This window comes from Ambystoma mexicanum, chromosome 11 (assembly GCF_040938575.1).
Source record: "Ambystoma mexicanum isolate Mex_15411 chromosome 11, UKY_AmexF1_1, whole genome shotgun sequence".
NCBI lineage: Eukaryota > Metazoa > Chordata > Amphibia > Caudata > Ambystomatidae > Ambystoma > Ambystoma mexicanum.
In genome coordinates, this window is record NC_090934.1 from 592,444,910 (window position 1) to 593,552,487 (window position 1,107,578).

General features: G+C 46.3%; 1 protein-coding gene and 1 long non-coding RNA gene across 5 annotated transcripts; both read right to left on the reverse strand.

The window, feature by feature from the left end:
- Positions 1-231,032: 231,032 nt before the first annotated feature.
- On the reverse strand, positions 231,033-906,636 carry TPCN2 (two pore segment channel 2). Of its 4 annotated transcripts, XM_069623450.1 has the most exons (26): positions 906,088-906,366; positions 829,609-829,664; positions 739,828-739,904; positions 705,059-705,236; positions 677,218-677,334; positions 604,451-604,557; positions 596,552-596,624; positions 579,107-579,206; positions 577,503-577,568; positions 568,131-568,195; positions 542,115-542,242; positions 516,526-516,607; positions 505,252-505,338; positions 460,307-460,426; positions 411,680-411,739; positions 411,468-411,596; positions 380,992-381,041; positions 342,271-342,351; positions 320,217-320,316; positions 303,134-303,205; positions 278,789-278,862; positions 276,041-276,134; positions 255,589-255,671; positions 236,800-236,881; positions 233,850-233,941; positions 231,907-232,125 (listed from the first exon to the last, which is right to left on the reverse strand). In XM_069623450.1, exons 1-26 carry the CDS (start codon positions 906,221-906,223, stop codon positions 232,047-232,049), a joined length of 2,388 nt encoding a protein of 795 aa, XP_069479551.1. In that variant the 5' UTR covers positions 906,224-906,366; the 3' UTR covers positions 231,907-232,046. The 4 variants fall into 4 exon arrangements, with proteins under 4 accessions (XP_069479552.1, XP_069479551.1, XP_069479553.1 ...); XM_069623451.1 differs by lacking the exon at positions 342,271-342,351 and having other exon boundaries at positions 231,033-232,125; positions 906,088-906,636; XM_069623452.1 differs by lacking the exons at positions 411,468-411,596; positions 411,680-411,739.
- On the reverse strand, positions 449,610-450,082 carry LOC138503600 (uncharacterized). Its single transcript, XR_011279674.1, has 3 exons — positions 449,959-450,082; positions 449,800-449,855; positions 449,610-449,689 (listed from the first exon to the last, which is right to left on the reverse strand). It is a non-coding gene; the product is annotated as an uncharacterized lncRNA (long non-coding RNA).
- Positions 906,637-1,107,578: the final 200,942 nt, after the last annotated feature.

Genomic DNA, 1,107,578 nt, shown 5'->3' on the forward strand with positions numbered 1-1,107,578 from the left:
ATTTGGCACACTAACCAGCTTTTGCCATTTTTCAGCTATTCAAAAGATGGCAAGGTATATGTTTATTTTATTGCATTCTCTGATAGATGTTACTTCTATCGACAATCTGTCCAGATTCTGTATCAATCAAAGGTTGCATTGTGATGCAGCGGTCAATTTAGTGATTACACATTTAAATGTGAGATTTCCCTCACGTAAATGAATCGGTGGTCGAAGTGAGTCGGAGCGGTCAGGAGCGGTGCTCCTCTACTTTTTTAAATTACGTTTTAACACTCCTATACTTTTTATTTAAAAAAGAAACCGTTCCAGAATCGTTTAGTTCTAAAATAAAAGTGTAGGAAGAAGTTGAAACTTGCAATGTCAGTGCAGTGTACTGGATGTTTCCTTAAACAGCAGGTGCATGTGTTTGGGGGTTTGTATTGTGTGTGGGAGGGGCCGTGGTGATGGGGTTTGCAGGGAGTGAGTGCAGGCCAGCAAGGAACATAGTTCCACTTCTTTTCATACACCTCGACCACTGAAATGAATCCAGTGTTTTCTAGTATGAAGTTGTAGATGTGTTCCTACAAGTGGCAGTGCCTCACCCAATAGTCCCTTTTGTGTGCTATCTATGCATATCCAGAGCAGGGGATTTTGTTTGTGAGACATACATCCCATAAATGTCCCTGAGTTCAGAGCAGATGTCTGTTATGCATAGTTGCCTGGGTTAATGGAGTTCTTTTAGGACATTCCTGGACTTTTGACAAATTATGACAAATGACAACCACTTTGAAGCTGGGGGTTTGAATCCTCAAGTGTGTAATGTCTGGCATGGCCATTATAGATATCATCTTCAGAACTGGTCCTGACAGGTCATCAAGGCCCTTTTTGTGTGCTCTTCATGTACATTCCTGGACTGGGCCAGGCCTTTTATGTGTTAAGCCTGAGATGTGGACCTTGGAAGGTTTCCTTCCCCCATGTTGATCATTTCTAGCACCTGTAAGGAAGACACGGGGCCTCATTCCGAGATTGGAGGTAGCCATGTTGCTATTAGCACTATGGCTGCCTCCAATACCGGTACCGTCTCTGACCTGGTTCAATGGGGACTTACCGGTGTAGTCCGACCTTTGCGGGACCAGTAAATCCCCATTGAAAAAGGCAATCCCCATTCCCATTTGAGCCCCCATAGGGCTCAATGGGATGGGGAGGGAGCTAATAACGGTACTGCAATTTGTGGTACCGTTATTTGCTGCCTGGTCCCTTTGCGGCTCCCGCTAAGGGTGCCTGGTAAAACCAGGTGCCCATAGCGGGACCCGCTAAGGGACCTTGTAGTAGTGCACAAAGGGATTACCGGCACCAATGTCCTTAACGGTGCCTGGTATACCTTTGCGCCCTACTCGGAATGAGGCCCATGGAATCAAGAATAGACAGACACAAGTGATCACAGTTCAAGGCTGTTTATTAAACTGTATAATGGGTGAGATAAACCCCTAATCTAAACCTAAATATAACATGGGAGCAGGCTACGACCATCAAAACATAATAATACAGTCCAAGTGCAGTCTAGTCAAATAAAAAGGGCCTATACTAAAAAACAAACTATTGCCAATCCTTACTGATATGCAACAAAACCGTGTGGGGTAATGTTCACAAGAAAAGAAAGAAGTGTTCTCAAAATGATAAGTCAGGATGGTATAGCGGGGTCTCCCTTTCCCACGTTTTTAGAATAGGACAAGGTGGGACTCTCGAGCACAGCACAGTACTGGGTTTCTCTGGCACGAGGATACAGTTTGTTTCCAAAATATTAGGGCCTTTTGTGGCCAAGTCTCTTTCACACAAAGTTTCTTGCCTCAGAGGACCTGATGTGCCATAAACAACAAACAAAAAGTTCCTATCAATAATCTTCACGTCAGCTGATTTTCTCCTCACCTCTAGATCCCCCTCAACCGGGCTCCGATCCCTCTTGCAATGCTGGCCTCCCTCAGTCGGTTTCACTACAGCCTTTCTTTCACAATATCAGCAACTTGTAACATTCAAGAGTCTCAATGTCTTTTTAACCATCCACTGTGGACATCCCTCGGCCAGGTTCACTCTTGTCGACACAATGTTCACAGATGTATCATTGTTCACCCCAATTCATAGGCATTCCTCAGTCGGGTTCACATTTGCCAATATGAGAGTTCCACAATCTTTTCAGGAAGCGGGACTCTTTTTCCCTAGCTTTCTCTTGGTATCCATGAGTCAGGTTCACATAGAAAAATCATGAACTGTTGTAAAATGGCTAAGACAGTTCATGGTTTGCTCATCTCCTCAGAAAGCGGGGTCCTCTTCCTCAAGCTTTCTCTTGGCAGCCCTCCGTCGGGTTCACACTTGCCACAGTTCACAAGACAGTACTTTTAGAACCCTTAGGTTCTTCCCTTCACCTAAGTCCGGGTCTCAGCCCCAAGTCAGGCTTTCCTCAAAGCCCCCAGCCAGGCTTCAGACAGATCAATCAATACAATGTTCTCGGGTGTGTTACTGGTTACTCTGATTCGTAGGCATCCTTCTGTCAGATTCACATTTGCCCCAGTAACACAGTTCACTTTTGCTTCCCACGTGTCAAAGACGTTTGACTGTATAAGGGGTTTTGCTTGACCCTCGTATGACCACCTTGACACTTCACGCTGGCCCCCCCCTAAGGCCTCTTAGTTCTTTAGTTTCAACGCAACCAAAAAGGCTCCAGTCTTTTGAATGAGTGCCCACATGGTGCCGGATCACTCTGCATCTTTACCTTCAATGGGGTTTCTTTAAAATTCAAATACATAAGTTCTTTGTTCAAATAAATGTTGCTGTTTGTAACCTTGGGCCCAGCACAGTTCTGTTTACTAGCAGTTCTCTCCATTCACCGGTTGTGCTGAACTGTTGGAGTTTCTTGCCGCGGGAATCAAGGACGGCACCGCAGTGGCAAGTGCTTCTCCCCGCTTTGGCTTTTAGGGCGGAAGGGCCCTGTGTACAGTTGACACCTGTGACACCACACGCCAGCTGGACTTCCCGGTCTTATGATTCTCCTTTCAGAGGCTTTGCAGGTCTGTGTAAGAGGATTCAATTCAACACTACAGCTAAGTCAACGCCTAGTCTAGAATACTGAATGAAAACCCTTATTGATATATCTTTATGTCCAGTTCATGCGTTCTGGATGACTACCCCTATATAACACCCCTCTCTTGGAATCCCCCGGACCCCACTGAGCCAAGAAGTAGTTCTGTTTTGCAAGTTAAAAGGTTTATTTGATAATTTAAACAATCGATATATATATCACACTTTATGATAATTAATAATTGAATATCACACTTAATCTGAGCAGTAATCAATAATGGATAGTCTGGAACTAGCACACTTGTGAATAGGAACAGAGGAATAAGGTGGTAGAGAATACTTTATATAAGTTCAGATGGATGTAATGTTGAATGAAAAATGCCATACAGAAAATACTTAATATGATTTCAACAAAACAATGTAATCACTTTTCTCTGGCAATTCACCCCCCCTTTTATGCAATGCAAGGACATGGAAGGAAAGCACACAGTTCTCAGAAATGCAATCAAATGTAATTCAGTTCACCCCAGCAAGCTTAGACTACAGAAGTTTGAAACACAGGCCCAAAATGCTTTTATATGTGCTGGCAATGACGTGAAAAATATGCTAAAATGCCCTCTAGAGGTTCGGGGTGAGTGGTGTCAAGTTAATATTAGTCCAGGCTCTCTCTAGCAATGATTCAGGGATGGTTCTTAAGAGGCAAATGAATTTTTAGCAAGGAAAGCAAGGAAGCTGCTGTTTTCACACGTGGAGAAATTTGCAAATCGCGGTAGAATTCGCGAGTGCGTTCTTCGCGATTGCGGCAATAGAATAGGGAATAGGAATGCGGTTCGTTGAAAAGCCAAGATTCCCAGCTTTCAGAGGAAAGTTACTGCAAGTCTCTAAGACAAACGGTCATGGAGATATGAGCGATATGGTAAAGGTCGTTTTTCAGATTTGAAATTTTAAAAGTTCAAAGTGACAAGTGACAGCTAGCAACTAGAAATGACAGGTGACAGCTTTGCAAATGACAGGTGACAGTTAGGAGACAGTTCTGGTTAGATTAAAATAGATTGAATTATATTATTTTAACTAAGAGATTGGTTCTGCACAGTTCTGCTAGGTACTCACAATATATTTAGAAATAGAATGGGCCTCGCCACGGATCTGGTCAGGTTTTCTTCACTCGTCACGGACGGTCTCTGCGCACAGCGTCTGGGTCAGCTCTCTGGTTCTGCGAACAGCGGTCTGGGTCAGCTCTGCTCTGCCTCTGGGTACAGCACTGCTTCTGGATCTTTCTGCACAGCTTTCTCTGGACCCAGCGCTGATCTGCACGGCTCCTGGATGCTGCTATCGCTGTTAGGTTTGCTGGATGCTGAGGCCAACTGAGAAGAGTTCTCAGTTTGTGGGTTTAGGCCCTTGCTTTGAGTTCTGAATCAAGTTCTTTGGAGTTTTAAAGTCTAAGTGTGGAATCTAGTATCTTCTGGATGTTGTGTGGTCCGGCAGAGCGCGTTGCAGCAAATGGAATTGACTGTCTCTATCTGTCCTGACTGTCTGCTTTTATGTGTTTTGAAAATGGGTGGAGAGGCTAGCTTCCTAGGCCCTACCCCTCTCCACTTGTCATTGGCCACTTCATCCTCTTCCCCTTGATTGGGGGAATGAAATGAAGTGTCATCATGATGAGGTCTGTTTATGGTACAGAGAACCCACCCCTGTCAACTTTACACACAATCTATATTTGCTCAAAAAGACATATTTCATAGATACACAGTGGTTTGAAATTACATGCACCCATCACATATCACATGAGATATACCCTGTTCAAATCTGCGCTTCCTGAGAGCTTGCATTGAGAAATGGCAACATATTTCACTTTTTAACTGGTTTCGCAATATCGGACATTAACCCAAATTTACACACATGTGCGCAAGGAGTATGGACATTAAGTGATGAAGTGTCAGATTTTTAACATGCATACATTTTAAGTAATACCCTCTTATCTGCTAGTTTGCCCCGAGATCATGCCACCGGTTCTAAAAACCTCTTAAAATGTGGGCAGAAAAATCACAAGAATTATGGTATCATTTAAATAATTATGACAAGTCTGTACTATGAGTTATTCATCTTTTTCTAAAACCATATTCTGGCTACAGGGGTGTGGTTTCCCAAGTCACATGGTGTAGAAACCAGTTTGTCCAGTTTCTGCCAGGCTCAGAGGCCCTGTCCCTCCCAGCTTCTGCCAAGAGGAAGCTGTTTTACGGTCCCCCAATAAACCATCTGCCTGGGCCCTGGAAGGCCCATTGTTCAAGAGGAAGCCATTTATGACCACTTCAATAAACCCTCTGCCTGGGTCCTATGTTTAGTCTCTAGCAGTCCCTTGGTAATTCAATCAGAGAAGTGTCATATCCCTTTTGGTGGGAACAGCAAAAGGCAGCTAGGCCTGGGAACACAGCTGTTGTGCAAGTCTCAACTCCTGTCGGGGGTAGCTGGTGGGCAGAATTCAGTTCCTTAAGCCAGGCCCCAGCTAATGTCACTTTTAGTTACCCAGTTTTCTGCATTCAAATAAAACTAACCATTTTTACATATGCAGCTAGAATGCTGATTCTAAGTTTAAAACTATGACATTTAAACAATTGCAACCTATGTGACACTCAAAAGTAGGTCACTCATTTCTTTTAAACATTTAGATTTTTAGTGTCCTTCAGTCCAAATTTACTTAAACTGCTGAAATCCACAGCTCAACCAGTCTTGTTATCAACCTTTAAGTCACTTCAGAATATAACTTTAGATTGTATCCACCTCTCAGTAAGTCTTTCTTTGGCCTGCTTTGGGTTAATTTATTCAGTTTTACACAAAAAAAAAGTCTGGTGTTGTTTTAAAACGCCGGCTTTCTGATAGTGGTGAGTACTGGTAATGCACCCATTTTTGGGATTTAAGAAAATGAATTCCCCACAATTCTAGGTTGCTTTTGGCAATCAGCATTGCCATTCCCACTGGTTTCAGACTACTGTGTGGGTAGTCCAATGGTGGTTTTAGGCAGTGCCCTTCTGTGCCCATAACATCGGCAAAAATGAGTGGCAGCCTATTCTTCATGCATTTCCCTGTGCATTTTCTGGGAAGCTCTGGCCATCATTATGTTTTCCATGTCAGTACTGCACAGTTTTGAGGTAGGGCTAGGATGCATGGATAAAAACATCCCACATCTGAGTTGAAAAGGGCAAGGGCAATTCCCTCCTTGTCATCCTTTCAGGTCTTGCTGCCTTTCTACTCTGTTTCAACTGCCGGTTCAGAATAGCTGCCTCCTCATGCGTTCTGATTTTCTCAAAGCGTCAGACCTGCCTACAAGCTATCAAGCCAGTTCACATTATAGATATGCCAAAATGAATCCTTGAATTAACTGGAGCCTGGTGTTGTTGATGTCCTCTGTGAGACTTCCCTCAGTACAATTACCACAGCGACCACCCCTGGATGCCGTTGAGCAAGCCACATGACAACTGGCTCAGCAAGCAGGAAGAAGACGCCGAAGGCAAGCAGTTCTTGACAAGTTGCAGTGCCTCCCGTCCTGCCTGTAGATCAACCTGCAGGCCTTGCAGGACCTTAGAAATTACCTCGAAACCTTGTGCACTGAAGTGTGTTCTTTGCAAGAAGAGACAGGTAAGCTAATGGACGTCCTGGCCAATGCCACCACAGACACCCTTGCAAAGAGCACAGTAACCCAGAATAGTCTGGTGAAATATGACGGGGTTCCCCGGAAGTCGACTGAATTTTCTAATCCTTGTCAAGTTCCCTTTTGGTTCCACCCCCGCGCCCCCTCCATACTTCCCTTTCAAAACGTTCAGGCCAATATTAGATATCTTTTGAACAACATCACAGGAAATGCCCTGGCTTGGGCCGCTAACCTGCCCGCTCCATACCAAACACAAACATCATCATTGGCTCACAGATAATGGGTACTTTTGACCTGCATCCATCAACACCACAGGCTTCTGCTTCTGCCTTCCTGCTCTCTGACTAAAACACGCATTCTTACGGAGCCATGCACAGGAGCCAACATTATTGCAGAAGGCCACTACACGAGTCCACTTTACATTAAATACAATTTCTCTTCCTTAATACCCTAAACCTGCCTCCAAAAACGACCTCCCCATCTCTGAAAGCTGCCTGAGATTGATCAGGGCTTCAGCCATGTGTCCCTCTTTAAACCATGTCGAGGAAATTCAAACAAACCTTTCAAAAGTGTGTCTGAGGTTAGTCCTTGAAGAATCACTAAACATTTGACTTTTTTGTGGGAAAGCTTATCATTATTGAGCATTTGTAAGGCACTTATAAATCAAGAAACTGTGCTTCAAAGCACTCCATTTTTCTGTTATCGCTTTCTTGAATCAGGCTCTTGCTCTATCCTTCTTATGGATGGTTCTCTCCTTGTTATAGATGGTATCCCATGTGTTTATGTTTCTTGCCACACAGCTTAATTGTTGTGCATTATTGACTGTTGTCATCAATCCCTGCCTCCTCTTGATTGTGTAGATGGTTCGCCGCGTTGACCTCTTCTTGCCGTGATTGTTGGATTCTTCTTAGAGTTGGCTACTGAATATATTTTGCACTTTGGCACTGTAGAAGCCTGCGCTCTGCATAGATTTCAGACCTCCCCACCTTCTTCAACAATGGAATTTCCTTGTTCCTCAGTGGGCGCACTGTATCTGGAGGCCGAATCTTGGTTTGACTGTCACTCATTGAAATTAATTTGTGATTGGCGACAAGATGGGCATTGGACTCTGATGAGTGTTTCTACTTTACATACTGTACCCGTGTGTTTGCTACCTTTAGGTGCAAAGTTGTCCTCACCATCCTAGCATGTGCCCACGCAGGATGAGCTTAGAATTCTCTTGATGACCTCTCATCAACGCAAAGAGCGTAATGTCCAAAGGAGGGTTTGTTGTTACTCTATGGACTGCAATAGCTTTCTGAACCACTTCGTGCCAATCTTTGCAGGCTGCACAGACGAGCTGGAGAGTTTCTTTTATGGGTCCATTCAGACATTCCCCTTGGCCACTTCCACCAAGATGACAGCTCTCAGCTCTGCAGTGTGGTACTGAACAAAGTTAGACATTTTCTTGAAGGTAAATTGTAATGCATTGTCTGATACTAGTTACTGGATACTGCCTTCCCCCTGGAATATTTCTGTCAGTACTTTCATAAGAATTATGTAAGCACCACTGCATAGCACTTGCAAGGCAGCATTTAGTCCATTGGACAAATTAAATGTATTCCAGCTTTCTCCTGCAAATTACAAGACAATAGAATGTTGGTGATTAGAGATGTGTGCCTGGTGAGATGCTTGTCCCCATCCGTTCACGTGGAACAGTTGCCAACGTGGCATCAAACTTCACCATTCATAACCAGCCTCCAGTATTTCTCACACCGTCTTCTCTTCAGGACAGGGAAGCGCACACGCTCATTGTGAGCAGGAGTTAGGAGTACATGGCATTGAATAGATGGTCTTATGAGCGTGTGAACCTCACTAAACGAGGTTGACTCCATTTTTCTCTAGACTACTTTCCAATAGGGTTGGGAACTTACTCGAGGATGTGTTTGCCAAGCCAGTCTTGCATTCATTAATGATGTGTGCATTGCAAGATCTGACCCGCTGCAGTCTGATTCAACGTTTCGGATTCCCTGAAGTATTGCTCAATGTTCACTGTAGAGTCTTGCACACTGCTGACCACAAACTCTTGCCTATTCTGGTCAATGTTGCACATGCATGGTGAGGAATACTGGGTAAGTAGGGAGTCTGCGTATTTGGGCAGCCGGGGATGCATTTGATTTCAAATTAAAACTCTTGTAGTTTCTCCCCTAGCTGGATACAAGTCACCTTCCTCGTGTCATAAGGTTCAAGTATGTGGCTCAGTGGCTTGTGGTCGATAGAAATGTTTCTGACCCAAATTTACACCTGACAGTACTCAGTTGCCTACGCACAGACCAACAGTATGTGTTCTATGACCAAATTGTTATTTTCAGAGCTAGACAAAGCCCTGGATGCAAAAGCCACAATTTTTTCGAATGAGTTGTCTCTTTGGCTCCCTGGGCATAGATGCTGGCATTACACAGGTGACTGTTGTGTAGATATTCCACGTGGTATTGAATGAACTGTAACCTGTCTCTGCAAAGGGGTATGCTCATCTTTGGAATGGCTTGGAGGACCCGAGATAATTTGGGGGCGTCTTCTGAGTCACCATACAAAGGTATGTCATCCTGGACATTCGGAATGTCTTTCAGGAGCTGTGTGCTGAACCTTTGAAAGTCAGTCAAAAGGCATTCCATTGTCCTCAAAGACGCCCTCACGAGTGACTTAGGCAGTCTGGGGTTTGGACTCTGGCTGAAGTTGAATTGGGTGGTAAACACTGCTGAGACTGAGATTGGTAAAGGGCCTGGTGTTATTCAGTAGTGGCACCAATTCTGTACAGCGGTCTCTAATAATGTTATTATTGTGACATGTATGAATTGCTGTTTTTATGTTTCTGTATAGTATGAGGATTATTTTGGGAAAGGTTTTATATGTAACCATATCACAATAATAAAAAATAAAAAGAAGGCCCAGCAGTGATCTGAAGGTACCTCAATGCCCACCATTCCGGTTAGTTCTGGGCATATTTCTGACCAAAACCCCTGTAGTCGCATATACGACCAGAGCATATTCATGTGATCTGCCTCTCCTGATTTTCGTAGTGGGCAGCTCACTGGGTCACAGCCACAGAATTTTCTCAGTAGAGCTTGCATAATTTAGGGAAAATCCTTAACCGACTTACCCAGAATTTGAAGTTATAGGACACCTGTTTGGTCAACATGCGTGAACAATACCACATTTGATCTGTTATTTCTATACCCAAACTGTCCACCCAACCCTGACGTGCCTTCACTGGGGAACTCTTCGTCTCACCCTGAACCAGGTTATGGTAGACAGCAGCAAACTTTCTGCACGCCTGGGAGGCATGCATAAAATACACACATTTATGTGAGATTGCTTCTTCAGGAAATTGTTGCCTCCTCTCAGTTGCTCCATTAACATCCAGAATTCCCGATATGCGCGCCTGGCAACAACAAGGCTGTTCTAGACCTATCCTTTTCAAACTGTGCCACCACACCCGGTTTGTAGTTGCCATTGGGTCATATGGACATGAGTCAGTATACCCCTTACTGACAAGCGCTGGCTCCAACTGCAGCCCTCCTCTCAATCTATAATAGTGGGTGGCCAGCCTTGCCCACTCCCCACTATGCTGCAAAACTGACTTGCACCAGCATTACGTATGGTACCTGTAGCCCACCCATGGAGTGCGGTTTGGCCATATCTGACACTTTAATACGCACCCCACTACGCGCTCCCGCCCATCCTATATGAAGCAAGTCACCCTGGAGTTTGACCTCTTGAAGAATGATTTGTATAGCACTATGGGGACAATGAGGAACGAATAAAGCAATTTTGGCAGCACTGTCCTTTTTGAGTAGAGCCACTCTGTCCATCAGTAATACGAGCATCCTTGCCCAGCGATCCAGTTTAGACTGTAGCACTCCCATATACTCTCCCACATTCCACTCGTATAGCCGCACCTTATCCCTGCACACTTTGATCCCCAAATATTTCATTTTTCTCATGGCGCCCATCTGAGACCTAGCCCCACACCCGAGGGAACAGCGCTGTCCGTAAGCGGAAAAACCTCTGGTTTGGCCCAGTTTATAAACAGACCCGAGTGTTCACCAAACACAAGAACGTCCTCCATAATCGGGCGCAAGTTAGTTGGAGGGTCTCTTACGTAAATTATGGCCTTGCCTGAATACAATGACACTATCAGGAATACCTTCAAGTCTAAGCTCCCTCTTCCAATGTTTGTTCCTCAGCAGGTCCGCCAATGCTTCAATAACAAGCGTAAAGCGAAGGGGGAAAGGGTGGCATTTGTTCCATCACGTCAAACAAGAAGCTCCACGACACCAAGTCGAACACTTTCTCAGCATTTAACATCACAGCCACTGCCTGTGCCTTCGGGCTTACTTGAGACACAATGTTGAATAGCCTACGCAGGTTTAGTGCCATGGATCTTCCCGGGATGAAGGCAGACTGATCAGGATGCACCAGGAAGAGCATATTGGAAGAAACCACGTGGCCAGGACCCTTGCAAATATTGTTTACTCAACATTGATCAGCGAGAGATGAATGTAGGAACCTCTCTCCTTAGCTGACTTTCCTCAGCATTATTGGCAACGCCCCGCTAACCAGCAATTCTTCCCACAGCTGTAACATATGAGGTCCCAGGGAATGTTTATATCTTTTAGACAATTCTTCCCCGATTCCATCCATACCCATCGCTTTGACAGTAGGCAACATATCAATGGCTGCTAGTATTTCTTCCAGTATAATAGGCTCTTCCGCTTCTGCACCATCTCATATGGGATCTGAGATGTTGGAAGCCTGTCAAGAGAGCAAGCTTCTCTTCCCCGGTCTTGCTCCAGTGAGCAGCATACAGCGCCTTATAGAACTAGAAAAACACTTCCAGTATCTTCTCATGCTCTTTCCAGTGTTCCCCATTATCGTCCCTCACTGTTAATGGCACCTCGCTCTGCAGGTCCACTCACACAAGCCTAGCCAGAGGATTTGCAAGTCTATCCACCTCCCCATACATTCTAGTTATTGCCAGAAACAAGAAAAATCTTGTCTCCCTACCTGCGGAGTGGGAAAATTGCCCAACTCTCTTTTTATGCCAGACAGTGTGTTTAGATCATGCAGTTTGGCTAACTGCTGCTCGAGATCCCTCAATTTCCCCTGAGATTCTTCCAGCTCTCTGTGAATAACCCAAAGAACCCCAAATGACATGCTCATTGCTATCCCCCATATATATATATTTGCCTCAAAGGCCTGCCACAGTGTACTAACAGCATCCACCGACCCCTGATTCGTCTCAAAGAACATGTTGATGTGTTCCAGAATATTGAGTTCAAAGGCAAAGTCAAGCAAGGCTGATAGCTTGAATCTCCATGGTACTCTGCCACAGACAGTACTCCCCAATGCAACAGTGAGCTTAATGGGTAAGTGATCAGAGAACAAATGCAGCAGCATGTCACACCCAGTGACCTGTCAGAGCAGGTAGTCCGACACCATCCAATAATCAATGCGCAATGACATATTGTGAGCCGTCGAATAAAAAGGTGTATTTGCACTCTGCACCATGCATATACTGCCAAGCGTCTAGCCATTGCCTGGCGGCCATACCCTCCAAGAGCACACACGCGGTCCCAGTTAGGACACCATTTGTCATGCTGGACTGGTCCAGTCCTATATATCGGATAGTGTTCATGTCTCACCCGATATTACCTGAATATCAGGCGTTGCATCGTACAGTCAAAAAATGTGGCGGTAGAACTCAGCATCATCTACATTCGGGCCATATACATTAATTATCAAAAGTGTGACCTCATGCACTATTACACATTTTCTGGTTGATCACACTTTGAGGAACTGTGCTGACCTGTGGAACAAGGTCAGAACCCCCCTCAATTGCTTCAAGTAATTACTGAAGTACTAGTGCTTCCCCACTTTTTAGCAAAAGCCTCAAGCATAGCCCTATTGGCAAGCGTCTCTTTCAGCATCAACACTTGAACCTCATGCCTCTCATCATATGCCAATCGTTTTTTTGCTTTCATTGGGTTATTAAGACGCCTAATGACTCAACTCAAAAATGTAACTTTCGCCCTATTCAGAACTCTGTCATCACCCATAACCACCTAGATGGCATGAAACGCCTCCTTCCACAGACCCATCTGAGCAGCATAAAATGCCCCTCACAGAACATGTAGGTAACTAAGTGCATTTTCACACATATACCCCCGATACCCAATTACAACCCTCATTCCCCAATTACCAGCCCCCAGTCCCAATACATGTGAGGAATCCCCACAACATAAAAGCCTTATAGTGAAACAATATTCTGGGGTCTCACAACTAGAAGGTGCTGAGAGGAGACCATGACTGCACCGTTACCTGAGTGGATATACACACTGAGCAGTGTATTTCTCACTGCGTGAGGACTTTACCAACAGCAAACTCTAAGGTCAACATAGCCAATAAATAAAACATTTCTTGAATTCAGTCTGCATTCAGCAAAGGAATATTTTTCTCAATGAACTTAACCACCTCCTCTGGCACCATGAAGAATAATGTTTGCGATATTGGAAGTGCAATCTTGCTGGAAACATCATAGAATGCTATAAATGATGCTCATGTTTCTTTACACCTAGGAATGATTTTTGGACAGCAATGGAGAAGTCCAGGTATAAGAAAATCCTGCTCGCCTCATTGCACAGCTCGTCCTTCTCCCTTGCATATCATAGTAGCAGATCCCTGTACCTGTGGTTCATGATACAAGCTACAATAGGCTGAGGCAGAGCCCCCTGCTTAGGCTAAGGTGCCAGCGAGCAATGTGCATGTTCCCCTGACAGTTCTGAGGCATCAAGGATCTTTTTCAAGAGGTCTTCCACAAAGTTCTCCATTCTATCCAGCTTGTCGCTATTTGGTGCCCCAACTATGTGAATATTATTCCACCTAGAGCGAGATTCCAAATCTTCACACTTGGCCTGGACTGCTTTAAAATCTTTCTGCATATCACTGAACGAAGACCGCAGACCAATTATGTGATCTTCTGACCTACTTATTCTATCCCCGCCGTCGTGATCCGGGCACTTTCCTGATTCGATTTCATTTTCAATGAGCTCAGATTGGATGTGATGTCATACAATTTTGAGTTTACTCTTCCTGCATGCGTCAGGGTATGTGCCTCATGTCTGAAGCTGGGTCGACCGCCTGCATTGATGAGGGAGTCTTTGGCACTGACCAGGTAAAGCCATGCAGGATGCCCTGTTTTTATTGCCACTACCAACCTTAGCGGTGGTGTTGCTCTTATCTGGCAGGGCTCACAAGACCCTCCTCCACTGTACTACCTACACCATGCAAGCCCACATCGAAATGGATGGTGCAGCGGTATGTGGCTAAAACCCACACCTGTCCTCTGGTGTTATTATAATGGCACCCACCGCTCTCAGACTCATCCAGGAGTCAAGCCCTGTGAGGCCAGTCTTTTAGGAGCTCTTGGTGAGGGGGGAGGACCAGCACTGCCCCCTGCCTCACAGGAGTCTCCTCCCTTATTACCCTTTTCACGGGCCCTACACAGGTGGGGAGGGAATCCCTAACACACTGCAGGCCTCTGCAGTCCTCAAGCCCAATAGCAGCCCACAATAACTGATCCACCACTCCAGGGTGGCCAGGACCACAGGTAGTCACAGCCTCTGCTCCTCACTACAGCCTGTCCAATGACCTCTGTATCCGGTACAGTTCTTTCCCGATGAGCAGCCGTGGAGGTGCTACACACCGGCAGGCTGCGCGCCCGACATCCACCACCTGCCTTGGCACCACAGCAGGTCCCTCGGTGCTTTGCCCCTCATTCTTCCAAGGTCCTTCAGGGCCACCACCGCACAGATCCCTGGTGCTCCGCCACAGAGCCATACAAGCTTCATTTCACTGGCACAGGTGTATAGCACTCCACCCTCAATCTGCAATCTCACAGCTCAATAGTTTAGGATTTCTTTGGTGTGTCGCAGAGCTCCAGCGTTATGTGACCGCCATTTTGGTCGATCAACAGCACCCCCCCTCCGTATCTTTTCTTTTAGCAAACTTGATTCATTTTTTTCTGCATCCAGCTCAATGCCCAAGAACAACAGTGCTGACACTGGCCCTTCTGTTATTGATAGAGCCAGGGGGACACCCAGGACCCTCACCAGCAGTTCAAACTCTGCAGCAGCCCGGCACATTCCCCCAGCACATTCCCCTCCATTCTTCCCTAGCATTTAGAAGTTGTCTAAATAGTGCACTATCTGCTTTGATCCTGTGCACTGCATGAAAACTCATTCTACAAATGTGCTGAAACACTCAAAGATGGCATCCCCTTGGCATCCCCTTGGCAGCACCTTCTCAACGTTTATTTAACCTTCAAGTTTAATCCCCAGTAGCTGAAAATCATCGGGTGTACTGGCAGCAACCTAAATCCCAATTTGGAGTTACATTTTGCCATCATTGCCCAAATCTCCTGCGCAATCTAATCAGTGCAATTGGATTGTCTACATTTAAATATGCCACGGTAATAAAGTAATTAATGGATCCAACCTCCAGCCATGACAGGTGATGTATCATTCTAAATTCCCCCTTTTCTTTCTTGGGAGAAATGCCCATTGGTGGTAGTCTTGTATCGGTATTCTGTGAAATGGGCCTACCATTCTCCCTTCACTCACTTCCTTCCACCACTTCTCCTCTATCAAGACCTTGTGTTCTTTTAATGACTACATTTTCCGCCCATCTCCCAATCCTTGGGCCCCTATCTGGTATCCTGAAACCTTCTTCAAACCCTTCTGTCAATAAACGAGCTGCTCTCCTTTCTGGATAGAATTCCAGGCATTCATTTAGTTTTCCTACTCTAACCAGAGTGCGTACCTTTTCAAATCTGCCACCTATTTCCACCTATTCCCCCGCCCCCACTTCACCTCCTCATCCCCACTTTGTGCGAGTGGATGCCATCCAGAGCATTTGGTGCATTTGTGTTTATATTTCCATGCTATTCAAGTACATGTTCCTCTGTTACATGCCCTCCATTTCCAAAACGCCATCACAGTTGCCTCCCATCCCTCACGGGATGGGTTGCCCCTGAAAGGACACAAAAGGTACTAGCTGCCCACTAGTCATATACATGCCTGCCACTGGCCTTGTTGGAGCCATCCATTGCAACCATATTCCTTCCTCTTTGCTTCTGCCTACTTTCGTCCTCTCCCCTGCTGATTTCCTCTCTGATACTGCACTGGTCACCTGGCTGCCCTCTGATCACTTTCTCCTATCCTCCCACCTCACCCTCCCTACCCATCAGACCAAGCCACCTCCATCACTGCCACCCACCTTCTCGGTCATCCGACCCATGAAGCGCGTGTCAGTTGAGGCTTTTCACCGCCACCTTCTCACCCCCTCCTCCACCTTTGGCTGACTCTCACCCTGACACAGCCCTCTCCACACTCCATTCTTCTATATCTGATACTCTTGATATCCTTGACCCTCATGAGAATCTGCCTGCGCCCAAAGCCAAGTGTAACTCCTGGTATGACTCATACCTCGTCACCCTAAAACGCAAGTGTAGGGTGGTCAAGAGGAAATGGCGTGCTTCATGCTCATCCTCTGACAAACTGGCATGCTGCCAGTTGCAAAGGCAATATAGGCTCTCCGTCCTCACCAAGAAGAGAGCTCATATCCAAGCCTGCATCTCTGTGGCATCTAACAACTCGGCTGAACTCTTTAAAATCTGCACGGAACTGGCCAATCCTGCTGCAGTCTCTACCTCTCATGTCCCTTCCCAGGCCCTCTGCACGGCACTGGTTTCTCACTTCATTCCAAAAACTCAGGACATCCTGTCCTCACTCTCCTCCTACCACCTCCCTCCCTCCATTACGTGCTCATCCTCTGGCCCATCTTCAGCCACCCCACTCCCTCCTTCTCTGCCTTTCCCCTTTTCTCTTCAGATGAGGATTCTAGACAAGTCCGATCTATGAAAGTCTTGTCGAAACAGGTTCACCCCTGTTCCTCCAAAACTATCAAGGACCACATCGACTCCTTGGCTCCTGCCCTGGCTGATTTCTGCAATCACTCCTTCACCACTGGAGTCTTTCCATCCCCCCTGAAGTGCTCCCTTGTGCACCCTCTTCTTAAGAAACCCTCTGCCGACCCCTCCTGCCCGGCTAACTATCGCCCAATCTCCATCACTCCCTTCCTGGGCAAGCTCCTGGAGAAACTGGCCATCTCCCAGTTAAATCTTCACACCAAATCTGTTGGTTGTCTTCATGACCATCAGTCTGGCTTCAGAGCTGCAAGAAGCACGGAAACTGCTCTCCTGAACATCCGTGAAGACCTGCTCTCCAACATTGACTCCAATACCCCTTGCGTCCTCATCTTGCTTGATCTCTCTTCTGCCTTTGACACTGTCAACCATGCCATCCTGCTCAACCGTCTCCGTGATAACCTGGGTATCACCGATCAGGCTCTGGCACGGATGACTTCTTTCCTCTCTGACGGACTCTCCCAGGTCCATCTTGGGTCCTTCCTCTCCGATATCTTTTTCTCTACCTGTGGTGTCCCCCAGGGATCTAACCTCTCTCCCTGGGTGTTCAACCAGTTCCTGGCACTCCTTGCCCACCGCATTGCCGCTCGCTGCCCCAACTTTCAGTTCTATGCGGATGATACACAGCTCATTTTCAGGCTACCCTCGGCCTCCTCCTCCCCTTCCCTCATCTCTGACTGTCTGTCTGATATCCAGGATTGATGTGCCGCCAATGACCTCTGCCTTAATGCCAGTAAGACTGAGATTCTACTCATTGGCACACCCACTCCCTCCTTCCCTGTAGCTCTCTGGCCAGCCTCTCTTGGCTCACTTCCTGTTCCCACCTGCAAGGCTAAAAACCTTGGGGTCATCTTCGATTCCACACTATCCTTCTCACCTCACATCTCTGACGTCTCTAAGAAGTCACACTTCCAGCTGCACCTCCTCAGAGGTATTCTTCCTTTCCTCTCCTTCCCCCAGAAGCTCACCATCTCCAGAGTCCTGGTTCTCTCTAGGCTGGACTATTGTAACAGCCTCTATTTAAATCTGCCTGCCTCTACTCTCTGCCCTCTGCAACCTATTCAGAATAGGACTGCAAGACTTGTCCTTGGCCTCAAGCCCAGGGAACGTATCTCTCCAGGACTGAAATCTCTGCACTGGCTCCCAGTGGCTGCGAGGATTAAGTTCAAAACCCTCTGCATTGTCCACAAGGCCTTCTGGGGCCTGGGGCTGAAATACCTTCAACTCTCTCTTCCCAAATATCTTCCTTCTCGAGCTCTTCGCTCATCCGCCTCCAACTCCCTCAGGGTCAGTCGCTTTTCTAAGCAACAAGTTGGTGGTAGATCTCTCTCTTTGGCAGGGTCCTCCCTCTGGAACAGCCTTCCTGCCTCCCTGAAACTTGAGGAGAACCATCTCCGGTTCCGTAAGCACCTCAAAACCTTCCTCTTTGCTTCTGCTTTCTCTCCCTCTCTCCCCTGCTGAATTCCTGGCTGAAACTGCACTGGTCACAACTACCTAGCCACCCTGTCTGATCTCGGGCGCAGGCACCGCCAGTTGCACACCTGCACTGCCTCCCTGGCAACCCTTGTACCTAGGGACTGTTTCTGTCTCCCTACAGTCCCCCTACCAGCACTTTTGTCTGCACTTAACTTGCACTTGCCACCATCTGGCTGTTTTATTATCTTATTTATTCTACTACCCCTTGTACTGCACTTTCCCCTCTCCCTTTACCCTTCACACTTTTCCCCTTTCCCCCTTCCCATGCACTTACGCGAACTGAATGACACCTGGCCCAGTAACATCATTGTCTGTCGTTCCTTTTGTTGCCCCTCCCTTGTCTCGTTGCGCCTTGAAACACTTGTGTATAGGTGCGTTATGAATGCCATATCACATCATATCATGTACTGCACTGCCCCCTCCCCTTTGCCCTGGCACTTTTCCCCTCCCCCTCACTTGCACGATCTCAATGTCACTTGGCCTAGTAAGATTGTTCTCTCTGACCTCCCTCTGTACCCCTCCTTTGCCTAGTCACGCCTTGAAACACTTGTGTATAGGCGCGTTACAAATGCCATATCATATCATGGCAGCAGCAAACACTTTGGCAGAGGACAAAGGCCTGCTGAGGTAATATCAGTTAACTCCCCAGTGGTCTTAAAACTGTGGCGCTTGCTCCCCTGGGGAGGGATTTGAACCCCACAGCGTGAAGCACCATCAAACCTATTTAGCTTTATCTGCATTTCAACTGAGCCCAAGGCTCAGTGCAGGAAAGGGGAATATTAATGGAAGTAAGCACAGTCTGAAAGAAAGTTTCAGGCTGTGTTTATTTCTCGGTTACTGTAGTTAGTAGCAGAGTCACCTGAAAGAGGGGCATGCTGCGACAATTGTGGCTGTTGAACAGAGGAAAAAAGCTAAAAGGAGAGGCAACAAATTGGAAAGTGGCCGGGGGAGATAAAAGAGCAGGATAAAAGTAAACGCACAAAGGCATCAGTAACCTTTGCAGAGGTGAAGGGCGAAGCATGGAAGGGGTGAAGAGTGATAGCCACAGACATGAAAGGGGCAAAGGATAGGGGAGAAAGAGGGGGGGGCAATGGCGAGAAACAGGATGAGAGAGAGAGGGAGAGACATAGAGAGCCAGATGAAACTGAACAGGTGGGAAATTAATAATGATAGAGGCGATTTAATGAGTAGGAGCGAAAACAAGGCAAGAGAATTTGAGTGTGAGAGAGGCAAGAGATTGAATGAGTGGAGGGTAGATGAAGGGAAAGAGAAAGAAAGAGGTATATAGAAGACGGTTACATAGGGAGGGTGCAAGAGACCAGCACACCAGAGATACGCAGAGCTATAGAGTTTGTGTGTGTGGTATATAACTGGGTCATCCAATCCAGGCTGTATTCCTTGCATACTGGGACCATTAATCTTGCTGGGAAGGAAACACCAGGACTGGGTGACCTACTCATGGATGGCATGTGGCAACTTCAGAGCTCTGGAGAAGGGGGTATAGAGACAATACAAACCATGAGGTGAAAATAAAGCAGAACAAAAGGAGGAGAAAGCAAACAGAATGGGTGGGAGGAAAGAGAAAGAACAAAAGGAAGTGAAAGAGAAAGAACATGAGAGATGGTAAGAAAGAATGTGAGGGGGGTTGATCAAAGTGACTGAAATAGTGAGTGAAGAGACAGATTGGAAGTCGGGGAGAACCAAGGGACTGCATGAGAAGGACAGCAGAGAGGATGGTAGGGGCAAAGGCAAGAAACTAAACAAAATGTATGGTCAAGATGGGACGAAAGGAGTGATAGAAAAGGAAAAGGAAGGAACGGCAAAGACAAAAGACACTAAATCGTAAGGGAATTATAGCAAACAATAATCAAGAATGCATCGCCAACATTAATAATCGCTTACTAGGTAAAGTGGCAAAGCCAGACCTCAAAATAAAAAGTGGAGTGGGATACAGGGATGCCCTTCAAGCACAAACAATAGGACGCAATATGCTCCTGCACCAAAATCGCTGACTGGAAGGGAGACTTGCTGAAATGCGCCAGAGCGGAGTCATTGGTGTTCATACGACTAGAATTGACATATGCCAATGTACATATGGCCAATAGAATGAAATTGGCAACCTTGCTGGATGACAGGCCCCTTTGAATTCACAAACGGTTGGTTACTCATATGTGTCCCTGCTTGATAGGGGTAACTTAGATGGATAGCTGGAATTACTTGATAGTAGGTTGTGTAGGCCTGACAAGGGTTGTTGTTGACCCGCATATATTAGATGTGTAACTGGGGGGGAGGACGGGGAGTTAAGCAAGTTATTGCATTGACACTCCCATGGCGCTTCCTGTCACAAGATATGAATAAATGTCTTGAGATTGAATGGAAATTCTGTATACTGTTGATAAATGGCAGAGTGAGCAAGAAAACAGACCAGACAGCCGAAGGAGCGAGAGACAGAAAGGTGATAGGACAGCAGAGTGACAGAAAGAACAGAGGAGGGAGTGTGAAGAATTTAGAGATAGTGAAGAGAGTAAGCAGGGGAAGGCGAAAGATAGTGGAGAGAGTAAGCAGGGGAAGGCGATCGAGGAGGGAAAATAGAAGGCAGTGTGCATTTAGAATCCAAACAAAAAGACATATGTTCTTAGCGAGCCTGTTCCATGCTGTGTAAATTTCATCCTCAGTGATCAGGCTTTGGATCTTTTAAATTAGCAACATATGCTCCCTCCCTTCCACCTGCAATGTAACAATCTGAGACAATTGGTTTGATGAGCTGGCTTCAACCCCTCTTCAGTCCTCCTGCTGCAAAAGCATACTATTCAATTCTTGTGGTGTCCGCTTTGGTATGCATTCTCACCCTCCTAGCAAACCAAACGCCATCTGGACCTCAATAGGAGACCCCTCAAAAACATCCAAGCTTGTCCTCCCCTTAAAGGCTAAAAAGATTTACTGGTATGCATTAGAGTGGGTGAAGGTGGCATCTTGGCATGCCATCAACCCCAGCCAACCCCTTAGTAAGGTGCCAGCTAACCCCATGACCAGTGATAGGTGAGGGAGACGCACCTGTACAAATGTTTCTTCAAGGGAGGATTGACAAAATAAAAGTGTGAAAACTTAAGGCTTAACTGCTGGGCTCATCTTTTTCATGGCCCACACCTCCTATGATTATTAGCATCTTTGTTAATAGCCTCTGAGTTGGGGTGAAAGATGCATCTAATGGGCCAAAGGAAGCTGAAATAGCTATTCAGCATCTGCGGGTCAAAGGAAGGGGGGTGGTCAAAATTGCAATGGGTTTAATGGCTCGCACTCACTACCAGCTTTCAAAACTGCCATCCACCTCCCCCCGCAACCCCTGAGAATTTTGAAGCTGGGTCCGCCCCTGCATAGGAGATGGAATTTAAAAAACTATGCTCCTGCATAATTGTACTGCACTGCTTTAGTGAGAGTTTTACAAACAAACCCTTGGTGGAGGGGGGCTGGAGGGGGTCTTTTCAGTGACCACAAATAAGTTGAATAAAAAAAAAGAAGGAAGCAGTCACACTTTCATTCAGATTTCTGGCTAAATTAATGTTTTTAAAAACTGCAACAGGTCTAGGGCTAGTTAATGTGATTTTTATTTCACAGATACAGAAGTGCTACCACTTTCCTTCGCAAGCGTTGAAAACCGCATGTGCGCCTCACCTGTTACTCCACAGCAGTCCGCCTTCCTCTTCGATTTCTGCACTATGCTGAAAGGGTTAAAAAAAAAAAAGCCACTCTGAGCCGCGAAAGATTTAAGACCTGCCAAATGTTAATTTTGAACATTTCTGAGCAAACTGTGGCCCATTCATAATGGAATGTTTAACATCCGCTCCTGGCGAATTCGTGACGTTCGGAACAGTTGTCTTCTATAGAAAATTATTCACATGGTATCAACTGTCCGCCTGTAAAATGCATGACCTAAATGTTACCAACATATCTTAAAACTGTATCTGAGGCCCTCGAGACAAAGGGTTCGCTTCTTACCAGAGGCCTTCTGCAGCAGCAGCACACGCAGGCATGGTGCTGTGAGTTGGCCAACTGCAGCAACATACTTTGCGGCCATCTGTATATTGTATCATTTTCTGTACATAGACCGACGGCATCTAGGCCTGCAACCCTCTTCCAGCCTGATGGCCACAGTTGCAACATGTTCAGAGTGTTTCACTAGGATCCACGAGCAGAGCCTAGAGATGAAGTTGCTGACACTGGAACCTGGAGGCAGTGGACTAGTTGCGGCTTCGGCCCTTGAGCAATGTGATTGTGGGTCAAGTGCTTGTTCTTAATTTACCCACGCAGACACTCTATGTAAACAGCAAAATCGATTCAAGGGGATGCTACTACACTAATAAGTCTCCACAAGGTTCTCTGCTGTTCCATGAAACCAGCCGTGCTATATAGCAATCCGGCAGAAGGTGCACTGGTGCCCTCACTGCTGTAACCTTTTCAGTTATTCCAGCAGTAAAACTCAATGAGAGTGGCAGTGAAATATTTTCAAACAAAACTGTTACTCCAAACGAGGGGCGCAGCCAGCCTCAACATTTTGGCGGGCGAGGGGCTGGATGGCAGTCTTTGAAACTGGTAGTGGGTGCATTGATCAAACCCACTGCACTGTCCAACCCCGCTATGACGCCTTCCTTTGGCCCATAAGAGGCATCTTGTTTTCCAATTCATGGGCTATTTGGTGTCACAAAGATGCTAATCACGTATTATGTATTGTCTCCTCTAACTGAAGTGTCCACGTGTTTATACGTGCCCTGATGGCAGCGGGCTTGGGTGCGGTAATGATAAATAAATAAATTAATCCTTGGAGGTGTGGGCCTTCAATCAGCACAGTCAAGTCTTTGGCTTCATCAAAGGAGGTCGGTCTTCTGATATTGGCTGGCCAGGCTTTTGTCCTCTGCCAATGTCCGTGTGCTGCTGACGTCACGTTGATGATTACACTTAAAACGTTAAGCAAATACACCCCTCTGTGAGGTGACAAGGTTGACAGGCTCTTGGTCACGCCATGGTTGGGCATCACAACTGAAGGATGACTTTTGCCTGAAAGTGGTAGGGCTTAAACCCTCGTTGTAACAGGCAGGCGCCACCCACGCTCCAACCACATTCGCTGCAGCAATGTCCATTGATCCACATTTGGAGTAATAAAATGAGTATGGAAGTATTTGAAGCAGTATTAGGAAATAATCATTTGAATCAGCAGAGCAAGATCTACAGGCACACTCCCGGGCAGCAACATTCGCAGGCAACATGTTTTATGTAGTAGTAATATTTGTGTTAGTGTGGCAGTACTTCTAGCTTTGAAGCAGTCCTGTAAGCACAGCAACAACATGTGTGGAACTGTTTGGTGTGCAAACCCATTTACAGCAGTAATCTCAGTACAGCAGCATCTGTACAAGCAATCTCGTTTGAGAATTTGCTGGAGTACTCAGAGTACAATATTTATGGGAGTACTTTCAACATTTGTAATCAAATATCCTGTTGGCATATCAAAACAGCATTTGCAGTAGTACTTGAAGTGCAGCAACCATGCCAGTAGTTCTCTTAATATAATAGCATCTTCAGTAGCAGTCCCGGTGCAATAATATCTGTTGCATTAAATCTAGTACAGCTCCCAGCAAAACAGCATTGCAGTGGTTCTCTTAGTACAACATCTGTTGCAGTTATTTTGGCAGCAGTAAAACTTGTTATTTATACTGGTACAAAATGGCAATAAGGGTGAGAGCAATTCCTAGACAAATAAACAATGTATCATTACGCTGAGTAGAGCATTATTTGTAGTACTCTTCTAACGGTCTCATTTTAAAATATATGCTAATTGCATACAGGGCCCCACCAACACTTGCACTTACATGTTGAAGATCCAATGCATGCAATTTTCAACTCTCACGAAGCGGAGTTAAACTGTGAAGAGTAAATGAAGGCGAAATCGCCTATACGCGTCACTTTTTGTCTCTAGTTTCTGAGCGAGGAAACGCTGCCTGCAAATTATGCAGGGGGCATTTTATAATGGATTCCATTGGAATCTGCCTGTTCTTTAGCGGGTGAGAAACCAAGGCATATTCAACTGGAATGCGTTTGTTTTACGGCGGCATGAAAATCTCCTGCATGCGTATAAATAAGTACTATCCCACTACCGGGAAGAAAGTAAAGCAGAGATGCAAACTGCTTTGCTGCCTGTAAGGATATTTGGCATGGTACAGCACAGAGTACAGCACTACTGCACAAGTAGCACATTTTTTTTTGCAGCACCACCACCAGGGTGCGGTGCATTGCTATATGGGTTACAAGATTAACAAGGAAAGACAGGCTATTCAGTCAAAAACGATTTTAACATATAAGATGCAAATCTATTTTTACAGTTAAAAGCACACGTGCTCATTTAAAAATGCACACTATTTTTCACCTGAAATGCCTATGGTGCGAGAGACACATTTGAAAATTAACAGCTAACCTATTAACCATTAACCTGACTAATAAAACCTTATTTAACATAACCCACTAATGAAATGTGTTCTCCACTGCAGAATTAGGCATACTCTGAAAACCATTTAAATGTGTGTGCAGATTTTTTTTTCTTCTCTTCTTTGTCTGCTTCTCCGTGTTTTTGTGCACAGTAACTGCAGGAAGAAGGAAGTCAGATTTGCAACAATTGCAAATGTATAAGCGAAGCTATTGTTGAGAGTAGGAGGATGAGAGATGATGGATTTCATTGGGACACGTCATACAGAGGGCTGAGATGAAAGTTTTAGTGGGCAGTATCGGGGAAAAAGACAGGCAGACATTTTTCTGCACTACTGGGGAGAAGACCTGGCTGTGGGACTCCTGACTGAATGCAGATCCCTGCGTCCTGCTACAGTCAAGATTGTGCAGTCGAGATTGGGGAGAGCTGAAAGAAGGACCTTTCCACTGGCTGAGGCATTCCTATCTGCAAAAGCTGAGAATTCCAGGCAATGACCCCGGTTTGAGAAGGCAAGCGTTCCTTTTTGCTGGAGTCAATCCAAGGGAGCCACATTCACAAAGAGAACAGCCAAAGAGAACAACTAAAAAGATAAGGTAATGAGAAGTGTGGGAGCTGAGTGTGTACGGTAATATGCAGTCAGTGTAGGATTCCTGTGCATGCCTTAATCAAATGCTAATGTTGCAATTTGAGTTCTGTTCTCCGCCACGCTCTTCGCAGTGTGTCATAGACAATGCTTTTACTGTACCATTTTATTTATTTCTGTAAAGAATGAGATCGTGTTTAAATGCAACTTTTATAATACAGAAAAATATTTGAAAACAGACGGGTGGTGTATTTAATATTTACCATTACAATGCCGATGATGTGGGGAGATTTTTAAACAGTGCAATGGTCATTTTAAGACAGATGTGTGCATGTCAGAATCAGTATGAACAGTTGTGAGTGACCGTAGCATAGCTTGTTGGAGGTACATGAGCCAACGGGAAGAGAGACTCTCTGAACATAGCTCCCTACCGTATATAAGGTAGTGGAAATTACCACAAGACTACCATATATAGCTCTCTGTCGTAAATAAGTCAGTGAGTTCGCCCATGGTGGCACACCATCACTATTACTGAAAAATGTGGTCTTCCTAAAATGTAGGTCTGAGGTCTCTCTAGTGATCACACGAAAAATCTAAGCAAAGATAAGGGATTTTGGACATTGGGGCCACAAATAAAACAAGGGAATTATGCTCACCAAAATGCCACCAACCGCGCCTACCAACCACGTATACCAAATATGCAGGTCTGGGTGCTGAAATAATGCATGTCCATTGTATTATTGTTGCACATGGCCAAATCTGAATACAAAGAGTGATTATTGCTAAGTTATTTTTCGGCGGTAATAAAATATCGTCAGGCCCCAAATCTCCACAAAATACCCTACATGCCCTCCTACGCCTTGAAAATGTACTAAAATTAGCTGGGGTGGAAAATGAAAGTGGAAAAGCAATGTTATGCTTTCATTCCCCACCCAGCTCGTTTTAAAATGAGCCCCAGAGAATCCATAGGGAAGAACCAGACAGATACCGCTTCTGTGGTGCAGGCTCTTCCCGAGAGCCTCTTATGACTCATCGCATAATTAGGTGCAACGCTTGGGAATCTGGGAATAGCAAAGGTATCCGTGCTTAACAACGCCTCATGTAGTGAATCTTCTGTGGTCTCCACAATACGCTCTCGTATGCAAGTCGGAGATCAGCTACTATAGACACAATGAAAAACAAGGCAACCATCATTGTTATGGATACCTACACATTGTTCATGGTTTAATTGCGTGAATAAAAGTGGACACACAATCTATAGGAATCATGCCAATCTGCCAGAATCAGAAGACCGATCCTGTGAATATGCTTTGAATTCTCCTAACAAAATGGGAAACCCAATGGTATGAATTTCCTGCACTGGCTCTCACACCCCCATGCCGGGAAATCAATCAAGAAATGTGCAGATGGATTTAAAACTTGTGGAAACATTGGGCCTCATTACAAGTTTGGTGGCAAATCAGCAGTAAATCTGACGATTTAACCACACGCTCATTTACCATTAATGACTCTCTGTCCAATGGCACTACCACAGGATTGCAAATGGTTGTAGGGAAGTGTAAATCACAATTTATTGGAGTCCATTTACTGTGAGTGGTAATACCAAGTAGTAAATCCGCAGATTTACTGGAGGTCAAGTGGAGGATTTACCTCCAGCATTTTTCTTCAAATGAATCCTCAACTTTACCTCCAAACTCGTTTAACTCCCTAATTCTCTAGGAATCACGTCCAGCCCAGTTCAGTATGGTCATTAAAAACCACTTAAATTGAGGAGTGAGCAGGGCCTACAATGATTCTTTATGGGAATTCAGGACAAGCATATACACCCTTAGCACTTAAGGTGTTAGGAATCATTTTATTGAATAGGGCCGAAACGGATCGCTTTTCATTCCAAATTCCAATTTGGGATGCCTAAGGCCTCCAGAGGTCCTAAATTCCTGAGAAATTCCTTATTAATTTGAAACTACCCAAGATAACAATTTTAATTATCAATCACAAGGCACATAGGCCCTGTACTTTAATCCCCCTTTCAATGACATAATTTATAAACAGGGTTCTCACAAAATACCTTTACTTACTATCAGGGATTTAGTAAATTCTTAAAACATTTGTTTAAATGTTCTGGGATTATTGTACTCACTTCTGGGTTGTCTTTCAAAGGATGGTACCGGTATGGGCATCTACCAGCCCTCAGAAGCTCCACTAAGCAAGCTCTTGCTTTCTGTCTGTGCACCTGCCCCCGAAATTCCTCTAAGGCAATGTGGTTCTCTCTTGGAAAAGTCAGTTCCATGTGGCAAAGATCGTCATGATGGGATTTTGACTCTGCTTTATCTACGAGGAACCCCAATTCACTTTTCTTTTGTCGAGCTGTCTCTTCCTTATCTGTTTTCCCCAAAACATTATCATTTTTTCAATGTGTCTGACTTTAAATACACAGAAAACTACACCCAGGCAGCATAATTTCACACAGCAATTTTATATTGGACACAGCCAGTGATAGGTTCCCTTCTCTTACTAACCCCCACAAGGATCATTCACTTTGCTTCAATTAGCCCGGTGTATATTCGCATTTCATAAGGGGATGTATTAGTTGCGAGTTAACCCTCCCCTCAGGAATTCTCCTCAAAGTGGACTGAAATATGGCTTTCCCTTACAATTCCCTACATGCACCGGTGCCATCACTAAGAATTATATATTCAAAATCACGGGGCAATTCTGAATTCAAAGACATTGTTTATGTGGCTGTGTGCATAACAGTTAAACTATGCCAATATATTATAATTTATATATTTTGAGATATCTTTTATATGCATGTGACTGAGCCGCTCCGAGGGCAAACAGGCCTAGATATATCCCTGTTATTGCTAGGAGGTTACTTGAAGCTGTTTGAAGATCAACCTTTCTAAGGCCTAGCCCCCAATCCAGGAATCAAGTCCCAAGATAAGAGGCCACACAATGATATTGAATGCACAAGTTTAAACTGGTTTTCACATTATGCTCAAGAATACTGCCAAGTGACTGGCTTCATGGAGACATTTCAAAGAGACCTGTCAAATATACCATACCCCAGTCCTCATAAAATCCATTAGGCTTCAGTCACAGGATTGTTATCTGGTATTCTGTAAATTTTTTCATATAATAGAGAAGATGCTGAGGATGTATCAACAGTGACCTCAGGTGGCCAAAGATAGCAAATGTACACTTGCAAAATGAACAGATAAGTAATGTGTGTACATTTTAATCAAATATTTAAGAAATAAAAAAATATAAAAATCATAGTTCTGAGATGCAAGCTCAGATTGACACAGAATTAGTTGCAAGACTTGGGTAGACGGTATGTCTTTTAAAACATTTAACATCTCCCTGCGGTGTAATAGAAGAATATGGAGATAAATGGAAAAATAGAGAATTTCTGCTTATGTGCATCACACAGAGACAGAATAACATGATATTGGTTTTATTAATCTCATACATTTGATAAGAAGTTAAGGCATACCAAATTTCCTTTTCACAGTAGGGGTGGGCTTCCCCCCTCCCATCTGTGTCATGAGACTGTTGAAGCCACACCTTAAGCACAAACTGAGGGGAGGAGACAATGATATAAAATAAGCATGGACAGATAGGATAAGGAGAGTGGAAATTAATATTGGGAAATGAACATTGAAGATTTGCTGGATACAAGTGGAGATGGCTGGGGAAGAGCTGAAACCTTTGGAGACTGGTTTGTGGACAGGCTGGAGGGAGGTAGAAGACCTTACAGGGACAGGTGAGCAGGTCTGAGTTCCAAGCAGCCAGCAGAGTGGGGAACTTGCTGAGGGCAACAGCTTCAGAGAGAGGGTCCCAGTTGGTTTTCCCCAAATCAGAAGCCACATTTAAAAGGTAAATGAAACCCCAAATGGAAATCTAAATTGCCTACAGTTTTTTCATGGGAAAATTACAGGAACAGGGTGTTGATGGGAAAGGGAATGTGAAAGTGACAAAGACCCGGGTGCAGTGTTAGATTTAATGCCCCGTGTCTCCACTTCACATTAAATATAAAGTGACATGTCATTTCTTTAAGGCCCAATGCATTTTGTTTCCAGGGACGAGATATTCAATGAAATGTAACTTTGGTGCACTTGTGTGCTCATTGCTTCTGTAAATGTGAGCAATACTAAATAGAATTCTTGGCTTGTGCCGAAACAGATTCACACAGGTCATAATGTTGTCGTGAAACACTATTGCCCCCTCTGATATAATGCAATAAACAGCCAATGTGAGTCTAGGCATAAATTATATATTAGTAAAAACCAAAATTAGTACAGAGAATTCATCCTTTTCTTAGAAACCAGTGCAAAGTGTTAAAACCCTGCAGTCCCTTATCTAGAAATCTGCACACGTAGACCCAATGCTTAATGTGAAAGGGCAAGGGGGTTATAACATTGTACATTTCACTGGGGAAGATTACATCTCCAGTCCAAAAACACACGTAGACTGAAAAATAGAGACAGGCACATTAAAAGCTATGCAGGCAGACATAGATTGACAGTTCCACACATACATAGATTGCAAAAATTCTTGAGACTATTAGTTTCCAAATTCAAACCTGTGCAAGTCATATTTAAGCTGGATATTGTCTACCTTTAAATGACCTGAACATAGCCAATATACATTCACAACCTCATACTTATACTGGGGAACTGAGCAAAAGGAATCTATGTTTTAAATATTGTTTGTATTTGTTCTCGAATACCATAATTGTCTTGATACTGGAAAAAAAATGTCCTAGAATATGGTGATCTGGTCCCACTGAAAAACCCATAAAGATGCACTGGCTGAAAAGCAGCAATGTTATCATGAAAATATATTGGGCCTCATTACGACCCTGGCGGAGAACCATGGTGCAATTTGCACCATGGTCCATGGCGCAAAACTGCCAACTCCGCCATGGGGGTTGGCGGACTTACCGCCCCATTCCGACCTTGGCGGGGCGGTAAGTCCCCAATCCCCATTTACCCTTCCCCATTCCCATTTTTGCCCCACAGGGTATAATGGGAGTGGGGAAGGCGTTAATTACGCCACCGTAAATTACGGTGGCGTAATTAACGACAAGTCCCGTAGCGCCATGGATTTTTCCGCCTGCAAAAAGCAGGCGTAAAAATCACCATGGCGCTACGGGAACTCGTAGTCGGGCGGAAAGGTACGCCATGGTTTATGCCGGTGTAAACCCCTTTCCGCCAGGGTCGTAATGAGGGCCATTGTGTTGATTAGATAGTAGCAATAGAAATGTTTAGAATGGCTCGTACCCTTTAAAATGTGTATATATATGAAATTGCTTTAAATGCTTGCGTGAGAGCAAGTAGTAAGATTCTTATAGCAAGGCAAAATTGGTTTAATTGAACAATCAGTCTTTGAGCCTAACAGTGTGGTGAGCTCCATGGAATAAAGCTGGAGGTCAGACTGATTAAAATGTTATTCTATTCTCTAAAATATATTTAACATTTTGAGAAATACACAGTCTGTTTTTCTTGCCCAGAATTCTGGGGTGGTACTGTATATGGGGGCATTAAAGTATTCATATCACACTAACAGGAATCTGGAATTTAAACATGTCAAAATAAATATATCTTTACACTTTATTATTAATATTATCAGGGTATTTTATTGAGTGCAAGCCTAGCTTGAGGAAGAAATGGAACACTTTACAATCATAGGGGGAAAAGAATTGTGAAGGAAGCAGAGAAACGGCAGTGGGGAGCAAACAGGGGTAGTTGAGGGCAGGCAATTTGGCAGCAAAGCATCTACAAGCAACCACGGTAGGGAACAATAGTGTGCAGATCACCCAGTCTCAGGTAGGGTGGGGTGGGGTGGTGTGTGTCTGTGGACCTAGATTTTAGAGAGAAGCCATTCCCAAAAGAGGAGGGTCATGAGCTTCTCCCTGAACTGTAAAAGTGAGGGGGGAGTCTGATGTTGACATCAAGGAGGTTCCAGAGCAGTGGGGCATAGAAGGAGAAGGCTTATCTTCTGGTTCTTTTCTTCCTGCACCAGCGAATTTCAAGTCAGCATATGTCCTTAATTCAGGTTGATTTTAGGTCTCTGGAGGTGCTGAGTTTCTCAGCAAGGTAGCTTCAGGACTTCAGAGGGACAGTCTTGCAAGTGATGCAGCAGGATTTGAAGATGATACTGGCTTGCAGCAGGAGCCAGTGCAGTTCAATGAGGGTTGGGTGAGTTGGAGCCAATAATGTATTTCATATTTGTCACTTTAAAACACATCATATATGTGCAGCACATTCATGTACAATGCAGCTTAAATGACTTTTTGCTAGGATTCTGGTATCATCAGAAACATCTGCTGCCATGAAGAAACAGTCTATTTAATACTCTTGTTTTAATTTGGCAGACACACTATGGATAAGGCATTGCTCCTCTGCCAGGTCGGAGATTAGGGTTTGTTTAAGGCATTTGCTATTTGAAGCTGCCATTACTGACTGACACTGCACTCATCAATCTCTTACAAGGGTGGGCATCCATATGCACGTAAAACAAAAAGGTCCACGAAAACCCTGGATTAGGTATTCATTAAGCTTCTTTTTTTTTTTGCTTTACACAGGCCTTTTTTCTGGGTGCACACAGTCGCCTAGTTGGCATCTTTAAGGGATTAGTTACAATGATGGCCAATGGAGTGTGTTTTTGGAAAGCTGAGTTCTAGTTAAACAACCTTTTCAGAGTGAAACTAAGTTAACAATCTCGAGCTAACATGTAAAAGGAAAATGCTCGTTTTGTTTAATTTACTGGTAATGCCAATCTAATAATGTGAGTGTCTATCAACATTTTTTTACAAAAGCTATCAGCTAACTTATAATATGCATTCTGTCAACCATTTCCTTGCAGCAAATTAAAATATAAGTGCACAGTTTACTAAATTCTTTATGCAACATGGCTCCATAAATATGAAATACCTTTTGAATGAGATAAATTCTTTTTGGAAAAAAACTCTGTGTTTGGCGGTGGGGCCAAAAATGGTGGTAAGCAGTGATAGAGTTACCACTGCATTACTGCTGTATTACCGCACTGCCAAACTATGGGTTTGGAGGTAAGGTGAAGGAATAACCTCCAGCAAAAGGCTGCAGGTAATTCTGCCATCTTGCTGCCAACAAAAAGGCTATTTTGACAGAATTACCACCAGTGGTAATGCTGCAGAAATCCCCATGGAGCCATATGTACTCCATAAATGGGGAACGCTGCCATACCACCACTTGTAAGCTGGCGGTAATTCTGCCAGACCAAGTGGTGGCAAAGGTAAATACATTTGGTGGTATCTCTGCATATACACCACCAAGATACCCTCAAACCCATAATGAGACCCTTGGTCTTGTTCTCTTTAACATTAGTGCACATGATATTTTACTTAAAAGCCATTCGCAATTCACATCGTTTAATGGAATGCATTATATTCAGTCAAATAATGTGTACACTGATAATATGGAACATTTTCCAGCACAATAAGCCCAAAACTTTTTCAGTTATGGTACAATACCTGCAGTTGCACCATCTGTACACAAAATGTGTGTTCCGTCATTAATACAGTACGATTTGCAATATGCAACGGTACTCTTAATGCATTACCATTTTTCAGTACATCAGTATTTCCAGAAATTGTGACAGCACAACAACCTTTGAAGTGGTACTATTAAACAACATTGGGAGTAGTATACACAGTACAGCAACATTAGCACTACACTGCAGGAGTACCTCTGCCCAGGAACATTTGAGGTAGTGCTCTAAGAACAATTTCAGCTAGTGTAACAACATTTGAATAGGTACTCTAGCAGCAACAATAGTTACAGTAGTGTTGTCAGTGGATGGAACATTTAAGTGTTGATCCTAGGACAGCGATATTTCCAGCAACATCCTCAGTACACCACCATTTTCAGAAGTGCTATTAGAGGCCTCTCTTGTAGTTGGTACTATAGCCTCTTCATCAGTTGGTTTCTAGACCACAGGAAGTGGGTCACATAGTTGATGTGCCGCTTTTGGCATTACAAGGTGCTGTTTACAGTTAAACACAATCCTGCAAAACTTGACCAGGAATTCTTCATGAGATTCAGAATGTGGGCAATTTATCCCACTACATCATATCATAACATATCATTCATTCTCATCCTAAAGTCAAAGACCTGATGCTGCCTCTGCGGTTATACTTAAAGGGGTAGTTTGGTCAGAAATGTTATTGGCCCAATCGATTGGGCAAGTATTTTAGAGCATACATCAATCGTTCTTAAAAAAAATCCAATGCAACTTACTAGAGTTTTTCTCACTTTAACACACGTGAAAACAACAGGTCAGGTACGGCCATCTTGTGCTAATCTTATCCGTTGATCCATTACCCCAAGTTCAAGTGCCCTCGTGGCACTAATTCAGATCACCCACCCCTAATGCTGACCCATTTCACAACCTCAATGCACATCTCATGTCAATGTCCTCTGTGAGCAATCTATTAACATGTCTCCATGGAAATGCCAAGACGCCTCATTCTTCGACAAACTCAAACAACCCCTTTCCGATCACACAACGTTGGAGTTTCTTTTTCCTTAGTGTCAGTTTATTTTATTTCGAGCTTCCCTGACTTGTTTCTGGTCTATTCAGCTAACTGCCAAGTACGACACACTGAGAACCGGTAATTATACTACCTAAAATGAATTAACTCATTAGTTGCTTATCATTTCTTATATTATGGATAAATGTCTTTACCTAACCATAATTAAACATGTGTCCTTGTAAACTGTTTGAGTCTATTAATCTTGTCTTTTCATTATGTGTTTTTCTGACATGGCTGTTTCTTTACTTGTCTTTCTTTAACATTCAATGTTAATGGGAAACCTCTTTTCGTTACTGTATACAAACAAACATGCTTTTATTTACCTCACTGTTGATTCTGTGCTTCTTCACTATTCAGGAACTATGGCAACATTTCAGCTCTACCTGTACGAGCTTGAATCTTCAGAAGAGGAAATCCTTGAAACAGAAAAAACTTGTGACGATGTGGAATCATATGAAAGTCATGAGGATCAATCACCGGAGCCTGAACCCAGTCGCATGGAACACGTTTCCACCTGGTGTACCTGCCATCAGTGTAAGCTTATGTCTACTCTGGTGGAGAACTGCTGTTGCAGAGAAAACTCTGGCTGCTTGCCCTACATTGTTGAAGAAGACACTACCGCTATGCATTATTGAGCTGCATGACTTCAGGGCTGCCTGCCTTACAAGATCCGTGTTGCGAATGATGATGGTCCTTATGCACGAACTTCAAGCTACAGTTATTGATATTGATATTTTATTTCTATCGCGCTCATACACAAGTGTTTCAGAGCGCGGCAAGGGAAGTGGAGCAGAGGAGAGACAAAAACAACAATCTTACTAGGCCCAGTGACATTGAGCACGTGCAAGTGCATGGTAGAGAGGCAGAAGTGTATGGAAGGGGGAACAAAAGGAGAATGCGGAGCAAGGAGGACAAAAACATAAATAATAATACATTATTAAATAAAAAGGCAACAAACAGAGGGAGTGCAGCCAGCAAGTGGCAAGTGCTGGGTTTAAGGCAGCAGGCTGGGTAGGTCTGATAAGTGCAGGAAGAACAAAAAAGGGGTGGGGCTGTATGGGTACAGATACAGACCCCAGTGCAAGGGGTGGCCCGGAGGCAGTGCGTGCGGGTGGCAAGAGGAGCAGGTACCTGGGCCCGGAGGAAAGAGGGTGGCCAGGTGCATGGTCCCGAGGGAGAGTAGAATCAGCAGAGCCGAGGGGGGGGCAAAGGCAGAAGCAAAGAGGAAGGTCTTTAGGTGGTTCCGGAACCGGAGATGGTTCTCCTCAAGTTTGAAAGTGGCAGGGAGGCTGTTCCAGAGGGAGGCCCCAGCCGAAGACATAGATCTACCCCCAGCTCATTTCTTTGAGAAACGACTGACCCTGAGGGAGTTAGAGGTAGAGGAGCAGAGTGCTCGAGATGGGAGGTATTTGCAGAGGGATAACTGAAGGTATGTTGGACTCAGGCCCCAGAAAGCCTTGTGGACAATGCAGAGGGTTTTGAATTTAATCCTTGCATCCATTGGGAGCCAATGGAGAGATTTCAGAGCTGGAGAGATGCGATCCCAGGGCTTCACCCTCATAATCCAAGAAACTAGTAAGTTCACTCTATATATGTTGTGTGTTTGACGACCGAGACGGCTAACATAATATATTGTTCCCTACATCAATTCTTCTTCGCTAGATGGCTCCCGGAATTTTTTTTCGTTAAATTTAATAATACATTACTCATTCTAATCTGAAACCAAAGTGGTCATCTTTAGATTTATCGTCCAAACAATTGCGTTTCTTTCACTTGGAAGTATCTCCCAAACTGTCTTTGCTGGAATGTGCGTTCACATTTCTAATTGATCCCTAATTGAAATCACAAGTACTGTCAGTACTTCGCACGAAAAGGTACTTTTTAAAGCATAACAATGACTTACATTTTACAAGGTAGTGCAAACAAAAAAAAATGCAATTATTGGGTTTATTCAAGTAAACTATTTCTGTATCTCTTACACAGGTGGTACAGCCTTGTGGCATATCGTGGCTTTGCATTGTGGATTCATGAAAGACTGGGATTTTTTGCGTTTGACGAGCTATACCCGCCTGTGTGGTTCAAGCCATTTGTGCTGAATTCCCCAGTGACCATGGACAATACTGTCGATTTATACACAGTACCTCGACTGCAGCAGTATCATTTGTAGTGTCATTGCCATCCACTTTATCAAACTAAATTAAAAGATGAGTTAATCTGAACAGTTGTTAGCAGTGCTCCAGATAGGATTTTGAAGTGGGACTATTTTACTCCCTATTTTTAAACTAAGTAAATGTGATTTCAAGAGAGTAAAAATGACTTTCTCCTTTGCAAGAGAGTAAAATGTATGTGACATCCAGCCGACGTGCATAAAAACGGTCTGGAAATCATTACCATGCAGCAGTTTTCTGAATTGTGACAGAATACACCTTTCATTTTTTCTCTAAGGTCTGGCCATTTGATCTCCCCTGTATATATTTAAATGTTGAAAATACAAAAACCTAGTCAATTACATAGTAAAGCAAACACAAATTGTATTATGTGTTTTGAGGTTCAATAGCAGAATTGTCTTTTGATTTGTAATTAAAGTCCTAATTTCCTGGAGCTATTACTACCTAATGGTAAGCCTTTGTTATGATTCAACAGTACAGAGAGGCAAGGACTCCATGCTAAATTATATACCTAATCTCATGGTCAAATGGGTATTTATATAGCGCTTTTAGCAAAGCACTGTACATGGAACATATTCATCACAATTATCACCCAACCGAAGTTGGTACTCTTTTATCAACCTCGAAAGGATGAAAGGCTGAGTTGGTCTTGCCGGGATGCCATCCGGCAAACTACAGATCACGGCAACGAGCGCTCAACCGGCTGAGCTATCTTATTGGCTAACATACTTCAGAGGTCAGTAAACTGACTATCAACTGAGGTATAACAATCACAGTGCATAGATGTTGGACAAATCATGTATGAAGCGCTACATACATTTAAATACCTATCTGGATTAACACAGGGACAGGTTTTGCTGAGTTTCTATTTCAATTACAAATGTAACTTTCATTTGTTTGTTTTTGAACAGCGCTTGCACTTCCTGAAGGGTCCGGTTTTGGATGTTTTAATTGTAGTCTTGAATATTTGAGAGGCTATAACACGTGTGATTGGTGTAATGACAATCACCCTTGAGCAAAGACTCTGCTGCCACTGACCATTTATAGTCATTTACACATTGACCGCAAGGTGGAATGGATGTAAACTAGATCATGCATGCTCATCATTTTACAAACTTTTTATAATTAGAGTGTAAATTAAATTATAAGTGTAAAGATAATCTGCCTCTGCATGATTATGCACACAGCACAGGAACTATGAAAAATACAATTGTACAATACTGGTTCAATTGCAACTTGATTCCATCTTATTAATTATACAATTCTAAAATGCTAGGAAAATAAATATGCACAGTGCTTCTGTTTGCTCCATGAGCATCTACATACAACACAGCAGAAGCTGAACGGAAAGAAATCATTCCTTTTATCACAGTGTGCAGTTTATTTTATTTGAAAGGCTTCAGAGACGAAATTCTGGTTTCTGTCAAGTAACCCGGCCTTTGCATTGCCCTCTGCTCTAAACATGTGCGTTAAAGTACACAGAAAAATAATAAAGGTGTTGTATTTACAAGAATTTCATGTGTAAAAAGGCCTGGTACAAACCTTATGTTGAACCTTATCTTGAGGTCATTAGACAATGTTGTTAGACATTATTTTTTTAAGTACACAACACATCCAAACATTTAAGAGTATCGTAAAAGATTGGCGTCTGGTCTATCATGCTCCCCTCATCCACATCCATCCCCCTCCGCTATCAGTCACAGTTGGCACCTGTGGGCGTGAGCTCGCAAGGGGGCTAGGAAGATGGCATCGCTCAAGGTTCAGAATACCATGTCCACCACAAAGGGTTCTTTCACATGGGCTCCCTTATCCACATGGCCACCCCACACCCGGTGTCTCCAGACTCAGCATGCACATCTCAGAAGATATGCACGAACAACCATAGTACACTAAAAAGCATTGCCCCAGACTCCTTTGCAAATTACTTCCCAAAGCAGTTCCAACTGAATTTCAGCACACGTTGACGCAGGTGAGTAGGGGACGCTGAATATATAAATGTATTTGACCATTTTCTAAATTTGCCTGTATAATATGTCTTATAAATGAACACTCGATATACAGAATTACAGACTGTTACCATGGAGGAAACCATACACACGTCCAACATCCTAATTGTGAGGCCAAGCAACTTGCACAACAAATTGTTGTAATGATTTCGATGTTATCTAAATTAAAATACCAATGTCCATTTTCTATTGAACAATGGTATGAATATATACATCAATTAAAGGACCGTGATGCTACATCAACCACTATTCTGGAGTCAACATCAACCTCACTCACCTTTCAAGTAAACATTTTAAAATATTCCTTCAGATGCGACTTAAAACATATTGATTATTGTTATGTATAGTATTAGCGTTTGACACAAACTGGGTTGTAGGCTTCTTTGTCAATATCCACCATCTTGTACATGTAATTTTATGAGATGTTACATCTTTATCATTACAATTACTTTTATATAGGGGGAGCCTGGAACTTCAACAACATACTATTCTTCCACTGCAACCGGTCTGGAGGATCTATGAGAAGTGATAATTTATTAATTTATACTAATAGTTATTGATTAACAATATCTTTTGTACATTTGAGATAACTTATTTTTATAATTTGCAATACTGTCAGCAAATTGCAAAGCATTTGTTCAACAACCTTGATGTATTTATTGCAGAAACACATGCACCAATGAAAGTAAACCTTCAAAGAAATGTACTTTTTCACTGAATAACGTAGACCCTTTCACTATATGCTTAGCAAAAAAATTGAATCGTTGAAACAAAATAACATTGCATTAGAGGGGTCACAATTTAAACAATATGTTTTTCAGGATGATCTTACACCATCTCCCTGCGACATCTCTCAAGGTTTTCAGGTACAGTTTTCAAATAGGTCTATTGAAAATGTTCCATGTACACAGTGTTCGACGTTATGTCAATACTAATTTTAAATTTTTAATCAGATGATTAACCATATCTTTTTACATAGTTTAACTTATAGTGGAAGGTCAACAATCATGAAATTAACTTTCTCCAAATGTTCTTTATGAGATCAAAGATTTTTAAATTTGTTATGTAAAAGTAAAGTACTACTGAAGCAGTCAAAATTGAAGAGACACATGGACAAGAGTTATATGTACAATATTGTAAAATATCAGTTATCATCCATTCTACTGTGATGTAATATTTTATATGTTCTCCTTTTTTCCATAGTGACATTCTGTTATATATGTATATATGAGTCTTTAAGTGGAAGAGCACATTTCAAGTTTAATACAATTTCAAAATGCTGTTTTACATCATGGTCTGGTGGTCAGAAAATCCAATGTGACTGTTGCAAGGAAAATTCGGAAAAAAGGTTTTTTATAAATAAGTTGTTTATCAGTTATTTGATATTACATTTTCATGTTGTAATTTATATATTCTGTATGTGTGCTATAAATTATGCATTTTCTTCTCATTGATTAGACGCCTAGGAAGAAGAGGAGCATAAAGACTCAGATAACTACACCAAGTAATGATTTTGCTTGCCAGACCATTGTCACTTGGGAGCAGCTACATTTTGAGGCTTACCATGGTCCTCGCAAGATTCAGGGGCTGATTTGTGGAATTATTTGCGCTGAAAAACTGGGATTTGTGCGCCATTCTGCCCGCAAATTCTTGTTTAACAAATGGGGATTTGCAGGCAGAATGACGCACAAATCCCAGTTTTTCGGCGCAAATAATTCCATGAATCAGCCCCTAAGTGTCTTGATACAGATGTCCAGTGGCTGAAATTTGAATTGAATGTCAGCAGTGAACCAAGGAAAGTAACCCTGGATCATTGTTACAGCAAAGTTAACCAGAAGAAATAGACAACGCAGAAGATTTTTCAGAATTGCTTGCAGAAACGCTCACACAAGCCACGCCCTCTAAAAAAATGTTATATAGGAAACAATGTTCCCTGTTTCCCCAATATATGTGGACAAATCAGAAATATCACACACAGGAATAACCGAAGCATCTTTCCTACTGATTGATAATTGTGCTTGTGATGTGGACTTATCCACCACCATGGAATCGCAAACCAGTATACTTCAGGACGATTGGCTGTTAAAGCAAACAAAATACATTGTATTCGACTGCTGCCTGATCAAGACTATGAAAATGACTAAATGTGATCATAAATTGCACAGGAGGATTTGTGGGGAGCCATTGGTGAAGTTTACTTGTGTAATCAAAGGCACCAACCTGAAAATCAAGGGTAGCTGTGTACACCACCATATCTCATTTTTATGATCTGCTCAACCTATACTTGGAAAAGTGCCTGCTGGAAATGTACTTTGTTCATCTGCCTTGTTGTTTAGCGGATCACATACAGTACAATTTCAAGTTTTACTAACTTTGAGGGACTCCGGTTTCTTACAAAAAGCAAACACTACAAATATCAGAAGGATTTCTTGTTCCCCACTATTAGCCAGTCATGGACACTGAGACAGATGTCAATGTACAATGCTCTTGCTGGAAAAAGGCTCTGGCTTGCTGGTGATGGACAGTCTCGCAGGTCATTTTTGCTTATGCTAAATACTGCACTTACCACTTCCAAGACATGGAAACCAAAACAATGGTGAGTTCAGTCATCATGCAAGTATCTGAGTGTACATCTTCTGTTGCAATGGAAAAATATGCTTTCATTAAATCCATTCAACTACTGCAATCCAGAAGAATGCAAATAGACCTGATAGCCAATAACAAGTACATTTCAATGGCCAAGTTCGTGCAAGAGCAGTTCCCAGACATAAATCATCAATATGATGCATGGCACATTGCAAAATCAATTTTGAAAACAGTTACAGCTGCTGGAAAAAAGGCTACAGAAAACATTTAAAATTGCTCACAGTATATCAGCAAACATCTTTGGTGGAGATCAAAAACTTGTGATGGATCTGTAAATGGCGTTCATTGATGCACCATTCTTCTAACATACACTCTTGGAAAGAAAACAAAAACGTCCATGAATGGGCACATGGACCATTGAGCAAGGAGCAGGAGCATAAGAAAAGATGGTTGGTCCAAGGCTGCTCTCCTCACATAGCACTTGGGAAGATTGTGTATGACAAAACTCTTTCAAGAGACATGAGGGGACCTTCTGAGTTGTTCACAGTTCAACAAAATGTTCACCTAGGTCTCCCACTGTCAGGATTGGAGCTCTCAAACAACATGTACCTGATTCAACGCAGATCTCCCTCAGCCGGGCTCAATCCTCACAATCACAGCACTTGCAGGTGTTCCCTTCCTCAAGCTTAATTCACATTTGTTAGGGGTTCCTTTCCCCTAGCTTATCACACTTCTTGTCTCCATCAGTTGGGCTCGGACCTTTTCCTGATGTCAAAGACTTTTGAATGGGAGAGTTTATTTTTTTTTTACTGTAGGCCTTCGCAGGACTACTTCGACTTTTCCTTCAGCTTGGACTCTTGTGTTCTTTGCCCCAGTGTCTCTTGGTCTGGGTAGTTCAGTATTACAAGTACAAAAGTTCAAGATTCACCTTTTCACTTCCCTTTTCCTTTGGGGTTAATCTTGGTCATTACACATTGATTCACTTTGTCATTATATAACAAAACATTTCACCTTTCTCAGAGACTTTTGAGTGGGCTACTTCCTTTCACCGGAGCACTCCACTGTTCTGTATCAGTGGATTCGCAGTTATCAGTAATTTAAAGGTCCCCAGAGGTCTGCCCTCCTTCGTGTCTCATCCACAAGCATGCAGCCTTCAACTGTGAGACATAATGTTGCTCCTTCAATCTTTCCTTAACACACCAGCCTTTCATGTTGCTCGCCAACTCACCGGCTGTGTGCATTCCTTTCTTGTCTTTGCAGTTTTAATTCATGAGTCAAAGTTAATACTATAGGCTTGGCGTCACCTCCCCAACTCTGTCGTTCACCTGGGAGGGTCACTAGCCCCCTTGAAACACAATGCAGTCTTCTTGTTTGGGATTTGGCCTCCTCCACGTATCTTTCGCAGCTCTTCGAAGGCAACATCTCCTGCAGGGATCTCTTGGGCTTCTCTACCCTTTGCTCTCGTCCCTCTTTTGGCCGCTCTGCTCCAGTAGGTTCTCCTTGGCCTCAGAAGTTCCACTCATTCTCGTGTACCACCTTGCTCACAGTGTGTCTCTATGTTCTGCCTTGTTTGGAGAGCTAATGGGTGTCCGATGTTTGTAATTAAAGTCAAGTGCCTGACCCAATTAGCGGGACATGTCCAATTAGATATATAAAGGGTTAGCCTCTTTACTCTCAATTGCCCTCTTCCTTGGCCCAGAGTTTATGTAGGAAAGGGAAGTTGGGACATTGGAAGATCCTAAAACAAATAGGATGGGTCACGGATATGGGAAAGGAGGAATACCGCATCTCACAATCAGTTGTCGCACCACCACTCCCCGAGGACCCCTCACTCAGGTGATCCTCTCACACCGGTCTACACCAGGGCCTGGATCCAAAGGCGATGGCAGTGCCCTGGCCACCGGAGAGAGAGATCCTGAAACACCCTTTGGTTTTTCACGTAGCCCACAATCAGAATGTTGGAAGGAAACAAGCAAAAACTGCAGGAATTCTTGGGATGCCTTGTTACAACAAGGAGTTTACCAAAAGAAGCAAACAGTGGGTGGCAAAGCCAATCTTCCAGCAGATGGATTGGACAATGAATGTGCTGGCCATGCAAACGCATGGAATTGATCTAGATTTTGTTTCCAGGGCCCAGTCTATGCCACGGAACATTGCAAAAGAGGTTTGCCCTCCCAAACTTGAACTTGTTCAAAGGTTGGCTTCAAAATTCAAATGATGTGTGGCTCTCTTCACAATGTTTAACTGTCCACTTTCAAGCTTTTGCATAGTATTTGGAAACTGTTTTCATTGACCAATAAATGGAATACTATGTCACTTGAGATGTAATTGTAAAATAATTAATAGTAAAGTAATATCACTAGATATGCCTCAAAAGGTCTATGTTTCTTTGACTTTTGTATTTGTTGCCATCAATATCATTGATTTATGTTGCAATAAATGTCAGTCTGATTATTTCAAGTATGTCACTCAAATCAAATCAAATTTAAAAGAGACTGGTGAGCTTAAAACCAGCAGTTACCAGGAGCTACTTTAGGCTCCCCAGGCCAACTAATGTAACAATATAGACTAGCTCCTTGTTCCCTAGTGGCGCTCCCGATGACCGATTAGTGCTGGATACACAGGCACTGCTTGTAATTCATGCTTATCCAATCCTAATGTGGAGCCCTGTTTTGGAATGAACTCATACATACAGAACCTAAAGGTCTCCAGAACTCTAGTCCTCTCCAGGCTGGACTACTGCTACAGCCTCTTCCTCAATCTACCTAAATCCTCCCTTTGCCCACTTTCACTAATCCAGAATAGGACTATAAGACTTATCCTTGGCCTCAAGCCCAGGGACTGCATCTTTCAAGCCTAAAAATATCTCCACTGGCTCCCGGTGGCTGCGAGGATCACGTTCAAGACCCTCTGCATCATCCACAAGGCTTTCTGGGGCCAGGGATCCCACTGCATCGGATTCTTTCCCTAAATACCTCCCTCTTGGAGACCTCCACTCATCTAGCTGCAATTCTCTGCAGATTTGATGCTATTCCAAGTAGATAGTGTGGGTTAGATATCTTTCCTCTGCAGAAGCCTCCCTCTGTAATGGCCTCCCTACACCTCTTAGACTCCTGCCTGATCTCCTTAGGTTCTGGAAGATTCTCAAGACCCAACTTTTCACTTCTTCATTCCCCCCTTCTAATGCCCCCCTCTTACGCATTGACTGGCTGCCTGGTCCCTTCTGAGCTCCACAGGGCACCAGGCCCTCCTTGCCCAGTATACCCCAGCACTGGGTTTTGCTGCCCCCCCCTACAGCCTACACTTGACCTTCCAGCCCCCTTTCCCCTGACAAGCCTAGCGGGGTGGGAATTCCTACCGAGACTTGTCCACCCCCGTCCTCGCGCTTTGCATGTTGTCCTCAGTCCCAGCTTCCCCTGGAACTTGCCCACCTGGCCTCCCCTTAGCACTTGCCTAGTTCCATTGGCCCTCTTCTTCCCTTTCGCCCCCCTGGACTTGTATACCCCCTCTTGCCCCACACCTCCCTCTCACCCTAGCCTTTTCCCTTCTGCCCCGACCTACACCTCCCTCCCCCCTGCACTTCTTGTTACTGCTCTTGCATGATCTGAATTACACAAGGCCTAGTAGGACCGTTATCGTTTTTTTCTCCCCCCCCCCCTCCCTGTTTGTCTTGTGGTGCCTTGAAACTATTTTTTGAATAGGCGCTTTAGAAATAACCAAAAAATATAGTAAATGAAGTCTAACCTTGCTGGAAAGTAGGAATCATGATAAATGGCTGCAGATAGGAATAGACCAAAGGTTTTTGTGCCACAGTATTAGCCAACATTGAAATAACGAGCGAAGGAATATGTCTTGCCAATGTGCAATATGAACATGCGCTTGCGGCCTTTGCACCTTTACATCTTACTGTGGACGCCAAAATGTGGAGGACAACCAGGTGTGAATGCAGAAATGCAGAAATCAATATGATTGCTGGAATAGATATGCACAGAAGCCAATAAGCCTTTCAAAACTGCATTAATTTGAGGCATTCTGGAATTTAAGTGATGTAAACTTTTTGTTTTTATTTTTAGTTTTGCTCATTGCATGTGCTGCCTTGGCTGCAACAGACTGCCCAGCCTGGTGCAAAATCGCCCCTTTGCCCCTCTCACTTCCCAGTCCATCCATGTCATTTCTATATATTAATGAACCGTTTTTGTATTCGAATTCTGTTTATTTCAGAAAAGAAGTGGCTTCTTTGGGCAAAATAACTGCCCTACACTATTATTTTGGCTTTTTATCGGGCATTGCCCTATTGAAGTATAGGAAATCCAAGCCTGTCAGCACCTCACCTAGGGTCATCTTTGAAAGAATAAGTAAATGTTGTGGGACCAGGCGTATTGATACCATTCAAATGGAAGTAAAGATTTTCATATGTGGGATATTGGAATATTTTGTTGTTTTTCACTGCACAACTTGCCATTAATATTGTGCATTTTTGTGGAATGTTTTCCCAAAACGAAACTCACTCCGACACGCTGTGATCGCTGGATGAAGGGTCACATTGTTACTTGTCCTTGAATCCACTGCACAAACAATTTGAAGGCCAAAATGTGTCGAATATCCACAAAGAAGTGATAAGATTTACTATGTTGAAAGCTCACGTAGGAAAGTTACGTTTCTGTTACTGAGATGTGTCTTTTGAATCAATTTGCCATCCATCACATAGAGTGAATGGAAACACAATACACAATGTAAGCAAAGTTTTAACTAATATTTATGCAAGTGAGGATGGTAAGTGTGCTGTATGCTACATGAATAACGTTGTGATGGATTAATGTTTAATTTGATGCAAATAACAGACATCATGCATGTTAATTGTAACTTAAATTGATAGCTAACATAAATATGTACTGTATATTTACAATTATAAATTGGGTACTGAAATGTATTTTTGCATTGTCGGTTTTACATAATTATATGATACCGATGTGCGCCTGTCATGGGTACCGTTTACCGGTCGACGGCTTCTTGACCCGTAATTGGATAATAATCATCAACAACGCATTAGTGATAGCCATTATGTGGGACAATCGGCAGACACCAATCTGTCATTTTGCGGTTGCACTAATAAGGAGCAACATGGCAGCCTATAGGTTCTGAAAACTTGCAGATGTGAACATGTTGCATTTGAAATTCAAACTCACTCATTTCTTCTCTGTAATGGAATGCCATTTGTGTTGATTAGAAATCAGTGATGTACGATAATAACTTTCTGTGAGGAATGCAAAGACTAGGATTAATCGATCGATGAATGGAATCAGCATTAGATGATTACAGTTAAACAAAAAATGAGAACCATGTGATGTGTGCAAGCAATAACCTCTACTGAAAAAAGTTACCCATTATTTCATGGCTTAATTACATCTTTTCCACAATATGTCAAATTTAAAAGTACTTATCACACTCCCGACTATTGCCATTTTCTTCAAAATAAATTGTTATCATTTTTGTGAAAAGAAACTAAAGTTTTGCATCTGCTGTGGATGTGTGTGCTCATGGTCCTTGTTCTGTGTTAGATAACGTTAGGACGTTGGTGATGATAAGGTACATTTGGCTGTGCTGCCCGCTAACGCAATTAAAATAGGTGGCGTTCTTCCTGAGTGTCTAGTGATGTCAGCGTTAGGGGTGAGTGATCTGCCACAAGGGCACTTGAAATAAGGGCGATGGATCAACGGATAAGATTAGCACAAGTTGACGGTACGCAACCCATCCTTTTTGCATGTGTTAAAGTGAGAAAAATGTGGGTAAGTTGCATTGAAATTTCTTTTAAGAACAAGCGATGTATGCTCTAAAATGCATTCTCGATCAATTGGGCAAATAACATTTCTGACCAAACTACCCCGTTTATTGAGGTTTACAGATTACTCTGTTATCCAGAGCAGCATGTCGCAGTCCTGGGCTTTCCTTTCTATGGCAATTGTATTCTGGAAACTGTAGTCTCAGGCCATTTTATTTGAATAAAATGAATTTAAGGCAATATAAAGTGAAAGCAAAACCCAACACTTGAATCGTGTGTCCCAAGCAACATGGAGACATCTAGTAAACTTATCAAGAACAGGCTCAGAAGCGGATACATGAGAACAAGTTGGTTCACAAAGGCAGATGATCCGGTGCTGCAAATGATTCCGCCTGTCTCAGCAATTGGAAGATGCTGCCACAGTGGAGAAATGAGGGCGCTGGACGTAGGCTTCCTCTCTGCAACACCAGGTGTGGAGCTATATGATATGATATGGTATTTATAAGGCACCTATACACAAGTGTTTATAGACCGATAGATGGAGGTGTCATCATTTTTGTGGCAATCGCTTCCAAAAGGTGTCCAAACTAATGTGCAATCAGGTCTTTGAAAACGAACACATACATCTATAGTAGTTCAATTGGATGGGAAATGCATTCACTGGATGGAATCAATTCTATTTACGCAACCAACATATCATAATAATGTCCACTGAAAAAAGACCCACAATGCCAGGTTTTCAATGAAAATTTGTATAGATTTTCAGCATGTCTGCAGGAAGCGGTGAAAGTTTCTTCGATACTTTATGGATGTTTTATTTGTGGGATCAAACCACTTTGCTCAGTATAGCTGTCACTTCTACTGCGCTGGGTCCTCTTTCCATGGCTCAGGTCTGAAATGGTTTAAAATGATGGACCGATTTACTGATATTTACACAAATATACTTGAACTTTCTTGTATGCAAACAGTGCACATTAAATTAAGCAAATTGTAATTACATTAATATTGCACGAGGAAGGGGAGTTGGGTAACAATCCTCCAGATGGCATCACTTACCATGAGGCTAGGGAGGTGAGGCTCCTAACTGATAGTTCCTCCTCCCCCAGGGGTGATAACATGCAGGAGGATCTCATGGGGAGGGCTTCTTTTCTGGAGACAAGGATGTGCATCTTGAACACAGCCCCCTTATCTCCCAACCTCACAGAGCAAAGACAACACCCAACCCTTCCTTACCTATAGTGAAATCTGAGACGATGTGTTACTTTGATGTGTCAAACAGTCTCACTATGATAGATACTGGGACGAAGAAGAACCAAAGAATGCTACTGTAAAGCATGAAGAGTGTTCAAGCAGCGGTTGTCAATCATACTGATGTTACGATGGGGCAGTCCAAGCTACTTAACATAAACAGTAAAGAAGGATGAGGAGAGCAACCTCCGGAAATAGAGCTTCATCCGGAAGGAGAAGTCAGCGAGCTAGAAGGCCGCCAAAAAGCCTGTGAGTTGGAAAGAAGGGCGTTTGAGGGCTGTGTCGGAGCAGCGGGGTGAAGTGACGAGAAAGAACCGAGGGACACGAGGAAAGCATCTCGTCAGTTGGCTGGGAGTCGACAACCCTGAAGTTGAGAGTCACTGTGGGGGTAACAAAACCTGTTGTGAGGGGACAGCATGGTCCAAGAACTACGCAGAGACCGCCAACGCTAACCTACTGCAGAGCCGTGTAGGCGATTGCATGGAAAGAACAAGGAACTGTGGTGGTTGTGTAACCTGTAATGGGTTGACCATCTGGTTCAAAACGCACAACCAGACCGCCAACAAGAACAGACCACGAAGTCCAGCAGGCATAAGAAGAAAGAGGAAGAACAAACCCGAGACCCCTGGTGAAACTGGTCAAAGGTTCTCCTAGAAAAGGTAATGGGAACAGTGATAAGTCCGGTATGGGGCCGAGAATATTTGAGAAAGTGAAACAAGAGAGAAGTAGATTTGAGACCACTCCCTGGCCAGTTCCATAAGACTGTGGTATTGAAGAATCAAGAATGACTCAGGAAGCCTCCAAATTGTCCAGGTGGGGCATCTTGAAGAATATTGGTAAAACATTGACGAGTCAAACGGAGCTCAGGGAGCCTCTCCCTCATCCCAGTGGTGGAAAGTTGAAGGACAGTGCTTATTGGATGATAATACAGAATCCATGGTGAGAACTTCAAGAATTGAGGAAGAAACTAAAATCTAAGTAACTGAAGGAAAACCATGTTGAAACCTGGCTGTAAACTAGGACAAGGGAGACATTCTCCTAGTCCCGTGGCATTTTTGAAATGTGAAAACCTGAACTATTAGAGACTTCTACTCAAGAGAAGGGTGTCATTATCCTGGGTTGGGATAATAACTATTCTGTTAGCTTACTGATTTGTGTTTAAGTGACAGGGATTGAATAGGAGTTTTGACTAGGAGAGTACCTGTTTCTTTTGGACTCAACAGACTTCCTGACCGGCCCGAGTTTAGTTTGGTTGAGGTAGGGAGACCACCTCTAATTTAGGGTTATATAGGTTTGCCTTTTCTGTTTAATAAAAGTCTAGAACCACAAACATGCCTTCTCTTGGTCGAACTCCTCATTCCAGCTCACCACAGTTGGTGGAGTTCTGCTGCCAGGAGCACGTATGATATATATGATATGATTGGTTATTTGTAAGACACTTAATAGTATATTATATATAATAGGTCATTTATAATGCGCTTAATACCCAGAGGTTTCTAAGCATGGACCCGGGGGTCAAACCTCTGTTGCTCCATGTCGTCTTGCTTCTAAGGCGAGCACGTTGCCCCTGAGCTATCCTCCCAAGTCAATAACTGTCTTGTACATGTTCAATGTAAGCTTGGTTATAATGCTCTTTCATTTAATAACACCAGATTTCTCCTGCTTTTTCCCTTAGTTGGATTGTTTGTAAGCTATTTAATTGGTACTTGTGATGTTATCCCGAGTTACCTATATTAATGAATGTCTTTTATCATGTTTAGTTTGCATCCATATACAGCTCCCTGGTACACACTGGGGCCAATTTTATGTGTGTTGGTACAATGTGGCTTGTCGATTATTTGTATTTTATTTATTTTATTTGTATACAGGAGGAACAATGCTCATTTGATCACATAAGATGTACAATAGATAGGAAATCAGATTTGACAGGAAGCAGTGAGCTTCTTACAATGGGGTGAATTTGATTAATGAAGTTTTTAAGTGCAGGTAGGCAGAACAGCCAGCTATGCTCAGGGATGTGACCCTGATGGGTGAAGAGATAGAGTGGAGGCAGAGAAAGTGAGGGACAGAGGCACTTTAGAGGTGAGGGGAAAATTGTTAGCTAGCAGGTAGATCAGAGGTAAGTTAAAGGGGTATCTTGGAGGCGAGGAAGTAGGTTTTTGGTTTGGTTTTGAACAAATCCATGTGGACTGTTTCTCAGATGTTCTAAATGAATTTAGAACATTAGTCAGTAAACAGATATTTAGAGCCATTGTCATTGTTGCTATTAGTAGTCAGTTTTGAAAGCCACTCCTTGTTGTTCGGTAGATTTTCTGGCAATTTACTGTGGCATAACATTCAGGCTTCCACTCTTTTTTTATCTGCAAGTATAGGCTTGGCATAAACACAAGAGGACTGATGGTTTCTCTTCAAATTATATTATATTCCTACCTTGGAACAATTTAAGAAAAAGTGCAAAGATGGGATAATGCAAAGCGTAACATGTCTTTACTATTTAATAGGGATACTGGTGCTCCTCTGGATAAAGTCTCATGGATATAGCACCCAGCACACCTCATCACTCACAGTCCCAGAACTATGGTGCCAAGCATGCTTTTTTGCCACAATCCCAGCCGCAGGGATATAGCGCCCCAAACAATGCATTCTCACAATCAAAATCTCAGAGATTTAGCTTTCAGTTCGCTATTTGTAAACTGTCTAGGGTTATATTGTCTAGCTCACCTCTTCCTGCTCCCAGGGCAATGGATCCCAGCTCTCCTTTCAGGTATATGGTGCCCAGCTCTCTCAAGTATACAGTTTGGCGCCCACCCAGGAATATGATGCCTTTCACATGCAGGGATATAGTGCTCAGCTCACTCTTTAGCAATCCCTGGCTCTCTATCTGCTTGTACGTCTCAGCTCTCCCCGGAAAGGAGCATTGTTGCTCCCCTGAGTCTTTTTGGGATATATAGGATATTTCTAGCCAGAGGGCATGGACTGGACTACTTCACTCTTGCTCCTGGCTGTTGTCTGTGACGTTTTGATCGCTTCCGGACTGCCTGATACTCTCTCTGCCATCGATTCACTCAGCCTTGTATGGGCCTCCCCTCTCACTGGCCTGTGTCTGCAGGTCGAGATTGATAGTTCACCACCTCATTGTTTTTTAGGCTCTCTCAGAGGGTTAGATTTTTTGGTGCCTTATTAATTTTGCCTGGTTCTCTGCTTCTGCCCACTGTGTCTTCTAAAACCCTGGCAGCCATCTTGGCTCAGATGGAAGTCCTGCCTTCCTTTCTGGGATCTCCGAAGGTGTATCCTAGCTGTCCCTCCGCATCACTCTTCACCCCTGCAGCCTTATCGTTTCCACAACCTTCCCCCTGCCCGCATGCCTTTTTGTGGGCCCTCTTGACTTACATGAACTTATGGCACATGCCAGCACATTATACCAAATTCCTTACATTCTTGTTCACCATCCATTTCCAGGAACCAAATCTTCAAGGCCAGTTGGTGCATGGCCTCAATTATTCACTCTGGCATTCTAGTACTGCGGGCCAGAAAAGTATGCTGAACACCTTTCCCACACTGTTCCCGTTTTCCAGGTTTGCTTCATATATGAATCACCTCTGGCACAATGAATCACTCAGGGGTGCATGGCTTTTCCTGCTGGCTCTTGCCATCTCTATCTTGGTGAATAAGGATCTTTGAAGGTCCTTACTGGAAAATGGAAGCTGCTGTGAGGGATGATCCCAAGCTGAATTCTCCTGTTTCTCCAAACGGTTCTCCTAATGCATAACCATACTAGGGCTACTTGAGCTAAACTCTGCCACAGACCTGATGGGGTGTAGACTATAGCCAAGTTCTTCCGATGCTAAGCCATCAAATGTGGACATGGGGCACGAACAGGGAGGGGACTACACGGGACTGAGGGGAAACTCTGCAACCCCCACTTTGTATCGGGTCCAGCTAGCACAGGGCTCTGACACCAAAGTCATGGTAGACCATTTCCCTGGGCTGCAGAGTCCCCTCAATGGCTTGGGGTGGAATCAGGCACCTGGGTTGATCGCCATGCAATTCCTGATAACTGCCAGAAACAGCCTTTTTGTCGGTGGACCAGTCAGGTCACCTGTTGTTGTGGGGAATAGTGGGTAATGTAGCGTGTGATTGTTAATGCTTTGTTTTTGGCACATGTGTGCATGGTCATTTGATGGCTATAGGTTAAGAGGGCACAATGCACAGATGTCAGAATTGCAGGGTAACCTTTTCATTATCCCTGCAGGTCTACCCCCCACACCAGTATATCACCAGCCACAGGGATGCACCTTTTTATGCTCTTTATTTCCATATATTAATCCATGAAGATATTTCAGGTATTGCTTTATAAATAAATACAGATTACACAGTAAATAAAAGCATGCATGCTGAAATGACTTGCCGGACTAAACGGGGATGGGAGAGTGAGCAGTTGAGTGGGGGTGCAAAGGCTGCCAAGGATGCCAGCGGCGCATACGCAATAATTATTCTCACATCTGACCTGGATGTGATGCCCATGAAGCATGCATGCACACATGCCTGTATGGTATGGTTGCCCTCAGAATTGTAAGCAGGGACGCCTTGTTGTCTGACCTATCAATGGTGATTATCTTACACCATTCTTGATACTGTTCAAAGAGCATGAGAGGTTGGAACAGTATACCACCTTCTGTGGGGAAAGGCTCCAAATTTTAACAATGATCTGTGCATTCTCGTTCATAACAGCTGGAAGGCAAGGTGGCATCAGTGCTCTACTTCCATGGATGCGGGCAACTGTGGTAGAGGTTGTACGCAGGAATAGGGGTTAGTATATGGTGATCTCCAGAAGACAGGTTGGCAGTGATGAGGGCGCAGCTGGTGTGAACAATGCTGGCAATAGGGTAGGCGTTGTAAGGCTGGCCATGAGAGGTGTCAGGGGGCAACATTGAAGATGGGGATGGCAGGGTGCCTATGAGGGTTGGGATTGCTAGAATGATTGTTAAAGGAGTGGAATTCTCCAGAGAGCTGGCAGTGCCATTCCAACGTGCCATGCTGCTAGTGTGGTGCAAATAATTGGAATGCTAGATTCATGGTCGTGGGCACTTCATGTTGGGGCTGTTCCTGGATAATATATTGCAAGTCTATCATTTCCACATCCTGCTCAGCAGACACACATTGCTCCTTGAAGTGTGCGAATGCCACTTCTAGGGGCACAGTTCAGCATGAATGGCACCAGAAGCACAGGCTGTGCGGTCAGCACTAAGTCCCGGGATCTTTTTTTGTGGCCTCCAGACATTCCTTCTTCTTGTACTTGCAATTCCTGGACTTGATGATGCCAGCCTCATCATCAGAATCCACTCAGTACATTTCCATAAACAAGTGCAATAAAAGATTGTTCAGTAAAAATGCTTCTGAAAAACACATTGATTGCCAACATATACTGTAAAAACAGCTGGGTATAACAAGCAACCACATTACAAGCATCACATGCCTATTTCCTGCAGCCAAAAATATTATAATAGATAAAAACGCAACCAATAAAAATGAGAAGATGATGTAAATCAAGATGGAAATAATAAATACTGCAAGTTCCTCGCGTGCACCATGTATTGTTTTCGGAACACTATGGAAAATAACATTGGTGTTGCAAATCGAAACCTGGGAGCAAGATGATTTAGGGGTCAGCCAGTGGAGGAGGCATTTTCCCCTCTGATGATCCACACAACAAATTTGAACCCTTATGCCCAAACTATTAAAAGCACCCTGCAATGTGCCTCAACCACGCAAATTACAGATGTTACAGATTGCACATGCCTGGACGCTTATGTGTTTGAAACAGAGGCGTTGCTGTGGGGTGGGGTAAGGAGGCTATAGCCCCTGATCTTTTGGTTGTAGGCCCGGATAGAATCTCAGGAGCTACAACCAAAAGGCTAGCTAGCCCCGAGTCCCGACAGTCCCGACATTGGCGTAGCCCGGGTCTATTCCAGACATGTAACAAGGCAATGTATTCGTTCCTCGATTTTCTTTCTGGGGGTTAAAATGTGTGCTTTCCAGCGCTAGCATTACAAGCTGCATTTTCTCTTCCCTCCGAGTAAGCAGAAGTGTTATCACCTCATTGCTTTGTAGCACTGGTTCCTCCCCATTGCTGGCAAAGAAGGGTTTAGAGTTCTTAAGTGGGAAATTGAGGGCCCAATTCATGGAATACAGCACAGAGGTAGCGCAAGCCCTGCACGCCGAGAATGAGCGCACGCCTGCCGCAGTGCAAACCAGCAATTGCACAGCATGCGTATGCATGGAATTCGCAAGTCATCAGTAGCCGTGGCGCAATGAACAACAAGCAGCACCAGTAACGCCCCAACACGCCTCCAAGTGCAGGAAAAAGCCAGTGAACTGCCTAATACGGCACAAGGCCCTGCGCCATCACAGCCCCAATCATAATCGCAGGAAAAATGTGCGCGTACCCCGCTTGCACCAGCCAAATCGAGTGGAAAGGGCCACGCGTACCCTGCCCTCACCCCAGTGAATTTGCGTACCCCGGTCACACCAGCCAAATCACATGGAAAGGCCAGCGCATACCCCTTCCGTGCCCCAGCGTAATCATGTACCCCGGTGGCACCAGCCAAATTGCGTGGAAAGGGCCGCATGTACCCCATCGGCACCCCAGCGTAATCGCTTCCCCAGTCGCACCAGCCATATTGAGTTGAAAGGGCTGTGCGCACCCCGTCCGCACCCCAGCGTAATCGCGTACCCTGCTCGCCCCAGCCAAATCATGTGGAAATGCTGCCGCATGAAGCCATCAGCCGCAAACACACCATGCAGGCAGCCTACACCACATGGGACCCCCCATCACCCGTGACCATACCCGCAGGCAGCCCACGCCACATGGCCCCACCATCACCCATGAACATACCCCACAGGCATCCCACACCACATGGGACGTGGCAATTATCCATGATCATACCCGCAGGCAGCCCACACCACATGGGCCCCCCCCCAATCACCCGTGACCATACCCCAAAGGCAGCCCACACCACATGGGAGGCCCTCCATCACCCGTGACCATACCCCACAGGCAGCCCACACCACATGGGAGGCCCTCCATCACCCGTGACCATACCCCACAGGCAGCCCACACCACATGGGACCCCGCAATTATCCGTGACCATTCCCGCAGGCAGCCCACACCACATGGGCCCCCCCAATCACCCGTGACCATACCCCAAAGGCAGCCCACACCACATGGGACCCTGCAATTATCCGTGACCATACCCGCAGGCAGCCCACACCACATGGGACCCCCCAATCACCCGTGACCATACCCCAAAGGCAGTCCACACCACATGGGAGGCCCTCCATCACCCGAGACCATACCCCACAGGCAGCCCACACCACATGGACCCACCATCACCCGTGACCATACCCCACAGGCATCCCACACCACATGGCCCCACCATCACCCGTTACCATATCCCACAGGCAGCCCACACCAGATGTCCCCACCATCACCCGTGACCATACCCCACAGGCAGCCCACACCACATGGGACCACCCCATCACCTGTGACCATACCCCACAGGCAGCCCACACCACATGGCCCCACCATCACCCGTGACCATACCCCACAGGCAGCCCACACCACATGGCCCCACCATCACCCGTTACCATATCCCACAGGCAGCCCACACCAGATGTCTCCACAATCACCTGTGACCATACCCTGCAGGCAGCCCACACCACATGGGACCACCCCATCACCTGTGACCATACCCCACAGGCAGCCCACACCACATGGCCCCACCCTCATCCGTGACCATAACCCACAGGCAGCCCACACCAGATGGCCCCACTATCACCTGTGACCAGACCCCGCAGGCAGCCCACACAACATGGGGAGCCCCCCCATCACCCGTGACCATACCCCGCAGGAAGCCCACACCATATGGCCTGACCATCACCGGTGACCATACCCGAAGGCAGCCCACACCACATGGGAGGACCCCCAACACCCGTGACCATACCCCGCAGGCTGCCCACACCACATGGCCCCACCATCACCCATGACCATACCCTGCAGGTAGCCCACACCACATGGCCCCATCATCACCCGTGACCATACCCTGCAGGTAGCCCACACCACATGGCCCCACCATCACCTGTGACCATACCCGCAGGCAGCCCACACCTCATGGGAGGCCCCCCATAACCTGTGACCATACTCCACAGGCAGCCCACACCACATGGCCTCACCATTACCCGCGACCATACCCTGCAGGCAGCCCACACCACATGGGAGGCCCCCCCCATCAGCCGTGACCAACCCCGCAGGCAGCCCACACCACATGGCCCCACCATCACCCATGACCATACCCCGCAGGCAGCCCACACCACATGGCCCCACCATCACCCGTGACCATACCCCACAGGCAGCCCACACCACATGGCCCCACCATCACCAGTGACCATTGCCCAATGGCAGCCCACACCACATTGGAGGCCCCCCCATCAGCCGTGACCAACCCCGCAGGCAGCCCACACCACATGGCCCCACCATCACCCGTGACCATACCCTGCAGGCAGCCCACACCACATGGGATTCTACCCCCCCCCATCAGCCGTGACCAACCCCGCAGGCAGCCCACACCACATGGCCCCACCATCACCCATGACCATACCCCGCAGGCAGCCCACACCACATGAGACCCCCACCCATCACACGTGACCATACCCTGCAGGCAGCCCACACCACCTAGGCCCCCCCACCACCCATGACCATACCCCGCAGGCAGCCCACACCACATGCCCTACCATCACCCGTGAGCATACCCCACAGGCAGCCCACACCACATGGCCCCACCATCACCAGTGACCATCGCCCACAGGCAGCCCACACCACATGGCCCCCCATCACCTGTGACCATAACCCACAGGCAGCCCACACCACATGGGACCCCCCCCATCACCCATGACCATACCCCATAGGCAGCCCACATCACATGGCCCCACCATCACCCGTGACCATAGCCCACAGGCAGCCCACACCACATGGCTCCACCATCACCCGTGACCATACCCCACAGGCAGCCCACACCACATGGGAGGCCCCCATCACCCGTGACCATACCCCCCAGGGATGCCCCAACTCATGGAACACCTCCAGACCCTGTCACGGCAACCTACAGGCAGGCCCTGCCTCATGCCCCCCACACCTGTGACAGCAACCTGCAGGCAGGCACCACCTCATGGAACACCCCCCAGCACCCGTCACCGCAACCTGCAGGCAGGCCCCGCCTCATGGAACACCCCTAGCCCCCGTCAAGGCAACCTGCAGGCAGGCCCAGACTCATGTCAACCCCACACCTGTGACGGCAACCTGCAAGCAGACCCCGCCTCATAAAAAAATACAGCCCCTGTCACGGCAACCTGCAGGCAGGCCTTGACTCATGTCCCCCCCAACACCTTTGACAGCAACCTGCAGACAGGCCCCGACTCATGCCCCCCCCACACCTGTGACGGCAACCTGCAGGCAGGCCCCGCCTCATGGAACACCCTCAACTCACGGTGGACCGATAGACATAAATGCAGCAGATGTGAAATGAAATGCCACCAGATGCTGCACACTCCAAGTGCACCTTAACACCCATCCATTGTTCATGTACACCACAACATGCCACATGCCATTGGAAGTCAAACATGACACATGCATGCATGCGTGCACACACATGATCAGCATAGGCCAGCATTGTGGACATAGAACAGAGTAAGCAAGCGTGAAACTTGGGCTAAACCATCCAGACCAGACACCACTTTGAGGTACTGTGAAAAAATATATATTAAAAACAGTATTTAAGTCATACTCATGTAAAAAAATGAATTAAAACACCATGAAATGAGTCAATAAAAAAGAGTGTCAAAAAGCAAAGAAATTGGATGTGAACAAACTAAAAATGAAATCAAAGATGTGCTCCATGACCATGAATGTAGGTCCAAAAGAAAACACAAATGAAAAGAAAACCATTACTTCATGGTGAAAATAAAAATACGGCAAAAAAGATAACTATATACAAACAACCAGGGTCCATTGTCCCAAACCATGTCCAAAAATCCAGAAGTATAAAATCAGAAAGGAACCATGCACACAAAGTGGAGCAAAGTCCAATAACTCCAAATAAAAAATAAATTAAACCTACACCTAAAGAACTATATACAATGTCTCCGCCAGGGCATCATCAAACACTGCGTCCACTTCCCCTATGCAGGCCTCAGCTCTCCCCTCAAAGGCTTGCAGGGGCTCCAACATGCTACTCCGAAACTCCCTGCAAGTCTCCTCGAGGACCTCCGCCCACCTCTCTGCCCGACGCAGTGTAATCTCTGCCCTGGCGATGAAGAGTCTAGCCTCCCGTGCCCCCTGCCACTCTGCTCAAATCTGCTGGCCAAAACGCTCCAACACGGAAGACATCCTTGTTGTAAGGTCCAGGTTTTCCTCCTGCCCGATGGCCGATACCTGCCTCTCTTCCATTGGAAGCCCCGAGTCCTGTTACCTCCTACGCTGAGCCTGCTGCTGCCGATTAGCCCAGTGCCTGCGCCTCAAGGACAGCCGCCGTGATGATGACAACACCCGGGGCCGTCATGCACGTGCCCTGCTGCTTGATACCTGCTCTTCCTCCATTGCCACATGTCCTGTAACTGGATGTATCTCCATGGTGACCACCTCTGCTGATCCTCCTTCGACTCCCAACTCTGGCAGGGATGTGATCTCCACCAGACTGGCAGCCGGGTTTGGACAGGTGCACAGGGGGCCCTGGTGGTATCTGGGCCGGAAGACGGCAGGAGGACGACAAGGGGGGTCCCAGCAGTGCCCAGCACACATACCCAATTCGTGACCAGAAACTGAGCTAGCCAGTTAATGAGGCAACAGACCTCAGTGTGCTGATGTGCAAGACCCCGATTGGAAGCCTGCACATCATCACAAATGGTGCCTGTACGCCTCGTGATACCGGCTAGCAACAGTTCCACCCCGTCACAAATTGCTTCATCTGCAGGTATTGGTGTATCCGTTTGCGTGGATACATCCGCCACCTGCAGATGGGTCTGGCCTGAGGCATGCCCGCAGGTACATGCAGGAGCAGTCCCAGGGACAGGATTAGGCACAGGCACCTCCACGGCGACCTGCGCTGCCTCCGGCCCCTGATCCTGGACTGCACCAGTCACACCTATGTCATCACCCCCGTCAGGCCCCATGGGCTGGGTTCATTGGGCCTCCTCCTCCTCTCCCTCTGCCGCCAACCTGGATGCCTCCCCAGTGTCTTCCTCAGTATCTTGCCCCTGCGCACGCTCACCTGTCCCTCCCACTGCTGAGGAGCTCTCCACCACCTTCACCCTCTTGGACGTACCCTCAGCAGCTGCGGCTGTTGACTTGGACGCGGCACCAGTCTCCTCACTCCCAGAAGATGACAGTACCTGGGAGGATGACAAGTTCTTGCGTCTACGCCTGGTGGAGGCACCCCTGCTGCAGTGCTCCACAGCGCCTTCTCTGCCCTCTTCTTGCATCGTCGCTGTGGATAGGGAAACATAGTACATAAACATCAGGGTACTGAACATGTGTGTTTGTCACAATGCTAATGTACATCAGTGGCACTGTCAGTGGTCACAACCATCATCACCGTCCACTACACACAGGGAAGTACTATTCATACATATGCACAATCATCTCTGTCATTCACAACAGACATTCACATCCTTGGACAAGACACTGGCAGCACCTCTAAATTGTGCTTCCAGTTCATACGCATCATGGGTCATACACATCTGATTCACATACATCACCTGACAGTCATGAAGCAGGCCGTGGCGCCATCACGTCAAAGTGCAGTCGAGGTACAATTGGCAGCGTGAGGCAATCACAAATCAAGAACTGACGTAATATACTGCCCAGAGTGTTGGCCAGTCACACACTCACTACTCAGACACATGCACATGTACACCATGCATGTCCATGATCTTGACATAAGCACCCATGTGTCACACCTCTCACATGCCCCAGTCCAGACCCAGGTATGCAAACATGTGCACGTTGTTACATGCCGGTGGACATCACGCATTGCAACACAGACACCATTGATTGGCACACGCTTGAATGGACTCACATGCAGCACTGTCAGGGACATGCACACAGATATCTGTACAGGAGGCATGCAAGACATAAGGCCAAGGTGCACGCTCGAGCCACATGTCAACATGCATATGCACTATGGTGGACAAGAACACATGAACACTTACCAGTCGACTCCAGAGCACCATCTCCATGCACATCACGCATTGCAACACAGACACCAATGATCTGGCACACGCTTGAATGGACTCACATGCAGCACTGTCAGGGACATGCACACAGAAATCTGTACAGGAGGCATGCAAGACATAAGGCCAAGGTGCACGCTCGAGCCACACGTCAACATGCACATGCACTATGGTGGACAAGAACACATGAACACTTACCAGTCGACTCCAGAGCACCATCTCCAAGACATGGGGGTACAGCGCTGGGTAGAAGCGCTCCAGGACCTGCATCTCATTGTTGGTCAACCGGACCCGGCGCCCCACTCGATCATCACCAGCCTTGAGGCGGTGCCGGGCCTTGTTGAGGGTCCTGGACTTGAAGTCTTCCCAGCGCTTGTGTCCGTCCAGATCTTCCTCCGTCCTTCATTGCTGACTTGCGATGATCCATGGAAGAGGGCATCATGATGCCCAGGACTTGCTCCACCAGGATGCCACCGTTCCTGACTGAGAAGCTGGCAGCCCTCTGCCTCGCTGCCGGGGGGTTGCCACTTGCCTCAGTTGGAGATGGGTCAGACATGGCAGCCCCCAAGGCAGGTGTGGGTGGGTAAGGTGGTCTTGGGGCTGGGCTGTGGAGTGATTGTATGGCACACCGGGAGTCTTCTGGATCAGCAGAGGTGGTCACGACAGGAGCACTGGCAATGGCTTCAGAGCAGGCACCAAAATGCAGGGCACTTGGGCAGCAGGCACTAGAGTGGGCTGGCAGCAGATGACTCGTAGGAGGCAGCTCGGGGCACTCAGAAGCAGGTAAATTGGCTGTTGGGCTGGAGCGTGGGTATCCCGTGTTAATCGCGTGGCCAGCCAGAAACAGAGTGACTCTGCACGTGCGGAAAGAGCGCTTTTGCATGGAATAAGAGGGAAGGCCCTAAGCGCATAAATTATGTGACACGTGCTGTACATTGGGCGTTGCCAGTCAGTATCGGGACAAAGGTGAGCGTAGGACAACAGTGCAGTGTACGTGCATTTCGTGGGGACAGATGCGTGGACTTCGGAGTTTTTTGGGGTCACACGTAATCTGTTCACTACTGTGACAGTGCATGCTTCTTGTTTTGGCGGGGGAGTTGCCTACGTGCACATGCGTGTGTTATTTTATTATTTTCTACGAGGCAGACGGTGGGTCATGCACGCATTTTTCATACTGTCTTTGCCCCGTGTGTCATGTACCCCATTTTCGAGGTCATAGTACCCTACGTGTTCCTCGCATAGGCATTTTTTGTTGTGTTGCTGGGTGCCACAGCGTACTGAGGGGTCGCATACATGTTACATTTTGTTTTTGGGGTGCCTGTGCATTACGCGACCCATTATTTTTTCACTAGGGGTTACACAGAGCCTTGCTGGAGCACAGTGGTGCATATTATATCACGTACCCTGCCCCCTCACTCCAATTGCCCAGGACAATTGTTGCTGCACCTCCCATTGCGCTAATCCATCAGTGCTATGACTGGGAGGGCAACAAGTGGGAAGGGAGTCAAAAGTGGGAGAGGTGGGTGATGTGGGCAAGGTGGGTGACGTGGGCAAGGTGTCCGGGGTATCTAGCCCCATGCAGGGATAGCTATGCCCCCAACCAACAGGGTCCGAGAGATGCCACTGATGCTGATATCCCCAGCACCTGTGGTCCCGGGCCAGCAGTGTCATCTGCTGTCCAGAGCTGCCAGGGTGTGGAAGCTGCAGGGGCAGATGTGCTAGGGTCAGCCAGCCCGGACTGTAGTGGCCCCGGCCCAGGCCCACAGTGTCTCAGGGGCAGATGTCCTTGTCCTTAAGGGCAAGGGATGTGCAGTGCAAGTTACTGGCACCAGCACCCAGAATCACAGACCAACAGTGTCATCTGCTGTCCAGAGCTGCCAGGGTGTGGAAGCTTCAGGGGCAGCTGTTGCTACCACCACCCAGGCTCAGGGTGAGCCAGCCTGGACTGTAGTGGCCCCGGCCCAGGCCCACAGTGACTCAGGGGCAGATGTCCTTGTCTGTAAGGGCAAGAGACGTGCGGTGCAAGCTACTGTCCCGGGCACCCTGATACGGATACCTGCAAGCAAGCCTACTGTTGTCCCATCAGTGGCTGATGCCATGGGCCAGTCCACCAGTACTCCAGCCCCTACTGACCCACATGCTCCAAGCCACTCTGGGTCTGCACGACCTTGCAAGAAGCAAAAGCGTGCAGTAGCGGGACAAGCTCCAACCCAAGGCACGGCACAGGAGCACCACACGTCGAGGAAGAAGAGCTTCTGTAATAAGGGACTCAACATTCTCGTAGACTACGTGTTGGAGCACAAACATGACATGCTTGCGTGGGCAGGGAGCACACATATGCCTTCTCAGTGTATGGCCCACTGGCAGGCCGTCAAGGATCGTATTAATGCCATGGGCCATGAGAGGCGCACAGCTCAGGAGGTGGTGATGCGTTGGAATGACCTATGATGCAGAGCCAAGGATAAGCTGGGTGCCTCCTATGCCTCTACTCTGGTGACTGGAGGTGGGACACAACCAGAGGACAAGGAACTCACTCCACATGAGGAGATTGTCAGTGATCTCATTGATGTGGAGCAGATCCAAAGGTTGGGAGACCTGCCAATTTATGAGGAATCGTCCAGTGAGTGGTGATGCATGTGTGTCCGGGACATGTGTATGTTGCTTGGATGAAGTGTAAGGAATGTTTTGCAGCGATTTCCACATTTTCATGACTGACATGGGTTGACCATGTCATGGCGGACTGGTATTTACTTGTTGACATAGACTGCATACAGACAATGTGCTGCACACTGGGTCAGTCCTCATCATCACTCCTGCTCATTCATTCCATGTCACCCTCTCTCCAGGCTCTCATGGCCCTCTTCCAGCTGCAACCTCTTATGGCATATTGCCTGGGATGATCTTCCTATGCACACTCGCATCCTCTCCTGTGAGAGGTCACCCTGACAGTTGTACCTCCCCAGAGGTATCCTACCTTTCAGCTCATTCCCCCAGCAGCTCACTGTCTCCAGGGGATTGGTCATTCATATGCTGGCCTACTGCGACAGGCTATACAAATCTCTTCCCTCTGCAACTTATCCAGGACTCGGCTGTGTGAATGGTCCTTTTGTTTTGGGGCCAGGTATCTCCCTAGGTCCGTGATGATGGCTCTGGACCCCAGACACAACCCGCACTTGGGGGGTGTTTACTATATCCCTACAACCCACTGATGACACTTGACACCTGATTCATGCACTTGCCCTTACACTGCCATCAGCCCGCAACTTTGCATTTACGGATTATGTCGTTTTATTGTACCTTGGGCATGTTCCCCGTGTACTGCAATGGCCCCTCACAATTCCAAACCCAGGTCTCACTTTCTACATGCTTACCACTGACACCTTCTATTGCTACACCAGAGGGTGGAGACAACAGCGACAGCTCTCCCAATTCCTGATGGCCGTGCGGACCACAAACCCATGGAGGTTTCATGATGCCTACCCCCAGGCATCTGGATCGAGTCCATCAGCCCCAGGAGCAGGCATCCAGATACTTATTAAAACCCCAACAGCCCCGGCTGGGGGCTGTTTCGATTCAGTCCTGGCTCCTTAGGCACCAGGCTCATCATAGAAATCAGTCCTGGCGCCATAGGCGCCAGACTCATAGACTTTACTTACCTTCTGCAGACCATGCTGCAAATGAGTCGAAGCCAACATGAGGCCTGGATGGGACTATTTTATTACAGGGACTATTTTTCACTCGGGTGTGGTTCTGGGGAACTTCTTACCTGGGACTACTTTGCAGGCTATTTAAAACACGCCCGAACAGCAGCCCATGCTTCGTGTTATTCTGCATCCAGCAGCGTAATGCTCACCGTGTCTGCAAGTCAGCATCCAGTCTTCTGCCACGCCCGCCTCGAATCCGGAGCTCCTAGACAAAAGGAAAAGAAAGGAGAAGAGGTTAGATCACGGACATTATTTGATTCCTTACCTGATTCCGGACCCAGCACAACTCCGAGCCTGGAAAGGACATTATTTCAGCACGCGTCGCTTCGCCAGCAGCAACGCCACGTTATACTCACCAGTCCACCGCATCTTTCGACTCGGCGCTGCCTCCATCATTTTCTTCGTCGAAACCCAGCACCTGGGGGGAAAACTAAAGGAATAACAAGGTGAGCCGAGAAAACCGACAAAGACAATCTCTTGCCACCATAGGCTTACCTGCTTTACCACCGGAGGTATTATCCTTTAAATTGCCGCATCTCCCTATGCTGCACCTATAAAGGGAGAGAAAACAGCAAGTTAAACTCATGCAACTTTTACCGGACAGTGTTTGGTAATACAGACTCTTACCTGAACGCCATCAGCTGCCTCCAGGCAATATTCTTTTGGACCCAGCTGCAACCTAACGAGGGAATGGAACAAGAGTGAACATCGGACATATTGAACTCTTTGAACTTTATAGACACTGGAGTCAATATTCCTCCGGAACTCCTCCAGTACCTTCAAACCAGTGAAGTAACTGGTATCTACGCGCCCCTGCATGCCGTGCAGGATGGAGAGCTCATCATTTAAAAACATACGGTGAGGTTACCAAGAGGGGATATCGGAGGTGATTAGTGGGGAGAACGAGAACAGTTGAGGGGCCGTCACTAAAGTCCATGGGTGGCTAAATCCCTTTCTCCACTTGCAGGAGAATACTTCTACGAGTCCAGCAGACAAGATTAGGTGGGCCAGTCGATACTGTCATCTCTGCACTACGCATCACGTTGGTGGAGAGCGCAGCTGTCCGGGTCCGATCGACGCCCCTGTGGGAACCAGGTGAGCGTAACAGAACACGAAGCCTATCTACAAATCCCCACCCGGGCGTAATGGAGACCTCAGAAACCGACCAACTAGCCCAATTGTTAGGGGAACTTAGGGCAGAAGTGCACTCCGTGCGCCAATACACCAACGCCCTCAGGAGAGAATTGATTGTGTCAAAGGAGCGCACTGATGATCTTGCCAGATAACTGCTGCAAAAACAAGCCGGACAAACACCACTACCTGGACTTGGGGGGAATTCAACCCCGGTTTCATCGAGCAGCCCTGTGCAAGTGGTTCTACCAGGGAACCTTTAGCTCCACCCGAATGCTTTGCTGGGGACCCGAAAAGGTTCGCCGTGTTCATGAACCAATGCCGCTCGCACTTTTTATGCAGACCAGAAGCTTTTCCAAACGACCAAGCCAAAGTAGCCTTTGTACTGTCATACCTTAGTGGCAGCGCAGCGGATTGGTTAATTCCATTAGTCAACCAGGATGACCTTCTTCTTCGGGATTTTCAGGGTTTTCAATTGAGCATGGAAAGACTGTTCGCCAGACATTCACAGGAACAGGCCCTGGATAACGAACTTCTATCCCTACGACAAGGAAACCAGGACCTGCTAACTTATATCGCAACCTTCAATAGGTTGGTGGTGGAAACCGGATGGCCAGAGGTAAAGCGAATTACATTATTTCATCATGGCCTTCGGGGTGAACTCAAAGATGTTTTGGCCCAAGTTGTGAACCCACCACAGGATTACGCAGAATATATAGACTTAGTGGTCCAGCTAGACCACTGACTTCAGAATTGAAAAGCCGATCGAGCTAAGTTCGAGAATCGGGTATTGGTTAAACCCAATGTTACTCCCAAAGGAACAGATGCATCAGAACCAATGCAGATCGGGGGGGGGTTAAGGGACCCTTAACTCAAAAAGAAAGAGATAGGAGACGACAGATGCAGTTGTGTCTGTACTGTGGGGCCTCAGGATATTTTCTACGGGATTGCCCTATAAAACCATCCAAGAAAGTAGTCGGAGTTGCTGATATAAATCAAACAGGGCCTGATTCGGGAAATGACCACGCCCGACAAGCATAGAGGTCCGCTTGCCGAGCTTAAAGAAGGTCACTCAGACCTCGCACCTAATCATACCAATGGTCCTTATTGATCCAAGGCAGCCATCACGTATGCACGCAGTTAGGGCATACATTGATAGCGGGGCCGTAGGAAACTATGTGGACCACGAATTGGCTTCTAGGATGAATCTACCTCTCTGCAAAAAGACCACTTTGGTCCACAGTCAATGGAACTGAAATTGCCTCTGGGCCTGTAACTCATTCCACCACAGAGATGACACTGTTGGGTCAAGATGGGCATCGAGAGACTATTGTGTTTGACTTAATCAAAGCCCTGCAGTTCCAAATAATACTGGGGATACGTTGGTTGGAAACACATAATCCTTGTATTGATTGGCAAGAGAAGAGAGTAACCTTCCCGGAGTGTGCACACACCTGTTACCCGGAAAAAACCTTGAACAAAAGCATGGCCACAGTCGCTAATCCAGTCATGCAGTTACATCAGGAATATCAAGAATTCCAGGTTGTTTTCCAAAAAGAACAGGCAAACACCTTACGGAACCCAAAAACCGTCACCTATGACAATACTTGGTCCAATACCTTGCTAATGGCTTCATTCGTCCATCTAAGTCCCCCGCATCTTCAGCTTTATTCTTCGTGCCCAAAAAGGAAGGTGAGCTCAGAACGTGCATAGACTACCACGCATTAAACCAGATCACAGTGAAGAACCGATATCCATTGCCTCTGATCCCCGAACTACTAGACCAAGTAAAGGATGCTTGCATCTACACTAAATTAGATCTCCGAGGGGCGTATAATCTGGTACGTATAAAGAAGGGCGACGAATGGAAGACTGCTTTTCGCACCAAGTACAGATTATTCGAATATCAGGTGATGCCCTTCGGGTTGTGCAATGCACAAGAAGCCTTCCAGTATTTTATGAACAATGTCCTTCGTGAACTCATTGACGTCTGTGTTGTCGTATACATAGACGATATTATAGTGTACTCCTCCTCAGAATCAGACCACGTTAAGCATGTTTGTGCAGTCCTTGAGAAACTACGCCAGCAAAAGTTATATGCAAAATTGGAAAAATGTGTTTTTCATGCTACAGAAGTTGAATTCCTTGGTTTTATCCTGACTCCAAAAGTAGTCCGAATGGACTCTCGAAAGGTGGACGCAATTCTCAAGTGGCCATCACCCAGTTTAGTTAAAGGGGTGCAAAGCATGCTTGGATTTGCTAATTTCTACCGCAGATTTATTCCTGACTTCTCATATGTTGTACACCCCATCACAGCACTTTTGTGAAAAAACAAACGCTTCTTGTGGACCGAAGAGGCTGAAAAAGCCTTCCAAGAACTGAAATTGAAATTCACGTCGGCACCTGTCTTAAAGCATCCACGCCCGAGCTCCCATACATAGTTGAAACTGATGCATCCAGTTTAGCCATGGGGGCTGTCCTGTCCCAGAAGGATCCGGAAACCGGTCAACTTCATCCAGTAGCATTTTGGTCCAGAAAATTCTCGCCCCCAAATTAAACTATGCGGTTACTGATAAAGAGTTGTTAGCCATCAAATCCGCCTTCAAGGCTTGGCAGCATTATCTTCTCGGTGCCAGGCATACCGTTACTGTAATCACCGATCACAGAAACTTGCAGTATTTAAAAACAGCCAAGGCCCAATCATCGCGTCAACTTCGATGGGCCTTATTCCTTGCCGAATTTGATTTCGTGATCACTTATCGACCAGGTTGTAAGAATGGTAAGGCAGACGCTTTATCCCGAATTGGGATGGGAGAAGCATATTCGAACCCGGAACCGGTGCCTATAATTCCTGAACAAAGAATTCTTGGGATGACTACTCCACAGACTTTAGAAGATATTCATTTAAACATCCAATAACTTTTCGATTCAGCAGCCCTGCATGACTGGGTTAAAAAGGGCCAAGATTATTCAGTTGTCAATGACCTACCTTACTATCAAGGGCGTCTATTTCTACCACACAAGGAACTACAAGAACAAGTCATCTCCAATTACTATGAAGCTCTGATGGCAGGGCACCCAGGTATTGCAAAAACTGAAGCTAAAATTAAAAGACAATTCTGGTGGCCCACCTAGCGAAAAGATGTAATGCCATTTGTACTGTCTTGTGGCATCTGCGTCCAGAACAAAAGTCAAAAGAAGAAACCAGCTGGTCTTTTACAACCTTTAGATATCCCACCCACACCATGGCACACTTTGTCTTTAGACTTTATTACAGATCTACCGCCATGTAATGGATTCAACACCATTCTAGTTATTGTGGATCTTTTTTCCAAGATGGCCCACTTTATTCCTTTAAAAGGATTACCTTCTACTTCAATCTTGGCCAAGGAATTTCTCGAAAATATTGTTCGAATACATGGATTTCCTTCCGAATTGATCTCTGGCCGAGATAGTCAGTTCCTTTCGCAATTTTGGCAGAAGTGTTGTCAATTGGCACAAATCGACGTAAGGTTATCAACCAGTCACCATCCCCAAACCGATGGTCAGACGGAGAGAACCAACCAGACTCTTGAACAATACCTACGTTGTATGCTCCACCAAACCGAAAGTAATTGGAAGGACATTTTATGGATTTCGGAATACGCATACAATAACTCTGTACATTCAGGAACCGGACAAAGCCCCTTTTATACCATATATGGACATCATCCTCGAACCTCAGAACTCGATTCGCCCCAGCATTTAGAAATGCCGGCAGTAACTCATCTGCATTCTACTATTACACAAGCTTTTAAAGAGCCAACAAAACATTTGAAACAAGCAAAAGAGAAATACAAGAAAAATGCTGATCAACATAGAAGTGAGACCCCACCATATCGAATTGGAGACCAAGTTTGGCTGGCTACAAGACATATACCTCTGAAAGGAACTCAGACTTGTAATCCTAGATATTTGGGACCTTACACCATTAAGGCCATTATCAACCCGGTGGCCGTCAAATTAGAATTACCCTCTAATATGCGGATTCATCCTGTCTTTCATGTTTCACTTCTAAAACCAGTTCAACCCGGGACAAGATTAACCAAACCACCTGACCTCATCCTAATAGATGGAGAACCTGAATTGGAGGTAAAAAAACATCCTGGACTCTAAAATGGTTAAATCAAGACTTTTTTATTTAATTGACTGGAAGGGTTACAGACCACAAGAAAGGTCATGGGAACCTAGTGACCACGTTCATGCTCCTCGATTGGTGAAGAAATTCCATCGGACTTCCCAGACAAACCAGGGCCAAGGGGAAGAACAACTTTAGGAGGGGCCTGGGGGGGGGAGTGCTGTCATGATGCCTACCCCCGGGCATCCGGATCGAGTCCATCAGCCCCGTGAGCAGGCATCCAGAAACTTATTAAAACCCCAACAGCCCCGGCTGGGGGCTGTTTGGATTCAGTCCTGGAGCCTTAGGCGCCAGGCTCAGCATAGAAATCAGCCCTGGTGCCATAGGCACCAGGCTCATAGACTTTACTTACCTTCTGCAGACCATGCTGCAAATGAGTCCAAGCCAACATGAGGCCTGGATGGGGCTATTTTGTTAAAGGGACTATTTTTCACTCAGGTGTGGTTCTGGGGAACTTCTTACCTGGGACTACTTTGCAGGCTATTTAAACCACGCCCAAACAGCAGCCCATGCTTCGTGTTATTCTGCATCCAGCAGCGTAACGCTCACCGTGTCTGCAAGTCAGCATCCAGTCTTCTGCCACGCCCACCTCGAATCCGGAGCACCTAGACAAAAGGAAAAGAAAGGAGAAGAGGTTAGATCACAGACATTATTTGATTCCTTACCTGATTCCGGACCCAGCACAGCTCCGAGCCTGGAATGGACATTATTTCAGCACGCATCGCTTCGCCAGCAGCAACGCCAAGTTATACTCACCAGTCCACCGCATCTTTGGACTCGGCGCTGCCTCCATCATTTTCTTCGTCGAAACCCAGCACCTGGGGGGAAAACTAAAGGAATAACAAGGTGAGCCGAGAAAACCGACAAAGACAATCTCTTGCCACCATAGGCTTACCTGCTTTACCACCGGAGGTATTATCCTTTAATTCGCCGCATCTTCCTATGCTGCACCTATAAAGGGAGAGAAAACAGCAAGTTCAACTCATGCAACTTTTACCGGACAGTGTTTGGTAATACAGACTCTTACCTGAACGCCATCAGCTGCCTTCAGGCAATATTCTTTTGGACCCAGCTGCAACCTAACGAGGGAATGGAACAAGAGTGAACATCGGACATATTGAACTCTTTGAACTTTATAGACACTGGAGTCAATATTCCTCCGGAACTCCTCCAGTACCTTCAAACCAGTGAAGTAACTGGTATCTACGTGCCCCTGCATGCCTTGCAGGATGGAGAGCTCATTTAAAAACATAAGGTGAGGTTACCAAGAGGGGATATCGGAGGTGATTAGTGGGGAGAACGAGAACAGTTGGGGGGCCATCACTAAAGTCCATGGGTGGCTAAATCCCTTTCTCCATTTGCAGTCAAATACTTCTATGAGTCCAGCAGACAAGATTAGGCGGGCCAGTCCAGAGTGTCATCTCTGCACTACGCATCACGTTGGTGGAGACCGCAGCTGTCCCCGTCCGATCGACGTACCTGTGGGAACCAGGTGAGCGTAACAGGAGGTTTTTTTTCCTCTGCAGCAACACATTTGGGTGTTGAGGTGCACCCTGCCCCTCCACCCTCCTGGGTGGTCCCCCCTCGTCCCGGTCCGCAATGGGCATTTTTGATTTCTCTTTGTATTTTTGTTGTTTATTGTGCATTTATGTCACAGTGTGTTGCTTTGCGTGGCATCCGAGGGCATCCACTGTAGGTTTCCAGCTGGGCCCATAGGCCCATACAGGATTGTCCCATGTTGGTACTCTCCTTGTTTGTGCCTTCGGGTCCAAACACATATGCAACTCCTCCTTCCCCTTTCTATGGGCTTGCAAGGAGTGCAGCGTGTGAAAGTAGCTTATACAGAGGCATTGAGGTTCCGTTTCATCTGTGGGCAGTCTCAAGTCCAAACTGTGTATACACCCCTGGTAGGATTCATGATTGTTTGTCCAGTGCATGGTTGTCATCCCTTTTTGTTTTGACATTGAGATACATCCTTTGTTCATGTTCCATCTTCATGTATTTGATTTCCCGTCTCCATTATTGTTGGCCTTCCTGCTGTATGCGCTTACATGCCACCTTTAGTTGGCTGGCCAAAACTACTAATGGAAGGGTGCCATGTGGTAGTTAGGGCACATTGAGGCACTTGTCGTGTTCTGAGTGGCGACTGTCAGACATATTCACTGTTGTGTCCTGTCTTTCGGGTATGTCATACTGGCCAATTTATGTTCCTGTGTACATGATTGTTTTGATATGTGAGAGTGAGTTATTTCAGTTTATCGTTCGGTGCTTTGTGACAGTACTGTTATGCGTTGGGCATTTATGTGTCACTGTTGACGTTGCTTGCCGTGGCATGGCATGGCATGCCAAACAGGTAACATGTAGTTTGGGAGGCTTTAGGTGACATACCGTCATTTGGATGTGTATTTTTGCATGGGGTTGGTGGCATAATGCATTTTCCATGTGTGCCTTTTGTGCACACAAGATCGGTTTTGTTTTAGTTGTAAGGGATGCACACAATGTAGCACCTCTAAGGACAGATTCTCAGGGTGGTAAGGTTGTGACAGAGGATTGTCCCTTTGTCATCATCGATTGTCACCTGGAATGTGCTAGGCTTGTGTTCACTCTGCTGGGGTTGGATTTTAGGTGAACAATTGCGCCACAAGCTTGGTACGGGCAGCCTTTCCACATGCCCTTTCCCCTCCCATGTGCAGCGGCCGTGCATGTGGTTGGAGATGTGGGGGCACCACCATGCCCACCGGTACGCCACGCCATTTTGCAACTTTGTGCAGGACACATGCTGCCACAATGATCCTGCACACTACTGGTGGTGCATATAGTAGCTCTCCAGCAGAGTGGTGAAGGGAGCGGAAGCGTGACTTAAGCACTCCGAATGTGTGCTCCACTATGCCCCTAGTTGCAATATGGGCTGCGTTGTATCTTACCTGGGGTGGTGTGGTGGGGTTCCGTATTGGCATCATCATGTAGGAGGTGAGATGGCTTGTCAGTGGTGTGGTTTAGTCTGTGTGAGACATGCATGCATTTGCAGGGTCATTTTTCCTCACCAATGATCCATGTGTTGCCATGCCTCCCAGCTTCCAGGGCCCATTGTAGGGGTGACATTCTGTATATGAAGCTATCGTGGGTGGAACCTGGACAGTTTGCATATACAGAGAGAATGATTCCCTTGGCATCACATACAACTTGCACGTTGATGGAATGCCAGTGTTTGCAATTCCGATAGATGTGCTGAGTGGCCCTAGGTGGACATAGGGCCACATGTGTGCAATCAATGGCACCAAGCACTTTAGGGAAGTGCGCTACTCCGTGAAATTCCTGGACCATGGCCTGCCTTTCTGCAGGTATTCTGGGCATGTATATGTGCCTGCGGACTGAGGGGCGTGTAGTCATGATTGCCAATACCTGGTGTAGGCAGAGTGTCTGCGTGGCCTGTGAAATGCCCCCGACAATGGCAGTTGTCCGCTGAAATTACCCAGTGGCCAAAAAATGCAGTAAATTGAGATCCTTTTCCAAGGGGTTGAGTGCTTGGGAGCACAGGGTGGGTGATGGGAGGTCATCTTCCCAATCCCTGACCAGGTCTAGGATATGAGGTGGGAGCCTATACCTGCCATAGACCTGGACATCAGGCATCCCAAAAAGGCTGGTCCTGGGTAAAAGAATGCGGGCTCTAGCTAGCCTCCTCCTCCTGCGGTGTCCCACAATCACAGCTGCGAGAAATGGCACATTCATCGTAGCTGTATACGCGCGTTTGTGTTTTGCATGTCTATTTATGCATTGTATTTGTGCATGGTGACTCTTACGCCAGCTTTCGCTTGGCGGACATGTTTCCGGATTAGCGTGTCTTTTCCCGCGTGCCGGTGATCCCCGTTTCATTCCATTAATACGTGTTGCAAGCGCTTGTGTGGACGTTGCGAGTATTTTACTGTGGTACTTCCCACGTAACGCCCACATTTACGCTTGTTCCCCATTCCACATGTTACACCCCCTTTTTAGGTGACTGTGCAAGACAGTGCGCCCCTTAGCTGAGAGTCTTGTGCAAGGTGTTCGTAGTGTCGCAGTGACGTGTTGGACCCGCGCGGATTCATCGCAAGTCTCCGGTAAGCCACAGTAATTGTGTTCCATGAGTCGACAAATGGGCGGTTGTGCGCGTTTTCACGTGCAAGTTCCCCCTTTTAGGCACAATGAATTCCACGAATCAGGCAGTTCTTTTTTTGTGTTTAAATATTTTATTAACATCAGTAAGCACATAAGGTTCATTAATAGTTACAAGTACCGATAAAGATAAGCATATGATATAACATATAACTTAATCAAGGTAGATTAAATAGCACCATAACCTTAAGTGATATTATAAACATTACATATCCTAATGCATAAGAATGCAATTTACGATAAGCTCACAATTTTATAACATATGCATCATAGACTTAAAACACACAAAGACATACAAGACCGACACGTACAATACGACGCTAGGGGAGGGTAGATCTAGGATATATTAAGCGCTTTGAAACACATTGTGTATAAGTGCTATATACATAAACTCATATCATACATTAGCAAAACACTATCTTTGCTACCTGCTAGGGGTTATGTTATTAAAACATTCTAAAATGGCTGCCATTTTAATTAATGTTTCAGCTGTTAAGAAGGAGACGTAGCATTGCATTTTTCCATTCTATGGATATTACAAAAAGAGTTCCACCAAAACTTCAAATGTAGGAGCTTAAGATCTTTCCACTTTGAGGTGATAGCTTGAATGGCTAGAGCTATTAGGAGATCAAAAAAATAACATGTCATTTTGTAAATTGCTGGCTGAATTACTGTACTACCAAAGTAAAGAAAAGTAGGGCAGAAATGTTGTTGTAAATGAAAAATACGTTTGAGTGTTAGCCAGATCCTCTCCCAAAATACCTTAATATGAGTACATTCAAAAATCATATGCTTGGAGGAGCCTTGAGTATGACGGCAACTCCAAAAGTTCTAATTTTGTAGGATTTCACCTTTTAAGAGAGTCAGTGGGGTAATAAAAGCCCTATGATGGAAGAAAAACAATGTTTGGAGTAAGCCTGCTGAGACAACTGTTTTAGATATATTTCTCCACACAGCTGGCCATGATCTTTGGGAGTCGGTTAGGGAACAGTCTCCATTCCATGCCACCTGACACTTCCATGGATTTTCGTTAGTTAGCAAGATAACCATATCTTATAGAACATAGACGCTCTAAAATTTGAGTTAGACATATGTTGTAATCTGTCATTCTGATAAATGTTAGCTTGACATATTAATAGGTCAAACTTTTCCATAATACCATCAAACTTAAATATTGCTGCATAAAAATCATTGGTATATGATATCTGTTTCTCATTTCATTTAAGGTGAGTTGAATACCTTGAATGAATAGCTGTCCAACATATTTAATACCAAGAGAGAGCCATGGTTTCCAAAATAGGGTTCTTTTGTTAACCTTTATCAGGGGATTCATCCATATATAGTGTGAGACAAACTGGGACATTTTAGTAATAGAAGGGAATAAATAGGATCGAAGATATGACAGAGATAATATTGGCACTGGAAAATAATCTATTGTTTCCTTTAATGCAAGGGCAACCCATAATGATATGGGGTGAGGGGGGGGGGGGGACATCGCTCTCTCTAAAAGGAGCCAGTTGGGCGTATTAGGATTGGTGGGAGTGAACCATAATTGAGCTTGGCGTAACACAAAGACCATATGGAATTTTTTTAAATCTGGAAAACCAACTCCACCATTCGCTCCGAGTTCTTTGTGTTTACATAGTGAAATTCAACATTTCTTTTTCCCGCAGAGGAATTTGAGAATGAATGAATCCAAAGATTTAAAAAATGAAGTAGGAAAGGAAATAGGCAGCATGCATAAAGTTTAAAGTATGATAGAGGAGATCATCATTTTGACAGATTCATGCCTACCCCACCATTTTAGAAAGAGGGGGAACCACAAACTAGTAAGCTGCTTTACTCTGGTTAGGACATTTGGATTATTTTGTTTGATAATATCCTTATTTGAGGATATGTGAATACCAAGATATTAGATACCAGCGGGGCACCACTTCATTCCAAAGCTTGAACAGTGATGTTTGGTACAATGTGTATTCAATGGAAGGATTTGTGATTTGTCAGTATTAAGCTTATATCCTGAAGCTAAAGAAAATTGGGTGATGATGCGGTGTAGATGATGTATACAGGTGTCCATTATATTCAGAAGCAGTAAGACATCATCTGCATACGCCACGGTCTTAATCTGAATATCCCCATAATAGATACTGGTTATATTATCTTCCTGTTTTATGGCTTCTGGGAAAGGTTTCAAGGTTAGAATAAAGCGAATGGGGGTATAGGGGACATCCTTGATGCGTACCTCTGTAAAGGGGAAAAAAGGAGGACATTTGACAATTTATTACAACTGAAATTTTTGGGTTAAAGTACTTTGACCATAGAAATAAAAGAATCAGTAATCCCATGCCATTTTAGGGCCTCAAACATATAGTTCCACTCAACTCTTTCGAAAGTCTTTTCTGCATCATGTGCCATTGCCGCGCACTGATTGGTAGACTTCTGAATAATGTTGAGGACATCTGTAAACAGTCTAATATTGGCTGATGACATTTGTCCTTTAACATAGTCTACCTGATCATTTTTTATTAAGTTTTGAAGAAAGGGGGTGAGTCTATTAGCTAGAATTTTGGCAAACATTTTACAATCAGTATCGATTAAGGAGATGGGTCTATAATTGTGGGTTATTCTAGGATCCTTGTTGGGTTTGGGGAATACAATAAGCATTGCTTCCGAAAAGGTACCCATAGCGCTCTCATCATCAATGAAGGAGGCATATAGTTCATTAAGCTTGGGAACTAAAAGGTCACTAAAGTGGGCAAAAAAAGTCAATCGGAATGCCACCTGGGCCAGGAGCTTTACCTTTTTTGAGGTCTTTAATAGCTGCATATATTTCACTCGAGGAAATTAAAGTATATAATGATTGGAGATTAGTATTTAAATATAATATGCACTATATATGCTTGAAAAAATCCTCAGCATGGGAACTGGTGGATATTGTTTTGGAGGAATACAGTTTTTGGTATAAATTGGAAAAAACGTGTAGGATTCCTTGATCAGTCAAGACTATTTCCATTATGATCTCTAATGACTGCAAACTTGGCTTTATCCCTCTTCAGTTTAAGATAAGATGCTAAAGATTTGCTCGATTTATTTGAGAACTGATAAATCTTTGATTAGTACTTTAGGAGGTTGGCACATGAGTATTGTGTAATCAGGTCATTATACTGTATTCTAAATCTGGTGATTTCCTGCAAAATAGGTGCTGCGTTAGAATGTTTATATTTATATTCCAAGTCATCTGCTTCCTGTTTAAGTTGTTTCCTTTTATTAGCAGTAAAATATATATTTCCTCTAAGAACTGCTTTATAGCAATCCCATTTATTGGCGATTAAGGTATCTGCACTAAGGTTTTCTAGAAAGAAGTTAGTGTGGTGCTGTTGGATAAACTGAGTAAAATGTGTATCTTTCAAAAGGGCTGAATTAAACCTCCATATGCTATTATATGCATTTTGTGGGTAGGATAATCGGATATGAACAGGTGCATGATCTGACAGGGTGATGCATTTGATTTTGGCATCAAGCAAACAATTGGTCAAGGATTTAGAAATAAATACATAATCTATTCTCAAAAAGGAGTTATGTAAAGGGGAGTAAAAGGTTTATTCCAAATCAGAGGGGTGAGTCAGACGACAAGCATCAATAAGACCTAGTTCAGAAACAAAATTGGCAAATTGTAAGTAGGAACTGTTTTTTTTTTAAAAGCGTACATTTTGATTTTTTGTCAAGGTGAGGAGCCATAAAATGTTGATGCCATCCCACACAAGTTGTTTTGTTTGCTTTGCTTTGCTTTATCCATAATAAGTAGGACATCAGTGTATTCAAGTAAGGCACAAATGAGAGTTCTTGGGGCATTGTGAGAAGAGATTTTGGGTCCTACGCAATGGGCTCTTTGAATATTGAGCTGCAAGGATGCAGGAAGATCTAGGAGCAAGGAAAGCATGTAGTAAAGAAACTGAATGGGATTGTCTTTTTCAGTATTTTCTGGAAGGCCCACAACTCAGATTATTGCTCCTATTTCTATTTTCTGAATTCTCTGCTTGCTTCTGCCGTGAGTTCATTGAGTTTTTGAGAATCGTTACTCTTCCAGTTACATCTTCTGCATCGCTAACCCTTCTCTGAACTTCGCTAATTCTCGATTCGAAGGTGGACCATTTATTGTCCAGCATTTGCAAATTAGCAGTTGTAGCTTCCATGAAGGTTTTAAGGGCCTTTATTGCAGTCAGAATGGCTTGCATAACTGGATCTTGTAAGTAATCTTTGGGTATAGGAGAGTCACTTTTCTGTCTTTTAGGGGGGTTATTAGTAGAAGTTAGTGACAAATCTTTAGATTGCCCTTTTTTAGAAGTCATACATTTGCAGAGTATGCAACTATAGTTTCAGATGCACTTTCAGCCCCAGAATCAAATAGCCTTGAGGTTGTCAGATAGTCATCTTAATTGTAGAGCACTTAAATATAGAATAAAGGGCACATCAAATGCCTGCCGTCCCAGCCACTTTAATTTCTGATTTCATTTAAAGTTGCAGTAAACTCTGTGCCAAAAGAATTTTCTTTCTATATGGCTACATTAAAGATTTATTGAAGTACCATTATCATAGAAAGACAGTACTTAGCCGTAGAGGAGGCAGGTTACTTTGTAAGAAAAAAAAAAGGTCTTTTTCAATTGTAGCTGCAATACAATTCCATTCATGCGTGTTAATTGTAGTGATAAACACTTATTAGTTGAGAATGCGGTCAACCGTGTGTCGAAATAGTTGTATTCCAGTAAATTGAGCTAACGTGTTATTAACTTAAAAATAACACTACACGGTTAACGTTGCAAGTGCCTGTGTATTTAAAAGTACCTTTATTCCTTTGGCATTCACACAATTCATCAGCATGCTTTGTTGTGGGAGAAAGCTGCTTCCTTAGATACAGGGATACACCCATTGTACGCCAGCCGTCCCAGCTGACAGGATGCGTCAGGTTGAAACATTATGCAATCTCACTGCTGCAGGCAGTGCCTCTGGATGTATTAAACTTCTTCCTGTTGACTTCGCAGCATGGATTCAGGAGCCTTAAATCACTCCGCTCCTCCACAATCACAACAGAGACAGTTAACAAGTTAGTACCTACTTTAGGTACAAGATGAGGTACAGAAAATTATTATATTAAGCCGCCGGATCGGGAGGCCGGAATTGGGCTGCTGTCCGCATCAGCGCTTCACCATGCTCCCCTGGCATTTCATTGTAAAGCTCCCTGCTTGCTGTCTTTTGATAATCAGCAGCATTTAACCATATCTTTGTCACCATTGTAATGTATGCACCTCTCGGGTGCCTCAGACTGTTTTTACTCTCAGCAGGGCACCCCCCTCCCAAACATCATGTTGAAATGAGCCCTACACATCTTCAGTCTGGCATGGCCATGCTTTCCTCTTCTTTGACGTGCATTTGTGGCCAGGGCCAACGAATTATTGTTTACACGCTTCGATCACCATTGAATGACAAGGACCCCCTAATGGTGAAACAATAAACGGTCTGGAAAAGCTCTGTCCCGTGCATACCAGAGATAAATTAGGATAAAAACCGGACCAAGGAGATGGCCGATTTGGTCGATCAAAATAGAGCGATACAGACAAATGTAGTCAAGTACAGGATGCAATAAACACTGCAGTAGTTACTGTCTATGCTACTTTGCTACATTAGTATATGTGAGCGGTTTCACGTAGCATTTTTCAAGCTGGACAAGCAGGCAAGAACTTTTGAAAAAGGCCATTTGTTTCAGTGTACATTATGACTTACTAAAATATATTCATAATTCTGCCTATTTGTATTAGAAAAATACGTATGACCGTCCAAATGCTGTTTACACTATGGTTCATTAAATTGCAAACGGCGCTAGACTTTCCTTTTTTGGAAATGTATTCAGTGAGCATTTGGACAAGTAAGAAAGGTAAGGTGTTCAGTCCATTATTCTAGAATGCACACTTCCATGTGTTATTAAGATATAAAGCGTGGTGCACATATTCATTAATTCTCTGGATTTTATTAAACTCCACCCACAGGATAACAGCACTCCAGAGGGCTTACGATATTATGATCTGCAAAGTAACCATGTCAAAGGTGTCGGAAAGGTGAGATCAATGCTAAGAATACACATTTCCAAATTAGCCCAATAACGGTATGAGTCATGAAGATATGAACTGAAGAAATTAATAATGAGATAACTGTGTTCACTCCCACGCTGACTGTGATAGCCAGCAATGTTCTTGGATAGTTGCTCTGGATCATCAGCTGCAATGTCAGCACATCCCAATGTTGTTGTGGGTTACCATTTTATTCAGAATACAGGATGTTGCCAATATTTGGAAACATTTTGGCGGTGCTGTAACACATTCCCCTGTTCGTGCCCCTTAAGGCAGAGGTGTTGCTAGGGGGTGAGGGAAGGGGGGATTGTGGGGGGGCTTTTGCCCTGGGTCTTTTGGTTGCAGCCCTGGATAGAAGCTCAGGGGCTACAGCTAAAAGGTTAGCTAATCTCGACGGTCCCGACGTTAGCGTAGCCCGGATCTTTTCCAGACCTAGCAACACTCCTGCCTTAAGGTGATGGCTGCGGTGACTAAGAGTACTAGTGCCACCACTTGCTGCATGATACTGGTCCCGGTTGTGGTATGGAGAGGATACCCTGCTCAGTCCGACCACCCAACGGCTGTGAAGCGGAGGAATGCTTACATGGCCTCTCAATTTAAGAGGGTTTGGCTCCATTCATGTTGTCCATATTACTTTAGCTAGGGCAGCTGAGAAACAGAGCAAAACAGACCAAACGTACGAGCATGACACCCCATGCAGACGCTGACTCAGTTACCCAATACCACCCAAAAACATGTCGATGAAATACAGGTGCCTGATTCGCCCCCTTCCTCGCAATTGTTTCAGGTAGGCAGAATCAGGTTTTAAGATGGTAACCAGTCACTATATCCTTAGTTTGAGATTCCATGCAAGGAGCTCGCCGAAACTAATTGAGCAGCCAGAATGCCACGGCTCAAGGAAAATTCACCAATCCCTGAAGGACTTCACAACTGCCCACAGGAGTTCCCAATCAAGACAGGGATCCCCAAAGGGAGGAGTGAACATTTTTTAAGATGGGACAGCATTTTGAGAGGAGGGATGTGCAGATGAGGAACTGGGGACAGACTGTTGGATTCCGAGCTGAGGCAAAAGGCAGGGTGGGAAAATATGGCTGATGGAGACATGGTGGATGTGCGAGAGGCAAGTGGTGGAACAAACAAAAGCGTCTAGGGGAATTGGACTTGCAATTCGAGAAGGTGATAGAATGTGGAAAAAAGTTGTTCTTTAGAGAAGATTAACGAGAGAAGTGGTAGAGGTGAGGAGAGCTTTGATGGACAGAAATAATTCTAGTCAAGGTGTTGGAAAAAGGGTGAGAGCTGAAGACTGTAAAGCAGGCGTCTGTAACCTGCAGCTCTCCAGATTCTTTAGACTCCTCCTCCCATGATCCCTCACCATTGACTATGCTGGTTATACTCAAAAGGAATTGTAGGCCAAAACCTCTTGAGAACCAGAGGTTGGGAGGCAGAAGGCTTGTGATCGTGACATGGTGGTGACAAGGACGATGACAAGAGTAGAGAAGGAGAGAGGAGGAGACTTTGGGTGGCCGAACTGCAGATCAAGGTCAATGGAGATACTTCTCTAAAGGTCATGATCATTGTGACCAAACGCCATCAAGCCAAACAGTTCAAACCCTGCAATGCATCAAAAAGGCCAGCTCAATGTTATCGAGCAACCAACAACATGTCCTTGGACATTCCATTTATTGAGTATTTATGGTGCTGCGATTGTTTGGCTCCTTCCTGTGCTGAACCATCATGACCCTGGAGAGTGGGGACGGTCCTCAGCCACTGCTCTCTAAGGCAGAAGAGGTAAGCTATCTAATCTAACCTCTATCATTGGAACACCTCTGAGAGAAATTGTACTACTAGTTTAAGAATAATTAATTGACACCTTTGATACTTTTCCTTATATTTTCCTGGACATTGGACCCCTTTTATAATCCATGTGACGGATGTTGTTTGATTGGTAGGGGTATGCACATGACCTGTAAGCAGGCAACTGAAGTGCCCATTTGTAGGAAGGGAGGGCATGCCAATCCAGCCATCTGTAGACCCATTTTCCAGCCGGACTCTACTTCAGAACTGTATGACATTGTTCTGCCATGATTCCAGGCTTGGGAGGAAGAGGACCAAACATTCCGAACCCTCCAACCAGGTTTCCAACAAGGAGAGAGCACTGCTTTGTTGCTCATTCTCGCAAACATTATTTTTTTTGAAAAAAGGCAAAGTGGATATGGCTTTTAGTTGACTGATCAGTGGAGGGCTTGATTCTGTGGACATGTGCACATATTTGGACCTTCTGACTGAATCATAGGTTACAGACCCTCCTGAGTGGCAACCTACCCATAGAACACGTTATTTGGTTTGTTCTCGGTAGAGGGTCTCCAAGACCTTTGCATACATTATAGGTTCTGCCTTATGAGTGCAAGCAACGAGTTGCATAGTGAAAATGGACCACAGTATAGTTTGGTCTTCTAAAGCAGGTAATGGGTGCTTTTCCGGTTGAAAGAATGTTGCAGTAAAGCAGGGGTGCATATCAGCTCTCCGACATTTACCTCTATATTTATGGGCTGATTCACTATTTGAGGGAGATCGCAGCAGACGTGCCATCCTTTTGCCTAGGTGATGCTTGGCTCCTCTTTGCGAATGATGCGGGTTTGCTGGCACACACTCCAACTGCCGTGCAAGAACTGTGAACAAGCCTAAAAGAACTCTGTGCTTTTTTGTATTTTAGCATTTAATTTCAAATACTTAAATTCGAGAGACCACCAGGGGGCGTGGATGGAATGGTCCTCTAATCCACAGTCTCCCTTGTTCGACAACAACCGACCAAAATAATGGCATTAAGGGCAAAGTAATTTTAATATAAATCAGACAGGGGCAATCAGAAGCTGTGGAGATGCGGGATACCGGGTCCAAGCAAGATTGCAGCAGGTAACCTGGAGAAAACAGTGACAGAGCATCGCGAACTGTAAAGACACACAGGCCCTGACTAAGTTATCGGAAGCTGAACGTGAGACCCTCGTAGCCAGAGCATAGCGCACCAGCAGTGGTCCGCCGCACAGCCAAGGTGGCTCAGTCCAGGACTGACGGCCTCAAGTAACAGGCCTGCAGGGGTGCTCCGGTGGTGATTGCACACAACTGGGGTTTCCAGCATGCCAGAGCAGCCCCAGCAGCACCCACAACAGATTTGGTGGCCCTGCCACCTCACCAGCAAGACGGCATGTGAGCGGGGGCCAGCGAACAAGGGCAGTATACGAGCGATCCTCCACTGCAACACCACACAGTTTGCGCTCCATCTGCATCGTTGCACTGGTGGTGGACCGGCGCTCTCTGGCCCATAGTCCTGAAGACCCATAGATGCCCCCCACCTCCCTCCAGCACAGACTAGGGCAGGCCCCTGGAGTGCACTGGAGTCTCCACGGGTTAGCAGCACTCAGCAGAAATAACCTATGGACTAGAGTGGCCAGTAGCAGGTAATTCAGGCAACCCAGTGCTCACAACTAATGGGCCGCAGCACACCTAATCAGCCCAGCAGACAATACAGGGCAGAGTGGGGGTCGGCAAAGGTGGGGGTCTCCATCAGCCCTGGTCTACCCCAACACAGTGGAACCTCATCTACACCACTCGGCAGAGGGCTTAAGACGGCAAGACAAACCACAATGGGACACCTGATCCCCCTGAAGACCGGCTTCAAGTCAAACCCATTGGAACACTAGCTGGGAATGAGCTGCACAGATGAACAGCCGAACGTGCCCAAACACCAGCACAAAGACCCATAGCCTTGCACCCTACATGCTGACGGATCCCACTTGTGACCCAAATCCACATGCTGGAACATACATTTAGACCGAAGGTGGCAAATAGGTGGCCACCAGTGCCCATGGCACACATGGACCTCCCCCCAGGACACGTGGCCCTTTCGGAGACCAAAGGTAGACACATTGACACAACACATGCTTGACTCCGGCATGGCCACACTCCTGCCCAGCTACTGGAGAGTCACAGCTGAGGCCACAATGGCTCCAATACCAGTGCCCCAACCAGTGACTGGGGATGACAAAGAGGGCTCTATGAAGGCAGATATATGAGTGCTGCTGGAGGAAATACGATTGATAAAGACGGGCCTAACAGGGGCAATGTCAGACCTGCAAGGATGAGTTGATAAGGTCGAAGAGAAGCTTGAAACGATTGAGAACTAACAGCAATCGGTGGACCTGATTGAAATGAGAATGGAACGAGGCTTACAAGAGCTAGAACAGAGGGAGAGGGACCTGGCTTTGAAGATCGATGACCTTGAAAACCGTGAACAGAGGTCCAACATCAGAATCATGGGCTTGAGGGAACCACCGGCTGAATCCATTGCTGCCTTCGAGCAATGTGTGAAATCTCTCGTAAATGGACTCTTTGATGACCAACCGGACCCGGAGACCGCGTTCTATAGAATGCACAGAGGAGACGGTCTGCCCAACGACCCCAGGTCAGTCCTAGTAAAATGCCACTATTTTAAACAAAAGATGGACATACGTCAAAGAGCTAGAGCCAAAGGGGATATCACTTTTGAGGGGTCGCAAATTCGAATATAGCAGGACCTTTCCTCATGGACTCTAAACAAAAGACGGGAATGTCGCCTCCTGACCCAGTGGCTGCAAGAAAAAGGCATACGCTATCGCTGGGGGTTCCCGTTCGCACTCTTCAAATGCCAAGGAGACTACTACAGGGTCACCACCCAAGAAGAAGGAGAGGGGATCCTGAATTAACTAAAGATGGAGAGCAGGGACCTAGGACCAAATGATGTGCCCAGAAACGCTGGCGCAGGACACGGGGCAGTCACCCTAAAAGAGGTCAATCAGCGGGCTCGAGGAAATACCAAAGGCTTAACACTCCATGACTTCATGACTTTGTCCTTACTAGTAATCTAGGGTCACCGTCAAGCAATGGCCGGCCCCAGACACAGGGTCCTGCTCCTGACTGGCAATTGATGGCTGGTGCCCCTGTCTGGCCATGCTCAAGTGAATGTTCTTGTCATTTATTTGGTGTTCATAAATAAGGTTGTTTGTTGGGGGGGTGAGGGGCCCTTTTTGGCTGGCCCTCATATTTCTGAGTGTCTCCGCCATGGGAGGGTCGCTCCACTTCCAGTCAACTCGATGGGGCATGACAGGGTTAAGGGTAAGTTGGGAGTTAAACAGGAGCACAAGATTGGGTGAATGTGCAAAGAGTGTGGGTTGGACTGAGGTGCTGCTGCGTCTCAGAGATTGGGGTTTGGATCGAGGCTCTTGTTATGGTAGACTGGCTTGTTGAATGTTTGGAGAAGGGAGACACAATCTAACATGTACAATGCTAGTATAAGTGTCGGGTCCCTGAACGTTAAGGGGTTGAACTCGCTGCAGAAACGCTCCATGGTGATGCAGGAACTTAAAACCTCGGGTCTGGATGTTGACTTCCTGCAAGAAACATGATTCAAAATGGGGGAAGAATAAACATTGCGAGGGAAAAGGCTGGGGGTACACGCTGTGGGCTTCAGGCTCATCAAAAAAGGCAGGAGTGGGGTTGCTGATTAAAAAGTCATTAGTCCTTGAGATACTGCAGATCAAAAGAGTATTGGAGGGGACGCTGTTGGCAGTAAACGGGAATATAAGCCACACGGCAGTCACACTCGGTTCACTGTATGCCCCCCCCAACCAATGACAGATTCAGTTTTGCTCGACAACACTGGAAACCCTGGAGCCATGGAAGACGGCCCACCTCATCCCGAAAGAAGGTAGAGACAAATTGAGCTGTGGGTGTTACAGACCCATATCATTAATAAACGTAGATGCCAAGATTTATGCCAGTGTCTTGGCAGGAAGACTGAGCCTAGTCCTCTGGAAACTTGTTCACACTGATCGACCTACAGAAATGCTGAGAAATTAATGTTCTCTCACCACACAGTAATAAAAATGAATGTCCTACAGAAGTTAGTGCCACCTCATTTTCACGACAAAGTGAAAATAACTATTCTTACTTTCCTGTGGGCGGCAAAGAGGCCCAGGATCGCATACAACACCCTGATTCTACCTAAGGGAGAAGGGGCTTCTCAGACCGCTGACATTCCGCAAACTAAAAGGAGTCCCGACAGACCAGACCTGGGCCCATAAGCTACGTCGCCCACTGACCCGATTTGAACAAGCACTCAACTCGTACATGGACACGAAGGGTCTCATTTAAGTACTCTATGCCTCCCTCCTAACCACTGGCCACATACCTGTCCCAAACACCCAAAAACATAGGTCGACAGACCTGTGCCTTTCGGAAGACACTGAATTATGGCCCACTATTTATAGAGCAGTTTGGTCTTCCACCATTGCAACACAATACAAGATGCACAATGGCAGGCTCCTGTATAGTTAGCACCTAACCACACAAAGGCTTTCCAAAATGTACCCCAACGTTAGCCCCCTGTTCTAGAGAAACTGTGGTGCGATCAGCATGTATTGGCACATGTGGTGGGACTGTCCGTCTACACTCTGATACTGGAAAGAAGTGCTGGGGTGGATCAAAGATATAGACAAAACTAGCAGAGAATGAACACTCACACTGGTCCTATTTGGAATAAAGGGGCAGGGTGGGGAGCACACACTGCTGCTGCGCATGCAGAGGACCTTCGCTTTGGCAGCCAGAGTTTATCTCACTCTCTACTGGAGGCAAAACCACCTCCCAATGCACGGAGAATGGCTTGCCAAGGCATATTAAATATATACGAAATAGAAGGCCTAACGGCCGTCCTGTTGAAATCGCGTAAACACATTGAGGTACAATGTCTGCCCTTCATGGAATATCGCCCAACACTCTGGAATGGAGACACATAGCACGCACAATGAATGCACCACCCTGCATTCCCACAATCATTCTCTCTACCCAACATAGGACAGCCCTGCCTCCGACCATATCGTGCAGGAGCCCCGTGGCTCGACCCACCGACACCATGGAAGGGAGAGAAGGGGGTGTGGGGCAGGGGCGTTAAGGCCGTTTGGAGAAGGTGGCTCAGCGAAGGGGTTTCACTTAAACCACGGGACAGTTCTGGAGCCATTTAAACAGGGGGCCTTTTCCCTCCCACGAGTTCTCCATCAAATGAATTTATGTTGTGTGTGATCAATTGCTATTATGAGTCAAGTTTATTATTTGCTGTACACTTCAATAAAAATATTTTAAAAGGCGTATAGTTATTCTGCGGTGCCCTACAACATAGGTCTGTGAAAACGGAAGATGCACCTCTCGAAGTGGTATCCAGATATGACTATTTAAGGGTCAGAGTTTCTAAATTGGGCTGCTGTGTAGCACAAGAAAAGAATGCAGCAGTGGCACTGGCTTTGGAATACAGGAGAGTACTAATATGCCTCAGTTTCCGTGGTTTATGAGTATGAAACCTGGAAGGGTTTGAGAAACTAACCCACACAGGTAGTACGTGTAAAGTATGTTTAATGGCTATTTGGTGGTTGTTACCAGGTTGCTCCCAACGGATACAGTTTGTGGAGAGCTGGATGCAAGATGGGTGGGGAGCTAGTGATACTTAAACCTATCCAGTTTTGGGACAGGTTATTAGCTAACTGCGCATATCGCACCAGTCATTCCTACTTAGCATTCCTACTTAGCACCTAGGCAGTCCTCCGACTATATAATTAGGGCACCCATATTATTTGCGCAACTATTCACAGAGAGCACACAATTCGACACCTGTAGAAATTGTAAATATGAGGACAGCTTCCAGTCTAGTACAGAATCCAATTCAAAGTCCTCAACAGCAGGTACCCAGAGGCCAACATGAGAAAGTTTGCACACACATGCCAGACAGCAGGGCATGTTTCGCAACAGTCCTACGCTTCACAGGTTACCCCAGAGAGGAGCCTCCGTTGCAGCTATAGCCAACCTATTGAATTCTGTATCAAGGCAACTCTGCATACTGGACGACCAACTGACTTCTGTAAACTCCAAAAAACATATTTTTCCACTAGGCTGCAAGAAGTGAGTTGGCCCTGAAATTCTCTACTTGGCGAGGGGGGGGGGGGTGAATAACCCTGAATAGTAAAAATAAAAAAGCATTTTAAAGGTCTCAAGAGAAAAAGACCTATTTACAATGCCCGACTTTAGATTGATCGGAAAACCAAAGGTCTTTTTCTCCTGAGACCTTTAAAATGCATTTTTATTTTTATTTTTACTATTCAAGGGGATTCACCCCCCCCCTCCAATCCCCATATTGTTCCTCCCCGCCAGCCCCCAATTTCCCCCACCATCTTCCACGGGATTTCCCTTAAATCTGGCATTTCGCTGCCCACAAACACCCCCCCCAACCCCACAGAGCCAGCAGCCTCACACCTCCCGCCACTCCCCAAACCAAAACACATGCATACACACAACACACATGCACACGCACACACTTGCCCCCTGTGCTTCCGGGTCCCGACATGCCTGTCAGCCCCTGCACACACTCGTATGCGGCAGGGGCATGACAGTTCCATTTAAAAAGACTGCTCCGTGCGGTCGCGTAACTGTCTTTCTAAATCAGTATTTTGGTAAAAAGATCTTTCCACCTAGAACGGTTTGATGCGGACACATATGGACATTTCATGCATCTCTCGGGTGTAACCAGGAAGAACAAGGATTGTTTCAATAGTGGGGCCCTGCGGTTCTTTGTGCTGCAAAGATGAGAGCCAAGTCATCAGTTTCACTATTTTAAAATGTGGTACACCTCCATGACCAGGGAGGAAAAATGTACATCCCTAGATGATATGAGGGACTAATGTGTATTTCACATGGGTGAGCGATACATAAATGTCTTGCTTCAAAACCTGGTAAATATTGGAACTCAAGAACCTGTCAACTTTTTTGGTATCCTATTCGGTAACACTAATTGCGTGCCACGTTCTGGTTCTCAATAACAACACCCTGTTGTAAAGCAATCAAACAAAGGACAAAATCGATGAATTGTCACTGTAAACCTCACACGTTATTAGGTGTACAGACAAATGCTCCTATTTTCAAAAAATATCTGAAATGTGTTTTTTGCTATGCTTGCTAATTCTCTTTTAGGATTTACTACACAATGTTTCTGTCTGCTTAGATTTAGGACACCCTAAATGGTGGTTACATGCTTTACAGGGACGGTAATCGAATCGAACACACTGCAATAAGAGGTGCTGTGGCGAGTGCTGTTAAGCTGTTGGGACCTTATTTGCTGGACTTCACCTGTTTTTGTGGATGGTATGCTCCAACTGGAATCAATCTTCAAATTATTCCACAGAGACACTATGAATCCTAATACAATGCTATTTTTCCTTTTTCCATTGTAGATATCCATTGTACTGCACATTTGTAAAGAGAACGCTAAATAACACCCGAACGTCATAAGCTGTGCGCCCTTTCATTGGCTTCCGCTATAAAAACAAGAACCCTTGCGTATTTGCAGCACACGCATTGCGGAGTGCTGAGACTAGTGCTGTTAAGCTGGTGACGTACAGTCATCCTTTTTTTAAAAAAATGTCTTCATTTTTCTGATTAATCGGTTTAATCATCTACTGAGGTTTCAATTGATAGCCCCAATTTTCCACTCCTTCATGGGTGGCACTTACTCCTTGAAAACCGCCATGCCTCCCATCAAGGAGATAAGCAAACTCCTAAATTCATCAAAACGTACCCCTACGAGAGCTACTCACCCTCCAAACTCTTGCCTCTTCTTCCCGATTGTGCTCTCAATCAATGTCCGCCGACATTTGCACATTCTGCAATGTTGATTGTAACGCGAATGTCACGAGCAAATTGACAGCGAGTAAAATTATTCCTGTTTAGCTTGCTCGAGACGCCCAGGAAGACTGATGCAACCAAAATCTTAATTGATTTAACAACGCTACCGGACTCGATACTTGCTGACTGCTTCAATTCCTCTGATGTCTGCCTGAACCAGGCACAGACCTTAACTTCTCTACAAACAATTCAACCATTGTCTACAGCTGATCAAAGTACTCCAAGTGAAGCCCCATGTTCAGACATAGCTACAATAGCTCAAGTACATAACCGTCCTTCACCACACTCCGCCCCCATACATTGCAAACTTGACACGTTAAACCAGGCTCAAACTGGCCAAGAACAGAGTGTTTTTCCTATTCAGCCTCCTGCAGATCCAACCGTTGTGACTCAATCACTGTCAAATTCGCCTCTCAAGGTCGCTGTTTCTTACCCTTCCACCACTCCCTTGTCCAATCTTCCTCCCACTAATGTATCTCAGTCTCCTATCATGTTTCCTAGTTCCACTCACAACTCTTCTGTTCTCTCCATTTCCTATGCCAACTCCACACCACAAAGAACAACTTGTCAACCAACATATAGGCCCATCTCGCCTCAAGCTTGTACTCCACCTCTCATTGAGCTCACACTGAGCGCGATGAACACAGCTCGCAAAACTGTTTGAAAATCTAGATGCAGAAATTAATGCGCTGACTTCTTTAATGTTGAAATTGCTGAAACTTAACTTGCTCGACTCGCTAACCAATTGCCGTAGCAATCAACATGACCCAGGGCCAACACTAGCTTTTAAATGAAACTAAGTCGGAAGCGAGTCAGACCACATTACCAAGAGAAGTCTGTTCTTTCCTACCCCTCCTCCCTGCTACAGCCACTGTAATTTCCGACTCTCAACCTCACATAGACCTTTTGACCCCCAAACTGTGATTAAGCCAGCTTTTACTATATTTGCCAATCCAAAACCAGCAACAAAGTCTGGTCTCCCCTTAAAAAAAACATGCAATCTCCATTCTCTTCTGCTCGACCAGATTCGCTCCAATTCATTTGCTCGCTGACCTTACCGAGCAAACAGAGCCAAATAGCCAAAAATGCTATCACGAAAAAGTATGCATAATTGGCGCGGGCCAAACGAGACTTGTAAAAGATTCTCCAGAACTCCTTGTCCGTTTCTGCTCCTTTGAATCAGCTATCCTATAAACCATTGGACGATTTATTGCATGAAGCAGCAAGTCTTGATAAAGAACTATTTCAGCCCAGCTCCTGAACACCTCTTGTGCAAGCTGAGGCAACATTAGACGGCCCCACTGAATCCCTGCATCCCGAGAACAATGGCTTCCTTACGCTAGAACAAAGGCATAAGAAAATCACCAAGTCGGTGGAAATATTTGCTGGCTTGCCCAACACATTTTCTTCAAACATCAGGCACTTGCACCAACCAGTTCAGAATTCCAACCGGCCAGCCAATTTGAAAACTCCAAAGACATCTCATGAGCCAGCATCAGGAATACAATCTCATTTAAGTTGTAATATTATTACTAAGCAGTCACATGTTGACACGCAGTTCAAACCAGCAAGCCAGCAGTATAAACTTCATTTAACCTCTTTGCCCTAGCATCACGTGATATTGCAGTGTAGAGGTGGCTCGTTTCCAGCATATGATCTAAACAGAACCACTATAGTGAACATCTTAAGCGATGTTCAAATTTTGGAAGACCTTTGCTACTCGGACATAGGACAGGTAGAATTGATACATGGTAGCAATCTTTTGGCTGCAAGACTCTGGATTCAGTCAGGCATGTTGCTCAATACTATATTGCAAGCAAGAGCCCAATTACATCAACTTGGCTTCATATTACTTCAAGAACAATGGTCACCTAAACTCACCATGTCTGAAGCCTCCAGCCAATTTGCATACTCGAATAACGTCTCTATAGACAATCTACCTCTGATAGTGACATGCACTAGAAGGGCGTTTTGATTCTTTTCATCAAGTAGAAACCACACCCAAACCAAAAAGCCTTTTCCAATTGTGTTCCTTGGAATACAAATAACAATCAAAGCACATAGATTAACATGTCTGTAAACTCGTAGTTGGAATACCAGGGAATTTAAACATCTCAACCTCTGGAAAAAATCTGTTGAATTGCTATGACATCATTGCTCTACAAGTAATTTGGCTAACTGAGCCCCAAGTGTGGCATAATTACAACCTAACCCTGCTGCCATCTAAGAGCCTTGCCAGAGGAAGACTGATGGCGGGTCTCTTAGTAGCGGTGAAAACTACCCAGGGCATGCAGTTAGAACCGTGGGCTTCCCCGAACATGTTCATCCAACTAGTCAAAATCAAAACTCTATCTGACACGTTGGCTCTAGTTAACATATATTGGAATCAATCTTGCATTGATACAGACGTGTTTCTACGTGACTTGGAAGATACACTAGACCTAACCATTAATGCCCCATCAATAAGACACGTGATGCTGGCTGGCGATTTGAATTTGCACTGCTTAAACGAAAAAACTCCAGGCACTGCAGCCTTAGAGAAACGCTGGTTATCACTTATGAAGGAAAGACAATTCACTAGATATTCCCCCCCAGAGCACGTCGTAAGTCTGCGATAATTGATTATATCTTTACAAATAAAGATATGCTTGCTATCATTGATCAATTCCAAGTAAAGCCCCAGGAATATAGTGATCATGAGTTGCTTTCATTAACTTGGATGGGGTCCTTTCTTTCAGCCGCATCGCAGTTCTACAAACTGACCCAGACTCTTTCTGGTGGCAGAAACAGATTCAGATGGTCTCCAGAATAAGTAACTCAATTTAACACTCTCATATTGAACCAACAAGAAATGCTGAATGCAGAAATAAACTCTGATGGCTGCTATGTAGCAGCCTTGCAGATATTCAAATCCCAACCATCCCCTTCTCTAAAATGGCCTTCAAACATAAACATGTTTATGATTCCAAGTTGCATGACAGAAATATCAAATTGCGACACTGTAAAAATACCCTTTCAAACTTCCCATTTGAGATTAGAGCCACAAAGATGAAACAACTGAAAACACAATAAAAGAACTGGCTCAAATCTTACAAGGCCCTAATTATCCAACATGATGCGGAACTACTGATACAAGCACTTGCTTCCAAAAATGCTGCCTCAATTCGGAGCTTAGTAAATCGAGCAAACCACATAACCCAAATGCCAATGCAAATTAATGCAGTCCCAGAAGAGGTCTGGGTGCAATATTACTAAGCACTGTATGCCCCACTGAACAAACTATTCTCCAGGCACCTATCAACCTCACTATCATCCAATTTAACTTAGGAGATATCATTTATCAGATCTAGGTTAGGTACATTTAGAGCCCCAGGGCATGATGGGCTCACCAATGCCATGCTAAAGGCCCATCCCGAATCCTGGGTCACAATCCTTTTTAACATCTTCAGGGAGATACTGAAACAACATCAAAATCCACTGTCATGGCGTAAATCTATCATTATCCCAATATTTAAAAAGGGTGACCGTCACCAACCAGAGAATTATTGACCCATTGCTCTATTAGATGTCCCTGGGAAACTATTTGCGTGCTTGGTACTGAGAGCTTTTAATCACTGGATGACTAGTCATCAATTGCACAACAGATTTCAGACAGGCTTTATTCCAGGGCTAGGCACTGTTGTCAACTTACTAATTATAAAATGGCTTTTGACTCTGTGGGTAGAGAACTGCTGAATGAAAAATTGACCAGTGAAGCTTGCCCTCCATACGTCGAGGCTCTGGTTATGCAATGTTACTCAGTTACAACAGTCCAAATTCGTCTTGCATTAGACAGTAGACTTTCAGCTCCAATTCCTATGTCTAGAGGCCTTAAGCAAGGATGCACTTTAGCCTTCAACTTTTAATATCTGACATGGGGCATCATTTCACCAATGTCATTTCTGATTCTCCAAAAATAGATCAGTGTGCTGTGCATTGGCTGCTGTGCGCAGACGATCTGGTTCTTTTCTCCAAAACCCTGAAAGGATTGCAAAATCTGTTAACAGCCCTAGAGCTATATACCATCTCGAACCAGCTTGTAATCAATCTAGCTAAAACCAAAATATAATCTGTGGACCCAAACATCAGATTAAGAAATGCTCATACATTTGGCGACTATATAGTTCACCATTGGAAAAGGTTGATGAATATAGTTATTTACAGTTGAACACCAATAATCACCCCTCTGACCTACCATACTGTGAGTAACTAAGGAGAAACAAGCTTGCATTATTCATATGAAATATGGCAAATTCTCAACTGAACCACTGATCAGATTCTGTTAGCAAAAGGTAGTACCAATAATCACCTATGGTGCAGAAACCAGAGCCTGGAAGAAGGAAGTGTTCTGGTTGCGATTAGAAGGACTATTCTGGAAGCAAGTACGGTCACTGCCCAAGAATCAACCCATATGTAGAGTGAGGAATGAGTTGGGATTGCTTTCACATACTGCTTCACATATATGGAAATTGTGCATCCTGTACAGGAAATGTTCATTAGCAATCAACCCGCCCTCCTTACTGTGCACTATGGCGGTGTATATGAACTCTAACAAAGACCACTTCATGGTCACTTGGAAACAGCAATTAATTGAAGCCATGTAACAGCAGACATGTCAACCGCGCTGCTATTAACCAACCCGGATCGGGCCATGCAGAAACTATGGTGCCAAAATTGGATCTTAACACAACAGACATGAATGACTCATCAATACTTCAGACCTGGACATTTTAAATTCAAAAGCCGCAATGAGGTTGAGGCCTACTTCATGAAGTTTCCATGGCCAATGTACAGGAATCTTTTCTTACGATTTCGTCTGAACCTTTGGCCAACAAAAGAAGTATTGTCCAATCAAGGAAAATAAAATGATAAAACGGACAACATATGTAGATTGTGCCAAAATTTTAACAAGCCAGAGACACTTAAACATTTGCTTGTGTCTTGTCCCGCCTTATCAGTAAAAAGAATTTTCTCTCTGCAACCTTGATGTCAAGATCATTTGAACCTCACATGCAATTCATTATGGTACATAATCTTTAATGGCGAACAAATAGGAGTCAGCATTTCAACTATGAAATTCTTATTGTCAGAGCTAATGTAATTTTATTTCCTTCAATTATCTTTGTTTCGGATCATCTCATTACTTGGAAGACAAGCTAAAGGGTCAAATCAGAGTACTATTCTTAAGGCATCTCTGCTGTTACACAAGCTTCATAGAGATTTTATACACGTTTTATGTTTCACATTGATTAGATATTTAAGAGTTAATGCAAGCCTAAGGGATGGTCAATCGAATAACAATAGTGATCCTTTAACTTCTTTCTTACTTGTTATGTTGGATATACTTCTCTGTTTGACAATGCCAAAATTGTTTAATTTATCATGTATTCAACGTATCTGAATGGTTATTTCATTTTATCCTTTTCTTTATATATCATTTAAGGATTGATCTCTTCAACCATAGCAAACAAAAAAGATCTTCAGGCACATGCTGGACGAAAATTGTTTCCTAAGGTAGAAGTCAACCTTCTTCAGGAAGTATTGAGCTGTGTATAAAAAGTATAAAAATGCATTACAAGTGAAGGATATATGTTTGTAAGGGTGCTATTATGTATACGTCAGGCCTCTGATGAAATGAAAGCAATTGTAATAATCACTTCTTTCTATGGAGTACTACAAAATACATCTGTAATGCGTGAGACATTGGAGGGGGACACAATCAGTGTAGAACATTTGTGAGGATACCAGGAAGTACTTACCACAGGATTACTATTAACCAGCAAAATTATTCAAATATATTAGAGGGCTTAAACTGTGACATGTATTGTGGATTGAGGAAAACAGAAGCTTTTAAGTGGCTGAACGTAATCCCGAACGCTGGATTCCAGAGCTGCTCTTCACAGCTGAACACAGGTGTATTAGAGGATGAAGAGGCGCATTTTCAGAATGAAATTGAGTTCAAGTCTGATAGGGGTGGGATGCTTGTTTAAGTGCAGAAGCCCCAAATGCAAAGGTGTCTGTCACTGCAAGAGTGTGTGATGCACCCAGAATAAGGAACAGCACGAAAGTTTTCCCCTGGAATGAAAAGTGCAGGAGGGAGCGATTTTTATTACACAAGAACTTTGGTGTTGCACTGTGAAAACATTTGTGGATCAAACAGCGTTCTAAAAAGCATGGTACAGAAACACAGGAGCCAGGGGAAGGATGGGCGAGTTGTCAAGATGTATGTTCCTCCTGCAGAGACCAAGCATATGACAGACCACAGTGTTTTGAATTGGCTGAAGTTGTTTTATGACAAAAGCTGGTAGGCCACAGTAAAAGCAGGTGCCATAGTCAAAATCGTAGTTGGCTAGTGTTATATTGTCATTGGGGAGAAAAGGCTTTTTGAACTTGTTGATTTGGGGAAGAAGGAAACTGGCTCAGTCTAGCTAGACACCAATATTTCTGAGAGGGGTGTTGGAGTGAAAAATGGAACACACCAGGTATTGGCATCGGATTTTTGGTGAGTGTAGGAGGGCCCAGAGAAATGATCACAATCTTTTCTACAATAGGTTGCAGATCGCTCAATGCCATCCCCCTTTTTGGCATCTCTGTTGAGATCTGGGATCACGGTCCATGGAAACATGTGTGCAATGTGGGATATATTGACCCACTCAATGGTATTGCCCCACATCACTGAGCTGCATTTGCGCAAGAAACAGCAACCTGGCTATGCTGGCTCCTGTGCGCACCAGGACCTCAAAACTGTGTTTTGTCAGCAACAAAAAGATGGCTGCACCATCCTGCCTAGCACACTTCAGGCAAGATGGAACAAGGGGACACACTGAAAAAGTAGGCCAAGTGAGTTCTGAAACATATAAATGGAATCAAGTGAAAAGGCAGCACTGCTTTATGGAAAACCCCAAATTCCCCATCAAAATTAAAGCAATGCTGCTTTGACGTGAATTCTGTCTGTTCTGTCTGAAACCACTGTGATTACAAAGGCCCTGTTATGCCTAGGATATTTCACTGTACTTCACCAAAACCAGGCAGAATTCCTGAGTGACAGGCCCAGTCAAACCAACTCAGAGAGAAATCAATAAGCAACTTCACTTTCACTTGCACTGGAACACACATGTATTTCTTTCCAAAAGAATCCAGGCTCAGCAGTTCAAAGAGACTAACTCTCTGAGCCAGGTCAGTGTCAATGTATCTATACTTTAGATAAAACTCCTGCATTCAAGGAAATGACTATAGCTGCAAAGACAGTGTGGCCAGCCTAGAGAGCTGCCAAACTGAATAAAAAAAATTAAAAAAAGGCTAGCAGTTTTCAACACGTATAAAAATGGGCTTAGCTACAGAAGAAAGAAAATGGCCTGTTTAAAAATAAATTGTGGAATGAAAGCCTGCTTACTTAGCAATGTGAAGGGGCTTAGTTGCTGGTAAAAATACACACATGGATTAATTTCTTTCGCAGGTTTGTTTAATTCAGGGCCCAAATATTAGGAAATTAAGATTTTGAACCAACTGTGCTGAATTTGCAAGCTAAAAAGAAATAAGTTATTCCAGATGGCAGGCTGAAACTTCCCCCTAGGGGAAGGGGACTATCATAAAAACTCTCAGCAGATACTGACAACCCCCTGATAATTAAGGGGTTGAACAGACTTTTGTCTCTGCTGGGACCCAAACAATGAAGCCAGAGGTGCGAAGAGGGCAATATAACTCCAGTTAACGGAGAATCCCCCACCCTGCTCTAAAGGAAATGACAGTTGGCAGCAGTGGAAGGACAGGGAAAAAATGTTTATTCAGGAAAAAAGAGACTACCATTAGTTCCCAAAGACTATTGCAGGAATAAACTTTAAAGACTTCTATCTTTGCCGCAAGACGTTGAAAAATTGTAAAAATGTTGCAGTGTAAAAGTGATTTTTCATGCTTACTTTTAAGACTTGGTAGAAATCACTGACACATTGGGGACAGAATGGGCAAAGTATTGAGGATAAATCGAAAAGTATCAATGTTGCAAACATACATTTGTGTACATACATGTCTTGTGATAATTCGCACCAGTGTATAAAATTATGGAATTTTAGGCTGAATCTTTCAGTTTTAAAATTACCAAAATGTATCAGACGGGGTGAAACAATGTCCCACAGACTTGATGATTGGACTGGTATGTGCTGCACATAATATGTAACCAGCGTATATAATTTGCCAAGAGATTGCAATGGTGTAAATGTATGATTTTGGGAAAATTGGATTTTAAGTAAAGAAAATGTGGTAGTTTTTGGACATTGTAAACCTCATTTCATAAACCGGACATCATTCCTTGGAAAACAAACCAGTGAGAGCAAGGCGGAGACTAGCACCCCAGCCCAATCCACATAGTTTCAGGGTGTGCTTAGTTAACCCTGCCCAGCCTGTACTTTGATGATGTCTCTAGGCATTATAAATAAGGGTCCCTGACAAGACTCTAGACACACTCTTCCTGATTTCCTGCGCTGTGTTCCTGTACCTGCCACCTTCCTGATCCAGAATCCAACTACAAGGCCGAGCATTGCTGATCCTCCTCCATGGTCCACTGCAAAACGCAAGCATTGCTGATACTGCTCCAGCAAGGCATCAAATTTGAAAACCACTAAAATTACCAAATAACCAAAGGGAAAAGCTGGGGTGTTTTAGGGAAGCATCCTGATCCCACTAATCGCCTGCTTGCTGCAATCCTGCTATCCAACTAACCTGTAGTATCCAGTGATCAGAATTGCCAGTCCAGAAGTGCTACCCGGTAACCAGAACTGCCCAGCTAATCCTGTCCCACTGATTTTGTCCGGCTGTCCTTTGTTAGACCAGATCCGTGTGGTGACCAGAACGCTGACTGTCCAAAATCCAAAAACTAGAAAATGGACTGAGTATCAATTGCCACCCCCCTAAACCCACAGCCTATCTTTTCTTTGTCCTCAACCCACTCTCCAAGTCATCCTATCCTTACCCTGATAACTTGTAAAACTGTCACACTCATTCTTGCAACCCTGCCATTGATTTCTAGTGCTAGCGCCATCTTTTTAGTAATTTTGTCTTGTGAAATCCTAAGCTATTAATCCTATTTTGAGTGATAGGACTGGTTCCACCAGGGCGGGCGCTGGGGAGCTGGGGTTGAATATGCAAATTAACCCCAGAGCTTACTGTGTCCCTCTTTGGTCGCCTTGCCTGAACGCCTTGCCTGAATACTCTAGTGTAGAGTAAAACTGTTCTTGTCAAAACTGATTTCCTTTTCTTTTTCACTGCTCCTCTCACTCTTGTATAACTCATCCAATTTACCAGCTAGAGACTTAATTTCACTTGCATATTGTACCCGTGATCCATAGCTATTCCCCAACATAATAACTGCAATCAGTGTATATCACCCGTTTTTATTAAAAATCGTTCTGGTAATTTCAGGCGGGAATTGCAAAGTTTGCAAAGTTTCCAACATGTCATTTGCTGCAATCTGTTTTAAATCTTCCACTCACTTTTCGAACTGTATGCTCTTGGTTATCCATTCTTAGGGATTGTTAGTATGTTTACATTGTTGCTGTAGTGAAGAACTGTATTTGTTTCAAGGTTTTTGCACACATTCATTATTTTATTCATCCATTTCCGAGTGTGAATTTTAGCATTGCCAGGGTTTAAAATCTGTTTTTCTCTCTTGTTTGGGGAGGGAAGGTCGGATTTCAAGTCTGTTTCATATTTGTCATTCCCGATTACCTGCTGCTTCTGTTTATCCATTTAGAATTGATTATTTGTGGGTTGAGGGAACATTGCAGGGGAAAATTCTAACTCAAGTGGTATCTTACCTAAAATCAAAAAGTGCTCCTATTCCCTGGTGTTTTGCAGATGTGTCAATAGAAGTTTAAACTAAGTGCATTGCTTACATTCCTATTGTTCTTATAACCCCATTGGTGAATGCTGCCCCATATTAAAAATAGTCTGATTTCTTTTGATTTTTAAATAAATAAAATGGTCTTTTACAAACCAGCCTGGTTCATGGTCCATTGTGAGTCGGGTATTCGAAAAGGGGGTGTGATATGAGTGGTGTACTATCTCAATATTGAATCTAACATAAAAGATAAGCATTTCAGTCGTGTGCTGCATACTAGGCCGAGACCAAGGGTGTGTCGCCTGATTGAAATCCTTAACAGTAAACACAGCTAAAGATTGGCAGGGCACCTTGAAATTTTGATTCACTGAGAAGTGGAAGAAGTAGACGTTAAGGGACTCATTGTTGAATTACACCGTGAGCAGAACGTAGGCGCTGTAAAGGTAATTGGAACTCAAAAACTTTCAACTAAAGCACGAGATGCTGAAAACTGCACTATTTCTTTCAAATGTGGTGCATATGATTCCATTGTAGGGAAATCAAATTGTACCGATTAAACTAGCAGAAAGGTGCTGCTTCATGTAATGGGCAGCACCCAATTTAGCCACACATCAGTAGCATTACTGAATTATAAGACAAAAATATGTTTAAACCCCACAAACTTGAATCTGCAGAATTGTAATTTTACAACAGAAAATGCTGAAAGCCCCAGTTCAAAGATGAAACTCTCTGCAATCATGACAAACAGTGCCCTTGTTGCACTAAAATAAAATATTACTGGAATCTACAAACAAGAAATGTCAGTGAACGGCTGATCAGGACTGTATTTCATCAATAATCACCTTGTTTTTTCTATAAATCTATGATCATATTTTATATAAATCATGGAACTGCATCTCTAAATATGTAAAAAGGCCCAGTGTATCAGAAATGTTCCAATGTAAACCGTGTATTTCATTTTTTTAACAGCAAGTGAAACCTGGGCTTATTCCATCAACAATATCTAAAAGAGAACATTGACCTTTTCATAAACGCATGTTAAAGCCTATGGTGATTATACAAGGATTTGCATGTGCGATATTTTCAAATGGGGAATACATTACTGTGTTCATATATAAGCAATGAATGTCTTTTTTTAAACATTGCGTTAGCAAGTTCTTGTTTTGCTGTTGCCTTGCTAAACTAACTTTCAGCTAAACTCTTGCTCAAGTCAGCCTTTCTGTGGGGGTGCATTTAAGTGTCCCAGGAGGCTTGCGTTCACCCTTTGGAGTAGAACGTTTTATTGTCTATAACCATGAAAACGCATTGGCTTCACTGAACTACAATATGCCATTTGGACTAGGCCTCAGTTAATGAGACAGATCCTTCCCATTTCAAGGAAGCATTTCCAATAAATGCATTTTAAAGTTCTAGCATAGGCCGAAATGTGGTGTTTGAGCAGATCAGAATCAGGATTGTTCAAATGATGATCCAGACGGTGAAAACAAGGCAAAGCTTCAGAGGAAAATGAATGCACTGTGACGGGGTCAGGGTCTTAATCCTATCCTGGCATGGGGGGGGGGGCAGTTAAATACACTTCTCAGGCTGGAGCAGGAGGGTTTATGAAACATAACTCAAACCAAGCCCTGCCCCAGGTATGCGAAGTGAGGGTTTGGGGGGAAATGATCTCCAGAAAATCCCCCCTTGTGTCGGTTATGAGAACACTGATGCCACTCATATTCTCAATGACTCTTGATACAGTCGCTCGCCAGTTCTTTTCTTGCCTTTCCAGAACTGCATCTCCCACAATGCAACAGCAAGCAGCCAGGAAAATCCAGACTGGATGCAACCACCCCAAAGTCACAAAATACAGCAATGCCACCAAACAGTATCCAACACATCAGAGAAGAAGACTAATCATCCTTCAGATATAAAACCGAATTTAACCTTCAGCATTGCAGAGATACACCAAGCGGATTGTAAAACCGTGCTGGAAAAGGGTGAGCGCCTTAGATGGGTTTTTAAAGCCTCCCAGCTGTGTAGACATCCTGCTGGGGAAAAGGCAGAAAAGGATTGGTGTAGTGAATCAGCTGAGCATGGTGCACCAATGGGGAGGTAAGACAGTCTCTGCATGCAATGCCCTAGATTATAAAAGCAGGCAGAGACAGGTTGTACGAGTGAGGGTGCAGGTGGATTTAAGGAGAGACCAAGAGACCAGGTGGAGGAAGGACGATGAAATTGACTATTGGAGGCAGATTTTGAAAAGGTGAGTTATTTGAGAGAGAGTGCTATCAGTGGTGTGTATTGCATTGTAGTGCAGGTAGTGGGGAGGGGGAGTTTGGGCACTGGGAGAGAAAGACTGAATATCGTGTGGAAGATAGTAGTAGAGTAGTGACTGTAGTAGTTAGTGTGGGAGGGAGTGAGGCTAGTAGAGCAGGGGTGTATAAGTGGGGTGCAAGGAGCAGGGTGTATTATATAAGTGGGGAGGGGGTGAGAGTAGTAAGAGGGAGTAGAGCAAATGGGCGAGCAGGGCACCATATCCCAGAGTTTCATGTATAGAGTATAGTGAAGGGGTGAGCAGGGCACCATATCCCCAAGTTTCATGAATAGAAGACCAGTGGAAATAGTAATAGAGACCTTGGTTGTGGTAGTTATGATATGATATTTTATTTATGTCGTGCCCATACACAGGTGTTTCAGATGGAGCGATAGTAGGAATAATATAAGAAGTAGTTGTGACAGGAGTACAGCAGCAAGACTCGCAGTAGAGCGGAGAAGGTAGAGAGGAGAGAGGGATAGGGAAAAAGGTACAGATATCTAAGAATTGGGGGGGGAAGAGGAAGTAGGTGGAGTTGGTAGGACAGAGGAGAGTCGGGGGAGGAGCAGAGTTGTAAATAGAAAGGGGGTGAAAAGATCAGGGGGCACACATGCACCACCTTCTAGAACTAATATCTTGGGTAGATTAGGGTTAGGTAGGAAGTCATGGGGGTATTATGCAGCCAGCATTTCAGGGATTCCACCTAGAGCATAAGGCAGCTGCAGACAGTAGGTGTCAACACGTGGTAGTACTAACCCCAGTTACAGACACCTACGTTAGGGAGGGGTGAATACCAGTAAGAACTGAGAGAAGGACAGCACTAGTGCCACTTCCCAAACCCCTTTTCCAGCTCGTACATCATTTGTGTTGCCACCATTAGCTGTCTATTCTGCAATCACATTGAAACCCTATAGAGACTGTGTGCAAAATAAAAACCCTTGAAATAGGAGCAAGTCTGTTTCATTCCGGCCATCTGTCACAGCATTTGGAGTACCACCTTTTAACCTGGAATTCCTATCAAATCCACCAGATGTTCAGCGTCATGGAAACTCGAACGAAGGAGGCTCCAGTCAGCAGATTCAGGCTTGTCATTAATTGAAAGGCCTGCAGGCTGAGAGGTTCACAATTATAGGAAATTAAAAGGCTGAAACTGTGTTGCAAGAATAAAATCGGCTATTTGAATCACCACTAGTAATTCATTTAAAAACATTTGCTCATAAATGCACAACCATAGAACTTAGAAACAGGGAAAGGTGTTACAATCGTGATCATATTGCTGTATAAAATCAGTCAGAATTCAAATGGCCAATACCTTTAATATTTGATAACATTAATAAATGTGAGACATAATGGCACATTCATGGTGCATATCAGGGATTCCTGAAATCCATATTTCATTGATGTGGCATTTTGCTCTGATGAAATAAAAATAAAACTAATTTTGTATTCAAAATGTTAAGAGCAGGCAGCCCCCACCTTTCTACCTTTCTCATAATCAATTGAATACAAAGTTTTGAAAAAAATAATTTCGAATGCATTTTTTTTAATGTTAAAGGGTTTTGTTTAGTTTTGTATAGTAAAATAACTGTTTAAAAAAAACAGGGGTTTGGGGGGACCCCCCCATAAAAAAATGCATTTAAAAGTTTTTTTGTCGATGCTTTGTTGTCGAAAGTTTTGTCATTCGAAACTTTGACTGTCGAAACAGTCACTATGAACCGTGTTCCACTACTTCTATTTTTTTCTGTTTAGCATTCCTTTACTTTTTACGAATATATTCTCAATTCTATGTAGTCGATTTGTCCATTTGTGTCTCTGAGCAAAAATGTAAAGTTGCAATAGCTGTCTTAGTTACTTGTCACTTAGACTATTGCAATGCCCCAGCCGCAACAACTTGTTACATGTTGCACTTTGCTTCCGCTTACCCTCGCCCTTGTGGGGACCATAGTTTCACTACTTTCTTTGGTACACTTCTAGCACTGCTCATAATTGAACATTTGATCCACCTATAAAGATTGGGGGGGGGGGGGAGTATTCTCTGGGAGTGTCTGACTATGAAGTAAAATTATGGAAAGACTTGACCAATCAAAAAGTGAAATATAATGACAAATCGTAGGACTATTATCCATGATAAAAGTAGTCATGCACAGGGTAGAGAGATCTTACTCTGGAATAAAAAGCTGCATAGAAGGGAGAACGCCTGTTTCAAAAAGATGAGAGCTGAGTCTGGATATTTCCTGAGGGATTAGATTAATGAGAAGTCCTGCTTGCCAAAAGAGGGGAGAGGATGATTGGGAGTTAATTAAAAGCTCATGAGGGGCCATCCTGACTCAGCACCTTAAAGAATTATTCAAAAGTGAGTACAAATATTCCCAAAAGGTAATTGGATAAGTACCCTGGGATCCTTGCCCTGCAAAGTACCTGAAGTGGGAGAAAACGGGGAGGTGGTTTACCCTATGGGGTGCTCCTTCCAAATAGATTATCTTGATTTTTTGGGTGAAATGTAACAATACCTTCTCACTATACTTAAGGCCAAGTGAGATTTGACCTTTTGTAGGAAACAGCATTTTTCTGCACACAGAGTGCAAATGCTGATAAATTATTAACCGAATGAGAATAGGAAATTGTATTTTTCTAGTGTGAGGTATATCCTGCTTTCACTGTAACAACACTGTAGTAGATGGCTTTTCCTCCGACTTCACTACTTAAACAGTAGAGGCAGAGGCCTTATGTTTTCATACTTTTAACAGAGTGGAAGAAGTGAGTCCTTGAAAAGCATATGGAACTTTTGGAATGGCATTTGATGGTGGTATACAATAAAAGAGATGATGGTTTGGCCAAGTGACAGGGAGAACCTGGGAGTCTTATTAATGTACGTCTTTGAACAGAACTTGGTCATGGGAATGGCCTTTTGAAATGATTGATAGAAAAGTTATACAGTACTATGATTTTTGTTCATGATAAAATTATAGTAGTAGTTGATATCTATTTATTCACCTCATCCTTCATCCCTTTTAATGTCTCGTTTTCATTTTATTTTCATTTTTCAATTGTATTTTCTGAAAATACAGAAAATTAGTGAAAGCTCTGAGAAATGTTATTAGGTCCAAAGTTAGACTTTAATTAGATCAGGGCTGTCAAGAGTTTTTATAGAGTCCAGTGGCACTATCAAATTAATGACAGTCTAAAACATGGTTATCATGTCCCAAATAAAGCAATACAAAGAAATCAAAAGGACTAATGTACTTGCAAAGTTGCAGGAGTTCTGCAGCATTGACTTGAGCCAAGGGGAGAAGGGTCTTCTTGTTATTTTATGATCCATATACCTTATACAGCCTAAGACTAATTCAAAGTATAGTGGGAGAACAGAAAGAAACCTATGCAGAACGAGGCAGAATAGGAGATGGGAGCAGGAAAGAGGTAACTTGGCTATAGAGGAGAGGGGGGAAAAAGCATTATGTGTTATGATATTGGTTAGGTATATAGCATTTAAGAAACTTTGTAGCAATGGGGTGTCACAGTGATGGAAAAAAGGGCGGAGGGAGGAATAGAATCCAGTGAAGGGGGAATAGAAAGAGAGGGAAAGAGTAAACAGTTAATTTATATATGAATTGCATAAGACAGTCTAAGGTCAATCAACTCCATACTTGAGTTTCAAAGTAAGCATATTGGAATTGGCATCATTCAGTCCATGAAAAACATAAAATGCTTATTTGAATACTACTACAAACACCATGCTAGCTCTACTTGCATGTACAGTGCTCCCAGACCTTTGGCACACCTATCCTGACACATAATATGTTTTTGTATTGGAAAAGATTAGGTGAACAGAAGTGATATTTATCTCCATTTTATCAGGCCTTACCATCATGTAATGTGTTTGCAATAATTACTGGTAGAACCCAATTGGTATATCCTCGTAATGTACTTTTCCTATAGCTTCAGTACTGTCCGCAGTGGTGGCCAACCAGGGATTAAAGGACCGCATGAAAAGTTCATAGAGAAAATGGCAGGCCTCTATGTTCTAAAATGTTATAGTTAATCAATGATAGGAATGACCATTTAATGATTAAAAAAAAAATATATATATATATATACAAAAAAGGAAAGGAAAACAAACCGCACTCCAGGCAAACACGTGAATCTCCACAGATGATAATCAGTGTACTAAAGAAAATACACCTCAGCTCGTATTTTAGTAACATGCTGTTTATTGTTTTGGAAAAAAGGGGCAAGAAAAATGTCACGCAGTAGGTCAGTGCCAAGGGTTCAACAGAGGCAGGACGCCATCCTGCTAAAAAAGGCGCGTTTGGTGCACCACCCTGTGCTTGTTCACTCGTAAGGTAGCAATGCAGACTGCAGTAATAAAGGACAAACTAAGTCCTACTGCTATGTCTGCTACTTACAGCTAGATGAGGGACTTGGTATGAGCAGCTCGGCAGACATCTTAGAACATATAGGCACAGTGGGGTAATAGTCCAGATAAAATAGCAAACGCAGAAAGGCATACACCCAATAATGATGCCATGTAAATAGATGAAAACATTATAAACAAAAAAAATAATTATTTAATAAAAACTGTTTGCTGACTAAAATCCCACATGTTCTATGCTCCAATAGCCTCTCTGCAAAGCCACAAGTAGTCATATAATGCTATGGTGTTAAAACAAAAAAAACACAAATATCCACAGCATTGAAGTAGTTCCAAGATAAAATGGCAGTACGTATGGACACAATGGAGCACATGTTGTTGGTTAACGTCTTGACCAACCGCAGATTGCTGTATAAGTATATAGAACAGCCAATAAAGCGCATAGTGCAAAAAACAGCATATAAAATTAAGAGCAACATAATACATAATGCAGAGTTAACATCAATACACTTAAAAATTCTTAAAACTCCGTAGCTAATAAAATGCATAGTGCAGAGTCAAGATTGAGTCAAACATGACAAGACAATAAAGTGCATAAACAGCATATATAGTAATGTGCAAAGCAATGCATCAGTGCAAAGTCAGCATTATGGAAAACTCGCACTACAAGGCCATAAAGTGCATAGTGCAAATTGATGGACAGCATATACGGTAATGTGCAAAATATGGCATCAGTGCAAGTATTGCGGTTAACAGAACACATGATTTTGTGCTAGGCTAAGCCCATAGTAAAACAATTACAATAAAGTTAATATATGTACCACATTACATAAAAGCTCAGGCATCAAGGAACACATGTATGAAAAATGGAAAAAAAAAATTGTGTATATATCTAAGGAAAAAACCAATGAAAAGAAATAATAAGAAAAGGAGGACAACACCAACCATCTAGGCCTCCCTATCAGAATTAACAATATAGCTGTACACCTCACGAAAAAAGCTGGCGAAAAGGGGGGGGGCAGCCCAAGGGAAAAACCCAAATAAAAAATAGTGATAGCTTACCAAAAAGAAACCACCTAAACTTAGGCCATGCTCAAAATAGGATGCAACATTATGAGAGGAGGAACAAGGAGCCCACCACTATAAAGAACATGCAGAAAAATGAATCATCTAATATACAACAACATTAATGAAAAAACCACACTAGCTATACTCCAATAAAGGTATGTAGCTCCTCATCAATATTATGCCCTCTCAGGGTTTTAGTATCAAAATCTAAAATAAACTTGGTTTCTAGCTGTCTCAGCTTTAAAGTCCGGTCACCACCTCTCTGATGCATGGGTACATATGCCACTCCAAAGAAAGTCATAAGATGAAAGTCATTGTCATGATACTGCTTAAAGTGTTTGGCTATGGGGTAAGTGGGGTCTGAATTTTTTATGGCCCTCAAATGCTGCAAGACGCTCAATTTGAGTTTACAGGTAGTGTTGCCCACATACCATTTCAAGCACGGGCATGAGAGGACATAGACCACAAAAGCTGTGTCAAAGTTAATAAAATGTTTGATTTCATGAGTGACCGCTGTAATCGGATGGTTGAAAGACTTTTGCACCATGGCGTGTGGACACACCTTACATTTAGAACACTTAGTAAAGCCAGACGGGGCACTGGACAACCGACTAGAGACAGAGTTCTTTTGTAGAGGGGCAGGAAACTGGAAACAAATCTGTCTTTGAGTGAAGGAACACGTTTATGGGTGAGTGTCGGGCGTGCTGAAAGTAAAGGACATAAGTCTTCGTCCAAAGTAAGTACACGCCAATGTTTCTGAATGATTCTACGGACTTTGGAAGAGGCATTGTCATAAGTCACAGTCAAGCGAAGATCATCATTGTTTGTTGATTTGTTAGCATTTGTACCATATAGAAGTTTATCTCTGGAGAGGCCACGTGCCCTCGAATAAGCAGATTCAATGATTTTCTTGTTGTAGCCTTGAATTACAAAATCCATCTCTGCCAGAGCACAACACCCGTCATATTGTTTAATATCCGTACAGTTGCAACGGAAACGAATAAATTCGCCATATGGGATGCTCTTTTTACATGATGGTGGATGGCTGCTACTGGCATGAAGTGGAAGCCCAGTGTTTGAAGATTTCTTGTACACAGATGTGTGAATAGCCAAAGTATCAAGATTGACAATTACATTCAGATATACAATGTCATGGTCACTATGGCATTCTGTAAACTTTAAATTAACCAAATTACTGTTTATACATGTGACAAATGATAACCAATCAGCTTCTGTGCCTTTCCAAATAACAAAAACATTGTCAATGTACCTCCACCGCACCTGTGATGAAAACCTCAAAGAAATGAAATCAGATAAAAATGTTTCCTCCCACCACCCCATGGTCATATATATATATATATATATATATACACACGTGCACACACACACACACACACATACATACACACCACACGGGTGATTTAGCAAAGCTAAAAAAAATAGCACAACTAAAAAACATACACCAAAAAACGGCTTAACGTCCACCAATACTACTTTTTTAGCTTAGTAAATCAACCTATTATACACATATATAATATATATTAGTTATAGGGCAGCGGTCGCCACCCTATAGTTGAGTTAAGATGGACTTAGGAAACACAAAAAAATTAATTGCTAATAACATTTGACTTGTGCGACAGATTTGGCTGAAATTCTGAAGACAATTAGGTACGCCCACCCGCTTACCCTGACTGCAAACCTTGGAAAAGTTTTGTTAAAAAATAAAAACGTTAAGAAAAAAAAGAAAATGCAGTTTCAGCCTACTCCCCATTCATTTTCCCATAGGTCAATTTTTGCCGGAACGCACAGTCCAAACCGCTGGACAGATTTGGACCAGGTTCAAAACAACTTGGGCACAAAGTGTTGACTTGCAATCCTTTTTGTGGTTTGGGGTCATTCGGTCCAGGACTTTTACAAATATTTAACTGGGAAGGGGGTGCCCCCGTCTCCAAAATAAATAGCTATATCTTGGGTGAATTGAGAAGAATCCGAGTGTTCATAAATGAAAAAGCTTCCATCTTTTCTTTCTCAATGCAAGAGATAGCCACGGTTTTACCCCAGGTTATAGCGGAGGATATCGGAAAATGAAACAGAGAAAAAGGGCTTTTACAGGTGGAAAAACATGCAAATGCCATCAGGCTAGAGGTGGGTGAGGCAAGAGTACACCAAGTGAAATTTGGGAGTTGTAGGGGGCTAGGGACCACGTTTGCAACACAAGGCTCAAACATTTTTCCCATACCCTCGGCTAAAACCTGAGGTATAGCCGCGAATAGCCAACATCTCAAAGCAAACTGCATCACATAAATACTGGGTGTTGTGGGGAAAATGGGAGAGGGCAGGGGAGGAGGTCTTCAGGGAAGTGGAGGGAGCTGGCACAGATGAGTGGGGCAATTGGTGAGGGCCTGGGGGACAAAAAAGCATTTTCAGCCAGGTTTTCTGATAGTCGCAGCTATAGAAACTGCACATACTTGCAGCTATCTGTAGTCCATACTAACATAGGCATCTGGGACTCCCATCCATGCAGTAGCTGGGACCGACCCTGCCTAGCTTCAAAGTGAGGAAGGGGCCAGCCCCCTCAGGCCATGTGCCTAATAAATGAGCAAAAATGACAAGACGACTTAGAGCAACATGGCCAGAGGGGGCTTTGCCCTTCCTCACTTTATAGCTAAGCAGGGTAAGTCCCGGTTATTGCACGGATGGGAGAAAGTCCACAGTTCCAGATGTTGTTTGTTTTCTTAGTTTTAAATATCTTATAAAACACTAGGAAAACACACGGCACACGCATTTATCGCATGCTACTGTCAGTCCTTGAAAGTATTGCACTCTAAAGGTCAAGTTGCTAGGAGGCCCACATGAAAAGAGCAGCTATCACTTGGTAAGGGGCTGCTAATACATTGAGAATTGCAAATTTAGCTTGCACGTGCGAGGCAAATTATAACAACCTTTTGTATATATATATAAGTAGATTTGAGCCAAGACACACATTCCACAATGACACCTAGTAGCCATCGCTGGAAGTTCACCTCCAGTTCTTTTTCATCTATATAATGCCCATATATGGTTTAAAGATCTTCTATGAGCCCATTTGTTTTCCTTCTGCTGAATTGCATTCCAGTATTTGTAGTCTCCCAGTCAACATGGGGGTAAAATGCCACAATTGTACACTTTTTGCCTAACATAGTTCTATAAGGATTTATATTTAAGTGACACTATGGTATGTGTACTGTTCAAGCTATCTTTATAAAGCAGAGTATTGTTGAAAGCCATACATATGGGTGAGGAGGGGAAATTATGAGAGGGCAAGTAAGTCATGAGTATTTGCCCAAAATGTGGCAAGAGAGATTGCAATCCTGGACACTGCTGCAGTTTTCCCCCCGACTGTGGCTGCCTTTCAGGGCACAAGTAAAGGACACATGTAGTGGGATTCTACTCAGGTTGTCTTGTACTGAGTACCCACAAGACCACAAGCACTTCTTTCATGTTAGGATTTCATTTTCCAGGGAGGGTTTCACAACAGATTGCTGGGTTTAAGAGGTGAGCACCTTTTATACTTTGCCAGCATTGCTATTGGAACATTTCCTCTTTTCGTTATGTTTCTGGTGTACTTTACTTTTTTTTTTTTAAGTCCAATGCTATTTTATTTTGCGTACTTTCTTCTAAGGGGAAGGTCAATTGAACTACATTTGTATAGTTCACTTTAAGATATATGTTCACTTACTGAGCGTATATTCATGGGCGCCAGCTTTGGATTTTCGCTATGTGGCAAAAGTACCTGGGCATATTTTATTCAAGCAGCTGGTCATGTTTTTCCGTTTTCCGTGCTGCTTAAATGCAGTTAGTTGGGGTTGTGCAATGCATCAAAATTCACCAAGAGAGCGGCCATAAACCAAGGCTCATGTAGTATGCTGCTTAACTAAAGTGTGTGATCCTTGGTAAACAATTTAATCGCACAGCGTATTAACTAAAAACATTGTGAGGTCTTAAAGCCTGCAATCTTTTATAAATAATAAAAAAATTAGATATTTGTACAGCTACAGTGACATTGGGTTAAAGAAAAATCACTTGTGACCCAGGTCTCCAATCCATGTAGTAACGAGGACCGACCCTGTTTAGCTTCAAAGCAGGGAAAAAGGCCAGCCCCTCAAGCCATGTTGCCTAATAAGAGAGCCCAAGTTACAGGATGACTTAGAGCAACATGGCCTGAGGCGGCCAGACCCTGCCTCACTTTGAAGCTAAGCAGCGTTGGTCCCGTTTACTGCATGTCTTGGAGAGAGTCCACAGTCCGGTGCTGTGTGTTTTCTTGGTTTTAATATCTCATAACACAGTAAGAAAACACGGCATCCACATTATTTCTTTTTGTTTAACTTGCTGATGTCAGTCCTTGAAAGTAGTGCACTTGGAGACCATTTATTTGCCTTTTGCTGAATTGCATTCTGGTTTTTGAAGTCTCAGTCGTGATGGGGGAAATAATGGCACAATTGTACACTTTTTGCTTAACATAGTTCAATAAGGATATATATATTTGAGGGACACTGAAATATGAACTTTCGAAGTTATCTTTATAAAGCAAAGTATTATTGAAAGGCAGACATTGGGGTGAGGAGGGGAAATGATGAGAGATCAAGTAAGTCATGAGTATTTTCCCACCATGTGTCAATAGAGTTTGTAATGCTGGACACTGTGGGTGAAGAGCTTAACTTTTTTTCAGAGACCGGCCATAAAACAAGGGGCTTGTAGCACGCTGCTTAACCAAAGTGTGTGGTCCATGGCAAATAAGTTGATTGCACTGCGCATTGCCTAAAAACATTGTGCATTCTCAAAGCCTGCAATCTTTTATATATAACAATAACAGTGTCAAAACAGTTCAAAATCAGTTTGTGATAAATTAACATCTTTGTGTTTTAAAACAGAGTGACCGTACCCACCAGCCATGGCCGAAGACCATGGCTAGTGGCTTGGTAGTGTTCGGCAGTGCCCCCTGGACATGGCCAAAGGCCCTGGCTAGTGATCTGGTATGGTTTTAAAAAGGACAGTGGGCAAGGCCAAAGGCTATGGACCGTGGCCATGGCCAAAGACCATGGCTATTGGTCTGGTAGTGTTCTAAAAATCTATGGAATAACAACATCCCTGAAATTCAGCCAAAGCCACCTTAACTTTGTGCCCCCTGTTTCACAGCCTATGACCACAATGATGACTTCACAGATTACATCACTGGTGATATCGCTAAAATCAGCATAAATGGCATCAGACATAAGATGACTATGTATTTGCCCATATTTAGACCACCCCTATGTTTCTACAAATGTGATATTAGCATTTTTGAATAGTTCATAACAATGGGCCTCATTACGAGGTGGGCGGTAAGGAATTACCGGAACCGGTAAGGGCACCGGTGCCGGTAATCCCTTACCGCCCTACTACGAGTCCCCTTTGCGGGTCCTTCCTTAACGCCTGGTTTTACCAGGCGTTCAGGACGGGACCCGCATAGGGATACCGGGGTCAATAACGGTACCGCAATTTGCAGCACTGTTATTGCCGCCTTCCCCCTTCCCATTGAGCCCTACGGGGGCTCAAATGGGAATGGGGAATGGCTCTGGTGAATGGGGAATTACTGGTCCCGCCGACCTCGGAATGGCCCGGTAATTACTCCATCCACCAGACCGGAGTCGGAACGATTTTGGAGGCAGCCATGGCACTAATAGCACCATGGCTACCTCCAACCTCGTAATGAGGCCCAATGAGTACACTGTTTAAACCCGTAAACAAGTACACATGCATTGTATCACCACTTGTGAAGCTTTCCTTTGTAGTAGATTGGTAAAAGATGATAGCTGAATTATAAATGGTACACTGCTTAGAATGTTGCTGTCGGTGCAAAATATATCTAAGACATGGTCAATAAAATATAATCTGTAAATACATTTACAAAAGAAATGAGTAGAAATAAAGAGAAAGCAACACATGTTGAACCCTAATTTACGTTTTAAAATAAAGATATGTAAATATTAAATTGTTTTATTGTAAACACTTTTTCTAAATGACACGAGAAGTGCTTTAAAACAGGGGACAAATAATAAGGATATATTTTAAGAATTTTTATACATGGGTATTTAAAAAACAGGAATATTACTCTAAATGTATATACGTATAGAAAAGTAATGAAGTTTTAAAATTCAAAATTTGCTTTAAAACATGTACATAGATGTATATTTCTTTCTGTGTGTCTTTTGTAAGTGATTAACATGTTAAAATTGAAATAAGACACATTGTACAAAGTAAAAGTAATCTTTAAATAGTATCCAATGTTTTAATACATTGACTTGTGTGTCTATCATAGATGATGTCACAAGTGATGTCACCCGTGGTATCATCATTGGGGTCATAGGCTGGGCAACAGGGGGCGCGAATTTAAGGTGGATTTAACTGAACTTCTCACCTTAACGTGTAACGCTCACCTGGTATCCACGCGGATGTCACTCAGCCTGTCTGGGCTTCCGACCACCTCAAACCCCTCCTGGGAATCTGTTCAGCGAACTCTTGGTCTGAAACACAGGATAGCCAGAGGTCAACTCCCTGTTGGTTTTGCTTGCCGACCCCCTTCTTCCCGCGGGTCCCAACCTTCCCCCCGGGGTTCTCTCCTCACCTTGTTTTCTGATGTGGGGCGCTCTCCGTCCTGCCTTCGGAGCAGGGGCGCACTGGGTTATGGGGGCAGGAAGGTGCCTAGTTGCTTCACTGGCACGGGCCCGGCGAACAGGGCTTGCTGTGACTTCAGCCCGACCAGTAAGTGGAAGAGCCTTGCAAAAGGTTCTGATGGCTCTAGTCTCTTTAATTATGTGTCTTTCCTTCATTAGGTGGTGAAGATCTTGAGGATGGTGACGCGCTGCTGAGGTGAGTAGAAGTGTGGAGCGCGATGCTTGTTGGTTTCTTTCATTCTAACAAATGTTCATCTTTTCTATATCCTTTTAGGTGCCGCAATAACTCCACGTGCAAGCGAGGTAAGAAGGTGAGCTGCGGTAAGTAAGCGCGATGAGCGGCGCCTCTTAAGTGTTTTTGCGCTAACCTGATGTCCCTTTTCCCCTTTTCAGATTGGAAGAATGTTCCGGAACCGAAGTTGTCCGATCGGCGGAATTCAGGTAAGAGTCTAACTCCCCTTGCTGTATTCGAGAGAGAGCTAAGGTATTGCAGAAAGCTTACTAACGCTCTTCTTCTGTTCTTCTGTCCTTTCGTAGGGCGGGACGTGCCAAGATGGAGATGACCACGCCGTAGGAACCTGCAAGGCTGGAGGAGAGCTGGAGGAGAGCTGGAAGTGCCGGGCGTGGTTTAAATAGTCTGTAGGTATCCCAGGTATCCCTGGGCTAAGCCACACCCAAAAGGCTAGACTGCCCATTCAGTTCAAGGAACTGAATTACATGGGGGCATCCATTGGCCCATAATACATTGCAGGACCAATGCTAAGTGGATCTTAGGGCTGTGTGTGAGATTGGTGCCACAGGCGCCAGGTTTGAGTCCAAGTAGGTCTCTGGGGCGATTGAGAGGCCCTTAGGGGCCAAGTAGGTGACCTTGACCTGGCTCCAGCCTGGTATGCCGGATGGCTGAGGGCAGGAATCGTGACAGCACTCCCCCCTTCCCCCCAAGGCCCCTCTCAAGGTGGTTCTCCCATCTGGTCCCGGTTTGTTTGGGTGATTTTGGTGGAACCTCTTAAGCAAGTGTGGTGCAGGGATGTACTCACAAGGTTCCCATGTCTTGTTCTGGGGACCATACCCTTTGCAGTCCACTAGATAGTATAGTTTGGATCTGACATACTTGGAATCCAGGATATCCTTTACTTCAAATTCTGGCTCCCCGGCGACTACTACTGGCTGTGGTGGCGTTGCTACTCGGGTCCCAGGTTGAACAGGTTTAAAGAGAGACACGTGGAACACAGGGTGAATCTGCATGTTTGATGGCAAGGCTAGTCTGACAGCCGCAGAATTTATCACAGAGGTGACGGTGAATGGACCCAGGTATCTTGGACGGAAGGTTCGGGTTCCTTTAATAGGCACGTGTTTAGATGCCAGCCAGACTCTGTCCCCAACTTGATAACTGGGGGCCTTTGCTCGATGATGATCAGCAAACCACTTTTGGCGATCCTTAGCTTGAAGCAGGTATTCAGCTGCCTTTTTAAAAGTTTGAGAGATGGTTGTATGTAAGGTCTTGACCGCTGACATTTCCAATGTTGTGGGTTGTCTAGCTCGGACGTACGCAGATGTCTGCCATACATAGTGTAAAAGGGGGTCTGCCCAGTGCTGGTGTGTATGGAATTATTATAAGCATATTCAGCTATCCATAAAATAGATCTGACCAGTTTTCTTCAGCTTGGTGTAACATGCAGCACAGATACTGCTCGAGCGTTTGGTTGGTCCTCTCAGTTTCACGATCTGTTTGGGGATGGTGACTGGTGAATAGCCGTATGTCGATCTGAGCCATAGAGCAGCATTTCCTCCAGAAGTGAGACACAAATTGAGTACCTCGGTATGAGACCAATATTGAAGGAAACCCATGGAGCCGTACGATGCCTTCAAGAAATACCTTGCCAGAATGGAGGCATTTGGGAGCCCCTTAAAAGGAAAGAAATGAGCCATTTTTGAAAACAGGTCTAGGACTACTAGAATAGTGTTAAACCCTTGACTTGGTGGTAAGTCGGTAATAAAATCGAGGGATAACGTGTGCCAGGGTGCTGGCGGGATTTCCAATGGTTGTAAGAGCCCAGCCGGTTTCTGCTTGGGTGATCTGTTTTGAGCACACACTCCACAAGTAAGGATGAATTGGATAATGTCTTTACGCCACGTGGGCCACCAGTAATTTCTTTTCACCTTGGGTAGGGTTTTTGAGATTCCGGGGTAGCCTTCAATTAAGGAATCATGATAACCAAACTTGACTTGTTCTTGTAGTTCTTGGTTTGGCAAGAATAAACGGTTCCTGAAATAGGCTAAGTGGTCTTTTATCATGTAATGTTCTCCTTGAGTACTCCACTCTTGTAATTGCTCAGGACCCATCAAGTTTTGGATTTCTTCATGTAATTCCTTCTGGGTTATGGTTGCTGTGATTCCTAGGAGTTTGTCACATGGAATAATAGCTATTGGGTCTGGTAGTTTGTTCCCCTGCTCTTCAGTACCCATACGGGAAAGGGCATCAGCCTTCCCGTTTTTGACTCCAGTTCGAAACGTGATCACATAATCATATTCAGCGAAGAATAGGGCCCAGCGAAGATTGCGCTTTAGCTGTTTTTAGGTACTGGAGATTTCGGTGATCTGTTATGACAGTAATGGTGTGTCTCGCACCCAGAAGGTAATGACTCCAGGCCTTAAAGGCTGACCTGATGGCTAGGAGCTCTTTATTCGTGATGGCGTAATTGAGTTTGGGGAGTGTGAACTTACGCGACCAGAAGGCAACTGGATGAATTGACCTGTTTCGATGTCCTTTTGTGAAAGAACAGCTCCCATGGCCATACTTGATGCGTCTCTCTCCACCACGTACGGGAGGTATGGGCGAGGATGACATAGAATTGGGGCTGAAATGAAACAAGACTTAAGTTCCTGGAAAGCCCTTTCTGCTTCCTCTGTCCATTGAAATTTCTTATTGCTCTTTTTCAGTAACAATGTGATGGGATGCACTATTTGTGAGAACCCCGGTATGAACCGGCAGTAGACATTTGTGAAACCCCACATGCTCTGGACTCCTTTGAACGAGTTTGGTGATGGCCAGTTTGAGATTGCATCCACCTTGTGTACATCCATACGGATACCGTTCGGACTCAGAACGAAACCAAGGAATTCTACCTCGGAAACATGGAACAAACACTTTTCAAGTTTGGCATAAATCTGATGGTAGCGGAGTTTAGCCAGTACGGATCGAAAGTGTTTGATATGGTCCGAGTTAGATGCGGAGTATACTAGGATGTCGTCAATATATACCAATGCACAGACATCAATTAATTCCCTTAAAACATCGTTCATGAAATATTGAAATGCAGTGGGCGCGTTGCAAAGGCCAAAGGGCATTACTTGATATTCGTACAGGCCATACTTGGTACGAAAGGCAGTTTTCCATTGATCCCCCATTTTAACTTGAACCAGGGGATATGCTCCTCTTAGTTCTAGTTTTGTGTAAATGTGGGCGTCCTTGACTTGATAAAGCAGTTTGGGAATTAACGGCAAAGGATAATGATTTTTCACGGTAATCTGATTCAGTGCGCGATAGTCAATAAACGTTCTCAAGTCCCCTTCCTTCTTTGGTATGAAGAATAGGGGACTGGCTGCTGGGGACTTCGAGGGACAGATTAACCCGTTTGCCAAGTATTGGTCAAGATAAGACTTCAGGTGCTGGTTTTCTGGTTCTGTGAGTGCTTAGATTCGCCCACAAGGGATCTGTGCGCCAGGTATCAGGTCGGTCTGGCAATCCTACGGTCTGTGCGGTGGTAGGGTATATACTTGTTCCTTCTGAAATACATCTTGAAAATCCTGGTACTCTCTTGGTAGGGTGCCAGCCGCCACTGTTCCCAGCGTAGAAGTTCTGGCATCAATTGGTTGTTTCTCTTGGTGATAACACGTTTGCGCACAGGCCAGCTCATTTGCTCGCCAATCTATTCGAGGGTTATGAGCTACCAACCATGGCATCCCTAAGATCAGCCGGAACTGAGGCGCCTTGATGAGGTCGAAAAGAACAAGTTACTTTCTTACCTGGTAACGTTCTTTCGATGGGATGGTCCGACGACGTATTCCATATCTAAGACATGTAATCACCACAGCTGTGCTGCTTCGGAAACTTTTTTCGGCGTCTGCGTCCTGTGTCGATTACGTCGATGCGCCGTCGTCGAGGACCTCCTCCGACGTCCGACGTCAACCGATGTGATAAGTAGGACGCACAACGGCCATAGCCTCAGTTGTAGTTTTTTTCCCCAGAACGTGTCACATTAGTCTACTGCCAGTCAGACACCAAGTCTTGCGGAACGTAAGCTGCAATCGCATAAGAAATTCTGCAGCGGGGAAGGTAGGGAGGGAGCGATATGGAATACGTCGTCGGACCATCCCATCGAAAGAACGTTACCAGGTAAGAAAGTAACTTGTTCTTCGAGGAGATTGGGTCCTCCGACGTATTCCATATCTATGACAGACTCCCAAAGCAGTACCAGAGCAAGGAGGAGGGAAAGAATTTAGAATTAAAATTTAGAATTGCCAATCAAATAGCAGAGCAAAGGACCGCCTTGCCAAAGGCCAGATCCTGTCCTCGGATGGAATCGAGGGAATAGTGACGTACAAATGTATGTACTGAAGCCCAGGTGGCTGCATCACAGATGTTGCGAATAGGAACACCCCTCTGCAGGGCAGTAGATGCAGCCATACCCCTGGTAGAAAGGGCCCGCAAGCCATCCGGTGGGTCATTACCCGCCAAGCGGTAACACTCCGAGATGGCCAAAATAATCCAGCGAGATTCGTCACAGCTTGTCCCAAACGCTTTCCAGCGTAACCAATAAAGAGTTGATCATCCACTCTGACCCGGGACATGCGTGAAACATAAAATCTTAAAGCTCTCCTAGGATCAAGCCTATGGAGCCTCTCCTCTTCCTTACCAGGATGCGGAGGAGGATAGAATGCCGGAAGAACAACCTTCTGGGCCAAATGAAATTCCGGCACTACCTTCGGAAGAAAAGAAGGACGGACTCTAAGGACAACCCTGTCCTTATGGAAAACAGTGAAGGGAGGCTTAACTGAAAGTGCCTGTAACTCACTCACTCTGTGAGCGGAAGTGACCGCAACTAAAAATACAGTTTTAAGAGTCAACAGTCTCAAAGGACAAGAGTGCAAAGACTCAAAGGGAGTACCCGTTAGAAACCTGAGAACAAGGTTCAAATCCCAACCAGGCACCAGGAAAGGTGACGGAGGGAACACATTAGTGAGCCCTTTCAGAAACTGTGAAATGAAAGGGATTTTAAAGTAGGAACACTCTTCAGACGAGCCCTTAAAGATGGACAGCACCGCCAGGTAACCTTTAATGGTACCCACTTGCAAGCCCCTGTCGGCCAAAGAAAGTAAAAAGGACAGAACCATGGGGATGTCACATGCAAAAGGATCCACATTCTGAACTCTGCACCAGTCGCAGAACTTACGCCAATGGCAACGGTACAGAGACTTTGTTGCTGGCCGTCGGGCCGAGAGCAACACCTCCATCACGTCTTCAGGGAGGTCCCAATCCTTATACCTCAACCTTTCAGAAGCCAAGCGTGAAGGTTGAGGGATCTGACCTCTGGATGGAGAACCTGACCCCCCTCCCGTGAGAGCAGATCATCTCGGTAGGGAAGACAACGTGGAGGGCAGATGGACAAGTCAAGAAGGTCCGGGTACCACGTCCTCCGAGCCCACACCGGAGCAATGAGGATCATCCGGGAACCGAACTTCCGTAACCTCCGCAGCACTTGCGGGATGACGGGGACTGGAGGAAACGCGTACAGCAGTGGGAATGACCACTCCACCACGAACGCGTCTCCTAAGGCTCCTTTTGGAGGAAATTCCCACGAGCAGAACCTCTCGCACTTCCGTTTGACACTGGAGGCGAAGAGATCCACTTGAGGGGTCCCCCAAAGGGCGAAGACCTCCAGGAAAATCTCCTGAGCCAACTCCCACTCGTGAGAGATCGTGCTCTGCCTACTCAGAGGGTCCGCCGTCACGTTTTCGTCTCCGGCCAGATGAACTGCCGAGAACGAAACTTCCTGCTGGATGGCCCAGAACTCGAGCTGCATCGCCTCCCTGCACAGAGGAAGTGACCCTGCCACCCCCTTTTTGTTGAGGTAGTGCATGGCCACTGTGTTGTCCGTCAGGATCAGGACATTCTTTCCTCGCACAGTCGGCAGAAAAGCCTTCAGGGCTAGCCTGACGGCCCTCAGCTCCAACAGACTGATATGGAGTCTGGACTCCAACGGAGACCAACGACTGCTGACTGTCAGCTCGTTGGCATGAGCTCCCCATCCCGTGAGGGATGCATCCGTCACGATCGTCACCTCCGGCCAGGGAAGCCAAAACGGAGCCCCCTTCATCAAGTTGCCTTCGACGGCCCACCACAGAAGGTCCTGGGCGACCGAGGGCGGCACCTGAACCGGGTCCGACATCCTGCCAGAGGACTGCGACCATTACATCTTGAATGCCCACTGCAAAGAGCTCATCCGCAGGCGAGCCTCTGGCACCAGAAGAATGCAGGATGCCATGAGGCCGAGCAACCTCAAGAACTCGAACGCTGGGAGCGTCTGGGCATGCTGAAACTTGTGCACCATCTGCTGAATGTGAAGAGGCCTCACCTGGGGAGGAAAACACTGCCCCAGGGAAGTGTCGATCACTGCTCCGATGTACTGGAGCCGCTGTGTTGGCGTCAAATGGGACTTCTTTAAATTGAGGGAGAAGCCCAGCCTGTGAAGGGAGTGGCAGGTGACTGACAGATGATCCAGGACCTGCTCGGGAGAGTGCACCCTGATCAACCAATCGTCCAGGTAGGGGTAGACGTGAATCCCCCCTTGCCTGAGATGCGCTGCCACCACCACCATGAGCTTGGTGAAAACCCTCGGGCGGAGGTCAATCCGAACGGCAGGACCCGAAACTGAAAGTGCGAGTCGCCAACCGCGAACCTCAGGTACTTCTTGTGCTTGGCATGGATCGGCACATGGAAGTAAGCATCCTTGAGGTCGAGAGACACCAACCAGTCCTGAAGCTGAAGGGCCTGGAGGACTTGAGAGAGAGTAACCATCTTGAACTTGTCCTTCCTGAGGAGTTTGTTCAAACCGCCCAATTCCATGATGGGTCTCAATCCCTAGTCTTTCTTCGAAATCAAAAAATAAGGGGAATACCATCCCTTGTTCCTCTCCGCTACAGGCACCAGTTCTATGGCGCCTTTCTCCAGCAGATCTTGAATTTCCTGCGCAAGGAGCGGATCCGGACTCTTCAAAGAGAGGTTCCCTGGTGGATTGTTATGAGGCCTCTGCCGAAAGGGAAGACAGTAGCCCTGGGTTATGATCTCCAGAACCCACGCATCTGAAGTAATGGCACGCCACTCTACAAGATGCTGCGCCAGACTTCCCCCAACCGGCGAACCATGGGACATGGCCTCATGACTGAGTGGTAGCGGCTGCGGCGTTACCTGAGGGCAAAGAGGCAACTGCCCGAGCGGCCTTGGCACCACGGGTACCATGTCGTCCACCTCTGGTAACCCTGCGTTGGCCTCTTTGACTGCTAGCTCCTCTCGCTTTACTGAAGGACGAGTAATAGCGAAAGGAACCACCCCTCAATTGCTGTCCCCTAGGACGAAAAGGCGGAGGTTGGCGAACTGCAGCGCCCAACGACTTCGCTGCAGCTTTGGAGGCCTGCAACCTCTCAAGGCTCTCGTCAGCCTTGCTGCCAAAAAGGTGTTCACCGTCAAAGGGCATGTTGAGGAGCCGGGACTGCACATCAGGTGCAAACCCCGACTTCTGCAACCACGCAAACCTGCTTATCACACGGTGCTCGCCGCCATGGACCTTCTGACGCATTCAGCCATGTCCAAACCCGACTGAACGGACTCACACATGGCATCCTTACCATCCTGGACCATAGCAAGGAAACCATCCCGTTCGTCCCCTTCGGGAATATGTTCAGCCGCTAACGCAACACAGTTCCACAGAGAGTGTGTGAAACGAGACAAGGCACATATGGAGTTGGCCGCCTGAAGCGCCATACCACCCGAAGAAAACACTTTCTTCGCCCAGCCATCAAAACGTTTGTCGTCCCTATCAGGAGGGATGGTAGGGTACGATGCCTGCTTTGCCGGGGCCGTGGCCGTCTGCACCACCAAACTCTCCGGAGTTGGGTGCCTGGTCAAGTAGCAGGGGTCGCTACTGGCTGGACGGTATTTTCGCAACAAAGACCTGCCCACCGCCGGTAGACTCTCCGGAGCAGTCCAAGCCGCCACCACCCTTCTCTGTAGAGCCATATGAAACGGCAGTACCGGGTCAGTTGGGGGACCAACATCAAGGATGTCCGTGAGATCATCCTGCACAAACTCCCCTGGGGGAGCAGACCATCCCAAGTACTCGGAGACCCTAGCCATAAGCCGCCGGTACGAGGAATCGGCATGAGAGCCAGGCTCAGGCCTACAAAACTCCACCTCCGGAGAGGTGTCCAGTCCACTGGCAACATGCAGTGACTGCCTCAAATCGTCAAATATGCCATGGCCCGAGACCATCTCATCTGGAACCTGACTAGAAACCAAGCCATCAGAATCCTCATCCACCTCGGAAATATATTCCAGGTGGTGAAAAGAAGGCACCCGAGAGTGCTTGCTCTTAACCAGAGCCTTTCTAGGGGGTTCCCCCGTGCCACGGTGTACCTCTGACACCCCGGCCTCGAAAGGCGTCGAGTGAATCTGCGCCGGCGTTGAGAGAACAGGCATCGGCGCCGAGAGGATCGCGTTGAATAAATCGGCGTCGATGTCAGATGCAGCGCCGCCAGCATCGACGGCGTCGACACAGTCCTTGAAGCCGGAGCTCCGAGCATGTCCTTCGACGACCTGAGCGTCGACGGCTTCGACGACTCCCTCGGAGCCGGAGCCTCGAGAAAGCCTGTCGACGCCCTCGATGCCTCAGGCGTCGATGTCTTCCTCGAAGACATCACAGGTGCACACAGTCTCGAACGCATCGAGGACTGGGACCTGGAACGGGTACGTCGAGAACGAGTCCCCTTGTCCGAACGGGACCTCTCCCGTGACTCGTGCCGACCACTCTTGCGAGCAGTGTCTCTCGACCTCTCACGGCCGACCCCATTCGGGGGCGTGGACGGCTTAGTACCCTGCGACTCGAGAATTGCCAGCATTTTCTTCCCAAAGGAAGCCCATTCCACTGGCGTTGCACGGCTGGTGGGGTAAGCGACGTGCCGGGCAGAGTCCTCAGAAGAGGACCTGGAAGACGACCGTTGTCAGCACTTCCGAGAATGCCTCGAAGAGGCCGAGGAGTGGCGAGACCGACTCCTAGAAGGAGACCCATGATACTTCCGAGGACGACGCTGGGACGACGCGGAGAGTCACCGCTCGAATCATCCGTCGAAAGCCCCGCAGACTTCGACTTCCGGGGCTTGGACACCCGACCTACCGACAACTTCTTCTTACGTTCCCGTAAGGCTTTGGACGTGAGCGACTGGCAGTCGATACAGTCATCCGTGTCGTGGGCCTACCTGAGGCACCAAAGGCAGGCGTTGTGTGAGTCCGTCATCCGACATCTTGGACCCACACTCCACGCACTTCTTAAAGCCCGGACACGGGGTCGAAGACATCTTCTTACGAAGGATTTTCTCACAAAAACGAACAGGTCCGAAGAACCGAGAAGAACAGAACTCCAAAGAGTCGAGGCGTAACCGAGATTCACGAAGCAACACGTTCGCAGAAAAAACGGAACTGAGGCTACGGGCGTCCTACTTATCACATCGGATGACGTCGGACGAGGTCCTCGACGACGGCGCATCGTCGTCATCGATGCAGGACGCAGAAAAAAGTTTCCGAAGCAGCAGAGCTGTGTTGATTACATGTCATAGATATGGAATACGTCGGAGGACCCAATCCCCTCGAATGATAGATTCTTGATGCCCATCCGGGCACAAAATGGTTAAGGTTGCTATTTCCGTTCCATCAACAGTGGTTGCAGTGTCTGTGGTTAGCTTCAGACATAAAGGAAGTCCCATCTTTGCTGCGAGATCTTGGTCTATGTAATCCCCAACAGCCCCACTATCTATGTACGCTCTTGCTGCGTGCATCAGAGACGGTTGCTGGTGATTGATCAGGATCACTGATCGTGCAAAATGGGAGGTCTGTAGTTCACTTTCTTCGCTCGACAAGTGGACCCCTACACTTGCCGGGCTGGGTAGTTTTTCAACTCCTTGGTGGGAACTTCCTTGTCAGTAGCTCCTACTGTTCTTCTCGTGGCTTCACTAGGCACTCCTTAAGGAAGTGCCCGAATTTTCCACAGTACAAACATAACTGCTGCTGCCTCCTCTTATCTCTTTCCGCCTTAGTCAAGGGGGATATGGCTCCTCCAATCTGCATTGGTTCCCCTGTGCCTTCTGTTGATCGAGAAACATTGGCCTTTGAACGTACATAAATAGGGCAAGGGTCTGGTCTAGTTCGATCTGCTCTTCGGTCTTGCAATCTTTGACCTAGCTGAACCACAAGGTTAATAAATTCTGCACAATCTCGAGGGGGGTCCACTACTTGAGCGAAAACATCCTTTAGCTCTCCCCGCAGACCCCTATGAAATAACATGGTTCTCTTCTCTGCAGGCCATTCAGCTTCAACCACTAGTCTATTGAATGTGGCGGTGTATGTTAAAAGGTCCTGGTTCCCTTGACGAAGTGATAGAAGTTTGTTGTCTAGAGCCTGTCCGCAAGTTCGACGGGCGAAAGGTTTTTCCATTTCCTGTTGAAAGCCCTTGAAATCGTGTAACAACGGGTCGTCTTGAGTTACAAATGGTACAGACCAGTCTGCGGCACTTCCGCTCAAATAGGATAGCACAAGTAGTTTTTCAACTCCTTGGTGGGAACTTCCTTGTCAGTAGCTCCTACTGTTCTTCTCGTGGCTTCACTAGGCACTCCTTAAGGAAGTGCCCCAATTTTCCACAGTACAAACATAACTGCTGCTGCCTCCTCTTATCTCTTTCCGCCTTAGTCAAGGGGGATCTGACTCCTCCAATCTGCATTGGTTCCCCTGTGCCTTCTGCTGATCGAGAAATATTGTCCTTTGAACGCACATAAATAGGGCGAGGGTCTGGTCTAGTTCGATCTGCTCTTCGGTCTTGCAATCTTTGACCTAGCTGAACCACAAGGTTAATAAATTCTGCACAATCTCGAGGGGGGTCCACTACTTGAGCGAAAACATCCTTTAGCTCTCCCCGCAGACCCCTATGAAATAACATGGTTCTCTTCTCTGCAGGCCATTCAGCTTCAACCACTAGTCTATTGAATGTGGCGGTGTATGTTAAAAGGTCCTGGTTCCCTTGACAAAGTGATAGAAGTTTGTTGTGTAGAGCCTGTCCGCAAGTTCGACGGGGGAAAAGTTTTTCCATTTCCTGTTTAAAGCCCTTGAAATCGTGTAACAACGGGTCGTCTTGAGTTACATATGGTACAGACCAGTCTGCGGCACTTCCGCTCAAATAGGATAGCACAAATGCGACCCGTGATTGGTCATTTGGAAAGGCCCCAGGCCTACAAAGGAAGTGCAGACGGCACTGGTTCATAAAAGTCACATTTCTTGGGGTCCCAGTGAACCGCTCTGGCAGGGCCAAGGGAACTGCCCCAGGAAGGGTTATCTGAACAGGATTGGCTGATGGTACCGGCGTTGTAGGCACATTTCCCAGCAAAGGTTGCATGTCCCGCTTGCGATTGGAGAAGTTGTCGGCTTAGTTCATCAGTTCGTTCTTTAGCAACTATCAACTCTCTCCTCAGGGTGTTGGTCTCCTGCCGGGATGCATGTACTTCGGAGCGCAACTGCCCCAACATTTGGGCTAACTGGTCGGTTTCTGATGTTTCCATGACGCCCAGGTGGATTTTGGTGTGAGGCTTTGCGTTCTGTAACACTCACTTGGTATCGAAGGGGACGTCACTCAGCCTGTCTGGGCTTCCAACCACCTCAAACCCCTCCTGGGAATCTGTTCAGCGAACTCTGGGTCTGAAACACAGGATTGCCGGAAGTCAACTCCCTGTTGGTTTTGCTTGCCGACCCCCCTTCTTCCGCAGGTCCTAAACTTCCCCCCCCCCCCGGGTTCTCTCCTCATCTTGTTTTCTGATGTGGGGTGCTCTACGTCCTGCCTTCGGAGCAGGGGTGCGCTGGGTGTGTTGGGTGTCCTGACCCACGTTTGGACTATTAAGCTGCCACATTTGGTGCTGTGGGCTTAGAAAATCCAAGATGGTGGAAAAGCCCACAGTTGCACCAGAATCCGGGAAAACCGCGCAGTTTGTGTGCACACCAAAATGATTGCCTAACCTGCCACCCACCAGTGCAAGCCTGATGGGCCAGGAGTGCCATGAGTGAAATGTGTGCCAAAGGAAAAACAGCAGTGCCGGTTGGCTAAAAAAAGCGCTTTAAAATCACCTTTGTTTCCCTAATGCAAGCTCAAAATGCCTATTTTAAACATCACAAGATATTCAAAAATCTCAATGAATACCAGCAGACATTTGGCAGAATGTATTCTTGTGTGCATACTAAATCTGGAAAGATGAAGAGCCCAAAACAATGTGTATAACAAAACTGGCTGAGCTGTGGATGTCAACAGCTTAAGTTAAACGGGCAGAAAGCCACCAAAATCGAAATGTTAAAATGAATGAGTGACCTACTTTTGAGTGTAACATAGGTTGCAACTGTTAAATGTCATAGTTTTGAACTTAGAATCAGTTTTCTAGCTGCATGTGTAAAAATTGTCATTGTGATTTGAATGTAGAAAACTGGGAACTAAAGTGACATTTAGCTGAATTCTGCCTGACAACTACCCGACAGGAGTTGAACTGGCTCAACAACTCTTCCCAGGCCTGGCTGCATTCTGCTGCCCCTGCCAAAAGGAGACGACACCTCTCTGATTGGATTAGGGGAGGAGCACCTGGGGACTACAGGAAACTAAACAAAGCACTGTCCCTGGCTCAGGCAAATGTTATATTGGGGGGGTCGTAAAATGGCTTCCTCTTGGGTGAAACTGGGAGGGGCAGTGCCTGTGAGAGCAAGCTGAGCTTGGGGGGAGTGGATAAACCAGAAATTCCACCATGTGCTTTGGAAAACCACACCCCTTTGGGGCCAGAGCATGATTTTAAAAAGATGGATAATTCACAGTGCGGACTTGTCAAAATTATATAAATAACATCATCATTCTTGTGATTTTTCTGTGCACATTTTAAGAGGTGTTAGGCCCCTGTGGTATGTTCTTGGGGATAGTAGCGGAAAAAAAGGTTGTTACTCCAAATGTAAGCATGTTAAAAATCTGACACTTTATCATCTGAAACCCATATCCCTGGTGCACATTTGTGTAAAATCTGGAAAGGTTTAGAGGTTGTTATCTGGATGAAAAGGGGAGAATTCTGTCATAAGTGGACACGACATCGTACAAAGACAGGGATCGGATGGTTTGGTGCTACAGAAAATATGTTAACTGGACCTATAATATTAGAAAAATGGTACATAGATAAATATGTATTTGGGTCAGAAATAGATTGGTGTGCAATTTGACAAGGGGAGGTTCCTCTGACCATAAAACCTACAGCATCACTCTGACACTCCATTTCTTTCCCCCAATCAAGGGAGAGAGGAAAGCTTGGCCAATGATAAGTGAGAGGGGCAGGCTTAGCTAGGCCCAGGCACACACCCATTTTCAAAACAGATAAAAGGCACATTGAAACCCAGGTAGAGGGATTCACTTTCCACTTTCTTGTGGGACGCTTTGCCGGGAGACTTCAGATTTCACATCCGGAGACTCCAGACTTCAAATCCATCAATCTCCAGAGACCAGAAATTAACTCCAGAATTTGTAGCAGAGAGGCCTGAATCCACAAGCTGAATCCCCTTCAGCAGGCCTCACAACCAACCAAACTATTCAACAGCAGGGCGAGCTGTTTGAATTCTTTGCCAAGAACTTTTGCAAGAACCTGTAGCAGTATCCGGAACCAGAGAGAACCAGAGACCAGATCGCTGTGAAGAACTGCTAGCAGAAGTCCAGCCAATCCTGACCCGATCGGTGACGAAGTCCCATTCCTGTTCAAAATCTAGTGTGAGTACCCAGCTAGCACTGTGCCAAAACCAATCTCTTAGTTTAAAATAATCTAATCCAAACTATTTTAGCCTATTAGAACTGCCTCCTAGAATCGTGTCATGTTGTCATCTTTAAAACTGAAAACTGTCATCTGTCATTCTGAGCTTTGAAATTTCAAATCCGAAAAACTACCTTTACTAAATCGTCCGTATCTCCGGAACCGTTTGCGTGTTTTAACTGTCATCTTAAAGCTAAGATTCTAAGCTTTCCAACGAGCCTAGAACCGACTTCCTACTCCTTATAGTGCCTCCGTAATTGCACTCGACGCACGCGACTAAATTTGCCGCGATTTGACATTTTGCTTAATTTCAGCCACGTGTAAAAATATTTGTCCTTGCTTTCCTTGCTGAAATTCGTGTGCAACCTGACAATCATTCATAGAGCATTGCTAAAGTGATCCTGAATTAATTTAAAGTATCTCTCAGTCACCCTGAACCCCCTATAGGCAATTAAAAGCATTTTTAGCATATTTTCACTTAATTGCAACCACATCAAAGTATATTGCCTGTGTTTAAAACTCCTACCTGTTTTCCTCTAAGCTTGCTAGGTGGGAACTGAATTATATTTGATTGCATTCCTGAGAACTGTGTGCTTTCCTCCCATCTCTTTACCTTGCATAGAGGGGGGGGGGTGAATTGTCAAAGAAAAGTGATTACATTGTCTTTTGTTGAAGTCATATCAGGTTTATTTTCTGTACTGCATTTTCTTTCATCATTGCATTGTCCTTGAAGCCATAAAAGCATTCTCAGCTACTTTATCCTCTCTATTTCACTTCTAAGCCATCAAAAAGAGTGTACCACTGTAACATTATCCATTGTTGATCACTATCATCTTCACAAGTGTGCCATCAAATATTAATTTACTGTAAAAGTGTGATAGATATATATTGTTTAATTTTCAAATAAACCTTTTAATTTGCAAAACAAACCTACTTTTTGGCTCAGGGGATCAGGGGGATTCTAAGAGAGGGGTGTGATATAAGGGTTGTCATCCAGAGTAACGAACTGGACATCAAAATATATCAATAAGGGTTTCCCTCAGCATCCCAGACTAGGTGTTGACTTAGCTGTAGTGTTGAATTGAAGTCGCTTACAGGTGATGTGGGCTGGAAGGTGCCTAGTTGCTTCACTGGTGCGGCCCGGCGGACAGGTCTTGCTGTGACTTCAGCCCGATCGTTAAGTGGAAGAGCCTTGCAAAAGGTTCTGATGGCTCTAGTCTCCTTAATTATGTGTCTTTCCTTTCTTAGGTGGTGAAGATCTTGAGGATGGCGACGCGCTGCTGAGGTGAGTAGAAGTGCGGAGCGCGATGCTAGTTGGTTTCTTTCATTCTATCAAATGTTCATCTTTTCTATATCCTTTTAGGTGCCGCAATGACTCTGCATAGAAGCGAGGCAAGGAGGTGAGCTGCGGTAAGTAAGCGCGATGAGCGGCGCCTCTTAAGTGTTTTTGCGCTAACCTGATGTCCCTTTTCCCCTTTTCAGATCGGTGGAATGTTCAGGAACTGAAGTTGTCCGATCGGCGGAATTCAGGTAAGAGTCTAACTCTCCTTGCTGTTTGAGAGAGAGCTAAGGTATTGCAGAAAGCTTACTAATGCTCTTCTTCTGTTCTTCTGTCCTTTCGTAGGGCAGGACGTGCCAAGATGGAGATGACTATGCCGTAGGAACCCGCAAGGCTGGAGGAGAGCTGGACAGAAGCGGGATGCTCTTCAAGGTGAGTATTATTAATTATGTTCTTGTTCTTGCAGGAGCGCTGAGGAAGAAGAAAGAAGCAGGCCTCTTTGAGAGAGATCCGAGCACGGTGAGTGTCACGCTGCAGGTGCAGAGAAACGCAAAGTGTGTTTCTCGTGCCGGGTGTGGTTTAAATAGTGTGTAGATATCCCAGGTATCCCTGGGCTAAACCACACCCAAAAGGCTAGACTGCCCATTCAGTTCAAGGAACTGAATTACATGGGGGCATCCATTGGCCCATAATACATTGCAGGACCAATGCTAAGTGGATCTTAGGGCTGTGTGTGAGATTGGTGCCACAGGCGCAAAGTTTGAGTCCAAGTAGGTCTCTGGGGCGATGGAGAGGCCCTTACGGGCCAAGTAGGTGACCGTGACCTTGCTCCAGCCTGGTATGCCGGATGGCTGGGGGCAGGAATCGTGACAAAAGTCCATGCAACTAGGAAAAAACTTTAGTTGCATGGATGTTAAGGTGATAACTTAATGCAAGGAATGTACTTTAAGAACATACAATAAGGTTAAACGACTAAATATATGGCATCTTTTGAAATTTTGTATTCTGTCAGTGAACAAAACCAACTGGCCTAAGATCTGTCAGTGAACAAAAACCAGTGGCCCCAACATGTGATGTCATCAGTGATGTTATCAATCACATTTGTGATGTCATCTTTGATGTCCTGGGTGTTACTCTTAGCAGTGCACGCTGGTGGTGCAAGTTATGGTTGCTTAGCTTACCATAACTGGCGAATTTTTGAGGTTTTTCGGTTTTGCTTGTAACCATAACATCCCCTAACAAAGTTTCTTCATTGAAATTTAATAGGTTATTAGTGCAACTTAATCATAACGTCCCTTTAAAAAAAAGTTTTTCCGTGAATTTCATAGGTTACCAGTGCATGCTAATTTCCAACAACTTACTAATATCATACTTACCCCAATAAAGCAAAATTTTTGTCCAAATTACAAAGTTTCACCTTAAAACGCTGCCATTTGCCAACTTTTAACATCATTTTTAACATTTCTATACACTTTTTGCAACTTTTTCCACTGTATTTGTGGCCACGAACGTCTGACATCATCGCAGACCTCCCCATCAGTGTCAAGTGACCTTGCAGGGGCACGGCATAATGACGTGTCCGCAAAGGCGTCTGCACTTCGCAATTGGATCCGTGCTACGTTTGGAACTGCACTTTCTACTGATCTAGGAACTTTGAAGCTCAACAGCTCCTACACCTATTCTTACTCATTGTCCTTTAAAAATCTTGTACAGAGCACATACTTGGAAGAATATTAGCAAAACTACTATTTATCTTAAAAATGGCATTGGCTATTGCCATCCCTCCTCCCCAAGAGCCACCACCAGCTGGACGACGTACACAACAAAAAAAAGCATAGTACTTCCAAAGACAATGGGCCTCATTACACGGTAGGTGGTAAACCATGGTGCTATTAGTGCCATGGTTCATGCCGGTAATTTACCGGTACCGCTTTGGAGGAAAGGAGAATTACCGCCCTATTCCAAGGTTGGGAAGGCGGTAATTCCTCCTTCCTCCATTGCCCTTCCCCATTCCCATTTTTGCCCCATAGGGCATAATGGGAATGGGGAAGGTGCTAATTACGGTACCGCAAATTGCGGTACCGTAATTAGCACCCGGTCCCCTTGCGGGTTCGTTTTTTAATGCCTGCTAAAAGCAGGCGTTAATGTACCAACCTGCAAAGGGACCTCATAGTAAGGCGGTAAGGGCGGTACCGTTTACTGGTACTGGTAAAATACCGGTACCGGTAAACCCTTACCGCCTACCGTGTAATGAGGCCCAATGAATAGGACCAAGAAGATGAGGTAGAGGAAGTGCCTACCTCTAGCACCAAGAGACAATCATGGGTATGGCTAGCAGTTCTTTACCAATGTTGGGAATGTACCAAAGGCTAAAGCTAACAAAGTGAAATGCACCGAGTGCAACGCTGTACTGAGTCGCGGTTACCTGGACAGTACTCCTACAGTATCACCTCCACGCGCCACAACACCCAATCCAACCACCGCAATGCTCTCAAAAACGCTGTTCCTTTCTTAGCCAGTAGTAGGCCGTCTGCCTCATCTTCCTCAACCAGTACTGTAACCACACAGCCTACTTCTGTGGGACACAAAATCTCAGCAGCTACCTTGGAAGCAATGCAAGAGGCTGTTGAGCCATATATTTTGAAGACAACTGTCCTCTGTATATATTGCAAAACACCACTCTGCAGGAGGGAACAATTTCGAAGTGCTTTTGAAGCTGTAGTCAAGGAGCATGAGAAACTCTGCCCCCTACCTTAGATGTAACACACGCACAACATCTTCCCCTGTCCACCTGCCCCTCCATATTAGTGCTTGGTGCCTGTTCCCTCATTTCCCTCCTCACCTTACATCCAACCTAGTCTGCAAAAAAAAGGAAAAGAAAAAGAAACAACAAAAAAAGGTTCCTTTAGGATCCACCTTTCACAGTTGAAAAAAAGAACTAAAAAAAATCTTATTGACTCCATCTACTTTACATTTCTCAGCAAAGTACATAGACTCAATAAGATTTTCCAACATTTTCATTAGCATTTTGTGTTCCCTCATTGCAGGAACTGGAACGGGGGATAATGGGCCGCCAGCCCAAACTATCAGCCCAAGCAAAGTGAGCGCGAAAAACGAGGGCTCTGGACCGTTATCCCCTGTTCCAGTAGCTGCAATGAGGGATGAAGACCATTAGAACCCCGGGTTGCGAAAGCATAAACCGGGGTGCTAAAAGGAAAAAACGGATTTTTCTTTCTACACGGGACGCATGCAGCGTCCCACTGTAGGAAAGAATATCCTTTTCCAAGATGGCCACGATGGAATGGGAAGGTAGGTGGGGCTCCTTAAAGCGCCCCTCTTCCCTTTCCATGGTGGCCTGCACATTTAATTTCTCCTTTCCAACCTATCCCAATTTCAAAAAACTTTACCGGATAGCAGGTCCCTGGTGGTCGTCCCTCGTGGTCATGGCCAATAGGCAGATTATACGGGTCAAGAACTTATGCCATGACCCAGACACTGCCCATGACTACAGGCTATGGGCTATACCTCATTCATCAAAGGTATATCACTATTGTTTGTACCTACATTATGACACTTGTCAAAAAATAAAACACGGACACATTTGCAAAACCATGCTTTCAGGTCATTTCCAATGCTCCTTAAACAAGTTTGCTGGAAATCTACCCATGTTTTATTTTTTCAAAAGTGTCCCACATAAAATAGTGATATAGCTTTTCTCCCACTTGAAAAAATCAATTCAGACTTTCCACAAACATTCAAGGTTGGTCTATAATCTTTCTAAAATCTTTTGTGAACATTCGTCAAATGGCAGCAAAGTTATAAACCATGTAAAAATGTAAAGACCCCCCCCTTTAATTTTGCCACCTCTTGGCAAAATCCACCAAACTTTGCAAAAACATTAAACACCTGGTCTAAAATCGTTTTGTAAACTTTTGTGCAGATTCATCAAAAGGCACAACATTTATAAGCCTTACAAATATTTTGGGACCCCCACCCTCTAATTTTGCTCCCTTTTGGCGAAACAGCACCAAACATTGCAGAACCATTCAGGGTCAGGTCCAACATGATATTTCAAAATTTCATGCAGTTTCATTGAGTGGCGTCAAAGTTATAAGCCGTCCAAAAACTGCTTTTCAGCAACCCTGTAATGCAGAAATATGTATGATGTTTGCGAACATCACAAACATCCGGGCTGTTCGCTGACTTCATAGATGAAAAAGCACCTGGTTTTTAGCTTTTTGTGGACGTATCTCATCCCATCCTTATCACCCCTCACCTCCCCAGAAAAAGTTTCATTAGTTTGACAAGTGCAATGTTGTGTTTTTTTAATATATTTTTACCCCGATGTCCGCATACAACGGTGGCTGTATGCAAATCCAACATGGCAACAATTTAAAAAAAATGACACACCTCACATTCTTAATTGACCAATAAGTGGGTGCGGACGATGCCCACGAACATCACGCTGCTCTCTGATTGGTGCAGGGGGGTGTCCACAGACCGAATAGGGAAGTGAGTCTGCGGACCGACGCAGATATCACCAATTTGTTTTAACCTACTTTTTGGCGATAAAAAAAAAAAACAACTGGGCGGATTTACACCAATTTTCAAAAGCATGCTTTCGGGGCCAAGCCACCATTTCTGGCACAAATTTAGTTTGGGCTGTAGGCCTGATCAAAGCATTTTTTCCATTGCGTCTATGAGGAAAGCCACATTTTGGGATTCACCCTATAACTTTGCCCCCTCTGGATGAAACCTCAACAAACTGCAGAATCAATCCAAGGGGGGGCATATACTTTTTTTGCAAAGTTTGGTGAGGCATCGTGCAGGTGTCCGAAGATATAAGCTGCCCAAAAAGTGCTCTTCCTATGGGTTGAGCAACTTAACCATAACTACAGGACTGCTACCATAGGCCCTGTAATATAGATTTACTAAGCTAAATAAATTGTGTAAGTAAAACTGACACCCCAAAATGCCTTATAATTACACCATTTGTCTGAGCTTAGTAAATGTCGTCTTAGTTAAGCATCTTTTTGAGCTTAGTAAATCAGCCACATATATATATATATATATATATACACATACACACACACACACACACACACACACACACACACACACACACACACACGTTTTACCTACCTTGTGGGGACTATGTGTGGAAACCAGCCTTGTGGGGACTAACCTTTCCCAATGTTCTGGAAATGTGTTAATAGCAGAAATATATTCAGAAAAAATTCCTAATACAGGATCCAACTTAAAATATGCAAAAATACTTATTTTTAGTTGCGTGTTTGGTACCATCTTTGCGGGGACTTGAACGTGTGTTACCATCCTTATGGGGACTTATTACATTATTCTTATTTGGGATGGAATGCATAATGAGCAAATTAAAAAATGCTTACTGTATAGTACTTAGTATACAATTATATTTTATATACAACTACCTTCCTGAATTTTAGGCACCACAACAGATGGATTAGGATGGTTTTGCATTTGCAAGATGTTTAATTTGCATGTGAAACTTAAAAGCAGTTTGTTCTGGCAGTAAACACTATTATAAACACCAAAAAACTTCCAGGAAAGAGAACTGTGGGACAGGAGATACCATGATTGACCCAGGATTACACTTTGTGATAAAAAAGGAAGCAGGATTTCAAATTCAAATTTCATTCTTCCACAGGCACCATCTTCCCTATTTACAAATCTCCTCTTTAGGAATGATGAGATGTTGTTATCTACTTTTGGATCATGTTTAATATTAGTGAAGTTACCGTTCCAATAGACATCATGTTTGATTATGGTCAATTTTTAAATTCTCCACAGCAATTCTGAGTGATAATCATGATAAGGTCCCCACAGAGATGGTGTGCAATTATGATAATGGTATGGTCCCCACAGAGATGGTGTGTGATTACAATGATGTTAATGTCCCCACAAAGATGGTGTGTGATAAGAAAAATTGTTTTTAAAGACACAGAGAGGTCACCAAAAGATGGGAACTCAATCATTTCAGTCTAGTATTAAACCCCCCAACGTTTGTCCTCATTTCTCATCTCCTATTCCCCACCTAAAAGACTTACCTCTCATTTACCTACTGCTTTACACTACACAAATATATCCACCTCACACATGACAGCCTTATGCATATTAATATCACATGAACCAGATGGAGGCATGCCAAAGCTCTCACCTCTATCTATTTCACTCATACCCTAATCCAGTGGCTAACTCAGCATACTAGCACTCTCACTTAATAGACCTTGGGCTCTCACCTCCATATAAATGTGAAATCCAAGTGCCACTTTCACAAACCACACAGAACCGTACCAGCATTGGGCACTGAGGTAGCTCCAGCCTCCACTTGTCAACACTGCTGACTTTTCAGACGACTCCCCATCTAACCCACTAAGACCCGAACACCAGCTTCCTCTAGTAGAACCATGTGCAATAAAACCCCCAAAATGTCAAAGCTTCTCTATTAAAGACATTTCATTGTATTGGTTGTGTGTGATAATAATGTTAAAATCCTCACAGAGATGGTGTTTGATTGTAATGATTTCAATGGCCCCACACAGATGGCGTATGTATATTCAGATTTGTAAGTCCCCACAAAGATGGTGTACGATGATAATAACATTAACGTCCTTTACAGAGAAGGCATATGATAAGAGTGTTGATTTTGTCCCCATGGAGATGGCATGTGGGTATAATGATTTTAAGTTTGTTACAGAGATGTGTGATAACGGTGATGATTAAGTCCCCAGTGAGATAGTGTGTGCCATAAAGGAGTGTGAAGCCCCCACAGAGAAGGTATGTGATAATTGTAATGATTAAGTCCTCACAAAGATGGTGTGCAATTAAAAATAGGTTGAAGTCCCCACAGAGATGGTGTTTGAATATACTGATCTTAAAGTCCCAATAGAGACTGTATGCCATAATACTGGTTCCAGGTCCTCACGGAGGTGGTGTGTATGAATAATCATGTTAAAGACCCTATATGTATCATTATAATCATAAAGTACCCATAGATATGGTGTTTGATTTTGGTGATGGTGAAGTACCAAAAGAGATTGTATGTCATGATAAGCATATCCAGATCCTCACAATGATGATGTGTGCTGATTATGTAAGAGTCCCCACAGAGCTGGTGTGTGTTAATAATACCTTTAAAGTCCCCAGAGTGGTGGTATGTGATAATAATGATATTAAAGTCCCCAGAGAGATGGTGTGTGATTATCTTGATGTTAAAGTCCCTAGAGAGCTGGTGTGTGTTAATAATAACTTTAAAGTCCCCAGAGTGATGGTATGTGATAATAATGATGTAAGGTCCCCACAGTGATGCTGTTTGATAATGATGATTTTAAAGTCTCCCTTAAAGCTAGTGTGTTACAAATAGGACATATAATTGGTGTTCATAGAATTGTCTCCACAGAATTGCAGTTGTGTGTGTGTGGACAGGGGTAATGATGATGATGATGTTAAAATCCACACAGATATTTTTTGTTTGATTATGTTGCTGTTGTGCGTTGATAGTCGTGAAGATATAGGAGACCTCCGTCCCCAAGTGCCACACAGGGAGAATCACTTATCACTCCCTGTGCAACCCTTGAGGCCACAGGTGGAGAAGATCCGAAGCCGGTACCGAAGTACTAGGAACCCCAAGGCAGCTGTGAAAGAAGGCAATGATTACAATCCAAGCAGGCAGGGCACTACATGTATTACAAACAGAGAACAATCAGAGTCTTACCGGGGACTTGGTGAAAAAGGACGTTGAACCTGAAAGGGAGGATGGTTCCAGGACTCACGCAGGCAAGGGACCCACCTTCAGGGATAGGACCAATTGTCATTCGCCAGTCTCCACCTGGAGAGGGTTGTAGTGGAGTAAAGGGTCCCAATCGGTCAGATGACAACCACCACTTGGGAGGCGTGACCCACCGTGCAGCGAGGCGATCTGGGAAATCCAAGAGGAATCCGTTGAGCAAAAGAAGGGTCTGAAGCCAGGAAGAGCCGTCCGAAAAATGGAAGAACAAAGAGCAAGATCCAGAGGGAGTCCGTGATTCAGTCCGAGGTCAGAAGCCGTGATGAACAGAGGAGCCGGTGTCGTCGCAGCCAAACGTGATCCACAAGAAGTCCAAAAGCAAGAACGAGGTTTCAAGGAAGCCGGGTAAGTAACACGAGTAAGTCAGCCAGACAGGGTCTCCAAGGAAATCAGCTGTGAAGCGTGGAGTACAGGTACTGAACAGCTTAAATACCGTTTTACTTCCTGGTCACGTGACATTGAATGGAGCCACGTGACCGTGAACCCGGGGCACATGACCGTATAGACAAGTCACGTGACCGGGCCACAACGGTACGAGCGCGTGTGTTACCGCTCGAGCGGCTGCCTAATCTCCATGGCAACTGCCAAGGGAGAAACGGCCGTAAGCGCGACTGAAAGGAGTATGGCGATTGTTTTGCCAGCGCGCGAGCCAGACTGGGTTGCCTGCGCGAGTCCCGGGAGACAGGTGAGGGAGAGAGAGTGGTCCCGTGACTGGGTGACGGGACATGGCCGGAGGTACGACCCGAAGACATGACAGTTGCAGTCCCAACAGAGATGGTGTTTGGTAATAAGGATGTTGAACTCCCCACAATGATTCTTTATGATGACCATGGTGTTACAGTCCCCATAGGGATGGTATGTGATTATGATGATGTCAAGGTCCCCACAGAGATGGTTTGCCTGCCCTCTCAGAGTCAGTGTGTGTGTGAAAATGGCAATGTTGATGTGCCCCAGAGACATTGTATGTGATAATAAGGACGTTAAAATCCCCACTGTAATCATGTGTGATATTGAATCCCCTCATAGATATGTGATGGTAATTGTGATCAGGTCCTCAAATGAATAGTGTGTGATAATGGTAATGTCAAAATCATTGCAAACTTGGTGTTTTAATATAGTAAAATAAATTCAGATTCATCTGCATTGATAGCTTGTGATTATCTTGATATTACACCTCCAAAAGAGATTTTGGGAGAGATGAGGAGTTTTGTGTCACCAGAGGTGATGTGCATAACGACAGGAAAGAGAGAACAATGTAGTAGAAATAAATATTCAATGATCCACGGTCATCAAATTAGCAAGTAGTCCATCTCTACTATAGCATGTAGACCACACCTTTACAGCACTTGTTTAATGTTAGTTACATTTTCAAAATAGATATTATATCATATTAGGGATGTCAAATGTATCTTATGTAGCCAAGTATTACGCTCAAAGAGATAGCACCCACATCTTGAGTCAAACAAAGCTTATTTACATAACCAAAATATAAGGAAAATAACAGCATAAAAGTTAAATCTTTTGAATCGCAGTCTTCGGCTTAAGAGCTTCCCTGCACACTTCTTCACCTACCATGGGTCAATCCCATTGTTTACTCAACCGGCTTTAACGGGGTTCACGCATTCTCCTGGCAGGCAATTCTGTTCTCTGATCTTCTGCCTGTAATTGCTGCCCAAGGAAACGGGTACAGATGGTGTGTCTCAGATGTGGTCAAGGAACGCTGGTTTGGAGCACTTCCGCAATGACCGGATGATTTCTCCTGCCCCTATTTGCTCCTGTGATTGTCCTTTACATCCTGATCATTGTGCCATGCTCTCATTCCTCCTTTCACCATGAGGTTAACCCCTTCAGACTGGGCTTTTCCTGAACGCCCTACCTTGGGCCAAGATCTCCCACTCTGTCCTTCCTAGGCTATGTAGCTAAGGCCTTTCTTAGATCTTCCAATATTTCACTTCTGCCTCCTCCTGATCACTAACTCCTTCCTCCACCTCCTGTTGTTCACCTCCAACCACTTCCTGCCCTTCACGTTCAACCACCTCTTGCTTTTCATCTTCAATCACTTACTTTTGCTCAACTTCAGCCATCTCATGCCTTACACCTTTCCCAACCTCCTGCTGCTCAACTCTAGACACCTTTTGCTGTTCACATTCAACCTCTGCCTTCTTTTCACTTCCAGCCACACATGCAGTTCTTTCTCCTCCCCTAGTGGCTAGACCTTTCCTTCTCTCTCTCCTCCAGTTTTTCCAACTTTACCCACAACTTTCAATATTTGCTAATTTGACCCAACCACCTAACGCAATCCTCTTCTTCAAACACCCACACCCGCTGACTGATCAACTGGCTTTTTGTGTCCCTGTGACAGCTCTCCTTAAACTGGCCATCTTCCAGGGGTGCTCACCTGTCTAGGTAAATGGCTGAAGCCCAGTGATTGGGTGTTGTTAAATGATTGACCTGAGTCAAATCAGGGAACTGAGAGATTGGGCAAAGTTTGTATATTCCAAAACTCCCATTTTGAATTTCAAACCCTCTCTCTTTGTGTGCCACCCTGCAGATGTCCTGGATGTGTCTGTTCTCCAGAGACCAAGTCCATTAACAGTGGACGGGCAATCAATGGCAAAAAATGACAAAATAAATTCATGACACCGGTTTCCAGTGAGCTTGTGGCAACATTGTGTTGCAGGGAGCCAAGTCTGGGGCCACTTGAGTAAACCAGCTTGCTGCACAGATGAGAATTGCAGCATTTTTATGTTTACATTATTGGTCTGTAAACTGAGTTCATAGTGTCAGGACCTTGTGGTCCATCATGTATTATTTCCCGGGTGTCTATGCCAGAGCCTATAGTGTACAGTGGTGCTTGGGGCAAACATCTAGGAGCACCTTCCCATATGGATATCTCCACCATGTGAGACAGGGATGGTCTCATGAGAGAAACACAGACACAATGATTCAAGTTTATGAAAACCTTTATTTGATAAAGAAACTGTTTCGAGACGGCCTAACTTGCCCTATGTCTGTAATGGGAGTAGTCTCGACCATCAACCAAAAATATAAATCCAAAGTCAGTCCAATTAGTCAAAACAAAAGTGTCTGTGTGAAACCTACGCTTGCCCTCACACTGTCTAATACAATAATGTGCATGGAATTGGACTAAATAAAAAGGGTGCTTCAAAGTAAAGGTCAGGATAGTATTGGAGCTGGTCTACAGCTCCCTTCCCCAAGCCTTGAGCCACTTGGGGTTCAGCATGCATTCCTCGGCTTTCAAAGGCACTGTATAAAGTTCTTTTTACAAAGTTCAAACAGTCTGGTTGCACAAGTTAAAAGTTCCATTAGGTAACAATTCCTCTATGTCACCTCTCCTCAGAAAGTCTACTACTTGTCATTAGTTCACAAGACTTTCACAGTTCACAACATTCACAGTTCACAACAGGTTAATGTATTGGTGTACAAGAGCCCTTCGACAACGGGCAGTATGCCTTAACCCCAGGCAGGACCACTCTGATACCTTGGCTCTCCTCACAGTTATTCAGCAGTTCAACATATCAGAGACTTTCGATACACACAGTACTTTCGGCCCTGTGTGGGACCACTCTGATACCTAGGCCCCTGCTTCAGCTTTCTCTTCTCAGCATGCCGTGGCACCTTTTTGCAGTTAATCTTGACTTACTTTCATCAGCGTGCCCCCAGCTCCTTTTTACAGTTCAACTTCAGCTTTTCTCAATATTGTGCCCCTGGCACCTTTTACAATTCACCACAAAGCTTTTAAGGGGTCTCGGCGTGCCTCTTCCCTCAAGCATAGCCCCCCTTCACTTGCTTTCATATTCACTCTCCCTGTGAACTTCACTCCCTTACAAAATGACTATTCACTAGAGCTCCTTTCAACACGTATTAACGTACATGCAAACATTTGCTACTTTGTTTCTCTCCTCTTCAACTTTCACAATGGAGAATCAAAGCTTTCCTTTTCAGCGCACTTCCCATCCTACGCTCGGCCTTGTAATTACCTTACTACTTGTAAAATGTTATCCCTCACACTTTGCTGCTATCATCAACTGGGATCCCCTTTGGCTTTGAATCCACTGGTTGTGATTTCTTTAACAACACTGTTGCAGTCTTATCGACTGAAGACTTAGTGCTCCTCGCCAGCCCCGCCAACTCTCCTGGGCGGCTTCTTTGCCCCATGATAATGAACACACTTCCACAGACTTCACTCTGAAGAGCAGCTTTGCACTTAACCCCCTTCTGGCTCCTTAGAGACACGGCTCCCTCACCACGTTTTTGTTAGCCCTTTTACACCATAGACTATCAGCGTCTCAGCCCTCCATTCTCGCCCAACAGGTCTCAGGTTCTCTTTGCATCCCAGTTCGCTATTCTCTCATACTGTGACTCATGAACCTTCTCAGGCTCACTCCTTTTATACCTCTGTGGTGTGCTGAAAGTTCTCAGGTGTGTTCGCTCTGTATTCAGTGATTGACTTCACCTGTCCTTATTAATGGGACATGGAGAGAAATGAAAAAGTGCCTCTGTTGGATTTTGCTGTGTTTTAGCAGAGCGGGGAGGTTTTGTCAAAGTGAAAGTCTGCGGTCATGTAATAGGTGGGAATGTCGGGTAGGGGGTCATTGGAAAAAAGGGGATACTTTATTTGTGCGGAATCATATATCTTCCACCCCTTGGTCTTATTAGCTGCCTTACTTGGCTGAGGAGAGGATATCAGTACATGGGCCTCTTGGTCTGGATAACAATTAAGGGAAAATAAAAGAGGGGATGAGTGTTTAGAATAGCGCAGCTTCTCTTTCCTAGTAACATATTTTAGTTTTTTTTTTTTAGGATTAAAATTGGGTACACCGCCATAACACATAAGTACCTCTGGATATATATCCCTTGTGTTCTCATATGTTGGAACATGCCATGTCTTGTCCGAGGGTTCCCTACTCTCCTCTCCAAAGGATCCCTCACACAGGTGATCCTCCCTCACTTGTCTGTGCCCAGGATTAGGATTCAAATGTGATGGCCCTTCCCTGGCCACCTGAATAAAGGATGCCCGGGATTTGCATGGGAGAAAACTCTCAGGTTTCCCACAACACACATGAACAAGAAAGAAGGTGTATCTCTCCAGAAAAGGGATGCTGATGTCCATTCTTGCTGGCACAAGGTCCTTTCCTTAAATGTAAGGATGGCGCATAGGCAGACCTACTTTCATCAGAATGAAGAGAATAAAGAAATGCACAATGTCGATATTGGTGTTCTTGCGACAGTGATCTCAAGCCGAAGCCATTCACTGAGAGATGGTCTTCCAGGTGTTCCTAATTACATGTTTTAGGTCATTAGAGTTTATTTCTATTATGTTGAGCTCCTACCCATGAGGTCTGTGGCACAGACCCATCTGATATTGAGATGCTCTTTGCATCAGTAGTATTTCCCCCCAGGCCATGGAAGTAACTGACCTACAGGGCATCTCTTTCTAAATCCAGGACGTGGAGCTGAAGCAACTACACATCCCAGGTGACTATTCTCTCCTAAATTCCAAGCAAAAGGTGTGTCTTTCCCATACCAGTTTTCTCTACTCACCTTGTTGTCCCTTTTCTGCTCTGCAGCTCTGAGGGATCCAAACAGATTCCATTGGAACAGGGTGTGTCATGTAGTGCTCCTGCCTTGCTTTATGGGAACCCCTGCACCAGGAATTTTCTTCCTTGATTTGTCAAATCTTTTGGGGTTCTAAGAGTGCCTCCTCGTGGCTTTTTAGAACCTTGTAATAATCTGATCTGGTTCCTGGCACATAGGGGAGCCGGTTTCTCTCACCTGTCCTATATGGGTGATCGGCACAGAGAGTGAAGAAGGATGTTCTGTTCAGCTGATGTCTATGGAGCTTGCAGCGTGCCTCACTTAGAAATCTTTGTGTCTCTGTGATCTAAGTGGGGCACTGCACGCGTGCCTGGAACCTGTACAGTATGGTTGCTTACAAGGACAAAGTGTCTTAAAGAGACAATGGGTCTATTTTGATCCATGTGTGAATTCCTTACTTTGTGCTGGATACTCAGTGAGGTTCAACAGACGTCCCCAGAGCCAGGCAGGGGACTAGCACCACAAGGAAGGAACTGTTTGTGATGGCAGTGATTGTAAAGAGCCCACATTGTTGATAGGGAAGTTAAGGTCCTCACACAGATAATGTGTGATAATGGTGACATAGAAGGGCCGGATTAATCATGTGTGGTGACGGTGATGTTGATGCTCTTAGAGATAGTGTGTCGATCATTGCGGGGTCATAGTTGGCTGGAGTTAGTCTCGAGAGGTCCCTGGTGAGGAGAACACCGAGGTAACTGATGGAATCTTTCACAACGCCAATCCTATTAAACCTATCCAGAGAGTCCAGCAATGGGTCCTGAGCCCGTATAGAGAGCAACATTGATTTTGATTTATTGATTTTCAGCCCCAAGAATTGTCCAAAGGATCCTATCAAGGACAGGAGGGGAGGGCGAGTGGCGGGGCTCCACCAGATATGCCAAGATATCATCTGCAAACAGTGAATGTTTGAATTCCACTTCGCCCCGTATAATTCCCTTGATGCCCGGGTGGGTCCTCGCCGCTATGGCGAGAGGTTCCATTTTAAGAGCATATATTAGGGGGGAGAGAGGGCATCCCTGTCTAGTGACCAGCGAGAGGGAGAACGAGGCCAAGAGCTCCCCGTTCACCTGAACCCTTGCTGTTGGGGCCCCGTACAATGCGGCTACCCATTTTCTGATACTTTCCCCGAAGCCCATTTGTTTTAGTGCCATGTACCTCCATTCAACCCTGTCAAAATACTTTTTCAGAGTCTATTGAAAGCAAGCTTGCATCAAGGTTCGTTTCTTGGGCGTAATGGATCAGGTCTTTTGTTTTCCGGATATTGTCTGATCCCCGATGTCCCCCTATAAAGCCCACCTGGTCCCCATGAACCACCATTGCCATAATCCCCTCCATCCTCTTAACAACCACCTTTGCCCGGATTTTTACATCTATATTAAGCATTCTGTCGGGTCTTCTCCGTCTGTTGACAGGACTACTATTACGGCGCCCATCATTGTTTCTGGTAGGATTTCCCCCGTAAGGACCGCATTGAACACGTTCGCCAGGTGAAGGGCCAAGGTGGAGTGGAACATCTTGTAGAATTTCACCGAAAACCCATCCTCCCCTGGCAACGTTCCCCCCTTCATCCTCTTAATCACCCGCACTACCTCCTCCTCCGTTATTGGGGACTCCATACCGTATGCCACCTCCCTCGCCAGTGCCGGTATCGGGATGGACTTTAGAAATTCCTCAATTTGGGTGTCACCCCACCCCCCCATATTCGGATTTGTATAGCTTTTCATAGTACTAGCAAAAGGCCCCTGCAATGCTCGCGGTGTCATATCCCAATGTCCCCGGTTCAGTTTTTACTGCTTTCACCATCCTGCTTTTCTGGACCTCCCTCAACTTCCATGCCAATATTTTATCTGCCCTATCCCCCTTTTTTGTTTAAGCAATTGAAGACTTCTCTCTGTTTTATTTAACAGGTGTTCCTTCAGCTGGAGACTATATTCTTCCAGGGTGGCTAACTAGTCCAAGTCAATGGGCCTTTCTGGAGACCCCCCTCCGGTTGAATGTAGCTATTTTTTTCTCGTAGGGTCTTCTCCTGGGCTTCCCTCTCTCTTTTTTTTGGGCTCCTAATTTAATGAGGACTCCCTGTATGGTCGCCTTAAAGGCATCCTATAGTGTGTGTGCGCTAACCTCCCCATTGTCATTCAATTCAAAATACTCTGCTATGCTATCTAGAAACATTTTTGTGACATTAGGTCATCTGCCGCCCAGGTGGCCTGAGGGGCCAGCCTCTTCCTATCGGATGCGGGATTCAGGACCATGATGAATTCCCCCCACCCACTATCGGCGTGCCTTGCACAAAAAATTGGAGCTTATCTCTCACCTCTTCCCAGAAATGCGCCTGGCCTTCATTGGGCCCGTACACCACCACCAATGTCAATGGGGAACCTTGGAGAGTACCCCTCACCAACAAGTATCGACCTTCCGGGTCTTTCAACATTGCCTCCGTGTCAAAGCCCATATCCCTTGCCAGTAGAATAGCCACTCCCCTTTTTTTGGCTCTGTGTGATGAACATAGGATCTCTCCGATCACTCCCCCCAGCAGGTTGGGTTCTCTCACCCTTGCCCAGTGTGTCTCCTGCAAGAAGAGCAGGTCCAGTTTTGCCCTACGAAATTCCCTGCATAGTAGTGATCTTTTAGTGTGGGTGTTCAAGCCCCTAACATTCAGGTTGCCCACCTCCAGCATGTGCAGACAGTCAGCCATTTTCGAGACTTGCTTTTTCATTGTTCAGTATCCTCGGAGCACAACTCCATACGTTGTCCCCTCGCTCTTCTCTGCCCCCCCCTCCCTCACCTCCTCCCCCCTGGGTGGAGCTTGAACATAACCCCAACTGCCCCCCCTTCATACCCCTAACCCTGTCAACCCCAACTCCCTCCATCCCCCCTACACCCTGCCCTGGTGCCCAGCCAGTTAGTTCAGCCATTCCTGGTATTTGGCCGGACCACCAACCTGGCCGCCTTCTCCAGGCTGCCATTCGATTTACTCTTTCCGTTGAGCCCCCTCCCAACCCGTGTAAAGCCGCCCCCTCAGTGCACCCATCATACTTGCTGTTCTTAGGGATTGTAGTCATAAGGTATTTCCTTAATTCCTCATCCCGCAACCAGTAACAGGCCGCGTTGTCCCGCCCCTCATCCTTCAGCGCTGCTCCGCCCTCTGTCCTTTGTTGGGGGCGGTGTGTTTAGTTTCTTGAATTTCCTGGAGCCTGTCATCCTCCTCCTGTCTCTCCGTCTCTCTGGTCCACTTACCCCCTCACTGCCATCCCCATGGGCCTTCTCTGAGCGTTTGGGTCAGGGGGCGACACATTCTTCGTTTGGCCAGCCTGTATGCTGAGAGGTCCTGGAAGATTGATATCTTTGCGTTGTTGTACGTAATCTACCGAGCCTTCCTGGCCTCCTCCAGCACCTTTGTTTTTTCTGTATAATAGTGGTAGCGGACCAGGATGGACCGGGAGCCTCCCGCTCTGCCCCCCGCCCTGTGCGCCCTGTCTATTGTGGGTTCTGTGGTTAATTTGTTCGCAAAGAGGAGGTTGATTATTTCTCTCACCACTCGACATATGTCCCTTTCTGTTTCCCCTTCCGCCTCCGGAACGCCAAAAATTCGGAGGTTATTCCTCCTTTCTCTGTTCTCAAAAACATCCATTTGCCTGGCCCTTTCCTCATCTCTTTTCTCCAGAGCCTCCAGCCTCATGACTGTTTGTGCTTCCTGGGTCGCGGACGACGATTGGTTAGTTTCTAGCTGCAGCAACCTGTCCTCAACCTTGTCCACCCTTTGGTCAATTTTTTCCAGTTTCTGAGCTATATCAGACCTCATGTCTCTTATTTCTTGCAGGACGGAGGCAAAGCCCTTTTCCATTGCTGAGGGATCCATCGGTACGGCTCCTGTTTGGGCTATTCCCCCCTCCTAGTCCAGACTGTCCTGATTGCTTCCTGCCTCGCGAAAACGGTACCCCTGCAGGGCTTCCTTCCAGCTCATATGACCCCCTGTATGCTTTGCGGGAGGGTTGGTCTTGGTCTGGATGGTTCTGCCGTCCCCTTCTAAGGCCAGTGTAGATTTCCTGTGGCAGCTTCTGCTGTGTGACCCCTGGGGGGTTAGAGTTGGGTTAACACCCCTCTGTGACTGTCCTATATGAGTGATTCCCGATGGTGGCCCCCTTGGGGTGGGCACACGCACCAGGGACGGACCCTGGGGGCCCTCACCCCATCCATGTCTGGCCCTCTAGTCATCCTGCTGACGTCCTTGGGTCTTGACGTGCTATATTGTCACGCTGGTCCCCTTCTGCGTGGGTCTATTGTACTCCTCCTGTGTTCCTGCGCTGGGTCCCGTGGGGGGTCTCTACTGGGTGCACCTGGGGCGGGCAAGGCTGGGCTATTCCTCCTCTGTTTCCTTCTGGTACCACTGGGTTTTGTGGGAGGCTCCCTCAAGGCAGGCACACGCCCCAGGGACAGTCGCCGGGGACCCTCTCCTTGTCCGGCTCTGCTGGATTCACTGCTGAAGCCTCTCTGGGCGGGCACACGCCCCTACCTCCATCTCGGAGGCCACCACCCAGTCCAGTCTCGTTGTTGCGTCTTGTCTGCAGGGAGAGGGGGTGGCCAAGTCCTGCCTCCCCCCCAAGTTGTAGGGCCCACCTTTGCACCCCAGCCCTCTCTGTCAATCCGTGGGGGGTTCTCCGCCAGGGTGTTCTTACTGTGGGGGATGCTCCATTCCTTCCTTTCTTATCCTCCTCCTTTGAGGTATTGTGATCGTAGTTTTGGGGGAGGCCCACCCCCTTTCGTAGGACCAGGGCCTGTCACGTGGGGGTTCCCTTTTCTCCCTCTGTGCTTCTGCTTCCACATCTCTAGGGGGCCCCCCAGTGGGAGATCCCAGGTGTGTGTTAGGGTAATTGTCTCCAACACCTGGCAGTGGCTTTGTTGACCGTGTTCCCCAGATTGGCCTTGCCCCCTCCTCTGGCCCGCGTATGCTAGGGCTAGCTCCAACTCATGGGCTGCTCCAAATAGTATTCTCCTTATGTCCGGGGATCCTCTCATCCTGGGCTTGTTGGTGGGTGAGGGGCTTCAAGGATGGCCCTTTGTATGGTGGTTGCCCGTGTGGGAGGGTGCCGTCCCCCCCTCTTATGCTTTGTTTAAAGGACTGCCCTTTTTAGAGTTGGCCCTGGCGTGTGATAATGAGGCAACACAGCCCCTTTCTGGGCCCGCTTATGGGAATTCTGGGAATTTCCCGCTTATTCCCCTTATTACAATGCTGAGACAGCAACTTACTGACTCTAAGGAACTGGACCCCAAGAAGTTAGCACTAGCTGCCGACTTGTGCGTAGCCACCAGGGCTACTCACAAGGATTCTGGGGCTCCTCACAAGAAAGAGGAGGTGAAGAACGATGAGAAGGATAATTCTAAAAATCCCCCACCAAAACAGGGTCACAAACATAACAAGGGTAAGTTCCCCCATAAACAATCTTATAGGGATAGTGAAACCTCTGGCCCCAAACCAGAGGGTGGCTACCAGAAGCCCCCCTTCAAAATAACTTTTGGGAAATGTGTGGTTTGAGGGTATGGTGACCTTCTGACAGGAGATCCCAGATGTAAGGGTAAACCTTCAGGGATCCCATCTTTCTCCTTAGCCTTCACGCATGATGTGGAAGTTCCAATGACAGGTGCTAGCTTTCCCACGTAGGCTGAAGAACCCATTGGTGTTCAAGCCATGGTTTCCTTAGTATCCCTAGAACTGTGGGAACAACAGAACATAGGGGTCTATAATTCCATTCCAGATAATACTAAAGAGTATTATAAAGACACTGTGCTCATCAGTGGTCAGGACACAGCTGCCATTAGAGACACTGGGGCTACCATAACTGTGGTAGATTAAAGATTCTTTCAGCCTGAAGAGGTTGCTAAGGCTCCCAAAAGGCGTACCAAGTTAGCAGGAGGTCCAATCCAAATGTGTCCAATACTGCCAGCTATCATTGAGTGTAATGAGATGACTGTAAGAATCGCTGAAAGTGCTCAGTCTTAAGTGCCTGGAAGGGTACTATTAGGCAATGACTTGAAGGACCTGTGGTTAGTTTCCAGCACACCAAAGCCCCCTTCTAAGAAGAGAAGGGCGCTGACTTGAGAGCTCTTCCCACAGAGACCAAGGAGAAATCTAGAAAAGGAGAGAAGGGCCTCTAGTCCAAACCTTCCTCCAAAACAGGAGTTCCTGTGAAAGAGAAACTCTAGGTCATGCCTGTGACCCCACCACCAGCTGAGGCTGAGTTGGTAACAGAAGAATCCCCTGAGGAACCATCTGCTGATGAGTCAGAGGTGGAGCAGATTCTGCCCTGTCTTGAGTATCTGGATCGTAGAGACGATCCTGAGCTGCAGACTTTGCTTTCAGAAGGTGGACCCTCTAGGACAGAATTCAGTCAGGGACAGAGAGGATCCCTGTCTTGAAGGTCTGCGTAAGCAGGCAGCTTCCCAGAGGGAAGGGCAAGAACCTGGGAAGCATAGGGTCTACTGGGAGGATGGCTTACTCTACAGTGAACCTATGGACTCTATTCCAGGGGCCCTCAAGAGACTGGTGGTACCCCAGGAACAGAGATCCACATTTCTGCAATTAGCTCGTGAGGTCCCTCTGGCTGGCTATTTGTCTGGCAAGAGTGGATCCAAGAATGTGGCACCTTTAGTGCCCCTCCCAGTTATGGGAGTTCCTGTGCAGAGGGTGGGGATTGACACTGTTGGTCCCCTAGACCCTCCAACTTCCTCAAGCAACTGGTCTACACTAATTGTAGTAGATCAAGCCAATAGATGCCCTGAGACCATACCAATGAAAATTGCTCCTGCTCAGGCAGTGGCTAAGGCCTACTTGGTATTTCTACCAGAGTAGGATTTCCCAAGGAGGTAGTATCCGACAGGGGGTACCATTTTAAATCCCACTACATGCTGGCTATGTGGAAAACATGTGGGGTCACCTACACATTCTCAAAATCCTACCACCTTCAAACCAATGGATTGGTAGAGAACTGAAGAGCATGATTGGTGCATTAGATTAACCCCTTAGAAGAAAGTGGGGCCTTCTACTGCCATGCCTTCTTTTTGCCTAAAGAGATGTGCCTTAAACAGGAGTGGGCTTTAGCCCCATTGAGCTCCTCCATGGTCATCCAGTCAAAGGCCCTTTGGACGGGATTAAGAAAAGGTCTGGAGAGTGTTCCAAAGCCAGTACACATTATTGACTGTGTGCTAGGCCTCAGGCAGAGGATGGCACACATGATCACAGAGGCTTCTGAGAACTTGAAGGCTGGCCAGGCTCTGGTGTAGCATTGACATAACCAGAAAGCCAACATGGTGGAGTTTACTCCAGAACAGCAAGTTTTTATAATGGTTCCAGTAAGACAAAGAGTTTTGCAGGACAAGTGGACAGGACCCTTCAAGGTTGTAGGCAAGCTTGGATAGCTTAACTATTTGGTGGACTTGGGCAACCCCACACCAACCGAGTGAAGGCATATGTCTACAGACCAGAGATAGGAGCTATGCTTCTGGCTTTAGATCAAGAAGAAGAGGAGAGTGAGCCTCTCGCATATCTTCTAAAGGGGCACCCTTCAGATGGTTCCATAGAAGGAGTTAAACTCTCTTCCAATTTGACACTGCAGCAACAGGAGGAGTGCAAATCTTTGCTAACTCAGTTTGCCTCTCTGTTTTCACTTACACCAGGCTTATTCCCTTGGGGCTAGCATGACATTGACACTGGTGATAGTGTACCTGTGAAAAGCAAGGCCTACAGGATGTCAGATCATGCAAGGAATCACATTAAAGAAGAGGTTAACAAGATGCTTGACCGTGGAGTAATTGAACACTCCACAATTCCATGGGCTAGCCCAGTTGTGTTAGTGCCAAAAGCAGGTACTGAAGAACTTTGGTTCTGTGTGGACCATAGTGCCTTGAATTCAGTTACAAAAACTGCTACATTCCTCAGTATGTTTGACTTGACAAGTGGTTATTGGCAAATTGCCATGCCTGACCATGCCAAGGAGAAAACGGCATGTTCTACCCCAAAAGGCCTGTACCAGTTTTAGTCATGCCTTTTGGATTGAAAAATGCACCTGCCACTTTTCAGGGAATGGTAAATCATGTTCTGAATGGCTTAGAGAACATCTGCAATGTATTCTTGGATGACATAGCAGTGTTCAGCCCTACCTGGGAAGAACATATTATCCATCTTGAACAGGTGTTGCAGGCTCTTCAGCTTCCCACTCTGACCATCAAGGCAAGCAAGTGCCAAGTTGGGCAGAGTAAGGTGGTCTATCTTGAGCATGAGGTAGGAGGAGGTGAGATCAAGCCTTTACCCATCAAAGTACAAGCTGTACAAGACTGGTCCATCCCTACTACTCAAATACAACTAAGAGCCTTTTTAGGACTTACAGGATATTACAGGAACATCATTGAGAATTATGGAACCACATTTTATCCTCTGAATAGGGTGTCTTCTCCTAAATACCCCGAAAGGGTGAAGTGGAATGAATACTGTTCGAAGGCATTTCAGGGGCTGAAAGTTGCCCTCTATAAAGCTCCAGTGCTGAGAGCTCCAGATTACACTCAGGCCTTCTTAGTCCAGATTGATGCTTCCAATACAAGGATTGGGACAGGCTTGAGTCAATTTGATATCAAAGGCAGGGAACACCCCATCTGCTTTATTAGTAGAAAACTAAAAGATAGGGAAACCAGGTGGGCTACAATTCAACATGAATGTTTTTCCATAATATGGGCCTTAAAGAAGTTTAGGCCATACCTATATTGAACTACTTTCAGGATTCAAACAGACCACCAACCCTTGAAGTGGTTCATGCAGATGAAGGGGGAAAATCAAAGGTTTCATTGAGCATTGGTTTGGTACCCAACATAAGAATGCTCATGGTCTCTCCAGAAAGTATGACTGACTGGAACCAGAGATCCATCCAGAAGTGTATTAGATCCTCCTTTCCCTTAGTCTGGTCGGCCTAGTCCCCTCTCCTAGCGAGACCCCCAGCACATTTTGCTGGACTTCTGGACATGTTTCTTTCTCTCCTTATTTGCTCTGACTTTTGGGAACTCTGTTCTTTTGGTTCACCTTAACTTATGCAGCCTGTTTTCCTCCACATCTCTAAAGGGCATAAGTGTTACACTTTTGCAGCACACAGAACCCTATGTGCAGTGTAGCTGGGAAACCTTTGGGTTCTCCTTTTTGATTTTCTGTGACTATCCCTAAAAACAACTGTTCTTAATGATAGATGGATACTTTGTATCCTTTCTAAAACTTAAACTTATGAGAGATTAGCACACACCACCTTATGTGGAGTTCTAAGGGGATGCCTATTGTCCCCTTCTCTCTGCTCCTGTGATTTTTTTAGTCACCTTGACAACCCTTAAGTTATGGCTGGTGGCAGTGGACATGTTCTACCAACTGTTGTGCTATATTCTACTGCAGACTGTATTCACAGGCTCGGTTATGCACAAAAGGGTCACCTATGTTCTAACATGGTGGCTCCTTTCTTGTATGGCTCTCCTTTGTTAGCCCTTTTATACCATTCTGAGAGAGGTAGGTCTGTGTGTGCCCCATGTCCTTTGTCCTTTGTCTGCCAGAGTGCCTGGATGGAACCAGTTCCCACTAGAGAGGGTGGCTGTCCTGATTGAACAGCCACCTGCCCCTTTCTGTAAACATTTGGGAGAGTTTGCAGATGAGTGAATTGGAAATCTAAATAAAAGGGGAGGTTCCTGAGGCACAAGCCAAGTTGACCACTGGAACAGAAGATCTGAAGCTGAAGAGACCAGAGATGCCTTCAGACAATTCCAGTAACCGTGAAGCGAACACTGCTGTCCTGACCCTGTTTTCGTATTTACAGAGGATCTCCAAAGGGGACAATTCCTTACCTTTGGCTGGTGGGACCAACCAGCCCCATGACGAACTGCAGATCGAGCCATCCCCTAAGGTGCTGTGAACTTCCAAGGCTGCATACCGTGAATACCAGGGGACCTCTGACCAATTTGCAGTGCAATGTCTTTGCGTGGAAGAATCCACTCAGAACTTTGGTGAGCTCTAGTTGGACCTCCAGAGGCATGATCCCACTCATCCAAGTCCCTTCACCAGGGTGCAGGACTGAAGAACTGAGGAGGATCAAGCAGGCCAAAACCGTTCTTTGTTGGAGCTGATAAAAAGGTGCCAAAACCGCAAACCGACATGGGAGACCAAAGAAATACTTGCTGAGGGTCCTTTTGCATGACTGCTGCTGTGACATCCCATTCAGAGTCCTTCCTTTTGTCACCAAACCCAGGAATCGGGAGACTGGATCCGTCGCTACTGCATAGGAAAGCCTCCAGCTGCATTTGCTTCTTCTAACATAAGATACGGTGGGACTCAAGGTAGAACTTACTTCAAGCCGAAGAGTTGCTCCAGTGTGACTGGACATTTGGGTGTCTACCCATACCTCTGACCCAGGATTTCCAGCTTGTGCTCCTTTTAGGGTGTCCTTCGCAGGGTCCCTATACATTGTGTTATCTTGCTGAAGTATTTTATTTAAGTGACTAAAGTATCCTGAGGATATTTGCCTTTTTGACTGCTGCCTACACTGAATTTGATGGACACTTGAGTAGTTAGGGATTTGACTTGCAAAGCATTATAAGTCTTGAAAAGTGTTACTAGGAAGTAAATGGTTGCTATAGCATTGATCAACCCTCCTTTTTCTTCCTACAGACTTTGTCTGATCTGACTTTACTAAACGAATGAACCTATCATTTCTCAGTAACAAATGTGAGTGTGCAGCACTACAAGTAATACTGTAGAACTGTCATTAGTGTCCTTTCCTGTAATTGTAAGCGCAAGCAACTACCATTGAAGCTGTCACCCAGGAAAAGTCCTGTGAATAATTCTGATGTGTATTAGTCTAAAAGAGTATTTACTTACCGGCCTTGTACATATCAAATACATTTATATTTTATTATAATTTTCAGTGTATAAGAGTTTCATTTTACTACTGTATTTACTGGGTTTAGTGTACTTCTCTAGCTCACATCCTCCTCCTCCTAAAATAAGCCTGGCTGCTCTGCCATTCTACAAGATCCTTTGGGTTAACTTATACTAAGAGTTGGGGAGCTGTATAGCAAGGGATAATTTTCTAGAGTCTAACCTCCAAGCGGACTTTAGGAAAACTCCCCTGACACTGGCATTCATTTACGGTCGGGACTCGTAGTAAAATAAATGCAGATCATCTTTCTTTTCAGACTTTCTCCCTCCAGCCATCCCTTGTAGCACCAGCACACCACCAAGTGGTGCAACCCCTGACCTGCCAGTTGTGCCAGTGAACACCCTCTATCTTGGTTGTATTCTGGCTTGCCAGTTGCCAGAGAGCACCCTCTATCATGATTGTATTCACTATTCTCACAGGGCTTGCACAACCTCCCGCCTATAGGACCAAACTCAAGAGGCAGGCCCAGTGAAGCGCCCTCCTCTCCTCTAGCGGGATACATAACCCTCAGTAGAGTGCTCAAATGATCTCTAAAGCTTGTGCTGCCTTTTTGCAGGGACCCTCTCACTGCTCCTAATGCCTAATTTGAGGAGAGATCCTGCATCTCATTGTGACGCTACCCACAGGTGCATGCTTTAATAATGAAAAGCATGCAATGGGACAATGTGATTCCCTCATTTGTATGGGGTATGCCCCCAGGCAAATGAGGGGGCCCTCCCACAGAGAACGCTTACCCTCAAAGTTAGGCAATGTCAGAAATGTATTAAAATATGTTCCTTGCACTCCCATCTGTAATCACCATATGTGCCCGCTGCAGGGCAAATGGCACGAAGGGCTGTTTATGCATGGAACCCATTGTATAATGGGACCCATTATGGTTACTTTGTCCTCAAATAACAAACACTGTTCTTTCACACAACTTCACCTATTAATCGAGCAGGGCACTCCTCGTTGGTGGGTGGTTAAATAAAAAGTTGTGTGCTTTAGCTGAGCTTTGGGAATAAAGAAACCAAGATGCTGATACCTGAACAATGGCATAAACAAAAGTGCTAATGATCGCCAAACCCTGCACATGATTCGGCTAGTAATATCATGGCAATTCCTAGCATGGTAAAAATATCTCACTTCAGATGTATGTACTTGGGAATTTAATGGAAATACCTCATAGATGATGGGGACATTTTTACATATGTTGCAATACATTTCAAACTGTGAGTAACTGGGCACACAATGTCAATTCCTGACAATATGTTTGAATGCCTGGGCACAGGCTAATAATACCTGTCAAATGGTGTGATTGCATTTTCAAATAATGTCAAAACCTATATTGCAGTGAACCTTCATCCTTTCACCCTTAGTACATTCTAAGTGCACCTTTCACTACAATGCGTGGATTAACACAAGTCTGTCACTGAGTATGCACTTTTATAAATGCTGTTAGTGTTCCATCAAAAGTGCCGAACACCAGTTTAATAAGTGCATGCATGGTCACATTTGAAGACTGCAAGTTCTGCCGAGAAATGCAGGCATTAACTTGATATGGTGAGCAGCAATGCCAAAGAAACGATTTGCATTGCTTGGAACATGCACAGTTCTGTTAAACCACCTGGATCATTAAATTGTCTACTTTATCTTTACTAATGCTCAGCTGAACATGTCACTCTACTATTGTATTTATCCGTTACACAAGCATCAAACACAGGTTTACCAATGCACCGCGGCTCTATACTCTATATAGTTTGCCTTGCATTCCCCACAGCTTGTAAAGACGGCAGCTTTCACTAGATTTGCTTTTTACCTTTTTCCACAGACACGAGCAAAAATGATCAGATAACCAGTCACCCCTTTAAATAACGTCTACCTAATGGTTGCCTGCAACTCTTCACTGAATTTTCACTGGTATACACAGCTTAAACGCTTATTCTAAAACACGTGACTTATGAATGACTTTCAGAAAGTTACTTTAACTCAGCAGCATTTAATTATAATGAAAAATGGGTCAGTGTGCCCAAAATCCATGATGCATGGTCATTTTACGGCCTTCACATTTCAACTAAGCTAAAAGTTAACCTCTTCTAAACTCTTCCATGTGTCTCTGCCTGTTTTTGGTGTGCTGGGTGTGCCTTGAATTTAGCATATACATTCCGATTGCCATGGAAACCAGTGAGCTTAGGTGTGAATTCTAGCAGCCAAGTTCTCCATGACAAAAGGTGCGTACTTAAGTCAGTTTTGGCTTCATCCCCCACTCTCATCTACACAGCACAACGCCCTCCATGTGAATGAAAGAAAACTTCCTTTGGGTTTACTTCAGAGGTAACTTTAAAGGTGAAACAGTACAATCGCTATGACTGCATACACCTGTGGTGCAGAAGTCCGTGACCTCTGCGTACTTCCCGTGCATAGATGTCGGAAGAACTTGTTAAGCAGTTAGCTGGTTATAAGGCAATAAAGCTGAAGAAGGATTTGCAGGCGAGGACAGAACTACGTGTGTAGTCTTTTTTTGTGTGCCACTCTCAAGTGAACTACGTAATTAATTTCCCTGCGTTTTTCTTCATGGAGCGAAACAGTAACAATACTTTTCTCAAGTATATATAGTTGCTAACTGCTAATAGGTTAATCATGTGTGTCCCAAGCAGGAGCTGAGGTTGTATATTGATGGATACAGATGTTTGGTCCTACAATGAGCACTAAAGAATATTTTCCACATCTGTCTTTTTGCCTTAAGTGTCTGTGATTTCTTTTTGTCGTTGCTGTTTAAACATGTGCAACATTTTATCTGAGGCTTGCTTTTCATGACACAGCAATGTTGTAGTATTTGCATTTGTCTGTTTACCCAGAAATGACTTTAAAATAAAAACTCAGTTGGTTTTACATTTGAAGGACATAAGCCATTACCGATGCCAATGAAACTTTAAATAGTATGCCTTTGAAAGGTTTCTACCTTTCCACAGCATGTGAAGTTCTTCACAAGAATCGTTGCTTCAATATCATAACATTGACGTTGATATCCATTTCCGGCATTACCGATCGTGTGCAACCATAATTCTCTAAAATACTTTAAAAAATAATACAGTACTATACTGGGAGATCTGCGCCTTAAATGTGAACGTGCATGTTTTTCGGAAGCTGCTGGTTTGTAGAACCTTTAAAAAAAAGTTATATATTTATCACTGAGAAACCAGGCCTACAAGGTTTACAGCCATGCCAGGCGTTGCTTTCCATTTTCATTCTCATCTCCCACACAGGGTCTCTATCATATCATATCCCAAACCTTAGATGAGAAAGATGCGAGTGTTCCGAAAAATTATTTTAAGCAATGCATGTATGTAGGCCGCATTGTATGTTCATTGAGAATTACTTTCCAAATACATGAAGTGCATGAGCTTCTTGGCGATTCTTCATCATTTTTGATGAAATTTGACTTAAGTGCACATTTACATACACCTGTACCTCCAAAAGCATAATGCATCTAATCCTCAACAAATATGAAATTTCCACACTTCCCTGGCCGAAACATGGGTACTAGATGAGAAAATTCCCAAACTGCAGCCTGGTCAGGTGAAGATGGAGAAATGTACCAGAGGCAACATAACTGCTTGCTTTTCAAAACATTAGGTAATCTGCTAATTAAAGTTTTGGCTGCCTAGTGCTTTCATTCCAATATTTATTTCACCCAGTATGATTTATTTTGTAGTGTATGGTACATCCCTGGTATTGCAAATGCCAATACTGAACAAGCATGCCTTTTTAATGCAAATATCCAAATCTTTATAGTCATTTCTCCCTTTGGTGTTCCCTCCACCTAGAGAAACAGCTACATGAGTGGTTTATTCATGATGACTTGGAGGGTACTCCCACCCTGGTTATGCCCTATAAGCACTTGTTTATTATACAAAATCTCAAAAGAAATCCACTCCCACAAGACTACACTTTCCATCTTGGAAGCAGGTGAGTCCAGATGTCCCAGCGACCCCATTTTGGGCCAAATTCCCCCCAAAAATGTTTGCTGAGCACCCGTGTGCCGCGTAGCCCTGCAGGCACTTCCTGGTCTCCCTCCCGCCTCCCAACCCGCCCCCCTCCTCCCATTGGATAACTCTCCCGTTGTTTCCTCGGGTCTAGCGACCCTCTTGCTGCCCCATGCTTCCACTTTCCATCTTGGAAGCAGGTGAGTGCAGATGCCCCAGCGACCCCATTTTGGGCCAAATTCCCCCCAGAAAATGTTTGCCGAGCACCCGTGTGCCGCGTAGCCCTGCGGGCACTTCCTGCTCTCCCTCCCGCCTCCGAACCTCCCATTGGCTAACTCTCCTGGTGTTTCCTCGGGTCTAGCGACCCTCTTGCTGCCCCCTGCTTCCACTTTCCATCTTGGAAGCAGGTGAGTGCAGATGCCCCCAGCAACCCCATTTTGGGCCAAATTCACAAAAAGAAATGTTTGCCGAGCACCCGTGTGCCGCGTAGCCCTGCGGGCACTTCCTGGTCTCCCTCCCGCCTCCCAACCCGCCCCCCCCTCCTCCCATTGGCTAACTCTCCCGTTGTTTCCTCAGGTCTAGCGACCCTCTTGCTGCCCCCTGCTTCCACTTTCCATCTTGGAAGCAGGTGAGTCCAGATGCCCCAGCGACCCCATTTTTGGCCAAATTCCCCAAAAAATATTTGCCGAGCACCCGTGTGCCACGTAGCCCTGCTGGCACTTCCTGGTCTCCCTCCCGCCTCCCAACCCGCCCCCCCTCCTCCCATTGGCTAACTGGCCCGCCCTCCTCCAGCCCCGCCCACCCAATCCGTTTGGTCCTGTCAGGACAACCCACATTCATCGCCAGTCCTCCCTGGGCAGCCCTCTGCCCGGCAGCCCATCGGCTAAGGACCCAAGGCAAAGGAAGTGAAGGCTCCTGGTGTATCTGGAGGTATCAGCAGGAGAAGCAAGAAGCCGACAATGAGGAAGTGTGACAAGGGCGGGAATAGAAGCAATTACTTCACGCCTTACTACCCTACCACTCAACCCTAGAAGCTAAACTATTGTAAAAATCTACATACTATGGTTGTATTCCATTAAAAAAAGAATCATTATGATACTACTGCATTCATAAAGTGTACTCTAATATTCCTCTCTGTGAAAGTTGTATCTAGAAGTGTGCCCAATAGCCTCTCTGTGAAAGTTAAATTTAGAAGTGTGCTCAATAGCCTCTCTGTGAAAGTTAAATTTAGAAGTGTGCTCAATAGCCTCTCTGTGAAAGTTGTATCTAGAAATGTGCCCAATAGCCTCTCTGTAAAAGTTGTATAGAAGTGTGTCCAATAGCCTCCCTGTGAAAGTTAAATTTAGAAGTGTGCCCAATAGCCTCTCTGTGAAAGTTAAATTTAGAAGTGTGCCCAATAGCCTCTCTGTGAAAGTTGTAGGTAGAAGTGTGCCCAATAGCCTCTCTGTGAAAGTTGAATATAGAAGTGTGCCTATTATCCTCTCTGTGCAAAGTTGAATTTTGAAGTGTGCCTAATAGCGTTCCCTGGTTGAATTTTGAATATCCTCTGTGCAAAGTTGCATTTAGAAGTGTGCCTAATATCCCCTCCGTGCAAAGTTGAATTTAGAGGTGTGCCTAATAGCGTGCCCTGGTTGAATTTAGAAGTTGCCTAATACCCTCTGTGCAAACTTGAATTTAGAAGTGTGCCCAATAACCTCTCTGTGCTAAACTGAATTTAGAAGTGTGCCCAATAGCCTCTCTGTGAAAGTTGAATCTAGAAGTGTGCCCAATAGCCTCTCTGTGCTAAACTGAATTCAGAAGTGTACCCAATAGCCTCTCTGTGAAAGTTGAATCTAGAAGTGTGCCCAATAGCCTCTCTGTGCTAAACTGAATTTAGATGTGTGCCCATTAGCCTCTCTGTGAAAGTTGAATCTAGAAGTGTGCCCAACAGCCACTCTGTGAAAGTTGAATCTAGAAGTGTGCACATTAGCCTCTCTGTGAAAGTTGATTTTAGAAGTATGCCCAATAACCTCTCTGTGAAAGTTGAATCTAGAAGTGTGCCCAATAGCCTCTCTGTGCTAAACTGAATTCAGAAGTGTGCCCAATAGCCTCTCTGTGAAAGTTGAATCTAGAAGTGTGCCAATAGCCTCTCTGTGCTAAACTGAATTTAGAAGTTTGTCCATTAGCCTTTCTGTGAAAGTTGAATCTAGAAGTGTGCCCAATAGCCTCTTTGTGCTAAACTGAATTTAGAGGTGTGCCCAATAGCCTCTCTGTGAAAGTCGAATGTAGAAGTGTGCCCAATAGCCTCTCATTGAAAGTTGAATTTAGAAATGTCCCCAATAGCCCCTCTGTACTAAACTGAATTTAGAAGTGTGCCCAATAGCATCTCTGTGAAAGTTGAATCTAGAAGTGTGCCCAATAGCCTCTTTGTGCTAAACTGAATTTAGAAGTGTGCCCATTAGCCTCTCATTGAAAGTTGAATTTAGAAATGTGCCCAATAGCCCCTCTGTACTAAACTGAATTTAGAAGTGTCCCCCACATATGTGAATGAACGGGTGATGTGCTTGGAACCGGCGAAGTGGGCGGAACTAATGAAGTGCATGGAACAAGTGAAATGGGTGGAAATAGTTAATTAGATGACGTATGTGGATGGATGATGCGTGAAGTAAGGATAACGTGGGTAGAACAAATGAAAGGAGTAGTGCATAAAATGGAGTGCATGTTAATGTTAATGGACATTTGTAACGCGCACTATCACCACCGGAGTGGTCCCTTGGCGCTCTGGTGGCTCTGAAAGAGGAGGGGAGGTTGAGTTAGTGGGAGGAAGCAGGAAAAGTGCAAGAGAGCAGTGATGTGCTGTTGGCGGCCTCAGCCTGGTGGGTCCGTTGGCTGGGCCTGGGGTGTTAGCGGCCCTTAGTCGTTGTGTACTGTTGTGCAAGACTATGTGTGTTTTTTGTTTTGTTGTTGTAATGTAGTGAAGTTTGTGCGGTTTGTTGTGCTGTAGGTTTTGGTTGTGTTTGGTTTGGAGTTTGAGAGGTGTATGCAGAAAGGGAAATTGTTAGTAGGGTTGGTTAGTTTGCGTCTCTATCCTGAATTGAAGCATTCGGCTTTTTTAGTCTCCCTTGTTGCGGCTCTGTCCAGATCTGGGTCTGACTGGCAAACAGGTTCCTTACTCCTCTAGCCCCCGCCTCTAACATGCTCTCTCATAGCTCCCCTTATCTTCCATTCATACTCCTGTGGCCATTGCACCTGCCAATGACAACCTCTCAGGTAGTGGGGTGATTGCCAATATCTCGATAATTCCACACCCGTGTGGTACCTGGTGGTGATTAAGTAAGGGCGTGCGAGAGTGTTGGTGGGATTGTCTGGGGTAGTTGACTCAGTCTCCGTGCGTGCCGCCTGTGTTCCAGTCTATCCGGTGTCACCCGTCCAGGTGCCGTGGGCGTTACTCTCTCGGGTCAGGGATGGTCAGGGATGTCCGTGTCTTTTCGGTTTAGTCATCCTTTTTTTCCAGTTTTGGTTTCTTGGTTTAGTCTGTGGTGTTGTAGAGCCAGGTGTTTAGTTATTTCCTGAATTTTAGGTGATCTTCAGTGCTTCTTTTTTCTTTTGGGATGTTGTTCCAGGTTTTTGCGGCTAAGTGGTAGAAGGAGGTGCCTGCAAGTTTTTTCTTATGGTATGGTTTGAGTTCCAGGCGGATTTCGTTGCTTGATCGGAGGGGTCTCGCTGGTTTGTAGACTGTTATTTTCTTTTGTAGGAATTCTGCTCCTGGTCCGCTGATTGCTCTGTGCGTTATGCACATTGTTTTGAAGATGATGCAATGTTTTACTGGGAGCCAGTGTAGTGTTTTTAGGGCTGGAGTGATGTGGTCTCTTCTGGATAGTTTGAGGAGTATTCTTGCTGCTGCATTTTGGATCCGTTGCAGTTTCTTCAGGAGGTATTCTGGTATTCCAAGGTGGAGGCTGTTTGCATAGTCGATTTTAGACATGATTAGGGCGACGATAGTGAGTGATTTGTGCGTGAAGGAGAGGAAAGGTAGAATTCTTCTTGCCGTGTGGAGGAGGAAAAAGCATTTCTTCACTGTTGCATTTATTTGTGGTTCCAGGGTTAGCTTGTTGTCCATTAGGACTCCCAGATTTTTTACTACCTTCGATGGTGTTGGTGCATTTCCCATTTCCGTAGGCCATGGGATGGTGGTTTCGTTCTCTTGGTCTTTGGATACGATCATGATTTCTGTTTTTCCTGGGTTGATTTTCAGGTTGTTGGCATCCATCCAGTTAAAGACTTCTTTTAGACAGTCGGTTAGGGTTGAATGGTCGGCACCAGCGTCTTTGATTTTGTATATGATCTGAGTGTCATTTGTGTAGTTGTAACATGTAATGTTGTATTTTTTGAAGATTCTGATGACCAGAGTCTGATAGATGTTGAAATAAAGTGGAGATAGTGAGGATCCTTGTGGTACTCCGCAGTCGTTAACTCGTGGAGTGGATTTGAAAGGTTTTACCCATACGGTTTCTGTTCTGTCTGCTAGGAATGATTTGGTCCAGCGTAGTGCTGTGTCTGTTATCCCTATGTCTTCTAGTCTTTTGGTCAGGGTGTCGTGGCTAACTGTGTCAAAGGCTGCGGACAGGTCGAGCAGAATAAGGGCTGAGGTAGTGTTAGAGTCTGCGTTAGTTTTTAGGTCGTCCCAGATGGATAGTAGTGCTGTTTCCGTTCCTCTCGCTGGTCTGAAACCGATTTGAGCTTGGTCCAGCAGGTGGTGTTTTTCTATGTGTTCTTGGGTTAGTTTATATATGTAGGTTTCTAGAAGTTTCGCTGGGTAGGGGATTTTAGAAATCGGCCTGTAGTTGGAAAGGTCATCTACGTCACCACTTGTGTTTTTTAAGAGTGGCTTGATGCATGCTGATTTGTATGTAACAGTTCTACTTTATTGACTGTATGTAACAGTGCCTAGATGCCCACAGGCTTTGTGCGCCACTATAAATGCAAAACGTAAATAAAAAAAAATAAACAGTGGTCAACCCTTTTCAGTTCTGGCCTCCAGGATTTGAAACATTTTACTTCACTTACTCTTCAGGAAACGATGGAAAACGTAAATGTTCTTGCAATATGCTGTCCGCCTTCAGCACTATAGCTAAAGCAAATACATTATAAGAATGTATAACATTCTCCCCACTTAACTGTTGAGGTAACCGTACTTGCACTTCATGGCACTCACTGGATATTCATCTCATTGCTAGAAGGGAGATGGATGTTAGTAGACCAGCTACGATTGCTAAATTCCAATGGCCAAGAAGATGCCCCATAGGCAACTTAGCTCAAGATGGTTGGGAAATCAAAGAGGCTGTCATTCCGTCAGATTGTGCAGGTTCTGTCTATGTTCCCGTTACTAGCAGGTATTGCAGAACCCCAATGCCGAACCTGCAGAAGTCTGTTTTTTATGTCCGTCAGACTAGAGTAAAATAGTCTACTGACCCGAGGAGATGGCTCGCCCAGCATTGCTCCAGTTTCAGGAGTTGGCCACACCGGTGGTGTGGGATGGGTTGGCTGGCAGGCAGGTTTAACTGGGCGCCACCATTACTGTACTCCCTTTCCTACCGTGACCACTCAGCTTATAGCGTTATGGCGATGGCAGCAAAACCGCAACATTTCTAAATTCAGAATGTGCTTCAAAGTCCATGAATTGTGGTAAAAGGGCACAACCTGTACAATTGTACCCATCTAGCATGAACTTATATCAATCCGAGGGATAAAGCAATATCCCATCCGGGATATCAGACACCCCATGGTGCCAGTGGTCCAAAGACGCACTCATGATTTAGAGAACATAGCACACCTTCCAGCCCGCCTGCTGATCACATCGATTTGCTTTTGAACTCCATTTTGACTGCGCATGAGCAGAATATTTCCTTTCTATTGCTGTAAAATGCTGAACTCAATCCCACCATCTCTTGTGGGGATGAGGGGCTAGACTAATCAAGACATGGAGGTGGTCACTGTGCCGGCAAAAAAGAATCATAGCTTGCACTGCGGTCTCTAACATGGACATCCAGCGAAACACAGGAATGCCTCAGGTTTGTATGAAAACAAATCCAAGATGGTCAGAAGGTTACTCAAAGTCCAAGAGAAGGGAATATCAGTGCTGCACCGGTGTACAACCCATGGGTGGCATTCCTACTCTCATGAGACCCAAACCAGCCTTTACTTCCATCTGGCCTAGCTGCCAGCCATTTCACTAGGTATATACAACACAAATATATTTGATCACGTACTGTGACACGCGATTGCTACTGCGCATGTGTATTCTCACTTATTACAATGGAGTTTAGCACAATAAATGTTTGTCTCCTTTAGTTCCCGCAAATGGAGGAGATGTCACATAAGGTTAAAAGGCAGCTAATGCAAACATATAGGGATGCAGTGGAGGCATTCATGTACATTCTGGGACAAACCGGTAGAGAGCTAGAGCATATAGTAGACAGACCCACTACACATAAATGGCAACACCCTTCAAGTTAAGGGCAACAGAGGTTTATGCGTCTGCCACCATGCAAGCCGAGGCACCAGCCTCCCGCCGCAGCAATAGGACTGCTGTGCCCCTATGTCCCCCTAAAGATATGTAGTTGGGTGGTTTTCAGACAGTCCGCTTCATGTTCGGCCTAGATCCCCTCCAGAGCTCCCACATCCGCCAGTGCGGAGGAAGAGGGGGTGGGAGCTGCCACATTACTGCTCTTCTGAAAGGCTCCTCATCTTTGCCTCACCAGGCTGAAGAACAATGAGGGTGTTCGGGGTGGCAGGGGAGAGCCGAGGAAGGGGATTAAAAGCGAAACTGTGAAAGCAAATTCATATGGCATACCTGAAAGAACTTAAACTTTATCAATGATGAAAAGGGCGGGGGGAGAACTGAAAGGTAGGAGTAAATCAAAGAGTCCATGTCGAGATTGCAGGGAAAGAGGGGAGGAGGGACCTACATGGGAGAAAAAAAAGATTAAGAATGGATGCATGGAACGGATGGGAGTGCATGGAACGGATGGGAGTGCATGGAACGGATGGGAGTGCATGGAATGGATGGGAGTGCATGGAACGGATGGGAGTGCATGGAACGGATGGGAGTACATGGAACGGATGCGAGTACATAGTGCATGGAACGGATGGGAGTGCAGGGAACGGGTTAGAGTGCATGGAATGGATGCGAGTACATAGAACGGGTTGGACAGCACAGAATGGGGTGACTTACATGGAATGGTTTGGAGGACACGGAACGTCTGAAAGAGCTTTGAAAGGAACAGTCTGAGTGCTTGAAACGGTCGTAATGCACGGAACAGTTGGAGTACATGGAACGGATGAAGTTCATGGAACTATTGGAGTGGGCGTGATCTCAAGCACCTACAGTAAACCACCATATTCATATCTCCACGCTTACTCTCTTCTTTACACCACCACTCAAATAGAACACAGCGATACTATGACACCATTCGGTATAGCTGTTCTCATACCATCATCTGCCTCATACTCCCCATCACCCTAACTAAACATTGCTGGTTACACACCCCCCAGCCAGGCGTTCTCCTCAGGCCTAACACAGCCACAATCGGTCTGGATAAATCCTGCCAGAACGAACATATACTATTGACCTCTCAACCACCACACCTATCGCTAAGAAGCAGCTATTTCAAGAATGCCACACCAGCTGCACACATATCCGGTGCTCACACGCACCTTTAAGTCTCTCTACTCTCTCTACTGAATTTAACTTCGGTTCCCCAAGGGCGTTCAACCTACCAGCGCCTTCAGACCATACCAATTGTACATAAGGCGCTATATAAATGCAACATAACATAATATAACATGGCCTGTAGGCATACAATGATTTTTTCTTTTTAGTTTACCTCTCCTTATCGAAGGGCTTGTTAGGGATGCAAGTACAGATTATGCCCCCTTTGCACCCAGAGACCATGTGTAATGGTACCCAGTTTCACATCTGGGTCTCCTTGCACCACTGGCTGTGTGGCCTCCACTACTTTGCTGAATCCTTTTGCATGATTTGAATGGGGTACAGCTTGAAGTACCTGAATGTGTGACCTGTAGAATTAACACTGTGAAAATCCATCCAAGTACAATTGCACACCTCATTACTAAAAATGAGTGGGATATAGATGTTGCCATACTCCTGGCTACCTCCTGCCTCAGAGTGTGGGCTGTGGTTGCCAGAACTGTTCATGGAGACTGGCATTTAAGCCGGAATCTAGACAAGTGGCAGCCCGGGAAGATGACTGAAAGTTGAACATGGCAGCTTGTAAAGACTGGAGGGGGCGGTCTGTACTTCTGCTCTCTATATGGTAGAGGAGAAGCACAGAGGACCTCCTCCAAGATTCTCTATTTGGTAGCTATGGTCCTCTGTGCCTCTCCACTACCATATAGAGAGCAGAAGTACAGACACCCCCCCTCCAGTCTTTACACTGGTGGCAGCGGTGGGATGCTTCCAGGCAATTACTTTAGTGTTCTAGGCCTGGACCAGCCAGACATCATTATGCAGGCTGCTGGTCACATGACCAGGGCCCACCACCTGTTTTGCACCATCAAGCAGCTACTTAAGGGCTCCAGGGCAGTTCCAGGCAGACAGCAATGGCAAGGCTGATGGTCACGTGACCAGACCCTGCCACTCAGTTTCTCCACCCACCACATATTTCACCAGACCTCTTTAGGTGTCCTCAGCAAAGGATGAATGAAGACAAGGACCTCAACTGTTGGTGCCTGTGCAGGCCTGATAGGGCCAAGGGGCAGATCCGCTATCCTGCGTTTCACTTACAAAGCAGTTGCTACTACTAATACTCAAAAAAAGATATCACCATTTGTCTCCTCCCCCCACAGCCTATCCCACCACCAAGCTGTCCTAGCGAACCTCATTAATATCGCCCTTGTCCCACTTCTAAAAAACACAGACCAAACGCACCTGCCCCCTCATACTGATCAATACTCAGCAGTCTCTCACGGCGCTGGGATTGCTGACTTCATCTTATACAACAGCCTTAGCACCCTGTTCATCACCAAATACGGTTTACCCAATCTTCGCCCATTTTTTCAACATCTTCCTGCACCAGACTACTACATCCAACATGCGGACTGGCCAGGCAGGAATGGCATGAGGCAAAGTGTCAGGAGTGTTTCCTATGTGGAGAGAATCAGCATTTACCCAGTGTGGATTGTGCTTCTTGGAGAAGGCCTACAGTCTGTCCTTGCTTACTACTACAGACTAAACCACCAGGGGGTGCAGAAGTTCGGCAGCCTGAACCGGCGCCTCCTCTCAACAGGCTGAATCATTCTAAATTAAAACAATTTCAACAGCAATTCTGCTCCTTACCTTTCTGCGTTCCTGCTACCCTACACCTGGGGTCCCTCCGACTGCGATCTCAACTAAAATTGGATCCACCTTCAACTGTTTCTGGATCGGCCCCTGGTGAGGCCTCCTCCTGCTCTGCCACCAGCCCGGCTCCTGCGGTGATCCTTCCCGCTCGGCAGACGGCCGGGACAGCGGTGTGTTCTTTCTGCCTCCGGGAGTCACCCGGCGCCTGCAGCAATCCTGGTGCCTCGCTTGCGTTATTCGACCGCCCGGAGTCTCGGCTGGGTCGTGGCTGCTTTGGACACCTCCTTATTCTCTCCGTGCCATACCGCCACCATTCCGGCTCTCAGGGTCCCGGCAGGATTGTGGCTGTTCAGGGTGCCACCATCTTGATCCCATCCCGCCGCCAGCGGCCCTCCTCGTTCAAGAGAGGACTCAGCCACTTACAGTCGCCGACACCAGCCCGGCTCCTCCAGTGCTCCGGGAGTCAGCGGTGAGTCCTTTCCGACTCCTCGTGTCACCCGACACCTGAGTTCAATCCTGATGCCTGCCTTGCCGCAGGGTCGTGCCTTCTCGGGAAGCCACCATCTTGACTCTGTCCCGCCGCCAGCGGCCCTCTTCACTCTAGAGCGGGCTCAGCCACATACCGGTCACCCTGCACCTGAATTCAGTCCTGGTGCCTCGCTTGCGGTCCTCAACCGCCCGGAGACGAGCGTAGCTGCTCAGGGTCTCAGCTGGGTCGTGGCTGCTCGGACTGCCTCCGCTCTGTCTCTGGGCCATCCACCCTCCACACTGGCTCTCAGGGTCCCGGCAGGGTCGTGGCTGCTCGGGGTGCCTCCTTGCTGTCTTTGAACCGCCACCACCGGCCCGCCCCGCCTGAGATCGATCGCGGCTGCGTGGGATTGCCTTCACCAGCCTGGCTCCTCCTGGCTAGCTGCTCAGGATCCCAGCCCCAGTCTTACCGCCTCTGCTGTCTGAAGTCCTCCCAGTGTGGCTGCTCAGGATCCCAGCCCCAGTATGCCGCCAGCAACCCTCCCTGCTCTAGTGGGGGCTCACCCACGGAACATTGCTGCTTCAGCCCACCCACCTTGACTGACTGTGTTCTTCATCTGGTGCCCCCACACTACTCCTGGACCCACCGCCTGCAGCCCTCCCCGCTCAAGTGTGGTTGCAGTTACGGATGATCCCTGCTTTGCACCATCCACTTTGACTGTTTGAATTCCTCCACTGGTGCCTTCCTACCGCGCCTGGTGCTGCCAGCGACCCCCCCCCCCACACAAGAGCGGGAGTAGCCTCAAGTGTGGGTGCAGTTACGGAGAATCCCTGCTTTGCACCATCCTCTGACTATTCGAATTCCTCCACTGGTGCCTTCCTACCGCGCCTGGTGCCGCCTGCGGCCTCCCCCCACACAAGAGCGGGAGTAGTCTCAGAGAATCGCCGCTTCAGCCTGACCACCACGGCTGCCTGAGATCTCCCACCAGTACCTCCTTACTACCCCTATCCATCCACCTGCGGCCCTCCCTGCTCACGTGCGGGCGCAGTTGAATAGGTTCGCGGTATCTACTCATCCACCTCATCAACTGGTGTTCTACTGGTGCCTCCATACCGCTCCTGCCTCCGCCACCTGCGGCCCTCCCCACTCAGGAACGGTGCAGCTTTAAAGGGTTGCCGTACCTGCCCATCCTCCTTGATTGCCCCTGTTTTTTTGTTGGTGCCTCCACACTGCTCCTGGCACCTCTGCCTGGGGCCTTCCCCGCTCTAGACCAGTTGCAGCTGCCTAATATTGCGGAATCAGTCGGCCCGCCCCAACAGCCCGACCCCTCACTGACCCCCACCCTCACTCTAGTCCTGGTGCCTTCGGCCCTCCCCACCCTAGAACAAGGGCAGCACCCCATCATCCTGACATCAGTCTGCCTGCCTCAACCTCCCGGGCCCCTTCCACCAGTGACCCTTTCTAAGAACTGGTACCCCCTGCTCTCCCTATTCTAGACTAGGTGCTGCAGCCCAGCTTCGTGACCACTATCTGCCTACACCAACCGCCTGGGCCCTCCACCAATGCCCCTATTGATGAACCGACACCTGCTTAGGTCTAGGTGCTGTCACACTGGTTCCCCTTGACCAGCCTGTCTTCGACCGCCTGTGGTCACCTCCTGGCCCTTGACTACCTGCAGTATCGGGTGCCTGCTGTCTACGACCCCATTCTTAACCAGCCTGCCTTCAACTACCTGCGGTCACCTTCTAGCCCTGTACTGCCTGCAGCATCGGGTGCCTGCTGTCTACGACCCTACTCTGGCTCTGGTCCTCCATCTGCCACTGCTGGGCCTGGGATTTCCATTGGCATCAGCTGGTGCCTACTGCCTGGTGCTTCCACTCCGACCCGGCGCCTCCCCCGTTGACCCTCATCTGACAGTGGCAGGTGCCGCTCCATTCTGCTCCTGGTCTGCTGCTATCCTCTCCCCATCCCTCTCCTAATTCGGTCCTTTGATTACCGTCCCTACTTGAAACTGCTACACTGGTCTCTGTTCTCGCCATCACAAGACTCTACAGCAACGGTCCTACCTTACTCGTCCTATCTCTGAGCCCTGTGTTATGCAATCTTCCAAATCTCCTTTTCACCACCCTTTCTTCCCCCCCTCTTTCGCTACTCCTACCTTCTCCTCTCCCTCCTACTCTCCTTTTCCCTCCTAATGCCTAGCCCTCTCCTCTACCCCCCACACTCCTCCTGTCACACTCCTACCCTCTCTCACCACCCTAATCTTCTTTACCCCCCTACAGCCCGCCACTCCAGCCACATGAACATGGCACTCTGGAACGCCAGATCCATCTGCAACAAAACCACAGCAGTTCTTGACCTATTCTATCGTCTCAACCTCCATTTCCTATGCCTAACTGAAACCTGGATCCCCCCCATAACACTTCTGTCCCCGCTTCCTTAACCACCTCCTCTTCCTCCTTTTCTCATACCCCTCGCACCACTGGCCGTGGCGGAGGCCTTGGCCTCCTCTACCACCCCAGGTACATCTCCTCTTCCTCCTCACCATCTCTCCCTTCTTTCCCTTCCTTTGAATTCCTTTACAAATCTTTCTCCTCTCCCCACCCTATTTCTTTCCTGATCATCTATCTTCCCCCTGGCCCTCTTTCTTCCTTCTATGATGACCTCGATCACCTCCTCTCGCTTATCTCTCCCTCCCCCTCTTCTCTATCAGTGCTTGGCGATTTTAATCTCCATCTCCCTTCTCCCCCTCAATCCTCTCCCCTCTTCTCTATCCTTGACTCCTACCTCCTTTCCCCTCTTCCTTCCTCCCCCACTCACTCCTCTGGCTCCACCCTTGACCTCATATTCAATTCTTCCTACCCCTCTTCCCCAGTCTCTACTCTTCCTGTCTATCTCTCTGATCATGCCTTACTCCCTTTCTCCTCTCCCACACTCCTCTGCTCCTAACCCCTCCCCTCCAATCTACTCACGGCGTGACTTCTGCAACTTTGACCCCTCCCTCTTTATTGACACTTGCTCTTCTTTTCTTCCAACTCTCCAAGACTTCTTATTATCTGCGAATGATGCTCTATCCTCCCTTTCCTCTTCTATTTCCTCCTCCCTTGATCAACTTTACCCCCTTTCTCTCTTCCGCCCAACCCGGAAACCCTCTCAACCTTGGCTTACTCCTCAACTGCTCTCTATGCGGTGCCTTCTCCGACATCAAAATTCCCTCGATTTCTAACCAAACCTCTTACTTCTCTTACCACGCAATCTACGACTCTTGTCTTGCCTCAGCTAAATCCTCTTACTACTCTAGCCTACTCCAATCTCAAGCCACTCAACCTTGCCGTATCTTCCAAACTCTCTCTCGACTTCTCTCTCCCCCCACTCCTGATCCCTCCTCCAATTCTACACTCTCTCCTTCTGATTCCTCTTACTTCTTCTCCTCTAAGATTCTTACCCTTTGGCAAAAAATCCACACACCCTCAGATTTCCCTTCTTCTCCCCCCCCCCTCATCCTGCATGTCCATCTTCTCTCTCGTCTCCCCTTCCGAAGTCTCCACCCTCCTATCCAAAGCCCACCCACGTCCGCCCCAACTGACCCTCTCCCTTCCCTTGTCATCCCTAAGATTTACCCTCTTCTTATCCCCTACCTCACCTCCTTCTTCAACATCTGTCTCTCCTCAGCTACCTTTCCCACTGTTTTCAAGCATGCTACGATCATCCCTATTCTGAAGAAACCTTCTGCTGATCCACTTCTCACCTCTAACTTCAGACCTATCTCTCTTCTCCCATTCCTCTCCAAGCTTCTTGAGCGCCTTACCTACTCTCAGCTCTCATCCTTTGTCACTAATTTCTCTCTCCTACCACCCTACCAATCAGGCTTCTGTCCCAAACATTCCACTGAAGCTGCTCTCACCTGTATCCTTAACTCCCTTCTCTCTGCTCGCCATGCCAAGCAATCCTCTATCCTTATTCTCCTCGATCTCTCTGCAGCCTTTCACACTGTCGATCATCCCCTCCTACTTCACACTCTTTCCTCCTTTGGCTTCAAAGGCTCTTTTCTCAACTGGTTATCCTCTTACCTCTCTTCCCGCTCCTTTACTGTCTCCTGGGGTGGCCGGTCCTCTCCTACCTATCCTCTCGAATACGGCGTACCCCAAGGTTCGTTACTTGGTCCTTTCCTCTTCTCTCTTTATACCTCCCTCATTGCCCCTGTTATCTCCTCGCTTGGCATCTCCCACCACTTCTATGCCAATGACACTCAACTCTTTCTCTCTTTCTCCTCCTCAACTGACCTTCACCAAAAACTCTTCCTGCCTTACTGCCATTAAGAACTGGATGTCTTCCCGCTTTCTCTCTCTTAACATTGATAAGACCGAAGTCATATTCTTTCCCTCTAACTCTCTTCCCCCTCTCTCTCCTCCCCCATTCATTCACTTTCCTCCCTCTAATCTCCCTATCTCTCTCCAAGCTCGTAATTTAGGCGTTCTCTTTGACTCCTCTCTCTCCTTCTCCCAACATATTTCCCTCACTTCTCGCACCTGTCGCTACCACCTCTTCAATATTCTCAAAATCCGTCCCTCTCTCACTTTCCACACTACCAAACTCTTAATCTCCTCCCTCATCTTCTCCCGCGTCTTCTACTGCTGTTCCCTACTCTTTGGACTTCCTACTTCTCATCTTGCCCCTCTTAGATCCATCTACCACTCTGCTGTTCGTACCCTCTGTCTCCTTACCTCCCATGACTCCATCTCTACCTCTCTCTCCTACCTTGGCTGGCTTCCATTTCACTCCCAATTTAAATTTCAATTTCTCTGCCTTGTCTTCAAATCTAATCCATGGTCTTGCTCCCTCTCATCTCTCCACCCTTCTCTCCTTCTACTCCCCCTCCCGTTCCCTTCGGTCCGCTGACCATTTCCTTCTCACTGTACATCCGTCCCCTTGTGCCTCCTCCCGTTTCCACTCCTAGCACCTCTACACTGGAACTCCCTTCCTCTTGCTATCCCTTCTTCCCTCACCTTCACCTCATTCTGCACTTCCCTTAAATCTGTCCTCCTCCATTCTCCTCCTTGAATCCCCTTCCCCCTTCGGCTCCCCCCTCCTTATTCTTTCCCCCCCGACTATCCTCCCCTCTCCTGCCTCCCCTCTCTCACCCTTTCCCTTCCCTCCTCCTACTCTTCTCCACCACTCCCCCCCATCCAGTCCCACTCCCCTTTTCTCCCTTTTCTCCCTATTCCCTTCAGTTAATTGCTCTTCTCACTGTTTTGTTGATTGATTCATATTGTAATTGCTTCCACCGTTATATTGTTTATAGTTTATGTATTATGTTGTTACATTGCACAGCGCTTTGGTGTACGGCGCTTTATAAATCAATAAATACAAATACAAATACAGACCGAAAGGAGGAGGAGCAAAATACTTTAAAAACTCACTCCACAACGCGGAGCATCGCAGAGTGTCAGGAGTGTTTCCTGTGTTCCCTGGGAACATGGAACCTGACGGGGGGGAAGACACTTCCCTCCATTATGAAACTGAACATAGTGTTTGCTCAATCCGAAATTGAATCGGATCGTATGAAAAGGGCTCTGCTGCTGACGAGACATCAAACACCTCTCGGGATACTGAAACAACTGAGCTCCATGGCTGAGTTAAGTGGAGCCGAGAGCACTGTGCGTGGCAGAAAAAGAGGCAAGTGTGTCTTACACATCTATCCTTGGCTTGCCTAACAGTTTATCAGGAGAGACCACTGATAAACGTATACACAACCACACTTGTGAAGGGAGCACGGGAGGAGGGACCCACGCATGTAGAAACGAGAATGTGCCCGTTCAAGTTTGTTTAATGGGTGCGCTCACAAATTCTAATTGTAATGAACGATCCACCTCCAAACCCGTTCAAGGTTTGTGAGCGAACACAGAATCTGAGGCAAGCACTTTACTTGCATATACTGTTGCTCCAAGCACCAATCCACCATTGACATTTATTACTTCTACTACTACTGTTGCTGCGAGCACAATTTAATTATGCGTGGCGTCGGAACTGAAAAGTTGTTTGACGGGAGGAGCAACTCCATGCAATGAGGCAGAGGAGAAATGCCCACATGATGCGGCGGTGCATGAAATCGTGGTTAGCTCCCAACAGAATGGGTTTAATGAGGAAAACCTCTTTTTAACAACAGCAAATAAAGCTAATAGTGTAAACATGATACCCTGCAGACATCAATGTGGCACCATAGAAGAAGACTCTTTTTCAACCATCAAGCTGATGGAACAAGAAAATTGTAATACGTTCACCAGCATGAAAACACAATGTGCGATTCCAAATGAGGTGCAATCTAGCGGAGAACTTTGATCGCCTAGACGTAACTCTTTAGCAGTCCCGGACAAACTCTCATGCAACATAGCCGAAATATCTGCACAAATGGAGATTAATCGAGCGAGAAAGTTGACTCAATCATTACAACTGGATTCTCTTGCAAACAAAGCAAATGTAACAGTCTGTCAAATAAACGGTACCAGCATTTTTCCCAGTATTATTTCCAGACAGGCTCACTCCTAATCAAAGTCTTAATCTTTACATCATCCCCTGTCATCACCCGCACACACCCTATCTCACTAGACTGGTCTGACAATGCTGACATCCCACAATAGATCACTCATTCGACTATGGCCCACAAAGTTCAGGCTAAACGCTCACTCACCCAGCACCACCCATTCTAAACCTTCCCGGTAAATATGCTAGAAGGAAACTGCAGACTTCCCCACCGCAGGGAATACCTCGGCCGTACTAGAACTATTCAACAACTCTACTATGAAGTTGTTGGACACTCATGCCCCCCTAAAAATCAACCATGCTAAGACAAAACCATCCGTCCCTTGGTACTCCCCTGAGCTCACCTCCAACAAATTCTCAATCAAATCCCTAGAGAAACGGTGACACAAAAACCCTAAACCACACCAGAGATTTGATTACCAGGCCAAAGCTGTTTACTATCGTGGCAGCCTCTAACAGGAGCAAAGACCTCTTTGACCTCAAAGACCTTGCGCTCATGTTGTTCCACATGGAGTGTGAATCACTGGGGAAACAGACATCTGCTTCAATTGCTGTGTCACAACAGGGCCTGTTTGGAAGGTAGAATCCTCTCATGAATAGTAGAGCGAGCAGAGCAATGCCGCTGCGGGGGGCTCAAACATGACCGCAGATCATAAATGTTCATATCCAAAGGGTGAAACCAAGGAGATCAAAGAAAACAGCAGGCAACTTATGGCACATAACATCAACAACTTCCAGTACAACAAGGCTGCTCCCCCTAACTCACGGTTACTTGATCCAGTGCTGAGCCACTAAGCCACAAACTACCAGGAACTACAGCTTACTCCACTGGCTCCACGCTAGGGGTCAGTATTTGTAAAAAAGAAAGCTCCTCTTCCAACGAACACAGAAAGGAGACTGCTCCAGCGGGCACACCATCACAAATTGCAACCCCAAGAACTGAAGCTTACGCTGCAGCTTACTCCCAAAACATTGATTTTGGAAAAGTTAATCTGTTATCTGTGTCTTAATTCATGATGCCTTTACATAACACAGAACTACTTTGCCCCTTAACATGTAATCATATTAACCTGTGGTGTCATTGCCATAGTGGGGGAACGGACAGCTCCTATGTTGTGGGGGAGGGCCCTTGCCACACGTCCTGGGGGCCGGGGGAAGGACATAAGAAAGAAATTGCTTCTTTCTGATGTCCAAGTGCATGCATCTAGGACTTCAGAAAGAAATGATTTATTTTGTGGCGCGAGATGGAGGCACCCTGGCTCCTCCAGCTCGCACTGCAAAGGAAATACATAACTATTAGTTTTTCAGCAGGAGATGGAGGCCCCATGGATGTGGTGACAGTAACAGCATCACTAGTTTGCATTTGCCTGGCCCCAGAGGTCCTCTGCCTCGAGCCACAAAGGAAATAATTATTTATTTTGCAGCAGAGATGGAGGCGCCTTGGAGCACATCTCCACTGCGCATGCCAGGAACCAGGAAGCTCTCCCTGCTGGGGAGGAGACCCCCGTGGCCAGGTGACTGGAAACCACTAATGCTTTTACTATCAACAAGCAACATCCATTTTGAGATATCGTCCCTCTGGGAACTTCAATATAATGAAATATTATCTCTGTTGGGGATCCAAACATCATAACAAAACATCCATTTGGTATAGTTAACAGAAATGAACATCAATCTTGTGCCAACTTTAATATTATTTTAGACCCTGTAAGGATTGCAGTATAATAATTAAGGGTCCGATTCATGGAATATTTGCCTGGTTCAAAGTGAATGTGCACTTTTGAAAAGTGACTTTGCACTGCCGACACAAACCCTGATTTATGCAACTGTGCAAAGTGTATTTTTGCCAGGCAAAGTCCGGGCAAAGTCAGCGCATAGTCATTTTTGCACAGTTCCATGAATCAGGGTTTGTGTCGGAAGTGCAAATTCACTTTTCAGCAGTGTAAATTCACTTTGAACTGGGTAAATATTCCATGAATCGGGCCCATAGCATTCTAGGTCAGTCTGTATCATCATCCTAAATCCTTGTGTAGACTCTAATATCTAACCATCCCTGCTGTGATGTAGAAACATCATGTATCATCATTGTGAGGATATTAAAAACATCACATATCATGTTCTGCATCCATACCATGACAAATCTTCAGTGGGAATTTCACATGACACACCAATGTAAGGGAGCAGAAGTACGAGTCTGACACAGTGTTGGCTTGCTTGTGGGCAACGACTTTTATTATAAAACAAAAAGGAAAAATCTACCTTGCCCTATTTCTATGAGGTGTTGCCATGGCTCAAACAAAACACTAAGGACTCAGGATGTGGTGAAAAGCAAAATGTCCACCATTCTGTGTCCAAACCTATTTACGTCCCTTATGCCAACTAAGGAAAAACTGGGTGTCTTCTTGATCCAGAGGGAGATTCTCACTTCATAATCAGCACACACTATCAGTCTATGGACTAATGGATTAATATCATCATACATTATCTGTATAGGAACGTTGATAACATGGTGCCTCATCATTGCTGGGGCTTCAACATAATGATATCCCATATCTGATGTGAACTTCAATATCATCATTCACCATTCCTGTGGGGACTTTAATGTTATCCCACTCTATCCCAGTGGGGACTTCAATATCATTAGACACCATCCCTGGTGGGCTTTCCGAATCATCACATACTATCAATGATGAGCCACTAATGTCATCATGTCCCATATTAATAATAATAATTTGGCATTTATATAGCGCTACGAACCCTCAGGTATCTGAACGCTGTTTATTATTACCCACAGTGTGTGGTGCTCATTTATCGACCTCGGAAGGATGAAAGGCTGAGTTTGGCCCCGCCGGGATTCAAACCTGCATTGGCAAGCTCTGCACAGATGTCAAAGCGAGCGCTTTACTCGCGGTGCCACTTGACCGGACCATATTATGGGAACTTCCATGTTATAGCCATGTTATAGCACCTCATATTTGTGATGGCATTATTAAGTACTTGCCACCTAAATATTGCCAGAGTATCCTTGTGATATGTTTGGTATATTTTGGCATCAACATTATATACCCTTAGGTATAATCTTTCTTAAGCCCTCATAGGTTTTCAATATAATCATGCTTCATCTTGAAGAGGCTTTCAATAGAATAACAACTAACCCTCTAGGCAAATCCATATATCAGACGAAGTCCATACAGGGACTTTCATGTCTGTATAGACAATCTCTGTGGTGACGTCTAAAACATGCCACACCATGACTATGTAAATATTAATATTAGCACACAGAATTTCTGTTGGAATTTGACATCATCATAATCCACCACCACTGAGGGTACATAAATACCAGCAGACCAAGTCTGTGGAGACTTCAGTATCATCAGACACCCAATCACTGAGGAATTTCATATCATGCTCACGATATACCAACCATGTGGTAATTATCATCATTGCATACCATCTCTGTAAGGACTTTAGAGCCCATATATATCACACTCATCAGATACAACATGGGGGACTTTAAATCAACACCCACCAACCCAGTGATGGATTTGCTGCCCCCCAACATCATCAATTTGGAGACAACATCCCTGTGACAAGATCAATGTTATCACATTCCAATGCTGCGGGGATTCCAATATTGTATAGTTAATATAAATGAACATCAAATGTGTGAGAGGTTTAATATTCTATAATAGTCTGCTTTATCACACACACTCTGTTTTGATTCCCATATAATTAAAACCCATCCCGGCTAGGACAATTATCAAGCATCAACACTGTGAAAACATTAATAGCATCAGATATCTCTGGAGAAAATTCAACATTATCATACACCATCTTTGTGAACACATCCATACCATGACATATTGTCCCTGTGGGAACTTCATATAAGGACACACCAACCAGATAAATATGTCAACATTGCCTATGTATGGAAACTGTATTATCACAAAACCAAAATATGTGGGAAATTCAACATTACATAACCTATTTGTGGGAACTTCAGTTTCATCACACACCATTCCTTCTAGGACTTCGATATCACATGCTATCCATGTAGGGACTACAATATCACTCGACATTATCTCTGTATAGAATTATGATCAAACAATTTTCCAGAGGGTGCTTAAAAATTATAATTTACACTTGCAGACTACATGTCATCTCAGACCATCCGTTTAGGGACTTGGTCTTGAAAATCATCAGACTGCTCCACCCCCACCAGTTGGGCAATATATTCCAACAAAATGTAATTCTTTGTCTTCTTAAATAGGATCCTTCAACAGACAGTATAATTATACATAAAATCGAGGTATGACTTTTCAATATAACCAAAGACCATCCTGTAGGGAATTCACAATCTTTATAAAAATCATGCTTGAGACATCAATATCAGCACAGATCATCCATAGGAGAGTTTATCACCCATCCAAAGTCATAATATAACATTGCATGGGAATGTCAACCTCATCACTCCCATATAACCCTCCATGTTGGATTATCAATGGCAAAATTCATCATTCCTGTGAATAATTCAATATCATTGCACACCATCCCTATGTGGACTTCTATACCATCGAAAACTATCCCTATGTGGGCTTTTATCTCAGACTATCCGTGCTAGGACCTCAACATTTTCACAAACTATTCCTGAGGAGAGATCTGTATCATCTGTAAAAATACAATATAATAACAGAACCTCCCTTTGAATTCTTTGAATTACATATCATCTTGATTGGGGACATCCTAATCATCACACACTATCATTGTATGGACATTAATATCATCAATCACGATCTGTGTATCATAAATCATCATACACCATCTGTGTGGAAATTACCACATAACTCCTCATCATTCTGGGGCTTCAATATACTGATATTCCCAATCTTTGTGAAGCATTCAATATCTTCACACAACAGACTTGCGGAGCCATCCAAACCATAACACACTATCAACGTTGGGACATTGTCATCCTTTGTCATCTTTGGAGGAACCTACATATTATGACACATCAACTTTGTGGTGCCTTCAACATAATGACATCCATAAATGCAGAAACCTCTATATTATTATGCACCAGATCATGACACACTATCCCTGTGGTGACTTCTGTATCATCACACGCCATCCCAGTGGGAATTTCAGTATCGCCACACACCATCCCTGTGGGGACTTCAGTATCATCACACGCCATCCCTGCAGGGATTTCAGAATCACCACACACCACCCCAGTGGGCAATTCAGTATCATCACAACCCATCCCAGTGGGGATGTCAATATTATCACACACCATCCCAGTGGGGTCTTCAACATCAACACACACCACTTTTGTGGGGACTTCAACTTTATCACATACCAGCCATGTGGGAACATAAATATCATAGGGCACCATCTCTGTGGGGACTTCTATGTCAGTCTGGTCCCCTCTGAATAATGTAGCATAATTGCATATGTTTGGTGATTAGTGGGGCGGTTTCTCCACCAAGGGAAGCACATTTGTATTCACAAATGGTACACACTTTTCAATGCAAGGAAAAACCACATCTCCGCCCATAGCCTGTTTGGGACAGGCTCAAAGGACGGTGCGTGCAATGCATACTTATCTGCCCACTCTAAAAAAGGCATTTGCAGTGTGAACTCTTGCTGTCCCACTAGTGTTTCTATCCCTAACACAGTGATGTAAATGTGTTTTTTGTTTTTGGGGAATTCTCTATGGTATGTCATTTAACTTTCATTATAGTGAAATGCACTACCTGCAGCCATGTTGGTGCATAGAACTTCTCAGTAGATTAGTGCTAATACGAATTTACTGAAAGAACTGACCAGTGCACCATTTGCAATGGAGCACAGCCTCTATGAAATGTGCAAGTCACCTTTGTGAATAAAGCCTGTACACATATTGCATCCCCAGAGCTATGTTGTGATATCAGATATTTTGTGAATTGGCCCATTAATGTATTATAGGGAAACATTCTAAATTGCAAGATAGCGGGCAGAAAAGAAAGGTTACACATGCTACAATTCATCATAACCTCCCCAGTATTGAATAGCAGGCAGCTAAACTAACTCTTGACTTCAAAAACTGCCAGGAAAGAAAGTCACTATGACTTGTTTATTGTACCTACAGCCAATCAATAAACTGTACTTTAGAAATATTATGTGCACTAAAATAATGAATAATACATCAAACAGTGTACGGCTATGCTCTAAAATAGCTAAAAATAAACATTCTGAAGATATTCCAGGGGTAACTTCAAAATGATAATACACACTTGCAGGCTACATGTCATCTCAGACCATCCCTTTAGGGACCTGGTCTTGAATATCATCAGACTGCCCCACCCGCACCTGTTGGGCAATGTATAGCAGCCAAATGGAATTCTTTGTCTACTAAAATCAGATCCTTCACTAGACAGTATTATCATATATTCAATTGAGGTATGAATTTTCAGTATAACCAAAGACCACCCTGGAGGGAATTCAGCACCATTATAATGAATCGCTTTGGAGACATCAATAGCAGCACAGAAAATCCATGAGGAGAGTTTAGCACACATCCAAAGTCATACTATAACATTGCATGCGAACCTCAACATCCTCACTCGCATATCACCATCTAAGTGGAATTATCAATGGCAAAATTCATCATTCCTGTAAATACTTAAATGTCATTGCATACCATCCCTATGCAGACATGAACACAACTGAAAAACATTCACATTTGGGCAATAATCTCAGACTATCCATGGCAGGATCTCAACATTATCACAAACTATTCCTGTGGAGACATCTGTATCATCTGTAAAAATACAATATAATAACAGAACCTCCCTTTGCATTCTTTGAATTACATATCATCTTGATGGGAACATCCTAATCATCACACACTATCACTGTATGGACATTAATATCATCAACCACCATCTGTGTATCATACACCGTCTGTGTGGAAATTACCACATAACTCCTCATCCTTCTGGGGATTCAATATAATGATATTCTGAACCTTTGTGAACTTCAATATCATCATGCACCATCCCTGTGGAGCCTTCAATATCTTCACACAACAGACTTGTGGAGTCATCCGAACCATCAGATCAACGTTGGGCCATTGTCATACAACGCCCTCTTTGTGGAATCCTCCATATTATGACACATCATCTTTATTGCAGCTTCAATATAATGACACCCATATCGGTGGACACTTCTATATTACCATGCACCATCTGTGGAAGAGTTTAAGATCATCACACACTATCCCAGTGGGGACTTCAGTACCATCACGCACCATCCCAGTGGGAACTTCAGTATCATTACGCACCATCACAGTGGGGACTTCAGTATCATCGCGCACCACCCCAGTATCATCACGCACCATCCAAGTGGGGACTTCAGTATCATCACGCACCATCACAGTGGGGACTTCAGTATCATCACGCACCATCCCAGTGGGGACTTCATTATCATCACGCACCATCACAGTGGGGACTTCAGTATCATCACGCACCACCCCAGTGGGGACTTCAGTATCATCACGCACCATCACAGTGGGGACTTCAGTATCATCGCGCACCACCCCAGTGGGGACTTCAGTATCATCACGCACCATCACAGTGGGGACTTCAGTATCATCATGCACCATCCCAGTGGGGACTTCACTATTGTTACACACCATCCCTCCTGGGATTTCAAAATCATCACACACCATCCCAGTGGGGACTTCAGTATCATCACACACCATCCCAGTGGGGACTTCAAAATCAACGCACACCACTACTGTGGGGACTTCAACATTATCACACACCGTACATTCAGGAACTTAAATATCATAGGGCACCATCTCTGTGGGGACTTCAATGTCAGTCTCATCCCCTCTGAATGTTGCATAATTGCATATGTTTGGTGATTAGTGAGGCTGTTTCTCCACGAAGGGAAGCACATTTGTATTCACAAACAGTACACATTTTTCAATGCAAGGAAAATCCACATCTCCACCCATAGCTTGTTTGAGACAGGCTCAAAGGGCTGGGCAATGTACACATATCTGACGCTTCTAAACAAGGCACTTGCAGTGTGAACTGTTGCTGTCTCACTGGTGTTTCTATGCCTCATACAGCGATGGAAATTTGTTTTGGGGAATTTTCTACGTTATGCCATTTAACATCCGTCATAATGAGTTGCACTACCAGCAGCCACGTTGGTGCTCAGAACGTCTCAGTATATTAGTGCTAACGCTGTATACTCAAAGAATTGACTAGTTCATCGTTTGCAGTAGAGTACAGTGCCTATGAAATGTCCAAGTCACCTTTGTGAATAAGTCCTGTAAACGATATTGCATCTCCAGAGCTATTTTGTGATATCTGATTCTTTGAGAATCAGTCCATTAATTTATTACAGGGAAACATTCTACATTGTAAGGTAGTAGGCAAAGAAAACAGTTATGTATGCTACAATTCATTTCATGGCCAGGAAAGACTTGTTTATTTTACTCGCAGCCAATCAAACTGTCATGTTGAAGTATTCTGTGCACTAAAATAATGAATAATAGATCAAATAGTGTAGTTATTGCCTAAAATAGCTCAATTAAACATTTTGAACATATACAAAGGACAAAAGTAAGACTACATTTGATTTATACTTAATTTTATTAAAAGGAGAAAATTACATTAAATAGAACTTTGTATTCGTCTGAAACCTATAATGAGTGTCAAAGCACATTTTCCTTTGAAAATGCTCCCCTGTCTACCAATAGTTTAAGTATCATAATGCTGAAGTGTGTTTAAATTCCCAAGTGTGTGTAGAAGACTGCAGGACTGCCTCCGGTCTACGGCGGCAGTGCTGAGAAAATGAATACATACACGAAAATAAATACAGGTCCCCACAAGATCAATTTTTTAAAAGTTTCAAAAATGTGCACACTTGTTTTTTAAGTCGTTTTAAATAATTTGAAGTACATTACCGTGTGGGGACCTGGCTTCAGGTCCCCACAGTGAAATCAAGTCCCCCCTCCATGGCCAACCATGTAAAATGCTAATGACAGATCAATAGACGCCTCAAAACTAAATAGGAAGAACATAATTTGCTCTCTGCATCTAGTAAGGCTGTTTACCTGTAATTAGCAGGAAGTTTTTATGGGGATAGTGTTAGATAATTTCAAAATATTGCATATTCTTTTTTCAATTAGAATATCCTTAAACAATAAGAACAGTGTGTGTGCCCAAGATTGGTTGCATTCTTAAAGACATAATTGCTTAGTCCATTCAATCTGGGGGCCCCAGCACCAGATGATTTGCCAATTAAGTCATTAATATCCTCCATTTCGAAACTTTTTTTACTCTGTCGCAATTCTCGAGATCTGCTTATATAGATCACATGTTATCTTTGAATCTTCAGTACTGTGAACTCATGCGTGTGCCTTGATATGCTTTCTGATAATATTGTGCACTTTGTGACCATGATCCTCCTTCATACGATGCACTTTTTGTGCCATCTCTGCTGGTCAGTGTTACGTCGGTCATCTTACACCAGAGAACTGTGTCGTCTCCTGTCTAGGTATAACTTTCTTATACATTAGGAGACTTGTAGTTCAGACATTGTTAATTTGGCTTTTTGCATTCCTTTCATGCCCAGATGTTATCCTGCAGGGCTTTGTCCAGTGGACTAGAGCGTCTTATGTGCTTGGTCACAGGGCAGGTCCTAGCACAGGGCTGTGATAGGGCATGCATTACATTACAATCACATAAGTTAAACTCCACCCCCTCATCGGTTCGTCCCTTTGCACTTGTGAACCCTGAATGTGCGTTTGATGTTGACTGTATTTACGCAGGATCCAGGTCTGTTGGCCTCGTTGGATCGCCATATATACTGGTAGTGTACTGTTTCACAAGAGCATGGCATCATGGGTGGAACCTGGAGTAGCGGGCATAGCAATGGGTCACATTGAGCTCTGCATCACAGGTGACCTGTGTCTTAAGAGAATGTTGCTGTTTCCCCTTACGGTACACCTCTTCCAATGCTTTGGGTGCCACCAATGTCATCAGTGCTGCACTGATGTTGGAGAAGTGGGATGTCATAATCAACTGTGCCTTTGTTGCCTTTACCTGTGCATGGGTGGTGGGCAGGGAGATGTGCTCGGTTGCATACTGCATGAGCGTGTTGAACTTAAGGTCCTTAATCAGTAACGTGTCATGCATGCAAGGGATGCAGAATAACTCTTACACCAAATAATCAGACCGACTCAGGAAGTTGGCAAAAAGTCTCATGCAACATTTTTAATATCAACTTCCTAAAACAGGGAGTTACAATGGTAATCAACGGACATTTGTTCGAGCTCTCAATGCAAATCACGTATAAATACACTTAAGTACTGAAAATCCATCATAAGTGACGTCATACTAAGTGGCAAATAAGAGAAACCTATGGGGTGTTGTGGTTGGGTCAAGGGGAACATCTACGTATACTTTGTATATAGGAACAGGTTGTGATTGGGTCTCTATAGTCAGGTGGACAACGTATGCCCACCCCTAGTGCAAGTCGTCTTCAATACTTATTAGGTACACAGAATACTATTGGCTCTTAAACTACGAGGCCCTTCGCTATAGGGCCCTCTATTCCTAGTTGGCATGCTTGTACCATGTCTGGAACATTTGGCTCCTTAGCAGCACATAAGCTCATTCCCAGGTGCCGGGAGGTGGGCACGACTTTTGCTTCCCACCCAATTAGCCCCTCATCTCGCATCGCCCATGTCTTCTGCCATACAGACTGCCTTTGAACTTGGCCTTGCAGGAGATTCTCTTCTCTTGGGAATACAAGGGAGTACAGGCACACGCTTATCACAGTTCTGGTCTGCATGCCCAACTCCTATTTCCATTATTGGCTCACGTGACAAGAGACCATATTGCGGCCTGTTTTGCAGCATTTCATTGTCTTTAATAAACTTGGCACTCATGGTGTTCCTTCTTTGCCCCTTAACACGAGATGATTCAACGTCTCACGGTTTCTGTTCTTCATGGATAGATAACTAGTTCTTGGCTGCTTTAGCTTTGACACCAGGCCAAACAGCTTCACCCTTCAAGTCTGCGATCTCCAGCTAATTCTTTGCTGCAAAACACACATATCTCAAGATCCTTCTTTCTCTGTGGATTTGAACTTACTAAAATTGTGACACTGATGTCCAGACACTATATAAAGACGGCTTCATCTGCAGTCTATTCACTACGCATAGATAGCTTCTAAGATTGCTTGTTCTACTTGCGTTGCTGCATCTGTACAGTATTAAACAGCTCGCATTTTCAGCAGTGCTCTTTACGCATACAATCTTCATTTCTGCATATGGATGTTCATGCGATTCCTTATTTCGTCATCAGTTTCTATAAGGTCTATACATCCTCTTCTTCAGCCACTCTTCTCAGTGTGCCACTCTCACTTCTTGTGACGTCACCAGCTTCTCCTTCTTTTATCTTCACATTCCTTCAGGAATCGCCTCCAAGAGATTGTCATCTCTACGGGGGTACATCAGGTATGGCTTTCTTAATGGGTATCTTTTCTCAAATACTCTACGTGGTATGGTCACAACTATTGGTGTCAAACATGGTGCAGTTTCAGCCTTCCAAAATACAGGCAGTAGGAGGGCGGGACTTCCTGCAGAGGCATTCGGCTGCTCCTCTAGTGTCCAGAACCTGGACAAGCACAATTGAAAACATGGGCTGCAACAAGCCATGCTGCATGCTCATAATGTGCTGGAAGGTGCCTGTTGTGAAAACATACAGCAGAGACAAAAGATTCAGCAATGGCGTGATGGCTGTTCTTGTGTTAATCATTCTTTGTAGATTTGCCTTTATCAGGGAGAGTAGCTCAGCTAACGTCTCTCTCTTGAGGTGCTAAATTGTTATCAGCTGTTCATCAGGTATTGCTCAGGGAGATTGCGTAACCCAAGGAATGGGTGCTGTCCTTGCAAGGTGTCTCCTCTAAATGTGTGCTGGTTGTACTCTGTGATGCAGCTGTGCATGCCTCTTCAGCTTAATGTACAGCAGGAAGTCTTAGAGCCTGGGGTTTGCTATGTCTAGTGGCTGCATATAGTGGCTGCAACGTGTTGGAAAATGTCTTTGGAGGAGGTATGGGCCTCACATACCCTTTCATGGCCAATTGGGTGTGCCTGTGGCATCATTTCCATCACCTGAATGCATTTACCTTCACCTTTTGTTTTTGGTTCCATTAGCTACTATTTTTGGTAGTGTTTAGTCCAGTATTTCAACCTGAACATACGATGGAATTAGCATTTTTGTTTCCGGCACTAATTTCTCCAGTGGATTTAGCCCTGGTGGAATTATTTCTGGTTTTCAATGTTTATTCCTCTGGTGCTAGTATCTACAGGGTTAATTCCACCAGAAGAATTAGCATCCATTTTCAATAACCATTATAACAGCAGATAGGTAAAGTGGCGGCAATTCCGTTACTGCCACTTTTCCCCCTTACCACTGAACTTGTAATGAGATCCAATTGGTATCAAATAAACATCAAACCTGTGAACAACATTTCAAGCTAACATTCAACTAATTTAAATATCATACTAAAGGCAAGATGGCACCATTGCACACAACATGTGTAAGATCTTCACAGTGTGGAATTCAATATAATCACGCACCACCTCTGTGGGGACTTCAACATATTTACAGAAACATAAGGAAGTAAAGTCACAATTTGATCGGTTTGTTACAAAATAAGGCGGTGCTTAAATTGAATCTGGAAATGTGTTGTGCAATAAGGAAATACTTCTGTTAAGTATTGATTTTTTATAAAAGTCTGTAAACATACATACAAAATGCAAAACATCCCGCTTTATTTCATTTATTTTCCATTTAAACAGAACGAGGAAAGAGTTTAGGCCCCCCCCCCCACACCCCCTCCCTTGCTACGTGGTCCACCAAATAGTCTACACCGTTACCCTTGCTTATTATTATTCCCAAGTGCATGGCAAGGCCTGTCCATTGTAGTCCTATCCCATTAGTGTCTGCAGATTTAAGCCTTTATTTTTCTTTTAATTGTATATCCTTTTAAAGAAACCATGTTCACTCCTTTCATCGTTTCTTTAAACAGCTCTGCCCTTAAACTTGAGTATACAAATCCCAGATCACGAATGCACAATGCGCATTTGAATAGAGACTGAATGCCATCTTTTGTTTCTGCTCAGGTAGAACTGCTCTGCGAGGAAGCCATGTTTGCTTAGGGCACGCTCAAAGCGTTTGCCTCTGTGTGTGGTGACGGCCCCCAAAGCAGTCTGGGAATGTCACGGCTTACTCGAACAATCAGATGGAGAGGATATTAGCACGTGCACATTTCTTCTATTTCTTTTTTTCCGAAGGAGCCATAATGCAGAGCAAACAGATGGAAGTGGTGAATTAAAATGGTATCTGCCTCGAAAGAGGAATGTTAAGCAGGGGTGTCAGTCACAATCTCCAAAACAGTGTGCACAGCTGCCACCACGTGTGCACCACGAGCTGGCAGCAGGTGAAAAGATAAAACGCCCCACACAAAAGCAAGTAAAAGACAAAATACAGGAGGAACACAAAGAACCTAGCATTCCGATAACCTAGCCCCGAGTTCTCAAGGAGGCCAGGCTGACCTTCCTGCTTGGGCCGCAACTAAAACAAAAGGAATAGTCAATTATTTCTTTTTGGCCTCGAGAAGTGCAAGGCAAACACTGAAACGTGCAGCTTGCCGTGTGTTTGACCTGGCTGTCGGTAAAAAGTTATACTTCTCGTGAGCCAGTCGGGTAAAGGCTCGTCCGCTTTCGCTGTGCTCATGCACATTCTTCTGCATTGCTCAATGGGCAGGTTACACTGCTGGTAGACGCCAGGGTCTGGTGGAATATTGCCACCTGTCCCCTTTCAGCGGTTGTGTCGGATTGTCTATTGTTATACTCTGCAATATAACCGTGTGTTTTTTTCTAGCCCCGAGCACGAACCCGCAAATATCCACTGCAAAGAGATCAGACAATACCATACGTGCAAATGATCTGCAGTACACTCAGCCATACATATGAGGTTTGACTTCCCCCGAATCCTCTAGTCTACAATTTTGGTCTGCATCCCTCACCATCAGTGGCAGAGCTGTGGTGGGGGTGGGGTGGGGTGGGGCGGGGGGGTAATGGGGCCGGCAGTGCACAATCCCCCACCACTTAGCCTCCCGCTGGTCCCCTATTATCTGCCCCTTTTCACTTTTATAATGGATAACGAGAAGGTGGTGTTATTTCTGTAAAAAAAAAAGTGTGCTCTACTGAAGAGGCTCAGTTTCTACATATGCTCTATGGCTACAAATGTATGTCAGTGATTATATGTGAACCAACCTCAGGCACAGAGAGTATGCAACATAAGCAATGACATCTATATACCAGATATATATACACATATGGGATACATTACTAACGTAATCGTATTTCTGATGCTTGTATCTGCTTAGATTCACATGCTGTGCATAGGCCGACATCTAGTGGAAGCTGCGGAGTATTACAGTTTGTTTTTCGAAACTCAAAAATGGGCGTCGACACAGGGCGTGCCAGTAAAACTATCCCTAGTGTGACGTCCACTGTACCCAAGATCCGTCACGCGTCTAGGATCCTCAGATTGTATTTTTTCTGACATGAGGTAGCATGAGGAGGAGCGTGAGTACAGATAATCCAAGCAGATAGACAAAGGTAAGACTACAAGCAATCATGCGCCTTCTCTCAGAGGGGAGGAAGGGTGGGTTGCATGTGAATCTAAGCAGATACAAGCATCAGAAATACGATTACGGTGAGTAATGTATCCCTTCTGAGGCTTGTGGAATCTGTTTAGATCACATGCTGTGCATAGATTAGCGAGCAGTACCTGAAGAAGGAGGTGGGATGTGAGAAGGGTCATGAGCAAATAAGTGTCTTAGAACCGCTTGTCCCACTTGTGTATCTGCCTTGGAATGGGTGTCAATGCAGTAATGCTGAGTAAAAGTGTGAATAGAGCTCCAAGTAGCTGCTTTGCAAATGGTGTCAAGGGGTACATTTGCAATGAAAGCCAGAGTGGCCCCAATGCCTCTAGTAGAGTGGGCTCTTGGCGTGAAAGGCAGAGTTCTTTCAGAGAGTGAGTAACACAGCTGGATACAGTTAATAATCCACTTCGAGATGGCACCTTTAGAGACGCGATCCCCCACTCTGCCTGTAGCTACGGAGACAAACAGTTGATCTGTTTTTCTTAGCGGTCTGGTTTTATTTACATAGTAGAGGACCGCCCTACTCACATCTAGGGTGTGTAGTTTCACCTCAGCCGAGCTTTGCGGGTCCTGGAAGAAAGCCGGAAGCTCGATGGACTGGTTTACATGGAATTTTGATATAAATTTAGGTGAGAACCTAGGGTGTGTGTGTAAAACCAGTTTGTCTTTATGGACAGTAAAGAAGGGATCCTGCAGTGACAAAGCCTGAATTTCACCGACCCTTCTTATAGAAGTAATAGCTACTAAGAAGGCCGTTTTATAAGTCAGGTGTTTGAGACTGCTTTTATGCATGGGTTCGAAAGTGGGGCCCAGGAGCTTGGCTAGCACCACATTAAGGTCCCACCCTGGTGGTGGGTTTGAAATAGGAGGGTGAAGTCTCTTTACTCCTTCCATGAAGGCTTTAACTACTGGTACTTTCCACCACGAAACTTTGCTATGGGAAGTGGTGTAATCCGACAGGGCTGCCAGGTGTACTTTCAGTGAGTTAAAAACCAATCCTGCATCCAGCAGGTGGAGCATGTATGTAACAATAGTGGAAGGAGTGTAATCAACCGGGTTGATTGATCTACTCTGGCACCAGATAACGAACCTCTTCCACTTGTCAAAGTAACAGTGCCTTGTGTTTGGTTTCCTAGATTCCTTTAGGATGTCCATACACCTCTGTGGCAAATTGAGATGTCCAAACTATGACCTCAGGAGCCATGCTGCCAGGTTCATTGAGTTGGGTTGCTGGTGCACTGTTTGACCTTGGTGCTGGGACAGTAGGTTGTACCAGGCTGGAGGTTTGATGGGTTCGCACACCGCCATCCTGCGTAGGTGTGGAAACCACGGTTGTCTTGCCCACATGGGAGCAACTAGGACGAGCGTCATCGACTCTCTGTTCATCTTGTTAACCACTTTCCTGATGAGGAGTTGGCGGAAAAGCGTACGCAAACATCCCTGACCAGTTCATCCACAGGGCGTTCCCCTGGGAGTCTGGTTGGGGGAAACTGGATGCAAATCCTGGGCATTGTCTGTTTTCGCTTGTGGCGAATAAGTCTATAGTGGGGAAACCCCACTGAGAGAAGATCTCTTCTACAACCTCTCTGTGTAGAACCCATTCGTGTTCCTCTGGGAGGGAGTCTCTGCTCAGAGCATCCGCTAGGGAATTGAGCTCCCCTGGAACATGTTGTGATGACAGGAAGATGTTCTGTCTGAGTGCCCATATCCAGATTTTCTGGGCAAGCTTGGACAGATTTGGCGAGCGAGTCCCTCCTTGCTTGTTCAGGTAGAACATGGCTGTTGTGCTGTCCGTCCGGATTTGCACTGACAGGTTTATTAGGTGGGGCTCGAACGCCTGAAGCACTCTGAATACTGCCAGAAGCTCTAGCAGGTTGATGTGGTTCTTGGCCACTGAGTGAGACCAGAGACCCTGAGCTGTGTGGTGGAGATGGTGAGCTCCCCACCCAGTCAGTCATGCATCTGTAGAGACTATTGCCTGTACCTCGGGATCGTAAAAGGGTTTCCCCTGTGCGAGATTCTCTCTTGTCCACCAGTGAAGGTTTTGTACCAGTGTTGGTGAAACGACCACTAGATCGTCCCACTGACCACTTGCCTGAGACCACTGTTTTGCCAACCATTCCTGCATGGGACGCATGCGCAGGCGCGCGTGGGGGACCAGGTAAATACATGACGCCATCATGCCCAGTAGACGCATTGCTTTGCGTACTGTTATTTGTTGACCGGACTGATAATGCAGAATTTGCAGTGGTATATTCTAAATTCTTTCTGAAGGAAAGGTAATCCCCTCTTGGGTATCTAGGATTGCTCCTAGGAATTGTTTTGAGGTGCTTGGCACCAGGCTTGACTTTTTCTCATTGATTGAGAAGCCTAACTCTTGAAGGAGGTCGATAGTCCTTTGAATGTTTGTCCTGCAAATTCCTGGGTTTTCCCCAGTTATGAGCCAGTCGTCCAGATAAGGGTACACTGGGATTGCCTCCCTGCGTAGGCGTGCAGCCACCACCGCCAGTACCTTGGTGAATACCCTTGGTGCGAAGCTATCCCAAAGGGCAGTACCTTGAATTGGTAGTGTCGACTGTCCACCTTGAAGCGCAAATACTTTCTGTGCGCTGGGAACATGGAAATATGAAAATAAGTATCTTTCATATCAAAGGTTGCCATGTAATCCCCCTTTTTTAGGAGGGGGATTACCTCTTGTAGCGTGGTCATACGAAATTTTTGGGGCTTGACATACTTGTTGGCCGGCCGTAAATCCAATACTGGGCGCATTGTCAAATCTTTCTTTGGCACAAGGAAGAAAGTTGAATAAATACCCTTGTTTACCTGGTGCCCTGGGACGAGTTCTATCGCGTCCTTTTCTAGCAGAATGTCGATCTCCTCGAGGAGAATCTTCTGATGTTCTAAAGAATGTACTCTTTGTCGTGGAGGATGGTTCCGGGGACGCTGCAGTAGTTCTATACAATATCCTGTGCATACTGTTGACAGCACCCATCTGTCTGATGTGATCCCTTCCCAAGCCTGGGTGAAGTTGGAAATGCGTCCCCCTACTGGGGTTGCGTGAGAAGGGACCCTGAACTGAGCGTCACTGCTTTGGTGGAGGCGTGCCGCCTCCCTTGTTGGGGCTGCCTCTGCCTTTACCACGACCTCTCCTATTACCCCTGCCGTAACTCTGGGTAGACTGTTGGTTGCTGTTCCACTGTGTACCCTGCCCCTGGGAATAGGTAGATCCTCTCTGGGAATTTTGGCCGCGTGGGCGACGAAAATTACTATTCCCTCTCTGGTTAGGGGGTTTATTGGTTAACTGGCCAAGGGACTTGAGTGTTTCGTATTCGTCCTTGGCATTCTTCAGTGCGTCTTCGACCGCCTTACCAAACAACAGATCGGTTTCCACCGGTTTGTCTAATAATGAAGCCTGGGTTTCTGCCTTAAAACCAGACTGCCGTAACCACGCATGTCTTTTGATAACAGTGCCTTCCGCTATCAATCTGCCTGCGTTGTCCGCGGCGTCGAAGGTTGCTTTCAAAATGCAACCAGACACGGCTCTACCCTCTACGGAAATCCGAGCTAACTGGCCCTTTAAAGGTTCAGGAGCAGAGGCTATGAGTGCCGTGACTTCTTCCCACTGATGTCAGTTGTAGCTGGCCAACAGGGTGGTGGAGTTTGCAATCCTTGCTTGATAGGCGGACGTTGATGCTACTTTCCTGCCGAAACCGTATAGTTTTTTGCTCTCCTTGTCGGGAGGAGCTTCGGACGATGACAAGGGTGTTCCAGCCCTCTTACGAGTGTTGGTGACAACTAGGGAGTCTGGCTTCAGATGTCCTCTTATATAGAGAGGGTCAGACTGGGCCGCCCTGAAAAGTTTTTCAACCCTGGGATTGACTGCTCTGGTGAGGTTCGGGTTCACCAGGGACGGATCTATTCTCCGCTGAATGGACTTAAGGATAGGGATGGTCTGGGCAACAGGCCTCCTTTCTCCCACTAACTCTTCTGCGAAGTCCCTTTCCTCCTGGACACCGTGGGTGTCAATGTGGAAATGTTCTGCTGCGCGTGCGAGAACCTCATTTAAGAGGGGTTGGTTATCGACCGGGGAGTCGGTAACCGGGGCTTCGTTCTCTACCGGGGAATCTACTCTGTATGTTTCCAGGTCCTCCTCTTCTTCTTCCTGGTCCTCATCATCCCCATAGTAGCCAATCCCGTTTTGCTCTTCTACCATACCAAATTCTTGGTCCTCACCAAAGGTAGCCTCTCTTTGATACAGTGAGTATGGTCTTGCGTATGGTTGTACCTCGAAGGGTTCTGACCTCATCGGAGTTTCAAACCGGGGCTTTTTACTCGGGGGGGATAGGATCAGTAGAGCCTGAGGGTGTCGCCCCTTGTGGATCATACGAGAGGAAATGTTCAGGATTTTTATCATAAAAATCTGCCAAAGACGACATTCTTGACATGACCCTATCACTGGCCCATTTTTTGGAACTGGGGATGACCCTCTCGGCAAGTCTATGGGATTTATCTTGAGTAGCTTTGCTGGTTTTAGACATATCATCAGACCTGGTTTTGTCTGTCTGTTTAGGGGGAGTGGTGTGTTTCACAGGTGTGGAAGAGTGCAAAGGTTGTTTCTTCTGCTGTTTTCCCCCCTCCCCGTGAGTGGAAAAATGTTTTCCCTGTCCCTTAGTGGCTCCGGAGGTTTTCGACGCCTCGCGTTGAGGATTGGGGGTGGTGTCCCTGTCCTTCGAGCGTGGGGCCTCGCTGGTTTTAACTGCGGGCTCTGACTCCTGGAGCACGGCCTGGGGGTGGAAGTCGTCTTCGTCTTCCGACGATCGAACTTCTGTTAGCCTAGGGAGCGAGGCACTCTTGGCAAGAGTGGATGATTGCCTGGAGTCATGCAGCGATCTTGATCGAGAGCGCCCAGAGGACACCGAATCGGACCGTTCTGTTTGTGCCTCTTTCCGAGAACTCGACGTCGTCGAGTCTCGGTTGGACTTAGTGTGTTTAGTGTGTGTAGTATGTGAAGTGCTTGTGTCGCCGGGGGTCTTCCCCATAGCCGCCCTGCCGGACGACCTTCCGAGGTCGGGGACCTGCACTCGGCTGTCTTTCGACGCCGTAATGCCCTCGCCGTCCGAAAGTACGCCGTCGCTGCCGTCGCTGAAGGCGCCCTCCGCTGCCATGGCCGCCTGCCTGGCGTGGTGGGCCCAGCTTTTCGTGGAACGGTCCTTAAGTGTCTTAGGTTTAAACCTACTACACGCTCTGCAGTTCGCTTCGGGGTGGTCCCTCGGCAAGCAGAGATTGCACGTGGCGTGCCTGTCAACCCAAGGGTATTTGCGATTGCACTTGGGGCAGAATTGAAAAGGGGTACCCTCCATATGCACCTTGATGCAGCGGGCTGTTAAGTGTAGGAAATGTATAAGGTGTACCTATATACCAAGAGTGTAGAGTATGTACCACCCCGCACTCTCCCTACTTGCAGGGCCGAGGCCAGAGGCCTTCCAAGGCTCGGGCCGAGGCCAGCGGCCTTCCGAGGCCCAAATCTGTCGAGCAGCAGCCGACGGTCGATTTCTTCTCCAGCCGGCGTCGAGTGTCGAAGTTCGACGTTGGGGTGGGGAAGGATGTCAATAGATTATTATTTTTAGCAAAAGTATGGCTAAGGCCAGGGGACGCCGCAAAATGCTTCCGACCAGTATGGCGGAAAAAAACAATCTGAGGATCCTAGACGCGTGAGGGATCTTGGGTACAGTGGATGTCACACTAGGGATAGTATTACTGGCACGCCCTGTGTCGACGCCCATTTTTGAGTTTCGAAAAACAAACTAATACTCCGCAGCTTCCACTAGATGCCGGCCTATGCACAGCATGTGATCCAAGCAGATTCCACAAGCCTCAGTAATATATATATATATATATATATATATATATATATATATATATATATATGCACTCCCAGTGTGCACAGTCTTAAGACGGACCGGATGCTAAAATGCTGAATGGCCATATACAAAAGGCGCACATGAAATACTTAGTAGCCCTTTTTCAAGTTAACTTCCTTCAAGAACCAGGCCCCAGAATATTGAGCAATATCATGCACACCTAGACCGATACTTGTTTACAAAAAAAAAAAAGGTCCAAATAAAGTAGGATATTAATTAAAATATTCTGTAGAGCCTAATTTCTCCCTGCAGCAATGGGGATTTATTTCAATTCTTAAATCCACACGATAAAACATATTGCCATTTTCACTGCAGGCTTACACCCGGTGAGAAAGTTCCTAAGATCTTACAAACTAGCGGACAGTTTAATCAATATATATACATCAATATCCTGCCCAAGGAGAATATTGTGATGTGAAGAGAAATAAATTAGTAGCAAATTCCAATTTTAATGATTTAGAAGTTACCGAACTTGCCACACTCTTATTGTTTTAGCTAGATGAAAGCAACAGTTGCTGAGAAAGCTTTCCTCACTCGGACATTACACCATATGGTTTCTGCCTCACCCAGGAAGCCTTTTGTGATGCCTCAAGCGAGACTTTCACACGCCAATAACTAAGGGAAAGTTGGTTTCTAAAGGGTGGACTGAAGCCCTAACACCTCAATGGAGCCTGCTCTGCAGTGAGTGAATTGGCAAGGAAAAACCCTTGAAGGCAGAGGCCCTTTATCGCCAAGGAGGTAGGACATGGGCATAGCTAAGGCAGTATGGGAGTTCTGGCCAAGGAAACATTTCCGCCATTTTCATTTCTCCCTGAAAGATTTGCTCTGCCCTACAGCGTCTCCTCAGAGGAGAGGCTACTGGGAATTGTCGCAAATAAAGGTGAACTCCTCCAGGAACACCCCCCCTCCTTCTACTCTATCCGGAAGTCCTCAAACCCCTGCTTCATGTCCTTATACGTGTAGTGAGAACCCCTACTCTGTTAATTAACGGGTGAAGTCATTGACAAAGTCCTCTTCCTTGTTGCAGGTGAGAAACAGAAAGAACACTGCTATGAGAACCTTTGTACCTGCCTGCACTGAACCATATACTCAAGTGGTCAGTGTGGAGACAGCAGGGCAACTCGAGGTATGCAATCACACACCCCCCACCAACTCCCCTATGTGAGAAGTGCAAAAGATATCTCCAGCTCTGAAGGGTTTCCATTATATACAGTCGGCACGCTGATTTCCAACATCATATCTGGCACTGCTGTTGCTCAGCATTTCATGTGAAGAATTCCAGCCTGTTTCTATACATCATGCCTCCTCCGAACATCAGGCAGAGCTCACACCTAACTGCCTTCTGCACACTTAGGCCAACACGCTTGTCGAACCTTCCCAGAAAGCCAATCTAGACATCCTGTTCAAAGCAGTCGCTGACAATCAAGCCTCATAGAAGAGTGCCCATTATGCAACATTCTCTCTAGGGGTGGCTGAAAGCAGGACTTCACATGGAGAGACTTGCCTCACGGGGACAAGGACTCCCGTTCCGTGATGGAACTCCCTAACCCTCTTGCCCAGGAGTCCATGAAACCCATAAAGTCTGCTGAGAAACAATCTGAAAGCACTACTGTATGCTATTGTTTATGTTTATGTGTATGTTTATGTTTAGTATTTGTGTTTAGTATTTGTAACGCGCACATGGTACCAGAAGGCAGATGGGCGCGGACTCACACACATAAAATTGACAACAAAAGAACATCTGAGGGGAGGAATCTACCCGGGGCAGTGCAAAGGCATTTGGGTTGATGAGCTTTTGAGAAAATAGCAGAGTCTTAAGCTTCTTCTTGAAAACCTCTGTAGAAGATATAATTCTTAACGTGGGGGTTAGGACATTGCATGCTAAGGCGGCCGCTAGAGCAAAGGCACCAAGACGTGCCTTGTTGGAATTGCATCAAGGGATAGCCATACTCCTTCCTTTCATCCCGTAAATATGGTTACCAACAAGATCAGGAAAACTAAAATGGACATACAGTCTGCTCTCAAGTCATCTTCCAGGAGTACTGTGAAAAAGAAGATTCATGGAGTTATACAAACTTCTCCTTTGCCAAGTATAGACGGTACTAGAACGAAGTGGCCCCAAGGAGGCATGAAGAATACACAATGGGCACAAACCAAGGACTGATGTTTTACTGAGGAGGAACCAGCTGAATGAAAAAAATGGAGAAAGGACCCCATGAGAAACAAAGGAGGCATGAAGCCTGGCAGACCTGGTAAATTCAAACCTGAAGCTAGAAGCTACTTCGGGGAAGCGATCCTCCAGTCGGGAGGACACCAACTGCAGATTGCAGGAGTGTTTTGCAGGCCGACGCAGAGCAGGCCTTACTGGAAGCTGACCAACGTGGTGTGACCTCGAGGAGGTGGACCAAGCAGTCCAGCAGTCCATTAACTGTGCCGCCGACATCAGGCCGGAGACCCCGGGGTCCAAACACAGCCGCATGGAGCGGAAAGATAATCAGAGAACGTTTCATGTGAACGCATCGACCCAACACCCCATAAAGAAACAGCAACGTGGTTCCAACAGAGAATAAGTAATGGGAGTCACAGGAGACCGTGTAGGGGATTGGCGAAGGGTGCTGAAGCTAAAGAAGGCATCAGGAGTAATCTCCCTTATCAAAGTAACTGTATAGAGAGTATCAAATGGGAAAAAAGTCTTGGGAGAAATCTCCCTCGTCTCAGTAACAGTCTCAAAGTACTGACTAAAAAAAGACATCAGAAGTAATCTTCCTTGTCTCAGTATTTGTGCCAGAAGTACCGAATGGTAAGAAGACATTGGGAGTGTTGTCATCTCAGTAATTGTATCAAAAGTATTGAAAGGTAAGAAAGCCTCAGGAGTAATCTCGCTCATCTCCAGAGTTGGGACAGAAGTATCAAGTGTGAAGATTACATCACAGGTGATCTTCCTCATCTCAGTTGTTGTGTCAAAGAGACTAAAAGAGAAGACCATATCGGGAGTACTCTCCCTCAACACTATCATCAAAAGAGACATTCAGGCACAAGACACAAGAACAATCTCCTTTGTCAGTGACACAAGAACAATCTCCTTTGTCAGTGTTAGGAGAAATCAAGGACACTATGGGAAGATTTCCCCTTGTTTTCACTGACAAGAGGAGGGGAAAGAAAAACCAGAAATAACTTATCGAAACAAAAGGAGTGTTTGACTTTTAATCAAGCCCTAGGAGAAGCCTGGAAAGAAGTGCAAAGGTGGATAAAACCGGTTGCAGGAAACTATCCAAACTTAGCCAACGGCTGAACCAACTGAACCAGGAGAAGAGAGTCACTCTCCTGGTTCTTTCACCTAAATTGCTGAATTAGAAACTAAGGCAAAAGGTTACCAAAGAGCAACTTGGAGGCTGACGAAGTCAACCAGGAAGAGATAGCAGTTATTGAACTGTTGGAACAAGAGAAGGGAGTCATTCTGCCATGCTAAGGGTCCCTGATCAGAAGTGTATAAAGCAATATCCTTGTGGGTGGCACTATGCTCTGGGGGACCGCTCTGGCCCCTCTATTCAGTAGACTAAATGCCAGGGTTTAGCTTGAAGAAACAGAGCTGCCTGGATGCTTTTGCTAGATGCAGCCAAATTAACGAAAACCCCAGCGATCACTGGAACTCAGGGTCCACTGAGGATCAGCCCACTGTAGAATTGAGAAGCATCATGTTGGAACTGAGGGGCACACTATATCAAAAGATGGATGGCCTGACTGGCAGGCTTGAAAGCTTGCAACACAAAATAGAGCTCCTGTGTGGGTGCATGAGTGAAGTGGAGACCACAATCAGGCCGAGGATGCTGTGCATATCCTGGAAGGTAAGGTGGCATGTCTGGAAAAGGATATTAAGGCAGCGCAGGATAAGAACAGCCATCTCGATTCCAGGGCACGCCACAGTCACATATGCATTGTTGGCGTACCAGAGGCAGTGGCAAAGGGCTCACTTGAGTTGTTCCTCAAAATGCATCTGCCCCCTATGCTTGGCAATCCAGTCTTTTCTGACCATTTCCTGATTGAAAGAGTGCATCACATGTCTGGGTCTAGGCCTGCTCCGGGGTTTCCTCCTCGCACTGCCATTGCTAAGGTGTCAAGTTACAGGTATAGAGACTTCATTCTCAAGTCAGCAAGAGAAAAGGGGGAGCTGAGGCTTGATAACGCTATAATCTTCATATATCTGGACTTTAGCATGGCAGTTCAGACAGCCAAGCGGACATTACTTGATGTGAAGAGCAGTGTGGTAGGGTAGACAATGCAGGCGGACAAAGAGGTTACATTTTTCGTCTACCTATCAGAATTTAAACAGGGTGTTCGTCGTCACCGAGGTCGTCCAAATCAAAATAGTCCATCCTCCACTCAAAAACGACCCTACTCTGAACCTACGACTAATTATCAACTATCAAAATAAAATGGGGTTCCAGGAGAATGACTCCCTTCTCCTGGACAGGCCTTCTCAGCTTTAATAGCCTATCTTGAGATAGTTCCCTGTAACATATGTAAGAAACTCACGGTGGCAACAGTAAAGATACCTATAGGTGACCTCTGTGCATAAAAAAGATATCACTAAGGGGCATTTTTGATGAAAAGAAATATATGTGCTACAGCTGCTCACTGTCTTTCCCTGGTGGTTAGAGAGTGGGTTATGAGTGTTAAAACACACCGGACCAGAAAGTGTGGATGCAGACGTGTGCTGTGCAACACCAACTAAGGACATCCTTACCTTTTTTCTTTTCTAGTCATTTTTAATTAGGAGCCAACAAGGCCCCATTTCTGTTTTAAGACAAAAGTGTGGTACTGTGGAACGGGAAAATATTAAATTAGGAAGAATTCCACTTGCGAAGCAGACCCTACACATTAACTAAGTGTTCTTAAGAAATTTGAAAGCAAAAAACTTGTGAACGTCTTGACAACTAGCTAATCATAGGGCAAGTTCTTCTTCTCTACTATCCCCTCACCCTAGATAAGCGATCCACCAGCGCTGGCTTGGGTTAGAAAAACAATAGTGTTTAGTTGGAGGGCAAGCTAGAGTGAGGCTACACAAAGGGTAGAAATTGTGAAATAACCGTGAATTGTGTAAACCTGTGTTCTCATTGTGTGATAACGTAACCTGGGGGTGACGACAGGCGATTAACCCCATTAGTCCCCTTTTTTGTGTTATGGCAACAGTAAAGATACACAAGTGCCCACAGTTCAAGGGTGTTTATTGAACTTTCTAACGGGTGAGGTAAATGCCTAATCTAAACCTAAATCTAAGATGGGAGCAAGCTAAGACCATCAAATAATAAGGCAGTCCTAGTGGCATTTTGTCAAATAAAAAAGGCCTATACTAAAAAAAAAAAAAAAAAAACTATTGCCAATTCCTTTCTGCTAAATTACAAAAAGAGTGTGAGATAATGTTCACCAGAAAAGAAACAATTGTTCACAAAACAAAAGGTCAGGATGGTATGGCTGGGTCTCCCTTCACCACCTTTGAAGCACGGGACAAGGCAGGACTGTCGAGCACAGCACACTCCTGGGGCTTGTACGCAAGAGGTGCACAGTTCTGGTTAAATGATATGAAAACCTTCAGAGGCCAAGTCTCTTTCCTGGTAAAATCTCTTTCCTTAGAAGGTCTGCTGATTCACAATGATAAACAAAAAGGTTCCTTCAATACTCTTGTACCTTGGGCAGTTGCTCTTCGCCCTTTGGATCTCCCTACGGCAGGCTCTGATTATTCTTGCAACTTAGGCCTCCCTCTGTCAGGTTCACTACAGCCTTTCAAATTGTAGAAGGGATTTGACATAACCCTTATAGGACCACTCTGACGCCTCACGCCACCCTTGTCTAGGACCTCCTTGTTGTTGTTTTAGTTTATAAACGGGTCCTCCATGGCAGCGGAACCCTCTTCACCTGGATTTCAACTGGGCTTTCTTTAAAGTTCAAACACATACACAAGTTCTTTCTCTTTTGAATTCCTTGCGTTAAAAAATATTGCTACTTGTAACCTTGGGCTCTACACAGTTCGGTTTGCTATCAGCTTCCTTCGGCTCACAGGCTGTGCTTAACCCATTGGGTTCTCTGTTGTCAAGGATGGTACCAGGCTTCCCTCTCTAGCTGCATTATCAAAGCGGGAGGCGCCTGTGTATCATTGACATCTGCTGCCCCACATGCCAGCTGCAGCTCCCGGTCTTGTGCTTTCTCTTTTGGAGGCTTCGGGGGTCTGAGTTGAAAAGGGCAAGGGCAATTCCCCCTTTGTCCTCCTTCCAGGTCTCACTGCCTTTCTTCTCCATTTGAACTGCCTGTTTGTTGTAGCAGTTTCCTCGTGCATTTGCCCTTGCTCGAAGTGTGTTTTTGTGCTCCGCCTTTAATACCTGTGGGAAAGGTAATGGCCCGTCATGTATGCCTTATTACTGTCAATTGCCTGGCTCTGCCCGGCCCTTGGGTTAGGACATGGCAGGTAAACAGTTTTAGTAATAGTCTGTTTGTCATTGTAAGGGCGTGTTCGTGTAGGAAAAGGAGGGGATAGATGGTAGAGTTTCTAGATATCCTACGGGGTAGGTGAATTTGGAAGGGTGGGTTTGGGAAATGAATAGGGGCGGTGGTGTTTTGTCAAAGTAGACTGGGAATTTGGGAAATAATCAGAGGGACATGGAGAAAAATTACTGAGTATTCGGATACACAATGGGAAAACAGGTATTCTGGGAGATGCAGTTTCCTAGTACTGCAGGGTTTGAGTTCCTATTGCATTTACCAGATGCAGAAGAGGGGTTTCCAGATTTGGGTAAGGGAGATTCTTTGGGTCGAAAGGAGGTTGCGTTGGAACAGCCCATAAAGACCTCAAGGATGTCGCCCTCTTTGTCCTCTTCCCTCATAGCATACTGCATCTCACCTGAGGTTCCCCCTCCCCCCGAGCACAACCCTGGGTTCCCCTACACAGGTTATCCTCCCTCACTTGTCCACCGCCCAGGGTTGGGATTGGAGTGCGCCAGTCCTTCCCTGGCCACCTGAATAAAGGATTCTCGAGGTCTTCTTGGGAGAATACCCTCAGGTTTCTCACACATAGTTAATCAGTTCCTTTAATTCCTCAAGGGGACTCTTCCACCTTCTCTCAGATATCCCCTGTCTTGTCTTATTTACAGTTCCTAGTTTCTCTACTCAAGGCTTAACCTGTATTCCTCTGGATTTCCTTTACATCAATATCTCTCTCTCTTGTACTTGTTTCACAGTCTATCACTCTCCAAAGACCAGTGTCTCTGGTTTCTTTTACCACTTCGGTGTCTTGCAAGTACTTCTCCATTCGGAAACCACTATGTAGGTTCTTCTGTTCATCTTTGCCTTGGTCTTCCTAACTACTGAGACAAGTATTACCAGTATGTTCTATCTTGACTGCTGGTAGACAAGTATTACCAGTCTGTTCTATCTTGACTGCTGTTGCGATCACGGGGAAGAATTTAATGAGTCCCTCTGAAGTCAATATATACTCTGCTGCTTTCACACTTACTTGGACGAATATGACGAGTCCCTTGGGATTTGTTATATGTTCTGCGGCTTTCACACGTACTGGTACAAGTATAAGGAGTCCATGTCCCACGGTATTTGTTATACTCTTTGCTTTTTTCACACTTACTGAGACGAGTAGGATGAGTCTCTGTATTAGTCATACCCTTTGTTGCTTTTAATGTTATGTGACGAGAAGGAGTCTCTCGGTATTCGTTATACTCCTTGATGTTTAGTGTCTGCCCGTGGCCCCTCCCGGGCCTCCTACCATTCCAGTTACCTATAGCTTGTTGGGTTGGCATCACTGGTTCTTCCTGTTGGGCTCGATCACGCCGTCTCGAGGAACACTTCCAGGGTTTTCCTTTCGTTCTTTGCAGAGTAGCTTCCTGTATGGTCTCGGCATGTTGCCAGACCACACAGTCCACCTCCTTGAGGTCATGCTACCCCCTAGCAATGTTACACACACCCACCCACATGTGTGCACACACACATACACACACAAGTCTGCTCCCTGATGGCTCCTGCACCACTTTCCCTTTTTGTCCTCTCAACCGAGTAGCTCCCGGAATGCCCTTGCTTCTCTCTCCCAGGTTCGAACTTCCCAAGCTTCACCTTCTTGGTGAATACCTTTCCCTAATGCAAGTCCTTTGGTTTTTTTGCATCTTAGCTGGGTCCTCCCCAGCAGATGATCGCTGTCCTTGAGTATTCTTTCTTACCCCATATTTCCCACTCTTCATAATATTCCCTTTTTGCCATAGAGGAGTGATCAGCATTACTCCTCCACTCTTCCCAGTGGATTTGTGTAGGGTTCTAATATTGGAAGTTATATCACAATAGCATGCAGTGGTCTGTTCAGGTTGTTTCTTCTGAGGCATTGATGGTCCATGGGGTTCTTCATAGAGGGGTTTAGAGAGTTCCTTAACAAAACAGGAGTCCTGCTGAATGCCACCACATAGGGGGGAATGTTGCGTAGCAGGCTCACCTCCCTACCCTCACAGAAAAGGACTCACTCTGGGAAGAAGTGACAGGGTTGTGTGAATTGTCACAGCAGACTGTGTGCCAGGAATGCGCAGTATCAGATGCTGTTCCCAGCAAAGCAGAAAATAATATGGGGACACAAGAGAGCACTGTTTTACGGCTACTGAAGAAGCTTCTAAGTTTGTCGACACTATGTGAAGGGTGCACACAGTGTCACTAAATATCACAGAGTTTAAAGTCCATAGGGACTACTTCAGTGAGCACTGGCTCCTTGGATTCCTATTCGAAATGTTATGCTCTGAATGGTTCCCCAGGCAGGCTCCTTGTAGATGCACCTCTCAGAGCGAGCCCTGTTTGCGACCCAATTGGGTCACCAAAGGTTAGCTTCTCGGTTTGGATATTGGGGGGGTGCACTGGAAGTTGAAGTTAAACCAATGAGGGTGGGGGGGCAGGTGTATTTGGGGGGGGGATTACAAGAGTTTTTTTGGCTGTTAGTGTTACATGTCACATTTTCGATGATCTTGTAATTTGTTTTTACCATGCAGGGGGAGGGATGGCTGTTGGATAAGGAAATCCGTTGTTTCAAAGTGATCGCTGGGGAAGGTTACCATGACAAGCAGTGGAGCACACAATATGGACAGTCTAACAATGCTGTCCTGCATTGTTAGAGGAATAAATAACCCAGTCAAACAGCATAAAATAATCCCATACCTGAGAAGGCATTATAGCTCCATTGTCATGTTGAAGGAAACCCACCTGACACATGCTGGCCACGAAAGGTTCTGGAGAGGTAGATCTCATTCGAAACAGCACCCCACACACTCCTGCAGGGTTATAATCATTATTCAGAATACCACTGGGTTCCAATACCATAAAACCATCTTGGACCCAGAGGGGAGATTTGTCATCCTGGTGAGCTGTATTTTTAGACACTGAATAGTGCTGGTTAATCTATACGCTCCTAATCTCAACAACCCTAATTTCTTTCACAACATCTCCAAGCTGCAGGAATTTACAGACTACACTATGATCATCACTGGGGACATGAACATGGTTACAGACCTTACACTTGATAGATTGTCTGATAGATGTAGGCCTTTGACTGGCTTGGTAAGTCACTGCTGAGTTCATGTAATAAGCATACGCTATTGGATATGTGGAGGAGTGCAGCGTGAATACACATTCTACTCCTCTGTACAGGACTCTCAGTCCTGAACAGATGAGTGGCTGGTGTCTAAGTATCTGGGTGGTGCACTGCGATATATTACCACGTGTGCTGTCAGACCACTCGCCTGTTACATTGGGCTTCTGCGTTTCTAATCCTTGCCAGATGGGCAGGGGCTGGAGATTTAAACTTGACTTCCTACAGGATATGGCGTTCAGGGCAGACCTACAGAATGACATGTGGTGATTCTTAGATACTGACAAGCGGCTCTGTCGCTAAGGTGGCTATACTGTGGGAGACATAAAACCTACGTGAGGGGTATCTGTATCTCCAAGGAGGATAGCCTACTCATGGCCCCGAGAGGTACCTTTGACGGGACTGAGATAGCCCTTAAGAAGCTTGAGGCGCAGTAGATCAGGGAACGTTCCAGGAACATGCTGGCTAAAATTAAGGATAGGTCGGGTGAGTTCAGGGAAGCTTCAAATAGAGAGGTAAGGTTTTGGGGATGCAAGGTGTCAGCCTGGTAGTACGGGAAGGGAGATAGGTTCCTCTAATGGGCCATTCGATCTGAGAACCCACCAACGCTGATAACTGAGATAGAGGTGGACGGTGCGTGCTGTAAGGTCCAAGACTCCATTATGGCAGCATTTGTCAAGTTCTGTTCCTCATTGTACACGGGATCTGCAGCCTACCTGATTGACAGGCTGCAACATTTCCTAGAGCGAGTTAAGCTGGCCCGTGTGAAGGAATCATGAAGTACGACACAGACAAGATATATCAAGTTGAACTAAAGAATATTTATTAACTTTAATGTCAGAATGGTTGAAAGCCTAACTTGCCCTATGCTAAGGTAGGATTTCCCTACCTAAATGAAACTAAGCAAAGTCTAAGAGTTCAACTTAAAAGTCTGCCTGTGTCCAAAACATATTGTTGCCCTCGCAACTACAACAAACTAGTGTGTAGGGATGTAATAGTCAAAGGAAACAGCGTTTAACCAAAGGATCCGAGCTTCTTCCAGCTCGCAGCTTTCTTTCATCTCCCTTCCCCAAGTATAAAAAAGCTCCACAAAAAGTCTCAAAGTTGTTGCAGTTTAAAGCAGAAACAAAAGAATCATGAAGTTTCCGGACTCCTTGTTCCCAGACTTGTATTTCACCCGAGTTTACAACTCATAAGAAAAAGTAATGAAGTCTCAGGGTTCCCTTCCCCAAGACTTGTATTCCACATTAGTTCAAACCACACAACAGAAAAGGGCCTTAGCTATTCTCTTGATCCTTCTTTTGGCCCATGTACGTTCACTTCTTTCTTCACGTAATGAAGTTATTTTCAGGATTTCATATAGTTAGTGGAACCAACATTCAGTTGGTTCCAACCAACTCAGGTTATTGTGTTGATTTATCCTGGAAAGTACAGTTGTGTGCAAAATGCAGCATGCAGCGATTTCTAGTGATTGCACAGTTCCATTCACTGCTATAGGTATCATGCAGCATTTTCTGCTTAGAACGTTTGTGTTCCGTTCAGCATTCTCTGGACATTGGTGTGGCATACGTTCTTGTTCTCATTCAGCCCGCTATGTAATATTGGTGTCTTTCACTTTAAGAGAACATCCCCATACTTGGAGGCTTTCGAAACTGTTCTGCTTTTTAAAAAAAAGACCACTCCAATACAAAGTATTGTTGGCTCTTTGATGTTCACAATACAAAAAAGGACTAAGAGAAGAAACCTTCGCAAAGTGCTTTGGCAACGCACGTGACCCATCTGCTGTGATTTACACTTTATTTCATTACGAATGGAAATGTTCATACACTCACGCTTTGTGCACCAGGTTTCTCATGTTACAGAAATTCACTGGTCTCTTCAGTTGCTGTCCTCACAGCTTGGAACACACGATCTGCAGCGTCTGCTGCTTGGGGTTCAAACACTGCCCCTTTGACACCCTGAGCCTGCATCTCAGCAATGGGGAACAATCACTTCACTCAAAAGGGAAAGGGGTAGCCTTTCCAGCCGTCTCCAGTATTTGCTGCCAGTCCGTTCCACGAAGCTCTTGCTCCCACGCCAGGCTGTTGCAGGTCATCTCTCCTGGCAGTCTTGTTGATTTCGGTGTACTGTACACCTCAGACCTCTCTTCCAGTATGGTTCTCTGCTTCTCAAGCAGGACTCCCTGCTGCTGCTCTTTGTGTTGCTTTTTCCTCCTCCTTTTATACACCTGTAATCCTCCAACAGGTTGCAGGTGTATTCCCACAATCAGTTGTGCCCAACCATAATTAGGAGGACCTGCCTGGCATTCACACCACATTACAGGCATCTTCCTCATCCCAGTACTAAAGTGGGCCTGGCCTTCACACCACCTTACAGGCATCTTCCTCATCCCAGTACTAAAGTGGGCCTGGCCTTCACACCACCTTACAGGCATCTTCCTCATCCCAGTACCGAAGTGGTGAAAGTGTGTGGTGTTCATTACTCTTAATGCCCTCATTACGGAAGCAGATGTCAGAGGGCCATTAAAGATCTGGCGAGAGGAAGGGCTCCGGGACCCAATGGCATTTCTAAAGAGTCTTATAAAAAATTTGGTTCAGTGCTTGCCCCCCTGTTGGTTGAGGTATACCAAGAAGCTCTGAGAGAGCAGACACTGCCACCCATGATGAGAGAGACAGTGTTAACACTAATCCCCAAACAAGGGAAGGACGGTCAGCTATGTGCCTCGTACAGACCACTATCATTGTTGAACATTGACAGTAAAATTCTGTCCAAGTTGCTGGCCAACCGGTTGTACCCTCTGATGAGCAAACTGGGCCTCCTGGACCAATGTGGTTTTATTCAGTGAAGTTAGTTCCACGCATTTCAACCTGCACCAACTGTTTGGTGTGCTCTCTCAAATAGGCCCAGATTCCCAGGCGGTTGCCATGCTCTTAGAAACTAAGAAAGCATTGGACTCCTTGAGTTGGGACTTTCTGGTTAACATACTGCAGCGTATGGGAGTGAGAACATACAAGATTGCCCTGGTTAAGCTGCTGTATGCTAGACCAGTTGCCAGACCGCTGGTTAATCACTGGTTAATGGCATGGTCTTGACATAATTTGAGTTGAATAGAGGGACACAGCAGGGATGCCCCCTGTCATCTGTATTTTTCACATTGGCTATCGAGCCGTTGTCATGTGTGCTACTTGCAGAGCATATACAGACAGGTCTCAGGTTCCACACTCAGTTGGTTCTGGTTTCATTATATGCAGATCTTTTAATTTACGTCTCAGATCCTGTAGTCAATACAGACCCCATAGCTCGAGCAGTGATAGAATTTGGTGAGTTCTCAGGTCTAAGGATCAAAAGGGAAAAATCAGATCTGCTGCCACTAACATCTAACACCCCTCAAGTGTGCAATGACTGGGGGGGTGCAAATGGTGCTCCAATGGGTTAAGTTATTTAGGGATTTGGGTCCCTCCCGACGTACATAGGCTGTACACTGACCACTCTCTTGCAGTGTCCACCACCATGCAGGCTAAGCTGTCTCGGTGGAGGAGCCTCCCAATTTCCCTCATGTCGCACATATTTATTGTTAAAATGGTGGTTCTCTCCAAGTACTTGTATATATTTCTGAATGTCTCCGGCTGGCCTCGTAAAATGTATTTCTACAAGATGCAATCTAATTTAATCCGGTACATATGGGTGGTTAAGCAGGCGAGGGTCGCTTGGGAAGTACCCCTGTTCAAGGAAGGTGCGCTAGCTGTTACCCATCTGGAAACTTATTAGCCGGTGGTTCAAACGATCCACACCAAGTACTGGTATCGAACGATGCCTATGCACAACAGGTGGCGCTACAGAGAGCCATAGAATCCCGGTATAGACTTACAGCTGAATTAACGGGGAAACAACAAACATAACAGCGGGAGATTAACACTGTACATGCAGCACTGCGTGTACTACACACTAGGCATGGGCAGGCTCAGCCCTTACCATCGGAAGTATTCTTTAATAGAATAAGGGGATTTAAATGCACATTCAACCTGGGTCTGCGCAAGGAATTAGCTAACAGTCATTGTGCGGATGGATGATTACGACGACTTTAAAGATAGGGGGGCAAATTGTTTAATTTACAAATGGCATATCACAGAGTTAAGGGGGAGCTGGGTGCCGTACTGGACACATTTCCCTGGCTGCCACATGCATCAGATTTGCTGCAATTCATCATGTGTAATGCCCAACTCGCAAAAAACGGTATCCAAGCTATACCACAAGGTGCTGGGGTGGCGTAAAGGAAGTACTTGTGGGGTAAGATGGAAATGCGAAAACAAGCTAGACCATATCTTTGTGGAAGAGGACTGGCGATACATATGTGAACAATTGAGGAAAGTGTCCATCAATTACAAACACAAGTTACTCAATTTTAAATGCATCCCCCAAGCATACGTTATTCATAAGAAAATCATAGAATGTGACCCGACCTCTAGGCGCCTGCCCTCAATGTAAAACGCAAGATGCAGACTTTTGGCACATGGCATGGGGCTGTGCCCTAATTTTGGGAACATTTTCAGAAATCGAGATACTGGGCAGCAGCATCACTAATTCTGGTAATGTCTGTTAGGAAAGATTTCATAACTGTATGTAATTTCCCCCCATGTGTCAACCCCCAAACTTTTTGCTGCTGTTTAGACACCATTGACTGACTTTGTCAGAGAAGCACAGCCTTCAGCTGCACTCCTCTGGGCTTTCGCTCATTTTGTATGGGGAAACTGACATGCCCATAAGACAATCATTACTGGGAGACTGTTTCCCTTAGTCCTTTCCTCATGTTGCAACTTTTGTGCAACATGTAACAAGTGTGCAATGTATCTTACCATACAGCACCCTTCGGTCTATAGTAATTTCCAAAGGCCCTAGATACTCTCGCTGGACTTTTTATGAACTGTGCAGATGTGTCATGGACAGGACTGGTGGCAGCTATCTTTTCGCATTATTTTTAACCCTTTCCTGCCATGTTATCCGCGTGTGCCACGAGGTTCTTTGTCCTGTCCTTTGGCCATCTTGCCCCTTCACCTTCCCCAAGTCGAGGCGACCCGGGTCCGGCCTTATTTGGTCATGCACTTCCCACAAATCCCAATGCTTTCACGGGCTTCTGCATGCCTGGTGTGTATGCCTTCAGGATGTGGGCTGGAATGTCCGACTTCAATACACATCCTGTGTGCCAGAGAATCTGGAGTGCCATGAATGCATGGGACCACTGTGGTCTGTGATTAGTCCACGTATGGAGTGTGTGTTTATGAGCAGATCTCCCGTTGGGTCCTCTCCATTTTGGCGCGAAGGGAACTTTGGATAAGAGGAGGCTGAAAACACCACTACCATGTCGATCTCCTGAGTTCTCACTGAACAAAGGATAGGATCCAAGAATCCTGCAACACGAAGATGAGTCGAGGAACCGCTGGTGACCCGCTGGAAGGTTTGGCACCCTGAGCCCGCTGTCGTCCCGTGGGACCCCTCTGCATCTGGTCGTCCTAGAAGGTCTGAGAAGACGCTTCGACCCATTGGAATAGGGGCACCAACTATTCTCGGCACCTTCATCAAACCCTGCAAGTAAGCTTTCTCTGAAGTGTCCCTGGGACAACCAGTGGACTGACCAGCTCACCCAGTTACTTTGGTCTGTCACCGCCGCCGTTTCAAGGAGGCCCTCGACACTTGGTATACTGCTAGCTCTGTGTCTGCGGCACCCTCACACCGAATTTCGTACACTTGGCGTTCCCAGGTCTGAAGTGAGGCGAGTGCGCCAGGACCGGAGTAATCGCGGTTATCGTGTTGCCCTGCCATGCAAGTCCACTGCATTTGTGACCCTCTTGCCCCTGAAGCCTGCTGCAGTGAAACTGGATTGATTCATCCACCCGGAGCGGAGAAATCGCCACTGTCCTGTTTGGGAATCATTGCTGTATACCAGGAACTAAACGGTGCCGAGGCGTCCTTTTTTGCCGTATTCAAACTTGCAAGCGAAGTGGACTGACCTGCCGAAGTTTGGGTCAACTTGTGTCGTGGACCGGTGAGTACTCAATACCCCAACCAGCGGCCCCTAGTGCAAGGGCCCATTTTTACGCACAAGTGGCCCCTCTCCTTTCCACTGCTATTGCAAAGTAGCGACTCCATCCCAAACTCTCAAACTGCCTCTGCTTTCAAGTGGAGGTCCTTCTCGAATAGTGGAATCTTTTTCTGCATCGCCTCATCCACCTTCCCGAGCTGCTAGAGACCCTTGAAGAGACCCTATTCTGCCCATTGGCACAACCGCGTGCGCTTGCATTGCATGTCCTTTTGAGCACAAGGCTCCTCTCTTCTTAGGGCTTGGACTGCCTCTTAGTTAGGTGCATTGTTGATGTCGAACTGGGCCTAAATACTTTCTGCACTGCCTGTTTCCTTCCCATCTAGGTTGTTGACAAATTTCGTGCATTTAACCCTTTGGACCCCAATGGTCTTGTATATACATTGTAGTGATAGTGATGTGTTGGTTTACTTAGCGTTCCTGTGATTCTTTTCCTATGGTCTGTGTTACAAAGGCCTTGTAATAAATGTGTCTATATTTTTGATATAACACCTATCTGGAGTAATTTGCGAGTGTCCGTGCTCTGTGTGCTCATTGAGATCCTTCACTCACCGTCACCCCTCCTGAGACTTAGTCTTGACCGCCTGCCATAGCTACCCTGATTTGTCTGGCTTGTCCAGAGGTTACCCTGTTCCAAGAAACTAGGTTGGCCTTTTGAACCTCTACCCCTCCAGGTCAGAGGTCAGAAATCAATCTTAACAATGTCCCTCAAAGGCCTCACTCGAGACAATCAGAAAAGGAATTGCAGACTCCTGAGTATAGTGCTCCTAATGGCCAGCAGATGCATGGCAACGCAATGGCGGTCACTGCGGCCCCTGTGCTGGATGACTGGGTAAGGGAGCTCAGCTGGTGCAGCACACAGGAAGACACATACAGGGCCCTAGTGCTTCCAGCCTCCCGTCCTATAGACTACTGGGGCCTATTTGGGTCTTATTTTAAAAGTATATATGCTCCCAATACTTAAGGAGATGGGCTCATTCTAATTAATTTTTTTAGGAAAAGAAGCATGTGTACAGTGACCTCAAGTTGCTCAGGAGTGGGTGGCGTTTGCAAGGTGATGTGCAGATGGAAGTGTCTACCCCCACTGATACCCAGGGATGTAAGGGGGTCTGATGCATGCTTTGCCTCTGGTACTGGGCCACGCGTTCTGATGTGGTGGTGGTGTGGTTATGTGCATATTGTCAGTTGTTGGGAGTGATGGGAACTGTGGGATGCGATTCATGACTGAGGGGTACAAGCCTTGATGTCTGTACTATTTGGTCTGCCATATTGTGATGGGTGGGCCCCAGCTGAGATCCTAGCAAACCTGTCACATCCCCCGTTGAGGGTCGGAGATGCAACGCTATGGACAATATTAATACACTAGTGTATTGCACTGTAAAGCATTGGATGGGAAGTAACTATGTAAACTTGGAAAAAGTATCAAATAAGGGGATTGGGGTGACGTTGGGGTGTTTGGGAAGAGGGAGATAACTGCTCCTGCAAAATACTATTCTTATTTCTTAAGTGGGATCTGTGGTAGTGTAGTTTTGTTTGCTATATTGATAATTGAAAATGAAATAATGACATGTTAAAAAAAAGAAACTATCCAGGTTTTATTGACAGTCTTGCAGTCCCCACTACTGCAATCTTACATGTTATGCCCCTTAAAGAAGGACATAAAAGGTGAAGGCCCCAAAACACAACCAATCTGACTGCATACTGTTCAAATAACCTTTCTTTTTCAGATCAAGGAAAATACAACACTGGGTAATTCAGTTGTCTCCAGCTCCATGTGCAGTTATTCCTACGAATGGTAACTGTAGATGAGCTATTGTCACTGTTGAGGATGTGGACACAGTAGGTGCACTTGGCTAAAAGATGACCAGGGGCACAACTGCTTTAGGGTCAACCATGTAGTACATAATGATATTACTGTTGAGAATCTCTGCAATGACACTCTCCAAACAGAGTCCTGAGATTCTACTAATATTGTATTCCCAGCACACTGTCCCAACATGCACTGTATCCTATCCTAGCCACTGCACACTTTAAGAACCTCACTACATGAGGGAAACAACAGGTATGGAAAGTGTCGCCAACCAGAGAAATATAATCTGTAGACGGATGGACAATCCTAGATGCCTCTTTAGAAATTATCTCAATTTTCCTTCCCTTGTTAAGCTTTGAAATAATATCCATTCTCGGTTCACAAAGGGGCCGCAATTCATTTAGCACAGCAGAAAGTTATAATATAAAAACTAAGAAGAGACTTAGAAGATTCTACTTATGGGATGGTGCTAATACTACAGTTATCGGCCTGGAATTTTCAACAAGTGACAAAGGTACATTATGAGAGGCTGGGACAACTTGAACGTTTTTGGTCTTATCACTGGGGCACTAGTGACTAATGTAAATTCAAGGTTGGGGGACTATGGATACGTGACTTGGGCTCTATAACTCAGAATTTGCTAACAGATTTTATCTTCAACATCACTTCTGTAGGACTGAAAACAGACATAGTCAAGCAGGACTTCAGTACTGTCAATGATGACATGGCACATCAGTCCTAGCCAAGAGCCCTTACAAACACCTCTTGAGTACTGTATTGCCTTCAGCCCTAGCAAAACCTCTGGAACTCTTCAAAGAGGCAGTGTAAGTGCTCTCAGTGTTTATTCCATCATACATATGGATCAATTCATGTAATGTCAGCTTCCACCCAACGAATCATGTATGGTTCCTGGGCAGGGTGTAACTGCGATTGGATCATCCATCGGGATATCTGGCCGATGCAGACTCCGGGAAAACAAAGTAGGTTACTTATTAGTGCCCAGAGGACACGCCATAGGCTTGGATGAAGTTGAAACTCATTGGAGCTCTGGGCCATGGTACCACCCCAGTTTCAATGTATGGAGAAACTCAGACCGGTCAAGAAATGACTGCTTGAAATAAAGTCTGATGGAGGATTTTCTCTGGAAGGTATTTAATTCTTGATGCCATAAATTGCTGTATCAAGCCAAATTATTAACTTACAAAGGAATGTGAAAAACCTGAGTGTTTTCTCACTCCTATTCCCCGTGGGTCCACTGCGCAGGTGGCCAGGGAAAGGCCATCACTTTTGGATCCTGAGCCTGGGGGTCGACAAGCGAGGGAGGATCACCTGGGTGGAGGGTCTTTGGGCACTGGAATGGGAAGCCTTTGGGAGAGACATGGTTTCTCCCATTCCCTACTTGCAACCAACCCAACCCCTCCCCAGCCTTCATGGGTTTTTGTAAGTCAGCTTCCCTGACGTCCTCATACATGACCATAGACAGTACTTGGACGAAGAAGAGGCAACCAGGAGTAATGAAGACTAGGTGCTTTTAACACTCTGGTAGCTGGACGAGGAAGATGCATGCTAAGGACTATCAGGGTCAGGCATGTCTCTCTGATTATGTTCAGGCAAAGCCAAATGGAAACTCGCACATGCAGCCTGTTAAGGGGCTGCAGGTGTATAAAAGGCATGTTAAACGGGAAATCATTGTGCCTCCTTTCTTATATATATTGGCCTAAACCCAGTCGATCTGCAAAGAAAACCGCGTTTCAAATGTTCCGATTTTAGATTGACTTCGCTGACATTTTGGGATCATCTGCCATTTTGATTTCTGTTAAAAAGTAACTCTGTTCTAAAATGGTGGACTGTGTTTCCAGCTTGTAACCGAGCCTTCCCGACCCTTGCACCTTATTCAATATTTAGACTGTCCGTGGGCCGAATGTTTAGACTAGGTAAAGAGACCTTGTCTCATGCCTGACTTGTGGTCCTAGGATTGTCTGCACCAATAAGCCTCATCCGCAAACATACACTGAAACAATGTAATGCAAATATCGAACGTGGACACTAGCTGAACTGCATTGTGAAGGGACATGTGCCAAGGCTTACTGCTAAACCTGGGAATACACTGCTGCCATTGTAACTTGTTTGTATGTAAAGTGAAGATAATCCGTGTGCATATTGTCGTATAAGTGAACTCGGCACGAACTCTAGACCATGGATTAACAACTTGCAGAGGGGCTGGACGTTATTTCTGAAATGTAGAAATGCACGAATGTCTAGATGTCCAGTACCTCTCACTTCTCACACTGAAGGGCTGGTATTCACTGTGTTGTACAGAGGGCCAGATAGCTATCTGATTTTGTTCTTTGTAAACTGTACAATATTAAAGATCTGTGAATCTTTATAAGCCTGTGTTTGGTGTATTTCCTTTTGTGGTACTCGGCCTCGATATTTCCTATTGCTTTTACAGATGGCGCCCAAATAGGGACCCTCAAGATTGATGCCATCTCGTTGAAGGTTGACGTGGCTATTGGACCGGGATCGGACGGTGAAAAAGGGGGCCCCTTTCTTGGATGAGAAGCGATACCTCAACAGTACTGCACGACCCGATCCCTGGACGGTGAGCCCGCGGTCCGAAACAGCATCTTGACGAGGGTCCATATATCGAGGCGGGCAGTTTTGCGAAAATCACCAACCACGTGGGTCCTTTGTGTCCTTAGAAATCCGATCGGACTTCCTTAGTTCTTTGATCAGGTGAGTCGTGACCCGATTCTTAAGTATCCTGATAATTGTACTCGCAAGTGCAATGCCCCAAAACAAATTATCGACCAGGTAACACCAGTAATCTGACATGCCTGAGAAATTGTCTGCCGGCTTCAGGGCGTTATTCCGCAGTGACAGACAATCTTTGTAATTTGGCCGACTGGCACCACAGGAGGGGTCTCCGGCATGTACTATGTACTGTAAGCACGGCATTGGTAGTATAGTGTTTAATGATATTTGGCACAAACTAGACATGCTTCCGAACTTCAGTGGCCAACCAATGGTAGTTTTAAAATTCCTCGTATAGAATACTTAGTGTATATTATTAAAGAAAAAGGCAAGACCTGCAGCATTTGATGTATTACAGAAGTGGAAGAAGGAAGCTATGCAGCAACTTAAAATTAGGGAACAACATGCGTGCCGTCCTATGTCCAATGCCGAAAAAGCATTGTTATACGTTCAAAATAAACAGTCTGAGTCAGTTAGAAAAATGGATAGGGCTTTTTCACTTGATATTCAGAAAATGTATCCGTCTAAAGACTTTCATGTATCTGATGAACTAATTGATAAACTTCTAAATGAACGAAGGCCTGGTGCCACTGCGCCACCTCTGTATGTACCAATTCCTGTTTTGCCTCTTCCTGCTGTTGTTCCTCCTCCCGTAGTAGTTCCTGCTCCTCCTATCGTCGTTCTTAATGTTCCTCCTCCTCTGGCTGTTGCTCCTCCTCCTATCGTTGCTTCTACATTTGTTCCTCCACCTTCGCCTACTGTTACGGGTTTAGTAGATTTGGCTTCTGCACCAGTGATAGCACCTTTGTTACCGATTGTACAAGATTTGTCTACTCTTCCGAGTGGTTCTGTTCCGCTTGTAGTGGATAAGGGAGCAGAATCAAAGATTGTAACTCGTAACACTGTAACACTGAGAAAGCGCGATTTCACTGCATGGGCTAGACAATGCATGGAGAAGGGTGAACAATCTGATGTTTTTGCCACACTCTAATTTTGCAAGTTTTCCTGAGAAAAACGTTTTCATTGAAGGGTTGGGAATTCATTTATGTGTAATGTGGAACAGACTAGATGATATAGATCTCCCACAAGGGTTGAGGGATCTGAATGTTTTAGCATATTCAAGAGATACTGCAGAGAAAGTACATAAGCACGTTGAGAGGGTTTTTGAGTATAGAAGGGAGTTGGAAAGGTTACGGAATGAAGAAACTGATGGTGATAGTTTAGATGCTATGTTTGTACAGAAACGGTTCCTGCCTTGTTGTAAGTCGATAAGTGAGGAAACACGAATTTGCACAAAGGATGCGATCAGGTGGATTTCAGACATGTCGATATCTCCCGTAGAAGTATATGACACGTATAGTCAGTATATGCCAGAAATGCAGAGGAAAGTGATAAAGGTAATGGTAGAATACATGCAGAATGAATGTATAAAAAGAAATATTTGTTGTCCCGCAGAATTATTGAATATCTACAAGAGAGCTTTTTCGTCTAACACTCCTTCAGCTGCTTTAGTGCTCGATTTAGCTCTGTTGCTCAGTAAGTTGCCTATGAGAGTGGTTCCGCCGACATTTGTCCCAAAAGTCGAGATTCCAGCTAATCCTGCAACAGGTACTGCTGCTCAGGATATTCCTGTATATTATGTGTCGCAGTTAGTTCACGTCCCGTTCTCAAGACAGGAAGTAAACGCCATTAAACAATACATTCCCGATATTCGAAAGAATCCGACAGGGTTCTATAAAGAGATCGAATCTGTCTTGCAGTCATCAGTATTCACTCTGAGCGATATTGATTTGTTATTTCCCATGCTCCTACCTGTTGACTTGCGGAAACAGATAAGGACTGTTGACGATGTACCAGGGTTAGGGGACACATGGGTTAATATAGTTCGACAAGATAGAGAAAGGCCAGCTGGCGAGAGACCACCACAGGTAATACTGACTTTTCCTGATAGAATAGTCACAAAACTAAAAGCCATAATTCCTGAAAGAAGGATTATTTAGGACCCACTTACTGCTTGTGTCCATGGGAAATCTGAGGGTGCTACTGAATTCTTTAATCAGTTTGAACAAGTGTTTTCGGATTACAGTGGACAAGATTTAAGCACGGGGTCTGGGAAACGATTATTTGTAGACAAGTTTGTGCGTGGATTGCTGCATGACATCCAGTCGCAAATTATGTCTTCTGAGAGCGCTTGGCAAGCTAAGTCTCAGTCTGAAGTATTGCATATGGCTCAGTACTATGAGAACCGTGTCAATAACGAAAAGGAGAGAATCTAAAAGAGAAAGGGAGACCTGAAAACTAAAGTACTATTACAGCAAATTGTTAGAGGCCATAGAGGGGGTACTTCACAATTTAGGAGACAGTATGCTCCACAGGGAAATGCGCCATTGGGTCCTGTAAACGTGAACCAGTGTGCTTACTGCAGACAAGAGGGTCATTGGCGTGCACAATGCCCGATCATCCAGCAGAGTTCAAATAACGCATTTGGTAACATGGGTAGACGATCCAGAGGCCGCCCTGGGGCGGGCGGTCCTGGTAGAAGTCAGTTTTCTCAAAATTCGAAACCTTTTTCACAGGATAATCAGGCACAGAGTGTGGATAATAGAAACATTTTTGATCATCCTTCTGCTGCATATCTCTCTGAAGAACTTCCTTTTGATGACATTCTGTTTCGCTAGGATTGCCCGAAGCAGGGTTTGGAACCAACGCCTATTCCCGTTAATCAGAAAGGTCCCTACGTTGAAATGATAGTGGGAAATAGGAAACATCTATTCTTGATAAATACAGGAGCACAGAAGTGCTCCATTGACCATTCACGGGTTCCAAACATTCCACTGTCAGGGCAAACCAATGTTTCTATAGGGTTTTCTGGTACGCCAGTAATCTGTCCGGTTTCTTCACCGGTACTGATTACTTTGGGTCCATTCACGGACCACTGTCCATTTCTTTTGACTACGAACTGTGGAGAGAATTTGTTGGGGTTGAATCTGTTGAAAGAATTAAAGGCGGTAATTCATTGTTCATTTGGATGGAGTGCGTTTGACGATTTCACCACAGCAACATTCTGTCTCTCAGTTCTTGATTAGACCTTTGCCGCCGGAATTTAGTGATGTTCCAGAGTATTTATGGGCAATTGATGACAATGATGTCGGTGTTCTACAAACTGAGCTTGTTAAGATCATTTTGAAACATGGAGTAAAGTTGCCACGTATTCCTCAGTATAAGATTTCAGTTGATGGTGAGCAAGCTTTGAAATGCATAGTCTCCGATTTTGTACATCGTGGAGTGCATAGTCTCCGATTTTGCCTGTGTACAAAAAAGGCAATAATGCAATTCCTTTCCGTTTCCTCATTGACTTACATGCCATCAACAAGATTGTTGCTCCACAATTTCCTATTGTGCCTGATGTGACGACAATATTAACCATGATTCCGGCTTTTGCTACTCACTTTAGTGTTGTCAACCTTGAAAATGCTTTCTTCAGCATTCCTATAGACAAGGATAGCAGATATCTGTTCGCGTTCACCATAGGGGGACGCTCGTTTCCATTTACCCGTGTGCTGCAAGGTTACACAGAAAGTCTGAGTATCTATAGTAGGGCTTTGAAAGAGCTGCTTGACATGCTCGAGTTGCCCACCACTTGTACACTGCTTCAATATGTAGACAATCTACTTTTAGCTGCTGACTCAGAGTGCCTGTAAAGAGGGCACCGTGTTGTTGCTTATTCACCTAGCAAAACATGGACACTCACTCAAAAAGTTTCAGTATTGTCGACAGAAGGTCGCCTATTTAGGCCATCTCCTGTCAAAGGAGGGAAGAAGGTTGACGCCTGAGCGGATAAAAATAATTTCTAGCATGTCTGTCCCAAATACACAGAAGGAAGTCAGAGCCTTAATAGGAATGGCTTCTTACTGTAGACAGTGGATCCCGAACTTCTCGTGAACGATTAAACCAATGTTGACTTTGACAAAGAAGGCCATTTCTTCGCCATTGCCGTGGAACTTGGAACACCAGCAAGTGTTTGATCTGCTCAAGACTGCACTGTGTTCTGCACCAGTTTTGGGCACACCAAATTATGAAAAGGCCTTCGTGTTGTATGTGCATGAACGCGATGGATGTGCTTTGGCTGTATTAGCGCAGGAACAAGGAGGGAGGAATAGGCCGTGCGGCTACTTTTCTTCCGCCCTTGATCCTGTTGCATGCGCTTTGCCAAGATGTTTGAGAGCTGTCGCTGCTGCATCTGTAAAACAGAGCAAGGGTATGGTCTTAGGCCATGCTTTAACCCAGATGGTACCTCACGCTGTAGATGTTCTATTAAAAAGAACAAACACAACACCTCACCTCCGCACGATTAACGAGATACAAATTGATCTTGTTTGCTCGCACATTAAAATTCAGAGGTGTTGCATCCTGAATCCGGCTGAATTTTTACCTTTCCCGCAAGGTATTGCGTGCAGTGACGAAGCATCACATGACTGTCTTTACACCAGAGAGCAAGCGACTAAAGGCAGAATCGAGTTGAAAGACACTCCTTTGAACAATCAACAAGAGGAGCTATTTTGTGATAGCTCCTGTTTCAAACTTCCGGATGGTACATCAACGGATGCTTATGCAATCACCACATTGAGCACGGTTGCGGAGACCAAAGGCTGCAGAGATTATAGCATTGACCCGAGCTTGTGAACTTTCTGAAGGGCTAGAGTAAATATATGTACTGATAGTCAGTATGCTTTTGGAGTGGTTCACAACTTCAGTAGACTTTGGGCAGAACGAGGTTTCTTGACCTCACATGGAACTAAGATCCAGTACGGCTCCTCGATAGTAGGATTACTCTCAGCGTTTGCACTCCCCACTCAGTTAGCAATCATAAAATGCGCAGCGCATCAGAAAATCATAGATGATGTGGGAACGCTTTCGCTGACCAGATAGCCAAACTGACTGCCACTGATCTCTATTCAGAAATGTATACTTCAAGGGAAGGCACTAATGAGGGTATCAAATCTGTAAAGAGTATTCACGCTGATGCCACATTAGAGGAATCTAAGAAATGGGCTGAGGGTTTGGCAAGATTGGATGATGAGGGGTGTTAGGTGGACAAGTTAGAAGGAAAATGGATGCTGCCAGATGCGTACATTACAATGATGGTCGCTATGGCTCATGGCCCCACCCACATCTGTGCACAAAAGGTTTCCATAATGTTACAAAATGTCTGGGTGAATGATAAAATCTCCAAAGTAGCTGAACGTTTTGTTCAGAGTTGCATGATTTGCCTACAGCATAATAAGGGAAAGGGCACATCGACTCCAAGGGGTAGTTTTGGTACACCTTCTGTCCCCTTTGAGGTCATCCACTTTGATTTCATTGAAATGGAGCATTGTAATAACTTTAAGTATGTACTAGTTGTTATCTGCGCCTTTAGTAAATGGGTTGAAGCCTTTCCTGTTAAAGATGCCACAGCAATGACAACAGCGAAGACCATGCTTAAGGAATATTTTCCTAGGTTTGGTTTGCCAAGGGTCATCTGGTCGGACAATGGTCCACATTTTATCGCTGCTGTAATTTTGCAGATATGCGCGGGATTACAGATCGATAAACGGTTCCATTCAGCTAGACATGCTCAGAGTGCTGGTTTGGTAGAGAGACATAACGGCATCATAAAGAACAAGCTCGCTAAGACGTGTGCTGGCACCAAACTGAAATAGCCGGACGCCTTACCGATTGTGTTATCAATGAGAACGACCCCACAGACTAAGACTGGGCTCTCCCCATTTGAGGTGGTAATGGGTAGGCCAGCTAACGTTTGGAATCTGCCTAAGCTGAGATCTTTGCGGGACATTGAACATGTACTTGTGTCAGATTTTTGTGGCCAGTTAACTAAAAATCTGTAATTGATTTATCAACAGGTGCGAGAAGCCCTCCCTGTAAAATACAAGGGGCCAGGTCATAGTATCCGACCTGGGGAGTGGATGCTCGTCAAAGCATTTGAAAGAGCATCCTGCCTCGCACCGCGTTGGTGGGGCCCGCATCAAGTTCTATTGGCCACACAGACCGCAGTACGAGTGTCGGGGCGAAAGCATTGGATCCACGTGTCACACATCAAGAGGATTCTCTTCCCTTTGCCACACGATACAGAAGACACAGACATCCTTACCAGCGCTGCTCCAAACGATCACGTAGCATCGAGCAGTATCGAGAGTGCTTGGGAGACTCTCCCTGAGCCCGTGGGGACTGGGGAAACAGCCGCATTACCTCCACACTCTCCTACAGATCCTTTTTCATCATTGTTAGGGTCTGCCACGGATCTGCCACTTCCATCAGGAAGCAACAACACGTTGTTCGCAGATCATGCAGTACCATGAGTCACAAGGTACGATCTGCGTCCACGGAGCTAGACTTACTGCATGGTTCGGCTGTGCCATCAGGAAAAATCATCGGAGGGCTTGTCTTTTGGCCCCTGTTCCTTTTTGTACGTTTGGAATTCTGTTGGCTGCGGTTAGGGAAGGACTAAGAAAACGCACATCAGGAGATCGCCAGCAAACAAACTCTGGAGTATTTGTTTGAAGAAACAATGGATTTTGTATATCCAAAAGGAGGGTTTGTTAAATGGGAAATAATATTGTGCCTCCTTTCTTAAATATATTGGCCTAAGCCCAGTCGCTCTGCAAAGAAAGCCGCATTTTAAATGTTCCGATTTTAGATTGACTTCACCGCCATTTTGGGATCATCCGCCATTTTGATTTCTGTTCAAAAGAAACTGTGTTCTAAAATGGTGGTCTGTGTTTCCTACTTGTAACCGAGCCTTCCCGACCCTTGCACTTTAGTTAATATTTAGACTGTCCGCGGGCCGAATGTTTAGACTGGATAAAGAGACCTTGTCCCATGCCTGACTTGTGGTCCTAGGATGGTCTGCACCAAGAAGCCTCATCCGCGAACATACACTGAAACAATGTAATGCAAATATCGAACGTGGACACTGGCTGAACTGCATTGTGAAGGGACATGTGCTAAGGCTTACTGCTAAACCTGGGAATACACTGCTGCCATTGTAACTTGTTTGTATGTAAACTGAAGATAATCCGTGTGCATTTTGTCGTATAAGCCATAAGTGAACTCGGCACGAACTCTAGACCATGGATTGTTAACTTGCAGAGGGGCTGGATGTTATTTCTGAAATCTAGAAATGCCTGAATGTCTAGATGTCCAGTACCTCTCACTTCTCACACTGAAGGGTTGGTATTCACTGTGATGTACTGAGGGCCAGATAGCTATCTGATTTTGTTCTTTGTAAACTGTACAGTATTAAAGATCTGTGAATCTTTATAAGCCCGTGTTTGGTGTATTTCCTTTTGTGGTACTGAGCCTTGACATTTCCTCTTGCTTTTACAGGCACTCAAATCAAAAGGCACAGAGAGGCAGTGGTGTTGAAGCGGCAGCAGAGAGGCCAAGAGAAACAGCAGAGAGCTGTGTTTGTGGAGCACGCTGGTGGTTCATGGAAGTGCAGTTTGGGAACTGGGGCTCTGTGGAACCGATCGAACGCAGGGAAGTGAGCCGTGCAGAGAGGCTGTGCCTTTTTCTGGTGTTCACATTGCTCGTTCTCCTGTGGACAGAAGCCGACACAGGAGGGCCTGAGGGGCAGGAGGTGGAGTCCTGAAGCAGAAAACAGGAGGCCGAATGATCTGCGCTTCTGGAAATTCCATGGATGCAACCAGTGAGTTTCTATCCAAGGAGAAACACGGTATGCGAGTGTCTGAAACTTTGTGGAGGATTACATTATATCAGAGTGGTCACTTGTTTGACGCAACACTTCCTGTTGACTCTGGATTTCCTTCATTTTATTTTGGTAGGGCAATCCCACCATAGAATAGGGCAAGATAGGCCTTTTACCATCCTGACTTTTAAGTTAATAAAGTGTTGTATTTCTAATTCAGAATCTGTTGTCTGTATCTTACTACAAGAGGCCTTCACAGGACATACTTTGGATAGCCATTGTGAAATGTAAGAGCTATCCATCTTCACAGTCTTCTGTCCTGCTGAACAAATAAAATCCAAGTAAGCCCATATCTTGAAAATTATTTACGATTATGAGAACATGCCTTCTAAGCAGCCTGCAGAAATAGTCACTATGTGTACCCCTAGCGATGTTCTCCGTTAGGTTATCAAAACAGTCAGCAACTCCACTCCCCATGTGGGCCATCCATATTTCATTAATACGGGTCATAGTTTTATTTTTCTGTTGCTGTCATTGTTGTAGAAGCAGATGCAGAGGGTCAATGCACATCCATGAAGGCCAGTTGCAGCCAGACCAGATTCAGGAATTGGGAGCCCCTTTAGATAAAGGGAATCCCCCTAATGATGAATGAGAGATCTTAGCTCCTTTTAAAATAGAACACTTGTAGATGTACATATTACATACTGTGCTTAGCAAACTCTGTTTAGGCAGGGATAGTTTAATAAAGGGCTCTTTGATGGGCTCAATGAAGGACAGATGTTTTAATAATAAATACAAAATAATAAATGCTGTGAGGAACAAGAAGTAAGGCTCGGACATAAGGGTGGCGTGTTTTTGGGTATAGACTTTTATTGATCACAAAAGGTTAGGAAAAAGGCCTCTCTCTCCAAAAATCTAAGAGGAGTTTCCCTGCCTCAACAGAACTAGTGAAAACAGTCAGGATGCCCAAATGTATAAAGCCTGTCTCAGTCATATCTCCAAACCATATCTCTGTCCGTCACACGACAAACTAAACAAATGGTGCAAGGGAGATCTTGCTCTTAAAAAAATCAAAAAAACAGTGTTCATCAAGGCAACATGAATATTCTTAGCCAGTTGGCCTTCTAAAGACATCACAACAATGTTCAAGAAAATAATGTTCCAATATTAGGGTGTTGCTCCTTTACCCTAAAAGAACAAGTTACTTACCAACTGTAACGTTCTTTCGATTGGACGTTCCTCCCACATATTCCTCATCTTAGATATATCCTTACCTTCAGCTTGCTGCTTCGGAAAAAATGTTTCTCCTTTCCACCAGAGGGCGCTCCCCTGGAGGCCGCAGCGTCGATGTCCCTCGGCGGCACCCGTCGAACACCAACGTAATCGCCTGTATAAGAGCCTTGAGCGCGCCCGCTGGCTTCAGTTCTGTTTTTTCATATATTGTAGTCAATTGATTTTGATTAATGGCATGCCTCTTTTTACCCAAGCCTTAAAAGAACTTATAGTGTAATACACATAAACTGTACTGTGGGGTTGGTTGGGAGGGTCGATGAGGAATACGTGGGAGGAACATCCAATCGAAAGAATGTTACAGTTGGTAAGTAACTTGTTCTTCAAATGGATTGTGTCCTCCCACGTATTCCTCATCTTAGATAGACTCCTAAAGCAGTTTTGTCTCGGAGGTGGGAGTACAGAATTTTTCTAATCGTGTACAGAATGGAGTACAGATTTAGCAAACGGACTTCCTTGAGAAGAAGTCGAGTCATAGCATAATGTTTTATAAAGGTATGCATGGATGACCATGTGGCTGCTGCACAAAAGTCTTGTACAGGGACATCCCTTTTTAGTGCTGTCGAAGTTGCCATGCCCCTGGTTGAATGAGCTCTCAATCCATCAGGTGGTTCTTTCCCAGCCAATCTATAAGATTCTGTTATAGCCAAAATTATCCATCTAGATAATGTTTGTTTGGTTACCGCCAGTCCCAATTTGCATCCAGTGTACCCCACAAAAAGTTGATCACACAAACGTATTTTTGCCAATCTTGAAATGTAGAAACTAAGAGCTCTTCTGGGATCTAGTCTATGTAGCCGCTCCTCTTCTTTGCTTGCATGAGGAGGAGGGTAAAAAGTAGGTAAAGTTATTTGTTGTGACAGATGAAAGTCCGAATCTATTTTTGGCAAAAAAGATGGTTGAACTTTAAGAACTACTTTGTCCTTATAAAAGATAGTGTGAGGAGGACCACTAGAAAGCACCTGCAACTCACTTACCGTGCGGGCTGATGTCAATGCTACAAGGAGTATTGTTCTCAAAGTAAGGAGCCTTAGCGGACAAGAGTGTAAAGGCTCAAATGGAGTACATGTGAGAAATTTTAGCACTAAGTTCAAATCCCACACTGGAAGCTGAAAAGGTATTGGTGGAAATACATTGTTTAACCCTTTCAAACATTGAATTATTAAAGGCATCCTGAAGTAAGATTCTTCTTCTGAAGAGCGCTTAAAAATGGATAGCGCTGCTAAGTATCCTTTTATCTTACCAACGTGGAGCCCCAGATTAGCTAAATGTAACAGAAAAGATAAAATTGTGGGGATATTACATTGAAATGGGTCCACATTCTTTTCTCTGCACCAGTTACTGAATGTATTCCAACGACACCGATACAGAGATTTGGTTGCTGGCTTTCTGGCCGAAAGCAAAATCTCCATCACGTCATCCGGAAGATCCCAATCCTTGTATCTCAACCTCTCAGAAGCCATGCGTGAAGGTAGAGTGTGTTGACCTCCGGATGGAGAACATGACCTTCCTCTCGCGAGAGAAGAGCCTTTCTTCTTGGAAGACGTATTGGAGGGCAGATGGACATGTCCAGAAGGTCCGGGTACCACGTTTCTCCTGGCCTAATCCGGGGCAATTAGGATCATGGTTTTCCTGAACTTTCTCAACCTCCTTATTACCTGAGGGATCACAGGGACTGGAGGAAACGCATACAGAAGAGGAAACACCCATTCCACTACGAATGCCTAGAGCTCCTCTCGGGGGAAATTCCCTTAAGCAGTACAGTTCGCACTTCCTGTTGACACTGGTCACGAACAGATTCACCTGCGGGGTTCCCCAAAGGGCAAAGATTTCTTGAAGGGCTTCCTGAGCTAGTTCCCTCTCGTGGGAGACTGTACTCTGCCTGCTCAGAGCACCCGCTGCTGTGTTTTGCTCTCCGGCTAGATGAATTGCCGAAAGAGAGATCCCTTCTTGTATTGCCCAGAACCAGAGATGCATCGCCACTCTGCACAGCGGCAGTGACCACACTCCTCTCTTGTTGAGGTAGTACATTGCCACTGTGTTGTCAGTCATTATCAGGACATTCTTTCCCCGTACAGAGGGCAGGAAGGCCTTCAGCGCTAGTCTGATTGCCCTCAACTCCAAAAGGTTGATGTGTAGTTTGGACTCCGGTGGAGACGAACGACCGCGGATTGTCAGATCGTTGGTATGGGCTCCCCACCCCGTGAGTGAGGCGTCCGTCACTACTGTTCTCTCCAGCCATGGTTGCCAAAAAGATTCTCCTCTGAGAATATGTCGTCTGCAAGCCCACCATTGTAGATCCTGTGCTACTTTGGCTGGAACCTGCAACAGATCTGACATTTCCCCTGAGAATTGTGACATTGAGTTCTGAGAGCCCATTGAAAGGTTCTCATTCTCAATCTGGCTTCTGGCACCAGAAAAATGCAGGATGCCATCAGACCGAGCAACCTGAGAAAATCGAAGGCCCGGAGATACTGGGCATTCTGGAATCTTGTTACCATCTGCAGAATGTGGTGAGCTCTCTCTTCGGGAGGCAAGGCTTTGCCCGAGCAAGTATCCAGGACTGCTCCAATAAACAGGAGTTTCTGTGATGGTATCATGTTTGACTTTTTTAAATTCAGAGAAAACCCTAGTTTGTGAAGGAAGTGACAAGTCTTGGACAAATGAACCTGGGCCTGCTCTGGGGAACGTGCTCTGATCATCCAATCGTCCAGATAGGGGTAGACATGAATCCCCCCTCTCCTGAGACTCGCTGCCACCACCGCCATCAACTTGGTGAAAACTCTTGGGGCGGAGGTTAACCCGAATAGCAGAACTCGAAACTGATAGTGAGTCTTGCCAATCGCAAACCTTAGGTACTTTCTGTGCTTGAGATGGATTGGCACATTAAAGTAGGCATCCTGAAGGTCCAATGATACCAACCAATCCTGGAGTTGGAGAGCCTGAAGGATCTGAGAGTGTGTGACCATCTTGAACTTGTCCTTCCTTAGGAACTTGTTCAAGTTTGTCAAGTCCAAGATGGGTCTCAGTCCTCCGTCCTTCTTTGGGATGAGGAAATATGGGGAATACCAACCCTTGTTCCTCTCCGCTACAGGTACATGTTCTATTGCACCTTTCTGTAGCAGGGTTAAAACTTCCTGCAACAGCAGCGGATCCGGATGTTTGACAGAGTTGTACCCCGGGGGGGTGATTCTGAGGTTTCTTTAGAAAAGGAAGGCAGTAACCTAGGGATACTGTTTCCAGTGGCCAAGCATCTGAAGTAATGCCCCGCCATTCTTCTAGATGCTGTGAGATTCTGCCTCCCACCGGGGTCTTGTGGGTCAAAACCTCAGAGTGGTTTTGCGGCAGCTGCAGCAGCGGCTGAAGGGACAGATGCTGCTGCCGGGGCAAATCTAGCACCTTTTCCTCGCCCTGGGGAAATTTTCTTTGACCTCTTTGAGTGGCCTGTCCTCTTCCTTTTCCAATTGAGGAATAATAACAAAAAGGACGACCCCTCCAGGAAGATGAGCCTGTGTAGGGGCGTTGCTGAGGTTTTCTTATGGCGGCTGTGTCCAAACCTGATTGAAGGCATTCTCCCGAAGCCTCCTTTCCATCCCTTATTATGGCTAGAAAGCCATCACACTCTTCACCTTCTGGGATGTGTTCAGCTGCCGCTGACATGCAGTCCCACAGGGTATATGTGAACCTTTCCAAGGTACAGGTTACATTAGTAGATTTCAAAGCCATACTCCCCGATGTAAAAATCTTCCTAGACCATGCATCCACCTTTTTATCGTCCCTATCTGGAGGGATTGTAGGGTATGCAGCATTTCTTGAGGAAGTGGCTGCTTGTACTACCAGACTTTCTGGAGTTGGATGTTTACTCAGGTATTCTGGATCAGAATTGCAGGGTCTATATTTAGACACACATTTTTTATTAACTGCCGGGATTTAGGGTGTCCCCATTCAGAACTAACCCTTCTCTGCAAGGCAATATGAAAAGGGAGAATGGGGTCTTGTTGAAGAGTTCCTGATAATATATCAGCCATGTCATCATCTTCACAGACTGGTGAACTCTTACCCCACCCCATACACTAACTCTATTCATGAGTTTTCTGTAACCCGCATCAGTCTGCTCTGATGATTCTGGCTTGTCAAATTCGTACTCTCGAGAAGTGTCCAGACCACTTGCAGTCTGTAAACATTCTTGTAGATCTTCAATTTTTGATTGAGGATTAATTTATTCCTCTGGAACAGATCTTGTGCCAAATTTAACACCAGCCTAGGTTACTTCTTCCTCTTCTGATGATTCTCCCTTATAGATAGATGACATGGTCCTGAAAAAGTCATGTCTATTCTCAGGTTGAAAAACCTTTTCTGGTAAAGTGGGTTTTTCCCTTATAAAAGGCTTGGGCGTCGACGAAAACGTTAATGGCCCCGATGTCGTAAACACATGCTTCGTCGTCGTCGAGGGAACCTTCGATGACCTCGATGTAATCGTCGAGGGGGTTGCGGAAACTGTCGAAGGAGCTTTCAGAGTTTTCGAAAGGGAACTCAACGTAGCTTCCTTTGAAGGAATTTTCGACTCGAGGGCCTTCGAAGTCTCCGATAGCGTTGATGTCGACTTCGATGGCGTATGATGTTTCGATGCCATTTTGTTTCCCTCTACCTTCGATTTATGCACCGAAAGGTCTTTTTCATGAGGTGATAGAGAAGATTCACTCAATGACACCCTCGACGACTTTCTATCAGCTTTTCTTGTTTTGGTCCTCCCTCTGTCATGTTTTTTCGTGAGTAGGGGCATGGTCTTCTTTAGCCTTTTTTAGGGGGTCTGGGCCGCGTTCTCAAAAATTTTAAGCATTTAAGCATGGAAACTCGAAAAGCTTCCCATTTACTCGGGGAGTTATGCTTTGATGGGCATGCTATCACCTCCTCCGAAGACGTCGAGGAGGATGAGGGAGATCGATGCTGTCTTTTCTTTGCCTTTTTGGATGACGAAGAAGACTTTCTCTATCTACTCCTCGACCTAAGCTTTTTATGATACTTTTCAAAGACTCGGCCGAGTCTTTCCCTTTCGATGTAGACTTCGATGAACCCTCTCCCATTGCCAGTTTACCTCTGCGTTCTTTCAAGGCTTTATGGGTCATCGACTGGCACGAACCACAGTTCAATTCAGTGGTCGGAACCGAGGCACCAAAGACAATTTTTGTGTGGATCTGTCAGACATTTTCTTTCCACACTTCAGACATTTTTTAAATCCAGTCTTCGGCGTGGATGGGTTCAAAGAAGACAACAGCTTTTTCTTCACAAAAGATTGAAGCAGCGTTTGAAACAATCCGAAGCAAAGCTAACGGAAAAACAGAACTGAAGCCAGCGGGCGCACTCAAGGCTCTTATACAGGCGATGACGTCGGTGTTCGACAGGTGCCGCCGAGGGACATCGAAGCCGCGGCCCTGTGTGGAGCACCCTCTGGTGGAAAGGAGAAAAAACAATTCTGAAGCAGCAAGCTGAAGGTAAGGATATATCTAAGATGAGGAATACATAGGAGGACACAATCCATTCGAAGGATAAATGTTTTCCAGTCTCTTCAGATACAAAATACAAGAGTTTCTTTAAAAGTAAGATACATTTGTCAGTTCAAGGTTTTTAAACCCCTTTTCTTCCAACCTTCTATTTGAGTGTGAATGCCAGGCTTGCAAGTCCTGAGGGGTCTTGGTATACTCTCCTACCAAGACCCAATTATCTTATATATTGTCTTTGCTTCTTGTATAGGGCTCCCGCCCCTGTTATTTCTGATTAGGGCCCCAAACCCTTTTATCGTTGGTCTGTCCTTTGGGTGCGGGTCCCAGACTCTATGGTTTGTTAATTTTACTCTCCAGCCAAACCTAGTGTTCCTTGTTTCCAATCTTGCTTTCACATGGAGTCTGACTTCCTTATACGTTCTGCTTTATATAGGTGCAGGTCCAAGACCCGCAATTGTTGACTGTAAGAGCCTGGTTCACTCTCCTGCCAAGCTAAGTTTTCACTTGTCATATATTCACTTGTCATGCACTTACTAATGACCGGGGTATCTGCCCCGTTTCTCCTCTGTATTTCTTTTAGTGTATTAGTCCACAATACTTCATGACCATCATTCGGTCCTTTCTGTACTTCACCCGGCTTCCCCCAAACCTCTGTCAATCCCCACTAGCCCACTTACCTTTGTTTTCAGTTCCTGTTTTCTGGGCGTCAGTAGTCCATCTCAAGGCTCCGGTAGCCCTTGGACATGCTCTTGGTTCAGTTGTTCATCTGCATCTTGCCATGGAGTCAGTTTCATGTCTCCGTGCACTGCTTTCCAGCTGTCATTGTTGCTTCCCGGGTCCCTGCTACCCAGACGGATTCTTCTTTGGCTCTCAGCTGTGCTAGGTTTAAACTTCTGCATTGGGAAAGGAAGCTGTTTTGAACCAATCAGATCTGTTAAAAGAACTAAACTGCTCAGTTTGGTTCAGCCGAGTGATCTTCATTCTTGCAGTCCTCTTCTTCATCTTAGTACATAGTTTCAAATGTAAAGTCACTCTTAGTTAAATTTTTAGTTGGAACGAATGAATTAGTTGGAATGGTTTTACAATAACACATATCAGTGCTATCAGGACACATTACAGAGAAATGTAATCCCTGAGAAGGGGTGAAGGACTTTCTACGCGCTAATATAATACTGCATCTGTTGAAGATGGTCGTCCCATAGTCGCATGAGCGGTTTCCCTTCCCATGTGATCCTCCCCCTATGCACCTCCCACAAGGGGATTAATGTACTGTGGATGAACCGTCCAGGCCCCTAAGAAATGGTATCCCCCTAGGGGAGAAGGGATGACATCCTCAGATTCATAACATAAGGTAACACAGAGGTGTGATGGTTGTGTGTAGAAGCACAAAAGTGGGGGGGGGTGTAAAAACAAAATTTAGAAAGTAGCCGCAGCAGGTCTCCAGAGCAAACCTCTACTTTAGGAAGCGTGACAAAGATATAGCACGTGAAATATTGGTATGCGAGTAGGTAGATGTTTCCAGTATGAACCATGTTAATGGCTAAAGCAGGAATGTTGGGAAAGAAGGTGATGGAAAGCAAGTCATTTGACCAGGATAGATGGATACGAGCAAAGGACGGGGCGCTGCAAAGTAACAATATCTTCGAGTGTTATAATGTCTAACACCCATACATTTCTTTTTAGTTGTCCTTCAGATCGAAAATGTCCAAAAGCTTGTTGAATCTTGGTTAGGGCAGCTTCTTGAGCAAAACATGGCTACTATGTGAGATTTGTTTCTTGCATTGTAATCAAATAAAGCATGACCATACTTGTTACCTAAATTCAAGTGCAGAGGGTTTTTTCTTCGACGGCTTGGAGCTGTGGATTGCTTTTGAGATTAAACGTTTAAGCCTTTAACTCAAGCCAAAGAGCAGTTTACAGCATAGCTTATAACTGGTGACTACCTTCGTAAGCATGACGCAACTGGGTCAAAACCTAGGCTGAAGAGTGGTTTTCAAAGGAGGGAACACTGTTCCTGGTTTAATAAAACAGCAGATCAACGGGCAAAGCATAGTTCCCACGAGGAAAGTTCTAGAAAAAACCTTGACATGTGACCCTAGAGGAACAATTCACAAGGTGTAAACTGGTGGGCAAATATGCTCCCTTAATGATATTTATGTTCCAGAGAAATAGGGAAGAGAAGATGAACACCATTACCACCCAAAATAATTATGAGGCTGAAAGATTGTCACAAAGCGTGTAAACAATTATTATTTTATTCATCTCAATAAGAACCTACTTCTTGCAAAATAACCAAACTTCCGCAGTCCCCATTACATCATTAATGGTGAAAGGGGTATTTGATAGTGGTTAATTGGGGCAACCCATTCTGCCCAGGTCAATGAGGGTGTGATTGGCTAACCTGGATCCAATCCCAGTTCCACATTAAAATGAATTCAAGGATATGTCAAACCTAACATGACGGGCAACCTTTGGTGAACCAAGCCCATACGTACAACTGCAGGAAACGTCTACAGGTACGATTTTAAAACATCAAATGAAATAGTTGATGTCGAAGAAGCCTTTCTAAAAATACAATATATAAAAGTTTTAAATGTCCATCAATATTGCTACCATTCCCATATGCTGCCTCGCCCTCAATCCCACGTGTATGCACATCTGGTAGTGCGCCTTGTGGCGAAAAGAACTTAAAATAATTTCTTAAAGTGGTTATAAAACATGTACATAATTAAAGTGCTGTATAATTGTAATACTCTATGACCCCATTAAAGCAGTCAGCCTTGATTTTAAATCCTAGTTGCAAAGAAGATTTCTAAAAAAGTGACTGAGGCACTTGATTTTAACATTTAAGAAAAATAGAACTAAAACTGATTTGTACACCTAAAACACATAGCATCTGTCCAAACACCACTGCATTCACAAACGAAATGCAGCAGCAGCACATGGCAAACAATCGATGCTCCTAAAAGGAGAAATATAGAAGTCGGCACTCTAAAACAGTGTGTTCAAGCGAGGAGGTCACAAATCCACTGCGCAAACTCAAAGTGTGTTCCTTTTCACCAGCAAAGGAGAATAATAGGCTCTTCCGCTTTGCTCAAGAGAAAAGCCCACCCTAGCTCTGCGTCCAGCTTTAAGGGCTGCATATCCCAGAAGGCAGAGCAATGTCCCGTCTTTAAAAGTGGTTTTACTTCAGCTGCCCGTTCCTCGACCCTGCAACACAGACCAAGGCTGGTCATATTTCTTTTATGTCACCGAGAGAGATGCAAGTGGGGGTGATGATGAAGCCGGTCCATAAGCTCTTCCTCAGTTGGCTCTTCCAGATCTTCCCTAGAAGTGAACACAAGCGAAAAAATTAGACATCAGGTGTTCTTCATTAAGGGAGTAATGGAAACATTTTCCATTTGCTCCATTATATTATCAGTGTGAAGGTTTGTGCCATAATTCATAAGGGAACCGGAAACCCTCAATACACATTTTGCCATATACATCTCATACTTGATTTAGATACAGGTATGCAGCCAGAGATATGAACGAGCACCCCCTCCCTCACCTAGCCTTGCACTAGAGCGCTCAATTTTGTGGTAGGTTACTGCTACCACAGTGGTCCCAAGCCAAAGGGAAGGGCCTCCAAAGAGAATGAAGGTCGCCTAGCGCATAATTGCACCTGATGCAAAGGGCTTGCGATTGGAGTTTGTCCATGCCTCCTTGGTCAGTGTGTATAGATCACAAAGGGAAGCTTGGAATGCAGCCTTTTTGCAGCCTTTAACGTTCAGTTAGAACCTCCATTCCAAGCTTGTTTATTGGCTAGTTAACTGGAAACAGAACAAAGGTGAAGCATGGAATGCAGACTTAAGGCATTCTCTCTTACAAGACGGCAGATGAGGCTATAGATCTAAGAGTTGGCTCCTACCCACCAGAAACCAGAGTAAGACTATCAAAAGAATCAAACCACATGAAAGTTTTTTTGCCCCCAACCCAGCGAACTAAACAAGATAGGACTGGTAAGATAGCACCAAAAACGTTCACTCCCCTAGCCCATTTATTTGAGTTGAGTGCTTTTACTCATGCAGTGTGCTTGGGGGTAAAATATATTGCATACATGCACGAAATAAATTAATAAATAAAAACTACATATTCTCTCATGCCTCAATCCCATTGTCTTAAATACTGGCTATCATGCACCTTACGGAACAGCAATAAACTACATTAAAACATGGAAACTATCCCCCAAAAGGAGCACTCAAATTGACTCTTGTGAGAAACATTTTTATGATTAATCTTGGCCTCCCTGCAGAAAATGTTGCGAAGTAACAAGAATAGATTAATTAATGGAAAACTGACATTATTTAGAGGTGGCGACATACTCTCTGAAATTCAACACAGGGTCACATTGTATCAGTGGACTACACAGTGATGCAAACGCATAATATAGATGCCGAAGTGCATGCAGAGGGCCAAGCACAAGTTTCTGTTTGTATGCATGAAGATGCAGAAGTGCATGCCAATGTGTCTGCATACAGGTGCAGGTTTGCACATGCATGAGTGTGCGAGAACCTGCACAGGTATGAGAAGACAGGTTTTTCAGGTTGCACATGGGTGTACGAGCATGCAGAGATGATCAAATACATGGTGCAGATACACAAACATGTACAAGGAGGAGGTGCATGCATGGAGGTCAGTGAAGAGGTCATATGGGAGCATGCTCATGCAGAACTGCACACGTGCATGCAGCGGTACAAGCCCGTGTGTGTGTGTGCAATGCACACACAAGCAGATCAAAGTTGACTCACAACTGATGCATTCATGATCTACAGTCATCCTTCTCCTCAATTCGGACAAGCCAACAGGTAAAATTAACGTTAAGGAAAGCTCTAGTGTAAGAGACTGTATGGGGGAAAGAATACCAGGGGAAAGGAAAGGCAAAGTGACAAGGGAAGATTAAAGGAAAGGTGGAGCAAATGGAAAAGTGTAGGTTAAAGGCATAGTAGGAATAAGTGCGGTGGTGTGTGCCACCAGGAGGGAGAGTAAACAGGAAATATTTGCACACACACCTGAACATGAGTTGAACGGTCATGTGATATTCATAGTGCTGCGACTCAGTGAGGGAGTGACGCTGACTGCGGTCCCATTTGTGAATAAAATTCTAGAACAGAAAAAAGACAAATATTTTGGCACAAATAGTTACGTTTATTTTTACGTTGAATATGTATTTTAGAACTGCAATGTAGCCCAAGGATTATTGGGGAGTTTAAATGTATACAAGCAACACGATAAATGTCACATACATGTGCAATACACTGATGTGGGCAATGTGTAGATGAGGTGAAAAGGAACTTTGTTTGCAGATTTGGTGACCAGAAATAAGTATGTGGGGCTAATCACCACTCCAAACTTGATAGATCAAGCTAAGGTCCATTGCAATCTTCCAATGAGAGCTAGGTAGTGATATCACAATCTGAAAAACATGAAATGTAAGCGTTGCAGCAGATCAGCATAGTGAAACATCCATTTTCCTTGGATTATTTTCAAACTACAGATGATGTTGCTCAAGAAGAGAGTCGAATGTATGGGTTCCTAAATTAGAATGAAAAACTACAAGCGTACACAATGTGTGATAGAAATGAATCTTAAATCTAGGGCCCCCCCCCATAAAGCAGATACAGCATCCCAATCTATGTATTATGAGTGGATCAGGAATGATAGAATAGTCTACATTACTTAATGAGAGGGCACTTGAGCTACTCAATACTTTAAAAGCAGCTAAGCCAATACTTAAAGTATTCTGGAGACAGCACAATGCAGCAAGACTGGAGTATAAGGTTTGGAACACTTCAGGCAATATAAGCATTTTTGTTGGGTTCGTATAGAAAATGGCCACTTGCACAAGGAGTAGATAATATACAGGTTGTTCTAAGAGATGGTCATCAAGAGTACTCGGAATATGTTCTTTATGGTAGGCAAACCTTGTTTAGAAGGCAACGCATTTGTGAAGTTGCAATAAATTTAAGCACCCCACCAAATGTGAGGCTGAAGAGAGATTTAACAGGAACTGCACAAAACGTTGCTTCCAGAGTATAAACATGTCTAATCTGCTTAACCTTGCTGGAAAAAAAGGGCACAGGGGATTCAGAAAACAGTCTACTGTTGGAAGTTAGGAATTCGAAAGCCACCTCAGTGGTAACAGTTTAAGGATACTACTTCAATTCAGGTTTAGGAAAAGCAATATAACATTTTAAATAACTCAATGCCACGGTGTAACCTGGGATCCTAAAGCCAGTAACCACTTTTTTGAAGTTGAACCAGCAAAGCGGCACCCAGGGACCCTGCCCTTGGGTACGTGCTTCCATGCAGATGGCGCGGCAGCAGGTGGCAGATTATAACGATACATTGAAGATGGGGCAATACAGAGCCAATTGATTGCCACTACTGCTGGGAGAGTTTCAAAGTCAGGCAACAATGTGTAGAAAGGAATTAAAAGTTTTTTTTTTTAAAATGCGTGTTTCTATAGCCAAATATTTCGGATTTAGATAGCTACAGGAGAGGGGGACTGACTAACCGAGATGTGATATTACCGACCTGCAATTTCACTGCTATGAAATAATGGTGGACTTGTGTTAACATACCCCCACCGGCTATACAAAATGATAATTAGTAAAGGATCAAAGTTATTTACAACTAAATTGGAATCCAGACGATGCAGCCATTCATTCATTAGGATAAAAAAAACGGGATAAATCAAATACTTAAATGCTGGCCTCCAACAATGAGGCTCCTTCCAATTTTGCTGCATGATATAGCGAGAAAGCTCAATGCCATGCGTTGACGAGTTAGGGCTTATTCATGTACAGAAACCAAGAAATACTGGCTACCTAGAAGGCTCAACTGTACTGCATGAGATGATGTACAGATAAGGTACTGCACAGTACATGAGAAGATGTGGCAACCACGGAGAAGGGAGGCCACCAAAGAATCATCTACTGAAATGTGCAACATGGGATGCACCGAGCAATGTTGGCCAACAAAGAGTACTGTAACATTGGAGCGCAAACAATAATGTGCACACACCAAATCATTCTGGCATGTCACAGGCAAAGCTCCATGGACAACTCAATCAGATTGTACTTGAAGAATAAATAGCAACACCTTCGAATAAGCAAGCCTTACCATAGAGGGGTGGATATGTGAATAAGGAATGCTTGATGAGGTGGTCAATGGGGGTGGTTATATAAGATCAACCACCAGAAAGAAACTCCATTACTATGCTATGGTTGAAGCAGAGAGCACAGCCGCCTCGGATGAGATTCACCATGGTTACAGATTCTACCATTTACCTTTTCACAATTGCTATTACACAGAAAACAATTTAGTTGGACGTCTGCCCCATTGTGCTATAACACACAGAGAAATAAGATCCATGTCTTAAAGTACCCAAAATTGTAGGAATGACAAACACAGAATGCACACTTTTGGTACAGCAAGGACCAGAGTGATGAGCCACCGGCCAGGATGGCAGTAGTGAGACTTTGTCAAACATAGTAGACACATGCCACAATAATAACAAGCTATTAAGAGACAAGTGGAATAAATGAATTCAGTTAAACTCACGAAATAGGGGAATTTGAGAATTCAGTGCACTAAGATGCAACTAAAAAGATGGGGCAAGAAAGTTTCTCCACCAGCATTGTAACTGCGATGATAGCTATGTACCTTGATTCACAAACATGGAATTATTAAAGCTGGACAAGTGTTTGAAATAATGTGTTGTACATTATTAGGATATGTGTGATGTAAAGACAGACTTAGTCAAATGAGAGAGTGCGGCATAGTAGCATTGAGGAAAGAAGCAAATTGCTCGTTAATGTGAGCTACAAAATATTTCACATATTTAATAGGAAAACAGTGGTACACCAGTGCTACAAGGTTAGCCTTTATATTAAGTCAATAATTGCAATCAGTTAATATCCTCCATTTTTAGTTCAGGGTATCAACGTTCATTCTTACCTCAAGTATCAAGGCTACAAAAAGATTGATCCATATAACAGATGATATCAGCCACCAGGCGACAAAATAAAGCTTTGACCATCTGGAATAACAAAAAAGTATATTAAATGTCACTTTGTTAGACACAAAATTACATACAGAATTGGTACAAGTAATTAATTTGCTAGAACTTCTGCATTCCAGGAACATCAATGCTGCCACCCGCCAACCTTCTCCTGGAGTACATGGCATAGGTATCCTGGTACAAGAAAGGGACAGGAAGCAGAATATCCAGCAGTAAAACAATTTCCAAATCGGAGCACCTGCATTGCCCCACACTCATGTAAAGCCCCTCCAATATCCTCATTTGAGGTTCTTTATCAGTTCTATTTGCTCTGTCGAAACTGAAAGTAGTACATGTATTACAAAAGGGCTCTAGGTCCTAAAACTGACGCGCTATTCCTGAAAAAAGGAGCAAAATCTCTAGATATTTTCTTTGATGAATTTGCTAGGCTTGTTTTAACTGAGTGTGAGGGGGTGGCATGGAATGAGGAGTCAAACCAAACGGTGGTAAAGTAATTGTTGAAGACTTATTTTTAGGAAAAACAATCCGGTCTATCCTTCACTAGAGGTGGTTTCCCTATCCCAAACAAACTAAAACTCAAGCCGTCAGGAAGTCTGTGTAGTCCAAATCAAAAATTCACAGTTCTATCCCTTTCACTTAAACGCAAATCCCAATTTAAGAAAAATAGTTATTTCTAAGACCCAGTACAATGGCTCCCTTCTCCTGGGTAGGAGTCCCTCAAGGTGCAGCCTTCTTAAGCTCAGGAAAAGATCCACAAACAAAGGAGATGTTCCCAAGTTCACAACAAAAAGAAACAAAGTTCCACGATTCACAGGTGGGGTTAAGAGAATGGCCCCCTTCTCCTAGCATGCTGCCCAGTTTTTGTGAGCCTCTTCCAGGCTATCTTATCTTCAACTTATTTAACAAATCTTGTAGTTCCCTCCAAGGGTTTCCTCATCCCTCTATTTTCTTTTATTTTATTTTATTGAGTTGGAACAAAGACTTCTCTTCCTTCTCTTTTAGGGTAAAATGGGTGTCCCGTTGGTTTCAAGGGGCACTGACTTTTGGCAGGATCCAGTGCTGATGAAAACGAAAGGAAGACACCCTCTTGCGCATTGTCGTGTGCACAAAAGGTATCCCCTGGCTCACAGGCACGTGCCCCAGAGGCTGGCAGTTTGAAGGCTGTTCACCAGGAGAATACTGTTCTCGACAATGATGCTCGCAAAGACCCCGAGGTCCGGGAGTTAATCTTCTCAATGACAACTTCCAAAGGATCTGCGTCTTCGATTTTTGGAGGAAAATGCCTTAGCGCCAGCACAGGATTCCAAACAAGTCTCTTTTGTATGTGCTTCGACTTTCACTTACATATTCCATGGATTCCTCCCTGACTTTCTCCCATTCCCTGTTCTGGGCAGGCAACGTTTCACTGGTTCTGCCTGGTGCTCCTCTGTGACATTTTCTTTCTTCCTTCTTTCGTTGGGGCCCTCGGCTATGGGCAGTTCGGGTGTAGGTGCAGACACGACCGTGCAGCTCTTGCATGTAGCGAATTGTGTGCATTTCTGGCTGTTCCTTGTGTAAATCGCCTACACGGCTCTTTGGTAGGCCAGTGCTGGTGGTTTCGGTGTCATTACCGGACTGCACGGTCCACCCACCACAGGTCATGGCACCACCACACTTTCTCTTGGATTAAATGCCGGCTCTCGGTCGAATATCAAGATACTCTCTGGACGTCCCATGTTCAGTCTTGTCGACTTCACTCTACCTTTTCTCGATAGGTTCATCTTCGTATCACCCGGTCTCCCTCTCCCAGACTGGTATGGTGCTGGACCAGTTTTGCCTTTCCTCGGTCTCTCGCTCGCCCTCCTGTTTCCACCTTCTACTACTACTACTACTACTACTACTATAGATGTCCTGCCGACTTGCAAGACGCTCTCTCCACTTTCTACTAATACTGCTGACACCCTTCACATCAGTATCCTTTCTCTACACCTTCTCGTCCTCTCGTTCCATTCCAAAAAGACCAAAGTCTTTCTTTTCTGGTTGGTTTAAATAATGGGGACTGCCCAAGCGTAACCTCAGTTCGATTGACAACAGTTGGTCGAGCACTCTTCCTTCTTGATTGTAATGTGTTTGAGATCTGTCTTTGTCCCTATACACATTACAGCGAGATTATCTGACAGTTTACAATAAAACATTAATCAATCATGCAATACACTTTTCTATGAACTTGGTTGGGACACTGAGCGGAGCTGCTGCGGTTTATATGAATCCATCAAATCCGCCTTTAAACAAAGTGCGCATTCATGACTGGGTGGAAAACTTTGATGAATTGCATAATTATCAATACATTAAAAGGTATAGATCATACTTACCTATGACCCCAGTTATAGCTTATATGTTGTACTGACCCCTGAATATGTACATTTCACTTACTTATGAGGACCAATCAACTTCCTGTGCGTGCCACTCATGGTACCCAATGGAAATGAGCTAACTAAAGACCAACAACATTGTCAGATATGTAATAACCATGAAGTTATTGAAACAGTGAGACATGTGTGGACAAGTCGCATGCTAATGAAACCTACTTATGTTTTGTATTATGGCCGCTATATACACAATTGGGTTTTTATTTCTTCTGATCATTTTTGGCAGCAATGTATGAATTCTGTATCTGAAGCTTTTTACAAGTTCTGTGAACTAAATAAATAAATAACACATTGTTTCAGACTGGATCATAAGTAGAGAGGGTCTGGGTGTTATTACCCCGTGAGTTCGGGAGTTAAAGGGGGCGTGTCCCAAAATCACATCCTTATCCCCAGGAGGGCAGTTCCTCCCCATGAGGTCCTCCTGCATTTTACCACCCATAAAGGGACTACTGGTTAGCAACCAAACCTCCCTAGCCTTATGGAAAGGGGCTGCCATCTGGGGAGAAGTGACGCCATCTGGAGGATTGTCACAGGGACTTCTGTAAACCTCTACCTTTCCCAACCAATGCACTTTATACCTCTCCTGCTTTACATTGTTCTGTCTTTTTAACATTTTTTTTTCATCATCTCCACTCCCATTTTCGCCCCGATTTATATTAGAGGTATCTGGGCAGATGGTCACGGAACCATAAATCAAAACTGCCTTCCTTTTCCTTAAAAATTGGTTGGTTAAATTGAACTACCATGGCATAGAGGCCACTGTGGGGAGCGGCATGTACTTCTACACACTCGCAACATATATCCTCTGATCCACTGGAAGGTTCCCAAGGATGGCAGAACAGGGAAGAGAAAACTCAGAATGAGGAGCCAGATGTTTCTCAATGTTGCCTGTAAAAAAAGCCTCTGTCTTAGATCTTGCATTCAATATATAGCACTTACAGGTGGCATGTGGCATAACGTACCATAAGTGGCTGCTTTGCAGCTAACAATTAGAAGACAATATCTTTTGAAAGCCTCTGGTGCTGCTTTGCTATTACCCACTGAAGCAGGGGTCTGCAACCAGTGGCTCTGCACATGCTTGGGACTAAAGCTACCATAGTTCCATACCATTGACAATACTGGCTAAGTAATTGGCGGTGTAGTCCAAAACATCTGGAGAGCCAAGCGTTCTAGGCCCCTGCATTAGAGCATAGACCCAGCGATGGAAAGCCACCTATGCAGAGAAAAACATTATATGCAGAATACTACTAAAAAGGCAATAGAAGCATTGGAAGCATCCTTCCTGGAGGTTAGGGGACCATGCAAGCAGAGGCGTAGCTTGCATTGTGTAACAAGTGGCGCATGGAGTTCATGTAGTAGGGCCCAACCTAAGGGGATCCAAAAGAAGGACGGTGCTTGTTGTAACCCTGGCTGAAGTAGTAGTAGGGGAGCGCAGACCAATCAAGGGAAGATCTCTCCCCACTCGCTGCCCCCCCCAACCCCAAGAAAATGTTTAAATTATGGGTTAAAATGGTGCATTTTTAAGTACACCTTGAGATAAATTAGGTGAATAGCCACACAATTTACAATCGGATTTGTAGGGTAAGGCATAATTAAGCCCATTAGATTCCAAGTCACCAACAATGCATGGGAGAATTGTTCAATGCATTTTCCTAATGCATTTGCCCACTATATACCAGTACTCTGTGAAAACACATTTTCATACTGACTGTGCCCACACATATCCACATTCTGGTGCACGTATATATGCCAATATTCCAACATAAGAACATACTCATGTTTGCTATGACCATAATGCCAGTAATGATACTATAACAAAACAGGTTCATGCTGGCTCTGCCAATATATACCAGTATCCCCACATAAAAACATACTTCTGTTGGCTTTGCCACAGTAAGAAAACATGCCCTTGGGGGCTACAGAAATGACCCCCCTCCATAAGAAACCTCATGTTGTATTCATCCCTCTAATGCCAGTAAAAAATGTCATGCCACAGTAAGAAAACATTGACTTGCGGGCTGTACAAGTGCCCCCACCACCCCCACGTAACACTTCTCAGGTTGCCTTTGACCTTAATATGAGTTAAACAATGCAGTGTCACAGTAAGGAAACATGCCATCCCCTCTCCCATGTAGGAACACTCATGTTGGCTTTGCTCTTAATGAGAGTACACAATTCCATGCAACAGTAGCACCGAGCCAGTCCCATTGCAGTACCCGTCCCCCCTCCCGAAACTCTCTCTCACATAACACTTAAGTTGGCTTTGCTCAAAAACACCAGTAAAACATACCCTGCTCCTTTCAAAAAAACATTTCATGCACCCATGTCCATTCCTGGTACCCAGGCTTACACACACAAACACAGATCTAGAGATATATACACACCGCTGCACACTTAGATACACGCACAAAAAGACGTGCACACACACACATTCACCCACCAGTCACGCTTCTCTTTCATTCATACGTGCACCCAGAACATTCACACTGCGCTGACATGCATGCTCACACCCATGTACAACATTGGCACTGCATTCATTCGTGTGCACACAGACACACTTTTGCATGCATACATGCATGTACATGCACGCATACATTCACACATACAATGCTCGTGCACATACAAAAACAGCTTCCCCCGCACCCCCTTACCTTTCGTTTCCCTCCAGGCTCACCACCATCTCCTCGGCTGCTCCATAAGCCTATGGTTAATGCACCCCACACAATGGAACCAGGAAGTAGGGACAGCCTCTCCTGCTTCGTGACATACGCATCAGACGGAGCCAGACAACAACCCCTACTGCTTGGTCTGTTGGGTGAAATCTGTAAATGCCCACAAAGCACTGCGCGCTGAGTGGTAATTTAAAGATTTTTGGTGAGCCTGGCCTGCTCAGGCCCCACCCAGTATATGCCTCTGCGTGCAAGGCTGTCAGATGAAAAAACAATAGGATGTACTCCAAATAGATCAACAGACCCTCACAACCTCTAGGAGGTAATGGGTCCTCCCATGAAGGATTTGGTATCGGGAGGAAGAATCTCTTGATTGATAGGAAATGCTTAAAAAACCATAGGGAGAGATTACAGAGTCTTCATGCAAAAGAGTGAATAGTTTGTTAGCATATAAACCTTGAAATTATTTCCCCCAGAAAGCACATATAACCACCACCACTAAAAAGGCTGTCTTCCACATAACTCGACTGATGCGACTGGAAGCCATTTGTTCAAAAACAACACTGACTAATCAAATACCAAACTGTATGGTGTTGTAAACTGGGGGATATCAGTGGAGTAGCCCATCACTGTGTCTCTTGACAAGCACACCACAAACGTCAGATGTTTTACAGCATACAACTCTTTTTCACCACCCACTTGGTGCCTTCCTGCATGCCGCTCTGTTTCCCTACTTAAGGAGCCCTACAGCCTCTTTTCCTTTGCAGATGTGGAGCAGGTGCAAGTAGATCTAGGTCACCTGGCCTAATCACCACCCACCTTCTTAGCCCTGCCTCTTCCTTCCTGCTCTTAACTATTAGATCAATGGCGTCTCTCGCCTAGGCATCCTAAGAGAAGGACAGACGAAGAAAAGGGCAATTCCTGTTTGGACCTGTTCGGACCAGGAGGACCCAGGGCCCGACCCCCTGCTCAGACAGCAGGTAAGCATGCACCAACATGTATTACCCCCTCTGTCCCCACAGGCCATCCCCACCCCCTCTAGTCGCCCTGTTATGTTCCCTTGTGCTCCCCCTTCTCGCACACAGGTGTTGCCTGTTTTTCTTGATTCTTCTACCCTTCTCCCCCTCAATCTCCTCCAGCCTATTTCTGCAGGAGTCTGTCCTGATACATTCTGGCTTCACTATCACCGTCTTGTGGCCAATGCTGAATTTGACTTTTATGGACTTCATTCATTCACGGTGCTTCACTCTCTCAACTCATGCTGGACTTCCTTTGCATCTTGTACTCATGGTGGCCCCCGAATCATGCTGTTCCCATCTTCATCTTGAATCCTGGCTTGCAACATTATGTGTTACTACTGACTTCTGCAATTGTATTCGCTCTCCACTCTTGCTTCTCCACTCTTTTTGACTGCTTACTCTCTGTTCTCTCCTCCTTTCCCTTCTCCCTTTTCCTATCTCCTCCCCTTACTTTCTTCTATGCACTTACTCTATCAGAATTGTCCCTGGACCTAATATGTTAGCAACCTTGTCTGTTTCCTCCACCCTCACATTACTGTTTTTTTTCCTCCCTACCCGCCCTCCAGCACTATCTGAAATGTCGGCAGGCCTAGTATGATAGTCGCTTGTTTTGTTCCTCCCCTCCCTTTCTGCACCCTGCTCCCTCACCTTTTGTTTTCTCTGGCTCTACCAGAAATGTCATCAGGCCTAGTACGGTAGTTGCCTGTCTGTTTCCATTTCCTTTCCACTCTCCCACTCCCTTCCTTAACTATGTCTTAGCTCTTGCACTATCTGAAATGGCGTCAGGCCGAGTACGATAGTTAATTTCACATCCTTACTGTTCATGGCCTGTGAGAATGTCATTGAATTTTCTCTGGTTCCCTCCCGTGCCTTGAAGCGCTTTGAAACACATTGTGTATAGGCGCTATATAAATAAACTATCATATCATATCATGCCCCCTTAAAGAGACAACAGAACACTCTATAGAAATATATCATATAAAACATAGAAATATTTGACATCAAGAGGTGTTCTGAAGTCCCTTTAATGGTTCTGGGGCCTGCCAAGGGCTGACTGGGGGCAGAGTGCCACCCAGGGCCATTGGATGTTGGACCCAGGTGCAGTATGGGCAGGATCCTCTGGTCACTCTCCCTTGGACCCTGTCACTGTACAGAGGACTATCACAATCCTGTGTCCTCTACCCTCCCCAATCTACCGGCCAGCTGCGTTAGGTCAGTACCATTATGTTTGGCCCTCCCAAGACCTCTAGAAGGTCTATGCAAGACAGTGGTAGGGACCCCCACCTCCACCCTCCCAAACAGAGCCTGAAGCTTTCTCAAGGCAATTTTGTATTTCTTCCCACACCGGATGCCTCGGTCATCGCTGTTGTGATTTGTGCTGCAGGCTCCCTCCCTGTCTTTGTTTTCCATGACCCCACAGTCCCTGTGCCTCGTACTTTATGGCTCCAGCTTGCTCCTGTACACACCTGAGGGAGCTACGTTAAGGTTTCCTTCAGGTACAGTCTGGCTCCCAGGAGAGGATATAAAAATAGTTATCCTGTTCATCTACGGCAAATACCTCATCACCAGAACTCGATGAGGGCTGTTTTTTGTGACAGAATCGGCAGGTACATTGGGGAGGCTCCCCTTTCCAACAACACCTTTTTTTAAGCATTCCTGAGTGTGGATCGGGCGCAGATCGCTTGATCACTGCCCAGCAATGCCACTAGACCACCTGGGATCTGTTTGTTAAGTGGGGGGGAGGGGGCTGCTTACTATGTAAGTGGCCCTCCTCCCTCCATCCCCCAAAGCATGGGGCCACACTTATTGCCCCCCCTGGGGGTAGATTGGTGGCCATCTGCCCCACGGAAAGGGGCCAGAAAAAAATAAAAAAAAAAAAATAATAAGATTTACGGTGGGGGGCCACTAGACCAGCAGGATTTTATTTTTATGATGAAAAGGGGGGTGGCCCTCTACCCCACACCCTAAGTGGATGGGGGCGCACCTCATGTAGCTCTCCCTAGGGGCAGATTTCTGCCCCTGGGAAGGGGTACATGAGAGGCCCCTCATACATTTGGGGTCGGGGGGAGAGGCCACTGGAAATATTGGCAGAGCCCCTCCCCACAAGCCTGAGGCAGTATGGTTTGCCCCCCCCTGGGGGCAGAAGGGCACACTCATGTGCCCATCTGCCCCTAGAGAAGGAGCAAAACAAACTAAAAAATTAGAAAACAAAGAGGATGAGGGAGTGGCAGGGGGGGGCACTAAACCACCAGTGATCAGATATAATGAAAAGGGGGTTGGCCCTCTCCCCCCCCACCCCAAGTGGAAGGAGGGGCGCATCACGTAGCCCTCCCTGGAGGCAGATATCTGCCCCTAGGAAGGGGTACATGAGATACCCCCATCCATTTGAGGTGGTGGGGCATCAGAAATCTTGCCACAGCCCTCCCCTCCCCCTCCCACCAAGCCTGGGCAGTACGTTTTCCCCACCCTGAGGGCAGAAAAATAAAATAACTTGTTTTGGGTGGGGGTATGGGGGCCACTAAATCACCATCGATGTTTTTAGTGGAAAGGGGGGTGGCCCTCTCCCCCCCACCCCAAATGGATGGGGGGCATCTCATGTAGCCCTCACTGGGGGAAGATTGCTAGTGCAATCTGCCCCTAGGAAGGAGTACATGAGATGCCCCCCATATCCATTTGGGGAGTGGGGGAGAGGGCCACCAGAAAACATTGGAATGGCCCCCCCAATGCATGGGGCAGTATGTTCTGGCCACCTTGGACATAGATGGACACACTAATGTGCCCATATGCCCCAACGGAAGGGGCAAAACAGAAAGAACATTATAAAATTATACATGAGTTAGGGGTGGGGGGGGTGTAACTAAACCACCACAGATGTTTGTAATGGAAAGAGGGGTGGCCCTCTCCCCTCCACCCAAAATGGAGGGGGGGTCTCATGTAGCCCTCCCTGGGGGCACATTGCTAGTGCAATCTGTCCCTAGGAAGGGGCACGTGTTTTTACTGGTGGTAGACCACCAGGGATGGCTTGAAAGGGGGGCCATGATCGGAGAGTAGTAGTTATGATTTGTTTTTGCTGGGCTGGCTATAGTTCACAAATGTTTTTTGTTTCCTTTACAGCTTTTTCTATGCGAGCAGCTGCACCGTTTTTCGAGTACTATTATTCTACGGTTAGGGCCCATTGTCAGTGGGGTGGGTGGGGCTGGGGCTGGATTGTGGGTGGTGTGGTCGAGAGTTGGCCGTATGGTTAGGTATTTTGGTAGACTCAGACAATTGCAGGGTTAGCCCACAAATGGGCCCCCATGCCAGCGTAACATTGGTGTTTCCCTGGGAGCGACTTTCTCCCATGTGGGTTGAGAGTCCGCAAGCCCAGGCTGCACCTCTGGCTGTGCTGCGTTAAAGATGTCACGGCCGGGGAGGAATGGGGATCCTGCCGGGGCATCCCAGAACTACCGCTGGACTTGGGGAAGGTCGACCCACATGGAGACAGCCATCCAAGGCCAGAAACATCACCCCCCACCAGCCTGGAGCTGTGGCTGGCTTGCGTTATAGCTTCTCCCTTTGGGAAAGGACTCAGACCCTGCCGGGCCTCCCTGGGACTGCTACTGGGCTTGAGGACCGTAGAGCTACATGGGAAACGAATGCCCAAGGTCAGGGACATCACTCCTTACTGTCCTGGAGTTCTGGCTGGGCTGCGTTACAGCGTTTCCCCACCAGGTAGGCCCGACAGTGTGCTAATCCCTTCCCCGGGGGGAAAGCTGTAACGTAGCCCAGACAGAACTCCATGACAGTTAGGGGTGATGGACATGTGTGTCTACCATCCCCAAGCCAAACTGCAGTCCCAGGGGGCTTGGGGAGGGTCCCCATCCCTTCCCGGAGGTAAAATCTGTAAAGCAGCCCAGCCAGAGCTCCAGGATGGTCAGGGTGATGTCCCTGGCCTTGGGCACCCCTCTCCCATGTGGGTCGACCATCCCCAAGCCCAGCCTGGAGCTCTGGCTGGGCTGCGTTACTCGGCGCGAGCCCCTGCAGAGTCCCAGGGAGACCCTGCAGGGTCCCCATTCTGTAACGCAGCCGAGCCAGAGCTCCAGGATTTGTGGGGGGTGATGTCCCTGGCCTTGGGTGGGTGTCTCCCATGTGGATCGACCGTCCCCACGTCCATTGGCAGTTCCGGCAGCATCCCCGTTCTTCCCCAGAGGGAAGGGCGGTAAGGCAGACCAGCCAGAGCTCCAGGCTGGGCTAGGGGATGATCGATCCACATGAGAGATGGGTGCCCAAGGCCAGGGACATCACTCACGACCATCCTGGAGCTCTGGCTGGGATGCGTTAAAGAATTTACCTCCGGGAAGGGAGGGGGACCCTGCCAGGGCTTCCTGGGACTGCCGCTGAACTTGGGGATGGTCATCCCACCTCTGAGACGGGTGCCCAAGGCCAGGTACATGATCCCCAACCATCCTGGAATTCTGGCTGGCCTGCATTACAGCGTCTCCCAAAGCCGAAAGACTTTGGGTTACCAGTGGTTTAGCCTTTTCCCTTTGCGCCAAGGTAGGTGCACCCACACATGTGAGGTGCTGTTTTCGCCGGGACACCTGTGGAAATGCGGGAAGGTAGGACATGTGTTGTTGGCGGTGTGTTTTGGTGGGTGGGCAGAGGGATATGTCTTTTTTCTCCAAATTTCAGACTTTGCCAGGGATTGTGTGTAATAAATTCTGAGGCGATTCAAGCAAGTCACACCTCTGTGGATTCCCACGGGTGTCTTCTTTTCGCAAGTGCATGGAATTCCCTGTTTTTCTTGGTGGCTGCAACACCCCAGACCCAAATCTGTAGGTTGTCCACAAGAGCAAATTCCTGCAAAGTCTGCTCTGCTGAAACACTTGCGGTTACCAGTGGTTAAGTCTTTTCCTTTTGTGCCCAGGTAGGTGTACCCACACATGTGAGGTATCTTTTTTTGTCGGGACATACTTGGGAACGTGAGAAGGTAGGACATTTGTTGTGTGTGCGTGATTTTCATACCATTTTCGAACATTTGCTGCTGCACTTTGGCACACAACCCTTTCGTTTTCCAAATGTGACCTACATTTAGTCGCTGCTTTAGGCACTATACACTTTTGTTACCTGCACAAGTCACCAACCCTTCAAAAGGTCTACCTGTTCTGTTTAACAAAGTGTATGCATGCCATTCCTTACCACATTTGTTTTCCTTACTTTACACATGCCAAGTACGTCTGTTCAGGCTGTAAGCATAAAAAAGCCTGTGTAACATGGCTCAGTTTTTGCCTTGTGTTATTGCTCGTTTTGTGAAACATCACAAAAAATGTACTGATTTCCTAACTGAAGAGTCGGGGAATGTAGCCTGGTTGAGGTTTTCTCAAAATTCACAGAAGCCATTGCCTGACAGGGCCACCCATGTCCACCACATACCTTTTGTATCTGTCATTTTCCCAATTTTTCCCCAAACTATCGAACTTTAACCTACATAGTTGTTGCATGACCTGCGCAAATCACCCCTTCCTAAACTTGAAATGTTGTCTACTTTTCAGAAATGTATGCCTTTCTGTCTTCCCATTCAGCTTTCCTAACCTCCTCTTCCATTCCGTCCACACATTTCCTATTGGAAGAAAAGGCGAAAATCGCCTCTCACAAAACTGCTGGTAACCATATCAAAATATGTTTTTTTGGTTTCCACTCAACCTGTTCTTGGAAGCCTGGAAGGTGGCAAATTCAGCACAGCAAACCATTTGTTCCTAGCTCTTACAAGGAAAAAAACCACAGGCTTATTTGTACATCATTTTATTGGCATTTATTGAAAAAACCCAAAATGTTCTCCCTTTTTGGTTATTTTCTCTCAGCCCCCTACAGCAAACTAGGATTTGTTGGTGGCGTTAGGACCACCTACAGGTGGGAAGAAAAGTTGACAAATTTAGCAGAGATATCTCATGTAACACAATAGTTACAAGGGATTGAATGGTGACATACCGAAATCACCAAAAAAGACCTTGGCACGGGGGGGGACGACCCCTTGGCAGTTAAGGGGTTAACGAGTGTGGGCCTTATGCATGAGGGCTGCAAACTGCTGGCCATTGTTGTTTTGCAGGGCCATGATAGTCGTCGTCGTCGTCGTCCTCCTCCTCCTCCTCCAGTGCCTTTGCCGCATCTTCTGCCTCTTCAAGTTGTAGGCCCGAGGGCCTCCACCTCCAGTACTGCTACTGCAAACATGGTAGTAATGGAAGGGGTTTCGGCTGTGGGAGTGGTCCTTTTGGGTTTTGCAGTGCTCATGGTGGCCACATGGGCTGATTTGGGCCACCTGTGGGCTATTTCTGGACACCTGACTCTAGTTAACACTTGGTCCGCAATGCCGGCGTTTGGGGCGCGGGAATCACAGTGCTACCGACATGTCCATGACAGTGTTTCCGTGTACGTGGTGTTCGGAATGTGCACATACCAATGCCATGCCGGTGTCTCAGGCATGGCTGACGCGGTTTTGCCACAGATTCCGGTCACAGTGTTGCCGGTTACGGTATGTCACTTGCGGTGACAGTGTTAGCGACATCGCAACTCAGAGTATGCCGGACCAGAAAAAGGTGGCACTGCTATTTCCGGACCGGCATACTTGTAATGAGGCACAGTGTGTCTTAAAAGGAAAGGTCTATCTCCAGAACTACTGTAGTTCCCTCGTCACTTTTTGTCCATGGTGAAGAACATGGGAGTAGAAAACTCAATTCATCTTTAATTGTAGATGATGTTATATTGTCCCAAGCAGCAGAAGTGTCGGCAACAATTTTATATCACAAAAACTGAGGCCATCTTCTTCAGGGCTTTAAGGCCCTTGCAACCAAGGAAACTTTGCTCCTCCTCCCCACTCTGTCCAATGTAAATTCCTATTTGAAAAAAATATAAAAATGAATGTCCCCTTACAAAGTTAACCTTTCACAAAATTCAGACCCTTTGATTTGGATAATTTCCTCCACCATCTAAGATTTGACCAGCACCTTCTGAAAGTTAGCTCTGCAATCTATTCAATGTATTAAATAATACACTCATTCACCCTTAAGTGGTGGAAGACACTGAAGGATGAGGGAGAAGTCTGCAAAGAGCGTACAATGATGAGGCAGAGGACCTAATTCCTGAAACACCAAATACAAAGTTTAAGGGTTTTAAGAATCTCCCCCACACATGGAGGGGGAGAGTCAACTTTCCCTCCAATCCTCATTTGTGTGTATTGCAGCCATGGTTGCAGATGAGGTTTTGAAGTGGGAGTACGTTACTCTATTTTGGGAGTAAAACGTTTGAATGGTGTAAACCTATATTTTAACTCCAAAACAGATACAATTTTACTACTAATCGTTCCTTTATTTATCATATCGACATTACATCACAGATACAAATAAACAGCAAATGTGAGACAGGCATGGTATCGGGAGAAACAGACTCAAAAGCAACAGTTTGAAAACCTTTATTATCAAAGTTATTGGGGTTGGTGTAATGCCTATCTGGCCATACATCTAAGGGGGTTGTTCCCTCAACTGAAGAATATAAGGGCCATAGATATCCTTAAGTCCAAAACCTAAGTTCATCTGTGTCCAAACATAGGTTTGCCCTCACTGTTAAACTAAATGTGATCGGGGATCTTCTCAAAGGAAAAATGGTGATTCAAAAGAAAAATGAAACCCACAGTTGGTTTCAGGTACTCTTACCAATAGCTGTTGTTCTGCCAGTTCAAAATATCTCAACTCAAAAGTGTTGCCTTTGGATCCTTCCACGTAGGGCTCTTGCACCAAATCAATAAAGTTCACGAGGTCTATGGGTCTCTTGGGGTTCCCTTGCCCAAGCTTCGAGCCTTCCAGTTCCAAATAAAAAGACAGTTCCTGTTAGGCCTCTCGGGGGGTTCCCTTCCCCAAGTCTAGGGGCCTCAAGTTTCACACAAACAAAAAGTTTCTCTTGTCAGGATGTACCTTTCACTGTACAGTTATTTCATGTGGGTAGTATCAGAGATGTTGGAGAACCCAAGGTTCTTTGCTCCTCCCAGGTGCGACCAATCTGACCATTAACCCCTCTCATTCTCTGGCACCTTTTCCTCTTCTGTGCCTCTTTCACCCCGTCCTTTCTTTACTTTATTGTGCGCCCTGCACATCTTTTTCTGTCGTGCACACTTGCACCTTCTTTCCACCTGTCAGTGCCTCTTGCACACTTCTCTTTACTTTTCACTGTGCTCTCTTGCACCCCCTTTTTTTCTTACCGTGCTCTCTTGCACCCACTGTGTTTCCTTTGGGTCGCTTGCACCCTTTTCTGATGTTCAATTTACTTTCACCCTCTCTTCCTTGTCCATTTTCCTTCTTACTGTCTCTGTTTCGGGTCGCTTGTGCCCCTCTCCTTATTTTTTAGTTACTCGCGCCCCCTCTTATCTGCTTTTACTTCTGCTGCTCTAGCACACTTTTTCTGACATTCCGCTTTCTTTCTCTTGCTGCTTTCAAGTTTTCGCCTGCTTCGCTTTGCCTTTATCTTTTTTCGCTTTACTTTGCTTTCTTTTTCAACTTTCGCTCACCGGACTCTTCCTTTCACAGCACTCCTGCTCACGCTCCGGCTCCCTGCACGCTACAGAGTTTCTCTTTAGTTCACAAAACTCATCAACAGTAGTGCAGCACCGGCGAGCAGGTCATGTTTGGGTCGAGGTCAGGGTCTCACTACCTGCCCCTCAGACAGACCTGCAACCCGCAGACGTCCCAGGGGAACGAGCACTGGCCTAAACAAGGCCGATAGACTGCCTTCCGTCCAGCTCCCATCTCCCTGGAGACACGTCTCCCTTGCGACGCTGCAGTCCTTCACACACACCAGGCCAGTGTCTCGGCATCCCGCACTTCTGAGCTCCTCTCCTGGCAGCCTTCTGCTCCTTGGCCTCCTTGTGCCATCCATAAACCCCAGATCGCTAAACGAGGCTGACTAAAATCACCCTTTACATAGTGCAGGTGAGAGTCAATTGGAGTCGGGTGTGCACAGTTGAAGAAAAGTGCCTGACCTTGCCTGACTATTAGTGGGGCAATTCAAAGGTGTTCCATGGTAGGCTTCCCTTTGTATTCCTATGTTGTTTCTATGGGCAATCTTCATTATTCTCAGTCACCTCTTCCTCATCCCAGTACTTGCTGTAAATGAGGAGGGAAAGATGTGGTGTGACTGAAAATACCCCATTAGGGCTGATGGAGAGTGGGTTGGTATATAATTGGATGAGGGGGAAACCCATGTCTCACACTTGGGTATTCTCCTCATAATCCCCCATGATCCTCCCTCGCTTGTCCACCCCCAGGGTTGATATCCAAAAGTGATGGCCCTTCCCTGGCCACCTGATTGGAAGATCCAGGGGGAGCAGGTGGGAGAATATCTTCAGGTTTCTCACATAGAGCATAAAATCATCTTTGTAAATACAGTGTCTTCACTGCTTCTGTAGGGGAAGCCCCTTCCAATTATTTTTAGTAATTAGTATTTTTGTTGAGGTAGGCAGACCCCTCTCAGACCTAGAGCGAGATAGGGTTTTCTTTTCCTTTTCTCATATTAATAAAAGTCTTTAACAACCATGATGACCCCCTCCATGTCAGAGTCTTACTTCTGCACCCTTACAATACATACAATAAATAGACAATCAATACAGCAATTCATTTTAAAAGCAATCCCATCAGAACATTAAGACTGTTCCCATCAATCAGCACCTTTATGCTGCGGTTTTCAAAACTTTCAACCACCTCAACCAAGCTCTAAAGAGATACGTAGATACTAAGGAAGTAACTATCAAGTCATCAGTTCAAACACAAAAGAGCATACCTTCTACAGAACGTATACCTCTAGAAACAAATGGGGCGTTCAGGTATTGCCTCCTTAGGTATGGATACGATTTTAAAGCCACACTCATTTGTACCTCCCTAGCGAACATGCTATTCGACTGATCTGAACATGTCCGCCTATAGCTGTATGGGTGGAAGCATGCTGAAGGGTCCTATATTTTGCTGGGAGTATTCGCCTGTTTCCAGGGAGTAAATGTAATAAGTTGTGGATGTGCTAGTCTATAAACCATAGGTTTTCCACCTACATCACTGGTTAAAGATCACTCCCAAACTCACTGCCTAAAAATACGCTCCCCTTGTCCTCACTACCACTCAGCTCTGCCGAATCCTCTTCCTAGAATGACCACATATTCTCTGCTCACAAACACAGACGTTCTATGACCCTCCAGGCTATACGCTTTAGATTAAAGAGCTACATAAAAAACAAATTATTATACATTATTATTATGCTACCATCCCTCAAAAACAATGCTACCTATCCTCTCTACGCTAACTATTTTGCCTCCAAAAAAAAATTGTACACAGTCTTAGCATTCCCAACATCTCCAAACGTCTACCTCCTGTTACTCCAAGTCTTTCCACAATATTACACACTATCCCCCTCCACCTCTCTGAACTGTTACCAAATGTCTGCTCTGCTAACCCAGTCTGTGCTCCCATTGTGCCTGTCGCACAAAAACAATTGAAGGGCTTAAACCCGCCCCCTCCTTTTACCTCTCCTCCCTCTCAGATGTCGCCCTCTTCACAAGTATTTTGCATACCTGCTACAAAAACAGCCGTAACCATGCCCACAATTAAGAACGCCACTGCCGACACTAACAGTACCTCTTTAGACAGACACGTCTATAATCCCCCACCACTAAAATACTCGCAAGAGGAGTCTTTAACTGAATTGTCAACTGCCTCAAACACCAGTTACTCGTTGATGCATTTCATTCCAATCAAGAAACCACCCTCACCCACCTCTCTGATTTTCTAACTGCTCAACACTCCCCCATCTGCTCCATCCCCATGCTACTTGATCTCTACAATCTTTGACACTGTGGACTCACTTGATTGAGTGGCTTCTTACCGCTCTGACTGCTTCTAATCCTTGTCATGGAACCAACACCACCTCCAACAAACTCCTTCCTACTGGAGTTTCCCTGTGGCTGTTCGCCCAAGGGTCAGACCCCGGCACCCTCCTCTTTTCTATCTACACCTCCTCCCGGGAAAGGCACATCTTTTCTTGGGACTTTAATTGCCAACAACACCCAGATCGTTTGCACATTTCCCTCCCATCTGATGGTCTTGCTCGACGCTGTCTGATGTTAAACTCCTCCAAGACACAAGTCATTGTTCTCCTTCCTAAATGCCAACCCCACTTTTCAATCGCTTTCCCTCTTTATCTCCTCACTCGATCACCCAAAGCATGCAGCACTGAGGTCCTCACTGTCAGCGACCCAAAACTCCAACCATTCACTATAGCAACTTCCACCAATGCCGGGAAGAGTATTCTCTATATAAAGTAAATTGACCCAGACCTTGGCCATTACTTGGTAAAACACTCAAAACAACCTTTGTACTCCACAAATTGGACTAATGTTCGACACTACCTCTTGGTCTCAAACCCCTCTACTCTTTGACATCAGGCTACATGGCTTCCCCTACAAAATCATGCTCTCTTCAATCCCCTACCACTAGTCTACAATTCCATGGTCTTGCCCCTTCTACTTTAACGACTGCATCTCTCTCTACTCTCCTCAACCTTTCCAGTCCCATGCTCTCCCTTATGCTTCTTCTCTTAGCGTGGCCTCCTTCCACTGGAATGCTACCCTTTGGTCATTAAATCCAGCCTATTACTGGAGCCATTTAAGATCAGCCCCAAGCTACCCTTTCTAGCCAAATAAGGGGTGCCCCTCACCCAGGTGGCCCTGCTCATGAACTTTTCCCAGTCGACCCCTCCTGATAATGTTACATACTTAGGTGCAAAATGTAAAGACGTACATTACTCACATGATTTGGCACTAGCCCTATAACGCGCATCTTATTGATGTATGTTTGTCTCTGATCCCGGCCTGTGTCCTATTAGAGCTACATATTCAGCAACTGATATGCTCATCTATTACTCATTTGTATTGTAAAGGCTCCATTACCCAGGCACTGCCTCCGTTGTCCTTATTACTTTCTAGGTGTAGCATTTCTGATAGCAATTAGATCCCCAATGTTCAATAAATACAACTACAAAAAGATTTTGCTGCTTTACATTCTGGTTATTGGAGGAGTAGACAAAGAACCCATTATCTGATATCGCTGGTGGTTACTCGCAGGATTGGCCAGGAAAGTAATACCAGCTGTAGATATTGCAAAAGACTGGTACCTGTCTGGACCGATCAGAGTAAAACTCTATAGATGGCTCTTGGGAGAGCATTGAGTGCAGATGGCCACTATGTTGCGATGAACTTCCACAGCTAGCAGTGAATCAACACATCAACTGTGAAAGGGGTGAAAGGTACCATTGCACTGAAAAGAAGATCTTTACTCCATGCTTACAGTGGAACACCCAAATACTGTGGTTCCTTTCGTGTTAAATGCACTGCCAGATTCTAGTTAACTCATACAATGCAAATGCCATTTTAATTTAAAAAAAAAAAAAGCTTCTGGGAGCTTACTGCAAACATATTCCGTCCCCAACTCTATTTCTTGCACACCCATTCAAACACCAACTCAATTTTGCTCCAGACAAAACTGTTATCGAGTGGAGCAATATTAGAAAGGAGTTATCAGATATATTAAGAACAGAGGAATATGAAGAATGGGAAAACTTACGGAGTTGTGTATCTAGAAAAGGCATCCAAGAAAACTTGCCAATTGTTGACCACCATCACATTCCATAGTGTTACCAGAGCAGCCTAAAATAGATGGAAAAAATCAGAGGGATGGGAGAGGGTAACATTAGTAATGAGCATTTTAACCACTTTCATAACAAACTAGAAAAATATGGAAAAGTCCATTTTTGTTTGCCATAACAGATATTTTTATGTCCCTCAAAATAAATCTTCCAACACAAAGCATCTTCATGGTAAGAGGATTTAAACCTTTCCCTGTTAGAGGTTCTCAAGTACTCAAACGTTGAAACAGTAGTGGCCAAGCAGAAGTAATGTTGGGTGGTAGGTGATCAATTTACTGTCCCCAATTTGCCCCCCTGCAGAGAATGAACCCTCACACTGATTTTTGGCGATGCTTGGATCAGGTCAACTACATTGTTTTGCAGCTATCAAAATCATCTAATGTTTGAACAGTTCAATTACTATTGCACTGGTTACTTTTCTGTATGAATCACATCAGTAAACTAAACCCCTGCAACATTTCCTAAATGAAGGTCCCGCCTCACTGATGTATTGTTTAAACGTTTACTTTTTGTGACACTACAGTTCAAAAAGTCTTTCACGTACATATTTCTGAAATATGTCCAAGTGACTGGAGCACAAAAACACAACAGAAGCACAAGCTACTTACCTTTGGCAATGTCCTTTCTTATGCATTAGTCCTTCCTCACACAGATAACTCATCTTGGAAATGTATACTCTATCATCAGTATGGCCTCTAAAGATCTTGTAACCACCAGAGGATGCACCGTGTTGCACTGTTGGTTGTGCTCTGTGTGGTTTGCGCTCATGCTTCTGGATGTGATAGAAGTGGTATATATGGAGCCAGCTTTGCCCCATAACTAAAGGTAGTTCAAATCGAAGGAAAACTTTGTGAACATCCGCAGAATTTTGTATTCAGATTTTTGCAGTCGGAAAGTCCAAATGTACATGGGTGAAATCTGCAACTGTCAAACATGTCAAAATCTACAGGTGATTTCTAAAATTGGAGGAGATTTTTGAAAGTTTGTTCATAAGTTTGTTCATAAGAAATATGCATTTTCTGCAGAAGAATATGCCCCAAAGATGTGGGCTATCTCTAGCCATAACTTCAGTTGCACCAAATGTTCCTCCAACTCAGCTGCTGAGGGACCACAGAATTGCTGACATTACAACGGCAGGTAGGTTTGGAGAGCTAAGTGGAATCTGTGGGAGAATGGACTAAGAATTTGGAATTCATTCTTCTCACAGATAACTGATCTTAAAAAGGCTTGCAAAGCAGTACAGGACCTAGAGGTGAGAGAAAAGGAGGCGAGCCAGGGATGAATACTTTCACCAGAAAACTCTGAAACACCATGCAAGCAAAGCATGAGTCCTGACCTAACCAGATGGGAAGTAATGCTTGAAAAATGCATGCAGCCATAGGTGGAAGGTCCTGGATGAAATGGGCCCAGAGATCCTCAGGCACCATTTACCAGCCAGAACGTAGCATTTAGAAAGTTAAAGTGGGATCCACTGGACAGTCTTCTTAGTGGCTATTACTGAGCACCAGTAAAACCAACAATCAACTGGTCAGAGTAACAGAGAGGCTGAGAACTTGCTGGGGTCTAGACGATGAAGCCTCTCCTCCGTCGTAGAAGGATTCAATGCTGGGTAGAAGACAAGAAGACTGATCTTGTATGACAAGTGAACGTCTGACGACCTTGGGAAGGATAAGGAACAAGTTACTTGCCTGTAACTGTTGTTCTCCAGCATGGGTCTGGCATGGATTCACATGCTCATGAATATTCCCCGTCGTCAGGCTGGGAATCCTCGGTAAAGAAAAAACCAGTATCAGTTTCGTTTCTGATCTGTCTTTCGTAGTAATAACCAATCACTGGTCTCTGCGTCATACTGACCACAGCCAATGACTGCCCTCTACCTAAGCACCGCCTCTGGCAGCCATCTTCAGATTTGGAAGCACGTGAAGTGGCAGTATGACCAAGTGAAGAGCCGCAGAGGGGTAGGCGGGAGGGTTCGCATGTGAATCCATGCCAGACCCATGCTGGAGAACAACAGTTACAGGTAAGTAACTTGTTCCTTCTCCAGCATGGGGTCTGGCATGGATTCACATGCTCATGAATAAAGAATACATAGCAGTACACACATGCACAACCACGGGAGGTGGCAAAGGCTCAACATTAAGCATTACATCAAACTCAACATTAAGCATCTTACCTCCTCACCAGGCTCACCTCAGGCGAACAGGTTGCGCAGCACTGCTTGGCCGACCCTGGACTCCTCCCTGGAATCCCGATCGACGCAGTAGAATTTCGTGAAGGTGTGCGTCGACCTCCACGTAGCAGCCCTGCATATGTCCAGCAGGGGCACACCAGAAAGGAACGCCGTGGTAGCTGCGATCGCTCTGGTGGAATGGGCTCTCGGACGGCCAGGCAGCGGTCGGTTTGCCAACCGATGACAGTACATGATACAGCCGGAGAGCCATCTGGAAATGGAAGCCTTCGAGAGAGCCTTCCCCTGATTGACAGGTCCAAAGTTCACAAAGAGTTGTGACGTCTTCCGAAAACACTTCGTGCGGTCCACGTAGAACTTCAGCGCTCTAGCCACATCCAGCGAGTGCAAAGTCCTCTCAGCCGGCGACGAAGGCGACGGGAAGAACACATGCAACACCAAGGGTTCGTTGAGATGGAAGTCCGACGGTACCTTGGGCATGAAGGAGGGGTGCGTCCTGAGCACTACCCTTGTGTCGTGAAAAGTCAAGTACGGGGCCTTGCAGGAAAGGGCCTGGATCTCTCCCACCCGTCGTGCGGAGGTGATGGCCACAAGAAACGCTGTTTTCCACGACAGAAACTTCAACGGGGCCGAGTGCAGAGGCTAGAACGGAGGTCCCATGAGCTTGGTCAGCACCACGTTGAGCTCCCACGCCGGGGCCGGACTTCACCGGCGGGAACGATCTGAACAGTCCCTTCATGAACTCTTTCACCAGACGATGAGACCACAAGGACGTCCGCCCCGTGGTTCTGGTGTATCGGGAGATCGCAGCAAGATGAATCTTGATGGACGGGTGTGCCAGTCCAGCTTTGGCCAGCGTCAGCAGGTACGGCAGTACCTGGGGAGCCGTAATCCGTAGAGGGTTAATCTTCTGTGCGTGGCACCAGACAGAGAACCTCTTCCATTTGTGTCCGTAGCATTTAAGAGTCGAGGACGCCCTGGCCTTTGCAAGAACCTCTCTGCAGTCGGCCGGTATGTCGTATCCTCCAAACTCTAGCGCTGCAGGAGCCAGGCCTGCAAGTTCAGCGATTTCGGGTCGTGGTGGAGGATGGCGCCTCCATCCCTGGAGAGTAGATCCGCGTCCACCGGCAGCTTGATTGGCGGGGACGCTGACAAGTCCAGAAGGTCCGGGAACCATATCTGCCTCGGCCACGCAGGTGCGACGAGGATCATCCTGCACCGTGACCTCTTGAGCTGGTTGACGAGCCGGATTAGCAGTGGCAAAGGAGGGAACGCGTAGAGGAACAGGCCCTCCCAGGGGAGCGAGAAAGCATCGCCCATGCTCCTCGCCTGGGGAAACCTGCTGGCGAACCTCCGGCACTTGGAGTTCGTCGCCGTCGCGAACAGGTCGATCTGGGGTGTGCCCCACCATCGGGAGAGGTGATCCGCTAGATCCTGCCGTAGTTCCCACTCGTGGCACGAGCGCAGCCCCTGCTGAGTGAGTCGGCGATGGTGTTTTTTTATCCCTGCCAGATGAAACGGCACCAGAAACATCCTTTGGGCGACAGCCCAATGCCACAGGTCCTGCGCCTCCTTGGACAGTGCTGGGGACCTGGTTCCTCCCCGTTTCCTGATGTAAAACATGGTGGTGGTGTTGTCGGTGAAGATCCTCACCACCTTGCCCTTGAGGGACGGAAGGAAGGACCTGAGGGCCCAGAACACTGCACGGAGCTCCAGGACGTTGATATGGAGGGACTTCTCCGTCGGGAGCCAAAGGCCTCTCGCGTGCAGATTTTCGGTGTGCGCTCCCCACCCTTCCAGGGAGGCATCCGTGGTCACTGTCTCCTGGTGGTCTGGGGTCTGGAAGTCCATGCCCGCCGTCAGATGCGCGCGGGTGCCCCACCACCGGACCGCTCGGCGGAAACTCTCGTCGAGTGTGATCCTCTCCTCGAAGCCGCCCGTCGTTTGGATCCAGCGCGCGTCCAGGAACTCCTGCAACGGGCGCATCCGGAGCCTGCACATGGGAATGAGGTAGATGCAAGAAGACATCATTCCGAGGAGGGACTTGATGGACCTCACCTTGGCCGCGTCGGAAACCAACATCCGCTGTACCTTGCCCAGGATGGACCTGGTCCTTTCCTCCGACGGGGAGGCCAGAAGGGACACTGTGTCGAGCTTCGCTCCCAGAAACAGTGCGTTTTGCGCGGGTACCAGGTGGGACTTGGCGTAGTTCACGGAGAATCCCAGGTCCGTGAGAAGTTGGACGGTCCTTGCCGTGTGCTCCACGGCGAGCTCCCGTGTCTTGGCTCGGATGAGCCAGTCGTCCAGGTAGGGGTAGACGTGGATCCCCTCGCGGCGCAGCTGCGCCGCCACCGGTGCAAGGCACTTGGTGAATACCCTGGGTGCCGACCGTAGTCCGAAGGGGAGGGCTTTGAACTGGTAGTGACGCCCTTGGACCACAAACCTGAGGAATTTTCGGTGCCCCTTTTAGGATGGGAATATGGAAGTAGGCATCCTCCAAATACAACGACGACAGGAAGTCTCCTTCCTCCAGCTGACCCAGGACGTGCTGGAGGGTGACCATCCGGAACTTCTGCGCCTTGATGAACTTGTTCAGACGTCGCAGGTCTAGGATGGGGCGCCATCCTCCCCTCTTCTTCTTCACGAGGAAGTATCTCGAGTAAACTCCAGAGCCCCGAAGCCTCTTTGGGACGATTTCGATGGCGCCCTTCCTGAGCATCGCCTTTACCTCCAGGAGAAGCTGAGGGACGTGAAGCTCTTTCCTGGCCACGGGGGGGACGCGCGGGTACCTTCTTTGAAACTCGAGCGCGTGGCCCCGGGCTAAGGCGTCCAGCACCCAACGGTCGGTGGAGATGGACTCCCACACGCTGACGAAGCTCGCCAGCCGGCCTCCCACCGGGGTGCTTCGGTGGGGGCCCGACCCCACGGCTGGTTCAATCCTGTTTCGACGAGGCTTTGCCGCCTTGACCTCCTTGGCGATGACAGCGGGGTCCGCCAGACTTGCCTCGTCGTCTGTAGGCCTCCTGAGACGACGAGCGGGCCGCTTGACGGTAGGTGGAGAAACCGCCGCCGGAACCTTTGGAGGCGCCCTTGCCTCCGCTGCTCCGAAAGGGCGTCCGTCGTTGCTGCAGAACCCCAAGGGCCCGGGCCGTCTCAGTGTCCGCTTTAATGGCCTGAAGGGAATCGTCCACTGTTTTCCCAAACAGGTTGTTCTCATCGAACGGCATGTCCAGGACTCTGGTCTGTACGTCTTGACGGAAGTCCGTAGCCTTGAGCCATCCACGCCGCCTAAGGCACACGCCGTTGCCCAACTGGCGAAACCCAGTGTCGGCGATGTCCGTCGCAATAGTGATGGCGTGGTCCGACGCCACCTCACCTTCCTGTAGGATCTCCAGGGCATCCGCCCTCTTGTCGTCCGGTAGGAAGTCCAGCAGGCGAGCCAGTTTGTACCATAGCTCCCTGTCGTAGCGAGCCACGATAGCCAAGGCGTTGGCCGCTTTAATCGTCGTCGCTGCAGACAAGATGACCCTGTGTCCCATAGCGTCCAATTTCTTTCCCTCGCCGTCCGGTGGGGAAGTCGATGTGGAGGCCGCACCCCCCCCCCGCTTTCTTCCTGGCCGCCGCGGAGACGACGGAGTCTGGGGTAGGCTGCGCCCGGAGGCACAGGGGGGCCGCGTCCGGGACCCGGTACTTCTTCTCGTACCGGTCTCTTCTAGCTGGCGTCGTGGAAGGGTTCTTGAGGAGGGCGAGGCCCTCATCCCAAATGTCGTCCAATAGAGGCACCGTGAGGACCGTCTTCCTCTTAGCCTCGCGCCGTTGATAAAGGAATCCTTCCTTTTTCTTCTCCTCAGGGCAGAGTTGGAAAAGCTCGGATGCCCTGGCGATAATGGAGTGGAACGATCCAATCTTGTCGGGCGGAGAAGCCCTGGTGGGAGGTGACGACGGTAGATCCTCGTCGTATACCTCGTCGTCCGTACCCGTCGCTGCCGTGTCAGTCCCCGTATCATCCCCTCGGGTGGACGGGGAGGAGGGCTGGACGGGGCGCGACGGCTGAAAAGGAGGCGGAGGGTGAATCCTTCTTTTCTTGCGCGGGGGAACACCAGAAGGTCCCGGTTCAGGATCCCCCGATGGGAGAGATTCCACCGTCGGCAACGGTAGTCTCGTCCTTATCTCTGAGCATAAGGACTGTATAGCCAACAAAATGGCCGCCGAGTTGTCTTGCGGCGCTGGCAGAGGGGAATCCGACGGGCGATCAGGGGCCCCGTCGGCACCCTCGACGATGTCGTCGTCACCTGCGTCTGGATCCATCCCGACGGGCCGGTCTTCTTCCACGCCAAGGCCGTGGCTTAAGACCTCGATCAGCTCTTCCTCCGAGGTTGAAGCCGAATCTACGACGACGCCCTGCCCCCCCTTTTTCTTCCCCGCCGGGGATTTCACGGGGGTCCTATCGATGGGCACAAAAGAGGACTCCCTCCGAGGTGGCAGGGAGACTCTGAGCCCCGAGGTCGCCACCACTGGTGTAGCCTCTACAGGCTGAGCCAGGGCCGCCGCGACAGTATCGATAGAGGGCTTGGCCGGATGGATTAAGGCCTTCACCACCTTAGGTGCGCTCACCGCCTTATCCTTGAGGGGGGGGACACTGCCTCGCTCCCCCTCCGATGGGGCCTTCGAGCTCGACCGGGGCCTCTCCAGGAGCTTCGCCGGGTGCTCGCCCTTCCTCTTACCCGACCCAGAGCGTTGGCTCGTGGCTGAAGGTGCCGGGGAGGGTGCGCCCTGCCTGGCGCCCGTAGAGCCCGACCGTTCGGCGCTCCCGGTGCCAGCGGACTCGCGGTGCTTGGCCTTGTGTTGGACCCCCGTCGCCGGGGCGTCCTCAAAGGTCTTAGAAGACCGCTCGGATTTCTTCCTCTTCTTCTCGCCTGACGGGCTCTTACCTTCCAGCCAGTTGGCGAGACGTTGATGCCGGTCCTTCATGGTCCGCTCCGACATATTGCCGCAAAACGCACAGTCCTTCTCCACGTGCGTCTTGTCCTCATGTAAGCAGTAGAGACAAAAGGAGTGTTCGTCCTCCTTAAAGACGTTCTGCAGCTGGCATCCAGGGCAGACCCTGAACAGCTTTCCGGGCGTCGAGCTTCCCTTCTCCTGGGCCATGTCCGGGCCTGAGAAGCTTCTGTAGTCCTCCAAAAGCGTAGCTCGACGAAATCTTCACCCTTGAGGGGCGCAGACGAATCCGACACGGGTCCCCGTTGATCGGATGGAGAGTCGGTGGAGCTTGAGGCTCTTTTGACCGAAAAAAACGAAGTTTTTGAGAAAAAACGTGAAAAAATAGCACTAACGCTCGAGAGCAATCGCACGAGGATCCCAACACATGAACGTGCGGTAAAAATCTGAAGATGGCTGCCAGAGGCGGTGCTTAGGTAGAGGGCAGTCATTGGCTGTGGTCAGTATGACGCAGAGACCAGTGATTGGTTATTACTACGAAAGACAGATCAGAAACGAAACTGATACTGGTTTTTTCTTTACCGAGGATTCCCAGCCTGACGACGGGGAATATTCATGAGCATGTGAATCCATGCCAGACCCCATGCTGGAGAAACAGCCTTGCACTCAGTCACTTTCTCTATGGAGAAGACCAAATGGGGAGCTTTAACCTAAAGAGCGGCTACTGGATGTGATGGCAACCAGGAAAATCACCTTATGGCAGAGAAACCTCAAAGGGCAAGAATGCATGGGCTCAAACAGACCTGCCACGAGAAACATCAAAACAAGGTTGACATATCACACAGGAACAACAAACTGGAGAGGTGGAAATGGATTGCTCAGTCCCTGCAAGAACTGTGTAGTGAGGGGGTATAAAGAATATGTCTTTCATGCCCCCACAGAGGGGAGTGCAGACATGCCTGATAACATGCCACCAGAACAAGCCATTTATTTATTTATTTTATTTATTTATTTGTATTGCGCCGGTAGCTGTCGAGGCGCAGAGACAAGAACACGAAAGACGGATGACAAACAAAATACAGGAAGCACAAGAGATTAGAGCTGAATATTTAACTGGTCAGGTTGTGTTATGCATGTTACTTAAAGATGTGGGTGTTCAGTTTTTTACGAAAGCGTTGGTAGTTAGCTTCCATCCTTATCTGGCCAGGGAGATTGTTCCAAAGGCCTGCTACGGTTATAGGGAAGGATTTACCCGCCCCGTTTTTTAGTCTGAAAGGAGCTGCCACAATCAGTTCTTGTTCGGCTGATCTTAGCTCTCTGGCGGGCTTGTATGGAATGATTTTAGTTTTCAGATATGCAGGAGCTTTACCAAAAATACATCTATGTGTGAGCGTGAGGGACTTAAATTGGACTCTCTCCAATTTTTAGCCAGTGAAGTTCTTTCCTGGCTTCGCTGATGTGCGGATTCCCAGTTTTTTGCTTAATGATTCTCACTGCATTGTTTTGTAGGACTTGGTAGCTGTGGTAGCAATTTTTGTTAGATCCCACCCGAGTGGGACGGGTATGCCCAGAAGTGGGTCCCGAGTCTGCCGGGGCTAGAGACCCAAGCTACTCCTCATTGATGACGCCCAACAATGCTGAAACATGTCTGGGGATGCTTGTGGTCTCGTGCAGAAGGGATGTGACCTAGCAGTTCGGGATGGACTGCCCCTTTTGGGGTAGGACAAAGCCTGATTTGCATATGGTTTTTCCCCTTCTGTAATGGCCAGCAGGCTGAGAAATGATGGTCTGTAGGGTTGCCCAGAGCAGTGCCCGTGGTTATGATGAATTCAAAACCTTCCAGCCATCTCCTTTCTGTTTTGCTGGGGTTGGTAAGAGGCAAAGATATTGCCCAGAAGTTCTTTACATAGGTCCCACTCAAGGGAGAAATACGAGCACCCACTCAAAGTTACACAACCGTCCTCTCCTTCCCAGCTGGGTAGACTGCCAATAGGTAGATGTCATTTTCCAGAGCACAGAATCACAGACGCATTTCTTCTTGCTGAGGTAATGCATAGTCACACTGTTCAACAGAACCTGAACATGACGCATGCAGCTAAATGGAAAGCAACTAGGGCTAGTCTGACATCCTGTAGTTCCAGGAGGTTCACAAGTTCCCTCATGGTGGACCACATTACACTCACATCAGCACACCAAGGTGAGCAATCAAGCCTTTCCAGTGATGTATCCATACAAACTGCCAAGTGAGGCCAATGCTGCCGAAAATGGCACCCTCCTAAGCAGTTTTCTTCTGCTGGCCCATCCCAAGAATTAATGTGTTACTTGTTGCAAGACCTGTAAAAAAAGTCTGTTATTTCACCCTGAAACTGAGGCCCCTTTATTATTATGATATTCATTTTCTGACAGCCTTTGGAAAAACACAAGTACAGGAGACCCATAAGTAGATGACACAGAAAGGCGGAAGACGAGACCCAATGCTAATATTGGTAGATTTGCACTGAAGGAGGTTTGTCAAACTTTTCCCAGGAGGAAAGGCCCCACTTGAGTGCATGTCCATAACCTCCCCAATAAACTGTGGTGCCGGAGAGGAAATGACCTGGCACTTCTTGTTCACGGACAATTCACAGCTGTGCAGTAAATAGCAGATGTGGATCAAGTGGGCAGACACCAGATCTGGAGTGTGCAGTCAAATGAGCCAGTTGCCAAGATAGGGAAAGGCATGTAAGCCTGTCCCTTCCGAGGCCTGTGGCCACCACAGCCAAACACTTGGTGAACACCTTAGGAGTTGGGGAAAGGCCAGAGGGCAGGACCTGAAACTGGATCTGGACCAAGGTGACCATAGTGAATTTGTCTGCGCACAGGTACAAATTTTGAAGCTGCAGATCCATGATGAGAGTCAGGCCCCCGTCCTCCACCACCCAACAAATAAAGGCACAAACATGCTCGATTGAAGCCTTCAACAGAAGCTGGAGAATCTCCTCCAACAGAAGTTTATCTGGGCTAGGGGAAAACCAGAAGGTGGGTGGTTGGGGGCAATGGAAGAATGGGATTCCAACTGTGGGACAAGACCTGTACCACTCGAGGTGGTGTGCAGCAACTCCTTGACATGCAGAGCTAACCTATCCCCACTGGATAACAGTGGACAAAGTCCTACATAAAGCTGTACTGGACAAATCTCAAATCTTCGCCGATCTTTACACTGATTTACCGTTAAGGATTGCACAGATTTAAAAATTCTGTGCTTAGTTTATAAGTGTGTAAACAACCTATGTTCACTGTACCTATCCACGTACCACACAACCAGTCAGTTGCGATCTAGCGACAAATTGCAGTTGGAAATTCCTTTGTCGAAGATTCGGAGTGTACGGCCCAAAAATATGGAATAGGCTTACTCTGAAGATCAGGGCCCTTAAATCGCTATATCAGTTCCGAAGGGTGCTGCAAACCCACCTTTTCAAGTAACTGGATTAGGCGAGACACACTAAAATGGATCTAGTTCACTCAGTTTGTTTTGACCTGTGGCAGTGTCTTTTTCAACTCTGGGCTTGATGCTAGTTTAATCTGCAGCTACATACGATTTATTTTGTTAAGTGCGTTATACAAATACCTCAAAATCAAACCAGGGGAGGAGAGCATTGTGGGGGCCAAAATATTGTTTCTTTGAGCACCTCGAATCCTACCATCAGATGGCAACTGACCCATGCCCCCATCGCTAAAAGGAGGAAAGGGGCTGATAATACTACCTCTCGAAGAAGTGACAGAAAGCGGTAGATAGCCAAGCCAAGTGATTTCACCATGACCCTGGAGACTTAACATCGCAGAGGCTCATAGGCATTGGATCCAAATTTGTGGTCACCATCAAACTGTACATTCTGACATTTCATCGGGATGTCTGGGAAATATCTGATATTCCAAGTCGAAAAAAAGCCTCTGAAGTACGACAGCCACACTGCTGTGCGCAGGCCTGATTGCAAGATCTTGCATGCCACAGCCTCCCACCGTCTACGAAGAGGTGAACCCCTCCATCTCTGAAGATTCTGCGAGGCATGAGTGTACTTAGGCATGGTGCATGACATGCTCACAACCTGCAGTGGCAGACTGCCTGGTGAAAAATCATTGAAGCTCGTATTATCCAGCATTTTGCTTTCCCTGTACAGGGGGCGGGGGAGTCAAGAATGGGAATTTATTTAACCTGAACAATGCAGTGGCCGTCTGGACCCTTAGATTCACTGGGGTGGGGCGGGGCGCAGGAAGAAGAAGCCTTGATCCATGGGAGCAGGACAGTACTCCTTGGCAAGGTCTCTGTACAAACCCAGAGTCAAGATGGCCTTCATTGCATCTGCCTTCAGATGTTCAGCAACAGCTGGATTAAATAGAAGTGTCTGCCTTAAGGGAAACTGTTCCAAGATAGCAGTTTGGTCATACTGAACCACAGGCTTCAAGGGAGCAGACTGCTCCAGAGGTCCAGAGCGCTGCCTCTGAAGTTAGCATGAAATCAAGCTCATGCAATGTTTGCAGCCTACTGGTATTGTGCAAGTCTGCAGCCAGACAAGTTAAGACATCCTCTTACCTGTAAAATCCCTCTGGAAAATCCTCCACTTTGCCAGAGTCCATAGGCTAACATAAGAAATAGGGTCCCTTCTTCGCTGGCAATTTGGCCTGATTTGGAGTAAAGTTGGCTTAATTGGAAGCCCAGAGGTGTGTCAGCATCAAGTGGTGTTGCAGCTGACACCAAGAAAACGTGTCAGAGTATCAGATACAAGCACCGCTGTAGGGGTGTGGCTCCCACAATAGAAGTCAGAACAGAGACAGTAGGCATTCGCTTCTGGATTGAAGAGGAGCGTCAGCCAGCCTCAGATGGGGCAGTGGGGCTTGGTTCCATTACATGTGCCAGGGTTGCCAGAGTTGGAGCCTTGTAAAGACAGTTACCACCTGAAGCCTGAACTCTTCCCACTGTTATATCGTGGACTAGCTAGCTGGGAACAATACTTGTTTGGAAGGTGGGGCTTTATCATAGTCTAACACCGCCTGTGAAGCAGGAGTGGTAGTATCTCTTCCTGGAGAAAGAGGAAAAAGAGTGCCGATTAGATGAGCCACTGAGGAAGGGGATCCTTCAGGTGATCTTTCGTCTTTTCCTTGTCATGGGAATGGGACACCTGAGCTTCTTCCCCTGTGACTTGGGTATACTTGAAAGAAGGTTCAAAACCAACAAATTTCGAAGGGGGCAATTTTCCAGCCTTGTGGCAGTGAGAAGTTTTGCGGCACACCCCTTAAGTGCCTTGGAAGGCATGCACTGGCAGGAGCTTCAGTCGTCCATGTCCTTGTCAAGTACCAAAGCTACACCTTATGAGGTTCAGACGCCGACATCTGCCTCCTGCAGTCCCTGCTGGGCCAAAAGCCAGCCCTTTCTGGGATTAGGAATGAGCAGCCTTTGGCCACGCCTCCCCTGTTCACCGCTGCCAGAGGTTTCAAGAGGAGCCAGTGCTGAAACGTGTGCCTAAACTGCGCGGTTGGCTGTTAGCAATTTAGGAGCAAAGGTTTGATCAGAGTCCTCTGTTGAATTGTTAGTGGTTCTTGTATGAGGAGGGGGAAAGCGTTTTTGGTCACGGCTCCGAATTTGTGGAATCTTCTTCAGCAGACCCTACGTACCATTGTTGATCATTTGGCCTTTCGGAAAGCACTTAAAACGCATCTTTTTATAGCCCTTCCTCCTCCCCTGCCTATTCATTTTTTCTCTCCAATGTTCTGGCTTAGGTAATCTATAGCACCAAGATACCCCTGGGTCATAACTGTGCTTAAGAAGTCTGGCTAACATAACACAAGAATATTTAGAAGGAGTTTTTTTTCTTGACGTTGGCTTTTGGGCTTTGTTGCAACCATGGTAAAGAGAGGCCTGTTTTAATCAGGGTGTTTAACCGGTTTCCAAAAAGACCAACTGCTGGAGGCCAAATAATGGAAGTTAATTAACTGATAACTGAAATCGAGACATTATTGGTGGATTTTCAATTTCTTGATGCTAGCAACCCAATGAACAGTATGTATCCTCCATTTCATCCTAATAAATCAATGAATCTCCCAGATCCCTCCTCACTCAACCTCGAGAAGAAGTCTGGATGACCGTTAAGTAAAAGCCAGTAAGAGTGTGTGCCTAACTCATTTAAATGCTTTTAAAATTAGCTGAACTAATCAGAGGGAACATGGCAACCAGTTTGGACAGCTGGCTGAAATCCATTCCGACTCATGTCATAATTTGCCTGATTCACTTTCCTATTTTGGTGTCAGTTGAAGAGACTGAGGGGGAGGGAGTTACATTTTGTGTTGTTAAAGGGGTTGATTTTTTTAACAAATTTTATCCCCTTTGCCTATGATCCTGAATATGCAGCCAACAAGAAAGCATCTGACCAAGTAAGTAAGAGTAGAAATACGTCCACCCAAACTATGGAAATCAATGATTTTGGTCAATTTTGCATGTCAGATTCCTATTCTTATATCACATGTAAATTAGCTCACGGGATAGAAGTACAACATAGTAATAACATATTCTTTGAGGATGGTCAATATAAAATGGAGCTCCCAGATTATAATATCTTTAAAAAGCATGTTGCAAGTGTTGGACAGTCCAAAAATCTTTTCCCTGCTCCATGATTAGATCAGCTTTTGTATGTATCCCCTACATCAGATCCTCGCGAAAGGTCACCAAATGAACTTCAGATACAGTAACGTTAACAATGCTCCCTCTGGTAACCCTGGAGAAAATAAGGGACTTCATTCTAAGCAGGGGGACGACAGCAAAACTTTGCACATCACAATGGTCAAAAAGCTGCCCAACAATGCATTATAACATCCGAACACTTACCAACAAGGTTATCCACTGGATTAGATATGTCAAGGTGCGTTGTGGTATTAGGTCTTTTTATAGATATTCAGATCTAAGAAATCCAATGTATGACATTATTAAGGTTACTCTAGTTAATTCTGATCTAGTTGAATGTCTCCTTGCAATGCTCTGCAGGGAGTCCTTAATCAACAAGTAAGGGAAATGCAGCACCTTTGGTAAAATCACCTGCCCCTGATGTTAATATTATTTTGCACAAAGCCCCCAACTCTGTTTTACACCAACAGTTCTAGGCACAATTGGCACCAAAATCCTGCCTACCCAAACAGAGAGAAATACATTAATTGTCTATAGAGCCTTACAATAAAGGGCTCTCTCTGGTCTCCTGGAACATTGCAGGTTTGCTAGCAAAACTTAAGGATCAAGACAGGAGAAATGACATTAAATGATTCAATATTATGAGTTTACAAGAGACATGGGGGGTCATTCTGACCCTGGCGGTAGGGGGTTAACGGCAACGGTAAGGATGCCGGTGCCGTTAACCCCCTACTGCCACATTCCGAGGTCCCTTAGCGGGACCCACCAGGAACGGCTGGTCTGACCAGCCGTCCTTAGCGGGACCCGTTAAGGGACCATGGAGCTAATAACGGGCCCGCAATCTGCGGGCCAGTTATTAGCTCCTTCCCCATTCCCATTGAGCCCTATGGGGGCTCAAATGGGAATGGGGAATGGTTTTCTGAATGGGGCTTTACTGGGTCCTCCAAGGTTGGAATGACCTGGTAAGTCCCCATTCAGAGACACCGGACCCGGACCAGGGTTTGGAGGCAGCCATGGTGCTAATAGAACCATGGCTGCCTCCAAACTCGGAATGGCCCCCAGGCACCATTGAAGCACCTTCATTGTCGGGATACTAGATTTTTAGGATGCCAGCAATTATGGGGTTAAGTGGCCAATCAAGTGGGTGTTTATCCATTTGGTGTCGGACTGATATAAGGTTAGAGATCATTATGATGCCAATTAATAATCCTGATGTGCTTTGAATGTTAGTTTGAAGGGAGTGCTGCAGTTTATTTTGTGTAACCTCTAGTTAAGATCAGTAAGAGGTGGCATTTATCTCAGACCTCTAAAGGACCTTACAAACTGCATTAATCTTATAGCTCCTAGAAATAATTTAAACATAGGTTGTAAGATTATTGTAGGCGCAAAATCAGGCGCCAATGACTGCCGCATACAATCCAGAATTGGAATCCCTCTGCAAGAATGCTCAAGAACTGCATACCATCCTGGAAAAATATAGCATGTGTGAGGTTTACTCTGAAATGCCCCTCTTTGCTGTCAGACAGTCAGCTAATTTCAAAGAAAGTTAGTTACATCCACATTGCACACAAAATGGAACAAAACAATGCTATAACAAAAGGGTGCCTGAACTGTCCACATATTGACAGTCCAGATACAAGATATCCCACACAAGGCAGGAATACAACACCACAGGAAGTTTCACATTGTTGTCCAGCAATGTTGGCATGTAGTCTATATGGGTATGTGTTTGAAATGTCACTTGGGGGGCTACTATGTTGAGGAAACTGGCCAGCAACTACATAAGTGGATGAATCTACACAGACAAAACTTTAAGCGACAAAGTAAGGGCACGGCCATCGGTCTGCACTTTTTGGAACCAAATCACACCCTGGATGACTTTAAAATTGCAGTGCTAAAAGTGAACTTTAGGACAGAAAATGCGCAAAAAACATATACAAATGCATACAGGCTTTCAATAAACTTGAAAATGGTTTAAATAGAAATTGCGGCTTCAAGAGTCACTATCCCGGATAACAAATTCCCTTTCTTTGCACCCATAGAGAAGGAGAGGTCAAAACAGATAAGACCTGTTTTTTCCTATAACATTTTCTATGGCTCTTTACTGACACATCCCCAGCCCCATCTGCATCTCTGATGCACTATGTTACTGGACCCATTCCTGCTCAAGCCCTAACAGCTCTTTAAAAGCCCTGCCCCATAAGCTTCTCAGGTGCTGGTTAGTTCTCCTGTTCCATGCAAAACCATTTTCTTCATTTTTCCCCTCCCCGACCCAGATGTAGAGAAGCACAATCAATACAGCATTATCCTTTTCACACCAGCCTTCACAAACCAACGGGCCAAAACAGAACTAATCGTTCCCCCTCCTTATTGGCCTTCTGGGAGGGCAATACTGAAATTGTGACCACCAGCCTGAATCCTATTCTAAATTCAAGTGTCCAACAAGTGACTTGCTGCATTTCCTATCCGCAGCTTAAACGTAGATGGACATGGTGGGCAACAGGCTTAGTGGAGATGGACACCCAAATGACTAGGTCTAAAGCATACCGGCCTTCACTACGTTTGCACATGCTACTACTGAAACTACCCCATTCAGGGGGGAGGGGGGGGGGCTTCTGAAGTGCAGAGCTCCTTGTGAAGGAAACGCATCTGAAGCAGACACGAACAGATAAGGCATTCCAGAGGTGAATCCTTGAGCTTTCCTGCTATTCCAAGAGCATCATTCTATTCCTATGCATGATCAAGTCATTTGAAAATTACGAAAGGTTCCAAATAAATGTCTTCTAACTAAGGTATCATCTTGCTGTCTTTTTTGGAGCAACACTTTTTCTAAAGTATTGAGTTATGGATAATAGGTTTATATTGGAGCTTTAAGGTGATTTTAGGGAAAACAGAGGCGTGATTGATCGCCATTTCTTCATCTGTGCCCTTATAGTGAAGAATAGTTCTCATAAAAAAATCGGTTTTGGGATTTGTTTTTATCAACTTCAAGGCTGAATTTAATATAGTTAAAAGGAGCAAACTATGGTTGATATTGGAGTCATCAAATAAACCTGCTCCAATATGTACTTGTATAAAAACACCATCACAGAAATAAGGCCACTGTAAGATATGACCAGACTGGTGAATGCACTTAAGCATTTAAAGTCGATATTGAAGTGAGAAAGGGCTGTATCTTATCACCTACATGGTTTTCTCTGTATATTAGCTCTTTCGCAATCAAAATGCAAACGTTTGATTGTGATGCTTCGAAGACGGGTAACAAAGAAATGTATAATTTTGTATACCAGTGACATTGTGCTTAACTCACAATACACTATGGGGACCAGCAGACAAGTGCAATGTTGAGAATCCTTCTAGAATGAATGTACTAATCAACCCCTCGTCGAGGGCATGCATGGTCAATAACGGCCTGCCAGCCCGAGTCTAGGCAGGCCCAATTGTAGCAAGAGCCTCGGCCATGCCATGTAGGCACCACCGACATGGGGGCGATAGCCATTTGCACCCCGGGGTCCAAAAACATTTTTTTTTTTTACAAGCGATGGGCTACGTGCTTATTGCGCAAGCCTTATCGCCTGTTAAAAATATAAAATAAGATGGCCACACCCATAGGAAAGGGGGCGTAGTCCATTTTCTATTTCCATGGCGGCTTGGGTGGGAGGAGCTCTGTGACTGGACCATAACGTTCCAGACCAGCAAGTAAGTGGGGAGCGATGGAGGTGGATGCGGAAAGGGTGTGAGATGTCTTTGGGGATGGGCAGCGCTGGTCATTGTGCCAACGGAGATCCGCCACCAGGTGTGTAGCCGGATCTCGGGATCCGGCCAGTCAGCCCACAAACCCATGCTCTGCGCTGGGTTACTTAAAAAAAAAAAAATGTTTTAAAAAGAGAGCCCGCGACGGCGGGTTGCAGAGCAGCTCCTTGCCGAGCCCACAATCTAATCTGCCATGTACTGTTTGTGCACAGTGCTCTGCTCGCACATGGCAGATTAGAACTCTGAGCCCCCACATTGGTGGGCTTGGAGTCTAATCTGCCCCACAGTGCAAGCGGACTGTGCACACTGCACATAGCATTTTTGTTATTTTGTACTCTTCCCTCGGTGCTTTAACTTTCATTGTGCACCTGTTTCCTGTGTCTCGCTGGTGTTTATTCTTAGTTGCTTACACTTATTTGTATAACCAACTAAGAACAAACACCAGAGAGAGACACGGAAGCCAGCACACATTCAAATCTGACCTCTATAAAATGCAGCACCTCAGATACGTTATATATTTTTAGAGGCCAGATTTTAATGTGTGCTGACTCGGTGACCCTGTGTAATTTGTCTCGTTTAGGTTCGTGCACAGAGTAAAAGTGTGGTTTGTGAGTGATGCTGTAGGCAAATGTTAAGCGTCTGCATACTGGCTGCCAGGGTTGGACTGGGGCATAAAATTGTCTTAGGCTCCAATGCAAAAGTGGCCCATAGTTGCATATGGCCATTCATTCCTTTTGTGCCCGAATGTTTGATATTGTTGATTTAAAGTATTATTTTGGACATTTCCTTTGATCGGAGGTCAACTGACAGCTCTGCCCCCTCTAAACCCTGCCACTTCAGACACCTCCCCCAACCCCAAACTCCACCCCCGCCCCTGTGGGATCCCCCACCAACTTTTTTCCATTTCCACCACTGGTGATGGGGGAGCAACAGGAAGACTGTGTTGCCTCCACTCAATCAAGATGGTGTCTCCCAAGGAAGTGCCTCAGGTGGCTGGAAAAAGCGGGAAGTACAGTGTTTTCGACTGCTTTTCCAACCACCTGATTGGCTGATCACTCATTCGCGACTGCAAATAGGTGATGGGTGTTAATCTAGCAAGAACTTTGACCGTGGTATGCCATAAAAAGCGGTAGAAGAACCTTTTCTTTCTATTTAAGGGTAGAACAATTAGAGACGTAGATCATTTTGATTACCTAAAAGTGAGAATGACTAAGAATGTCTATTTTGCAAGAAGATTTGGGGGTGGTGAATAGCATTGGGAGCATAACAAGTGTACAAGATACAGGCACGGCCAGCTGCCTTTTATGGCGCACAGCTCGGAGGTGTTGCCCCCTACAGGCGATTGAAGTGGGTGAAAAGAGCTTCCTAAAAAGCTTAGTCTATTTACCAAAGTTGGCGCCCTGTTGCTTCGTACTAATGAAGCAGTACGCGCGGTGTAGTGTTCCTAGAACCAGCGCGTACTGCAACGAAACCTTTTCAAACGGCAAAGACATGCTGCTTGAAAAGGTTTTGTAAGCCATTACTGTTGCGCGGCTGCAAACTCGGGGAAAACTAATTTCCCCGAGCCTGCTGACCCCGGAATACTAATGGCAATAAGCCCAGAGATGGCTGCCCAATCCCGCCTGTGGTAATGCCCAGAGGGCCTTCGTTAAGGCCCTCACTGTGCTTGGGCCTGTAACTATGGGCCCCTGGGGCGGTATTGGCCCGCTGTCTCAGGGCTTATTGCCACAGCATTCCTAAAATGAGATCCCAGTGGAAGCGGCCCATTGGAAGTAGTGTGCCTGGCTCAGAGTTCCTTCACGAAACATTAATCTGCATTATGTGCTTCAGCACAGCGGGTCATGTATTCAACTTGTGTTGCGTTTTGCATGTGCCCATTTCTTTTGGGGTCAGCTGAGCATGCTATGCCTGATGCCGTGGCCCACATTTGTGAGGGAGAACTTGTGTTTTACTGCACCTACGTAGTGGCACAGATCATCACTGAACAGATTTCTGAGGGGGACACCCAACGTATGGGCCTCAGGAGTGAGTCCTCCCGCCTTAAGGCACAGATCACATTTGCACACTGCTCACAAACCTAAACTATTAAAAAACAAAGCAGAAGAGAAATCAAGTAAGCAGAGACTTCCACACAGCGGGGGCCAAGACTGAACCAAATGGATGTTTTCCACTAGGCCCTACCGCGGATCGCAAGCGTTTGTGAATCGATTGAATCTTGGATGTTCCCATCCTGATAAACACATTCACTCCCATGTCTCAAAGGCAGGAGATCCCGCGAGCACTGAGGAGCCGGTTCTTCCGAACTCCTGAAACACACCATGCTTTCGCATCGGCCTCTGCATCGATTAGAGCCTCCCTGCGCTCTTACAGGGATATGAAACGGAAAGCCACGAAAGTGGCAGAAGGGAAATATGCAAGACCACTCTACTTTACATGTGTCACATGCTTTAAATTTAAATGCGAATTCAGTCATAGCTAGTCATTCCTTTTTGAATTGCTACTTCCGGGTACAGTGCCTTTTGTTTTCTTAACTGGGCATTTACCCATGACTTGCGGCACAGGAGTTGTGTTGCCCTCACCAAGAACAGGCATGTCCATTGGCACAGTTACTTAAGGAGAGGCTGAATGAAGAGCAAAGTTTAAGGACTTCCCCAGGGTGTGTTAGGTGGGTGCTGTGCTAGGATACTTGGTGACAGGGCACAGGTATCCCCTTTACAAAAACGCTGACTCTGGGCCTCCCGCTTCTGCATGTTTTGAAGCCACAGGGTATTAGGGCAGGCCAGCAAGATACTGAAAGACAAAATAAGAGAACCAGTAACCCAAACGTGACCATACTCACAGCAAAATCATCAAAGTTGTTTGGCCAGTACTGCAGCTGCTCAAAGGTGCCACACTGGCTGGTGAGGTTGTCTGTGGTTGAATTTATATCAGCGCTGCAAGTAAAGGCAATTCATTGTTAGCGAAACTGATTGCGGGTGAGTCTTTGCTTATTTTTAGCTGAGAATACAATTTGCTGGCAAGGCTTTGAAGTTCCAAGACGCAATTCTGGTAGTCAGTCACAAAGATAGAGAAAAGACTTGAGCGCTTGTGCTCTGCACCAACCTACTGAGCGCTGTGTCACAGCAGGGAAACCAGGAAGGTGGTCAAGGTTTTAAGTCGGCCTAGACTAGCCCGGGGCAGTACCCTGGCCGTCTCTGAGAATTGTGTTTGAGACAGGGCCCTGCCGGGGCTCCCTAAAGTCCAGCCCACAATAAGCCAAGGCATTTTTTCTAAAGCCTGAAGATCTTGTGCATAAGCGAAAGAGATTCAGACTTTAGAAAAAAAAGCCTAGCATTTTCTTCCTTTGTGTCGACCCCTCCCCTGTTGCATGGCACCCCTGTGAGGGGCCATGGTACGTTCCATGGAGGTATGTGGTCACATGGTTACCCATGTGACCAACCTAATAAAAGGTCCGAGCCGCTTCCGGCTCGGCAGTCACGAGTGAACCTGACTCCGCGTGGTGTGTTGTGTTGGTGCCTGGGGGGTGCCTCGCCACGTGTGCTGGGCCCAAGGTCGGGGCCCAGCTGGAGGACGGTGCCCCTGCCGGGCAACGCCGTCCGGACGGTGCCCCTGCCGGGCAACGCCGTCCCTGTGAGTCCCCCAACCATGTGAGGCGGGTTGGGGAGGCGACCCCGGCCTGGGTGCCCCCAGAGCCGGGGCCGCGGTAAGCCGGTGGCCAGCCGGCTGGGTGAGGCGCTCCGGTGATCTGGAGCGGGGTGGGCGGAACCCCCACCCCTGAGTATGCGGCGTGATCGCCGCACTGAAGTGTGTCGTGTCGGGTGCAACCCGACACGAATATGGGGCTGCCCGGTGGACCGGGACAGCCCCCAACATCCCCCCACCAAGCACCCCTTTAAAATGGAGAGGCAGGCAACACCACCCTCACACTTCAACGTGAGGGTGATCATGATCGATGCAAAGGAGTTCCTGGCAGGGGGTCGGAGCCGTAATTAAGCAGCACTCACCTGACCTGTAATGCAGCCTGTTAGGCCACGGTCCTTTTGCAAAATCGAGCCAGGGTTCTTATGGGCTGTGGCTGAAAGGATGCGGCCTAACAGGCAGGCGGCACTCAAGTCAGGGAAGTGTTGCCTCTCAATTGCAACGCCGACCCCCTGCCAGGCCACGCTCCCGTAAGAGCCCCGGCTCGATTTTGGATACCACTTAAAGCACACCCAAGGTGGTCCAGACTTCCTGGTCATCTGCTGGAGCTAGTGATGCAGAGATTCGTCTTCTGACCACTGGGGGCATCGCATCGCATTGCAATCCACCATCTACGTAGGACGCTGCATGCGTCCACTCTACACCAACGAACCATTTGCTGGAAAAATGTGGCATTGATTGCTAGGAGTTAGGACCTGACTGAATTCTGTGCAGCCAAACTACTGCCATAACCTTAAATGGAATTTCCGTGGCACAGGCTGTTGATACAATCGCCCTCAACTGTTCACTCCCTCCCAACCCTTAATACTATTTTCCAAGACAGCCCCACTTCACTCTTTGTGACAAGCTTCACTCACTGCAGGTAACAATCTACAAAAACAAGGTGTGTCCAACAGCATATTTAAATCCAATTAATGTCCATTACATTCAGTACAATGCTCCTCCCAAGGGCCCCTCGCCCAGTCGTGCACTTGTATGGAACCCAGCACCCTGAGGGCCCCCCGGGGAAAGGGAAAGCTTATGCACTTGTCACTACCCTTACCAGTGAGCTTCAGGCTGTCTGAGGTTGTGTAATCTTATGCCAATCTAAACTACTTTAAACATTCAATTTGGTTCTATGGAGCAATGCTACCCTCTAGTGGTTGTAATGATACAGCACGAAAACAAAAAAGAATTTCCAAACTGTTCAAACATCACACGGGGCAAACGGAAGACCAAGTTATGACAAACGTGGTCACATTCTGCTGTGCCCGATTACCCTAGATCAAGGGGGCAAACCCTTGAAATGATGCCCAATGGTATACGCAGGGAAGTGTATTAGCCATTGCCAAAACATGGTATTGTTAGATTCTATCACACTACGCAGCATCTACCTTTGGTTGCCGGGGACAATTACCATACTTTGTTAAAATTCACCTCTACGCAAACCAGCAGCGAGGCAGAGATTGAAGTCACAGATGCAGTAATACAACGGTGCTCTAGCTTTCTTAACCAAACATGTACTCCTTGGTTTTGCATAAGCTTGCAGATGCAGCTCAGGGAGGTCAACGAAGGAGAGTCTAACACCTGGTTACAGTTGGAAAAACTCAGTTCAGACCAGAGAAAAATAAGCTTTCCAAGCGGCCTGATACGCTACATTGAAGGTAGATGCTCCTCAACAAAAACATAGTACTCGATTCAAATGGTGGACATCTGGAAGACGGATACTCTTGCAGCTTATTCAATACCCCTAGTGTTACTTTATCATGTGCATTGCTGCTTCATTTCCCCTACCCCCAAATAAGACATGGGTTCATCTAGCATTGTGTACATCCTTCGAACATAAGCGTTTGTGGTGTCGCTGTAATACCGCCATAAAACATGGCTTCCCTTCCGATTAGCGACTTACCTTTTATTTCCTGGTGGCTGCACGGCGCCCTGGAAAAGCTCGATGCCAATGATAGCGAAGGAATAGTACACCACCTTGAATGAAGGAGAGCATACGTCAGAGGGTTCCCTCAATACATTTAGCAGGAGCACAGCTGCCGTAATGGACACATCATTAGAAACCCAGCATTACACAAATGCACAATGCCCCCATTCGTTTGGCTTTACATGCATTATATTAAGCTCAATCGCAACTTTCCTGAATAGTTCACCTAAAGCCAGCCTGTAGACTACACCTCAATTCTCATTTTCCTGGCAGTCGAATGTATCCAGAATGCACATATCGTTCAGGCTTGGATCCGTGTGGCGGCGTCACATGGAACAGCTGCAGGCAGCTTTAATTAATGCTCTATAGCACCAGCTAAACCTGATCAAACGAAAACATTCAAATGAACTACTGTTGAGCCCAGTCAGCGGTGCAAACCTGAACGGTTGCAACACGTTGAATATGTTGTCCGATTTAATGACTGGTCGTTGCTTTTCCACCAAAAAATACCTTTGCTCTAGTGCCGAAAAAACCTCATATTGCCACATCACCCCTTAACCCTCCTTCCCCCGTCCCATCTCCCTCATCCTATGTGATACCAAATGGAGCCTAACACCTATTCGTAGATCCACTCTACCCCCTGCCTCGGTGCCCCGCCATGCTCTCACCAGTGTCCCACAACCACCTCTCCCCACTTCCTGGGCCCATTCTGAGTCCGACTAGAGTCACTAGACCCTTTTCACTGTCTTCTAGAAGCTACCAATTCGCCAATATCCTATTGGGTATCCTTTTGCTAAAACTTTTTAAAACTATAAATCAGATTTTTGTCGCTCTGTCATTTTTTTTGCTACGTTCATGGAGGCACATTTGATAAAAACAGCAGAATCCCCGCCCTTACATGTACCCTTCTTCGCAGCTTGTGTTGTGTGTTAATAACCAGACGAGAACGCTGCAGCTACGTTGTGGATAAAGAGGTAAGGATCCACACTTGGCCTAGACAGATTTCTAAAGATCAAGACTGTGCGGGGTCAGAGTGTTCACCAGAAAGAACTTGACCAAAGTCAAGTAATTAGGTTGTGTATACATTTCAGATACATAAAATAAAGTGATTGGCCCGTACAATGTACAATAGGTGGATAGTGCTGCTTCGTGTAAAGAGAGACATATGTTTGGTTTTAAAAGAAAATTCTATTTGCAATCCTAATTTTTGCAAAGTGTGTCTCTTTTGGGTCAACTTTTAAAATAATGCTGAATTGGGCAGGTTGATGGTCTGTCTTCATTTTAGAGCAGGTTCGATGGCCAGGGACCATTGGCATTGTATATCAGAATGAATTACATGGGACTATTAGTGAAACAAGTGGATACCAATTCTACAAGGATTTCCACACCTCCACACTTGGTGCCATAGGTCAAAAGCAGCCTGAACGTGTTTGGTGTAACAATATATGTAATACAGGACACACATTATTCTGGGCAAATTGATACAAAAGAGGGTTGTGCCGGGTGCTTAGATGCGTCAATGCTAATCCCTTCTCAGAGGTATAAGTTACCTTTAATTTAAAAGACGTCAAATTCTTAAAGTATAGGGAGTCTATTACAGAAATTAGAATAGGGTCTACATCTGATCCATACAGGCTCATATACAGTAGGTCATTTTAAAAAGTATGCTGTTCTGGTCCTCCATATCCTTAGAGACGCCGTCGCCTTACAATAGATCCTCCTTCAGAAAATACTTCAACATCTACCAGACTCCAGTAATCAGGATCTTCAAAAAATACATTACATGCTACAACTACGCAGACGACACTCAAATCATCTACAAAATCGAAGATACTCAACCAAAGTAGAATGTCTAAATTAAATCTTTGACTGGATGAACGCCAACAACTTGAAAATCAACCCAGGAAGGACAGAAATCATGGTTATATCCAAAAACCAAGATAACACCACCTATATACCCTGGCTAACAGAAATAGGAACCGCGGCCACACCACCTAAGGTAGTAAAAAACCTGGGAGTCCTAATGGACAACACCCTAACATTAGAACCACAAGTAAAGGCAATAATTAAGAAATGCTTCGTCCTCTTCACGCAAAAAGAAGAATCCTAGCCAAAACTTTAAACTGAGCTCTGCTGTTGTGGACTTTATGGACTCATTACAGTTTAATGAAAGTTATGTCTTGTAACACATTTTTTTTAAGGGAAATTGCAGTAAATGTTGTAAGGGGGCCTCTCTGTGTCCTCAGGATACCATTGTTTGAATTGGAAATTTGGAGTTTATGACTTGATTGCTGTAACAGAAGTTAGGTGTCCTGTCTGTTCGGATTCAGGGCTCATTGAGCTGAAGTGTCAATAAAAAATAAAAAAAAAAATTAAAAAAGAATCTTACCCTTCCTCTCCTTCACCCACAAAACAGTGACAATCATCGCCCACATCATGTCGAGAATTGACAACGTGAACAGTCTACCTCGAGATTTATTTATTTATTAATATTTATAAAGCACACAACAGCCCTAGGGCATCGTGGCGCTGTTACAGAGACGGCACACCAAGAGCATTGCTGGTTACAGGAAGAAGATACTTAGCTACATTGCATTTCATCTAAATATACATTGGTTATTTGGAAGTATCTATTATCTGGATGTAGCAGGGGTGTGATGGTGGGGTATAGTGTTAATTGAAGAGTAGTTTGGAGACTTCTACAGAACGCTGCGAGGGAGGTCTCGGCTCTTAATGCGTTGGGAAAGGCGTTTCATAGTTTGGGAGCTAGGTGTGGAAAGCAGAGTCCTCCTGCTTTGGCACTTTTGATAGTAGGGATGCGGGAATACCTCCTTAAGAAATTACAACACATCCAAAATGCAGCAGCCAGACTCCTCCTCAAACTATCCAGAAGAGACCACATCACTCCAGCACTAAAAATACTACATTGCCTCCCAATCAAACATCCTATCACGTTCCAAACATTTTTTGCATAACACACAGGGCGGACAGGGAGCTGAATTCCTACAAAAGAAAATAAAAATCTACAAGCCAACAAGACTCCTCAGAAAAAGCAATGAAATTCGCCTGGAACCAAAACCATACGTCAAGAAAAAACTAGGGGGCTCCTCTTTCTCCCATCTAGCCACAAAAACCTGGAACGTCCCGAAAGAAATATACCCAAAGACCACCTAAAATTTAGAAAACTTCTAAAAACCTGGCTCTTTAACACCTCTGAACCAAATACTAAAACAATCAAACAGGAATCACAGAACAGATTGACAGACTATATGATGGCACATTCAACACCCAGGACCGACAAAGGGAAACTCCTACAAAAACAAGAGAGACAATACTAGGTGGAACAGAACCCAAGTCACAACCCCCTGTGAGGATCGAAACTTAACATACATGCCCAACACTACCAACAACCTTGTCCACTCAGAAACGACGTAGGGTACGGGCGTAGCTCGCAAGTAAATCAATCCAAAAAACGAGTTTAAAGCAAAGAAACTGGGATAAAAGGGCTAGCCGAATAAAAAGATGGATAACACGAAAGTAGCTAACTTAGCATAATAACAGATGAGACAGTCTTATCACGCTGAAACTTAATCACCGAAAGGAAACAACCGTCTCGAAATCAAGAAGGAGACGAAAAAGAAATATGCAGCTCTCCTAACAAGGATACTAACCAACCCCAAAAACTACAAAAAACCTCTCCACTCCTCACACACCTCTCACACTCTAACCAAACACAACCACACCTCTTAAAGCCACAGCAACCCGCACGCACTTTACCACACCGCAACAACCACCACACCACACAGACCCCGAAACAGCACACGACGGATGCAGAACCGAATCGCACACCAATATGCTTGGCGAACGGTGTTAATCTAACTGAAGCTGCCAACAGTACTTCACAGATCCCTTGCTCTTCTCCAAATGTTGTCCTACTAACACGCCTAAACCTACACCCCCCCCTTTGTTTCAGATCCGCCAGAGCACCAGGGGATCACTCCGGTGGTGATAGCGCATGGTACAAATATCCTTTAACATTAACATGGGGTCTAATCTAGTCAAAGATGTAGAGATTGTGAATGTCAACCAAGGTATCCCTGCCGCTCTTGTGGCCCTTTACTCAACTCTTTCCCCCACGTGCAAGTACAGCTTTGATTTAATACTTTCTGGGGCATCAGTTTACCAATTATCTGAGGTGCCCACGCCTCGCTGCATGTTCTTGTCCTTCCTACTGACTAGTAACCAAAGCAATAGCTGCCAGCCTATACTACCCCCTCTAGCTTTCCATATCTCATGGCTAAAATCTGGCACATCTTTCTCTTTTGACCGTATCATGGTACTATAACCAATTTTGTGTTCCAACTGTGCATGCCCTTTACATGCTAGGAATTCCCTATTGATGCCACTGCTTTGTGCACAGTTCCAGGGCAACCCGGTTTGGGGTTGAAAGACCGAATCAGAAATGTTCGAGGGAGAAAAGAACAAAGATTATTTTTTTGAAATAATCTTCGGTCTTTCCTCCCAAACCCCTACCCACACCCCACCCCCTACTTACCTTACATTCTGTCTAGTTGTGTCCCTGCAACGCCTGTTCCCTTTCACTTCCGTGATCGAGAACCGACACCGAAGGGTCCATTCCTTTATTTTTTTGGGGCCAGCTGTGGGGATGCACACCGCACCAACCACTCACAATATAGTGAGCAAGGGTACGGGGGACACCCCTGCAGCCCCTTGCACCAAATGCGTGATTTGGTCGAACTTTTCGCCCATTGGATTTTTCAAACGGCTGAAATTCGGCCAAATCACACATTCAGTATTTTGTATTCGGTCATTTTGTCCGAAACCGGGCAACCCACCCAGACCCCCGTATTATCACCCAATTATCACTTTCTAAACCTTTGTAAAACCTGGTTATCCCCAATACAGTTCTGTCCTTCAAGATGTTGCCATATATCAGTTATTTTGTCCCACACGCTCTTAGAATATCTTGATCACAATGAATTTAAATGTGGTTCCAACCAGGTTCATTTGGGTCTACATGTATTAGCCAAGAAATGAGCTTTCATGAAGGATTATAAATGCTGGTGTTACTGCTCAATTATAAATTCGATTTAACATATTCACTGCTATGTGAGGTATGCTCATAAAAGTGAGATGTGAATGAACTTTATGAATTAATCTGTATTACTAAAACAATCAATCAATTAAACGACATGCCAAAGGCAGCGAGGAAGGGCCAAAGGGCATAGGAGTATCAATGGTATGTTATGAAAAGGTACTTATATAGCGCCCCGTCACCAACGGAATTGGTCCCCAGGCGCTCTGGCGGATCTGTAAATAAGAAGGGGGCGGGGAGGGTTAGTCGGGTGGAGCGGGAGTAGGGGAGTGGGAGAAGTGGTGTGCTGTTGGCGGCTTCAGTTTGGTATACACTGTGTCCTGAGCTTTGGTGCGAGCATCGGATCGGGCCAGACCTCATGTGCTGTAGGTGTTGTTTATGTGTTTGTGTGTTGATGCAGTGTGGTAAAGTGTGCGGATTGCTGGGTGAGAGATGGTTGTGTGAGTTTTGGGTGGGTTAAGTATGCAGAGATTTGAAAGTTGGGTTAGTGGGGTCTGTATATTGGTTCTAATACGTTTGTTCTGTTTGACCTGTATTCCTGTGGGTGAGGCAGTTGCTGATTCCATATAGGCTGTCTGACTGTAGTGTGTGATAGTGCGGTGTGGTCCCAGCTGTATCCTAATTAGCATTGTATGGTGTGATAGGTATGTCTGATTTCTCTCCCTCCGGTGTGTTAGCCGAGGTTGGGTGCTCCCTGTTCCCTTGCTATCTATTGTGACATTAGTCTGTTGGAATTTGAAGTGGTTCAGGGCCAGGGTGCTGTTAATGAAGTGTCCTAGTACTTCCATCTTGGTCAGCCTATGTATTCAGTCTTACTTTCCTCCTGTCGTGGCCATCTCTCAGTTAGTCTTTCGGTATGTCGTGGAGTGTCTTTCTTAAAAGCTATTGTTTTGTAATTGCTTGTGTGTGATGGCATGGCGCGCTCCCAGCTGTATCCTAATGAGCATTGTATAGTGTGTTTGGGTGTGTCTATTTCTCATCTACTGGTTTCGGAGCAGAGGGATGGGTGTTCCCTATTCCCTTGCTATCCATCGTGACAAGGGTCTGTTGGAACATGGCTATGGATTGGGACAGTGTGCTATTGATGATTCGTCCTGGTACTTCCGTCTTGGTCTTGCTACGTATTTGGTCTTTTGGGTCCCGTCATGGCTGTCTCTCGGTTAGTCGTTTGGTTTGTCATGGAGTATCTTCCTTAAGATCTTTTCCCAGTTGCTTGCTTAGTGTGCATTGGGGTCTGTCTCTTCGTTGTTTTAGTTGTGTGTGTGTCCCTGTGGGCGGTCTTCTAGTTATGAAGTTAAGTGCCAGGTTTTGAGTAGTTTCCTGAATAGTAGGTGGTTTCTTGTGTTACGCATGTACTTTGGTAGGTCGTTCCAGGTTTTTGGCACCTGGTGAGAGAAAGAGGATCCTCCGAGTTTTCTTTTATTGTAGGGTTTCGGTTCCAGGCGGATGTCACTGCTTGATCTGAGCGTTCTTGTTGGTTGATGTAGGTGCAGTTTGTCTCTCAGGAACTCAGCGTCTTCGTTGTGTACTGCTATGTGCACGATGCACATTGTTTTGAATTTTATTAGTTGTTTTATTGGTAGCCAATCCAGTGTTTTAGTGCAGGTGTGATGTGTTCTTTTCGGGGCAGTTTTAGAAGTAATCTGGCTGCCGCATTTTGTATGCGTTGTCGTTTTTTTTAAGAAGTCGTTCGGGCATACCCAAGTATAGGCTATTGGCGTAGTCTACTCTGGCCATGGCGAGGGCGATGATGGTGGTTGTTTTGTTTGCAAATGATAGGAACGGTAGGATCATCTTTGCCGCTCGCAGGAGAAAGAAGCACTTCTTGTGGAAGAATTGGTGCAGGGATCTGGATACTTCCTTAAAATACAATTAGCAAATAGAAGAAAATAAGAAATCCTATTGTTTTGCCCTAAAAAATTAAAACCAGTCACAAAAATAACACCAAATGTATAATATGAACACTCAGGTCCATACGTTCTACTGCAAAAAGAGAACAATCATTCACTAGCACACAGCTGTAGAAAGATCCAACCTATAAACTCAGACTGAAGAAATGAAACCACAACGATAACCTCAAGACTAGTTAAACTGACCACAGCCCCAAACAAACTGGATGCTTAAGGCTTGTTGCCTTCGTACCAGGCTAAATTAGCACAAGTTATTCAGCATAGTGACCCTTTTACCACTAATCCTTGTCGTATGTTCTACAGACCACTGGTATATCTGTAGCCTTAGGAATGAGAAAGAGGCCTTTCGTGCAAAGCATACGCGAGTCTGCATGTGGGTGCAAATCCACCACACAAGAGTACTACACACACCAGCCTCTATACCTCTGATGCGTTCGTCCCACAAATGGTACAACCTAGAAAATAGTGGGGGGGATCAGTCAGAGCTGGATAGGCGTGTTGTTGAAAAAGGAAGCCAGACCGAGTACAAAAAAGTCACTAGAGTGAGTAATTTCTAACTACAGGTACATCTTGACCCCTTTTCCTCAGGCTCCTTGGATATTTCATGTAGCATCAAGAAGTAAGATTACGGAAGCAAGATACTCTACTTAGCTTTCTGTTCTTGAGCAATGCCTGGCCAAATACAGTGCTGGTTACCAAAAGAAGGTAGCATATGTCAACTAGTCGCTCAGACCTGCATCTAGAAGCAGCATTTGCATGGGTCCCTGCTAGAAGAGGATTTTCTGAACATTGCACTTATGCACCCAGAAAAAAAAACTACCCAAGCTATGCAGGACTTGGAAGCCGACTTTCTGGGTGAATGGCTGCCATGTCAAAAAAAGTGTATATGACATTCTGAATTGTTCAATTCTATTGATATAGAATTCAGGAGCCCTTTTATAGCAACATGATGCAGAGTCAGAGAAAAGATCAGGAAATAAAATTGGCTAACAGATGCACTGGTTCATGAAGAAATTAGAGAATTTGCAGCAGAAAGGACGATTCCATTCTCCGAAGCAATTTATTTTTTGGAACACTCTGTATGGATGTATGGCAAATAAAGCCTAAAGTGTGCCCACTCGTATTGTCAACATAATGGAGACCAAAAGCAATCTTTCAGGTGTGGATTTTATTAAAGGGGTAGTTCGCTCAAAAATGTAGTTGAAAAAGATTGGGCATAACAAAAATATATATAAAAAATATTTTTTTTAAAAGTTCCTATGTAACATTTTTGGGAAATCAGCCTCGAAGTCTGGATTTTTATTCCCCTGGAGGCATCCATTTTGTTGATTTCAGCAGCCTCCTGTGTTAATGTTAAGCTCTGCTCCCGCGGCACTAATCAAGCAAAAGCCCCTACTGGCAGAATTTCCTTAATACTGCCGGAGACCAGAGAATGGTGGCAGGCTGCAGCTGGAGGCTTGTTCCTGTATTCTGGCCAGGTGAGTGCTTCCCCCACCCCTATTTTCATTCACGTTGGCCACCCCAATCCTGTATTAATGAAGTCAGGTTCTCAGAGTTCATTAATACAGGATTGTGGCGTGCAGCGGAGTCTTCATAATTGCTGTCATTTTTGTTTCAAGTTTCTCAGGCTTCCCCGGAAACTTAAAACAAAAGTACCGGCAATTATGAAGACTCTGCTACCCCGCCATGTGGCGGAGTGTTCATAATTGACGTGGCTTTCCTTTTAATTTTGAGGGTAAGCCCGGGAAACTTAAAACGATAATTATAAACATTCTGCTGAGCTGCGGGCATCAGAGTCTTCATAATTGATGTGGCTTTCCTTTTATATTTTATGTGCTGGAGGCATGTCGCCACAATAAAAGGCATGCTCTGCTCTCCGGCAGTAATAAGCAAAAGCTCCCAGTAGTTTCTTTTTGCTTGATTTGTGACGGGAGAGAAGAGCTTAACATTAACACAGGAGGCTACTGAAATCTACAAAATGGATGCCTCCTAGTAAAAACCTTGAAGAGTTGATTTCCCAAAGATTTTACATAGGAACTTTTTTGTAAAATATTTAATATATATTTTTCATTATGTCCAATCTTTTTAAACAATACAATGTTTGAACGAACGACCCCTTTAATATCGCAATCAAAAATAGACATTAATGGCTTTTGACCAGGACAGCAAGAGCAATGTTCCGGTTATTGCTTTTTTGTTGTGGCAATTTTTGCTGCAGCAGTTTTCATCCTGGCCATTTTGGCGATTTAAAATATATAAATGGGATACATTACGCACCGTAATCTTATTTCTGATGCTTGTATCCGCTTAGATTCACATGCTATGCATAGGCCAACATCTAGTGGAAGCTGCAGGGTATTACAGCTGTTTTCGAAACGCGAAAAGGGACGTCGACAGGGTGTGCCAGTAATACTATCCCTAGTGTGACGCCCATTTTACCCAAGGTCCTTCACGCATCGAGGTCCAGATTGTTTTGTTCTGACATGAGGTTGCATGAAGTGTAGTGTGAGTACAGTTGTATCCAAGCAGATATAGGCAGAAAACTCATAACATCTATGCACCTTCTCGCAGGGGAGGAAGGGTGGGCACATGTGAATCTAAGCAGATACAAGCATCAGAAATATGAGTATGGTGAGTATTGTATCTGTTCTGAGGCTTGTGGAATCTGCTTAGATCACATGCTATGCATAGATTAGGGAGCAGTGTTAGGAGAAGGTAGTGGGTCATGAGAAGGAGTAGCGGCAAATAGATATTTTAGAACCGCTTGTCCAAGCTGTGTATCTGTCTTGGAATGTGTGTCAATGCAGTAGTGCTGATTAAAAGTGTACTGAGCTCCATGTAGCTGCTTTGCAAATGCTGTCTAATGGGACATTTGCGATAAAAGCCAGAGTAGCTCCATTGCTCCTTGTGGAGTGAGCTATTGGTGTAAAAGGCAGTGTCTTGTTTGATAATGAATAGCACGATTGAATACATCTTACTATCCATCTGGAGATGGCATTCTTAGAAATTCATTCTCCTTCTCTGCCTGGTGCTATGGAGACAAACAGTTAATCTGTTTTTCAAAGCGGTCTGGTCTTGTTTACGTAGTAAAGCACCGCCCTCCTCACATCCAGTGTGTGGAGTTTTACCTCAGCTGAGCTAGTTGGTCTCTGAAAGAAAGCTGGAAGCTCAATAGATTGGTTCACGTGGAATTTCGAAATGAATTTGGGGAAGAACGTAGGATGAGTATGTAAAACCAATTTATCTTTATGTATGATAAAGAAAGTGTCCTGCACTGACAATGCCTGTAACTCACTAACTCTTCTTATGGAAGTAATAGCCACTAAGAAGGCAGTCTTGTATGTCAGGTGTTTAAAGCTTGACTTAAGCATAGGCTCGATTGGGGGCCCCATGAGCTTTGCTAGTACTACATTGAGATCCCATCCTGGGGGTGGGTTAGAAACAGGAGGATGGATTCTATGAATGCCTTAATGACTGGAATTTCCCATCACAATGCCTCACTCTGAAAGGTGGTATAAGCTGATAAAGCCGCCAGGTGGACCAAGCAGAGCATATAGTTGAGAATGTGTGAAGGAGTAGATTCTATGTGGTTTATTTGTTTAGACTGGCACCACATCTCCTCCACTTGTCGAAATAACAGGGTCTAGTATTTGGATTTCTTGCCTCCTTGAGGATATCCATGCACGATGTGGTAAATTAAGGTGTCCGAACTCTATGACTTCAGGGGCCATGCTGCCAAGTCCATTGAGTGTGGTAGAGGGTGCACTGTTGTTCCCCCATGTTGGGTTAACAGGTCGGTTAGGTATGGGAGTTTGATGCGAATCGCACATCGCCAGTTTGCGCAGATGTGGATACCACGGCTGTCTCCCCCACGTAGGAGCAACTAGGATAAGCTTCATCTGTTCTCTGTGCATCTTGTTCACTATCCTGCTCATTAATTGAGTCCGGGGGAAAAGCGTAAGCAAATGTCCCTGACCAGTTCATCATAGGGTGTTCCCGGAGTCTGGCTGGGGGATCCTGGACACGAAGTCTGGGCATTGCTTGTTTTCTCCTGTAGTGAAAAAGTCTATTGTGGGGTAACCCCATTTAGAGAAGATGTGGTCTATGATGCCGGAATCTAGTTACCACTCGTGTTCTTCTGGTAGGGGATCTCTGCTCAGAGAGTCTGCTACAGTGTTGAGTACCCCTGGAATGTGTTGTGAGGATAGGGATATTCCTTGTCTGAGGGCCCATTTCCATATTTTCTGTGCCAACTTGGACAGATTTGGAGAGTGTGTGCCCCTCTTTTTGTTGATGTAGAACATCGCAGTTGTGCTGTCCGTCAGAATCTGAACCGACTGGTTTGTCAGTTGTACTTCAATCTGCTGGAACTACTAGCAGTACTCAAGGCCCTTCAAGCATTTTATCTGGTTCTGTGCAGTGATCTGGATCCACAACAATTTGCTTTGGGGTGAAGGTAGTGAGCCCCCCACCCGGAGAGTGACACGTCTGTTGTGACAATTGCTTGTGCTTTCGGATCGTGGAAGGGTTTTCCCTTTCACAGATTTTCTCTTGTCCACCAGCGTAGGCTCTGTACTGGTTTTGGCAAAACGTCCACTAGATTGTCCCACTGACCACTTGCCTGAGACCATTGTTTCGCCAACCACTCCTGCATTGGTCGAATGCACAGATGTGCATGTGGGACTAGATATATGCACGATGCCATCATGCCTAGCAGACACATAACTTTGTGTAGGCTTTTCTGGAGACCGGCTTGATACTGGGGTATTTGCCAAAGCATTTTCTGCACTCTTTCCATGGATGGGAAGGCTAAGCCTGTTCTTGTATCTAATACAATGCCTAAGAACTGTTTTTGTTATGTGTTTGGTACAAGACTATTTTTTCTCGTTTATCGAGAAGCCCAATTTGAAGAGAAGATCTATGGTTCCTTGCATATTTAGTTTGCAAAGATGAAGAGTCTCTCCTGTGATCACCAGTCGTCCAAGTAGGGGTACACTAGGATTGCTTCCCTGCGCAAGTGCACCGCCACCACCGCCAGTACCTTGGTGAATACCCTTGGAGCTGATGCTATTCCAAAGGGAAGCACCTTGAATTGCTAGTGCTGGTTTGCTACTTTGAACCGCAAGAGTTTTCTGTGCGGTGGGAGCATTGAAATAAGAAAACCGGCATCTTTCATATCCAATGTTGCCATGTAATCCCCCCATTTTAGCAGGGGAATTACTTCTTGTAGCATTGTCATGCAGAACATTTGTGGGTTTACATAAGTGTTTGCAGGGCGCATTGTAAGATCTTTTTTTGGCACAAGGAAGTATGTTGAATAAATACCCTTGTTTACCTCTTTGCATGGCACAATCTCAATGGCGTCCTTGAGGAGCAGCGCGTTGACATTCTTCTATCAAGATGAGTTTTTCTTCTCTTGATGTTTTCGATTGGCGCGAAAGGAGGTTTGATGGCATTCCTAGAAGCTCCTCGCAATAACCTTCCGCTACTGTTGATAACACCTACTTGTCCTTGGTTATTTCTTCCCATGCGTGGGTGAAGTTTGAAATCCGTCCCCCTACTGGGGAGCCATGGGAGGGGACCAGTAGTGGGCTGTCACTGTTTGGGAGGCATCCTTCCACCACTGCAAGTGGAGGATCTTCTGCCTGCCGCGGTTCCTGCACTGGCCTCTTGGATAGCCTTGGGACGCTTGACTCTGGTTGGTGTTCCATGACACATTCTGGTTTTGTCCATAGCCGGAGCCTCTTTGGGAATTTTGTCTGCAAAAACATCAAAAATTGTTTCCGCCTCTTTGCCCAGTTTGTTTATTGGTAAATTGGCCAAGGGTTTTGAGAGTATCATACTCTTCTTTGGCCGACTTCAGAGCATCCTCCACCGCTTTGCGAAATAGTACATTTAGTTCCACTGACATGTTTAGCAACGTAGCCTGTGTCTCCAGCTTGCTTAAAAACAGATTGGTGAAGCCAAGCATGACGCCTCAATGTTTCCTCTGCAATTTTGCGTCCGGCATTGTCTGCGGCGTTGAGGTTGTTTTTTTAACAGACTGCTGGCAGTAGCTTTGCCTTCAGCTGCTACAAGGGCAAGTTTAGTCTTTAGAGGCTGTGGAGCAGTCAACAAGGGCCGTAATCTCATCCCATTTATTGCAGTCATAGCTACCAACAGTGTGGAATTGTTGGCGATCCTAGCTTGGAATGCTGCCGAAGTTGCCACCTTCCTACTCATGGTGTAGAGCTTCTTGCTCTCCTTGTCTGGGGGAGCTTCCGAAGTGGCCAAAGGTGTACCAGCCCTCTTCCAGGTAGTTGTGACAACTAGTGAATCCGGCCTAACCTATCCTCTTATATATAAGGGATCAGATGGTGCCAGGCGGAATAGTTTCTCTATTCGCGGATTGACTGCCCTGGTTTGATTGGGTGTTTCAAGTGAGGGTTGGATCCTCCTTTGAACTGACTTTAAGATGGGTATAAACTGGGTAAGCAGCTTTTTTGTCTCCCAGGATATCCTCGACAAAATCCTTGTCCTGCTGAATTTCGTGAATCTCAATCCCGAAGTGCTCAGCTGCTTTTATTAAGAGGTCATTAAACACGGGCTGATTATCCACTGAGGAATCAGGTAAAGGGGAGTCTTGTGGAACTGGAGAGTCTCTAGTATAAACCTCTGACTCATCGTCATTATTATCCTCATCATGATCATCCCCATCATAATATTGATCCTCCTCCTAATCCCCTTCTGTGTCTGTGTGCATTTCATAAAGGTCTGCAGTGTGAGAACTCTTTGCTGTGGGATGAGATAAAGATTGGGGCCGAGTAGTGAAAGACCGGGGCTGAGAGTTCGAGGCCTCATCAGTTGGAGGTGTATTTTGTAAATGTTCTAAGGCATTAGGGTTCTTTTCAAAGAAATCTGCAAAGAAAGATATTCTAAACATCACTATCTATGTCTTCTGCTGACCATCTGGCTAAGCTGGGGATGACCCCAGGCAAGGGTACTGCAGGCGTGTGGGGTGTAGGTAGGTCTTTATTATGTAGGGCCTCACTTAATGGACCCTCCTCTTGTGGGACAGTTACAGTGTCCTCCACCCTTTGAGACCTTTCCTTTTGGGTCTTGTTTTTCTGGGACTTGTCTTTATGATTTGGGCTCTTAGAGGAAGATTTTTTGGAATTAGAAACTCTAATAAAGGGTTTCTAGGACATGGTTTTAATCAGGTGTGATAACCCTGAATCCTTAGACTTCCCCAACTGATTCGACGAAACGCGCTGAATTTCAGCACTGGGAAGGACCTCTGCCATATCTGCCGATGTTCAGCGTTCGGTTGAAGTTTTATGGGCAGTGTCTTTTGTTTTATGGGGCCTGTCATGAGGCGACCATGACTTGAAGTGCCCAGAGGACAGGGAATCCACCGATCTGCCCCTAGACTCCAAATCTAAGCGTTTGTCAGGCCGAGCAGACACATTGCCGTGGGTTTTGTGTTTAGTGTGGGAAGATGGGAGTGCTCTTGCCACCGGGTGTAGTCCCCACAACAGAGCCGCCAGCCTGTCTCCCAGGGTCGGGGGCTAGCATTTGGGAATGTGACTGTTCCCAGTCACCTTCGCTGTCCGAAAAGGCGGCGTTGCTGCCGTCACTGGAGGCTCCCTCCATGACCATGGCGGCCTCGGCCGTCATTGCGTAATGGGCCCAGTGTTTCGTTTTGTGATCTTTAAGGGTCTTGGGTCGAAAGAGCTTACAAGCTCACCAGTGCCCTTCATCGTGGTCGCGATTTAGACACAAGTTACAAACTCTGTTTATCGATCCACAGAAAATTTCTATTACAGGATGGGCAGAATTTGAAGGGTGTCTTATCCATATTTGGGGAAAGCAGTCGGGTGATAAAGGGAAGGGTTGGGAAAATACATTGTATAATGACCGGCCCCCACTCTCCCTACTGTAAGGGCTTAGGCCTGTTGGGCCTTCCACGGCCGAAAGGGATCAGTTGAAAATTGACTTTGTCCGACGATTGGCTTGTCCTTTGTCTTGATTCTTCACTGTGTCAAGAGCATGGCGCCGGGCGAAAAAGGACAGAAAGAGTATCTATATTTTAATCTTTGCATAAGCAAAAGGGCATTAGCCGAAATTTAACTCTGCTTAATGCGACCGCCTACGATGGCAGAAAAAAAACAATCCAAGGGACCTCGACGAGTGAAGGACCATGGGTACAGTGGACGTCACAATAGGGATAGAATTAAAATTGCGAGCAGGAGCCACAGTAGGGCTGATCTCAGCAATAGCAGGAAAGGCTGGGTGAAGGAAAGTAGAGTGCCAAACCGGGATTGGTCAGTTGAGTGCTAATAAAACTGGCCAACATTCTGTGCTCATGCTTTGAATTTAATAAGGACTTTGTGGAGAGGGGCAAATGTGCGAGTGAATATCTCCATACAGGTCTGGGCTATTATTTATTTTACTTTAGTATTGTCAGTATGTACAACCTACGTTGTCCTCCAACCGTGCTAACTTTTGCCTACTGCAGTGATTAGGCCCTAGATTGCAGTGGTGTGCCACTTGTCAAGGGTTAGGGGACAGTTAGAAGAGGCTTGCCCCATCTATTTGGGACAAATAATACGTTCTAAACCCCCCGCCCCCACCAAGCAGATTTAGAACCAGCGAGTACGGGTGGACACTCAGAAGTATTTAAACATTTGCTGCGTGATACAGCTTGTGGGACCCAGTCAAATACTCTGCGGCACAAACGCATAATCCATTAGATACACGAGTATCTTTGGAATACCGGAGCCACTGAATACTCCAAGATGGAGGATCCAATGACTCCAGTGTGAAGCATCATATCAACGCATGCGCAGTAGCAAGATGATCCCGGAGGAACATACAGTAGCCGTGACCGACACAGCAGAGTTAGTCCTTCCACACCACGCCAACAACTCAGAGGTAGATTTGCAGCATCTAGCGGAGCGGGCAGCTATTTTCTTACTGCGCTTACGCTATAATGGCAACCCACCCATAAACACTGTTTTTGCGCAACTTAAAAACATGAAAGTTAAAATGAATGTCCTTTCAATCACGTGAACATGCCTAAACACCTATGACTTGTTTAGCAGGCATCCCAGACTACCGAGTCCTGGCCCCCGAAGAGGCATGTAAATGCCCCATACACCAGAGGCAGAATATGACATTGCAGTGTGGGGTAAGGGTGCACCACATGACTTCTCAGGCGATAGAATGTAACACGTATGTAGTGTCAAAAGGAAAGTAATGAACATGTTTCCCTACCTCTCCAACAACCCCACCCTGTTTCTTCCCCTATACAGATACAGTAACCATCGCAAGCCCAACCTTTATTACGGTACCTATTTTTCGGCACTGTGGCCCTGAAGAAAGTGGTGACAGTTTTATATGCCACTGAAACCGGTAGGCCCATTTTTGGGTTCCTGTGGTGGTTCGAACACAAAAGTAACTACTTTTAGGAACATTATTGTGTGGATTAGATGTTACACACAGCTCTTTAAACTAAAAAACACAGCTAAAAACAAGGCTCCAAAGGTTCGTTTACGGAGGGCTCGTTAAACAGGATAAATAAAAGGAATTGTCACTATCCTGTATGGCCTTCACCACGTGTTGGGCAATAATACATAGTACCCTGTGCATGTGGTGTTTTAGAACGCATTAATTGTCCTAAATCGATAGGGCAAGCCGCTTCCAACTGTCCCCTAACCCTAGATCAGCGGCACACCACTGCAATTTAGGGCCTAATCACTGCAGGAGGGAATAGTTAGCATGGTTGGAGGACAAAGTAGGTTGTACATATTGACAATACTAAGTAAAATTAATAATACCCCAGACCTGTGTTTTTTGTGTGAAAACGATAGGGTATAGTCACAGGTCAGCTACCCACCCCCAGTCCTCACGTGTGTTTTTAGTTAATATCTCCAACCAATTCAGCAGAGAGGAATTAACTAAAAAGAGTTTGGCCATCCATGTTTGTCCAGAAAGCTGAAGTAGCCAAGTGATTTCAAACTACATCAGCTTTGCAAAATTCTCCCGTATTAATCTAAGGGTGATCATGCTCCTGTAGTTGTTTCACTAATCAATTTAAAACTAGACTATGGAAAAGCTCTGTATTCCGCCATTCCAATTCATCAACTGCAACTTTTACAGAAAATTAAAAACAAAGCAATCCATTCAATTTCATTTGGTTTCCTTTTTGCAACAATCTGTCTGGGTGACATTAAGCCAGAAGTTATCCTTTAAGATCCTGTGGTTGGATTTTACATTTCTTAATTGTCTAGCATTCAAGTAACCCAAAAAAAAAGGAATAAACCTCATTCTCTGTGATCTAAATATGCTTTCCTATTTCAGATTCCCATGGTAAAGCCAATGACGAGTGGCGACAGCAGCTTTTTAGTTTATGCCCCTTGTTTATGGAATAATTTCCCATTAGTTATTCAAATGATTGAAGCTCTTTGCTCATTTCGAAACACTTTAAAGACTTATCTATTCTGCAAAATGCCATAATATTGCTGCTCTTATTTCTCATACGTGAGATTTTATTATGTCGCGATGTGGTTTATTCGGCCCGGTTGCACATTATACATCACTCAGTTCAATTCAACGACTGCAACTCAGTCTCTTAAGGATGAGTGGACAATCTGACTTCCCAGCTCCAGCTCGTGGAGAACCAAGCAATGTCAGCCTGCTCTGGGCGACCACTCCATAACTGTCCAAACTCACACATAGTGGAGCTGTGAACCGAGTGTTGTGAGCAACCTACCATTTGAGAGCTCTTGATCCAGCTTGCTCTCATTAACCATTGTAATTGCATGGCCTGTGTAACCCAAAATCTCTTATCCACAAATGATGGAAGGAAAGCATTCAGCCCAGAAGATAGTCTTGCGTTCAAGTACTTTTTTGTGGGAAAACCAGTCTTGTTAGGATTACAGGTAAAATGTAATGGGGACCTGGCTAGCATCCCAAATAAACAAATGTCTGCAGTTATGGAGAACTCAGGAATCACAAACAAGACCCAGACCTTCAAGTGGGATCCCGTTTAGTTTCTATCTTTCAAATTGAAGAAGTTAAAGAGGTTTTAGTGATAGGCGTTTTTGCAAAATAGGCGCGAAAATGAAAACAGCATTTCAGTTTTACAAATGACAAATTGGTTTCATTACACTATATTAATGACTATGGAAAAGAGGATGCCACCCGGGAATCTTCACAGTTACGTGGCAAGCGTAACCCTTCACGTGGTGGATACTCTAATTCCTTTCTGGGAGTTACTTTATTCAAAATCACTAATGACTTATGGTTTTGCAAAACAATGGAGAAAGAATCAGTGCAAGAATGGTTCCAACAATACTAGGGTTCTGAAATTAAAGATGGGATGGTTTGAGATTGGGATAAGACAATGCAAATATACTATGGGTCACTGTTCTTCCTATTAATACTTACAGCCCCTTGTAATTAAAATGGACAGTCAAAGTTCTGGTCATGGATCGGGTCAGGTCTACCAGCAGCAGGGCTCTTCTGGAGGGATTGGATCAGCGGCGCGGGTCAGGTCAATTTTGGACTGCACCTCAAACTGGATTTGGATGGGCCCTTCTGGTCAATGGACACAGCAGATTAGCAGGATGCGAGTTTCAGCGAGCAAGCCTTTATGGTAGCAAGCCAAACTGGATCAGTATTAAATCCCTTCATGTTTGGGATGTTTGAAATTGGTCTAGCTAGAAAGAGTTCAGCAATGCTAAAGACTGGATTCTGCAAAGAAATCTGGATCTTCAAAGAAGTCTGGAGTCAGCTACAATATGAAGAGTTCTGGAACAAGGTGCTGCGTGGAAATCTGGATGTGTTCTGGAAGCAGTGTCCTATGTGTTGTGTAGTTTCTATATTTATACTACCAAATTACATCACCAAGTTTATGGTGTGGGCAGAATTTCAAAAACATACCCCCACGGCTGGGAGTGGCCACAGGCACTTGCCTTATTTTGGTTGGCAGTCAGCATAGAGCTGTCATCTTTACGATGGGATTTAGGAACTCCCATATTGATTTTGAGCACAGTTTAGCTTTGCCATAAATACACATTTTTACAATTATGACCTCTACTAAAATCAGACACATGCATTTCATTTTTTATGGTTTATCCTGGCGTCCAATTCCCATCTCTGTGAGAGCTGTCTTTCTCATTCTATGGGATTTCATCAATTTTGATCATAACAGTTTGGATTAATAGTTTCTAATTCGGTACATCTCTGGGCGCTTATCAGTGGATACTGTAAATACAATCTTAAGCTTGCAACATTAATAGCTCTGCTACAATGAGAGGGTTTTTTTGTAACTTTGGTTCCTTAAGTGATACAGGTTTCATCAATGTCTTCCAAGCAAAAGCCTAAAATTAGGTTAACATCTACCAATTTTTAGACTTTATCCTTCTTTAGGTTGCACAGTAAAGAGTTTCAAACTTAACCACAAATACAGATTTAAACACCAAAAAGTTTTTTTTTTCTTCTCTCCTTTCAAAAAACAACAGCTGTCAGATCCCTTTGATCAGGATAGGGTGTAGAGGGAAGCATCCTGTCCCTCCCCAGAAGAGCCTGTCCTTTGTTCTTGGCTCAGCCACAAGATGAATGTCTAATGAAGTCTCATTGTGGTCCTTCTTGTCAATATGCGGGAACCATTAAGCAGCCATTAGCCTTCCTGTAGCAAGGGGTTGTCAAACTGAAGTGTCAAACCTTCCCAGGCTGGCCACTGTCCAATCAGAATTAAGCAGTTACTTAACTCCAATACTGTGTTGCTTTTAAAATTCACAATAGAGTCTTTTCTTTGACGCATAAAAATAAGCACTGTTTATAAGGGATTTGGACATTTAAAAGAATTAAGCCCTTGACAAACATGCTTTAAGTGTGCGCATTTTGCAATCTCTTCAGGAAAAAGAAATCCACTTAAACTGGTTTTGACAGCTAATGTTCTTATGCAGCTGTCAGTGAGGCCTGGACTCCTCTGACTTCACTGGAGAATCTATGATTTCAGCACTTTTTTCCTTTCAATAATTCACTGGGAAAATGACTGAATTTAGAGCCAAAACAGCACTTTGAAGGTTGCCGTTGATTGGGAAGCTGTACTTAAAAAAGCATTTTCGGATTTTAGCCCACTTTTGTGGCCTTCGACATCATGTGACAGGTAACACTGGCATCCTCCTGCAGGGAGTTCTTGTTTTGACATCAACTTTGCCCGTGTGGCGCAGGGTGTGCAGCTCTTTTGTCGTATGATGATCGTATAGCCAAATCCAATTCCAGTATGAAAGAGCTTTTTTCCATTCTAAAGGAACTTGAGTCTCCTATCGCCACACCGGACGCCTGTGCCAAGGACAAACCTTGGTGCACAGATATCCAGCAAGCCCTAACAAATAAAATTATCACACTCCAAAATAAAATCCAGCAAAAAAAAGAAGTACTCAAAATTCACGATTCGCCTAAAATGCCCCACACCAATAATTTAATGGCGCACAGTAATACCTTCCACTTCTCCAAAATGACCACCTTGGAAGTAGAAAAAATCATCCTGTCGCTTAAACCATCTAATTGTAAAGGAGACATCTGCCCAGCACAATTAATAAAAGACGCTGCCAGAGAATTCTCTCCCTTTATCACTAAATTGATTTACGCCTCCTTTGCCTCTTGCACCATCCCTGCCAACCTTAAACAGTCCAGGGTACCCCCCCCTCCTTAAAAAGCAGACACTAGACCCCCCTTATCCCCACTAATTACCGCCCTATCACTACGGTACCGTTTCTTCTCAAGATTCTGGACAAAGCTGCATACAACCAAATTCAAAAGCATCTAGAACTACACAACCTCCTAGGAGAGACACAATCGAGCTTCCGTCCCCTACATGGAACAGAAACTGCCCTTATTGACTTGAAATCCCAAATTGACGAGCTGAGAGACAAAGGGAGAACAGTACTTTTGCTACTCCTGGACCTCTCAGCTGCCTTTGATTTGGTGGATCATAAAGTCCTCTGTAGTCACCTGGATTCCGCCGCCCATTTCTCCCCGAAAGCCATTAGATGGATCGAGTCATTCCTGAGTGAAAGAACGATGAGTCTTCTCCCCGTCGGCAGCGGCAGATCCCACCCCCATCTCATGCGGTGTCCCCCAGGGCTCTTGTGTCTCCCCAACTCTATACAATATCTTCACCAAGCCCCTGTTTGATGATTTGGACCATCTCGGTATCACCTACACTAATTATGCAGATGATACACAGATCCTCCTCCCGCTTTCTGGGGATCATGCAATAGACACGGAATTGGTGAACAAGGTATATCTTATCATCCAGGCATGGATGGCCACTCATGGCCTCTGTCTGAACGATGATAAGACAGAGTTGATTATCCTGAGCACCCAAGCCAATATCAAAAACTAGGCCAGGAATTCTCCTCATTCAACATAGATGGGAATATCATCCAAGTGTCCAAGGATGTAAAAACCCTGGGATTCTATCTTGATTCTACCCTATCGCTTGATAAACAGCTAAAATCCCTTGCCTCATCCACAGCCTACACGTGCAAACTGATAAGAGCCGGTAAACCATTCCTCTCCAATAAGAGTGGCTTAATCCTGGCTAGAGCTTAAATACTCTCCAGAATTGATTACTGCAACGCTCTATATTCCGGAGCTAATAAAACAATAACTCAAAGACTACAAATACTACAAAATAATGCCCTGAGAGCAGCACTAGGCATAAACAAAAGATCCCATATCTCCTCCGCCAGACGCCATCACAATTGGTTGACCACAGAGAATAAAATAAAACTCAAGATGTTATCTCTGACCCACAAAGCCCTTAATAACTCCGCCCCTAGATACCTGATTGACAAATTCCACAGGAGAACATCTCTCAGACCGACCAGAGCTGTCAATTCTAATTGTTTGACAATACCGAACTTTAGACTCACTACAATCGGAGGAAATAGCATCCCGGTAAAGGCTGCAAAAACCTGGAACTCACTACCACAAGACTTGAGAGTGGACTTGCCCTATCTTCGTTTCAGAAAAAATGTCACTCAACTCCTCACCTCGACTGACCTCAGTTGACCTGTGTCACCTACCCCTACTGGAATTACTTGCAATAATTCTTGACTCTATACATCTGCAACTCTGATTGACCTTACTTGAACGTTGTATATTTTGTAATTATTTGTGTTCCAGAGACCTATTGTATTCTCTACTGTACGTTATGCTATGATGTAACCTGTAAGTTTCGCATTTCCTTGCCACTGCGCCCTGCTACCCTTGGGTTTGGCGCGCAAAAAAAGTGAATATAACAAACAAATATGAACCATGCGCAGTTCTGCCGATTTGGCGCACACAAGGGTTAGTCCATCAATTTTTGGCAGTTTTCTTTCCCCATTGGCAAAGGGGTGTAATAGGGTGAATTGGCATGGGTTGAAATATCCCACACATACCTCCCAGAAGAAGTAAGTGGCTTAGGTGAGGCTAGTCTACGCATGCTCACACTACATTTCATGCACCCTAGGACATGTCCAAGTGGTCAAGGGAATCCCCACTCCAAGAAAGGCAGGGAAAACTGCGCTCCCCTAATTCATTATTGCTGCAAACTCCTTCTGCCATAAGTATAAAGACAGACTGGTCTTCTATATTCAGCTAAAACAGACTGCAACAAAGTGTCTGCCTTAAGTTGCCCTGGAGCAGAGAGACATTTTGGTAATTGGATGTGAGTCAAGGTAATTTCGGAGGTACGGTAGGTGGATTGAGTGTAAGTGGGAAAGTTGTTGGAGGTAAGTGTAGGAGAGTCAACAGACAGCAGGAGGTGTGAGGAGAGGCAGGGTAGTGTTGGGAGAGCAGATTTGGAGGGAAGCAGATCGGATCAAAAGGGAGTTGTCATGTGGAGACGGGCGGGAGATAAAACCAGGTAACTGAGTGTAGTGAGAGACCAGGAGAGATCAGTTGGAGGGTCGACATAGGAGACAGGGCAGAGGGTGGTAAGTCCAGGGGATGGAGTGTGGTGAGTGAGAGGAACATAGGGAGAGAGAGAGAGGAGAGAGAGAGGAAGGGAAGGAGGAAGCGAAGGAGGAACATAGGAAAGGAAGGTGAAGGGGGGAGAGGGAAGGAGGGAGAGAGGGAGAAGAGACAAGCAAGTGAGGCGAAGGCTAAGAAAGCCATCGGGAGGAGAAAGGTGCCGAGACAACCAGACTACTCCTGCTAGGTCCCATAGTAAGCCTATGAGGGAGTCCGATGGAAAAGGCTAAGGTCTTTAAACTTAATTGAGTCAGGGAGGGCCATTAAGGCGACCCTGGTTGTAGTAAACCTATCCTAGAGAAAGCCGTTGATGAATAGGGAGCCTCCGCTAGGGAGGTGGGAGCCCGCCTCAGTGTTGAGGGAAAGGGTACAAGGAGTACCCCTACAATGGGAAGGGAACCCCAATTGTTTGTGCACATATTTTGAGAATAAAAGTTGAAACCGATTGTTTTTTTTCTTGTGACTCATTTAGCACTGTACCACATCTGCTAAAACTACTCCAATACAATGCAGAGCTCGGCTACCAGAAATCAGAAGCGTCTCAGACATCCGCCGGTTCAGAACATTTGGCAAGACTAATTTGCTTGATATAATTCAGCCATGCTGATTTTTCATGTGTTAGGCAGTATCAATTTCTTTAACAGGTTTCTATGTATTTTGATTAATAAAACATACACAAAATATGACGGCATTCGATGTAAGTGAAGTGTTCTCCTACAAACAAATAAAATTCAATATCAATGAAAGATGCTACCATGACCAATACTTCTTTTACATATTATCTGGGGAAATGGGGCCAGTTTTCACTGTGACACAAAATTTAAAATCCTGTCTAAAATGGGTGGCACATGCCTACCTATGTGGCTGAGACTACCCTCACATCTGGAATTGCTCTTCATCAACATTTTTTGATATCCACATCCATCATTTATTAGGGATTTCCCTACTCTCTGTAGGACATTCCCAAACATATGGGGGTGGGGGGAGTGTGGCTGGACTTCAGCATAAAGGAAGAACTGTTTAATTAATGTATTATTCTCTTACAATACACTTAATACCGGAGACCAGCAGAGGAGCAGAATTCAAACCTGTGTTGCTCTGCGTTGTCTTGCTTCCAAGACAACACATGTTCCCTGAGCTTTACATTCTTTAATCAGATTAACTCAACATGCCCCTCAAAGGAACCCATTCCTGCTCTTACCCTTGGTACCTAGTCAGAGCCCAACGAAGGGCAGGAAAAAAAGAGTCCAAAAGAAGATATTCTAGAGAAGCTCAACTTACCACTAGGATCCCTGCAAAGGCACGGAGGTTCTTCACCAAGTCCACCAGAGTGCCAGCAACCAAAGCCATCATCTGAAATGAGAACAGGAAATGGTAACAACACTATTTGTTTCTTTAACAATTATCTGTAGCTTGATGACAAAGTAATTGGAGGACAGAACAACTATTGACAGAACATGCACAGTAAGGACAGCATCAGTGCAACATTCACCACACAGTAGGCTCATCCATGTCACTCATCCAAGCTCTAGAGGGAATGCGCCTGGTCAAGTGGATTAGAGAATGGTGCAAATACAATACGCATTTAATCCATGGTCGCCCAATAGTAACTGCCAACAATGGCATTAACAAAGAGGTTCTGTAAATAATTTAAATTGATGTAAATTAAGTAACTTTACACAGGATTGGACCATCTGCCAAACATTTGCAAAATATTAGTGTCTCGGTCTCAAAAATGCATTGACAACGGTGCTGTTCCAATATTGTGAACACTGAATGACAGAATAAAACCAACAGATACTTCAGGTTAGCTATCATACCGATGGCTACATTCACTGCAAGTTGGTATGCTGGTAGTTCTAATAAATTTGCATATTGTCTTTTGAAAGAAGATTAGGTGATTCTTTTAGATGTGTGCCCAATCCATACCACAATCAGGAAATATTGTTTATTTTTTTCTCGTTTTTAAAAAAACTTTATTTTTGGTTTTTTAGTGAACATACAAAGGAAACAGAACAAAACAAGGGAACGAGCTGTGCACCAATTGGTCTCCCCCCTCACCGCCCCCTCCGTCACCACAGTCGTAGAACAGGATGTGCAGTTGAATGAACAAGGACAGTCAGATTGACCACAGCATCTCGTGGGCCATTCGGATTTACTTAGGGAAGGAAAACTAGTGGATTGACGCGGGGGAGGAGGCCCCGGATGCAGAAGAGATTAAGTAGTTCACATAGGGGCTCCATATGTCGGGTGGTCTTGCATGAAGGGGTAATGTTTTAATGTACATTGTTTCAGTGTCTTAGCAGTAGGCTATATCTCGCAGCCACATTTGGGAACTCGGGGGTTGGTCTCTTCCCCAGGTCATTGCCACTCTTTTTGCTAGAACCAAGAGAAGACGCACTAATTTTCGTGTGTGCATCGAGACCCCGCTGGTGAGCCCAAGTAGTGCCATCGGGGGGGTCCTGTTCAATAGTCTCTCCCGCAATTGCAGTTAACTTCTCCCATACCTCGCCCCAGAATCTACTTACTGAAGGGCAGTTACACGCCAAATGCAAGAAGTGGGCATCTTGAGCTCCACACCAATCACAAGATCCTAAGATCTCAGCCCGTTGTCTATGGAGCCTAGTTGGAGTATGATAGGTTTGATGCACGTAGTTAAAATGTATTTGTCTGAATCGTGAGTTTAGCGCCACTTTCTGTTTTTGTCTGAGGATATATGACCAGTCTTCATCTGGGATGCTTTTTCCGAGGGATCTTTCCCATCGGAGTTCCGCAGACATCGAGTTCACAAGGGTGTCATTGACAAGGCTTTTGTATAGCCACAATACCAGCTTGCCTTCTCCCGGAGCCTGGATTGTGTTGTGTAGCAATTGCCATGTCTGTGGTTGGTCAGGGAGGTGGGGAAAAGCATTTGGATAGACTGGCGGAGCCTGAAATAGATGAATGTGTCTAGTGCAGTGGTAGCACCGCGCTCTCGAGCCTGCTGAAGCGTCATGAAGGACCCCTCAACGAACAAATCTCCCAAATTGTTGATTTGTAATTTACTGGCCCAGCGGATATAAACCCATTCACTAGTGAGTGGGACCCCCGGGATGAATTTTGCAGGTATGAGCGGGGAGTAACGGATGTTGACTTTGTATTTCACCGCTATTTTTTTCCACACAGTATATGTGGAGTGGACTAGGTTTAGGGTTTTGGGTAGGGTCTGTATCATGCCGATTATGGCAGCTCGTAGCATGTAGGGGACATTAGGGCCCGTTCAACCTGGACATGGGGTCTGATAAACTGTGTAGCATACCAGTGGCTTACAAACTGCATCAGGCCGCCCAGTAATAAAGTTCCGGGTCCGGGAGCTCCATGCCCCCTTTTGCGACTGGTTTGATCAATGTTGTGAAGGCCACCCTTGCAGGCTTGCCGGCCCAAATCAGTTTGAGTATCATGCTCCACAGTAGACTTAAGAATTTCAGCGGGAGGCGTGGCTTGGAGCGCCATCGATGTGTTCGCTCCTCTGAGGCCGCCCGTGGGATGCCCGCCACCGTCAATTTCCGGCGGTTCTAATCGGGTTACCGTGTCGCCAATGCCATCTAAGGCGACCGGAACCGACATGGCACAACCTGCCCAAACATAACCTTCGACCGCGGAGGCGTTCTACCAGAATTTAGCGGCCGAACCTCTCCCCCGTCACCAGCCGAAGAAAAGAAGATGGCGGCCAAGCTGGAACCCAGCAACACACTCCGCACCTGGTGGTGACGGGGCTTTAGAGCGCCAGGGAGTCGGAGGAGGGGAGCGGACTCCAGCACAGAGCCATCCGATTCATACCAAGACTGCCCGGAATACACACAAGTGCATCCTCGGTTGCTGAGGCCTGGGAGCCCGACGCACACTCCAGGGCTTTTCCCCTCCTCCGCTCCGTAGAGCGGGTCCAGACCTCCTCTCAGCGACAGCTGACGCCATTACGGAACCGCACATGGGAGGTTCACAGAGGGATCTGAGACCTCCACCAGCGAAGGACCACCGATAGGGACATGAGGAGGGGCTGGGAGGCTGCGAGATAACCGCTTTCATCCGGAAAGGCCCTGATCCCGTGGGCCTCATCGCAGCGACATACCTCCCCCTCACGCAACAGTCTGCCATCCTGCACCGTTCCTGACTTACTGAGACCCCCCCCCACACCAACGCTTCCTGGGGCGCCCCGGCCCACTTGCCCAGACCTGGACCAGAGAGGGGGTTGAGAGCGATACACACCCCGAGTGCAGCCTCCCCCTGCCCTGGGCCCCGCTGCTACTCTTTCAGTCAAGACCGCCCAACATTATCATCATGTCTAGGCAAACAAAGGTGAGCAAGGGCACAGATATCTCCGCCATGTTTACTGCACTGGAGAAACCCAAGAAACAAGACCCTCCTAAACTGACCCCACAGAAGCCACAAGAGGACAGGGGCACCCTTGCTACCAAAGGAGACCTGATAGCCTTCATGGCAGACATTAAATCGGAGTTCCGCGCCTGCCTCTCAGAACTTACCACCAAAGTTGAACAGACGGACCAAAGGGTTACAGAGGTCAAACAGAGGCTCGGAGAAATCGAGGACCATTCTCAGGATCACACTACCACGCTGGGGGAAATGCAAAGATCCATTGATTCCCTGCATCACAAATGCGAGATCCTGGAGTTCAAACATGAAGACCTTGAAAATAGGGCATGTCGCAACAACCTCTGCATTCGGGGCATCCCAATCTCTGTCCCCGACAGCAAGTTAGCGGACTACGTGGGACGCTTCTTCGAGGCCCTACTCCCGGATCTGGATAAATCTCAGCTCCTGCTAGACCGGACCCACAGACTCCGCCCGCACTGAGGGACAGATTCGGACACCCGCCCCAGATGTTATTACCAGGGTCCACTTCTTCACAACCAAAGAGGCGATATCAGCGATCAGCCGCCAAGGAGAGGAGATCACTTTTCAGAGCACTCCACTTCAAATATACCAGGACCTCTCACTCTTCAGAAAAGAAGAGCACTCCGACCTCTGGCAGTGTTCCTCCAGGAGCAACAGGTCCGTTACAGGTGGTTGTTTCCGACGGCTCTGCAGTTTACATATAAAGGCACCCTACGCCGGATCAGTCACTTGGAAGACGCAGAGAGAATCTTGCATCCAGCCTCGCCCTGAGTTCCTTCCACGCCAAACCCAGAGAGGACTGAGGACTCTGGGCTGCCTCCCTCCCCAAAGCCCAAACGCACATCATGGTCGTCAACCCAGCGGAGCAACAGAAAGAGATGAACATGGGCGCTCCTGCGGTCCCAGGTTCCAAAAGCAACTTGGCATGGACACAAGTGCCCTTACCTAAATTAAGACCTGCCACCTTTGTCTTGAACTGAGGAGCCTTGAAGGCAGTGGCGACGGGCCATACCCATGGTTCATACCCACTCCAAGGATACTTTCCATCCTTTGTTCCTTGGAAACCCAGAGTACACAATACGTGATGGGACAGTTGGCCCTGTTGGCCAAGGGTACGCCCGTACTTACAATGTCGGTCTACCCTCCAGTTAAAGTTGCGTCCCCCCGTTGGGGTTCCGCGTTAAAACCTCAAGTGCAGGATGATATTATGGGATTTCCCAACACACATGGCAACTGAATCACCAGCCCACAACCCCCCCTAACCCAAGGAAAGGAGAGAGACTCCAGCGGACCGCCAAACTTTTCGGGTCCTCTCCCTGAATGTTAATGGACTGAACACCCCTAACAAGCGAAAGGCAATCCTATTGAAACTCCGGGACGAAAACGCAGCGATAGCCATGCTCCAAGAGACTCACTTGCTGCCGGTAGACGTGACCCGGCTTCGTTCCCGGCTATACCCGCTCCAATTCTTTGCCTCTGGCACAAACAAAAAAGGAGGTACGGCGATCCTCTTTAGGAAAGACGAACCCACAAATTCTGGAAACGAAAATCTGCCCGGAAGGCCGATTTACAGTGGTCAAATGCCTCCTAATGGGAGATCTATATACCCTCGTCTCGATGTACGCCCCTAACACTGGACAATCACACTTCTATGACTCCTTGGGCACATCTCTCGCTGGCTTTGTGGAGGGCCAAACGATAGTCGGAGGGGACTTCAATGGGGTTCCCGACCCCACCAAAGACAGGTCACACCCCCCGACTCCAAGCGACTTCACCCAAGCACTCAGCCTCCTCCGGCTCTTCAGGTCCCTGGAGATAATAGATTAATGGCGGGTGTTCCACCCCAACGAAAAAGACTTCTCCTTTTACTCATTCGTCCATCGCACCTTTTCAAGGATCGACCTGTTCCTGATCTCCCCGCAAACTTTCCCTTCTGTCAAAGAAGTCTCCATCGGCACAAGAGCGATATCCGACCACGCCCCAGTGCTCCTGGAACTCTGGGTTCAGAACCCCAACCTCAATAACCCACGTAAATGGACGTTATACGACCCGATCCTTAACGACATGGCTACCAGAGACAAGATCGCAACAGGGATAAGACATTTCTTTGACGAAAATCCAGCCTCGGACACCTTGTTAGCGAACAACTGGGACGCCATGAAGGCAGTAATCAGGGGCTCCCTAATTGCCCAAGGAGCGGCCTACCACCGAGACAGGCGAACTAAGAGAGGCCGAGGTGCTCCACAAGGAGAAAGGCAGGTCCCCCAAAACGCAACGGATCATTCGCACGGCGAGGAAAAAACTGGATGCCCACTATGCGGAACAAACCGCCCAACTAATGGCGAAGGCCAAACAGTCATACTACGCGAAGGGTAACAAGGCAAACAGGTTCCTGGTGGCCAAACTAGCCAAGCGGAGACGCGTTAACACGATCACTGGTCTGCGTGATCCCAACGGGGTCACACTATACTCAGAGCCCGAAAAGCAACAACTCGCAATAGATTATCTGACCCAAATCATGAAGGCAACCCCACGCAACTTATCACAACAGAAGGAATACCTGCAGCAGGCAGCAGTGCCCCGTCTCTCCGACACAGCGAGAGACGAACTGGAGGAGCTCATTACAGGGGTGGAAGTTGAGGAGGCCATCAAATCACTTAAAACAGACGGCTTCTCAACCAGGTTTTACAAACTATTCAGAGCTCAACTGACCCCCCACCTGGTTACCCTATTCAACTCCTTCAGGGAAACGGGATCAGTGACCCCATCGATGCAGGAATCAACCACCATCCTCCTGCCCAAACCTGGAAAAGATCCAAGAAGCTTAACGTCCTACAGACCGATCGCACTTTTAAACATCGATGCAAACATATACTCAAAAATTCTAGCAACCCGCTTAAATCGCATCTTGCCGAAGATCATTCACCCCGATCAGGCAGGTTTCATCCTACACCGGACAGCAGGTGACAACATTCGGAGAACCTTGAACCTGGTGGACCTTGCCTCCCGGAACTCCCAAAATCTAGTCTTAGTGGCTCTCGACACAGCTAAGGCATTTGATAAGGTGGATTGGACATTCATGAAACACACCCTAGGGGCCTTCGTCTTCGGGTCAACTTTCCAAACGATGGTTCTAGCCACTATAATAGCCCTAAAACTAGCCTGAGAATCAACGGACACAGCTCGGCTCCAATCCCCCTATCATGCGGAACCCGGCAAGGCTGTCCGCTGTCACCCTTGCTCTTCGCACTCACCATGGAGCCCTTTGCCCAAAAGATCGGGCGAAACGACCAAATCAAGGGCATACCAAGTGGCCCCACGCATCACAAAATCGCCCTATACGCGGACGACATTCTGCTCACATCTCGGAGGCCCACTCATCTCTAAAACACGCGATACGAGAAATCGCCAGCTATGGGGAGGTCTCAGGCCTCACCATAAACTTCAACAAATCATCAGCCTTGGGCATCGGCCTCACCCCAGCAGAACGGGAACCACTGACTAAGATGTGCCCGATAACATGGGAAAAAAGAGCCATCCCCTACCTAGGGTTCCACATCCCGGCTGACCCAAGAGAGACATACAAAGCCAATTTCCCCCGACTCTTTAAAGAATTGGAAGGCGACTTGAAACGCTGGGAGACCCAAGAGATCTCACTGCTCGGGCGCATCACTGCATGCAAGATGAACCTCCTCCCTAGGTTCCTATACGCCTGCGCCTCCCTACCAGTAGCGATCCCCACACCAACTCTTCAAGGGATCCAGAGGAGAATGCTGAACTTTATTTGGAAAGGTAAGAAAGCGAGAATCCCTCTCAGAACTATGCTGGGGAGTTCCAAACTGGGAGGGTTGGGGGTCCCAGACTTGCAGGCCTACAGAGTGGCAGCTCAATTGGCACAGGTTCAGGCATGGCAAAATACAACAAACCGCCCTAGATGGGTAGAGTTGGAACAATCACAAGTGCCCCTACCCTTACGATTTCTACAACACATCCCGCCCCCCCCCCTCAGGACACAATGGGGAGATCTCCTTCTATCAACCAAACACACCCTTAGCTCCTGGGACTGGGCGCTAAAACGAAAGGAAGTGCCAAGAGAACTGAGCCCACGTTCCCCGGTCTTCCATAATCCAACGTTTGCACCTGGAACGAATCCTCACAATTTTCGTAACTGGATTAAGGGCAGGCTCCAGACCATAGACCAGCTGTATATGGGGGAGACCTCTCACATTCGCCCAATGCAAGGAGAAATTCCAACTCCAGCAAAGGGAAAGATTCACCTGTATCCAATTACGCCACTGGTGCCCACACCCCCAAACTCTGCAAGCAGCGACACGCCCTCCTACTGCCCTAGAACTCACTCTGGGAGACCTTCCAACCCGCGGCAGAGTATCCACCCTATACAGGCGCTTCCTAAGTGACTTCCTGACCACAAAGACCCGCTGCATGGCCCAATGGGAGGCGGACCTGGGTCATCCAATAGAGGATCAAACCTGGGTGGACATATGGACCAGAACACACACCCCATCCACCTGCATTACCAATAGGGAATGTGCGTACAAGATCACGCTGCGGTGGTATTATCCGCCCCTCCGACTTCACCATATGAACCCTCAGGTGGATCATTCCTGTTGGAGAGGATGTGGCCACCCAGGCTCCTTCTTCCATATGTGATGGGCTTGCCCAAAGATCCAACAATTTTGGAAATCATGCCTGGGGTCCATCACACGAATTACCGGAACGACGATTCCCCTGGAACCAGAACCAGTCTTGCTGGGAGCTCCAATCCCCGAGATCTACCCTGCTCCGGGACCAGATCGAAACTACTATCTCACGGCCTACTAGCAGGGAAAACGGTGGTGGCCCGAGCTTGGAAAGCCCCGGAAGGCCCTCACATAGCCCAATGGTGGACTAAAGTTTGGGACATTCTGGTAGCGGAGAAGTTGACGGCAACACAAGCGGGAACCCTCCATCGTTTCCAGAATATTTGGGCCCCAGTGCTGGAATACGACCAGCGCTTCCCCGCCCTGACCTATAAACCTATCCGGGCCCGCTGGATCCTGAAAAACCAAGAGATCCCTGAGGAAGATACATAGACGCTGAGGCGCAGACTGGACAGCCCAGGAGGGAAGATTCTGCCTACAAAGACTAAGGGACAGAGGGGCCAGAGGGAGGTGGGAGGGAGGAAACTTAAAGGGGGATAAGGGACTGGGGATCAACATGCCTAAATAATCACTGCCGATAATGTTTGTAATTGTCATCCTGCCTTGATTTAAAATAAAAAAAAAAAAAAGAATTTCAGCGGGAGTACAATGGGAATATATTCGCAAACAGGTAAAGGCGCTTGGGGACGACTACCATCTTGACTATGGACACATGACCCCCGAGTGTAAGTGGGAGACGCTTCCATCTAGAGATTTTGTCTCGTAATGTTTTCACTGTTTTCCCGTAGTTGCCTTGTAGAAGGGTGCAGTGGTCTCTTGACATTTGGATCCCCAGGTACCTTACCCCTGACCATTCCCATTTGAGCCCATAGTCATCTGCAAACTCCCTTGTGGTGTCTGTTAGTGGGAATACTATGGATTTCGTGTTGTTAATCTTTAGGCCTGAGAGTTCCCCAAATCTGATCACCTCACGCATTACGGGGTTCAGATTCGCGGACGGCTCTTGTATAAATAGGGCCACATCATCTGCGTAGAGCGATAGAATTATTTTGAGTGGGCCAAGATTTAGGCCCCTGTGCAGGTGTCGCGAGCGTAGGCTGGCTGCTAGGGGTTCCATTGCCAGTGCGAATAGTAGGGCCGACAGGGGGCACCCCTGTCTGGTTCCTTTTCGCAGCGTTATACTAGCAGACTTCGTCCCTCCCTTGAGTATATTTGACATTGGTTTTTCGTACAGGAGTGCGACTAGTTTTAGGAATTGATTTCCCAGTCCCATTCTCCCCAGAACTGTGAAAAGGTAGGGACAACAGAGTCAAACGCCTTTTCGGCGTCGAGGAGAACTGCCACTGCTCGGACAGACGGATCGGTAGCTTCAATAGCGCCAAACAGGCATCTTATGCCAAAGGTTATGTTGCGCCCTGGAATGAAGCCCCCCTGGTCTGCTATCACCAGTGCAGGCATTAGATGGAGTAGCCTTGTTGTGAGAATTTTTGCCAGGATTTTATAATCTAGATTGATTAGGGAGATCGGCCTGTATGATCGGCTTTCTTCGGGAGGTTTGCCGTTCTTATGTATAAGGATTATGTTTGCTTCACGGAGTGTCACAGGGAGGCAGCCCTTTTCAGTCACCTCTTGGAAGACCTGTAGCACGAGAGGCGCCATGATTGTGCTGAATGCTTTATAGAACTCTCCGGTCAGGCCATCCGGTCCGGGTGCCTTGGAGCTTGGGAGCGTTTTTATGGTTTCTGCGATCTTGTCTAGTGTGATGGGGGCATTTCGTGGCTCTCTCAGAGTTTGATTTGTCCAGAAGAGTTCTACCTGATTTAGGTAGTGAAGGAGGGGATCTGGCCTGGTAAGTTGTATAGGTCTTGATAGAAGGCTCGAAAGGACTCCATGATGCTGTCCTCGGTGTGGACCAGAGTACCGTCGGGCTCTTTGATACAGTCTATCTGGGGGGGTCTCCTATCTGATGCTACCAGCCTAGCAACCAAGGCTACGAGTTTCTGGCCCTCTCCATACTGATGTATTCTGTGACCCTGCGATAGGAACTTGGCTTCCCTTTCTGTGCAAGCTTTGAAGTTATTGAGTTCTTTTTTAAGGGAGGCCAAGGTGTGGTTGTCTTTTTGCGTGTCGTATGCTTGTTCAAGATCTTTCAGGCGTGTTTCACTAGCTGCCAGGTCTGATCTTATCAACTTCAGTACCCCGTGCTCTTTAGCTATGCACACTCCCCTTACAAAGCTTTTGAGGGTTTCCCACAGGGTCCCCCGCCAATTCCACTGAATCTCGATTCACGTCTACGAAGGACATTATTTTGTCACGAAGTTCCTGGGCGAACACCTGATCTTGTAGAGCCCCATGTTTGAACCTCCATGGGGGTCTGTTACCCCTGTTTCCAGCTGGGGTGCCCTCAAGAACGACCAGGGAATGGTCTGAAAGAGTTTGTGTAAGTATTTGACAGTCCCCCCCCACCCCCATCTTATATTAGTGCGTTTGGACACAAAGAGGTAGTCAAGCCTGGTGCTGGTGTTGTGTACCCATGAAAGGAAGGTGCAGTCGCGTGTTGTAGGATTTCTATCTCTCCAAGCATCCTCAAAGTTAAATGCCTTGCATATCTCGTGTATCTGTAAGCTAGCCTTGGATTGTGCAGCATTGTTTGACTGTGATTTGTCAATACTCGGGTTAAGTGTGGTATTTAGATTGCCGCCCCAGATGATCGTGGTTTGGGCTATGTCTGCTAGACTAGTCATGACCCAGTCGAAACGGTTGGCTCCATCTACATTCGGGCCGTAGGAGTTCACGAAGGGCACATCTACCCCATCTAGGACTCCGCGTATCAGGAGGGATCTGCCCTCTTCATCGCTTTTTACTGATTTTAGTCTAAATGTTGACCTTTTGCTGATAAGGGTGGTGACCCCTCGTGCATATGACGAGCAAGAAGAAAAGTATCTATGACATCCCCAGTCGGGTGCCCATCTGCTTTCGGATGTTGAGGCAAGATGCGTTTTCTTGAATCATTGCGACGTCGACATTGTGTCTCCTGAGATAATGGACCACTCTGCGGGCTTTGGTGGGGTTGTTGCCATCCCTAACGTTCCAAGTCGCTACCTTGAATGGGCCTGCGGTCAGGTGTATTCATGGCGGGTCCAGCCACATGCCCGGGAGGGCTTTCGGTCAGAGTCGCTGTGTTCATCATCTCCTTGTGTAGTATATCGTGTGGCGTGCGAAGAGTGGGTCGTTTCGCCTGTGGTGCTTTTCTCAGATCGCTCCTTTAACCATGAACAAAACTTCGGCATGGGTGTAGGTGTTGCTCCTTTTCCCCAACAACTTTCGCAGCTCTGTCTGCCAGGTTTCCCTGGAGTGCCGTGTTTGGCCAGTTGCGCCTTGGAGGCCCGGAAGTAACCACCTCCGTGCCTGGGCCGTAGCCAGAACAGTATCCCCCCCCCAGCCACACACGGGCGACACCCAAACCGCCCATCAAAAGTCCCTCCCCTCCAATTCCACAAACAATTAACATTGAACTTGGAGCTGTGCTACGGGCGCTAGTGCCCATCCAAGAGTTCCTGCTCCCATCATATAAGGATAAAACGCGTTTGCCGTGTTCACCCGAGGAGTAGTTCCAGCAGCTCAGTGAGTGGGTGATATGACTTTCCAGGATCTCGGGGTGGGTTTCGCCTTGCTCGGTCGGGTCTTGCCGGTCTCGTGTTATTGTTGCTTACGGGGTGACAGCCGATACTGTCTAGGAACATGTTAGCTTCTTTTGGTGATGTAAAGAACTTGGTTGTTCCGGCGTGTAGGATTCTCAGTTTAGTTGGGAATAGCGTGGAGTATTGCATTTCGCTGTCTCGCAGCCAGCGTTTCCCTCCAGTGAAGGATCTTCGAGATGTTTGGACCGCTTGAGAGAAATCAGGGTAGATTTGGATGGTGTCGCCGTCAAATTGTAGTTCGCCTCTGTCTCTCACTAGTTTCAGGATTTGGTCGCGGTCTTTGAAATTGAGGATCCTGGCAAATATCGGGTGCGGAGCAGTGCCAGGTGCGGGTCGACCGAATGGTACCTGTGAGCCCTCTCAACGACAAAGAGCTGGGATAGTGCGGTGGCTCCGAATAGTTCTTTGCACAGATTTTCGATGAATTCTTCCATTTTGCCAGGGATCTGCCTTTCTCTTACTCTGATCAGTCTAATATTGTTGCGCCGGTCCCTGTCCTCTAAATATTCGTTTTTGGCATTCACCAGTTTCATTTGACTTTCCAACGACGTCACTCTGGCTCCCAGCAACACGCTGTTGTCGTCAAGGTCTGAGAAGCGCTGCTCTACTGCGTCTAGTCTGTCATTATGTTTATCAAGGCAATGTTGTAAGAGGTCGACTTTAGAGGAGAGGGAGTCCAATTTGTAGTCGAGGTTGCCAATGCTAGCTTTTAGTTCTAGCAGGATTTCTCTGATATCTGGTGCTAGTACCTGGGGTGTATCCGCTTGGTGGATCATTGTGGCCGTAGGGGACTCTGGCAGTGGCTGTTAGGGGGTTTTAACTATGGCACCTGGCTCGAATGTCTGCTTCCGTTGGGCCTTGTCGGTTTTACCCATTCTTGGGCGCCGGCAGTGCAGGTAGACTCGCTATGAGGGAGAAGGAGTAGCGGAGAGGAGGCTGCACAGGGATGGTCCAGTCGGTACTGATTGAGATTGTGGATTAATGCTGGATATGCCAGATGTCACCAACTCGTTTCTGTGCCCCTCGGCAGGGATCACACTGTTGTTGGGCTTTGTGGCAATCAGAGGCACCGGTCTCTGGTGTCAGTTCAGGGCTAGCGTCATATGGGATTCTGTTTTCTGCTGGTTGCCAGACACGCCATGTTAAGTGTTCCGTTTTACAATATTTCAGGAGGTGTGTGATGCGCCAAGGAGGTTTGTTACGGGTATTGTGTGCCAGCACACTACAGCCACCTTCTTTGAAGCGTGCATATGTTGGGGCTGTGGGTCCAGGAACACTGAATTTAGCGAGTTGGGTCCGGCAAACCCCTCTCACGCTACCACCTTGCCACTATCCTTGGTCCAATTCCCTGGGGCCAGAGCTGGTGGCGTCATGGAAGGGATTATTTGGGGGAATAATGGGTGTCAGACAGTTTGCCCTTGTACAGCAGGTGGTTAAGACGGCTCGGTCACTGGGCAGACTTTCTCTGCGATGTTCGGTTGCCGAGTCTTGAAGCTCCCCCGGGGAGGGGTGCGTTCGGGTACCGCTGCTCTGTGGGTGATGGTAGGAACGGCGTTGCAGCCGGCGTGTCTGTGGGCTCCTTGGGCGGGATCGTGCCGGTGGGTCCCTGCTCAGGATAATCTGTTGCTGGGATGGTGGAGGGGGCTCGCCGGTCGGGGCGGGGAAGATGGCGGTTGTTGGTGCCTCCTACCTGTGTCACAGTGCTGTCCGGGTATGCCACTCTCAGCCCTTGACTCGGCAGAGCTCCCAGTGCGAGGTCAGCACCGCGCGTCGGCCAGCCGCCTGCCAAGTGGCCGTGAAGCGTACCGCTTCGTTGTGTGTGGGGTGGCTGCCCCGACGGTTGATCTTGTGGTCGAGGCGGCGAATTGCCTGGTGATCTCTGCGGCTTGGCAGTGGTCTCGTGGGGCCGGTGTTCCGCCTTGCTGATCTTGTTCACTGTGAGCGTCTCTCTCCAGGTGTCTGGGGCTGTCGGATAGGGGTGGATCACTTCCGTGGTCTTACGCTCCTGGACCGCCAGTGGTCAGAGCTTCCTTTGCACTGTTCTGGAGGCAGCGTTTCGGTGTTTCCCTGACAGTTATGGTCCATGGAGCCTCAGGGTAGCTGCGTAGTGCGGGGGACGTGGCAGGCGAAGCGGCCCGGTCCTGGCCTTCCTCTTTGCACGCTGACTCGTGCCAATACGCCCACTCAGCTGTCTCGGTTTATTGATTTGTGCACACCGGTGTAATCAGCGGGACACGTTGTACCGTTCTCCATCGACTATCTGCTGGTTTCGGTCCTTTAGTCAGCAGTTTTTCCAGGATTAAATGGGAGCTCGGCGCGGAGCTCAAAAGGGAGCCGCCATCTTGGTGGGCTCTCTAGCGCCCTCCATCAGGAAATATTGGTTAAGACGGTCTCGGAATTAGCAGGGTTAGATCAACTGATGAAGAACTGATGCCCAATCAAATCAACCACAAAAAGATATACAAGTGCAGTAGCATATCACATTAGTGGAGCAGGGCTGAAGAGAACTAAACAACTTGAGATGGGACCCTACTGTTTGGTGGACCATTTGATTGCAGTGTTACAAACCTCCTTTCTATAGCTCATTTTATTTTATTTCCTTTATTTATTCATTGATTTGTTGTATTAAATGTTTTTATATCTGGGTTACCGGATCTGTGAACCTAGAATAAAAATACTTTTGACTTTTGCTTATCTTTATTTTTCTTTACCCAAGCCCCACAATTTGGTGGCATACCATTTCTAGTGTATACCCAGACATATTAAACATGAAACATGTAGAGAGCTAGGAGGTGCCTGCTTCACCTTGAACTTGAAACAGCCAATGACCATCAGAAAGGGGACACTGAATCAGGGACTGGACCTCCGTTGTCCCGGTCTTCTCTGCCCTCCCACTTTTGTAACCAATGTTCCTTGAGAACAGAGGCTGGTCCACTGCCAACAGTCAACTTACACCCACTGTACCTCTACCCTGCTGTCTTGAAAAAGTGACCTTTAATGTAATTTCAATCATTTTGCCTAAAACATGAAATAGATTTCTTCCTTTTTATTACATCATTTGAAACAATTTGAATAACACAAGAACATACCGTTAACAGGATTTGACAGGCAGTTCTTGGCTTTAGAATCCTAAATTGGTGATTCCCAATATGATAGTACCCCAGAATGCCACACAAATTACTAATTTCAGGATTCCAAAAGAATTAACTATTTACAAGACCAAAAGGTCTTGTCACAACAACAAAGGACAGCAAAGTCCTACAGATATAAGTTCTGATGTTTAGGTAGCACTCAATAAGTGTGAAACAAGGAGCCTGAACAAGTCCATTCTAGATGATAACTAGCAAACAGACTAATTTTGAGGGAAATCATGGGATCTATTTAGAGACATGAGAATGATAAGCAAATGCATGAATAAAAGAAAGCCATGGTCCTCTTCATCTAAGAGGAGAAGAAAATGTTAACCACTTTAAAGAAAGAGGTGATGGGATTTTCTTGACATACAACGCAAGTAGTTCAACTCGCGAGGAAAACAGTCTTACAACAGAGGACATTTGTAAAGTTGAATGGTACAGAACATGACTTATTGGACAAGCTGAGCCCCTGAAGAATGACCAGCAATAAAAGCAATATAGGACAAACATGTAGGGTAGAGGGTGAATCCAATATAGAAACCCATGAGCAACAGCCTTTTCAAACTATTTACTAACATACAGAATAATGTTATATTCAACACCTTTACTGGAGAAGTAGGACTGACTTTCTGATCAAGCGCTGATGGTTGGCTTTCAGTTGTACCCTCTATAGCGTGTTCAACATATTGTGAACACTCATAATTAGGGAACTTTCTCTCCTTTTTTACAAATTATTTTTAAATTACGCGAAACAAATATCTTCTTGTTGAATACTGTACACTGATTTAAATCTATGAAAATCTATGCGTGTTTGTCATAACTATTGTAGCTTTCTGTAGTTCTTCTCGAGCACAAAACCAATCAGACTGTATCACAGTGTTGTACCACTGTATGCGATTGCAAATTTTAAATTCATATTAAACGCCCTCATCTCAACAGACATCCCCATTTCCACCCCCTCTCAATACCCCCTCTTTCCTGGTCTGGGCACTCCCTCCTCTCTTCCTTCCTTGACCTCCGCTATCCACAGTCTCCTCCCACTGCACTGCCAGTCTCCTCCTCCGTCATTCGACCGATGAAGCACGTGTCAGTGGCTGCCTTTGCTTCTTCCTTTATCCCTTCCTTGTCCTCTGCTCTGGACTCTTCCCCCTCCCACCCCCCAGACTCTGTCCTATCTAACTTGCACCTCACTATCACTAACACCCTGGACATCCTTGCCCCCGTCATGAGGATCTGCATGGAGTCTGCCTCCAAACGCAACTCCTGGTACGACTTTGACTAAGCAGCCTTGAAACAGAAGTGTAAAGCGGCAGAGCGGCAGTCATCTAGCTCATTGCCTGACAAACTGGCCTGCTGCCTTCTCCAAAGGCAATACCTTTCAATCTGCTCCAAGAAAAGAGCTCTTGTCCAAGCTTACATCTCTGGAGCCACTAACAACATGGCTGAAATCTTTAAAATCTGCAAAGACCTCACCTATCCTACCACAGTCTCCTCTTCTCCTCCTTCCTCCGAGGCCTGCTATGATCTGAGAGAGTATGATAGCACTATTTGCGATTGAAAGGCTATCCTCATGCTTTTCTTGCAGTTGGCAACAGAGGATTATTCTTAACCCCTCCACAACTGAATCAAGACGTTGTTTGCCCCCACACGAAACCGACCAAGGTAATAGCAACCATTGGTAAAGGTTTTCATCTTTCAGTTATAGAACTAGGAGAGAATCTAAGCCTTCATGGCTTACCCTACTCTCCTTTCCTTTAACCCGACAGGTTATACTTGTTGCAACTACTATCCCAGCCAAATCTGCTGAATAGGATTCTGATTTGAAACCACTCTCCTGAAGAATGTTCTGTACCCAATACACTATGAACAGAAACATGTTGAGATCACAAGCTATGTAGTGTTACAGAGTTACTAACTAACAGCACTTGTCAATTTATGGACTATTTTATGCACTGATATTACGCTTGCATCTCTGACAAGAGTCGCGAACACCGACCAGTCGTGGGTTTTGTTGTGTATTCCTATAGACCTGGTTTTACAAGAAATTCTAGCACGGATGTGTTTATTCATGTGTTTACTGATTTTATACAATTTTAACCATTGTTTAAAACTGATAAACTTATGTCTTTTTTGCAATTGATTCTTGTATGTTGCTATAGCACAAAGCATAGCCTGTCACATTAGCTCTATCTCATTTATACTCATAGTCTATCCTACCCCGGAAATAGATAGAGTTTACACACCAAACGTGTGTGACTAGTGTTAACCGGGATTAATTTGAGTGGCTTCATTAATTAATGGCAGAGCATGGTCAGCCTGTTTTTACAGATATTACTGCCTACAAATTCAACACAATAATACACCTACATTATGCAAATATAAATCAATACAGGCATATATTGAAGTAAACTGCATCCCTGGAACACTGAAAACCCCACTGCCTCATTAAGAACGCAAAGGAATACATTCCCATTACCGCCATATTTGGGATTATCCGCAGGAACCTGAAGACGATGAACATGTTAATGAGCCGCACCATCTCCCAGAGGGACAGCAACCCCAGCATATCCGGTTTCCTAAAACAGAGGAAGATGGAGGATCAGATGGGAGCGACACGAAAATGAAGACCAGGTACAGTTCTAAGCAAGCCTTATGTCTCAAATTATACAGAGCAATTCAGGAGACCAATGGTGTACAAGAGACACCAGAGGCTGAATCCCGCACCCCCGTAAAACCCCCATCCGCCTCCCCCGGCGCCTCATTCCCAGGCTGCCTTGCTGCTGCCTTTAAAACGTGCCGGAAACACTGAAGTGGCCGTTTCCAGCCTTTATGATGAACATGATATACCGATTAAAGTCCCAAAATCCTCCTTCATAGTCTGGGAGCAAGCCCATTTGCATTACAATCTGCATGTCCCTACCACATCACCTCATAAGGTAGTGAAAACACAAAGTAAGGCTACAGTTCCCTCCCTTTGGATGTACGAAGGCTGCCTGAAGATACAACTTTTTCCCCTCACAATATACTATTGCTGTTACTGCTGGTACAAAAGCACTTTGTTACCTGTATTTGTACCCTTTCATGCTGCAGTGTGGTGGCACAACTATTTTACAATAGTGCCTTACTGAACATGTAAAAATATCAAGACAAGGATTACAATATGTTAAGTTTCCACTGAAAGAACAATTTAGATATTCTGTCACGAACATTGTATAACTTACTGCTACATATTTCTGAGCTATATACCATTAAATAAAAAGAGCTTCTCTTGTCTGCATATCATTTCAAAGCTATAACCATTTAAGCCAAGATCTTCTGTACTCCATTTTGTGATGTACAAACGATATGTGAAAAATGTCTTGTATTGATTAAAGGGATAGAAGACAGGTTATTTATGCATAGGGTATCCTACTACCACACCGAATATAATTTGGCATGGTCGAGGTCGAAGTAACGGGGAACTATCAGGAAACGAGCGCCACTCATTTTATATATTAGATGATTAATAGTTCACTTTTTTACAACATTTTCACCATACCAAAACTATTCTTTCTGACATTAAAGCATACCGCTTCATTTTACTGCACTACAGCTGACACAGCTAAACTGAAATTTGTTTCGACGTACAGTATTGAAGCTTGGATGAAATCGAACAGGCTTCATCTTACCAAGTGGATCATATCGAAGGTCCTCCTAATACTAAGAAGGCATCTCAACTCACATCACATATGGACCCAATTTATTTTTGAAAACGTGTTAGTTATTTCAGGTTACATTTTTAGGCATTGTAGTTGATAAAGATGCGTGCCATTCATAAAGAATGCAATCTCAATATATGGTGTCTATGGAGATTTTTCTCTTCATGTAAATGGACAATGCACAGTTTTGGTAAGAACCCATTAGTAGATGCTCGACTATTGTAATGCACTCCTGGGTGGGGAGGAGCGGGGGGGGGGGGCAAGGGGAGATGGTGACTGGCGGGGGGAGTACCTCAAATGTATTAGCCATCTATAGGATGCTCAAAACAGATGTCCAAACTGCTTAAAAGGAATTTGCAGCCAATTTAAGGATACCATCACACAGTAAATCCCAAAATGGGGATTACAGATTATTCATACCTGGGGGCCTCATTACGAGTGCGGCGGTAAGGGGTTAACGGCACCAGTAAGAATTACCGTTAACCCCTTACCGCCGCATTCCGAGGTCCCTTAGCGGGGGCCGCTAAGGGACCAGGGAGCTAATAACAGGCCCATTATTAACGGGCCCGTTATTAGCTCCCTCCCCATTCCCATTGAGCCCTATGGGGGCTCGAATGGGAATGGGGAAGGGTTTTTTGAATGGGGACTTACCGGGTCCTCCAAGGTTGGAATGACCCGGTAAATCCCCATTCAGAGGACCCGGACCCGGGTGTTAAGCAGAAGCCTGTGCAGTGCCCTCTGGGGCCACTGCAAAAGATTTAAGACTACAGGTGTTTGGCAGTAAACCCACTTGGTAGCAGTCTGTACCACACAGATTCACTTGGTAGCTGTGGCTGAGCAGTCAAACTTCCCTCAAGAAGAGTTAGGCAGTATACAGAGTATTCACAATAGGTCAGAAGAACACAGTAGAACAAGTAAACACTGACCAGAGCTTGGTGTAAAAGAGATATATTTATTTAAAACCACATCTAGTAAAACACACAGGCACTAATGTTAAGCAGTTCAAAAACACGGTCACTAAAAGATATACACTCCCTTAAAAGAATATTAGACAATTCTTTAGTAAAGCCCCACTTATTTTCAGACAGCGGAGAGAGCTTAACGCAGATGGCACTCTAATAATTTGTTTTAAAAGGGAGAGAAAAGCAAAGTATAAATTGAAACAGATACCAACACTTTTACAAGAACACAACAAGAGAGGAAGGCAAAGTAAAACCGTGAAGTTAGAGTTCAGTAGGCCGGATCCACTTTAAGAGGATCAGAACGAAATGTGTCCAAAGTCACACGGTTGCAGTGCACAAAAGTCTTGAAAAGGTTCCAAAAAAGAGTTGGACGAAAGAAAGGGACCAGTTAGATGGTCAAGGCGGCCAGCCCAGTCCAGAAGGTTAAGGGATTATTATTACCTTGTAGCAATCTTTAGAAAGGGAGGCCTGGCGGACACGGTACCTTAAAGTGGTGAGAATACTCCAGCGGGGGCAGTTGTTCCTGGCAGCGCATGCAAGTCGGTGCTTCGTCCGGGGAAGAGAGGATCTCGTCGGGGAGGAAGACAGGAGTCCGTTGCACTGCCAGGGAAGAAACCAGCCGCGGAGTTTCTCAGGTAAAAGGAGCGGTCCTTTTATTCGCGGTCCAGTGGTAAGTGGCTATCCGGTTGCCAGGGTGCTTGGCACGGGCAATTCGACCACAAGACAGCCTGGGATGCGAAGAGAAGAAGGTAAACTGGTTGTGCCCACAAGTCAGGGGAAGAAGCCTCTCCAGCAGGGAGATCTTCTCGGTCGTCGGGAAGTGGTGAGTCGGTTCCACAGGGCTCCACCGAGTCAAGTCCTGGCAAAAAATACCAACCGGCGAATTACTATTAAATAAATAAACCGGCGGTATGTTCGAGGCTATGAGAATTAAATAATTAAAGTTGGTAGCCTCGAACAATGGGAAAATCCCATAGGGATATATTCGCGGTCGAATATAAAAAGTAGTATCCACTGCCACCAGCCAAAACTCGATTGGGGGGGACGGAGACGTGCCCCCTCGACTAACAGACCCCGGGGCAATCGAATTGCCCCGACCAGTACGTCCACAATATGATGGTTTGTACTGGTTTCTGTTCATAATTTGGGACTAGTAAAGCCAATGGTGACTTTACATGCCCTGGGAGACAGTAGTCAGTCCCAGGGTATGGAGTCTATGGTGGGTGTCACTATGACACCCCTGTGTCACTGCACGGAGGGTGCTGTGTAACACACATAGTAAAAACACATGAGACCCTATGGGGTAAAGGACCCCATAGCCCATAAAACACAAACAGTCAAAGGAACACCAATAAATCATGTCCAAGAGTGAGAGAAAAAGAGTCTCACTCTTGGCAGGAGAAAAAAACAAACTCCAGAAATCCAGCAAAGCTGCTGGGGGACTCACTAGGTTAGGAAATTCAGCCTAAAGAGAGAATTCTCCCCAACACTGGGCACGACTTTGCACGTAATAGCACCATGGCTACCTCCAAACTCGTAATGACCCCCTAGGCCTCTCTGCCAGAAGAGAAAGAATACGCTGTCTTGGGAGCAAGGCTTCGGAATAAATTAGCAAAATGTTTTCATATCATGTGCAAGGTTTTCTAGTTTCAGGCCCCTGTTGAAGCAGCGTCTGTCCATGAAGATACTAGGTATGGGTTCCAGCAGAGTTATATCAATAGCTATTGATTGTATAATGGTGACATAACTATTCCAACTCACAGACCAGCATAGGAAAAACAATGAAACAAATACAGGGAGCCCCCTCCTGTCGTCTGTTCCACCGCTTGGCTGTCAACCTGCCATCGATGGGTGTTGTGCCATACTCCCGCCTTCCCAGTCCCCTGCCAAGGTCAACGTTAAACTACTTTTTTGGTGCACTTCTACCAATGGTCAAGGTATTGTCTCATGTTGGGTTTATGGGTCTCTTACCTGAAATACACTGTTAATTAATAGTTTAGTAAAGTGCATGATTCAGGGAAGAACCTTCCAACCTAAGGCATATACAAACATTCCAAGTACCTTTTCATGTCGGCTGCATTTAAAACAGCTCATTTTGGGTTTCTTGAGTAATGTTCTAAGTCATCAAGGAAGGCGGCAGTCGGTGAGTTATCCCTCAATGGCATTGCACAGGGTATTCCCATAAGAACCCCCTTTTAAACTATGCTATGAGAGCCTCAGTTTTGCCATAGAGAGGGACTTCCCATAATCAGGTTGGTACAGCAGAGAGACGCAGTTATCTGAACAGAGAGGAAGGCAAAGGCATGAGCAACAGTTGAGTTTGCTGAGCACAAGGGTTAAGATTAGAGTTTTCGAAGAGCGACGAGAAAGCAATAGATGGATTTTCTAAATGCTGAGTGAGTTAATACGAGTAGCAGTGCTAGTGATGAATTGTTGCAGTCTGAGGTTGCTACCAAAGAGGACCCAAAGGCTGCAAGCCATAGGTGTGGGAGCAAGAAGTTTGGGCAGGAAGGACATGGGTGGGGTAGGGGGTGGAGATGGCAACATTACGGAAAGAATTACAATCCAGTTTTCACAAATCCAGAAAGGATGATATACAAATTCTTCAGCACGTTGTTGAAACATGCATGCCGGAGAATCTTCTACCCAAGCTGCAGCAACTGGCGAATACTACCGGAGCCTCTAACAAGAATAAAGGTCCTGCTCGCTTTCTCTTCTTTTTGCCCACTTTCTCTTTGACATGTTGTGCAACTCTGCAAAGATCTCAGCCTATAGATTTACACCAATTCATATGTCTGACATATGCTCCAAACATGGAAACCTCCCAGAATTACACAACTAAACAAGTGAACCTTGCCATGGCTAATATTGTGCACAAAAGGTGCATGTCCGTGACTAATCTTGATCCCGAAATTGTGTTTGATTGGGACAGGTGAAGGTTTATGGGCTTTTCATGAAAATAAATAGGTCTTTCAAATAGATGTGTTCAAGCTGTTAAAGCCTTGTAGGACAGCCCTGTGGCCGCCAACTTTCCCAACCTGATTTTCAATTGAGAGGGGCATAGATTAGCGTGGACCTTCAACTCCAGCATGGCTGTTCTCCCTCTAGTCTCTCCAATAAATGCAACAAAAAGAGACCAGAAAATATTTTCAATGTTCCATCAAATAGGCCTCACATTTGCACTCGCCACTAGCCAATGACTATTGATAATTGACTCTTGGCGAATAACAAATGGTGTCCTGTATCTGGTAGTTTTGCCCAAGGTTATTGGTTCATCACGTTGTAAAAGGAAATTATATGACATGGCACAGAGGCTTCCTATTATGCATAATTTTTCCTTTAGTTTAAATAGCAGTACCAAAAACTTTAGGTGGAAAAATAAACTACTACTCCCATACACCTTCCTTAATGAGCCCCTGCAACAGGGACGAATCCTGTTCTGTAAGTCTTCTACCAAGGTCAGAGGTTAGTCCCTCCTCTTTTCTTACATTAAAAATAATTTCCGGGCAGACTTTATCGTAAGCCTGCTATCGGGGTGGGACTGGCGCATAGAACTGGCTCGGGCACCAATGAAAAGGTGTCCCACACTCTCAAATGGCAATTTTTTCCATTTGTGACAGACTGTTTCATTAGTATGCAAAGGGGAGTTTGGGGGGAAAATGTTCTGCGAAATGCATTTCAAAGAGAATGTGTTCAGTAACACTGGTCAAAAATACTAGCTTCTGCACAGCGAAGTAACGCAAACTGGCCTACTTTGGCCAAGAAAGTGGCCCACCTACGCCAAAAATACTGACCCCACACTAGTATGAGCCTCCTGCATTTCGGGCATTTTCTTACCGCCCTATGCACCAATGTGATCGTGCCTGCGGTGCACACACACTGCTTACTTAGGAAGCCTTCAGTGTGATCGTGCCTGCGATGCACACACACTGCTTACTTAGAAGCCTCCGTGCCATCATGGCATAGATTACTCCTAAGATTGATGATGCATAGTCTGGATTCTGGTAATGGCACAGAGGCAAGTATTATTCGACCTTTTTTCAATCCTCCCTTTTAAAGGGTTGTCTACGCATCCACAGATGGTGGTCGTCATTGCTATCTTTCCCTACAAGAAGGTGGCCTGGTGAATTAAAGACGGACGAGGGACGATGCACGCGATTCCGTGCCATACAAGAAATATATGTGTCACGAATTTACCCACAAGACCGCGGGGGATGCTACCGTTTGTTGCAGAGCGTCACAAACAGTTGCTCGGGAATTCCGGCCACTTCTTCATTTTGTAGTTTCTATAATTTGTCACATTCCATTGCTGGACACTAAACAAGCAACCAAAGCCAACTGCCCTCCCCTCCTCCCCGCCCCCAGCCTTCCCCATCCTCCAAACACATCCTCGGTGCTTAGATGCAGTTCTGGGGCGACATAGCACTATATACAACTGTTACATCAGTTTGATTAGTTTTTCTTTTACAAAATATTATAGAAAGCAATCTTAATGAACTGAATTCTACAACCACCTTATTGATTGGAACATAAAACGCGCGACAGGTTTCACCCAGGTGACAGGTACGCATGGTACGCCTGCCACACGTCACTGCGCGCGAGTGACTCACTGCCGGCGAGAGCGGGTTTCCATCTCATCAGCTCAGCTGCGTCAGACGAGAACTCCTTTTCCACGACGTAAAGCAACATGCGTCAGAGTTTAAGCAGTGCAGTATTCTCGGAACAGGAGGTCGCGCCCGTGCTCTCACCGTGCTGTGCGACGTTAACTTCTGGAGGACATCCATGCATGGAAGCAAACAAGTCTGCAAATAGATCCAGGGTACCGTAGAAAACCATGTTTATGCAGTCCCGTATCCTCCCCCACCAGCGCAGGCAGATAAAGAGCGGTGTCATCATGGCAAAGGTAATTCTACACCGAATACGCAGGTTGCAAACAACGGTGACCTCCAGAGAGTGAACATTCTACTAGAGCACAATCATTCATAATAGTATTTCTAGACACCGCTCCTTTTGAAATGGACAAAGTACCCTTGGATGTCACGGTGAATGCAGTGCATATTCTTTCATGTTGTGCCATGTTTTTTCCACGTTTCTAAAATGTACCATTCCAACAATGTGTAGCACAAATGTAATTTTCTGAACTCCAACTTGTCCCGCAATAGTGACTTGTAAGTTGATTAGAAAGACCCTATTATTTATTAGCAGTCTCACCTCCTCTAGCCCCTCACTGCCGCAGATAAAATTAAAAAAAACCTTGCTGACCCGTGTCGCGCTAGCTTAGTGGCTTCAATCAAGTATTTCTGCTGCGGCCGCATTCATGTAACCCTGAATCAAGCCTTCCTAAGCCTTCTCATAGCGCCTCGAGGCCTGAGGTGCGCTCTACAAATACAAAAATAAATAATAATAAATAAAGGGTAGCTCTTTCAATTAGGGACTGGTAATTTAGGGCAACTCATTGCTCAAATGTGTGGTCCTGCACGGAAACCAGGAAAACCAAATTCCGAGTGTAGATGTTAAGATAGTTTCCATGAATTTCGTTTCTCGGGCTGCAGTTACATCTGCCAGAAGGATTGGGGGACTGGGTGCGCTATTGTGCTGGGCATCAAGTCAGGGCATATGGAACAAAGAAAAAATACAGCTTTTTAAATAAGCCCTGGTAAAGGATCATCTCATTAGGAAGTACTCTGACAAGGAAGTAGAACGATTCCAGTGTTGCTCTCCACTCCAGGCACCTGAAATCCATTGGGACTACCCTGGCTGGGAGTGGGTTCATTAGAAAGTCTCTTAACCACACCTCTCAACCTTTTCTGTCCCCAGGGTGAGTGAACACGGAAGATTACCTTTTTGGTAGGTCAGAGCCCATTGAATTTTATGGTCAAGTTAGGGGGTTGTCAGGTGCGTGAACTTTTTCCATGATGGGTGACATCCCCCAAAGCGTGAGAGTTGAGAGGTAGGTCTTCATAGTCAGAAGGGGCCAGCCAACACAGATGTTCCTGCATCAGAAAACTAGGGACTAGAACCAGTGTTTGTCTTCTGATTAGTGTGTTTAAACAGCATTTGTAGGTTATCCAACAGCGGTCTCAAGTGTAGCCCTGGCACCACAACAACACGTGTGGTTAAGCCTTGAACCCTTAGCCACTGTCATTCCGTCACCTATTTTTGCTGCAGAAGCTCAATAGCTTTGTCGGCCAACCAGCACGCCCACTCCTCCAGTAGTCACCACTCGCACTTGCGTGGGTAATTTGGAAACCATAAACAATAGGTCCTGAGATGGTGTCAGCTGTGATATCTTCTGGTTCATAAGAAGCCTGTACGTAGAGGGCGCTAGAGGGCCAACCAAGATGGTGGCTCCTCGGTGAGCTCTGTCGGAGCTCCCGAATTAATCCTGCAAAGTGAAAGTTATCCAGAGTGTAAAGCAGTTTGAAACAGTGGGCTAATCCCTGCGACTCCCTGGGGGTGGCAATATTAGTGCAGAGGCTGCGAAAGAAGCCTCCCTGAGCCCAGCAGATGACAACCGCAGACCTGAGCCGCAGCACGAACTGGGAAGGCGCAAAACGAGAGCAGTCGGCAAAGAAGGGCAAACTTGAGCGTCTACAATGCCACCGATAGAAGCAGCGGTGCGGAGAGGCTGGAGTCGTCGAGGGAGACATATCAGCAAAAGAGAGCCGGCGGCCCCCCGTGCTACAGAGTGGCTAACACGCAACAAATGATGGAACTGCAAAGGAGGGTCCCGCGCTGCTGTTCCGGGGCGCCGAGGCCCTGTGAGGCCAGGCGAGATCTGTCCCCATTGCCTGGACCTGGTAAGCGCTGCATCAGAGCTCGGGTGACTCCCTCCCACGAGTAGCGTGACGCCGTGGGCCCAGACAGCTGCGGAGCATTGAGGGCGGGGAAGGCGGATATAGCGGAGGAGACACACCCGGATCCCCAGCCCGTGGAGTGCCGAGACAAACTAAGAGGAGACACCAGAGAGCCGCGGCGGGCAGCCGAGGCTGAGAGCACAAGGAGCGGAGGCATCGGCACCCGAGAACCCTTGGACCCCCCCACCCCCTCTCCGACACCGTGGGGGAGAGAAAGGCTAGGCCAGCAATCCAAGCGAGGCCAGCAGTACGGTCCACTCCCTACAGACACCAGGGCCGCCACCTTGAATAATTTGCTATGCCCCACCCGGACCATCAGAGCGTGAGGCCAGCGGGGACACCCGCAGACTCTCCTGCTTAGAAGCGCAAGGCACAGGGACACTGGGACCAACATACCTCCCGAGAACAACCAGGCATTGGAACACTCGGCACCCAAGCAAGAAATCAATAAGACGCCCCTCTTAGGGGGACACGGCAGACAGGACGTGTCCCCAGGGGCACCGACTCTGCACACGGTGAGAGGCTCATATACACCCAACGGAGATACTGCAAAACAGCACCACTCTGACATCGGGCCTCACCGTGCCCCACCATAATCAGTAGTTCACAAGTGACTAATACAACGCTCAGCAAAAACCTCCAGGAACACACCGGCCATAAAACCAGGGCCCTGAGTGAGTCTGGACCACAAGCATTCAGAAAGAGCAGCCGGTTGAGGCCCAAAGGTGCCAATTACCAGGCAATAAGCACACAACCTCTGTTGGCGCAGGAGTAAGCGCCTACACCACAGCCACAAATAACTTCATTGCAACACATTACCATCAACTCTCCACGGATAAATGGCTAGGAGTCACTAACCAGGAATCATAGTCACTCGCTCACAAGGAAAATAGCCGATCCCCTGTCTCCTCTGGGGTGCTGTGGCATACAACAGCAGCCTGCGCCCAGGGCGATCCTCCGGTGCACCAGACTACTTTTGCCAACAACGTCCCTACCCGGGGGCCCGATGCCGAGAAACTGAACTGTCTCCTTACTGCCCGGGTGACCACACACCAGTATTGACAAAGCAAAAAACACTGAAGTTACATCCAAAAACTCAGCAAATAACAAAACTCAAAGCAGCCCTTCCCAATAATATTCAACAGGGGGCTGATCAACTTGAACTAGACAATATCTACATACCCGTGCGCAACTCCCCAAAATCCTGAGGGACCACGCTCAGAGTTCACACACAAGCCACACGATATGGGTAAATCCGACAAATCTCAACGGAAATTGAACTTTGAACCGGGCACGGTAGTCAAAACCCCCAAACCAAACGGCCAGGCAGAATCCCTGACGGTTGACATAGAACAAGAGGAAATACCCTCTCAGGCCATGAACATACAGGAGATTATTCTGGAACTGTAAGCCGGCATCAGCAATTTGGACTGCAAACTCAATACCCTATCATCAAAAGTTGATAGACTACAGCATCACATAGATAAGCACAGAGACAGATCGACGCCGTGGAACAAATGGTCTCCAACCTCGCTGACAGCACAACATCACTAACAGCAAGAGTGACTGTGCTGGAATGGCAAATTAAAACGATCAATGCCAAGAACAAAGATCTCGAAGGACGCTCACGCCGCAACAACATTAGACTGGTGGGAGTGAGAGAACAGCAGCTCTCGATGAAAATGGAAGATCTGGTGAAAAAAATCTGCAAAGAGCTGTTTGGAGCGTCAGCGCTGTCAGTTGTTTTTAATAGAAAGAGCCCATAGAGTGCCATCCAGCAGGCCCATAACAGGTGCCACACCACGACAGATTATTGCCAAACTCCTAAATTTCAAAGATCGAGATCCGATCCTACGCTTGGCCAGAGACAAGGGTGAACTCCATTACGACGGCGATAGCATTCAATTCTATCTGGATTTCTCCCCAGCGGTTCAAGCTCAGAGAAGGTCGTTCTCAGGAATAAAACGAAGATTGCAAGATAACCAGATATCTTACTCCATGCTGTTCCCAGCAAAATTGCAGATCCAACATGGGAAAGTCCAATTCTTCACCAAGCCGGAAGAAGCAAACATTTTCCTCGACAGACTCGAATGTTGGGGGTTGTCCATGTGGGGATGGGAAATTTGTTGGGGACACGTGCCTATTGTAGATCTACCGCCCGCCACCCGACTTCACAGCATAGTCAGGAATCCAATGCACACCGCAACAACCAAAAGAGTCCAGATAAAGAAACCACTGCAACGCTGCAGTGCCCAGCAAAGCCTCAGATGATCATCAAATCCGCTTCAAACACACACACCAAACAGTATGTTCAAGCTAATCAGCTGGAACATTAGGGGGGCAACCTTCTGACCAAAGCATGCAAAATATCACAATATCTCAGAAGGCACAAGATCGATGTGGCACTGATCCAGGAGACCCATCTGCTCCCATATTCTGAAAATCGCTGAGCCTGTGACTGGGGATGCCATAGGTACTTCTCGTCTACTCCTCCTTCGCCAGAGGGGTCGCTATCCTGATGGATAAAAAAAAAAAGAAAAATCAAACTTCAGGCTAATAAAGACAGCGAGAGATGCTGAAGGCAGAGCGATCATGGTGAGGGGGATCTTCGAAAGGGAATGATAATATCTTCGTGAACACATATGGGCCCAACACGGACAGTGCGAATAACTGACTGGGTGATGACGCACCTGGAGGGAGCAGTCTCAGCCACAATTATATGGGGAGGGCACCTAAATACAACTATGATACCCCAGAAAGACAAGTCACAAGCCACAATCACTCCCCCCTACTTAAACAAGCCTCCAAGTTACTGAAATCTGTAAAGCGTACGACCTGAAAGACATGTGGAGACACAATTGGGAAACCTGTGCATACACGTTTCATTCTTGGGTACATAAAACAAGTTCACGACTCGATTATCTTCTGGTGTCCTGCCAGAGCCCGCTCCAATGGGGACCCTGCCAAATTCTCCCGAGATCACTCGGCAGTCACTCTCGAATGCATTGCTCCAGACAGAAAGAAGGGCAGGCCTCACTGGAGATTTAAACTAGGGTTGCTGCAAGACCAAGTATTCACAGACGAACTGCGGAAAGAAATTGTATCCTTTCTGGAAATCAACCAGGGCTCGGTCACTTCAGCAAGCACTCTCTGGGAAACACTCAAATGCTATGTCAGGGGAATCTGCACCGCAAAAGAAAATGGAATGCTAAGGCCGATCAGGAGAGAACTCGACACCGGCGAAGCCCGACTGAAAGATCTTGAACAAACATGCACCGCGTCCTGTGATCCCTCAAGGAAGAGCTAGAAAAGTTCAGGTCCACTGCAGAGAGAGAACTGAAATTCCCGGCAAGGGGCCATCGTGTTCGCCAATATAAAGAGGGACAAAAACCCAGAGCCCTCCTTGCCCGTCAGGTGGCGGCAGACGGAAAACCTACTCTAGTAGAGAGGATACGGGACTCAAGTGGCACTCTAGTACACACAGAAGAAATAGCGGATTCCTTTTGCAGTTTTTATCAGGATCTCTACAGTTCCAAACAAATTGCCGACCCGGAAGCCCTCCTCCACTACCTCAAAGACACTGAACTATACTGGGTATGCGATGAACAGAGAGAACCACTGAATAGACTTATTACACTAGAAGAAATCATCGTAGCAATAAAAACTCCCCAATCGAATTTTATAAAGCCTTTGCCGCCATGGTGGCCCCCCTCCTGCTGAAAGTATACGAGGAGGCAATCGAGTCTGGGATACTACCACCAACCCTTCAAGAGGCCAATGTGATCCTTTTACACAAAACAGGATGAGTGTGCGTCATACAGACCAATATCTCTGATGAACCTTGATAATAAGATTCTGGCAAAGGTACTGGCCGCTAGGCTACTCCAACTGATGCCCGCCCTAGTTCCCGCCGACAGTCTGGTTTCGTGCCTGTCGCAACACGACATTCGGCATAAGACAGATGTTCGGAATCATGGAGGCATTCGACCCTTCGCATCAGGCGATGGCGGTTTTGCTGGACGCGGAAAAAGCCTTTGACTCAGTCGAGTGGCCTTTTCTCTTTGCAGTGCTCAGACGGATGGGCCTAGGAAACCACTTCCTCAAATTAATTTCCCTTCTCTATAACCATCGCCAGTCAAACATTGTCCTGGGGAGAAAAAAAAATCTAATATCGAACTACAGAGGGGAACCAGACAAGGGTGCCCGTTGTCAGCCTTAATATTCGCTTCGGTGATGAAACCCCTAAGCTCTTGGCTCCGGTCCAGACAGCTTCACAGAGGTCTCGCCCTCGGACCGCACAAATTAATAATTTCCCTGTATGCAGACGATGTGGTTCTCTACATCCGAGACCCAAGGGAAAACCTAAACCCCATCAGGAGAGAGGTAATTAAATTCGGCACGGTCTCGATCCTAAAAATTAATCACACTAAATCTGTCATATTCCCTTTGACCCCAAACACCATGGAACTAGCGGACACTTTTGGTTATAAATGGGAACACTCGCAGGTCCATTACCTCGGGATGCTAATGTCCAGAGCCTACCAAGATATATTTCAGGATAACTAGGAAAGAGTGGCAAAATCACTCCGGGACAGAATAAATAGATGGAAGCTCCTCCCGCTAACCCTATGGGGTTGAGTTTCATTGGTCAAAATGGTGATCCTCCCCAAATTCCTTTACTTTTTTGCAAACATCCCTCTCCTACTGCCCCAACATTTTCTTAAACGAATCAGGAGCCTAATCCGTGTTGCTGTGGGCCGGCAAACGGGCAAGAGTACCATACACAATGCTCATCCAAACAGTGGCCAAGGGAGGTTTGCCACTCCCCGATCTAGAGCGTTACTACTGGGCCGCCCTGGCCCACCCATAACCCGATTCTGGGATCAAGTCCTCGATAAATTGTCAGCAATAATTGGAACAACAGTGTCGCCCAAACCCTCAGTGGCACTCCTTGGCCTAACCAGACATCTACCATCCGCAGTTTCGGAGACTGGCAAGTCTATTGCTGGTACTAGCATGCGGAAGGATCGCAATATCCTGGGGACGAGGACCCTCACCCACTTGGTAAATTGGCTGAAGGACATAATTTACTGCCAAGACGTCGAAACTGATTTCATCAAAACCCTGCCACTACACGCTCGACCCCCGGATATTTGGGGCCTATACATCTCCTTCCTATGGTCTAGTCCGGACATTTCCTCATCACCAGCTCTGACCCCATGAACCACAACATAACGGCTGGGTGCGCAACAGCTAGGGGAATATAGAATACGCGCAAAGTGACTAGTTGACTACGCAATATCCTTTATGGACTGCGATGGGGGCTGGTGGGGGGTGAGCAGGGATCTCAAGGCGATGTTTATGTTTAAAGTGCATTGTTGCATTTATTTCATGTTATCTAAAATACAGGTTTAAAAAAATAAAATTAAAATAAGAAGCTTGTACTTCTGCAATGTCCAGGAAAACAGCTGTGCATTGCAGAAGTATTGGCTTCTTATGGATAGCAACCCAGTACATGCCTTTTGTGTGCTAGGTTATCCTCTAGGACTGCCTGGATGAGTCAAACATAAAAATACAGGCAGAATGCTCAGCCTTGTTGCAAGAGCTAACATTGCATACATTTTGGTTAATACACCTTGTGCACTATTTTCATGGCATATCTGAGCACCGCGCAATAGTAATGCTCTTAGCCCACTAAGAATCTAAAAATAATGCTGTACCCAGATAGGTGGTATGAGTTGAGAAGATCTTGGGATGTCAGGAAGATCCCCTTGGAGATGAGCGGTACATTCCTTCATAATGTCTCCATCTTGAAGTGGAATGCTTTCACATGTCCATAGACCTCCTTTAAGTCTAGCACCAGACAGAACCTTCAGGTCTTGGGTACCATGAACATGATCGTATAACATCCTGTACCCACTTAGTTCTTTACGACTATGCAGATGGTGTTCTTGTATGTTGACTCCTCTATTCTCATACTCTGTGCTGGTCATCTCGACTTGGTGGGTGGCAAGAGAGTGATTGGTGCCAGTAGGTGGGAGGTGAGAGGAGACATGAAGGAAAATAAGAACCCAACTATCTCTGTTGTCTACCGCCAACCCTCTTGCATACAATGGTAATAGTCCTCCAACTGGCAGTGCCACTTATACATATTGACAGTCAGGACTCGGGAGCACTGACTTTTAGTTGGTGGCATGGAGCAAGCTGTACTAGTCTTTCTAGGCTTGAACAAATCTGTTTCTTGATAATCGTACTTGGAGAGGCTGTGTCACTGTGGTGACCGACAAGACGTGCTGAAGGTTTTTGTTTTCTTCCTCGTCATCGTTTGTTCACTTTAACTACTCAATATACCCCTTCATCATGTTGTTGCCCGAAAGGCTTGGAATCTTGTAAGAGAATTTTGAGAGGGCATCCTGTCGGGAATGTTCCATTTGCTAGTCGCTAAAGTGCATTCATCTTCATCCTTCCATCGTTGTCCCAGTTGCCAGGCCCAATGATCTTTCGCTCGTAAAAAGCCAGGACGGAACGAAGTTGCACCTGCTCGTATATTGTGGTAAGGATGGAAAACTGGTCTTTCCCTTCTTCATTTGTGCTCTAGTACTCACAGAAATCTGCCAGCAGTGCCTGAGTGTAGAAGGTTGCTTTTAGACAAATGGGCCCAAAGAAGGTTTTTTCTGAACATTGTGTCGGACCGCTGCCGCCTCCTGCTGACATGGGATGGGGTTCAATGAGGTTCACCAGTAAGTCTCTATGTTCACAGGCCTGTGAGGTGGTAGCTGTTATTCAGGAATCTGGGATCAACAATTTTTTTCAGGCTTGCACCAGTCCCTCTTTATCTTGTTTTTCACTCAGGAAACAAGGGAGAACCCAATTTTAGATGGTTGCTGGTACGGTTTAGACCTGTGTTAGACTCCTTCCTCATTGGGAATCCCATTTTTCTGCCATATGAGACAATGCCTTTGAGTGCATCGTAGTCTAGGTATGTTCCCTTTGGCTCTTGTTTATCTTTTCTTTTGATGCAGTCACAGCACTGCAATGTTGTCAAGGTTGTGTCCATTCTTCTTACCTCTGCCTGTTTGTGGGAATTTTCATGTTCCTTATGGTCTTCCTCACAAAGTGCCTGCCATTTGATTCAATTGAAACTTGAAGGGGAGAAGCATTGTCCCCTCTTGCGCATGCATCCTGTCCCTTAGGGAGATAACTGAGGAATAAACTGGAAGTCTCATGCCTCATTTGTCACTTTTTACCCTTTGATTTTGTGCTTGCATGCATGAGCTTTGATCACGCTCTGATCCTACTGCGGTATGCACTGGCCTGTCAGCAGAGACTCTGCCTGTGCCTTTACCTGCACACATGCACAACATACAGCCACATTTATGTTACTGCCAGGATTGCCGTCATTACAGAACCATTCACAGTCCGGCTTTCTGGTGAGTCGCTAGGCAGCGCTGGGGGGGGGAGGGGGGCGGGTGAATAGATCCTCTTTATCGGTGTGACATATACTCTGACCCGCACCCCCAAGCCCAGCAGCTCAGGGAGTAGAATTCTTTCTTGTTCCTCGAGTATCCCATTCCATTTATACTAGGGGCCCACACCCGAGTTGTCCAGTGGATGCTTGATTTCTTGCTTCTTGAGGAAGATCCTGTCCAACCGGCCCTCCACTGCAGTCCCAAGCCACACGGACGGGGACAAAATCAGGAGGGTATGTGCAAAGGGGAGGGCCATGTACCCTCTACCCCTGCCACTCCTGGGGGAAGGGCACAAGGAATACAAAATAAATATACAGCTTTTGAAAAAAGTTCCTGTCCGGTGATTGGTCATCTCATTGGTAAGTACAAGGAAGAGGGATGTGGAGGTAATCTGTCTCACTGAGCTCAATAACAACAGCAGCCCCCATTCACAGTTACACATTTGCAAGATTACAGCAGCCAGCACTATACAATAAAACATATAATCAGAAGTATTAAACACTATTCGTACCCGGCGAGAGACAATCAGGTTGTTACACACCATCTGTTTGGCTCTCGCCGGGGCTTTACCTGACGCAGAATCCCTCGAAGCTTAAGCTGCCTTCACATCCCCAGTGGGGGGAAGGTGGGAGTGGGGTGTGGCAGCCTCTCAGCCAATGAGGAGGCTCTGGACAGGGTAATCTCAGCTCTGACCCACCACACCGCTGGAGGCTGCCATCGTCCCCTGCCGGGGATTCAGGTTAAGTATTTTCTCCTCCACCCCCCACACATCACCCCAAACAATCCCCTCCCAACCCCACTTAACTTGCTTCGCTTGGGCCTGTAACTATGGGCCCCGCGGCATTACCTGACTCGGTAATGCCACAGTGGCTCAGGGCTTATTGCTTAAGTATATGCCCAGCTAGCAGAGTGAGCTAAGAGTACAGTTGTCATCAGATCAGTAATATTATTATATAACAATACAGATATATTACAACACCCTTCAAGGGAACCTTTCTACCAGACAGTGCTCCCTCCATAAAAAGTTATTATTTTAGGGTGAACATATTTTACATTTGTCTTAAACGCGTAAGGAGTTATATTTTTTTTAAAGTAGGAACAAATAAAGCAAGCGTTGTTCTGAACTTATTTTCCATTAGCACCCTTGTAATGGTGTTGATCCCATCATCAGCGAGAAAATGCTGGTTTTATTCACTGGTACAAGCCTGCGTTCTCTCACCACTGACTCACCCTGCATGCTCGTAGCCATAACTCACCGATACTAGCCCAGCTTCCCACTAACCATGCTGCCATCAAGTCCTTTGTTCCTCTTATCCCCTTCACTCTGCTGCCCGCCGGAAACTGCACCCTTCAAACAACTGGCCACCATGGGAATTGAAGAGGGGCTCCTTACAGAGCCAGCTTTGTTTGGGAATTCTTTTACTTTGACGCAACACTCATGATGACAAAGTAAATCTGTAAATAGCACTGTGCCTTTGGGTAATGGCATTATAATCCGGGCTCTGCGGCCAACCCTCTCAGCCTGGGTTATACAGCCCGATTGCAGTGTACGACCTTTGATGACTCCGAGAAGATAGTCACCTCTCCCCAAGGGGGAGCCACCACCTTTGGGTCTAAGGGGAAGGGGGAAGAGAGCCTGCTACACTTTACACTCCGAAGGGGACAGGGCAAGCAGGATCCCCCTGGAGGTGACCCCTCCATAGGGAACAGAACGACCTCAGAGGGGTACAAGTCACACTACCTCCCACCCAGGGACCCACACCGTTATGTGGTTTGTAGGAGCCAAGGTATATAACTTGTGACCCCTTTAATAATTTGGTGTGCTTCTGACCCAAACTTCACTCAGAAGAGAGTTGAAATGTACAGCCTCCTCTAGGCATGTTGCCCGAGGAACAATCAGAAGAAGGTGTCGGCACTTCCCGCAGAGTTCAGCTACTTCACGGCATACACATAGGGAGGTGTGGCCAGCACAAGTGCAAGAATGCTATACAAGGCCTCCGAACCAACAGTGTGCACTTGCTGAGTGCAGCAAGACCTCATGGACCGGTAACTAGAATGGTCTGGTGCTGCAACATGAGCAAGAGCAGAGAACCTTGGAGGGCTGAGGCAAGGCCCAGAGAAGAAGCCGCACAGTAGTCCCCGTTCAGATTGGGAAAGAAGAGAAGCTGCCAGCTGATGCAGAGTCCAGTCGACGAGTCATGTAAGTGACTCTGGAGAGAGGAGCGACGGACGGAGCACACAACCCACCCGAGGAACACCACCCATATCAATCAGGTACACTGTGGCACAGCCAGAAAAGGAGGTGGGTAGTGTGAAAAGACATAGGCACAAGCCCCAGTGTGTGGAGAGAATCAAGAAGCCTCAATGTGGAAAAAGAGGCAAGCCTCAGCGTGGGGAAAGAGACACAGACAAACTCAAAAGTGGGGAGGATGCAGAGAAACCCCAGAGTGGAAGAGAGAAAGAGGGATGCCCCTGGGAGTCGGGAAAGCACATAGAAACCCCAGAGTGGGAAGAAAGAACTGAGAAGAGGGACAGAGACAAGTGCCCAAGTGGGTAGAGCACTGAGAAACCTCAGAGTGGGGAAAGTGAAAGAGCAGAGCCCCAGAGTGGGGAGAGTGGGAAGAGACCACAGGGTGGGAAGTGAAATGGAGAAGAACCCGAGTGGGGAGAGAGAGTGACTGTTTGTTCCACCAATCTGGGTTCTTTCAGAGGACAGCCTCCCAAAGGGAGAAATACTGTGGGGGACACCATTTGAAAGGGGAATAGGGAGACCTGGCTGGCATCCCCGGACAGAAATCCAGCAGTACATGAACTATCTGCTTGGGACTGTGAGCATGGGCATGAGGGCAGTGAAGTGGATTGCTATCAGAAGCGGCTGCTTTGGATTGTGTGAAGCATTAAGTTTGGCAATGTGACTTGACGGCTAGAGGTCCCTTCCTCTAACCACTTAAGCACTGGTGCGGCATAAGCAGAGCATCCAGGCTGGCAGATTGCAGTGTGATGCAGTAAACAGACCTCAGTCGGTGGTCTGTTGGTCTCTTGGTTGTGGGGTCACCTACGAGAGGCGAATGGTGCTGTTGCTGCGTGCCTACGCTTCCTCCTGGTTACGTTGGCAGTGAGTGCATCCGCACCCTGCCATTTCATCTGCATTTTTCCTTACTTCTGGCAGATCTTATGGGGCCCAGTGATTGTTGAACTCAGCATTACTGTCCACCCAGTACAGCCCCATACAGCCCAGTACAGCTTGGGTGATTCAAGTGCTCTCCCCCGGAGAGTAGTGGCGAATCCCACAGATTGTGATTCAACACATTTTTGGACCTTTATGCTACATTAAGATCCTTTTTTTCCTCTTTATCTCTGGAATAGACTAATGGGCTCCCGGTCACTTGGCCTACATCTATTCTATAGTGGGTGTATTTGCGTCAAAAGTTTAAAGTGATGCTTTCTTGGTTGTTTGGTTTCTTGGGCCCAGCAGCACCAACAATAACAATTGAGTCAAAGGTTCATTGTTTGGGAGCACATGTCTCCATGACTAATCCCTGGGGGTCTGTCATCCAGGTGGCCAGGACACGGCCATCGCTATTGGATCCAGTTCCTGGAGGTGGACCAGTGAGGGAGGATCCCCTGGATGGGGGATCCTCGGGGAGAGGAAGTGGGACACCAAAGTGTGAGATGCGGTATCCCCCTACTTTCAACACCTTTCCCCTAATCCTACCATGTACGATATTCAGAAACACTGCCCCCCCCTTACCGACACGAACACTCTCGCACACCACGACAGACAACAAACACGTTTACCTGACATGTCCCAGCACAAGGGCCAGGCAAGATCAGGCAATTGACCAGAATCGCACACGCCCGACAGCCCTTTCCTTTCCCCACAGGGATAAAAGGTGGAGCACGAGAGCACTATATGAGCAAGGTAGACTGCACGACAACACAGCTATCCAAGCACGGCAGTTCAAGAGAAGGAGAAAGGAGGCGAGAGGATGACAAGGAGAGAAGCGACCTTTCCAACCTAGTCCCGTCAAACCTCCCTGGATGGAAGCATAAGACCACGAACAATAGCTAACGTGCGTTTCAGCAGATGCCAATGGTTCACGGGGCATGTCTATGCCAATAAGCAGGACAGAGAGAGATTCATGGTACCGTCCTTGACTCCAGATACAAGAACCGCCAAGCAGTTCATCACATCCGGTGAGTCGAAGGGAGAGCCGATAAGAAACAAACTGTGTTGAACAAAAGCAGCAAGTAGCAATTTAAGGGAAGTTCAAAGAACTGTTACAATAAAGGGAAGACCAGCTGCAGAGGGATCTGTCATAGTGGTCATACAGGGGTCTAGCAAAAGCCTCTGTACGGTCAACAGTCTTTGACTGGTAAACCATTGAAAGCTATGGGAGACGAACCCAGTCTGAAAAGAAAGTGGAAAAACTATATGTGACAAGAAAGAACCCGGAGGGATGTCAGCAGTTCATTGTTTAAAAAGACAATGGGACTTGTGATTGCAACAGGTACAAGTGTATTGAATAGAAGTTAACAGTTGACAGGGATCTGAGCCCGACAGAGGGGTATCCAGGGGTGAAAAACTATCACCCAGCGACACATGGAGTAAAGAGCCATAGTGAACCCGAAGGTGGGAGGCTAAGAATAGATCTGAGTCTTGTAGAGAAAGACCAGGGGAAGTGGATTGTCCCCTTTGGCACTCAGCAGACCAGAAGATCAAGAAAACCCAGGGGAGGAGGATTGTCCCCCCCCCCCCGGCACGTGTGAAATAAAAGCCATAGTGAACCAGACAGAGGGAGGCTGAGAAACGAGCGGGGTCTGAGGGGAACTCATGAGTGAGCTAATATTACCCTAACTTCCGTATTGCGAGAGGGGTCTGTGCCTGGAAGAGGGGGAATCGGGGGTGAGCCAATATTACCCTAATTACCACAAGAAAGGAACTTTGTTATTTTTCTGACCCTCGAAGCCAAGAGATTTTCAAGTGAAAAGATACTTGGCCATCGAGGCTCCTAAGAAGTTAAGAACTGAACTGTCGTCTCGTGCTGCAGAAGCTCGAGAAGTGTGTTGTGCTCAAAGGTTGCCCCTTGTCCCGTGCTCAAAACGACTATTGCATCCTGACATTTGTGAACACTCCTTTCTTTCTTATGAATCCTACCCCACTCTCTTTTGTATGTAGTTGTAAGGTTTGACAATAGTATTTTTTTTTTTTAGTATAGGCCCTTTTTGATTTGACAAGACGCCACAAGGACTGCCTTATTTTTCATTTCATGGTGGAAGCTTCCTCCCATCTTAGATTTATGTTTAGATTAGGCGTTTGCAGTTTAATAAACACCCTTGAACTGTGATCACTTGTGTCTGTCTTTACTGTTGTCACCATGAGTACCTTACACCGCCATATGTATGATTAAAGGAGTGGCCCTAAAAAAGGTGTACTTTTGGCTACAACCTCTCAGGACCTTCACAACCCGATTACAGACCAAGACATGTTTTTGGCGGTAAGCCTCCCTTTGCCCGCATCACTGGGGGAGGGTACTACATTACCAGATCAGTGCTGCCTTGTGGACAGTGTTGTGGACAGCGGCGACCTCTTTCCACCACGGAATACTGCAATGCTGGCTTGACCTGCAACAATAAACCGACAACTCAAGCCCAGTTCCAAGGCTGCAAAATGAACTCCCACCCACCCCCCCAATCACATCATTACCTCAAACCTTACTCCTGAGAATACAGCAGTACCAGAGGTTATCAATAACCGTATGGCATGCTCAGACCAGATGGTACTGCCAGGGAGGAGTGGTGACTGCCAGTGGACCACACTACCAGGATATTCCTGAATCTGTTCAAAAGGTCCTGGGGGCATCTGATACACTCATTTCATATGTACCTTACCGGATTACTTCTCCAATGGCAGAAACACCTCCGGATGTGCTAATTTTGGGCCAGCAGGATTCAGATTCCTCAATTTCCTCCTTCATGTCAACCCTGACACAAGTGCCTCCCAGGAGATTTTCTGCAGTATTACGAAACATGGATCATAGGCTGGGTGCTGGGCAAGACGATATATTGACTGACATCAACCAGGTTCTCTGCATATTGGTTTCCTTGTACGAGGAAATCAAAGCAGAAACAAGGACCATTTTGTTCTCCTGGAGTCCCTTCTGTTTAAATTTTAGAACATTAAGGTGCATAGTAACGTGAGGGACTTTTTATTTCATCAAAGTCCTTCATCTATATCCATCTCAGGAGGGGACTTCGCTGATAAACTTGTTTGCATTGGCGATGAGCATGTCCGGGGGGACAGAGTTCTGAGTGTCATTTGTGATACTTTGGTATGTGGTCACACTATACCAGTTAGACAAAGGGATTGTGTTCAGGCACTGTATCGTAGATCTTGATACCTCACTTAATGGCGCATACATTGAGCCTTCTCTTTCCTTGGCCCAGGGAGTTGTCAATGACCTCCCTGGTGAAATATGCCATACAGTTGACTAAAACGTCCGTACTAGAGGAGTCATCTCAAAATTTGAATAAGCAGGCCTCGAGGAAATTTGTGAATTCCTTGCTCAATCAGCCATCTGTAAATGCGATCCTAGAAAAGGTGGCGGTGGCAATTCCAAATGTGGCATGTGGCTGCTAAAGAGGGGAAGCCACACGTTCAGGTGGACTTGCAGGCGGACTGTGTTCTAATCGAAGAAACAAGTGTTGAGTCTGGTGAAACCAGTAGCACTACAGATGACATTTATGTATCCTAGGACTTGGGATGGTTCCAGGGCGGGTGATGCTGAAAGGGTAAATGCATTAACTGTTGGTACGTTAAGGGTACGTTAAGGGGAGTGAGCGTGAATAATGGGCCAGATATTGTCCCCTGACAAACTTACTTGGGAAGGGTGCCAGAGCACCCCCTGAGTGGCATCCATTCCTGTAACAGATTCTTTCCCTAAGGGAAACTTTGAGTAGGTGACTCCAGATAATTTAATAAAGAGCCTGCTCGTTTAGGAGATGCATGGTTGGGGAAACACCCTAGTCAAATGTATAGTGTCATGAGGTGATTGAAAGCCTGTGAAAGTAACAACTGCGCCTTTTAACCACTAGGATATGTGGGACCTACTACCTTAAGAAAAAATGTATGAGATGGGAGGAGGCGGTTTTTGAATGATCTATAAAACGAACGAGTAGCTAAGATAATCATTGAATGTGTTCTCCCCCGGATAATAGGCAACCGGTCCAAAATAGGACAAATATAGACTTTTTGGTGAAATTCCAGCCTACAGGCACTAATGTCTAGAGATCTGGAGCAAATGGATTTAATCGACCATTTTACGACAGATCAAGTACTGATATACATTGGCTCTAATATAATCCTCAACTCTATTATGAATGAAAGACACACTGTGCAAGCCCTTGGTTTAGATATATCTCTCAAGAGTGGCAGACTAAAAATGAGGAGGGATCACTTATTCAACGTTTGCCCTCAGAGATTATGATCTTGTTCGAGGTGAGCAAGGGTCTGGGCCGAGACGTTCGGGCACTCAAAAATGGAACAGATAGAGTGGATCAAGTGATGGATTGGTCCTGGTTGGTAGGATCTCTGTGCAGGGTGCCTGAGGGTAGGACTGGATCAATCCTCCAATCATGAAGAGTAGGGATGGGTTGTTGAAGTTACTCGCCTGGAACACCAGAGGACAAACACTTGGTAACCAATTTGCATGTGAGGCTTTACCTGAAATTGTACAAAATCGCTTCCCTTCAGGAGACTTGGCTCTTAAAGATTCCAGCCCTAGAAAGTTTTGTAGTCAGCTCTCAGGAAACTAAATGTGGGGAAATGGGTCCCCCCCTATGGGGTTTGTTAACCCTGGTGAAATCAGGTAGGGACAGGTCAACCATCTTCTGGCATCCTGGCGACTCATGTGAGATTATCGTCATCATTAATCCAAGATCTTCTAATACTGAATTTGTACTGGCACGAGGGAGTTGGAGATTTGGATGGGGTTTTGGACCATCTCACATCAACTATAAATGAGTGGTATGATTCCTTCCCTAGTGGTAAAATCATTTTCTCAGGGGATTTGAATGTAACCGGTCCTTCACCAGATTCAGAATGGGAATTGTTCTCCCTAAAAGCAGGGAAACAATTGAATGGTTATAAAGGGTGAAAGAATCTGTGTGATCTTGGCTTGTACATGTTAAATGGGTCCATACTGGGAGATGTTCTGAGTAATGATACTTGGTTTAATGGTGGAAATTCATCTATTTTGGACTACATCTTTGTAGGCCACACTGCTGGAAAAATGCAAATGTCTTGACCTTGTTAGAACAGAATACGTTGACCATTGCAGCTTATCAACCAGCTTCGATATTGTCAAGATGAATGGGGGTGCGCCAGATTGTGTATGGGCCTAAAGGTGAATCAGACTGGAAATAGGATCTACTCTAATCCGGGTACAGCATTGCACGCCAACAAGATGCTTGCAAACTACCATAATCTCGTGTCTCAAGATTGGTTATACAAAACTTTATCTGTGCCCAAGAATAGTGAATATCTAAAAGATTAGATTGGGGGGCAGAGGGGATCCTTGTCTCGTGATGTGCCTACATTTTTGGGTGAAACATGTAGCATTGCACATTGGCCCCCTGCCTGTTTAATCTCTATCGGACATTGGAGATTGTCTTGAAGCTGCTGCATTTTCCATGCTGAAAATACGTAAGCTTAAACCAATATGACTAGCATATACAAACTTCCTTCTCGTGTTCGATTGTACACAGATTGGCCTGCAACATCTGCTTACAGCTTTCACTGGGTATGCAAACGCCAGCTCCCTTACGGTAAATGCTTCTAGCACAAAGGTCATGCAGTGCACAAAAAAAAGAAAACTGCTGCTTTAACCTGGCGAGTGGAAGCCAAACGATTAGAAACAGTAGATAGTTTTATTTACCCCGGCTTCCCAAACACATCTAAAGTACACAAGTCACACACCAAAGATTTGTTAAGAATGCCTGTGAATGCACTCTCCAATCAGCTGAGCAGGGTGGACTCTAGGTTTGGAAAGTTCTCAGTCATTCCCATTCTTACATTTTATGAGGCGGGAAATAGACCCTAAGATTTTATATGGAATAGAGATCCATGGTATTTGTATCCTAGATTTATTGCCCCTTCTGGAGGAGAATTATTTGGAGACGTGCTCTCAGAATACCAAGTTCCGTTCCGATAGTGGCAATAAGATATGAGCTTGGATTATATTAATTGAAATGCAGGGCTCAGTGGAAGTTTCTTTCCATCTTTTATGAGATTTTAGTACCAGTGAAGAACTCCCTTTTTAGTTATTTAAAGAATATTTTAGTTGAGAAAGGGGGTGCTTTTTTTCCCGAATTTTCTAGCCAGTGTTCCATTGTGCTCAAGAAAATAGGGTTATCATGTGATGATCTTGTTGAGAGTCTGGGGCGAGTGAACCAGGTTCTCTGTGAGATTGATTGGGCAATTACCATGGACGAAATGGAAGCTTACGAATCCCTGGAACATCTTGTTCTTGACTATAAAAAACCTGAGGATCTGGCCCCATATCTGTCAATTTATCTGCATAAAGTGTCAGCCTGCGTTTTCTAAGGTTCAAGTTGAATCTGGTTTTAACAGTGGTGCAAGCGTGATGTGGTCTTTTATCCCGTGAGCAAGCTGACTGTAGATTTTGTACAGGGAAAGGTCAACTAGAATCATTGAAACAACTTTTTACCTCTTGCCCCCCGGCAATCCAGGGTAAGAGAATGAATTACCAGTTTTAAAAATTTGAACATTTACTAGACATGGGTGAGAAAGAAATGGTTTGGAGTTATTTCCTGGCAGGAAGGACTACCTCTACAGTACTATCAGTAATTGCGTTTTTAGAATCACTGCAGTATTCTTAAGGATTGATGTAATTTTATGAGTAATGAATTTGATCAAATTATACAGTGTCATATTGATTGTATCAGAAGGATTTGCTTTTTATAAGATATGTAATGTAATTTTAGCATGTTTTCATCTTGTGGGTTGTGATAAAATGAATAATGTTAAGTTATTTTATAATTGTAGAACATAATAAAATAAATAGGCATGATAAAGAGACACAGGGAAAGGGGGACAGTCACCAGCAGTCAACTCTTTCATTGGGCAATGCCTCAAAAGTATGTCTTGGTTGTTTTGTGTTATTTCATTCGAGTAGTAGGGAAAGAAACTAGGTTAGAATAGGATTCTGGACAGGAGAAGTCATTATGTTTAGTGATCCTGACACCCTGACGAGCACCCTTTTAACTTCCTGTTGTATAAAGGGCAGCTTAGTATCTGAGGCATAGGGAAAGATTAAGGCCCTCATTCTGAGTTTGATTGTATCCACTGGTAATTCCGGCAGGATGCCACCAAAACGGAATTAGCATTATCGCCGTCTGATACCCACTTTGTTATTGGATATTACAGGCTGCTGGAATGTTGGTAACTCATAGGACTTCAGAAGAGGAGTGTCACATTAAGCTAATGACAAATGCAGACTGGTGAACGTTTCTGTGAAAGGAGCATGTTCTGACACCATTAGTGCAATACAAACAGTACTGCACACAGCCTGGGCTAATTAGTTGCATCTGTGTTAGTCCGAAACAAAAAAGAAAATCATCTCCATTTTCGGAAGGCAAAAAATAACCTTTGCGCAAAGCATTCACTGAAGAATGTGTTTGTACTGATCTATCCAGTACAGAGCTTACGTCAACAGCTAACACTGTAAGAACACCAGCCTAAAGGAAGGATGAATCGCTGCATCATACACGCATAACAATTCCCTGACTGAGCCGGACTGCCAGGCAATTTTGGGAAATAATGGCCTGCCATAAACACTCCTTATTGCACTGTAACACAGCACATACAAACTCGTGTAAGCGACCTATGAAGGGCTAACGACCGAAACTTGCACGTACAATATTTGAGTTAGTATGTCCCAGACCAAACGGAGGTACATGCCTGCCATGAACCTTCCATATTTTAATAGCACACACCTTAGTGGCACGCTTTACCCAACTTCTGAATGATGAAAAAAAGTGCCTGTCTGGCAAGATAAAATCTGCTCCAGAAATGTTTCTGCTTTGAACCCGTCGCTGCGTGTCGCATGGACACGCGACCTATTGTGCGATACGCTTGAGATGATCCTAGTCATTGGAACACGGGACTGTCGTAAGCAGTTGGGCTCCTCCCCCATGCGCACCTTCCTCAGAGATGGGACGCTGCTGACAAATACCAACTCGTATTTCGATGCTGTGTGACGAGCCAATATGTTTTTTTTTTTTTAATGTTTTCTTATTGATGTTTTCCTTTTTTTCTTGCCTTGTATTGGCTGTTCTTGTTTTCTCTTCTTTTGATGAAGTGACTGCTGTCAGTTGACAATGCATATTTACAAATAAAGAGTTTAAACAGAGTTTAAAATAAATTCAACCCGTGGCTACCACAAGGATCTCCAGAGTAGGGGAATTAACCTACGGAGACACCTTCTGCACCGTTCATTGAATGGTCTCGCCTGGATAGCATTCCCAGATGCACAGCACTACATTTTTCTCAGACTATCCTGCACTATCCAGCTTCACTTCCCTCCTCAGTACCCAGCCTGATACAAGACTAGCCCCCCCCTTATGCAGTCCTTGATCGCTTAAAATGTATCCTTTTAATATGCTTATAACCAATCTATGCCTGAAACCAGAAACACCAAACCCTTCTAAACATGCTCTTATGGATTCAAGGCTCTGGGAGATGACCTGGTCCATAAGAACAGTTTGCAGGGCTGCGCAAGCCAAATCAACCCTCACTTCAACGATCCAGGGCCTGTCAAGAACAATCGAAAACAGTCACCTCAGGGATAGTTACAGTAAAGTGTCCCACCACATTCACCCTACAACTGACACCTCCAGTGGAAACCTAACCTACAGGGTTGCAATCGCCTTCTCCAAGTCTGTACCAGACCTCACCTTTCTCAAGAAACCATTTTCTAAGATGCCTTAAATGATTTAAATGCCAATTTACTGATGCACTCTTGTTGACCTACTCCGATCGCCCTCCTTCCAATTAAGCACTAAAATGACAAGATCTCACATTGAAAACCTGCTCGTTGCTCGGCTCAGTAGCAAAACAAAAGAGATGATGGCTGGAAGGTTTAGAACGAATCTTAACCTCTGGCATTGCTCTGGGCAACCCTCCAGACCATCGGTCTTCGCCTGGCCATTACAGAAGGGGAAAGACCATATGCAAATCAGGCTTGGCCCCACCCCAAAGAGGTAGTCCAGCCCGAACTGCTAGGTCACATCCCTTCTGCACGAGACCACAAGCATCCCCAGACATGTTTCAGCCTTGTTGGGCATCATCAGTAAGGAGTAGCTTGGGTCTCTAGGCCCAGCATGTCGTCTGGGCATGCCCGTCCCACTCGGGGTGACAATAGCAAAACAAAAGAGATGATGGCTGGAAAGATCCGCTACACTGCCCCAACTCGCTCGCCTACGACCACTGGACTACACTACCAGCACCCTGGGTGGTGGGGCGCCCACACCTGGCGAGATGTTTGGCAAGGGTGCACGGTCCAAGCAGCGCCAGACCACCATCGACAACTTCACGGCCAGTGGCCCCGCGAGCCCCGAACGCCCCACTGCGGAAACCATACAATCTGGCTCCACTGAAGCGACAACAGAACCCAGCAATACCCAGATCCTTGAAGCTATTAAATTGTTCCAAGCCACAATGGAAAATAAAATAGATGCTATCACCACTGACCTGGGCCTCCTCCGCCAAGATGTGCGCTCTTTAGCCAGCAGAACTGAAACATTGGAAACCCAGGTCCGAGAAAATGCAGAAGCCAAAACCCAAGTCCTACATGATGTGGATGAACTTCAACAAAGTCAAGAATCTGGAGGATCGAGCCGAGGAGGCAGAAGGGCAGGCACGCCGGAACAACATTTGCCTCCTGGGATTACTGAAGGGTATTGAAGGCCCGGTTCCCATGAATTATGTTGAGAACCTCCTATTGCAGGAAATAGGTGCGGAAAAGCTCTCCTAACGCTTCACTATGGAAAGGGCCCAAAGGTCCCCTGCAAAAAGACCGCCACCGGGCACCCCGCCCAGGCCAACGATAGCGAAGGTACTCAAATACAGGGATCGAGAGGTCATCTTGGCTGTCTCGCGATCAGGGGGTCAGATCCAAAAAAACTCCGCAAATATTGCCATCTACCCAGACTATACCTTCCAGGTCCAAATGAAAAGAGCGCAATTCATATACACAAAGGCCAGACTGAAGGCAGCGGGATTGCGTTACATGCTGTTATACCCTTCAAGATTGAAAGTTATACACAATAACAAGGCCCACCTGTTCGACACACCGGCACAGGCCGAGACTGGATGGATGGACAGCAACTTCCAGACATCGAAGACAAAAAACGGAGGCCGCGCTAAGCCCATATCTATTACGCTCAGGAAAATCCTTCTATCTACAATAACCCAACTGCAGAATGATAAAGCCTTGGTACAGCTGGAATGATCCTTCTCAGCGAGACACCGGACACAATTGTCCCTCTACCCCCAGGAAGTTCCTTTAGGGTACATTCACCCGCCCGTAGGGCACCCGAAGACCAATGAGTGGTCAAACGGAGCGGAAACGGGACTGTCATAACGGGGGAAACCCCGATGGACTTGTTCAAAGTTGGGGGAGTTTACAGTTATCGGGGGAGGGAAAAGGGGTGTTGGTACCAAAGTTGGGATTTTGAAACGGGAAACAACAACAAGACCACAGAGAAATTTCACATACAACGAGCCATCAGCTAGACCTCAAAGGACGCCGGGAACCATCGCCAGACCGCCTCATGCCCATGGCGGACAAGATTAAGGTAATGACGTGGAACATCAGGGGTATGAACAGCTTCGTTAAACAACGCCGCATCCATACATACCTGAGACGGTGCAAGGTTGGGATCGCTATGCTCCAAGAGAGACATCTAAACCGGAATAAACTGGAAACATTAGCTAAGACATGGCGGGGTACGCTGATTGGATCCTCTTACTCCTCCTACGCCAGGGGGGTCCTGATATGGATCGACCCGACCATCCCCTTCAGGCTGATAAGTACCAAAACAGATGGTGAGGGTAGGATGGCGCTCATACATGGCACCGTTGAAAACAGGGAGTTATGCCCGATTAGCACCTATGCACCTAACCACGACGCAACAGCTTTCTTCCATTCCCTGTACCCACCACTCACTCCTTTTAGAGCTAACATTATGATTTGGGGGGGGTGACCACAACTGCGCCCTAGACCCCCTAAAGGACAGATCAGATAACAAAAACACCGTCCCCGCCAAAATACTATCTAAACTAACCTGCCAGCTACTGCTTCGGGATTTATGGAGGGAATTGCACCCTGAACAACGTGAATATTCCTTCTACTCTCCACCCCACTCCATTCACACTAGGCTAGATTATCTCCTTGCAAGCCAAGAGCAACAAGTCATGTTTAGCGATGCACAGTACTTGCCGAGAGTGCTGTCTGACCACTCTCCGCTGATCGTCACCTGGGAAGTGTCCCCACCCAGACCCCCAGTGCCTACCTGGAGGCTTAGAGCCAAAGCCCTGGTAGATACAGCCTTTCGGGAGCATATAAAAGACTGCACCGTGGAATACTGGCAGAGAAACTTGAATAGTTTTGAACACGTGAGCACTGCATGGGAAGCGTACAAGGTGGTTATGAGGGGTGAGATGATTGCAGCTATAGGAGGAGCCCAAAAATCCATCGTAACCTCATTGGAATGCTCTGAAAGGGAGCTGGGGGAACTAGAGAACAGAACCGACTTAACCCCAGACCACCTGCGGAAAATAACTGAGCTGAAGCTAACCTGTCTAACACACTGGGAATCCCTGGGGAAATTGAGTTACGCCAAGTACATCAAAAGGACCCATGACTTAGGTGACAAACCCGGGAAACTCTTAGCCTGGCTTTATAAGAGGGAGACCCCACGAACTCTTATTTGCCACATACTCTAGCCTGACGGCACCAGAGCACATACCCAAGAGGAAATTAGCTCAGTCTTCTCCGAGTTTTACCGCAACCTTCATTCTGAAACCTCGCCCCCTCACTGACACTGAAATCAAAGACGTCCTTGACGTCATCGAGCTACCCAAACTAGACCCACAGTCAGCAGAGGCCCTAGATGAGCCCATCACCTCAGATGAAGTAAAAGTTGTGATCAGATCCCTACCATCCAGAAAAACCCCAGGCATGGATGGCCTCCCTGGGGAGTTTTACAAATCATACGAGGAGACCCTGGCCCCTCTGCTGACCCAGTTTAACGAGGCCTACGAATGCGCTACCCTTCCTGAATCCATGAGTGAGGCCGTGGTCATCCCTCTGCTCAAACCCGGTAAGGACGGAGCCGAATGTGGCTCATACAGGCCTCTCTCCATGTTAAACGTAGACAGTAAAATCTTAACCGCTCTATTAGCGAATAGACTGCGTAGAGTGATTCCCCAATTAATCCATCAAGACCAAACAGGTTACGTTCCGGGACGCTCTAGCACCGAGAACCTGCGCAGGTTACACCATGTCATATATAGCACAGAACTAAGACCCCAAAAATACGCCGTCGCATCATTAGACGCTACCAAAGCTTTTGATTCAGTGCGGTGGAAGTGGCTGTATGCCACCATGGTAAAAATGGGGATAGGACCAGTCTTTTTGAAATGGATCCAACTTGTCTACACTAATCCAACTGCCAGGGTTCGCACGAATAAGACATATTCCAGCAAATGGTCCCTCCAAAGAGGCACCCGACAGGGATGCCCACTATCCCCCCATGTTATACATCACCGCCACCGAACCCCTGGCTGCCTACCTCAGACAGGAATACGCAGATGGAGGTATCGAAATAGACAGTGTGACCCACCTTGTCTCCATGTATGCTGACAACACACTACTGTACCTACACAATCCCGAACACCTCCTGCCTTATATCCTTGAGACCCTAGACGGATTCCACAAATGCACGGGAATCTAGATTAACAGAGACAAGTCTTGACTCAGAGATCTAATATACATTACAGCGAAAAGACGCATAGCCATGGGATGGAAAAGCCCAAAATGCCCTAGTGAGGCACAATGGTGGGGAGATCTTAGCAAGTGGATAACTGCCGAGACCGGAGCATGGGAAAATTGCAATACAGGAACAGAGAATAGACTCTAGGGAAGAACTACAGCGTTGGGTAGCGCTAACAGTACCGTTGCTTCATCCCAAAGCACCGGACAGCGCCTCAGACAGAAGCAACAGCCCTGGCTCGTAAACTGATACGAAGGTCACTGATGGACTGCCCGTGGTCTTGGGGAAGGGAGGGAAGTAGGGGATAGACACCAAATCTACAACTGAGAATGTCTTATTGATATTGCTGTGTCTTGTTTATATTGTTAAAAACCAATAAAGTTATTTAAAAATAAAAATAAACAACATTCGGAAAATAGATGGAAAAGAGACAAGAGAGGTCTGCGCAATAAGATCCTGGCTTGGCTACGGCAGAGAACTGGACCAAGGGTGATCAGACGCACTGACTTAAACATTCTGCGTAGAATGGATCAGAGTGATTGGTGCTCACAACCTAACAGCGATTGTGTTTTAGTGGGTTGCGGGGACAGCACCTTACCTGCGTTTCTTAATTGCTGTAAATATTTTCCTAGAGGGCCCTCGACTTGTAATTTGATCATCTGAGGTATGCTAGGGTGCACCTCTGCGTTTCCCCATACCCATATTTCCTCAATTATACGGATTTATTGATTCTCTGTTACCTGGTATTTGACATTTTCTAAGTTTTATTCAAATTCACTCACATTGAATGTATCATCCCTAAGAGCTTGTTTAGGCTCTTGAATGTTTTGATGTTTGTTTTGTAAGCGCCCGTACGCCTTTGGGTCCCATGGCGCACTATATAAATGAAATAAAGTAAAGTAGTTTTGACCACTGTTGCTAAATAAATATTCTTTAAAATTGCAAGACTTGCATCACTTTTTATCAAAAAACCTACTTTTTGGCCCATTTTTTCATTGGTGCCCTAGACAATTTTATGCCACAGTCCGAACCTACGCACATCAGTGCATTGTGCATGAAATGGCTTAAACTGGGTTTGGCACAGTCTGGTTCCAATCGACACTGAGCAAGATTTTCTCCTGTTGCTGGGCAGATTGGCGAGGTGGCAGGCTGTCCATAACCTACCTATTTGAATACTGCAGGTCACTTCGATTGGTTGTCTGGGGTTCCAAATTCTGAATAAAAGGAGAGGAACTGAAGCCATTCGAGATGGTGGACTACAAGATCCAAACATCTGAAGCTGAAGGACCAACAAAGACCCTCCGGAGGATTGCTGCAGCAGCCAGTAGTGGTAAAGCCAATCATTACATACCCCACACCACTGCCTTCAAGTCAACAGGGGAGACATGAACACGGGTGCCTTCCCGCGGTCAGAGTGTCACTGGGTCAGCATTTGTCCTGTGACTGGACTGGATTGTTGCATGAACAACTTGCTGTGTTGTCCCTGGAAACCTTTCTGGCATCCTGACTGCTCTACTGGAACCTAGCCATCCTGGTGCTGCCACTTGCCACCATCAAGAAGGGCATGCTTGAACCAAAGTCAGACTGCATTGCTTCAGAGTGCCTGTCTAACCTGAGTCGCACCTACGTCTGCTGGCCCTGGGAGGTCCTCCCATGCTGTTGGTACCGAAAAAGAGAAGTCTTCATCATGTCCTAGGTTCTCAGCCTGACCAAGCCATCGATGAAAGCCTCTCACCCGTAACAAGTGAGCTTTCGACAACAAAGCCTATGGTCATTTCTGTTGTCCTCACTGATTCCTTATTCACGGTGTCAGTAGTTTTGCAAGTTAGAATGCTCGAGTTGAGATAGTGGGTCTCTCTTCAAGCACTCCTAGCCCCACTGAATTGCACTGGGTGCAAAGTACTATCCTAAATAGCAACTACTTTAGTCAGCCATAGACTCTAAAGTCCTCTCTATGGTCCCCTTCAGCTTGAGGACTAATAACTTTCAAGGTAGGTAGGGGTAGAGTGACTAGGAACGTTTTAAATTAAATGTGAGGAGTCAGGAATGAAACTCGGACAGAAATGTACTATGATTTTGGTTAAATACTTATTGAAAATAAAAAGGGTTGGGAAAATGCCTCTCTGACACTGCACCAAGAGGAATTTCCCTACCTAGACCAAAAATTAAGGATCGGTCTGTGTCAGAATGATCAAAATTAAACTGCAGTGTCCAAAGTTCTATTCTGACCCTCACACTATAAACTAAATTCTAAGGCGAAGATGCCAATGTCTTTAGCCTTGTGAGGTTTAGAAAAGGTGTTGAAAAAGGAAGAATAAATAGCTCCAACACAAAAGTTCAAGGATAAAAGATGTTTGCACTGGGTGTTCGTGGGGGAGGGGAGTGTTTTCCCTTCCGCTGGAATCTTCTTTACTTTTTGATATGTTCACAAGTTACTGTTCTTAGTGTCTTTCTTGACCAGCAACAACATTGACACACACAACTGTGTGGTGTTGTACTTCTGTCTCTTTCAGGATACCTGGTATACTTTCCTGGCAGGGGGTTGGCTCCTTCTCTCCTGGTTAACGCAATCCTTTTCCTAGTCCTGATATTTCTTCTTAGAACCCTTTTTTACTTTTTTACATTTCTTATACCTGCATGGTATACTCTCCTGACAGGGCTTCTTGTATTCACACGGGCTGCCTACCCTCTCCCAGACTTGCACAATTAGTTTGTTTGATAATGTATCTTCTTAATATATGATCCGGTCTATATTTCCCATAAACCTGCAATACATTCACATACTTCTATAGTTCATTTCCCCTTTTAACAAGCTTGCTCTCTCTCTTTCTCTGCTATTGCTTGCATTCAGCATGGATGCTGATACACAAACTGTGTCCCAGATGTCTCTGGGTGCACTCACCGGTTCTTATTGGCATTCCTGGTTTCTCCCGTGGTCAACCGGTGACAGTCTTTCAGTTGCTTCCTTCTTGCCACCGCTTCCTCTTGACTTTCCCATCTCTCGCAGGATCCACTGTGCTCATCTGCTTTGCTCCAGGCTCAGGTGAGCTAGATGCTACTTTCTGATAACTGCAAACAACTAGGGGTCTGTCAGCGGCTTGTGTCATTCCTGCACAGTGTCCTCTTAGCGTGGCAGCTTCTTTCTCCCTGGCTCTGGAGCTGCCCGACTGCCCTCCCCCCCACTCCTGCACCACCTGTCTCAGCCCTTCAGCCTCTCGAATCCGCACAGAGAGGCACAGCTCTCTCCCACCAGAAGCAGGTTTCTGCTTTTTAAATGTCCCAGTCACAGGAGTGCATGCGTAATAATAAGAGCACTCCTTGGGCTTATGGCCTTCTCCGCTCTGCATTGTTCAGTTCCTCTTCCTCATCCCAAAATTTTTGAAAATTTTGGGAAAGGAAGTCCATTCTTGACATTATGCACCTGAACTTGGATAAACATTCTTAATGGTTTTCAAGGGCAAGTCAGTCCTGGACGATTGGTAGGTAGAACTGGAGAAGGTGTTTTCATAAGTTTCACAAGGCAAATCAGGGTTGTAAGGTTGGCCTATAGGTTTTGAAAAGAGGGTTTTACTACCTTTCATGTGAGTATGAGGAGATTTATGACAATACGCCAGGAGGATATTAGGTATGGGAGGGTTATCCTCCAGAACAATGGGGGATGTCATTGGATGAAGCCATGACATCTCTCCAGAGGTTTTAGCCCCCAATGTGATCATCCCTCATATAGCCACCCCCATGGTCAGGATCAAGTACAAGCTGCCGTTCCCTGGACACATGGAAGGAAGTCACCGCCAGGGAAACAGTAATGACTCCATTGGATTAATCACATAAATGTCTATAGAAACCTGCTTCATTGGGCCACCTGCCTCTAAACAACGAACTATTTGAAAGGGTAGGGATGGACGTCTAACGCACTGTTCTTGTGTGTTCTGAGTATCATAGCCATTTTAGGGTTGTGAAATGATCTCTATACTTTCCCTCCCCCACTTATGAATCTTACAGTCTATATGCATATGTCCAACTGCAGTAAATATTGAAGTGGCATGTAAAGCATTTGGTGTTCGTGAACTGTGGATGTGTACATTTGTTTCATGGCGATTATGCTTACCTAGAAGTGTGTTGGAAGTGGGTGGTGATAGCAAGACTACCTAAAACAATATTCACAAATGAAAGTGGTATATCAGTCAAAAAAATGGAGTGAAGGTATTTCCACACTTGTTGCCAGAACTTAAGGGTATAGGGACATGAGAAGAACATATGCTCATACGATGCAGGAGTGACTCCACATGTCCAACAATTATCATTTTTATTGATATTGGATAGAAATAGTTTGGTTGGTGTGACGAAAGCTCTGTGTATAAAGAAGAAAAAATGTTGGGAGTTATTTGCTGATGTTGAGATATATTTGATTCTAGAGAAGAGCTTAGACCATGTGTGTTCGTTTAAGATGTGTCCAAAGTCATCTTCCCATTTGTGCCGTATCGAGCACAACTTCAGGGATGATATTAGAATGTTGTAGAATTTTGAAGCTTTTGTGCATCCAAGCTCTATGATCTTTTTATTTGTTTGGCTAGGAAGTGCATAACCGCCAATTGGAAAGATTCTCGTTCCTTATCTATAAGAAGCTGGTGGAACAATATATGTCTCACGCAAAAAATGGAAATGTGCATGGCAAACCATCTCAATTCTATACCCAAATTTAATGCTAAATGGTCATTTTTCATTCGCTATCTGAATCACTTTAATGTAACCACACACGGAATGTGACATCCTGAAATATCTCATACTCATTTGATGCCCCCATGATTTTTCTATGCTAATATTGATCCGATCACTCAACTGTATATTTATTGCAATATATGCCAAGGTGCCTCTCTTCATTGATATCTACCTCCCCTCTTTCCCCCCCCTCACATCTCGTGTTTGTTATTGTTAGTCTTGTGTTTGTCTTCCCCCACGTAAGACATAATAATGCAGAAATCGTTCTATAATAAGTTTAGCACAATTCTGTGCTATGGTTGTTTCGTGTATGTTTTCAATTGCATTGACACTTTTGTTCCTCATGTGTTGAACTCTTAATTATACACAGTGTACTAAATTACTTGTTCCCTCAGAACACTTTCTTTTATCATTGTTTAATCTACACTATTGTTAAGGATTCACTGCATTATGTTTATGAAGTTATGACTTTATGATTGTATACTACATACCATAATAAACAAAAAAATTATTAAAATAAAAAAAAAAAAAGTGTGTTGGAAGCAAATATTTGTGTGTTTAATCAATAGTACTGTTTGTACTTATTTGTGTTGATTTGTAATACTTACTAGACTTTGTAATCATTAACAGTACTTCACGGCAAGTCTAAGCCTGACTGCTCATGGTCAAAGCTTAGTGTAACCTTGTCACAACAACCCTAAATTGGGTTCTCAGAACCCCCTCACCAGAGTAGGATCTGGAAAACCCTCTTAATCATAAAGGAGCTGATAACTGGCTTAAACTGCATATTGAACTTGACATACAAAAGGTTTGTGAATGTTAAGGATTTCAATCAGGCACACACCCGGGTCTCGCCTAGCATGTAATGCACAAATGAAACACTTATTTATTGTGTCTATAGGTTCAATATTCTGAGTGATATACCACTTATATCACACCCGTCTCAAAATACCCCCCAGGTCACAGTGGACCAGGAATCAGGCTGGTTTGTACAGGTACATATTTATTTATTTTAAAATTCAAATTAAACACAAATATATATATATATTCAGTGAAAAAACTTTGTTAAAGGGACGTTATGGTTCCAAGTAAAACTGAAAAACCCTTGAAATCCGCCAGTTATGGTAAGCTAAGCAACCATAACTCGCGCCACCACCGTGCACTGCTAAGACTAACACCCACGCCTGTGGCGTCCCGGTGCAGGAAGGAAAATCTTTTACCAAGATGGCCACCATGGAAAGGGAAGGCGGGGTGTATAAAGAGAACACAACAGGGCATGAGCGGGGGGTGGGGGGGAACAGGAGAGAGACACGGGGCATGAGCGGGGGGGCAACAGCAGGGAGACACAGGGCATGAGCGGGGGGTGGGAGGAACACGAGGGAGACACAGGGCATGACCGGGGGGTGGAGGTAACAGGAGAGAGACACGGGGCATGAGAGGGGGGTGGGGGGCAACACCAGGGAGACACGGGGCATGACCGGAGGGTGGGGGCAACAGGAGAGAGACACGGGCATGAGAGGGGGTGGGGGGCAACAGCAGGGAGACACGAAGCATGAGCAGGGGGGTGGGGGGCAACAGGAGAGAGACACAGGGCATGAGCGGGGGGTGGGGGGAACAGGAGAGAGACACGGGGCATGACCGGGGGGGGGTGTGGGGGGTAACAGCAGGGAGACACGGGGCATGACCGGGGGGTGGGGGGCAACAGGAGAGAGACACGGGGCATGAGAGGGGAGTGGGGGGCAACAGGAGAGAGACACGGGGCATGAGGGGGTGTGGGGGGCAACAGCAGGGAGACACGGGGCATGACCGGGGGGTGGGGGAAACAGGAGAGAGACACGGGGCATGAGAGGGGGTGGGGGGTAACAGGAGACAGACACGAGGCATGAGCGGGGGGTGGGCGGGAGGGAGAGACACGAGGCATGAGCGGGGGGTGGGCGGGAGGGAGAGAGACACGAGGCATGAGCGGGGAGTGGGCGGGAGGGAGAGAGACACACGAGGCATGAGCGGGGGTGGGCGGGAGGGAGAGACACACGAGGCATGAGCGGGGGGTGGGCGGGAGGGAGAGACACACGAGGCATGAGCGGGGGGTGGGCGGGAGGGAGAGACACACGAGGCACGAGCGGGGGGTGGGCGGGAGGGAGAGACACACGAGGCACGAGCGGGGGGTGGGCGGGAGGGAGAGACACACGAGGCATGAGCAGGGGCAGGGGTGGGCAGGAGGGAGAGACACGAGGTATGAACAGGAGGGAGACACACACGGGGCATGAGCGGGGGTGGGGGGGAGGGAGAGACACACGGGGCATGAGCGGGGGTGGGGGGAGACACGGGGCATGAGCGGGGGTGGGGGGGAGACACGGGGCATGAGCGGGGTGGGGGGGAGAGACACGGGGCATGAGCGGGGGTGGGGGAGAGACACATGGGGCATGAGCGGGGATGGGGGGGAGGGAGAGAGACACACGGGCCATGAGCGGGGGGGACAAACAAAAACACGGACATGCCGCACGGACATGAGTTCGTGCGGCAGATTCCGCTCCTCGGCCCTCCGCTGGCCACCGTGTGCGATGGCGTGAGCAGGGGGCTGGAGGAACAGGGGACACACGGAGCATGAGTGGGGGTTGGGGGGACAGGAAGGACACACGGGGCATGAGCGGTGGTGGGGGGGACAGAAAGGACACACGAGGCATGAGCGGGGGGTGGGGCAGACACGGGCCATGAGCGGGGGTGGGAGGAACAGGAGACAGACACGCTCCTGTTGACCTGACAAAGCCTCTCATGCGGAAAAGAAAGATGGCGGGCGTCTCTGAAGCCAGACGCACTGGACGCTTACACCGCATCCAATGCAAATTCAATGAGAAAGATGTTACTAGTCATGCTTACCAGAGTTTAAAATGTGTCTAAATATATGCAAGGGAATCATGCACAAAGAATCAATCCGATAGAAGGTTAAAAGGCTAATGTTAGCATAATAGAATAACCAAATTTGTTTTAGGTGGGATTTAACCCTGGAACTACCGTGATACACTTCAACTAAAAACTAATTCCCGGAAATAAGGAAAGGGAGATTCGTATTACATTCAATAAGGGTAAGAAAACAAATTTACATGCTTTTCTGACAGCCAAAAATTGTTAGGTCCATGCCATCCCATACTTACTTCTTTTTCAGATTGCACATATTTCATTTTAAAAACTAACATAGTCACTGTAATGGATTTATTTTTAACCATGTGAGGTAACTAAGAGGTGCTGCACTTTTAGGTGTTCATGTAATTTGAGAATGCTCAAAGGATATACTACACAGCCTAAGTCACTATTCTAACTACTAAATGTGTTACAAAATATGCTAAAATGCTATTTCATATGTTATATTTTGTGTTTTGTTTTATTACATGTTACGCTTGCATTCAGCCCGGATTTGAAAAGGGCGCCAAAGAAACGCCGAAACACGTGTCATCCATATGGGCAGAATATATATCAAATAAATTAAGAAAATATGCTTGAAGAAACTTGACTATGTACTTTGATTCATTCAGATCAGAAATTTGGCGCAAAGAGGTGTAGACACAAACAAACTACTGCTTACTTTGCAAACGGAGTTGAGGGACTCTATGTCTCCGTGTTGACCTACACCCTTGCGACACCAGAATAAAATAAGACAACCATTGCTAACCTTAAAAGCACTGACATACGGGTCGCGAGAGTACACCTTATGAGATCCCCACTCAAGAAGTTCCTCACTCAGTAGATCTATATATTTAAGCCAAAGGGCAATTTTAGATGTATAGTGACTGTTTCTTGGATGCCAAACTACACATTTCTCCCACCAACCCATCAGCAGATTTGCATAGGAGGGAGCAAAAGTGGAGCCCATCGCAGTCCCCTGAAGTTGCATATAGAACTGTTTGTCTTACTAATAATTGTTTCCTCTTTGACAGAGTTCAATCATCTCAAGAATCATCTGAGAATGTTGAAGATAATTCAAGGAACGTGTATGCAAAAAATATTCACAAGCCTTCAGGCCATCACTGTGTCTTATGGACGTGTAGAGAGAAACCACGTCTAGTGTTGTGAGTAGGAAGGTAGATTCCCATGGAATGCCATCTATGCGACTCAAAAAGTCTTTGGTATCCCTCAAGTAAGAAGGCAGAGAAGTAACAAATGATACCAGAGTCTCGTCTATGAACCTTGAAGTGTGTTCTAACAAGGCCCCGCATAGTGTGACAATTGGTCTGCCAGGAGGTCTAATAAGACTCTTATGAATTTTTGGCAGAAAATAAATAGTCGGTGTCACAGGGAATTTGGGATGTAAGTATAAACAAATATCCTTGTCTAATAAATCCTTCTCCTTCCAAGTTTGTAAAAGATGGCCTAGTGTGTCACTCATGTTTTCTGGTGGATCACCAGGCAAAATGGCATAACAGTCCTTGTTCAACAATTGTCTATGTGCCTCTTTGACATAGTCCACGCGATTCAGAAGGACAATGTTCATAACTTTATCCGATGGTTTAATAATAAGGTCAGTCATCATACTCAAACGCTCCATGGTGCCTTGTTGTAATTCTGTAAGGTTAGATTTATAAGTCACTCGTTGCTTCCTATCTTTTTTAAGTCATCAATGACCAAATCCTGGAAGGCCTCGACATGACCACCAGGATTGAATACTGGATTGAAGCTTGACTTAACTTTGAGCAAAGTCTTTCCAGGCCAGGAAGTATCGACATACATGGAGGCAGATTCTTGGTCCCAAGCATCAGTAACCGAATTACTGTCAGAGTACTGATGTTCCAAATCTCTAAGGATAAGCGTGTCTTGAATAGAAACTTCAGTGCCCCCCTGGAGATTAGTTTTAGGTTTCGGCAGATACATGGCGAAACATTTCTTTAATCTGACTTTGCGCATGTATTTGTCAAGTTTCAGCATAGTTGTAACGTGATGAGGGACAGAAGTTGAGGCCCTTTTGTAATATGTTGGTTTCGTCTGCAGTAAGGGGATGTGTGGACAAGTTAACAATGGACATATCCAGTGTGTTCCTTTCTTTGAGTGTTATTTCTTGGTTCCAGGGCGTATTAATCGCTCCGGCTTGTCCACTTTTGATGTAGAGGCACGCCTTCCCCTCCTTGTTTTTTTCGGCCTCTTTGGCCCGGGGGTTTTCCTCTTCCTCGGCCTCTGGCTTTCTTTCCGCTGTTTAACCTGCCCTCCATACCCAACAGTCTCATCTCCTCTAAAAAATTAAGCTTTCTAGAGGGATGTTGTTCACCCTCACTTTCAATAGTGTCAACATCCGATGAGGATAGATCGGTAGGAAAATCTTCAGTATATATATGGGGCAGCAATCTCCCATGTGGTGACAATACAAATCAGAAAATAAGTAAAGCAATTGAATTCACTAGGATCAATACAGAATAGAAACACAGGAAAAAGAACAGTTTGGGCTTGTGAAAGATAGCACTTAGGTTACATTTTCCCCCTGCAAATTTCTTAATTCACAGATGAGCAATTCTACACAGATGTAAGTGAGTAGCAGATATTCAGGAATAAAAGAACAGAATACAGTGCTGGAATATTATCTTCCCTCCCCCAAACAAGAGAGAAAACGTTTTTGGAAGTTGGATACTTTTAAAAACTGACAGTTGGAAATGGCTTTGTGAACAATGAAAAGTGTGCAAAATGTTTTAAATTGATGAAAATTCCTATGAGAGCAACACGAAACAGGCCCTAACAACCATGAGCTACAAGATAAACAGTACACACTTTAGATCGGAATGGAAGTTAAACACTTTGGATGGAAAAAGACATGTGTAAAACTTTTGTAAAATGCAAATTAGCTGTAAAATTTCCCTATGCCATTTTTTATAAAAACGGGTAAAATATGCTGTTTTTAGTTGTGGATGTAGCCAAGGGTCTGAGGTTTAAGTGAGAGTTGAAATAAAGTCTCTAGCTATAAAATTGAAGAAGTTATGGAAGTTTTAGAGAGGCGTTTTTGAAAAAATAGAACAGAGAAAAGTAGAAATTCGGTTTTAAAAATGACAGATCGGTTTTATTAAACTATATTAATGACTATGAAAAAGAATGCCACCCATGAATCGCCACAGTTACGCATGGCCGATTGTAACTCTTCACATGTGATACTCTGGTTTCCATTTTGTATGGAAATTACTTTATTTAACCAAATCACTAATAGGTTATGGCTTTGTAAAACAAATGAGAAAAATCGGTGCAAGAATGGTTCTGACAATATTAGGGTTCTGAAGTTAAAGATGGGATGGTTGAGATTGGGATAGGACAATGCAAATATATACTACGGGTTACTATGATTCCTGTTTATACTTGCAGTCCACTGTAAATTAAGATTGGACCTTCAGGGTTCTGGTCATCCGTATCGGGTCTACCGGCAGCAGGGCACCTCTGGCAGGATGGTCAGCTGGGAGGTTCTGGTCAATTTGAACTGCACCTCAGACTGGATTTGGATTGTGTAACGCTCACCTGGTTCCCACGGAGGCGCGGCGTCGAAGGCGCAGAACTCTGAAGATGGACAGGAAGGGCCCCTCTATTCTGGCTTCCCTGGCTCGTTGGATACCCTCCTGTGCGTGAAAAGGGAGTATTACCAACTGTGGAACAATGCTCAAGCCTCCCACTCCCTTCCAACCCTCCACGATACCTCCTCCACGATTCCGCAATACAGACAAAGTTGCATTTGTCGCCTTCTCTCTCATTCCTTCTGCGTTAATGGTCCTTTAACACTGCCAATTTGCATAGGTTCGGAAACGTCAGTACTCTTGGAGTTAACGTGGGTCTTGATAGGTACTCTGGTTTCATACTTGAGCCGATCTGCTTTTCTATTTTGAAGTCTGTGATCAAGTTGAACCACTAAGTCTATGTAGTCTGCGCAGGCCTGGGGTGGATCTACTATTTGAGCTATAACATCTTTAAGCTCTCCGCGCAGGCCTCGATGAAACAATGTGATCCTTTTATTTTCAGGCCATCCGGTTTCCACAACTAGTCTATTAAAGGTGGCGATATAGGACAAAAGAACCTGATTACCTTGTCGTAAGGATAGCAGTTCGTTGTCAAGGGCCTGTCCCTGCGAGTGTCGAGCGAACAATCTTTCCATGCTGGCCTGGAAGCCCTGGAAATCCCGGAGAATGGGATCATCCTGATTTACCAATGGAATAGACCAATCAGCAGCACAGCCACTGAGGTAAGATAGTACAAAGGCTACTTTGGTCTGGTCGTTGGGGAAGGCCCCGGGCCTGCATAAAAAGTGTAAACGGCATTGGTTCATAAAAACGGCATATTTCTTGGGATCCCCCGCAAAACGTTCCGGCGGGGCCAAAGGCATGTGTCCAGGTAGATTGATTTGTACCGGGTTATTCGAACCCATTGTTGTAGAAATATCTCCGGAAACAGGTAAAGGAGACACCCAATGTCTTTGTCTTTTTTCCCCATAGGGGCCGGGGTCCGGAGATGCCAGGAAGCGGCAGGACCCGAAATGCAGTGGGAATAATCCAACAGGTAAGACTTAAAAGGAAACTGAGCTTTCCTTATTCCTTTTCTCCCTCTCACCTTTGTTCTTGTCTTTTTTCCTCTAGGCGCCGGGGCGTAGCTGAATCCGGAAGATCGCTGCTGAAGATGGAAGCGCCTTGCAAAGGTGAGTAAAATGCAGCGCTGCAGCGATCGAAACGAAATGCCTTTAAAATGATGTCTTCCTTTTCAGGGCCGTTGGAGAAATGACTCCGGGATGCAGATTTAGCAGGTAAGGGCTTTTCTTCTCCTATTCTCTTCCTTTCTCCCCTTGCAGGTGTTCCAGGGTGCTGGCAGGCGTGGCTGAAGTCAGGATGCAGGAGCTGACACGGTGAGCGTCCAGCTGCTAGGTGCAGAACAACGCGAAGCATGTGTGGCTGTTCGGGTGGGGTTTAAATAGCCTTGGAAGAAGTTCCTGGTATGTATCCTTCCACCAATCAGGTATGTATCCTTCCCCGACCACACCCGGGTGGTGAAGTAGTCCTACAGGTTAAGTAGTCCCATTCAGGCCTCAAGAGGGCCTGGATGAAGCAGCAAGGTCTGCATCAGGTAAGTGTGCACCCAAGCACTTAAACACATATCCTCTTCTATGAGCCTGGCGCCTAAGGCGCCAGGACTGGGGTCCGCTATGAGCCTGGCGCCTAAGGCGCCAGGACTGAGTCCAAAGGGCCCCGACTTGGGCCCGCTGAGACTTCCCTGGGGGAAAATGATGTCTGCCTCTGGGGTTGCTGGGCCCGGCCTGGCTCCTTAGAGGTAGGCATCATGACAGATTGGCCCTTCTGGTCACTAGACACGGTAGATTAGTGGGTTAGCAAGTTTCAGCAGGCAAGCCTTAATGGTAGCAAGCCAGACTGGATCAGAATTATTCTTTCCTGAAGTTTAGGATGGTTGGATTTGGGCCTAGCTGAAGAAGAGTTCAGCTAATGCTCGGCCTTGGTTTTGCAAAGTATTCTGGAATCAGGACAAGATGAAGAAGTCAGAACAAAGCGCTGCGTGGAAATCAGGATGAAGTCAGGAATTAGTGTGTGTATGTGTGGTGAAGTTCCTATATTTATTATGCCAAGTGACATCACAAATTTTATGGTAGGGGCATAATTTCAAACCACACCCCCACGGCTGTGAGTGGTCAAAGGCCCTTGCCTTGTTCTGGTTGTAAGTCAGAAAAGAGCTGTCATCTTTATGATGTGATTTAGGAACTCCCACATTGATTTGAACCACTATTTAACTTTTGCACAAATGCACATTTCTATAATTATGCCCCCTAATAAAATCAGACACATACATTATATATTTTGTGAGTTATCCTTACGTCCAATTCCCATCTCTGTGAGAGCTGTCTTTGTCGTTCTGTGGAATTTTGTCCATTTTAATCTTAACAGTTTGGCCTAACAATTTCTTATTCAATACATATCTGGCCGATTACCCCTAGAACATGGGTATACAATATCATATTTGCAACATCAATAGTTTTGCCACAATTAGGGTTTTGGTGTAACTTTGGTTGCTTATGTAGTACACTTTTCACTAACGTCGCCTCAGAAAGAGCATAAAATTAGATTTAGAACTACCAATTTTTAGATTTGTCCTCCTTCCTGGGGTAAAGTTAAAGGTTTTCAAAACTTAATCACAAATAGGCATTTTAAACAACAGATTTCAGAAGGCGGTTTCAGCATTTATTTTTCTCTCCTTTCAACAGACAACAGCTGTCAAATCCCTTTGATCGGGGTGGGGTGTAGAGGGAAGTTTCCTGCCCCTCACCAGAAGAGATCAGTGCCCAGCCTTCCATTGTCCTTGGCTCAGCCAAAGACAAATGTCTAATGCAGTCTTTGTTCTAAATATGCGAGAACCTCCAGCATCCATTAAGCCTTCCTGGTAGCAGCAGAGTGTCAACATGAAGTGTCATCTTTCCCAGGCTGGGCACTGTCCAATCAGAATTAACCAGTTAACTCTAAACTTGGTTACTTTAGGATTCACTTACAATCTTCATTTAAAAGATATAAAATGAACAGAGTTTATAGGGGATTTTGACAATTAAAGGAATTAAGCCCTTCACAAAAAACATGTTTTAAACAGGCAAATTTTGCACTTCTTTAGAGAAAAAGCACTTTTAAACTGAGTCTTTTACATCAGCTTCTCCACTGCAGCATACACATCTATTCAGCACCATTTCTGTCCTTGAGTGCTGGAAATTGTCTGCAGTCTGGAAATAAGTATTCAGCCTTTGCTTGGAGTTTTTTCTGCACAGCTGAACTTGTTATATGTTGCCACTTTTAATCACACTTTTCCCGTGGAACAAAGAAATGTTGCTGGGTTGCCTTTTTCATGAAATACATTTCTTAGCTGCTGTCAGTCAGTGAGGCCCGGCTTTTCTGGCCACATGGGATGATCTGTGATTTCAGCACACTTTTAATTTCAATAGTTCACTTGGAAAATGACTGACTTTAGCGCCAAAACAGCACTTTGAAGGTTGCAATGGGTTGGGGAAGCATCATTTTAAAAAGGCATTTTCAGTTTTTGGCCCACCTCTGTGGCCTTGCTTCATGTTACATGTAACAGCACCCACTGGCATTCTCCTGCAGTGAGGTCTGTTTTTACACCTGTGTGTGGCAGAGGTGTGCAGCCTTTTGTGATTATGAACCATGCGCAGTTTTGCAGATTCTTGCACGCACAGGGGTTAGCGCATCAATTTTTGGCTGTTTCTTTCCCCATTGGCAAAGCGGTGCAGTGAGGCGTATCAGCATAGGTAAAAATATCCCACAAGAAGCCCGAGTGGCGTTTGGTAAGCTGCAGTTACCTCCCAACACAGTACTGAGGTACAGAAAGCCCATTACCCAGAAAGAGGAAATCACTTGGCAAAAACCAAATTGGCAGCTAAAACAGAACAGTCCAGTCAAGCAAATATTTATGAATCCACTAGCTGAAAGTACATCTGCTTACATGTGTACTGAGCTCCCCTTTTATTTTGACTGTTGCACAGTAAGTGGTGTGTGGTATATTGTGCAGTTAGATGATTTGGCCCAGGTTTTTTAGGACATGTGTAATCATCTTCAGAGATCATTAATAGGTTTTTGATGTAGTCTGCTTCAGTTTGTCAGCAACTGGGGCCCAAACAGCTATGTCAGAATTATTTTTTTCTACAAGCTTTCACAGTCAATACAAAAATATCAGTTTCCAGATTTATTTCACTGCCATTGCAAAAGCTTGGTCGCTGCAATAGAGAAGACATCTACATATGGCATATTAAAACTAGTGAAAATGTACGCAACTTCCCAGTACACAATAACGAAAGGAGATTTTTCATTATCCAAATACTCAAATTATGCATGTATAAGCCTTTCTGTACAGCAGCGTCTATCTGGTCAGAAACGGAGCACTAGACAAGTGTCCGAGCACAAGGAATAATCTGATATGAAGGATGAAAGACAAGGATGAGAGAGCAAGGTTAGTAGAATGGTGAGGAGGAGAAACAGTTTGAGGCTCCATGGTCAGCACTCAATGAGGTGTTTGAAGAGCAAGGTGTTCCGATCCTTCCTGAAGAGTACGAGTGGGGACCCGTCTATTGTGCGTACCTACATAAGTCTAGAATGCAAGTGTTTAACAGAAAAAAAAACTGTTTTCTAGTTTATTCCATTCTGCACATTTTGCATTGTGATGAATCTGGACCATTCGTCCCTTTTCCCCAGAGGGGAGCCACCCCCTCTGAGGCCAGGGAGGTGAGCCCGCTATGCAAGACCCACCCAAAGGGTCTAGGCAAGTGGGACCTCACTAGGAGCGACTCCCCTCTTGGGGACAAGGACTCCCATATTCCAGAATGGAACTCCCAGTGCAAAACTCATATGTGGAAAAGACTAATATCTACTGCAACGACTATATATTACAAAGATCCTTCTTTACATGTATTGGCTACAGGCAATACTGAACATAGCCTGAATGCCATGATCAGCGAAGGAGGACATCATTCTGTTTGTTCATGCAACATGTATAAGAGAGGAAACTCCTATGGAGAAGAGAGCCACTTCGCAGAGGCGATCCACCTCATCGTTGATGTACTGGAGTGGCCGAGCCACGCTGGGAAGTGGATACAGTGGCAGCAATGAGGGCAAAGCAAGCGTTGGGCCAAACATAAGAGTTGGCATTCTGCCCGACCGAGGGAGCCAAGACAGCAATCCACCCATTTCATCTGATGGCGCGACCACTAGCAAACGTTGGTGGGCCAAGTCCGGATGCTGAGACCAGAATGTACGGAGCAGCCCGAGTCCATGACCTCTACACACTTCAGACCATAGCTACAGAGCCAAGTAGCAGCATGGAAAGCTGACAAGCTTACGTGCTACTGCTACAAGTTATGAACATTGTGAGTGACGGCTATGAAAGCTATCCAGATTACAGGAGCCTGAGAAACCGGATGTTCAAACAACCTATGAAAGGGGGATTGAGAGGAATATGAACATTTTGAAAAACGTCCGAGAGCTATCAAGGTTACGGGAACCTGGGTGACAAGAAGGGCTACTCCTTTTATTCTCACCTGCACGCCACCTATTTGCACCTGGATTACATCCTAGTGGGAAGGGAACAGTTCCCCCAATTCCAGGAGGTCAAATATCTGGGTAGGACTTTATCAGATCATGCCCCAATAAAGGCCATGTTCACCTGGGGGAAGGCACCACGCTCATTTCCCACCTGGAGGTTACGGCAGAAGCACTGACAGACAGGACATATAGACGGGTGATCAGACAAGCTACTGAAGAATATTTTGAGTTTAATGAAGGATCGGTGTACGACTATGGGTCGCTTTTGGAGGCATTCAAAGTGACAATTAGGGGCAAGTGCATAGCCGCTACTCATGGCATCTGCTCTACATTATCCTGGACCCTCAAAGGGGTGGAAGACCGAATTAAAACATCAGAGGGGGAGATGGTGTTGGGGGTTGCTATGTGGGGCTGAGCTTATTCAGTAAAGAGATCACCGACTGCAAGCACAGGAAAGCCTCGGGAAACACAACTATGCCCACAAAACTACCAGCATTCAAGGGGAAGGAGACAAGGCAGGGCGACTCCTGGCTTGGCATCTCAGATCAGAACAACTGCAGCACCCTGTAACTCAGACTGTGTCCTGGGACGGGACCCTGGTCACGACACAGCGAGGCATAAACACAGTTTTCCGATGATACTATGAACAGTCCTGCGAGTGCTACCGGCATGGAGGATGTGCTGGAGCAAGCGTCCTGGCCTAAATTGCGGGAGGCAGTAGTCTCTGTGTTAGAAGAACCCCTGTTGGAAGAGGAGATCAAATTGGCAATAGAGTCCCTGGGGAATGAGAAAACATCGATAGGCGACGGCCTTCCAGTGGAATTTTACAAAACATATGCTGACATACTTGTCCCCGTGACTGCAGCAACTTTAAGACAACTTTTAAGAAGGGGTGTCTCCCAACAACTATGAGGGAAGCCATCATCATAGTGTTACTAAAACCGGGGAAAGAACTGCGGCGGAGTGAATCATACCACCCGATTTCATTGCTAAACAGAGATACCAAGATACTGGGCAAAGTGCTAGCGACTAAGCTTCTGAAAGGGCCTCAAACTTGATCCACCGGGACCAGTGCAGATTTCTGTGGGGCAGCAATACAATGATGAATCTCAGGAGACTCCAATACATTATAGAGAAGGTATAAGATGCGAAGGAAGAATTTCTTTGCATGCGATTAAAGGCTTTGATTCAGTAGAATGGGACTGGCTCTTCCGTGTCCCAGAAATGAATGGACTAGGTCCCAACATGCTAAGATGGATTCAGCTACTTTACCGGGAGCCTCCAGCAAAGGTAAAGATGGGCCGACCAGATTCTCAAAGTTGGCAATTGAAGAGGGGCACCTGACAGGGTTGCCCATTATCCACCATCTTGTTTTCCCTAGCCTTGGCACACCTGGCGAATATTCTCAGGTCACAATTTCATGATGCAGAGATAATGGTGGATAATTAAAACCAAATGTAGTCGCACTGTATGCGGATGATAACCTTCTTTATGTTCATGATCTCACACTGCACATTCCATATATGATGGAAGTACTGGAACATTTTGGGGTGCTGATGGGGGTTTCAAATTAACGTGGAGAAGTAACTAGTCTTCCCACTGGGTTTGCTAAGGGAGAGGGAGATGAAAGACCTACAAGGAGGTAGGGCTCAGATAAGACACAAATTCCTTTCGCTACTTGGGCATCCAAATCCACCATTCCACAGCAGATACATTTCAATACAACCTGGGTAACATTTCAATACAACCTGGGTAGGACGCTTACTATTATAGAAGACCGGATTGCGTTCTGGGAAAAAGCTGCCTCTGTCCTTAATGGGCAAGATCTCTTTATGGCGATACTCCCCAGACTTGCAAATATCCCACATATGGCTAGTGTAAGGAACGCTCGGTGGCAATAATAAGACAGACACAAGGGATCACAGTTCAAGGGTGTTTATTGAACTTTTTCAAGGGTGTCAAACGCCTATCTAAACCTAAATCTACGGATGGGAGCAAGCTACAACCATCAAATAATAATAATAATGCAGTCCTAGTGGAGTCTTGTCAAATAAAAAGGGCCTATACTAAAAAACCAATGGCCAATCCTTACCACTAATTTACAAATAGTGTAGGGTAATGTTCATGAAAATGAAAGAAGTGTTCACAAAACGATATGTCAGGATGCTAAGTGTTTTTTTTCAGAACGGGGCAAGGTGGGCCACTTGAGCAAAGTACACACTCTGGCTTCTGCGGCACGAGGATACAGTTCACTTTCCACAGTTCAAGACCTTCTGTGTCCAAGCCTCTTTACTTCTTGCAAGTCTCTTGACTCAGAGAGCCTGCGGCACAAAACAATAATGAAACTTTCTTTACCCTTCAGCATTTCGCATGTACACACTTCGGGTGTTCACCCTGGACCCCCCTCAGCTGGGCTCAGATGCTTTGAAAGCAAACGTTTAACTCAAAGGTTCCAGATTCGATCTCCATCTGCCGGGCTCAGATCACGCTCAATTAGTCTCCCTCAGCCGGGCTCAGACCAATGGCGATGTACCTTAAACTATCAAAGACTTTCAAATGCGCACAGGGTTTAGCTTGACCCGCTGCATGACAACTTCGATCTCAATCTTCCTTTTCTTACACTCAGCGTCAGTGAGATATCAAACTAAGACTTTTGAATGAACGCCCACGTGGCGCCAGACCACTCTGTATATGGCATCTTGTTTTAACTCCCAAAGTCCAATTACTCTTGTTAGTTTCCAATTATATTTCCGTCGCTCATCGCCAATGCCACACAGTTTTCTTCATACAAAGTGGCCGCTTGCAACATTGGTTCAAAACACAAGCTGGTTTGGTATCAGTCTCTCAGACGAACTGGCTGTGCTGTTGTTTCTGATGCTGCTTTTTTGTAGGAGCCAAGGACAGTACCATAGCAGAAATCGCTCCTCTCTGCCTGGGTTATTGATGTGGGAGAGCCCTGGGTACCACTGACACTGCACAGGTGTGACCAGTCTTCATTCCTGGTCTTCGGTTTCATACATTCCAAGGTTCACAAAAGCAGCCGTCTTTAGAGTTCAAGGGCACTTCCCTCCTGGTTACCCTCTCTGGTCTTGCAGTCTTTCTCCTTGTATTAAACTGTCATCTTAGAACCGATGTCTCCTCGTGTGTTTTTCCTCGCTCAAAGTGTGCTTGCGTGCTCCGCCTTTTATCCGCGCGGGGAAGTGTGATGAAGTCAGGTGTGAGTAATGATCCATAATTGCCTGACCTTGCCCGACCATGGTGTAGGGACATTTCAGGTATACGGCTCTGGTGTTAGTCCGTTGTCGCTCACGGTGGGCTGTCCATGAGAAAGTGTTTGTGTCGGGAAAGGGGGCAGGGGAGGGATCGAGTTCCGAGGTAACCTACCTGGTAGGGTGGGTAAAAAGTGTTATATGGAAGGGGATAGTGCGTTTCACCCTCCGGTGTGCCACTTCCACTCCCCGAAGACCCCTCATCCAGGTGAACCTCCCGCACTGGCCCAACCCCAGGAACTGGATCAAAAAGCAATGGCCATGTCCTGGCCACCTCGATGATCCCACGGGAGTAGTGGGAGAGACACCTTCAGGGTTCTCATAATAAGGTTCCCTTTTTTAGACTATTAGATAGCAGGATTTCTGACTTATTGTTGAGGAGGCCCATAAGTCTTCACTCAGCATGTTGCGTGGGGACTAACCCTCCCTGGTTCAGTTATATTTCCTAACATTGCAACTGCAACACGCCACCATATGGGACACAAGGGACGTGGGTACAGATGAATAATGATGGGTAGCCCCAACAAGCATCACACAAGGATGGATTTCTCTGGAGAGAGACAACAGGGGCGGAGACATCCTGTTTGAGTAAGGTGGTCAGGCAGGCACGGAAAATGGTGTGCACCAAGTTACAGTCTGAGAAGAGTTACAGCCCTTATATTCCAGAGGGCGGAAGCTAAAATGGCAGAGATAAGAAGGGACATAGTGGATGCTAAATGCGCCCTGGAAGGGTACCGCACAATCGGGGGATATCTTTGAGGGGGGGGCTTGCTGTAATTTGTAGAATGGGCAGAGAAATTCCAGATGCCCACGGGACAATTCCTGAATTATGCAAGCCTTACAAACATACTGGTGGCCAAGTGGAGTGCAGTTCCAGAAGAGTCCCCCACCCAACAACCCCGATGCTTTACGCTATACTCACTATAGGCTATGAGAGACACACACTAACTAGATTCTTTTTTTTTTATTGAATAAAATATGCTTGTAGATTAATAGTGTGTCCAGAAACACCCTATTTAAACTAAACTAATCAAATGTAATGTCCTGCACTGCGTTTACATGACCCAGACACCCGATCATTTGCATCAATGACCCAGGTGTAGGCAGGATTCAGCAGACTTCTGGCATATGGTGTGGGCATGCCCAACAATACAAAGCTACTGGCATGGTGTGCTGACGAAAATAAAGATTTGTCTGTTAGGGGTGGTGAGCGGTCATAGGAAGAAAATGGCAGTCTTTCTGCTGTTGCTAGCGAAGTGGATGGAGGTGCCCAAAGGGCCCGTTGTTGGAACAATGGCAGTCCAATGCACAAAGGTGGGTTGCAACGGAACAGCAGATTGTGCAAGAAATGGGGAGAAAGGCAGGAGATGAGGATCATCCTGCATGACCTGCAAAGTTCCCAGACGATTTCCCACCCTGATGTGTAGGACTAACCTGCCACTGACAGGCATGACAGGACTGGTAGAGGGAGGGCACCACAGGCCAGAATAACATTACGCACTGCACAACCTCATACAAGGAACTGGTGTTTGGAGGGGTACAAATGTATAGTTACTCATGGAATGGGCTGGTACAGAGGGCGCGAGGGCTATGAATTTGATACAAGAGGAGGGGTAGAATGTTGGTTCTGTTGACGGTTTTTAAATGCTAATAAACCGATTTAAAAATAAAAATAAAAACTTCCAGGAATCTGAGAAACCAGAGTGCATGAATACCCTCAGTAAAGGGGAAAAGAAAGGGACATGAACACTTTGAATTAGAGCCGAGAAAGCCATGGAAGTAATACAAGTCTGACAAACTAGGGGGGACAGTCGCCCTATGTGAAATAACGTGGGTGAAAGAAAAACAACCTATCTGAGGACCTCAGGAATTTTGGGAGAGTCTCAGCAGTGAAAGGGTTCATTTCCAAGCAATCCTGGAGGGATGAAAATGTTTGCACCAAACGACTTCTTTATTAAAAGGAGAGACTGAAAGTCACAACCAGATACAAAGACTTTGAAAAATATGCTGCAGTGAAAAATGAACTTTGAAGACTGTAAACAAGTCTAACATAGCTTGGGCCAAGCAGAAGCCCCACTGAGGTTAGTCTGCAAGCCTTACCTTTTTCCTTTTAGTTACGTGTTTTCTAAAGTGTTAGGGCCAGTTAGTTGTTTAGGATTCGGACTGAAGACTTTTTATTACTTTGGATTGGACATGCATCCTTTGCTTTTGTTTTTCTAGGCAGGGAAGCTCCCTCATAGCTATAGGGCAAATTAGGCGTTTTTTTCTTTTTATTCAAATAAAACTCTGTTAACATGAATGAACTTCTCTTCCCGCTGGAGTTCAAGGAGCAGCTTCTTCTTGCTAAGCTTCGACTTCAGCTACTGAACACATTGGTAAGTGAGAGGTCCCCAGATAGACACATCTGTCCCTCATTCACTCTGGCTGAGCCAGGCTCAATTAGCCAATCACAAAGTAGGGCATTCATGCAGTCAGCCAGCCAATCAGGCTCACAGGCATTCAAGCCATTCACTCGACTCAGACACTCATAACAAAGGAATATGGATTGGGTCAAGTACCCAGCCTTTCAGCACATTACATTGTATTCATGTCAGTTTCAGTCAGGGCTGTCTCATTCATTGTGTCACACACACACACACAGAAACCAGACACCCACAACAGAGAATGTGAGTTTACTTCAGACTCCATTGACACAGGTCCCACCCCTAGGGTGTACCCACAACACACAACAACTGGGAAGGCTCCAGTCAGTGTGACAGGAGGCAAGGCAGCCCAAGAGCCATATAGGTTGTTTCCACTCAACAGTTATTCAGGAGTCAGGGCTTCCCAGGACCTTGGGAAACAAGGTAAAAGGCAACAGAAACCAAAAGGCCACATGGGCCAACTTGCCTCCTAACAGGAATCCATCGATTCCTATGGCACTGCCTAGGTTTCCCAAAAATGGATGACACTCAGAACCACTGCCAAGCCAGCATGTAGCTGCCACCAGCCCATACCCTGCTCTGTGGGCAACACACAGGTGCCCAAAAACACACAAGGGGTACAAGGGTGTTGCCCAACCCATGGGTGCCATAAGGGTATCCCATAGGTGATGTGCACCAAAATATAGTGTAGAGGAGATCCCAAGTACAGCCCGCACTCCAACCGTCCATTTTGAAGTACCAGGAATGTTCACGCCGAAATATGTGACGTATGATGGGCAAATAAACCAGCAGAGAGCCGCAGCGGGGCTCTGTCCAGTACCTATTAGAAGAACAGCACCTATTGAAGTACCTATACCTAAGAAACCATGGACAGTAAGGTACCCATTGAGAAAACCATATCAACAAATGAAACGAAATGAAGATCGTCTGAGTACAATCCCTGAAGAAGCCAAAAAAGTCTTAATGGAAGACGAATGGTGACGACACAAGAACCCAGACTGACTCACATATAGAAGAGATGACGACCAGAGAATGGTGTAAAGAGATGAAAACGCCATGGACAAGGGGCATCGTGAACCTAAAGTGAAAGGACAATGTCAAATGTAAGAAGGTTAAGCTGTAAGCATGACGAAGATGTTCAACCAGTTTACGCATGTACATATGCTTGGAACCACAAGAAAGATAAGAAAATCGTGCAGCTTGCTATCCTTAGTAGAAGACAGATTGCGGCAAGCGCCACCTATACATATCTACCTCAAAAGAAGCACGCTATATAAGTATACTTCCACTATGCATAAGAATCAGAATCAACCCAAAGGTTACTAAAGGCCACACGAGGAGAGCTTCATATTTAGCAAATCAAGAATAAAAGGCAGAAACAAAACTCAGCAGAGGCAAATCGTGCCAGAAAACCAAGGTCATATCAGCTCAAATAGATGAACAGTAGCTACAATCAATGAAGCAAAGAACAGAATTTCCTGCTCTTAAAGGTCGAGATAAGAAGCCAAAGGCAGGTGGTGGGTAAAATAAAAATCAAATACACGAATTACATGAAGAAGAGGCAAATTCACGGCGTCTGAATCACGTGACCAGCCAAGCGAGAATAAGTCAGACTTTCAAAACTACACATGGCAGTGGGCCAGGTGAAGATATCAGAACTTTTCCAGACAGGAGATGCAGTCTTGAGGCCAACCACAGTGAAATAATTGACACATGGCCACTAAAGTGATGATTGATTGTAACAATAATTGGACGAAGGCCGGGGGAGCTGGGCACCCTGCACCTAGCTGACCATTCTGCGTGTTGCTAAGCAAAGTGGAAAAGTATGAATGGGGTTGATGCCAACTCAGTCATAATGGACCAAGTAATCTAGGGTCCTATAGTTAGTAGAACCAATGAGACGTCATACTTTTAGTGACGTCTACAGTAGCCATTTTGAAGGAAGGGCTTAGATGCCCCACCTGACAGTGTTTATCCAATCCCCTCACTCCGTTACCATATACAGATATAGTACCTATAGCAAAGTTACCTTTCTAGAACCAATAGAATTGCATGCCAACTTTTAAGCATTAAACGTCACTGATGACGAGTTTTCAGTATAAATGTTATGTTTTTTATGAAGTTTGTTGGAGTTGTGAAGCGAGAGAGAAGATCACGCATCCGCTGATATTCATGAGACTCCCCGATTTTTGTACTTGTCATTAAACGGACTCCCTTTGCCAACCCGTTGAGCTGTCAGTATTGATTTGGTAGTTGAGCATTAATCTGCACCCCCATCCATCTCATGGGTGCTATCTTATCTTAAAGTGCTATTGGGCAAACCCCAGCTCTATGGGCCAGTTGGGGGTACTGGTGCACAATAAGAATGAAGAGCTGAACTGCCAGAGGTCCAGGTGGGACCACAGTGGTAGAAAACAGAGAAAACGCACACAGGCGAAGTGGTAGGACAAGGACAGGAGACGCTGTCCTTCCATAAGGCATTTCCAGCATCACACCCAGCATTTCTGTGTTATATAATAAAGAATGAGTTTGAATCTATCTTTTGGTTACCAGTGGCTCACTACTTTACTTACCATACATGTAATTTCATTTTCCATAACTGCTGAACTCTAGCAAAGGGGAGGATGGGTTCACACTCCTTTTCTTAACAACATAAGGAAACCAACAACCCTTCACCAGGTAAATATATGGGGCTAAGTGAAGTGCAGAGAACTTCGTCATGGAAGGGGGGCACTTGTCATATTCTGGAATGCTCATGCTCACATCAAAGTAATTAGGGTGGGGTTATGCCAACAAAGCTTCAGCTCACATGCATTATTTTGGTTCTTTCAATTAACATTTAGAAGGATCTGGTTCTAAATTTTAGTAGTATGTGACACATGTAATTATTTACTAGGGACTGTGACAAAGTTTGTCATGACTGTGATGAATCCCGAGGTGTCGTCACTGCTTTCGATGAAAGAGCCCCTTTCCATGAGGCATGGGAGGTGAGGGAACTACCGGATAGTCCACCTGGGGGTGGTACTCAGCAGGAGAATCTCATGGGAGGGAAGATCCCATTGAGAGTAGTGACCTCCTTAGAAGAACACAGTATTCTTTGGACCCTCCCATCAGCTACCCAATATACATTTGTCACACATCTCAAGTAGAAGCCACTGAAAAGGAAAAAACACCCAAATTACTAATTGACAGTACCGACACGAGCAAGAGGCCAAGAGCAATGAGGATCACTGCTGAGAACCAAATCATGCGGTCTAGTTGCTTGAATAAACCGATCGGCCTGCTGTCATTCAAAACCAGAGAGGGAACTGAACAATGGCATCTTCTACCTCTCGGCACAGACAGAGCCTGGCAAGCTACGCGAGGAAGGTCAGACCAGAGATGCTGACCGAGACGGGTAGAGGAGCGCATCCGTGATGGTCCCACGAAGCAGAAAGCTTCCCGCAGAGGAGGAAGTGCTCTCACCAGGAACGAAGGCTGATGGAGCTCAGCAAACCTACTGTCGGGCTGCTGGAGAGGCTCGCAGTAGGCCGGAGAAGGCTCTGGGTAGCTGGAGAAACCACAGAAGGTCCTGGGAGATCCACAGACAACCGGAGGGCAACCACCAAGACCCAGAAAGGTATTAGGGTGGCCAAGCCTGTGGTTGGGGAGACCCAGAGATTGCAAAGATCCTTAAATAAAATGAGGACTAATATAACTCAATACTTGCCCGAGCACAGCAACACAGTGAAGGGGGTCTGGGACCCTTATTGGGAGAAAGCATCCCGAATCACGATAAGAAGGGATACGAACTTTACACTTACCAATAGTGCTCAGAAACCTTGGCAGGAGAGTAAACCAAGGCTGTGGGTGGACATGAAATTAGAGGGAAGAGGCAGTGAGACAGAGGTCGCCAAGTGCCCCCACTTGTCAGGAGAGTGGACCAAGAAGGGGGTACTGAGCAAGGATCTGGGACCCACAACACAGCCTGGGAAAAGGCATACATGTTGTTCTTCGTCGTAGTACCTCAGAGCAGGGTCTGCTCATAAAGGGTCTGGGACCCTCAAGACTACTTGGGAAAGGGGTCCAGGCCATTTTACCATATCAGAGGGCTTGGGGGTCAGGCCTACTAAGAAGGTTGGAGAGACTCTGGGGGAAGGGAATCAACCCCTTGAGTCTTGTGTAACATTTGTTTTTGCTTTCTACACCTTTTTGGAACTTTTGTTTTGAACTGCAAAGCTGGGTTACAGATAGCCATTTCCATTCGCACATTTTACTGAGTTTAGTTTGTGAGGGATAGGTTAGGATTTGGACAAAGGATGGCAGACTTTACTTTGGGACATTCTGACAGACAGTTTTCATTAGCTAGTTTTGTTGAGGCAGTGTACCAGGCTAATCTTCCCCATCGCAGTACCTGGGAGCCGGGTCTGCGACCCTCAGGATGGCTTAGAAAAGGTGTCCAGGCCATGCTTCCTTGTTGCTGGGCCTGGGAGTCAGGCCTGCCAAGATAGATAAGGACCTATCTTAACCATTGAAGACACAAGACACAATTCTGGATAAAGTTAAAAAGAGTCCGGGGAAAGGGAAATCAACCCTTTGAGTCTTGTGGAACATTTACTTGCTTTTCTGCACCTTTTTGGAACTTTTGTTTTGAACTGCAAAGCTGGGCAGCAGGCTTACAGCCAAGGGACATTTCCCTTTTCACCTTATGTTGAGTTTAGCTTATGAGGGATGGATACAGGATGACAAACCTTACTTTGGACATTCTGATACATTAGCTAGTTTTGTTGAGGCAGGGAAACCTCTCTTAGAGGTAGGGTTAGTTAGGATTTCCTCCAACTCCCCTCTATTTCTGTTATTAATAAAAGTCTTTACCAATCAACAGGCCACCTCTGTGTCCGAATCTTACTCCTACACTCTCACAGTTCTCATTAACCTCTTGAGATGTCTTACTTTCTCACCAGTCTTTCTGCCATGCTTTGGGCTTTCTTAGGTAAACATACCTCCAATACTTTCAGCTGTTCATGGCTCTAGCAAGCAAGCGCTCCTCGGAGACTAACAGGAGCAGCCTAGTTTTGCCTGGCAAGCACTAGTCAGACTTCCACCAGCCTCTTGGGGTTTGTCATGTAGTTTCAGCAGAGACTCTGACCAGTCTCTGGCAAGGAATCAGCAGATAAGCCCAACAGCATGAGGGAGTTTTTAATGGCAGAACAGTCTCATTTTACTTTCCATTCACCAGCAAGTCTGATGCTGCTCTGGTGGTCCGGTTTGCAGTGTCCCTTTCATGGTAGATGCTGTGATCTGGAGATGAAAACCTTCAAATCGCTGCATCCCTTATTATATGCTCACAATTTGTATGAGAATATCCTAAATTTTGCCTTGCAATTGAATTGTCTGTCTGGTGATCCTCAGCCCTTCGCTTCGCAGCATCAGTCTTTGTTTGAGATGTTTGGGCACGAAAACGTATATACAGACCTATGGCCCTTTTAAAATGCATTATCCACGAAGGTCTGAGCATTGAGGAGCAATCATATCATGAAGATTGTTGATTGCAAGAGATGGGCTGCCTCTTCAGTTCTAGTTTGTCAGGAAAAATGTCGACTCACCAACAGGAGCCATGATACAAAGATATCTTAGTATAAGTATAGAGTAGATCTGTTGTGTATCGAAGACATGTTAAAGCACACATTTGCTTAGTAGAAATCGCAACCATGCCATGATTACATGCATTTTTACATAAAGTACACCTACCAGCCAGGGTGAGGAAAACTGTAAAGTGCAATTGTTGCAATCTCCAAGACCTTCAAATAAGAAGAAAAAAGTCAACCTTTCATATACTTTTAAAGTTTCAGTGGCCATCACAGAAATATCAAGTACATACAACTTTGCATATCTTTCAGCTCTAGTTAATTCTCAAGAAATATGATGGGATTTTAAAGAGCACACAGTTTTCTGGGGCTCAAGTATACACACTTCCAATGAGCACATTTCAAACTTCCCCACAGACATATCTTTTTAAGTTCCTGTATGTTCATACTTTAAAATATGCTGCAGTAAAACATTATTGATGGGGAGGGCATGTGGAAAGGATGGCAACATGGGAGGTAAAACTCAAAGTCTGTTCCGGCTTCCGTGCCAAGAATGAAAACCCAATATGGAATATCTTGCATGAGCCAACAATAAAATAATCAGCAAGTGTACATGTTGGGGATGTTCGGCCAAGGCACACACTCTTACTGCAGCGTTACACATCAATAGTTGTGTTAAGTTGTAATTAAGCTGCAGTGGAACAATCGTCCCTCTAACTAGCAAGGAGCAATGCAGAAGCACCTTTACGAGTGAGAATCAGCAATGCCATCTTCCACCAACTCAATGGACATTATTTGTAAGGTGTATTATCATCATGCTAAAATGACCCCGCATTCAAAGTCTCTAAAACACTATCTTACAAGAAAAAAGAGGAACAATTCTAAATTCTATGAAATCTGTACTCGAGTCTAGGCAACTCTAATTACTCTCCAGCTTGCTAAATGTCTAATGTCCGTTAGCTGCAACTCAGCATTTTTCTAAATGAGAACATACTTGCCCAGTGACTGTTAAAACAGAGAATGTTAAATTAAGTTACCACCTTTTCTACATTAACCAGATCTTAATCATTCATGAGTTTAAAATTAGATTACCTAAATTTCTTCAAAATCGCGAAGAGTCACCGCGGTTTACAGACAAAAAGGCACAAGGAATTCTGTTGCCCATTGCAAACCTAGTCATTGGCACATTTGACGTTCCCTTCAACTCCTCCTACTCAAACCAGTCAAACATCTGCAACTGGCTCCTCTAATCAGCTAGATATTTCTTTGGTTACCCCCAATAAGGCTTTTTTCATCCTCCAGTACGAGATTACAAAGAATCAGATACTCTTTGTTAACTAATTCTCAGACATAATTACACTCCCACCTGCTTTCCCCATCTACTTGTCAAGCGCTCTATGGCTGCATTCAGTGGCATGCAGTTCTTTACAAAAGCATGCAAATAAAGGAACACGTTACTTACCTGTAATTCCTGTTCTCCAGCATGGATCTAGCATGGATTCACATGCTCCTGAATATTACCTGTCATCAGGCTGGGAATCCTCTGTAAAAAAGAAAAGCAGTTTCGCTTTAGCCTGAAAACTGCATTTCCCCTCTTTAACCAATCACCGTCCTATGGGTCATATTGCCCCCATCCAATGACAGTCGTCTCCCTAAGCTCCACTCTGCTAGCCATCTTCAGATTTGGTAGAGAACATAAAGTGGCAGTATGAACCAAGAAGAGCCACAGAGGGGAGGAGGGAGGGTTCGCATGTGAATCCATGCCAGACCCATGCTGGAGAACAGAAGTTACAGGTAAGTAACTTGTTCCTTCTACAGCACAGGGTCTGGCATGGATTCACATGCTCAGGAATACAATTAGATAGCAGTACATGTACACAACTACAGGAGGTAGCAAGGCTCAACAGAAGCAATACACTTACCCCTGGAACAGACTCACCTCAAACAAACCAGTTACGTAGCACTGCTTGGCCGACACAGGACTCTTCCCTGGAATCCCTGTCGATGCAGTAGAATCTTGTGAAGGTGTGGGCGGACCGCCACGTAGCAGCCCTGCAAATGTCGAGCAGGGGAACACCAGAGAGAAATGCTGTTGTTGCTGAGAGGTCATTTAGCCAGACGATGACAGTGCATGATACAGCCGGAGAGCCACCTGGGTATGGAAGCATTTGATAGGGCTGTACCGTAATTCACTGGACCAAAATTCCCAAAGAGTTGGGATGTTTTCCGAAAGTCGTCCTTGCGTGCCCCAAAAAACCTCAAGGCACAAGCAATGTCCAGCAAATGCAATGTCCTTTCCGCCGGTGTAGAAGGATTCGGGAAGTAGACTGGCAGAACCAAAGTCTTGTTGAGGTGGAATTCTGAAGGAACCTTCAGCATAAAGGTGGGATGGGTCGGCACCACCACCCTCGTAACATGGAAAGACAAGTACAGCTGCTTGCATGAGGGCCTAAATCCCCCCCGATCCACCTGGCCAAGGCGATGGCCACTAAGAAAGCCATCTACCATGAGAGAAACCTCTAAGGGGCTTGATGCACTGGTTCAAATGGGGCCCCCAGAGCTTAGTCAAAACGATGTTGAGCTCTCAAGCAGGAGCCTTCACTGGTGGAAATGTCCCAGAGAGGCCTTTAAGGAACTCCTTGATGAGCCTGTGCGACCACAGAGATGGCTTAGCTGGAGCCCTGGTGTAATAGGATATGGCAGCCAGATGCACCTTGACCGAGGTGTCAGCCAGGCCAGCCTTGGCCAGGGAAAGCAGATACAGAAGGAGTTGCAGAGCTGTGACCCGCAGCGGCGTAATCCTCTGAGTCCTGCACCACACTGAGAAACATTTCCAATTGTGGCTGTAGCACTACAGCGTAGAGGAAGGTCTGGCCTTGGCCAGTATCTTCTTGCATTCCAGTGGTAGGGCATAATGTCCAAATTCTAGGGCTGCAGGAGCCAAGTCGTGAGGCTCAGCAATGCCAGGTCCTGGTGCAGTATTGTTCGGTTTTCTCTGGAAAGAAGATCGGGAAGTGGAGGCAGTCAGATGGACAGAGCCACCGACCGGCAGAGCAGGTCCGGGTACCAGATCTTTTGTGGCCATGCTGGAATGATGAGCATCATCCTGCAATTACATTGAGTGTGTTGATCACACATAGCAGGAGTGGGATCGGAGGGAAGTGTGGTGAATCAGTAATGATTCCCCAAGAAAACCTAGCCTGGGACCCTTCTCATGTGGCCAGGGAAAGGCAGGTGCTTTCTGAACCCGACCCTCAGGGTGGTGTTCTGTGGGAGGATCACTTAATCAGGGGTGGGGGTGGAGAGAGAATAGGTCAGGAGGAATGGGAAACCCCTTATTTAACTTTTCCTGAAATCCCCAATCTTTTAATGGATAACTGCAAAACTAAAGAAGTCTGAAAAACGTATTTTGTTATTAGGGACTTCAAGTCCCATAGTTCCTTATGTACTGGAACAAGGAAGAGGGCTGAAGAGGAACAATGCAGGAGTGGTCAACTAATTGATAGATTTAAAAGTCCCCCTCAGGTGCAGGCAGTGAAAAAGCAGGAGGAGAGCAGTGGGAGCAGAAGAAGCAGTGCAGACCGTATATGCAGCTTAGGTCGGGACAGGAGAAAGAAGACGCCGAGATCGTCGGAAAGCCTAAGACTGTGGTTGGTCCAGCGAGGGTCTGTGTCTCCCCATGTACCAGGTGCAGCGGTTGTGCAGTGGAAAGCATACAGAGGGAACGCTGGACCTGAAGAGGAAATGCCAGGAATCATCCGCACTCCAGCCACCCCTTCGAAGTGCCAGGAACGTTACGCCCAAATATGTGACGTATGAAGAGCAGATAAACCAGCAGAAAGCTGCAGTTGGGCTCTGCCCAGTGCCTATCAGAGTAACAGCACCTATTGAAGTACCAACACCCAATAAAACCTGGACAATAAGGTACCCATTGAGACCAGACCTACAGACAAGACAGAAGGACATTTGTCAGAATTAAATGAAGAAGCCAAGAAGATACTAAAGGAAGACGAATGGTGACGTCATGAGAAAATCGGACTGACGCACATATAGAAGATATGATGACCTAAGAATACTGACAAAGACGAAATACCATGGATAAGTGACATCTTGAGCCTAAGGTGAAACAGTTGATGTCAAGATGAAGAAACTTAAGCCATATGCACAATGAAGATATTCAGTTAGTTTAAATGTGTACAGATGCAGGAAACAGCAAGAAGCAAAGAAATCGTAAAGCTTGCTTATGCTTAGTAGTAAAATAGATTGCGGCAAGCGCCAACTATAAATACATCTACCTCAAAAGCACTTTATACAGGAGTATAATTCCACTACGCACATGAGCAGAATTGAACAAGGTTAATAAAAGGTCTCAAGAGTAGAGTGTTGCAGCAAACAAATCGAGAATTAAGACGGAGTGAAACTCAGCTGAAGGTAACCAGGCAAAGAAGCCAAGGTCGTATCGGGCTGGAATATGCTAGCAATTGATACAATTAAGTAGAAGAAGAACAGAGTTTACTGTTCAGAAAAGTCGAGATAAGCCACAGATGGTAGAAGACTGGCAGAAATAAATAAAATACGCAAAAATGCATGAAGAAGAAGCCAATTTCACGATGTCTGAATCACGTGACAAGGCAGGCAGGGATGAGACTCACACCTACGCATGGAACCCTGCCGTACCGATACTCCTTAAATTTCTCAGACCAAGAAGCAGAGTCAAGGCCAAACTAAAAGCAGTAATTGACACACGACCACTGAGGTGATGAAGGATTGTAACATAATTGGAGGGAAGCTGGGGTGCAGACTTATTCCCTGCACCTGGCTGATTATTCTGCATGCTGCTAAGCGCAAGTGGAAAAATATGAGTGGGATTGATACCAACCCAATCATAGTGGACCGTGTAATCTAGGGTCCTATAGTAAGTAGGACCAATGAGACGTCATACTTTTAGTGACGTTTACAGTGACCAGTTTGAAGGAAGGGCTTAGTTGCCCCATCCGACATTGATTATCCAAACCCCTCTCCCGTTACCATATACAGATATAGCACCTATATTAAAGTTACCTTCCTATAACCAATCAAGTTGCATGTTACATTTTTAAGATTACTTGTCAATGATGATGAGTTTTTGGTATAACTGTTGTGTTTTTTCTGAAATTAATTGGAGTTTAAGCGAGAAGGAAGATTGAGCGGTTTTCTGTACTTGTCATTAAACGGACTCCCTTTGCCAAACTATTGAGTTGTCATTATTATTTGGTGCAAAAGTACGAATCTGCATCCCCATCTCCAGGGTGCTGCTGACCATCTTAAAGGGCTGTTTGGAGACCCCCATTCTTCTGGGCCGGCTGGGGTCCATCCAGTTCACTTGGTAGCAGACATTAGATGGTTAAGATTAGATAAGACACCCATTGACCATCGACATAAGTAACTTCGGGTCCTCAGCAATATCACAAGTCCTTTGCCATCCGGCTGAAAGAACCAGAAGCTCCCCGTAGATAGTGGCTAGTTTAATTAAAAACCCTGCAGGTTATGTCTGAAGGAACCATTGCTTTCCCCCAAAAATCCCTTCCCACTTCTATGAGCAGCTGATCGGACAAGCAGCACAGAAAGGCAGTAACGAAGGCGGTGATCCCAAGCGTCCGGAGAGGAAAAACATGCGAACAGTGAGTGAAAAAAGACTGAATGCTTTGGCAAAAAGTTGCATGCCTTAAAAAACAAGTAAAAGGAAGGTAACGGAGGGAGGCGGGACAAATATGGCATCAGAGTAAAACTATAATGTATATATATAAGGGGAAAATATTGACTCGAGGGTGACCGAGCAATTGAGAGGGGATACCGGGAGTGACCAAGGTAAAGAGTATACGCCCATTTTCCTGGGTTTTAAAGAGCGCTAGAAGAAGCCTTCATTTAAGGTCCTGAATTGATAGGATGACGTAGGAGACCAGAATCGATTAAAGACGATCTGAAAGAAATGGGCTTAAATTCCATGTCGGAATACAATTAGGGGCAGAATGCATCGGAGGAAGCAGATGGCATGAGATTCATGTAGCCGGCCGGAGTCTGTCTTGTCTATTTTGTGTTTTTTTTTTATTCTACGACATCATAAGGTAAACATTTTTAAAAATAAAAAGGAGCATGAAAATTGCGCGATTGAATAGATAAAATGTTGCATGGCATGAATTGATGGGTGTTGTTTGTAAAAGTACATTTAAAAAAAAATAACAGGATTGGAGCTTGCGACGATTGGTGCTCGCTCATATTGTTGATCTTGTTTGTGAAACGTAAAGCATAATAAAGTGTTATACAAGGATAATATAAACAGGTTAAGCATGGATGATATTGCCCCATTGGCACACATGTGCAAACAACTGCCCAAACATGCACCTAAGCTTATACAGTACAGTGCAGAATGGGTTAAAGGGACCGCAGACAAAATGTTTATGCCATGGCCCCAAGGAGGATCGCTATCTAAAATCGTCCTACAGCCCATGACATATTTGAACGAAAACATATGCAGGCAAAAAGCTAGACAAACACATAGCTAGTTTAGAACTTTGGAAGATGTACCAACAAGAAAAGGAGGAGCCACCGTTAGAATGGATACTGAATATATGCACAGAGGGGGGTAAAGAGCCTTCCGCGCCACCCGCCCCATCTAAAGCGAAAAGCGAAGCTAGTAAAGACAAAGGATTATACGCGTTGAGGGAACTTAAAGCAGCCACGGGACATAGCAACCCAGCATATGAGTCACCCATGCAAAGTAGTGATGAAAGCCCAGAGACCGAGATATTACCTCCAAAGTCCCAAAGACAAGGAGAGGCGCAAAATGGAAAAAGGAGACCAAACACAAGCAAGTACATCTGTAGATACGGGAAGAGAGGGAAAGGAGATGAGGATATGACTGATCAGATGGCATTCGCACAGAACGAATGGACGGGAGGCCAGATTTTATTGAAACTCGATGGTAAAGGCATTGAGGATATGAGACAAAAAGGAGAACGCGACAAATTAGAAAGAAAGGAAAAGGAAAACAGATCAAGAGATTGAGGGGCTAAAAAAAAGGATAGACAGAAACCAGAGCAGTTATATTGTGATGAACAGGTCAGAAAACAGGAAAAGGCAGAAGAGCAAAGAAAACGCGATCATAAGCAGAGAATAGCTGGTTATCGAGATAGAATAGAACAAAGGACAATAGAAGAAGAAGAACAAAAGATACGGGAGAAGAGAATAAAAAGATAAAGGGAGGAGGAAATGCAAAGGGCAAATGAACAAAGATGCTAGGAAACAAGAAGAAGATAGGGCCAGAGAGGATGCGAGGAAGCGTAGAGAGTTTGATGACGACATAGAACGTAAGCAGAGACAGAGCACAGGATCTTGAATATCTGGAAAGAGGTTAAAAAACCCAATCCAGTAGTAGACTGGGAAGATATTCCCTGAGTACGATTCAGTACAAGGCATGTCTAGGGCAAATATCAAAGATGACTTCGACACTAAAAGCATCGGAGAGACGATCGATAGAATATATGATGAGATGGGGCTAGATAAGTACCCCAAGGGAAAGGAGAAGATGAGCGTCTTGAGAGCACTCAGTTGTACGATAGTGAGGAAGCCTCCCGAAGTAGCAGAAATAAAGAGCCGTTATTAGATAGGCTGACTCTAACCAGAAATAAGGAGGATGAGAGAAGTTGCACGAGTTGGGCACATACAATATCGGACGCAGAAAGAGAAGAATGTGAAGAAAGAAGACGAGAGAAGACAAAAAACGCTTATCTAGGCGAAAGGGAATAAGATGGTCAGATTCTAGTGGGTCTGCACCCAAGACATCAGAGTCAGCCACACAATCAGATTGGCATGAAGGAGTATCATATGGTCAGAGGGGTGTGTCTCCACCACCCTATGTGAGCAGACTAAGGACATTGCCAGGTATACGGCGATGCAGGAATATTACCCCTGTGGTAGACAGAAAAATGAGGAGAGGAAAAGGAGTGTCATGTGTCACAATTCCCTTTACTGAAAAAGGAGGAACGAGGCCACAATTTATACCCTGGCCTCACATGGACAGAGAAAACCTGAAAAATAAGCGCCCAATGTTGACATCGTGAGCCGGAAAATGGATACATGAGTTTGGAAAAATGACAATAGGCAACACATTAGCTATGGGGGATATTAAGTGTCTTTTAATCGCCATACTTGGTGATAGAGCTGACGATGTGTGGACACGGGCAGGTTACCCCGGAGTGAATACAGTTAATACCACGTATGACAGAGCGCTGTTTAACAATTGCAGAACTGCGGTATGGAAAACGCTTGCAGTGCTATACCCAGACACTTCTGATATGGGAGCTATAATGACACGCAAGATGAAGGAGTCAGATGATCCTTTGCTTTACATTCAGAGTTTCCAAGATGCCTAGGTGCTGGAAACTTGTGAATCTTGGGGGAAATCTATACCCATGTTTTACCATATATTATGCCAAGGGCTGCCAGAACAGTTACAGAAGCAGCTCAAGAAATTGGTAGGGATTGGGGCTAAACCATGGTCTGAAATACAGTTGACCATTGCGCACTATTGCAGGCTGCTGCAAGAGAAGAATCGCAAAAAGGATGCTGCATGAAAAGGTGAAGAGGCTAAATTGGTGACGAAAAAATTATCAAAGTATGCCATTGAAGGGGCAATGATAACCAACACAGACGGATCTACACACAGCAGATCAATAATCAAAGGCAGTTTGATAAAAAAAATAACAGGCTTTACCCAAAGCGAAGAGGCCTTCGAGGAAGATGATGGCAGAGTAATCAGGGAGGTTTTCAAAATATGCAAAATGGAAACCAGGGTATGCAAAATGGGCAAATAATCAGACCACTGCCAACATTTTGGACCTGTGGCACGCACATGCAGAAGTCAAAGCATGGTGCAAAATGACCAATTCACGAGAGGAGGAATGGTGAATCCATCTGCGTTCTCACAGCAGGGTGGAAATGGAGTTGCGCAGAATCACACAGTGCAGCAGCAAGCGCCGGGAGTACAGCAAAGTTTGCAACCCCAGAATGTGACATTTTCCACAGGGACAGTCTCAACAGTCACCAATGCAACTGTCACAAACCCAGGTACACGACAGATACTGAATTCAGGAAAGAGAAATGCCACAAGTGACGGGGGAAATCCATTCACGCAGAATGGGACAAGATTATATATAGACTAGGAGAGCTCACTGAGAGACCTGATGTGTTCTATCCTATCAGTGACACTGAAACCTCACGAACAACCAAGGGTAGATGTCTGTATAGGGGATAAAGAATATTCTTTCTTAGTTGACACAGGTGCGTGTATACGTGAAGGTAAGTTTTCTTTGTCCGGCGACGCCATAAATACTAAGGGCTTCACAGGAGCAACAAGTTGCGTTCCTTTTACAACTTACAACAGAACTTCCAATCTCCATAGGAGAATGTGACATGAATGTGCCACTGCTATATTCAAGGCAAACCCTGGTTAATATATTGGGACGAGACCTAATGACAAATTTAAACATGACAATCTCGTTCACGGAGAAGGGCATAGTATGTTCAACTCCAGTAATGCATTATTTGAACGTATGCAAAATGATTAGAGCATATGCAGGACAAATGGCTATGAGAGCTATTCCATTGTAACCAGAAATATTCGCTTATGGAGTGTGCATATTAATGTCATGGCTACCAGGCTTTGCAGACAAAATCATGAGAACCCCAGAGGAGTTTATTCAGACCAAGAATACCTATGCATGAGGAAAAGGGACAAGTATTTCCCTTGACAATACAAATGGCCAGATAGTGCGAGGAGAGATGGCTCTGCTTGACGGTTGAGATGATGAAGGCAGACAATGGTGTGCAATAATCGCCATTGGGGAAGGTTATAGATTGACTTGCGTCATGGATGGATCTATTTGAAGAACAAACAAGTGAAGATGAGATCACAGGTGAGGTTAATCTGATCTATTTGGTGAAAATGATCAACAGACTAGTGCCTCAGTGAATGATGCCGACACAAAACCGTCCTGAATATTTTGATGACGACATGGCAAAGGTGCCTGTCTCTGTATGGACTATAGGCCCTTATGACGTAGGCTTACTGAAAGGAGTCTGAGAAGTAAAGATTCAATTGAAACCAGGAGCAATTTTACCAAAAGCACGACAGTATCCCATGTCTAGGGAAGCAGATGAAGGGATTTTTAAGACAATTTCTGCCATGCTGGAGCAGGGCATCTTAGTGACGTCCAAGTCGTCATGCAATACTTCGATTTACCCAGTGAAAAAAGGGAAAGGGGGGTCTTGGAGGCTAGTGCAAGATCTACGCCCGATAAACTAGATAGTCGAGGCCGAGTTCCCTCTAGTCCCTAACCCGTCCACGATCCTATGTAATATACCTGTTGAAACAAGGTATTTCACGGTGATTGACTTGAAAAATGCATTTTCATCAATCCCATTGCACAAAGACTTACAAGATTTGACATTGTTTACATTCAGACAAGTTCGTCTGAAAAGCACAAGGCTGCCTCAAGGGTACTGTGAGTCTCCTTCAATTTTCAAGAGTCCTGCAGATGGACTTAAGCTATGTCGCATTAGAGAGTGCTGTCTTGCAAAACGTGGATGGCATTCTAATTTGCAGCACGACATAGGAAAAGTGCAGACACGATTCTATTCAGCTATTGACTATACTTGCTGAGAAAGGCTATAAAGTTGACAAGAAGTTGTCAATGAGAAGTGCTGTATATAGGCCAGCTAATCTCACATGAGGGGAAAAAGGTTACCCCTGAAAGAGCTGAAACCGTTTCAAAGACAGCCATACCACACACGATAAAAGTTCTCTCAGATTATGCAACTATGTCAGGGCATGGGTATTTGACTACATTTCCTATGCCAGACCCTTGTTACAAGCCTTGAAGAAAGCACAGGCAACGAAAGAAAAAATCATGTGGACCAAGACCATGGAAGAAGGGTTTGTTGAACTAAAAAAGGCCATTTGCACGGCACCAGTTTTAGGGATTCCCAATTATGCAGAGGAGTTCTACCTGTTTTCACACACAAATGGCAGTGTTAAGACAGCAGTACTCACACAGAAAACCACGTTGGGGTACAAGCCCCTTGCATACTACAGTGGGCATTTAGACCCAGTGATAAGGGGTCACTTCCCGTGCGAACAAAGTTAAGCTGCCGCAGCGTTCGCCATAGCAAAGGCTACAACCATTGTGATGCGATGCCCAATGACGTTGTTCGTTGAGCACAGACAATTTGCCATTTTAGAGAAACTAAAAGGCACATTGACGTCTCAGAGTGCTTCTGCTTATAAAGTGGTCATATCAAATCCAACCATTAAAATAGTTGGATCCAAAATAGTGAACCCAGCTAGGTTTATAGCACAGCCCATCACTGAAAGAGAGCCAATACATGATTGCGCAAACTATGAAGAATTCTATGATGACATTCCCAGAGTGAAAGAAAATGCATTGGCTGAAGGTGAAATCGTCTTCGTTGATGGTTCGAGGATCGATGAAAATGATGGACAGAGGTATATAGGTGCCGCTGTGATGAAACACATGGAAAATAGGGAATTTGAGTACTCATTAGTGCACGGTTACCCCCACACTATTCAGCAAAAGCTGCAGAATTATTGGCATTGATACTCGCACTCGAGAGTCACACAGACCAGGAAGTGACGGTGTACAGTGACTCTGCCTATGTGACGTCAGTGCCCGCAGGCCTAGCACGCTGGAAAAGGAGGGTCTACCTCCGAGCGGACGGCACGCCAGTGCAACACACAGCCTTATTGGACAGGCTCATTAAGGCACTACAGCTCCCAGTGGGCATAGCGGTCGTGAAATGCACCGCCTAAACGAAAGGGACAGATTTTCATCTCACGTGGAAATCAACCATCAGACACTAAAGCCAAGCGTGTGGCGACTAAAGACGAAATAATCATTAGAGTGGAAATAACTGATGTGCATGAGAGAATGATTATTGCATGAAGCGATCCTGAAGACTATAGCAATTTGGCAAAAACTCAGTTAGTGGAGCTCCAAGGGGAGGCACCACAGGAAGAGAAGAACCTATGGAAGCGACAAGGGTGTTCTTTAGACCCCTCAGAGAGCTTGTGGCGTCAAGACACACTGGTAAGCCGGTGATGCCTATAGCCTTATTAAAGACAGCACTGGAACAGTTACACTATCCAGCACACATGACAAAGGAGAACATAGCAGCAACAATTGCTGAAGACTGGTTCATATCGAACTTGGCAGAACACGTTGCATTTGTTATGGTGAACTGTATAATTTGTCAGCAGTTCACGGCTGGGCATACACTACGTGTGATTAGAGGAGTTAATGGGTACAGGTATGTAATTGTTGTGGCGATTCCATGCTCTAGATGGATAGAAGCAGGTCCATATACACACCCAGACTCTACCTGTGCGGCCAAATTCTTGGTAAGGGAGGTGTTTTCCAGATGGGGAGTGTGTGAAGTCATAAGGTCAGACAATCGTCCTCATTTTGTTAATGCAGTATTTCAACAGATTAGCTCGTTGCTTGGTATGTATATATATTTATTCAGCGTATCATCCTTAAGGGAAGGGAATGGCATATGCCAGAATCTCAATGGCTTGTTAAAGGAAAGGATAGCCAAGTTGAAGCTTACTCTGAAGGAGGGATTGGCTACACTGTCTTCCACTGGCACTGTATGCACTCAGAAACCAGCCTGGTTCTGACTATCATCTCACGCCGCCCAAAATCTTGACAGGCAGAAGGATGTGCACGCCATTGACGCCTCTAAATAGGGCTAGATTTGATGCCCAGCCCAACAGGAAAAATGTTAGGATTGGAAAGGCAAAACTACTTGAATTGCATGACATCTTGTCTTACTGTAATTTCAGGACAGCTGCATCGATGACAAGAAGGGTGCAGGGCAGAACAGAACACAGAAGGAGATACTACGACAGACGAAGTTCCAAAATTACGCGTTCCTCCAATATTCCCTGTGGACACAGTCCTGGTGAGAAACCACACAAGAAAAAAGTGGGACGAGCCGAGGTTCAACGGCTCCTTTAGAGTGGAGGACGTTACACCCTCTGCAGTCAAGCTACAGGGAAGAAGAGCTTGGATCTTTCTGGGTGACATCAAGCCATAAATCGGAGAAGACCCTCTGCCCGCACCCCACCACGTAGAGACTACAGACAACGGGGAAGAACCACAGCACGTGCAGACGTGATCCATGACGAGGAAGAAGGACGCATGACCAGCAAAGCAGAGACAAAGAAAATTTTGAGCAAGTTGTGGCTTAGCTTGGACACTTCCTTTCAGCAAAATAAGGGAAAAAAGGGACATAAAAACAGACACTCTGTGCATCCTAGTTGCAGGGTGAAGAAGAAGAATTGCACGTATAAGCCACAAAATAGCTTGTTGGCTTTGGACTTTGGACTGAGGCACACTGAAGCCTTGAAAAGGAAAGATATGCCAGATTTTGATTGAGGATACATAAATTGGAAGAGAATACAGTATCCTGACTCTTTCGATACAGAAGCCTTATTTGGACTTACTCATGGTGTCACGCAGTAGTGACCTCAGCAAAGACATTCTGATCTATTTGGAGTTAGTATTGAGGTCATGCCCATCGTTGGTGGGAAGAATCACAAGCATAATAGAGTTTCTTCAAGACCCTGAAAACGAAAAGACAATAAGGAGGCTGCTCAAAGTGATTGCAGAGCAGTTTCTTTTGCTTCCGGAATACAGCGAGGACAAGACAAATGTCCCTGTTACAAGAAGACAGCAGACTAGCTAGGACCATATTTTTTCGCTTGTTTGAAGACTTTCCAGAACTTGTAGGGAAACATGCCAGTGTTGATGTCCTCACTTTCATTAGAGACCCAGCAAACTCTACACAGATGAGTATGCTTCTGCATGGTATCATAACGCAGATCAAACTTTATAATCATCAGCAGAATCACCGGAGAAGATTGTAAACTTTCCTTCGAGGGGCAGAGCATGAAGGTGTTGCCATGGACTTCACTTTTGTGTATGCTGACAAAGGAACGACATGTCGTCTGGAGTGAAACAGATAAGGGGCATTGACAAGGAACTGGTCTATTTTGGACACATAAATTAAGACTTGCTGTACTTATCGCCTCATTTGGAACTTTCATTAAACGAAAAAGAATGGTTTCCAGAGACAAGAGGCAATCTATCACTCGGACAAGATAATAATCAGTCCAGCATTTGTGAGCTGCAAGCAGGGGCAGCAGAATCCAGATAAAGTGGCAATGCTTCGCATATTTAAAGAGTTAGTTTTGTTTCCTTAGATGATCGAGATGGTAAATCAGAACAGTAACGTTGTCCTCCCTCATGAGGAGAGACATTCATATTGGCCAAGGAACAAATGCTGTAAACTAACTTACAAATGTATTATTTACATATGCATAGTATTCATTATCATATTACTGTCATTGACGATTAGAACTGCATTTTTCATTGGTGCACAAGCGTTCAGGTTCCCGTGCACCGACCTAATGATGCATGCATGAAACCTGGAGAGCTACCCAGAACTTACATAGTCATTCCAGTTCCTAGAAATAATGACAGAATGACTGAACTTAAGATGGATGTGATAAATAATGAAACACGCACAAGTTCAGAATCACATTCCAGAGAATTGGGGAAGCTTGGACAAACAACAACGAGAAAGTTCTACATCAAGAGAAGTTGAGAGACAAATGGAGAAAGCTGAACTTTTAAAGAGACAAAAGGCTTTAGAGAATAAGCAAACGGAGCCAACACCTGCAAGCACACCTGATCCAGCAAGACATGAGATTAGGGCAGTGCCTGGAGAGAAGACAAGAGCAGAAATTATAAGAGACATTTTCATGCCTGGTTGGTATATTGAAAGGATTAAGCAAATTGCGCAAACTCGTACAAGAATGAGCCAACATAAGGACATCTCTGGATCATTGATGGAGATACCGGAGAATCCTCCAGCAGCAAGAATCTATACTAATTTGTTTAAGAATGTGGTTATAGCAAACTACAGGAAGATCTTATAAATTAGGAGCACACAAGAAGGCAATAACGAATTGAACGATTACTTGGACAGCACAGCACACTTGGGAAACAACATATGGTACCAACACATGAAGGAAGTTGGAAGACTTACTTCAGAGGAAGAATGCTTTGTGTGTGCACTCCTACCTTACAGCATGGGGAAGTCAAAAATCTTCATAGCTGTTGAAGTAGATGTGCAGACAGCCCACTGTCTTGTCACATATAGCAATGTGCACGACCAGAGGCCAGTTCATGGGGAGTGATGCTTCAATCAAATGGGCAACTGAAACGACTGATCCAGATGAAGATGATTATGTCCAAGACACAGACAAGAAACAATGGCAAAACAAAGAACATTGTGATAAGATAAGAAAAGCCTGGAGTTAAAGGAGCAGAGATCAGAAGAGAAACAAACAAAAATCTGAAGTCAAAGGGAAATCTCCAGAAGAAGCTCGAAGAACAGAGGTCAAATGCAAATCTGGAGAACAGTGCTTTCACCAGACGGATGGGAGAAAGGAGTAGTGATCTGCAGAGCATGGATGATCATTGGATACAATAAAGAAAATTAAAAATGCATAAAGGATATGCAAACCAGTATGGCTGAGACTGGAAAGACTTCTAACATGCGTCGAAGACAGAGGAGGACCCCTACAGATAGTGCCATTGGGGAATTCCAAACAGTGCTTCAGAAACAATGGTACAAGAAAAATGGGAGAAAATAAGAACTGTGGACGAATCCTGGCACTGCAGTGATCATGGATCATTATTGGGCATGTGGATCCAAAGCATACATCAGGTTGCCAAAGAATTGGGGAGGTATATGCACATTGGTGAACGTCCATGTTCCAGTGTTGGTGATATCAAAAGGTGACCTGAATATTGACAGTTTCCCGAAAGCAGTTGCTCACATGAGGAAGAAGAGATCTGTGGAACTGATCAGCCGACTGAAGAGAGAGAATTACTTCTCTGGCAAGTCAGAAGAAGCCTTTCATGCAATCCCATATTAACACAGGTTGTTCACTTCACCTCATCAGTGTTCCCGACAATCCTGATGCCAAGATTTCAGATTGGAGCAAATACTAAATGGTTGCAGATAACCAGATGGGAGCTACTGCAGACCATCAACACAATCATAAAGGGATTCAATGCAATCAAAGAAGAGTTGAGAGCGATTCGACTAATGACTCTCCAGAACAGATATGTCCTAGCCATGATCACAGCTATGGATGGAGGCGTTTGTGCACAAATCGTAGAATCATGTTGCACATTTATACCATCTCACGATGATGAAAATTGAACCTTAATAGAAACCATAAGTATGCTGACAAAACTACAGAATCAGATGATTGATGGAGTTGATGATGGCAGTTGGTTTGGATCACTGTTTTCATGGGTTCCACAATGGATGGCAGACGCATTCAAGTTCCTAGGAGCTTTGTTGGTGATGATATTGCTTGGATTCTCTGTTATCAAGATAATAATCTCTCAGTGCCATAACACTGCAAAAAAGGCCATAGGAATGAAAATCATGACTGACGTTGAGTCAGGATGGAAGCCTAGGGACCTAGCGAAATAATAAGAGACTTTGTGAAGGCCAGCACGTATGCACTAGAAGGAACAAAATTTCAGTATCCGAAGAAACATAGAAAATATGTGGGAAAATGGATCTATTACAATCCAACTGGAGAATGTCAACTAATGACATGGAACAAAGACGAGCACGTAAGAACAGCAGGATGTTTAAAGGGAGTGATAAAGATATGGACCCCAAAAGAACATTTCTGCAGACCTAGATGTCTAGATCCAGAGGATGACAGAAAAGTGAATACAGACAAAGAACGAAGAGTGGTCGATGAATCGCCCACAGGGGGTAGTGAAGAGGAAGGGCCATGCATCATCCGCACTCCAGCCACCCCCTTCGAAGTGCCAGGAACGTTCACGGCAAAATATGTGACATATGGAGAACAGATAAACCAGCAGAGAGCTGCAGTTGGGCTCTGCCCAGTGCCTATCAGAGTAACAGCACCTATTGAAGTACTAACAACCAGGAAAACCTGGACAGTAGGGTACCCATTGAAAAGACCATACCTACAGACAAGACAAAAGGACGTTTGTCAGAATGAAATACCTGAAGAAGCCAAGAAGATACTAAAGGAAGACGAATGGTGATGTCATGAGAAAATCAGACTGACGCACATATTTGATTTGATACTTATAAAGTGCTACTAACCCTTAGGCCTCAGAGAGCTACACAAAAACAAAAACTTACAAACACCATAAAAGAATAAATAACAAAATAAATACATAGGAACAAACACAAAAAAAGCATCAGGGAATATGTAAATTAAGAAGCATTAGGGGGAAATTTAAAATAACTACAGATCATAGAAGGGGAAAGTAAAGGACCCATTGGAACAAGGCAAATCAGATATTGCTAAGAGGTAGAAAAACAATAGATTAGACAATAATCTCAAGATTCGTAGATCCCATGGGCAGATATTTACAAAGTTTCAGAGGTACCAGCTCCACATCCCACCAAAATACAGTCACTATTCCCTTGGGAACACCAATTGGCCAAATCCATTCTGCGCAAGAGTTTCAAATCAGAGGAACTCACTACGCCAGGTCCCGTCCTTACACAAAGCCAGGCAAGGACTTTATTACGGAGTGCGTCTCTGGGTTCGTTCTTAGCTGGTCTGGGGACATTAGAAATAATAAAGTTCCGATGGTCCAGCACAAGGGCCTTAGTGTCTTCATTCTCCAGAGATGGCATATTAGATTTCCTAAGGCGCACAGACCTTAGGTTTGTCTTTTTTGGCTTCTGCGACTCCTGATAGCCAGCTAAACGTGCTGGCACAGGTACAGTGGAGGGTTCCGGCAGAGCTATTCTCGGATTATGTGGTGATTTATTCCCTAAAGGAGAAAGGGAGGATGATGACATATAGAAGATATAATGACCTAAGAATACTTACAAAGAGATGAAATGCCATGGATAAGTGACATCTTGAGCCTAATGTGAAACAGTTGATGTCAAGATGAAGAAACCTATGCCATATGCACAATGAAGATATTCAGATAGTTTAAACGTGTACAGATGCAGGAAACCGCAAGAAGCAAAGAAATCGTGAAGCTTGCTTATGCTTAGTAGTTAAATAGTTTGCTGCAAGCACCAACTATACATATATCTACTTCAAAAGCACTTTATACATGAGTATAATTCCACTACGCACATGAGCAGAATTGAACAAGGTTACTAAAGGTCTCAAGAGGAGAGTGTTGCAGCAAACAAATCGAGAATTAAGACTGAGTGAAACTCAGCTGAAGGTAACCAGGCCAAGAAGCCAAGGTCGTATCGGGCTGGAATAGGCTTGTAATGGATACAATTAAGGAGAAGAAGAACAGTCTCCTGTTCAGAAAAGTCGAGATAAGCCACAGATGGTAGAAGACTGGCAGAAATAAATCAAATACAGGAAAATGCATGAAGAAGAGGCCAATTTCATTGTGTCTGAATCACGTGGCAAATCCGGCAGGCAGGGATGAGACTCTCATACCTACACATGGAGCCCTGCGTACCCATACTCCTCAACTTTCTCAGACCAAGAAGCAGACTGAAGGCCAAACTAACAAAGCAGTAATTGACACACAACCACTGAGTTGATGAATGATTGTAACATAATTGGAGGGAAGCTGGGGTGCAGACTTACTCCCTGCACCTGGCTGATTATTCTGCATACTGCTAAGCGCAAGTGGAAAAATATATGAGTGGGATTGATGCCAACCCAATCATAGTGGACCGTGTAATCTAGGGTCCTATAGTAAGTAGGACCAATGAGACGTCGTACTTTGTGATGTTTACAGTGACCAGTTTGAAGGAAGGGCTTAGTTGCCCCACCTGGCATTGATTATCCAATCCCCTCCCCCCGTTACCATATACAGTTATAGTACCTATGTTAAAGTTACCTTCCTATAACCAATCAAGTTACAGGTTAGGTGTTTAAGATTACGCATAAATTATGAGTTTTTGGTATAAATGTTATATTTTTTCTGAAATTAATTGGAGTTTAAGCGAGAAGAAAGATCGAGCGGTTGCTGATGTTCATTGAACACCCCATTTTCTGTACTTGTCATTAAATGGACTCCCTTTGTCAAACTATTGAGTTATCATTATTATTTGGTGCAAGAGTACGAATCTGCATCCCCATCTCTCTCAAGGGTGCTGCTGCTCATATTAAAGGGCTGTTTGGAGACCATTCTGCAAAGGTTGCGCAACAGAAGGTGAAAGCAGCGAGGGAATTGTTCCTTCTGGAGAGGTCTCTGGTGGCTGGAGTGCACCAGGCACTCTCAGGATCCAGGAAGGCTCCAGCAACAAGTGGCACAGGCGAAGGCAGAACAAGAGTTCGCCGGGTCCTGGGAGCCATAGCAGTGGAATACCTGCAACCACAAAGAGGATCGGAGGCATGCAACCTACCCAGTGAATTCACAGTGTGATAGTGACTCTGGGACGCTCCGATACCGCTTGCGTGGTGCAGGCAGACCGTTTCACTCATGTATGATTGGACGAAGTGTTAACACTATTTTTCAATACCGAACTATTAAAACGCAGCAAAAGTGGCATATTAAGAAACCAAGTAAATGTAAAATTGGGCATGTGAGTTTATGGAAAGTCCAACAACCCAGGGAGGCAACATTGTTAAAAGATAATGCCTAGAACTATTACCCAAGCCAAGAAAATCTAAAACCTATGCAATAAAAGTCCAACAGATATTGCCAACGGCGAAAGGGGAGTAATAGAAGACGCCCGGTTTTGTGAAGGCTGCGGTTTATGTTTGATGAACTATATAATAAGAGCTAATATAAACACACATTGCCAACGGCATGAAAGAAGCAGAACAAATCTGTATTCTTGTCAATATTTGGTTACTGGTGCAGTGGGGAAACAAAAGTGTCAAAGAGGCTGCCCTTCTCAAGAAGGTTATTCAGAGGGAGAGAAGAATAATTTGCAGAGGAATCTTAAGAGCCCAAAAGTGAATCTTGTTTCCCTGAAAGGTTGATAAAATGTTAATGCTGCTACCCAAAGAACATTTTGAAGTTGTTTCAAAGTTGTTCAAGTTAAAGGTTGCCACTGAAGCACGTTCTATTTCTGAAGAGCTGTTTGGGCAGGGGAGTATTCCCAGATGGCGAACCTTTGAAGTAGTAGGCCTGGTATGGGAATAGACCATGTAGTAGTTGACAAAAGTGCTGAACAGTGGTCCTAATGCTCAATGTTATATCATTTATGGTGCTGAAGGAAGAATCATGCTGTGGAGGAGTTACATTTCTTGAAAGCATTCAGTTGTGGCAAGAATCATCCTGACAAAGACAATTTGTGTTACCTTGTGGAGAAGATTATTTTGAAGTTCATTCTTATGCAAAGAAGAGAAAGAACACTATATTTTGAAGTATTGGAACTTTATATTGTCCAGTGGAAGTTACAAAGAACTGTGTTAGAACTTTGTTACCAACCAGGACTTTATTTTCATTTTAACTGAGGAACAAGAACCATGGTTGAATCTGGGGAAGGGGAATTCACCAAGATTGTAAGCCAGGGCTGCGTCATATTGAAGGTTAAAAAATGTTCTTTTTCAAAAATGTGCCATGGGTGCACTATGAGAATGAACATGGCAAAAATGGCCTGTTCTTTGGGAAGGTACCCACTCTAGAGTCTGCAGCCACACTTTAGCTCACTGTGCCTTTCACAGATGTGAAATATTCATTTGCATATCAGTCTTTGTCCCACCCACATGGGCAGTGCAGCACCGAAATGCTAGGGCAATTCCCTTCTGAACAAGAGTACCAACAGCAACCCCCTCCCCCACCCCTGCAACCCACTGTTTTGCATATTAAGTAACTTTAGGTCTCACCCTAAGTTACCAGAGGAATCCAGACGTGAACCCCTTGCTCACCTTTCTTAGAGAGGCACAGCTCCACCTCACTGATGAGGCCCGACTAGGCCTAAACACGTGTCTGAGGTTGCTGTTGGTACTCTTGTTCAGAGGAGAATTGTCTAGCATTTATTTCGGTGCCGCACTGGCCCTTCGGCAGGACCAAGACTGATATGCAGGGATATTTCTCCTCTTTGAAAGGGACAGTGAGCTAAAGACTTGGTTGAGACTCTCCCAGGGGCCATCCACCCTAGAACAGGTAATTGGGCTGCGTTCGTGCTGGTAGAGCAACTCCCAGACCCCCCTTTATTTTGCATATTGCAGGTTCAACTGTGATGTTGTTTTGTTGTGTTGAACTGCCATGCATTTCCTTATTGATTTGTTGAATGTATAAGTGTGAGGGACAGATATCCTTTGTTAGAGTTTCCATTAGTTACTTTAAGCAGGGAAATCCTCGTTTGAGTAGGGACAGTGAGGCGTTTATGCAACCTTTTTGATTTAATAAAATGGCGAATTTTAAAAACTCTTTACAAAGTCGTCCGCCTCACATTTCTGACCCCTCACAGAAGGTGTACAGGAATTGCCCCTCCCACGGGAACAAGAAGGCCTCCCCCAGACCACTTGGCTAAGGGAACCTGCTGGTGAACCTCTGTCACTTGGAGTTGGCCGCCATCACAAAGAGGTTGATTTGGGGTTGACCGCACTTGCTGATGGGAAAGGATAATTGCTCCTGTTGAAGTTCCCACTCGTGGCAGGACCACAGCTCCCTCCTGAGCGAGTCTGCAATGGTGTTCTTGATGCTCACCAGGTGAAAAGGGGTGAGTAACATGTCCTGAAGAATTGTCCAGTGCCGCAGGGTCTTGGCCTCCAGGGAGAGCACCGAGGAGCGTATCCCGCCCTGTTTCTGGATGTAGAACGTGGTATTGGTGTCATCTGCGAACATTCTCACCACCTTCGCACGCAGTTGAGGTAGGAACGATTTGAGGGCCCAGAAGACTGGCTGGAGTTCCAGGACGTTGATGAGAAGGTCCTTTTCTTCGGGAGCCAGAGGCCTCTGGCGTGCGACTGTCCGGTGTGGGCCCCCGACCCTTCCAGGGAACCATCCGTGGTGACTGTGGCTTGGTACGGTGGGATCTGAAAAGGAGCTCTCTGCGTCAGATGTGGGTGCATGCTACACCACCAAAGCACTTGCCGGAACTCCTGGTTGAGGGCGATCTTGTCCGTCCAAGAGCCTGCAACTTGCAGCCAATGCACATCCAGGAACTCTTGAAGCAGTCTCATCTAGAGCCTGAAAAATGGAATGAGGTGGATGCAGGAGGACATCATGCCCAACAGCAACTTGATGACTAGCACCATCATGAATTGCGCCAACGACAGGTGCTGTACCTTCCCCATGATGGCCATTACCCTCTCCTCTGAGGGGGTAGCCTGGCATGACACCGTGTTGAGACAGGTGCCCAGGAACAGAGCTTCCCGCAACGGCTCCACGCAGGACTTTAGTTAGTTGATGGAGAAGCCGAGCTCCGCCAGAAGGCGAATGGTGTCTGCAGTATGCTGGATTGCCAGCATGCGGGAGCGGATGAGCCAGTCGTCCAGATAAGGGTAGAGGTGGATGCCCATGAGACGTACGTGCACCGCCACCATAGCCAAGCACTAAAAACTCTCAGTGCAGAGTTCAGGCTGAAGGGTAGGGCCTTGAACTGATAGTGCTGTCCCTGGACCACAAACTGCAGGATCTTTCAATGTTTTGGATGAATGGGTACATGAAGAAGGTAGGTGTCCTCCAGGTCCAAAGTCACCAGGAAATCCCCCTCCTCCAGCTGCCCGAGCATGTGCTGCAACAGGACCATCCTGAACTTTTGGGATTTCTAATACTTGTTGACTGCCTTAAGTCTAGGATTGACCGGCACCCTCCTGACTTTTTCTGTACCAGAAAGTATCTGGAGTAAACTCCGGAGCCCTGGAGGCGCTGAGGTATGGACTCCATCGCTCCTTTTCTTAACATGGCCTGAACCTCCTGCAGCAGTTGGGCCATGTGATCTGGTATGGTTTATTTGTACAGCGCCTATACACAAAACAAGTGTTTCAAAGCGCTCTGGGAGGGGGGGGAACAAGGGGAAAAAAACAACATTCAGAGCCCTTGAATTTCTGAACGATACAAGTCTGCATAGGCAGAGTGGGTGCATGGAACAAGTGCATATAATACAATTAACGGTGTAGATGACAGCAAATAGGTCGGATGGCATTTCTGCAGTTTTTCCAAGTGCATCGAGGCACCACCATGCAAGGAGGTGAGACAAGGGAAAAACAGATAGATGATCTTCAAGGCATGGTGCATTTAAATTGTGCAAGTGCGCAGACAGGTGCAGGAGGGGGGGACGGGTGGGGACCAAGTGCGCCCAGTCAGTCAGAAGCTGGGGTGAGTGCTGAGAGATGCCACTCTCATGGGTCATTGACCAAGTGAAGTAACAATGAGGCAAGTGCAAGGCCCGGAGGCAAGTGCAAGATGACTGGCGAAGGTGCCAGGGAACTATGAGAATCTGAGGTAAACCAGGCGGCCAGCCTGCAGGCGGCGTGGAAAAGGAGGTAGAGAGTGATAAAGCGGAGAGAAAGGTTAGCCGGTTAAGAGGGAGAGAGAAGGAAGAGGAGAAGAGGAATGTCTTAAGGAGTTTCCGGAACTTAAGGAGATCAGGCTCAAGACGGAGTGCGACAGGGAGGCTATTGCAGAGGGAGGCCCGTGCAGAGGATAAAGATCTCCCTTCAAATCTATGCTTGGAGAACCGGCTCACTCGCTGAAGGTTGGAGGTCGATGAGCAGAGGGCTCGGGAAGGACAGTATTTAGGTAGGCAACGTTGCAGATAGGCAAGTCCCAGGCCCCAGAAAGCCTTGTGGCCAATGCAGAGGGTCTTGAACTTGATCCTTGCAGCCACGGGGAGCCAGTGGAGGGATTTCAACGCCGGAGAGATGCGGTCCCTGGTCTTGAGGCAAAGGATAAGTCTCACGGATCTGTTCTGGATGAGTTGCAGACGGCAAAGAGCAGAGTCTTGGAGTTTGAGAAAGAAGCTGTTGCAGTAGTCCTGCCTTGAGAGAACCAGGGCTCTTGAGACATCGAGCCGCTGGGTGAAGGCGAGAAAAGGAAAAGTACCTCTGAGGAGGTGTAGCTGGTAGTTGGACTTTTTAGAGATGTCCGAAATGTGAGTGGAGAAGGAGAGCGTGGAGTCGAAGATGACCCCAATGTTTTTTGCCTCGCAGGTGGGTGCAGCTGCAGGGCCAAGGGAGGACAGCCAGACTAGAGTGGGAAAGAGGGAGCAGGAGTCCCAATGCGAACCAGTTCAGTCTTACTGGCGTTGAGGCAGAGGTCATTTGCAGCACACGATGACTGAATTGCGGACAGACAGTCAGATATGAGCGCGGTAGAGGAGGTGGCTGAGGGTAGCCTGAAGGCGAGTTGTGTGTCATCCGCATAACACTGGAAGTTAGAGATGAAAGTGGCAGTCACACATGAAAGGGCAGCCATGCAGACATTGAAGAACCAGGGGGATAGGTTAGAACCCTGTGGAATGCCACTAGTTGAAAGAGTGATAGTAGAGAGAAAGGACCCAAGTTCCACCTGGGATGGGCGGTCGGAAAGGAAGGAGGTTAACCACGCCAGAGCCTGACCTGTGAGTCACAGGTTGTCATACAGACGTGCGATCAGGATGCTGTGGTTTACCGTGTCAAAGGCAGAGGAGAGGTCAAGAAGAATGAGGACAGAGGGAGTGTTGGTGTCAAGATTTGAAAGCAGGTATCGACGGGTGTGCAGAAGAGCATGTTCCGTGCCTCTGGATGCTATAAAGCCAGACTGATGGTCGTGGAAGCAACCAGCAGGTTCAGTGTGAACGGCGAGCTGAGAGATAGCCAGCTTCTGCGGGAGTTTGCCCAGGAAAAGGGGTGATAGAGATAGGGTGGTAGTTTGCCAGAATAGAGGGGTCGGTAGAGGGTTTCTTAAGTAGAGGGTGTACAAGGGAAAGCTTAAGACAAGTTGGGAAAACTCCAGCGGCAAAAGAGATTGCAGAGATTCAGCCAAGGCTGGAGCGAGAGTTTTAATGGTTTTGGAGGGGCAGGGGTCCACCTGTTTGGATGAAGCCTTCATAGACCAGACTTGTCTGGCGACCTCATCAGGTGTGATGGTAGTGAGAGGAGAAGTGGTGGAGGGGCCAAGGGAGGCTCCAGCGGTGTTGGTGAATGAGGTGGCTGTGTTGTATGATGCCACAGAGATGCAGGCTTGAATAAAGAATCTTTTCTTGGTGTGGATATTGCCTTTGAAGTAGGCAGCAGGCCAGTTTGCCAAGGAGTCCGCCCCAGACGAATTCCATTTCTGCTCAGCTGCCCTACACTTGCGTTTAAGGGCAGCCAGATTGGAGTCGTACCAAGAGTTGCACTTTTTGGAAGGCTTCAGTTGGACTCTCATGAAAGGGCCAAGAGTATCAAGGGTGTTAGAGATAGAGAGATTGAAGTTAGCGAGGGCTGTGTCAGGGTGGGAGTCAGCTGCAGGAGTAGGAGGCGTAGAGTAGGTGGAGGCAAAGGCAGCTGCAGTCACTATTTACATGGGTCTGGTGACTTTGAGCCCGAGTGACCATGCTGGGTGTGCCTATGCAAGCGGAGAGGAGAGCTTCAAGTGTGATGAGAAAATAGAGCGGTCCGTCCAAGAGAGAGAAGTAGTGAGAGGGATAGAGAGACTGATGTCGGTAGAGATGAAAGCATCCAAAGTGTGGCCTGCTGTGTGGGTGGGGCCAGAGGGTAAGATAGAGAGGGAGAGAGAATCAAATAGGTTGCAGAAGGGTCCTGAGGAATCGGGAGCGTCCAAATGGATGTTGAGATCACCCAGCAGGAGGAGTTGAGAGGAGGAGCAAAGTAGAGAGACCAGCCAGCCCATTCCGCTAGGAAGAGAGTGGACTGTCCTGGTGGCTGATAGAAGGTGGCCATAAGGAGAGAAGATTTAGGAGAGAGTGAGAGCCTGCAGACTAGACACTTGAAGGATGAGTAGGACTGAGTGAGGATGATGGACACAGTTATCTATTCTGGGAAGTTGAGGGCCACTCTCCCTCCTGCCCCCTTGGGCCTGGGAACAGAGAGGATCTTGTATCCTTCAGGAGGGAGGAGTGTATCAAATCTCGTGACAGAACGGTCCTTGAACCATGTTTCCATGATGGCGAGCACATCAAGATCCACAAGTTTTAAGGAGGTTGCAGATGTCAGACGAGTGTTTGACAGCAGGGTGAGAGTTAAGCGTGGTAATATGGAGCAGCTTGGCATCTTTGAAGCTCTTCTGTGGGGGGGGGGCGCAGGACACTGTGCCTCCCCCACTCCCAAGGGTGGCAAGAGAGCCAGAGGGATAGTGGAGGACAAGGGAGCTGGGACAGTGAGTTAAGGCGAGGGAGCCTTTGCAGAGGAGGAGGAAGGCACAGCAGGAAAGGGAGCCCGTGCAGAGGATGAGTAAGGCCCAGTAGGCAAGGGAGCCTGTCCAGGGGGAGAGGTAAGGTTTGAGAGGCAGGAGCCTGTCAAAGAGGAGAAGGTTGGGTTGAGGACCCTGAACTATGAAGGTTCTATTCTGATAGACATTAATGATGACCCTGGAAATGGCAAAGAGGACCACCCGAGGGGGAAAGAGGAGAGAGAAAGAGAAAGAGTGAGAGAAAGAGAGAGAAAGAGAGAGAAAGAGAGAGAGAGAGAGAGAGAGAGAGACCATGTGAAGAGTCCACAAGTCGGGTGAGGGGAACAACAAAGGATGTCTGAGAGTCTCTCTGGCGGAAGCCGTTACATAGGTGTCTGCAATAGGAAGGCCTGGGCTGGAGCCCAGTATGTCCTTGAGTTTCTTCCAGCTAGATTTAGTGATATGAGAGGGATAGGAAATTCAGAAGCAGTTAGAAAGATAGGAGAGATAGATAGCGACATGGTAGCTGCAGTGGTGAGGAGGACACTTACCAAGCTGATGTACTGAGGCACAAGGAGGGGGGAGGAAAAACAAGTGGTGGGGGATGATGGGGGAGGCACAGAGGACAAGGTAGGAAGTGTAGGATATTAATGCAGGATGTACTCACAGCAAGCACTATTTGTAAAAGTGGTAAAGTAACAGTTATGCACCCAGCAAAAAGCGAATAAAAAAAAAATGGTAACAGCAAGTAAACAGTTCGATTTTATCTAAAGAAGAATGAAACAGTGCAGCATGGTGCAAGAGTAACAGAAGCACCCAAATTCGAATTAAGCAACACACAGCAAAAACATTTTTAGATGCAGCAACACTGAATGCAGATGGTGCAAGGGAAACAGAAGCACCCAAATTTGAATTAAGCAACACACCTTGAAGCGCCACAGGAGGAATGCAAGGACACCTGTGTTGGGATTCCAGGGTATGCCCCTGATGAAAAAACGTCCAGCACCAATTTGTCCATGAAGATGGCCTTCCACGTGGCGACAAAGTTCGCTAGCTAGCCACCCACTGGGGTATGAAAGTAGGTGCCCAAAACCACGGCCGGTTCAGGCCTGTTTGGGCGTCTGCATCCTGGCCTGTGAGTGATAGCGGTGCTGTCCTCTGCTGCCGTTGGCTATGGAGTGGGTTGGCTGACGATCGGGGGTGTTATATCCTTTGAAGGACCTGCTGGACTTCACTCTTGATGACCTAAAAGGAGCACAACTTCTCCTACTGCAGAGTCCCTAGCAAGCATGCCATCTCGGTATCTGTCTTAATCTATGGAGTGGCTCGTCCACAGCCTTGCCAAACAGATTGTACCCATCAAAAGGCATGTCCACAACCTTGGACCGGACATCCGCCCTGAAGTTAGTGGCCTTCAGCCAGCCTTGGCATCAGAGGGCCAACCCATTGCACATCTGGAGGAACCCGGAATCCACAATGTTCAGCGCCAACGTGATGGTGTGGTCCAAGTCCACCTAACCTTCCTGAAACAGGGCCAGGGTCTTCACCTTCTTGTCCTCCGGCAGGAAGTCCAAAATGGGCCTCAGCTTATACCAGAGCTCCCCATTGTAGCGGGACAGGATGGGCAGGGCATTGGCGGCCTTGACGGGTGAAGCCGCAGTGTTAATGATGCGCTTTCCCACTGCATGAAGCTTCTTCCCCTCCTGGTCCAGAGGCACCATAGACGGGGATGATGGGTTCGACACACGCTTCTGTGCGGCAGCAGACACCACTGGAGAAGGCTGCGATTCTCAAGCACCTGGGGGCTGAATCCAGGACCCTATACTTTTTCTCCAGCCAGTCTCTCTTGGGGGGAGCGGTACTTGGCGTCTTCATCAAGGCCAAACCTTCCTCCCAGACATCGTCCAGCAGAGGGAATGACATGACAGTCTTCTGTGAGGACACCTGACATAAGAAGAGAAGCCCCTACTTCTTCTCCTCCTCCGGTACCAAACGGAAGAGAGCAGAGGCCCTCAAAATCATGGCATGAAAAGAGCAGACCTCTGGTGGCTCATTGGCACCCAGTGGCTTCCCGCCTGCCAGGACATAGTAGTCATACTTTGAGTCGCAGTAGCATCGGTATCAGTACCGGCGTCGGTGCATGCCGGCTCCTCCACCACTGGGTTCAAAGCCCGGTGGGGTTGTTGCGGTGGCATCAACTAATGCTTCGGACCTGAAGGGTCCCTCGACCCGGCTGGGCTCAACTTACACTTCGGCCTAGGAGGACTCGGCCTGGTAGGACTTCTGGTTGGTGGCCTAAGAGGACTGTGGACTGGGCCAGGCACAGGAGCAGCAGGAAGTCTTTCCTGTATCTCCGACACCAAGGTGTGGTGGTTCGTAAGAATGTCCAAAGTCAAGTCCATGGGCACTGGCTGGGGTGCAAGTGGAGCAGCCAGTAACAGATCTGGACTGAAATGCCTCTGAGATTCAGACAGTCGATTTGCTTCTAATGGAGCTCCCTCCTGGGACATGGGGCCAAGGCCTCCCTCACGATCCGAGAAGCAGTCCTCGGGTAAGTGCTCATTCTCAGAGCTCATAAAATGTGAGGGGATATCCTTGGAGACCGCACCAGCACTCCTGCGACAACCTCACAGGCCTGGGCAGAAAGTCCATTGGGGGTAGCAGCTACCTTAGCCTACCCGAATCCTTCAGGAAAGATGCTACAATGGGCACCTGAGCCATGGGAGGAACCTCTGTAGCAGTTGTGGTTGGGAACCGCCGCAGCAGCTGGAGGCCGCGGATGCAGATCCACCATGGGAGTCGCGGTTGCAGTGAACAAAGAAATAACAGTCACCGGGTCCCCCAGTAACGGTGGTGATTGTCGACGGAGTCATCAACGGGACTGTCGACAAAGTGAACACAGACTAGGTCATTGATAAGGGCTTGTTCATCAATGGGGCAGCTGTCGATGCAGTAGTCGCCGACAAAGACGAGGTCTTGGATGATGAAGCAGTCGTCGACGGGATCCTGGACTTCTTTGCAGTCTTGTTCTTAGAAGAGGATCTGTGCTTCGAAGGCATCAGAGACTTCCTTGCGAAAAGCACGGAGAAGGAGACTGGGAACGGGTCCTCCCTGAACTGGGTCCCACAGCCACAGCGACCCAAGCGGGATCAGCAGCGTGCGTGGTGGTTAGCCTTCTTTTGGACCCTTAGGGAAGAAGCCTCCTCAAAGGACCTTGACCTCTTCTCAGAGGGAGCACACACATGGGACCGGCCAGTCCTGGATGTGGAATGACTGCACCCGGAGGCCGAGTCAGAGGCCTTTCCAACTTGTGCCACAGCACCAACCTGCGGTAACGGTCCTTCGTCTTCATTGGAAAACCACAGCAAATCACGCATCCATTTCATCGTGGTCTGGATGCAGCCAATATAGGCACTTGAGGTAACAATCCTCGATGTTGACATTCCGTAGTCCATATTTTGCGCAGAGTTTTCTGAAGAGACTCCTCTACTCAGACATCGTTGAGGTGCAAAGTAGACCCAAGCCTGGGCCTCCACAACTTGAAGTGAAGAACTGGCGATGAAAGCAGATCTTCGCCAACAACGGATCCCCGCTGGCGGTAGTCAATCAACAATCAGCAAAAAATGTATCTGAGAATGAACTAAAAAATGTATCAGAAAAAACGAAACAATAGCAAAATCACTCAAAGAGTAAGATGAGAGGACTCCCAATACTGAAAAGTGCGGTAAAAATCTGAGGATGGCCACCAGGGTTGGATCTTAGGGAAACGACTGTCGTCGGATGGAGCAGCATGACCCAAAGGACAGTGATAGGTTATAGAGGAGAAATGCAGTTTCAGGCTAAAGCAAAACTGCTTTTCTATTTTACCAAGGATTCCCAGCCTGATGGGGAATATTCCTGAGCATGTGAATCAATGCCAGACCACCATGCTGGAGAAATTGAATTCTTCTGCAGCACTCCGGATCATAGTAATTGTCTCTAGGCACTTGCATTGGAGTACAGAAATGGCACTCTGTGCTTCTGGTATTAATGCAAAGGTAACGTCCTGGTGTTTGCGTAAGCAACAAGCTGATAAGGACAGAACAGAGGAATGCAGGTTGAAGGTGGACCAATTCTGAAGACGGGAATAAAGAGGATTTTCATAAATGTCTAGGGGAGAAGAGTTTATTAAGAGGGGCGTCAAAGAGTTTTTATATAAGGGTGTCCCATGTATATACTTGTGGGGTGGCGTTATGCACAGACCACTTACCAGCAGTACTATAGTCAACAGTCCATCAAATATGTTGCTTGGGTACGAAGTGTAGCTCTTGAAACCCAGCGAGAATATTTTCAATGCCATTTCTAGGCAATAGTAAATGATGAAGAAACAGTTTATAGCCTGGAGTGAGCAAAGAGAATATGTTAGCATGGGCAGGATGTGGGCAAGAGCTCTACAAAAAGATTCAGATGGAGCACTCTTACCCCCAAAAAGTAATCGTCACGTTCACTCCCAGGCTTATCTGCATCAATTACCAGGACTACCTATGAAAGGGAAACAAAACAAGGGCACTTTTAGTATGTGCTTCTTTTGTATCATGGCCATAATCATAAAAATCATGTTGATTTGGGTCGCTGCATGGTCAAAGGAGTAGAGCAGTCTGATCTGGTGGCTTAGTTGCCAACGTCAGAAAACAAACTACAGGGTTCTATTCCTGGCTAAGACACTCAATAAAAAATGGTGCAATCCTGGGCAAATCGCAATTTCCCTGTGACGCAAATTTGAAATATGTGTATTGAACCGTACAGTGTGTTATTTAGTACTGTGCCAATTCAATAACATTCCAGTGCATATCATAGTTTCTGTAAACTGGTCTGAACCAGACCAACACCCCACAACCCCCTTTTAATATACTCTTCTATGTACGGCACCTCAGGTTGAGATGCTGTTACAGAGAGATGAAAGGTAACAAAGTGGACTCTTCTCAAGGACTAGGCTGATAGAAGTGAAAAGAAAAGGGATATTGTTTTACAAATCTTAATTGCTAGCACTGTTAGTTCTATATAGCTGGTATTTAAGCAAGTGAACGGGCCGCTATCCCCAACCACCAGCGTGTCTGGGCAGGCTGTACATAAGCATCCTACCCTCAAACATTATGTAGTAAGAATGCTAAATGTAGGTTATTGGCACATCAAATACTGCTGTATAATGGAATGGTTAATTTACTAGGCCCCAGTTGCCAATTCAAACCTCAGTGAGAAATACAAAAGATCAAATCGAAGTATGAGAAATTACCAGCAAAGGACAACGATAAAGAATCCATTAAGCCCAATAGCCAACCACAGCCATACCAATTACCGCCTACGGCCCTAGCATTTCACACACTTCCAGTCACCTGTGGATCTCCTTCCTGCTAGTGCATCTCCACTGCAGGGAGGCAGGTTTATTCAAAAACTACCTTCCAGTGAAGAAATCCTTCATTGTGTTTCTCCTACACATTTCACCATTAGCTCCACATAAACGTATAGTTGTCCAACTCCAGGCCTCAAGAGCCGTATTCAATCCAAGTATTCAGAATACCCCTCATTAATATTCATTGGATACATTTACATACCGTGATTCTAAATGTATGCAGATTTCTCCTCACGAATATTAATGAGGGATATCCTGAAAACCTGCCAGGATTCCGGCCCTCGAGGCCCCAAGTTGAACAACCCTGAAAGTGTCCTGTGCCCTTCTGAAATGCTTGGTTGTTGCCACTTGTCAACACACTACGTGTCAGAGTTGATCTATTATAACATTCCTACACCTAATTTCTTCAAGAAAAAGTTAAATTTAGGTTATATTCTCTACCCCTCTCCTCTGTTCCTCCCCCTCCAGCATCGGGGTTACAGTTTAGCTTCTTTACCATTTTGCACCCCTCATCTACACATAAGTCCTGTGCCTTTTCTGCTGTCTGAATGCATAACTACTGCATATATCTAGTTGTTTGAATGATATCTTCACAAAACCATAACAATGTTAAACAAATAAATGTAAAAGACTACAATAACCTTAAATGCAAGTAAATTTATAATTGGAAAACAAACCACAACATATCATCATCTATATTCATAGTACTTACTTTGTAAAGACCACGCCCAAGAAATAGATACCGTTTTGCACTCAACCACTGCATGGATCTTCCCCAGATGTCTTACTTGGCCTCTCCGAGACTGCAAAACCTGATATTCCTTGAGGCCAAGTGTCCACATTCAGAGTGGACTTGCTCATCCCATTTTTTAGATAAATGTGTTTGATCATCCTCTGGCTTCTTGTGATCCATTTCCTATGATCGGAGTTGGTGCTGTAGCGATCACTTTTGAAAAGACTCCCAAGAGGACTGCTTCTCCCCCAAACCTTCTCCCCAGAGTGACTGACCACCACACAAATTTATTGGGATAGGTCACAATACCGTTCAGAAACACTGGGGCATGCATTAAACTGGTGTACGGAGCATGCCTTACTCTGTCCGCTTTGGCTGTCTCCATATCAAATCAGACTGTCTTTTTAGTGGTAGCCCAATGTAGCGTCAAAAATAAATTGTACAAAATCCAGAGAGAACAAATATTCACAATTGTAAAGCACTGTTAAAATCCACCTCAAGTTCTGCCCTCCCAATCCATTTGCATTCCTGGGGCAGTCTATGAATTGCAATTAACCGCATTCCCTGCCTCTCCATTTCCATAGTCCCAGTCCCAAGGTCTAAGCACAGATGCATTACTTCCAAGTCAACATCATTAACATTTTGTTCTTTCCAAAATATATTTCTAAGCCAATTCATTTTTGAAAAGTCCCAAAACATCCTCCAAATTCCCTAAACACAGAGTGCCGAAGATGGAAACAGCCATATGTGTCCTCCAATCACCAACCGTAGGGAGCGGGTTCCAGTGGAGGTACACCTTTGGCCAGTAAACCTGGTTACCACCATTGCAAGGTTAATCCCACTTGAAGATTTCTGCAAAGAGCCTTCTCAGCGCTGCACGGCAGAGTGAAGCACAAATGAAAGTGCATACACCAGACGTAAATCTGTCCTGTCCACTGACTTCGCCTGCACTTTGAGACATTGGAAGGAGGGTCCAACTAGTGGAGCCACGATTAAACCATTGTTTAGCTATTATGAGCCGTTGGTGTTTGGGGGATGAGGGATGGATGAGGGATGTATTTCCAATCTGTGTCTGCATCGGTCACCAAACATCTGCCTCTGAACACATCAACCTGTCTGCTTGCTTTGGTCTGTGTAGGTCTATCTGGTCAACATGTGTGTGTTTGAGCTCGTGTTTGAGTGGTAAAGATTCTCCCACCCCCAGAGTAGACAGCCCTGTAATGTTCCATGTGAGATGGGATCGCAGCACAAATCTACACGCTGCCTGTCACTATATGATTTCCGACCATCACATAGAAAACAAGCACTTTCCCTGCTTGTATACAGATTGCATTTGTAATTCCTCTCTGACCTTTTCTTCCATGGGGAGGCAAGAAAACATACAGTTCGTCAAGGTGGACAATATTTTCTGCTGTTTTTCTATGGCGTCCTGGGGTTTTCCCAATCTTCTAAGCAACTGTATATTTTATGCATCTAAAATATTCACTTTTCTGAATGAAGGAAGCCCTATCTGGGAAGTTTGCCCCAACACCAACAACTTTAGACTTGTGCCATCATGAACCAGAGCGTACTACTGTACCACCAATGTTGAGATCAAATGTTTTCATTCTTGGATCCCCAAAACATGCATTAATACCACATTCTGTGCTGAGCTGTATTTCAGCAGCTGTGAGCACATAGATGCTTCATGAGCCAATGGGAGGCTGGAGCATATCTCGAGCCGATCACACAGCCAAACACTACGCATTAACGACATACACTGCTTCAATTTGACAATATTTTCATGCCAGACACATTTAGGTTGGGATTGTAGAAAGAAAAGTAGTCTCTATATTCCATCTTAATGGATCTACATGCCCCCACCCCAAGCCATGACAAACCATTTATTTTCCCCTCTAAGTCCCCCATCGCACAGTCCGTTGCATTTCACAAGCTTTCCGTTCTCTTACCATCTCCTACTCTTTTGCTCTGCTTACTAAGGTCCCGGCACCCTGGCCGGAGCACACTATGCTCATCTCCGGACAAGATGGGTTTGGAGCAATATAAAAGCCCTGAGCATAATGTAGCATGAAGGGATATTTATTTACAATGTATTGTCCTTCTGGTGGATATGAATGAATACTATGGGAACGTGCAGGAATTGTGGTTCATTTGGTGAATAGTTCTGGGCAAATGGTCCTCAGCTATATTTAAATCTTTACCAATGTAGCTGACATATAACCGGGATAATGTATCTGACGTTCGCCATAGTGTGCACTTTATTTGGTTAGTTCTTACTATGCTGCTCACAAATAGATCAGTGGCATAAATTGTATGGAGTATTCGAGATGCAGCCACTCGTTATGGATTAGCAACTCTTGGAAACACAATTATGCTTTAGTGCCGAGCAGCACCTTGTATTCTAACAGACCCATCAGATGCCTATGTTTCACAACAGGTTGACAATAAGCAGGCATATTGTGAAACATAGGTAAAGTGAACTTGCTTGGAAAGTGACGTTCACAAAGCTACTGTATTGGAGAGCGAAATTTGTATGCATCCATTTTTATTTTTAAATCCCCCTCAACAGCCATTTCAGCAACACATCTCACCACATTTTTGGACACACAATATCCCTGATACGTGGGGGTATGATTTATCAGGGCCATTTATTATTAATTAGTATTATTTAGTCAGGTCAATTAGCAATTCAGCACAAACATCCATCTCAAACAGCAGGTTCCCTCCCTCAGAGTGCAGAGTTTGCAATTCAAGTGGGGACACAAAAGCGTCAGCAAAATCCATGAAGGTACCTTTGCATTTGCAGGCGGGGGTGGCCTAAAAAGGAGGACGCCTGTGCTTTCATTTCTACACCCAGAGCATTTTGGAAATAGGAATATTCAGCAGTTATATCGTCCCAAACAATGCGCTCAGTATCTATTTACAGAAAAGTCCACAGCATACCAAAACTGTGAAAAAGAAAAAACATCCATTGCAAGATAGAAATTACAAAAATGATTTAATGAGATGTCCTAGCCATTGGCTCCATTACAGTAACACTAATGTCTTGATTTTACTTCTATCTTCACCCCCAACTCGCAGTGCCATAACTTACCAGTATCTTTCCCAATCATTGCTTTAAAATACCTATTTGAACCCCTCTACCTGACTTGTGGGGCTTGACCCCCACAAAAAAAAAAACTGTACCCGTGGGAAGTCTCGAAGCTAGGTTCGAGTCCTGCATCCAATCATGAGGCCAGAGACTCTAGGAAATTCCACCAGCCAGTCAGTGTTCTGAAGCCATTTTGTTTAGCAGATTTGAAGACCTTTATCAGGCCCAGCTTGCCTCCTCCATCCTTTGTGGTTTTGGTTGGCTGCTGGGAGAAAAGTGAAAATGGCAGGCTTACAAATGGATAGTTTTTGAGTATTTTTAGTACGTTTAGGTCAGGTGTCTGCAACCTTTGGCTCTCCAGGTGTTTTTGAATAACAGTCCCATGATCCTTTACCGACTATAATGGCTAGGGCTGATAATGCAGACCCCTGGTTTAGGATAATTGTTCATGTTTATGGAGTAGCCTGTTACTGGTCAATAGTGTTTGCTGATCCCTGCTAGAACCCTTTTTGTCAGTTTGTAGGTTTTTAGGCTCTCTCTCCGAGTTTCCCTTTTTAGCCTTGCTCGCATATAAAAAAGAGAAACCACAACTTCTTCTTGTACTTTGCTCAGCTCCCTTTTACTCATTGTGTAAACCCAAAATGTAATGGAAGACACAAATAATTCTTCCTATGCTGTGCAGAACTTTACCCCACTGTGACTCAAACGATTCCCTGATTTCTTTTCGTAGAAGATTCTTTTCAAGTTTCTTTAAATCCACCTTAAGTTTGATGGGGTACCCTGAAGCTCCAGTCGCAAGGAAGTCAGACTGTACTACATGGATGATCTCTATTGAGGGTGAAATGCATAGGTGTTTGTCTGCATCTTTGAGAGCGGTGTGTCTTGGGTTGCACCTTGGCTTGTACCACAGGTTTCTGGCCGTTTGCTGACAGCTGCATTGGGTCATGGGCAGAGCTCAAAAGGGAAAATGTGTAGAATGCAAAGAGACACTAAATTATGGCATAGACTGTTCTTGCATGAACAGAAGGTGGAGTAGTGAATGTTGGGTGGCGTTCGTGGAAATACGGTGGCAGCAGTGAGAACTAAAAAATCCACCTGTGACAGAAATCTGCAGGGAGCCAAAGAACCAGGTGATTTCACTGGTTTATAGGTCAGTCATAATTGAGGGACACTAGAAAGTTATACTGTTAACCATATTTTACAAGATTCAAGAAAACCATGCTTCCAGCTTTATTTGTACTTGTATATACTGTGATGAATTGAGGGAATTTGTCCCTTCTCTCCAAGGGGGAGCCCCCTCCTCCCCTCTGTGAGGCTACGGAGGTGAGCACGCCCCACAACCACCTCCCTACGGGTCGAAGCGATGGGACCTTACCGGGAAAGACTCCCACTTTGGGGACAAGTACTCCCATTCCCGTGAGGAACTCCCTTCACCCATCAATATAATGGCATACATGGGAACACCAAATCTTGTTGAAAACCAAGACTAGGCCGAAGAAGATGCTGAAAGATACTGTCCTTCAATAAAAAGAGAAAATATCTCTTTAATGTAAAGAAGCCAATCCACTAGGATGAGTGGATGGATAGAAGTGCAATCATATCTTGAGAAGAGTGAGAGAAGGAGAACGCCGCGAGAGAGGGCTGTACATCTCCAAGTAGGTTCCCTGCTGATGTACACCTACGAAAGGGGAGGCACCATCACAGGACGTGGAGCCTGCAAGATCTAAACCTGCCGGGAAGAAAAAGAGCAGCCACTGAACGAGCAGCGTACCGGAGAAGCAGAGAGGTGGTGGCGTGACCCTAAGCAAAGTAGGGTGGGCAGTAGGCCCCCGCAACAAAGCTAAGCCTACACGAGGGAGACTGCTGCAATCGGTGCAGCTCCTTATTAGGAGTCAGAGAGAAGCTGAAGCTGTGCAAGGACCACGGACACGGAACCCTGCAAAAGCTTGCCCGCAAGAGCAGAGAAGGAGTCCAATCTTGTAAGAGTCCCAAGACCGTCCCCAAAGACGAGAGAAGATAACAGCGGACCAGGGACACTATGCAGAGCGCTTAGCATGGTTTCCAGATGCTCAATTGTAACAGAGGTGGATAGACAACTGTTTATCATGACTAGTATGAGTTTGATTGAGGGCTCAAGCATTTTAATTTGTTATATGGTTATAAATTACCTTTAACAAGTTTTCTAGAAAAACAAGATAATACATATACAGTAATTTGTTATCAACAGTAAAACTATGCATCAAGGAAAAAGAAAGTGAGAATATATAAAAAGAAGAGATATGGAAAATCAAAGGAAGTTTTATTTTAACATTAAGCACATGGACATTCAGTTAACATATTACAAGGACTCAGATTGGGATGTTACTTTTTCAAACAGGAGCATTTTACTCATGTCCTTCTTGTCCTTGCTGTCCAAGTTTCATTGACAGGATACATTTTACCATCGCAATCTGTGCCACTACTAAGTTTGTCTGACGGATTATTTCACATAGATCTTCTGAAGTTAAGATCTTGCAATGTCCAAAATATGGCTTAAGATATTTGGATCACTTAATAGTCCGTTTTGGACATTCTGTTTATCATGTGTAGCAGGTTTTCAGTTCGTCGAGGTTTAGAGTTGAATCGACAAATATTCTGCTCTTCTAGTATTTTTTCCGACGTATCAGTATTTCTTCGGTCTCATGTAAGTTGAGGCGAAAGCGTAGAAATTCTTGCCTGAAAAAAGGGACTCAGAAACTTTAATAAGTACTTTTCTGTTTGAGATATTTTTTTCTCAATTATTGGATTTGCTTTGTTTATCTTGTATGATTTGTATAGATCGATAGTTCAAATCCAATCCTGTTCATACAACAGTTTTTTAGCCTTAGTTGGATTTGTCAATAATAGGTCTTCCAAAATCCCAGCAGTTGCAAAGAGTAAGAGTTTGACCTCTCCATTTTGATGGGAATGGATGTTTTAGAACTGTTCATGTAGTCCTTCAGTGAGGATTGGAGCGTTTTTGGCTTCAATAGTTCAAGTAATTTTTCAACGCAGAGAGCACATTTTCCAGTTATACATGGTATACACGGAAGGTAAACCTAGTTCAAATCTTAGGGTGGCTGTAGGTAGTGAGTTCGGAAGCATCAGGACTTGCTTCCAGAATAGTCCTTCTATCCTGGGGCAATATACCTCCGATTTGAGTGGTTTGGTTTCAGCCCCATAAAGGATTGTTGGTGCTACTTTTTGGATGTAGAATGTTATAACCGGTGCAATTGTACATTTCCCATATTTTTTGCTGATTATTCTCGCCTGAGATATTGCAATTGTTAGTTTGTTTCGTATTGAATCAAGATACAACTGATCTGCAATGTTGTCTTTTAGGTTTAGGCCTAACTACTTGTATTTGTTTACTTTTTCTAGTATTTGACTGTTTAACATCCATTTTATTGTTAGTTTTTCTCACACTTTTTTGGGGTAGTAGCATAGAATCTTGGTTTTCTTCCCATTTCTTTCAAGATGATTCCCATTTGTATATTTTTCAGGGGCATCAATTAGATTTTTCAGACCTCTTGGCATTTTGGATAGAAGGACAAGATCATCAGCATAGAAAATCCATGCCATTGGTGCAGATCCTAGACGTGATAGATCAGATTTTATATCAGCTAGGGATTTCCTTACATCTCCTATAAAGAAGTTAAATAAGTTCACGGCAAGAACGCATCCTTGTTTGAGGCCCTGGTAGGTGTTTATTGGTTCTGTAAGTATCCTATCCTGATTGAGTTTCACTTGTAATGTGGTATTCGAATGAAGCTGATGAATGAGATCCAAAACAATATTCGGGCAACCAGCATCTCTGAGTTTTGACATTAGTTTGTTTCTCGAAATGGAATCAAACGCTGCCTTGAAATCCACATAAACCATATAAACCAGTTATGGGGTAATAATTTGGGATTTTTATTGTGGATATTGTCATCAGATTTATTGTTGTTCCGATTCCTGACATAAACCCAGTTTGATGGGGGTCGGTAGTATTGAGGTTACTCTTATAGCCGTCGCATTGCTTTCTTGCGATTCTGAACTTCAAAATGAAACACATGTTTGTGTTTGAAAGTTGGTTTACTGTTGTTGGAAATGGTTTCCCTGAACAATTGTAGGGAAACAACATAATCGCCATTAAAGCTGGATAAAGAATTTGACTTAGATGAGATGATTTTGTTTAGCTCTTTTAATTTGTTCGGATTCCATCGAAGTCTGTTTCGTCCTCCTGTTACCAGCAGTTCTGTGTCATATCTCTCTGGCTGTTTAGCGACTATTGGGGGTTGCCATTTCCAGGTCATTGGGAGCTGCTCATGGTTGCTTGAATTTTGGTGAATGACCTCAAAGGTATCAATATTTGAGAAGAAAGACCGGTCCGTGTAGATGTAATCTATAATGGCCTGTTGGTTAGATCTTCTCCGTGTCCTTGATGGAGGTATATCATTTTGTATTGTGCCATTTATCATGATCATCTGTCTGCCGGCCATCAGAGAGACCCATCTTTTGGCTGTAGATGTCAAACTTCCATTTGTTGTAAGAAAGCAATGTATATTCATGTCTCCTGCTAGGAGTATGTTGGTGACAGTGGTATCGAATACAATTTGATCGAACAGGGCATTAGGATCTTTAAAGAAAGTGTCAAGCGGTATCCCAGAGTGGTTCCATTATATATTTATTAGCGCAATGACTTAATACTTTATCTGGACTGGGATGAGTAGGAGTGTTCCAGTAATGATCTTTGGTCCCCCTCCCGGTTCTCCCGCTTTCCCAGTTAACTGGTTTGTTCAGGGATAACGTTACAAGGGTTATTAAAAGGCTGGGATCCTCACCTTTGGTTGTCAGGTTGGCCTCTCGGTTCTTCAGTAGTGTCACAAACAGTCTCACTGTTCCTTCTTTGGTCTGTTCACTCTGTGATTCCTCAATGGGAGTGGTATTGGCATGGTTAATGGACCTCCAAGTCCATCATGACTTGCTTGCAGTCATGGCACCACTTGTCTCCTGCTCAGGCTCAGAACGCCTTGTGTTCTCTTATCTCTTCGCACTCTGCATGTTGAAAGCTATACTTCAGCTTCTCGCCATCATCAGATGCGATGCGTCCAAGTTTCCTTCAGAGAGTATAGGTCCGCTGATTTGAAAATTCAGCTTCTCTCGCTCATAAGGTCTCTGCCTCCATGTTTTATGATGCTGTCATGAGACTTCCCTGGCGTACTGTGAAAGTCCTTCTCCGTTTGACTCGCACTCTGTATTCTTCCATCAGTTTTATTCATCCCAGTACCATGTACTTTTGACTCGCACTCTGTATTCTTCCATCTGTTTTATTCATCCCAGTACCATGTACTTTTTCCTTCACAGGCACCAATACTGTATTTGGATGACAATAACAGATTCTGATTTGTTCTTCATGTCTTTCTTCCCAGAATGTTATTGAAGGTGGGTTAGTGATCTTTTACTAAGGGAGTTCCTCATAAGAATGGGAGTCCTTGTCCCCAGAGGGGGGAGTCTCTCCCGGTAATGTCCCCCTTGAATCTTTCCCCTAGGGAGGGTATTGCATAGGAGTCCGAAATGAGAGTTGGACACAAGGGATTTTGAGAAACCTGAAGGTGTCTCCCTAGCTAGTCCCTGGGGGTCTGTCATCCAGGTGACCAGGACACGGCCATCGCTATTGGATCCATTTCCTGGGGGTAGACCAGTGAGGGTGGATCACCTGGATGGGGGGGTCCTCAGGGAGTAGGAGACCGACGGGCGAGACACAGTATCCCCTTCCTTCAACACCTTTTCCCCATCCTCTCACGTAGGACATTCAAAAACACTGCCCACCCCCTTTTCCGACATGAACACTTTCACACAACACGAAAGACGACAGTAACACCAGAGCTGTTTACTTGACATGTCCAGGGTCGGACTGGGACAAGAAATAGGGCCGGTCACCCAAAAAAAAGTGGCCCACCCCTCGCCTCAAAAAAGTGGCCCAACCCTCGCCTCTTGACCCGGGAGGCGATGAAACACGACCTTTCACCCCTTGACAAAGCAGGAAGTGGCATCAAATAGCATTGTTCCTAAGTAAACTACACTACGAAAAATATGGTTATGATTTCACTAAGATAATATACATTTCATACAAGAATGGATTACCATATGTATCATTAATATCTGTGTGTATAGATCCATATTGTCAAAACACTGAATGCAAGCAGACGTCCAAGGCCACATAATATGTTATTGTATAGCACTTACACTTAAGCTCTTTTTTATAGAACAAATATGCATACAATATCACCCACCCTTTGTTGGTACTCATTGACCTAAGAAGGATGAAAGGTTTAGAAGAAAAAAAAATGTGAAAAAGAAATAATTGAAAAAAAAACTTATTTTTTTCACTTTTTTTTGTCTCCAAACCAGCCCAGGCATGGCCAGAAGCCGGCCCCCACTACCCAGGGCCGATTTCAGCCCGGCCAATCCGACCCTGGACATGTCCCAATACAAGGGTCAGGCAGAGTCAGGCAATTGATCAGCATTGCATACACCCAACAGCCCTTTCCTTTCCCCTCAGGGATAAACAGTGGAGCAAGAGAGCACAGGACGAGCACGGCAGACAGCACGACGAGATGGCTAAACAGGCACAGCAGTTCAAGAGAAGGAGAAAGGTGGCGTGAAACAAGAGGGTGGCGAGGAGAGAAGTGACCTTGCCCTTTTTGTCCCAGGCCTGCGCAACCTTCGTGGAAAAGGACATAAGGCAGCAAACAGTAGCACAAGTGTCTTACAGCAGATGTCAACGGTACACAGGGCAAGCCTACGCCGATAAGCAGTAATGAGGGAGATTCCTGCCACTGTGGTACGGGCCTGGACTCCAAAAGATGGAATACCAAGCGGTTCATCACTGCCGGTGAGTCGAGGGGAGAACTGATAAGGGGCAGGCTGTGGTGAATGAAAATCGCAAAGTGGTAAATTCAACTAAGGTCAAAGAACTGTAAAAGTGTAAAGGGCAGACCAGCTGCAGAGTGAACCGGCACCACGTGGGTGCTAACTTGAGAGACTCTGGTCAATCCATGTCTGACCGAAACTACAGATACCAGAAGTCTGTAGAAAGGCCTCATGATAGGTCAAAGTGGTCATACAGGAGGTCTAGCAAAATCCCTGTACAATCAAAAGACTTTGATCTACTAACTGTTGAAAAGCAAGGGAAGTGAATCCCACATGGAAAGAAAACAAGTGAAGCGAATCCCACAAGCATTGTTCTGTGTAAAATAGCTTTGATAAAAGTAAAGAGGGGTCAGCGCCCAGAAGAAGGGGACCTAGGTGTGAGCTACTATCACCTTAAATCGAGAGCCGGAGGGAACCCAAATGAGGGATGCCAGTAAAGGAGGGGCAAAGTCCCAGGAAACCATGTGTTGAAGAGTGAACCCGGTAGAGGGATGTCCATGTTGAACTGGGTGAAAAATCCTCACTCTAAATAAAAGAAATCTACAAACTTTCAGTTGTTGAAGGAACTTTTGTTTGTTTTATTATTTGAATACGTCAGGTCCTCAAAGGCAAGAGACTTTCTAGAGAAACGATACTTGGCCATCGACGGCCCTGATAGCTGAAACAAACTTTCATCTCGTGCTGGGAAGTTCGAGAAAGTAATGTGCTCCAAGATCCCACTTTACCCCGTGCTCAAACATGGGGAAGGGAGACCCAGGATACCGCAGCCTGAGATATAATTTGAGAACACTTCTTTCTTTTCTTGAAAACTGTCCCACACCCTTTTTGGTTTTGGTTGTAAGGTTTTGTTTGGTGACTTCAATTCAGCACTCCAACTAAGTCAATGCCTAATCTGGGATGCGCAAGGGAAGCCCTTATTTATATATTTTTATGACAAGTTCATAAATCTGGATGATAAACCCTTGTATAACGCCCCTCCCTTTGAATCCCCCTGACCTCACTGAGCCAAGAAGTAGGTTTATTTTGCAAATTAAAAGATTTATTTGAAAAATTAAACAATATATATCACACTTTTATGAATATTTGATAGCACACTTATGAATATGACAGTGATCAACAATGGATAATATTGGGAGAGGCGTGGCCCACAGCTGCCGTGGCCTAACATCCTGTACTACTTAAAACCATCTGGTGACCCCCAAAATGTGATCGCCGCTGCGTGATACCCCAGGGCACGTCTGGGGCGAATTCCAGCCTGAAACACGCCGGGGCTGCAGAGGTAGGAGCCCGGGAAGGAGACATCAGAGAGGCCCGACAACGAACCAAGATGGCCGCCGGAGCATTGGGCGCGCTTTGAGCGGGGACCGGGCCTTCCACTCACTCTGAGGTGGTTGCAAGTCGGAGTCGGGGACGGATCTCTGGAGGACCGGCAGGGGCCGGGAGTTACGGCGTGGCCCCATGGGACCCCGTCTGGAGGAATCGGTTGACCGAACCTCTCCGCATGGACGAGGAGAGACGGGCACCGCCACTTGGTTGCCGCGACGAAGACCCGCATACAGCGGTGAGTGCCCGATCACGGACATGGGGAAGGACAAAGCTAGACGGCCCACCATGCAAAACAGAATCGAACAGTATTCAATCCCTCCAACGCAGTTCCCCAACTCCCAACCGCTGCCGTCGGTAGAGGAGGACTCGGCACCTGGACTCTCCCTGAGGGACGTTATGGCGGCCATAGCAGACTCCCGCACATCGATGGAGCAGAAGATGGACGGAATCAGCCTGGACGTGTCCCTCCTCCGACACGACCTGCAGAAATTGTCAGCAGGAATGGGCGAGGCGGAGCAGCGTATTTCCAACACGGAGGATGGACTGCACACAGTGCAACAACAGCTTCAAGGGGTCACCGCCAAACTCAAAACTCTGGAAGCCAGAGTCGAAGAAGGAGAGGGCAGGTCCAGGCGCAACAACATTCGGATCTTAGGTATTCCCGAGAAAGCCGAAGGCCCCTGCATGGAGCTGTTTCTGGAGCAGTGGCTGATAGACCTGTTCGACCAGCAATCCTTCTCTAAATTCTTTTCTATAGAGAGGGCCCACCGAATGCCCACGGGTAGGCCAGTGCCCGGTGCTCCCCTGCGAACGGTGATAGCAAGGCTACTGAACTAGAGGCACGCTGCTGCACTTTGCACGGACCAAAAGCTTGATCACCTTTAACGGATCCAAGATAGCTTTTTTCCCGGATTACACGCGGGAGGTCCAGAAAGCACGACAATCCTTTGATAAACTCAAAAGGAAGTTGCAAACGATGGGAGTCAAATACGGCCTCCTCTTCCCGGCGCAGCTGAAAATCTATCACAAGGGCACAACGGTCCACTTCAGCGACCCAGGGGAGGCCTGGCGCTGGGCAGAGCAGTATATCGAGGGAGACTGGTCGGCACCTCGAGCCAACAGAGACAGAAATCCCTGGCCACCGGCACGACACCCACCGGAGCTCGACCGACCACCCTCACCGAACCAACCGGCGGAACCCGGGGACTGATTCTCGTGGGTCTGAGACTGAACTGATACCACGGACTAGGCTGAGTGGTGCCACGATCAGTTGTAGGTCGTTTAAATCGTTAATATTGTGGCTAGCGGTGGTGTATCTCCATCGCACCTGGGATAAGACTACCGCCCCCCCCCCCTAATTTCTTTAGTATTATTCTAAACGGGGGTTCGTAAGGTTGACGCTCCACTCTTTTTGAGGGTCAACAATGTTGGGGCTCCAGGTACTTTGTGTTGGGGTGGAGTATGGGGAGGGGGTGGGAAGGGAAAGTTATAGGGAGTTTTTTGTTACCCTGGGAGCAACGCGTTACCGCAAACTCCAGGGTTTGTTGAGGTTCATGGGAAGACGAGGCCACAGATGGTCCAGACAGTACAATACCATTGACCCTGGGCAGACACCGCAATACACCACCACGGATGGGGATACCCTCCTCGTGAATCACCCGCCCAATTTCTTATCCCGATTATCGGATGGCATCCATACAACCCCAGTCGAGCCCGACTAAAAAGCTCCAAATCTTTGAAGGTACTCACCTGGAACGTAAATGGGATGGGTTCCGCGATCAAAAGGCGTCTGATTAAGCAAATACTTAGCAGACACTCTCCCGACGTGGCTCTGCTATCCGAAACGCACCTTGCGGCGTCAAACTGTGCCCACTTCCAACGCACGAATTACAGGGCGGCCTTCCATGCGGGTTACACAATGGGATCCAAGGGCACCCTCATTCTTGTACACAAGCGCATTCCTTTTGCTATTCAGAGCCTGGAACGTGACCCTAGGGGCCGCTATGTGCTGATTCTGGGAACGCTTTGGGAGGAGAGGGTCGCTTTCGCTTCAGTATACTCCCCACCTGGGTTGGGACAGGAGCTGCTGGTAGATTTGACGGCCCTCATTGGAAAATACCAGCCGGATAGGCTGTTTCTGGGGGGAGATTTTAATGATGTCATGTGCAATACCACAGAACGTACTCACCTTAGACACCGCAACCCAGATACCTCTACGAAACTGTATAACTTTGCTTCTGCTTTGGGTTTGGGTGATGTATGGCAAGAGTTACACCCGGACACCAGGGGGTACTCCTTTCACTCTGGAGCCCACGGCTCCCTCTCCAGGATTGACCATCTCTTTGTCCCACACACAGATCTTTACAGGGCACGACCGGCCGACTTCCTTCCCCGGGGCATTTCAGACCACTCACCGCTACTTGTGGAAATTCGCACAAAGGGTCACCCCCCCGCCCCAGAACTTGGAGATTGAAAAACTACTATCTGGGCTTCCCCGAGCTAGTTGAACACCTTTCAGAAGTCTCCACCGAATATTTCGAGCTTAATGATAACAGAGAACAGGACCCAGTGGTAGTATGGGAGGCCTATAAGACAGTCCTGTGGGGCAACATAATCTCCTTGGGTGAGACTCCAAGACATAGCAGCAGCGTAGGGAGAACTGGCCCGACGCAAGAGCGATCACACTCTTGACCCATCCCCACAGACCCAGCTCTCCCTTAAACGAGCCACTGAGCGGCTCCGAAACCTCTTATTGGATAATGCTAAACAAGCCCATTGGGACTCTCGAGCCAGAATATATGAACATGGGGACAAAGCCGGCAGAATGCTAGCCTGGCTGGAGAAAAGGGATGAGGGACAACAGTGCGTTCATGAGATTGTCACCTTGAGGGGTGAAAAGTGCACATCGGACGCCGAGATAGCCGAGGCCTTCGCCCAATTCTATGAAACACTCTACCGGGCCCCGACCCTGCAGCTGGACCCAACTCTCCTTAGTGACATACCACTCCCAACTCTCTCAGTACAGGAAAGGGCGAGTCTTGACTCTGCCCTCTCGGAGACCGAGGTGGCGGAAGCACTAGCGCAATTGCAAACCGGGAAGACACCGGGCCCGAATGGGTTCCCAGCTGAAACTTGCCGGAAGCTGGGAGGGGATAATATTACATCTTCCCTCCATAAAATGTTTTTGACAGCCCGGGAACAGGGCACCCTCCCGCAAGACCTCTGCAAGGCCACCATTGTGGTCATCCCTAAACCTGATAAGCCCCAGGACCAGTGCACCTCCTATAGGCCAATCTCGCTAATCAATGCCGAGGCTAAGATCCTTGCCAAACTCCTAGCCAACAGGTTGCAACCGGTGGCTGAGGCCCTAATACACCCGGATCAATGTGGCTTCATGCCACACAAATCGACCAGTATGAACCTGCGTCGACTCCACCTGGTGTTAGAGAGGGCTCCCACCATTAACAACCCGCTCGCTCTCCTAGCGATTGATTTTGAGAAGGCCTTTGATTCGGTCCGATGGGATGGCCTCTGGGTGATCATGGAACGCATGGGCTTCGGGGAGGAATTCCTGGGATGGGTGAAACTGCTGTATACAAATGTCCGGGCCGAGGTCAGGTTGAATGGGTGGACCTCTCGCTCTTTCCGACTGGGCAGGGGTACAAGACAGGGGTGCCCCCTTACCCCCCTTCTCTTCGCTCTCGCGATAAAGCCCTTGGCCATATGGCTTTGCCAGAGCACATACTGGATAGGATTCAGGTGGCCAGAGGGACACGAAGACCGGATATCCCTATACGCGGATGACCTCCTGATTTATCTGGGAGATCCTGTTCGAACCTGCCCCGTGGTGACCCGGATGCTTGTTCAATACGGGGAATTTAGCGGTCTAAGGATCAATTGAAAGAAATCGGTCTTCTTCCCGGTGAAAGGTAGGGGTCTGACTGATCCATGTAACTGTCCATACCACATAGAACAAACTGGCTTTCGATATCTTGGGATCTGGATAACAGATCTTACCAGTTATACCATGCACAATCTCAAACCGATCATGGATCGATTCTCCAACGATGTACAACACTGGAAGCTTCTCCCCCTGACCCTCATGGGTAGAGCCGCCCTTTTTAAAATGTTAGCCCTCCCGCGATTCCTTTACGTCCTTCAAAACGCCCCGCTACAGATATCGGGGGCGGAATTTGGCAAGGTGGAGACCCTGCTCAGGGAGCTCCTATGGGGCGGAGGATGAGCACGTATAGCTCTGGCTACAGTCCAGAGGTCGATCTGGGAGGGTGGAATTGGAGTGCCCTGCCTTCAGACCTATTACTGGGCCTCCCAATTGGTGGTAGTTAATGACCTTCTGCTTGGAGACCGGGAATTACCCAATATAAAAGCCGAGGTAGGAACTATGCACGACACCGACCCATTGCAACTACTGTACCAAACCCCCCCCCAGATCTTCCCCACTAACAATGAAGGCACAGATCATTACCACCTGGAGGAGCGTCCATAAGTTTGTGGGGTGGGGGAACAGACTATCAGCGGCGCAACCCCTGTGGCGTAACGCCAACCTGAAAGAAAATGCGAAGCTAATGCCCTTGCCGTGCTGGGTGAGGGCCGGGATCCAGAGGGTGGGGGGCGTCTTGAAAGATGGGAATCTTGCCCCGTTCGCGGACCTACAATGCAGGTTCCAGCTCCCAGACAATGAGAGATACCATCATATGCAAATGTCCCATGCCCTGAGAGTCCATATATCGACAGAGGACAATATCGCGGAATGTTCGCATCTAGAACGCAACATTTTACCTGAATATATTCCCTCCAAATGCATATCCATTCTTTACAACGCCATCACTTCCTTCGCAACCCCTGAGCTGACCAGACTGAAGGCCAAGTGGGAAGTGGATGTAGGGGAGATCGACCCCGAGGAATGGATCCGGGTACTAATGCACCCACGAGAAGCCACCATTTCCTCGAGACTTAGACTGGTGCAACTGAAAATACTGCATAGAGTGTATTATCCCAGAACTGCTATGTTTGGGTGGGGGAAAGCAACGAACCCGAACTGCCTCAGGTGCGGGAGTGAGGAGGGAACCTTCTTTCACATCCTGTGGTCCTGTCCCCGGATCTGTACTTTCTGGGAAGCCTGCTGTCGGGAGCTGACTCGGATACTCTCCAAAACTATAGACATGGACCCGAAGGTCCTAATCCTGGGAGCACCAGGGGAGCACGAACTGAACAAATGGGAAGAATTGCTATTTCATACGCCAGCAGCCCTAATCAAGCGCAATTTTGCACAGAAGTGGGGAGCCCCGGACTCTCCGACACTGGAGCAATGGGCATTGGACATGGACACATGTGGTATGATTGAAAGGAGGATCTATACTGCAAGAGGCTGTCACAATAAGGCCTTCAAAATATGGGCGGCATGGGAGGAGGGAGGGTCCTGAGGTATACGAACTCCGTGGACATCACCCTGAACACTTATAAGGTGATTCGTGACTGTACTCCATGAAGATGGTGATGCAAGACAGTTATTGTAAGGTGGGCCGGGCCGGCCAAGTGGATGTAATTGCTTCGTCTTTTTCTTGTTCCTCCCTTTTTGTTTTTGGTCTTGGTTGTTTTGTTTGTTGTGATTAAATGATAATAAAAAATGTTTCATCAACAAAAAAAAAAACAATGGATAATATTACACTAGCACATTTTTTTAATTACTTAGGAGTTGGTATAGAAAGGATAAGGTAGCTGAGAATACTTTTATGGTTTCAAGGAAATGCAATGATGGAAAAGAATGCAGCACAGAAATAAACTGATATGGTTTCAACAAGAGATAATATGATCACTTTTTCTTTTGACAATTCACTCCCCCCTATGCAATATAAAGAGATGGAAAAGAGCAAACAGTTTTCAGGAATACAATCAAAAGCAGTTCAGTTCCCCCCTAGCAAGCTTAGAACAACCGGTATGCTTTTAAACAGGCAGAAATACTTTTAAATGTGATTTGCAATGAAGTGAAAAATATGCTAAATTGATTTTAACTCCCTATAGGAGATTCAGGGTAGGTGACAGCCGGACGATTTACTGGAGGTAGATTCTCAGAAATAAAGTAAGATTCAAATGACAAATGATACTTTCACAGGTTTGAAATCACAGAATGGACACACGATTTCTATGCAGTTCTAAATAGGTTGAAATGGTTTGAATTAGATTATTTTAAACTAAGAGATTGGTTCAGCACAGTTCTCAGGATACTCGCTCGTAATTTTGAAATAGGCCGTCAAGATATGGTCAGGTTTAGACTTCACTCGCCCCGGATGGTCTCTGGCACTGGTTCTGCTCACAGTGTGGCCTCTGGTCTGGTCTGGCAAAAGTTCTTGGCACTGCACAGCGGTCTGGTCTTCTATCGGCACTGCACACCGGTCTGGTCTGGGTCTGGTCTGCGGTTCTGGATACAGCTCTGCTTTCTGGGTACTGGCACAGGGTTCTAGCCAGAATCAAACAGCTCGCCCGGCTGTTGAATATCAGGTTGCAAAAGATTTTGAGGCCTGCTGAAAAGGATTCAGCTTGTGGATTGGCCCCTCTGCTTTAAGTTCTGGAGTCTGAATTCTAAGTTCTGGTCTCTGGATCTGTCTGGATTTGAAGTCTGGAGTCTCCCGGCAAAGCGCTTTGCAAGAAATCAGTTTGAAGTGGAAAATTAATGTCTACCTGGGCCTCAGTGGCTCTTTTTATGTCTTTTTAAAGTGGGTGGGAAGGCTGACTTTCTATGCCCAACCCTCTGAGGATCCTGATAGGTTAAAGGATTTTCTGTGCTCTCACTGGAGAACAGAGTTGTGTGTCAGAGTGTTGCTACATTTTGCAATCTATTGAAGAAACGCCCCTTTGCTTTTACTGAGAACCCAATTTTTCATAATCAAACATGTTTCCAAGGTACACAAGTTGTTCATAATACATGTACACATGATAGATGAATTAAGACAGGTCTCTGATCAACCCTGGTCTTTCTAAGAGCTTGGGTTCAGAAATGAAAACATTTTGCACTTTTTAGTGGGTTTCGCCATATTGGCTTTTCATCAAATCTTCCCCGGAGGTACACCCCCTCTCTGTTTTCAATTATCTAGTGTAAGTACAGTGTCTGCAGCATTAATAAATTGTGGGGTTCTGTCTCAGAACATCGTACGGAGTGGAGTTTAGTCTCAAATTGTAGGTACATTTTTCATATTAAGAATCTCCAAATTTTACATTTTTGTCGGCTTCATAAAATATTTCATAAGCAATTTAATAAAACATACATTTGCCTCTCCTTCAGTACACCCATTTGCTTGTCCCCGCCCCCGGGAACTTGGCTTGACTCAGAGATCAAATGTCTTTCCTTCCCCCAGAGCAACTGTTGACAATTACACCTCAAATCAGCATATCCTATTCAGTGGAAGGCCTCCTTTGTCTGGTTTTTCCTGCTAGCAGGGCATCAGTCCAGGGTGCCCTCCTCCATTTGGTTAACAGAAACATGTGATTTCCTGCTTTCTTGTGTGAAGTTCTGAGGTGTGAAGGCTTTCCATGGACCAGCAAGGCTTTGAAGTCTCAGCTAGTTTAGGATGCTGTGAATCTCCTGAAATACTGGTCTCCTGTCAGAGTTTATATCGCTAGCGCCGGTTAGTGTCAAGCGCCGGTACTGCACCCATTTTTGGGAGCTGTCTTGAATTAATACATTTCAAAAACGGGATTTTACTTGATATCATATGATCCTTTCTAACATTGCATTAATGTGGATTCTGCAGTAGAGTAATGTAGAACACCCAACCAGAAGTTGGATTTTTGTCTGGTGGTTTCGTGCCCATGATTTTAGCAATTTTTGACATTAATTAAAACAGATTTTGAACAGCACCATATTCCTTTGCACTGATTTCGCTCATGGCGCTTCTGGCCCATCACGCTCGCACTGGTGGGTGGCAGGTCAGACGACCATTTTGGTGTACGCAAAAACTGCGCCGTTTTCCTGGATTCTGGGGCAAGTGTGGGCTTTTCAGCCATCTTTGATTTTCTAACCCCACAGCACCAAATGTTGCAGCATAATAACTTGAACGTGGGTCGATACACCTGACAGTTTGGCAATAGGTTTCTTAGTAGAGGCCTTTTTTATTTGACTCGATGCCACTAGGACTGCCTTATTTTTCTTTTGATGGTCGACTCTTGCTCCCATCTTAGATTTAGGTTTAAATTAGGTGTTTTCCACCCTGCATTCATTGTTCAAAAAACATCCTTGAATTGTGATCACTTGTGTCTGTCTTAGTTGTTGTCACCAGGAGTTTCTTACAGTATTCATATTCTTAAGTAAAGACATTTATTAAAACAAAAATGGGTTGGGAAACTGCCTAACTGGCCCTATCCTAAGAGGAATTTCCCTACCTAAAAATCAAAACTAAAAGGATCAGTCAACACCAGCAAGTCAGTAACTGAAAAGCTGTCCTTGTGTCCAAAACGTCCTATCCTGACCATCGCCCTAATAAACCACCAATAAAAGGGTGCAAGTGAATGTCTTTCTTGATGTTAACAAAAAGTGTTCAAAACCAAAACCTAATATAACTTCAACAAAAATGTTCTCCAATGTAGAGACCCTTGAATCCAGAGGGTGGTCCCCTTCCTCTGGTTTCTTAAAAGATCCACTTTAACTAATCCTTTGTTTCTTCACTGGACTGACAAAGCTCTTGTTCAAATCCCAAGGTTTGCAACAGTTTTTCAATAAAATGTCCATTAACTCTGCAAATTGCCTGATGTACTCCCCTGCCAGGAATCTTCACTCAATCTCATCCACCTGGTATACTTGCCTGCCAGGATTTCTTTTAGAATTGCTTTCAGATTCCCTGGTATACTCTCCTGCAGGAATCTTCAAATAGCTTCAACTGTCTGGTGTACTTGCATGATAGAACTTCTCAATTGATTCAGTGTTCCTTGGTCATAAATAAATGGCATATCTGGTATATTTCTCTATGGTAGCACTTGCTCAACTTCTCCCCAACACTGGTATCTCATGCACCTGTACTGAATTGAGTTATCTTGGTACTGTGTCTTGTCTGGATATTCGCGTCTGGACATTTCGCGCCTTGAAACACTTGTGTATAGGCGCGTTACAAATGCCATATCATATCATATCATACAAACATTCTTCTTATTGGCTGTTGGGTTAATGCTGCATTACAATATTCTCATGCTCTTTTCATAGTTAATCTCATATTTATCAAATGCTGGCTGGCGTGCTTATCAGAATGCTCTGGGGTCCCCAGCTGTTTGGGTAGACTCACTGGTCTCTTACAGAGTTTCCGACTCTGCCTGCGCCTTTGTGGACAAGCTGCTTGATTCGGCTACTACCCTGGAGGCAGCGGTAGTCTCTCCAGCATTGTGTGCAGCTCCACGGTCAGATGTTGGCTTTCTCTTTCGGTCTGGACTGATGAACGCTGCTTCCACGAGCAGGCCGACAACCAGGAGCTTCTGCTCAGCTCCTCGTGTCTTCATGGCTTTTCCTGCTTGTCTGCAGCGTCCCTCCTTCCCGATAACGTTCTTTGTGTATCTCGCATTCGCGAGCCTATGCCTGGAGGTTACCGTCCTCTCCTGCACTGCTCTTGCTGCAGCATGTATGGGAATCCCTCTCCCTGGCTTCCGTTTCTGTGAGAAACCTTCCAGTTAACTTTGAGCTGTAGCACTCTGCTAAGGTCCAGGAGTGCCCCTTCTTTCTGGAGGAGCCAGGCTGGTCCTCTTGGCTTCTCCAGCAGCTCCCAGCTCCCCTTTGGCAGTTGGGGTGCAAGGGTTTCCCCTCTTCTCTGGCCCAAACAGCAGTCCAAAGTTCCTTCCCTTCTGGCACACGAGTTCTGCAGCCAGGTCATACAGGAAGGGCCTCACACACACTTCCTGAGTCTTTCTACCTTTTTTTATTGGCTCTTGCCAATAGGATTCGGGGAAGGACTATATTGCCAACAGTGGAAGTGATTATTACTCCTCTCCTCTTCGTCCCAGTGTTGTGGGGATTGTGGGGACAGTAGTCCTTTTTTAAAACCAATCTTGTAAAAATGTTTGCCATAGGTTTGAATGTCAAACTATGTTTGCAAGAAGAGTATGTGGAGCTGGAAAAAGTGTCTTTCATAATTTTACAGGGCTGGCTAGTTGAGACTTGAACTTGGGATGTGACCGAAGCTTTCCACTATTCTCTATGGGTGAAAGAGGGAAAATATCACAATGGGCCATTAGATTGTTACAAATGGCAGATTCATCCTGTAAGGGGAAAGGGGGATACTGTCTCGCCCGATGGATTCAGGGTATCTCCCCAGAGATGGTCTCCCCCCTTCCTCATACAGCTGCCCCAAGGGTCAAGATCAGGTAGTGGTTGCCGTCCCCTGGCCAATTGGGTGGAGGTCACCACTGAGAAAACAGTGATGAGTCTATCAGATTCATCACACTAGCCTCCCAGTGAAAGGCTCCCCCTGAGAAGTGACAGAATTCCACGATTTGTCACAGTAGGGAACACCCCATGGCGATAGGGATAGCTAGATCTTTCTGACTAGTATTTCATAGCACAGTTGAAAATGTTCACAAAGTCTGCGTCCTCCTTTTGACCTGTCAAAGTACTAAAGATTAGGGAGGTCATTTTTAATGGAAATGCTCTACATCGTTGCATTCCAGATAGCAGCAGTCCCTGTGCAGGGTGCCTTTCCAATGAGGGTGGATGATTGGATGAGCTTAATACCAATTGATGGAGGGTTATACATGATAGACTTGGGTTAGTCCCAGGGAATATACATTAAGAAATACATTAATGCTCTAGTGCCAGAGCAGGCCAATATTGTGCATAGAAATTAGCTTATGGCCCTTGGAACGTGCATATGGTAAAGGTTGGGATAACACCAGAATAATTCGGAGTCCAAATAACCGCAAAAACTCAAGAATATGGCAAGTCACTGTTTTATTAACAATTATCTAAAACAGGGAGGTTACAATGAACATCAAGAGACGTACGCTCAGTCTCTCAATGATTTCCACAGAAAATATACTTCATTATGCATCAGAGTGACGTCATACTACGTGGCAATAGTGAAAAAACTATCAAGGGTTGGGATTGGTTAAGGGAAACATCTAGATATACAATCATATAGAAGCTACGATCGTTATTGGCTGTCTGATATCAGGTGGACAACTTATGCCTACCTCTTCATCCGTGTCATTTCAGAAACACTAGTTACATTGTGTTCATTGGTCTACTAAACTATAAGGTCCTTCATTATACTGACTAATACAATTGGTTGGGACGCTTGTGCCATGTCTGGAACATTCGGTTCATTTAGCAGCACGTAAGCCAAGACCCAGGTGCAGGGAAATAGAACATGCAGATACATCACCACCCAATTAGCCCAACATCTCTCATTACACATGCCTTCTGCCATGAAATTGTCTTTGTACTTGGCCTTGCAGAGTATTCACATCCTGATAATGCACGGGAGTGAGGGCACTCGCTATCATGTCTGTAACTCAAACCATTTCCATTGTTGGCTCACGTTACAAGAGGCCACGATTTGGTCTATTCTGCAGCTTTTAAATTCTTCAAATGAATTAACACTTGGCATCCTTTGTGTTCTTTCTTGCACTTTAACGTGAGAGGATTCATCCTCTGCACACTCATTCTCTGCAGAGTAGATAGCGGACCTAGATTTCTAGGATTATGACTTCAGGCCAGACAGCCTCACCATGCATCTTCAGGAGCCTGTTATTCTAATGTGACACAGCTTTTCATTCCCCTTCCATGGTTTTTGGCTATTTCAGGATACCAATGTCCAGTTTCTATACAATGGCGGCTTTGCCTGCATTCTATTCACTACTCTTAGCTAGCCTATACAATAGCTTGATCTTTATTGCTTTTCAGCGTCTGTACATTTATTGAACTTCTGTTTTCTGCAGCACTTTGTTAACTTGTAATCTTTGTCTTTTCCACTTTGATAGTTCACTCAGTTCTTTACTTCGTCCTTTGCTCTATAGGATCCATAGATCATCTTCATTCAGTACCTCAGGACGTTGTGCACACTTTCATATGATGTCATCAGTTAATTTTCTTAGCTCTTTCTCCTATTCCTTCAGGGAGTTCCTCCTGTAGGTTGTCATCAACTCGAAGGTACATTCGATAGGGTTGTCTCAATGGCTATCTCCTTCCAAATAGGCGCTACGGTATTGGTACAATAGCCGGTGTCAGGCAAGGCACGGTCTCATCTCTCCAATACAAAGGAGGTGGGGCGGGATCTTCTGCGGATGCATACATCTGCTCCTCTACATTCCCCCCTCTGGTCACGTCCTTGACAACTTCCTCAAGTTTTTCTGCTTCTTTGTACTTGCTCTTCAAGAAAGGTTTATTGGGCGTCCATATCGGTCACCTCCCTAAGGGTGCCCGCTGTTTTATTTTGTTAATCCACACTCAAGGTCATCTAACTGCATTGTCCATTTGGGGTACAGAAGACCCAATGTCCCACATAATTCATATGATCCTTTGGATGCCAGAATGTTGTTCCTTTAAGTGCCACAATACTTGCTTTTATGTAGTCTCTGATGGCATTATCGGTCAGCACCTTGTTTTCTGGTTCATCCTTTGCGTCAATCATGATCTTCATTACCATTGTTTTCTTTGCCATTTTCTGACACTGTCCAATTATTATACTTATACAGAATCCAAATATTATTACCAATATTGCTCCAAGGAACTTGAAAAGATTTGCCATCCAATATGGAATCCATGAGAACAGTAGTGCGAACTAACTATCGTGTCCAATGTCCTCTGTCTCATCCACCATTTATACGCGTAGATCTGTCAACATCGATATAGCCTCCGCCAAAGTCCCATTCTCTCCGTCACGAGATGGTAAAAATGTGCAACATGATGGCCCGATCTTGGCACAAACACCTCCTTTCATTGCTGTTATGTCGAGGACATATATGTTCTGGAGGGTCATCAACCTTATGGCCCTCAGCTCTTCTTTTAGGGCATTACATCCTATTATAGTGGCTGGTGACCTGCAGCAATTTGGCATTCACCACTGTTTGGATTCCAGGCATGAACATAGATGTGAACATCACTGCAGTCCTGCTGAACAATTTGTGTTCATCAGGAATGTTGCATAAGTCGTTAGTGATTTTTGTGAGAAATAATTCCCTCTCTTCATCCGCCAGAGTTCTAGTGACCTCCTTCTCAGGTGATCGTTCACTTTTGGAAACTCGTCAATTTTCAGATCACTCTGAGGGATCACCAATGCTGGAACACGGATATGTAAGCAGGAACACACTCATATATGCTGTAGATCTGCAGGCCCAATATCGATCCATCAAAACAGCTGTCCCTCTCCTCATTCCTGGAACTTCAATTGTATTCTTGCACGCTTTATTATGTCCGAATACATTTTTTCCCTCGCTTCCGGAAGCAGAGTGTTGCATTAACCAGTGGGACTACAGACACTGGGTCTGCTTCATCTTCCACCCATGACAGCAGTTTAGAGTATTTGGTCCATGACTTTAGACACTCATCATTCACCTTCGATACCTCTTGTACCGTTTCCTTCCTCAGCAGCTGAGCTGCGCAGGACATCACTCCATCTTATCCTTTGGTTGTACTCGCTCGTCCATAAATTAGCAGCTGTGAACGTTCTCCGAATCCAGGCATTCCAGTCTTTCCCATCATGTCAGAACAGTTCATTCTCTTCGTTTCTTCAACAATCACCTTATCCTGTCCTGCAGCAGTATACACAAGCATCCTGCCTGTCCATGCATGCTCTTTTTCCATTTGTGTTGTCTTGATATAATCATCCTGGTATGGAAAGGACTATCTTCATCACAAGGTTGCCCAGTTCCCTTGAAACTGTCCCCTGGTAGTACATGCTGCTAGTTGACTGAGGCACCTCACATCTTGCGCTGACATGTCCTTTGAAATGATGGTTTTTAATGTATTCATGGCATAGGGGATGAAAGAGCAGACGTAGCAATTCTCATCAGATGCGCTCTCCCCCACCTTTTTCATGTGTTGGTACCACATATTATTCCCCAGGTTAGCTGATTTTATCAAGATATGCATTTATCCCCTCATTATCTTCTTTTGCATCACTCTTATGTCTTCTGACATGCCAATAGAGGTCAAAGAAATGATCATAATTAGTACTCCTACTAGGAAAAATCATAGGTGTTTTTTCCAATGGGGCCAATAGGATAATAGAGGCTTCGAAATGTAAGTTACAGAAAGAAAAAGAAAACACACGGGCATATATATATTTCTGAGGCTTGTGGAATCTGCTTAGATCACATGCTGTGCATAGCCCGCCATCTAGTGGAAGCTGCGGAGTATTCCAGTTGTTTTCGAAACTCGAAAATGGACGTCGACAGGGCGTGCCAGTAATACTATCCCTAGTGTGACGTCCACTATACCCATGATCCCTCACGCGTCGAGGTCCCTCAGATTGTTTTTCCCGCCATGCTAGACGGACACGTATAGCAGAGTTCCTTTCGGCAAATTAACCATTGACTTTGTGAAATAAGACATTTTTCTTTCTATCCTTTCTTCGACCTCGTTTCACTACACCGAAGAATCGGAAAGAAGACTACCGTTGAAAATCATTGCGATGGACCGAACGGCATTGGAAGGCCGCCCGGGCCTCGGTTGCCCAGACAGTAGGGAAAGAGGGGGAGGGAGGCCATTATTAGGAGGCCATTAGTAGAATGCATATTCTCCCCTTCCTACACTTTGTTGGCCCAGCTGCCGTCACCCTTACCCAATATTATGGAGAACACACCATTTACGTTTTGCCCTAAGTGCAACCGTAAATTCCCCTGGGTAGACAAACATCTTGTGTGTAACTTCTGTCTCCCGAGAGATCACAGCGAGACGTCTTGTCGAGCATGTAGGCTCTTCAAGCCTAAGACATTGAAAGACCGTTCAACTAAGCGCTGGGCCCACCACGCCAAGCAACTCGAGGCCATGGAAGTGGAATGAGCCTTCAGCGATGGCAGCGACGCCGCACTTTCGGACGGTGAGGGCACCAAAGTAGTGGATGCTACCCAAGCGCAAGCCCTCGACCCCACAGGACAGGCCGGCGGCCATGTTGTGGGGACTACACCCGGCGGCGGTAGCGCTCCAACTACACACACCACAAAAGACACAACCCCCAGTCGACACTCAAAAGATTCTTTGAGTACTCGACAACGCTCGACACTCCGAGAACGGTCGACCAATCCCTGTCCTCTGGGCAATCTAGATCTGGATCGCCGCATGACAGAGCTAAAGCATCGAAAGACGGTAAAACATTGAAAGACGCCAAGACATCAAAAGACGGCAAGGGTGCTTCGCGGAAAACAACATCCGAGGCCCATTCGCCCACAGACGAAACCTCGGCCCCCACACACGAAATTCAACGTTCTTCTGTTACTAAGACATCAGGGCCCAAGAAGTCAGCCTCCTCTGGGACCCAGGGTGGGGACAAACACCATGAGACACAAGTCCTCCCATACAGAAAGCCTATCCAAGGGGAAAGATTAAGACACTAGGCCCAAAGACCCTAGACCTAAGATTATCCCACCCACTAATTTAGACATGGGCCTTCCCGACTAGGAGCCCGAAATGGTCATTCCAAGCTCGAAAGAGTGGTCAGCCGAGGACATTGACAGAGTCATGCATAGGATGACCTTCATTGGTAACTTCTTCCAAAAACACCCTGATCAGCTTATAAGCCTTCAGTCCACATACCTACATCAGCCCCTTTGAGCTCTAGACCCCCTGTGTCTCAACCTCCTTCTAAGAGGGTTCATACTGACATCCCAATTCAGGGCAGAGTTGTAGACCTGTATAACCCTGAGATTAGTTCAGAAGAAGGAGAGGATGTTTCCTTTATTGATACATCTGATCCTCAACTTATGGATGACGAGCTAGACGAATTCTATGAGGGGGACAATGAAGACCCAGACCAGGAGGCCAACATGTACTCCTTGGATCCACCCGTTAATCGGGAGGCTCGAGTAGTAGACTTTCCTATAGATAAGCAACCCGTACTCAACGAAGTTCTAACAAAAGCGGCAGAACACTTCTGCATAGATACCCAGGATGTGGTAGAAGACAGACTTTGCTGAGCAATTGTTGGGAGATAAAAAGACAGTGGGCCAATTCATTCCAATTTTGAAGTCTGTACAACGCAGAATCCAACCTTCTTTGGAAGCACCCAACCTCACACGGGCCGTTAACCCGCGTGTTGAAAAAATGTGTAGACCTGGACCTTCTGACCCTCTTTATATAAGAGGCCAGTTAAGACCGGACTCCCTATTGGTCACTACCATACGAAAGGGCAGGCATTCCCCTTGCTTCCTCCGAGGCTCCTCCGGACAAGGAGAGCAAAAACATCTACGCAATGGGCAGGAAATTAGCCTCTTCTGCAGCCTACCAAACCCGCATCTTGAATAATGCTACACTTCTGGCGAGCTACAACTGCCACAAGTGGGATGAGGTCTCAGCATTACTGTCATCCGCACCCGATTAAGTCCCAATTAGCTCAGGTGGCAGCAGATGGTAGAGCGGTGTGGACTTGTCTTCTAAAGTCAAATTCTGATGCAGCACACAACGCGGGTAGAATCATCGCTGAGGGCACTATCATCAAGAGACCAGATTGGCGAAGGCAAGCGTGCTTCAGGCCGGAAACATAGGCCATTTTAATAAATATGCCAGTGGAAAAAGATGTGCTCTTTGGCAAGGCAGTAGAAGACGCACTAAAAACGGCTAAAGACGTATATGAAACACTCAAGTCTTTAGGCCAACTCACGAAACAAACCCACAGGGCAGAGGGGCACCAGCAATTTTCCCTGCTTTCGTGGACAGAATTCCCAGAGGGGATCGGGATATAACTAGGGCCAGGGTTCCTACAACACCAACTAGGGACAGTCCTTTCAGGGCTACCCAAGAGGACAAAGAAGAGGTTGTGGTACTCGGGGCAGAGGCCAAGCTCGAGGTGGACCACCACCACAGAGCAAGTGATATTCCGCTCCAGGTACCCTCCCATGCATCTCCAGTAGGAGGACGAATTTCCAACTTCACCCACGCATGGGAGGGTATTACCTCAGACAGATGGGTGCTGTCAACGGTAGCAGGGGGCTACTGTGTAGAACTTCAAACACCTTGCGATCATCCCCCGAGACCAAAGGTACACTTCGAAGATCAACAACTGATTCTTCTACAGGCCATTACAGAACTTAAGGACGCCATAGAAGTGGTCCCAGCCAACCAGGTAAATAGGGGCATATATTCAACTTACTTCCTTGTGCCCAAAAAAGATCTAACAATGCGCCCTGTATTAGATTTAAAGGCCTGCAAACAAGTGTGTCAAGCCACAAAAGTTCTGCATGACCACGCTACAAGAAGTAATCCCGCTTCTAAAAAAGGGGGATTACATGGCAACATTGGGCATGAAAGATGACTATTTTCATATTCCAATGTTTCCAGCGCACCGAAGGTTCTTGCGTTTCAAGATAGCGAACCAGCACTACCAATTCAAGGTGCTGCCCTTCGGAATAGCCTCGGCTCCAAGGGTTTTCAACAAGGTACTGGCGGTGGTGACAGCGCACCTGCGCAGGGATGCAATCCCAGTGTACCCTTACTTGGACGACTGGCTCATAATAGGGGAATCACCTCTGATTTGCAGACAAAACATTCAGACAACAATCAACCTCCTCTTTCAATTGGGCTTCTCGATCAACGAGAAAAAGTCAAGTCTGGTGCCCAGCACCTCCAAACAGTTCTTAGGAGCTATTCTAAACACAGAGTAAGGGTTAGTCTTTCCCTCAGAAGAGAGAGTAAAGAACTTGTTACTGCAAATACCACACTATGAGGCCGGCCGCCAGATAAGTGTATGCAGAGCAATGCGTTTAATAGGCATGATGGCATCTTGCATTTACTTGGTTGCCCACGCGCACCTGCGTCCCATACAGGAGTGGTTGGCAAAACAATGGTCTGAGGCAAGCGGTCAGTGGGACGATCTAGTGGTCGTTTCGCCAACACTAGTACAAAATCTTCCCTGGTGGACGAGAGAGAATCTGACTAAGGGGAAACCGTTCTATGATTCACAGATACAAGCAGTAGTCACAACAGATGCCTCACTAGCGGGGTGGGGAGCGCACTACCTGCACCACACAGCTCCGGGTCTGGTCTCACCCCACGGCGCAGAACCACATCAACGTGCTGGAACTTCTAGCAGTGTTCAAAGCCCTCCAAGCATTCGAACCCCATTTGACAGGTCTGTCGGTGCAGATCCTAACAGACAGCACCACCGCAATGTTTTATATCAACAAACAGGGGGGGGGGCACGTTCTCCAAATCTATCCAGACTTGCACAGAAAATCTGTAAATGAGCACTCAGACAGAAGATGTTCCTGGCATCTCAACATGTTCCAGGGGAACTCAACGCTCTAGCAGACTTGCTGAGCAGAGACCCCCTGCCAGAAGAACACGAGTGGCGTCTACACGGAACCTCTTTTCCATGTGGGGTTTTCCAACTGTAGACTTATTCTCCACAAGCGAAAATCGTTAGTGCCCAGACTTCGCATCCAGGTTCCCCCAACCAGACTCCAAGGGGAACGCCCTATGGATGAATTGGTCAGGAATGTTTGCCTATGCTTTTCCACCAACCCCACTGGTGAGGAAGGTGGTGAACAAGATCCACAGGGAACCGATGACGCTCATCCTAGTTGCTCCTATGTGGGCGAGACAACCATGGTTTCCACACCTACGCAAGCTGGCGGTGTGCGATCCAATCAAACTCCCGTGCCAGTACGTATTTTAAATAAGGTAGCAGGCGCTCCTCTCCAGAAAGAACATGGCATGATAACCTGTGCTGAGATGAGAGTTTGCAGCACACGCTTTTTGCTCACTGTACCTTTCACAGATGGGAAATATCCATTTGCATATCAGTCTTTGTCCCGCCCACATGGGCAGTCCAGCACCGAAATGCTATGGCAATTCCTCTCTGAACAAGAGTACCAAAAGCAACCCCATACAAGTGTTTCATCCTTGTTGGGCCTCATCAGTGAGGTGAAGTGCCAGTACGACCTACTCTCCCAGCAAGAGGGGCTAACAGTGCATCCTCAACCCAACTCAATGAACTTCGCAGCATGGCTCCTTAAGTCAGAGTTCGGACATCTCAATTTACCCCAGAGATGTATGGATATCTTGAAAGAGTCAAGAAAACCGAACACAAGGCACTGTTACTATGATAAATGGAAACGATTTGTTATTTGGTGCCAGAATAAGCAAATCAACCCAGTTGACTGTACTCTTTTTGATGTCGTCACCTACATGCTCCACCTATTGGATGCAGGGTTAGTGTTCAACTCACTTAAAGTACACCTGGCAGCTTTATCAGCATACACCACTTCTCAGAACAAGGTGTCATGGTGGAAAGTGCCAGTGGTCAAGGCATTTATGGAAGGGGTAAAGTGACTCCACCCTCCAATTTCAAACCCACCACCAGGTTGTGACCTTAATGTGGTATTTACTAAGCTCATGGGCCCCCCCTTTTGAGCCCATGCACAAATCTAGTCTCAAACATTTGACTTATAAAACTGCCTTGTTAGTAGCCATCACTTCCATAAGAAGGGTCAGTGAAATCCAAGCTCTGTCAGTGCAGGATACTTTATTATACATAAGGACAAACTGGTTTTACAACCTCACCCTAGGTTCTCAGCTAAGTTTATTTCAAAATTCCACGTTAACCAGTCTATCGAACTACCGGCTTTCTTCCAAGAAACCAAAAGCTCTGCTGAGGTAAAACACCACATACTAAATGTGAGGAGGGCGGTCCTCTACTACGTAGACAAGACCAGACCGCTAAGAAAAACAGATCAGCTGTTTGTCTCCATAGCGACAGGCAGAGAAGGAGATCGCGTCTCTAAAAACGCCATCTCAAGGTGGATAGTCAGATGTATCCAACTGTGCTTTTCCCTTTCAATTAAGGCACTGCCTTTTACGCCCAGGGCCCATTCCACAAGAGGTACTGGGGCCACACTGGCTTTCATTGCAAATGTTCCTCTAGACAGTATTTGCAAAGCAGCTACATGGAGCTCTATACATACTTTCACTCAGCACTACTGCATTGACACCCATTCCAAGACAGATACACAAGTGTGACAAGCAGTTCTAAGGCACTTATCTGTGCATAAACCTTCTCACATCCCACCTCCTTCTTCCACTGCTCGCTAGTCTATGCACAGCATGTGAGCTAAGCAGATTCCACAAGCCTCAGAAGGGATACATTACTCACCGTAATCGTATTTCTGATGCTTGTATCTGCTTAGATTCACATGTGACCCACCCTTCCTCCCCTCGGAGAGAAGGCACATGGATGCTTATGAGCTGGTCTGATAAGCATCTGCTTAGATATAGCTCTACTCACGCTACACCTCATGCTACCTCATGTCAGAAAAAATACAATCTGAGTGACCTCGATGCGTGAGGGATCATGGGTACAGTGGACGTCACACTAGGGATAGTATTACTGGCACGCCCTGTCGACGTCCCTTTTCGAGTTTCGAAAACAACTAATACTCTGCAGCTTCCACTAGATGGCAGGCTATGCACAGCATGTGAATCAAAGCAGATACAAGCATCAGAAATACGATTACGGTGAGTAATGTTTCCCATATCAGACATAGAAGTCTAGAAAAACATCTGGTGTGCCATCCCAACACTTGCGGAACTCATGCTCTTCTATAATCGCATTATCTTCTTCACACATCATTTTAATACAGGTATTCAATTTAAATTCGTAACTGCACAATTTTCTCAATTATCACAATCAGGAGTCTTCTTATAACTGGACCATTTTTTGGGTCATGAAGAAAAGTGTGAATGTTAACATCTCTCCTAACAAGAGCAGGTTAAGACAGAATTATAAAAACACAAAAATAGCAACTAAAAGCCGATGTGTGTCACTGACGATGGGTATCATATTATCCTTGGAACAGATATGCTCCTCGAAATGAATCTGGGTATTGATCTCTCTTCCAATTTCTAATCAGAAACTGACGTTCAGGCATAGTATTGATGCAATAATTATTTCTTCAAAACATTTCTAGCAAGTACGTTTAACCTCTGGAATCCTCTGCAAGTCCATACACTTCCTGCTACACGTTTAAGGAGAGTCCAATGAATTCCAGTCCAAATGAAATGTGTGCTTAATCGCACAATGTTTTATTGTCCTCCTTCTTGGTTATCGATAGTCTGCACATGCAGAAATTCTTCTTCTTGTCTTGCTTCTTGGTCAACAAGTGCTGGAGGGAGGGTCTTGCCTTTGCAGAATTTTACGGCTCCTAAATGTAAGCAAGCTATTCTTCCTGATACCTTAACGGCAGAAGGGGAGACTTCTTCAACACTTAAGGGGCCATCAAACTTAGGCTTGTGCCATCTGCCGGGAAAGTTCTTTATAAGGATTTGGTCTCCAACATAACATTTTGTTGGTGGCAGTAATTCACTCAGGTTGGCTACTGTTCTGTCCTGTGTTCTTTGACCCCCCCCCCCTCCGATGCTTAACTTGATCTGCAATGAAAAACACTGGTAGTCATACATGTCAAATAATCGTGCATTCCATCACCTAGAGTCTTCGCTACACTCTGGGCATCACTCCTGACACTAGATGGGGGCGTTATAGGAGTCCTCATTCAACGCCCTGTCACTAACTCATGGGGCGTAAGATGGTGATTTCGAAGGGCACATAAAGCTAGGAGTATGCAATATAGCCATCCCTTTTTCAAAGTCAATCTGATCTTGGCTATCCTTTTAAGAGGCCATTGAGTCGCTCACATCCCGTTTGCTTGAGGATAATCAGACAACACTTGTGTTTTATACTCAATGGAAGTCCTATTTGTTCAAATAGCTCATTGACAAAATGTGGTCCATTATCGGACCACAATACTTCGCACACACCCCATCTTGGAAGTACTTTGCGCACTAGAATCTTCGTTGCGCAAGTGGCATCACAGTGTGTACACGGACGGGCTTCGATCCACTACTAATAGATACCTGTATCCATTACATGGCTGCAGCATATCGACTTTATCTATATGCAAATGCTGCAGACCATTCGGTCGCGGTATTACCCCCTCTGATTGTTCTCAGTGTATGCCCAGCTGTGAACTTCTGACACACAATGCAATTCACAATGAACTGTGAAACGTGTTCCAATAAATTGGGAACAAACCAGTCTTGTTGCAATCGTGGCAGCAAGACTTTCTCTGGTTATATGCGTGGGGTAATGCAACTGCTTGAGTGTGACTTTTAATAATGCTGCTGGCATCATTGGCTTTCCAGTGCTGTCCTGTCTCCATAATGCTTCTGTGGGGGATAAAGAACACCATCATCACCATAGCTACTGCTCTTCTTGTGGGGGTCTCCCCTGTATCTTTATTAGCTGTGTAATTGACAGCATATTAAATACCACTTGCAGCAGCAAGCTTCTACGCAATACTACTTTAACATTTTCAGTATCGAAACCGGACATTTCTGGAGAATATGCGGCTCTTGTCTTCCAAGTCTGCGGCTTTGTTACCTCAAGAGAGGATCTGTTCGTTTTGTATTTACTGTGCATTTGTCTACTGCTATGGCTACTGGGAGTTGTAGTGCCTTAATGAGCCTGTCCAATAAAGATGCATGTTGCACTGGAGTGCCGTCTGCGCGGATGTAACCCCTCCTCTTCCAACATGACAGCCCTATGTGTACGGTTGACTTCACTTAGGCAGAGTCACTGTACACCGTCACTTCCTACCCTTTGTGTTTTTTTAGTGCAACAATAAGCGCTACTAATTCTGCCGCTTGTGCTAAAAAAAGAGACACAGCCTTGCATTCGCCAATACATTAAATTCACCATTTAATCTGCGTCTTACAACTGCGCAGCCTGAATGCCTCTCCCCCACTAGTTTGGTCAATTTTCAAAGAACTGTCAATAAAGAACATTTCCCCTCCTGCTAAAGCATTTTCTTTCACATGGGGTATATCATACAATTAAACAGAATTTGAGCAGTCATGCACATGATCATCTTCTGCTACAGGTTTGGCTACAAATATGGCTGGGTTCACTATTTTACACCTCATTACCTGGATCTCTGGATTAGAGATCATCACCTCATATGCAGATGCTCTTTGTGACATCAATGTACCCTTGCGTTTCTCTAGAATGGCAAATAAGGCGTGCTCTACGTAGAGAGTCCTAGAACAGCCCATGGTAATACTTGTGGATTTCTCAATGCAAATGCGGCAGCAGCCAAAGATTGATTGCATTGATCCGGAATCTCACTAGAATACGGTAAATATTTATACCTTAATGATGTTCTTTTTGTGAGTACCGCTGTCATTACTGAACCATTGGTGTGTGAAAACAAATACAATTCTTCGCTATAATTGGGAATTCCTAAAACTGGAGCTGTAAAGATTGCTCTTTTTAATCCTCAAATCCTTCCTCCATTTCTTCAGTCCATTCTATCTTTTCTTCACCAACCTGTGCTTTAAGTGCTTGCAAAAATGGTTTGGTATATGTGCTGTAATCAAACACCCAGGCCTTGCAATAATTGCACAAGCCCAGAAACTGATGCATTTGCCTCACTGTATTTGGTTTTGGCGTCTTCATGACAGCCCTAGTTCTTTCAGGTGTCCCTTTCATTCCTTCGTGTGAAATTAACTGACCTGTGTACGACACCTCTTCCTGGCAATATTGTAATTTCTCCTTGTCTACCTTGTATCCCTTATCTGCCAATATAGTCATTAACTGGACAGAGTACATTCATCCTCAGTTTCCCTGCAGAATAATGTGTCATCTACGTACTGAATTACCGCACTTTTGAGTTCGATGTTGCCCAGATCCATCTTTAGGACTAAAGATTGACGGGGACTCACAGTATACTTGGGGTAAACGAGTAGGTTTGTCTTTGTTGTCTAAATGTAAAGGAAGTAAGGTCCTGTGAGGCTTTGTGCAATAGGATCAAGAAAAACACATTTTTCAAATCGATCACCGTGAAATACTTAGCTTCAATTGGGATGCTACAAAATATTGTTGCAGGATAAGGAACTAATGGAAACTCTGCTTCTACAATCTGATTAAGAGGGTGCAAGTCCTGAATAAATCTCCACAACCCCCCTTCCGATTTCTTAATCATCTACACCGCAGTATTGCACAGGGATTCCGATGGCTCTAGGATTCCCCGATTCATCAGCACTGAAATAGTCTTCAATATTCCCTAATCGGCTTCGAGACATGGGGTACTGTTTTGATCTGGGTAAAATTGCTCCTGGCTTGAGTTTTATTTTAAAAACTCTCCTATGCCCTTTAATTGGCCTACATCATATGGGTATATATAAACAATTGGTCAGGGCGATCCTGTACCGAGCCACAGTAAAAAAAAAAAAAATGCACTGACCATTCAGTAGTTTTTCAAACAAGTATATTTTTGTGTTTTACAGATCAATTTATAAACATGACATACCGTGAACCCATATGTAGTGAACCTTCCGCATTCAAAAACAAAGAAACACACAGTTACCATCATAGATCATTTTTACATATAGTTCCTCGTCTTCTAGGACAAGGTTACAATGAAACAATACAATTTAAACAAAGGTTTTTTTCTGCATGTTGCCATATTGAAACAAAAAAGAGTCGACACAAAAGTGTTGAGCCTATTGCGTTTTGGGAAGCTTCACTCTAACGGGCTTCATCAGTACGTGAATTGTGCTGAAGGTACCTCATTGTCTGTGGTATGTCTCTAGAAAACGATAACTGAAATATTTTGAGTGCTCTTATCGGGACAAGGATGACATAAGCTAGATCAATAGCTTGAGATCCAATGTGTGGGTAAGATTGAAAAAAAGGGGCTTCCACTTACCATGGTGTGAAACAGTGAAACAATGCACGGAAAGTAGAAGCACACACAGTCTAAGTTCTTGTGCTGGGCTGAAGCACAATGAATGTGAGGCTGTGAATAAATGCACACGTTGGGTCAGCAATGGGCACTAACTTGATCTGTCAGTGTTTAAAGAACATGTCTCTGTACAGGAAGGGATTCGTTAAAGGGAAATCTCTTACCAACACCGGCACGGAACGTGTCTAGGGGTATAATCTCAGCGCAGGTCAATGTGCCCCTGTGGAGAGAAGGCAAGGACAGATTTAGTTGCCACCATATTTTAATTGTCAATAGGATCAGGAAGTCCTAGTATACGTGTTTAATAATGATGATTATCTTACCCTAACAAAAGTTAGAGAGAAGGTTGAAAAATAGATGCTTCCTCTGCAAGGTTTCTTCAATGGGGCCTCATCTGAGGCTGCAGCGCGGCTAGCCTGTGAAGAGGACTTCTGTGTTTTCATCCACATTATGTTAATATATGAGAAAGCGTCGGGTTATGTATCCTCTGCGAGATCTCTTTCATGGGACCGCTTCTGAGGCTGCACCGTGGGTAGTCTGTGGGAAAAGATGAAAACGTCTATTTGAATCCGCGTTGTGATGATATGTGAGAACTCTTAGGTAGTGTAGCAACCTTTTGCTATGAGCGGAGGCAGGGAATCTTACCTCTGTTGTTCGGAAAATCCTGTGTTCAGTAGCCGTGTCCATGTAGATTGCGGCACCGAACTCTGGGTTTTCTTTCAGATCATTACGACGCCCGTTGCTATGGTGATTGCCCATCTGCTGTCCTCCGCGCATGCGCAGACCGGTGAAGCAGAACCCAACTAATGTGCCTGCCTTCTTGGAACAACCAGTGATGTCTTAATACGCTGGTAGTGGACACCTAATCTCAACGTTTAATTTGCAGCGATAGACGAATAAGGGGCAATATGTAAACTCTTAATGTGGACATCAAACTTATCACAATGTCTACATAGTAAAATAGAAGAAATTTGGTTTCCCCGTCTTGCGCTCCTTCGTGACTGGTACTGCACAACTAACGCATTCCTAAGAAAAAATTATGTATATATAGACCAGATTACATAGTTAATGGAGGTGCGTGTGGCCCAATACATATAATGTGCATGCCAACCTCACCGTATTCGGAAATGGATATCATTCAGGTGTGGTCTCGAGATTTAGTGTCTTGGGATCAATTTAGTCACTAAAGGCAACTCAATAGTCGCATGTATATTTCCCTATGGGAGACAAATCGGAGGGACAGTTTTCTTTTTGGTGAGAGGTTTATAAAGGGGGTGTCTCAGGTGTATAAATAGAGATTCATAAAGGGGCTTGTATCTTTTTCAGGGTCAATGATCAATTATACCAAACTCAAACTTCAAAACACTGTTGGGTCACATGATATCAATTAGGTGTAGTGAAACAACATGATACTCCTGGTTGGAGTGCTTCAGACAAAAATGAGAAAGGGAATCTATGGTGTGGTTCCAGTTCCATATTACAGTTCAAGCTCCTAAATTCACGTATACTGCCAACCCACATGGAAACAAATGCCTATAGTAAAAATCATGTCACTGCTAGTGCCACACCAGGATGGAAGGAAAAGGAAAAAACGCATTATCTGTTAAGTAGGCCTCTCCACTCGATTGCTACATTGAGGCCATTGCAAACACTGTCCAATTTATAGATCCATCTCGGTTTGAGATCTTTCAGGCATTTGTCAGGGTCTCCTCCTCCTATATTTGGGTTACATCATATGGGCCTGTGGTCCAAAGCACACTTGGCACCTTTTCTAGGTCTTCCTGAAAGAACGCTGGTTGTTGCCGCATTATCGCCATTCGCTGTGGGATTTCCCCTTACTCGATCTTTATCCAGTATGTGATGCTTATGAAAAACACTACCTCATTGTCTATACGTTCATCTCTGAACTTATCTTCATCTTTTAGGTCAGTCAATCTGTATCCTTCATCAAGAGCTATCACTGTCCTCCATGCTCTGCCTTCATCATATACTGCATCAAGCATCGCTATTTCCCCTCGTACTATAGCTGCTTCCAATTTCTGCCCTTCTTCCTCATTCATAGGTACTTGTGGCCTGAATAAAAACTCAGGTATCCTCACAATCTTCCCTCCTAATCCAGATAGCCATGTTAATAAAATGTTCATCCAATACATGAAAACCTCTGGGTCTACCTGGACTCCTCATAAAGCCACTTGTCCAGTAAATTCTAATATAAACTTTCCTACATTTAAATCGTGTTTTCCTGGAGTGGAGCACATTATTCCTTGATCATTGTATAAAATAGTCATGTTAAGTTTCGTCATTAAATCCCTACCCAAAATGTTAACTGGCGTTTGTTGAAAGTATAACAAGGGGACAGACATGTCACATTCCCCTATAGAAAGAGGTAATTTATCAGTAATAGCAACTAAATTCGTAGCTCCAGAGAATCCTTGAGCATTCATGGCAATACCTGACATTGGATATTTTCCCTCCCTTATACAAGAGCGACTCACTCCAGTGTCTACAAGAAAAGAAAAGGATTTGCCTCCTATCATCACATAAACCCTTGGTTCCTCTTGGGGGTCTGGTGTCACGAATAGTACTGAACACATCAAGTCACCCTGTGAGCTGTCCTCTTGATGGTACAAATTCATTCCTGTCCCCGTGAAATGGTTCCCTCCAACTTGGGTGTTCTGAAATCCACCTCTTCCTGAAATCCTCCGGAACCCCGTCATCGCAGCCAAAATCCACACCCGCGTTGATCATTATTCACTTGTGGCGTACCCATTATTTCTTGCGTTCCCACTCCTTCTGCGCTTTTCAATACTGCCCCTTCTATAGCAAACCTTGACAATTTCTTCTGAACTAACAGCTTCCTCAATCTTTCAGTTATCGTTTTTCTTTCTGTTCTTCTCTTGTAATAATAGGCAATGATGCACAATAGTCAACTGTATCCCCGCCCATGGCTTTGCTTCCATTCCTAGTTTTTTCATGTCTCTGTACCTGTTCTGGCAATCCCGGACAAAGAATATGATAGAATAGCGCCACTGTTTTTTCCCACGAATCACGTGTTTCAAGCTGCCATTTCTCTTGAATATCCTGAATATAAGCAATAGGGTCATCTTTTTTCATTTGTGTATCATAATTGCGCCCATATCTGATGTATCAAGATAGGGTACCCAGAGAGCCCTCCAAACATCTGCTCTGCAATTATCAAAGGGCGCTCCATCATGCACTGCGTTTTGTGCAATCACACTTGCATATCCCGCTCGCCTCCATATGTCGTCAGCTCTCTCTCCAAGAATAGCTGCCAATAGACCTTTTATGTCACCTATGGCCAGCGTATTTCTCTTTGTTTTTTTCTCCGATTCGTATATCCATTTCCCAGCCCTGAAGTCAAACTAGGGAGCTTGCATTTTAAGTTATCCTTATCCATCTGAGGACATGGAATATATTGAGATATTGCTCCCCTTTTCTCTAACCAGGGGAACTGTGAGAACCCCATCCCATAATCGGATCCCAGTATTCATTTGCCTAATGCAGGGGTAATCGTCCCTATTCATCTTCGTGCTGGTAACAACCTTAACCTACTCACCTAAGGTGGAGATTCTCCTCTATCACTACACAATCGTCTTCAGGGAAGTTCAGGATATGGCATAGGATCTGGTGTTCTTTCCTTAGGGTGCTCCAGACCTGACCATCTTACCTCTTTATCCACCTGTTGACTTCCCAGAGGGACTGTACCCTTTCCCTCCATCTCACAGCCTGATTCTCTTTCCTCATCCGACATTGCTAGACGCAAACTAGTGTGAACTTCGTCCCCCCTCTTCTCTATCTAAATTTATTCTACTCAAAGACAATGCTCTGTGTGCCTCACTGAACATGTTTTCCTCCTCATCCCGTGGTTTCGTTACCAGGGATTGGTTGCCGATCCCTTGAGTCCTATACTCGCTGTCCTGCCTTATTTGCCAATATATTTTGTCAATAGTTTCTGCATCATATCTTTCCTCTTCCTGTGCTACTTTAGGTGTTTGACTCTTTTCTCTCATCGGACAAACTTCACTGATCGTGTCCCATTGCCTCTGTATTTAATTGTTTGTTCTTACCCGTTGAATGAGACTAGCATCAAGACCTCGCTGTCTTCCATTCGGTTTTATTTCTTCATCCACTTCTCTTCGCCTTCTCGCATCCCTTCTTGCCCTATTTTCTTCTTGCCTTTGTTCTTCCCTTCTTGCCTTCTTTCTTCTTCCCTCCTTCTCTGTAATCTTTTTCCCTTCACTATCTGTGCCTCTTCCTTCTCTCTCTTTCTTTCTCTATCCCTTTCTTCTATTTTTCTTTATTCCTCGGCCCGCTTTTCGTCTTTCTTGTCTTCTGTATATATCTGTTCCCGTCGCACCCTGCTTTTTTTTCCTTGTTCCATCCTTTTGCCTAAACTTCCTCTATGCTTTTTTCCATCTAACTTGAGTAACATCTGTCCTCCCATCCATTTGTTTTGTACAAGCGTTACCTCCTCAGCCCTATCCTTCTCTCCTTTCCATCTCTTAATTTCTCTGTCTATTTCTGTCACTATATCAGGTCTCTCGCCTCTTTCTTCCATATCTCGTATGAACTTATACGCATCTTCCTTCCTTTTGCTCTCGTCTGTACTGTCACCACTACTATAAGCGAGGGTTTCATATATTGGGTTACTATAGTCCTCTGCTGCTTTTAATTCCTTTAAAGGGTACAATACTATCTACGATCTTAATCTCGGATGGAGTAAGAGGAGCCGAGGGATGAATGACCTCCCCTTTATGCTGATCAAGCATCCACTCCTCCTGTACTGGATCTTCCTTCTCCTCTTGGTACATTTTCAAAAGTTCTAAAACTGCCAGTGTTTTCTCTAATTTCATCCGTGTGTACGCAACGTGCACATATGTTGTCATGTGTTGTAGTACTGCTTTTGACAATGATTCCCCTTGTGGCCATGACATGAACATTGCATCAGCTGTGCCCTTTACCAATTTTACACTGTGCCGTTTGAGCTTAGGTACATGTCTTGGTAATGTTTTACAAAGGTGCATAAGAAGAGTGTGCCCCATAATAACGAGTTGCAATTGATGGTCAATACTTATCAGATCGTTAAGAAACCTCTATCTATTTCAAAGCTTATCGCTTCAACACTTTTAATCTTATAACAATAAATATGAGCAAGCACAATCAATCGCTGCAAAATCATCTTTTGCTTCAACAACCTATCTGTCTCCTGATTGGCACCCATCGTTTTCTACACTTTTACTTAAAACATTGCTTCCAACCTTCACAGCTTATTGCTTTGAGACTTCATACATCAAATAATGCCTAAAACAACAACCCAATGCATATCAACTTTGGTGATCACCTTCCCTTGTCCCTATAATTATTTATAGTAAGAGGTATTCTCTCCTCGCCTCCAATTATATTACCCTGTGCGGGCATTAAGACGTCACCTTGCTGTCGTGACTCTATGGATTCTTTCTCTTAATATTCTTACTGGAATGTGAGACTTCTTCTATCTCCCTTGAAATGGGATTCGTAAGGCGTTCCTCTATCCACACAAAATTTCCTGTTACCCAAAAAATATCACAATCCCACCCCTTTATATTGACATTTCTTTTATTCTACATACATCCGTTAATCAACTCGTGGCCCCTTGTGTCAACTCCTCCTTCAATCCGACCACTTCACCTTCTATCCGCAGAGCGCTCGTGGAAACCGAGCAGGGATTTCTTCAAAGGGGGGCCTGCCCACCGTCTCGATTCTTATTACAAGTTTATTTCTTTCGGCCGCTCTCCACAGAAAACTCCACAATCTTCCAGCTAATGGAGGAGAATGCCCGATCGTCCAAAACTCTGAAGTCAACAAAGTTTAGATCTGAAACCGTCCGCGCTGCTACCACGTGAGTTTATGGCCCTTGGAACGTGCCTATGGTAAAGGATGGATTACACCAGAATAATTCTGTGTCCAAATAACCGGACAAACTCATTACGATGGCAAGTCACTGTTTTATTAGCAAATATCTAAAACAGGGAGGTTACAATGAACATCAATGGACGTACGTTCAGTCTCTCAATGATTTCCACAAAAAAATACACGTCATATGCTTCATTATGCATCAGAGTGACGTCATACTATGTGGCAATAGTGAAAAACCTATCAAGGGTCGGGATTGGTTAAGGGAAACATCTAGACATACAATCATATAGGAGCTAGGATTGTTATTGGCTGACAGATATCAGGTGGACAATTTATGCCTACCACTTCATACTTGTAATTTCAGAAACACTAGTTACATCGTGTTTCATTGGTCTAAGCTATAAGGTCCTTCATTATACAGACTAATACAATTGGTTGGGACGCTTGTGCCATTTCTGGAACATTCGGTGCTTTTAGCAGCACATAAGCCAGGACCCAGGTGCAGGGAGATAGGACATGAAGATAACTCACCACCCAATTAGCCCAACCTCTCTCATCACCCATGCCTTCTGCCATGAAATGGTCTTTGTACTTGGCCTTGCTGAGTATTCTCGTCCTGAGAATGCACGGGAGTGAGCGCACTCGCTATCGTGTCTGGAACTACAGTTCGAACTCCATTTACATCCTTGGCTCATGTGACAAGAGACCACTATTTGGTCCATTCTGCAGCTTTTAAATGCTTTAAATGAATTAAAACTTGCCAATGTTTGTGTTCTTTCTTGCACCTTAATGTGAGAGGATTCATCCTCTGCACACTCATTCTCTGCAGAGTAGATAGCTGACCTCGATTTCTAGGATCTTGACTCCAGGCCAGACATCCTTGCCATGCAGCTTCAGTAGCCTGTTTATTCTACTGCAACACAGCTTTTCATTCCCCTTCCATAGTTTTTGGCTTACTATTTCATGATACCAATGTCTAGTTTCTATACAATAGCGGCTTTACCTGCTTTCTATTCAATACTCATAGCAAGCCTATACAGTGACTTGATCTATCTTGCGTTGCAGCCTCTGTACATTTATTGAACTTCTGTTTTCTGCAGCACTTTGTTAACGTGTAATCTTTGTCTTTTCCACTTTGATAGTTCACTTGATGCTTTAATTCGTTGCTCTATAGGATCCATAGATCATCTTCATTCAGTATCTCGGGATGTTGTGCACACTTCCTTATGATGTCATTAGTTTATTTTCTTAGCTTTTTCTCATATTTCTTCAGGGAGTTCCTCCTGTAGGTTATCATCAACTCGAGGGTACATTCGATAGGGTGGTCTCAATGGATATCCCCTTCCAAATACTCGCTGTAGTATTGGTACGATAGCCGGTGTCAGGCAAGACACTGTCTCATGTCTCCAATACAAAGGAGGTAGGGGGTGGGATCTCCTGCAAATGTAAACATCTACTCTTCTACACAAAGGTGACATTTCCAGGGGATGGGCCTGTGACTTTGGGAAATGGGTTCAGTTAGTGAGCCTTGCTGAGAGTATGGGTTGGGGAGTGGGGTGCTTTAACGGCTAGCATGTGGAGCTTAAATTGGGTCTTAAATAATTCCAGCAGTCTGGTTTTAAGGTCTAGAGGGAGTGTTTTAGTGGAAGGGGTAAAGAATAGAGAAGGAGGGGAAATGGGAGGTGGGACAAAGGGGGCTGTGGACAGAAAGTTTGTGGAGTAGGGGATCTCATAGCTTTGAGATGGAGGGTAGAGATCAATTTTATTTGAAAGATGGGGGGTGCAAGACCATGGATATATTTGTAGACTAGGTGTAGTAATTGGAAGAGAGGTTATGCATGGAGAGCAGTCCTGCATGAGTGAGAAGGAGATTTGTAGGTTATTGTAGGTTACAGAAGGTGTAACATTTAGAACGTGATTCATGGGAAAGTAGTAGTAAAGGGGGACGCCGAGGAATAAACTAAGACCGTGACAGAGTTTGCCTATCACAAGGAAGAGTTTCGGCTGCGAGTTGGGTTCGGAATTTCCCAAATTGAGGAGTTTAAGTTAGGAAGCAGTGGCCATTGTCATGATGAACTGTTGGAATCTCAGTTAGCTATGAAAGAGGGCCCCAAGGTTACAGGCCTTTAATTATGTGATGTGGAGGTCAATAGGGAAAGAGAACCTACTCTAGGGGCCAGATGTTTTGGACTCCGGCCTCCATGATCCCTCACCAAAGAATGTGCTGGCAAGGGCTGATGGGAGTTGTAGTCTAAAACATCTGGAGGGTATGCAAACCCCTTACCTGTCCTACATACACTTGGTATTTTTATTTATTCTATTCTTTCATTAAGACCCAGCACCCATGGCTGCACCCTTTTTCAAGTAAAGAATTAAAATCGCTGCACTAGTAATTGTGTAGTCCTAAAGCACATAACATGCGTGCAAAAGCTTAGACCAAACACCTTGTATAGCTGTGGACTAAGTGCCACCTTAGGTTTGTCAATGAGTGTCCACCTTGCAGGACCGCAGATGTTTGAAATGTGCAAAATCTTGGGCAAATGTAGGGCAGTTTTGAAGCTAGCACCACACAGAGTGGAGAGCTGTTAGCGGTTAATTTGCTTTTAGGCCCATCAGAGTTGAGAAAAAAGAAATTCATGGTAAGTAGATTGCCATGTTTTAAATGTCAATGAGAAGTACTCTTATAGCAATAGTAAGGATCATTGTGAATGCAGCATTACAGTAGTGAGTAGCCTATATTCCTTGTATGTGCATCAGGCTGTGTTCAGAGTCGGTTTGTCCGCCTCGTTTCTAATTTGGAGACTTTTCCAAGTTTTTAACAATTATTGGTCCACATACAAATACCAAAGTCACAAGCGTTCGAATATTACCTTTGGCTTCTGATCACTTTGTGCTCGGCAGTCTATTTACAATACTATGGCACACACTTCACTCCCAACATGACGGCCAATTCACAGCTTGGGCATTGGGTACGATCTTTCAAGTGTCTAGAGCCCAGTAATGTACATACTCGTTTCGTGGGTTGCCCAAATCATTCATTTCTGGGATTTTGCCAGTGGATCAGAACAGAGCTTTTCTTTTATTTTGTAGCAACTTGTAGGAATTAATATCCTTGAAAAACAGTACATGACGTTAGAGATTACAAACACAGTAGCTGTGTGAGTGTCACAAACGTTAGCAACATGGTTGGTTTTATTTTTCATGTAGCAATATATCCACCTAATTGATATATATATATATATATATATGTATATATATATAAATAAATATATATATATATATATATATATTTTGGTTCAGTGTCTACTATGGTGAGGCTTTTCAATAGTCTGAAGGCACCAATGTTAATTAAGAATCATCTTCCCAAATATCTTACCCATTGATTACACACAACAATTTGTGTGGGTAAGTGCATTAATGAATTTTTGCATATCTCAAACTACACATGAACAGGAAGATTTGGTGTCTTCCCGTGTGTTTTTTACTCTTCCATCTCACCACTGTTAGGTTTAAACAGTGCTTTCATGTTTTATCAGGACCTGGTTTGATAATTGATACTGGTTGGTGGCTACCACTTTCTCAATTAGCTTCATTCACACCTATGACTATTTATTGTTATTGAGGGTCACAGGGTGAGGTAAGATCGGTAACTATTTGGATCAGGGGTGTTGCTAGGTCTGGAAAATACCTAGGGCTATGCTGATGTCGGAACAGTCAGGACTGGGGGCTAGCTAGCCTTTTGGCTGTAGCTCCTGAGATTCTATCCAGGGCTACAACCAAAAGACATGGGGATATAGCCCCCTTAGCCCCCCCCCCCCCCAGCAACGCCTCTGATTTTCTGATTTTGATGTTTTCCCCCTTTTCAATTGTATATTTAAATTTGATTCAAGTTGCTTCCCTTATACATACTATGTTTAACTTGTTGTTTGTAGGTACCTTGCACCATACTCTAATGTTATCCCCTGAAGAAAACCCCATCACCAGCATAGGGGATTAAAACATGAGGGCACTTTGGAGTGTCATCATTCAGTCTACAAAGAGTCTACACTGGTAGACACATAGCCACAGGAACATTCATATGATATGTAAATATATGACAGTTTAGTTGTTTTGATGGTGCTAGTTTGTTTTGTGTTGAACACTACTCTACTTCTATACCAAAGTAATTATATGTACTAGGTAACTTTTATATGTTGTGACATACATTGAGTAATCATTTTTGCAGTATTTTTATTTTTCTCATTGTTTTTCATTAAATGTACATTTTAATCCAGTTGTACTGTTATTAACAACTGCTTTTAGTGTCTTAAGGTGGATTTGTTTTCCCTACACGCCCCTGGAGGGGATTGGTCCCCACACATGCACAGTGGTCATTTTTGGATTAAACAAATAAAATGCATTAGACCCATATGTAACATTATTGAATTCTCAAACCCCCAAGAATAAACAATAGTTTTGTTTATTTATTTGCAGAGTGCGCCAAGCCCTGAGGCATACCCCATTTCCTACATCATGGCTTCCAAACCATGCTAAGACAGTGAGAAACTGTAAAGACAACAGCTGGTTCAGCCTAATCTTCTCTCTGAAAGGCACACTGGCCTATATTGCCAACACACATCACATTACTGAGGCTAAAGATTGTCACTGTACAGAGGATATGCCACAATAGGTGGGAAGCATGCAAGAAAAAGTATAAAGACAAGAAACTGGGTTGTCCTACAGGCTGCAGTGTTAGCCACCAATCTAAATACTCACACATATTGAAATTAAGTTGGCGAATGCAACGAGGTTCCCCAAATAGTCAAAGTAACAGTGGCTACAAGCAGACTGCACCTTTTGCAGGAACACAGATTGGTACACTGGCCTAGGTGGATGCTGAAATGAAAAATGAAAAGAATGTGTTAACTACTGGATCAAAGTGGCATGTCATAAAACAAACAATATCACATAAGGGTCATTAGAAAAGACAAGGTAGCACAGGTTTTGTTTTGCTGTAATGGTATTAAAGCACACAGTTCCTTACATTAATATTCAGTGGGCACTCAATAGAGTTGCAGATTATCTGCCTTGTCCCAAAGATATTAAATGGGAGCAATATTGTCCCACTAATGCAGTGTTAAGGAGGCAAGTAAACACCTGTATACACTTTTTATTCTACAAATGCTCATCTGAAATAAGAAGACTTCAAACCCTGCACAACATAGTTACAAGAGGAGGGATATAAGGCGAGATCTCTGCATAGGGCTGCTTTGATTTAAACATGCTGTGACATGACGGCCCTGCCTTGTTCTGGGGACCCAAGGTGGTGACTCAGAGGACAGGGTGCCATCCCCAACCAAAGGACCTTTGACCCGGGGAGGATCTCCTGATACACACCACCAGGGGCCCACTCACATGGCAGGGAACAATCCTAGTGGTCTATGAAAGAGCAATCTTGGTGCCCTGGATGTTCCTCCCTCCCTCCAAACAACCACGAGGAGCCTGGCGTCCTCTCCAGCACCTTCACTGTGCAGAAGCTGGGCAAGGTGAGTGTCCCCCAGAATCCTGCCCCAGATGCCCCCCAACTACCTTAAATGCTGTAAAAAGTGTTTAAAAACAGCATTTCTCCTGCGCACTCGGCGCTCCAGTCCCCTTCCTCCTCCCCCTCCTTCCCCCCCTCCTTCCCCGGCCTTCCCCGGCCTTCCCTGGCCCAATCCCGCCTCCCAACCCGCCCCTCGCCCCCTGATTGGTCCACGGGCCAAATGGAAACAACCACGAGGAGCCTGGCGTCCTCGCCGGCACCTTCATTGTTCACAAGCTGGGCAAGGTGAGTGTCCCCCAGAATCCTGCCCCTGATGCCCCCCAACTACCTTAAACGCTGTAAAAAGTGTTTAAAAACAGCATTTCTCCTGCGCACTCGGCGCCCCAGTCCCCTTCCTCCTCCTCCTCCTCCTTCTCCTTCCCCCTCCTTCCCCCTCCTTCCCCGGCCTTCCCCGGCCCAATCCCGCCTCCCAACCCGCCCCTCGCCCCCTGATTGGTCCACGGGCCACATATCACAAACCCTCCCAGGGCAGCCCTCTGCCTGGCAGCCCCCTGCGGCGAAGGGCCACCAAGGCCAAGGGCGGCTCCTACAATGGCGGCTCCAGAGAGTGTCTGCAGGTGTCAGCAGGGGAAGCCAATGAAGCAATGAAGCCACCAGACACCGACAAAACTGTAAGTGTTGGCATGGGTGGGGAGTAGAGCAATTACTCTACTCCAGAAAGCCCCTGCCACTCTAACTTACCTTTCAATGGCCGGCAGTATTATGTTAACCAGTACCATACCCCGAGAGAACCAGAAAGATTAGTCTGCGCCAAATCTAGACAGTAATGTGATTGTTAGCATATGTGATCCTTAGCATGCACCACACACGGAATTCTGAACATGAACTTACTTGTCAATTTTAGCTAGTACCACACATGTAGGGAACGGAACTTTAGCCTGCGTCGGATCTAGATAAAAATCTTTATTCTTAACATGCACCACACTTAGAATTCTGAACCCTAGCTGGCGTCGCATCTAGATAGAAATGTGATTGTTAGCATGTGCCTCACTCAAGATTCTTAACTCTACCTTGTGTCACATCTAGATAGAATTGTTATTCTTAACATGCACCACACTTAGAACTCTGAACCCTAGCTTGCATTGCATCTAGACAGAAATGTGATTGTCAGCATATGCCACACCTAGATGAATCCTCAAGTTTAGTCTGCGCCAAATCTAGACAGAACTGTGATTGTTAGCATGTGCCACACTTAGATGGAATTCTTAAGTTAGTTTACGCCAAATCTAGACAGAAATTTGACTGTTAGCATATGCCACACTTAGATGGCATTTCTCAAGTTTAGTCTTCGCCGAATCGAGGCAGAAATATGACTGTTAGCATATGCCACACCTAGATGGAATTTCAGAAATGTGATTGTTAGCATATGTGACTCTTAGCATGCACCACACTTAGAATTATGAACCTAGCATGCGTCAGATCTAGATAGAAATGTGACTGTTAGCATGTGCCTCACTCAGGTTTCTTAACCTTAGCCTGCGTCGCATCTAGATAGAAATCTTTATTCTTGGCGTGCACCACACTTAGGGTTCTGGGCCCTGGCTGGCGTCGCGTCTCGGTGGAAGTGTGATTGTTGGCATGTGCAACACATAGGATTCTTAACTTTGGCTCGCCCCGCATCTAGATGGAGATGTGATTGTTGGCATGTGCCACACTTCGAGGGAATTCTCAAGTTTCGTCTGCGCTAATAGCGGGCCCTGGCTGAATGTAGAAGTGTGCCTAATATCCTCTCTGGGTAAAGTTGAATTTGGAAGTGCGCCTTATAGCGTGCCCAACTTGAATCTAGAACTCTGCCTAATAGCCTCTCTGTGTAGAGTTGACTTTAGAAGTGCACCTAATAGCGTGCCCTGGATAAATTTCGAAGTGTGCCGAATATCCTCTGCGTGTAAAGTTGCATTTAGAAGTGTGCCTAGTAGCGTGCCCGGTGAATTTAGAAGCGTGCCAAATAGCGTGCCCTGGTCGAATCTAGAAGTGTGCCTGATAGCATGCCCTGGTTGAATTTAGAAGTGTGCCTAAGTATCCTCTGTGTCCCTAATAGCGTGCCTTGTGAAAATTGAATTTAGAAGCGTGCCCAATAACCGCTCATTGAACGTTGTATTTAGAAATGCGCCCAATAGCCTCCTGTGAAAATCAAATTTAGAAGTGTGCCCAATAGCCCCTCTGTGTAACACCTCTGTGCAAAGTTGAATTTAGAAGTGTGCCCAATACCATCCCTGTGAAAGTTGAATCTAGAAGTATGACCAATAGCCTCTCTGTGAAAGCTGAATTCAAAGTCTGACCAATGGCTTCTCTGTCGAAAGTTGAATTCAGATGTGCATTTAGAAGTCGAATTTAGAAGTGCGCCCCATAGACTCTCTGTGAGAGTCGATATTGGAAGTGCATTAGTAGTTGAATTTTTGAAGTGTGCCCAATAGCTTCCAGGCGAAAGTTGGATTTAGAAGCGTACTTAGAAGTTGAATTTAGAAGTGTGCCCAATAACCTCTCTGTGAAAGTTGCATTTAAAAGTGTGCCCAATAGCCTCTCTGTGAAAGTTGCATTTAGAAGTGTGCCCAATAGCCTCTGTGAAAGCTGAACTTAGAAGTGTGCCCAATAACTCCTGTGAAAGTTGCATTTAGAAGTGTGCCCAATAGCCTCTCGGTGAAAAGTTGCATTTAGAAGTGTGCCCAATAACTTCTGTGAAAGTTGAATTTAGAAGTGTGCCCAATAGCCTCTCGGTGAAAAGTAAGTGTGCCCAATAGCCTATCTGTGAAAAGTTGAATTTAGAAGTGTGCCCAATAGCCTCTATGAAAGTTTCATATCTCACCAACACGCTTACTCTCTCCTTACATCACCACTCAACTAGAACACAGAGATACTATGACACCATTCGGTATAACTGTTCTCATATCAACATCCGCCGCTCACTCCACATTACTCTAAGTAATCACTGCTGGTTACACACCCCCCAGCGAGGCGTTCTCAGGCCTAACGCAGCCACATCCGATCTGGATAAATCCTGCCAGAACTAACACATACTCCTGACCTCCCAACCATCACACCTACCGCTAGAAAGCAGCTATTACACGGATACTGCACAAGCTGTACACATACCCGGTGCTCACACGCACCTTTTGACTCTCTTGACTCTCTCTACTGATATGAACTTCGGTTCCCAAGGGCGTTCAACCTACCAGCGCCTTCAGACCATACCAATGGTATATAAGGCGCTATATAAATGCAAAATAACATAACAAAAATAACAAATATAGAAGCTGTAGGAACGAGACTCCAATGTGAAAAAAACAGCTCCAACCGAAAGTAAATGCACTTTGTCAGAAAAGCGTGTTTATTGCATGCCGTTGGCCCAAAGGAGGTAGGCAGCCTCTTGAAACTGAAAACTAAGAGTTCCTTCCAGTGCTCAACAGCATTGCAGCTTTTATACACATTTGAACAATTTACATAATCACATATGGGATACATTACTCACTGTAATCGTATTTCTGATGCTTGTATCTGCTTAGATTCACATGCTGTGCATAGGCCGACATTTAGTGGAAGCTGCAGAATCTTACAGTTTGTTTTTTGAAACTCGAAAATGGGCATCGACACAGGGCGTGCCAGTAATACTATCCCTAGTGTGACGTCCACTCTACCCATGATCCCTCACGCGTCTAGGACCTTCAGATTGTATTTTTTCTGACATGAGGTAGCATGAGGAGTAGCGCGAGTACAGATAATCCAAGCAGATAGATAGAAAGATAAGACTACAAGCATCCATGCGCCTTCTCTCAGAGAGGTCGCATGTGAATCTAAGCACATACAAGCATCAGAAATACGATTACGGTGAGTAATGTATCCCTTCTGAGGCTTGTGGAATCTGCCTGGATCACATGCTGTGCATAGATTAGCGAGCAGTGTTAGAAGAAGGAGGTGGGATGTGAGAAGGGTCATGAGCAAATAAATGTCTTAGAACCGCTTATCCCACTTGAGTTTCTGTCTTGGAATGGGTGTCAATGCAGTAGTGGTGAGTAAAAGTGTGAATAGAGCTCAAAGTAGCTGCTTTGCAAATGGTGTCAAGGGGTAATGCCTCTTGTAGAGTGGGCTCTTGGCGTGAAAGGCAGAGTTTTTTCATTAAGGGAGTAACACAGCTGGACACAGTTAACAATCCACTTAGAGATGGCACCGTTAGAGACGCGATCTCCCTCTCTGCCTGTAGCTACGAAGACAAACAGCTGGTCTGTTTTTCTTAGCGGTCTGGTCTTGTTTACATAGTAGAGGATCGCCCTATGCACATCTAGGATGTGTAGTTTCACCTCAGCCGAGCTTTGTGGGTCTTGGAAGAAAGCCGGAAGCTCGATTGACTGGTTCACATGGAATTTAGAAATAAACTTAGGCGAGAACCTAGGGTGTGTACATAAAAGCAGTTTATCTTTATGAACTGTAAAGAATGGATCCTGCACTGACAGAGCCTGAATTTCACTGACCCTTCTTATAGACGCAATTGCTACTAAGAAGGCCGTTTTATAAGTCAGGTGTTTGAGACTGCTTTTATGCATGGGCTCTAATGAGTTTAGATAGCACCACGTTAAGGTCCCATCCTGGTGGTGGGTTTGAAATAGGAGGGTGAAGTCTCTTTACTCCTTCCATGAAAGCTTTAACCACTGGTATCTTCCACCACAACACTTTGTTATGGGACGTGGTGTATGCTGACAGTGCTGCCAGGTGTACCTTCAGTGAGTTAAATACCAGTCCTGCATCCAGCAGGTGGAGCATGTATGTGACAATTGTGGAAGGAGTGCAATCAACCAGGTTGATTTGCTTATACTGGCACCAGATAACGAATCCTTTCCATTTGTCAAAGTAGCAGTGCCTCGTGTTTGGCTTCTTAGATTCTTTTAGGATGTCCATACATCTCTGCGGTAATTTGAGATGTCCGAACTCTATGACCTCAGGAGCCATGCTGCCAGGTTCATTGAGTTGGGTTGAGGATGCACTGTTTGACCTTGGTGCTGGGACAGTAGGTTGTACCAGCCCGGGAGTTTGATGGGTTTGCACACCGCTAGTCTGCGTAAGTGTGGGAACCACGGTTGTCTCGCCCACATGGCAGCAACTAGGACGAGCGTTATCGATTCTCTGTTCATCTTGTTGACCACCTTCCTGGTGAGTGCTGTTGGTGGAAAAGCGTACGCAAACATCCCTGACCAGTTCATCCACAGAGCGTTCCCCTGGGAGTCTGGCTGGGGGAACCTGGATGCAAATCCTGGGCACTGTGTTTTCGCTTGCGGCAAATAGGTCTATAGTGGGGAAACCCCACTGAGAGAAGATATCTTCTACGATTTCTCTGTGTAGACACCATTCGTGTTCCTCTGGGAGGGGATCCCTGCTCAAAGCATCCACCAGAGAATTGAGATCCCCTGGAACATGTTGAGATGACAGGAAGATGTTCCGTCGGAGTGCCCACATCCAAATTTTCTGGGCAAGCTTGGACCGATTTGGCGAACGAGTCCCTCCTTGCTTGTTCAGGTAAAACATGGCTGTAGTGCTGTCCGTTCGGATCTGCACTGATAGATTCAACAGGTAGGGTCTCGAACGCTTGAAGCCCTCTGAATACTGCCAGAAGCTCTAGCAGGTTGATATGATTCTTGGCCACAGAGTGAGACCAGAGACCCTGAGCTGTGTGGTGGAGATGGTGAGCTCCCCACCCTGTCAGGCATGCATCGGTTGTGACTACCGCCTGTATCTCGGGATCGTAAAAGGGTTTCCCCTTGGGCAGATTTTCTCTTGTCCACCAGTGAAGGCTTTGTACAAGTGTTGACGAAATGACCACTAGATCGTCCCACTGACCACTTGCCTGAGACCACTGTTTCGCCAACCATTCCTGCATGGGACGCATGCGCAGGCGCGCGTGGGGGACCAGGTAAATACATGACGCCATCATGCCCAGCAAACGCATTGCTTTGCGTACCGTTATCTGGCGACCGGTCTGATATTGCGGAATTTGCAGCAGTATATTCCGAATTCTTTCCTCTGATGGAAAGGTTAACCCCTCTTGCGTGTCTAGGATAGCTCCTAGGAACTGTTTGGAGGTGCTTGGCACCAGACTTGACTTCTCGTTTACTGAGAAACCTAATTCGAAGAGGAGGTCGATCGTTCTTTGAATGTTTGTTCTGCAAATTACTGGGGTCTCCCCCGTGATGAGCCAGTCGTCCAAGTAAGGGTACACCAGGATTGCCTCCCTGCGTAGGTGTGCTGCCGCCACCGCCAGTACCTTGGTGAATACCCTTGGAGCCGAAGCTATCCCGAAGGGCAGTACCTTGAACTGGTAGCGCCGACTGTCCACCTTGAAGCGCAAGTACTTTCTGTGCGCTGGGAAAATGGAAATATGAAAATAGGCATCTTTCATGTCCAATATTGCCATGTAATTCCCCCTTTTTTTAGGAGGGGGATTACCTCTTGGAGAGTAGTCATGCGAAATTTTTGGGGCTTGATATACTTGTTTGCAGGCCGTAAGTCCAATACTGGGCGCATTATCAAATCTTTTTTTGGCACAAGGAAATAAGTTGAATAGATACCCTTGTTTACCTGGTGTCCCAGGACGAGTTCTATCGCGTCCTTTGCTAGAAGATTGACGATCTCCTTGAGGAGGATCTTCTGGTGGTCCAAAGAATGTATTTTTTGTCATGGAGGGTGGTTTCGGGGACGCTCTAACAGTTCGATGCAGTATCCTGCGGACACTGTGGGCAGCACCCATCTGTCTGATGTGATCCCTTCCCAAGCTTGGGTGAAGTTGGAAATGCGTCCCACTACTGGGGATGCGTGAGAAGGGACCCTGAACGGAGCGTCACTGTTTTGGTGGAGGCGTGCCGCCGCCTCTACTGGGGCTGCCTCTACCTTTACAACGTCCTCTCTTGTTACCCCTGCCATAACCCTGGGTAGACTGCTGGTTGTTATTGTTCCATGGTGTACCCTGCCCCTGGGAATAGTTTGATCCTCTCTGGGAATTTTGTCCGCATGGGTGACGAAAATTGCCATTCCCCCTTTGGTTTGGGGGTTTATTGGTTAGTTGGCCTAGGGATTTGAGCGTCTCATACTCGTCCTTGGCATTTTTCAGCGCGTCCTCGACCGCCTTTCCAAACAATAGATCCGGCTCAACCGGTTTATCTATTAATGATGCTTGGGTTTCGGGTTTGAATCCAGATTGCCGCAACCAAGCATGCCTTTTGATAACAGTACTTTCTGCTATCAATCTGCCGGCGTTATCTGCGGCATCAAAGGTTGCTTTTAAAATGCAACCACACACGGCTCTTCCCTCTGCGGAAACTCGTGCCAATTGGCTTTTTAAGGGTTCTGGGGTGGAATCTATGAGTGCCGCGACTTCTTCCTACTGGTGGCAGTTGTAACTCACCAGCAGGGTGGTGGAGTTGGCAATCCTTGCCTGGTAGGCGGAAGTGGAGGCTACCTTCCTGCCCAAGCCATAAATCTTCTTGCTCTCCTTATCGGGAGGAGCTTCGGACGATGACAAGGGTGTTCCCACCCTCTTACGGGTGTTTGTAACTACCAGGGAGTCCGGTTTCAGATGCCCCCTTATGTACAGTGGGTCTGATTGGGCTGCCCTGAAAAGCTTCTCAATTCTGGGGTTTACTGCGCTAATGAGATTGGGATTAACAAGGGAAGGGTCTATTCTTCTTTGGATTGACTTAAGGATAGGGATGGACTGGTCAACAGGTCTCCTTTCTCCCACTAACTCCTCGGCAAAGTCCCTCTCTTCTTGAGCACCTTGGGTGTCAATGTGGAAGTGTTCTGCCACTCTGGACAGAACTTCATTCAAGAGAGGCTGGTTGTTGACAGGGGAGTCGGTAACCGGGGTTCTTTATCTACCGGGGAATCTACCCTGTAGGTTTCTGGTTGGTCCTCATCATCCCCATAGTAGCCCGTCCCAGTTTGTTCTTTCAACATGCCCAAATCTGGATCCTCACAAAAGGATGGATCTCCCTGGTATAGAGAATAGGGCTGTATACAGAAGGGGTCTGAAAACTGAGTTGGTGCTTCAACCCTTTTTACTTGGGGGTATTGGATCCTTAGAGCCTGAGGGTGCTGACCCGTCGGGGGTATAAGAGAGAAAGTGTTCGGGGTTCTTGGCGTAGAAATCTGCCAATGATGACATCCTTGACATGACTGTCTATTTCATCACTAGACCATTCTCTTGAACTGGGAATGATTTTTTCTCGGAGGGCTTTCCCCGTTTTATCTTGACTAGACCTACTGGTTTGAGCAGGGGTCTTTGGGATAGTAGAATGTTTCTGAGGAGTGGAAGGAGGCTGGGACTGCTTCCTCGGTTGTTTTCCCCCTTCCCCGTGGGTGGAAGAGTATTTACCCTGTTTTTTCGCCCCTTGGGAGCCTTCCGACGCCTGGCGCCGAGGTTCGGGGGTAGTGTCCCTATCTCTCGAGCGTGGAGGTTGGGACTCGGGGACAGCCGTTACGCGGCCTGCTGACGCCGACTCCTGGAGTGCGGTCTGGGGATAGAGGTCGGCTTCGTCTTCCGATGATCGAACCTCCATTACCTTGTGGAGCGAGGCACTCTTGGCAACAGTGGATGGTTGCCTGGAGTCATGCGGCGATCTAGATCGAGAATGCCAAGAGGACACCGATTCGGACCGTTCTCCATGTGCCTCTTTCCAAGTACTCGAGGTGCGCGTTGAGTCTCGGTTCGACTTCATGTGTTTTGTGGAAGTCTGTGGGTAGCGCTTGTGTCGCCGTCCGAAAGCACGGCGTCGCTGCCATCGCTGAAGGCGCCCTCCGCTGCCATGGCCTCTTGACGCCTGGCGTGGTGGGCCCAACGCTTGATCAAACGGTCCTTTAGTGTTTTCGGTTTGAACCTACTACACGCTCTGCAGTTCACCTCGGGGTGGTCCCTCGGCAAGCAGAGATTGCAAGTGGCGTGTCCGTCAAACAAGGGTACTTGCGGTTGCACTTGGGGCAAAATTGGAAAGGGGTACCCTCCATACGCACCTTCTGGCAGCGGGCTAATAAGTGTAGGAATATATAAGAATGTACCTATATACCAAAGAGTGTAGAGTATGTCCACCCCCCACTCTCCCTACTTGCAGGGCCGAGGCCAGAGGCCTTCCGAGGCCCAAATCCGTTGTGCAGCTCTCGACGGTCGATTCTTTCTCCGGGCCGGCGTCAAGTGTGGAATTTCAGTGACTCGACGTTGGGGTGGAGAAATCGGGAAGTAACAATATTTTTGCAAAAGTATGGCTAAGGCCAGGGAACTCTGCAGAATGCTTCCGACCAGTATGGCGGAAAAAAACAATCTGAGGGTCCTAGACGCGTGAGGGATCATGGGTACAGTGGACGTCACACTAGGGATAGTATTACTGGAACGCCCTGTGTCGACAACCATTTTCGAGTTTCGAAAAACAAACTAGATGTTGGCCTATGCACAGCATGTGATCTAAGCAGATTCCACAAGCCTCAGAAATTCTGTTCCAAATTCATCCCTCAAAATCCCATTGCCTAATTCTGTACAAGGAAACCCAATACCCCCCCAAGTTCTCAAACCACATGGACACATTGACAAAACACAATCCCCTTCCCCACCTGCTTCCATAATAAGTCATGACATGCTAAACATAATCTCCTTAATATCTAAAAACAATCCGATGTATGACTTGTCCCATTTGGTAGGAAACCTTTAACCCAGTACGTGATGTGTAAGGCTTTTACAAGCAACACTTCAAATAAGAGGAGGTAAGAACACAAACATGTTTTTGATCATGCAATAACATTTTATCATTCCAGACACAATGATGCCCCATGTTTACTCCTTTTGCATTGCTTCACGTAACTTCAGTTGAGACTACATCTCACATCATACAGCCTCCAGCACACAGCCTGCTTATTTTCCTAAGAGCCCAAATGAAACCCATAAAACACTGGCAAACTCTGCCCTCCAGCAACCCTTCCATGTGTTTTATTAACTAACCCCAATTCGACTGAGCATTTGGCCAGACTTAACAAGACTCTGTGCTCCCAGGAAGATTGGTTCCCCATAGCCACAAACCCATCTAGATGTAAACCCACGACCCAATGGCACTTAAGTTAATCTTCATTAACCATTTGATGCTATCGCCAGCTGCCCAAATGTGGTTTGCTTCATTCCTCCTTCCTTGACCTGGTCTTTCAACCCTTCAGGCCATGCAAACTTCACCTCCACAAACCAAACTGAGGGAACGGTGATCTGCGATATTTCCATGTACTCACAACAAACCCCATATTCTTCTAATATCCCAGAACATATCTCCCATCTAAATCATTATCAAATCCCACATCTACATAGTTCAGGACTACTGCACCCCTCGCAGTGGCTTCACCCTTGCTGACTTCTCTTTCTCGCATTCATAAAGCTCCTCGCTACCCACTCTAAGCAAAATGTGTTGTACATTGTATAACTACATTGTGTCCCAATGACTTCTATTATGTTGCTACGTGATGTAAATCTAAAATGTATCCAAACTAAACAAAGTAAAACTTACAGTAACATTCATCCCAATCCATTCACCTACACTGAACACATGTTAAATTGCAACATCGTGTCAACATTGCATCCAACAGTCACACCGTAGTCCTAATATGGCGTGCGCAATGTGAACCTCTCACCTACGTTGGGACATTAAACGTGCATCCCAACATTCCCCCCTGTAGTTAATACATGAACTAATACATTTAATTCTCGCTCTTTAATAAAATCTTCAGGAACCCAAACCCTATAAACATCCTGCATGCTCTTCCCACTTCGGGCATACTCCTCCGGCATACAGGACAAAAACAACCACCCATCATTGCTTCCGCAATCTACCAAACGCTCCACATAATGATAATAATTTAGCATTTATATACCGATATGAACCCTCAGGCATCAAAGCGCTGCTTAATTTTACCTATGATGTGTGGTGCTCATTTATCGACCTCGGAAGGATGAAAGGCTGAGTTTGGCCCTGCTGGGATTCAAACCTGCGTCAGCAGGCCCTGCACAGATGTCAAAGCGAGCGCTCTACTCGCTGTGATATCTGACCGGCTACATAGTTACCTAAATCCACTGGAGGACACAAAACAGTACCTGGAGGCCCAATTAACCCTGGATTCATTCTTAACTCAGTCTGTGTGCCCATGCGATTAGAGATGGAAGAGGCCCTACCCACAAACGGAGTAACGGACATCATCGCAGCTGTTGTATGTATCTTGGCAAAACAGCAAGAGCACCTGACAGGAACCAAAAACTATAAGCAAAAAGACGAGAATAAGCATCAGTATCTTCACTGTTATGCTCATACAAGAGGGCACCCAGGAGAATAAGGAGTCTATCCAAGTATCGTCTTCAATCCCAGCCTTCTTCTCTATGGCCATTCAAAGTTTGTCTAGTGCTCCACTTGTTTGGGACAGGGTTCTATTATCCAAATCATTGGGAGGCGAGTATGTGTAAAACATGCTCCCTATTTTGTGACACACGCCACCGTCCATTGCTGTCAGAAGGTGAAGAGCATAGCGGTTCTTCATTCTCCTAATACGTAAAGCTCCAATTTCTTCCTTTATAGAATGGGAATTCTGAGTGGTGCACGAAAAGGAGCAACTCATACCTGGTGACCAGCGGACATTTAGCATTGGTGATGGCCTGGGCACCAGGGGCCCTGAGGGATGCGAAGACCATTTTGGCTCTGCTGCAGAGCCGGAACCTATCTGGAATGTTCTTTAATGCATCTGAAGGAGTTGACGACAGATAGTTGCTTCACTGATTCTCAAAAGTTCAATTCTCTCATATCCATTCAGAATCTTAAGTCATTCACATTCAATGAAAAAATATGCAAGGAGACAAAAAAGGCACAGAGGTGGCTTGAGGCAATGTACTTGAGACTGTCAAATGGGCTTCAAGAACTGCCATGATTGGGGAGTGTAGTGTAACAATACTGCACACTCCATGCCAAGCTGGAGGAAATTGAAGATATTTAAAAGGCAAGACCAGTAAAAATCAAGCAGTGCAAATGTCCCTCCTGCAAGATCAGTGATACGAAGGACTCGACTACAGGTCGTGTCATGCCGACAGGCACAGTGCCATCACCCTTGAGAAAAACATGCAACTAACTGGATCTTAACAGTTTTCTCTGGCCTCTTTAGCCACGTAACACATTTCACATACAGATTCGATGTCTCAGTACAATCGTCATTAATCTGTGCCACTTTGGGTGTGCCCCCTCATTCCTTCCGTCCTGCAACTCATTACCCCCTGCTCACATCGATGTGAAAAAATAGAACCTTCGATTTTCAATTGTGCTCTCCAGTTGCATCTTACATTTTTGTGCCCCTTTTCTTTCTTCGCACACTCATCTTTTTCAACAGATATGATCAATGCCCCGACCGACAGTCCTTTAAAATGCTGTCATATTCTGCATATGCCTAGGTGCACAAACACTGCTATTTTGGGGACACTTCCCTTGGAATAAACATTCTGGGAATGCCAGATGCATGGGGGATACGAGAGCAATTATAACAAGAATCTGCAGACCTCTCTCTCTGCACCCTTCTCATATGACTATACCACATTATCTGCGGCAAAGCCATACACAACCAAAGTGCTATCCAGACCCACCCCTACATCTTCTATAATTAAATCATGATCAATCTCACTTTTAGGCCTGGGCATTAACATTTCATATAACCCTACAAGAGCAGACACATTATCAACATTTACATTACTCATCACACCTTAACAAGGAGAGAAGAAAAAAATTGAGAAACAAAAAATATACATCCTAGCACTCATGTTTTCCCACTATCTCTGCAATATTCACAAAAGAGTCACTGTCTGTCATTCACACAGAAGCCCTAATTGGAATGAGCTACACCTTCCATGGCATACTTAACTTAAGTATTTACCGACAGCATACTTCACTTAAGTATTTATCGACTGATCTCCCTTGGTGCTTTGTTCTTATGTGGGTGGCGGAGTGCTGGTATCCTTCTGGACATCGGACAGGTGTATCCAGCATTTGTTTCCCTCCACATTCACAGCGCTGCGAGTTGCATAGACAAACCTGTAAGGGCTATGGAAGAGTCGATCGTGATGCTCCTTCCCCAGCTGGTTTCTGGGGTAAAATAGATCCAGGGGGAAGGAAATACACCCAATTGTTGTTCAAATCGAAACAGCTTAGCTAGACTGTTCTTTAATAGGCCATTCCTGCGCTCCGGTTGGCTTGTGGACGATACACCAAACACAACCTGGGCTTTATGTCCAATAGAATAGTAATTTCTGCAAACAGCTCATTTAAAAAGGGGGTCCCATTATTAGATTTCAGGACCTCACATATTCCCCACCTTGGAAATACCTGCTGCACTAAGCATGTATCTGCTAATTTTGCATCAGCATGTGCACAGGGCCAAGCCTCAAGCCATCAGGAAAATAGACAAACTATAACAATAAAATGACGAATATTACACCCATTTATCATGGCCACGTAGTCAATATGAAGTTCTCTAAAAGGCCTAGAGGGTTGGGGAAATATCCCCTTCAAGGTTCTCAACGTGTTTCCAGTGTTTAACTGATGACATGAGTAAGAAAGGCATGGTATCAAAGTAAAACGAAAAGGTGATGGCAGGAAGGTTTTGAATAAATCATAACCACGGGCACAGCTCTGGGCAACCCTCCATACCATTGTGTTTCAGCCTGCCAAGCCATTACAGAAGTTGAAATTGAAATCAGGCTTGGTCGCACCCCAAAAGGGGCAGTCCAGCCCGAACTGCTAGGTCACATCCCTTCTGCACGAGACCACAAGCATCCCCAGACATGTTTCAGCTTTGTTGGGCATCATCAGTGAGGAGTAGCTTGGGTCTCTAGGCCGGCAGACTCGGGAGCCACGTCTGGACATACCCGTCCCACTCGGGGTGACTTTAACAAAAAGGAAAAGGTGATGGTGCAGAAGGCATGTGACCTAGCAGTTCGGGCTAGGTCACATCCGTGCCTAAGGTGTTGGGATATGTAAAGTATACAGCTCTGGTGTTAGTCCGTTATTGCTCACGATTAACTATCTGTGAGAAAGTGTTTGTGTCAGAAAAGGGGGGTGGAAGGGTTGAGCTTAAAGGTATCCTACCTGGTAGGATGGGAAAACGGTGTTATAGGAAAGGGAATACTCCATCTCAACCTTCAGTGTCCAACTTTGTAGGGAACTCATGGTGGCAACAAACAAAGTAAGTCAGACATAGGTGATCACAGTTCAAGGGTGTTTATTAAACAATGAAATTCTGTAGGCAGGTTGGAAAATGCCCAATCTAAATCTAAGATGGGAGCAAGCGGCAACCATCAAATGAAAAATAAGGAAGTCCTAGTTGGGGCGTGTCAAGCAAAAGGGCCTATACTAAGAAACCTATTGCCAAACCTTACACCTACTACAAAAAAGGGGTGTTGGATAGTTCTCAAGAAAAGAAAGAAGTGTTCTCAAATAAAATGTCAGTGTGCGGTAGTCTGGGTCTCCCTTAGCCACGTTTTGAGCACAGGTACGATGGGTGCTTGGGGCATAGTAAAGTGTTGGGCTTCTCCAGCACGAGACAACAGTTCCAATGGCAGTTCTCAGGACCGTCGATGGCCAAGTCTTGTTTCCTTTGAAAGTCTCTTGCCTTCGGGGACTGACGTGCTCAAACAACAAAAACAAAAGTTCATATAACAAAGGAAGTTCTTTAGGGTAATAATGGTTCATCCCCTGGCTCCCCTTCTTCTGGGCGCTGACCCTTAATTGTTAACCACCGTTCACGTAGGGTGATTGCTTCAGCCATGGGTCCCCCTCTTTTGGGCGCCGACCCTTCTAAATTCTTAGCCACTGTTCTTGTAGGGTGGTAGCTTCACCCCTCATGTATCGTATACCACAAATTATGCGTCAGTTCTTTTCTCTATGAACTTTGGATGATAGCTTCACCTCTGTATCTCCCTCGGTCGGGCTCGGACCCTTCTCATCAGGCATCCCTCCTCCAGGTTCACTCTTGCCGTCTCTTTACTTTTACTTCTGGCTTTTACTTTCACCAATCTTCAGGGTGACAACTTTTCACCCTTGATCCCGGGAGGATAGCTTAAGGGCAACATGCTCGCCTTGGAAGCAAGATGACACAGAGCAACACAGGTTCGATACCCGGGTCCGTGCCTAGAAACCTCTGGGTATTAAGCGCGTTATAAATAACCTATCATATCATATCATTGTGTGGAGGGGTCTATTTACTAAACCTCACCTCTCTGATATAGATGGGTAGTAGATACCAAAATGTCACCACCCTCTGCCGGGCTCTGACCCCTCTCGACTGTTAGCCTCCGTCCACTAGGTTCACAGTGTCTCTCGATTAGGGTGATAGTGGCTCAACCCTGGGTCCCCCTCTTCTGGGCGCTGATCCCTCTTTACCTTCACAATTCTCCTTTTGACCCAGTTCAATGTTTATGAAATTCACCTCCCTTTCTTTCACACAATTTGTAGATCAAAGTCTTTCGATTGAACAGGGATTTTGCTTGACCCTCTGTATGACCACTTCGACCTATTTCGCTGGCCCTCCTGCGGCCTTCTGGTATCGCTCAAAAGGGGATCGACTAGAGTCTCTTGAGTTAGCACCCACGTGGTACTAGTTTCCCTCTGCAGCTGGTCTCCCCTTTTACACTCTTTACAGTTCTTTCCTAGTTCATCGAACTTGGTTTCAAACCTTGCCACTTTGCAATTCTTACTCAACACAGCCCAGTTTTATCGTTTCCCGTTCCACTAATCGGCTAGGATGATCCGCTTGGCTTTTCTTCATGGGAGTCAAGCCCGGTACCAGTGTCTCTCCAGTGTCTTCATCAATTGTCGATGAACCGTCGACAAAGAGTACCTCTCCTCCGTCTAGTGCATCTTCCTTGACATCTGTACTCTCGTCCCCTTCACCTTCATAGGTTGAACAATCATGTATGACCTCATCAGCAATGTTACTTGCCTCAGGTATACTACTTCTGTCTGGCAATACTGTCATTTCTCCTTGTACCCCTTCTCCACGAGCAGGGTGAGAGGCGTTATTGATTCTCCTCAACACTGCTCCTCTGAAGTGCTACAGACTAGCAAATCGTCCACATACTGACTCACTGTACTAGGCCCATACAAATTCCCTAAATCATCTAACCCACCTGATTAAAAATACTCAGGGATTCACAATAAGCCGGTGCGCTGAAATCTTTGGCCATGATATGTAAATGCAGTAAGGTACTGAGAATCGGGGTGCAAGGGAACTGAGAAAAAATGAATTTTTGCAGATCAATTATAGTAAAGTGGGTCAAACAAGTAGGGATGTTACAGAAAATAGTAGCAGGATTCTGAATTACTTGGAACTCAGCCTGAACATTATTATTAAAAGGATGCAAATCCTGCAGAATCCTCTAACTGGACCCTTTTCACCTTCTTTACAGTATAGATAGCCATGTTGCATGGGGACACAGAAGGGTGGATTATACCTTGCTTCCACAACGCCATCTCATAGATCCCCCTCATCTGCCTCTCTAGACATGGGGTACTGTCTTACAAATGGCACTATCACACCAGATTTCAACTTTATCCGTACTTCTCCTATGCTTTTCAGCAACCCAACATCATGAGGATTACTAGTCCACAAGTGACTAGCCACCTTCTCCAAATCATCCTTCCAATATGGCGATGTAGTTCTAACAAAGTCTGGGGTAGCCCCCTATTCTCCATCATTATCTGGCAAGGTGCACCATTCTCAAAAAACCCTCTCGTGTGTCCTCTGCATCCTCGAACAAGTGATCATCAGACACCCCCCTCAGCGATCGTGTCGAATCGATGCACAGAGCTGTACGCTACTCCTCTCCTTCCTCACCAGTGCCTGAGAGAACCACTTTGTCCTTTTTGATGACTACCGCTTCTAGACGTACCTGGTGCAACCTCTTCTGGAACTACACGATGGAATAAAAATGCTGCTGGTACCCGCCATGCTCCGTTTCGAATCCCAGGCACCTATCGCAGCACCACCATCACTCCGTAGAGGAACAAATCTGAATGTACAGACACCCCCCTTTTAGCACTGTCACTATAGCCTGCTTGCAAAGCACCATTGTCCTAGCTAGATACAAACCTGGAGTTCAGCATACTATACCTTCTCCTGTGAATGAGATCGTCATATTCAAATTGCTCAAAAGGTCCCTGCCCAAGAGCTTCACTGGGCTACCTGTACAATACAACAAAGAAGCCGATACATCCTCTGTGCCTACCTTAATAGGTAGATCCTCTGTGTAGGGAACCGACAGGATAACCCCAGAGAATCCCTGTGTAGCCATCATTTTTCCTGGAAGGGGAAACTTACCTTCCTTGATGCAAGATTTAGTTGCCACTGTATCGACCATGAATGAAAAAGTTTGGTCACCTACAGTCACACCTACCTGGGGTTCCTCTTCCGGATCAGTGGTAACAGACAGAACTGGGCACATCAGAGCTCTCTGTGGGCTGTCCTAGTCAGGGTATGTGCTCATACCCGGGGGGTGGGAAAGGCTTCCTCCAAAACGCACACTCCAGTATAATGTGCGACTGTACCCATGGGCATAGTATTCCCATCCTCATGCTCCGGGTTCTGTGCTTGCTGTGACTGTGCAGAACCTGGGGGATATGGCATGGTCGGACGTTGCATCTATTGCGAGGGAAACCTACTTGCTAGTCTATGGGGATTGACACGTGGGTCAAAAATATGATCGCCCAATTCTACAGTCTCGTGACAAATGTCCCATCCTCCCACTGGAATCCATATGGTCCTCTAAACTGGGTTCCCATCTGCCTGCCAAACCTAGCCCTCATTCCCTCAAATCCACCACCTCCCCCCCTATCGGGAAGCCTCCTTTGCCCCTTGGAAAACCTCCCATTTCCCTCCGATCAGGAGTATGCCCATCCATCGACTCTGGTGCAAAACTACATAAAAATTGTCCCCGTTTTCCCTGCTGTCCTTCGGTGGGACTTGTGATTATTGCCCCATCTAAACTTATTTTAGCCAGTTTCTTTTGAACCAGCTTCACCTCGGCTCTCTGTGCCTGCTCTGCTGCCTCCTTTTCCTTCTCCTGCGTCCCTTTACAATGATGCACTATATTGCTTCTATCCCTATCCAAATCATGTTATGCCTCCTTGGGGAGTTCCTTCTTTAGCATATGATAAAATATGGCCACATTTTTATCCCATGCCTCCCCTATCTCCGCTTTCCACATCTCCTGAATCAGTTGTATGTATGCGGTGGGATCATCATCCAGCTTCATGGTTTTAGCCTTAATTGAGTTCATATCTGGCGTATCGGGATGCAGGACTCTGAAAGCTGCCCAAATGTTTGCCCTGCAATAATTAAAAGGTGACCCCTCATGATTACTAGTGTTTACCTGTACCTCGGAATACCCTGCTTTTTCCCAAATTTAATCAGCTTTTTCCCAAACAAGAGCAGTGAAACAAATTGTAATATCTCTGATGTCCAATATAACTTTTTCGAATGTGTAAAACCACTTCCATGCAGTGAGCGAGGGAAGTGGTTGCATTAGATTATTTCGGTCCATATATGACCATGGGGCAGAATGAGCTCTTCCCATACCCCTTCTAAAGTAACTGGAACTGCATCCCTTTTACACTGGTTGGGCTCTTTCCCGTTTTCCGCTTACACTTAATTCCTGCTACACAGCACGTCCTAAAACCCCATGGTGCGACTTCCCCAAAGGCTGGTTCTGGCATTGCTCCCTGTTCTCGATCCATTTCCCATTCTTCCTCTTCTTCTACCGCTACTATATGCCTTACCCTTTCTGGGCATACAGAATTGCAGCCTACGCTACCACGACACACTGGTTCTTTTGCTGGTGGTTCAAGTTCTGGTTTCAAAGCAACACCTCCCTCTGTAATGTCCACCATGATATCTTTGATGACGCAGTATCAACTTCAAAAAGAAACTGTGCCGACTTCCAATGATCCAACCCTGTCCGTGCTACTTGCTCGCAATCTTCTTCCTGCTCCCCTCTTCTTTGCTGCCTTAATTGTGCCAATTTTTTCCTCTGCTTGCTGCAGTGCTTTCTCTAGGGTTCTATGTGCTTGATTTTCTACCTCCATTCTCAACCGTTCCTCTATCCTGGGCGTTGGAGGCATTCCATCTTCTGCTTCCATTCCCAACCGTTCTGCTAGCCTATCTGTTGGAGGGGTGTTGTTAGTTTCCTCCTCACAACTGCTGGTGTGGAGGACAGACAATGGAGGCTCATACTGGGGATTAGGATATCCGGAAGCGGCCGATAAAGGAAAACACCGATAAGGTGGCGGGGCGGTATGGGTCTCCAAGCCTCCCTGCATCTTCCCTATTGAATCAAACCTATCTCCGGGGGCCTTCTCTGCCTCCTCGAACATCAAAGATGTTCTGCCCTTTTTGCAATTTCTTTCCCTTGTACCTTGTTGATAAAAAAGGTATGGGATTCATTACTCACCATAATCGTATTTCTGATGCTTGTATTGCAAGTGATTTCAATCCGGCACTTCACCTAAGTCAAAGCCTAGCATGTAATACACAACTGAAATCCTTATTTATTTGTGTCTAAAAGTTCTTTTATTCTGAAAAATGTACCACTTATATCACAACCCTCTCTTGGAACCCCCCCTACCCCCCCGGTCACACTGAACCAGGAATCAGGTTGGTTTGCAAAGTTAAAATATTTCTTTATATATTCACAATATAAACACCCTATTTTTGATGGGAATACAATGATCACCAATGGGGTGATGTCACAATCACAAGGAGTAATAATGAGCAAAAACAATGCGGCACAGCAATAATACTTTTGTGGGTGAGTGTTCAAATCAAATAGCAATGTGGTTACTCTTTCCCCCTGCACACCCCTCAACCCCCCCAATATGCAATGTAGAGAGATAGGAGGAGAGAGAACAGGTTTTAGGAATGCAGAATTCGAATACAATGTCAATCCCAATTTCCCCCCGAAAACTCAAAAGAGAAACAGAATTGATTGGCAAACTGTCAAAATGGTTTTAAAGTTGGTTTTGAATGGAATAGGTAAAACACTAAAAATGGCTTAAATCACGGAAAGTGTTCAAATTCTAATGGGAGCCGCTTTATATGGTTTCAGACAAACAATAGCAATGATTTGACACTAATAAGCAATGTGCAAACTGAACTTTGAGGTCGGGTGCAATGAAAAGCTGTTTTACACGTTTAAGATTTTACCAAAACGAACATTCGCGGAAAACATTTCCGTGTGCGGTAATCGCGATTGCGGGAAAACTAGATGGATTTGAGATGCGGTTTTTGGTTCTATGGAAAGCTGTGGATGTTAGCTACAAGCAGACGTTTACATTTTGAAGAAGTTATGGATGTTTTAGTGGAGGTCATTTTTTTTAAATAGGCACAAAAATGGGAAACGGAAATGCACTTTAACAAGACAAATGGAATTTCTTTACACTAGATTATGACTAGAGAAAAAGAGAATGCCACACATGAATCTCCATCAATCCTGGCCAGGGACCCTTCATGTGGTGGATAATCAATTTCTTTCTGGGATTCAAATTAGTTCACAACCCTAATGATTTCTGAAATTAAATACAAATGTGAGACTTAACACAAGAAAGTTCTGGCAATTCAAAAGTATTCCTAACATGATCAGGTTCAGAAGACAATATAGGATAGATTTAGATAGGGGTTACTATGGACATGACATATGCTAGTGACACAGTCCTATTCTATGGATACTCACTATATATGTTTGAACAGAACCGTCGGGAATTCTGGTCCGTCAAGATCAGGGATTCTGCTCAGAAATTCTGCTGGGCACACCGGACTGGGACAGGCTGCTGGGCACACCGAACTGGACTGGGTCGGCAATGGCTCTGGTTCACAGCTATCTGGTCACAGCACGGCACAGCGTGGCACTACTGTATTGAGTCTTTGGGTTCTGGTAATAATTATTTTGCAGGAAAACAGTTACAGCACAGCCCGGCTGTTCTTTTGTTCCCCTTAGATGTCTGGGGTAAATTCTGGTTTCTAGAATTTTAAGGCCAATCTGAGAATGGTTCAGCTTTAGAAATGTGCCTTTCTGCTTGCCAGGTTTCTGGAGTCTGGAGCAAGGAAATAGATGGTTCTCTTTCAGGGTGCTCTGCCAGCAATCGGTTGGTGGGTGAATCTGTGTGTTTTCCAAGTCCTCAGCTGTCTCTTTTCATGCATTTGGTAAAGGGGTGTGTATGCTTGATTATCCGAAGCACGCCCCTTGGCTGGCTATAGGCTAGAGTCTCCCCTCCCCCTTGATTGGAGGAGAAAACAGGGTGTCACCATGATGATGAGTCAGAGAATCCACCCCTTGGCTTTCGAACATGAAATCCACTTTTAGTATAATACATATTTACAATTTTGCAAACTTTATAACAATAACATATCTAGATCACATATTGTTTGTTTATTCACTTATATTGCGCGCCGGACCCGAGGGTAAGAGGGCGCAGGAGCAGACAAGATTATTCTCAGCTTGGTTACAGTGCTGTACAGTATTTAAAGTGAGTACATAGGTTAGAGCAGTTACAATAAAGGCAGTAATATACAGTTTAAGAATATACATATTTACATAGTTTAAAGTAGCATGGTAAGTTAGGCAGTCAATTAGCAGTCATTGTGTTTTAACCACTGGATGTAGTTGTGTCTGAAGTGGGTATAGGGTTGAGGACTCCTTAAGGAGTGTTAGGGAGAATTCTCTGTTTAGGCTGAATTTCCTAACCTAGCGAGTCCCCTAGCAGCTTTGCTGGATTTCTGGAGTTTGTTTTTTTCTCCTGCCAAGAGTGAGACTCTTTTTCTCCCACTCTTGGACATGATTTATGGTGTTCCTTTGACTGGTAATGTGCCTTATGGGCTATGGGGTCCTTTACTCCTTAGGGTCTCATGTGTTTTTACTATGTGTGTTACACAGCACCTTCCGTGCAGTGACACAGGGGTGTCATAGTGACACCCCACCATAGACTCCATACCCTGGGACTGACTGTCTCCCAGGGCATGTAAAGTCACCATTGGCTTTACTAGTCCCAAATTATGAACAGAAACCAGTACAAACCATCATATTGTGGACGTACTGGTCGGGGCAATTCGATTGCCCCGGGGTCTGTTAGTCGAGGGGGCACGTCTCCGTCCCCTCTGATCGAGTTTTGGCTGGTGGCAGTGGATACTACTTTTTTATATTCGACCGCGAATATATCCCTATGCGATTTTCCCATTGTTCGAGGCAACCAACTTAATTATTTAATTCTCATAGCCTCGAACATACCGCCGGTTTATTTATTTAATATTAATTCGCCGGTTGGTATTTTTTGCCAGGACTCGATTCTAAAATGGCGTTTGTGTTCTCTTCTGTGACTCCAACCCAAGTCGAGCCCTTTGTTCCACTGTTGGCGGTCTTCTCCACAGAAGCCTCCAAAAGTGGTGCCACTCTGTCTGGGTACCACAGGGGATGTGGGAGGGGGTTTAGGCACCCTGGACTGAGTTACCTTGGTAACTCAAGTCGCACTCTTGTGTGATTGGCCCAAGTGGTGAGCCGACTGGCTCACCACTTAGCATGTTTGATTGACAGCTAGGCTGAGTGAATGGGGGTGTGCTGCATAAAAGCAGGGCTTTGGGGACTGGAACTTCAGAAGTCGCCACAGGACCTGAGAATCCGACGAGGGAGAAGCTGAGCCGACCTGCCACGACACCACCGGTGGAGCCCTGCGGAACCGACTCGCCACTTCCCGACGACCGAGAAGATCTCCCTGCTGGAGAGGCTTCTTCCCCTGACTGGTGGGCACAACCAGTTTACCTTCTTCTCTTCGCACCCCAGGCCGTCTTGTGGTCGAATTGCCAGTGCCAAGCACCCTGGCAACCGGATAGCCACTTACCACTGGACCGCGAACAAAAGGACCGCTCCTTTTAACTGAGAACTCCGCGGCTGGTTTCTTCCCTAGCAGTGCAACGGACTCCTATCTTCCTCTCCGACGAGATCCTCTCTTCCCCCGGACGAAGCACCGACTTGCATCCGCTGCCAGGAACAACTGCCCCCGCTGGAGTATTCTCACCACTTTAAGGTACCGTGTCCGCCAGGCCTCCCTTTCTAAAGATTGCTACAAGGTAATAATTCCTTAACCTTCTGGATTGGGCTGGCCGCCTTGACCATCTAACTGGTCCCTTTCTTTTGGTCCAACTCTTTCTGAACCTTTGAGACTTTCGTGCACTTTTTCAACCGTGTGACCTTGGACACATTTCGTTCTGATCCTCTCATAGTGGATCCGGCTTTCTGAACTCTAACTTCACGGTTTGACTCTGCCTTCCTCTTTTGCTATGTTCTTGTGAAAGTGTTGGGATCTGTTTTAAAGTATATTCTGCTTTTCTCTCCCTTTTAAAACGAATTATTAGAGTGCCATCTGCGTTAAGCGCTCACCGCTGTCTGAAAATAAGTGGGTCTTTACTTAAGACTTGTCTAATATGCTTTTAAGGGAGTGTATATCTTTTAGTGACCGTGTTTTTGAACTGCTTAATATTAGTGCCTGTGTGTTTTATTAGATGTGGTTTTAAATAAATAATTATATCTCTTTTACACCAAGCTCTGGTCAGTGTTTGCTTGTTCTACTATGTTCTTTTGACCTATTGCGAATACTCGGTATACTGCCTAACTCTTCTTGAGGGAAGTCTGACTGCTCAGCCACAGCTACCAAGTGACCCTGTGTGGTACAGACTGCTACCAAGTGGGTTTACTGCCAAACACCTATAGTCTTAAATCTTTTGCAGTGGTCCCAGAGGAAACTGCACAGGTTTCTGCTTAACAAGGAGGGCGGTAGGAGTTCCAATGTTGGGCTGCTTTCACCTGAAAACTGTTGCCGCCCATTTTGGTTCGTTTGAACCTGGGGACTGTGAGCAGATTTGCATTTGAGGTTCTAGTGGGTCTGGTAGGGGTGTATCTATGTTTTATGTCAATTAGGTAGCGGGGGCAGCATTGTTGAGGCATTTATGAGTTAGGGAGGCTACTTTTAGCAGGATTTTGTCTGTAATGGTGAGCCAGTTATGAGTTCTCCTGATATTGGAAATATGTTCTCTCTTAGAGATGCTAAGCGCTGCTCTGAGAGCATTGTTTTGCAACGTCTGAATTTTGTTGGTGACCTGTTTTTTGGCTCCTACGTAGAGTGCGTTACAGTAGTCCAGCTTTGATAATACAAGGGCTCTTGCTAGAGTGATGCAGCTCTGTGAGGATAGGAATGGTTTGGCTGCTCTTATTAACTTACAGGTGTATGTCGTGGAGGATGCCATGGAACTGACCTGTTTGTGGAAGGAGAGGGAGGAGTCAATGTATATTCCTAAAGTTTTCACTTCTTTGGCTACCATGATTGGGTTCCCATCAATGATGCAGCTAGTGTATTTGTGATCCATTTTGGTGACGTTGGGAGTGGAGCCGAGGATGATGAGTTCAGTCTTATCATTCAGGCATAGACTATGAGAAGCCATCCATGCCTGGATGATGAGGCACACACCCTGTTCACCAAGGCCAAATCATGGTTGTAATCTCCCGTCAACGGGATGAGGATCTGGGCATCATCGGCATGGTTAGTGTAGGTGATACCCAGGCCATCGAGATCATCAAACAGGGGCTTCGAGAACACATTGTACAGTGTGGGGGAGACACAAGATCCCTGAGGGACTCCGCAAGTGATTGGGATGGGATCTATGGCAGCAGAGGTGGAGAAGACACCCATAGATCTGTTGCTTAGGAATGACTCGATCCAGCCGATGGCTTCGTGGGAGAAGTGGGCAGCTGAGTCCCGATTGTTGCATACAGTTTTATGATCTACGAGATCAAATGCTGCAGAGAGGTCTAGGAGGAGCAGTAAGGCAGTTTTCCCATTATCTCTCAGGGTATCAATTTGAGCCTTCAGATCGATAAGGGCCATTTCTGTCCCATGTTGGGGTCTAAAGCCTGATTGCCGGATGCCCAGGAGATGGTTTTGTTCAAGGTATTTTTGTATTTGTAGGTATGCTGTCTTGTCTAGAATTTTGAGCAAGAAAGGCACAGTGGTAATAGGCCTGTAGTTGGTAGGTATAGAAGGGTCAAGAGAGGGTTTTTTGAGAAGGGGGGGGAGGACCCAGGACTCTTTAAGGTTGCTGGGGATGGTACCTGAAGAGAAGGAGGCGTTAATAAGTTTGGTAATGAATGGAGAGAGGTCTCTAGCCGCATCTTTAATGATTTGTGAAGGGCAAGGGTCACCCTTGCAGTTTGATGGTTAAAGGCTGAGAATAATTTTTTCCACTTCTAGGGTGGAGACTTTGGAGAAGCTGAAGCGGATAAGAGGGTTGTTTAGCATAGAGTGTTGGGGTGTGGGCAATGGGGCGGTGTTAGAGGAGTTTGTCAATTTGGTTAGGGAATCTTTCTTTTTGTAAATTTTAATTTGGAGGCCTGCTACTTTGTTAGACAGGGCGTTTTGGACACTAGTGCACCATTGTTTGTCTTTTACACATGTGTCTGGAGTTAGAACAGGTGTTCCAGTTTCCAGTTCTTTAATGATAGCGAATAATTCTTTGATGCTGGAATTAGCTTATGTTATTCTCTGGTCATAGGACTCTTGTTTGGCGGCTACGATTTCTTTTTTGTAGGTGGATGCTATATTATTGAGAATCAGCTTGTTGTTGTCTGTGGGAGATTGTCTCCAGACTTGTTCCTTTTTGCGTTTCTCGAATCTAAGGGCTTTAAGGTGAGGGGAGAACCAGGAGTTCAGGTTTTTTTTCGGCTTACATTTTCTAATCCTTAGCAGTGCAATAGAGTCAAGGGCTGAGCTCATGATTTTGTTATAGCCTTCTACAAAGTCATGAGGGGTGGAGGTGGCTGGGAGTTGGGTTAGAGTCGGTAAAATGAGTGGGATTAATTTTTCCACTGTGATATTTTTCTTACTTCTCGTAGGGATAGCTGAGGCTAGCACATTGTTGTTGATGGGACTTTGGGCTTCAAGGGCAAAGGAGAGGAGATGGTGGTCAGACCATGGTTGTGGGGCGTTAGCTGAGATGGAGGCTACACAGTTATAGTCTACTACCCAGTCAAGGGTTCTCCCTTTATTGTGGGTGGGGGTGAACACTCTTTGGGTAAAGCCTAGTTCTGATATTGTATTATTGATGAGGGTGACCTGATGGTCTTTAGGGTCATTTAGGCCTAAGATGAAGTCCCCTAGGAGGAGGCACTGAGAGGAGTTTTTTAGGTTGTTGGTAAGGATAGTCGCGAGTTCTTCCTCGAAAGAACCTATGGGTCCAGGGAGTCTGTAGAATAAATGAATGGATATGGTTTGGGAGTTGGCAGTAGGCAGCTTAGCTGTGAGTGATTCACAAGATGGGAGGTGGTTGGAGGAGTCAAGTCTAATGTTAATGTGCGTTTTGGCAATTATGGCCAGGCCACCACCTCCGGATTGTGTTCTATCCGCTCGGAAGATGGTGTAGTCGTTGGGGATGGCTAGCGAGAGGGCTGGGCCTGCGGCTGCATGGAGCCAGGACTCGGTAATAGCTATGAAGTCTAGGTCTTCTGCTAGAATGGGATCTGCTAGGTCTGTGTCATGGGCTACTATAGACCGTGCATTGATTAGGGCACCTCTTATGGGCGAGACAGTACATTTGGTGTGAGTGGGATTAGGGTCTGTGTTATGCACCTTATGCTTGGACCTGGTGTTAGTTGAGTTATGCTTGGGTCTTTCCAAAGGAAGATTGGTGAGAGTGGTCGTATGCATAGTTGGGGAGCGGCTAGTAGGTATAGACTGGGTGGTGTCTCTGGCTCGAGGCTCATATAATTTGGGTAGTCTGGCGCGTAGTCTGGTATTTCTCGCGGGGAGGCTGCATGGTTTGGAAGAGTGAGGCAAAGTAGTTGTGAGGTGAGGCATGCTGGAAGGTGTAGAAGTAGTGTCTATGGGGGCCACACAAAGGGTGAAGCTTAGATAATTGATGGAGTTGATAAGGGAGAGAATGACTCTCAGCAGTACTGAGTAGATGCCTGGTAGGTACATTTTGTTGATTGTAAGTGGTGTGTAGAGGTCAGGTGGCAGAACTGAACTAGGATGAGTATGCAGCAGTCAGAGGCTAGATGCCGCATAGATAGCCGAATACGACAAACACGTTACAGTATCAAGATACAGTGTAGTGGCAAGCTAAAGGCACCTAATAAGGGCAGGTTAAATGCAACTATCAAAGGTAGGCTAAATGCGGCTATCAGATACAGGTTAAATGCAGCTTTCAAAAATACAGTGTAGTGGCAGGCTAAAGTGCAACTATCGAGGTAGGCTAGATGCAACTTTCAAATATACGGTTTAGTGGCAGGCTAAATGCAGCTTTCAAGAATACAGTGTAGTGGCAGGCTAAAGTGCAACTTTCGAGGTAGGCTAAATGCAACTTTCAAATATACGGTTTAGTTGCAGGATAAATGCCGCTATCAAGGCAGGCTGAATGCAACTTTCAAGAATACAGTGTAGTGGCAGGCTAAAGTGCAACTATCAAAGGCAGGCTAGATGCAGCTTTCAAAGATGCAACGTACATTTAAATAGCTAAATACTGTCAAGTGTAGAATCGTAACAGATGATTGCATATACATGTGCGGCTGTGGGGCCATATAGTAAGTATCTCTGACAGAGGGTGATGCAGCAGGTAGCAGGGTTTGGATAGTATACGGCATAACTTTGGAACAGTTATCAAGTGTTATTATCAGAGGGCCAACTGGTATCACAGTTAGAAGTAATTGGTAATCGGTGTTCACATATAAGTTACCTCTGTGTGATGAAATATCAGCGAAGTCTGGTGTGCTGCGACGGACAGGTCCAGTGGGCACACTAGGTAAGTTCAGGAGCCAAAGGGACAGGGTAGGTATGTGGTGAGCAGGGCTAATGGTAGTGGGGTATGGTGTCTTGGTGCAGCCTGCAGCTCGGTCAGCACCTGAGCCTTTACACGATGCCTTCACACAGAGGCGGGCTCACACCTATCCGGTTCTCTGATTGGCCTGTTAGGAACAGATGGAGCCAATCAGGGCTGGTAGGTACGGGCTCAGATAGGTGGAAGAGGTGCAGGCACTCGAGGCGGCCATCTTGGAATGGCAGAGAGCCTCGTGTATCAAGCAAAGGCCAAATGGCATTCAGTGCTTGCAAAATAAAGGCAGCATCCTGCTGTAGATTAGGAACTGCAGATTTTTTGGCGCAAATGCTCTTCCAAGCCCCGTCATTGTAGGATCTTGTGTCAGCTTTTGACAGAATTCTGCCCTTTTGGGCCGGAACACAATATCTAGTTTATCCAAAATTTTGTACAACTGTGCGCATTGCATATGGGCATAAGCGTGTGAAGTTTCATGCTTTTGACAGATACATTTGGAGTAAGACCATAATTTCTACAGTTACTTCCCAGAACATAGCACAGAGTTCTGGCTCCTCTTAAAATGTGCAGCAAAAAATTAGGTTCAGAAGTCCGGGGTTTACATATCTTTTACAATTGTAGACAGTAACTTATCAGTCTTTTTAGAAATATGCTTTTTGTCCATTGTGAATCAACAAAAGGTTGTCTGTCCCTGCCTCCTTCTTGCAGCTCAGAAGCAATCTCTGCCCCCTTCTTTCTGGCAGAGGCCATTTACGATCCTTCCTGATTAGCATCTCCTTGCCTTGGAGGAAGTCCTTTGTGCTCTTCCCAAAACAGCCCAAGTTCTCCTCCACTCTTAATAATCACATGAATGGGAGTTCCTGGTCTAGAGAGCAGAAGGGAGGTGCCTTGCCCTATGGGGGAAGTTGTTTGTGGTTTGGCTTGGAGTCAGGCTTAAATTAAATGTCATTTTCTTGGTTTAAATAAACTTGTAATTTTAAAACAAACATCTAGGACACTGATTCCAGACTCTAAACAATGAAGTCTAAATAGTTACAACCTAGGTAACTCTCGATAACAGGTCACTTAGATTTCAAACATTAGATCTTAATGGTACCAGTTTACAGTTTTAATGCAGGTTTTTGAAACAGTCATTCAGGCGACCGCCGGTACTGCGCCCAGATTTTGACAGATTCCACAGGCAGGCAAACTTGTGCTGTGGGTGTTTTGATGACCAATTCAGCTTTCCAGGATATTGCAATTTCACAATGATTTCTTGAATTCAGTAAAATATGACACCCAGCAAGAGGATTGGATGTTTGTGGGTGTTTTGGACCAGCATTCTGTATTTTCAGCAACCAAGAAAAGATTTAAAAACAAGATTCCGGATTTCTTTCAGCAAGCACTGCTTTTCATGCAGGCTCCATTTTTACTGGTTGGGCAGCCCAATGACATGTTTCAGGAGTGAGGCCTCCATTCCACCACTGACAACATGCATGGTAGATTTGGCAGCCATCTTTTTGTGCTTTGTAGAGCGCAGTTTTCATAGGTTTTGGCACGCATTGGGGTTTTGCGGCCATTTTGATGATTCTGGCACCACCAGGACACAGTGATGCTACAGGGCAGGGCATACATCTGTTAATACATCCCACAGTATCTGCTTAGATTCACATGCTGTGCATAAGCCGACATCTAGTGGAAAATGCAGAGTATTGCAGTTGTTGTTTTCGAAAATCGAAAAGGGACGTAGACCGGGTGTGCCAGTAATACTATCCCTAGTGTGACGTCCACTGTACCCATGATCCCCCACGCGTCAAGGTCCCTAAGATTGTTATTTGTCCGATATGAGGTAGCGTGAGTACAGTTGTATCCAAGCAGATACGTATCAGACAAAAGCTCATTAACATCCATGCGCTTTCTCTCAGAGGGGAGGAAGGGTGGGCACATATGAATCTAAGTAGATACAAACATCAGAAATACGATTACGGTGAGTAATGTATCCCTTCTGAGGCTTGTGGAATCTGCTTAGATCACATGCTGTGCATAGATTAGCGAAATGTCTTAGAACCGCTTGTCCCACTTGTGTATCTGTCTTGGAATGAGTGTCAATGCAGTAGTTCTGAGTGAAAGTATGCATTGAGCTCCATGTGGCTGCTTTGCAAATACTGTCTAAAGTGACATTTGCAACGAAAGCCAGGGTGGCTCTTGTGCCTCTTGTGGAGTGAGATCTGGGCGTAAAAGGCAGCGTCTTATTTGATAGACAATAGCACGGTTGAATACATCTGACTATCCACCTAGAGATGGCATTTTCTGAAATATGGTCACCTTCTCTGCCTGGTGCTATGGAGACAAACAGTTGATCTGTTTTTCTAAGCGGTCTGGTCTTGTCTACATAGTAGATGACCGCCCTCCTCACATCCAGTGTGTGGAGTTTTACCTCAGCTGAGATGTTGGGTTCCTGGAAGAAAGCCGGTAACTCAATAGACTGGTTTACATGAAATTTGGAGATTAATTTAGGGGAGAACCTAGGGTGAGTACGTAAAACCAGCTTATCTTTGTGTACAACAAAGAAAGGATCCTGCACTGACAATCCTTGTATTTCACCAACTCTTCTTATGGAAGTGATAACCACTAAAAAGGCAGTCTTGTAAGTCAGGTGTTTGAGACTGGACTTGTGCATCGGCTCGAAAGGGGGGCCCATCAGTTTAGCGAGTACAACATTGAGCTTCCATCCTAGCGGCGGGTTTGAAATTGGAGGGTAGAGTCTTTTTACTCCCTTCATGAATGCTTTGATGACAGGTACTTTCCACCATGGGATCTTATTGTGGGAAGTGGTGTAAGCTGACAAAGCCGCCTGGTGGACTTTCAAGGAGTTGAACACTAACCCTGCATCCAGCAAGTGAAGCATACGTGTCAGAATGTGGGAAGGAGTACATTCAATGTGGTTAATTTGTTTGGACTGGCACCAAATTACGAATCTTCTCCACTTGTCAAAATAACAGTGTCTAGTGTTAGGTTTTCTTGATTCCTTCAAGATGTCCATACATCTTTGAGGCAGGTTAAGATGAGCAAACCCTAGGACTTCAGGAGCCATGCTGCCAAGTTCATTGAGTGAGGTGAAGGGTGCATTGTTGGGCCCCCGTGCTGGGAGAGGAGGTTGCACAGGAGTTTGATAGGATCGCACATAGCCAGTTTGCGCAGATGTGGATACCAGGGTGGTCTTGCTCATATAGGAGCAACTAGGACGAGCGTCATCTGTTCCTTGTGAATCTTGTTCACTACCTTCCTCATGAGAGGTGTTTGGGGAAAAGCGTAAGCAAATTTCCCTGACCAGTTCATCCATAGGGCGTTCTCCTTGGATCCTGGCTGGGGAAACATGGACGCGAAGTCTGGGCATGACTTGTTTTCGCTTGTAGCGAACAAGTCTATTGTGGGGAAACCTCATAGAGAGAAGGGGTGTTCTACGACCTGTGCGTGAAGTTGCCACTCATGTTCTTCTGGTAGGGGATCTCTGCTCAATGAGTCTGCGAGAGAGTCGAGTTCTCCTGGAACATGCTGTGACGATAGGAATATCTTCCGTCGAGTGCCCATTTCCAGATTTGCTGTGCAAGTTTGGACAGATTTAGAGAATGTGTGCCCCCTTGTTTGTTTATGTAAAACATTGCTGTAGTGCTGTCTGGAAGGACCTGCACAGATTGGTTCATTAAGTGTGGTTCGAACGCCTGAAGGACCTTGAACACTGCCAGAAGTTCTGGCAGATTGATGTGGTTCTGAGCTGTCGCGCGAGACCACAGACCCTGAGCTGTGTGGTGAAGGTAGTGGGGCCCCCCCACCCAGCAAGAGAGGCATCCGTTGTCATAATTGCCTGTATCTCTGGATCGTAGAAGGGTTTCCCCTACAGTAGATTTTCTCTCATCCACCAGCGAAGATTTTGTACCAGTGTTGGCGAAACGACCACTAGATCGTCCCACTGACCGCTTGCCTGAGACCACTGTTTCGCCAACCACTCCTGCATGGGTCACATGCACAGGCGCGCGTGTGGAACCAGGTAAATGCAAGATTCCATCATGCCTAGCAATCGCATCGCTTTGTGCACCCTTATCTGGCGGCCGGCCTGATAATGTGATATTTGCAACAACACATATTTTGGACTCTTTCCTCTGACGAAAAGACCAACCCCTCTTGTGTGTTTAGGACAGCTACTAGGAACTGTTTGGTTGTGCTTGGCCCTAGGCTTGATTTTTCTCATTTATTGAGAAGCCCAATCGAAAGAGAAGGTTGATAGTCTTTTGAGTGTTCTGTTTGCAAATTAGGGGGGACTCCCCTGTAATGAGCCAGTCGTCCAGGTAAGGGTACACTGGGATTGCCTCCCTGTGCAGGTGTGCTGCCACTACTGCCAGTACCTTTGTGAATACCCTTGGAGCAGATGCTATTTGGAAGGGTAGCACTTTGAATTGGTAGTGCTGGTTCGCTATCTTGAAACGTAAGAATCTTCTGTGCGCTGGGAACATTGAAATATGAAAATAGGCATCTTTCATATCCAGTGTTGCCATGTAAACCCCCTTTTTTAGTAGAGGGATTACCTCTTGTAGCGTAGTCATGCAGAACTTTTGTGGCTTTCCATATTTGTTTGCAGGGTGCAAATCTAATACTGGGTGCATGGACAGATGTTTCTTTGGCACAAGGAAGTAAGTTTAATAAATACCCTTGTTTACCTGGTTAGCCAGGACGATTTCGATGTCGTCCTTTAGCAGAAGTGTGGCGACTTCCTTGAGGAGGATACGCTAGTGTTCCTTTATATTGACTTTTTGTCGTAGGGGGTGGTTTTGGGACAGTTGAATGAGCTCTATACAGTATCCGCCTGCTACTGTGGACAGCACCCATCTGTCTGAGGCGATTCCCTCACATGCATGGGTGAAGCTGGAAATGCGCCCTCCTACTGGAGAGGCATGGGAGGGCATCTGAATCAGATAGTCACTGTTTTTGTGGAGGGGTACCCCCTCGAGAGGAGTTGCCCCTGCCAGGGCTCTGGCTCTACGCGGTTCTCTAGGATAGTTCTGGGAGGACTGACCTTGATTATTTCCCCAGTGAGTTCCTTTGCTCCGATTGTAATTGGACCCCCGTTGTAAACCTTGGCCACGAAAACAGCGAAAATTGCCATTACCCCTCTGGCCGGGTGGCTTGTTGGCGAGTTGACCCACAGATTTAAGTGTGTCATACTCCTCTTTAGCTGTCTTAAGGGCATCCTCGACGGCCTTGCCAAAGAGCACCTTGGGTTTGATGGGCATGTTAATTAAGGTGGCCTACGTTTCTGGTCTAAAACCTGATTGCCGCAGCCACGCGTGACATTTAATAACAGTACCCTGTGCAATAATCCATCCAGCGTTGTCTGCAGCATCATCAAGCTTGACACTGCTCTCCCTTCTGCAGCCACCTGTGCTCGCTGGGATTTCAGTGGCTGCGGGGCAGACAACAGTAAGGCAGACACTTCCTCCCATTTGTGGCAGTTGTAACTGGCCACAAGGGTTGCATTGTTTGCAATTCTGGTCTGGTAAGCCAAGGAGGAGGTGACCTTTCTACCCATCGTATAAAGCTTCTTGCTTTCCTCATCGGGCGGTGCCTCAGAGGAAGCAAGGGGGGTGCCCGCTCTCTTCCTAGTTGTAGTTATGACTAACGAGTCAGGCTTCAGATTCCCTCTAATATACAGTGGGTCTGAAGATGCTGGTTTAAATAGCTTCTCTATACGGGGGTTTACAGCCTGTGTGAGGTTAAGGGTCTCTAATGACGACTGTATCTTGCGCTGTATTGATTTGAGTAGTGGAATAAACTGCGCCACCGTCTTCTTGTCCCCAAGGATCTGTTCTACAAAATCCTTATCCTCTTGTACCTCCTGGGTCTCTATTTGAAAGTGCTCTGCTGCCCTGGCTAGCACCTCTTTAAGAAGGGGTTGGTTGTCAATAGGAGAATCAGTGATAGGAGGATCCTGATCAATAGGTGAGTCCATAGGATACATATTGGCTTCTGGGTCAGCCTCTTGGTCTTCATCGTCCCCATAATAAGGGTCTGCTGTATCATCCTCGTACTGAGGGTCAGCTGCCTCTACAATTGAGAGGTCTTCGTGTTTGGAGTCCGGGTCATAGAGCTCTGACTGCTTCGCACTGGAATTTCGATACAAGATCTTTTAGTAGGGGGTTGAGAAGGTTTAACAGAGACGTGTGACCCAGAGGGAGCTGTAGTGCGGGGGGAGAGGGGATGGAGTGGAACCTCTCGAAGTAGGCAGGGTCCTTTTCGTAGAAATTGGCCATAAAGGACACTCTCCTCATGTCCCTGTCTATGTCCTGTGATGACCATTCTGCTGAACTTGCGATGACCAAAGGTTGGGAAAGAAGTCCCGAGTCTTCATCTGTGGGAGGAATTACCCCAGATATTTTAGGCCTAGTCTCTAGAGGTTTATCCTTATGAGGGGTGGGCCTAGATTCTGAGTTTTTTCCTTATCAGGGGTTTTATCCTTATGAGGGGTTTTATCCCTATGAGGGGTCTTTGAGGACTTCCTTTTGTGCTCTTTTTCCCCCTCCTGGCGCTCAGAGCCATGTTTATCCGACTGTTTGGGGCCTACTACCTGACCTGACGCAGAGTGTCGACTTTCGGGTGTGGGTAGAGCCGAGGCCTCGTCTGCAGACAATCGGCCCTTGCAGGGAGTTTTACGCACAACACCCGTGCCGTCTTTCGACGGTTGGGCCCTGTTGTGTGGTGATCTCATGCAAGAGTGCCCAGAGAACAGGGACTCAACAGACCTTATCCTGGGTGCCGCGCATCGTCTACCGTTCGACCCATGTGTCAAGTCTCGACTTGAGGTTGTGCGTTTAGTGGTGGATGGAATTGTTGCGCTTCCGCCACCAGTTGTAGTCCCCACAACAGGACGGCCGGCCTGTCCTCTGGGGCCTGCGCTTGGTTAGCCAAAGCAACCCTCTCGCCCTCCGAAACTGTGGCGCTGCTGCCATCACTGAAAGCACCTTCTACCTCCATGGTCTCGAGTTGCATGGCGTAGTGGGCCCAGCGTTGTGTCGATCGGTCCTTTAAAGTCTTGGGCTTGAACCCCTTACGTGGTCTCTTGGGAGACACAAGTTACAGGCGAAATGCTCATCGACCCACGGAAATGTTCTATTGCACTTGGGGCAGAATTTAAAGGGGGTCTTGTCCATAACTACAAACTATGGCAGCTGGGCGAAAGTAGTGTAAGAAAAGGGGCATATACATCCTAAAATGACCTCCCCCCTCTCGCCCTACTGTCTGGGCCGAGGCCGGGGGCGGCCTTCCAAGGCCAAATGGTCCATTGTGGTAGTCTTTCGACAGGCACTCTCTTTGTCTTCACCAGCGTTATATTTCGATGGTCAGTGAAGTAAAGGATAGAAAGAGTGAACTATCAGTAATTGAAATAAGTAAATGGCTTTACGCCGAAAAAGGAACTCTGCTACACGTGTATAGAATGGTGAAAAAAACAAACTGAGGGACCTCAACGCGTGACGGATCATGGGTACAGTGGACGTCACACTAGGGATAGTATTACTGGAACGCCCTGTCGACGTCCCTTTTCGAGTTTCGAAAACAACAACTGTAATACTCTGCAGCTTCCACTAGATGTCGGCCTATGCACAGCATGTGATTTAAGCAGATTCCACAAGCCTCAAACATATTTTCCAACACCCCTTTATCATACATCCACCCTTTGAGCCAAGATCTGAACATCCTACCTTTAGTCTCTTGTACCCACTGTTTGTGGTACTTTAGAATCTCTTCCTAGTACCATGGAAGCATTTGGCATATATGATTCAGTGAAGTCTCCATACTCCAAAACAACCTCCATCTAACAATACCCAAAAAACTGATCCTGCGGCACTCCAAAAATTACTAAAATTCCAGAACAAAAGTCAATGCTTTCCTCCCAAACGCTTTTAAACTTCTCAATAATCACTCACCTCATTCTCACTCACACCACAATCACCTTACACAAAACTAACCCACATGAAGACTTTTACACATAATACAGCATAAATATCAATAAAACACAATTACCAGGGTTCCTCATTAAAATCTCATTCACTCAAGCACAAATGAGAGCAATGTTTTCCACTGCAACACTGCTCTCTCTCGCTCCTTTATCACTAGTGCAGTGCTTTTTACTACAACACTGCCTTTCCCGAACTACGAGAAGATCTAGTCTCTCTGCTTTGACTACCAAAAATAATAAAGTAAAAAATGGAAAAAAGGACGTACAACATAACAATTCACCATACCATCACACTCATAAGTCAAATTTCACTTTTATTAGGTTTCAATTAACCTGCTGACTCCATTCATCCTCAATGACCTCTGACTCCATTCAACCTCACACATTTCCATAATCCCAAATGACGTTTCCCTCTTCCCCCTCAGTAGTCTCACAAGGTGCACTTACATAGTATATGCGGCCTCCGAAGCACTCCAAAATGGTGTCCCTTCAAATGACCTGCACAACTGCGCCTCAGCACCTTGCATCAACGAACATGCAGGCCTTTACTCAGCATAGCAGCTGCAGATCATTCCTGATGTGAACAGAAACTGATTACTGCAGACATGCGCCGCAACCGAGTGAGTGGTAAGGAAACTTCCAGCTCAGAGGGCCTGTTGTGGGTTGCCAAAATCCAACGCAAAACAAACAGCCTCAACGGAAAGTAAATTTACTTTGTCAGAAAAGCAGGTTTATTGCATGCTGTTGGCTGGAAGGGGTTAGTCAGCCTTGTGAAGCTGAAAATGAAGGGTTCCATTCATTGATCAACAAAGTTGCAGCTTTTATATATGTCAAGTCTGTCAGAGCTTCCTGAATCAGAGAGACCCTCTAACTCCTCACCCGATTCTTCTGGACTGGTCGTGTGGACTTCTGTGATCTGACTCCCTTTTCCCTTCTTCTTTCGAGTCATCCTTCATTCCTTGAAGAGATGAGGCCGGTCTCGGGGGGAACCCGCTAGGTCTGCCTACTCAATTGGCGGACTAGCGGCATCCTTCCCTTTGGCTAGCAGAATCCAATTGAAGACTCCAATGATTCCAGTAGAGTGATGAGTGGTCAGAAGCCACAATTCCGAGCCATGAAGAGCAGTAAGTAGGGTGGCTGGATGGATACAATTGAGCTCTCCAATTATACCAGTAAAGAGATGACTAAACATAAGCCACAATCCCTGCCATGGAGCGGCAGTAAGTAAAGTGCTTTGTGAAGAATGTAGGTAGCTGCCAAAGGACAGCAAAGATTCTGGGATGATTCCGGAGCAGAGACCAGACAACTGCCTTGGGACCTTGGAGAAAGAATGGCAGATAAACTCCAACAGACCTGTAGTATCATCAATACTTCATCCCGGCGTGAGAGCTCGTGGTGGAGTTCTCCAGTGAAGCACGTCACAATGCGAGACGTCGGATGGAGCGAGAGTGAACATTCAAATACAAACGATGCTCGGCAGCTAGTGGAGCCTGAAGCATACATCTAACGTTCCCATATTAATATATATATATACGCTGTAACTTAATAAAGTACATAAAGCCACTTACCTGTCACTTGCCGTTCCTGACACTTCACGTGGCGACGAGGATTCGGGCTCCACCGCCTCCTTATACCTGCGCGTCCCGTTTACAGTCTCCTTACAGCCTGAGGAACCGGGCCGCTCCGCTCTACTTCCCGAGCGTGGTAGTGGCCCACTACAGACCACAAGCCGCTCCGTTCCCACGAACGTAGTAGCAGCCACCGCGAAATTGCACTGCTGCCGAGCCAAGTAAGTGTAATTGTGTTTCCGGGTCTTTATTTTCTGCCGTAAATCTACCCGGACTGTCGTGTGTGCATACGAGAGACAAGTACCGTATAACACGGTATAGAGGGGCAAGTGCTACATTTCAGCACATTACATGTTATAAAGTGGCAAGTGAAATCAACACGACGCTCAGTGCATGTCAAGGAGAGCACGAATAATTAATTTTAGATGCAGACAGGATTCCAAGGACATTACAGTAACGCACAACCATTACTGTGCACAATTTGAAGTCTCTAAAATAAAACAAACAAAGTATTTTCGTCATGGCTTTCATGGCTGTTTTTTTTAACAGATGTAGGGGAACCCTCGATACCCTGGAAAAGGTGGATCAAGGCATTCGAACACTATGCAGGAGTAGTGTGTGGCCAGAATTGTAGTGTAGAAAAGAGAAAATCTCTTTTGTTACACTGTCTAGGGCCAGCTGGCCAAGAGAAATTTGAGGATTTGCCAGACCTATCACCTGAAGAAAGTGCTGAGTTAAATGACTATGAATGTTCAGTAAAGAAAATGGGCAAGCATTATGAAAAGAAGATAAGCACTATCCTGGAACGGTACAAATTTGGGAAGAAAGTTCAAGAAGAGGGTGAAAGTGTTGAACAGTATATAACCAGTTTAAGGAAATTGGCCAGAACGTGCAATTTCAATGCACAATTGGATGAGAGACTACGAGATCAATTCATGTTAGAGTGCAGAAGCAGCAAAGTGAGGGAAAAATTATGGACTGAAGATGATCCACCCCTTGACATAGTTCTCAGGATAGCCAAAGAAGTAGAACATACCGAAAAATGTGTTCAAGAACTGGAAAGCAGAATGCAGTCTATGGAAATTAAACAAGAAATCCCAAAGAACATTAGTAATATGAATGTAAATAAAAGCAATGAATCTATAGCCCAGGTGATGGAAGTAAATGGCGGTAAGGATAAACCGGAAAAATATCGCAGGTCGTCATGGAATGAGAGCAGAAGAAGCAGGGGTGGACCCAGAGCATATGAAAAAAGGAGAAGTCCAAGAAGACAAAGAGCCAATACAAGAAGAAAGAATGATGGAAGATGTTTTAGATGTGACGGCACTGACCATTGGGCTGATAATCCGGAATGTCCAGCCTTAAAGATCATATGTGGCAAGTGCAAGGGCAAAGGACACTATGCCAAGTGTTGCAGAGCATCGAATACCTCTATGAACTGGATTGGCAGTGATAATTACAGTGATGCTGATGATGAAGAGTGCGTGTTTGTCATATCGGATGAAGAACATGAAGAAGAAATGGAGAGTCCCAAAGCCACAGTGTGCATAGATGGAGTAGATATGCGAATGATGGTGGATTCCGGTGCAAAATACACACTTATACCACAAGGTATGTGGGACAAAAGGAAACATGAATACTTACATGAACCCGATATTCGACCCAGAGCCTACGGGGGGATAAAAATAGATATCATCGGATGGTTTTGGGGCACGCTCAAGTTTAAAAACAGAAAAGCAAATGGGAAGATTTACATTACAAAAACTGGAAGAATTCCTTTGTTAAGCTGGACCCATCAAAGCAAACTTAAAGTGAAGTTGGATGCGAGTGCTGATGAATCAGTGATGAATATTGAGAGTGATATAGCAAAGAAGCAATTAACACGTAAAGAGATGGAAGGAGTGATGAAGAAAGTTTTCAAGAATGAGATTGGATGTTTACGTGGGTTTTCCCATAAAATTAAAATGAAATCAGGATGTGTTCCAGTGGCACAGAAAATGCGCAATGTTCCTCTTTCTATGAGAGAAGAAGTAAAGACAGAGATAAAGAATCTAAGTGAGCAAGGTATCATAGAAGCCATTGATGCTAGCGAATGGGTGTCCCCGTTAGTTGTCTTGAGGAAGAAATCTGGGAAATTAAGAATATGCGTCGACATGCGAGAATTGAATAAATGTGTAATTCCGGACAGACACCCACTTCCGAACATTCAAGAAATAGTTTCTACGATTGGTCCCTCGAAGCGATTCTCGACCCTTGATTTGACCTCAGCCTACCATCAAGTGAAATTACACAAAGAATCTAGATGTATGACGGCATTTATCACACCTGACGGCCTATATCAGTACAAGAGACTACCTTTTGGGCTTGTATCAGCTGCATCTGTCTTTCAGAAAATTATGCATAATTTATTCAAAGGAGAACATGGCATTATATGCTTCCAGGATGATATATTGATACATGCTGTTGACCAAAAGACACATGATGAGAAATTGCAATATGTGTACAAGAAACTATGTGAAGTTGGCATGACTTTGAGTAAGGAAAAATGCAAGATAAATTGTGATACAATTGAATATTTGGGACATACCATTTCGGCTGAGGGAGTAAGACCCAAGAAACAACTGTTGGATGCGATAGGGAATATGCCAAGGCCAAAGTCTAAGGAGGAAGTGCGTACTTTTATAGGCATGGCAGAGTATTACTCGAAATTCATGCGTAATTTTGCTATGCACACTGTTCCTCTCCGGGAAGTATTGAAGAAGAAAACGTTTACATGGAACACAGAATGTGAAGAAGAGTTCACATGGATAAAACGTGAATTGAACAAAGCTCCGTCGTTGAAGAATTTCATAAATGGGGAAAAGACCATTATCACAACAGATGCCAGTAATGTGGGTCTTGGTGCAGTCGTGACGCAAGGAATTGAGGGTAAAGAGAGATTAGTAGCTTTTGCATCCAGATTGCTGAAAGGAGCCGAGAAAACTTATGCAGCTATTGAGAAAGAAATGTTGGCTATTAAATGGGCTGCAGGAAAATTCCGGAATTTCATCTGGGGCACAGAGGTGGAGTTCCGCACGGATCACAAGCCATTAGTCCATGTCATAATGAATAAAGGATTGGACAATGTCTCGAATCGTATGAAAAGATGGGTCATACTTCTGCAAGAATACAATTGTACAGTGAAATATGTCCCGGGCATGAAAAATCGCGCTGCTGACTGTCTTTCAAGGCTCACTAATGTCTCTGAGGTAGATGATGTTGAGGATATGGAATCCGAAGTTGTATTAAATATTGAAGGATTATCTATATCAGAGAAAGAATGGAATGAAGCAGAGGATTCAGATGACACATTCAAAAAGTTGAGACGTGTCATTTTGGATGGTGGTTCATTAACAAAAGCAAAATATGAGGAAAATGGACTATTAGAATATTGGAAAGTTGCGAATGAACTTAAAGTGGAGAATGACAGAATCATGAGAAATGATAGGATTGTTCCACCTGTAAGCGTACGTCAAAAGATAATTGAGTTAGGGCATGAAGGCCATCAAGGAATTGTAAAGACGAAGAGAAGAATACGGGACGAATTCTGGTGGCCAGGATACGACCTGCAGGCTGAAAGAGTTATACGAGATTGTATCCTTTGCAAAGAGAGTGATAAGAATTGTGTGAATGAGAAATACCCCATGGTAGTGACTGAACTCCCAGGTAATATTTGGGAAGACCTTGGTATGGATATAGTAGGTCCCATTTACAGTGAGGGTAAACAACAATATTGTCTAGTGATTATTGACCTTTTGACTAGATGGGTTGAAGTCACAATCAAACCATGTATGACAGCGAAAATGGTGGTTGAATTTTTAAAAGAAGTCTGTGGAAGGGAAGGTTTACCCAAAAGTATACTGACAGACAATGGTGTTCAGTTTCGTTCAAGAGAAATGCAGAAATTTTGTGTGGATAATTCCATTGTACACAAGAAAAGTGCTATATATCACCCGCAAACCAATGGTGTGGTTGAGCGTTTTAATAGAGTGCTTAAGGGTGCTGTGCGATGGGCTTGGGCAAATGGTGTGAAATGGGAAGAAGCTGTTAAACAAAAGATCAATGCACACCGTTTTACAACGCACTGCACGACTGGCCTGTCACCATTTGAAATGAGTAGAGGTCGGAAAGCAAACACTAGGTTAACACCATCCTGGTTGAAGAGAATGACTGTGATAAGGAAGGATTTCGGAGATGCATGTCAGAACATAAGAACCATGCAATTGAGGAATAAGAGGGCTCATGATAGATCTGTAGGCAATAAGGGGAGTAGACCACCGTTGGAAGTTGGAGGACGAGTGAGAATTAAACTTCCGCCAGTTTTAAGAGATGGTCCATGCAAATGGTCCAAACCTGTTGGAGTCATTGAAGTGTTTAAACATGCAGTGAGGGTAGAAGACGGAAGAGTGTGGAATATGGAGAGAATATGTGTGTGGGACACTCCTACAATGAACGCATCTAAGCATGAAGATCGTGAGAAACCTAAATTGAGTATGAATGCCAATAATGCTAGTGTTGTTGAGAAATGTCAGAGAGATGTGATGCGAGCAAAAGAATCATCAGTAATTTCCTTGCCAAAACCGAAAACAGATAGTTCACGCACTTCGAAAAGAGGAAGAGTCATTCGTAATCCTAGTGGATTGAAAGACTTTGTGTGGAAACACTAACTTTCAAAATTTGTGTAAATAGTTAGAATATTTGTGCCGTCAATTAATGTGAGAAAGGGAGATGTGTAGTATCATCAATACTTCATCCCGGCGTGAGAGCTCATGGTGGAGTTCTCCAGTGAAGCACGTCACAATGCGAGACGTCGGATGGAGCGAGCGAGAGTGAACATTCAAATACAAACGATGCTCGGCAGCTAGTGGAGCCTGAAGCATACATCTAACGTTCCCATATTAATATATATATATATACGCTGTAACTTAATAAAGTACATAAAGCCACTTACCTGTCACTTGCCGTTCCTGACACTTCACGTCCTTGGGACCTTGGAGAAAGAATGGCAGATAAACTCCAACAGACCCCACAGGAAGAGAGGCCGCCGGGCAAACCCAGAAGGGAAAACCCCAGAAGGCAGAAGCCGGGCGAGGAAAGCCCCGCCAGGAGACAAAGAGACCGGGAACCAGGAGGGGGGAAAAGCAGCCGGAGCCCGGGCAAAACCCGAGACAGCAGGAGCAAAAAGGGAGGAGCCATGGAGCGAGAGGGAAAACTCTCAGTGGAACACACAACACCAAGTTACAGAGAGAGAGAGTTTGCAGGAATAACAGGTGGAAACCTAGCAACAGTGTCAGACCCCTAAAAGCATGGGTTGCAACGCACCTACAAAAGGGAATGTTTCACATAAAGAGGTTTTAAGCTAGTCTTCACCCGCATGGACCCCCTAAGCTACAAATAATGTACAATGCAGCAGCAAACAGAAAGGTTACCGCCGTTATTGCCCTGTAAAGCACATCGATAGAAACTTCAGACACATCCACACAGACACATCCTCTCTCAAACACACATACACTGAAACATGCATGCATGCTTAAATTCAAATATTATTTTTAAACACTTACTTTTGGGCTGCAGGGTGATATCTTCTCTCCCCGGGCACAGGCTGCATTAAGTACAGGGATTAGGAGCCTCCCTTCACTCCTCCCTTTCTCTGCCATTAAGCTGGGGTGGGATCAGTATTTTGACCTCACCCTGAGAAAGGCAGGGAGAGGGAATAGTGAGGAAGCATTTGCTTCCCTGCATGTGCCAGATTTCCTACACCCATGGAGGGAAATAGACGCTGTAATATCAAGTAAGGTCTTTCTAATGACTTTCAGAACGCTGTACATGAGTCACTGTCAGGGTGCCCAATGTCCCACCACATGTCCATGTGCAGCACGTTGGAAGCATTAGGAAAACCAGTAGTGTGCATTTGCATTATGGAGTGAACAAAAGGCACTTTCTCGATTATATATTTTTTTTTATGCCACAGGTCTTTAAAGGGCAGTGCTCTAGCGAACTCTATACATGAGCCGCCACTGCCTAAAGGCAGAACTCAAATTAACGTCTGTTAGCGAAAGCTTCCTTGATGTAAATTACAGTCAGTTCTCCCCTCATACATATTCTAAATAATTTTCTAGTCGCCCATTGTGAATCAAGATCAAACAGGCTTTGATCATTTTTGGAGGGAGGTAGCAGAAGATTGCATCTAAAATGTCTGAATACCACAAGTGCTCCATTGAGACACCGTTTGCCAAGGACTAAAGCTTTCACACTCACTTTCAGACTGAATAGCTGCTAGTGAGAATTAACCAGTTAAGACAGAGAAAATGGGAATACAAAAGAACAGAGGTCTTCAACCTCTGGTTTACCAGATGTCTTGAACTACAACTCACAGCAGCCCTAGCCATCACAATCAAGGGTGAGAGGTCATGGGAGTAATAGTCCAAAACACCCAGAGAGCCACAGGTTGCAGACCCCTGCATTAGACCAACGGCAACAGACAAATGAACAAAATCAAACTAAGTAAAACTGGAAAAATTTGAATAAAAAACAAATAAAATGCTAGACTAACGTGAACATTATTGAAACCATCAAGCTACAAATTACATAAATAAGTATCAGAGTTTTGAAATAAAACGCAAGTGACACGTACTTCTCTAACTGCATCTCTGTCCAATTCATCAAATAGTTTCTGGAAATGATCAGAGGACATGACCCCGCATGAGCTGGATTTGACGTTCTGTAAGTAGATACACAATGTTTATTTTATATTATTGAATAAAGGCATGGTGGTAGGGAGTACTGTGAATACATCATGAAGAAGGACAGACGACAGATTCAAATTTCAAAATAAACACTTATGTCAGCATGGAAAAAGGCCTAACTTGCTCTATGCTACCTGAAAGAAAAATAAGGAAAGTCTGAGTCAGAGTTCAACTGAAGAATCTGTCTGCCCTATACTATACTTGCCCTCACAACTAATTCTATACAATGTGTAGGGATGTCAGCAACGAAAATGAAAACAATATTTAACCCAAGGTTCTGAGCTTCTTCCATCTCGCAGCCATCTTTCAGCCCCCCTTCCCCAAGTGTGAAACAGTTCCACAACAAAGTCTCAAAATTATCCTCTGTAAACTTAAATGAAAATAGCCTAAATCAGGACCCAGGGTTCCCCTCACCAGGTTTTCAATAACACTGTTCAAAAAGCAAGGTTTCCTCATTAAAGTTCCCAAAGTTCAAGTTGCAACACCTTTTGTTTGTATGTTTCTCAAAGTCACTCTTTAAAGTTACATTAATTCCTTTATTTAATATGCCATATGTTGTTTACATTTGAGATTCCGTTCTCTGTTTGGCTTCAAAATGTCTTATTTCTGATAAGTAACAAGGTTTTGATTCAGTTAGGTATTCAATTTTCATTAGCTTTTCTGATTATTCCTTTGTGCTTTCTGTTGTTCAACACGCGTTTATTTCCCTTTAATTGGAGGACCTGGTGTTCGGAGACCTTCGAAAAACGTGTTTCTTGCCACACGCGACTCCGACACAAAGTATCCTTAGCTTTTCCCTGCTCTTCGGTAATTGACGAGGAAGGATCAGAGACTTCTGAAAACATGCTAATTCAAGGCACGCAACCACTCCGATACAAAGTATTCAACATATTACAAAGTTCACACCCTTGGGCACCGGGTTTCCCCATTCATAAGAAACTTACTGGTCGCTTTCTCAGTTCTTATTGCAACACAGATCACACAGCCTTCTGCTCACAGCCCTGGTTGCAACACGGATCACACAGCTTTCTGGTTTTAGCTTTAGGCCCCAATTCCTGCCCTTCAGACACCCCTGTGTGGGTTCTCTCACAAAGGGGAACGAGCACCTCAATCAATGAAAAAAGGGGCAGCCTTCCTGCGTGGCTCCTCTCACAGTGCTCAACCAGCTCCAGGAGTGCCCGCTTCCCGCCACGCTTCCATGGACCACCTCTCTACTTGGTCCACAGTGTCTCACTCCTGCTGCTTGCACTGGCCTCCTCGCTGCTCCTCTTGCTACTCTCGTTGCCCCTGTTGCTCTTTCTTCCACTGTGCAGGTCTCTTTTTATACACCTGCAGTTCCTTGACAGGCTGCAGGTGTGAATGCTCAATTAGCCATGTCTGGCCTTCACATATCCTAGCAGGCATCTTCCTCGTCCCAGAACCAGAGTGGTAACCAAGCATAGTCTTCATTGCTCTTAGTTGCTTCTTCTTCATCCCAGTACTGTCAATTAACAATTGTGGAGAAATGAGGGGAACTGGCTTAGAACAGCCGATGAAGGGTGGGGAAAGGTTGGGTTGGTTGTCAATAGGGAAAGGAGGATACCACGTCTCGCCCAAGGGCACGCCGCTCCCCTTGCCAAAGGAACCTCCAACCAGGTGATCCGCCCTCACTACTCCACCCCTGGGATCGGGATCCAATAGCAATGGCCTTTCCATGGCCACCTGCGCAGATGATCCCAGGTGTTGAGGAGCGAGAATACCCTCAGGGGGCACCCGACCGACTTTGTTCGGATCAGCGCCGCTCCCGCTGTTACCCCTGAACACGCAGACCCCTTGATGACTGACCTATGGTCCCTGTGGGGGTACAGAGCCAGTGTAAGGTACATTGAATAACGGGACTAGCTAGTTGATCATTGCAGCGAGTGTAGCATGTTGCCTCTAGCGTGGGTTGTTGCCATGACGACGCTCCAACACCAAGATGGTGACACTCTGAACATCTGCGCATGTGTGCACGTTACCAAGCGACTACAATAAAACTCTGAATCCTCTGACTGAGCGCCTTCACATCGATTTCCAGTCGTCTGAAGATGCGGAGTACGGAGGTAAGGTGCGTGGACTTTACTTGTATGCAGACTCGCCACCATCAAGATCGAGTTCACATCCCCTGAGATCTAAACCCTTCATGCCGCACATTTGACTCTACGGTCAATGTAGCATACACTCCCTGGTCGCGGGATAGTTTTCACCATCCTCGCTATAGTTGTACACATAACATGAGCACGCTATGCCAAACTCCTGTTGTGAAACTCCAACGTGGCATATCCTTAGGGGCCAATTTTCTGAATTGTATAGTGTTCAGACACTTTATATATAGCACGGCACTTACAGTACTGACACATCCTCTCTACTTTATTTCTCCTACAGATTGCCTCTTCGCTACAGCTGTGGTTAGGGACTAACACGGGTCCCTGACGAACGGCATAACAACCCAGTCGGTATTCTTTTTACCGGGCTTTTGACTGTTTGCAGCCACTATGCAATCCTGAGAAACACTTCAAACCACCGATGTGGCCCTGAGGTCAGTTTTTACATCTTTTTGATTTACTACGGACACTGCTACATTAAAATTGCAGGTTTCCCCCTGACACTGAGCTTTTCATATATCATCCCTAGGTTCTTTCCTCAGACCGCGTTATGGATACCTGAAACCTTTTAGCTCATGGAATAATAGGCACCCAAGCCCTGAATACGGATTCTTGGAAATCCGAAACGCGTCGGCAAAACACTTTCATTCCAAGGAGCCTATTAGATGTGAATGTAGTCATGTTTTTGACACAACAATTTTGTAAATTCTGTTTTGCATATGAGAAGAACTTTGGAGTGCGACATGTAAACACGACCACTGTTTCTATTGCAACCATTTGTATAATAACATCTGTGAATATCCATGTACATATGTGGAACTATGCACCGGTTTTTTGTTGATTAAAATGGCATATTCTTTTATGAATTAACTTGTACTAATTACAACTCTATGAAAAAGAACACTAATATGGTGTCAGTCAAGCTTTTTTGACATACTGATACCCTTGAATTTGTTCACAAAGTAACGTTTGAAGTGTTCCATTTGAATGTCAATGTACTAGGGACTTAGAATCCTTTGTCCAATATCCACAACACTTGTGGCTAAATTGTTTTGGGTTTCTTTCCCCATAGGAGTACATCATTGGATCACATGTTCGTGTCAAGCAGGTTTAGCTTCCCTTTTTAATACCCTCAGGTTTCTCACAGTACATAAAACAAATAAAAACACATCCAGTTTAAATAGGAAAACATCCTAAAAATAAATCCACTATGAAAGCGGACAGCTTAATTTCTGCAAATCTGCACAGTTTACTCATTTATATTCGGAGTAGCTGGTGTCATGCAGTATGGGTAGGGTCGTGGGATATGGTTGGGACTGCTTTGCCATTTTCTATAAATGCCCTAGTCTTGAGGTGGATCCAGAAAGGTAATTGCAAGATGTTGTAACTGGATCTTGGATAGCACAGTGTATCCCATTTCTGCAGCCTCTTAGCATGTACTTCTGCAAGAAGGGTGGGGTGTTACTGGCAAAAGAGGGAAAGACATGGTGCGACATCTGATGTGTTGGTGAATGCAGATCAGAATCACCCCCTACCTGTATGGCCGCCAGAATCTAAGGGATTTGACTTAGGACATGGAGATTTTGTGTTGCCATGTAAGAGCTAAGAGCCTGAGGTATTGTTACAATAAGTTACGTACAAATGAGATTCAACCTCAGAGCAAGCATAGGTCTTGGGATGTACAGTAGTGAGATAAGAGACAAGAGGAAGAATCTGGTTTGTGTGGTACAGTACTATAGAGTAGAAAAGCTGCTACCGAATGTGTGTTTACAGGTTGGTGTATGGAGTGCAAGGTGCCAGAAGAAGCATGAGGATGATGAATGAGGATTAGGTTAGTGGGTGGGAAGTTGGTTATTTGAGGACGTGTCCGTGGATGCTACGTTCCACAAGTGCATAGTTGGAGAAGCTGCCGGGCACAGCCTTACTGTGTTTGCGTTGAATTGTGGTCATACTATATTGTCTAAATATGGACTGTGGGAGATGATTGTAGTTACACCCACTTTCCATAGGTCGTATTTGAGGCACTGTGTATTAAATTGTGATGCACGTGCAGGTGGCCCTAGAGGGGCTATTCTCACTTGATATTAATTGGATGTGAGAGGAGCTTTATATTTTATTAGGTTTTCATAATGCGCCTATACACAAGGTGTTTCAAGGCGCAACAATACAGGGGTAGGGGGAGAACAGGGATGACAAGAAAGGAAACAAACAGTCCTACTAGGCCTTGTGACATTCGGATTGTGCAAGTGCAGTAAAGAGAAGTGCGGGGAAAGGGGAGGGAGGAAGGAAGTGCTGTGGGATAAGCAAGTGCCAGGGGAGGCAGGTGGACAGAGCCAGAAGAGAGTGCATGGGCAGCAGGTCCATGCACTGAGTTCGAGGAAACGGGACAGGAAGGGCTCAGGGGGCACAGGCTCAGCTAGGATAGTACAGGGGAGGGGCCCAGAAGGCCAAGTGCAGAATGGGGGTCGGGGTTGGGGGTTAGAGGAGATCAAGTGCAGGAGTAGACTGGTCAGGGAGGGCCTGGTTCCCTGTAAGAATCTGAGTGAACCAGGCAGCCTGCCCAGAGGCAGAGTGGGACATTAGTGAGGGAGAGGGAAGGAGGAAGAGAAAGGGAGGGTCTTGAGAAGCTTCCAGAACTTAAGGAGATCCGGCTCATGTCTGAGAGGGGCAGGGAGGCCATGCCAGAGAGAGGCACCTGCGGTGGAGAGGGATCTACCCCTCACCACCCCCCACTCTCTGCTTGGAGAAGCGTCTGATCTGCAGAGAGTTGGAGCTAGAAGACGGAAGGGCTCTAGCAGGGAGGTATTAAGGGAGAGAGAGTTGGATGTAGCAGGGTGCCAGGCCCCAGAAAGCCTTATGGATGATGCAGAGGGTCTTGAACTTGATCCTTGCAGCAACCGGGCGTGAGTGGAGAGATTTTAGGGCTGGATAGATGCGGACCCTGGATTGAGGCCAAGGATAAGTCTCACAATCCTATTCTGGATTAGTTGAAGGGGGCAAAGGGAGGAGTAGGGCAGGTTGAGGAAGAGGCTTTTAAGGTAGTCCAGCCTGGAGAAGAGATGGGTCCCAATGAGAAGAATTTCAGTCTCAATGGCATAACGGCAGAGGTTGTTAGCAGTGCACCATGCCTGAATAGCAGACAGACTGTTAGGAATGAGAGAGGAAGAGGAGGCAGAAGAGGGACGCTTGAGGGAGAGTTGTGGGTTGTCTGAATAGCACACTGGAAGATAGGAGAAAAGGCAGAGATTAAATGGGCTTGGGGGGCAAGGTACATGTTGAAAAGCAAAAGCAAAAAGGTAGAGCCCCGAGAGACTCCACAGGTGGAGAGTGAGATGCAGGAGAGAAAAGGGTCCAGTTGAATTGGGAAAGTCATTTAGAGAGGAAGGAAGTCAGCCAATCCACAGTCAGGTAACACCGAGACAATTTATGAGAGTGGCATTAATGACAGTATCAAATGCACAGCAAAATTCAAGAAGGATGAGAAGACAAGGAGAGTTGGAATTGAGATTAGAGATCAAGTCTTCACGGGTGTTCAGCAGTGCAGTTTCGGTGCCTCTGGCAGTTCTGAAGCTAGACTGGTGGTCAGGAGAAAACCAACAGATTCAGTGTGGTGGATAAGCTGCGAGATGGCAAACTTCTCCAAGAGTTAGCCCAGGAAGGGGGTAATGGAGATAGGGTGGTAGTTAGCCGGACAGGAGTGGTCAGAAAAAGGCTTTTTGAGGAGAGTGTGGACAAGGGAGAGCTTGAGGAGTGAGGGGAAGGAGCCTGTGGCAAAGGAGTGATTGCAGTGATCGCAGAAAACAGCCACGGCTAGAGCAAGGGAGACAATGTTGTCCTCGATAGTTCTGGAGGTGCAGGCGAGCACCTGTTTGGATGAGACTTTCATAGAGCGGACTGGTCTATAAATCTCATCAGGTGATATGGGAGAAAAAGAGGAGAGTAAGAAGGGGGGTCTAGGGGGGGCCAAGGGAGACCTGAGAGCGGGTGAGGGAGAAAAGTGTGGCGTGGATGTCCTGAGTTTTTGTAATGAAGTGGGAGGCCAGTGAAGGGCAGGGAGCCAGTGAAGGGCAGGGGGCCAGGCAAGGCAGGGGGGGCAGGCAAGGCAGGGGGGAAATGTAGACTGCAGTAGGATTAGCAAGACCCTTGTAGATTTTGAAAAGTTCAGCCGTGCTAGTAGCCCCAGAGGTGCAGGTTTGGATATAGTCCCTCTTCTACGAGCAGATGGAGTCTGTATTGCCTTTGGAGCAGGCGGCAAGCCAGTTTGTCAGAGGATGTGCTCGAAGCCTGCCACTTCTGCTCAACTGCTCTGCACTTGCGTTTCAGAGAGGCCAGGTCCGTATCATACCAGTTGTTGCACTTGGAGGCAGGCTTCATGTGGATCCTGACAGGGCCAAGGATGTACAGGGTGTTGGAGATGGAGAGTTGAAGGTTAGTAAGGGCCGAGTTGGAGTGAGAGTCAGAGTCAGTGGAAGGAGTAGAAGTGAAGATGGCAGCAAAAGCAGCAACTGGCACTCGCTTCATCGGTCAAATGACGAAGAAGGAGACTGGCAGTGCGGGCAGGGGCTTAGCCGGGGGACCAAGGAGGTCCAAGTGAGAGAACAGGAGAGTATGATCGGACCAGGAGAGAGGAGTAGTGAGAGGGGTCGACATGGAGATGTCTGCAGAGATAAGAGCATCCAAGGTATGTCTGGCTCAGTGCGTCACAGAGGTTGCTTAAGAGCCCAGAGGCCGCATCAGGGGAGCCCAAGTGAATATTGAAGTAATCCGAGGAGGAGAAGCTTGGAGGTGGAGGCCAGGTGTGAAGAGGTGAGGTCAGCCCACTCAGAGGAAGAGGGAGAGGGAGACCTGGCCAGGGAGCCTGTAGATGGTGGCCAGAATCAGAGAGAGGACAGGACAGACACCAAGCCTGCAGACGAGGCATTCAAAGGAGTAGTAGACATGAGTGGGTATGATAGTAGCAGGGGCCCACTGAGGGAAGATAAGGGCCACTCTGCACCTGGACCGGTTAGGCATGGGCTTAGAGAGGCTGTTGTGGCCCTTCAGGTGGAGAGTGTAAAAAAAACATGACAGAGCTGGCAGTGAACTACGTCTCGTGAGAGCGAGGACATCAAGGTCTTCAAGGAGATGTCAGATGAATGTTTGACGGCAGAGCGAGTTGAGGGTAGATAAGTGCAGCCCGTTGCTACTATTCAACGTCTTCCGAGGAGGGGTACACCCCGTCGCAGGTGGCAGAGGAGTGGCAGAAGGAGGAGTGGCTGGAGAAGGGAGTAATTTGAGAGACGCAAGATGCCCATCAAGAGGAGGAGATTGGGCTGAGACTCTAGACCATGACAGTGCCATTTACGTAGACATTAATGATGGCCCTAAATGACAAGAAGGATGCCAAGAGTACTTCCCAATGGGTGCCACCATTAATGGGAGAGGAAGAGAAAACGGAGAGCACCAAGACCATATGGGGAATCCAAAGGTCCGGTGAGGGGACGACAAAGAGGTTGTCGGTAAAGGTCTGCCTGGAAGTGGCGTTGACATAGGTGTCAGCGATGGGCAGGCATGGATTGGAGACCAGGAGATCCTTCTTGAACTTTTTCCTTCCAGACTTGAAAAGAGGGATAGGATAGGTAATCGAGTAGCAGTTAGAGACAGTAAGGGAGCTGGAGAGCATCATTAACGGAGTGCATGCACAGAAGGAAAAGGGTGGGGAGAAGGGAAGAGGGAGAACTGCAGTGCTAGACACCGAACTACACCACACAGCAATGCAACAATCTACAATCAAGTGTCCAGGAAAGCGAAAAGGCTTAGGTTATATCAAACAGCAGAAAACCAATACACCTAGAAGCAAGGATTCTGGATAGAGGGAAAATCCTAGATAGAGGGAGAAGGCACATTTTCTTTTAACACAACAACAGTGCGAAAAGACACAGATTCGACTTTCCTAGAGAGAGGGAAAACCCAAATAGGCTACCTACGACAAAACACCTAGTGCCAGATATGGATAACGAACAAGTGTGACGTTCAGCAGACTATAAACCTAACTAATAGGAGCAATAAGAGAGGAGGGACAGTTCAATATGGAGCAGTAATAGCTGTTCCCCCTGCCCACACCTTTCTTACCTTGTCAGTCGCTGCTGGTTGACGGCTGCGCTGCATGCTTCAAAGGCGAACACAGGCTGGTGCTGCTTCAGTGGAGGTGCCCTTTGCCTCAGGGCCTTTAGCCACAGGGGCTGCCTTACAGTGTTGAAAAAAATGGAACCAGGGCCAATCACGGGTCAGGGAGAAGGGAACAAGGAAGTGGGGCTGAGGCTAGTTGAAGGCCTGCACACGCTGCACGCGGCGGCTTTACAAGGGAGGAATTAAACTAATTTAAGGCCACAACAAGGTAGCTGGCTATAAGAGTGTGGATGGAAGGGAACGCGTCTTCTTTCCCCATGAGGATGGCCGCAGAAGAAGAAAGCGTGCCGATCCTCTGCAAAACAGGTGAATCAACCCAGGGGAGAACCAGGGCCATGTGTCGGGGGCAGGCAAGGATGAGGGGAGTAAGAAAGGGGGGCACAGGCTAGTTGAGTCCTGCATTGATCTCTAGCGATTGACCTCTTGCTGATATAGGACAAGATATGGGATATTGCCATTGCTTGAGATTGTGTGTGCTGCAGTTGGTCCATGCTTATTCCTCAATGCTTTAAGTGATTGATTGCGAGATTAGCAGAGTTACCAGTTGTCTAACTGGAGTGAGTCCTAGTGCTGGAATATCTAGCTGAGAGAAGGTAACCTAGATGCATCCTGCAGTGTGCTGTAGGTCTAGTTGTGTAGGCATCAGAACAGTATTCGTGCTTTTATTATTTTTTACATAAGGAGATCTGCAGTTCCTGGGCTCGATTGGTGGCGTCTTGTGAGACATTTGGCTCCTTTTGCACAACCTACAGGTGGGCTGTCCAAGCTGAGGAATCTCATCTTGGGCATGGGGTGGTGTGTGACATCGACCACCCAATTGACTCCTGATCTGTTCAGTGTTGTACTCCTTTTTGAAATCAGAATTTGTTTTTCATCATGGTGTGCTTTTTTATCTTATCTGGCACAACATGCATCGTTGCTCTTACATCAGGATTTCATATAGACTTCAAGATTGAGCAATATTGAAGGAACATAAGGCTCAAGATCCAAGTTACCCATTCCACTGCTTCATAAATTGGCAGACATAGTCCATCTAAAACTCAGTCTTCTCTCTTCGAATTGGTCTACATTATAGGCACAGCTAAAACAGCTGGGAAAAGTTTGAAGGGCTTGAAAGGGTTTTGTGAAATGGCCATTTGTTTTAGATAATGTGGAATCAGTCGCACAGAAGGGGAGAATAGCAGAGCACATGTGTAACGCCCGGACCAAAAAAAGAAATGTCAGGGGGTGGGGAGGTTGACAGTGCACATATCTATGTCTGGTGTGTGTGTGGTGGGGGAGGGGCTTGGAGGTACAGTACCCGGGGTCGATTTTATTCAGAATGGTTCATTCTGAGGTGAAGGATGTATCTGAACGCTAAATTCCACCTGCTCTGGAAATGGCCGAATGTTTATGTGAATTGAACATGAAGAGGTATGGAAGTGAGAGCCGAATATGTAGAATGTCGGGGTGGGGTGGGGTTTAATGGGCTGTCTAGTGATAAATGTTGAGAGGAATCTGGCTTTCTGGCTCCTGCTTCAGTTGGTCACGGACTACCTGCTGCCTTATTCATACAGGGGGCTAGAAATTAAGATTGAATAAACAGGAGCTAAAAGCAGCTCCTGGGTATTCAGCATTAAACTGTGACCAGGAGCTACCACTGAGGAACGAAGAGCTAGTACATAGCCGTCTGCAAATCTAACTTCCACATCAGATGAGAACATATCATTTTGTCAATTATCTATGGCCCCTTATGTATTAAATGTTGTATAGATGTGTTGTAATGTTTATAGATTGTCCCAAATGCACCGTTAAATTCACATAGGTGTGTTTGTTTGGCATCAGATGGCCTGTGGAGCCAAAAGTAGCTCCTGGTAGCCCTTGATGTGAAGCTAACCAGACTCTTCTGTTTTTACCTTATAGCTCCCAGCTCCCCACAGTTCTGAACGCTGTATACATGTTTTTCTGGGGTCACCATGCAGGCCACATCAGAGCTTCCGCAATGGAGTGAGAAGGGAGAGGCACCGCATAGGTCCACACAGGCAACTCAAGGTCTATCCATTATCCACATACTAACACTCCTCACACCCCTGATTGGTCCCTTGCAAAGGACTTCTAATGACCGAGAGACGCTTGAAGACACTGAAACATGTGCTTAGTCAGAATTTTAAAAGCATATTGACTTCAGTGGGTAAAACACAGCTGTGGCGCCGGATATGCACCCAAATATATTTTTACTCGCCATAGCATTCATATGAATGCTAGAGCATTACTACCCTTAGCATAAAGTACTATCCCAGCACATGTCCCTCCTCCAAGTCCTCACCATCTGCACCCTTGAAGGAATATATTGATAAGGCTGCTTGTACATAAATGACGTGTGTAAATATAGCATCCATCTGTATACCCTCCGCTCCGTCCCCTCTCTGCCTTTATCATCCCCATTTCCTGTTCCACCTTCGCTTCAAATACTACAGTACATTCACAAACTGCTAAAATCTCCTATAAGGCACCCTGGCCCGACGGCTCTGATCACTGCCGTCTTTGTTTCTCGCATATACGTGTTAGTGTTACTCATCAAACCACCATGCTTTTGACAATGAACTACAATATACATTTGCTTGGCATCTTCAGCTTAGCTGAAAAGTTGGCGGTCCACATTGAAAAACTTAAAAATCTGGCAATTAATGAGACAAATGTTGGTTCATCGTCTGAATAGTATGGAACGTGTGTTGTAGTGCTATAAATAAAACAATACACATTTCTAAAGAGGGGAAACTAATTGTAATACATCCCTCTCAGAGCCAGCAGGTGTCGCTATCTTACAATTAAAGCAGAGGAGTGCTGGTGTGGGTATTGCCAGAAAATTAGAAAACCATAACTGAAGTGTACCTGAATAATGGCAAGCTTGCAGAACGAGTCCATTTTCACTTTCTCCAAGACCTTTAAGAAAGTCTCACTCCGGACACACCCCCTGGCAATACAACATGGAAGAGAAACAAAAATATGAATTTAAGGCAAGAAGTACTTCCAAACTATTTATTAACATATGCGGGTGCATAGCTCATGGGTTTTGAAGCTCACCTCAGAGATGGGTGTCATTCTGAACTGTGCAAGTTCAACCCCGGCAGGACCTACTCAGCCGGCCCCTTATCCTTTTGAGGTCGATACATTGAGAACCATGAAATTCGGTGTTAACAGCTTTTGTAACAGTTCTAATTTTTCTTTTATAACGCGCTTAATACCGGGGAAGGGTTCTTAGTGCGAGGCCGGGATTCGGACCTGTGTTGCTAGGCGTTGGCCTGCTTCCAAGACAAACGCGTTGCCCCCTAGCTATCCTCTCGGGCACAGTTCATAGAAGCACGATAAATCCGACATGAAGCACTATATAAAAACGTATTAGTAACAGATAATTCATATTTGCAACTGAAAAAAATATATACAACCACTGCCTGCTTCGACATGAATCCTAACTGTGTAAACAAAATGTATGGAATTACATGATTAAAATGATTTCCGCAAACACCTGCACACTATTATTTTAGAGAAAACCTCGAAAAGATCCCCACACAATCTACTAATGCACCGAGTTTTGTGAGGAGCATGAGCAATGTCTTCCATGTACGTTGGGGTGCCCTTGTAGTGTTATTTTAGGTGTAAAGGACGTAGCAATAGTCGGACTGGGGCAGAGCGTCTGACCAATCAAGTGTCATTCGCTCAGCCATATGTGCGCACCCCTCTGTTGCCCATTTTTTTTTCTTCAAGCCCCCACGTCCCTTTCCCATCCCTGCTCCCTCAAACCCCATGCCCCCAGAAATCCTGCCTGCACCCCAGCACCCAGGCCACCATACCAGACTTAGCGGGTAGCCTCCGCCAGCCTTCGGTCCTGCGTCATCTCAGTGCTGGCCAGCCTGGCCATGGAAATAATGAAGATCCCTTTGCTCCTTCTATGTCGACCATTATTTTCTATTTTACGTACAAAACGTGTGGACCCATTGTGCACCCCCCCCCGCCCCCAAAACACACATACTGTAAAAAAAGATATTCACACACCGGATGGTACCCCGGGATGCAAATGGTGAACAGCTCCACATTCGGGTGTGGCTAGAGTCGTAACTGACCTAAAATCTATGCATTCCATGCAGGAGATGCTAGTCTAGTCCTGGTTTTAACTTTGCATTCTGGGACTCTGTCATGATTCAAAGTTAAAACCAGGGCTGTATGGCATCGTACACTCAGTCTAGTATTTGCCGGGGACGCAACTTGGTAGCGAGCACGGGAAAACGGAAGTGACAGGATAGGGAAGGGAGTTGTACCACAGGAAGCGATACATACATTCGAAGTTTATATGCTCCTGTGGCCACGTCCTTTATCAACCAAGGCGTCAGACCCGGTGCAAGACGTAGATAAGGCCGCTGGAGACGATACGCACATACCGCAGGGAGTGGCCGTGAGTGAGGAGGCGGTGTGGATATGGGTTTCCACCTGAAGGCACATACCCAGTGCTAAGTCAATTTTGCTGGGCATGTGGAGGAGAGAACCACTGGCCCAGGAATGCACAAGGAAAGTACCACTTAAACAGCAATAGCGGTTCCTCCGCAGTTGCACAATAACATGGGAAACGGAGATGGGGACGGCGAGAAGAGGAATCGAGGGAGGAGAGAAGAATGAAAGACAGAAGGAAATATCTTACGACGGTGACCCATCCGCTCCAGAGATCCAGACGACACGTCAGGTACTTGGTGGAACAATTGGCTTCGGAGAGCGAGGCCAGCTCCTCAGAAGGTAACCAGAAGTGGGAAGGGAACTTGTACACGATGGGAAATAAGCAAACTACAGAACAGGGCCCTACATTACTTATGCAAATAAATGACTTACAGACAGAATTTCTGGTGGACAGAGAGGCGACTAAATGTCTTAAGTGAACAGGTATACAAAACCATACCACGAACACCCATGCTTCGCCCAGCAGAAGTCGACATCTACCCATATGGATCAAAAACCCTGCTGCCGTACATATGAGTCTTCAAAGTGACATGCCGGTATAAGACACTAGAAAAGAAACTCCCAGTATGCATGCTCACGACGGCAAACGAGAGAGAGTGCATTCTAAGTTTCAAAAATGGGTTTGATTTATGATTCACATACTCTACAGACTAATGGTCAACACGCATATAGATGTTAAGGAGAATATTACTTTCTGTGACCATTCCCTTTAACCTTAGCGACCCCCAGCTCTTTTGCTGGATTCAGGGCTTTTTAATTTTTTCTCCCGAGTGAGTGGGACCTTTTTCTCACTCACTCATGTGTTTTCCTGACTATGATCTTCTATGTTTCTTACTGTTTTATGGAGTGTAGTAAACTCCACAGACATATGCTTTTGCATTGCGACACACAGCACCTTTTGTGCAGTGCAACTGGGAAGTCCATTGGACTTCTCTTAATGTTGAACTACATTTTCTTGGGTGAACTACTGTTCCCAGACTAGTAGGATGAGCCCTGTTTTACTTACTTTTACTTTATGGGTCCAGCACACACCACCCTTTGTGGAGTGCTGGAGGGTTACATAGTAATTCCTTTAACCCATTCCTTGTGTAACATTTTGTTAAACTAACTCACTTGAATGGCTGGTGGCAGTGGTTTCTTGGTTACTACCTAGTGACATGTTTATGCAGGCTGATACCTCAGCTACAGTGCTGCACACAAGCGTGACAATTTTCCCAAAATGGCGCGGTCTTCTTTTTTCGACATTTGTTAGTTTCTTCTAGGCTTTTACTCTGTTTGCATCAGGTTTGAGTCCTTTGTGTAGTTTGCCTTTGGCTCGCCCAGGCTCCAGTGTGTCTGTAAAGGCAGGAAGTGAGGGAGGGTCCCAAAACTTCCATGTCCTTTGTCTCTAGGTGTGCCCGAGTGAAACCAGTTCCAATTTGCCGGACAGCCACCCTGCTGTGTGATTGACAGCCTAGAACTGTGAATGAAAGGGAACTTGCATAAAAAGCGAGGTTTTTGGGACTAAGGAGAGTCGACCACTGGAGGACCGCCTTGAAACACTTGTGTATAGGTGCGTTATAAATGCCATATCATATCAAAAGCAGAAGACGAGAGAAGACACTAGCAGCACCGTCCTGGACCACAAAGTTCCTGGTGAAGTCCTGCAGCTGTGCTGACCCTGTTTTCGAATCGACAGGGAAGACTCGTAAAGGAATACTTCCTCCCATAGGCTGATGAGACCAACTAGCCTCGAGAGAAACTCTTTTGGCGCAACCACTGACTTGCTAAGACTTTCCAAGGCTGCAGAAGCCCAATACCCGGGGTACCTTGACCACTTGTGAGTGCATGGTCTTCCGAAGTCCGAATCTGGTCAGATCTTCGTGGGCATCCAGAGGACCCTACAGAAGCACGAAATCCGCATCCAGTGTCCCCCTTACCAGAATCCAGGACCAAGGGATCAAGGAAATTCTAACCAGAGCTTTTCGTTCTTCATTGGCACTGGGAAAAAGGCGCCAAAACCTCAAAGAGCTGCTGAATCGACAGAAAGCCATTGCTGCCAAGTCCCTCTCTCTCGAGGGCTGCCGCACAAGCCCAGCAGACGTTCTCCCTTTCGTCACCACGACCGAGGACCAGGAACAAGGGTCTACTACATTGCATCATGAAGGAAACCGGCTGGAACACTTTGTTCATGTTCATGGTACTGTGGGGCTTGGGATATTTTATTCTTTTGCCATTTGGGGTGCTCACCATCTTTAGGAGTACGATTTAACCCTACACCAAGTTCACCTCAACTCACCTGCATTGGCCTTACAGCTTGTGCTTTCCAAAGCTGACTCCTCTTGAGTTGCTGTGATTTCTCTTTTGAACAGTGACTATTTGAGAAAAAATGTCTAAGAAGAGCATTAGAACTTTGACTTTGTCCATTTACTTTGGCAGTGCTTGTTCCGTCAAGGGATTTAAATGTTGAACACTTTAATGCTGGGATAATTGACTGCCTACATCCCTCTGGGATAATCCAACCGTTCTCATCACTTATCAGTCTGTTCTGATCAAACCCTAACCTTTCCTACCTTGACAAACTCAATATTGCAAAGGTGATACTATATAAATAATATACTGACCTCAAATGACGTCACCTCCGGGTACTGGAACATGTTTAACATATGAATGAATTACCCGCTTTATTGTTCACTTTTTTAATTGAATTCTAATTTGGGATTAATGTTACAACTAATTATTTTTTTTTTAAGAATGCTTTGAATATCGTTATGTATAAATAATTAATGTATTATATAACTTTAAGTGTGTAAGTCCGGAGTACACAGCTGGCTTTGCTGGAAGGCGGATGTAATTTGCAAGTCTTCTGTGGTGGGCCGGATTGTCTAAAGGGGTGGTAGTGCCTGGTTTTTACGCCAGAAAAATGTCAAAGTGAAGTGAGAGAATAGTTGCAATCGGAAATGTACTGACTTTCTAATTCTATTTCTTAATGTTCTGAATAAATACCATAATATTTCAATGGAATATAAGGAAAACATTATTGTTTGTTAAAGGAAAAGACTAGAGGCCAAGGATGCAGACAAAATAACCCCAAGCCAGAAGTGTACTGTTTGCCGAACTGTGATTGTGCTTTATTTTGAAAGGCCTTATATAAAGAAAAAATGACACTGCCGTTTCACTTATGCCCAAACCCTTTTCCATATCAACTGTGATGTAGTATCATTACTACAATATCAAAAATCAAATACTATCAGCTGAAGAAAAAACACTATGTTGAATTTCAGATGCTGTCCCCATTAAACGTAAATACTGTGGGCTTTAGAAGATTTTAAACATGTTTAAGAAAAAGCCACTGCGGTTTTAGAAGTTGGAAATATTCTTAAGTCATGTCTGCAACTTTTCGCCATTCACTTTTTGTCCAAAATGTAAGGCCCTTATTTATTTTTCACAGTACAAATTAAGCAATGGCTATATATAATTATTTCACTTGGTTTGGTGAATTTGTTCTCTTGAATAAACAAGGATGATGGTGTGTCGGCCTCTCATTTCTGTATTGCTGCGTTTCGTTTTACATAGGAAATGACTGGAAAAGGGTGCACTTTATTTTTGAACTCTCTGGCCTAGGGGGCCATAAATCAAGATGCCCGCAGGCCTTATGAGGTTTACCGTCAGTCTAAGTGTTTAATTGGATACTTGTATTTACTGGTTTCATTGCACCGCTCTACAGCTCACATTACCCATCTTAAGATGAGCCTGGCTGCTCAGTCACACAACCAACTTGCAAAGTACAGGCCTATATTAAAATGTGCGTTACCTAATGCCAACATATAAGTCTTGTGTAGTCCCACACCAGTTGGACTGCACTAACTCTTGCCTAATAATAGACACAGTGGATAATATACATCAACTGTTCCAGATGTTGTTCAAGGCCATAGGGAAGCTAAAAAACAGACAAATCTGACTACAGATTGACGAAAGTGTCCCACCAGTGGCCCAACACTATATATGAATCCCCAGAGATGAGCATAAGTTATTGGAACAAGATATAATAGAACCAGCTGCAGGACCCACACCATGGATAACCCCCATTCTGCCAGTGCCAAAGAAAGGATCAGAGGCCATAAGATTGTGTATGGACAGCAGGAGGCCGAACTAAGCAATATAACGAGAACGACATCAAGTCCCTCGCATCAACAATCTGATACATTTGCTTAACAGGACCAAAGTATTCTCAAAACATGACCTCTACAAAAAGGTCACCACCAGTTGGTACGGAGCCCTGAATGTCGCTATATCACTTCATTCGTGAAGCACCTTTGTCTTTATAGAGGCTAAGCTTTGGTGCGTCTTCAGCAGTGGAAATATTGCAAGCCAAAATACACAATGTGCTAAAACACATCCTGAATTGCATTAACGGTAGCAACAATATTTTAACCTTTGGCACCAGTGTGCAAAAGCATGAGGACACGCTGTCTAGGGTATGCAAGGCACTAGAGGCTGAGAACCTCACCCTCAACATGGACAAGTGAGTTCAGAAAAGGAGCTCTACGATTCTTCTGACACATTTTCAGAGAAAGGGATGACACCGGACCCTGGAAAAAATGGCTGCATTAAATAGGACTCCAACTAATGTATCGGAACTCAGGTCCTTCCTGGGGCTTGCAAACTATCGCGCAAAATGAATTAATGAATTCGCCACCATTAGTGAACCCCTGAGGGCACTTACCAAGAAACGCGCCGTTTCACTGGTCCCTGGTTCATTTGTTCCTGTATGGAAAACCATTTACAATAATAACCGACAACTAAGCCCTAATATTTCTCTACGGAAATCATCAGGCAAAGAATGCACCATGCATAGCACAATGGGGCCACCAGCTACAGGATGCCTTTGACATCATTCACAGACCGGGGAAAGAAGAAAATTCGGCCTATTTCTTATCCCCAACACCCAAGGGAGCAGATACACCTGTACCATTGGTGGCTGAGAGGTACATCAGATACTTAGTGCAGCAAGCAGTTCCCATGGGCTTGATCCACTGAAAATTGTACAAGAGTCAGAAAAAGACACTGCCATCCAGACTGGGAAGGAAGGGATTCGCGTTGGCAAATGGAACAGGGCCAAAGAAAAAGGAAGACCAGAATCGGCAGAGGTGCAGCAGGATGTTGGCAGCTGTCTGTTGGTCAGGGAGGAATTTGCGGTATCTGACGAGGAATTACTGCTCAAGGGAAAAGAGCTGGTCATACCTACGGCCCTACGATGACGGGTGCTGGAACTGGTACATGAGGGGCACAGAGGCATTGTGTCAACCAAGAGTATGTTGTGGCAGAAAATATTGTTTCCAAGGTTAGATGCCCAGGTGGAGGAACTACTCACCGACTGTCCCACATGTTGCCTCATCACGCCAGCAAAACACCCTGAGCCTTTACAAATGACATACTTTCTGGAAAGAGTGTGGGAGGAGGTTGCCATCGAATTCTTTGGGTCTATAGAAGGGGGAAATACATGGTAGCAGCTATGGATAAATATTCACGATTCTGGGAAGCACAGATAGTGACAGCCCCTCATGTCATACCAGCGCTGGACAGACTATTCGCTGCATATGGTATCCCAGTCATCGGCCAACGGACCCCATTTACAGATCAGGACTTCAGGGCTTTCGCAAAATACATGGGTTTCAGACACAGGAAGGTCACTCCATTGTGGCCCGTGCAAATAGGACAATTGAGAGATTTATGTCAAACCTTAAAAGAGCTTTGCAAATAGCCCATCTCACATGGCAGCCATATAAACAAGTGCTTTATCAGCTCTTGAGGGACTGCAGAAACACGCCACACAGCACCAAGCGGAAATGCCCTGCGGAGGTGATGTTTGTGTGAATCATACATACACGGATAACACACCTCCCGGGGGCCGCACAGAAATATCAAGATGACACCATGAGGGCCCAGGATGGGGTTGTGCAAGATGAAACAAAATGCTGACATCAAGCGAGGAGCAAAGGAGTCCCTTCTGGATGTAGGGGACATGGTAGTGGTTAAGCAACCACAAACACACAAGCACACAGCCAGCTTCAATGAGGATCCTCTAATAATAACACATATGAAAAGGGACCATGATAACCGCTGAAGGGGATCAGCGCCACATAACAAGGAACTCCTCGCACTTCAGGATGCTGCAGAGCAGGAGGAGGAACAGATCAGAAGAGGAGGACATATACCAGTCTAATGCATCATATCGTGGAGATGGGGAGGAGTCAGGATGGGATGCCAGGAGCGACTGAGCAAACAGCCATGAGGGAGCAGCAAGAGCCGAGGTCGGAGACCACAAAAGAGCCAGGAACAGACAGAGGCGGCTCATTGAAGAAATGCAGTAACCGTCATGAACTTGGGTGAGGGTGGAAGGAAAATTTGGAGTTGATTCCTAGTCAATATTGGTAACAGAGGAAAACAGGGAAGAAGTAAACCCAGGCGAGGGTTGGAAATCAGTAGTAGAAACTGAGGACAGAAAGGGGGAAAACAACTGAGGCGTGGAGTTAAAGAGGGAAATAGGAACACTACAAAAGAAGGAAATAAAACTTGAAGTGGAGTTGAAGGATGAAATATTAGAAGGTGGGCGAGAGAAGGTAATACCTTTAGTGGAGTGGGAGGCACTGACAAAAGGCCAAAGTAGTAGTAAGGAGACATTGAGAAATCAGCAGGAGGAGGGCGTAGACAAAAGTGAGGAAACGGAGTGATGCAACTTCAGGTGATTCGATTGAAGATGATTTAAGGGTTGATGAATTTTGGAAGAGGAAAAATAGAACCATTAAGAAAACGGGTCACGTGCTTAGTACAATACTGAAAAGAGAGGCAAGAAGCCAGAGACCAACGATTTATTAAGAAGTAGGAGGTTCCAGAGGGCCACAACAGGCCCCAGGTAGGTTTACTAGGCATGTGGGCGGGTCCAGCGGGGATCAGGGAGCCTATTGACAGTACAGAGAGGTGGTGGAAAGAATCAAAGCAAGTAAGAATGTTAGTACAGAGTTGTGCCTCTCTACTTGCTGACCCCAACAAGATCCCTAAATCACCCACAAAGATCCATCCATTGAGGACTGGTTTAAGTCTTGGGGTGCAGGTCCCCGGCCGCCTGAAACTAGGCGGATTTGCAATAGATGGAGGAAGTGAAGTAACTCCTTGGAGACTTTGAAGCAGTGTCGGCAGCTTGAAATATTCAACTCCTATCCTGACACTGGAAAACCATTGCAAGAGACGCTGGACGAAGAAGAGACAGTTAGATTATTTTCATTGGGAAAGATCCCGTTTATATTTCAGTTGGCCCTGCCCTGTACACAGTCCCTAATAAAATGTTTTAACTTTGATCCTCTGGTCTTTGCGTACTTCTTGGTCCAAATGTCCAGTTTCTGACAAGAGGCTCATATTGAGAAGACACCTCAATCTTGTGGCCCATGTTGACAAAAATATTAGTGCAGTCCTTAAACAGAAACCCCACTAGCGACACTGTACATTTCTGGGTACATTTCATGCATGTCTAATCAATATCCAAACAGCACAATGAAACCCCCGTATCTTTCATGCCAAGGGGTGCTTTTTCAATACAATGTAATCTTGTGTTAGAATGTATTACTGAGGTGAATATATTCAGTAAAAAAAGAAACTTAAAAAAAGGTTTAACCAGTGTGATAGCATGGGTATTCTTGCAACTGCACACATCATGAAAGCCTTTGGGTACACATTAATTCACCTGAGGTGGCTTCTATTACTTGGTAGACACCTCACATTGCAAAGATAACCCATCAGTGAAGGAAATCATTTTTGCATTGCATGGATCGGCTTCTTGTTGTAGAACTATTTGGTCTCATATTGGTTCAGGTAAAATAATTTGTCGGCAAGTTCTTTCTTCAGACTTGAACCAGCAGTAATGGTGCCCCTGGAAAGATCTCCCTTCGTTTACAGCTGAGCAAGGATTACAGTCACATCAGAAGAACTTCCCTCATGCCTTTTACTTATGTTGGAAGTACTCTCATATGTTCTGCTGTGAGAAATATATTGAGGGTGTCTGTTCACACTACCTAGGTAAGACAGTGCAGTGTTCATGGGCTGAAATGTAGCATGTAGAGTGATGACCCCAAAAACTGCAGCTCTCAGCAGTCAATCTGATGTGAATGGGTGATAGCGTACAGGGCAAGGCAGCTTTAGGAGAGCAGCAATTAAAAAGAAAAACTACCATCAGCTGCCCAGCTGCAAGGGAGGTGGAATTCATTGAGAAGGAAAGATGTGTTTGTAATACCTTTCCAATTACCTCAAAACCTCTTGGTGATGAAAGTGCCATTCCAAAATACAAATGAAATTGGTACACCTTGTGGGGCAAGAGCTCACACAAACATCTTTGCATTTGGTCCTGAAAAACAGTCTGTACTAGATCCTCTGACCTTTTAAGTAATTTCAATCTGGGACTGTCCTATAGTCCAAATGTTCTGAGGAAGCTGTGTATAATAAGCTAGCCAAACTGAAAGTAACAAGCTACCCTTACTCACCATAAGTAGGTTGATTAGGCAAATATCCAGAGCATGCAAATAAACACAAACATGAATTAAAATGTGTTGACGTCATTCGAATTGGCAAATCACAGAAATGCAATAGCATGGAAGGATAAGGGGGGCCCGAAGATAAATGGGTACAGGCTCTCAAGAAATGGGCACTGGCTGAAACTATAGCTTGGCACAGAGACAGAAACAGGGAGGAGGGAGGTGAACACATGATATAGCCTGGAATCCATTAACAAAATCACTGTTTTACCCATCAGAGAGAAAGCCCCTTGAGTTTCTGTTCAGAGAGGCTAGTGAGCATAATGTGAGAATTTATTAGAATTTACATTGTGGAGTGGCACATTACTAAGAAACCCAGAGGAAATAGAGGTAGAAATGAGACAGAAAGGAGAGAGGGAAGATATTGGAGACAATTGGAAAGGGGACATTACATGGTATTACCCAAATTGTTTGTTTACAATTGTTCGAATGAACAATTAACCGAATTTAAAGGGTCACAATTGACATATATATATATATATATATATATGATACATTACTCACCGTAATCGTATTTCTGATGCTTGTATCTGCTTAGATTCACATGCTGTGCATAGGCCGACATCTAGTGGAAGCTGCGGAGTATTACAGTTTGTTTTTCGAAACTCGAAAATGGGCGTCGACACAGGGCGTGCCAGTAATACTATCCCTAGTGTGACGTCCACTGTACCCAAGATCCCTCACGCGTCTAGGATCCTCAGATTTTATTTTTTCTGACATGAGGTAGCATGAGGAGTAGCGCGAGTACAGATAACCCAAGCAGATAGACAGAAAGGTAAGACTACAAGCAATCATGCGCCTTCTCTCAGAGGGGAGGAAGGGTGGGTCGCATGTGAATCTAAGCAGATACAAGCATCAGAAATACGATTACGGTGAGTAATGTATCCCTTCTGAGGCTTGTGGAATCTGCTTAGATCACATGCTGTGCATAGATTAGCGAGCAGTACCTGAAGGAGGTGGGATGTGAGAAGGGTCATGAGCAAATAAGTGTCTTAGAACCGCTTGTCCCACTTGTGTATCTGCCTTGGAATGGGTGTCAATGCAGTAATGCTGAGTAAAAGTGTGAATAGAGCTCCAAGTAGCTGCTTTGCAAATGGTGTCAAGGGGTACATTTGCAATGAAAGCCAGAGTGGCCCCAATGCCTCTAGTAGTGTGGGCTCTTGGCGTGAAAGGCAGAGTTCTTTCAGAGAGTGAGTAACACAGCTGGATACAGTTAATAATCCACTTCGAGATGGCACCTTTAGAGACGCGATCCCCCTCTCTGCCTGTAGCTACGGAGACAAACAGTTGATCTGTTTTTCTTAGCGGTCTGGTCTTATTTACATAGTAGAGGACCGCCCTACGCACATCTAGGGTGTGTAGTTTCACCTCAGCCGAGTTTTGCGGGTCCTGGAAGAAAGCTGGAAGCTCGATGGACTGGTTTACATGGAATTTAGATATAAATTTAGGTGAGAACCTAGGGTGTGTGCGTAAAACCAGTTTGTCTTTATGGACAGTAAAGAAGGTATCCTGCACTGACAGAGCCTGAATTTCACTGACCCTTCTTATAGAAGTAATAGCTACTAAGAAGGCCGTTTTATAAGTCAGGTGTTTGAGACTGCTTTTATGCATGGGTTCGAAAGGGGGGCCCATGAGCTTGGCTAGCACCACATTAAGGTCCCACCCTGGTGGTGGGTTTGAAATAGGAGGGTGAAGTCTCTTTACTCCTTCCATGAAGGCTTTAACTACTGGTACTTTCCACCACGAAACCTTGTTATGGGAAGTGATGTAAGCCGACAGGGCTGCCAAGTGTACTTTCAGTGAGTTAAAAACCAATCTTGCATCCAGCAGGTGGAGCATGTATGTAACAATAGTGGAAGGAGTGCAATCAACCGGGTTGATTGATCTACTCTGGCACCAGATAACAAACCTCTTCCACTTGTCAAAGTAACAGTGCCTTGTGTTTGGTTTCCTAGATTCCTTTAGGATGTCCATCCACCTCTGTGGCAATTTGAGATGTCCAAACTCTATGACCTCAGGAGCCATGCTGCCAGGTTCATTGAGTTGGGTTGTTGGTGCACTGTTTGACCTTGGTGCTGGGACAGTAGGTTGTACCAGGCTGGAAGTTTGATGGGCTCGCAACACCGCCATCCTGCGTAGGTGTGGGAACCACGGTTGTCTTGCCCACATGGGAGCAACTAGGACGAGCGTCATCGACTCTCTGTTCATCTTGTTCACCAATTTCCTGATGAGAGGAGTTGGTGGAAAAGCGTACGCAAACATCCCTGACCAGTTCATCAACAGGGCGTTCCCCTGGGAGTCTGGTTGGGGAAACCTGGATGCAAATCCTGGGCATTGTCTGTTTTCGCTTGTGGCGAATAAGTCTATAGTGGGGAAACCCCACTGAGAGAAGATATCTTCTACGACCTCTCTGTGTAGAACCCATTCGTGTTCCTCTGGGAGGGAGTCTCTGCTCAGAGCATCCGCTAGGGAATTGAGCTCCCCTGGAACATGTTGTGATGACAGGAAGATGTTCCGTCTGAGTGCCCATATCCAGATTTTCTGGGCAAGCTTGGAAAGATTTGTCGAGCGAGTCCCTCCTTGCTTGTTCAGGTAGAACATGGCTGTTGTGCTGTCCGTCCGGATTTGCAGTGACAGGTTTAGTAGGTGGGGCTCGAACGCCTGAAGCGCTCTGAATACTGCCAGAAGCCCTAGCAGATTGATGTGGTTCTTGGCCACTGAGTGAGACCAGATACCCTGAGCTGTGTGGTGGAGATGGTGAGCTCCCCGTCAGGCATGCATCTGTAGTAACTATTGCCTGTACCTCGGGATCGTAAAAGGGCTTCCCCTGTGCGAGATTCTCTCTTGTCCACCAGTGAAGGCTTTGTACCAGTGTTGGTGAAACGACCACTAGATCGTCCCACTGACCACTTGCCTGAGACCACTGTTTCGCCAACCATTCCTGCATGGGACGCATGCGCAGGCGCGCGTGGGGGACCAGGTAAATATATGACGCCATCATGCCCAGTAGATGCATTGCTTTGCGTACCGTTATTTGTTGACCGGACTGATAATGCGGAATTTGCAGTAGTATATTCCGAATTCTTTCTTCTGAAGGAAAGGTCAACCCCTCTTGGGTATCTAGGATTGCTCCTAGGAATTGTTTTGAGGTGCTTGGCACCAGGCTTGACTTTTTCTCGTTGATTGAGAAGCCTAACTCGTGAAGGAGGTCGATAGTCCTTTGAATGTTTGTCCTGCAAATTCCTGGGGTTTCCCCCGTTATGAGCCAGTCGTCCAGATAAGGGTACACTGGGATTGCCTCCCTGCGTAGGTGTGCAGCCACCACCGCCAGTACCTTGGTGAATACCCTTGGTGCTGAAGCTATCCCGAAGGGCAGTACCTTGAATTGGTAGTGTCGACTATCCACCTTGAAGCGCAAATACTTTGTGCGCTGGGAACATGGAAATATGAAAATAAGCATCTTTCATATCCAAGGTTGCCATGTAATCCCCTTTTTTTAGGAGGGGGATTACCTCTTGTAGCGTGGTCATACGAAATTTTTGGGGCTTGACATACTTGTTGGCAGGCCGTAAGTCCAATACTGGGCGCATTGTCAAATCTTTCTTTGGCACAAGGAAGTAAGTTGAATAAATACCCTTGTTTACCTGGTGTCCTGGGACGCGTTCTATCGCGTCCTTTTCTAGCAGAATGGCGATCTCCTCGAGGAGAATCTTCTGAATTTCTAAAGAATGTACTCTTTGTCGTGGAGGATGGTTCCGAGGACGCTGCAGTAGTTCTATACAATATCCTGTGGCTACTGTTGACAGCACCCATCTGCCTGATGTGATCCCTTCCCACGCCTGGGTGAAGTTGGAAATGCGTCCCCCTACTGGGGTTGCGTGAGAAGGGACCCTGAACTGAGCGTCACTGCTTTGGTGGAGGCGTGCCGCCTCCCTTGTTGGGGCTGCCTCTGCCTTTACCACGACCTCTCCTATTACCCCTGCCGTAACCCTGGGTAGACTGTTGGTTGTTGTTGTTCCACTGTGTACCCTGCGCCTGGGAATAGGTAGATCCTCTCTGGGAATTTTGGCCGCGTGGGCGACGAAAATTACTATTCCCTCTCTGGTTAGGGGGTTTATTGGTTAACTGGCCAAGGGACTTGAGTGTTTCGTATTCGTCCTTGGCATTCTTCAGTGAGTCTTCGACCGCCTTACCAAACAACAGATCGGTTTCCACCGGTTTGTCCAATAATGATGCCTGGGTTTCTGCCTTAAAACCAGACTGCCGTAACCACGCATGTCTTTTGATAACAGTGCCTTCCGCTATCAATCTGCCTGCGTTGTCCGCGGCGTCGAAGGTTGCTTTCAAAATGCAACCAGACATGGCTCTACCCTCTGCGGAAATCCGAGCTAACTGGCCCTTTAAAGGTTCAGGAGCAGAGGCTATGAGTGCCGCGACTTCTTCCCACTGATGGCAGTTGTAGCTGGCCAACAGGGTGGTGGAGTTTGCAATCCTTGCTTGATAGGCGGACGTTGAGGCTACTTTCCTGCCGAAACCGTATAGTTTTTTGCTCTCCTTGTCGGGAGGAGCTTCGGACGATGACAAGGGTGTTCCAGCCCTCTTGCGAGTGTTGGTGACAACTAGGGAGTCTGGCTTCAGATGTCCTCTTATATAGAGAGGGTCAGACTGGGCCGCCTTGAAAAGTTTTTCAACCCTGGGATTGACTGCTCTGGTGAGGTTCGGGTTCACCAGGGACGGATCTATTCTCTGCTGAATGGACTGAAGGATAGGGATGGTCTGGGCAACAGGCCTCCTTTCTCCCACTAACTCTTCTGCGAAGACCCTTTCCTCCTGGACACCGTGGGTGTCAATGTGGAAATGTTCTGCTGCGCGTGCGAGAACCTCGTTTAGGAGGGGTTGGTTATCGACCAGGGAGTCGGTAACCGGGGCTTCCTTCTCTACCGGGGAATCTACTCTGTATGTTTCCGGGTCCTCCTCCTCTTCTTCCTGGTCCTCATCATCCCCATAGTAGCCCGTCCCGGTAAGCTCTTCTACCATACCAAATTCTTGGTCCTCACCAAAGGAAGCATCTCCTTGAGACAGTGAGTATGGTCTTGCGTATGGTTGTACCTCGAAGGGTTCTGACCTCATCGGAGTTTCAAACCAGGGCTTTTTACTCGTGGGGGATAGGATCAGTAGAGCCTGAGGGTGTCGCCCCTTGTGGATCATACGAGAGGAAATGTTCTGGATTTTTATCATAAAAATCAGCCAAAGAAGACATTCTTGACATGACCCTATCTATGTCTTCACTGGACCATTTTTTGGAACTGGGAATGACTCTCTCAGCAAGTCTATGGGATTTATCTTGAGTAGCTTTGCTGGTTTTAGACATATCAGCAGACCTGGTTTTGTCTGTCTGTTTAGGGGGAGTGGTGTGTTTCACAGGTGTGGAAGAGTGCAAAGGTTGTTTCTTCTGCTGTTTTCCCCCCTCCCCGTGCGTGGAAAAATATTTTCCCTGTCCTTTAGTGGCTCCGGAGGTTTTTGACGCCAGGCGTCGAGGATCGGGGGTGGTGTCCCTGTCCTTCGAGCGTGGGGCTTCGCTGGCTTTAACTGCGGGCTCCGACTCCTGGAGCGCGGCCTGGGGGTGGAAGTCGTCTTCGTCCTCCGACGATCGAACTTCTGTTAGCCTAGGGAGCGAGGCACTCTTGGCAAGAGTGGATGATTGCCTGGAGTCATGCGGCGATCTTGATCGAGAGCGCCCAGAGGACACCGAATCGGACCGTTCTGTTTGTGCCTCTTTCCGAGAACTCGACGTCGTCGAGTCTCGGTTGGACTTAGTGTGTTTAGTGTGTGTAGTATGTGTAGTATGTGAAGCGCTTGTGTCGCCGGGGGTCTTCCCCATAGCCGCCCTGCCGGACGACCTTCCGAGGTCAGGGACCTGCGCTCGGCTGTCTTTCGACGCCGTAATGCCCTCGCCGTCCGAAAGTACGGCGTCGCTGCCGTCGCTGAAGGCGCCCTCCGCTGCCATGGCCGCCTGCCTGGCGTGGTGGGCCCAACGCTTCGTCGAACGGTCCTTAAGTGTCTTAGGTTTAAACCGGCCACACGCTCTGCAGTTCGCTTCGGGGTGGTCCCTCGGCAAGCAGAGATTGCACGTGGCGTGCCTGTCGACCCAAGGGTATTTGCGATTGCACTTGGGGCAGAATTGAAAAGGGGTACCCTCCATACGCACCTTGAGGCAGCGGGTTGTTAAGTGTAGGAAATGTATAAGGTGTACCTATATACCAAGAGTGTAGAGTATGTACCACCCCCCACTCTCCCTACTTGCAGGGCCGAGGCCAGAGGCCTTCCAAGGCCCGGGCCGAGGCCAGCGGCCTTCCGAGGCCAAAATCCGTCATGCAGCAGCCGACGGTCGATTTCTTCTCCAGCCGGCGTCGAGTGTCGAAGTTCGACGTTGGGGTGGGGAAGGATGTCAATAGATTATTATTTTAAATTTAATCAAAAGTATGGCTAAGGCCAGGGGACTCCGCAAAATGCTTCCGACCAGTATGGTGGAAAAAAACAATCTGAGGATCCTAGACGCGTGAGGGATCTTGGGTACAGTGGACGTCACACAAGGGATAGTATTACTGGCACGCCCTGTGTCGACGCCCATTTTCGAGTTTCGAAAAACAAACTAATACTCTGCAGCTTCCACTAGATGTCGGCCTATGCACAGCATGTGATCTAAGCAGATTCCACAAGCCTCAGAAATATATATATATATATTATATATATATATATATATATATATATATATATATAATATATATATATATATGGGTTTTGGAGGGGTTTAGCGTTGGGTGGGGGGTTGTGGGGGTTTCCCCCTCCATATATGTTACAATTGACCTTCACAATTCGGTCAATTGTGAAAAGGTCAATTGTAACTTGAACAGCTGTAAAACAAACAATTTGTATACAACCCATTAGGTTAGGAAGCTATAGCTGTTGCAAGACCATGAATGGAGAAATGATAATAAATGTAACAACGCCTCGCTGTGATAATTTGTTAAAATAAAGTTTAAAAAAAATCTGTATGAAGCTAATTTCTGTGTTTTAATGTGACTTGTCAAAGAATACTTTGATTTATATAACCAATAAGTCCCATATTCAAATCTAGCTTAAAAATGGTCAGCCCATAAAGCAATATTGAAATGATTTTTAAATAGTAGGTTTATACTGTATCTCATGTCATGAAGGACTCGTGGGACATACAACAACTGGGCCCGGGAAGGTTTCATTTTGAGGTTTACACAAGTAATGTAGGTACAACACATTCAAGATGAGCAAATGAGAAAGTATTTGGGAATCTCCAAATGAAGTCTTTGACTCTTATGGCCAACTCCTCTTTTCCCAGGAAGTGACAGTCTTTGTAAACTAACGTAATGTAGACTTTCCTGGTTGCTGTACCCACAGTTCATTAATTCCAAATTTCCAGAGCTGGGTCTTCTTCTTGCTGCTCCCCCGGATATATTGCTTCACCTAGAGAACTGTAGACCTATGGTCAAGTTGGAGGCAGGAGTCCCCAACCACCACTCTAGACCCAACCTCCTTTCCTCTTTGAACAGATTGTAACCCATCTTGTTCCTCCTCCCACTGTCTGGTCGTGCCTAGGCCCATCCTCTAGATACTTCCTGCTCTTGCTGGATTGCTCACCACCTCCTCAAACTATCCTGGCCTCCTCTGTGTTGTCAGCCCCCCTAACTGGGGTTATTACTTTTGCTTCCCTCTTCCCACCATCCCCTATGACACACAGCTCCTCCATAACTTCCTCCACCTCCTCCAAATAACACTTCAGTTCTCAAGCCTTTTCACACCTCTTCCTAATGTTAATACCGCCTCCAGTTCTTCCTCTCCTCCTCCGAGTAGTAAACGTCGCTCTAGAACCTCTAACCCCCGCACTCCCTCCACGAAGTTAAGAGCACCTTCACTTCTTCAACACCTCACTACTAATTTCTGGCTCCATATCCGCCCCCCACCCCAACCTACTGCTCCACAGCCTTTGCAAGGCACTCCAAAGTCCTCCAACCGACAACCATAAACAGCTCAAACAACCCTAGACTTGCCAGCTTTGCTTTTACACTTGTTTTCGTCCTACGGGCGGGCTTTCATTTGAGGGTCTGCATCTGTGATGCATGATTGTGTAGCGGTTGCTTTAGGCCCTTGGTGAACATATGGCGTTGATTTGTGTTCAGGGGCGGTTAAGACAAAGCCTATAACTGGCCTGTTGGCCATTCTGGATCTCAGATAGGACTCTTCAACTTTCCCCATCGCTGCCCGTATCAAGCCGGTGGTGTTAGGGCTCCAGCAAATGCAACATGGTTTGGGAAGATCCAGGTTAAGCCCGCCATTACCTCAGGGTGGTTACATGTAGCGTATGAGTGGCTAGTGTGCATATTGGTTAGTGAGGGTCTTTGTAGCCAGGGACCCTGAGCATTGCAACGCCGCTTGAAGAGTTGGGCTTGCGGTCTCCGGAGGGTTACCGACTGAACTCTGCAGGAATGGGCATGGTTTCTGCACACCTCAGAGTACAGTCACAATGATATGCTGGTTAAGCCAGTAACAGCAACTATGTATGCACTATCTTGGCAATCCCAAGGAACCCTTTCCCTTAAAGGAAAAGCCAGACATTAGGTTATAACGAAGTATGGCTTGTATGTGCTTTTGGCTTTTATTAAGGGATGGGAGGATTTGTCCATTTTATCTGCCAGGCACTTGCAAGGGGATTGGTTGGTGTCCAAGTTCTTGTGGCTGGTTTACCCTGTTAAGGCCATAGGACGGTTCCCTGCCAAGTCTGGGGACAGAGGCATGATGGTGACCAAGAAATCTTCCCCATACTAATCCCTGACCAAACATTCACCCGCTCGGGATAGCACCTGGACCCCTGAGTCACCTTCCTGCACGTCTCCAGATTTAGGCAGGAGACCATGTCAGACACTTACCATGCTCTTTAGAAAAGACCCAGGGTTATGTGTGGGGGAAAGGAGTCTGAGACAAGGGCAACCTACGAGGAGTAAGGACACTATTTGTCCCAGATTCTATGTAGCTGTGCCCAAAACTTTGTTTTACAGCAAAACTGAGAAATATATGGAATACATTGTTCTTTGGGGAGTGGGACACTGGATAGTGAGACGCAGTATCCCCTCCCTTTAACACCTTTACCCCCTCCTACTAGGATACCTAGGAGCTCCAACCCCCCCTTACAACATGAACACTTTCACACGGACAGCCCACTATGGGAGAAAACCGACTAACACCCAAGCAGTGTAGCTGGCGTGTCCCAATACAATGGTCAGGCAATTACTAACCATCACACACACCTGACTCCCATGAAGCTTCCCCACATGGATAAAAGGCAGAGCACGAGAGCACACTATGAGGGAGGCAAAGTGCACGAGGAAACAGCAGTTTCGAGGCGGCAGCTGAATGAGAGATGAAAGACAGCAAAACAGAAGGGGAATCGCAAGGAGGGAAGTTCCCTTGACCTTTTCAACAAAGAACCGTTACTTTCCTGAGTTCTCTAGATTAGAAAGAGTAAGACCAGGAAACCAGGCTGAAGAATCCTACATTGTGTGTTGGAGATACCAGGGGCCCTACCGCATCGATAACCAAGGCAGGGAGCATCACCAGCCGCCATGGTACCATCCTTGGCTCCAAGAACAAAGCAGTGTCAGTGAAATTAACACATCAGGTGAGCTGAGGAGACTAATACAAGACCAGTCAGTGTTGAAACCAAGGTTGCAAGCACTGGAACGAACATTGTTAAAAGCGTGTGATAAAAGATGCAAGTAAAGTTGAACTGCTGATGATTGATTGTACTTTAAAACCAAGATACAATACCTTTGACAGAGTGGTGGGGCAATGAGTGGGTGCTCAATCGAAGGTCTCTGTAAGGTATTCAGCCGAGAAGTGACAGAAGTGAAAGTTGAAAGAGTTATGGGTCTGCAAAGAATTGTAAATCGAAGTGGTCCTGCAATGGGTCGAGCAAAATCCTACGCACAGTCGAAAGTCTTCGATTATGATAAAATAAAAAAAGTGTGGAAAGTAGACAAATTGGTCTGAGCCCGGCAGAGGGAGACATAGAAGGTTTTGTGTTAAGGTGGGTCTGAGCCCGGTGGAGGGGGACCCGAGGTGAATCACCTGAGAAATTGTGTACATGTGAAATCCTAAAACGGAATTAACTTTAATGTTTGTCGCATCAGGCCCTCTGAAATAAGAGACTTTAAATGGCAAAGAGACTTTGACATGGAAGGCCCTGATGCTGAAATCAAAGAATGTGCTAACCGTGAGTGTGCCGCCTTGTCCCGTGCTGAAAACGTGGGCAAGGGGAGCTAATGGCTCAGATGTCCCGACATATCATTTCTTGAACACTTTTCTTTTGCATAACATTGTTTCCCACACTATTTGTATTTAGAGGTAAGGTTTGGCAATATGTTTATAAGAATAGGCCCTATTATTTTGACAGACTCTACTAGTACTGCGTTTATTATTTGATGGTTGTAGCTTTCTCCCATCTTTAGATTTAGGATTAGATAGGCGTTTTGCAAACCCAATTGATATTCAATAAACACCCTTGAACTGTGGTCACTTGTGTCTGTCTTAATGTTGATACCATGCTTTCCTTACAGGACACACTTCAGAATAGGAGAACAGAAACTTGGGCCTCAACCAGTTCACCCAAACTACCAATGCCCTGCCCAACTCAGCTGCACCAGATTACTATAAAATGCATGCACAGGAACCAAGTGTCATGTTTATATCTGACTGAAAATGTCTTTAATACAAAATCTGTTTTCAAAATGTTTAAGCAGGAACCAGGAGAACTGAACTGCAATCGCCTAGCTCCAGACGTTTGAGAATTCCCCCAAGCATGTGCCTTATCCATAAGGCCTATCAATGCAATTGAAATGACCGGTTTCTAAATACCCAACGCAAGAAAGAACTTTAAGCCACACAGTACATGAATGTGGCGGGGTCAAGGGCTTGACCTGTCAGGGGGAGCAGGGATCCCTCTCAACTTGGGGCAGGAGGCCTAGAAGGGTTTTCACCAAAGGTGGTCCTGCCCTAGAGGTGGGGTGAGGAGTTAGAAGGGCACCTGTGTCAGACTCCTCTATATGGGCCTTTTTACATGTGGAAGGTACCACTGTTGATCACCAATGTCTGCCGTACCATATTCTGGTCTGAATTGTATTTTGCGCTTTGCAGAGTGAAACAGTAAGCTTAGCAAACAAATTGGAAATGCCAGCAATGGTCCAGTGAACTACATCAGCATTAAAGACTTTCTGCATCACGGCAACCAGGGCACAGCCATTGAAATCTGCACTGGAGAGACAGAATTAAGCACTACGCATGGAGAAGACGCTGGGATAATTGGGGGCTTTAAAGTTTCCAGCTGCCATTGCACAACCCTGTGGAAAATAGTAAGACCAGATTGGCTCAAAGAAGCAGGTGAACATGCGAAAGTATGGAAGGGGAGGCAAAAAAAAGAACACAGGCAGTCAGGGGTCTAAAAACCCTGAGAGAGACAGAAGGAGTAAGAGGTGTTCGAGTGAGATCCGGTGGAGTGGAGCCAGACTCCGAGAACAGACGGAGGAAGGACAGTGAGTGGCGCACTGAGAAGATTATATTGGAGACTGTTAAAGGTGCAGGGTTGATTTTGAGAGAGTGTTACCCGATTGTATAGTGAGACTGTGCTTGAGTGAATGGTTGTTGGACCATGCGAGTGGTGCTGGGTGTAAATTAGGAGAATAAGTGAGGGAAAGGGGAGTGAAAGAGGTGAATAAGAGGTGGGAGTGGAGAGATCAGATCGGAGGACAGAGTAAAGGAGATCAGAGCACAGAGGAGAGAGGGGAGAAGGGAGGAGGGAGTAGAAGAGGGGGCAAGAGGAGAGCACAGAGGAGAAAGTAAACAGCAGTTAACAGTGGAGAAGCAAGGAGATGGTGTGGTCATCGGAGGGACAGAGTGAGCGAGAGGAAGTAAAAAGGAGGGAGGAAAAGGAGGAGAGAAACAGCACGAAGGAAGAGGGATAGGAGAGTGAAAAGAGAAGAAAGATCAGGGAGTGGAACGCAAGGGAGTGTAAAAGCACAGCATTAAAAGAACAGGGCAGTTGGAATGAACCAGACCAAAGAGACCCTATTGAAATGCCAACCAGGGGAGTCGCTAGGATGAGTTACCCCCTACAAGAACCCCATAGTGAGGAATATAAAAAAGGCTAAGGCCTTTAGGTCATAATTGCAGACAGAGTTGGAGACAGTAGGTGTTACAAATGTCTACAAGGCAACCTGGGGTGGAGGGATGCCTGGATTAGGGAGGTAGGAAACAGATTGGTGATGAGAGGGACGGCCTTTAGCGTGCCACATTTCAGTCATCTACAGTCAAAATACTGGCCCTTATAAAATAAAGACCCTTGAACCATCTTTTGGAGTAGGGGTGTTCTTAAAGCCATCCGTGATACGAAGCAGATGCTTAGACGTACTGTGGGTTAAAAAACGGAAAGGTATGCATTCACTATATCCGGTTCTGGTTGGTTCAGTTGAATGCACCATAAAATAAATTGTGGGAAAATAAATTGTAAAGTACAAAAAAAGTGAAATACTACTTTATATGACATTATAGAGAATGGCCCCGTAAACTGACGTAAACAAAAATATGAAGAAAAAAAAACCATTGAAAATAAAATACAGTACGTTTAGTGTCTACAGTTAATGATGAAGAAAAAAGCATTGGTGGATTAAGACCCGAGTGACAATACACCAGGCGAGTGCTCAACTTTGGGTTCACCAACATTACGTGTAACGACAGTTGCCTCAACGCCTGTGCCTCTAGGGGCATTCTCCTACTTAAAGTCAATCAGTGTGTGGTGGACAGAGCGTGCATATAGTGAGACAATCATAGTGTTTTGGAAAGCTAGATCAGGAGTGCGTCAGAGATAAATTGTGCCCAAACTGGGAGAGATGTGTTGTTGAGATGGTCATTTGGGCCAATAAAAAAAGCCATATTTACAAAAGGTTGCTCTCAAGTGCAGTATAATACACAGCAGATGTATACATATGAGGGTGCTGCTGATGGAAGCTCTCTATTCAAGTTAGTAGGGTATAACATTGACAGCAGGTGTACAATCAAATCAAAAAAGGGCAATAACAGCAGGTTTTCAATAATTTTAGATGAAAGAAAAGAGGGGCATATTATCAGACAAGATGGAGAAATGGAAAGCATCCGATGATCTTGAAAGACAGAAAAATAAAGGAGTGCTGAATCAATAGAGAAGAGAAGCAAATGGCTGACGCAGCCAAATGCTAGACAAATGGAGTGCCAAACAGTGAGAGAAGGCTGAAAGAATGCTCATTGGTTGAAAAAGAGCAATACAATAAAGTGCAACACTGAGAATCGAGAGAGCGCCAATTATCGAATGAAAAAGAAATAATCATGGAGGAAATTCAATTAAGGAGTGACATTGGCAATGAAACCTAGTTCGACTCTAAAAGACATAGAAAAAAGACTTATCTGCGGTGAGCTTTAATGATAACTTCAATAACAGATAGTATGATGTCTTCCGTCCAATGTGTTGCACAAAGTTTTTATTAAAGCCACAATGGTTGACTTTAGCATCCCGTGCTATAGGTGTCCTAGGGATAGCAGTCCCATTAGCGAACATTCGCAACACCATGTGACCGCACCCACGCTGAGCATCGGTCCTTATTCGCAAACACTGTCTAGGCCTCGAGAAATGTCAGGGAAAAAGTTTTTTTGGGCCGGAATGGTTCCGGGTGGGCATAAAGTACATCCATGATCTTATAGAAGGGGGGAATTGGATCTCATACACACAACTTTGCCAATCTCATAACATGGCGGATTGTACATTCGCCGAATAAAGGACATTGAGAACTATTGTGTCAAGTTGTCTTGAAATACCTCAACTGACAACTCAAAATGTCGCCTGGTTGGCACTGCAGACATGTTCAAGTGCTTTCCGCCCAGCTGCCACATTATATGGATTCTTGAAGGCATGCAGAAAAGGGGATCCAAGATTGCCAATTGTCTGGACAGAAGAGCTAGGAGAGGACATTGATCAAAGATGTTGGCAACGCTGCTGCGAGAACATTCGCTTGATGAGTTTGGACTGGAGCCTTAGGGCATCACAAACAAAAATTCTCTTTAGAGCCTACTGGACACCAGCTAAGTTATTTCAGAGGCAACTCTTGGCGGATGATCTCTGCTGGAAGTGCAAAGGTGCAAGTGGCTCCCTCAGTCACTTTTTTGGTTTTGCCTGAAAACAAAAACATTTTGGGAATATGTATGTGAAAGATTAGGACTGGTTTTGAACTGTACAATCCCTCTATCTGGCTCCCTTCTGATTTTAGGTGACATATCTCAGTTGGATGAGTGAACCTTTGGAAAGAAAACTTGGTTGCGTGTATGATCGCCAAGAGGATGATACTGAGAATGTGGAAGTCAAGCAGCTCCTTTAACATTGATGAGTGGGTGGAAGAACTACTCACTGTTTCCACTTATGAGAAGGCCATTTACAAAGATTCAGGAGACGTTGAGAAATCTTGGGACATTTGGGGAAGTTTCCTTGAGGTATATGGGTGATGTATGCCTAATTATTTGGACTATAAGGTCTCTGGCCTGTGAGCTATAATACCAACATGGTTCACTCTCTGACTCATTATATGATGCTTTATTGACCAATAACAATGCTTGAGGGTATAATTATGTTTAGGTTCTTTAATCTTTGCTCCTTTATTTCTCATCTTTTTTAAATGACCTTGGTACTGATTTGATCTGATATGTTATTGTGCTTGTTAATATGTACCAGATGCTTTGAAGTCTTGTCGATATCATCTATTCAATTGTTGTTATATTTTTGTTTATTTGAAAATAAAACTTTGAATTGCAAAAAAAAAAAAGTAATGCTGCTTTCTTCTGGTGTCAATCAGCTGCACCTCGGACAGCAGCTAACTGACATAAGGGTGTGGTCTGCATGTGGATCGTTAGTAGCAGGGAGTAATCCATAAAAATTGCCATCGCTATCGCCACCGATATGGCCAACTCTGCATCTTGTTTGCTCGCTTAACTGACATGCCATTAGTTTGCCTTATTTGTGACTTGTGACAACTATGAGCCAAAAGCAAAAAGGGAAGTAGCGCCCATTCATAAGAGAAGGTAGAAATAGAGTGCTAATTATTTGTGGCAGAGGAAATGGAAGACTAATTAAGGAGTGCCTAATGAACAAGGTAGCAAGGGGAAAATGATGCGTGAAACAATCAGTAAGAAAGAAGACTTAAAAGTGTGCCAAATGAATTGTTTTACCAGAATAGAAATGCAGAAGCACCCAATGATTTAGGAGGAAATGAATGAACAATGAAGGAGTAAAAAAGTTGGAGCACTTACATTTGATCACTGGCTTGTCCCGTAACCTCCTTGTTGATTTGTCCGGGTACATCCCTGTGACAACAAAGGACCTCAAAAGCTGCTCTTATTCCCAAGCGTCTTCTCAGCAGTGATGCCTGAACAGATTTCTGATATAATTAGAAAAATAAAAGTCACTAATCGTGGTCCTTCATTACGCCTGCACCTCGTCACCAAAGAAGGCCATACCCAACAAGCATGACCGAATGCAACCCACAAGGATGTGGCCAGAGACAATCGGTTGTCAGTCAAAAAGCCTACTACGTTAATGTGAAGGCGGCGCTAGGCATGGCCTCCCACAGAGTCTACTCATTTACTCCCAGCTGGAAGCAAGGAAGTATACTAAGCACAAACGATTGCTCCCAGAGGGACCTCTTGCATCTAATCACATACATTTTTGTATTTAATACTACTCATTATTAAGCATTTCACACCAGAAAATCCTATCTTCGTAGCTACTAGCTTCAGTCCGAGTAGCTTTTGTAGAGATGTATTGAACAAAGAATGTTAGATTCAATAATCCAAATTACATTTTTAGGTACACTTCAATTAGATGGCGTCCTTATTTACATGGACACTGACTTAATGACTGAATTAATATTTATTTTGATTCAAGGTTTCATCATTGTACTGGGTTAAGGCAGAAACTTGCCGTTATCCCTCGTGGCCTATATTATTAATTCTGTCTCATCCTGTTCTGAGGAAAAGTAGAGGTAGCAGAACAGGAACCCCAGATCCTGAAAATATAGTCAACATTTCAATGTTGATCAATTCTTTCAACGGGTGTTTTTTATAGAATGGTGGACAGTTCAGGGCTTTGTTTAAAAAAATTGTTTATGGATTTAATTTGACATAGTGCCAATTGCGTTATACGTATGTAAACATGAATACAGTAAAACATATCAATCATGTCGGTTGTTTAAATGCAACAATGTTGGTTTGTATATTGAGTTTTGTATATGTGTTAAGTTGAAAGTGCTAAAACATTTGTTTGCAATTTGGGCTATTTAAAAAGATATTCAATAAATCTCTACCAAAGCTACCAAGGCTGGAGCTGGTATTCCCCCAAGTAGATCTTATCTATTTCGTTGAACTTCTGAGTAATGAGCATCATGAAATTGACAAATTAATATGATTAGATTGAGGGGTGGCAGCCTGGGAACAATTTTGTGTGTGCTCAGTCTCACACAGGCCTTGCTCCACCTCCCAAACGTCACAATTTCCCTTGCCAAATTAGATTCTATCCACTTTCACAATTACTTTTTTTTACCAAATGTTTAAAGTTGCAATTTTTATTATGAATTAGGATTGGTTTACAACAAACCTTTACTTAATATCACTAATAATTTAACAGCAGTAGAAAACCTTCAAGCTATACTACTAAAATGCGCATAACCATTCATATATAAAATCTGTAGAGTGGGTTTTCAGAACCCACACAATGCCACCACGCAATCTTTGCCCATGTCCTTATGTAGAGTTACAGCTAGTAAATCGATTTCTTAGAGATTCTATGCACCACAACTCTCTGCACAAGCTGCAGACCCTCTCCTCGTATTTTGTTTCTGGCATCCAAATCTTCCTTGCTTCCAATTCGCTGAACTTAAAGCACATGAACAACCTTTTGTCACGATTCAGAAATCTGCAAATATAACTTTGGGTAGACTGATATACAGAAAAATCTTGTGCATTGATAAGTCTTCCTTTTTTTCCTTCCTTTCAGAAATTGGAATACCAGTCCAGTAAATACATTTTCCTTTTAATTCCTTCTAAAGTATTCCCCCGATAGAAGGGACCAATCTACCTTGTACTGAATTTTAAGAAGGTCTGCCATCCTTTATTGATGCTTGCATGATACTTTGCACATGCCAGCCAACGAGGCTTGATTTCAGAAGGCCTAGTAAGGAATTTGTGTCTGCCTTCTTGATTTTTAGCCATATACAAACCTTCCTACACATTACCAATGAGAGCAGCAAGGGTCATCCCAACTCCTAGATCAGGACACAGTTTTGGATTTTCCCATCCAATCTTTGGAGACATGCTTACCAAACATCTACTATATGTCCAAACCATATCACATCATTTGGACTAACTTGCCTCTAGACTGACAATCAGGAGGAAGGAAAAGCACAGTCTGGTAGATCAAAAGATCGTACTCCTGTCATCATATTGCACATTTTGTTATATTACCAATAATCTAAGTAATGTTTCTAGCCGCTGGGGATGTCAAAACCCAGGTAACACTATACTCCATTTCTAAAGATTTTGACCCTAATTTCCCAATACCATTCCTTTCTTCATTTTGTCTCGTCGTAGTTTAGATGTAGCCCTTTGTTCACCACATACACAGATAAGGCATTGAGACTTTTTTGCAAGCCTTTCGATAGACGTTACGTTGACCAAGACCATCTCATCTGCAAACGCGAAACAATGTACGAACTACCAAATTGGGGAGTTAAACTGTTGACCTTCTGCAGTATTAAGTTCATATCAGCCCAACTATACATTAAATAGAAAATGAAAATCAGAATAAATCCTTTCTCTTACTGAAACAAGCAATTGTAACATCTTTCTTCTTAAAGGAGAATGCGTCCACAATACTTCATGAAGGAGCACCCTGAAACCTTATGTCCTAATGGCGGAGAGAGAAGGGGAAAAGAGGCATATCAGAGAGAGGCAAGTGGTTTCCTGAGCTTTGATTTGCCTTGCAAAGATGTACCCCACTATGCCAAGTAAGTAAGAATCAGGGGGATTGCAGAGAAATAAGCCCCGTTTGGAAATGAAGACCTATGGCTTGAGAAAGTGTTTTCCAAATAAAGGCTTTTTAATCCTGCCGCTAGATCTTTGTCAAGAAGAACAGTTCAAACAAATTCTCCTCTTAAGTCAAAACAGCAAGGTGAAAATAAGTGCCTCCCCTAAATATATGGTGCCCCTTATTTATTAACATGCACAGTGTAATACTGGAGTAGGTTTTCAGGCAGATTCCGGACGTTTTGATTTTTAGGCACCCTAAAATGTGGAAAGGCACATATCTGTGTCTGAAAAGGGAGATATTTTTGCTTAGTGCACCCAGAGGTCACATGAGACTTGGATGCCTACTTCAAATATACCCTGGAGATGTGTAACCAGATTAAATGATGTCCAGCTTCTATTGCCGGCATGGGAAACAAGGTCACAGAAGAGAGCTACCCGGGGGTCACTACATTACAGGGAACAACCCGTAACTTACAAGTTACCTTATTACCGATTACCTTAATACACTACAATTGTCCTGAAGACGGCACCAGAACACCAGCTACCAACTCTGTGCCAGAAACACCATTTAGTGTCGACTAGACAGATGTGAGGTCAACCTGACCACATTCTAAGTCACCAATATGTACTAACTCACACTGCAAAAAATGAAATGCAAAAATCAATGTATGAGATTTATTTGAAATCCCTTAAACAGTGTACAACCCCCCGGTAATCACGGGCAAGCAAAAGGTCTTGGATAATAGCTATGTTATGCTATTTTTTTTTATCACATGAATAAAAATTGTAAATGTGTGGGTGTTCTCTAATGTACAGACCACTGGAAGTGATCTGTTCAAAGTGTGCTGGATCCTTTCGCGGCCAGTGTCAACAAGGTGGGGTAGCCAAAGTCCCTGTTCTTTCTCATAATTGCCATAGCCCCTCATGACTTAGGCCCCCCCTCATCAAAAAAGAGGGCTACACCCCCTTATATTGTAAACATTATCACAGTTTCAAACACAGTTTCTTGGGACCTTAGGCTTCCCCCCCCTCTTGGGATTAGTTTCCCTGGTTTCTTCTCACTGCAGGATTCACTTGCCTTTCTTTCCTTTATCAGATTGTAGAATAAAGTCTTTCGATTGTACTGGGATTTTGCTCGACCTCATGTATGACCACTTTGACCTCCTTCAGTGACTCTCCTGCGGCCTTCTGGTACCTGTGGTACAGATGGGGATCGACCAGAGTGTCTCGAATTAGCACCCACGTTGTGCCGATTTTCCCTCCCCTTAACACTTTTTACAGTTCTTTACATAGTTCCTCAAACTTGGTTCAAACTTGCCACTTAGTGCTTCTTAATCAACACAGCCCGGTTGTTATCGACGCTCCCCTCGACTCAACGGCTGTGATGAACCGTTTGGCTTTTGGCTTTCCTGCAGACAAGGTCGGTACCATGGGCGTGGGAGTTTCCCGCATGCCTGCTTAACGGCATAGGCTGGCCCTGTGTACCGTTGACATCTGCTGCAAGACACTCATGTTATTGTTTGCTGTTTTAGGCGCTCTTCCCCGAAGGTTCCCCGGGCCTGGGATGAAAAGGGCAAGGCTGCTTCTCTGCTCACCGCCCTCTCGATTCCTGCCGCCTTTCTCCTTCTCTTGAACTGCCACGTGGTAGCCGTCTTATTGTGCTGTCTGCCGTGCTCGCCTTGCTTGTACTGTGCTCTCTGGCTCCACCTTTTATCCCTGCGCGGAAGGGAAAGGGCCATCAGGTGTGTGTGATTTTGATCAATTGACTGACTTTTCTTGAGCCTTGTATTGGGAAATGTCAGGTAAACGGCTCTAGTGTTAGTCCATTGTCCTTTGTGTTGTGCGAAAGTGTTAGTGTTGGAAAAGGGGGTGGGGCAGTGGTTTGGAAAGTCCTACGTGAGAGGATGGGGAAAAAGGTGTTAAAGGAAGGGGGATACCGCGTCTCACCAGTCAGTGTCCCACTCCTACTCCCCGAGGACCCCCTCCAACCAGGTGATCCTCCCTCACTGGTTAACCCCCAGGAATTGGATTCAATAGCGATGGCCTTGTCCTGGCCACCTGGATGACAGATCCCCGGATACTAGCTAGGAAGACACCTTCAGGTTTCTCACATACCCTTCCTCCATGCCTCATTTGTTTCACAGGGAAACCGGGAATGAAAATCCATGTTTCCCTAGTATTTTGCTTTCCAGTGCTCCACTGTGAAACAATAGGGTTGTAGGTCTAGAAACCATTGAATTGGACTATCTGTGTTGGCTAATCCAGACTAAGGCGACTGGTCGGTAACCAAAGTGAACTTTCTTCCTAATATATAGTACCAGAGATGGATAATGGCCCACTTGATGGCTAGGACCGCCAGTTCCACCACAGTGTAATTGTTCTCAAGTGGGAATAACTTGTGACTGGTGTATAGTATGGGGTGTTCTAGACCGTTGCAAATTTAGGACGGAACAACGCTCCTAATCCTGTAAGGGCGGCGCCCGTCTGTAACACAAACTCCTTTGAGAAGTCGACTACCTTTAATATTGGGTTTTGGTGTAGTGTTTTCTTTAAGATGTTATAGCTTTCCTCGTCGTCCTCGCTCCACTGAAGTTTCTGGGGTTCAGCATTTTTAAGCTTATCCGTCAACCTGGCCATCTCCCAGCTTATTCTACATACTGCATCTGTTGGTTGCCTCCATGACCACCAGTCTGGCTTCAGAGTTGCCCGAAGCACAGAAACTGCTCTCCTGAAGACCTGTGAAGACATGCTCTCCAATCAATCTCCCTTCTCTCCTCATTCTCCTTGATCAATCCGCAGCTTTTTATACGGTCAACCATGCTATCCTGGTAAATCGTCTACGGTGCAACCTTGGAATTACTGATCAGGCCCTGGCTTGGTTGACCTCCTTTCCTCACTGACCGACCATCTCAGGTCCAACCAGGGTCTTTCCTCTCTTCTATCTCGCTCTCTACTTGTGGTGTTCCCCAGGGGTCTAACCTCTCTCCCTGGCTATTCAACCACTACCTGGCAACTCTTGCCCACTGCATCACTACTTTCTGCTCCAATTTTCAATGTTATACAGATGACACTCCACTCTCTTTCTGGCTCCCCTCAGCCACTTTTGCTTCTTCGCTCATACCAGACTGTCTGGCCGCCATTCAGGAATGGTGTGCCGCCAATGATCTCTGCCTTAATGCCAGTAACACTGAGCTCCTCCTCATTGGGACACCCGCTCCCTCCTTTCCCCCCCTCTCTCTCTAGTTGCCCACTCTGGGCCCTCTTCCTGCTCCTTCCTGTGAGGCTAAGAACCTTGGTGTCATCTTCGACTCGACCCTCTCCTTCTCTCCTCACATCTCTGACATCTCCAAGAAGTCAAACTATCAAGCTGCACTATTGCAACAGCCTCTTTCTAAATCTTCCTGCCTCTGCTCTTCAACCTTTACAACTTATCTAGTACAGGACTGTGAGACTTGTCCTTGGCCTCAAGCCCAGGGATCATATCTCCCAAGCTCTGAAATCTTTTCACTGGCTCCTCGTGGCTGCAAGGATCAACTTCAAGACCCTCTGCATTGTCCACAAGGCTTTCTGGGGCCTGGGACCGCTCTACCTCTAACCTTCTCTTCCAAAACATCTTCCTTCTCGAGCTCTTCGCTCATCCACCTCCAACTCCGAGGATCAGACGCTTCTCCAAGAAGAGAGTTGGGGGCAGATCCATCTCCTCGGCTGGGTATTCCCTCTGGAACAGCCTCCTTGCCTCTCTCAAACTTGAGCAGAACCTCCTACGGCTGCGGAAGCAACTCAAGACCTTCCATTTTGCTTCCGCTTCTGCTTTCTCTCTTCCTCTCCCCTGCTGATGCACCAGACTGCTCCTCGCACTGGTCACCCTCTGAACTCAGGCCCAGGCTCCTGCAGGTCCAGTTGCCCTTGTACTGCCTCCGGGCTCCCCACACTTAAGGGTCTGTATCTGCAATCCTACAGTCCCTTCTCTCTGCACTTATGTGCCACCCCCTGGCTGCACTTGTGAGTTAAATGCATTTCCCCCCTTTGCCTCCCCCTGGCACTTCTCCCCGTTCCTCTTCCCTGCAATTGCGCGATCTGAATGACACAAGGCCTAGTATGATCGTTCTTTTGTCCTCCCTCGTTTCCCCCTCCTTCTCTTGTCACGCCTAGAAACACTTGTGTACAGGCACGTTATAAATGCCCTATCTTATCATAACCTTGCCGTTTTATTCGAATAGTTGGGGATAAACCTACATTAATATCCTATTAACCCAAGGCAAGCTCTCGGGTCCCTTTTGGTCTTGGGAGTCGAGTATCCAAGACTGCTTTCACTTTTTCATGTTGGGGCTGTACAGTTCCCTACAAAGAAGCCAAGATATTTCACGGCGGATTGGGCTAATCTGCATTTAGCTGGATTTGCAGTTAGACCAGTATTCCTAAGGACTTTCATGATGGTATGAAGATGGAAAAGATGGTCTTCCCAGGTCTTACTATAAATGACGAGATTGTAAATGTAAGTCCCACAAAAGTCCGAATAAGGTTGTAGGATGTTATCTATAAGACGTTGGAACGTGGCTGACGCACCGTGTAGGTTGAAAGGGAGAGCTTCAAACTGAAATAACCCAAAGGGTGTTGAAAACGCATTTTTGTTCTCATCTGGTCCATATACGGGGACTTGCCAGTACCCTTTTTGTTAAATCTAGGGTAGATGGATAGGTGGCTGTTCCTAGTTTATCAATTCGGTCATTGATGCAGGGCATAGAATAGGCATCAAGGTCCGATATGTCATTGACTTGACAGAAGTCAATGCAGAATCTCCAGGACCTGTCGGGTTTAGCGACCAACACGATAGGAGAGGACCAAGGACTTGAGGAAGGTTCGATATTAGCCTTCAACATTTTGTTGACTTCCTCGATCACTACCGGTTTACACGCCTCTGGTAGAAGAGAAGGTTTTAGATGAACTACTTTGCCTTTAAGTGTTCGAATATAATATGTACCTTTAACTCTTCACGTTTTTTCTGAGAATACATCGGGGAATTAAACTATTACGTCCTTTATATCTTCTCGTTGTTGGTTAGATAACTTGGGTGGAATTAAGTCAAAGTTATCTGTGTCTTCGGGAACCAGGCAGGCTAGAACATTGGCATGGGTGGCTGACAAGTTTTCTTTCCATTCTTTTAGGAGGTTAATGTGATATAAGTTGACTTTGTTTTCGGTCTGGCTGGGCTATTTTATACGTGCTTTCTATTATCACATAAGGTCCATGCGTGGCTACTTGGAGACACGTTTGTTTTCTGAGGTGGGTAAGAGGACTAGTACTTTCTGTCCAATAGAATAAGATCTTAAATTTACCTTTTTGTCATAACTGGCATTTTGCTGGCTTTAGACCTTTCCCATGTGAGTACAAACTAATTTCCAGACTAATTTAATGTGTTCTTGCATTCTAGTGGCGGTTTCAGATATTGAAATGGGGGCCCCCTTGCGTTCTTCCCAGGTTTCCTGGAGCATTTCTAGGAAATCTCTTGGTTCTCTTCCATAGAGTAGCTTAAAAGGGAAAAGAACCTGTGGAAGCTTGTTTTTTCATCACTGCAAATAGTGCCCATGGGATCATTCGGTCCGAGTCCTTCCCGTCCTTGTCTACCAATGTTTTTAGAATTATTTTCAATGTCTTATTGAATCTTTCTGCTAGACCATCGGTTTGGGGATGGTACACAGAAGTTTGCAAAGGTGGTAATATGGAGTATCTCTTTGACTTCAGCCATAAGCTTACTCATAAAATTTGAACCGTGAGCGGTTAGTATTTCTTTGGGAAAGCCAACCCCAGAGAAATACGGTAGATGTTGTTTCAGGATTTGCTGAATGGTATTATTTCACATTGAGAATGCCTCATGGTATCGGGTTGCATAATCCACGATCACCAGGACATACTTGTTAACTAATTTAGATGTTTCCAGAGGTCCTATTATATCCATGACAATTCATGAGAAGGGGACTTCTATAATTGGTAACAGGTTCATAGGGGTAGGGAATGGAACATATGGGTTGGTCTTTAGACATATCTCGCAAGCTTGTATGAAAGGTTTGATGTCAGCGTGGATACCCGGCCAGTAAAACTTTCCACTAATATGCACCTGGGTGTTAGCTTGGCCCAAATGTCCTCCCGTGAGATGTGAGATGGGAATCTGTGATCTCTAGCACAACCTTTCTGTGACCTTTAGGTATTACCAGTTAGGTTTTTATCAACCCTTGAGAGGAGGTTTCTTTTCTGTAAAGTAACCCTAGTTTTAAGATGAAGAAGGGACTTCCCTTCTCTAGGCCTTTTTCTTCAGGAATTGCTTGTAAAAAAGCTTCAGCGAGGGCTGGATCATTTCGCTGTGCAAAGACTAAGTAGGGATAGATGGTGGGTTCCTCGATTTTCCTTCCTTCAATGGTAGGGGATTTATCAGCTTCTCCAAAGCCTATGTTACCTTTGTCCGTTTCATCTGGTTCACTTTCTTGGCATTGAGGGAATAGAGCACTCTCCAAAATTCCCTGTGCAATTTGGTCTCCCCGACGTACCTCAAAAGGGACTTTGCCATGATTCTGTAAGTGAACCTTCAAGTCTCCACAGAAGTCAGGATCACGCCTGCTAAGACGTCTATCTCGAACTTCCATGCTAAGCCGGATTTTGGGGATAATCATATGTAACACCCCAGAGGGAGAATCAAAATTAAATCTGTAGGAATCATTCCTCTTTTCCTAGGAGGAAAACTAGCTTCCGTACTACTACAGATATCAAACCCTATTGATTCCTTGGTGGCAATAGAAGGGTTGGAAGCTCTCTGACTAAGCTTTTGAAATTGTAGGGTTCCCCAATTTGTTTCAATTGAGTCACATACCACCTCCGACACCATATATGAGGAACTCATTGTGACAACAAGTAAGACAGACAAGTGATCACAGTTCAAGGGCTTTTATTGAACAATGAAATGCTGTATGCAGGTTGGAAAAATGCCTAATCTAAACATAAATCTAAGATGGGAGCAAGCGCTAACCATCAAATGAAAAATAAGGCAGTCCTTGTGGTGGTGTGTCAAATCAAAAGGGTCTATACTAAGAAACCTATTGCCAAACCTCACAATGTTTTTTTAAAAATTAAAATGATAGTTTCATTACAAAATAGCATTTTAGTGTACATTATTTTACGCAAAAACACCAAAAAAATAAAAAAATAAAGAGATGTCATAAGAGCAAAGGAAAATAATAAAGACCAAATGTCCAGACCAAGTAGTAACAAAAATGTGTCCACAAAACTCAGTTGTCTTTTTTTCTGTATGTTGTTGAATAAAATCGCCCAAAGCCGACAAGGTGAGGCATGCTCATAGATTATTAATTTCCGGTTATACTATTCCAAAATTGTATGATGGTGACTTGTCACGTTCTTATTTACTCCTGCAAGCAGTTGAGCCCATCGATCGTGGGGATCTCGAGATTGACCCGGGTTCGTGAGCATTTCTCTAAAAAGGTTTCTTTTTTCAGTTAGTTTAGGACATTCCTGTTACGCTCAACTGATATCCCCGGGGGCGTCTGGAAGGCTTGGAGATCTGGAACCCTGGATGCGTAGTTGCCCAGTGCTGAATAATGAATCTGCAATTACAGAAAGGAGGATTTGTGATAACTGTCTCTAATGGGTGAATCTCCCACCTGCATCTGACCAATTCCCTTCCCCTGGGTTCTTTTCTCACATTAGTTATTTGTAGGGTGAGCTATCCGTCCTGCGTTTCTTGTGCAGGGGCGCTTGACGTTTGTTGGCAAGCTGCCCGAGTTGCTTCATTGGTGCAGTATGCCTTCTTTGGGCCCAGGCCTGCTGTGACCCTGAATCTGCTGGTAGGTTTGTTAATTCTAAGTATTTGTTCCGTTTATGGTGGGAATTTGTTAATGTCTTTATCTCCTTTTCAGGTGCGAAGGTCTTGATGCTGGCATGCCGGATGGAGAGGCAGGCTTCTAGGTAAGAAAGCGCGAAGCGCAGCGCCTTTGTCTCTTAAAGCTAACCTGTGTTTTCTTCTTCCCCTCACAGGCTGCTCTGGTGCTGCGAGTGGATGAGAGCACGATGAAAAACAGGTCCTCGAAATCCGTTAAGGTAAGTACAGCGCTGTGCGGTTGTTTAATATTGAAAGCAAACCTGAATATGTCTCTTTTCCTTTGCAGATGTTGCTGTGGTGCTCCGGATGGAAGCATGGCATAGCGCAATGGAATTCGGGTAAGACTGATGGAATTCGATGTTTTGGAAGCGCACGTTCTAATATTGTTTTTCCCTTTCTCGTTATTGCAGGTCACAATGTTCGAACAGCAGCTGTGGTAGCGGTTCGCCAGAAGTCCTTAAATTAGTACTCACAGGTGAGTGATGTTTCTTCTTCTCTCGGTTTCCACAGATTGCAGCCCAGTTGAGATGCTGAGTGCTGGATGGTGTTTTCTCAGGTAAGACAGAATAATCTTGTTCTTGCAGGATTACAGGAAGATGCTGAAGACCAGGAGCTGGACACTGTGAGCGTCCCTCTAGTACCAGGGAAAGTAGTTCCAGTCCTGCCACACCCAAAACACTAGACCGCATGGCTTGGTTCTTAGAACTAGACTGTGTGGGTGCTTCCATGTTGGATTTAAAGGCACATGTACATAAATGGGACCTATTTTGAACAGCCCTTCCTTCCTACATATGAGCCTGGTGCCAAAGGCGCCAAGACTGGCTCCAGGAGCCCCTTTGCAGTGGTTTAAAGGCCCTAAGGGTTCTGGTGGGAACCTGCTTGTGGCACAACTTGTGCCCCCTCACAGTGGTCATGACAATTCCATTATGATATGAAAAAGTGTCTCAACTGTTTCTTCTTGCTCACAGAAACAACAAAAGGATGATGAAATAGGTATTTGTCTTGTTATTGCAAGTGATTTGCGCGTAGGTAGAAGATTAAGGTGAAATCTGAGGAATTGATCTCTGATGTTACGATCTGGGAATAAAGATAAATATGATGGTAGCTGATTAATAGGTCGAATGTCCAGTTCACAATTGATGTTCATTCTATAGTTATTATCGATTGTCCTTATCCAATAGTTCTATCAAAGTAGTTTCTTTGCTGATTGCGGACGATTAATGAGTGTCTCCACAGTTATCTAATTTTCTCTCATTATTTGCTTGATCGTGTGTTTCCATAGATTCAGGATTTTGTCCGCGGTCGAGTTCTCTCTATTGCGAAGGATGTCAATAGCCAGAATGTCTTTAGTGTTGGAGATTTTCCTGTATAGGTCGAGTTGTTGCCAGGTGACTATGGATTTGAGAGATTGGGTGGCAAGCGCATGGAGAATTCTCACAACGGGAAATGAGCTAGGGAACTTTAAGATTTTATGCCAGAAGATGCCTTCTAATGAATCCCAGATATCTTGATCTATGTTAATCATCGTTTCACTCCCATACGTGATGATGGCGGGCACCTTTTGCCATTAGAATGTTATAATCGGTTTCAGTGAGAGTTTTCCACTTTTGGAGTGTATTAATGATTCTTGACGCGCTAGGGAGGATGTTTTTTGTTTTGAGCTGTGTCATCCAGTCTTTCTCTATTTCAGACTGATTCAGGAGAATGCCCGGATATTTGATTGTTTTTTGCCATTCCAATTTTTTGTTGTCCATGTAGAACGATTATGGTTTTGATTTGGTTTGTCGAATGGTTGTCAGAGCCATGATTTTTGTTTTATTCATATTGATTTCTAGATCATTGGTCTTCATATATTGCCCCAACTGTGTAAGGCTTCTTTGAAGGCCCACCGGGGTTTTGTCTAGAATCACAAGGTCATCTGCATATAGTAAATGTGGGATGACAGTCCCATTAAGTTTCGGTGGATTGGCAGTTTGAAATTGGTTTTCATCAGGAATATCTGAAGTGGACACATTAAAAAGTGTAGCTGCAAGGGGGCAGCCCTGTTTCAGACCATTGGTGGAGGTAATCGGAGCGGATAGCATTCCCTCCTGTGAGAGCCTGATCTTGACGATTGTTTTACTATACAGTTGTTTTATAGGCTCCATAATTAACGACGGGCAGTTCCACATCCTCAGTTTTTGCCATAGTTTTTGTCTGTTGACCAAATCAAATGCTGCATGTAGATCGATAAAGCGGCATAGATGGAGAATTTCTTAAGCAGAGCTTCATACTTTAGCATATTCAATTTTATCAGATTGACATCGATTCCTGTGTTTTTAAATCGGTTTGTCTAACGTCAAATCGTTTGTTGGTTTGAATCCAGGTGGTCAGATTTTTTAGGAGTAGAGTAGTAAATACTTTACCAATTGGATCTAATAAGGCGATCGGTTGGTAGTTCATAGGGTCGTTCCGATCTCCACTTTTATAGATAGGTATTATTATTGCTATCCTCTATGAGTTGGGAATTTGTTTGCACTCTTCTGTGTTAGCAAATAGATGTGCACACAAAGTAACCCATTTCACTGGATTCTGTTTTATTATAGCGTTGCATAGGCCGTCAGGCCCGGGAGCTATTGAGGTGTTAAGTTTCATAATTAACGTCAAGATTGACTCTTGTTCCCATGTAGTTGGCCATTTTATTTCACCTGTGGCTGCTGTCCGAGACTTCTCGATCGATTTTCTTGTATATATAGAGGCGAAGTGGGTTATCCAGGCAGCTTCTGGGATGATCTGTGTCAGTTTCTCTTCTCTCGCCATCTGGTTATTTAACAGGTTCCATAAGCCTCTAGTGTTGTGCGATTTCAGCATTTTTAGTATGGATTCTGCATCATTTTGCATCAACAGAGATTTGGCACTCTTTAACCAATTTATGTATCTTTGTTTCGCCTTTTTCATCAACAATATACCTTTTGGATGGGTTAATTTTTTAAGACGTGTAAGATCTTTCCGTAGTTCCCTTTTTTTCTCCACCAATTGTTGGTTAAACAAATGGGGGTGGGATTTCTTGGGTACATAGTTATGATCTTAGTTATGATTTGTAAGAATGGTCTGAGCATCCATTCGTAGTTCATTTTATTCAATCCACGACGGGATTTGATTAATACCAAGTCTAGTCAAAGCACTGTTAGTTTCCATCCATATTGCCGACAGTTTCTGCACTTATACACAAACTTTCCCATTAGACACTGATAATGTGATGGTCGATGTTAGACGATTTGATGTTTCGTATGTTTTTTATTCGGTTTATAAGTGATTGGGACATGTAAATATAGTCCAGTATAGCAGAATGTTTCCCAGATGACCATGTCAGTTTGGATGTTCGTTCTTCTGTTGTGGAGGAATTGTACAGCATCAAGTTTCCGATTTTCATTTCATTATTCCAACTTTTGGCACACGAGGCGAGAGACCATTTTCCAGTATCGGATTTCTTATGTTATCATAAAGGTGAATGTTTAGGTCTGTGCAAATTATTAGTTGGATGTTATAAGAGCAAATATGGCCTCATCAATAGTTGAAAAAACAATGTCAATGAATTAATCGGAATGGATTGCTAAGGGATTGCAATATATATCCACTATCCCAAGGGGCTGTTTCAGTTGTGTTGGACGATTCTCATTGTGGGGGATCTGCGATGCTAAACTGTATTCAACTATCGTTAGTGATACCCACAAATGTAGGTTTTTGGTTTCAGCCATTCGTATGGAAGGTTCGTTCTTAATCAGCGCAAGTTGACCGGATGAGAGACGTCCTTTGTCTCTTGAAATGGAAGGATTGATCACAGTGATATAGCCATCTCACCCTGGTGGCGATGAAAGCCATGTGTCCTGGAGGCAAATCAAGTCATGTATCGAGAAGTTCTCCATAGAGTTGTGGAAAAGATAATTGGAACTTCGGGTATTCCAGGAACACAATGAGAACACTTTTTTGTTGAGATGTTAATGGTTATCTGTGTTTTCATCATGGAGTTCTGTGATGAATTACTCCATTCTAGGTCTCTCCAGATGAAGTGTCTTGTGTAATTTGTGAGTGGACGTTGGGCAGAATCTTTCGGTGAAATTCTGGCGTTACTTGTCGGGAGGCATTTCTTTTTGTATGCATTGCAAGGCCACACGTGTTTTCCTTTAGTTATTCTGGGACTGCATTCTTGTTTAATGTCACAGACACTACGGGAGGAGCATCTGGTAACGCTGAATGTCAGCGTGCTAGTGAATCCCAATGTAAGAAGTTGTGGAGTAGCATCTAGGATTTTTTTTTTTATATCCGCCGTTGATAAATTCAACCAATCTAATATGTCCCGTATTGATCCATTTAAGTGAAGGGACTACTTGTAGAAGTCGTAAAATATTAGTTCTGTTGATGGTAAATTGGTCTTTTCCACTTTCTATTCGTTCAATCCTTACTTTTGATTTTTGAATCTGCTCCATAGGGTCAACAAAGGTTGGGAGTTTTAAAGCATGGTGGTGGGCCGTAGTGGAAGACCTAATGGTTTCTTCATTTATACTTCAATATGTATCAACTGTGTGCGAGGATAACTGGTCAATTCACTTTAGAATATTCAGAGAGTGTCGAATAATCTGAGATGGTTATTTCTAGCTCATCATCTGATATATCGATGCATGACAGGTCGTGTTAATTTCGTATTGTATGGCCCTCTTCATAGCCGTCAATGATAAGTGATCGATCATTATCGGGAGGACAACCGTCATTAGGCGACTCTTGGTTTTCTGTTGGATAGGTGGAGATATTTAACAATAGCTCTAGTTGTTGTTCCGTAGTTGTAAGTTCAGGATCCAAATCGATTGAGGAAATATCTCGTTGATTTAGGTCGCGAGTGTGGGTTGAAATATCCATAAGTTTGTCTGTAGATATAGGTTTAGGTTTTTTTTCTGCCTGGCCTTTTTTGTTTGGTTTTGGTGTAGTGAGGTTCCTTAGGAATGCTCTTTTTTTTTCTTTGTTTTAGTTACATGTTGTAGTTGGGGATTCTTCTTGTTGGTCTTAGCATTGTCGAATATCGCAAAGTGTTCTTTATCCTCTATGTTAGACTGTGGACAGATATTTTCTCCATTAGGTGCAGGAGGCAATTGTGGAGTGGACTTTTCAGTTCCTATGCCATTTCTCATAGTTAGGGAATCAACATCAACAACATGGGTTAAGTTGTTGACTAGACCCTGTTCCGTATTCGGTAGTGCACTTGATATAGGGGATATCTGGTCTTTAGAAAGTAAAGCTAAGATGGCAGTTGTCATGGTGGTTTTCTCTTCGCAATCTTTCCTTGCGATTTCAAATAGGCACGATTGACACTGAGCACTAGTTTCCGCCTCTATTGTTAGTTGATCAAGGATGGTATTTACAAAGGTCTCGAGATATATTGTTTTAAAATGGATGAGTACCAGTAGCATAGCTTGATCTTTTTGACCTTCTCCACTGGCCTCTTGTAGTTCCATATATGGGATAAGGGCTTGGGAGATAACTGCTATGCAGTAGGTTTTGTAGATCGACCATCATTGTGGCGATGGACTCTTGTCTCGCCGGGAGTCCGGTATGGCATTGGCATTTTGACAGATTAGGTTCTTCTTTCAATTTGGGAGGATCATTCCATGTATCGTGTGAATGTCTAAGGGGGGAGTTTAGGTGTGTAACCATGGAGCGTGATGGTGTAGTGGGTCGTAGAGTTGAGGCATTCCACATATCTACATGGTTAGATTTATTTGAAGGGTGAAAGACTTTCTTTTTTCTTGACTATTCATCAGCTCCTCAATCTCTGAGAAGAGATCAACAAGCTTTGGTTGCCTCAGCTGCATTGCGACTCTTCTGAACGTCTCCCATAGGTTTGATAGTCTGCACATGTTTTTTCCCCATATTTCCTTAGCTATGGCGGCTTTCTCTTTTTGCGTCAGAGCTGGTAGACTGTCGACAAGGGCTGCTCGTCGAGATTTACAAGGAAGATTATCAGCAGAGGATATAGGTTGTTGGAGCACCCTGTTCTGTGTCAATGTGGGAGTGATTGTTGAAGTGTCAGGTTTAATGTTGTCAATATGATGTGATAAGAGACACATGCTCCTGAACCTGCTCAACATTGTCCTGCCGGGGGGAAGGCGAGCAGTGGGGACCGCTGGCAGCCGGCTCCTCAACCTCGCTGCAGGGCCAGCAGAGCCCGCCATAGAACGGAGACCGATGCCGGGCGTCGCAGCCCAGGGCCTGCAACAGTAAGACATTTGCACCCGGAGAGGGCAGTTGACAAAGGTCGCACCAAAATGCCCCTATGGTAGGTGCAGGATCTGTAAGGCTAGATGAAGGTGCATACAGGCAGGGATGTCTTCATTAATTATCTGTATTAGAAGTCCAAAATCGCCGTAGAGGCTGAACCAGCCAGGGGTTGCCTGTAGACGTAGGAGGCTCTGAGGGCTATGAGCAGCACACCGCGTGCGGGATCAAAGGGCGAAGCCCCACAGTCTCCCGCTCGCGTAGCAGCACACTTTGAACAAGCAAGTCTGTAGGAACAAGTTACACTCCTGAGCTTAGGTCGACGTTAAGGGCTTCAATTCTCGATGAGAGGCCAGACAATGTTCAACGACAGCGTCTTCCGTCCTCCATGAGAGGCTGGGCGGGGCCAGGGGCTACCTGCCTGTGGTTGCTTGTTAAAGTACTAGTAAATTACTCTTGAAGGAGATCCTTCGCATGCTACCTGGGTCAAAGGAAGAATTCCCACAGTCCCCAAGAGGGCGCACCGCCACGGTCGGAGCACACCAAGCACACCTAGCATTAAGTGCAGTGATTAAGTACTTTCAGAGATCAAGGTGTGCCGCTGCTTGTTCAAGACCAGGACGCATTTTCTATCAAGGAATGTAAAAGAAAAAAAAAAGGAGAAAACAAATGTAAATAAGAAGTTTGTAGCTCACCCAGTGGCCGATTCTCCAGGCCGTCGGAGCCAAGGGCAGCAAAAGGCAGACACTTCTGCAGGCAACTCTGGGTGGTATTATTGCTAGATCTTACTTGTGGTCTACCTTGCCACCTCACACCGAACACAGAACACTCTGCTCACTCTGCCGAGGCAGTAAGATGTATGGGCTCCTCTTCCTCCTGGGATTTTGAGTGCAATCGAAAACAGACTCCAGTCTGTATTCACGAGAGTAGTCAAGTTCTGTGAGCACAGCAGGAGCTGAACGAATTTCGCACTGATGAAAGGCAGCAGGCAGCAAGGATCGCCAAAACAGGTTAGCAGTAAGCTCAGAGTAGACACACTCTGATCACTCTCAACTAATAGAAAAAAGGGGTGTGGGATAGTTCTCAAGAAAAAAAAGAGTGTTCTCAAATAATAGTCAGGGTGCTGTAGCTTGGGTCTCCCTTCCCCCACGTTTTGAGCACAGGGTAGGTTGGAGCTTGGAGCACAGCCAATCTCGGGTTTCACCAGCACGAGATGACAGTTCTAATGGCAGCCCTCAGGACTGTCGACGGCCAAGTCTCGTTTCCTTTGAAAGTCTCTTGCCTTCGAGGGCCTGATGTGTTCATATACCAAAACGAAAGTTCCTTTAACAAATAAGAAGTTTGTTTCCAATGTTCGCTCGGTGATGGGTTCACCCCTGGGTCCTCCTCTTCTGGGCGTTAACCCCTCTCCATTGTTTATCACAGTTTCAAACACACCGTTTCTTGGGACTTTAGACTTTTCCCCGGCTTGGGATTAGTTTCCCTTGTTTCGTCTCACTGCAGGATTCACTTCCCTTGCTTTCCTTTATCACATTGTAGATCAAAGTCTTTCGATTGTACAGGGATTTTGCTCGACCTCACGTATGACCACTTTGACCTCCTTCAGCGACTCTCCTACGGCCTTCTGGTAACTGTAGTTCGCTCAGATGTGGATCACCCAGAGTCTCTTGAATTAGCACCCTCATGGTGCTGGTTTCCCCTCTGCAGCTGGCCTCCCCTTAACACATTTAACATTTCTTTAAACATTTCCACAAACTTGGTTCAAACTTGCCACTTAGCCCTTCTCAATCAACACAGCCCAGTTCTTATCGATGCTCCCATTGACTCACCGGCTGTGATGAACTACTTGGCTTTTGGCTTTCCTGGAGTCAACGTCGGTACCATGGGTGCGGGAACTTCCCTCGCTCCCGCTTATTGGCTTCGACTGGCCCTGTGTACCGTTGACATCTGCTGCAACACACTTGTGCTATTGTTCGTGGACTTAAGCCCTCTGCCCTGAATGTTCCAGTGGCCTGGGATGAAAAAAGCAAGATTGCTTCTCTCCTCGCCATCATCTCAATTCCTGCCACCTTTCTCCTTCTCTTGAACTGCAGTGTGGTAGCCGTCTCATCGGGAAGCTGCCGTGCTCACCATGCTCGTACTGTGCTCTCTGGCTCCACCTTTTATCCCTGTGGGGAAGGGCCATCAGGTGTGTTTGATTCTGATCAATTGCCTGACTTTGCCCGACCCTTGTATTGGGACATGTAAGGTAAACGGCTCTAGTGCTAGTCCGTTGTGCTTTGTGTTGTGCGAAAGTGTTCGTGCTGGAAAAAGGGGGCAGGGGCAGTGGTTTGGAATATCCTACGTGAGAGGATGGGGCAAAAGGTGTTAAAGGAAGGGGGATACCGCGTCTCACCCATCAGTGTCCCACTCCTACTCTCAGAGGACCCCCCCACCCAGGTGATCCTCCCTCACTGGTCCACCCCCAGGAACTGGATCCAATAGCGATGGCCGTGTCCTGGCGACTTGGATGACAGATCCCCGGGGTCTAGCTAGGGAGACCCCTTCAGGTTTCTCACATGTGCATCAAACTTAATGTGCATTGTTTTTAATGTCTCCCACATCGTGTGTGCTGCACAGAGAGTGACGTCTCCAATGTCCAGGTTACTTAACACTTTCCTCACAAAACGTTAATCCCTAGAGGCCACGTTTCAATTTCAGATTTAAATAATAAAAATCTTTTTGTTTCACACAGATCACCTACTGTCCCGACTCCATAAAGGTACTAGTTTGGCCTAAAGAATGGACAACCTTCCATTTTAATTACAGGGTTCAGCCATAAAGAGGCCTCTGTAAATGAGAACCGGTCACAACATCCTTGTCCAGCAGCTCCCTAAAAAACTCTTGGGCAATTTTCTCTCCCTCTTCATGTTCAGTCTAGCCACCACTCACAGATCCTTGACTGAATCCACATGTTATTTACATATATGTCTCATATTGTACACGTGGATGTATGGATGATGGCAAACAGACTGAAGAAACAAACAAACTCATGATTTATAGTACGGTCCCTTCTTACACCTCTTTAACTTTGCCTGAAGAGACCGTCCCATTCTCGGTACCACCCTTAATGGTAAGGAACTTCAGAACCACAATGGATGGACAATAGTCTCATGCTCTAACCACAGGTGAGAGCCATTGTGGGGAATTGTTTTTTCCAACTCTGCACTCATTAATCTGTGGGTAAAGGATATCACTAGTCGTAACTATACTGGATTACGCAAACAAACTATTGGCGAACACCTGGAATACCTCAAGAAAAGCTGCAAAGAGTGCAAAACAAATGTACTTCACATGCTCCACTGGCTGGCCGTTAAACACAAAGTGTCACCCACTGTTCTTACCACGGAGCATGCCCAACTACCACCGAAAGGAAATTCCAGTATCACACACAATCTATGGTTTAAGGTCCAGTAATACCACTCTGGTTCTAGTAGTTGACTTCAATGGGAAAAAACAAGAAGGATCCTCATTCTCCCTACTAGCTGCCAAACTATTGAATTCCCTATGTAAGCATTTTTACAAAAGTGAACCACCCAACGTTAAGAAATGGGTCTTCATTTAAATGAATTGGAAAACTAAGAACCAAGAGTAACACAAACCCAGGAAAATAATGTTCCTTTATGTAAGTATCGGCTCATACACAGTCTAGGTGCATAGATCATCCAACAATACCACTACGATTTATATGGAATTACCTCCAAAATGAACTATCTTGTCAGAAAGCCCATCTCCTCTCTTATGGCACTCCTCAGACCACAAGCCTCAAAGCAAAGGAAAAACTCTGCCATGTGATGAGTCACAGGAATCCATCACTCCTCCCCAAGCAGGAGCCCCGTTCCCTCTGTGAGGCTAGGGAGGTGAGCCTGCTCTGCAACATCCTCTCTAGGGGTAGAGGCAAGCGGGACCTCACAGGAAGATTCCCCCCCTCTAGGGGCAAGAACTCCAGTTTCTGTTAGGAACTCCCTAAAGCCCCTCCCAAGATTGCTTCTACAAGTATATCCTACAAGACCAATATAAAGGAGGAACAAGTATGTGTTATTGTAGACAGGAAAATGTGAATATCCCTTTAAATGTCAAACTACATTTAACTGAGACGAAGAGGATGAATGAAGGATACGAGAGCTTGCAGGATGCCAAGAGAGACACAAAGAGGTGTGCTGGGGAGGACCCTATGTGACTTTGTGCATGCAAGAGGATACGAGAGGCCGGAGCTGGCTGAGAGAGACCCAGAGGTGTGCCGGGGAAGTCTCACGGCTATGTAGGTCGGTTTGAGAGGGCCAGAGATTGGGAAGTCTAGAGAAGCACACGAGAGATCGACTACCGAGCCGAAAACTGAAGAAGCAGCAAGTGGTGGCGTGATCACGAAGATCCGTGGTGGACTGGAGGTCCTTGCAACTACGCCAAAACCATTACATAGTTGAAACCGCCCAACGTCTCGATCAAAAGGTAAACCCAAAGGAAGAGACGCAGTATGAGATAGCGAACGAAGAAAGAAGACGGATGGCTGAAGGAGAGAGCCAAACCTGAACGAAGAGATACCCCAGTGATGTAATCCCTGACAGTGTCGGGTAACAGGGAGCCACAGGAGTGAGGGGTGGGGGGCAGGCAGAAAATCTTTATAGAACTATTCATACTCATCCTTGTCAAGAGAACAAGAAGATAACCGTGAAAGAAAGAGCAGTGAATGAGAATCCTAAAACTATTCATACTTATCCCAGTCAAGATAACGAGAATATAACAGTGGAAGAAATAGAAGTGAATGAAAATCTTTATTGGATTATTCCTACCATCACAGTAAAGATACTAAGAGTATAACACTAAAACGGAGAAAACTGGATGATAATCATTCTAGGAGTACTCCTACTCGTCACAGTCAAAATAACAAAGCTGTCATTAAGGAAGAGATTGAAACTATAATAGAGAAACGAGAGAAAGATTAACAAATGCCTATGTGTGATGAATCTAGTGATGTCATCACTCCCTCTCTGGGGAAACTCTCTCCCCATGTGGCCAGGGAAAGTCAGCCGCTACCTGATCCTCACCCTGGGAGTGGCTGCCTGAGGGAGGACCATATGGGTGGACAGGGGGGACAACCCTCATGGGATGGAAGGAGATTCACTAGCAGGAACAACCTCTTTCCATCAATAGGACATCAACCCCTATAATCCCAATCTCCTACGGCCTATTGCAAAGTAGAACCAGAACATCCAATTTGCACTGACAATAACTCTCTTTCCTATACCTTTAATAAAAGGACTGGAACGAAGAAGAGCACAAGAGCAATGCTGAGCTCTGAAGCCACAGAACCAGAGATTCGCTCTAGTTGTTGGAAGGATCCGATAGGTGCCGGGACGTTTAAAAACCCTGCAAAGCGATGAAGATGGAGATCCACTACTCCCGACGTGGATCGAGAAGCGAGGGAGACGCAAGCTGCAGTGGGGAGCAGGAGAGCTCCAATCAGCAGTATCAAGAGTGGCTTGGAGGCCGGCAGCAGGAGAATCTGTGGAGAGAATGCTGAAACAGCCACGAGAGGCAGCTGAGCCCAGAATGGGGAATTGGGACGCTGGGGCGCTTCGTGGCAGATACCGCACATTGATAAGAGACAGTAATACGGATGGAACGCACCTGAGCAAGGGAGCTAATTGAAGCAGTTGAAAGAGGGTCAAAGACTCAGTGCTGGAATGAGTCAAACTGTTACATGTTGAGAAAGTTCTGGCAGGAGAGTATACAAGGCAACCGGATTTCCGAGTCTGGGACCCATACAGGAAAGTATACCAGGGGAATTGATTGCGAGTCTGGGACCCGAACCCAATGGTGTGAAATTCAGGGGAAGGGAACCATACTACCTGGACTGGAACGTTGCATATTGTGGAAAAGAGGGAAAAATCACCAGAGGAACCATACGTCGTTCAGCACTGTGAACTGTAAGGTGCCTGAGGAACTATGGGGAAGGGAAGCCCTCCTGAGAACTGACATTGTGAACTGTAAAGAACCAGAGAAACTCGGGGATCCTGTCGCTGCCCCATCCCCAAATCCCTCCCTTCTTTCTGAGAATTGTGGAACTTTGATTATTCATTTCTTTTTGCACTTTTGGAACTTTTTGTTGGAACTATTAAAAAAGCTACCAAAGGCCAGTCGAGAGACTATCTAATTTTCACATATTTTGCGTTTAGCAAGTAAAGTTCAGGTTAGGGTTTTGGACACAGGACGGAGAATGCTTTACTTTTGGACATTCGGAGATTGACATCCTTTAGTTTAGGTGAGGCAGGGAAACCCTTCATAGCGATAGGGTGAGACAGGTCTTTCGCCAACCGTCATTTTACTTTAATAAAGGTTTATAACAATCTCCACAATGCCACTGTGTTTGAGCCTTACTCCCGATTCCTTACATATGCTAAAAGAGCAATACAATACAGAGAGTAAAGGTCGTGAACTACATACAAAGGAAGTGAACAAAAAGACACTCAAAGGTTGGATAATATTACCCTGGGAAGGGGAAATAACTCTTTGCAAGAGAAATAAAGAAAGGAATAAACACACTGACATCCTTGACATTAGAGAAAATATTAGTCTGTATGAACTGATCAAAGGTCACAAAAGACTATTTCAAAAGTTGCTACTGAACAGAAGTTTGCATGAACCAAAACTCCAGGAGAAGGGAGCAATTATCCTGCCTTTAGTTGCTATGATGGGGGTAGGGTCAATTATGGTTATTTTGAACAGTGGACATATTCTGTTACGACATTCCCTGATGCCGGATGAGCACCTTAGCTAGTTTGTTAAGTAGGGAACACACAATCGAAATAAGGAGAGATAGGCATCATCATTTTTCTTTAATAAATATTCACTTGAAATGTCTTACAAGTCTGCGTCCTTCTGACGCACCAGAGCCACCACAATGGACAATGTCTCTGAGCACCAATACCACTCCTCCTTCCCACCTTCCTTCACTCACTAACTACTCACTACTAACATCTTTCCAGCTAACATAACATTCATTCCCCATATGACTCCCAAGGTCTAGCACACTTAAAACAGACATTTACCTTGTCCAAATGCTATCAACACCCCTACTCCAATGAACCCACAACTACATGCTCAATCATGCCCTCATGGCTAATCTGCCCCAGCTTATTCTTCCTCTCCACCCTCCGAGTCAGAGAAGCAGCCATATCGCCACACAGGTAATGGCTGCTTCTGACCTGCACTCACATGTTTTCTGCATCTGTCCTGACTATCCCACCAACAACCCCGACGGCTTTTTTCCAAGAGCCACACAACTAATGAAGCCAACATTATTGCAGGAAGGCGAGTATAACTGGGCAGAGGAACTCATTTAGGAGCTCGAGATCCAGTGAGAAGACTGATCCATTCCTTCAGAATCTTGTTCCACACCTGCAATACGCAGGTTCCTGCTATGGCTTCTTATTTTACAGTCCATATTTTGATCCTCAAGAGGTTTTACCTCCAGCATTATTTCATTGCTTATTTTGAAACTACTGTAAATGCCTCTTTCCAACTGCCAGACCACCTTTCAACAGCAGTCATCTTCCCTTCCTGATTAACCTATCAAGACATGTTCGACAGAGTTACCTTCACCTCACTTAAATATTTGGTAAGCAAGGCATAGATGTCAGTGGCATTAGGAAATGATTATGCCTTTGCCGCTCCTTGGGTTGGAAGCACTTTCTTGGATTTCTTGGGAGATGGGAGTCTGAATCTCCTCAGCTTTCTTCTTGGCATTATTTTTCATGGGTTGGCCAAAGTGGGGCAAGTCTTCAGTGTAACTTAATAACAGATCAGCAGGCATGAGGCTCATAACTCAAGCCGCTGCTTTCTCAACAAGCCTTCTAGAATTCCTCCATAAAGTGAAGGCCTCCTTTTTGACCTGGGCACCTATTGTAATCTCGGTGGATTTTCTGAAAATCCTTTGTTAAACAGATTCTATCCTAAATGCCACGATGTAAAATGGGGTTGGTTAAGAATGGTTCCTAACTCTTTAACATGGTAACTAAGGTAGAGCATATGGTTTGAATGCAGATTCGTGAGGAATAACATCAAGAGTAGCAGTGAAGAATGCCTTCTTATTTGAAGTCAGACGCACTGACAATATTTTACATGGCTGCTATGTTATCTATTCCATGCATCAAATCTTTGCGTACATGAAATCACCTGGTACTGAAATGTAGAAACACTTCTTCAAAATCAAATCCCCTTGTATTGAATGTTTAACCAACGATGCAGGCGATCCACATATCTTAAGCTTCCGAAGCTTGCTGCTACAAACGAATGACCATTTCTTTAGACATATTTGTGGTTTTCGGTGTACTGGCAAAATGCACAAAGCCCATTTCACCTCAGAATCTGGCTTTGGCATTCAGCCTGGTTCCCAATAGGTGTCCTGAGGTAGTAATTGGGCATTTGCATTGCCTGTTTCAAAGACTTTTCCTGGCTTGTAACATAGGTCGGGAGAGAAATCTTCACAAGAGCGATAAAATAGTACAGCAAGTCAAGTTTGTGACTGATGGCTACGTACAACCTGCGCAGGTCATTCCAGGTCAATACTTAAAAAGACATTAAAGAAAATGACTACAACAACTGTGAGTGGAGGGTTTATATACAGTTGAAATGCTGCATGAAGCAATGACAAAAACAAGACATTGCACAAGGTTTTAAAAAGACTGTTCAAACAAGCTTTTGCTAGCTCCCATAAGTAAAAGTATGAATTCTCTGTACAATTACCTGTGTATAATTTACCATATTTGTATTCAACTCTGCCAATGCCATGAATGTGCACTTGATGTAACCTTTCTCCATAACTGTGTGTTGTGTGCAGTGCAAAACACACCACAAATACATCTATTATCATCACAATTTAAGCATAAGTGTACCCAAGACATTCACAAAACAAGCAGGATTTGCCTCCTATGATACACCAATGAAAATATTCCAAAGTGAGGAGGAGTAAGCAAAAGCCCTAATATGCCCTTAGGTTACTGCGTTATTTTAACAGAGCAGGGGACATTAGATACTGGATCGCTAACGAGACAACAAAACCTAAGGCAACTTACCACTAGATAACCTCTGAATTGATTGTATATGATGGCAGTCAGCAAATTCATCAAGAACAAACTTCCTTCCAAGAGAAAAATGAAAGAAAACTGGTCAGGTTCACTGTAAAGTATTCGAAAGAAGAGGTAATTGATAGATTGGATAACTTTTGTTGCAGGATTATCGTTGCAATACTGGTGTATGTGGTGAGTCTGGGGTGTGTGCACATATAGATACACATGTAGACAGATGTGCTTGATTTGTTTGCAATAGTTATGAAGTGTTCTCATTTCCAGAAAATGCATATGAAAATCAAACATGGTCCTTTTAGAATTGCTCATTCATTCAATGAATAAAACACAGGGGAGTTTACCATGTTTTAGTTGTAGCAAGATCGGCTGCAAGTGGGGCAAGTCTTGAATAAACAGTAGGGGTTAAGAGCCCTAATGGAGACCACCAGTCTCCACTGACTGTGGCCAGATTTAAAGTACCCAGAGACTAGTATCATTACATGATGGCTAATAACAGTGAAGGAGGATGGGAGGCATTTACTTATTTTGTCGATGATATTCTATCAAAGAAGTACAGCATATCCCAGAAAATCCAATTCTACTCATAGAATACATAACCCAAAAAACACCACACTGGGAACCAATGGACATTGGTTAGGCATGTTTTTTTCCTGAATATTAATATGGAAAATATGGCAATCACCCTATAAAGGGAAACCTTTCATGCATAGGAAATGCAAACATTCTGCCTAATAACCTTTGACCCGGAGCGTGGATCTGCATTTTCCAAAGGAGTTGTCTGGCCCAGGGCCGCAAAAATATGGTAGTGTTAAAAAGATAAAAATGGTTAAAAAAAAAATAGTGTGTTTTTCACTTTTTGCAATGGCTTCCAATAGGGAACATTTGCAAATTTTGCCAAAGCACACAGGCAAAACCACTGGATGCATTTTCAGCAAATAAGGAACAAGTTGGACAGAAAACGGGGTACCGTCGGGGCCCGAAAATACAAATACAGCTCCTCTGATGCTTTGATGGACCCATGGTTTTGATTTCTGGAAAACTGCCATATTTAAAAAATCTCAATTAGCGAGAGCAAAGAAATTAGACTTTTTATAGAAATCTGCCTTAATGTGAGGTAAGGGGTAGGGTTGTTTTTATGCTGGGGAGGATGTTTGCAGGGTAAGTGACGTAGATATGTGGAGTTAGGGAGTTGCAGAATAGTCTAGATTTGTTTAAGTAATTCTGCGAGATGCTGGATCTTGATTTTGATCGTGCGGCAAAAGACAAGAGTAAATACTTGAAAAGTATTAAATAATATGCTGTAGTAAGTACAGTATGTTATAGTGCGGGGAAGAAAAGTATTTTAAAGCGAATTATGAAGCAACCCCCGATTTGTTATGAAAAGAAATGCAGGATTGATTTCTAAAGTAACACAACATGTTTGGAATTCTAGTACTAGGACGATTTGGTGCTTTGGGGTTGTGGGATTGGGCAACAATGTTTAATTTCTTCTTGTTTAGTAAAAAATAAGGTGTGCCACAAAAGCGCACGGGGTGCAGATGTGTGCTTTCATTCGCCATTGTTTGATTGGAAAAGCATTTCATGTGATTTCACAATGAAGATCTCCATTTTCACAGTACGTTCGCACTGAAGATCGTGATAGACCCATGTATTTAAGTGCATATGTAAAACAGCAATTTAAGATTTATTGGGTCAAGAGAAGATTTAAGGAGCATGAAATAGATATGCGTTAAGTCACTTGGGAAACTGATACAGTTAAGGAGGGAACAAAATATGCACTATTTTTACAAAGATCTCCATTTTCGTCTCAATTCTAGGAGTAGGGCAGGTGAAGATCGCAATTGTTGGAATGAGAATATTGATCTTCATGTATAAACCTTATTAACAAAGTTAATATAGTTACAGCAAATGAAAGTTTGTAAATGTAAAGATAACATGAAAGGATGTGCGGTGTGAGCTAGATTTGTGCAGATATTGGTATATTAGTGAGGTAGAACATAATTCACTATTTTATATAAAATCTTAATTCCTATCACAGTGGCATGAGAGGCAACTGAAGAGAGATGCCTACTGAAGGGCAAGATTCCAATGTTGGAAATATTGATCGATATATATTTCTTCGATACATAAATGTACAAATAGAAAATGGTAATCTAAATAGAATATTTCATATAGGGAACAACTAAGGAGGAAAAAAGAAAAGAGGTATGGGTTAAGTTTTCATTTGGATTGGTACATGTATAACTTTGTAATGTATTATTTATATAACTGATAATATACTGATCCCAGCCTCTATTACTCATCTCTGTGCCTCTTCCACATAACAGTCCCTCTACCTCTTCAAAGTCTCACTTCCTCATTGCAGTGGCAAGTCATCTCAGTACCTTCTCCCATGCCTCATGCCAGCCCTTCATTCTCCTCCTTGTACCAGTCTCTCAATGGTCATTGTTGGTGGCAATATGGGGCATGGCGGCCATGGTCAATGGCCTTGACCACAACCCATGGACTGTAGCCCGAGTGACCACCAATTGGGAAAAATCCCATGTTGTACAGCTAAAGAACAAACATTGCTAACAAATGAAAGGACAGCATTTATATCGGAAGCCAACTATGTGGAACTACAGTTGGTGGCAAATCTAGCATAGTGAAACCCTTTAAATTCAACAAGAACATTAGTTAAGGGACAGTTACGGTGAATAACTTCAGTGTAACAGAACCCTTAAAATTTAGTGAAAGAAACTTTAGTAGAATTGACGTTAAGGTGCCAATTTAATTTACCGGCCCCCTGAAATTTGGTAGGTCTTGGAAGCTCTCCCAACTTAACTAGGAGCCCCCCGCCCCCATTGCACAGCTCCTAAGCACACTGAGGACATCACAATCATCAATAATGACATTTCATATGACATCACTGGTTACTAGAGTGCACTTGGGACATCTCAGATTAAAATCGGTGGTAACATCCTATATGAATTCACTTTTGAAACCTTTTATGACCTCTTCAATGACATCACTAGTAAGTACCGGTCATGGTTAAACATTCTGTACTGAATTTGAAGATGGAATGCATTCTAACACATATGCAAGATACGCTGTCTTTTTTGATGGTCCAAAAACATGTTCAGGCATTGTAAATAACGGAGCATAACTACAAAAGGGAGCTCAAGCTCATAAGAATCTACATTCTCGGATAAAATAAGGTAGGGGTCTGCAACTGTTGGATCACGCTCCCAACAACATTAGCTAGCATAGGCAATGATGAAGGATCATGGGAATGCTAGTCCAATTCTGATGCAAATTAGGTTCCAAACCTATGCATTAGAAAGATTACAACTTGTGTCCGGACAGCGACGTATCTACTCTCGTCCTGATAACCCAATGTCCTTTCAACATGAAACTGTTAATGATTGACCTTTGCAGGCCACTTGCCATAAACCTTACCATTTGACATGGTCAAGGCCTACCTTTTGCTTTGTTATACTGGCCATACATTTGTTGTTATTTGTAAAAGAAAGGGATTTGGGAAACTGTTCCTTCTCATGTTGTGTAGGAATATCTTGGTTTTACGTGCACAGTATTTATACATGTAAACTCCATAAACACGTTGCACTTGGCTCAATACTTTTAGATGCATCAATATTCTTTCTAAATGGGCCTGAAGAAACTTACTAATGGCTACACGTATAGTGGCCACGACTGTGGCCAACATGTGAATGAATGCATATGGGTGAAAGTATATAAATGCTGGATGTGTCCGCTGGATGTGTGCCGGAGGGAATGTATATGAATGCTGGATGAATGCATGTACTTGTTGGGTTGCATTTGTGCCCAGGAGCAATTCTTACTCTGGAACAATTCTTACTCTGCATCAAGGCTAGAGCCAGCATGTTGAGTGTTATGTGGCTAGACTGGCCTATGTTGGTGAAGCCAGCCTGGTTATATTTTCTTACTGTGGCATTGCACTTTTTCCTGGCACAGCCAATAGAAGTATGTTCATATACGGAAATACTGGCATGTATTGGTGAAGCCTGCATGGACATGTATGGGCAGAGCATGAACACGTTTTATACTGGCATATATTGTGATCAAAGGCATCATGAAAACCAGTTGGAAAATGTTCTTGTGTACTGTTAGGGACTTGTATCTATATCTATTGGATTTCTTTTCATGTGTTACCCTACAAAATCTATTGCACACTGTCTGGCTTTTGAACCAATTTTCACAGAAAGTGTGCTGTCAGATGGAGAACACACTGTACCCCAATTGGTTGTTTTGTGCTCCCTCGCTATGCACGGTCTATACCTCATGTGAGGAGCCAGGAATGAGACGCTGACACAGTGAGCTCCTAGTTTTGGCTATAAGGTTTTACTCAAAATAAAGGTTGGAAAAAGGCCTCACTATCACTACTCTAGGAGCAGTTTCCCTACCTCAACCAAAACTAAAGGTTTGTCCAGTTTCCAGATGTCCAAAGCAAAATGTCCCGTGTCGGAAATCCTACCCTCGCCCTCATATTTCATAAAACTAATATGTCAACGGTACTGTCGTTGGCCTTATAAGTGCCCAAATGTCAAGTTCAAAATAAATGTATGACTCCAACACAAAATCTCCCAATAGATACAGGTCACAGTTCCAGGGGAAAATTCCTTTTCCCCAGGTTTCTCTTCAAGACAGTTCAAAATCCTATGGGCATGAATCGTCCTTAGGGCTCTTTGGTCAACAAAATACTTGTATACAAAAAACAACTTGGATGCAAGTTCCAACCTCATAGGATATCTGGTGTACTCCCCCGACAGGTTCTTTTCACTTTGTTTAACTTCACTTTCAGACTTGACTTTGCCTGGTGTATTCTCCTGCCCGGACTTCTTTATATGATTTACTTTGTAGACTTGACTTTGTCTGGTATACTTTCCTAACAGGGCTTTTCGCGCGAGTTACTCCACACACTTGCAGACTTGCTTTCACCTGGTTTACTCTCCTTGAGGGCTTTTCATCTGATTTACTTTATACGATTGCACAACTTGGATCTTCTCTCACATTCATCTGTGAACCCTTTTATGGGTAATATTAGATTTCATATTCCTCCTTATTCACTTCATACACTTTTGTCTTTCTTTGGCAGCATTGCCGAAGTGCCCCCGGTGTCCCATTCTCTCTTTCTACAACTCACCGGTTTCTTGTGGCATCCTTCTGTCCCCCTGTGGCAGATGAGAGGCAGCACTCCGATGTCCAACCTCCAGCTCGCGGGCTCCCCGGCTTCGTCGAACAGCCTCCATGTCCTTTGTCCAAACGTGTTCAGAAGAAAGCCCACGTCTGCCCAATGTAGTAGCCCCCTGTACTAATGGCTGACTTTTCAGAGTTATGGACTTTATTTTTCCTCTCATCTAGGTTTAACCCTCAGCCTTATGGAGTTGCTCCGATTGTTGTGCTCTGCCTTAAGAATCCTAAAGAACTGCAAGAAACCAGGAATGAGACACAGACACAGAGGACTCATGGGTTTGGTTATACACTTTTATTAAACGAAAAGGGGCTGGAAAATGCTGCACTATCCCTATGCTAAGAGGTATTTTCAATACCTCAACCAAACTACGGGTCTGTCCATTGTCAAGATCCCCAAATCAAACAGTACGGCCTGTGTCTGAAATCCTATCCTAGCCCTCACACTCCTAACGCTAAAGGAGTAAGAATATAATCTTTGATCCTTAAAGTGCACAAAATGTTCAGCTCCAACAAAAAGTATCAATCCAACAAAAAGTTCCCCGTGAACAATATTCACAGTTGCAACAAATGGCTCTCCTTCCCAGGGTTCTCTTCGCTCCAGTGAAACAGAGAAAACGGTTCAAATAAAGAATAACCAAGGTCCTTGTAACCCAAGCGGGTAACTCCCTCCTCCTGGTGTATTCACAATTCCAGGGAATGACTCCCTTCATCAGATTCCTCCTTCCATGCAAAACAATTCACAATCCCTTTCCTCCACTTCAGATTGGAATGTGGGTCCCAGACTCGCAAGTCAACCCGGCGTATCCCCTGCCAGGTCTTTCCTTCACTTTAAGAAATAACTCAATCCCAAGGGCATGGGTCCTCCTTGAGATTACCATTTCAATGTTGGTCATCACACACCTTTCACTTTGCCTGGAGTATTCTCCGGCCAGGTGTTGGGTACAGTCTTTCAGACAATTAAGTTTCCCTGGTATACTCTCCTGCCAGGGTTTCAACACTTAAGCTTGTCTGGCATACTTCCTGCAGAACTTTCGTGTAATCTAACAATCACTTGACAAACAGTCTTTTCCAATTGTTTTACTCTGCCTCGTATGCTTTTCTGCCAGTACGTGAATGCTGATGTCTTCTCTTTTATCCAAAACAAGATATTTGCCCACTGTTGGTTTCTTACTGCTGCTGTCAATGTTAATTTCCACATTCATACTGCTACTTGTTATATGTTTTCCTTCCAAGTATGGGTCCATTGACCAGTTTGTGGTATGGTTCAAAATCCCTATAAATCCTTCACACGATTCATCCAGCGTTCTGTCACTTTCACAGCGTGGCATGCGTTCCCAGGCAACCCAGCAACCACTCTCTTCCCTGGGTTTATCAGATGCTTGGAACGTCTCTCGTGCCTCTGCATTGCTTCGCCGGGCCGCCTGCTGCCTCAACGTGCGTCCCGTTAGTTGCTGTAGCTTTGCCGCATTCGGTTCTCCTCTGCGCGACTCCCACTACCTCTCTGACACAGGCAATTTATGTTTGCACGGCAGGGTTCTGCTTGAGATTCGCTTTCACCAGCGGGCTCCATCATAGCTTGCTGTCCGGCTTCCTTGCGGCTCACGGCTTCACCCAGCTTCCGTGGGTCTCCCTCACATCGTGTCAGCTGTTAGGAATTTTAACTTCCCGGCAGCTCAAACCAACCTCCAATGACTAGACTGCTCAGTTTGTTGGTCCTAGTCATCTATATGACCCTGTTCTTCAGTGGTAGTTCTATTTTGATGTTGAGGAAGCTGACAATGAACCTCATTGGGAGTAACCAGTACTGCTCCCCCCCTCTTCCTCATCTCAATTATCAATTCATCAATCCCTGTTGAATATCGGGGATTGTATGAAGTGGGTATAACAGTGGTTTGAGGGGGGAAGAGGATTACAATATGCCATTAAGGCATGAGGAAGAGAAGGCGTATCCCTGAAAAGAAAAGGGGGACATGTGTCTTCCTCTAATGATGTCTCGTCATTCCCCTGAGGGTCGTCTCCCCTCCCCCTATGTGGTATTCTTTTACTTAGACGCCCCCAGGGTCAGGATCTTGTAGCAGCTGCCGTCCACTGGCCACATGGGAAGAGACCACCACCAGGGGAAAACGTGATGACATCCTCCGATTCATTACAGAACATAAGTCAGAGGTACCTCAAAAGAACCACAGTGTCCCAGAGAGTATACCTCCTCTCTGACAATCTATTTTTGTGTAATATGGCTTCAACATCATGGAAAAACATTTTACGTGGCTGGGCTCCATTTTGATTCACTCCTCCATTCACAAAATGAAGATTGCTGTGCTTTGGGTCGAAGCCCTGAGGGGGAACATGCCTATCCCTTGTCGGTGTTGAGTCTCAGAGGAAGTAACCATATTTTGTCACTGGGTGCATGTGCGTATCCTTCCCAATTGTCTGGGCGTACTTCGAGGGATTTAAGCCATTGACAAGCCACCTTGATTTGAATGCTGCTTGGTGTCTGATTGGTTGCTGTGTTCACTCCCTGCATTCCCAGGGTGATAAAAGCAGACCCCCATTAGCTACTTATCTTGCCTGCTACTGGAATTCTGAACCTGCACTTCTGGAAGTCCTGCTGCCACTAGGCAGGACCCACAGCTCTACATTAGCACCTTTGAGGCTCCAACTAAATCATGCGGCAAAGCTACACCTCTCCAGGCAACCAGAAGGGACAGGCTGTGGCATGCCTTGACCCTGATCCGGTTTGCACAATAATATCACCATTCACCTTCAAATGGCCTATTTCCTGAAGCTCCTGATGGTGCCTGCATCGCCAGATCCATAAGTAGGAGGCCCGCTGAACACTGAATACTCTACACCATCTGGACTGGAGCTTCTTCAAACAAGGACACCTGGCAAGTGCCCTGGTTCCATCTCCACCATCTGCAGAACTCCAGGGGTCTCTGCTGCCTTGTGTCTGCTGCCACACTGCCACACTAACAAATTCTCCTTCCGGTCCTCCTCTTGTGGCAGGCTTCTCTCTGGTGTGTCTCAGTGGGCGAATCTCAAAGAAATGTCCTTTACTAGGGTCTTCTCAAGCCAACCAAAAGAAGCTAAATCCACCGCCAGAGTAGGACAGAGGAACCCTGCATCAAGAACTAGATCAGGCCACAGCTTTTTCACCATTCTGCTCCTCTGGTTTGGACCCTCTGGGAGGCACACAATCTTCAATAATCATTCTTCCCAAGAGTCTTGGGGCCTCTCCTGCCCTTTTTTGTCATCGCTGGTACCCTCAGTTGTCAAATAATGTTCACAGGTTCACAGTGACCGCCCCTGGAAACTGCATAACTGCCTGCTGCATAACTGCTTCTAGGAGCCATGTTATTGCTCCCCAACTCTCTGGCACTATGTAGTCCTTTTCTCCAGTTGGTTCTCCATCTGGGGGGTCCTCTCTTTCACTCAAAGGGTCTTCTGTGCCCCAAACACCAGGAATTGCTCTTTTAGGCATTCTTTCACAAACACCTTCCCAAATCTGCACAACTGACTTCCCTTGGCCTCTTTGCAAACTCTACTTCCTTAGATAATCCACACGTTTTACTTACTGTAACTGCATTTTTGTCTCTAGAAAAGATGATTTACTAAAATCTAAGTATATCTTGAAAACATGTTACTACTCTGATACTGTATTGCATATTTGTCATACAAAGATTTCTTACCTATCCTGTGTAGTGTTTTTCTCTTTGCTTTTCCTATGTGAGAAATATACTTTTATAAAAAATGTGTGCAGACAATCTCTCATTGGCTATTTAGTAAAAGTGTGCCCTTTACCTGCGAGTAGAGCGCCTGGTGAGACTTCTGGTTACTCCTGCTACCCAAGTAAGGAAGGTATACCTAAAGACCCGGACTCAGGGTGTAAGGAAATTTGCCCTAGCAAATGGTCCTCCTTAACTTTGATCTTCATTCATCGATTCCCTTGTTCATCCCCACAATCCTGAAAGGCACGTCTTTTCAACCTACAGCACTCCTCCCCAGCCATCATATTGATCAGCACCACCCAACCCTGCAGCCCGCTGCACAAAGATGCCAGACACGTAATGACCATGTGTTACACAAATAATCCAAAACAAAGTAAATCCACAATAATATTTATTAAACAAGTGGCAATGGTCTTACCTATGACAGTGAAGACTATGAAGAAGAGGGAGTATGCACGGTTTTTAGAATATGCTGGAATCATTACTGCAAGGAATCAAAGAAAAAAACATGCAAATCAGGCTTTGATGAGGCTTGATCTACTGAAACATTGATACTTTGCACATCGGCAAAAGGTTTGGCATGTTATATCCACACGTTTTCACTGAAAGATGAGAAAACAAAGCTGTGTTAACAAAAAAAAACTATAAGCATAGCCATTTGAAATCACTAAAGAAGAACAGACCGGATTCTGCAATGTAAGAAACACAGCTCACATCTGCAACTCAAGGGAAAAGATCCAGCAAATGAAAGACAATGTTGTAAAGGATTCCCAACTGATTAGCAATCCTTCAGATCCACATTTTCAACCTGAACCTCTTCAGTGCAGAGTATCTACCTAAACCTTGACATTGATACAATCTCAAAGAAATGTTAACAATTATGTTTGAGAAGGCAAGAACATTTTTAACTCGCTTGGGGGCCATCTACAGAGTAGCATGGCCCTGCAGGAATGCATCAGACACTTCCTTGAAGCTCTTCAGCTGGCATTCTCCTCTACTCATTCTCAAAGTGCAGCATTCTATCTCATTTACTGGCCCACAGCCAGAGCTTTTCTGAAGTTATTACTGTCCTACAGTGATGTGAGATCAACATTTCTAAGTGAAAAACCTTCTAAATCCCTCTACTAGCAACACTACTGAGGAGGCCTTTGCAGTTATCATTGCTACTTTGGACATCTAATGACACACCTGAGACTCCACCCAATTCAAAGATAAAAAGTCAGACCTGTTCCTGTCCTCACCCCCACCCATGAGATGCCATGCCCCTATTCCACGGGATTGGACACAACATGTCATCCAAGTGTATTCCAAAAACTGCAAGCAATAACCACCCAACTCAATCGCATGCTAATCCTTCACTGACCTCTCCACATCAGTCCTTAAAGCAAGCCTAGAATCCCCCAGACTGAAGCTGCATCTTCTGCAACTAAGGTAGAATCTCCTCCCCACATTTAACCACAACACGGACCCTCCCATAAAACACCATGTGCTGTTAAAACACTGATGTGGTAGGAAGGTATAAAAGGGGGCTATCAAATAGTAAACGCCCATCTGTCGAGCACAACAGATCTAGTTAAAATACATTCCAAGCATATTCCAATCTGCTTAAATAACTGCTGAACATTTGCTACTTACTCGTTAAAATAGCAGCATTCTAAACAAAAACTATAGCAGAAGCAGCTATCATTGAGAAAATGAGAGGTCATCAATAACTTCCTTCAATGACATCCAATTGCAGTTCAATGAAAGTAGAATTAAAAAAAGAAGCGCACTACAGATTTAATGACTGTGTGAAAAGAGAGGAAAGATCACATGCGACAAACTGATCAAAGGATACAATATGTTGTGGTGAAGCACAGAGTTAATGTCAACTGTCCCTGTACTGCAATGACACTGGCAAAACATTTTCTGGAAACATGAGCAATGATATGCTAAAAAAAAACAAATGAGTCATCTAAGACCACTTTCATCTGCCTGGACACAGGGACACTGGTGTCGGCTGTGTCTGAATCCATGACTCACCATCAGGGTTATTTGCCGTAGTCAGCAGCACTAGAAGCGAAGTCATGGAATTGGGCAAGTTCTGGAAAAATCCCATCCATTCCTTGTCGATTAGAGAATCCTAGTCAAACAGGGATTCAGACGGTTAGACGAGAACACTGGCACTGTGTTCATAAAATAATTTTCATGTTACACTCAGTGCTGGAAAACGTGAAAATGTACTGTGGGAAACCCTCCCCTTTTTCCTTCATGTGGCCGGAATGAGCAGCAACAAATCTCCTCAAGGAACAGATTAAGTGCAGCTGGGAGGAGGGAGGGGGACATTTTGGAAACGCAAAAATGACCACAGGATTGTATATTTTAACTAGGTCACACACTGATATTGATACAAGCATGAAATCCTTCTTAGCAAGTAATGAAAACTGGGCTCAACTAATGTGTCACACCACCCACCCTCACAGTAAAATGTCTATAACCCATACATACTCATTTGGACAATACTTTTGGATGGGAGATTTAGGCTGTTCCGGTTGCTTCACAGGGCTTGTAAATTATTCACTTAGTCACCCTCCCTTACCGCAAGCCATCTGAAGCGCACATCCAGAATGAGGACACTTGCACAGGAGAAATCGCTTGGGAAGACAGATTTTTGAGACTTTGCCCCACAGGGAGTGGGGTTTGAGACAGAATAGTGCTCTTGTAATACATTTGGCTAGAAACCCACTCAGTCTTGTTCTGGACCAATTCCACCCCTGGTTACAATACATGCCTGCTAACAGGTGACAATAGTACACGTTAAAAAAGCAACTGTCCACAAACACCAGAATATGCCAAGATGAAATATTTTTCTTGTAGGTTTTTGCAATAAATGGGGATATAGTAATGCATCAATGTGCAAGGTTTACATTTTAGGGGAACAAATGGGTAGGACACTTCATTTTTAAACAACCCTTTCACAAATCTACGCTACCCAGAAGTAATATTGTTGTCTTTCCTCAGGTAAAGGAGCAGGTACACACATGTTATAGCCATCTACATATTGCAACTGTGTACATCATCTGACACTTTAGCCATTGGTTCTCGCTTTGCTTTAAAACTACTCTTACTCCCTAATGTGTCTGACTGGTCCAAGTCTGTTGGAAGGTAGTGTCAAGCAAATGCCACCTTTTCGGTACAAAAAAGTATTTTGTTCCTCAAGTGCCCCCCACTACCGTTCCATCTCAGGTCACGGTTTACTGTACTGTAGGTAGTGTACAGAGGCATTCAACTGTTCCCTCAATGTTCACTTGTCTGGTCTAAACACATTTAAGTCTCAGCCCTTCCCCACCTCCCTGAGTGGTACACAGCACCAAGGGCCATGTTAGATTTATGAAAGGGTGCTGGATAATATAGGAAGGAAGAAGGTTAGTCGCCCTTTCGCCAAGTTACCCTAGAGAGATAGCAAACTGGGCATTGGCTGAAATGCTGGTCGTTACTTGGTTAAACGCATGGGATTTATAAAGTATGAAAATAGCTTGGAAGAAATGGAGCACTGTACAAAGGCCACGAACCCAGGGCAACCACTGGATGGGTGCATTCTTCACTTTATATTAAATTATGTTAGGTTACTAAGCAGTTCCTATGTCTCTCTCCCTTTAAACAGATCATGTTACTGACCTGAGAGGGCATTCTTTCAAACATGTATTTAGTTATATATATATATATATATATACACACACACAGGAGGAATAATGTTCTTTTGATCACAAAAGAACATACAATAGATAAGAAATCAGATTTGATAAGCAGTAGTGAGCTTCTTACAATGAGGTGCTTTTGAGGGACATTCTGACCAGGTTGTGGAGAGGAGTAAATGGAACAGTCACCGGGGACAGTACATTAGCAGACATATATACATTAAGAACAATAAACATTGGGCATTTCTAAGTGCAGGTAAGTGATACGGGCAGCGGAGCTCATTATTTCACCCCGCTGGGTGAAGTGCTAGAGTGGAGGCAGAGGAAGTGAGGGACAGAGGCAGGTTAGAGGTGAGGGAAAAATGTTAACTAGCAGGCAGATGAGAGGAAGGTTAAGAGAGTAACTCAGAGGCAAGGAGGTTAGTTTGGTTTTGAACAAATCCATGTGGACTGTTTCTCAGATGTCCGGGGAAGAGAATTCCATGAAAGTGGAGGAAGAAGGAGTGGAAGCAAGAGGAAGCACATGGAGGGCGATGTGCCACAAGGATAGTCTGGGAGGCATGGTAGAGATTATGAGAAGGCTTGTAAAGTTGGATAGAGGATAAATACAGTGGTGCCTTACTGTGGATAGATTTGTGAACCACAAGAAGACATTGAAATCTGGCCCGGTTTTCCATAGGAAGCCATCCAGCCTGGTGATGGTACAAGGAGGTAGGTGTGAAGTGAGGAAGTTCGAAGAGTCCGGTCGTCAAGTTAATGATCTTGTCGAGAGGACAGAAAGCATAGTTGGTGAGACCAAAGAGGATGCTGGCACAGTAGTCCAGTTTAGAGAAGATGAGTGGTTAAGAGATGCTTGGTGGTGTTGAAAGGAAAGCGGTGCCTGAGTTTCCTAATATTTAGGAGGTTGAGGTGAGCTGCTGTTCCAGTTTTGGAGATGAAAGTGAGAAGGCGTGAGAAGGGTCATAGATGACGCAGAGGTTTCTAGCTGAAGAAAAATTGGGGAAGAGTGTCAGGTGGGAACTGGATAGGCAGAGGAAGAGAGGAGAGCAAGATTTTGGCAGCTAAGAAGAGCACCTCTGTTTTGGTAGTTTAACCTCAGAGTGCAAAGCCATCCAATATTTAATGGCAGAGAGAGAGTAGGAAATGTTGATACAGAGGTCAGAGGAACGTTCAAGAAAAGAGAAGATGATTTGGGTGTCATCTGCAAAAAGTTGGTACGAGAACCCAAAGGAGGAGATTAGTGCCCCAAGAACAGAGATGTAGAGTGTAAAGAGGAGCAGACCCAAGACAGAGCCTTGTGAAACACAAACAGTTTGAGGAGTGAGTTGGGAGGAGGTGTTGCTCCAGGAGACAGAATTGGTGAGGTACAAGGTAGGATTCAATCTAGGCAAGAGCTTGATCGTGGATCCCAAGTAGAAAGAGTATTAAGAAGATCAGAGTATTCGCCAGGGTCAAAGGCAGCAGAAAGGTCATAGGAGAATTAGGACAGAGGATAAGTTGGAGTGCTTAGCAGAGGTGATGAATATGGACTCATTCATGAAAGCAGTTTCTGTGGAGTTCACAGGAGCGGAAATCTGCTTGTAGTGGGGTCTCAAAAGCTGTGGATGTCTAAGAAATTGGTAAGACTGTTGATCACAACCCTTTTAAGCACTTTAGAGTAAAGGAGAGACACAGGGTGAAAGTAAGCCGGTAGGTCCAGGTAAGCCCCTTGCTTTTTTAAGAGGGGTGACCATGGCTGTTTTGGAAAACAGAGGGAAAGCAAGCATAGTCGAAAGACAGGTTGAAGAGTTCAGCTAGGGGGGGAATTGGTAAAGTAAGAGTTCACTCCTCAAACTACAGTGATGAGGACCTATCTGAAGGAGACCACAGCTACACAAATTTCCTGTGGAAAATCTAAGAAAGCACCCTGCTACTCTAGCACCCTGAGATGAGCTGGCTGTACACCCCCACCAGTCAGATAGACTGCTACAAGGAGATCCTACAGAGTAGTATTTGTATTTGTATTTATTTATTTATAATGCGCACCAAACCCAGGGGTAGCCAGGCGCAAAGGCAGCAAGAGGGTTGCAAAACTTAGTTACATACAGTAGGGTGAGGTCCAGCTGCGGTTACAGTGCCGGAAGTCTCACGCCAAATAGGAAGGGTAGGACATAAACACTATAGGCTGTACTATATACATATTTACATTCAATGAGGTAAGGAGCCACATGGTAGTGGCGCATCTGGGCATCGGAAGGTCATTATGAGTCGAGAGATTTGAGCCAGTGGATAGTCCTGGCTCTGAACTGGTGATAGGGTAGGTCCTCCCTGCAGGTAGGAGGAAGGGAGTTCCAGAATTGCACTGCTTTTACTGGGAAGCTATTACCTCCAGACATTGTACGTTTGAACCTGGGCACCAGAAGGAGGTTGGAATTGGCCGTTCTCGAGGGGCGAGAGAGGGTGGGTCTAGTAAATCTGGCGATGAGGTATTGAGGGGGCATTTATGAATCAGGGATACCGATTTAAGGAATATTTTGTCCTTGGTGGATAGCCAGTTGACAGATCTTCTGGAATCTGAGATATGGGCTTTCTTAGGGATACTAGGGCAGCTCTAAGCACATTATTTTGGAGGATTTGGACTTTATTTGAGATTTATTTGTTACAACCTACATATAGAGCGTTGCAGTAGTCCAACTTTGACAGGATCAGCGCCCTGGCCAAGGTGGTACAGTTGGTGGGGGAGAGAAAGGGTTTGGCTGCCCTAATGAGTTTGCAAGTGTAGGAGGTGGCGGAGGCCATTGCATTCACTTGTTTGTTGAAGGTAAGTGTGGAATCTAGATAGAAGCCGAGGGTTTTAACCTCCTTAGCTACTTTGATCTTGTTATCATCAATTATGAACGATGAGTATTTGTGGCCCAGTTTGTTGAGGTAGGGTGTAGAGCCTAGAATAAGGAGTTCCGTCTTGTCATCATTCAGGCATAGTAGTGTCCTGTTGCCGCCATAAAGCCAGAGAAGGGGAGCCCTGAGCCCAAAGTCAATCGAAGGCCCACGCGGAGGCCCCCAATGCAACAGATTTTACAGTGGTCACTACTGATGAATGATTCAGATTGAACCCAGAACCTGCCCGTGTCCTTCCATCCAGGTTGTGGTATGTTCGGTCATGTCTTTCAAAATAGTGGCAGGTTCAGCCCAACAAAAGCATTCAGACCTTCGAGGCAGCACCAGGACAACTATCCTAGTGCCAACATTTTCTCATGCAGAAATTGTGAAATTTTCAGGGGGCCCAATTTCCCAGAGGAGCTGTTCAAGGAAATCCACAGCATAGGAACAGGCTGCGTTAACCGACAAAGAGGTTTTTCTGAAAGGTGCCAAATGAGGATAATTGGTGGTGACTGCCAGACATCGCAGGATCGTTTTTAAAGCTGAGCTGCCAGTCTAAGGTTTTACCGTTACTTTCTCGAGACTTATGTGATCTTATAACATTACCAACACTACTGCCACTACTCAACAAATCTATCACATTGTTCGTGTAGTGCAACAGTCTGAATGTTGGAGCATAGTCATATGACTGCATTAGAACTAGGCTGGACAAGTCCAAACACTACAGCCAGAATTTAAAGTCTGCTATTCACTCAAGAAGACTCGCACTACCAGTCTGTGTCGGATGTTGCCAAATGAGTGTCATGTCATACACCTGAAAATGAAATTCTGACTCCTGAAGGTTTGTTGCGCTGACTGCACAATCTGTCCCAAAACTCAGCAGCTGCGTGGGACTGATGCCCATAAACATCTGCACAGGTCAGGGACATAGTGGCATGAAAGAGATCCATTGGTCTAGGAATGAGTCAACAAGTCCTGGTGATGGATATTTATTCAGCAACGTCTATCAGAAGGTGAGGTGGGCCTGGTCTATTAAAAGAACTTGCCGTCTGCAGGGGAATATACAGCATCCTCCATCATAAATGAACTGTGTTTGGAGGGGCATGGCCTGGAGACGAGCGATGTGGACATGAGCCCAGAGAGCTCTGTGGCCAGCCTATAAAGATCCTATTGATATGCTTCAATGCCTCAATCTAGCGTATAAAATAAATCGGAGGCCATAATCTGCTCCATCAACGCTGGTAGGAGAGCTATGAAGGCATAAAGAGCGAAAACGCTCACCTTTCAGGTGGAGACGGCCGTCTTGCGGACAGTGGAACATGCTGGGAATACAGGCCCTGGGGTGCGAAGCACTGACAGCAGAGCTGCCAGTTCAGAGGCTCCTGGAGCACTGTACCAGGGTTTCCCTCCAATCAACGAAACACCTAGCAAAGGGGGCACCATTCACCCACAAGCAAAGAGAGGAGCATAGAGGTCGTGAGAGACAGAAGGGAGAGCCGCCACAGGCGAACTGGGGAGCAAGCGGCACACCAGCAAGAAGTACCGCTCTGGGAAACTCTGCGAGTGGAGACACAGGAGGCCTCTGCTGTGACTCCGAGAACGGAGACATATAATGTACTAATACCTCGGTAGTGCGCAGGGCGAGCCGCAGACAGGGACAGGCAAGCCCCAGAGGAAGAGGACTCCAGGGTTGTTGTCACGCTCACCTGGTCTCCAAGGGGGTGTAGCACGTAGCCGTACGAATGATGTCTGCACTGGCGTAGCTCTGGTGGTAAGATGATGTCCTCTCCCCTGTTATCACCATAGGAGGTGTTTGTCTGCAATGTTGAAACAAGATATTAGCTTTTGAGTGGGGGCTGGATTGATCCCACCTCCTTCAACCTCCTAATGTCCTACTCCTCTTCTGGCTCACCTTTGAGTTTAGTGAGGTTGGCTCTCCGTCCTGCTTGACTTCAGCAGGGGCGCAGTAAGCTCAGTCTTTCCCCGGACACAGTTACTTCACTGTTCCAGAGTGGCTGTTGCTGTGTCTGGAATATCTGGATTAAGCAGGTAAGTCTCTACGCCAATGGATGCTTGGTATAGGTGCTCAATGTCTTTATTTCCCAAGGTTTAAACATGTTTTGTCTTTCTTGCAGGTACGGAGGTTTGGATGAAGATTCAACTATCCTAGGATGCTGGGCAGGTTATCTCCAGGTGAGTATTAGCGCGGGTGAGTGGCGCTGGATGGCTGAATAATTGTTCGTTTTTGTTTTGTGCGCGACTAACCTGCTGTTTTCTGTTCTTTCTATGCAGGCGTGGCGCGGCTGCAGGATGATGGATGGAAGAACCGCTCCGACGTATTCCAGAGGAATGCAGATGCGCGAGCGAGTATTGGAGGCCTGTGCAGATGCCCTCTTCCCAACAAGGACGGCGATCCGAAGATCAGCTGAAGGCGAGACCGGTGGATGAGAATTGCAGGTAAGGCCTTTTTTTGCTGTAATAACACCTGTTCTTCTCTCTTTCTTCTTTCAGGCACCGATGGATGGAAATCTCAGAACGGACATGGCTGTAGAAGCTCGAGGACAGAGCAGATACGGTGAGCGTTACGCTGCAGGAGTGCAGAATAACGCGAAGCGTTTTCTGCCTGCAGGGTGGGGCTTAAATAGCCTTACAAGTAGTTCCAGGCAAATAGTCCCTTTACCACACCCTGCCTTTCAAAGTAGTCCCTCGGTCACGCCCTGGATATGCAGAAAGGCTCAGCCTCATTAGGCTAAGTAAGTAGTCCATATGGTTCAAACCATTTTATGAGCCTGGTGCCAACGGCACCAGGACTGAGTCCAGGAGATTCTGGGACGCTCCTTTAGGGCTTGATAAGCCCTATTGGGTGTCAATGAATGGGGTGGGCCCATCAGTTCCAGGGGTTTTGGAGCATGCACCATGACAGTTGTGGAGAGGGGAGACCATAGGAAGATGGCCAGCACAAATATCGACAATACCAGCGGCAGGTGGGGACCCAGCAATGGAGTTGTTGGTAACATAGAAGTGTAACAGGAAGGTGGGCCGGAGCCGGAGAACTGGGGGCCTGCACAGCCCGGAGGGAGGCGGGACATCGTAAGTGAACCAGTCAATAGAGTTACATGTGTGGAGGACATACCACAATGTGGTGTGGATGGAAGGTGAGAGGTGGCAAAGGCGGATGACCTCAACTGAGATATAGGGGCTCTACAGTGACCAGGAGGACCTGTGCAAGAAAAGCCATCGTCGGGGATCTCTGTGTATAGTAGATATCTGTACTTCTACCCTGCCGACCTTCAAGGAAGGCAGTTTCTGCAAATTTGGAAAGCCTGGAGGGGGCTGCAAGATAACATCCAATTCGGAAGTTAACGGGGAAGTGCACATTTATGTTAACCTTGGGAAACAACAACAACAGAGAAAGACCACATAAGACACAGGAGGAGGGCTGAGATAGATATCAATACTTGTAAAGACCCAGAGATTAACAGCCGACAGACAACCAAAATACATAACTCGCACCGCAAGACTGGTGCAGAGGGCAGAGACAGACTTGGAGGGGCAATAAAATAAAAATATTGTGTGTTTGGGAATTTGAAATACCATCTTTACTGAACACAACGACGAAAGAACGATGGTGAAAGGACAACAGAAGATGGAGCAGTACATAGGGTCTAAATTAAGACATGGTAAACACGCCACGAAACTGGCGGTGGACAGTAATGAAAGGGAGCAAACGGTGGAGGCAGTCATCATGGAAAGCTTAATGGCAACAATACAACAATCCAGAGAATCCTTGGAAGGGAAAATTAAAGTAGCGGTAGTGAACGTCTCACTGGTGCGCACAGTTTTGAAAACGGTGAATGAAAAGGGGACAGTAGAACAAAGTCAGTTTGACGTTACTGCAAAACCAAATAAAGGGGCAGGTTGGGGCTACGAGGGTCCTCGAAGAAAGAACAGAGGATGCAGAGGGGTGTTCCAGACAATGTAATATTGTAATAAGAGGGTACCGGAAGGAGAGGAGGGCAATTGTGCAGATCTATTTGTGGAGAAGCTGCTGTTGGATACACCTTGTCTCAGGGGCCTTTACAATAGAAAGAGCCCACAGAGTACTGGGAAGACCACCACTACCGGGAGCACCCCCCACGAGCATTGGTAGCTAAATTGTTCAAATTTAGAGATCGAAACGCAATCCTGCAAGAAGTAAGACGAACTGGCCACTTCCAACTGGACAGTGCAAGGATCCTCATATTTCCAGACTTCACAAAGAAAGTCCAAAAACAAAGAATATATCATTTGACGCACTGAAAAGGAAGCTTCGAGACTAACCTAAAATACATCATGTTTTCGACCGGAAGAATTGAAGGTGATAGCAGATGGAAATTCTCACTTCTCAGTGTCAAAGGCTTGGGCCTGGCTGAAATCTAGAAGAGAAAGTAAAAGAACTATTGAGGAAGCAAGGCTTGGAGTAAAATGATCATAGCAGAAGGCAGAGAGTAAAACTGGACAGGATCACTGTTAAATTGCCAAGTGATGGTAACGAAATTTGTTTGGGGTGACAGGCTGTACTGCAGAAGCAGTATTCTCACACACGTCTAAGCTAAGGCCGTGTCAAGAGCGATGGTTGCACCCCTGACCAGTAAATCATTGCCCCTTTTGGTTTCCCCCAGCAGGGGTGAGTGCGGACTCGCTGCAAAAGAAGGAGAACAGTCCACACTGGTTAAGTGAGAAAGGGAAGGGGGGTGGGAGCTGAGGCAGCTGGGTTAGAAGGGGAGGTGGGGTAGTTGGAAATGATGCTGAGATTGTACAACAAATACTTAAGGATGGGGGACGAAGGGAAGGAGAAAGAGGGTCAAACAGGAAGGGGGAATTTTATGAACAGGTTTGGTTTAACAGTTGAGAATGATATAGGTATAAATGTGTTTAGGCCACAGCATTGGAAACCGGGAGAATGTGACAAGTTGTAAGACATTGGAGAAACCAAAAGAGTTCTAGAATAATACATATTTCTTCGTCAGGGCCAACTGTGTTTAAGATAGTTAAGTGGAATGTCCGAGTACTATGGAGTAGGGCAAAAAGATTAAAAGTGAAGACATTTCTACAACGTAATGGGATTCAAGTGGCATTATTACAGGGAACGCACCTGACAAGTCCGGATTTGGAAGATCTCTGCAGGAAATGGGGCGGAACAGTACTGGGCTCCACTTATTCATCATATGCCGGGTGGGGGTCTTAATCTGGATAGAAGGGAAGGTCCCAATGCAAATAGATGACAAAGGTGACTCAGAGGGGCAGACTTTGATGATAAAAGTGAAGCTGGAAGGTCAAAGTTTCTGTATAGTGAATTCCTATACACCTACCGCAGAGACCGAGGAAGATTTCCAGTGAGTATTAGCACCATCAAGGTGAGAAAGGGCAGATATTTCTACCTGCGTTGTTGGATTTTAATTGCTATTCAGACCACACTAGGGAAGGTTTGACTAAACAGAGATCAACAAGGTAATTAAACAAGGTTGTGGTGGAGCTGGATCTGGTGGAACTATGGCGAGGATCATATGGGGAGGATAGAGGGAACTCATATTATTCGCCAGTACATGGCTAATATTCTAGACTGGATTATATCTGTACAGGAAAAGAATATGAATGAGTCCTTGGGATGGGTAGAATGAGAAATTAAACAACTGGAGGACGCACTATCAAACGGACAAGAGGTAGGAAAAGAACTTGCAGAGGCACTACTCAGAGAAACAAATTATGTATTTTTTGCACATTACAGAAAGTTATACACAAGCGAGGGCACATATCTGGCGAAGGAAGCAGGGGATTTATTAGAGATCGCACAATTACCTCGACTATCACAACAATAAAATACAGAATTGGAAGCAACGGTGGAGAAAGACATGACAAGACTGGCATTAAGATCTATGCAACGAAATAAATCCTCAGATACATATGGGTTACTGGTAGAATTCTAACATACCTATGCCGATTTACGAATCAATCAAATGAAATGGGTTAGGAGGGAGCATATGAAAAATGCACCCTCCCAGAAACCATGCAGGCAGCATGAATCACAGTGTTATTGAAGCCTCTAAAAGATCCAAATTACTGTGAGTCATACAGACAGATTTCCCAAATTGATGTAGAAGCTAAAATAATTAGGGAAAATGATTGCCTCACGATTATCTATTGTGGTCCCAGATCTGATATGGTTTTGTAGGAGGCAGTAACAAGTCAACGAACATTAGTAGACTGCACTTTGCAATGCAACAAGTGGAAGACACGAATAAAGAATTGGCTTAAATGGCTTTGGATGGGACCAAAGCTTTCGACTCAGTAGAATGGCCTTGGCTATTCAGGGTGTTACAGGCATTCGGATGGGGGCCAAATATTCAGAGATGGATTAAACTGTCATACAAAGACCCCACGGCGAGAGTGAAGACTGGTTGGTGGATTTCATCAAGGTGGACACTAGAGAGGCACCAGACAAGGGTGCCGGGTTTCACCAATGCTTTTTGCAATGGCATTAGAACCCCAGGCAGGATATTTTAGGAGCTATATATCAGAAATGGGGGTTAAGATTTGCAGACTAACACCTAACATCTCCTTGTATGGAGACAACACTCTGTTATACGTGAGCAACCCGAGGTACGACATTCCAATATTAATGAGAATATTTAGCAGTTTCAGGCAACTCCCAGGATTCCTAGTGAACACAGACAAATCTCCTGTTTCAGTTAGCCACGCTACAGGGAAAGCAAAGGGAAACACTTCCTGCTTGGGAGATCGAATGGGAACTTTAATCCTTCTGTTATTTAGGGGTGCAAATATTTCACGACATGAAAGACACCTTTGTCTATGACATGGGAAGAGCATTAGTAGGCATAGGGGACTGTGGACTTTGGGAACACACTACCATTGTCCTTAATGGGAAGCATCACACTATGTAAGATGGTGGTACTACCAAGGCTACTTTAATACTTTGTGAATATCCTGTACAGGATAAAAAAAGTTCAAGATGCTAGACACTTCTCCCGAAACATGCTAGTCAACTTTTGGGTCTACTGCTGTTGCTTGCCAAGAGGAGGGTGGCCATGGTGTGGGGACGTCCTGCTGACTATGAGCAATGGAAAACAGACGTGTTATACTGTCATGATATCGATTGGGAACATGTACACTCAGTGTCATGGCCAAAGGACATATATTTCAGGAACTTATGTGGCCTATTTGTTTTCAACGGTGGCGGGGGGGATCTGAAAGATCCAGACCTCGGTCTGATGCATAACCGCCGTTGCTGACGTTTCCCTTTACTTTTTCTGTTACCGAACAGCAATTGTGCATTGTGTGGGGGATGGGGAGGGAAAGTTTTGCCGCTGGAATATTCTAAGTTGTTGATTTTGTGTTGTGCAAAAAGATCAATAAACAGAGACACCAAGATCAGGGAGCTGCTATGGGGAACACGTCAATGCGGGCGGCCTTGGAAACGCTTCATAGGCCCTGTTAAGAAGGAATGCTATCCCTTCCTTATTTTAAATAATATTTTATGGCAGCCCAATTGCAGGCCGTGGCCCACTGGGATGACTTCCCTGAGGAAATTATAAAAGCAGCTCTTGAACAAACTTCTGAGAAATAGGGAGGGGATTGAACTACTGTCGGAACCAATGAAAATATATGCAAAGTTCAGAGAGAGTTGTGGGGCAAGCTGCCACAGAAGCTACACATGGCTGCAATGTACAGTTCAGGACTCCCAATAGGGTTTGATGCCGGTCTTTGAGAGGCATTGAAGGGATTGGATCTTGCTAAATGACATCGTAAAGGTTGCTTAACGATAGGAGACCTTTTCAGGAAAGGGGAATTATTGACTTTTGAACGATGGAGGGAAACTTGACATGAAGCAGGGCTCTTTCCTCGTATATGCACGGATAGTAAAAAGATTGGCCGATCTATGAAGGGGATGTCCCAGAGGAGCCGGAAACTAACCCACTATTGCAGTTGGTGCTGCCACTTGACAGAGGGAAGTGGGTTATCTCAAGAACGTACACAGGTATTCAGGAACAGAAACGGAGGAGAGATCTGGTGGTTAAAGCTAAATGGAAGAGAGATGTAGGTTATGGGATCTCAGAGACGAAAAGGATCCGTATATGGGGACAGGTTAAAGGAAATCGCCAAGAAACACAAGGAGCCATTAAATCCAATTTAATTATTTACATAGGGTATACATGAATCACCATGGTTACACACAATAATCCCACAGATAACCCATTGTGGTCCCAGATGAGGTGGAGCTACGGTGGGATTCTGGCACATGATATGGGAATGCCCGAGTATTAGAGCTTAATGGGAAGAGACATTAGTCAAAATAAATTCCTTGGTACATGGGTCTTGGGTGCATAAACCAGAGATGTGCCTTTGGGGATTAATTCCAGAAAGGGAAAGGGATAAAACGAGGAAGAGAATGGTCCAATTCCTGTTCATTTTTGCAAAAAGAAGAATTGCAATATCATGGAAGCGTCCTCGGACTCGTCATTACAGGCCTGGGACAGAGATGTCCAGCGCTGGGGTTTGGCAGAAGCAGAGATTCTGAGGAAACAGAGGGAGCCAGATGAGGAAGGGGGAAGATACATGCTAAATGAGTAGATGACCTCACCGGACTTAAGACCATTGTGGTGAACGGAACTGAGTGGGCATATTAATACGTAGTGTGTATGCAGCATGGAAGAATTGAAGAGACTTGAAGGGAAGGGGGAATCAAGTCCCATCACTCATTGGGAAGCGAAATGTTCCATGAGAATATGTGTGTATAATTACAACTATGTAACCGGTGTTGTGGTTACAGTTAATTTTGTAACCGGTTATGTGAATATGATGGACATTAACAAAATAAAAAAGAAAATGAAATAAAAAATGAATGCACTGTGTTTAAGAGCTCACTTTTAATGCTACAGTTGTCATGTCCTTCCTGAAGGTGGCCTCAACTCCACTTACCATTTGAAAAAAATCTGCAACAAGTGCCTTGCTCCAGCAGATGGTATGCAAGGGAGACCCTGAGTAGTGCCAGTTGCCTTCAAGCTACATGTAGGCCCTCATTACGAGTCAGGCGGTGGACCATGGTGCTATTAGCACCATGGTCCATGCCGGACTCCGGCATGGTGGATGGCGGAATTACCGCCCCATTCCAAGGTGAGTGGGGCGGTAATTCCCCATTCGCCCTTCCCCATTCCCATTTTTGCCCCATAGGGCATAATGGGAATGGGGAAAGGTGCTAAGTACGGTGCCGCAAATTGCGGCACCGTACTTAGCACCAAGGTCACTTTGCAGCATGGGTTTTAACGCCTGCAAAAAGCAGGCGTTAAAACCCGGGACCTCTTAATCAGGCGTTAAGAGTCAACGGCGCCGTTAAACCCTTAACGCCTGACTTGTAATAAGGGCCGTAGTCAGTTAAGGTGCTAAATGGGAGCTGTGAGAGTGGCATGCTTTGAGATAAGAGTTTTAAAGAGACAAGGGCAAACGTGTTGCAATTGCAGACTTCTGTGAGTAGCATGTGCACAGTTCCAGACGGGCCTTTTCTCCACTGAGAAACCCCTCTTAGGCCCTCTCTCTCCTGCTCTATTGCACCAGAAATTATGGCAGCATGTGTGTGTGTGTGTGTGTGTGTGTGCGTGTGTGTGTGTGTGTGTGCGTGTGCGTGTGCGTGTGCGTGCGTGCAAGCTTCACAAGAGAAAGGCTGAGCCGGAGTATTAAGTGGACCAGTGGTAGCCAGGACACAACCCAAACAGTCTGGGAAAACCACTCCCAAGTCAGGGTACCACAAGATCACCCACTAACACGCAGTCAATATGATTTCTCCAGTAAGCACGTGTGGAGCCTGAATGCACAATCACTAATAAGAAGCTGGCAGGATTTCCCAGTGAGAGTCTGGAGGCTGAAAGTATACTTCAGGAATTTCGTGGTCGTCGATAATTGCAGACGAGAGATGAGCAAACAAATCCTCCCCCATGTTCAAGCAGAACAGCCAAAGCTTTTTCCCAATCAACAGAGTAGTCCAACTAAGTATATGTGTCTTCTGATTTGGAGAGATTTTGTTACAATGAATGTTGTGACAAATGAAATTAGCAATGAGCCCCATTGTGCATTAGGCTCTCAGTAGAATGTCCTGCTAGAAACACTATAAGCAACATGTTTGTCAAATTGTAATATCTGTTGAAATGTTCATGTTTCGAAAATGCTCTTATTTTATGCAAAGCAGATGGGAAACCACATTTGTGTTATTTGAACCCCCCTATATCAAATGAGGATGATTTACTCACCGACTGAATAGTTTATATATCGAATGAGAGCGATTCATTTACATAACAAGCCAGATGCTTTCACTGTCAAAATGGACTGCCTGTTTCCGGTTTATGTGCATCTCATGCTGAATGACCAGCGGGCTACTTTGTGAATGTAAGCGTTTGTCTTGGGGTGTCCACTAGTCCAGGTTTCAAAAGCAAAGGACTGAGAGTTAAGGGTTCAACTTTTTCCTTTTTCATTCTTTGTTCCCCATTAGCTGTGTCAGCCCTTAACAGGGGCTAAGGGTCCTTGCAGTTAACTTTTTCTTTTTCATTCCCAGTTAGCAACAGGTTGTCATAAAACATGAAGTCAATTAACTCATTAGCGCACACTGCCCAGACACACTCTCCCTTACAGAAACATTCCTCAAACTCCACCACGCACCTATTATCCCAGACATGCTTCCACCACACTATCTCATCCACCACAGAGACCACCAAAACAAACAAAATGGTGGCATTGCCATCATATGTAAAGATTCACTCACATTTGCATTCCCACCCACCCCCATGAAGTCCTCTCTCACTTGCTCACGTCCATCACACACACACACACACACACACACACACCCCGCCCCCCCACCCCCCCCCACACCCTAATCCACTTAATTTACCGCCCCCAACACCCAATCCCAACATCCGTACTGACTGGACTGACTTCACAACTAACCACCATAGCTCCCCTTGCATCAAGAGCTACCTTGGGGACTACAACTGTGGCAGTTGCCCAACACGGAGCAACCCCATACTAAAGAATATCCTCAAGTCCACTCACCCCCTAGAACCTGCACACAACTCATCACTTACTCTACACACACAACTGGCAACACCATGGATCTATTAATTAGCAAAAAGTTTCTCTCCATGAAAGATCGAAGCTGGGTGTTGTGGTCAGACCCCTTTGCAATCCCCTTCACACTCTCTACCACCCCCCACCAGACAAATCAAACACATTGCAGACACAGCTTCAGCGCAAGTCATACCACCCCGGATGTCCCCAAACAAACATTCCTCCATTCCCCTCAACAATTCCAACACCATTACCACAGACGCACTTGACTAAATTGCCCTCCCTCAAAACACAAACACTGCAGCCACTACCATCAACCATGGTTCAACAATTGCCTCTTCTATTTCAAGAAGTAAACCAGATACCAAGAAAGAGCCTGGCAAAAGAAATATTGCCCTTCCACCAGACCACTCGAATAATGCCGCTATAAATACAAAACAGCCATACGCAGTGCCAAAGTCACCCATTACCACCAAGAAACCCAATTCATCACCAATCATACACAAACTATTCAAAATTGTCAAATCCCTCTCAACACCACCATCCACACCTACCACCGCCCACGACCCCCTTCCACTGCAGTATGCAACTCCCTCACGGACTACCTGAACTATATGGCAAGTCCTCCACTCTGCTCTGCCACCCTTACCTCCGCAACATCACTGACAAAGGGCACACAGCATTTACCTTACTCCGCAAACTCTCTGCAGCTTTAGACACCATCGACCACACCATTCTATTCGATATCCTAACCCACAAGATGAAACTCAATCCTGAACTAGTTCACCTCCTTGCTCACTAACAGGACACACTTTGTCTCCATGCCCCCTTACGATCAAACCCCACCCCAGTCAACTACGGTGTACCGCTAAACTCCTCCCCATCTCCACTCCTCTTCAACCTATAAGTTTAATCCCTTGAAAAGATCCTTAAACAACATCCACTTCCACCAATATGCATACGACACCCTCAGAATCTCTCTCTCCCCACTATCACCACCTGGATGGCCATCCACTCCCTCTAACTCGAACATTCCAAAACAGAATACATCTTCATCTGTTGTCCCCCCCTCCCGACCCTAGACACAAACCCAAACTCACCCCCCTGGATCAAAAAACTACCCACCGACAACCGAAACATAACCCTCTCCATACCTGTTAAATCCCTTGGCTTCACCATCAACCAGACCTTTCCTACACAAACCACATCTGCTGTCACACAAACATGAAACCTACAACGACACCTTCTACAGAAGATCAGACACATACTTCCTTCTGATGACTTCCGCACTGCAGTACAAGCACAGATTCTCTCCAAGCTTTACTGCGATAATGCGCTCCTCACTGCACTCCACGGCAGTGCCCTTGCCCCCCTGCAGACCCATCCCCCACCTACCCAAACATTCACACATCACCTCAGCCCTTGCCCAGCTCCACAGGCTCACCATACCCCAGAGAATTGCTTTTAAAGGACTCTGCATGGTTTTCAAAGCCATCCACCACAAAACCCTATCTTACCTTCATGACATCTGATATCGGGCACTAGCTGGCAACTTACCATACCCATCGGTATTCAACTCGTCAAACACACTACAGAGTGATAGAGGCCCATGGTCTGAGATGAACATGCAGCTGCCCAGACTTGCACAGCCAAACACATGCTTCTGTCCCAGTTACCCCAAATTAACAGTCAAGCAAATAGGAATTGAGGGTTACAAATAAAGGCTACTGCGATGTGAGGTTAAGGGGCATAACTGAAGGTTTAGGATGATTACGTGAAATGAGACAGTTTTCAAACATACCAATGCATTAATTTTGATTACCTTTTCCCGGGCAAAGAGCAGCATGCCAAACATTGTAAAAAGGCAGAGGTGAAGCGCAAGCAGGAGCAGGACACTGTTGATGAAAAAAATGCAAACGCTCAAATTTTTGCATCATGGAATAATGATACGCAGCAGGCCTAAGCCTGGTTACATGCAATATTCTTGGTTAGAGCAGAATCTCATGATGAACTCATTACCTCCAGGACCCAGTGAAATGCTCTCCGTCACATGTAGTTGGATATTTCTGAAGAACACAAGACTCAACTAGCTTTATTGAAAGCCTTTGTAGAAGGCACTTCTGACAGAAGAGGCATGCAGCTCATCCATGGACGTGCCTACATTCTGACTCCATATGGCCATCAACCAGGATCGTTCCCACTATGTCACTATTGCACATCACAGTTGCGTGCTATAATAATTTCAATACTCCTGCTACTCAATCTTAATGCATTTTTGCGCACCAAAGGCATTACACTCCTACACACAGGCTAAAATGAGTATCCAGGCGCTCGATTCTTATTTCACTCCAAAAGGAATCTCCCTTTTAGTTTTTAATACTTCTGAAGATGCAACATACTATGCTTCCAGATAAAAACCAATAATATAACCTACACAAATGGGTCCCATTTTTTTTACAATACTAACATTTCTGAAGATGATCACCCAAAATGCCAATTAATTATATCAACTCATGTCAATTTCCGGGCAATTTAAGCCAAACATCCCAAAAAACATTTAACATGTACTCTGTTCCCGAACATGCTCAAGGAGTTACTTTCATGTACCTCAGTCCACTCCATCCAAAGCTGACCCCCCCAAAAAATAAATTGCATTAGTGTACTGCCTGCCATCTACGCCCAATCAAACCCAGTTTTCCCAAAATTGACAACTACTTGTGAAGTCTACTTTGGAGGGTAATATTTACCACTGGGTACAGTCATATTGCAGTGAAAATGAAAGGAATGCATCATGGAACAAACGCTGAAAGAGTTCAAGAGATGGTTATCTCCTTTTACAGTTTGGGAAATAACCTGGCACCTTTCATTTTTACGTTTCCTTTACTCGAGACCATTTTTGTCTGCACCGCCACCAAATCAAATTTCATGGTATTTAGCCAACTCAAATATTTCCACTGTGAATACAGGAAGAGTTACTTTCTTTAAGTGGCGACTGACGGAAAAGCAAACGACATTCCCTTGTGATGGCACATGTTGGCAAAAGGAGGCAATTTATTTGCGACATCACTTAACTTTGAAGTGCTAACATTCTATGCCAGTACACAGGGTGGCTCCACAGACACTGATCAATCCTTGCACCGTACAGTGAGCCCCAATACTTTATGTTAACAATCCCTCTTAAAGCGCCTTTCTTGGGGACGTCATTTCACCAAAATGCCTGGGGTAGCGGAAGTGACATCACATGACCCTTAACCCTCCTGCTGACATCACAGGAAGTGATGTCATTTTACTACGCCCCCCCCCCCAGTGACATCACAGGAAGGGATGGCAAATGACCTGATTTTTCATATGCATCTAGCACCTGTGTTTTCGAGACACACTCATTTTAGCCACATATTAGAACTGATGCACAGAGGGAGGGGTGATTTGTCCACAATCACACATTTGGCGAATGTAATTTTCCAGGTTCGATGTGGGGTCTATTTGTAAAACATACTTGATGCAGTACTTGTAATAGGGTAACGGAAATCTCTAACGCAGGCTACAGCTAGTGTATGAAACATCTATATATTAACAGACAAATAAGTACTGGTTATCTGTGGTGTTGCTGTGTTAAACAAGCTAAAAAGCACTGACCTGGGGAGGTGTGCGCTGCGGTTTACCCAGGAGCAAAATGCTGCATGAGCAAGGCCTGAAAATTAAATCATTGACCAGGATTTAGTATCGAACAAAATTCCAGGTTTATAAATGCATCTATGAGTCAGCTACAACTACAATAGAAGGAACCTATTAGACTGGTCTGTGTGCACATAGGGGAGTGCGCACCCGACAATGTTATCTTTGCTGGAGTAGAATACCTGGGAAAGGTTCTTTCAGTATACCCAAGACACCCATAGTTTTTATTTTCTAAGCGTAATAGTGGGTGCCAATGGGCTTAAAAAGCCCATACCGTGTAATGTAATATGATTGCTACACACATAAATCTGTGGCACCACACAGTTATTTTAAATTGCTGTGTGGTGCCACAGATTTGTGTGTACCAATCATATTACATTAAACGGTAGGGGCTTTTTAAGTCCATTGGCACCCACTATTATGCTTAGAAAATCTAACAATGCTGTAACGTCTCAAGTAATGCGCCCAGATACCTTTGGGTTAGGCGCGCTCTACAAATGAACAAATAAATGGTCGACGCTTGCTCCCAACTTAGATTTAGGTTAGGCGTTTTGCCACTCTGCATTCATTGTTCAAAGAACACCCTTAAACTGTGACCACTTGTGTCTGTCTTTACTGTTGCCACCATGAGTTCCTTACAAAGGGCAACAATTGGTTATGTAGAGTGTAGGCTAAATCATGAAAAAAGTACAATAGATGCAAGTCACCAAAAGCGTACAGGGCATTTCCCAATGCATCATCATGCTGGCACCTGCAATATATGGCAGTATAAAAAACATTGTCATGCTGGCTGTGCCCCTTCATTTCCATGCTGGCTCCACCAACATATGCCACAACTCCTATGTAAGAACATACTCCCGTTGATTTGGCCATTAAAAGGGACATGTAACAATATGAAAACCTGTCCAAACTGGTTCCAATTTAAGCCAGTCTAGACCCATAAGAACACTTATGCCCGATTCATCATAGATGCTCAGTTAATAAAAAGACATGCTAAGTAAAAAATATAAAGGCTGCTAAACCAAAACATCAGTCTAGCAAGGTAACACTACTTATCACGCTTTTTTTTTTCTTTTTTTAAAGATGCCGAGTGTCATGCCACAGTAAGCGATGGCTAGATTGACTGCACCAAAAATGCCAGTCTCCTGGGGGCTTACGCACACATGCACACCTCTATCACCTTTCACCCACTGGTCACTCACCCATACATCCCCTCTCGCATACATTAATTCACGCTGCATTCACCATATAGGCACACACCCACCCACAACATTCAAAAACACACCATCACATTAATACTCATTGACCCACCAGTCAGTCACTCACACCTTCTCTTACATCCACTCATTGCATTCTCTACACAGGCACACACCCACCCAGAACATTGAAAAACACACATGTTTGCACTATGTTTGTCTCAAAAAGTTAACAAACCCACTCAGCTGAAGGGGAGAACCCTAGATTGGATAGCGGATTATAACTACACAGCTACTATCTCTTCCATCATGCCTCTACCCTGGACAGACCATTCACTGGTGTCCTTTAACTTATCCACCAGTAGACCCACTCCCACGGCCCCTCTACTAGCGCCACCATTTTTAACCAGAAACAAAAAGAGCATCACAGTAGATAAATTAATCCCTGCTATCCTAAACACTCTAAATTCATTGTCAGAAAATCTAGATCCCCAGCATCCTAGTCCATGAATTTAACAATATCATGCTCACTACATTTGACAAAATTGCCCCTCTTAAACTTAGATCCAGCAAACCTAAAGCCCACCAAAAGAAATGGTTTACACCACAACTTAGAGACTTACGTCTCCTGAAAAGAAAACGTGAAACCAATTGGAGACTTTGCCCCTACAATGACAACAAGGCTAAATTAACCCCTCTCTCCTCACATTATATGAATGAAGTTTGCCTGGCAAAACGTAACTCTTATGACGAACGCATAGCCAAATCCAACTCTAGCATGAAGGAACTCTTCTCCATATTAAAAGAACTCGAGTAACCAATAGCATACCAGATATCTGTACCAAGGATAAGTCTTGGTGCACAGACATCCAACATGCACTAGCAAACAAAATCAACATGCTCCAAAATAAAATACAGTAAAAAAAAAAAAAGAAACGCTGAATATACAGCACTCGCCCAAAATCCCTCCACCTAGCAATCCTCCTACGGCACACAACAACGTATTCCACTACACCAAAATGTCTACCCTGGAAGTAGAAAAAATCATCCATTAGCTGAAACCTTCCAATTGCAAAGGCGACATCTGCCCAACACAACTACTAAAAGATGCTGCCAGAGAATTATCTCCCTTTATCGCCAAACTGATTAATGCCTCCTTTGCCTCAGGCACCATCCCCGCCAACCTAAAACAGTCTTGGGTGATCCCTCTCCTCGAGAAACAGACAGTAGATCCTCTCATCCCCACCAACTACCGTCCCATCACCACGTAACCATTTTTACTTAAAATACTGGACAAAGCTGCTTATAACCAGATTCAAAAACACCTAGAATTACATGAACTCCTAGGAGATAGACAATCTGGCTTCCGCCCACTACACAGAACGGAAACCGCCTTAATTGATTTAAAATCCCAAATTGACGAGCTGAGACACAAAGGGAGGACAGTACTTCTGCTCCTACTTGATCTCTCAGCTGCATTTGATCTAGTGGACCACAAGGTCCTCTGTAGACATCTGGATTCTGCCGCTCACTTCTCCTCTGAGGCCATCAGATGGATGGAGTAATTCCTGAGCGAGAGAACCATGAGAGTATTCTCTCCATCGGCAGCCACAGACCCTACCCCATCCTGTGCGGTGTTCCTCAGGGCTCTTGTGTCTCTCCAACCCTATACAACATCTTCACCAAGTCCCTGTTTGATTATCTGGACCATCTGGGTATCACCTACACCAACTATGCAGATGATACATAGATTCTCCTCCCGCTTTCTGGGGATCATAGTAAGGACACGGAATTGGTGAACAGGGTATATCTTATCACCCAGGCATGGATGGCCATTCATGGCCTATGCCTGAACAATGATAAGACTGAGCTGATAATCATAGGCACACATGCCAACATTAAAAAATAAGGCCAGGAATTTTCCTCATTCAATATCGACGGGAATATCATCAAAGTCTCCAAGGAAGTAAAAACCCTTGGTTTCTACCTTGATTCCACTTTGTCCTTTGATAAACAGGTAAAAACCCTGGCCTCCACCACAGCCTAAACTTGCAAGCTGATAAGAGCTGGCAAGCCATTCCTCTCAGACAGCTGCATGATCTTGGCCAGAGCTTTAATACTCTCCAGAATTGACTACTGTAATGCCCTATACAGTGGTGCTAATAAAATCACCATCCGGAGGCTACAAACATTACAAAATAACGCCTTGAGAGCAGCACTGGGCATAAACAAAAGAACCCATATCTTCTCCATAAGACGCCAAAATAAATGGCTGTCTACTGATAACAAAATACAGCTAAAGACATTATCACTAACCCATAAAGCTCTAAATAACGCTGCTACTAGCTACCTTATAGAAAAACTTCATAGAAGAATATCTCTCAGACCAACTAGAATTGGCAATGCCAATTGCCTGGCAATACCTAGATACAGACTTACCACGATTGGTTGGAATAGTTTCCCAGTGAAGGCAGCTAAAACTTGGAACCTACTGCCACAAGACCTGAGAGTAGACCAACCTTACCTACACTTCAGAAAAAACGCAATCAAACATCTCATCTCTACTGACCCCTTGTCTCCTATCCTTTACCATCCGCATCGGACTGCGCATACTCGCACTCGCCCAATATTCCCAAATGAATCCTGCGTCACTGCTTATAAGACTATGTGTAACTTATTCTACTTTGAGACTCATTGTAAATACTCAAGAGTAATATCTGCTAACTTGTACATTTGTATATTGCATATTATGTAACTATGTAAGCTTTATCATTGTATATTGTCTATTTTGTAACCATGTGAGCTTTGCATTTTCTTATTGCTGCGCCCTGTTACCTGCAGGTCTGGTGCGCATAAAAAGTGAATAAACAAACAATCACATCATTTTACTTCTCATTCACCTACAATTCACTTTCATATATCTGACAAGCACTTCATACTTTTTTTATTTAAAGCCTTCTTAACTTTTTCTTGCAGATTCAGTCTGTCCTTCCAGGCCACCATTCGCTCCCCTGTGCTGCTCACAAACAGGAAGCTGTGAGTGCTTCCTGGTTCCTATATGTGAGCTGCGAAGAAGCTGAAGGAGAAGGGTTTGGAGATGAATGTGACATGTGCCACATGGCACGTTCAGCTCCAACGCCAACCCCCCCACCGAGTGCCTCCCCGGCCTAGCCATCACCCTGATGGGGCTAGGACTGGGCTAGGGACCTCCCAGACCTGGTACAGTGGGGCCCCCTGCACTGCGAGGGCTGTGGGTCCCCACTACACCAGGAGTGTCGTTTCATTGTATTAAGATTTGTTTTTAATGTTTTAAATAATTGGGGATGTAAGGGGGTCCCCAAGGGTTGCAAACTGCAACCCAGGCGTCACGTCTGCGACCCCTGGCAACCCCCAAATGACGTCTCCCAAGTCTCTTTTGCAATCAAAAGCCTGCCACCAACTTAATCCTAGCAGGACAATGGGTGATGCCTTACACTTCCACACTCTATCCAGCTCTGTTTCCCTTTGTACCATACTAGACCTAAATATTTACCTAGAAACATGGGATCCGAGCATACGTTGGATTCGTCAGAAGAAAGGCACGCACAATTGAGCCATAACAGAGAACTTGCAACTATTGCTTGATGCAGGTATGATAACCTTTGCTCCAAGAACAATGTTTGAGAAGCGTCTGGATCTTTCTCATACAGCCAGCCCTGTACAGTCTTAAAGCTCGAGTCGTAAACAAAGAGCAGTCTTGTAGCTTGGCTTTCGCCACCAGCCTCACTCTTTCTACAAATACTACAGCAACCCACTTTGGCAGGCCAACCCACCATTTCTTTTTTTGCGCACTCTTAAGTAGAATTTTCTTTTTAAACACATGACAGTAGCTTTTTGATCTTTGTCTAGGGCAGCCATCCTCTAGCTAGGGAATAGCCCCTTAGGCTGCCCAGAGGGAGCAGAGCAAGCGCACAGCCACTGACTGGTTATGGAGAAGCCTGTTTGATTTGCTATGCATTCTCTGTAGCTGCCGGGATAGGTGAGTGGAGAAAAATGTTCACCTTCCGTTTCCTTAAAATTCCCAATAGGTTTCAAACTATTTCGTTTGCAACACAAATGTTTTAAAATACTGAAAAGAGAATTGTGCTTAGTCCATTGATGAAGCACCATAAAAGGAAACTTCTCCAAAATGGAGGGCTTCTTCCGCAACAAATGGACTGACCAGGGGAGGAGAGGTTAGGGTGAAGTAATCCTGTGACGCTAGTCAAAATATGTAATCTTGTGGATATTTAAGTACACATTGTTATGCATAACTGGAGCACTAGAATTACATTTTACAAGATATGTGGAATGCTGAGTCGCATTTGAAAGATTAGAGAGATAAAATTGCATGCATCAATGAATGGCCCGTGATTAAAAGGCAGAGATAGCACAAGTGTACTTGAAGAGGGCAATTAGTAGGAAGGATAATAAGGGAGGACATAGTATTTCAAGGTGAAGGGTACATGCCGTGGATCAGGCTTAGCTGGACTTCTGCCAATCTGAGGATTCGGTCCCCTGTCCAGTGGTACTCTTTCACAGAATCTTGTTCCCATACCAAAGTCGAACTGGGCTCCCTCACACCCCTACTGGCATCCCCCAAAAATGCATAACCCACAGCAATACAACTACAACCATCAGGCAACAGCACTAATAATGACTTTTACCACAAAACGTGTGTATTCCAGAGCAGGCATGTGGATGCAGACACATTAGCCAGTGCATAAAGCTCTTCAAACAGTGCGTGCACTACTTACTTTTGGAAGATACCAGTAATACTGAAAGCAAAGCTCCCAGATTCTTCAACAGTTTCCCAGTTGAACCAAACCTACCTTGCTATTTCCGGGAGTGTTCTCTTGATGCACTTCAGTGTCTTTTTCATCAAAGAGGAGTTCTGCAGAAGAAAGAAGGGCCGGAAGATCCGCCTTACTCGGATGCTCTGGAGAAAAATAATCATCAGATCACAAACCGCTCTTAAACCATTTCCCGTTTATACGTGCATTTCCCAAAACGTCTTCAAAATACACAAGCAATGGATTGAAACAGTTAGCAGAAGACACGCAGGCCGTACCAGTGTTATTTCAATAAGTGTTATCATACAGCAATAAAACAAAGGCGTGAACCGCTTATTATGGCAAATTATTCATTAATGATATAGTTTTCCAGTCCAATCTAAAAGCATGCAATGCCAGAAAAGATCAACATTGGATCTCAGGAATCCTGGACCTCTTAGCCCCACTCGTTAACAAATACAAATATTGACGATTGTGCTGTGTGGGAAAATTTGAAAGGAAGGAGTAGACTGGCGGATCCAGTGCGCAAAAAAGCTGAAATGGTCCCTTGCTGTGTTTATAGTGTACTTTTTTCGAACCATGAGCAGAAGTTGGGTTGCCTCACTGCACTAAATTATTATGCAAAAAAAGACATATGGAGAATGTGAAAAGCAGAGCAACACTTCAGATAAATCAATAACGCCATTCCTTGTAAATAGCCGGGAGTAAAATGCAAGTAAGACAAAGAATTGGCGCATGTTTCAGCATCATCTGGGAAAAAGTATAGAAAGAGAGCCTGGTTTAAAATACTGAAATTTCTAGTTTAAAACCACCCCAGCCAATGCATTTACCTGTAATTTCACAACCCAACATGCAATGTGGTTTCAAATGGAGAGCAGCCTCCTGTTACGCATGAAGGAAAGGTATTCCATTTCAGAATTGACAACGTTTTAATTCTGTAAGGTATTTCATGTATGTCCTGGTCATAAAATGTGCATAGGTAAAAGAGAAAAGTGAAAAACTCCCATAGCTGAACACAAAAGTTGCATCAAAAACAAAATAATAACAGCGTCTAGCCCCTATGGTGACACACTTCATAGAAAAGAAACATCATGCATTAGATTCGCTGGACCGTTCATTATTAAGTCAAAACTGGGAAAGATAGAAATGTTGACAAAAATAGGAGCAGGCACTCATTTTCATTACCCACAGTGAGAAGAAGGGTTTGAATGAACAAAGAGTGGAGCAGGCAATAATAAACTGGACTTGGTGACTAGATACAATTATGTATTAATTACTGGGACAAGTGTACAAGCCATGTACTTTACATGATGGGGACACAATGTAGGAGTCGTGCTAGATAAACGAAATGACCAGTAGGCGTTTGAAAATGATGTAGGTTGATTAAGTAGTAGACTAATCCAGTACATCCTCATATTAGGCAGAAAGGCACTACGAGTCGTGAAGGGATACAAACCCTTGATAAGATAATATATTGGAGATGGTGATTAGATGCAACTGTGCATTAGTTACACTGACGAGTACAAACGTTACGTACTTCACATGAAGAAGGTATAAGATTCGAACAGTAACATTAGATTGGATGAACGGACCATGAAGCGTTTGCTAAAGTCATGACATTAAATTCTCCAGCAGCAGACAGGTCCACTGCATCCTCACATTCAGCGGAGGAGCTCTGTGTGCCGTGATGGGACAGGAACGTTAACTAGGAGGTAAGCACTGGGGGAGAGACAGCCACACAAGGTAATGTACCACAGTTGCTTGGTATACGGTCATCTTTAAGAAAAAGAGAGTGAAAGGTTTGTATTTACTCTTTGCCATATAGAATGATCAAGTGCCTGTCAAAGACATAAAACGCCTGATCAAGCTAATGTAATCAGGCAGAAAGGACCGTTAGACACATGCACCAAGTAGGGTGCTAAGGTAATGACGACACCGGGCTATCCAACATATCAGCTTGAGAACTAAGTGAGAATCTGAAGTAGGTCACATTTTGTGGGGGGTTTAATTTAGAACACAATGACAGTGTTAGGGAGAATTCTCAGAATTTTCCTTCATCTTAGAGACCCCCCAGCAACTTTGCTGGATTCTGAGGACTTGTTTTTTCCCTTGGAATGAGTGTGAGCTTTTTTCCCCACTCTCTCATGTATTTTGATGTGTGTTTTACTCTTGTGTTCTTTGATTATGAAGTTTTAGCAAACCCCATAAGGCATCATCTTTTTATTGTTGTGTCACACAGCACCTTCAGTGATGTGGCACAGGGGTGTCCCTTGGACTCCCCAAGGTTTCAATACCTTCTCTGGGATGAACTACTGTTCCCCAGAGAATGTAAAGTTAAATTGACTTTACTAGTCTTTTAAAATTCATAGACCCAGCACACACCGTCTTACAATGGAATGCTGGATGGGTTACCTAGTATCCCCTGTGTCTAAACACTCTTGGAGCAGTCAAATGCTACCCTTTCCTATCGAAATGGCTGGTGGCAGTGGTTTTATAACAAACTACCATGATTTTTCCCAACCGCGAACACCGGTAGCTAAAAATCGGGGTAGCCATGTTTTTCAATATGGCACCCTAGACCCCTCTGTAAAAACAGACTCTGATCATCTTATTTCACCGTTTCTTTGTGCAAAGGTCCTTCTTGTGTTCAACACTGCACGCCAGACCAGGTTTGGTCCCTTTGTTCGTGAGCCTTTGGTGGGCTTCAGGACTGAAGTCGCCCATGGCGTCTGAGTGTCTGAGGTGGGCAGGAAGTGAGGGAGGTGCCCGAAACTCCCTGTCCTTACTCTCCTAGGAGACCCAAATGCACTCTGGCATGATTGGCTGGCTTGTGTCCGGCTAGGACAGCCACCCTGCTGGGTGAGTGGCAGCTAGGCTGGAATGAACGGGAGAAAACTGTTTAAAAGGCGAGTCTCCAGGACTGGAAGGCAGAGTCGACCACTGGAACGAAAGAACCGAAGACGAGCTGGAAGAGGACAGCTGCTGCAACCACTGGACCTTTGGTTTGCCCAGTGAAGCTGCAACCCGAATTGCTAGATCTCCAATTGACAGAGAAGCTCCTTCAAGGATGGCTTCTCCCCTTGAGTTGGTGGGACCAATCAACTCAGCAAACGCCTGGATACCATTCTCGGAGCTGGTCAAGGTTAGCCAGGAGGAAGGACACCAGTTTGTGTTTGGAAGCCACAGCTACTTGAGCTGAAGTGACGCCATTTTGTTTGCTCCGATGACGATCCCGTGCAGGAGTCCCCCAACATCCTCCCTCTTGTCCCCACGACTGAGGCTCAGGAACAGCGAGACCTGCAGGCACCTGCCAGGAACCAACGTCTTCAGCTGCAACTTTTTGCTCCACTTTAAGGTACTGTCCCATATGCTTGAGAGATCCCAACTCTTGCGGTGGAAGTTTGTGAAACTTTCCCAACTCGCAGGCCTAATCAGCTTGTGACCCGACATAACTTGGTTTTTTGTCTGAACTACTTCTAAAAACTTTTACAAAGACTTCTCCATTTGTACCAGAACAGTGCTAGCCTATCCAAGAACAATAGGCTATTGACTTTGGCCTGGCCTATTGAATTGATTGACCCTCCTGGTACATTGAACGTTTGCATTATCTAAAAGAAGTGTTTTCTAACCCTTGGTACAAACCTATGCTTTTTATTCCTAATTGAAAGTACTGAAGTGCTATTTGGCTGCTTTTTCAGGGGAGCGCAAACTGTCTTTATAACTTAGAGTTTGTTTTTGTAGTATATTGGTGTTTAATATTGAGTCGATTTCTACTAGTGAAAGTTTTCTAAATAACTATGTAAATACATGTTTAAGTATTTATTTTAAAAACTTTATTTAGCACTGGCAATGACACTCTACAGGAAACATTTGCTCAGGGAGTACCAAAATACATAGTTGTAGCAAGAGGACAGATTTGCATAATGTAAAAACTCAAATATTAGAAAGGTGGAACGTAAAGAGCAAATCAGATAAGAAGAAGGAACAAGTTACTTACCTGTAACTGTTGTTCTCCAGCATGGGTCTGGCATGGATTCACATGCTCATGAATATTCCCCGTCGTCAGGCTGGGAATCCTCGGTAAAGAAAAAAATCAGTATCAGTTTCGTTTCTGATCTGTCTTTCTTAGTAGTAACCAATCACTGATCTCTGGGTCATACTACCCCCAACCAATGACTGCCCTCTCCCAAAGCTCCTCCCCTGGCAGCCATCCTCAGATTTGGTAGCACGTAAAGTGGCAGTATGACCAAGTGAGGAGCCGCAGAGGGGTAGGAGGGATGGTTCGCATGTGAATCCATGCCAGACCCATGCTGGAGAACAACAGTTACACGTAAGTAACTTGTTCCTTCTCCAGCATGGGGTCTGGCATTGATTCACATGCTCATGAATATAAGAATACATAGCAGTACACACATGCACAACCACGGGAGGTGGCAAAGGCTCAACATTAAGCATTAAATAAACTCAACATTAAGCACTCTTACCTCCTCACCAGGCCCACCTTCAGGCGAACAGGTGGAATAGCACTGCTTGGCGGACTCTGGACTCCTCCCGGGAATCAAGGTCGACGCAGTAGAATCTCGTGAAGGTGTGCGTCGACCTCCACGTAGCAGCCCTGCAGATGTCCAGCAGGGGCACACCAGACAAGAACACAGTGGTAGCAGCGATCGCTCTGGTCGAATGGGCTCTCGGACAGCCGGGCAACGGTCGGTTTGCCAACCGGTGACAGTGCATGATGCAGCCGGAGAGCCATCTGGAAATGGAAGCCTTCGAGAGAGCCTTCCCTTGGTTCACAGGTGCAAAGTTCACAAATAGCTGTGACGTCTTCCGAAAACTCTTTGTGCGGTCCACGTAAAACTTCAGCGCTCTAGCCACATCCAGCGAGTGCAAAGTCCTCTCGGCCGGCGACGAAGGCGACGGGAAGAACACTGGTAACACCCAGGGCTCGTTGAGGTGGAAGTCCGACAGCACCTTGGGCATAAATGAGGGGTACGTCCTGAGCACCACCCTCGTGTCATGAAAAGTCAAGTATGGAGGCTTGCAGGATAGGGCCTCGATCTCACCCACACTTCATGCGGAGGTGATGGCTACAAGAAATGCTGTCTTCCACGACAGGAACTTCAACGGCGCCGAATGCAGAGGCTCGAACGGCACCCCCATGAGCCTAGACAGCACCACGTTGAGTTCCCACGCCTGGGCAGGAGCCTTCACCGGCGGGAACGATCGGAACAGTCCCTTCATAAATTCCTTCACCAGGCAATGAGACCACAAGGACGCCTGTCCCGTAGTTCTGGTGTATCGGGAGATCGCAGCCAGATGTATCTTGATGGAAGTGTGAGCTAATCCAGCCTTGGCCAGCGACAGTAGGTACAACACACTTTGGGGAGTCCCCCGGATGAACCATTCAAAAACAAATACAAATTTAGTGGCCCAGTCTTAACTCATACTGGGTCCCACTCCGTAGGTTATTCACATCACCACACAGAATGTAATACACAGTGCACTAGAATTTTCATTTAATATAAAAAGTTTTTTTTATTTTAAATTTTATTACATAGGCATGAGTCCTACGTTTCACAGAATAAAACAAACCACATGCAAACATATATTAATGTGGAGAGTGTAAGTATGCATCTAATAGCATTATTGTGATTAATTCATAAAAGTTCAAGGTGACACAGCCACAATTCTCTAAGATGGGGGAGACCGGGCACACATGCTGTCTTCCTGGCCCTATCTGGCTAACAAGTCACAGAGATACTCCATAAAGCAGTGTCACCTAATGCAAATTCTAAAATTACTTCATCATGGCGAAGTGAATTGCGCCTGACCAAAAAACACCCATCCCAGGTCTACGTCCATAGTTGCATTATTAGGTCATGTAGCATAGCTCGATGACGTGCAGAGAAGCAAAGGACGTTTCGGCCGAACATCAATTATGCTGCCTTCATCAGGACCCCAGGGAAAATGGAGTTCTGTGGATGTGATAAATGATTATATTACTAACACATAAAAGCGTATTAGTAGCCCAAACAATGCAGCTACTGAAAAGAAAATATGCTAAACCGTGTGGGAAAGAGACAAAATCCTCCACCAACAAAACACCAAACTACTGTGTACAAGTGGGAGCCTATGCCTAACCAAAGTGGTTACGTCAGTATAGAAGAAGCCCACATATGAATTTAAACATTCGTTGAACCCTTCCCTGGTACCAGGCCAAAAGGGGACAACGAAAACATACACGATCACCAAAGAACGTGAAGAGGGGAAAAATGGGAATCAATAATATGAAAACCCCCCAAGAAACAAAAAAGGGATGGGTGCGTAGGGAGGTGCCGTGTCCAAATACCAACATGCTGAGTATCCCAACACACCAGGCCCCAGAGCCAAACAATCCATAGGCACCAGCAGCAGGGTACAAAAAGGGCTGTGTGGGCCCAACACTTACTGCAAGAGATGTAATGGTACCTCGAAGAGGTGTTTCGCTACCCCAAGGACGACAAGGGGAAGGTAAAATAAGGAAGGGCCGCCAAGTCTATAAGCGAAAGAAATTTAAAAGTGAAAGTAAATATACAAATGAAAAAATTTAAAAATGTAATGACCCCCTCCCCCCATTGGGGCCCACTGCTTAAGGGAGATAGACACATAGGGGACTCGGCCTATCACCCGCTGTGTTTCCAAAAAAGGGGCACGGTTGCTTACCTTAATCCGCGGGCTAGGACAAATCCTGAGATGATGTCCCTCCACCGGCGGTCATAGTGGTGAACACGGCCAAAGTGATCGTATGCGGCTCCGTTCCAAAGCTAAAAACAGAGAGACAGGGGGAGAAAGAGGAACAAAGCGGACCTGCCGTTAGTTCAAAGGTGTGGGGTCCACAACCTAGAAAGGCTGGCAGTAAATAAGCCTCCTCAAAAGGGAATACATAAACAGAATTCAACGGACTCACGGTTTCCTAAAGCTCATTGAACGCGTAGGCTATCCATGTTAGGATAAAGAAATGGGACTGGTAAATGGAAGCAGCCGCCATGGAGCAACTGATGGCACATGAATGTGGAAATCACGTGTGCGCCAATGCGTGCTCTCTCACGGAGGTATAATTGAGCCCCTAAACGGGCCCCACCTTCGGTCGGATGATAGATATGCACACTAATAGTGCCATACTAAGTATGCTAATGTTGTGGTACAGTGCCAGATGTTGTAACTGGCAAGAGACCCAAAAATGAAATAAATACTAGTCTGCCTGTGCGGAACCCACGGACAGCTAGATTTTTGTAAAAATATGTAGATGTAGAATTGGAACGAGTGGAACCAAAGACAATGACAGGCGGAGGCCTAGAACTAAATAACACTCCAAGAAGGGCAATACCCACGACCCTCAGATTGTGTTGAGTGGCTAGGGCGCACAATAGTCATGGGAGAAAAAATAATAAAACACCTGTCTAGAGTGGGGAATAAGAGTGTCACCACCGTAAGGGGTTACTTTCATTTAGACCCTGTTCAATGGTGTCAAGCCGGTGTATCCACCTGGCCTCGGCCAGGTTAAGTCTGTATGCTGAAATATTTTGTCTTGGAAATGCTTCCAGGATCCACCAGTATAGATCCTCGGGGGAATGGCCATATTCCATATAGTGAGACACTAGTGGCGCGTTGATGTTCTTACACCTAATGCGGGATCTATGTTCTACGATCCGTATGTGGGTAGGTCTCGAGGTCTGACCGACATACTGTATTCAGTGCCCATGTGGCCTTAAATATATCGCATTAGGAGTTTTGCAATTGGTCATGGCACGGATGTCCCATTTCCTGCCTCTCACCTGGAATTCTTCGATTCTCTTGGTGTATTTGCAGACTGAACAGCCTCCACATGGAAAATGTCCCAGCGACAGTAGGTACGGCAGTACTTGAGGGGTCGCAATCTGCAGAGGGTTAATCTTCTGTGCACGGCACCAGATAGAGAACCTCTTCCACTTATGTCCGTAGCACTTGAAAGTTGAGGACGCCCTGGCCTTTGCAAGAACCTCTCTGCAGTCAGCCGGGATATCGTACCTTCCAAACTCTAGTGCTGCAGGAGCCAGGCCTGCAAGTTCAGCGACTCCGGGTCGTGATGAAGGATGGCGCCTCCTTCTCTGGAGAGAAGAACTGCGTCCGACGACAGCTTGACTGGTGGGGACGCTGACAAGTCCAGAAGGTCCGGGAACCAGATCTGTCTCGGCCACGCCGGTGCAACGAGGATCATTCTGCACCAGGACCTCTTGAGCTGGTTGATGAGTGGGAGCAGCAACTGCAACGGAGGAAACGCATATAGGAACAGGCCGTCCCAGGGGAACGAGAAAGCATCGCCCATGCTCCTCGGTTGGGGAAACCTGCTGGCGAACCTCTGGCACTTTGAGCTCGTCGCTGTCGTGAACAGGTCGATCTGGGGTTTGCCCCATCGCTGAAAGAGTCGCTCCACTTGATCCTGGTGTAGTTCCCACTCGTGGCACGAGCGCAGCTCTCTGCCGAGTGAGTCGGCGATGGTGTTTTTTATCCCTGCCAGATGAAACGGCACCAGAAACATCCCTTGAGCAACGGCCCAATGCCACAGGTCCTGGGCTTCCTTGGATAGGGCCGGGGATCTCGTTCCACCCTGCTTCCGGATGTAGAACATTGTGGTGGTGTTGTCGGTGAAGATCCTCACCACCTTGCCCTTGAGGGACGGGAGAAAGGACCTGAGGGCCCAGAACACTGCCCGGAGCTCCAGGATGTTGATGTGGAGCGGCTTCTCCTCCGGGAGCCAAAGGCCTCTCGTGTGAAGATCTCCGGTGTGGGCTCCCCACCCATCCAGGGAGGCATCCGTCATCACCGTTGCCTGGTGGACTGGGGTCTGAAAGTCTGTCCCTGCCGCTAGATGAGCGCGGGTGCCCCACCACCAGATCGCTCGTCGGAAGGTGTCGTTGAGGGATCCTGTCCTCAAAGCTGCCCGTCGTTTGAATCCAGCGGTCGTCGAGGAACTCCTGTAGAGGGCTCATCCGAAGCCTGCACAGGCGCACAAGATAAATGCAAGAGGACATCATCCCGAGGAGGGACTTGATGGACCTCACTCTGGCCACGTCCATGGCCAGCAGACGCTGCACCTTGCCTAGGATGGCCTTTGTCCTTTCCTCCGGCGGCGAGGCCAGACGCGCCACTGTGTCGAGCTTGGCTCCCAGAAACAGTGAGACTTGAGAGGGGACCAGGTGGGACTTGGGGAAGTTGATGGAGAACCCCAGGTCCATGAGCAGCTGGACGGTCTTCGCTGTGTGTTCTACGGCGAGCTCCCTTGTCCTTGCGCGGATGAGCCAATCGTCCAGGTAGGGGTAGACGTGGATCCCCTGCAGACGCAGCTGCGCCATCACTGGAGCGAGGCACTTAGTGAAAACCCTGGGTGCCGACTTCAATCCCAACGGGAGGGCCTTGAACTGGTAGTGCCGCCCTTGGACCACGAACCTGAGGAACTTCCGGTGCCCTTTTAGAATGGGAATGTGAAAGTATGCATCCTCCAAATCCTTCTTTGCCTTGATGTACTTGTTCAGTCGTCGCAGGTCTAGGATGGGTCGCCACCCTCCTGTTGTCTTTTTCACGAGGAAGTACCTTGAGTATACTCCGGAGCCCCGGAGCCTCTTTGGGACGAGCTCGATGGCACCTTTCTTGAGCATCGCCCTTACCTCCAACAGCAGTTGAGGGACGTGGTTTGCTTTCCTGGCCACGGGAGGAATGCGGGGGCACTCGTTTAGAAATTCGAGGGCGTGCCCCTGGGCCAGGGTGTCCAGCACCCAACGGTCGGTGGTGATGGACTCCCACACGCTGACGAACTTGGCGAGCCGGCCTCCCACCGGGGTGCTTCAGCGGGGGCCCGACGCCACGGTCGATTCAATCTTGCTTGGAGGACGCCTTGGCCTCCCTCGCGACGACGGCGGGATCCACCCGACTTGCCTCGTCCTCTATAGGCTTCCTGCGGCGAGGAGCGGGCTGCTTGGCGGTACGTAGGAGGAGCCACCGCCGAATCCCTTGGAGGCACCCTGCTTGCCTCCGGAGCTCCGAAAGGACGGCCTTTATTGCTGGAGAACTCCCAGGGCCTTGGCTGTCTCCGTGTCTGCCTTGATGGCTTGGAGGGACTCATCCACTGTTTTCCCAAACAGGTTGTTCCCGTCGAACGACATGTCCAAAACCTTGGCTTGTACGTCCTGGCGGAAATCCGTCGCCTTGAGCCACCTTCATCATCTGAGGCAAAAGCCGTTGCCTAGCTGGCGGAAACCGGTGTCGGCAATGTCCGTTGCCACCGTTATGGCATGGTCCGACGCCACCTCACCTTCTTGCAAGATCTCTAGGGCCTCAGCCCTCTTGTTGTCTGGTATGAAGTCCATCTGGGGGGGCGATCTTGTACCATAACTCCCTGTCATAGCGGGCCACGATTGCGAGGGCGTTGGCCGCCTTAATCGTTGTTGCCGCCGACGAGATAACTCGTCGTCCCATTGCATCCAGCTTCTTTCCTTCGCCGTCCGGCGGGGAAGTTGACGTCAAGGCCGATGCCCCCCCCACTTTCTTCTTGGCCGCCGCTGAGTCAGGGGTCAGTTGTGCCCTAAGGCACAAAGGTGCCACGTCGGGGACCAGGTACTTCTTCTCGTACCGATCCCTCTTGGCAGGCGTCATAGACGGGTTCTTGAGAAGGGCGAGACCCTCGTCCCAGATGTCATCCAGCAGAAGCACAGCGAGGACTGTCTTCCTCTTGGCCTCGCGCCGTTGGTAAAGGAAACATTCCTTCTCTTCAGGGCAGAGCTGAAAAAGCTCAGATGCCCTGGCGATCATAGCGTGGAAAGACCCAATCTCGTCGGGCAGGGAGGCCCGGGCAGGAGGCGATGGGAGCTCCGTCCCGTCGTCGCCGCCGTCATCCGTACCTGTCGTGGCCGTTCCTGTGTCATCCCAAGGTGCAGGGGACGTGGGCAAAGGCTGAACAGGCCACGAGGGCTGAAAAGGCGGGGCTGGATGGGTCCGTCTTCTCTTGTTTGGGGGACTTCCCAACGGGCCTGGCTCTGGCTCCTCCGTCGGGCCTGGTTCCGTCTCCTCCGTCGGTGGTAGGGGCAATCTCGTCCTTATCTCCGGACATAAGGATTGTATTGCCAACAAAATGGCCACTGAGTTGTCATGCGGCTCCGGAAGCGACGGTTGACTAGGAACCTCGCCAGTGCCGCCGGCGCTCTCGTCGTCCCCTTCGTCAGGATCCCTCCCGTGGGACCGGGCTTCTTCGACGCCCCCGTCGAGGCCCTCCAAGACTTCAACCGGTTCTCCCTCGGAGGCTGTGTCTGTGTCCACAATGGCCACCGGCTCCCCCCCCTCTTTTTCCGCCGGGGTCTTCACGGGGGTCTTCTCGATGGGCCTGAAAGAGGCTTCCCTCCGCGGTGGCAGGGAGACTCTGGGCCCCAGGTCGCCTCCACTGGTGTAGCCTCCTCAGGCTGCGCCAGGGCCGCCGTGACTTCCTAGATAGAGGCCTCGGCCGGGTGAATCAAGGCCTTCACCACCTTCGGCGGGCCTGTGGCCTTCACCTTGGGGGGAGGGTCACCGCCTCGGTCCCCCTCGGCTGGATCCTTAGAGATCGACCGGGGCCTCTCCAGAAGCTTCACCGGGTGCTCGGCTTTCCTCGTCCCTGAGCCAGAGCGTTGGCTCGTGGTTGATGGCGCTGGAGAGGATGCACCTGCCTGGCAGCCGAGGAGCCCGACCGTTCGGCGCTCCTGGTGCCCGCGGACTCGCAGTGCTTTGCCTTCTGTTGGGCCCCCCTCGACGGGGCGCCCTCACAGGACTTAGAAGACCGCTCTGACTTCTTCTTCTTCTCACCCGACGGGCTCTTTCCTTCCAGCCAGATGGAGAGACGAAGGTGTTGGTCCCTGATGGTCCGTTCCGACATGTTCCCGCAAAACGAACAGTCCTTCTCCACGTGCATTTTGTCCTCATGAAGGCAGTGGAGACATTGAGTGCTCGTCCTCCTTGAAAACATTCTGCAGATGGCATCCAGGGCAAACCCTGAACAGCTTTCCAGACGTTGAGCTTCCCTTCTCCTGGGCCATGTCCGGGTAGGCCGCAGAAACTTCTGGACTCCTCCAAGAAGCGTAACTCGACGAAAACTTCACCCTTGAGGGGCGTAGAAAATCCGAAACGGGTCCCCGTTGATCGGATGTAGACACGGTGGAGCTTGAGGCTCTATTTGAACGAAAAATGAGAAAATCTCTTTGAAAAAGCGCAAAAACGCAGCAAAAAGCTTGAGAGCTAAAGCACGAGGACTCCCAACACTTGAGCGTGCGGTAAAAATCTGAGGATGGCTGCTAGGGGAGGGGCTTAGGGAGAGGGCAGTCATTGGCTGGGGGCAGTATGACCCAGATATCAGTGATTGGTTACTACTAAGAAAGACAGATCAGAAACGAAACTGATACTGATTTTTTCTTTACCGAAGATTCCCAGAATGACGATGGGGAATATTCATGAGCATGTGAATCCATGCCAGAACCCATGCTGGAGAATAGGATTTATCATACGACATAATACAGTTCAGTTTGTTGTATTATCAGCTCCTTCCTCTTCTTCTATCATACGTATGTATGTCCTGAAGGGGGCCCATATGTCTTTAGGTCTAGATGTAGACATAATCCCTTGTACATACGATTCCTCACTTTCTTGTGTATGAACAAGATCAAGTAACCAGCTTTTATGAGTAGGGGGTTCCTTCGATTTCCATTTTTTGAGAATACTCTGTTTCGCGACTGCACCCCCAACAGCGAACAGTCTACGGGCTTTAACTGAAGCCTTGCCAATATCACCCAGGAGGTATTTTTAAGTACTTTTTACCAAGAAACCTTGAGTGGAAGTGTCTACTTGAACCACTGTGATTGTGATACTTCTGTGCAACTTCTGCTACTGCTCACATTCCCTCTTGAGATTAGCCTGGCTGCTCAGCTCGCTACCAAAAGTGTGCGGTACAGACTTATACCAAAGGTTTATTTTTGCTTACACCTGTAGTGCTAATTGTGTGTGGTGTTGCCAGGGGGTACTGCCTGCAATTCTGCCTAACAGACAGTGCTGCAGTCTCAGCAGCACATTAAAAAGAAAAAGACTGATGAAACTATTTTGGAAGCCAAAATGTATGAGGAGGTCAGAGTTATGAAGAAAGGAATGCAGTGGGAGTATAGTCACTAAAATGGAGTAATACAAATTCCATGCCGAGTGATCTTACATAGTTTTCTATTTCACAGGTGGTCTTTATGAAAAGAAAATGGAAGATGATATCAATGTGTTTTTAATTAAAATGAGATTTGATGATCTATGGGAGTTTTTCTGTGCATATAAATTGAGATTGCATATAAAATAAAAGCTAATCATGGACAGATATTCGACCTCAATGGATGAGAATTGATCAATGTCAGCAAGCCCACTGAAGATGTTCCTGCTAACGTGCTTTACTTTGGTATAAGGAACAAAACATGTCGGGTGTATGTGTATGTAAGATTTGAAAATTAGTTAACCAGAGTGGATGTAAGAAAGCAAATGGCCAGTAGGGCACGTGCAATGATAAGGAGTTTTGAAAACGCGTATTGATGAGCTGACAGAGTAGGAAGTTATTAAGATATAAGCAATCCATGTTCAGAATAAATTAAAGCCACGTTGATATTCGATGATCTATTTCAATCGTTTTAGCATATTTTTGTATAGATTTTTTTTATATGAAGACAGTCGAAATTATACATTTTTATATATATAAAACATTACCTGTTGAAGTCCTCTTTAGAGGGGCTTTTTTATACTTGGTTCATGTGTTCTAGGGGTGGCTCCCCCTAAGAGGTTACGCTTCGTTCTCTATGTAGTGGTTGAGTACTTCATTCAAAGCATGGGAAATAATGTTAAAAAAATGTTTCTTTCGACGACAACAGTACAAATATCCAGTGCACTATTATTTTTTACAACTTATGGGAGTGAAGTAATTGTGATGCAACTATAAACGGAGAGGAGCATTCTCCGCAGCTATCAAATGCCCATAATTACATATTAGATTGCTAGAATGTATACAAGGAATATATTACCGTTTAATTTGCATGGCCAGATAGTTCTAATTTTGGCAATGCTTGTTTTGCTGGTTGTTCTGTGAATTTAATACAAGCTAACATTCCAATTAACCCATATGAGGATACGTTACTTGGGAGGTTGGGGAGAGAGGGGGTGCAAGACCCAGACGATCAATTCAGCCGTTTAGTGAAAACCAGACCCGTTTATCTTTCATTGAAGAAACCCATGGAGTTCAATACAGCAAAAGGATCACTTTGGAACTTCACACAAAACCGCTGTTTCACCAGCGTTCATGTCCCAATTAAATGGTACAGTTACTCAAGAAAGACTTGGAAAAAGACAGTGTGCATCACAATAAAGTCCACTCTTTAAATGACAAGGAACACATTATATAGAGCCTCTTCTAAATTCATAATGAGAAATTCACAGATGGAAAATAGGATCACGTGTTTGGTTGGACCAAAGAGAAATCAAAGAAATAATGAAGAAAGTCCCAGTATTCGATGTGTTTGCTAGGAAGCACAGATAGGTTCAAAAGTGACCCAAAAAGCATTGATAAAACCAACCATTAATGTCATGTAAACGCTGGTGTCAATGCTTCTTGATGATGGGGAATTAGTCTGGGTAGCAGCCTACCCCTTTTTTCTGATTACAGGGGACCAACATGATCACACTTCTCTAGCGACAGCGATCCAGCAAGAACGGTTACCTCACTTCTGTTTTGCACAGGAGTGCAAGCAACCTCAACATTGTTGTTGCCTCATTGTGCCTCATCAGTGGTTTGAAGCTTGAGTCACAGAAAGCTGGGGTTCTGCATATCTGCATATCTCTCCCACTTAAGAAGTCTGCCAGATAAAACGAATGAGCAATTCGCATAAATGATGAGTCAACACTTCTAAAACACTCAGAAATCCTCTGGGAAGCATTCCAGTCCTTTGATTTTCTTGATATGGGTCCAAATGGCAGATATGCAGTGCTCAAACAATAGCAGTGCTGCAGACCTGAAGGTCTGGGAGAAACAAATTGTGTGCATCAAACTTAAAAATATGCATCAAAGTATACTACAGCAGCCGCCTTTACCTTTACCAAGGCTAGACTTGTAAAGACGAGTTGTATATGAAGTAGGCCTCTTAAGAAGGGGAACACGTGTATGCATTGAAGAAATGCACAAACAGAATTGTGACAGAATGGGACTACATATTTTATGCAAGCAGAAGTGGTAGTAGTAATGGCAAATTGGCAAGCATTTGAAAGTACGAGGACTCCTAGGAATTGGAACATTGAGTGGGCAAAGTACATACCCCGAACACCCTGTGCTACGTCGACAGTACTTATCAGACAATAGTGATGCACATGGATAATAACCAACAATGTTCTAATCCCATTTGACGACACAGAAGCATATGACAATGACGACCATATACTCCAATTTGAAAAACTAAGCAACCTTTTTGAAATGGAAGAAAGTGCCCTCAAACGGATCAAGTCCTCTCTCACAACCAATCTACCAAACTTAAATTGGACCAGTTCATCCTTGCCCCAAACCACATAAGTTGGGTGCTGCAGTGATCATCCTCTTCACCACTTTCTTTTTTGGACACTTACATGCAGCACCTGCACGGACTCAAACTTTATGCTGATGCCACTCAAATGATTTTCTAAGTAAACAGCCCAAATGTCTCCCTTCAGATTCCCAGCGGAGGCGTTTTGGTTCATGCCTGGATGAGAGCCAATACACTTTGTTTCAATTCTCGCGCGTGGACCTTCTGGGCACAGCATGAAAAGCATCTGACCCAAACCATAGTATTTGACTCCCCTATCGTTTACTCAGCAAATCAACAAGGACAGCTCAATCAAAACTCCCATCTACTAAATAAATAAGATACCTACTCACTAAACAAAGCAGTGATCATAAGAAAACTAGACTATGCTCTCTACTTGCACGTACTAAATAACCTCATCGGGCATCGAGCAGCTAGCATCGTTTTTGTCTTAAATACCCAATACACCATCTCTCCAGGTTTGAAATCGTAGATGGCTCCCACTCCATAGATTTCGCTACACTTTACCCGCAAACAAAATTGGACAACGTTTCATGATTGCTTGCCTAATACCAATAGGGAGCACTATTAATCTACATGTGGACTCCAAATACATCTCGCCAACAGAGCTAAAACTGGGAGGAAACTGAAGCAACCACCTGACAGACCTCAATCAAGATTGCCAATGAAGGGTAAAGAGAGCAATGCAAGAAGAATTCCAGGAGTACATTTCCAGTCAAGGATCATTTGAGACTCGTATCCCAAAGGCGTCTGTCTGACAGGACATTAATTTCACCACCATCAAGCACATCTATTTATTACAGGTCCTAAATTATTGCCTGTATGTCCTGGAAACCGGCGATTCAAACACTGTGAAAAGCTCATCCATAGCCATTCGCTCCCTTCTATAACCCATCCCACCACACATTCCTCACCCTTGCTCCCGGGCACTTTGATCAGTATACACTTCTGCATTTGGTGGGTTACAAATCAAAATAATACATTATGTATACTCTGTTGGATAGCCCAACTGTACAGTGAGGCACAAAGCTACCCCAGGGCTCTTTAAAATAGGGTCTGCATCTTATTAATTGACGAGTTTACCGGGCCTTTAGTGCCCCAAAAAGGACCAGTGTGTGCATAGTCCATTTATTAACCACACCTTTCCTCTGTCTCTCAGGAGGCAAGTGTTTCATACTTCAAAGTCCTGAATTTTTGCTTCAAGGACTGGAATTCAGATCTTAACTTCCAATAGTGCTTTCCGCTATATTTTCGAAAAGCTTTGCATACCATCAGCTCGGGGCCCAGTAATAGCCATCACACTACTGCACACAGACAAGCCAGCTCACTTGAGCACACACAGAGCGTTTACTTTCAGGCACTTTGCACCGTGCCATCAGTATCACCTTTCTATCTCATGCCGGTACTTGTCAAATGTTACAACAACGGCATTTAATGTTCAAAATTATCGAAGATACCAGCAGGTGAGAAGGGTATGTAAAGGTAGACTGGGAAACCCCAGTGCTAGCAGAACAGACGGGCCAGGAAATCCTGCACCCAATGACGGAAATAGTCAAGGTAAATGGCAAAGTTCTGCTTTATTAACAATCCATATAAAGCAGCGATAGAAATAAGCACCCAGGTCTCCAAAGCGCTTCCAACTCTCCAATGGAAAACATAAGGTTTTACCCTGAGTATACATCACGATGGACATCCCAATCATGGTTCCAAACCATACAGGGATTTGGGATTGGTCAGGGCAATTGTCTACATATGGGTTACATAGGTGTTGGTCATGATGATCTGATGCCCCCAACTTGGACGACCCCTACAGTGAATAAGGTCAAAAAGACACAACTAAATTAAAATTAGTCTTGGGAGGATAGCTCAGGGGCAACACTCTCACCTTGGAAGCAAGACAATGAAGAGCAATGCAGGTTCAATCCCCGGGTCTGCGCTTAGAAACCTCTGGGTATTAAGCATGTTATAAATAACCAATTAACAACAGCATCATTTTGAGAGTTTGTTATTGACTAGCAGTGGTCTCACCAACCTTGAAGGTTTGGCAGGTCATCAGCACGCAAGCATGAATAGTGGTAAGGGGGAAGACATTAAGGAGCTGCTTCTTCCAATTAAACAAGACACCATCTCTGATTTGCTAGGCCACAAATCAGGGATTTTAGCTTGGAAGTTGGCCTTGTCTGGCATCTTTGTTGAGAACTTGAGGGGAGTAAAGGCATGAGCCCATATGTGTCTGGGTTTGAAGAATAGACACTGTTCAACTATAAATCACGTGAGGAGACCACGATTTGAATTTCTACTCTGCTTTTATTAGGATTTTAGCCCATATTTATGCAGGTGACTTTACCCTCTGTGGCCACTGGAGACTTATTCTTCAGCCAATATTAAGCTTTAAATAATGGTGACCTGGCTTTCACATGCGGTTTGTTCCTTTACTTGATCTAAGAGAAATGTGTCTTACGCTTGGGAATTATTTTCTTCGGTTCCCCGCAGAGCTATCCAAACCTCCCTTTTCCACAGTAACCTTGGCGGGGGTTGTGCAGATTCTGTTTGGCCTGCATGGATCTGTATTTTCAACTAATTCAGCAAGTGGAATCTCTCTGCAGCTTTGAGGCATCTCTAATGCTTCCCATTCACTCTAACGTGACTTTGCTGTCCATGTTATACAATAAGGCCACTCTGTACCATTGCATTTCTACATTTAGCAAGCTTTATATGTGTATCGTTCTGTGCTGCATTTCAGCGTAAACATTATATGTTGCTAATGTCTGATGATGCAGGTAATATCCTTCTCTAAATGCACATTAAACCTAATGTTCATGTATCTGCATGGTGAGTGCATATCTACTTCATGTCTAGTGCATCTACGTGTCAGTTTGACAGTGATGTCACTTGCTCTCGCCATCTTCAGTTACAGCATGTTCATTTCTTCTTGAGCTTGCAGATTCATCTCTTCAATTATTCCAGGATAAGGTCGGTAGGGTTGCCTTAGTGAATAGTGTTTCTCCTACTTGCGGTATAGAGGCAGGGAAAGGCAGATGCCATAAATGATGCACTACTCATTCTTATGCTATAGATGCGGTGGAGGGGCAGCCGCTATGAACAACGCATTAATTTGCCTCTCGACAGGTAAATACATAAATCAAACATAAACCCAAGATCTCTGGTTTCATTCTTTGAACTGAGAGGTCAACTTTGGGATCCCAGGTTTCGGACGTGCACAATACTGATGAAGAATAGCATCCTCCCCACCTCCCATTCTAAAAATAAATGTGTAGTATTGATTCTCGAACGCAGACAGTCTGTGGCATATCTTGGGTACCTCAGAAGACCGATTGGTGAGATGGAGTGGCAGAGGAAGAAGTCAGGTGGAAGAAAGGAGGCCACAGGGAGGAGTGGCATCGGCATAGGAAAGAGACATGCCAAGGATAGACAATTGGAGGGTGTACGTCAATATTACAAAGAAGCAGCAATAATGGCAAACCTGTGGATTTGGTGAAAAGACCTATCCACACTCATGGTCCTTCACAATAAAACCACCACCAGTAGGAGACCCGAGTGGATGCCGATGACGGTCTAGTAGTGCTGCTATACCACAGTGAACGAAACAAGCATTAGCAATGCCAACAGTTTGGGCCTTTGTGTAGGCATGGGAAAGGCACTTGCCAGGCACAACCATAGTGCTATTTGGCCATTGATGGTAGCAGGTATAAAATGTTTTACCTGGGCATCGAATAGCAGTGCCTGGTAAATGCCTAATATACAAAAGCTAAAACTGTTGGCTGCGTCAATGCTATTAACAGGACTTCAGTGAAAGACATGCGGAGTGCTTATAGAGTGGCTGAAGCCAGACCTAGTAGTAAGTTTACAACTCCAATTAGGCAATTAACTCTGACTTGAAAAACACTTGCTTTGAAAAAACACTGAAAGGCACTTTGAGCACAGTTTAATGGTAAAGCTTGATTAAAGGCAGCTCAAATAGTTCCCACAAGAAGGTGTTTTGGGCGTCGGAGGGGCAGGAGCTTGGTGGTAATGGCCATAGGAATCACCATGGCCAGAGAAAAGCCAATGGGTGGGCAAGTGGGCAAATGTTATGTTAAGTTAAGCGATGGTGATTTATATTGTGCACCGCTGCCATGGTCATGGTCTCTAGGCGCACTGGCGGATCTGAAAAGGAAGGAGAGGTGGGAGGGCTTAGTTAGTGGGAGAGAGGGAAAGCACTAGAGAGCTTTGATGTACCGTTGGTAGCTTCAGTTCGGAAAAACCAGTCACTGTATCCTGGGTTTGTTTTTAGTTGGTATGGCTTAGGTCACGTTTGTTATAGGAGAGTGTGTGGGATGATTTGTGTGCAACTGGTTTAGTTTTCTGTGGTGTGCTTACCTGGTTGTTCCAGCGAGTGCATTTTGTGGTGGTTTAAGGTTTCTGCTGCAGTAGAGGCATGTGTTTTTTTTTTTGTTTGGTGTTTGCGGGCGAGTATGCAGGATATCAGAATGTTTTTAGTAGGGTTAGTTACAGGGGTCCAGAACTTGTTTCCCTGGAGGGCCGAATGTACCACACAAGACCCGTACAGTGGGCCAACTTATCCATGGGAATGAGCAGGCTGTAGGGGCACTGGTGCGCAAATTGACGTTTTAAAGAAAACAAACAGGGTTTTAAGGAATGCTTATTATGCATTACTTTTTTTTTACTGTAAAACGTGAAACATAGCCTTTCTAATGGCATTGCCACTTTTATTTCTTTATATTATGGGACTGAAATCATGTTTTTAAATGGAAATAAAACTGCATGCACCATGATACCAAGACATAAACTGGACCACAGAGGCTTCACAAACCTGACCTGACAGGCTTAATGATGGACTTTAGGCCAGGCAACACTTCATCATTTAACTCATGTGACTTGGCGGGGCATAAATGTCCTAAAGTGCTGCATTCACTGGGTTAGTGATGTTAGTAGTCTGTGCCCTTCTTTGCGATGGTTATGTAACACACATGCATGGCACTGTTTCATCGTGTGTCACAGTGAGAGGTTTTGCCATCTGCACTGCATTTTCATGCTGACCTGGGTTCTATAAAAACATTGCATCATTAACACACACATCCTGAAGGTACAATCTTAAAATAGAACCCATAACAGCATTGGTGGCTGGAATGTGATGTTTTAAGGGGAAATATTGGAAACCAATATATAATCAAACAACACCTCCAAGATGTATATACCTCCTCATATGCCATTTCTCCCTAGCTGTACTCTAATGCAATATTTAAGGCTTCTTAGGTGTCGCACGTGCCGCCTAACAACCCAAACTAAATAACACTGAAAGGTATGTTCGACTCATCACCAAAGTGCCCCACCAACCTGAGTCAGGCCCATAAACTATGGCGTGACAGCTAAAGCCGGTTTAGTGACTGTTAATTGAATTCCCAGCCACCCAAAACATAATGGCTTAAATGGTCTTTGGCAGGCAAACATCCAATCTAACATCTGCGTGCATGCGGGACTTACCAGTGGATTCACACGACTGAAAGTTACCGATACATACGATTACATTTACATTCACATAATCAAAAACTAAAGGACAGCCACTGGCACAATCATGAAAGCAAGCCCAATAAAATGCATGCTTTAAAATAAGAGCAATATCGAGATCCTAGCCCGATGTCTGCCTTGCGCAAATTGGCTGGAGCCCAATTATGCAGTTCTTTTAAAAGATTATGATCTAGCACAGGCAGCTCAGGGTAAAGCTGACTGAAGCCAACCTCGTTTCCAAAAGAGAAAGTGCAATTAAAGCAATCTCTCCGATTTACACATGGAACTGTAGCCAAACAGTCATAATCAAATGTTTTTACATCGTGGTTCATACGAGAACGACATTACCAATTCAATGGCTTAATTTATTGACCTCAGAACAATAAGTGGGCTGAGTCGGCCATCCTGGGATTTAAACCTTTGTTCCTCTCGCTGAACGCAAATTCCTGCAGCAAGTGCTCGATGCCGAGCTTCGTGGTTCACATCACTCCCCCAAAAGGAGACAAGAATTGAAACTGGGGCCCGATTTTGATGGCGTCACCGAGTGGAAAAGTCAGGCTTGAGTTTTGCCAATGCCTGTGCATTTTTTTTATTTTTTAGAAAAATGTGGCACATAGAAATGCTGTAGGACACTTTTCTTAATTTTGCACTACATTAGCATGAACACCAGCAACTGCCGTGTCAATAGATCATACCACGCATATGGAGGTGAGGAAAACGCATGGTAAAAAGATTCTCTTCGCTGGCAGCAGGTGCGGGGGTGAGACCCACACGCCCTTCACATTGGCCCCCTCTCCCTGCACATTATACAGATCACTTACTGGAAATCACCTAGAAGCTCCCATTAACCACGGCTACAGACAGGCTAAAAAAATAACCGAAACGTGCATCCAACAGAGAGCCATATCTTTTCCGATCTACACATAACATTGCTCCTCCTTGCTGCCAAATTAGTCCCATACAATACCTCTTGCAGTTCCTGAAGCTTGTAGAAACCGTGAAAATGGCAGAAAGCATGCTCTACAAGATTCCATATCATTACAGGACATAGAAAAGAGTTTCCCTTATTCTCCTTTGATATACACCAATGGAAGGCCCAAGTAACTTCAGTGACTAATTAATGTTGGTTCTTTCGCAGTAACACCTCCCCTGCCACATCGCCAGCTTCAGCCCAGCTATATAAGTATCTCTGGTGCACGGAATGGCTGGTGAGACTAGATATCTGCCTTTCAAATCAAGTGATATGGGACTGTGGTAGGAGCAATGCAACAATAATGCAATTGTATGCGACAGTGTTGTGGGTTACTAATCTGAGCATGAGGGTATACACCATGTTGTCCCTAAAATTAATAAATGTGTCCATTGTTGGGGCAGCTTTTTTCATATGGTATGCATTTAATCAGTTATTAAGAATCCAATGTGTGCAGTTAAATCAGAATGGCATTAAAATTATTTGCGCAGGTTCACGCACTTTGGCTAAACAGTGAAGCAGGGATTTTAACCCACCATGCAATGTAAGCACACTTCCCAGGCTTCACTTAGTACAAATATGCAAGGTGTGGATGTCAACGCCTGCAATAATTCTGCCTTATAGAGCGTACTTGCAAAATACATACATTGCAGCAAACTAAAAACATGCAAACACGTATAGAAACATTTTAAAAAAGGTACAAGAATATTACTGTTGCTTTCTTTTTCACATCCTGAAAGAACATTTGATCATTTACAAAGCACACCTCTCCAGCGTTAAGCTAGTAGACCGCAGGGGTATGAACACATCTTTAAAAGGGCACTTTATTCTATTCACTTTATCGGATTTGGAAATTGGCACATCTATTCTAGTTAAATGGTATCGTTTGGGGCCCTCACTTGGAAATGTTCCAGACATTACACATAAGAGAAGGCTTACTGATAACAAAGGAAACGGGTGCGTTTGTATGGAGGGTGGGTTTCTGGAGTTGGAGTGTAAAGGTATGCCAGAGGACTGGGGGTTTGCACCACAAAATCACAGATTATCAGAGTACCCAGGGCCCATGGGACCCTCCCCTGGCAATGATGGAAGACTCAGCCATCGGGCAAAGCAGAACTGTCTTTTATTTGTCCAGAAGAACAGGGATCATACAGGAAATACAAAAATCTCCAGCAATCACAACTCCTGAGCTCGGTCACAAGCTTTTGTCCAGTAATGATGTCACAATTCCCAACCCTTCCCAAAAAACCTAAGAACTGAACTCATTGAGTATCTCTGGTCCTACCACCAATAGAGATGCCTTATAGGGGTTGTTAGATTGGTCTTCCCATGTCAGGTCGGTTCGCTGGAGACTTCCCTAAAACCTATTACATTGTTGCAGGGTCGCAGGACTGCCATTGGCCCTTACATCCTCACACACCGCCCCAGGATTTGGGCCTCGCGATTGGTTATGGCAGGTCTCCTCAGGCCTGGGACCCTGTTCTGCTCACAGCGATCTGTGTACCTTTTCAAGGTAATGAGAAAGACTGTCTCCATTGTTGCCACAGACATAGCCACCTAGCCTGAGAGAGTGCCTGCCAACTGGAATGTTTGGTGAACAACGCATGTATCCATTCGGTCTGTCTCTGCTGGGTACGGCCTCTCTTCCCACTGTGGGTAAATGGCTCAGGTGGGCTGAGTCACGTGGGCGAGGACATCCGAACTGAGCTTTTCGGCCTGCAATTACTGCAGATTTTGTTCTGTTATTTCGCAGGTGACTCCCTGCCCCGGGAGCAAGGAATGTCCCCTCTCCACCCTTGCCTTGGCTGCGAGCACTGGCTAGTGTGCCTTACGCTGCAGAGTCTGCACCTCTTCTTCCCTTACTCCGAGGCCTGTGGCTTCATGTGAATTCACTACAGAGATATGGGATACATTACTCACCGTAATCGTATTTCTGATGCTTGTATCTGCTTAGATTCACATGCTGTGCATAGGCCGACATCTAGTGGAAGCTGCAGAGTATTACAGTTGGTTTTTCGAAACTCGAAAATGGGCGTCGACACAGGGCGTGCCAGTAATACTATCCCTAGTGTGATGTCCACTGTACCCAAGATCCCTCACGCGTCTAGGATCCTCAGATTGTATTTTTTCTGACATGAGGTAGCATGAGGAGTAGCGCGAGTACAGATAATCCAAGCAGATAGATAGAAAGGTAAGACTACAAGCAACCATGCGCCTTCTCTCAGAGGGGAGGAAGGGTGGGTCGCATGTGAATCTAAGCAGAAACAAGCATCAGAAATACGATTACGTTGAGTAATCTATCCCTTCTGAGGCTTGTGGAATCTGCTTAGATCACATGCTGTGCATAGATTAGCGAGCAGTACCTGAAGAAGGAGGTGGGATGTGAGAAGGGTCATGAGCAAATAAATGTCTTAGAGCCGCTTGTCCCACTTGTGTATCTGCATTGGAATGGGTGTCAATGCAGTAATGCTGAGTACAAGTGTGAATAGAGCTCCAAGTAGCTGCTTTGCAAATGGTGTCAAAGGGTACATTTGCAATGAAAGCCAGAGTGGCCCCAATGCCTCTTGTAGAGTGGGCTCTTGGCATGAAAGGCGGAGTCTTTTCAGAGAGTAAATAACACAGCTGGATACAGTTAATGATCCACTTCGAGATGGCACCTTTAGAGACGCGATCCCCCTCTCCGCCTGTAGCTACGGAGACAAACAGCTGATCTGTTTTCCTTAGCGGTCTGGTTTTATTTACATAGTAGAGGACCGCCCTACGCACATCTAGGGTGTGTAGTTTCACCTCAGCCTAGCTTTGAGGGTTTTGGAAGAAAGCCGGAAGCTCGATGGACTGGTTTACGTGGAATTTAGATATAAACTTAGGTGAGAACCTAGGGTGTGTGCGTAAAACCAGTTTGTCTTTATGGACAGTAAAGAAGGGATCCTGCACTGACAGAGCCTGAATTTCACTGACCCTTCTTATAGAAGTAATAGCTACTAAGAAGGCCGTTTTATAAGTCAGGTGTTTGAGACTGCTTTTATGCATGGGCTCGAAAGGGGGGCCCATGAGCTTAGATAGCACCACATTAAGGTCCCATCCTGGTGGTGGGTTTGAAATAGGAGGGTGAAGTCTCTTTACTCCTTCCATGAAGGCTTTAACTACTGGTACTTTCCACCACAAGACCTTGTTATGTGAAGTGGTGTATGCCGACAGGGCTGCCAGGTGTACTTTCAGTGAGTTAAAAACCAGTCCTGCATCCAGCAGGTGGAGCATGTATGTAACAATAGTGGAAGGAGTGCAATCAACTGGGTTGATTTGTTTACTCTGGCACCAGATAACGAATCTCTTCCACTTGTCAAAGTAGCAGTGCCTTGTGTTTGGTTTCCTAGATTCCTTTAGGATGTCCATACACCTCTGTGGTAAATTGAGATGTCCAAACTCTATGACCTCAGGTGCCATGCTGCCAGGTTCATTGAGTTGGGTTGCTGATGCACTGTTTGACCTTGGTGCTGGGACAGTAGGTTGTACCAGGCCGGAAGTTTGATGGGCTCGCACAGCACCAACCTGCGTAAGTGTGGGAACCACGGTTGTCTTGCCCACATGGGAGCAAATAGGACGAGTGTCATCGACTCTCTGTTCATCTTGTTGACCACCTTCCTGATGAGAGGAGTTGGTGGAAAAGCGTACGCAAACATCCCTGACCAGTTCAACCACAGGGCGTTCCCCTGGGAGTCTGGTTGGGGGAACCTGGATGCAAATCCTGGGCATTGTCTGTTTTCGCTTGTGGCGAATAAGTCTATAGGGGGGAAACCCCACTGAGAGAAGATATCTTCTATGACCTCTCTGTGTAGAACCCATTCGTGTTCCTCTGGGAGGGAGTCTCTGCTCAGAGCATCCGCTAGGGAATTGAGCTCCCCTGGAACATGTTGTGATGACAGGAAGATGTTCCGTCTGAGTGCCCATTTCCAGATTTTCTGGGCAAGCTTGGACAGATTTGGCGAACAAGTCCCTCCTTGCTTGTTCAGGTAGAACATGGCTGTCGTGCTGTCCGTCCGGATTTGCACTGACAGGTTTAGTAGGTAGGGCTCAAACGCTTGAAGTGCTCTGAATACTGCCAGAAGCTCTAGCAGGTTGATGTGGTTCTTGGCCACTGAGGGAGACCAGAGACCCTGAGCTGTGTGGTGATGGTGAGCTCCCCACCCAGTCAGGCATGCATCGGTAGTGACTACTGCCTGTACTTCGGGATCGTAAAAGGTTTTCCCCTGTGCAAGATTCTCTCTTGTCCACCAGTGAAGGCTTTGTACTAGTGTTGGCGAAACAACCACTAGATCGTCCCACTGACCACTTGCCTGAGACCACTGTTTCGCCAACCATTCCTGCATGGGACGCATGCGCAGGCGCGCGTGGGGGACCAGGTAAATACATGACGCCATCATGCCCAGCAAAAGCATTGCTTTGCGTACCGTTATTTGGTGACTGGACTGATATTGCGGAATTTGCAGTAGTGTATTCCGAATTCTTTCCTCTGAAGGAAATGTCAACCCCTCTTGAGTATCTAGGATTGCTCCTAGGAACTGTTTGGAGGTGCTTGTCACCAGGCCTGACTTTTTCTCGTTGATTGAGAAGCCTAATTCGTGGAGGAGGTCGATAGTCCTTTGAATGTTTGTCCTGCAAATTACTGGGGTTTCCCCCGTTATGAGCCAGTCGTCCAGATAAGGGTACACCGGGATTGCCTCCCTGCGTAGGTGTGCAGCCGCCACCGCCAGTACCTTGGTGAATACCTTTGGTGCCGAAGCTATCCCGAAGGGCAGTACCTTGAACTGGTAGTGCCGACTGTCCACCTTGAAGCGCAAGTACCTTCTGTGCGCTGGGAACATGGAAATATGAAAATAGGCATCTTTCATATCCAAGGTTGCCATGTAATCCCCCTTTTTTAGGAGGGGGATTACCTCTTGTAGCGTAGTCATTCGAAACTTTTGGGGCTTGACATAGTAAGTTATTCATAGTAAGTTGAATAAATACCCTTGTTTACCTGGTGTCCCGGGACGAGTTCTATGGCGTCCTTTGCTAGCAGATTGGCAATCTCCTCGAGGAGAATCTTCTGATGTTCTAAAGAGTGTACTCTTTGTCGTGGAGGATGGTTCCGGGGACGCTGCAGTAGTTCTATACAGTACCCTGCGGATACTGTTGACAGCACCCATCTGTCTGGTGTGATCCCTTCCCAAGCCTGGGTGAAGTTGGAAATGCGTCCCCCTACTGGGGTTGCGTGAGAAGGGACCCTGAACTGACCGTCACTGCTTTGGTGGAGGCGTACCGCCTCCTCTACTGGGGCTGCCTCTGCCTTTACCACGTCCTCTCCTATTACCCCTGCCGTAACCCTGGGTAGGCTGTTGGCTGTTGTTGTTCCACTGTGTACCCTGCCCCTGGGAATAGTTTGATCCTCTCTGGGAATTTTTGCCGCGTGGGCGACGAAAATGTCCATTCCCTCTCTGGTTAGGGGGTTTATTGGTTAGTTGGCCAAGGGACTTGAGTCTCATATTCGTCCTTGGCATTCTTCAGCGCGTCCTTGACCGCCTTACCAAACAACAGATCGGCTTCCATCGGTTTGTCCAATAATGATGACTGGGTTTCTGCCTTAAAACCAGACTGCCGTAACCACGCATGTCTCTTGATAACAGTACCTTCTGCTATCAATCTGCCTGCGTTGTCCGCGGCATCAAAAGTTGCCTTTAAAATGCAACCAGACACGGCTCTACCCTCTGCTGAAATTCGTGCTAACTGCCCCTTTAAGAGTTCTGGTGCAGAGGCTTTGAGTGCCGCGACTTCGTCCCACTGATGGCAGTTGTAGCTGGCCAACAGGGTGGTGGAGTTTGCAATCCTTGCTTGATAGGCGGACGTTGAGGCTACTTTCCTGTTGAAACCATATCGTTTTTTGCTCTCCTTGTCTGGAGGAGCTTGGGACGATGACAAGGGTATTCCAGCCCTCTTACGAGTGTTAGTGACAACCAGGGAGTCTAGCTTCAGATGTTCTCTTATATAGAGAGGGTCAGACTGGGCTGCCCTGAAAAGTTTTTCAACTCTGGGATTGACTGCTCTGGTGAGGTTCGGGTTCACCAGGGACGGGTCTATTCTTCGCTGAATAGACTTAAGGATAGGGATGGTCTGGGCAACAGGCATCCTTTCTCCCACTAACTCCTCGGCGAAGTCCCTCTCCTCCTGGACACCGTGGGTGTCAATATTGATATGTTCTGCTGCTCGTGCGAGAACCTCGTTCAGGAGGGGATGGTTATCGACAGGGGAGTCGGTAACCGGGGCTTCCTTCTCTACCGGGGAATCTACTCTGTAGGTTTCAGGGTCTTCCTCTTCCTCCTCTTTGTCCTCATCATCCCCATAGTAGCCCGTCCCAGTTTGCTCTTCTACCATGCCAAATTCTTGGTCCTCACCAAAGGAAGTCTCTCCTTGATACTGTGAGAATGGCCGTGAATATGGTTGTACATCGAAGGGGTCCGAAGACCTCATTGGTGTCTCAACCCGGGGCTTCTTACTCGGGGTGGATAGGATAATTAGATCCTGAGGGTGTGGATTATATGATAGGAAATGGTCTGGATTTCTATCATAAAAGTCTGCCAAAGAAGACATCCTTGACATGACCCTATCTATGTCATCACTCGACCATTCTTTGGAACTGGGAATGACTCTCGCAAAAAGTCTAGGAGACTTATCCTGAGTAGACTTGCTGGTTTTGGAAATAGCAGCAGACTTGGGCTTGACTGTCTGTTTAAGAGGAGTGGAGTGTTTCACAGGTGTGGAAGAGTGCAGTGACTGCTTCTTCTGCTGTTTTCCCCCCTCCCCGTGAGTGGAAGAGTGTTTTCCCTGTCCCTTTGTGGTTCCGGAGGTTTTCGACGCCTGGCGTCGAGGATCGGGGGTAGAGTCCCTGTCCTTCGAACGTGGGGCCGCGCTGATCTGGTCTGCGGGCTCCGACTCCTGGAGAGCGGCCTGGGGGTGGAAGTCGTCTTCGTCCTCCGACGATCGAACTTCCGTTAGCTTAGGGAGCGAGGCACTCTTGGCAAGAGTGGATGATTGCCTGGAGTCATGCAGCGATCTCGATCGAGAACGCCCAGGGGACACCGATTCGGACCGTTCTCTATGTGCCTCTTTCCGAGAACTCGAAGTCGTCAAGTCTCGGTTGGACTTCGTGTGTTTGGTGTGAGTGGTGTGTGAAGCGCTTGTGTCGCCGCCGGGGGTCTTCCCCATAGCCACCCTGTCGGACGACCTTCCGAGGTCGGCGACTTGCGCTCGGCTGTCTTTAGACGCCGTAATGCCCTCGCCGTCCGAAAGCACGGCGTCGCTGGCATCGCTGAAGGCGCCCTCTGCTGCCATGGCCGCCTGCCTGGTGTGGTGGGCCCAACGCTTCGTCGAACGGTCCTTAAGTGTCTTAGGTTTAAACCTACTACACGCTCTGCAGTTCGCCTCGGTGTGGTCCCTCGGCAAGCAGAGATTGCACGTGGTGTGCCTGTCGACCCAAGGGTATTTGCGATTGCACTTGGGGCAGAATTGAAAAGGGGTACCCTCCATACGCACCTTGAGGCAGCGGGCTGGTAAGTGTAGGAAATGTATAAGGTGTACCTATATACCAAGAGTGTAGAGTATGTCCAACCCCCCACTCTCCCTACTTGCAGGGCCGAGGCCAGAGGCCTTCCGAGGCCCAAATCCGTCGTGCAGCAGCTGACGGTCGAATTCCTCTCCAAGCCGGCGTCGAGTGTCGAAGTTCGACGTTGGGATGGGGAAAGGATGTAAAATTATCAATATTTTAGCAAAAGTATGGCTAAGGCCAGGGGACTCCGCAACATGCTTCCGACCAGTATGGCGGAAAAAAACAATCTGAGGATCCTAGACGCGTGAGGGATCTTGGGTACAGTGGAAGTCACACTAGGGATAGTATTACTGGCACGCCCTGTGTCGACGCCCATTTTCGAGTTTCGAAAAACAAACTGTAATACTCTGCAGCTTCCACTAGATGTCGGCCTATGCACAGCATGTGATCTAAGCAGATTCCACAAGCCTCAGAAATATATATATATATATATAAAATTTTATTTGGTGGTTAGTAGTACTCTGCTCCTTCAAGGTTCCTTATACGTTCCTGCAGCTCAATGTGGTTAGTTGCAATAAGCATCTGCAAGTTTGCTCCGTATGAATTTTGCTTTCTTGCGTTTCTGCGTTTGGCTAGTGAAAAAAGGAAAGGATTCTGTCAGTATGCATATGTATCTGTCCTCTATCTACAGAACAGTGTGTGTATGTTCTTGGTGTATGCATGTGCGAGTATGTGTAATTTCATGCAAGGATGCGACTTTACTTTGTGACTAATGCTTCTATATGGTGTTGTGACTAATAACGTCAGCAGGGCTGGATATTTATCATTAAGTCAACCTGGTCCAGTGATGGGGTACCGGTATCCACAAAGACATCAGTTGGATAGGGTTTGAACGGTTGTCTAAGAATATCTGCTCACATCCGTTGAATGCACCAGTCCACCTGGGGGTTGGCCAAATAGCGACCTGCATCTCTCATTTCTCATCCTTTGGGCTCATATGCGCATAGGGGACAAGGGCCACTGAAGGCACCCTCTCTTCGGTCCCCCCCAATTGACCACTTCTCCAAACCTATTCACCTGTGCACTCGAGAGTCAAATCTTACTCCTCCTAGATGTCCGTAGAATCTTGCATGGTTATCTAAACTACATGTCACGTAAAGGCAATCTCCTTCCTGGTTGCACCACACCCACTTTCCCCAATATTCTCTGTAGTTGTTGGGATCCCCAATATTCTTTGTAGTTGTTGGGATACTCTAACACTACTCCAGTCGGGAACAGTGGACACCCTGTTATTTACTTCCTCAGGGTACATCGAGTCGCTATTATCAGATCTTCCTCGGAAGTTTTTTCAACTAATACTTTCATGTCTACAGTTGTCTGTCGTTTTTTCGGCATTGTGCGATGCAGATCTTGATCACACACAGTGTCAGTAGTACTAAAATGAATACAGCAGGCAACACCTTCAGTCCGTTGGCCATCCACGTTGGTATCCATGAGACTATGTATGACAGCCAACCTTCATCTGTTCCTGCTCCTTTTGCTTCATTTTCCATTTTGGCATGAATTTGCGGTATTCTGGTAACTACCTCAGTTAGTGTCCCATTTGCTTCATCATTTGTTGGGACGAACGTACAGCAAGATAATCCGATCTTGGTGCAAACTCCTCCTTTCATTGCTGTGGGGAAGTCCAGAACTTCTGTTCTAGAGGACCATCAACCTTACTGCTCAGAGCTCTTCTTTCATGGCGTTGAAGCTGCCGACAGTTGAGTTTATTGTTTGCATCCGGTCTGACCTCGTAATCTGGAGCCACTTTGCATTTATGTAGGACTGTACTGCAGGTACGATGGATGCAAAGGACATTTCTGTTCTGCTCAACAATCTGTTCTTAGGTGGTATGTCGTCCAGAGAGTCTTCCATGGCTGACAATATGTAGTTCCCTCTCTTCACCCTAGTTAATTCAAATGACCTCTTCTTTTATCTTGCACCGTCCATTTTAGGGAATTCATCCGTTTTGATGTCTTTCTGAGGAACTACTAATGCTGGCATGTTGATGTGTACCAGTGAGCATATTCCTCCCCAATTGGGTGGCAACTTCTCGTGTGCCATGGGTCTACAGGCCCAATAATGGTCCATTAATACTGCTGTCCCTACTTTCATGCCTGGAACCTTTACTGATTCCTTATTTTCTCCAACCTTTACGGTCCCGTCATTCTGGAAACATAATGCTGCTCCTTTCAGTAGAATTAAGTGCATTGGTCTAGCTACATTCTCCCCCCAGGTCAGTAACTTTGCACATGCTTCCCATTCCTTCAGGCACTTGTCATTTTCTACTTGGACCTTACAAACTGGAACAGTTAGGAGTTTATGCGCCTTGCTCTCCACTACTCCTCCTTTCCATCCTTCGGCTGTATAAGCACTTTGAAGTGTTCCACCTGTGTATAAGCGCTGTATAAATAAACAATTATACCTGGCCATATGCACAAGCATCTGTTGTCTTTCTCAGCATCCTGGTTCTCCTCCTAGCTCTATTCATCCTTTCTTAGGACATGATAATTCTTTCAATGTTATTGTTTTTGTCTCCCTTTTCTGTGGGCCTTCAGTTCTATGTTGTATAGCCTGGTCCTTTTTCCAATAACTGTCCATCAGGTCTAGTGATTTTATATATCTGTCTTCATGTGGAAATATAGCTTTAGACATCCATTTTAAGGTTGCTGTTTTCCCTTGGAACCTCCGTCGGGTGGTGCACATTGACAGGTACCATAAGGCACTGTGCTCTTGCTGGCAGTATGTTAGTTGCCCCAAACGTTCTGGAGGCGCTCATGGCATATGGAATAAGAGAGCAGACATAGCAGGTCTCTCCAGTGGTCCGTTTACCTACTTAAGTTATGTGTTTGGACAACATGTTATTGGATACTCTAGCAGTATCTGTGAGATCGAGATCAACCCCTCCTACATCTAGAACACTGTCTACCTCTCCTTACTGATCTGGGAGTGCCTACCTCCCCAACTGACATGGTAGCCACACCTGCCAGGATTGGGGTAGTGTTAGTATGGGCCACAGCTTTATAAAAAGAGTTGCCAAAAAATAAGGACAAAAATACCAAATGAAAAGAAGACACAAGACAACATAACATTTTTAATAATGGCATTCATTACTTACTCTTCAGAATCTTGTGTAGCTTTGAAGCTACTGATGAACCACCTGAAATGCATTATTATGTTGTTAGTACTTCTAAGTTTAAGCTTTGCAGTCGTGAGGTTGTTGTACTGCTATAAGAAATAACTGTTCCCACACAATGCGTTTCCTTGGGACAGTTTGGCCAGGACAACACAGAAAAATTAACTAGGAGAGGGCCTTCTTACATGGTTGGATCTCCCAACAAAGAGGACAAATCGACCTTGGAATGTTGCGGGTTGAAGGATGCATGGAACAATGTAGGATTAACAGTCGCAACTTTCACGATGAATGCTTTCAGTGTGCGAAAAGAAAAATAATAAACGAACAGTGTATTCTCACTCTGGATGTGTAGGAAGTCCTTTCACGGTCTCTCTTGCTCGGGAGCAAGTAAGCATAGGTTGGCCTTTGCTGGGCTGAGGTGCTCCTAGGTGATCCTTTTGCTCTTCTTCTTGTGGAACGTTGGCCCTTTCACTGCCGTTGCTAGGAGAGGCTGCTGCGCAACAGGGCTTGACGTCATCCAGGTAATTCCACGCTTTCTTGCCTTGCACTTTTACTGCAACAGTTATTTCTCCAATAGTGTGGCAACCCGTGAATCTAGGTTTAAACCAGGTCCTGGTAAAATCTCGTAAAAGGACTTTGTCTCCAGGATAAAGTTGCGCTTGCTTCAGTCATTCCTTGTTTGTTTCTGTATTGTTGCTCTCCTTTCCTTTGGGCCTCTCCCGTTGAGCCTGCAGTTGGAGAAATAAAAGAGCCACAAGCCATCAAGGCAGCAGTGTACTCGTACATTTCCTGTCCCAATACAGAAATGTTTTCTGCATCCTTTAACACCCTAGTTGGAGGAGTCAGGGGAGGTCGCATGCACCGCCAGGTTACCACCACATGTGGGGTTAAATGGTGGTCAGACCCTGGTTTGCTGGGCAATGTGAATGAAGCAAAGGGTAAACCGTCTAGCTAGCTCTTATTCAACGTTTTCTTTATGTTGGCTATGTTCTTCTTGAGCAGCTGTCATGATTCCTGCCCCTCATGTCCCCAGCCCTCCAAGATGTCAGGCTGGAGCCAGGCCACGATCACCTACATGGCCCTCAAGGGCCTCTCCATCCCTCCAAAGACCCACTTGGAGTCAGACTTGGCGCTTGTGGCACCAGACTCACTCACTCCCATAGGAAAACATTGGGGATTGGACTTGTAGTGCATTGATGGGGACAAGATGGATGCCCCCACATATTTCGGTTCCCAGAACTGCATGTGCAGTCTAGTCTTTTGGGTGTGGTTCAGCCCAGAGACACCTGGGATACCCAGAGACTATTTAAACCACGCCCAGGCTGAGAAACATGCTTTGCGTTTTCTGCACCTGCAGCGTGACACTCACCGTTTTGGATCGGTCTCTTTCTTCTGCGCCCAGCTCCTACAAGAATACCGTTAGGAACAGCCTTACCTTGCGGCGCTTCGGCTCATCATTCATCGCTCCTTCTGTTCTGCGGGCATCTTCGGCGGTGTCATTCCCATCCCGGCACACCGCTGCCTAAGGAAAAGGGAAAAGAACAGACAAAAAGGCATTAGTAAGCATTCAGCAAATCTTCGCTTATTTTTAAAGACTGTACGAGCTTCAAACGCTTACCTGAATCCCAGCCACTCTGGGGGAACTCTTTCTCCCAAACTTCTCATTTATCTGCAAGAGAGAAAAGACACTCCAGCTTAGCGTGGAAACATCTAGAGGCAACGCATACTGTGCTTAATCACCGCATTTCCTCTTCATAACCGGCATCCACGCTGAAAACGTCGCGGCACCTAAAAGACACAGAAAAAGAACTCCGTTCAATACAAATACGAAAGGGTCGCATCGCGCTCTCACTCGCCTTCAGCGCTACTCATCTCAGCAACACGTCGCCATCCCAGGACGCCGGCCATCATCGAAGGAAGGAAAGGAACGAAGTTAGAGAACTGTTCAAAAGTCTCATTATACTTAACTGTCGGACTCTTGCCAGTGAAGTAACTAGGCAGCAACGAGCTCGCATCAATCAACATGCACCTGCGCTGAAAGCAGGACGGAGAGCACACTTTCCAAGAAAACAAGGTGAGCTGTGGATCAAAGGGAAGGGTTGGACCCTGGGGAAGAAGGGGTTCAAGCAGACAGAGACAATAGGGAGTTAAACTCTACCAATCCTGTGTTTCATGCCCACTCTCCAGTCGAGTAGACTCCAGGGAAGGGTTTGAGGTCGTAAGAGGTCAGAACAGGCTGAGCGACGTCCCCGTGCATACCAGGTGAGCGTTACAGCAGCCCGTTGAGATGCTTGCACACTCCGTTTTCTTGAGGGTGATACCCACAGGAGAATTTGTGTTGGATCCCTAGCAAAGTGGTGATGTGATGGAACATTTCCTTGGCTAAGTGCGGACTGTTGTCAGACCGCAAGACCTCGCACACGCCCCATCATGGGAACATTTCTTGAACCAGGAATTTTGACACTCTAATGGCACCAGGATGGAAACCGGGATCGGCTTCGATCCATCGGGAAAATGGGCACACAACCACTATCATGTAGCCGTAGCCCTGGCACCCTTGGTGCATGTAAACATAGTCGACATGAAGGTGTTAGAATGGACCCACTGAGCGAGGTAGGACTCCTCGCCCTACCTTCAATGTATGGCCTGCTGTGAAACTTTTACAGACAATGCCATTCGACATGAATTCTGCCAAATGTTCCGTCAGGTTGGGACAAAACCATTCTTCTCCAATATGAGCAGCAAGCACATCCTTCCCCATGTGGTTAGCATGGTGCAACTGTGTTAGTGCAGTGTGAAATAATGAGAATGTCATGACATCCCTACTTTCCCTGTCATTCCTTGCCGCCACATGGCCTCCTTCAGAGATATGGAACATCCCCCTTCTCAACCAAAATTATTTTTCCTCCTTTAGTGCAGCTCCTTGCACTTCCATGATCTGCGTTACTGGTAACGTGTTGTACCTTTCCTTCAACACCTGCTAGTCCTCGGGAACTTGTCATCCAGGTGGCCAGGACACAGCAATCGCTTTTGGATCCAGTTCCTGGGGGTGGACCGGTGCAGGAGTATCACCTGGGTGAGGGGTCTTCGGGGGGTGGGGGCTAGACAACCGTTGAAGAGACGCAGTATTCCCCTTTTTTGTTCATCTACCCCTTCCTATTTTGTAGGATTTTCCAAAGTCCCAACCCCCCCTCCCTTTTTACACAAACAATGGGCCCGAGAAAGAGGGTGACAGAGAAACCAGACTAACTCTCTCACATCGTACTGGACATGTCCCGTTAATCGGGTCAGGCAAAGTCAGGCAATTTACACTAAATGCATACAGCCAATACAGTTATCTCTCCTCACAAAAATAAAAAACAAACACCTAAAGACACACTCTGAGCAAGGTGGTACATGACAAGGTCACCCTTTAGCCTGGCTGTAGTAGACCTCCTCAAGGTCCAAACTCCTAGACGAACTATATTGATTATACCTTTACTAGGAGGTTACATTTTTACAAAAAGATAAAGAACTATACAAAGCCCCAGTGTCGGTCAAAGACATTACCTAACAGCATCTGTTTCTCGATGTGAGGTGTAAATTTGTGTGCACCTATTCCATTCCGACACCTGTGACTTTGCTTTGTATGCATTTTCAATGTTCTACAATGTATGTCCAATCGGCATGAATTAATGCCTTTTGGGAACTTTCTTTTTTGTTTAATTAATTCACATTGTTGAGATGACATTGTAACTATCTGTACCTCTTGAACCATGGTACACCTTGCACTGTGATTTGTGAACTTCTTCTTACCTTTGTTTACGATGTTTACAGTCCTTCATGTTTATGTTTACACACAAAAAATTAAAAATAGTGTCAGCAATAAGAAAAACGGACCCACCTTAACTATACTGAGTGTCTAATTGTATTTTACACAGCAGCGTGACATGGTAGCAAAATAGTATACTACCAGTTTGCCGTATATTTTTGACTAAACCTGCACCTGGATGAGTTGCAATTGAAAGGAATGTTTTACAGGCAGGACCCCTCCCCGTTTTCGGAACATGAGTACAAGCAGATCTTCCGGTACAAAGGCCCACCCACTGGCGTATGAGCAACGGACCAAGGGACGAGAGCAGCAGACACAAACCTGAGTGTTCCCTACGGGAGGTTGTTGCCTCCGACAGACTGTGAAAGACACGTGGAGAAGGCCAGATTCCACAAGTGAAGAGTGCATTGTGTTTCAAGGACGCCAGCAACCCTCCCTGATGAGCGGCAGAATTGGGGAGGCGAGGCCAAGCCTGTGGTATGAACCTGGACTCGTGAATTAGAAATAGCAAAACAAGAAAGAAGCGCACACAGCTGGTGAGTTAGCAATCAACCTGAGATACCGGTGTGTGGCTAAAGAGAATGAAGTAGCAACATTATATTTTATTATTATTATTATAATAACACAAGTGAAGGCTGCACACGTGTGAATGAGACACAAAGAAAGGCAGACCTGTGAATAAACTTTGAAGTAAAAGGCAGCTGCAAGATCAGCAATGCTAAGTAACAGAGTGGTCTGGCGAAAGGAAGGAGCCCATCCAAAAGTCTCAGTGAAAGGTACATTGTTTGAAGTAATAAAGTCAACTAACAGCCAAAGTGAGTTAAGCGAGAGTAAACGTGAAGTTTGAGTCAAAGTGGTCCTGTGGTGGTCAACAAAGCGCCACACATATTGGAAGGTCTTCGGTCCGAGCCCGATAGAGGAAGACCCGAAGTACAATAAGCTCAGGGAAGGGAGCCCACTTGAAAGCTTGTGTTGAATTGTGACATGCAAGGTCTGAGCACATCGGAGGAGGACCTTTGTGAACTTTACATTGGAAATACAATTTTTGAAAGTCAAGAAAAAGACTTTAAGGTGGAAGGTCAGGCTGGCTTCAATCCTTGGTTTGGAACTGCTTAGAGTGTGTCATCCTGCCTACAGGGACAACCTTACTCTGTGAGGTGTAAGGTGAGAAGGAGAGCTGGTTCAACTACCTTTATTCTTGATCTTTCCTTTTGCATACATTTCTGCTTTTACACTTTTTGTACAAGAGATATGACAGGCATTAGGTTTAGTTAGCATAGGCCATTTTGATTTGGCTGACACCATTAGGACATTTTTTTTTTAAATTGAATTAGCTGAATTAATCACCTTTTCAATGGTACAAAACTTTGATAAAATTAAACAAATGATAAAATTAAACAATTAAGCAATTAATGAGAGATTAATATTCAAATTAATAATCTGATTCTAATTGACATCCTGATGAGCAAAAGAACAACCATGAAAAAACAGGAATAACTTAAAAATAATGATTTAACAATTAAAACTCAAAAAAAGCAAAAAAAAATAAAAAGAACAGCAAATATTCAAGAACACTCAAATGCTCTCCATAGCACCGGTCCAGAACAATCCAATTCCCTTTATGAACATAGACATAATTACAAAATATATAAATAACTTCATTGCAATCAATAAAATGTAGTCTCCTTTTAACAAACATACTATAAATGTACGTATTTGTGACAAATTGTACAAGTTATACATGGCTAAAACGCCGTCTACCAATACTTAGCCACATTTGTCTAGCATAAACATTTATTTAATCACTCAGTGATAGCGATTGAAGAAAGCGAATTGTTGCTATTCTGATGCTCATAGAAGAGGTGGTAAAGAGCATCTGCCACCGCAAGGTAGGACTTATTGCCCTTAAAAAGACTGATAATGGTTAACAAAATATTTTTCTCTTTTTGCTGTTAAGGCTGTACAACACATTATTAGATGTTCCACAGTTTCTTTGTGTCTTGCATCTTTGCAAAACCGACATATATTTAAGTCAGGTGCCATAAGTCTGCGGACAGCCATCAATTCGCATGTTGGCCATAAATTCAACCTGAAACGAAGTATGGTAGATCTGATGATAGGGATGGAGATTTGTTTAAGTAAGGTTTCATTATCCCCAAGTTTCTTTTTGCCAAATGGGCTATTTATGAAGTTTTTATACGTTAAACAGATTCTCCTCGTTTCTATCCAGTCCACAAAGTATATTTTCATTTTTGCACAGTCTGGATTGGTAATGAGGGTTTCAATGTTGATATCTGCATTAGAGAACATTTTATGAATGCCCATAGACCAAAAATTAGGAAAAGAATGCTTAGATGGAAAAACATAATCGGAAGCGGTTTTGAGCAATGTTTCTGAGTTAGGAGACATTAAACATGTTCTGCATAGGGCACATACGCGCCAATTATATGCTGCATTTAAGGAAACAAGGCGAAGTTCATTTCGCAGGAAAGCTACTGGAATACACGGAGGCAGTTGTAACACACGCCTCCAAAATTTGCCCTCTAATCCTTCAAAGACCGATGTATATAGGATAGCTCATGTATCTATGCCATAGAGGAGGGTTGGAATGACTGTCTGCTTGTAATACACTGTGGCAGGGATTAGAGAGAATTTACCATACTTGTGTAATATGATCTTTGTCTGGGATATGGTAGTAATCAATTTGCATTCCAACTTCACAAGATGACTTTTGTTGTGTGCTTGTTGATAAATAATCATACTCAAGTAAGTGTAGTTGGGTACGACATCCAGTCGAACATTGTTTACAGACCATTACCTCCTCTTGGATTACAAACAGTACATGCAAGTACTTGCGTTTTGTGCTAATTGATCACTAATTAATTTGCTTCAATGTACCGAGCCAAGCAATTCAAAGGTTTTTGAAGGCCGATTGGTGTTTTAGAAATTAACACCAAATCATCGGCGTACAATAACGCCGGTATGGATGTGCCATTTAACTTGGGTGAATCAGAGATGACCTCATCAAATGCTTCCCCAACATCATGAATAAAAAAATTGAAGAGGGCTGAAGCAAGGATATATCCTTGCTTCAGCCCCCTTGCTCTGCGAATCGATGTGGACAACAATCCTTCCATGGTTAATCTAATTCGCACAGTAGTGCTGGAATGAAAAGCATAGATATTGCATAAGGTGGAAAGACAGCCAGCTTTCCTGAGTTTGGAGATTACAAGGACTCGAGAAACCAAGTCGAACGCAGAGTGAGGGTCAATAAATGAAAAGTATATTGGTTGTTTTGTCGAGTAGGCCTGGGCTTTGATGGCATTAAGGCATAGAATATTTATTCATGTGCCCAGCCCTGCTACAAACCCTGTTTGATTGGGATCCCTCTGCTGGTGTGTCTTAGTCCAGATGTGAAAGTCACGTAACACAATATGGGCAAAGTTTTCCAGGTGCATCCAGGAGGGCTATGGGTCTGTAGTTGGTTTTTTAAAGACTGGGATTGTTAGGGACTTACACCATGATAGGGGAAGGCTTTGCTTTGTAATGACATTTCGAAAGATATTATACAGATGACAGCCCAATTACCAGGATCCGCCTTAAACATATAGTTGCTAAGGCCATCGGGACCATCGGGACGCATTGCCCTTGATCCACTCGGTTTTTTAATTAGGTCGTCAATGGTTTCAACTGTGTAATGCAAATTTCAAACATTGTGTAATTGATATGTACTCATTAGGGCAGAATAATGTGCCAACCACTGAATTTCCGACATGCCATTTATTCGATTAGAGCTTTGTAAAGTAGACTTGGTGTTATTTAAGAGTTGCCACATCTGTGCAGAGTTCTTATTATGCTGAGCTTCAAGCATGGCTTCACTATCAGGTTGAAACCACCAAGCTCGCCGACCTCTGGTCCAATTGCGATAGCGACACTTGGCTGATTTCATAGCTCTAGATCTCTGCGCTGGTAATCATTTTAGAATGATTTTTCTTTGTCTGCGTCATTCAGCCTTCCTGGCCTCCAGTTCAGGATCAAAGCAATGTGACAGGTGGAAAGCTTTGGGCCGAGCTGTCATGAGGGAACATTTTAAGTTGTCAAAAATGTAAGTGTATTGCTCATTTGATTGACACAAGTTCTGTTGTAAAAGTTTATTATTGAGCAATTGCAATTGTCATCACACCAACGGAAACGGGTTTTAGCATAATTAAGAATTAACGGTTGCCTATATCATTCTTCTTGCACAATGTTGTGGCTGATTGGCCATGTCCAGGTTAGGGCAAGCATATTATGATCGCTCTGAAGTTGCTGTATGATCTCAAATGGATCAACTATTGCAAATAAACCATCCTCTAAAAACATAGTCAATGATGCTTTGCGAACTACGTCTCCTCCATGTACTCTGCAGTGGTACATTGCCCATAATGCATCCATTGGCCATTCTAAAGTTACGTTCGGACACGTGTGTTATCCATCTGGTACTCTCAATATGTTTTACCCTTTGTCCAGAATTAATACAGTCCCGTTTCAGATCACTCATAATTATGTTGGTTGAAACACCTGGGGTCATTGAGATGATATCAAGTAAGGCTATTAATGCTTTATAAAAGCTATCATCAGATATGCCTACAGGATTTCTATATAAGTTCAGAAGGGCTATTTTTCAATCATAACCATTGATTTGGAACAATTGCATGAAATTGTCTGAAGCCGCCCAAGGAAGAATGGTTAGATCCGCACTTTGCTTTACTGCCACAAGCAGGCCCAAGGTTGTTCTGCCTTTAAGTGATGACTTAGCTGGCAATAAAATGATGGCCGGGTTATCCCATATTGGGTTAAGCGTGAGCCAGGTCTCTTACGGGGCTAAATGATCAAATGTTTCCAATTGATTAACTTCAGAAAACTGCAAGTGAGAATGAAAGAGAGTGTTCCAACTCGCCAACATATTTGTTACAGGGTTTTCTGCTGGTGGTTATGCCGGTTCCCATTGGTGTGTTGACTGTTGATGTACTCTTGAATGCACACAGGTAGAACAATTTGATCAGTCTGATTCATAACTGGGCACGTGTGTTTCATTTCTGGATTCTGTGCAATAATGAATCCCAATCTAAAGAGATCCATTTTTGCTCTCCACACTGTATTCAAGAATAGGGCTGATGGTAGCCATAGTCTTACAATGGATAGATCCAGGTCGTCTAAAAATTCAACCTGTTCTATATCAACAGATGTGATGTCTTCTAGTGCTTGTACTTCTGCAAATATATTCAGTATGCTAGTTCTACATAGATCATAAAATTGTTGTTCGGCACTGCACGACATTTCATTATCAACGAATGAGCTTGGTGTTGGGACTTAAATTTGGTTGTCACAGCCCGATTAAGCATCTTTTGTCGGTTGATGGTATCATTATACTGATTATGATTCTGATTTATTTACACCTAATGTTTGTATAAGTGCACTAACAGGCAATTTTGGCAAAGGTATTTTTTTGCACACCTTGAAAGTCGGATGAGTTAGGGCATCGCCCACTACTGTCACTTCTGACACACTGCTTTCTCAATTGGCTACACTTGTACATGAATTAAGAGTTTGATCTTTAAATCGTTCCATCAAATAAATATCTACTGCCTTTTTAATTTCCAAATATTATTTTTCTTTCTTTTGCACTGTGCCTTGATTAAGATCCTTAAGAGTATTTATTTTTACAGCTTGGCTACATCCATCTTGTTCAATTACAGTAATTTAATCATTCAATGGTTCATACAACAATGAATGTGCACTGTTTTGTTCTACAGAGGTGATCAGTGGCAATGAGTTGCTAGAAGGTGTGTTTTTGGCTAAAGTTTTGGTGCCAATTGCGTTTCTCTGGCTCTTTAGTGCCTTACAAATGGCACGTATGTATGGTTTGGCACTCTTGATACTGGTCGACTTCACAGCTCACGTGTTTTTTTATTTTCTTTTTGCTCTTGATTTAATAGTTTAAATTTTGAGCTTCGTGTACTTGGTCTCCTTGTTTTAGCGCCCATAACTTCAAATATGTCTAAAGTATGCTGTTCAACATTTAACAAGGTCAAGGATTTATTCTGCTCCTCACTTGTCCACGAGTCATCTATTTTCACCACTGAGTGATTCTGCGACAAATCGCCTATAGGTCAAATTACTTGGTTAAATATAGATAGAGCAAATGGCATGTTGTTTTTTTCTGAATAGATTGTTCGTGATTTGGCAGGAGGGGATGCTAATAGCTCTTTGACTTTTTCACTTGAAACTGTGTTACTTGTTCTAGTGAGCATCTCTTGAGAAATCCAGTCCGCTATTAGCTGAATTTGGGCCGATTGCTGGGACAATTTAGAATCTAAGGATTCAAACAATTTGAATAGGCTTGTTATGGTTGTGTTAACCGCTGTTAGGGTTATCTCTAGCATACTACTCCAGACCGCCTGTTTTTGTGGTGTATCCGATTATGCTGTAGTACACTTACGTGGTGTAAGCTGTAAGTGATTTCAATCTGGCACACACCCAAGCCCCGCCCAGCATGTAGTGTGCAAATGAAACCCTTATTTATTTTTATCTATAAGTTCAATATTCTGAATGAAATACCACTCCTATCACACCCTTCTCCTGAGACCCCCCCCCGGTAACGTAAATATTTATGTATTTAGAATGTTAATCACAATATATTTTAATAGGTAACAACCATCACCAATGGGATGACAGAACACTGAATAATATCTTTAACGCACTAGGAATCAAGTAATGAGCACAAAAACAAACGCAGCACAGGAAAGAATACGTTTGAGTTGGTTTGGTATAGATGGCACTATGGTGAGAGGTTCCCCCCTGCAACACCCCTCAACCCCCAATAGGTAATTAAATAGATGTGAGGAGAGAGCAGGTATTCAGGAATAGCACAAATGAAAAAGAATCTCACTCCCACCTTCCCCCTTCAAACACAAGAGGAAAACGGAATTGACTTTTCAGCTGTCAGTATGGCTTTTAAATTGTCTTTGGAATTGGCCGAGTAAAAACACTACCAAATGTGGTCAAAAATACTTAAGTTCCTATGGGAGCCACTTTGAACATTTGCATACAATCACAAAATGATTAAGTCAAAATAAAACATTAGAAATCTCAAAGTCCAAGTAGGAAACAATTTAAGGCGAATTCACACGTGTAAAACCTTTCAGAATTTCAATTCGCGGCAAACTTTTCCTTGCGTGATTTTTGCTATAACGGGTGTTCTGCACTGCGGTTTTGGGTTCTATGGATAACTAAGGGTGTTGGGTACAAGTAGGAGTTGAAATTTTGCTTCTATCATCAAAACTGAGGTAGTTAGAGGTTTTCATGAGAGACGTTTTTGCTAAATAGGCACGAGAATGGAAAACAGAAATGCACTTTTGAAAATGACAGATGGGTTTAATTACACTAGATTATGACTATGAAAAAGCGAATTCCACAGATGGATCTTACCGTCACGTGATCAGCATAACCTGCCTGTTGTGGATACTGTACTTCTTCCTGGGATTTACTTTTCTTAATCAAATCAGTAAAAAGTTAGGGTTTAATAACACAGATGAGAAAAGAGTCAGCACAGATAGCTCTAGCAATACTATGGTTCTGAATTAAAGATAGGATGGGTTTGAGATTTGGATTATACAATGCAGATATGGAACAAGTTACTTACCTGTAACTGTTGTTCTCCAGCATGGGTCTGGCATGGATTCACATGCTCATGAATATTCCCCGTCGTCAGGCTGGGAATCCTCGGTAAAGAAAAAATCAGTATCAGTTTCGTTTCTGATCTGTCTTTCGTAGTAGTAACCAATCACTGATCTCTGCGTCATACTGACCACAGCCAATGACTGCCCTCTACCTAAGCCCCGCCTCTGGCAGCCATCTTCAGATTTGGTAGCACGTGAAGAGGCAGTATGACCAAGTGAAGAGCCGCAGAGGGGTAGGCGGGAGTGTTCGCATGTGAATCCATCCCAGACCCATGCTGGAGAACAACAGTTACAGGTAAGTAACTGTCACGCACGGCAGTCGCTGGCAGCTGTGGAGACGCTGGCGGTGGAGCGACCATTGATTTAGCCGTCACGCCGCCCACGCGTTCCTCGGCAGCGGTCTAGTTCTTCCAACCCTTCCGACCAGCGACGTCCTTTTAACGAGCGCCAACCCGGAAGCCAGCGCGTTGCAACCTTTCGCGTTAGGCTTCCGGGTTGGTACGCTTCAGTCCTTTCCTCCGCGGCTGCCGCCGCTTCCTTTCCTTTTTCTCCCGTTTGCTTGCTGGCTTTCAGTTGCTCTGGGCACGCCTTGCTCAGTTGGAGCTTCTTCTCTGCTCCACCTTGGCTCTCTCTCTCTCTTTCCTTTCTCCCCTGTTCTCCTGGTTCCTTCCCCCTCAGCTCAGTCATTAGTCACCCCATCTGTGTACTATTGTTTTCTCCCCTGGAGCAGTCGCCATACACCACTTCCTGTGGATTTCCATATCAGCTGGATCCTTCAAGTTACCCCGTCCCACCTTGTATCCTGCTGCCATCTTCAACTCAGAAGGGGTTTTTTGCGCCTATCGGCTTTTTCCCCTTAACCGGTCTGCCCCGGTACGGGGGCCCCCTCGGCCCCGTGTTAGAGGGGCAGGGTGGCTTCCTCTCGAGGCAGACCTCATCCACACTCCAGAGAGGAGGCATTGAGATTAAAGAGATTAGGACTCACATCGGACGAGGAGACCACAGGTGAGCAGGAGGGTGTGAGGGGCACTCAGGGAAGAAGGGTGAAATTGACGGAATCCAGGAGTGAGCCTGACAGTTTGCAACGCCAAAAAGGGAATATGGCCACCCCAGAACAAATACAAGAACTAGTGGCCGCAGTCCAGGCCATGAACGTAGAATTACAGAACGTGAAGGCTGATAACGCAGTCTTGAGGCAGATGGTCTCTACTCGGGAAACTAGGGATTCCGACTTACCTCCTATGGCCCTATCCTCGGGCAAGTTTGACGGAACTCCGAAGCGCCTCAAGGAATTTTTCGAAGCCTGCTCCATTTATTTTACCTTTAGACCTCAGTTGTTTCTCAATGATCACACCAAGGTGGGATTTATGGTATCCAACTTGACAGGGAATGCCTTAGCTTGGGCCGCCCCTCTAGTGACCAACAATAATCCTATCATCAGAGACTATGAGGGCTTTTTGACCTTACTGCGCCAGACTTTTGAACAACCTGAGATAATACATGTTGCTGCGGAAGAACTCTTGGATGTGCATCAAGGTTCCTGTGATTTGCTGACATATATCTTCACCTTTAAACGTTTGGCTTCAGAGGCTGGATGGCCAGAACGGGCCCAGTACACAATATTCCGTTGAGGTTTGAAAGAGGAGATAAAGGATGAACTGGCAAGGATAGCCCGCCCCACCACCCTGTCTGATTTATTCTCCATTGTTACTCAGATTGACTATCGCCTCAGTGAACGCAAGGCGGAAAGGAAGAAGCAAAAAGCCCCTGGCCCCTTTCTACCAAGTGCCCACTCATTGCCCTCCCTGCCTCACTCCAGTAACAAGGAGGAACCGATGCAAGTGGGGTCCACTAGATCTCCCTTGAGACCCGAAGAGAGAAGACGTTGATGCTGGCCTCTGCATGTATTGTGGATCAAGCGCCCACCTACTTCGGAACTGTCCAGAAGTCCCGCCTAGACGGTCGGGAAACAAACAACCTCGGAACTAAGGGGACGAGTAACCGAGGTCAGAGCGCTAGTCCCTATGTCACTGTGACGGTAGCTTCACACCCAACCACCTTGGACTCTCGCCTTATGGCCGTTCCTATCCAGTTGGAAACGCCGACAGAAGTACTCACCACCATGGCTTTGCTGGATTGTGGTGCCGCTGGGGTATTTATGGATACTATGTGGGCACACCAACAAGGTCTCCCTCTGCTAAAACGGGAAGAGTTCCAGAAGGTAGAAGGAGTAGATGGTTCCCCGCTTTCGTCGGGGCCCATTACCCATTCCACAGTATCCTTGAAGGTCCGCATTTTCCAGCATTCGGAACAGATACAATTCGACTTGATTCGAGCAGCCCATTTCCCAGTAATCCTTGGGATTCCCTGGCTGAGGAGGCATAATCCGCTCATCGATTGGGCGCAGAACACCCTGGCCTTTAACTCCCCATACTGTAAACAGAATTGTTTATTTCATTCTTCAGAAGAATTGGTCCAAGTTCTTACTCCCCAACAAGAAGGAGTAAATGAGATTTGTAAGGTTCCCCCGGAGCTGGCCGAATTCAAAGAAGTCTTCAAAGACAATCTTGTCCTAGAGTTACCCCCACATAGGCCCGAAGACTGTGCCATCGAGCTGGTGCCAGATGCCCTGGTTCCGTTTAGCTGCATGTTTTCTTTGTCTCTACTGGAGAAGAGGACTCTTCGCAATTATTTGGACTCCCATCTGACCAATGGCCTCATTCGTCCCTCCAAATCTCCGGCTGGAGCCTTTCTATTCTTCATACCTAAGAGGGATTCCTCTGAGTTAAGACCATGCATTGACTATCGGGGTTTGAACAAGGTCACGGTTCGTGACCGCTATCCAATGCCTTTGATAACAGACATATTGGAAGCTGTTCAGGGTTCCACCACCTTCTCTAAGTTAGACCTCCGAAGTGCCTACCACCTTCTCCGAATAAAGGATGGGGACGAATGGAAGACCGCTTTCCGGACTCAGTTTGGCCTTTTCGAGTATCGAGTGATGCCATTTGGCTTGGTTAACGCTCCTGCCATATTCCAGCGTTTTATGGATCGCTTGTTTTCTGATCTGTTATTCCTCAGTGTCATAGTATACTTGGATGACATTTTAGTTTTTTTGAAGTCCACCTCTCAACATACATTACATCTCCAGACGGTCCTACATCGTTTACAGTCCCAACATCTATTAGTTAAACCCGAGAAGTGCCTCTTCAATATGTCTTCCGTTCCATATTTGGGATATATTCTTTCCCAGGAAGGCATCACCATGGACCAGAGGAAAGTATCTGCCATCCTGGACTGGCCCACACCCACCTCTCTGAAAGACGTTCAACGGTTCCTGGGTCTAGCCAACTTCTACAGGAAGTTCATCAGTCAATTTTCGCAGATTGTGCTGCCCATTACCTCTCTACTTAAAAAAGACGCCCAACCTTTTCTCTGGTCGGAACCAGCTAATCAAGCTTTTAATCGATCTCAAAAGAAGATTCTGCTCCGCTCCTATTCTATCTCAACCAGATCAAGACCAGCCTTTTATAGTCGAGGCCGACGCCTCTGCAAGCGCCTTAGGTGTGGTACTCCTTCAACTGAAGGATGGCAAGGAACATCCTGTAGCATATCTTTCCAAGACTCTTTCCACAAGTCAACAGAACTACTCTGCTATTGAAAAAGAACTTTTGGCTCTCAAGGTGGCCTGTGAAGAGTGGAGACACTTGCTGCAAGGCGGAGCACATCCGTTTACATTACGTACTGACCATAAGAATCTGAAGATTCTCCGTAATATGGAATGCGTCAATTCAGGGCAGGCTCGCTGGGCGCATTTTTTCAGCCAGTATGACTTTATCATTACCTACATTCTTGGCACCCAAAACAGCTTGGCGGACGCCCTGTCTAGATGTCGGTCTGCAGACTACCACTCTCCCTCCGTTAGCCACTCTATGTTTCCTCGAAACAGAATCGTGGGGATAGTTTCCTCGTTCCTGCAAGAGATTAAGACAGTAACTAAACCTGATTTAACAACCACCGTACCCGGTGACTTACGTTCTCAAATCCATTGGTCTGAGGATCTCTTACTGGTGGGGCAGCGTTTGTACGTCCCCTCTAAGTCCTTACAACTTAAGGTTCTGGAATGGGGTCACAACCATGTAACCGCAGGGCACAGGGGAGTCCGAGGTACCTTAGAGCTAATTTCTCTATCTTTTTTTTGGCCTTCACTCTCCCATGATGTAAGGCAACACTGTAAAAATGGTGTGGTTTGCGCCCAGAATAAGAACTCCACCCACAAACCCTACGGGTTGCTTATACAGCCGGACTTGCCAAGCCGGCCATGGTCCCAAATTTCCACTGACTTTATAGTAGACCTGCCCAAATCCCAGGGGTCGACTTGTTTTATGGTTACAATTGACACGTTCACCAAGCTGGCCCATTTTTCCGCACTACGGGGAGTTCCGTCTGCCACCGAGATGGCCGAAGTTTTCCTCAGGGACATTTTCAGACTCCACGGACTTCCTGACAAGATTATTTCTGACCGGGGTAGTCAGTATACATCTCGATTTTGGGGTGCCCTGTGTCAACGGTTAGGGATAGAGAGGGCTTTGTCATCAGGCTTCCATCCTCAGACCAACGGTCAGACAGAGCGGCTCAATGCCACTCTCGAGCAATACCTCAGGTGTTATGTCAATAATAATCAGGACAATTGGGTGAACCTTGTGCCCACTGCCGAATTTGCATATAATAACGCTGTGCACTCGGCAACGGGACTTAGCCCTTTTTCTGTTCTTATGGCTATCACCCTCGTAGTATTCTCCCAGTTTTTTCCTCACCTACTAATATACCCACCATCGAATCCACCCTAGATCAAATAACTGCAGCCCACACTACAGCTCAACGGAGTTTAGCTTCGGCTAGACGCAGGTATAAGGACCTATCTGATCAAGCTCGTTTACCCTGTCCTGACTGGAAGGAGGGTGATCGGGTCTGGTTATCTACTAGATACTTGCCTAGGTGGGTACTTTTTGACCAAACTTACCCCCCGATTTATAGGACCCTTCAAGATAATCAAGAGGATTAACCCAGTGGCTTTCAAATTGCAACTTCCCAAGTCCATGTCTCGGGTGCACCCGGTCTTTCACTCCTCTCTTCTCCGCCCAGTTGATCCAGACACCCCAGTTAATAAGACTACAGGGCTATTGAGTAATCCCAAGTCTATACCTGAAGAATATGAGGTGTCTGCCATCTTAGATTCCAGATATCGCAAGGGCAGGTTGGAATACCTGTTGTCATGGAAGAACTATCCTAGTTCAGAGGACTCCTGGGAGCCCAGGTCGTATGTACATGCGCCTAGGCTTGTCAGGCGTTTTCACCGGAGACATCCAGGGAAGTCCGGAGGGTTCGGGTCTGGAGGGGGGTATACTGTCACGCACGGCAGTCGCTGGCAGCTGTGGAGACGCTGGCGGTGGAGAGGCCATTGATTTAGCCGTCACGCCGCCCACGCGTTCCTCTGCAGCGGTCTAGTTCTTCCAGCCCTTCCGACCAGCGACGTCCTTTTAACGAGCGCCAACCCGGAAGCCAGCGCGTTGCAACCTTTCACGTAAGGCTTCCGGGTTGGTATGCTTCAGTCCTTTCCTCCGCGGCTGCCACCGCTTCCTTTCCTTTTTCTCCTGTTTGTTTGCTGGCTTTCAGCTGCTCTGGGCACGCCTCGCTCAGTTGGAGCTTCTTCTCCGCTCCACCTTGGCTCTCTCTTTCCTTTCTCCCCTGTTCTCCTGGTTCCTTCCCCCTCAGCTCAGTCATTAGTCACCCCATCTGTGTACTATTGTTTTTTCCCCTGGAGCAGTCGCCATACACCACTTCCTGTGGATTTCCTTATCAGCTGGATCCTTCAAGTTACACCGTCCCACCTTGTATCCTGCTGCCATCTTCAACTCAGAAGGGGTTTTTTGCGCCTATCGGCTTTTTCCCCTTAACTTGTCTGCCCCGGTACAGGGGCCCCCTCGGCCCCGTGTTAGAGGGGCAGGGTGGCTTCCTCTCGAGGCAGACCTCATCCACACTCCAGAGAGGAGGCATTGAGATTAAAGAGATTCGGACTCACATCGGACGAGGAGACCACAGATGAGCATGAGGGTGTGAGGGGCACTCAGGGAAGAAGGGTGAAATTGACGGAATCCAGGAGTGAGCCTGACAGTAACTTGTTCCTTCTCCAGCATGGGGTCTGGCATGGATTCACATGCTCATGAATATAAGAATAAATAGCAGTACACACAGGCACAACCACGGGGGGTGGCAAAAGGCTCAACATTAAGCAATACAAAAAACTCAACATTAAGCATCTCTTACCTCCTCACCAGGCTCACCTTAAGCGAACAGGTTGCGCAGCACTGCTTGGCCGACCCTGGACTCCTCCCTGGATCCCGATCGACGCAGTAGAATCTCGTGAAGGTGTGCGTCGACCTCCACGTAGCAGCCCTGCAGATGTCCAGCAGGGGCACACCAGATAAGACTGCCGTAGTAGCAGCGATCGCTCTGGTCGAATGGGCTCTCGGACGGCCTGGCAGCGGTCGGTTAGCCAACCGGTGGCAGTGCATGATGCAGCCGGAGAGCCATCTGGAAATAGAAGACTTCGAGAGAGCCTTCCCTTGATTCACAGGTCCAAAGTTCACGAACAGCTGTGATGTCCTCCGGAAACTCTTTGTGCGGTCCATGTAGAACTTCAGCGCTCTAGCCACATCCAGCGAGTGCAAAGTCCTCTCGGCCGGCGACGAAGGAGACGGGAAGAAAACAGGTAACACCAAGGGCTCGTTAAGATGGAAGTCCGACGGCACCTTGGGCATAAAGGAGGGGTGCGTCCTAAGCACCACCCTTGAGGCACGGAAAGTCAAGTACGGTGCTTTGCAGGATAGGGCCTGGATCTCTCCCACTCGTCGTGCGGAGGTAATAGCCACCAGGAATGCAGTCTTCCACGACACAAACTTCATCGGTGCGGAGTGCATCGGCTCGAATGGGGGCCCCATGAGCCTGGTCAGCACCACGTTAAGTTCCCACGCCGGGGCCGGGGCCTTCACCGGCGGGAACGACCGGAACAGTCCTTTCATAAACTCTTTTACCAGTCGATGGGACCACAGGTACGTCCGTCCTGTGGTTCTGGTATATCTGGAGATTGCCGCCAGATGAATCTTAATGGAGGCATGGACTAGCCCAGCCTTTGCCAGCGATAGCAGGTACGGCAGCACTTGCCATAATCCGTAGGGGGTTGATCTTCTGTGCTCGGCACCAGATAGAGAACCTCTTCCACTTATGACCGTAGCATTTGAGAGTCGAGGATGCCCTGGCCTTTGCAAGAACCTCTCTGCAATCGGCCGGTATATCGTAGCCTCCAAACTCTAGCGCTGCAGGAGCCAAGCCTGCAGGTTCAGTGACGCCGGGTCGTGGTGGAAGATGGCGCCTCCTTCTCTGGAGAGAAGGTCCGCGTCCGCCGACAGCTTGATGGGAGGGGACGTTGACAAGGCCAGAAGGTCCGGGAACCAGATCTGCCTCGGCCACGCCGGTGCGACGAGAATCATCCTGCACCGGGACCTCTTGAGCTGGCTGACGAGTCGAAGCAGCAACGGCAACGGAGGGAACGCATACATGTATAGGCCGTCCCAGGGGAACGAGAACGCATCGCCCATGCTTCTCGGCTGGGGAAACCTGCTGGTGAACTTCTTGCACTTCGAGTTCGTCGCTGTTGCGAACAGGTCAATTTGGGGTTTGCCCCATCGTCGGAAGAGTTGATCCACCTGATCCTGGTGCAGTTCCCACTCGTGACACGCGCGCAGCTCCCTGCTGAGCGAGTCGGCGATGGTGTTGCCTTCTCCTGCCAGGTGGAAGGGAACCAGGAACATCCCCTGGGCGACCGCCCAGTGCCACAGATCCTGTGCCTCCTTGGATAGGGTTGGGGATCTGGTGCCTCCCTGCTTCCGTATGTAAAACATTGTCGTGGTGTTGTCCGTGAAGATCTGCACCACCTTGCCCATGAGCGACGGGAGGAACGATTTGAGAGCCCAGAACACGGCTCGGAGTTCCAGAACTTTGATGTGCAGGAGCCTCTCCTCCGGGAGCAAGAGGCCTCTTGCGTGGAGATCTCCGGTGTGGGCGCCCCAACCTTCCAGGGAGGCATCCGTCGCCACCGTCTCCTGGTACGCCGGCGTCTGAAAGTCCATGCCCGCCGTGAGGTGCGCTCGAACGCCCCACCACTGAATCGCCCGCCGGAACACCTCGTTGAGGGGGACCCTGTCCTCGAAGGTGCCCGTCGCCTGCATCCAACGGGCGTCGAGAAATTCTTGAAGAGGGCACATCCGTAGTCTGCAGAGGCGCACTAGGTAGATGCAAGAGGACATCATCCCCAGGAGGGACTTGATGGACCTCACCCTGGCCACGTCCGTGGCTAGCAGGCGCTGCACTTTGCCTAGAATGGTCTTCGTCCGTTCTTCCGACGGGGCCGCCAGGCGCCTCACTGCATCGAGCTTCGCTCCCAGAAACAGGGCCACCTGCGACGGCACCAGGTGGGACTTTGGGTAGTTTATGGCGAATCCCAGGTCTGTGAGTAGCTGGACGGTCCTCGCAGTGTGTTCAACGGCGAGTTCCCTCGTCCTTGAGCGGATGAGCCAGTCGTCCAGGTAGGGGTAGACGTGAATCCCCTGCAGGCGCAGCCGCGCCGCCACTGGTGCTAGGCACTTGGTAAAGACCCTGGGGGCCGACTTCAATCCGAACGGCAGTGCTCTGAATTGGTGGTGGCGTCCCTGGACGACGAACCTGAGGAACTTTCGGTGACTTTTGAGGATGGGAACGTGGAAGTATGCATCCTCCAGATCCAACGACGATAGAAAGTCGCCTTCCTCCAGCTGTCCCAGTACATGCTGGAGGGTGACCATCCTGAACTTTTGTGATCTGATGTATTTGTTCAAACGACGAAGGTCCAGGATGGGGCGCCAGCCCCCGTCTTCTTCCTGATGAGGAAGTACCTTGAGTACACCCCGGAGCCTCTTCGGGACAAGCTCGATGGTGCCTTTCCTGAGCATCGCCCGTACTTCCAACAGCAGTTGCGGGACGCGATTTTCCTTCCTGGCCACAGGTGGAACGTGAGGGCACTTCTTCAGGAATTCGATAGAGTGTCCTCTTGCCAGGGTATCCAGCACCCAACGGTCAGTGGAAATGGACTTCCACACGCCGACGAAATTCGTCAGCCGGCCTCCCAACGGGGTGCTTCGGTGGGGGCCCGAGACCACGGCCGGTTCAGTCCTGCTTGGAGGTGGTGGCCTTGCCACCCTGGCCACCTTGCCGACGGCGGCGAGGTGCTCCCTGCTTGCCGCGACCCCTGTAGGCCTCCTGAGACGAGGAGCGTGCCGCCTGGCGGTAGGACGACGAGCCACCGCTGGATCCCTTGGAGGCACCCTGTCTGCCTCTGAAGCTCCGAAAGGGCCGTCGTTGCTGAAGGGCTCCTAGGGCGCGGGCCGTCTCCGTGTCTGTTTTTATGGCTTGGAGGGATTCGTCCGCCGCCTTCCCGAACAAGTTGCTGCAGTCGAACGGCATGTCCAACACCCTGGTCTGGACGTCCTGACGGAAGTCGGTCGCCCGGAGCCAACCCCGTCGTCGTAGGCAAACACTGTTGCCCAGCTGGCGGAACCCGGTATCGGCAATATCGGTTGCCACCGTTATGGCGTGGTCCGACGCCACCTCGCCCTCTTGCAGTATTTCCAGGGCCTCAAACCTCTTGTCGTCCGGCAGGAAGTCCAATATGGGGGCCATCTTAAACCAGAGCTCCTTGTCGTAACGGGCCACGATCACCAGGGCGTTGGCCGCTTTGATCGTCGTCGCCGCCGACGAAATGACCCGCCGCCCCATGGCGTCCAACTTCTTTCCCTCGCCGTCCGGCGGGGAATTCGACGTCGAGGCTCCTGACCCCGTCGCTTTCTTCTTCGCCGCTGCCGAGACGACCGAGTCTGGCGTTGGCTGGGCCCTGAGGCACAGGGGAGCGGTTTCGGGGACCCTTTACTTCTTCTCGTACCGGTCCCGTTTGGCTGGTGCCATGGCAGGGTTTTTGAGAACCGACAGGCCCTCCTCCCAGATGTCATCGATTAGAGGCACCGCGATGACAGTCTTCCTCTTGGCCTCCCGGCGCTGATAGAGGAAACCTTCCTTTTTCTGCTCCTCCGGGCAGAGCAGAACAATTCGGACGACCTGGCAATCATGGCGTGGAATGAGCCAATCTCGTCGGGCGGCGAGGCCCGTGCGACGGGAGACCCATTCCGTCGTCGTCACCCTCAGAACCCGTCGTCGAGCCCAACGCACCGTCATCTCCCGACTCGTGGGAGGGTGAGGAGGGGACTGTAGGCCTTACGGGGGCAAGCGGAGGAGAGGGTTGGGTCCTCCGTCGTTTGTTCTGAGGACTTCCCGACGGGCCAGGCTGCGGGTCCTCCGGCCTGGGCCGTGGGAATCTTGTCCTTATCTCAGAGCATAAGGACTGGATCGCAGACAAAATGGCCGCTGAGCCATCCTGAGGCCTAGGTTCCGGCCGGAAGGGAAGGCTGCTCTTCCTCGCCATCTTCCTCGGTTATCTCCCGAGGATCTTCGTTACAGGATCGAACCTTCTCGAATTGGACTTCGAGGTTCCTCACGGCCTCGTTCAGTTCCTTCTCCGAGGCTGACTTCGAGCTCGAGGAGGCTACCGTGCCCCCCCTCGCTTCTTCCATCATGGCGGCCACGACGATGGGCTGAAAAGAGGATTCCCTCCTTGGCGGCAGGGAAACTCTAGTCCCGGAGGCAGTCTCCGCTGGCAGGGTCTCTGCCGGCTTGGCCAGAGTCGCCGCGATCGCCTGAATAGAGGCCTTTGACTGCTGGGTAGGGGCCTTCACCACCTTAGGTGCCTCCCGGGCCTTCTCCTTCGGGGGAGGGGCGACGCCTCGCTCCCCCTCTTCCGAGATCGGACGGGGCTTCTCCCGAAGCTTACCCGGGGTCTCGGTGGCTCATGGTTGACGGTGCCGGGGAAGGTGCGCCCTGCCTGGCGACCGAAGAGCCCGACCTTTCGGCGCTCCCGGAGCCAGCGGACTCGCGGCGCTTGGCCTGGTGTTGGGCCCCCGTCGTCGGGGCGCCGGCACAGGACTTAGAAGCCCGCTCGGACCCTTTCTTCTTCTTCTCACCCGTTGAGCCCTTCTCCAACCAGCTGGCGAGACGGGATCGACGGTCCCTCATGGTCCGCTCCGACAAGTTCTTGCAGAACTGGCAGTCCTTCTCTACATGAGTCTTGTCCCCATGAAGACAGTAGAGGCATCACAAGTGTTCGTCTTCCTTAAAAACATTCTGCAGCCCGCATCCAGGGCAGCTGCGAAACAGCTTGGGTCCGGGTGACAAACTCGCATCCTGGGCCATCTCGAAGTAGGCCGCGAATCTTCTGGAATCCTCCAAGAAGTTGATTCGATGAAATCTTCACCCTTGAGGGGCGTAGGAAAATCCTGCAACGGCTAGCCGTTAACGGGAGTAGAAACGGTGGAGCTTGAGTCTCGATTAACCGAAAAAATGTGAAAATTCACCTGAAAAAGCGCGAAACACGCAGTAAAAGCTCGAGAGCTAAGCACGAGGACTCCCAACACTTGAACGTGCAGCAAAAATCTGAAGATGGCTGCCAGAGGCAGGGCTTAGGTAGAGGGCAGTCATTGGCTGTGGTCAGTATGACGCAGAGATCAGTGATTGGTTACTACTACGAAAGACAGATCAGAAACGAAACTGATACTGATTTTTTCTTTACCGAGGATTCCCAGCCTGACGACGGGGAATATTCATGAGCATGTGAATCCATGCCAGAACCCATGCTGGAGAAATTATAATATATCACTGTTCTTCCTATTAATACTCACAGAATAAGTTATTAAATTGGACCGTCAGTTCTGGTCATGGATTGGATCTGTCAAGGAAGGACAGCACATCAGGCGCGAGACTGGATCAGCTAGGCCGGTCACCGGATTTCCACAGGATCTGTCCTTGTTTTTGGGTATTTCAATCAGCTGGATAGCAAGTTCCTCAGGCAAGCCTTGCCAGAGAGTTTCAGGATACTCGTTCAAAAAGGCCTTCCCACACCACAGTGCTTCACTGGGTTGTGAGAATAAGTTTGAAGATTTAGGCCTTGCAGAAAGTCAATAGTTCTCTACTGCTTGCAAGAGTCTTGGCATCTGGATCTGGAAGGATGTTAAAGCTGGATGCAGAATGCTGGATCAGAGTGCTTCGCCGGAATCAGGAAAGTGAGTGAATCAGTGAGTCCCTATGTGTTGTCAGCTGTCTCGATTTATCCTTTCAAATGACATCACCAAATGGATGTTTGGGCCGGCTTAACTAAGCTGGCCCCTGTGAGCTGAGATTGGATCAAGACCTCATCTCCGCCTTGCATCCGAGTGAATGGATCAAAGCCGGATGATGCCACATTTTATGGTTTGCTTTGCAGTCCTTTGAGACCTCCCTTTAACCACTGGTCTCAAAATCGTATTTCATCCTAAATACATATTTCTACATTGGTCACCTTTACACAAATCACACACAAAGATTCCATATTTTATGTAGTAGCTGTTCCTCAAAATCCTGCAGCTGTGGGATCTTGTTTGACCTTTCTACAGAATTTTGTCCTTTTCACCATGAACACATTTTCCAATCTTTCTGGAAATAAAATCACATATATTGCCATTCCTGTCCAGAATATGTTACACAGTTCCATTGCCTCTTGAAACGTACAGCCAAAAATTAGACTAGCAGATCTGTTCTTTTTATATTTTTCATCACTTTGAATAACATGTTATGAGTCTCTCAAAATTGTTCATTGTTCATACTTAACAGCAAATGGTCTGTCCCTTTGTCTCTCCCTGCAGTCCAGGAGCAGCCCCCTCCCTTGGGGACTTCCTTGCAGGAGCAGTTTATGACCCCTTTCACACCTCTGTTTCATGGGCTGAAGGCTCTGCTATTGTTCATTCTCATTCTGTATAGAAGAGTCTGTCCCAGCACACAATTATCATCTACCAGTGAGTTTCTGCTGAGAGGATATTCCCTCCCCTTGAGAGAAACCTGTTTTTCCACTTAAAAAGGGTTGCAGCTCAGCCATGCTAATTTATTCTTAATTAAAAATCCAGCAGAAGCCAAACTTGTTGCATCAAACATAAATACATTGCTTTCTTAGAGTTAAATCTGTGGGATCAAAAACTTTTAGTTTAGATACTTTGAAGTTTCATCAGGAGCTCATCTGACAGCTGTCATTCACAGGTTGCCCAAGGTACTGCACACAGATTTTGACACGGGCTGTCAGTTTACAGACCATCCAGTTTGTCTGATGAATGTTTTGCTCTTCACACTTTAGAACTCTGTATATTCACCAAGCGTCATAAGATTACATGAATTTCACCACAAAGAAAGATTTTGAATGTTGAAAAGTGTTGAGTATAGGCATTTTGGGGTTTTTAGCAACAAAGCAAATGTCATTTATAGGCAAATTTTGGAATTTCATTTGCAAAGTGCTGCTTCTCTCTCTGCACTCTGTTTGCTGGTCATGGAGCCCACTGGCACATTTTCTGTAGTGTGTGCTCTATCCCACCACACATGCACCATGGGTGGCAGGTTGTGCGTCCATCTTTTTGTGTGTTTAGATGCAGTTTTTGTAGGTTTTTGGCACGCACCAGAGTTTTGCCGCCATTGTTGCCGTTTCTTGCACCATTAGTATCAGAGTGATGCCGCATAGCACAGCGCAGTGGGTCAATACTTCCCACAAGGATGTACATAGGAAGCTGCATGTGCAGAGGAATCCGTTGAACACCTATCGTAATAGTTGGGGGAAGAGGTTTGATTCATGCTGTGGGAAATCCCACACTCGCATGAATTGAAATATTAGAAATCACCTGATTTTTCTCTAGCGTTGTCAGGTCTAGTAAGTTGACTACTGGACATGGAGCTGAATGGGATACTCTCAATATGGTTTGATCTGAAATCACTTGTAGTGATTTAGAACTTTTAAATATGTTAGAGGCATCTGTGTTAGCCGGTTGTGACATGAAGTGGTTAACTGTTGTTCCCTCAACAGGGCTTGTGCTTGCATCCTTTGGTAGGGGGTGCAAGCAGAACTCTGTTCTGCTCCCGGCACGAGCCGAGTAAAAATCACAAATGTCAGTATTGACTGGCGTTTGTTTGTTCACAGGCGTTACAATAATAACCTTTAGTGTGGTCTTTCTTCGAGGTATATTACGTTCACTCAATATGACGTTCTGCAGTGTATTCATCCTGTCTGGCATACTTGACTTTAAAGTGTAGAATGGTATAAACATATGTTAAAAAAATAAAGTACACTTTCAAATATGCTTTCAACAATTTCACCGGTTATCAAAAAAGAAACTTAGCCATGCAGGAGTTAAACCAATAAGCATTAATGCAATGCAATAACACAACAACCTTATTCAATCACCACTCTTGTGACCATGTTGTGTAACAATGTTGTAAAACAATAGCATCAAAATAGCAAGCACTTCTCACTGCTTCGTCGCTGCGGCGAAGCGGCAAAGCGGTGCTTCCAGGTGCTTCTCACTCTCACTGGTGCGTGCTCATGCCAGATTTAATGTGTGTTGAAGAAAAGGGGAGGAGCCAAGCATTTGTAAATACAAACAGTCCGTAAAAGTTCATTAGAACAATGTGTCCAAAGATTTCCTAGATGTAAAAAGTTAGGAAAGTGTAAGTACTTGTACAATGGTCCATACAAGATGATTTTAGCAACAGAAGAAGTGTCTTTTTACCGCTTGATTAAACAATCCATAATAGGCTGATGAGCAGGTAAAGGAGTAGCACGAGCGGCAAAGCAGTGCTTCCAGGTGCTTCTCAGGGCAAATTAGGAGTTTCTCTGACCCAAACATTTTCAATAAAGGTTTTACAAATTGTCTCCATTGTGCCAGTGCAATACTTGCGATACCATGCCTTCCCTACACCATGCATTGATGGAAAAGCAGCAAGTAAGGTGTATCGGTTGCATGACCAGTAATGGGTGGACCGTGTGGTCCGACAACAGCGCCTAGAATGAGTACTCCTATATGGAAAAGCCACTGAAAGTACCCACAAAGAAGCTTGTGTTTGAGTTGCCAAGTACTTTTATGTGATTTTAAGTTAAGGAACGGAATTGCATTTCTGATTCTGTGAAAAATACCCATTTCAGAAGAGCTGGGAAGTATCCCAAGGAATTGTGTTTTAAAAAAGCTGAAAGAACTTAACTTTTGGGTAAGGCAACCCCTGTTCCTTGTAAACTATTTTGAACTTGGGGAAGGGAAAGCTGGTTATAAGCCAGGAGCCGAAAGAAGCTTGGAACTCTTATTTGAACACTACCTATTTTGATGCTCACATCCCTACACATTGTATACCGTTCGACGTGAGGGCAAGTATAGGTTTTGGACACAGACAGACATTTGCTTTGGACTTCCTGACACAGACTATCCCTCAGTTTACTGCAGGTGGGGAAATCCTACATTAGCATAGGGCAAGTTAAGCCTTATTGCATCCTGCATTTTTAATTAAAAGGTTCTAGACCAAACTTGGACCTGTTTGTCTGTGTATGCTTAGTGAAGCCTTCACAGGAGGTGTTGATGATCTCCAGGTTAGGGAAGGAGAGCAGGAGGGCCTTGAGGATGGATGCTGGGAGGATGTTGTCTGTATATGATGTGGCTTTGAGGGTGGCCAGGGTTTCTACCAGGTCCTCTGTAGGGAGTGTCCTGAATGTTGTCCACAGTAGGGAGATTTCACAAGGAGGAACGTGAGGTGGCTCTGTGGATGCAGATCTGGTGTCTATGACCTGGCGAATCTTGATAATTTTGCCGATGAAGGTGGTGTTGATGGCAGCAGATTTTTCAAAGGAGTGTGGTATGGTAAGGTCAGGGAGTAGGTTGACTCAGTGCTTGACCGCTTTGAAGAGGGCTCTGCTTTTGTCATCGGCTTCTGCTATAATGTTCTCATAGGAGGCATTGGCTGTGTTGATTAGCTGTCAGTGAGTTGCTAGAAGTTCCTTGAGGAATGCCAGGTCGGATGTGGTCCTGGAGCAGTGCCAGTTTTTCTCTTGTTTCTGGATTACTCTTTTGCTGAGGTTGACTTCTTGCATGTAGCAGGGTGCTGACGGTTTGGGTTTGCAGGTGCGATGTTTCAGAGGCACTTGTCGGTCGATGGAGTCTGAGTGTGTGGCGTTGAGCGCTTCCAGTAGAGTCGCAGTTTGGTTCGGGGGTTCCTTCTATGTGAGGTGGAGGTTGGCTAGGTCTTCTATGAGAACTTCGATCTGGAAGTTCTTGAATGACATCAAGGTTGGTCTGATGGGTTTCTGCTGGTAGTGCTCGATTGGTGTAGTGTGCAGAATGTTGAAAGGCACGGCCAGGTGGTCAGACCAGTCAAGCGGGAGAGGAGAGCTGTAGTGGAGGTAAGGCAGTGCAGTGATGCTTTATTTGAGGAGGTCATCTTTTGCGTGCGTTGGGTCTTTCATGTGCTATGCGAGTGTGCCGAGAAGGCAGAAGAGAGCTTCCTTCATTGGTTTGGTGGCCTTGTTACCTGGGAAGTTGAAGTCGCCTAGGAAGATGTTGGCGTGCATGAGGGGCATGGTGGTGACCAGGTCAGTAAAGTCTCCAGTGATGGTTTTGGGTGGTTGGTGAGTGAGAAGTGGCAGGAGAGGAATTTGAGGAGTCAATGCTGTCGACTTCAAGCTGGTGCAGGACCACAAGGTCTTGTGGATGACTGTGGGGCATCAGCCGGTCTTGTTTTGCTGGCCTCTGTGTTGGATGTTGTTGCCCTCGGGGACAAGGACATCTAGTATGTGGGCGAATGCCAGGTCTCAGTCATGAAGATGGCATCAAGGTTGTGTGCAATGATGAGGTTGGCGATCAATGTCTGCTGCATGGGCGATAGCTGAGCGGACATTGGCGAGCATCAACTTGTGTTGTGGACGGTGAGGGGGTGATGATGGTCTTGTTGATGAGGGTGCTGCATTGCGGAGTCCATGCCTTAGAGGAGGGGTGAAGTCAGTGATGTTGGCATTGCCTGGGGATGGTCTGTGGGGACGGAGGAAGAAAATACATAGTAGTGCATGCTTACCTGTTTGTCTGAGCAGGGATTCTGGTCCTGTGTCCTCCCGGTCCAAACAGGAATTTCCCTTTTCTTAGTCTGCCCTTCACTTCGGACGCCCAGACGAGAGACGCCCTTGATCTAAGAGTTAAAAGCAGACAGGAAGAGGCATGGCAAAGAAGTGGGTGGGGCTTAGGCAAAATGACCTAAATCCACTTGCACCTTCTCACCAACTGCAAAGGATGAGAGGCTGGAGGGCTGCTTAAGTAAGGAATAAGGGCAGCAAAACAGGAAGGCACCAACAGTTCTGCAGTGATTGAGAGGTGGGCAAGGTTTTCGGCCACATGACCTAGATGCACTTGCACCTGCTCACCAATTATTTTGTTAATGAATGGACTTTGCTGTACAAGTATCACTGCTAAGAAAACTTTCCAGGTCTTTATAGAACATTACTAAAAATGGATGGCTCCCTGATGTGGGTTAACTATTAAATGAGGCATTAACTGTAATACAAAGTTTAGAAGAGCAATTTGATTTACCCGTTCGGTTTGTGGTTTTACTGGAGAGTTTACATCGAATTTTATGTACAATATTACAATTATGCTAAAGGTTTTAACCTCAATTATTTGGAATGGGGATCTAAGAACACATTTAGCTAAGAAAAATTCAACTAAAGAGGAGTCAACAGGGTACAAAGATGAAAGTAAAACCTAAAGCAATTTTAACAAATGTTAAATCTAGGTCTAGAAAAATGGCAAATGATGACTAGTGGTTAGTCGGCCCGAACAACACAGAGTAGCCACGGCCAAAGGCTGTGTTTACCTTGTGGGTCCAAAACATTGGGGGGAATATGTACAGTGGCCATGGCAAGTGGCCCAGTAGTGTTTTAAGTTATAGAGTGTCCACTGCCAAAGGCCGTGTCCACCTAGTGGATCCAGAAAAAAAAGCATATTGGGGGCACACATACAGTTTTAAAAAATACAGTGGACACTGTTGAAGGCCAAGCCTAGTGACCCATAAAAAAAAACTATGGTATAACAAAACCCTTGAAATTCACTGAAAAACTCTTAGTTAAGGTGCAGTTAAGTTGCACAGATGTAACGCAAACACCTTGAAATTCAGCGGATGTGGGAAGTCATATTCACCACGCTGCCATTGCGAAGCCCTTGTACACATACATATTACAAGAGAAGGAATTCACAAGGACATAAAAAATAGCATTATGGGATTATGGGGGATGGGATATGGCATCCCAACATATCTGCTGAATTTCAAGGGTTTAGTTGCGTTAAATCTGTGCAGCTTAACTGCACCTTAACTAAGGTTTCTTCAGTGAATATATATATATATATATATATATATATATATTTGTAATTTTTTTTTTTAAATGGACTATTTGAAAACAGCTGTCCAGCTTCCCGCAAAATAAGTTGAACATAATTGGAGATCTATACCGGACAACATGCTTATTTCAATAAAAGGTTTTTGGCAGTTAAGTTCTTTAAATGTCTCTACCGATGATTGGAAGTGACCACTGTCTGCTAAAACTTGAGCTAAAATGCAAGTGTGATTATTATTAGGCCTCGATGGGCAGTAAAATGTATTATCACAATTAAAAAATGTACATGGTACTCTGCATTCCTGAATTAAATAAATCAGACAGTTTGATTTTCAATAGAAGGTCTTTTTAGGTTTTTGATAACAATCATTTTAACTGCATTGCTTGATATCAGATGAGAATCCCCTTCTTAGATTGATGAAAGGTTGTCTTAATTCTAAACTAACAAAGGAAGTACTAACATGCATTAGCCTTATAATTAATGGTATGATCATGAGACCAGGCTAAACGAAAAAAAGTAATACAGAAATCATTAACATTTATGAAAAGAAAAGGAGAACAATAGCAAGAAGCGAAAAAGCTCAAACAAATTTTTTAACTAGAAAAAATGTTTTGGGGGAATTGGTCGATTATGGACGCTGTAAGGAAGGCATGATATCAACAGTAAGACGGACAAGTGACCACAGTCCAAGGATGTTTATTGAACTTCAACAAGGGTATGATAAACACCCATCTAATTCTAAATATATTGATGGGAGCAAGCTACAACCATCAAATAATAATAACGCAGTCCCAGTGGTGGCTTGTCAAAATAAAAGGACCTATAATAAAAACAAAACTATTGCCAATCCTTACCTGTAAATACAAATCGTGTTGGGGTAGCGTTTATGAAAAAGAAAAAAGTGTTCACAAAAATTATATGTCGAGATGTTCAGGCCGTTGGCCTTCCTTCCCCACGTTTTCAGCACGGGGCAAGGCGGTATACTAGAGTGTAGCGTAATCTCTGGCTTCTTTAGCACAAGGATACAGTTCAATCATTGGAATCAGGCCCTTATGCGCCCAAGTCTCTTCGCCTTTCGAAGTCTCTTCATGCAGAGGGCCCATACGATAAAACAAACTAAATGTTCATCTTCTTTTACAAGTACTCAATTCAGGTGATTCACTATTCACCCCGGAGCACCCTCAGCCGGGCTCAGATCCCTTTACTACAATGATCGTCACTTTGGATCGCCCTCTTCCGGGCTCAGATCCTCTTTCACAATGTTCATAGAATATTCTCTCCAGTGAATCACAGTTCACCGCGGATTCCCCTCAGCCGGGCTCAGATCCCCTTTTTAATACAATTAGTCTCCCTCAGCCGGGTTCGGACCAATTTCAGTTAGCAACAACGTGCACAGGGTTTGGCTTGACCCATTGCAGGACCACTTCAATTTCACAATTCCTTTTTACATTTGCCACCTTTCAGTTGGATACCTAACAAAGACCTTTGAATGAGCACTGGACCACTCTGTTTATGGTATCTGTCTTGGCTGCAAATGTTAACTCATCTGCTGTTTAATTATATTCCCTTCGCTTGTCACATATACTTCACACTGTTCTCTTCAGTTTTCTCTATACAAAGTTGCCGCTTACAAACTTGGCTTTAACACAGGCCGGTCCGGTATCAGTCTCCCAACTCACTGGCTATGCTGACTTTACTGGTGCTGCTTTGTTGTAGGAGCCAAGGACAGTACCACGGCAGCAAACTATCCTCCCCGCCTTGGCTATCAACGCGGGAGAGCCCCGGGTACCTCCCAAATCTTAGGTTTCTTATTCTTGAATGCTCACGAAAGTAACAGTCTTTCTCTGAAAAGGTCAAGGGAACTTCCCTCCTTGCAACCCTCTTCGAACTCACTGTCTTTCTCCTTGTATTAAACTGCCATCTTGGAATTGCTTCTTCCTTGTGTGCGTGTGTGTGTGTGTGTGCTTTGCCTTGTTCAGAGTGTGCTTTCGTGTGTTCGTGTGCTTTCGCGTGTGCGTGTGGTTTAACACCATAGTCCGACTTTGCCAGTGGAGCACAGCCTTCAGCTGCACTCCCCTGGGCTTTTTGCACACTTTGTTATGGGGAAACTGACATGCCCTTAAAGACAGTCAGTACTAGGAGACTGTTTCCCTTAGTCCTTGTCAATGTTGCAACTTGTATGCAACATGTTACAAGTGCACAATGTACCTTACAGTACAGTGCACTTGGGTCTTCCTGTCATTTCCCAGGGCCCTAGGCAACCTGGAAGGATTTTTTTTAGGAGATGTGCAGGTGTGCCTTGGACAGGGCTGGTGGCAGCTTTTTATTCTCCATATATTTTTAACCCTTTCTTGCCATGCAAACCACGTTTGGCACAGAAAGGTGGCCTGGCTCCAAAATGGCCATGCCACTAGGTTCTTTGTCCAGTCCTTTGGCCATCTTGCCCCTTCACCATCACCAGGTTGAGCTGACCCGGGTCAGTCCTCATTTGGGCATGCATTCTCCTGCGAAATTCCAAGCTTTCACCGGCTTCTGAATGTCTTGTGTGTGCTTCCAGGATGTGGGTTGGACTGTCTGGTTCCAATACACATCCTGGGTGCCAGAGAGTCTGGTGTGCTGTGAATGAGTCGATCACCGTGGTCCATGATTGGTCCATGTATGGTGTGCCTGTATGTGAGCAGATCTCCCATTGGGTCCTCTTCATTTTGGTGCAAAGGAGATTCTAGATAAGTGAAGGCTCCAAACACCCATACCATGTCGATCTCTTGAGTTCTCACTGAACGAAGGATAGGATCCAAGCATCCTGAAACTAAGAAGCCAAGTCGAGGAACCGCTGGTGACTCACTGGAAGGTTAGGCACCCTGAACCTGCTGTTGTCCCGCCAGACCCCTCTGCATCTGAACTAGAATGTCTGCGAAGACGCTTCGACCCATTGGAATAGTGGGACTAACAATTCTCGGCACCTTCATCAAACCCTGCAAGCAAGCCTTCTTGGAAGTGTCCCTGGGCCAACCAGTGGGCTGACCAGCTTGCATAGGACCTTTGCTCCGACACCACCACTGTTTTGAGGAGACCCTTAAAACTTGGTACATCGCAAGCTCTGTGTTCACGGCACTGCCACACCGAATTTCGTACACTTGGCGTTCCCAGGTCTTAAGTAAAGGGAGAGCGCCCAAACCTGAGTGCACGCGGTTACTGTGTCGCCCAGCCGGGGTGACGAATTTCGCAGGTGCCTTGCTGGTGTGCTCCCTGTACTCTGAAGCCTGTTACAGTGAAACTGGCCCGATACATCCACCAGGAGTGGAGAAATTGCCACTGTCCCTTTTGTGAATCATTGCTTTAACTTCGCTGCTGAAAGCCACAGAGCCATACAATTGCCTCATTTGAACCTGCAACCGAAGTGGACTCGACTGCCGAAGTTTGGTCCCGAGTGCACCAGGGGTCAGTGAGTACTTGCAACCCTTACTGGTGGTCCCTAGCGCATCCATCAATTTTTACACACGTGGCCCCTGGGGCCCCTCTCCTTTCCACAGATAGCCTGAGCTATCAAATTATTCCCAACACCTGGAACGTGTTCTGCCCTCTTGGGGAGCCCCTCCACAAATAGTGGGAACTTATTCTGCATCACCTCACCAACCTTCCTGAGTTGCTACAGACCCTACAAGAGACCCCGTTTTTGCCCATCTGCACTACCGCGTGCGCCAGCATTGCAAATACATTTGAGCAATAGGTTCCTCTCTTCTTAGGGACTGGACTGCCTTTCAGTTAGGATTGTGATTACTGCAGAATTGCCTAAAGACTCTTTGCACTGCCTGCTTCCTCCGCTTTCTAGGTTGTGGACCCATTTGGTGCATTAACCCTTTAGGCCACTTGGTCTTGTGTATATGTATTTTAGTAGGAATGTGTTGGTTTAAAAGTATTACTGTTGATTATTACTGTGTGTTTGAAACTCAAAGGCCTTGAATAAATGTATTTGTATTTTGGAAATATATACTCCTGACTGGGAGTGATATGCACTCTATGTGCTCAATGAGGTGTTTCAGTCCCCCTCACCTCTCCTGAGACCTAGTCTTGACCGCCGCCAATGCTACCTTGATTGGTCTTGCTTTCCCAGAAGGTTACCCTGTACCAAGAAACTTTGCTGGCCTTCTGAACCTGTACCCACCAGGTCAGAGTTCAGAACTCCATCGTAACATCTGTGAGAAAGGGGTTGTGTCCGAAAAGTGGGTGGGGGGTTAAGTTCCTAAGTAGCCTACCTAGTAGGGTGGGTATAATGTGTTACATGGAAGGGGATACTGCATCTCACCTTCCGGTTTACCACTTCCACTCCCTGAAGACCCCTAATCCAGCTGATCATCCTGCACGGGTCCATCCCCAGGAAATGGATCCAAAAGGGATGGCCATGTCCTGGCGACCTGTATGACAGATCCCCAGGGGCTAGCAGGTCAGACACCTTCAGGTTTCTCACAATGCAGCATCAGGAAATTAAAATATTTCTGGAGAATATTTAACAGGATTGGGATCCTCAGGAAAATTTAACATTGCAGATATATTAATTCAATAGCAATGGCCTCTTCAGAATGTACATAGATAACTCGGCAATGCTTATCTAAATTCTCAAAAAAAGGGACCATGTGGAATTATTCAAAGTAACTAGAGGAGATTATTGGGCTCAAGCACTGTCAGAACTGAGAACGGTCAATTGATAGGATTCAAGTGAAGAGTGACGTTTGATCAGATATTTTTACAAACAACTTTGACGTACTATAATTCCCAAACATTGGCAGTGTAATAATAAAGATGGAGCTGAGAAGAAGCAACACAAACCAGCTGCAAAAATATCTTGCAAGCACATAACAAAAAGTATGGCTTGGATCCATTTGCATCAACCATTACCATGTCATCAAATGCTGTTACTAAAGGGGCAAGTACAATAGAAAACATTATAGCCATAGACCATCTGGTTATGAAACACAATCTAGGAAAGAAAATGCCTCTGTGTGTAAGTTTCCTTGATCCAATAAATATATCAAATCAAACTGAGAGAACTACTCTATGGTACAATCTGGCAAATTGGGGATTGTTGAGGCAGTTCTAATCTTGAATTATATTCAGAAGTTGGGAATAAATTCCATGGTGCTAGCGAGGAGGGTTATCTGACAAATTCTTTATGAACAACATCCTAAAACAGGGCTGTTTACTAGAACGATGTGTTTAATGGATATATATCCTTTCCTGGAAGACACGTTTCAAGGCATATCCATTTCCCTGTCTTTCCTAGATTAGTATGGCTTGTCTTTAGACACCTAACCTGGACTGATATTAACTATTGAGTCAGTTCATAAAGAATCATAGTGTGTGGGTTGGTAGGTGAAAGCAGGCACAAATGCGGAACGCCACCATCCAGAAAGACACAAATCTGACGTTAAAGGTTAAATAACTAGTAAAATAGAAAAAAGAAATAAAACGTGCACTACCGAGTGCATGAAAAAGCAACGGGGATTCAAGTGAGCACAGTCATAGCAGGAATCAAAGTAGAAATCTGATGAGCCACAAGAAAAACAGAGCAGAAATGCAACCAACGAAGTTAACATCCCATGACTACCAAGACAAACTGATATAACCGTCTGTATGGACTGGATTTAATGTAGGAAATGAAGTGCCAAACTATGAAAAACCTAGTTAAAAACCAAACATTATTGACAGAGTAACTAACCAGGCATTAGCTATATAATGCTAAGAAAAAGGAAAATTGTGAATTCATTTTTGGATATCGTGTTACTGTGAAGAAATAGTAAGAATTGTTTTGATGCTGTTTTTGAAGAAAGAATACAACACTATGAATGATGAATAAATGTTTGTGAGAAAACTATATAAAGATTTACTGACTGCATACAAATGTAAATCAATCCGTTATCTGTGTGGAATTCCTCTTCCTTGAGAAAGCCATGGCACGGGAGACACATATGCACATGTCTGCAATTGGAGTATGTTGGCCCTTCTGGAAACACTAAATATCAAACATTTGGGAAATAAACCAATAGTGAAGTCTAATGGTTGAATCTTTTAGGGATGGAGCAAAGGCACAGAACTTTCCCCCAACCTAACACGTTGCAAACATTGCAATAATGTTATTTTAGTAAAAAAACAAAGTGGAGAAATGTATTTGGTAAAACACAAGAGTAGTAGATAAATACAAATATTGAGATGTACAATTAGATTTTTTTTTAATGGATATCTGAAAACAAAGGCCTTATCTATAACATTTAAAGTTTCTTTGGGTAGTAAAACATGGAAATTAATTACACGAGTTGAAAATAACTGCCATCTATAACCTTAACAATACATAGGTTAATTCATCTAGAAACCGGCTCATTAAAAAAGTGATGTCATCACAGTAAAGCAATGTGTGGAATTTAAGGATGGAACTTGGATTAAGAAGTATACAAACAAAACAAAAACATGGGAGGGTTCACTAGATTTATATTGAGAATTTAAACTTTGCAACAGAACTTTAAAGGTATTGATTTAGTTGCTAATCCAACAATAGCCATAAAGAAATATGTGAAACTCTGAAGAGGTTTAATACAATGGAAGATCTGCGATTATCATCCCAGATAGGAAGAAAATTCAAAAGGTATACATTTTTTCTTTGGAAGCAAGTCTAAGCTCAGATTTCGACTCATTGGATGTTTCTGCTCAACAATACATTTCTGACTTACCAATTTCAAATATGCTATATTTCTTTCTTCAAGTTTCGGATCACACACACGTTATCTGTATTAGTGCGTGAAGGAGGTTTGCATTGTATTCCAAAAAGTTAAAGGCTGTGCAAATATTGTAAACGTGAAATTGATACTACTAGATATATTTTTAGAAAGTAAACCGTTTAGTATATTGCATGTGTGACAGTGTTGGGGCTTGACCCCCGTCTGGTGGGTTGAGGGAGTTTGGGCGTGAGGGGGCTTGAATATATTAACAGGTGCCACCTTTGAACATCGTGCACCTTCCATTGTGGGCCAGGCTACACCCGTTTCTTTTTAGAACTACCAGACAAAGATGCATTGCCAGAGCAATCAACTGGTGCCACAGAAGGAAACGGACAACCTCCAGGTAGATTGTAGCAGCCACGTGCTAAGAAAGACAGTATGATATGATATCATATTATATGGCATTCATAACGCGCCTAAGCACAAGTGTTTCAAGGCATGAAAGGCATCTATACACAAGTGTTTCAGTACTCACTGCAGCCCGAAACTAGTGGTATGCAGACCCAGCGCGCACTGGTGAGGTATTGTGTGTAAGAGGGGTTCCTACTGGAAAAAGTGCAGCTATGATTGGGAAAGTAAATGGTAGTAGACGATAGGGGCATGCAAGAGAGGGGAGAAGGGTGAGAGAGCAAGAGTAGCAGGGAAGGTTGATATTGGGAGAGGACAGGAAGAACGCTGGGGAGGGTAGATGCTAGAGGTAAGTGGGAGACGACAGGAGGAGGCAAAAGTTGGGAGGAGAGAAAGAGCTAGAAGGAAAGGGAGGGTGGAGGGGAGTAGGAGCTGAGTGGAGGAAGGAAGCAGAATGGAAGGGAGTATGAGGTGAAAGGAGATGGGGAAATCAGGAGGGAGGAAGATCAAAGAGGGAGCAGTAGAAGGGAAGTAGAGAACAGGGAGATGCAAGATCAAGGAGAAGAGTGAACAGGAGTAAAAGGGAGAGAGTGTATGTTCGAATTGACGACAGTATCTAGTCACTAGTCGGTAATGCTAGAGTAGGACACCCCTTTCGGAGGGAGTAAGAAGATGAAGGATTGGTCTTTAGGCCCTCCCGTGGTAGAGAGGCTGCTCTAGATATTAGGGTTACCCATCTAGTGTTCAAGCAGAACTTGGGAGTTAGGGATGCCTGGGCAAAGGTAGCGGGAGTCCTGAGGGATGTGGGGGGGCTGAGGAACCAGCTAGAAGAACCCTTAGTTACCTTAATCAGCAGCCCAAACTATGTCACACTATCAACCCAAGAGAAAGGTTCATGAAAATCTCTTGACCCATCCATTGGTGAAGTGAATTTCTTGAGGACATCAGTGATGTACGATACATGATTAGGTGGTATATTAAAGTATAATCATTAATTCAAATAATGAACATTTTCTAGAAACAAAGATCACATTTAATATATTATGCCTTGTTCGATTTTTCTGAAAATGTTTTTGCAACTCAAATTAACTTTAATTCAGCTACAGCCATAAAAGTACATGTACAATCACACAACTTTCAATTTCATAAAATATCAAAATGGAAATAAGACAGTTGGAACATAATACATGTCAATTTACAATTAGTTTAGTTTCCTGAAATTTAAGTATATTGTAAGGTTTTAAAAAGCCCTTTCTACATAAATAAGACAATACAATGGATAAATTAATGATATGCTTCAAAAACAAGGATACTGCTACAACACCCCCCCCAACACTCCCAAGGAACCTGCCATCAGGCGGCTTGGAAAGCGGGCTGACATTATTAGTGTCGCCTGCGTTCCATGACTCCCGATTGGCTGGCTCCCCCGCCGAGGGTGCTAATGAGGAACAAACCTAAGAACCAAGTCAGAGGCACTTATGTGGAAAATCATCTTATTTATTTTCTTGGTTACAGGTAAAATCAGAATAGATTAGGGCTATGCATTAGACAGAATCACCCCTCAGCCAGCCTCACTCCAACTGTTGCACTGGGCACATTCCTCAAAGCATGCTTGCGTTATGAACTCTGTGGTTTTTCCACTGTTTTGGAGCTTAACTTTGTAATCCGTAGACAGAGAGCACCAGGTTTGGAGGGTTTTGTCACAGCACAAGATGAGCCAGGGTCTGAAAGCCTTGGTGGATCATCATGTGTGGGGGTGTCACTGAGTATTCAGGAGACATGAGGAGGATGGAGAAATGTATTTATTTATTCAGATTTTTAAAGCACACATCAGCCCGGGGGCATCGTAGCGCTGTTACAGATTAGCATAAAGCTGGTTACTGAGAAGGCATAGTGGTTACGAGGCATTTGTATTATAGGGGCAAATAAAGGTTACAAATATTGGCATTACGCAAATAACGGTTACATATATTGGCATTACAGATATAGATCATTACAGTACATTTTTGCTATTCATGGGTTAAGTGAACAGTGTAGTGGGCTAAGGACAGTGTAAGAATGGGCTAAATTCACCGGCATTAGAAATTAATAGAGTGGACTGCATTTGCTTGCAGAATTTCATATACAGTACAAAAGCTCATATGTATATAAAATATTTACAAGAAAAAAAAAAAAAGACTGTTGGACACCAGAAAGAAAAAAGGTCCCACCATCTGAGGCAATCGGCCTCATGTTGCAGAAGGAGGCCCATCCTGGAAGAAGCCTAGGAGTGACTTTGCCCTGAAAGAGGCCTCTGTAGGCCCGCTGTGGCCCACATACTTTTTTAGACTTAATGCAGCGAGTACTCATGAGGTAAACTTCAGCAGTCTTTCCGTGGATTAAAATGGAAAAAAAGGAACGGGTGGCAAGAGGAAAAACAAACAATATTAAGGGAACCTCCATTCTATTTAGCCAAAAACAAGTCAACGCCTACTCCATTTCTTCCTTCAAAAATCTCCATGAAACACCGAAGAATGGCAACACTCCCATTTGGTCCCATATCTTCCATTATTCTAATTTTGAAACACAATAGCTGTTAACAAAAGAATTTGGAAAAATGTTACTCATCACATCCCGAAGTATGGCCACATTGGAGACATCCCAGTTTCAAACAGGGCAATTGGAATCCGACGTACAGAATCGTGACCAATCTCGTTTGGAGCGCTGTCTCCATGAGAACCTCGTTAGATGACACTCCACTTGAACAGTAAACATTTGTGAAACTCCTCATGGTGGGGCAGCTTCTGACGAGTACAGTGGAGCCGAAGAGGACTATGCGGATTCGTGACAGTCGGACATGTAAAAGGGTTTATAGCTCTTACCTCTTTGCAAAGCATGCACAACGAAGCCATCCAATCAGCAAAGGACACTGTAAGCACCAGTATATACGCCATCAACCACTTGTTTTTCATGAATTCATCACAACCTATTAAATAGCTCTGCAAAGAAAAAGAAATAAGGAAGTTAATAACTAAAGCAGTGTAAAAAAAACAAAACACATGTTCTGCATTTCAAGGTCTTCAGCATGGATTCAATATGAACCACTTCAGTACCGCTGCATAGCTGGGAGTACCAGTGTTTTTACAACTGTGGAAAGTATACAAACCACTACATCTAGCCTAAAAAATCGAAACATTCCTCTCTCCTGTGTGTTCGCCCTATGCTTGTCCTCACTCATATTCTATCTACCTTGTGTGCAGTCCATTCTTTCAGCTCACAACCTTAAAAATGTCTCCCAGTTTCCCGTCCGAGACCTCAATCTCATGTATTTGCAACTACCAATTTCATAACTTCCATGACGTTCGCTCATACCATACTTCCAACCTGTTGCTCCCACACTAATTTTACGCTATTAAAAATGTATAATAGTAATGTATAGGCTGTGTACCCAGGCCAAAGTGCAGGCTTTCATTGACACAGTAGGACCACTGTTGCATGTGCGTCCCAGTGCGCGCACACACACGCTGCCGTGAGCCCCCTCCCAGACACTCGCACCAAGGCGATGTTACTAGTTCGGGCTCCCCGGTCGCCCCATACGCACGCGGTGGAGTGAAACGTCACTCTGCCGCGTGCTGACCCTTAAAGGGGCAGCACCACACTCCTCCTTTTCCATGTGGACAAACAACAAACCAATATAACAAAACACTTCTACAAATGCCAATAACACTCCAGAACGAACACCCCTCAATGACCCCTTTAATGGCAACCACCCAGATTCCCACACCAACTGCAGGACCCCCCAGATGTTGCTCCAGACTCACGTGTCCAGGACATAGTAACTGAGGTGGACAGGTTTCTCTCGCCCTGTCCTCAGGGGGTACCTCCTGCCCGCCTCCCAGATAGGCACTCCTGCACCTGCACTCGGCCTGGCCCTGCCAGCCTCCTGGACGGTAATTCCTTTGGCAGGGCTCCCTCTGGCCAGAGAGAGTCGGGAAGGAAGTCCACACCCCCGCCCTCATCCGGAACCTCCATCATGTCCTGCCCGGGGTCACCTCCGTCCGAGGTTCCCCCAGTTTCTTTAAGAAGCTGGCATTCCGGGTGACAGACGCAGTTCCATCCAAGGCCGTGACCATCAACCCCTTCACTGCCACCACATCTATTGGCCCTGGCTCATATGTCAGTGACAGCTTCCCGTGCGGATGCCCGTTTCTTACTAGCACCTAATCCCCGGAAGCCAACTGCTGGGGCGTGAGTCCCCTCCGGAGGTTCTCCTGCTCTGTCCAGAGCCTCCTGTCCATTTCCACCTGCTGATCGTCAATTACCACCGGCACCTTCTCACCCACTTCGGGTAGCAGTCCTCTTTGGCACCTCTTAAGCAGGGCTTCTGCTGGCACGACCCTGGTGGATGTGTGCGGAGCGGTCCGATACCCGTGCAAGAATTGATACAGCACCCTCTGCAAGCACTCGCCCTGCCCTTGAGCGACGCAGAACACTTTATTAAGGGTCCTCATCATCCTTTCCGCTTCTCCATTCGCCCTAGGCCAGAGCAGGGTTACCTTCCTGTGGTGGATGCCATAATCCTCCATTAGCTTGGCAAAGCTCTGCCCCTGGAAGGGTGCTCCGTTATCCGAGCACAGCACCTTGGGGAGGCCATGAGCAGCAAAGATCTTTTCCATCGTCATCACCACATTCTCAAAGGCCACAGACTTGAACGCCACCTCTGGGTACCTAGTCCATTCGCCCACCACGACAAGGAAGTGTGTCTCGCGGGTCATGGAGCCAATATCTGCATGCACCACCTGCCATGGTTTCGTGCCCAGAGGCATGGTTTCAATGACAGGCTCCCATTGTGCTGGTCAGGCCACCTGACGCACCACATACGATGCGACAAACTCCTCAACTTGCCTCTTTAACTCCGGGAACCAGACCTTCTGGCACAGCCAAGCTTTTGTTTTGGCAGCGCCTTGATGTCCCTGGTGGGCCAACTCAATGACCAGATGCATTTTTGCTTGCGGACCACGATCCGGTCACCCCTGAGCAGGAGACCACTCCCAGAGAACGTCAGCTCCTCCCTCATCTTCCACAGCTGTTTGAGGGTAACTTTGGCCTCCTTGGGTCCGAAATGAGAGATTGTCCAGCACAGTCCTCCAGGACCCTTATTGAATGGCAGACTTCAAGATGAGGAAACATTTGTCCTGGGCAGCTGCTGCTTCTAAGTCTGCCAGCTGCACCGAGTTAGGAGTAGCTGCCTCCACCACTAGCTGGAAATGAGCATCTGCCTCTTCAGCACAGGTGTTCTCCTGATCCTCAGGGACTACTCTGGGGTGGCACGACAAGTAGTCCGCTGCGTTATTGCTTCACAGCCTGTAGACCAGCGAGACCCCATATTCCAGTAGCGCCAACATCCATCTCTCAATCCTCGCCGGGGGCTTTGAGGACGAGCCTGCCAGGATGGGCAGCAGGGGCTTATGATCTGTCAACACCATCACCGGCCGCCCCAGGACATATAGCCTGAAGTGCCGACAACCCCATAGTACAGACGGGGCCTCCCGCTCGATCTGGGAGTATTGTTGCTCGGTCTCCGAGAGCGCTTTGCTTGCGTAAGCCATCCGTCCGGACTCCTGAGCTGGCGTCAACTTGGGTCAGAACCGGCCCCAGGCCATAAGGGCTACCGTCCACCACAATCTCCGACTGCAAGGCCGGGTCGAAGAAGGCCATGGTGTCATTAGCAGTGAGAGCACTCTTGATATCTTCGAATGCTGCCTGTTCCAGCGGCTCCCACTGCCACATGGGGTCTTTCTTTGCGAGGGCTCTCAAAGGCTCCAACCGAGCGGCCAAGTTCCTGATGAAACGGCCCCAGTACGTGACCATGCCCAGAAAGCTCTTCACTTCCGACATGTTCTCTGGCGGTCGTGCCTCCTTGATGTCTTTTACCGTGGAACTCACTCTAATCGCGGTGCAGGGTCAGGCCCGGTGACTGGAGCCGTTCAAACGTTTTGGCCAGCTTCCGGAGATGGTCTGCCTCTGACTTCACAAAGACCAGGATATCATCACTGATGTTGAGGACGGTGTCTAGGTCCACCAGGGCACAACGGATAATGTTTTGAAACACTTCCGCAGCCGAGGACACCCTAAAGCTCAGTCTTTTGTACCAGTACAAACCACAATGTGTGATGAATGTTGTGATGTAACTTGATTCAGGATGCAGCACGACCTGGTGGTACCCGGCCCTTAAGTCCAGCTTAGAAAAGAAGAGGGCACCCTGCAGTTCAGTGATGATATCATTGATGGTAGGCGTCAGATGCCGCTCTCTCAATGGCCTTATTGGGGAGGCGCATATCCACGCAGATCCTCACCGCATCTGGTTGCTTTGGCTTCCGAGCAATGACTATGGGGGACACCCACTGGGTTGGGCCTTCAACCTGCTCGATGATGTCGAGGCTGACCCGACAGTCCAACTCCTTGTCAATCAGCTCCCGCAGGTGGAAAGCCACACGTCGATGCTGCAGAGTACCTGTCCAGAAGCATTTGAATGTCCTCAACATACACAGAGTATGCGAAGCTGACGATTCCCAGGGCCTCGGCTGTCGCACAACTCAGGAGGGTGCTGCTGCTCACCATTGTTACATAAAAGCCAGCTCTTATGCGAGAGTCCCCATGTCCCACTTCGGCCACACACGCTCCGTCCAGCGGAATGGGTTGAGACCCTCCGAACGTGAATCTACGCGCCTTGGGGGCAGCCAGCTGCGGTGGTGGTGGTCCCATGGCATCATAGTGTTCTCTCGCCATTACGTTTACAGAAGCCCCAGTGTCGACCGGGACAGGAGACTTGTTCACGGTTACCAGACACCTCGGTTGCCGCCTAGTCTTTGAGCGTAGGACCCCCGTGTTAGACACAAAGAAAATGTGTTCCTCCTCCTCATCTTCAAGTCGGACACCCTCTTCGCCCTGGTCCACCTGTGTGACATTGGGGGACTGAGACTGCCGAAAATAGCCAGACCGGACCTCTCGGCACCACCACAGGCAGGGGAGCTCGACACATTCGGGCATAGTGAGCAGCCAGACCACACCGGCCGCATGCCTTCCCAGCTGCCAGGCACTCTGCAGGATAGGGCAGGTCATAACCACACATTACACACGACTCAACCAAACTTCCCCCTCGATCCCGGATGTTGCCCCCCGATCTTTGGGCACCTCACCCACCCATTCCACAGCCAATGGCACATACTACTTCTGTTTTGCCAGGCCGCACCCCGGCCTCCATTTTGGACGTTCCCACCTCAGCAACTTCCTGGCTTTGTTCCAACTCAAGGATGCGTGGCAGGATGATGTCTGGCTCCCGCAGCAACTGGCGGTATAGCTTGCCAGATGCACACCCCTGGATCAACTGATCCCTGACCATCATGTTAGGGTTGTCCCAGGCACATGTCACTGACAGCCGGCGCAGTCGGCCATAGAAACTGTCCAAAGTCTCATCGTCCTTCTGACGGGTCAACCTCATCACGAACCGCTCATAGTCCACATTTGCCAGCGGCAGGAAGTAGTTGTGGAGCGCAGCCTTAGCAGCATCATATGAGGTGTCTGCCGGTTAAAGGGACTCAAAGACTTTGTGCACCGCAGGCCCAGCGGAGTACAACAGGGTGGCCAGCTTACTGTCATCGTTGGTTTCCATTGTGGCCCTAAAGTACATGTCAAGGCGACCAATCCACGTTTTCCCCATCGGGGCCCCAGGCTGGACAGGGCACCCGAGATATCAAACTCAGGGATTGGCTGCAGCGACCCTGGTGGTCTCATCAGGGCCAATGCTTGAGGCCCCCGGGGCCGGTGGTCCACGCAAAGGCTCTCCTTGGTCAGCCTGACAGTTCATGGCTATGAGCGCACACGCACCCCACCCAAATCACAGATAGGGCCGCAACTCAATCACCCTCTTCTGGCGATGTGGGCTTCTAACCCCTTGAGGCAGGGCAACATCAAGGAACTGGAGCCTCCACGGACGATGAAAATGGTGGAAAACTGATGACAGTCCCAGAAGGAAGATGCCGTTGTCACAGCCACATGAATAGGCCAGCCAGGCCACAGGAATCAGCTAGCCAGTTGTCCCAAAATGGAGTAGGGTGGAATCAGGGAAAGCAACAAAGGAACAGCAGGCCTCCCGGGCTCCTCGCCTCACATTTGACAAAAATGAAGGAAAATGTGACACATTTGCGCCAAAAAAGTACTTCATGTGCTATTAGCAGCTGTCCGCCGCTAAAGTGTCAACAAATTGAGCTTGGATGGCTGACCGTCACCCTAGAATCGAGCAGCGACCATCCTGGACCCTTTATGCAAAATGGCTGCCAGCAGCGTGGTCTGCACCCCCTTCCGCGGCATTTCGAACGCTGAAATCATCATAAAAATCAATTAAATCACCACCGGTTTCACCGCCGTGCCCGGGTTGCAGATCCCGACTCATCAACACTGTTGCATGTGCGTCCCAGTGCACACCCATGCTGCCATGAACCCCCTCCTAGACACACACTCACACGCAGGCAATGTTACTAGTTCTGGCTCCCCGGTCGCTCTGATGCGGCCGGGACACGCCCTGTTTATTTATACGGACTCGGCGGAGTGAAACGTCACTTTGCCATGTGCGGACCCTTAAAGGGGCAGCACCACAACCACTATATATCCTAAGCCTACAGCTCCCTCTAGTGGTGACAATAGGTGAAGCTATGCGAATTGGACCACTGTATATCCTTACCCAACAGCTTCAAGCGAGCATTCTCTGCGTTCGGGCAGCCTCGGCTGTGCATGACGGCATAGGACTAACATACATTTTGACTTTATTAAATAATACACCTAAAATAATCATTACCTGTCTCTTTGCCAATCTAGGTTACTTATCGACCTTTGTACTTTGAGTCTCCTGTATTTGCTATTCCTTTTTGGAATCAATACGCAATGCTTCTATCAGTCTATGTATCAAACACGTCAGATAACTTTGGGACTTAAAGCTGGCTGCTGAAATCTGTACTGGCTTGTATGTGACAGAGCCTTCGGAACCTTTCAGCTTGAGCAAATTTAAATACCCACAAGGCTTTGCCAAGTGCCTCTGGACTAAATGTAGACTTCCAGGCATGCCTACTGAGTGGCACGGTGGCATATGCTTTTTGTTGGCTAAAATGGCCTATACTTAACATTTCTGGCAGATGGGTTTCTTTGTGCAGTTTTGAAACCAAGCATAACACTGCTGGTGGTTGCGCTAATCATGAGGTTGTCAAATAGTACCACACTGATCATCCCAAATGAGGGTGAAGTTGGGACATATGCTGCGACGAGATGCAGAATGTCAGTTGGCGTCCGTGACTGAAAAGTAATAAAATGGACGGATAGACGTTTTCTCGTGTAGCCTGTTATGTTTAACTTTCAACTTCAAGAAGAGAATAAACATGAAATCGAGCACGTGACTCCAGCAAGCTTGTTACAACTACCAAAAACAGAATACAGTGTCTTGTCATAGACGAGGGTCGCTCTTCAGTGCATTCAACAATATGCAGCAAGGAAAGGTCAGACAGGGTGCTGGGCAGAGACTTAGGTGGTGTGTGTGCTAACAGCACACAGCTCTGACCTGCTGGTCACCCCGTCGGTCTGCCTCTTTCTTGGAGTCGGCGAACAAGAAGTGGGTGACCCAGCGTTAATGAGGTGAGCACAGTCTGGGAGGCATATAAAGTGGTAATCAAAAAGGTACTGATGAGGGAACTGGAGAAAACTGAGAGGGCATTGAGGGAGAGGGAGGGGGGGGCCGAGGCCTTGGTGGGACAGCAGCAGCTGGAGGAGATGATATCACTAAGAAAAACCGGGCTCTCACAATGGGACAGGCTGGGAAAGTTGAATTATGCCAAACACGTGGAGAGGAACCATGCATCAGGGGACAAGCCAGGGAAGATGCTGGCTTGGCTGTGCAGGCGTGAGACCGTTAGGCCTCCTATTTGTCTAGTCAGAAATGGGAAGATGGAGGAAGTGGGACACAGGAGGGGATAAACGGTGTGTTTTCTGAATACTACAAAGCATTATATGCAGCGCCCCAGGAAAGCAAGGCCTAAGAAATACAGGATGTACTCGAGCAGATTTGTCCAGTCTGGAGGACTCCCAGGCGGAGTCACTAGAGACTCCTATAACACCAGAGTAGGTGATGGCCATTATCATTTCTCTACCTACAGGGAATGCGCCGGGTACGGATGGTCTTCCGGGTGAGTTCTACAAGGCGTACGTGGACATTTTGGCGCCGCTGTTGACAAAGGTATACAATGAGTCGTTTGAGACTGGGTTATTGCCCGCAAGTATGAGAGAAGCCCTGATAGTGCCGCGGCTTAAACCAGACAAGGATGTACCGGACTGTGGATCTTACAGACCATTGTCCCTATTGAATCAGGACAGCAAAATCCTAACCGCAGTCCTGGCAGGCAGGCAATGGAGAGTGATACAGAAGCTGATCCACCAGATCAGACAGGGTATGTACCTGGCAGGAGTATCTGGGAAAACCTGAGGTGGCTCCACCATGTGATTTAAAGCACGACAGACAGTCCTATCCAAGGTGCTGTAGCCTCCCTAGACACCGTTAAGGCATTCGATTTGGTGCATTGTGACTGGTTATACGCAACAATGGAAAAATAAATTGGGTTTGGTCCACAGAACATGCGATGGGTGCGCCCAATATACACGTCACCAATGGACAGGTTCAAGACGGGCAAGAGATACTCAGTGGCTTGGCAACTGTACAGAGGCTATGCAGGGATGCCTGTTGTCCCTGAGGTTACACATACTGGCAGCAGAACCCATGGCATATTTGAGAAAGGAATATGGGATGGGGTCAGACATGTGATATCGATGTATGCAGATGTTTTATTGTACGTGCAAGACCCGAAGTGAACTTGCCATATATGATGGAGGTGCTAGATAACTCTAGCAAGCTTACAGGTATTAAAGTGAACAAGATGAAATCGTGCCTGTTCCCTTTGACGGCCTCTGCCTCCTTGGAAGCAGACACTGCCGGTTCTCCCCCTACCCTGGTGCAGGACTCCATTTAGATATCTGGGTATTAACATCCACTGAGACCCTTCCCAAGAGCACGAGTATAACACAATGCATGCCAAGGCAGGTTTAGTTGTTTCCATGGGGTTCTGGAGCAAACTACCCAGGTCGGTGATGGGGAGGGCAGCACTGCTAAAAATGGTGGCGTTGCCACAACTAATGCACTGCTTCAGGAATGTCCCATATGACATAGGGCGCTTTTTCAGGGAACTGGAGAAGTTATGCAGAAGGTTCCTGTGGCAGGATGGGAACTGGAGAAGTTATGCAGAAGGTTCCTGTGGCAGGATGGGCAGCATAGGGTGGCTCGTCATACATTGCAGAGACCGTATGACCAGGGAGGGCTACAAGTCCCAAATTTTGAGCTGTATTTCCTGGCGTGTCAGCTGCGGCACGTGGTGAAATGGTTGGCGGATGAATCCACGATTGAGACAACACTGCTGCAGCCCACGCTGAAGGGATGGCACCTGAGAGAGCTCCTCTGGGGCCCTGTGGGGACACAGATGGTGAACGGTTACCTGGTGAAACTGGGCATTCAGATCTGGCGCAGGGCTTGTAGGGTGGATGGGATGGCGGACCCGCTCGCTCCGCAGATACCAATAGTGGCAGTGCTGGGATACAGAGCTGGGGACAGGAACACAATAGAGGCAAGGTGGGAGACGTATGGAGTAGCTACGGTGGGTGATCGGAGGGGTGAGGGGAGATGGAAAACCTTTGAGGAATTGCGGAAGGGGTCCGGGATACAGGCAGACCAGTTCTTACTACACATTACGGTCCTCGGATTACTCCACTGAAGATGGCCTTATGACATGGAGGGGGAAATTGAAAATGCAGATGTGATGATTCCTACAGTGGCTGAAGGGGGACACAAGGTGTCCAGAATGTATGTGTTGCTGAGCTGTACTGCTTGGGCCCAACAGCATGGTAGAAGCAAATGGGAGAGGGAACTGGGGAGGGCATTCGAGGAGGAGGAGGAGTGGAGGGGGATTGAGCGATACCATAAGAAAGTCTCCAAAAATGCCAGATTACAATTGTATATTGTGCACAGGGCGTATTTTACACCGGCTGTGGTTTCCACATTCAAAGGGGCTGTGAAACAAGTGTGCACCAGGTGTAAGGGGGAGTAGGCGGGGCTCACACACATGTTTTGGGGATGCCCGGTGGTACAAGGTTTTTGGGAAGAAGTAGCATTAAAAGGTAGCCCAGGGCGGTATAGACCTTGATATCCAAACGGCGGAAGACTGCATGCTAGGACGATTTAAAAGGAATAAGAAAGAAACCGTTGAATAAATTAAGAGACTTGATATATATTACAGGGAAGCATAGCATAGCCATGGGATGGAAAGATACGAGAGCAACGAGCGTAGGCAGATGGTGGCGGGACCTGTAGAAGTGATGCACGGCAGAGACAGGGGTGTGGGAGAAAGCACTTAAGAGAGCAAACAGAGGAGCCCGGAATACGTTTACAGAGATGGATAGCGCCGACGGTAACACTGTTTGTGAACATAGAAGTTAATGAGAATGCACAAGAACGGGAGGAGGGAGATGTAATAATCACGATTGCTTGAATGACAGATGGGCAGGCGGGGGGAGTTGAAGGACAGAGCGGGGTGGTGGGAGGAATCGGGGGGCAGGGGAAGGAGAGGGGTGAGCATTGTATTTGAGCCTGTTGCTCTGTGTGGTGTAATTGTTATGTTAAAAACCGAATAAAAACATGTTTAAAAAAAAAGTGGGTGAACCGGGGTCAAATTTTGCTCAGGGGGCAGATACGCACCAGTTCTTCATGGAATGGCTTTGCAGGGAGTTCCAACCCTATTCCTGCACAATCATTGCCATCTCACCATGCTCCTACTTACACTCGTGTTCCTCCTCAAACATCATTAGTTGCCCCAATAATGTTTTGATCACAATGGAAAACGCCTCGGCAAAGATGCTGTATAAATGCATATAAAGAGTGGGAAATATTTGCTACTTTACAAAGCCACCGAAAGTCACTAAAAACCATCACAATACATAACTGATTGAAATTGTTCAATCAATGAATTTGACGAAATCGGTCCACTGGACTTGGTTCCCAATCATGGCCAAATGGTGCACCGCGACCCACCACCTGACTGAGTGGCATCTCGCCTATTATCCTGGACTGCACACTCTGTTTGTGCACAATGGATACACTACTAGCTGTTTTAGTTGTGAAGGCTAAACATTGTGTAGGGATGTCAACAATAAAAATGGTTGGTGATCAACCCACAGTTCTGAGCTTCTTCCAGCCAGCTCCTAGATTCCTTTTTAGCTTCCCTTCCCCAAGTTCAAGAAAGTTCCACAAGTCTGGATTACCTGAAGTACAAAACAGTTCCACATTCCTTGTGGTTCCCTTCCCCAAGTTCAAGGCAACACAGTTCCAAAGAAAAGAGTATCAAGGGTTCCGTCCTAAAGACAACATTAAAGTTCATCCAGCCTCAAGGTTCCCTTCCCCAATACTTCAACTTGCCAACCTCTGCTTGGCTTCCTTCTTCCAATATTCAAAACAACTCCAAAATCAACTTACTTTTCCCTCTGGATAAGCTTAACAATTCAAACATCTCACTCCATCTTGGTTTGCTTTAACAAGGTCTTTGGCTTTTACTATTGAGTGTTCCCTGGTCTAAGTGCAGTTGTTAGACCACACAGTCCACCCATTACAGGTCAAGCAACTAGGAACCCTAGGGTCTTTGACCCAGACAGGTTCTTCTGCCCTCACTCCTGTGTGGATGTTCACATTCACTTGGCTTCTCCTGGTCAGCCTCTTGGCTTTGCCACAGCGTCACACAGCCTGGGCCAGTCCTTGGCCTTGTCACACTGTACTCAGGCACAAAAGTTCACTTAATGGTTTATCTTACTCCCTTACCACCTTGAAGCAATGCTCTCTTGCAATCTTCCACTCTTGGTTTCTTGCCGCTTACTTTGATTTCAAACAGACACTGCATTTTATATTGATTTTTCATCTTGTTGTACCTTTACTCAAAGGTTTCATTCAGTGCGGTATTCATGTTATTATTTGCTTTGCCGCTTAAGTTTCACCCAACCCATGGCCTCTGGTTAATTTCATTAGTTCCATGCAGTTTTCTTTATTCAGCGTTTGCCTTGCATCTCCACAGCCCCAGGAGCGGCCCGGTTTGAATGACTTTCCCCCTTCACCCACGGGTCCTTGGCGTTCCCTCTGGGCAGCTGTGCTGCTTATATTCAGCTCCACCCACTGGCTTTCTTTTACTCAAGATCCCCACTCGTGCTTCGGATGCTCTTCTGCTCTTCCCGGCAGCTCGGCTTCTCTTCCATGGACGCTGATTGCTTCTTGGTTTCCTATTCTTTGTCCGCAGCTCTGGCTGCGTATCAGACCACAGAGGTTCCCAAACTTGTGGTTTTCTTACAACCCTCCTGTTCCTGTGCTCCACAGTTGGTTGGGATCGTCCGCCAGCGACCTGGCTTCCCAGCAGGACCCACCGTGGCTGCTGCCTCGCAAACAGGACTCCCTGCTGGTCTCTCCCACACAGGCTTCCCTACTGGTCTGAGTGTTGCCAGTTTCCTCCCCTCGTATACACCTGCAACCACCGAGTTCCCAATTTGACGTGCCCGACTAATTACAGGGACATGCCCGACTAATTACAGGGACATGCCCGACCATAACAAAACTCTGCAGGCGTCTTGGTGAAATAGGTTACTAGTGTTCACTACTCCTAGTCGCCTCTTCCTCGCCCCAGTACTGTAGTAGGTTGAATGAGGGGAGTTGTTTTACAATAGCCAATAAAGGCCAGAGGAGAGTTACGTTGGTTCTCATAAGGGAAAGGGGGATACGATGTCTCACCAGGCTCACCCATAAACCTTTTCTTCACCCTCTTCCTGGTGTTTCTATACTGGTAACATCCACTTGTGTTCTCTTGGTCAGTGGAATAGGGGTAGAAATACCTTTTAAGGCATCACAAAGTAAGACACAGATACCACACAAAGTTCAAGCAAAAGATGTGTATTAACTTAAATTTCAGGATGGTAGAAGGCCTAACTTGCCCTATGCTAAGGTGGGATTTCCCTACCTGAACAAAACTAAGGAATGTGTTCAACCTAAAAGTCAGTCTGTGTCCAAAACCTATCCTTGCCCTCACAACGAAAGCTACGCAATGTGTAGGGATGTCAATAATGAAAGAAATTGCAATTAAGACAAGGTTCTGAGCTTCTTCCAGTTCTTAGCTTCCTTTTCACCCAAGTTCAAGAAAGTTCCACAAAAGTCTCAAAATTACCTTTCTCGCGTTCAAGGGAATGCAGTTCCACACAATCCTCAGGGTACCCTTCCCCAAGTTCCAAGCAACACAGTTCAAAAGAAAAGGGTCTTGACACTTCATTCAAGATAATACTTCCAATTCTTCAAGTCTCAGGGTTGCATTCCCCAAGACTTTAACTCAGTCACTTGTACTTGTTTCAGTCTTTTCAAACACAGCTCAAGATCAACCTGACCCTCCTTTTGGATTGCATCACCAGTTCACTTGCAGTGCTTCTCCTTGGTTTATTTCACAATGTCCTTGGTTCTCCCAATTCACGGCTCACGATTCTAGGCATAGTTGTCAGACCACACGGTCCACCCATCACAGGTTGGGAAGCTAGGATCCCTAAGCTCTTCAGCCCACACAGGTTCTTCTATACTTGTCCCTGTGTACAGAGTCACATTCCCGTAGTTTCTCTTTGTTGGCCTCTTGGCTGTATGTGCAGCGTTTACGCTCTTGTGGCTTCTCCTGATTAGCCTCTTGGCTCTGCTATAGCGTGTCTTAACTCTTGCCAGTCTTTGGCCTTGCCGCACTACATGTACTCAAAGTTCACTCTGTGGTGGTCTTGTTCATGTCCCACCTTTCTATGGCACTGTTTCACACTTGGGCTCTTTTCCATAGGTTGCTTTCATATGGGCACTTTCCCTTTGGCTGTCCTCTGCTATTTGCTTTTCCCCACACAGTTTTACTCAATTCTGCATAAAATAAGCTTAATTGCAAGGTTTCATTCAGTTCGGTATTCAATATGCATTAGGTATGCTTCATTTCAAGTTTCCCTTCAGTTCGGTATTAGATATGCTTAATTTTAAGTTTCCATTGGGTTCGGTAATTCATTACCTATTTGCAGCCCGCTAGGAATGCCCCGGCTTCGTAGGTCGGTGGGCCAGCTTCTGCAAGCTCTTCTCGCACACCGGGGCACGTCTTGGACACGTCGGTAGCTCTGCTGCCTGTGCACAGATGCAGAGGGCATCCTTCTTTCGCCAACCCGCTCGAAGATCCAGCTGCCGGTTCCTCACCACAGAGGCTCTCATGCCTGTGACAGCCCAACGGCCCAATTAGCCTTGGGCTTTACAGGTTCTCTGGGCTGCTGGCTGGAGTACTGGCTCCTCCACAGGTCCCACCACAGCTGCCTCCTTCTGAAAAGGGTCCCCTGCTGGTCTCTCCCCCAGAGGCCTCCCTGTTTCTCCCGCTGCTATTCTCTGGCTCTCTCTTTATACATCTGCAATCACTTGACAGGTTGCAGGTGTGGATCCTCAATTGGGCTTGCCAGACTATGATTAAGGGGGCATGCCTGACAATACTCTGCAGGCATCTTCCTTGTCCCAGTACCAGAGTGGTAAAATGAAGGTTTAGTGTTCATTACTCTCAGTCTCCTCTTCCTCATCCCAGTACTTTCAGAGGTTAAATGTGGGGAAATGCTAGGAGAGGTGAAGCAACCAATGGAAACCGCAGTGGTTAGTAGTCTTTATTGTATAATAAAGAAAAAGTGTGTAACAAGATGCCGGGCCCCACTGACAATGTTGCTATCTACTCGCAAGCAATCTTTGAACTCCTAACCCAGAACCTCAATTCCGTCCCACCATAAAAACATTCTACATTCCGACCTTTGGCACACGTACGTTCGGCCAGTCTTTTCTCTGTCAGCAGAACCACCATACAAAATGTAACACGTCCCCCTCCCCTTAACAAATGAAAAGAAATGCTGCTTATCATGTGAAAATAATAACTATATACACAATATAGCATAAAGAGGCACAAATCCTTAAAAAAAATATATACAGGAATAAAACAAAAAACTACAAAAATCGACATTTGAAGAAATGCTGTCCTTAAGATGATATTCCCTCCAACAAATAGATGTTATTAACCTGCTGGGAAAAAAATAATCATTTTTAGTAATTATTTATACATTATAAACTCCTGAAATTTGCTATGTAACCTTCGCCCTCTAGCACTTTTCTTATGCTCATTGTGGACAGGATGAATATCCAAATCTGCATTCTCATTCCTATCTTGATTACGATAATCACTGTCTTCTCTTAACCCTTACAGGGTAATCCCAATGATCCCATTGTCTCACAACAATATCATTGTTTTCCTTTTCTTTCAACAGTTTGAACACCATGTTGAGATTCAAAACAGCTCCACCTTCCACCCTGATCGCTTTTTTAAAACACTCAATGACCTTCACAGGATTGGAAATGTAGAAGCTCCCTTACCACCAAACCTTCCCTTACTCCCTCTGACCACATCACCTATCCGGAAATTATCCCGATTCCAAGCAATACTACCTTTAAACCTTTTGTTGTGATACTCCTTAGATTTCCAGTGACTTAGCAACATCCTATTAGCCACAAAATCCTTATTGACCACAGGTTTGCCTAAAGCATAATTCAACCAAAATGGACATAAACTTACAATTAGGTTCTGTACCTCATTAACCAGGCGGTGACACTCCAGTAGTACTATGTGGTGTTATTCTCACGCTCCACAACAAATCACACAGATTTCCCTTCCAGTCCAATCCATTAGCTAAAGCCAATTGTACACAATCTCCAATGACTCTGTTCAGCCTTTCCACCATGCCATTCATCTCTAGGTGGTATACCAATGAAAACTTCCACTCAAAACCCATACTAGTAGTATAATCACTCATTTCCTTACTTCCAAATTGTGGCCCATTATCCCTCAAAAATCACACTTGGGACTCCTGAACATCTTCTCCAAAAAAAGATAATAAAAATCGATAACTCTTTTGGACGTAACACAATCTACAAAAGCAACCTCCAGCCATTTAGTGTATCTGTCAATCAAAACCAATAAGAACGTATTTCCACAGCTAAGCCCCTCATAAGGACCTAACACATCAATGGCCAATTCCATCTATGGTCCTTCAGGAACCGGTATAGGAGTTAACAGTGACTTCTTGGTGATCATATTCCTATCACAATTATTGCACACTGAACACAACCACAAACATTTCTCTACTTGTGCATCCTTAGCAGGCCACCAACATTTTTCTCTAATTTTCCTTTTAGTTATTGACATACTAAGATGACCGTCATGGGCGAACATAATAATTTCCCCCCTCAACACTACCGTAGGTTATCATCTTATTCCCCCTCAAGACCGAATCTCCTTCAACCGTCAACTCATCTCTAACCATGAAATAACCTTTGAACTTATCCTCCACCTCCTCTTGCAATGGCATTCTAGACTAAACATTTGCAATGCAATTTCTCTTCCACTGAAAATATTCTGTCAAAATTATATTCCGACAACTTCAGACTTAGTTTGACAATCCTTGGCGTAACTTTGGACCTACCTTTAACTGTCAAAACCTCAATTAAAGGTTTTAATGGAATGTTTCTCTCCCACACATACTGTATGAAATGTTCTATGTCGCAACAACATGCCACTAACTCCCTCTCAATCACATAATAATGGGACTCTGTGTCACTTATGGCTCTCAAGGCAAACATGATCTTCTCCGGATCCCCTTCAACTTGAGACAAGATAGCACCTAACCCCTTTCCACTACCATCCACAGTGATGGACTTTCTTCCTGGTACAAAACCTCCCATTAAAGGTGCTTCAAGAATACATTTCTTTATGGTGTCCACAATTCGCTCATGCTCATCACTACAAATCAATTTCCCATTCTTCTTCATTAGTTCTCTTAATGGTTGGGTAATTTCAGAAAAATGCTCAACAGATGCTGCAATACTCGCCCAATCCTAAAGAAAAAGAACACAATTCATGTATACTACGAGGATAAGGTGCTTTATCAACAGCTTCCATCGCTTTAAATTTAGGTTTATACCCACCCTTTAGAAAGTGCGTGTCCCACTTCATGGCTACCAAACTTGCACTTAGTATACTAAACAGTCAATTTGTTAAGTATTTCAATCTGGCGATACACCCTGGTCTCAGCCTAGTATGCAGCGCACAGCTGAAATGCTTATTTTATTATGTCTATAAGTTCAATATTCTGAGTGATATACCACTCATATCACACCCCTTCTCAAATGCCCCAGGTCACAATGGACCAGGAATCAGGCTGGTTGGTAAACATAATATTTATTTATTTAAAATTGAAATCAAACATACTTTTAATAGGGAGCAGCAATCACCAAGGTGGTGACAATAACGGATAGTAAGGTAGGTAATGCACTTCAATTCACTCTTTATCAACACAAAATAGAAAACAGAGAAAACAACACTTTTGGCTCGTTTGGAAAAGTAGCACTTACGTTAGGATTTCCCCCTGCAATATTCCTCAACCCACAAATAAACAATTCTAACTAGTTATACGGAAGCAGAAAATAATCAGGAATAAAGAATGATAAACAGAATTCAAATACAACCTTCCCTCCCTAAACAAGAGAGAAAAACGGATTTAAAATCTTACACTTTTAAAATTACATTCGGAAATGTCTGTGTAAAACAATGAATGTGTGCAAAAATTCTTAAATCAATACAACTCTCTATGGGAGCAACATTTGAAAAATACTAACAATCATGAGCTATAGTTTAAGCAAAAGTAAACACTTTGAATATAAATGGAAGTTTGAAAATAATTTAGAACAAAAATCACATGTTAAATTGATGGATATGCAATGTTGAATGAGAGGCGTTTCTAGAAAAATCGGGTAGTGAAAACAGAAGAGAAGCTCAGTTTGGACAAGAAAATATTTACTATAGTTTTACTCTATGACTAGAACATTCCGGCTAGAATACCAAGGAGGGACAAAGTAAGCTCTGAAGTTGATTCATGACTTCAACATCAAATCCCCAGTGCCCGCCCCAGCAGAATCAGTCGGATCACTCGAAATAGGATTGATAGTTTAAGATTTACACAAGATAAAAATGACTAAAGAAATGGCGCTTAGCAAGATAAATGAAAGACAGGATTGCAATAAGGATTCGGACAATGTTACAATTGATTAAGGTAAGGATAGGATGGTTTAGAGATTGAGATAGGACAATGCAAGGCAAGGTATGCTATGGTTTGCTATGATTCCTATTAATACTTACAGTCCACTTTAATTCAGGATTTTGGACCATCAAGGGTTCTGGTCATTACACAGATCAGGTCTAACCATGGACAGCGGGGCAACTCTGGCAGAACAGGATCAGCTGAGCTGGCCTTTCTGGTTACTGGAGATCAGTGGGATGGCGAGTTGGCAGCAGGCATGCATTTAGTGGTAGCAAGCCAGCTGGATCAAGATGTTTCCCTTGGATTTTTGAGATTTTTAGAATATGAGGCCTAGCAGAAGAGGTGTTCAACAATGCATAGGCCTTGGCGCTTTACAATGAACTCTGGAAGCAGGGTCCAGCAGAATGAAGAAATCAGGAACAGGACGCCACACATGAAGTCAAGAAGAAAGTCAGGAATCTGTGCGTTTGTGTGCTGTCAGGTTCCCTTATTTATCCTGCCAAATGACATCACTGAAGTATACGGCAGGGGCAGGCTTACTATCCACACCCATAATGCTAGGATTGGGCAAGAGCATAGTTTCCGCCTTGCTCTCTGGTGATTGGATCACAGAAAATATTTATACAGTTATAACCTCTGACAAAATCAGATACACAGGTTACATATTGTGTGGGTCACATTTCAATCCATACCCCAAGTCTGTGGGACCTGGTTTAGCCTTTCTGGTACATTTTGGCAATTTTCACCATGAAAGATTTGGCCTAAAATTTCCCAACTTTGCACACAGATGCGCATTTACCCCTGGGATGTGTGTACAAAATGTTATGTGAAAAAGCATAACATTTGATTTAAAAAACGACCAACTTTCATATTTTTTCTCATTCTTGCTGCAAAGTTAAATGTCTTTAAAGTTCAGTTACAAAATAGGCTTTTAAAAACTAACAGGAAGTCTATTGTCAGTTATCAGTTATTTTTTTCTTTTCCCCAACTGTAAGCAAGTGTCAATTCCTTTGAAGCAGGATGAGGGGCCTCTCTCTTGACTGAAGTTTACTGCCCCTCCCACTTGAAAGTTGAGAGTCTTAGCCTGCCACTGTCTCAGCCTGGAGCCAAGACGAATGGCTGATGTCGACTTGGGAAGTCCCCTTTGTCCTGGGTATTCAAAGCTTCCAAGCTAGCAATTAGCCTTTCCTGTACCAGCAGTTTTTGAGGTGTCACCCTTTCTCAGGGCTAGCACTGGCAGAGCAAGTTTCTTTTTTAATGTATAGTTTGCCAACTCAGCCTGGGTCTAGCTTTTATTTTCTCATTTTAAATCTTGACTGAAACCTATGGAATTAAAACAGTTTATAGGAGTACTTTTACAAGCAAGAAATATTTTTTACATTTCTAAATGGAGCATGCCTTTACACAACAATTTTACAAAGGTAGCGGGCGCCCCTCTCTCGCAAGAACAGACATGATAACCTGTTCAGTGGTTATTAACCACTTGAGAGTTCGCAGCCACTGCTTTTACTCACTGTGCCTTTCACAGATGGGAAATATCCATTTGCATATCAGTCTTTGTCCTGCCCAGGGGCAGTCCAGCACCGAAATACAATGGCAACTCCAATCTGAACGAGAGTACCACCAGCAACCCCATACACGTGTTTCACCCTTGTTGGGGATCATCAGTGAGGTGAAGCTGATGCCTCTCTAAGCACAGTGAGAGGGAGACCACGTCTGGTTGCCCCCAGGAGACCTAGGGTTACCAATCCCAGGTTCCTTAAAAAATAGTTTTACAAAGGTAGCGGGCGCCCCTCTCTCGCAAGAACAGACATGATAACCTGTTCAGTGGTTATTAACCACTTGAGAGTTCGCAGCCACTGCTTTTACTCACTGTGCCTTTCACAGATGGGAAATATCCATTTGCATATCAGTCTTTGTCCTGCCCAGGGGCAGTCCAGCACCGAAATACAATGGCAACTCCAATCTGAACAAGAGTACCACCAGCAACCCCATACACGTGTTTCACCCTTGTTGGGGATCATCAGTGAGGTGAAGCTGATGCCTCTCTAAGCACAGTGAGAGGGAGACCACGTCTGGTTGCCCCCAGGAGACCTAGGGTTACCAATCCCAGGTTCCTTAAAAAATAGTTTTACAAAGGTAGCGGGCGCCCCTCTCTCGCAAGAACAGACATGATAACCTGTTCAGTGGTTATTAACCACTTGAGAGTTCGCAGCCACTGCTTTTACTCACTGTGCCTTTCACAGATGGGAAATATCCATTTGCATATCAGTCTTTGTCCTGCCCAGGGGCAGTCCAGCACCGAAATACAATGGCAACTCCAATCTGAACGAGAGTACCACCAGCAACCCCATACACGTGTTTCACCCTTGTTGGGGATCATCAGTGAGGTGAAGCTGATGCCTCTCTAAGCACAGTGAGTGGGAGACCACGTCTGGTTGCCCCCAGGAGACCTAGGGTTACCAATCCCAGGTTCCTTAAAAAATAGTTTTACAAAGGTAGCGGGCGCCCCTCTCTCGCAAGAACAGACATGATAACCTGTTCCTGGGGGCAACCAGACGTGGTCTCCCTCTCACTGTGCTTAGAGAGGCATCAGCTTCACCTCACTGATGATCCCCAACAAGGGTGAAACACGTGTATGGGGTTGCTGGTGGTACTCTCGTTCAGATTGGAATTGCCATTGTATTTCGGTGCTGGACTGCCCCTGGGCAGGACAAAGACTGATATGCAAATGGATATTTCCCATCTGTGAAAGGCACAGTGAGTAAAAGCAGTGGCTGCGAACTCTCAAGTGGTTAATAGCCACTGAACAGGTTATCATGTCTGTTCTTGCGAGAGAGGGGCGCCCGCTACCTTTGTAAAACTATTTTTTAAGGAACCTGGGATTGGTAACCCTAGGTCTCCTGGGGGCAACCAGACGTGGTCTCCCTCTCACTGTGCTTAGAGAGGCATCAGCTTCACCTCACTGATGATCCCCAACAAGGGTGAAACACGTGTATGGGGTTGCTGGTGGTACTCTCGTTCAGATTGGAATTGCCATTGTATTTCGGTGCTGGACTGCCCCTGGGCAGGACAAAGACTGATATGCAAATGGATATTTCCCATCTGTGAAAGGCACAGTGAGTAAAAGCAGTGGCTGCGAACTCTCAAGTGGTTAATAACCACTGAACAGGTTATCATGTCTGTTCTTGCGAGAGAGGGGCGCCCGCTACCTTTGTAAAACTTTACACAACAATGTACTTTTAAATAGACGATTTTGCTCTTCATTCAGGAAAAAGCACAGTTAACTTATTCCTTTAAATTCGGTTTTCATCTGCAGCAAATATACACTTGGTGCAGCCCTTTCTATGAGTGCTAGTTCTTTCCTTGAGTGCTGGAGTTGTTTGCAGCATGGATACATGTATCAGGCATCTGTTTAGGGTCTCTGTTACAGCTGATTCTTTAGATACACTTGCAAAGTTTTAGCTGTGTTTCCTGTGTAAAATGAAAACACAGTCCCTGGTTGGTTTTCCAAAGATACTTTTGACATGCGCTGTCATTCAAATGAGGACTGGTTCCTCTAAGACACAAGGAAGATCCTGGGGATTGCAGGGCCTTTTTAATCACAGTGGTTCATGAGGAATGATGGATTTAGCGCCAAACAGCACTTTGTAAGGTTGACAAAGTGACATTTTTGGGTTTTCAGCAAACGAATGCTGCCTCTTTCACTTCACTCCATGTTAAACGTTGGAGATCACACTGGCACATTCCTGCAGTGAGTACTCTGTTCCACCCCACCTGAAATGTGTGTTGGCAGGGCAGTGCAGCCATTTTCTGGTTGTTACAAAACGCAGTTTAGAGATCTTGGTGCGCACAGGAGTCAGCGCGGCCATTTTGTGCTATTTCTTGCACCAATGCAGCAAAGTGATGCAGCATAGCACAGCTGAGTGGGTCAAAATATCCCACAACTCCTTTCTCTTCCAATTGCTTTAAAACTTTACACAATCTCTCATGTTCTTCAGTACCTTGACCACACACTAAAATGTCATCTTGGAAACCATACACACCAGGCATTCCATCCAACAAATGTGACATTCTTTGAAGTACAGCGGCAGCTGAAGCCAACCCAAATGGCATCCTAATATACCTATACATGCCAAATGGCATAATGAACGTGGTATACTTCTTCGGATCTTGGTGCAACTGTATTTCGTAATATGTAGTAGAAATGTCCATCGTAGGAAACATTTCTGCTCCAGTAATTTAATTCAACATTTCAGAGATTACAGGTAAAGGATACTTCTCTACAATTATAGCCTTATTCAAATATCTCAAATCCATACAGATCCTGACCTTACCATTAGGTTTTTTTGCAAACACAATAGGGAACACCCATTCAGAAGAATCAACATCTTCAATTAACCTTCACTCTTCATTCTATTTTGCTCTGCCTTTACATCTTCCCTCAAGGTTATGGATATATGTCTCACTGCATACAACATAGGTTCAATACCAGCCTTTACTTGTATTTTATGTTTATACCCCTGACGTTTACCAATATTCTCCTTAAACACATTGGAAAATAATTCCTTCTCTTTCCCTCTGACATATTTAAGTTCATCATGCTCATTGTTAGCCATAACTATGGAAATCGGCTCCTGGCAACCAGGACTTTATTTCATTTGAAGCTTAGCCTGATCTTCCCAGCCTAAGACATTCGCCCCTTTAGATGCCACATATACCTTAATCTCATCCAATCTGCCGTTGAACTCTATTAAAGCAAGCCTGTAGCCCATAATTCTGAACACTGAGCCCTCAAAAGCTCCAGGATCTCCAATATCAGGCTTTTTCAAAGTAGGGTTGTATCCCCTTCTACGCAAATCTTGCCATTTTACTTTCGTTATTATAGTGTACGGAGAACAGTTAGCTCAGAAACAATGCCATCAATGCACAATTTGCTCTTGGGGATAATTTTGCTGCCACATCTCACCATAGTGACTATCTCTACCTCCTGTTCCTCCTCATCATCATCATCATCTCCTCCTTGTACACATTTAACCTTTTGATTCAATTTCCTGTGTCAGCACACTTTGCTAAAAGGGCCCCTAATCCTGCAATTAGAAAAAGGTTTTGTTCAACGCAGCACAAAACCAAGAGTTGGCATAATGTCCTCTTTTGCCACATCGGAAATACTTTCCCAAATAAGCCTTTTTAGCACTATCATCTCCAACATTTTCTGCAGAAGGCCTTATAGATTCCTTGCTCTTCCAGTCCTTGACTCTGATGACTCATTTCCTTAGGTACTTCCTTCGGCTACACGACATTCCCTTTGACAAGCTTAGTCACCAAATCCTTCTCTCGATCCTTAATGGCCTTGCTGCATGTTACTGTGTGGTCAGCCTTTTTAGCGTTTGCCATCGCTCCATCCAGGGAAGGTTCACAACACATCCATAATCAATCTTGGACTACATTGCTGTTAGTATGAATAATTATTTTAACTTGAATCAAATCATCAAGTGTTACACCTCTGCCAAAATTGCAAGTCACAGCCAATTTCTTAAGAGCACTGACATACTCATCCACAGTTCCACTAACTTCTTATTTTCACGTGTAAAAGTATAATCTATTTACAGCCACACTGGTCTTTGGATAGTAGTAACCGTCCAGAACCTTCAGCACAAACTCATTCATCCATTCCATCACCTTCCCCTTCACTCTCTGAGGAAGCAACTCCCTATATATCCTGTGCCCTTCAGGACCCAAGTAGTGTAATAACTTATTCTTGGTTGCTGTGTAAATTTCATTATATAGTGCCCATATAGTTTCCCCAATAGTGCTTCCACTCTCTGCATGGGAATGGAGGTTCTCCAGCTGTTGCCAAAAACGGCTGAGGAGGATGAATAGTTACACCTTACATTGTGCTTAGAGTAACTGCAACATTTGTATATACTCAAATGTGATGGGATGATGTCCAATCTGTTCTAAGTATTGATTACAGCAGTTGCTGCTCCACGTGTTATAATAAACATACATCTCTGAACACTGCTGTAACACGTGAAAGTGTTGCTGCTTCAGGCTTAGATGTTGCTATTCGAGTGCCGTAATGACTATTGCTGTACCACGTGAAACTGTAGCTGCCTTAGTTTCTTTGAACTTCCTTTGTCCTATGAAAATGTACAGTTTAAAGAAACAATGCAACGTAGACATATGCCGCCGTACTAGCTCTGTTATAACTGTCCAAAACTCTCCTGAATCAAGGATGGACACACGCAGAGTCGAGCACCAACACTGGGGTGGATTTAGTGCAACTCAACGAAAACAGGGCCACGCATGTCCATATTTATGCAGAAACCACACTGGTACTCCTGAATCACAATTTGCTTGTCAAACAGCACTGTAGTTCGTTGGCAGCTTCTAGAGCAGGCAAAAGAAATGTGCCGGCAGTGCGAGTGGGGCTGAATCGGAACCTGAGCAAGCACCGACAACAAGGATCGCCATCCCATCCTCGTCTTCATCATCATCTGAAGTAACCACATGGGAACCGCAGTGGTTAGTTTTTATTGTATAATAAAGAAAAAGCATGTAACAAGGTATCAGGCCCTACTGACAATGTTTCCATCTACATGCAAGCATCTTTCAACTCCTTACCCAGAACCTCACTTCCATTCCACCATACCACCATTCTACGTTCCAGCCTAACCCAGCAGAACCACCATAAAACACGTAAGATACAAGAACAGGTTTAGCAGTAGCCCATAAATAGGGAAAGCAGGATACCATGTCTCGCCTGTGAGCAACCCGCTCCGAATCCCCGAGGACCCTCCGCCTAGGTGATCCTCCCTCGCTTCTCCTTCCCCAGGGTAGGAATACAAAACCGGTGGCAGTTCCCTGGCCACCTAAGAAGAGGAGACTCAAGGGGAGCAGATGTGAGGACGCCCCCAGGTTTTTTATTTTTATTTTTTTTACACAGTGCACATGTAAAACATCAAAGGATTAAAACATTTTGGGATGGGTATTAGCTAGCAAGTGTTAGATTAGTGTTACATTATCCCCATTTACATAGTAACATGGGATCAGTCTTCAACCTATACATATTTGATCAAATGTAGGTTTCTCTGCAGCAGGACAATGTGAAAAATATATTATGGTGAACAATGTATCATTTTTTTCGTTTGGAAAAAGATTTTGTACAGTTCCAGCAATTCTCGGGGTGCCTTACTCCTGCTGTATGAAAGGGATCTGCCCTCTCCTGGAGCTCCCATGCTTCCCTGGCTCTGCCCAGATCATACCCACCCAAGAACAAATGTCTGACTGCATTTACATTCCCTTTCCTTAAGTAACACAGCTGTCCAGGTTCCAAGGGTCTGTTTTGCTGCTTTGATTAATATTGGAATTGTTAATTGCCAACATCCTTCTAAAATGTCTTACTTGGGCCTTTTCATAGGATATTTTGTTGAATTAAACTCTTTCAAGCTTGAATTGATGTTCAATAAATCTGGGTTACAATCAGAGGCGGATTTAACGGTCGCCAGGCAGACAAATGGCGAGCGGCCCCTGTGCTCTGCCATGCCCCGCCCGGCAGACAAATGGCGAGCGGGCCCCTGTGCTCTGCCATGCCCCGCCCCGCCAGGCAGACAAATGGCGAGCGGGCCCTGTGCTCTGCCATGCCCCCTCCCTCCCCTCCCCTTCTCAGTCTCGGTAGGGCACCTGCGCACTTCTATTTAATCATGCCGCGCATGATGCCTTACTTTCAGGGTACATCATTACTTGAAAATGATAGGTTCTAGCAACCATGCTTGCTTGGGTTGTGCAGGGCAGGTCATCAGTAGTGGCATAACGAGGCCCCCACCGACAGTGCTGGTGGGCCCGCACACCCAATGTGCTCACAGGGGGAGCACGCCTTCAGCTGCAGCAGGGGGCACTCCACGGCGGAGGGCCCCAGCAAGCTGCTGCTGGACTTTTGACAGCTCTGTGCTACCCTTGGTGGGCAGCCTGGGACGTTACCCATGGCTTCTGGTGCTGCTCACCTGGATCTCCGCTCTCACCCGGACCCTCGTCCCTCCCCCCCAGCCGTACCCTCAGCAACCATTGGCATTATTTCTTTGTAATGCCAAAACGCTCATCAGGTTACAGTCTGCTCTATCCCCCTCCCGAATCTTTGCCAAAACACATTCTCCCACACTGTCCAGGCAGGGAGTACTGTAGAGGAGTGGGCGCATGAGCCCACCGAGCTTGCTTTCATCACACTCTGCATCGGCCTCATAGAGACGTTTTTGCATAGACCTCCCACTGACAATAAACCCCAAAGCTAATGAGACGGTTACCTATCAGTCATGGATAACAGCCACCAGCTCAACGTTTACAGATATTGCTAAAGTGCATGCAGTTGTTTCAAAGTGGCGCTCACTCGGGCTCGGTTAATAACGAGCTGTGATCCAGGCCTTTAAGGGCAGACTTTCACCCAGAAAATGCAGGGGAGAGGGCTTGTTGTGCCATGTGGAAATGTCGAGTGGTGGTTCCTGGGAATATGGGGCCATGCACTAAACAAACAAAACTCAAATTCAGTTTCAGAACCAATAGCATATGGATTATAAATAATATCGAAGTGTATTACACAACTTCTTTTATTACAGGTCTTAAATGACTGAAAATACAGTGGGTTAACTAGATTTTTCAGGTTGCCATTATCTTGCATTGTGATACTTTTTCCTTTACCATTTCTAAAGTGAAAATTAAAGCCACAATCTTCCCAGGTATACAACTTCATATCAGTATTTTAAAGGTTTGGTAATCAAAAGTGTCAATAATTATTTGTCTAATAATGCCTTGAAAAGTACGCCAATCACATAATAAAGTAACCTGATATATATATATACATATATACACACACACACACACACACACACACACACACACACACACACACACGCACACACACCCCCACCCACCTAGTGAGGAGGCCCAGCTGTCTCTAGCTAGAGTCAGACCCCCAAAAAATAGAAAACACAACTTGCAAAAAATGAATCATTTATCATCCCTAAAGTTCATCATTGTGCAACTCTGCCCACTTGGGGCCCTTTGCCTTAAATCTGGCACTGGTTACAATGTACCTTGCATAACAAAGAATCTTTATAGAAACATGTACGACCAAATGTATTCATTTTGAGAAGAGGAAGGACAGCAGATAAGCATATCAGCAAAAGTAAATACAGCACACTGGAAGGATTATAAATAATCTGTGTCCCACAGTGCAACACCCAATGCAAGAAAGGCAGAGATTCACTATTTTAGAAGCAGACTAGGACTTCATTAAACTTCCACAGATCAATCGGGTGGATGAACTACTGAACAATGAAAACAGCTTTGTTGGGACCCTGTTCTCAGGTTACATGGCTGGAGACCTATTCATACTGTGTTTTCCACATTTTGCAAATGCCGCTTCTTGGAAATGCAAGAAGGCCGGAGCATGACGATACCAATGGACAGGAGGGCCACACGCATTTGGGCTCCATCAGCTGCAGACTACGGCAAGCTATCCGGAAGTGGAGACAAGTGAACTGGAGCACCCTGGTCTGTTAGAACAGGGCCACTATTGGCTGAAACATGGGGCCTGGCAGCGACCAATTTTAGGTGTCGTTTTGCAGCTTTGAGAGGTCCAGGATCTTCAGGGACTCATTGCTCTTAAATCCTTGTGCAATGGGTACATGAGAGACAACTAAATAGTACCTTAAATGCCAATAAAGCAAACCAGGCTGTTTTTGTCTTTAAACAGCACACTTTGTATTAACTGGTTGTAATGAAATAAACACACACATTAGGCATAGTGTTACTACATGAAATTTAACCATACTGTTTGCTTCCTTTATTCACCAACAAAAGATCCAACTTTTATTGTTTTTTCTCAGAAACAAAATGTTGTTCTCGGTTACAGTATTGTTGCGTCCACTGGACAGCACTGAGCCATGTCAAGAGTGTACCATAGCCTTGGTTCAGGGGTTATACATTAACCGTCCATGGGCAGCTGTCATAGCAAGGTACCTGAATGTGTGGATTGCAAATAAAATAAACCTACCCAAAAAGAATAATCTGAAGTGCAGTTTATTTTCTCCAAAATGGCAAACTACAGTAGTCTATCTTGAAAACATGAAAACTTTGTTGGACTAAGATTTTTGTTTGCAAACTTTCAGGACATCATATGTCCACTTCTGAAACGGTTAATACGTGTAGGTATCACCAGTCAATCAATTGTTTGACGTTGGCATATTAGGAGTGTGGAATAACAGGGATTCATTTGTCACGACACCCCCAGCCCTGCCCTGAGGGTACAGTTTCAAGTATGCATGCACTATGCATTTTGGCGTACCCAACCAGAGTCTCCCTTGCCCTTCTTTGCACCCCTCTCTATTCTTACTAGACTCTGGCCATAAGCAACCAGTCAACACTCACCTTCATGGATACATCAGCGAGGAAAATCAGGAAAGTCAGCATTTCAATGCTCTCTGTCAGGCCACAAGGAGGCTGCCAGGCCACGCCACGGTAGCGCACATCTGAGGTAGTCGTCAAGGAGGAGGGCTTTTCAATAAAGGCCAACGCCAAGCTTACAAAAATGGTTACATTCAAAATCCTTTGGATAGAGGGAAATAAAATAAATGCATACATATTAGTGCATTAGGAGGCCAATAAACGCAAAGAAACAAACTAGTGTCTAGAGGCCACCCGCCCCTGAGAAACCACTGTATAGGTTTTAGCCACTGTGATCAGTACCATCACATCCTGCATAATTGGGTAAAAATAATTGTTCCCAATGTCTATTAAAAAAAGGGAAAATAAAAGAAACGGTATAAATGAGCATCCTCCCCAACATACTTATTTCTTCAATCTTGCATATAAATAACGCTGTAAAAAAAAGGCAGTACGCGTCCCGTCACCTCAAACTTTTTTAAAATTGTGATTCAATTAGGTACTCTGACCGCAATGGAATGAGCGATGTCACGATCATTTTATCATCACTTCCAAATTCCAAGCCTGCCCTAATCACTATATATAGTGCATGGTTACAACACTTTGATGTTAGGATGGGTGTTGTGAAAAATGAAATTAGCACCAAGCCTACTGTGCAATTATGTACTCAAGTGATTCAGCAAAAAAGTTTTCGTCGCTGGCATATTTTTAAAGATCTGTGGAAATTCTTATAGGCAATTTGATTTTACAAAGCAAAGCAGCCAGGAACCCTTAATGGTGTCATTTGTTATCTTCCACTTTCTCTTCGGGGTATACGAAAAAGTACAATAGGAGTGTACCAGGAGGTCCATTGTGGAATGATAACCCAAAGAAAATAAAAGTGTTATTCTAGGTGTTGATAATGTGCTATGATCAATAAAAAAAAGTGTAATGTTCTCCAACTACCGACTGTTGTCCATGTTGGACGCTACTAGCAAGATTTGTATGACATTTGTAATGAGGGAGTTGGGAAATTGGGTTGCGATTAACCAGGTGCTCAATTTTGCGCAAACAGGTTTCAGACCAGGCTCTGGTACCACGCACAATCTGAGTGCTGGATCAGTTGATTAACACCACACGCCACACAAAGGATGCTACTTTGTATATCGCCTTCATCGATTTCTAAAGCGCCTTCGATCAGGTGAATAGGGAGACACTGTGGGCCAAACTTAGAGCTTTGAACTGTCCCAGCTGGCTCTTGCATATTTTGAACCTGATGTAGTGATAATTCGGCTAAAGTTAGGACTGAATAATGAGGGGGAGGTATCTGACCCAATATATACAAATCTGGGGGTGAAGCAGGGGTGTGTGGTAGCCCCCATCCTTTACAATCTTTGTATTGCGGATCTCCTCCCTCGCATGGTCTCCAAGTCTAATTTCCCCCCTAAGATAGGAAAGCATCCTATCGCGGGCATGCTCTATGCAGATGACCTGATCCTGCTTGACAAGACTATGACAGGGATAAAAAGCATGCTTAATGAGTTGGCTGGGTCTGACCATCAATTTGGGGAAAAACAACATCTTGGTGATTGCTGGAAATAAGATAGGATAACTGGAATGGACACCTCATTGGGCACTATAGAATATATCCAATCTTATCCATATTTGGGCATGGAGTTTGAGGCTCGGCCTAACTATGACCGGATTATCAGCAATAAAAAAAAAACACATCATAAAACACTCAGAGGCACTGCGGGGTATAGTATGGCCGGGATTGTTAAGCTTTACAAACAATGCTTTATCCCAGCCATCCTCTACTGCCTCGAAGCACTTGCTATTCAGGAACTGTCATGGCTGAATAAATTGGAGGGTCACTATTGGCGAACTGTGCCGAGGCTAAGCCTGACATGCCCCATGGAATATCTTCAGCTAGAATTAGGCCTAACATCTTTAAGAGACATGGCTCTTCGTGCCAGGGGGTCTTTTTATCTAAAATCCTGTGCAGATCCCACCTGTAAGTTATTGGCAATGGTTAGGGATAGCTATGATTCTGAAAGGACCCTGCAGGATTTTAAATTTTAAGACCTTGAACGAAACCCTATTTGTGAAGATTGACTGGCCATTTGCCAAAAAGAGAGGCTATTGCTTTGTCCATTTAAAGAAATCCTTTGAACACAAACTTAACAGGTGGGACTGGTGTGAGAAGTATATTCATCTGGCAAAGTTAAAAGGATACGAGACAGCATCACATGTTGTGCACCGCTTTCGCAAGATCCAACCTTACCTACAGCTTTGCCTTGCCCCCGAAGTTAGATAGTTTACTTTAAAGTTACGCACAAATCAACTGCCAGTAATGGCGGTGTGGGGATCCCGCTTGAAGGTTACCTTGTCGAATATGCTCTAAACCTGACCAGGTGGAGTCAGCGCGACACATCCTTACTCATGTACGGTATTCCGGCCACTATAGATGTGCACTCTGAGAAGCCTGGTTCATTCCTATGAGGCAATTACTACTGCTTCTTTTTGGGATTATTGTGGGATTATTGTTTGAATTTGCATTCTATTTCAGTCCAGCTTGCCTGGTTTACAGTCTGGCAGCAGGTTAGTGCACAAATTCCAGATTGAAATTAGACTGATGTTCACTTCTCCCCCTTCCTCTTTGAGCCTCTCTTTTGCTTTCTTCCCTCTATGAACTTGACCCATGACTTGAATTGCCTGATATAATTGGCAGCACATGGAAGGAAGTAGACTATATTTGATAGATTGAATTGGAAAAGCTCTCTGCCTTGCGCTGTACTGACTGTATTTTGTATTCATCATTTATTTGTATTCTTTTGTATATATCATTTTCTGTATTTTATATATTAAGAATGCTATGTTGTGTAAAGTACAAATGTTGGATTATATCACAATAAACTAAATTATTATTATATACACTGGAGTGATCATTAGAAATTAACAGCAGAGACTATTTACAATGTGAGTACAATTAATATTTTAATAGCTCCTTTTGCCAAAATAATATCATTCTGCCTCTCAGAATGTTTTCCTTCTTGAAAAAGGTTGCACTCAGATTAAATCCAATGATGTTTTTCTTATATGATCACTAATGCAATGTTTAATAATGTTGGGTGCTGACCACTAATTGGTTGGCAATTCTGTTCAACCTAAACATTTGTTATAGTGCACACAAACAATAATACGTATCGCACAGTAGAAAACCAATGCAGCCTGTTCCTCTGGATCTTTCAAAGTGTGTCAGAATCCCACCACTCTCTGTAGAACATATATACAACCCTCAACCCCCATCCCTCCCATGCAAAGGACAATCCACCCTCAGAGTTATGAGGTAATTCCTGCCATACAAAGCTGGGCCCCACGTGGAGAGATGCCTATGATGCTCTCATTCGGTTTTTAACCATTACAAATAAATAAAAAAGAGCCCTCACCCTGCCCAACATGACAGCGTGTCCCTCGCCCACAGAGCCAGAGAGAAAGAGTGCTAGATCGGCATAGGACATGTCGGGTACAGCATTTTTTGTGGTACGTTTGTACCATCAACCTTCAGCCTGCACACAAAATAGGGCACTCATAACAGAAGTTTCTATCGAAACACCAATTTTTATTCAGCATTTCAGCTTTTGCACACAAGTAATATAAATCAAGGGTGGGTTTAGAAAAGGTTTTAAAAGTTTCAGAAGCGGGTATTAAATTAAATTCTGATAACAAGGCCAGAAGAGAAAGAACACAATTCAACAAAACCAGGAGGCAGTTCTCGGGAGAGAAAGGAAGGCTATGCCATCAAAGACCCTTAAGAGAAGTGGGACCAATATGTCTCGTTTCATACTAACAGTTCAAAACTTGCTGCCTTAATCTTTTTTGGTAGGGTAAAGAGATCAGTGATAACACAAGTCTTGTGCTGCATGCTATCTCCGTCCATCAATGTTTCAACAACCGTTATTTTTCAGTCCTTAATCAGGAATCTGGCTTTAAATTGTCCTGCTCAGGGTACAAAATGTCCACTTGTCTAGTGACATTTGTCCCCTGGAGAGTAAGAAATGATGTGTTGTATGCATAGATTTGAGGTGGCAAGTGACTTGTATACATGGCTGGTAAGCAGCTTGCAACTTTAATTTTTGAACCCTGGCTCCTGCTCACATGTCTGATTCCCTCCCATTTGTCCCCCCCCCCCTCGTCTTAGATATTTTTGTCTCAGTTATTCTTATATCGTACTTCCTACTTCACCTGGTGTTACTCTTTTTAGTTTGGGCCATTAGATGTTGCTTGCGACAGTGATAAGCCAAAACTATTGCATTAGGTTACAGATAGGAAGAAATGGCATATGAGGAGGGACATAAAGCTTGTAGGTGTTGTTTGGTTATTTGTCCATCCATTGACTGCCAATGGCAATGCTAATCCCTATGGCCATTCCCACCCAGTTCTGCCCCTGCCCACCCAAAACTCATCCTTATGGGAACACTTTGAGCTTGCTTTAAAATCAAACCCCGACCATCAAACCTTGCACTCAAAGTGCCCGCCAGCAATGTTCCCTCTAATTATGTTTCTCTATGTGCGGAACTGGTTTGCTGTTTTGCGCACATTATTTTCCATGTACGCAACTGACTAACGCGGTAAGCCACTTTGTAAGCAAGCGTATATAGTGAACTACCATAGCAGACGAGAGTTTGGAAAGGAATTTCCTCTTCCCAGCCACTGCAATTCTTGACAAATCTTACAACACTTTTTCCAACCACATAGGCTAAAATAGAATATGTCATATGTGATTAAGCAGAAAACTCATCAACCAGTCCAAGACTTCAACATCTGCCACAGTACCTTGCAAACGTTTTATGCCACTGGAAAATCATGTGTACTAGAAAATACAAATATCTCTTGTAAACGGATGTGGCTATCAAGAAATTCAGACAGAATACAACATTTGCTGACGATTAATGGCAATTAAAAGCAATGTGTCAAACATGCCGATAGGAGTTCAAGTGGCACTTTAATGAAGTAATTCAAGTGCCAGGTGAACACACTATTTGTGTAAGGATGATAATTGCATCAGAATAACTGCACCTCAGAATATGAGGAGTAAATATTCCTGTGCCTCCGCTTACAGAGATATAACAGATTGAGCCCCTTCTTCTGAAACTATGGATCCCTCTTCTGTAATTCTTTGTTATGAGTTAAATAAGATGCAGGGAGATGCTAGAGACGATACAGAGCCGATGGTTATATTGAAATGCCCTCAGCAGCTGAGCATAGAAAGAAAGGAGGTGGCGTTGTCTACACAGGTACTAGAATTTCTTATCCTTTAGCAAACAAGCAACACATTTCCTTCAGTATACTGCCCAAACGTCTGACTTGGTTTTTGAAATTTGCTGCTTTGTTCATCACCCTCAAGGATTGAAGACCTGTGCTCTTTCACCCATACCCTTCACCGGCCCCTGTGCTGCCTACAATACAAGTTGATAGAGCACTGTAAAAAGTGAGGAATTGTATCAGTAAACTCTGACTGGGATATTTGCAGACCCACAATAATTTGCAAGCAAGGTATATTTAATGCTCAACATATGCGAATTTTGAGAATGTTATGACGCTGCATGTACGCAATTCTTTTGCAGTGCATATAAGATGGTTTGCAACATACCCACCCTTATATTATTATGTAGGATTACACAGTGTGCATAGCAGCGAATTACTATATAATGTGTGACGGTCTATGCCCAAAGGAACTCTGAACAATTGGAAACGAATCAGATTGTGTGAAAAGCATTCTCCTGTCTGAATATCCGGTGCCCTGATACTATGGACGAGTAATCCCAGGCATAGTCCATACCCATTATCCCTTGTAGACAAAGTAAATGATATTACCCTATTAGTGGAGAGCAACATTGCAATGTTATTAATGCTACAGTTTGAGACAATGAGCATTACATTTGTATTCTCAAAATCCTTACAGGGCAAATTATATTTATAATGTGTTAACTTGTAAGGGGGCTGCTTCATAAGGTTACACATCCAGGTAGCCTGCTTACTTACATTCAGTATTTGCTATTTTAGCTGGTAGTTCGATTGTATTGTGTGGGTGACGCTTTTGGTAATGCACAATGAGTAACAGAAATTCTGGCATGTGAACATTATTCATATTACAACAAACATAAAACAAGTGGGTGTAGGAACAAGTCTGCTAACCTTTCGCAGAGCCAAGTGAGGAGGAGTCAAGGTTGTCCGGTACCATCTTAATGTGTTCTGTGGCAGAAGTTAGAATCATAAGGTCAAAGTGTGGTAGAATCAAGTTTAGGAGTCATGGGTGGGAAGAAAACATTTGGGTAATGTCAATTAATGTCTTGGTTAGATTCTTCTGTTCATGGAGCCAGTTTTCATATTAGTTTTTTACCTCGTGTGCATTTTGCTGTTAGGGATTTTAGGCGTTTACGGTCACCCTTGCATGGTAGTGTAATGCAAATTAGCAGAATATCAAGACTAGTTGCTCATTTTAAGAGAAAGCTAATTAATTGCTGTGGCATGTGCCTTATTAAATATTTTTGAATAGGTGAGAATTGTCTGTGTGCGCTGCTAAAAATCTGAGCGGCACCCAGAAAGGATGCTGGGCAACACAACTTGAAGGGAACACTGCCGGCCAGTATTTTTTCAAAGCGGTCTTCTTCGAGATCATGACTTATTTTGAGTTATAAATCCATTACTGGTCTAATAAAAATGTCTCAACCTCGTCTTGCTTCAGCCACTCAATTTAGAAGCACTCTGCATGCCGTTCACTGAAGTTCTATCGAGTACTGGAAAAGCTAACAGTTTTGACTTGTGTACAAGTATTAGGCATTTACTGGGCACTGTCATTAGATGCCCAAGTACTTGCACCATTTTGCACCCGCTACCATCAATAGCCAGTTAATACCCCTACGGCGATGCTTGGCAAGTGCCTTTCGCATGCCTACACCAAAGCCGAAATTGTCGGCATTGCCAATGCTTGTGTCCTTCTCTTACTAGTTTTCAATGTTTGCAACCTGTATAAGAAGTGAGCAATGACTTTTGCAACGTGTGCAAACATTACTTGGATGAGGAGTTTACTTTTTTCTTCTTCACTTGTCAATTCAAATGGGGATAAAGGATTTGGGTTTTGCTCCTTCATGGTTATATATATAGTAGAGAAACTCCCAGAACCCCCCCCCCTTGTTTGTGCATATTAAGTAGCTTTGGGTTTTCACCCCAAGTTACAAGGGTAATCCAGACGTGGAACCCTTGCTCACTGTTCTTAGAGAGGCACAGCTGCACCTTATTGACTGACTGACGAGGCCCAACCAGGCCGAAACAGGTGTCTGGGGTTGCTGTTGGTACTCTTGTTCAGAAGAGAATTGCCAGCTATTTTGGTGCTGGACTGCCCTTGGCCAGGACAAAGACTGATATGTAGTGGATGTTTCTTCTGAGAAAGGATGGTGAACTAAACACTCTAGTTGAGACTCTAACCCGGGAAATAGACTAGCAGTAGAGTAACTCCCAGAACCCCCCTTGTTTGTGTATATATTTTGGACAACAAAATGTTATGTAGGTGAGACCAACTCTTTCATGGCACTGTTACTAAGGTTACATTTTCATTCGCCATTTTCCTTCAAACCATGCTGTCCTTTGCTAAATTTGTTTCCCTAGCGAGGACTATTTATTTTCTGGGCTTGGGAGATCAACTCAACTTAAGATTGTGGTTTAATAATTTTCTAAAAGATCCTTGGGCATTGGGTTCTATTTTGCAAATTCATTCTCCCTTTCCACTTTTCCACCATCTATTGCAATCATGAATTACATTGCTAATAGATTGGATATTTATCCATGAAAAGTAGGTCTCAGATTATCATACGGTTTCCATCAAATGTGGTTTCTCATCTCTATTTTTGCAGGAAGAGCCACGTCTCTGTCAATCCAGGATGATAGAGTTGCTCTTTCCTGCACTCCTATCAGATTCCCATTGGTCAATGCACTTCGATTGCATCAGAACTCAAGACCCTTCTTCCTACGGTGCAAGTCATTTGGGGGTTTAACCATCATAAGCCTCAAGGCATCAAGAGAGAAGAGAGTTTTGGAGATTCAGTATCTACTTCCACATACGTCGCTAAGAGAGATTGGTTTCACACAGAAAACTTTTTAAAGCCCCCTTTGTTTGACCCCCAACCTCGATACGAAACACATTTTTGCCTTTTATGTTTCCGAGATGCATCTTAGGAGGTTGGCTACAGGGAGCCGAGATTTAGTGGATACCACCATTTACTTACTTTGATTTTGCCTTAGTTCTTTTCAGATGATCCCGCTACAAAAGGCAGTGATCAAACAGTGACCTGATTTTCAACGAGACAAAGGGGCTTCTTGGTTGAGGAGAATTGCGATTGGGTCTACTGTAGGCACAAATTGTTTACCGGTGCCATCAGAAGCCCACACCTTTCATCCTTTTAGGTCACAATAGAATTATGTACCAGAGTTTCAGCCACCTCTTTTTCAATGGCTCTTCACTGTTCCCTCCCCAATGGCCATTGTGAGGGGTCAGTAATGCAAGGCGGACAACTGCTTCTATGATTCTCAAGGTTAGACATTTTATTAACAGTAAATAATGCAAAAAAAATCCTTGCTAAACCTACTCTATAAGGGTGTTCCCTACCTAGCCTAAGACCTAAGGGAATCACTCCTAACAGAAACAAACTGGCCCTAACACTAAACAACAAAACATATAAAGCAAATGACCAACAACATCAATGAGCAAAGAATAAACAACCAATAATTTGGAAGACTTTCAGCTATCATGGGGTAAATTAGTTCCCCAGGATGGTTCAAAGTCAATTTCCCCAAATGTTCAAACAAAAGAATAAAGTCTTGAACCAATTCTTGTAAGTTGCAAATGAAATAAAATTTCAAACAAAAACGCACACAACTGTACCCCTAAGATGAAGAGAATTGCAATGGAAAATGGTGTCCAGCTTTTGTGTTACTCTGGCTGAATCGATCAAGTTGAAGGGGTGCACAGGCTCGATTATGATGGAGCCTGTCAAAGATGGGCAGCCACAATTTTTAGATGTACCCCAAAAGTACATACCTTCACGGCCCACGTTTAAGCTGATATTCATGAAAAGAAATAAGAGGGCCAACTGATCCCTTCCCTTTTCCAACAATGTTGAGGCTCTACAATAGAGAACCTAACCACCCTCTTCACAAATATCTAAGGATTGCAGCTGTGGCATATAAGAAATGTATTACAATAACTTGGCTGAGCCCAGATCTGTCCAGAATCGGGATGGTAGGACCAAAATGTGTAACCCATAGATTACGGCTGAACCAAAAACAGCTTTTTTTAAAAAAGAGGCGGTTCCATCTCTGGGAACAAGAACATACAGTCTCCAGTAATTTGGGAGACTGGACACCTCTTTCTCCAATTCCCATAACTCAACCAAATTTTAAAGAGATTGACCTGAAACCCCAAAATACTGGATCCAAAATATTCAGTCCATGAAACAAACCTGGTAAGTAAATGTCAAATGGTTAGAGATGGCTGGGATGGGAGAAACAAGAATCTTGAAATGAGCAGGATGGAATGAGCGTGGGGTGTGTACAGGACATGGGGGAAGGGTTTTTAGGAAGAGGAAAGAATAAGCTGCATAGTTCATTTATAGTTTGGTGGCAATGTAGTTTGTAAATCTGTTTGGAATAACAATTTGAGAGCAGCAACTGTGCAAGATCAATTGTTATTTATATGGATAATAAAGTCATATACAAATCTGTGAATCAGACAGACCTGTTGATACACACTTACGGGCACTCGCCAACGATTTCATGAGGCATTGTACAACTAGCGGTTGCATCACTGAGAAAACAGATGGTGTATCACCCCAGGGGGGGGATCGAGATCAATATCCCTCCCCCTCCCCCTCTCCCTCTCCCTCCCTCCTCCCCCTTCCCCCTCCCCACACACACCCATCGCCTTTGGATCCTGACCCAGGGTATGGACCAGTGCAGGAGGATCACCTGACCAAAGACACACCCTGAGCAAGGTGGAACACGAGTACGAGCAGGGCTTCCGGGACGAAGGCAAACCGACTGGAGCAGAGCGACGGACCAAGGGACAAGAGCAGCGGGTCGAAAACACCAACAGTTCCCAACTGGAAGTCGTTGCCTTCGACAGGCCGCAAAAGACACGTGGAGAAGGCCAGATCCTACAAGTGAAGACTGCATTGTGTTTTAAGGACGCCAGCGACTCTCCTTGGTTAACGGCAGAGTTGGGGAGGTGAGGCCAGCCTGTGGTACTAACCTTGATTCGTGAATTGGGAATCGCAAAACCAAGAAGAGACGCACACAGCTGGTGAGTTGGCTAAGCGACCTGAAAGACTGGTGTGTGTTAAAGTTTGACGTAACAACATTATATCGCAAGTGAAGGCTGCACGCATGTGAATGAAATGCGAGGAAAGGCAGGCATGTGAATTAACTTTGAAGTAAAAAGACAGCTGCTAAGACATCAATACTAAGTAACAGAGTGGTCCGGTGAAAGGAAGTAGCCCATTCGAAAGTCTCGGTGAAAAGTAAATTGTTTGAAGCGATAAAGCGTATAAACAGCAAAAGTGAAAAAAAGAAGTTTAACTCCTAGAGAGGGAGAAAGTGAAAGTTGAACTGTAAACTGAGCCAAAGTGGTCCTGCAGTGGTCTGTAAAAAAAAAGTCACGCACATTCGAAAGTCTTTGACATCCGAAGTGGTCCGAGCCCGACAGAGGGAGACCCGAAGTAAAATAAGCTTTCAAAAGGAAGCCCCCCGGCCCCATAGCAAGTTTGTATTGAACTTTATTCGAAAGTGGTCCAAGCCTGAAAGAGGGAGACCCAAACAGAAATAAGCTTGGGGAAGGGTGCCCGCTTGCAAGTTTGTGTTGAACTTTATCGTGAGAGGTCTGAGCCAGGCAGAGGGGAACCTACGATATCTGTGTGGTGAAAGATCTGAGCCCGAGGGGACCTTTGCAAACCTTTTGGTTGAAACATTATTTTGAAAGTCAAGAAAAGAGACTTAAACGTGGAAGGCCAGATAGGCCAAGATCCACATTTTGGAACGATTTATTGTGTTGGAAACCGAGCCAGAGTGTCTCACCCTGCCTACAGGGGCATTCTTACTCCGTGAGGTCTAACGTGGGAACGAGAGCTGGTTCAACCACATTTATTCATTTGAACACCGATTTTTCCTTTTGCATTCATTTCTCCTTGTTACACTTTTTTGTACAAAAGATAGGGCAGGCATTAGGTTTTGTTATCATAGACCATTTTGATTTGAAGACTCCACTAGGATTGCTTTATTTATTATTTGTTGGTCAAGACAACTCCCATCTAAGCTATAGGGAAAAACAGGAGTTTCTCCAACCCCAACAATTTCAATAAAGGTTTTCAAAATGGCACCCATTGAGTCAGTGTCATACTTGCAATACCATTTCTCCCCTCAGGGGTGTTGCTAGGTCTGGAAAAGACCCGGGGCTATGCTAATATCGGAACTGTCGGGACTGGGGGCTAGCTAGCCTTTTGGTTGTAGCTCCTGAGATTCTATCCGGGGCTACAACCAAAAGACCAGGGGCTATAGCCCCCTTCGCCCCCCCCTAGCAACGCCTCTGCCTCCCCTACATAACCCAAAATACAATTAACCATCAGCATATGATTGTTTGCTTTTTATGCAAAAAAGGATTCCAATAACACAAGTTCGCCAAGCCAACCACTTGATTGTTCCATTTACAAAACAAATTGGGGACTCCAATGTTCTGCCAACATGGACATTGGATTGTAGCACCTTTGGATTGCAGTCCACATTGGTGAGAGCAGGGATGGGGAGCAGGCTGTGCCCCGGTACAGCAAGCAGCAACTTAAGTAACACTTCCAAACATCTCTATTCAGTGGCAATATATTGGTATCCTCAAAGCAATGCTCTTTAGGATATTTGGTCACTGAGCCGTACATAGCTCAGATCAACAAGCAAAATTCTGAACACCATGTTTCTTTCTTTCCAAGACAATCTGCAGTCACCCCTCACACAGATCTTACTGACAACCTTTTACCTAAAGCTCTGTGCTTCCAAAACATAATTGCCCTTTTCGTAATTGATGGTCATAGCAGCTCAGGCTTCTTTATAAAACGCACTGAAGACATAAGGTGCTCTTTTGGGATGTCCCCTTGAAATGCTAATCCACCACCCAAAGGTCAACTCCTGGAAATCATTGATCCATCAGAGTCATGGTGTGGCTGTTCATTTCAGAGGCACGTAGGGATTTTAATTAATATTTAGGCAGTGTAAAGCGCTCGAATGTACTACACAAAAGAGACAATCAAATCAAAGTGTGGCACATGCTAACATTCATATTCTATCTAGATGCGATGAGGGCTGAAGTTAAGGATGACATCTAAGTGTGGCACATGCTAACATTCATATTTCTATTTAGATGCAACGCAAGTTTAAGTTAAGGATGACATCTAAGTGTGGCACATGCCAACATTGTTACAGCTGTCTAAAAGTGATGCAGGCTAATCTTGATCATTCTCTGGTGTGGCTAGTATGTTAGTGTGTGATGCAATGCAACCTTTACAGTTCACCCAAGAGTGTATTTGGATTGGTGGTCACAAATCTCTCCAAGTATGCATGGTGTAAGTCTATAGCAGTCTACATTATGGAAGGTAAGGTAGAGTGGCAAGGGCTTTCTGGTGTAGAGTAATGGCTCTACACCCCACCCATGCCACAATTCCAGTTTTGTTGGTGTCTGTTGGCTTCCTTTGCGGACACCCAGAGTCACATCTCGGAGCTGCCAGTGCAGGAGCCGCCCTTTTCCTTGGGGCCCTTAGCCGCAGGGCAGCCTGGCAGAGGACTGGAAGCCGGGGAACACAGGGAGCGAGGGGGTCTGGGGCCGCAAGGGGGCACGAGCCTGGCTACAAGCTGGCAAGCGTGGGGCAGAGGGGCCCTACAGCTAACCAGGGGTCGCCGTGCTGGTATTGGCGTTCTCCCAGGTGCAGCTGCAGGCCCTCGCTCAGTACAAGGCCCAAGAGGCCAATCACAGGGGGAGGGAGGTCCGGGAGGCGGGCGGAGGGAGGGGAAGAGGGAAGCCGGGGAACACAGGGAGCGAGGGGGTCTGGGGCCGCAAGGGGGCACAAGCCTGGCCACAAGGTGGCAAGCGTGGGGCATTGGGGCCCTGCAGTATGCTGAAGGGAGTAAAGTGGAGCGGGCTGGGCACCAGACAGAGATGGTTACCAGAGATGGTTATGAAAGTGGGGACTTGAGGGGAGGGTTTCCCCCCTCTATCTGGCCTTAGCAGGTGGGCTCAGGCTTTGGGCCCATAAAGGCCTGCTTTCAAGTACTCAGCAGCTTGACCAGACAAACTACTTTATATATCACAGTAGCTATGTTGCCCACTAATCACACAAAATCCAAGTTCAAAGTCCTAGAGACTTCATCAGATGGTGGTCAAAGAAAGAAATGAGTAATAAAGCCACACCAGGCATTTCTCTCCCTCAAAAAAAGTGAATCTCCAATTTACACTTTATTAGCTGAAGGAAGAGTATGCATTGAATGCATATCTGGGACAGTCACCTTACATAGGCATAAACCTGGCACCATAAAGACATACCAGTACTCACTAGAAACGGGTTCACAATTCTAGCAGTGTCTGGAATCTCATTCTAAGGAGGAACGTTACCCACACAAACGTGTTGCATGTAAGATGTTCAGAAAATGAGTCACAATTAATCTAAGCGGGACCTGCTGTCATGACCATGTGGAGAGCCATGTGGAAGGACGTAGCAGGGACTCCAGTCTGAAATCAACCTTAGGCGCTGGTTGATTGTGAACAAGTAGTTTCACAATGATTGTAATCCGTTTTTGGCCTGCTTTATGCACTCTTTTGGAGTGGTGTGTTTTTCTTTTTTCAAATTATAATTTAAAAAAATTCTCTCTTCAAATTTTATTTTCTATTTATTTACTTAACCATTTCTCCATTTATATTTTTTCGTGAGCACTGTGTGCTAATCTGGTGTCCGTCTAGTGTTTGTTTTGGCTTCTGAGGCCGTTTTTGTGGTCTGGGCTACATCCAAAGTCTGTGGGGTGTAGTCCTTTGTTTGTGTCTGGCCTTTTCCCAGTCCACTCTCCCCCCTCTAACCCACCCAGATTGGTACATTCACCTGGTCATAACTGACCTTCCCTGGGCAGCCCTCTGCCCAGCAGCCCCTGCGGCTAAGGACCCCAAGGCAAAATTGCGGCTCCTGCAATGGCGGCTCCAGAAAGTGCCTGCAGGTGCCAGCAGGGGAAGCCAGTGAAGCCAGCAGTGAACAGACACCAACAAAACTAAGTGTGGCATGGGTGGGGTGTAGAGCAATCACTCTACTCCAGAAAGCCCCTGCCACTCTACCTTATCTTTCCTTAACGTAAACTTCCATAGACTCACACCATGCACACCTAGAGGGATTTGACCACCAAGCTAAAACCATTCAAGGCTGGACTGTAAATGTTGTCTGCATAACATGCTAACATACTTACCAATGTTAACTTGTTCCACTCCCAGAGACAATGATGAAGATTAACCAGCCTCACACTAAGACAGGTGCAACAATGTTACCAAAAGCCACACTTAGATGGAATAATGAATGATATCATGTACCTCATCTAGACAGAATTATGACTGGTAGCATATAGCTCACTTAGTTGGTACTGTAAATGATAGCTAGACTTGCGAACTATAGCATGTTCCACACCTGAAAGGAATTGTGAATGATAGCATATCCCGCACTTGAATAGACTTGTGAATGATATCCAGAGAGTGTGCCCGCCCTAATAGCGTCTCTGTGTTAGAGCTGAACTTGGAAGGTGTGCCCCAATAGCGTTGCTGTGTTAAAGTTGAACTTAGAAAGCATGCCCTAATAGCGTCACTATCTTAGAATTAAACTTAGAAATTGTGCCCTAATGGCGTCTCTGTGTTAAAGTTGAAACCATAAAGCGTGCCCTAGTGACGTCATTGTGTTAAAGTTGAACTTAGAAAGCTTACCCTAATTAGAGTCACTGTGTCAATGTTAAATCTAGAAGATATTCCCAACATCAATGTGTGTGCCCTAATAGTGTCATTATCTTAAAGTTGAACTTAGAAAGTTGTGCCCTATTAGCGTCACTGTGTTAATGTTGAATCTAGAAGGCATTCCCAACATCATTGAGTATGCCCAAAAAGGTGTGCCCTAATAGCGTCACTGTGTTAAAGCTGAACTTAGAAAGCACGCCCTTATAGCATTATTAAACTCGCAGATTGTGATTTCTTGTGATTGATAGCATATCCCACACTTGGTTGGAATTGTGATTGTTAGCATATCCAATGCCTGGTTGGAATTGTGAATGTTAGCATGTCCCAATCTTGGCTGAACGGTGAATGATGGCATATCCCACTCTTAGTTGGATTGTGATTTATGGCATGTCCCACTCTTAGTTTAATTGAATGATGACATGTGCCGCACTTAAACACAATTGTGATAAATAGCATGTGCCCTAATAGCGTCAATGTGCTAATTTGGAAGCTAGACAGTATTCCCAACATCATTGAGTGTGCCCAATGACATCAGTGTGTTAAAGTTGAATCAAGAAAGTGTCACCATGTGAAAGCTGAATCTAAAAGTGTGCCCTAATTGCGTCACTGTGTTAATGTTGAACCTAGAGAGTGTGCCCGCCCTAATAGCATCACTGTATTAGAGATGAACTTGAAAGGTGTGCCCTAAAAGCGTCCTTGTGTTCAGGTTGAATCTAGAGAGTGTGCCCTTATAGCGTCACTGTGTTAAAGTTGAACTTGGAAAGCATGCAGAATAGCGTTGCTGTGTTAAAGTTGAACTTAGAAAGCATACCCTAATTAGAGTCACTGTCTCAATGTTAAATCTAGAAGATATTCCCAACATCAATGTCTGTGCCCTAATAGCATCATTATCTCAAAGTTGAATCTAGAAAGTGTACCTAATAGCGTCACTGTGTTAAAGTTGAACTTAGAAAGCGCACCCTTGTAGCATCTCTGTGTTAATGTTGAACCTAGACGGTATTCCCAACATCATTGAGTGTGCGCCAATAGCGTCACTGTGTTAAAGTCCAACCTAGAAGCATCCCCTATTAGAGTCACTGTATTAGAGTTGAATTAAGGTAGTATCACCAACAACATTGAATGTACCCTCATAGCGTCACTGTGTTAAAAGTTAAATTTAGTAGGTAGATTGTGCCCGATTGCATTCACTTCACTGATTACCTGTTACGCTCACCTGGCTCCCACAGAGGCGTCGATCTGAACTGAACAGCTGCGGTCTTCACCAATGTGACACGTAGGGCCGAGGCCCACCTAACTTAGTTTGCTTCGCCCGTAGGAATATTCTTCTGCAAATGGAGAAAGGGAATTAACCACCCGTGGAGTTGAGCGTAAATCCCCCCACCCCCTCTGTTCACCCCACTGATCACCTTTGATGTCCCCTCTTATAGTCTCACCTGATGGTTTGAAAAGATGAGCTCTCCATCCTGCATTGAGTGCAGGGGCGCGTAGATAGCCAGTTGCTTCACTGGCTCGAAGGAATTGGTGAGTTCCAGAACAATATTGACTCCGAGATTCCCGGCAAGACGACGTAAGTATGTAGTTCATAAGAGTTCAAATGCCTGACTTTCACTCTTGTCCGATTACTTGCAGGTTGCAGCTTGACCCTTGTGAAGAGTTCCTCGTGGCAACCGGTAATATTCTGGTAAGGATTTGTATTATCCAACACAGTTCGATAAAATAATGTCAATATGTGTCCTGTTGCTTTCTCCCTTATTTAGGTGCTGAGAGAAAGTATGAAGTATCGGGGAATAATGCCTCCGGCGGTAAAATCAGGTAAGTCTATTGTGGTGAGGAGGGTTCCCCTTGTTAGTCCCTTTGTTTCACCTTGCTGTCCTTTTGTTTCCCCTTAGGGGCCGGGGTTCGGCAAAGATGCAGTGGAGGCTGCGCCGACCCGTGAAGAGGAATAGTACCCCCGGTGGTAAAATCAGGTAAGTCTATGGGGGGTAACTAATATTCCTCTGTGTATTCCCTTGGCTCACCTTGCTGTTCTTGTCTTCTCCTTAGGTGCCGGAGTGCGGCGGGAACATGCAGGAGGATGTGGTGGAATGTGAAGATGCTGCGAAGGCCGGCGAGGCGACGCGCATAAAATAACTTCTTTCTTCCAGCTCGAAGGCGCGATGGATCAGGAATTCAGGTAAGGATCAAAGGTATTGCTCTTGTTTTAACCTTTTCTCCTTCTTTCTCCCTTTTTCTAGGAGCTCCAAACTCGAGGCGGGCGTGGCAGAAGGCTGGATGCAGACTTGCAGGCACAGTGAGCGTTACGCTGCTGGATGCAGAATAACGCGAAGCGTGTGCTGCTCTTCGGGCGTGTTTTAAATAGCCTCCAAAGTAGTCCCAGGCAAGTATTCCTTCCCAGCCCCACCCAAGTAAAAAATAATCCCTAGGTAAAGTAGTCCCTTCCAAGCCTCTTTTGGCTTGGAGCTCTTGCAGCATGGTCTGCATCAGGTAATTTTTAATCTATGAGCCTGGTGCCTATGGCGCCAGGACTGACTCTCCATATGAGCCTGGCACCATAGGCGCCAGGACTGCACCCAAATAGCCCCTAGCAGGGGTTGTTAGGCTTGCTTGGGATAACTTGATGCCTGCTTCCGGGGTTGCTGGACTTGGTCTGGATCCCCGGGGGTAGGCATCATGACATTACCACAATGTCACACTACTACGCTTACTCTCTCCTATACACCACCATTCAACTAGAACACAGCAGTACTATGACACATTCGGTAAAGCTGTACTCATACTAACATGACCCATCAAACCACCCATCATCCTAATAAAACACAGCTAGCTAGCACACACCGGCTAGTTTAGGCGTCTCCTCAGGCCTAACGCAGCCATAACTCAGTCTGGTTGTCAACTCTCCAGACTGAACACATTCAACTGATCTCAGCACCACACCTACCGCTAAGAAGCAGCTAGCATGCAACAACCACATTGGCTGCTTACATACCTGGTGCGCCCACGCACTTTACTCTCTATCTCTCAACTGACTTGAACTGCGGTTCCCGAGGGCGTTCAACCTACCAGCGCCTTGAGATCATACCAATGGTACATAAGGCGCTATACAAATGCAAAATAACATAACATGATCACAGTGAGGGGGCACAAGTTTTGCCACAAGCAGGCTCCCACCAGCACCCTGAGGGCCTTAAAACCACTGCGAAAGGGCTCCTGGAGCCAGTCCTGGCACCTTTGGCACCAGGCTCATATGTAGGAAGGAAGGGCTGTTCAAACTAGGTCCCATTTCCGTACATGGGCCTTTAAATCCAACATGGAAGCACCCACACAGTCTAGTTCTAAGAACCAAGCCATGCGGTCTAGTGTTTTGGGTGTGGCAGGCCTGGAACTACTTTCCCTGGTACTACTTTACCTGGGCTATATAAACCACACCCTGACTGCAGAACATGCTTCGTGTTATTCGGCAACCAGCAGCGTGATGCTCACCGTGTCCAGCTCCTGGTCCCCAGCATTTTCCTGTAATCCTGCAAGAACAAGATTATTCCGTTTTACCTGAGAAAACACCATCCAGCACTCAGCATCTCAACTGGGCTGCAATCTGTGGAAACCGAGAGAAGAAGAAGCATCACTCACCTGTGATTACTAGCTTAAGGACTTCCGGCGAACCGCTACCACAGCTGCTGTTCGAACATTGCGACCTGCAATAACGAGAAAGGGAAAAACAATATTAGAACGCGCGTTTCCAAGACGTCGAATTCCATCAGTCTTACTTGAATTCTATCGCACTACGCCACACTTCCATCCGGAGCACCACAGCAACATCTGCAAAGGAAAAGAGACATATTCAGGTTCGCTTTCAATATTAAACAACTGCATAGCACTGTACTACTTTAACGGATTCCAGGGGCCTGTTTTTCATTGCGCTCTCATCCACTCACAGCATCACAGCGGCCTGTGAGGAGAAGAAGGAAACACAGGTTAGCTTCGAAAGACAATACAGGTGCTGCGCTTTGCGCTCTCTTACCTAGAAACGTGCCTCTCCATCCGACACGCCAGCATCAAGACCTTCGCACCTGAAAAGAAGGAGATAAAGACAAACGAATTCCCACCATAAACAGAACAAAGACCTACAATTAACAAACCTACCTGCCTACTAGCAGATTCGAGGTCACAGCAGGCCTGGGCCCAAGGAAGGCGTACTGCACCAGTGAAGCAACTCAGGCAGCTTGCCAACAAACGTCAAGCGCCCCTGCACAAGAAACGCAGGACGGATAGCTCACCCTACAAATAAATAAGGTGAGAAAAGAACCCAGTGGGAAGGGAATCGGTCAGAGGGAGGTGGGAGATTCACCCATTAGAGACAGTTCTCAAATATCCTCCCTTCTGTAATTGCAGATTCATTTTTCATGCACTGGGAAACTACACATTCCAGGGTTCCAGATCCCAGAGCCTTCCAGACACCCCCGGGGATATCAGGTGAGCGTTAACACCCACTAAGTAAAAAAAATAATTCATGGTATTTTAGAACCCTCTCGAAATTAAAGATTTAAGAAAACCAGTTTGACATCAGTATGTGTTTTGTCTTTACCTCACAACAGCTATAAAGATGTGTTAGCTAGTGTGAGGAACCAGGAGCAAGACCCAGACACAGGGGAATTGTGATGGTTGCTACAGACTTTTATTAAAGGGATGGTCCAGTAAAAATTTTTATTTAAAAAATAGATAGGCAACATAAAAAAAAATACTAGCATTCTCCGTTTTAAAACTTCCTATGTAAAACTTTGAGCTATTCAAGCTCAAAATTCGCAAAAGCAAGCACATGGGCGCATCCATTTTGTGAAATGGAGGCCCTCCTGTGCTGGCTTTTGCTTTTGCGGCACTAATGAAGGAAAAGCCAGCCAGCTGTAGTAAACAAAGGCTACCGCTGGGTGGCTTTCCCTTCATTAGTGCTGTAGGCGGAGGACGGGGACCGGAGACCAGAGCAGGAAAGCTGCAGCTGAATCTCGGTAAGTGCTATTTATTTTTTTAAAATAAGCACTAGCTGCGTTTTTTTTTCTAAGTTTTCCGGGCTGGAGGAGCCCGGAAAACTTAGAAATAAAACCGCAGCTTTAAAAACATTGTATGTATGTTTGCGGTCGCTTTTGAAGCGACCGCAAACATAAATGCAACGTTATTGTGTTGGAAAACGCTGCGGTTTTTCTTTCCAAGTTTCTCAGGCTCCTCCGGCTCGGAGGAGCCTGAGAAACTTGGAAAGAAAAACCGCAGCGTTTTCCAACACAACCGCGTGCGTTTCTGCCTGCTGTGGCTATCACTTTGGGTCTCCGGTGCTCCCAGGAGCACCGGAGACCCAAAGTGAAAGCCACAGCAGGCAGAAACACATGCGGTTATGTTTACATGCCGTGTAGTGTTTCTACCTGCAGCCGATTTCCCATTTGGGGCTCTCGGGCTCCCCGTGGGGAGCCCGAGAGACCCAAATGGGAAATGCTAAATGCTGCGTTGTCTGCCTAAATCTGCTTTCCCATTTGGGGCTCTCGGGCTCCCAAATGGGAAAGCAGATTCAGGCAGAAACAACGCGGTTGTTTTCCGCAATGCCGCGTTGTTTCTGCCTGAATCTGCTTTACCATTTGGGGCTCTCGGGCTCCTTGTGGGGAGCCCGAGAGCCCCAAATGGTAAAGCAGATTCAGGCAGAAACAACGCGGTTGTGTTGTAAAACGCTGCGGTTTTTCTTTCCAAGTTTCTCAGGCTCCTCCGAGCCGGAGGAGCCTGAGAAACTTGGAAAGAAAAACCGCAGCGTTTTCCAACACAATAACGTTGTATTTATGTTTGCGGTCGCTTCAAAAGCGACCGCAAACATAAATACAACGTTTTTAAAGCTGCGGTTAAGGCTCCTCCAGCCCGGAAAACTTAGAAAAAAAAACGCAGCTAGTGCTTATTTTTTTTTTTTTTTTTAAAATAGCACTTACCGAGATTCAGCTGCAGCTTTCCTGCTCTGGTCTCCGGTCCCCGTCCTCCGCCTACAGCACTAATGAAGGGAAAGCCACCCAGCGGTAGCCTTTGTTTACTACAGCTGGCTGGCTTTTCCTTCATTAGTGCCGCAAAAGCAAAAGCCAGCACAGGAGGGCCTCCATTTCACAAAATGGATGCGCCCATGTGCTTGCTTTTGCGAATTTTGAGCTTGAATAGCTCAAAATTTTACATAGGAAGTTTTAAAACGGAGAATGCTAGTATTTTTTTTTATGTTGCCCATCTATTTTTTAAATAACATTTTTTACTAGACCATCCCTTTAAAGAAAAGAGAGGGTTGAAGAAAGACCTTATCTCGGCCCATCGCTACAAGGGGTTTCCTCAGACTCAACAAAACTAGAGGATGTAAATGTCAGAATGTCCAAAAGTAAAGAGTTCTTCATCCTCTGTCCAAACCATAACCTGACCCTTACATGCTAAACTCAAAATAAAGTGTAAAGGGACATAATCTTTCAACTGCCCATCTGTGTAGCTTTTTCCAAAGTTCCAAAAGGTATAAAAATGAACAAATAATCACAGATCCACAATCCTCGGGAAGGTGGGGTCACCTTCCCCTGAGTTTCTCTGGATCTATACAGTTCGCAAGCACAAATCTCTCCTTAAAATATACAGTTTTCCAATACAGGGGGTATGACTCCCTTGACCTAGATTTCACACAGTCAATGGATATGTTTTCCTCTCCTTGGCTTTCACAATTTCTTCAACCTTCCAGTCCAGAGGGTATGGTTTCCTTCCCCTGGATTTCACACACTTCACACACTAGGTTCTCTTTCCTCTTACTGACTCACAGTTTATTCACAATTGGGTGCAGGTCCCAGACTCTCAATCACATGCATGACAATTCCTCCCACTCTTTAACAGCAAGCCTTCCAGGTATCCCCTCTTCTACCTCCAACATTACCTCGGCACTGCTTGCTTTATTTTTCCCAGATTCCACACCCTCACCCTTCCTCCGCTCTTCCCAGCCCACCCTCCTCACAACTGCCTCCACAGTAGCAACATTTCACCACCACTGGCTACCCACCACCCCCTTCACCAGCACAATACAACTGTCACCTACCCAACAGTCCAGGCGATGCCCCAAGTGTGACCATTTGCCAATTCCACCACCCACACCCTGATCTTTTCTGCCCCCATAGGCACTTTTCACTTCCAACTCTTGGTGCTTTTGCAAGCTCTCTTCACACTGCGTTTACTTCTGCATTCCAGGTTCTGCGCACCATCCAATTAAACTGTTCACATTTCATTGTATCTGCATATTTAGGCTCTGCCATCCCTTTGAATCTAGGCGTTTCTCCAAAAGTCTTCACATTACCTTGGTTTACGTATATTAGGCCCCCGATACCCTTTCTGAATCTAGAGGTTTTCTAAAAATGTTCACATTACGTCTCACTATGCATTTTAGGCCCTGCCCTCCATATGAATCAAATAGTTTTTCTAGAACTGTTCGCAGGGCGACCATCTCTGCTCTTCAGCACCTGCTCTCCTTTCTAATCTGTTTTCCAAAACGTGTTCACAATTGTCTCTGCACCCTGTGATGAATCCTGCAGAGTCATCACCAAGCCCCAGCCTAAAGTCTCCTCCCATGTGGCATGGGGAAGGCAGCCGCTACCTCATCCTAACCCGGGGGGTGGTATCAGGGGGAAGGATCACATGGGAGGAGACAGCTATCAAGGGGAAGTGATGACCCCACTGCAAATTGCATACATTTAATTTTGGCTCATTCATCCCCTGCTTTTCCCCTGGATGCTATGCCTTTATTTGTCCTGCTTATGTTACTGTATGGTGTCACTATATTATTGAATGTTGCACACTCCATTTTGTTATTGTATCCTATGTTTAATAATAGCCTCAGATGAAGAGCCGTGGAAGGCTCGAAAAACGTTTTAGGCTTTTGCTTGTACTAAACCTTGGACTTTAAAGGCTGTTCTTTCATACAAATTACTTGGACTCACGATTTTTATTTTGCTATACTTGGCGCAGTGAAACTGGGACTTGTTTGTGTTGCAATTGTATTTACCTCAGTGGAATTATACTGGCAGTATATCCACACTACCCAGATACCTGCAGCCTTGACCCTCTGTCTAATTTATACTTACAAGCGCTGTGGATTGTGACTTTTTCTGCCAATTTGTTCTTTATTTAAAACCCAAGATGAGGCACAGCTGTGAAATTAAGTGATAAAAGCTTAAGCAGAGGAAGAAGGTCAAGCAGCTTTGAATGGCTGTGCGGGAGGTGTAGCTGAGGAAGCTGAAGCCATCCGAGGTGTTGGAGCAGCTATGGAAAGAAGTCACCACAAAGGGTGAAATTAAGCAGAAAATGGCATAGTATGCGCAGCAGGAAGCTGCGTACTAAGAAGCACAGCTGAGAAGGAGAGGTGCCCCCCAGAGCAATGTGTGGCAGACTGGTGAATCCGCGGAAGATCAACAGCGCGGTCATCGCTCCCGAAGACAGACGAGCAACTTACCCGAGGCTCACAGAAGCAGGAGAAAAAGCAGGCTGAAAGCAGAAGGACCGCTGTGAAGCCTGACAGCAAGAAAGATCTGCCGCAGAGAACCAGTGAGTTGGCAGTGTGTGAAGCTGACCCCAGGGGCTCCTTACACGAAAGCACTTACAATGCAACAATTTTGAATATTGAACAATTGAAAAACCAAAGCAGAGCTTATTTTCTTAACATCGAATAGTTAAAGAAAACTAAGCTAATGGCAAAGTCAAATGTTTTTCTTTTAAGAGACTACAAAAGTTGATAACCAATACTACCCACAACCAAGAGGCTACGAGAAAACTATACTAGGACAACCACTTGGAAAACCACATACCCAGCATTACCATCAGCCAAGAGGTTATGAGAAAACCCTAATAAAGCAACCAATGCATACATCCCATTATAAGAGCTATACTTTTGGGAGAGCTTATATTTCACATTGCCAACGGCCAAGAGACTGTGAAACCATACCAAAGACTGGTGTGGAGTATCAATATTACCATCAAGTTTGAAGTAAGTTGTAGGAGCTTTCTTCCTTTCAGGCGAGTATACCAGGAAAGGGCTTTGAGCGGTTAGTCCTGGCAGGTGAGTAGACCAGGAAAGAAGATGGTTTGACATCTCTGTGGCAAAAGATGGGTGGACTGAACTTTTGTTGAATGAAGAGAATTCATGTACTTTGCCATTTGTTTGACAAAAAGTAGCATCACTGAGCCAAGTTTTTTTGCTATCCTGACAAAAGTATTTTATTTCAAGAAGTAGTGTTGAGAGAGATTGAAGTGTTATCTTGACAAGAAGTAGTTCCTTTGAAGTAAGTGATATATGGCAATAGAACAATTGCATTGGTTTTGAACTCGTGGTTTTTGAAACAAAGTTAATCATCCTTTCAAAAGGAACATTGTGGTAGACATCGGTTTGCTTTAATTTTTCAACCAACTGTGGTCGGAAGGACATTTGTTATATCTCCAAGAAAGACACAGTGGCTGAAAAAGAATTTTCTCTTACCTTGAACAGAACTTTGTTGAATCCGAACTGTAATCTAAAGTATTCCTGAATTGATCCAGGGGAAGGAAATACAGCCCTGGTAGCAAGGAGTGCTTTCAAGAACATTTGAGTTTGAATTACAAAACTGTTTGTTGAATCAGTTAACAGCAGTACATCCATCTATCTCTGAGACACAAAGAGGTACTAATCCAGCTATATATCGGCAGCACATCTATTCATCCTTTTGAACAGCTCTAATATTAACCAATGCACAATAATTGGTAGGCCAAGGTGACTTCATCAACTGGAATCGTGAAATTGTTTGACCAATGAATACAAATACCAATGTCAAGGTGATTATACCAATTGAAATTATGAAAGTTCATTAATGAAGCAACTATTATGAGTGTTGATGCTCTACTTTCACTGTAGCGACTTTATTGCAATTTGAAAATGTATCAGTGAAGCAAATAAGCAACAGCAATCCATGTTTTTTTTTTTTAACTCACGTATTCTATCACCTATGTCTAATTAAAGACATACTACTACCATACATTGACTACATCAAGACACTTTTTTGGTATAAGCGCAACTAAGGGCTTGCAATCTTCTTTCAGTTACTCATAGTCCTGACCAGTCACAGGACCTAGCCCCAGTTAGCAGCTTACCTGGAGACTTTAAATTAATAATTGGATAGCGTCATAGCTGTTAATTATTGGACATACAACCCTTTTCTTTCATTGAATTAAAGTTAACCATATTTTCCTTGTATCATTTTTATTGTGTGCATTAGTGTTAGGGTCAGAGATATTTTGGACACTGTCATTTTCCTTTAGTTTTAGTTTGCTAGTCATGGCCTCTCTATTAGGTTAAGGAAAATCACTTGTTGATCAAAACCCCTTTGTATGTTGAATAAATGGCAAAATGTGAGAACACTTTACCTCTGTGTCTGTCTTGCATTTCTAACTCCTCACAACCCCCATGTGATGCTGGAAATGCATTGTAGGGACAGGGCCTCCCTGTCCTTGTCCTGTAGTCCTTTTTCAGTGGGACTCCTGGCAGTGCAGCTCTTCCTGATTTTGGTTTGGTGTTCAGAACCATGGAATACCCTTATGGCACCCATGAGTGGGGGTACAACCCTGTGCCCCTAGTGTATGTTTTGGGCACCTGTGGGTGGCCCACAGAGCAGGGTATGGGCGGGTGTCAGCTCCATGCTGAATTTGACAGGTGCTCCGAGTATACTCCATTTTGGGATACCCAGGGCCTGCCATTGGAATCAGTTGATTCCTGATGGAAAACAAGATGGCCCCTGTGGCCTCTTGCTTTCTATTGCCTGTTACCTTGTTTTCCCAAAGTCCTGGGAAGCCCTAACTCTGTCCCTTCCCCCTGACTGGCTGTTGGGTGGAAGTTCCATGTATGGTGTGTTGTGAAGTCCAGTCCAGACTGGCTGGATCCTTCCCAGTGACTGTATGTTGTGGGTACCCCCTGTGGGTGGGACCTGGGTGAATGGAGTGTGTGACCAATATGCACTTCTTGTTGTGGCTGTCTGGTCTCTGGTATGAGAGGCAAAGACTGAGGCAGCCCTGCCCAAAACTGGCCTGAATGCAGTGTGTAGTTTTGAATGGCTGGGTACTTGTCCCAATACACATTCCTTGTTGTGAGTGTCTGAGAGGGAGGAGTATGGCCTGAATGCACTGTGTGCCTGATTGGCTGACTGACTGCATGAATGCCCTTCTGTATGATTGGCTGCTGCGTGTGACCCAGCAGTGTGGATGAGAGACAGGATAGAATATCTGGGGACCTCTCACCACTGGAAATTGTTCAGAAGCTTTGTCTACACTTGAAGAGTAACTGGAACTGCTGATCCTCGATGCCCAGCTGGAAGAAGACTTGCTGTTGCATTTGCTTCGACCTGATCTGAAAGCTGCCGAATTCGTCAAAAGACTGATCGAAAAGAGGACCTGGTAAGGCACCCTCTTCCTGTGCTCCGAGGGACCACCGAGCACTGCTGACCTTCGCCGAAGCTCCCTGGGAGTCAGACCCTCGAAAGGCTGCCGACCGGAGACGGGACCGCCAAGGAGATCGAAGTGAAGTACCCGGACTTCGCCGCCGAAGTCCATTGCCGTCGACCAGGGTTCGCAGGTTTGTGTAACCGCTGGAGGCCCGTTGAAGTTGTGTTGCCCCAGAAGAGGGGACCGCTTGGCGCCGTGCCGCTGACGACCAGAGCCACCCGCTCCTTTGCCCAAGAACATTTGAATCGAAGAACACCCTTGTACGCACCGACGACCGCTTTATCCTGCCGGGGAGAGTCGAGGTCGCCGATGCGCCGAGGAGAATCCCCCGGTGGGTTTCCCACCACCTGAAGGCCACAAAGACTTCGACGACTCGACGCCCTTGCTGGGCCACAGTTTTTCAGAAACTCTTTGCGGTCCTGAACAATCAATCGCTGAGGTGCCCCGCATACCTCATCCTCGCAGGACGTCGCCGACGAGCACCGCCTGGATCGACGCCGTGGCCTTGGCACCCTCCAACTTCTCATTGACGCCAAGTTCACTTTCTTCAACGCCTCTCGACGATCCGTGACTCCTGCATGAAAGGGGGTCACTCAAGAAGGATCCATCGACGCTTCTTCGAAGAACTCTACTCCACCAGGTACATTGGGGGGGGGGGTAAAAACATTATAGGAGAGAACAAGACTATTGAGCAATATATGGACTGGGCTTGTGCTACATATCTTTATTTTACAGGTTGCCCAGGTGGGGGGGGGGGGGGGGGGGTTTCCACACACAACTGTGTCTAGGTAGCTAAGCCAGTAGTCTGCCAATTGTGTCAACCATCTTGCTTTCCTTCCTATCTCTATTACTGGTGTCCTTGTTATTGATCTGTGACACATTCCAACAGTATAGTTGATGCACTTTAATGAGATCTGATAATATTGGTGGTACCGCTTTAGAATTGTATATATTTACCGTTGTTGATTTGGGAGTACAAAGTGCGTTGTTGTGATAGTGTACATACCTTTGAATATTAATTATATAAAGACTGTGTTTTCAGTAATACAGTGTGTGGACATTCCTTTGTGGGGGTTCGAGGACTACACTGTACTCAAGAACCAGCCTGCATCACCTCTTGATAAGCTACGCCTTGATTGCTCGACTATGTTACCAATAATAGAGAATCTTGGCTGGGGTCCTCTGTGCCTCTGCTCTACCATATAGAGAGCAGAAGTACAGACACCCCCCTCCGGTCCTTTACACCCCATCCATTTCACACTCGAAACCAACTTCTCCACCATGCCAAACAATTCCCAAACAATTGGACAGAGGATGTCTCCGAAGCATCAGGAACCAGCTCTTCCCACCAGTCCTTCCTCCTCTCCTTCCACCCCCCCTCACCAACGCACCTCAGACAGCTCCCTCCACACTCCCCTCCTTTCCCCCCAGTGAAAGACCCCTTTCTCTCACCCCCCCTCTCGGATACCCCTCCCCTCACCTCTGTCCTTTGGCAGTATCCCAAACCTGTCCAACCCCTCTTCCACACTTGCCCACCCCTCTCCCCCATCCCTATTTTCCCTTCCACCCTCTTTCTCCCTGCTGTAAGGAAGGCATGGTATCAAACAGTGAAAACAGACACAAGTGATCACATTTCAAGGGTGTTTATTGAACTTCAAATGGTTTGAACTCCTATCTAACCTAAATCGGAGGATGAGAGCAAGCTACGACCATCAAATAATAACGCAGTCCTAGCCGAGTTTGTCAAAATAAAAAAAAGAGCCTATACTAATAAACCTATTGCCAATATTTACTTCTGAATACAAAAGGGTGTGGAACAATTGTGTTTGCAATCAAGAAAAGTGTTTAAGAAATAATATGTCAGGGCGGTTGAGCAGTTGGCTTCCCTTCCCCACGTTTTCAGCACGGGGCAAGGCGGCATATTCGAGCTTAGCATACAGTCTGGCTTCTCCGCCACAAGGATACATTCCAAAGCGCATCAGGCGACTCTGCCAAAGCCTCTTTTCCAATAACAGTCTCTTACTACAGAGGGCCTGTTGTACCAAACAAATATCAAAGTTCCATTCTTCTCAGGATCTTCACATGTACACGTTCTTGCTTTCAGTGTTCAACATGGGTCTCCCTCCTTCACGTTTGGAACCCCTTTTAACCACAATGCTAACACTTGGTCTCCCTCAATCAGACTCGGACCATGGATCTCCCTTGTTCGGGCACGGATCCATTTAGCACATTATTCACATTTGGTCTCCCTCACTCAGGCTCGATCCATCTAATCTCACACTCTACAGTTTACTTTCGATATCAAAATCAAAGAATTTAATGTGCGATGGTTTTTTCTTAAACCTGGCGCAGGACCACTTAGATTAATTTCACACAATGGCCTGATCAATATTCTACTTTTGTTTCTGCCACTTCTTGGCGGGATACCTTACAGAGACCTTTGATTGAGCAAATTCACGGTGCCAGATCACTCCGTCAACTGTATTGTATCTTTTCTTCTCAAGTTCAAACATTAATCAGCAGTTTTGCTTTACTTGCTTTCATCGCACGCATTTAACAATGTTCGTTCCAGCGCTGCCATTTGCAACCTTCACTTCAACACAGACCGGTCTTGCATCGGTCTTCCCAAATCACTGGCTGTGTTGATCTCTTTGGCGCTTCTTCGTTCTTGGAGCCAAGGACGATAGCACAGCAGCTGCTGCTCCTCCCCGCCATGGTCGCTTATACATGAGGGCCCCCGGTATCTCCAACACAATGCAGGATTCTTCATTCTGGTTTCCTGGCCTTGCGCTTTCAGACTCAACGGTTTCTTGAAAGTAATGGTTTCTTGCCAAAAAGGTCAAGGGTATTTCCCTCCTTGCAAACCCTTCTTGGTTTGCCGTTTTTCTCCCCTCATTCAGCTGCCGATTCGAAACTGTTGTTCCTTTGTCTGCTTTGCCTCACTCGGAGTGTGCTCTGGTGCTCTGCCTTTTATCCGTGTGGATAGGTTAAATGGAAGTCAGGTGGGAGTGATTGTAAGTAATTGCCTGACTTCGTCTGACCATAGTAGGGGGACATGTCAGGTATACTGCTCGGGTGCAAGTGTTTTCTCCCAGATCAGGCTGTCCATGTGGAAGCGTTTGAGAAGGGAAAGGGTGGTAAAGTTCCTGTGCATCCGACCTGGGAGGATGGGGTAAAGGTGTTACAGGGGGAGGGATACTGCGTCTCGCCATCAGGTGTCCCACTCCCACAAGATCCTCCCGCACTGGACCCTTCCCCAGGAACTGGATCCAAAAGCGATGGCCGTGTCTGGGCCACCTGGATGATCCCCGGAGACTAGTGGGTGAGACACCATCTGGTTGCTCACACTGCCCAAACCCCTTCTGTCCGACACTCGACTTTCACTTCCCTAAGTGCATCCTATACAGCCTTGGCCAAAACTCACTCAGCAGACCCTCCCACCTTCACTCACTCACTCACCTCTGGCACCCAGCCGCCGGCCCAGAAACAGAAGACCATCCATTTGCAGCCCCCACTGCACTCCTCCCACACTCTCACCCCACGACACCATTGTATTCCTCTCTCCTATACCCCTACCCCCTCTCTGACAAACCTTGTCCATCCTCTCTTCCTCTCCATTGGTAACCCTAATTATCCCCCACTCCAACCCATGTCTCCCCTCTGCTACCAGCCCCCCAATCTCCCTGCCCAAACCCCTCCTGCTAGCCACTCAACTTGCATCTCTTTCAACGCAGTCCACATAGCCTTGGCCAATGCTCCCGACTCAGCAGACCAGTCTCCCTCACCCGCACACCTTGGCACCCTCCAATTGGCTCAGGCACAGAAGAAAGTCCATCTGCAGCCAACACTCCTACTCTCCTCCCCTGTGCTTTCCCCGCAACCCCATTTTCCGCCACTCTGCTACACCCCTACTCCCTCACCCCCATGCATTCACTTTTACCTTATCCTTTTCATCACTGAAACCTGGTTCTCCGACTACTTCCTCCCCTCTGCACACGAGGCTCCCCACACTCCCCATCCCCACCCAAACTACTCCCTTATCACACACAATAGACCCAGCTGAGCATATGGTATAGCCATCCTCTACAATCCTCACCTCACACCCTTACATGTCGAGAAACAACCCCGATAGTCAAATGCCAACGTTCTGCCTCAGTTTCCTCCTTTACAGACCCCTGGGCTATAACCGAACCTTTGCAGACTCTTAGTGACTCTGTAGCAGCCATCATGATCTCTCATTCCAAGCGTACCCTTCTTGGTGAACTAAACATCGGATACAACTCCCCCCTCCAGCCCCATGACTGGTCATCTCCTAGACACCTTGGAAGCCCTTAATATCACCCTACTCCTATCAAGCCCCACACACATTGCTGGTCACATCTTAGATGTAGTGTGCACGTCATCCAACTTTATCTCATCCCCCCCTCACACACACACCCTCATCTGGACTGATCACCATCTTCTCAGCTCTGACTCCTGACCCACCTACCCATACCTGCCTCCCCTCACACCACCGACTCCCCCAGGATCCTGCTCTGGAACAATGCAACTATCTCACCAAAAGTATCCTCCTCCCTTCCCAATCTCCCAGCCAAGAAGGTACTCCCTTCTTAGACAATTTCGACCATTAGCTCTCAGAGGCTCTATCACTCTTAGCCCCCGCAAGACCCCCCCCCCCCATCCTCCTCGACCGCTCGGCAGCCTTTCCCTCGATCAATCACTCCATCCTCAAAAACAAGCTCTTTGACCTAAACATCAGGGACTCTGCCCTCCGACGGATCTTCTTCCTCCTTCGCCCGCCTTCCTCTCCGACTACTTCCAAATCATCTTTCTCCATCCCTTCTCTTCTGCCCCCACCCAGTCCCTCAGGGAGCCTCCCTCTCCTCTTCAACCTACCTTTTACAACTAGATCAATGACCCTTAGAACATCCTCAAGATTCCCAACACCCCTCTCCACTCCACCCCACCCCACCCCACTCAGATCTGGCCTATTGCCTCTCAGACATTGATGGATGGATGACGAACAACCAGCTCCTCCACAACCCCAGAAAAACCAAAATCTTCATCTGCTGCAAAACCGCTCTTTCCCCAACCTACCTCTTGCAACCTACCTCTTGGCTGCCTTCATTAGAACTCAAGTCCACTCCATCTCCCTCTGCCAAAAACCTAGGATGCACCTTCAGCTAGGATTTAAACCTCAACTATACAGTCTCCAGATCATGCACCTTCTACCTCCACATCCTCAAGCGGATCTTTACATATCTCTCCTACCCCCATCGAGTCTCAACTATCATGGCCATCATCCTCTCGTGCCTAAACTACGCCAACTCCCTCTTCCTAGGCACACCTGCACATCAACTCAAAGCTTCAACAGATCCAAAACTCTGCAGCAAGGCTTGTCCTTGCACTATCCCCCAGAGAACACATCTCTGCTGCACTCAGGATACTTCACTGGCTGCCAATCAGCCGAACGGCCTCCTGCAAAGCCATATGCATTACCCACCACGCCATCAACAAGAAAGGCCCTGAATTCCTCCAAAACAAGCTCACATGCTACTGCCCCACCAGAACCCTCAGATCAGGTTCGCCAGACGAAGAGGTGCCTGCTTCTCCGTCCTTGCACCCACTTTCTGGAGTTCCCTCCCCCCTCTCATAGAGGATAACCGGACATCTAGGAAAGCCCTGAAAACCTGGTTGTTCCCTCCCACATCCTGATCCTTTTTTCCCCAGACCCACCCCCCCCCTTCGCACACTAGCTTCATCCATCAGTCAGCCCGCATGCACGCTCCTTCCCACCTGTACCTCTTTCAGTTGGGGGCCCCGTCGCTCCACCATCTGATCTCTGCCAACATAACGCACCACACCCCCCTGGTGCCCAGCCTACCCCGTACGGGGGAATCAAGAAGATATTTTAGTAACCTGCTCATGATAAGAATCCTGAGTGGGACGGGTTCATTCTGTAATGCACTCAGCGTCCTAGCTCCCTTGCGCAGGTTAGTCTTGTAAATAGGACTGTCTTTCCACAGCATGCAGTGTATGCTGTAACTTGCCCTGGTGTCCCAATTCTCTCTGGGCTCAACGGTCTCTTGCGGTGGCACCAGAATTCTCTACTCTCTTCGGTTTCGTCCGCGGGGCACATACTCCTTTTGTTGGCGTCTCGTCCGCTCTTCAGTACCCACTCTGACGTGGCCTCCTTTCCACAGTGTCTCCTGCTGCAGGCCTCCATGCAGTGTCCCTTCGACCTCTGAGCGTCTCGTGACAGCACCAGTTGGAGCTCTTCTGCTCCCCGCTACAGCCGGCTTCTTCCTCGCTTCCCGACCCACGTCGGGTATTATGGTTCTCAATCATCCTTGCAGTGCCAGGGTTTTAAATGTCACGGCACCCGTCGGATCCATCCAACCACTAGGAGCGTGCCTCTAGTTCTGCACCTTCAGCGCTCTTATGTTCTCGTGCTCTTCCTCATCCCAGTCCTTTTACAAAAGGTATAGGAAAGAGCCCTACTGTCAGCGCAAAGTGGATGGACTGGATCTATATCACAATAGGCCATACAGGTTTGGGAATTCAAGGGTTGGTGTTATAATCAGAGTAGGAAGGGGGGTACTATGTTCATGCCAGTGAGTCTCCTTCCCTCCAATGAGGAGTGTGTACTCTAACTCCCGCCCCCCCCCCATATGGTCCTCCCTAAAACAGCTACCCCTGGGGTCGGGATCAGGTAGTGGCTGCCCTTCCCTGGTCATATGGGAGGAGAGTTTCCCCGGAAATAGAGTGATGGCATCGCCAGATTCGCGACAGTAGGTATGCCTAAAACTTCACTGCTGTAACCAACCTTCAGTTTTTCTAAACAGGTTTGTTAGCATTGCCCCGACGGACCCATCCATATAATTATCTGCAGATTACCACTGATATCGCTGTACAAGCAGCCTGGTATTTAGCATTTGGGGGTGAATTTGGGTCAAAATAAACTTGACATATAGGACTAAGGACGATGATTGTTAGAAAATTACCAGAAACAGAACTTAAAATGGGTTCTGGGTTACATTTTAGCTAGCAACTGATTACAGTAAGGGCCTGTGGAGATGTTTGCATGTCAAGTCAGAACCGGGTTGCCAATCAGTGGGTTAGTTAGGACTCCTTGAGTCATACAGTCATGGAGTTGTGGTCTTGGCATGAACGACTACTGAGATGCACCTAAGACAGATTTATTTGAAGGTAAGGGGTCAGAAGCCTAATAAGGCCGGATTTTGGATCGCTATAAGGGCTTCTTTGAGTTGCTAAGGAATAAACATGTGAACCCTCGCGCCTTGTGCGAGGAGCAAAATGGAACAATGTATGTATTTTGCTGTTACAGAACAAAATAAATTGCACAGAAAGGGCTAAATGCACAACCATTTGAGAATGAAGAAAAAGAGACCATAGATAAAACCGTGTGGTCCATTGAAACACAGAGTTGACAATTTATAGAATGGATGCTTTACTTTGTGGGAGAGCAGTCTATTGGCAGATCAGAATTTCCAATGTTTGCAGGGAAGATATTAGACATGGGTGTAAATATGAAGTTACAAGTTAATTTTCAAGTTAGTAAATACCCCATGTTGTTGGGGAACTAGAGTAGGCAGCATAACAAAGCCGACCCAAGAGCTCCGGCATCAATGGGGGAGGTACCATCTTGCATTTACATTATGGTGGTGGTTACTCACTAACAGCATTGTAGTGACAACGCAGCTATATGTCATTTGTTATAGTTTCCTGCCACAGTGCACCAAGCTGTAGTACTGAATAGAAATCGAATTCTGAAATGCCTGCCAATGTCTGTCCCTTCAATGTCCGTCCCTGGGCACAGGACTGCCACGGAAGGGTGGGGAGGGGAGGGGTAGTCACTTATGGGGGTCCTATAGGGGTCCTAAGGCCTACCCACTAATCCTCTCCAGAGTTAGGTTGTGAAACATCGGGAAAGTGAGATTGCTGAGAACGCTTATAGAACAGGAGTTATGACACATGCAAGTAAACATTTATTTACTTTTTAAACCTATTCAAGTCTGGAGGCAAAACAACTAATTTTACATGCACTTCTAGCCTAAGTATTCAAAGTTCTCAGCGCTTTGGTTTGCTTACATTTAGCATTGTCTAGTAGTTGATATGGAAGCATTTTTTTTTTAACACAATCGAAAATTCACTTGAAAAGTAGTAACAGCAAATCCTAAATTCTTACCACTGGTAAATGCCGGAGTAATACCATCGATACAGCCGCAGAGAGGTTGCATCTACACGGTGGTCTATGGAACGATACTGGGGATAGGAGAGAAATACAAATTCAGATCTAGATCTTCAAAACATTTTCCAAAAAAGCAAATTCGCCCAATCTACAGTGCGAAATTCCATAATGATATATCCTACAATTGCTCCCAGATCACAGAGAATATTCATTAAGGAATTCAGCAAAACTAACAAAAATACAGTGTTCTGAGGCTATTTGGGTGATCTCCCTATAGACATTTGTCACACGAGAATGGATTCCCTAGTCAGATAGAACCCTTCTTGCTCAATTTAGATTATCAGTAATATCGCTCTCTTACTTCCCCTTTGAGACCGTTTCACAGGATCTGCATGGTGCTCTGTGCAATGAGATGTGGCAACCCATTGGTTCTGCGCTTCAGGCAAGCTTGGCAACGAAGGGTCAGAAACCACACCAGTCCTTTTTAAAAGGGCTGTGTAATTTATTTCCCTGCTCAATGTCCATATAGCCAACAAACAAATGGGATTCTGTAGGTGAATGAGGAGGAGTACAAATCCTGCTTTGGAATTCCTGGTCCTCGAAAGGTGAGTCACCCCCATTGGGATCCCACTTGCCTGGTTCCCTAGGAGGTGGATCCCCCATGGTGAGAGGGGACAAATTCCCTGGATGTATCAGAACGCGATGAATGTCACAGCTTCCTTTCAAGCACATAGCTACTCAGAGGTTCAACGCTATCTGAAGCATCCATGGCTGCAGTAGGTGTAGCCTGCCAAATGCGCTTATGGGAGATTCGGGGACCAGGGTTTAATCTGCTACACCTCCAACATGTTCCTTAAATATTACATTTTGTTTTGATTGATCTAATATGATTAATATGCTATGATTTGGGGGGGGGAGGCTCTGGTGGCAGAAGAGGAGTGCCAGCAAATGTGTGCAGTATTTATTGCTACCAGTTTATTTTACAGTATTTATCGTCCTCCTGTTTTCCAGTGCATATTGAATGCATGAGGCTTATTTGAACACACTACTGTGACAAATCTAGCAATATGATCACCGATTCCCTGCAGGGAAACTTCTTATACATGGCCAAGGAAAGGCAGAATCTACCCGACTCTGACCCTGGAGGTGGCTATCTGCGGGAGGACCACGAAGGGGAGGGCAAACTCGAGTGAGGCAGGAAAATACTGGATCCAAACAATCCTTCAGTTGTAATTCTCAATGACACCTATGGGCCTTTACAATAAGCCAAACAGAAATGTAATGTGGATAGATAATTCCCAGGTTTTCATAGCTAAATGGGAACTAGTTACTTACCTTTAGCTATTGTTCTCCAGCTTAGGTCTGGCATGTATTCACATGCTCAAGAATATTCCCCGTCGTCAGGCTGGGAATCCTCGGAAAAGGAAAAAACACTTTCAAACTGTATTTCTCCTTTAAACCAATCACTATCTTCTGGGTCAAACTGCCCCCATCCAATGACAATCCTCTCCCTATGCCCCTCCTCTGGCAGCCAACTTCAGATTTTTACCGCACGCTTCAGTGTTGCGAGTCCTCGAGTTTGCTCTACAAGCTATTTCTACGCTTTTTTTTAGCAGAAAAGGGTTCTATTTTTGTTAGAACAAGCCTGTGTGCTCTCTTCTCCATCTGCTGAAACTGGGGATCCATTGTCGGTGAAATTCAGTGCCCCTGAAGGTAGAAGATCGTTGAAGATTCAGGAAGGCTGTTGGGCCTTCTTTGCGCACTCCGACTATGATGGAGAAGGAAAGAAGGACCCTCTTCAAGCCCTGCACCAAATGTGGGCTAAAGAATGTCTTTGTGGAAGACAAACACCTGCAATGCCTCTACTGCCTGCATCCGGACCACAAGGAGGTGGACTGCGAGATATGCCTCGGATTCTCCAAGAAGATAACAAGGGACAGGCACAGTAGACAGGCGGCGAAGTGTAATACCAGGCCCTCTGCCTCGTGCCCCGAGCAGGGTCATGCCTCATCCAGGACCAGCCGGTCCGAGGAGCGGTCTTCTAAGCCCTTTGAGTGCACCTCATCCATGGGGGCCACAAGAACAGGCCCAGAACTGAAAGGTTGAATCCACCGAGGTTGCTGCAGAAGTAGGTCCCAAATTGTATAGGGCGTGATCAACGTCACCCTCCGCCTCCATTGCCAGTCAGCAATTGAGATCCTCCTTGAAGAGGAAATCCTCTAACCCGGCTAAATTGCGGGAGAAGTCGTAGAAGCCGCAGACAGATGAGAAGGCTAAACAGCCCAAGCAGGCCCAATTGGCACAGGCCAAGACTTTGTCGGCGATAGAGCTGGTGGCGGCTGCTATCACGGCTGCAAAGGGAGCTGACCATGTGAAGGCTGCAGCACAGACGGTATCCCTGCCCCACGGCCTGACAACGCAGCAGTGACTTTGACAAAGTCTGCTGGCATGCCAGAAGGGGGGTGGACTCGGTTCGAGCCCCGCAGAGGGAAAAAAGTAGGGGGAGGGGCGAGGCGGCAGAGCAGAGAAGATGGAAAGGCGCGAGGAATGCCAAAGCCGACAGTTAAGACCGGTAAACCCAGCGAGTGCAAATGGGATACCGGGGCGCTTCAGGGCAAATACCACGTACTGTTGACAGTGCGAGAGAACCGAATTAAAGGAACTGAAGTGACTGATTCGAACACGAACATATTAAAATTGTCTGGGCTCCTATCGCCTAATAGCCCTAATCAACATCGATGCAAAACTCTATACAAAAATACTTGCAAACAGACTCTCGCCCCTACTCCCCAAAAGGATACACCAAGGACAATCAGGATTCATCCCAAATAGGAAAACCCACGACAACATCAGACGAATCGCACATCTTACTGAAAAGGTGGGAATCACAAACACCCCCGCAGAAACATTGTCGGTAGATGCCAAAAAAGCTTTCGACAGGGTGGAATGGACTATGTTGTTTGCAAGGCTAGAAAAAATGGGCATGGGGAAAGCATACATAAACATGATCAGAGCCAACTACAACTCACCGATGGCAAGGATTGCAGTAAACGGTGAACTCTCAGATCCAATCAGAATAGGAAGAGGCACCAAACAGGGCTGCCCACTATCACCTCTTTTATACGCAATCTTCCTCGAACCTCCTTTGGCAAAGATAAGAGCAACGCCCGACATCAAGGGCATAGAAATGGGGGGGCAAACACACAAGACAGCGGCCTATGCGAATGACATGATGATGACCCAGCAGAACCAACTAAGACTCCTCATACAACTGATAGATGACTATGGAGCAATATCAGGTCTAAAAATAAATAAACAAAAAACGTTGGTAATGGTCCTGGCCGGAGACAATCAAGAGATTTGCAAAAAAACGGAAGAGCTAAATTTACAAAATGCGGAGGACGGGGCGAGATACCTGGGAGTAACATTAACATCCACCATAAAACATTTCTACTCAGGGAATTACACGAAACTCATAGAAAAGGTGAAAAGAGATCTGGACAGATGGAATCCGTTAGCAATATCCTGGTGGGGCAGAATCACAGTCACTACCGAGACTACTATGCTACTTCCAGGCAAATCCTGTATAGATACTGGCAACATTCTTCAAGACCCTCACCAAAACTTAACAAAATACATCTGGCAAAATAAGTCACCCAGACTATCACAGCAAGCCCTGACGGCTCATAAATCAGACGGAGGCATGGCGCTCCCCCACTTCAGGAAGTATTACAAGGCAGCGCAATTGTGGGTCCTCAACGAATGGATCACAAACACTTCAGAGAAATGGTGGGAGGCGCAGGACAGAGCAGTCGCAAGATCGAGCATGCGCCACTTACTATGGCGCAGACCCGAGCACAGACACCAAAATGTCAGGATAAGCGATATCATGAGCTCAATCTTGGAAATATGGGACAGAGCAACCAAGAGAGAAACACTCACAATAGATCCCGCACCCTTCATACTAATTCTCGACAATCCAGAATTTCCTCTGGGCATGGAAAAAGGGGCCTTCCAGAAATGGAGGGAAGCAGATTGTACGAGGACATGTATGATGGCCTACAGATCAGAACATACACAGAATGTCGCAAACTGCTGTGCCTCACGGAAAAGGACAGATTCCAATACGAACAACTACACTGGCTCACCACACCAAGAATAACTCAAGCATTGACCCTAACCCCATTTGAAACATATAGGATGACCCAGTCGGGAGAAAGAAAACTAGTCTCCAACCTGTATAAATTCATAAACACCCAGGCGGAGGACATACAATGGCAGTATATGAAGAAATGGGAGAAGACGCTAGGGAAACAAATCACGGGGGATCAATGGAAGTACATCTGGCAAATAATCCCCAAATGGACACGAGCTGTCCAAACAAGAGAAGCGTGGACAAAAATGTTAATCCAATGGCACTACACCCCGGAAAGACTTCACAGAATGTTCACCTCCTCGCAAGAAAAATGTTGGAGGGGATGCGACGCAGTAGGAAATTGGAGACATATGGTGGGACTGCACGATACTACAACCATTCTGGTTGGAGATGAAAACACAAATGCAAAACACCTTCAAGGGAGTAGAAAACCTAGGAGAGGAAGTATGGATGTGTGGCATGTGGAACCGACAAGACAGGACACTCACAAAGACGCAAAAGAGGAACTTCAAGGGCTTCCTTATAGCAGCATGGCTAGCAATAGCACAAAAACAGAAGCAAAAAACACCCCCATCCAATCAAGAATGGCTACACAGAATTTGGACATACGTGGCGATGGCAAGAATCACATACAACATACAAGGGGACAGACAGAGATTCGTAACAGACTGGGGGGAAGCGATAGAGTATCTACAAAGCGACTATATGCTGCAGTGGTGCCCACACAAAATATGCATACTGGACATGTTTACAGGATAAGACGGATGCAGAACAATGGAAGCAGTGGTGCCAGTAAGAACAATATAACCGGTGAGTGGGGAGGCGGGAGGGGGGAGAAATGGGACACTGTTGAAGTCCTGATGTTCATGTTTAAAGAAATGCCAAAAAAAACATATTTAAAAAGAAAAAAGGGGTAATTGGCCCAGTACTTGAAAAGCATTATTTCCTGGATGCAAGAGAGAGTGAATGGAGAACGGAAAAGCCCTGGCAGGATAGTGAACCAGGCAAACAGTGGATCTGTGACGAACACCCAAGAACAGACAGAAAAAGGCCTGGTAGAAAAGCAAACCTGGTACTGTACTCGTCTGGGACCCGCACCCAAGTATGATACCCTGGCAGGAGAGTAAAACAGGAGCAAGAAAAGAAGGGAGTAAAGTCAGGGGTCAAAACCCCTCCTTGAAATTATGAAACACTGACCTTCAATACAACAAGGGAAGAACCATGCCCCTTTGAAGGATAATTGAAACCCACAGAAGGAATAAAGCTGCAAGTACCCTGGCAGGAGAGTACACCAGGGGTAGGAAAAAGATTAAGAAAGCTCAGAGGAATTCCGGAACAAGAACAGAGACTTATCAGTGGAAAAGGATTAACCATACCCCTTTAAGGATGATTGGATCCAAGGAGTGAGAGATTGAAATCATTCCAAAGAACTGTGTGCTTAAGGGAGAAGCCGTTCCCCTTGAAAATATGAAATAAAACATTATATGAAAGGAGAAACGCAGGGGAAGACTCATCCCCCTGTGAAGCATGATTGACTTTTTTTCCCATAAGTACTGGAAAGACAATGGAAGAAACATGGGGGGAAGGGAAGACCTCTTTCCTGGTGAAACTTTATTTCTTTCCTTTTCTGCACCTTAAAACTTTATGTTTGGAACTTTGAAAGAACGCTACAAGTATATAGCTTACAGAAATCCATGAACTGCACACAATATCGAGTTTAGCATGAAAGGGTCAGTTTAGGGTTTGGGGCATAGGAAAGGGGACACTGTTGTTGAAAATCCTGACACAGACATTCCTTCGTTTTGTTGAGGCAGTGAATCGCCTCTTAGGATTAGGTATAGGTAGGATTTCTCCAACCCGTCTATTATGACAATAAAAGTTCTATCTGAAACCTGTTACTGTGTCCCAGTCTTTACTCTTGACCCCTTACACTGCACACAGTACTACACAAACACTGTAGGATATGCTTCTCAATGAACCACCAATCAACCAGCTTGTTTAAAAGCTGTATTCTGCCCAAGCTGCCCCTCCCTCGCTAAACTCCTCTCTACCAGCCATTTACAAATGCAACCCAGTTGCTGTCAGGTGCGAAGGTGTGCCACCTCAGACGGGAATAGTTTCTTACCTGTAACTCCATTTCTCAAGCATTGGTATCTTTCATGGATTCACATGCTTAGAACATTCCCCGTCGTCAGGCTGGGAATCCCCGGTACATTATATAGACCCTTTCCCGTAGGAAAACTTTTCCGACGCTTATGCGTCCTATCCGCCTCGTTTTGTATCATGCGTGCCCGCGCCGTCAGGACGCCATGATATAAATACAGGACCCGCCCCCGCGCTCCCTCAGATTTCGGCCCCCAAAGTAGTGGGGGAACCGGTTTGCATGTCCAGGGGAGGCAGGCGGGCGCATGTGAATCCATGAAAGATACCAATGCTGGAGAAATGGAGTTACAGGTAAGAAACTATTCCCTTCTCCAGCATTGGATCTTTCATGGATTCACATGCTTAGAATAGATTACATAGCAGTACCATCCCGAAAGAGGAGGCGTGCATGCAAACTCACATACTTTCTCACAATGCCCATTCCCTATAGTCGTGTATACATCAGTAATCATTACCACAGAGAATGAACAATATTCAATCATAATTGCAACAGGATCTAACCCCTCATCCGGGGCTTACCTTATTGGAATAGGTGTCGAAGCACCGCCTGTCCCATCGGGGTATCTTCGGCATGTTGTTGCGACAGGCAGTAATGGCGGGTAAAGGTGTGTGTAGCCACCCAGGTAGCCGCCATGCAGATGTCCCCCAGAGGGACTCCAGACCACAGCGCCGTCGACGATGCCGCCGCTTTAGTCGAATGAGCTCTTGGCCGTCGTAGAAGAGGCTTCCCTGCCTTGGAATGGCAGTACGAAATGGTAGATGACACCCATCTGGACAGTCCTGGCTTTGAAATGGCTTTGCCTTTAGCACCCAAACCATAGGCCACGAACTGCCGCCTCGTTTCTCTGAAAGGTTGCGTGCGATGAAGATAAAACTTGAGAGCCCTTTTTACGTCCAATGTGTGTAACGTGCGCTCCGCTCCCGAGCATGGCTCTGGAAAAAACGTAGGTAAGACAATAGAGGAGTGTTTATGGAACACTGAAGGAGCTTTCGGTATGAACTGTGGGTTAGTGGCTAGGACCAACTTGTTCTTGAAGAAACGTAAGTATGGTGGGTCTACCATTAGAGCTTGGATCTCTGAAATACGTCGGGCTGATGTGATGGCACCAGGAAAGCCAATTTCCACGACAAAAACTTTAAAGACGATGATGACATTGGTTCAAAAGGAGGTTTCATAAGAGACGCTAACACCAGATTGAGGCTCCACGCCGGAGGAAATTTCTTCTCTGGAGGGAAACTCCGAAACAAGCCTTTAAGGAAGTGCTTAATCAGGCGGTCGCTGAATAGTGGTGCGGAATGTCGTTGACGTGTAAACCTGGAAATGGCGGCCAGGTGTACTCTTATCGACGATACTGATAGGCCCTTTTGAGCTAAGAACAGCAAGTATGGAAGGAGCTGTTCCGGCTTAATCGACTGCGGAACCAAACCTGGTTGATCCGCACACCACTGACAGAAACTCCTCCATTTGTACACGTATGAAGTGTTTGTGGAAGGTGCTCTTGCCGCTTGCAGAATACGCTGACATTCCTCCGGAATCGTTAGCCGACCAAATTCGGCGAAGTCAGGAGCCAGGCCGTCAACTTGAGGCTGTCCGGGTCGTGATGCCAAACAACACCCTCCTGTCGAGACAGAAGGTTGGGGGTCTTCTGGAACCTCATCGGTTCCGCCGCTGCTAGGTGCAGCAGGTCTGAGAACCACACCTGTCTGGCCCAGTACGGGGCCACCAGAATCACCCGACGTGGGTACTTGAGGATCCATTGCAACGTCCTCCGGATAAGGGGAAATGGAGGAAATGCATACAGGAATTTGTTCGTCCATGGGAAGGAGAACGCATCCCCCAGTGAGCCCTGCTGGGGCCATCTGCTTGCATACTGCGGGCATTTCCTGTTGTCCCTCGTCGCGAACAAATCGATGGAAGGGTGTCCCCACTTCTTGAATACGTGTTGTAGTTGCTGGTCGTTCAGCACCCATTCGTGAACTTCGTTCATTTCTCTGCTGAGGGCATCGGCCTCCACATTTCTCACGCCTGGCAGGTGGAACGCCAAGATTTGCATGTTGTGTTGCAGGGCCCAATGCCAGATTTTTTGTGTCTCCGTCGACAGGGACCTGGAACGTGTCCCTCCTTGTTTCCTCAAGTAAAACATTATAGTTGTGTTGTCCGTCATGACACGTACCACCGAGTCCCTCAATTGAGGAAGGAAGGCTTTTAGAGCCCATCGCACTGCTCTGAGTTCCAGCAGGTTGATATGCAGGGAGGACTCTTGTAACGACCACCGGCCTTGTACCTGTAACGTATCCAGATGAGCTCCCCATCCGCTCAACGATGCATCCGTCACCACCGTCTTCTGGAACTCCGGTTCCACCAGAGGCATTCCTTTCGTTAGATGAGAAGAAACTCTCCACCAACAGAGTGCTTGTACTAGTTGCTCGTCGACGACTAGTCTGTCGGACCAGCGACCTTGGCTCTGCGCCCAACGGTCCGCTAGAAATTCCTGGCAAGGCCTCATAAACAGACGGCAGTTGTTTATCAACGGAATGCAGGATGACATGGTCCCTAGCAGGGACATGTATTTGCGCACCGACACCCTGGTACCGCATTGCCATTCCGACGCCTTGCTTTGTAATTTCTGTATTCTCTCGCTGGATGGTCTTACGAGGCTTGTGTGCGTATGAAACTCCGCTCCTAGAAAGACCAAGGTCCTCGAAGGCTCTATGGAGGATTTGCTGAAGTTTATCGCGAAGCCCAGTTTCTGTAAGAGGGACAACGTGGCCCCCAGACTGTTTCGTGTTTGTTCCGTGGACAAACCTCTGACCAGCCAGTCGTCTAGATAGGGATAGACATGGTGACCATCCTTTCTTAAATGGGCTGCTATAGGTGCCAAACACTTGGTGAACGTCCTGGGGGAGGACTTGAGACCGAACGGGAGGACCTTGAACTGGAAATGCTTTCGCCCGACGACGAACCTTAAATATCTCCTGTGTCGTGGACGTATTGGGATGTGAAAATAGGCGTCTTGAAGGTCCAGCGACGACAGATAATCCTTGGGTTGCACCGACCTGATAACCTCCTGGAGCTTTAGCATTTTGAATTTTAGGCTCTTTAGCCATTTGTTGAGTACCCTCAGGTCGAGAATGGGCCTCCATTTTCCATTCAGCTTCTTGACAACGAAGAACCGGGAATAAACTCCTTTTCCTTCCTGTGCTACAGGAACCTTTTCTACCGCTCCTTTTTGCAGCAGAAGCGCCACCTCTTGTCGTAGGACTCGCAGGTGGGGCTGGGCCGAAAACACTGGCGGAAGACGTGGAGGCTTGTCTTTGAATTGTAGTGCATGACCCATGCGAATCGTGTCCAGAACCCATCGATCTGTGGTGATGCATTTCCATTGGTCGATATGATGAGACTCGGCCCCCCAGGGCGTTCCGAAGGCCGTCATTGGTTGCTGGTTTGCTTGTCCTTCGTCGACGAGGAACCCGAGCCGCGTCGTCTGGAGGCTTGATAATCTCTGCCTCTCCGTGCCGACTGGGATGCACGTCTGAACCCTTGTGAAGAGTATGAGGGCCTGTGAAATCCACGGTCCCTAGAGGCTCCAAAGCGGGAGTTTCCAGCAGCACCCCTGAAGGGGCGAAAAGAGCGAAAATTTCGACCTGTCTGGAGGGCGCCGAGAGACCTAGCAGTATCCGGGTCTTCCTTCATCCCCTTCAAGGCTTCATCTACCTTTTCTCCAAACAGATGTTCTCCTTCACATGGCATGTCGAGGACTTTGTATTGGACTTCAGGCCGGAAAGTAGTACATTTGAGCCACGCTTGTCGACGAAGTACTACGCCATGATTGATCTGTTTGAAACCAGACTCTGCCAGGTCAACTGCAATATTAATTGCGTGGTTCGAAGCCTCTTCGCCATCTCGTACAAGTAACATGGCTGCTTTTCTGTGTTCTTCTGGCAGATGTTCTAGGATAGGGGCTAGTTTGTGCCACATTTCCCTATCATATCGTGATACGATCGCTAAGGAATTGGCTGCTCTTACCGTCGTCACGCCGACTGAGAGCACCTTTTTTCCGAAGGCGTCCTGCCTCCTAGCTTCGCTTTCTGGTGGGGTTGAACATTTTTGCTGAACTCTGGCCTTCCTAGCCGCTGCCGCCGACACCACAGAGTCTGACAGAGGTTGTGAGGTTAGACATTTTGGAGTGGACTCCGGAGCTTTAAACTTTTTCTCAATACGCCCCTTTATAGCCGGCTCCGAGAACAGATGGCGCATCGTCTTGAGGCCTTCTTGCCACACGTGGTCCAGAATTGGGATGGCAAATACCGATTTCCTCCTTTGACCCATATGATCAAAGAGAAAGCAGTCTTTCTTTTGCTCCTCAGGAATCAAGCCGAACTCGGAACACGCTTTTCCCATCATTGCGTGGAAGGCTCCCACATCATCCGGAGGAGATGGTTGTGTCTGGCTCCTCGTAGACTCTACCTCTACATCTGAATTCCATGTTGGGTCTCTCGACGGTGACAGGGAAATGTCCGACCCTGAGTCACCCTGGATAGAATCGGACTCCGATAGCTCACCCTCCTCCTGCGCTCGAGGACGATCCTTCACCACCTGGAAGGCCGATGGGCTTTTGGTCGTCGAGCGAGCTGCTTGAGCTTGTTCGTCGACGGAAGGTACAGAAAATAGCGACGACGACGTCCCAGGTTGAGGGATCTGCGTATCCAGACGCTGCAGGAGCTTCTGCAGGGTATTAAGTACATCCAGAGACAAGACCGTCTGGGGGTTAGCAACGTCGAGGATAGAGGGACCACACCCCCACTCGCACTCGTCGTCGTCGAAGTGGAAGGCCATAAGCCCAAATCCGACGGCTGTAAAACCATGCCACCTTCTCCTTCCGCCGACAACGCCGACAAGGCCGTGTCTGGCTGCAGTAAGACTTCGGGGGGGACCGGGTCATAGACCTCTGGCTGCCAAGCCATAGACTGAGTCACCGTCGACGAAGGAATCCCCACCGCTGCTGTCTGAACAGTAATAGGCATCGTCAACGACACCGGGGTCGACGAGCAAATAGCCGGCGCCGAGCCTTTAGACTTCGTAGCCGGTTTCGATGCCGACTTCCCGGCTGAAGAGTCTCGACTCACGGAAGACCTAGGACGGTCCCCTGAGGAGGATTTTGACTTCGCTTGTCTCTCCGTCTTAGAAGATGAGGAGGAGGACTTTTTGTGTGATGAGGAAGACCCAGCATGCTTCCCCGTATGCTTGTCCTCAGGGCGGTTTTCGACCGGCCGTACCTTCTTCGAAGGAGGCTCCGACTTGCTCCTGGATGCCGTTGAGCCAACTTCTGATGCCGGATAGGCACCCGCTCCATCGTTAAGCCAATCGACCAACCTTCTTTTCCTGTCTTTAAGGGTTTTTTGGGAGAAACCCTGGCATATCTCACATGTATCCGCCGTGTGGTGCGGGTGGAGACAGTAGATACAATCCATGTGGGCATCACCTTCATAGACTTTTTTTGAGTCCACATGTCGCACAAGGGCGAAATAACGCCTTTCCGGACATAACTCTCCAGGCTTTAACGTCGCCGAAGCGAAAGAAAAACAACCTAATTTCTACTAGCAGTAACCACGAGGATCCCACTACTTTGAAAGACGGTTGAAATCTGAGGGAGCGCAGGGGCGGGTCCTGTATTTATATCATGGCGTCCTGACGGCGCGGGCACGCATGATACAAAACGAGGCGGATAGGACGCATAAGCGTCGGAAAAGTTTTCCTACGGGAAAGGGTCTATATAATGTACCGGGGATTCCCAGCCTGACGACGGGGAATGTTCTAAGCATGTGAATCCATGAAAGATCCAATGCTGGAGAATGGTCTTACATCACAGATCCGCATTTGGACCCAACTGTAAGCCACTCCTGTGGCATTGTCTTTAGTGATGTCCCTTTAACAGGACCCTAGTTAGTGGAAGATTGTGGGCCAAGCACTATAGACTTTTCCCCTCTGGAACCAGCTGCCATTGAAACAACGTTGGAGTCCCATGAAAGTGATAGTTACTGAGGCCCAAAAAGAATGAAGTAGTTGCTACAGTTGTCAATGAACTTGGAAGCATCTGGTGACTGCTCCCAGACAGCGTCTGTGGTCACAGAAGGAAATTGAGGTTTGGAGGATCAGTCAAGTTTTTCCCATGTATGTAAAATACAACATTAAAAATGTATCAATAAGACAAGTGTTTTTTTCAGATCAGGTCTTTATTCACCATGTAGAGTATGTACAATGCAACAATAAAAGTTGAATACCCGAGCTGGTGATTTTACCAACAGGTTCTCGGAGGCACAGGGCTGGTGTTGCATGACCGCTCACATTGGCAGATTCATGGATGCTGCATAACAGAGTTATTATGTAAGCCCAAAACATCTGGAGAGTCCCAGGTTGCAGACCCAAACTTATAAGACTACAATCTGTATTCTTACTTTACAGACCATAAATGACAGACAATATAGGACTTCCATTCCCAATATCATGTACAGGGCATCTATTTTAGGATTCCGGAATGGAGATATATAAAATACAAAGTTAATCTGCATTTCTGCACTCAGTGTTCTTTAGAAACTTTTTTTTTTTTTAAATCAAATCTTCCATTTTTATATTAGGAAAGATTGCCAAAGGTTGGAGGTCTGTGCCAGCTGCAAAAAATATCCTCAAGGATACTGTTCTGTCATACAGTGCAATGCAATGGCATGTCTCACCTCCCTTGCATTATTAGACAAGAGCAGACAGGCATACGCTGCACTCCCTGCAGCAAAAATCTGCTACCCAAAACAAAGAAAAAGTACAACAATCTAAGTAGTATGAGGAATGTACTGTACATCTAGAACTACAATGTCATATTGTTCAGTCAATGCACTACAGGATTAGCAGAATGAAATTACTGCACAGGGATTCTTCAATTCAGTCCTAACCACGAACCCACTGTCAGGGCCTGGCCCTGCAGAGCGCAAGCCCCGGGCATATGCTATTGCATCAGATGGTTGTCTTGGCACCTGTGGAAAACACAGAGTGCACTGAACCATAAGTCCTGTGGTTCCCTGTGCCAGCATAGACGGGATGACAACACTTTGAAGGAGCATGGCTGCGCCATTTTGCCACAGCTCCAGCAGTATATAAGGAGACGGATAAGAAGCAGAGGCACTTCTCCATGCAGGTAGTTCTGTCCCCATGGGATTCATTAATTCTGACCTTGGACTATTTCCAAACTCCTTCTGCTTAAGTCCCTTTTGGATTCGGCGAGTTTCTCGCTGATCGAACTGTGTACTAATGCTGGCCTTCGTTATCGACCTTCCTTTTTTGGATCTTCCTTGGCATTGCATCCCTGGTGGCCTTTTGGTTCATGGACTGATTTTAGAATTATGGATGCCAAATTTACATGTACTTCCTTGATAGTAGGATTTTCTCTATGGATTTGCTCTACATTGGAATACCTCGGTAGTTGTGCCCCGTTGGGGGACAGGGCCCTACCTCCTTGTGCCTCATCAATCCTTCATCTGCTGCAACAACCCATCCTCTCTTCTAGGAAAAGGTGTACCTGCCAGAAAGCGATAAGCAAGTTAAGACCAGGAACTTGGTAACTGACAAGAGGGTTTTGTAGGTTGATACTGCATATACTTACTACCTACCTTATCTCCTAATAATAATAAATTGGATTGACATTTTATTTCTATTGCGCTCGTACACAAGTGTTTCAGAGTGTGACAAGGCAAGGGAGGGGAACAGGGGAGAACAAAACAGCTATTTTACTAGGCCCAGTGACACTGAGAACACGCAAGTGCATGGGAGAGGGGGGGAAAAGTGCATGGGAGAGGGGGAGAAGTGGAAAGTGAGAAGCAGAGGAGAAACAGATAAATAACAATAAATAAATAATAAAGGCAACAAACAGTGGTAATGCAGCCGGCAATTTGCTAGGTTTAAGGCAGCAGACAGGGTAGGTCTGATAAGTTCAGGAAGAAAAGGGGGGCTGTATGGGTACAGATACAGACCCCAGTGCAAGGGGTGGCCCGGAGGCAATGCGGGAGGGTGGCAGGGGGAGCAGGTACCTGGTCCCGGAGGACAGAGGGTGGCCAGGTGCATGGTGCCAAGAGAGAACAGATCAGCAGGGGAGAGGGGGAGCGAAGGCAGAAGAAAAGAGGAAGGTCTTGAGGTGCATCCGGAACCGGAGATGGTTCTCCTCAAGTTTTAGAGTGGCAGGGAGGCTGTTCCAGAGGGAGGCCCCAGCAGAAGACAGATCTACCCCCAGCTTGTGTCTTTGAAAAACGACTGACCCTGAAGGAGTTCGAGGTAGAGGAGCGACGAGCTCGAAGAAGAGGAATTTGCGGAGGGATAGCTGAAGGTATTTTGGACCCAGGCCCCAGAAAACCTTGTGGACAATGCAGAGGGTTTTGCATTTAATCCTTGCATCCACTGGGAGCCAATGGAGAGATTTCAGAGCTGGAGAGATACGATCCCAGGGCTTGAGGCCAAGGACAAGTCTCACAGTCCTGTCCTGGATTAGTTGCAGAGGGCGGAGAGTAGAGGCAGGTAGATTTAGAAAGAGGCTGTTACAATAGTCCAACCTAGAGAGAACCAGACCTTGGGATACCATGAGCTTCTGGGGAAAGGAGAGGAAAGGCAGAGTACCTCTGAGGAGGTGCAGTAGGAAATTTGACTTTTTAGAGAGCTCAGAGATGTGGGCGGAGAAGGAAAGGGTGGAGTCAAAGATGACCCTGAGGTTCTTAGCCTCGCAGGTGGGGGTCGGAGGAGGGCCAAGGAGGGCTGGCTAGAGGGTAAGGGGAAGTATGGTGAAGGTGTGCCGATTAGAAGGATCTCCGTCTTGCTGGCATTCAGACAAAGATCATTGGCGGAATACCAATCTTGAATGGCAGTTAGGCAATCAGAGATGAGAGAGGGAGAGGAGGTGGCAGAGGGCAGCCTGAAAATGAGTCGAGTGTCGTCAGCGTAGCAATGGAAATTTGAGCAGAAAATGGCAATTCGTGGGCGAGAGTTGCCAGGTATTGGTTGAAAAGCCAGGACGAGAGGTTAGACCCCTGGGGAACACCACAGGTAGAGAGGAAGATAGATGACAGGAAGGACCCAAGTTGGACCTGGGTGGGTCGATCTGAGAGGAAAGAGGTCAGCCAGGCCAGAGCGTGATCAGTGATACCCAGGTTTTCACGGAGACGGTTGAGCAGGATGGTATGGTTGATCGTATCGAAGGCAGAAGAGAGATCGAGGAGGATAAAGACAGAGGGAATGTTAAAGTCAAGGTTGGAGAGCAGATCTTCACAGATGTTCAGAAGAGAGGTTTCCGTGCTTCTGGCAGCTCTGAAGCCAGACTGGTGGTCATGGAGACAGCCAACAGAGTTGGAATGAAGGTTAAGCTGAGAGATGGCCAACTTTTCCAGGACTTTGCCCAGAAAGGGAGTAATGGAAATTGGGCGATAGTTAGCTGGACAAGAAAGATCAGCTTTGGGTTTCATGAGAAGAGGATGCACAAGGGAGTGCTTCAAAGGGGAGGGGAAGGATCCTGAGGCAAAGGAGTGGTTGCAAAAATCAGCAAGGGCAGGAGCGAGGGTGTCAATGTGTTCCTTAGTGGTTTTAGAGAACAAGGATGAACCTGTAGTGACAAGGCTTTCATAGATCGGAACTTGTCTAGCGACCTCGTCAGGGGAGAAAAGAGGAAAGGAAGAGATGAATGGTGGGGGGTGGCTAAAGGAGGGTCAGCAAGCACAGATGAAGTGGGGAGGGGTGGGGTAGGGGTGGAGAGGGTGGACAGAATGTCCTGGGTTTTTGAAATGAAGTTAGAGGCAAGGGAATTGCAAAGAGCCTGGGAGGCAACAGGAGGGGTAGAGACTGCAGCAGGGTTGGCCAGCTCCTTGCAGATTTTAAAGAGTTCGGCCGAGTTGTTAGATGCCGCAGAGACACGAGCTTGAATGTGGACTCTTCTTGATGAGAACAAAGTTGGTATTGGCTTTGTAGCAGGCAACAGGCCAGTTTGTCAGAGGATAAACAGGAAGCCCTCCATTTCCTCTCAGCCGAGTCATACCAGGAATTGCACTTGGATTTGGACTTTAAACGGATCCTCATGACAGGGGCAAGAGCATCAATAATAATAATAATTTAGCATTTATATAGCGCTATGAACCCTCAGGTATCTGAGCGCTGCTTATTATTACCCACGGCATGTGGTGCTCATTTATCGACCTCGGAAGGATGAAAGGCTGAGTTTGGCCCTCCCAGGATTCGAACCTGCATCAGCAGGCTCTGCACAGATGTCAAAGCAAGTGCTCTACTCACTAGACTATCTGCCCGGCTAAGCCGGTTAGCTCCACGGACCTCACACCAGCCCAGTGATCCCTTTTGTCTTAGATATAACAGATGTTCTTGCTATAGTTTCCAGATTCATAACTTTTTACCTCAATTATGTGCACCAGATTTTGTTCTACTTTTCAGGAGACGATTCACTTGGGAGGAAAGCCCTTGTATTTAGGAGCCTCTTAAGTGACAGAGCATTCATCCATCCTGCCCTGACCGGAGCTCGACAGTCACCGAATCGGCTTGCACCCCACTGTTTTGCCCACTCCCTGTGGGAAACATGGGAGCTGCCATACAAATGTCTCCATGACCATGCAATGGCGTTTGAGGAGCCAGGAATGACATGCAGACCTTTCTTCTTCCTCTCATGGCATCCCTGCTGCATACCATCTCCTGCAGTTGGCTCTCCTCGGTTTCTTTGGTGAGCTGGTTGGCTCCACAGACCCCACACCAGCCTAGTGATCCCTCAGTCGTGACAGAGAGAGTAAGACTTCTCCAACCAGTGTCCCACAGCTGCAGCAGTATTGAATTTAAACTTCCCACTTTCAGCTGCATGTCCCCAGTGAGGGAGCCTGTAGCTTTTCTCTGGCACACTGCTGGTTCCCAGGAGCTCGCCCCCTTTTTGGGGGTCACACCGGTTCCTGGTGTCCTCCCCCCCCCAGCAGTGCCCAGTTCTCCACAAGGTGTTGGTGTGCAAGGGTTCCCCCTTCTCCTGTGGAACAGCAGTCCAAAGTCCCTTCTTCTGCAACAAACGAATGCTGCAGGAAGGGCCTCTTTCATACTTCGAGTCTTTTCTTGCTTTTATACTGGTTCTGACCAATATGTTTTTGGGAAAGACTAGACTTCTGTATGTTATTCTTACATGTAATCCTCATTCCTCCATTCTTCTCCCTAGTCACAGTACTGATCTTATAACTCGCATGTGAGTTATTGGGGATCGTCCTAGTCACAGGATAGCTCACGAGCAACGTGCTCGCCTTGGAAGCAAGATGATATGGAGCACCACAGGTTCAATCCCCGGGTCCGCGCTTAGAAACCTCTGGGTATTAAGTGCGTTATAAATAACCTATCATATATCAGTACTGGGAAAGGGATGTAGGGAAGGAGCCAAGTACCCCCACCAGATTATTAAAGATGCTGCCAGAGACCTGGCACCATTCATAACCAAATTAATGAATGTCTCATTTTCAACCGGCATTGTACCTAAAAACTTTAAAGAATCTTGGGTACGTCCTTTACTCAAAAAACAAATCGCTAGATCCAACCATACCCACCAACTACAGACCAATTACAACGGTCCCTTTTCTGCTCAAAATTTGGACAGGGTCGCATATTTGCAAATCCAAGACTACCTTCAGGCCAACAAGCTACTAGGGACTCAGCAGTCTGGCTTTAGACCTCAACGTGGGACTGAAACGGCACTTATTGGCCTAAAGAGCCAGAATGACGATCTCAAAGACAAAGGAAAACTTGAAATTCTACTCCTCTTGGACCTGTTGGTGGTCTTTGATTTGGTCGACCACAAGATACTTTGTGATCACCTCGCCACAGCGGTCCACTTTTCCCAGACAGCCATCACCTGGATTGAATCCTTAAACAATAGGACCATGCAAGTCTTCTCACCGACTGCAGCAGCTGACCCCATACCAATCACCTGTGGAGTGCCCCAAGGCTCGTGTGTATCCCCCACCTTGTATAATATTTTTACAAAGCCTTTGTTTGATGATCTGGACCGTCTGGGTGTCACATACACATGAACTACGCTGATGACACTCAGATCCTCCTACCACTAACGGGCACATACGACACAGATGTTCAACTGGTGAACGAAATCTACATAGTCCTTCAGGCATGGGTGGCCTCCCACGGCCTCTGCCTGAATGACGATAAAACTGAACTCCTCTTGGTAGGCTCTTCAGCCAACATTAAGAAGATGAGCCCAAATTATGCCTCATTCAATATAGATGGGAATAACATTCTAGATGCCAAAGAAGAAAAAACATTAGGCTTCTATCTAGACGCTACTTCCAACTTAAGCAAACAAGTGAACATGACTGCTTCAGCCCATGCCTATACTGGCAAATCAATAAGGGCTTGCTAGCCACTATGATCAACAGAAATTTGCCTTATTCTAGCCAGAGCACTCATACTGTCCAAATTGGACTACTGTAACGGTCTATATCTGGGTGCGAATAAGTGTGTGATTAACAAATTACAAATAATGCAGAATAATGCACTTGGAGTGGCATTAAATATATCAAGAAGAGAGCACATCTCAGCAACAAGAATGGCTCTTCATAAGGGAAAAGATTGAGTTGAAATCTGTGCGTCTTACTTTCAAAAAACTGAACCACACAGCTCCCCCCTACCTATCTGAAAAATGCACTTTTAGATCATCCAAACAGGTCACTAGATCCTCCAACACGTCCAGCTTGAGGATTCCGAGATATAAATCAAAAAGATCTGGAGGGAGCAGCTTCCCTGTCATGGCACCCCCAATTGTGAAACACCCTACCACCTGCCCTCAAGAGGCCCCAGCCGTTCCCCAACTTCAGGAGAAATGTCATTTCTTGGCTACTTAGCAAGAACCAATAGTAAATTGGGTGTATCTACCTCGCCTGGACTCTTGTCTATGTAATTCTTCTCATGTAACTGTACGTTAACTACAATCAATGTTTATGTCTGAAACTTTTTACCTGTGACCAAATTGTAATTTGACAACTTTGCCTATGTCTGTAACTATCTACTTGTGACTAAAAGCGCCCAGTAACCTCAGGGTCAGGTTCGCTATAGAAATAAAATAAACACACAAACCTCAATCACTTTGCCCATATTGCCTATCTGATGGAAAACAGAATATGACGCACATACAAAAACCATTTGAATTACAGATACCAAGGAGAATCCTGAGACAACCATACCCGCATATGAGACAGTATGATGGCTGTCCGAGTTATAGTCCGGAAGAAAGCAGGACAAATTGAAGAAACAAAGAGAAATTACCTCATACAAATGCAAAGCTGACTTATACAGAGAAGAGATGCAGAAACCAGAGGCTGTAGACAAATTATGTAAGGCATCAAGAAAGTATCGAGATGAATGACATTTTGGGACCAAGATGAAGAGACTCATGCTACAAAAGTAATGAAGATATCAAGCAATTTCACAGGTGTAAATATGCAAAGAAATGAAAGCAGATGAAGTATTCGTGAGGCTAGCTTAATAGTAAATAGAGTGCGGCATGCGCATATATATATATATATATATATATATATATATATATATATATATATATATATATATATATATATATATATATATATATATATATATATATATATATATATATATATATATATATATATATATATATATATATATATATATATATATATATATATATATATATATATATATATAATGGAGTCAGTAGAAGATGGATGTACCCACTACGTACGATAGCAGTGCTGAGCAGAAGAAGGAAGGTTGTTTTTTCATTTTGTCGTAGTCAGAAAAACAAGTGAATTACAGGTGAAAACTCAGAAAGGCGAGGTTGGATGAGCCAAGAAGTCAAGGCCTTATCAGACTAGGGTGAGCTGACATTGGATACAAATTGTGTGAAAGAACGAAGCTCCTGTTCAGAAGGCGTGGACGGAAACGAGAAGACGTCAGAGGTCCAATTAGAAAATAGCATTTTAATACACTGAAAGCTCAAATTCGTGGTCTTTAGGCACGTGGGGAGGAGAAGTCAGACAAGCATTATGGTCACACCTACGCCCGAGGGCAGAGTGTGCCTTCACTCCCCTGAATTCTTCAGTAGCAAGGAATATTTCCAAGGACGAGTTCAAAGCCCTAATTGACAACAGACCACTGAGATGATGATGGTCATGTGAATTGGTGGGAAGCTATGGTTAAGACAAGCTTATCTGCTCAGCCTGCATGCTGCTAACGTAGGTTGGGAGGGTACTGACGGAGGTTAGAAAGTAACCAATGGTAGGGGAACGCATGATCAAGGGTCCTATAGTTGTGTAGCCAATTACACGTTGTATATTTAGTGACTTTCATGGTGACACATTTTAAGGGAAGGGCTTAGTTGCCCCACCTGATGTTTAGAAGCCCATCACTTTATTTCACTGTCCAAACGAGAATGGATCGTATACCTAGATGATCCGTTTAGACCCTATCACATTCACCCATAAGTTTGAGTTTTGCCACGTAGGATGACGTTATTGATACGCAGGTTAACGTCATCAATGATGAAAAATTACTATAAAAGTGTGACTTTTTATGAAAAGCTTTAAGATTGTGATGAGACGTCTGCTGATGTCCGTTGTACTCCCTGTTTTAGATAATTGATATTAAAACAGTTATCTTTTTGCCAACTAGCGGAGTCGTTTCGATTATTGATGCTTGAATACAATTCTGCACCCCCATCAATTTCAAGGGTATGGCCATCTCATCTTAAAGGGCTGGAAGGTCCAGTTCACGTGGTAGCAGAAATTTGATGCTTAGATAACCCATCGAGACAAGCAAGCTTTTGATGTCCCAGAAATATCACACAATCTGTGCCATTCGGCTGAAAGGACGTGATGCTCGCTGTAGAAAGCGCAAAGTCTTGCAAGCCAGGTTAGACGGGTCCCCTTGTTTTCATGCAGAAACCCCTCCCGGCATCTACAGGAAGCTGAATGGACAAAAAGTTGAAGATACCTTTGAGGAGACATGTGATCCCGAGATTCAGAAGTTCAAAGAATTCGAATGGTGAGTAGAAAACTGAGCGCAGTGGCAGAAGAGTGAATGAGCAGTGAGTGAAGAAAGTGATAAAAGGGAAAATGAGTAACGGAGGGAGGTAGTGTTAAATATTGTGTAAAAATTGAATTGAGGGGGGGGGGCGAGCAATTTAAGGGAAAATCGTGAAGAGGAGCCACGAAAGGAAGTATGACTAGTGCCTGCGTTTTAAAGAACGTAACAGAAGGAACAGCACCTAAAATCCCATAGATGAAGCTGAAGGAGACGGGTTTGGTTAAAGACAAACCTAATGAGGTCTGTTCACACTCCGTATGGGGTATTTTTAGGGGCAGAATTAGTCTGAGGGAAGACGAGAAGTATATGTGGCCGGCCGAGTGTGTTTGTCTGTCTGTTTTATGTGATTATATAAAAAATGATAAAACAATAAAAACGAAGTTGATGAAAAACGCGAGAGTTGTTAAGAACTAAGCATATATTTAACAAACTTGAGTTGATATTTTTAGCAGATTAAAGTAAAAAACCAATTTATAAAAGGTTTTGAGCTTGCAACGATTGGTGCTCACTCATAATGTTTGACTGTATTAAAGTATTAGCATCATTTGCAAAGATTAAATGGTGAGTATCGACGGTCAAATAGTGACGGGTCAAAATGGTGGATATTACTCCGCTTACACACCTTTGCAAGGAATTGCCAAAACATGCACCCTAGCTTAGACAGTATAGTGTGCAATGGGGTAAAGGACCGCGGACAAGATGTTCATGCCGTGGCCACAAGGAGAATCGCCATTGAAAGCAGTCCTGCAGCACATGATGACATATTTGCATGCTGCATATACACGGAAAAAGTTAGAGAAACGACTAGCGAGCTTAGAGCGCTGGATGATGTACCAGGAGGAGAGAGAAGATTCTGCCTCCTATAGATTGGATACTTAATGTATGTACAGAGGGGGGGTGAAGAGCCTTCTGCTCCACCCGCCGCGCCTGAAGCAGACGGCGATAGTACGAAAGATGATGGGCTGTGCCCACTACGAGAGCTCAAGGCAGCAACAGGATACAGCAACCCGGCATAGGAGTCACATACGCAAAGTAGCGACGAGGGCCCAAAGAAAACCACAGAGAGATGTAATATCCAAGGTCCCAAGAGACAAAGGAGAGACACGATAAAGAAAGAAGTTATCGACCAAGCACATCTCTTGATATAGGATGAGAAATAAAGAGATGGAAAGGAGAAAAAGATAAGGCTGTTGAGTTTGAGCTTATACAGAACAAATGGATGGGTGGTCAGATTTTGTTCAAACTCAATGGTAAGAGCATTGAGGACAAAAGTCAAAAGGGAAGATCAAAATTATCAGGATAAAAAGAATAAGGAAAGATTAAAAGACAATAGAACATAAAGAAAGGGTAGACAGTGAAGGGAAGAGTTGTACCAAGAGGCGCAACTAAGAAAAAAGGAAAAAGCAAAGGAACAGAGAAAATATTCTAAGAGGCAGAAGGCGTTCGAAGAGCAAGAAAGAAAAGAAAGGAAAAGAAGGGAAAAAGAGGAGCAAATTAAGGGATAAAAGAAAGCATAGACGAAGAGATGAAGGAACACGAAGGGCAAATGAGAGAAGGGACATGAAAAGGAAAGAAGAAGATAGGGTAAGGAAAGAAGGAAGCGAAAGGAATTTGACGATGAAATGGAACAAAAGAAGACGGAGAGAACACGATCTTGATTGCATGGAAAAGGAGGTAATGGATCCTAATCCAGTAGTGTCATGGGAAGACATAGAAGAGTTCTTCCCAGAACATGAGTCCGTAGCAGGTCTGTCCAGAGCAAATCTGGAGGACGAGTGACTCTAGAAATATTGGAGAGATGATCGATAAAGTTTATCATAACATGAAGTCCCAGAAAACATTGCAGGGTAAAGGTAAAAATGATCGACTTGAGAGTATGCAGCTGTATGATGAGGAAGGAATGTAGTTATGAACCAAAAGGAGCCGTCTTTAGATAGACTGACTCTGAACAAAGATGACAAAGAGAGAGGTCACATAAGTTGGGGACAAGAGATGTCAGATGAAGATAGAGAATCCGCTTATGGAGAAGAATGCAATATATGTGGACCTGAAAGGTGTTAGTCAATGGACAAGGAAGTAAGATGGTCGGATTTAGACCTCCCTATATCTCGGGTGTCAGATTATGTGACACGGTTAATCGACCTAAAGAGAGATCCCATGGTCAGAGGGGGGACTCGCCACCATATGTGAGTAGGCTAAGATCACTACCAGGTAGAAGGTGGTGTGGAACTATTGTTCCGGCTATGGATAGGCAAACGATGACTGACTAATGCGAGTTTGGGGTTTCACAGTTTCGTTTGTTGGAGAAGGGAGGAACAAGACCACAGTATATACCATGGCCGCAAATGGATAAGGATGTCACGACCCTCGCCCAAAACCCCCTCTGGCAAACCCATTGGCCAGGTGGAGTCAGGACTCGAGCCTCTGGAGCCTGGCATCCTCTTCAAAAGCCCTCATGGAGCCAGTCCTGGCGCCTAAGGCGCCAGGCTCATACACCATGAATAAACAATGTGCTTTGCTTGGGAACTACTTTAATAGTCAGCCAACATGGAGGCATCCACATAGCTTGGTGCCTAAGAACCAAGCTAAGCGGTCTAGTGTTTTGGGTGTGGTAGCCTAGGGACTACTTTTCCTGGACTATTTTATTGGGGCTATTTAAACCACACCCGAGTAAGACAACACGCTTCGCGTTACTTTGCAGCTTGCAACGTGACACTCACCGTGTCCAGCTATTCCCTCGAACCTTGGAGAAGCAGAACCTGCAACAAGACAAAAGGAACATCATTAGCAGCAGCATTTTACCTGCAGTCTTCATCTTTAAACACTCACAGCTACTGAGAACAGCTTTCTTCGAATCTGCACGCCTCCCGGACAGAACGACTTGAAAGAGGAAGATAGAGGCAACATTAAAGAAAGCAGTAGAGACATTTACAAATTACGAACTGCTCAAAAGGCTTACCTGGCTGGTCGCCTCTCGGTTGGCACCATTCCGGACTTTCCACTTGTGCTGAAGAACACCATGACCTACAAGGAAGGAAAACACAGGTTAGCAAAGGCAAGACTTTGCAGCGCTGCGCATAGCGCTTACCTACCGCATCATAGTGCTCTTAATGCGTCAATATTTACCAGCGGGGCTCAACCAAGCCAGTTCGCCGCGCTGAAGCTCCGCATACCTAAGGGAGAAAAAAAGAGACATTTTAAACAAAGAAAGGCATGCAGGATAGCAACAAAACTAAAGAACAGCAATAAGACCTACCTGAACAATATCAAACGGGCCGGCGTCAGTGAAGTAACTGGACCACACTCGCCCATGAAAGACAACGCACCCCTGCAAAGAAGGCAGGACGAAGAGCACGCCTAATTCTACCACAAGGTGAAGTGAGGGCGCCAGAGGGACTGAAATCATACGGGGGTGGAGGGAGGATACTTACCCCAGTCGGTCAGTCTTGAACACAGTCCTCCTGTATTGTCAGGCAGAACCTTCCCCGCAGACCACATCAGGGCAAAGCTGAGAAGCATACCAGCGAGTAACCCGGCTGGGTGGCGTCCCTGTGGATACCAGGTGAGCGTAACAGATAATTTAAGGTGCAAACTCCCGAGTTTAACGTCTGGCGTCGGGAAGCGGATACATGAGCTAGAGAAAAATGACAGGAGGAAATACATTAGCTATAGGGGACAATAAGGGTCTCCTGATTGCTATTGTTGGGGAAAGAGCTGATGACTGGTCCAGAGCAGGACATTCTAGTGTTACCACGGTTAAATCTGCTCATGATGGAGCACGGTTCAATAATTGCAGAGCAGCAGTTACAAAATTGAACTCCCATGGATTCCCACTGAAGGAACTGGACAATCAGATTGCAAAGTCAAGTGAAATTTCTTACCGGTTCGTGGATGAAAGTGAAAAGGCTGTTTATCAAGCAAAATCTGGGGATCCAAATCCCTCGGGAACCGGCCTTAAGGAAGGAACAGATAAAATCAGCTTCCACAAGGGTAGTAGGAGGGTCATCTTGAAGAAACCGGAGGGACAAAAGGAGGAGTGCGTTGAAGACTGGAGTTGGCTTGCTGGAGCCCTGGCACGTCCTCTATAACGCCAGAATAGGAGCCTTACCAGCCCCGTTGCGACGAAGAAAATAATCAGTTGGAACACTAGGGGTTTTATGCACCTGTTTGGTCGAAGTGAAACTATTCTAACAACATATGACATCATCTGTCTCCAGGAAACCTGGCTGAGGGAGTCTCCTACCTTGGAAGGATTTGAAGTATACATAAATCCAGCGATAAAGGGGGATAAAGGTCACCCGAGGGCAGGACTCATAACTGCCATAAAAAAAAAATCAAGCAGCATTAAGGTCACCAGCTCTACAAATATAAGTACGGAAATCCAACTTACTGCACTTCAAATTACTTCTTCGAATTGGCAACCTAAGAAACAGATGCTCCTAATTATTAACATATACTGGAGAAACCGTCCAGGATTGAAGCAAAATACTAAAAACACCATGCTACGAGTTATCGATGAGGCCAGGTTTACCTCGCCTAACTCGGCCATACTCCTGTGTGGAGACTTCAACATGGAGTGCTTCGATAAGCTAGGTGCCAAAATAGAGGTGTTACCAACAGCTCCTACAGGGAACGTCAGCAGGGGTCTGGCCATGATAGAGAAATTATTGGAGAGAAACATTCACATGGTAAATGGCAACCTTAAGGGAGACATACCAGCTGCTGGAACATGGAAACGGGGGTCACAAATAAGTACCATTGACTACTTTTTTGCCACAGAAGATCTTTTGGCTAAATTTATTTCTCTGCAAGTGCAAACAACGGATTCAAGTGACCATAATCTTCTCGAGCTCAAATGTATCGACTGGGCAACCAGCAATACATTAAAGGGCAATTATCATGAAAATCAGACCCTTGAGGTTACATCAGGAGGAAATCGACTCCGAATAAAAAAAAGAAATCTGCCCTTTGTAACATCAACTCTGTTGGCCTTGAATCACGACCTGCATTGTACCAGGAGGTATTTTACAATATCCTGACTTTCTACTAGCTTTCTACGAAAAACAGGGAGCGTCTAAAAGGCCTGATTTTACACCCAAGTACGCCTATAATCACCAGATTGCTGTGAGAAAGCGAGAGGTAAACAAACTGGGGAGACTGGTGAAAAAAAAAATAAAACCTCTCTTAACCTAGCAAAATTTAAAAAAGCTAAAAATACCTTTAAGAACTGGTTACACAAATACAAACAGTTAATCTTTCAGCGAGAAGGTGAAAGAATGCTGACGCTAGCCACTCAGAAAAATATAGCAGGAGTCTGGAAGCTAATTAATGAATTGAACACTCCGGAGGGTGCGAAAATTACAAATTCAGTCTCAGCAAAAGTGTGGGAGGAGCACTTTAAACATCTGTACGCATCAAAAGGGGGGGAACAAATTGAGCCATTACTTCGCTCAGATGCCCCATGGGACTTTGAATTTGATTATGAAGAAATACTCGACCTAATCCACAACTCAAACGTGTCGAGGGCAGCAGGCCCGGATGGGTTGACCAATGAGATTCTGAAGAAAGATCTCGCAGGGTGGGCATCTTTTATGCTAAAACTGTTCACAACGGTGACAAAGGCAAAGAAAATTCTAGCATCCTGGACCCGCTCCATTGTTGTTCCTATCTTCAAGAGGGGTAATAGGGCCAATCCGTGCAATTACAGGCCTATCACCGTTCTTGATGTGATAGGCAAGATTTTCGCAGCAATTATCCTGCGGCACCTTAATGAATGGAGTTCGAAGTCAAACCATCAGGACCAGTGGCAGTCGGGTTTCCGAAAAGGTATTGGCACGAACCTAAACATCTTCATTATAAACATACTTAAGTGCCTGGTCCACCAGAAAAAGATCTGTGCAGTTTACATTGCATCGATCGACCTGGAACAGGCGTTTGACTCAGTCGATCGCAGAATCCTGTGGCACAAATTAAAGAAATGGGGCTGCCCTCAAGCATTAACAGAACCCATGGAAGAACGGCATACAAATACAAGTCTTAAAATGAGGCTGGATAGAAAGGGTTCACTATCAGATGAAAATCGTTCGGACAATGGGTTAAAGCAGGGTTGTCGTTTGGCGCCAGCAGTGTTCTGCCTTTTTATATCCGACATGGCCGAATCTTTTGAAAAAACTAGATCCTTTCCACCTAAAATTGCCGGCCACCCTGCGGGTCGTCTGCTCTTTGCAGACGGTCTGTTACTGCTGGATCAAACGGAAATCGGACTGCAGAGACAATTGATGGATTTGTCACACTACATTCAGGACAACGCATTAAAGACATATGCTAAAAAATCCGAGATACTGATCTTGGGAGACAACAGGAGGGCCAGGAAGCAGAAGAAATGGTCATGGCGACTGAATGGTGAACAAATACCAGTGGTTAGTTCAATGGTATATCTGGGGACCACCTTGAATAACAGCTCGATCGACGCTCCAGGAATTCAACATCTCAGAAGCAAAGCCAAAATGTTGGCATCTCAAGCGCTTCTCATTAAAGGGCGTTATTGTAAGTTCTCGCTGTTACCAGTTTTGGACTTTTATAAACTAAAAGTGGTGCCAATACTCACCTATGCGGCAGAGGCTAACCTCTTCATTGAACCCAAGAATTGGAATCGCTTGGAAAGCCTATTTTGGAAGAGGGTTCTGGCCCTACCGAATGCAATACCCATTGAACGGGTACGGAGGGAAATGGGCCTGACATCCTTATACTCCACGATGGAATGGAAGTCCCCCATCACTCATGAGGACATGTCTTGAACCACCAGGAGTGAGTGGGTTTTCCATTATTAAGGAGGCCATAGAAGGGAAGCAGGTTGAAATTCTAAAGACCTGGTATGAGTTGTGTTCTGCAATTCTGTCCAATGTCGCTCTTTCGGGAAAGTCACTCATCGAAAATCCAATGAGGGTCAAGTGTAAACTAGTTGACTTGGATTGGATCCAGACCGAGAGGACAGTGAAATCATATAAACTGTTTGCTGATGAACCTGAGGAGTTCTACAGAAGAGGCTTTGTGATGCCTTACTTGGCTAAATTTCCATCACAAATGGAGCGACAAAGTTTTTTAAGACGTCTGAATTTACATCCATCACGGGAGGTCATAGCAAGGAGAACAAAGGCCCAGGAAGAGCGAAATTCGACCTGTCGATTGTGCAACAAAAATATGGAGACCTTACAGCATTTGGTACTAGTGTGCGAGCCCATAAGTTCCATAAGAAATCGACTCCTGGGGAGATTCCTCGAGGAATCACCATTAAAATCGCAGGAGGACTGGTGGGCTTGCATTAGATGGGGTGGTCGCCTCTCTCTATCACTAGCTGTTCCTCCAACTAACTAGGATACTCTTCTCTAATTTGGAGGCCAAAGAAACTGCTTCGACAGGTTAAAAAAGCTCCATTACAAAAACTTCAATTTTTCCTTGTTGTTTTTTTCTTTTTTTTCTCTTTCTTGTTGTTTGACCTCCCGTGATTACGTTACTTTACGTTTTGTGAGGGCTATTTTTTTTCTGTTTTTATTTGAATGTTTTTGATTGTTATCAAAGTCTTTTATACATGGTTGCATCAAAGGTTTAATTAAAACTTAATGATGTAAAAAAAAAATAAATAAAAAAAAAAGGAGCGGCAGTTTAGAAAGCCCTTATAGTGCTATATCCGGACACATCAGATATGGGAGCTATAATGACGAAAAAGAAGCAAGATGGGGATGATCCGCTTGTTTACATTCAGAATTTCCAAGAGCAATGGGCTTAGGAGACACGCGAGGCTTGGGGAAAATCTATACCTGTGTTCTATCATATTATGCCAATGGCTGCCAGACCCGGTACAAAAGCAGCTCAAGAGGTTAGTGGGAATGGACGCCAAGCCATGGTCTGAGATTCAGCTGACCATTGCTCATTATTGCAGGTTTCTGCAAGAAAATAATCGAAAGAAAGATGATACTAGGAAAGGCGAAGAGGCAAAACCAGTGCAGAAAAAACTTTCAAAGTAGGCCATTGAAGGGGAAATGCTGACGAGTGGAGACATATCTGGTTCACAGCAAGCAGCAAATATGCCACAAGGGAATAATCAAAGACCGTTTGACCAAGGTAATAATGGATTCATACCACGGGGGATGTTTTTGAGGAAGAGGCTTCCAGACTAATCAGGGAAACTTCCAGAATAATCAGAGTGGCTTTCAGAACATGCAGAATGATAACCAAGGCATGCAAGAAGGACCGATTAGGAGACCTCCTGTATGTTGGACATGTGGAATGACGAGGCATGTTGCACGTATGTTTGGAAGTCAAGGATTTGTACAGAATAATCAATTTTTCAAGAGGGGGGGATGTTAAACCCGCCTGCATATTCACAGCAGAATGGAGATGGATTTTCTCAAAACCAGATAGTACAGCAGACTCAAGTACCGAGAGTACAGCTACAATTTCAAAACACAGCAGCCGCCAATGAATCTGCTGCAACGGCAGTCACAGCAGTCACCCTTTGCAAATACAGCAAAGCACGAGCACAGGTGAGTTAATGACTCCTGGAATAGGAGGTGTCATTGTCAATGGAGGGAATCCTTTCACAGGTATGGGAATGAGACTATCCGCAATAGGACAGCTCACTGGGAGACTTGATGTGTTCTATACCGCCTAATCCTCAAGAGGAACCAAGGATTGACGTTAATATAGGAGGCAAATCTTTTTCGTTTTTAGTCGACACAGGGGCGACGCGCTCACATACAAGAAAGGGGAAATTTTCGATGTTTGGAAATGCCATGAATACTCAAGGTTTCACAGCAGCTACAAGTAGGGTTCCTTTTACTGATGCACTACCAGTCTCTATAGGAGAGTGTGACATGTCTGTACCATTATTATATTCAAGACAGACACCTGTCAATATATTGGGTTGAGACTGAATGACCAAGTTGAATATGACAATTTTGTTTACTGATGAAGGCATAGTGTGTTCGACACCGGGAATGCATCATTTAAATGTAAGCAAATTTGTTATGGCATTTGCAGGAAAGGTCGTCATACGAGGAGTGCCATTAGAACCAGAAGTGTTTTACTATGGGGTACGCATTCTGTTGACATGGCGACCAGGCTTAGTGGGCAAAACTATGAGAATACCTGATGAATTTCTATTTAGACCAAAGATACCTATGGATGAAGAGGAAGGGCGGATCTTTTCTTTTGAATTACAAGCAGCCATAGTGCAAGGAGGTATGGCTTTGCTTGATGGGAATAACCATGAAGGCAGACGATGGAGCACAGTGATTGCAATTGAAGAGGGTTCTAGATTGACGGACGTCACTGATGAGGAGATGTTTGGAGATTATCTATCTGATGATCTAGTGATTTTTGAGATAAGCATTACTTATTGGGTAAAAGCCATTAAACGAGAAGTTCCTTAGAAAATGATGTTTGCACTAAAATGGCCAGAGTATTACGAGGAAGATATGGCGAAGGTACCCGTTTCCTTATGGACAAAAGGCCCCTATGATGTAGGCCTGTTGAAGGAGCCTGGGGAAGTAAAGATTGAAACCAAGAACAATTTTTCCTCGAGCAAGACAGTATCCAATGTCTCGAGAGTCAGATGAAGATATTTTCAAGACGATATCTGGCATGATAGAACAGGGTATTTTAGTAACGTCAGAATCACTGTGCAATACCGCCGTTTATCCGATCAAGAAAAGGAAAGGGGGTTTGTGGCATTTAATTCAAGACCGATTAACCAGATTGTAGAGGCACAGTTTCCTCTAGTTTCTAATCCGGCAACAATTTTATGTGACATACCTGTTGAGGCACGAAATTTCATTGCGATTGATTTGAGAAATGCGTTTTTCTCAATCCCATTGCACAAAGACTCACACGATCAGACGTCATTTATGTTCAGACAAACCCGTCTGAAAAGTACTCCTGCCCCAGGGGTATTGTGAGTCTCCATCGATTTTCAATATAGTCCTGCAGATGGACTTGAGCAATATTGACTTAGAAAGTATTGTATTACAGTACGTGGATCAATTATTGGTCTGTAGTACACAGAGGAGAAAACGCAGACGCGATTCAGTTCAATTGATTATTCTTGCAGACAAAAGATATAAAGTTGAAAAGGAAAAGTTACAGTACTGTTAGGACGAAGCGCTGTACATAGGACAGTTAATCTCGTATGAAGGAAAGAAGGTTACTCCGGAGAGGGCTGAGACTATATTAAAAACACTAACAGTCACAGTAAAGCACAGGCAGAGATTTTTAGGACTATGTAATTACGTGAGGGCATGGGTCTTTGATTACAGTTCTTACATGAGGCCCTTGTTGCAAGCTCTGAAAAAAGAACAGGTAAATCGGAAAACAATTGTTTGGAACGAGGCAATGGAAGGTTTTGATAACTTGAAAAAAAGCGATTTGTACAGCTGCAGTTCTAGGGATTCCTAATTATGCAGAGGAATTCTTCTTGTTTTCGTACATGAATGGCACTGTTATGACAGCTGTACTCACGCAGAGAACTACATTGGGATATAAGCCCCTAACGTATAACAGTGGGATTCTAGACCCAGTAATGAGGGGTCACTTCCCGTGCGAATAATCTTTGTCAGCCGCCGCCTGCGCCATTGAGAAGGCTGCCAGCATAGTGATGGGATGTTCTATAATGTTATTTGTCGAGCATGCATTGTTTGCCATTCTGGAAAAACCTAAAGGTACGTTGATATCTCAAAGAGCTTCTGCTTATGAGGTGGTCATATGAAATCCAGCGATCAAAATAGTCAGGTGCAGAATAGTGAAGCCTGCCATGTTTGTAGCTGAACCACTGGCAGAGGGCGAGCATGAGCATGATTGTTTGAAATATGAAGATTTCTATGACGAACTCCCAAGGGTGAAGGAAAATGCATTGGCAGCTGTGGAGATTCTCTTTGACGGTTCATCTAGACTCAATCCAAATGATGGACAGAGATATACAGGTGCCGTTGTCAGAAAGCACACGGCCAATGGAGAGTTTGAAGTAGTGTCAAGTGCACGACTAGCGTCTCATTTTTCGGCACAAGCAGCAGAATTAGTAGCGCTGAATGTCGTGCTTGAGAATCATGCAGGCCAGGAAGTAACAGTGTACAGCAACTCTGCCTATGTGACGTCAACAGTGCACACAGGATTGGCAGGTTGGAAAAGGAGGGGCTACCTCTGAGCGGACGGCACGCCAGTGCAGCACGCAGCTTTATTGGACAGACTCCGAGCACGACAACTCCCAGTAACCATTGCAGTCGTAAAATGTGTAGCTCACACTAAAAGGGCAGATTTTATTTAACGTGGGAATCAAAAAGCAGATAAGGAAGCCAAACAGATTGCATATACAGAAGTAATCCTGTATTTTGATACGCTAGATGTGAAGGAAAATATGGTGGTGAAGATCAGTGTACCAAATGGTTATAACAATCTGTCTAGAACTCAATTGGGGTAACTCCAAGGGGAAGCGCCCCAAGAAGAAAGACTTGTGGACGCAGAGAGGGTGTTCATTAAACCCCCCCATAGGCATTGCGGCAACAAAACAGCACTGGTAAACCAGGGATGCCTGTAGCCTTATTAAGGGTGGCATTGGAAACAGCTACACTACCCTGCACATACAACTAGAGAGCCTTGCCGCAACAATAGCGGAGGATTGGTCCGTTCCAAATATAGTAGAACACGTTGCATTTTATGTAGTAAATTGTATCATATATCAAAAGTTCACTGCTGGGCACATATTGCACACAATTAGAGGAGTCATTTCAAAACCTAATGGTCCCTTTCAGCATTTACACATAGACTATGTCGACATGCTGCAAGTCTGTAATGGATAGAGATATACGATAGTGGTATTATGTCCCTTTTCAAGGTGGATCGAAGCTGGACCGTGTGCACCCCCAGATGCCACCTGTGCAGCCACATTTCTAGTGCAAGAAGTTTTTCGTAGGGGGGGGAATATGTGAAGTATTTAGCTCAGATAATGGCCTTTTGTTAATGAAGTCTTTGAACAAATAAGCTTGTTGCTTAGTATAAAGCACAGGTTTTCATCTGCATATCACCCGCAAGTGAATGGAGCCTGTGAGAGACTCAATGGTCGGCTTAAAGAGAGAATAGTTAAATTGATATTGACCCTGAAAAAAGGATGGCTGCATGGTCTTCCACTGGCATCATATGCATTGAGAAACCAGCCAGGGTCTTACTCATCACGAGATAGTGACACGGAGGCGGATGAGGACACCCCTCGCACCTCCATCCAGAACTTGAAGTGATGCCCAGCCAACAGCAGAACTGTTAGGAAAGGAATTACGTGATTATCTTACATGTATGACTTCAAGTATCTGTCATTTCAGCTCAGGCGAAAGGGTTGTAGGGCAACGCAGAACACAGAAGGAGATGCTACAGCAACAGGAGCAGATCAATTGTATCTTCCTAAACTGTTTCCTGGAGATGCGGTTCTAATTCGCAATTTCACTCAGAAGTGGCACAAACCACGTTTCAACAGCCCTTTCATTGTGGAAGATGTCACTCCGTCTGTCGTCAAAGTGCAGGGCAGACGAGCTTGGATTTTCCTCTGAGATGTAAAGATCTACACTGGAGAGCCCGCATCACCCTCACCCCTACCCGAAGAGAGCATTGGGGAAGAACCACAGAATGTGCAGACTATGTCTATGACAAGGAAGGACGCAGAAGCTGCTACCAAGTACAAATAAGGAGTTCATTGGACTGTGGCTTATTTCGGAAGAGAGTAAAAGGAAAAATAATGGTTTTCAAGCCACAGAAACTTGTTGACATTGGACTGAGGCACACTTAAGCCTTGATTGAGAAAAGGATACGCCAACATCGGAGTTTCTTTTTCACCATTGGGAAGAGGGAAGGGGTCCCCTATTCCTGCCTTGCTGAAAGTCCTTTCTGGGATAATATGGTGGTGTCCAACGACAACGCTTTCCGGATCATTTTTGCCATCTTTGTGTTAATTTTATGCGCTTACCCTGCACTGGTAAGGAGAACTACCAATGTTCACTTGTTCTTGCAAGATCCCAAAAAATGGCCCCTTTGTGAGAAAATTGCTCATAGCTATAATTGAGCAGATCCTTCAACTTCCTGAGTTCTGAGTGAAGAATACAAATGCCCCCGTCACCGGATAATGTGTATAGACTAGCCAGTAAAGTGTTTCTTTATCTAATATAGGAATGCCCATATCTTGTTGGAAGACAAACCAATGACCGAACATTTTTGAGCGATCCGAGAAACGATGCTGCTCTCAATGAAATATTGAAATACATCATCAACGAAGTGAATGCATATGCCGAGGGAACCTTAAGGAAAGAAAGAACATTCCAAGGAAAGAATCAAGAAAGATTTTCCAAACAAGAAACTTTTGTTTCATGCTGAAAGAAAATCTTCATGGCATCCGGTCGGAGGCCAAGTTGTGGCATTTATTGGAATTCTGAGTATATTATTGTATAGTCAGCCTGCTGAAACTGATCGAGGAACTTTTGAGTAAATTCAGCAGATTTTAGAAAAGTGCATGATGTTGCCCCATTAAAAATACTTTTTCTTTCCTTAAACGTAAAATGGGCAGCATCAGTAGCAACTTCATTATGGAAGATCATGACAGACGTCGCTTTAAGTGGTCATGTCTATGCACAATTTACACCTGTATTCTGTTCATTGTAATACTGCTCTGACTCACAGTACAACCGTCATATTGTGTAGACATAAGTAAAGTGAAATTTCCTGTGTATCCTCCTGTACAAGAAAAGAAGGATACAGACGTGGCAATTACAAGGCAGCCGAGACCCTATGTGATTGTTCCTAGCCTAGAGATAAACAGAAAGGCACCTAGTCTTGAAATAAGTGAACCAAGGTTAGTTTCTAGAAGGAAGTCCCCCATGGAGATTTTGTGAGACATTTTTATGCCTAAAGATCCTGCTGAGAGGATGAAACTTCTAGAACGTTCTCCTACTCAGGTAGCACATATAGATGCACCTAATTCACGGACAAATACTTCTATAATTGGTCCAGTAGGAAGAACCTATGCTGGCATACTTCATGAGATGATTGTAGAAGCTCATGTGAAAAGGAGGAGACCTAAGAGAAATGCTAGGGAAGATGATCATGAGCTAAATGATTACCTGGATAGTACAGCACACTTGGGGAACAACATTTGGTACCAGCATATGAAGAAGTGGGAAGAAGAACTTCAAAAAGGAGGAATACTTTGTATGTGCACTCCTGCCTTATAAAATGGGTAAATCGAAACTCTTCATAGCAATTGAGATAGATGTCCAGACAGCACATTGTCTACCACGCATAGCACTTTGCCGTACACGAGGCCAGTTCATGGGTCAAAATGCCTATCGCCAATGGACAACTGAAAGGACAGATCCAGATGAAGATGATTATGTACAGGATACAAAGACAAGAAACAGAGCTCATACCAAGAATCACGTGATCAGATATGAAAAACCTCGAGTGAAAGGAGCTGGAATCAGATGGGAAGTAAATAAAAGACTTGGAAAGACTGCAGAAGACATCCGTCATTGGAAAAACAGAGGCCTGATGCAGATTTGGGGATCAGTGTTATCACCAGATGGATGGGAAGAAGGAGTGGTAATCTGTAGAGCCTGGATGATATATGATCGCCCTGAATCAACTGTTTAGAATGCCTAGGTGGGGTGCAAACAGTTATTGCTGAAGCTTGCTAAACTATTGACCTGGGTCGAAGACAGTAGGACCCTTGCAGATAATACCATTGGAAAAATTGAAGTTTTGCTTCACAAATAATGGCACAAGAAAAGTCAGAGAGAATGGGAACTGCAGTCGGATCTTTGATGCACCAAAGATGAATCTTGGAACAGCAGTGGTTATGGATCATTATTGGGCTTGCGGCTCAAAAGCATACAGGAGATTGCCCAAAGACTGCAGAAGAATATGCACATTGGGAGGGTGGGGGGGAGGGCATGGCTAAGAGGCCATGAGCTAGCACGTAGATCCCAAAGGCTCCCGCGATCCGGCATTGATCCGGGCTGAAATAAAGCACAATACGAGTACGAGGCTCCGGCAATTTATACTGAAGTTATGGACCCATGAATATGCAGTGCACACGCAGCGCGGAGATCGCTAGAAATGAAGATTGCTGGAAGTAGTTTATAGACAGAGCCGGGGGACCAATGTGGCCGTGGGGCAAAGATGGCACTGAGGCTTGATGAGGCACAGAGCTGTAGACGAGCCCCTGCAAGCTAGAATGCGGCGAGGATTGAATCTAAAGGCAGTCGGTGCGGAACGGGAGAAGTGGACACTTTGTATATCACACAAAGGCGCATGATAGAAGGTTATCCGGAGAAGAGAGAGGAGGTGAATGTCGGGGACGGCGTATGCTGGAAGCAAGGCTTCGATCCATAGTGGGAGTTGAATCAACAGGACTCCCTTTGAAGTATTCCGGAACGGAATCGGAAGCTTGTGAAGCTTAATTCACTGCAAGACGCACAGTGAGATTCAAGATGGCGCCCGGCCGACAGTACAACAAAGCATCCAGGAGGACCAGGTAATGGTGCCATAACCCCCACAACGCAACGCACTGGAGCAAGAAGGAAAACAGAGGGGCGCATGGCAGCTGGAGTACAGACAGAATCAAGGGATTTGATATGCAGCGCAAGGGGCAACGGTGCGATGAGGGGTGAAGGATAAAAGACTGAGCAGTTTGGGGGCCCTGGACAGTCGGAACGTAGACGAAGGAGCCCAGGCCAAAGGCATGAGAATACGGGCATATATTTACCAGGGCTGGTAGAAGGTGCCAGCTCGAGAAGGGCACCCTGTGATAACACCGGCCTAGACTGTCCGTGGACCCCCGCTAGGCACGTAGAGCAGCCCAATGGCAGGAAGCACCACCCCCTCGGCAAGTAAGACTGAGGCAATCCATAACAAGCTGAACACCGCGCAGCGAGATACCACACCGAGACGACAAAGGACCTGGCTCTGCACAGGAGTGAACTTGCGCTATCCATCCAGAGGGAGTGTGCATAAGGAGAAACGGAGGACGGACCACCAGCGAAGCTGGACAATGCAGCGCAGGTGAACAGAATCTGACGCAGACAATCAAAGGTGAGCCATAGAGAAGGAGGAGACTGGGAGTTGGGCAAGCAGAGCCCACCTCGCAGCACACAGCCCAGGCACCGGATACAAGGAGCTTGAGGAGTGAACCAAGTGTGATTGCATGGAACAGAGGCCCCTAAATGTGGAACAGGGTGCCTGACCTGGGGGCAAGCGATCAGAAGTGAAGACCCCCTCTTCGAATACAGAGTCACGCGAGGCCCCGCAGTAGGGTACCGGCCTGGGCAGAATGCCCCGGGACAACAGCAGTTGGGGCTGCCAGTAGCAGACCCCCCTGCAAAAAAGGCATACAGCAGCCCTGTGGTGGAAGGTGCCCCCCACAAAAAGCATGTGTGAGACCGGGGCGGCCTGCATCAAGTGTGTGTAGTGAAGTGGCACTCCAAGCCAAGAGACCACCAGACATGGCCCTGTAAAGGAGCATACAGAAAGCGCACATGGAAGACTGAGGAGAACGGGCCTCTGGTGATGTTCGATAACAGCACAGGAGAATAGAGACCCGCGAAGTCGGTCAGAGTAGCGCAAGAGTGGAGAAGGAGACTGGGCACTGGATGAGTGGCGCCCTTTTCCCAACGCACAGTCCAGACACCCGGAGGCCTGACGCCAGAGAATAGAGCGTGGTACCGCCGGGAGCAGACATGGCAAACAAGGGAGTCAAACCAAAAGGGAAACGGGCAACGATGGAGGATTTTGCCAAAACGTCCCCAGGAGGAGAAGTGGTGAGGCCCAAGAAACCAGAATTACAAGGGGAGACAGCCCACCCGCAGAATGATCAGCAGATCCTAGGCGCCATAGCGGAACTGAAGACGTCATGGGAAGGTAAAATTGATACGGCCATTGCAGAACTGAGGACTTCACTCCAAGCGAAAACTGACGTAGTTAGCATAGATGTCAATCTCCTGCGGCAGGAGGTTAAGAAACTGGCAGAGCGCACAAGTGGGTTGGATGCGGATGTGAAAACCAACACGAAAGTCTGCACTGAGAACGCTGAGGAGGTTGCTAGCCTGCAACAAAAGTGCGCAACCTGGAAAACGGGGCCGAAGAAGCGGAAGGGCGGGTATGGAGAAACAATATTCACATTGTGGGGCTTCCAGAAGGGGAGGAGGGCTCAGACCCGACAGACTATGTGGAGAATATGCTGCTGCAGGAGATAAGCGAAGGTGCACTCACCCAAGGATTTACAGTGGAGAGAGCACACAGAGCTCCGACTAGGTGGCCGCGCCCAGGGGCTCCTCCCAGACCGCTAATTGCAAAAATATTAAACTACAAAGACAGAGAAGTTCCTGGAGCATTTCATTTCCACAAAGGGGGGACGATAAGCAGAGGATCAGCGACAATCACGGCATACCCAGACTACACCGTCTTGGTGCAAACACAGCGGTTGAACTATGTGGCTATTAAGAGGAGGCTACGTGAAGCTGGATACAAATACATGCTGCTCTACCACGCAAAGCTGAAGGTTATACACAATAGTAGAGCCCATTTCTTCGATACCCGGAGGAAGCGACGACATGGCTGGACGAGCGGAATTGCCCAGCCAGAACAGCGGATCAGACAAGACACGGGATGGAGACGTGAATGACGAATCCGCAGAGAAGTAGGAGGACTAGACCAATGGGCAGGGTGATTGTTCTGGTTACATGGACTACGTACTAGATTATAGTGTGCTACGTGGGGAGTTTAAGAGTGAAATGAAAATGAAGGAAGCCTAAAACTGCCTAGAAGGTTAATTGGGAGTTAACGAAGGAATGCGCTAGCAACCCCAGTAGTTCGTTCAGTTGAGATACTGCTAGGTCGATATCCCCCCCCCGCAGAGTTCTGAGTATCGGCTAGGCCCGAGGAAAGGACTAGATGTGGGGTGGCCTAAGATCCAGGGATGGAGCTGGGCAACAGTTTGGGGGGTGGGGAGTGAAGTGTAATGGGTCGGGTGAAGGGAGCGAGGGGTGTTTGGGGCGTTGGGAGGGGTAGAGACTGCAATCATAAGCCAGTACTTGGAAAGAAGAGGACCGGAGTGGAATCGGGTGGAGTAAGGAATGGCTGACATGGGGGTCCTGATGATAGTGACCTGGAATGTGAGAGGGCGAAACGGCTATGTCAAGCGGAATAAGGTCATGAAGTACCTGAACAGACAGAAAATAGACATTGCATTGTTACAAGAAACCCATCCGACCAGGGATAAACTGGAAGTGGTGAGGAGGAAACGGAAAGGACTACAATAGGTGCAACATATTCCATGTATGCTAGAGGGGTCATCACGTGGCTAGCACCACAAGTCCCGTTTAAACTACAACACAATGCAGAGAAGGATGGCAGAATTATATTACTAAAGGGGTTGGTGGGAAACAGAGAGGTGAACATAATCAACATATATGCCCCGAATAATGACACCACAATATATTTCAGGAACTTCTATGCAAAGACCAGCCTATATATGGAGGGAGCAGTTATACTTGGGGGGAGGCAGGGGACTTCAATTGCACACTAGACCCCAAGCTTGATAGATCAGATTAAGAAAGTTGTCAAGCCCACCCCAGTGGCAAAGGCCATGGGAGCCCTCTGAAATGATTTCCAACTGATCGATGTGTGGCGGATGCTTCATCCTCAATGCAGAGAGTACTCGCACTACTCAGCCCCACACAACCTACACACCAGGTTGGGCTATATATTTGCTGCCAGCACATTAACAGGAGGTATGAAGAGTGTGCAATATAAGACTGCAGTCCTCTCCGACCACTCGCCACTGGTGTAGCGTGGCAGATCTCACCGCCAAGGTCGAGAATCCCGACATGGAAGCTTAGAGCCGAGGCATTGAGAGAGACAGTGTTAAGGGAGGTAATAAAGGAATACTTAGAGTGTAACACGGGTGCGCGAGTTCAGCTGGCATGCTTTGGCAAGCATTCAAGGTGGTGGTGAGGGTGGGGAAGCAATATCCAAATCGAAAGGATTACAAGGTGGCATAGTGCGGGAACTGCAAGACACGGAAAAGGAGATCGAAGCTAAAATGCAAGAGGGAATAGGTTCCCCCGGGGGAGGCTGAGGTCATACTTCACCTACAGGAAAAATGAAAAGGCCTCTGGGAGAGATTAAGCAACTTGAACTATTGTAAATATATAGAAAGGCAACATGCAGAGGGTGACAAACTGGGCAGGATGCTAGCCTGATTATGCAAGAATGACACCCCCAGACAGGCAATCAGGGAAACGCAAAGAGAGGATGGGTTGGTGGAGGAAACTCAAGAAGGGGTGAATAAACATTTATGAATACTACCAGAAGTTATATGCAAACAATACTGGGGAAGAGGAAATTGACATATTAGAAACAGTGACTGAGATTGATTTGACTAAGCGGATAGGGAGAACTTAGAGGCCCCACTCACGCTAGAGGAGTTGGTGCACGTAATCCGGACACTACCCACTAACAAAGGCCCGGGGGCGGATGGTCTCCCAAGCGAGTTCTATAAAACATATAGGGCAGATTTGCTTCCACCAAGGTTAGCCATGCTAAACGAGGCGTTTGACAGAGGTAGGTTGCCAGAGACCCTCAGGGAAGTGATTATAATTATGCTCCTCAAGCCAGATAAGCCGTGCACAGACTGCAGATCTTATAGACCGCTCTCAATGCTCAACCAGGATAGTAAGATACTCACCGCAGTGATGGCTTACAGATTAAGGCCAGTAATAAACAAACGTATACATCCTGATCAGACGGGGTATGTCCCACGTAGGTGTACCTCCCACAATCTCAGGAGGCTTCCTCATGTCAGACTGGACAAAGGGGAGCCCCCAAGAGGTAGCAATAGTCTCGCTGGATGCAGTGAAAGCCTTTCAACTCGGTCAAATGGACGTGGCTGATGGCGGTTTTGAAGGAATATGGGATGGGACCAGTGTACTTGAAGTGGGCCTAGTTTCTATACAGCGAGCCGGTGGCTCGAGTCCGAACAGGATCGATCACATCGGAACGGTGGACACTGAGCAGAGGCACCAGACAGGGATGCACTTGGTCCCTGATGCTCTTTATCCTGGCACTGGAACCTCTGGCAATATATCTATCTAAGGCAACAATATGGTGAGGTGGGAATCAGTATGGAAGGAGGCCAGCATCTGATATTGTACGCAGATGATATGTTACTATATTTCAAATACCCTGAAGAAAACCTACAATATATTTTAGACGTAATGGAACGATACGCGATACTCTCTGGCATAACGATCAACTCTAAAAAATCTAGGATGTTCCCCCTAGGTAGATATGTTTGAATGCCATGGCACAAGCTGCCAGTGTTACAGATAAAGTGGACAATTGATAAGTTTAGGTACCTGGGAGTGGATATATATCACAAAGTTGAGGATGAACATAAACATAACACGGAGAAGGCGGCGACACAAACTGAAAGCAGCATGTTATTTTGGGCCCGGTTACCTTTGACTATGATAGGTAGAGTGGCACTATTGAAGATGATCGTACTACTCAGGCTACATCGTACTACCCAGGCTACTACACTTCTTTGGGAATGTCCCGTACTTGATACCTAAGCGGTTTTTCACCAGGGTACAGAGTATATTTCGAGTAGTTTCAGAGTAGTTTCGCCAACACTAGTTAGACCTTCCTAGATTTTGCGGCATGAAATGGGAAATTTTGCAGCACAAACCTTTATTTATTGCGCCATCTTTGCGGGACATTTTGTATTATCTGGAGGGTGTAAGATTGCCACATTGTAGGAAAGAGGCAGAGTGCAAGGATACAAGAGTCAGGGTGTCATTATGTATCTTTTGTATTAATTTAATAGGAAGAATCCCGGATGTCTATGGCTTGGCAGAACAGTTATTGTTTTGGCTACATTTTTGTTTTAATGTGCATGCCTATTTAATAGTATTAACTAAATTGATCATTATCAGTTGTAATGCTGAACCTTTCTCCTTTTATGTTCTCCAATCCCCCAAACACCCACACACCTCTCACCAACACCCATCACACAGCTTACCAACTCCCCATTACAACTTGCATTCCTGAACCTCTCGCTCTGTCATACAAATACTAACGTGCTATGTCACACTGTCAAGTCACAATTTGCACTCCCTCGCCCCTGCCAAACTCCAATCATACTCCCAACTCACACCTTACACTCTACAATTCCTCCCGCAATATACAGTCCTTCATTCTTTTGTGCTGCCTCTGCATCTTGCATCCTTTCTCCCATTCTATCGCACTCTTCACTCATCTTTTTTCCCCAATCTACAGCTCACTGCCTCTTTCCGGCCAACCGCTTCCTCTCTGCTTTCTGGCTCACTGCTCCCCCTGACCACACACTCCCTCTACTTTCTGTACCTCCGCTCACTCTCAGATTTCTGGCTCACTGCATCACTGCTTCCTCTGCTCTCTTGTGCACTGCTTCCTCCTCTGACCCACTGCTCTCACTCTGCTTTCTTGCCTATCACGTCACATCTCACCCATCACTCTTCCTCTCTCTCCTTTCCCTTTCATAGTGTTTACATTTTTTTTAAATGTAGATTTTGACCATGATCCTCAAAAAATGGGACATTTAAGCCGAGGATATGCTATTTTTAGATGACCCATTTTTGGATATTAGAAGGTCACCTTATTCTCAAAACGTGATCTGCGCATTTCCACGGAGCTGAGCTGTAGTGCAAATTGTGCACTGGCCAGATGCCTTCAATAGGGTTCTGGGTTGTTTGACCGAAGTCTAATTATTTGCGGCGTAATTGACTGTAGTCCATTTTGCTGTGAATAGATTTGCACTTCAGCCAAACAACCCAAATGTACCTGTCACCACCAACCCACCTCCTCCCCTACTTAACTGCTTGGTCTCTGCCACTTCCCCTCCAACACTGCGGTGTCAGATCAGTCCCTCTAATGCAGGACGGATCCAACGCAGCAGGGTCCGTTTTTTAGTTTTTTTTGTTTTCAGACCCCCACCTACAATTTTGAGGAAGCGGGTGACACCCCTGCAACCACCAAGGCCAAAATACTGAGCATAGGGAGCGGGTGACACCCCTGCTCGACATGGTCGGTATTTATAAAAAAACTCAATCGAATGGTACTGGCGAAATAGGTCAAATTGTACCATTCAATCGATTTTTGGCGGTCAAAATAGGTAGTACCTTGAATAGAAGCGCTCTCCCGACAGTGTTCTGCAACCTCCCAGCTTGTCCACTGTAAAACGCAACCCAAAAAACGCATTTCTATCCTGTTTGAGGAACAGAAATGCAAGCGACATAGCAGCGGTTCATACCTTAAAAAAATAAATAAATAAAAATAAAAAATAAAAAAAAAATACATGACTGGGTCAAGAAAGACCCTGGGGGTCATTATGACGTTGCCAGTCCGGAAACAACGGTACCGGTAAGATTCCTGCTGTCGTTGTTTCCAGACCGGCAAACTACGAGTTCTGTGAGCGGGTGCCTTTCAGCCTACCAGGTCTGACCTGGTGGGCGGAATGGCACCCGCTCGCAGACCTTGATGGATGTACCGGCACTGTTGCACACAGTGCAGGTGCATCCGTCCTCCCCATTCCCACTGAGTCCAATGGGACTCGATGGGGATTTTCTTTTTTCTAGCGCCTGGCCAGAGGGACTGCCAAAAAAAATTACTCCAGCGGCAGCCGTGCCGTTTTTACCAGCATGGCTACCGCCAGACTTGTAATGAGGCCCCCTGTCATGCAGTGGCACTCCCACCTCCCGTGCGCGTAGGGTTGCCTACAATTTCTGCACATTTAAAAGTACATCTTGCCTGGAAATTTAGGATGCATTTTGAAATGGTCAGAAATGCCCCCCGATTTACTCAAGGAGGTGAAAAAGGTCATCTGAATGGGCACGCGTATAAAATCCACGGGGGACACCGGAATGGGCACATTTGAATAAAATGTGCCCATTCAAGTGTCCCTTGTGGATTGGGCTGCTCATTTTTTGGCCGCAAGTGACGAGATGTGTTTGCACATTTCATTTCTTGCATTGATAAGTTTTGAGAATCTGGCACCCTGAGGATTTTTTTTTATTGTAGTTTTTGCCGTTTTTTTTGTTGCAAAAACTGCAGTTTTTGCACAAAACTGCAGTTTTCGCAGCATTTTGCGGGATCGCAAAATCGATATAAACTGGAGGGTTTGACTATGACAAAAACTTCGCTGGTGGACAAGAGAAAATCTGTTGAAGGTGAAACCCTTCTACGATACAGAAGTACAAGCGATTGTCACAACGGATGCCTCACTTGCTGCGTGGGGGGCTCATTACCTTCACCACACAGCTCGGGGTATGGTCTCATGCGACAGCACAGAACCACATCAATCAGCTAGGACTACTGGCAGTATTCAAAGACCTTCAGGCGTACAAATCTTACCTAGCAAACCAATTTGTGCAAATCCTGACAGACAGCACTACAGCCATGTTTTACATCAACAAACGGGGGGGGGGAACACGTTCTTCAAATCTGTCCAGGCTTGAGCAACACATTCAGAAATGGACACTGAACTTTCTCGCAGGCTCAATGAGCAGATATACCCTACCAGAAGAACACTACACGCAGGGGTCGTAGAACACTTCTTTGCTCAACAGAGTTTCCCCAAAATAGAATTGTTCGCTACAAGAGAGAACAGGCAATGAATGGCCAGACTTCGCGTCCAGGTTCCCCAGCCAGGCTCCAAGGGGAACGCCCTATGGATGAACTGGTCAGGGAAATTTGCTTACGTTTACCGCCCCACCGCCCAAACACCTCTGAGGAAGGTGGTGAACAAGATCCACAAGGAACAGGCGACGCTCATCCAATTTGCTCCTATGCGGGCAAGACAACCCTGGTATCCACATCTGTGTTAATGTTGAATTTAGAGGGTATTCCCAACATCACCGAGTGTACCATAATAGCATCACTGTGATAACGTTGAACTTAGAAAGTGTGCCCTAATGGCGTCACTGTGCTAATGTTGAATCTAGACGGTATTCCCAACATCATTGAGTGTGCCCTAATAGCGTCACTGTGTTAACGTTGAATCTACAAAGTGTGCCCCATCAGCATCACTGGGTTAAAGTTGAACTTAGAAAGTGCGCCCTAATAGCGTTACTGTGCTAATGTTGAATCTAGACGCTATTCCCAAAATCATTGAGTGTTCCCCAATAGCGTCACTGTATTAGAGTTGAATTTAGAAGGTATTCCCAACATCATTGAGTGTGCCTGGTGGCATACATTTTACTGATTACCACAATATCACACTACTACGCTTACTCTCTCCTATACACCACCATTCAACTAGTACTATGATACATTCGGTAAAGCTGTTCTAATACTAACATGACCCATTAAACTACCCATCATCCTAATAAAGCACAGCTAGCCAGCATATACTGGCTAGCTTAGGCGTCTCCTCAGGCCTAACGCAGCCAGAACTCAGTCTGGATTTCCACCCTCCAGCCTGAACACATTCAACTGATCTCCTCAGCACCACACCTACCGCTAAGAAGCAGCTATCATGCAACAACCACACCAGCTGCACACATACCTGGTGCACCCACGCACTTTACGACTCTCTCTCTCAACTGACTTGAACTGCGGTTCCCGAGGGTGTTCAACCTACCAGCGCTTTGAGATCAAAGCAATGATACATAAGGCGCTATACAAATGCAAAATAACATCACATATGCAGAGGATTCATTTGGCACACTTCTAGAAATAGAATAGCATTGTAGAAATTGCAAAACCCATACGAGCAAGGTGGGATTAGACTGCCTCATTTTGTGGTGTACTACATGGCTGGCAAACTTCAGTATGTGGCTAGATGATTATCCGAGGAACCTACACCCGAGTCCAAATTGTTGAGGGCGGATTGTACACCTTACTTTTTGAATGAATGGATGTGGTTGACACAAACTCCGAAAGGGAACGGGTCCACATTCTTAGACCTGGGAAGTAATATGTGGTGAAGAGCCTGCCAAGTGATGGGGAACCCGCTTCTGTGCTCCCCACAGATACCGCTAGTGGCATTGAAGGGTGTGGATGAGCAATTGAGGACCATTAGAGACCACTGGGAACCGGTGGGAGGAACAACCATTGGAGATGTTTGGCAAGAAGGGGAGAAAATAGAATATGATACACTGACGGAGGATACAGGTCTTCATAGTGGATAATATATTACATACACTAGGCTGGTAAGAATGGTAAAGGGGATGTGGTAAGAGGCAGAACTGACCCGACCACCTGATGCCGCCAAAGATGTGTCCGACGGAGGTCATGAGGTCTCCCGAATCTATGAACTAATGATGTCTAAAGTTGGGAAGGAGGTGACCCAGATGAGGTGGAGGAGGAGGGCAGGGGAATAATAGGAGACGGTCTATGGGTCAGAATGCAAGGATACCATACGAAAGTGTCAAGAAATGTGAGACAGCAACATTCAGTTATACGTTACCCATAGGGCATATATGACCCCGAAGAAGATTGCCAGGTTCAGCAACGCCAGAACACAGACATGTCCGAAATGTGGGGAGGTTGATGCAGAGATGGTACATATGTTTTGGACATGGCCTGAAATAGCGAGATATTGGAAGGAGGTGGCACACCTCTTAGCAGATAAAGGAATAAACTTGGATGTAGACTCTGTGGGCATGCCTGGTGGGTGGGTTTCCTAGACCGCGCAAACTCAAACTTGTGAGCAAACTTAAAGACCTGGCGTATATTCTAGCCGAAACGCAGGATAGTGATGAGCTTGAAGGCAAGCAATAGGCCGAAATGGGTGGATGCTGAAACACTGGTGTGGAAACAAGCGTTAGACAGAGGAGGGGAAGAGGAAGCAGGTACGCTAACAGCCTGGTTGTATTTGGTTGCCTCGTTGTCGGGGTCTGCTCAGGAGGAACCGGAAGGGGACAGCTCCTTGGATGGTGAGGGAAGAGTGACGCCCAAGGGACAGTAAGAGGAAGCTGCAGTATTGTGAGGCTCTAAGGGGAGGGAAGGGGGGTTGGGGAGGAGGGAAATGTTGGGAAACTATTTGTGCACCGTGATTTGGTGTAATGTATGACAATTAAATTAGAATCAATAAAATGAGTTTAAAAAAAAATAAATGCACATTGGTGAATGTTCATGTTCCAGCACTGGTGATTTCTAAAAGTGACCTGAATATTGACAGTTTCCCAAAAGCAGATGCTCATCTAAGAAAGAATAGATCTTTGGAACTGGTTCATCGAATGAAGAGAGAGAATTTACTTTTCTGCCAAATCAATAGAATCCTTTGACTCTATCCCGTATGAACACAGATTATTTAGCCAGACATCGTCCATATTCACGTTAATTTTCATGCCAAGAATCCAGGTTGGAGCAAATACTAAGTAGTTACAGATAACCAGATGGGAATTTCTGCAGACAATCAACATTACTATAAAGGGATTCAATGCTATTAGGGAAGAGATGAGAGCCATATGCCTGATGAGTCTTCAGAACAGATACATCTTGGACATGATCACAGCTATGGATAAAGGTGTTTGTGCAAAAATCAGAAAATCATGTTGCACATTCATACCTTCTCACGACGACGAGAATGGCATTTTGACTGAGGCCACAGAAATGCTAACGAAGCTACACGTCCAGATGACTGATGAAGTAGAAGATATTGCTGATGACAGCTGGTTTGGAGCCCTTTTTCCTTGGGTTCCACAATGGATGTGTTAGTATTGTTGGGATTCTGTGTGCTCCAGATAATAATCACACAATGCAAGAAGACAGCAAAGAAAGCCATATGGATGAAGATCATGATCGATGTTGAATCAGGATGGAAGGCAGAGATCTAACAGATGAAGAGATCAGAGACTTTGTGAAGGCCAGTATCCATACAGCTGACGGAAAGAAGTTCCTGCATCCAAAGAACCATAAGGAGTATGTGGGAAGATGGATCTATTGTAGTCCAAGTGGGCAGTGTATGCTCATGACATGGAATAAAGATGAGCATGTGAAATGAGCTGGATGCCTGAAAGGATTCATAAAAGATATGGATTCCAAAGAAACATTTCTTCAGCCAAGGATGCCTAGATGTAAAGACTGCTAGGAGAGTGGTCGATGAATGGCCCAGAGGGGGAGTGTAGAGAAGGAGCTAAGTACCCCCACTGCAATCACTTCACCCATATAACCCATCTGCTGGAAAACAGAATATGACACACGTACAAAACCATTTGAATTACAGCTACCAAGGAGAATCCTGGAAGCAAGGTTCCCATTGAGACAACCATACCCGCATATGAAACAGTATGATGGCTGTCAGTGATAGTCCGGAAGTAAGCAGCACAAATTGAAGAAACAAAGAGAAATAATGACGTCATACAAATGCAAAGTTGACGTATACAGGGAAGAGATGCAGAAACCAGAGGCTGTAGACAAATTCTGTAAGGCATCATTGAGATGAATGACATCTTGGGACCTAATTGAAGAGACTCATGCTACAAAATTAATACATCAAGAAATTTCAAACGCGTAAATATGCAAAGAAACACAAGCAGATGAAGTATTCTTGAGGCTAGCTTTATTATAAATAGAGTGCGGCATGCGCCAACATGTACATAATATATATATATATATATATATATATTATCAGTAGAAGATGGATGTTCCCACTACGTACGATAGCAGTGCTGCGCAGAAGAAGGAAGGTTGTTTTTTTCATTTTGTCGTAGTCAGAAAAACAAGTGAATTACAGGTGAAAACTCAGAAAGGCGAGGTTGGATGAGCCAAGAAGTCAAGGCCTTATCAGACTAGCTTGAGCAGACATTGGATACCAATCATGGGAAAGAACGAAGCTCTGGTTCAGAAGGCATGGACTGAAACAAGACGTCAGGGGTCTAATTAGAAAATAGCATTTTCATACATTGAAAGCTCACATTCGTGGTCTTTAGTCATGAGGGGGGAGAAGTCGGACGAGCATGATGGTCACATCTACGCCCGAGGGCAGAGTGCACCTTCACTCCCCTGAATTCTTCAGTAGCAAGGAACATTTCCAAGGACGAGTTCAAATCCCTAATTGACAGCAGACCACTGAGGTGATGATGGATGGTCATGTTAATTGGTGGAAAGCTATGGTTAAAAGTAGCTTATCTGCACCTGGACGCTCAGCCTGCGTGCTGTTAACGTAGGTTGGGAGGGTACTGACGGAGGTTAGAAAGTAACCAATAGTAGGGGCCGCATGCTCAAGGGTCCTATAGTTGTGTAGCCAATTAGACGTATATTTAGTGACGTTCATAGTGACACATTTGTAGGGAAGGGCTTAGTTGCCCCACCTGATGTTTTGAAGCCTATCATCTTATTTCACTGCCTAAACTAGTAAGGATCGTATACCTATATGCTCCGTTTAGACCCTATCACATTCACCCATAAGTTGTTGTGTTTTGCCACATAGGATGACGTTAGTGATACGCAGGTTAACTTTATTAATGAAGTGTGACTTTTTATGAAAAGCTTTGAGATCGTGGAGAGAAGTCTGCTGATGTCCATTGTGCTCCCCGTTTTAGATAATTGATATTAAAACAGTTATCCTTTTGCCAACTACCTGAGTTGTTTTGATTGATTTTTCAATAAAATATTGCATCCCCGTCTATCTCCAGGGTATTGCTATCTGGATGTTCATTTAGGTAACTCCTATTCTTCCTTGTCCCAGTACCTTTTAGGGGAATGTTAGGATAAGTACAAGAAAATAACACAAAACGACACCTACTTGAATCCTTATTTAACATAGCATGCAGCATTGTGTTCTCATTAATTATCACCCACCATTCACACTTTAAATATGCCAATAGGCCTACTCAATGGAGGATTCACCTCTGTGGGTGAACCATCAACCTCTAATCTATCTTTTGTAATGTGTATGCAGCCAAGATGGCGGTTAGCAGGCTGGTTCATTCAACCTGCCAAGAAAAGGAGCAGAGCGAGGCCGGCTTGTTGGTATTGTGATGATTTCTGTGGCCTCTGAGCTAACGTGAATGGTGGCTCATGGATTTCCCCATTCCCACCTTGCTTTGCAAATTTGTTGAACTTGGAGGCAGTGTTGTGCTGTTTTTGAGATTTGGAGTGGGTGACAATTAGCTGTTGACATTGATGCAGACCTGTAGGCCTGCATGGCTATTGAGTACTACTGTGATGCAGAAATCGGTAGAGGTGCTGGATCCAAATCACTTTGTTGTTCCCTTTATTCCTCCATGCCACTCCAGCTGCTGTGGTCCAGCCTTCCCGTGGTGCTGAGCCGCCTGACCCCACTGCTGGGGTCCTGCAGTCTCTGACCATTTACCGCATTTATGATGCAGCAAAGCGGTCCCTCACTCCGGCGGGCAGCACCTAGGTCGGAGGGTCAGGGGATTCCTCCTGACCAGACGCTACGGTTGTGACCGCTCTCTAAATCTGGAATTCCTTTCCTGCTGCGGTGCTGCCCCCATGTGTTCAGCAGGTTAGTGAAGGGACCCCCACACAGAGTCCCCATTCTGGGAGCGGGGGAATTAAGCAATCGCCTGAGGTAGGAGCTCCCACCTCAGGGTACGGTTTGTGTATTGCACTTGGGTCTTGAAAGTAATTGGGGTATTCCTTGATGCAGCAGTGGCCCTTCAGCTGGGATAGTGATCCCTGTATGCACGGCAAGCGATGTTAGTGGGATGGCTGAAGTGGTCATTGTCCCAAAGCCTTCCCTGGGGTGTTGACTTGTGGCTATGGGAGTTCCTGAGTAGTATTACTGCTCTCCCTATCTCTGAGCCCTAGCACTCAGCCAGACCTGGTCCGGCAGAGTGACTGGGTTGCCTGGTAAGAGTTTAAGAGGGCCTTCTGGATGGCAGGTTCTTTGCAAGATGATCTTCCCTTAGAGAATCTCTGACTCATCAGCTCAACCCATACTAACCTACTCCATAGCGTTTTCTCCGATTGACTTGGCCGGGGTCAAACTCAATATTCTGACTGAAAGCCCACTGCCAATGCAACTGACTCACATGCACCTGCCGTGCTGCTAGGCCCAGTACCCCTCCTCAGAAGATCTTCAAAAATGGCAGTTAGGAAAGATTTCATAATTGTATGTAATTTTCCCTCCATGTGTACACCCCCAAACTTTTTGCTGCTGTTTAGACACCATTGACTGACTTTGCCAGAGAAGCACAGCCTTCAGCTGCACTCCTCTGGGCTTTCGTTCACTTTTTATGGGGAAACTGACATACCCTTAACAGTACTGGGAGACTTTGTTTCCCTTAGTCCTTTTCCAACGTGGCAACTCTTGTGCAACATGCAACAATTGTGCAATGTATCTTACCATACAGCACACTTGGGTATGTAGTCATTTTACAAAGGCCTTAGATACTCTCGTTGGACTTTTTATGAACTGTGAAGATGTATCGTGGACAGGACTGGTGGCAGCTATCTTTTGGCATTCGTTTTAACCCTTTCCTGCAATGTTAACCAGGTTAAACGCATTTGACACGAATAGGTGACCTGGCTCCAAAATGGCCATGCCACAAGGTTCTTTGTCCATCTTGCCCCTTCACCTTCCCCAGGTCGAGTCGACCCGGGTCAGTCCTTATTTGGTCATGCACTTTCCTGCGGAACCCAATGCTTTTGTGGGCTTCTGCATGCCTTGTGCGTGTGCTTCCAGGATGTGGGCTGGAACGTCTGAGTCCAATACACATCCTGGGTGCCAGAGAGTCTGGAGTGCCATGAATGACTGGGAACACTGTGGTCTGTGATTAGTCCATGTATGGCGTGTGTGTTGGTGAGCAGATCTCCCATTGGGTCCTCTGTTTTGGCGCAAATTGAACTTTGGATAAGAGGAGGCCAAAAAAAAAAAACCCTACCATGTCGACTCTTGAGAGGATAGGATCCAAATATCCCGCAACTACGAAGCCGAGTCGAGGAACCGCTGGAAGGTTTGGCGCCCTGAGCCCGCTGTCGTTCCGTGGGACCCCTCTGCATCTGGTCATCCTAGAAGGTATGCGAAGACGCTTTGACCCAGTGGAATAGTGGGACCAACTATTCTTGGCACCTTAACCAAAACCTGCAAGTAATATCCCCGAGTTGCTTTATACAACTGGGGTAAAACAAGCGACCCCAAATGCCTACGCTGCCGACAAGAGGAAGGAACCTTTTACCATATCCTATGGCAATGTACACGAATACAACACTTCTAGCATAAATGTAGTGAACGACTCAAGGGTCATGTGCCGCCTGATCTCGACTGACCCCAAACTCCTTCTCCTGGGAATTGAAGAGGAAGGAGACATGTCTCGCTTCGAGAAGCTACTTCTCTCAACATCCGCAGGAATCGCCAAAAGAAATATTGCACAGCTGTGGGGTTCAGATATTGCGCCAAGCTATGATCAATGGATATCAGATGTAGATGCCATCATCCCAATGGAACGCCGAGTCTATCAAGCAATAGACTGTCCAGGCAAAGCAGACAAAATCTGGGGGAAATGGGAACAGACATTGTAAGTCACGTACAGTTCGAACCACCCGACTTGAGGGCGCATGTCTTCCGCGGCCTCGGAGTACAACATCGTCATCTGTCGCTGCTCGCTGTTTTAATTTTACCTGTATCTTATACTGGCTGTGTCTCTAAATACGCAAATATTTATGTAGTACCTACTCGCACTGCTCCACCATTTGTATGCAAAGTTATATGGTTGGGGGCGTGGCTTGATGGCCGCGTAGAAGGACGTGCTCTGGAGGAGCTCCCGTGATCCGACACCGATCCTAGGAGAGAAATGCGGTTTGCAGGTACACCAGACTGCTAACAGCATACCCACGGACTTGTGAATAGCTGGAGCATATTCTGGGCATCAGGAGATTGCAAGTGGTGATTTTATGAGCAAGATGCAGCGTCTTGAAGAAAGCTGGGTGCCCGCGTTGTAAAGAAAGACAAGATGGCCGGCGGCACACAAAGGGTCATAAACTGACCACGGCGCCGCAAACAGGAAAGCCTCCGGCAGTGGCCGGGCTCGCGCCTGCAGTGATACTGCACTGCTTGAGGAGACTCGCCCAAGAGAGACAAGACACGGCAAGTTGGAGGGGACCCATGAGACATGCAGCAGCGGCGGAGCGCACTGATGCTGAGGGAGACGCACCAAATGGCTGCCTGAGCCCGGCCGAGGCACTGAACACGGGCCCATTTGGCGGACCCGGCTGGACCCTGATACGGGCACTGTAGCCCGCGGCGAGAGATGGCATGGTAGGAGTCAGCGCTGCCCCCGACTGCTGAGCACTGAGGAGTGCTGGTGAAACTTGGAAGCAGTGGCACCGAAGAACGCGGGCAACACAGGGACCAGGCGTGTGCGGCGCTGAGCGGGTGGACCCCCGGCGGGACGGCGGTCTTGGACCACTGGCGCCCACAAGAGAGCGGACACAGCACGCTGACCCCCACGGAAGCCCGGAGCGCCGGAGGGCTGGGACCGGACCAGATAGTAATCCGGAGCGGGCAGAGCGATCCCTGCGGCATCCTGAGAGGAGGCAACAGCTGGCCCAGACCGAAGACGGTGGCGCCTGGGGAGGTTGCTCTAGCGAACGGCCTGGATACGGGCTGCCGGATTCGAGCCCCCAGCTCCATTTCACGGCCCCCGCTCTGAAGCGGAAGAGGGGAGCAAGCACGGGCCGGAGAGTGCAAATTGGTGCGCCCAAGCCACTGGGCGCATAGAATGCCTATGGTACATGAGGCCCAAGAGGGGGCCGGCGAGCACGTGCCCCTGCGTGACACATCAACTGCTGCATACACGTACACGCTAGCAGGAGGGGACCTGGACAAGGTGGCCTGAGGACGAGGGGGGGCAGACCCGCCACTAGACACATCCACAGGGGCAAGGGAGCCAGAGGGAAGCACCTCATACAAGACTGAGGCCGGTAGGTCCGGGGGCCAACAGAGTGCCGGAGCAGAGGAGGACAAGGTCAGTGTGTGCACTTCACCACCGGCCAGTGGCAGAATTGCAGCTGGGGCTGGCCGAGCTATACTACATGGACGCAGGTATGTGGGAGGACACAGCCCACTCCAGAAGTGTGGTGCGTGATAAGGATACACCTAAATATGGCTGAGGCGGCCATTGAGCACTGAGAGCCACGTCGGCTGCTGTGAGTGGGGGGGTACTGCTGGCTCGCGCCCGTACGGCGCAGCACGATGGCTACTAAAGTTGTCAGACCCAGGAACAAGCCGCCCACGCTGGACGCCTTTGCAAAAACATCACCAGGTGCAGAAGGGGGCAAACGTAAAGACAACACCACCGCGGGGGTGGCAGAGACACCGGGCATGATCCAGGAGGTGCTTGCAGCGATTGCGGACCTGAAAGTTGCCTGGGAGAGCAAGCTGGGCTTGGCAATGAACGAACTAAAGGTGGGACTGGGTCTCAAGATCGGAGCGGTCCAAGAAGAGGTTAATCTGCTGAGACAGGACGTGAGGACGCTAGCAGAGCACACAGGAAACTTGGAAAAGGAGGTGGCCCCAAACACGGCAGCATGCGTCGCCCATGGATCGGAACTCCATGCCCTAGTGCAGCGTGTGGGCAACCTGGAGAATAGGGCCGAGGAGGCAGAAGGACGCGCCAGACGCAACAACATTCGCATTGTGGGATTGCCAGAAGGAATGGAAGGGCCGAACCCGACGGAATATGTGGAAACCATGCTCCTGCATGAAATAACTGGCGGAGCACTGACCCAGGGGTTTGCAGTGGAGAGGGCGCACAGGGGCTTGACAAGGAGATCACCCCCGGGATCCCCCCCGCGGCCGCTGATTGCAAAGATTCTAAACTACCGGGATCGGGAGAAGATACTCCGAATTCTTCCGGATGGGAGGTACGATTGAAAGAGGGCCGGCAAAAATCACAGCGTACCCAGACTACACCTTACATGTGCAGCGCAGCAGGATGAACTTTGGGTTGGTGAAGAGGAGGTTGAGAGAGGCTGGCCACAGGTATATGCTGCTTTATCCGGCCAAACTGAAAGTGTTTCACAAGAACAAAACCCTGTTTTTTGAGACGCCGGAGGACGCTATGGACTGGCTGGACATGCAGGGTCGCCCCCAGGAACCAGGGATCCAGACAGAAGCAGGAGAAGATAAGTAGCATGCAGCTGGGGCACCCCTAGTGACACAGCACAAGACATTGGGACTGGAATATAGTATTAAATAAAGCTTGTGGGGTCCGAGTTGCAGGAAATATGTGCCTGAAAGATCCGCTAGTAGCAAACATTCCCAATTAGGCAAGAGTGAGCTCCTGGGAGACAGCCTTTGAACCCCATAGCATTAAGCTTAGTTAGGTCACTGTTAATCCGGTGACACCCCGCGGGGTCCTAGCCCTTGGTTTACGGGACAGGACCAAAGGCGGGTGGGCCTGAGATCCAGGGATGAAGCTGGGCATTTGTTGGGGTTGGGAAGGGAGGAGGGAGGGGGGGGGGTTGTGTGCTGTGGGGAAAGGTTGGGGAAAGGGTGTTGGGGGAAGTTGTTGTGGTTGGGAGGGTTATGAGTTGGAAAATGGCCCATCGAGGTAGATATCAGAGGGAGTGGGGAGGGGAAGAGAATCAAGTCAATGGCTTCGAGTAATCTCAAAGTTGTGACCTGGAACATGCAGGGCCTCAACAGTTACCTAAAACGCAATAAAGTGATGATGTACCTAAAGAGGATGCGGAGACCCACCTCACCAAGGAGAAGTTGTAGGTGGTCAGGAGAAAATGGAAGGGTAATGTCATAGGTGCCACATATTCGGCATACGCAAGAGGGGTGCTGACATGGGTGGCACCGCACATACCGTTTCGGCTGCTTGGTTCAACGATAGACCCAGAAGGTAGAATGGTGGTGGTGGTGGTGCTCTTGGAGAACAGAGAAGTGAACATTCTAAATTTGTACGCCCCTAACCACGATACAGCAGCATATTTTAGGTCCCTATATAGTAAAATTAGCCCCTTGGTGGGTGGCGCAATGGTGTGGGGAGGGGACTTCAATTGTACCCTGAACCCCAAGATAGATAGGTCAGATGACAAGTCAGTGAAGCCGGCACCAGCGGCTAAGGCGCTGAGGACGCTGCTGACAGATCTCGGCCTGGAGGATGTGTGGAGACGGTTGCACCCAATGGACAGGCAATACTCGCACTACGCAGCTCCACATGACCTTCATACGAGACTGGATTATGTGTTTGTCGCCGCCGAGATAGCGGGAGAGATGGTGGGTGCGGAATACAAGGCCCGGGTACTTTCCGACCATTCACCTTTGGTCAGAGTGGCGACACCAACCCCCCAGAGCGCGAATCCCGACGTGGAGGCTCAGAGCTGAGGCTCTACAGGATGCGGGATTTCGAGAGTATTTGAGGGAGGCCATCGAGGAATACTTCGAAATAAACACGGGCAGTGTACGCTCTGTGGGGACAGTTTGGGAGGCATTTAAGGTGGTGGTGCGCGGGGTAGCTATATCAAAATCCAAAGGGCTCCAAGGGGGCATTGAACGGGAACTGCAGGAAACTGAAAGAGCTAGAGGGCCTAATACAGAGTGGATGGTCCACCCAAAAGGACAGCGCCAGGATGAGAGACTTACAGATGACTTGTAGTGAACTCTGGGACAGATTATGCAAGCTAAATTTTAAGAAATACACAGAGAGGCTACATGCTTGGGGGGATAAACCGGGTAGACTATTGGCATGGCTATAAAGGAATGAGACCCCCCGCGTGGTGATCAGAGAGGTAAGGGACGTGGAAGGTCAATTATGTAATACACAGGAGGGGGTAAACGAGGAATTCCTCAAATATTATAAACGATTATATGAGGACGCAGGAAAAGATATGAGCCAAGAGATACTGGATACAATAGGCGATATAGGCTTGCCCATCTTGGATGACCTGGAACGCGCAGAACTAGAAGCCCCCATCACCTCGGACGAATTGGAGGCGGTGATCCAACACCTGCTCACATGTAAAGCACCCGGGTCAGACTGTTACCCAGTGAGTTTTATAAAACATACAAGCAGGAGCTACTCTCCAGCCGCTGCTGACCATGTTTAATGAAGCCTACGAGCAGGGGGAACTGCCGGCGTCCCTTCGAGAGGCAGTGATCATCCCGCTTCTAAAACCGGGCAAGCCGGAGGTGGAGTGTGGGTTTTATAGGCCCTTGTCTATGCTCAATCAAGATAGTAAGATACTCACGACTGTGCTGACCAATAGACTTAAGAGGGTAATTGGCAAGTTAATACACCCAGATCAAACAGGTTATGTCCCCGGTAGAAATATCACAGACAACCACATGCGGCTGCACCATATCACTGATCAAACAGAGGGAGACTCGGGCGAGCTGGCTATCGTGTTGCTGGACGCGGTTAAAGCCTTTGATTCAGTGCGGTGGCCGTGGTTGCTGGCGACCTTGAAAGGATATGAGATGGGACCAGGATACATCAGGTGGCCCCAGCTCTTATATAGCTCCCCGATTGTGAGAGTTAAAACAGAACCTATAATTTCAGATAAATGGCAACTCAGTAGGGGGACCAGACAGGGTTGTCCCTGTCGCCCATGTTATATATTCTGGCATTAGAGCCTCTGGCAATCTGCCTGAGGCAACAATACGGGGAAGTGGGGATTTGCACGACAGGAGGAACACACCTGGTATCACTGTATGCAGATGATATGCTCCTCTACTTGCACTACCCGGAGGAAAATCTACAATATGTGCTGGAGGTGATGGATCGCTATGCCACCCTCTCGGGCATATCGGTGAACCCCGGGAAGTCTAGTTTGTTCCCCTTGGGAAGGTATAAGAGCACCCCACTGGAAAGGCTACCCATCCTGCAGGTACCCTGGCAGACCAAGAAGTTCAGATATCTGGGCGAAAACATTTACCATAATATAGAGACAGGGCACAAACACAATACAGAGAAAGCAATTGAGGGAATTAAAAATAGCATAGTGTTCTGGTCTAGATTAACCCTGGCTACGATAGGAAGAGCAGCGCTGCTCAAAATGGTGGTCTTGCCCAGACTCCTGCATTTTTTTGTGAATGTCCCGTACTTGATCCCCAGACGCTTTTTGGTGAGACTTCATGGCATGTGCAGGGGCTTCATATGGCACAACTCCAGAAATAGGGTGGCCCTGTGGAAACTGCAGAACACATGTGACAAGGGAGGCATAAACCTGCCGAACTTTGAATTGTATTACTTAGCGGGACAGCTGTTGTATGTGGCTAGGTGGATGTCCGCAGAGGACTCGGCAGAAACTAGGCTTCTGCAAGGTGATTCGGCCCCATACTTTCTTGGAGAGACAGTGTGGCTGCATAAAACTAAAGTGGCGGGGATGGGGAGACTATTGGTGTTGGGCTGGGAAGTCTGGCGCAGGGCATGGAGGACTGTGGGCGACCCAGACCCGCACTCTCAACAGGTCCCGCTGGCGGTGCTATGCGGGGAAGACTCCCAACTGTTCAAAGGGGACCGCGGATACTGGCAACCGGTGGGCTTAGCCACCCTCGGAGATGTACGGCAGGAGGGGGAGGCACTGGAATTTCAGAGATCATAAGAAGGTGTCCCGGAATGCGAGACTCCAGCAGATCCAGCTGTACGTCACCCACAGAGCCTATCTGACCCCCGGAAGAATAGCCAGGTTCGGAGGCTCGGCTATACAGAAATGCCCTAGGTGTGAGGAGGAGGAGGAGGCAGGGCTGCTGCACATGTTCTGGGCTTGCCCTGAGGTGCAGAGATTCTGGGAAGAGATAAAGATGAAAATGGCCAGGGGAGGAGTGGTACTTGACGTGAGGTCAGCTTGGGCATGCATGCTCGGGTGTTTCCCCAGACCACGTGAATCGAAACACATCAGCAAGATGAAGGACCTGGCCTATGTCTTAGCCAAGCGTAGAATTGCTAGACTAGAGATATGGTGGCCAGACCTCTTGAAATGGGCAGAAGCAGAAACTGCGGTGTGGTATGAAGCTATCACTAGAGGGTGGGGAGGAGGAGGAGGAGGTGCCCCCGCCCCCCGATAGCCTGGAGGCAATTGGTGACCTCAATGGCAAACCCCCAACAGGTCAATCACGAAACGGAAGACTCGTATGAGTTGACGAATACTGAGAAACCTGAAAATGCTCAGGTAGATGGCCCGGGGGAGACGGCTCAAGTTTGTGGGATGGGGGTGGGGGGGGGGTGGGTGGGGGTGGACGGGAGATGACACTGTGTAATGTGATGTTTTGATACAGACTATGCACGTCCTAAATGGTTGTAATGTTTCGTGTGTTTGTTAAAATAATAAAAATTGTTTAAAAAAAAAAAACAAATATATATATGGTTGTGTATTGAATGTCTTGTATTGTGAAGCGAAAATGCAATAAAATATATTATTAAAAAAAACTGCAAGTAAGCTTTCTCGGAAGTGTCCCTGGGCCAAACGGTGGGCTGACCAGTTTACCCAGCTGCTTTGCTCTGTCACTGCCGCCGTTTCGAGGAGGCCCTCGAGACTTGGTATACTGCTAGCTCTGTGTCCACGGCACCCTCACACTGAATTTCGTACACTTGGCATTCCCGGGTCTGAAGTGAGACGAGTGCACCAGGACCAGAGTAAACGCGGTTACAGTGTTGCCCTGCCGCGGCAACGTCTTCGGCAAGTACGCTGCAATTGTGACTCTCTTGCCCCTGAAGCCTGCTACAGTGAAACTGGGTCGATTCATCCACCTGGAGCAGAGAAATCACCACTGTCCCGTTTGGGAATCATCGCTGTAACTCAGGAACTGAAAGCCGCAAAGACGTCCTTTTTGTCGCATTCGAACCTGCAACCAGAGTGTACTGAACGGGCGAAGTTTGGGTCCAAGTGTGCCTCGGACCGGTGAATACTTACACTAACCGGTGGCCACTGGCACCAAGTGGCCCCTTTTTAAGCATGAGTGGCCCCTGGGGGCCCCTCTCCTTTCCACTGCTAGTGCGAACTAGCGACTCCATCCCGCAACTGCCTCTACCTTCAAGTCGAGGTCTTCCCTGAATAGTGGGAACTTGTTCTTCATCGCCTCATCCACCTTCCAGAGCTGCTACAGACCCCTGAAAAGTCCCTCTTTTGCCCATTGGAACAACTGCATGCACTTGCATTGCATATACTATTGAGCACAAGGCTCCTATCTTTTTAGGGCTTGGACTGCCTCTTAGTTAGGTGTGTTATCGATGTCGAAGGGGCCTAAAGACTATCTGCACTGCCTGTTTCCTCCCCATCTAGGTTGCTGACATATTTTGTGCATTTAACCCCTTTAGACCCCAATGGTCTTGTATATACATTGTATTGAGAGTGTTGTGTTGGTTTACTTAGTGTTACTGTGATTCTTCTGCCATGATCTATGTTACAAAGGCCTTCTAATAAATGTGTCTATATTTTTAATATAGACACATTTAGTAATGTAAATGTGTAAGTGTCCGCTACCCTGATTGGTATCGCTTGTGCAGAGGTTACCTTGTTCCAAGAAACTAGGCTGGCCTTCTGAACCTCTGACCCCCAGGTCAGACTTCAGAAATCCATTTTAACGATGACAACCAGCTTCACTTAGCTACCCTCAACTCTCGCTCTGACGTTAAACACTCCTCTGACATCTGTCACTTCCTTGAAGACTTTGACCTTGACATTGTCGGTCTCACTGAGACGTGGTTCACTGCCAGCTTTGTTACTGTTTTTGACACACTCCTCCCTGAGGGCTACAAGTCCTCTCTAAGTCCAGACCTAAAGAGTGTGGTGGTGGAGTGGCCCTGATCTTTCCGAATGGGTCCCTGCTACCATCATACACTCAGTCCTACTCTTCCTTCGATTGCCTTGTCTGCAGGCTTGGCGTCTATCCTATCTCACTGAAAATGGTGCATACCCGGCCGTTTTATTAAATTCCTCCTGATTAGCTGAATCAGAAAATATATATATTATATATATATATATAAATCTTTACTCACCGTAATCGTATTTCTGATGCTTGTATCTGCTTAGATTCACATGCTGTGCATAGGCCGACATCTAGTGGAAGCTGCGGAGTATTACATTTTGTTTTTCAAAACTCGAAAATGGGCGTCGACACAGGGTGTGCCAGTAATACTATCCCTAGTGTGACGTCCACTGTACCCAAGATCCCTCACGCGTCTAGGATCCTCAGATTGTATTTTTTCTGACATGAGGTAGCATGAGGAGTAGCGCGAGTACAGATAATCCAAGCAGATAGACAGAAAGGTAAGACTACAAGCAACCATGCGCCTTCTCTCAGAGGGGAGGAAGGGTGGGTCGCATGTGAATCTAAGCAGATACAAGCATCAGAAATACGATTACGGTGAGTAATGTATCTCTTCTGAGGCTTGTGGAATCTGCTTAGATCACATGCTGTGCATAGATTAGCGAGCAGTACCTGAAGGAGGTGGGATGTGAGAAGGGTCATGAGCAAATAAGTGTCTTAGAACCGCTTGTCCCACTTGTGTATCTGCCTTGGAATGGGTGTCAATGCAGTAATGCTGAGTAAAAGTGTGAATAGAGCTCCAAGAAGCTGCTTTGCAAATGGTGTCAAGGGGTACATTTGCAATGAAAGCCAGAGTGGCCCCAATGCCTCTAGTAGAGTGGGCTCTTGGCGTGAAAGGCAGAGTTCTTTCAGAGAGTGAGTAACACAGCTGGATACAGTTAATAATCCATTTTGAGATGGCACCTTTAGAGACGCGATCCCCCTCTCTGCCTGTAGCTACGGAGACAAACAGTTTATCTGTTTTCCTTAGTGGTCTGGTTTTATTTACATAGTAGAGGACCGCCCTACGCACATCTAGGGTGTGTAGTTTCACCTCAGCCGAGCTTTGAGGGTCCTGGAAGAAAGCCGGAAGCTCGATGGACTGGTTTACGTGGAATTTAGATATAAACTTAGGTGAGAACCTAGGGTGTGTGCGTAAAACCAGTTTGTCTTTATGGACAGTAAAGAAGGGATCCTGCACTGACAGAGCCTGAATTTCACTGACCCTTCTTATAGAAGTAATAGCTACTAAGAAGGCCGTTTTATAAGTCAGGTGTTTGAGACTGCTTTTATGCATGGGATCGAAAGGCGGGCCCATGAGTTTAGATAGCACCACATTAAAGTCCCACCCTGGTGGTGGGTTTGAAATAGGAGGTTGAAGTCTCTTTACTCCTTCCATGAAGGCTTTAACTGCTGGTACTTTCCACCACGAGACCTTGTTATGGGAAGTGGTGTATGCCGACAGGGCTGCCAGGTGTACTTTCAGTGAGTTAAAAACCAATCCTGCATCTAGCAGGTGGAGCATGTATGCAACAATAGTGGAAGGAGTGCAATCAACTGGGTTGATTTGTCTACTCTGGCTCCAGATAACGAATCTCTTCCACTTGTCAAAGTAGCAGTGCCTTGTGTTTGGTTTCCTAGATTCCTTTAGGATGTCCATACACCTCTGTGGTAAATTGAGATGTCCACACTCTATGACCTCAGGAGCCATGCTGCCAGGTTCATTGAGTTGGGTTGCTGATGCACTGTTTGACCTTGGTGCTGGGACAGTAGGTGGTACCAGGCCGGAAGTTTGATGGGCTCGCACACCGCCATCCTGCGTAGGTGTGGGAACCACGGTTGTCTTGCCCACATGGGAGCAACTACGACGAGCGTCAGACTCTGTTCATCTTGTTGACCACCTTCCCGATGAGAGGAGTTGGTGGAAAAGCGTACGCAAACATCCCTGACCAGTTCATCCACAGGGCATTCCCCTGGGAGTCTGGTTGGGGGAACCTGGATGCAAATCCTGGGCATTGTCTGTTTTCGCTTGTGGCGAATAGGTCTATAGTGGGGAAACCCCACTGAGAGAAGATATCTTCTTCGACCTCTCTGTGTAGAACCCATTCGTGTTCCTCTGGGAGGGAGTCTCTGCTTAAAGCATCCGCTAGGGAATTGAGCTCCCCTGGAACATGTTGTGATGACAGGAAGATGTTCCGTCCGAGTGCCCATATCCAGATTTTCTGGGCGAGCTTGGACAGATTTGGCGAACAAGCCCCTCCTTGCTTGTTCAGGTAGAACATGGCTGTGGTGCTGTCCGTCCGGATTTGCACTGACAGGTTTAGTAGGTAGGGCTCGAACGCTTGAAGCGCTCTGAATACTGCCAGAAGCTCTAGCAGGTTGATGTGGTTCTTGGCCACTGAGGGAGACCAGCGACCCTGAGCTGTGTGGTGGAGATGGTGAGCTCCCCACCCCGTCAGGCATGCATCGGTAGTGACTACTGCCTGTACTTTGGGGTCGTAAAAGGGTTTCCCCTGTGCAAGATTCTCTCTTGTCCACCAGTGAAGGCTTTGTACTAGAGTTGGCGAAACGACCACTAGATCGTCCCACTGACCACTTGCCTGAGACCACTGTTTCGCCAACCATTCCTGCATGGGACGCAGGCGCGCGTGGGGGACCAGGTAAATACATGACGCCATCATGCCCAGCAAACGCATTTCTTTGCGTACCGTTGTTTGGTGACCGGACTGATAATGCGGAATTTGCAGTAGTATATTCCGAATTCTTTCCTCTGAAGGAAATGCCAACCCCTCTTGAGTATCTAGGATTGCTCCTAGGAACTGTTTGGAGGTGCTTGGCACCAGGCTTGACTTTTTCTCGTTGATTGAGAAGCCTAATTCGTGGAGGAGGTCGATAGTCCTTTGAATGTTTGTTCTGCAAATTACTGGGGTTTCCCCAGTTATGAGCCAGTCGTCCAGATAAGGGTACACCGGGATTGCCTCCCTGCGTAGGTGTGCAGCTGCCACCGCCAGTACCTTGGTGAATACCCTTGGTGCCAAAGCTATCCCGAAGGGCAGTACCTTGAACTGGTAGTGCCGACTGTCTACCTTGAAGCGCAAGTACCTTCTGTGCGCTGGGAACATGGAAATATGAAAATAGGCATCTTTCATATCCAAGGTTGCCATGTAATCCCCCTTTTTTAGCAGGGGGATTACCTCTTGTAGTGTAGTCATTTGAAACTTTTGGGGCTTGACATACTTGTTGGCAGGCTGTAAGTCCAATACTAGGCGCATTGTCAAATCTTTTTTTGGCACAAGGAAGTAAGTTGAATAAATACCCTTGTTTACCTGGTGTCCCGGGACGAGTTCTATCGCGTCCTTTGCTAGCAGATCGGCGATCTCCTCGAGGAGAATCTTCCGATGTTCTAAAGAGTGTACTCTTTGTCGTGGAGGATGGTTCCGGGGACGCTGCAGTAGTTCTATACAGTACCCTGCGGATACTGTTGACAGCACCCATCTGTCTGATGTGATCCCTTCCCAAGCCTGGGTGAAGTTGGAAATGCGTCCCCCTACTGGGGTTGCGTGAGAATGGACCCTGAACTGAGCGTCACTGCTTTGGTGGAGGCGTGCCGCCTCCTCTAATGGGGCTGCCTCTGCCTTTACCACATCCTCTCCTATTACCCCTGCCGTAACCCTGGGTAGACTGTTGGCTGTTGTTGCTCCACTGTGTACCCTGCCCCTGGAAATAGTTTGATCCTCTCTGGGAATTTTGGCCGCGTGGGCGACGAAAATTACCATTCCCTCTCAGGTTAGGGGGTTTATTGGTTAACTGGCCAAGGGACTTGAGTGTCTCATATTCGTCCTTGGCATTCTTTAGCGCGTCCTCGACCGCCTTACCAAACAACAGATCGGCTTCCACCGGTTTGTCCAACAATGATGCCTGGGTTTCTGCCTTAAAACCAGACTGCCGTAACCACGCATGCCTCTTGATAACAGTACCTTCTGCTATCAATCTGCCTGCGTTGTCCGCAGCGTCAAAAGTTGCTTTTAAAATGCAACCAGAAACGGCTCTACCCTCTGCAGAAATTCGTGCTAACTGGCCCTTTAAGGGTTCTGGTGCAGAGGCTATGAGTGCCGCGACTTCTTCCCACTGATGGCAGTTGTAGCTGGCCAACAGGGTGGTGGAGTTTGCAATCCTTGCCCGATAGGCGGACGTTGAGGCTACTTTCCTGCCGAAACCATATAGTTTTTTCCTCTCCTTGTCTGGAGGAGCTTCGGACGATGACAAGGGTGTTCCAGCCCTCTTACGAGTGTTGGGGACAACCAGGGAGTCTGGCTTCAGATGTCCTCTTATATAGAGAGGGTCAGACTGGGCTGCCCTGAAAAGTTTTTCAACTCTGGGATTGACTGCTCTGGTGAGGTTCGGGTTCACCAGGGACGGGTTTATTCTTCGCTGAATAGACTTAAGGATAGGGATGGCCTGGGCAACAGGCCTCCTTTCTCCCACTAACTCCTCGGCGAAGTCCCTCTCTTCCTGGACACCATGGGTGTCAATATGGAAATGTTCTGCTGCTCGTGTGAGAACCTCGTTCAGGAGGGGTTGGTTATCGACAGGGGAGTCGGTAACCGGGGCTTCCTTCTCTACCGGAGAATCTACTCTGTAGGTCTCAGGGTCTTCCTCTTCTTGGTCCTCATCATCCCCATAGTAGCCCGTCCCGGTTTGCTCTTCTACCATGCCAAATTCTTGGTCCTCACAAAAGGAAGTCTCTCCTTGATACTGCAAGTATGGCCGTGAGTATGGTTGTACATCGAAGGGGTCCGCAGACCTCATAGGTGTCTCAAACCGGGGCTTCTTACTCGGGGGGATAGGATCATTAGAGCCTGAGGGTGTAGCCCCTTGTGGATTATATGAAAGGAAATGGTCTGGATTTCTATCATAAAAGTCTGCCAAAGAAGACATCCTTGACATGACCCTATCTATGTCACTCGACCATTCTTTGGAACTGGGAATGACTCTCTCAGAAAGTCTAGGCGACTTATCCTGAGTAGATTTGCTGGTTTTAGAAATAGCAGCAGACTTGGGCTTGTCTGTCTGTTTAGGAGGAGTGGGGTGTTTCACAGGTGTGGAAGAGTGCAGTGGCTGCTTCTTCTGCTGTTTTCCCCCCTCCCCGTGAGTGGAAAAGTGTTTTCCCTGTCCCTTTGTGGCTCCGGAGGTTTTCAACGCCTGGCGTCGAGGATCGGGGGTAGAGTCCCTGTCCTTCGCACGTGGGGCTGCGCTGATCTTGTCTGCGGGCTCCGACTCCTGGAGAGCGGCCTGGGGGTGGAAGTCGTCTTCATCCTCCGAAGATCGAACTTCTGTTAGCTTAGGGAGCGAGGCACTCTTGGCAAGAGTGGATGATTGCCTGGAGTCATGTGGCGATCTCGATCGAGAACGCCCAGAGGACACCGAATCGGACCATTCTGTATCTGCCTCTTTCGAGAACTCGATGTCGAGTCTCGGTTGGACTTTGTGTGTTTTGTGTGAGTGGTGTGTGAAGCGCTTGTGTCGCCGGGGGTCTTCCCCATAGCCGCCCTGTCGGACGACCTTCCGAGGTCGGGGACCTGCGCTCGGCTGTCTTTCGACGCCGTAATGCCCTCGCCGTCCGAAAGCACGGCGTCGCTGCCATCGCTGAAGGCGCCCTCCGCTGCCATGGCCGCCTGCCTGGCGTGGTGGGCCCAACGCTTTGTCGAACGGTCCTTAAGTGTCTTAGGTTTAAGCCTACTACACACTCTGCAGTTCGCCTCGGGGTGGTCCCTCAGCAAGCAGAGATTGCATGTGGCGTGCCTGTCGACCCAAGGGTATTTGCGAGTGCACTTGGGGCAGAATTGAAAAGGGGTACCCTCCATACGCACCTTGAGTCAGCGGGCTGGTAAGTGTAGGAAATGTATAAGGTTTACCTATATACCAAGAGTGTAGAGTATGTCCAACCCCCCACTCTCCCTACTTGCAGGGCCGAGGCCAGAGGCCTTCCAAGGCACGGGGCGAGGCCAGAAGCCCTCCGAGGCCCAAATCCGTCGTGCAGCAGTCGACGGTCGTATTCTTCTCCAAGCCGGCGTCGAGTGTCGAAGTTCGACGTTGGGATGGGGAAAGGATGTAAATTAATCGATATTTTAGCAAAAGTATGGCTAAGGCCAGGGGACTCCGCAAAATGCTTCCGACCAGTATGGCGGAAAAAAACAATCTGAGGATCCTAGACGCCTGAGGGATCTTGGGTACAGTGGACGTCACACTAGGGATAGGATTACTGGCACGCCCTGTGTCGACGCCCATTTTCGAGTTTCGAAAAACAAACTGTAATACTCGGCAGCTTCCACTAGATGTCGGCCTATGCACAGCATGTGATCTAAGCAGATACCACAAGCCTCAGAAATATATATATATATACAAAAATGGCAGTTACTAGTACATCAAAGTTTTTGATTGATACATAACTAGTTATTGCCAAAGGTTTGACACGAGAACAAATGGCGATTACAAATGGGAATTGCCATATGTCTGTTCTAGGCTCCTAAACCAATCCTTAGAAATGGGCTGCAGCTGGGAGGAGAGAGAAGGATAACTATCCAATCCTATTTGCGAGAACTCTGGCAGGGTACTCCTCAAGATTGTAAGCTTGCTGGTGTCATTGCTGCTGTATAAAAGTGGATGCACTATACGGAAGAACCAGAGCTGCTGAAACCTACAATCTGATAGCCACAAGGAATCTCCAAAAGGAGATTGCATCTGGGTGGAGCTGTCCATTTCTAGGGAGGCCTAAAAGAAGCTGACTGGACTCTATGGAGAAGAGCTGGGGACAATCCTGGAGACTGGAGGGTCCAGACCTCGGCCCTGTGCTTCCAACGGGTCCTGATATGCAGATGGCTTTCCTGAACTGTAAAAAGGTTTTCTATACAAGTAGAATTGAACCCTTTGCCACCAAAAAGATGTGGCAGTGATCCGCTGGCCTTAAATGCTTCCCCTATATAGCAGATAGGGGGGGGGGGCAAAACTGTGTAGATACTTAGCCTATTTAACTAAAAGTATTAATTTGATTAAATTCCCCTTGGCAGAACCCCATGGGATGATTTTTGTTAAAATTTGAAATCAACAAAGCTCATTCCCAGTGTGCAATGAACATTGTAGACTGGGCCTCATTACGAGTTGGGCGGTAGCCTTTAAATCTGGCAGTAACGGTATTAGCACCGGCTGTAATTGCGCCGACAATCAAACGAGCTATTACAGACCTATCACAAGTACAGTATCAGCGCTCCTAGTGCTGGAAAACCGGTGCCAATAGCATTGAAAATACCCCCGGCCAAATGCTGGAAGTAAAAGAACACTGGTGAGAGTAACAAAGCCACAGGTGGAAACAATGCACACAAGAGGCCTACAAAAGACCCGCCCATGCCCCACACACCATGTTGCCATTTGGAGCCGGGAGCCTTGACATGGACCTCTACATGCTTGTCCAGGAGCTACAGAGGACTGACAACCAGCCCAGGGTACAAGGAGCAGGGGGTGGGGGGGGAATGAGGAGGAGGAGTAGACCAGCCCCAGCAAGGTGGGCAGTCATCCCCAGGGTCAGGCCAACACCCTGGGCCCTGGCTGATGGTCGGTTGGTATCAGATTACAGGCTGGACAGGGCTACCATCACTCAGTTGCTGACCGCAATCCAAGGTGACATTGGTAGCAGGATTGCCAGCTGCACCGCTGTGCCCCCACTCGTGAAGCTGGCGTCAGTCCTACAAAACCTTGGAACGGGCAGCTTCCAGCACACAGTTGCCATGATACATGGTATGGCCCAATCCACATTCAGTTCGTCCAGGTGCTGGATGCACTGCTGCGCCATGTGAACGAACACATTGCATTGCCCACCACCCTGGCACAGGTGAATGAACTCAAGGCACAGGTCTATGCCATTGCCTAAGCCCCGAACGTGATTGCAGCCCTAGACTGCACATATGTTGCACTGGTAGCACCCCGGGACCATGAGGCCGCCTACAGGAATCAGAAGCATTTCCATTCTCTGAACGTGCACATGACCTGTAGCCCAGAACTGACCATCAGCCACTGCTGCGCTCGCTAAGATCCACCCAAGACTCCATGGTGCTGCTCAATAGCAAACTGCCAGCCCACATTGAGAGGCACAGAGCCCAATGCACATGGATAGTAGGAAGAGTACAAACCATGCCTGAAGTACAACAAATGTAGGCGGGGGCAGACCCACAGGAAGCCTTGCATGCCACCAGGAACCACAGCCAGCACCATCATAGCACCAGTTCCATATACGTGTGGCACACAATGACACCTGCACACGTCCACCACACCTGAACCCACAAAAGGTGATGGCCACAAATTTGTCAAAACACCGTGACACATGGGAACACAACAACCACAATGCACCTTGTCTGTGTTGCAGTGCTGCTATACACCCTGACATACAAGAGTAACCTTACCCAAGGCACCGCACAGGAATGCAATACCCATCCACGAAACCACTGTAGATGATCCAGATCAAATCCGAACATGAACATCCCTGAGAGAGTGACCCATGAATGCACATTTACATGCATGTTAAAAAGAAACTGGTGCCATGTAGCCAACGCTGCACCATCCACTGAGACAGCCACAACCAAATACAAATCAACACTGGCACTGGACAGGCAGTCATGACTGGAGCCTTATCCTGATTTTATGGATGCACCACTCTGCCAATCAAACCCAGGGGGCGGTGCATGTAGAAAGTTGGCCACAAAACGGGCATGGTGCACATTGCAGAGCAAACCTGTGGCACATGAATACACCGTAACCAAAGGACAAGTGGTAACATGCCGGTACTTGTTGAGCACGAGTGTCCCATTTATTTATTTTATTTATTTATTTATTTATTACATTTGTTATACGCCCAGACCCGGGGGTATCACGGCGTAGTTACAGACAACGGGGGAATGCAATCTTAGAGAGTACACAGAGGAAAACACAGGAATAACAGTCAGTAATATACAATAATATGCGAGGCAGTCAAGAATATACAGCAAAATGCAAAGCAGTCAGATATGTACAGTTAATTGGAGCGGATTAGTGCCCTAATTCAGTTAGAACTTATTGAAGAGCCAAGTCTTCAGGAAGCTTTTGAATTTAGGGTAGGAGGTTTCGTTCATAATGTGGGTAGGTAGCGCGTTCCAGTGTCTAGGTGCCAGTGTTTTGAAGCTACTACCCCCTGCTTTCTCTCTTTTGTATCTGGGGGTTTCGAGGTATGAGTTTTTGTTGGACCTGAGAAGTCTAGTCTGGGGCTTCATTGTGACTGTATTGTTGAGGTATTTGGGTGCTTTGTTTGTCCTGCATTTGTAGGTGATGCTCAGGGTTTTAAATAGAATTCTGGCTTGGATGGGGAGCCAGTGGTGGTCTCTTCTGGTGTTGGAAATGTGTTCAGATTTTTTGATGCCTAAGGCTGCTCTAAGGGCTTTGTTCTGCATGAGTTGGAGTTTAGCTAAGTTGGTTTTGGACGTGCCCAGGAAGAGGATGTTACAATAGTCTAGCTTAGACAGTATGAGTGCTCTGGCTAGTGTAACACAGTTTTTGGCTGAGAGGAATTTACGGCTAAGGGAGATGAGTTTGGAGGTGTAGGAGGTGGACGAGGCTAATGTGTTTACTTGTTTAGTCATGGATAGTGTAGCGTCTAAGTAGACGCCCAGGGTCTTGACTTGTTGAAGAACAGGGATTGTGGTTCCATCGATGGTGAATGATTTGAAGGCAGGCTCAAGGGTGTTGATTTTGCTGGAAGAGCCTAGTATGAGGAGCTCTGTTTTATCGTCATTGAGACAAAGGCTGTTATTGGCCATCCAGTTTTGGATAAGTGAGTAGATTTGGTTAACCAAAAGGGAGTCTTGTTTGTGATTGCCTGAGAGAGGAATGAGGATTTGGGTGTCATCGGCGAAGTTAGTATAGATGACACCCATGGCATCCAGGGCTGCAAATAATAGCTTAGTGTAGGCATTATACAGTGTGGGGGATAGGCAGGAGCCTTGCGGCACACCTGCTGGGACAGGCATTGGGTCTGCTGATTCTTTGCCGATGGACACTCTGGAGGTCCTATCAGCCAAGAATGATTTGATCCAGTTGGTAGCGCTCTGAGCTAGGTTGAAGTTGTTTGCTAGAGTGTTGCAGAGTTTGTCGTGGTCGACCAAGTCGAAGGCCGCTGAGAGGTCCAGGAGCATCAGCAGACAGAGTTTGCCTGCTTCTTTAGTGGCATCCATTTGGATCTTCAGATCAAGGAGGGCTGTCTCTGTGCTATGGTTGGGGCGGAATCCTGACTGGCGGTCTCCTAATAGTTGATGTTGTTCCAAATGGTTCTGAATTTGGCAATAGGCTATTTTGTCAATTATTTTTAGGAGAAATGGGACCGTTGTAATAGGTCGGTAATTAGTGGGTATTGAGGGGTCCAGGGTTGGTTTTTTTAGGAGAGGTGTCACCCAGGCTTTTTTAATACTGGTGGGGACTGTGTTTGTGAGGAAAGAGGCATTGATGAATTCGGTAATTATGGGTGTGAGGGTGGGGGCACAGAGTTTTACTAGATGGGAGGGGAATTGGTCTTCTTTGCAGTTGGAAGCTTTGAGTTTCATTATGGTGTCAAGTACTTCTTTGTTAGACACTGGTGTAAATTGGAATGGGGGGCCAGTAGTGGCATTTGGTGTAGTCGTTGATATAGTGGGTGGAGTTTTGTCAGCTAGGAGCGTTTTTTTATTATCAATTTTGTTTTGTAGTAGGAGAATTTTAGATGAGAGTGCGCTTTGTATAGTGGTGCACCAGTCTTTGCTAGCGTTAGAAGGTGCTGAAGTTTGACAGGGGTTTTCAAGCTCTCTAAGGATGGTAAACAGTTCTTTGCTGTCGGAGGACGCATTAGTAATGCGGAGGTTGAAGGCATTGGCTTTTTGAGAGATTATAGCTGATTTATATATTTTGTTAGCTTCAGCGAAGGCTAGTGCCGATTCTGGGGTATTGTTTTTCTTATGGAGATGTTCAAGAGATCTTTTAGTGCGTCTTAAGGCTACAAGTTCCTCATTAAACCAAAAACAGGAACGTTTGTCAGGTCTACGGGTTTTGGTGGTGATGGGAGCAAGTAGGTCAATAGTTTGGGTAAGGCATTGTTGGTATTGTTCAGCTAGATAGGAAGGGTTGTTAGTGCCTGAAACCGTAAGGGCAAGGGCAGCACTCAGGACAGGAGTGAGTTTGTCGGAGGAGAGTTTTTTGATATTTCTAGTTTCGAATGCTTCTGGTTTTTTAGGGGTGATGTGATCTGTACTGTCATTATCTATGGTGAAGTTAATTACATAGTGGTCTGACCAATTGACTGGGATGATGGAGTCAATGGTGATTGGAGAGTTGAGCGTGAGAAGCCAGTCTAGGGTTCTTCCTTTTGAGTGGGTAGGTTTATCTATCAGTTGTGCGAAGTGCATTTCTGACATGGCTGTATAGAATGTAGACGCTTCTGAGTCCAGGGGGTCGTCGTAACCTAGATTAAAGTCACCGAGGACTATGCATTTAGTTTTAGGCTTGATGAGGGGCGTTAGGAGTAGCGGTATGTCCAAGTCAGGGTGTGTATTTTTGTTGGGTGATCTGTATACCACTAGCAAATTGGTGGTAGTTTTGGGGTTGGAGGTGTACTTCACTAGAAGGAGTTCATAGCCTTGTATCTGTTCTATTGGGCTAGCTCTGATTTCCAGAGTGGTTTTGGCTATTATTGCAACTCCACCTCCTTGGGTGTTTGACCTGTCTGTTCTAAAGATGCTGAATCCAGGGGGAATAGCAAGGGCTAGAGATGGTCCTGCTGCTGGATGGAGCCAGGTTTCAGTGACCACCAGCATGTCAAGGTGTTGGTCCTCAATAAGGTCATGGATGTCTATGGCATGGGCACCTAATGAGCGGGCATTGATGAGTGCGCTTTTGAGGGTGGAGGAGGGGGCAGGGGGTGGTGTGTTGTCTAAGATGGTGGAAGAATCAGTGGTTTTGTTATTGGATGGGTGTTTGAGTGGTGCGTTGTGGAGGCTTTTGTGTTGGAGATTAATGGGCGTGGTGTTTAGTTTGGTAGGTGTATTGGGTATGGTAGTAAGTGGGGTGGGTAGTAGGGGCATTTTAGTTCTAGACATGAGTCTATTGAGTCTTTCATTACCCAAGATGGGTGTGGTCGTATCATGAGTGCTGATAGGTGTGGTGTGATTGTATATGGCCGGGTTCGGGTTAGGACTAAGACACGGGTGGTCTAGGTTTACTCCATTTTTAGTGGAGGTGGGTGTAATGTGGGTCTGAGGGGATGGTATGGGGAAAGGGGGGTGTGTGGGGAGGAAGGGGGTGGGGCAGGGGATGGGGAAGTGGCGTGGACAGCCTAGTCTAACTAGTCCTTCGCCAACCTTGATGAGATGATCTCTTGTGCATGGTGTGGCATTGGGGACTAAACAATAGGGGAACATGATAATGGTAAGGAGCGCCAGCATTATATTCGTAGGGTCTGAGTAGTCAGTGATATGGTTTGATGGACTATTTAGGCACGTGGGCTGGGTACAATAGTCCAGCGCAGGCAGACAAAGCCTGTGTTGCTAGCGGGGTGCATAGGCAGTGGGGCACCTAAATTCGATTTTAGCAGTTAGGCACAAAACCAAAGGTCACAAGCAGGGTGCATAGGCAGTGGGGCACCTAAATTCGATTTTAGCAGTTAGGCACAAAACCAAAGGTCACAAGCAGGGTGCATAGGCAGTGGGGCACCTAAATTCGATTTTAGCAGTTAGGCACAAAACCAAAGGTCACAAGCAGGGTGCATAGGCAGTGGGGCACCTAATTTCGATTTTAGCAGTTAGGCACAAAACCAAAGGTCACAAGCAGGGTGCATAGGCAGTGGGGCACCTAAATTCGATTTTAGCAGTTAGGCACAAAACCAAAGGTCACAAGCAGGGTGCATAGGCAGTGGGGCACCTAAATTCGATTTTAGCAGTTAGGCACAAAACCAAAGGTCACAAGCAGGGTGCATAGGCAGTGGGGCACCTAATTTCGATTTTAGCAGTTAGGCACAAAACCAAAGGTCACAAGCAGGGTGCATAGGCAGTGGGGCACCTAATTTCGATTTTAGCAGTTAGGCACAAAACCAAAGGTCACAAGCAGGGTGCATAGGCAGTGGGGCACCTAAATTCGATTTTAGCAGTTAGGCACAAAACCAAAGGTCACAAGCAGGGTGCATAGGCAGTGGGGCACCTAAATTCGATTTTAGCAGTTAGGCACAAAACCAAAGGTCACAAGCAGGGTGCATAGGCAGTGGGGCACCTAATTTCGATTTTAGCAGTTAGGCACAAAACCAAAGGTCACAAGCAGGGTGCATAGGCAGTGGGGCACCTAATTTCGATTTTAGCAAATAAGTCTACAGGTGACCGGTAAGCAGTAGAGAGGCACATGCTACTTGGGTGGTTTAAGAACCAGTAGCTGGGAGGTAGCCTAGTGTTTATTTTTACTTGTGGTAACAGCATTGAATAGTCTGTTTAAAAGATCATTTGTGAGAACGTATGTGTGGCAAAGTCATGGCTATAGGTACTTAGGTTACCTTGTATGTTGCAGGTGGGCGGTCTGGCTGACGGCAGACACAGGCACAAACAGGAACCAAACAGGTGCTGGCCTTGTAACAGTGGGCCTTGGTGCATGTGGGCCGGCTTCGCCTGCCGGTGATCAGGGATTGGCTAAGGCGCTAGGCCAGCCAATCCGGTTGCAGGCAGGTCCTTGGTAGGGAGTCAGGCAGTCAAGACGAGGCAAGGGCAGCCATCTTTGAAGAATCGGCTCCTCGTGGGCTGTAATGGTGGCGAGGGAGCGCTGGCAGGCATGGCCATACACATAGGTCATCATCCACTGCTGTGAGTCCAGTCATCCCAAGTGCAGGCAAATGTAAACTGCCACAGGACAGCCCACCTTATCACACAGGGTGCATGTATTGGTCAGATGATGCATGTCCTGAAAGATGATGGATGTATACCAATCAGCCAATTACGTTGCATGTCCCCCGTTGCACACAAAGATGACCACAGTGCATAGTGTAACGATACTTATTCCTTGCACAACCAGTGAAGCAACCTAGGCTTCGTGTACACATTTCATCCCATGCAGGCGATTCTGGATATCCGCAGCTCACATGGCTGATGACCCCTGTGTGGAAACCACAAACTCCAGCAGAGCTGGCATAACACAATGACCATAGTCGTACCCGCATATGTGTGGAAAGGACATTTGGTTTGTTGAAGGCACGGTTCTGGTGCCTGGACTGTACTGGAGGGGCACAGATGTATGCGCCAGAAAAAGTTGCCAAGATTGTTCTCACCTGTGCCATGCTGCACAACATCTGCTGTCGTAGAAATGTGCTACTACCCCCTGATGCTTATGGGCAACACCCAGGGGATGGGAGTGACGATGACCATGTGCCCGTTGCCAGCGCTAATGCACACAGGGATGGGGTGAGGGATGGGAGTTTGGCCAGACAAACGTCGATTGAAAAAAATGTTCTGATTTGGTGGATGGGCACATGTCTCAGAGATCACTTAACACTTGTACACAATCATGAATGTCCAAGCTTTCTGTCATGTTTGAACAGGCTTTCATTAGCGTGGATCTAACCCCCCCAAGCACACCCCCCCCCCACCAAATCCCCAGCACACATCCCGTCCCCCACCAACTTCCCAGCACACATTCCCCCTTCCCTCACCAACTCCCCAGCACATATCCCCCCTTCCCTCACCAACGCCCCAGCACATATCCCCCCTTCCCTCACCAACGCCCCAGCACACATCCTCCCCTACCCCAACACAGCGCATATGGGTCCATGTGCCCAGCCCTCAAGCCAACAGTGCATTGTCCATCTAACAAGGACTTTGCCGCTTTCCACGTGCTCCACCTTCAGGCGAGCGCGGTTGGGAATGCCGCAGTGACCGACGCCTGGGTGACCCCTGTAGGGAGCCCTCTGTGGGGGGTTGTTGAGTTGGACAGCACTGATGCAGCCAACTGCAACTGTTGGCGGAGGAGATCATTTGCCTCACGCATCCGTTCTGCATGCGCAGATTGCACCTCGCATAATTCACGTACTCGCTGGCCAAACCCCATGAGTGCTGCAGTACATCCCTCCGCAACTTTGCGCACCATGGTTTTGGCAGCCCCTCCTAATTGCATTGCTAATGGCCTTGATGTGGCAGTTGTGTTCGCTGGCCATGCCCTCGATCCTCATCTAGCGTGTCTCCATCACATCTAGACCTGTTCCTGTGACCCATGTAGGGCTGCTATGCTTGGCATGTCTACGCGGGTAGAGGGGCTGCTGTTGCTTGTGGTGCTGGCCTGTCTGGTGGGGCTGCCAGCAAGTGACCCATAGGAGGGTGTTTCCTCATCCACCACTGGGGGTGGGGGGGTGGCGTGCACGGGAATCTCAACATGCTCAAGAGTCCCTTCAGGTGTGTCCATTTGCTACACTGGACTGTGGATTCGCATTAACACAGGTACAGCATGCTGCTCTTCACAGGATGAGGCACCATCCTCTGGGGTGGTTGCACTTGTGGCAACTTCAACATCCCGAGAGTCCCCGGTGGCTTGGAATGAGCTTGGTGAGGCGGCCCTTGAGGCCTGTGTGCGCCGAGGTGTTGAGCCTCTAGTGCCTTGGGGGTCGTTGGGGTGGTGAGCCCCTTGTGGCTTTGGGTGCCAAGGTGGTGAGCCCCTGGAGGCACCGAGGTGGTGAGCCCCTGGTGCGGTGGGGTGGGCCCTCTGCCTTGGCGTATCGTGCTGGGCCCTTTGCAGGGTGGTTGTGCTGGTGGATGCGCGTCTGGGCAGACGTCGGGATGGGCCTGCCTTCTCGTCATCCACGTTGCACTCAGATGATGCCTGCGTGCCTCTAGGGATCATAGGTTACGGCATGAGGACAGGGCACCTCAAATTATTTTCATGCATTTCAAGGCTTACAGCGGGAGGGGTGGAGGGTTATACAGGACTGTTTCAATAATTCTTGGGCCTGACCCGTTTAGAATTCACGATGTTGGTATTGCTGGGGCATACTACATGGGGGGGAGGGGGCATTTCGGAATTGTTGGGATAGCATTTTCATGAATATGATGCAAATGCACAGCTGGCATGCCGCAGTCAGTGGGGGGGGGGTGGCATTACACATGTCCACCTGACGTTGCTGTGCCCACGCCATGGATGTGTGTGCGCCATGGTGCTTGCATGTGTCCATTGGCTGCTCTACTCACTACTCTGGATCCCTGGTGTCGCCCAGGTGCACTGGTACAAGGGTGCAGTCGTGGGTGGCTGTGGTCGATCACATGCACTGCACCCACTCACAGTGTCCGGCTGTCAGACATTCACACTGGGGATGGAGTGGTGGCCTATTTATTATGCAATTTGCAGGGGAGGGGGTGACTCACCTCCAGCCTCATGGGCGTCGGTGCCTACCTCCACTCCTCCCACTCCCTCAATGGATGACATGTCAATGAGTGTGGTGCACTGTTCCTCCCATGGCGTCAGCTCCGGTGGTGGCCCTCCACCAGTCACCATGGTCTCACTCCTGTGCTGTGCCATGAGACTCCAGACACGGACCTGCAGGTCATTGAATCGCTTGTGGCAGTCCTCTCCATCCCTGGGGACACGACCCACCACAGTGACCATCTGACTGATGTCTGTCCAGATGTGGTTAAGCCACTGAAAGTCCCGTCTTGTTAGGTTGGGGGCCATATAGCTCATCTGGTGGGAAATTACCTCTTCCACCAGTATTGACAATTCTGAGTCCAAAAACATAGGTTTGCACACCCTGACCAGGGCAGACTTACTCATCACACGCTCCCGAGACATTTTTGGAGGTGTGTTGGTGTGGATGACTTCCAAGGGCTCCGATTTTGGATGGATTGTTATTTCCAAAATGGCCACCACTTTGTTTCCCGTTCCGGCAGTGACACATTTCTTGTGGTGCTATTAGCGCGGGACGCCGACGGGAACGCAATGTATGCTAAATCTAAATCTACCTGCCTCCACTCTCTGCCCTTTACAAGTAATCCAGAACAGGACTGCGACACTTGTCCTTGGCCTCAAGCCCTGGGATCGTATCTCTCCAGCTATGAAATCCCGTCATTGGCTCCCAGTGGATGCAAGAATTAAATTTAAAACCCTCTGCATTGTCCACAAGGCTTTCTGGGGCCTGGGTCCAAAATACCTTCAACTATCCCTCCGTAAATACCTCCCTTCTCGGGCCCTTCGCTCCTCTACCTCTAACTCCCTCAGGGTCAGTCGTTTTTCAAAGAAACGAACTGGGGGTAGATCTCTGTCTTCGCCTGGGGCCTCCCTTTGAAACTGCCTCCCTGCCACCTTGAAACTTGAGGAGAACCATCTTCGTTTCTGGAAGCTCCTCAAGACCTTAGTCTTCACCTCTGCCTTTGCCCCTCTTCTCCCCTGCTGATCTGCTTTCTCTCTCGGCACTGTGCACCTGGCCACCCTCTGTCCTTGTGGCCCAGGTACCTGCTCACCCTGCCACCCTCCTGCACTGCCTCCGGGCCAACCCTTGCACTGGGGCCTGTATCTGTACCCATACAGTCCCCCAACCACTCCTCTCATCTCCTGCACTTATCAGATATACCCTATCTGACTAACCTAGCACTTTGCCACTTACTGGTTGCACTACCACTGTTTATCACCTTTATTTATTTGACTTATTATTTATTCTGCTCTCTATGCTCCGCACTTTCCTATGTCTCCCCCTTCCATACACTTTCCCCCTTTTTCCCTTCCCCATGCACTTGCACGTTCTCTTGTCACTGGGCCTAGTAAGATCGTTGTTTTTGTTTTTCCCCTTGTTCCCCTCCCTTCGCCTGGTCGCGCTTTGAAACACCTGTGTACGAGCGCGATATAAATAAAATATCATATCAAATAAGTAAAAAATATCATATGCTGTCCTTTTGGGGTTATCAGCCACTATTACCGCCGAATGCTATTAGTGTTAACGCCCGATCTGTGTGCACGTGCCCGCCAACTTGTGATGGGGGGGGGGGGGTGTTTGCACCACAACTCACAGCGTTAAGGCGAATACTGCTCAGCGGTATTTGCGCCTGGGTAAAGCCAAACCCATGATGAGGCCCACTGTCATTTAATTGGGTAACACTACATGTTCAGCTTCCCCAGCACAAGTCTAAGTGGAGGGGGGGTTCTGAAATCCAAAATTCCCAAATCATTCCAATTTTTCTGTCTGACTTCCCCAACACAGACCAAATTAGGGGGGTGTGGATAACAAACTGCTAAAGGAACCTGTATTTATTTTAAAGCAAAAGTGTGGGTGAAATAATAACTTGCATATCATTTGTACAGATTTGTAAAACTAAACTGCTAGCCTTTTAAGCGGGCAGGAAACCCGAAATTTTACAGCACTGCAAATGTAAAGTGATGTTATTCAGGGACCGGTGTTGATGATCATTTATTTTGAAATTTGTATAAAGTAAAATATTGTGATTTAAGTTTTCCAAATACAAATTGTAGGAGATATTTATGTAGAGAAGTTGAACGTGTTGTGCCACGGATAAAGCGGCGTTTGACATTTTAGTGCGATTTTCTTAACATCTAATTCAAATAAATATATTTCATGTACACCAGTCTGGTTTTTGGCTCATTGGTAGCTCAAGGGGTAGTAGATGGATTGGCGATAGGGCTGAAGAAAAGAACTGACATTAACAGTTTATTGTGTGACACTTAATTTAGGAAGGGAAGGAACTCCCTGTGATGAGGAAGGCCTTTTCACAAACGGTTACACGCTTGCCCACCTGCCCTCCCCTTAGCACTTACCAAGCCCAGGGGACCCTCTTCTTCCCCTCCTCATCACTTCCCCCTGCATTTGTATGCCTCCACTCTTCCCCACAATTCCCTCCGACCTTAGCATTGCCCTTCCGCCCCGACCTGCACCCCCCCCTCTCCATTCTCCTCCCCCTGCACTGCTTTACTGCACTTGCATGATCCGAATGACACAAGGCCTAGTAGGACCGTTGTTGTTTTCTTCCCTGTCCTCTGCCACCCACCCTCCCCCCCCGTCCTTTTTTGTCTTGTGACGCCTTGAAACACGATTTGTTGTATAGGCGTTTTATAAGTAACCAACAAATAAATAAATTATATGACACAAAGCAGAACCTCACAGAAGCGGATTTGCATGCAAGCGGAAAAAGGGTGATGGTTTACTTCTCTTGCTTGTGAAATTTGGGCATTGATCCTACTTCAGAAGAACACATTCAGCACTTTCCCTGTCCCAGAAAGGTCACGTGTGAGATGTAGGACACTGCCCATGAAATTGGGACAGTCCTGCCAAACATTTGGCCACGCTACTCCATAGCCCTAGCAGAGACCGGGGCTACCCAATTGCACGCATTTAATAAATGAGCTAACCCAGAACCAGAGCTCCAGCAGCTTCTCAGTATGTGGTTCTTCTCAAAAACAGGTTTAGTGAGAGCCTGCAAAATGTCTTCCTTAATTCCTTAAAATGTGCTTAGTGGGTTTCCCCGAGACCCTGCTGCTGGTATTGCGCTGCTGCAGTTGAGCCTGGTCTCCTGCTGCGTGCACTGCTCGGAGTACATAGAAGTATGTGGTGCCAGCACTAGCTAACACCCTCAGCCATGCAGCCAACAGGCTGCAGCCAAAAATGTTATTCGAGTTTTCATTGACTGCGCATCCCGAGCTGTGCTCAGACCCCTCCACTAAAAGCAGCAGAACAGCTGATCAGTCACAAGGAACTCTTTATTAGAAGGACCTATGCCAATTCACCAATGAAAACAGCTGGTGCACCATCTGATGGTGTCAAGTGACTACTTCACAGCATGTGGAAGCCCTTTTTTCCTCTATTGCACAATAGTTCTGGCTTGTCTTCCGCAGACCTAAAATGCACCATTGATGCTAGGTCAGCAAAGGTTGCCCAGGGAACATTTATGGAGGCGACTGGTTAATATTTCTGCATCTGGCACATTAGCACATTTCTAGATGTAGTACGGAGCAACTGCCAAGAGTAATGCAGAGACGGATTGTGGAACCAGTGAGTAGTCCACAGGGCAAAACATAAATCCTCACAGAAATGTGGTATACAGGATCACTTTTATTTAAAATGTTTAGCTCCATTAACTTTATCTGAACTTAACAGCCATAATAGCCGTGTGCCATCAAATCATATACAGACATACATTCCTTTCCTGAAACCATGCTCCCAAAATCTTAGAATCAAACAAATGCCCTCCAACACATTATCGATCTAATATCTTCAACATATAAACTAACTTGAACTCCTCTCCTACTCCAACGCTACGTCCTCGCCTCCGGTGGGAAAAAAAACACTTCTTGCTGCTGGCTCAATTGCAGGACTTGTGAAGGTCATTAAACCCACTAATCACCCGCTTAAGTGGGTTTATGGGACTGGACCTACATGATCCCTCTGCACAACTGGCAGTTGGTCTAAAGTATGATTCGCAATATTAATCGCAGCAATAAACTGCTTCTATGCAATGGCTTGCACGGCCAAGTCAATAGTTTTAGCTGTTCTATCATGGCACCTTTCAATCGTACAACACCTTCCATTGGAGCCTGTACAATGATCCATTTGCAAAGTGTAAAGGGTTCTTTCTGCTCAGCGATGGCCATATACAATAAAATATGGGTCCAGTGGCTGGGATTAAAGTACTCCGTTTCATCCTGCGGTTTCACTCAAAAAGAAGGGGAACATTTTTTTATATTTGGCTCTGCAACTGCTCATTAATCTACTCCGCTACATGCTCACGCTGAATACTCTAAGCAACCATGGCGTCATCATGCTCCAGCATGCTTTAGAAGTACCGAACAATCCCCTTCGGCTGGCAGAGAGCTCTACGTTGCTGCTCTGCTGCAGGGCAGTCATAGGATTGTGGCGACTGAAAAGGGCAGGTTGCGGTAGATGGTGACCGGTGTTTGAGAATGACATTCCACCAAGCGTTGCTTTATTGTTGTTGCGATTATTAACGCCACTACTTTGTGATTTCACCCACATCAGATGCCACTACAAGAATTAATGCAGAACCCCATCGAAGAAAGGGCTCGAGAAGAGTGTCTTTGTAGCAGCTCTAATCAGACACAACCACGGGTCCAGAGACTGCACGATGGTGCTTTGCGAGACGTATTTGAGAAAAATCATGCCTGCACTAGCCAAAGAGACCAAACGTATCCGTATACAACCACCGGTGAAGAGCAACTGGTTTATAGGTGCTGCTGCTGTATGGTCAACAGGTTTGTGGACTAAAGAGCAAGTAAACCTTGACACAAGTTAAAACTGGCAGTGTTTCTATCCAGAGGGAGCATCTAGTAGTTGGGATGGACCGCTCCTATTGGTGGCGGAACCAACATGGAATTTCATATATGATATGGCATTTATAACGCGCCTGAACACAAGTGTTTCTAGGCGCCACAAAACAAGGAAGAGGGGGGGGGGGGCAACCAGGGAGGACAGAATAACGATCTTACTAGGCCTTGTGTCATTCAGATCACACAAGTGCAGGGAAAATGGAAAGGTGGAAGTGCTAAAGGGGGTGGGGGGGCCGAGGACTGCAGTTAACTCACAAATGCAGCCAGCGGGTGGCTCATTAACGCCCCTACTTCTCTGACTTCCTCCAGTCTCAGTCCTCCCACCCTCGCCGCATCTTTCAAACTTTATCCCAACTTCTCTCTCCAGCTACCCCTGACCCTTCCATCACCTCTCCTCTCTCTGCCACTGATCTTGCCTCCTTTTTTTCTAACAAAGTCCTCAATCTCTGTCAAACTATCCTTTCCTCTTACTCTTCCCCTCCTCCTCCTCCCCCATCCTCTTCCATGTCCTCTTTCACTCCTGTCACTCATTCTGAAGTTTCCCTCCTTCTAGCCAAAACACATCCTACAGCTTCTCCGGCGGACCCCATTCCTACCCCCCTCATCCCTAAAATCTACCCTCTCCTTATACCATATCTCACCTCCTTTTTTAACATCCGCCTCTCGACTTCCTCTTTTCCTACTCCTTTTAAACATGCAACTATTATCCCTATTCTCAAAAAAAACCTTCTGCTAATCCCCCTCTTTCTCCTTCCCTTCCTCTCCAAACTTCTCAAATGCATTGTCTATTCTCAACTCTCTTCCTTTATCTCTAACCACTCCCTCCTTCCCTCTACCCAATCCGGCTTCCGCCCTCTACACTCCACAGAAACAGCCCTCATCTCTGTTCTTAACTCCCTCCTTTCTGCACGCTACTCTAAGCACTCCTCCATTCTTATTCTCCTTGATATCTCAGCTGCTTTTGATACTGTCAACCATCCTCTTCTCCTCAACTCCCTCTCTTCATTTGGCCTAAAAGACTGTCCTCAACTGGCTCTCCTCCTATCTTTCTAACCGCACCTTGTCCGTCTCCTGGGGTGGCTCTACCTCTCATCCATGGAGTCCCCCAAGGATCTGTCCTTGGCCCCTTTCTTTTCTCACTCTACACTTCTTTCTTAGCACCCATCATCTCCTCATTTGGTATCTCGCACCATTTCTACGCTGATGATACCCAGCTTTTCCTCGCCTTCTCCTCCTTCTCCCCTGACATTCACGATAAAGTCTCTTCTTGCCTTTCTGCTATTAAATCCTGGATGTCCTCTAAAAAACGGAACTCCTTTTCTTCCCTGCCAACACTCTTCCTCCTCCCTCCCCCTTTCATTTCATTCTCCTTCTCTCCCCATACCCGTAACCTTGGTCTTCATATCGACGCTCACCTCTACCTATCTCACCACATTTCTATAACTGCCAAGTCTTGTCGCTTTGACCTTTACAACATTCATAAAATTCGACCCCTCCTAACCTTTCATGCTACTAAACTCCCTCATCTTCTCCATACTTTTCTACTGTTCCTCCCTTTTCTTCAGACTCCCCTCCTCTCACCACTAAAATCGGTCTACCACGCCGCCATCCGCTCCCTCTTCCTTCTCTCACCTTTTGACTCCATCTCCTCGTCTCTCACCTCCCTAGGCTGGCTTTCTTTTCACTTCCAGCTTAAATTCAAGTTCCTCTGTCGTGTCTTCAAATCCCAACATGGTCTTGTCCCTCTTGGCTTTCCACCCTTCTTACTCTCTACTCCCCTTCTCGTTCTCTTTGCTCTGCTGATCTTTTCCTACTCTCTCCTCCTCTGCCTCCCTGCGCTCCTTCCCTCTTCCGCCCTTTCCAACTCCTTGCTCTGTTCCACTGGAACCGCCTCCCCTTACCCATCCACTCTTCTCCCTTCTACTCTTCCTTTCGCTCTTCTCTAAAATCTTATCTTTTCCATTCCCCCCCTAACACCTCTTACTTCCTCTCCTACTTCTCCCGACGCCCATGCCTCACCTCTTAGTCCCTTACCTCTATACCCTATCCTTCCTCTCTACTCCCTTTTAGCCTACCTCCTGCTCTTATCATCTTATTATTCCCTCTCTTCTTCCTCACACCCTCTCACCTCCCTTCTTCTGCTAAAACCTCTGCTTATCCCTCCCATTCCCTCTCCACTCCCTCCTTCCCTCAGCAATAATGTAAATTGTTCCTTATACTGTTTCCGAGTTGTGATTCAATTACCATTTTATGCTTGTTGCATTTCTTCTTATTCTCATGTAAAGCACTTTGGATTAAAGTGCTATATAAATTCAATAAAATACAAACACAAAATACAAATAAGTGCAGAGAGAAGGGACTGTAGTGTTGCAGATACAGACCCTTAAAAAGTGCTGGGGAGCCCGGAGGCAGTGCGAGGGCAACTGGATATGCAGGGGCCTGGGCCGAGTTTAGAGGGTGACCAGTGTGTGGAGCAGTCAGGTTTCTCAGCAGGGCGGAGAAAGAGAAAGCAGAAGTGAAAAGAAGGTCTGGAGTTGCTATCGGAACCGGAGGTGGTTCTGCTCAAGTTTGAGAGAGGCAGAGAGGCTGTTCGAAGGAGGCCCCAGTCGAGGAGATATATCTGCCCCCAACTCTCTGCTAGGAGAAGCATCTGACTGTAAAGACTGGTAGGGGGTGTCTGTACTTCCGCTCTCTATATGGTAGAGGAGAGGCACAGCAGACCCCAGCCAAGATTCTCTATAAGGTAGCAATGGACGAGCAATAAAGGCCTAGCTTCTCAGGAGGTGATGCAGGAGGGTTCTTAAGTACAGTGCAGTCCCCGAACCCCCACAAAGGAATGTCCACACACTGTATTACTGAAAATACAGTCTTTATATAATTAATATTCAAAGGTATGTACACGATCACAATAACGCACTTTGTACTTTGAAGTCAATGATAAATATATACAATTCTAAAGTGGTACCACCAATGTTATCAAATCTCATTAAAGTGCATCAACTGTACGGTTAAAATGTCACACAGATTAATAACGAGGAAACCAGCAATAGAGATAGGCAGGAACGTAAGATGGTTGGAACAATAGGCAGAACACTGACCCCTACCACTAGGCACAGTTCTGTGTGGAGATCCCCCCCCCACCTGGGTAAATAAAGATATATAGCACAAGCCCAGTCCATATAATGTTCGATAACCTTACTCCTTCCTATTAAGGTTTTAAACCCCCCCCCCAATGTACCTGGTGGAGAGGAGTTCTCCGACGATGCGTCGACCGATCCTTCTTGAGTGTCTCCTTTTCAGGCGGGAGCCACGGATTGTCGAGAGGTGTCGGGGAACTTGGCGTTCGGTGTCAGGGAATCGACGGCCCTTCTTGAGTGCCCTCCCCTTAAGGCAGGAGTCACGGGTCGTCGAACGTCCGACGGTGAACAGGGTGAACTACGGCAGGGAAGTGGCAGCTTCGTTCCTAGCGGCGCTCGTCGACGACAGAGCATTGGCGTCCTGCAAGGAAGAGGCGTGCGGGGCACCTCGGTGACAATAGTTCTGGACCGCAAAGAGATGATGAAGAACAGTGGCCCAGCAAGGGCGTCGAGTCGTCGCCATCTCTGTGGTCTTTAGGTGGCGGGAAACCCACCGGTGGATGCTCCTCGGCGCGTCGATGGTCGGGCCTTCTCCAGCGGGAGACAAGCGGATGACGATGCAGACGAGAGCGTCCGATGATCAATTGAAGTTCTTAGGCAAACAGGAGCACGGCGGCTCCGGTCGGCGACGGCGGTTGTCGACAGTGGCGGACAACAGTCCGAGTGCTTCTCCTTGGAGTTCCGCAGCAATCCCCGTATCGGGTCGGCAGCCTGTCGTAGGTCTGTCTACCAGGGAGCGTTGGCAAAGATCAGCTGAGCACGATGGTCCCTCGTAGCTCGGGAAGAGGGCGTCTTACCAGGTCCTCTGTGGGTCAGTCCTTGGAGGCACAGCAGCTTTCAGATTGTGAAGAGCAACAGCAATTCTTCTCGTCCAGCAGGGCTTCAAGGTCAAGCGTCAGTTAATCCAGTTACTCGTCGTAGTGGACTTCAGCTTCTGAACACGAATCCTAGCAGTGAGAGGTCCCCAGATATACTGTTGATCTCCCATTCATTCAGCTGGGTCACACTCAAGCATCCAATCACGACTACGGGCATTCATGCAGGCAGGCAGCCAATCAGGCACACAAGGTATTCAGGCCATTCACTTCTCTCCAGACACTCAAAACAAGTTATGTGCATTGGGACAAGTACCAAGCCATTCAACACTCCAAGCCGCATTCATACCGGTTTCGGGCAGGGTTGTCTCAGTCATTGTGTCAACCACCAGATACTAGACACCCACAACACAGAATGCATATTTGTCACACACTCTATTCACCCAGGTCCCACCCACAGGAGGTACCCACAACATACATCACCGGGAAGGCTCCAGCTAGTCTGGCCGGGCCTTCACAACAACACCATATATGGCATTTCCACCCAACAGCCAGTCAGGGGGAAGGGACAGAGTCAGGGCTTCCCAGGACTTTGGGAAAACAAGGTAATGGGTAATAGAAAGCAAGAGGCCACCGGGGCCATCTTGTTTTCCATCAGGAATCAACGGATCCCAATGACAGGGCCGGGGTATCCCAAAATGGAGGATACTCCGCGCAGCGGTCAATTTCAGCATGGAGCTGCTACCAGCCCATACCCTGCTCTGTGGGCCACCCATAGGCGCCCAAAAACATACAATAGGGGCACAGGGTTGTACCCCCCACCCATGGGTGCCATAAGGGTATCCCACAGGTCCGTTCACCAAACCAAAAGAAAGAGAGCTGCACTGCCAGGAGTCCCACATGAACTCCTGCGCAGAAAACACGACAGAACACACGATAAAAAGCAGTAAAGGACAAGGATACGGAGGCCCTGTCCTTCCGATGCATTTCCAGCATCACACTGACCCTCAGAGAGTTGGAGGTGGATGAGCGGCGAGCTCGAGACGAAAGATGTTTTGGAAGAAAATGTTGGAGGTAGAGCGACCCCAGGCCCCAGAAAGTCTTGTGGACGATGTAGAGGGTCTTGAACTTGATCCTTGCAGTCACAATGAGCCAGTGAAGAGATATCAGAGCTGGAGAGATACAATTCCTGGGCTTGAGGCCAAGGTCAAGTCTCGCAGTCCTGCTCTGGATAAGTTGTAAAGGTCGAAGACTCGAGACAGGACGATTTAGAAAGAGGCTGTTGCAATAGTCCAGCCTAGAGAGGACTAGAGCTCTGCAGACAGTGAGCTTCTAGGGGAAAGTTAGAAAGGGAAGAATACCCCAGAGCAGGTGCAGCTGATTGTTTGACTTCTTAGAGATGTGAGGAGAGAAGGAGAGGGTGGAGTCGAAGATGACAATAAGCTTCTTAGCCTCACACGAAGGAGCAGGAAGCAGCCAGAGAGCGAGAGAGGAAATGAGGGAGCGAGGGTCCCAATGAGGAGGATCGGAGTCTTACTGGTATTAAGGCAGAGATCATAGGGGGCAAACCATTCCTGAATTACGGCCAGACAGCTAGGTATGAGCAGAAGCAGCGGTGGCTGAGGGGAGCCTGAAAGAGAGCTTGGCGTCATCCACATAACACTGAAAGCTAGAGCAGAAGGTAGCGATGCAGTGGGCAAGAGGTGCCATGTAGTGGTTGAAGGGCCAGGGAGAGAGCTTAGACGCCCCCCCTATTCAATCAAAACATTTATTTTTTCCTTGTCAGAATCACAACGAGAAGCCCTGATCCTTCCCACTAGTGGCAAGTTGTTGCCCCAAGATTTGGAAATTGACCACCATTTCCAAATGGTAAAGAGGCAGAATCTCCTCTTTCATGGATATCACGCCTACAATGCTCAATGTCAGAGGACAACTACATGCGCAGAAGGTGGGAAACTAAGCATAGAATGGTGAATCACCATTAATGCCAGTAAGATAGATCAGCGAGGTAGGTGCTTTCTGTCGAGACCTGTGCATTATTGGGGATATCGCATATTCAACTCACAGGCAGCAGGTCATCGTCATTCTGAAGATGACGAAAGGAGTACCAATTTTAAATTCATTGCAAGAATATAAAAGAGCCTTGAATAAACCAATTGTAGAAATTACAGTTATTTTGAATAAGGCTTGCCTAGGATGCTTTATTACAAACAAGCAGCATCCATAGTCTTACAATCAGCCAACATTACCATTTCATAAACACCAACGGTACAGATTAAATTACTAATAACTTGATATTAACCAAGTAGCCAATGCCCAACACTTGCCTGCGCCCGCATTACGGACGATTTGCAATGGTGCAAGTTGAATTTTGCACAATAGTACAAAAAACAAATTTGGTCTAATGCGCATTGTTTCACTTGGGTAATGTTTGCCCTTGCACCAATACGGAATCTTAGCAGGAGGACAAACATTGCTCTGCTTCAAAAATGCATTGAAACACTTTTTTTTCCACCAGGGCAATTTTTTGCTTAAATGCCAATCCTGTGCAAAAATGCACTGGCGCCACTGCAAAGTTTCAGTACCATAGTCCCGGGTGTTTTAGGAGAGGAAATGCATCTGAGAGCTGTTGTGTGTCCCTGTCACGTGTATTGCCCTTTCATGGCCCAAGCTAATAAAAGGAGCCCCTGCAGGCACGTGCAACAGAACGGCTGCAGACTCCCACTATGGAACACCTGTTGTGTCCGTCTCTCACTTTGCCTGCAGGCCCAGACCATGTGATCACGGTCCTGAGGTCCCTGCAGACCAGCCTGGTGCCCCGGGTCAAGCCTAGGCACCCACCATCCAGAATGCTGCCGGCATGCGAGGTGCCCCTGGCATCCATGCTGCAACCAAGTAAATCTGGGTGACACCGACACACCAACATGGTGCTGGGCCCCCCAGCACCTATAAGGCCGGCCACGTAAACGCCGCCGGCCCCACAATATCAGCGCAAGGGTATTAGTAGATTCGTCCAGATTGACGAATTATTTTACTTTATGCATACTCCGCTCAAGAGGATGAAAGTTGCTGGTATTGGGATGTTCCTCGACTAAAACATGTTTTCCCGAAAAGTACAGCAACATCACAGACCAGGCAAAAGTATAGTACAAAATGTAAAGAAAATACACAGCAAAGAATATGCAGACACGCCAAATTATACAAATGATACGAGTACTACAATGTATACTAAATACCTGTATTGCGTCTTCAATAAACACTACAGCTTGCTTCATGTACAGGTCGTCTGCATCTGGAAGAAACAAAAGGAACCGAGCTCAGAGACTTCATAGGGATGAATTGACCCATAGACCCAAGAGCAGGTGCAACCAGGCAGGAGTAAAAGGTGCCCCCGTTGCCATTTCTTCATGGGACACACCTCATTGAAAGCGTGTGGGCCTGCAGGCGGCAGATCCAACTTAGGACCCTCAACACCACAGGAAATAACCCAACTGTGTGGAACAGAAACCAGGGATCTGGCGATCCTTTTAGATCCTGCCCTGTTCGTGCATTGCATTAATGAAATGGCACTCGCCTTAATGAAAACAGCGCAAATGCATTTTGGATTGGGGGCCTGATTCATGGAAGTGTTTTATAATGGCGCAATCCCATAGGAAAATGTTCTGTGAATCAGAGCCTATACACCCAGACAGCGGGGTAAAAAAAAAATAAAGAAAAAAAAATATATATATAATATATATGTTGCATTTTACAACTAAAATCTATATATTACTAAATTAATAACTGAAGGGGATACTACAATAGGGACAAACATTGTAATAAGTATGAGGCTAATGTAGGGTGACCAGACATCCCGGAATTCGGGTCTGTCCCCCTTTCTCAAGATTATGTTTTCATTGGAAACTGCAGTGGTCCCAGTTTTTGTCAGGCAGGAATGCACAATCTCGCACAAAAGAAATGCTGCATTTTACAACTTAAGGTACTGTTAGTTTGTGACATATTAATTATAATATGTACTTATTTGAACAGTAACACTTAAACCCCCTTCTCCTCCGAACGCTACTGAAGTCTAGTGCCTGGACAGCCACTTTTAAGAGTTTGTCCTACTCTTATGTTAGTTGCCCTGTCCCGGTTTTTTACTTTTTAAATCTGGTCACCCTAGGCCAGTGGTCTTCAAACTTTTTTGGCCTGGGCCCCCCCATGAGCAAAATTTGGGCAGGCCGGACCCCCTACAAAAATGCCAAATGGACAGTATGTACAAATGGTTATGAAGTATTGTGCGCCGTCAACGCACCCTACTCCCAGTATAGTCCCTTGTCTCTCACCTGCTCCCATTACAGTCGCTGGGCTCCCTCATCCCATTCCTACCCAGTCCCTGGGCTCTCCCCACCCCATCACAGACCCTGGGCTCTCCCCACCCTGCTCCCACCACTATCCCAGTGCTCCCACCCATCCTGCTCCCACCACAGTCCCCGAGATACCCCCACCCCGTTCCCAACAGTCACGGGGCCAGTGGGAGCTGTGAAGGGGCATACATATTAAATATGTGTCAAAATGTTGCATTTTAGAGCAAAAAATGGGTAAAAAGCCAAACAGTTAAGATTTGACTGGACATCCAGTTAATAAAAAAAAACAAAAAAAAAAAAACAAACCCATCCCTGTCCCATACACATTTAAATAAAAAATAAATGAACATAAAGTACCTTGTGCAGGAGCCTGCGCATGGGTGCTGAAACGCCCCGCTCCAGGTTGCTCTGTCCGTATGTGCGAGGTGGTGCAGGAGCTCTGCCTCGCACATACAGACATGCAGTTCACAAGCGAGAATTTCCAATGAGCTATGCAAGGCTGGCGAATCAAAATGCCCCCGGCGTTGCATGGCTCAGAGAGCATGTGCAGCTGGTGAACTGAACTGTCACAGGGAAACAGTGTTTCCCTGTGACAGTTCAGCCAGCCCAGGAGCACTCCCTTAGCTGGAAAAAGCAGCTGAGGAAGGGCTCAGTGTTATCCTGGGCTGGCTCCTCGGCTCCTCCATAATGGGTGAGGGGGCCACTGGGTGAACGCCGCCTCGCCCATTATGGATGAGCCACCAGGCTTGGTCGGGCCTATAGGGCAATAGGGCTATGCGTTGATGTTGGGTGTGTGCCATTACTGCTTTCTATTAATAAAGTGTTCAGCAATCCACCAGTCGTGAGCAATCTTCTTTTCCCCCCGACAGGCGCAAACAGTGTATAGCATGTGAGTGTATGTAGTATAAGTAAATGTAGTAGGAGTGTATTAGTATATGCAGGCATGTCATATGAATCATAAGCTTTACATTTACTGCATGTATGCAATACTTATCATACATAGAGTAGCATACATGTACATCTTCTGCATAGGTCTGTAGATTTTGTATAGAAGCTGTACATTGATTCCAAGTGAATGTCATAGGAGCCCGTGCTGTAAGAACATTTAGCGCATGTCTGTGTGTTCTAAGAGCGTGTACCATCAGAGTTTGTGTCGAAGGCGTTTGTGTGTGTTAGCATGTTTGGCGATTGTCATTAGCACATCTGTCGTAAGACTGTGTGGTGTAAGGCATATGGGTGTTTGGTGCATAAGTGAAATCAGGTTAGACTTTGATGTGAAGCTTCAATACTTACAAGAATGACGGTTCGCACATGTACGTGGTTTACATCTCCTGAATACTGACAAAGTTAGTTCAGGCTTCTTTTGAGTTTTCATAAATATAGTAGCATACATTTATTTATATACAAGGGAGAACAATGATCTTTTGATCACAAAAGAACGTCAGTAGATACAATATCAGATTTTTTACAATGGGGTAAGTCAGAGTGACATTCTGACCAGGTTGTGAAGGGAGGTAGATGAACAGACACCAGGGACAACACATTGGTGGACATACATAAATAAAAATGCTGATTGTCTTTTAAGTGCAGGTAGACTTGTAGAGTTGGATAGAGGAGGGTGGTGCCTTAACGTGAATAGATTTGTGAACCTGGAGAAGAAATCTAAAGCTGGCCCTGTTCTGCATCGTCTGCCATCCAGCCTGGCGATGGTAAGAGGAAGTATACGTGACGTGACCGAGTTCAAAGAGAGTCCTGGTTGCAAAGTTAATGATCTTGTCGAGCGGACAGAAAGCCTAGTTGGAGAGACCAAAGAGGATGCTTAGTCCAGTTTAAAGAAGAAAAGAGTGGTTAAGAGATGGTTGTTGAAAGGAAGGAGGTGCCCGATTTCCCTAAGATTCAGGAGTGAGGCCAGCCGCTGTTGCAGTTTTGGAGATTAAAGTAGAGAAGGTGTGAGATTGGTCATAGAGGACGCTGAGGTTTCTAGCTGTAGGGGAGAGTGTCAGATGGGAACTGGATAGGCAGGGGAAGAGAGTATTGGGTAGGGAAGAAGAGCACCTCTGATTTGGTCAGGTTTCACATCGGAGTGCGCAAAACCATCCAATATTTAAATGGCAGAGAGACAGTTGGAAATTTTGATAGAGAGATCAGAGGAGAGTTCAGGAAAAGAGAAGATTTCGGTGTCTTCCACAAAGAGTTGCTACGAGAGCCCAAAGGAGGAGATTAGTGCCTCAAGAGCAGAGGTGTAGCGTGTAAAGAGGAGAGGACCCAAGACCGAGCCTTGTGAAGAAAGGTCTTCCACAAAAATAAAATGTACATTCTGCATGTCAGTGAACATTTTCTATAGGAGCTGTACATTAATTCCGAGCGTGTATAACATAGACCGATGTGTAGAGTATGGGCATTTTGTATGGCAGCTGTTTGTTCATTCTGGAGCGTGCATGCGTAATGCAGAGACCGATGTACATTTTGTATTTACCTGAAAGCTGACAAAGTCAGCCCTGACATTGAAAGGTTTTCATGAGATGAAAATTGCATAATTTTACGAACTGTGCAACTCATACACCGCTTTGTACAGTTTGTATCATTCATTCTGTACATATGCAAAATATACATAAATCTTAAATCGTTAATATTTCAAAATTGGCTGTCTATTTTCAAAATATTGTTTCAGTGGACGGATTACGAATGTAATCTAGTTGCATGACAACAATTGGGAAAATCAAAGTAGTCGATTTTGAGCTATTTGTGCTTTTTTCTATGGGAGAATCCCATGTTAAATGCGGTTCAAAACACAAATTAACATTTTTTTTTTTAAAAACTGTGAAGTCGTTCATGAGAAAGTTGGAAATTTTGCATGCACCGGCAGCTACCTCTTCGTTTCACTGTGAAATATGTTCTGATTTATTTTCATGGAAGGGTTCAAGAGTTATTCAGAAAAGTTGATTTCTGAAACTCCATATATCATATTACATGGGTGTGGGTGCTGCAGCCAGTCACACCAAAACAGCCCTCTAGGACATTCCAAGAGTTCGAAAATCATCACCGCTGCAACATGGGAACGCATGCTCAAACTAAATGGGCACGGCTGGCAGGCAGGCAGGTACATCCCAGTCGTCACCCACTCTTCAGTCCTGGGACTGGATCACGGAATTTGGCATCCCTTCATCTTTACCTGGACTGCCGCGCAGACGTCTTCTGGCACATCGGCCCGCACAGTCTTGTCATTGGACAGTGCAGAGTAGGCCACTTTTTTTTTTTTTACGCTGATACGGCACAGGCGCATATCTTCTGGGCCTGATGGGGAAGGGGGGTTACCGGGGGAAAGCAAAGCGTTTCCCCCCGGGTGATTGTTGGTGCTGCACAGGCCAGCGAACTGGCCTGCGCATAGAGCACCCTACAGGTATTTAAGGGGTCAGGGAAGGTTTGGGAGCAGGCGACGGTTGGGACGTGAGTTTGACCAGTCCTGGTCGCCTGCTCCCAAGCCTTCCCTGCGTGGAGCCGAGTAGTTGGTGTTAGGAGGTGAGGTAGGTATTGGGTTAGTCAGATTAAGTGGGCGGGGTCCCGGTGCGTGTGCGTGGGGGGGTGGGGTGAGGAAGCAACTGTCTCTTAGGGCCTCCCCTGCTCAGGCAGTACTGTTTCCCTTCGTTCGGGTTGGTTTTCTGGTTTGGGGAGGGGGTTTGTGGGCTGGGCGGTGTGCCTCCACGCGTGACAGGCTTATTTCTTCGGTGCTCAATCCCCGGCACCAGCACAGCAGTGCGGTGTCCTGTTGTGAACAGAGGCGACGGTGTATTCCCTTAAAGGGGACGCACGTTTCAGTTAATTTTCATTAAGGGACATGCAAAGACAGCGGCACGCTTACAGGTGTCAGTGTGTGCTTTTTAGTGTTATATTGCTCTGGGTTCGTTTTTAGGGTTTACGGTTTCTCGGCCCATTTAGCTTTTAGGGCCCCCTCCTTTTCAAATTCTTCCAGTTAGGATTTTTAAAAGAAAAAAAAACAGAACATAACATTTTATTTACGTTTCCTTAATTAGGGACATATATCCTTTCGTTTCCATAGTGCATTTTCCTGTTCTTTTGATATTTTCCTTCTTTTGGGCTTTGTGGCGCAGTTAGGTTTTGTTGAAAGGAATAAGTAAATTAGTTTTACTTTATCATCTCATTATATTGGGCGAGGCAAGCCATCTTTGTCTCCCCCTCATTTTCTTTATCTAGTTGGGTAAGTTGTTTTTTTCAAGGGGCCACTGTTAAGAGTATCATTGGCACCGGTTCCTCTTTGTTCCCAGCGCTTTATAAGGGGGTAAGGCTCGGGTTCTAGTAGGGAACTCAGTGGGGTGTTCTCTGCTTTATAAGTATGGTGGGAGAGGGGTCAAAAAAGAAAGGACTGGTGGACATGAGGGAAGCATTGGAGATTAGTAGGGCCTCCAAGGCCCAGCTTGAGGCGGCAGTGGTAGAGGTTATGGGCGAGGAGGAGGATGTTGGAGGTAGGCCAAAACTGACGCGGCTGATGGGGCTCTCGCGGCTGTGGTGGCTTGTAGCCCCGCGGCAGGCACAGGGGAGGCTTGGGAGTCAAGGGGTAGGAAGATGAGAAGGGAGATTGACAGGAGAGCGTCTAGGGGTGAAATGCAGATGGGAGAGGGGCTAGAAAGGGGGTTGGAGGATAATGAGCAGGTGAATGTAAGGGACGTTAGGAGTGGGAAGAAATGTTTTAGCAGGGGGGGCTGGAAGGTGGAGGTGACAGGGGGCAGAGAGGGGTGACAGGGCAGAGGGGCAAAGGTGGAAAATACCTGCAGAAGAGTGCAGGTGGGAGGAGGAGAGGGAGGTCCCCGTCAATTAGAGAGGTTAGGGAGGGGCGCGGAACGGCCCCCACAGCTAGGAGAATTTCGGTCGGAGGGCACAGAACAGCCCCTGATGTTGCAGAGGATGAATATGGAGAGGGTTTAAGAACGGCCCCTCCTCTACCTACGCAAGGACAGTCTAGAGGGCACAGCACGGCCCCTAGCGATGAAGACCACAGTGTGGAGGAGTGCACACCTCGCCTGAGAGAAGAGGACCAGGAAGGGGTTTCTGTGGCCCCTCCGAGAAGACGCCAAAGGAGTGGCGGGGCGGACGCCCCGGGCTCACAAGAAGAGGATCTACTCAACCCGAGCATGAGCTCGCATCAGCAATGGTATTTCAGGAGTGATGAAGTTGGGATGGAGGAATATGTGGGGCAGTGGGAGGATGAAGGATATAGGGCGTAAGGAGGAAGGGGAAGGAGAGAAGGGGCTTTAGGTGGGATTGTGAAAGACGGGAGCAAGGGGGCTGGGGAGCAAGAGGTCGGGGGAATAATTGGCTGGGGGGAAGACTGCGGACATGTTTCGTCCCCGCAGCAGGAGCCCAGTAAGAAGAGAGATGAGGAGCATCGGAGTGGAGGCCAGGCCACGGACGGGCGATGGCAGGGCGGAAAGAGGTGAGCGGGAAAGGGACTAGTCAACTGCATGGCAGAGGGGGGGACACGAGAACAAGGGCAGGAAATGAAGGGTCTGGATTGCAAGGGTTAAGGAGAGAGATTGGTGTACAGGCTATTGGAGCCTTGGTGAGAGAAAGGGGAAATTGCTCGGTGGAGGTACAAACGGACAAGGTGATTGAAACCTGTACCTTGAGCGCCAATGGCTCAAAAGGAAAAAGAGGTTTAAGTGAAGGGCAAGGAGAAAAAACTATCATACATGGGCATCACAAAACCTTTGGGTACGCACTTGATGACAGCGACTAAGGATAAGATTCAGGCAGGGGAATTTGTGGATGTTTTTAAGCTGTTTTATTGGAAAGTGAGAGCAAAGGAGGGTGCTAAGGAAGAGGAGAGAGAACTGGCCTCGCGCCCAAGGGTCCCAGTGACAATTGAAAATTGGACGTCGGCATTCATTAATTACACCACTGTCTATTACGAGAAATTTCCGGAGCGATGCATGGCCCTGCTAAAATACATGGATGTGATTAGAAGATGTGATTAGAAAGGCATTTACAGGTTTTGGGGGCTTCGCTTGGGCGCGTTATGACGAGGAGTTTAGAGCAAGGTTGGCAGAGGACAGTCAGGCGGTTTGGGGGGAGATAGATATGGATCTCTGGTTGCAATGGATGGTGCCGACGAGGCCTGCTCCAACCGTACACACGGCAAGTGGCTTACCCGTGCCTTACCGGCCCTTTCTTGGTCACCCCGCCCCAGAAGGGGCGGGGTAGGAGGCAGAGGTCAGCCCTCAACAGCATGTTGGGCTTTCAATAAAAAGGCTGCACGAGGATGATGTGCAAATTTAAACACGAGTGCAGCAGGTGTGCGGGTCGGTATCCGATTACATATTGTTTTCAGGCAGGAGACAGTGAAACAGGACGAGGAGTGGGACAAGGAGGTGTGGAGGGGTTGGCGGGCGGGGGGGAGGACTGCATGCCAGTTAAAGTGGGGGGTGCCTGTAGGTCGGGCTCAGTTTATCGGAAAGGAGGGGGGGCACAAAGTTTGTTGAGAGGTTTTGGGGGGCGATCCCAAGGGGGTAGGAGAGGGGTGAGGAGGAAGACCCATAGGTAGGGTGGGGGAGGGCCGCAGGGGGAGGGTAACTAAGAAAATGGTAAGGGGTGGTGGCAGTCATTTGGAGGGCATGGACAACGGAGGCAAAGCCCTCACGCTTGCCACATGACAAGGTGAGCAAGCTTTAGGGGGGGCGGGAGATGGTTATTAGCAGCACAGAGTAAATACAGAGAGACTGACAGAGGTTGAGAGAATATCACAACTTCGAGCCTGCGGTAGTAGCCCCAGTTCGCAGGAGACAGGGCACAGGATAGGGTGAGAATTGAGTATGCACAGCACGGGAGGAACTTGGCTCATTTGAACTTTGGTGCAGCTGGTGTAATGAAGAGAGGTGACTGCATGGATGGGGGAGCGGGAGCGCCCCTGGTGCAGCAGGGGGAAATGATGAGATGGGACTGCATGGACGGGGGTGCACTAGGGCCCCTGGTGCAGGTTGGAAAAAGGGGGTAACGGATGCAAGGTGCTGGAAGAGTAAGTTAGTGCAGTGGCGGAGATGAGTAATGAGGAAAAGGGTCTGCATGGACGGGGGCACACGTGGGCCCCTGGTGCAGGGTGTACAACATGGGGCCATAATAAGAAGGTGAGGAAGGTGGGGGCAAGGGTGAGCAGCAGGGTAATAGGATAGAGGAGAAAGGGGGTCTAAGTGGGAGTTTGGAGGGGAGCGTGAAGTGAGGGAGCAATAGAGAGGGCAAAGAAGGGAATAAATAGAGAGTTGGTAAAATTCTGTGCCACAGCGGCGGTAAAGGTTTTGGAACACAATGAAATAGTTTGTAAAGGCTTCATGACCTTCAGAGAGGATGGTGTCCATTTGTCAGTTTTCGGGAATAGTTATTATCTGGCGGATTTGACCTTGCAGGTGGAAGAGATAATAAGGAATTGGAAGTAGAAAGAAATGGTAGGGGGTGGGGCAGAAAGAACACCTCAGTGGAGGGTTTTTCTGTTGCCGGGAGCATGGCCCCTTTAGATGTGGGGGGAGGGAAGCACAATGGGGGGGGAACAGCGCAGGAAAGGATGGGGTGGTGCTGTTTGCACAAACGGGCTACCCCGGGGGAACAGGTATTGAACCTGGAGGGGCATGTCCCCCAGGGAGAAAGCAGGACGCCTTGAGAAGTGGTAAGGAGATGGTAGGGACCAAGAGATAGTTAGGGAGGAAGTGGAACTATTTAATTATTTATTTGTTGGGAAAAATGAAAGTGTTGAATTATTAATTGGTTGTTAAAATATTGTGTTAGTCAGTAAGGCCATGGGAGCAAGGTAAGCGGTTATTTGTAAGCTTTGGCCTGTCACATTAAAGCAACCTTTTCCACTATAAGCGAGTCTGGGTGTTTTGTGCAATAAGCCAAAAGGGACAGCTGCCTCTTAGGCCACACAGTCTAATCCTGGGTCAATTGGCTCAGCAGGACCTGGATTCAGAAGATCTTCACAGAGGCCGCCATCCCAATGTGACCCAGTGCTTGGATCTCTTCCAGACAGCCCCATCTGGTCCAGGGGAGGGCCATGGTGCCATCAGGGTGTGGTGTCTTCCCAGGCCGCCTCACTCTTGCAGCTTGAGACTGCTTTCTTCGTGTCTGGATAGTGTAGTTTGGCCCTCGCCCAGGCCTACCCACACACGCTGCTCGGGATCTTTCCCCACCCTGTCCCCCATGCCATGCCGCTCCTGGCATATTTAGCCCAGCCTTTCTGCTGATTGAGTCCCAGGGGGCTGCTCATGGCTATAGCCTCCCACCCCCAGTGAGACGTTCTCCAGTGCCTCCTTTTGTCCCCTTCGGCCATTTCTAACGTTTTTTTCGGTATAGTATGCTCTCCCCTGCAGCTCAATCATTCCCCTGTCCTCTGGAAAGGGCAATCCATTGTTCCAAGTTTCGTTTCCCTACATTTCAGGTGGCCCCCCCTAAGCAGGGCTTGATGGTGCGATCATTCAGGAAACATGCTAAATCTCAAGTACGCATTTAATAAACCATAACCACCCCCGTTTACACAAACTTAATGGAATCAATCCAACATGGTATACAAACATACTACAAAAAACACACACAATTCGCATGGAAAGGATTATCGGGGGCGGACAGAGTCATTGGGTCAAATATACAACTAAATGCTGCCACAAATATCTAACAAACCACACTATGTCCCTGTATGGTTCCCAATTATCACTCTCCTGGATGGTGCCCAGTGCATTCATACTCGCTTGCCCCCGCACTACATGTACCCCTCATTTCTCTATTCCTCTCTCCGACAAACCAACTCACCTCTAAAATCTCCTAGTCTTACACTACGCACATATTTACACTGACACAGGGAAAACTCTTCACATCAGCATCAATGGAGCAATGACAAAGCCCTACTACACCCAGCCACATCAGAAACTAACCCAGAACGCTGTAATCTAGGTGATCCCGAATACTCCACTCTGGATCAACCCATAACACAAGTGACCCCGCCAAACCCATAAACCCCACAGAAGCACTCACCATTTGGGTGCTTTCGACCTTCTCCCATAAACGCCAAGAACTGCATCCTCCCTCTCGGGAGGATAGCTCAGCAGCAACGTGCTCACTTTGGAAGCAAAGCAACACAGGTACGATCCCCGGGTCCGAGCTTAGAAACCTCCGGGTATTAAGCGCGTTATAAATAACCTATCATATCATAAAATACCATGTTGCATTACATTCTAAATTCCCAGCAGCCTCCAAACAACCCCTTACCCCTGTGGGCCAGTGGTTCTAGGATCAAATTGACTGCAGTGATGAATGTGGGCTAACTACCCAAACAACAGTGTAAACAGTACCAAATGGCATTTTATAAAATCAGGCATTGTTCCCAAAACCAAGAGGAAGTTGGCAAGTGACCCCCTCTTCCAGAAACGAAGAGCACACTAGTTTATATTGCTGTGCTAGGATTTGAAATGGAGTTACTAATTCTGGAAGTGTGCCAAAATGCTTCCTCAAAATTGAAGTATAAGATGAGATTTTGAAGTGACGAGCTCCGAGTTGACTGTATTTGGTTTTCACCTTAAGACGCATGTTCATCAGGAAATAACAGAAGCGCAAGAATTTGAAATGTTTGAAGATACATGAATGAGCGAATATTGAAAATTGAGCAAAGCTATCAGTGTGGTTTGGGAAGAGTATTTGGAGCAAGGCCAACACACAAAATATCCGTTCATGTTCCTGGATGCTTTCGCTCCATAGCGCTAAAGGGAACTTCAGTCTATGGTAAGATCTGTGGCCTGCTAGGATCAAGTTGGTGTAGTATCCTTTTGCCACACCTCCCTTGCTTTATTAAGTATTACTTAATAAACGCATGTACTAAAATCAGGACAACCATTTTCACTCAAATTTATAATGAATGCCACTTCCTAATAGGCTTTGGAGCGTCGACACGAGACATGGCATACATTAGCTCACTGAGATAGCACCATACTTCAGCTACTTGGGTCGGGCTTGCGGTTAACTCCACGAAGGTAGGCTAGGCAGTCCATCCTGACCAATGGATACTAGAGCTGTGTAATATGTAAGTTACAGGATTGCACTGTCGCCCCACAGTTTTATACAAAGACATTTTGATGACGAGTGGAAGTTAAAAGAGACATACCGTTAAGTTTATAGCACATGAAATTGTTAATGGGTATGTAGACAGATGACTTTTGCACACACAAAGGGCTCTGCTTGAGACACGTTTTTTGATACCACCGCAAGATAAATGTAACCACTTGGGTATAGCCTGCTAGGTCTTGGATGTCAGTTACCTATAAAACCCTTACACTGTGGGGGCTATGATCCCAGTTTAGCAAAAGTAGAGGCAACCATGAAATCCCTTCCAATTTGGAGTTGGTTTAAGAACACACAAAGAAGAATGTTAACCCTTGCCACACAATAAGTTGTCACTTATGGAGTATGGTGATGGTTTCTGAAGTTATTAGCTAAAGACAGAATATTTAAGTAAATTTCATTATTGTTTACATTGAATATAGCCCCTGAAAATGGGGCGAGCTTCCCTGAAACGCGTTGAGCAAGATGAAAAAAAGAATAAAAAGAAGGATGAGATTTGCGTTACTTTTTTTATATTGCTTCAGATTTGAAAAATGTTGTATACTTTCAATATCTTTGTTTGAAGAATCTCAAAGCCTGTTTTCTAGCAGAAGGGTGCGCAGGGAACGGGAGGGCCCTTAGATTGGGTTCCGACTCTTACCCTTCTCATGTGGCCAAGGAAAGGCAGAAGCTTTCTGATCCATGGCCCTGGGAGTGGTGTTCTTTGGGAGGATCAAATGAGAGGGGCAAAGCAGGACCAAAGGAATGTGAAACCCCTCATTCAACTTTCCTCAAAACCCCATTATTTTAATGGCTTATTGTAAATCCGAAGCCGAGAAAAAAAACTGTCACTACGGGACTTCAAGTCCCACAATTCCCCCAAGTACTGGAACAAGGAAGAAGGCTATGGAGGAACAATAGTGCACGAGTGATCAATTCATTAATGTAAATGGCCCACACCAGAGGATGACTGGGAGCTTAAAAAGCCCCCCCAGGTGCAGGAATTAAAAGGTGAAGGAGGAAGCTGTTGTCAGAGCGAGCAAGAAGAGCAGTGCAGACCTTGTATGCAGCGAAAACAGGACTGCAGGAGAGAGAAGATGCAGGGACCACTTTGAAGCCAAAGGCAGTGGCTGATGCAGGAAGAGTCTATGCCTCCAGCCATCCCAATTGCAGTGGTCGTCCAGCAGGAAGTGTGCGAAAGGGGCGCTTTCCCTTCGAACACCTGCTGTGCAGAGGCTGCGCAGCGGAAAGCGAAAGCAGCGAGGGAAGCTTTTCCCCCCTTGAGAGGTCTCCGGTGGCTGACATGCACCAGAGAGTGTCAGGAGCAAAGGAAGCTTCAGTAACGAGTGACACAGATGAAGGCGGAGCAGGAGAAACTGTTCGACGAGTCGCGATGAGCCACTGCAGCAGAAGACCTTCGAACGATGAGAGGATCGGAAGCGTGCGACTTACCCGGTGAGTTGACAAGTTGATGGTGACTCCGGAGTGCTCAAGTGTTCAAGGCAGGCGGTTTCACTTGCGTACGAGTGGAAGAAGTGTTAGTATTACTTTTGAAACTCCAGACATGCATGGAGGCAATAGACAGCTTGAAATGTATGCAAGTGGATATCAACCATTTGTCGATTCGCGAGTACATCTCATGTACAGAAGAGTAAAATGTGTATTCCTTGACCATGCCATCTAATGTTCTCAGCACATCCAAAAGACCCGGCATTTCATGCTAATAAAAATGTCTTGTGCCGCGTTAGTCAATGATCGACCAGAAGAACCAGTGCGGCTGATTGCTGTGTCTAATATGGTATTTAGACCCTGCCTACATTCGATATCTGCCAACATGTATGCAGCACATATTGCAAACCACTGTATTGCAAAAGCTTGGGTCATCTACATTAGGTCTGTAAATATTAATCTGGAGAATGTATTTCCTGTGCAAAGTACCATTTACCATGACATACCTACCCTCTCTGTGTCAACTCTAGTCTCCAAGTGTGTGAAGTGTACTGAACAAAGTAAGAGCTACTCTGGATAAACATGTCCAACCGTGTGATTCACCAAGTGCATTTTTAATTTACCCATACGTCTGCCTTGTAGTACCCACCCTACCACCCGCAATGCCCCCCAAACTGTGGCCGTGCCTGAACCCACCCTCCCCAATAGCAACACCAAACCAATTTTTTGCACTTAAAAGGGGGACTACGGTTACCATCAACAACGGGCAACTAGCCAGTGTTGCATTATAACACTGATAATAGAAGTCAAGCCCTTAAACAGTTATCATTACAATGAACATGTATCAACTAGCCTCATGATGACAAAATACAATCAGGTAGTCTTCAGGAGGAGGACGAGGCCTCAGATCGAGATATACGCAGTAGAATTTGAGCTTCAATAAAGGATATGGCTTCTTACAAAACTGTAAAGCAATAGGCTTTGTTGTTCTATTGGAACTCAACAAGTCTTGCCGGAAACAGCATAGCGTATGGCACATTTTGCTCAACAATTATTTTACGCCATCAAAGGTGCGCCTTTCTTGTTGTAGTGAAACGGTAATGTCTGGATATATGAACGTTCTGCGATTCTAATTATCAGTTAGCACTTACCATTCAAAAGTTTGTAAGATGGTAGAGTTTCGTTGTCTCTATTTTCAAAATCTCACTCATCCAATTTCTGTCCAAGCGATACCTATAAATGTGTCCTTGTCAAGTTTATCTCAGGAACGTGTGTGACTGTCCTTATTGGGACTCTTCAGATTAACATGCTCACCTGTGGGTCTGTGTCTATATAAATTTGATTCTGCTGGGCATGGATTAGTCTTTAATGCAGGTTTCTTCAGTTTCCTGTAACAATATTTAAACAGTGGGTCGTTCGAGGTGATGATCTTTGTTTTTATTAAGCTAAATCTAGCAAACCGAAATAGTGTGCTTGAGTCGCCATTTGTATATATATATACATATGTATTTACTTGAATTAACTGGCCGTGTCTCTCTAGATCCTCATGGTAGTATCTATTCATTCCATGTTGCCACTGTGCATGTGCGCAGGTAGCAGCTTTTTGTCTGGTTGAAAAATCGACGCAGGTAACGTAAACATTAAAAAGGGACTGTAAAGCTTCGACCCTTGGGTTTTATGTATATAGATAATTTGTCTACCACCGGTGCCATTTATAAATAGATTTCGATTCTTAGCTCTGCATAGGGCTTAATCTCTGAGACTGCACTTCGTTTATTCAACATCTAATAGGTCCAGATTATACAATTAATAATTATGGTGAATGTTAATGTGTCCTTTGCACTGTTAGTAAATATCGGAATTGTGGGCGATTTAATTACTTCACCATTCGCACTCTATTTTCAACAGTTCTCCCCTCAAAGTAGGTGGTACAATAACGGGTATCTTGTTCATTGAACGGAAATAACTACGATTCTATTGAGAGTATTAGGGAAAGAGATTCACAGCTGGATATGTCTGTAAAACTGAAGGAGATAAATGTATGCATCCCAACAGGTGATCGATTTGGACCCTGTTATTACAAAGTAGAGGTGCCACATTAAAAAAGAGAAGCCCACAAAGACTCGATACAGGCAATTCCTGGCACTATAGGTTGTTGGTCAAAATGAATCTAGTTGCAAGTATATTTTGACATAACTTAAATAAAAATAACACACACTATGGGTTCTCTACAAGGAATGGGATTCTCAGAGAGACTTCGCCACGAGGCAAATTGTGAAAATTCACAGAAATACAAAAGAAGGATACAATCTAAACTACCAATAGCATGACAACACTAAGATCCCGATGATTGCAGGGCACATATCAAGGCCCAGAACAAGAAACAGATCATGTAGAGCAACACAGCAGATGATTGTGCAACACCTAAAATGGTGCATCTTATTTTAAAAATAATCCCATTTAAGGGACATTAGACATGTAATTGGTATTTGTCAGTGTTATAAAATATATAATTTTGAGTCAAAGGGTGGTTTGGTCACACCCTTTTGTGCAGGTGAAGTGAATATATTCAAATTGTGTGTATATCTTTTTATATAGAAGTTTTTTAAAAATGATTAAAATTGCAACTAAAATTCTTCATGAGAGCTTGAATGCCTCCTTGCAAATTAAACAATAGTGATACTCAAACCAGGCATGTTGATAGTCCACAATAACAGACATTTCACATCCATGTGCCATTCTGGTTGTTTCAGCGCTGTGGGTGTCGCACAGAAGATTAAGACTTAGACGAACAGGTGGACCAGACGGAACATTTAGTAGTGTCTGCATATGATGGTACCCATCACCGTTGCAAACCATTTTGTCGCTTCAGCATTGAAGACATACCCACAAAATTGCCAGGCGCAAGACTTGGGCTTTTTAATGTTCCCTGATCACAAGGACAATCTCCGCCCATCGGACACGGTCCCTGGCTCCAATGGCACTTACAAAATCTACTACAGACGTAGAAACAGATTTGTAAAGGCAGTTCTGCAGTCGGGAAAGTTAAGGTTTACGTTAAAGGCTAGCTGTTCTAGGTTGGGATGACCACAGACTGCTCCAAATACAGCTCCAACCCTGTTCAGAGGAATGTGTCCTCTGTCCCTACAACAAGCATTAAACGCAGATGTTTCTTCCACGTGCCAATATATTTGGCAAGGTGACAGGTGCACACAAGCAGTATGTATACAAAAGCACTTTATGTAAAGATGTTGTTCGTGTAAAACAAAGTACGGCCTGCACCGCACATAGCTAGAAAAGATCTCAAATTGTTTGGTGACCTCCGCCACAACATCAACGAGGCTGTTGAAGCCACAGAATAGCTGTGCCCTGTGGTACTTGCCAGAAAACTAAATCGCCATGGTCTAACATCAACCTCTGTAGTTGAAATGACGACATCCTCTCATGGTCTCCTACCCACTTCCCAACATTACACAGACCTTCTTCTGCTCCTTAAGGGAGCCAAGATCTTTCTAACCTTAACAGCACAGATTATTTTCCTCTACACCCTACACATGCATACGTTTTCAGGGTGCTGAAAGCTGTGTATCAGTACAGTAAGATGTCCTTTGTCAACAGCAGACAGTATTTTATAGGCTCAGTGACATACCCAATGTCGCCTTCTTCCAGGAAGACATCTTGGTCTTATGAGAAACCCGACGGTGTCTCCCTGACTAGTCCCCAAGGATCGGTCATTCAAGTGACCAGGACACGGCCATCGCTATTGGATCCAGTTCCTGGGGGTGGACCAGTGAGGGAGGAGTGGAAGTGAGACACTGACGGGTGAGACGCGCTATCCCCCTTCTTCCGACACCTTTTTCCCCTCCTACCACATAGGATATTCCAAAACACTGCGCCCCCCTTATCCGACACAAACACTTTCACACACACCACAGACAATGGACTAACACCAGAGCCGTTTACCTGACGTGTCCCAACACAAGCGTCAGGCAAAGTCAGGCAATTGCCCTGAATCCACAACCAATGGCCCTTTCCCCTCCCCACAGGGCTAAAAGGTGGAGCACGAGAGCACACTACGAGCAAGGCAGACCGCAGGGCGAGGTTGCTATCCAGGCACGGAAGTTCAAGAGGAGGGGAAAGACGGCGCAAATCGAGAGGGTGACAGGGAGAGAAGCAACCTTGTCCTTTCTGACCATGGCCTGTGGGACCTCAGTGGATCAAATTGTAAGACTGCGAACAATAGCCCAAGTGCGTTGCAGCAGATGTCAATGTTACGTAGAGCATGCCTACAGTGATAAGCAGGAGAGAGGGTGATACCTGCTACTATGGTATCGGCCTCCCGATACGAAGAAAGCCAAGTGGTTCATCACAGCCAGTGAGTCGAGGGGAGGACTGATAAAGGATACCAAACTGTGTTGAACAAAAGTAGCAAACGGCGATTTGTGAAATGTACAAAGAACTGTTGATCTAAAGGGGAAGGCCAGCTGCAGATGAGACAGGCACCACGTGGGTGCTCACTCGAGAAACTCTGACCGATTACCCTATTGTTGAAACTACTAGTACAAGAAGGCCTTGGGAAAGGCGAGAAGAGGGTCAAAGTGATCATACAGAGGTCTAGTAAAATCCTTGGTACAGTCGAAAGTCTTTGACTGGCAGATGATCGTGAAACTAAGGGAAGTGAATCCCGCATTGTAAGAGTTGAATGAGAAAAAGTATGTTTGACAGACTGGCAAACGCGATCCCGAACAAGGGATACCAAGAGCGGACAAAGTCTAAAGTCTCGAAACACAGTGCGTCGACAAGAGTGAACCCGGCAGAGGGATGTCCACAGTGAACTGTACAAAAGACATTTTACGAAAGTCACCAAATAAGTTGCATTAAAAGCCATAGTGAACCCGACCGAGGTAGGGTGATATTCGAGAGGGGTCTGCACCCGGAAAAGGGGGAACCCAAGGGTGAAGAATCGTCACCCCAAGTACAATTCAAAAATAACTTTTTGTTTGATTATTTGAAAGTATCAGGCCATCGATGGCAAGAAACCTTTTATAGAGCAAGAGACTTGGCTATCGGAGAACCGGATACTGAAACCGTAACTGTCGTCTCTGCTGAAAACGTGGGGGAGGGAGACCTCAAATACCGCATCCTGACATCATTTATGAACACTTCCTTCTTTCTTAAGAACATTATCCTGCACTTTTTGTATTTAGTGGAAGGATTGGCAATAGGTTTTTCTTAGTGTAGGCCATTTTATTTGACACAACACCACTAGCACTGCCTTATTATTTTATGGTCGAAGATTGCTCCCATCTTCGATTTAGGTTTAGATTGGGCGTTTTTCCAACCTACTTTTGCAGTTTAATAAACAGGTACACAAAGAACGGTTCACTGAGGAAAAAGTTTGTCAGTTTGCAAGGCTAGGCAGAACAAATGATAGTGGTGTTTAGGAGGTGGTCCTACTCGTTGGACACACGATAGGAAGCTAATCTGGCCCTCTGTTGAGACACCCGGACCCCACCGGTGGGGAACCGAGGGGTGGGGGGTGGTATCTAGTGGGTAGTCTAACCACAGGCGGTGATGGATCTAGTGCCTGTCTGGAGGGGAGGGGGGTAACTGAGTTCCACTGTGTGTCTGTGGTAATCTTGCTAGCGTAAGTGGCAAGGTAACCAACAGCCTGTCAAGAGGGAGAAAGGGGGATAAGGGTGGGGCAACCAGCGATGTTAAGAATAAAGTAGGAGAGAGGGATTACATCTCGTGGTCAAAGCCGAAGGGGCTGGTGATGACAAGTGCAAAAAATGGAGGCATCGGGATTTCCTTATGATTTATTCACCCCTTTGCAGATGGGTGGTTGCCCAAAAATGTACATCAAACGTTATCAAGTTTTTCTAAAAACGCACAGTCCCACTGACTATGGGATGTGCTCAAAAGCCATGCTTTCTGGGTTTTGAGTGTAATTTCGTGTGGTATCCCCTGTTTTCTTGGGGATATCGTAAAAAGTTGCAGTGGAGCCACAACAGGTCAGGACGACCGGTTTTGATGGTGTGTTAGTGGTTATCGACCATCTTCTTCAGGACAAGCTCAAACTTCATGTGCTAGTTAATAGTGACTGTCCTCTTAGTAGGGCAGCGGTGGCAGGCTGCGTAGGGATCCTGGATGGGGTGGCTGCACAGTCCAGGGGGGCCGTATGGGGCGGAGATAGACTCTCTGCAACTTCGTGCCTGGTTGTCTCAGAGTGGACACAACCGCTGCAGCCTGCTCAATACGAACGCTGTTGGTCGATAATAAACACCCAGGAACTGTGATCACTTGTATCTGTCTATTCTCAATACCATACCTTCCTTACAGTCTACAGCCACAACAAGGGCTCACACTGTAAAACACTAACAAGAGTGTTCCAGAAAATAAAAGGACAGTGGACTTGTGGTGAGAAAACAAAAATATAAGTTTGAGCAGCTTGAAGTAGAATATCTAAGCTATACCATATAGGCAGCAGGCATCTGACAAAAAAAGAACAAAAAAAAGCCTCAGTCTATGCCATCACCACTCAACAATGAATACTCTACTCATGTATGAGCCTCACAGAGTACAAAGTAAAATTTGTAGAATGACAGACCCTCTTTGTTCCCTCCTCAGAAAAGGAGTTTCCTAGGAGTGGTCTGACAAGTGGCAGACCACGTTCAACACAATCTTAACAGATATTCTTGACAGGGTGCAAAATAATCAATAGCCACTAGCTATTGCCTAGTGAGATGTTACTCTTGGCGAGTAAAAAATGTGTGCCGATTCTGGACTGTCCACTGAAGCAGCAGCAGTAGCTTAAGCAAGTAGCTCCTGCCCACCACCCTGGCTTGCCCAGCTAACTTCTCATTTGGTTACATGTTGCAATGTCCAGAAAAAAAGGATTGAGACGCCAAACACCACAACACTTCTTCCATGAAACCCAAGCAAATCCACAATACCTTGGACCCATGTGAGGAAGCTCAAAGCTCTGCAGTCATCTATACCCTTCTGAGGCAGGTTGCAAGTGTTGTAAGGGAAATGAAGACAACCCTGTCTGACCCATCACATTAAGTTTCTACTTGGGGTCATGGGGGGGGGGGGGGGGGGAGTGTGGCTTGGAGCCGGAATGTGGTGGATGGCTCCGTAATACCCTCCAGTGCAAACTCGACAACTGGGCCCCAGATGTCCCTTATCTGAGGGGTTTCCACACCCAGTTTGCAAGAGCTAACACATGATGGTGTAGTGACTCAGTGTGTGAAGTTTTATCTCCATCGAAACGGTCTAGAGGCAGTTTTCCGTGGCAAACCAGTGTCCCTGCCAGTGCCAAAGATGGAGTCCACTCTCACATGCCAACTGGGTGGTAATTACAAGAGAATCATTGAATGGCCATAGATGGAGTGGAGAGGATGCGGTTTGTGATAGCGGGCCATTGAGCTAGACCCTCATCTCCCAGCTGGTGTGTCGAGTCGGGATGGCATTGGTCGCACTCTCTGCTTTTGGAGCCGCAAGGAGAGACTGTACTGATGTGACACTCCCCTAACATGGTGCTTGGACCGTGAAGAGTTCTCCGGTTCGGGGATTTGCTGCATGCAAAGCACATGCAGCCTCACCCATGGAGGTAAGAAAGAGCCACTACAACTCCATAACATTCCCAGGAACAGATTTAACTTATCCCCTAGATGGGTTAGGGCATAATAATGAATACATCTAACAGAGACGGAGAATGTTGTGCTTGTTGCCAATCCCATCAGGGGAAATGGGGATGACGGAGTCACTTGGAAAGCTGAGATGTTGGATAATGATCTGACCCCCGCCTGGATAGTACCCTATGGCAAAAGTTATTTTTCCAACCCGAGGAGATGGTTACACCTTTTCTACACACTCGTCAATGGGTCTGCACATCAAAGGAAACTATTGGTGGATGACACACTTTCCGCCTTATTATTCACCCCCCCTCCCCCCCATCTCCTCAAATATATACTGCACATCCCACCATAACCATGGCAAAAACACTGAAAGGTACCAAACAAGCATATATTGCATCCCTCCTTTTATACTGTGCACTCTCCCTCAAGTAGTCAAATCGCCTCCCAAGCAGCGACAAAAATCTTATCTACACTGCCTTCTTTCTGATATTAAATGGAGATTCAGAATGGCACTGCTGAACTCGCAAAATATTACTGCCCGTAATAAACTGGTAGAATAAACAGAGGGGAGAGTGGCGCAGATAGAGACCGCCATTTGTGAACAAGTGTACAAGGTCAGTGAATGGGCTTGTAAAATTAAAACCCTTGAAAACACGTTGCGATAGCCTTGAAGAGAAACAGAAGGATGTGGATAGCTCCCGACACAACAATGGTTATCTCCATGGAATTCCAACATCCCTCTCCGATGAGGGACTTGGGGACTTTGTACAGGATCTGGTTTGTCCCCTACTTGGTCTGGTGGACGAAGCTGACATGGAACTGGACAGGGTTCATTGGACCCAACCTAGCACGCAATCGCGGCAAAGGGGTCCTCCAGACTTTCTAGCTAGAGTGCATTTCTTCATGACAAAGGAACGCATCATGAAAGCGGCTAGAGGCACATTAAAAGTACAGTTCAGGGATGCCTCCATCGCCCTATATCAAGATCTTGCTGCAATCACACTGACCAAAAGGACGGCTTTGCGACCCATGACTGAATGGCTTCAAGAAAAGAAGATCACTTACAGACGGGCCTTACCTACTCCTTTACATTTTGCTGCAAAAGGAACCAATTGGGTGAAAAGATCAATTAAGGCGGGAGAGCACCTGCTGAACCCAAATGCGTGGGAAGAGAAAGATGGGGAGGAGTGGTAGGGGACCAGGGCCTTCCCCTCTGGTGTCTCTTCTTCCTGGTACCGTGCAGGGAATTCAAGGAAGCCTATAGGGTTGGGCCGCAAATATGGAGCAGGCAAACCAAAATGAATGGGGAGGTCTCCTCTATCGTTTATTTTCTATGCCGACAGACCTTTCAATCTAATGGTATATGACTAACGATTATGGATTAATAGGGAAGATTCACCCATGGCTGCAGGAAATGGATGATCTGGGGCTGGATCCATATAGTTAAAAGAAATGTGGGCTTTGAGTCCGCGCTGGTGAGTCCATGTCCCACACCCCCCCCACCCCAAGTGGATTCCGAATCATTGCTCTGAATGTTGGGCTGTTGGGAGGGAGGTCTTGCGTGGTGGGTTGTAAGAAGGGGGGGAAACGTTATAATCATTTTGTAATTACTTACAACTACTCAGCTGTTAGGACACAAAAATTTATATCTGAAAACATGAAGTTGACTGTATAAGGGAAGCAAGGAGAAAGCTGGCTGAATAATAAAAGGGAACCCTGCATGATATGGCGAATGAAAAGAAAGTGAAAGAACACTGTATGATTACCTGGAATGTTCAGGGTTTAAATTTGCCAATGAAGAGGAAAATCAGTCCTGTGCAGGTTATTAGATCCATCTACCAACATAGTGTGTCTACAAGATACAATTATTGGAAATTGATGAACACCGCCTGATACACAAATGGTACAATAGAAGATACTTTGCTACTGGTAGAGAGAAAAAAAAGGGGAGTTACAATACTATTGAGCCGGGTTGTCCAGATTAAACATATTGCAGTTAGGAGGGATCCACAGGGCAGTTAGTCTCTTGAAAGGGTTAATGTTTGGGCTAATATACACCTTTATTTCTATTTACGGATCCAATTAGCGTGGAAGATCTATTTTTTAAATCCCTTATCCCGCAAATGGTCTCCTTCAGTGAAGGTCACTGGCAGGGATTTCAATGTATTGCTTGATCCAGATACCGATGAAAACACTCCTCCCTTCTATAAATTACAAGAATTCAATTAAATTGGCCCGGTTATTAAGTGAACTCGGTATGGTTGAGGTTTGGAGATTATCTAACATGGAGGGTCACAACTTTTCTTTTTATACTCATGTCCGTGGAGGCCTCTCAAGGGTAGATTTAATATTGATCTCTGGTCCACTATTCCCATGCCTAGAGGAAATGTTTCTGATGCGTGTTAATCTGCTTAGAACCACATGCTGTGCATATAGTCCGACGGCCAGTGGTCACCGCAGAGTATTGCATCTCGTCTTTCGAGAATCGAAAGAGGACATCGACATGGGCGTGCCTGTAACACTATCCCCATCGTGACGTGTAGTGTACCCAAAATCCCTCACGCGTCGAGGTCCCTCAGATTGTTTTTTTCCACCCATCATACTGGTCGCCTTAAGCTGAGTTCATCGGAGACATTACGAATTGTCGCATCGAACCTTGGTTGAATACATTATATTAATATCTGAGATCGCACCAACCGTCCTTCCTTTGACGGCTGTTCCGGATCTCTGCCGAAACCTCCAGCAGACCTTTGACGGACGGTGAACCAGTCGGCGCTGCCGACCACGTGGCTGGGCCTTCCAGACGGCCTACACAGTAGGAAGAGCGGGATCGGGGTGGACATTTCTGTACAATCTGAATGCCTTTCCCTTTCCTCCCTCTTTCCTCTTTGGTCTTCGTCACTTTCCCTATCCTCAGCTATGGAGAGGACTCCATTTAGATTTTGCCCGATCTGCAAGGGAAAATTTCCTTGGAGAGATAAGCATCGACGATGTAACCGTTGCTTGTGCAGCTTGTAAGCGCTTCCGTCCTAAAACATTGAAGGAGTGCTCTGTGAAGCGGTGGGCGGCCTACGGGATGTCGAATGCCGAGTCATCTTCCGCTGTCGCAACCGTCGAGTGTGACAAGGGCAATAGCGACGAGCATACCTCCGACCCGGAGGTCGTTGACCTTTCGATGGAGCTCCAGCTCTGTGTCATCTGTCCCCGGCCCCACCAGGCACGGCTCAGGCACTGCTATGGGGAATGTACACCCCAGCGACAAAGACAAACATTTGCAGATCACTAAGCACACAACTCCCGGCAGGTCTTCGACAAAGTCGAAGGAGACCACAGCACCAATGGGCACACCGGATGTTCCAGCTGTACCCGCTGACCATAACGATCGGCAGCCCTCCCTGAAGCTGCAGATGCACCTGGCGACAGGGCGCTACTCCTAATATTCCAAGTTCCGTCGAGATGCATCATAAGAAGGCGTCCACCACCGACAAGGCCCCGGCTTCGCCAAAGGAGTCTGCCACTGGAGACAAGCCACCAGCTCTGCCGAAAACTACACAACCGCTGGCCAAGGCTACGCATCTCCCATCCGCAGAGGGCATTGCCGGGAGCATCGCGAGAATGGTTTCGGCCGATGTTCATAGGCGGCAGTCAAAAGATTCTCCAAGGCCTACGGAAAAGGCCAAAGATCTGTCGAAATCTAGAGTTAGCCTAAGGGGAATGCCGGAACCCTCCGCCAAGCCGAAGGAGAAACACAGGGACACGCCATCTCGGTCGGTCCCCCAGGAGGAGTTTTCGGAAGGAGAGGGTATTTCTTCAACATTGAAACAAAAATCTCGACATTTAGCAGCAGAGGATCGTTTACAAGAGCCCTTTCCACCTCTAGACCCCTGTGGGTCTTCTGTTTGGACTAGGGAAAAATGTAAAAATTGTATGGAAAGGCTTGATAGGTTTGTTACCTTATCAGAGCAATCCACCCCCAAAAGACCACGGTAACAAAGCATTCTGGACCCTGTGGCTAAATTTCCAAGACTCTTCGACCCCTCTCATGAAGGGGATGTGTACACGTACGACCTCACTGTGGAGGAAGTTCCTGCAGATATTCAGCATGTAGATCATTTCATCGATCCCGAGGATATGCATGTACCCATAGAGGGGTGGGGGGAAAACCCAGATATGGGTGACCCTCAACCTTGGAAGTCTCCAAACCCTTCACCAGATCCTGATGCCCGGTGTTTGGATTCTCCACAGACTACTCCTACTAGACAGCCCTCTCCAGTGGACAACCAAATGACGTTTAACGCCATCTTGCGCAATGCAGCAGAACATTTCAAAACCGCCACCGATGAAGCTGTTCCTAATGCTGACTTTGTGGAGGATATTCTTAAAGAGAAGCCACCGGCCAGCCAGGCTATTCCTCTCCTCAATTCGATTAGAAAGCATCCTTCTCCCTCAATAGCAACATCTGCACTCACAAGAGCAGAAAAGCTTTTCTTTTTTTTTGTTTGTTTTTTTTCGGCCTTCCCCCTCTGGTACCCTTTATATCAGAGGTCACTCTACCCGAGACTCTCTTTGGTGACCACTAAGAGGAAAAGGGCAGTGGTTCCCTTGTCAACCGGCGAGGCACCCCTGGACAAAGAGTGTAAAAGGCTCTATGCCATGGGAAGAAGGGTCACGGCCGCAGAAGCTGCTTTTTCTACACGCATCGCTAAAATTACCACCGTGTTAGCCAGCTACGCGGACGCTCAGTGGGCCTTGTTACGGGAAGGCCTGCAGGAGGTTCCTGAGCCATTAAGGACTCGCCTCCTGGCCACGGTAACCGAGGGCAGACAAGTAAACCAAAAGCACACTTAAGAACACTTTGGATTCAGCGGAGACAGCAGGTCAATCTTTGGCTCAGGGCACCCTCCTAAAATGACATGCAACCTATTTGGAAAAGCGGTCGACGAGGCTCTCGAGACTGCAAAGAAAGAGCCCGACACTCTGAAGACACTAGACCAAATCACACAAAGACCCTCCACAAGACGAGGATCTGGGTCCATTTTTCGTGGCTGACGCTTCCCTCAACACCAGTAGACTTCAGGAAACAATTGGTCTTCTCCACAGGGAACCAGCGGTTACACCACCCTGTATCCCCAAAAGGTTCAGCGTTGTGGGAAAGGAAGGTGCCTGAACTCTACTCCCAGAGGCTCCCCGGCCTCAGGTTCAAAATGGCCTGAAGATTCGGGCCCCCTCCCATTGCCTCCCCGGTTGGGGGCCAGTTAACATCATTCCTTCAGGAAGGAATAACTACAGACCAGTGGGTGCTAAAGACCATGGCCCACGGGTACTGTATAGAGTTCAGCCGGTCCCCGATGTTCTGACCTCCACGTGCAAGACGACTGATGCCAGACCAACTGCGTATCCTTCCTCAGGAAGTCGAGACACAAGAAATGGAAGCCATAGAGGTAGTACCTCGTTCTCAGGTAAACAAAAGGTATTTATTCAGTGTTCTTCCTTGTACCCAAAAATGATCACACCAATGCCCCTTTATTAGATCTGAGCTCATCGAATAAATTTGTAAAGCCACAAAAGTTTCATATGGTCACCCTGCAGGAGGTCATTCCCCTGCTCACGCAGGGAGATTACATGGCAACATTGGACATGTAAGATGCATACTTTCATATTTCAATGTTGCCGGCACACAGAAAATACCTAAGGTTCATGATACAAGACAAACACTATCAATTCAAACTACTACCCTTCGGCATAGCCTCCGCACCAAGGGTATTTACAAAAGGTACTAGCAGTGGCAGCAGCACACCTGAACAGGCAATCCATCCCGGTTTATCCTTACCTTGACGACTGGCTCATAACAACAGGAGACCTGCCTATCAAACTCCCAAACAACAATAGATCTTTTATACAGTCTAGGATTCTCCATCAACGAGACGAAACCCAGCATTGACCCCAGTCAGGTCAAGCAGTTTCTAGGGGCTCTAATTCGAACAAAGGACGGCCTCGTCTTCCCCCTCCAACGAGAGGGTCCAAAACATGCTTTTTCAAATCCCTCAATATGTAGCCAATCGAGAGGTAACAGTACACAAGGCTATGCGACCGTTAGGAATTATGGCGTCATGTATTTACTTAGTTCCTCACGCGCGCATGCGTTGAATGCAGGAGTGGCTCACCTCTTAAGGGAAAATCCTTCACCACCCCCGCAGTGGAGGCCACTCTAACTACAGACGCATCCCTCACACGGTGGACAGCTCACCTGCTTCAACAAACAGCGCACAGAGTTTGGTTGTCAGACATAGCATCCAACCACATAAACCTGTTGGAACTATTAGCAGAGTTCAAAGCATTAAAGCTTTCCAGAAAGAACTGCAGGGCAAGACGTCCTGACCCTCACAGACAGCACCACGGCCGTGTACTATCTGAACAAACAAGGGGGCACTCACTCTCCAGGGCTGTCCAACTGCCCCAGAACATTTGGAAGTGCGTTGTCAAGCACAACATGTTCCAGGGGAACTCAATATTCTGGCGGACGTACTCAGCAGAGATTTCCTACTATCGGTGGAGTACGAATGGCAATTACACAAAGATATCGTCTCCAACATCTTCGCAGAACTCTGGAAAACGCTCAATGCCAAGATTACGCCTCCAGGAACCCCAGAACCGTTCCAAGGGGAACGAACACTGGATAACATGGTCAGGGAAATTTGTTTACGCTTTCCCCCTCTGCCCCCCTCCCCAGACTCCCATTACTCAACAGGATAGTGCACAAGATGCATCAGGAACCAATCGCAATGATATTGGTGGCCCCCATGTGGGCCCACCAACCCTGGTTCGCTCATATGATAACGATGTCTCTATCTCCTCCAATGAAACTGCCTTGCTCGTACAACTCTTCACCCCTCCCTGCAGACATTGTTGGCTCCTGACGTCATAGAGTTTGGGCACCTGCAACTCCCTCAGAGACGTATGGACATAATCAGGAAGGCAAGAAAACCTAACACTCGATATTGCTATTCCAGTAAATGGAAACCGTTTGTCATCTGCTGCAACTCTAAGAGCATCAATCCTATTGACTGCTCTCCCACACATATGGTTTTGTACCAGACTCATTTACTTGACTCAGGCCTGGTCTATAACTCTCTAAAGGTTCACTTAGCTGCTGTTTCAGCCTACACTACATCACAACAAAAGGTTTTGTGGTGGAAGATACTGTCAGGATCCAGGATTGGAAACATTGGAACCGCTGGCGGTTCCGACGGTGAACGGTCTAGTCCTCACCCAACATGGCGCCGGAGCCTATATAACCATGCTCTGCCCGCTTTTCGGCGCGTTGTATCTGTGGCTTGTTTACTTTCTCAACGCTCCGACTTTGGACTACTGCCATCCTGTGTTTATTCCCTTGATATTATACCTTCTGTTCCTTCCCTGTGCGTTAATATCTCTGTCGGTTGCCTTTTTTTTCCTGCGTTTGCTATCTTTCTACTTTATTTCGAGGTCACAGCCGCTGTCTCTGGTACGGTGCCTCTCCTCCTCGCACTCATCCCTTCGCTCTAACTTTCTTTTTTTTTTTTTAACATTACCGCTGCCTGGTCTTCCTCCTTTTCCGGCCACGGAGGTGCTTCTTGCACGGGTCTCCGCGTCCTTTAACAGGAGCTTCCTAGCTGGTTCCGCTATCGGCTGCACTCTCAGCCCTTCAGTCTTGTATATTCTGTCTCTAACGAGCGCAGAAGCGCTGCGCTTTGCCGCTTCTGCGTTACCAATTCCTACCTCCTTGCCGTCTCGGCGTGCTGCTTCCCGGCGGGGTTCTTCCTTCCTTCTCCGCCGTGGTTATATTGCACTATGCTGTTTCGGGCTCTTACTCCTACCTCCCTGCCTTCCCGGCGTGCTGCTTCCCGGCGGGGTTCTTCCTTCCTTCTCCGCCATAGTCATATTGCACTACGCTGTTTTGGGCTACTCAGAACATACCTACCTTCCTCTTCCTGACTCGACAAGATATTCTTCTCATATTCTCAGCTAACCTTCATAGACTATATTCGATCCTCCTTTCCTTACCTATCTCTCGCTCCGGGTTTAAGACCCTTCCACTCTGTGTCTTGACATTTTCTTCAGTAACACTGAGTACGTCCTTTTATCTAATATCCAGGAAATTCAACCTTAAGGATTTGTACCATCTAAAGACCCCATCTTCGGAACCCACCTATGGACTAGAGTTTTTTCTGCCTACGGGCTTTTTCCCTAGAGCTGAGGCTGGCCCCCTGGGGTTCCCCTGCGACAGGCCTACTCCTCTGTCAGGGTGGCCTCCGGAGGGGCCAGACCTTACCTTCACGAAAAGAAGACCAGAACTCAGAAAGGCAACGGACCAAGAGCTAAAGAGAAACCCAGCAAGACCAAGACGGATCCTTACGAATTTACCTCGGAGGAGTCAGGTGAGGAGAAAGGGGAGGTGGACTCGGATCTTGACAGATACCAGTTATTAAGGCTTTCATGGAGGAAGTAAAGAGAATTCATCCACCCCATTTCTAACCCAGCTCCTGGATAGGACCTAAATCTCGTGTCGACTAGACTTATGGGTTCTCCTTTCAACCCCATGCATAAAGCGAGTCTTAAAGATCTCACCTACAAGTGTGCCTTTTTAATAGCTATTATTTCCATTAGGAGAGTAAGTGAACTACAAGCGCTCTCAGTTTTAGACCCCCTTTGTAACAGTTTACAGAGACAAGGTGGTGCTGCGCACTCACCCTAGGTTTGCTCCTAAATTAATTTCGAAGTTCCATGTGAACCAATCCATAGAACTACCAACGTTCTTCCAAAACCCTTCAAACATGGGTGAAAGAAGCCTGCACATACTTCATGTACACAGAGCAGTCCAGTTTTACATGGAAAGGACCCAACCACTAAGAAAGACAAATCAGTTTTTCGTTTCAGTGGCGGCAGAAAGAGAAGGAGACCCAGTCTCCAAATCCACTATCTCCAAGTGGATTGACAAATGCATCACACTTTGTTATACTCTTGCTTAGAGAGAACTGCCCTTCAAGCCTAGAGCACATTCTACCTGAGGCACTGGGGCCTCCATAGCATTCACTGCAAATGTTCCTCTTGAGTCCATTTGCAAAGCAGCAACCTGGAGTTCTGTACACACCTTTACAAAACACTATTGCCTAGACACTCATTCTAGGTCTGGTTCTCAAGTGTGACCAGCAGTACCAACACATCTTTTCACTACTGTTCCTTCCCACAACCCACCTTCAACTCCGGGTACTGCTTGCTAGTCTATGCACAGCATGTGATTTTAAGGAGATTAACAAGCATCAGAAGACATGCATTACTTACCGTAAAAGCATTTCCGATTATTGTATCTGCCTAGATTCACATGCTCCCACCCTTCCTCCCCGCTCAGATGGAAGGAAGGAAGGAATATAGTCATCTTACTACTTCTCTATTTCTGTACTTCACTCACGATTGTCATAAGGCTCCCTCACGGCAGAAAAAATACAATCGGAGGGACCTCAACGTGTGAGGGATTTTGGGTACACTACACGTCATGATAGGGATAGTTTTACAGGCGCGCCCATGTCGATGTCCCCTTTCGATTCTTGAAATACAAGATGCAATACTCTGCAGTGACCAATGGATGTCTGACTATATGCAAGCATGTGAATCTAAGCAGATACAATCATCAGAAATGCTTTTACGGTAAGTAATGCATGTCATATTACACCACATGTGATCATGCCTCGCTGATAGCACGAGTGAGTGCATAACATGCCAAAACCACTGCGGAGTTCATGAAAATTATAAGACCTGATTCTAAGGGATGTAGTGGTTCGTCAAGAGATCTCGGAGGCACTGACAAATTACTTCAAGGAGAACACAACATAGGATTGTTCCCTGGCCACGATCTGTGATGCAATGAAAGCAGTAATTAGAGGCGAGATTATGGGTTCACTCGAACAATTCATTACATCAATCCCGATTGGAAGAATCGATTATGGAACCAGAGAGGGAGCATAAACCCACACAATCCCGTAAGATATAGCAAAAATTAAAAAGGAACCTGAACACAATTGGAGATGCATTTGGACGATAGGTCAGCACAAGCCCTAGCCAAAACTAAATAATATTATTTTGCCCATGGTAATAAAAGCAAACCAACTAGTTTACAAACTCAAGAAAATACACTCCCAAAATAATATTCAACCAATTATAAGGGAAAGACGAACTTTGCACTATGATGAAAAGGGAAAAATAGACATAATACAGGAATACTTCCAAGAGGTTATGACAGGATCTTCCATTGATGTAACCCAACAAACAGATTATTTGACTAAACCTACTCACCCTCGGTTACCGAGGGGATTAAGGGACTCCCTGCAAAACCCCATCTCGCTGTCAGAGGTAGAATGGGCAAAGACATCTTTGAAGATTACTACACCAGGTCCAGATGGGTGCACTGCCTTATTTTATAAAAACATACTCTCATATCCTGATCCCCAACATGACTAAACTGTTCAATTCACTTTTGCTCACGGTTTGTATAACTCCATCAATGGAAGAATCATTAACGGTACTTATACCCAAACCAGGGAAATACCATTTGGATAGCCCATCATGATCATGAATAATGATGCACAAATCTATTAAAAAAAATCTTAGCACAAAGTTTAATGGGAGCCCTGAGGATAATAACGGATCCAGGTCAAACTGGATTCATAACTAACAGAACCGCCGCCCAAGGTAACATTTGGAGAGTGTTAAATCTTATCAAAATGGCTACGATCAATAATATTGAATTAGGGGCTCATCTCTAGATGCAGTGTTCGATGTGGTAGATTGGGGGTATATTAAAATGGTACTGAATCACTGTAGTTTTGGTCCTAACTTCAGTAAGAGGATTTTAGCTAATTACCAACAATCCTCCATGATGATTAGGATAAATGGGGTGATGACACCAAATATTTGGATTTCTAGGGGAACAAGACATGGTTGCCCTCTGTCTCTCCATTTGCCCCATCTATGTAGTGGATACAGGGTATAAACATTAAGGATAGGACCTACATAATATCCATTTTTGCTGATGATGTAATGCTCACTTCACAACATATTGACACCTCCTTAAAAGCACTTTGGGCCGAGATTGAGCAGTTCGGTCTAGTTTCTGGATTCATGGTGAATTATACAAAATTTAGCGCTCTTGGGTTCCTAGTTTCGAAGCAACGAAAAAGGGAGTTTACCACAATTAGACCAATTGGCTCGGTTAGAACCTGTATAAAATATTTGATGGTCTGAATGCCGAATAAGATCTCACAATTATATAGATGTAATTTTCCACGATTATTTAGAAGGATCTGCATCGCTGGGATAAACATGAAAGGAACTTAATCCCAAGACTACTCTACCAATGTCTAGCTCTACCAATTAAAATCCCCGAGATAGAATTGAGGAAACTTCAAGGGAAGGACTACATGTAAGGGAGGAAAAGGGCCCAAATTTCAAGCAAAGCAATGCTAAGCGGGGTAAAAAAAAAGGGGGCTAGTTTTCCCAAATGTTTTTAGATATGTCAGCGCAAATCTCTCATATGTTCACCTGTAATTCATTAGAGGAAGCTCCTAAATGGAAGCAGATCGAGCAAGCCTGGTCTTGAATGGCCATCTCCCATTTTCAGCTAAAAACCAGACTACATAACTCTGACTTCACAGTACTAACTGCTACGACGAATACCATTCACTGTTGGCGGAGAGTCATTCATAGATTGGGCATTAAAACCGCTAGATGCCCGCTATCCCAGAATTGGAACAATCCATACTTCCTCCCAGGAAAATATATTACCAGATTTTGAACCTGGAGAGATGGTGGCCTTCAATACCAGCGCAATTTATATGTGAATGGGCTTCCCCTGACATTTGAAGTTTGCAAGGCAAAAAAGTATGTTTCAGAAGACAAAGATTTCGATGTATCCAACTGTGGCTTTGGGAAATGCATCCAGACGCTACAGGGAGGGATTTTACATCTCAAGCACTAACAAAATCTGGGATACATTTAGGGACGATCTCAACTCTCTGTAAGTCATTAGATAAACTTGACCCCTACACTTAAGGAGGGATACATGAAATGAATGGGAAGAGTGCCTAGGGAAGGAACTGAATGAAGAAGTATGGAACCACATTTGGACCCGAATCTTTGGAAGTTCGAGATGTGTGACAAATCATGAATGTGTGGTGAAATTATGCAATAGGTGGTATATGACCCTGGAGAGACTGAATAAAATAAACTACTCCTATTGCCCTAATTGCTGGAGAGGTTGTTCTGCGATAGGTGTGGAAAAGTCCAACACTTTTGGAAGGAGGTACTAGCACAAATTAAAAATAGCTCTGGCATCGATATTCTGATGGACCTTGGGATTGTCTTATTGGGGCACATTGGGGATGGAGCCTTCCCGACGATGGCCTCAATAGCAGGCAGATAGAAGGCCTCAATAGAAGGATAACTCATCTATTAACAGCTGCTAAAATTATGGTTGCCCGTAATTGGAAAAACCCTGAAGGGCCCTTTCTTCAGATGTGTTGGGTAAAGATTTGGGAGACTGTGGTGGCTGAGAAAGTCAATGCCTTGAGCACAGGTTTACTCAGAATGTAGGAATAAAACTTGATTTGCTGGTTCTTTGATGTATGAAACACCTTGCTCTTTCGGGGTCTGGTTTTGTGGATGGTGATAACCAGGTAGGGTGAGGGAGCCCTAGCAAAAGGAAAATTGCTCATGGAACTTTAGATGCATGCACGGCCACACTCCCGCACACCTCCATATACCAGACTAAACAGAAACCACAACATCTCTGCCATTAGAATGCAACTATGATCTACAACAAACAGCTGGTCCAGCTAGACACAAGTCTTTTGCACTTGCGCACTCTTGACCACCTCTTAGCACCCCACTGCATTCCCGACCATCATGGGTAACTTACTGGAGCTCAGCCAGCCCACCCAACTCCCCATCTTGGCCAAATGCATTCTATTCCTGCTGACAATGTTCCCATATCTTGGACTTCGCTCCCCCAAATGCGTTCCCACAACAAGAGCATTAAGGCCATACTAAAAAGGGATAAAAGGCACTATATAAATGGCAAACTACTACTAATTGCTGGAAAGCTCGATTGCACATCTCCGCCGTTTCGACAGAATGTGGCCTGGACACGGTTGGTGCTATATGCAGACGTGTTCCAACCAGCTGCCATGCTGCATAAGGTCTTGGCTTCTGTTAATGAGGGTGACACAGAACTTGTACCCATATAGTCCTGGAAGCTAGGTGAGGACCTGTACCCCAACTGCTGGAAAAGACACTGCAATAGCATTTGCATGTCAAGTATGGGCTGGGGTCTAAAAGCCTTGCAGATTAAGTTGCTCTACAGAACGTACTGGATTCCTGAGCGAATGTTCACAAGGCGTTTCCCGGAAGACGATCTATGCTGGAACTGCAAGGAATGGAAAGGAAAAAAAAAGGAGTCATTTGATCTGGTCCTGATGCAAAACTAAGGAGTTCTGGAGGGGTGTGTCGGAGAGGCTGGGGCTTTGGCTCACTATAAGGCTTCCCTGCGTGTTCTTGGTGACGTTCGGATAGTTGAGTTGTGCAAACTAAACCTGGTTCCTCTGAACTTGCATGCTGGCCAAGAAAATTATCCTGCGTGCCTGGAAATCTCCAAATTGCTTCTGCATTGATGACTAGATTGATGAACTGTTGATGCTCTCGGCATATTAGAAAGTGAGGTGGGAGAACCAGAACATACCCTCTGTCCCGGAAGACCCTTCAACCGGAAGACGAATCTGCTGTAATATGGCCGTCGCTCATACGAACTTGCACCCATTCCCACTGCTCCCACAATGGACATTTAACATGAGAGATACCCGCCCAGCTGATCTTATAACCCAGCAGTGCGAATTCTGCCCAGAGTAAACGAAGAGACACAAGATGGAGCTGGAGACAATTACAAGGACAGACTTGACTGAAATGAACAGCAAGACACCAAGCCACATGACGACTTAGCCACTTTAGACATGAAGCACACGTGCGATCTGCACACCTTGGACACTCACATATATTCAATTACAGGAAGAATACTGGTATACAGTTCTATAGTTAAAAGACGGTGACATGTACATACTGCCTGCACGTTTATTATGTTGCCATTAGGCCTGCTACAGCACCGCGATAACGCAAGAAGCAAGAAGAGTTCATGGACATGCTTGCAGATGCTCATATGCAAATAACCCCATGGTGTGAAAGGAGCACCAAAGGGACCAGACAGCCATAACACCCTAACTTATAGACTATTTAGAAGGTGTCTATAGTAGAAGCCAGACCACGGCTCAATAAATCTAGCAGGCCGTGATCGCTTAGAAACGGGACCCCAAGCCTCACGGAATCATGCATAGCAGGACTACTGTGGCAGCAGCAAAGCCACCACCAAGATCGCAATGTTGCAACTGACATTCTTCACTCTGAACTTAAGTAACACCGGCTACAGGAGAAGCGAGCACTCCACAAAATACAGAATAATTCAAAGCTCCTGGGCTCACAACTACGGTCTCCATTCACATGACCAGGCCGAGTTGAGGTGCTGCCAAGATCACGGCCTGAGAAGAGCAACCTGTCTCGCCGTCCAGACAATAGCTGCAACATATTGCTGCAGTTACGTTACCATACTGCGTTGGGAATCAAAGCGCGCTCATTACGGCTATGGGCTACACACCGCCATGATGCCGACACATAGTTGCGCCCTGCTGATACATCATTACACAAGGCACTACTCACAGGTGTTCCGTGGCTGGGAACAAAGTTTGTCCCATGCTCAGGGGTTTCTGGCTCATCCAACAGCCCCGGACCCTTGGGGTGGACGGTGGAGGTCACCAATCAATTATGGGGATTACTCACTCTAACAACTTTGCAGTAACAACTTTTGGGGAATGGCTAAATGTACCACCTGGCACTACACAGGCCAATAACACAGCACCTCTCTACGTTTCTATATGGGACCTACTACTCAGTCTATCCCCAGTTGGGATAGGTTTTTGTGATGGTTACTGAAAATGACGCCAATCATGACTGCTAACAAAACTGGCCTGCGAGCCAGGGTCCTTTGAGAGCTTTGTGGATGCCCTTCCATGTATGTGATCCCTGTGGCTTGTTTGTTATAATAAACTGCAGTACTCCTTGCCTGTTGTGTGGACCTGGCGTTCTTGATTAGGACTAAGGGAAGGAATTGGGCCTTCCACGGACTCGCTCCAGCAGGCCCCCCCCAAGGGGCTCGGCCGGACCTGGGGGTCCACCCCTAACAAAAGTAATCTACAAATAAAAAAGGTGAACTCAACCGTTTTGAAGGAATCTGGGATCTGTTCCTGGACATGTACGTCTAGCATGGTCATGTATTAAGGACAGTACACCCCTCATTTCATCTGAAACGCTCACTTGTTCCTTATAATAGCTGTGGTTGCAAGTATTTTGGTCTGCCATACACTGCATTGGATGTGGGGTTTTTCTCTTCTCTCTCCCCCCCTGCTGCTGGTTTGCAATGCTCACTGCCTGTCAATTATCTCATTGTTGTACTTTTGGCTTTTGTTACATGAATATATAAAGCTGTAATGCTGTGATGTTTTCCAAATGCTTCATTTCATCTCTGCCTGAGAAGTGGAGACATTCCACGAAAGCTCGCAAATATGCAAAATAAATGACTTTGGCCTAATTAAGGTATAGACTCGTTTTCTTCTGGATATATATATAATTTTTTTGGTATATACTTTTTACATATGTTCTTTAACATGTAAGGAGCTTTTTTTAATCACAGTATTTAAGATAATCAAAGGTTTATCAACTTTGAACAGTTTATTTTTAATCCTTTTTTACTTTCTGTTTATGGAGTTTAAACAGCCATTGAATAGCAAATATTAAGCATTTTAGGACATTTCTATACCTTAAACAAATAAAAAAATGTGAAATTGTTGCCAACAGAGATTGTTCAAGATATTGGGCCTCATTACGACCCTGGCGGTCCGGAAATAACGGTGGCGGTAAACCCGCCGCCACCGTTGTTTCCGGACCGCCTGATCCCGACCCCTGCAGGCGGGAGGTGATGTTCCCGCCAGGTCTGACCTGGCGGGTTTAACACCTCCCGCCTGCAGGCGGACGAGGAAACACCGGCAGCATTACGAGATGCTGCCGGTGTTTCCATGATCCCGATTCCCATTGGAGTCCCATAGGACTCAATGGGAATGGGGATTTACACCATTCCGCCTCCGTGATTCCCAGAAAACCGGGGTTGTAATGCCCCGGTAATTCCGGGAATCACGGAGGCGGAATGGTAATACGAGTCCGGCGGTAACCAGGCGGTTTTACCGCCGCGGTTACCGCCAGACTCGTAATGAGGCCCATTGTGCACTGTATGGACATTACTATATGTAAATCTATTGTGGCATGCTCAAATTATATGCATTTTGCAGGCACTATGCACTTTATTGATATTGCTTTATGTGAAAGCGTCCTTTTGCACAAAAGAGTTTGTAAAAACATACGACACTTTAGTCCAAATTATGGGATGTTAATGTTAAGGGCATTACGCACTTTATGAACATCAACTTACATGATAGTATTTCTTCGCACAAAAGATCTTGTGAAAGCACATGACACAGAACTAAAGATATTTCAATATTGATGTGACTTTGTTGTTATTTTAAAGCACTATGCACTTTATTAATATCAGTATATGGTGAACGCATACAACATTTTAGTTCGAACTATTTGACGTCAACCTTAAGATATATCAATATTGAAGTAATATTGCTTTTATTTTGCAAGCACTATGCACTTTATCAATATCATCATATGGTTGGGTACCAGTTTACACGAAGGTCGTTGTGAAGGCACTTGATACTCTAGTCCAGATTGCTTGGTTCTAACTTCATTATATCCTGAGATAATGTTATTTATCAAGCATCCTGATCTTCAGTACGCAATAACAATTTGACTGACGGAATGACCGCAAGCAGTAAGGTTAATGCAGCAACAAGGTTGTATATAGGTACGATGCACTTTAGTAATGTCAATGCAATACCAATGAGGTTTACAAGCACGATGCACTTTAGCAATACAAATGCTTCTTGATTTTCAGTACGAAATAGCAATTTGGCTGATAGAATGACCGGAAGCAGTAATGTTAATGCAGCAACAAGGTTGTGTACAGGCACGATGCACTTTGGTAATGTCAATGCAGTAACAATGATGTTTATAAGGACGATGCACTTTAGTAAAACAAATTCTTTGTAATCATATTTGGCTCAATCTATGGTTTTGCTAAACACAAAAGACACTTCCAACATGGCACCCATGGAAATAAGGAATGGTCTTAGATATGCAACTCAATAGTAAGAAAAGAAGGACAATTTTATTGGTAAAATGTTTAAAAGAGAACCCTGTTTTCTATGTTTACAATCTGACGAAGCCGGAAGCCCGTAAGGGTGAAACGCATTATTGTGGGTCCTCTCTCGAACTGCTTGTCCACCGTTTTTTAAAAATAAAGGACTGATGACAGAGATCCTGCTTTTTTCATCTGGTTGATATTTATTCATCAGGAGAGTGCCGCCTTAGATCTTTAATTAGCTTTTTCTCTCTTTTTCTTCGAGAGAGACACACACACAGACACAATTTTATGTTCTCTTTGCTTTTATAAAATAAAACATTAAAACCAAAAAATAAATTAAATGGTGTGCTGTGTATATGTATAGAATAGAGATGGAGTGACTTTTTTTATAGCCGACTATTAGCTTCCAATTTGATTGTTTGCTCCCTATTCGTATGGCCAAGTAGCTAGCCCCAATCACACAAGAGAACAGATAATCAAACTGAGGTCGCATTCGCGTTCAGAGCATTATCTAACTCCAACAAGAACTACTCCATTATATTATAGAACAGGAAAAGTTGTTGCGTGCCAATACAATCAAATACTTTGAGAAATATATTTTGGGTAGAACATTTCAACTCACGAATTGCCATAGGCCATTGGTGAATGTTTTTGCTCCATGTGGCACAACTACAACAAAAAATAAAATAAATAAAAATCACCTTCCTCCTAGCCAGACTGGCAGCCAAATGCAAGAATTAATGTTCCAGATAGAACATGTGCCCGGGTGGCAAAACAAGCAAGCAGGTGTAGCATGGAATGCAATATGAACTACAGTGTGGTACCCACCATTCAAGATGCAACAGAAGAAACGACCAAAGGGCACCTTCTGCAGACGAGTGGAGAAAGAGCATAAAGGATAGCACAATTTTTCAACTCACCAAGTCTTACACAAAGCACGAGTCTGCAACTCTACAGCAAAGTTGCCTCAGTCATCAAGGAGGAAGACGATCTTCTACACCAGAACAACAAACTGATTGCCAGGGGCCAATGATTAACACATTGCTGACGTTAGCCCACGAAAGTCATTTAGGCATCACTCTAACCAAGCGCTGCTTACATGGAAGGTACTGGTGGCAGGCTTGGGTGGGGACATGTGACACCACATAACAGCATCTGCTGCTTTTTTGAAGGCGATAAATAAATCACACATATCAGACCCATGATGCCAGTAGAATAGACTGGATAAATATAGGAAAAGATGGGCATGGATTTCATTGGTCCCCTGGATTATACCTCTCCAGGACATCATGCATTGGTGCCATTCAAGTAAATGACACTCCGAACAATTTTCCTTGTATCAGAAAACAGACTGCATAAATCAACAACCTCAACTCACTGATGAGTCTCAAGAATCTGGTAACGTACGAGGCAACCAACAGCCCCAGAATGCCTCAGGAACCAGGCCTCAAGAGACGCAATACAGATACCCAATTGCTATAAAATAAAGGATGTGAACAAACCATCAACACGCAACTGCCAACAGATAACCAAGCCAGTGCAGAACTTACTCCTGATGCAAATGGGGAAAAACCAGGCTCGGAATCGCCTAACCTATAGGGAAATGCTCGGACCAAAAATGCTAGTGTGGGCCAGTTTTTGGGGTCAAAGTGGGCCACTTATTTGGCCAATGTGGTCCAGTTTGACGAGTTGCTTCACTATGCGGCTAGTAGTTTTGACCAACGTTCCTGAATAAATATTCTTTAAATGGCACAATTTACATCACATTTTATCAAAAAACTCCAAGTGTACTACTCAAACTGTCTGACACAAAAGGAATGAATTGCCATTTGCAACTGTGGACTACTTGTTCACTGGTGCCTGGGACACAAGGGCGCAATCTTTCGCATCCCCCTCAAGAGGTGCGAATGGTGGATGATTAGAAAGGGAAGGGTACATAAAGCTGCATTCTGAGGGTGACGGTGAATAAAAGGTAATGGGGGCCGTTTAAAATGCATTTAGCATTTTCTTTTACGTCGTTTCTTTCAGCCTTTACACAGTGATGGAGATGGAATGGAGGAAAAGGCGCAACCCAGGCATGGGGTTTCTATAGCGAGTGGGATGGGTGTGGTTATAGGGTTTGGGGGGGGGGGGGTTATCCAGCAGGGAACTACTACTTTTTGTATACTTCGGCCACTGCTGACGCCGCATTGCTGTTGACAACTAAGCTTAGATTTGAACTATTAATCCTGTAATGTGTTCAGTCATCACTATAGAACATCATTTGTGTTCACTATCTAACAACTGGTGTACCGTTTTCTTTTTACTTTGAGGAATATATTGATCATGCACAAAAACCAAAGTTGAAATGCAAATTCAGCGAGTGCCATGACCTTTCAGACCATAGCTCAGTGCGTTTAAGCATTTGTTGCAGACAATTCATACGACATCACAGTAACAACTCGCAGCAAAGCAGACACAACCTTTCCTTTCTGAGGTTGATAAACTTGACGATGTAGTGCTAGTTATAAAAGCGAACATTACAGGAGTATAGTGCAAATCTAGACCTCGGTTCTTACAAACAAGGGTTGTAAAACTGGTCCACCACCAATGAAGAGCAGGTTTGTCAGAAAAGAGTGAATGTGATTTTTCCTAATGCACTTTCCAGTCAAACACAAGATCTTCTTTAGTTTGGCACTCAAACACTCTTCCTTGGCTGTGGCCTTTTCATGAACCTAACCCTTCTGGTGGTGATGTTGGCTGGTGACTGTCCTGCTGGTGTCCTCTCTTTGAAGAGTGCCATTTGGCCCCACTAAATGCTCTGGTGACCTAGGCCTGTTGGCAGTCACGTGCCAGTGAGTTTGCAGCCAGGCATGTGTCTGAATATTGCTGCACCACACATTGGCTGCATACCAGAGGAAATACAAGTGGGAGTATCCACCTTAACGAGGCCCTGCACGTGCCTACTGAAGAGTCCCGACTGCAGAGGCGCAGCAAAGCCAGTGTTATGATGCCGCTGGCACATAAACGTGTGCATGCCTGCTGAACTAGTGAGCTGCATCTGGCACACCCGATGCTGATGCAGCCCACACCACACACCCGAGCCACCCACCCGGTTGCAGTAGGGCTGCCAATCACAGTAGCTGCTTGGTGCAAATGTCGGTTAAGTAGCAGTGTGTTTGCATGAATAGAACGACTGCTCACTCGTGTCACCTGCCAGCGTGGCACACACCGTTGTTGATTGCTTTGTGACCAAGTCTGTCTAACAGTTACAAAAAAATAAAGTTGCCAAACCGTCACATTATAAAATTGAACTTAGTCCGAGTCAGGTGTGGATGCACATAAATACATTCTGGGGCTCAACCGTAGGAAGGGCCCCAACATATTAAGCACAGCCATACACCCAACTTTGTTTTAACGCCATTTAATCTGTCCAAAGAGTTGGATAAGTTTCTCTCGTTCGGTGCCGGGAACACTTTAAACATTTTTTATATAATCTATTTAAACATTAACAAGTCTATAAGTCTATGATTTCATTAAAAAGAGTTCCAATACGTTTGCTACAACCTTTCCTCCAACCACCAGTGCACTTAATGCGAAGAAGAACAGAAGAACAGAACGATGATCATCTCCCGTTTCGCCCCAAAGGGTTTTAAATCAAATATGAGAATATAGAGATTTCGTTCGCAGTTCTGATGCAAGTTCTCTGGCAAACTCCTGGCTAAAAGTGTTTCATAGCGAGTAAAACAATGAGACATGAACTGATATATTTTGTTTTTTGTCATTGACGTCCTTGATTTGGCATGAATACATTTGTAACATGAGAAGAAAAAAAAACTCTCCCCTCAGATCATACTCTTTCATAGAGTCTCTCAACAACATGCACAACAGCCATTAGGTGAACTTTTTTTTTTTTTTTTTACGAGTTTAAGTCGTTAGGCCTCATAAATTTGGTGATATCTCGGCAGTAATCTGCCAAGATACCACCAAGCAGAATTCCCGCTGCCACCACTTCGCCCGCTGGTAATGCCGCCGGATTGCAAGTGGCAGTGTTAGTCCCCATTTAATTAGTGTCCACAGGACTCCATGGGGGGATTTCAGGAGATTTATTGCAGCAGTAATTCTGCCGAAATTTGGCGGAAAGTTGGAAGATTTACCTCAAGCTCATAGCTGGAGCCAAATTCATAGTTCAGCGGTGCGGTAATGCAGCAGTATACGTTATTACCGCTGCATTTTACCCTCACTGGCCAACTGGTAACAAGGCCCATTAAAATGGTAAAGAAAGAAGTTAACCAATTTGAAGGGCATTGTCTGCATGTAGCGCCTACGACCACTTTGAGGTACTCCATTGTGATCCGGCACACAGTTTGAGGAGCCGAGCACCAGAGGACAAGCATTGGACATATCTGGGTTCGCCAGCCCAAAGGCTCAGAAAAGAGGAAGTTTAGCGTCAGAATGAAAACGTGGGTGGGAGACAGGGTGGACCATAGAGACCTTCCTGGACGCTGGTGGTTAGCAGGACACTGGTGCAAATGTGTGACAGGAGCATACCAGGCCAGGCCACAGAGGCTTGGAGGGTGCAGGTCATACAAACACAGGGGTAAGAGAGATGCTGCAGCTTTTGAAGTCAGCAGGCAGGGAACCAGGAAAAATATGTCCCGTTCCATCCGCCTACCCTGGTAAGTTTTGTACTAATGTGCGTTTTCTTCACAGCAGAGAAGTTCCATGGAGATCCTGAAGCAAGAGCGGGGGTGATCACCAGAAAGAGCGCAAAGTAGTTGGAAAGGGGTATGAGGCCCTTGGAAAAAGCCACAAGGCAGGGGGAGCAACAGACGAGCAAGGTACAGTGGCAGGAAGACGAGGGCCAGAAGCGTGTTAGCCCGATCTTAAACACAAGATAAAACATCAGCTGTGTAGAGAGGCGGGACACGTGCAAGGCATGAGCATTGTACCAGTGCTTAATTTGTGGGTGTGTTTGCCAGGCCTCAGTCCTGGCACTTATTTCTGAGCAACTGTACTTATTGTCTCAGACTCCGTTTGATTAGGATGTGGTGTTTTGGCAACTTTATTATTCCAACTACTAGTCTGTTGTAGTCACACAACAAGCAACAATGGTGTAGGTAGGGTCTCTGCATCAAGAGTGCCACCCTATTCAATATGATCTTGCTACAGCTTGTGACAGACAAGTTCATCAATAATTTTGCCTGCACATGTCTAACAATTTTCCATGGAAAGCGGCATGAAGGCTCTTTTTTTGCTGTAGATGTTTGGTCAATATGTTCCACTTGCCAATTTTAGAATCCGAGCAAAATGTTAATGATGCGTTTATAAAAGCACTTAAACACTTATCTTATTTCAAGTCACAACTAGCATGATTTTTTTTGTTATGTTGATTGGTATCTGTAAAGCGCACATCTTCCACAGGAAACGCATCTATCATCCTCAATGAGCCAGTTGCAGCTTTACCCCAAAATATGTTGACTGGGGAGCAGTCCTGTGTGGTAGCAACAATGGGGGGGGGGCAAATGGGGGAGCTGCCTGCCCTAATGAGTCATAGGAGTGCTAGAAAATACTTGAGCCTTGGCACTTCTATTTTTTAGAAAAATATAAGCACTGATTGGAACTACACAATCTCCTCAAAGCTACCAGTTAAATAACAATCCGGTGTAGAAGCTTCTGCAACAATTTATGAGGTGTTATCACTTCTCCCCAAGGAGCAGCCCTTTCTCATGACGCTAGGGAGGTGAAGCCTCTACTCAATAGTGGTTTAATGCGGGAGGACCTCATGGGGAATAACACCTCCCTCTGGGGAGAATGACAACCACCTGGGGTTCAGCCCTTAAAACCCCATCACCCCCACACATTCCCTGATCCTATACTCCACCTCCAATCCTTATTTAGAGAGCAAGCATATGTATTATTGCCATAGTGATGAAACCAACCTAGTAGGAAGGACTAGGGCAAAGCCTGATGTCATGATTCCTGCCCCTCATGTCCCCAGCCCTCCAAGATGTCAGGCTGGAGCCAGGCTACGATCACCTACATAGCCCTCAAGGGCCTCTCCATCCCTCCAAAGACCCACTTGGAGTCAGACTTGGAGCTTGTGGCACCAGACTCACTCACTCCCATAGGATAACATTGGGGATTGGACTTGTAGTGCATTGATGGGGACAAGATGGATGCCCCCACATATTTCGGTTCCCAGAACTGCATGTGCAGTCTAGTCTTTTGGGTGTGGTTCAGCCCAGAGACACCTGGGATACCCAGAGACTATTTAAGCCACGCCCAGGCTGAGAAACATGCTTTGTGTTTTCTGCACCTGCAGCGTGACACTCACTGTGTTCGGATCGGTCTCCAGTAGGCCTGCATCTTTCTTCTGCGCTCAGCTCCTGCAAGAACAAGAACACCGTTAGGAACAGCCTTACCTTTCGGCGCTTCTGCCCATCATTCATCGCTCCTTCTGTTCTGCGGGCATCTTCGGAGGCGTCATTCCCATCCCGGCACGCCGCTTCCTAAGGAAAAGGGAAAAGAACAGAAAAAAGGCATCAGTAAGCATTCAGCAAATCTTCGCTTATTTTTAAAGACTGTACGAGCTTCAAACACTTACCTGAATCCCAGCCGCTCTGGGGGAACTCTGTCTCCAGAACTTCTCATCCATCTGAAAGAGGGAAAAGACACTCCAGGCTAGCGTGGATACATCTAGAGGCGCCGCATACCGCACTTACTCACCACATTTCTTCTTCATAACCGGCATCCACGCTGAAAACATTGCGGCACCTAAAAGACACAGAAAAAGAAATCCGTTCAATACAAATACGAAAGGGTTGCATCGCGCTCTCACTCACCTTCAGCGCTACTCATCTCAGCAGCACGTCACCATCCCCGGACGCCGGCCATCATCTAAGGAAGGAAAGGAACGAAGTTAGAGAACTGTTCAAAAGACTCATACTTACCTGTCGGACTCTTGCCAGTGAAGTAACTAGGCAGCAATGAGCCTGCATCAATCAACGCGCCCCTGCGCTGAAAGCAGGACGGAGAGCACACTAAATAAGGCCCAGTCTCCAGTCGAGTAGACTCCAGGGAAGGGTTTGAGGTCGTAAGAGGTCAGAACAGGCTGAGTGACGTCCCCGTAGATACCAGGGGAGCGTTACACCTGAAGACTACACCTTCAAGTACTGCCACATGGTGGCTCACCGGAATCATGAAGAGCGCCCCGCAATTATGCACTGCAGGGGTTGACGATAGGAGGAGGTGGAACCATTCCTACATAAAGCAAACTGGAGACTGACTGCGTTGTCTTCAGAGTCCGAGGAATCAAGGAGATTTGAATACCGACAGACGCAAGCAGAGCAGCAGACGCCGGCAAGACGCTGCGAAAGTCGATCAGCGACTCTGCAGGAGCAGACCCCTCTGCCAATCCTGAAAAGAAGAGCGGTGGCGTAATCTTGGCCAGGTGAACCGAGGGGTCCCACAAAGACGTCAAGACAGCAACGGTGGGATATCTGTGAGAACGGTGTGCAGCCTGCCAGCTAAAGGAGAAGGTGCCTGGAAACAGTTGAGTAAAAGGTCCATCCCTGTAGGAACTGGAGTAGTACGTAAACCTGCGTGAAGGCAAAAGGGGGCACGGGAGGACCGGTGGAGATATAAAGGGAACTGCTGACGTGGGAAGCATCTTGTAAATGCTTCCTCGTCGCTGTGGCGCCCATAAAGCCACTGAATATCAGAGAAAGGTCTGGGACACAAAACTAGAAACAGAGAGCATCAGAGGAAATATTCCTCCTTACAGTGTGAGAAGGAAGACCACTGACCACAAGACAAGATCTTGGACTTTTTTTGAGAACCAGTCAACGTGATTAAGTGTGAGTAAGTTGAAAGCAATGAGAAACAAATATATCAAGTCATACCAGGAGAAGGGAGTTATTCTCCTGGTACCAAATCAGGAGTTTTCATAAAGACGCCAGGGGAAAGGAGTCGTTCGGCCTGGCCTTGCACTGAACTGTACCAACACATACCGAGTGAAGGGAGGCATTCTCTTGGTTCTGAACTGAGTCTTGAACCAGAGACGCAATGGAAAGGGAGTAATTCCCCCTGGCATTGTTGTGAAGTGTGTCAAATCATACCAGGGAAAGGGAGTCATTACCCTTGGTTCTATTGAAGAGTATGACAAGCTGCACCAGGAGAAGGAAGCCAGTCATCTGGAGGAGACCTTGTGCAAAGACTGGGTGAAACCCACAAGCCAGGGCAAGGGAGTCATTCCACCTGGTAACTGATTTGAGAGAACACTCTTTTGAACATTACTGAAGAAGGAGGAAAAGGGAGCCATTCTCCTTAAAGAAGGAACTTTTTGCTAAGTTTACTTTTTAGTTATATAGTGTGAGGGATTATAAGTACGTTTTTGACAGAGTATGGTGGAATTTACGTTGACGGACATTCTGACAGATCATTTTAGTATTGGTTTTGGGATAGTAAGGATCTTTTTTTCACACAGCAATAAAAGTCTATTACCAAAACCATGCCACCCCTGTGACAGCTTCCTTCTTCAACATACTTACACTTCACAAACATGCTTAACTAAATACCAATGACATGGCAGCTTTTTCCCAGAATAGTCACGTTCTTCTGCGTGAGGTGTGTGAAAAACCAAAGGGTGTCTCACTATCTAGAACCTGGGGATCTCTTGCTCAGGTTGCCAGGGCACTGCCATCGCCTTTGGATCCAGACCCTGGGGGTGGACAAGTGCAGGCGGATCACCTGGGTGAGGGGTCCTCTGGGAGTGGGGGGCAAGACATCTGATGGCAAGACTTGGTATCCACCTCTTCACAACACACCCCTACCACCTTTTTAGGTTGTTGCAAATCTTGTCCCGTTGCCCCTCCCCAATTCCAACAGGTACCCACAACAAAGGGAGCCGTAGGAGAACAAACACCCTATCTCTCACAAAAACAAAGTCGTTCACCTTCTTCCGATTATATTTTTACCATCTTGCGAAAAATAAACTACTACTGCCAAAATTCCTACCCCCACTCTAGAAATCCCATTTACCAAACCACTGGGACGAAGAAGAGGTGAGAGGAAGCTATGAAGATTACCCATAGAATCCAATGCACCAGGGATTCCTATGGTTCCCAGGGATTCCTATGGTTCCCACCTGAAACCTTTTACCTCTCCCAGGAAGTATAAAAGGTGGAACACACAGACACACTTTGAGCAAGCTAGGGATTCTGGATGGTACGCAGAGGCTGAGAGGAGAGAATTCGAGCTGAAGAGACCCTATTAGGCCTGGAGGAAGAAAGACTGCCTAACTGCGGGCTTATGAGTACAGGGGAGGCTGCAGTATGGAGCGGGAGTTCTAACTCCAGGAAGCCAAACCAGGGGCAGCTGGGGGTTACCTGGCAGTGCCCACACCAGAGCTACTCCCCTGGTCAGAACAGGAAAACCCAGGCCTTTCAGGGGCAGGTGGTATGACCCTGATCTCAACAAGTTATCCCCTTTACCTCCTGCAGCTCCCAAAACCCTGGAATGCTGTATAGGGTAGCCGACTAAGCGGGAGCAAAATAAGAAAAGTGCATTCTGGGATATGAAGCCCAAAGACTTTAAAACTTTGCAAATCAAGAGGGGTCTGAACCTCACTGAGGGAGACTCTTGTAAGAAACTTTAACGAGGGGTCTGAGCCCGGCTGAGGGAGACCCCCCCCGAGAGGACAGAGCGAAAGAACAGAGTGGTCCAGCATAGCGCCAGTGCCCAGTCGAAAGTCTCTGCTGGGCGAGTACTGATGGAACCCTAAAGGATATGAACTATGTTTGGTTTCAAGGCAAGAGAAGCCTAAGGAAAGCGAATCACGTTGAGTTGCAAAGTGAGAGGTCCAAGCCTGGTAGAGGGAGACCTGTAGTGAACTTTGAGAAAGTCGAAGTCGTCCTGCGGAGGTCTATAGTAAAAGCCTTGGACATTTGAAAGCCTTCGACATCGGTAACAGTCCGAGGCCAGAATGAGGGAGACAGGGAGACTGGATGTGTGATAGGTTAGGGGAATGCAACACCTAATAAATTTGAATTAAGTTTGGGGAAGGGACCCCTGCAAGTGCTGTGATTGAGAGGTCCGATCCAGGCTGATGGAGACCTTTGTGAACTGTTAAAGCTTTGAGAGGTCCGAGCCCAAGGGAAGGAGACCTTCAACAAAAAGTTCACGAACCGTGGAAGAACTTTTGGAAAGCTAGAAAAGTGACTTTAACGTGAAAGGCCAGACGGGCCTCAAGCCACATTTTGAACTGCCTTTGTTTTAAGAACCTGAGCCAGAGTGTCTCATCCTGTCTACGGGGGCCGCCTTACTTTGTGCTGTCCGACGTAGGGATTAGAGCCGACTCAGCCATCTAGATCTTTTATGTTATAGCACTGATTTTCCTTTACATACACCTTTTTCCATGCACCCATTTATTGCAATAGTGTAAGGGAAGGCCATAGGTTTATTTAGTATAGGCCACTTTATTTTGACAGACATGACTAGGACTGTGTTCTTTATTATTTGATGGTAGAGCTTGCTCCCATCTTAAGATATAGGGCCACATAGGAGTTTTCCCTCCCCTTGTTATTCAATAAACACCCTTGAACCTTGTATCTCTTGTGTCGGTGTGATACCATGCCTCCCTTACAGGTGAGAGTAGCTTTTTCGTTACTGGTTCTTTATTTGGTTACTGTGATGGTGCTTTTAAGAGGGATGGGACGGATATGTCAACAAGCGCTCTAAATAAATGGAGCATCACGCTACGTGATTCAACAGAGTAAAAGCAGACCCCGAAACAGGAACACGATTTCTGTGTGGATCCGTGTTCACTGAGGGTCCAGAGCAGAGGCCCGTGTGCTGGCTCACAGCACAACATTGGCGTCAAGGGGGTCCTTGAATCCCTTGTGCGGCATGTGCAACGCCACGTGAGCAAGTCGACTGGAGAGTTGCTGCACATACTGAATCTCGGTGTGCCATCAACACAGACCGACAAGAATGAGCGTGCTCACCCGGGGTGTGGCACGGCATCAGCAGGTCGGGTCAGATTCACAGCCTAATGCACCCAATGCCTAATGGGACTCACATTAAGTGCCGGGTAAATATTCATGAGCCCACAGTTTGAGGTTGCAGCTCCATGCAGGAGTGCTTGTGCACCTTAGGAACAGCTCTGCGGACTAGGGAGCACACCTGACCAAATATATATATATTTTTTTATAATTCATTTACGATCTCTTTACTGCTAGTAGGGATCCGGCTTTGAGAGTGGGTAATGGAAAGCACTACTAAATTAGAGAACTGTGTCAGAGGTGAACTTCTTAATTGTGTGGATATCATGGCAGACTTGGCCGAGAGTGCCCAGGATGCTGGGAGATTTCCCAGACAACAGGGATCATTAGCTCTGCTCATGGGTTGAGAGGCTAGACATGTATTTCAATGCCACAGGTGAACTCAACAATAATGCAAAGCAGTCAACCTTGCTCTACTCGGCTGGACCTGCAGTTGTAAGTGATTTCAATCCGGCACACACACACAAGTCAAAGCCCAGCATGTAGTGCACAACTGAAACCCTTATTTATCTTTTGTCTATAAATTCAATATTCTGAACAATATACCACTCATATCACACTCTTCTCCTGGAACCCCCCCACCCCGGTCACACTGAACCAGGAATCATGCTGGTTTGCAAAGGTAAATATTTATTTATGTATTGAAAATGTAATCGCAATAAGTTTTAATAGATAAACAACAATCACCAATGGGCTGACAGAAAACTGAAGGATCTCTTTAATACACTAGGAATAAGTAATGAGCAAAACAAATGCAGCACAGAAAATAATACTTTGGTGTTGGTTCAGATCAGATAGCACCATGGTTAAAGGTTCCCCCTGCAACACCCCTCAACCCCCAATAGGCAATGTAAAGAGATAGGAGGCGAGAGCAGGTATTCAAGAATAGCACAAATCAAACAGAATATCAGACCCACCTTCCCCCATAAAACACAAGAGAAAAACGGAATTGACTTTTCAGCTCTCCGAATGGCTTTTACAATTGTCTTTAGAATTGACTGGGCAAAAACACCAAATATGTTCAAAAATACTGAAATTGTTATAAATTCCGATGGGAGCCGCTTTGAATAGGTGCAAACATTCACAATCAATGATTTAGTCAGCAGAAAACAATTGAAATCTTAAGGTCCAAGTAAGAAGCTGTTTAAAGCTCTTTTACAGGTGTAAACCTTTCAGATTTTTAAACTCGCAGCAAACTTTTCACTGTGCGATAATGGGAGAAACGCACTGATTTCCGTTTCTATCACAAAAACTGAGTAAGTTATAGAGGTTTTAGTAAAGGTCGTTTTTGTAAAATAGGCACGAGAAGGGAATACAGAAATGCACTTTTGAAAATGACAAATGGGTTTGCTTACACTAGGGGAGGACTATGAAAAAGCGAATATCACAGAGGGACCTTACAGTCACTTGATCAGGGTTACCCGCCTGCCAAGGAAACTCGACTTCTTCAGATGAGAAAAGGGTCAGCGCAAAAATGGTTCTAACAATACCGGTTCTGAATGAAAGATAGGATGGGTTAGAGATAGGGATAAGGCAAAGTAAATACACTATGGGTCACAGTTCTTCCTATTAATACTCACAGGATAAGTTATTAAATGGACCGTGAGCTCTGGTCATAGGATTGGTCTGGTCTAGGAAAGATAGCACATCAGGCACGGTACTGGATCAGCTATGCCGGTCACCGGATTTTCACAGGATCTGCCCTCCTAGTGTGTGGGTATTTGAATCAGCCGGGTTGCGAGTTCCTCAGGCAAGCATAGTGGTGGCGAGCCAGAGAATTTCAGGATACTGGTTCAAAAGGCCTCCTCACCCCCACACAGCCTTTACTGGGTGGAGAGAATACATTTGAGGATTTGGGACTTGCTGGAAATCAATAGTTCTCCATTTGCTGGCAAGAGATTTTGCATCTGGTTCTGGAAGAATATTAAAGCTGGATGTAGAATGCTGGATCAGAGTGCTTCGCCGGAATCAGGAAAGTGAGTGGATCTGTGAGTCCCTATGTGTTGTCAGCCGTCTCTATCCTCTAAAATGACATCACAAAGGGGGTGTATGGGCCGGCTTAGCTAAGCTTGCCCCAGTGAGCTGGGATAGGACCACACTTCATCTCCACCATGCAATTTGAGTGATTGGATCAAGGCCGGATGATCTCACATTTAATGATTTGCTTTACAGTCCTCAGAGACCTCCCTTTAGCCACTGGTCTCAAAATCGGATTTGATACTAAATATACATTTCTACATTGGTCACCTTTATACAAATCACACACAAAAGATGTCATATTTTACGTAGCAGCTATTCCTCAAAACCCCGCAGCGGTGGGATCTTGTCTCAACTTTCTACAGAATTTTGCCCTTTTCGCTATGAACACAATTTCCAAATTATATGCAAATTTCCACAAATGTGCATATGCGTGTACATTTTCACAATTCTAACAGTAATACATTTTGCATAAAATCACATATTGCCATTCCTGTCCACAACATGTAACACAGTTCTACCGCTTCTTAACACGTGCAGCCAGATTATTAAATTAACAACTCTGTCCTTTTTATATTTTTCACCATTTCGAATAGCAAGTTATGAGTCTTTTAAAAATGTGTTCTTTGTTCATGTTTTTTTTTTCTCAACTTGAATTTTATTGGGTTTTTACATCAAAAGTGAACAGTCAGGTGAATACATAACTGAGCAAACTTGGTTATATCACAAGATCATCGCGATCCACTTCAATAACAAACCGCTAGTAACATACATGTCCACTCTGGATGGATTTATAGTACGAACCCCTGACCCCCCCACCCCCATGTCCATTCTTTGACGACTTCCGGGTGTCGGCGTCAGCTGAAATTGTCTTAAGTGGCGGTGTGACGTTGATCTCCGTCGGTGTAATAGGTTCTATGTGAAGGTTGTGACTGGGATGGCTATTAGGCAGTACGTAGATCGCTATTCGTTTTTCCGAGTATGGGCCGTTGAATGGCGTTATGGTTAGAGCTGCGAGTCGGTAACGGCTGTACTTGCGATATATTGTTCTGTGAAGTCCATCCAGGCTTCCTCCTGTCGCGCGGCCTTGTCATGGAGGGCCACGGTTATTTTCTCCATTGTGTGTATGTTCATGGCGATTTGCAGCCAGTCTTTTTTGTCAGGTAGGCGCGGGGACTTCCATTTGATGACTAGGGCAGCCCTTGCCGCCAACAGGAGGGGGGATATCAACCCTTTTACGCGTACCACTCTGTCTTCTTCAAGGCCAAATAAGATCAGGAGAGGGGATAGGACTCTTTCTATGCCATCTAATTGTTTTCATCCATCCCAGGACCTCTTGCCAATAGATGCGTACCTTGGGGCACTTCCATCACATGTGCCAGTAATCGGCGTCCATGTCGCAGTGTCTCCAGCATTTTGGGCTAGACGTTTGGAACATTTTCGAGAGTCTGCAAGGATCATACTGCCATCGATGGAGCAGTTTCAGAGCATGTAATTTGTACTGGGTGGCGATTGATACTTTAGCTGGTGTTTCGCAGATTTTTTCCCCAGGCGTGTTGTTCAAATTCTCTATTAAAGTCCTTTTCCCATCGCTCTTTGAGGCGAAGACTTGGAGTTTGGTCTTTGGTGATCAGGGCCCTGTACATACGCGCTATTAAACCCTTCGATGAGTTGGCCGTGTCCAGTATCTTTTCGAACGGTGACAGCTCTTGCTGTGTGGCTTCCTTCCATTCCTTCCTTGACATGACCCCTTTTAATCGTAGATACAAAAAGATTGGAATTGGATGGATTTGGAGGGCCTCCTATAGTTCCGAGATCGAGATGAAGTTCCCGTTTCTCCACAGTTGGCCTACTCTCTCCAGTCCGGCATCAAACCAGGCCTGGTATCTGGCGTGTTTGGGGATTTCCTCTCGGATCCCGGAGGACCAGAGATGACTTAGTGGAGAAGGCCATGTCGTGATTCCGGTCATCCCTTTCCCCTTCCTCCAGATGTTCCACATGGTGCCCAGTATTGGGTGGTCACGTAAGCGTTTCATGAGTTTTGCTATGGGGACCCATAGCCACTCCGCAAGAGTAACATGGAGCAGGATGTCATTATCTAGTTCGACCCATTGCAGGTCCTTTCTATTAAGTAGGTGTGGGATGAGGATCCCGAGTTGGGTCGCCTGGTAATACCGTTCAATGTCCGGGAGGCCCACTCCACCCATCTCCTTCGGGAGTATCAGGATATCATATGGTATCCAGGGTTTCTTTCCGTCCCACAGGAATTCCAATATGGCCTTCTTGGTCTGTTTGAAGAAGTGGTCCGGGATTGTGATGGGGAGGACCTGGAAGGGATATAGGAAGCGTGGGAGGGTCACCATCTTGATTGCGTTCAAGCGCCCTATCCAGGAAATTGTGAGGGTTTTCCATTTCGCAAGATCCGTTTTGAGAGTGCTTAGAAGTTGCGGGAAGTTTGCCTCATAGAGTCGAGTTAGGTCTCTTGTTAAGTTGATTCCCAGGTATCACATTGTCGGGCCACCGACAATCAGGCCAAGGCATTCAAGGTCGTGTAGCAGCTCTGGGGATGGGTCATGGAGCGGGAAAACAGTGGATTTGGATCTATTTATCTTAAAACCGGAGAGTATCCCATATTCCTCAATGAGGCGTATCGCCCTTGGGATTGACGAGAGTGGGTTTACCACGTGGAGCAAGATGTCGCCTGCATACAGGGCCAGTTTGTATTCTCTGCCATTCACCTGCATTCCTTCAACGGCAGTGTCCGCTCTGAGGGCTCAGGCCAGGGGTTCTAGTGAGAGCGCAAAGAGAATCGCAGAAAGGGGACAGCCTTGTCTCGTTCCTCTCCTGAGGGGAAACCAGCAGGAGTACTGGGCATTCACCGCTACAGCGGCTCTTGGGGCTGTATAGACTGCCTTGATTGCTCGTCGAAGAATGGGTCCCAGGTCTATTTGTTTCAGCGTGGCCTCCAAGAAGTGCCATTCGACTGTCGAACGCTATTTCCGCATCGATCGAAAACAGTGCTGGTGTGCTTGGCAGGTTTCTGGCCTCGTGTATGAGGTGGAGGGTCTTGCGGGTGGAGTCTGCGCCATGTCTACCTAGGACAAAGCCTACTTGGTTGTTGTGAATTATTGTGGGCATGTGTGCCTCGTGGTGAGAACCCTCGTGTAAATCTTGGCATCGATATTCAGGAGCGATATCGGGCGGTAGGAGGCACATTGCTTGGGGTCCTTTCCTTCTTTGGGGATCACCGTTATTAGGGCTTCAGAAAAGGAGTCGGGTGCCACACCAGTGCTGAGGATATTGTCAAAGAGGATCACCATGAACGGGAAGAGTGCATTCTGGAAAGTTTTGTAAAACCCTGCGGTGTACCCATCGTTCCCTGGTGCTTTCCCCATTGGAAGTCTTTTAATTGCGTCCGTAATTTCTTCTCCCGTGATAGGGGTTTCCTGCGTTGTTTCCGATGGGAGGGTCGGCATGGCTACTTTGGTCAGATAGTCTGTTATCGCCTCTGGGTGCGGTGTATCTTGTGAAGTCTAGATTCTCCCATAAAAATAGGCGAAGGATTCTGGGATATTGGGGGGGGGACGATGGTCTGCGGGTGCATCTGTATCGTGCACCGTTGGAACCCATCGTTCACGGCGTTGGCCTTGGAGTCTTGCTGCGAGTAACGCGCCTGCTTTGTTCCCATGCTCATTGTGTTTTTGCTTCAGGCATTGAAGCTTGTGAATGATGCTATTTGTTTCCAGCTGCCGCAGTTCTTCTCTTTTGGCGTTAGCTTGTTTGATCCTCTGCGGTCTTTCGGAGTCCGCCGATTGAGCTGCAAGATCAAGTTGGGCGATTTCATTTCGCAATTTGTTTTCTATGAGTAGGCGTTCTCGTTTTTTCGCTGCTCCCTCCCTAATGAGAAGTCCCCTCCATGTGGCCTTACCCGCCTCCCATACTATGTTGATGGGAGTTTCACCTACGTTGTTTTGCTCGAAGTATTGAGTAGTGTCCAACTCCAGCTGCTTCCGAAAGACTGTGTCCTTGAAAAGTGTTTCATTGCACCGCCATTTGGAACTCCGCCTAGGGAGAGCGATCTGATCTATAGTGACCACCACCATGTCATGGTCCGACCAAGTAATGGGCGATATGGTAGCTGCCGTCATTGCTGGGGCAATTGCTGCGGTTATGTAAACATAGTCAATTCTAGAGAACGTAGCGTGAGGCGTGGAGTAGAATGTGAAGGCTGTTCGGGTTGGATTCATGCATCTCCAGGCATCCGTGAGATTGTAGGCGTCCATCATATCTACAATCCGGGAGTGTCCGGTGCCCTGTGAAGGGGTTGTGGACGGGGTGCCAGCTTGTCTATCCATATCCGGCTCCATCCACGTGTTGAGGTCACCTCCTATTATTACTTCTCCCTCTGCCTCATTCATGACCTTGGGGATTGCTTGTTGAAGGAACCGGGACTGTCCGGTATTGGGCGCTTATATAGACGCGAGAGTGATGATGGTGTCCTGTATCTTGCCAACTAACACCAGCGTCCTACCGCTCACATCTGACCAGGACCTCAAGAGCTCAAATCAGATTGATTTGCTGACGAGAACACCCACCCCGGCTTTTTTAAGCGGGCCGGAGCCCCAATGTTCGGTGCCCCATTTGGGGTAGAGTACCCTCCTCTCCTTTACTATATCGAGTTTCTTGAAGATAGAGTATATCTATATTGGCCCTCTTGAGTTCTCGGGGAAACTAGCGATCTTTTGGTAGGGGAATTTAGCCCCTTAACATTTAGCGTGCCAATTCTGAGTGTGCCATGCCGGTCACCTGATTCGTCATGTCCACCAATGAGTGGCGAGTCTTGTGAGTTTGTTGGTCACACGCCTGTGTACGTATCATAAATCGCTGCAGTGGAAGTCTTTTGACAATAGTCCCACATCCAATGGGACTTCAGAAAATGTTTGATTCCCTCCCCTCTTCCCGGGCATTGAACTCAATACCTGTTGTCGGCAGTTCCTATTTCCCGCACAACATCTCCCGTAAAAGGAACTGAACCTTGGATTGATGGCGTCCGAGGCGAGCCAGGTGCTTGCAACCGGCCTACTATCGGACCGCCCGTGAGGGTCATAACTACGCGACCCCCAGCATGAGTATCATCTCACCAACAGTTTGAGCCCCTCCCGCTCTTAAAATGTCAACTTGAATTACAACTTAACACACAACAACTATTATGACTGAGTAACAAATGTAGTGATACATGCGGTTTCCGGTTCTCTTGCGGCCAGTCAATCATCCGTCCCGGGTCTGGAGACAAATTCGTCACAGGCCGGCTCTGTTGGCTGTGATAGACCGATCTCCAACGTGACGGAGGGACTCCGAGACCATAATTCTTGAACAGGCCTCGCCGGGTCAGAAGATACATGCATGTCACTTCATTTGGCATTCTCCGGCGTGTCGTTGGGTCGCCTATATTTTCAAGCTCCTTTGACCTTCTTCCTTCTTGGGCCTCGGGGTCCCCGCTGCGCACCCTCTCATGATGATTCGTCTTGTGACCCCTCTTTGGGGCCGGTGTCTAGGAGATCCGCGATGCAATCCCGAATTTCTTCTTCGGAGCGGAGTATTATCTTCCTGCTGCCATGTTCGAACGTTAGGGAGAAGGGATAACCCCACCTATATCTCGTGCCCTGGTCTTTGAGCCATCTGGTTAGCGGGCCACACAGGCAACGCAGGGCTAAGGTGAGCGAGGATAGGTCCTGGAAGATGGTTATTTGGGCTCCACCATGGGTGAGGGTGTCGCCTGACCTGGCTTTAGTGAGAATCCTCATTCTGTCTTGATATCTATGAAATCTGGCCAGGACCGATCTTGGACCCCCTGGTGGGCCTCCAGCTCTGTGTATTCTTTCTACTGTGGGTTCATCGATATTGTCATCCGCGGTTAGGACTCTAATGATGTCATGTATGGTGTGTTTAAGGTCCTCCTCTCTTAAAATAAATAAATAAATAAATAAATAAATAAATAAATAAATAATCGCAGGTTGTTACGCCTCTCCCTGTTTTCTAAATCGTCTATTTTCAGACTTCATGTCTTCTTCTCTTTTCTCTATATTGCGCATGTGGAGGTCCAGCTGGGTTTCCAGTGTGTCAATTGAGGCTTGGTTGTTCTTGACACTTTTGAGCCTCTCCTCAATATTGTCCACCCTCTGGGTCATTTTGTCGACTTGCCACCCAAGTTGGCGCCCATGTTTCTGATTTCGCTGAGGAGGGCGGCTATGTCCCCCTTGGTAGCCACTGCCTCTGTTTCGGAGGGGTCCGCTGACATCGTGCAGGCAGTTCTAGGTTCGGGGTGCAGCAGGGTGTAGGCGTATTTGGCTAGTTGTTTGGATTTGGTGCTCATGCGTTGTGTAGGTGCAAGGGGGCACTACCCTCAACACCAAGGCAATGAGCCAGGACTGGAGAGCGTTGCAGGGCAATCTCCGGAAAGTCCTGGGTAACGAGAGTCCAGCGTTGGGAGGAGGCACACGCCCTGGGGTCAGGGGCCCTACCCTCCGGATGCGTCACCTTGTGTTCAGTTCCGTGCAATCCTCAGGTTCTTTGCGGGTTCCGCAATGTGCCGGAGTGAATGCGGGTTGACTCGTGGATCTTGTTGGGTTTGCATGGAGGAGGGTCTCTGATCGGGTGCCTGGGTCCCAGGAGTGTCTCTTGGGAGACGTACAGAGGAAGGCACACGGCCCACGAGTGGGGGCCCAGCCCCCTGTGGCAGGGTTCAGTGCTGGAGTGAGGTTTGTCCGGATGTCGGGAGCTTGGAGGACGAGTTAAATAGGGGAGGCATAGCTAGCGTCCAAATCCAGATTCAGTAGCCAGAGGCGTTGGGTGCAATCCTCTTGGTCAGGGTGTGTGATACGTGGCTTGCCCTGTCGACGAAATGGGGCTGGCGACACCGTACCGAGCCCGACGAGGGGCGAGGGATATTCTCCAGGAAATGGCGGGACTAGCCTCTCCGGGCAGATAACTGAGGTTGCACCGCACACTCCCTCTCGTAAGGGGCCACTGTGCATGGACGTGAGGTCGGGGTTGGGTAGGCCTCTCGGGGAGCAGGCACAACGTCTGTAATGGGCTAGTGCATCAGCGGATGGGGGGGGCACTCACTCTTATGCACGGTGGGCCACAGGCTGTGCCTGGCGCAAGGGATTTGCCGCGCGGATCACGGGAAGGGCCGGCTCCTCCTCTGCCGTCGAGGGTCTCCTCAGTCCACGTGTGCCCGGGGGCTGCGCGGTGAGGCGGAAACTGCCTTGGGGGCCCACTGCGTGGCTCGAAGGTTCCGCGGGAAAGCAGAGGGTGGAGCCAGCAGTCCCGAGCTTCGCAGGTCTCAGTGCCCCGTTGTGAAGTCGCACTGAGGGCCTGGAGGGGGAGGCACGATCCCGGAGGCTGTACTCGGGCTACAGAACTCCGATTTTCACCAGATTTTCGCTCAGCATGTGGGGGTCCGGTTCCCCCGACTCGTGGATCTGTTGTTATGCAGTGGGGGGCCAAAAGTGGGGGCTCAAGCCACTTTTGAGGGTCGCAGGTCAGAGCTCACATGGAGGAAGACCGCATCCGTGAGCCCCCTGGCGGCCAGTCTCCCTACAGCCCAGGGCATCCCCCTCCATGTTTGTTCCTTCCAGAGGCCATTTACGACCCCCTTCACACTTTCAGTTTCCTGGGCTGCAGCTTTGTCATTTTTCCTTTGCTTTCTGTAGACAAGATTCTGCTCTAACCCGCAATTAACACCACCCAGTGAGTTTCTGCTGAGAGGAAGGCCCTCCTTCTGGGAGAAAAGCCTGTTTTTCCAGTTCTAGCAGTTTCAGCCAGGCTAATGAACTCCTTAAATCCAGCAAAAAACCAATTTGTTACATCAAACATAAATACATTTCTTTCTTGGCCTTAAAATCTGTGGGAAAAAACAACTAAAATCTGTATTCCTTTTTGGCAACAATCCTTTTTATTTTATGTTTGCTAATCCAGCAGACTTTTTAGTTTTAGGTCCTTTTAAAGTTTCATCAGTACTCCTCTGACAGCTGTCATTCAGATAGCCCCGGGTACTGCACCCAGATTTTGGCATATGCTGCCAGTTTTCAGACAATACAGTTTGTTTGAAGAATGTTTTGCTCTTCACATTGGGACTTTGTATGTTCACACTGTTTCATTAGATACATGAATTTTAGATACATGAATTTTAGCACCAGGAGCACCAGGCAAGATTTTGCATGTTGAGAAGTGTTGTGTTATGGGCATTTTGGAGTTTTTGGCAACAAAGAAAATGTCATTTGTAGGCACATTTTGGGGTTTCACTTGCATAGTGCTGCTTCTCTCTCTGCACTCCGTTTGCTGGTCATGGAGTCCATTGGCAACTTTTCTGCAGGGTGTACTCTATTTCCCCGCACATGTTTCATGGGTGGTAGGTTGGGCATCCCTCTTTTTGTGTGCTGAAGCACAGGGTTTTTGTAGGTTTTTGGCACGCACAAGGGTTTTGCTGCCATCGTTGCAGTTTCTTTCACCATAACTGGCAGGGTGATGCCGCATAGCATAGCGGAGTGGGTCAATACATCCCACAGAGTCCACAAGATTTTCAAAACATTATGCTCAGCTGGTGCATCCTATGCTGGTGAGATGGCTGCTCTTTGTTTTTGCTTTGTCACCCCGAGTGGGACGGGTATGCCCAGACGTGGGTCCTGTGCCTGCTGGGCCTAGAGACCCAAGCTACTCCTCACTGAAGAGGCCCAACAAGGCCGAAACATGTTTGGGGATGCTTGTGGTCTCATGCAGAAGGGATGTGACCTAGCAGTTCGGGCTGGACTACCCCTCTTGGGGTGGGGCCAAGCCTGATTTGCATATGGTCTTTCCCCTTCTGTAATGGCTTGGCAGGCGAAGAACGATGGTCTGGAGGGTGCCCAGAGCAATGCCAGTGGTTAAGATTCATTCTAAACCTTCCAGCCATCACCTCTTTGTTTTTGCTTTGCTCTACATGATGGTCAAAGTAGACTATGAATGGTTCGGCCTCAGAGCTGCCAAACAGAAGGAAGAAGAGACGCTTGGCGCATTCCACGTGAGACTTTGCCAGCTAGCGTGCACATGCATGTTGCTGGATGAAAAGGATGAAGTGCCCGGCCAGTTGATTCAGGGCTTTTTTCCGGTCAAGCTGAGGAAGCAAATATTTTGTGATCCAGGCATCACATTGGCCCATATGTTAGAATTGGGAAGGTCGCATAAGCTGGCAGATGTCAAAAAAGCAAAAAAAATGTTGAAGACGCATTTGTGATGTCCAAGCAACCAGCAAGGTCATTCAAGAATGGAACCATGAACAAAGGTGAAAAACGCACCAAAATAAATAGTGTGTGCACAGTGTGGCTATAATCTGCCTAACTTGTGAGAGTACCCAGCGATAGGAGACACACGTGGCAGATAAAATCACTTTGCGAGGGTGTGTCGTGCCGAAGCACCACCCATGCAACCGAGAGGAAAGAGCAAGCCAAAAGCACAAATTCCAGAAATGAAAGCAGAAAGTGGCACAGGTGGACCCAACAGAGCAAGATGAAGAGCTGTCTGGGGGGAGTGGATGATGATGGCAAGGGGTTCTCTATTTCAAGTGTGCTAGTTGCAGGGAAGAAAAAAAAAAAAAAAAAACATGAAGAAACCACACAACAGCAACCAAGATACATTGTGTGCACACAAAGAACCGACACCCCAGTGCTGATTGTGAATGTCATGGCTGTGTCTCACATAAAGCACTAATGCAGCCCCCACCTCTGGCTTGCAGATAAATTTGTATATTCACTTTCGGTGGGACCAAACCGCTGCCTCTGAACAGAATATTTGTCACTACAGTGCGGCAGGAAGATCAGCAGATCAAGACATGCTTCTATGGGATGGCAGTCAGCGAAGAAACTTTGCTTGGATGCGCAGCTGTGGAAGTGTAACGAGTAGTTAACTTTGTGTTTGGCGTGTACGTAAAGGACATTCAATCATTGGTGCAAACATTTGACTGGTCACAGGAATTGGGCACATGAAGGGCGATCCTATTCGCCTGCACATTGATAGCACAGTCCAGCCAATGCCCTGAAGCATAGGAGAGAGCAAGTTGAAGCTGAAATTTATAAGCTAGTAAGCTGGACATTATTGAGTGAGTGGAGGTGCTAACACCATGGGCGTCCCCCTATGCGGTTGTCCGAAAACCCAAGCAACCAAATTCAGCCCGGTTATACGTAGACATGCACCTACCAAATAAGGCCATAAAACGTGGAAGACTTAGAACATCTGCAATAGACGAAGTGGTGTCTGATCTGCAGGGAGCTGCGTTCTTCTGCAAACTAGATCTTAGGGCTGGATACCATCAATAGTTCTCCATCCCGATTCCAGGTACATCTACACCTTCACTACTCAAAGCATAAAGCACTGTATCGCTATAAGAGACTAAGTTTCAGCATATCATTCACAGCAGAAGTGTATCAGAATGCCAGAAGGAGCCACCTCACAGGTTACATCAAGATCAGTGATGATATACTGGTATTTGCCAAGAGTGAGGTTGAGCATCTGCAATGTCTAGGAAGGTGCTAGAGAAATGGGTCTTTCTCCAAAGGAAATTTGAGTTCTTGGGGTATATATTTCAGGAAGACCTTTCGCCTGACCCTAGGAAAGTATCAGACATTAAGAATGCCCAAACCCTGCAAATAAGTGCAGTGTTTCCTAGGGATGGTCGCGTACTGTGGACAATTCATTAAGAATTTGGCCACTCTGTCTGAGCCCCTGAAAACTCTAACAAAGAAAGACATTCCATGGCAGTGGACGCCATTTGAAGAGGAAGTGTTCTGTCAAATCAAGGAGGGGCTCACAGCTGACAGCACATTGTCTGTCTGTCTAGACATGCGTCCCAGAGTGACCCATGATCATTTTAAGAAGAATGTATGAAAGAGTGCCATGTCTGCCTGGTGACAGAAGCGGTAATCCCTAATCCATGTCAATTCAGGAAATAAAAGAAGCACTAGGAGAAGACGAGCGTTTCAAGATCATGCAACAAGTGATTACGAGTAGTGACTGGAAGCAGGTGCTGACACATCTGGACAAACGCACACAAACGGCAAAGTTGACCCTAGAACAACTGTGGAAAGTAAAACACAAACTGACCTTCGCGGCTGATGGTCTGCTAATTTGAGGATCGCACCTGGTCATCCCCACTCAACCGATTCCTGAAGTGATTGGTCTGGCTCATCATGGGCACCAAGGGACAGCCAAGACCAAAGCACGAATACGACAAAAGAGAAATTACTCACCGTAATGATCCTTCTATGGATTCTTCTCCTGCAGATTCTTCATCTTGATAGATAGCCATCATCCAGCTCTGCTGCATGGAAATTTTGCCAGGGGGCATAGTGGATCTCGACTTAGATGTCGATCATCGATCCGTCTTGCTCGGCTCTCTATCGTCAGCTCCGGAAAGGACATCAGGTGTTGTATATAAAGCACAAAACAATGGGGGGAGGGGGTCCTGGGAGTGCCTCTCTGCTGGCCTATATCCTGGGAGCATCTTAACCAGATTCTTTAGCTCACCGTCCCTTTCACAGATGAGAAATATCCACAACATAACAGTCTTTGTCCTACCCAAAGGCAGACCAGCACTGAAATGCCAGGAATTTCTCTTCTGAACAAGAGTACTAACAGCAACTCCAGACACACGTTTCGGCCTGGTTGGGCCTAGTCAGTGAGGTGGAGCTGGGCCTCTCTAAAACAAGGGAGCAAGGGCTCCACGTCTGGGTTATCCTAGTAACTTAGGGTGAAAACCTGAAGCTACTTAATATGCACAAAACAAGGTGGCTCCTGGAAGTGTCTCTCTGCGGGAATATATCCCCAAAAAGTCTCAACTCTCTATATAGCACATCCCTACGCCGCATTCTTCCATTCCTCATTTTTTCACCCCGTGCATGAACGCTGCAGAAGGCAAAACCACAGGAGGAGACTAATCAGCTGGTAAAACAAATTTAACAAGGATACATCCCAACACGGTGATCCCACACAACAATGGTTGAATTTAGTTTTTTTTATATTGAATGAGACAGAAGCAGTCATATAAGCCATCACCAGATGTATTCTCATTTGGACAGAAGTGCCAAGCCACAGAACTTTGAGCGATGGATGGATGGGAGGGTCGATGAGGAATCTGCTGGAGAAAAATCCAATGAAAGATCACTACGGTAAGTAATTTCTCCTTCAATGGATTGCCATTCTCACGCAGATTCCTCATCTTGATAGACTTCCTAGCAGTTAGAACAACGGAGGAGGGCAGAAAGTTTTAAAAAAGTAGATTCTGTAGAACCGGCCTACCAAACCGCGCATTAGCGCCCCGTGCACAATTCAAGGCATAGTGTTTGGTGAATGTATGTAAGGATGACCAAGTGGCTGCCTGACATATGTCCCCAACAGGAACCCCACTCTGGAGGGCTGTAGAGGCCGAAACCCTTCTGGTTGAGTGAACCCTGATGCCTGTTGGAAGCTACCTGCCTGCCAATTGGTAACACTCGGACATGCACAAAATAACCCAACGTAACAGGGTTTGTTTGGTTATGGCAAGACCTTTTCGAGACAAAGAATGGTCCACGAACTGGTCTGACTTCCGAAACATAGAAGTTTAATGCTCTCTTGTGGGTGTCCTTTCAAAGGGGTGTGGAGGAAGGTAAAAGAAAGGCAAATCGATAGACTGGGACAGAAACTCTGAAACCACCTTAGGAAGGAACCTGCGCCTGACTTTGAGAGAGACTTTCTCACTAAAGAACCTTAGAAAAGGAGGTTTGTAGCACAAAGCTTGCAGCTCGCTAACCCTCCTGGCAGATGTGTTTGCATCCAAGAAGGCTGCCTTAAGGGATAACAGCTGCAAAGTACATGAGCAGCCATCAAGTAGGTCAAAACCAGATTAAGATCCCAATCTGGGACAACAGAAGGGGTTGGTGGAAACTTCTTGAGAAGGCCCTTCAGGAATTGGGCCATGACCGGAATAGTAAAGAAGGAACCATGATCTGGGGACCTCTTGAACACAGACAGGGCTGCCAAATACCCTTTGACTGTGGTAACCTGAAGAGGCCAGTGACAGTAGTAACTCCAGCACTGTGGTGGTGGGACAAGAGAAAGGGTCAACCTCGCGTTCCCTGCACCACAACTCAAATCTTCTCCACCTGCACGTGTACAGAGATCTTGGAGAAGGTCTGCGTGCAGCCAGCAACACCTCAAGTACCTCCTCTGAGAGGTCCCAGTCATCATACCTCATCCTCACAAGAGCCACGCATGTAGGTTGAGGGAATCTGGGGTCGGGTGAGCACTCGACTTTCGACTGGGTCAGGAGATCTGGACGCCGAGGCAACCGGTGAGGTAGACAGATGGTTAGATCCAAGAGATCAGAGTACCACGTTCTCCTCGCCCAATCCGGGGTGATCACGATCATGCACGCTCAAAATCTCTTCAACCTCCTGAGAACCCAAGGGATGATGGGAATCGGGGGTGAGGGGAAGGGGCGTTGTGGAGAGGGAAGGTCCAATCCACCAGAAACACATCCCCCAATGCGCCCTTAAATGGGAATTCCCACCAGCAAAACTGCTTGCACTTCCTGTTGGACTCAGTGACAAACAAACTGCTGTGGTAGCCCAGAGAGCAGACACCTCCTCTAGGACTTCTTGGCACACTTCCCACTTGTGTGAGACCGTACTCAGCCTGCTCAGAGCATCCGCCAAGATGTTCTCCGTTCCCCCCACCAGATGAACTGCAGAGACCGAGATCTGGTTCTCCCGTAACCAGAACCACAGCTGTATCGCCTCTGTGCAAAGGGGGCGAGTGTGCACACCACCCTGCTTGCTGGAGCTAGTGCATGGCCACTGTGTTGTCCGTCAGGATGAGGATATGCTTCCCTCTGAGAGATGGGGCAAAAGCCCTCCCGGCTAACCTGATGGCACGCAACTCCAGCCTGTTGATGTGCCACCTGGCTTCTGATGGAGACCATCGGCCGCTCACGTGCAAATCCTTGCAGTGGGTGCCCCAACCCTTCAGGGACGCTACCATGACCAATGGGGCCAGAGGCCAAGGAGGCCAGAAGGGTTCCTTGCCATAAGATTTCTGTGCGTGTTCCACCAACCGAGTTTGCGGACTACCTGGCTGGACACAGAGGTGATCCGATAGTTCTCCCAGATACTGAGACCACTGGTCCCTCAGGAGCCACTGAAGAGATTTCATGCACAGCTTAGCCTCTGGCACTAGAAAAATACAGGAGGCCATGAGACCCAAAAGGCGGAGGAAGGAAGAAAGCGGCTGGGAGGGTGGCGTGGTTCTGAAACAATGCACCATCTGGGTTATGTTGCCGACTCTTTGAGAAGAAAAGCCTTCCCTACCCAAGTGTCTAGGACTGCTCCGATGAATTGGGGCTGCTGAACTGGTGCAAAAAAAATGGGACTTCAAGTTGAGGGAGAAGCCCAGCATGTGCAGTAGTAGGCAGGTGTCTTCCAGATGAGAAAACGTGCCCTGCCGACTTTCCCTGGATCAGCCAGTCATCCAGGTACGGGAATACATGGACCCCAGATCTTCTGAGGCGAGCCACGACTACTGCTATGACCTTGGTGAAGACCCTTGGAGCGGATGTCAACCCAAAGGGCAGCACCTTGAACTGATATTGCTTGTCCTCTATGAGGAACCTTAAGAACTTCCTGTACTTTTGGTGCACTGGCACATGGAAATAAGTTTCCTGCAGGTCTATTGACACCAGCCAGTCCTGAAATTCAAGAGCGTGGAGAATTTCTCTCATCACCATCCTGAATGTGTCTTTCCTCAGGAACTTGTTTAGAGCCCTGAGGTCCGGAATAGGACAGAGACCTCCTCCCTTCTTGGGTACCAGGAATACCAGCCTGATCCTTTCTGTTTCGGAAGGTACCTCTTCCACTGTACCCTTTGACAACAGGGCTCTCAGTTCTTCCTGGAGCTCCTCCCCTGATTGGATGGTCTTTTTAGAAAGGGCAAACAATAACCCCTCTGAATCAACTGCCAGGCCCAGGCGTCAGAGGCATCTCCTGCCACGGGGTCCACTGCCCTGCCAACCATCCACCAACCAGTGCATCGTGGGAGGGAAAATCAAAAGCGGCTTAGAGGGTGTGGGTGCCTCCACCACTGCTTGTTGACCTCTAGCGGCCCCTCTGCCCCTTGAGGGATGCAAGAAGCACCTCTACCCCTGTCTGGTTTGCAGGAGCTGCGCCTTCCTGCCATAGGGTACGTAACGCCTATAGCCCCTGCCTCTGGAGACAAATCAAAAGGCAGGTTTGGCCGGCTGCGCTGCTAGGCCCAACTTGGATTTTTTAAATGTCTCCAAGGATTAGTCAGTTTTCTGACCAAAAAGCATGTCTGCCTCAAAGGGCATGTCCAACAGCCGGTCCTGAACATTCAGGGAGAAGCCAGAAGTTTCAGGTAGGCCTGCCGCCTCATTACCACTGCTGAACCCATTGATCGGCCAACGCAGTCCACTACTTCCAGCCAGTTTGCAATGACTGCTTAGCTACCTCCTTTCCATCCTCCACCAGCTGTAAAAATCCATCCTACATGGCACCCTCAGAGATGTATTCAGCAGCATGTACCACAGCTTTCTACAAGTCGAAGGAGCATTTTGCAAATCCGCAGGCTATGTTTGTGGTGAACGGCTATGTTTGTGGTGAACACCTTTCTGGCCAATGCGTTCGATTTCTTTCCCGAGGCAGATTGGAAGTGGATGCCGCTGGTCTGTAGTGGCAGCCTGTATAACTAGCCCTTCCGGGGAAGGGCGTGTGGCGAGGAAAGAAGGGTCTCCCCTGGCCAGTCTATACGTCCCTGTAAAATTGGCGTTTACAGGGGAGAATAGTGCTGCCATAAGGAGGATAAAGGGTCTGCAGTGAATGGGTTAAATGGCATGTTATGCTCAACTGTGGGACTCTCGTCCAAGATATTAGTGAGCTCATACTCTTGAAGCAGTATGGTAGACAACTTAAAGCCAAGGGTGTCAACAACCCTCTGAACCAGAGCCCTGAACTTGGAATTAGCAGGAGTGTAGGGCTGGCTTTGCTGCAACTCAAGGTCCGGGGAAGTATCTAGGCCACTAGCGCCCTGCAGACCTTGTGCCACGGCCAATAAGATCGGCGTGGTCGTCGAAATAATCGGCACCACTGGCTCCTGTGTAAATGGGGTCGACTCCTTGATCATCCGGGTCATTAATGCTGAAAATGGACAGCATGAGTCAAAGAATCCCAGACTTGACAAAGGTACAAAACGAACCATCACCAACTGTCGGCACCGAGGGCTTCACCGCAGACGAATAGGCTTCGAAGCCAAAGTGGCTTTTGGTGCCGATGGTTCTTTCCGCACGAGGGATGCTCAGGAGACCAATGGACGCTGTGGGCCTTGGCCTTGCAGCCATTTATGCCTAGCAGGCGTGACGCCCAAAGGAGTTTTCGACTACAACGACGGAGTGGCTGGCTTGGCGCACCGAGTGCCGCTTTTGCCGCCAAAGCTTGCTGGTCAGTGGCCGGAGCCCCACCTACAGCAGCTTAGAGGTTTAAAAAAAAAAAATTCCCATTCTTCCCGAGTTGTCGGCCCTGCCGAGGGCTTACCTCATTCAGACGACGCGCTGGACTCGCGCCATTGATGGTAATGCCGCTTCTTATTCCATGAGGAAGACAACGAGGAATGGCTCCTGGAATGGGACAGTTTCTTGGCCTTTTTGTGATGTTTTTCTTTCCCCTTCTTTTCCACCCCCTTCTCAGGGGTGGGATCCTCAATCTTGGCCTCGGAAAACTGGACGAGAGACCACGCCAGAGATTTTTGCAGACTGTCGACCCAAGGCCAGTTTCCCGGCCCTCTCACATAGTGATTTCAGCTGAATTTTTTTAGCACGACACACAGACCTCTGTGTCGTGACCAACACCTAGACACCACAGACACACATCGTGGGGTTCGGTTACAGACATTTTTGCCTCACAATCGCGGCATTGTTTGAAGCCCGAAACCCGGTGATACGACAAGATACTGGGACAAAACTCAAAAGTCGTGTTCCCAAAGCAGCATGCAAGTGCATGGAAACAAGGAACTGAAGCATGGGGCGTAGTGCCATGCTATATATACGACGCATGATGTCACTTCTGGAGCCGACAATCGAGAGCCGAGCAAGACGGATTCGAGGTACACTACGCCCCCTGGCGAAACATTTCCAAGCAGCAGAACTGGACAATGGACTATCAAGATGAGGAATCTGCGGGAGAAAGGCAATCCACTGAAAGTGCGATTCGCGTGGCTAGAGGAATTGGTCGATGATTTTGTCAAGTCAAATGTATCGTGCCAAGCAGCCTCTCCGGAGCAAAGGGCGCCGACGATCCAGTCAGTGTGGAGAGAAGCTACAAGTCCTGGGACAAGGTACACATTGATTTTGGGTCCATGACCCGGGATTATCATTTCTTAGTGATGGTTGACCATTGGAATCTATACCCTGAGGTGGAGTTTGTACCTTCAATAGCACTGGCTGATGTACTTCCAGCAATGGAAAACATTTTGGCAAACATGGGTACCCCTCTGAAATTTGTTCTGACAATGGCCCCCCATTTCAAGATGAAGGATTCAGGCTGTTCACGCAGGCCTGTGGTATTGGTCACAGGAAGATTGTTCTGGTATGGCCAAAGGGGAGGCAGAACGCTTTATGAGGATTGATGATCAAATGGTGGGGGAAAAGCAGTGGAGAGTGAATGATAAATAAAACCAAAAAAGGGAGCTGCGAGATCCTCATTTGGTGATCGGAGACTCAGTACTGGTAGGTCACGACGTCCCACAGGGACATACATGCCAACATTCCGATGCACCTGGGAGAGAGATTTCAGAGAAATCGGGAGACGACTATTCCCCCATAGGAATGCATTGGGGAACGAATTTTGAGGGGGGAGAACGTGAAAAATAGCAGTATTTTTCACTGAAAAATCAGGAGTCTCCCAACTAAATCATGAGGGTTAGCATGTATGCAGTGAAGCTCTCATTAACATATGAACCTCGTCCATTCCAGGTGGTGGGATTCAAAAGGGTCCATTTATACCTTATCTGATGGACAGGACACGGCCACCAGGAATTCGTGGGTGGAAAATGGGTGGTGCCATCGAGTAGGTGGGGAATTTTTAGGAAGAGGTGGATGACCCATCCCCTGGTATTAGGGTAACCAGATGTGCCAGTTTTGCCATGACTTTCCCGGTATTTGGTGCTCTGGCCCCCTTTCTCAAGGTTATGTTCCCATTGGAAACTGTAGTGGTCCCGGTTTTTTGTCGTAGGTCTTCATAGCTGGCAGGCAGGAACGCACAATCTCGCACAGAGGAAATGCTGTATTTTTCAACTTAAGATAGTGTTAGTTTGGAGGGGCGGGGCTTGGAGCCATGACGGTCGGTTCAGCTCCATAAGAGCTGCCGGCTTACGCCACACATCCAAACATAATGCTCCCGTGATAGGCATTCTAGAGCGCATCCCGACGAGGTTCCTGATGGCAAAAGCGATTCTGCACAAGAAAGCCTAATTCCAAGCACTGCTGGATGCCTGGAACGGAGGGCGAAACGGGCTTGAAGCGGCGCTGGGGGGCTAAGATTACCCGCTCTCAAAATGGCGGGCGGCTCCACAAAGCCCACCTAGCAGCAATGGAGGTGCTCTGAGCCATAAGCAGCCTCCGGGTTGAGTGAACCTCTAGCCTGCGGCACATCACTTTCGAGCAGAGGAGGGATCCAGCTGCGGATGGCTCCAGCCAAGGTGTCCTAATGTAACAGCAACAGCAGACGGACACCGACAGCCTTCAGCCCGCAGCAGTCGGCTGCACTGGTCTCAATGCTGCACCCCAGTGCAGGGGCCCCCCAGACCCTCGAGCCCCAACGAACCAGGGGAGCCACTAAGCCCGAGCCAGAGACGCACCAAGTGCATCCTAGGAACGGGGTCCAACTGTGGCGCATCGTAACGCAGCAGAAGCTGCAGAAGTGGAAACCGAAGAGATGGCCGGCACCCAACTTGCCCTCCAGGGTCTTCAGTGATCGGACGGCACCCAGTGCAAGGTGAGAGGCGGAGGTACACCCAGTGCAAGGTGAGAGGCGGAGGTACAGACAGCCACAAGCTGGGGCCAGGCCTTCCCCCTCCCCGTAGCCCTACCTAGGGGAAGATTACCCCCCAATAGCGGTGAGCCCCAGCCCGTGGAGGGTCCCATCAAAAGTTAACCAGGCACATACGGACGCAGCTCAGTGCCCCAACCTAGCAATTGCACGCCTGACTAACCTTCGCCTCGGTACCCCCAACACGCCGCACGCCAGTCCAAGTGATACCCCGGAAGCCACCATGGCCAAAAAGACAACTAAGCAAGCTGACATTGCAACCCTGCTAGCCACCTGCGCATCGGATAGACCCAGAAGAGGAGACCACCCAGAATTGGGTGAAACAATTGCAGAGAGCACACAAGTGGAATCACATCAGGAAGCCCCAAATCAGACGACCACGAAATTGGACCTCGTGGCAGCATTAACCAAGGAATTCCAGAGGGGCACCAAAGAGGTGAAGAGCACCTCACACTCCTGGAGGCTAGAGTGGGGGAGCTGGAAACCAGGACAGCAGAGGTTGAAACATCTGTGTGCGAACACAGCTACGAGATTGAAAAGGGGGCGGACAGGCTGGCAATGCTAGAAGCTAGGTCTGAAGCTCTTGAACTTAAAACAGGAGGACGCAGAAAACCGCTCCCGCCGCAATAATATACACCTGAGAGGTATCCCCACATCCATACCGGAGGCGGAGTTGGAGTATTACATAAGCAACCTCTTTCACTTTATCCTGACGCTACCGGACGACTCCCCCCTAATGCTCGACAGAGTCCACCGAACCAGAGTCAGGGCCAACTCCTCAACGCCACCAGATGTCCTAGTCAGACTACACTATTTCAAAGTCAAGGAAGAAATCATGCGGGAGGCAAGAAACTCCCTGCAAATACTATTCCGAGACGCCTCTATCTCCCTATACCAAGATCTCGCCTCAAGACCACTTCTGAAAAGAAAAGCACTAAAACTAGTCACAGAATGGCTGAGGGAGAAAGGCATGCCATACCATTGGGGCTTCCCCACAGCCCTAGTCTTCACCTGAAAGGGGAGTGTCCGCCACATATGCAAAGTGCACGAAGCAGAGAGACTACTGAATCCAGACGCGAGAAATGGAATTAACAACGAGGACGATCCCTCAGAACAGGAAGAACCACAGGAGCCCAACCACTCATGGTCGCGCACTGAGAGGCGGCACAGGAGAATCAGGGGCCCTCCACTCAGAGGTAAACGCCCAAGTAAAGTTGGCTAAAGCGCCAAACAAGCACCAACAAATTCCAGACAACAGCCGCGACCGCAAGCTACACATAGTACCCCCGAAGTAAAGTAATACACCAATCCTTCAGGCAGCCATCACCGCCATACAGCAGAAGCCCAAGGGCCTCCTTCGCAGCAAAATGTGTTGAACCAGCCGGAGTCCCCGTTGGTCGAAGGCTGGCCCAAACAACCAAGCTTTGTTCTACAAGAAGGGGAAATGGGGTGGAGACCGAATGGGGCATAACTTACCAGAACAGGACCCAAAGCAAACAAGGGCCGCCTGAGCGGGCCGGCGAGAGACAGAGCTTAACAGCACCCACCATCCGCACCCAGATCATCCCTAAATGGGTTCACCCATAAATAAAAATCCGACTATGATCACCTGGAATGTCAGGGGCCTAAATTCTTCCAGACAACAGAAGTCCGTGGAACACCACCTAGCCCAACTGGAGGCAAATGTAGTCTGCCTACAAGAAACCCACCCCCTGGCAACGGATGAGCAACGCGTTAAATCCCAAAGATTTCCGAAAAGATATTTTGCATCCTCTGGTCAGAAGAGTAGCGATCCTGCTCAGTCAATCAGCGATCCTATCAAGGGTCACAGTCAAGCGGGACCCCGAGGGAAGGTTTTTGCTAATCTTGGGCGTCTTGGTTGAACTTCTAAAAACTATCATAGTGATCTACTGCCCAAACGAAGCCCAGGAACGCTTCCTATGCAGGATTCTCCCAGTGATAACATCTTTTGCAGAAGGCAATCTGCTAATCGGAGGCGATTTCAACCTCACCCCGGACCAAACCATGGACAAAACCCCTTCCACCCTCCGGAACAGACTTCTCGAAGGCACTGGGGTTTGCGGAATTTCTGAAAGAGACGGGAACAGTGGATGCCTAGAGGCTGGTGAATGAGAAAGCTTGCAACTACACCTTCTTCTCTCATGTCCACAGAGGCCTCTCCAGGATAGACCCTACTTGTATCAAGCATGCTATTCCCCTGCATTGCTTATATCCTAATCTCCGACCATGCCCCAGTCATAGCACAACTCCAAACAGAGGGTCTTCCAGCACCATGGCAAAGGACCTGGAAGCTGCAGGACTATCTCCTCGCGGACATAGCAGACAGCCAGGAACTAGCAGACATTTTAATCAACTATTCGCTGAGAACTTGGGCAAAGGACCCACGGAGGCTACGGTTTGGGACACCATGAAACCAGAGGTTCGGAAGATAGCCATAAACTGCGCAACGGCACACAAGCGCATGCACCAGCGCAGACTAGAAGTGCTGGAAGGGGACGTGGCTCAGAAGGAAACAAACCATAAAAGAGCCAATCGACAAGGTCATGGAACGAGCTTCGCAAAGCTAAAGTAATCCTGGAAATGCACCTGGCAGACCGAACAGCCCGAGCGCTAACTTACACGAAGCAGTACTACTACCTGAACAGCAACAAAGCCAACCGCCTGCTAGTACACAAGCTCAAGAAAGTACACACCAGAAACAACATCACAACCCTTAGGGACCGAGACGGGATTCCCGCTGCTCAGACCCCACAAAACTAACCATCATGACCGAACACCACAGAAACGGGATGTCAGGGAAGCCCACAGAGGCAGCTGCACACTCCGCCTACCTGAGAATGGTCCCAAGCCTGGCACGCCATCCGCAGATCGACTCCCTGGAAGACCCCATAACCCCGGAGGAGGTGGCGGAAGTGATCCGTTCATTGAAGAACACAGCCCCTGGCACCGGACTTCTGGCACCATTCTACAAAAAATGTAACCACATCTTGGCCCCCCACTTAGCCTCACTCTTCAACTCTTTTCTGGAAACGGGCTCCACCACCCCCTCCATGGAAGAATCAATCACGATCCTGATCCCGAAACCCGGGGCGAACCCACAGCTCTGCTCATCATACTGCCCCATTGCCTTAATGAACATGGACTCCAAAATCTTCTCAAAGCTACTGGCATGTAGGCTCGTCGGACTTCTCCCAGACCTCATCCACCCAGAACAAACAGGCTTCATTCCGGGACGTAACACCATGGACAACATCAGACGCACCTTAAACATCATTGAGACGGCCAACAGAACCGGAAGGGAACTAGCAGTGGTATTGCTCGACGCACACAAGGCGTTTGACATGCTGGACTGGGGCTACATATGAGAAACACTGAAACATTATGGGTTGGGCCCAAAATTTCAGATATGGACAATGGCAAATTATCAGCACCCCACCACAAATCTGAGAATCAACGGAGTCATGTCCCCTAGGATCGAGATCACCAGAGGCACCCGTCAAGACTGCCCCCTGTCACTCCTCAGCTTTGCCCTATCAATGGAACCATTTGCGGCCAGGATTCGACAAAGCCCCGCAATCCAGGTCTCAAGTTCAAGAACGACACTTACAAAGTGGCCCTGTATACCGATGATGTGCTGCTGACACTAGTGCATCCAGACACATCATTGACAGCACTTGGGGAAGAGCTGAGCCACTTCAAAGAAGCCTCCAGGTTCTCGATCAACCCTAAAAAGTCCATAGCACTGAGCATCAACATCCCGAAAGCAACACAGGACTCCCTAGCATCCACTCTCCTGATCCCATGGGCCACATCACACCTGAACTACCTAGGCATCCGCCTACCCAGCCACGCAGAACGCACCAACAAGCTGAACTTCCCACCCCTACTGAAGGACCTGCAAGCGGACATGGCCCGATGGCAAGACCAAGGGATATCCTGGCTGGGGAGGATCACAACCCTCAAAATGAATTTGATCCCTAGACTGCTATATCACTGTCAGGCACTCCCAGTAACTCTCCCCAAAAAAGCCAAACAGAAACTGCAGGCAAACATGCTAAACTTTGTCTGGGGGGGCAAAAAGCCCCAGGTAACTAGGAAGGTCCTGCTCAGAAGCCCCTGGTCTGGAGGCATGAGAGTCCCCGCGGTCAAGAGTTACTGCCTGGCCGCCCAGCTCTCAGCGGCATTCATGTGGCAACAGGGAGACAGCAAACCCTGCTGGCTGAAACTGGAGGAGGACTGGAGCCAATACCCACTAGAATCCCTCCCACACATCAAATGGCCTAAATACCCCCCAAATGCCGGGTCACTATCAACCACGAGGAACAAGTGGAAGTGTAGAAATACGATAGGCTTGCTCTCTCCAGTTTGGGAGAACCCGGACTTCACCCCAGGCCAGGGGCAAAATGCCTTCTCCATATGGAAGGCGGGGGGCCTGAAGCACGTGTCGGACTTCTACGAAGGGGACACCCTACTTACTTTTGAGGACTGCAAAAGGAAACTCCAGGTGCCAGAGGCCGAGAGGTTCCGATACGCCCAACTCGGACATTGGTTATCCCATGACACGATGCGGATGCACGAACACAGAGAACTCACTGCACTGGAACGCACATTAACGACAACCCCGCCCAAGGGGAAGATCTCGACCCTATACAGGCTACTGGACAAGTCAAACCCTGAATCCAAAGAACCCTACATGAAGCGGTGGGAGAGAGATCTGGGCAGAGAACTGGACATGACCAGCTGGGACCACATCTGGGCAAGAACCCACAAGGCCTCCAAATGTGTAACGAATAAAGAGGGAGCCATCAAGGTCTGCTACAGGTGGTACATGTCCCCCGAAATCTTACACAAATGCAACCCCGCTATTCCACCACAGTGCTGGAGAGGCTGCGCAGACACAGGTTCGCTGTTCCACCTACTCTGGTCATGCCCGAAAGCGGAAAGATTCTGGAGGGAGGTCCCGGAACAAATCTGACAGATCACAGGCCTATCGATCCCATGGGACCCACGCATTATCCTACTGCAAGACACGGGAGAAGGACAGTTCCCGTTGACCGGCAATTTGGCGGTCCTCAGCACACACCTACTAACTGCAGCCAAAATCTCAATTGCCAAACTATGGCAACCTCCTGAAGGCCCAGCAATCCCGGTATGGTGGGTAAATGTTGGGACATCGCCACAGCCGAGAAAATCACCACCATCCGCCAGGGAAACAGGAACAAGTTCCACAACATCTGGGACCCAGTCTTTGACTTTGTACAGAAATTTCCAGGCATAGCCAGACAACCACCATCACTCAGATGGCTGACGAAAATGGACTAACAGACTAGGGTCACCCCGGTCCAGGCACACAGCGGATTATAGTCTGACAAGTCAGGAGATAGATTTACCTTGCATGCCTCTGGAAGTCTGTCCGAGTACAATATATTGAATGGATAAGGGTATAGTCATGTATAGTTGAGCAGTGGCCTCAAAGATGGAGGGACACCGAGTTGGCACAGTGGACATGTTGGGGAATATTTACGGTTAATGTTATGTTTGTTCATTGAAGTGGTGTGTCACCCCTCCTGGAAGCATGGCATCTCCCAGGGCTCGTGCTAAACTCACATGTTGGTGACCATGTGACTTAAAATATTAAAGTATTAAAAGGGGCGAGCCATTTCTGGCTCGTCAGTTGATGCAATGGATCCCTGCCTGTCGTGTGTTACTACTGCAGCATGATGCTGCATAGCAGGCGGAGGGCCTGCTGCTGCAGGACCCTCCACTCGGACAGTGCCCCTGCTGGGCAACAGTATCCATGATGACCCCCCCCCTCATGTCCACAGAGCCCCTGATGGGCAACTCTGCATCCGCGTGCCCCCCCCCCCCTCCCGAGAGCCTGATGGGCAACTCTGCATTGAGGTGCTGCACTGCCCCTGCCCGGCAACCCCGGCACCATCCTTTGTGTTTGCCTGGGTGCCTCCATGCCATGGAAGAGACTGTGCTCACGGTCTGACAGTGTACCCCCTGTCCAGAGATGTAAGCTGGGTCCCCAGCATGTCGGCTGGGTGCCCCCAGCCTTGGTCTGCCTATGCTAAGCCTTAGCTTAGGGTGGAGTTATGATGGTGCCTTTAGGGACACGACTGATGCGTCAGCACGCCCTCTGAATAAATGGGGCGCGTTACTCTACGTCAAAGAAGTGACTCAACAGAACACACCCCAAAACAGGAGTTCGGTGTCTGCGTGGGTCCGTGTTCACCCAGAGCATAGGCCCATTTGCTGGCTCGCAGCAGAACAGTTACTAGTTAATGTGCAGAACGTAAACCGGGTGGGGAAGAGAGAGAGGTTTGAAGCAAAGGCACATGGTACCAGAATAGAAAATGTATGTACAAACAAAACATACGTGCATGATGCTGGTCCAGTCCTGGTTATAACTTTGCATTCTGGGACTTGTATTTTATAATGGGGACATTTCGGGCTACAAGTCCCAGACAGCAACTACCATCTCCCAAAGGGAGTGGGGCATGTTCCGTATACACCTGGTACCAGACATACTGAAATTTACAGGGATGACAACACTGAACATCTCATTTAAAAATCACAGGCACAGCTCCTTTTCTGAACGTCAAGCACACTGACTCGCTGTGCGGCATTACCTGGCTCCAGGTGGCAGTCTACGGCTGCGGCAGTGGTAGAGTAGGAGCAGGTCCTGGGCCGTTCCTGGGATCCGAAGTCCGGGCTGGCACACCAGCTACGGCCCAGGGCAGGCGTCAGCAGAGGTTCGGACTCCATGTTCACCCTCAGCACCAAATATCTCCGAAAATGGGAAATTAGACACAAGTTTTGCGGCTCCCGGTTTCCAGCATACGACGAGTCCTCTGCTCCACCATCACAAAAACAGATAAATCAATTAAAAAAAAATCTCCTACCAACCGGTGCGCTGACAAAATATCCGGAATAAAAGGAACATCACATTTATTTCAGGTTTCTCCAGAGAGTTTTTCATCTTATACAGTTGAGAGGGGTGATGCAACTCGGGAATTGTCCGTAACAAGGCAAAAGGGTGCATTAAAAGAGGCGTTGCCTATGACGCTGGATCAGTGCCGGGTCCTCCAGAAGTTACAGGGCGAGCAACACAAAACTTTATCACCGCAGTTCAGCCGCGCCAGCACTTTTAACGTCCGTTTCCTGGAACTCGTCTTTCTGCTGATGCTGTTTGCACCAAGCGTCCTTTATTTGGCAACCTCTTCCTGGAAAATGGATTGCTGGGAGTTGTAGTCACAGATGCGTGCTCGCCATTTAATTCAGTAGACTATCAATGTATATGTTTACTTTCTAGGTGTCCATTCATTTATGGCAGCTTGTAAAGCACCGAAGATATTTTGAGCTTACTGCACAAAAACACCCAAACTCGCTTTCAGTGGAAAAGGTCGCTTTAATGTGACAGACCAAAGCTCACAAAATAAACGCTAAGCTGACTCCCCGGCCTTACAGACTAACAAACTATTTTTAACAACGTGCCAAACAAATTTCATAATTAAACACTTTCAATACCACCAACAATTAAATAATTAAATCAGTTCAAATTCCTCCCTACCTATCCCCTGCTCCCTACTGTCTCCTTGCCAGCTTCTCAAGCCTTCCTTCCCTCTTTCTCCCATCTTCTCCCCGGGGCCATGCCGATCCGTACTTAATACATGTTCCCCCTCTTTGTACCCCCAGGGTAGCCCGTTCGTGCAAACAGCACCACCCCATCCTTTCCTGCGCTATTCCCCCATTGTGCTTCCCTCCCCCCTCATCCAAAGGGGCCATGCCCCCGGCATCAAGCAACCTCATACCCATTCAAACTCCCCTCTACACCAAACTTCTCCTCCCTACGACCTGCGGTCAGGCTGATCTGTCACATCAGCAATGAAAAACCTTACGTCATAACTCCCCCAACTAAACGCCCCGGCCTGTCACACGAAAACTACCAGTCCCCCAGGCCCTTTTAACCTCACGCCACAAGCCCACAAAACCCAATGTAGGGGAAAAACAACAGTCCCAATAAAATCCTCCTCCCCCAGTAATTTGCACCCCTGTGGACCCTAAAAAAGGGGGTGGGCCGGGACAAACGCTCGTCCTCAACCGTCGCCTGCTCCCGAACCTTCCCAGTCCCATTTTATAACCCCCTGACGGTGCACTATGCGCAGGCCAGCTCGCTGGCCTGTGCAGCCCCCAAAACAACCCCAGGGGGAAACGCTTTGCGTTCCCCCGGTGCTCCCCTTTGGGCTTACTGCACAAAAACACCCAGACTCGCTTGCAGTGGAAAAGGTCGCTTTAATGTGACAGGCCAAAGCTCACAAAATAAATGCTAACTTGGCTCTCATGGCCTTACAGACTAACATAACTGTTTTTAACAACTTGCTAAACAAATTTAATAATTAAACACTTTCAATTCCTCAACAATGAAATAACTAAATCAGTTCAACTTCCTCCCTACCTATCCCCTGCTTCCTACCGTCTCCTTACCATTTTCTCAAGCCTTCCTTCCTGCTTTCTCCCATCTTCTCCCCGGGGCTATGCCCCTCCATCCTCAATACCTGGACCCCCTCTTTGTACCCTCGGGGTAGCCCGTTCGTGCAAACAGCACCACCCCATCCTTTCCTGCGCTATTCCTCCATTGTGCTTCCCTCCCCCCTCATCCAAAGGGGCCATGTCCCCCGGCATCAGAAAAACCCTCCCCTGAGGTGTTCTTTCTGCCACACCCCTACCCTGCTGACTTCTACCCCCAACTCTTTATTATTTCCTGCACCTGCAGGAAAATATCCAAAAGGTAATAACTGTTGCCATAAACCAACAAATGAACGCTATCCTCCCAGAAAACCGAAAAATCCTCATAGACTCTCTCTCTGTTCCAGAACCTGCACCGCTGCCAAACTGCAAAATGTTCTCAATTGAATGACCAATAATCCAAATCTGCGGCATCTCGCCCATCCTCCGAGCCACATCTGCAAAAGAAAGTACATTGTCACTTACCACTCCTCAACCTCCCGGAACCCCCCAGCCCTCCCCTTCGCCGCCCAATGCCCACTCTCAGACAGCCCCTTTACCCAAATCCCTGATATATCCCTTATGGTTCCTTGACCTCCACCGCCCCAAGCTTTTCACCTTGTCCTCCGACAACCGCAACTGGCTACCATCAGATGCCGCACCCATCCTGAAGAATGAGTTCCGAACTCCTCTGCTTTTTCCCCCACGGCTACCAACACCTTCCTCAATACTCCCAGCACTTGAGCTGCCGACAGTACCGCCCCATCCACATGCCGGAAAACCAAACCCGCTCTCCCCCCACATAACTCCTTCCAAGCCAAACCTATCCTGACCTGGCACAGCTCCTTACTTCCCCCACCCCAGCAATACCCAACAGCCCCTCCCTCTTTGGTCCGTCTTTGACCTCCTTATCTTAATATCCAACCCGAACTCCGAGAAATAAACATCCTCCCATTCCAGATCACCCTCTCTCCTTTCACCCCACCAGTTTGAACACCCTGATTGCCCCGGAAAACAACCAAGTAAAACATGCCAAGAACATGGCCCTTCCCAAGCCAACCAGCAGACCCCATCCAAAGCCTGGCATAATCTAACCAACAAAGCCGCCGAGACTGGCCTCCTGCTGTCCTTCTCCCTCCTATTCTCCCTCGCCCAGTCCTCTAACATCCTACTTGCCATTTCCCCACCGCTAGGCTGAAAACCCCAAAACCACTTCCCATAAAAAGCAATGCCCGCCAGCTTCCCGGCAATTGTTGCTTTCAACCATCCCTTGTCCATACACCCCAATATGAAACTGACAACATCATCTCTTCTTCGCTTCTCCGCATCCTCCCTACCCTTCCAGCTACGCGCTCCCCCTTTAAATGAATTCTGCCCATGCCCTCCTATATGCCGCCCTAGACGCTGGGGCCAGCGAACCCTCCACTAAAGACAGCCCTCTCAACTTCCTATCTTCCACAGCTCTTCCAGGATCCGCTGCCCCCTCTGCTCCGCTCCTGGTGCCAGTCCACAAAATCTCTGCCATTGAAAACAAGATAATGCTTCTGCAATGCCATTATCCTTCCCCGGCACGTGTGTCGCCCTAAACAATACATTCCATTCCATACAGCACAACACAAACTCCCTCATTAACCTTGCCAGCCTCTGGTCCTTTGCCGACTGCCTATTCACTACATTAACCACGCATTCATTGTCAATATTGAAGTTTACTTTCCTGTTTCTCAATTCCTTTCCCCACAACTCCATCGCTACCAATAACGGAAAAAATTATACTTCTACCCTCTTTTTGCCATCGTGGCGACCACTTTTCCGTGCACCATCTGCCCCCTCAGAAAACTTTAAATCCCCCTATGCCGGCCGCGTCTGAAAATATTTGCACTTCTCATGACACAGGATCTCCTTGAAGCCACATGGACACCCCGTTAAAACCTTCAAGAAAACGCAACCAAATCCTACAGTCTTCCCGAACCGCCCCGGACACCTTTACCCGATGATGCGGGCACTTCGCTCCCACCATAGGCCATGTCATGTTCCTACAAAAAGTGCGCCCAGCGACCACCACCCTGCATGCAAAATTCAAATGCCCTACAATCCTCTGCATCTCCACCAGTGTCATCTTCCGAGCACCTACCGCATTTTCCAGCAAACCTACCAGCCTGCTCACCTTGTCGTGCGGCAAGTGTGAGGTCATGGTCACTGAATCCAATTCGATCCCTAAAAACGTCAGCACCACTGCCAGACCCTCCGTTTTATCCTCCGCCAACGAAACCCCAACTCCTGCATCAGAGCCTGAAACTTTTCTAGCATCTTCTTGCATTCCAGTTCTTCGCCCCGCCCCACTAATGAACAGAAAATCATCCAGGTAATGCAAAACACTTTCAGCACCCGAGCTATATTTAAAGACCCACTGCAAGAAAGAACTAAAGCGCTCAAACAAGACACAAGAAATTGCACACCCCATAGGCAAGGCCTTGTCTATGTAAATGCGGTCCTCAAATTGCATTCCTAGCAGCCAAAAATCGTCCGGGTGCACCGGCAGCAACCTAAACGCCACCTTAATGTCGTACTTGGCCATGAACACCCCGCAACCTGCCTTCCTCACCAGCCGCACTGCCTGATCCACGCTCGCATAAGACACCCCACACTCCTCTGGGGTAATAAAATCGTTTACTGACATGTCCTCTGGCCATGATAACGGATGTATTAATCTAAATTCCCCCGGCACCTTCTTGGGCACAACCCTCATCGGGGACACTACTAAGTCACCCGGCAAATCCGCAAACGGGCCTACCACTCTCCCCGCAGCCATCTCCTTGCGCAGCTTCTCCCTTACCAATTCAACGTTTTACCTGGCCGATGTCAGATACTACGCCCAACGACGCACCCTCGGCCCCGATAACCCAAACTGAAACCCTCACGAAAACCCTCTCCCAAAATCCTCGCCCCCCTTCCTGTCCGGGTAAAAACTAAGCCACTTCTCCAGAACCTCCATCTTAACTGGAGTAAAAGCCTTTCCCCACAACCCCTCGACCTGTACCTTGCCCTCTCCTCATGTCCCCATGCTGGAAGCACTGTGTGATCGGGTGCCGCCCTGCACATCTGCTGCACTCGTGTCTGAACCTACACACTGTCCTTGTGCAGCCCTCTTTGTTAAAGGCCCAGCATGCTGCTGAGGGCTGACCTCTGCCTCCTCTCCCCACCCCCTCTGGGGCAGGGCGACCAAGAAAGGGCTGGTAAGGCAAGGGTAAACCACTTGCCGTGTGTCAAATTGGAGCTGGCCTCGTCAGCACCATCCATTGCAACCAGAGATCCATGTCGATCTCCCTCCAGACCGCCTGGCTGTCGTCTGCCATCCTCGCCCTGAACTCCTCATCATAACGCACCCACGCGAAACCCCCAAAACTCGTGAATGCCTTCCGTATTACATCCATATACTTCAACAGTGCCACACACATCTCGGGGAATTTCTCGCAGTAGACGCTCGCGTAGATAATGAAAGCCGACATCCAATTCTCAATTGTCACCGGTACCTTTGGACGTGCGGCCAACTCCCTCTCCTCCTCCTTAGACCCCTCCTTTGCTCTCACCTCCCTATGTAGAAGCTTGAACACATCCACAAATTCCCCAGCCCATATCTTATCCTTCGTTGACCCTATCAAATGTCCTCCCAATGGCTTTGTAAAGCCCATGTATGGCAACTCTTTTGTCTTTTCTGCACCCTCTGCAACCCTCTCTATCGGGGCCTGCACCCCGGGTGCCACAGGCTCAACCTCCTTGTCAGTCTGTACCTCCACTGATACTACCCCTCTCCCCATCTCCACAGCCCCGTGGCCCATAAGCCCCTCTCACCCCTTGTCCTCTGTACCCCTACCCCATCCTTTCCTGACCCTGTGTCCCCCCTGCACCAAGCCGCTGACCATTCCCCTTCCCGCTCACCTCTTTCTGCCCTGTCGTCGACCATCCGCAGCCTGGCCTCCACTCCAACGCTCCTTATCTCCTTCCTCACTGGGCTCCTGCTGCGGGGACATGTCAACAGTCTCGCCCAACCAGTCTCCACCCGACTCCATGCACCCCAGCCCCCTCGCTCTTGGCGTTCTCTCTCCCACCTTATACCCCTTCTCACCCTTTCCCTCCTCCCTAAACTACTGTACCCCTCATCCTCCCACTGACCCCATACTCCTCTTCCGCTTCATCAACCCCAATGCAATACCATGGCTGTTGCGAGCGCATGCTCATGCAGGTAAGCTCCTCCTCAGGTGAGCCCAGGGCGTCCACCTCGCCGCTACACCAGCATCTTCTCGGCAGGGCCGTGGGAACCCCTGCCTGGTCCTCCCTTCTCGGATGAGAGGTCCTTACCTCCAACCTTTTGTTCTCTGTGCTAGAGGCCGTGCTGAGCCCTCTAGTCTGTCCTCGGAAATCCTGCAAAGGGGCTGTTCTTAAACCCTCTCCCGACTCTTCTTCTGGAACCGCGGGAGCCGTACTATGCCCTCCGTCCGAAACCATAACATGCGGGGAGGGCGTACCGTACCTCTCCCTTTCCTCACTACTCAAAGGGGACCGCTCTCTGCTCCGCCCACCTGCACTCTTTTGCAGGTTTTTTCCTCCCTTACCCTTCCGCACCGCCACCCCTCTCTTACCCCGGGCAACCCTAGCATTCCCCCCGTCTGCCCTGCACCCTTCTGCAAACCCCTTCCACCCGAGACCACCGCCGGTTCTACTTCCCCCAGCACCGTGTCTGACCATTCCCCCCTGCCTCGTGGACGCTCTCCTGGCAATCTCTCTCCTACTTTTCCTAGCCCCATTCTCCCAAATCTCCCCTCTCCCGGCCGCAGGGCTACAAGCCACCACTGCCGCCAGAGCCCCATCTGCCGCAGCTCTCTGCTGTGGCCTCCCCCACCATCCTCTTTTTCACCTGTAACTTCACCCACCGCCCCCTCAAGCTGGGATTTGGTTGCCCTGCTGATAATCTCCAGGGCCTCTCTCAATGCCTGGGCATCGACCAACCCCTTCTTCTTTGCCCCCTGCCCCACCATCCTGCTGCAGCAGCGCTTATTCAACTGTGACAGGTGCCCTATTGTTACTCCCAAATAACGCTGGCACCCAAGCAGATTCCTCCCTGTGTGAACTTCCTAGCAGAGGGAAAGTAAAAGGCTTCTTAAATGAAGCTCAAGTAACCCCCCGTACCTACAGCTGCATCCTAGAAATATTCTGCCTAAAATGCCTTATACCTGGTCTGATATTGCACTAATTAAATACCTCTGTCCCTTATGAAACCTTTTTTTTATATATATGTATTTATTCCCACCTGTTAAACTGCCCCCTGTGCTGCCAACGAGGCACCCTGCACTGCCCTCTGTCCGTGCTCGTGGCACCGCAAAGCTACAGTGGCCCAAGAGCAGCCTGCTGGCAGGATACAGCTGCACTGATAATCAGGGCAGCCCACAGCGGGCACAGCGGAAAAGCAGGCCTGTGCCTTCTATTACTGGGATAATAGCTGTGCTGGCCCCTTAAGGTGGCCAAACTGCCCCCTGGCTGCTCCGGACAGGCACTGTGCTCTACTACACTGAGATGCAGCAACCTACTGAAACTCCTGCACAAGCGCTTCACGTAGCGCACAGGTGTTTTCCGCGTAGTACAAGGAGAGAGCTCCTACACCAGGGCTCACTAAACCTCCGCCCGCCGCAACCACACCCTGATGGCTCTCCTTCCCACCTACTCATGTCCCCTGGCCAAACGCTGAACGGACTTCCCTCGGCGTGGAACACTTGTCGAGCAACGCCCTGGCGCTCAGCCCGGTCCCACCGACGGAGATACCCGACACGGTCCCGCTCACCCCCCGCTACAACGTATGCAGCGCACACGAGGCAAAAAAACTCATGGTAAGGGGAGGGGGTACTTTATTTAGAGTACCTCCAAATATGCCAGCATAAACTATTTAATGCATATAGAAACCCTCTCGCTACCCTTCTACTAAACCAAAATACCCTAGCTAACTCCTACCGCAAAGCACTCTGACTCTTAAGGTCTCACGCAGGGAAGGCTCAGGAGCAGGCGACCTGGACAAACGCTCGTCCTCACCAGTCACCTGCTCCCGGACCTTCCCTGCCCCCTTTTGTACCCCGCTGACGGCGCACTATGCGCAGGCCAGCTCCCTGGCCTGTGCAGCGCCCAAAACAACCCCGGGGGGAAACGCTTTGCGTTCCCCCAGAACCCCCCTTCCCTCTTTCTAGGTGCCACTGCCTAGCTTTCGTAATGTAAAACATGCGATTCCTTATGCACGGGAGGTTGGATTGTGTGTCTACAGTCATGGATGTTCTTATTGTCAGGATTGAGTGTATGAGTCATTCATGATTTTCTCTTTGCATTCCGGAACCTGTCGTTTTTTGCGATTGCCTATATAAATACATTACTATAAGTGACAGAATACAAAGAAAAAAGCACCCCGTTATGGGCCGAACTAAAAACAATATTTCCTCACTAGATGATACTAATGTAATACCTATGAAACACAACTAACGGCGGTACTAACGAATAAGATGTGAGCCAAAACTAATAGTGGTGCTAAAGTGCCAGTTCTGGATCAAAACTATGTAGCCTTGTTAGTGCTGCACAGAAGCCAATACCATATGTGGGGCTACTCTCCTTCACCTGGGGAGCCTTCACCTCCCCTCTGAAGCACTCTCTTGTGCATACTCTTCTCAAAAAACCCACAGCCGACCCTTCTTGCCCGGCTATCGCCCGATCTCTATCACTCCCTTCCTGGGTCAACACCTGGAAAAGCTTGCCATCTCGCAGCTTAACCTTCACTCTGATTCTGTTGGCTGTCTCCACGACCATCAGTCTGGCTTTTGAGCTGCCAAAAGCATGGAAACTGCTCTCCTGAACATCTGTGAAGATCTGCTCTCCAACCCTGACTCTAACATCCCCTCTGTCCTCTTCCTACTCGATCTCTCTTCTGCCTTCGACACGGTCAACCATACCATCCTGCTCAACCGTCTCCATGACAACTTGAGTATCACTGATCAGGCTCTGGCCTGGTGGACCTCTTTTCTCTCTGACGGACCCTCTCAGGTCCAACTTGGGTCCTTCATTTCCTCTATCTCCCTCTCTACCTGCAGTGTTCACCAGGGCTCTAACCCTTCACCCTGGCTTTTCAACCAATACCTGGCAACTCTCGCCCATCACATTGCCGTTTTCTGCTCCAATTTTCAGTGCTATGCAGATGACACTCAACTCATTTTCAGGCTTCCCTTGGCCACCTCTTCTCCTTCTCTCATCTCTGACTGCCTGTCTGCTATTCAGGAATGGTGTGCCGCTAATGATCTCTGCCTGAATGCCAGCAAGACTGAGAGCCTCCTCATTGGTACACCCTCACCCTTCTTTCCTGTCACTCTCTGGCCGGCCTCCCTTGGCCCTTCCCCTACCCCACCTGCGAGGCTAAGAACCTTGGGGTCATCTTCGACTCCACACTCTCCTTTTCTGCCCACATCTCTGATGTCTCTAAAAAGTCAAACTTCCAACTGCACCTCCCCAGCGGTATTCTACCTTTCCTCTCCTTCCCCCAAAAGCTCAATGTCTCTCGAGCCCTGGTTCTCTCTAGGTTGGATTCCTGCAACAGCCTCTTTCTAAATCTACCTGCATCTACTCTCCACCCTTTACAACTCCTCGAGAACAAGACTGCGATACTTGTCCTCCCTCTGGAACAGTCTCCCTGCCACTCTCAAACTTGAGGTGAACCATCTCCGGTTCCGGAAGCCCCTCAAGACATTCCTCTTTGCTTCTGCTTTCGCTTCCCTTCTCCCCTGTTGATCTGTTCCGCTTCGTGGATCTGGTTACCCTCTGATTTCGGACCTAAGTACTTGCTCACCCTGCCATGCACCCAAACTGCCTCCTGGAAACCCTTGCACTTTGGGTCTGTATCTGTAACCCTACAGTCCCCCCTTTTTTCTGCACTTATCAGACACCCCCTGTCTGCACCTTAAACCCAGCACTTGCCACTTGCTGGCTGCACTACCACTTTGTTGTTATTACTTTCCCTGCTTAGCACCTTCCACTTTTCCCCCTCCCCCTTCCCTCTTCCCAGCAGTAGCAAGTTCTCAGTGTCACTGGGCCTAGTAAGATCGTTGTTTTTGTTCTCCCTTGTTCCCCACCCCTGCCTCGTCGTGCTCTGGATCACTTGTGTATGAGCGTGAAACAAATAAAATATCAATATCAAAGCAGCATCTATAAGCCAAAACAATGCAGTCTCACTAGTTGGTGCTAAAGTTCCACATGTGAGCCAAAACTATTGGTGGTGGTAATCTGAATAAAATCTATGTAGCCTTGTCAGATAGATGGCGCTAAAGTGCCAGATACAAGGCAAAACTGTTGGTGGCGCACCAGTGAACCAAAAACAATGTAGATTCACTAGACTAGGTGGTAATAAAGCGGCGCCTATGAGCCAAAACCCAGAGTCGCACTAAAGCACTACCTGAGCCAAAACTAAGAAATTTATGGACACCTGCAGATGTTTCTGCCTCGACAATGTCATCCATCTCTTTACACACTCTATATATAGCAGCATGTTTGCCTCACTAAGCAAACAATTACAAATGAAATTAAAGCCCTCTGACATTATAACAATTTCCAACTTCCCTCATGTCATGAGGGTCGCCTTCAGCCAGTCCTGGCTTTGTAGTGAAAATCACTCAGAGTTCTGCGACTTTTTTTGGTTCAGTTTTCATGTTATTAGTGTGAGTTGGCAAGACCGAGCACGCAGAGTGTTAAAAAAAAATGGACTGGCTGAAGGTCAGCCTCGTGTGCTTAGGCCAGTTTGCAATTGTGTGGCATACATACCACTCTCCATAATTAAGCAGCTCTTCACTGGTCATGGTAGCATGCCACTGTGTTTACCTCACCCATATCTGCATCGGGGAGGAAATGTGCAAGATGCAGAAACTTGATAGCTGAAAAAGTATGGGCTCTAGAGGATGCAGTCCCCAAATATGTGTAATTATTTGTGCGATTTTTGAAAGTAGAGTGTAACAAAACGTGTATATTTGTATTTAATAGTCCCTCTCTTGAAACCAGCGGCAGTAGTTTCCTCAAATATCTCTTCAATTTCAAGTGCTTGTTATGTGCACAGTGTGTTCTGTGAGTGGATTGGGCCTACAGAATTAACTGGCTGGCTTGTAGCACATAATGAATGACGCTAGTTCTCGGTAAATTGAAGGGGATTTACTGAAGTGCTGAATAGTGGAATGTGTGTTAGGAAGGCTGTGAGGTCTTCCTCAGTGCTGGTATCCCTCGACCATTGTGTCTTTGAACACATTAGAAGGCCTGCCTAATTTCATCCTGTGCTTACCTGGTTTGTTTGTTTGTTTGTTTTATTTGTAATGCGCACCCGACCCAGAGGTAACTGGGCGCGACGAGTACAAGAATATTTTAGGCTTACGTTACAAAGTACGTCAAACTGACAACCGGTTTATGCAGGCAAGAATGCAAAGTTGTACAGTAAGTGAAAAATAGTAGGGCACATGATATCTACAGGCAGAGTAGGGTACAGCAAAGTCAAATGTCGTTTGCCGCAACCAGTTCAGGGTATTGCGTCTAAAGCTGAGGAAGGATTGGTCCATTCTGAGTGAAAGAGGCAGTGTGTTCCAAGTCTGTGCAGCTTTAACTGGGAAGCTACTACCACCAGATTCTTTTAGTTTAAATCTTGGTACGTTGAGGCAAAATGAGTTTGCAGATCTAGAAGGGCGAGTGGAGGATTTTCTGACTATTCTCTCGGTTAGGTAAGGGGGTGCCGCTTTGTTAAGGCGCTTGTAGGTAAGGGAAGCTGTTTTAAGCAATATTCTATCATTTATCTTCAGCCAATGATATTCTCTCCTCAGCTCTGATACATGTTCTCTATTGGGAATGTTCAGATCAGTTCTTAGCGCATTACTCTGTAAGGTTTGGATTTTGTTCAGAATATACTTATTTGCACCAAGGTATAGAGCGTTACAATAATCCAATTTCGAGAGAATTAAGGCATTAGCAAGGATGATGCAAATTGGTTTGGATAAGAATGGCCTGCAGGCCCTGATTAGCCTACATGTGTAGGCTGTTGCTGATGCCATGGCGTTGACTTGTTTGCTTAGGGTTAGTGTGGAGTAGAGGTAAAAACCTAAAGTTTTTACTTCATTTACTACCTTAATTATATTTCCATCGATGTTGAAGGCGGCATAGTTGGTATTAAATTTTTGTAGGTTGGCAGCTGTTCCAAGAATCAGGAGCTCCGTTTTTTCGTCATTCAGGCATAGACCATGGGATGCCATCCATGCCTTAATGAGGAGCTACATTTTATTTACCAAAGCCGTGTCCTTAAGGTAATTGCCCGAAAGGGGTATAATGATCTGGGTGTCATCTGCATAGTTAGTGTAGGTGACACCCAGACTGTACAATTTGTCAAACAGAGGCTTTGCAAATATATTGTACATAGTTGGTGATACACAAGATCCTTGTGGTACGCGCGCAGGTAGTCTGGATGGGGTCTGCTGACGCTGAAGGTGAGAAAACTCTCATGGTCCTGTTATTTAAAAATGATTGGACCCATGCTATAGCATCCTTTGAGAAGTGAGCAGCCAAGGCTAGGTGTTTGCACAGAACTTCGTGATCTACCAGGTCAAAGGCGAGCGACAGGTCAAGGAGGAGTAACATGGCAGTTTTCCCTTTGTCCTTAAGCTCATCAATTTGAGTTTTTAAGTCGATTAATGCAGTTTCATTGCCATGTTGTGGCCTGAAGCCGGATTGGCGTGCACCTTAGAGATGGTTAGTTTCAAGATATTTCTGAATTTGAAGATACGCTACTTTGTCAAGTATTTTAAGAAGGCAAGGCACTGTTGTAATAGGCCTATTATTAGTAGGGATGGATGGGTCCAGCGTTTGCTTTTTTAGCAGAGGTAAGACCCAGGACTGTTTTAGGTAACTTGGGACAATACTAGTGGCGAAGGAGGTGTTAATTAGTTTAGATATGAACGGCGCTAAGTCTCTGGCTGCGTCTTTGATTATCTGGGTGGGACAGTTGTCACCCTGGCACCTTGACGGTTTCAGGGAGGAGATAATTTTTTCAGTTTCAAGGATGGATACTGTAGAAAAATTTGAATTGATCTGGTGTAATAGGAGATTCATTGGTACTTGTAGATTGCCAGTCATGATTGGGCAAGGTAGCTTTCTTGTCAGCAATCTTATTTTGGAGTGACATTATTTTGTTTACTAAGGCTTTCTGTATGCTTGTGCACCAGGGTTTGTCCTTAACCACGTTGTCTGTGGGAGGAATGGGAGCTTCCATTTCTCATAGAATCACAAATAGTTCCTTTGTATTGGAGCTAACTTTGGTGATTCTTTCGTTGTATAGATCTTTCTTGGTACAGATCATTTCTTTTTTGTAATTGTCTGCGAACTTAGTCAGGTTCATCTTGTTATCTTCAGATGGAGTATGTCGCCATATAGTTTCCAGTTTTCTTTTTGTAATCTAAGGGCTTTAAGTTGTGGTGTAAACCAGGCATTTAGATGTGCACTCTGTTTACTTCCACGCATTCTGATAGGTGCGATAATGTCTAATACTTTAGACATAGTATTCTTATAAGCCTCGACTAGTAAGTTAGGGTCAGAAGCATTCGGGAGAACGTTTAAGGACAGTAGGATATATGGAAGTATCGTATCTGCCGTTATATTTCTTTTGCTTATAGTGATCCTTAACCCCATAATTGTGTTCAGTGGCTTTATATTTTAGTGAATGTACCTCCAATTGGGGGTGAAATAAGGGTTCTTTAAAGGCATGTGTTGAGGTGAGACACATAACAAATTGTAAATATCTTTGTGGTTGTAAATACAATTTTTGGACTTTGGGTAAAGTGTGCACTGCATAAAACGACTATTTTATCATTTTTTATTTCTTGAGCCTATACATGAAATCATCGATTCAGCTCAAAACAAATCATACAAGCTTTCCCACAGATTTGTGACATTTGTAACAGAGGAAACTGCTGATTGCCTGCCTTTCACTGTGGGAAGTTTAGAATGTTAATGTTAAATCAGTCTATTCTTCCGGCCTCACGGCCAGTTTTGGCCCATCAGTTTTTTGCAAATGACTGTTGAAAAGGGACATATATGGGAGAGGCTTGCATTTACACGGGCACAAAGGTTTCTTCTGAATATTTTGTTAAAGAGGAATGACATTCCTACTGCCCCCAGTGAGAATTGAAGGCCAGCCCGCTCCATGATTTCAAGTCCCCTCCTTAACTCCACTTCTGGAGACATCAGGGATGCATATTGACCCAGTGGCCATACCCCTAAATGGTGAAAAGGAACCAAGTGGAACATATGTCCAGTCCACAGGCTTGCATTCACCTGACAGATCTAACAGGGACAATACATGCAAGAACTACAAAGAAGCAGAATAACAAGAAGATCTGCAATACAGCTTTCTTCTGTCAGGCAGGCCTCCTTCCATACTGCCAGTTTACCAGTTCACAGGAAAGTAGTCTCTAGCAGCCATGATGGTTTTGGAAGCTTCATGGCTTTCTAGTAAATAAGCAAACCTTATGAAGGGCAGCAGCATTGTAATGTGTCCATTTATTGCACATCGATGCTGCTGCTAATGTGTGATGCTATGCCTGGTGGTCGTGAGTGGAATGTTAATTGAGTGATGTGCACAAGTGTTCTGAGAAGGTTAGCAGGTGGCTGGCTGAAGTCTGTAAATGGCAGTGGGTTTGTCCTACAACATTCTTCATAGCCTACCTTAGAAGAATAAAGCTGATTCCTTTCATAACACATGTTTCACACATTTTCTTTGCATTTGCTGGCTCTCTTCACGCGTAGCTCTGCTGGGCACTGCACACCCGTCGTTCTGCTGGGCACTGCTCACCTTTCGTTCTGCTGGGCACTGCTCGCCCGTCGTTCTGCTGGGCTCTCCACACCCATCGCTCCTCTTACGCGGTCAGCTCTGCTGGGCTCTTTGCAGTGGAGGCTGTGCCACCTGCTGCACAGCGTGTGCACTCATCAGTCTTCGTCGCCAATTGTTAGGCCTCAACTAGGCCTCGATACGCATTTCCCACAGCTGACACAGAAGCCAGATTCTGTTCGACCTTCCCTTTATTACTCCTCCTACATACTGACCCGCTCTTCCCGCCGTCCCTCCCCTTTCTCCCGCCTCCCGCTCCCTCCCATTGTCCCGAGTCCCTCCTCCTTAAAGGTGCCAGCCTTCCGCTGTGTTTGGGAGGGAGCATGAGGAAATTACTCCTCATGTCCCTTAGCCCCTGGACTGGGACTCACAGCACCCTGTGAGCCAAGACAGTCAGGATCCTATTGTTTTTCACTGTGGAACTGCCTGAAATTGTGTTTCCAGACCTGTTAGACACATTTCAACCTCCAGGACCCTCTGCTCAGTAGTGAACTGGCCTACAGGGAAGTCATGAGATTCTTTGGTGGGCCTCTGAACCATGGACCTCTTGTCTGAAAGCACTCAGAAATCTTAGATATTGCTGAATGCAGCACACACATTTAAAATGCTATTTTCACATGCACAGTATTATTAGGGACCAGTTTTGAAAAGAAATCCAGGGCCTCTTTTTTTATTAATGTATTGTTTGCTTGTTAGGGGCTTATACAATAAGAAAATACTGTTTCAAAGTGCCCACATAGCAGGAAGGGAGCAAGGGTGGGAAGTACATCAAAAACACAAAATTTAAGAGCAGTGGGGGGAAAGATATAGAAGGGACGAACATACTATGTCTTGTGAGTATTCAGAACGTGCAAGTTCAGCAAGGAAGAGGGGAGAGGGGGTTAGTGATGAGGAGTCCAAGCACATGGGTGAGCCACAGATGAAGTGCTAGGAATGTTGAGTGCTGTATGGACTGGGGCCGTGGGAGGTGAACGTGCAAACCTCCAGGGCAGAGGGTGTGCAGATGCAAGTGCTGTGGATAGACAGGAGCTGGGAAGAATGTATGAGGGAGGTCACGGCCATGACGATGTATAAGGGCCAAGGACACCAATTCAGAAACTGTGGGATTAGCAGAGGAGAGAAGAAGGGAAGGAGGAGGAAAGGAGGAAAGTCTTAAGGATCTTCTGGAATTTGAGAAGATCCTGCTCACTGCGCAGGGGCAGGGGGAGGCTATTCCATAGGAGGGAGCCCGCTGAGGAAAGTGAACGACCACCTGGCCTCTCTTTAGCAAAATGCTTTACACACATAGTGGTTGGTGCCAGAGGAACATAGTGGTCTAGAGGGGGAGTATTTAGTGAGATAAAGGTGAAGAAAGTGTGGTTCCTAGGCCCAGACAGCCTTGTGGATGATTGTTAAGGAAATCGTCTTGAGGGCGCTGAATACCTGAACTTCCGGATGTTGATCGTGGTGAAGTCGCCAGGCTGTCCGACTGATGAATGCAGAAGGTGTGACGCGAGAAACCGGCACAAGCCTCACCCTGGAATCAACAGGGTCAGAAGTGGACCGGCTCCCAACGCCACGGATGCGCACTTCCCTGATTTTCGTGACGTCGGGACAGTGCAAGCACTGTCAGGGAAGGCAGGTCTTGATACAAAGATGACTGTCCACAGCTGGATACTACAGCAATGACTCCCAGAAATGGCAACTGGCAAAAGGCTGAAGCTTGAGAAGATGTCCACAGCAGAGCGCTGCAATGACTCCTGGAAATGGCAGCAGGCAAAAGGCAGATGCTTGGGCAGATAGTCCTCAGCAGGGTGCTGCAATGACTCCTGGAATGGCAGCAGGCAAAAGGCAGATGCTTGGGCAGATAGTCCTCAGCACGGTGCAGCAATGACTCCTGGAATGGCAGCAGGCAAAAGGCAGAGCAGAGCCAGAAGCAATGGCTGAGAGGAGCAGGGCAGGGACAGAACCCAAGGCTACCTAAAAAAGGGAACCCATGGAGACTAGGGGAACCCAGGGGGAACCAACAAGGAGTAGAGGAAAAGGGGCAAGCCCCACGGGAACCAGCAAGGAGAACCAGGGAGGAAGCAAGAGACAGGCAAAACAGGCCAGGTGTAGCTGCAAGAAGCTGCGAGGGGCGAGGACGCGATCCGAAAACAAACCGCGTTGAGACGCGGTGAGTATCAAGATACTGGCCCTTAAATAGGGCCGGCAGCACCCGGGAGGCTTGGGACGCAAGCCGTGCTGACCCTGGGTGCTGCCGTGCCCAAAACGAGGCTTGGGAAGCAAGCTTGCGGCTTCCCAAGCACTCTGTGGACGGCGCATGCGCGAAGGGAGAAACACGGCCTTCCGCGCATGCGCGAGTCCAGAAGCACGGGAAACCCGGAAGCGGTGAGTGCCGCAAAAGACCGCGGTCCTCCCAGCCGAAATCGCGGATAGAAGCGCCAGGATGGGGGGCGCCGGGTCCGACAGGCGCGCCCCCTGCCCCAGGTAAGTGATGTGGTGACAATGATGCATGGGGATTTTCATTTAATCTGTGCAGCAACCGGGAGCCAGTGAAGACTTTTTAGTGCAGGAGAAATGCGGTCCCTGGTCTTAAGGGCAAGGATAAGTCTTGCTGCCCTATCGTGGATTAGCTGGAGGGGTCGCAGAGTGGACGATGGTAGATTCAGGAGAAGGCTAGTGCAGTAGTCAAGCCTATAGAGAACCAGGGCTTCATTTACATTGAGCTTCTGACGGAAAGTGAGAAAAGGTAAAATTCCTTTGAGAAGGAAGAGCTGAAAGTGGGACTTCTTGGCAATGTGCTGAGTGCTAGGGAGGAAGGAGAGAGAAGAGTCGAAGATGACTCCAAGGTTTCTGGCTTCAGTTGATGGTGCTGGGGGAGAGCCCAATGAGGAAGGCCAGAGTGAGGGGAAGAAGGAGGGAGCAGGTGTCCCGATGGGAAGGATCTCAGTTTTAAAGGCATTGAGGAAGAGATCGTTTGAGGCACACCAGGACTGGATGGGAGAAAGATAGTCAGGGATGATGGAGGGTGCAAGAGGGTAAGCAGGGAGTTTGAAAAAGAACTGTGTGTCATCTGTATAACACTGGAAGGTGGAGGAGAAGGAGGAGATGAGGCATGCAAGGAGAGCAAGGTAGATGTTAAAGAGCCAGGGGGAGAGTATAACGCCCTGGAGGACACCAGAGGTGGAGAGGGAAGTAGGAGATGAGAAGGTTCCCAGGATGAGTTGGGAATAGCGGTTAGTGAGGAAAGAGCTCAGCCAATCCAGTGCCCGTTCTGAGATACCAAGGGTATCATGGAGCCTTTGTATGAGGATGGAATGTTTGACTGTTTCAAAGGTAAAGGAGAGATTGAGAAGGAGAAGGACAGCGGGGGAGTTGGAGTCCAGAGATGCGAGCAGTTCTTCATGGGTGTTCAAAAGAGCAGTTTCCGTGCCTCTGGATGCTCGGAACCAGATTGATGGTTGTGCAGACCACCAACAAGTTTACTGTGAGAGTTGAGTTCGGGCAAGGCCAGCTTCTCAAGCAGGTTACCCAGGAAGGGGGGTGATGGAAATAGGGCAGTAGCTGGCAGGGGAAGTAGGGTCTGAGGGTGTTTTTTTCAGGCATGAGGGCACAAGTGAGTGATTAAGTGGGGAGGGGAAAGATCCAGTGACAAAAGAGTGATTGCGGAAATCAGCGAGAGCAGGGGCAAGAGAGCCAATGTTATCCTTGATGGTCCTGGATGAGACAGAGGCGAACTGTTCAGAAGAGATCTTCATGGAGCGGACAACTCTGGTAACCTCTTCAGGTGTGACAGGAAAAGGAGGAGAAGGAGGAAGGAGGAGGGAGGGGGGAATGGAGGTGTGTGGGTGTGGGATGGGTTGTGAGGGAGTGTAGAAAGGGTGGTCAGGATGTCCTGAGCTTTAGTGGCAAAGTGTGAGGCCAGTGAATTGCAGAGGGCCTGGGACGGAGAAGGGGAGGAGGAGACTGCAGAAGGGTTGGCTAGTTCCCTGCAAATCTTGAAAAGTTCAGCCGTGTTATTAGATTTGCCGGAGACCCATGCCTGAATGTGGGCTCTTTTCTTTGCAGATGGCAAGTCTGTTTTGCCTTGGGAGCAGGCGGCAGGCCAGTTTGTCAGAGGATGAGCCTGAGGTTAGCCACTTCCGTTCTGCTGCTCTGCACATTTGTTTCAGGGCCGCAAGTTCGCTGTCGCACCAGGTGTTACGCTTAGAGGCAGGTTTCAGGCAGATCCTCATGACTGGGGCAAGAATGTCAAGAGTATTGGTGATGGAAAGATGGAGGTTGCTGAGGGCAGAGTCAGTGGGGGGTGAAGGTGGAAGACGAAGCAGTCACAACCACTTGTTTCATCGGGTGGATGCTAGTGTACAAGGTTGCTGGGACTTTGCGGGGGGGGTCAGGGGGCCAAAGGGACCCAGGTGGGTGGAGAGGAGAGAATGGTCTAACCAGGAGAGAGGGGTGACTAGTGGGGGGTGAGAGGGAGGTCAGAGTGTATGAGGGCATCCAGAGTGTGCCCAGCCAAGTGGGTTGGGCCGGAGGGGAGAATGGAGAGGGAAACTGAGGTGCAGAGGTCCGTGAATAGAATGGATGCAGAGCCAGGGGAGTCCAGTTGAATGTTGAAATCACCAAGGAGGAGGAGGTTAGAGGTGGATGAAAGTAAGGAAGAGCAGAATTCAGCCCATTCAGAGAGGAATAGGGTGGTGGTGCCTGGAGGCCGGTAAATGGTAGCAATGGTCAGGGTGGCGGTGGGAGAGATGACCAACTTGCAAACCAGGCTTTCAAAGGAGAAATAGGGATGGGTAGGTAATATGGAAGCAGGAACCCACTCGGGGAAGATTAGGGCAACCCCCGCTAGTGGGGTGAGGTTGAGGCTTGGAGATGATCTTGAAGCCATCAGAGATCCATCTTATGGTTCCCAGTCTACTCCTGCCTCTGTTGCTTCCTTTTGCAGTTCCAGATCTTTGTACAAGCTCCAAGAAGTCTGGTTTGGTGCTGCCGGACCAACAAGAACTGCAAAATTGTACTATCGACTAGTAACTGTCCCCTTGGTCCATTTCTGGGCCAGAGAGACCGGCTAGGACATTTTAACTCTCTTTTGGAAACCTCAAAAAGATCCTTTTTGAACATTGTGTTTTTTAATTGCCTTTTCACACCCTGTCTCATTACCCAGAGTGCTGCATCTATTCCATCTTTGCATATTCTGTGTTCCTTCTACATTGTTTTCTAGTTAGTTGTTATTGTATATGGTGTGCTTGATTAAAGTACATATTTCATAGATCCTTGATTGGACATTCTTTTATTTTGGACTGTTATACTATGCAGTTTGGGTTACTACTGAACCACATTCACACACCCCTATAGAGTATAGCCTTTCCTCGGGCCCACGTTACCACAAAAAGCAAATGAGGTATATCTCTTAACTTTGCATGTTTTACCTTTATGATTGTGTTGGCTCTCAGTTTGTAAACGTGTGAGTTCTGAGTGGGCAATTTCGCCTCTACTCATCCTTGAACTCCTGCAAGGCAGAAGTCAATTGGTCACATGAAGGACAGCAATGATTCAACAAAGGCCATCTACTTCCAGCCCACTTAGATTGGTGCCATCATAACCCCCTGTGTTTTTACACAAACCTGCAGTTAGCACAGCTGAGTACCAACTGGCAGGCAAGGGGTTACTGTCACACAAAGATCTCCTGGTATGTACCAGCAGGGTTCCTGTCTGCCCTTTTCCAAAAGAAAGTCAGACAACAGAGAAAAAATAAATAATTTTATCGGAGGCTGCACTTCCTTGGCACCAGACTCACAGCAAACTGTTACTCTTCTCTGCTTCCTTTCTCTGAGCAACACCTGATGTACATACAGATACAAATACTAGATCACGCATGCAAAGGCGGCTGATGAGAGTGCACAGAAAAATAAGATGTCATCATCGAGTGTATGCGTATCCTGCTCAAAACCATGATAGGAACACGCGGTGCGTTCAGTGGGGTAAGAAATTGAGTGGGGGCCCTTATTTGGGGGCGTGGCTTCCATGATGGGCGTGGCCTGAAAAGTACACAAACCACAGTAAGGTACGCAAACACATATATAAATGTATGTAAGCATTTATATATGTGTATGCATACCTTACTATGGCTTAGAATTTCACTCCAAGCACATGCTCTGGACATAGCTGACATTATAACATTCCATGACCTTGATTTCATTGCCATCACGGAAACATGGCTGAATCCAGCATCAGGCGCTTCACTAACCCTGGCTATAACAGACAATTACTCTATCATACGCTCAGATAGAGTTGCCAATATCTCGAAAGGAGGAGGCACAGCATTTATTTATAAAAGCAGCGTTAGACTTAAGAATTTGTATTTGTATTTGTTTTATTTGTAACGCGCACCTTCAGGCCCAAAGGCATCCGGGCGCAACTTTAGACATGGTTACATATGCATATATATATTCAGCTTATGAAACAGTGCAAGTATACAATGCATACAGTAACATACATATTTACAACGTGGAGGTTAGGGCAGGTGTATTCCTGGGACAGGCTCCCAGGAGCATAAGAGGTCCGGGTTTCAGGGCTGATTGAAGAGCCAGGATTTCTTTTTGGATTTGAAGGCACTAAAACATTCTTCAGATCTGATGGTAAGGGGGAGGGCATTCCAGAGTTTGGAAGCTAAAACGGGGAAGCTAGATCCACCCACTTTTTGTAGTTTGAACCTGGGGATGGTTAGACAGTGGGTCTGGGCAGTTCTTTGAGGGCGGGTAGGCGCGTGGCGGGATAGCCGGTTGCAGAGGTACGGGGGGGCTTGGTTGGCTAGGCATTTTCTGGGTAAGACCTAAGGCTTTCAATGAAATTCTCTGTTTGACCGGTAGCCAATGTAGGTTGGATCTGGAGATATGGTGGTTTCGTGGGATGTTTAAGGCCGCTCTGACGGCGTTGTTCTGGGCGATTTGCAGTTTGTTTATGTTCTCTTGGCTGGTTCCTAGGTAGAGGGCGCTCCTGTAGTCGATTTTGGCCATGATGAGAGTTCTGGCCAATGTGACCGTATTTGGGGTTGTCAGAAATGGCCTGCAAGCTGCAATGAGTTTGCAGGTGTATGCTGAAGCCGATCTGACTGCATTGGTTCGTCGGGATAGGGATAGGGTGGCGTCAAGGTAGACGCCTAAAGTTTGGGTGTCTTTCGAGACTTGGATGGTGTTGCCATCAATGATAAATGATTGGTAGGACGGCTCAAATTTACTAAGACGTTGCGTAGTGCCCAAGATGAGGAGCTCAGTCTTGTCATCGTTGAGGCATAATTGGTGTTGTGCCATCCAGGCTTGGATGATCAGGTAGACCTCGTTCAGGGCCTTGGTGTCAGCCAAATAGTCTCCAGTGATAGGAATGAGTATCTGGGTGTCGTCAGCGTAATTCGTATAGGAGACACCCAGATAGTCAAGTACATCAAAGAGTGGTTTTGTAAAGACATTATAGAGTGTTGGCGACACACAAGAGCCCTGGGGGACGCCGCAGAGAATGGGAGAGGGATCTGCAGCTGCAGATTGAGAAAAGACCCGCATAGATCTATTACTCAAGAATGATTTGATCCAGGCCGCAGCAGATGGCGAGAAGTGGGCGGCGGAATGAAGATGCTTGCATAAGATTTGATGATTGACTAAATCGAAAGCCGCAGAGAGGTCGAGTAGAAGTAGCAAGGCAAGTTTGCCATTGTCCTTTAGAACTTCAATTTGAGTTTTTAAGTCAAGTAAAGCTGTCTCTGTTCCGTGTTTGGGGCGGAAACCGGATTGTCTAAGACCTAGAAGATTATTGGCTTCCAGGTACTCTTGGATTTGCAAGTATGCTGCACGGTCTAAGATTTTTAGCAGGAACGGTACAGTCGTAATTGGTCGGTAATTGGTAGGTATGCTAGGGTCGAGGGAAGGTTTTTTGAGCAGGGGGATCACCCATGCATCTTTAAGGTTGTCCGGGATAATTCCTGTTTTAAATGAAGCGTTGATAAAGGATGTGATAAATGGGGCCAGGTCGTGGGCAGATTCCTTGATAATTGGGGCCGGGCAGGGATCACCCTGGCAGTTGGATGGTTTGATCCTCAGGATGATGTTTTCCACCTACGTGGTGGTGAGCGGTGAGAAGGCAAACCGTTTGAGGTTGGGTAAGTCAGTGGAGAGGGCCTCAGCTGGGGTAGGAGGGTGATTATCCAATTTTAGGCTGTCTTGTTTAGCGGTGACTTTAGATTGAAGCATGGTGATTTTATTCAGTAACGGTGCCTGAATGTTAGCGCACCATTTGCAGTCTTTAATGCAGGTTTCGGGAGGGGGGGTAATGGGAGTTTTGAGCTCTTTTAGGATCTTGAAGAGTTCCTTAGCGTTGGAGTCAGCTTGCACGATACGATTATTAAGGGACTCTTTTTTCGCCTCTATAATGGCTGCTTTGTAGGTGAGCGATGCCAGGAAAAAGTCATCTTTGTGCACGTCGGAGGGGTGGCTTTTCCAACGGTTCTCGGCACAGCGTTTAGTTTTGCAGAGTACTCTTAACTGTGGAGTAAACCAAGAGTTCAGATGTGCACGTGGTTTGGCCTTCCTCAGTTTGATGGGGGCCATAGAGTCTATGGCTGTGAGCATGCTGCGGTTATAGATGTCAGCTAAGGTGGTAGGGTCATTGCAAGTGTCAGTGGCCGTTTTTAGCGTAGGGAGTAGCAAAGGGAGAAGTTTCACCTTAGTTATGTCCTTTTTGTTTCTGGTTGGGAGAGCAGGCGCTATCAAGGTCGGGATGTGGGGAGAAGCTTCAATATTAAAGGTGATAATGTGGTGGTCTGACCATAGGCAAGGGGTAATGGCCAGGACATTAATATTGCAGTTAGTGCTGGCTAGCCAGTCGAGGGTCCTGCCTTTAGAGTGCATAGGCTTTTGGATGTGCAAGGTGAAGCCAGAGTTAGAGAGGGCATTTTCCAAATCTAGTGCCGTAGGATCTTTGGGGTCGCCAAGTCCCAGGTTAAGGTCGCCGAGGATGATAATTTGTGAGTTTGTTTTTGCATTGTCAAGGAGGAGGGTGGATATTTTGCCGACAAAGGAGGATGCGGGGCCTGGAGGCCTGTAGATTAGGTGGAGGGTGGCTGGTTGATTAGGTGTTAGCGCGAGTTTGACTGATAGTAGTTCAGCAGACTCAAGTTTAGTGTTGGTCAATTCTCTTAAGTCCAGAGTGATTTTGTGTATGATGGCTAGGCCACCACCTCTAGAGTGGGAGGCCGAGGTGCGGTCACATCTCAATATGCTGAAGCCGGGTGGAAGGGCAAGGGACAATGAAGGGCCAGATGCGGCATGTAGCCAGGTTTCAGCTATGGCGATGAAGTCAAGATCAGATGAAGATGAGGTCTGCTATATCTAAAGCGTGCGCTGGGAGGGATCTGGCGTTGATGACGGCGCCCTTGATAACCGGGGATTTCGCCTCGGTAGAGATGGGTTTGCTATTGATTGGTGCATTGGGTGAGCATGGTGGTGTATGTCGTATTTGCTTGGGGAAGTTACTACGGGTTGGGCGTATGCGGAATCTGGTTCCTAATCTTTTGTTTCTAAGAGATACGGAGCACGGTTGGTTAGGGGTAGGTTTGTTAGCGAAATGTTCCAGCCAGAGGGCTGGGTCATTGAGGTATGGGTTAATGTCGGTGTTACGGTGAAGGACGCCTATGGTGGGTGTCGTGGGGTCCATTGTGGGGGTTGCAAGGTGCAGGGTCCGGGAGACAAGACTAAGGGGAGACAAGGTGTCTGATGGCTGAGGGTGTGTCAGCCGTAGCTGGGTGATAATTGTTGCTTCAGAGGGCAGAATGTGGTACAGTATAAGGAGGAGCGCCCTGAGGAGCATGGTAGATACGCACCTAGGGGGGAGACTTTGCAACAGTGGGCAGATTCAACTTAGCTAGGGCAATGCAGAATCAATGGTAGGCAGATTCAATTTAGCTAAAGGCAATGCAAAATCAGTGGTAGGAAAATTCAATTTAGCTAAAGGCAATGCACAATCAGTGGTAGGCAGATTCAATTTAGCTAAAGGCAATGCAAAATCAGTGGTAGGCAGATTCAATTTAGCTAAAGGCAGTGCAAAATCAGTGGGAGGCAGATTCAATTTAGCTAAAGGCAATGCAAAATCAATGGTAGGCAGATTCAACTAGCTAGGGCAATGCAGAATCAATAGTACATGGCAAAGAGGCTAAAAATGGATGGTGCATCAATTTGTTCAAATGTGGCAAGAGGGCTAGAATCCATAGAGCACCTCTGAATCATAAATAGCGGGTAGGAGTGTGTTGATTGTAGAATGATTAACAAGCAACCTTTACCGTCAGCGGAACTATTATCCATCAAACTATCCACATCCACTACATCCACTATTACCATGTATCTGATCTACCGACCCCCAGGTCCAACCTCTACCTTTTGAAAATGACGCATCACACCTGTTATCTGTCAACACTAAAAGTAACTCCCAAGTCATTATTCTGGGAGACTTTAACTTAGGCTTCCAAGATCGGAAAGATTCAAAAGCCTCTGCCCTTAAGGACACTATCTCTGAACTAGGGTTCACACATCGTATAACTGACCCTACCCACAATAAAGGAAGAACGTTAGATTGGCTAGCAGACTTTAACTGCAGCACTAATATACTTTCCAATACCCCATGTGCGTGGACTGACCATCACCTAATCACATTCACTATTAACAAGGTGGTACTCCCCACCCCACAAACCCAAGAACCGGCCATGATGACTAGAAGTAAACATAATCTCACATTAGAGAACCTATTACCTCTACTACAACCTATTACTCACCCAGGCAAACTGCACTCAGACCCAACAGTGCTAGTTGACCTGTATAATGAAACCATAGTTAAGGCCATCAACACTATAGCTCCCCTTAAACTACAGAAATCTAAACCATGTGCTTGCATCAACAAGTGGTACGCTCCCCACCTTAAGTCTCTCAGAAAAGCAAAAAGAACGGCAGATTCTGCATGGAAAAACTCCCCTTCAGATTCTAACAAGGACAACTTTAATGCAGCCTCATTCATTACAAAGTAGCCATTCTCCAAGCGAAAAAACGATCGTATCTCCAAAGCCAATTCCAGTACGAAGGAATTATTTAACATCTTGAAAGAATTGGAATCTCCTGCCCATGCACCCGATATCTGTACGAAAGACACCTTATGGTGCACTAACATACAGAATGCCCTCCAAGACAAAATTACCATGCTTCTAAATAAAATAGAAACAAAGAAGAACCTCATTGATACTGTTATTCCACAGGACCTGCCTTCTCCCCCCAAACGGAACATGCCACAATTACATTTTAAACCTCTCTCCATCAAAGAGGTGGAGACGATTATACTAAATCTTAAACCACTGCCAGGGCGATACTTGTCCTGCCTCGCTTATCAAGGAGGCGGCTAATGCACTTGCCCCATTCATTACACCCTTCATTAATGCTTCATTCGACTCAAACACTGTACTCAATAATCTGAAAGACGCTTGGGTACTCCCGTTTTTAAAAAAAAACCCTCTATAGACCCCAACAATCCCTCAAACTACAGACCCATTACTACAGTCCCTTTTTTGCTAATAATTCTGGACAAAGCAGCCTACCTTCAGATACAGCATTGCCTGGAAGCTAATAATCGCCAAGGACTGAGACAATCAGGATTTAGACTTAGACACAGGACAGAGACGACGCTCATTGACCTGAAAACTCAAATTAAAATCCTAAAAGACAAGGGTAAATCTGCCCTACTCCTACTACTTGACTTATCAGCAGCATTTGACTTAGTGAACCATAAAATACTATGCAAACGTCTGTCATCTGCTGCACCCTTCTCAGACCAAGCAAACGCATAGATTGAATCATTCCTCAGCAATAGATCCATGAGGGTCTTTGCACCTTCAGCATCAGCATCACCAACACCAGTGACCTGTGGGCTTTCACAAGGATCCTGTGTTTCCCCAACTCTCTACAATGTGTTCACCAAGTCTCTCTTTGATATACTGGATTATCAGGGTGTCACGTATACTAACTATGCGGATGACACCCAGATACTCATCCCAATCACCGGTGACCACACTGTAGACAGTAAGACCCTCAACGACATCTACAGTTCCATACAAATTTGGATGGCAAAGCACAGGCTATGTCTTATCGACAAAAAGACCAAACTGCTCCTCCTTGGTTCAACAACCAAATTTAATAAACTAGGGATATTATTTACTGCATTTAATATCGACGGTAACATTATTAAAGTAGCCAACGATGTGAAAACCTTAGGAATTTATATTGACTCCGCACTCACACTAACGAGACAAACTAATGCCTTAGCATCCTCCCCAGCTTATACGTGCAAGCTCATTATGGCCTGCCGCCCCTACCTGACAACTAATAGCATCTCAGTAGCAAGAGCGTTAGTCTAATCAAAGCTTGATTATTGCAATGCGCTCTACCTGGGCACAAGTTATGCAAAATAATGCCATTCGAGCGGCATATAACATCCCCAGGAAACAGCACATTACGGCCACCAGACAGACCATACAATGGCTTAATATTAAGCAAAGAATAGACCTGAAGTCACTCTCACTCACCCACAAGTGCCTCTACAACCAAGCACCTACATATTTGGCTGACACTTTCTCATGTCACACCTTGACTCGACCTATGCGAACTGCGCAGTCGCATTGTGTTACCATTCCACGTTTTAATCAACAACGTGCAGGTGGAGTCCGTTTCCCAGTCCTTGCTGCAAAAAAATGGAATGCACTCCCTATCTCAATAAGAGAAGAACCATCCTTCTCCCGTTTCTGTATCAAGGTTAAAGATTGGTTCTTCAAGCAGGACCTCAACCCGTCTGCTATATAAATTGAATCACATTAAGAATCTCTAGACTCTATTCACTATTTAAGAGTTTATGCTTGTTGTAAATCTATTACTTCTGACCTTCTGTACTAGCTACATCCTGTATATATGTATTATTTGCAAATACCTGTTTATAATCTGTGTACCTTCACTACGACCATATGTAATGTCTGTATATTCATGCCTGTGTAACCTGCAAGACTGGCACCCAGTTGCCTCAGGGCTCGGCTGTGCTTTACAAATAAATAAAATACAAATATAAATACAAATTAGACATCCCTTTCTCGTCACCTGTGTAGTTCTTTATTTGTATCACAAAAACGAGGTAAACTCCCTAGTTTGTTGTTGTAGGGGGATCAATTACAAAACGGGAGTATAAATATAGTCTGAACACAAAAGGAAGAATTGATTACCACTCTCTACACCAGCCTAAAAGGAGGAGATGGGGGTGGTTTTGACAAGTTGTTTAACATACACATGACATAGTGATCACAGAGTGACAAGAACACAGTACAACATATCTAGAACACAATAAAGCTTATTTTAATATTAGTAATACACATCTTAAAAGAACAGTACTAAAGAAAGACTGAACAAATTAATGCATAAATGTTACAGACAAATATAAAGCTGAAACCTAGATTTCAGGAATCACAAAAACAGGGCAGTAGGTCACTAGATGAACTATACTGGACCAAGTTAATTCATCAGACTACTATCATTAATAGTATTTTAAGGAAAAATTAGACATGTTTCGGCCATACAGTAAATTAGACACCATCAGCCTCATCACGAGTTGGGAGATAACACCGGCGCTATTAACGCCGGCGCTAATAGCCCTACCGCCAAACCCCCCGGCGCTATTAGCGCCGGATCACGGGTTTGACGGAAGGGTTATTGCCCGTTCCCCATTGGGCTCATTGAGGATTTCCTCATTCCCCATTGAGCCCAATGGGGAAAATTTGCGCTATTACCGCCGGCGGATTTCCCACCGGCGGTAATTGTGCCGAAAATCGGCAGTTTTTCCGCGGATTTCCCCCCAGCTCGTAGCTGGGGGGAAATCTGCCAAAGCCATGATCTGGTGGACCCTTAAATGCGGCAGTAATAGCGCTACTGCCGCATTTAAGGGTTATCGCCAAACTCGTGATCAAGCCCTATCTCTGGTGTCTTTTCGGAGATTGTTGTCACAGCCATCTTCAGGACAAGGGATTTCTTCTGGGAAATCTTCAAATACATGATTTACCCCGTTTTATAATGCCAAAATTGCATCACTGATTTTCTTTTCCAGGCTGGATGAGAAAGGATTGACATGAATTGGTCAAACGATATAATTTCTTTATGGTTGCCAAAAGAGATACCAGGGTTTGACTAATGGCTGGGAACGTGTTGTCTTTTTAACATGTTGCTTAATGCTGAGGTCGTAGAACGCTAGGGTCATGTCTGCAGTGGAGCTCTGCTTCTGGGTAGTTGGAGTTGCAGTTCCTACACAGCCCTAAGGTGGCTGATGGGTCGGATGCTAATGTAAGGTTGTGCAACAAGGCGGCAGGTCAATACTAAAGAGAAAAGTAGCAGCTATTCTCAAAATGCCGTATTCACAAAGCCGTTTGAATACGGCCAGGCAAGGCGTGTAGCAAGTTATGGAATACGAAAGCATTGTCGCCATCTTGGGTTGAGCAACACTGATTACAGCACCAGTTGTGTCACAATGACCAGCTTGCTGGGGTTTTGAGTGAGCTCCTGACAACATGTCCCTCCCAGTGTTTGTGCCTCCAGGTTTTCATAGATGGGTATAATGACATTTCTGTATCAATATAGGTGCGTGTACATGTTATGGTTGCTCCCAAGCCCTTTCACAGGGAGAATAGCCCTTCCAATCGACTAAATATTATAATACACCCTGATGATACAGAGAACCACAGATTTGCTGCACTTAATATTGCATCTCACTATTATGAACAATCTGTGGCGGTGAGCCCCGTTCTCTCTGTGGAACTCTTCCTGTGGAATAGGTTTTTAGCAAGGACATATGAAATACTGTTTTACAAAGGTAGCGGGCGCCCCTCTCTCGCAAGAACAGACATGATAACCTGTTCAGTGGTTATTAACCACTTGAGAGTTCGCAGCCACTGCTTTTACTCACTGTGCCTTTCACAGATGGGAAATATCCATTTGCATATCAGTCTTTGTCCTGCCCAGGGGCAGTCCAGCACCGAAATACAATGGCAATTCCAATCTGAACGAGAGTACCACCAGCAACCCCATACACGTGTTTCACCCTTGTTGGGGATCATCAGTGAGGTGAAGCTGATGCCTCTCTAAGCACAGTGAGAGGGAGACCACGTCTGGTTGCCCCCAGGAGACCTAGGGTTACCAATCCCAGGTTCCTTAAAATTGTTTTACAAAGGTAGCGGGCGCCCCTCTCTCGCAAGAACAGACATGATAACCTGTTCAGTGGTTATTAACCACTTGAGAGTTCGCAGCCACTGCTTTTACTCACTGTGCCTTTCACAGATGGGAAATATCCATTTGCATATCAGTCTTTGTCCTGCCCAGGGGCAGTCCAGCACCGAAATACAATGGCAATTCCAATCTGAACGAGAGTACCACCAGCAACCCCATACACGTGTTTCACCCTTGTTGGGGATCATCAGTGAGGTGAAGCTGATGCCTCTCTAAGCACAGTGAGAGGGAGACCACGTCTGGTTGCCCCCAGGAGACCTAGGGTTACCAATCCCAGGTTCCTTAAAATTGTTTTACAAAGGTAGCGGGCGCCCCTCTCTCGCAAGAACAGACATGATAACCTGTTCAGTGGTTATTAACCACTTGAGAGTTCGCAGCCACTGCTTTTACTCACTGTGCCTTTCACAGATGGGAAATATCCATTTGCATATCAGTCTTTGTCCTGCCCAGGGGCAGTCCAGCACCGAAATACAATGGCAATTCCAATCTGAACGAGAGTACCACCAGCAACCCCATACACGTGTTTCACCCTTGTTGGGGATCATCAGTGAGGTGAAGCTGATGCCTCTCTAAGCACAGTGAGAGGGAGACCACGTCTGGTTGCCCCCAGGAGACCTAGGGTTACCAATCCCAGGTTCCTTAAAATTGTTTTACAAAGGTAGCGGGCGCCCCTCTCTCGCAAGAACAGACATGATAACCTGTTCAGTGGTTATTAACCACTTGAGAGTTCGCAGCCACTGCTTTTACTCACTGTGCCTTTCACAGATGGGAAATATCCATTTGCATATCAGTCTTTGTCCTGCCCAGGGGCAGTCCAGCACCGAAATACAATGGCAATTCCAATCTGAACGAGAGTACCACCAGCAACCCCATACACGTGTTTCACCCTTGTTGGGGATCATCAGTGAGGTGAAGCTGATGCCTCTCTAAGCACAGTGAGAGGGAGACCACGTCTGGTTGCCCCCAGGAGACCTAGGGTTACCAATCCCAGGTTCCTTAAAATTGTTTTACAAAGGTAGCGGGCGCCCCTCTCTCGCAAGAACAGACATGATAACCTGTTCAGTGGTTATTAACCACTTGAGAGTTCGCAGCCACTGCTTTTACTCACTGTGCCTTTCACAGATGGGAAATATCCATTTGCATATCAGTCTTTGTCCTGCCCAGGGGCAGTCCAGCACCGAAATACAATGGCAATTCCAATCTGAACGAGAGTACCACCAGCAACCCCATACACGTGTTTCACCCTTGTTGGGGATCATCAGTGAGGTGAAGCTGATGCCTCTCTAAGTACAGTGAGAGGGAGACCACGTCTGGTTGCCCCCAGGAGACCTAGGGTTACCAATCCCAGGTTCCTTAAAATTGTTTTACAAAGGTAGCGGGCGCCCCTCTCTCGCAAGAACAGACATGATAACCTGTTCAGTGGTTATTAACCACTTGAGAGTTCGCAGCCACTGCTTTTACTCACTGTGCCTTTCACAGATGGGAAATATCCATTTGCATATCAGTCTTTGTCCTGCCCAGGGGCAGTCCAGCACCGAAATACAATGGCAATTCCAATCTGAACGAGAGTACCACCAGCAACCCCATACACGTGTTTCACCCTTGTTGGGGATCATCAGTGAGGTGAAGCTGATGCCTCTCTAAGCACAGTGAGAGGGAGACCACGTCTGGTTGCCCCCAGGAGACCTAGGGTTACCAATCCCAGGTTCCTTAAAATTGTTTTACAAAGGTAGCGGGCGCCCCTCTCTCGCAAGAACAGACATGATAACCTGTTCAGTGGTTATTAACCACTTGAGAGTTCGCAGCCACTGCTTTTACTCACTGTGCCTTTCACAGATGGGAAATATCCATTTGCATATCAGTCTTTGTCCTGCCCAGGGGCAGTCCAGCACCGAAATACAATGGCAATTCCAATCTGAACGAGAGTACCACCAGCAACCCCATACACGTGTTTCACCCTTGTTGGGGATCATCAGTGAGGTGAAGCTGATGCCTCTCTAAGCACAGTGAGAGGGAGACCACGTCTGGTTGCCCCCAGGAGACCTAGGGTTACCAATCCCAGGTTCCTTAAAATTGTTTTACAAAGGTAGCGGGCGCCCCTCTCTCGCAAGAACAGACATGATAACCTGTTCAGTGGTTATTAACCACTTGAGAGTTCGCAGCCACTGCTTTTACTCACTGTGCCTTTCACAGATGGGAAATATCCATTTGCATATCAGTCTTTGTCCTGCCCAGGGGCAGTCCAGCACCGAAATACAATGGCAATTCCAATCTGAACGAGAGTACCACCAGCAACCCCATACACGTGTTTCACCCTTGTTGGGGATCATCAGTGAGGTGAAGCTGATGCCTCTCTAAGCACAGTGAGAGGGAGACCACGTCTGGTTGCCCCCAGGAGACCTAGGGTTACCAATCCCAGGTTCCTTAAAATTGTTTTACAAAGGTAGCGGGCGCCCCTCTCTCGCAAGAACAGACATGATAACCTGTTCAGTGGTTATTAACCACTTGAGAGTTCACAGCCACTGCTTTTACTCACTGTGCCTTTCACAGATGGGAAATATCCATTTGCATATCAGTCTTTGTCCTGCCCAGGGGCAGTCCAGCACCGAAATACAATGGCAATTCCAATCTGAACGAGAGTACCACCAGCAACCCCATACACGTGTTTCACCCTTGTTGGGGATCATCAGTGAGGTGAAGCTGATGCCTCTCTAAGCACAGTGAGAGGGAGACCACGTCTGGTTGCCCCCAGGAGACCTAGGGTTACCAATCCCAGGTTCCTTAAAATTGTTTTACAAAGGTAGCGGGCGCCCCTCTCTCGCAAGAACAGACATGATAACCTGTTCAGTGGTTATTAACCACTTGAGAGTTCGCAGCCACTGCTTTTACTCACTGTGCCTTTCACAGATGGGAAATATCCATTTGCATATCAGTCTTTGTCCTGCCCAGGGGCAGTCCAGCACCGAAATACAATGGCAATTCCAATCTGAACGAGAGTACCACCAGCAACCCCATACACGTGTTTCACCCTTGTTGGGGATCATCAGTGAGGTGAAGCTGATGCCTCTCTAAGCACAGTGAGAGGGAGACCACGTCTGGTTGCCCCCAGGAGACCTAGGGTTACCAATCCCAGGTTCCTTAAAATTGTTTTACAAAGGTAGCGGGCGCCCCTCTCTCGCAAGAACAGACATGATAACCTGTTCAGTGGTTATTAACCACTTGAGAGTTCGCAGCCACTGCTTTTACTCACTGTGCCTTTCACAGATGGGAAATATCCATTTGCATATCAGTCTTTGTCCTGCCCAGGGGCAGTCCAGCACCGAAATACAATGGCAATTCCAATCTGAACGAGAGTACCACCAGCAACCCCATACACGTGTTTCACCCTTGTTGGGGATCATCAGTGAGGTGATATACTGGATATATGCACTTCCTGGAAGGGGGACAATTAAGTTTGTAGGCCACATAATTTTATTTTTCAAGTATCTGCAAGGATCCAAAATACATCCACAGTAGCTTTGATGGTGTCAGATGAGCGGACAGATGATGGGCCTAAAGACGGACCTTACCTAATTTCTTGTATACAGGGACTTCAGTCCTTCAATGATCAGCATATTTTTCATAAAGGCCTAGACGGCTTGTAGATTCTCTAATGTAAGTTTCCCAGTTAACCGTAACTCAACAAGCATGGACTCCAAAGTGGCTACAGGAGAGGGTGCAGGCAACGATCAAGGGTGATATGCATATGTGCAATAAAACAGGCTCACTACAGTAGACGAATGGTCTGGATTATTGTAGAAAAACTCTGCAGTAGCAACAAGTGATGCCCAATTGTCTTTAGCTGCATTTGTAAAACATTGAAGATACTGTTCTAACTTTTGGTTCACTCTTTCTGTTTGTCATTTGCCCTCAAGATGGAAACCCAAACAAAGCACTTGCTTAAAACCCAGAGTCTTTCAGAATCCTATCCATAATTGTGAAGCGTGATGTGACCCCTTAACTAATATAATGACTCGAGGGATATTGTTTAGCTGAACAATTTCAGTAAAAAAAAAATGAGCTCCTATTTTCTTACAGATAATATTTATAGGGAGTAACATGTGCCAATTTGATGAAAGTGTCCATGGTAAGCATGGTCGTGGTGCAGCTGTTTGATGGTGGTAGCTCTATGATGAAATCAGAATTGATGATCTGCCTGGGGCAGTCAGGAATACTGGCTGTGTTAGTGTACTGCAGTAAATTGAGGTTTTTCCTCTACTCACACGGATAACATATCTCTGAAACCCTATGACGGCAAAGGGAGAGGAGCAGCTGATGAAGCTGTCAACATACAGCGAGACGCGCTGCCAACATGAAGAGAGAAAAAGCACTTCTGAGCTGCAAAAAAAAGACTTCAGCCTCCCTCACCATTGAATAACAACACCATTGAAATAGCACTGTGGTAGCACAGATTCCGCCCATGTAGAAGTCCCGGGTTCAATTACCCAACAAGGACTGTGGGTACATTTTATCTAAATGTATAAAATAACATCTACAACAGTGGTCCCCAACGTGTAGCTCGGGAGCAACATGTGGCTTGGGCACCCTAAATTGTTGCTCTACAGTTGCTCTGGGCCATGATGTTGAGGCCTAGAAGTAGGTGATGAACGGATGAGACCTCAGTAACATTATAGCCAGGACAGAGTCCTGGACTGGACTGTGTGAGAATGTTGGCCAATGAGCCTGCTGTGGTTCCAGTTGGCTTGCTTTTGTAGATACAACATTTGAGTTTGTTGCCACCATGCAAATTATTTTTCAGTAAATGTCCTTACTTATTAAAGCAGTGTCATTGTTGAAACCCTGTCATCTTCATATACTTTGCCCAGCTGACAAATGTATTAATAAGCAAAATAATTGAACCCTGTTTTTGTCCTGGAGGAAATGGTCCTATTCGGTTCCTTTATAACTAGCAGGAGCATAATGGACAAATAAGCAGCACACGTACCCAACTTTCCTTTACAAGGTTTGTGTTTGATGCCAATGCCATTATTAATTTGCCCTATGTTCAATTCCAATTAAGTTATTGTTAATTAACAAGCCAATTAATTAATACAAATGCCTAGCTAATACCACCACACCCCTCTATGAAGCGGTCATCAAATGCTCAAAGTTTTGACCAATGTTTGTCACTACGTTTTGTGTAAAATCTCTTTGGGGTTCCAAATCCTTCAGAAAATAACTGTTTTTATTCCTAACCTCTTTTTCACCAAAGTAATAGGCTCCACTGTCTTTAGAATGCACTATTTGCCATTACATGAAAAAAAAGAATTCTTAGGAGGTAACCTCCAAAGCCCAAGTGAAGTGATCTTTAAAGCCTACATGTAATGACCAGTATTACTCAATCAATATCTATTTCATTTAATTTCTCCATTAAGTTAGCAACATTTAAACACAAGTATCATATTTCATAAAATTCTTATAGAACAATCCCAAAATAAAAAGGCAACTTTAAAATATTCAAACAAGCTATATAAAAAAACCTGATCAACAACAAATTAACATAAAATGAGGCGAATCTTCATCAACTCCCATTTAGCAGGCACACTGTGTTTCCTCCTGCACTTCTTTATTTATTGAGCGGTGGGTGCATTTAAACGTACCAATAGCATCATCATCTTGCATTCTGGGGATCTTATTTCACAGATTGCTCCTTGCCGTCTTCCATATGTATGTAAGTCTGCATATAAAGCTAAAGAAGGCAGCTTATGCATATTTTGGACACCTGCTTCTCTCCCCATCGGCTCTTGCTTTAAGAAATATTTTGTGTCAACCTAATGTGCCAAATGTAGTTATATCCCACCCCCCATCCTTAAAACCCCTGTCCATCCCCATGCACCACAAGTGTTTTCTTTGTTTTTCTTTTACCATTGGAGGCCTTAATCATTTGCTTTTAATAAATAAGTAAACAAACTTAATTGGCCGACACCTTTAAAATAACACCTCAAATTCAGCTCATAAGGTGCTACCAGGTGTACCTTGAGGTCAGCCTGGTATTGGCACAGAAATTTATTTTGCAACTCCTCCTGGACATTACAGTTTGAACCACCCCAGATTTTGCCGCCATAAATATCAGGAGCAGACCTGTGCGTTATATACCTCCAGGCACTTGTCCAATCTGAATGCCCCAAACTTGAAATAACAATGTAAACAGCCCTTTAATCCTTAATGATGCCCTTTCAGCTGTCTCCTTAAAATTATTGACCGAAGCACTACTCTTTGAGAACAGAAGGCTCAAATAAAAATGAGAGTACCTCGTCATCTCCACATCCATTTAAAAAACAGCTACAAGGCTTCACCCTTTTCCAGAACACCATCATCTTTGTTTTTATCATATTTAATTTTAAACTATAGTTACCAAAATGGTAATTTGTGTATAGCAGGCCCTGTTGGAGACCTACCAGCTCTAAATCCAAAATAGCAGTGTCACCGGCATAAAGAAGCATGCTATAATATGTCCCCTTCATAGAGGGTGGATTAACTATTCTAAGAGAAGTACTAGAGTCATCACGAGTTGGGCTGTAGCCCTTAAATGCAGTGGTAACGGTATTACAGCCGCATTTAAGGGCTGGCCCTATCACGAGTTGGGCGCTAAATGGGCTGTTTTACCTCCAGCCTTTCTCTGGAGGTGAAAATCCCCTGTTTTCGGCTGTATTACCGCCTGCTGTATTAGCCCACATATTTAGCACTGAAAATGCCCCATTGAATCCAATGGACCCAATGGGGAATGGGGATTATCGTTAACACCCAACTCGTGATCCGGCAGTAATACAGCCGGACCGGTCGGTGCTAGGGCTATTATAGTCAGCGGTATTACAGCCGGGAATACAGCCCAACTCGTGATGAGGCCCTTAGTCTTAAAGGAATAAATAGGGACCAACTGACATCCCTGCTTTGACTTTTACTGTGGGAAAAAACAACATATAATTCCCCAATCCTATATATTGGACAGACACAGAGATGGCTGTGTATCACATTTGGATAAGATTTAATAAACCATTAAGGACCCCAATAAAAAATTACACCACAGTATGATTCTATCAATCAAATCAAATGCTTTCTCCAAATCTGAAAAAAGCCACAAATAATCTTCCTCCCTTAACCTTACCATATTTCTCTATGCTCAGAGTGAATCAGTGGTCCACACACTTAAGCCCTCCCCTGAAACCCATTTGGGAGGGCTTCAAAATATTGTATGCTTAGGAATGCACCATTTGCCACTAAAATCCCAGAAAATCCCTAACAGAAATCCCAAAGTACACCTGAAAATCAGTGCTTCATTTGTGATGAATTTTACTGTCCAAACATTTGCACTAAAGTTCTTGAAAATATTTTGCTCAAGAACCTGACGGCCTGGTAATGTTTACTAAGTCCGACTATATTTTTGAACAACTTGACTGGTCGCATCTGTCTAAAAATGTCCTACTGACCACTCAATTTCCTCAAACTTTCCTTTAAACAACCACTTAATGTCAAAATAAGTTAAAGGCAATGTAAATTTGTTTTACTAAAATTGCACGTGCTCTAGATAACTGTTAAGTACTGCAAATTAAGATGTTCTATTAGCAGGGTTTAGTTTATTAAATGTGTAATTTGTGTTGTAATCAGACCCCTGATCTACAACATCACAAAGGCATGGGGAAATAAAATAAAACCTTCTTCCCGAAAGCAAGAGGAAAACAGAGAACCATACCTACCATCTACCCATGAGGAGCAAACCAGATGAACTAGAGAAGAGCTCTTATATAGGAGACTTAACCTCATTAGTGCCAAAGCATGGGGCCACAGCGCTGGAGACCCCTGGGGGCAGATGATCACTGCCCCCAGGGGTGAAAATGAAAAAAAAACATGTAAAAAATTCCGAGGGATGGGGGGAGGCGGGAGCGGGTTTGGGGCCCTGGGGCCAACTATGGCCACCATGGATATAGGAAAAAGTGGTGTCCTTGGAAAGGGGAGGTCCTCCCCTTTCCAAGGACACCACGTATATGATGCATTGCTGGTCACGGATCAGCGCAGATCGCTCGTCCCGTGACCAGCAACCCACTGGACCACCCTGGAAGCGTTTGTGACGTGGGGGGAGGGGGGCTGCTTGAAGTAAGCAGCCCTCTCCCCCCGGAACCCAAAGCATGGGGGCACATATGTGCACAACCCTGGGGGCAGATGGCTGATCATCAGACCCCAGGGAAGGGGGGCATAAATAAATAAATAAATAAATAAATAGAACGGGGATGGGGTGTGGGGGTGGGGGTCCTGGGATTTTTTTTGCCTCCATGAAATGGTGGTGGCCCTCCCCCTCCCACACCAAGTGGAAAGGGGGGGCACCCCTTGTAGCCCTCCCTGGGGGCAGATTTATGGCCCCAGGCAGGAGTACATGAGGTGGCCCCCCACCCAATTGGGGGTGGGGGGTGCTACCAGGAATTAGTGTGCAGGCCCCCCAAAGGATGGGGCCTGCAAGTTAGGCCCCCCCATGGGGGCAGATGGCTGATCATCTGCCCCCAGGGAAGGGGGCAAAACCAAAAAAATTAAAATAAGTAAAGGGAATTTTGGGTGGGATGGGGGGGCCACCAGGGATATATTTTACAGAAATGGGGGGTGGCCCTCTCCCCCTCACCCCAAGGGGAAATGGGGGCACCCCTTGTAGCCCTCCCTGGGGCAGATATCTGCTCCTAGGAAGGGGCATCTGACTCCAGGGAGGGCTGCATGAGATGCCCCCTCTTATCTGCCCCCAGGGAGGGCTGAATGAGATGACCCCCCTGCATTTGGTGTGGGGGGTAGAGGGTCACCCCCCAGTACATTAGAAAATTAGAAAATTACCTGGCGGTTTAGGGTGCCCCTCAGCCCGCCCTAAAAGTGTAGTGTACCTTTTCCATTTTTTTGTTTGTTTACGAAACTTGCCTTGGCGCAGAGGGGCACATTTGTGTGCCAATCTGGCGCTGGGGTGTCCAAACCTTACTGCCCCACCCACTGGGGGGGGCCTGTCCCACCATTTTTGGGCTGCCCCACCACTCATTTGGGGTGAGGCGGGAGAGGGCCCCCAAAAATGGTGGGACAGGCCCCCCAGTGGGTGGGGAAGTAAGGTTTGGGCACCTCGGGGCCAGATTGGCACACCAATGTGCCCCTCTGCGCCAAGGCAAGTTTCGTAAACAAAGAAAAAAATTGAAATGGTGGAACGCATTTTAGGGGGGGCTGTGGAGCTCCCCAAAGGGACGGGGAATTTTCTAATGGGACGGGGTGGTGACCCCGTCTCCCCCACCCGCAATGGAGTGGGTGCCATGTCATGCAGCCCTCCCTGGGACCAGATATCTGCTCCTAGGAAGGGACACCTGAGCCCAGGGAGGAGGTGCAGGACAGCCCCCCCACTTATCTGACTCCGGGGAGGGCTACATGAGATGCGCCACCCCTCCAATTGGGGTGGGGGTGGAGAGGTGCACCCCCCTTCATAATAGAAAATTACCTGGCGGTGTATGGGGCCCCTCTGCCCCCGCTAAAGGGCAGCCTGCCATTTTTAATTATTTTCATTGTTTACTAAACTTGCCTTGGCGCAAACGGGCACATTGGTGTGCCAATCTGGCCCGGGGTGCCCAAACCTTACTGCTCCACTCACTGGGGGGCCTGTCCCACAATTTTTGGGGGCCCTCTCCCACCCACCCCAAATGGAGGGGGGGTGTACCTCACGCAGCCGTTTGTATGAGGCCCAGGAAGGCCTGCATGAGGTGCCCCCGTCACCCATTTGGGGTGCGGAGGTAGAGGGCCCCCAAAAATTGTGGGACAGGCCCCCCAGCGGGTGGGGCAGTAAGGTTTGGGCACCCCGGGGCCAGATTGGCACATCAATGTGCCTCTCTGCACCAAAGGGAAAAAGTGAAAATGGTGGAATGCTTTTTAGGGGGGGGGTGTGGGGCACCCCAAAGGGACGGGGAATTTTCTAATGGGATGGGGGGTTGACCCCTCCCCCGCACCCACAACGGAGTGGGTGCCATGTCATGCAGCCATCCCTGGGACCAGATATCTTCTCCTAGGAAGGGAGGCCTGAGCCCAGGGAGGAGTGCAGGACAGCCCCCCCTTCTCTGCCCCCGGGGATGGCTACATGTGATGCGCCGCCCCTCCAATTGGGGTGAGGTGGAGAGGTGCACCCCCTTCACATTAGAAAATTCCACAGCGGTGTAGCGGGCCCCTCAGCCCCCGCTAAAGGGCAGCCTGCCATTTTGAATTATTTTCTTTGTTTACTATACATGGCTTGGCACAGAGGGGCAAAGGTAGGCCATGTGTTGTTGGCGGTGTGTTTCGGTGGGTGGCCAGAGCGAAATGTCTGAGAATTGTCTTCATTTCCAGCCAATTTCAGAGACATTTCCCTGTGTCCACTCACCGAAACACGTCGCCAACAACAGATGTCATACCTTCTCGCATTCCTCGGGTGTCCCGACGAAAAAGGTACCTCACATGTGTGGGTGCACCTACTGGGGGCGCAAAAGGAAAAGGGTAACCCACTGGTAACCCCAAGCCTTTCGCCACAGCACAATTTGTTCATGTGGGCAACCTACAGATTTAGGCCTATGGTGTCGAAGCCAGCAAGGAAAACAGGGAACCCCATGCATTTCCCAAAAGAGGACACCCGTGGGAATGCACAGAGGTCTGACTTGCGCGAAGCGGCCCAGAATCTACTACCCAGAACCCCTGGCAAATTCCAAATTTGGGGGTAAAAAACATAATTTCCAGAAATTTCACTCTGCTCTACCACCGAAACACGCTGCCAACAACACATGTCATACCTTCCCGCGTTCCCACAGGTGTCCCAACGAAAATGGTACCTCACATGTGTGGGTTCACCAATCTAGCCGCAACGGGAAAAGGCTAACCCACTGATAACCACAAAAGAGTTTGGGGAGATAACCTACAGATTTGGGCATAGGGTGTCCAATTCACCAAGGAAAACTGGGAACCCCATGCATTTCTGAAAAGAGGACACCAGTAGGAATCCACAGAGGTCCAACTTGCGCGAAGCGGACCAGAATGTTTTACCCAGAACCCCCGACAAAGTGAAAAATGTGGGGTTTTTCAGACTTTGCCGGAGCTTCTTGGTAATACATTCTGGGCCGATTTGTGCAAATCATACCTCTGCGGATTCCCACGGGTGTCCTCTTTTCGGAAATGCATGGGGTTTCCTGTTTTCCTTGGCGGCTTGGACACCCGAGGCCCATATCTGTATGTTGTGCTTGTCTGGAGAAAGTGTCAAATTCAGGTATCGAAACAGACTTGGGGTTACCTGTGTTTTAGGCTTTCTCCTTGGCACCCAGGTAGATGCACCCACACGTGTGAGGTACCGTTTTCATCGGGACACCTGTGGGAACGCGGGACGGTAGGCCATGTGTTGTTGGCGGCGTGTTTCGATGGGTGCGCCGAGTGAAATGAGCGACAAAATGAGTTTTTTTCCCACATTTCAGACTTTGCGGGGGTGTCTGGGTAATACATTCTGGGCCGATTTGCGGAAATTATACCTCTGCGGATTCCCAAGGGTGTCATCTTTTCGGAAATGCATGGGGTTCCCTGTTTTCCTTGGTGGCTTGTACACCCGAGGCCCATATCTGTATGTTGTGCCTGTCTGGAGAAAGTGTCATATTCAGGTGTCGAAACAGACTTGGGGTTACCTGTGTTTTAGGCTTTCCCCTTGGCGCCCAGGTAGGTGCACCCACACATGTGAGGTACCGTTTTCATCGGGACACCTGTGGGAACGCGGGACAGTAGGCCATGTGTTGTTGGCGGCGTGTTTCAATGGGTGTGCTGAGTGAAATGTGCGGAAAATGCGTTTTTTTCCCACATTTCGGACTTTGCGGCGGTGTCTGGGTAATAAATTCTGGGCCGATTTGCACAAATCATACCTCTGCGGATTCCCACGGGTGTCCTCTTTTCGGAAATGCATGGGGTTCCCTGTTTTCCTTGGTGGCTTGGACACCCCGAGACCCATATCTGTATGATGTGAGAGTGTGAAATTCAGGTGTGAAAACAGACTTGGTGTTACCTGTGTTTTAGGCTTTCCCCTTGGCGCCCAGGTAGGTGCACCCACACATGTGAGGTACCGTTTTCATCGGGACACCTGTGGGAACCTGGGACGGTAGGCCATGTGTTGTTGGCGGCGTGTTTCGATGGGTGAGCCGAGTGAAATGTGCAGAAAATGCGTTTTTTTGCGCACATTTCGGACTTTGCAGGGGTGTCTGGGTAATACATTCTGGGCCAATTTGTGCAAATCATACCTCTGTGGATTCCCACGGGTGTCCTCTTGTCGGAAATGTATGGGGTTCCCTGTTTTCCTTGGTGGCTTGGACACCCGAGGCCCATATCTGTATGTTGCGCTTGTCTGGAGAAAGTGTGACATTCAGGTGTGAAAACAGACATGGGGTTACTTGTGTTTTAGGCTTTCCCCTTGGTGCCCAGGTAGGTGCACCCACACATGTGAGGTACCCTTTTCATCAGGACACCTGTGGGAACGCAGGAAGGTATAACATTTATTGTGTTTGTGTGGTTTGCATAACGTTTTGACGCATTTGCTGGTGCCCTTTGTCACACAACCCTTTAATTTCCCAAATGTGACCTACATTTAGTCGCTGCTTTAGGCACCATACACTTTTGTAACCTGCACAAGCCACCTACCCTTGAAAAGGTCTGCCTGTGCTCTTTCAAAAAAAAATGGATGCTTGCTGTTCCTCACCACATTTGTTTTCCCGATTTACACATGCTAAGTGTGTCTGTTCAGGCCGTGAGTATAAAACTCCTGTGTACCATGGCTCAGTGTTTGGCTTCTGGTATTGCTTGTTTTGTAAAACACTACAAAAAATGTGTGCTTTCCTAGCTGCAAGAGTCGGGGGAATGTAACAGAGCATTGCTTTTCTCAAAATTCATAGAATCCATTGCCGTACCAAGCCAACCATGTCCAACACATACCTTTTTTCCGGTAATTTTCCCGCTTTTCCCCCAATCTATAGCATTTTCCCCTACCTAGTTGTTGCCTGATGTGATGATGGAAATGCATCAGAGGGACAAGGCCTCTGTATCCATGGCCTTTACTGCTTGTTATCGTGTGTTCTGTTGTGTTTTCCATGCAGGCGTTCATGTGGGACTCCTGGCGGTGCAGCTCTCTCTTCTTTTGGTTTGGTGAACGGACCTGTGGGATACCCTTATGGCACCCATGGGTAGGGGTACAACCCTGTGCCACTAGTGTATGTTTTTGGGCACCTGTGTGTGACCCACAGAGCAGGGTACGGGCTGGTGGCAGCTCTGTGCTGAAATGACTGGTGCCCTGAGCATCCTCCATTTTGGGATGCCCAGGCCCTATCATTGGAATGGGTAGATTCCTGATGGAGACAAAATGGCCCCCATGGCCTCTTGCCTTCCATCAGCTGTTACCCTGATCTTCCCGAAGTCCCGGGGGCCCTGCCTCTGTCTCTGTCCCTCTGCCTCTTTCCCTTCCCCCTTACTGGCTGTTGGGTGGAAGTTCTGTATATGGTAGCGTGGGGAAGTGCCGACAAGACTGGCTGGAGCTTTCTCAGCTTGGAGTCTTAAATGGCTCGGTACTTGTCCCAATACACATAACTTTTTGTGAGTGTCTGGAGAGAAGTGAATGGCCTGAATACCTTGTGTGCCTGATTGAATGCCTGCCTGTATGAATGCCCGTAGTCGTGATTGGATGCTTGAGTGCGACCCAGCAGAATAAATGGGAGATCAACAGTATATCTGGGGACCTCTCACTGCTAGGAATCGTGTTCAGAAGCTGAAGTCCACTATGACGAGTATCTGGAGTGAAGCTTAACCTTGAGCCCTACTGGACGAGAAGAACTGCTGTTGCTCTCCTTTGCAATCTGAAAGCTGCTGTGCTTCAAGAACTGACCCAGAGAGGATCTGGTAAGGCACCCTCTTCCCGAGCTACGAGGGACCATCGTGCACAGCTGATCTTTGCCTAAGCTCCCTGGTAGACAGACCCTCGACAGGCTGCCGACCCGATATGGGGACTGGTTGCGGAACTCCAAGGAGAAGCGCCCGGACTGTTGTCCGCCACTGTCGCCGACCGCCATCGCCGACCGGAGCCGCCGTGCTCCCGTTGCCTAAGAACTTCATTGATCCAAGGACGCTCTTGTCCGCATTGTCGCTGCTGTATCTTGCTGGAAAGGCCTGACCGTAGACGCGCCGAGGAGCATCCACCGACGGGTTTCCCGCCACCCAAAGACCACAGAGATGCCGACGACTCGACGCCCTTGCTGGGCCACAGTTCTTCAACTCTTTGCGGTCCAGAACTATCGACACCGAGGTGCCCCGCACGCCTCTTCCTTGCAGGACGTTTACGCTTCCCCGTCAACGAGCACTGCTAGGAACAACGTGGCAACTTCACTGTCGTAGCTCGACCTGTTTTCTGTCGGACTTTCGACGACCCGTGACTCATGCCTGAAAGGGAGGACCTTCAAGAAGGGTTGTCGATTTCCCCGACGCAGAACGCTACAACACCAAGGTACTTTGGGGTTGCAGAACTAACGGTAAGTCTAAGGGTGAACAATATATGGACTGGGCTTGTATCTTTCTTCTACAGGTTGCCCAGGTGGGGATCTCCACACAGAGCTGTGTTTCACGGTAGTTACCAGTACTCTGCCTATTGTTCAACCATCTTGCTTTCCTTCCTGTCTTACTTTTGATCTGTGTGTCATTCTGACCGTATGCAATTTAATAAGATCTAATAACGTTAGTGGTACCACTTTAGAATTGTACATATTTACCATTGTTGATTTTCGGAGCACAAAGTGAGTTATCGTGATCGTGTATATGACTTTGAATATTAATGATATAAAGACTGTGTTTTAACCGATACAGTGTGTGGACATTCCTTCGTGGGTGCTTGGGGACTACAGTGTACTTAATAACCAGCTTGCATCACCTCTCGAGAAGATAGGCCTTGATTGCTCGTCCATTGCTACCGTAATAGAGAATCTTGGCAGGGGTCTCTGTGCCTCCCCTCTACCATATAGAGAGCGGAAGTGCAGACCCCCCCTCTGCTCTTTACAGCTGACCTACGCAAATCACCCCTTCCTAAACTTGGAATTTTGTCTACTTTTCAGAAATATATGTCTTTCTGTCCTCCAATTAGGCTTTCCTACCCTTTTCTTCCATTCCGTCCATACATGTCCAATTGGCAAAAATGGCCAAAATCGCCTACCTCTCACAAAGCAGTTGATAACCACATCAAAATATTTTTGTTTCATTTCCACTCAACCTGTTCTTGAAAGCCAGGAAATTGGGGAATCCAGCACAGCAAACCACTTGTTCCCAGGCTTCTTTGTACATCATTGTATTGGCATTTTTTTTTAAAAACCCAACATTTTCGCCCTTTTTGCTTATTTTCTCTCACCCCCCTACAGCAAGTTAGGATTCCTGGGTGGCGTTACGACCACCTAAATGTGGGAAAGAAAGGAGCCAAATTTGGCCTAGATATATCATGTAACAAAAAAGTTACAAGGATTTGAATAGCCACATACCGAAATCACCAAAAAGCCTTGGCACTGGGGGGAAAAACCCATGCCAGTTAAAGGGTTAATTGGGACTCCTAATTGACTCAACTATCATTCAAATTGACCAATAAGGGATCACCTACCCATGAAGGATATGGTGTAAGCACTACTCCAACCAATGGTTAAGCTGGACAGTTCAGCCAATCAGTAGCCGGCTGGTGGGCGGGGTGCATGGTATCAAGAGATGACACAGACACACGTGATACAGTTTCAAAACCTTTATTTTGCTGGTCAGGATGGTGTATTGCCTAACTTGCCCTAGCTCTAAGGTGGAAATGTTCCCTAAAGGAAAGTAAGATAAGGGAATTCTAAGTCTGTTAGTCCAACATAAAATCTTGTCTGTGTCAAAACCTATACTTGCCCTCACTTCTTTATCATAACAATGTGTCAGGGACTGGGTAAACTCAGTAGTTTTCAAAGTAAAATTAGAATGGCACTGGAGTTCTTCTGTAGCTCCCTTCTCTAAGTTCAAAGCACTCAGGATCTCAAAGTTCAACAGGCTTTTCAGGATTCAAAAGTTCAAAGTACTTTTCTTTCTCACAAGGGGTCTCTCGTGCATCCCTTGTCCAAGCTCAGACACTTCTTGACATCACAAAGTAAATTTTACACAATATTCCTTGGGTTTCTACAGGTTCCCATTTCCTGGATTCAAAACATTGAGAACCATACATTTCAACAGACTTCTTAGACTTCCATCGCCTAAGTTTCAAGTCCCTCTTTGATTTTACAATGTTCCACTCTCTGTAATACAAATGTTCAACTTGTAAAACACAAAGGTTCCATAACAGTTCAATTAGCTTCTTTCGAAGTTTCCTTCTCCATTTTTCAACTTCATCTGAGGTCAGGGCTTCACCACCTGCCCCTCCTATATTTGTTACCAACTTGTCACAAAGTTCACACATGTATTTTGCTTATAACCTCATGATGGGTTCTCTGCTGCCCTCCTGGAAAAATCTCCCGCCTGGAGACCACCTCAGTGCTTATTTCTTGTGGTGGGATCTCTGTGGATCCCTCCTGGATCAATCTCCCATCTGCTGGCCATCCCAATGCTTTTCCAATGCTCTTTGCTTTATGTTGTGGGTGCGATTTCTCGCCGTCACCATAACCAGTACAATGAGGGACCCTGCAATAACTCAGACAGAAAAGAGCCAAGTAAACATTACTTTATTAATGCACAAGCATTCGCGAATGGGCCGCAAGTTCAAACGTCTCGCTAAGCAAGTCGTCGAAGTGCCGCGCCTTCCTCTACACATCGTGCTCTTTTATACTTTTCTGTTTACATTGCCTTGCACATAGCACACGTCCACCCCAGGGCGGATCTCCAGTTGGAGTTTATCTGAAGTATCCAGTTGGAGTTTAACGAACAACCATTGCACATTTGCTATCGTGGTCTATCGTGGTTTCCTGTTATCCCAGTCTTCACATTCTTGCGTGCCCCTTTGTGCCCGTATCTCTGTGCTCGAGGCCATGCTTACTCATTCCTTCCCCCCACCCGTATTCTGCAGATAGTTTTAGCAGGCTCAGCATGCTTCGACATACAGTGACCAAACACAATTCTTCTGTTAAAAACAAGTTCTTGCCGGGTCAGCAGGTCTTAAACGCCGCCGTATAAAAGAGAAGGCCTCTTCTTTTAGCAAAAAGTACATTCATTTAACGCATATGGTGATTAGTACAAACTCCAAGTGTGAGCACAACGTTACATATGCATGCGTACCTTCAATCCACCCTTTGCTCACACTTGAGCATCAATCTAAGCAGTCCTAGCATAAGCAGATGGCAGGAAAGCAACATCATTACATAATGTATGTACCATAATCTTCTCCAGGCCTCCCATGTCAAAAAATTCCTGTTGTACATGGCTTTTATCCATTGGATTTAGGCGCGTTATGCTGGAAGAACACACGGAAACACAGCACGACACACATACCGGGAAGCATTGGATGCAGAGACAAATTCCTACAACTATTGCCGCTAGAACCAGTATGGGCGTAAGGAGCTGCCACCCGATTTCTTTTAGGAGCTTCATCCACCAGCTATCTCCTGACCCTTCCTCCTGGTGGATACTATCCGCTATTTTATGTAGTTTGTTTATTCCATCTAAGATTCCTGTACTTTCTTCTGGTATGTAAACACAACATTGGGACCCCACCATGAAACAGACCCCACCCCTTTCTGCAGTGAGTATGTCTAAGACATACCTATTCTGGAGAGCCAACTAGCCGAATTGCTTTCATTTCATAAGTGATGTTTTCCATTAGGTCATGCGGATTATTCGATTACGAACTCAAGGGCCCTGCTTAGCTTTTGGATTTCTTGACTGTTCATAAAGATGCCCGCTGGAGGAACCAGGGCCCCCATCAGATCTATAAACGTTTCCCATCCTGTAGGTTGATACGTAGGAATTTTTGGGTTTACTGCTCGTTTATTTCTGCTGTGTATTTCTTTATGCAGAGTAGACGGGGCATATACCATCACAGCCGGCATTATTCTGGCTATGTAACATACCCCAACAAAATCTTTCGCTAACCACAAATAAGCCCTCTTGTTACAGACGTAGGCATGTCCTTCTATCTGTAACAATCCCTTCGTGTAGTTATTTAGATTCACCATTTGACTGCACCCCGAGATCATTCTTTGATTACCTCTTGCGCTTCTCTTAAAACATATATTCTTTGGCCTAAACTCTTGTGTGATGGTGATAGGGGGAGGAGGTTCTCTTACTATCTGTACCATAGCAGGTGCAAGCCCGATTCCCTCAGTTTTGATTTTATAGCGTATCTTTTCCATTAGAAGGGTTTTGTTCTCTCCTCTAACATAACAAGCGGTATTCGGTATCATGTATTGCTGTGCTGACACTATTCGCATGTAAATTAATGTACACCCGGCATCCTCAGTAACTGGCGACGCGTACACTGGGATGCCTTCACTGCTATGTCGGGGCATGTGGGTGCAGATCCAGCAATCAGTTTTATTCACTACCCATATGTTGGGTTTATTATCTTCACATATTCATTTTTAGCATAGTCTTCCGGGTCGTGTTGGTCATAGGCATCTCGATTCCTGCTCTTGACCCGATCTATTCTCCCTGTTCCGTTTGACACGGGTAACAAGTTCTTTAATTCATATCTAGATGGATGTTCCAAATACCAGAATAATATGGCGAACGCTATTAATACTACTATCGAGCATACAAAAAATAAGATTTTGTTCCTTGTGGTGCAAAGTGGTGTTTTTCTCTTACCTTCTGTGTTTGGGGAGCATACATTTATCTGCTCAGGGATTAAACCAGCATATACGGGTGCAGACATAATTCAGTATGTGGCTCAATTATAGGTACGTATGCGTATCAGATGCAACCTAGCGATATAGCTGTATTCCCTATTTAAAGCACCAGTGTCCTTATTACTCTAATAGTGGTAGGTCTCACTGAAAACCTTCATCCGATCTGTCCCACGCCTCGTAGTGCCTGTCCCATGAGGGGAACGCCGGAGGCCCTTCAGGCTACAAGCCCGTTGTCTTCAGTAAGGCACAATCCTGCTAAAACCAACAAGAGAGTCCAAATGTTCATCTCCCTAATGATCAAAGTTCAAAACAGTGTCCTTACACGTTGCTTGGCACATACACGTCACGGGATCGGAGACGATGGGCACACCTACTAATGGCGTCTGGCAGTACTGTTGCAACCTGGGGTTGTGGAAATCGATATAATATTGTGACCCCAACCGCATCGTTTAAATGTATGTTGGCCTACGCCAAGCTGTCTAAAGAATATCGTAAACATAGGTTCCGCGGCAAGGTCTTGACCTTAATGTATTGTGTAAGCCGCCATCTTGTATCTAGCCGCCATTTTAGGTATTCTTGCAGTGTGGAAGTCACCTCGAACCACAAAATGGAGGCCGAACGACATTGCGAGTAAGACTCCGGCCATGGTGACCTCCGCACACGTGAATGAATAATATGTCCGCAGGCTACTTGTTAGGGTCATGAACTAAGACCCTGTCCTCTGTTCAACCTTTGTGTAAATATGTAACTGTATCAGCGGAACTGATCTAATGTATGTAAATTGCATGTTCGACCTGGCTACGAACCCTAGCCATGGTTCCAGAAATGGTTAACTTGTAAGAGGGCTGGCCAATGCAGTACTAAATGTATAAAAACCCAAGCATCCCGATGATCGCTCTCTCCCACTTTCAGTGCGAACCTAACGTTGAAGGTTCGTGTGTTAGTCAGAGAGCCGAATAGCTATTCGCATGTCAATTGACTTTGATAACTTGGTAACTTTGTAACTTTGAAATAAAGCGCTTTATATGGTCCTTTGTAACCTGTGTTGGTGTGTTTCCATTTGGGCTTCCCGGCCTCATGTCAATTTCTCTGTTTCCACAGTTGGCGCCCGAATAGGGACCCTCAAGATTGATGCCGGATCATTGAAGGTTGACGCAGACTATCGAATCGGGATCGGACGGTGTGATTCTGCGGGCCCGACCGATCGAGACGCGATACCTCGGCAGCGCTGCACGATCCGATCCTTGGGCGATAGTCGTGCGGTCTGACACGGCATCTTGACGAGGGTCCAGATCCGAGGCGGGCAGATTTGCCGAAACCACTGAACGCAGGTAAGATTTGTTAGTTGAAGTCCTTTGAAAACCGTACGGTCCTCCTTAGGTTTGGTCAGGTGTAGTCGTGACCCGGCTCTTAATTTAACCCTGACAATTTGAATTTGGCGTATTGTATCTGCAGACACAATTATTGGACCAGGTAACACCAATTCTTTGAGAAATGCCTGGGAAATTGTCTAGCTGTTTTAGGGCTCTATTCCGCAGCGATCGACAATCTTTGGAATTTAGCCGTCCGGCACCACAGGAGGGGTCGCCGGCGTGTACTATGTACTGTAAGTATGGCATTGGTAGTATTGTATTTAATGACATTTGGCACAGACAGACCAGAAATGCCTCCGAATTTCAGTGGCCAATCAATGGTAGTTTTGAGATCCCCCGTATTGAATACTTAGAGTCGATTTTGCTTAAGAAGAAGGCTAGGCCAGCAGCCTTTGATGTGTTACAAAATTGGAAAAAGGAAGCATTACAGCAGCTTAAAAGTAGGGATAAACATGCACGACGTCATAAAACGAATGCCGAAAAGGCATTGTTATACGACAAGGAAAAACGATTAGATGAAACAAAAAAAAATGGACAGAGCTTTTTCGCTCGGAGTCCAGAAAATTTATCCTTCTAAAGATTTCCATGTTTCCGAGGAGTTTATCGAGAAAATATTAAACGAACGGAGGCCTGATTCTTCAGCGCCACCTCCGTATGCTCCTGTTGTGGGCGCTCTTCCCATTCCTGCTATTGCTCCTATCGTTATTCCTACTCCTCTTACACAGCCTACTACCCCTAGTTCCTTAGTTGTCGTTCCTCCGTCTATTTCGTCTGTTACTTTACCTCTTTCCCCTGCACCCATGTTAGGTTCACCCACACTTTCGATTTCAGGGAGTTCTGTGTTTATTAAATCAGATCCTGGTGCAGGGTCGAGGATAGTGACTCGTAGTACTGTTCCTGTGGCCAGGAAACAGGAACTATTTGCTTGGGCTAAACATTGTATGGAAAAAGGTGATCAAACTGATGTATTTTCAACATTATCTAATTTGCACGATTTTCCCGAGAAAAACGTTTTTATTGAAGGACTGGGGATTCATTTAGGTGTAATGTGGGGTAGATTGCAGACTTCGGATCTCCCAAAAGGGGTGAGAGATCTGAACGCTTTGGCACTCTCAAGGGATACTGAACAGAAAGTATATGGACATGTTGATAGATTGTTTGAGTTTAGACAGGATTTTGAAAGATTACGAAATGAGGATGATGAGGACGATAGGATATATATGCAGAAACGGTTCCTTTCGTGCCGAAAATCAGCACCCGAGGAAATACGGATCTGTACTAGAGATGCGGTTCGATGGATCTCGGATTCATCAATACCGCCGGATGAGGTATACGATACATACAGTCAATATACAGTAGAAATGCAAAGGAAGGTGATTCAAGTGATGGTACAGCACTTGCAGGAAGAATGTATAAGAAAGAAGGTTGGTTGCCCCACAGAGTTATTAGGTATTTGTAAAAGAGCTTTTTCGCCTGACACTTCCACAGCTGCTTTAGCGCTTGATTTGGCCTTATTACTCAGTAAGCGGTCGGAGGTCCCTATATCTCAGTTGCCTATGAGAGAGGTCCCTCCGACCCTTGTCCCAAAAGTAGAAATCCCCGCCGACGCGGCGACCGGCGCTCCCGCGGTGGATATCCCAGCACACTACGTATCACAGTTTGTTCACGTCCCGTTCTCTCGACAGGAAGTGAACACGATCAGACAATCAGTCCCTGATATTAGGAAGAACCCGACAGGGTTTTATAAAGAAATAGAATCCGTTTTGCAGTCTTCCGTGTTCACCTTAAGTGACATGGATCTATTGTTTCCAGTGCTTTTACCTGTTGATGTATGGAAGCAGGTACGGACGGTAGATGATGTGCCGGGGTTAGGGGATACATGGGTAAATCTAACTAGAATAGATGGGGAACGACCAGCTGGTGAGAAGCCACCTCAGGTAATACTCACTTTACCTGATAGAATAGTTGCCAAATTGAAAACTATAATTCCAGAAAAAAGGATTATTTGGGACAAGCTTACGGCCTGTGTCCAAGGAAAAACTGAAGGTACCACTGAATTCTTTAATAGGTTTGAACAGGTGTTCTCCGACTTCAGTGGACAGGATTTGGGTACAGAGTCGGGGAAGAGGTTGTTTGTGGACAAATTTGTGCGTGGATTGTTGCCCGACATCCAGTCACAAATCATGTCCTCAGAGAGCGCTTGGCAGGCAAAATCTCAGTCAGAGGTTTTGCATATGGCTCAGTATTATGAGAATCGGGTTAATAACGAGAAAGAGAAAATCGAAAAAAGAAGGGGTGACCTAAAGACTAAGGTATTGTTGCAGCAAATTGTCAGGCACCCCAGAGGAGGTACGACACAAACTAGAGGTCAGTACATTCCAAGAGGAAATACTCCTCTAAATTCTATAAATATTAATCAGTGTGCTTATTGCCGCCAGGAAGGTCACTGGCGAGCACAGTGCCCTGCCCTCCGTCAGAGGTCAGGAGGCACATTCGGAGGTATAGGTAGGCGACCACGGGGCCGCCCTGGAGTAGGGGGCCCTGATAGAGGTCAGCTTCTACGAGATCCCCAGCAACCTTTTTCACAGGAAAATCAGACTTCGAGTATGGACTCAAGAAATATATTTGATCACCCTTCCGCTGTCTATCTTTCTGAGGAACTTCCCTTTGATGAAGTTCTGCCTTACTAGGATTGCCCGAAGCAGCGTTTGGAACCTTTTCCTATTCCAGTTATTCAGAAGGGCCCCTATGTTGAATTATTGGTGGGGAATAGGAAACATCAGTTCTTGATTGACACTGGAGCGCAGAAGTGCTCCATTGACCATTCTCGGGTTCCAAACATTCCCCTGTCAGGGCAAACGAATGTTTCTATAGGGTTCTCTGGTATACCAACTGTTTGTCCGGTCTCTGCACCGGTACCCATTTCTTTGGGCCCTTTTACAGACCAGTGCCCTTTCCTTCTTACTTCAAACTGCGGAGAAAATTTGCTGGGGTTAAATTTGTTGAAGAAATTGAACGCAGTGATTCATTGTTCCCCTGACGGAATAAGATTAACAGTTTCACCACAGCAACCTTTTAACTCCCAATACTTGACCCGACCTCTACCTCCCGAATTTGGCATCGTCCCAGAATATTTGTGGGCAATAGACGACAATGATGTCGGGATATTGCACATTGACCCTGTTAAGATAGTATTGAAACATGGGGTTAAACTACCGCGCATTCCGCAATATAAAATTTCAGTTGAGGGCGAGCGCGCTCTGAAATGCATTGTCTCCGATTTTGTACATCGTGGAGTGATCGAAGAGATTACAGGTAGCTTATGTAATAGTCCGATCTTACCGGTATATAAGAAAGGCGACAATGCAATTCCGTATCGGTTTATAATAGACCTTCGTGCTATTAACCGGGTAGTGGCCCCACAATTTCCAATCGTGCCGGATGTAACAACAATCTTAACAATGATCCCTGCTACGGCTACGCACTTCAGTGTCGTAGATTTGAAAAACGCCTTCTTTAGTATTCCGATACACAAGGAGAGCAGGTATTTGTTTGCGTTCACCTTGGGGGGACGCTCATTTACATTCACAAGGGCACCTCAAGGGTATACTGAAAGTCCTAGTATCTATAGTAGAGCCTTAAAAGAGCAGCTCGACACCCTTGAACTGCCACCTACTTGCACGCTGCTTCAATATGTAGACGATTTGCTCTTAGCTGCAGACTCTGAGAAAGCTTGTAAAGAAGGCACTATATTGTTGCTTGTTCATTTAGCTGAACATGGTCACAAAGCTTCATTTAAGAAATTTCAATATTGTTGCCAGGAGGTTGCCTATTTAGGCTACCTCCTGTCAAAGGAGGGGAGAAGATTGACACCTGAACGAATAAAACACATTTCTGGCATGTCTGTCCCAAAAACACAGAAGGAAGTCAGAGCCCTGATAGGGATGGCGTCCTACTGTAGACTGTGGATCCCGAATTTTGCCCTAGTGGTAAAACCGATGTTGGCTTTGACGAGGAAGGGCATTTCTTTGCCACTGCCATGGGAATCGGAACATCAACGATCATTTGAGCTTCTCAAAGCCGCGCTGTGTTCAGCACCGGTTCTGGGTACACCAAATTACGATAAGGCCTTTGTGTTGTTTGTGCATGAATGTAATGGATGTGCTTTGTCTGTGTTAACGCAGGAACATGGAGGGAAGAATAGGCCGTGTGGCTATTATTCCTCCGCCCTCGATCCTGTCGCATGCGCTTTGCCGCGATGTCTGCGCGCTGTTGCTGCTGCTGCTGCGTCTGTAAAACAGAGTGAGGGGATGGTCCTAGGCCACGATTTGATTTTGATGGTACCTCACTCTGTTGATATTCTATTGAATAAAACTCAAACACAACACCTTACTTCTGCCCGGTTGACCAGGTATGAATTAGTTCTATTTGCTCCTCATATCCAAATTAAAAGGTGTTGTGTTCTCAATCCGGCTGAACTTTTGCCTCTCCCGCAAACTTCTGCTTGCGGCGATGATGGATCACATGACTGTCTGTACGCCACCGAACAAGAAACAAAGGGCAGAATAGACCTCTCAGATACTCCTTTGGAGAATGTGGAAGGGGAGCTGTTTTGTGATGGCTCCTGCTTTAAACTTCCAAATGGCACATCTACAGCTGCTTATGCAGTTACTACTTTGAACAAGATCGTAGAAACTAAAAGGATTCCGCATAACTCTGCGCAGGCCGCAGAGATTATAGCGTTGACCCGTGCTTGTGAGCTCTCCCAAGGGCATAGAGTTAATATTTATACGGATAGTCAGTACGCCTTTGGGGTGGCTCACAACTTCGGAAAATTGTGGTCGGAAAGAGGGTTCCTGACCTCACATGGGACCAAGATTCAGCATGGTCCCTTAATAGTACAGTTACTTTCAGCACTCTCACTCCCTAAACAACTAGCGATTATGAAATGTGCAGCTCATCGCAAGGTCATAGATGATGTGGGCAAAGGAAATGCTTTTGCAGATTCGATAGCTAGACAAACAGCTACAGACCTTAGCACAGACATGTATACCTCAAGGGAAGTGAGAGATGGTTGTATAATAGATGAAGGCATTGGGTCTGTGCGAGATATTCAGACTGATGCCTCTGTTGAAGAATCTAGGAAATGGGCTGAAGGCATGGGGAAATTGGATGATGAAGGGTGTTGGGTGGACACATCTGACGGGAAATGGTTGCTTCCTGATTCTTATGTATTAGCAATGGTCACAATGGCACACGGTCCAACACATGTGTGTGCCCAGCAAATTGCGAAAATATTACAGCAGGTTTGGGTGAATGATAAAATTTTGGAAACTGCAAAAAGATATGTTAAAAATTGTATGATTTGCCTACAACACAATGTGGGTAAAGGGACAGTGACTCCAAGGGGAAGTTTCGGGCCCCCCTCTGTCCCTTTTGAAACCATTCACCTTGATTTCATTGAAATGGAACGTTGTAATAACTTGAAATATGTTCTTGTTATTATTTGTGCTTTTAGCAAGTGGGTCGAGGCTTTCCCTGCCAAAGATGCTACCGCCATGACCACCGCAAAGATCTTGGTGAAAGAATATTTTCCTCGATTTGGGCTCCCGAGGATAATCTGGTCGGATAATGGCCCACATTTCATCGCAGCTGTAATATTGCAAATATGTGTTGCCTTAGGGATTGAGAAACGTTTTCATTCAGCTAGGCACCCTCAAAGTGCGGGGTTGGTAGAAAGACACAACGGTATTTTGAAAAACAAACTTGCAAAAACATGTGCGGAGACTAAATTAAAATGGCCAGATGCTTTACCTATTGTATTGTTAGCTATGCGCACCACACCCCAGACTAGAACTGGGCTTTCTTCATTTGAAGTAGTGATGGGAAGGCCTGCTAATATTTGGGGCCTCCCTAAACCTAAAGCCCTGAGGGATGTGGAGAATGTATTGCTTGTAGATTATTGTAATCAATTGACTAAAAACCTGTATTTCATCTATCACCAGGTGAAGGCCGCCTTACCTGTACGGTTTACGGGCCCAGGACACGATATATTGCCCGGCAGCTGGATCCTGGTAAAGGCCTACGAAAGGTCTTCCTGTCTCGCGCCTCGCTGGCGGGGACCCTACCAGGTTCTATTGGTCACCAGGACGGCAGTGCGGGTGGCAGGAAAGAAGAACTGGATTCATGCAACGCACATCAAAAAGATCCCTCACCCGACGCCACACGTTACAGAAGAAACAGAACCCCTCGCTGGTGCTACACTCTCTGATTTCGGAGTAGCAGGCAGCGTTGTGAGTGCGTCGGAGAAGTTCTCTGAGCCTGAGGAGCTCGGGAAGCCGTCCATTTTGTCTCCGCACTCCCTTGATCAATCACTTCCGGAAACTCTGGTTTCAAGTCCTGCGACTTCCGTCGCCACCGACGTGACGCTCCCCTCAGGGAGCGACGATACTTTGCCTTTGGATTCGGAAAACTTGGGTACCATCAGGTACAACCTTCGACCACGAAAATAAAATCGTTGCACGGGTATCGTGCATCTGGAAGAAAAAAGGAGTGATTGGAATACTATTGCCTTTTCCTTTCTTGGAACACAGAAAAGGAGGGTTCTGTTGGCTAGGGTTGGGAAGGACTAAGAAGTCGCGCGGCCGAAGTGCCGCCAGCAACGAACATTGGGGCCGTCGACCGGGACTACCATGATGCCTGCCGCCTTCACCACTGCTCCTCGTATAGAACTATTTGATAAGGAGGTGACCAGTTCGAACAATGGACAATGTGCCTGGGCCCTGAAAACGTACTGTTGTGTTCTTGTTCTGATTATTGTTAGTTTTGCAACTGCTGCCGTCGGACTTTGGTACTTTGAAGAGATTTATCCTTTGAAGCCTCTGTTACCGACCGAAATTGTACCAACTGTTTTGACTCCCTCTGTACACCTTCACACTCTGTCCCCTAGGGACTCTCGGCATAGACAGAAATATCATAATAACACTCTGATGATAGTGATGAATGCTACGCATGCTATTTTTAATAAGAGTAATTGTTGGATTTGCACGCATTTGCCACAACATGGGAACAAGGGACTGGGATGGTATATACATCCCTTACCTCTAACGACTTCCTGCTATGCCTCTCTTAGAGCACTTTTCTTTGCCCGATGGAATGATAGCATCTCAGGGAACTTCGATGGCACTAATTTGAATGAATTTGAGAGACGTGAATTGACTCCCCTGGGATGTTCTCTTTTCGCAAATAGGAGTAGACCTAATATCGCTTCTATTAGGCCGTCTGATAAACTTTCCTTTCCTTTCCAAAATCTAGTTTCTTTCAAGATGGCTCCGATAGGCAATAAGGATGCCATGCCTCCTTCTTATTCTGTAAATCACAATCCTGATTCTGTCCCTTTCTGTGTACAAAGGAATGGCACTAGGCCAATGGGAGATTTTGAGCCTTGTATACATATTGTAAATTTGACTGGGGAAAATAGGCCTTTGTATGTAGGGGGACCCGTTTATTTTGTTTGTGGTAGTTTAGCTTTTCCCTGGTTGCCTAAGGATTGGCAGGGGACTTGTTATTTAGGGATATTGTTACCAGGTGTGTTTATAGCCAGTACCTTAGAGGTATCCAAGGCTCGCCCGCGACGAGATAGTGATGGAGATACCCCCGGACAAGTGTTCGGGGATATAGCCAAATCAGTAGTCCCCTTTTGGGGACAAATAGCAAATTCAGAAAACATTAGGGGATTAGCTAGGGTATTGGAGAAAACGATCAACCGGACCACGGACATACTTTACAATATGACCTTAGAGCAAAAGGCGATAAGATTGGTAGCACTGCAAAATCGAATGGCATTAGATGTCATTTTAGCCGAACGAGGTGGAGTATGTAAATTAGTGGGGTCCGCTTGTTGCGTTTTCGTACCAGATTCTTCACCAACAATATTTAAAGCAATTCAGAATTTACACACTCTTAGTTCTGAAGTCCATATCCCTGTAGGAGACTGGAGCCTTAGTACTTGGTTTTGGGATTCTCTGCGATCTTGGGGGTGGAAGGTGCTTTCTGTCATTTTAGGTATTTTAGGGACTCTGTTATTTCTTTGCTGTTGTTTTCAATGCCTCCCAAGTATATGCGGAATGATGGGGGGATGTTGTGCCCAGGTAGTGAGCGCAATAGGGCGAAAGATATACACTCCGAAGACAGCATCTAAAGAGTTCATGTTGCAAGAAGTTCTTACGAACGACCTTATGGCTATTGATATTTCAGACAATGATGCGGAACCTATGGATGATAATGCCTTCAAGTATTTTCAAAAGTATTAGAAAATTATGTTTTAGCACTTGGCATAGGCCAAAAGGAGGGTCTGTGGAAATCGATATAATATTGTGACCCCAACCGCATCGTTTAAATGTATGTTGGCCTACGCCAAGCTGTCTAAAGAATATCGTAAACATAGGTTCCGCGGCAAGGTCTTGACCTTAATGTATTGTGTAAGCCGCCATCTTGTATCTAGCCGCCATTTTAGGTATTCTTGCAGTGTGGAAGTCACCTCGAACCACAAAATGGAGGCCGAACGACATTGCGAGTAAGACTCCGGCCATGGTGACCTCCGCACACGTGAATGAATAATATGTCCGCAGGCTACTTGTTAGGGTCATGAACTAAGACCCTGTCCTCTGTTCAACCTTTGTGTAAATATGTAACTGTATCAGCGGAACTGATCTAATGTATGTAAATTGCATGTTCGACCTGGCTACGAACCCTAGCCATGGTTCCAGAAATGGTTAACTTGTAAGAGGGCTGGCCAATGCAGTACTAAATGTATAAAAACCCAAGCATCCCGATGATCGCTCTCTCCCACTTTCAGTGCGAACCTAACGTTGAAGGTTCGTGTGTTAGTCAGAGAGCCGAATAGCTATTCGCATGTCAATTGACTTTGATAACTTGGTAACTTTGTAACTTTGAAATAAAGCGCTTTATATGGTCCTTTGTAACCTGTGTTGGTGTGTTTCCATTTGGGCTTCCCGGCCTCATGTCAATTTCTCTGTTTCCACAGGGTTGGTTGGTTCCCTTTTCTGGAGGAATCAGTAGTGGAAGCGTCTTCTTGACGTGATTCACGTGGTACCAGTGCGATTTGCCATCAACTTTTACCGCAGTTTGTGTCGCGAGGAGCACTTGAAACGGGCCCTTCCATCTGGGTTGCAGTCCGCTGGTGCGATCGAAGGCTTTTATAACAACCCAGTCACCGGGCTGCACGTCGTGACCTTCTCCTATCAGAGGAGATGGAGCTACTGCGTTCACCTGTGCATTAATAGAAATCAGTCTATTAGTTAACCCAATACAGTACTGTTGTAATGCAGGCCATGCTTGCTCAGACAATCTCTTAGGTGATATGGGGGTCCCAATACTTGGTGGACGCCCCATAACAATTTCGAAAGGAGATAAACCATGTGTACGCTTAGGCAAAGTACGCATACTCAATAATGCAATAGGCAATGCATCCGGCCATTTCAGTCCCGTTTCAGCACAAGCCTTTGCCAGTTTGTTCTTCAGTACCTTATTTGTGCCCTCTATAATCCCAGCTGATTGAGGATGAAAAACTGCATGGAAGCGTTGATCAATACCAAGGGCCTTGCAAACCTTGCGTACTACTTCACCAGTAAAATGAGTCCCATTGTCAGACCATAGATATCTGGGGACCGTATACAAGGGCACCCAGTGTTTCAATATGCATTGTGCTGTGGAGGTGGCACTATTGTCCCGCAGGGGATATGCTTCCACCCATCCTGAGAACCCACATCTCATCACCAAACAGTAGGAATGTTTATTTACAGGCTCCAGCAGTATAAAGTCCATATACACCACCTCAAAAGGACAGGTGGTTAACTTACTGTGGCCCGCCGGGGCTGGTACACCTTTCCCCACATTGTATAGAACACATATTTCACATTGTTTTGCCCATTGACGACAATACATTCCCAATCTTTTGTTGTACCACACAGCACTCAAAACTTCTTCCATAGTCCTTGCGTTAACGTGAGTTGGACCATGAGCCACACTCACTATCACAGGTAAGTATGCATCAGGTAGTACCCAAGTATTCGTATTGGTATGTGCCCATAGCCCATCTACCGTCTCCTCGTATTGATCATCCTTGTGCCAAGATAGTCTTTCTTCAATGGTTGCATCTGCTTGGATTTCCTTTACGCGCTCCTTCGTCCCTTCCATAGTCACATCCCTCCCCACTATGAGTTGTCGGGCCTCCCACCGTGTATCCCTTGTGGCAGCTAGTTTAGCCATCTGGTCGGCTAAGGAGTTTCCTTGCGTGACATAATCTAGAGTCCTTTTATGCGCTGGGCATTTCACTATGGCCACCATCTTGGGCAACGTAAGGGCTTGTAATAATTCAGCAATCAATTGGGCATGTTTAATAGTATCACCTTGGGAGGTTAAAAACCCACGCTCTCCCCAGAGTTTACCAAAACTGGAAACCACCCCATGAGCGTAGGCTGAATCAGTATAAATTGTCACTTTCATACCGCTGCTTAACACTAATGCTCTCGTTAGCGCAATCAATTCTGCTGCCTGGGCCGATTTTTCACACACTTTCCCACTCTCAATCAACCGCTCCCCTGTGGTTACAGCATACCCTGCTGTTGTCTCCCCATTTGGCAGTTTGAAACAGACACCATCACAGAATAATATACCCTCATTATCAACCAGCGGGGTGTCTTGCAGGTCTGCTCTACCCTTAGTGTGTTCTTCCATTTGGATCACACAATCATGCCTAATGTCATTAGGTGAGACGGGCAAAGGAAGCAGTGTCGCTGGATTCAAAGTGTTACATCGTTCGATTTTTACACTACTGGCAAACAGAATCATCTCATACTGTGTGAGTCTAGCTGTGGTCAAATGCTGTGTATGCACTCTATTCAGGAGAACGTCCACCGCATGTGGTACTTTTACTGTCACTTCGCTCCCTAGGATGATACCTGCACTTTGTTTTAGGGCTGCCGCTGCTGCGGCCACTGCTCTCATGCATGGGGGTAGGCCTCGAGCTACTGAGTCCAGAGCACTGGAGAAATATGCACATGGTCTCTGTTTACCCCCTTGTTCCTGCGTTAAGACTGACACAGCGCAACCTTCCTGTTCATCAACGAAAAGGCAAAATCTCTTGGTATAATCAGGTGTGCCTAAGGCCGGTGCGTGGCATAGAACATCTTTCATAGCTGTCAGGGCTTTTTCCATCTCAGGTGTCCATTCTAATGGTCCGTTTTCTTGTACTTCTTTTAAGGCTTTTAGCATGGGCTGGATCAATACAGAGAATTCAGGAATCCAGTGCCTACAATAGGATAAAACACCAATTATCCTTCGGAGACCTTTTGCTGTGTCGGGGCCTTTTATGGACTGTATCAAAGCAATGCGATCAGTAGACAGAGTTCGCCCCTCTTCGGACAACTCAAAGCCTAAATAATGGACATTTTGTTTTACATACTGCATTTTGGCTAGGGTTACCTTGTGCTTATTCTCTGCTAAGTGCATTAGCACCAATCTGGTTACATAATGGCATTCCTCTTCGGTGGCTGCACATAATAGCAAATCATCAACATATTGTATCAGAGCAGTGTTAGCGGGTAGGGCTAGGTTATCCATCTGTGTTTTTAGTGCTTGGCTGAATATGGCGGGACTTTCTGTATATCCCTGCGGGGCTCTAGTAAATTGGTACTGTCTATCTCGAAGAGTGAAACTAAACAGGTACCTGCTTGCTTCGGCAATAGGAATGCTGAAGAAGGCATTTTTCAAATCAATTACCGTAAACCATTTCGCTGTTTTGGGAATTAAAGTGAGTACACTTGCAATATTAGGGACAACTGGATATCTGGGTTTTACTATTTTGTTTATCTCCCTCAAATCAATAATGAAACGATAGGGTACGGCTTCATCACCTTTCTTGTGTACTGGAAGGATCGGAGAGTTACAAGGGCTATCATTTGTTGGCTCTACCACCCCTAACCGTATCATATCCTGTACTATTTGATATAGTGCCTGCTCTCCCTCGTGTGATATGCGATATTGTTTTATCCTGGGCAACCTGGCACCGGGCTTTAGTTTGATTACTACTGGGGAAACATCCAACACCCCTACATCATTCCCATGAGTGGCCCATAGTTCATTCGGGATGTCTTGGAGTTCCGGGGGCAGGGTTTGCGTTACTCCTATCATACCCATAGGTTTGCTTATAGTCATTCTCACCCCCTGAGGGGAGCAATATATTGTGGCCCCTAGTGTCTTTAATGCATCAATACCTAACAAGTTTTCTGGGCAGTGATTGGTCAATAGCCACCCATTCTCCCATTTTACCCCATGAAGTTCCGCTTCTACTATTTCACTTACAGGAGTCTTTATTGGATTTCCCCCAAATCCAACTGATACCTTGATTTTATCCGATAATGGGACAGCAGGGACGGCTCTGATATTCACGGAACTGTTTCCAGCTCCCGTGTCTACCAGACATCTCAAGTTTCGGTGGGGGCCGATCCTAATGGAGGCATAAGGCCCCCTCTGATCTATAGGTACTTGTACCACTCCCGCTGTCTCATTTCGGCCTCCCCAGGACATATCACTTGTGTTATCCTGGAAGTCGTCATTATAGTATACCCCTTCCCCACATCCTTCGCCCTGGCATACACCTTGTACTTGTGTTGTTTGTCGTGGCTGATACAGTAGATTGGGGGGAGGCGGGGCCGGCCAGGGAACATCCCTTCTTGCTTGTCCGTCAAAGGCATTGGGTTGAGGGGGTTTAAACATTCTATTGTCTTGGTTGCCGTACCCACCAGTCCTATTTCCTGGGGCAAATGTTGTCTGTGAAGGGGGCCGTACGCCCCTTCCTCTCCCACCACTCTGGGGACACTGGGATTTCCAGTGTCCGGGTCTCTTGCAGAAGGCACATACATCTTGGGGTAGCCCATCCCTCCTCCCATATAGCGCACCTCCTTGCACTGTACCTCTACCTGTCCCTTGGCCCCCTATCATGTTGCTACTATAGCCCTGTGACGGGCCATTATTATTGTAGTTATACCTGCCTTGGGCCCTTGATGCAACTGTTGCATCAACACTTTGGTTTTTAGATCCTTCTCTTGTCGTGCCTTTTGTTGTCCCTTTACTCTTTCCCCTCTTTCATAATACCTAGCCATTTCGAGGAGATCCCAGGGGTTTCTAGTCATCCACGTACTTTCTGCCTTCCTAATGTTCTCCTGGATTGGCCCGTGGAGCCCTTCTATAAAGTTTATGGCAAAGTACCGTTGGCCCGTCTCAGACCCTATCTCTAGCCCACTGTGTGCTTTAAATGCTGCTTCGTAACGCAGGAAGTACTGTGCTACTTCCTCACTTGCGCCCTGTATCACAGCAGACAGTTTCTCCACATTCACATCAAATGGGGGTAATACCTTTTCTAGAGCCCTCAGGACTGCCATGCCATGCCCCCTTAGGGGTTCGGGATATTCCTCATGCAGTTTCCTATTTTACTCGCCTCCATTACATCTTTCCATTTTATTGTATCATTGTCTTTGGCACAAAAGGGGGTCCATATTTCCTCTGGGACAATAGCTAACAATATGTTATCTACATCCTCTACAGTAAATAACCCGGGTCTGAATAGCTTTCCTACTTCTTTGTAGAATCCTGCCGGGTCTATACGGGGGTCGGGGATGGACTTGGTGATATGCATCAATTCTATTCGAGATAAGGGGACATACACATAGGTGCGCATCATGTTACCAGTAACTGCATCTATGGTGGGTTGACACTCTCTCATTGGCATTGATAGTAACTTTTCCGTGTTTGTTTGTTCACTTACAAGGGCCTGCACTGGTGATGAAGCAGAGGACTGGTGACTAAGGTTTTTCTCTTTTATTTTTTTATAATCTTTTAACAGTTTCTCCACCTTAGCCATTCTCCATTCTTCCGCCCCAGAATCATCCACTCTTATATTAGGTAGCAGTTTCTTATCCAATTCCGTCTTAATCCTATTCCACTGGGACACATATCTAGGCTCCTTTTCCTCTTCTATATCATCCACCCTAATAAGAAGATATTTAATTACGTTTACTTGTATAGGCCAGCCAAGGCCCTCCATCAGACTCACCAGGGTGGACATGGACTGCGAGTGTATGGATGCTATCATACGATTAGCTACGTTTTGGCCCGCCTGGTCTGCATCTTTGAGTTTAGCCTCTCTTTCCCTCACCTCTCTTTCCCATGCCCTCTTTTCCTTCTCCCATTCAACACCGCCCCTTATGACTTCCGCTATTATGTCGGACATACATCCCCATAACTGAACACTGGACGCAGTCACTGGTAGTAACGCGACAGCGTCCTGATATGCTGAGGGCAGATCCGCAGTACTCTGTCCTCTCAATTTACAGTTACCCTCATGAAAGGTACATAGTTTAGTGGCCACTGTCCTAAATTCCAAAGGTGTCAAACGCCCCAATTGGTCCCGTAGGCTGTCATTGAGGGGTGTGCCATACAGCCCGGTCATAAGGATTTGCAAGTCTCCATCTCTATCCTTTTCTACAGTAGTCGTTCTCCTATGGTCTATCAACCTATCTGGGTCTCCATACTTCATTGGGAATTCCGCCCTCTCACCCTCACCTTCTCTCGGAGGAGCCGTAGCCCCTGGAAATAACAATTCAGTCGTTGTTTGTTCTGCTTCTAGTCCTATCACATCTTCATACCGAGGCGCCGGCAAGGCAGGATACATACCCCCGCTATTCTTAATCATCATACGTCTATCCAACTGGTCTAGTTTCTCATCCTTCTCTTTTATCTCTAGGTCACGTAATTTTTGATTTACTGTTCTCTTCTGCCCCTTTGCCTTTTGTTTGTTCTGAGCATTGCGCCTGCGCATTGCTTCCACCCTCCATAGTCGTATAGCCTCAAACTGTGCGGGTCTGACCCGTCTTTTTACTAATTCTATTTCTACTTTGGATATGCGGTCCACATCAAAGGACCCGGTGTCTGGCCATTTATGCTCAATCGAATCTTTTGTATATTCAGACCACTCCCTTAAGAACAATGTTGAATTCAATCCATGTTTAATCAACATATCAAATGCAGGGGTTCCTTCAAGAGGGGCATAGTGTCTCTTGCCTATACCACTCTTGCTGGAAGCCGCTTGACCCATTTTGTTGGTATACCGCAATTGCCTAAAAACACTCACCTTTCCCAAATGTGCATTAATAGGCTAACATTAACAGTACATCCTCCTGACATATATCGCCATACCAATATCAATACATCACCGTTTCATCATTATTATTACATAGACGGACATACCACCGTCCTCTTCATAAACCCTAAATCGTTATTTCCTTATTCCATCATGCATCCATCCATACCACTTACCTTAAGGGTCCCGCCAGAGTGTTCCGGACCCGAAGGGCGACAGCCTGCTGTTCCACCGCCGACGGAGCCGGAAAAACAAGGATGATGCGTTGGTTGCAATCAAAGGTGCGGATTCAGTTGTTGGGGCCCCGTGATCAATTCCTTCTCCGGTTCCGCCGCGGCGTTCCTCACCCAGTGACGGACTGTCGCTCCTTCGCATCCCACTTCTGACACCAAAATTGTGGGTGCGATTTCTCGCCGTCACCATAACCAGTACAATGAGGGACCCTGCAATAACTCAGACAGAAAAGAGCCAAGTAAACATTACTTTATTAATGCACAAGCATTCGCCAATGGGCCGCAAGTTCAAACGTCTCGCTAAGCAAGTCGTCGAAGTGCCGCGCCTTCCTCTACACATCGTGCTCTTTTATACTTTTCTGTTTACATTGCCTTGCACATAGCACACGTCCACCCCAGGGCGGATCTCCAGTTGGAGTTTATCTGAAGTATCCAGTTGGAGTTTAACGAACAACCATTGCACATTTGCTATCGTGGTCTATCGTGGTTTCCTGTTATCCCGGTCTTCACATTCTTTCGTGCCCTTTTGTGCCCATATCTCTGTGCTCGAGGCCATGCTTACTCATTCCTTCCCCCACCCGTATTCTGCAGATAGTTTTAGCAGGCTCAGCATGCTTCGACATACAGTGACCAAACACAATTCTTCTGTTAAAAACAAGTTCTTGCCGGGTCAGCAGGTCTTAAACGCCGCCGTATAAAAGAGAAGGCCTCTTCTTTTAGCAAAAAGTACATTCATTTAACGCATATGGTGATTAGTACAAACTCCAAGTGTGAGCACAACGTTACATATGCATGCGTACCTTCAATGTCAATACTTTTCCATTAGTTTTGAGAATGTTGATTCCACTTAATTTCTCGCACAGCTCCCCTCTTAAGGATCTCTATTTCGTTCACACACTTCGTGTCTGTGTACAGCTCCCTTATTTGTAGACACTTCCTTTCTTTACTCAGAGTCTTTCAAGAACTTGTAATCATACACGTGACCACTCTGCCACGTTGTATCCTTTTGAATTCACACACTGGGTTCTCATTGTGCTTCACTCATCGATTGTGTTTTCTTTATCAATGTCTTTGCCGTCTGAAATCAAGCTCTCACCGCCTGCCCCTCAACACTCCTTGGCTCCTTTGCTGGCCATGGGGAAGGAGTATTGCTGGTTACCAATTTCAAAAGGGATTAGCAAGCCTCCTGGCTCCCTTCCATGGACTCGCCTGGCTTCTTGGAGACACGGCTCGCTCACCACGCGTTCCTCTCCTGCTTCACCTTGCAGACCTTCTGCGTCTCGATATCCCGCTCTCCTCCAGCTGGTCCTGGGCAGCCTCAGTTCCTCTCCCTACTTGGCCATCTTACCTACTGAGCTTGCTTCTTTTATACTCCTTGGGGGTGGCAACAGGCTGCAAGTCAGTGTAGTCAACTTCAAGTGCCCGACTTTGCCTGACCTTGTTAGTGGGACATCTCCATGGAGTATATTGTTGTACCTCTTTTTGCATCTTCTTCTTCTCAGTGATATAGTATGTGAGCCAGGTATGGTATCAAAAGAGACATAGACTCAAAGGTGTTTGTTTTAAAACCTTTATTTACTAAGGTTCCTGGGTTGGTGTAATGCCTGACTGGGCCTAACTCTTAAGGGATGGTTCCCTTAACTGATGTTTCTAATAGCCATTAAAGTTTAATAGCCCAAAATAAAAGTCTATCTGTGTCTAAACCTATGCTTTCCCTCACTCTTTATAAAAATGTGACAGGAAGTCTTTAAAAAGGAAAATAGTGGTTCAACAGAAAATTGCAAACCAAAGTTGGTTTCAGGTAGTCTTTACACCAGGTGTAGTTTGGTCAATGTCACAAAAATGAGTTGAATCAAAAAGGGCTGTCTGTAAGACCTTTTCCAAAAAGCCCTTACAGTGGTTTCAAATACCTTCAGTGACTTTTGGACTCCTTTGTGTTCCCTTACCCAAGCTTCAACTTGAATAAGGGCCAAACACCACAAAATAAATATAACACAGTTCCTTTTCAAGCATCTCAGGGTTCCCTTCCCCAAGCTTCAATCCTTTCAACAAAAGAAAACAATAAGTCTCCAACTTGGTTGGGCATCTCAGGGTTCACTTGCCCAACCTCAGGTCCTTTCCAACTTCCAACACAAATTCAGTTTTGTCCAAATGCACTTGGCTTTCTTTGTTAAGCCTCTCAGGGTTCCCTTCCCCAAGCTTAGGCCCCTTTCAGTTTCAGATACCAGTTCAACTTGTCAGGATGTACCTTTTTCTTATATACAGTTTCTCTCACATGCAATCCTTTCATAGGATACAATCAGAGGCTTTCGAAAATGCCAGACTCTTTGCTCTTCCTAAGTGCGACCGCTCTGATCCTTTTTCCCTTTCTTTGTTTCTTACACTTGCTTTCCTTTGTGCTTTTTATCTTCAGGTTCTTCCTGCACCCCTTTCATCTATCTGTGTTCCTTTTACTTTGTCGTGCACACGTGTCCCGTATTTGTTTTTCTCTCTGTCTTCCTTTTTACACGACAGTGCACACTTGCACCTTCCTTTACTTTACTTTCTCAGTGTTGTGCCTCTTGCACGCTCCCCTCCTTTTGCTGTGCACACTTGCACCTGTCCTTTTCCTATCATGCCTCTTGCACCCTGCTTTCACTCTTCCCTGCACACCTCCATTGTTTCCTCCTCTCCGGGTCATTTGCACCCATTTCTTTTACTCTGGACTTAACTTTTATTTCTATGCTGCTAGTGTGCCTTTTTTCCCTTCTGTGCCACTAGCGTGCTTTCTCCTTCTTTCCTTGTTCCTTTCTTCTTACTTTCTCTTTCTTTGAACTGTCCTTCTCGCTTTTCACTCTGTGCTTTACAAATCTTAATTTTCTCCCTTTCCTGCTCCAGCCACCCGCACGCTCCTGAGTTGCTCTCTCTCACATGCGAAACTCACCAGGTAGCGTAGTGCTGGCGAGCAGCCTCTCCTGGATGCTTTGGATCGAGGTCAGGGTCTCACCACCTGCTCCTTAGACATGCTTGGGCCCGGCACACGACCCAAATGAATGAACAATTACAGGGACACTGCCAGCGGGATACCGGCTGCCTCGCTCCAGCTCTCTGGAGACCCAGCTCCCTAGCCACGCTGCAGCTCTTCAAAAACACAGGGCCAGCATCGCTACACACTGTTCTCCTCCGGATCCTTATTTCTGCAGCTCCCAGCTCCTTGGCTTCTCTGGTTCTGTATGCCTCCCCACCTCGCCCATTCCGCTGTGTGAAACCACACCTTTTATAGTGGAAGAAAATAGTCAAGTGGAGTCAGGTGTGAGTGGTCATTATGAAAGGCCTGATTCTGCCTGACTCTATTAGTAGGACAACTTGAGCTCTTTCTATGGTAGTGTACGTGTGGCATGGTATCAGAAATAGACATAGACACAAGATTGGCAAGTTAAAAAACCTTTATTGTAACTTTAAAGGGGGGGGGCTGAAAAACTCCTAGCTTGCCATATAGCTAAAGATGGGAGTACTCTGAACCATCAAAGTAAAAACACACAGTCCTAGTCATATGTCAGTCAAAACAAAAATGGCCTATACTAAAACACCTATTGCCTGCCCTTACTATATGTGTATAGGGAAAGATGTATATGCAAAGGAAAAAGCAGTATTTAAAACAATATGTAAAGATAACTGATCCCTTCCCCATCTTTATAGCACGGGTAAGGAGGCACGCTCAGGTCTTAGAATACACTCTGGCTTTAGGCACACGGATGCAGCTCAGGACGCTGGCCAGGGCCTTCCATGGAAAAAAGTCTCTTGGTCGCACAAAGTTTCTTATTCGCAGGATGCCTTGAGTTCGTTTAGCAAAACAAAAGTTCCTTTCCTCCAGGATTCATAGTTCACAAACCTCAGGCTTTATAGTTCACATAGGTCTCCCTCTGTCGGGCTTGGACCTTCCGATCACAGTTTCTCACAGTTCCCTACAGGTCTCCCTCTGTCGGGCTCGTATCTTCCAAATCACAATTACTCACAGTTCGCTACAAGTCTCCCTCGGTGATATGATATGATAGTTTATTTATAGAGTGCCTATACACAATGTGTTTCAAAGCGCTTCAAGGCAAGGGAGGGAACAAGGGGAATACAATGACATTCTTACAGGCCATGAACAGTAAGGATGTGAAATTAACTATCGTACTCGGCCTGACGACATTTCAGATAGTGCAAGAGCTGAGACATAGGGCCTCATTACAAATCAGGCGGTCCGGAAATAACGGAGGTGGTAAACCTGCCGCCACCGTTGTTTCCGGACCGCCTGATTCCGACTCCTGCAGGCGGACGAGGAAACACCGGCAGCATTACGAGGTGCCGGTGTTTCCATGATCCCCATTCCCATTGAGTCCCACAGGACTCAATGGGAATGGGGATTAACACCATTCCGCCTCCGTGATTCCTGGAAAACCGGGGTTGTAATGCCCTGGAAAGGTAATACGAGTCCGGCGGTAACCAGGCAGTTTTACCGCCTCGGTTACCGCCGGACTCGTAATGAGGCCCATAGATAAGGAAGGGAGGGGGAGAGTGGGAAGGAAATGGAAACAGACAGGTGACTGACTACCTGTGACAAGAAGGCAGACAGGCGGTTCAATTGAAAGAAATGTTGTCTTTATTTGACTCACAGCTCAAAGTCAAAAATAAGATGTGGTAGAATATAATGAAGAAAAATAAATTGCACAGAACGATTCTCTCTAATTCTTCCTTCTCTTGCTGTTTCTTTTTCCTGGTTCTTCGCAGGGAATGAAGTAAGGACCTCTGGATAGTCTTCTCCTTTTAGTCCTCATAGGCCCATACACCTCCCGTAGCTCCTGTCTCCACGTCTGGTTGGCTCTGCAACAAAACCAAGAATGAGCACACATCCCTTCTGACTCTGGTTTAAATACACATGTGGACATTAGCCAATCAGGATCTGTTTTACTCCCTAGGTTATAAATAGCCCTCCAAGCCCCGCCCACTTCCTCTTGAGCCGTTGTGGAGGAAAATGCTGTTTGGATCAGACTCCCATTCTCTGGCCCAGTCGTGCCCTTGCTGAGACCCAGCGACCCAGGTAAGGTTGTTCGTTTGCATGTGTCTCTACGAGGTTGCCTGCCTCGGGTGTTTTTATTAGGGGGTGGTTCGATTGGGTCCCGTTCTTAGTTACTGGTCCGCTGCCCTTTTGTAGCTGACTGCTGACTCATGTGAGCGCAGCGTTTCGCTGTCTTCCTGCAGTGGGGCTGCCAACCCATGTGAGTGCGGCGTTTCGCTGACTTCCTGCAGCGGGGCTGCCAACTCATGTGAGCGTGGCCTTCCGCAGTCCTCCCACAGCGGGGCTGCCGACTCCTGGGAGCATGGCGTTTCTGCCATCCTGTCAGCCTACTCCTGTGTAGTCTGTTTATTGTCTGTTTGATCCTGTCCCCGGCTCTTTGCAAAAGCTTGGCCTTTGCTCCTCAGTGCATTCTTGAAACACAATCTCGGGTTCGAGTCGCAACCCCACCATGTGCCCAGGTTGCGCATATCCGTTTGTTCCTGGGGTTCGGGCCCTGGGGTGACATTTGATACTGGGTTTTTCGAGAGGTTTTCACTGGTTACTTCACTGGTTACCTTCTGTATGAAGGACACAGGTAAATGGGTCTCAGTGTTTTCTTCTGGACTATTAAACTACCGTACTAGGCCTGATGACATTTCAGATAGTGCTGGAGGGGGGGGGAGGGCAACTAATGGGAGGGGGGAGGAGACAGATGAGGTTGCTATCATACAAGGTCCAGGGACAATTCTGATAGAGTAAGTGCATAGAAGAAAGTAAGAGGAGGAGATAGGAAAAGGGAGAAGGGAAAGCAGGAGAGAAAAGAGTTAGCAGTCAAAAGAGTGGAGAAGCAAGAGGGGAGAGCGAATACAATTGCAGAAGTCAGTAGTAACACATAATGTTGCCAGCCAGGATACAAGATGTAGATGGGAACACCATGATTCGGGGCCACAATGATGCAAAGGAAGTCCAGCATGAGAGTTAAGAAAGGGTGACGCACCATGAATGAATGGAGTCCGTAAAGGTCAAATCCAGCATTGGCCACAAGACAGTGATGGTGAAACCAGAATTTATCAGGACAGACTCCTGCAGAAGTAGGCTTGAGGAAGGTGAGGGGGGAGCTGGGTAGAAGAATCAAGCAAAACAGGCAACACCTGTGTGCGAGAATGATGGGGGCACAAGGGAACATCACAGGGGGACTGGAGGGGGTGGGGATGGCCTGTGGGGACAGAGGGAGTAACACATGTTGGTGCATGCTTACATGCTGTCTGAGCAGGGGGTCGGGCCCTGGGCCCTCCTGGTCCGAACAGGTCCAAACAGGAATTGCCCTTTTCTTCGTCTGCCCTTCACATCGGACGCCCGGGAGAGAGATGACCTTGATCTAATAGTTAAGAGCAGGAAGGAAGAGGCAGGGCTAAGAAGGTGGGCGGGGCTTAGGCCAGGTGACCTAGATCCACTTGCACCTGCTCCCCATCTACAAAGGAAAAGAGGTTGAGGGGCTCCTTAAGTGGTGAAAAAGAGCGCCATGCAGGAAGGCACCAGGTGGGCGGGGCTTAGGCCAGGTGACCTAGATCCACTTGAACCTGCTCCCCATCTGCAAAGGAAAAGAGGCTGGAGGGGTCCTTAAGTGGTGAAAAAGAGCGGCAGGCAGGAAGGCACCAGGTGGGCGGGGCTTAGGCCAGGTGACCTAGATCCACTTGCACCTGGTCCCCATCTGCAAAGGAAAAGAGGCTGGAGGGCTCCTTAAGTGGTGAAAAAGAGCGGCAGGCAGGAAGGCACCAGGTGGGCGGGGCTTAGGCCAGGTGACCTAGATCCACTTACATCTGCTCCCCATCTGCAAAGGAAAAGAGGCTGGAGGGCTCCTTAAGTGGTGAAAAAGAACAGCAGACAGGAAGGCACCAGGTGGGCGGGGCTTGCTAAAAGGTGAAAAAAGCGGCAGGCAGGAAGGCACCAGGTGGGCGGGGCTTGCTAAGTGGTGAAAAAGAGCAGCAGGCAGGAAGGCACCAGGGGGGCAGGGCTTAGGCCAGGTGACCTAGATCCACTTGCAACTGCTCCTCATCTGCCTGGGGGGGCTCGGACCTTCCAAATCACAATTACATTGTAGACTTTCGAATGTGCAAGGGGTTTTTACAAATACCTCAGCACGACCACGATTACATTTCACTCTTCGTATTCATTTTCCCACTGATGTCAGATACATTTGTCATTCATGGGTTTCTCGTCTTTTCACTTTTCTGCTTATACCACTATGCACATTTAAACAGACACCTTCGATTGGACCCTTTCGCTATGCCGGACCACTCTGTTATCTCCCCATGTCTCACTTGTTCGATTCAAATTTCAGCAATACTCTGGCAGCTTAATCACATTTTACTTTCACTTGCATCTTCTCAGTCTACGCGCAACATTCATTCTTGTGATACACTGTTGCCGCTTGTATATTTTATCTTCAACATAGAGCAGCCTTTCACAGCTTTCTTAACTCAGTGGCAGTGCTAGTTTCTATGTCCTCGCGTCTTTGATCTAGAAGCTAGAGTTTATACCACAGCTGCTGTTTCAACTCCCCAACTCGGTCACTCACCCGGGAGGGCTGCTGGTATCTTTTGCACACAATACCGGATTCACGGTTCTCTTTCGTCGGGCTCACTTGTGCAGCCTTCAACATTCTTTGTAGGTAACGATCTTTCACCGGGACCCCCAAGGTCTCTCCACTCCTTGATTCTGCTTCTCGGTTTGCCGTCCTGCTCCACCTGCTTCGCTGCTGCCCCGGAAGAAGTGCTCCTTCTTGTGCTTTGCCTTGCTCAGTGTGTGTCCCAGTGCTCCACCTTTTATCCATGTGGGGAACATCAATTGGTATCAGGTGTATGTAATTGTGCCCAATTGCCTGACAGTACTAACGGAACATGTCATGTGTCATGTTTGAGTGTTAGTCTTTCTTCGCTCAGACCTCCTCTTCCTCGGCTCAGTGTTTGTGAAGGAAAGGGGGGAGCTGGAAAATCAAAATATCATAAAAAATAGGATGGGGGAAGGATACCGCATCTCACCATTGGGTATCTCACCCCCACTCTCCGAGGACCCCTCACGCAGGTGATCCTTCAGCACTGGTCTACCCTCAGGGTCTGGATCCAAAGGTGATGGCCATACCCTGGCCACCTGACCAAGAGATCCCGGGGACTAGACGGTGAGAGACCCTCTGGTTTTTCAAAGTAGGTTTCCTTTACTTTCCCCATGTTCTTTCTATGGGTAATCTTTACTGCTTTTAGTTGCCTCTTCCTCGTCTCAGTATTTGTTGGAAATGGGGAGGGGGAGATGGGGTGAGATGGAAAGTACCCCATGAAGGCTGAGAGTGGGTTGGGTTATTACTGGTGCTGGGGGAATGCCATGTCAGATAAGGATAGCCAGGAATGGAACTGCTGGTTTTCACAACAACCTGGGAAGTATAGGGAGGGGAGGATATGTCAGTGTTGGCTTCAAAAGAAAGGTTTTGCCCAATCTTGTCTTTAGATTTTCTTATTCTCTTCATTTTCCGTTTCCCTGGATTTTGATATGGTTTCATAATTTTCCCAGAGTTTAAGGGGCAGATATCAGATATATATATATATATATATATATATTCATTCTGATATCTGCCCCTTAAACTCTGGGGCAGTTTAAGGGGCAGATATCAGAATATATATATATATATATATATTCTGATATCTGCCCCTTAAACTCTGGGAAAATTCTGTAACCATATCATATATATATATATATATATATATATATATATATATATATATATATATATATATATATATATATATATATAAAGAGGTGAGAGAGAGAAACCCCATCCCTCCGATCCAGGATCCCAGAGGAGCTGGAAGAAAGGCAGGCTGTGCTGCCTGTGTAAGGGGCTAGGCAACCTAAAGTTCTCCAGTGACGAAGGCACTGTGGGCAGCCTTACTGCTTCTGGAGGGCAAGAGGCAAGAAAGGGTGAGCCCAGTTTGAATGAGTCACGGAAGTGACTCCTCTCCTTACACTGAGTGAAGCTAATCTAAGAGAGTGAAGATCCCCCAAGAGAGGGTGTGACAATCCTGCACCTATTGGACTATTAGGTATAAAACCCATATTAGGGAAAATGAAAACCACTGTCCCGGTTAACCCTACTCCCCTGAATTTGGAATTAACTGATGATTCAGATGTAGGAGGGGGATAGAGGATAACAATGAGATCAGTGTAAATTGGGACAGCTGGGAGGTGGCAGAGAGCAGAGATTCCCAAAGTTTGGGGTCTGAAGATCAACCTGATCTACTGGAGCACCTAGTAGCCCATCAAATACAGGCAGATTAATGCCTCCAACAAGGATTAGAATTTATAAGGTGGGCCCACAAAACCACAAAGGTCCCCATGGCATATTACAACCTTAGCAAGATGGAGTAGATCTTGGAGCGTTCTTTATACATTTTGAGAGGTTGGCTACCATTCATGTGGGATGAGTGAGTAAAAACGTGTTATCTGGCCCCACTGCGAAAAGGGAACCGACAAGCCTCCTATCAGAGTATTAATCTTCTGGGGACTACCCTATTTCCTGAAATAAAGAAAGACCTACTAGAACTGGTAGGACAGACAGAGTTTTTATCCATTAAAGTTCTGAGAGATCCATCTTTTGGGCAACAAAACTCCACTAGAGTTAGTGGGACACATCCAAAATGCCCTTATGCAGTAGTTGGGAAGGAAAACACTAGCCGAGGTACTTGAGGCCTTAGCCTTAGAACAGTTTTTTGATGCCCTACCCCAGCTTTAAAACTATGTATTTTACAACACCATAAACCATCATTGGAGACGGCCATTCAAATAGTCCAAGCCCATTCAGAAGCCTCCAAATATCTAAAATACATAGGGAAACCGGGAGAAGGCAATAAAGAAAATCGCCACCCAAGTTCGTACCATCAGAAAAGTGGGCAAGACCTGAAAAATGTCTGACCCGAGAAAATACCAGTAAGGAGAAAGTACATATTAGAAGTAGAAGTTTTTTTCTTCTATGTGAGCATGTGTGCTTTTTAATTTAGCTGTCCCCACAAGTTCCCAACTTTGTAATGATTGTAAGGTACACACTTGTTGGTGTTTTTCATACACTGTTATGTTTTGTTCAATTTGTTTCACATTCATCTTACTATAAAGCGCAAATAGAAGAGCCCATGGAAGTAGGGTGACTAACGGCCAAACCACGGTAAGAAGAGAATGAAGTATCAGGCTTAGAGACTGATAATTCCAAAAAGTACTATCGTCAACCCAAACCTCTTAAAACCCATGATAACGTTCAGATTAATGGAATATGGACTAATGAACTCAGATTCCAGGAGTAAAACAAATGGCGACCTTGTATATCCCAAGGATATGCAATGTAGTCGACATGTAAAAATAACTTCTGTCCATGGAGATGTGGACACCTACCCAAAGGTACTGTGAGGAACCAGGAATGAGACTCAAACATAGAGGACTCATGGTGATTGGCATAAACCTTTATTAAACAATAAAGGGGTTAGAAAATGCCTCACGAAGGCCACCAGGGGGCGCACAGGCAATGGCTGCCTGACTGCGGAGTTCCCTCCGAGGCTGGGCCTTTTCAGGGGATTGAGCCCCCCCCGAGACTCCCCCGAGCGAGCACACCGGGTGGCAGGAGCTGGTGAACCCCCCGTGACGCCCCCGCTCGAAGGAACGGACCTCCAACTCCGAGTGGAACCGGAGATCTGGGAGTGACGGCGCGCGACTAGGCAGGCGACGGCGCTGGATGTGAAGGAGCCCTCCGCAACGAGAAGGTCGGGGTGACGATCTGGGCCACCCCTGGCCCCGGTGGTGGAAAGCGAGTGTCGGAGGGGTAGCGCTCCCCGGACAGAGGAAACAGACTTCTTTCTGGCCCTGCTCCGGGCCCCACGGCGCGGCGGCCCGGGAAGACAACGCCGGAGGAGGCCCAAGAGAGGAGGCCGCCAGAAGCTGCCCCAGCCTGGGTCCCACCCAGAGCCACGACAGCGACCTCCGACCGGAGAGACGATGGCGAGGTCCCCCACGGCCGTGGGCACGGCGGGGGGAGGCCCTGGGCCGGGCCCCGGAACGAGGATCTGCTAGACGACGGTTGACCCCGGGAGACGACAGCGACTCGGCAGCCCAAGTGAGAGGCCCCCGCCTGCAACGGTGGGGCGTGTGCCCGCCTGAGGGGCCATCCCACCCCCCCAAAGGGGTCAAAACTCGCTCCTGCAACCCCCACCTGAGAAACGCGCAACGATACGACCACGGGACAGCGCAGCACACCCTCAAGGGCCCGTTAGGCCGCAACAGACCACGCAGCTGGTGGTCAGCACGCCCTCACGGACAGAAGGAAAACCCCACGAGTTCCAGCTCTCGCGAACTGAAGAGCGCCTTTGGCTTTCTCAACTTCATCGGGCCCACGGCTTACCCTGAACCAGCAGGCAGCCCGCAACCCAGGTGAGAGGCCCCCAACCTCGGTTGGCGGGGCGAGTGCCCGCCTGGTGGGCTGCTCCACCCCCAGCACGGGATAATTCACTGTCTACAAACCCCACTGGTGAAACGTGAACCTGTCTGGCCCTGGGGCGACACGGCTCTCCCCCCAGATACCCCCCGGACCGCAGGGGACCCCGCGACAGGGGACCAGCAACACCCCATGAGCTGGAAGAAGACCCTACAAACGTTTCGCTTCCAAGAAACAGAGATCACTACCGAGGTCCCTACTCTCTCCGGAACCATGGCCCACCCTGAACCCGCTGGCCAGCCCGCAATGACGATGGAAAGAGGTTTCGCCTCCATCCTCCAGGAGATTAGAGAAATGAGATCGGATATCGCCCAGAAGTTCGAGAAATTGGACCAAAGAGTCGACAAAATCGAGGACAGGGTCCTACAAGTGGAAAACTATCAATCGTCCTCTACGTCTCTGGAAGTCCAATTTGGCAAACAGCTCGCGGCTCTGGAAAAGAGGGATGAAATGAGAGCCAGGTTAATGGACGACTATGAAAATAGGGAGAGACAGAACAATCTTAGGTTCTTTGGGATCCCGGAAACGGAGGGCGAAACGGAGAGGGAGTTGACACGAATGATGAGAGACATTATCACTCTCCTGTTCGCAGAAGAAATTACAACGGAACTCACGTTTGACCGGGTGCACAGGGCAGGGGGAAGGTCGGGGAGCCCCAGATCGGTTCTGGCCCGTTTTCACTATTACACCGTGTGATGCTGGAAATGCATCAGAGGGACAGGGCCTCTGAATCCTTGTCCTTTACTGTTTTTATCATGTGTTCTGTCGTGTTTTCTGCCCAGGAGTCCATGTGGGACTCCTGGCAGTGCAGCTCTCTCTTTTGGTTTGGTGAACAGACCCATGGGATACCCTTATGGCACCCATGGGTAGGGGTACAACCCTGTGCCCCTAGTGTATGTTTTTGGGCACCTGTGGGTGGCCCACAGAGCAGGGTATGGGCTGGTGGCAGCTCCATGCTGAATTTGACAGGTGCTCTGGGTGTCCTCCATTTTGGGATACCCAGGCCCTGCCATTGGGATCAGTTGATTCCTGATAGGAAACAAGATGGCCCCTGTGGCCTCTTGCTTTCTATTGCCTGTTACCTTGTTTTCCCAAAGTCCTGGGAAGCCCTGACTCTATCCCTTCCCCCTGACTGGCTGTTGGGTGGAAGTTCCATATATGGTGTTGTTGTGAAAGCCCAGCTAGACTGACTGGAGCCTTCCCAGTGACTGTATGTTGTGGGTACCTCCTGTGGGTGGGACCTGGGTGAATGGAGTGTGTGACCAATATACACTCCTTGTTGTGGTTGTCTGGTTTCTGGCATGAGAGACAAAGACTGAGACAGCCCTGCCCGAAACTGGCCTGAATGCAGTGTGTAGTGTTGAATGGCTGGGTACTTGTCCCAATCCACATTCCTTGTTGTGAGTGTCTGAAAGGGAGGAGTGTGGCCTGAATGCACTGTGTGCCTGATTGGCTGACTGACTGCATGAATGCCCTTCTGTATGATTGGCTGCTGAGTGTGTGCCAGCAGTGTGGATGAGAGACAGAATAGTATATCTGGGGACCTCTCACCACTGGTAATTGTTCAGAAGCGTTCTGAGCTGAGTCTCCACTCTAAGAGTAACTGGAACTGCTGATCCTCGACGTCCAGCTGGAAGAAGAAGACTTGCTGCTGCATTTGCTTCGACCGATCCGAAGGCTGCCGAAATCATCGAAGACTGACCCGAGAGAGGACCTGGTAAGGCGCCCTCTTCCCGTGCTCCGAGGGACCATCGAGCACCGCTCCATCTTCGCCGAAGCGCCCTGGAAGTCAGACCCTCGAAAGGCTGCCGACCCGAGACGGGACCGCCGAGGAGATCGAAGTGAAGCACCCGGACATCGCCGCTGTCGAAGTCCATTGCCGTCGACCAGGGTTTGCAGGTTTGTGTAACCGCTGGAGGCCCGTCGAAGTTGTGTTGCCCAGCCGTGGGGACCACTTGACGCCGTGCCACCGACGACCGGAGCCGCCCGCTCCTTTGCCTAAGAACATTCAAATCGAAGGACTCCCTCGCCCGCATCGTGGACCGCTTTATCCTGCCGGAGAAAGTCGAGGACGACCAACGCGCCGAGGAGAAACCTGCCGGTGGGTTTCCCGCCACCCGAAGACCACAAAGACTCGAACGACTCGACGCCCTTGCTGGGCCCCCGTCTCCACAATCTTTGCGGTCCAGAACAATTGTCATCGAGGTGCCCCGCACGCCTCTTCCTTGCAGGACGCCGACGCTCCGACGCCGACGAGCACCGATTGGATCGAAGCTGCCGCCTCATCGACGCCGTTCTACCCTGTTTGTGGTCGGACGTTCGACGCCCCGTGTCTCCCGCTTGAAAGGGAAGGCATTCAAGAAGGGCCGTCGATTCCCCGACGCCGAACGCCGAGTTCCTCGACGGACGTTAGACGCCCCGTGTCTCCTGCTTGAAAGGGAAGGCATTCAAGAAGGGCCATCGATTTCCCGCCGCCGAACGCCGAGTTCCTCAACGCTTCTCGACGCCTCTCGACGATCCGTGACGCCCGCTTGACAGGGGGTCGCTCAAGAAGGATCTGTCGACGCCTCTTCGAAGAACTCAACTCCACCAGGTACATTGGGGGGGTAAAAACATTATAGGAGGGAATAAGACTTGCAGAACAATATATGGGTGGGCTTGTGTTATATCTTTATTTTACAGGATGCCCAGGTGGGGGGATCTCCACACAGAACTGTGTCTAGTGGTAGGGGCCAGTATTCTGCCTATTGCTCAACCATCTTATTTTCTCTCCTCTCTCTATTGCTGGTTTCACTCTATTGATCTGTGTGACATTGTTACAGTATTGTTGATGCACTTTAATGAGATCTAATAGAAAGGGTGGTACCACTTTAGAATTGTATATATTTGCCATTGTTGATTTTCATAAGTACAAAGTGAGTTATTATGATAAGTGTACATAACCTTGAATATTGATTATATAAAGACTGTGTTCTAACCAATACAGTGTGTGGTCATTCCTTTGTGGGGGGCTTGGGGACTACACTGTACTTAAGAACCAGCCTGCATCACCTCCTGAGAAGCTAGGCCTTGATTGCTCGGCCATAGCTACCGAATAGAGAATCTAGGCTGGGGTCCTCTGTGCCTCCCCTCTACCATATAGAGAGCAGAAGTACAGACCACCCCCTACCAGTCCTTGGTGAAACTCTTGATGAGGGGGGGAATGCAACCAATGAGGACTCTGCCCCTGGGGTTTCTGCTGAATCTGTTTCTGGGAATGCCGCCATTCCTGCTGCCTCTGTTCCAAACCCCAGCAATTCCTTGGAGCTTGAGTTATTAAGGATGAAATTGGCCTTTGAATACCGCAAGTTGGAAATAGATGCTGAACTTAAGAAAGAGGAGTTGGCTCAACAAGTGGAGCTCAAGAATAGGGATCTTGAACTCAGAAATAAGGACCTTGAACTCAAGAGCCAGGACACTGAATGTCAGAGAATCCAGCTAGAGAAAGCTAGAGTGGAGACTTCAGCTAAAACCAGTGAGAGTGTCAGGTCCCCAGCCACCAAGTTTATGAAAGATTTGGTTGGTGTATTTGTGGAGGGTTCAGATATCCTCCAATGGATTGAAGCATTTGAAATGGCTTGTGCGATTCATGATGTTGATAAAAGAGATTGGGCTAAGTGTTTGTTAAGCAGAGTGCCTCAAACTGGATATGACTGTATTCTGAAGCTGAGTGTGGAAGAAAGGGGTCAGTATGAGTGTATGAAGTCTGCTTTGATTGCCAAGTTTGGCAAGACACCTACCCAATACCTTAAAAGGTTCAGGGATTTTAAGAAAAGAGAGAATGTGTCTTGGGTTGACTGGGTGAGTGCTGCGCACATGAACATGATGGGGTGGATTGATGGATACAAGGTTAAGACTTTTGTTGAATTGTCCCACCTCTTGTTTTTTGAGCATTTTTCTGAAGCCTGTTCACCAGAGCTGCGTCAGTATGTGGCTGACCAGAACAATTCGGACCCCTTTAAGCTGGCTAGGTTGGCTGACAAGTGGGTCTCCCACCGGGTGTCCCCTAAGGACTCCAGTGGGAAGGACAAGGACAAAGAAAAGGGGGCCTCTCAGAAAGCTGAGGAGTCCCACAAGCAGTCACAGTCGGGTAAACCTAAACCTTCCTCTCCCAAGACCCAAAAATCTAGTGGGGATAAGTCATCTGTGGGTGGGAATAAGAGTAGTGGTCCACCTGCTGCAAAGCAGGCTCCCAGTGGTTCCAGTACCGTACCCCGCACTCCTGGCACTTGTTGGGACTGTGGGGCTCTGGATCACAGAAGGGGTGACTCCAAGTGTAAAGGTAAGGCACTTGGAGTACAGGCTGTCAGCCTGACCTACCCTTACCCCGTGTCTGAGGTGGAGGCCACTGTCCTCCCCTCCTCTACCGGGATCACATTTGGTGCTCCGGTAGAGATTTCCTTAGTGTCCCTTGGGGCCTGGGACCAGTATGCAGAAGTACTGGCAACTATCCCACAGAACACCCGTAGGTTTTTGAGAAGTGTCCTCTTGAATGGCCAGCCTTCTACTGGTTTGAGAGACACTGGGGCAAGCATGACAGTGGTGGACAGGACCCTGCTCAAGCCAGAGGACTATGAAGGTGCTCCTCTGAGAACCACCAGGTTAGCTGGTGGGCCTCCCAAATTATCGCCTGTAGCCTTAGTCACACTCATGATTGGAGACAAGACAGCAAAGCTTCCTGTCCTGGTTCAGGACAATGTCCCTGCTAACATTCTGTTAGGAAATTATCTAGTAGAGTTGGGGTTGATCTCGGATGGTCTTCCCATGACTGCTGCTGCAGTCACTAGGACACAGGTGACACCGGGTCTGGCTGTGAGTCAGGTACCCGAGCCAAAGGCGAGGCTTAAGGCAAGAAGAAGGAAGACCAAGAAGGCCACCTCTGTGGAGGGAACACCTTCTCTTCCTGCTGTTCCGACAGCACCCATTGGGATCCATGCTCCGGACGGGCTGGGTCCAGTGGAAAACCCAAACTCAACTCCTGTGGGAGAAGAGACAGAAGACTCTCCTGTGGGAGAGGTTCTCAACCCGGAGGATCATCCCGACCTTCAATGCTTGTTAGCTGAAGGGGGACCCTCCCGGGCAGACTTCTGTAAGGGACAGAGAGAGTGCCACTCTCTCGAGGGACTGAGGAAACAGGCCCTGTCCCAGGCACAAGGAGAAGTGCCTAGGACGTTCCGGATTTATTGGGAGGGTGAGCTCCTTGCAAGACTGGAGGCAGTGTCATTGCCCCACTGCAGCCATTGCCAGTGGTTGGCACACCATTTGAGAGGGTGGGCATCGACATCGTCGGTCCCCTTGACCCTCCCACTTCAGGTCGACATCGGTTCATCCTGGTCTTGGTAGATCATGCCACCAGGTACCCTGAGGCAATACCCCTTCGGACTGTTACTGACAAGGTGGTTGCCAGGGCTCTCCTGGGCATTTTCACCAGTGTTGTATTCCCCAAGGAGGTTGTCTCTGACAGAGGATCCAACTTCATGTCTAGTTACATGAAAACCATGTGGAAAGAGTGCGGGGTAACCTACAAGTTCTCCACCTCTTACCACCCCCAGACCAATGGTCTGGTTGAGAGATTTAATAAAACTCTCAAGGGCATGCTAGGGGCTTTGGAAGAACCCCTAAGGAGGAAATGGGATCTCCTCCTGCCATGCCTGCTGTTTGCTTACAGAGAGGTAACTCAAGAGGGTGTTGGTTTCAGCCCCTTTGAGTTACTCTTTGGACATCCCGTGAGGGGGCCCCTCGCCTTGATCAGAGAAGGCTTGGAAGCCACCCCTCCAGGTCCCGCCAAGCAAGTGGGGGACTATGTGTTAGGCCTCAGACGGAGGATGACACAGATGATGGGTCAGGCAACAGCAAATCTCAAGGCCAGCCAGGAATTGAATAAGTACTGGCATGACCTTAAAGCCTCGGAAGTGGATTGGACTCCGGGACAGGAAATCCTTGTGATGGAGCCTACCAAGCCTAGAGCTTTGGCAGACAAGTGGACTGGACCCTTCCGGATCATCTCCAAGATGGGCGAAGTCAATTATCTGGTTGACATGGGAGCCTCTGGGGTAGCCCCTCAGGTATTCCATGTCAACAGGCTCAAGCCTTTCCACCGGCGAGCAGAAGTCTCATGTCTCTTGCTAGCTTCAGGGCAAGAAGAGGATGAGAGTGAGCCCCTTCCTGATTTGCTGCATAGCAACCCTCAGGATGGCTCAATGGAGGGAGTACATCTCTCTCCGGATTTGACAACAGAGCTTCAGAGGGCCTGCAGGGCTTTGCTCCAACAGTATGCCTCTTTGTTTTCACTGACACCAGGCCTTACACCGTGGTGTAGGCATGAAATTGACACTGGTGACAGTGTGCCTGTCAAAAGCAGGTGCTACCGTATGTCAGATACCATCTAGAACCACATCCAGGCTGAGGTCGCCAAGATGTTGGATCTGGGTGTTATTGAACCCTCAACCAGTCCCTGGTCCAGTCCAGTGGTCCTTGTCCCCAAGGCAAGTTCCCAGGCGGGTACCAAGGATTGGAGGTTCTGTGTGGACTACCGAGGAGTCAATGCCGTCACCAAAACTGACGCGCACCCATTGCCCAGGGCTGATGAGCTCGTGGACACCATAGGTGCTGCCAAATTTGTGAGCACCTTTGTCCTTACCTCAGGCTATTGGCAAATAGCTCTGACGGACCATGCCAAGGAAAAGACGGCCTTCTCAACACCTGAGGGACTCTAGCAGTTTAGGGTCATGCCTTTTGGGTTGAAGAATGCCCCTGCCACCTTCCAGAGATTGGTCAACCATGCGCTCAGTGGGCTGGAAGCCTTTTGTGTGGCTTACTTAGACGACATTGCCGTCTACAGTTCCACCTGGAAAGAGCATTTGACACATCTGGATAAGGTGTTGCAGGCCTTGAAAGGGCTAACCTCACTATCAAGGCCACCAAGTGCCAGATAGCTCAGGGGAAAGTTACCTATCTTGGTCATGAGGTAGGAGGGGGTCAAATCCAACCTCTCTCCAGTAAAGTACAGGATGTACAGAACTGGGAGACTCCCACTACTCAAACCCAGGTGAGAGCCTTTTTGGGCCTCACTGGGTACTATCGCAATTTCATGGCAGACTATGGAACCATAGCTGCACCCCTGACAGCTCTAACTTCACCCAAACAGCCTAGGAAGGTTAATTGGACCGAAGACTGTCAGAGGGCCTTTGATGGCCTGAAAGAAAGTCTGTGTAGGGCACCTGTGTTGTGTGCGCCTGACTACAGCCGACCCTTTATCGTCCAGACGGATGCCTGCGACACCGGAATTGGAGCTGCCTTGTCCCAGTTAGATGACAAAGAGAGAGAACATCCTATCATATTCATCAGTAGACAACTCAAGGGTAGAGAACTTAGGTGGGCTACTGTTGAAAAGGAGTGTTTTAGCATAGTTTGGAGCCTTAGGCGTTTTAGGCCCTACCTTACGGGGTCTACCTTCAAGGTCCAAACAGATCATAAGCCCCTGGAGTGGCTTATGCAAATGAAGGGTGAGAATCCGAAATTGCTCAGGTGGTCCATTAGCCTGCAAGGGCTAGACTTCACCATAGAGCACAGACCAGGGAAGAGTCACGATAATGCAGATGGCCTTTCCAGAAGGTATGTTGACCGTCTGGATGAGGGTGTCTATCCCGTGGGAGATTAGACACCCTCCACCTCAGTCTGGGGGGGCGACTGTGATGCTGGAAATGCATCAGAGGGACAGGGCCTCTGAATCGTTGTCCTTTACTGTTTTTATCGTGTGTTCTGTCGTGTTTTCTGCCCAGGAGTCCATGTGGGACTCCTGGCAGTGCAGCTCTCTCTTTTGGTTTGGTGAACAGACCCATGGGATACCCTTATGGCACCCATGGGTAGGGGTACAACCCTGTGCCCCTAGTGTATGTTTTTGGGCACCTGTGGGTGGCCCACAGAGCAGGGTATGGGCTGGTGGCAGCTCCATGCTGAATTTGACAGGTGCTCTGGGTGTCCTCCATTTTGGGATACCCAGGCCCTGCCATTGGGATCAGTTGATTCCTGATAGGAAACAAGATGGCCCCTGTGGCCTCTTGCTTTCTATTGCCTGTTACCTTGTTTTCCCAAAGTCCTGGGAAGCCCTGACTCTATCCCTTCCCCCTGACTGGCTGTTGGGTGGAAGTTCCATATATGGTGTTGTTGTGAAAGCCCAGCTAGACTGACTGGAGCCTTCCCAGTGACTGTATGTTGTGGGTACCTCCTGTGGGTGGGACCTGGGTGAATGGAGTGTGTGACCAATATACACTCCTTGTTGTGGTTGTCTGGTTTCTGGCATGAGAGACAAAGACTGAGACAGCCCTGCCCGAAACTGGCCTGAATGCAGTGTGTAGTGTTGAATGGCTGGGTACTTGTCCCAATCCACATTCCTTGTTGTGAGTGTCTGAAAGGGAGGAGTGTGGCCTGAATGCACTGTGTGCCTGATTGGCTGACTGACTGCATGAATGCCCTTCTGTATGATTGGCTGCTGAGTGTGTGCCAGCAGTGTGGATGAGAGACAGAATAGTATATCTGGGGACCTCTCACCACTGGTAATTGTTCAGAAGCGTTCTGAGCTGAGTCTCCACTCTAAGAGTAACTGGAACTGCTGATCCTCGACGTCCACCTGGAAGAAGAAGACTTGCTGCTGCATTTGCTTCGACCGATCCGAAGGCTGCCGAAATCGTCGAAGACTGACCCGAGAGAGGACCTGGTAAGGCGCCCTCTTCCCGTGCTCCGAGGGACCATCGAGCACCGCTCCATCTTCGCCGAAGCGCCCTGGAAGTCAGACCCTCGAAAGGCTGCCGACCCGAGACAGGACCGCCGAGGAGATCGAAGTGAAGCACCCGGACATCGCCGCTGTCGAAGTCCATTGCCGTCGACCAGGGTTCGCAGGTTTGTGTAACCGCTGGAGGCCCGTCGAAGTTGTGTTGCCCAGCCGTGGGGGCCACTTGACGCCGTGCCGCCGACCGGAGCCGCCAGCTCCTTTGCCTAAGAACATTCGAATCGAAGGACTCCCTCGCCCGCATCGTCGACCGCTTTATCCTGCCGGAGAAAGTCGAGGACGACCAACGCGCCGAGGAGAAACCTGCCGGTGGGTTTCCCGCCACCCGAAGACCACAAAGACTCGAACGACTCGACGCCCTTGCTGGGCCCCCGTCTCCACAATCTTTGCAGTCCAGAACAATTGTCATCAAGGTGCCCCGCACGCCTCTTCCTTGCAGGACGCCGACGCTCCGACGCCGACTAGCACTGCTTGGATCGAAGCTGCCGCCTCATCGACGCCGTTCTACCCTGTTTGTTGTCGGACGTTCAACGCCCCGTGTCTCCCGCTTGAAAGGGAAGGCATTCAAGAAGGGCCGTCGATTCCCCAACGCCGAACGCCGAGTTCCTCGACGGACGTTCGACGCCCCGTGTCTCCCGCTTGAAAGGGAAGGCATTCAAGAAGGGCTGTCGATTCCCCGCCGCCGAACGCCGAGTTCCTCTACGCTTCTCAACGCCTCTCGACGATCCGTGACTCCCACTTGAAAGGGGGTCGCTCAAGAAGGATCTGTCGATGCCTCTTCGAAGAACTCGCCTCCACCAGGTACATTGGGGGGGTAAAAACATTATAGGAGGGAATAAGACTTGCAGAACAATATATGGACTGGGCTTGTGCTATATCTTTATTTTACAGGTTGCCCAGGTGGGGGGATCTCCACACAGAACTGTGTCTAGTGGTAGGGGCCAGTATTCTGCCTATTGCTCAACCATCTTATTTTCTCTCCTCTCTCTATTGCTGGTTTCACTCTATTGATCTGTGTGACATTGTTACAGTATTGTTGATGCACTTTAATGAGATCTAATACAAAGGGTGGTACCACTTTAGAATTGTATATATTTGCCATTGTTGATTTTCCTAAGTACAAAGTGAGTTATTATGATAAGTGTACATAACCTTGAATATTGATTATATAAACACTGTGTTCTAACCAATACAGTGTGTGGTCATTCCTTTGTGGGGGGCTTGGGGACTACACTGTACTTAAGAACCAGCCTGCATCACCTCCTGAGAAGCTAGGCCTTGATTGCTCGACCATAGCTACCGAATAGAGAATCTAGGCTGGGGTCCTCTGTGCCTCCCCTCTACCATATAGAGAGCAGAAGTACAGACCACCCCCTACCAGTCCTTTGCACACCGAAAAACCCAAAGTTCAGGAGGCTGCGAGGAAGGCGGGGACAATAACTTACAACGGTGCCCAAATCTCTATTTTTCAAGATCTCTTAGCTTACACCCTTGCCAAACGAAGAATGTGCCGCCCCCTGACACAACAACTGAAAGAGAAGGGCGTTTGTTACAGATGGGGATATCCTTTCTCCCTGTCTTTTGAATACTCAGGCCAACGCACAACTCAGGTAACGGAAGAGGACATCAAGGGTGCTATCCAGGACTACGTGGGTGAACCCGCCCCCAGGAGGGGGCCGGTAGGCCCAGAAGCGCTCAGCAGGGGCACCCCCGGCCAGTCTAACCCCAGAAGGAGGAAAACCGGTGCTAGGAAGTTCAAGAAATTGAACACACCACCGACACCGATGGAGGAAGATCGAGCCGATTCGGAGGGGTGACACCAGCGACCCCACGATGACCATCGGGAACAGACAACTGGAAGACTCTGGGGACGCCTCGCTCGCTGCACCCCCTCAAACTGCAACTATAAGGGGGTATCGGGGGGATCACAAACATGGGCACTGTGAGAAATACCATCCCGGGCCCAGGGGACGGTCGCCAACGGGGCGGGGGGTACAGCTCGGTACACTCATAGATCGGACCCAGACAATCGGGAGGGGAAGACATTTCTAGTTCCCCCTCAAGCAATGCCCAAGCCGGGGAGTTCGGGGGGGGGCGAGATGGGGGGGGGGCTCATGGTAGCGTGCTTTGTTATTGACGCCTGGCCATAGGGAACCGGCTGGTGGTCCAGCCAAGAACCCAGGAATGGAGGGACTACAGGGCTGGACGCCGGGGAGGGGGGTGGGGGTTAGTTCACAAGTTGGGGGTTTCGGGGGGGGGGAATGGTTTGGGGGTAAGTTGGGGAAAGGTTTCAAAAATGTCCAAACAAGGAAACACAGAATGCAGGGAGGGAGCGACCATGCGACATCAGTGACCAAGGGGGAAGGTGACAGCGATTATGGCTGACGACCGACCAGCCCTAGGGGTCGGAACCCTGAATGTGCGGGGCCTGAACACCCCTACGAAAAGATCCCTAATCAGCAGAGAGTTTAGGAGGGCCAAGCTGGACCTACTCTTCGTGCAGGAGACGCACTGGGCGAGGGGGAGAGAGCCCAGGATGCGTGGGGGTGGTATCGAGGAAATTTTTTGTGCATCCCACAAAGGGAAGAAAAGAGGGGTTGCAATTCTGATCGCTAGGGGGTTGGAATTCGAGAAAGACGCCATCCTCAGGGACCCCGAAGGCCGCTATCTCTTGGTGCGGGGCTCCCTACAGGGCGCGCCCATAACCTTGGAAGTAGTATACGCTCCAAACGAGAGCCAGGCCCAATTCTGGGAGGGAGTGGGGGAAAGGCTGAAAACTTTTGTCCAAGGCCCATTGGTGGTGGGAGGTGATTTTAATATGGTCCTCGACCCATCCAGAGATAGACAGAGGGTGGGAGCTTCAAACCCCAGACCCGCAGGAGACGCCATGTCACGTTGCTTTCAGAGGGTGACCGAGGGCCTGTGCCTGGTGGACACGATGCCCACCCCCCGAACGGGGACTCCCTCTTTTTCATACTATTCCTCCACTCACAAAGCCTTCTCCAGGATAGACTATATTCTTGCGGACGAGGTGCTCCGCCCACACGTAGCGGGTTACAGGATAGACCCCGTGCCCTGGATGGATCACGACTTGGTCAGAGTCACCTTGGCAGGGGACTGGTGTAGAGAACGGAGGGGACGCTGGAGATGTAATGACGCCATACTTAGAGATGAGGTACACGCCCAGGCCGTCCTGGATGCCATTTCAGAGTTTTTTTAGCTCAACGATAACAGGGAGGTGGGCACGCACTTCCTCTGGGACGCCTTCAAGGCGACCCTAAGAGGAGTACTCATTAAAATGGTTTCGCATCAGAAGAGGGAAAGGGAGACCCAGGAGAGGACTTTGAGGGAAAAAATAGCGTGCCTTCAACCGGGGGGTTCCCCGGTACAGACCCTAGATCGAGACCGCGTGGCCACCCTGGAGGACTACAGACTCCAATTAAAAGATCTGCTCCTCCATAAAACAGAGAGGAGCCTCCAAATGGTCAGACAGAAATACTACGAGAAGGGGGACAAAGCGGATAGGATCCTGGCCTGGAAACTGAGGGAGGTTCAGAGAAGCAGGATGGTGAAAGAGGTGAGGGACAACAGGGGAACACTAGGCTATGACACCCCCCATATAAGTGAAGCTTTCCGCCAGTACTACGAGTCGTTATGCGCCTCGGAATATGACGGTGGCGATGCCCAGATTGAGGAGTTTCTCGACTCCATACAGATACCGTCCCTTCCCCGGGAGCTGGCAGAGGGGCTGGAGGGGCGGGTGACCGAGGAAGAGGTGGAGAAGGCGATCAGCGGGATGAAGGTGGGGACCTCCCCGGGGGAAGACGGCTTTTCGGTCTATTTTTATAAGAGGTTTCGCTCCTCCCTGTCTCCCTACCTGGCAAAAGTTTTCAACTCGGTTTTGGAAGGGGGCACCCTCCCCGACTCCATGATGGGAGCCATCATAGTGGTCCTACCCAAGGAAGGAAAAGACCCGAGGGAATGTTCGTCCTGCCGGCCCATATTATTGCTCAACATCGATGTCAAGATCTTGGCCAAGGTGGTGGGTAGGCGGATGGAGGGGATAATGCAGAAGCTAGTCCACGGGGACCAGGTGGGTTTCATTAGGGGCAGACAATGGTCGGACAATATCCGCAAAACAATAGACCTGATACATTTTGCACAAAACTCAAATCTTGATGCATGCATCCTGTCCCTGGATTCGGAAAAAGCTTTCGACAGAGTAGAGTGGAGATACATGACCCTCCTCCAGCGAATGGGCTTCGGGACACACATCCTGAGTTGGGTGGTCGCCCTCTATAGAGCCCCTACCGCAAGGGTCCAGGTGAACGGATTGCTGTCAGAATCCTTTCCTCTCACCCGAGGGACTAGACAGGGCTGCCCTCTCTCCCCCCTGCTATATATCCTCACGATGGAGGCTTTGGCCATAGCGGTTAGATCCCACCCGGACATCAGGGGTATCAGAAGGGGAGAGGTGGAATTCAAGCTCTCCCTGTTTGCCGATGACATCCTGGCCTACCTGGTGGACCCGGTTTCTTCGATCCCTCCCCTCCTGTCCCTGGTTAGCTCCTTTGGGTGTTTTTCAGGCCTAGAAATTAACACAACTAAGTCCGTTCTCCTTCCAATGCGCCTGGTGGACCCGGTACTGGACCCCTTGACCAGGTCATATTTGGAGGACATGGACGTCCACCCCCTCAAGGTCCGAGACCTCCTGTGGGCCCCTCGCAAGTCAATTCCGAAACAAGTACTGGCCCACCCGACCCTGGGTGGTCTTTGGGAGATCTGGAAGGAGTGTCCCCGGACGGCCCACCTTTCCTCCTGGCCATCCCCTATGACCTCCTTGTGGGGGCCCCCCCTGAATCTGGGCAACAGAGGGTTTAGACAATCCCAGAGTTGGTCTGATGAGGGCCTGGAATGGGCGGGCCAGCTATTCAGGGAGGGTGAATTCCTGAGTTATGAGGACCTCAGGGATGGCCTGGGAGGCGGGACCCTCTTCATCTTCGAATACCTTCGTCTTAAGGGCATTCTCAACGACCCAGCATGGGGATCAAAGCTGCGGAGACAACTAACTCCATTCGAGAAACTCCTGGACTTAGCAACCTCTAGAAAGGGTGCGGTTTCCTGTATATATGCAATTCTAAACACCCATAACCTTCAGGCTAGGAGAGGCTTCCGTGGGTTTTGGAATGGTCTGGCGGGGGAGGAGATATCAGAGGATGCCTGGGCTCGCATTTTTAGGATATCGTTTCATGGCAATCTCTTCACCTCGGACATGGAACACAACTTCAAAATCCTGCAGGGGTGGCACAGAGATCCAGCAAAACTCTCGAAAATGTTCACAGGGGTGTCACCAGAATGGCCGAGGGGCTGTGGCCAGGTAGGGACTAGAGGTCACATGTGGTGGCTATGCCCGAAAGTGCAGACCTACTGGGAATCCGTCAGAGATTGGATAGCAGAGGTAACGGAGGACCCCCTACCCCTCAACCCGCTGACCATGCTGCTGGGCCTCCCCTCGGAGAAGGCTGATCTGCACAGGCACCCAAGGATGTGGGAAACTATGTTGAGAGCGGGCAGAGTGGCCCTGGCCCAGAGGTGGAAGAGCCTGGAAACACCGTCTAAGGAGGATTGGTTGAAAAAACTCAAGAACATGTTCTTGATGGACAAACTGACTGCCTTGGTGAACCATGACTCATGCTCATTCCTCGCTGACTGGTATGGGGTCCAGCAGACATGGGGATGGGACGTCCATTAGTTCCAGGATCGTGCCCCCGGATGCTCGGGTGTGATCATCATTGAGAAGGACTACATCCAGTGGGGGGATCCCATGACCCGGGGCGACATCGGCCACAAGCCAGCTACAGAGTTGGTCACATGTCGCATTGCCTCAAAGACTGAGGAAATGTTATGAAAGTTTGGTCTCTTTACTGCTGTTAAAGGGATGGTCTAGTAAAAATGTTTATTTAAAAAATAGATTCAGGCAGAAACAACGCGGCATTGCGGAAAACAACCGCGTTGTGTCTGCCTGAATCTGCTTTACCATTTGGGGCTCTCGGGCTCCCCACGGGGAGCCCGAGAGCCCCAAATGGAAAAGCAGATTCAGGCAGAAACAACGTGGCATTGCGGAAAACAACCACCTTGTTTCTACCTGAATCTGCTTTCCCATTTGGGCATCTCGGGCTCCCCGGGAGCCCGAGAGCCCCAAATGGGAAAGCAGATTTAGGCAGACAACGCAGCATTTAGCATTTCCCATTTGGGGCTCTCGGGCTCCCGCGGAGCCCGAGAGCCCCAAATGGGAAATCAGCTGCAGGTAGAAACACTATGCGGCATGTAAACATAACCGCGTGTGTTTCTGCCTGCTGTGGCTTTCACTTTGGGTCTCCGGTGCTCCCCTGGGAGCACCGGAGACCCAAAGTGATAGCCACAGCAGGCAGAAACACACGAGGTTGTGTTGGAAAACGCTGCGGTTTTTCTTTCCAAGTTTCTCAGGCTTCTCCGAGGGAGCCTGAGAGCCCCAAATGGGAAAGCAGATTTAGGCAGACAATGCAGCATTTAGCATTTCCCATTTGGGGCTCTCGGGCTCCCCACGGGGAGCCCGAGAGCCCCAAATGGGAAATCAGCTGCAGGTAGAAACACTACGCGGCATGTAAACATAACTGCGTGTGTTTCTGCCTGCTGTGGCTTTCACTTTGGGTCTCCGGTGCTCCCCTGGGAGCACCGGAGACCCAAAGTGATAGCCACAGCAGGCAGAAACACACGCGGTTGTGTTGGAAAACGCTGCGGTTTTTCTTTCCAAGTTTCTCAGGCTCCTCCGAGCCGGAGGAGCCTGAGAAACTTGGAAAGAAAAACCGCAGCGTTTTCCAACACAATAACGTTGTATTTATGTTTGCGGTCGCTTCAAAAGCGACCGCAAACATAAATACAACATTTTTAAAGCTGCGGTTTTATTTTTAAGTTTTCCGGACTCCTCCAGCCCGGAAAACTTAGAAAAAAAACCGCAGCTAGTGCTTATTTTTTGTACAAAAAATAAATAGCACTTACCGAGATTCAGCTGCAGCTTTCCTGCTCTGGTCTCCGGTCCCCGTCCTCCGCCTACAGCACTAATGAAGGGAAAGCCACCCAGCGGTAGCCTTTGTTTACTACAGCTGGCTGGCTTTTCCTTCATTAGTGCCGCAAAAGCAAAAGCCAGCACAGGAGGGCCTCCATTTCACAAAATGGCTGCGCCCCTGTGCTTGCTTTTTCGAATTTTGAGCTTGAATAGCTCAAAATTTTACATAGGAAGTTTTAAAACGGAGGATGCTAGTATTTTTTTTTTATGTGGCCTATCTATTTTTTAAATAAAAATGTTTACTAGACCATCCCTTTAAGTTTGAATCGGACATGGGGGAGGGGGGGTTTAAGTTAAGGGGGGTTTGAGGTTTATGCAATATTTTCCTTTTTTGTTCTTTGTCTCACAAAATGCCAATAAAAACCAAAGTTTAAAAAAAAAAAAAGAAAATGCCTCACTAGCCCTGATCGATGAGGTATTTCCCTACCTCAACCAAAACTAGGGGCCTGTCAAGTGTCAAGATGCCCAAAGCAAAAATGTCTTGTGTCTGAAATCCTAGCTTAGCCCTTGCATTCTAAAACTGATGCTAAGGTGTGAAGGGTATTGTCTTCTGTTTAGAAAGTGTGCAAATGTTCAGGTTCAACAAAAGGCATATCTCCAATAAATGTTCCAAATGGATAATGTTCACATTTCCAAAGGGAATGACACCCTTCACCAGGATTCGCTCCACCAAAACAAAGGTTCAAAGAATAGTCAAGTTATTTTTCCACATTCAATACAATTCCAATCTTAAGGGCATGAGCCTTCCTTAGGATTCTCTTTCCAAGATAACACAATTTGGGTGCGGGTCCCAGACTCGCAAAAAACACCTGGTATACTCTTCTTACAGGTTCTCTTATACAATTCCTTCTGGGTGCGAATGCCGGATCCGCAATTGCTTGGTATACTCTCCTGTCAGGACTTTATGTTGCAATCTCTCTTTCTCATTCATAAGAAGGGGCATGGGTCTTCCCCAAGTAACTTAATGGCAAAGTAATGTAACAATGAGGATGACACTGATTCCAATTAGCATAACTCTCTTCCCCACTCTTGGCAACAAATTCACTTTTTCAGAGTCTCTTTGCCTCAGTGTCAGCGTCCCCTTCTCCCCTCTGAGTTCACCGACAACATATGCATTCTCTTACTCCAATCGTGCACATTCAGGTACTAGACTCGGTATGTACTCAAGCGGCTTTCCCCAATCAGCGGCACAGAGCGTTCTCGCTCCTTGCAACGGAATGAATCCCGGCCTGGCTTCCAGTTCCTACCGCAACTTTCTTCTTCTTCATCTGGTGATTCAACACTCAACTGGCACTGCTTGACTATGCGGCCGGTCTGGAGCTCACCTCTCCTCTCACCGGGAGTGCTCTGCAGCCATGCCTCTCGGTCCTGTCGGCTTCCTGTTCTGCCCGAGTGGCCATGAGTGCTCGGGTCGGCTCCCTCTCTCGCCGTCTCCACTCGCCTGGCTTCGGTGTTTGCTCCCAGGCTGGGGCACCATCTGCTCTGCACTGCAACCTGCTTCTCTCATTGTTCTCCAAGCCGAAGCTTGGAAAAGGAAGGTTTCTCCATTTTCTCGGTGCAGCTGATTTAAACTCCTGCCTCCAGGCTGACAAAGGTCTTGGACCAATCACATTGTTCAAAACACTAGAGTGTGCATTATGGGTCACACTCTTTCTCATGGCAGTCCTCTTCCTCGTCTCAGTACATGTTGTTTTACTAGGTGAAAAATGTTCATACGTTCTGTCAGCATCATTTGCAGGATGTGGAAGGGGGTGCTCACAATATGCCATTAAGGCATGGGAAATGGAGGGGATATCCCTAAAAAGAAAGGGAGATACCATGTCTCATCTGATGATTCTGTCCATCCCTCTGAGGGTGGCCTCCCCTCATGTGATCCTCCCTCGCATATCCACCCCCGAGGTCGGGATCAGATAGCAACTTCCGTCCCCTGGCCACATGAGAAGAGGTTACTGTGATGAATCAAGTGAGACGATCACTAAAAACCTTCTATGGGCCTCCTCTCATATAGCCAGGGAAAGGCAGCTGGTACCTGATCCTGACTCTAGGGGCGGTATTTGTGGGAGGATCACATTGGAGGGGACTCATATCAAGGGAAATTGGTGACAGTTTTACCTTCTGATTCCACTATTCTTCCTAAAGCATTGATGGCTTGTTGTAAAATAGAACAAACTAAGGTTGCTGCTGTACAATACACTATGGACTTTAGAAGCACAGCTAAGGGGGAGACATGCTCCCAACTCAGAGTGGTATAATGTCCTTTCATCGTGGGATGTTTTTTCATTGGGTTTTTTACCACACATTTTTTCATGAAAAAACTCATCTAATTTTTTAGGGGGGTTGGAATAATATATATTTGGGGAGTGGGTGTTCAGGATGCTATAAAAAATAAAAGTGGATGGGGGGTTTTGGGGGATAACCCTCCAAAAATAAAAAATACAAAATTCAATGAGTTTTTTCATTGAAAAATCTGCTGTAAAAAAACCTGTGAAAAAACATCCTGCGATGAAATGATATAGAACCCTCAGCGTATGGTGTTTTGGAGTGCGACAAGCTGCCACATGTTTCTCCCCTTCTCACCTGTTTCTCTTTACTTGCGACCTTCTTGGAAGTGGCTTCCTTCTTTCGTACTGTCTGAGACTTGTATAGGCCTGGGTGCGGGTCTTCGGATTCCAGCGTGAGTTCTCTGGCTGTCCTTCGCCGGGTAGCATTCAGAATCCAGGACGTGGAGCCAGGAGGGAGATAGAGTTCGAGGCTCGGAGCAAACCGAAGTGCCGTAGGACCGAGCACAGGATTAATCCAGGAACAAACCATGGATAAGAGGTAAGGAAGGAAACGAACGGGGGTACAGGAATAGGAAGAAGGGAAAAAAGGAATCTTTATGCAATAGGATGCTCCATCTTGTCCTTAAGTTCTTGTTTCAAGACTGCTCCAATGGCATAGTCGGATGCGTCTGTTTCCACCAAGAAGGGTCGATCTATATCAGGTTGAGCTAGAATTGGAGCTCGAGTGAATCCCTGTTTCAGTTGTTGAAAGGCCGTCTCTTGAGCCGTGGAGCATTGAAACGGAATGTCCTTCTTTAAGAGTGTTACAATGGGATGTACTATGTCAGAAAACGCAGGTATGAATTTTCTGTAAAAATTAGCAAGTCCCAGGAAGGATTGCATCTGTTTTACAGTAATGGAAGCGGGCCAAGACAGGATGGAATCAACCTTGGAAGGGTCCATTCCGATACCTTTGGAACTAAGTACAAATCCAAGATAATGAACGGTTGATACATGGAAAAGGCATTTTTCAGGCTTGGCCAGGAGCTTGTGTTCACAAAGGCGTTGTAAAACTGCTTTTACATGTTCTTGATGGGCCTGGGGTTCATTGGAGTAAATTAGTATATCGTCCAGATACACAATGACAAAAAGGAACAGCATGTCAGAAAATACCCGATCCATGAAACGTTGAAAAACTGCGGGGGCATTGGCGAGACCAAAGGGCATTACCAGATACTCAAAGTGGCCAAAGGGAGTTCTGAAGGCCGTTTTCCACTCATTACCTTCCCTTATGCGAATGAGATGGTAAGCACCCCTGAGATCAAGTTTAGTGAAAATGACAGCACCCCTCTCTGCCTCCAAAATGTCCGAAATAAGTGGTAGCGGATAGCGGTCCTTGAGTGTGCATTGGTTGAGGCCACGGTAATCCAGACAAGGTCGAAGTTTTTAGGAACGAAGAAGAGGCAAGCACCGGCTGGGGATTTGGAAGGTCGGATAGTACCATTTGTCAAATTGGTGTCCAGATATTCTCGGAGAGCTTTCTTTTCTGGTTCAGATAAAAGGAACATTCTCCCTGAAGAAATCCCCACAGTTGGGTCCGTATCAATGGCACAATCCTCTGGTCTATGAGGTGGGAGAGCTTGAACAATGTCTGTTGAAAACACATCTGAGTATGTTTGGTACGCCTGAGGAATTTGAATAATGTTGGATACAGTTACGGATGGTTGCTTTTGCTCCTGGAAGTCCGCTGAAGGACCTTGCAATGTGGCAAGAGATAAACAATGGGACATGCAATGTTCTGAACCATGAAACAAGGACCCTGCTGCCCAATTGCGTGTATGGATTGTGCTTCTGTTGCCAAGGCATGCCTAAAACCATGGGGTAGTGGGCAGATTTTATGATGTCAATCTACGTATTTCCTGATGGTTGTTTATTGAAAGTAGTAAGTCATTGGTTTGGTGAGTTATGTGTCCAGAAGACAAGAGTCTGCCATCAATGGCTTCAACAGGTTGTACCACCTCTTTGGTTTCTCGAGGAATGTGATGGTTGACAACCCAATCATGATCTAGGAAAATGTCCATGGCACCGCAGTCTACTAGGGCCAGGATGGGGTAGGAATCCTCATTGGTAGGTGACACGAATGTCTGTAGAATCACTATAGTGTTCTGTGCTGGAGATTTCAAGGAAGGAATAGATGAGGAGCAGACCTCTTTCTCCCGAAGCTGTGCTCTGCTTAGGATCGGGAGCTGGCGTTTCCCGAACGCCGAGGTGGCGCTATAGGACATTCTCTTATAAGGTTTTTATCAGGGGCACAATACATGCACAGTCCTGTATTAATCCGACGGATCCTTTCTTGGGGTGAAATTGGTCCTCAGAAGGCGCCTAGTTGCATGGGTACTGGATCTGAGGCTTGCGAAGCAGCTGTTTCCTTTGGGCAGGTATAACCTGTGGCTGCCTTTGGGGATGTTGACTTAGACTTCCTTTTCTCTGCCTTTCTTTCCTGGATCCGGAAATCAATCTGTAGGGAGAGGTCCATGAGAGCTTGGAAGGAACTCGGGCGAGCTACTCTAGCTAATTCGTCCTTTATCACACCATTTAAACCTCTTTGAAAGAGGGTGAAGCTGGCTTCTTTGGACCAATCGGCTTCTTTTACTAGCTGTTTAAAGCGAGTCACATAAGTGAGCATATCCTGAGTACCTTGTTGGAATTCAAGCATTCTTTCTTGTGCACTATAAACGAGTTCTGGACGATCAAACATGGCCTTAAGGGCTTCCACAAACCCATCGTAATCATCCAGGAGAGGATCACCCGTATTGACTAAGGGAGTTGCCCAGGTTAAGGCATTACCCGTGAGATGAGATATCATGAATCCGACCTTTGCTCGTGGAGTGGAAAAATAGTACGGTTTGAAGGTGAAATGTACTAAACAAGAATCAAGGAAGGCACGTAGGGTTTTTGATGATCCGTCATATTTGTCCACTACTCCCCCTACCAGGACCATTTCCTTGGCTGCAGAGTCACGAGCTAAGACTAACTGCTTTAATGCCGCATTCTCAGCCTTGAGGTTTTGGACTTCAGTGGTTAATTCTTGCATACCTCTCATAAGGTCTTGAACTGCGGATTCCATATCTGCTTTTGTATCAGGCTTGAGGCGTCTCAATCTGTCACAAGTTTCTCCCCTTCTCACCTGTTTCTCTTTACTTGCGACCTTCTTGGAAGTGGCTTCCTTCTTTCGTACTGTCTGAGACTTGAATAGGTCTGGGCACCGGGTCTTCGGATTCCAGCGTGAGTTCTCTGGCTGTCCTACGCCGGGTAGCGTTCAGTATCCAGGACGTGAAGCCAGGAGGGAGATAGAGTTCCAGGCTCAGAGCGAACCGAAGCGCTGTAGGACCGAGCACAGGATTAATCCAGGAATAAGCCACGGATAAGAGGTAAGGAAGGAAACGAACGGGGGTCCAGGAATAGGAAGAAGGGAAAAAAGGAATCAAAAGAGCGCGGAAGCGGACCCCGACAACACACGTCTAACTACTCCAAGCAGTAGCGTTGAGACGCGCACAGCTGCGGGGGCGTGGCTGTTTTCTAGGAAGTCGAACGTGATGCACAAGGGCTGGTGTGCAGCGTTTCGGAACTGTCGGCCATGTTGGAAGGATCACAGAGTTCATACCGCGGTGCATCATGGACCATGAAGTCCAGAATGGACGAATTTGGCGGTTCATGACACAAGCTGCAGAAGATCGTTGGACCTGTCAAAGCTCCAGGGAAGAGCCACGTGGTCCACCGAAGATATGCAAGAGCTGGAGACAGCATGGGCAGGAAGTCCGCCGCAACAGCCGACCACGAAGAGGAAAGTTGGATCGATACTAATGCTGACCCCGGGGCCCACCGAAAAGGAAATTTGTTAACAAACTATAATTTTGAAAACATAATAAGTAAAAAAACATTAAAGAGGTGACAAGGGCATTAACTCCCCTGACAAGGGATACCAATTGGTGGAAACCTATAACCCTCACTGCCAACAGCCAAGAGGCTGTGAAGAGACCATACACGGGCGACAAGGGCACAACTCTCCTTATATGGGATACCAACAGGGGGACATTTGTAACCCACATTCCCAACAGCCAAAAGGCTACCAAGAACTGGATAAGAAGCTACCTGAGAATAATCCTATCTTGAGTTTCCAGTTTGGGGAAAACTGGTACCCACATTGCCAAGAGTCGGGACACAATAAGAAGAGGCAGCCATTGTTCATTACTCCTCACAAGAAATACCGGTGTGGGGAATCTTGGAACAAATAGTGCCACTAAGAGTGATTGCACTTGTACGACTAGTCTTCCTGACAGGCAAGTACACCAGGAAAGGGACCATAGTAGTTATTCCTGGCAGGCAAGTGTACCAGGAAAGAAGAAGATCATTTGAAGAAGTATGTTTGTGGAAAAAAGGTGTGGTGGAAAGATATTATTAACTCTTATCAGCCTATTGATAAAGTGTTACCTCATCAAAAGTAGTTGTGTGCTATCCTGACAAAAGTGTTTTATTTGAATAAATTGTGATATGCTGATAATTGATTGGCATTCTGAAGAGAACAATAATTTAGTTTCATGAACTTGTGTTTTGGGAAAGAGACATTTGCCTCACTAAGAAGGATACTGTGGAAACCAACAGTTGTTTTTGGATTTGTTAGCCAACCCTTGTGAAAGAGACATTTGCTTTACAAAGGGGGAGGATGTAGTTGATGGAAAAGACATTTTATGCTACATTGCACAGAACTTGTTGAATCGGAACTTTGCTCAAGGTATTCCTGAATTGATCCAAGGGAAGGGAGTTCAACCCTGGTCACAAGGAGTACTTTTCGAAACCTTTAAGTCTAAACTGGAATACTGTTTTGTTGAACTGAAAACAGACAAATATTCCTTGTATAATTTTGTTGTGAGTATAAGTGTGAAGGTTAGAGACTTTTTGGACACTGGATCATTTTTCTTTAGGTTTAGTTTACTAGGCAGGGACATCTTTGTTAGGTTAGGGAAAGATAGGTGTTAATCTTACCCCTTTTTATTTAATAAAATAGCAAATTCTGAGAAAACTATCCTTTTGTGTCCATCGTGCACTTCTGACTCACACTGCCTCTGGGAAAGAAATGATGACATCAGATTAATCACAGTACCTTTTATCCCTGACAGAAATCGACCAATGACTATGAAAACAGCAGTGGTACCAGAATTACCCCAGGAAGTAATTATAGGCACAGATTTTCCAACAGTTACCGCCGGTAGAAGCTCAACAACCAAATATTACATATACTCCTTTGCAATTTTGGTAGCCTTCCATCAAACTTTCAGATAACCCCATTGGAATTGGGGAGACGCCAGATTCTCAAACCCAGGGATAACGGGACTACATATTCAAACATCAAGATGAAACAGCCACCTTAAAAATTAAGAAGGGGAAGCAATAGAGATAAGAGCGAATGTATGTGATGAATCGAGGGAATTCATCTCTTCTTCCCAAGGGAAGCCCTCCCTACCTGTGAGGCTAGAGAGGTGAGCCTGCCTCGCAACACCCTCCCCTAGGGGTTGAAACAATTTGGACCTCACCAGGAGAGACTCCCCCTTAGGGGATAAGGACTCCCATTCCCATGAGGAACTCCCTAAAATGATACATACTATGGCATAAATGGAATGCTCTGCCATATCAGAACTCTTTTCACGTCAGAACTGGGATGAGGAAACTCTTCAGAGAAGTATTGATCTTACTGAAAAAGAATATGTACCTTAAATTGAAAATACCCAATCCACTGGGACGAGTATGTTGATTAACGTACCTTTGATGAAGCAGAGAGCGAGAGGCACACAGACGTCAGCCCAGGAAGGCCCCAAGCTATGTGACACCTGCAGGAAGCAGACACGAAGAAGCTTGTGAGTATCAAACTTGCTTAGTGTTACTGGGTGGAACGCCAGAAGCACAGCGAACCGGTGTGCGAGAATCTCACGAGACAGAAGCCTGCATACAGGTGGTGGCAACACTGCAGAGGAAGGTCTGTGGTGGGCCGGGGTCCAGTTAACTTCACCAAGAAGGAAAATCTACAGGGTGTCCGGTCACCACCCATAGTAATAGGGAGATTTAGGCTTTGTAATTCTTAATTTAAATAAAAGATTATAAACCATGTCCTCTGAGTGTCAGTGATCCTCCTCCCGATTTTGCTGGTACACCGCCAGAAGTACCGGCGGGGTACCACCAAACTCAATTTACCGTTACCGGCGCCTGATATCCCGGTGTTACCGGGATGTTATGTGTGCTGACAACGGCAATACGTTCTCCCCTTCTGTGGAGGCCGCAAGGACTCCATGGAATGGGTTTGCCGGTCTGGTAAAAATGCCACATCAGATATTACTGGCATTTATTTCAACATTTTTACAGGACCGGCACACTTGTAATGGGGCCCTGTGTCCTTCTTCTGACTCGCCATAGTACTCTTGGAGAGCTTTTTCTCAGAAGGAGATAGAGTAGATTTGGCTAAAGCGTATGGTGGTATTTGGCAGCAGTTCAATTGCTTAGCCGAAAGCATGATGGGGCGGGGAGGCAGGACTTTGTCATGGTCTTTTGCAAAAAAGTCCTTGTACTCCATAATCTTGGTGGGAGACTGTGCACAGCAACGAGACCTGAGGTCCGAGCTCCAAGGCTTGTTTCTCCACACTGTATACACGCTCTGCTGAGGAAGATAAGCAAGTGGAAATGCAGTATTTGAACCACAGTACAGAGTCCAGACTTCCTCTTTATGAACAGATCATGGAGGCATAGACAGGGTAGCCCATGATATCTGGGAAGTAGGCTACCTGTAGATGGTCAGAGAATATGCTTTCCATGTGTCTGGAAACTTTCATGATGATATTGTCGGTATCAGGGTGTCACATCCCACGTACGGTCGTGGTCATTGAGGAGCAAATGGAGAAGAATCAGTTCAGTTATTCGATTTTTCCGCAAGATGGTGCTTGAATTGTCATCTAATGTTCCAGTTGTCATGAACTCGCAAGCTCCCTTCCGGTCTCCACCCACGGCTGTCTCTGACTCTGGATATCTTCAGCGACGACCCAGGATGCTGCGCATCGTTACTCTCCCACGCAGACACTTTGTGAGTTTCCATGCTCTTCTACATCTTGTTGAGCTATGTTTCCACATTAGGATACATGCTTACTCTGTCTTTCTCCCTTTTAGGAGCCATCCACTCTTGTTTCCCCGTCCTCCCTCCCGACAATCGTTTCAGCCGCAATCACTTTCGAGCTGAGACTGGTGCGTAAGCAATTTACCTCCCGCATTCAGGCAATTACTCTCCTGGTCATTTGCTCACATATTCCATTCTTCCCGATAGCGCAGAGACTCCTCCTCTCAGACACTGGACCTCTGTAAGCCACACCCATCAGCTAATACACACACTGTGAACTCGCTACAGTCCTACCAGGTGCGCTCACTACACTCTTCAATGTTTGTAAGCCTATCCTATTGGAATCCTCCATCAAATCTCTTTTCCCTTCCTACCACGCAGAGAGCCCTTTCTTCAGACCTCACGGGTGATCTTTCATTTAATCCACTTGAAGGCACTTTACGTATTAGCCCCCTAGTCTTGAGTCTTAGTCCTCCTGGTATCCGAAACCTTTACTTACCTGATTCTTCCTCCCCTTGCAGCACAGCCATCTCCTCATACTTACCCCACCTGCAACAGCAAGAGAGAGCCGTTACTCCAGACCTAGTTGAAGACCCGGTAGATCGGACATAAATTCTCCAGCCATCAGGGATTTATTCCCCAGAAGGTTTCTATGGGAATTTTGTCTTTCCTAATCCCATTTCCCAGGACGGGTGGACAGGACTTCCAGGGGGATTTCTCACAGTCACCTTATGGTTGCATCTGCAACAGGTTAGTGCTTACAAACTTCACTGAACTGTTCAGCCTAAATCTCTAGATCCATGAAACAGGGATGTTGCTAGGTCTGGAAAAGATTGTTGGCTATGCTAATGTCGGAACTGTTGCGACTCAGGGTTAACCAGACTTTTGGTTGTAGCCCCTGAGCTTCTATCCGGGGCTACACCAAAAGACCTAGGGCTATAACTCCCCGAAATCTCCTCTAGCAACGCCTCTGGTCATTATTCTAAATGACTGGACTGCAAGCCAACGGCCTTCTATCAACTGCTTCAATAGGTTGAGCTTCAGGTTCCATGCAACATGGTAGTCCATGCTGAAGGTCGCAAGTATGCTCCATGAACAATCCTGCTCCTCCACAATCCACAAATGCAGGGACTTTTGACATGAGCCATATGGTTATTTGGATAACTAATAAGGCAGTGATTGGTTTCCCTGAGCTGTCAATGGTCAACATGATTTCCTTTGTGGGACTGCCTAGGTTCTCACTGATCCTTGTTCTCCTTAAAGTCGAGAACTGGTGTTTCCCACCCTCCTTGGTGGGCCTTACAGGCACTCTCTAACCAAGTGACCGGGGGACTCACAATACATGCAAAGGCCCTTGGAGCGATGTCTTTGGCATTCATCGTCTAATAATGTGCCTCGTGCAGCTCCCATCTGCAGGGGTTCAGAACCTCTGGGGTCTTCCGCATTGGCCCTTACTGTACTTGAAGTGTCACATGAAGCCGGAACACAGCCTTTTGTGCTCTAGTCCCTGTTCTTGTAACTGCTAGTTGACCTGGTAAACCATTGTGATCAGTGCTTTGAAGGAGCACAAACTGGGTATCCAAGCAAATTCGTCTTTCAAGCTGTCATTCAGCCCTCACCTGTATAAGGTAAAACAAGCTTCCTCAGGCCAAACTGTGTCCTGGGCAAGCTGCTTAAATCCTGTAGTGTACATATGGAAATCCCCTGTTCCTGGAACATAGTGCAACAATTCCTCCTGAATGGAGCACTCCAGTTGAGGCTGATAGAACATGTCCTTAAAAGCGACAAGGACCCCCTGACAATTATCCAGGAAGGGATTGTCTGATATTGCCCCATAATTTTTTTGAGGCTCCTCTCTCTGTATGTTTGTGTCCTCTTTTTTTTGTCCTCAAATTTCGAGGAAACCTTTTTTCACTTGCACACTAGAGTATACTGAAAGATGTCAAGAGGACGTTATTTCTTAATAAAGTATCAAAAATGTATTTAGCATGATACAAAGTTTATAGAAAATGAGTTAATCATATATTAATAAGCACTTCAAATTTCATTTGCGTGCAGGGAAACATGAAAATACATAAAAAGCCATAAAAACCCATACGATTCTACTTCATTCTCAGTGAGCCATTCACTCATTCATCAACATTCAGTGCCACACATTCATCCACAAGCCACTAAAACAAATACAGAAATAGTGGGACATTCTGTGGTGGAACAGCCTAATTACCACCACAAACAACCCTATTTCTTATACATTCAATGTTGAGGATCACAGTAATTGTGCAACATGTGATCTGGTGAGGTGGATCGAAACAACATAGTCCAACTGATGGCATCCACACTTTTCTTCTCGACCGGTTTCAACGTGTAGAGATGATTAGGTCAACATATTCATCAGGAAAACCATTACAATGTACTGCAAAATGAATGTGCACACCATTAGTGCACTAACCTATATTGGCAACATGAAAGACAAAGGGACAGCAAAATGCCAATCCCTATACATGGCCCTGCGGCATGCAAATTCGAACAATTACAGAACATTTTCTAGATACAAGTTTCAAGAGTAGACGTCCAAGAACAATTTAAAGACAGTGGCCCTCATTACGACCCTGGCGGAATAGGAAAAACGATGGCGGAAATGTAATACCGCCATCGAATAGCGCCCGTTGCGATCATGACCCGTCACCGTAAAGTACGATGCCATTAGCGACACCGCAGTGAACGCCAACGCTAACTGCACCAAGTACGCGCACGCGCGCCTTGCAAAACCGTAATTACCTCCATGTCGCAACGGTACGCGAATTCCGACCCTAGCGTACATGTACTTTACGCCATCAAGCATGGCGGAAAGTACCATTCCGCCATGGTGAGAAATACGGCGCGAACCAACCGTAAATGGCCCTACTGAGTGCCTGTACTCCACTCCCTGCCCACATTGCACAACTCCTCGTAGGCGCAATGCAGTCACACCATGCAACCAGTGAAATGCACAAGTCACCCAAGCATGCCAACGAACAAATGCATGCAGGGGCCCCAAGTGCCCTGTGAGTGGCCACCCACAATTGGCAACACACCATTGCCGTACCGATGCAGCACAGGCATCTGAAGGTGCAAGTACACCAAAATGAACTGAAGATACCATCATGACACAAAACAACAACTGTCCCCCATCGCCTGCCACCAGTGCAAATCAACATCCAAAGCAGCAACGTGAGGGAGACTGCACCAGCCCTGTACACATGCCAGTAGTCAAACCGACCATCAGCATAAGCAGGTACCACACAACTGTACCCAGGAGCCGGAACCCAATGCAGAACACCTCACAAAACATCGCGCCACAAAACGGAATATGCCACATTACTAGCAAAGAATAACGCTACACGGTTAACATCTGAATACAAATTTAATGCACATCGAAATCACCAAGGCCATACAGCCATTAGAACAGGAACTCACAAATGATCAGCATTACTGTGGGCTGCATCCGCAATAAATGACCAGCTACCCCAAGTGTGACGCCCTGTACCCTCATGGCACACAGGGGCAACATCAACCTCCAAAAAGGCAACATGGAAGCGCCTAGGACCGCAGGGCCGTCCCATGAGGTAGGCACTAGTCCAGCTGGAAGCTAGGTATGCTGCACCTAGCCACAAGTACTGCGTAAGGGCATGTGGGCCATTGGCGATCGTCCCATAAGATCGTAATGGTGCTCCACTGATTAACTCGAAGATGCAGGTGTCGACTGTAGAAGCCATCTGCAGGAGTGGCGTACAGATGGCAGCGGCAGAAGGGGAGGAGATACCTGTCACCCAAAAGAAAAAAGAAGATAGAATGGGCATCCGAACTTCTTATGTATCACTCACATCATTCAACACACCAAACCTACAACCACATGCATGTTAGCCCACTCATAAGGACCAATTGCACCCAAAAACCACTAGCGAATCATAACGACCCAAATCGATGTGAATACTCCATTACAAACGAGTGTCTGTGTGCATGCGCCTGTCAGAACAGGATGCATCAGATGGGATCATCAACGTGCATAGACACAAGTGATTGAAGGCGCGTCGAGACAGGGAGGGTACAACAAGGGCAGACAGACGATCGTCCCACCATGGCAGCCTTGCATCACATAGCGCAGGGGAAGGGGATAGATTCCAAATAGCCATGTACATGGCAGACTCCCATTTAAATTAACTGTCCATGCATCCATTCATCATTCCCTCATCCCGTTATGAAGACGCCTGAATATTCACTCACATCACATTCGAAATTTCCATTGAGTCTGTGCGTAATGCAGCCTTCAAAATCCACTGTGCTCCTGGCCGGATTCCTTGTGTAGTGAAGTCACATGTATTTGGGAACGTCCTGCCTTATCGTCCACTACGCTATAGCGCATCCCATTCAAATCATATCATTCATTGCATTCCCGTCATGGGCCCTGTCCCAAGGACATTCAACAATAGAACGTTACTTTTCCAGTCAGACCTGTGGGCGTCTCCACGCCACTAGTCGAAAACCGAAAGCGCTGCCCTTCGAATTCCTAATTTGCAACATCACGTTCAAAAGGCAGCTGTGAACGCTTGCATCCACAAATACATCTATGCAGTGCGGCTGTGTGTGAAAATGGTAACTGGCCACAATCACTGACGGGACTCCCCGCCGTCGGTTAACGTCGGTGCAGTGCTGCATGAGGGTCCACCGCTGATCGGGCACTACATTCCACCGACCCTTCAGAAGTCTGCTCGCAAATGCAAATGTAGTATGTGCAACAATGTGACCATAGCAGAATTAGCGTATAAACCAATATTCCACTGCCATCGGGATTAAGAACATGAATGCAAAAGCAAGATGCTATGCGTCTAATTGCAGCGTCGTGTGCGGGACGTGCTCGCACGAAAGGCATTGCTGCTGACACAGGTGGAATGAATCACCACAGGTGAAGGCAATACAGCCTGTAAACACATAAATTGCACACCCAACCCCCTCCCACAACCACACCCACTCCAGAATGCTACCGGCAGGACTAGCGATTTTGGGCCTGGGGAACCTGATTGCACTGCAAGTACTCCAACTAGAAGAAGACGAACGCCAACTACTACAACAAGCGGCCGCACAGAGGAGACGCAGGAGGAGGAGGAGGAGGAGGAGGGCAAGGCATGGCCAGCAAGCCCCACCAGCACAGCCACTACCACCACGCAGACAGCCCGCAATCCCACGCCTCCGAGCTAATCCGTTCAACCTCACAGCTGAGCAGATCCACACCCTCTACCGTTTGGACCGGGACACCATAACCGCCATTGTCGACATGACACACGCTGACCTTGTCAGCATGATAGATAGCCCAACCGCCATCCCACCCCTACTGAAGGTGGTGTCTGTACTACACTTCCTGGCCACAGGCACCTACCAGCACACAGTCGGACAGTTGCATGGCATTTCACAGCCACTATTCTCACGGACACTATTCCAAGTACTTGATGCCCTCCTGAAGCACTCAGACGACTACATCACTTTACCACGCACGGAGCAAGAGCTTACAAACACAAAAGTGGGATTCCATGCACTTGGCGGCATACTGGGTTGCATTGGTGCCATCGACTGCACCCATGTGGAATTGGTTGTCCCACATGCCATGGAGGCCCAGTACCGCAACCGGAAGCAATATCATTCTATCAATGTACAAATGGTGTGTGACTCCAACAGGATCTTGACACATTGTTCTGCCCGATTTCCAGGATCAACACATGATTCTATGGTCTTGCGGAACTCTAGAATACCACGCTACATGGAGCGACACGCAGGGCGCCGATCCTGGCTACTTGGTGAGTCTCATTAAATGCATGTTTATGTGGGGTAGGTGATGCGTGAGTGACCTGGCAGGAAGGGGGGGGATGCGTACGTAGTAATGACATTCCACAAACATCCTTTGTTGTCCACATGCAGGTGATGGCGGGTATCCACTGAGGAGATGGCTCCTTACACCAATCCGGAACCCACGGGACCAGCATGAGGAGGACTACAACCATGCCCACTCACGTACCCGTGTGGTCATAGAACAGGCATTCGGCCTACTGAAGGGTCGTTTCCGCTGCCTCAGCAGGTCTGGCGGGGCACTCCTGTACCGCCATGAGAAGGTGGCAAAGATGGTCATGGCATGTGTCATGCTACACAACATGTGCGTACGTAGGAATGTGGCCATGCCCCCCGACGCAGAACTGCTAGCACCTGAAGATGGTCATGATGAGGGTGGGGATGTGGCAGCACCTCAAGGGGTCCACGAGGCACAGGAGGCCCGTGAGATCCGTCAAAATCTCATAGATGTATGCTTCTAGCACTCACGCCTGGTGGCTGTTACATGGACACGGGACTTGTGGCGCTGTGTGTGTCTGGAACATGCACAATGTGGACTGTACGCCAAGGTAGGCCTCGTACACAGAGATCAATGTCCACGCTACTCATTTGATGGATGTGAAGATTTGTATTGCAGATGTGAAATGACATTACACACCCAATCGACCCGCCACCCGATGAAGCACAACACACCCCCTCCACCCTCCTACCCCCCCCCACACACACCAGTGTCCAATGGCGCTCAATGTCAGAGGGCAGACGCTATTGCAAGCCCCCTTTCCGGGTATCAGGGGCACCCCTGCCTGTGGAGCGGCGGGTCCTCCCAGATCTACGTTGGGGGCTGCCCTGGACGGAACTTGCAACGGATGATGTCTCTGCCTGCTCACGTCCATGCATGTCCCTGAGGGTTTGTGAGAGCTCAGTGAGCACACGGCGCACAGCGGCAAGTTCACCACATACGTCTTTGGACGTCGCATGCAGTTCCCCCCTCAGGCTCTCGGTGCTTCTCTGCATTTCTGCCCTCAGGCTCTCGGTACTTCTCTCCATTTCTGCCCTAAGTGTCTCAGTAGAGGTTTCAATGGCTGCCTTGGTACCCCCACATTCAGCAGCATGCTCCTTGAGGAGCGTGGCCAGTTGCTGCTGTTGCTCTACCATCTGCTCGAGTGACTGTTGCCTCTGCTGGGCCATGCCCATTTGCGGTGGTGTCACAGAGGGGCTGGACGCCTCATGTTGCCTTGCAACAGGCCTTGTGGGGGTTGGCCAGTCGTCGTCTTGTGGGTACCCCTGCGTGGTTTCCTCATGGTGTACGGGATGGAACAAACAGGGGGATTGTGACAGGTCATGGCTGTGTCCTGCTTCGACAGCACCGTTTTCTGTGTCGGAGCATGCTGGCATGTATGCAGTGTCACCTGGGGTGCTGCTGCCACCAGAAGCAGTGCCTTCTGTGGCATCCATTGGGGGTACCTGTGGTGCTGATGTTGTGGACATGCTGGCTGCTGGGGTGCCTGTTGGAGTCCCCTCCAGTGTGCTGCCACTCGATTTGTGCAGCTGCCGTGTCTTGATCCGTGCAGCTGAGGTGGAGGGTCTTTGGCCGTTGGTCTTGGCCCTCTTTGCAGGTGTGCTGGTAGGGGTGTCCTGGAGCTCGTCGTTGGAATCGGACCCTGTGGTGGAGTAAAGGAGGGCGAGCGTTATTCATGGGTCTGTGGTATTGGAATGGCAATTGCATCACATGCATTGGGGTGGTACCTGGGGGTGATTTGGGTCAGGGCCTTGGGGGTGGTCTCATTTCTGTGTGGATTGGGGATGCAGTTATTTTGCAGTCTGCAGTTAGGGTGTGCATGGTGCACATGTAGAGTGTGTTTGTTGGATTTTTAATTATTTATTTCTTTAATCTGGCTTTTAAGGGTCGCTGTCATGGCTATGTATGTGGTCGTTCTCCTGGACATGTGTTTCTGTTGCACTATGGGGACACGTGGTACTTCACATGGTTGGTAAATGTGGATTTGGCATAGTTTAATTTGGGCCACCTACCTGATTCTTCGGATGTCTGCACTCCTTTCTCCATCCCTCCGACTCCCTCTATGCTCTCCATTCCAATGGTGGAGGCACAGATTTCTTCCCAGGGGGTCAACTTGATGGGTGATTCCGATCCTCCCCCGGTAGCTGTGGCAATGTTCCGGTTGGCAGAGAGTATGCTCCGGACGCGTATCCGTAGGTCGTCCCATCGCTTTCTGCATTGCTGTGGGTTGCGGGGTGCGATCCCCACCGCACTTACCCGCTGTGCCACCAGGGCCCATATAGCCTTCTTGTTCGCAAGTGCCGTCCTGGTCATTTGCGTGGAGAAGACGACGGCAGCATTCTCCTGGAGGGTCTCAGTGAGCACGGTGAGTTCCTCGTGGGAGAAGTGGACCTGCCGCTTGCGGTCGCACGCTTTTTTTGCTACTTTGCCCATATTTATTATTTTACCTGGGGTGGCTAACGGGTTGGGATGTGTCTCAGGGTCGGATTTTTAATGGTTGTGTTGGGATTGTCTATTTATAGGTGTGCGGCGTGCAGTTTCCCGTTCCGGCCCCATGTTTTTACTTCCGTTTCCGTATATTTACGGTGACCGTATTTTGCGCTGACCGCTCATTACGGTGTCCGCTTGGATGGGTGGCGGAATTGCACCTAGGGCGAAGTACGACGGCGGTAAGGGGCGTTTTGGGGTCATTTCCGCCATCGCGGACTTTGCACTTCCGCCATGGCGTGATGCTCGTGCCCGATGGGTCGGAATTGGCCGCACTTTCCTCCGTCGTGCCGTGGCGGAAACGCTATTTACGCTATGGCGGTCATGTCAGTCACTTTCCGCCAGGGTCGTAATGAGGGCCAGTGACCCTCATTACCCAGAGCGAAGGGGTTTGTGAAGCCCATGAGAAATCTGCGTCTAGTGGTGGAGAAGAATTAACACCAGGCAAGGCTGAAAAGGAGGAAGACACCACTAGGTGAACAAAACTACCACTGTGGCCCATGAGGCACCAACTAGGGATGAACACGAACCTTGCATCTCTGGTCATATACTTCCATGGCAAAAAACAGTTAAAAACGCTGGCAACAGTCAGAAGCGTGTCGACTCCTACCATTAACCAAAACATAAATTGTCTAACACCAAGAAAGAAAGAATTAAATTCGAGGCTCAACCACCAATACAAAAGATGTAAATAACAAGTGGTGCCTAGAAACACTCACCTCATTGGTGGAAAGAGGGAACCGACTAGGTGCATAAATATACACCTAAAGTACACCTGCATCGACAGGGGCTGTGAAATCTTTGGCTGGGTTTATCCATACGTAATTGGGTACAGGTGTCCACGCGATCTGAATGAAAGAAAAGGCAGTCCATACGTGGCCTGGACCACTACTTCATAACTATATGAGTGCCATCTCCATGGTAAAGATTTACTTAATTCTGTCGCGCAACCGGGAACAAAATCGCACGTGAGCTGCAACTCACACTACCTTCAAAGTGCAAAAGTACTAAAATGTGGTATTGAAGCTCAAACACTGCCGTAAATACAAAGGTCAGTGAAAAGAAATGACATCCCGAATGGACTCAAAGGGAGTAGCTCTGCACAAAAAGAGGAGGAGTACTTAGATTCAACCTGCGGCGGAAAACGCACGAACAAGCTCCCCATTAGAACCATAAACTGGAGCGGTGCGGAATCCCGATGTACGGAAACGCGGCCATTTAGAGGAACGGGAATGAACTCGCATGATGACGTGTACGTCTTAGCGACGGAACGTACTGTCAAATCAATTAAAGCGCCGAAACCTAAGCCCATTTTACTTGCATATGGCGGCGTAAAACTAAGGACGGACACACTACGTGTTGAATCCAGAGTTTAAAACAACGCGATCTGTCACACTAGGCCAGGGTAATGACAGAAGATAGAACTGGTTGATACTTACTATGATGAGCCCCAAAGCTTCCATCAGGAGGCTGGTCAGCTGGAATGTTCTACAGGTTGGGTCAGGGTACCTTTTCCCGTTCCTAACTCCGGGACTTGGTCAAATCCTCCAACATTCCGTCCTTTTCTACCTCCTCGACAAGTCTCATTGGGCTCATGTCTAAGGAGAACTCTACTGTCTCTTCTTCACCCCTCCTGTGCCACATGCCCATACCAACACCACTCTTTAAATATCTTCGAAAGGCTTTTTCGCGTGCCTGTTCCTGCTTCTTTACACTGGCTTACTCCTCCCCCTCCTCCTGTGCCTCCTCGATGCCTGGCCATGTACATGTAACTTGCTCCTTCATTAATCTTTTCTTCTCAGGCTTGAAGAGTGCTTGCTCCTTCTCCTCTATGCCACCATCTTTACAGTTTTTCTCCTCCCCTCTGATTTCCCTTCAGCCACCTTCATGCTTTTTTCCTCCCCCAACTCCCCTATTCTCTCCTCCTATCGACTTCACAATGTACTTCTCCTCTTTCCTCGTGGTAACTTCTCCTGCTAAATGTACTCCACCGGAAACCTCCCCTGAACACCTGAGTATACTCTTCTGTTCCCTATTCATGTTGCCTCATACCCCTCTATGTTTTCCTCTGTCCCTCCTGAGCTCTTCCTCCAGCCAGAACCCTCATTCTGATCTTCCTCCTCTTAGTTCTCCAGTGCACTCTTCTTCCTCCTAGCCATCTCTGTTCAGTTCCCAGCCTCCTTCACTTCGACCTTCATCCACCTACAACTCTTTCCCAAAGCACCATCTCCTTCCCGAAACACTCATATGCCTCTCACAGAGCTCATGGATTATATAGCCCTGCCCCGAGGGACCGCTGTGCTTAACTGAGCTCGGGTGCATGCCATGATTATGCCTTACAGCTGTTGGGGTCAACAGTCATTGTTAGTGGGCTTACATTCACTCAGATAACCCCCGCCTTTAGGCTTGCAGAGATGCGGCCCAAACATACACCAAGGCTGCATGACTTTTACCACAGGCATTCGTACGTCAGTAAAATCTTGGTGGTCAAGACTATGCTGACCCTCTTTCCATGGTGATCCCAGTAATGCCCTTTCTAGGATGCTAGCGGTGCTTGAATGTTGGCTATAATACTCACACGTGGAAGCTCTTTAAAGTGGATATGGATATCTCTTGGCTAAAATCACAATACCTTGGAAGACAACCAGGATTTGGTGGAATAGATCAGGAGGTCCTCCCCATAACATCCTTGCGTAGCAAGTGACAGTGCCCACCCCCTGTGATTACCCTGTACTCTACCCCAAGAGCCAGGCAAGGGACTTCATCAAAGCAGGCTTGAACTATTTTCAACTGACAGGTAAATGTAATTAAACAGTATTCATTTTCATATGTGTTTCTTAAGTGCATTCAATTTATGGAAAAGAAACCTCTTTGATTGATTAACCTGACGAAAATCTGACATTTTAATTCTGGCAAGCAGTTGATGTACTATATGTAATTTATTTTGCATTAACATGTTCTTCCTAAACAGACATTTTATAACCATTTACAAGTTCAACCTTACTGGTAACTAGAAAAAATGTAACACTTTAACCAGAATTTGTGATGTCGCCTTCATCCAGGGCTCCTGCTTTACTCAAATTTGGGCTAGACTGTCCCCTAACATTTGTCCTTGAGGGTATTGCTTTGTTCAAATCCCAATTTGAATTGTATCATACTTGTGTCCAAGTGTGGGGAATCCAGTTTCCCTTCTCCTAACTCAGTCTTCGATTCTTTCCATGAGGCTCTGGTGGGGCAAAGAGATAAGCTTTAATACAAGATGCACTGTATCTTCGACATATGGATACCTCACTTTGCACCATAGGTGCATCTGGTTTTCTTCACTGCTCACTTCATTCTGGGCACTACAGAGGAGTTTGGGGTTTATTTGAGGATCTCTCCCTGAGCAATCTCAGGATTAGGGTTTATAACATCTTGTAGAACAACATTATAGCTGGTTCCAGGAGAGTAATATAGGTTGTACACTACTTTTCACCATAGAAGTCTGCTAATTGGTTATGACAGGTGGTACACAGGGGTAAGAGACTGGTCATGTGCCAGCAGTTCATACAAGAATGTAGGTGGTCCATATAGGATTGTTAGTGGTCTATATAAGAGTATGATTGATCTGCATAGTAATGTTTGGTCCTGCAAATGGTGTCTTGTGAATCATTTGATAAAAAATTTACTGATAATATCTACATATAAAATTCAAAATTTGCTTGTGGCAGGATTTGTGGCAAAGCATTGTTTCTTATACAATTCCACATCGTTGCACCAATCTGCACACCGAATTTTGCATAGTTACCTGTTTGGACCCTCCGGACATTACTGGCTACATGACATTTGGACCCCCCACCCCTTTCCCCATATTTCAGCACATTCACACATGAGACGGTTGCCTGAAATCAGCGAAACATCAATCTGGTCGTAGAAGGACTAGTCCCGACACGAGGAACAAAACCCTAGGTCCAGGTCCTAGGATCAGAATCAGGATATGCTTCCAGTCACAGTTACTGAGTACAACTCAATCGATACAGTGGTTGATGCTGAGGAAGCTGTAAACTATCCAACAGAATTCCTCAACTCACTCGACTGAAAGTTGGTTCACCCATCATGCTGCTTCGCAATCTCGACCCACCTAGGCTGTGTAATGGCACAAAACTATGGGTTAAAAAATAGCTGCCCAATGTAATTGAAGCAACAGTGTTCACCGGGAAGAGAAACACAAGATGTTTACAAACAAGCCTTACAATGAACATGTACTTTAGTAATATTGAACTTTAGGTCCATAGTTGTTGTCACCGTCGGCATCATGTCACCCATCATGCTGCTCAGAAATCTCTGTGTTGTTCTCACGTACAATTATACATTTCGGAATGACTTTTTAAGAAGAACACTATATTGTGTTGTGTAGTCTTTATGAGAAAACATTTTTAAAATGAGAAATAATTGAAAATTGTCATAAACATTTCTTTTTACCTTTCCTATAGAGCCATTCTGAAAAGCATAAAGCTACCGTAAGGTATTTCTAACAAGCACAACCTATACAAAAATAAAATCCCGGGCAACGCCAGGTATATCAGCTAGTTTAATTTAAAATGTAGAATGCCCAGTGTTTATTGGAAGAGTGACAAAAAGCAGGGGGGTGTTCATTGGAACAGAGCCAAAAGAGCAGAGTTATGTTTACCGGAGCACATAAATAACAGGCATATTCATTCTATTCATCAAAATGAAACTGGGTTGATGTAAAACTGATTTTATCATTTTTTTCTGAAAAAGTCAGTTTTTAATATAACACAAAAATTACACATTTGGTATTTAAAATATTGAATACATATATATCAGGGATAGCTCCAGAAATGAGGTAGTTGCAAAACCTTGTAGCATACAAGTAATGAATTTAGCACATTTAAATGTCCTGGCCGCCTCCTGATAGGCGAGCCTATCTTCTTCCGCCTGAGTTTTTTTCCACTGATAGAATTCTTTCCGTTTTGCCACTCTTAAAGATTTAAGACCGTCTGAAAACCAAGTGTTGTGAGGGTGAGTGGAAACCTTCCTGTTTTTTTACCTAAGCTAGTGTGTCAATCGCATTATTAAGAGCATCCACAAGAGAATCGGTAAGGTCATCCACATTCTCCAAGGACGAGACAGTCGTCTGAATTTTTGGGTTGATCCAGTCCTTCATGGACTCTGAGTTGATCCTCTTCAGCTTTCTAGGCACAATCCAGTCTTGTTTGACTGTACTGGTTTTACACTCACTAAGGAGGTTTATGCCAAATTCAATAAACTCAAAAGTTCTTCAGAGATAAAGAAGCCTTGTTTTAGAGGATGACTCTCTTCCCCTGGATTGGTCTTTAATATAAACAATTCTGGTGCTTCGGCGTAGAAGTGTTTGTGAAACAAGAATAAGTAAATGAACTCAAAAAGTTATTCACAGATAAAGAATCATTGTTCCAGAGGGTGACTCTTTTTCCCTGGACTGCTCTTTATCACAAACCGTTCCGTATACAACAATTCCTTGTGTTTTGTTGGGCCCACATTGGCACGATTACTGATACACAGTTCTAAAGTGCCATTCACTTCAAGGTTCTGTGGCCAGGTCCTCCCAGTCCTAAAATCCTTGCTTAGGACCTCTTGGTTCCATGCATTTGCAAATTTCCAAGTATACTCTCCTGCCAGGGCTTCTTGTATCTTCACCGTTGTGGTTGCCTGGTTTACTCTACTGGTCAACATTTTTGATCAGCTATTGAATGAACAACAACTCAGACTACTTAACATGGGAAAACAAAGGGGGTTCTGGGAGTCTCTCTACCAGAACGAACACAGCCCATTGACCTCTTCTTGGGTGGATGGCCCCCGGGAGAGTCTCAACCAAGTCTTTAGCTTACTGTCCCTTTCACAGAGGAGAAATATCCCTGCATACCAGTCTTTGTCCTGCCCAGGGGCAGTCCAGCACCAAAATGCTAGGCAATTCTCCTCTGAACAAGAGTACCAACAGCAACCCCATACACGTGTTTCAGCCTTGTTGGGCATCATCAGTGAGGTGGAGCTGTTCCTCTCTGAGAACAGTGAGCAAGGGGTGCACGTCTGGATTCCCCTGGTAACTTAGGGTGAGACCCAAAGTTACTTAATATGTAAAACAAAGGGGGTTCTGTGAGTCTCGCTACCAGCACAAACACAGCCCATTGACCTGTTCTTGGGTGGATGGCCCCCGGGAGGGTCTCAACCAAGTCTTTAGCTCACTGTCCCTTTCACAGAGGAGAAATATCCCTGCATATCAATCTTTGTCCTGCCCAGGGGCAGTCCAGCACCGAAATGCTAGGCATTTCTCCTCTGAACAAGAGTACCAACAAGAACCCCGTACATGTGTTTCAGCCTCGTTGGGCATCATCAGTGAGGTGGAGCTGTGCCTCTCTGAGACCAGTGAGCAAGGGGTCCACGTCTGGATTCCCTTCCCCTGGTAACTTAGGGTGAGACCCAAAGTTACTCAATATGTAAAACAAAGGGGGTTCTGGGAGTCTCGCTACCAGCACAAACACAGCCCATTGACCTGTTCTTGGGTGGATGGCCCCCGGGAGAGTCTCAACCAAGTCTTTAGCTCACTGTCCCTTTCACAGAGGAGAAATATCCCTGCATATCAATCTTTGTCCTGCCCAGGGGCAGTCCAGCACCGAAATGCTAGGCAATTCTCCTCTGAACAAGAGTACCAACAAGAACCCCATACATGTGTTTCAGCCTCGTTGGGCATCATCAGTGAGGTGGAGCTGTGCCTCTCTGAGACCAGTGAGGAAGGGGTGCACGTCTGGATTCCCCTGGTAACTTAGGGTGAGACCCAAAGTTACTTAATATGTAAAACAAAGGGGGTTCTGGGAGTCTCGCTACCAGCACAAACACAGCCCATTGACCTGTTCTTGGGTGGATGGCCCCCGGGAGAGTCTCAACCAAGTCTTTAGCTCACTGTCCCTTTCACAGAGGAGAAATATCCCTGCATATCAGTCTTTGTCCTGCCCAGGGGCAGTCCAGCACCGAAATGCTAGGCAATTATCCTCTGAACAAGAGTACCAACAGCAACCCCATACATGTGTTTCAGCCTTGTTGGGCATCATCAGTGAGGTGGAGCTGTGCCTCTCTGAAAACAGTGAGCAAGGGGTCCATGTTTGGATTCCCCATGTAACTTAGGGTGAGACCCAAAGTTACTTAATATGCAAAACAAAGGAGGTTCTAGGAGTCTCTCTACCAGCACGAACACAGCCCATTGACCTGTTCTTGGGTGGATGGCCCCCGGGAGAGTCTCAACCAAGTCTTTAGCTCACTGTCCCTTTCACAGAGGAGAAATATCCCTGCATATCAGTCTTGTTCTGACCAGTGGTAGTCCAGCACCAAAATGCTAGGCAATTCTCCTCTGAACAAGAGTACCAACAGCAACCCCATACATGTGTTTCAGCCTCGTTGGGCATCATCAGTGAGGTGGCGCTGTGCCTCTCTGAGAACAGTGAGGAAGGGGTGCACGTCTGGATTCCCCTGGTAACTTAGGGTGAGACCCAAAGTTACTCAATATGTAAAACAAAGGGGGTTCTGGGAGTCTCGCTACCAGCACAAACACAGCCCATTGACCTGTTCTTGGGTGGATGGCCCCCGGGAGAGTCTCAACCAAGTCTTTAGCTCACTGTCCCTTTCACAGAGGAGAAATATCCCTGCATATCAATCTTTGTCCTGCCCAGGGGCAGTCCACCACCGAAATGCTAGGCAATTCTCCTCTGAACAAGAGTACCAACAAGAACCCCATACATGTGTTTCAGCCTCGTTGGGCATCATCATTGAGGTGGAGCTGTGCCTCTCTGAGACCAGTGAGGAAGGGGTGCACGTCTGGATTCCCCTGGTAACTTAGCGTGAGACCCAAAGTTACTTAATATGTAAAACAAAGGGGGTTCTGGGAGTCTCGCTACCAGCACAAACACAGCCCATTGACCTGTTCTTGGGTGGATGGCCCCCGGGAGAGTCTCAACCAAGTCTTTAGCTCACTGTCCCTTTCACAGAGGAGAAATATCCCTGCATATCAGTCTTTGTCCTGCCCAGGGGCAGTCCAGCACCGAAATGCTAGGCAATTATCCTCTGAACAAGAGACCCAACAGCAACCCTATACATGTGTTTCAGCCTTGTTGGGGATCATCAGTGAGATGGAGCTGTGCCTCTCTGAAAACAGTGAGCAAGGGGTCCATGTTTGGATTCCCCATGTAACTTAGGGTGAGACCCAAAGTTACTTAATATGCAAAACAAAGGAGGTTCTAGGAGTCTCTCTACCAGCACGAACACAGCCCATTGACCTGTTCTTGGGTGCATGGCCCCCGGGAGAGTCTCAACCAAGTCTTTAGCTCACTGTCCCTTTCACAGAGGAGAAATATCCCTGCATATCAGTCTTGTTCTGACCAGTGGTAGTCCAGCACCAAAATGCTAGGCAATTCTCCTCTGAACAAGAGTACCAACAGCAACCCCATACACGTGTTTCAGCCTTGTTGGGCATCATCAGTGAGGTGGAGCTGTTCCTCTCTGAGAACAGTGAGCAAGGGGTGCACGTCTGGATTCCCCTGGTAACTTAGGGTGAGACCCAAAGTTACTTAATATGTAAAACAAAGGGGGTTCTGGGAGTCTCGCTACCAGCACAAACACAGCCCATTGACCTGTTCTTGGGTGGATGGCCCCCGGGAGAGTCTCAACCAAGTCTTTAGCTCACTGTCCCTTTCACAGAGGAGAAATATCCCTGCATATCAGTCTTTGTCCTGCCCAGGGGCAGTCCAGCACCGAAATGCTAGGCAATTATCCTCTGAACAAGAGTACCAACAGCAACCCCATACATGTGTTTCAGCCTTGTTGGGCATCATCAGTGAGGTGGAGCTGTGCCTCTCTGAAAACAGTGAGCAAGGGGTCCATGTTTGGATTCCCCATGTAACTTAGGGTGAGACCCAAAGTTACTTAATATGCAAAACAAAGGAGGTTCTAGGAGTCTCTCTACCAGCACGAACACAGCCCATTGACCTGTTCTTGGGTGGATGGCCCCCGGGAGAGTCTCAACCAAGTCTTTAGCTCACTGTCCCTTTCACAGAGGAGAAATATCCCTGCATATCAGTCTTGTTCTGACCAGTGGTAGTCCAGCACCAAAATGCTAGGCAATTCTCCTCTGAACAAGAGTACCAACAGCAACCCCATACATGTGTTTCAGCCTCGTTGGGCATCATCAGTGAGGTGGCGCTGTGCCTCTCTGAGAACAGTGAGGAAGGGGTGCACGTCTGGATTCCCCTGGTAACCTAGGGTGAGACCCAAAGTTACTCAATATGTAAAACAAAGGGGGTTCTGGGAGTCTCGCTACCAGCACAAACACAGCCCATTGACCTGTTCTTGGGTGGATGGCCCCCGGGAGAGTCTCAACCAAGTCTTTAGCTCACTGTCCCTTTCACAGAGGAGAAATATCCCTGCATATCAATCTTTGTCCTGCCCAGGGGCAGTCCACCACCGAAATGCTAGGCAATTCTCCTCTGAACAAGAGTACCAACAAGAACCCCATACATGTGTTTCAGCCTCGTTGGGCATCATCATTGAGGTGGAGCTGTGCCTCTCTGAGACCAGTGAGGAAGGGGTGCACGTCTGGATTCCCCTGGTAACTTAGCGTGAGACCCAAAGTTACTTAATATGTAAAACAAAGGGGGTTCTGGGAGTCTCGCTACCAGCACAAACACAGCCCATTGACCTGTTCTTGGGTGGATGGCCCCCGGGAGAGTCTCAACCAAGTCTTTAGCTCACTGTCCCTTTCACAGAGGAGAAATATCCCTGCATATCAGTCTTTGTCCTGCCCAGGGGCAGTCCAGCACCGAAATGCTAGGCAATTATCCTCTGAACAAGAGACCCAACAGCAACCCTATACATGTGTTTCAGCCTTGTTGGGGATCATCAGTGAGATGGAGCTGTGCCTCTCTGAAAACAGTGAGCAAGGGGTCCATGTTTGGATTCCCCATGTAATTTAGGGTGAGACCCAAAGTTACTTAATATGCAAAACAAAGGAGGTTCTAGGAGTCTCTCTACCAGCACGAACACAGCCCATTGACCTGTTCTTGGGTGCATGGCCCCCGGGAGAGTCTCAACCAAGTCTTTAGCTCACTGTCCCTTTCACAGAGGAGAAATATCCCTGCATATCAGTCTTGTTCTGACCAGTGGTAGTCCAGCACCAAAATGCTAGGCAATTCTCCTCTGAACAAGAGTACCAACAGCAACCCCATACACGTGTTTCAGCCTTGTTGGGCATCATCAGTGAGGTGGAGCTGTTCCTCTCTGAGAACAGTGAGCAAGGGGTGCACGTCTGGATTCCCCTGGTAACTTAGGGTGAGACCCAAAGTTACTTAATATGTAAAACAAAGGGGGTTCTGTGAGTCTCGCTACCAGCACAAACACAGCCCATTGACCTGTTCTTGGGTGGATGGCCCCCGGGAGGGTCTCAACCAAGTCTTTAGCTCACTGTCCCTTTCACAGAGGAGAAATATCCCTGCATATCAATCTTTGTCCTGCCCAGGGGCAGTCCAGCACCGAAATGCTAGGCATTTCTCCTCTGAACAAGAGTACCAACAAGAACCCCGTACATGTGTTTCAGCCTCGTTGGGCATCATCAGTGAGGTGGAGCTGTGCCTCTCTGAGACCAGTGAGCAAGGGGTCCACGTCTGGATTCCCTTCCCCTGGTAACTTAGGGTGAGACCCAAAGTTACTCAATATGTAAAACAAAGGGGGTTCTGGGAGTCTCGCTACCAGCACAAACACAGCCCATTGACCTGTTCTTGGGTGGATGGCCCCCGGGAGAGTCTCAACCAAGTCTTTAGCTCACTGTCCCTTTCACAGAGGAGAAATATCCCTGCATATCAATCTTTGTCCTGCCCAGGGGCAGTCCAGCACCGAAATGCTAGGCAATTCTCCTCTGAACAAGAGTACCAACAAGAACCCCATACATGTGTTTCAGCCTCGTTGGGCATCATCAGTGAGGTGGAGCTGTGCCTCTCTGAGACCAGTGAGGAAGGGGTGCACGTCTGGATTCCCCTGGTAACTTAGGGTGAGACCCAAAGTTACTTAATATGTAAAACAAAGGGGGTTCTGGGAGTCTCGCTACCAGCACAAACACAGCCCATTGACCTGTTCTTGGGTGGATGGCCCCCGGGAGAGTCTCAACCAAGTCTTTAGCTCACTGTCCCTTTCACAGAGGAGAAATATCCCTGCATATCAGTCTTTGTCCTGCCCAGGGGCAGTCCAGCACCGAAATGCTAGGCAATTATCCTCTGAACAAGAGTACCAACAGCAACCCCATACATGTGTTTCAGCCTTGTTGGGCATCATCAGTGAGGTGGAGCTGTGCCTCTCTGAAAACAGTGAGCAAGGGGTCCATGTTTGGATTCCCCATGTAACTTAGGGTGAGACCTAAAGTTACTTAATATGCAAAACAAAGGAGGTTCTAGGAGTCTCTCTACCAGCACGAACACAGCCCATTGACCTGTTCTTGGGTGGATGGCCCCCGGGAGAGTCTCAACCAAGTCTTTAGCTCACTGTCCCTTTCACAGAGGAGAAATATCCCTGCATATCAGTCTTGTTCTGACCAGTGGTAGTCCAGCACCAAAATGCTAGGCAATTCTCCTCTGAACAAGAGTACCAACAGCAACCCCATACATGTGTTTCAGCCTCGTTGGGCATCATCAGTGAGGTGGCGCTGTGCCTCTCTGAGAACAGTGAGGAAGGGGTGCACGTCTGGATTCCCCTGGTAACTTAGGGTGAGACCCAAAGTTACTCAATATGTAAAACAAAGGGGGTTCTGGGAGTCTCGCTACCAGCACAAACACAGCCCATTGACCTGTTCTTGGGTGGATGGCCCCCGGGAGAGTCTCAACCAAGTCTTTAGCTCACTGTCCCTTTCACAGAGGAGAAATATCCCTGCATATCAATCTTTGTCCTGCCCAGGGGCAGTCCACCACCGAAATGCTAGGCAATTCTCCTCTGAACAAGAGTACCAACAAGAACCCCATACATGTGTTTCAGCCTCGTTGGGCATCATCATTGAGGTGGAGCTGTGCCTCTCTGAGACCAGTGAGGAAGGGGTGCACGTCTGGATTCCCCTGGTAACTTAGCGTGAGACCCAAAGTTACTTAATATGTAAAACAAAGGGGGTTCTGGGAGTCTCGCTACCAGCACAAACACAGCCCATTGACCTGTTCTTGGGTGGATGGCCCCCGGGAGAGTCTCAACCAAGTCTTTAGCTCACTGTCCCTTTCACAGAGGAGAAATATCCCTGCATATCAGTCTTTGTCCTGCCCAGGGGCAGTCCAGCACCGAAATGCTAGGCAATTATCCTCTGAACAAGAGACCCAACAGCAACCCTATACATGTGTTTCAGCCTTGTTGGGGATCATCAGTGAGATGGAGCTGTGCCTCTCTGAAAACAGTGAGCAAGGGGTCCATGTTTGGATTCCCCATGTAACTTAGGGTGAGACCCAAAGTTACTTAATATGCAAAACAAAGGAGGTTCTAGGAGTCTCTCTACCAGCACGAACACAGCCCATTGACCTGTTCTTGGGTGCATGGCCCCCGGGAGAGTCTCAACCAAGTCTTTAGCTCACTGTCCCTTTCACAGAGGAGAAATATCCCTGCATATCAGTCTTGTTCTGACCAGTGGTAGTCCAGCACCAAAATGCTAGGCAATTCTCCTCTGAACAAGAGTACCAACAGCAACCCCATACATGTGTTTCAGCCTTGTTGGGCATCATCAGTGAGGTGGAGCTGTGCCTCTCTGAAAACAGTGAGCAAGGGGTCCACGTCTGCATTCCCCTGGTAATTTAGGGTGAGACTCAAAGTTACTTAATATGCTAAACAAAGGGGGTTCTGGGAGTCTTTCTACCAGCACAAACACAGCCCATTTACCTGTTCTTGGGTGGATGGTCCCTGGGAGAGACTCAATCAAGTCTTTAGCTCACTGTCCCGATCAGGTTGGAAGGAATGAATTAAGAGTTCAAATGAAATTGTTTTATGTGAATATAACAATATGTGTCCAATGTCACATCCGACTGGTTGTTCTTAGACACCGGATGACGTAAAATACCACTTCCTGAGATGGATGTAAGACACAAAATGTATGTCACCTACATCAGATTTCAAGGTGAAGTACATGTCAGAAACAGGTCGATTTATTGCCTTTTTACATTGATACATGGTATAAATGGGAGCACCTTGTCACACATATTTCTGTACGTATGAAGTTTTGAATTCTCAATGAACAACTATTTTTGGTACCATATATTGTGGTTATGTGAAACTCTTCTATTCTACAGATATACCCGTGTATATATTGTCTGTAAAATGTTCTGAGCAGCCTATTTCCGTTCTTCTTTTTTTAATATCATTTATGACAGTTCCACAGAAGTACACAAAACAGATAGATGATTTTGCAGATGTTTGATTTTATGCAAAACATGAAGTCATTATTTACAATTGTGATATTCCTCATCCCTCAGAATGAGTAAACAACAAGAATAATATGACTTAAATAATTTTGTTGTGTCTGACAAACATTTATTCTGTACACGTGTACATTAATTGTAGACCTTAGGACATTACCAGCTAGTAAGAAGTATTGCCAACATTTCAATACACATATGGTAAGCTATTGGCTTCCATACCGTTAACTCTTGAATTACGAGCAAACTCTGATGATATATAAGGAAACACACAGGTTTGGCAGAACAAGTCAAAGTCCACAGCGCTTGTACACTGAAGAAATTAGGGAAGCACTAAAGCTGCAGGTGGCTGAGGGGTGTGGGAGCACTGCCAGATGCCACCCACAGTTAAGAACCTAAATGAACACAGACAGTTCTCAGTCTCACTGCGCTGAACAGTGCAATAGTGACAGGTGTTCCAAGTAATTCAAAGAAGGAGGGATTTCTCATGAGTCCAATGAGTTTAATAACGAAGTAGCCGGACACGTGTTCCGAGTCATCACCGACTCTTCATCTGAGGCTGAAAGTTTCAAGAGCTAGCCTAACCAATTAAGTATATCGTGGCCAGTGCCAGATGCACTCTCTCACTGCTTTGCAATTGCGGAACTCTGTGCAATGCTGCTGAACTGAATGAAATGAAAGTAAGCCCAGACCGGTCTCCTGCCAGGGCTACTTAGGCACCTTTCTATGCTATGCCTGGTATACTCTCCAGCCAGGACGTCGTATCTTCATGCACTTGTAATTGCCTGGTATCCTCTTTTGCCAGGACTTTTCCAGTTAAATGTACCACAAGGGATCAAGGCATATGTGTCTTCCTTTGTACCATTCCACTTCCAATGCGCCTGGTACGTCTCTCTGCCAGGGCTCTTTAATGTTTATCAACACTAGGCATATTATTCTTCCCTTTATGCTTTCATATTTAAAATCAGATCCAGCTTCCCTTTCTTTCCCTTTAGGGAAGTTTACACAGTGTGAATCTGGATCACATGGGGTTCTTCCCCTTCCCCCGGTCCCTCTCAGACCCAGAGGCAGTTCTCTCAGTGTTTCACCCCTCTTCAAAGGGGCTTCACTGATTATTTGGGCTCTCCCTCGTTATACAGCTCTCTTCCCGATGTCCCATCCCATCCAAAGCGGGCTCACTGTTTGTTAAGCTTTGTCCATGCTCGCTGGCTACTTCACAGGATCTTAAGTGGTCCTCTCAGCTTGGTGTCTCTCTGATGGCGTGAAATGGTAGAGCCTCGGTAATGGCACCACTTTGCGACTCTCTTGCTCGTCGGCAATGATCACCAGCTTTCACTCTCTGACTGGGTTTGTCTCTCACCACAAACCTAGAGCCTTCAGGCTCACGGCTTTGGACAGCACTCTCCGGTCTCTGTTGTATCTGCTTTGGTCGACGCTGTTACTGTGCCCATACCGCTCTTCAACTTCCCAGACACAGGCTGGAAGAAATATCTGCACACCTTCACTCTTCATACCTTTAGCTAGTGGTGATTTAAACTTCCCGGGCAGATGATTTAGTCCCCAACAACTACACCGCTTAGTTGGTTTGCTGGTCTTAGACATCTTTCTAATTCCTTCTCTCTTCCTTGTTTCTGGGAATTATAGTCCATGTCTGATAAATTGTACAACAATCCAGGGTGACCTTTCCTAGGGGCTTTAAAAGGCAAGTCAGTCCTATAAGATTGATATGTGAAATTTGGGAAGGGATTTTGGATTGTAAAGATTGGCCTATGGGTTTTGGCGAAAGAGAATAAACATCCGTACAAGGGAAGGGTTGGTATGTACTTTCCTCCAACGATGTCTTCTCCCTCCCTTGAGCATCACCATCCGTTAGACAATCCTCCTGCATAAAGTTAGCCCCAGGTTCAGGACCAGACTGCGGTTGCGGTCTCTTGCACACACAGGGAGAGGTCACTGCTGGGAAAGAAGTGATGATTCCTTCAGATTCATCACACTAATCTCTGGCCATACATCTCAATGATGTTAATTCTGTGGGTTTGTGTATGGAAACTATTCCTCCCCTACTTCACCCACCTTCTCTCCTTCCAAATTCTCTCTGCAATGTATCTCTCTTTCTAATACCTACCTCTGCCTTCCTAAATGACTTCTGTTAGGGGGCAACAATGTGAGGCGGACAACTGCTTGTATGTTTCTCAGACATGAACATTTTTATTAAAAGAAAAAGATGCAAATAAATCCTTGTTAAACCTTCTCTCTTAGAGTGTTCCCTACCTAGTCTAAGAACTAAGGGAATCACTCCTAACAGATAACCATCCATTTGGATGACCTTCACCTGTCCTGGGTAAATCCTTTCCCCAGGATTGTTCAAAGTCAATTTCTCCAAATGTTCAAGCAGAAGAATAAAGTATTGAACCAGTTCTTGTAAATTCCAAATTAAATAAAGGTTCATCAAACAAAGTCCACTCTTAGCAGTTCTCCAGCTTTCAGTTGAAAAGATCCCTTTCCAAATGTAGCCAAGAAAACAGCATCATTGGTAATCCTGGATGTCTTCCTTCCAAGATTGTTTACCACAGTTCAGAAAATAGATTAGCCACTCCTTCTATAATTCTACAAGTGTTTGTAACCTCTGCAACACTCTGCAACACCTCTGGTATAATTGTCAGGATGCTTCTTCTTGGGTTGTTGTTCTCCTCTTAACAACCACCCTTCCACGGGGAAACCGACTCCTTGGTTCCACAGTATGACACTACTTCAGCCAACTTCGGTTCTGGTACTTCTACTTCAGATTTATAAATGAGAATGATTAGGCATTTTAAAGACAAGATATTTCAACCTATACAGGTAGGCAAGACACTCTTCTTTCCTATGCTCCAAGAAAAGGGCAGCCTCTTTGCCTCTCCATATGGCCTTTCTGCCACAAGAATAACCTGCCTCTGCTTCCAGACTGACTCTCTCCCTACATCAACAGTCTCAGCACTACAGGTTATTTGTTTAGTCTTTTTACAAGCACCCAGCTCCCTTCTCCAGCTTTGTACACCATCTTGGTTCCAGTAGTTACCTTGAAGCTGTATTGCAACACTTCCAGCTTCAGATAACAATGGGCCTCATTATGGGTGTGGCAGTCCGGAAACAAATTGTTTCCGGACTGCCACCCCCACGAGTCTGCCTCCTGGAGCTGCTGTTTCCCTGCACTATTACTCCTCTCTGCACTACTCCTACTCTCCCCTCTCTGCACTACTACTGCTCTCTCCTCACTAGTACAACTCTGTTCGCACTACTACTCAGATCTCTCCTCACTACTGCTCTCTTTGCACTACTCCTACTCTCCTCTCTGTGTTATTACTACTACACTCTCCACACTACTAATACTCTCCCCTCTCTGCACCACACATCTTTTTTCACAAGAACTCAGAGTTATGGTGTCATTCTCTCCCTTCCAGGGTTACAGTGCTCTGTTCACTCTCCCACTATACACACATTCTCACCCCCTCTCTCCTGCACCCTGCTCCTAACACACTTTTCTATCCTTACTCTCTAACACTCCCTCGCAATCTAATGACTACCCCATTCTCTTCTACTCCTCCCACGCTATCTCCATCTTTCTCTCTCACTCAAATTCTGTACAGCCCACTCCGCTTTTTACTACATTACACAACACTGCACTACCCGCACACAACTGGTACCACTCTACCTCACATGCACTCTGCTCAACTTCTGCCACCAGCTCTCTAGCACTTAAGTCCTCCGTCTGCGCTGCGCCAGGTCTCCCGGCACACATTCACCTCTTCTGATCTCACCCAAACAACTCATACTATGCCGCTCCTTCTGCCTCCTTTTATAATGTGGTGCTGGTGAATCTGTGTCACTCTCCCCCTTCCATTGGCTGCAGTGCTCACCTACCTCGCAAGACCAATCATTGCCTGTCTTTTACCCAGGGGTTGTTGGATTACAGTACATAGAGGCTTTAAGAAACCCTCTAAGCCCGTACCCCTTTTCCAGCTTAGTTTCGATGTCAATCTCTGATGGCTTCCCTGCTGTTTCTCTGGCATGCTGGGTGTCTAGAAGTACATTTTCTGTTGACGTTGTGAGTTCTGTGCTGTTCTGAGGTGCTGGTCACTGTTGGGATGTGGTGAAGACTCATAGTGCGTCTTAGTTGCAGTGCTTCTGTTTGCCCCTTTATTTGATCCTGATGCAGGTTTTCTTGCTTGCTCCCAGGGGTATTCTGGGAGTGGCAATTCTGAAATGTAAAAAAGAACACAGGCCAGAAGGAGTAGCAGAAGGCATTATGCGACAAAATGGCACCACTAATAACATCCAAGGCACCTCATTTATTTTCTCCCATTTCACATATCTGGGGCAGAGCTGGCTCTGTTTTTTCTCTTATTGAACGTCTTGCACCAGGTTTAGAAGCCCCGCCCCCCATTGACAGGGCCACGACCCTGACCCAGTCGAGATCCAGTCTCTGTGGAAGTCACCAGCCAGGGTGGATGGACCAGTCCAGCAACTCTGGGTACCACATTCTCTGTGTCCAGTCTGGAGCAGTCAAAATCAATGCAGATCCTAACAGGCGAAGCCTCCTGACAATTATCAGGATGACAGGGATTTGGTGAAAAGCATAGTGGAGGTTGAACATCCACTCGTCCATCAATGTATCCCCTAGAGCTCCCTGTCAAGGATATTCCGTGGAGCAGAACATTTTGCACTTCCTGTTCACACTTCAAGAGAAGAGGTCCACCTGAGGAGTGCCCGAATGGGAGAAAAGCTCCTCCAGAACTTCTTGACAGGGACCATTCTCTCAGAGGCCAAATTCTTTTTGTACACTTGTCAAGGCCCTACAACAGAATTGCAAAACTTGGCTCTCCACTGGTGTTACGATTCCCTGCTAACAAGGCACCCCAAAGTTAAAAAGACCTTAGCATTAGTAAAAAATATATATTTTTGGTGGCCCTCCATGGGACAGTCGGTCAGGAGCTATGTATGTTCCTGTGAAGTGTGCACGTATGCCAAATTCTCCCATGACACACCCGCTGGATTTATCAGGCTGATGGAAACACCACCCGCACTCTAGTAAATGGTTACAATGGATTAAATCACAGACCTCCCGGAAGTCCAAGGACACACGGCTATCCCGGTGGTGATAGATGCGCTCAAGAAAATGGCCCATTTCATTTGTCTTGGATCGAGGGTGCCAGTTCACATCTAGATAGTGGCAAACATTCTGCAAAGCAAGTTGGGTGGAAGTATGCCTTCAACAAGCTACAAACCGGAAACTGGGGGCCAGACCGAGCGTATTGTGAGCAGTCAGTAATGGGAGGCGGACAACTGCTTGTAGTTTTCTCAGTGCTGAACATTTTATTATAAACAAAAATTGTAAAGAGAGCTATCTCGTCCTTGGCACTGGGGAGGTAATCCCAAGGACGAGATACCTCGTCCTTGGCACTTAAAGGGTTAACTAAGCCTACTTTACCAGGGGATTCCCTACCTAGTCTAGGACCCAAGGGAAAATCACATAGCATAAACAAAACTGGCCCTCATACTAAACAGAATAACACTTAAAACGAAGCATTTACAACATAAATGAAAGTTTACCAGATAACCAGTGTCTTGGATGACTTCTACTTGTCCTGGGTATATCTCGTTCCCCAGGAATGTCCAAAGTCAATTTCTTCCAAGGAAAAATAAAGTCTTAAATCAGTTCTTGAAAAGTTCCAAAGAAATAAAAGTTCAATCAAACTAAAACCCACTGTTAAACATTCCTTTGTTTGTTGAAAAGTTCCCTTCCCAAGTTCCATAAAGAAAACAGCACCAATGGCAATCCTGGATACCCTCTTTCCAGGATGGAGTTGATAAGTTCAAAACAAAAGTACAACTTCTGCTTTGACAATACGTCTTCTTCTGTATCCTCTGCAGTGTCTTTAATATAACTTGTCAGGATGCTTTTTTTAAAAAAATGTTTTTATTAATTTTCACATATCAACTCATAACAAACAAATAACACCCCCACCCCCCAACTCCTCCCACCCTCCCCTTAGGGCAAGCATGATCTTCTTTCAGGGTTAAATTATGCATTAAAGATGTCCGTCACTTTAATGTTGTGTGGGCACCATTGTTTCATAAAGTCTGATTGGAGATACTCTAACACATCACCCCACTCTTCTGCAAACCTGTCCCTCGTTCCTTGGATTGTGTGGGTAACTTTTTCCATCGCCAATTGTGCCCATACTTTTTGTAGCCACGTATATGTCAGAGGGGTGTCTTTCTTTTTCCAATTTTGGGCTATTGTAGACCATGCCGCTATGAGCAGTCCCATGAAGCTTCTCCATTGTTCTTTTTTGTACTTCCTTGCCCTTTCGTCCCTTATACCACACATCCATACCTCCTCTCCCAGTTGTCCCACATCTCTGAACATTTTCCCCATCTCTCCCTTCACTTCCTCCCAGAAGGGCACAATCTCTTTACAGTTCCACCAAATGTGCTTTCACGTTCCCTCCTCTCCACAGCCCCTCCAGCATCTGTTTGATGTTTTCGGGAACATTGAATGTAGTCTCTCATGGGTGTAGTGCCATTGTGTGATAATTTTGATCCACATTTCTCTAGCCTGTGCTGATCTAGTCAACTTGGGAATCAGTGTCCATAAGTCCACCCATTGTTCTCTTGTTGGTTCCTCCCCCAATGTTCTACTCCATTTAGTCATGTATGCCCATTTGACCTCTTCCTCCTGTGTGTTTATGAAGGAGTATAAAGTCGACACCCATCTCTTTGCACCTGAGTTGGTTATGACGTATTTCTCAAACGAAGTAAGGGCCCTCGTTGCTGCCTTTGTTATTTCAGGGGTCTTTAGCCAATGTTTAAGTTGCTCATATCTGTATTTATCCTGTTTGGAGAGTGCTGTATGAGGGTAGCACAGTTCGAGAGGTCTAATTTCGTTATCAAGGAACATTTCTCCAATTTTTGTTATTCCAGCCTCCTCCCACCTTTCATATGCCCCCTGCTCCATACCCGGTGGGAACTGCGGGTTCTGCCATAAGGGGGTGAACGGGCCCAGGGTGGTGGTCATTATACCTCTCCGTGTTTGACTGTCCCACGCTTCCATCATTGTTCTCAGTGTTTCGCTAATCCCTATGTTGGGGTGCCTGTACTGCTTCTGCCTCCAGAGTAGCTCCACCAGCGGGGTTCTAGCTACCGCCCTGTCTTGCTTTGCCCATAGCGGTTGCGGGTTATCACCCAGCCATTCCCGGAGTACTTTTAGCTGCGCTGCCTGGAAATATCTCTGGAAGTGGGGCAGCGCAAGACCACCCTCCTTGGTTGGTGCGGTTAAAATCGCTCTGGATAATCTCAGGGTTTTCCCTTTCCATACATGGGAAGAAATCACTTTTGCTAATGACTTGAAAAAGGTTCTGGGGACCCCCACCGGAATGGCCTGGAAGTAGTAAAGAAGCTTTGGGAGGATGGTCATCTTAACCGATTGGATTCTGCCCCACCAAGAAATCATTAACGGATTCCATCTTTCCAGATCTCTATGAATGCTTGCGAGCATGTGCGGATAGTTCCCCCCATAAAACTGCTCCACCTCACTTGTTAGAGTAATTCCCAGGTATTTGATGCCTTCCTTTGCGATTTTAATGTCCAACGTGTTAGCTTCCTTCTCTATTTTGTCCCAGTCCCCCGCCAGCATTAAGATTTCTGATTTGTTCCTGTTAATTTTTAGACAAGAGATGGCCCCGAAATCCTCCAGCTCTCCCACTACCGCCGCCAGAGTTCTGTCCGGGTCTTCTAAAGCGATTAACATATCATCTGCGTATGCAATCGCCTTATGTTGCGACCCTGCCATGTCTATCCCTTTAATGTGCGTGGATTCTCTAATCTTCATTAGTAGGGGTTCTAAAAAGATTGCATACAGAAGTGGGGAAAGCAGGCAGCCTTGTTTTGTTCCTCTCGTAGGATGCTTCTTTTAAGGGGGTTACATTCTCCTTGGCAACTCCCTTCTGCCAATGATACTGTGAAGACAGACTGATTTGCCTCACCATCTACTACTACTTCAAAAACATCCAAATAGAAATGTTCTGACAACATTACAGACAACCACAGTTCTACTGCTTCTGCTGCAATGTGATTGTTTTAAAAATATATAGGCAACTTAGACAAGATACTTCGACCTCTACGGGCACTCTTCTTTCCTGTATCATTAGAAAAGGGCAGACTCTTTGCCTCTTCTGTCTGCCTTACAGCTACCACAAAATCTGTCTTGGCTTCTAGACTGCATCTCTCTCTCAGTTTCAACACTCTCAGGTTCACATATTCTTAATTACTTCTTTCAACAAGCAACCAGCTTTATACACACCTTCTGGCTTCCACTAGTTACCTCAAAGCTGTATTGCCATTCTTCCAGCCTTGGATAACCTTGTCACCCTTGTATCAGAGGACTCTGGGTTTACAACAGCTTCACCAACTTCAAAGCATGGGTGTTCAGGTCTTAATTGAAAGGATCTGCCTACTGGCTTGGGTAATGCTTGTCCTTGTCTGGTGTTCAGCAACTTTTTCAACTACTTGATAATTGTTCTGAATGTTAAATGAGTTTGGTTTCACTTTAGAAATTAATTTAGGTACACGCAATCTCTCTTTGGTGTTGCACTCTCACTTAAAGACGTGTGTTTCCTTTTGTTTGTGCAGCATTCTGCTTTAACATGAATCGCAAAACACAGTTTCAAACACGCAACCTCTCTTTGCTGTTGAACAGTCTTGTAACACTTGGGAAAGCCAGCTTCTACTTCTTTAAATGCTACCAGTAACGTTCTCCCTCTTAATAGGAGGTAAAAGTTTAAATGCACAGAGGTAAAAAGAAAGGTTTTCTTTCTATGCAAGCGCTTTAACATGTGTGGATAAGAGCGAAATACAATTCCCTTCGTAATAATTGGCTTCTCACGATCCCAAACAACTTTATTCACTTCTACTTAACGTGAACATCAACTGGCAAGGAGTTTCATGTGCCTTGGAGTACAGATCTTTATTCACCGGCCCTAGAGTCACAGCGAGTGTGGGCTGCTTCCACTTCCCGACTTTCTTCATTCTGCTATGGGCACTCTTGGGACCCACACCCCTCTGCAGCACGGGTGTCGCCGATCTGGCCTCAACAATGGAGAGTATTCCTTTCTCCAGCTTCCCTCGGATTGCTTCTGCACACAGGCCCCGGGTGGGTGCACAACCTAAGCTCTGCATTCACAGCATTCGGGGGACCTGGAAAGACTGCTAGTTTCTCCCAGTCTCTTCCAATGCTGCCACAGCCAAACAGGGTTTCTGAGCACAAGATCAACTCAGAGCATGCAGGTGGAATCTGCTCTTCTCTTGCTCTGTTGTCCCTTCTGTGGTCACACTTCCTAGTGAACTGCCAGCCTCGTGCTCTGCTGCTTCTTCTGCTACTGACCAGAGTGTTCTGTGTATACTGTGTGAAAAGCTTGCAGAGCGTTTGTTCAGCTGCTAGCTGTTCGTGGCAGTCTGCCAATCATTTCCGTTGCCGAGGGAGGGGCCTTCTAAAGAAAAAACCCTATCTCCGTGGAATGAAACAGAGTGGTCTGTGTTCTCATGGATGAACGCTTTCAACCTACGTTACTGAGCCACTACATTAGTGCCATTTGGCGTGATCCATCTTCCAAGGGACACTTTGACAAAACACAACAACTTAGAACAACGACTTAGAACTCACATGTGGTGACAGTAGGAGTAGACAGAAAGCTTGGAGGAGCTGCAGACACCTTCCCGCCCGACCTTGTCAGATTATGTCTCCCGGCAGACCTTGTACACGTCAACAATTGTGGTTACAGGATGTAACTCTGCCGTGCCCAATGCAAACTATCAAGGTGAGTGTTCATCCCCCTATAGGAGCTTTACCTGCTTTGACTATTGACACCATTGACGGTGCTACAGGGACTAATATGCTGTTCAATGATTTCAATCTGACACCTTTATTGACACCTGTACCAATATAGCAGATCGGGAGGAGGGGCAAGGAAACTCCCTTGTGGATCGATCTTGAGCGGGTGGAGGGAATTGGGACCATGACCTATGGTGAAACTACAATTAATAACACAAGCCCCAAACCACTGCCTCCCAGTTCTCCACTGAGTAAGTTGCAGAGCGAGGTGCAGGGCAACTGTGCTAGTGGTCAGCTCACCTCTGGAACTAATGGTTGGCTCCATGAACAAAGGGATGTCGAGGATATTCAAGTGAGCATGGAACCCTGCCCGGACGTAAGTGACTATTTTGACCCTTTGAAGGAGTGTTACTCCTTAGATCGCATTTTCGCCGTGCCAAACTCTCTGATGGGTATGGTGATTGCTGATGTGATTTTGCTCTCCAGTCAAGTATTGCGCCAGGAGAAATTAGTGCCACTCTTACAAGCCCAGTATAAACAATCTAAAGATGGTGGGCACTTGAAAGACACCATAACAAAGCTGTTTGGTTTCTTATCCATAATGGTGTGGAAACTGTTGGGCTCCAGGAAATCAAGAGAAAGGTTGTATAGTGGTGGCCTGTGAAAAAACCTGTGACAAGCCTCACTCAAATGACAGAGGGTCACAAGGCCTAATAACAAACGCATGCCCTAGCACAGATCTCAACGCGATGATAAAGCGACACCTGAGAAGCCCAAGAATCCTCACATCAAAGCCTTTGCAATTTTTCAAAAACAGACACGCATTAATCCCCCTACTGTAAAGTCAAAGGAAACACAACAACAAAAAGTCTAAAAACATACAAGTTGGGCATAGACCTAAATCCAACAGGTCAAAGGCATTTTTGAGAAACTTAAAGACCCCTCTGCTATGGTTCCTGGACCACCATCGACAGAGGACAGACCGAAGTAGCTCAACTATGCTGTTGCTGAGCACTAACCATGGAGTGGCTCCTGTTCTTATTCGAAATGAGCAAGACAATGAACGCCAAGAGATGCTCACATTTGAGAAGTCATGCCTAAGCGACTTGATGAAAGAAATGTCCATCCACAAAGGGGACAAAGTCCTGGAAGAATCTGGATTCACAGAGCCTGATGTTATGGATTATAATGAGAAAACATCTCCAGACCACGCTCTGCTCCTCTCCACTGCACACCAAGGCAATCAGGGAGATGGTGGGGGAAAACGTGATCATACTCTGACCTTTCAGACGCTTGAAGAGAAAAGGCTGGCCTTGATTGGGAAAGCTAACCCAATATCCAGGGATAAATTGAAGCAAAAGATCTCTTATTAAACACTGAGTGCATGTAGCCACCTACATTAACAATCACAAAATTAACCTCTGTGCTATCACAGAATCTTGGCTACATGAGGCTGCCGGCCCGCATTAACACTCGCCCTACCCACAGAGTTCAATATTCTGAGAACAGTTTGTGGCAAGGTGATTGGTAGAGGAGTAGCACTATTATATCATAACTCTCTACAAATCAGGAAAATTGATAACATCTGCTTGGCAGATTGTGAACTATATGGGCTAAGTTACAAATAAACCCTAACTAGACAGTAAATAGCTTTCTCATCTATAGGCCACCTCAGAGTGTGCAAGATTTTCTGATTAATCTCAGTGACCCAATTGTAGCCAGCCCTAAACCTAAATCCAAAACATTTATTTTGGGCAATATTAATCTGCACTATGAGGACACATCCGATTCTCAATCAACATTAGTCAACAAAACATTCTGTGATCTAGGCTTCACTCAACATGTCAGGATGCCAACCCATGTTAAGGGCAGAATCATGGATTGGGTGCTCACCCAGAATCTTTCCATTAACAACTTGGTGAGTAATCCCTGTCCCTTGTCTGATCATTATCTCCTAGAATGGAGTATGTCTCTTCCTAGTTACCAGAAAAATAAATCAGAAGAACTGGGTGACTTATAGAAACCTGCGCAAACTGACCCCGGACACTATGGCCCCTTTTATAGCTGCCACCATTAACAACTTAGATTCACTGAACACTGCAGAAGAGCTTGCAAAGGCTTATTGTGATACTCTTGAAAGAGCTACTAACCATCTTGCCCCATTGAAAAAAGATCTGTCTAAAGACAGACCTAACAGAAAATGTTGGGAAAAATCCCATTCAGCAGAAGACAAAATTCTCTACTCGAACTTGACAAAAGCATACAAAAAGGCCGTTATGAATGCAAAAACAATGCTATTACGACCAAAGAATCTCTAGAGCAGCCTCCAGTTCAGGGGAATTATTTATAATTCTCAAAGAACTGGAGCATCCCTGCCCAGTTCCTTCACAGGTGGTTAAAGACTCTAGCTGGTGTACATCCATCCAGCAGGCAATGACCAACAAAATTGAAATTAGAGCTAATGTGACTCCCCCACCGGCATGTTCCAATATGGACTTTCCTAAATTTGAATTTCAACCCATTACTGAGCAATACCTCAGTGAGGTACTCAGTCAATTCAAATCAACTAACTGTAAGAGTGATGTCTGTCCCGCCTCAATAGTTAAAGAATGTGGTAACCAACTTGCCCCTCTCCTTACTAAATCCATAAACCTTTAGTTTTAAAGAAAGTAATGTCCCTACTAACATCAAAAAGGCCCGGATTTATCCACTATTTAAAACACGTACCCTGGGCCAGAAGGTGCCGGGAAATTACCAGCCTGTTACTATTGTTCCTTATTTGTTGATGATACTTGACAAACTGGCACAGTTACAGATTGAGGAGTTTCTGGCTGGCAGGCTGTCCGATTAAAACACAGCACAAGGTCAGGACTTTGGGAGTTACTCTTGATCAGAACGTGTCCATGAAAGAACATGTGAGCATTCTAATCTCCTGTACCTCCTACTACCTTAAACCTTTAGCCCAGCTTTGGCCCTTTTTGACCAGCGCCAACTGTGCCATGATTGCGTGCGCTATCATAGGGACCAAGCTGGACTATTGTGCCAGCTTTCTGCTATGGGTAGCCAAAGGGGAATTGTCCCGACTACAGGTTCTTCAGAATAATGCTGTGCATATTGTGACGGGTCTGGGCAGGGAGGACCATGTCTCCTTAGTCAGAAGGGCACTACACTGGCTGCCAGTGAATAGCCATGTCCTGTTCCGCATGCATTGCATAACACACCAATGCCTTTATGGCTTGGGTCCAGAATATCTTGCCAAACATCTAAGGTTGCCTGCTCACAGGATATTGCGCTCGAACAACACCTCTCTTTTGGTGGCGCGATGGTCCAAACGTTCCTGTGTGACAGGAGGGTCATTTCCGCATGCAGCCCGAGGTTATGGAATGAGCTTCCTCTCAACCTATGAGCATGCACATCCCTCTCCATCTTTAAAAGGGGCTTGAAAACAGCTCTTTTTTGCTGAATCCCCTTTTTTAGAATGATCCCAGCTGTCTCTTTTTCTTCTTTTTTCTGTTATGTACGTGCATCCTGTTGAGCCCCCCCATGCCCTCGGTCTCTGTCTGTGCCCTATATAAATAAAATAAATAAATAAAAGTAAGAAGCGTTCGCCAATACTTCACTCTGCCATTGGTCAATGATAATTACATTAGAGTGTGTGCTACCCATGGACGATAACTTGATTCTTAACCAAAAAAACATCCTAAATTGATGCACCACATCCTGAAACTAAGATACATTAATTCAGACGATATTTGTGTCGTGCAATTTGTGAATGAAAAAATGACTAGATTGGGTAATCCTCCATTTAAACTCCGCCCTGGTGAAGTCTAACTTAATAGAAGCATGCTTGGACCTCCTACCGCTGGGGTTTGATTTGAGAGATCATAAAGAGCTACCCGGTAAAACCGATGATGGTGATAACTCGATTCATCACAAGGGATCTAGAAAGGAGGGGGCTTGATATTCACCTAAACCAAATAACACACAGGGAAATGAGCCTGTCAAGGAGAATAATAAAAAATAACTACTAATAAGAGTGAGGGTCGATTGTACAAAAGACCAACCACATCCATCTGAGAAGCACAAGAAACAGGACTATCACACTCGGACAAGCACGATTGGTCATGGTTGGCTGGGTCGTTGGCAGCACCTAGAGATAATTAAAGCCAAACAGAGGACAAAGTCCCTTGACATCGAATAGGATCATGGAAATAGAGAGACTTTGTTTATCTAGGTCTGGCATTTTATGACTTTCTATGCCTCCAAGAGATGTGGTTGAGATCTAAACAAATCTATGATGGATTTGTTTGCTATTTGAATCAAGCAAAAAAAGCACTGGTTGGAACACCATATTCTGGTCTACTGACACTCATATACATTGGCAATGGGCTTGTAGTAAGAGAGGTGGCTAACCCCAACCTTTTTACTCAAATGCTGATCCTCGGGAGAAACAAGATAGATTGAGATGACAAGACTTTGCTTGTGATATTTAACCTATACTGGAGTGTGGCTATCGGTGGGGAAGATGTCTTTATTGAATCTGTAATGAGGTTGATGGATGATACATATATTACCCCGAAAGACCCATATATTATTATTTGTGGGGATCTAAACGTGAGATACCTAGACAAACAGGGCAAGCTCGTGAACAAGCTTGTACTCGATAAAAGGGCTGTAACATGCTTGAGGAAGTGTCCAGCAGAGGTTTACACATGCTAACTGGCAAACAAAGGGTGATATCCCTGGAAATTCTACCTGGACCAGTGGGAGCAGAAAGCCTGCCTAAAATATTGTTTTGTTTCTGCCAACATTTTACACTTAGTGGACCTGTTTCTGGTGGTGTCAATGTCAACCGGTGACCACAGTCTACAGGAAATAAGATGTGAGGCGAGCCATGACGTAAAGCCTACATCAGAGCCTATGATACAGATCTCACAAGAAGGAATAGTTTGAGGACAAAGCCCCGGGATGCACCAACTATCACAGCGAAATGGTGTAAACTTCTGTGTGACACTAAGGGGGGACCAAATATGTATGGCTGCTAGCAAATGTTTTAGAGGTTAGACAGAACCATGGAAGGCCAGACTTTAAACCCATGCACATCTATAACAAAGAGGTGGTGGAGGCAAGGAAGTTATTCCACTAAGATTTAAGGAAGCTTTAACGAGCGGAAGGCAGTGTTTGTGGTCCCTTAGTGAAAAAGCGAAAACAACAGTACATAAATTGGTTAAAAGCATCTAGAGCACTGAGATCACAACATGACGCAGAACATATGCTGCAAACTGTTTGTAAAAACAATACTAAAATCCTATGGGAATTGATAAACAATGATGGCAGGTTGCAATCTGCATTACTTTTGACCCAGGTCACTGAAGTTGCATGGATAAAGCACTTCACAACAGTGTTTGCAGAGATAAAGTGCAACAGAACTAAGGTAATTAGAGTAAAAAAAATGGGCCATTGATTTCAACAAAGAGTACATAGAGGGGTTGATTAGAAAAATAAACTCCTCATCAGTACCCGGCCCAGAAGGGCTTACTAATCACATGCTGCAAGAAGCTATAGGACCATGGGCCGAATGTATTGTTCTGGTCTTTAATTAGATTATGGCGACCAGAAAAATTCCCAGCTCATGGAAAACAGCTATAATAGTTCCGATTTTTAAGAAGGGTGACAAAGAAGATCCAAGAAACTATCACACTATTATTGCCCCATTAGACATCTTGGGAAAAATGTTCAAGTCTGTGCCGCTATGTGACTTGAATGCTTAGGCTATTACAACTGGAAATTTGGCCCCCCGACAAACGGGTTTTGTTAAGGGGGTAGTGACTAAATTAAATATCTTCCTTTTGAAACTAAGCGCAATTAAGAATAGGTTAAATAATTAGTTGGCCTTTATTGACCTGCAACAGGCATTCGACAGTGTCAACAGAGAGAGATTATGGGGAAAAACTCAGAAGCAGTGAATGTCCCCGAGATTTACTGGAGGAAATTAGAGCACCATATTCGGAGACCTCAATACAGGTTAGAATGACAATGCAGGGTGACCTCTCTAAAAAATTTAAACAAGGGGAGTAAAGCAAGGATGCCCTCTGGCCCCTGCATTGTTTAACTTGTATATGTTGCACCTGGGTGAGTCCCTGAATTCCATAACAGCTTTCCCTCTGAAAATACATAACTGTTATATATCCCATGGATCTTGTATGCCGACGACTTGGTCATTATTGATCAAACTCCAATAGTTTTGCATCGAAGGCTAAATCAATTTATGAAATATGTAGCTGAAAAAGAGCTGAGAGTGAAAATCAAGAAATCTAAAATCTTAACCCCGACAGCCAAACGAAGGAAGAACAAAGGTGGGTTTAAGTGGATTATAGGTGGAGAGACACTGCTACAAGTTGATTCGATTTTGTATTTTTGAGAATGGCTGGTATATGATATTTAGATCCAACGTTAAGAGGCTGCAGTTTCAAGGGTTGGCCTTGCACACTTGCTATGGAAAATTGGTGTGAAATATACATATCACTGTAAATTGTCACAATAAAAGAAGGCAAGGACTACGCATTTCTTTGGCCATTTGGAGTGCAGCCCACACCGCTGGCTCATTAGCCAGGGTCCTTTTGTCAATATACAGAGAGGTACTCACAGGCGTGCCCATTGTCACCTATGCTTTATATACTAGCATTAGAACTCCTGGCAGTCTATTTGCAACAAAAATACCTGGAAACTGGTATTGAGGTTCCGCTAACACCATTGCATTGGAATATGTCTTAATTAAGCTGAATGTGGATCATAATACTATAGTTTTTTTAATACTCTACAGGCCTCCCCCAAAAAATGCTTCAATTTGAAGAACAACTTCTTGCTTTAGTCAACGACTCATTGAAACCAGCTTCACATATGGTACTGTTGGGTGATTTTAATCTGTGGGCCTCTAATGATAGGGACCCAGAGGCTACCTCCTTAACACGCGCCTTTGAGGCAATATTTTATGTTCAACATTCTAGTGTACCTACACACACAGAGGGTAACACTATAGACTGGGTCCTGTGGCATGATGGAGTAAAGAGGCTGACACAGTGTTCCTCATGTTGGCTACAAACGTTTATTAAAAGCTAAAAGAAAGTAAACCTGTCTTTCCCTATCTCTAGAGGTGTTGTCCCTGCCTCAACAGAAAATAATTGGATGCTCGTCAGAAAGTCTGTCAAAACAAATAGGTACCGCCCTCTGACCAAGCCAACTACTCTATCTCTGCCACAAAGAACTAAAACACTTAAAGTTCCAAGTTCTTCTTAACAAATGCACCTGGAGAATAACGTCCTTCTCCTGGTCTACCTGGGGATGTTTTCAAGATTTTTCCTTCATATTCTCTTGCACACATTTTTTTCTGTCCTTTCACTTCCTCCCAAGAATTAATGAATAACTGGGTTAATCTTTTGTCAATAATTATTCTTATTGTTGATACCCTCTTAGGGCTACTTGTATCCTGACTACAAAGAGGATCAGGGGAGATCACTCCTGAATAACACATGACTCTTTATCTGACTTGAACATTCCACCAGACCCCACCCAGGTTTCGTGCAACTCCCATTACCTTGGCTTTGACAGAGTGCATCTCTGGTTCTTCCTGGAGTCTCTGGTTGACTTCTCCCTCACACACATCTTCTGCGTGTCTTTCTTCCTCAGTTCCTGTTTTGGTGCTGCTCCACAGCACCGTTCTGCTTGAGGTGGTCTGGGCGCAGTTACTGGATCACTCAGTCCACCTCCCAGAGGTTCTGCAACCACCAACATCCTTAAAGTGGATGCTAGAGTCGGGTCCGTCCTGACTCACAGAGAGCCTCTCCGCCTGCTGCTCGAGGTTCTCTCTCTGTCGAGGGGCGAATGCCTCTTGGTAAATCCTCTTCTCTGAATTCAAATCTCCCGGGTCGGTGTCTCAGGATGCGAGTTTCCCTTGCTGCGACTGCTGGCCAGCTGCTGTACACCAAGTCACTGAGTCCTTCTTCAATCTTTACTTTATACAGCTGGGACTGCCCAGCGTAACGCCAAAGTCTCTTTGCAGTTGTTTCGAGGACCTTTTCATGCTTCCTTGATGCCACCTCATCAGTCTTTTGGCTATTCATCCTGAGGCTATTCTTCATGTTTCACTGCATCTTCTTCCTCACAGTTATATTGGATCTTGTAGGTGATACAGAAGAAACCTTACAACAGCACACAGTAGTACTCTCAGGATGGTTATTAGATGGTTTAACCAGGGTCATGTGTTGTAAGGGAAAGGGTTTAGGGAGGTTATTCACAGTATGGGGTATGGGAGTCCTTATCCTCATCAGGGCAGTCACTCCCTATGAGGTACTCTCACATTCTTTACCACCCTTAGGGGAACCTCTGGGTAGCAGCCTCACTGCCGTGGCCTCACAGGGAAGGGCTCCCTTCTTGGGAGAAGTGACGAGATCCTGTGAATGGTCACAAACCCTTCCCCTAAGGGTTTCGGTTCCCCCATCTTCCTCAAAGGGAAACCTGGATAGGCAGTCTATATTCCCCTGTCCTTTGCCTTTTCTATGTTCAATAAAGTAAAAAAGGGTTGGAGATCTGAGAACCAGCGCATTATGCAGGGATTTGGGTCCTTCTTTAGGCTAAGCCAAGTTAGGGAGAATGGTCAGTAATCAACCTAAATTAACGACCAGTTAGATAGTATTGTAAATACCATATGGCTCTTTTGATGGCAAGGGCCTCTAGCTCAATAGTGGCATAGTTCTTTTGCATAGGGAACAGTTTTCGGCTTATATATTGAACAGGATGTTCTATCCCATCATATTCTTGGGCAAAAACAGCCCCATGACCCACTTTGGATGCATCCTTCTGTATATGAATTCTTTGTTGAAATTGGGAACTTTAAGTATTGGTTCAGTATAGAGGATGTGTTTTAAGGTGTCAAAACGTACCTGGTCTTGTTTCCCCCTGCACAACTTTTTGGGCTCTGCATTGTTCAACATATCCATTAGACAAGATGTTATAGTCAATTATTGGGGCATATATCGTCTATAGCCAGTGTCCCCCAAAAAATGCCAGGAGATCTCTCTTTGTCTTGGGGGGGAAGTGTTACCCGAACAGCATTGACTTTTTCTAGTTGGGGGTTGTACTAGCCCATTTCCCACAAAGAACCCAAGATACTTTACGGCTGACTGAGCCAGGTGGCATTGTATGGGGTTGGCTGTCAGTCTGCCTTTCCTAAGGGCTCCTATGACCTCATACAGGTTGAAAAGATGTACCTCCCAGATTCGACTATGGTTCAATATATAATCTAGGTATGCACTGCAGAAGTGGGAAAACGGTCGCAATGCCTTGTCCATCAGCCTTTGAAACGTTGCCGCGGCCCCATGCAGTCCAAAAGTGAGGATGTTAAATTGAAATAATCCACAGGGAGTGGAGAAAGCTATTTTTTTCTCTGTCGGAGGGGTTTAGGGAGGCCTGCCAATAGCTCTTTGATTGACAATCTACCCAACACTCAACTTTCCCTTCCCTCAGTGCAGCCCGCACAGCCATGGCCAATTCTTTGCCATCATCTGACCCTCCCACCATCACCCACATACCCCTGGCACCTATCTGCCAGCCCAGGATCATACGATCCTGCTTCTGCAGCCGCCACACCCTACCCCTCGGGTCCTGCTCCTCCTCTTCACCTACACCCCTACCCTCTCCACACTCTACCCAACCATTGCCATACTCTTTCCCTCTCCCCCAATAAACCGCTGTGTCCCTGTTTTACTCTCTACTGTCCATCCCTGCCCCCTCCACCATCCCCCCTCTCTCCCACCTAGGCAAACAACCTTTGGTTCATTAAGCAAAGCCAGCACACCCTTGGTCAAAACCTCGGACTCTGCAGAACCCCACACCCCCACCCACACACATCTGGCAGCCCCCCCCCATCGGCTGAGGTGCAAAAGACTCTACTCACAGCACCCACAAGCTCTACTCCTCTCCCCCCCGCCCCTGAAACCCTCTTCTTCCCCACTCTGCTACACTCTAACACCCCCATGCCCAACCCTGTCCATCTTCTCGTCCTCTCCCCGGTTTCTTCCTTGCCGCCTTCTTACCCCACCAATGCCCCACCCAAAGCATCCCCCTCCTTAACACCACCCCTCCTGTACAGAACATTGCCCCCTCAGCCTCTCTTGCATCCTCATCAACGGCAGATCAGCCACTAGAAACCAACATATGATTTTTGACCTTATCTCTGAAGAAAACCCCAACATCCATTTCATCACTGATACCCGATTCTCTGACGACCCCACTCTGCACCCAAGGCCTTCCCCCCAGGCTGCTTCTTGATCACCCACAACAGAGCCAGCAGAGCAGGTGGTATAGCCATCTTCCACAAACCTCACTTCACACCCTTACAGGTTGAGGAACAACCCAGCAATGATGACAGCAAATCCCTGCTAGTCAAATTCCAATCCACTCCTCCTTTCCCCCTCAACTTCCTCCTCCTTTACAGACCCCCCAGGTTGTAACAGAACCTTCGAAGACTCCCTGAGTGACTCTGTATCGGCCATACTGCTCTCTCACCCAACTGTCACTGTTCTTGTCACACCTGGTTCAGCACCCCCTCCAGCCCAATGACCCATAATCTCATTGACAACATGGAAGCTCTCAATCTGACCCAACTCATATCAGGCCCCACCCACATTACAGGTCGCACCTTAGATGTAGTGTTCAGCTCGTCCAACCTGATCTCCTCCCCCCTCACCTGCCCCCTCATCTGGACTGATCACTCTGCTATCCTCCTTTAAACACCGACTCGTGTCCCCCCTTTCCCTCCCTGCCTCCCGCCGCTTCTCCCAGGATTCCGCTTTGGAACAAGGTAACATCTGCACATCTGCCTGACCTTTCCTCTGCCCTACTCTCCTTCTGTCCCAATCTCACCCTCCAAGGAGGAACCCCACTGACCTTTTTGACCAATGGCTCTCTGACGCTCTGCCTATTTAGCCCCCACAAAACCTCTGTCCCAACGCACAGGTCATTCCCCCAGATGTTTCAGCCCTTGCATCAAATTCCTCAAAACCCTCAACCATCATCTGGAATGACACTGGCAGACCAACCATCCCTCCACCCCCTCAAAACAAAGCCACTCTGGCTAGACATACGAGAGCCTACAGATTCAAAATTAGATAGGCCAAACATGCCTTCTATACCTCCCACATCACCCATGCAAAGAAAAGAACTCCACAAGATCACCTCTGAGTGCAAGACCCCCCTCTGCTATTTCTCCCTGCCCCCTGTCTCCCAGGCACTGTGTGACACCCTTTCCAACCATTACTTCAACATAGCCATTGAAAGGAACCTCACCATCCATGCTAAATGATCAACCCCTTCTGCCCCTATACTGACAGCCCCCCTTCAGCAGCTCACAACCCGCACCCTCTTCAGCTCCTTTTCTGAAATCTCCTATCCTGAGTTCTCAAGGATTCACTCCAATAGCCTCCCCTCAAGTTCCCCGGGAGACCCCTGCCCTCCAGCCCTCCTCATAAAACATCTTCTCCACCTGTGTAGGCTCCCTCGCCAGATCTATAATCAACCACTCACTAAAAGCAGGTCTTCCCACCAGCACACAAAACCTCTAACGTCAAACCACTAACAAAAAAACCCTTGCTTGACCCCCTCCGCCCATCCAATTACCTCTCCATCTCCAACAACTGCGTCATAGCCAAATTAGTAGATCACTCAGCATACTCCCAGCTCAGCCTCTTCGAGGTCCACAGCCTTCTCGACCCTGCCCAGTCCGGCTTCAGACCCCTCCATGGACCTGAATCCTCCCTGATCTCTATATGGGATGACCTGAAAAGAACAGCAGACTCTGAGGGCTGCGCTGCTCTCATCCTTTTGGACCTCTCAGCAGCCTAGGACACGATTAACCACTCAATCTTCACAAACAGACTCTTTGACTTAGGCATAGTAGACTCCTCCCTCAGATGGATCTCCTCTTTCCTCTCAGGACGCCCCCACATTGTCTCTCTCCAATCTTCCTCCTCTGCCCCTCGCCCAGTCCCCACAGGGTCCCCCAGGGAGCCTCCATCTCCCCCCTCCTCTTCAACCTCTACCTTTCATGCCCCCCTCCAAGCTCATCCATTCCCACACTCTCACCTGTTACAACTATGCTAACAACACCCAGATCATCCTCAAGATTACCAATTCCCCCCCTTTCCCCACCCAGACCTGGCATCTTGCCTCTCAGACATTGACCTCTGGAAGACGAACAATCACCTGCTCCTCAATCCTGGCGAAAACCAAAATCCTAATCTGTGGCAAAACAACTCTCCTTCCCCAACCTATCCCTTGCCTGTATTCATTAGGATCCGCCCCCACTACATCCCCTGTCAAAAACAAACCTAGGATGCACTGACCATCTCCCGTCACATCAATGCAGTCTCCAGATCTTGCATCTTCCACCTCTGCATCCTCAAGCAGATTTTTCCTCATCTCTCCTACCCCCATATGGTTGCCGTAGTCATGGTCATCATCCTCTCGTGCCAAGACTAACTCCCTCTACCTAGGGGTGCCTACATACCGACTGAGAAATCTCCAACAGATTCAAAACTGTGCAGCAAGGCTCCTCCTCACACTCCCCCCACCCAGGAAAAACATCTTGCCTGCATGCAGGACACTCCACTGGCTGCCAATCAGCCAACAGGCTTCAAAGCTATGTGCATTACTTACCACACAATTCACAAGAAAGGCATGGAATTCCTGCAAAACAAACTCACTCGCTACTGTCCAACCAGAATTCTCAAGACCAGGATCCGCACACCTCCTGGTATTCCCTCCTTTCAAGTTCTTCAGACTAGGAGGTGCCTGGTTCTCTGTTCTTGTACCCACTTTCTGAAACTCCCTCTCCCTCATGCTCCGCCTCATAGAGGATGACCTGCCCTTCTGGAAAAACCTCAAAACCTGGCTGTTCACCCCAACTTCCTGATTACCCCCACCTCTCCACACCCACTGCCTGCCTCTCACACACAAGTTTCATCCTGCAGTCCCCCCACTGCCCCCACCCCCACACACTCCCCACCTGCCACTCTATCAGTTACTAGCCTCTTCTTTCCATTTAACCGCTTTGCTCCAACACCCAACCTTCCTTGTGTGAGACCAAGCACACATGGAGAACTCTGGTAGTCACTCCAACAACTCGCACCTGGAAGGAATCCTGACAGTGGACCAGGTATTGCACTCATATGGGCTTACAGAGTGGGCAATGCATCACCCTTAAAATGCACCTTTGGAAAAATTAAGCTGAACATCCCATAGGAGGACAATCAGGCACTCTGGACCCCGCTCATGGTCGGCACTGCATGTTACTCTAAAGCACAGGAGGTGAAATGTGGACACATTAGAAGGAGGTTGGGATGGCAACCTCTCAGAGGGTTCAGTACTATCCATTCATCTGGCACTTAGAACGCCCGTGAAACGTAGCACTGCTCCTTGCACATAGATGAAACCCAGGAAGTAGATGTTTGTACAGCTAACCTCCCCTCTCGCACACCACACCTTTGCAACTTAGTGGAAGGCACAGTCTCACTCCACACACCATGCACCAACATAACACAAACACTATTGCACATCACCTCTGCTATAAGAAGGAAGCTACTTTTAATGGCAAGACTTCAAACTGTAGCTTCCCACATAACCCTTTATCTCCTTAAACACAATCCCCCTTTTAGTCCATAGTATAACTCGACTGCGCCCATACACACTCCATTTAGACATGGGTGACTAGCAGGGTCCTGGCCACCCTCACATGACTTTAATGGCTGAAATGCACACACACATAATAGCACCTCCCAACTTCTCGGAATGTTTTGGACTCTGCGTTTAACCAAAAGCGGTCTGGGACCATAATTATGTACAAACGCGCTATAACAAATGACGAAATGAATGAATGGATTAAATATTCCGCAGGGAGTGAAGAAAGACAACTTTTCTCTATCAGAGGCGTTTATTGGGACCTGCAAATAGCCCTTTGTCAAATCAATCGTGGAAATATAGACAGCTGGTCCCAGTGTCAATTAGAGGGTCATTCCTGTGCATAGGATAACTGTCAAACTGGGAGATAGAATTCAACTTTCAACTTTCTAAAGTCTATACAACATCTGCACAACTGATCTGGTTTAGCAACAAGGACTATTGACGAGGACCAGAGGCTTTCGGGCAGCTCTATAATATCCACCTCCAACATCTTCTCCACTTACTGAAGGATGACATACTTTCTCACCAGGGGAATCCTGTAAGGTTTCAAATGAACCACATTTCCTGGATGAGTGCGAATATAATGCATGAAATCCCATACTCTCCCGGGTCCACTATTAAAGACATCCAGAAATTGGGCTAATAAATCCTGGCTGTCTTGTTGTTGGTGAAGAATTAAATCCAGGGAGATTAGATTATGTTCTCAGGGTCTCTCAGTTAACAAAGTGGCCATCACAACTGAAGAGGTCTCTAAAGGATCCACCCTACACTCCTTCTTACATGATAAACCTGGATTTGTGATTTCCTATCCGGCTCTGCCACTCGATAATTGTATGGCACCATCTTTTCCAGTATCTTAAAGGGGCCATTCCACCTTGAAAACATTTTATGTTCTGAGGTAGGCAAAAGTACAAGTACCTTCTATCCTACCAAAAAGGATTGATGCAGGGCCTTCTGATTGCATTGAGCCATCTGATATTCTTGGGCTTGTCCAAGATGTTTAATTACTAACTCTCTTACAATAGCCATGTGTCCTTTCAGGCATTGAGCGGTTTGGGACTTGGGGAGGGCTGCTTCTTCCCTGGTCTGCCGAAGCATAGCCAAGACATCTCTTGGATTGCATTCATAGAGAAGCTCAAAGAGAGAGAAAACTAGGGAAGCCTGCAGGGATTTTCGGATGGCGAATAGAGCCCAAGAGATCATCATATCCCAATGGAGCCCATCAGCCTCAACCAGCGTTTTAAGGATGTTTTTTAAAGTCTGGTTAAAGTGCTCCACTAATCGATCCATTTTTGGGTGGTATACAGAATTACACAAGGTCTTTATTGGAAGCATTTCTTTAACTTCCGCCATCAGCTTGGACATAAAAAACTGCTGCCTTGATCCATTAAAATCTCCTTAGGAAACACCACTTGAGATAAGAAGGGAAGTAGGTGTTTCAGAATCCTTTTGGAGGTGTTTTTGTTCATGGGGAAAGCTTCAAGATGATGTGCAGCATTATCTACAATAACTAGTATGTATTTGTTCCCAAGTCTTGAAGGCTCCAATGGACCCAGAATATCCATCCCAATTCTTGAGAAAGGTACCTAAATAATTGGAAGAGGTTGTAACGGAGCCAACGGTACAGAATGGGCAGCTGTCTTTTGGCACAAGGCACATGGTGTAACAAAGATCTTAATATCAGTAGGAACCCCTGGCCAGGAAAAGCAGGGAAGGATCTGACCTTGTGTTTCTTTCACCCCCAAATGTCCTAACGTTAAATGGGCATGGGCCATCTCTAGAACTATACTCCAGTGGCTACGAGGGACCATCAACTGAGTTCTAGATAACCCCTCATCCGTCATATCGCCTCAATATAATAGTCCGTTTGACGAAAAGGAAAGGCCCCTTTTGTGTCCTGCTCTCAACTTCTGAGATGAATTTTGAAAAAGCTTCCATCAGGATAGGGAATTGCGATGCACAGAGCCCAAATCTGGAATTATCTCTTTTTCTGCAACTATCCCTCCAGTTGTTTCCGAGGTAATTTTTCTTTAAGGGTTATGATGTTTCGAGAATGGGTATGTTGGCTTCGCCAAACCCTTTTGTATCTCTCTCCGCGAGTGTCATGATCTCTGCTTCCAAAAGGTCAGGGTTTTCCCAACTCCCTTGGAAGCAGATCCATAACCCAGGTTCCGAGTGCCAACCAGTCCCAATTGGGACCTTTTGGACCCAGTCCTGGCGCCAGTGGCACCAGGCTCATAAATATGCCCAGTCCCAGCGCTGGAAGCGCCGGGCTCATAATGCTTGGGTGGACTTACCTGCAGCAGACCATGCTGCTTACTTGCCTGCCAGTTGAGCCTCTGATCCTCTTCTGTTTGGAACTACTTTTCCTGTTGGGTGGGGCAGGAGCCACTCCCTAGGTTCAGAACACTGGAACTCTTCTGGAAAGCAGGAACTCTTTTCTTACCTAGGCGTGGCTGTGGAAGGAGACACCTAAGCACTACAGGAGGCTATTTAAACCACACCCGATGGATGAATCTTGCTTTGCGTTATTCTGCATCCTCTGCAGCAGAACGCTCATCGTGTCTTCTGCATCTGATCCTGGGCCTAAGGAAAAAAGGCTTACCATCCTGAATCCAGTCTTCAGCAACACCTATAAAGACAAGAAAGAACAGGTTAGCATTACGGTCTTCAGTGACAGCTCTTCACTTACCTGGTCCATCGGCTGTCACCAACGCCTCGCGCTGCATTCCGACATCTGAAAGACAAAGGCTTACCTATCCTTCGTGCGCTCCGGAGGTCTTCACACTGCATTCCGGCATCTGAAAGACAAAAGCTTACCAACTCTTCGCACGCTCTGGAGGCCTTCGGCGCTGCATCCCACATCTGAAAGACAAAACAAGGTGCGTTTAAAGACATTGGGGAACTTTTAATACTCACGTGCCATTACTCCTTTCCACATCTAACCCAGTGGGTATTCCGGCACCCTGCAGCCGCTCCGAACTTGTACCTGCAAAATAAAAAGACAGTTAGAGCGCATCGTGAAGCAGGCAACAAGCGCTTACTTACGTGCTTCCAGGCGCTTCTATTCATCACACGGGCTCCATCTTCAACTCACTTCAGCCCGTCATCCACCATCGCCGGAACCCTGCAAAACAAGAGACATCATTACTAAAGACTTTAAAGACATTAGAATTACTCGAAACTTACCGTTCGTGAAGTAAACGACAGACAGCAGTCCTCTGAAGTCAAGAGGCCTGCTCCCCTTATCCAGTGAAGAAACTGGTTACAGCACCATGCCCCGAGGCAGATGGAGAGCACGGTGTTCACTTACCTAAGACATCTTACCCTTCGAGTCAGACATACAGTGCACAGAGGTCCAGCCCAAAGAGCCAGCCGTGTGTTACACATCACCTTTGAAGATACGGTATACGCCCAGTCAAGACCGGCGCCTCTACGGGAATCAGGTGAGCGTTACAGCGAGTTCTTTCGCTTGAAAAGGGGTTTGGAAAAGACAGCACTTTCCAAAATCCCTAGACCAATTTTCTCACCTGTTTTTACATATGTTTGCTTCCCATTATTATGCATCTGGATCTTTATATCTCCTCGGTAGTCATGGTCTATTACTCCATACCATCTAGGCCGTGTTTCCACGCCAACCGTGACTTGGAAACTAATCCAATATACATGCCTTTTGGGGGAGACAGAATTAATGCTGTGGGAATTCATTGAAGTTCTCCTGCCTCTATACTAATGCCACTACTGCTATGCAGATTGAAACCAATGGTTTTGGAAGTGCCAACCATTGGGTTAGGGGCTTTAGCACTCAGTTTGCTAAATTTTAGGGATCCGCAGTTTATATCAGTTCGGCATGATCCCATTTCTGACACCACATGTGGCGTGATGGAGTAAGGAGGCTGGCATGGTGTTCTCATTTTGGCTACAAACGTGTATTAATAACTCAAAGAAAGTAAACCTGTATTTCCCTATCTCTAGAGGGGTTGTTACTGCCGCAACAGAAAATATTTGTGTGCTCGTCAGAATGTCCGTCACAACAAAAAGGTACCATCCTCGGTCCAAGTCAACTACTCTATCCCTACCACTAAAAACTAAAATGCTCAATGCTCCAGGTTGTTCTTCACAAAAACACCAGGAGAATGACTCCTTTCTCCTGGTGAAACCATCCAGATTTGGTTGATTCAATAGCAGTCTCTTGTGAAAGGGTCCGTTATCAAAAGCACTTGGACCAGGAGAATGACTCCCTTTCTCCTGGTCTACCTGGGGAAGTTTTCAAGATTGTAACTTGATATTCTCTTGAACACATTTTTAGAAGTCCTTTCACTTCCTCGGAAGGATTAATGAAAAACTGGGTTAATCTTTTCTCAATTCTTCATCTTACTGTTGATACTCTCTTAGGGTTACTTGTATCTTGACTACAGGAGAGATAGTCCCTGAATAGCTATTGGTCCTTTTTATATCTTTCCTGCAAGTTAGATTTCCTATTTTGACTATGAAGTTCACCCCCGAGGCACTCCTGACATTTAGGATACTGGACTCTTGGTCTTTTGTGGATCACTGTGACGAAAGAGACTACTCCAGAATAACATTTGACTGTTGGCTCTCTGGGTATATGTGATGAATCCTGCAGAGTCCTCACAGAATCCCTGCCTAAAGTCTCCTCCCATGTGGCCAGGGGAAGGCAGCTGCTACCTGACCCTGGGGGTGGCAGCAGCCGAGTGAATAACCTGTAAGGAGTAGGCCCCCAAGGGAATAGGAGGGCTCTGCTAGGAGGGACACAGTACTCATCTTCTTCGGAGGGTGAACTATACATGATGCCAGAATACCTAATGGCTTGCTGTTATAGTAAGGTTCCCCTTCCCAAAGGTACCCACAATCTTAGTAATGAAAATCCTTATGGTCAGCATAAGAATATGACATGTAAGGATCAGAACAGCAATACCATTATTTCTGAGAAATGTGATTTCCCCTTTGGGTTGAGTTGTGAAATTAAGAACCACCCATTAATGTCTTTAAAATCCTTATATAGAGGTATGTTTGATAAACGGGGTGAGTTAGGTAAAGTTAAAGCTGTAACATGTGATAGAAAGAAGAATAAGAACATTGGGGACTTCAAGTCCCATAATGCCATAGGTACTGGGACGAGGACAACCTACAACTGAGTGTGAATTTTAACTATTTAAATCACCCTCAGGTGCAGGTGGAGAGAAGTACCAGCAGTAGTAGTAGTAGCAGAAGTTATCAGTAGCCGTGTATGCAGCAGGGGCAGAGAGCATAGGACGCCCGGACCACTGTCGTGTCTGCAACGGTTGATGGTGCTGAGAGAGTCGTAAGAAGAAAAAGCCCAAATTGCAGAGGTCGTGCAGCATGAAGCGCTGCCATTGAAGGTGATCCTGTGGGAGAGAAGCGCTCTCCGCACCTTGTGCTTGGCTCCGGTGGCTGGTGAGGACCGGGGAGCGTGAGGAGCAACGTGGACTGTTCAGGAAGGGACGAGTCAAGGCACTGCAACCGGAGCTGTTGGAAGCTCTAAATCCAATGAGCAAAGAAGTGACAGCAGCAGCAGGATACACAGACGCGCAGGGAGAGACCAGTGAGTTGGCCTCTGACTGTTGTATCATTATGGAAGAAGTTGTGAATTTTACAATTATTGAAAGTCAAAGACTTTACTGATGTTTGAAGTAAACCACACTGCAGAGTACTTGTAGTAGTGTTGGGAGATTTATCCTGGCAGGAGAGTACACCATGAAAGGGATTGTTAGTGGTAGTACTAACAGGTTAGTGAACCAGGAAGAAGACCTTGAAGTACTGCATTGTGGTGAAAGGTTGTGGTGGAGAGAAAGTGGCAAGGCCACTAATGTGTTTGATGAACTGTGGTGAAACCATCCTGCCGAAAACATTGGGCCTCATTACGAGTCTGGCGGTAGCCGTGCCGGAAAAACCGGCAGGCTGCCGCCAGACCCGTAATATCATTTCGCCTCTGTGATTGCCGAAATCTCCGGGGCATTACAACCCCGGTGACCCGGTAATTCTGGAGGCAGAATTCTGTAAATCCCCATTCCCATGGAGTCCTATAGGACTACATGGAAGGGGGTGGGGACCATGGAAACACTGGTTCAGTTTATGACAGAGCCAGTGTTTCCATGTCTGCCTGCAGGCAGGTGGTGTTACTCCCGCCAGGTCAGACATGGCGGGGTGACACCTCCCGCCTGCATGACTCAGAATCAGCCGGTCCGGAAACAACTGTGGTGGCGGATTTACCGCCACCGTGGTTTCCGGACCGGCTTACTTGTAATGAGGCCCAATGTGTATAAAGAAGAAGTGTTTAGTAGTTGTCTTTCTCAAGAGAAGAAAAGTAATATTGAAATATTCACTGGAAGAGTGAAGACACTTTATGTTGGAAACAGAACTTGGCTAATGGTAGGAAACTTTGTGTGCTACATTTTGAAGTAGAACCGGATTATTGGAGTAAACTTTATCCATTGGAACTTTTATGTTGGAAATTTTACCTTGATCCTGGGAAAGGGGATCTGACCCTGGTGATAACAATATTTGGTTCTATTTATTATTTTGTTGAATCTGAACAGCCATATAAATACATACAAATGTTTTTGTTGCAGGCATACGTGTGAGGGACAGATGCTTTTTGTATTAGAGTGTTTTCCTTTAGTTTTAGTTTCATAGGTAGGGAAACCCAGGTTAGGTTAGGGAAAGCGAAGCGTTTATCCCACGCTTTTAAGTTGATAAAATGGCTTCTTCTGAAAAACCTTTATCAAGTTGTCTGTCTCACATTTCTGACCCCTCACATATCACTGTGATGGGGGAGATCACTCCCGAATAACACTTGTCTCGTGGTCTGACTTGAACATTCCCCTGGGCCCCACCGGGTCTCCCGCAACTCCCGTCACCTTGGCTGTGGTCAGGGGGTGCCTTCATTTCTTCCTGGGGTCTCAGGTCGGCTTCTCACACACATGCATCTTCTGCGTGTCTTTCATCCTTGGTTCCTGTTTTGGTGCAGCTCTGTGGCACTGTTCTGCTTGCGGGGGCCTGGTTGCAGTTTCTGGACCACTCGGTCCACCTCCCGGAGGTCGCGCAATTATCAACATCCTTACAGTGGATGTTGGAGTTGGATCCACTCCCAGAGAGCCTCTCCGCCTGCTGCTCGAGGTTCTCTCTCTTGTGGACTGTCTCTTTGTAAGTCCTCTTCTCTGAATTAAAATCTCCTGGGTCGGTGTCCCGGGTCAGCATCTCAGGATGCCAGCTTCTCTCGCTGCGGCCGCAGGCCAGCTGCCTGTCCCCTGAGTGACTGAGTCGTCCTTCAAGCTGTACTTTATACAGCAGGGCTGTCCCAGCGTAATGTCAAAGTCTCTTTCCAGTTGTTTTAAGGTCCTCTTCATGCTTCCTTGAATCCACCTTGTCGCAGTCTTTTGGCTATTCCTCCTAAGGTTATTCTTCACGTTTCCCTGCATCTACTTTGTTACAGTTATATTGGATCTTGTAGGTGGTATACAGAAGAAACCTTACAACAGCACACAGCAGTACTCTCTGGATGGTTATTAGATGGTTTAATCAGGGTCATAGGTTGTAAGGGAGAGGATTTAGGCAGGTAATTCACAGTATGGGTGTCCGTATGAGTCTCTCACTATGAGGTCCTCCTGCATGTTACCACCCCTAGCACGACTTTTGGGTAGCAGCCTCACCTCCCTAGCCTCACAGGGAAGGGCTAGCCTCTGGGGAGGAGTGACGGGATCCTGTGAATCGTGAATTGCTCAATCCTGTCTACCACTTGCGCATGGTCTCAACATATTTTGATCTTATTTGACCTACAGCTTCCGGAAGGATTACAGCGGGTGGATGTTAATCCGAGGCTGGAAAAATAAAAGATGAGGAATTTTAAGTCACATCTGAAGCCTTCATTAAACCTGCGTTTGCCAGTCTGGGCCCTACATCTGCTACTTGTGGATTAGTCAAGGAGATCCTGTAGACATCTACAGCCATAGACACCATGGCACCAAAAGCACTGCAGGCTATCAAAATTGACAACAAAAAAACCTGGTTCAGCGATGAAGTTATCCTGCACAGGAAGATTAAGAGAGCCTGTGAGCGTAGCTTGCATAGAGACCAGTGCATCAAGACCAAACCTGCTTATAAGGTAGCGACAGCAAGCCACATAAAAAAGCCATTCTCCTGGCTAAACAGGCAGATTATAACACCAGAATAGTAAGTGCCAAATCAAGTTCAAGGGAACTTTTCTCTATTTTGAAAGAACTTGAACAGAAATAAAATGTCCATCACTGACCTCATAAAAAGTGACTCTGTCAGAATATTCAAAATGAATTAATGAGAAAAATATACGTGCATGTCACGCTCCACCGTTTCTGGCGGTTGTGGGACAGATGGCGCTCTAGACGCCATTAAGGGACCTTCACGCTCTTCTTTGAACATGGTCTGCGGTCTAGTTGTTTTTCAATATGGCCGCTGCCGGGGAAGTATTTTACTCTGTGCTTTCCGACAGGCGGTGCGTTTCAACCCGTTTGTGCTGCTTTCTTTTTGGGTCCAACGCTCCCAGGTTTTCTCTTGACTCAGGGGAGACCTTCTTTGCTATCCTCCCATTCCTCTTCTGTTTTTCGCCTTCACTGGCCCTTCCCCCCCTTTGGACTCGCTCTCTGGCTTTGGCGTCCACCTTTTTCTGTGCCATTGTTGACGCCCTTTCATCTCTGATTTTTTTACCTTATTTCGGACATTTTGTCCACCTTTTTGATCCTCTCGGGGCGCCACTTCTTTGTGTAGCGCTTGCTTTCTGTTCCTCTCTATCCACTTTCCCTTCGCTGGCGTCCGCTCGTTTCCTTACTGCTAGCGCTTTCACGTCTCCCTTACCTTGTCATTGGACGTCTCTGTCATTTGTCATATCATGGCCGACTCACAACTGCATATTACTTTGTTTCTACGCCTGCAACATCACTTCAGCCTTGTCCACACTATTGGATTACCGCCTACTGTTGTGTCATCAGGAGTCCAAAGACAGGAAGGATTCTGCAAACCAGTGGACAGTTACTCTCATTGTCAGGTTTTTTTTTATGCCGGTTAGGCTTTTTCCCTTTCCGGCTATCCTGGGAGCTCCGCCACTGGACTACTTGTCCCATAAGTACTCACAGTGGAGGCTTCTCGTGGTAGACCTTACTTCATCTCAAGAAGGACTACAGAAGGAACAGAAATCCAGCCATCAGTCCCGCCGGTACAGATGAGGAGTCGGGGGAAGTATTGTCGGATGTGAAATTGACAGTTTGAAATGCCCAGAATCTCCCACGGTCAACATGGCTACTTTGGAACAGCTACAAGAAGTGGTTGCTGCAGTCCAAAATCTGACTCTGGAAGTACAGAATCTGAAAGCAGAAAACAACACCCTCCGACAACTGGTAGCAGCTAGAGATACTCCTACACCTGACCTGCCTCCCATGCCCCTTTCCTCACAGAAATATGACGGGGCACCCAAGAAGCTGAAAGAATTCTTGGAAGCATGTTCAGTGCATTTTGCTTTCTGATCTCAAACCTACACTTCAAAACATGCTTGTGTGTGCTTCATGGTTTCTAATCTTTCAGGCAATGCTTTGGCATGGGCTACTCCTTTGGTGACACGTAATGACTCTTTATTGCAGGATTATGGGGCTTTCCTTGAAACAGACTTTTGAACGTCCTGGGATAAGCTTTAGTGCTTGTGAAGATCTATTAGACATTCAACAGGGATCTTCAGATCATCTTTCCTACATCACACTGTTCAAGCGTTTGGCAACAGAGACCGGTTGGCCTGAACAGGCTCAATTCACGATTTTCCGTCATGGGTTACGTGAGGAACTCAAGAATGAGTTGGCATGGATTCCTCACCCCTCTACACTCTTGGAATTGTTTTCTGCGGTCTTACAGATTGACTACCGTATGGGTGAGAGGAAGACAGAAAGAAAGAAGGGAAGAGGTTATTTTTCCTTACCTAGTCTACCAGCGGCTCCTCCAACAACTGGATCAAAGCAACCTAAGGATGAGCCAATGCAAATCGCAATAACTTAAGCACCACTCACTCTGGAGGAGCGAAAACGAAGAAGGGATGGAGGTTTGTGTTTGTATTGTCGCACCTCCAGTCACTTTCTTAGGGATTGCCCTGAGGTTCCTCCTAGGCGTCAGGGAAACGGTCGACCGAGGTCCTAGGAGGGACGGGCACCCGAGGTTCACTAAACAGTCCCTATGTTTAGGTATGAAGATTGAAACTCTTGCCTTGATTGATTGCAGATCTGCAGGAAAGTTTATCGACACCATTTGGGACGACAAGGTTGGCATTCAGCGAGTTGAGAAGAAGGAAGATCAAAAGGTAGAGGAGGTAGATGGCACTCCGCTCAGCTCCGGACCCATTACCCACACTACTGAACCACTACAGGTCAATATCATGCAACACTCTGAGATGATGTCTTTTGACATCATTAGAACTGCCCATTTCCGCTGTCATTTTGGGAATTGCTTGGTTAAGGAAGCACAATCCTTCGATTAACAGGTCTAATAATGTTTTGGACTTCCAGTCTACCTTTTGCAAACAACATTGCCTGCCTGAACCAAATCATCAAGTGGTTACAACAATGTCTAGTCCTTCCTCGACTTCACGCACAGTACATTGCATAACTTCAGATTTGAAGGAATTCCAACAAGTGTTTGTTCACAAGGGTCAACGTGATTTACCTCCCCACAGACCAGAAGATTGCTACATTAACTTGGTCCCGGATGCCCTGGTTCTGTTTGGTCGGATGTTCTCTCTGTCCATCGTAGAGAAGGAAGCAGTACGAGTTTACCTCGATTCCCATCTAGAGAACGGTCTTATTCAGCCTTCTCGGTCTCCTGCGGGAGCTTCCTTATTTTTCATACCAAATAAAGATTCGACTGAGCTTCGACCGTGCAACGATTACAGGGGACTCAATAAGGTTACCATCAGAGATCGTTATCCCCATGCACGTCATCTCTGACATTCTTGAGGCTGTACAGGGAGCCAACATTTTTTCCAAATTGGATTTACAGAGTGCTTACCATCTTCTTCGCATCAATGAGGGCAATGAGTGGAAGACGGCCTTCCGGACTCCTTTCAGCCACTTTGAGTATCGGGTTATGCCCTTTGGCCTTGTGAACGCTCCTTCCATCTTCCAACATTTCATGGATCGCATGTTCTCTGATATGCTCTTCCACACCGTTATAGTTTACTTAGATGACATCCTTGCCTTGTCCTCTTCTGCCCTGGATCATACTGGTCACCTCCGATCCATTCTGGCCCGTCTTCAAGCACATCATCTACTCATCAAACCCGAGAAATGACTTTTTCGAGTATCTTCAGTCCCATATTTGGGATTCATTCTTTCCGGTGACGGCATTATGATGGACCCCCGAAAGGTTGATGCAGTCAAGGACTGGCCAGCTCTGTCCTTGGTTAAAGGAGTACAGAGGTTTCTGGGTTTAGCGAATTTTTATCGCAGGTTTATACCCCATTTTTCTGAAATAATGCTGCCTCTGTCCGGGCTGTTGAAGAAATCTGCTGGACCATTCAGATGGACCGACAAAGCAGACAGGGCGATCCTGTGTCTTAAAGATCTGTTCTTTTCAGCCCTCATTCTTCGGCAACCGGATCAAACTAAAATATTCATCGTTGAAGCAGATGCGTCTGCCAGGGCAATAGGAGCAGTCCTTTTACAGGAATTCGAAGGAAGGGAGCATCCCATAGGATATTTGTCTAAGACACTCACTCCCAGTGAATGTAATTACTCCGTTATTGAAAAAGAGCTCCTAGCCATGAAGAGAGCATGTGAGGAATGGAGGCATCTGCTCCAAGGATGTTCTTACCTGTTTGTTATCTGGACTGATCACAAAAATCTGAAGACTCTACAGCGAATGCACTGTGTAAATTCTAGACAAGCTAGGTGGGCACATTTCTTTTCTCAGTATGCCTTCAAGATAACGTACCTCCCTGGCTCCCAAAACATTCTTGCGGATGCTCTTTGACGGAGAGACGCTCCTGATTCCGTATCCGAAAACCCTCCTGAACCATTGTTTCCCAGGAATAGGATCATCTATCAAGAATCCTCTTTCGTTAAGGAGGTTAAAGAAGCGACTGTACGCTCCAGACACACAATTCCCAGTCGGTTACTCCCATACATGGAGGAGAGAGGGGGCCTTGTTTTCATTAACCAGAAACTATTTCTTCCAGATCTTAATCTCCAACATAAGGTGTTATCCTGGTGTCATGATCATGTATCCGCGGGTCATAGAGGAACTAAAGGAACCCAGGACCTTGTGTCTCCCTCCTTTTTCTTGTCAGGTATGGCAGCCAACGTCAAAAAGTATATGACACCTGTTCAGTGTGTGCTAGAAGCAAGAACCGGACTCAACGACCCATCGGACTACTTGAACAGGCCACCCCACCCTCTAGGCCTTGGAGACATATCTCCACGGATTTCATAGTGGAATTGCCAACATCCGAGGGTTGTTCCTGCATTATGTTAACAGTCGATTACTACACCAAATTAGCGCATTTCTCCCCTTTGGTCAGAATGCCATCAGCATCTGAGACAGCCAAGGTTTTCATACGTGACATTATCGTTTGCATGGTTTACCAGACAAGGTGGTATCGGATAGGGGTAGTCAATTTACTGCACGATTTCGGACAGCCTTGTGTTACAGAGTGGGTATTGAGAGAGCACTCTCTTGTGGATTCCATCCCCAATCCAACGGACAGGCTGAACGTCTCAATGGCACTTTAGAACAGTACCTCCGATGTTATATCAATTCTCAACAGGATAACTGGGTCGCCTTGCTGCCAATAGCAGCATTCTCATATAACAACTCTATCCATTCCGCCACGGGCATGAGTCCATTCTATTGTACTTATGGCCTACATCCTTGCAGTCTCTTACCTTTATTCTCTCATCCGTCCAACATCCCATGCCTTGAAACTCTTAACAACTATATCTGAAGCTCATTGGATTGCCAAAAACAACCTTCAAAACACTCAGCGTGTCAATAAAAGACAAGCCGATCGCAAGCGGTCCCTGGGCATCCTTTGGGAAGCAGGAACAAGACTATGGCTTTCCACTAAGTACCTCCCTCGCTGGGTACGTCCATCCAAACTCTCTCCTAGTACTTGGGACCCTACGAGATCAGCGCATGTATTAACCCAGTTACTTACCGTCTCAAGTTTACAGCCAGCCTCAGTCGGATTCATCTGGTGTTTCACTCATCTTTGCTCCGTCCAGCAGAAGCAAGAACCACTACTTGGCCTGTGCGAAATAAGCCTCACGGTCAGGATGACAACCTGGAAGAGAATGAGGTCTCACAGATTCAAGACTCAAGATATCACAAGGGACGTGTGGAGTATTTGGTTCACTGGAAGGGGTACCCTGATACTGAAGATTCTTGGGAACCTCAATCTTTTGTACATGCCTCCATTCTTATTCAGAGATTCCATTGAGTTCACCCTGGGAAACCAGGCAAGCCCAGGGCTAAAGGGGGGCATACTGTCACGCTCCGCCGTTCCTGGTCGTTGTGGGACAGATGGCGCTAGACACCATTAACGAGCCATCACGCTCTTCTTTGAACATGGTCTGCGGTCTAGTTGTTTTTCAATATGGCCACCACCAGGGAAGTATTTTACTCTGTGCTTTCCGACGGCCGGTGAGTTCTAACCCGTTTGTGCTGCTTTCTTTTTGGGTCCAACACTACCAGGTTTTCTCTTGGTTCAGGTGAGCCCTTCTTTGCTATCCTCCCATTCCTCTTCAGTTTTTCGCCTTCACTGGCCCTTCCCTCCTTTGGACTCACTCTCTGGCTTTGGTGTCTGCTTTTTTCTGTGCCATTGTTGATGCCCTTTCATCTCTGTATTGTTTTATCTTATTTCAGACATTCTGTTTGCCTTTTTGACCCTCTCGGGCTGCCGCTTCTTTGCGCAGCGCTTGCTTTCTGGTCCTCTCTATCCACTTTCCCTTCGCTGGCGTCCGCTCGTTTCCTTACTGCTAGCACTTTCTACTTTCCCATCTCCCTTACCTTGTCATTGGACGTTTCTGTCATTTGTCATATCATGGCCCGACTCACAACTGCATATTACTTTGTTTCTACGCCTGCAACATCACTTCAGCCTTGTCCACACTATTGTGTCATCAGGAGTCCAAAGACAGGAAGGATTCTGCAAACCAGTGGACAGTTACTCTCTGTTGTCAGGGGTTTTTTATGCCGATTAGGCTTTTTCCCCTTTCCGGCTATCCCGGGAGCTACGCCACTGGACTACTTGTCCCATAAGTACTCAGGGTGGTGGCTTCTCGTGGTAGACCTTACCTTCATCAAAAGAAGGACTACAGAAGGAAAAGAAATCCAGCCATCAGTCCCGCCGATACAGGTGAGGAGTCGGGGGAAATATTGTTGGATAGTGAAATTGACAGTTCATGTCATTTCATCACCTGCCATTTCATCCCCTGTCATTTTAACTTGTACATTCCAACAAAAATGCTAGTTATTTGTTGTTTAGTTTATTCATTTGTATTGCGCACCAGACCCGAGGGTATGAGGGCGCATGAGCAGCAAGGTGATTCAAAGCTTGGTTACAGGATGCTTATACTTTACATTACATAATTATACTTTACATTACATAATTACAGTGTGACGATGAAGGAACATGTGTACAGTTTGGCAGGAGAGAATGCAGTAGATGTATTTAAAGAATTACAAATATATACAAGTTTAGTATTACAAATTTACAGATTCTCTTAAAGCATGCAGCGCGGAGAGCAGCCGTGTGGTGTTAGAGGTGTTAGTGGTTCGTGTTCTTTAACCAATGGATGTAGTTGCGTCTAAAAAGTGAGTAAGGTTGGGGAGTTCTGAGCGATGGTGGTAGGGAGTTCCAGTGTTGAGGTGCTTTCACCTGGAAGCTGTTGCCACCCATTTTAGTGCGTTTAAACCTGGGGACGGTGAGCAGATTAGCATTGGAGGTTCTGGTGGGTCTGATGGGGCTGTGTTTGCATATTCTGTCTGCCAGATAGCGTGGGGCAGCATTATTCAGGCATTTGTGGGTGAGCGATGCTACTTTAAGCAGGATTTTGTCTGTTGTGCTGAGCCAGTTGTGGGATTTCCTGATATTGGAAATGTGTTCCCTCCTGGGAATATTGAGTGCTGCCCTAAGGGCGTTGTTTTGTAGCGTCTGAATTTTGTTGGTGATTTGTTTGGTGGCTCCTATGTAGAGGGCGTTACAATAGTCCAGTTTGGATAATACCAATGCTCTGGCTAGTGTAGTGCAGCTGTGGGTGGAGAGGAAGGGTTTGGCTGCTCTTATGAGCTTACATGTGTAGGCTGTAGAGGATGCCATCGAGCTAACCTGTTTGTGGAAGGTTAGGGAGGAGTCGAGGTATATTCCTAGGGTTTATACTTCTTTCGAAACCTTGATTAGGTTCCCATCTATGATGAAGTTGGCATAATTGTGGTCGAGTTTGGTTAGGTTGGACGTAGATCCAAGGATGATGAGTTCAGTTTTGTCATCATTCAGGCATAGACTGTGCGAAGCCATCCATGCCTGGATGATGAGATACACCCTGTTCACCAAGGCCAAATCCTGGTTGTAATCTCCCGTCAACGGGATGAGGATCTGTGTATCATCGGCATAGTTAGTGTAGGTGATACCCAGGCCATCTAGATCATCAAACAGGGGCTTTGTGAACACGTTGTACAGAGTGGGGGAGATGCACGAGCCCTGTGGGACTCCACATGTAATGGGGATGGGTTCGGCGGCGGCAGAGGAGGAGAAGACTCGCATGGATCTGTTGTTGAGGAATGACTCAATCCAACTGATGGCTTCTTTGAAAAGTGGGCAGCTGAGTCTAAATGATTACATAGGATTTTATGGTCAACTAGGTCAAACGCCGCAGAGAGGTCTAGCAGGAGTAGTAATGCAGTTTTCCCGTTATCTCTAAGGTCGTCTATTTGGGCTTTCAGATCTATCAGGGCTGTTTCAGTTCCATGTTGGGGTCTGAAGCCGGATTGTCTTATACCTAGAAGGTGGTTTGTTTCAAGATACTTTTGAATTTGTTGGTATGCTGTCTTGTCTAGTATCTTGAGCAGGAATGGGACGGTGGTAATCGGTCTGTAGTTGGTTGGGATGGACGGGTCAAGGGAGGGTTTTTTGAGGAGAGGGAGGACCCAGGACTCTTTAAGGTTACTGGGGACTGTTCCTGAGGAAAAAGAGGCATTGATGAGTCTGGTGATGAATGGCGAGAGGTCTCGTGCCGCGTCTTTAATGATTTGTGGGGGGCAGAGGTCACCTTTGCAGTTGGAGGGTTTAAGGCCAAGAATTATTTTTTCTACTTCGAGGGAAGAGACTTTGGAAAAGCTGAAGCGAGCAGTGTTAGGTGTGTGGTGTGAGGGTGGAGGGCTCGAGTGGGCGTTGATGGGGTTGGTAAGATTGGTGAGGGAGTCTTTCTTATTTTTAATTTTTGTTTGAAGGCCAGTGACTTTGTTGTTTAGTGCATTTTGGACACTGGTGCACCATTGTTTGTTTTTAACGCAAGTATCTGGGATTGTTACCAGGGTTTCCAATTCTTTCAGGATAGTAAATAATTCTCTGGAGCTGGAGTTGGATTGGGAGATTCTCTGGTTATAGGATTCTTGTTTGGCCGCTATGATTTCTTTTTTATAGTTGGCCGTTATTTTGTTAAGCAATAGTTTGTTGTGGTCAGTCGGAGATTGTCTCCAGACTTGTTCCAGTTTACTCTTTTCCAATCTAAGGGTTTTAAGATGGCTGGAGAACCATTGGTTGAGGTGCTTTTTTGGTTTGGATTTTCTAAGTTTCAATGGTGCAATGGCGTCTAAGGCTATGCGCATGGTGTTGTTATAGCCTTCTACGAGGTCATAGGGATTAGAGTCTTGGAGTTGGCTTAGTGTAGGAAGAATGAGTGGGATCAGTTTTTCTACTGTAATATTTTTTTTGCTTCTCGTGTGGATGGCTGGGGCTAGTGCCATGTTGGTTGTAGGGCTTGAGGCCTCAAGTGAGAAGGAGAGGAGGTGGTGGTCGGTCCAGGATTGGGGAGTGTTGTTAGTGATCGATACGGCACAGTTATAGTCTGCTATCCAATCAAGGGTTCTCCCTTTGTTATGGGTGGGGCTGGTTACTTTTTGTGTGAAGCCTAGTTCAGACAGGGTGTTACTGATGAGAGTGGCTTGATTGTCTTTGGGGTCTTTGTAGCCTAAATTGAAGTCTCCTAAGAGAAGGCATTGTGAGGAATTTTTTAGGTTGTCGGTAAGGATGGCATTGAGGTCTTCCTCGAAAGATCCCAGGGGTCCGGGCGGTCTGTATAGTAAGTGAATGGATATTGTTTGGGAGTTAGCGATGGGTAGTTTGGCTGTAAGTGATTCACATGATGGGTGGTGTGTGGCGGAGTTGAGTCTGATGTTAAGGTGGGTCTTGGCAATGATGGCCAAACCACCGCCTTTAGCTTCAGATCTGTCCGCTCGGATGATGGTGTAGTCAGTGGGGATGGCTAGCGAAAGGGCTGGGCCTGCGGCTGCATGAAGCCAGGACTCTGTTATGGCTAGGAAGTCTAGATCTTCAGCTAAAATGAGATCAGCGATGTCCGTGGCATGGGCAATCATGGAGCGTGCGTTGATGAGGGCACCTTTTATAGGTAGGGTTTTGGCTTTGGCAGGGGTGGGGGTGGGAGCTGTGCTGAGCGCTCTATTGTTGGTTGTAGTGGAGTTGATGGGTTTAGGTTCGGGTTTTTTTAGCGTAAGGTTAGCGCAGGAGCTAATGGATGTTCGGTGTGTGAGTATGGATTGTGTGGAGTCCCTGGCTCTAGGCTCGTGTATTTTGGGAAGTCTGGATCGTAATCTGGTCAGCCTGTCCGAAAGGCATGGGGGGGCGAGTAGGGTAAGCATGATTGTGGTGCTGGGCTCTGTGAGGGTGGGTGATGCGGTGCCTAGGCTGGTCAGGTTAAGGGGTGAGCTGGGCAGGCATGCAGACTTGGTGATGTGGAGAATGGTTCTCAGTAGTATAGAGTAAAGGCCCGGGAGGAACATTGTGTGAGGGGGGTAAGGTGCAGTGTGTGTCCTGTCTAGGGTCGAAATCTAGCAGTGGACAGTGCGGCCTGCTTGGAGTAGCCGAATACTACCTAATCCATGTAGTGCAAGGTTGCAGATTGGCATCTGACTCAGGTACAAGTAAGCAAAGTGGTCATAGTAAGCGTTGTAATATGAACATTAAAATGCCAGGGGATGGAAATGCAGGCGTTGAAAGGACGTCATACCGTGCACCACCAGGTCATCAAAAAATGACAACTATGTTTATAGCCCACTTCCCTTCCTACGAACATAGATCGTGACCTTTTAAATACCATGACTAACCTCAACCTGCCGAAGTTCTCTTTCGAACAGGTTTCTAAGAGTGAGGTATATGATATTGTAAAGAGATTGAAACCCATAACTTTTAAGGGGGATATTTGTCCAGTATTATGATCAAGGATTTGTTAGACACCCTCATCCCTTGGATCACTAAAATTGTGAATACCTCTTATTCAGCATCATGTGTACCTAATAGCTTGAAGGAAGAATGGATCATACCTTTATTAAAGAAGGAAACCCAGGACCCTGCGGTGATCAGCAATTATCGTACCGTAACGAACGTCCCGTCCATCTTGAAGATCCTGTACAGGAAAGTTTATCTTCAGCTCCAGGAACACATTGAAGTTAACAGTCCACTTGGAAGTCATGATTTGATTTTGATTTTGTACATTTGTAACGCGCACGTGACGAACTTAATCGTATTTTGGCGCAGGTGACAACAGCAAAAGTAGAATATTTCAATTGAAACAGGACCTCCAAGAAAACAGGGCTATCTACCTAAATAGAAAGGTTTTCAGTGCTCGGCAGAATTGCAGAAGAGAGCTCATGGTCCTAAGTTGAAAGGGTAAAGAATTCCACAACCTAGGACCAAAAACCGAGAATCTTCTGTCACCTCCAGAGGTACAGATTGAATGGGGAATAACCAGAAGATGACTGTCACTAGAGCGTAGTTGTCTTACTGGGTGTTAAGGCTGAATTAGCTCTCTCAAATACAGAGGGGCAATGCCATTAATGCATTTGAAAATAATGCAGGCCGTTTTAAATTTGATGCGGTCAGCAATTACGAGCCAGTGTAGCTCTCTCCGGTAAGATGATACATGAGTAAATTTGCCCAATTTAAATATCAATCTAATGGCCGCATTCTGGGCTCTCTGAAGTCGCTGAAGTTGTTTGGAGGGGATGACCATCAATTGACTGTTACAATAGTCAAGGTGGGCGCTAGTTAGTGCCCCTACCACAGCGGCATGAGCCTCATTAGGGATATAAGGAAGAGCTTGGCGTAGAATTCTCAGGATGAAATAGACTGCTTTAGTCTTAGCTCCCACCTGTATTTCACTCCCCAGGTCTTCTTGCCACATGCATCCCAGATTTTAGTGTTGGTACAGGTAGTTTTTTAGCAGCTGTCAGCAAATGTTTAGGACTGAATAATAGGAGTTCGGTATTAGCAGCATTAAGCTGTAAATAGTTCTTTGACATCCAGCTGCTTACCTCTGTCAGACATTGCTCCAGTTTGCTAAACGCTTCTTGAAAATTAATAATTTGCAGGTATATCTGGGTAGCATCGGCATAAGAATGGAAATCCAATCCATACTGTCTAAGAATTTCCAAAAGGGGTTGGATATATAAATTAAACAGTAACGGGGACAAAGAGGATCCCTGTGGGACTCCACAACTTAAACAAATGAGGTTCGACAAGAACTCTCCCAGTCTCACACGCTGCTGACGATTAGTCAGAAAAGTCTTGAACCAGTTCAATGCAGAATCTGAAACTCTTCCTACCTTCTGTAGTCGTTCTAAAAGGATTTCGTGATTCACTGTATCAAAAGCCGCGCACAGATCCAGCATCACCAAAAGTGTGAGCTCCCCCTGGTCCGCAGCCTTCAGTAATTCATCCTGTACTACTAGGAGGGCTGTCTCGGTTCCGAATTTTGGTCGGAATTCTGATTGGAGTTTATCTAGCAATAATTCATGTTCAACAAACTCCTGGAGCTGGTTAGTAACCACCTTCTCAAGAATTTTAGCTGGCCAGGACAGACCTGCAATAGGACGATAATTTTGCAGAACCTCTGCGTCCAATAATGTTTTTTTTAGTAGAGGTGAAACTATGGATAGCTTTAGGCTCTCCGAGACGATCCCTGTTAGCAAAGACTTGTTAACAAAAGTCGTGATAAATGGGGTTAACTCTGTGCCCATTTTTTTGCTACATAAACTGGTAAAGGAGAGAGAGAGTCGATAGTGGGTTTAAGGGTGGTAATAAGTTGATATCTTTTTCAGTAACTGGGTGAAATTCAAACACAGATGAAGACATCTGATCTTGAAGACTGATAGATTTAGATACCACAGAATCTGTAGCGCATATCAATGGGTTTGTATGAATAGTCTGTTCAATGTCTATCCTTATTTTTTTGATCTTGTCTATAAAGAAGGAGTTCAACAGATTAGCTCGTGCTTCTGTGAGATCAGGTACTGAATTTTTACAATCTGGATTACAGAACCTAGATATGATGGAAAACATTTCTCTCGGTTGATTACTGGCAGATTGTAATTTTTTCCCCAAAAAATCTTTCTTGGCCGCAAAATGGCCAATTTATATTCTAACAGAGCATTTTTAGCTTGAATTTGATTTTCTAAAGTAGACTTTTTAAACCACGTCTGATTAGTTCTGCCAACAGACCTGTGTAGTTCTCATAAATTAGCTGAAAACCAAGGTTGAGAAACTTTCTTGGCTTTAGGTTTTTGTGGAGCTATTTTGTTACATATGTCGTTCAAAGCCGAGAGTCTCATAGTAGAAAACTCCTCACAAGGGGCTGAACTATGGCAAAACAAAAAGGCAGGTTAGACAACGAATTTGCGAACATAAATCATGTATAAGAGATCAAATAGAGAACAAACCGTTGGTGGCTCACTATGTACAAAAACAGCACAAACCGACAGAGATGCTCTGGTGTGTCCTACAGGTGGTTAAACAAACTATAAGAGGTGGTGACCGGGATTTGGCTTTAACCAGGTGTGAACAATGCTGGATTTATGAAACCAATTCAGTAAGAGGAGGCTTAAATGTAGCTGTAGCTGTAGAATGGAATACAGTTCTGTGAAAGAAGGAACTAATGCTTTATGAAGGGCATTATGACATCTGTCTTCCTTCCATGTCCAACTCAGTACAATTTTACTCAATTTGATGGTACAGAAACTAGAAAAGGCGCACCTTGGGGCAATGTTCTCTACAGTAAACTGTTTGAATATAACTGTCTGTGTATAATTATGTAAATATTAACGGATTATACACCATCTAAGATTTTGTACATATACAAGGTTGATGGTTCCGTATATCATGTACAAGCCAAGTGTTCTGGGTTTATGACCTTTGAAACAATCTATTTCCGGTGACTGTGCACTGCAATTAGACCTGGACAAAATACTAATTTGTCAATGTTATGTGACTACATGTTATGTATGGACTCGCACAAAAATTATGTTGAAGATCTTTCATTTTATGTACTAGTTAAATACCTGCAGGGAAAGCCAATATCTATCTCCTTGTTTTGTACAATGTGACTGTGTGAATTTCTCTTTTTGCTTACATTGACACATAGAGTATATTACTTATGCAAACTACATTTCCCAGCAGCAGGGTAACCGTCTGGAATACCTCATACACAGAACACGCAGCCCTAAAGTGGTCTTTTGAAACGACAATCGTTAGTGTGACCCTGGCTCTCGTGGCGGTTTATTTAAATAACAGCATTAGGTTTGAGAAGTGGCGAGTAAATCCGTGTTTGTAAAACCCTTTTTTTGGAACGTGCGCGTGACTCTACAGCACGTGATCACGACGTTCGTTTAAGTAACACACTTAGCCGGCAAGAAATGTTTTCCGGTGAAACAGAACACTCCTGACTTATACGAGCGCAAGGAGTTTGAATGGCCCCCTTTTGAAGGTGAGTTAAGACACGTAAGAATGGTGCATATAGCACAAGTTATCCAAACCATTTCCTTTCGTGCATTTGACAATGCGTGGAAACACAGGCGGAGTCAGTCACTGTATGAGATGCTTCAGAACTAGGAAGGCACTGGGCGATTATTGACTAGACATAGATCTGCAACGCAGCATTTCCATAGCTGGAATTTGTGCTTTAGTAAATCAATCGCGGTTCCTTGACAACTCGCTATAGACTTCAATGCCCATAAGGCACTAGGTTGGCTTATCTACCTATATTTACTCAGCACGTAATAACCCAATAGCTGTCATCCACAACCCTTTATAGACATGAGTACGAACACATTTTGGGGCTATACACTTGTCTTGCACGTAGCTTAAAATGCCATGTTTTGCAATCCAAAGCACGTAGTTTAAAATGCCATGTTTTACACGTAGTTTTAAATGCCATGTTTTGCAACCCAAATATCTCAACAAGACAAATGCAATTTTGAGCAGAATGCTTTAATAATTATGAAAGGTTCAGCCTTTTATAGACGGGTAAATTATGAATTAATTAAACAAGAACAAACTAAGAATTAGAATTTACTTAGTGCAACGAGTAATGACTGACCCTGTTACTTTTCACAGCCGCTGCTCATCCATATCAACAGATGAAAGTGGCAACAGTGTGAACACAGCACCACCGTGAACCACGCTGAGTGGTTTTTTGCCTTCACCAGTTCGTCACAAGTTTAGCCACTAAAGGTATTTTTAACTAGTTAGTGTTACTAACTGGCAAATATTCAAGTGACTAAGTAGCACAAAGGAAATATTGATGACTGTATGTATTTCTACAAATACAGTGCATGAAAATAAATTGAATGCGTGGCATCCGTTTAGGAGCCGGATGAAAATGCCGATAAAGTTACCATATACGTCCCAAAGAAATTGAGAAACACTAAGGTTAGTCCAAGAAACAATGGTTTGAATACTGTTAGTTACCACCGTTTTTAGCTTTGGCTGATAAAATGCTCTCAGTAAAACACTTTTTTTTTTTTATACATTTCATTTTAGATGTTCTATTAATGGGAAAGTATCTATTACTGAAAACAACAAAATTGTTTCTGTCCTGAAGACGGCCACTATTACCATCAGAACCAACGGCACCAAGAAAGAGTTCCGTATGAGTCACAAAGGCGGAAACATATGTCGACTTGCTAATAGGAACTTTTTCACTTTCTTGATTCCTATCTCTCATTTTCAGTAAATTGCATAAAGGGTAGCTGATATGTATTGAGCAACTCTCAGTCACCCTATATCAACGCAGGTAAATCAGCACAGAGCGGTTAATAAATAAAGCACAGAACTAGCAGACCCGCTCTGGTCAACAAACCTTTGAGGTATACATCACAGTTGGGAGACTCTAATGTATCTTGATTCTTCCCTGAAACTACATGTGTCCATGCTTGCAGTAATATACACTGTTTTTCTCGTTACCTTTCTCCATGTTTGAAAGGTCTGGTGTGTCTACACCAGTTAGATTGTAAGTGACTAGCACAGTGTGTTTTTACAGATTTAGGCGCTTGCACGCCTGTTTTATTTTAGGCATGTGTTGTCTGAACAATAAAAAGAAAACATTTTTGATAATCACATGTGGTATGAGTAATCCTAAAATTACATGAGATTACCTTGGATCTAACCTGGTGTGACTCAGGGTCTTAAGGTAGGGGTAGGCGACCTATTATCCTTTGCTTTCAGAATAGTAGATTTAGAAGACATTTTAAAAGTAATTAGTCCCTGTTCATCAATAAGCTTAGTAAAATCGTGAACTGCTCAGACAGTGCAGCAACATGGATTGGGTCTTTTCTTGGTCCCCGGTCTGCAGATTTGAAGCCAGAGAATTTAAAGCATGTCCTGGCTCTTGTTTATTCCCGACACTGTAACATATACAAACCTCCTCTCTTTAATCTGCTGGATGGCTCTAATGTCAGATATACGAACTACGCAGATGACATACAAATAATTCTTGAACTTTTGGGTGATTATGGACAGGATGTTGAAGCCATCAATTGGATCTACATGATTCAGTCTTGGATGGCCACCAATTTGTTGGCCTTGAATGATAACAAGACTGAATTCTTAATTGTAGGGTCAGGTCCGCGGCTAAAAAAGGTTGGAGCCCCAGTGTAGTCAATTTAAGATTGCTCACTGTTGTGAGGGTCAGAAATGCGAGGTGGACAAGTTTTGGATGATTTCTCAAAATATGCCATTTTATTAAACCAGAAATTGCGTCAAACACCTCAATATCCCTACCCTGGCGAGGATTTCCCTGCCTATCAAAACTAAAGGAGACACTCTAACACAGTATATCTGACCCTCACACTTAAACATAACATACACGAGAAAATATATGGCAGTTCACAATAATGTCAACAATTGTGTTTCTAATATATTTAGCGTCTCTCCTGGTAACCAATTCATTTCTTAGCTCCTTCACTGTGTCAAAAGAAAGGTCAATGTTCAACCAACAGAAATATTTCTGTCCTTCCTTGAGTAATAATTTCCTCTTCATCAAATAGCATCAATGATTTTATAATCATAATTCATTACCACAATTTAGAAATTTCAAAGAAGAAATACAGTTCCATGTCAGAGTCACAGAAACACATCTCTTGGCAAGGTAAAATAATCACTGCTTCTTGACAGCACTCGTAAGTCTCTCTTCACAGCATTTTGTAGCACTATTTATATCTTTGTAAGGATGGCTTCATAGCACCACTGCTTCTACCCGGGGAACTCTCATACCAGTTCAACCTCTGCAAGTGTTCACCATACAGATCTACTCGCCTGCCCTAAGTGGTTCCACATTCAACTGGGCTTGGAAGTTTTAAATCTACTGACAACAAAACAACAAACAGTGTGTACCTTTGTAACTTTTAGCAGTGTTCCAGAAAAGACAACAGTCACATTAGAGTTCCTTAGCACCTTCATGTAGGTAAGACACTCTTCTTCAGAACCTTCACTTTTCAGAAGGGCAGCCTCTTTGCCGCTCTTGTCTTTCTTCCACATCAACAACCAAAAAAGCCCTTAAGGATATAATTGCACCCATTCCTTATGGCTTTGGCAATGTGAGTTACATCAACCTTTAGGGAATTATCAACACGATTCACCTTTTTACAGCCTTGCATTCACCTCTTGGTTTCCTGCCAACAAGAGTAGCTTAACTGCATGCTGTGCTGCTAGTCTTTTAGCTTTAGACAATATCTGACCAACCTGTGGCTCTGGCAATGCTTGTATCTCTCTTTGCCTTGGGCAATGTTTGCACCACTCATTGACTAGCGCAATGCTTGTTCCCTGAACTCACAATTAATAATGTTCAGTCACTTAAGTTCAGTGTCACATTCTTTTCAACTGCTTCACAACTGGTTGTTAGGTTAACCTTTACCTTAGAATCACTTTTAGGCACACACAACCAGTCTTTCATTTGTTTTCAAGAGTTTTAGTATCCAATCAACATATTTAAAGCATTTTATTCTTACGCAAGTGAAATTAATGTTTGCTTATACGCTAGTGCTACTTTTCAGACTTTTCATTGTATGACAATCAACCGTCACTTGAATATAACTTTCGTGATTCTACTTGGATATATGTTCACATGTGGGAAAGCAGTCTTCACGCCTTACGCTGCGCAACCTCTGTACCTCAGATCTTGGGGAAACAGGCTTCACCTTTCCCTCTCAGGACAGGCAGCTGAAATCTGCTTGGTCAAAGTCCCGGTATCTCTTCGTCTCACCCACTTCTGCTTGGATTGCCAACACTGTTCTATGCTTCTGCTGCTGCTGCTACTGCTGTGACTGCTACAGCTTCATCTGCAGCTCATGGCCTGCACCTGAGGGGACATTTTAAGCCTCTCTACTTCCCTCAGGTGTGGGTCACTAGGCTTAGCAGGCTGACTACTCCTGCAACATTGCTCTTCAGCCCTCTTCCTCGTCCGAGTACTTAGGAGATTCTGTGACTTGTAGTCCCAACTAACATCATTATTTATTTTTATTTCTTCTACTTGGCAATAAGCCATTAGAAGTGTGGGATTGTGGGGAAAGTTAAAAAAAGGGGTTTCCCAGTCTTCCTGACTGCCCCCCATGTGATTCTCCCGCAGAACACTACCCCCAGGTTCAGGAAGTGTCTGCCTGACCCTGGCCACATGAGAAGGGTCCCAGGCCAGGTTTGCGGGGGGAGTCATTGCTGATTCATCACTCTGTACCCTCCCTGTTGATTCCAATGTCAAACCATTAGGAGTATATTTAGATTTTCACCTCTCCAGGATCAGTCATATTTCACACTTGCGGTCCTCTTGCGCATTTACTATCAAGCTCTTGAAACAGATCAGTCCCTACTTATCAGAGAAAAATATATCACTTGTGGCCTGTGCTCTTATTAACTCTAAGCTGGATTACTGTAACAGCTTGTTGGCAGGCACCTCACTGAAGAACCGAAAAATTCTTTAGATAACCCAAAATGGTGTAGTATTGCCCTCCCCTGGCGGCTGGTTAAGCAGAGAATCTCGCATAAAATTCTCACGCTGACCCATAAATGTCAGACCGGAAACGATACGATACTATTTATCAGACCGCCTAAAAGATGCCCCAGGTAACAGACTGCTGCGTTCAATTGATATCAACAAGCTTTCCCAGCCATGCTTTAAATTGAAGAGATTTAGAGGTACAAGATCTGATGCTTGGGCACCTAATGTTTGGAATAGTCTACCATTCACACTATGCGTGATTCCCTGTCTAACTTAATTTGTAAAAAACTCTTTTAACATTATATCTTGCTCCTCGGACGTATCTTTGTGTTATGGTTTTTTGGCGTGTGGCACGAAATACGCATTGAATACAATTATTTGCAGTGCTTTATAATGCAACCTATGTGTTCCTGATACCATGTGTTATCGACCACAGAATGTGTGTATAACAATCAGGATCACAGCTCATTGGGTATGCTACCATAATATGTAATCACACAAACGCTCCTGCGAGCGATCCAAATGCTGGCATCCTCACTTACTAGTATAACAATGATTAGTACCTATCATGCATAGTTACAGGAGAAACTCAAAAATGCCAAGACAAACTTAAATCATGCCAAACACACGTCCAAAAGGTTCGCTGACAGAAGACGACGACCAGCTCCAGAATAAAGGATGGGTGACAAGGCACAGCTCTCAATGCGCAACCTGCAATGGCGAGGTCTCAAAAAACTGCAACCATGGTACATAGGCACCTTTACCATTGTGGAGGTACTAAGCCCATTGACTGTACAATTGAAGTTACCACCACACTACCCATCCACCTGAGTGATCCATGTTACAGTTCTGAAACCCGCACCTGCAAATATGTGCTCCCAACGGCCTCTCCATATGCTGATAGACAACCATCCTTAATATCAAGTGAAGGCTGTCCTAAACTGAAGGCTAAGAGTGAGGGGGAACAGTATGGTATTTGTTGGACTGGGTGGGTTTTGGTCCTGAAGATCGGTAATGGAACCAGAAGAGAACGCCCATGCTCCCTGCTTGTTATGAGAGGTCCATGCCACTTATTCACGCAAGCCCTGTCCCAGTGCCTACCCAGGAATGGGGTTGGGGGGATTACCATCAGGCCAACCAAGGAGTGCAGAAAACGTGCAGCAATATAGCTGCAGTAATGGGCCCACAAACATTGATTCCCATAATATGCCTTTGTGGGGGCTCTTCGGCACTCCCACCCTGGCCAGGCACAAGCCGTTACAAGGTGCACCTTATTGTGCCCCTTATAAAACTGGTGCAGATCCCATAGCTCTCAACCATTTGTGTCGCAAAATTGGGTGAAAACACCCGATTTTATTTTTGGCGGGTGAGAGGCCCATTGAAACGAATGGGCGTGCAGGAGGCTTGGTGGGTGAGTCAGCTGTTTACAAGGATGAGTGACACCCTCCAAAAGCGTGTGAGTTGAGAGCTATGAGAACCCTGTGTTGGAATGCAGGCTGGGAAGTACAGTTCCCATCAGGCACGGTGGCCATGTTAGGGTGTGGCTGAGCTTTATAATACCAGCCGTGCTCTAAACAAGGCACTTGCTATCAGAGCTTGGGGCGAGCAGACGTGACCCTAGCCACCCCGAGCTCGCTTCTCTGAAGATGCAGTGCAAGGCCTAGCAGGGTACTCAATCTCCTGAGCAGGTTAGAGTCCTGTGCCCTTACTCGACCGACTGGGGCATCCTTGTCCCACCTCAGCGATCAGATCAGTAACGCTCTTGGTGCTCACCGTAAGTTTGTCTGAAGAGCGGACACGTAGCCCAGAGTTTGAGGATCTGAATAGCAAATGCAGTGTTCAATGTATGTAATGTCATGTTACTGATACGATCATTTCTTCTTTGAAGAGTCTGTGAATATCGCTCCTGGGCTACAGATTTTGCCAGTCACACAGCACTTCAAGCCTGCAGCAAGAGAACCACAGATAAGCCACGTGTTCCTATATTGTGACCAAATTACAATTGACTAATGCAAAGGCCACACAATCCCCAAGTCACTAATGTACTAACATGTGTAATGCATGAAGTGAAAGGGTGAAGCTTTCTGATGTTGCATGTAATATCATAAGCAAGGGTGGGTAGGAATTAGCTTCTGGTGATGTAACCAAAAGTACAACAAACTGGTGAGGAAACAAGTTGCTGTACCATGCATGTTGTATGTATGTGTAACCCACAGGGTTGTGTGATTGTGACACGTGTGAGCCAAGGAGAAAAGAAAAGAACTATCAAGAATTTCCCTACTTTCCCCCACCTATCCAATACCTCTCCTTAACCCTTTATCCGGTTACCCTAACTTCCACTATCCATTCAATAAAACACCCAAACGCGCTTTCCCAGGGGGTTTGCGAGCCACGTAGTACCTCACTTCCTGCTTGGCTGGTGTACCCTTGACAGGATGAACGGTACTGGTGCATCCTGCTTCTGCAAGGAACGTACTTGGGACCTGACAAGGCATCTGTAATGCCATTCACTGTCCCAGTGAAATGATCTGCTGACACATCGTTCTCTGGACCCCAAAATCACAGTCCCATTGCTTTTCTGCACAGAGGCAAGGTCCCTACACCACCTCTCTAGATGTAGTGTAGTGTTTCGGGAGGATAGCTCAGCAGCAACGTGCTTGCCTTGGAAGCAAGACGATACAGAGCAACACGGGTTCGATCCCCAGGTCCGCGCTTAGAAACCTCTGGGTATTAAGCACGTTATAAATAACCTATCATATCACGCTGGTGTCCATCAGAATAAGCGCTGTCTTGTCCTGCACTGAAGGAAGGAAAGGGAACATGGCCAGCCTGTTGGTTCTCAATTCTAGCAGGTTGACGTGCTTTTGTAATACCGATGGAGACCACATGCCGCTCACCATCAGGTCTTGCATGTGAGAACCCCAGTCTTTCAAGGATGCATATGAGATTATTCTTATTTGGGGCCAGTTTTGTTGCAGCAGTGCTCCCTTCAACAGGTTGTTTCGTAGGGACCACCATGCAAGATTCTTGGATACTCTCACCAAGACTTGTGGACATTCTGATGTGTGCCCATGAAACTGAGACCACTGACAACTGAGAAGCCACTGGAGCGACAACATGCACACCCGGGCCTCTAGTACTACAAGAATGCAGGAGGCCATGAGACCCAGCAAGTGCATGAAGGCAAATATCAGAACTCATGCCTGTGATTGCAGGACATAAACCAACTGGAGATGTTTGTCACTCAGTCCTTGCGCAGGAAGGCCTTGGCCAGGAGAGTGCCCAGCACCCAAAAGACTGAGCGTCTGGGACAGTGACAACCGGGACGTCTTGAATCCCAACAGATGAACTATTGCAGGTCATGGGAGTGAGCCTGGACAAGCCAGTTGTCTGGGTAGGGGAAGACATTAATGCTTGCTTTCCTGAGGCAAGCAGCCAACACTGCCTACAGCTTGGTGAAGATGGTGGGTGCCAAAGACAGGCCGAATGGCATGATCCTGTCCTGGTAGTGGCAATACCCCACCACAAATCTCAGGTACTTCCTATGTTTCAGATGAACCAGCACAGGGAAGTAGGCTTCTTGGAGATCCAGTGATACCAATCAGTCCTGCGGGTCTACGACTTAGAGGTTTTCAGTCAGAGTGACCATCTTGAACGTGTTGTTGCGCAGGTAAAGTTTCAAGCGCTGCAGATCTAGTATACGAGCAAGCCCCATCTTCGGTACCAGAAAATAGACTGAGCACAAGCCCATGCCTCATTCTGAGTAGGGCACATTTATGACACCTTTCTCCAGAGGCTGGCAAACCTCCTCCAACAGTAGAGGGTCGAGAGGCAAGCTTTGGCTGGAGGCAGGATGACCCGGAGGTAATATTCCTGGTGAACAACCTTTAAGGCCTAGTTATCAGATGTGATGAGACACCATTCCGTGCTGAACAGGGAGATTCTTCTGCCCCCATAGGGGTGAAGTGGTGGAAGTCTCGTTCACCAGGAATTCGCACCTGGGGTTGCAGAGGGCACAGCTGAGGCCGACAAACGTCTGCAAAATGTACTGCAGCTTCTACATATGGCTGGACGGCACTACAGCTGTTGCTTGCTCATGCGAGCATGGCCCCTGCCTATGTGGACATAGGAAGGGAAGGGTAGAAAGCCCCTGCAACTCTTGTAGGGGGGCCGTGGGCTGTTGCTACTGAATGACAGACCCAAGGACTTGGCAGTTGTCTTTGAGGATTGGAACCTCTGGAGGAATTCATCAGTCTTTGCCCCAAAGAAGTCATTGTCATCAAACAGCATGTCCAGGAGCTTAGCCTGAACATTCCGGATAAATCCTCATCCATGAGTACCTCCTCAACACTATCCACGTTGCCATAGAACATGCCACGCAGTCAGCCGAATTTGGTAGGACATCTCTTTACCATCCTTAACTATAGCCTCAGATCCCTCTCTCACCTCTTCAGCTGACAAATATTCAGCCACCCCCAAGCATGCCAACCAAAAGTCAAAAGATAATTTTGCTAGGGCACTTGAGGCATTTATGAAATTCAAACCCAGACTGCCAGAACCTAAAACTCTTCTATCACAGTCATCCAGCCTCTTGCTCTCTCTGGTAGGAGGCAAGGCAAGTCTTCAGGTTCGCCACGGCAGCCTCAATCACAGTGGCGGTGTGTGTGAAGAAAGAAAAGACAGATCTAAGGGCGCTGATTTGTCTTTCTTCACTAGCCCCTTGGTCCACAGTTGGGACTGAAGATGGATAAGACCACAACTCCAATACATGCACCTCCTTTGCTTTGTTGATGGGCAGCAAATGTCTCCCTCTGTGGTTCTTTGCCTAGAATGCCAGTAAGCTTTAATTGGACCTTTTGTCAGGAAGGGGTTGAACAACTCTAAGGTCTCCACCACCTCGTTGGAAGGAAGCCTGAGGTTAACCTGGAGTTGGTGTAGGTAACATCTCCAAATTCAGAGATGTGTCTAACTCAATTGCTTCTTGCAGATTTGTGGCAAGGTCCAGCAAATCACCATCTTCCCTATACAACTCCTCAGGGAAATCCCTGACCTCTCTGGGGCATAAAGGTTCCAGCCAAAAGGGATGGGATCACCCTCATTAAAGATGTCCCCCATCTTTATCTTGAATGCTTCAATGGGAATGGGACCATATTCTCGAGGTGTCTCAGATCCGCCAGTCAGCATTGAAGAAGGACGACCAATATCAGCAGGCAGAGCGTTTCGGTGCAGTGACGTGTCTTTGCCGGGGGAACAATGGCCATCCAAAAGTTGTACGATCGTGGTACCCTGCAGGTACTCTGCCAACTCATCTGAGCGTGGTGGAACCTGATGGTGCCAAGGTCAAAGATGTCGGTGCCAGGGCCTTGGCAAAGATGTCAAGCATCTTAAGCTTAAATATCTCCCATTCCTACTAGGTGGAAGATGGAGTTCGAAAGGGTACCTCTGTGGATACATCTTCACAGGATTTCTGTGAGCTGTGACTCCTTGGAAGACAATGAATGGTAGAAAGAGGAACTGCTGGGTTTGCGGTATCTCTTGAGATGCTCATCTTTCTTTAACTGGGAACATTCTTCCGTATTCACTCCCCACCGTGTACCCTTGAACCAACCAGTTTCATGTCTTTTTCCTGATGGTAAACAGCTTTGCAACCCACTACTGAAGCGCCTAAGCGTGAATCAACTGACCACCCCCAGTCCTACATGTCTTCATCTTCCCCAAGACTCTAGAGACAAATTCTGTGGGGGTTGGAAAAGGACATTTATAGTCCACAGTTGGCGCAATGCTTGAAACCCCAGGTTTCAGAGGGATTTGACATGGCGTGAAACCAACAAAACCTATAACGAAGCATGTACCTGAAGTCAGCAGAGCGCGTGGAAAAAATTAATTAAGGACATGGGTTGGGGAGCATCATTGGCCTCAACGTCATTTCCAGTACGGAGTGCATAGAGACATTGGGGGTAATTACAACCCGGAGGTAGCCGTGACGGTAAGAACGGCACGCTTCCACCAGAGTTCTGCATTTTTTCCGGCGCCTAGCTTTGGGGAATTACCGGGGCATTACAGCCCCAGCGGTCCCTGAAGCCAAGAGATAGATTATACGAGATGAGAAATCCATAGGTGGAAGGAATCTATTCAAATTAGAATTACTGTATGCTGCATCACTGTCACTATCAGAGAGAAGAAGCTGCTAGCATTTCGATCCTTAGCGGATCGCGAGGTACTCCTTGTGCGATGCGTCATGGCCCGCCGGTATGATGAGGCTGATGGACATGGATGTACTTTTGATTAGAATTGTATGCAAGGAATGTGGCTGAAACTAAATCTGGTCCATTGAGGCCTGGGTTTGTGGCCTCCTCTTCCGATCTAGAGACATAAATACTGGTTGTGTTGACTTTTACACCACACGCTAGTATAATCGCAATGCACTTAACTTAAATGCAGTGGTTTCCTATCTTGCAACTATTCCTTTGCATACTCTTGCTCTAGAGGAGGAACTGATTTTGGAAACTCCCTCCATGGCTACAGACTGTGTCCCTATGGGCAATTCTCTGGGTTTTGGTGGCAGATTTTCACAATAAATACAGATGTTGGTGCCTCATTTATTTACAGTATGGCAGGAGTCTTTAGAGTGTAGCTGGCTACCATCGTCCCTTCAGAAACCCATCATTGCATTGTTGTTGAATCCTAATGGATTGTGCTTCATATTGCCTATTGTCATTAACAAATGTTGATGCAAAAATGTTTGCTGGAAAGACTGCCACAAGTTTGTGGCCATGTATGTCCACTTTGTCCATGTTGATCAGTATTGCTTTATTCGTCAGAGGTGGGGGGCTCTTAACTTCAGAGGTCTGTTTTGCTTCAATTCCCGAATTGACCCAAAAACAGAAGGGTTGGCAGAGCACCGTAAAAGTGTTTCATTCAGTTTAATGGGCTTCCTTTTTCACCACATTGACACTAACTTCGGACCATACTTTCTTAGCAGTAGAAAATGGCTTTACTCCTATCCCTTAGCCAGGATGCATACCAATGGGCTCCTCCCTCATCCTAGATCTTTGGGAAGGGGCACTCGCCACTGATGCCCACTTTCACCCTTACATTCCTTTATCCATCGAGCTGCTTGAGGCTCTTATCCGACATGAAAGCAACCATTGAGGTTTATGGCTATCAGAGAACCATGAGATTAAATTGTTATGTGCGGAAATGTTTTTGTTATATGCCTGGCAGTGCCTTCTTTGATTTTTGGTTAAAGATGTAAAGGCAGGCGCTCTGTTACCTGTCTTTAGCTTCTCCTCCTAACGCACGTTTTCATGACTTCATCAATCTTCAGGGAGGCTGAGTTTCTTAGTTATTTCAGGCAAGTCTGCATTTCTTTTTCATGGCGTGGCGTTCATCTTTGTTTATGCGATGGGAAATGATGTATTTAAGTGAATTGGCATGGTTAAGTATAATTCTATGGGTAGTATTTTCACCCTAGATTTTGTATTGTACTTTGGTGGCTCAGGCCAAGTTTGCTTCTTATTGGTGTGAATTTGTTTTCAAACTGGCACATGTATGGATCAAGAGGTCCAGAGAATGTCCCTAACATCTCCGCTCTAATATTTTCGCTGTTAATTATGAAAACTCTTCCTCATTTGACCCAGTCCGTACAACTGTCAATGCGTGGTCCACAATATACTGGTAACTGGGGATAATGATACCATCAGGCTTGACGCTATCTAATTCCACTGCCTAGAGCTTTGCCCAGTCTTGGAACCCGAATCGTAGTGGGACAGTGACAGAAGTCTGTACCTGACATATCATCCGCAAGAATTGTGTACGCTGTGAGGTCTAAAGCAATCTATCACAAGTAATCAGGGGCGATTGTATTGTGCTAGACCCAAAACCCAAGAACCAATAACATTCATGAGCCTGATCAAGACTATGCAATCATACACTACACAATCAATCAAAGAAGGCACTTGCCTGCTAATTCTACGCACATGGATTACAGCAGAACCACACACTGGTAATCTATCTAGCAGAATTAACAACCCAAGCACTAATAGCACTTACGAACTTGATTATTGCCCTGCAAACATGCACTACGCTATCAATGCAGGAAATCACCTTGCTTGCTAATCCTACATACCTGGAAATCCCTGTGGAGAGTTATAAAGCAAGGAATGTTCTAGCATTTACTCTTGGACAATCCCAACTTTCTTGGAATGTCCTAGCAGAGCTATCCATCAGGGATTCTATGTGGTAATTTGCCCGACCAAGGACGCTGCTAGCACCTATGCACTAACAACATGAGTTTTGGGACAGATCTGCCTGTCACCACCCATCAGTCTTCGCCAAAACAATCTGATCCGTCAAGAAACAAGGAGCTACCACGCCCCTCGACAGGCACTGGAAACTGAAAAGGAACAAGGTCCCCCTAAAAACATGCAGACAATTGAACACACCACTATGCCAAGTCTTGCCTCTGCACCAACAAACAATAGAACGCAGCTACACCCCTCGATTAATTCGGCTTAGCTGCACACATACTTACACACCTCCACAATTGCGTCAACAGTCTTTAGAACGCAGCTATACCCCTCGAAATGTGGCCTAGCTGCACACATAACGTCAGAATGCAGATACCACAGTCCATTGGTCTTGCTGCACACATTCTACTGATCTTACACAACCACCGCATCACAACTAGCTCTATTATGCAGTTACACACCATCTATTGCACTCTGGTTGCACGCATACTGAGTGCACCCAAGCACGTTGCACTACACTACTCTCTCTACTGACCTGGATTGCGGTCCCCAAGGGTGTTCAACCCACAGTGCTTTGGAATCATAACAGTAGTAAAATGCGCTATACAAATGCAAAATAACATAACAATGGCGCTGTGAGGCTCTTGGACTCCCAGATCTCCAGATCCCAGATCTCCACCCAAATAAGTATTCATATGCATGAGCAGACCCTGAAGCATTCCTCACCCTCTGTGATTTGTTCCCAGAGATACATGTGTCTCTCTTGCTGACTTTCAGTCTAAACTATGTCATGGCCCGATTGAAACACTGAAATACTATTGCATCTATGCATCATTTCGTCATAAATTACCCACTTTTGTGGCTGAAATTGCTCGCCTGCCTTCTCTGGTACTACTGAAGTAAACCTTTGGTGACATTGGTGTGGTCTCTGTGGTTGGTTGCAGATTTTTTAATCCAACATGTCTAACTGGTAAACTATGCATAATTACGCTTTGGGAGCCTACCTTAGCAACATCTCAATCTGAAGGGGTAAAACATATGAGAAACTAATACAACAAATTGACACTTTTTGGGCGGAATCAACATTTGAAAAGTATTTAGAGTAGGACAGGATACCCAAAAGACTTAGGCTTTGTAATTTTCCTGATTATGATGAAAATGACAACAAAGAACTTAAACGGGATAAACATTTATATATCAGTTCCATGATGTTAAGAATGTTAAAAGAGCATGGTGACAAGGTGCACACAAGAACTGAAAACGATGTAAAACACATTAATTAAAGAAATTGAAGAAATGAACAAACCAGATCCCACTTCGAAAAATGTTGATATACTTAACAGGATATTTGCTAAACATCAAGATTAAGTTAAGGTGAATAAATTCCTATTTCATAATTAGAGGAATTACAGACAAGGTACAGTCTATACATTTCAAAATAGATATGATTGGGGAACCAGCTCAAGGCAGGGTACGCAGACTGCCACACCAACATCAACACCACAGAGTTCTTTTTAAAACAGTTATTATTGTGCTACAGTCAATTATCAGACTTTTCACAAAGTACATAAAATGGAATATAGTTCATTTATACATTTTTCATAAAACAAAATATTCCACACCATTTCAGAGTCTTAAGTAGTTTATATAGTTCCCGAGACAGGAACATTTAGTGTCTAGAGGATAGGCGATGCTAACAATCTCGGGAATCTAACCAGCCCAGTGGTCACATTTAAATTCTCAAGTCTCGTGTTCCCTCACACTCTATTAATATATGGTACAGAGATTGGCATACACATAGGTTACACAATGGGCAAACATTTCTCAATGGTCTAACAGATTGCCTGCTTGCCAAATTTCTCCCGAAGGGCGCAGATTTAATCGAAATCTTAATATGGTATCTGTGCCTCGACTATCTGTAAAATGCTTTTATCCAAAATAGAAGGACTGCAATGCAGTTTTAAATTTCTCATGTCATCCGTAGTTATGATCCAATCCATTTCAGAGACAGCTTGTTTACAGGCCCTCAAGTTCAGGTTCAGGTCCATAATGGTTTTTGCAATCGTTGTAGGATCAAGCCTACCATTGCCTGCAGTTGTTTAATGAAGATAGATGACCCTCTCGTTCTCCTTGGGCTAAGTCCATATACAGAGTATTATCTTGCGGCCATTTGATCAGTCTATATAGCTGCAGTAGTTTCCATTCTAAGCTTAACCTCAGGGATTTTAAACCCAGTTCATGTCGCAGGGCAGCTATTGGCAGGGACAGAGGGAGCCTCAAAGCCTTCTTCCACAGTCTTCCCTCGCAATAGTCCCAGTCAAGGTCCCAAGCTTGTGTTTCTATGTCCAACCCATACAAAAGGGTGGGGATGATTCTACCCCTATAGAATGTGAGCATTGGTTTCAGTGAGAATTTGCAGGATTTGGTTTTGATGTTTTGTAATTGGGCAGCTAGCTGATCTATTTTCTCTCCCAGAGCCTTTTTTTATTAATGATGATGGTGAAACACAACTTTATTCAGCAGTAAGAGCCATAAAAGTATAAAACAGAATACAGTTCATAATACACAGCTAAAATCATCATATCGTTAAAACCCATCCATCCCGAATAAAATATAAAAATAAAGGGAAAGGGAAAATAAACACTAAAAGTCATCATAACTCTAAAACCACATCAATCACATTCAGGAACACATTAATAGACAGATATCAGCAGCAACAACAAGAGGTTGGCAGCCTACACACAGGAGACTTGGGCTACACCTCAAAAGTAGAATAGAAGCGAGCCCGCTACAGCTTAGATCTTCTCAGCCAGGCCCTGTGCAAGAATTTTGACACAGAAAAGACAGCAGCCGGTTCCTTGCCGTTATACCAGGCACAAAAGAACATGAAGTGCACAATGGATTCAATCGCTGCACCACAGGGAGCACAAGAAGAGCCATTGTTAACCTTCCATTTAGCCGTGAAAGAAGCTACCGTCAGCGTGTTAGTACGCAGCTGTATATACAAGGAACGCACATAGTTTTCCCTGGTCAGAATTATCCGATCCTTCAGGTTGAGCCGCCAGTTGGTCCCTCTTGTGTTCCTCACTGGCCTGCTGCAAATCCAGTAATTGACTAATTGAAGACAGCTGTTTGCCCATCATAGATGATACTCCTGATTAAGGTCTCCTAGGGAAGCAGCGATTTTGGCCTTGAAAAGTAATTGGCTGGAGCAATGTTTTCCCAGCACCTCATTCATCATTTCTAAAGCCAGTTTTATTTCCGAGGATTGGAAGTTTGTGGTTGATACAGAGTCTTTTATATTTGCCCATCATAGATGAGACCTCCTGATTAAGGTCTCCTAGGGACGCAGCGATTTTGGCCTTGAAAAGTAATTGGCTGGAGCAATGTTTTCCCAGCACCTCATTCATCATTTCTAAAGCCAGTTTTATTTCCGAGGATTGGAAGTTTGTGGTTGATACAGAGTCTTTTATATTTTCGTATACGTTTACAAACGAACTCAACACTATATTCAGGGCCGATATTTCGTCCATTTTCTTTAATGTTTCATGTAGCGACTTCTGCTTCTGCTTATTTCAATCTTCCATTGAGTCAAATGTAAGGTGCTCAGTGAGAAATCAGGCTGGGTTGGCCTGCAAATCAATGCCAGAACCATCAGCCTGGTTAATGTCACTGACCTCCCCCTCCTCATTATGACATACTGAGGCTGTATTCTTTGTGTCATCCTCCGGCGAGCAGTACGCTTCCAACAGGCTTTGATCTGAGACCCCCATCATGGGGCCATTCCCTTGCCATAGTTGATTTAGCTCCCAATTTAATGAATAAGTCCTTCATGTTTTTCTGAGACTTATTACCAAATAAGAAGGGTTTATAATCATATTGGTCCGTATGTTCTTGGTGAACCTGCACAATGGTGCACACTGTTGTCGGTCCAGTTGCTGAGTCTTGAACCTGTTCAGAGGGCCTTCTCTGCAAGATGATTTCCTGCTGCAACTTTGAAACTGTTTTTGGTGCTGCGGGGGACGAGCAACAGCAACTCCTTTATGGGTGGAGGCAGAGCTCGGAAACTGCGTTCTTTTGCCTACTTTCCTCTCTGATATTTTTTAGGGCTGCTCCCGACCCATTTCCATCCTGGGAGACCACCCAGCCCCAAACCCCTCCTCCCAGATTGGAGCTCCATGTTCCCCTTGGGTGCTCTTGGATTCTTGAGCCGCCATAGGGTGCTGCTCCACTGGGTCTGATGAATTCTGTAGCAGTTTTTGGGCACTTGGGCTCGTTGATATTTCCTCAACCAACATTGGTTCAATTGATGTTCTGCTCGATACGATATTAGGTGGATCGAACACCTGTTGCGTGGTCACTGTACGAGCTTGACTTCTCTCCCCCCTTTCCCTTTCCCAGTTTCTCCCGCTGTGCAGTTTAGACATGCAGCATTGACCGGGTACTTAAGGATGGAACTAGTTGACCGCAGAGTTCAGACCTGTACCAAACCCAGCTGTTTTGAGCGGCAACTGATAAAGCAGTAGCACAACCGCGCCTCTGGGTTCTGAATGAAGGTACAGCGTGCAGCACTCACAAGGAGAGGTCCCACAGTCACACTCACACGATAGTCCTTCCGCAGCCACAGCTGATCTCACACAGGATTGTTCGGATGATTATTGATTATACCAACAGTCAGCCAGCCAAACTGGCTGTAAAAAACCGGGCTGATTAAAATCTTAAGCAATGTCCCATACAGTGTGGTGCTGCCTTATTGATTGAGCTATTTTCAGCCCGCTAAAACGTCTTCTTCCAAAGCCGCCTAACCGCTCACTTGGCTCACTGTGAGCGTGCGTGCATGAGCAGGGGGTCCAGCAATTCATTCTTCTTCCTGGAATAGGTGTCCACACAAATGCCTGCTCGCTCTCCTTGCTCAGAATCAGGAAACACTGCCAAACCGCTCACATCACTCACTTTGCTGTGTACACCACAGAGTTCAGATGAAGACAGTTAATATGAAAACAGTAGGGTAGGTACTGGTAATATTAGTACTTCCACAGAACCTCCAAAGCAAAAAAGTAAAATGTTATAGCTGAAATGAAAACGTATAAGAGGGTGAATATAAGAGGGTACAACTCTTCACTACAGAAAAAACATACATTTCAGGAACCTGCAAGGGTAAACAGTACTTTAGCTCCTACAAGTCGAGACGAACCAGAAGTAAGTGATCAGCCAAACAAAGGAAAAGAAGAGTACAACAGCAGAACAAGATGAAGGAATTGAAACAGGGAACTAAAACAGAAAAAGATATTGGGCCTTGTTACGGGTCCGGTGGTAACCCTGCCGGGGCTACTGGCGGGTTGCAGCTGGACACGTAATAATTTATCGCCGCCTGACTTCTCGATGCCACCGGGCTATTACAAGTCCAGCAGCCGGGAAGTCAGGCACTGGTACATTTGTTAATCCCCATTCACATAGAGTCCTATGGGTGTGGGGACACGAGAGCACCGGCACTGTTAAGAACGGTGCCGGTGCTCCCGTGACAAGTCTGCCTACTGTGGCTGATGTGCCCGGTAGGGCCAGACTTGTCAGGCACAGCAGCTCTGCCAGGCAGACTTGAAGTTTGCCGGTCTGGATACAAGGGTGTCGGTGAGCTTACCGGCACCCTTGTTTCCGGATCGGCAAACATATAATGAAGCCCATTGTTCTTAAATCGATAAATATGAACAACAGATTTTGAACAAAGTATTGTCGTTTTCACCATTTAGAGCTTTGAGCAGCACTAATACATAGATTGACATATACATTTGTTAGAGACACACCTACACCAGTAGTAGAGGTGTGAGACATGTCATCACTTGACAATGGGATATTTAACACATATCAGACTGCTGATATCTTCAGAAGAAGGGAATGAAGTTAAGGCACATTTCAACCAACTAGATATTGACTATGAGAGAATACGTGCTCAAGTGACTTGAAAAATAAATCAAAATCTAATCCAATATGTGCAAATTCCAACTATAGTGACACATTTTGTACAGATGATAGTACAGAATTAGAACAAAAACAGGACAAAGGAAAGACAATTCAAACGTAATACTGCCTTAAAAGAGAAAGAAGCAGGTGAAGGTAGAAATCTAGTCAGGATAAATAAAGTTGATTATATTGAGGTGGCATTATCACACCTTAGGACCCCTGGGTACTACCTACGGTTACCATCAAACCCCACATTATCGGTTAAAAACAACCAGAGGCAATGGATTGAGGTAGGACTTCTTACCCAAGGTGAGAAGGCTTTTCTTTTAATGTAGTAGTGCTAGAATGCCAACAATGAATTTCTTACGCCAAATCCATAAACGGTTTGATAAAATACCAGATATGAGACCCATAATGAGTGAAATGGTCTGGGTAACAGAACCAATGTCAGAATACATTCATACACAGCGGAGGGAATACATTTAAAAAACGGACTCATATACGAAAGATTCTATGGAAATCCTTAATGAATTAGATAATATTGAATGGAAAGACACATACTGGCTGGTGACATCAGACGTAAAGGCCCTGTATACATCAATTCAACATGACTTGGCCATATGCACACTAGAATTTTGGCTAAAGCAGAAATCAGTATCGTTTTACATGGATTAAGATAAGTTAAAGGAAATGTTGAATTTCATCTTTACCACATTCTTTTGTATTTAATGGAGAATACTACCAACATAAACTAAGGGTGGCCATGGCAGCAAAGTATGCCCCCACCCTGCCTTACTTATTTAAGGGACAATTTGACGAATGTCATGACCTTGCTCCGAATCGATCTAATTTGACAAAACATAGCCATTTATGGAAAAGCTATATCAACTATAAATTAATCATTTGGAAAGAATCAACAAGAGCTGGAAGACTTTACTGCTATTCTATGAGATAATAGTTCACTTCCCTTTACTTTGAGTCAAAAAATAGCTCACATTTTTAGATACACAAACGAAGACCATAACCAATAAAATAACCAGAATGTTTAGAAAGCATGCAAAGGTTAATTATCTATTACATGCCAGCAGTGGACACAGGCGCAGCACCAACAAAAATGTACCCAAAGGAGAATTAGTAAGAGCTTGAAGAAACTGCAATAATGACAAGGTCTTTGAGGTAGAGAAAGCTACCACTAATGAGAGATTTAATGATGGGGAATATGCATTGAAGTTCATAAAGAGACCAATTACAGAAGTTAAGAAGCTTAACATACAGGGCTAACTGATTCCCCAAAAAAGGATATTGATTAACAAATGAGAGATAAGGTACACTGTCATGGAATATTCAGCTCACACAAAATGGCCTCACAATATATTAGCAAAGCATTAGCAGACTCCAATTCTGGATGTAAGTATAGAAAAATGTGTAGACCAGGTGCTCACAATTATTTTTAGAAAAGCAGAACGGCTAAAGCAGAAATTATAACCAACCAGTACAGAATGTGATTAGTAGTGCATGGCTTAAGGACAAATGTGAAGTAGCACCCATAGCATTCAAAGTGCTGAATAGGATTACGTGTTAATGGGCCCAAATAAACAGACAGACTCAAAGAATATGGCAAATACTACTTTTTTATCAGCTCAATAAAGTAGGGAAACCTGGCGTGCAAAACAAACTACAGCACACACATTCATTTAAATTAGACAAAGGCGTTATACATCGATGTACGTCAGCTATGACGCCATCCTACGTAGCAAATAGTAAAAACCTATCGGGCAGGGGGATTTGTTAAGGGAACATATACCTATAGCTTATTTAGGTGTTAGTAAAATCATTGACTGGCCCTTATCGAGTAGGCATGCCTGGAACAACCCCTAATTATGTAAAATACAGATAATACCAGAATAACAGCAGTGGATTGGCTTCTGCAGCAATAGATAGTTCAACATTGCATTGGCCCTCGTGATTGGTTGGCACTCTCCTTCAACCTTGGACATTCGGCTCGTTAGCGGCACGTAGGCAAAACGAAACCCAGGTGCGGGGAACAATGTCTGACAACTGCCCACTTGGCTAATTGGCCTACCATCTCTCATCAGTTAGACTTTAACCAGGGCTGCTTCTTTGTAGTTGACCTTGCTGGCTGTTCACTTCCTCTGACATTTAAAGGGAGTGAAGGTATATTGCTATCTTCGTCTGGAAACTGATGAAAAGGCTTTATCTCCTGATCTTGCACCACATGTGAGGAGACCATGATTTTGTTCACGTTGTCCTTCTATGTAGTGCTATTTAATTCAATTATACTCTGTATTATTGCTCTTCTCAGCCTCTGGAGACTTGGTTGCTCCTACTTACATATGCTTTCTGCATCTTTAATCATACAATACTTGGCACTCACAAATGTTCACTCCTTTGCTTAATCTAAGAGAAATATGTCCTATGTACATGGCTTATCCTCTCCAACTCCTTTCTTGCTTTGCAGTTGCCTCTTTCTGTGGCATGCTTGATCCTTAGCCAAACTAATATTCTTTGTTTTTGCATGAATTTGTATTCCAGTGCCTGTCAGCTTTGCAGCCTTGGTGTCTCGCCTTCAGGCTTCTCGCTTACTTTTGTACAAGACTGATGTCCATTTTCTCAACATGGCTGCTTTACCAGGGTTATATTTTCTTCATTTAGCAAGCTCCTATAGGTCTTATCTACCTTGCATTTGTGCATATATTCATCTACTGCATCTCTTCTCACTTGTCTTCTCAATTTATATGATTTCTTCGTATTCGCATATATGTGTTCACTTTGTCACTTCAGTCACATCTTAAGTATTTGTATATCTTTTCAGTGCGTCCTCATCTCTTCTCTGTATGACGTCACTTAACACCTGTCAGATTTCACGTACAGCTACTCCATGTTCAGTGGTGTCTGCAGACTTCCTTCTACCACTTCAGTTTGAGGGTACATTCGATAAGGTTGTCTGAGCACATAACGTGTCTCATATCTTGGATGCAGTATTGGGATGATACCTGGTGTCATGCAGTGTCTTCTTACTGTTCTTCCAATAGGATGGAGGTGGAGGGGTGGGCTCTACAGATTACATGTAGATCTGACTCTCTGTTGTGAAAAAACCAAAGGTGGCCAGGGAACGCCCATCGCCTTTGGATCCAGACCCTGGTGGTGGACCAGTGCGGTAAGATAACCTGGGTGGGTGAGTTTCAGGGAGTGGGGGTGAGGCAACTGATGATGAGACGCGGTACCCCCCCCCTTTCCCATACCCATGCCTCATCCTATTTTATAGGATTCTCCAATGTCCCAACTCCCCCCACCTTTTCTGCACAAACACTGGGCCGAGGAAGAGGGCGACAGACTAAAGAGGCTACCCCTTACATATCTCATTGGACATGTCCCGCTAATCTGGTAAGGCACTTGACTTTAATCGTTAATCGTATACATCTGATACCCATTAGCTCTCCCCACATGGATAAAAGGCAGAACATAGAGACACACCCTGAGCGGTGGAACACCAGAAGAAGCAGATCTTCTGGGGCGAAGGTGAACCCACTGGAGCAGAACGACCAATCAAGGGACGAGAGAAAAGGGTAGGGAAACCCAGGCGATCCCGGCAGAAGGTTGTTGCCTCTGAAGAGCCGTGAAAGATACACGGAAAAGGCCAAATCCCAGACAAGAATACTGCATTGTGTTTCAATGATGCCAGCGACCCTCCCGGGTAAATGACAGAGTCGGGGAGGCAAGGCTAAGCCTGTGGTATTAACCTGGACTCATGAATTAAAGCTGCAAAGACAAGAAAGGGATACACACAGCCGGTGAGTTAGCGAACGACATGAAAGGCCAGTGTGTGTTAAGGAAAGATTGATGTTGCAACAGTATATCTCACGATTGAAAGCTGTGTGTGTGCTGATCAGACATGAAAGAAGGCAGACCTGTGGTGAACTTTAAATCACCAATAACTGTGAAGCCAGTGATACAGAGTAACGGAGTGTTCCGGCAACAGGCAGTAGCCCACTTAAAAGTCTCTGTGAAATATGTCATATCTTGTTATACAGCAGCAAACTGAACAAACTACTTTAAGAAAAAGATTTCTATGAACATTTGTGTTTATGGTAGTGAACTACCAATGCCAAGAGACACTGGGGCAAATAACACATGAGTGTGAGCTAAAGAGAAAGTCAAAGTGGTCCTGCAGAGGTCTATAGTAAAAGCTTCGCACATTCAAAAGACTTCGACATCAGTGAAAGGTCCGAGCCCGACTGAGGTAGACTGAAAGTGTGATAAGTTAGGGGAAGGTAACCCCTAACGAATGTGAATAAAGCTTGGGGAAGGGAACCTCTGCAAGTGCTGTGACAAAAGACAAAAGCGCATGGATAATGAATATCACAATTAGTAGAACAAGTTACTTACCAACTGGAAATGTTCTTTCAACTGGATGCTCCTCCAAAGTATTCCTCATCTATGACATGTAATGTCCACAGCTGTGCTGGATTGGAATTCTTTCGGCAGAGGGCGCCCTTCGTCGATGGGTCGATGTCCCTCGAAGGACTCTGTCGAGGATGACATCATTGGAGGTTATAAGTAGCACGCACAGCACCCGTAGCCTAAGTTCTTGTTTTTCCCCCTCACAATGTGTGGCACACGTGCCTATTATACAGCATTGACCGCACTTAGCCTTGTTGGAAGAAAGCTGTAATGGTATGGGAAATTCTTGAGAGGGGTAGGCTGGGAGGGCGATGAGGAATACGTTGGAGGAACATCCAGTCGAAAGAACGTTACCGGTTGGTAAGTAACTTGTTCTTTGAATGGATTGTTTCCTCCAAAATATTCCTCATCTATTACAGACTCCCAAAGCAGTATCCATGAGTGGAGGAGGGAGAAGAATTTAGACATACCCAATGAAATGGCAGAGTAAAGCACTGCCGTACCAAAGGCAACATCCTGAGCATGCGAAGTATCCAGGGAATAATGCTTAACAAACGTGTGTATGGAGGACCATGTTGTAGCATCACAGATGTTCTTTACCGGTACAACCCTCTGCAGGGCTGTTGATGTAGCCATGCCCCTGGTGGAATTAGCCCGCAAGCCCACAGGAGGTTCCTTGCCAGCCAACCTGTAGCATTCTGAAATAGTGAGGATGATGCATCTAGACAAGGTCTGCTTAGAAACAGCCTGGCCTAATCGGTGTCCAGTATACCCCACAAAGAGCGGGTCGTCCACTCTAACCATGGACATTCTAGAAAGATAAAAGCTCAATGCCCTCGTAGGATCCAACCTATGGAGTCTCTCCTCATCCTTACTAGGGGGAGGAGGATAGAAGGCGGGTTAGCACCACCTTCTGACTTAAATGAAATTCTGACACTACCTTAGGTAGGAAGGACGGACGAAAGTAAACGTGCAACTCGCTCACTCTTCCTGCAGAGGTAATTGCAACCAAGAAAACAGTCTTAATGTCAACAATCTCAACGGACAAGAGTGCAAAGGTTCAAACGGAGCACCCATCAGAAACTTTAAGACCAAATTAAGGTCCCAGACCGGCACCTGAAAAGGCGATGGCGAGACACATTTGTGAGCCCTTTCAGAAACTGAGTGATGAGTGGAATCTTAAAATAAGAGCATTCCTTGGACGAGTGCTTTAAGATAGAAAGCACTGCCAGGTAACCTTTAATGGTTCCCACCTGAAGACCCCTGTGGGCCAAAGAAAGCAAGAAGGAGAGAATCTCCGGAATTGAGCACTGAAAAGGATCAACATTCTTTCCTCTGCACCAATCGTAAAACGTACGCCAACAAATGGTACAGGGACTTTGTTGATGGCCGCCTGGCTGAAAGCAACACCTCCATCAGGTCATCCGAGAGCTCCCAATCCTTATATCTCAACCGTTCAGAAACCATGCATGAAGGTTGAGCGTCTAGCTGGAGAACCCGACCTTCCTCTCGCGAGAGAAGATCCTCTCTTTAGGGAAGACGTATTGGAGTACAGATGGACATGTCTAAAAGGTCCGGGTACCACACTCTCCTGGCCCAATCCGGAGCAATGAGGATCATGCGGGTCCCGAACCATCGTAACCTCCTGAGAACATGAGAAATGATGGGGTTCGGAGTAAACATGTACAGAACTGGAACAACCAATCCATGATGAACACGTCTCCTAAAACTCCTCTCAGAGAACAAGATGGGTCTCAGTCCTCCGTCCTTCTTGGGAAGCAAAACATATGGGGCATACCAACCCTTGTTCCTCTCCGCCACAGGCACTGGTTCTATAGCGACTTTCTCTAGCAGGGTCAAAATCTTCTGCACAAGGAGCAGAAAGAGTGTTTCCCCGGCGGACTGTTGTGAGGCCGTTTTAGAAAAGGAAGGCAGTAGCCATGGGCTATCGTTTCCTGAGCCCACGCATCCGAAGTAATGGCTTGCCACTCTTCTAGATGCTGAGACAGCCTGCCCCCCACAGGTGAACAATGAGACAAGGCCTCAGAGCGGTTTTGAAGCGGCTGAGGCATCGCCTGATGGCAAAGAGTCTGCTGCTTGAGCTGCCTTGGCACCTCTACCTCGTCCACCATGAGGAAACTTAAGTTGGCCCCTCTGACTGGCCATCCCTATCGCCCTTCCAAATGAGGAGCAGTAGCGAAAGGAACCCCTCCACTGCTGTCCCTTAGGATCAAAATGTGGAGGTTGTCATACAGCTGCACCCTAAGACTTGGCAGCAGCTTTGGAGGTCTGCAACTTAAAGCTCTCGTCAGCCTTGCTGCCAAACAGATGTGACTCGTCAAAGGGCATGTTGAGAAGACGAGCCTGCACATCTGGTGCAATCCCCGACTTCTGCAACCACGCAAATCTGCGCATCTCGGTGCTCGTGGCCATGGACCTGCTGACACTATCCGCTGTGTCCAACCCAAACTGAAGGTGTTCACACATGGCATCCTTGCCATCCTTCACAATAGCTAGAAAGCCATCCCTTTCTTCCCCTTCGGGAATATGCTCAGCCGCTAAAGAGATGCAATTCCACAAAGTGTGTGAAAACTTAGCTAAGGCACAGATTGAGTTGGCTGACTTCAACACCAACTTCCCAGCAGAAAATACCTTGCGTGTCCATCCATCCATGTGCTTATCGTCCCTATCGGGAGGGATGGTAGGGTACACTGCCTGCTTCAAGGGGGCCATAGCCGCCTGAACCACCAAACTCTCCGGAGTGGGGTGTGTGGACAGGTAGCTGGGGTCGCTACAGGATGGGCAGTATTTCCAAATAGCAGCCACCCTCTTTTGCAATGCCGTATGAAATGGCAATACCGGGTCAGTGGACCGACCCTGATCCAGAATATATGTAAGATCATCTTGATCAAACTGTACCGGAGGCCTACTCCAGCCCAGTTACTCCACAACTCTCCACATCAATCTTCGATAAGAAGAGTCAGCATGATCCCCCAGATCGGGCCTACCAAAGCCCATCTCAGGGGACGTGTCAAGGCCACTGGCATCATGCAAGGACTGACACAGATCCTCCATCCGACTCTCTTCAGAAATGAGACCCTTCGGAACACCAGGAGTCCCATATGGAAGACTAAAAGGCCCAACATCCTCCTCTGACCTTTCTTTGTCCTCATAAATGTCCTGGAGAGACTTAAAGAAGTCGTTCCTTGGGAGAGGAGTACACCTTTTCTCTGTAACAGTCTTCAGAGACTTAGAAGTAGCTTTCCTCAGAGGGTCCACAGTCACAGGGACCCCCACAGGTAAATTCGGCCCAGATGGCGTCGATGGCTCCGACCTCATTGATGGCCGATATTTCTTGAAGCCAGACCGTGGGGTCGTCAGTGTAGAAGAAGACATGATATGGTAACGTAACAGTAACCACGAGGCGCGCCGAGCTTTACGAAGCAAACACGTTCGCGGAAAAAACAGAACTGAGGCTACGGGCACCGTGCGTGCTACTTATAACATCCGATGATGTCACCCTCGACAGAGACCTTCGAGGGACATTGACGCGACGCCATCGACACAGGGCGCCCTCTGCCGAAAAATGTACGAAGCAACATAGAATTTGAATTTCTTTATTTGTAAAGCGTGCCTGGCCCTCGGGCATCTGGGCGCATATCTTAGGTTAGGTTACAAAGATATAATAAAATAAAACGACATGTAGTGCATCAAAGTACAAGAGAGATATATAATCACTATTTACAAAATTTAAAATAGGAGGTATATACAGGTCATATGCATACAAGGTTTACATTAGCACGTAAATACAGAGATGAATCAGGGCCGCTGCTAATTGTCACTATCCTGAAGCCACAGTTTAGTTTTACATTTGAAGGCATGCAGGGAGGGTTCGGACCTGAGTGTGGAGGGCAGTGAGTTCCATAATTTGGTTGCTAGTACCGGGAAGCTGCAACCGCCCGCTTTGTCATTTGAAACTGGGGAGGGTGAGACAGTTGGCTTGGGCAGATCTCTGCAGGGGCGAATGGAGGTGCGGGGTGTAAATCGATTGGATAGGTATGTGGGAGCCTGGTTAGAGAGACACTTATGGGTGAGTGTCAGGGTTTTTAGTGAGATTCTTTGGGCTACTGAGAGCCAGCCCATGTTGCGTCTGGTGTCTGAAATGTGGTTGTTTCTAGGAATATTAAGGGCTGCTCTGATGGCATTGTTCTGGGTGACCTGCAGATTGTTTAGGTTCCGTTGACTGGTTCCCAAATAGAGAGCGTTGCTGTAGTCGATCTTGGACATGACAAGAGTTCTGGCTAAGATAATGCAGTTAGCCGTGGAGAGAAAGGGGCAACAAGCGGTAATCAGTTTGCACGTGTAGGCAGAGGCAGATGTAACTGAGTTGGTTTGTCTGGAGAGAGATGGGGTGGAATCAAGGTAGATACCTAAGGTTTTGGTGTCATTAGAGACCTTGATGGTGTTGCCGTCAATGATGAAAGACTTGAAAGCAGGATCAGGTTTGCTGAGGTGGTGATGTGAGCCAAGGATGAGGAGCTCAGTCTTATCATCATTAAGACATAGCTCATGTTGAGCCATCCAGGCTTGTATGACCAGGTAGACATCATTCAATGATTTGGTGTCAGCCAAATAGTCTCCAGTGATAGGGATGAGTATCTGGGTGTCATCGGCATAATTTGTGTAGGCGACACCCAGATAGTCAAGAATATCAAAGAGAGGTTTGGTGAACACGTTTTAAAGTGTGGAGGATACATAGGGGCCCTGAGGCACGCCGCAAGGAACGGGTGAGGATTCAGCGGCCGCAAAGAGGGAGAAGACTTGCATAGATCTATTGTCAAGGAATGATCTGATCCAAGAGGTGGCAGCATCTGAAAAATTGGCGGCTGACGAGAGTTGTTGACCGAGGATGCGGTGGTTGACAAGGTCGAAGGCTGCAGATAGGTCTAATAGGAGCAGCAGTGCCAGTTTCCCTTTGTTTGTTTTTAAGGTCCTCAATTTGTGTTTTCAAATCAATGAGGGCCGTTTCTGTCCCATGCCTGGGCCTGAAGCCTGATTGCCTGAGACCAAGGAGTTTATTGGATTCGAGGTATTCCTGAATCTGGAGGTATGCCGCCCGATCAAGGATTTTAAGCAGTAAGGGAACCATAGTAATGGGCCTGTAGTTGGTAGGTGTACTCGGGTCGAGAGTGGGCTTTTTGAGTAAGGGGATGACCCATGCATCTTTTAGATTGTTAGGGACAATGCCTGTTTTGAAGGATGTGTTGATGAAGGTGTTGATAAAAGGGGCTAGTTCGTGTGCCACTTCCTTAATAGTTGAGGCGGGACAGAGGTCGCCTTGGCAGTTGGTCGGTTTAAGCTTGTTGATGATGTTTTCAACCTCGGATGTACTGAGGGCTGTGAAGCTGAAGGCCTTGTGAGTAGAGCCGGGGGAGGTGGTGCAAGTGGGAGGAGAGGGCTGGTTATCAGTCCGGAGGCAAGATTGTTTGGCATTAATTTTGGCCTGGACCGTGGTAATGTTACCAAGAAGGGCAGCTTGTATGTTTGTGCACCACGGGCTGTTCTTACTACATGTATCCGCAGGAGTTGCGGGAGATTCAAGTTCTTTGAGGATCTTGAAGAGCTCTTTGGTGTTGGATTTGGCTTTCATGATGTGGCCGTTGTAGGTGTCTTTCTTTGCCTGGAAGATGGCTTCTTTGTAGTTAAGGGAGGCAATGGTTAAGTGTCTTTGTTGGCGTCGGAGTGGTGGCTTTTCCAACGGGATTCGGCAGCACGTTTTACTTTACAGAGTTCTCTTAGGTGAGGGGTGAACCACGAGTTGAGGTGTGCTCGGGGTTTGGGTTTCCTTGATTTGATTGGGGCAATGACGCCCAGTGCTTTAAGCATGGACTGGTTGAAGGTGTCAACTAATGCAGTGGGATCCGTGCATGAAGATGCAATGTTGTTTAATAGCGGGAGGATAAGGGGGCGTAGTTTAGCCTTAGTAATGTCTCTTTTGTTTCTGATCTGGGTGGCTGGGGCATGTTCTTGTTTGGGGCATTGGTCAGAGGTTTTAAGATTGAAGAGGAATGTGTGATGATCTTACCATGCAGAAGGTGTGTTGTCCTTGAGGATGATGCAGCAGTTAGATTCAGCTAGCCAATCAAGGGTTCTCCCTTTGGAGGGAGTGGGTTCCATGATGTGGCGGGTGAAGCCCTGGTCAGTTAATGTGGAAGTAGTCAGGTGGTGTTAAGCAGGACGAGGTGCTGATGCATAATGAGTAGCAAGCTGGATTTGGGCTGCAATGCCAGAAACAGCAAGGTCACAAATAGGCTGTGGTTACTAAATTCGAAATAGGCACAATAGGCTGCAAATGCAAAAACAAAATGGGCACATTGGGCTGCAGTTGCTAAATTCGAAATAGGCATAATAGGCTGCAAATGCTAGGACAAAATGGGCACAATTGGGCTGCAGTTGCTAAATTGGAAATAGTCTATCTGTAAAGACTTAGTAGTTCGCTCGGACGCAAGAGGTACATAAGTGTTGGCATTTAGAACATTTATGGGAATCACAGGAGTTGAGGGCGGTACACCAATCAGAATCATTGCAGAGCAATTCTGTCAGCCCCGGCCGTCATTAACACAATATGCAGAGTGTTTAGCTCTCTTTACTCGGCTTGGAAGGGCGGGCGGGGGATTCCAGCATGGGGAAGTGAGCACAGTACCTTGGAGTTCGGATCGCCCCTGAAGGGAGCCTCAATTGGGCAGGGTTCCTGGCAGACGGCAGGACAGGCTTGGAGAGGCACCAGCCTTGCCGATGTGGGCCTTACTGGAGGTGGGCCAGCTCGCGCCTCCGGTCACGGATTGGTGCACAAGAAGGGAGCCTCAGCCAATGGGACGGCGGTCAGTGCAGCTTCTGGCTGTGGCTGCAGATAGATAAACGAAGAGCCGCCACCTTGAAGCGGGTGATGCCACGTGTTGGCTAATGGAAGAATGATGCTTACGGGCAGATTGGCTTTCGGATGAGCAAAATAAAGGAAGCAAGTAGACTTGCATACAACATCTGGTAGTGGGGGTCATTACCACGCATTAAGCGCTAAGAATAATCCAGATTATACAAATCACGCTTTGGTCGGGTAAGTAGCCAGTGGGCTTACCTCATGCAGCTAGGTTGGGGAAGGGTGCTCGATGCTGTTCCCGCAGCGCACCGGAGCTCCTGCTCCAACGGTGTTCGTAGGCAACAGCTGTGGCTATTACATGTCATAGATGAGGAATATGTTGGAGGACACAATCCATTCGAAATATGCTCTATAAACACTTACTTTGGACCTATTCAGTTGGATTTCAATATGTTCTTATATGTTTCTTATTGGAATTGTTTTTTAATTATGGCTACTTTTTGTTTTATTTTCAGATTGTGTCTTTGTAGACCTGTGGCATTAAAATGGTAGAACTGCATAAGTGAATGCTAAAAAGAATGAAGAATATTGTGTTGAAAACTGTATTAAGGACATTTTGTTACACACCGCAAAAATGCCATGCCCTGATGAAGAGCCTTATGGCTCGAAACACATGTCAACAAGTGATATGCTAAGTATAGCAGATAACTAATAAACGTGATATTTATTCATATAGACTGTTCATTGAGTTGTCATGTTGAATATGCATGCAGTCTATGATCATTAGGTAGAAAGCGGAGCACAGTCATAAACATCCAAATAGATTCCATGGTTTATTTGTAATAGTGAGGGACCAAGGGAAAAAAGTCCTATGTCTTGGAAAAAGAATGTAAATTGCTAATTTAACTTATATATACGCAGCCCAGTTATGAACATCTAATTTTCCCTTTCAGTTGTCTATAGGTTCAAAGATCACATTTATGTGCATTACTGTGAGAAAACCTATATCTCAATGATTGTAATTAAGCAGTGTCACATCTGGGCTTGTATTTGTAATCATTTGCTCCAGTGATTAGTCTAACAAAGAAATGCATCTAGTAGGTGGCCTCTCCTATATCTGTGTTCTTATTTTTTAATTGCTTTTTGCCGCATCTGTGTTTTTCTTATTATTACAGTCCTGGTATAGTTTGTGCCAAACATATAGTTGGTCGAATCTTTAAATTAACTTTATTCTTGCTTGTTTTCGACCATGCTTCTGGGTATGAATTTGTGTGCTGTCTGAGTGCACGAGGCTCAATGCATTGTGTTACAACCTC

Excerpts from the sequence above, each read along its gene's own strand:
- TPCN2 (XM_069623450.1), bottom strand. The coding sequence starts at position 906,223 with ATGGAGTCCGAACCTCTGCTGACGCCTGCCCTGGGCCGTAGCTGGTGT. Across the intron at positions 579,207-596,551 it reads TGCTCTTTGCCCGGGAAAAG|GATTCTCTAATCGACAAGGA; the intron begins GTAATCAAAATT and ends CTGTTTGACTAG. Across the intron at positions 568,196-577,502 it reads CATAGTCTTCACTGTCATAG|GAAGTTTGTTCTTGATGAAT; the intron begins GTAAGACCATTG and ends TTCTCTTGGAAG.